Source organism: Scyliorhinus canicula, chromosome 15, assembly GCF_902713615.1.
Source record: "Scyliorhinus canicula chromosome 15, sScyCan1.1, whole genome shotgun sequence".
Classification (NCBI taxonomy): Eukaryota; Metazoa; Chordata; class Chondrichthyes; order Carcharhiniformes; family Scyliorhinidae; genus Scyliorhinus; species Scyliorhinus canicula.
This window is the reverse complement of record NC_052160.1, coordinates 42419837-43324652: the sequence shown is the minus strand read 5'-3', so window position 1 is coordinate 43324652 and position 904816 is coordinate 42419837. Positions and strand designations below refer to the sequence as shown.

The 904816-nt window shown below is 46.4% G+C and overlaps 3 protein-coding genes, 1 long non-coding RNA gene and 1 other non-coding gene across 19 annotated transcripts; 4 read left to right on the top strand and 1 right to left on the bottom strand.

Annotated features, from left to right (window-relative positions):
- Positions 1-24354: 24354 nt before the first annotated feature.
- On the top strand, positions 24355-109325 carry LOC119978813 (voltage-dependent calcium channel gamma-3 subunit-like). The gene is made up of 4 exons (XM_038820690.1): positions 24355-24610; positions 96096-96179; positions 105658-105798; positions 108419-109325. The coding sequence occupies exons 1-4, from the start codon at positions 24397-24399 to the stop codon at positions 108931-108933; spliced, it is 954 nt and encodes a 317-aa protein (XP_038676618.1). The 5' UTR covers positions 24355-24396; the 3' UTR covers positions 108934-109325.
- Positions 109326-132421: 23096 nt separating this feature from the next.
- LOC119978927 (probable helicase with zinc finger domain) lies at positions 132422-739772 on the bottom strand. 11 transcript variants are annotated; one of them, XM_038820862.1, is made up of 29 exons: positions 739676-739768; positions 711014-711217; positions 685122-685158; positions 684456-684580; positions 684302-684358; positions 683373-683421; positions 675974-676049; positions 657672-657870; positions 655253-655360; positions 652965-653262; positions 643705-643972; positions 640928-641267; positions 639307-639434; positions 638228-638407; positions 636753-636854; positions 615835-616013; positions 526759-526877; positions 496266-496411; positions 482666-482813; positions 444553-444736; positions 376381-376609; positions 354084-354297; positions 274461-274644; positions 251010-251089; positions 226193-226631; positions 214009-214255; positions 212235-212700; positions 148755-149007; positions 132422-133911 (listed from the first exon to the last, which is right to left on the bottom strand). In XM_038820862.1, exons 2-29 carry the CDS (start codon positions 711200-711202, stop codon positions 133622-133624), a joined length of 5334 nt encoding a protein of 1777 aa, XP_038676790.1. In that variant the 5' UTR covers positions 711203-711217; positions 739676-739768; the 3' UTR covers positions 132422-133621. The 11 variants fall into 11 exon arrangements, with proteins under 11 accessions (XP_038676790.1, XP_038676798.1, XP_038676793.1 ...); XM_038820870.1 differs by having other exon boundaries at positions 226193-226406; XM_038820865.1 differs by having other exon boundaries at positions 683373-683418.
- On the top strand, positions 184680-199543 carry LOC119978929. 2 transcript variants are annotated; one of them, XR_005463601.1, is made up of 3 exons: positions 184680-184786; positions 187788-187872; positions 199305-199543. It is a non-coding gene; the product is annotated as an uncharacterized LOC119978929 (long non-coding RNA). The 2 variants fall into 2 exon arrangements; XR_005463602.1 differs by lacking the exon at positions 199305-199543 and adding an exon at positions 192519-192587.
- A 131-nt stretch (positions 739773-739903) lies between the features above and the next one.
- Positions 739904-793809, top strand: rbbp6 (retinoblastoma binding protein 6). Of its 4 annotated transcripts, XM_038820858.1 has the most exons (19): positions 739904-740758; positions 740945-741165; positions 748615-748714; positions 752558-752594; positions 757087-757176; positions 764445-764489; positions 771460-771548; positions 771648-771744; positions 772451-772590; positions 773617-773789; positions 774348-774451; positions 776772-777160; positions 779062-779152; positions 781139-781199; positions 781285-781342; positions 782988-783347; positions 785988-786089; positions 789087-790871; positions 791830-793414. In XM_038820858.1, exons 2-19 carry the CDS (start codon positions 741000-741002, stop codon positions 793412-793414), a joined length of 5472 nt encoding a protein of 1823 aa, XP_038676786.1. In that variant the 5' UTR covers positions 739904-740758; positions 740945-740999. The 4 variants fall into 4 exon arrangements, with proteins under 4 accessions (XP_038676786.1, XP_038676785.1, XP_038676787.1 ...); XM_038820857.1 differs by having other exon boundaries at positions 739905-741165; positions 791830-793809; XM_038820859.1 differs by lacking the exon at positions 757087-757176 and having other exon boundaries at positions 739905-741165; positions 791830-793809.
- On the top strand, positions 786111-786182 carry trnaw-cca. The gene has a single exon. It is a non-coding gene; the product is annotated as a tRNA-Trp (tRNA).
- Positions 793810-904816: the final 111007 nt, after the last annotated feature.

The following is a 904816-nucleotide window of genomic DNA, read 5'->3' as shown; positions in this document are numbered from 1 at the left end:
AAGGTGGTGATGAGCTGCCTTTCTCTATCACTGATAGAGTGATACCCACAATGCTGTTTAGGAGGAAGTTCCAGGATTTTGACCCAGTGACTGAAGAAATTATGATATATTCCCACGTCAATTTGGGGTGTGGCTTCGAGGAGAGCTTCCAGGTGGTGGTGTTTCCCATGCATCTGCTGCCCACGTCTTAGATGGTCATAGTTGTGGGTTTGGAAGGTGCTGACTAAGGAACCTTGGTAAGTTCCTGCAGGGTTTCTCGTAGATGGTGTATACTGCTGCCACTGTGCATCAGTGGGAATATTGTTTATTAAACAGTCAACAGTAAAAATTTGAAAATCAACTACATAACATTCCACATGTCACACTAACCTTTAAACAACTAGGAAACATCACCATTCCATATTGGTACCAATACAAAGCTCTAACAGCTCATTTTCACAAGAAAATCAAACACACGGTATCACCCCTCCTCAACAGAAACGGAGGAAAAGCCTGAGAATGTGTTATGTCCAGAACTTTGCCGTAGAAATGATCTGTCCATCAATGTGTTACTTGTTCCACGTATCAGTGCGATTCTCCATCCAGGAGCTGCAGCTGTGCAGGCCCTCCCACACGGCCCAATCTCACCGGAACTAGATCCTGGCATCCACATATTCCACTGGCACTCAAAGTGCAGTTGAACATCCTTGACTTCCAGCATGTTTAACCCACGGTGACGTGCCAGTTACATGCAGCATTCACCACATCAGCAACAAAAGCATCAGCAATCTGCGAAAGCATTTCTTCAAATGGCCCATTTGGAACAATGTCGTGCACCAGGTTCTGCAGCGTTTTCTTGCTTCAAACCGGATTGCCTTCTGGACTCTTGTGTCTCCCTAAGCCTGGTGTTCCAGGACACAGGTATATTGGAAAAAGTTTTCCTTTTTGCCCATAGAGGTTAATGTTTGTGGATGGGGGAACCAATCAAGCAGGCTGCTTGGTTCTGGATGGTGTCAATATCTTGAGTGTTGTTGGATCTGCACTCATCCTGGCAAGTGGACAGTGTTCCATTACACTCCTGACTTTTGCTTAATAGATTGTAGAGAGACTTGGGGAGTCAGGTGGTGAATTACTCGCTGCATAATTCCTAGCCTCTGACCTGCTCTTGTAGTCACAGTATCTATATGGCTAGTCCAGTTCAGTTTCTGGTCAATGGTAACCCCAGGATGTTGATAGAGTAGGATGTAGCTATCGTAATGCTTTTGAATGTCAAGGAACAATGGTTAGGGTCACTCTTGTTGGAGATGGTCATTGTTTGGCAGTTGTGTGGCGTGAATGTTACTTGCCATTTGTCAGCCCAAGCCTGGATACTGTCCACGTCCAAACATTTGCACGTGGACTGCTTCAGTGTCTCAGGAGTTGCAAATGGTACTGAACATCATGCAATCATCAGCAAACATCTCCACTTCTGATCTTATAATGGCAGGAAGGCCATTGATGAAGCAGCTGAAGATGTTTGGGCCTAGGACACTACCCTGATGAACTCTGCAGTGATGTCCTGGAACTGAGATAATTGACCCCAACAACCACAACCATCCTTTGTGCTTGGTATGACTCCAATCAATGGAGAGTTTCCCATCCATGATTCCCATTGACTCCAATTTTGCTAGGGCTCCTTGATGCTTCTTCAAATGCTGCTTTGATGTCAAGAGCAATCACTCTCCCCTCAACTCTGGAATTCAGCTCTTTTACTCATGTTTGAACCAAGGCTGTATCATTTGCTGCTTATGCTGTTTGGGACGTAAGTAGTCATGAACTGTAGCTTCATGAGGAGATGAGTGAACCTGCCGAACCCAAAGTGAGTGTCAGTGAGCATTTCACTGCTAAGGAAGTGCCACTTGATGACCCCTTTCACCACTTTTCTGATGATTAAGAGTAGACTGGGTGGTAATTGTTCGGGTTGGATTTGTCCTACTTTTTAGCGTGCAGAATTAACCTGGCCGATTTGTCACATTGCTGGGTAAATGCAGGGCTGTGTCTGCACTGGAAAAGCTTGGCTAGGGTATTCGAAATTCTGGAGCACAAGTCTTCAGTACTATTGCCAGAATCTTGTTAGAGCTCCTAGACATTGCAGAATCCTGTGTCTTCAGCCATTTTTTGGAGTGAATCAAATTGGCTGAAGACTGACATCTCAGGAGGAGGTGAATCATTCCCTGGGCACTTCTGGTTGAATTTATTGTAAATGCCTTTGTCTTTTGCACCGATGTGCTGGGGTCCCCCATTATTGGGATGGGGATTTTTGAGGAGCCTCTTCCCCAGTGAGTTGTTTAATTGCCCACCACCATTCACAACTGGATGTGGCAGGAATGTAGAACTTAGATCTGATCCTTTGGTTATGGCATTATTTAGCTCTGTCTATCATCTGCTGCTTATGCTGTTTGGCTCACAAGTAGTCATGAATTGTAGCTTCATCAGGTTGACTGAGCTATGCTTGGTGCTGGCCCTGACATCCCCTCCTGCACTCTACATTAAACTGGAGTTGATCTCCTGGCTTGGTGATAATGGTAGAGTGGGGGATATAAAACCATAAGACATAGGAGCAGAATTGGGCCACTCGGCCCATCGAGTCTGCTGCGGCATACAATCATGGCTAATATTTTTCTCATCCCCATTCCCCTGCCTTCTCCCCATAACCCCTGATCCACTTATTAATCAAGAACCTATCTATCTGTCTTAAAGACACTCAGTGATTTGGCTTCTACAGCCTTCTGCGGCAAAGAGTTCCACAGATTCACCACCTTCTGGCTGACGAAATTCCTCCTCATCTCTGTTTTAAAGGATCGTCCCTTTAGTCGGAGATTGTATCCTCTGTTTCTAGTTTTTCCTACAAGTGGAAAAATCCTCTTCACGTCCACTCTATCCAGACCTCGCAGTATCCCGTAAGTTTCAATAAGATCCCCCCTCATCCTTCTAAACTCCAACGAGTACAGATCCAGAGTCCTCAACCTTTCCTCATACGACAAGCATTTAATTCCAGGGATCATTCTTGTGAACCTCCTCTGGACCCTTTCCAAGGCCAGCACATCTTTCCTTCGATGCAGGGCATAAAACTGCTCACAATACTTCAAATGGGGTCTGACCAGACCCTTATACAGCCTCAGAAGTACATCCTCAGAAGGTCTACAAAATTATATGGGGCATAGACAGTGGATAGTCAGAGACTTTTTCCCAGGGTAGAGGGGTCAATTATTAGGGGGCATAGGTTTATGGTGCGAGGGGCAAGGTTTAGAGGAGATGTATGAGGCAAGTTTTTTTTACACAGAGGGTAGTGGGTGCCTGGAACTCGCTGCCAGTGGAGGTGGTGGAAGCAGGGACGATAGTGACATTTAAGGGGCATCTTGACAAATACATGAATAGGATGGGAATAGAGGGATACGGACCCTGGAAGTGTAGAAGATTTTAGTTTAGACGGACAGCATGGTCGGCGAAGGCTTGGAGGGCCAAAGGGCCTGTTCCTGTGCTGAACTTTTCTTTGTTCTTTATCCCCGTTCTTGTATTCTAGCCCTCTTGACATGAATGCTAATATTGCATTTTCCTTCCTAACTGCCGACTGAACCTCCACGTTAACCTTAAGAGAATCGTGAACAAGGACTCCCAAGTCCCTTTGTGCTTCTGATTTCCTAAGCATTTCCCCATTTAGAAAATAGTCTATGCCTAAATTCCTCCTTCCAAAGTGCATAACCTCACACTTTTCCACATTGTAGTTCATCTGCCACTTCACTGCCCACTTTCCTATCCTGTCCAAGTCCTTGTGCAGCCCCCTTGCTTCTTCAATAGTACCTGTCCCTCTGCATATCTTTGTATCATTTGCAAACTTAGCAGCAGTGCCTTCAGTTCCTTTTTCCAGGTCGTTAATGTATATTGTGAAAAGTTTTGGTCCCAGCATCGACCCCTTAGGCACCACCACTAGTCACCGGCTGCCATCCTGAAAGACCCCTTTATCCCCATTCTCTGCCTTCTGTCAGTGAGCCAATCCTCTACCCATGCCAGGATCTTACCCTTGACACCATGGGTTCTCAACCTTTTAATAGCCTCCTATAAGGCACTTTGTCAAAGGCCTCTTGGAAATCTAAATAAATCATGTCCACTGGTTCTCCTTTGAGGAGATAACAAGGAAGTTAGACGAAGAATTCTAACAGGGCAGCACGGGTACTCTAAATTGGAAAAAAAAGAACTCTAACACATTTGTCAGACACAACCTCCCTTTGACAAAGCCATGCTGCCTCAGTCCTATTTTATCATGTACTTTCAAGTAGTCCACAATTTCATCTGTAATAACAGACTCTAAAATCTTACCAATGACCGAAGTCCGGCTAACCAGCCTATAATTTCCCACCTACTGTCTCCTGCCCTTCTTAAACAGTGGTGTTACATTAGCCACTTTCCAGTTCTCTGGGACCCTTCCTGCCTCCAGTGATTCCTGAAAGATCACCACCAATGCCTCCACAATCTCTTCAGCTATCTCTTTTAGAACACTGGGGTGTAGTTCATCTGGTCCAGGTGACTTATCCACTTTCAGACCTTTCAGTTTCCCCAGAACCTTCTCCTTAGTGAGGGCCACTGCACTCAACTCTGTCCCCTGGTTCTCCTGGAGCTCTGGCATTCCGCTGCGGGTCTCTTCCACCATGACGACTGATGCAAAGTAACTATTCAGTTCATCTGCCATCTCTTTGTTTCCTATTATTACTTCTCCAGCCGCATTTTTCAGTGGTCCAATGTCTAGTTTTGCCTCCCTCTTACCTTTTATACACTGAAAAAAAAACTTCCTATTTTCCTTTATATTACTAGCTAGCTTGCACTCGTACTTCACCATCTCCCCCCTTATTGCTTTTTTAGTTGTCCTCTGCTCGCTTTTAAAGGCTTCCCAATCCTCTGGCTTCCCACTAATCCTCGCCACTTTGTATGCCTTTTCTTTAGCTTTTATGCTGTCCTTGACATCCCTCGTCAGCCATGGATGCCCTGTCCTCTCCTTAGCATGTTTCTTCCTCCTTAGGATGAATTTCTATTGTGCCTCCCGAATAACCCCCCAAAACTCCTGCCATTGCTGTTCCACTGACTTCCCTGCTAGGCTCCTTTTCCAATTAACTCTGGCCAGCTCCTCCCTCATGTCTTTGTAGTTACCCTTATTTAATTGTAATACTGATACAATTGATTCCAGCTTCTCCCTCTCAAACTGCAGGCTAAGTTCTATCATATTGTGGTCACTGCTCCCTCAGGGTTCCTTCACCTTAAGTTCCCTAATCAAGTCTGCCTCATTACACATCACCAAATCCAGAATTGCCTGTTCCCAAGTGAGCTCTACCACAAACTGCCCCAAAAAGCCATCCACCAATTCATTTTCTTAGGATCCACTACCCACCCGATTTTCCCAGTCTATATTGAAGACCTCCATGATTATTGTGATATTGCCTTTTTTACATGCTTTCTCTATCTCCTGATTTATTTTCTGCCCCATATCCTGACTACTGCTAGGGGGCCTGTACATAACTCCCATTAGCGTCTTTTTACCATTGCAATTCCTCAATTCTACCTAGAGATTCTTTGTGTTCTGATTCTATATCGCTCCTTGCTATCGATTTAACTTCATTTCTTCCTAACAGTGCAACCCCGCCCCCTTTGCCCATTTGCCTGTCCTTTCGATAGGACACATATTCTTGTATATTTAGATCCCAGCCCTGATCCCCTTGCAGCCACGTCTCTGTGATGCCCACAACATCGTACCGGCCAATTTCAAAACTGGACTTTGATATTACAGATTGTGGTTGAGTACAATTCTGTTGCTGGTGGCCCACAATGCTGGGCTGCTGGAACTGTTCGAAATCTGTCCCCTTTAGCACAATGGTAGTGACAACATGATGGTGGGTATTCTTAATGTGAAGAATAGAATCCCGAGAGTGCAAAAGGAAACCATTTGTCCCATCAATGCTGCACTGACCCTCTGAATGAATCACCCTTCCTAGGCCCACTCCCCTCCCCTATCCCTGTAATCCCACCTAACCTTTGGACCCTAAGAGGCAATTTAGCATGGCCAAACCTGCATCTTTGGACGGTGGAAGGAAGCCCAAGCAGACACGCGAGGAACATACAAACTGCACAAAGACAGTCACCCAAGGTCAGCATCGAACCCAGATCTCTGGCATTGTGAGGCAGCTGTGTTTGCCACTGTGCCGCCCGGGGGTCAAGTATGTTGTTTCTCTTGTTGGTTCTGTCACCTCACCTCGCCACACACCCATTCAGGTAGCTGTGATCTTTAGTGTTCAGCCAATAGTGGTGCTACAGAACAACTCATGGTAATGGACATTGAAGTTCCCCATCCAGAGTACATTCTGCTTCAATGCCAGCCTCGGTGCTTCTTGCAAGTCGTGTTCAACATGGAGGAGAAAGAGCTGTACATGGTAATCGGCAGGACGCTTTCTAAGTTAATGCCATTCCTTATAGACTTTATTAGATCAGTTGCTATTGAAAGGTTAAGTTAAATTAACAGCCCCACTTGATTAACCCTTCACTAATAGTTGATGTGGGAATTGGAAATATCAGGGGCGAGATGCTCTGCCTCGCCAGGCCCATTTTCTGGCATAGCATGCCCCCGCTGACAGCGGGGGCATGCTAACGTACTGGCAACAGGCCAATGGGGTTTCGTATTGATGGCGAAGCAGAGGATCCCACCTCCAGAGAATCGCACCCCAGATCTTCACAATAGTGTGTGGTGTTGCTCCAAAACTGTGACTAACATTTTTGAGCAGAGTAGCTTTACCTGGCATTGACCCGGGTTTGCCTGATGCTTCAACAATTACCAAATAAATCAATCCACTGTTCAACAGCAGATGACCAAAGCATCTGGGGAAAGGTATGAGTGAGATAAGTGGTCTTAATGCTCTTACTAAACAGCAGATTTCCACAAGATGCAAGGGATCAAAGATGGCACGCAGGTCACTACCCAATGCCCATATCGTCAACTCCATACTGTTGATTAAGAGAATGAAATACTAATAAATCTGCAAGTGGTTAAGACTGCAATGTGTGGAGAATGTAGGTGGGATGTTGGGTGATTGGCCCAATACAGTAAACATCAGGAACTCCTTTTTGATCAGTTGTGGAGTTAGTGGGGAGATTCAGTCGAGGGGGTCATGATGTCTAATTGTAACAGATAAAAAGATCAGCTGGTTTTCCTATTTGTCTGCTTCCTACATTTGCAGGCTTCAACCAATGCAAATCATCCCCCATATCCTAGCAGAAGATATGATGCAACCCTTTACATTGTTTTGCATTTATATAGCATCTTTAACAGTGTAAAATGATCCAAGGCATTTCATGGGAGCTTTACCAAACAAAATTTAACACCAAGCCATTGATGCACTATCAATTACGACAAGACGAGAGTAGAGAGTAATCGAGGCTTTATTACGCAGAGATGTGCAGCCTGCAGCTGCTGCCGAAATGGCTGCAGCTCGGAGAGCCCACACATTTCTACTCCGCCTACTGGGCGGAGCCAGCAGGCAGGGATCTACCCCCGTACCTGTAGTACAAGAGCCTTACTGTAATACACTTCATAGGTGATATATATACAACAGTGGTGACTACCACATTCACCCCTGTTACAAAAAGAGTCCAGCGGAGGTGGTTGAAGACTATTTACATGCATAGGTTAACATTTTAGAAAAAGTATACAAATCCAGACGATCGGGCACCTTGATCCTCCGTTGTGTGCGCCGCAGTCCCGGTGGCGATGCAGGCATCAGTTCGGTCGCCGGTGACTCCGGGAGCATGTCAACCTCAGCTTCATCCCCGGGGACCAAGGGGAGGACGGATCGTCCTGGAGCGGGAGCTGTGGTGAGGTGCGCTGGGGGGAGGAAGGGTGGTGCCGGGGCAGAGGTGTGTGGGAACCCAGCTGGTGCCAGATCCCTGAGGGAGACTGTGTCTTGGCGGCCGTCGTGGTATGCTACGTAGGCGCACTGCGGGTTCGCATGGAGTAGCTGTACCCTCTCAACCAATGGGTCCGCCTTGTGGAGCCGCATGTGCTTGCAGAGGAGAACGGATCCTGGAGCTGCCAGCCACGTTGGGAGCGAAACCCCGGAGGTGGACTTCCTGGGGAAGGCAAAGAGACGTTCATGGGGGGTTTCATTAGTCGCAGTGCAAAGGAGCGACAGAATGAAGTGAAGGCCGTCGGGGAGGACCTCTTGCCAGCGGGAGGCCGGGTGATTCTTGGACCGTAGGGCCAGCTGGACGGCCTTCCAGACCATCCCATTCTCCCGCTCCACCTGCCCGTTTCCCTGGGAGTTGTAGCTGGTCGTCCTGCTCGAGGCGATGCCCTCGCTGAGCAGGTACTGGTGCAGCTCATCGCTCATAAATGAGGATCCCCGGTTGCTGTGGACGTAGGCGGGGAAACTGAACAGAGCGAAGATGGTGTTGAGGGCTTTGATGACGGGGCATGGGACGACGAAGGGGAATCTGGAGTATTCGTCGGCCACGTTAAGAAAGTACATGTTTTGGTCGGTGGAGGGGAGGGGCCCTTTGAAATCCACGTTGAGGCATTCAAAGGGGTGGGAGGTCTTCACTAGGTGTGCTCGGCCTGGCCGGTAGAAGTGCGGTTTGCACTCCGCGCAGACTTGGCAGTCTCTAGTGATAGCCCTGGCTTCCTCGATGGAGTAGGGCAGTTTGCGGGCCTTTATGAAGTGAAAAAGCCGGGTGACCCCTGGGTGACAGAGATAGTCGTGTAGGGTCCAGAGTCGGTCCACTTGTGCGCTGGCACATGTACCTCGGGATAGGGCATCGGGGAGGTTCGTTGAGCTTACGGGGGCAATACAAAATCTCATAATTGTAAGTGGAGAGCTCGATCCTCCACCTCAAGATCTTATCATTTTGATATTGCACCGCTGTGTGTTGTTGAACATGAAGGCAACCGACCTTTGGTCAGTGAGGAGAGTGAATCTCCTGCCGACAGGTAATGCCTCCAATGTCACACAGCTTCTACAATGGCTTGGGCCTCCTCCTCAATGGAGGAGTGCAGATTTCGGACGCATGGAGGGTGCGTGAAAAGAATGCCACGGGCCTGCCTGCCTGGTTGAGGGTGGCGGCCAGAGCGACGTCTGGTGCATCGCTCTCGACTTGGAAGGGGAGCGTCTCGTCGACCACGTGCATCGCGGCCTTGGCGATGTCGGCCTTGATACGGTTGAAGGCCTGGTGAGCCTCGGGCGTCAGTGGGAAAACGGTGGAGTGAATGAGTGGGCGGGCCTTGTCTGCATAGTTAGGGACCCACTTGGCGTAGTACGAGAAGAACCCCAGGCATCGTTTGAGGGCCTTGGGGCAGTGGGGAAGAGGGAGTTCCATGAGGGGGCGCATGCAATCGGGGTCGGGCCCTAGAACTCCATTTTGAACCATGGGCAGCACGGTAGCATGGTGGTTAGCATAAATGCTTCACAGCTCCAGGGTCCCAGGTTCGATTCCTGGCTGGGTCACTGTCTGTGCGGAGTCTGCACGTCCTCCCCGTGTGTGCGTGGGTTTCCTCCGGGTGCTCCGGTTTCCTCCCACAATCCAAAGATGTGCGGGTTAGGTGGATTGGCCATGCTAAATTGCCCGTAGTGTCCTAAAAAGTAAGGTTAGGGGGGGGGGGGGTTGTTGGGTTACGGGTATAGGGTGGATATGTGGGTTTGAGTAGGGTGATCATTGCTCGGCACAACATCGAGGGCCGAAGGGCCTGTTCTGTGCTGTACTGTTCTATGTTCTATAGCCGAGGATGGCTAAGCGGTTAGTGCTGAACACGCACTTCTCCTTGTTGTACGTTAGGTTGAGGAGTTTGGCGGTGTGGAGGAATTTGGAAAGATTAGCGTTGTGGTCCTGCTGGTCGTGGCCGCAGATGGTGACGTTATCCAGGTACGGGAAGGTGGCCCGCAGTCCGTACCAGTCAACCATTCGGTCCATCTCCCGTTGTAAGACCAAGATCCTGTTAGTGACGCCGAAGGAAACCCTAAGGAAGTGGTAAAGGCGGCCGTCCACTTCAAACGCGGTGTACGGGCGGTCCGCCATGCGAATGGGGAGCTGGTGGTTGGCAGATTTCAGGCAACTGTCGAGAAGACCCAGTACTGTGCAATCTGATTGACCATATCAGATATGCGTGGGAGGGTGTACATGTCGAGCTGCGCGTACCGATTGATGGTCGGACTGTAGTCAACGACCATCCTGTTTTTCTCACCAGTTTTTACCACTACCACTTGGGCTCTCCAGGGGCTGTTGCTGGCCTTGATAATGCCTTCCCGTAGCAGCCGCTGGACCTCAGACCTGATGAAGGTCCTGTCCTGGGCACTGTACCACCTGCTCCTGGTGGCGACGGGTTTGCAATCCGGGGAGAGGTTCGCAAACAGAGAAGGCGGGTCGACCTTAAGGGTCGTGAGACCACAGACAGTAAGGGGTAGTCGGGGCCCGCCAAATTTCAGGGTTAGACTCTGGAGGTTGCACTGGACGTCCAGGCCGAGTAGCAAGGCAGCGCAGAGGATGGGGAGGACGTAGAGCCGGAAGCCGCTGAACTCTACGCCCTGGATGGTGAGGGTGGCGGTGCAGTACCCCCGGATTGCCATGGAGTGGGATCCGGAGGCCAGGGAGATTTTCTGGTTAACTGGGTGTACGTACCGTGAGGGAGCAGCACTTTACCGTATCGGGGTGGATGAAGCTCTCAGTACTCCCGGAGTCCAGAAGGCATGATGTCTTGTGCCCATCGACCTTCACTTTCGTCGCCACGGTCGTGAGGTTGTGGGGTCGGGACTGGTCGATCGTGATGGAGGCGAGACGCGGCTGGTGTTGGAAGGCCCCTAGCTGGTCGGCAGAGGTTGCAGGCGATCAGCGGCCCGATGAGGTGCCTGACGAGCAGGGGTCCTGAGGCGGGGAAGATGGCAGCGCCCACGGGGCGCACATGGCGGGCGGCGTTAAAGATGGCGGCGCCCACGGGCCGCACGAGGCCTGATCGGGGGGAGATGGTGGCCCCCATGGGCCACACGTATCGTGAGCCAAGCAAGATGGCGGCACCTACGGGTCGCATGTGTTCTGAGGCGAGCACGATGGCGGCGCTCTCGGGCCACACGCGGTCTGAGGCAAGGACGATGGCGGCGCCCACGGGTCGCACGTGGGGGGGTGCAGGGACAATGGGCCTGGTTACAGTGGCGATCAAGCGGGCCTGGCACACAGCAGCGAAATGTCCTTTCTTCCCAAAGGCCTTGCAGAGCGCGCTCTGCGCCGGGCAGCGCTCCCGGGGGTGCTTTGTCTGTCTGTAGAAGTAGCACTTGTGTCTCCCGGGGCTGGTTGGCTGCCACGCGGCGCAGGCTTTGGGTTGGCTGAGGACGGTCGCTGGTGGGGTCCATGATGGAGTGTTCGCTGGCAGGGTCCATGATGTCCAGGAGGGGGGGAGCGACTTGCGGTTGGGGGCGTACGCCTGTACATTGCAGGAGGCGACTGTTAGTGAGATCGCAAGTTTCTTGGTCGCCGCGAGATTGTGGGTAGCCCCTTCTAAGAGGCGCTGACGGATGTACGCCGACCCTATGCCCGTAACAAAAGTGTCCCTAATTCGGAGTTCAGAATGTTCAACGGCCGAAACGGCCTGGCAATCACAGTCCCTCGCCAGGGCGTGCAGGGCATGCCAGAATCTTCCACAGACTCACCGGGGAGTTGATGCCGCGTGGACAGGAGGTGCCTGGCGTAGAGTTTGTTGGTCTGCTTGGTGTAGTTCTCCTTCAGTAGCGCCATTGCCTCAGCGTAGGTAGGCGAGTCCCGGATGAGGGGACAGATATCAGAGCTCAGCCGCGTGTACAGGATCTGGAGCTTCTGTGCCTCTGAGGGTGGTTCTGTCGCAGATCTGATATATGCTTCAAAGTAAGCTAGCCAATGTGTGAAGGCCGACTTGGCATTGTCTGCTTGAGGGTGCAGCTGCAGGCAATCCGGCTTGATGCGGAGATCCATCGTTGTAAAATCTCTGCGTAATAAATTGATGCACAATCAATTAAGACGAGACGAGAGTAGAGTGTAATCGAGGCTTTATTACGCAGAGATGTGTAGCCTCCCGCACCTGCTGCCGAAATGGCTGCAGCTCGGAGAGCCCACACATTTATACTCTGCCTACTGGGCGGAGCCAGCAGACAGGGATCTACCCCCGTACCTGTAGTACAGGAGCCTTACCGTAATACACCTCATATGTGATATATATACACAACAGTGGTGACTACCACAGCCATATAAGGAAATATTAGACTTGATGAAGTTTTAAGGAGCCTCTTAAAGGAGGAGAGACAGATAGAGAGGCGGAAAAGTTTAGGAGTGGAATTCCAGAGTTTAAAACCTAGGCAGCTGAAGGCAGGGCTTCCAATGATAAACCTATTGAAGCCAGGATGCAGAAGAATTGAAGGTGCACAGATATCTCCAAGGTTTGATGCCTTGAGATATGAATTATGTCAAGAAGAAACTTGAAAGCAGAGATGACAGTTTTAAAATTGAGGTGTTGTTCAGCTGAGAGCCAATATAGGCACGCCAGCACAGGGATGATGGTGAACAGGATTTGTGATCCATCTATTCCAGAAAGCAAGTTGGTCAAGGATTGAATTAAGGCCAATCTTTACAAACATTTATTTACATAGTTGCACATTGCAAGTTACCACCTTCTAACCCAATCATAATAGTTTCAGGCTGGGTCTAGGTTTTGCAAGTTACCACCTTCTAACCCAATCATAATAGTTTCAGGCTGGGTCTAGGTTTTAGAGGTATCAATTTAATCCCCATGTAATGCCCACCACCTGCATACAATTAATCACAATTAATATACAATTAATACTCGGTGCGGGTTAGGATATGGGCAGCAAAACCTTTGATCATCTCAAGTTAATGGAGAAGATCAGGAATAGAACACCAATATAATGAAGCAAGAATGAAGAACCAGCTTCATCGTAGCCCAGTGTTCTTCAAACTTTTTTCCGGGGACCCATTTTTACCAACAGGCCAACCTTCGGGACCCAACCCGGCCGACCTTCGCGACCCACGCCACCTGACCTTAACGACCCACGCCGGCCGACCTGCGCGACCTAGCATTTTCTCTTACCTTGTTTGCTGCTGACAAAAATGGAGGAAATGGTTTTGGGTCCCTCGTACACACTCCTCCAATGGAACCCGTTGGATGAAGATGAAGCCTTCCGGTGTCGGAAAGTACGCAGTCTCCATCTGTCCAAAGTTCTGAATGTTTTTCCTGTAAAATTTTATCAAATAACACCCCCCCACCGAACTTGTAAAAAAAAATGAATAAAATAAATGAAAAAAATGAATAAACCCGCCCCAAACTTGTAAAAAAAATAAAATGAATAAAATAAATGAAAAAAAATGAATAAAACCCCCCCCAAACTTGTAAAAAAAGTAAAATGAATAAAATAAATGAAAAAAATAAAAATGAAATGAAAATAAATGAATAAAAACCACTACAGAACTTGTAAAACAAAAAGCTGCAACCGTTTTTAAAAAATAGCGGCCGCACTGCGCATGCGTGCCCGATTTGCGCATGCGCACCGATCATCGTGTGCGCATGTACAATGCGGCCGAAATTTTAACCATGTTTGGAGAATGCGCATGCGCACCGATCATTGTGCGCGCGTGCGCAATGCGGCCACATTTTTTTTTGACATGTTCCCAGCCGCTTGCAGCCGGCGTTATTTAAAGCCGGATGCTGCGCGGGGATTTGCGCAATCGGGTGCGCCACGAACAACAGCTCCACGACCCACCCTACACCCGCCCGTGAATCACCCGCGGGTCATGCCCCCGACTTTGCAGAACACTGTTGTAGCCCATACAATCAGTATGTCAAAACAGCAGTTCCCATGCTTGCGCAGATTGGAGGTAACTGATAATGTCTCAAAATTTGCAACTTTTGTCCTATCTTGCACAATCTCACCATATAGAATTGATTTACCGTACAGCAAAAAGAAAAAAAAACCTCAGTAGCTAACACTGGAAGAGAACAAGAATAATCGCACTATCCAGCTGGCCAGAACTCAGCGTAGCGAGAGAGCGGGACTTCATTTAAACTCCTCAGCATAGCGAGGTTCCTGAAGCGACCAAACCCCCAAGCTCCAATGCACTATGGACGGGTCCCCGGCCCCTGCTCCCAACACCTGCGCAGAGCATCCTGGCCTGATTGCACCTGCACTAAAAATGCTAGCTTGGCACCACCAAACCTGCACCTTGGCAGTGCCACCTGGGCACCTTGGCAGTTTCAGGCCGGCACTCAGGTGGCACTGCCAGGGTGCCATCCTGCCCAAGGAGCATGCACCTGGGGGCCTCCAATCCCCTGGGAGACACCCATGAGTGCTGTTCCATCTGGTCCCGGTTTGTGGAGACCGTACTGCTCGCCCAAGGTCTCCGAGGCGAGGGAGCTTGATCAGGCTAACTGTCTCAGACTAGCTGTCTCGCTTTAATATGCAGATTTGCTCAAAAGCGATCCCACCCACAATGGGCGGGATTCACATCACAACATCACGTTAGATCTCGCGAGGTGTTACGAGCCAAGTAGATCCCGGGAGCAGGGTCTCCCGGCTTTTATCCGCCACGTTGCACAGCAGCAAGCTGCTTTTCAGGAGCAGCATGGCCATTAAATCACATCCTCCTTGTTTTCAGGTTTAGGTAAGCTTTTGGTAATGTTTCCAGGAAATTAACGTTAAACTCTACTCTCAAGTAGTAGCCTTATCTTATGTTAATCTTCCAAAGTTGTAGTGAATTTTTCAAACTTGTTTAAAATTTGCTTTGTAAACTATGAACAAGCAAATAACAACATGGAGACCTGTGCTCCAGCAGTGGGCCTGGAAGAGCTCCTGGGAGTTTGGGGTGGAAATCAGAGGATAATCTTGTATTTGGAAACTACCAACCGAGACACAACCCTGTAATCATCTCTACTTATATGTTTATTGTGGACATAACAATAATAATCTTTATTAGTTTCACAAGTATACTTACATTAACAATGCAATGAGGTTACTGTGAAAATCCCCTCATCGCCACACTCTGGCAGCTGTTCGGGAACACCGAGGGAGAATTCAGAATGTCCAAATTACCTAACAGCGCGTCTTTCGGGACTTGTGGGAGGAAACCGGAGCACCCGGAGGAAACCCACGCAGCCACGGGGAGAACGTGCAGACTCCGCACAGACAGTGACCCAAGCCGGGAATCAAACCTGGGTCCCTGGTGCTGTGAAGCAACAGTACTAACCACTGTGCTACCTTGCTGCCCATCATTCCCTTAACTAAATAAAATAATACAACAACCTTTCGAAATGTAACTATGTGAGTTTAAACAGTTTATTGGTAATTGGAATCTATTTAAATCTATCAAATTGTTACATGTCAGAAAATTAGCAGGGCTCCCTCGATCTTGAAGACCTCTAGACAATTTAAACTGATCAGTCACATAAAAATTGAACCAAATATTTAATTCTCGTCATAAAATAAATGACAAAATTTGCCACATTCTATCCAAATAACCTTGACACAGATTTTCAAACTAGAGTTGTTTGAAAACTGTCTAACTGTTGACTATTCTCCCCATTCTTGACTATTCTCCCCATCAATCCCAGGGCGGCACGGTAGCATGGTGGTTAGCATAAATGCTTCACAGCTCCAGGGTCCCAGGTTCGGTTCCCGGCTGGGTCACTGTCTGTGCGGAGTCTGCACGTCCTCCCCGTGTGTGCGTGGGTTTCCTCCGGGTGCTCCGGTTTCCTCCCACAGTCCAAAGATGTGCGGGTTAGGTGGATTGGCCATGCTAAATTGCCCGTAGTGTCCTAAAAAGTAAGGTTAAGGGGGTTCTTGGGTTACGGGTATAGCGTGGATACGTGGGTTTGAGTAGGGTGATCATTGCTCGGCACAACATGAAGGGCCTGTTCTGTGCTGTACTGTTCTATGTTCTAATCACTCTAACTTTGGCAGAAGTCCTGCTTATCTGGGGTATAGTCTTCCATCAAATTTACTTCAGCTGAGTGGAGGAAGCCATGAGGAATTTCCTAGTGTTTAAAGAAAAAGATTTGTGCTTATATATTTTCTCACTGCAGCTGTATGTTTCCAATTATTTCGCAGCCAATTAAGTACATTTTGAATTGCAGTCAGTGTTGTAATGTAGGAAACACAGAAACCAATTTGCACACAGCAAATTCGCACCAACAGCCACACAGCCCAGTGATTAGCACTGTTGCTTCACAGCACCAGGGTCCCAGGTTCGATTCTCGGCTTGGGTCACTGTCTGTACGGAGTCTGCACGTTCGCCCCGTGTCTGCGTGGGCTTCCTCCGGGTGCTCCAGTTTCCTCCCACAAGTCCCAAAAGATGTGCTTGTTAGGTGAATTGGACATTCTGAATTCCCCCCCCCCCCCCCCCCCCCCCCCCCGTGTACCTAAACAGATACCAGAATGTGGCGACTGGGGGCTTTTCACAGTAACTTCATTGCAGTGTTAATGTAAGCCTACTTGTGACAATAATATAGATCATTATTATTACGTGATAATGACCAGATAATCTGTTTCTTTGTAATGTTGATTGAGGGATAAATTAGCGAGGACACCAGGAAAAATACTCCCTTGCCCTGCCCCGAAATAGCACCATAGAATCTTTTACATCTACTGAACAGGTAGCTGGGCCCTGGGTTTAACATCTCATTTGAAAGACAGCGCCTCCCAATAGTGGAGCACTCTCTCAGTGTTGCACTGGAGAGTCAGCCTTTAGTTATGTGTTCAAGTTTATGTTTGAGATAGATTTAAGGAACAGGCACTACATGAAACCAAGACAAAATATTACAATTTTTTCAAAATCTCCCTTACTACCTCAACTACCTGTACAGCATTTCTCAATAAGCAGAGCTTATTTTCTCCTTGTTCATCTCCCTAAGATTAAGTAAACCAAGAGACTCCTCGGCAATGTAAATTGCATGCAGCGTGCTGGTTCAGAGAGCTGAATGCCCTTTTCTTATTCTGTCTGTATCTGCTAGATGTTAATAAGGATCTCTTTAGCCTTCCTTAAAGTGTTGTCCTGTCATTGTGATGCAAGTGATTAAGACGCAGATTCTGACAGCAAAGACTGTTCAAAAGAGGAGATAGTATTCATCAACAATGATACCATCCACAGCCAACAGAACTCCTCATTAATGTTCCACTCAGCCACTGAGAGTAATGCAGCCAAGTGACCTTCATGGAAGGAGGTCCCCAGAGTTTTTCATTCATTTCATGGCGATATTCTACTGCTTTCCTTTTGCTTACATCCATTTGTGTGCAAAAGAATTTCAAGCAAATCAATTGAAATGCAGAAGATGGATTAAGGAGAAATGCGTATAGCAGTAGAGGCACTGGTTCTAGGAGATAACCTGTCTCCGCTCCAGAAATGATGCAATCTGTTGCAGCTTATTGCCGCAGGGATAGCAGTATAATCAGATGAATGGCAATACTGCAGGAAAATTAAACTTTGTGAAATATTCAATTTCTAATTTAAAAATAGCAGGAAACGTAATCATGTTTGCTCAATTCCTAAATTCTAACCAGAACTTATACAGGTACTGCAAATACATTAAAAAACATGATTACCCAGATGATAGGCATCAGCTGTGGCTCAGAGACAGTATTCTGGCTTCTATGTTAGATGATTGTGGATTCAAATCCTGCTCCAGAAATCTGAAGCATGTAATCTAGGCAGATGCTCCTATACATTACTGAGGGAATATTGCACTGTCACAAATTCCAGGCTGTCTGCCTGCTCAAGTGGATATAAAAGATCCCATTGCCTGATTTCAAAGAAGGATAGAGGAGTTCATAGAATTTACAATGCAGAAGGAGGCCATTCGGCCCATCAAGTCTGCACCGGCTCTTGGAAAGAGCACCCTACCCAAGGTCAACACCTCCACCCTATCCCCATAACCCCACCCAACACTAAGGGCAATTTTGGACACTAAGGGCAAGTTATCATGGCCAATCCACCTAACCTGCACATCTTTGGACTGTGGGAGGAAACTGGAGCACCCGGAGGAAACCCACGCACACACGGGGAGGATGTGCAGACCCCGCACAGACAGTGACCTAGGCTGGAATCGAACCTGGGACTCTGGAGCTGTGAAGCAATTGTGCTATCCACAATACTACCGTTCTTCCTGGTATCTTGGAAAATGCTTATTAATCACCAAAATAATTTCAAAGCTGATACAAAGGTAAAATACTGCATATGCTAAAGATGTAAAATAAAAGCTGGAATTACTCAGCAGGTCTGGCAGCATCCGTGGAAAGAGCATCAAAGGAGAATGGACCAGAAACATTAACTCTGTTTTTCTATCCACAGGTACTCCAGATCTGCTGAGTATTTCCAGCATTTTATCTCATTGAAACTAATGATCTGGTATTTAAAATATTATTACTTTCAGAATTTTGCTGTCCGCAAAATGGTTCCATATATCTATTATAAGATTGACTATACTTCGGAAGTACTTAATTGGCTTTAAGGCACTATGGGTTATAACAGATGCTATAGACACGTGAAAATCGCTTATTGTCACAAGTAGGCTTCAAATGAAGTTACTGTGAAAAGCCCCTAGTCGCCACATTCTGGCGCCTGTTCGGGGAGGCTGGTACGGGAATTGAACCGTGCTGCTGGCCTGCCTTGGTCTGCTTTCAAAGCCAGCAATTTAGCCCTGTGCTAAACCAGCCCCTGTAAACCCCCAGTAAATCTTTTCTTCAATTAACAAACACAGCAATGACAAGCATAAACAAACATTGCACATATTTTGTATCTCACTAGTCACAAGTTACCAATTTTGTCTTCCTATAGTACAGCAGTGCACAACACTCTTTACTTGATAGTTCAAATTCTATCACACCAGCTGGGAAATTTAAATTCTGTTAATTAAATAAATCTGAAATAAAAAGCTAGGATCAGTAGTGGTAACTGTGGAACTACCAGATTGTTGTATAAATCTATCTGCTTCACTAATATCGTGAAAGAAAGGAAATCCTTACTGGATCTGGCAAGTGTGTGTGACTCTAGACCTGCAGCAACAGGGTGGATCCTTACCTGACATCACCTAACAAGCTACTACGTTGTATAAAGCCATTATGAAAAAGAATAAAACCTGACAGATCACTCGGCATGGATTTAGATATTGGAGTCAGGTACAGCAAAGGCACACATTCCCCAGCTCAGTAAAATCCTCTTCAATACCAGGAGTCTGTATACCAACATTTGAAGGATTTTCCCCATGCACTGGTCAATCAAAACCTGGCATCATCACACTCACCGAATCATATCTTTCAGTCAAAGTCCCAAACTCCTCCATCACCATCGCTTTGTATGTCCTGTGTGACCTGCTGGACAGACTCACCAGAGGTTATGCCAAACTGATTTACAGTTGGGTGAGAATGGCCCTGGGAGTCCGCAACCTTAGCTCTAGACCCCATGAAGTCTTACAGCATCATGCCAAACATGGGCAAGGAAACATCTGGTCGGTTACCATTAGCCACCTACTCAACCCCACACACTCTACCTGCTCAGTTGATTAATCAATACTCCTCCATGTGGAATAATCTTTAATATTGTCACAAGTAGGCTTACATTAACACTGCAATGAAGTTACTGTGAAAATCCCCTAGTCACCACATTCCATTGCCTGTTCGGGTACACTGAGGGAGAATTCAGAATATACAATTGACCTAATATCACGTCTTTCGGGACTTGAGGGAGGAAACTGGAGCGCCCGGAACAAACCCACGCAGACACGGGGAGAACATGCAGACTCCGCACAGACAGTGACCCAAGCCGGGAATCGAACCTGGGACCCTGACGCTGTGAAGCAACAGTGGCAAAAGTGCTAACCACTGTGCTACCGTGCCACCCACTGCCATCATGCTGCCCATAAATGGTAGGGAAGAGCACCATATGGTCCTCTGGCAGATCTGGCAGCACAAAACTAGACATTTATGAGGGGCTGTATTCAATCAGCAGCAGCAGAATTGTATTCAATCACAATCTGTAACCTCATAGCCTGGCATATCCTTCAGTCTATCACCCTACCAGGCAAGGGACCTGGTTCAATGAAAATCGTTGAAAAGCATTCAAAGAACAGCACCCATTGTACATCAAAATGAAGTGTCAAACTTCTGAAGATACAGCACAGACTTGCATGCATGTTAAACAGTGGAAGCATCATGCTGCAGACAAAGCCAATGATCTCAAACCCATTGAATCAGGTCAAAGCTTTGCAGTTTTGCTACATCCAGTGGCGGACAATTGAACAGTAATGGGAGGAGGGCCTCATAAACAACCCCATCCTCAATGAGTGAAGATTGCACAAATATCCCATTTTCACCCATCTTCCACCAGAAGTGGATGAATCATTGTGACCTCTTCCCGAGGTCCCCACAATCACAGATATCAGTTGTCAACTAAAATCATGTGATAGTAAGAAATGGCGCAGCACATTGGTTACAGTAAACATCCAACAACATCCCAGATGTAATGCTGGTAAATTGTTCTCCAGAGCTAACCAAATGTCTCGCCATGTTTTCCCAGTATGGCCACAACACTAAATCTACCCAACCAATGAACCAAAGTATTCAATTGCCCAAGTGTGTCATATTCACAAAAAGCAGGAAAAATCCTATCCAGCAAATTACTATCAGCCTACTCTCTATCATCAGCAAAGTGTATAAAGCAGTGCTTACCCACCAATAGCCTGCTCATTGATGTTCAGTTTGGATACTGCCAGAACAATGTGCATCCAAATCCCATCACAGCCTTGATCCAATCATGGACAAAAGAGCTGAATTCTAGAGATGAGGAGAGGCTGACTGCTCTCGACATCAAGACACATTTCTTTTCTAATTAAGGTGCAATTTAGCACCCTGGACTTGTTCAATTTCTCAGGGGAGGGGGTCAGCAATAACCCCCTGCTTCTTAGCGGGTTATGGTTTGGAAGACCCTCTGTCCCAACCGCTGTCTTCGGGCACCTCTGCCCCCATCCCGGACCTGTTTCCGGAGTTATTTTCGGGGCCTTCCAGTGACCAGGCGACAGGGGCGGAGCAGGCATCTGCAATGCCACCTTCCACTGGCCCGGGACCCCGGGAGGAGCCTGGAGGAGATCCCGCCTGTCGATGATCCCGGCGGCGGGATCAAGGCAGCCCCTGGGTTGGTTGGTGGGCCCGTGTCGCCCGCCGCACTCAGTGTGATGGAGGATTCAGGCCCGGAGGGCGACTGTCCGAAGCTGTCAGCCACTCAGTGTTGGGAGCGCAGTGTGCACATGAGGCGCTCTGTGGTGGGGTGCAGGGCTCACCCGTGCCTGACACTGTGTCGCCCCTCACCCCCTCTGGGGGACTCCCAGTATCTGGCACGTCCTAATTGAAGGTTCTTTTATTTTTATGCCTCCGTAGATGGTTCAGGCAGTGCCCAATTGGGCCCCCCCCCTCCATCAACACCCCAACTGCCTCCCTCCCCACCATCCTCCTTTCCCCCTCTCTCCCCACCATCCCCCTTTCTTTCTCTTCTGTTGGTACAGAGGCGAGGGTATCTGGTCTTTCCAGCGCAAAGTTCAGTGCTTGTATTATTTGTTTTTTGTAGAAAAGTGTTGTGAACTGTTTTAATAATCAGAGTATTCACCCCCCCCTCCCTTTCCGTACATTGGTACGAAAGGGAGGGTACCCTGTTTCTCCAACACTAAATTATTGTTTGTATCGTTTGGCCTTGTATATATTTTTTACTGTTTTAATAAAAAGATATGGCCAATCCACCTACCCTGCACATCTTTGGGTTGTGGGGGTGAAACCTACGCAAACACGGGGAGAATGTGCAAACTCCACACGGACAGTGACCCAGGGCCGGAACGAACCCGGGTCCTCGGTGCCATGAGAGAGCAGTGCTAACCACTGCGCCACCGTGCCGTCCTTTTCAAGACAGCATTTGTCCAAGTGAGACATTAGTGGCCCTAGTAAAATTGAAGTCAATGAGAATCAGAGATAAAGTCTCCACTGTCTTGAACAAAGGGAAATGGTTGTGGTATCTGGCAACCAATCATCTCAGCCCCAGGATATCGCTGCAGGACTTCCTCAGGGTAGTGTCCTAGTCCCAATCATCTTCAGCTGGGCAGCACGGTAGCACAATGGTGAGCACTGTTGCTTCACAGGTCCAGGGTTCCAGGTTCGATTCCCAGCTTGGGTCACTGTCTATGCGGAGTCTGCATGTTCTCCCCGTGACTGCGTGGGTTTCCTCCGAGTGTTCCGGTTTCCTCCCATAGTCCAAAGATGTGCAGGTTAGATAGATTGGCCATGCTAAATTGCCCTTAGTGTCCAAAAATGTTAAGTGGGGTTATTGGGATGGGGTGGAGGTGTGGGCTCGATCAGGGTGCTCTTTCCAAGGGCTGGTGCAGACTCGATGGGCTGAATGGCCTCCTTCTGCACTGTAAAATTCTATGAATTTAATTCTATTCTAAGTTCAACACCATCCAGGGCAAAGCAACCCGCTTGACTATCACCCCATTCACCTTCAAGCACAAATTGATTTTTATTGAAACCATTTATCCGGTGGGATTCGAGCCAGCAATCCCAGAACTTTCCTTGAGCTTTTCTGGTTTACCATTTCAGTGACCTAGTCCACGAGGCCCCAGGAGTAATGAATCAAGGCTCCTTCAGCAACACCTTCCAAACCTGAGACCTCAACCACCTAGAAGAACAGGGGCAGCAGCTGCAGTAGACCACCAGTTCCTGCAGCTTCTCCTCCAAGCCACACACCATCATTACTTGGAAATATCTAACCATTCCTTCAATGTTGTCGGTTCAGAACTCCCCAGCTACACCGGATGGACTGCAGCCACTCACCATCGCCTTCAGGAGCACAATTCGGAATGGGCAAGGATGAACTTTTTCTGGGGGATTTTACCTCTTCCCTTTGGAAGTCACTGCTGGGGTTGCGAGCGTGCTTTTAAACTCTCTTCACCGAAGGGGGTTAATCCATGTATTTTCAATTGGTTAGTACTCTATTAAAGCTGTAAGCAAAGTTACAGCACTGATTCCTGATACTCCCAAAACTAACCTGACTTTACAAACATTAAATAACGTTTTATTACAATCTGGAGCAAGTCACTTTCCGAATTGAGTAGGTCTGGGTTTGGAATCGAGCTGAATTTGCTCTTTATCAAAAGGACATTTTTCGAGGGAATCCCACCATCTGCTCCAAATATAACTTGATGATGAGAAGAGGCGAGGGTTTGAACAGGGGCGGAGACTGGGTTTGGGGGAAGGGAGAGATTTCCCGTCTGACTGATCCCTGAATCCTGGAGTTTAAACACTTTCCCCCTGGATGAGGTGGATTTTGGTTTTAAAGGGTGTTTCCTGCCTGTTGTGTGGAGTTTATTTCTGGTGATGTGGGAGATCCTCCCACCCCTCCCCCCGCTTTACTGGGCAGAGAGGGAAGGAGAGAGAGAGGGAGGGAAGGGGGAGTGAGAGATGGAGGGGGGGGGGGAGGGAGAGGGAGGAGGAGGGAGAGAGTGTGGGCGGGAGAGAGGGAGGGGGAAGGAGAGAGGGGAAGGGAGAGATGGAAGGGGAGGGAAGAGAGGGAGGAGAGAGAGTGGGAGGGGGAAAGGGAGGGAGAGAGGGGAGGGGGAAAGGGAGGGAGAGAGGGGAGGGAGAGGGAAGGAGGGAGAGAGGGAGGGAGAAGGAGGGGGAAGGGGTGGGAGGAGGGACGGGGTGGGAGGGAAGGAGGGAGAGACGGAAGGAGGGAGAAGGGAGGGAGGGGGTGGGAGGAAGGACGGGGTGGGAGGGAGAGACAGAAGGAGAGAGAAGGAGGGGGAAGAGAGGGAAGGGGTGGGAGGGAAGGAGGGAGAGACGGAAGGAGGGAGGGAGAAGGAGGGGGAAGAGAGGGAAGGGGTGGGAGGAGGGATGGGGTGGGAGGGAAGGAGGGAGAGACGGAAGGAGGGAGGGAGGGATGGGAGGAAGGACGGGGTGGGAGGGAAGGAGGGAGACACGGAGGGAGGGAGAAGGGAGGGACGGGGTGGGAGGGAAGGAGGGAGAGACGGAAGGAGGGAGGGGTGGGAGGAGGGACGGAAGGAGGGAGAGAGGGAAGGAGAAGGAGGAGAGGCAGCCCCAGAGGCTGGGCGGGGATCCTGCTGTGCCCCGCACTGGGAGCTGAGGATGAAGCGGCTGTGACCGGGGAGGGAGGGAGGGACATAGTGACGAGAAAAGGCTGACAGTTCCCTCCCTCACTCCTACAGGAGCGGCTGATGTACGGGACTGGGACCGGGAGCTGAGGCGATGCAGACGGAGTTAGGGAGCTGGGGGTGGGGTGTGTGTGTGTGAGGGTGTGTGGGGTGGGTGGGGGGATGCCCCAGGCTCCGGCACCATGATGGGGGTGTGTGACCGCGGGATGCAGATGTTGCTGACCACAGTGGGAGCTTTCGCCGCCTTCAGCCTGATGACCATCGCGGTTGGCACCGACTATTGGCTCTACTCCCGGGGAATGTGCCGGAGCAAATCCAGCAGCGACAACGACACAGTGAGGAAAAACGAGGAGGTGATGACCCACTCCGGACTCTGGAGGACTTGTTGTCTGGAAGGTATTTGCCCAGAATGTCCCTGCTCCCAAATCCCAGTCCCCGCTCCCAAATCCCAGCTAATTCTCCCAAATCCCTGACCCCGCTCCCCCCTCTCCCAAATCCCTGTCCCCGCTCCCAAATCCCAGCCCCCGCTCCCAAATCCCAGTCCCCACTCCCAAATCCCTGACCCCGCTCCCCCTCTCCCAAATCCCTGTCCCCGCTCCCAAATCCCAGCCCCCGCTCCCAAATCCCTGACCCCGCTACCAAATCCCAGCCCCCGCTCCCAAATCCCTGACGCCGCTCCCTAATCCCAGCCCCCGCACCCAAATCCCAGCCCCCTCTCCCAAATCCCAGTACCCGCTCCCAAATCCTGACCCCGCTCCCCCTCTCCCAAATCCCTGTCCCCGCTCCCAAATCCCAGCCCCCGCTCCCAAATCCCTGACCCCGCTCCCAAATCCCAGTCCCCGCTCCCAAATCCCTGACCCCGCTCCCAAATCCCAGTCCCCGCTCCCAAATCCCAGCACCCTCTCCCAAATCCCTGACCCCGCTCCCAAATCCCAGTCCCCAATCCCAAATCCCAGTCCCCGCTCCCAAATCCCTGACCCCGCTCCCAAATCCCAGTCTCCGCTCCCAAATCCCTGACCCCGCTCCAAAATCCCAGTACCCGCTCCCAAATCCCAGCCCCCACTCCCAAATCCCTGACCCCGCTCCCAAATCCCAGTCCCCGCTCCCAAATCCCAGTCCCCGCTCCCAAATCCCTGACCCCGCTCCCCACTCTCCCAAATCCCTGTCCCCACACCCAAATCCCTGACCCCGCTCCCCCCTCCCCCCTCTCCCAAATCCCTGTCCCCACTCCCAAATCCGTCCCCTTCTCCCAAATCCCTGACCCCGCTCCCCCTCTCCCAAATCCCCGTCCCCGCTCCCAAATCCCTGTCCCCCTCTCCCAAATCCCTGTCACCGCTCCCCCCTCTCCCAAATCCCTGTCCCCGCTCCCAAATCCCTGTCCCCTCTCCCAAATCCCTGACCCCGCTCCCTCCTCTCCCAAATCCCTGTTGCCGCTCCCAAATCACTGACCCTGCTCCCCCCTCTCCCAAATTCCTGTCCCATTCCCCCCCCCCCCCCACCCCTCCCCCACCTCCCTTTATCACATTCCCACCTCCCCATTCCCGGGATCTCTGCCCCGGTCTCTCACACAATCCCCATCCGAATCCTCTCAAATCCCATTCCCACCCGGTCCCCTCCCGGTTTCCCAGCCCAGGAGAGGCCGGGCTGCGTTCCGGGCGGCTCCATCTCTCCGCCCAACTGTTACACAGTCACATCCCGAGCAGCCGGCAGCTCCCGGGAACCAGCACCGAGCTCCCGGGAACCAGCACCGAGCTCCCGGGAACCAGCACCGAACCCCCCCGGGGGACCAGCACCTAGCCCCTGGGAACCAGCACCGAGCCCCCGAGGGGCAGCACCGAGCTCCCGGGAACCAGCACCGAGCCCCGGGAACCAGCACCGAACCCCCCGGGGGACCAGCACCGAGCCCCAGGGAACCAGCACCGAGCCCCCGAGGGGCAGCACCGAGCTCCCGGGAACCAGCACCGAACCCCCGGGAACCAGCACCGAGCTCCCGGGAACCAGCACCGAACCCCCGGGATCCAGCACCGAGCTCCCGGGGGTCCAGCATCGAACCCCCGGGGGACCAGCACCGAGCCCCCGAGGGGCAGCACCGAGCTCCCGGGAACCAGCACCGAGCTCCCGGGAACCAGCACCGAACCCCCGGGATCCAGCACCGAGCTCCCGGGAACCAGCACCGAGCTCCCGGGAACCAGCACCGAGCCCCCGGGAACCAGCACCGAGCCACCGGGGACCAGCACCGAGTTCCCGGGGACCAGCACCGAGCCCCCGGGACAGCACACAGCCCCGGGGACAGCACCAAGCCCTGCGGACAGCACCCAGCCCCGCGGACAGCACCCAGACCCGGGGACAGCACCGAGCTCCCAGGGACAGCACCCAGCCCCAGGACAGCACCCAGCCCCGGGACAGCACCCAGCCCCGGGGACAGCACCAAGCCCTGCGGACTGCACCCAGCCCTGCGGACAGTACCCAGACCCGGGGACAGCACCGAGCTCCCGGGGACAGCACCCAGCCCCAGGACAGCACCCAGCCATGGGACCGCTCCCAGCCCTGGGACAGCACCCAGGCCCGGGGACAGCACCCAGCCCCGGGACAGCACCCAGCCCCGAGACAGCACCCAGCCCCGGGGACAGCACCCAGCCCCGGGGACAGCACCCAGCACCCCCCTACCCCCAGGACAGCACCCCCCCCCCACAGGACAGCACCCAGCCCCGGGAACAGCACCCAGCCCCAGGACAGCACCAAGCTCATAGATTCATAGCATTTACAGTGCAGAAGGAGGCCATTTAGCCCATAGCTCCCGGAAAGAGCACCCTACCCAAGGTCAACACCTCCACCCTATCCCCATAACCCAGTAACCCCACCCAACACTCACCCAGCCCCGGGGACAGCACCCAGCCCTGCGGACAGCACCGAGCTCCAGGGGACAGCACCCAGCCCCAGGACAGCACCCAGCCCAGGGACAGCACCCAGCCCCGGGAGAGCACCCAGCCCCGGGACAGCACCCAGCCCCGGGACAGCACCCAGCCCCGGGACAGCACCCAGCCCCGGGGACAGCACCCAGCCCCAGCGACCTCTCCCAGCCCCGGGACAGCACCCAGCCCCAGCGACCTCTCCCAGCCCCGGGGACAGGCACCCTGCCCGGGGAGAGCACCCTGTCCCGGGGACAGCCCCCAGCCCCGGGGACAGGCACCCTGCCCCGGGGACAGCACCCAGCCCCGGGACAGCACCCAGCCCCGGGGACAGCACCCAGCCCTGCGGACAGCACCGAGCTCCCGGGGACAGCACCCAGCCCCGGGGCCTCTCCCAGCCCCGCGGACAGCACCAAGCCCCGGGACAGCACCGAGCCCCGGGACAGCACTCAGCCCCGGGACAGCACCCAGCCCCGGGGACAGCACCCAGCCCTGCGGACAGCACCGAGCTCCCGGGGACAGCACCCAGCCCCAGGACAGCACCCAGCCCAGGGACAGCACCCAGCCCCGGGACAGCACCCAGCCCCGGGACAGCACCCAGCCCCGGGACAGCACCCAGCCCCGGGGACAGCACCCAGCCCCGGGACAGCACCCAGCCCCGGGACAGCACCCAGCCCCGGGACAGCACCCAGCCCCGAGACAGCCCGCAGCCCCGGGACAGCACCCAGCCCCCAGGGACAGCACCCAGCCCTTCGGACAGCACCCAGCCCCGGGACAGCACCCAGCCCTGAGACAGCCCCCAGCCCCGGCACAGCACGCAGCCCCCGGGGACAGCACCCAGCACCCCCCACAGGACAGCACCCAGCCCCCGGGGACAGCACCCAGCACCCCCCACAGGACAGCACCGAGCTCCCGGGGACAGCACCAAGCCCCGGGACAGCACCCAGCCCCGGGACAGCACTCAGCCCCGGGACAGCACCCAGCCCCGGGGACAGCACCCAGCCCTGCGGACAGCACCCAGCACGCGGACAGCACCAAGCCCGGGACAGCACCCAGCCCCGGGACAGCACTCAGCCCCGGGACAAGCACCCAGCCCCGGGGACAGCACCCAGCCCTGGGACAGCACCGAGCTCCCGGGGACAGCACCCCAGCCCAGGTCAGCACCCAGCCCAGGGACAGCACCCAGCCCGGGACAGCACCCCAGCCCCGGGACAGCACCCAGCCCCGGGGACAGCACCCAGCCCCGGGACAGCCCGCAGCCCCAGGACAGCACCCAGCCCCCAGGGACAGCACCCAGCCCCGGGACAGCACTCAGCCCCGGGGACAGCACCCAGCCCCGGGGACAGCACCCAGCCCTGCGGACAGCACCGAGCCGCCGGGGACAGCACCCAGCACCCCAGGACATCACCCAGCCCAGGGACAGCACCCAGCCCCCCGGGACAGCACCCAGCCCCGGGACAGCACCCAGCCCCCGGGACAGCACCCAGCCACGGGACAGCACCCAGCCCCGGGACAGCACCAAGCCCCGGGACAGCACCCAGCCCTGGGACAGCCCGCAGCCCCGGGACAGCATCCAGCCCCCGGGACAGCACCCAGCCCCGGGACAGCACCCAGCCCCGGGACAGCACCCAGCCCCCGGGACAGCACCCAGCTCCCAGGGGACAGCACCCAGCCCCGGGACAGCACCCAGCCCCGGGACAGCACCCAGGCCCGGGACAGCACCCAGCCCCGAGACAGCCCGCAGCCCCGGACAGCACCCAGCCCCCAGGGACAGCACCCAGCCCTTCGGACAGCACCCAGCCCCGGGACAGCACCCAGCCCTGAGACAGCCCCCAGCCCCGGCACAGCACGCAGCCCCCGGGGACAGCACCCAGCACCCCCCACAGGACAGCACCCAGCCCCGGGGACAGCACCCAGCACCCCCCACAGGACAGCACCGAGCTCCCGGGAACAGCACCCAGCCCCGGGACAGCACCCAGCCCCGGGACAGCACCCAGCCTCGGGGCCAGCACCCAGCACCCCCCCCCCCCCACCCCCGGGACAGCACCCAGCCCGGGGACAGCACCCAGCCCCGCGGACAGCACCCAGCACCCCCCTACCCCCGGGACAGCACCCAGCCCCCCCCCCCCCCCCACAGGACAGCACCCAGCCCCAGGACAGCACCAAGCTCATAGATTCATAGCATTTACAGTGCAGAAGGAGGCCATTTAGCCAATCGAGTCCGGTCCGGCTCCCGGAAAGAGCACCCTACCCAAGGTCAACACCTCCACCCTGTCCCCATAACCCAGTAACCCCACCCAACACTAAGGGCAATTTTGGACACTAAGGGCAATTTATCATGGCCAGTCCACCTAATCTGCACATCTTTGGACTGTGGGAGGAAACCGGAGCACCCGGAGGAAACCCACGCACACGCGGGGCGGATGTGCAGACTCCGCATAGACAGTGAGCTAATCCGGAATCGAACCTGGGACCCTGGAGCTGCGAAGCAATTGTGCTATCCACAATGCTACCGTGCTGCCCAGGGACAGCACCCCCCCCCCCCCGGGACAGCACCCAGCACCGGGACAGCCCCCAGCCCCCGGGCCTATCCCAGCCCCGGCGACCTCTCCCAGCCCCGGGACAGCACCCAGCACCGGGACAGCACCCAGGCCCCGGGCCTTTCCCAGCCCCAGCGACCTCTCCCAGCCTCGGGACAGCACCCAGCCCCGGGACAGCACCCAGCCCCAGCGACCTCTCCCAGCCCCGGGACAGCACCCAGCCCCGGGACAGAACCCAGCCCCAGCGACCTCTCCCAGCCCTGAGACAGCCCCCAGCCCCGGCACAGCACGCAGCCCCCGGGGACAGCACCCAGCACCCCCCACAGGACAGCACCCAGCCCCCGGGGACAGCACCCAGCACCTCCCACAGGACAGCACCGAGCTCCCGGGGACAGCACCCAGCCCCGGGGCCTCTCCCAGCCCCGGGACAGCACCCAGCCCTGCGGACAGCACCCAGCCCCGGGGACAGCACCCAGCCCCGGGGCCTCTCCCAGCCCCGGGACAGCACCCAACCTCGGGGACAGCACCCAGCACCGCCCCCCCCCCACCCCCGGGACAGCACCCAGCCCAGGGACAGCACCCAGCCCCGCGGACAGCACCGAGCTCCCGGGACAGCACCCAGGCCCCGGGACAGCACCCAGCACCCGGGGACAGCACCCAGCCCCGAGACAGCCCCAGCCCCGAGACAGCAGCCAGCACCCCCCACAGGACAGCACCCAGCCCCAGGGCCTCTCCCAGCCCTGCGGACAGCACCCAGCCCCGAGACAGCCCCCAGCCCCGGGACAGCACCCAGCCCCGGGACAGCACCCAGCACCCTCCACAGGACAGCACTCAGCCCCAGGGCCTCTCCCAGCCCCGGGACAGCACCCAGCACCCCCCACAGGACAGCACCCAGCCCCAGGGCCTCTCCCAGCCCTGCGGACAGCACCGAGCTCCCGGGGACAGGACCCAGCCCCGGGGCCTCTCCCAGCCCCGGGACAGCACCCAGCCTCGTGGACAGCACCCAACCCCAGGGACAGTACCCAGCCCCGGTGCCTCTCCCAGCCCCGGGACAGCACCCAGCCTCGTGGACAGCACCCAACCCCAGGGACAGCACCCAGCCCCGGGACAGCACCCAGCCTCGTGGACAGCACCCAACCCCGGGGACAGCACCCAGCCCCGGTGCCTCTCCCAGCCCCGGGGACAGCACCCAGCCCCGGGGACAGCACCCAGCCCCGGGGACAGCACCCAGCACCACCCCCCACCCCCGGGACAGCACCCAGCCCCACGGGGACCGCACCCAGCCCCGGGGACAGCACCCAGCCCCAGGACAGCACCCAGCCCCGGGGACAGCACCCAGCCCCGGGGACAGCACCCAGCCCCAGGACAGCACCCAGCCCCGGGGACAGCACCCAGCCCCGGGGACAGCACCCAGCCCCGGGGACAGCACCCAGCCCCCTGGGACCAGCACCGAGCCCCGGGACAGCACCCAGCCCCGGGACAGCACCCAGCCCCGGGACAGCACCCAGCCCCCGGGGACCAGCACCCAGCCCCGGGACAGCACCCAGCCCCCGGGGACCAGCACCGAGCCCCGGGACAGCACCCAGCCCCCGGGGACCAGCACCGAGCCCCGGGACAGCACCCAGCCCCCGGGGACTAGCACCGAGCCCCGGGACAGCACCCAGCCCCCGGGGACCAGCACCGAGCCCCGGGACAGCACCCAGCCCCCGGGGACCAGCACCGAGCTCTCGGGGACAGCACCCAGCCCCCGGGGGCCGCACCCAGCCCCGGGGCCGGCACCCAGCTCCCGGGGACAGCACCCAGCTCCCGGGGACAGCACCCAGCCCCCGGGGGCCGCACCCAGCCCCGGGGGCCGCACCCAGCCCCGGGGCCGGCACCCAGCTCCCGGGGACAGCACCCAGCCCCCGGGGGCCGCACCCAGCCCCGGGGCCGGCACCCAGCTCCCGGGGACAGCACCCAGCTCCCGGGGACAGCACCCAGCTCCCGGGGACAGCACCCAGCCCCGGGGCCGGCACCCAGCTCCCGGGGACAGCACCCAGCCCCCGGGGGCCGCACCCAGCCCCGGGGCCGGCACCCAGCTCCCGGGGACAGCACCCAGCCCCCAGGGGCCGCACCCAGCCTCGGGGCCGGCACCCATCCTCCTGGAGAGCGTGCCCAGCTGGGAATAGAGAGAGAGACAGAGGGCAGAGAGGGAGCCAGTGGTGAGAATTACTGAGACGGTATTAAAGCTGTTAAGTCCCCCGCCCCCACCACATTGTCTAATAGTGGGATCAAAGGTCATTCTTCAATTTAAATGGCAGTATTATAACTTCATCGTTTCAGTGTTAAGAACAAAATTGAAGATAAAATCCTGATGCCATTGTGTGCAGAAAAATCGTGTGAGCCACATACATACCCCATTAAAGCAGGATAAATATCCCCTTGATAAGAGGAAACTGGGTATTTATCCTGAGGATTTCACATATTATAATGGAGCGTTTTATTCTGCTGCAACAGACACAAAACAAGTCTGTCAAAGCTTTTAACCCACAAACCCAAAGCCAGGAATTCTATTTGAACACAGCTAGCAAGCCCCACACAGCCTGCAAATAAACCAACATGTTCCTCCCTACATACATTGTGGGTGGTATATAGTGTGGGTTATCCTAGCTGTAGCTGAGGCTCCAGTTGCTCTGGTTACACTGGCTGTAGTTAAAGGGCCAGTTGCTCTGGTTACTCTGACTGCAGCTGAGGGGCCAGTTGCTCTGGTTACACTGGCTGTAGCTGAGGGGCCAGTTGCTCTGGTTACTTTGACTGCAGCTGAGGGGCCAGTTGCTCTGGTTACACTGGCTGTAGCTGAGGTGCCGGTTGCTCTGGTTACACTGGCTGTAGCTGAGGTGCCGGTTGCTCTGGTTACTCTGACTGTAGCTGAGGGGCCAGTTGCTCTGGTTACACTGGCTGTAGCTGAGGTGTTGGTTGCCTGGTCACTCTGGCTGTAGCTGAGGGGCCAGTTGCTCTGGGTACACTGGCTGTAGCTGAGGTGCCAGTTGCCCTGGTCACTCAGGCTGTAGCTGAGGGGCCAGTTGCTCTGGGTACACTGGCTGTAGCTGAGGTGCCGGATGCCTGGTTACTCTGACTGTAGCTGAGGGGCCAGTTGCTCTGGTTACACTGGCTGTAGCTGAGGTGCCGGATGCCTGGTTACTCTGACTGCAGCTGAGGGGCCAGTTGCTCTGGTTACTCTGACTACAGCTGAGGGGCCAGTTGCTCTGGTTACACTGGCTGTAGCTGAGGGGCCAGTTGCTCTGGGTACACTGGCTGTAGCTGAGGGGCCAGTTGCTCTGGTTACACTGGCTGTAGCTGAGGGGCCAGTTGCTCTGGTTACTCTGACTGTAGCTGAGGTGCCAGTTGCCCTGGTTAATCAGGCTGTAGCTGAGGGGCCAGTTGCTCTGGTTACACTGGCTGTAGCTGAGGGGCCAGTTGCTCTGGTTACACTGGCTGTAGCTGAGGTGCCGGTTGCCTGGTTACTCTGACTGTAGCTGAGGGGCCAGTTGCTCTGGTTACACTGGCTGCAGCTGAGGGGCCAGTTGCTCTGGTTACACTGGCTGTAGCTGAGGGGCCAGTTGCTCTGGTTACACTGGCTGTAGCTGAGGTGCCGGTTGCCTGGTTACTCTGACTGTAGCTGAGGGGCCAGTTGCTCTGGTTACACTGGCTGTAGCTGAGGGGCCAGTTGCTCTGGTTACACTGGCTGTAGCTGAGGGGCCAGTTGCTCTGGTTACACTGGCTATAGCTGAGGGGCCAGTTGCTCTGGGTACACTGGCTGTAGCTGAGGTGCCGGTTGCCTGGTTACACTGGCTGTAGCTGAGGTGCCGGATGCCTGGTTACTCTGACTGTAGCTGAGGGGCCAGTTGCTCTGGTTACCCTGGCTGTAGCTGAGGGGCCAGTTGCTCTGGTTACACTGGCTGTAGCTGAGGGGCCAGTTGCTCTGGTTACACTGGCTGTAGCTGAGGGGCAGTTGACCAACTACCCTGGCTGTATTTGAAGTGTCAGCTGTCTGTACCCTGGCTGTGGCTGAGGCGCAAGTTCCTAGTTACTCAGGTGTAGCTGAGGCACAAGTTGCTCTGGTTACCCTGGCTGTAGCTGAGACACAAGTTGCTCTGGTTACCCTGGCTGTAGCTGAGATACCATTTGCTCTGGTTACCCTGGCTGTAGCTGAGGTACCATTTGCTCTGGTTACTCTGACTGTAGCTAAGGCTCCAGCTGCCCTGGTTACCCTAGCTGTAGCTGAGGCTCCAGCTGCCCTGGTTATTCTGACTGTAGCTGAGGCTCCAGTTGTCCTGGTTATTCTGACTGTAGCTGGTGCTCCAGTTGCCCTGGTTATTCTGACTGTAGCTGATGCTCCAGTTGCCCTGGTTATTCTGACTGTAGCTGATGCTCCAGTTGCCCTGGTTATTAGCTGATGCTCCAGTGCCTGTTATGCTGATGCTCCAGTTGCCCTGGTTATTCTGACTGTAGCTGAGGCACCAGTTGCCCTGGTTATTCTGACTGTAGCTGAGGCACCAGTTGCCCTGGTTATTCTGACTGTAGCTGATGCTCCAGTTGCCCTGGTTATTCTGACTGTAGCTGAGGCTCCAGTTGCCCTGGTTATTCTGACTGTAGCTGAGGCTCCAGTTGCCCTGGTTATTCTGACTGTAGCTGAGGCTCCAGTTGCCCTGGCCACTCTGACTCTAACTGAGGCACCAGTTGCCCTGGCCACTCTGACTCTAACTGAGGTACCAGTGCCTGGTTGCCCTGGCTGTAGCTGAGGTGCCAGTTGCCCTGGTTAAATTCCTCAGTCCATGTTATTGCTCCTGGAATCTCCCACTCACCGCAGTTCTATGATCTTTGTGACTTTCTTGGTAAATAAAAAACTTGCAAAGCACAAGAGATTTTGTCACTGTTTAAGGTCAGGATGCAGCATACAGAACAAAACAGGTTCAGTGGTTTAATATGATGATAGAGGAAGTAAGCAATACACAGGGGAACAACCAGTTTGTCATCAGAGAGGTTACATTTAAAAGGATTCTCACCTTTAAGAAAAAGATATTTGGCAAGTTTTTTTTTCAGCCTATGCTTTTGTGAAGTAAATCATCTTGAAATGTGTCACTTGAACATGAAGTTGCTGTGAGAAACATGATAGAATGTTTCTCTTCCCTTTTAAAATAACATGTTTTTTATTAAATGGATTTTCGTGAAAAAAAAGCGACCTTCAGTAAAAAAGGCAATGTTACACTGACCTGTGAAAGCTACCTTCAGCCAACCCTGAGATAAAAAAGACTTACACTGCCTTTCACCATCTCAAAACATCCCAAAGCAAATTAACTAGGCAGGAAATGCAGAAGCCAATTTACACGCAGAAAACTCCCACAAACACAGGTTATGAAAATAACCAGTTAATCTGTTTTCATCATAGACTTCGAGAATCGAGGCCATTTCGTTCACATGGTTATTTCCTATTCTATTTTTCATGTCGCGTTGCTCCTCAGGGACAACATCCAAAAATACGGTGTCTGTATCCACATGTAAACCAATAACATCCAGCTCTCTCTCACCACAATCTCTCTCAACTCTTCCCCACTCTCTCTGAACTGTCAGTTTGTCCGACATGCTACTGAATGAACAGAAATGTTTTCCAATTAAATATTGGGAAGACTGTAACCTGTTGGGCTGGATGCTCCGTCGGCGGGATCCTTTGCCTCGTCGGCAGCGCACTCACGCCCGCGGATTTCCCGACGACATGGGCCTGCCCACAATGTGAAATCCCACTGGCCGGCGGCCGGGACGGGGCATCCTGCTGCCAGCAGGGGGCGCGCCGCACCAGAAAACGGGTGCGGCGGGATGGAGAATCTCACTCGTTCTTTGCTGTCTCCACAATCCCCTTTTCCCTCGCCTCCAACTCTGTCCTTCACCCTGGGAACTGCCCGAGGCTAAACCAGACTGTTTGCAACATCGGTGTCATATTTGAACCAGAGCTCAGCTCCCTGGCACATCATCACTGAGGTCATTTATCTCCGCCCGCATGACATTGCCCAATTCTGTCCCTGCCTCACCTGCTGATGAAACCCACATAAATGCTTATTACCTGTATTCTTGACAATTCTAAACTAATTCCTGTCCTGTTCACCCAACATACCGACCATTCCCCCCAATCCATCCAAACCCCATGCTCACTGTCTTACATTGGCTTCCACTTAAGCATTGTCTCAATATTAAAATTCTCGCCTTTTTTTATAATCTCTCGTGGCCCTACCCAGCCCCATCTCTGTCATCTCCTCCAGCTCTAAAACTCTCCGAGGTATCTGCGTTCTTCCAATTCTGGCCTCTTGAATATCACCAGTGTTAACTGCTCCATCATTGGTGGACGGGAGTTCAGCTGCCAAAGCCCCAATTCCTGGAATTCTTTCCCTCTTAGCTCTCTACTTTAAATGCTCCTATAATCTGCCTCCTTTATCTGCTTTTATATCTCCTTATGTGGCGCAGTGTTAACTTTTGTTTTCCAATAATCCTGTGAACTGCTATGGGACATTTTACTATGTTAAAGATGCTGTATAAATGCAGGTTGTTGTTGTTTGTGAATATGTATGAGCTCTTTTGGGCTGCAATCTAGTGGTCTCACTTTGTCCTGTTACCCCATATTCCTGCAAATGTTTCTCTGTCAAGCATTTAGCTTTTTGAAAGCAACAATATAATTTGCATCCTCTACCCTATCAGGCAGTGCATTAAAAATCCTAATTGCTCATTGGGTAAAATATTTTTCTTCGTGTCACTTCTGATTCTTTTATCACTCACCTTACATCTGTATTCCCTGGTTTTCAACTCTTCAGCAACTGCAATAAGTTTCACTTTATTTACGCTATCTGAAATCTTCATGGTTTTAAACACCTACCAAATCCCTTCTCAGCTTTCTCCATTCCCAGGAGAACAACCTCAGCTTCTCAAGTCTATCCACGTAAATGTAATCCTTAATCTCTGGATCCATTCCTGTAAATCTCTCTGCACCTTCTCCAAAATCCTCACATCCTTTCTAAAGCATGATGCTCAGAATTGGACACAGCACTCCAACTGGGGCCAAACTAGTGTGCTACATTGGTTGAGTATCATTTCCTGGTTAGTTGTTGGATAAGGGACATATCTTGGCCAGGACCCTGGGGAGGACCTCTCTGCTTTGGTTTCAATAGTGTATATCGGATCTTCTTCTGTCACTCACCTGAAAGGGCAGATGGGGCCTCAGTTCAATGCCTCATCTGGTGACATCTCCGATAGTGCTGTGCTCCCTGACTGCTGCAATGGGTGTGTCAGCCTTGCTTTTGTGCTCAAGTCTCTGGAGTGGGACTTGAACTCCTGACCTTCTGAGTAAGAGGTGAGAATGCTACCCACTGAAACATAACTGACACCTGAAGTCTGATGTTTCTGGATGAGTGTTTCCAGAAACAAGTCAGTGTCGTTTGAGTCAAAATGCAGCTTCCCCTCAGGCTACTTCCCAAGGCCAGCACTTGTAGCAGCCCTTTGTCTAATGGGCAGTGGGGATCTTATTAGTCGCCATATTATTCCGGTCCTGCTGGGCAGAGGAAAGACAGCATTCTGAGCCTGGATACTAATTAAAACACAATTTCAATCCCCAAGCTCCCTCATCAATACATTAACAGATCTGTCAAAATGTTACCTGTGTGCTCAGCTGAATCAAAGGGCAGACGGGGTGTGATAGGACATTGAAGCAGTTAGATTCAAGGGACACTTGAATGCATTTCTGGAGAGAGAAGGGACTGAGAGATCAAATAAGTGAGTCGTTTGGGCCAATCTCTGAAAAAACGACAGACGTGTTAGAATTATTGACCTTTTCCGAAAGCAATAGAAACATTGGTGAAGTTGTTGAGAAAACGTGCTCCAAGTTTGACAAATGGAACAACGTTGTTCCATTTTGCACCTGCAGAATATATCAAGGATCCCAAGGATGGAATTTTAGTGTGCAACCCATTTCTCAAACTCAACCATAGCCTCTCAAATTCATCACCGCATGCAAGGAAGGGTCTGATCTTTGCACTTTCAACCCGATCACTTCAGTAGCTTTGGCAGTAACTGAAGAGTAAGGGTTATCTTCAAGGACTCTGTCTTCAGCCTTTTGCTGAAGTGCTGTTGAGATGTTCTACACCAGCCCTTGATCTGATTGAGCAGCAGGATGGGCACAAGTAGCTGAATGGCCTTCTCCTGTCTGTATGTTCTTGTTCGCACCATGTCCTCCTGGGAATCCTGGTTACTTTGTTGCTATATAAGGTAACTGCTTGGTAAGACATTAGTAAAGATACCCAAGTGCCTTGAGGGATATTAAGAGTCTACTTTATGAGGCCACAAAGCGAACACAGAAGCATTTTATGGATCCCTGGGATGTGAGTTTTATCGGTTAGGTGAAATGTTAATGTCACAATCTCCGGCAACCATAGGCCGCTCTTTTCCTTTGAGAGCTGACCGGTGGTGGTTTAACCTGATGGTCACAGCACCTCAGACGAGGGGCAAGGTTGAGAAGGCGGGGCCTTCATGAATATCCCCAGCCGGTACTGGGAATTGAACCCATGCTGTTGGCGTCACTCCGCAACACAGACCTGCCATCCAGCCATGTGAGCTAACCAACCCCCACTACTGGTGAGGAGAGAACCAGAAAAACTGTCTTTTTTAACATCAAGCTTTATACATTAAGAGGGGATCTGACAGAAGTGCTGAAAATTATGACACATTTCCACTGGTTAGTGAGTCTGTGATTTGAAAGAATACATAATTATTTTAAAGTAATTTACGGTCACTATTAAAATGACAGAATAGAATACAATTATGCAGAATGTAGAGCACCGAAACAGGTTGTTCCAAATAGTCTATGTCACTGTTTATGCTCCGCGTGCACCCTTACCTCCCCTTTTGTCCAATCCTATCAGTATAACCTTTGATTCCATTTTATTCTGTGTGCACTTATCTAGCTTGCCTTTAAATTTATCTATGCTATTCACCTCAATGCACCTGTGGTAGCGAGTTCCACATACTCGCCACTATCTGGACAAAGATAGTTCTTTGTGGATTTAATTCTCTGTGGACTATCTTACATTTATGGTCCCTGCCTCTGATCTAAGTCACAAGTGGAAACATCTGCTCTATATCTAAATGAAGAATGGAAGTAGCGAGAAGATCCTCAACACAGAAGCAGGTCCCAAGATACAGAAAAAGGAATGGGTCAGCATGGTAGTACAAGTGGCTAGCACTGTAGCTTCACAGCGCCAGGGTCCCAGGTTCAATTCCCGGCTGGGTCACTGTCTGTGCGGAGTCTGCACGTTCTCCCCGTGTCTGCATGGGTTTCCTCCCACAGTCCAAAGACGTGCAGGTTAGGTGGATTGGCCATGATAAATTGCCCTTAGTGTCCAAAAAGGTTAGGAGGGGTTATTGGGTTACGGGAATGGGGGGCTTATGTGGGTCGGTGCAGACTCGATGGGCTGAATGGCCTCCTTCTGCACTGTATGTTCTATTGCCCTCCTTGTCTAGGACCCTTCCACACACATGCCAACAGCTCCAAACCCTCCATCAAGCCCACGACCCAGCATCTCAATATGTCCTGTGTTCCCGAGGATAAAGTGGTCCATTATCGTGGGGAGCACTAGCAGACGGGAGGGATCCCAGTTATTCAGGTCCACAGCCCTAGGGCACTGCAATTCGCGGGGGAGGTTGAGGAGAGGGAAGTGACATGGATGCCATCGATTGCCCCCTGGACCTGGGGCACGCAAACAATGGTGGCAAATACTGCTGCTCGGGCATCCTGGTAGGCCTGGATGCATAGGGCATCCGTAACAGTGCAGATGCACCTGTGTCTGGACAACTGCAAGAGCCTGGTCAAACCCTGGAATAAGCCCGAGGCATAAAAGTTCAGGCCGACTGTCACCTTGGCAGCCACTGGGAGTGGGCATCCTCCACCATACCCCATGGTGCCAGGTACGCCACCATCTGACACAGGTGGAGCATTGTCTCCCTACTGAGCTGGAGTCGACAGTGGCACACCCAGTCCGGCAGCTCCTCGAAGGACAGACACCGACAGTATGCACGCGGCCTGATGCAGCGTCTCTTGCATTCCACCTGCTCGGCCTGATAGATGACCGGCACTTGAGCCACAAAAGTCCCTGCTTTTCTTGGTAAGACTCCTCTTGTACAGGGTCCTCCCTGGGTTGTCCCTGTCTTTGGTTCACAGAAGAACCCAGTTAAAATGAGACACAGCACTGATGACAGAATGAATTACCGACAAAACACAAGAGATGATCGTTTTATAAAGACCAGTGAAGTCATTGCAGAATTATTGGCCCTGTATCCGCCATGACAGCAGCGTCCAGGTATATAGCGAGCATAGTTGTATACAGTCCAAAATCCATGGCCCCTGCTGGGGGGGATGAGGGAGAGACAGAGAAAGTCAGCAAGATGAGGATTCCTTGGCCATCCAATGGCACCAGGTTACATGGTTACCCTGAGCTGTCCTGCTGTGCCACCCTCACCATGTGTCCCCCCCCTCCTAAACCCTTCGAGACCAGGTAGTCCACACTGCCTCCCCCAGCCCATTGGTGACTGGCACCCTGCCTGTGATGTGAGGGCCTCTATCCTCACCACCCACCCCGCCAACTATGTTAACGGCAGCTGCCGCACAGAGGCTCTGTGGCCCCTATCCTGTGTCTCCCGTTGGGTCTACTGTGGGTCTTCTCACTGGGTATGCCTTGTATTCTCCTGCCAGAAGGGTAGAATATGGCTGTGTGCTGGAGACGTCCATACTGTGCAGTCATCCATCTCCATGCTAAGAGGTTATTGTTTGGGCAGGTCCTACAGATGGGGGTGAGTGAGGGATGTGAGAGTTGCTGGTAACTTAGCTTCAGTGTTATGTGAAGCCTGGGTTTAACATACAGGTTGCGACAGGGAGCTGGTCAGGGTTCCTGACCAGGGGCGGGATGGATAGGATCAGGGGCGTGGTGGACAGGCAGGGCTTGGAGACATCTCGTGATCCTCAGGAGTGGGCTGGTTGATAGTGTCACTGGTGAAGCTGTTACTGAGAGGGGCGATGTGCCAGGGAGGGTTCCAGCGTGGCAGTGCATGTGTCCATGTTTTGGGGTGAGCTTTGCTGATCCCTTGTGTTGGGGACCGTTTCTAATGCATGCAGTGAGTAATGCCAAACACCTGGTGGGCCGGCAATTGAACATGGCCACGCTCATCCCCTTGATTATACTTTTGGGATGTGGAGGTGACCAGCTGGGCTGGGTGGGTTGCTACATGACCAGTTGCCCTCAGAGCATTTCCAGGATCCTGTGAACACCCAGCAGTGTGAACAGCCAGAAGCCTGTACGTTGCAGCTAGGGAGTGGGTTTAAATTAATGCATAGCAGCAATGGGGGTCTCAGCCAGGCCACCACGGTCTCAAGGGGGACACCCCGAGTCCACACACGTCCAACAAAGTCATTTCCTGCTACTCCCAGGGGTACTGGCACACACCCCCAGCAGGTCTGTCAATTTACAAAGTTAACTAAACTTTTTTCTCCCTCAGCGGCCATGGCCCCTGGTCAGCTCTTGGAAATACTTGCCCCAAACCACGCCCGCGTGACGTGACTCCCAGGGTGCTGATCCCGTTTTTACCCTGACGCACCATTCTCCACTTGATCGGGAAACCCGCTTCCGGTGGCAGCGAATCCACCACATAGTGTGAACAAGTTGTGTAAGGTTGGGTCAAAATTGGATCCATGTGAACGATGTCAATTCTAATTGCGGCTGAATTTATAAAGCATGCATTCTCCTTATCTGATCTTTTAAAATATATTCAATTTATTAGAAACTTTAGTGTCAGAAATATACTTTGTTGATAAAAATACAGCCAGAGTCTCTGCCATGGTAGTAATAATATTTACTAAATGTTATTGCAATTGTCAGTAAAAGAAGATCGATGCATCCTCATTTACAGACCCATGCCATGCTGGAACTTTGAATCCTGTCCCTGGTGAGAGACACTGGGCAGGATTCTCTGTTTCTGAGACTAAGTGTTGTCGCCAAAATTCATGGACTTTTACGACAGAAAAGCCGGTGCCACACCTGTACTGATTCTGCTACTGTTGAGGGGCTAGCACCGGTGCTGTGTGGAACACAATCGATTCCAATGAAAAACAGTGCGGGATTCACCGGGTCCATGATTGACACAAGGGAGGCTGACGAGATGCAGCCGCATATACAGATGACAATCCCCACACACACTCCTCCCAAGCAACAAGGTGGCACTGGTTGTGCTAGAGCGCATCCATACAGCTGATGGGTTGGCTGGGGCCAAAGGATACCTATACGACCCATGGCACTAAATTCAAAGTGGGCTGTTAGCGGTGTGCGCAGTTGCATGGCTGCCTTGCCGGCTGCGGCAATAGTTTTTAAAAAAATAATTTTTATTCAAATTTTTCAACAACAAATTTTCTCCCAACAATAAAGTAAACAAGGTGTAGAAATAAACAGAAAGGACCCACCCCCCAATACAAAACAATAAATTAATAACAATACAAAAAAGAAGAAAATAGCAAACATACCATCGCAAAAACAAACCCCCTTGACAGCCCCCTAACCCAACCCCCCTGCACTCCTCTCCTCCCCCACCCCCGGATTGCTGCTGAGATTGACCCCCCTCTAACCCTCTGCCAGGAAATAGAGAAAGGGCTGCCACCACCAGAAGAACCCTTGTACCGACCCCCTCAGGGCAAACTTGACCTTCTCCAGCCTGATGAACCCGGCCATTTCATTAATCCAGGCATCTGGGCTCGGGGGCTTCGCGTCCCTCCACTGTAAGAGAACCTTATGCCGGGCTACTAGAGACGCAAAGGCCAGGGTACCGGCCTCTCTCGCCTCCTGCACTCCCGGCTCCGATGCTACCCCAAAGATCGCGAGCCCCCAGCCGGGCTCCACCCTGAAACCGACCACCTTGGACATAGTCCCCGCCACCCCCTTCGAAAACCCCTCCAACGCCGGACACGCCCAGAACATGTGGGTGTGGTTTGCTGCGGCAATAGTGTTCCCTGCCCATCCACCCCGATCCCACAGCCCACCTCCTGGCCACCTCCCACTACTCCATCCGGCCCAGGGCAGCGGCACAACTGTCAGCAAACTATGACAATGTTGGACACCTTCCGTACCCCCCCCCTTCCGTACCCCCCTTCCGTACCCCCCCCTTCCGTACCCCCCCCTTCCGTACCCCCCCCTTCCGTACCCCCCCTTCCGTACCCCCCCTTCCGTACCCCCCCCTTCCGTACCCCCCCCCCCTTCCGTACCCCCCCTTCCGTACCCCCCTTCCGTACCCCCCCCTTCCGTACCCCCCCCTTCCGTACCCCCCTTCCGTACCCCCCCCTTCCGTACCCCCCCCCTTCCGTACCCCCCCCCTTCCGTACCCCCTCTCTCTCACTCAGCAGCCATGATGCCGGTTTCACCATTTTTGAAAGCAAAAGTGAACCACGCCATCGGGAACCCGGAGAATCGCAGAGACCCCGGAGAATACCGGGTCGGGACCCCTAATGATATCCAAATATCCGTTCTGAAACGCATTGACGCCGCTGTCAAGGTGCTGGAGCATTGCGATTTGCAGGCAAACCGCCACCTGCCACAATTCCGGCGTCGGAACCAATTCTCCACCCAATCGCCTTTCCCAATTTCGGCGTCGGCTAACGGGGAATGCCGCCCACTGTAATTACTCCCCAGTATCTCTTCCAATTTGTGCATTACTATAGTTCAAATCAGATGGTAACTGGGCAATCTCCCTATTAGATAGCCCAACTCATTCTGCTTCACCCAATCCCTCACTGACCTACTCTCAACAATGGATGTGTGTTGTACACAGTGAAGGACCAGCACCAGTTCAATTCAATTAGCAGCACACTCCTAAATTGGCCTTGCTCTCTTTTAGATCGTCTGGGGCAGTGTTTTCAAACTATTTTTCCAGGGACCCATTTTTACCAAGCGGCCGTCCTTCGGCCCCACACCGGCCAAACGTCACGACCCACACCGGCCAAACGTCACGACCCACACCGGCCAAACGTCACGACCCACACCGGCCAGACTTCACGGCCCATCATTTTTGCTTACTTTTAATGGGACAGGTGAGCCTGTTTGGTCCTCATGATCCCATTTGCTTTGTCATTCAATGTTACATTTCTGCTAAGGACTTCAGCTGATGATTTAAGTTCTCACTGCAACGTTTGAAAAAAATCAAGAGGTTTGTCCTCGAACTTGCCATGCTTAGTCTTCAAATGCCTTTGAGGTTTTGAGCGTTTTAATCTTTCATTTGCCATACCTCCCTGCATATAACACACATGGGTTTTGCAACGTGATTTGATTTGGCACAATTAATAAAGCCATACCTCAAGAAATTATCTTTATACTGCTTTGTTCCTGGTTTCAGCTTTTTCTTAATGGATTGTTGATCAGAGGCCCTGGAGCTCACACCAAAACTACCTTGTCCTGCATTTGACTCTCCTGTGAAGCTCTCTCCAGCAAATTCAGTTGTGAGATCCTGGCCTGCCTGTCTCTGGCCCTCCTTATTACAAAACAATTCATCTTCAGATTTTCACAGTCCTATTGCTTATTTATTGGCAGCTACAAGTTGCCTACAGCACGTGACGTGTACCTGAGATGCGTGACCTGCCTTCTGGTGCCACTTCTGGCGGGAAGTCTTAAGCGATTCAATAAGAAATCTGGTTCTGGAAAGATTGGCAAAGGAAGAAATAGGGATTTGGATTTTTAAAACAAAACTTTGTTATTAACACAGTATTACACTCTTTAACCTCACACCTGAAAATAGCTAATAAATTACAGTAAATACAATACCTTTAATTACTATCTCTATTACCAATTAAACAACAACAAATGAAAAACATAGCTCTCAATACCCCTACATCCCAATGGCATAGAGTAATACTTACTTTCCAGAACAGATTTAGCTCCTGTTAGAACTCCTGCAGACTCTGGCTGAATATCTTCAAAAAGCTGTTTCAACTGGTTTATTTCAGCTTTCCCCCTGTCCTCGGGCAAGTCTGCACTGCTTTAAATACTATAAAACTTGTTTTAACTATCTTACTGTGAGAGTAACATACTTTACTTGTGGTCTAAAGGGTAAACCAGATCAGAACTAAACTCCAAAGCTTTCTCAAAATATCTGAATATCTTAGCTCCACCCGGCAATGACATCATCTCCCCAAGCTGAAAATAATTAACTCCCCAGGCTGAAAACACATTGGGCGGGATTCTCCGATTGCCGAAGTCGAAATCCCATTCGGCAATTGGGCGGAGAACCCTTTTTGATGCCAAAAACGGGATCGGTGCCTGTTTTAGAAGGGGCGTTCAGTTGGCCGGGGGGGGGGGTGACTCTGGTGGGGGCTGGGGAGACTGATGGGGGTGGCGAGGGGGGTTACAGGGGGCACTATTTGGCAGGCCGGGTCCGCGGGCGGCAAGCGCCATGTTGTACGGCTCGTCCGCTGTAGGTCGCTTATGTGTGCATTAGGGCCATGGACCCATTAATTCTCCGTTCGTTTCTGTCGGGAACATGGGGGTTTTATGTGGCGTGGCTGCTAGCCCCCCACTGGGCGGAGCATCGGTGCGGGCACTGCGCACACTGCTCTGAAAAGCCTTCTGGTCTTGCAAAACAAGATTATTTTTGAAAACATGACTACTGCAGTCAAACACACTCTGACCCAGGCTTTTAACCCTTAAATTGCCAAATGTTTATAATCCAATATATCTAAAATCTGGCATTCATCACAAGGCCCACTCCAGATATTTGGAAAATGTGTTAACTCACTGAAGTTAATGTGCCAGAGATAGAGGTTTGAGCAATAAAGTACTGGAAGAATGGTCTTTGATGGGTTGGCTGCTCTTTCATCATCCCCTACTGTTCGTGTTCTATTCTGAAAACAAAAATCAATGAAAACGTTTAAGCATATTTTAACCAATCTCTTTGTCAGATCCTCACCTCTCCACCTCTTCGGGCAAATATTCCCCTATGCCTGACACCAGAAGACCATAACTCGGTGAACAAAGTCTTTCAGATGTTATTTACAGGTGACCAACTGACCAGTTGGTGTATTGGAAGATCCGGATCTCCATCTTCCCGCTGGCCATAGACAATAACTGTTATTGAATGTTCCATTGCAGTTGGCAAAAGAGATTACTTTAATGGAAGTCACAAAGTTAGTCAACTAAATTTGCTACTGAAATTGGTCGATTAATGTAATCGTTATTGAATGCTTAATATCATTGTCAGCTGGTGCGTCACACACTCTGGGTGCTGCATATGGCTTGGGGCTTTATTAAATGACTCCTGTCTCTCCCTAGTACAATGAAACAAGGTCCTGAATCACTGGCAGCCTGAGGCCCCCAACTCACCACAAACAGAGCTGCGCACACACTCACTTCTTCAATGAAAATGCTTCTGCTAAAGTAGCAGAACCCAGTGGACTATCTAATAAAGTCAAATCTGTCAGCCTTTCCACAGTAAGGGAAGAATATAAAACTTGTTAATCTTATCCATATAGAACTCTGTGACATTTTGGGCCACAGAATTTATTTTGTTGGGAAGTCCAAGCTGATGCAAGCTAAAGGTTAGGAGAGGAGAAAATGTAAAAAGTTTTATTCAATCTTGGAATTTGATCTCACTGGCAAAGCTGGTATTTATTGCCCATCATGAGTTCCCCCAGGTAGGTTGTGATACAACAGAGTGGTTTGCTGGACCATTTCAAAGGACAGTTAGGAGTCAACCACATTGGTCTGGAACTGGTGTCGTATAAAGGTCCAGACGAGGTAAAGTTTGGATCGGGAAACATTGATCAGATGGTACCAAGCATGGAAAACCATCAGCTGTGGGAAGAAAGGAAAGTCTGTCTGAATTGCTAATCAGCTCCATCAAACACCAAAACATAACAGCATAGTAACAAGACGCAGGATTGTGTGAAAATACTCAACACCTGAGCAGAAAGTAAGCCAGTTCTCAATACTGAAGCAAGATTTGAACTGTGGTCAGGACTAAAATGATCCTGTTCCTAAAGCAAGGAGGTTAGAGACAGCCTGCATTAACCTCAACAAAACACCAATTAGCTCCAGTAAACGTGAGCTGAATTTAATTATATGGAATGTTTATTGTTCTTAGAACCAAATATATTTTTATCCAGAGCTCACTTCCAGAAAAATTGCCACTATTCACTTCATCAATTATCTATAAACTCGCACACAAGTTCAGCTTCTCAACTAATTTGACAAGCAGCACTTCTTTTATCCAGGGATCATTAACCATCATAAGTGAAAGAGGCCCAATTTTATGAATAGTTAAAAACAGGAATAGTAGTCACATTTTCACACAGTCAGTATTGCAATATTCAGTCAAAGTACAGGAGCAGGGGTGTCTTGTTGCAATTATACATATAGGGCCTCTGTGAGATCACTTCTGGAATATTGTGTGCAGTTTTTGTCTCCTTATCTGAGGAAGGAGTGCAGTGAAAGTTTATCATGAAATGAAAATGAAAATCGCTTTATTGTCACGAGTAGGCTTCAATGAAGTTACTGGGGAAAGCCCCTAGTCGCCACATTCCGGCGCCTGTCCGGGGAGGCTGGTACGGGAATCGAACCGTGCTGCTGGCCTGCTTGGTCTGCGATTTAGCCGAGTGAGCTAAACCAGCCCCTAATTTAAAACATCGAACAGTTACAGCACAGAAGGAAGCCATTTGATCCATTGTGTCTGTGCCTACCATAAAACAGCTACTCAGCCTAATCCCACTTTCTAGTTCATTGTCTCTCCTTATAGGTTAGGACATTTCAAGTGCACAATGATGTGTTGGGTAAGCTGGGTCTGCGAGGACTGCGCTTACTGCAGCAGTGAGAGAGACAGGCTTCCAACATTTGAAGAAATGCAACTCTATTTTATTGAACTCTTAACTATCATACATACGGGGGCAGCATGGTGGCGCAGTGGGTTAGCCCTGATGCCTCACGGCGCCGAGGTCCCAGGTTCGATCCCGGCTCTGGGTCACTGTCCGTGTGGAGTTTGCACATTCTCCCCGTGTCTGCGTGGGTTTCGCCCCCACAACCCAAAGATGTGCAGGCTAGGTGGATTGGCCATGCTAAATTGCCCCTTAATTGGAAAAAATTAATTGGGTACTCTAAACTTATTAAAAAAAACTATCATACATACTTAAACTGTGGGTTGACACTATGCTGAGTTGACTGGAGACCTGAGGCTAACCTGACCAGACTATCTTACTACCACATGGTCTATGTTCTAGCTATTGCTCACAAGCTCTGACTGTCTCAGAGGCTGGATCCCAAGAGAGCGGGAAAACTAGTGCCCTCTGGCTTTGTAGTGGTTGTGTCCTGTCTGGTGATTGGCTGCTGTGTTCTGTGTGTTCATTGGTCATCCTGTGTGTCAATCAATGCCTGTCTGTGCACCATCATATACTTGTTTGTATATTATGACACACAATAGTTACTTTTTAAAGGTGTTGAGGAAATGTGCCTCAAATACCCTTTCAGGCAGTGAGTTCTTGATCGTGAAACAATTTCTCCTCACCTCCCTTCTAATTCTTCTCCAAATTACTTAAAATCTCTACCCTCACCCCGTCAGTGACCTCTCTGCTAACCAAAACAAGGCCTTCATAATCACTCCATCTAGGCACTTCAGCCTCTTATGTTTTGAAGAAAGCATCCACAGACTATCCAATAGTTCATCATCACTAAAATTCTCCATTTCTGGTAGTGAGGAGGTGGCCCTGGAAATAGTAGACGCATTGGTGCTCATTTTCCAAGATTCTAGAGGCTCTGGAACAGTTCCTACAGATTGGAGGGTGGCTAATGTAACCCCACTATTTAAAAAGGGAAGTAGATATAAAACAGGGAATTATAGACCAGTCAGCCTGACAACGAGTGGGGAAAATTCCTCGAGTCCATTATAATAAAGGTTTAATCGCAGAGCACTTGGAAAACAGTGTCGGGATCGGACAGATTGAGCATGGATTTAACAAAGGGAAAACATGCATGACAAATCTACTGGAATTCGTTTAGGATATAATTAATAGAGTTGACAAGGGTAAGAAAACCAAAGAAGGGAGATGGAGTAGTTACATGGACTATGATAGTTCGGGTTTGTGCTTGGGGGGAGATGTTATAATGGGTTTTTTGTGTTTGTTGGATCTCTTTGTTTAAAAATGTTAAAACTATAAATGCCGTAATAAAATATTTTCTAAAAAAAAAATTTAAAATAGAGTTGACCAGGGGGTTTGGTTTATTTGGACTTTCAGAAGGCTTTCGACAAAGTCCCACATTTTACAGGTGTGTAGGACTTCGGTTAGGCCACATTTGGAATACTGCGTGCAGTTCTGGTCGCCACATTACCAGAAGGATGTGCATGCTTTAGAGAGGGTGCAGAGGAGGTTCACCAGGATGTTGCCTGGTATGGAGGGTGCTAGCTATGAAGAAAGGTTGAGTAGATTAGGATTGTTTTCGGTAGAAAGACGGAGGTTGAGGGGGGGACCTGATTGAGTTCTACAAAATTATGAGAGGTATGGACAGGGTGGATAGCAACAAGCTTTTTCCAAGAGTAGGGGTGTCAATTACCAGGGGTCACGATTTCAAGGTGGGAGGGGGAAAGTTTAAGGGAGATGTGCGTGGAAAGTTTTGAACGCAGAGGGTGGTGGGTGCCTGGAACGCTTTGCCAGCGGAGGTGGTAGAGGCGGGCACGACAGCATCATTTAAGATGCATCTAGACTGATATATGAACGGGCGGGGAAGTAGATCCTTGGAAAATAGGCGACAGGGTTAGATAAAGGATCTGGATCGGCGCAGGCTGGGAGGGCCGAAGGGCCTGTTCCTATGCTGAAATTTTCTTTGTTCTTTGATCACATAAGAGATTAGTGTGTAAAATTAAAGCACATGGGATTAGGGGTAGTGTATTGAGATGGATAGAAAACCGGTTGGCAGACAGGAGTCAAAGAGTAGGAATAATGGGTTACGAGGTGGAATACCACAGGGATCAGTGCTAGCATCTCAGCTTTTCACAATATATATATTACTGATTTAGATGAGGGAACAATATGTAATAGCTCCAAATTTGCAGATGACACAAAGTTTTGTGGAAGGGCAAACTATGAGGAGAATGAGAGATGCTTCAGTGTGATTTGGATAAATTGATTGAGTGGGCAAATGCCTGGCAGATGCAGAATAATTTGGATAAATGTGAGGTTATCCACTTTGCTGGCAAAAACAGGAAGGCAGATTATTATCTAAATGGCTATAGATTGAGAGGGGGGGATGTGCAACAAGATCTGGGTGTCCTTGGACACCAATCGCTAAAACTAAGCATGAAGGTGCAGGAAGCAGCAAGGCGCAAATGGCATGTTGGCCTTCATAGCGAGATGATTCAAGTACAGGAGCAGGGGTGTCTTGTTTCAATTATACAGGGCCTCCGTGAGAGCACATCTGGAATAATGTGTGAAGTTTTGGTCTCCTTATCTGAGGAAGGATGTTCTTGCTATAGAGGGAGTGCAGTGAAGGTTTACCAGACTGATCCCTGGGATGGCAGGTTTGATGTGTGAGGAGGGATTGAATCAGTTAGGATTATATTTGCTGGAGTTTAGAAGAATGAGGGGGGAACTCATAGAAACCTATAAAATTCTGACAAGACGAGATAGGGTAGATGCAAGAAGAATGTTCCCAATGTTCCCGATGGTGAAGGTGTCCACAACCAGGAATCACAGTCTAAGGTATGGGGTAAACCATTTAGGACAGAGATGAGGAGAAATTTCTTCACCCAGAGAGTGGTGAGCCTGTGGAATTCGCTACCACAGAAAGTAGCTGAGGCCAAAACATTTATGTTTTCAAGAAGGAGTTAGACATAGTTATTCATGAAGGCCCACCTTCTCAACCTTGCCCCTCACCTAAGGTGTGGTGATCCTCAGATTAAACCACCACCAATCAGGTGCAGCACGGTAGAGCAGTGGTTAGCACTGCTGCCTCGCGGCACCAAGGACCTGGGTCTGTGTGGAGTTTGCACATTCTCCCTGTCTATGTATGGGTCTCATCCCCACAACCCAAAGATGGGCAGGGTAGGTGGTTTGGCCATGCTAAATTGCCCCTTAATTGGGGAAAAAAAAACACCACCAGTCAGCTCTCCCCCTCAAAGGGGAAAGCAGCCTATAGTCATCTGGGACTATGGCGACTTTACCTTTAGATATAGCTCTTAGGGCTGAAGTGATCAAAGCCTATGGTGGGAAAGCGGGAGGAAGTCATAATGAGTGGCAGAGCAAGCTCGAAGGGCCAAATGGTCTCCACCTGCCTCTATTATCTATGTTTTCTATATTTTTCTAAATCTCTGTACCTTCTCTAATGCAATCACATCCTTCCTGTCATGCAGGAACCAGCTCACAGTTCTCTGGCAGCAATTTGATTGGTGTTTTACATAATTCTAACATAACCACTGTGCTCTGATACTCTATGGGGGGGGGGGGATTTTGCACCCACAAGTGCAAACGGCAATGTGCTAGCGAGATTTTGTTTCCCAATTTTCCCCGCCCCTCATCGGTGACATAACAAGGTCCCTGCCCTTTCCATTTATTTTAGTCAATTTAAATCTTATTAAAGGGTTTCTCAGCATATGATTCCCACCTCACTGAATATTCAGATCTTACAGTGGTGAGGTTTACATCAGGTATATAGAAATGGGAATCAGTCAAGAGAAATTTCCTGGGACGCCAAGGTAAGGAGATCCCCGGGGGGGGGGGGGGGGGGGGAAGAGGGACACGCCCTGGCACTGGCTGCAGCTCTCAACGCCTCGCGAGATTCAATGCAATCTTGTGAGACGTTGCAAGGGGAATTCCCCCCACAATGGGCAGGATCAGTTTTTGGCAATTCTACTTATTCGAGCAAGACAGTAAGCCTTACTCTAATCTGCAGATTCCTAAGGTACTTGAGGTTTTGGGATTCAATCCCATCGCCTCGGGGACCTTGGGCGAGTGCTGTATGGTACGGGTCCCCACAAACGGGGACCAGATGGAACAACACTTGTGGGGTTCTCCAAGGGGATCGGAGCCCCCAGCTCCAAGCCCTTCCAGCAGGGAGGTTCCTTGGCACTGCTGGTGCCACCTCGGTACCCTGGCAGTGCCAACCTGCCACCTGGTGGTGCCACCTAGGTTCTAGCCTAGCATTACCAAGGTTCCCAGGTGACACTGGCAGGGGCAGTGCCAAGCTGGCATTTTGTGCGCATGTGCGATTGGGCTGGGGTTGCCTGCCATGGCCAAGGGACCCTCCCATGTTGCGTTTGGGCTGGGGAGAGGTTGGATCTTGGAGATCAGGACACGATTTTAAAATGCGTCCCGATCTCTTGCTAAAACGGGGAGTTCTGGCGAGCGGAGCTCCCCATTGTAAAACAGAGCAATATGCAGCCTCAGCCGCACATTCCCTGTTTCAGCTCCTTATTCAAAGCCAGTCGCGTTGAATAGCCATGCTTTTCTCTGCACTGCGAGTGATGGGAAACATGTGGCTGAACGCGCTCGCTCAGGAACTTTGTTCCCTTTGGGAAGATCGTGCCGAAGTGTGGGCTAAACTGGTGAGAGACTCCTCAGGGCCCCATAAAATGACTAAGGGCTGGATTCTTCCGCCCCGCCTCCCGCAAGAACGTCGCGGGCAATGGAGAGGTCCATTGATCTCGGGTGGAATTCTGCAGTCATCAGGTGGACACGGCTGGAGAATCCTGCCCCAAGTATCACTTTATAGCGGTGAGTAACTTGCCGGCAGAGCCGGCGGGAAACTCCCTGAAAAACCCGCCACAAATGAACTTAGAACTTTTTCCGGAGAATCCCGCCTTCAGTCTACTCCCTCGTTTAAACAATGGTTAGCAGTAGCAGTCCTGCAGTCCTCTGGTATCACACTTACAGACAGGCATGATTGAAAAATAATCATCAGAGCCTTCACTATTCCTTCCCTTGCTTCTCTTAGCCTAGATACATTTCGGCTGGGTCTGGTGATTTATTTCAAGGATACTAAGCACATCTCCGCTGGTGGGGTTCTCTGTTGAGCCGACAGCCCACCTACACCCGGGGATTTCCCGACGGTGTTGGGCTGCCCACAATGGGAAATCCCATTGGCCAGCTGGTGAGACGGAGAATCCCGCCGCCGGCTGGGGTGCGTCGCACCAGCAAACTGATGTGGCGGGACGGAGAATCCTGCTAATTATGTTTACTCCCTGACTATATTTACCCCATCCAATTTTTTTTAAATTCATTCATGCGACGTGGGAGTAACTGGCTGGGCCAGCATTTATTGCCCATTCCTAATTTCCCTTGAAGTGCCAATTCAGAGGTCATTTTTCAGAGAGAACATATTCATTCCCTAAAGGACATTAGTGAACCAGGTGGGCTTTTAAAACAGTCATTTTATGCTTCTAATTAGACTGTTAATTCCAGATTTCTATCAAATTCAAATTTCACCATCTGCTGAGTTGGGATTCGATCCCCGAGTATTACTCTGGGTAATGTCACTATTACTAGTCCAGTGATAATATCACTACGCCATCACCTCCCCCAATTGCACATTTGTCCTCCTTAACTACAATGTCTAATTCATATCCAGCAATTGTGAAAACAGATGAAAAGGAGATGAATCCCAGTGGAGGTTGGAAAGATGCGGTAAAGCATCATCTTGTGGTTCCATTTTATTAAATTCTGCTCAGTAACTTGAAACTCATATTTCTAACAAAGTGTCAGAAACCAGAATTGAGTTGCAAGGATGTTATTTATCCTGTATAGTGGAAACACTCAGCTAAGTTGTCAGTGAAGCTCAATTGGATTACAACTGAAGGTCTTGATTAGATTACAACATTGAATCTCATTTCTTATATTAAACATTTCCTGTAGATTTAGAGCCCTGCAATTTCTGTTTCATTGTGTCAAATAGGTGGAAGTTGAGATTAACCTGATCTTAAGTTTATTATTGAGAATTGTATGTCGAATCCAAATTTGAGGGAAAATACAAAGGAACTCCTCATGTGAAAATGAAAAGTAACCGCTGTGTTATGGGAGCGGCATTTTCACAACCCCAAAATGTATCATGGAGTTCAACCAGCCTCTCCCTTTAATGTATTATTGCTTTTGAAGCACACGGCTTGGTCTCCAGGTGTGGTATTACAATTATGGACATGTGGGTTTTTAAACACAAAACAATGTTTATTCCATGAATTCAACTTAACCCTTTTAAATAAACATTGGATCACTTACCACCCCTTTCTTCAAAGATAACCCCGAAAATAATACAACACTAAATAATCCCTCAAAATGTTCCTTCAAACCTCCAAAAGACTGAACACCTTTAAACAGAAACACATCAGGTTAAAGACATTACTACATTATGAGTTTAAATCACCCAAATGATTCAGAGATAGTCTTTCCTGGCAGAGATCCCAACAGATCCAGCTCACTGCAAACACAGACACACCCAAGCTCTTTTTCTTCATGCAGCTCTCAGCAAACCAGCCAGGCACTTTTCAGCTGTTCTCTCAAATTGAAACTAAAAGCCGAAGTGAGCTCAACTCAGCTACCCCCACCCTCTGACATCACTTCAGTAACATGAGCTGCTCCATTTCTTAAAGGTACATTGCTTAAACATCCATTTCTTAAAGGTACTCTCACATGACAGCTGGAACTCAAAAAGTAACCCTTGAGAACACTCCAAGAAAAACCTTCGGAAAAACAGAAATACTTTGACCCTTGCTTCTGAATCTATGCTCAGGTTTCTATTCCTCCTACCAAGAGAGTTTAAACTCTCCCCAACATCAAGATCAAACCTCCTCACTGCAATATTAATCCCCACCTTGTGCAATGCAAACCTGTTCTGGCTTGTACAACTCTCACCGTTATCAGAACCGGACCACCATTTTCCCAGTCACACATTCAGTTGCACAGTCCTCCTACTTCTGCACTCACCAACAAATGACACTGTCAGTAACCTGGAGATTACTGTATTACCTTTGAGGTCCTTTTTATATTTGGTTCTTAGCTGCCCAAATTCTGCCTGCATCCCTCTTTTCAACTGTTGTCTTTGGTACCAATACGGGCCATGACCTCTGGGTGTTCAGCTTCCCATCCCCACCTCCACTGCGTCAGAATGCTCTGCAGTTCCTTAATGACAGATTGGACCACGCACTAGAGGGGCAACAAACCTCCTCGGGTCATATCTATGACTGCGTAAATACCTATTTATTCCCCTAACTACTAAATCTTCTATCTCTATTGCTTTCCTGACATTCCTCCTCCCTACCCATACAGCTGATCCCCCCATGATTGTATCGCCCAGACTGAGGGGCCATTGTCCTCACCTGTCTTCTCCTTCTTCTGAGGCAGCCCCTTAGGATCCAGGATGAGTTGCTTCCACTCCAGTTCGATTGGTTCTGAGATGGCTGCTAAGTCCAATATCTGATCTACAGACTCTGCCTCATGTGGGGTATTTGGTGCTTGAATAGTTGGCCAGATGGATTGTTTGGAGGTTTGTGCGTTCCTCCAACATCTTGACTTCAACTCTGTATGTTCCCAACAAAGTCACTCGATGTAGTCAGTGCCTTCCCAAATGAGCCTTCCCAAATGAGCATTCTCCATTTGGTCAGTCACAAGACAGGGTCCCCCATGAGTCGGTACGTTTTGCCTCTTCAGGGATGCTTTGATGGCATCTCTAAAGTGTTTTCCACTGTCCTCCTGGGAGTCTCCTGAGTCGCGACTGAGTTCTAAATAGAGCAGTTTCTTTAGAACTATAGCATCTGGTATATAAAGGACATGTCCCACATAGTGGAACTAATTTTGAGTGATTAGCAACTAAATGCTGGGCAAGGTGGCTTGGGAGAGGATACTGCTGTTGCAAGCCTTGGCTGCCACCGTATTTGGAGGATCTTGCGAAGGCATTGCTGGTGGTACTTCTCCAGTGAATTTGGAGTGTCCGCTGTAGGTTGTCCAGATCTTCAAAGCGTTTGAAGCACGGGAATTACTGCTGTCCTGTAAATCATGATCTTAGTCTTGGGTTTGAGTCCTCAAATTCTCTTTTCCTCAGTTAGCCAAAGGCTGACCCATTAAGAGCAATGTTGAATTTCAGTGTCCATGCCTGCCTTCATCCAGAGTAGGCTACTAAGAAATGAAAAGTGGTGACAATGACCTCGAGCTCAGTCTCTGAGTGAGCGCACACACAAGAGTTATCTTCATACTCATGCTCTTTGACTGAAATTGGAATGGTTTTGGTTTTGGATTGAAGGTGGTTGGTGTAGGTTGAACAGTTCTTTTCTGTTCTGTAGATTATCTCCAGGTCTCTGGATAATTTGCTCGAGGTGAGGTGCATTATTGCAATGAGGAAAATTGGGAAGAGGATTGGTGCAATGACACAGACTTGTTTGACTCCAGTCTTCACTGAGATAGGATCTGTGGTGGTTCCACTGGTCAGGAACATGGCTTGAATGTCATTGCGAAGTATGGGTTTGAGAGTTAGATGCACTCAAGGGGATTCTGCACTGCCAGTCTAGTTCTCCTTCAGAGTCATGTCCTCTTATAAACAGTCAATGATGGGACATAATAGTAATCTTTATTAATGTCACAAGTAGGCTTACATTAACACTGCAATGAAGTTACTGTGAAGAACATATATGAACATATATATCAACGTGTGAATTAGGAGCAGGAATAGACCACTTAGCCCCTTGCGCCTGCTCCAATTAGATTATTGCTGATCTGATTGCAAACTTAACTCCAAATTCCCGCCTACTCCTGATAACCTTTAACTGCCTTGCTTACCAAGAATCTATCTCACTCTGCCTTAAAATTATTCAAAGACTCTGCTACCACTGCCTTTTGAGGAAGAGAGTTACAAAGACTCTCGAAACTCTGAAAGAAAAAGATTCTCCTCATCTCCATCTTAAATGGCTGATCCCTTATTTTTAAACAATGACCCCTAGTTCTAGTTTCCACCCTGTCAATACCCCTCAGGATCTTAAAGGTTCCAATCAAGTCACTTCTTACTCTTCTAAACTCCAGTAGATTCAAACCTAACCTCTCCAACATTTCCGCACAAGACAACCTGCCCATTGGTATTAGTCTAGTATACCTTCTCTGAACTGCTTCTATCCTTTAGATCTTTCCTCAAATAAAGAGACCAATAGTACTCCAGATATGGTCATACCAATGTCCTACACAATTGAAGCATAACCTCTCTACTTTTACATTCAATTCCGTTCACAATAAACAATAACATTATATTAGATTTCTAATTCTTTGCTGTACCTGCAAACTAGCCTTTTGTGATTCATGCACTAGACACTTAGAACCTCCTGCACCTCAGAGCTCTGCAATCTCACCATTTACATATGTTTCTTTATTTTTCCTTCTAAAATGGGCAATTTCACATTTGTCCAAATTATACTCCATATGTCAGATTTTTGCCCACTCACTTAACTTATATCCCTTTGTAGCCTCCTTATGTCCTCTTCACAACTTACTTTCCGACTATCTTTGTGTCATCAGCAAAATTAGCAACCATACCTTTGGTTCCTTCATCCAAGTTATTTATATAAATTGTAAAATGTTGAGGCCCCAGCACTGATTGATAGAAACATATATAGAAAATAGAAGCAGGAGGAGGCCATTTGGCCCTTCGAGTCTGCTCCGCCATTCATTATGATCATGGCTGACCATCAAGTTCAATACCCTGATCCCACCTTCCCCCCATATCCCTTGATCCATTTAGCCCCAAGAGCTATATCTAATTCCTTCTTGAAATTACACAACATTTTGGCTTCAACTACTTTCTGTCGTTGTGAATTCCACAGTTTCACCACTCTCTGGGTGAAGGAATTTCTCCTCACTTCAGTCCTCAAAGGTTTACCCCCTATCTTCAAACTATGACCTGTAGCGCTGGACTCCCCCATCACCGGAAAGATTCTTTCTGAATCTCCCCTGTCTAATCCTGTTAGAATTTTGTACATTTCTAGGAGATCCCCTCTCACTCTTCTAAACTCCAAAGAATATTATCTAACCGGCTTACTCTACTCCTATGACAGTCCCACCATTCCAAGGATCAACCAGGTAAACCTTCACTGCACTCCCTCCATTGCAAGAACATCCTTCCTCAGATGAGGACACCAAAACTGCACACAATACTCCAGGTGTGGCCTCACTAATGGTCCCTGTAGCACACCACCCATCACATCCTGACAACCAGAAAATGATCCATTTAGGCCTACTTTCTGTTTCCTGTTAGCTAGCCAATCTTCTATCCATGCCAATATGTCACCCCCTATACAAGGAGCTTTTATTTTCCACAATAATCTTTGATGTGGCACCTTATCAAATGCCTTCTGCAAATCTATGTGCAATACATCCACTGGTTTCCTTTATCCACAGCATGTTACTTTTTTTAATGTATTTACGGGTTGTGGGCGTCGCTGGTTAGGCCAGCATTTATTGCCCATCCCTAGTTGCCCTTCAGAAGGTGGTGGTGAGTTGCTTCTTGAACCACTGGAGACCTTGAGGTGTCGGTATATCCACTGTGCTGTTAGGGAGGGAGTTCCAGGATGTTGCCCCAGAGACAGTGAAGGAACAATGATATATTTCCAAGTCAGGTTGGTGAGTGACTTGGAGGCGAACTTCCAGGTGGTGGAGTTCCCAGGTATCTGCTACTCTTGTGTTTCTAGATGGTAGTGGTCATGGGTTTGGAAGGTGCAGTCTGAGGGACCTTGGTGAGTGACCACAGTGCATCTTGTAGATGGTACACATAGATTTCACTGTGCGTCAGTGGTGGAGGGTTTGAATGTTTGTGGATGGGGTGCAAATCATGCGGGCTGCTTTGTCCTGGATGGTGTCAAGCTTCTTGAGTGTTGTTGGAGCTGCACTCATCCAGGCAAGTGGAGAGTATTCCATTGCACTCCTGACTTGTGCCCTGTAAATGGTGGACAGGCTTTGGGGGGTCAGGAGGTCAGTTACTCACTGTAGGATTCCTAGCCGTTGACCTGCGCTGGTCGCTGCAGTATTAATATGGCTAGTCCAGGGGCTGGTTAGCACAGGGCTAAATAGCTGGCTTTTAAAGCAGACCAAGGCAGGCCAGCAGCATGGTTCAATTCCCGTACCAGCCTCCCCGAACAGGCTGCAGAATGTGGCAACTAGGGGCTTTTCACAGTAACTTCATTTGAAGCCTACTTGTGACAATAATAGATTTTCATTTCCTTTTTCAGTTCAGTTTCTGATCAATGGTAACCTCCAGGATGTTGATTTTGGGGGATTCAGTGATGGTAACGCCATTGAATGTCAAGGGTGATGGTTAGATTCTCTCTTGTAGGAGATGGTATTGCCTGGCACTTGTGTGGCACGAATCTAACTTGCTACCTGTCAGCCCACTCCTGGATATTGTCCAGGTCTTGTTGCATTTGGGTATGGACTACTTCATTATCTGAGGAGTTGCGAATGGTGCTGAACATTGTTCAGTCATCTGCAAATATCCCCACTTCTGACCTTATGATGGAAGGGAGGTCATGGATGAAGCAGCTGGAAGATGGTTGGGCCCAGAACACTACCCTGAGGAATTACTTTAAAAAATATATATTCTTATTAAGGCATATATAATTTTAACAATTTTCAAGAAGAAAAACAACAAAGTAAATAACACCCACCCAACCAACCACCAAACCTAGCCAACATGGCTTACATACACAATTCCCCTTTCCCACTATTTCCCACTTCATCCAATCCCCCAGGTCTCCCACCCCCTCCTGACAGCTTAATTTTCCCCAAAGAAGTCGATAAACGGCCGTCACCTCCGGGCTAACCCTAGCAATCCCCTCAGGGTGAACTTAATCTACTCTAACCTGAGAAACCCGACCATGTCACTAATCCATATCCCCAATTTCGGGGTTCCGAGTCCCTCCACGCCAATAAGATCCATCTCCGGGCACCAGGGATGCAAAAGTCAAAATATCAGCCTCTCTCACTCCCTGGAATCCCGTGTCTTCCGGCTCACACAAGTTGCAACCTCTGGAACCACCCGTACCTTTAATACCTTTGACATGACATCGGCAAATTCCTGCCAAAATCCCCCAAGCCTTGGACATCCTCAAACCATATGGGCATGATTTGTGGGCCCACCAATCCTCACCTATCCTCCACCCCTTTGAAGAACCTGCTCATTCGGGTCATAGTCATATGCGCCCTGTGAACCACCTTGAGTTGTATCAGGCTAAGCCTGGCACACGAGAGGATGCATTGACTCTACTCTGAGCATCCTCCCACAACCCCGCCTCTAACTCCCTGCCCAGTGCTTCCTCCCACTTTCACTTCACCTCCCCTATCAAGGCTCCCTCTCATTCTATGAGCTCTTTGTAAATTTCTGAGACCTTCCCCTCCCCCACACCTATTTTCCACACTACCTTGTCCTGTACCCCCTGGGGCGATAGGTGTGGAAAGGTCGAAACCTGCCTCTGTGCAAAGTCCCTTGCCTGCAGGTAGTGGAACCCATTCCCGCCGGGCAGCTCAAATTCCTCCTCCAATTCCTCCAAACATGGAAATCCCCCATCGATAAACAAGTCCCCAAACCGCTCGATCCCAGCTTCCTGCCATCCCCGAAACCCCCCATACAGCATCCCCCCCCCCCCCCCAGTGCTACCCTGAGGAATGCCTACAGTGATGTCCTGGAGCTGATATTGACCTCCAACCACCACAACCATCTTTCTTTGTGCCAGGTATGACTCCAACCAGCGGACAGATTTCTCCGATTCCCATTGACTCCAGTTTTGTAGTGCCCCTTGATGCCACACTCCGTCAAGTGCTGCCTTGATGTCAAGGACAGTCACTCTCACCTCACCTCTGGCCTTCAGCTCTTCTGTCCATGTTTAAACCAAGGCTATAATGAGGTCAGGAGCTGAGTGACCTTGGCGGAACCCAAACTGAGCATCCGTGAGCTGGATATTGCAGAGTAACATAGATAGATAGAACAGTCCAGCACAGAACAGGCCCTTCGGCCCTCAATGTTGTGCCGAGCAATGATCACCCTACTCAAACCCACGTATCCACCCTATACCCGTAACCCAACAACCCCCCCCCCTTAACCTTACTTTTTAGGACACTACGGGCAATTGTAGCATGGCCAATCCACCTAACCCGCACATCTTTGGACTGTGGGAGGAAACCGGAGCACCCGGAGGAAACCCACGCACACACGGGGAGGACGTGCAGACTCCGCACAGACAGTGACCCAGCCGGGAATCGAACCTGGGACCCTGGAACTGTGAAGCATTTATGCTAACCACCATGCTACCGTGCTGCCCTAAGCAGTAAGTACTGCTTGAAAGCACTGTTGATGACCCCTTCCATTACGATAATTGGCTGGGTTGGATTTGCCCTGTTTCTTGTGTACAGGACACACCTGGGCAATTTTCCACATTGCCGGGTGGGGATGCCAGTGTTACAGCTGTACTGGAACAGCTTGGCTAGGGGTGCGGCCAGTTCTGGAGCACAAGTCTTCAGTACTGTTTGCTGGGATATTGTCAGGGCCCATAGCCTTCGGAGTATCCAGTCCCTTCAACCGTTTCTTGATATCGTGTGGAGTGAATCGTATTGGCTGAAGACTGACATCTGTTATGTTGGAGACCTCTTGAGGAGACTGAGATGGATCAGCCACTCAGCAATTCTGGCTTTTCAAGTTTGTTGCGAATGCCTCAGCCTTGTCTTTTGCACATACGTGCTTGTTCAAAGAACTCCAATATGTTCATTAAACATTATTTCCCTTTCACAAAACCATGTTGACTCTGCCTGATTACGTTAAAGCTGTCTAAGTGCCCGGCTCTTGCATCCTAAATAATGGCTTCTAACATTTTCCCCATGGCAGATGTTCAGCTGTTGTTTCCTGCATTCTGTCTCTTTCCCTTTTTGAATAAAGGAGTTAAATGTGCTATTTTCCAATCAAATGGAACCTTCCCCGAATGGAAGGAATATTGGAAAAAAAAAAAATTTTTTAAATAATTTTTATTGAGAAATTTTGATTTTATACAACAATAACGCACCTTAGTAAAATACCGAAAATAACAATAATATTAACAATCATATACATTCGCCCCATCCCCATGAACAACCCAGCATTTTAACAACAACGCAAATTAACACACTATAAAGTTACAGAATAAACACGACAATAATGCACCCCCCCCCCCCCCCCCGGTTGCTGCTGCTATTGACCCAGTTACCTATCTCTGAGCCAGGAAGTCCAGAAAAGGCTGCCATCGTTTATAGAACCCTTGTATTGATCCTCTCAGGGCAAATTTGACCTTTTCCAATTTTATAAATCCCGCCATGTCACTGATCCAGGTCTCCACGCTTGGGGGCCTTGCATCCTTCCATTGTAACAGAATCCTTCGACGGGCTACTAGGGACGCAAAGGCCAGGACACCGGCCTCTTTCGCCTCCTGCACTCCCGGCTCCACCCCAACCCCAAAAATCGCGAGTCCCCACCCTGGTTTGACCCTGGATCCAACCACCCTCGACACCGTCCCCGCCACCCCCTTCCAGAATTCTTCCAGTGCTGGGCATGCCCAGAACATATGGGCGTGGTTCGCAGGACTCCCCAAACATCTGGTGCACCTGTCCTCACCCCCGAAGAACCTACTCATCCTAGTCCCGGACATATGGGCCCGGTGCAGCACCTTAAATTGGATGAGACTAAGCCTCGCACATGAGGAGGAGGAGTTGACTCTCTCCAAGGCCTCCGCCCAAGTCCCATCCTCTATCTGCTCCCCGAGTTCCTCCTCCCATTTAGCCTTCAGCTCCTCCACTGACGACTCCTCCACCTCCTGCATTACCTTATAGATGTCAGACACCTTCCCCTCTCCTACCCACACCCCCGAAAGCACTCTGTCCATCGTCCCCTGCGAGGGCAGCAAAGGGAATCCCTCTACCTGTCGCCTAGCAAACGCCTTTACCTGCAGGTATCTGAACATGTTCCCCTGGGGAAGGCCAAATTTATCTTCCAGTTCCCCCAGGCCCGCAAACCTCCCGCCAATAAACAGGTCCCTTAATTTGCTGATGCCCGCCCTTTGCCATCCCCTGAATCCCCCATCCGTGTTCCCCGGGATGAACCGATGGTTGCCACCCAGTGGAGCCTCCATCGAGCCCCCTGTTTCCCCCCGATGCCGTCTCCACTGTCCCCAGATTCTTAGGGTCGCCGCCACCACCGGGCTCGTGGTAACCCTCTTGGGGGAGAGCGGCAACGGTGCCGTTACCATGGCACCCAGGCTTGTACCTCTACATGACGCCATCTCCATTATTTTCCACGCCACCCCTCCCCCCTCCATCACCCATTTACGCACCATTGACACATTGGCTGCCCAATAGTACCCCAGAAGGTTGGGCAGCGCCAGCCCGCCTCTATCCCTTCCTCGCTCCAGGAATACCCTCCTCACTCTCGGAGTCCCATGTGCCCACACAAAGCTCAGAATACTGCCGGTCACTCTCCTAAAGAAGGCCCTGGGGATAAATATGGGCAGGCACTGAAAAAGGAACAAGAACCTCGGAAGCACTGTCATTTTGACGGACTGCACCCTCCCCGCCAACGACAATGGCAGCATGTCCCACCTCCTGAACTCCTCCTCCATCTGATCTACCAGTCTGGTAAAGTTATGCTTGTGGAGAGTCCCCCAGTCCCTGGCCACTTGCACCCCCAGGTACCTAAAGCTCTCCCCTGCCCGCCTAAGCGGGAGCCTACCAATTCCTTCCTCCTGGTCTCCAGGGTGCACCACAAACACCTCGCTCTTGCCTAAGTTTAATTTATAACCTGAGAAGGTCCCAAACTCGGCTAGTAACTCCATCACTCCCGGCATCCCTCCCACCGGGTCCGCCACATACAGTAACAGGTCGTCGGCATACAACGACACCCTATGTTCCTCTCCACCTCGCACCAAGCCTCTCCACCTCTCTGAATCTCTCAATGCCATCGCCAGCGGCTCGATTGCCAGTGCAAACAACAAGGGGGACAAGGGGCAACCCTGCCTGGTCCCTCGGTAAAGCCGGAAGTACTCCGACCTCCTCCTATTCGTGGCCACGCACGCCATCGGGGCCTCATATAGCAGCCTTACCCATCTAATGAACCCTTCACCAAATCCAAACCTCCCCAACACCTCCCATAGGTACCCCCACTCCACTCTATCGAAGGCCTTCTCCGCATCCAGCGCCACCACTATCTCTGCCTCCCCCTCAATCGCCGGCATCATAATGACATTCAGCAATCTCCGCACATTCGTGTTCAGCTGCCTTCCCTTCACAAAACCTGTCTGGTCCTCATGCACAACCCCTGGCACACAGTCCTCTATCCTGGTAGCCAGGATTTTTGCCAGCACCTTAGCATCCACGTTGAGGAGAGATATGGGCCTGTATGAACCACACTGCTGGGGGTCCTTGTCCTTCTTTAAAATTAACGAGATCAGCGCCCGTGACATCGTCGGGGGCAAAGTCCCCCCTTCCCGCGCTTCGTTGAGTGTCCGCACCAGCAAGGGGCCCACTAGGTCCACAAACTTTTTATAAAATTCCACCGGGAACCCATCCGGCCCCGGTGCCTTCCCTGACTGCATCTGCCCGATCCCCTTAACTAGCTCCTCCAGCTCAATCGGCGCACCCAGCCCCTCCACCTTCTCCTCCTGCACCTTCGGGAAAGAAAGCCTGTCAAGGAACCTCTCCATTCCCCTCCTCTCCCCCGTTGGCTCCGACTGGTACAGTTCCCCGTAAAAGTCCTTGAAGACCTCATTCACCTCTACCCCCTTCCGCACCACATTCCCACTCTTGTCTCTCACTCCAGCAATCTCCTTAGCCGCATCCCGCTTACGGAGCTGATGAGCCAGCATCCTACTCGCCTTTTCACCATGTTCGTACACTGCCCCTTGTGCCTTCCTCCACTGTGCCTCAGCCTTTCTAGTGGTCAGCAAATCAAATTTAGCCTGCAGGCTGCGCCTCTCCCCCAACAGTCCCTCCTCTGGTGCCTCTGCATACCTCCTGTCCACCTCCAGCATCTTTCCCACCAGTCTATCCCTCTCACTCCTCTCGCTCCTCTCCCTGTGTGCCCGGATGGATATCAGCTCCCCACGAATTACTGCCTTCAGGGCTTCCCAGACCATCCCCACCTGAACCTCCCCCGTATCATTCACCTCAAGGTACCCCTCAATACTTGCCCGGACCCTCCTACACACCTCCTCCTCCGCCAACAACCCCACATCCAACCGCCACAACGGACGTTGGTCTCGCACCTCCCCCATTTCCAACTCTATCCAATGCGGAGCGTGGTCAGAGATTGCAATGGCCGAATACTCGGCCTCCTCCACTCTCGGAATCAGTCCCCTACTCACCACGAAGAACTCTATCCGAGAGTAGACCCTATGTACGTGGGAGAAGAAAGAGTACTCACGTGCCCTCGGCCTCACAAACCTCCATGGATCCACTCCACCCATCTGATCCATAAACCCTCTCAGTACCTTGGCCGCCGCCGGCCTACCCGTCCTAGAGCTGGACCGATCCAGTGAAGGATCCAACACCGTATTAAAGTCCCCCCCTATGATCAGACCTCCCGCCTCCAGGTCCGGGATCCGTCCCAACATACGCCTCATAAAGCCCGCATCGTCCCAATTTGGGGCATACACACTAGCCAGTACCACCTTCTCTCCTTGTAGCCTGCCCCTAACCATAACATACCTACCCCCCTTATCCACCACCACCTCCGATGCCTCAAACAACACATTTTTCCCCACCAGAATCGCCACTCCCCGGTTCCTCACATCCAACCCCGAGTGGAAAACCTGCCCCACCCATCCCTTCCTCAGGCGGACCTGGTCCGCCACCCTCAGGTGGGTCTCCTGAAGCATTGCCACATCCGCCTTTAGCCCCTTCAGGTGAGCCAGTACCCTTGACCGCTTCACCGGCCCATTCAACCCTCTCACATTCCAGGTGACCAACCGGATCAGAGGGCGTCCCGCCCCCCTCCCCCGTCGGCTAGCCATAGCCCGTCGACTGCCCGCCCCAGGCCAGCGTCCCCTGCTCGACCCCGTCCCCATAACGACAACCCCTCACCTCTGTCCCCCCAGCCCCCACCAGCTCCTTCTTGACCCTACCAGCAGCAACCCGGTATTCCCCTTTCCCCCCCTCCCTTCCCCCCCAGGCTAGGAACCCTCCCAGCCGCAAACCGTCCTCCATTGTACTTCCGTGGGTCAGCTAACTTCTGCTGACCCCGGAAACTCCCGCCAATAGCCCGACCCCTCCCGAAGTGGGATCATCCCCCAATCTATCCCTCCTCCTAGCACCGCTCCAGCGCGGGGAAGAACCAGTTAAGGCCCCACCTCCCCCGTCCCCATCTCCGCCCCCCCCAGCCCCGCAGCGCGGGAAACCAGAGGAAAGCCCGCGCTTTCGCCCTGCCCCACCACACCCTTCTGACGCAGCTCCCAAATATCAGCCCCCCTCCATACCCCCACTCCGACATAGAATACAACCTACCCCCCCGACCCTCCCCGCAAGATACACAGCCCAAACAATGCCCCAAGCACAAAAACAAAAACATAGCAGAACAACCCCCCCGTAAATAACCATATCAAAATTGCAAAAGTACTAAAACAAGAAGAAAAAAACAGAAGAAAAAGAGAACACAGCAACAGCCGAATCCAGCACTAATATCTTACAGCCGACCTCGCAACCCCCAACCCCTAGTTCAAGTCCAGTTTCTCCGTCCGCACGAAGGCCCACGCCTCCTCCGGGGAATCGAAATAATGGTCCCGGTCCGAATAAGTTACCCACAGTCGCGCGGGCGGCAACATTCCGAACTTTATCTTTTTTCTATAAAGCACCTCTTTCATCCGATTAAATCCGGACCGCCGCTTAGCCACCTCCGCACTCCAGTCCTGGTAGATCCGCACTACCCCATTCTCCCAATTGCTGCTCTTCACCTTCTTGGCCCAGCGCAGCACGCACTCCCGATCACTGAACCGGTGGAACCTCACCAGCACCGCACGCGGGGGTTCATTCTCCTTAGGCCTCCTGGCCAGTACTCTGTGTGCTCCCTCCAGCTCCAAGGGCAGATGGAGAGACCTGGCCCCCACTAGCAAACCCAGCATTACAGCCACATAGGCTGTCAGGTCCGATCCCTCCAGCCCCTCCGCAAGGCCCAAGATCCGCAGGTTTTTCCGCCTCATGCGGTGATCCAGCTCCTCGAAGCGTTCCTGCCACTTCTTGTGGAGTGCTTCGTGCCCCTCCACCTTACTCACGAGGACCACGGCCTCCTCCTCTCGTTCAATGGCCTGCGTCTGCAACTTCTTGATTGCAGCACCCTGGGTGGACTGAATCTCTGACAGCCTTCTGTTTGTTTCCTGCAGAGAGCTCAGTACTTCATCCTTGAATTCTTTAAAGCAGCGCAGGAGATCAGTTTGTTGTTTCTGGGCCCAGAGTCTCCACTCCCCTGGAGCTTTGTCGGTGGCCATCTTGGATCCCTTCCCCCGTTTTTTCTGAGGAGCTGCTGCTGTTTTTTCCACCTTTCCACTCCGAGTTCGAGTCATGGACTGCAGGGAAAGTTGTTCAGCACACCTTCCCCCACCGGGAGACGTCGAAAAATTTCCGTTTTGGGCTCTCAAAAGAGCCGAAAAATCTCTTTAAAACGGGAGCTCCCACATGTGTGGCTTATTGCTGCATAACTGCCACCGGAAGTCTTTCGAATATTGGAAAATTAAAACCAACACATCACCTATGTGACTAGCCAGTTCTTTTAAGACCCGAGGATGAAGTTAATCGGGACCTGGGGACTTGCCAACCTGCAGATACAACTATTTTTACTCAGCCATCTAATACATTCAGTCAGTGCTGGGATACACCATCTTCTTATGCACACTATCATTGCTGGCACAGTCAGTTTGAACCCTAGGCATTGCATAGAGGATAACAGAGCACTGCAAGCCATAGACTATAAAATTCCTACAGTGTAGAAAGAGGCCATTTAGCTCATTGAGTCTCCACTAACCTTACGAAGAGCACCTTAGGCCCACTCCCCCGCCATATCCCCGTAAACCCACATAACCTGCACATCATTGTATACTAAGGGGCAATTGAGCCTAGTCAGTCTACCTAACCTGCACATCTTCGGACTGTGGGAGGAAACCAGAGCACCCGGAGGAAACCCACACAGACACGGGGAGAAAGTTCAAACTCGACATAGTCACTAAAGGCCAGAACTGAACCTAGGCCCTTGTCGCTGTGAGACAGCAGTATTAACCACTGTGCCAACAGGCTGCCCAAATAAACATCAGAAGTTACTTTCAGGATATTACCCAGATTATAGCTGATGGATAGACATATTATAATATAGGTAAATGGATAGAGTGAGAGCGAAAGAGACAGCAGAGACTGAAAGATTTGAGTTTATCCTGTTGACTTTTTGGAAACAGGCAGAAGCCATGAGCTAGGAGAAAAGGGAAGAAAGCAATAATTGAACAAATGATGGAGAGAAGGACAAAATGCACTCCGAGCAGAATAAAGGCAGTATCTGGAAAGTGGCTGTTAGGTTGGGAGGGATGAATTGAGAATTGGATTTGTATTTGTCAACTCAAATCTAACAAACAGGAGTCAAGTCTTCAGCCTTCAAAAAGACACTGTGAACTGCAGCCATGAAACAAAATTCCTTCATCCTTATTTTATTTACTCATCTGTTTAATTTATAATGTGGATACTGGGTAACGCTTGGGGAGTTTTTAAGACTGAGACCAATAGATTTTTGTCAGGTAAAGGTATGAAGCAATATGGAGTAAATAGAAATAAAATTGAGGTAAACACCAGCCACGAGGGGCTGAATGGTCTACATCTGTTCCTAAAGTACCTCTGTTTTGGTTAATGATTTTCAACTGTTTTCTAGTCTTCACAACAATGTTCATTTGAAATGTTGCTTCTCGCTAAATATTGTGGGCAAGTGATGTTATAGACCTGCCTATCTGTGAATTGCACTAGAAGAGGGCCACTAAACAGGAATGAGACCAAACTTACATTATATATCCTATGAGATAAAGCTCGTTGCACAAGTTGCTGGATCTTTTGAGCAAATGAATGTGCTAACCTCACTCAATAGATGCAAATGCTTCTGTTCTATTATCCAGTGGGATGTGCGATTGTCTCTTTAAAAGCTGAAGAGTATCAGCTGTGTGTCAATTAATAGTACTCTTGCCTCTAAGTCTCTGGGTTCAAGTACCACTCCAGGTCTGGAGCACAAAAATAAAGGGTGACACTCCAGAAGGAGTGCTGCACTGTCAGAGATGCTTCCTTTTGGACGAGAGTTAAACCGAGGCAACATTTTCCTGCTTGGGTGAAAGTGAAATATCCCACCACACTATTTTGAAGAAGGGAATCCTGACTAATATTTATCCCTCAATCAACATCGCAAAAAACAGATTATCTGGTCATTGTCACATTGTTGTTTGTGGGAGTTTGCTAATTAGCTGATATGTTTCTTACATTACAGCATCAACCAGGCATTAAAAAGTACTTCATTGGTTGTAAAGTGCTTTGAGATGTCTGATGGTTGTGAAAAGCACTTGCGTACATAAAAGTCTTTCTGTTCTTTCATTCACTAATAGAACCATAGAAAGGTTACGGCTCAGAAAGAGGCCATTCAGCTCGACATGTCTGCACTGGCCAAGAAAAGGAAGAAAGAGAAAATATCCATTCATTTTAATCCCACTTTCCAGCACCTGGCTTGTGGCCTTGCAGGTTACAGCACGTCAGGTGCAGATCCAGGTAGCTTGTAAATGAGTTGAGCCTTTCAGCCGCAGCTATCAATTTAGGCAGTGAATTCCAGACTGCCGCCACCCTCTGGGTGAAAGCTTTTCCCCATAATCCTCTCAATCACCTTAAATCTGTACACCCTGGTGTGGTAGTCACCACTGTTGTATTGTATATATCGCATATGAGGTGTATTACAGTAAGGCTCCTGTACTACAGGTACGGGGGTAGATTCCTGCCTGCTGGCTCTGCCCAGTAGGCAGAGTATAAATGTGTGGGCTCTCCGAGCTGCAGCCATTTCAGCAGCAGGTGCGGGAGGCTACACATCTCTGCGTAATAAAGCCTCGATTACACTCTACTCTCATCTCGTGGTAATTGGTAGTGCATCAATTTATTACGCAGAGATTTTACAATGATGGATCTCCGCATCGAGCCTGATCGCCTGCAGCTGCACCCTCAAGCAGACAACGCTAAGTCGGCCTTCGCACATTGGCTAGCTTACTTCGAAGCATACATTGGATCTGTGACAGAACCACCCTCAGAGGCACAGAAGTTCCAGATCCTGTACATGCGGCTGAGCTCCGATATCTTTCCCCTCATCCGTAAAGTGCCTACCTACGCTGAGGCCATGGCGCGGGAGAACTACACTCAGCACCAACAAAATCTATGCCAGGCACCTCCTGTCCACGAGGCATCAACTCCCCAGTGAGTCTGCGAGGGACTGCGATTGCCAGGCCGTTTCGGCCGTTGAACATTCTAAACTTCTAATTAGAGACACGTTCGTTACTGGCATAGGGTCAGCTTACATCCGCCAGTGCCTCTTAGAAGGGGCTACCCTCGACCTTGTGGCGACCAAGAAACTAGCCATCTCACTCACAGTTGCCTCCCGCAATGTACACGCGTATGCCCCCGATCGCACGGCCCACCCCTCCTGGGCATCGTGGATCCTGCCAGCGAACACCCCATCGTGTACCCCACCAGCGGCCGCCCCCAACCAACCCCAGGCCTGCGCCGCGCGGCAGCCAACCAACCCCGGGGCACCCAAGTGATACTTCTGTGGACAGACGAAACACCCCCGGCAGCGCTGCCCGGCGCGGAGCACGTTGTGCAAGGCCTGCGGGAAGAAAGGACATTTTGCTGCTGTGTGCCAGGCCCACTAGATCGCCGCTATTGTCCCTGCACCCTCATGTGTGACCCATGGGCGCCGCCATCGTCCTTCGCCTCAGACCACTTGTGGCCCATGGGTGCCGCCATCTTGCTCACCTCACAACACGTGCGACCCGTGGGCGCCGCCATCTTGCCTCCCTCAGGACATGTGCGGCTCGTGGGCGCCGCCATCTTTAACACCGCCCACCACTTGCTCCCCGTGGGCGCCGCCATCTTCCCCACCTCAGGACCCCGGCTCGCAGGCACCTCATCGGGCCGCTCATCACCTGCAACTGCCGCCGACCAGCCGTGTCTCGCCTCCATCAGGATCGACCAGTCCCGACCGCACAACCTCACGACTGCGTCGACGACAGTGAAGGTCGATGGGCACGAGACATCATGCCTTCTGGACTCTGGGAGCACTGAGAGCTTCATCCACCCCGATATGGTAAGGCGCTGCTCCCTCACGGTACACCCCGCGAACCAGAAAATCTCACTGGCCTCCGGATCCCACTCCGTGGCAATCCGGGGGTACTGCACCGCCACCCTCACCATCCAGGGCGTAGAGTTCAGCGGCTTCTGGTTCTATGTCTTCCCTAATCTCTGCGCTGCCTTACTACTCGGCCTGGACGCCCAGTGCAACCTCCAGAGTCTAACCCTAAAATTTGGCGGACCCCGACCACCCCTTACTGTCTGCGGCCTCACAACCCTAAAGGTTGACCCGCCTTCTCTGTTTGCAAACCTTGCCTCGGATTGCAAACCCGTCGCCACCAGGAGCAGACAGTACAGTGCCCAGGACAGGACCTTCATCAGGTCTGAGGTCCAACGGCTGCTACAGGAAGCTATTATCGAGGCCAGCAACAGCCCCTGGAGAACTCAAGTGGTAGTTGTAAAAACTGGGGAGAAAAACAGGATGGTCGTTGACTACAGTCCGACCATCAATCGGTACACGCAGCCCGACGTGGACCCCCTCCCACGCATATCTGATATGGTTAATCAGATTGCACAGTACCGAGTCTTCTCAACGGTGGACCTAAAATCTGCCTACCACCAGCTCCCCATTCACCCGTACACCGCGTTTGAAGCGGACAGCCGCCTTTACCACTTCCTTAGGGTTCCCTTTGGTGTCACTGGTCTCGGTCTTCCAACGGGAGATGGAACGAATGGTTGACCAGTACAGACTGCGGGCCACCTTCCAGTACCTGGATAACGTCACCATCTGCGGCCACGACCAGCAGGACCACAACGCTAACCTTTCCAAATTCCTCCACACCGCCAAACTCCTCAACCTAACGTACAACAAGGAGAAGTGCGTGTTCAGCACTAACCGATTAACCATCCTCGGCTATGTGGTTCAAAATGGAGTTCTAGGGCCCGACCCCAATCGCATGGAACTCCCCCTTCCCCATTGCCTCAAGGCCATCAAACGATGCCTGGGGTTCTTCTCGTACCACGCCCAGTGGGTCCCGTACTATGCGGAAGAGGCCCGCCCATTCATTCAATCCACCGCTTTCCCACTGACGCCCTTCAACCGTATCAAGGCCGACATCGGTATGGCCGCAATGCACGTGGTTGACGAGACGCTCCCCTTCCAAGTCAAGAGCGATGCACCAGACGTCGCTCTGGCCGCCACACTCAACCAGACAGGCAGGCCCGTGGCATTCTTTTCACGCACCCTCCATGCCTCCGAAATTTGGCACTCCTCCGTCGAAAAGGAGGCCCAAGCCATCGTAGAAGCTGTGCGGCATTGAAGGCATTACCTGGCCGGCAGGAGATTTACTCTCCTCACTGACCAATGGCCGGATGCCTTCATGTTCAATAACACACAGCGGGGCAAGATCAAAAATGATAAGGTGGAGGATCGAGCTCTCCACCTACAATTACGAGATTTTGTATCTTCCCAGTAAGCTCGACGACTTCCCCGATGCCCTATCCCGAGGCACATGTGCCAGCGCACAAGTAGACCGACTCCAGACCCTGCACGACAATCTCTGCCACCCAGGGATCACCCGTTTTTTTGACTTCATAAAGGCCCGCAATCTGCCCTACTCCATCGATGAAGCCAGGGCTATCACCAGAGACTGCCAGGTCTGCGCGGAGTGTAAACCACACTTCTACCGGCCAGACTGAGCGCACCTGGTGAAGGCCTCCCGCCCCTTTGAACGCCTCAACGTGGATTTCAAAGGGCCCCTCCCCTCCACCGGCCGAAACACATACTTTTTTAATGTGGTCGACGAATATTCCAGATTCCCCTTCGCCGTCCCATGCCCCGACATGACGTCTGCCACCGTCATCAAGCCCTCAACACCATCTTCGCTCTGTTCGGTTTCCCCACCTACATCCACAGCAACCGGGGATCCTCATTTACGAGCGATGAGCTGCGCCAGTACCTGCTCAGCAGGGGCATTGCCTAGAGCAGGACGACCAGCCACAACCTCATGGGGAAACGGGCAGGTGGAGCGGGAGAATGGGAGTCTGGAAGGCCGTCCAGCTGGCCCAACGGTCCAGAAATCTCCTGGCCTCCCACTGGGAAGAGATCCTCCCTGACGCCCTTCACTCCATACGGTCGCTCCTTTGCACTGTGACTAACGAAACTCCCCATGAATGTCTCTTTGCCTTCTCCAGGAAGTCCACCTCTGGGTTTCGCTCCCAACGTGGCTGGCAGCTCCAGGACCTGTTCTCCTCCGCAAGAACGTGCGGCTCCACAAGGCGGACCCGTTGGTTGAGAGGGTACAGCTACTTCACGCAAACCTGCAGTACGCCTAGGTGGCGTATCCTGATGGCTGCAAAGACACAGTCTCCCTCAGGGACCTGGCACCAGCTGGGTCTTCACACAACCCTCCCTCTGCCCCGGCGCCATGCTCCCTCCCCCCAGCGCACTCCACCACAGCCCCCGCTCCAGGACGACCCATCCTCCCCTTGGTCCCGCCCGGAGATGAAGATGAGGACGACAAGCTCCCGGAGTCACCTATGTCCGAACCAAAGCCTGCATCTCCACCGGGACTGTGGCGCTCCCAACGACGGGTCAAGGCACCCGATCGTCTGAATTTGTAAACTTTTCCTAAAATGTTAAACACCTGCATGTAAATAGCCTTCCACTACCCCCGCTGGACTCTTTTTTAACAGGGGGTGAATGTGGTATTGTATATATCATATATAAGGTGTATTACGGTAAGGCTCCTGTACTACAGGTACGGTGGTAGATCCCTGCCTGCTGGCTCCACCCAGTAGGCGGAGTAGAAATGTGTGGGCTCTCCGAGCTGCAGCCATTTCGGCAGCAGCTGCAGGCTGCACATCTCTGCGTAATAAAGCCTCGATTACTCTCTACTCCCGTCTTGTCGTAATTGATAGTGCATCACCTGGTAATTGAGCCCTGGAGGAAACAGGTCTTTCCTGTCTGCCATGACTAGGCTCCTCATAATTTTGTGCCCTTCAAGTAGGACAATCCCTGGCTTCCTCTGTTCCAAGGAAAACTACCTGAGCCTATCCAATCTTTCCTCATAGCTGCAATTTTCAAGCCCTGGCTACATTTTTGTAAATTTTCTCTGCACTCGCTCCAGAGAAGGTCTGTAATGTGATGACCAGAACTGCACACAGAATTCCAGCTGAGGCCTAACCAGCATTTTATACAGTCCCAGCATTATAGTCCTGCCTTTAAAAAAAATTGTCCTTGGGCTGTGGATGTCACTGGGTAGGTCAGCATTTATTGCCCATTCCTCATTTCCCTTGAGAAGATGGTGGTGAGCTGTCTTCTTGAATCGCTGCAGTAAATGTTGTGTAGATGCACCCACTGTGCTGTTAGGGAGGGAGTTCCAGGATTTTGAGCCAGCAATAGTGATGGAACGGCGATATATACTAATACTAATCTTTATTAGTGTCACAAGTAGGCTTACATTGATACTGCAATGAAGTTGCTGTGAAAATCCCTACGTCACCACACTCCGGCGTCTGTTCGGGTACACTGCGGAAGAATTCAGAATGTCCAATTCACCTAACAGTACATCTTTTGGGATTTGAAGGAGGAAACCAGAGCACCCGGAGGAAACCCACACAGACACTGGGAGAACGTGCAGACTCCACACAGACAGTGACCCAATCAGGATGGTGGGTGGGTGGCTGGTGGTTTGTAGCCATACGCTCATTTACCACCTTATCCACCTGTCTGCCACCTTTAGGAACCAGTGGACATGCATTCAAGGTCTTTCACTTCCTCTATCTCTCTCAATGTTTATTGACTATTCCCTTGATTTGTTTGCCATCCCAAAATGTATTACCTCACACTTCTCCAGATTGAACTCCATTTGCCTTGTCTGTCCACTCAATCAAACCACTGATATAATTCTGGAGGCCACACCGATCCTCTTCACTATCAACTACATGGCCAAATTTTAGGTAATGTGTAAACTTCCCAATCATGCCTTTCACATTTAAGTCCAAATCATTAATAGATACAACAAACAACAAGGGCCCCAATACTGAGCCCTGTGGAAGAAACTACTTTCAAAAATATCCATCTCCTGGTCTGCCACTGTCAATAGGATTTCCCATTTAATACACCCCATGCCCCCGGGAAACCAGCGATGGGGTTTCGCCAAGGCATGACCAGGGGATCCTGCTGGCATGAACAACTGGAAGGTCTCGCCCTGATCTTCCCCAGTCTAAACCATGCTGACTATCCTTGATCAACCCAAGCCTTTCTTTTTCTTAAAGAATGTTTTGATTGGGTTTTCTACATGGTATATTTACCAGAGAACCCAAAAAGAAATAACAAAAACAATAATAATAACAATCGCTTACTGTCACAAGTAGGCTTCAATGAAGTTACTGTGAAAATCCCCTAGTCGCCACATTCCGGCGCCTGTTCAGGGAGGCCGGTACGGGGATTGAACCCATGCTGCTGGCCCTGTTCTGCATTACAAGCCAGCTGTTTAGCCCTACACTATAAAACTGAAAAAACAAGGGGTGGGAAAATAAAAACCAGGGAAGTGGATATACAGAGAAGAGAAAATTTCATTACACATATGGGGGCGGGCGGGGGGGCTTTCATGCTCCTTCTTTTGTTTTTTTAAACATACAGAACGAGCAAAATCAAAACCGGGTGGGAGGGGCCACCTGGGCAGTGCCCCTGATGTCACTTGGCATCTCTTGGTCTTTTTGTTTTTGTGCACTTGCCTCCGCTTCAGCCGGCCGTCGTACCTTCTTCTTGTACTTTCTTACTCTCTTTTATCCTGCTGTGCTTGTTGTGGTCGTTGTCGTTTCCTGTGCTCTCCCTCCAGTTTGTGTTCCCTCATCTTTCCTCTTGTCTAGCTCCCCTCTGTTGTTCTCCTCCCCTCGTCCTTCACTCCCCCCCCCCGTACCCCTTCCCCCTTTCTCCACCCCCCCCCCCCCCCCCGCTGCTTCCCTTTCTTTTCAGCTGTTTGGCTACTCCCTCTTGCACTGCCCCCACCCCTAGTCCTCCCTCGCTTCCCTCTCTTTTATGCCTTGGCTACTTTCCCCTGGTTCTTGGCTACTTGTTTATATATTTGTTTGTTCGTTGGCCACAAACAGGTCCCGGAACAGTCGGGTGAATGGCTACCATGTTCTGAGGAAGCAATCTTCCGACCCCTAAATGGCGAATTTGATTTTCTCCATTTGGAGAGATTCCGAGAGGTCGGACAGCCAGTCTGCAGCTCTGGGCGGTGCTGCTGACCGCCAGCCGAACAGGATTCTATGGCTGGCGATCAGGGAGGCAAAGGCAAGGGCGTTCGCCCTCCTCCCCATGAAGAGATCTGGCTGGTCTGATACCCCGAATACCACCACTCTCAGGCACGGCTCCACTCTCATCCCCACAACTTTGGGCACTGCCTCGAAGAAGGCTATCCAGTACCCCGCAAGTCTGGGGCAAGAATAGAACATGTGACCGTGGTTGGCCGGGCCTCCTTAGCACCGTTCACATGTCTTTCACCTCGGGGAAGAACCTACTCATTCAGGTTCTTGTTAAGTGGGCTCTATGTACCACTTTACTTGCGTAAGGTTGCGTCTTGTGCATGTGGAGGTGGAGTTGACCTTATGTAGTCCTACGCTCCAGGACCCCACCCTATTTCGAGCACCAAGTCTTCCTCCAATTTCCTCCTCGTCACCTCCAATACAGTGCAGGTCCTCTCTATCAGTTGTTTGTACATGTCCCTGCAGTTTCCTCTACCTAGAATGTTTGCTTCCAGTAATTCTTCCAGTAGCATCTGTCGCGGTGGTCGCAGGTACTTCCTCATCTCCTTCCGTAGGAAGGTTTTAAGCTGCAGATATCTGAGTTTGTTGCCCTTAGCTAGCTGGAATCTCTCCGTCAATTCACCCAGTGTTGTGACCCTGCTGTCGGTGTATAGGTCCCAGACTGTGTGTGTCCCCCCATCCTGTGTCCACCTTTTAAAGGTGGCGTCAGTGAGTGCTGGCGCGAACCCATGGTTATTGCAGGTGGGGGCTTTGTCTGACATTTCGCTCAGGCCGAATTGCTGCCATAGTTGGTTCCTGGTCTGGAGGGTGGCTACCACCACTGGGCTGCTGGAGTGTTTTTTGGGTGGGGATGGGAGTGCCGCCATGGCAAGGGCCCGGAGCAAGGACCCCTGCAGGAGGCCTCCTCCACGCGCATCCACTCAGCATCTGGCTCCTCTATCCATCCCATTATTCTTGCTGCTGTCGCTGCCCAGTGGTAGTACTGCAGGTTTGGGAAGGCTAGCCCTTCCCTGGACTTTGTTTTCTGTAAGACTTTCTTTGGGATCCTAGCATTCTTTCATCACCCCCACCCCCGTTGGGTCTTTGTCTTTCTTAAGTATTAGCGAGATTGAGGCCTGTGTTAGTGTAGGTGGCAGTGTGCCCCTTGCCAGCAAGTCTGTGAACATCTCCCGCAGGTGCGGGGCCAGTGCTGTCGGGAATTTCTTGTAGAAGTCCGCCGGGAGCCCATCTGGTCCTGGCGTCTTCCCTGCCTGCATGGAACTAATACTCTCCATGATCTCTCCCTGTTCTAGCGGTGCTTCGAAGCTTCGATTCCTGTCCTCCCCCATAACTGGCAAGTCCAGCCTGTCGAGAAACTGTTTCATCCCCGAGTCCCCTGGTGAGGCTCTGAGGTGTACAGCCGCCGGTAAAAGGCCTCGAAGGTTTTGTTGACCTTTTCTGGGTCTCTTTCCAATGTGCCTCTGTTGTCTCTAATTTGCACGATCTCTCTAGTGGCTGCCTGCTTTCTCAGCTGGTGTGCCAGTAGGCGGCTGGCTTTGTCTCTGCGTTCGTACAGGGTCCCACGCGCCTGGCAGAGTTGATGTACCGCTTTTCCCGTTGAGAGCAGGTCAAAGTCCATTTGTAGCTTTTTCCTCTTCGTCAGGAGCTCTACGGTCGGGGCCTCGGGGTATTTACGGTCTGCCTCCAGTATGGAGTCGACCAGCTGCTGCCTAGCCACCCTTTCCCACCTATCTCTTTCCTCTTTGATGTACCGTCGATTACCACGAGACGAGAATGGTGGAACAATCAAGGCTTTATTGAACAAGATGTTGTGCCTCCTGCAGCTGGAACCAGAATGGCTGCAGCGCGGAAGAGCGCACACTTTTATACGCCGCCTGCTGGGCGGAGCCAGCAGGCAGGGATTTATCATTGTACCTCTAATATACGGGCAGTGCCGTAATACACATAATATACCACTAGTGGTGTTCACCACATTCACCCCCTGTTAAAAAAAGTCTGGCGGGGGTGGTGGAAACATTATAAATTGAGTCTGTCAGGGGCCTTGACCCTCCTCCACGATCGCCTCAGTCCTGGTGGTGATGTGGGCGCCGACTTGGTCACCTGTGACTCCGGGAGCGTGTCGTCCTCGTTTTCGTCACCCCTGAGTGGGAGGACAGATCCTGCTGGGGTGGGGGCTGCGGTGAGGTTCGCTGGAGGGAGGGTGAGTGGCGCAGAGGTGAATGAGGCAACCGGGGGGGGGGGGGGTTGGCAGTGTCAGGTCGGGGGTCGTGGGTGGAGACTCAGCGGGTGCCAGGTCCCGGAGGGAGACTGTGTATTGGCACCCGTCGGGGTGCGCCACGTAGGCGTACTGCGGGTTTGCATGTAGGAGGTGGACTTTTTCGACCAAGGGGTCCGATTTATGGCTCCGCACGTGCTTCCAGAGGAGGGCGGGTCCAGGAACTGTCAGCCATGTTGGGAGCGAGACCCCGGAGGTGGACTTCCTGCGGAAGGCAAACACATGCTCATGAGGGGTCTCATTAGTCGCAGTGCAGAGGAATGATCGGATGGAGTGGAGCGTGTCGGGGAGGACCTCCTGCCAGCGGGAGACCGCAAGATGTTTAGACCGCAGGGCCAGCAGGACGCCCTTCCAGACCGTCCTGTTCTCCCTCTCCACCTGCCCATTTCCCCAGGGGTTGTAGTTGGTCATCCTGCCCTTGATGAGCAGGAACTGACACAGCTATCGCTCATGAAAGAGGATCCCCGATCGCTGTGGATAAAAGTGGGGAAACCAAACAGAGTGAAGATGCTGTGCAGAACTTTGTTTACTGTGGCAGAAGTCATGTCGGGGCATGGGATGGCGAAAGGGAACCGGGAATACACATCAATCACGTTCAGGATGTACGCGATGCGGTCGGTGGAGGAAGGGGGTCCTTTGAAGTCCATGCTGAGGCGTTCAAAGGGGCGGGAGGCCTTCACCAGGTGCTCTCTATCTGGCCGGCAGAAGTGCGGCTTTCACTCTGCACAGACTTGGCAGTCTCTGGTGACGGTACTGACCTCCTCAATGGAGTAGGGCAGGTTGCGGGCCTTGAAAAAAATGGAAGAACCGGGTGACCCCCGGGTGGCAGAGGTCATAGTGGCGAGCGCAGAGTCAGTCCACTTGTGCGCTGGCACATGTACCGCGGGATAGGGCATCAGGGGGCTCATTGAGCTTCCCCGGGCGATACACGATCTCATCATTATAGGTGGAGAGCTCGATCCTCCACCTCAAGATCTTGTCATATTTTATCTTGCCCCACTGTATTATTAAACATAAAGGCAACTGACAATTGGTCAGTGAGGAGAGTGAATCTCCTGCTGGCTAAGTAATGCCTCCAATGTCACACAGCTTCCACAATGGCTTGGGCCTCCTTTTCGACAGACGAGTGCCGAATTTTGGAGGCATGGAGGGTGCGGGAGAAGAAGGCCATGGGTCTGCCCGCCTGGTTGAGGGTGGCGGCCAGAGCTATGTCCGATGCATCGCTCTCCACCTGAAAGGGGAGGGACTCGTCGACAGTGTGCATCATGGCCTTGGCGATGTCCGCTTTGATGCGGTTGAAGGCCTGGCGGGCTTCAGCCGTCAGGGGAAACACTGTGGACTGAATGAGTGGGCGGGCCTTGTCTGCATAATTAAGGACCCACTGGGTGTAATAGGAGAAGAACCCTAGGCAGCGTTTCAGGGTCTTGGGGCAGTGGGGGAGAGGGAGTTCCAGGAGGGGGCGCATGCGGTCGAGGTCGGGCCCTAGGACTCCATATTCCATTCAGTAGCCAAGGATGGCTAAGCGGTTGTTGCGGAACATGCATTTCTCCTTATTGTATGTGAGGTTAAGGAGTTTGGCAGTATGAAGGAATTTCTGGAGGTTTGCGTCGAGGTCCTGCTGATCGTGACCGCAGATGGTGACGTTATCTAGGTATGGGAAGGTGGCCCGCAGTCCGTACCGCTCAACCATTCAGTCCACCTCTCGCTGGAAGACCGAGACCCCATTAGTGACGCCGAATGGAACCCTAAGGAAGTGATAGAGGCGGCCATCTGCTTCGAACGCAGTGTATTGGCGGTCCTCCGGGCAGATGGGGAGCTGGTGACAGGCGGACTTCAAGTTTATTGTGGAAAAGACTCGAGACAGAGCAATCTGATTGACCATGTCAGATATGTGTGGGAGGGGGTATGCGTCGAGCTACGTGTACCAATTGATAGCCTGACTGTAGTCAATTACCATCCTGTGCTTCCCCCCCAGTCTACACTACCACTACTTGAGCTCTCCAGGGGCTGTTGCTGGCCTCATTGACCCCCTCCCACAGAAGCCGTTGGACCTCCGACCTGATGAAGGTCCTGTCCTGGGCACTGTACCGTCTGCACGTAGTGGCGACGGGTTTGCAGTCCGTGGTGAAGTTCGTAAACAGGGAAGGTGGATCGACCTCAAGGGTCGTGAGGCCACAAACGGTGAAGGGGATAGGGGTCCGCTGAATTTTAAAGTCAGGCTTTGGAGATGGCACTGAAAATCTAGGCTGAGTAACAGGAGGCGCAGAGGTGGGGGAGGACATAGAGCCGAGAATTGCTGAACTCTACGCCCTGGACGGTGAGGGTCACGATACAGTACCCCGGATTTCAACGGAATGGGATCCGGAGGCCAGGGAGATTTTCTGGGTGATGGGGTGTACCAGGAAGGGTGGACAGCGGCAACCGACCGGGCCTTACCGTAGTGTGGTGGATGAAGCTCTCTGTGCTCCCGGAGTCAAAGAGGTAGGTCGTCTCGTGCCCATTGATCTTCACCGCCATCGTAGCGGTCGCAAGATTGCGGGGCCGAGACTGATCCAGAGTGATAGATGCGAGCTGCGGAAGATGCTGGGAGGTCCCGGGCTGATCAGCGTTGGCGCAGGTAGGCGACGAACGGTCAGACGAACAGAGGTCCTGAGGCGCGGTCCAAAATGGCGCCGAAGATGGCGGAGCCCACGGGGCTCATATGGCTGGCGGCATCAAAGATGGCGGTGCCCACAGGCCGCACGTGGCTTGCAGAGGGGAAGATGGCGGCGCCCCTGCGTCGCATGTGGGGGGGTGTAGAAATGCCGGGCCTGGAAACAGCGGCAACCGACCGGGCCTGACAAACAGAAACCAGGTGCCCTTTCTTCACACACCCGTTGCAGGTCGCGCTCCGTGCCGGGCAGCACTACCAGGGGGTGTTTGTTTTGTCCGCAAAAATAATACTTGGGCCCCCCAGAGTTGGCTGGCTGCCGCGCAGCGCAGGCTTGCGGTGAGCTGGAGTCAGGAGCTGGTGGGGCCCACGAGGGTGCCGCGCGGTCAGGGACGTAGGACTGAACGTTACGGGAGGCCACTTCTAACGAATTAGCGAGCTGCCTAGTCCCTGCAAGATCGAGCCCTTCCGATAGCCGCTGGCGGACGTACGCAGACTTCATGCCCATGACGTAAGCATCTCTAATTAATAGTTCGGTGTGTTGGACTGCCGAAACTGCCTGGCAGTCACAGTTCCTACCTAGGATCTGCAGGGCACACAAGAAATCATCCAGAGTCTCCCCGGGGAGTTGCTGTCTCGCGGCCAAGAGGTGCCTGGCGTACACTTGATCCACCGGTCGAACGTAATATCATTTCAGGAGTGTCATCGCTTCGGAGTAGGCTGGCGCATCCCGGATGAGGGGAAAAATATCAGGGCACACCCGTGAATAGAGGACTTGGATCTTCTGCGAGTCCGAGGGTTCTCCAGCAGCTGCTCTGAGGTAGCCTTCGAAGCAGGCTAGCCAGTGGTCGAAAGTGGACGTGGTGTTGGCTACTTGAGGGCTCAGCTGCAGGCAATCAGACTTGATGAAGAGATCCACCGTTTAAAAATCTTGTTCAATAAATTGATGTACCGTCAATTACCACGAGACGAGAATGGTGGAACAATCAAGGCTTTATTGAACAAGATACTGTGCCTCATGTAGCTGGAACCAGAATGGCTGCAGTGCAGGAGAGCATACACTTTTATACACCGCCTGCTAGGCGGAGCCAGCAGGGATTTACCATTGTACCTCTAATATATGGGCAGTGCCGTAATACATATAATATACCACTAGTGGTGTTCACCACACTCTTTGAAGGCGATAACTTCCTCTCTATCACGGCCTTTAGCGCCTCCCAGAACATGGAGGGTGAGACCTCCCCGTTTTGGTTGTTTTTCGTATACTCCGCCATGGCCTGTGATAGCCTTTCGCTGAAAGCCATGTCGGCTAGTAGGGCAGTGCCCAACCTTCATGCAGAGCATTGGGCCCTGCCCGTCTCCAACCTCACATCCACATAATGCGGAAAATGGTTGGAGATTACGATTGCGGAGTATTCCGCTTTGACCACCCTGGAAGCACCGATTTCCCCACCACAAGGAAGTTGATCCTAGAATATACATTGTGCACTGGGGAGAAGAAGGAGAACTCTTTCTCCCCTAGGTGGGTGAACCTCCAAGGGTCCATCGCCCCCATCTGCTCCATAAAACGACCGAGTTCCTTCGCCATGTTCAAAGTCTTCCCCATTCTGGGGTTTGACTTGTCTGGCTGTGGGTCCTGTACAAAGTTTTTTTTTTTTAAAATTTAGATTACCCAATTATTTTTTCTATTAAGGGGCAATTTAGCGTGGCCAATCCACCTCCTCTGCACATTTTTGGGTTGTGGGGGCGAAACCCACGCAGACACGGGGAGAATGTGCAAACTCCACACGGACAGTGACCCAGAGCCGGGATCGAACCTGGGACCTCAGCGCCGTGAGGCGGTTGTGCTAACCACTAGGCCACCGTGCTGCCCAGGGTCCTGTACAAAGTTAAAGTCCCCCCACCATGATCAGTCGGTGCATCGCTATGTTGTAGATTTCCCGCTCCTGTGGGATTAACCATACTTTTTTTTAAAAAATAATTTTTATTGAAATTGTTTACAGAAAATGTAACAACAAACAATGAAAAGCAACAATAAAACACCATAATAACTGTAACACCCCCAAGACCGTATCAACGCATGTATCACACCCCCCCCCCCCCAAACCCAGTAAACAACAAGAGAACTTAAAAATAAATTAAATTAAAATTTAATAAGCAGGCATAGTCAATATCCCCCCCTCCCCCCGGGTTGCTGCTGCTGCTGACCCAGTACCCTATCGTTGAGCCAGAAAGTCGAGGAAAGGTTGCCACCGCCTAAAGAACCCTGTACTACCTCTCAGGGCGCAATTTGACCTTCTCTAGCTTGATAAAACCCGCCATGTCATTGATCCAGGTCTCCACGCTTGGGGGTCTCGCATCCTTCCACTGTAGCAAGATCCTCCGCCGGGCTACTAGGGACGCAAAGGCCAGGACACCGGCCTCTTTCGCCTCCTGCACTCCCGGCTCCACCCCAACCCCAGAAATCGCGAGTCCCCAGCCTGGCTTGACCCTGGATCCTACCACCCTCGACACCGTCCTCGCCACCCCCTTCCAGAACTCCTCCACTGCTGGGCATGCCCAGAACATATGGCATGGTTCGCTGGACTCCCCGAACACCTGACACACCTGTCTTCGTCCCCAAAGAACCTACTCATCCTAGACCCGGACATGTGGGCCCGGTGCAGCACCTTGAATTGGATGAGGCTAAGCCGCACACGAGGAGGAAGAGTTAACCCTCTCCAGGGCATCAGCCCATGTCCCATCTTCGATCTGTTTCCCCTCCCACTTAGCTTTAAGCTCCTCTACTGACACCTCCTCCACCTCCTGCATTACCTTGTAGATATCAGATATCCTCCCATCCCCGACCCAGACCCCCGAAAGCACCCTGTCACTCACCCCCCTCGCGGGAAGAAAAGGGAATCCCTGCACCTGCCGCCTAGCAAACGCCTTTACCTGCAGATACCTGAACATGTTCCCCGAGGGGAGCCCAAATTTCTCCTCCAACTCCCCCAGGCTCGCAAACCTCCCATCAATGAACAGGTCCCTCAGCTGTCTGATGCCCGCTCTGTGCCAACCCTGGAACCCCCCATCAATGTTCCCCGGGACGAACCGATGGTTCCCCCTTAACGGAGCCTCCATCGAGCCCCCCACTTCCCCCCTATGTCGCCTCCACTGCCCCCAAATCTTGAGGGTAGCCGCCACCACCGGACTCGTGGTATACCTCGTAGGAGGGAGCTGGCCACGGCGCCGTTACCAGGGCCCCCAGGCTTGTACCTCCACAGGACGCCATCTCCAACCGTTTCCATGCTGCCCCCTCCCCCTCCATCACTCACTTGCGCACCATCGACACATTGGCCACCTAATAATACCCCGAGAGATTGGGTAACGCCAGCCCCCCACCATCTCTACCCCTCTCCAAGAAGACCCTCTTCACCCTCGGGGTCCCATGCGCCCAAACAAAGCTCATGATGCTGCTAGTCACCCTCCTAAAAAAGGCCCTAGGGTTAAAGATGGGCAAACACTGAAAAAGGAACAAGAACCTCGGGAGAACCGTCATTTTGACGGACTGCACTCTACCCGCCAGCGATAGCGGCACCATGTCCCACCTTTTTGAATTCCTCCTCCATCTGCTCCACAAGCCTGGTAAAATTAAGCTTATGGAGAGTCCCCCAACTCCTGGCCACCTGCACCCCCAGGTATCTAAAACTCTTCACTGCCCTCTTAAACGGGAGCCTCCCAATTCCCTCCTCCTGATCACCCGGGTGCACTACAAATACCTCACTCTTGCCCAGATTTAACTTACAGCCCGAGAAGCTCCCAAACTCAGCCAACAGCTCCATCACCCCCGGCATTCCCCCCACTGGGTCCGCCACATACAACAGCAGGTCGTCCGCATACAGCGATACCCTATGTTCTTCCCCACCCCGCACCAGGACCCTCCACCTCCCCGACTCCCTCAGCGCCATAGCCAAAGGTTCTATCGCCAGTGCAAAAAGCAAGGGGGACAGAGGGGCACCCCTGCCTGGTCCCACGGTAGAGCCTGAAGTACTCCGATCTCCTTCCATTGGTAACTACACTCGCCATCGGGGCCTCGTAGAGCAACCTCTCCCATTTGATGAATCCCTCCCTGAATCCGAACCGCTCCAGCACCTCTCCACAGATACCCCCACTCATCTCTATCAAATGCCTTCTCTGCATCCAGCGCCACCACTATCTCCGCCTCCCCCTCTGGCATCATAATAACATTTAACAGTCTCTGCACATTCGTGTTAAACTGTCTTCCCTTGACAAATCCTATCTGATCCTCGTGTATCACCCCTGGCAAACAGTCCTCTATCCTGGTGGCCAGGATCTTTGCCACCAACTTAGCATCAACATTGAGGAGCGAGATTGGCCTGTATGATCCACACTGCAAGGGGTCCTTATCCCGCTTCAGGATCAGAGAGATCAGCGACCGTGACATCGTCGGGGGCAAAGCCCCCCCCTCCCATGCCTCATTGAAGGCTCGCACCAACAGGGGGCCCACCAGATCCGCATACTTTTTATAAAATTCCACCGGGAACCCATCCGGCCCCGGCGCCTTACCTGACTGCATTTGGCCAATCCCCCCGACTAGCACCTCCAACTCTATCGGCGCCACCAGCCCCTCCACCAGCTCCTCCTGCACCTTTGGGAAACGTAGCCTGTTCATGAAGCTCTCCATCTCCCCCCCCCCCCCCCCCCCACCGGTGGCTCCGACCGGTACAGTTCCTCGTAAAAGTCCCTAAAGACCCCGTTCACCTCTGCCCCCTTCTGCACCACATTCCCACCCTTATCCGTCAGTCCACCAATTTCCCTAGCCGCATCTCGCCTGCGGAGCTGATGGGCCAACATCCTGCTCGCCTTCTCCCCATACTCATATACCGTGCCTTGCGCCCTCCTCCACTGTGTCCCCGCCTTTCTGGTGGTCAGCAAGTCGAACTTGGCCTGCAGGCTACGCCGTTCCCCCAGCAACCCCTCCTACGGGGCCTCCGCGTACCTCCTATCCACATCCAGGAGCTCCCCCACCAGTCTCTCCCTCTCTTCCCTATGGGCCTGGATGGAAATCAGCTCACCCCGGATCACTGCTTTCAGAGCCTCCCAGACCATCCCCACCTGGACCTCCCCCGTGTCGTTGGTCTCATGATACCCCTCAATACTTCCCCGAACCCTCCTACACACCTCCTCATCAGCCAGCATCCCCACATCCAGACGCCACAGCGGGCGCTGGTCCCGCACCTCCCCCATCTCCAGATCGACCCAGTGCTGGTCTGACCCATGGTCTGAAATTGCTATGGCCGAATACTCGGCATCCTGCACCTTAGGGATCAATCCCCTGCTCAGGATGAAAAAATCTATTTGGGAGTAAACCCTATGTACATGGGAGAAAAAGGAATACTCCGCGCCCTCGGCCTCCCAAACCTCCAGGGATCCACCCCTCCCATCTGGTCCATAAACCCCCTCAGCACCTTGGCCGCCGCCGGCCTCCTACCCGTCCTTGAACTGGACCAGTCCAGTGACGAATCTAGCACCGTGTTAAAGTCTCCCCCCATGATCAGGCCCCCTGCCTCCAGGTCCGGAATGCGGCCCAACATGCGCCTCATAAAGCCAGCATCATCACAATTCGGGGTATACACATTAACCAGCACCACCTTCTCTCCCTGCAGCCTACCCTTCACCATAATATATCTGCCCTCCTTGTCCGCCACCACCTCAGACGCCTCGAACGCCACCCTCTTCCCCACCAGAATCGCCACCCCCCGGTTCTTCGTGTCTAATCCTGAGTGGAAAACCTGCCCCACCCACCCCTTCCTCAGACGAACCTGGTCCGCCACCTTCAAGTGGGTCTCCTGGAGCATAGCCACGTCCGCCTTCAGCCCCTTCAAATGAGAAAATACCCTAGTTCTCTTAACTGGCCCATTCAGCCCCCTCACGTTCCAGGTAATCAGCCGGTTCAGAAGGCACCCCGCCCCCCCCTCCGACTAGCCATAGCTCATCGACTGCTCGCCCCAGGACAGCATACCCTGCCCGACCCGTCCCCCATGACGATACCGCCTCCCCTCTACCCCCCCGGCCCACACCAGCTCCTTCCTGGCCATTCCAGCAGCAACCCGATATTCCCCCCCCCCTCCCCCAGGCTAGGACCCCTCCTAGCCACGACGCACCCTCCATGGTACTTCCGTGAGTCAGCTGACTTCTGCTGACCTCGGCAACTCCCGCCAACACCTGGCCCCTCCCGACATGGGGTCGCCCCCCCTCCTGCCACACCTCCTTGGCACCGCATCAGCGCGGGAAAAAACCAGTAGAGGCCACGCCCCCACCACCAGGTCCATCCCGCAGCGCAGGAAACCAGAGGAAAGCCCGCGCTTTGGGATTAACCATACTTACCTGGTGGACGCGTCCCTGCACTCCGGGGTTTCCCTTTGTTAGGGGGCCGCCCAAGATGGCCGCTGTCACTGCTCTCCCCATGATGCCAGGTCCCTGCGCTCCAGAGTTTCCCTTTGTCCAGGGGGCACCCAACATGGCTGCCAACAGTGTGTCCGCCATGTGGATTTGCCCCTGCACTCTTGGGTTTAGTTTTGTCCAGGGGGTGCCCAACATGGCCGCCAACTCTGCATCCGCCACATGGATAGGCCCCTGTAACTCCGGGGTCTCCCTTCACCCAGAGACCGTACTAAGTTTTGCTTGCAGTCCTTGCTCCGGGCCCTGGTTGCGGCCCTTTGTAGCAATATTTCCGCTCTCATTCTGGTCACATTTTTACTTCTTCCTATGCCCCTCCTACTCCCCAGTCTTCCCCTCTACCCTTCCCCCATCCCCCCTTTCCCGTGCTCCCCCCCTTTGTCCCCCTTCCCCCAGCTCTCGTTCCAGCCCGCACTCCGCAACAAACCTGTCTGCCTCGACAGGGGCTGTAAAGAAGTGTTCTTTGCCTTGGTACGTAACCCAGAGCTTTGTTGGGTACAGCACATCAATGCATACGCCATTCTTGTACAGGGCTGCTTTTGCCCTGTTAAATTCCACCCGTCTCCTGGCCAGGTCAGCCCCAATTTCCTGGTACATCTTTATTCTATGTCCTTCCCAGCTACAGTTCTTGGACTGCCTGGCCCAGCGCAGGATTCTTTCTCGGTCCGGGTACTGGTTCAGTTTGGTTATTATTGCCCTTGGTTGTTCACTGGCTTTGGGTTTCGGGCACAGCGATTGGTGCGTCCTATCTATTTCTGCTGGATTGGGGAGTTTCCCTTCCCACCAGGTTGCCCAGCATCTGGGCCACATAAGACTGTGGGATCTCTGCCTTCAATTCCCTCCGATAAGCCCTCAATCCGCAGGTTTTGTCCCCTTGAGTGGTTCTCCCGATCCTCCACTTTACCCCAGGGGCTGCCCTGCGTCGCGACCAACTTCTCCGCCTCTTTCTCCAGAGGCATGAACTGATCACTCTGGACGGTTGCAGCTTTCTGCAAGTCCTTGATGGTCACTTCTTGGGCTTCCAGTCTCATCTCCGCTCTGCTGTATTTGGCCCAGAGTCTCGGCCACCGCACCCTTCACTGCAGCCTGAATGGCCGCTTTTATCTCAGCCGTTATCTCCTGCTGGTGCTCCCTTAGTGCCTCCGTGAAGGATGCATTCCCAGCTCCCCCCCCCCTGCCCCAGTGGGGGAGGGGTTTGCTCGTGGCTTCCCCTGCCTTTCTTGCTGCGGTGAAATTTGCGTTCCGCCGTTTCGTGCGCTGGTTGGCTCATCGGAATGTTGCCGTTCCGGGCTCCTTTCACTCCTTCACTCTGTTTGGCTCTTAGTTTGGCCCTTTCTGGGCATCTTTTCTTGTATTCTCCCTCTCTTTCTTCCTTCCTCTGTCTTTCTAAGGTTGTGGAATGAGTTGCTGTGTTTCTGGCGAGTTTTCGTTGAAAAGTGGCTATTTTTCGAGTCCACGGGAGGAGAGCCACCTGATTAATGTGTGACTGCTCAGCACATCGTCGTCACCGGAAGTCAACCCAAGCCTTTCTAAGTGACAGTTTATCGTGTCTCTCAAATTTGATTCTAATAATTTGTCCACATTTAGAACATAAGAACATAAGAACTAGGAGCAGGAGTAGGCCATCTGGCCCCTCGAGCCTGCTCCGCCATTCAATGAGATCATGGCTGATCTTTTGTGGACTCAGCTCCACTTTCCAGCCCGAACACCATAACCCTTAATCCCTTTATTCTTCAAAAAACTATCTATCTTTACCTTAAAAACATGTAATGAAGGAGCCTCAACTGCTTCACTGGGCAAGGAATTCCATAGATTCACAACCCTTTGGGTGAAGAAGTTCCTCCTAAACTCAGTCCTAAATCTACTTCCCCTTATTTTGAGGCTATGCCCCCTAGTTCTGCTGTCACCCGCCAGTGGAAACAACCTGCCCGCATCTATCCTATTTATTCCCTTCATAATTTTAAATGTTTCTATAAGATCCCCCCCTCATCCTTCTAAATTCCAACGAGTACAGTCCCAGTCTACTCAACCTCTCCTCATAATCCAACCCCTTCAGCTCTGGGATTAACCTAGTGAATCTCCTCTGCACACCCTCCAGCGCCAGTACGTCCTTTCTCAAGTAAGGAGACCAAAACTGAACACAATACTCCAGGTGTGGCCGCACTAACACCTTATACAATTGCAACATAACCTCCCTAGTCTTAAACTTCATCCCTCTAGCAATGAAGGACAAAATTACATTTGCCTTCTTAATCACCTGTTGCACTTGTAAACCAACCTTCTGTGACTCATGCACTAGCACACCCAAGTCTCTCTGAACAGCGGCATGCTTTAATATTTTATCGTTTAAATAATAATCCCGTTTGCTGTTATTCCTACCAAAATGGATAACCTCACATTTGTCAACATTGTATTCCATCTGCCAGACCCGAGCCCATTCACTTAACCTATCCAAATCCCTCTGCAGACTTCCAGTATCCTCTGCACTTTTCGCTTTACCACTCATCTTAGTGTCATCTGCAAACTTGGACACATTGCCCTTGGTCCCCAACTCCAAATCATCAATGTAAATTGTGAACAATTGTGGGCCCAACACAGATCCCTGAGGGACACCACTAGCTACTGATTGCCAACCAGAGAAACACCCATTTATCCCAACTCTTTGCTTTCTATTAATTAACCAATCCTCTATCCATGCTACTACTTTACCCTTAATGCCATGCATCTTTATCTTATGCAGCAACCTTTTGTGTGGCACCTTGTCAAAGGCTTTCTGGAAATCCAGATATACCACATCCATCGGCTCCCCGTTATCTACTGCACTGGTAATGTCCTCAAAAAATTCCACTAAATTAGTTAGGCATGACCTGCCTTTAACGAACCCATGCTGCGTCTGCCCAATGGGACAATTTCTGTCCAGATGCCTCGCAATTTCTTCCTTGATGATAGATTCCAGCATCTTCCCTATTACCGAAGTTAAACTTACTGGCCTATAATTTCCTGCTTTCTGCCTACCTCCTTTTTTAAACAGTGGCGTCACGTTTGCTAATTTCCAATCCACCGGGACCACCCCAGAGTCTAGTGAATTTCGGTAAATTATCACTAGTGCATCTGCAATTTCCCTAGCCATCTCTTTTAGCGCTCTGGGATGCATTCCATCAGGGCCAGGAGACTTGTCTACCTTTAGCCCCATTAGCTTGCCCATCACTCCCTCCTTAGTGATAACAATCCTCTCAAGGTCCTCACCTGTCATAGCCTCATTTCTATCAGTCGCTGGCATGTTATTTGTGTCTTCCACTGTGAAGACCGACCCAAAAAACCTGTTCAGTTCCTCAGCCATTTCCTCATTTCCCATTATTAAAACTCCCTTCTCATCCTCTAAAGGACCAATATTTACCTTAGCCACTCTTTTTTGTCTTATATATTTGTAAAAACTTTTACTGTCTGTTTTTATATTCTGAGCAAGTTTACTCTCATACTCTATCTTACTCTTCTTTATAGCTTTTTTAGTAGCTTTCTGTTGCCCCCTAAAGATTTCCCAGTCCTCTAATCTCCCAGCAATCTTTGCCACTTTATATGCTTTTTCCTTCAATTTGATACTCTCCCTTATTTCCTTAGATATCCACGGTCGATTTTCCCTCTTTCTTCCGTCCTTCCTTTTTGTTGGTATAAACCTTTGCTGAGCACTGTGAAAAATCGCTTGGAAGGTTCTCCACTGTTCCTCAACTGTTCCACCATAAAGTCTTAGCTCCCAGTCTACCTTAGCTAGTTCTTCTCTCATCCCCTTGTAATCTCCTTTGTTTAAACACAAAACACTAGTATTTGATTTTACTTTCTCACCCTCCATCTGTATTTTAAATTCCACCATATTGTGATCGCTCCTTCCGAGAGGATCCCTAACTATGAGATCATGAATCAATCCTGTCTCATTACACAGGACAAGATCTAGGACCGCTTGTTCCCTCGTAGGTTCCATTACATACTGTTCTAGGAAACTATCGCGGATACATTCTATAAACTCCTCCTCACGGTTGCCTTGACCGACCTGGTTAAACCAAACGACATGTAGATTAAAATCCCCCATGATAACTGCTGTACCATTTCTACATGCATCAGTTATTTCTTTGTTTATTGCCTGCCCCACCATCTCGTTACTATTTGGTGGCCGATAGACTACTCCTATCAGTGACTTTTTCGCCTTACTATTCCTGATTTCCACCCAAATGGATTCAACCTTATCCTCCATAGCACCGATGTCATCCCTTACTATTGCCCGGATGTTATCCTTAAATAACAGAGCAACACCACCTCCCTTACCATCCACTCTGTCCTTCCGAATAGTTTGATACCCTCGGATATTTAACTCCCAGTCGTGACCATCCTTTAACCATGTTTCAGTAATGGCCACTAAATCATAGTCCTTCACGATGATTTGTGCCACCAACTCATTTACTTTATTCCGAATACTACGAGCATTCAGGTAAAGTACACTTATGTTGGGTTTTTTTACCTCTGTTTTGAATCTTAACATCTCCAGTTTTATTCCTTTTGTTATTACTGGGCCTATTCACTGTGCTCCCCTCAGTCACTGTACCTTGTACTGTCGCCCTTATGGATTTCTGACTATGTCTTCTCTGCCTTGCACTTTTCCCCTTACTTCCTTTTGTTTCTGTCCCTGTTTTACTACCTTCCAACTTCCAGCATTGGTTCCCATCCCCCTGCCACATTAGTTTAAACCCTCCCCAACAGCTCTAGAAAACACCCCCCCTAGGACATCGGTTCCAGTCCTGCCCAAGTGCAGACCGTCCGGTTTGTACTGGTCCCACCTCCCCCAGAACCGGTCCCAATGCCCCAGGAATTTGAATCCCTCCCTCTTGCACCATCTCTCGAGCCACGCATTCATCCTATCTATCCTGACATTCCTACTCTGACTAGCTCGTGGCACTGGTAGCAATCCTGAGATTATTACCTTTGAGGTCCTACTTTTTAGTTTAACTCCTAACTCCCTGAATTCCGCTTGTAGGACCTCATCCCGTTTTTTACCTATATCGTTGGTGCCTATGTGCACCACGACAGCTGGCTGTTCACCCTCCCCCCCCCCCCCCCCCAGAATGTCCTGCAGCCGCTCCGAGACATCCTTGACCCTTGCACCAGGGAGGCAACATACCATCCTGGAGTCTCGATTGCGTCCACAGAACCGCCTGTCTATTCCCCTTACGATCGAGTCCCCTATCACTATAGCCCTGCCATTTTTCTTCCTGCCCTGCTGTGCAGCAGAGCCAGCCACGGTGCCATGAACCTGGCTGCTGCTGCCTTCCCCTGGTGAGCCATCTCCCTCAACAGTATCCAAAGCGGTATATCTGTTTTGCAGGGAGATGACCGCAGGGAACACCTGCACTGCCTTCCTACTCTTGCTCTTTCTTTTGGTCACCCATTTTCTATCTCCCTCAGTAACCTTCACCTGCGGTGTGACCAACTCGCTAAACGTGCTATCCACGACCTCCTCAGCATCGCGGATGCTCCAAAGTGAGTCCATCCGCAGCTCCAGAGCCGTCAAGCGGTCTAACAAGAGCTGCAACTGAACACACTTCTTGCACGTGAAGGAGCCAGGGACAGTGGACGTGTCCCTGAGCTCCCACATCGCACACGAGGAGCATGACACGGGTCTGGGATCTCCTGCCATGTTTTAAACCCTAGGTAAACTTAAACAACTAGAATTTCAAATTAAAAATAAATAAATTAGAAAAGAAAAAGAGAGACTACTTACCAGTCACTTACCAGGGTTAAAAAGCACCTCCTCACACTCTGCACCGAATTACCTCACTGCACCAAATTACCAAGTTTAAATCTCTCACTCTGTATGAGTCTCACTCCGGATGTGTCTCCTGGAAAAGTGCTCGCTTACTGTGTGCGCTCTCTGTCTGAAGACTGATTGGTCTATATTTTCTGGCCTATTCCTTGCACCCTTTTTAAATAATGGTACAATGTTCACAGACCTCCAATCCTCAGGTACCTCACCTGTATCTAGTGAGATTGGAAAATGATCCTCAACACATCCGCCATTTTCCCCTTGGCTTCCTTTTTTAAAATAAATTTAGCGTACCCAATTCATTTTTTCCAATTAAGGGGCAATTTTAGCGTGACCAATCTACCTACTCTGCACATCTTTGGGTTGTGGGGGCGAAACCCACGCAAACACGGGGAGAATGTGCAAACTCCACACGGACAATGACCCAGAGCCGGGATCGAACCTGGGGCCTCAGCGCCGTGAGGCAGCAGTGCTAACCACTGTGCCACCGTGCTGCCCGCTCCTTGGCTTTCTTTAATAGACTAGGGTGCATTCCATCCGGTACTGGTGATTTATCAACCTTCAAGGATATCAGTCTCTCAGAAAGCCTTGAGTACTTTCCCTATCCCAATGCTATAAATAAGTTTAAATCACACTTCCTTCATTATTTTTCAAATAAAGGCACTATTTGTTGATGATATAAAGCAAGAGGCTGACTCAAAAAAAAGACTCCAACCACATGAGGTCAGATGACAAATTGCATTTACAGATTAATGGTATCTGCACTGAATAAGGATGTGAAATGTCCTTCCTCATGTTCTTATATTCAATATAAAACATTACAAATCTTAGCAAATAAGAAAATTAGCTGAAAGGGTGCACAGGTATCCACACTAAGTAATTGGATGAGGACTGGGCACAACTTTGTAAGCTTAATTTCACGAGCCTGGTGAAGAGGGTAAAGGAGGACTTAGTAACATGGGATATTCTCCCCTTGTCGCTGGCAGGTTGGGTGCAGGCAGTAAAAATGAACATTTTGCCACGGTTCATGTTCCTGTTCCAGTGACTGCCGGTCTTTTTGCCAAAGTCTTTCTTTCGAGAGTGGACAAGATGGTCATGTCGTTTTTGTGGGCAGGGAAGGTAGCCAAGATAAGGAAGGCAGTGCTTCAGAGGAGGTGGCAGTCGGGGGGGTGTTGGCCCTTCCGAACTTGTTACACAATTACTGGGCAGCGAATGCATAGAAGGTGTGGGGCTGGAGCAGAGAGACAGCGGCTTTGTGGAAGTGGATGGAGGCGGGTTCTTGTAAAGGGTCGGAGTTATGGGTGCTGGCAACAGCACCACTCGCCCAGGGAAGTACTCAGGTAGTCCTGTGGTGGTAGCCACGCTGAAGATTGGAATTTGGGGGCAATTCAGCCAGCATTTCAAGTTGCGGGCAGGTTCGAGGGTCATGCTGCTAAGAGAGAAACATGGGTTTGAGCCAGCGAGGATGGATGCGAGGTTTTGGGGATGGGAGGAGAAAGGGGTGAATGAGATGAAGAATCTGTTTTTGGAGGGGTGGTTCGCAAGCTTGGGGGAGTTGGGGGTGAAGTATGGGCTCCAGCGTGAGGAGGGCTTCAGGTACATGTAGGTGCAAAATTTTGCAAGAAAAGTTTTGCTGAACTTTCCACTGGCACCGTCCTCTTCGGTGTTGGAGGAGGTGCTGTCGGTGGGGGGGGGCTGGAGAGTGGGGTTGTTTCGGTGATCTACAGCAGGATTATGGAGGAGGTTAAGGAATCCATGGAAGGGTTAAGGGCAAGTGGGAGGAAGAGTTGAGGATGGTGTTAGAGGATGGATTATGGTGTGAAGTGCTGTGAAGGGTTAACGCCTCGACTTTGTGTGAGAGGCTGGGGTTGATTCAATTAAAAGTTTCTTATAGGATGCACTTAATGAACTCGAGGATGAGCCAGCAGTTTGAGGGGGTGGAGGATAGCTACCAGCGGTGTGGGAGGGCACAGCCAATCACGTCCATATGTTCTGGATCTGCCTGAATTCGGAGAAATATTGGGGGTCACTTTTCAGCACCATGTCCAAGGTTCTGCATGTGGAATTGGAGCTGGGTTCCCTGGAGGCCATATTCAGGGTGTCAGATTGCCGGGTCTGCAGATGGATGCGGGGGCAGATGTTTTAGCCTTCGCCTCATTGAGAAAGAAAATTGTGAGAGGACAGAGGAAGATTATGAAGCAAGGGAATGGAGAGATGAAGGTGTTGAGAAAGAGGAAAAAGGAAGAGAAGGGAGAGAGAAAGAGAATGGGCAATGATTGTAACTTGGACCAACAAAGGTGCAAGATTTCATGCTGAAATGATTATTGCATTGCCTTCAGCTCCAGATGCATTTTTGAAAGAAGCCCCTGGCACTAATGGATCAGTGATGAGCAGTGAAGAGGTTCTCTGTGAAGTTGAGTCCTGGATGTGAAAAGCGATATCAGACTGCAATTTAATTTCACTTAATTTTCTTCCAGGCTGATGTATTTTGATTTTTTTTCCTTTTGAAAAAATTCTTGTGTGTCTATTTTTATACATATTTAAGTGTTGGATTCTAAAATGTGTGTTCCAAACAGGTACCTTCAAAGGAATCTGCAAAATAATTGATCATTTTCCAGAGGATGCAGACTATGAGCAGGACACAGCGGAATATTTGCTGCGTAAGTTTCCAGAGAGAGAGCTTCACACAGGTTGAATGGTTTTGTTTCATTGTGTAGGGCATTTTTGAACACAAGATACAAATAATCTCTCCGAATTAGTTATAAACCCAACTAATTTGTTCAACATTTTAAGATGTGGGCCAATGAAGTCAGTGATGGAAAAAGGCTGTTCAGCCAGGTACTCAAATAACCCAACTCACCCAAACTAGAAAAACATTTTTTAGCATCCAAATGTTTTAAGATCTATTAACCTGCTACTTTGATTATTCCAAATGTTTAGCAGCCTTTAGATAAAGAAGTAGGTTACATTTTGGTTGTTACGTTTGTCTTATTTAAATGCAGTCCACTAATGTGGCCCATATTGAAGTAATATTCCAGCTTCACCTTGAATTACTTGTTTAATATGTTTGCATACTCTAAACTTCACCATAGACTGTACATTTGAAAATTCTCTAACCCCATAGCTCATCCCCGTTACATTTGGAAATGGTTTTCTCTATATCTGTAGAATCATAAAAGTTTACAGCAAGGGGCAATTGAGAACATCATGTCATCGCTGGCTTTTGGCCACAGCAATTAACAACAAATTCCCACAATTCCACTCTTTCCCTATGGCCCTGTATCTTTCTTTGCTTCAAATGATTATCTACCGATTTCTTAAAATTCAATGATTTTTACCTCAAACACCCCCCCCCCCCCCCCCCAGTAAAGCATCCCATACTTCAACAACTCTGAGTCGAAAGCAATTTCACCTCAGCATCTTCTTACTTTGAATTTACTCTGCATCCTTTCTACGTCCTTTCTCGTAACAGGGTCTTCCAAACTCTGCACTCTACCTCAATTGTAACTACAGGCATATACAAATTCAGCAAACTTCTTTGTTCTGGTACCCTGCGTCTCTACTTATGAACCACAAAATGCTTTTTAATTGCATTTTCAATTAATTATATATTCAAACCAATAGGTATTTGTTCTATTGCTTTCATGCCCCCAATTACTTGTTCCTTTTTCCAGAAGACATCACCTCACATTTCTTGGCAACGATTCACTCCTGTGGACACATTCTGCTAACTTCCTAAATCTCCTAAAGTATTTTACAATCCGTGTAAAAGTCCCTACCTTTGTGTTTTGCATTCTCTCTGCCTAAGTCCAAATGACCTATATATATTTGAAAGAGTGAGACAAAATGTGTGATCAGAGTGAGAGACAAAGTAATCGTGAGAGATAGGGAGGACAAAATTGTACCCAGCATTATCTAATCTGAGCAACACCAACCACTTGTATTTATATTTACCTTTAACATCAGAAAACATCCCAAGATGTTTCATAGGAACATTATAAAACAAAATACGACCCTAAACCACATAAGGAGATAATAGGTACATAACCAAAAGCTTGGTCAAAAAGGTTGGTTTTAATTCCAACCTTCACTTTCCTGGGTTATATGGTAACACTTTAGAATCAGCCAGAATGGATTTAGACTTCTTTGCAAATATAGTAAAACTCTATATGATACATAGTTCATTTGGATTTTCAGAAAGCTTTTAGCAATGTTCCATGTGAAGGACTTATAATTAAACTAAAACCTTTGGGACTGATTACATTCGTTAATTAATGAAAACAGAGCATCAAGAGATTACTTGCAAGGAATAGAGTCAGATTAAGAGGAAGTTATTAGATTCAGTTCCACAGGGGTCAATGCTTCGTTGCTGCTTCTTTATGTAAATTATCTACACACTTAAACCAAATGTGATGCTAAATTTCTAGACTGCATTAAAAGTGTTAACAACAGAGGATGCAACTGATGATTTCAGATGGATTTGAATCAATTGTGCAGATAAATGGCAATTAAAAGTACGGCACATTGTGTGAATAGCATAAAATGAATGGAACAGAGTTAGCAAGAAGAGACTGTGGATTGAAAGCAAGAGCCAAAGGAAAATATTTGACTGCACTTGTTTCAGGTGTGATTCAAGCTTAGCCTGTGCCCAGTCCCATTCAAGCAAGCAGAACACAAACTTTATGCTGTCTGCTGATTTGAATCAATTTAATATGCAACCTAGGACCAAATGGGAAGCAGGTCTAGCACAATGCATATCGGAAGTGCTCTTTTATAAGGTTGTTATAAAAAGGATTTGTTGGCTTTTATTTAATAATTTTAGTCAAGGGGATGCTGTGATGGTAGCACGTGGATTTAATGGTGAGGAATTATGGAGTGATGGCGTTGAGGGAGTGAGGCCTGAAGAGAAATGGTGTCACAGTAGCCGTTCACATTCAGCTCATCTGGGGTGAAGGCATCCCTCTGTGCTTTCTCCTTCTCTTCCTGAGGTGGTCTCATCATGTATGGTGGCAATGTTTTCACCCTCATTTTTTTTTAAAATAATTTTTATTGAAAAATTTTGTATTTATACAACAACATCGAACCATAATAAATACCAACAATAACAATAATAATAGCAATCACAAACATTCGCCCCTCCTCAATGACCAACACAACATATTAACAACAACTTAAATTAAAACAATGTTAAGTTACATAACCATAGATAAAAAATAGAAACAACAATAAGGAACACCCCCCTTGCCCCCCCCCCCCCCCCCCCCCCGGGTTGCTGCTGCTATTGACCAAGATACCTATCTTTGAGCCAGGAAGTCCAGAAAAGGCTGCCATCGTTTATAGAACCCTTGTATTGATCCTCTCAGGGCAAATTTGACCCTCTCCAATTTTATAAATCCCACCATGTCACTGAACCAGGTCACCACACTTGGTGGCCTCGCATCTTTCCACTGCATCAAGATCCTCCGCCGGGCTACTAGGGACGCAAAGGCCAGCACACCGGCCTCTTTCGCCTCCTGCACTCCCGGCTCCACCGCAACTCCAAAAATCGCGAGTCCCCACCCTGGTTTGACCCTGGATCCAACCACCCTCAACACCGTCCCCGCCACCCCCTTCCAGAGTTCTTCCAGTGCCGGGCATGCCCAGAACATATGGGCAGGATTCGCTGGACTCCCCGAACACCTGGTGCACCTGTCCTCACCCCCAAAGAACCTACTCATCCTAGTCCCGGACATATGGGCCCGGTGCAGCACCTTGAATTGGATGAGACTAAGCCTCGCACATGAAGAGGAAGAGTTGACTCTCTCCAAGGCATCCGCCCAAGTCCCGTCCTCTATCTGCTTCCCAAGTTCCCCCTCCCATTTAGCCTTCAGCTCCTCCACTGACAACTCCTCCACCTCCTGCATTACCGTATAAATGTCAGATACCTTCCCCTCTCCGACCCACACCCCCGAAAGCACTCTGTCCATCGCCCCTGCGAGGGCAGCAAAGGGAACTCCTCTATCTGTTGCCTAGCAAACGCCTTTACCTGCAAGTATCTGAACATGTTCCCTTGGGGGAGCCCAAATTTATCTTCCAGTTCCCCCAGGCCCGCAAACCTCCCGCCAATAAACAGGTCCCTCAATTTACTGATGCCCACCCTTTGCCACCCCCAAATCCCCCATCAGTGTTCCCCGGGATGAACCGATAACCCACCTAATGGAGCCTCCATCGAGCCCCCTGTTTCCCCCCTATGCCGTCTCCACTGTCCCCAGATTCTTAGGGTCGCCGCCACCACCGGGCTCGTGGTATACCTCTTAGGAGAGAGCGGCAACAGGCGCCGTTGCCAAGGCACCCAGACTCGTACCTCTACACGACGCCATCTCCATTCTTTTCCACACCACCCCCCCCCCCCCTCCATCACCCATTATGTTTTCACCCTCATGACAGTAAAGTTGTGAAGGACTTACCAGACCACCATCGACTTGGATACCCTCTCGGTGAGGGCAAAACACTTCCCCAATGCAGAACCATTGCTGCAGGATGTTGATGGTTTGCTTCTTGTGTCTGCATGGCTCTTGCTATATACTCAGGCCCTTGCATGGTCAGGTGGTGGGCATGAGTCATGAGTCATGTGCATTGATCTTAAGTGTTGCCATATAGCCCTGGTCTCCAAGTAGCTAGTCTCTGATTTGTCAGTGGCAAAAAGATGATGAGAAAAACTGACTACCTCAGGATGAAGGCGTCATGGCTGCTGCCGGTATAATAGGCATCATTATCGGGGCATGACAGTCCATTGTACTACGATGGTAGACATTGTACTTCATCCCTCTCCTGTTTATCTGTGGGGTCCACAGAGCCATGTGCTTGTAGTCAATGTCTGCTTTCATTGTTGAGAACCCATTACTCTGGCAAAGTAGCATGCTGACTTGAACTGCTTCTCTTTGTGAAGATAGGAGACAATGAAGTCATACAGAGCCATTGTCAATTCCCTGATGCAGCAATGAACAGCAAACGGGGAAACATTGGGATTGTTATTTACTCCCCCCGGTAGGATCCACTTCAGTAGACATTGAGGACAACAGGGATATTGACGCCCACTGACATCCTGCCGTGCTCTGCTGAAGGAAGTGGCACAATTCAGTGACCACATCCTTGGTGAATCGTTGGCATCACGCACAGCTTTCTGGCTGAGCTGGAGCTCGGGGATTTGCTTCCCAAAAACCCTTGGTGATAGGGTTTTTCTCTGAAGACCTCTCCTCCTTCTGCCTCCATACAACAATCATCTCATAACTCTATAAGGCTGTGTGTTGAGGGGGCAGAAAACGCGCCGGACTTCCCTGTCCGGGTTCAGCAACATTCCCTTCAAAATCCAAGTAGTCATTGAAGCACCTTCAAGAATACAGCACAGTGCTTCCCAAAACTTTGTAAGAGCACAATTAAGTCAAACGCACCTCACCTGGAAGTTGGATGACTGTTTAAACAATGGTAGTCTTGGGTCCCTTGATCAGCTGAATGCATGTTCAGTTGGGAATACTTAGGTCACAGCAGTAACTGGACCTGCACAGTCCAAATTGGCAAAATGTTGTCAAAACACACTAAGAGGCTGTTTAATGTGGCAAACTGCCTAGTCTGAAAGCTTCAGGTGCAGATACGCACTAGCGCCCTTACCAGCATGCTGCCCCATGTGGGCCCTACCAGAAGCAGTCAACCCCCATTTTCAACATCACGGGCTTCTACAGCACCAACATCAGCAGCGCTTGGAAACTGAATTTTTGGCCTCAATTTCTAAACAATGGAGTGCGGGACTCTGTAGGAAATGGATTATGCAAGTCTGAATACAACTTGCATTTAAGGAGTTTGTGTCCAAGTATGCTGATATCGGAAAGCTAGGTGAAAAAGTCAATTGTAAGGAGAGCACAAAGAAGCTGCAAAGGAATATAGGGAGGTCAGATACTTGGGAAGGACCTGGCAGATGAAATACAACAAGGAGAAAAGTGAAGTTATCCACTTTGGTAGGAATAATAGAAAATCAGGATTTTTTTAATTGGCGAGAGACCGGAAAATGTTGGGATTCAAAGAGGCCATGGTGCCCTTGTACATGAATTACAGAAAGTTAATATGCAGGTACAGCAAGCAATTAGGAAAGCAAATGGTATGTTTATTACAAAGAAATTGGAAGTATAAGAGTAAATAAGTCTCACAGATAGAGCCATAATGAGTCCACAGTTGGAGTAATGTGTATAATTTTGGCATTCAAAATAGAGATTGGTAAATTCTTGCAATCTAAAGTAATTCAGGGATATTGGGAATAGTTTGCAAAGGTGCGGTTCAGGTAGAAGGTTAGCCTTGATCTTATTGAATAGCAGAGCAGGGAGAAGGTTGAAAGAGTTGAATGGACTCCCCTGCTTGTATTTCACATGTTCTTATTATGCCCTTCATCCAGTTTACTCCATATTATAGATTAGAAGTGTTGACTATTTCCTGAACTAAAAAATCTTTCAATAATACATATCAGTTTATTTAACACAACTCTTATTTCTTTAGTTTTCCTTTTAAAAGTCATAAGCCCTGAAATGACATTATATGAAGATGACTGTAAAAAAGCTTCATGGGTTTCATTCAAATCCTTTGGCTGCTATTTTAACAGAGGCACTGATCAATTGATCTGTTTATTTCAAATTCCTATGGCAACCTTCATACAGTGTCACTTCAAGGCCATATATCCTGTTCCAGTGCTGATTGACAGACCATCCGAAAATTGGTCTCCAGAGATTCCACTTCCTCTAAATTATGGATGCTGTCTTTTTCATTTCCACTTTTTTGTATTGTTCTTGAATGACACCATTCATAATCAGGGGTCTAGTTTTTATTGGGGAGGAGGAATCAATCTTCATCATCTCCTTGTCTCTGCCACCTCCTTTAGTGCATGTCCTGAATCATGTCTTGCACGAGTGAAACTTTTCTTAAGTTTAGGATTGGCAAGATTGAAGACATCTTCTTTGGACATTGGAACAAACACTTCAACTTCGACACCTGACTTTATCACTCAATCCAACAGATCAATCAGTCGGAGTTTAACGCCAACAACCAATGTTTCTGTTTGACACTAAGCCAAACTTTAAATATCATAAGATAAAAGCAAATTACTGCAGATACTGGAATCTGAAACAAAAACAGAAAATGCTGGACAATCTCAGTAGATTCAAATATCTGGCTTCCCACCAAGACTTTCAATTTTCACTTCCACATTATCCCTCATGTCCCAAAAAGCCTCATCTGTGCCACTTTCCACTACAGGATCAACTACTCCAACGTTCTCCTCACTAATCTCCCATGCTCCACTCTACCTAAACCACAACTTGCTCAGAGTTCCACTGCACTCTATCCCACACTAAATCCAACGTCACATCTCCTCCAAACCGATTTCCAGTACATCTGATTCAAAATCTTTGTGCTTGTCTTAAAAAGAAACTCTTAATTGTCTTGTTTCTCTCTACCCTGCAACTTCCGAAAGCCCTGTGTGACAGTCTTTGCCCTCAGCTTTGGCCTCTTCTGCCACCTCCCACTCTCTGCTCAAGACTTCGGTTCAGCCAACCTCCCAATACTCAGAAAGACTCTCCCTTAACTAGTCATCTAGTTCTACCTCTCTTCTTCTCCAAAGCTTCCTCAGAACCTTCTACTTTGATTATGTTTTTGGTCATTTCCCCTAAGTATTCCATCATTGCAGACCATTCAGTGGTGCCTTTCTTGCCACTGAATTAGACGATCATGGGTTCCAACCCCACTCCAGGACCCAAAAGCATGATCTAAATTGACATTTTAGTGAAGTACTGAGAGAGCACTGCATTGTAAGTGGTGCAGTCTTTGGATGGGATGTTAAGCTGAGGCCCCATCTGCTTTCTCAGGTGGGTGTAAATGATTCCATGGTGCTACCTTCCAAAGATCAGGGCGTTCTCCCTCAATGAACAGCACCATAACAGATTAACTTGTTAATCATCTCATTATTGTTTATGGGATCTTGCTGTGCACAAAATGACAGCCACACTTTTGCCTACAAAACAACTGTGACTATAATTCAAAATTAATGAATTGGCTAAACAACACTTTCAACCACCCTGAGGACATGAATAGTCCCACAGAATTGCCAGTTAATTCTTTCTCCTTGTGAAGTGGGAAATGCTTTGGTAAGTTTTATTGTGCTTAAGGTTGAGTATTTTCAATCAAAGATTGGAATCTAAGGGAATCAGGGGGGAAATAAAGTTGAGGTCAAAGATCAGCCATGACCCTACTGAATGGCTCAGCAAGCTCAAGGTGTTGTATGGCCGACTTCTGCTCCTATTTCTTTATTTCTTACAAATGCAAGTTCTCCTGCTTGTGGAACTAGGTCCAGGTGCAGGTTGCCCTCAGTTGGATCCTTAACATACTTTGTAATTTTTATTTGATTCTGATGTCCCACTTCTATTAGGCACATGGGTCCTGAGGCAGTTGTAGTGTAGGGAACAGAAAGAACATGGATAGTTTTTTTTCAGACAAGGACTGAAGATTTTATATTGATTTAAATGTAGGGGATTCCAAAATTATGGGAACTAATAGCATCCTTTGTAAGCAGGACTGAGAGTCCCACATGGTATGTTGCTTACTCCTGGCTTGAAAGGATATTGGAGAGGGAGAAGGAGGATCGAGTTGTTGTGGTCCATGTTGGGACAAACAACATAGGCAAGTCGAGGAAATAGGACCTGTTTGAGGAATACCAGGAACTAGGACAAAAATTAAAGAACAGGTCCTCAAGGGTTATACTCTCTGGATTATTACCTGAGCCACGTGTAAATTGGCATAAGAAAGAAACAATTAGGGAAGTAAATCCGTGGCTAAAGGAGTGATGCGGGAAAGAGGGGTTCCATTTCATGGGGCACTGGCATCAGTATTGGGACAGGAGGGACAGAAGGGATCTGTACCTGAACTCCTCCCTCACAATCTTTGTTTGTGTCCCGAACACTCCTGCCCAGTATCTTTCTAGCTTCTCATAACCCCAAAACATATGTACGTGGTTCGCTGGTCCTCACCCACACTTCTCGCACTCGTCTGCCACCCCCTTAAAGAGCCCACTCGTCCTCACCATAAAGTCATATGCGCCCTATGTACCAGGCTCATCCTCGCACACAAGGTCGAGTTCACTCTGTGTAATGCCTCACTCCACACTCCCCAATCTATCTCCCCTCCAACTCCTCCTCCCTTCGTGTGTTGGAACCAACAATTCTACGAACACGTGCTTGTAGGATTAGAATAGCGGTTTTAATATACTCACAACAGAGCCAGCCTGATAGCCATTGAACTTTCGGTGAACTGGCCGGCTGACCATGTGGCACTGATCTTTATACAGCAGCTCCGGGGGGGGGGGGGGGGGGGGGGGGGGAGTCCTGGGCGGAGCCAATGGAGAAGCCTAGTACAATTCTCGAGCATTCCCAGAGCTACTCCCCTGGTGGTCAGGTAGTGCAACTGCACTTACAATATCGACACATGTATGATTATAATTCGGTGTGAATCCCATTCACCACACCGTGCAAAGTTCCTTACTTGTAAATACCTAAATTCACTTCCACTTGGGAGATCTACCCTCTCCTTCAGCTCCTCTATGCTTCCAGGTACAAATCCTTCGCCTTCACCAGCCCCATCCTTCTCTACTTCCTGTAGTCTGTAGTAAACTCCTAATAGTAATTTATGCACAAGCTTGTTAGCCCAAGCCACACCACTTCATTTTATGGTAAATTCTTCAATTATGCATGAACATCTGAGAAGCTGTATTCTGCAGGGAATGCAGAAGACCAGAGAATTTGTACCAGTACTGTATACCGGCCTCTGGCCCACACTCCCTTCAAACAAGGCTCCACATGGAGTGTGTGACATTGAACAACTTATTCCTTTGTGTTATTGGTGATAAATCAAATCAGTTTCCACAACTTCCAAAGAATTGTAGACATAGTTGGCTGTCCTTCCTGCTATGAGCTACATCATAAAATAAATGTGGTATTAGAACAATTTCCACCATCACACACCTTAGTTGTGTGTTTGATCACTTGTATTTGTCATACATTCTGACCACATTAATGATGGTGTACAGCTCACGGCACTTCTTAATTTGACTCCTCATTCTCCCTGCAGGAATCGTCAGGGCTTCCAGTGTATTCCCGATACTGAGTGTGGGATTGCTGTTTCTTGGTGGTGTCTGTGTTGCAGCTGGTGAATTCTACAAGAGCAAACACAATGTTGTCCTCAGTTCTGGAATTTTTTTTGTAGCAGCAGGTTTGTCATTTATAAATGGATTTATGTGGATAAATCAAATATCCTGGATTTCAGCCAATGCTTTCGTCCTATTCAACTGACTCTAAACTTTACAACCATTTGTTTACCACAGATTATTCAAATCACAAGTGAACTGGATGGGGCAGACCTGCTGTCTTTTCACACCCTGGCACTGGCTCAGACAGTCCTTTCATCATGACATTGTTTATATTTTACACCCCTATTTATAAAACCCAAATGCTGCTTGCCTGTGGTTCCAGCTATCTGCACTTTCAGGGAATTATATATTTCACTCACGCTCTGTCCACCGAGAGTGCCTTTTCATTGAATGGAGAGTCTCAACCCTTCTCCAGCCCAACTCTCACTGAGTCCAACTCCATCAAATTCCCTTCCCACCCTTCATTATTAAGCTCTGTAATGTCAGCCTTTCTGTTACAGCCCCCTCAACACAAACTGATAAGACGTCAGACTTGGCTCAGTGCAGAATACTCTATTGCCTTTGAGTCAGGACGTTGTGGATTGAATTCCCACTCCAGGGACTTCAGGACATAGTCTAGGTCCACACTCCGGTACAGTCCTGTGAGAATATTTGTGATTCTGCAGCACTAGTTGGTGGAACAGTCCGAAGAACAGGAAATTCTCCTGGTATCCTGCCCAATATTAATCCCTCAACCAATACACACAGTAAGATTATCCATTCACTATCTCATTGTTTTTGAGTGATTTTGTGTGTAAATTGTCAACCCTATTTCCTACATTGCAATCATGATTCACTTTTAAAGTGCTGTCGGCTGCTGCGGTGGCATTAATCCTGGGAGAGGCTGCCGAGGTTCTCGCTGGCGAGGTCTCGCGCGCAAATCGGTCGACCCCGCCTCCTGCCTGTGACGTAATGGCCTTCCGCCAAGGAATGAGAGGAAGTATATCCCTGTGGATATATTTAATGCCATTCGCGAGCTTCCCGCTGTATTGGCCCCTTACATTCGGATTGCATCTCCCCGCCCAGGTTTGCCACAGGTCTGGAGCGACAGGAACAGGCGCGGGGGGGGGGGGGGGGGGGGGGGGGGGAGAGAGCACACGTAAATACAGCCTGGGAGAAGGGGGGTGGGGCGAGGGTCAGTACCACAGCACATCCCCTCCGGGGGGGGGGGGGGGGGGGGAGATGTAAATACAGCCTTGGGGGAGGGGGAAGAGGGTCAGTACCATGGCACTTCCCCTTGGGGGGTGCAGGGATGGCCCGAGTATTACGCGGGGGTGGTGCGTTCCCCTGTGTCAATGTGGGGAGAGGAGATTCTCATGTCTGTGGGGAGGATTCCCCTGTGTCTATGGGGAGGGGGATTCCTGTGTGTGGGGAGGAGGCGGGTTCCCATGTGTCTATGTGAGGAGGGGGGTTCCTGTGTGCAGGGAGTGGTGGGGGTATTCCATGTCTGTATGTGGGGAGACAGCGATTCCTGGGTGTGGGGAGGGGGGTTCCCCTGTCTATGTAAGGAGGGGGTTCCTGTGTGTGGGCAGGGGGATTCCCCTGTGTCTATATGGGGAGAGGGTTTTCCTGTGCGTGTGGTGAGGGGGATTCCCCTATCTATGTGGGTAGGGGAGATTCCCCTGTGTATATGTCAGGAGGGGGGGGGGGGATCCCCTGTGTCTATATGGGAAGGGGGGACTCTGTGTGGGGAGATTCCGGTGTGTGTGGGGATATTCTGGTGCGTGGGGATTCCTGTGTGTGTGGGGGGAGGGATTCCTGTGTGTATGGGGAGAAGGGAATCCCTGTGTCTGGTGAGAAGGAGGAATTTCTGTTTGTGGGGGAGGGGGATTCGCCTGTATCTATGTGAGGAGTGTGGATTCCCATGTGTCTATGTGGGAGGGGGGGTTTCCCCTGTGTCTATATGGGGAGGAGTATTCCCCTGTTTATCTGGGGAGTGTCCTCTGTGTCTATGTGGGGTTGTGGATTCCCCTGTGTCTTTGTGTGGAGGGGATTTTCCATGTGCCTGTGGGATTCCTGTGTGTGGGGAGGGGGTATTCCCCTGAGTCTATGTGGGGGGGGGGGGGGGGGGGGGGTTGCCTCTTTGGGGAGGAGGGGAATTCCCATGTGTCTATGTGTGGAGGGGGTTCCCTGTTTGTGGAGAGGGGGGATTGCCCTGCGTCTATGTGGGGAGGTTTTTCCCCCAATATTCCTGTGTCTGTGGGGAGGGAGGATTCCTGTGTCTGTGGGGTGGGAGGATTCCTGTGTCTGTGGGGTGGGGGGATTCCTGTGTCTGTGGGGAGGATTCCTGTGTCTGTGGGGAGGGAGGATTCCTGTGTCTGTGGGGAGGGTTGGGGGTTTACATATCCGTGTGGAAGGTGTTCCATGTGCATGAGAGAGGGCTTCTGTGTCCGTTGGGGGGGATCCATAGTTTTATATTTTATTTGTTAGATTTAGACGCCATCTGGAAGGACGCGCCTCCAGCGTTTTATCTCCCCCAAAGTGTTGGAAAATAAGCCGGGAGAAGCCGCCTCGTTTCTCGCCCGAGCCAACGCTTTTAATTGCGCCCTTGAATCATTTTCTGTCTGGATTGGGCTGCAGTGTGCGGCTCTGTATTTTACCCACTCGGTAACCATGATGCTGTCCTCTTTGCTCCTCTCCCAGGTTTGAGCAACATCATTGGAATTATTGTGTACATATCGGCTAACTCCGGGGACCCGGGGCAAAGCGACTCCAAAAAGAACAATTATTCTTACGGATGGTCCTTCTACTTTGGGGCGCTGTCGTTCATCATCGCCGAGACGGTGGGGGTGCTGGCCGTGCACATGTACATCGACAAACACCGGCAGCTGCGGGTGAAGACTCGCAAGGAGGTGCTGAAGAAGTCGGCTCTGGCCCGGATCCCCAGCTACAGGTACCGCTTCAGGCGGAGGTCCAGCTCCCGCTCCACCGAGCCCCGGTCGCGGGACCCCTCCCCGGTGGGCGGGAAAGCCTACACCGTGGCGCCGTCCAGCGAGATCTCCATGTACACGCTGTCCAGGGAGCCCGCCAAGGCGGCCGCGAACCTCGCCTCCGAGCGGGAGGCCAAGTTCCTGCAGGTCCGCAACTGCGCCTCTTCCAAAGACTCGAAGGAAGCCCTTCAGCCCAACGCGGCCAACAGGCGCACCACCCCCGTCTGACACCCCGGGAAGTGCTCGGTGTCATTTAAAAAAAAACATTTTCTACTTGACTGAGAATCTCTCCTGTTGAATTGTGAGACGCCCGGAAGCCACTGGCAGATTCGCGCCATTTCTCTCCACGTTCCCCGCATGTGTCGCCAATCTCCCTGAACTCTCCGTCTCACTCACAGCCTTTCCCTCACATTAAAACAAAAGGACTACGTGTTTTTTTTTAAATTAAGAGGAGCATTGATTCAATCCTAGCATTTTAATGCCTTCACATTTTATGAACATTCTGAATAAAGTCAGCGCAGTTTAAATTCAATAGTTTAGCTGCCAAAAAGCACAGAATTAGGAAATCGGTGATTTATGTAAAAGTTTAACAGCAGAAATAAACGCACAAGAACATTCAACACTTGTCGTTTCTTGTTAATCTGACATGTTCAGATATTTAACTGGCTTTTCCTGGCCATTGATGAAAGGAGCCCTGGTTACTTAATGTTGGATATCAGGACCGATTTGCTCCAACGCACTTACCATTTTTTTTGTTGAAGTGGACACAGAAAACTGTCAATTTTATCGGTGTGGAGTTCTTGAAGACATTTGATAAAGTCTCTCATAAAGAGACCACGAACCAAAGTGGAATTGAAGTTAAATTATTGGCCTGATGGGAGGGCAGGCAGGAAGTGAGGGAGATGCCCTTCTGACTGGCAACATGTGGAGTAGGGGCATTTCCACAAGGCTCTCTCTGTGCTGAGGCCCTCAACTGTTCAGTGGGTTAGACAGCCACATTTTCACGTTTGTCAATTATATAATAGTAGTCAGCAGTCTAGATGAAAGCATAAAAGTACAAAGAGATAGTGATAGATTTAGCAAACATTAAATTGCGGAGAGATTATACAAACTAGCGTTGTACTCTTTGGAACTTAGAAAGTTAAATAATTTGGTGATATTTTCAAGATATCTGGGGAACTGCTAATTTCTCTCCAGATTCCTTATTCCCATTGAATGGTACGTTTAGTACATAACTGCACGAAGCGTGGTGAGCTGCAGGTGCAAATAGGCTCATGGGACTGCTGTAGCAATGACAAAGCTGGTTCGGAAAAAGGGTGGGACTGGGCAGCATGGTGGCACTGCTGCCTCACAGCACCAGGGACATGGGTTCAATTCCAACCTCGGTGACTGTGTGGAGTTTATACATTCTCCCCGTGTCTGCGTAGGTTTCCTCCCACAGTTCCAAGATGTGCAGGTTAGGTGGATTGGCCATGTTAAATTGCCCCTTAAAATACAACGGTTAGGTGGGGTTATATGGATAGGGTGGGGAGTAGGCCTAATTCAAGTGCACTTTCGGAGGATCAGTACAGTCTCCTTGGGCCAGATGGCCTCCTGCACTGTGGGGATTCTTTGATTCTGTGGGTATTAAATATTCCGGGGTACAAGGTTTTCAGGAAATGATAATAATCTTTATTATTGCCACAAGAAGGCTTACATTAACACTGCAATGAAGTTACTGTGAAAATCCCCTAGTCGCCACACTACGGCACCTGTTCGGGTACACTGAAGGATAATTCAGAATGTCCAATTCACCTAACAAGGACGTATTTCGGGACTTGTGGAGGAGAGTGGAACGCACGGAGGAAACCCACGCAGACACGGGAGAATGTGCATACTCTGCACGGGCAGTGACCCAAGCAGGAATCGAACCTGAGATCCTGAGGCTGTGAAGCAACAGTGCTAACTACTGTGCTACAATAGGGAAGGAACAAAAAGAGGAGTGGTGGAAGTATTGATAAAGGAGAACGTGACACTGTTGGAGAGAGGATGTCCTACAGAGCAGACTCTAGTCGGTTGGAATCAAGAAACAATAAGGGTATCATTACACTACAGGATGTATTCTATCGTCCACCAACTAGTGTAAAAGTTTTAGAGGAGAACATTTGCAGTGAAAGTATTGAGAATAATGAGATTTTATTCATCCTAATTAGATGGGGAAATAACAATGTGAAGGGCAGAGAGGGAGAGGAGTTTCTGAAGTATGTTCAGGTGAGTTTTCTTGATCAATATATATCTGGCTCAATGAGGAAAGCAGCATTGCAGAATATGGTTCAGCAATGAGGTGAGTCACGTGGATCAAGAAGCACTGGTTGTATATTTCAGGAACAGTGATCATAATATAAGGTTTAGATTGGCTGTGGAAGAAGACAAGTGCCAATCTACTAGAGTAAAAATAATTAATTGGAGGAGGACCAACTTCAGTGGGTTAAGAATGGTATCAGTATCAGCTGAATTGGAATGAAAGATGGGATTAGATTGGTTTATTGTCACGTGTACCGAGCAGTTCTGCATGCAGCTCAAACAAACCATTCCGCACATGAAAAGAAAATACATAATAGGGCAAACATAAAATACATAATGTAAATACATAGCCACAGACATAGGGTGAAGATGTGTGATGAGATCACATCAGTCTATAAGAGGGTCGTTTAGGAGTCTGGTAACAGAGGGGAAAAGGTTATTTTGAACCTGTTAGTCTGTGTTCTCAGACTTTTGTATTTCCTGCCCGATGGAAGAAGTTGGAAGAGTGAGTAAGCCGGGTGGGAGGGGTCTTTGATTATGCTGCCTACTGTCCCAAGGCAGCGGGAAGTGTAGACAGAGTCAATGGATGGAAGGCAGATGGATGGGAAGGCAAAACTATAACTGAACAATGGGCTGTCTTTAGAGAGGGGACGGTACAGTCAAAGTATATCCCCACAAGGAGGAAAGCTAACACAAGCAAAGCTGGAGCTCTTTGGATCAAAAAAAGAGATTGAGATAAGATAAAGTAGAACAATATTAATGTGAAGATGCCAAGTTATAACACAAATGAGAACCAGGCTAAATTTATAAAGTTCAGGGGTGAAGCAATATCAGTAAAGAAAGAAGTGGAGAGTATGAGAAGAGAAGGGCAGGAAGCATAAAAAGGATTTTAAAAGTCTTCTGTGGCTTTTAATTCTAAAATAATAGAGGAGTGGTGAGGCTAATTAGGACCACAAAGGGAATCTACGCATGGAGGCAGAGGCCATGGCTGAGGTGCTGAATGAGTTGCATCTGTCTTTACCAAGGATGAAGATGCTATTGAAGTCATAGTGAAGAGAAGATAGTTGAGATGCTGATTGTCTAAAAACTGATAAAGGGGAGGTCTTGGAGAGGCTGCTGTACTGAAAGTTGATAAGTCACAGGGATCAGATGGGAAGGATGCTGAAAGGGTGGAAACTGTGGAGTTACTGATCATAATTTTCCAATTCTCCTCAGATACAGGAGTGGTACCAGAGGACTGCTGAATTACAGATGGTTCACTCTTGTTCAAAAAATATGTAAGGACAAACCCAACAACTAGAGGCCATTCAGTTTAACCTTGATGGTGGGAGAACTTTCAGAAGTCATGATCGAGTACATAATTAACAGCCACTTCGACAAGTGTGGATTAGTTAAGAGGCTGGTTTAGCACAGTGGGCTAAATAGCTTGCAATGCAAAATGCCAGCAGCGTGGGTTCAATTCCCATACCGGCCTCCCTGAACAGGCGCCGGAATGTGGTGACTAGTGGCTTTTCACAATAACTTAATTGAAGCATACTTATGACAATAAGTGATTATTATTATCATTATGAAAGCCAGCATGGATTTGTTCAAGGCAAATCATATCGAATAAACTTGGTTATTTCTGATGATGTAACCTAGAGTGTTGATTTTTAAAACATAAATTTAGAGTACCCAATTGTTTTTTTTTTCAATTAAGGGGCAATTTAGCATGGCCAATCCACCTACCCTGCACATTGATTTGGATAATACAGTTGATGAGATCTACATAGACTTCCAAAATGCATTTGATAAAGTGCCAGCAAAGTTGAAGCCCATGGAATAAAGGGGACAGTGGCAGTATGGATATGAAAGTGGGTTAGTAACAGGAAACCTAGATCAGTGGAGATTCTAAATTAAAATGACAATTAATATCAGGAGGAATAAGACAATATTTTCCAATTCTCATCTGCAGGTAGCAAATCAGGAATAGGTCAGGACTCCTCAGAACCTAGACTAGCAGATTAGTCAAAGCATCAGAATTAGGCTGCTTTAAGAAAGCTCCTCAATAGGACAGCACGGTAGCACAATGGTTAGCATTGCTGCTTCACGGCACCGAGATCCCAGGTTTAATCCCAGCTTTGGGCCACTGTCTGTGTAGAGTTTGCACATTCTCCCCGTGTTTGCGTGGGTTTCGCCCTCACAACCCAAAGATGTGCAGGGTAGGTGGATTGGCAATGCTAAATTGCCCCTTAATTGGAAAAAATGAATTGGGTACTCTAAATTTTTTTTTAAAAGCTCCTCACCAGTTTTCACAAGAAAGGATCACGGGGCTTTATAATTTTATAAACACAATGATTATGGCAATGCGCAAGGCCTTGAATAGCCTCTCATCACAGTTCTATAACTAAGCCGAGTAGAGTATTGAAGGAAACATTGGTGACATCATATTGAGTACTAATGTGCATTGGTTGCAGACCTTAAGAGGATTGGAGAAACTCTATACAAAATCTAATGTCAGTGCGAATAAACACGAGTGTGCACGTAGAGTGAAGCAAACCACTTTGTACAATCCATGATTCAAATATGGTCAAAGCAGAATGTCGTGTTAGGTACACTGGTATAACACTGGCTGCAACAGGATGCAGCATAGATCAAAAACATGCTCCAGACTTTGAAGTTAGTTCAATCAGGTTTATTGAACTAATAGCACAGTTAGCACAGTTCTCTGTGAGTTCGACTCTGCTAACTTAAGTGTGGTTACTCTGTCTGACTGAACCAGACTAGCTCTTAGCCACGTGGTGGGGGTGTGAGATTGTAACAACATCCTTGATTGATTCTCTAGATGTTCATCAGGGGAAAGAGGCGGAGTGTGAGTGCCTCATGTCTTTTATAATCAGATCCCACCCTGAGTATCCTGCCTGCTTATTGGTCATGTCCTGTTCTCTGTGTCCATTAACTGCTTGTCTGTATATCATTATGTGTGTGTCCGCATATCATGACATCTCCCCTTTTTTAATGTTTGGATGACATATGTGAACGTATTTTCAAGAATAGGCCAATATTAACATATGTACATGCAGTGGATGTGAACATATGTACATGTGAAAACAGCTGTCTAATGCAAAAACACAAAACATAGCAAACAGAACAAATGTTCATAATCCAGTCTCTGTGGCTTGCGTCCGTCGACCGCCGGAGAGGTGGTGGTGGGAACGACAGCGTCTTGATGGGCGGGATTGAAGCCTGACTCATGGCCTCGTGAGTCAAGGTATCAGGAGGTGGCAAAACAACAGAAGGAAACGGAGAAGAATGTGGTTGTTGGCAGGCAACTTTGCGCAGTGCCCACCTGTTTCATCGGACAACAGAACCATCAGCCAGACGCACAGCATACAAGCAAAGGGCAGCCTGTCGAACAACGACAGCTGGAGCTGACCAGTCTCCATCAGGGATCTTGACCCGAACAGCGTCAGACGGGGTAACACGGGCAAATCGGTGGCATGAGCATCATAGCCCTGTTTATGCCAGTCTCGGAATTGCGGCACCTTTTGCAGCAACGTGAGGTGATCCAGGTTGGACAAGTGTCACAGGTCCCTGTTCATCAGGAGTTGAGCCAGCGACACGCCAGTGGACAGTGGGGTTGCCCTGTACGCAAGCAGCGCAAGGTGAATGTCAGACACAGAATCCGCGGCCTTGCAGATGAGCTGCTTCACTATGTGCACCCGTTTCTCAACTTTTCTGTTTGACTGCGGATAGTGTGGGCTGGAAGTGACGTGTTTGAACTGATACGACTGGGCAAACAGAGACCATTCATGGCTGCTGAAGCACGGGCCATTGTCACTCATGACAGTGAGTGGGATACCATGCCTGGAGAACGTCTCCTTACAGGCCTTGATGATGGTCCAATGTGAGGTCTGAGAGCTTCATGACTTCAGGGTAATTGGAAAAATAATCAATGCTTAACACATAATGATGACCATTTGCATGTAAGAAGTCGATGCCAACCTTGGACCACGGGAAGGTTTTGATTTTGTGCTGCTGAAGTGTCTCCTTACTCTGCGCTGGCTGGAAGCGTTAGCAGGTCGCACAGTTAAGGACCATGTTCGCGATGTCCTGGCGGATCCCGGGCCAGTAGACAGCCTGCCTGGCTCTGCGTCTGCACTTTTCCACATCCAGGTGGCCCTCATGGATTTGACGGAGCACCAAGCTCTGGAGACTGTGTGGAATTACAATCCAGTCCAGTTTGAGGAGGATACCATCAACCACTGTCAGGTTGTCCTTTACATTGAAAAATTGAGGGCACTGCCCTTTTTGCCAGCCATTGGCTAGGTGTTGCATAACAAGCTGCAAGAGGTGGTCTTTGGCTGTCTCCTCACGGATACGAATCACCTTCTCATCAGATGCCGGGAGGGTGCTAGCACACAGCTGCACCTGTGATTCAACCTGTGACTCAATTTTCCGGATGACGTTCAGTGGTTCACTAGGCTCGGTGATGGACAGTGTATCGGCAATGATGAGCTCCTTGCCAGGCGTGTAGACCAGGTCAAAGTCGTACCTTCTGAGTTTGAGGAGGATGCACTGCAACCAAGGTGTCATGTCATTAAGGTCCTTGTGGATAATGTGGACCAGGGGCCCGTGATCCGTCTCGACTGTGAATGTCGGCAGGCCGTAGACATAGTCATGAAACTTGAGAATGCCAGTGAGAAGGCCCAGGCATTCCTTCTCGATTTGTGCATACCTTTGTTTGGTGGGCGTCATTGCCCATGATGCGTCGGCAACCGGTGCCTGGGATGAGGTGTCATCGCGTTGCAGCAGGACCGCACCGATGCCATCCTGGCTCGCATCTGTCGAGATTTTCGTTTCCCTGTCTGGGTCGAAAAATGCCAATATGGGTGCAGTGGTGAGCTTGGCTTTCAGCTCCAACCACTCTGCCTGATGGGCTGCCTTCCACTTGAAGGCAGTGGACTTCTTCAGTAGGTTTCGTGGGGCCGTGGTGTGTGAGGCCATGTTTGGGATGAACTTGGCCAGAAAATTGACCATGCCCAGGAAGCGCAATACCGCTTTCTTGTCTTCCGGAACCTTCATGGCTGCGATGGCCTTGACCTTGTCTGTGTCGGGGCACACACCCTGCTGAGAGATCTGGTCTCCGCGGAACTTGAGTGTCGTCATGCCAAAGCAACATTTGGCCCTGTTCAGCTTCAGGCCATTGGTGTGGACACATGTCATGATGTCGGCGTCGTGACGCGGTGTACGTCGTCGCACATGCGCAGTGTGGTCGACAGACGTCTGCACCTGCGCAGTGTGGGTGTCGGCCGCTTGATTATCCCGTTTGCATAGCGCATGCGTGGGGCTCCGGGAAAAGTGCACGAGATGGCCGATGTCTTCAATGCTGAGGCGCTGCATCCGGGAGATGGCCTGCACACTCTCTGCCTCATGGGAGGCAAGTTTCTCATTTTCAGCCACTTTGTATTGGGAATATCGATTTCTTGTGTGCTCATGCACTGTACATGTTTCAATCGCAACTGGCATGGTCCTATGCCTGATTTTTAAGAGCTGCTCTCTCAGAGGATCAGAGTGAACTCCAAACACGATTTGGTCTCAGATCATGGAGTCATCAATATCACCAAAGTTGCAGGATAGCGCTGGCAGGCGGAGGCTAGTTAAGAAGGCATTGAAAGATTCATCTTTATCTTGAAGACGTTGTTTGAATATGTAGCGCTCGAAGATTTCATTGGTGTCCACTTCACAGTGACTATCGCACTTGTCCAGGATGGTCTGAAACTTTGTCTTGTCCTGGCCTTCGGTGAAGTTAAACGAGTTGAAGAGTTCGATGGCTTGATCACCCGCTGTCGAGAGGCGAAGCGCGATCTTTCTTGCATCAGACGCACCCTCGAGGTCTGAGGCTTCGATGTGCAGCAGAAACTTTTGCTTGAATATCCACCAGTTGCACTGAGATTGCCAGAGGTCCTGAGCTGGTGAGGAGCTTGAATCCTCTCCATGGTGCCGGGATACATTTGCTGGTCGTCACGGAACGGACTGAGGTAAGCCACCTTAAATTAGCCTACTGGTATCATGCCAGTGAGGTTCCATTTGTGGATCCCTTTCCAGTCATGGGCTATTTGGATCCCCAGGTAGCGGAATTTGTGTCGGGCTTGTTTGAACGGCAGCCCCTTTAGTGCTGCCCCCCCCCTCCTCTCCCCCCCCTCTCTCCCCCCCCCCTCTCTCCCCCCCCCCCTCTCTCCCCCCCCTCTCTCCCCCCCCCCTCTCCCCCCCCTCTCTCCCCCCCCCCCTCCCCTCCCCCCCCCTCCCCCCTCTCACAGAGACTCTGTGCTCTCTGCCTCCCCTTCGGATCCCCCTCCAATTTTTTGCTTCCCTGAGCGCGATTGCTAGCGGTTCGATTGCTAGTACGAACAGCAGCGGGGACAGTGGGCATCCTTGTCTGGTGCCCCTGTACAGCTGGAAGTATTGGGAGTTGGTAGTGTCCTGCCTGCTTATTGGTCATGTCCTGTTCTCTGTGTCCATTCGCTACTTGTCTGTATATCATTATGTGTGTGTCTGCATATCATGACACAGAACAAGAATGGGATTTCAGGTGATACACCGCCCTTAGTAAACATATCTCCTAAGTTACATGAGAATCAGGAATATTCCTAGAGCATATGGAGATTACAGTATTTATCAAGTATGTATCATGCATTTGTATAACACTCAGAGAAGGTTCACTCTGCTCATTCCTGGGATGGAGAACTTATCTGATGAAGAAAGGTTGAACTAGTTGGGCCGATACCCATTTGAGTTTAGATGAAGCAAGGGTGATCTTATTGAAACATACAAGATCCTGAGGGGACTTGATAGGGTTGATCGACCGGGAAGATGTTTCCACTTGTGGAGGGAGGGACTAGAACTGGAGTGTGCTGTTTAAAAGTAAGAGGTCTCCCTTTTAAGATGGAGATGAGGATACATTTTTTTTCCTCCGAAGGTCATTGGTCTGTGCAATTCTCTTTCTTGGAAAGCAGTGGAGGCTGAGTCATTGAATTTATTCAAGGCTGAGTTTGGATAGATGTTTGATAGACATGGAAGTCAAGGATTTTGGGGGCACACAGGAAGGTTATGTTGAGACCATAATCAGATCAGCCGTGATCTTATCAAATGGTGGAGAAGGCTTGGAAGGTTGAATTGCATACTCCTGCTCCTATGTTCTTAACACGATGCCCTTTCCATCTTGATTGACAGTTCACTATGTCATTCTGCAAGTAACATTCATGCCACACAATTGACAGGCAATGACCATCTTCAACAAGAGAGAATCTAACCATCACCCCTTTACATTCAATGGCATTACCACTGCTGAGTCCCCAATTATTAACATCTTGGAGGTTACCATTGACCAGAAACTGAACCGGATTTGCCATATAAATACTGTGGCTACAAGAGCAGGTCAGAGGCTGGGAATTCCACAGAGAGTAACATCCTCCGACTCCCCAAGCCTATCCATTATCTTCAAGGCACAAGTCAGGAATGTGATGGAATAATCTCCACTTGCCTGGATGAGAGCAGCTCCAACAATATTCAAGAAGCTTGACACCATTCAGGACAAAGCACACCTCATCCACCACCTTCAACATTCACTCCATCCAGCATAGATGCACAATTGCAATAGTATGTACCATCTACTGTAATGTTCTTGTCTGATGGCCTGACTTATTACAAAGACACTTGTAGCTAAAGCTATAAACAATTTATTAACATTAACTATGGGTAAATTATATACAACACAACAGATGAATAACAGTAAAATTATGCACAAGTAGCCTCTCCAGCCAGTCTGATGTCAGCTGACTTTAACATTCACTTATATACTAATGAGACTCCTAGTGGTCAGTCAGTGAATTACAACACAACCATGCTATCACTACATCCCCTTTCCTTTGAAAGGATACATTAATACATTATCATCAGTATATTTACATGTGATATCATGAGCCTATGAATTTAACAGTATTATTTTTTTTACATTTTAAAACTGGTTTAACAAATATACATATACACAAGAACAGCAAGCATAGTATGTACGAATAGTCCAAATCTACAAATTGAGTGGATCAGGTTTGCTTCTGACTTTGGCTGATCTTCTCAAAGTTTGACCTTGCTGCTCAAAACTTGTAGAATTAATGTTCTCCATATATTCTCATGCTCAGGAACTGCTGAACTATCTGACACTGCAGATTGCGATGATCTGTCTCAACTGTGAAAGTTGGAAGCCCATAGACGTAATCGTGGAATTTTTCCAAGCCTACAATTAAACCCAAGCATTTTTATTTGATTTGAGCGTACCTCTGCTCCATTGTCCTCATGGATCGTGATGCATACGCGACTGGTTTCCAATCGTCATGGCCGAGTTGCAGAAGAACTGCTCCCAGACCATCTTTAGATGCGTCTGTTGACACTTTGATGTGCTTAGATGGGTCAAAAAATGTGAGAACTGGCATGGTGGTTAGTGAAGTCTTGAGCTTCTTCCACTCTTGCTCATGTTGCTCAGTCCAAGTGAAATCCGTTGTCTTGTGCAGGAGATCACGTAGATGTGTTGTTTTTGCTGACAGGTTTGGAATGAATTTCCCTATAAAATTGATCATCATCATCACTCTTAAGATGGCTTTCTTGTCCTGTGCTTTTGGCATGTTGAGAATTGCTTGGATTTTGTCCTTGTCAGGTTCAATGCCATGCAATGAGAGCATGTCACCTAGGAATGTGAACTCAGTTACTCCAAATTAGCACTTGTGCTTGTTGAGGTTCAGCCCATTTCTCCGGATGCTCATTAGAACTTTAAGCAACCTCGTATTGTGCACTTCTATGGATGAGCCCCCCCAACGATGATATCATCCACGTACACACATACACCTTCGATGCCTTTGATTATGTGCTCCATGGCATGGTGAAAAATGTATTCTCAGAAAGCAGTACCTTCAAATGGCATATTAAAAGTGCAGTACTTTGTATTTTGTTCCTCTAGCATTAGTTGCCAGAAACCCAAAGATGCGTCAAGTTTCATAAAGAATTGTGCACCAGCCATCTCAGACATAATTTTCTCATGTTTGGTATGTAATGTTCTCTTTTGATATTCTTGTTAAGATCTTTAGGATCCATGCTTATGCAAATATAGCCATTCTTTCTCTTTACACAAACCATGGAATTTACCCAGTTAGTAGGTTCTTCCACTTTTCTGATTACTTTTAATTTTGTCATTCTGTCTAGCTCCTTTCTGAGGCGATCCCAAAGAGATGCCTGTATCACAGGTTTTGCATCCTCTTTAAGGTTGCATCTTGTAGGTGAATGATAGTGTATAAAAACCTGTGAACACATTGCTGAATTTGTTGATAATGTTCCCAGAATCGTCAGAGTGTTGATCCAATCTGTTGTGGAAGCTATATACCAACTGCACTACACTTAATTCTTCACAGGACAGATCACCTAATAATGAATCCAAGCCCTCTGATACAATACAGAATGGGACAGAATAAACTGTGTTCTATACCACCACACTCAGGTCACAAGCGCCATAACATTTAATGCTTGAACCATTATAATCTCTGAGAGATATATTGTGATTTCTTCTAAACGGCTGAATTTTTAGATTTATTAAATCAGTCATGCTGATTAAATTGGCTTTAGCACCAGTGTTTAACTTCTATCGGACCACTGTACCGTTCACTCCAAGTGGTAGCAGCTATTTGTCCTCATTAACCTCATTTATTTTAAATGGAGTACTAGTTTGCAATTTTTTAAGTGCTGGAGAATTTTTTGATGTCTCCAAAAGATTATTCTTCTGTGTTATAACGCCAAAAAACAATGGTATTTCATCACTGGAGACTGTATCTTCCACTGAGCTTAGAGTAACAATTCTGAGCAAAGTGATTTTTTTTCCTTTGCATCTGGAACAAAACTTGCCAAAACGCTGGACACTGCCTTAATCTGTGCCCTTGACCACATCTTTTACACAGAAATACTTTGTCCTGAGCTTTACCCCATTTGTTGGTGTGCGATGAGTTGCAGGAACTTTCACACCTTTTTTTGGAAGTTTCTCGCCTTTTTGGAAAAAGGGCGGCAACCAGAGTTTTCTCCTCCAAGTAGATGCCACCAATACTGAGAAACATTTTAGAATGCTGTGCTGCTAGCTTGTGAGCCTGACAAATATTAATAGTTTGTTCCAAGGACAGCTCGATTACCTCAGCAACCGTTCCCTCAGCTTATTTTCATTCACACCAAACACAATCTGGTCCCGAATCATGGACGATTCCACCACAGAAAAAATACAGGTTTTAGCTTTTAACTTTAAATCAGGGATGAAATTATCTATGGACTCTCCTGTCTTCTGTACACATGATCTAAACACATAGCGTTCATAAATTTCATTCTTTCTGGAGTTGCAAAGGGCATCAAATCTTCGAATTACTTTGTTAAAATTTTTACTATCTTCATCGTTTGCAAATTTAAATGTATTAAACATAGCAATTGCTTTAGGCCCTGCTGCTGTTCAGAGCATCACTCCCTTACGTGAATCTGATTGATCTTCCAAATTTATTGCGGTAAGAAACAGATCAAATTGTTGCTTAAACACATGCCAATTACTGTCCACATTACCATGAAAACGGAGACTCATTGCTGGCTTCAGCAACACCATGTTGTTAATTCTGCAGTCTGGAAAATCTTCAAATCTCTGTGACAGGCTTTCTCAGTGTTTAATACCATCTAACCCTGGTACCATGTAATGTTCTTGTCGGATGGCCTGATTTATTACAAGAACACTTGGAACTAAAGCTATAAAGGATTTATCAAGATTTACTGTGGATAAACTATACACAAGTCAACAGATGAATAACAGTAAAATCATGCACAAGCAGTCTCTCTGTTTAGCTTGCTCCAACCAGTCTGAGGTCAGCTGACTTTAACATTCACTTATATACTAATGAGACTCCTAGTGGTCAGTCGGTGAATTACAACACAACCATGATATCACTACATTGACAAGATGCACTGCAGCAACTCACCAATGCTTCTTTGACAGCACCTTCCAAACCCAGGACCTCTGCTACCTAGAAGGACAAGGTCAACAGATACATGGGAACACCACCAGATGCAAGTTCCCCTCCAAGTACTCACCATTCTGACTTGGAATTATATCGCGATTCCCTCACTGTCATTGGGTCAAAATCCTGGAACCGCCTTTCTAACAGCACTGTGGGTCAAGTTACAACACATGGGCTGCAGTGGTGCAAGAAGGTGGTTGACCACCATCTTCACAAGGACAATTTGGGACGGGTAATGTATGATGGCCTACCCAGCAACACCCACATCCCATGAACGAATATAAAAAACAGACTCTATCCTTGGCACCTGCAATCTATACACAAATAATCTAACCTCACTTACCATTTTGCTCTTCACTTCCTGACCTGGTCCAGTTTGCTTTTGCACCATTTACTGTCCATATTGTTGTCTTTTGATATCACCTCTCTCTGCTGTTGTCACCCATCCTGTTGAGGTTCTACTGCATATTTTTGTCCATCAATATCCAGGAAGGGGTTGGGGGCAGATGAATCAGAGCAGATAGTGGCTGGCACGAGGGAGAACATTGTGAAGTGCCACAACATCAGCCTCTAAATCTAGCTGGACAACTGTTACAGGCTTCCTCTTGATTGATGAAAAGGCTGTTCCTTTAGCAGCATGCTGTAAGCTGTGGCTAAGTGGATATGTCTTTCATCTCTTGAGTTAGAAGATTGAGCGTTCAAGACCCACTTTGGAGATTTGAATTCATAACCTCGGCTGACATTCCCTGTGCAGTCCTGAGTGCTACATTGTCAGAGGTACCATCTTTTATGAGACATTAAGTTGTTCAGGAAGGTGGCTCATTGGGGCGGCATGGAGGTTAGCACTGCTGCGTCACAGCTCCAGTGAATCGGGTTCAATTCCAGCCTTGGGTGACTGTGTGGAACATGCATGCTCTCCCCTTATCTGCGTGGGTTTCCTCCGAGTGCTCTGGTTTCCTCCCACAGTCCAAAGATGTGCAGGTTAGGTGGATTGGGCATGCTAAATTGCCCCTCAGTGTCCAAAAGGTTAGGTGGGGTTACTGGGCTACAGGGATAGGGTGGAGACTGGGGTTTAAGTAGGGTGCTCTTTCCAATGGCTGGTGCAGACTCGATGGGCCAAATGGCCTCCTTCTGCACTGTAAATTCTATGATTCATTACCACCTTCTCAAGGATAGTTTGGGATGGGCAATGAATGCTGGTCTTACCAGTAATGCCCAGATCCTATGAACAAATAATTTTAAAAAAGCAAGACTGTTGTCAGGTTGATGTACAAGATCAATTAGCACAGGGCAGCACATTTATGCAGAGGTCAGCGTTGCTACCCCACGGCTTCAAGGACCCGGGTTCGATCCCGGCTCCGGGTCACTGTCCGTGTGGAGTTTGCACATTCTCACCATGTTTGGCTGAGTCTCACCCCCACAACCCAAAAAGGATGCACAGGGTAAGTGGATTGGCCATGCTAAATTGCCCCTTAATTGGGGAAAAAAATTGGGGACTCTAATTTTTTTTTTAAAGATGCCGTGGCACTATTTCAATGAAGAGCTGACAATTCGTCTGGTATCCTGGCAAACATTTATCCCTCAAGCTACAGCATTAAAAACATGATGTCATGTGAGAGTACCTTTAAGAAATGGATGTTTAAGCAATGTACCTTTAAGAAATGAATCAGCTCATATTACTGAAGTGATGTCATTGGGTGGGGGGAGCTGAGCTCACTTCTGCTTTTAGTTTCAGTTTGAGAGAGCAGCTGAAAAGTGCCTGGCTGGTTTGCTGTGAGCTGTTTGAAAGGAGAAAGCCAGTTTTGAGAAAAAGAGCTTGGGTGTGTCTGTGTTTGCAGTGAGCTGGATCTGCTGTGATCTGCCATGAAAGATTATCTCTGAATCATTTGGGTGATTTAAACTCATAATAGTAATATCTTTAACCTGATGTGTTTCTATTGTTAAAGGTTGTCTTTTGGAGGTTTGAAGGAACATTTTGAGGGATTATTTAGTGTTGTATTATTTTCGGGGTTATCTTTGAATTAAGAGGTGTTAAGTGATCCAATGTTTATTTAAAAGGTTAAGTTGAATTTATGGAATAAACATTGTTTTGTGTTTAAAAACCCACGTGTCCATAATTGCAATACCACACCTGGAGACCAAGCCGTGTGCTTCAAAAGGAACAATCCATTAAAGGGAGAGGTTGGTTGAACTCCATGATACATTTTGGGGTTCTGAAAACACCACTCCTATAATAATGATCTGGTCATCATTGCTTTGATACACGTGGTAATTTGCTAAGCCTATCCATCATTGGTTGCCCCATTCCTACAATAGTGTTTACATTTCAAAGGCACTTTTCATCAGAACTGTTCGGGTGAAAGTTCAAAGCACTGAATGTTGGGCGCAATTCGACGGGAAATGATTAAAATCCGGTTTTGGGTGTGTTTACTAAAGTGTCGCTCAGAAGCTGCAGTGTCGATAAATGGCACTTTTCTGGTTTGTTTTGACCGTGGGAAGTTTCTCTCTGCCGAGGCTGCTCTCGGGTCATTTCCTGCTGGCAAGCGCAGCAGGAAAGGCTCCTCGCAGATCAGGGCGCCATTTTGGAAGGCTGTCCCGATCCTTACACCACGCTTCAACCCCCCACCATTTCTGACTCCTCCCTCCCCCCAACCCCGGGGAGGCCCCCAGGAACACCCCACCCTCTCACCCCCCTCAACCTGGTAAGGCCCCCCCCCCCACCCCGGGCCTGATCCCTGGCAGTGGTAGTGCCCAGGTAGCACTGCCAAGGTGGCCAGGTGTCAGAGGGAATGTCAGGGTGCCAACCTGCCCTGTCCCCACCATCCAGGGGTCTCAAATTGCCAGGGTGCCATTATGACTGGTCCAGGTTTCTGGAACCCAGTACTAAACGGTGTCCTGGCGAGGTCTCCCAGGCACGGCTGTTGGGTCCCAGAGAATGGCAATGGCTCATTTAAATATGCAGATCGAGACGTCTCGCAAAATTTAATTCAGTCTTGCAAGGCTTTTCGAGCATCGCAAATCGGCCTTGTCCTGACACCAAGTGGGGTGAGTTGAGGCCGCTAAATCGTGCCCATTATCTCTGCCGCTCTCCACAGGTGCTGTCTGATCTGACCAGCATTTTCTGCCTTGATTTCAGATTTCCAACATCTGCAGTATTTTGCTTTTGCTTCAAAAGTACTGAATTAATTCTGAAGCATTTTGGAATATCCTACGGTCGTGAAAGCTGCTATAGAAATACAGCTCTTTCAGAGAGCAGGGAAATAAAGCTTTCTGTGGTTCAGCCCTCTGACATTTTCACTCTGACACTACTGGTTAGACTTAAAACCGTTGTTGTCCGAGGTGAAAGGGCAGTGTTTAGCTCCTATTAAATACAAATTCGTATAGATGGTAATTTATTGGAAAGTCTGGTGTGTTATGGTGGTTTTTTAATAAATGCAAGTGTTGCTTTAATAAAAGTAGGTTTGAGAAAGGGAAACCTGATTTCCTGAGTTTGAAATGTAAGCAATTGAAAGACTGATGTAGGAAGGGCTGCACAGTCAGAATGATTTATGGGGAGCTTTCTTCAATAGGCTGATGTAAGAACATTGCCATGGGGGAAGAAAGAGAGAAAGCCAAAAACTATCAGACTGATTGAGAGAGAGCAAGATATTACCTGGGTGATTTATGAACAGATTGATGCCGTTTGATGATCCAGGGGAAGAGAACCTGGCTAGAGTGCAAATACAAGGCATTGGCAGGCTGATGTAAGGAAACAGCAAATCAGAGCCAATATGACAAGGGAGGGAAACAAGGTACTGCTGATTTTCTGGCACAGTCTTCCCTACAAGCCTTCAGATAAAGCCCAAAATAATTTTCCCTCCAATTACATTTTATTGAAGAGGAAGAGGAATACAGTGGCATTGGCTCTGTATGGCTGCACTAGGTAGATCTTGAGGCTAGAGTTGTCTTTATCTTCTTATCCTCAACAGTAGAAATATGAACAGGATTTGGAGGGTAATCCTTTGCTGGCTACAAGGTACATTTTTAGGACAACTCACCTTGACTCTTTTTGGCTGACCACTGCATGAACAATCATGTGTACATACCCCAATTCACATCGCACATGGGATTAAATAAAAAATGTTTCCTGTCTGCTCCCATTCATTTAGGGCAGCACGGTAGCATGGTGGTTAGCATAAATGCTTCACAGCTCCAGGGTCCCAGGTTCGATTCCCGGCTGGGTCACTGTCTGTGCGGAGTCTGCACGTCCTCCCCGTGTGTGCGTGGGTTTCCTCCAGGTGCTCCAGTTTCCTCCCACAGTCCAAAGATCTGCGGGTTAGGTGGATTGGCCATGCTAAATTGCCCGTAGGGTCCTAAAAAGTAAGGTTAAGGGGGGGGTTGTTGGGTTACGGGTATAGGGTGGATACGTGGGTTTGAGTAGGGTGATCATTGCTCGGCACAACATCGAGGGCCGAAGGGCCTGTTCTGTGCTGTACTGTTCTATGTTCTATGACATCCCATCAATGTTGCCTCTCTAAGAACAACATCTGAACAGCATCTTCAGGCACAATTTTCATCAGAGCCTATTGTTTGTGCATGGATCCATGTTTAACAACAGTATTCTACTTTTCCTTGGAGCCTGCATGTGAAGTGCAAATTCTTAACTCTAATCTAGAGCTACCCAAATGGCTGCACGAGATAGCCTTATCTCAAAATAGCCAAGCAAATAGACCTTCTTTACGCTGCACCTCGAGCAGCCTGACCTCACCTGTTTCCCCCTCTTCCTTGATGAGTGTAAAATTATCTTTGTTAGGCATGAGATGCAGTGAAACCCAGCTGTCAGGGAGCAAAATCGACCTGCCTTTCTGTGAAGATTTCAGTTTATTCAACACAGCTCAGCTCAAAGCACTGTTCTCCGTCAACTCCTTTTTATAGCTCTCGACCTTTTATCAAGGTTTATAACTGCCAGCTGCACTCACAAAAAATAACAGGCTGTCATATAAAATAACAGCCAATTGCAGAGGGTGATTATTTTTGAATTTTTGAGTTTGACCTCCTCTTAAATTTGTTATGAGCAGCAGAACAATGACAAACTTCATAACCTATTGAACAATTTACAGAGGCTATCACCACACAAATCGTGCCTGATTTAAAGGGGCAGGACGAAACAAAACGTATATGTCAGAAAGGAATTCCGTTCACTATTTAACTTCGAGAAATCTTTTAACTGCATCATCATAGAACTTGGAGGAGGTTGGGGGGGGGGGGGGGGGGTACCTTCAGTACATTGGATTAACATTATCTTACAGGCCAAATAGTTATCTTCAAACTATTAAAGGGGCTTCTGGCCTTTAATACCTGCTGCAGGATGCAAGTTCCTGTCCCTCCCAATGGCTGCTCCCAACAGAGGCAGTAATAACATTGCCTGAATTATTAAATTGAATCTGATGCACCATAGTACAGCAGTATTATATTTGCGTTTTTACCTGCATGGAAAGTTTAGACATTTGCATCAAGTGCTGCATTTTCATTTGTTGAAATTCACATGGCTTAAGGGAATACTGGTATATTTGTTGTTTGGAAATAATGGGGAAAGGATAAAAGGACGGTTGCCAGGGAGATGTGACTGCACATACAAAAGCAGTCGCATCCACCATTACCCTCCAACTCAGATCAATAAGCAGAGACACACTTAGCACTTTTATAGACTATGATTCAAAAGAAAAACTGTGTTATAATTGTGCTACATGCTATAACCTCCGGTCAAACTCCTCTGCCCTGTTCAAGTCTATTGAGGGTACGTACCACAGTCCTTAACATTTAGGGTTCAGTCTGAATCCAGGCTGTCGCAGGGTACATCTGCAACGTCAGCTCATCTATATTTCACAGATACATTAAGCAGGTGACTAATATCTTTTTGCCAGAGCAAGCAATTCCATCACTTTTGCAATGGACGGCTGGCAACAGCAAGAAAGGATCCTCCATTTATTTCTCCAAGACAAGGCACTGGTGATTGTATTCATATTATCGAATAACATCTTAATGAAATGCAAAAAGAAATGTACTCCTCGAACATTTGTTTGACTCTGCATCAGCACAGAATCGTGTCAGTCAATCCAATCCCAAGGCAGATGTCATGATATCTTCAGCTGAAGATAATCCACTGTGTTTCCATGATTTCACCCATAAAAGATCAGGATCCTTGCTAATGTCATGCAAACAATTCTTGACCACGGGCACAATGCAGTGCATGCAGCCGTGGGAATCACCATTGAGAGGATTTTTTAAAAATGTTGGATAAATTATTTTGAGCCCATGCCAAAGACTATTTTGAGCAAAACTGGGGAGTGTGGTGTGAGGCGCTATGTAAGGTAAACATGACCTCCTCGTGCGCGAGGATGAGCCTGATACAATTCAAGGTGGTACATAGGATGCATGTGACTCGGACAAGAATGAGTGGGTTCTTCCAGGGATTGGCAGACGAGTGCGAGAAGTGTTGGGGAGGGACCAGAAAAGCACGCACATATGTTCTGGGTCTGCGAGGAGCTATAGAAATTCTGGGCGGGAGTGTTCACCTGTCTAACGAGGGTAGTGGAGGAGGTTGGGCAGGACCCTTTGGTGGCGGTATTTGGGATATCGGAGAAGCCGGAACTGATGAAGAGGAGGAAGGCAGATGTTGTGGCCTTCGCCTCTCTGATCGCCCGGTGAATGAATTCACTGGAATGGCAGTCGGCAACTCCGCCAGGGGTGGCGACCTGGCTTTGAGACCTATACAACTTTCTCCATTTGGAAAAGATTAAATATGAATTGAGGGATTCAGCGGAGGGCTTTGAGGCAAGGTGGAAGATGTTCATTGCCATGTTTGAGGAGTTCATCATCATGGGAGGGGGGTGAAAATGGGGGGGAGGGGGGTGAAAATGGGGGGGAAAGGTTTGGTACAAACTGTATAATTGTGTGTCGGGGAGCATGTTCCCCAGACTGTTTATGCTTTGTAACCATTTGCATAAGTTTGGAATAAAATACATTTTAAAATATGCTATTTTGAGCAATTTGATGGTTTGTCTTGTCAATTACTGGCAAATTCTCTCCACTTAGTTTTTCAGGATTTCTCTCAAGTGTTGATAGTTCTTCAATTGAAGTTTAGGTACCCATTTTTCTTACATTCAATTGGTATGGTGATTAACAGTACAGTTCTCATTTATTGCTGTGAACAAAATATAAATTTTAAGTTGATCAGGTACCACTGCAACACAGACTCTGCTTATCACAAATTTGACGTAGCTAGTGCAATATAAAATTGTAACATGAAATTTCTGATATTAGGTGACCCGTCATGATGTTGTACTTGGCCAGTCAAAATCAAGTGCTGCACTCAGATCAAGCAAGGTTAGATGGAACCAAGGCAAGGTGAGGGGCAACAGTATCAAGGCAGGGAGAAGGAAGTTGAGAGGTAAGGTGGGAAAAGTGGCATAAGGAGGGTGACAGAGAAAGGCAGGTGAAGAAAAAGGGGAGACAGGAACATGGAGAGGTGGAAGCAGGTGAGAAGAAAAAGGACACATGTAAGTGGTGACAACACAACAGAGGAATGCAGCATGGAGTGGTATGGGACAGACAATCGAAGAGAGTAGGGGAGCAAAGGTACAGCAACAGTGGGAGAGAGGACAGGGAGGTTAGTGATCATAACTCTCACAGAAGGAGTAGGGCTGTTCTGTTTCAAATCTCTTTCTGGGTGCAGAGTTAATAGAAACACAATAAGTCAGTGAGGGTATATAGGGGAAGTTGTGGAGGAAGGCAGGCCTAGATTCTGAACCTATAGCTGCAAATATGATTATTCAACAACTAGATATGTAAGGTAGTAGTGGGTCAGAATAGTCCACATTGAATCATTTCAAGGACAGAGAAGAGTAAAAATATCTCATCCGTAATGGGCAATTACAGCTGCAACATCACATGATCAAGATGCAGCAGAGGTTAGTTGAAAGCTTTGCACAGGGTCTTAGAGCAAATAATTATGCTTTAGTTATTGGGAAAAGCCATTCTAAACTGGTCGACACAAGACTGTTGAAGTGCAGCAAGATATCAAACTATTGGAATTCATTTTAAGAACGATAAGTCTTTGTTCTACCTTCCTTATATTCTAAAAGTTCTGGAATTTGGGACAACTGGCAAGTCTGTTATTCTCAAAGAGAAACAATATTGAACTGAGGTGAAGGGAGCCAGTTATGGAACTTTAGTTCTTAAGCAAAATAATTAATTGCTTTATTAACTTTATTGCAGCACTGCCTACAGGCATATCTAGTAAAAGTAAAGTTGCCACAGTCCCAAATGACCATAGGTTAATTTCCCTTTGAGGGGGAGAGTTGACTGGTGGTGATTTAACCTGAGGATCACCACCTCAGCCGGTACAGGAATTGAACCCGCGCTGTTCTGCAGCTACCTACCATGGATACTTTTACGTTAGATCGGCACTTAGAAATCAAACAGATGTTTTCTATGAACTCAGAATGAAGATTGTGACCCATCAAGTGATTTTAATATAGAACAGATAAGAATGCATTAGCAGATGTCGTGTGATGTCGCTTCTGGTAAGTTGAAGGATTTGCTCATTTATAATGATACATGCATTACAGCAGGTAAGACATGGGCTGGATTCTTCTCAAAAATGCACAGTGTTGGCTCAGGCGAGAAAAGTGTGAAGCTCACAGGTTGCACAGTTTTTTTGCCATATCGAACAACATGCTGTTCAATCTCAAAGAGTTACTGAGATTCATGCTGTCAGCTTTGGGGGGGGGGGGGGGGGGGGGGGGGGCTAAGAAAGCCGGGAATCCAAAAGAGAGCCCCCGATCTCCACTTTAAGTAAAGGACCCTGACCCTTCCACAGAGACACCAAACTCCCACGGACATCGAGAACCTCCCCGCAGAAATGGAGAACTCCTCTCCCTCTTCAGACATTGAGATCCCCCCAGAGAAGGACAGCCCTAATGCCTAACCCTAATCCCTTACAGCAAGACTGTAAGGGACAATGCCCAGGCATGTCCATCACCATTTGGGGGCCAGACTTATCTGTGTGCCCCCAGCATGGCAATCTCGACTAGTTTCCGCTTTTGTAAACCAGTAGTGATTCACATTAGCGTGTCGTCATGCTGGCTGGGTGGAAAAGAAAATATGATGAGGATGGAAGTAGTGGCGTCAATTCCTCTACTGCAATGTGTCATGGGAGTGTCCCTTTAAGAAATGTTTTTGTCTTATCACATGGCTTCAGTGATGCCATTGTGTGGGAGAAACTGGGCTGTGACGCTGAGTTTTACTTTGGCTTTGGGTTTGGACTGGTTTTGAACTGCACAGGTTGAAAGTGCCTCTCTATCTTCATTTTAAAAGCTGTTTCCAGACTGCTTGTAACTTAAAAGAGATAATTGCTTTTGGAAGGAATTCAAACCTGATGTTTGAAAACAGGATCAGAGTATCACTAACAAGTCTTATACCAGTAAGAATTTTGTATGCTGGGCCACACCTTTGAAAAGGGGTTTCTGGCTTTACTTGGATTTTGTTTTGAATTGGAACAGTTAAGCGGGAATTAATTAAGGGTTATACATAGATTACTGTAGCTGTGCGGGGTCTTTATGTCTGTAGTTGATAAAATTCTTACTATGCATGTTGATACAAATGTTAACTAAATTCGAAGAATAAAGCTTGTTTTTTTAAATTAAAAGTGCCTAAGAACTCTGCTGAATAACAAAGCACAGTGGGCTAAGCAGCTGGCTTGTAAATGCAGAACAAGGCAGCAGGGCGAGTTCAATTCCCGTACCGGCCTCCCCGAACAGGTGCTGGATCGTGGCAATTAGGGGCTTTTCACAGTAACTTCATTGAAGGCTACTTGTGACAATAAGCGATTATTATTATTACCTGAAAGGCAGGCTCTTGTGCACATCATAACCAAAAACGATAAACAGTTGCAGGTCGGTGAAGTCCATAATATACTTTGGCATTTTCTAAACCCTGGCCCATAACAAATGTTAATTCACGAAAATCAGTCTCACACCCTTTTTGGTCGATGATCACATCACTGGTGGGGTGGCGGGGGAGAAGAGATCTCATTCTGAGATCTCGCAAGCGTAAATCCTGTTTTTGGCCTCTCGTGAGATTTAGCAGCCATTATGGGATTTGTGTCCATGGTCAACAGGGCCATTAGCTCAACGGCATTTTGAAATATTCTACGATTACGTTTTGTTCCTTTACAGCCCAAGATCAGATTGGTGTTAAGTCAAAGCTTCTAACAATTTTTACCTTCTTCCTGCATCCTGTTGTAAATTGCATTAAGTTATCCATCACATAATTACTCCTTAATTTTGACATGGCTTTTGCAAGATTTCTTAATTAAAACATGAAGCAGCTTTTCTTTTTTCACCAAAATATTTAATTAGTTGTTTTATGTACAATAAATAACAAAAATAGCGGGAACTTCGCCAAAGTAAAGCAAGATCAAAATGGACAAAATCAAATATTTTTTTCCGCACAGCTTGTTGAAGTGAAAAGCTTGAGCTGTCAATAGTTTGGAAACATACAACTGTTGGAACAGTGTTTAATTAGGCTTTCTGTGCAACAGAGGAAAGTAACTGAAAATTCAGAGGAAGGGGAGGTCATTACCATTTAAGGTAGACACCATGCGGTTTAAGAAATCACAGCATAGCTTAGCAACTGAAAAATTACAACAGTCACAAATGCTGAATGCAGTCAAGGTTTTTTTTAAATACCATATTAAATACATTACTACATAAAGAGAATTGAGAAACACTACAGACTTTGGGTGATGTCAAATATATAACTTGGACATTGAGGTTCAAAACAAAAGTGAAAATGCAAAAGGTCAGAAGTGGCAGTGCTAAAAGCTCATCACTTTTGCCATGTTGTATCTTCACGATGGAAGACAGTATCGCTGCTTCAATAGAGCATAATCTCCCAGTAACATAAATACCAAGCTCAGTAAGAATAGAGGTTTGTAAATTTAGAAAATAACCAAAAGTTAAAATATCACTGTGTTTCTCTTGCAATGTCACTCTTGATCTCTCAAACACTGATTATTTTAATATGAATGGGCTTATATTCTCTCTCACATCAATTGCAACAGGTTGCCAACCATTCCCTTTGTGAATATGGCAGAGTGATTATGAGAAGTGTGTTTGGCTTTCCTCTATGGCTGGAGGAGCGCTGCAGTCACAAGTCACGCTCATTTTATTACAAAAACCAACACCAGCAAAATTAAAAGTATAAATTAAACTTTGGTACAACAACATTTCCCCTCCCAAAAAATACAAAATAAATAGAACAAACCCCACAAAAACTCACAATACCCATTTCAAAAGAATTCATCTGGTTCATGTGCAAATAAGCAGAGATGAAAAGCTTTTGTAAAAAGAAACTTTTTCACAAATGACACCTTTCTACATGTCCAATATAGCATCTATAGAAATCTTCAGGTGCACACAATAATATCTTACAAAAAAAGGTTCTAAAAAAAAGCAATAATGTCTCAAAAGAAAACAATGAGAAGTGCATCATAAATGAAACCATGTGATCAGAATCTGCTACTTCAATTATTCGAAATAAGAATAGTAGCCACTGTCGTTTAAGGATGATCTCTTACTCAGGTCCTGCAATATAGAAATAGGATCAATAGGCTTCCTATCTGCTTCTGAAGACAACTTCAATCTGGTCTTGGGTGGAGCTCGAAGAACACTGGCATAAGAAGCAGCACCGTTGCCTTCTACAGATTTAGATGGACTCTGGTATTGAAGTGGATTGGGCTGTGTGAGAGGGCTTACATTGGAATTACTTTTATTGCAACCGGCATCCTCCTCGGTCCCAAAAGATGGAGCACCATGTCCTAAAGAGAGAGATAAATAATAGACTAGTTCCAATTAAAAATGTAACTTCATTTAAACTTTTCTATACATGATCATTTTTAACATTTATTTCTGAAACAGATTTAATTGTCCCCTCCATTCACCTTTTTGGTTCTTCTACAAGATTTACCACCCCAAAGCTGCTACCCACCTATTCAATAGCGCTTTGCAATAGTATCTGGGAGCAGTAAGCATCACCTGGCTCCTTTCAAGGAAGCTGGATTGTGTCTGGTAGATTCCACATGTATTGTAAAAACCTGTATCACACAATTCAGACACCAAACATACTGGATATTCCATTCTCACAATCTTTATCATAATAATCTTTATTAGGCTTGCATTGTCACTGCAATGAAGTTACTGTGAAAATCCCCTTGTCGTCACATTACGTGCCTGTTCGAGTTCACAGAAGGAGAATTCCGAAAGTCCAATTCACCTAACAACACAATGATTGTTATTTTTTGCATCAGACTGCAGGTCTGAGGAGAGATTACCAGGACTAAATTTGTGGCCCATGAGGAGTGGCAGGAGTGACCTAATTCAGGTGCTTTAAGATGATTGAAGAATTTGATAGGGTAAACAGAGAGTAACTACTCCCTCTGGTGGGAACATTCAGAACAAGGTGGGGGGGGGGGGGGGGGGGGGGGTGGCATAATCTTAAAATTAGATCGGGGTGATGTCATGATGCTGGAGATACTTCTTCACACAAAGGGTGGTGGAATACTGAAATTCATTTTCCCAAAAATCTGTTGAGGCTGTGGGTCAACTGAAAATTTCAAAACTGAGATTGTTAGATTTGTTAGTCAAGGGTGTTAAATGCTACTCAACCAAGGCATGGAACGTACGGTCAGTTTGGGTAGTGTATACAGATTCAACAGTATCCTTCAAAAAGAAATTGGATTAACAGAACCATTGAATGTTTACTGCACAAAAGGAAGCCATCAGCCGACCATGGCCATGCCTGCTCTGTGCATGAGCAATTCGTCCAGTACCACTCTTCCCTTTATCCTGGAGCTCTGCAGTTATTTTCTCTTCAGATACTTATCCAATTTCTTTTTGAAATCCTCAATTGTTTCCACCTCCACCACTCTCACAGGGAGTGCATCCAGCTCTTACCCATCCACTGTGTAAACAATATTTCCTCTTGCTGCTGTTGCTTCTTCGACAAATCACATTAAATTTGTGTCCTCTAATTCTCAATCTTTCTGCCAATAAGAATAGACTGACTCCATCTACTCTGTCTCGACCCTTCATGATTTTGAACACTCAATCAAATTTCCTCTCAGCATTGGCTTCTTTAAGAAGAACAGCTCCAGCGTCTCCAATTTATCCAACTAAGTGAAGACCCTCATCCCTGTAACCATATTTGTAAATCTTTTCCACACCCTCGCTGATGTATTCACATCCTCCCTAAAGTGAGCTGCCCAGAATTGGACACAATACTCCAATGTTTTGTAAATGCTTAGCATAACTTCCTTGCTTTTGTCATGTGTACCTCTATTTATAACACCCAGGACCCCATATGCTTTACTAACTGTTTTCTCAACGTGCACTTCTACCTTCAACAATGTGGGCACATATACTACCAGGTCCCTCTGTTCCTGCACCACCCCTTATTTTATTTGCCTCTCCTTGTTCTTCCTATCAAAATATATCACTTTACTACATTAAGTTTCATCTGACACATGCTGCCTATTTAACCAGTTCATCAATGGCCTACTGAAGTTTATCAGGATCCTCCACACAGTTCTCAATACTTCCAAGTTTTGTGTCAGCTGCAAACTTTCAAATTGTGCCATGTATTCCCAAGTCTAGGCCATTGATAAAGGTCAAGAAAAGCGATGATTCTAACATCAATCCATGGGAAAACCAATGCTGCTGGATTCTCCGTTGGCAGGATCCTCTGCCCTGCCGGCAGCACACCCAACAGTGTGGGGTGGCCCACAATGGGAAACTCCATTGGCCGGCTGCTGGAAGGCAGAATCCCCCTGCCAGCGGGGGCTGGTGGGACAGAGAATCCTGCCCAGAATATACATTTCATGAGTCCGAAAAATAACTGTTCACTACTACTCTCTGTTTCATGCCATTTAACCAACTTTGTGTTTTTTTAAAATAAATTTAGAGTACACAATTTATTATTTTTCCAATTAAGGGGCAATTTAGCTTGGCAATCCACCTATCCTGCACATCTTTGGGTTGTGGGGGCGAAACCCACGCAGACATGTGGAGAATGTGCAAACTCCACATGGACAGTGACCCAGAGCCGGGATCGAACCTGGGACCTCGGCGCCGTGAGGCAGCAATGCTGACCACTGCACCACCGTGCTGCCTCAACTCTAACCATAACATCATTTCCCTTTAATACACTGGTTTGAGTTTACTTACAAGCCTAACATGGTGCATTTTATCAGATGCTTTTTGGAAGTCTACCACATTTCTCAAATCAAGCTGTTGCCTCATCAAAAAATTCTATTAAATTAGTTGAATGTTATTTGCCCATCATAATTCCTGCTGTTTTTACATAATTCATGCAGATTTGCTCTAGTGACTGTTAATTGTGTCCCTTATTATCAATTCAAAACCTTTCCCGCCACCAAGGTTAAACTGACCGAGAGTGTCTGAACCAATCTTTCCACCCTTTGTTGAATAAAGATCTAAGGAGGAGTGGAACATTATGGTCAGTGCCTCTTCAATTTTCCACCTTTACGTCCTTCAATATCCTCGAGCCATCTGATCTGGTTCTGGTGACTTACAAACTTTAAATACAGGCAGCCTAGGGGGGTCACATGATGTGAGCACAGGAGTGGCTGCGGTTTTCACTGTCTCCGGTTCTGCACCTCTTTTAATCCATCTTTTCATCGTGTTGCACGTTTTGTCTTTTCTGTGCCATGTCCCGAGAAGTGTTTGGTCGATGTTTTTGCATGAAAGAGCCGAGACAAAATGCTAAAATCCTCGATTGGCAGTGGTGGCTCGAGTGGAGTCCTGCTTGCAGTGGGGTGGTTGTTATTGAGCGAGCTCCCATCTTGGAGGTGCTATGTGCATCTAATGATGAGTGCCAACGTCGATGTCGTCCTGGCTGAAAATCTCGGCTCCGAGGTGCTGGCTGTCAGGGCTTACTTCTTTCGGGTTTTTGCTTCTGTTTGAATTTAAGAATCCATGCTTTTATCCTTCATTGGCCTAAAAGACCTTTTGTTATTCTAGGGGAGGACTGGTTTCTGTCTGGCTCATCTTTTGGGTTGACTGTCTTTTCTTTGCACATGGGTCTCTCTCGTTATCTGTTCTTCAGTACTATTGGAGCTGATAGAGTGTCTTGTCTATTATTAGAACAGACTGAGGTGGAATTGGTATCTGTGGTTGTGGATAGGGGTGAGGGTGGCCTTAGGTATATTTTGTCTGGCAGTGGTTTCTGCAAATTCGTTTTGGTGTTCCCCCTCGGTCTCACATTGCTTCTTCCGTCTGGGTGAGTCTGGGTGAGTCTAATGCTGGTCTTGGTTTTGGTATGGCCTGATGGAATTGCGGGGGGGGGGGCTCTTGGGGGAGGGGGGTGGACCGGCCCTCCCTCCCAGGACACCCAGTCAGCGGGTGTCTTGACGGTTATTCTTCCTTCAGATCGGAGTCCCCTTCTGGCTAGGGTTGGACTGTTATCCTTTCTTTCCAAGTGGGAGTAATGTCCTGCCCTGGATGGGATTGGATAAGTGCAAGTTGGCAGGGCATAGGTTTGGGTTAGGTGAGAGGCTTGGCCAGGCTTGTCTCTGTAGTCGGCATCCCGTTTCCCAGGGATCAGGGGTGCCCTCTTCTGGGGGTCTCGTTGGCAGGTTTGACCTCCTAGTTGTACGAGGATTTGAATGGGTTGGGCACTGCATTGAATAGATATCCTTTTTCTACCTCCCTGGGATAGGTGAGATGCCACCTTGTTGACTGGGTGGTCGCATTGGTTTGGATCGGGCTATTGCCCGAAAACGTGTGAAGTTTGAGTTTGATGCTGTTTCCCTGTTATTCGTGTGATTAGCTCTGATGGCTCTTGCTTTTCCTTCCTTTTTTTTCTGTTCTGGGATGCCTCGGAGGCTGAATCCTTCGATGCGTCCTTCATTTTGTCCTTGCTTTTACCCTGAGCTATTGGGAGATACTTCTCAATCCTGACCATCTTGAGGTTGGCTGGGTTTCGAGTGTTTGCCGTTTTCAGTTGTTCAGGTGCTGTTGGCTGGTTCTCTTGTTACAAGTTGAACATGGGAAAGAGCGAGGTGAGGCTAGAGGGCAAAAGAGGAGACTAGGAGAGCTGCTATTTAAGGTAGTGGGGCGAGCTTTAGATACCTGGGCATCCAGGTGACGCAGGGTTGGTCGCAATTGCAAAAGTTAAATTTGACCCGGTCAGTGGAGAAGATGAAGGGGGACTTTAAGAGTTCGGATGCGCTGCCATTGTCCCTGGCGGGATAGGTACAAATAGTAAAAACGACTGTGCTGCCAAGGCTTGTTTCGTGTTCCAGAACCTCCCAATCTTTGTCCCGAAGATGTACTTTAAAAAGGTCAATGCGTTGATTTCTGGGTTTGTGCGGGTGGGGAAAACTCCGTGGGTCAGGAGGGCTTTTTTTGAGTCGGGGCAAAGCGGGGGGAGGGGGGCTGGTGTTGCCGAATATAATAAACGACTACTGGGTGGCGAGCATCACCATGGTTAGGAAATGGGTAGTGGTGGAGCAGTCGGCATGGGGATGGATGGAGCTGGTTTCTTGTAGGATAACGAGCTTAAGGGCGTTGTTAACAGCACCTCTGCCATTCTCGCCGGCCAGACTCTGAGTCCAATGGTAGTGTCCTTGTAGGTGTGGGGGCAGTGGAGGCAGCAACTGAGGGTGCTTTGGTGTGGACACCGATTTGTGACAACCATAGGTTTACACTGGTGGGGGGCTGGATGCGAGGTTTCGGGGGTGGCAGGCAGGGATTGAGCGACCTGTTCACAGGGGCAGATTCGCCAAGTTGGAGGACCTGGAGGAAGAGTCTGAATTGCCTCGGGGAACGGTTTTAGGTACCTGCAGGTCCAGGATTTTATGACGAAAGAGGTCTTTTCCTGGGCTACCACCCCTGGGATTGCAAGACAGGGTGCTGTCGAAGGAGGAGATAGGGGAGGGGAAGAGGTCCGACGTTGACAAGAAGCTGATGGATTGGGAGGGTGCCCTGGTGGGTGGCATAAATCGTAAGTGGGAGGAGGAGCTGGGAGGTAAAGTGGGGGTCAGGACGTGGACTGAGGCCCTGCGGAGGGTGAACGTGTCCTCATCGTGTGCGAGGCTAAGCCTCTTTCAGTTTAATGGTAATTTATAGCGCATATATGATGGTAGCACGGATGAGTAGGTTTTTTGAGGGGGTAGAGGTTAGGTATGAGTGGTGCGTGGGATGGCTCGCGGATCACATCCCCATATTTTAGACATGCCCGAAGCTAAAGAGGTTCTGGCAGGAGTTTGTGGATGTAATGTCCGAAGAGCTAGGAGTGAAGGTGGCCCCCAGTCCAGAGGTAGCGATATCTGGGGTGTCAGAAAACTTGGGAGTCCAGGGGTGAGAGAGGCCAATGTCTTGGGCTTTGTCTTCTTGATAGCCAGAAGACAGATCTTGCTCAGGTGGAGGGACTCAGATTCGCCGAAAGCAGGGGGTGGGGTGACCAGGCGGAATTCCTGAGTCTGGCAAAAGTCCATTTCTGTCGAGTCCCAAGTCGTCAAGGGTGTTTGCAGTGGCAGAGGAGCAGAGGGGGTTTATGGAGCACATGGGAGGGGGGGGGGTTTGATCCGTGGAGGTTTGGGAAGCTAAGGGTGAAGGAGTTTTCATACTTCGCCCATGTGCACCGAGTGTACTCCCGGATTGATTTTTTTGTGTTAGATAAGATGTTGTTGGCAGGGACGATCGATTGAGTATTCGGCGATTGGGGTTTCTCACCCCAATGGGTGGATTTGCGCGTGGCCCGAGGAAAAAGGCCCAGCGCCCGCAGTGGTGGCTGGATGTGGGGTTGATGGTGGTGAGAGGGTGTGCAAGTGGGTGAGGGCAGCCATTAGGGGCTACATGGAGCTAAACGAGACGGGGGAAGGTCACAGACACCACACAGTGGGAGGCGTTCAAGGTGGTGGTTAGGGGGGAGTTAATTTCACTGCGGACGCACAGGGAGAAAGCAGAGTGGGCGGAGATGGCAAGACTGGTGGACAAGATTTTGAGGGTGGATAGGAGATACTTGGAGCAGCCGGAGGCAGAGTTGTTGAAGGAAAGGCAGGGACTCCTAATGGAGTGTGGGCTAATGTCTCCGGGGAAGGCAGTAGGGCAGTAGGGCAGTGTATGAGTAAGGGGTGAAGGCGAACGGAATATTGACCCATCAGTTGAGGAAGCAAGAGGCAGCGAGGGAGACTGGCAGAGTGAGCGATGATAAGAGTACAGTGGTGATGGACTCGGAGGGGTGAACTGTGTGTTTGAGGCATTTTATAGAAAGCAATACGAGTCTGTGCCCCCTGCCGGGGGGGGAGCGGGGGGGGAGGAGAGGTCCCAATTGGGCTGAAGGAGGTGATGGACAGTATGGGGACGATGCAGTCAGGGAAGGCCGGACGGGTTCCCGGTAGCATTTTATAAAAGGTTTGGGGCGGACCTGGGGCCACTGCTGGTGAGGGCGTAGAATGGAACAAGGGAGAGGGGGAACATCCCCCTAATTTGTCGCAGGCTTCCATCTCTTTTAAAGAAGAATAAGGATCTGGAGCAGTGTGGTTATACCGCTAGATATCATTACTAAATGTGGGCGGAGCTAGCCGGCAGGGGCTTACCGGAGGAACCTGTATTACAGGTACAGGCATACATCCCCCTACTGCAGTACACATAACTACAGTGGTTATCTCACCACATTAACAAAATGGGTTTAGTGAAAGGGAGACAGTTGACGGCGAACGTGAGGAGGCTGCTTAATGTAATCATGATGCTTTCGGAGGGGCAGGAGTCAGAGGTAGTGCTGGTGATGGACGTGGAGAAGGCTTAATTCAGCCTTTACTGGATTTCCTCTTACTCTGACCTCATTTTTAAAAAATAAACATTTTATTGAGGTATTTTACAATAAACAACGTACATGGAACTATAAACATAGTGCAAAAGCCATCTCCCTCCCTTACAAGTCACACCTTTAGTAACCCGCTACTCTAAGCTAAACTAGCCCCCCCCCCCCACCCTCTGCTGACGATTAATTTTCCGTGAAGAAGTCGACGAACGGCTGCCACCTCCGGGCGAACCCTAACAGTGACCCTCTCAAGGCAAACTTGATTTTCACCAAACAGAGAAAGCTAGCCATGTCCGATAGCCAGGTCTCTGACTTCAGGGGCTTTGAGTCCCTCCAAGCTAATAGTATCCGTCTCCGGGCTACCAGGGAATCAAAGGCCAGAACGTCAGCCTCTTTCTCCTCCTGGACTTGCGGGTCTTCCGACAGCCCGAACATTGCCACCTCTGGACTCAGCGCCACCCTTGTTTTTAACACTGTGGACTTAACATGGGGCCAGCATGGTGGCGCAGTGGGTTAGCCCTGCAGCCTCACAGCGCCGAGGTCCCAGGTTCGATCCCGGCTCTGGGTCACTGTCCGTGTGAGTTTGCACATTCTCTCTGTGTTTGCGTGGGTTTCGCCCCCCACAACCCAAAGATGTGCAGGCTAGATTGACCGTGCTAAATTGCCCCTTAATTGAAACAAATGAATTGGGTACTCCTAAAATTTTTTTTTTTTAAAGTGGGCAGCACGGTAGCATTGTGGATAGCGCAATCGCTTCACAGCTCCATGGTCCCAGGTTCGAATCCGGCTTGGGTCACTGTCTGTGCGGAGTCTGCACATCCTCCCCGTGTGTGTGTGGGTTTCCTCCGGGTGCTCCGGTTTCCTCCCACAGTCCAAAGATGTGCAGGTTAGGCGGATTAGCCATGATAAATTGCCCTTAGTGTCCAAAATTGCCCTTAGTGTTGGGTGGGGTTACTGAGTTATGGGGATAGGGTGGAGGTGTTGACCTTGGGTAGGGGGTAGGGTGCTCTTTCCAAGAGCCGGTGCAGACTCGATGGACTGAATGGCCTCCTTCTGCACTGTAAATTCTATGTAAAACAGCTGCAAACCCCTGCCAAAATCCCCTAAGCTTCGGACATGCCCAGAACATGTGGACATGGTTCGCTGGTCCTCCCGCACATTTTGCACACCTGTCTTCAACCCCAAAGAATCTGCTCATCTGTACCACTGTCACGTGAGCCCGGTGAACAACCTTAAATTGTATCAGGCTGAGCCTGGTACATGTTGCCTCTACTCAACATGTCCGCCCATAGACCATCCTCGATCTCTCCTCCCAGCTTCTCCTCCCACTTGCGCTTCAGCGCCTCGGTCTGCGTCTCCTCTGACCCCATAAGTTCCTTGTAAATGTCCGATACGCTCCCTTCTCCTCCCCACACTCTGGAAACTACCCTGTCCTGAATCCCCCTTAGCGGTAGGAGCGGGAAGGTTGACACCTGTTTACGGAGGAAGTCCCGCACCTGCAGATACCTGAATTTGTTTCCCCTCGCCAACCCAAACTTCTCCTCCAGCGCCCTGGAAAGCTCCCCTCCATAAACATATCCACCATCCTCTCAATCCCTGCTCTCCGCCATATCCGGAACCCCCCCCATCCATACTTCCTGGGGAAAACCAGTGATTATTACTGATTGGGGACCAGACCGATGGTCCCTCTGCTCCCACTTGTCTTCTCCATTGCCCCCGGACTCTCAGGGCCGCCACCACTATGGGGCTGGTGGAGTACCGTTCCGGCGGGAACGGCAGAGGCGCAGTAACCAACGCCCCCAAACAGGTGCCCTTGCATGAAGCCGCCTCCATAAGCTCCCATGCCGACCCTTTCCCCACCACCCACTTCCCGTTCATGGCTATATTCGCCACCCAGTAATAGTTACTAAAATTTGGCAGCGCCAGCCCGCCCTCTCCCTGACTCTGCTTAAGCATTACCTTCCTTACCCGTGGGGTCTTGCCCGTCCAAACAAAAGCCAGACATCACTTTGTTGACCCGTTTAAAAAAGGACTGCGGAATAAAGATGGGGAGACATTGAAACACGAACCGGAATCTCGGGAGGACCGTCATCTTCACCGTCTGCGGAGCACATCCCATCTCCAAAAATCGTCCTTCATTTGGTCTACTAGTCGGGCCAGATTTAATTTATGCAGCCGGTCCCATTCCCGCGCCACTTGAATGCCTAGATACCTAAAGCTTCCCGCGAACTAATCTAAATGAATGCTCCCCATCGCCTCTCCTGTCCCCTCGCTTGGACCGCAAACATCTCACTTTCCCCATATTTAGTTTACACCCAAAACAGGCCAAATTCCCCCAGAATCCTCATGATTTCTGGACTGGTACTCGAGCGATTGGTACAGTCCCAGACATTTCGGCGCCACTCCCTGTTCAGGGGAAGCATAAACAATGGGGTCAGTGACCGCTTGGAACATGCCCAGTCATGCAGATCCCCACCCACTCATTCGTTAGCAATCAAACAGAGTGATCAGGGATCACCCAATTAGTGGGGTCCAAACTGAAGGACCGCCCAAAAGAGCGCGAAAACCCCCAAGTATAAGAGGAGAGTCCGCCATATGTTCGTCCTCTCTTGGACCTGGTACCCAGTCACGACCATTTCCAATTGCAGCAACACCAGAAGCAAGTCCAAGTTCAGCGCTCACTGCCAGACGGATGAGCCTAGCTGAGCAGCAGCTACTCCTTCAAACTCGATAGATCCCGAATCGAACAGTGGCCACTGTTTCTCTGACCTAAGCCGGGTGCCCGAAGTTAACTACAGGTTGTCTTAGTCGATAGGTGTAGTTAACTAGTAGTGTTTATGTTGCATGACTAATTGTGTGTAAATAAAGTACCCTTGACCTTGAACTAACTAACTGGTGTTTGGCTCTTTGATCGATAGCCGGTTGAACCTTATGGTGGTATCATTTGATACCTGGCGACTCTGAGCATTAGAACATAGATATCAAAAGAAAGAAGAGCAAACCCACTGATTGCCATAATTGGAACAGAGCCATAAGAAAAGACAAGTAAAAGGAAGCAGCAACATACATACAGAAGCAGTTTGTCTGCATAGAGTGAGACCCTGTGCTGCAACGCCCCCCCCCTTCCACAGGAGCCTGATACAGCAACCTGACCCAGTCAATAAAGCCACGCCCAAATCCAAACCGTCCCAGGACCTCCCACAGATAATCCCATTCTACCCGATCAAAAGCCTTTTCTGCATCCATTGCAATTACTTCCTCCACCTCCCTACCTTCCGGGGCATCATGATCACATTTAACAGCCTTCTTACATTGGCCACCAACTGCCTACCTTTAACAAACCGCGTCTGATCCTCCCCAATAACGTTCAGAACACAATCCTCAATCCTGGAGGACAAATTTTTGGCCAGCAGTTTGGCATCCACATTCAACAGGGATATCGGCCTGAAGGACCCACATAGCTCCGGGTTCTTGTCTCGCTTCAGAATCAGTGAAGTCGTGGCCTGTGACATTGTCGGGGGCAGCCCCCCTCTTTCCCTTGCCCCATTGAACATCCTCATCAACACAGGTCCCAATATCCCAGAGAACCTTTTATAAAACTCCACTGGGTACCTGTCCAGCCCCGGGGCTTTACCCGCCTGCATGGCCTTCAGACCCTCCACTATCTCTTCTAACCCGATCGGGGCCCCCAGCCCTTCTACCAACTCCCCGTCCACCTTTGGGAAATTCAGCTCCCCCCCCCCCCAAGAAGTGCCTCATCCCCTCTGGCCCCAGAGGGGGTTACAACCTATACAGTCTACTGTAGAAATCTTATTGAGTTCTGCTGAATCTCCAACCAGGTTCCCATCTCCGTCATTTACTTTCCTTATCTCCCTGGCTGTCTCCATCTTTCTAAGCTGCGCCTTCTCTCCACACTCAAAGATCACCTCCCTCGCCTTTCCCAGCTGCTCCACCGCCCTCCTTGTGGTTAACAAGCTGAACTCCGCCTGTAGCCTCCACCGTTCCCTTAAAAGCCCTGCCTCTGGAGTCTCCGCAAACTTCCTATCGATCTTTAGTATCTCCTTAACCAGTCGGTCCTTCTGCCCTGTCCACCTTCTCCCTTTGGGCCCGTATCAAGATCAGCTCTCCTCTGACCACCGCCTTCAGTGCTTCCCAGACCACCGCTGCTGAAATTTCCCCCATGTCGTTGACCTGCAGGTAGTTCTGAATACATTTCCTCAGCTGCTCGCACACCCCTTCGTCAGCCAAAAGTCCCACATCTAACCTCCAGTGCGCGCGCTGGTTACTGTCTTTACTAACCCGCAGGTCAACCCAGTGCGGAGCATGGTCTGAGATTGTGATCGCCGAGTACCCCATGTCCACCACCCCTGCCAGTAAGGCCCTGCTCAAAATTAAGAATTTGATCCAGGAGTACACTTTATGCACGTGTGAGGAGAAGGAGAACTCCTTCACCCTCAGCTGCCCAAATCTCCATGGAACTACCCCCCCCCCCCTCAATTCTGCTCCATGAACCCTTTTAGTTCCTTTGCCATTGCTGGCACGCTGCCCGTTTTCGAGCTTGATCGGTCCAAGCCAGGGTCAATAACTGTGTTGAAGTCCCCTCCCATGACCAATCTGTGTGAGTCCAGGTCCGGTATCTTCCCAACATCCTCTTTATAAACTCCACATCATCCCAATTTGGCGCATACACATTTACTAATACCACCTGCACCCGCTCCAGTTTCCCACTTACCATAATGTACCACCTCCCACATCCAAAACTCTTCTACCCACCTCAAACACCACCCGCTTATTGATCAGGATCGCGACCCGTCTAGTCTTTGAATCTAGTGAATCGAGTGAAAGACCTGACAGACCCAGCCTTTCCTCAATCAAATGGTCAGTTACTCTAAGATGCGTCTCCTGCAACATTGCCACGTCCGCCTTCAGTCCCCCAAGATGCGCGAACACACGTGCCCTCTTGACCAGCTGATTTAACCCTCGAACATTCCAGGTGATCTGCCCAGTTGGGGGGCTCATTGCCCCTCCCTTCGCCGATCAGCCATCCCCTTTTTTGGGCCCGCCTCCAGCCCATGCTCTACGCCTCCACCGGCCCATCCCCAGGTAGCCTCCACCCCCAACCTCCTCTCTGTCCCTTGGCCCAAGTCCCTCCTTCATTAGCAGAAAATCGCCCCCCCCCCCCCCCCCCCCCCCCCCCGCTAGTAACAACACTCTGTAACCAAACCCCTTTGATAAACTGAACATATGCACAGACCCCGACTGCCCTTCCGTGAACTAGCCCACCCAGGTAGCTTGGTGGCCGCCATCCCCGGCACCGGATAGGCTTTCACCTATTGTTCCCTCCCCACCCTCCTCCCCGCTCATACAAACATACTCCAACATCAAACAATTGCCTGATAGAAAAACACCAAAATCTAAACAAGCACACCTCCATCCCCCAACAGTGCAAATGAAAACCTTAATTTACCCAGTCCTGCCACTGGTCCCAAATCAATACAGAAGGCATTACAAACAGCTTTCATAAAACGAAAAACAAGATTTTTTTATTTTAAAGAACAGAGAAACAAAAAAAAAAAAATGAACGTTGCAGAAAAGTTCAAAAGTTCTCAGTCCACCACTGGTCTTTTCCTTTACACGAAGTCCAGCTCGTCTTCAGGCGACTCGAAATAAAAGTGTTGTTCCTCGTACGCGACCCAGAGACGGGCTGGATACAACAGTCCAAACTTCACCTTTTTCTTAAAAAGGATCGACCTAATCTGGTAGAAGCCTGCTCCTCTCCTGGCCACCTCCACACTCAGGTCTTGGTAGACCCACAGGATACCATTGTCCCATTTACAGCTGCGCGTCTGCTTCGCCCACTGTAGAATGAGCACCTTATCCAAGTACCTGTGGAATCACACCACTATTTCCCTCGGGGTTCTCCCGTTCGCGGCTTCCTCGCAAGTGCTCTGTGAGCACTGTCCACCTCCATGGGTCGGGAGAACGCCCCATCCCCCAGCAGCTTCTCAAACATATCTGCGATGTATGCCCCAGCGTCCGCTCCTTCGGACCCCTCCGGGAGCCCAACGATTTTCAAGTTCTGCCGGCGGCACCTATTCTCTAGGTTCTCCAGGAGTTTTTTCTGCTGGTCTCTCAGCATCCCCACATCCAACTCCACCGCAGTTTGATGTCAGTTTCATTTCATTTTCATTTCATGTTCCTCCTGCTCAGCCAGCACCTTCTCCACCTTCTGGATCCCCCGATCTTGGGCGTCCAATCTAAGCTCCAGCCGTTCAATCGACTCTTTTATCGGGTCCAAGCAGTCCCGTTTCTGCTTTGCAAAGCCTTCCAGAATAACTTGCATCAGCTGCTCTGTTGACCGCTGGGTCAACAAACCAGAGGTCCGGTCGTCCGCAATGCTGTCTCCCGCTCCAGCTTCAGCCCAAGCCTTCTCTGTCTTTCTGCTTCTGCCTTTACGAGCACTTCTACTCCTTCTCTCCATGCACCGATGTGGGAATTCAGTAACAATTGCCTCTATCTTCAGTTTTACAGCTCAAGTCCGGGAGAAAATTGGGGAAAAGGTCCAAAAGTCCGACCCGAGCGGGATCCACCAAATGTGCGACTTACTCCTTCATAGCCGCCACCGGAAGTGTACTCTGACCTCACTTTAATAGCTTATCATTTCTTTCTCAAGAGCAATCTGCCTCTCCCAATTCTTTGTGCACCTTGCTTTTTCCTCTATAATGTTACCTTCTGGTTCCCATAACCCTGCCCAAGGTAGTTTAAACCAGATTTATTACTTGAATTTTTAAGTTGCCACCAGCTGTCCCATATTATATTTCTCTTTGTTGCTAGTTCAATTCAGGAATTAAGTAGTTTGTGTTTATAAAAGCAAAAAATAGTTCCACGCGTTTTTGTACACGAAGAGCTGGGAAAATCTCTCTCATGATTTTCACCTGTCAATAACAGAGAAGCTTACATCCAACACAGGAAGTAAGAATTATTTCAGGCATGCTCATTGCAATTGATACACCTTTTCCCCAAATTGTTTAATTATGAGTTGCATCATATGCCTATGAGCACCAGGGAAAATTGCTCAAAAGACAATTCTGACAGGCAGCATGGTGGCGCGGTGGGTCACTGCCTCACGGTGCCGAGGTCCCAGGTTCGATCCCGGCTCTGGGTCACTGTGCGTGTGGAATTTGCACATTCTCCCCGTGTTTGCGTGGGTTTCGCCCCCACAACCCAAAAGATGTGCAGGGTAGGTGGATTGGCCATGCTAAATTGCCCCTTAATTGGAAAAAATTAATTGGATATTCTAAATTTATTTAAAAAAAGATAATTCTGACAAATGTGTTGAAACAAGAGTGACCTATTTTGCTTTTTCCTGCTTCGCTATAGCACCACATCTCCTAGCCGTGATCTCATCTGCTACTATTTCATGAACTATCCAGTGCAGCAACACTGGCTCTTCCCCAGAAACAAACAGTAGTTGTTTTAATAAAAACAAGAGGTGCTGTAAAAACTCAGCAGCTCTGGCAGCAATTGTGAAGAAAGAAATGGAATTAATGTTTCATGTCCAATATGATTCTTCTTTGGAAGAGTTCAAAGAAAAGTCATATTGGACTCAAAACATTAACTCTGTTTCTCTCTACAGATGCTGCCAGACCTGCTGTGTTTTTTCCAGTATTTTGTTTTTGTTTCAAATCTCAAACATCTGTAGTAGTTTGCTTTTACTTTAGTAGTTACATTAAATACGTTATCACCAGTACTAAAGTAGGAAAAAAATCCTTTAAAACATTAAAAGGATCCACTTATTACAAAGTGAAATATAAATACCTGTTAAAAATTGCCCATTGTATACAATTCTTTCTGGACTCAACACGGGGGACTGGACATTGTAAGTACTGATGGTATTATAAAGCTCTGTATCCGGGTCCCCTGCCAACTGGTTGGTTGGGTCGGGTGATAACTGCTGATCTGGGCTGCAGTATGGACTTGGTCCCTGGCTACTTTCCATCGAGGAAGCTCCAAGAGGGCTGGATGCAGAATGCCTCTGATACAGCGGTCTGCCTGACACTCTGACTTCAGCCTGGAAAGGAAAATAAGACAATGTATGCAATCACAGAAAAACCTTCAATCAAAACTGAATGAGGCAACTCAGTATACAATATGAGCACCTCTGTGCTACAGTAGAGAATATTTGTTTACTCTCAAACCTATTTTAAGCAACAAACAAACACAGGTCAGGTAATTTATGGTGGCATTTAAAAAGAGTTGACCTCTCACCTGACCTGAGGCATTTAGAGATGGTTTTGTTCTGAATTCTGTCATTAAACATTTTTATGACATGTGCATGTGTATTTAACATGATTGTGTTTATTTGCAACACGTGTCAATATCTGTATATGATTGGTCCTCTTGGAGGCCAGAACACACCCAAAAGTATGTTTGGAAAGTTGATTCAATCATAATCAGATTGGCAACAGGCATCAAAAGCTAACAGTGTTGATGTGATTGAACGGTATGACTGAAGATGATGCAAATCATGTGAGAATAGTCATTTGGTAGAATGCACAAAGTGGAGCTATTTTTAAAAAATATTTTTATTCTCCTCTCACAAACCCGATCTGATCTTCACCTATCACCTTCCGGAGGCATTCCTCCAGCCTACCTGCCAGTACCTTTGGCAATACCTTTGAGTCCATGTTTAAAAGTGATATGGGCCTATACGACCCACACTACGTCGGATCCTTAACTGTTTTAAGCAACAGGGAAATCGATGCCTGCCCCAAAGTTTGTGGTAACACCCCCTTCCCTATCGCCTCTTCAAACATCCCCACCATCAGTGGTACCAGCTTATCCTTGAATTTTTAAATAATATTTCACCGGAAACCCATCCGGCCCTGCCACCTTCCCCGATGCGTCCTCCCAATCGCATCATTTATCTCCTGCTCCACTATCACCCCTTCTAATGTAGCCCTGTCCCTCTCCGCTAACCTTGGTTACTGCAGCCCATCTAGAAATTTCTGTATCACCCGGTCTCCCCCAGGACCTGTACAACGTCTCATAGAATTTGTTACACACCTTTTTAATCTGATCCGGAGCTACCACCAACCTCCCTGCCTTGTCCCGCAATTCGACAATTTCCCTTGCCACTGCCTCCCTCTGTAGGGAGCACGGTAGCACAAGTGGACAGCACTGTGGCTTCACAGTGTGAGGGTCCCAGGTTCGATTCCCTGCTGAGTCACTGTCTGTGCAGAGTCTGCACGTTCTCCCCGTGTCTGCATGGATTTCCTCCGGGTGCTCCGGTTTCCTGCCACAGTGCAAAGACGTGGGATTGGCCATGATAAATTTGCCTTAGTGACCAAAAAGGTTAGGAGAGGTTAATGGGTTACGGAGATAGAGTCGAAGTGAGGGCTTAAGTGGGTTGGTGCAGACTTGATGGGCCGAATGGCCTCCTTCTGCACTGTATGGTCTATGTTCTATGTTGACCCGCCAACATCCCCCCCCCCCCAACCTTCTCTCCATGTTCGTAAACTGCACCACTTGCTCGCCTCAATTGGTGCACCACCTGCTCGCCTCAATTGGTGCACCACCTTCCTGGTCAATAGTCGGTCAAAGCTCGCCTGTAGTTCCTTCCTCTTTTCCAACTTCGCTGGGTCCCCATCTCCTGCATAACTCCCATCTACCTCCAGCATCACTCCTCTTTGCCCACCCTAGCCTTAAACAAGATCACTTCACCCCTCACCACCGCCTTTAGAGCCTCCCAGACAACCGCCTTCGACAGCTCACCCATGCAGTTGAGACCTACATATTCCTCGATTACTTTTTCAATTTTGTCACAGCACCCTCGGTCGCCAACAGTACCAAATCTAATTTCCACCCCGGCCTCTGTACCACCCCTTGCAATTGCCGAGTGCTTCGGCCCCTTAACCCCAGCCAGCAAGGCCTTCCCCACCACAAGAAAGGCGATCTGCGAGTATATCATATGGACCGTTGAGAAGAACGGGTACTCCCGCTCCCTCGGATACTGAAACCTCCCAAGGGTCCACCCCTCCCAATTCCACCATTAACCCAGTCAACGGCTTGCCCCCCCCCCCCCCCCCCCCCCGGATGGGACCAGCGAGCGTGGCCGTGACCTGTCCAACTTGGCTCCTGCACCAAGTTCTAGTCCCCCCCCCACTATTAGTTTGTGTGTTTCATGCGTTTGACAAAGTCCCGCATAAGAGATTATTGTGCAAAATTAGAGCGCATGGGATTGGGGGAAATGTATTGAGGTGGCTAGAAAACTGGTTGGCAGAGAGGAAACAATGAGTCGGGATTAACGGGTCCTTTTCAAATTGGCAGGCAGGCAGTAACCAGTAGGGTACCACAAGGATCTATGCTGGTACCCCAGCTATTCACAATATATATTAATGATTTGGATGAGGGAACAAAATGTAACATCTCAAAGTTTGCAGATGATACCAAATTAGGTGGGAGGGAAAACTGTGACGATGTTGCAGGGGTCCAAGAGCTGGACAGGTTGGGCAAACCAATGGCAGATGCAGTATAATTTAGATAAGTGTGAGGTTATTCATTTTGGAAGCAAAAACAGGAAGGCAGATTACTACCCGAATGGTTGTAAATTGGAAGAGCGGAGTATGCAGCGGGACCTGGGTGTCCTTGTGCGCCATTCGCTGAAGGTAAGCATGCAGGTGCAGCAGGCGGTAAAGAAGGCGAATGGTATGTTGGTCTTCATTGCAAAAGGTTTCAAATATAGAAGCAGGGATGTGTTGCTGCAATTGTACAGTGCCTTGGCGAGGCCACACTTGGGAGTATTGTGTGCAGTTTTGGTCTTCTCTGAGGAAGGATGTTCTTGCTCTCGAGGGAGTGCAGCGAAGGTTTACCAGACTGAGGTCATATGAGGAGAGATTGACTAGGTTGGGGTTGTTCTCGCTGGAGTTCAGAAGAATGAGGGGAAATCTCATAGAGATTTATAAAATTCTAACAGGACTAGACAGGGTAGATGCAGGGAAGATGTTACCGATGATAGGTGTGTCTAGAACCAGGGGCCACAGCCTGAGGATTCAGGGTAAACCATTTCGGACAGAGATAAGGAGACACTTCTTCACACAAAGAGTGTTGAGCCTGTGGAATTCATTACCGCAGGAAGTAGTTGACGCTAAAACTTTGAATATATTCAAGATGCGGCTGGATATAGCACTTGGGGAGAATAGGATCAAAGGCTATGGGGAGAAAGCAGGGTTAGGCTATTGAGTTGGATGATCAGCCTTGATCGTGATGAATGGCTGAGCAGGCTCGAAGGGCCAAAAGGCCTCCTCCTGTTCCTATCTTCTATGTATCTATGTGTGAGCCCAAGTCGGAGATGGCCCCACACACCTTCTTCGTGAATCCCACATCGTCCCAATTGAGACAATATACACTTACCAGCCCAACTAGCCTCCCCTCCAGCATCCCTGCCACAATCACATATCTACCCTCTGATCTGCAACCACCTTCTCCATCTGAAAGCGTACCCTTTTGCAGACCATTACTGCTCCCCCTCGAGCCCTTCCATCAAATCCAGAGTAAAACACCTGGCTAACCCAACCCTTTTTAAGTCTCACCTGGTCCTTCACCCTCATGTGAATCTCCTGCAGCATTGCTACATTGGCCTTCAAACTTATAAGATTCGCAAGCACCCTTGACTCTTGTCTGGATCTCCCAACCCCCTCATGTTCCACGTGACTATCCTAACTGGGGGTCTCACCCTTCTTATCCACCATCATAATACCACTGGGCCCTGCCCCATGAGCCTGACCCGCCCCTATTTATTATTAACATCGAACCCCCTCCCCCCTTCCCAGAATCCCTCCCTGACTTCCACTCAAAGAAATTTCACCCAGTATGGATCCTCTCCTCGTCCCCTTTGCTCGCCTTGCAGGCCCATCGAAACCTGCTAACCAGGCCCCAATGTCCACAGCCCTCCTCTCACCTTACCTCTGTTCACTAGCTGACTTTAGTTAGCTAGCGCGGGTGCCCCCCCCCCTCCCCCCTCCTAAGGCGCATACCTCCCCCTCTCACCCAGTTCCAGAAGAAAAAGAAAAACAATTGAACCCATACAATTCAATAAAATAACATAGAACCATTGCATCAAAGAATTCCAATCAAACCAAACAAAAACTTAAACTCGATAACAATGAGAAGTCACGTAAGTTACAATACAGGTCAATGAAAAGAAAGTTATAACATTTAAACATTTTCCTGCTCCCCAATCACAGTCCATGATCTCTCTTCCAGCTCCACTACTCACTTCTGTCCCAAGCTTTCTGCCTTCATGAATGCCTCAGCCGCCTCCACCGTTTTGAAACAAAAATCTTTTGTGTTGTACGTCACCCTCAGCTTCGCTGGGTATACCATACCAAATCCCACCCCCTTGTTGAACAGTGTGGCCTTTACTTGGCCGAATGCCGCTCGTCTCTTCGCCAATTCCACCGTCAAGTCCTGGTATCCGAACTCTAGCACCAGCCCACTGCACCTCCTGCTTCTGCTAGCACAGTTTAATACCTTCTCCTTCACGTGGTATTTATGGAAGCAGATAATTACTGCTCTTTTTGGCTCATTTACTTTGGGTTTCGGTCTTAACGACCGATGAGCTCGTTCCAGTACATACCAGGAGGGCTCCTCACCCTCCCCCATCAATTCCGCCAGCATCATAGCAAAGTAATCTGTTGGCATCGAGCCCTCTGCCCCTTCAGGCCAGCCCACAATTCTCAGATTGTGCCGCCTCGAGCGGTTCTCCAAATCTTCGAGCTATGCTCGGAGCCCTCTGTTGAACCCACCACTCTCTGAAGCTCGATCCCCCATTGAGATGAGCTGGTCTAAGGCAGCACGGTGGCGCAGTGGTTAGTGCTGCTGCCTCACGGCGCGGAGGTCCCAGATTCTGGGTCACGGTCCATGTGGAGTTTGCACATTCTCGTGTTCTCTCACCTCGGCCGATGTCTTTGCCACAGGTACCCTCACCGGAGCGATTGCCTCCTCCACCAATGATTTCATTGCGACCTCCATGTCCTTCTTCAATGACTCCATGTGCCTCGCAAACTGCTTCTCCAGCTCCACAGCCATCACCTCGATCATCTTTTCCACCGTAAGTAGTGCGGCCCCACCATGCGGTCTGGCCTCCGCCACCTTGTCAGCGCTTTTGCTGGCCCTCTCACTTGACAGAGAACCCTCGTTTTCTCCCTTCTTCACACTACTCCTCGCGGCCCTTTTTGCATCCTCTAGCGACTTATTATTTTTCTTTCTTCCTCAAAAAAAAAGCCACTCCCTGTGCCACTCCCCCTCTACATGCCGCGTCCTGGATTCGGGCCTGCCGCCTCAGCTGACTTGTGTTAGGCTCCGCCCTCACCACCGCACAAAGTGGAACTATAATTACCTTTGTGAAAATCCTTGGTGATCGAGAGTTCTGCAATTGTAATTATTGTTGCCCTTGGCTGGTAAAATAAAATACTTTATAACCTAATTTGTGGATTAGTTACTTCAATTAAGTTTATTTTCCCCTTTCTGGAAGTGACAAGTTATTTAATTCAGAATGAAGTGGCCAAGGTCAAGTCTGCAACTTTAAGAAAATATTCATTATACAGTGTGTGTAAATTTGTAAGCGATGTTTGTGGGGGGGGGGTACAGATATGTGGGGACATGCACTTGAAGAGGACTAATTTTCAGGACTATAGGGAAAAAGCAGGGTGTAGGGCAAATTGAATAACTCAAGCGCTGGCACATGTGTAATAGCCTAAATGGGCCTCTTGCTCTTCTCTTAAGATTTTAAAATTCAGCATACAAGTCCTGTGGTGTAGTTCCATCAGGTCTGCACATATTTTTCACCTGGAACGCCTGCTCCCTGCATGTTCTTCCATAGTCCCCATTACATCAGTGTTGATCACCTGGTTTGATGGTATCAATTTGAAGACCATGGCCAAGGATTTCTGCTTCTATTCTTCCCAGTATATGGCCTTCCAGCCATTCATTTCAGCCCCTACCTTTTGCCAAATGGCTCAGGTATTGCATTACTGTGTTCACCATTCATAGTTGATTTGGACCTAAACTTTTATCACCAGATGTGTCAAAATAGGGCCACATCAATCTCAAAAAGTTTGACTTAATTGTTCTTGCCAAAAGCCAGCTGAATGGCCTCCTTCTGCGCTGTAACCATTCTAAGATTTTATTCTCTGATTCCATCCTCCTCTCTGTCTCGTCATCCAGGGAGCTCTGGATGTTCAGCTGCCAATTTTGTTCCTCTTTAAGTCAAGTTTCCATTATTGCTATAGCATCATGCTGCCATATGTCTATCTGTGCCCTCAGCTCAACGTCTTTATTTGCTGTACTCCTTACATTTATATATATACCTTTTAACATTGTCACATTCCTATGTTGTACACTTTTTAAGCCGTGTTTCTTGTCTTCCAGAGTCACTCGCTAATTTTACATTTCCCATTCCCTGCTCTTAATTTGCCATCAGGTTTCGATCCCCCAGGGAAACAAGGTGGTGCAGTGGTTAGCACTGCTGCTTCATGGCGCCGCAGTCCCAGGTTCGATCCTGGCCACGGGTCACTGTCCCTGTGGAGTTTGCACATTCTCCCCATGTCTGCCTGGGTCTCACCCCCACAACCCAAAGATGTGCAGCGGAGGTGGATTGGCCACATTAAATTGCCTCTTAATTGGAAAAAATGAATTGGATGTTTTAAATTTATTTTTAAAAAAGGTTTCCATCCCCCTGTCAATCTAATATAAACCACGCGCAACAGCACCAACAAAACTCCTGATGTGGATATTTGTCCCAGTCCTGTTCAGGTGTAGACCGTCTGGCTTGTACAGATGGCACAGTCCCTAGAACTAGTCCCAATGCCGCAGAAATCTTTTACCTTCTGATACCTTCCCTCCTACACTGTGGGCGGCATGGTGCACAGTGGCTAGCACTGCAGACTCACAGCGCCAGAGGACTGGAGTCGGAATCAGATCCAGGTGACAATGTGGAGTTTGCACATTCTTCATGTGTCTGCGTGGGTTTCTTTCAGGTGCTCCAGTTTCCTCCCACAGTCCAAGGATGTGCAGGTTAGGTAGATTGGCGAGGCTAAAATTGCCCCTAGGTGGGGTTATGGGGATAGGGTGGGGGGATTGGGCCTAGGTAGAGTGCTCTTTCAGAGAGTCTTCCAGACTTGATGGTCTGAATGGCCTCTTTCTGCACTGTAGGGAATCTATGATTTCAGCCACGTTTAATAATTAAATTCTCTTATTTCTATACTCACTTGCAAACGGGACTGGGAGTAATCCTGAGATTAGTGCTGAGGTTCTGCTTTTCAACCTACTTCCTAGTTCCCTCAAATTCGCTCATCCCTTTCCTTTTTTAAAATAAATTTAGAGTACCCAATTCATTTTTTTCCAATTACGGGGCAATTTAGCATGTTCAATCCAACTAGTCTGCTCAGCTTTGTGTTTTGGGGGCGAAACCCAGGCATACACGGGGAGAGTGTACAAACTCCACATGGACAGTGACCCAGAGCCGGGAACAAACCTGGGACCTCGGCGCCGTGAGACTGCAGTGCTAACCACTGAGCCACCATGCTGCCCATCTCTTTCCTACCCAAGTCATTGGTACCTACATAGACTACAATCTTTGGCTGATGAGCCTACCCATAAAAATATCTTGCAGCCATTCTGTGACATCGTTGACCATGGTACCAGGTATCAAACATACCATCCTGGAGTCAGGTCTACAGCTACTGAAGCGCCTGTCTGTTTCCATAATTAAATAATCCTCTGTCACTACTGCTCTTCCCTTTCTTCTTCTCCCTCCTGAACAGCAGAGCTGCCTGTGGTGTCACGGATTTAGCTCTGACTGCACTCTTCTGACGAACCAACACCCTCCCCAGTATCCAAAACAGAAAACAGATTGCCAAACTGACCCCACAGGACTCCAGAAGTGCGTACTGAGTTCTCTTGGACTGCCTGGCAGTCACCCATTCCCTTCCTGCCTCCAGGCTACCAAACTGCAGTGTGACTACCTCTCTGAATGTGCTATCCATGTAGTTCTCAGCCTCGTGGATGCGCCACAATGAGTCCAACTGCACACGAGCTCCAAAACCCGGAGCTCAAGTATCTGCAGCTGGTGATACTTCCTGCACGTGGTTGTCTAGGAAACCAGCAGCATCCAATGCTTCCCACATATTACAGGATGTGCATTTCACACGAACAAACTGTCTTGCTATGGCTTTAATTTACTTCCCATGTGTTAACTGTATTTTACTTTATACTACTTTATTTTACCTTCCCTTGACTTAACTTCACTTTTATATTATCTGTGTCTCTTACTTAAATCCAAGTAGCTACTTCTTTTTAAATGAATGCAATTTTGCTAATTTTCTGCTTATTAAAGTTCTTCCCTTACAGCAGGTTCTCACCAACCAATGACTTTATCTTTCTCCTGTGATGTCACTCTTGGATTTTTTCAAACTCAGCCCTCTCGTGCAGCTATATAAATATATATATTTCATAAATGTAGTGTGAGGTCTTAGTTCCATTGCACTATAGTTATAGCCTCCTCAATTACTTCCCTTGGGACATTCAGATGTCCTGGTGATGTGTTTAATTTAAGGGCGAGCAACTTCTTTAGTATAATTTCTCCTTGAAAATTTTTTTTAAAATCATACGTTACATCAGATTATCAATTAATTATGCTTACACAAATAATTATATTCACCAACCTCTTTACCTTTCTGCGTTAGATCAAATGTACAATATATGATTTTTTAAAATTCAGCAACCCATGTATAGGTATCCATTAAATGGGATGCCAAAAAAGGTAGAGAGGACTATAAACAACCAGGGATTAGCTTTGTCTTTAGAATCCTGTTTCAGAGTAGGAGAAAGTGTATATCTGGAAAGCAGTAAAATACTGGCATTCACTTGTAGATTTTAAAATTATCTTGGTGCAAAGTCACCTCAGTGATAACTGGTGATTTTTTAACTACACTTCCACATGAAGCTGAAAGTATAAAATGTCTGAATGGCTCAGATGGAGCCCATCGAGCTGATTGCCTCCTTTAAAGGTTAAGTGCTATATATCATGACCTTCTCAAACTAAAGCTGGCTGACGTGCTGTGTTGTAGAAGGAAACCTTTTCTTTTAAAATCAAATAAAGGTCAGTTTAAAAAATAATAAGGTTTATTCTCTGTTGTCAAAGCTTTCAAGACAATCCAGTTGAATTTTCATGAATGCAACAGGAAATAACAGGAAATAATTGCCTGTTCTGATCCACACAAATCATTTCAAGGTCCTGTATGTGCACCTTGATAGTCAGTTTGTAGACAAGTCTAGTTTGTGCAACCCATTACGCTCTTCAATGAGCATTTATCAATCAAAGTAGACCTCTGCTACATTGGAGTCAGACAAATAACACTTCCCAGTGAGGTGTGGGCTAAAGTGGGAATTATTCATGATCAGAGTGGCTGGCAGTAGGCTGGTAAGTATTGTTTAAAAGCCACATTCAATTTCCAATGGAAAAATATCAGCAATAAAATTGTAATTTAACACTCAATTGTATATTTCCATTTCCATAAGTATTCAATTTGACATCTACACTACCATAGGCAATGTCTCAGCAGCTGCAGCCTATAGAACCAAAAGAAGATGGAGGACATGGGGAATGGTACATGGATGCATGAGGCAATTGGGTTTGTCATAATATACACCAGTATATCATGGTGCAGACACATACTGATGGACATACACTAGGACCAATCAACATGCACAAACACCGCAGCCAATCACCAGTTAGAACACACACTATATAAAGACAGAGGGCATCACTTTTCCCGCTCATTCTGGATGCTGCCTCTTAGAAGCACAAGAGCTCATCAAGTTTAGTACAGACTCACACCACGTGCTGAGAGATTCAACTGGTTTGGACAGGCACAGGTCTCTAGTTAAACTAGCATCGTTTAAACCCACAGTTCTTGTATGTCTATTATTTTATAAGTAGTTAATAAAATAGAGTTGAATCTTCTTCAGTGTTGGTGGCATATGTTAGCTTCACAAGTCTACACGGCCCAACACTTCATGGTACCAGTAGTTGAGGGATGTTAGTACTTCTGAGACCTACCTACCAGTGATCAGCCTTCCACCAGTCCTCAGCCATCCTGCAGTATGGACCAAGGTGGGCAGCGACCTGTTCCATGCATTGGGCAGGGACTATGTCCTAATCATTGATTACTTTGCCAACTACCCGGAGGTCATCAGGTTGCACGACCTCACTTCTTCTGCTATCATTCGGGCGTGCAAAGAGACGTTTGCTCGGCATGGCATCCCGCTCACAGTGATGTCGGACAATGGCCCCTGTTTCACAAGCCAGGAATGGGCCAGCTTCGCCCGGCAGTACAACTTTGCACACATCACGTTCAGTCCCCTGTACCCTCAGTCCAATGGCAAGGCAGAAAAGGGGGTTCATATAGTCAAGAGGCTACTCTGCAAGGCTGCCGATGCCAGCTCCGACTTCCATCTTGCTTTATTGGCCTATCGCTCCGCCCCGCTCTCCACTGGGCTGTCGCCTGCACAGTAACTGATGAACTGCACCCTCAGGACGACGATGCCATCATTTCACGCCCCAATCGCGATCATGTCCCCGTGCTCCGCAGGATGCAGATGTCTCAGGCGCAGCAAAAAGCGACACACGACTCACGTGCTGCTGATCTCCCCAACATCCAGCCAAATGACACGGTTCGCATTCATCTACCGGATGGTGGCTGGTCTGCACCTGCTGTTGCCCTCAGGCAGGTGGCCGCCCTGTTCCTTCCTGGTCCGGTTACCGGACGGATCTATTCGGCGCCGCAATCGGCGTGCCCTTCGCCTTGTTCCACAGTCGTCACGGGATCCTCCGAACAGTTCCTCTGCTGACCCTGCCATGGACTGTGCAGAGCTTCCGGTCACCCTGCCTCCCCTGACTGTGTTGCAGCCCACCCAGCTCCTGACCTGGCGGCTATTGACCCACCCTTGAGGCGGTCAACCAGAGTTCGTCGCCCACCTCAGAGACTGAATTTATGAACTTTGAAAATATGTGGACTCTCTGAGATGTTTCCTTTCTTGTTAAAATCGTTTTCCAGTGGTTTGTATATAGCATTGTTCATGTTCGATTTGCTGCATATTAATTATCTGCACCACGCACCTTCCCTTGTATATGGCTTTGTTTCCTGTATATAGATTTGTACATATGTCTTCGCACCTCACATGTAGTTAGGAACATTCTTCACACACCCACACTATTTATTGTCACACATTCACATCAACAAATTTTTTTAAAGGGGGGGATGTCATAATATACACTAGTATATCATGGTGCAGACACATATTGATGGACATACACTAGGACCAATCAACATGCACAAACACCGCAGCCAATCACCAGTTAGAACACACACTATATAAAGACAGAGGGCATCACTTTTCCCGCTCATTCTGGATGCTGCCTCTCAGAAGCACAAGAGCTCATCAAGTTTAGTACAGACTCACACCACGTGCTGAGAGATTCAACTGATTTGGACAAGCACAGGTCTCTAGTTAAACTGGCATCGTTTAAACCCACAGTTCTCGTATGTCTTATTATTTTATAAGTAGTTAATAACATAGAGTTGAACCTTCTTCAGTGTTGGTGGCATATGTTAGCTTAACAAGTCTACACTGCCCAACACTTCAGGGTTATCATAAACAGCTTGTCTGAAGGTACAGATGTGTGCTGATCTTGTCACTTAGATTAAATATCTGAATTAAGTATTTCCAATTTCTTGCAGTTTAACAGAAATCTTACTATCAAAAGATCTGACTCCATGCTGCCATTCAGCAAAGCTGGATATAGCAAGGATATTTAACTGCTGCCATTCACCTTTATTCTTGATGAAGGGATCTCTACAATTCCTCAAGGGGAACAAGGGAAGGGAACATCATAATTTCCATTCCCAATATTTATCTGTCGAGAGTCACCTGCCTACCTCAAACCTGGTGGTCTTGATAAATCCATTGAAAATAAAGATAGGCAAAGGTTGTTGGGAGTACACAAGCAAATTGTTTAGTTTCACTTGGTATCGTTAACTTGAAAGCTTAAAAGTAAGTTTCTCTAGCACTGCTTGGTGGCTACGCATCTCTAAGGTCAAAGGCCATTTTTTTCTCTTAAAGAACAGCCTCTCTATAATCATCACTAATCCCCATTACGTATGGGGGCCTTAAACTAGACCAAAAAAGTGATCTTTCCACAAACTGTATAGAATTCGGTACATGCTTAACCAACGTAACTCCATGCTGTCACTTCTCGGGAAGCAAATTTCAGCCAGTGCAGCAAAGCCATTGTTTCTGCTTTCCCAGATTATCTTTTCTGACTGGTATTAGTCAGAGCAGCAGGTCATAAACATTACAGAACAAAAAGAGGTTATTTAACCCAATGAACCTGTCTGGAGCTGTCTAAATTAATCTACACTGAATTTTTGGAACTTGTTTCTCTTTTTTTCACTTCCAATATTTTTGATTTTCATATTTCAGCTTCTCATTTGGTCCCCTGCCATCTCATGAACCCCTCACCTTCGAAGGTAGCAGAATGTTTTTTTAAACTCATTTAGGGGATGTGGGCATCACTGGTTAGGCCAGCATTTATTGCCCATCCCTAACTGTCCTTCAGAAGGTGATGGTGAGTTGCCTTCTTGAACCACTGCAGTCCTTGAGGTGCAGATACACCCACAGCGCTGTTAGGTAGGGAGTTCCAGGATGCTGCCCCAGCGACAGTGAAGGAATGGCGATATATTTCCAAGTCGAGGTGGTCAGTGACTTGGAAGGGAACCTCCAGCTGGTGGGGTTCCCAGGTATCTGCTGCTCTTGTCCTTCTAGATAGCCGTGGGTTTAGAAACTGCTGTCTAAGGAACCTTGGTGAGTTACTGCAGTGCATCTTGTAGATGGTACATATAGCTGCCACTGTTCGTTGGTGGTGGAGGGTTTGAATACTTGTGGAAGATGGAGCAATCAGGTGGTTGCTTTGTCCTGGATGGTGTCGAGCTTCTTGAGTGTTGTTGGAAATAACACTGCTACGTTTTGACTTTAGTTTTAACTCTTTAAATAAAAGAATAATAACTGAAAAAAAGGACTAACAATATATAATATACTAGTGGCTTTTCTTTGCTTTGAAAATAATTAATGTTACAACCTCCATCGAGATCATTAATGTTTAAAGAGAAATTCGAAGTCTCAGGTATTAAGTGAAAGAATGAAGCCGCAAGATTCCACAGTTTAAAACAAATGAATTTTATCACCAAGAATCAAGTAATGTAAATACTACCAAATAAACGCTGGCTTCGGTAATAATCCTGAACACCTACACTGAACAGTATAATAAAATACAATCACATATACTTTAGACGAAAATACTCTTTTCCAATATGATTTCCCCAAGAAAGTCTTTGACTACCTATCAGGTTCTTGAAAGCTGTTCACTTTGTTGTGACCAACTCCAAACAGTTCCACAAGTGCCTTGTAAAGTCTGGGACTTTTCATTATATGGGTTACCAGTGAGTGACTGTCGCGATCCATATAGCTACAACTCAGCAAACAGCGACAACCAGCAACAATACCCGCGGCAATCTCCGCAACAACTGGCAGGCATTCCGGCAAAGGTTTGAGATCTTCCTGGTAGCAGCCAACCTACAAGACGTGGCCGATGCTGAAAAGACAGAGTTTCTGCTCATCATCGCCCGTGCCAGAGCAGAAGAAATCTTTTAAAAATTCAAGTTCTCCAAAGGGCGCAACAGGAGCGATTTCCAGGCAGTCCTGGACAAATTCAGTAAATACTGCGAGGAAAACACAATCAAACCAACAGAAAACAGTAAGAGAGGCGCCAGTACTCACCACGCGGCCGAGATCCCGGAGCAGAGAACGACAATTTTGATCGGTGGCCATCTTAGTAAAGGTACTGCACATGCGCAGTTGCGTGAGAAGCGCACAGAATGGAGATGTCCGTTTGCGCATGCGCCTCCGACACCCAGGCCCGCAGACCCCGCAATGTGGCAGCGTGTCTGCTGCCTCCGCCTCCGCACAACATGTGCGACTCACCATCTTGCCATCTTGGGCGGCATCCTCCTCGCCGCCCGTCACGTGCGATCAACGGGGGCCGCCATCGTGGCCATCACTCGCTGCGCCACTCGACGATTACGACCTCCGCGGACAGTCATCACGGGGCCGCTCCAGCACCGCTGACCACGGCACCGACTACCCCCAGCTCAGTTCAGTCACTTTGGGTCAGTCATGGCCAAAGCTGCACGGTAGCATGGTGGTTAGCATAAATGCTTCACAGCTCCAGGGTCCCAGGTTCGATTCCCAGCTGGGTCACTGTCTGTGCGGAGTCTGCACGTCCTCCCCGTGTGTGCGTGGGTTTCCTCCGGGTGCTCCGGTTTCCTCCCACAGTCCAAAGATGTGCGGGTTAGGTGGATTGGCCATGATAAATTGCCCGTAGTGTCCTTAAAAGTAAGGTTAAGGGGGGGGGGGGGTTGTTGGGTTACGGGTATAGGGTGGATACGTGGGTTTGAGTAGGGTGATCATTGCTCGGCACAACATTGAGGGCCAAAGGGCCTGTTCTGTGCTGTACTGTTCTATGTTCTATGTTAAGCCGTGCATGCACAATTGCAAATAAGGCCCCAGTACAGGAACAGCGATATGCGCATGCGCAAACGCTTCCTACGACTGATGTCACATGCTTCGTGATGTCAGAGGCCCCAGACCACACCCACTTAAAGGGGAAATGTCCCAAAACTAAAAAAAAAATTCTTAAAGCCATAAAACAAGATTCTTTCACCTGGACTTCCGGTGGCGGCGATGACGTAGGAAGCCACACATTTGGGAGCTCCCGTTTTAAACTGACTTTTCGGCTCTTTTTAGAGCCCAAAACGGAAATTTTTCGACGTCTCCCGGTGGGAGAAGGTGTGCTGATCGACTTTCCCCGCAGTCCATGACTCGAACTCGGAGTGGAAAGGGGGAAAAACGGCAGCAGCCCCCCAGAAAAAACGGGGGAAGGAATCCAAGATGGCGGCCGGCGGAGCTCCAGACGAGTGGAAGCAGTGGGCCCTGGAGCAACAAGCTGCTCTCCTGCGCTGTTTTGCAGACTTCAAGGCTGAGGTACTGAGCTCTCTGCAGGAAACGAACAGAAGGCTGTCGGAATTCAGACGACCCAGGGTGCTGCCAGCAAGGAGTTCCAGACGCAGGCCACTGAACGAGAGGAGGAGGCCGGGATCCTCGTGAGTAAGGTGGAGGGACACGAGGCACTCCACAAGAAGTGGCAGGAACGCTTCGAGGAGCTTGATCACCGCATGAGGCGGAAAAACCTGCGGATATTGGGGCCTTGCGGAGGTGTCGGACCTGACAACCTACGTGGCTACAATGCTGAACTCGCTATTGGGGGCCGGGTCTTTCCATCTGCCCTTGGAGTTGGAGGGAGCACACAGAGTACTGGCCAGGAGGCCTAAGGAGAATGAAGCCCCGCGTGCAGTGCTGGTGAGGTTCCACTGGTTCAGTGATCGGGAGTGTGTGCTGCGCTGGGCCAAGAAGGTGAAGAGCAGCAATTAGGAGAATGGGGTAGTACGGATCTACCAGGATTGGAGTGCGGAGGTGGCTAAGCGGCGGTCCGGATTTAATCGGACGAATGAGGTGCTTTACAGGAAAAAGATAAAGTTCGGAATGTTGCAGCCCGCGCGCCTGTGGGTAACTTATTCGGATCGGCATTATTATTTTGATTCCCCGGAGGCGGCGTGGGCCTTCGTGCGGACGGAGAAACTGGACTTGAACTAGGGGTTGGGGGTTGCGGGGTCGGTTGTAATGCTTTATTGCAAAAGCACGGACTTTCCTCTGGTTTCCCACGCTGCGGGGCTGGGGGGCGGAGACGGTGACGGGGGGAGGCGGGTCCTTAACTGGTTCTTCCCCGCGCTGGAGCGGTGCCTGGAGGAGGGATAGATTGGGGGATGATCCCACTTTGGGAGGAGTCGGGTTATTGGCGGGAGTTTCCTGGGTCAGCAGAAGTTAGCTGATCCACGGAAGTACAATGGAGGACGGTTCGCGGCTGGGAGGGTTCCTAGCCTGGGGGGGAAGGGAGGGGGGGGGAAAGGGGAATACCGGGTTGCTGCTGGTAGGGTCAGGAAGGTGCTGGTGGGGGCTGGGGGGGACAGAGGTTAGGTGTTGTCGCTGTGGGGACTGGGTCGGGCAGGGGGTGCTGGCCTGGGCGGGCAGTCGACGGGCTATGGCTAGTTGACGGGGGAAGGGGGGCGGGACGCCCTCTGATTCGGTTGGTCACCTGGAATGCGAGAGGATTGAATGGGCCGGTGAAGCGGTCGAGGGTACTGGCTCATCTGAAGGGGCTAAAGGCAGATGTGGCAATGCTTCAGGAGACCCACCTGAATGTGGCGGACCAGATCCGCCTGAGGAAGGAATGGGTGGGGCAGGTTTTCCACTCTGGGTTGGATATGAAGAACCGGGGAGTGGCGATTCTGGTGGGGAAAAATGTGTCGTTTGAGGCATCGGAGGTGGTGGCGGATAAGGGGGGTAGGTATGTTATGGTTAGGGGCAGGCTACAAGGAGAGAAGGTGGTACTTGCTAGTGTGTATGCCCCAAATTGGGACGATGCGGGCTTTATGAGGCGTATGTTGGGACGGGTCCCGGATCTGGAGGCGGGAGGTCTGATCATGGGCGGGGACTTCAATACGGTGTTGGATCCTTCACTGGATCGGTCCAGCTCTAGGATGGGTAGGAGGCCGGCGGCGGCCAAGGTACTGAGAGGGTTTATGGACCAGATGGGTGGGGTGATCCATGGAGGTTTGTGAGGCCGAGTGCACGCGAGTACTCTTTCTTCTCCCACGTACACAGGGTCTACTCTCAGATAGACTTCTTCGTGGTGAGTAGGGGACTGATTCCGAGAGTGGAAGAGGCCGAGTATTCGGCCATTGCAATCTCCGACCACGCTCCGCATTGGATAGAGTTGGAGATGGGGGAGGTGCGGGACCAGCGCCCGTTGTGGCGGTTGGATGTGGGGTTGTTGGCGGAGGAGGTGTGTAGGAGGGTCCGGGCAAGTATTGAGGGGTACCTCGAGGTGAATGATACGGGGGAAGTTCAGGTGGGGGTGGTCTGGGAAGCCCTGAAGGCAGTGATTCGTGGGGAGCCGATATCCATCCGGGCACACAGGGAGAGGAGCGAGAAGAGTGAGAGGGATAGACTGGTGGGAAAGATGCTGGAGGTAGACAGGAGGTATGCAGAGGCACCAGAGGAGGGACTGTTGGGGGAGAGGCGCAGCCTGCAGGCTAAATTTGATTTGCTGACCACTAGAAAGGCGGAGGCACAGTGGAGGAAGGCACAAGGGGCAGTGTACGAACATGGTGAAAAGGCGAGTAGGATGCTGGCTCATCAGCTCCGCAAGCGGGATGCGGCTAAGGAAATTGCTGAAGTGAGAGACAAGAGTGGGAATGTGGTGCGGAAGGGGTAGAGGTGAATGAGGTCTTCAAGGACTTTTACGGGGAACTGTACCGGTCGGAGCCAACGGGGGAGAGGAGGGGAATGGAGAGGTTCCTCGATGGGCTTTCTTTCCCGAAGATGCAGGAGGAGCAGGTGGAGGGGTTGGATGCGCCGATTGAGCTGGAGGAGCTAGTTAAGGGGATCGGGCAGATTCAGTCAGGGAAGGCACCGGGGGCGGATGGGTTCCCGGTGGAATTTTATAAAAAGTTTGTGGACCTCATGGGCCCCTTGCTGGTGCGGACACTCAATGAAGCATGGGAAGGGGGGACTTTGCCCTCGATGATGTCGCGGGTGCTGATCTCGTTAATTTTAAAGAGGGACAAGGACCCCCAGCAGTGTGGTTCATACAGGCCCATATCTCTCCTCAATGTAGATGCCAAGGTGCTGGCAAAATTCCTGGCCACCAGGATAGAGGACTGTGTGCCAGGGGTTGTGCACGAGGACCAGACAGGTTTTGTGAAGGGAAGGCAGCTGAACACGAATGTGCGGAGATTGTTGAATGTCATCATGATGCCGGCGATTGAAGGGGAGGCAGAGATAGTGGTGGCGCTGGATGTGGAGAAGGCCTTCGATAGAGTGGAGTGGGGGTACTTATGGGAGATGCTGAGGAGGTTTGGATTTGGTGAAGGGTTCATTAGATGGGTAAGGCTGCTATATGAGGCCTCGATGGCGTGCGTGGCCACGAATGGGAGGAGGTCGGAGTACTTCCGGCTTTACAGAGGGACCAGGCAGGGTTGCCCCCTGTCCCTCTTGTTGTTTGCACTGGCAATCGAGCCGCTGGCGATGGCGTTGAGGGATTCAGAGAGGTGGAGAGGCTTGGTGCGAGGTGAGGAGCAACATAGGGTGTCGTTGTATGCCGATGACCTGTTACTGTATGTGGCGGACCCGGTGGGAGGGATGCCGGGGGTGATGGAACTGCTAGCTGAGTTTGGGACCTTTTCAGGTTATAAATTAAATTTAGGCAAGAGTGAGGTGTTTGTGATGCACCCTGGAGACCAGGAGGAAGGAATTGGTAGGCTCCCGCTTAGGAGGGCAGGGGAGAGTTTTAGGTACCTGAGGTGCAGGTGGCCAGGGACTGGGGGACTCTTCACAAACATAATTTCACCAGACTTGTAGATCAGATGGAGGAGGAGTTCAAGAGGTGGGACATGCTGCCATTGTCGTTGGCGGGGAGGGTACAGTCCGTCAAAATGACGGTGCTTCCGAGGTTCTTGTTCCTCTTTCAGTGCCTGCCCATCTTTATCCCCAGGGCCTTCTTTAGGAGAGTGACTAGCAGTATTTTGAGCTTTGTGTGGGCACATGGGACTCCAAGAGTGAAGAGGGTGTTCCTGGAGCGAAGGAGGGATAGAGGCGGGCTGGCGCTGCCCAACCTTCTGGGGTACTATTGGGCGGCCAATGTGTCAATGGTGCGTAAATGGGTGATGGAAGGGGGAGGGGCGGCGTGGAAAAGAATGGAGATGGCGTCATGTAGAGGTACGAGCCTGGGTGCCATGGTAACGGCGCCGTTGCCGCTCTCCCCTAAGAGGTTTACCACGAGCCCGGTGGTGGCAGCGACCCTAAGAATCTGGGGACAGTGGAGACGGCATTGGGGGGAAACAGGGGGCTCGATGGAGGCTCCACTGGGTGGCAATTATCGGTTCATCCAGGGAACAGGGATGGGGGATTTAGGGGGTGGCAGAGGGTGGGCATCAGTAAATTGAGGGACCTGTTTATTGGCGGGAGGTTTGCGGGCCTGGGGGAACTGGAAGATAAATTTGGGCTTCAGATACTTGCAGGTAAAGGCGTTTGCTAGGCGACAGGTAGAGGGATTCCCTTTGCTGCCCTCGCGGGGGACGATGGACAGAGTGCTTTCGGGGGTGTGGGTCGGAGAGGGGAAAGTGTCTGACATCTATAAGGTAATGCAGGAGGTGGAGGAGTCGTCAGTGGAGGAGCTGAAGGCTAAATGGGAGGAGGAACTCGGGGAGCAGATAGAGGACGGAACTTGGGCGGATGCCTTGGAGAGAGTCAACTCTTCCTCCTCATGTACGAGGCTTAGTCTCATCCAATTTAAGGTGCTGCACCGGGCCCACATGTCCGGGACTAGGATGAGTAGGTTCTTTGGGGGTGAGGACAGGTGCACCAGATGTTCGGGGAGTCCAGCGAACCACGCCCATATGTTCTGGGCATGCCCAGCACTGGAAGAATTCTGGAAGGGGGTGGCGGGGATGGTGTCAAGGGTGGTTGGATCCAGGGTCAAACCAGGGTGGGGACTCGCGATTTTTGGAGTTGCGGTAGAGCTGGGAGTGCAGGAGGCGAAAGAGGCCGGTGTCCTGGCCTTTGCGTCCCTAGCAGCCCGACGAAAGGATCTTGCTACAGTGGAAGGACGCGAGGCCCCCAAGTGTGGAGAACTGGATCAGTGACATGGCGGGATTTATAAAATTGGAAAGGGTCAAATTTGCCCCGAGAGGATCAATACAAGCGTTCTATAAACGATGGCAGCATTTTCTGGACTTCCTGGCTCAAAGATAGGTAGCTTGGTCAATAGCTGCAGCAACCGGGGGGGGGGGGGGGGGGGTGTTCCTTATTGTAGTTTCTATTATGTAACTTAATACTGTGTTAATTTGCGTTGTTGTTAAAATGATGTGTTGTTCATGGAGGTGGGGCGAATGTTTATGATTGCTAATATCATTATTATTTTTGGTATCTTACTATGGTTCGTTATTGTTGTATAAACTCAAAATTTTTCAATAAAAATTATTTTTAAAAAAAATATTCTTTCACCTGGAATGACAGCACAATGCCTGAAATTCAACCAGTAGCTGAAAGTAACCTCCGCAGAACCCTGCAACAAGCAGTTAGCACCTCCCAAAGCGATGATACAGTCCTTGAATACTACGACACTGAACTTTATTTCTTCTCTGGACATCACGAGCCCAATGCCAACTCTGACACAAACAGTGATGATATGGTCCTGGAAGACTATGACTCAGACAAACCTTTCACCTTGGGAGGCTACCCCAGTATCAAATCCGAACCACAACTAGACGTGTTGTACTTTCAAGACTCCGATGACCAGTTCTTCGAATTTGAGGATCTTCAGCCCAGCACATATGACATCCCGACTCGTGGTCTACGCGCCGCTAAGGGTTCCTGACTCCACACAGAGAGTGGTCCACGCACCACAAAGGGTCCCAGCCTCCACACAGGAAGCGATGAAAGACTCAACAGTGAGACAACTGCACGTCTCCACACAAGAAGTGACTCCAGTGACACAAGCCTCCACAGCGAGCTCGTGGACAGACTCCACGATAGAAGAAACGCAAGACTCCACACCGCAGTCCTTGCATGAACGCGAAGTGACTTGAGTGACAAGCCTCCACAGCGAGCTCGTGGACAGCCTCCACGATAGAAGCAACGCAAGGCTCCAAAGCGCAGTCCTTGCCTGAACATGACCATGAGGGTCTAGCAACCTCCTCTGAGCAACCCGCAGCAGACAATGCAAGTCTGCCATGCTCAAGTCAACAACAGCAAGACTATGACAGTCTGCCATGCTCAAGTGCACAGCAAGAAGACTATGACAGTCCACCCACATTGTTTGAGCCACAAGAAGAAGACTATGACAATCTACCAAGCTCAAGTGAATAACAAAGCGACTATGACAGTCCACCCACATTGTTTGAGCCACAAGAAGACTCCGACAGTCTACCCAGCCCAAGTGAACAAGCTACTGAGGCTCTACCCACTGTATGTGAGACAAGTGACGACAGCATCCCACTTCCCATATAAGATGTGCAATGTGACAGACATCAGCTAGTGTGTACAGAGGCACTTGACGATCACAGAGAGACCACTGGTGACTCCGGTGACACCACGTTACTTCCAACCTCATTCGCTCGAACCTCTCCACAAGTAAATGCATTCCTGAATGTTTTGACTCCAGACATGGAGCATCAAGAAATCTCAGCCGACTCCAGTGAATCTGCTATGACTCCAGACGGGGAGCATCGACAAACCAACACTGACTCAGGTGAAACAGACAAGACACCAGACAGGGAGCATCGACAAACCAACACTGATTCAGGTGAAACAGACCAGACTCCAGATGGGGAGCAACCAAACGCCAAAGCTGATTCAAGTAAGCCGGACATGACTCCAGACGGGGAGCGCCGTAAACTCAGTGACGGCGCGCTCAAGGTGACAGCAGAAGCCACAAAGCACGCTGATACGAGTAGCTGTGTGACGGATTCGTATTATCCACAGCGTGTGGTTCTTGAGCGCAGCGAACACAACAACGGCACCATCCAACACAACATCACAACCCATGAACACCTTCTCAAAGACAACGACATGACGCGTACCAACGACAAAGACTACACCAATGGAACTGCGACTGATACGACATGGTACGACTCTGCCCATGAGGGACACTGTTACTGCTCAGCTCAGTACAATGACATACCATGGCTGGAAGACGCATCTTCCCACTTCACGTGTGCTGCATTACCAACAGGCAACCTGGCTTTCAGGACAGATGCCAAAACATCGCTATCACAAGCATCGGAAGAAAAAAAAGACTCCAAATCAGACAACAAAGTGATTTGACCACTTCTTGGTTCCTTATGCACAGGGACACTGATGGCGTTCACAAGGACATGCCACCGTCAAAATGACAAACTCACCAACCCAACAAGAAAGACATTCGATCATGATAATTGATAGGTTTTGGACTCACACATATGATTTGGACTTATTGTTTAATCACTGTTCTCATGTCTTGTACATACCATTACTTATCTACCTGTTTTTGTTCAATTTTCTTTAAGTGTACAGAAAATATGTAACACGGAAAAAGGGGGATGTGGTGATATGCATCACTGTAAATACACAAGGGGTTAATGTAAATACATTTAGATTAGCTAGACACTAGAGGGAGAACAAGAGACATGACACACAGACACTCAACCAATAGGCCAGTAAGATAGGACACGACCAATGGGCATTCACTTTAGACACAGAGGTGACACTACCACAGGTGGGCATTACACCAACCCATATATAAAAGACACAGCACATATGATCTCCCTCTTTCCAGTGGAGACACTCAGTGAGTAGAGACACAGGATTGATTCAATATCACACCCACCACGTGGATTGTAGCAGACTGGTCTGTCAGTCTGAGTAGCTATAAAAGGATCAACAGCAGAGGTAAATCTAAGTAAGAGAATTGTAAATAGTTCAATAAAAGTGTTGAAGTTATCTTCACGTCTGAACCTTCCTTTGCCAGCGTGCACATCAAGAAAGCCGCATATGCTACGCCAAGAGCATAACAAGACAGATGTCACCACCAAACTCATCTTCCCTTCACTCACCCTGTCAGTATTTTGCAGGGGCCATTCTGTCCAGGATACCCTGGTCCACTCCTCCACGACCCCCAATACCTCACCCTCTTACTACGTCAGCCTCCCATGTAATTGCAGAAGGTGTAACACATGTCTATTTACCTCCTCCCTGCTCACCATCCCAGAGCCAAAACACTCTTTTCAAATAAGGCAGCGCTTTCTGGGCACCTCCTTCAACCTGGCCTAATACATTTGCTGCGCCCAATGCAGCCTACTCAGCTTTGGAGAGACTAAACGCATACTAGGTGACCATTTGCAGAATACCTTCGATCTATCTGCAAGTAGGACCCAGACCTTCCCCTCACTCGCCATTTCAACTCACCATCCTGCTCTCATGCCCATCCTTGGCCTGCTGCAATGTTCAAGTGAAGCCCAACACAAACTGGAGGAACAGCACCTCATCTTTCGATTAGGCACATTAAAGCCTTCTGAACTTAAAATTGAGTTGAACAAATTCAGACTGTGAACCTTCACACCATTTGTATTTCTATCAAATTTTTTTTTTAAATGTTTTTATTGGCTTTTCAGTATTTTACATGGAACACACTGTGGAGAGCATGGTCATTCGATAATAGATATAAGTTGTAACAGTAGTCCAACCTTAATTTACCGAACATATTTACAAGTTTCTATCGTGGGGGGAGGGAGAATATATTTTTGTTCTGTCCTGGAACCTTCTGACCCTGCTTCTGTGTCCTTCCTCTGCGGCTGTCTACCTTGTTGGTTTCCGCCCTCGTCTACCCTCCCTTCTCCCCCATCCCCCCTTTTCCCCTTCCTCCTTCCCTTTGTGCTTTGTGGGCCATCTGTGGGAACTCCCCCCCCCCCCCCCCTCTATTGGCTGTCAGCTACAAACTGGTCTTGGAACAAGTTGGTGAATGGCTTCCACATCTTGTGGAAGCCCTCTACTGACCCCGGATGTTGCATTTGATTTTCTCCAGGAGAAAATCTGACAGGTCGGACAGCCAGTCTGCAGCTTTGGGTGGTGCTGCTGATTGCCAGCTGAGCAGAAATCTTCAACGGGTGATTAGGGAGGCAAAGGCTCGGGTGTTTGTTCCTTCCCCATGAAGAGTTCTGGCTGTTCTGAGACCCCGGAGACTGCCACTTTTGGGCACGGCTCCACCTTCACTCCCACAACTCTGGATGTTGCCTCAAAGAAAGCTGTCCAGAACCCGACAAGTCCAGGGCATGCCCAGAACATGTGGATGTGGTGGCCAGGCTTCCCTGGCATCGTTCATATTTGTCCTCCACCTCTGCAAAGAATATGCTCATTTGCGTTCTGGTCAGGTGCTCTCTGCACCACCTTTAGCTGCATGAGGAGGTGGAGTTTGCCCTGTTCAGCACTTCGCTCCAGAGTCCCCACCCTACGCCTATCCCCACTTTCCAACTCTTTCTCCCATTCCCTCACTCTTTCTACTGTGGCCACGAAGTGATAGTATTGTAGGTTCGGGAGGGTAAGGCCTCCCATGGGTTGTTTTCTTTGCAGGACTTTTTTTAGATCCTTGGATTCTTCCCACCATGCAGATGTCATGATCATTTTGTCTACTGTGTTTAAAAAGGTCTTTGGGATGTAGATCGATATGGATCTAAATAGGAAGAGGCAGCATGTTCACCTTGATTATCTGCAACCTCCCCGCCAGGGAGAGTGGGAGTGTGTCCCACCTCTGCAGGTCCGTCTTTACTTCCTCCACCAGGCTTGTCAGGTTCCATTGGTGGATACGTGTCCAGTCGTGGGGAATTTGGATCACCAGGTAGAGGAATTTGTTTTGGGCTTGTTTGAACAACAGTCCCTCCAGCTCTGCCCGTCTCCTTTGTGGGAAGATTTCACTTTTGTAGAGGTTAAATTTGTAGCCCGAGAAAGCTCCAAATTCTTTCAGGAGCCTCATGATCCCGTCCAGACTGCCTTGAGGGTACAAGACGTAGAGGAGCAGGTCATCTGCATACAGTGAGACTGTTCCTTCTCTGGATTTGCCTGGATTGAACACCATCTGCCATTTCTCTACCCAACTCTCCAATCTATCTATATTTTGCTGTATTCTCGGACAGTCCTCCTCGCTATCTGCAACTCCACCAATCTTAGTATCATCTGCAAGCTTGCTCATCAGACCACTTATACCTTCGTCCAGATCATTTATGTATATCACAAACAACAGTGGTCCCAGCACGGATCCCTGTGGAACACCACTAGTCACCGTTCTCCATTTTGAGACACTACCTTCCACCACTACTCTCTGTTTCCTGCTGCCCAGCCAGCTCTTTATCCATCTAGCTAGTACACCCTGAACCCCATACGACTTCACTTTTTCCATCAACCTGCCATGGGAAACTTTATCAAATGCTTTACTGAAGTCCATGTATATGACATCTACAGCCCTTCCCTCATCAATTATCTTTGTCCCTTCCTCAAAGAATTCTATTAGGTTTGTAAGACATGACCTTCCCTGCACAAAACCATGCTGCTTATCACTGATAAGTCTATTTTCTTCCAAATGTGAATAGATCCTATCCCTCAGTATCTTCTCCAACAGTTTGCCTACCACTGACGTCAAGCTCACAGGTCTATAATTCCCTGGATTGTCCCTGCTACCCTTCTTAAACAAAGGGACAACATTAGCAATTCTCCAGTCCTCCGGGACCTCAGCCGTGCTCAAGGATGCTACAAAGATATCTGTTAAGGCCCCAGCTATTTCGTCCCTTGCTACCCTCAGTAACCTGGGATAGATCCCAACCGATCCTGGGGACTTGTCCACCTTAATGCCTTTTAGAATACCCAAAACCTCCCCCTTCCTTAGGCCGACATGACTTAGAGCAGGGGTGGGCAAACTTTTCCGTGCAAGGGCCACATTCAGAAATTCACAATTTTAAAGGGCCGCATAGTATAGTAAGTAAAATAATTACTTCACCCGGTTATGATTCTGGGCCTCATATAGAACATAGAACAGTACAGCACAGGACAGGCCCTTCGGCCCTCGACGTTGTGCCGAGCAATGATCACCCTACTCAAGTCAACGTATCCACCCTATACCAGTAAGTAACCCAACAGACCCCCCCCCCCCCCCCATTAACCTTAAAAAAAAATTAAAAATTAAAAAAAAAAATTTTTTTTAATTATTTTTTTTTAATGACTTGGTGGGCCACATAAAGACCTTTGGCCGTAGTTTTCCCACCCCTGACTTAGAGTATTTAAACATCCATCCCTAGCCTCAACATCCGTCATTTCCCTCTCCTTGGTGAATACCAAAGCAAAGTACTCATTAAGAATCTCACTCATTTCCTCTGGCTCCACGCATAAATTCTCTCTTTTGTCTATGAGTGGGCGAATCCTTTCTCTAGTTCCTTATATACGAATAAAAGGCGTTGGGATTTTCCTTAACCCTGTTAGCCAAAGATATTTCATGACCCCTTTTAGCCCTCTTTATTGTGCGTTTGAGATTTGTGACACTTTCCCGATATTCCTCCAAAGCTTCATCAGTTTTGAGTCACCTCGATCTTATGTATGCTTCCTTTTTCATCTGAGCTAGTCTCACAATTCCACCCGTCATCCATGGTTCCCTAATCTTGCCATTTCTATCTCTCATTTTCACAGGAACATGTCTGTCCTGCACTCTAATCAACCTTTCCTTAAAAGACTCCCACATTTCAAATGTGGATTTACCCTTAAACAGCTGCTCCCAATCCACATTCCCGAGCTCCTGCCGAATTTTGTTATACTTGCCTTTCCCCAATTTAGCACTCTTCCTTTAGGACCACTCTCGTCTTTGTCCATGAGTATTCTAAAACTTACGGAATTGTGATCGCTATTCCCAAAGTAATCGCCGACTGAAATGTCAACCACCTGGCCGGGATCATTCCCCAATAACAGGTCCAGTATGGCCCCTTCCCAAGTTGGACTATTTACAGACTGCTCTAAAAAACTCTCCTGGATGCTCCTTACAAATTCTGCTCCATCTACGCCTCCAACACTGGCTGGTTGATTGAGGTTGGCTGGCTGGCTGGTTGACTGGCTGGTTGAGGGGCTGGTTTAGCTCACTTGGCTAAATCGCTGGCTTTTAAAGCAGACCAAGCAGGCACGGTTCGATTCCCGTACCAGCCTCCCCGGACAGGCGCCGGGATGTGGCGACTAGAGGCTTTTCACAGTAACTTCGTTGAAGTCTACTCGTGACAATAAGCGATTTTCATTTCATTTCATTTTCAACACTACATGAGTCCCATTCAATATTGGGGAAGTTAAAATCTCCCATCACAACCACCCGATTGCTCCTACATTGTTCTATAATCTGTCTACATACATATTTGTACCTCTACTTCACGCTCGCTTTTGGGAGGCCTATAGTAAAGTCCCAACAATGTTACTGCACCCTTCCTATTTCTGAGCTCTATCCATATTGCCTCAGTGCTCAAATCCTCCATTGTGCCCTCCTTAATCACAGCTGTGATATCATCTCGGACTAGTAATGCAACTCCTCCACCCCTTTTACCTCCCTCTCTATCCCTTCTGAAGCATCGATACCCTGGATATCTAGTTGCCAGTCTTGCCCATCCCTCAACCAAGTCTCAGTAATACCAATAACATCATATTCCCAGGTACTGATCCAAGCCCTAAGTTCATCTGCCTGACCTGCTACACTTCTCGCATTAAAACAAATGCACCTCAGACCACCTGTCCCTTTGCGATCATCATCTCTTCCCTGTCTACTCTTCCCCTTAGTCACATTGAGTTTATTATCCAGTATCTTACTGGCTTTAGTTGTTGCCTCTTTACTGACCTCTAATTTCCTAATCTGGTTCCCATCCCCCTGCCACATTAGTTTAAAACCTCCCCAACAGTGTTAGCAAAAGCACCCCCAAGGACATTGGTTCCAGTCCTGCCCAGGTGTAGACCATCCGATTTGTAATGGTCCCACCGCCACCAGATCCGGTTCCAAAGTCCCAAAAATCTGAACCCGTCCCTCCTGCACCATCTCTCAAGCCACGTATTCATTCTGACTATTTTTAAATTTCTATGCTGACTATTTCGTGGCTCTGGTAGCAATCCTGAGATTACTACCTTTGAGGTCCTACTTTTTAAACTTATCTCCTAACTCCCTACATTCTGATTGTAGGACCTCATCCCGTTTTTTACCTATATTGTTGGTGCCTATATGCACCACGACAACTGGCTGTTCACCCTCCCCCTTCAGTATGTCCTGCAGCCGATCTGAGACATCCCTGACCCGAGCACCCGCGAGGCAACATACCATTCGGGAGTCTCGTTTTCGACCACAGAAACGCCTGTCTACCCCCCTTACAATTGAATCCCCTATGACTATAGCCCTGCCAGTCTTTTTCCCGCCCTTCTGTGCAGCAGAGCCAGCCGCGGTGCCATGAGCCTGGCTACTACTCCCCTGGTGAGTCATCTCCCCCAACAGTATCCAAAACGGTATACCTGTTTTGGAGGGAGATGACCGCAGGGGACACCTGCACTGCCTTCCTGCTCTTTCTCTGCCTTTTGGTCACACATTCCCTGTCTCCCTCACCAATCCTAATCTGTGGTGTGACCAACTCACTGAACGTGCTATCCACGACTTCCTCAGCATCACGGATGCTCCAAAGTGAGTCCATCCACAGCTGCAGAGCCGTCATGCGGTCTAACAAGAGCTGCAGCTGGACACACTTCCCGCACATGAAGGAGTCAGGGGCATCGGCCGCGTCACTGAACTCCCACAATGAGCACGAGGAGCATAACACGGGTCAGGGATCTCCTGCCATTTTCACACTTTACCTTAACTGATTATAAATAAAGTATCAAATAATGAATAAATGAAAGGAATAAGGATTTTACTTACAATCAGAATACTTACCAACACACAAAGAGTTAAATTTCTCCCAACTACTGCTAATTGGAGCACTTTCCTTACTAGCCAATCAGGTCACTGCTTTGCTGTGATGTCACTCTTCAAGATAAGTTTTTAAAGAGGTAAACGTACCTTCCCGACAACCACGGTTGTTTTTTTTTTGGTTAGAGGAGGGGGTGGGGGGGTGTTTCGGGTTTAACTGTCACTTGACAACAGCCCCTCCACAAACCACCTTCAAATTACGCTGACCCTTTCAAAATGGTAGCCCAATCTTCGGGTTCAGCTCCCTAGTGCTGAAACAAATCCTAAGTATGGGCTAAACAAGTGAGAATCTCCCCAGGGCACAAAAAAGTGACTAAGAGTGTGATCTTCCGGCCACGCTGCGGTGGAAAAGCAGCTCACCGCGGCACAGCGTGACCGGTGAAAGCCGTGAGACCCTGCTCACGGGATCCACCCGGCTCACTAAACCGCGTGAGATTCAACACAATCTCGCAAGATGCTGCAAGGAGAATCCCATCCACAATGGGCGGGATCAGTTTTTGGCAAATCTGCATTTTAGAGCGAGGCAGTAAGCTTTACTCTAATGTGCAGATTCCCAAGGTACCTGAGGCTTTGGGATTCAATCCCTTCACCTCGGGCGAGCGCCATTTGGTATTGGACAAGATAGAACGGTACTTGTGGAGCTCTCCAAGGAGATAAGATGCCCCCAGCTGCATGCCCTTTGGGCAGGGTGGTGCCCTGACACTACTGGTGCTACCTGGGTGCACTGGCAGTGCCACCTGGCACCCAGGTTGCAGATGCCAGCTCAAAGAGGCACTGCCAGGGTGCCAAGCTGCAATTTTTGCATGCGTGTGATTGGACCGGGCCAATGGGACAATTTCCATCCAGATGCTTCGCTATTTCTTCCTTGATGAAAGATTCCAGCATCTTCCCTACTACTGAAGTTGAGCTAACTGGACTTTAATTATCCACTTTCTGCCTACCTCTTTTTTTAAACAGTGGTGTCACATTTGCTAATTTCCAATCCGCCGGCATAACCCCAGAGTTTAGTGAATTTTGGTAAATTATCACGAGTGCATTTGCAATTTCCCTAGCCATCTCTTTCAGCACTCTGGGATGCATTCCATCAGGGCCAGGAGACTTGTCTACCTTTAGCCCCATTAGCTTGCCCATCACTCCCTCCTCAGTGATAACAATCCTCTCAAGGTCCTCACCCATCATATCCTCATTTCCATCAGTCACTGGCATGTTATTTGTGCCTTCCACTGTGAAGACCGACCCAAAAAACCCGTTCAGTTCCTCAGCCATTTCCTCATCTCCCATTATTAAATCTCCCTTCTCATCCTCTAAAGGCCCAATATTTACCTTAGCCTCTCTTTTATGTCTTATATATTTGTAGAACTTTTACTATGTTTTTATATTCTGAGCAAGTTTACTCTCATAATCTATCTTATTCTTCTTTCTAGCTTTTTTAGGAACTTTCTGTTGCCCCCTAAATATTTCCCAATCCTCTAGTCTCCCACTAATCTTTGCCATTTGTATGCTTTTTCCTTCATTTGATACTCTCCCTTATTTCCTTAGATATCCACAGTTGATTTTCCCTCTTCCTACTGTCCTTCCTTTTTGTTGGTATAAACTTTTGCTGAGCACTGTGAAAAATAGCTTGGAAAGTTCTCCACTGTTCTTCAACTGTTTCACGATAAAGTTTCCCAGTCTACCTTAGCCAGTTCTTCTCTCATCCCATTGTAATCTCCTTTGTTTATGCACAAACACGAGTGTTTGATTTTACCTTCTCACCCTCCACCTGTATTTTAAATTTCACCATATTGTGATCGCTCCTTCTGAGAGGATCCCTAACTATGAGATCATTAATTAATCCTGTCTCATTACACACTACTAGATCTAGGAGCTTGTTCCCTCATAGGTTCCATTACATATTGCTCTCGGAAACTATTGCGGATACATTCTATAAACTCCCTCTCAAGGCTGCCTTGACCGACCTGATTAAACCAATCGACATGTAGATTAAAATCCTCCATGATAACTGCTGCACCATTTCTACATGCATCAGTTATTTCTTTGTTTATTGCCCGCCCCACAGTAATGTTACTATTTGTGGCCTATAGACTACTCCTATTGTGACTTTTCCACCTTACTATTCCGGATTTCCACCCAAATGGATTCAACCTTATCCTCCATAGCACCAATGTCATCCCTCACTACTGCCTGGATGTCATCCTTAAATAACAAAGCTACACCACCTCCCTTAACATCCACTCTGTCCCTCCGAATAGTTAGATACCCGTGGACATTTAACTCCCAGTCATGACCATGCTTTAATCATGTTTCAGTAATGGCCACTAAATCATAGACAATCATGATGATTTGTGCCAGCAACTCTTTTACCTTATTCCGAATACTATGAGCATTCAGGTAAAGTACCCTTATGCTGCTTTTATACCTCCGTTTTGAATCTTGCCACCTCTATCAGTAATCTCTCCTAAGTTATTTTTTCTTTTAACTTTTCTCCTAATTCTCCTTATCGTTGAATTTATATCTTCATGTCATAACCTGCTGCTTCGCTTTCCATTTGTTTTTACTTCCCGTTTCATTCCTTTTATTATTACTGGGCCTATTCACTGAACTGTCCTCAGTCACTGTACTCTGTACTGTGGCCCTTTTTATTTTTGGCTATGGCTTCTCTGCCTTACACTTTCCCCCTTACTGCGTTTGGTTTCTGTCCCCGTTTTAATTCCCTCTGACTTCCTGCATTGCTTCCCATCCCCTGCCACTTTAGTTTAAACCCTCCCCAACAGCGCTAGCAAACACCCCCCCCCAGGACATTGGTTCTAGTCCTGCCCAGGTGCAGACCATCCGGTTCCCATCTCCCCAGAACCGGTTCCAATGTCCCAGAAATTTGAATCCCTCTCTCTTGCGCCATCTCTCGAGCCACACATTCATCCTATCTATCGTGACATTCCTACTCTGATTAGCTTGTGGCACTGGTAGCAATCCTGTGATTACTACCTTGAGGTCCTACTTTTTAGTTAAACTCCTAACTCCCTAAATTTAGCTTGTAGGACTTCATCCCATTTTATACCTATATCGTTGGTGCCTATATGCACCATGGCAGCTGGCTGTTCACCCCCCCCCCCCCCCCCACCCTGCAGAATATCCTGCAGCCGCTCCGAGACATTCTTGACCCTTGCACCAGGAGTCTAAATTGCATCCTGGAGTCTCGATTGCATCCGTAGACCCGCCTGTCTATTCCCTTTATGATTGAGCACCTGATCAGTATAGCCCTGCCATTCTTCTTCCTGCCCTCCTGTGCAGCAGAGCCAGTCACGGTGCCATGAACCTGGCTGCTGCTGCCTTCCCTTGGTAAGCCTTCTCTTTCAACAGTATCCAAAACTGTATATCTGATTTTTTTTTAAACTTAAAAAAAATTTTGAGTACCCAATTAATTTATTCCAATTAAGGAGCAATTTAGCATGGCCAATCCATCTACCCTGCACGTGTTCGGGTTGTCGAAGTTAAGAAGGAAAATGCAATGTAAAAAGGTGATTATTATTATAATCGGGGAGGGGGTGATATCGTGCTGGGGGTGATATCAGGGTGCCGCATAAGAGACCGTTAAATAAGTTAAGAGCCCATGGTGTTAAGGGTAAGGTCCTGGCATGGATAGAGGATTGGCTGACTGGCAGAAGGCAGAGAGTGGGGATAAAGGGGTATTTTTCAAGATGGCAGCCAAAGACTAGTGGTGTGCCTCACGGGTCTGTGCTGGGACTACAACTTTTCACAATATACATTAATGATCTGGAAGAAGGAACTGAAGGCACTGCTGCTAAGCTTGCAGATGATACAAAGATATGTAGAGGGACAGGTACTATTGAGGAAGCAAAGGGGCTGCAGAAGGATTTGGACAAGATAGGAGAGTGGGCAATGAAGTGGCAAATAAAATACAATGTGGAACAGTGTGAGGTTATACACTTCGGAAAGAGGAATTTAGGCATAGACTATTTTCTAAATGGGGAAATGCTTCGGAAATCAGCAACACAAAGGGACTTGGGAGTCCTTGTTCATGATTCTCTTTAGGTTAACATGCAGGTTCAGTTGGCAGTTAAGAAGGAAAATGCAATGTTAGCATTCATGTCATGAGGGCTAGAATACAAGACCAGGGATGTACTTCTGAGGTTGTATAAGGCTCTGGTCAGACCCCATTTGGAGTATTGTGAGCAGTTTTGGGCCCCATATCTAAGGAAGGATGTGCTGGCCTTGGAAAGGGTCCAGAGGAGGGTCACAAGAATGATCCCTGGAATGAAGAGCTTGTCGTATGAGGAACGGTTGAGGACTCTGGGTCTGCACTCGTTTAAGTTTAGAAGGATGAGGGGAGATCTTATTGAAACTTACAGGATACAGCGAGGCCTGGATAGAGTGGACGTGGGATGTTTCCACTTGTAGGAAAAACTAGAACCAGAGGACACAATCTCAGACTAACGGGGATCCTTTAAAACAGAGATGAGGAGGAATTTCTTCAGCCAGAGGGTGGTGAATCTGTGGAACTCTTTGCCGCAGAAGGATGTGGAAACCAAATCACTGAGTGTCTTTAAGACAGAGATAAGATAGGTTCTTGATTAATAACGGGATCAGGGGTTATGGGAAGAAGGCAGGAGAATGGGGATGAGAAAATATCAGCCATGATTGAATGGCAGAGCAGACTCAATAGGCCGAGTGGCCTAATTCTGCTCCTATGTCTTATGGAGATGTGGTGAACAATGTACTTTTTTGGGAGTGCACATGCTATTTGTTTGAATGTGTAGCCCCTATAAATTTTATTTGCATGTGAGCTGACACAAGGGAGCTGACTTGTGCATGCTCTGCATGGAACGTTTGGGTCGTGCTGCTTCAAACTGGTGGAGATTCTAGCACGGTTGGGATGATCAGGCGGTCTTGAAACTTTGGTTTCCAAAGTTCTTCATCACCAAGGTTTTCCTTGGTTCGCGTCTGGGCTTAATGCTCGAGCTTGATTGCTATGATAATAACAATAATCTTTATTAGTGTCACAAGTAGGTTAACATTGCAATGAAGTTACTGTGAAAATTCCCTAGTCGCCACACTCCAACACCTGTTCGGGTACACCGAGGGAGTATTCAGAATAACCTAACAAGCACATGTTTCAGGACTTGTGGGAGGAAATGGCAGCACCCAGAGGAAACCCACGGAGAGAATGTGCAGACTCCGCACAGTAACCCAAGCCTGGTATCGAACCCAGGTCCCTGGCGCTGTGAAGCAACAGTGCTAACCACTGTGCTATTGTGCCGGCCTTAGTCAGTATCTCCTTTATCATATTATTCAACGACAAGGATGGTAGGAGGCGCACTATATGTACCATGGTCTCTTATTTTACGTCTAGTAATCTCTATGTCCCTACACCCAGCCTAACCAACTTCTACAAAACAATGTAACCATCAACTACTCAAGTAACTATCATTACCCTCAATATGACCATCAGCTATTTATCTCCTAATAAATACCCTTGAAATAATCATCAGCTATTTATGTCATAACATCGTATCACCAAATGTAACCATCCTAGCCCGACTACCCAATATTAAAAAGGAAAATTAGCATTTTGCAGAATTCATGATCTACCTCAATATAATCCGCAAATCATGCACAACAGATTTCCGTCAATTAATTCAACAATTTACAATAACATATCAAAATTCTTGCAAATATACAAATTCACTTCATGGAGAACGGAGTTAGAAGGGTTAGAGGAGAAGACTGAAGGCTTGGTTTCAGAGAGTGATTTTGTGTCAGCTTTTGAAAATTGGGAGCAATGAAGCAAGGTGCAAGGGTTAGGGAGATAATTCAAAACACTGGGCATGCAGGAATAGTGGAGCAGAGAGGGAGAGGGATGACATGCAGCAGAGCACAGTTAAAAGATCAAAGCGAGAGACTTAGGATGGAGCCCCACAATGAAGTTGCATCATTAGGATGGGCACAAGGTTATGGCAATTTTGTAAATTTAGGATGATAATTTGGAAATCAGCACATTGTCAGGTAATTAACAAATACGAAAGCTGCAGCAAAAGTAGTCTATGATTTAAGTTTATGGCTGTTTGTTGGGTGTCTGGAAGTTGCATTTTGAGAGTTATTGAGGCATCAAACCAGACTATAATTCTACAGCTGGCCCAAAGAGGAACACTATGGGCCTTCTCCCAAATATTTACAGTTAAAAATTAATTTTGTCACCTTTCTTAATCAACCCCACCAAGGCTCTCTGTTTCCATTTTGCAATGCTTTAAATTCTCAGTGCCATAATATTGCAAGTTGAGTTAACAGCTGAGAAAGGGAGTGATTGTGGAATTGGGATTGCTTCAAACAACAGTCTTTTAGTTCCACAGCATATAGTAAATAATTTACTAAAAAATGTGTACTCAGTGTATCCTTAGTCTGGGTGGCAGGGGTTAGCACATGTTACAGATCATGTCAGATGCTAAGACAGCTGCCCATGATCTCTAGGGATGGCTGGACACATGCTGTTTCAGCATAGGCATAGGTCAAGAGTGCATTTGGATCAGTCAACAGCTGGTAAAGTTGTATGTGTATTTCATTTCATGACTTTAGACTGGTGATACTCCAGATCCACTATAAACAAATCCGTAACACTGTGACGAATACCTGGTTCATGAATGAAGTTAATATTTTAGAGGTAATGTTTAATTCTCGGAAAATCATTCTTGTGAACATAAGGTAACTAAATTCTGGTCTTTAGAAATTGCCAGAACACCTAAAAGAAAATTGCAGTTCAGAAGGTTGCCCATGTTTGTTTACTAGAGTGAGAATAGAAACCATAAAACAGCAGGTGGGCTTACTTAGCGAGAAAACTGGAGTCAAGATGTATATACGCTTCTTGCAAAGAGGTACAGTCAGAGAGGTGTTTGGTTTCGTGAGTTAGAACTAAATAAGTGGAAAGCATTCATGAAAGCCTCCATCATCATGGAGGTGGGTGGAGTTTAAGAAGATTCTCTGGTTTAGTTTATCTGTATGTTTGCTGGTCAGGAGTTGGTTGCAGTTTGGACCGTCAGGAAAACAGGTGGTTTAAATGAAATATATCTATTATTAAATATTAGAAATAAGGTATAAATTTAAATTGGTTTAATTTAGTGGTTTTGGGTAGAAAAGGGTAAAACTCTAGTGATATTCATGTGAAACAAAGATGTTTGCATATATGGAGGCTTTGGATTTGGTTAAACAGTGGTGGAGATTCTCTGGCCTCCCTCGGTGGCGGGAGGCTGACCACCATTGGCTGGCAGCATGATCACCTGCTCCCGCTGCCGTCAATGGGACTTTGCTCTGAATCCATCCCACACCGTTGAGAAATACATGGCGGGGGGGGTGCCATCGGCGAGACCAGAAGATCCCGCCGGTGTGAACAGCCAAAGGACCTTGCTCAATGTTTCTATTGTGCTGAGAGAGTTTATGATGGGAAAAGTAAACACGAGCTTGGAAGAGGATAGAGATGTTTCTCAGGAACCGGGGCACTTTTAGGGAGAAGGCCTTTTTGAGTCGAGTTTTCACTAAAAGCCAGAGGAGAAGGATATTCGAAGGGAGAGAGGGAACATCTCTCACAGCTTTGTTCGAAGAAAATCCATACATGGGGCAAAAAAGGCAAGAAACCTGAAGTTCAGTTAGTTATGGAAACTAGAGAAATGAAAAGACATTTAGAGGAAGTTTAAAGTTAAAGGAACAGGGGAAACTAAAACTAGAACAGGGTATTTACTGTTCATTGAAGCCACAGACAGAGCTGAGAAGGAGTTGGCTAATGAAAAGCCAGAAAGATATTGAAGTAGTCCTAAAGTTTGTAATATCTCACCATGGACACAAGAAACGATAGGTGAAGTAACTGTGGAGCAATCAATGGCTGGATCTCAGACTTTTTGTAAGAGCTTTCAAGACAAATAAATCTTGAAAGGAGAGGTAGAAATTTGGAGGTGGATCCAAGATGAAAATAGCTGAAGGAAAGCATTGTCTTAAAAAAGATTTTAAAGCGTGTTTTTTTTAAATGGAGTCGGAAACACTCATGTGACAACCTTCTGGGTGGAGTTTAAGGAAAAATCCATGGAAGATTAATTGAGTGGCATCCGCCATTTGGTTTCAGATTGCGTATTATCCTTGAAATGGGTGTACATTTGTGAAGATAAAGGGGAATGAAAGAGTATGGTATTATAATCAAACTTTTCATGTTAATAAATGTATTTTCTTGTTGTTATAAATTAATTGGCAGTCTTGTGGCTCTGTACCTCCATGTATTCTGAAAAAATGTTCAACGTTATGATCTTCTGAGCCAGGGTTCCATTCTGAGATCTTCCTGTCCAGTAGTGACACCAACTTGAATCATAACAGGACCTTGTGTGGTTTGCAGCTCACAGAGAAGCCCTCAGAGTTGTTAGTAGGTTCCAGGCAGCTAGGCTGAGAGAAGTCCTGGTGAACTGAGAAGGTGGCAGAAGGTCACTGGTTCCATGCCAGGACGTTAGGGATCAGAGAAGTCCTGGGTGCCATTTATAGTTCTGTGTAGCTGGGAGACTGGGGTTTGCAGAAACCCAGGGGTAGTGCCAGCCTAGTGAAGCTAGTGGTCTGAAAAAGATTTGGAAGCATACTGGTAATTAGAGGCGGGACTGCAGCTTTGTGAATTCTGTGGAACGCAGTTTCAAGAGAACAGGCTGAATCATTGGGAAGTGAGCAGTCATTGAGGCAGTCTGAGTTGGAGCAGCTTTTCAGGCAATTCAGAAGCTAAATATTCGAAAGTGAAGAGTTGAAATCCCCCATGAGGGGGACAGAATTTTAATGAGATTTTGTGACTCACAATGGTTATTGGTGTGTGAGTGGGTTGCTGTGAAATCCATGGGATATGTCTTTGGCTGTCTTGGTCACATCTGCCATGTAATGTGCTAAGTCTTGGGAGGAGAGATTACGAAGGGTGACCAAATTAATCTTTAACTGTAAATATATTTGGAGAAAGCCCACACGCTCTTCTGCACTGGTTCTGTTGATCAAGTCGATAATAATTTAAGGAGCACCATCCTTGTGCCTTGGTACAATGGTGATTCACTACTCCATAGGAAAGAGCAACTGGACAAACCTCAAACAGCATTGCTCTCCACCTGATTTCTTGCCTATATTAGGCATAATACCCTATAATGGATAGCTCCTCCCCTTACAATCCCAAATATCTTGACGGTTTGCATGGGAGAAAGATGAAACTGTCATTCATCTCAGTTAAACCTAAGCCAGGATGTAATGTGAAGCTGAAATCAAACAATTCACCTATAAGATGGGGAAGGATATCTTTTAAGAGATGCACATCTCCTAGTGGAAGGGTTTTGACAGGTAAATCAATCCCGTTTTTACGAAATGGGTCAGGGCTGAGTTCTTTCCAGAAAAAAGGATTTTCCTTAAAACCGATATTGTGTAGTTCACCCATAGAATTATAGAAAAATAATCAAAGAACAATGGTATGGTCAAAGAATGGATTTATTTAAAGTGCAAGACCAATCAAAGAGGAAGCAACAAACGATTACATAAAATAATTTCCACAAGAGAACGCTTCAGTGTAATTGATCCAAAAAATAAACCAAAATAATACCCCAAATACGCAAGCTTGTTACAATTATTTGCAACCCAATCACTTTCATTCTGTAAAACTGGCATTTCCGTTAAATTGGCATTAACTACATTTGGGATTTACCTGTCCTTGTTTTCTCTTTCCTCAGTTGTGATGTATCCCACTACAACTAAGTTAGGGATCAGGGAAACAAATAGAATTATTTTAAATCTGGGAAACTTCTTAAAATGAGTCAAACTGATTAAAAGCAGAAATATGGATTAACACAAAAATGTATTCATTCAGACAACATTGAAAAGATGCGCAGTTTGTTTTTAACAGTTTCAAAATCAGTTCTCAAGTGAAACGCATCCTGTGCAAAAGTTATGCTAAGTTAACCAAATAAACATGCCATGATGTGTAAATAGGAATTAGCAGCATGCAGACACATAAAAGTCAGCATGATTAATATGATACTTGAATCTAATTACAGAGTTAAGCACAGAGAAAAGCAGCTGCTGCCAGCAGATCATGGAGTTCCTGCTCCTGAAATGAACTCAGATCATCATTCCTTCAAGGTACAACTATCATTTATTTCATTAAACTGCATTTGGCAGCAATAACCTTCATACATTATACCAAGTCCACAATTCACCAGGAATGATGGTGGTGAGAGTGAAAAGGATATATCAACATACTCATGATACAGTCTCCCATTTCGTGAGAAGGGATTTCAAGATTCCTGTACAATTTGCATTATACAGCGAGGGCGCGATTTAATGGAAAAGTGCGTTAGCGAGTGGGAACTTTTGCAAGCTTCCTGCCGCTCGGCACTCTGAGGCCATCACCAGTATCAAATGTTAATTGGTCCACTTAAAGAGACCCCACTGGCCTCATGCCACAAATTATGGTTCCTCCAGTTAATTCACTGGACCGCGCCTGCCAGCTCCCCACTAACAAGGGGGAGCAGCACTTAAACCAATCCTGCAGAGCAAACCTCACATAACGGTAAAGGGAAGGGGGAAGAGAGTGAGAGGAAGGGGGGGGGGGGGGGGGGGGGGGGGGGTAATTGGTCCGATGACGGATGAGGCCATGTCCAACGTGAAGTGGGCAAGGATGAGGGCCACCCTGGGCCTCTGGGTTTGCTTGACCTTGCTGCTGCCGCCTGTCCGCCATTGGTCCTGCGGGTTCTCCCCGGGCTTGTCCTCCATCCTCCAACCCCTCCTGTTCCGGCGCCCCCTCCTCCTCCTGGGAGGTGGCCACAGGTTCCTCCCCTTCATGTCAACCCGCTGCTGTGCCAGGTTCTGGAGGGCACATTTGAGCACCACAGAGTGGGTGATCCTCTGGAAGGTGTACTGCAGTGCATCACCAGAGCAGTTGAGACATCGGAAACGCTTTTTGAGGAGTCCATTCACTGCTCAATAACAGCCTGGGTGACTGCATGGGCCTCGTTGTATCGGGTCTCCGCATCGGCCACCGGCCTGAGGTCATTAGCCAGTTCCTCAGCGGTACCGCCAAGTTCCCCAAGAGCCAACTGGCCATCTTGGGGTAGTCCTCAAAGAGACTGGGGATGACCGACTTCCCCAGGATATAGCTGGGAAGTGTGCACATATGTGCATGATCTTCAGGTGGTGGTCGCACGGGCTGGACGTTCAGGGGGTGGAACCCCTTCCCATTGATGTAGGGTAGTCACTACGGACCAGTGAGCACAAGGCGGCATGCGTGCCATCTATTAACCCCGGACCTGGGGCATCCCGGAGATGGTGGAGAACCCTACTGCCCGGGCATCTTGTTGGGCCTGGTCCAGGTCAAAGTTTAGATAGTTTGCTGCCCAGGCAAACACGGCATCTGTGACCTCACGGATGCACCTGTGGGCTATAGATTGTGAGATGCCACACAAGGCACCACTCGAGTTCAGAATGATCCTGAGGCAACAAAGTTCAGGGCTGTGGCTCAGGTCTGCGGTGACCTTGATGGCCGCAAGCGGATATCCTCCTTCTCCACGTAGTGCCAAGTCCGCGAGGACATGGCACAGGGGCAGCACCGTCCAAAAGACCAGCGATGCTTGTACACCTTGGGCAATCGCTGGCCTCCCCCCTCTGGGTTCCTCCCTGGCCTGATGGGTGGCTGGGTCCACGGGATCCAAGATATCACCCATTTCGTGTAAAATCTGTAAGGAATTGGAGAGGGTTTGAGACAGGTGACCAGCGGGTCTTCCATCCTGGGACCCTCCAATACCCATTGCCATCTGACACAGCCAGCCCATGCACCCTGGACACTGTACACCAGACACCTACATGTAATGTTACCTAGTCTGGGTGCTGGTCCCCTCACCGGTGCACACATGCACCCTCTGGTCACGGAGATGTCCCTGGTGCTGGGGCGCAGTCCCTGGGTGTATGGATGCTAGCCGCTGCGTACATACACTGCGTGGCTGCGTGGTGTTGCTTCCTGCAGTGCCCAGGCATAATGCACAAGCATCACGATCTGATTGGGATGCTAGTCAATAACCCCCACCTGCTACATGGCCCGCCTACCCATGGGAATCCGCTTGGGAGCTGTGAAGTGCTCACTTAACTACGATTGCCAATTCCGTATTAGCATTAGCTTGTAGCTGGAGGCCAGAGGCCTCCACGGTCAGCAGGAGTTACTGGTGGTCGGCAGGACTGACAGACAGGCAGGGGCTGAGGTTGCCCTGGTAATGGGTACACACTATCTAGGGGTGGCATGGTGGACCCCTAGTCGCTGAGGCACCTACCCCCTGTCCCAGCCCAGGGGCGCCCCCCACCCCCGATAGCGGCCCACCATAACAGAGGGTGGCCCCCCAGGGGATCTCTCTCTCCCCCCCCCCCCCCCCCCAACCTCGAGCACCAGGGCAACAACCCTGGTGCCCCTTGGAGAGAAGATGACTACTCAACTCCTCGGGTCCCTACAGCAGCTATTCTGCAAGCTTCATGCTTTTATAAAAGTGTACTAATTGGCGCCTACATGACAACTTGCTGAGAAGGCGGTTAGATCATGGGAGGATGGGAGGCCATTAGATCGGGGTCTTTCCTGTTAATAGTATGGAGATTGGCCTTAAGTGGTGATTATAGTTTTCATGCTACACCATGGCAGGATCCTGATTTTGCCAACGGAGCTGGCCAGTTAGATCACAAATTGGTGCGTGGCATGGTTCTCGATTTTGCCCTCTTCTACAATCTAACGGCCACTTCGCACTCTTGCTCAATTGCAATTCAGACATTAAATTGTGCCCAATAATTCCAATATAATCCTTTAACCTCCAGGCATTTTTCCCAGTACATGGGCCGGAGAATCTCTGCGACCGGCACAAATCGCGCCACGCTGTCAGCACGTGATTCTCCGCAGAGCAGAGAATCGGCGCCATAGGCGGCGGCGTGTTTGGCGCACCGCCGGTCGGGGGCCGCTCTCCATGCAGCAGGGCCGCCGATTCTCGGCCTGGGATGGCCGAGCGGTCATCGTAAAAAGCCAAGTCCTGCTGGCGCGGTCCACACCTGCCCTCAACCAGCGGGAACTCGGCGTGGAAGGGTCGGGGGGCAGTCTGTAGGGGTGTGGGGGGGGGCCTCCGATGTGGCCTGGCCCGCGATCGGGGCCCACCGATCGGCGGCCGGCCTCTCTGACTGGGGGCCTCCTTTCTTCCGCACCAGCCCCTGGAGCCCTGCGCCATGCTGCATCAGGGCTGGTGCGTTGAAGGAAGCCAATGCGCGCTGATGCCACTGCGCATATGCAGATCCCGCGGCGTCCAGTTGACGACGGGATCAGCATTTGGAGCAGCGTGAACCGCTCCAGTACCCTGCTGGCCCCCTGTAGGGGCCAGAATTGCTGATCCTGAGGCCCTGCTGACGCCGCCGTCATTTCCGACGGCGTCAACACTTAGCCTCAGGGTCACAGAATCCCGCCCATGGTGTTTAAATAAAAAGACATCTTGCACATGGCGAGGCATGGTCAGGGAATACATCAATCATTTCATATACAGCATTTTTGTTTAATTTTGAAAACGGCATCAACCAGAAGTTATTTTTATTTTCACCATATCTAATGATTTTGTAGGGGAAATTTAACCTGAACCCAAGCTCCAAACACAAGTACACTTTTAACTGGTTTTAGTTCATTGCCATTTAAATGTTCGGTATGGCAGTCTAAATATTCCAACTTGCAGCTAAGTTGTTTCTTCCCACAATGAGGTTAAACCCTTGGCTTGGTTGCCCAGCCAACTGTAGGTCTGCACTATGCAAGAATAAGCCCAAGACAGCAAACATCAAAGAAGCAGCCGAAAATATAAGCTAGGCCCTGAGCAAGAAAAGCACGTGGTCCAATTGGAAACCACACTGAAAATGTTATTATATATTATATCTCACAGTCTTAAGTTACAGTGCTTTGTTACAGGGCTTTAAATCACCACTGAAAACAAATTACTTTTATAGGATTCAGTGGAATTCAAACTTTATGGAGCTATAGAAAGTACAGCATAGAAGATAGCCATTTGGCCCATTGTTGCTTGTAATAATTTTTCATCTGCATTTATCAACTCTAATCTCTTTCTGGAGTCTGCATGTTCTCCCCGTGTGTGCATGAGTTTCCTCCGAGTGCTCCGGTTTCCTCCCACAGTCCAAAGATGTGCAGGTTAGGTGGATTGGCCATGCTAAATTGCCCTTAGTGTCCAAAAAAGGTTAGGTGGGGTTACTGGGTTACGGGGATAAAGAGGGATCGGGTGGAGGCGTGGGGCTTGAGTAGGGTTACCATTCCAAGGGCCGGTGCAGACTCGATGGGCTGAGTGGCCTCCTTCGGAACTGTAAATTCTATGATTCCTGATGTCTTTTATGAATAATTACGATCATGCGTGAAACAAAGATTGTAAAAGTCAAAAAACACTACCACTTCTTTGTGTCATGCCCTGCACAATAATATTATTTAGCTTCTCCTGCCATGGTTTATTATTCCATCCCAAGCTCATGGCATTGTCTTTATCCACATTAAATGATAGCTGACACTCATTGCCTGTTATGTTATGAGAACACACATTTATACATAGTACTTTCACATTCTGTGCATAATAATATATTTAAATCTAAAGCCAACAGAATTTCAACTCATAAAGCATTGAGGTAGTCTACACAGGCAGACCACAAATGAAGTATTTTCAGGACCTCAAATAACTTTAAAAAGGAAAAACTAATATAATCCTGTATTAATTGTTTTTCAGCATGAAGACTAAACATCAATGAAAAGATAATTAGAACAGACTGTTAAACAAAATAATGTTTGACCAAAGACGTTTTGTCAAAACTTTAGTTCACCCTTTGCCTTCAACTTTGAGCCAGGCACATTCATTTTCAGTTCATAATTCTTTTATTTCTCCTTTATAAATTGACCCTTGTTGAATTCTTCCTAGAATAACAATTCAGGTTATTGTTCTGTTGCCAAACCTGTTATGTGTATCTTGCGGCAAATTTCTCCAAAGATCTCCTCACTGCCCTCCCCAAATCCATCATTCATAAGCTGGAGAGCTTTGTGACCAAGATTCTTTCAGTCCACCATCACCCCCAGTCTTTCTTGTCTGTGCCTTAAAATTTTCTGTTTAAAATGTCTTTGTGCTCTCGCCGTACAATCTTGGGAAACCTTCTGACAGAAATACCATATCACAACCTCCTCTGATTTCAGTTTATAGCTTTTCCCTGCACTCTTTTTGTTTCACCATTGAAAGCCAGTTCTTAGTTACTGCATCCCTGCCGTTGAACTTTTCTCCATTTAAACTTGCAACCCCTATATCTGCGAGAGAAACATCACTTCAACTATGCCTTTAGTTCCCCACCAACCTCATTAAATTATTTTTTTCCTGCTTGGAGTCCAACCCACCCATACAACACACGCAAACTTTCTGTAATGCAAGGAATCCTAACTATGTTAAGCCGAGTTGTTTTTCATATGGTAAAAATACTGTTGAGCGTTAGAGCGATGATTTTTCATTCATTCAATAGGGCGGCACAGCAGTACAGTGGTTAGCACTGTTGCATCACAGCACCAGGGATCCGGGTTCGCTTCCCGTTTGGGTCACTGTTTGTGCGGAGTCTGAACGTTCTCCCCGTGTCTGCGTGGGTTTCCTCCTGGTGCTCCGGTTTCCTCCCACAAGTCCCGAAAGACGTGCCGTTAGGTAATTTGGACATTCTGAATTCTCCCTCCGTGTTCCCGAACAGGCACCGGAATGTGGCGACTAGGGGCTTTTCACAGTAACTTCATTGCAGTGTTAATGTAAACCTACTTGCGACAATAAAGATTATATTATTATCGCTTTTGTATGTGTAGATTTTGTTCCTCAATGTCTAATTTTTGCTATATTGACACCAAGTGACCGCAAAGACATTCCAGCAAGGGTTACTGAACACTGAATTAAACCTGGGCTTTTCTTGATCTGCATGGTTCAGTCAGAAAAGATGGAGAAGGAACTGAGTATGATGATTGATAGTTCATCTAAAATATCCAAGAAACTGTTAACAAGTAATGGGTTGCCACTCAAGTGCATTTGACTGCAATTCAAAATATTTAAACTTTGCATAACTTATTGTAAGGTCATGTTTGGATGTTAAATAATTCTATGTTCCCAATTCTCAACAGCACACTGGCTGATGAAAAATAGACTCATAAAACTAGGGTTATTTTTATTACAAAGGTTCAGGTATGCATAACAAATAGGTTATTTTACTTCGACATTAATCACTGAACTAGTGTGCATGTAGAAAATTAAGATGCCTCAAATGAACAGTAAAGGCAGTGCTGCTGAAGGAAAGAATTTCTTTGCCACAGCATATAAACCAGACATTCAACAACAGCATGTTGATAATTCCAGAATTACTCTCTCAGAAGCACGGACTACAGTTTTTATTTTGACAGGGACTGAAATCTTTTCCCACTTCACTATAATGTGTCTGTTCTTTTGAAAAGAAAATTGAGTACTGTTTAGCTAATCTCAATAGGGTAAACTACAGATGAACTCTCAATGTGCAGTAATTAAACATAATTCAATACATAGGTTCTCCACTGAAATAAACAGATTCAGTCTGTGCAACCATGGTATTGGGGGAGGGGAATTCAAGTAAAGGATTTGGATGCAGGAACTGGTGAGATAACCTCATGTGCAATTAAGCCATCTTACATTCCTGCTAAAAAATAATGAATACTTGGATCTGCTCAATCTTAATGCAGATCCAGTGATTTAAAAACCTAACTATTGAAACAGAATGCCAGTGGATGCATTGCAGTGCTGCACTACAGCACTGGAATTCATAAGCCACATAGGATCCCCAGGTGCCCTCTAGAGAGCCTTGACTAGGCTTCTCTCTGGTTTAGGGAGGAGACATTAAATAGAGGCAGGGGACAAAATCAAAGAGAACGTCGAAAAGGAGCAGGATCATGTTTTCTGTCCACTATCTTGGTTAAACAACCATGCTCAACACAGAGGAAGAACACAATTGAAAAGTAAAAGGGATTTTATTTTTAACTGAAACTACAGTTACATAGCTGATCTATAATCTATGGACGTTTATATTAAAAACAAGGATATTTTTCAAGCTGTGTTGTCATACAAATGTATCTGGAAAGGTCAAAGCCTTTTTTTCCCCAATTGTTGAATGATATGTTGCTTGTTGCTATGGGTTTCCTGTGGACTGTGTAGGAAGCAACCCAAGTGCAGGCTGTGTGGCACAACATGCATAGTCGGCTCTCAGTGCCCAAGAGACAGGTCCTATTTATTGCTCAATAAGAGTTTAAGAATGAATAATGATAACGCATTCTGGAAATAAATTATAGGTCAGGGAATTAGAATAAAGTTCCAACCCTTCTGGGTAGCTTGCATGAAAAGTGAATTATTGGAAATCTGTATTTGATCACATTATAACTGATTTTCACAGCCTCGAAGAAGAATGCAATTCAAATATTAACACAAGCAATATTTTGCTCTTCAGTGGAAGTCTTGGGTGTGACAAATGCACTGAATTATATTGCACTGTCATTAAGATGAAGGGGTGAGGGGATGAAATTTCTCACAGGGAACTGCTTAAATCACTAACTACAATTTAAAATGAATTCTCCAAAATCACTCATTTTTAACCTGCATCTTCCAACTTCAGTTTTTCTAACAAACTAGCACAGATCCCAAGCACGACAGTATGGTTTCCTGGCAGAATCACCAGTGCATCCACTTAACCCATCCAACATCGCCCAAAATTATTTTAATGTTAATTTTAATCTCAATCTAGCTATGCTACATCCTATAAACTGTCCATTCATTTTGTCCCTTTTTGAACCCGTTCATGGTTTATTGTTCCTCCATTTTGTCTTGCAGTCTGTTTCATTTTTTTTATAACCCTCTCTTTCAAATTCTTTCTACCTGGATATCCTTTTTAAGGTTACAATTCATTTGACATTTTGATCCCTTTTGCATTTTGTAACAGCAGACAAATTTCACAAAATTCTAATTCTCCAAAACCCTCAAAGCTTCAATAATCCCATTATATTACTCCTCCATCTTCTCTTTCCAAGAGGGAAATGTCCCCAGGCAATGAACCTCTTTCATACGCATTCCGTAGTTCTGCTTATCTGCCTGGCGCCAGACTTCATCCAGTGTGATCCCACAAATGCCAGCTACAATTTTAGATTTACTTTCTCCTTGCGTTATCTACTTCAAGAACACTGCCCCCTTTTTTGTCTGAGTCAGAAGACTGCAAGTTGAATCTCATTCTACAGACTTGAGCCCATCAATCCAAGCTGTCCCTCACAGTGCTGCATTGCTAGTGGTGCCAGGTAGGACTTTTCCGTCCTGCCCTCCATGGGACCAGAAATTTCCAAAGTTATTGGACCTTTTGTTGGTCGGTTAAATTTTGCTTCCTGCCCGCAATGATTCATGCATTGGGGACTGGAAAATCCTGCCTGCCGTTTTTCATACTTTAAATTGAAGCCTAGTCTGCTAACTCAGATGGATGTAAAGGATTCTGTGGCACTATTTATTTAATAGCAACAAGAATAACAAATTATATTTACACAGTACATTTAACACAGTGAAATGTCTCAAGGTACTTTCCAGAGGTGTTATTAAACAGAATTTAACACCAAATTATAGAAGGAGATATTAGGGCAGAGGATCCAAAGAGGTAGATTTCCGAAGTATCTTAAAGAAGGAAAGAGAGGTAGAAACACAGAGGTTTGGAAAGGGAATTTCAGAGGTTGGTGCCTTGGCAAATGAAGGCATCATCTCCATTGGTGGATCAATTAAAATTAGGGATGCACAAAAGCCCAGAATTTGAGAAGTGCAGATGTTTCAGAAGGTTCCAGATTGGAGAAGATTACAGAGACAAGGAGGGATCTGAAAACAAGATTCAAATTTTGAAGTTGCTTAATTATTGCTTCACCGGGGCAGCACGGTGGCACAGTGAGTTAGCCCTGCTGCCTCACAGTGGATTGGCCATGCTAAATTGCCCCTTAATTGGAAAAAAATAATTGGGTACTCTAAATTTTAAACCGGGAGCCAATGTAAGGAAATCAGCAAGCATAGGGACAATGGGTGAACATATCCTGATGCATGTTAGGACATGGGCAGCAGAGTTTTTGATGACCTTGAGTTTATAGAGGATAGAAAATAGAAGGTGGCCAGGAGTGTATTGGAATAATCAAATTGAGGGGTAGCAGGGAAGTTCTCCTTGGTGTCCTGGCTAACATTTAACCCTCAACCAACATCATTGGAAAAATACTAATTACTTGGTCTTCATCTCATTGCTGTTTGTGGAACCTTGATGCCTCTAAATTGGCTGCTGTGCTTCCTACATAATAGGGAACTACACTTCAAAAGTACTTCTTCATTGTAAAGTGCTTTTAGATGTCCTGCAGTCATGAAAAGTGGAATTTTTCTTTCTTTTATAACCCTCATTATTTTTTAATTTATCAAATCTCAATTTATATTTTGGCAGCAAATTGGCTGCTTAACCGGCTATGGAACTAACTTTATGCACAGTGTATGGAAAAGGATGTGAAAATAGAGCAAGCTCCAGTCACACAGGATATCAATGGTGCTTTTGACCAGTGTGGACTTGGTGTTAAGGACTGTTCTGAAACTACACTGGAGAGACTCGAACAGCGAGTAATGGGAAAAGGGAATGCAATGATACATTCAAAGACAGAGGGAAGAGAGAAAGGCTAGAGAGAGGCCACGTGAGAATAAAAGTGTTGTGGGTAGATGATTTAGGAAGTGTTGTGGCAGCAGCAGTTTCAAAAGGGTGAGAAGAATGCCAGGAATGATGGTCAAGAAAGGCAAGCTGTCTGTTACAAGCAGGAGGGAATAGTGGAATAAATATATCTTGTAGCATGTATAGGGAGATGGGAGCTGGGTTGGAGGAAGAGTGAGGCATAACAAGGATAAAAGAGAATAAGTTACATAGGAGGCAAAGCCAGTTGAACATACGGCCTTAACCTGGTAACTATGTCCATGCCTTCCTCAATTCCAGAGTCTGAAGTAAAGATGAAGGGTACAGGTGGTGAAAGGTAGATGGAAATGGTTGGTAGTTAGAGGCAAAGAAGTGTTCACAAAGAGTGAATTGGAAGTTGTTGTTTCCCATCTGGCACAGTCATGCAACATGCTTCCATTACAGTAAGCATCAGATTGTTCACACTGAAGTGTGTGTTCTGTCCTGCATCACAGACCCAAATAGAATTTTAGGGCTGTATACAAACCACAGTAGATTCTTTGCTCTTTCAAAGAGCTGACAGATGCAATGATGGACAAAATTACTTCCTTCAGTTCTCTACTTTTCTACATATAATTCTTTTTAGTTATTTCATTTGCTAGGCTTATTATACACAGTTTCCCTATTACCAAAGTAATCGAACACTGAAGTTTCTTATTGGATAAAATAACATATATTGGGAAAGATATGGGGATGATGCAGCTAACATGAATCCTAGAATACCTCGTAGTCTTCACCTTGAATTAGATTAGAAATACTCCTCGGTCTGTTGGTACTTTAGGCTATTCCTCGGTAAACATGTAGGACTAATCTTGATTCATGTTCATGGCAGGATTTCATCATCAGCTGTGGCGAGTAGAAAGCCCCCAAAGCACATTGGACCAAAGTGCTTTTGTACGCAAACAGCCGCATCTGCTGAATTGCCCTAAGCAATTCAATGCAGCTGATACTCCGAAATTGAGAAGAATTAAAACATGTATCCCATTGTGCTTTGCAGCTGACATCAGCGGTTGTAATCATTCCTCAAAGCAGACCAAAATAATTTCACTTAAAATATTTGAACCTCTGTACCTGAAATTAATAGCTGCACTTACTGCAAAATCATGAATAAATTGCCATCCCATTCATTTATTTGCTACTCGAATCACACCATTTAAAAAAAATTAGTCATTTCAGATAACAGATAAAATATTGCTGTATGTTTTTGTCCAGCCCGACAGCAACATTAAACCTCTGTCCCTTTCAAGTTAATAGTCGCTAAAATTTAAATTGGAAATATTTCAAAGTGTTGATTAATTGCTGGAATCACACAAATAAAGAATGAAATGGGATGGCCCACAGGATATGTCAATCAGGCTATGCAACCAAGCAACAAATGAATTATTGCAGGATTCTTGACAGGCAAATTTTCTTTTCTACAAAACTGAGTCAACTGTATTTCTTTCATCCTCAGAATAAAGCACTTGTCCTGCATGTGAGGAAGGTTGTATAAATACTAATTACTGCTGTTGATTGCAATTAAATATACAAATATATTTTTAAATGAAGGCACTGTAATTTTAATGAAATAATTATATGAACTGAAGGAAAATAATTTCACAGATTCTATAGTTGCAAAATGCTTATAAATTACAATTTGGTTTTCCAAACATGACACTATCCTAGTCAGAAGTGATGTTGTTCTCTCCCAGATAGCTCAATACTACTATGGTACAGATTTGTGAAACAGCCACTAATGTGCTCAAATTCTTTTCTTTTAGTGAACGACGGTAGCATGACTTGTAACCTGGAGTACTTTTACAAGTTAAACGATAACTGCGGGACAACTGGGCATAGATACAAAAGTGGAAAAGCAAAGTTCAAAAAGCGCTCCTTCACACACAGATTGATTGATTCTTGGAAAGGTCTCCATGAAGAGTAGTGGAGGAAAAATTCTGCAGTCATTCAACAGGCAAGAAAGCATCTCTGATTTCAATGGAAATTACAATGGAAGTGGATTAGAAGATCTCCCTCAAAGGTTGGTGATTTTTCAACTCTTTCTCCAATTGGGTTCCCCCGCACCACATGATTAATAGCTAACAAGGCATCAGGAACCTTACTTGTGGCCCCTACCAATATTACTGGGAGAGCTGCGAGAATGAAATGGCAATGACTCTCCTCTCTGTGAGGAAGCACCTAGCTCCACAGTCCCCTGGTTAACTCAGCATTATGATCAGAAAATCCTGTCCCACAAATCCATAGCTCTTTGTCACTCTCACTATTAATACTGAGGTCCCATGCTCCATGACCTATGCTTAAAAGAAAGAAAGGATTTGCATTTATGAAGCAGTTTTCATGACTACCCAATGTCTCAAAGTGTTTTACAGCTAATGAAGTGTGTTTTAAGTGTAGTCACTGTTGTAATGTAGAAAAACCACCTCACTCAGCCGAACCATAACACAAGTACTAGGAGCAAAGCATCTTGTGCATTTATAACAAGGTAAATGCAGCACTGTGTCCATAACACTACAGCCTTGCAACAATGATGGTGGGCATGATTTAATGGGAGAGAAACAGAGTCCCATTTTGGACACATATAGCGGGGTGTTTCTCAGTGCCTGCAGCGCTAAGAACAACAACACTATTTAACTGCACTTTGCCAATTTTTCTGGTCTTGGCAAGGAAGTCCCCATCAAGGCCACATTTACATAATTTCCTGCTCTGACAAGCTCTGTTGGCAGGACAGCTAGTTTGTGATGCACAGCAAGGCTAACAGCGTGGGTTCAATTCCCGTACTAGCTGAGGTTATTCATGAAGGCCCGCCTTCTCAACCTTGACCCTTGTCTGAGATGAGGTGACCTTGAGGTTAAATCACCACCAGTCAGCTCTCCCCCTAAAAGGGGAAAGTAGTCTTTGGTCATCTGCGACTATGGCAACTTTACTTTTACAGCACTTGAATGTCAAATGTTTAGAATACTGCTTTAGGCTTTTGGAATCTACATGTAAATTTTAAACCGATGTAATTAATTAAATTTCTTATCAACAGAGGCTGACATTCAAGATCGAATTATTCATGTATCACATGCCTGTAACTGCTTCATGATTAAAAGCAGTATATGATGAGAGATGCCTAAAGGGATTCATACATATTATTTGCATTTTTAGAGAAGTCAAGGAAACTATAATTTCCTTTTACTTCAGTAGTAATATTGATTTATTTTTATGTAACAGCATCATTTGTGACGTGTTCTCTCCATTGAGTTTGCCTTGATAATTGAACATGAGCTTTTTTCTATATGATACGGGATAATACTGGAGCTATCAACAATCCTAATGAATACAGATGTCATCAATTTCATAGAATCAGAAAATGATACAGCACAGAAGGAGAGCATTTGGTTCATCGTGCCTGTGTCAGCTCTTTAGTAATTATCCAATTCATCTCACTTCCCTGATCTTTCCACATAGACCTGTAAATTTACTGGCCTACAGTTGCTGGGCTTATCCCTCTCTCCTTTTTCAACATTCTTTTGCTGAAGCAGGATAAGAAGATTCTGGATCTTCATATTTTCCACCCTTAATTCCCTCAGTAAGGTAGAATGTATCCCGCTTGCACTGGGCAACTTTACTACTTTGATAACTACCAGCCATTTAAGAGTAGCCTATATTTATTTATTTTAATCTTATCCAAATTCGCTACTGCTTTCTTTACTGTGACATTGCCATAATTCTCTTCTCAAGTGAAGATCGATGCAAAGTACTCAGTTAGTATCCCCGCTACATCCTCTGCCTCCACAAGAATGCCTTTTTGGTTCCTAATTGGCCGACCTTTCCTTTGACCACCTTTGTACAATTTATGTGTTGGTAAAAAACTTTTAGGTGGCCTTCTATGTTAAATTACTAATCTACTCTAGTGCTTTTTTTAAATTCCTCTTTTCAGTGTTTTTTGTGAGGGCCACGAAGAATACAGCTTGAGTTTGTAGAGTCAAATAAAAAGTAACTTTATTTACAACAATATGTACACAGCAGCAGTTGTTCACTACTGCTTCCTTCTCTAGCCGGTACCACATTGATTGGCCAGCTTTATTCATTCGGCTGCAACTACTAGTAATTGCTCCACCCCCTTCATTCGGGAGCTCATATTCACCAAGTGTCATGGGGCAACCAATTGTCCCCAGCCAATAGGGTCCGGGCAGGTTCTAACAGTTTCCTGCATACTTTCTATATTCAGCTTGGTTCTCTATTATTTCATGAACCATACAATTGTCATCAGCTGCCTTTTTTCGGTTTCATTTTAACCTTAATGTTCAGGTAGATCTAACTGTGGGTGCACTCCACCGCCCCCCCCACTCCCACCCCAAATGTGTCTAACCTCTCCCTTAAGGCCTCATTTTCAATTACTGTTTTGCCTACCAATTTATTGTTCCAATCCACCTAGATTTCTTTTCAACTCATCTACAGCATACATCTAGCAGTGTAATAGGCCTGTACTGCTCCTTAATTCTAACAAAATGGATACTGTCTTTGACCCCTCAGCCACATTATCGCTCTTCTGTGCTTTAGTAGTTTCTTTGATCAAAATCGCAGCCACCTCCTCCCCTTCATTTCCTTCCTGATATTTCCTGAATGCCTTAGATTCAGGAATATTAAGTACCCCATTTCCCTTTCTTTGAACCAGGTATCTGTTAATACCACCATATCAAGATCTCTTGTGATGACTTGCACTTGCAGCTCACCAACATTATTTACCACATTATGTGCATCTCAAAACCATAGAACATAGAACATAGAACGATACAGCGCAGTACAGGCCCTTCGGCCCTCGATGTTGCACCGACATGGAAAAAATCTAAAGGCCATCTAACCTACACTATGCCCTTATCATCCATGTGCTTATCCAATAAATTTTTAAATGCCCTCAATGTTGGCGAGTTCACTACTGTTGCAGGTAGGGCATTCCACGGCCTCACCACTCTTTGCGTAAAAAACCCACCTCTGACCTCTGTCCTATATCTATTACCCCTCAATTTAAGGCTATGTCCCCTCGTGCTAGCCACCTCCATCCGCGGGAGAAGGCTCTCGCCGTCCACCCTATCTAACCCTCTGATCATTTTGTATGCCTCTATTAAGTCACCTCTTAACCTTCTTCTCTCTAACGAAAACAACCTCAAGTCCATCAGCCTTTCCTCATAAGATTTTCCCTCCATGCCAGGCAACATCCTGGTAAATCTCCTCTGCACCCTTTCCAAAGCTTCCACGTCCTTCCTATAATGAGGCGACCAGAACTATACGCAATACTCCAAATGCGGCCGTACTAGAGTTTTGTACAACTGCAACATGACCTCATGGCTCCGGAACTCAATCCCTCTACCAATAAAGGCCAACACACCATAGGCCTTCTTCACAACCCTATCAACCTGGGTGGCAACTTTCAGGGATCTATGTACATGGACACCGACATCCCTCTGCTCATCCACACTACCAAGAATTTTACCATTAGCCAAATATTCCGCATTCCTGTTATTCTTTCCAAAGTGAATCACCTCACACTTCTCCACATTAAACTCCATTTGCCACCTCTCAGCCCAGCTCTGCAGCTTATCTATGTCCCTCTGTAACCTGCAACATCCTTCCGCACTGTCTACAACTCCACCGACTTTAGTGTCGTCTGCAAATTTACTCACCCATCCTTCTGCGCCCTCCTCTAGGTCATTTATAAAAATGACAAACAGCAACGGCCCCAGAACAGATCCTTGTGGTACGCCACTCGTAACTGAACTCCATTCTGAACATTTCCCATCAACTACCACTCTCTGTCTTCTTTCAACTAGCCAATTTCTGATCCACATCTCTAAATCACCCTCAATCCCCAGCCTCCGTATTTTCTGCAATAGCCGACCGTGGGGAACCTTATCAAACGCTTTACTGAAATCCATATACACCACATCAACTGCTCTACCCTCGTCTACCTGTTCAGTCACCTTCTCAAAGAACTCGATAAGGTTTGTGAGGCATGACCTACCCTTCACAAAACCATGCTGACTGTCCCTAATCATATTATTTCTATCTAGATGATTATAAATCGTATCTTTTATAATCCTCTCCAAGACTTTACCCACCACAGACGTTAGGCTCACCGGCCTATAGTTACCGGGGTTATCTCTACTCCCCTTCTTGAACAAAGGGACCACATTTGCTATCCTCCAGTCCTCTGGCACTATTCCTGTAGCCAATGATGACCTAAAAATCAAAGCCAAAGGCTCAGCAATCTCTTCCCTGGCTTCCCAGAGAATCCTAGGATAAATCCCATCCGGCCCCGGGGACTTATCTATTTTCACCTTGTCCAGAATTGCCAACACTTCTTCCCTACTCACCTCAATGCCATCTATTCTAATAGCCTGGGTCTCAGCATTCTCCTCCACAATATTATCTTTTTCTTGAGTGAATACTGACGAAAAGTATTCATTTAGTATCTCGCTTATCTCCTCAGCCTCCACACACAACTTCCCACCACTGTCCTTGACTGGCCCTACTCTTACCCTAGTCATTCTTTTATTCCTGACATACCTATAGAAAGCTTTTGGGTTTTCCTTGATCCTACCTGCCAAAGACTTCTCATGTCCCCTCCTTGCTCGTCTCAGCTCTCTCTTTAGATCCTTCCTCGCTTCCTTGTAACTACCAAGCGCCCCAACTGAAACTTCACGCCTCATCTTCACATAGGCCTCCTCCTTCCTCTTAACAAGAGATTCCACTTCTTTGGTAAACCACGGTTCCCTCGCTCTACCCCTTCCTCCCTGCCTGACTGGTACGTACTTATCAAGAACATGCAATAGCTGTTCCTTGAACACGCTCCACATATCCAGTGTGCCCAACCCTTGCAGCCTACTTCTCCAACCAACACATCCTAAATCATGTCTAATGGCATCATAATTGCCCTTCCCCCAGCTATAACTCTTGCCCTGCGGGTTATACTTATCCCTTTCCATCACTAACGTAAAAGTCACCGAATTGTGGTCACTGTTTCCAAAGTGCTCACCTACCTCCAGATCTAACACCTGTCCTGGTTCATTACCCAAAACCAAATCCAATGTGGCCTCGCCTCTTGTTGGCCTGTCAACATATTGTGTCAGGAAACCGTCCTGCACACATTGTACAAAGAACGACCCACCTAATGTACTCGAACTATATCTTTTCCAGTCAATATTTGGAAAGTTAAAGTCTCCCATAACAACTACCCTGTTACTTTCGCTCTTTTCCAGAATCATCTTCGCCATCCTTTCCTCTACATCCCTAGAACTATTAGGTGGCCTATAGAAAACTCCCAACAGGGTGACCTCTCCTTTCCTGTTTCTAACCTCAGCCCATACTACCTCAGAAGAAGAGTCCCCATCTAGCATCCTTTCCGCCACCGTAATACTGTCCTTGACTAGCAGCACCACACCTCCCCCTCTTTTGCCCCCTTCTCTGAGCTTACTAAAACACCTAAACCCCGGAACCTGCAACAACCATTCCTGTCCCTGCTCTATCCATGTCTCTGAAATGGCCACAACATCGAAGTCCCAGGTACCAACCCATGCTGCCAGTTCCCCTACCTTATTTCGTATACTCCTGACATTGAAGTAGACACACTTCAAACCACCTACCTGAACACTGGCACCCTCCTGCGAAGTCAATTCTGTACTCCTGACCTCTATACTCTCAATCTCCCGTACCCCAAAACTACAATCCCGGTTCCCATCAAAACTACAATCCAGGTTCCCATGCCCCTGCTGAATTAGTTTAAACCCCCCCAAAGAGCACTAACAAATCTCCCCCCCAGGATATTGGTGCCCCTCAGGTTCAGATGTAGACCATCCTGTCTATAGAGGTCCCACCTTCCCCAGAAAGAGCCCCAGTTATCCAGAAATCTGAATCCCTCCCGCCTGCACCATCCCTGTAGCCACGTGTTTAATTGCTCTCTCTCCCTATTCCTCATCTCACTATCACGTGGCACGGGCAACAACCCAGAGATAACAACTCTGTTTGTTCTTGCTCTGAGCTTCCATCCTAGCTCGCTAAAGGCCTGCCTGACATCCTTGTCCCCTTTCCTACCTATGTCGTTAGTGCCAATGTGGACTACGACTTGGGGCTGCTCCCCCTCCCCCTTAAGGACCCGGAAAACACGATCCGAGACATCACGTACCCTTGCACCTGGGAGGCAACATACCAAACGTGAGTCTTTCTCGCTCCCACAAAATCTCCTATCTTAGACTATCTTGTATTTGCCCTGCTTAATCCCTTCTATTTCAGAATTTATATGGTAAATTATCAGCAAAGAAAAAGATATGTTGGCATGATTTAACGCCCCCCAAAAGAGAGTCCGTTTTGGGCAGGTATGGCTGGGTCTTTCTCGGTGCCTGCAGCGCCAAGAAAGACCCGCTATCAAATGGGACTTTTTTTTGTCCTCGGTTGGGAAAGCCCAGGTTGCACTTACCTCATTTCCTTGTCAGTGCAGGAAGAGATTGGGGGACAATTTTTATATACCGGTCCGATCTCTTGACACCCCTTGGACTTGACACTGCAGCCTCCGGAGCCCCCAGTGCCCCAACGTATCTCTTAGGGGGTCCTCGAGCGACCTCATCCTCACCCCACCTCTTAAGGGCCTGGCACCCCCAGGCCCAATCCCTGGCAGGGGCAACCTGGGACCTTGGTACTGCCAGCCTGGCACTATGGCAGTGCTCCTGCCAGGGTAGCACCACCAGGGTGCACAGGTGGAAGTGCCAAGGTACCAGACGGGCAGTGCCAAGGTGCTCAGGTGGCAGCAGGAGTGCCAGGGTACCACCCAGGGGCCTCCAATGGCCTGGGAGACCACCCCAGGTGTCTTTACGTCTGGTCCACGTTACATACAAACTGCCGCCATTTAACATGTTTACCAGCCTTTGCATAAAGCAATTACATTTGAACTGTCTCACCTGTTCTCTGTTAACTTGATTCCACGTCTTCTGGTTCTAGAGATTATTATAATCTCAAACATATCGGGCGGGATTTTCTGTGTCTCCTGCCATGTGATTCGCGGAAGGGACCCGCCGCATGCCGGTGGCGGGATGCTGCTTTCAATGGGATTTCCCATTTTATTAACTTCCCCCATTACCAGGAAACCCATGGTGCGGGTTTGTTGTTGGTGAGACTAGAAGTTGCTGCCGGAATCCCGGCCATTGGGCCAGATTTTCCTCGACTCCTGCTGTGTGATTCGTGGTGGTGGAGGCAACCTGCCATTGACTGGTGGTGGGATTTTTTGGTTCTGTCACTGTCAACAGGGTTCCTGTATCATACACCCCCTCCTTAGCCAGGAAACCCAAATGGAGGTTCACCATTGGCAGGACCAGAAGATCCTGTTGGTGAGAACAGCTGGAGAATTCCGGCCATTATTACTATTAACATTTTCTACGTCATTAAGAATCTTGAAAGCTTGCTTTGGGGTTGTGAAAAATTAGGAAGATTCTGGGCGGGAGTGTTCGCGGTGTTAGCCAGGATAGTGGAGGAGGGAGTGGACCCAGACCCTTTGGTGGCCATATTTGGGGTTTCAGAGAAGCCGGAGCTCATGGAGAGGCGGAAGGCCGATGTCTTGGCCTTCGCCTGTCTGATTGCACAGCGACGGATTTTGCTGAAGTGGCGGTCGGCATCGCCACCGGGGGTAGCAGCATGGTTGGGTGACCTGTATGACTTCCTGCGGTTAGAGAAGATAAAGTATGAGTTAAGGGGCTCAGCAGGGGAGTTTGAGAAAAGGCGGGGGATGCTTGTGTCCGTGTTTGAGGAATTGTTCATCGCAGGGGGGTGGGTGGGGAGTGAAAAAGGAGAAAAAGAATCTTGAAAACTTGAATAATGTCTCCCAAGAGCCTTCTCTTCTCTTGAGTAAAATTCCAAGCTTTTTAACCAATCCTCATAGGTCAGATACCTTAAGATTAATATTGCTTTAGTTTCCTTTTTGTCACTAATACCTAGGGTGTTTATGTCAAGCCCACGTGTGGCCTTACCACTGGCCCCATCACTACCTGCTAGGCCACTGTGCTTGTGAACTCTCTCTTTCTTTAGCTAGATACCCCAAGATTTGTTCCCCATAGCCTACAGCTATGTTTCTTATTTCACTGTTTATTTCCCATCTCTTTAATTGTCACTTTGTAATACAGATATCACTCAGCAATGTTCGTTCCAACTTTATCTATATCCACTTATGTTTGGTGCCATAATTCATTCATATCATTATATATAACATGTATTAGAAAGAATGTCACAAATATTTTTTTTAAACTATATAACTAATTTGTAAGCCTCCTCACAGTTCAAATTTGTTTTTTGAATTTCCATGCGTCAGTAGCTGGAACATGTACATATTTAGCCTAGAGTTACTCACCAGTTCTTTTGCAAGCATGTGCGTTGGTGTGTGTTAGTTGGCAAGATGAGAAAAGCCTAGTTCCCACTTGGCCGATGTGGTTGGCTGTTTGGAAATGATTGGAAACTCATCCTGTGAAAGCATGGCCAGAATTTTACACTCCTCTCCCTGCACCGGCAGGTTCTGAGATGGGCTTCCACCGCCCCAACTTGGGTGTGATGGGGGCAGCCAGGGCCTCAGATAGGAAGCCCGTTAAATGGCCACTTAATGGCCCTTCCTGCCCAACTTCAAATTTTAGGCTGGTGGTCAAATGATAGAACTGGGGAGCAAACCAAAACCTGAAAAAAGTTCAATCTCGGGAGGGAAGGAGGGAGGCCTCTATCAGAAGTCCCCTTTAGGACTCTGTGACTTCTGGATCTCCTTACCACTCCCCCCTCCCCAACCTCTCTGCCGAGAACTCAACCATCCCCTTCATGTCACCATGGGCCTTTCCTCCCCAGCCGACCCCCTTACCTTTCCTCACTTCCGGGCACTTAGTTCCACTTCTTCTGGTCACTGGCACACTGTTATTTGAATGTCTGTAGAGTTGCCGGCCAATCTGCCTCCTGCCAATCAATATTCATTGCAGCATGAAATTGTATTGGGCTTAATCCATGCCAACCCTTTAGCTTGGGCCTGAGCCCCCGCCATCCAGAAAATGCCAGCCCATGAGTGGGAGAGCAAAAAGAATGCATTTACAACCCCTCCTCACCACTGCACCCCACCCTCCAACCACCACATTAACCGCAACTTGCTTTTTTTTTGTGTAAAAGAAAAGGCATCTTCAGGTAGAATCAGATGAATGCCTTCCTCCACTACATTCAGATCAGCAGACCTTAACAACATGTGCTGTGATTTAAATATTGGGTATTCATTATAAATTTTATTTAGTATTCAAGTCTCACACTTGGTAAGATAGGGTGCTAATATCTGCAAACCCTTGCTTCCAATTGTTGAAGAGAATAATTAAATGTCACAGTCTGTTAATTTGCACTGATTGTTATTTCAAATAGCTTTTTTGTTAGCTGTCTGGATAGTTGAAATGTAAACATCGGAACTATCTCTCACCTTTCAAAGAGACTTCAGAAAAACTAACTCGGGGAGAAAAAGACCATTGGGGCTTTGATTCACAAGCTTTCATTGTAAGTTCCAAGGAGGCATTTGAATAGTCTCTTTAATCATTAAAATCATGGGCGCGATTCAACAGGAAAAAAAAGTCCCGTTTCGGGCGTGTTGAGTGGGGTGTTTCACAGCGCCTGCAGTGCCGAGAAAGACCATGCTACTTAACAGCACTTTGACGTTTATTTTGGCCTTGGCGGGGTATGCCCCATCAAGGCTGCACTTAGATCCTTTTCTGCACTGACGAGTTCAGCTTGCCAGTGCAGGAAGACGACTCATGAATCGTGGCGCCATTTGTAAAAGCAGCCTAGATCTTTTGACCCCCCCCCCCCCCCCCCCCCCCACCCTCAGCGTCCCCGCCGCAGCCTCTGGGCACCCCCACTGCATCCAACGTACGTCTTCCAGAATTTGTGAGCACCCCCTCACACCACCTCTTATGGGCAAGGCACCCTGGGCCTGACATTGGCAACTTGGACACCTTGGCAGTGCCAAGGTGGAACTGTCAGGGTGCCCACATGACATTACCAGGGTGCCTAGGTGACAGTACCAATGTGACAGGCTGGCAGTGCCAATACACTAAGTTGGCAGTGCCAAGGTGCTCAGGCATCAGCTGGAGTACCAGGATGCCACCCCGCCCAAAACACGACCACCCGGGGCCTCCAATGGCCTTGGAGACCTATCCCAGGTGCCGTTGTGTGGATCAGTGCTAAATGGCACCCCACTGAGTTCTCCCAGGGACGCCCATTAGGTCCCAGGCACTGGAAGAATCCAGCACGGACATATTTAAATTAGACTATTGGCTCATTTAAATATGTTCATCTGGATCATGTCCACTGAGAGTGAGATGCAGATCATGACGTATCGCGAGACTCCGTTGAATCTCTTGAGAAGTTTTGAGCACCGCGTTGTCGTGGCACCGCGTTGGGCACAAGGAGGTTGGTAAATCACACACATTATTTATACATAGACCTAAGTCAATCTCCTGGAAATCAAGACTATCATGTTCAGGAAAAGTGCTATTCAAGGATGGGGGATAATTGGGTCAGGGTATAATTCAGGTATAATCAGCCTCCGTTTTTAAGTCACATAGTCAGCTCTTATTTTGATACAATACTTTAACTTTATATTATTTGTAGTTAAACTTTGGGAAACAGAGAAGTGAAGCAGATTAGATTATAGGAAATGTTATACAGTATTGATTGGGGAGCTGGGGATGCAAATCCAAGCCATTACAGCCCTACTACTGCCAGTAAATGTAATCACATGCATTACATTGGCATGAGGAGTTTCCATTCTAAATGTGAGTACAGGACTTTATAATGGAAAAAAGACTGACACAAAAGTATGACAAAAATATAATAGAAAGTTGACTTTGCAAATAGAAAGCACATACAAGATCAATATCCTTGCAGCTTAGCGCTCTGAAGTTGATTTTCCACTCATTCACAATTTTAGTTTTAAAAAAGCTACTGTGACATGTTGAAATGCTCCTCCTTCTGCAACAAAAGGCTAGTCCAGACCTAGTCATCATTCAAGATTCAGATAGGCGCATTTCTTTTAATAAGGATCACTGGATTATGATCAGAAGCAGCATCTATTGGTGAATTTTCCTTTCCTTAGGTGGACCATTTATAGCATCCATATGGCTCAGGTGAACAATCAAATCTGGAGTCTTCCAGTACACCTACGTTTCATGTTATTCGATACATTTACTAACAAAGCATTGAGGTTATAGAGATTTGCTTTTATTTTTAAGAATGATATACTTCAACATAGGGTCACATCTTAAAACAAAAATGAGTTGTATTGTTTCAGTACACGCATAAAGGTGGAGGGACCAGAAACGGCACCAAATGCATTAAAATTTTGTTCTGTTATTTAGAATCAGAATTGAACAGCGCGGTAAGAGGCCACTGGCCTCTCCTTCAAAAGGGATATCCAGTTAGCCCCAATCCATGGCACTTTCCCCAGATACATCACAATTTGTTTTCTCCATATATTTATCCAAATTCGTTTTGAAAGCTTTCATTGAACCTATTTCCATCACCTTATAAGCATTGTCAACTTTAAACAACTCCACTAGAACTATAACCCAAGCAGCAGGATCTAAAATTATAAATTACTCAGAAAGAAGTACTAAAAAAACTAAATTAGTAAAATTATTTTCTTCACTTCCTCTATACAGAATATCAATGGAACAAATCCTGCTCCAATCATTCCCATTTATCGGAACTCAAATGGATCAAAACGTTTCCATTTATTCCCATTTTTGATCTACTTTTGCCAGCTGATCCTTGCATAAATCCTGCCAGGGATGGAGACAGCAGTGAACGCAAATTAACTGGGCTAAGAAATTTAGGGCCATCAGTCATTCAGCATATATTGTGTTTTTTGGTTCCCAACAGGTGACTCACCTGAGAAAAGCCAGCCCTCAAATGTAACAACCATTTTACATTTGCTAAAATGATAACATAATTCTCATCCAAGGAATGAGCAAAAATATATGCAAAGTTGGCCACGGAGTGATTTAATCAGCAAGAGATGTTTTGGTAGATAAAAGCTTTTTTCAACCTATTATCAATTGTTTTTTTAAACTCTATTCTGACAAACTACATATCTAACAAGTACTTACCAGAAAGTACACAGTTACTGTGAACAGGAAATAGAGACATAAAATGCAAAGAACACATTCACAGTACACAACTTCTGATTCAAAAACATTTTAGAAATTAGTGATTTAAAAACATTAGAGTCCAGCCTGGCTGAAAGCTGAAATGCAGTTGATGCATTTGAGGGCAGATTTTCTCAGGAGGGAGTACCTCTTGGGAACCAAAAGATGTAATGCTTCAAAATTTTCTAGCCCAGTCCATTTGCATCAACTGCTCTCTGTGCAAGTTCAGCCCTGGTACGATCTAATGCTGAGATCAAAGGGTGGAAATAGGTATAAAATGGAAATTAATAGAAAGCATTTGTTATATAAATCCAACTTGAGGCACCTGAAGAATCTGGTATAAATCAAACTTCAGGCACCGGAATAATCTGGCGCCGACATAATACGGTGTAGTACAAGCAAAATCACAGCTGTCCGAACAGAGTTTAAAATACATTATTGATTTCAACATTAAATTTCTTTATAAAAAAGAGATCAAGCAACAGTATGGAATTAACCAAAACCATCCCCTACCTCAATTGTTCCTTGAAATGTCTTTGAGTTCATACTGGAATGATAGGATAACTCTGGCTCCTGCTGGTAGTGGTGTCCTGGATATGTTTTGTTGGGTATGATTGTAGAGTTTGGGCTGTGACCTATAGTTTCCAGTGGATGTTGATCCAATAAATCTGAAGATGTTCCTCTCCCATAATTCTGTGCAAAAGGAGCATGAGATGTCTGAGTAAAGTCCAAGAGCAGAGGGTTCTGTAGATGAAAAGGATAACAGCTGTTTGGTGGTAGCTCGGGAGATGGAAAAGGATAAAGGTCACAAAGAGGGTACTTTGGAGGATCTTTAACCATCCTGTCATAGAGATGAAGAGAATTTTGTTGTCCTGTATTCTGAAGCTGGTTCTGGCAATACTGAATTAGCCTGGATTGAGGTGGCATCTCTGCTAGCTCAGGGCTCCGAGGATGATTCCATGTTGATGGCTGTTCTGTGCTGAAGTAAAAGAAATAAACAGGATTGTTCACCCACAAAATGCCAAGTATAAAATTGAAAAGTACTTTTATATCAAACATTATCCCACCGAAAGATAGATCAGAAAAGTTACATAAACAGCAGTACTGTTTAATTACAATTACAAAATATCCTATGAGCATGCATAGTATAATTGGTGGATATTAATGGAATATATTTCACAATATTTAGCTATGAATTTTTAAAGATTATGAAAGCAACTGATAATGTTGACCTAGGCAACGTTGCAAGGGTCAAACATTATGGAACAATTAATACTGAGGAAAAATAAAATAATTTAGTCAAAAATCTTTCAACAAAAGAATAACTTATTAGGGAACTTTGAATAATGTGCAAATACATTACAGTATATTAGAAACATTTCTAGAGATAGAAGGTATTTGGGGCTATGATAGGTAGTTGCAAATGGTCAAAAAGGGAGGGACTTATTCAGCTTAATGCTTTTTCCCCATTCCTGAAAATCCTAATGTTGATATGACCATGTTAACCATAGTAGGCAGGATTATCCCAGTTACCATTGCTTAGTAGGAAGACTGCAAACTAGTCCTAATAGCATTTATACTTTTGTAATATTTATAATTCCAAATTTGGAAAAACTGACAAGAATCAGAAATATAAACAAACTTGAGGTTAGTGGGTACCTCTTCTATTATACTGTCAACAACTTAATTTGCTGGAACACAGGCTTGTTTTCCAGGTACATGAATACTGCAGAAGAGAAATGGAAAGGGACTTGGGGTGGGGCCGATATCTAGGTTAAAAGGCATTTTCCTTAAGTTCCAAAATCAATCAATTTAAGTCTTATACCTATAACTGTTATTGGCAGAAATGGTGGGGTGGCACGGTGACATAGTGGTTAGCACTGCTGCCTCACTGCATCAGGGACCCGGGTTCAATTCCAGCCTTGGGTGACTGTCTGTGTGGAGTTTTAATGTTCTCCCCATGTCTGCGTGGGTTCCTCTGGGTGCTCTGGTTTTCTCCCACAGTCCAAAGATGCACAAGTTAGGTGGCTTTGTCATGCTAAATTGTCCCTTAGTGTCCAAAGATGCAGGTTAGGTGGATTGGCCATGATCAATGCGCGGGGGGTTACGGGAATAGGGCAGGAGAGTGGGCCTATGTGGAGTGTTCTATCAGAGGAGACTCAATGGGCTGAATGGCCTCCTCCTGGGCTGTCGGAATCCTATGGAAACTAAGGTGTGAGATATCAGAGCTCGGTGTGCAAATAGCAATATAATGAAAAATATTGGAATAGCAAAAGCATACACTTACCTCTTCTGCACAATTACTGGGATGTCTCCATGCAGTTCTCCTATGTGACTGTAGAAGGGCTGCAGACTGAACTTGGAAGCATGTTCCTGAAGCAGGGCTTTGTGAGAGTTTGGAGAGTCCAGAACACCACTACAGTCGAGCAATTTGGGAACTGGATTTGAGTAGCTGTGTTCAGTCCACTGGCTGAGTCTGGAATGCAGCCGATTACTCTTCTGAACATGGGACTTCAACAAGGAATTTGTTGTGCCTGGGAAAAAATTCTGACGTTTCATCTTGGTTGCCGAATGATTTCCAAAGAAAAATTGACTATTAAGAAATGTGTTAGTTTAGAGAATTTCTCAATATCCAACAAATAAACCATAATTAGTGACTTGTATGTGGTAAAAGGAAGGAAAGAAAGGAGGAAAAGTGATGAGGACAGTGACGATCCTTCTGAATACAAAAGCAAAATACTGCAGAGGCTGGACATCTGAAATAAAAATGGAAACATGCTGGGAATACTCAGGTCAGGCATTAATATGCGGAAAGAGATAGAGAGTGAATGTTTCAGGTCAAAGGCCTTCCACCAGAACTGGAAAAAGTTAGAACTGCAACAGGTTTAAAACAAGTACAGAAACAGGGAAATGTTAAAGTAGTTGTGGGGATGAAAGAACAAAAAGGAAGATCTGTATCAGGGTAGAGGCAGAAGAGAAGAAATGATAAAGGGATTATGTTGTAAATCAAAAGGAGATGATAGTGGGCCAAGTACAAAATAAAATATGAATCTGGAACAATTGTAGATGGCAATAGCAGGAATCATTATAAATAGCTGTGACCAAAAAATGTTTTTGATCTGAAAATGTTGGAATCAATGTTGTGGCCCAGTGACTACATAAAGTGTTTAATTGAAAGATTAGGTTCTTCTGAGCTTCAATTGAGATTAAGAGGTTAAGAGTGGAGCAAAGAATTAAAATGGTAGGTGACCTTCTTGAAGCTCAGAGTGATGCTTTAACAGAAACATGCAAAGAGATCACCAATCTGCATTTAAGTTCCCCAATGAGAGGAGACTGCACAGTGAACGGCGATACTAAATTGGAAGTAGTATAAGTAAGTAGCTGTTTCACTGGGAAATAGCGTTTGGGGGCCTGGAAGTTGGAGAGAGAAGAGGTAAAAGGGCTGGTATTACATCTCCTGCACTTGCATGCAAAGGTATCGTAAGGAGGGGTTGTTGGGGATGACTGAATAATCGAATAGGGTGCCACAGAGGCAAAGGTCGTTCAGAAAAAAGAATTGGAAGGAAAGGGAAAATGTTTGGTGATGACATCAAGCTGGAGGGAGATGCCAGCTTTCAAAATCAACACACAAAAAAAATTATAATTTTATCAGGGAAAAGAGGATGGTCAGGAAAAAGGATGCTCTCTGAAAACTGGCAACAGTGATATTGTCAATAAAAGCTAAGGAAATGATGGACATGCTGAGTAATTATTCTGCATCAGTATTTACAGTACAGGAAGAGGTCATAGCAAACAAAAATTTATACTGAATCAGGGACTCCCACAACCCAAAGATGTGCTGATTAGGTGGATTGGCCATGCTAAATTGCCCCTGAATTGAAAAGAAAAATAATTGGCTACTCTATTTATGAAAAAAATACTGAATCATGGACATGAATATGACAAATAGCATCAGCAAAATAACAATAATGAGGAAAATAATGGCATTAAAGACTGACAATCTCCAGAACCAGGTGGTTTCCATCCCAGGGTTTTAAATGAAGTAGGTGAGAACATTGCACATGTCCGAATTATAATCTTCGAAAGTTCTCTGAACTCAAAAAAGTTCTTCAAGATTGGAAAATTATACATGTCACTCCGCTACTTAAGTGGGATTGAAGGAAACCAGGTAATTATTGACAAGTCAGCTTCACATATGCTGTCAGGAAAGTGCTCTAGTCTATAATCAAACATACTGTAACTCCGTGAAAATTTTCAGCTGGTTGGGGAGAACCTCATGGATTTGTAAAAAGTAACTCATGCCTGATTAACCTGACTGAATAGAACAAAGAACATTTCAGCACAGGAACAGGCTCTTCATCCACCAAGCCTGCGCTGATCCAGATTCCTTATTTCGACCAATTACTTATTGTCCAAACAATCTGTATCCCTCCATTCCCCGCCCGTTCATGTGCCTATCAAGATACATCTTAAACGTTGCTATCGTGCCTGCCTCCACCACTTCCACTGGCAACGCGTTCCAGACACCCACCAACCTCTGCGTGAAAAACTTGCCACGCACATCTCACCTAAACTTTCCCCCTCTCACCTTGAACCTGTGCCCTCTTGTAACTGAGTCTTCTATTCTGGGAAAAAGAATCTGATTATTCACCCCGTCTATATCTCTTGTCATTTTGTAGATCTCAATCAGGTCTCCCCTCAGCCTCCGTCTTTCCAATGAAAACAATTCAAGTTTATTCAACTTCTCCTCATAGATAACACCCTCCAGATCAGGGAACATCCTGGTAAACCTTTTTTGCACTCTCTCCAAAGCATCCAAGTCCTTCTGGTAGTGCGGTGACCGGAAGTACACGCAATATTACAAATGTGGTCTAACTAAAGTTTTATACAACTGTGAGCTGCCAACTCTTGTACTCAATGCCCTGGCCGTTGGAGACAGGCATGCCTTCTTGACCATCTTATCCACCTACATTGCCACTTTCATGGAACTATGGAACTGAATGCCCAGATCCCTCTTTGCATCAAAGCTCCTAAGGGTTCTGCCATTTACAGTATAATTTATACCTGAATTTGATCTTCGAAAATGCATCATCTTGCATTTGTCCGGATTGAACTCCATCTGCCATTTCTCCTCCCAACTCTCCAATCTATCAATATTCTGCTGTATTCTCTGGCAGTCCCCTTCACTATCTGCAACTCCACCTATCTTAAGTGTCATCTGCAAGCTTACTAACCAGACCTTCTACATTTTCCTCCAGATCAAGGGGCTGGTTTAGCTCGCTCAACTAAATCGGTGGCTTTTAAAGCAGACCAAGCAGGCCAGCAGCACGGTTCGATTCCCGTACCAGCCTCCCCGGACAGGCGCCGGAATGTGGCGACTAGGGGCTTTTCACAGTAACTTCATTGAAGTCTACTCGTGACAATAAGCGATTTTTCATTTTTCAGATCATTTAAATATATTACAAACATCAATTGTCTGAGTACTGATTCCTGTGGAACACCACTAGTTACAGATATCCATTTTGAAAAACTCACTTCCACTGTCACTCTGTCTCCTGTTGCCAACCCAGTTCTTTATTCATCTAGCTAGCACAGCCCGAATCCCATGTGACTTTACCCTTTGTACCAGTCTGCCATGAGGGACCTTCACAAAAGCCTTACTAAAGTCCGTGTAGATGACATCCACAGCCTTTCCCGCATCAATTAATTTTGTCACCTCCTCAAAACACACTATCAAATTGGGAATACATGACCTTCCCCGCACAAAACCATGTTGCCTATCAAGTCCATTCGCTTCCAAATGTGAATAAATCCTGTCCCTCAGTATCTTCCCCAACAGCTTCCCTACCACTCATGTCAGGCTCACTGATCTATGGTTACCTGGATTATCTCTGCTTCCCTTCGTAAACAAAGGGATAACACTGGCTATTCTCCAGTCCTCTGGTACCTCGCCTGCGGTCAAAGATGCTGAAAAGATATCTGTTAAGGCCCGAGCTATTTCCTCTCTTGCCTCCCACAGTAACCTGGGATATATCCCATCCAGCCCAGGGAATTTGTCTACCTTTGTGCATTTCAACATATCCAACACTTCCTCCTTCATTTATGCTGGAATGCCCTAGAGTATTCACACATCCATCCGTAACCTCAACATCTGCCATATTTTTCTCCTTGATGAAAACCGATGCAAAGTACTCATTAAGGATCTCACCCACTTCCTTTGACTCCACTCAAAAATTCCCTCCTTTGTCTTTGAATAGGCCTACTCTTTCCCTAGTTACCCTCTTGCTACTTATATATGTATAAAAGGCCGTGAGATTTTCCTTGACCCTGAATGCCAATGACATTTCATTGCCTCTTTTAGCCCTCCTAACTCCCCGTTTGAGTTGTTTCTACTTTCCCTATAATCTTCAAAATCTTTGTCTGTTTTTAGTTGCCTAAACCTTATGTATGCTGCCTTTTTCCTTTTGACTGACTAGTCTTACAACTTCCCCTAACGTCCATGGTCTCTTAATCTTGCTATTTCTGTCTTTCATTTTTGCAGGGACATGCCTGTCCTACAATCTAATCAACTAGTCTTTAAAATACAGCCACGTATCAAATGTGGATTTACCCTCAAACAGCCGCTCCCAATCTACATTCTCCAGCTCATGCCAAATAATAATAAGAATCTTTGTCACAAGTAAGCATACATTAACACTGCAATGCAGTTACTGTGAAAAGCCCCGAGTCGCCATATCTAGTTAGCTTTCCCCCAATTTAGCACCCTCACTCGAGGATCATTCTTGTCCTTATCCATGAGTATTCTAAAACTTACAGAATTATGATCACTATTCCCAAAATGTACCTCTTCTGAAACTTTGGTCACCTGGCCGGGCTCATTCCCTAATACTAGGTCCAGTAAGGCCCCCTCCCTGGTTGGACTATCAACATTTAGTTTTAAAGGACTTCCAGTGGCGGCCATGCTGTAGATGGCCGTGAACTTGCTGGCTCCTGCGCGGAAATTTTTTTTTCTTATCTAAAGTCCCGATCAGACTTGAAATTTCAGTTCCAAAGTGTGTCATCGTCTCGTTCAAAGTTCCGGCAGTTTTTTTTCCTCTTAAAGCAGTGTAGCATGCATCCAGTGAAGAGTAGTGGTGGAAAAAAAACGGCAGTGGACTGACCGAGAGCTCTGGAGAGCATGGTCGAAGGCGCAATGGCGGGTCTACTGCACAGTTGGTGGACTTCTGAACTCACAATTCCGGAAACAGAGGATGGAAACCTCCGAAGACCTGGTCAGGATCATTGACGCGATAAAAGCAGCTGTGGAGATGGTTGAGCAGTGGTTGGAGTCCCAGGGCGCTTCGCTCCAAAAAATGGAGGTGTCTGTCACCGAACACGAGGACCGGTTGCCGTGTTGGAAGCAGAGCTTTCCCTGATCGCAGAAGTTTTAAAAAGGGACAGGATAGAGTAGAAAACCTCCTCACTCGATTGATAACTTGGAATGTCCAAGGCCTGAATGGCCCTTTTAAAAGGTCGCGCATATTTGCTCATGTGAAGAGCCTGGGGGCGGACTTGATTTTTCTTCAGGAGACTCATTTGAAGGTGGCAGACCAGAGAAACTTGAGAAGAGGATGGGTTGGCCGGTTGTACGCTTGTACGAACATGGAGAAAAGACTGGTAGGATGCTCGCCCATCAACTGAGGAAGCAGACGGCAGCTAGGGTTATAGGTAGACTTAAGGACGAAGTGGGAGAGATGGTCACGGAGTGGGATTAATAAAATCTTTGCGTCCTTTTGTCGAAGGCTATACCAATCAGATCCGCCATCGGGGGACGATCTGAGAAGTAGATTCCTAGATGGGTTGGAGTTTTCAACGGTTGGTCAGGCTAAGGCGCAAGGATTGGGGGCTCCAATAGGTCTGCAGGAGCTACTGGGATGTGTGAATTCAATGCAGTCAGGGAAGACCCCAGGACCGGACAGATTCCCCATCGCAGTTTATAAAAAGTTTTGGTACGTTGCTGGGTCCGTTGATGGTACTGATGTACAATGAGGTGCTGAGGAGGGGCCCGCTCCCCTCTATGCTGTCACAGACCTCCATCTCCCTTATCCACAAAATAATAGGGATCATGAGCAATGTGGATCTTACTGTCCAATTTCCCTCCATGAATGTTGATGCAAAGCTTCTGGCCAAGATCTTGGCCACCTATATTGAGTGTTGTGTGCCAGAAGTGGTTGGAAAGGGTTAAACTAGCTTTGTAAAAGGCAGAGCGTTGACAGCTAATTTTCGGAGGCTACTTGACTTTCTCATGATGCCCGCTGTAGGAATTCCTGTGGAGGTTGTGCTGTGAATGGATGCAGAAAAGGCATTCGACTGAATGTAGTGGGCTTACCTTTTTGACGGTTTGGGTTCGGGCAGGGATTTGTGGTCTGGGTTAAATTGTTATATACAGCCTCGAAGGCAAGCATTTCCAATAACGGGGTTAGTTTTGAGTACTTTACTCAGCAGTGTGGGACAAGACTATTCGTCCTTGCGACTGAACCTTTAGCAATGTCTCATCGGACTTCTGGAGAGTGGAATGTTATTAAGCTGGGGGAGGGAGGGGGTAGTGGAACATCGGCTTTCCTTATGTGCAGATGACCTCTTAATGCATGTTTCCAACCCCTTGCAATCTATTGATTTGATTTGATTTATTTATTGTCATATGTACCGAAGTACAGTGAAAAGTATTTTTCTGCGGCCGATAGATTACGTACATAGTAGACAAAAAGAATAATCAACAGAGTACATTGACAAATGGTACATCGACAAACCAGTGGTTACAGTGTGGAACAAGGGGCCAAACAAAGCAAATTGATAAGATCCTGAAAATTCCGAATGAATTCAGCTCTTTCTCTCGATACAAGCTTAATATGGCAGAGTGAGATGTTCTTAATTGGCTCCGGAGGACAGGAGGGGTGTTTGAGTGGGCTCCTGTTGTGCCTGGCTAGTAAGAGCTTCCGCTATTTGGGGATTCAGCTGGTGCAGGATTGGAGAACTTCACAAACTCAATCTGACATCCTTAGCAAAGGAGATGAAAGAGGAGTTCAAAAAGTTGAACAGTCTGCCTCTATCTTTGTCCGGAAAAGTCCAGACTATTAACCAAGGTTCCTCTTTGTTTTTCAGAACCTTCCAATCTTTCTGCTCAAGTCCTTTTTAAGAAAGATTAATAGACTTGTATTGGGCTTTATGTGGTCACGGCGGGTCCCCTGTATTAAAAAAGTTTGTCTGCAGAGGAGTAGACGGAGGGGGCAGGGGGCTGTCCCAATTTTCAGTGTTACTACTGGGCTGCTACTATTGTTATGGTCTGTAGATGGTTGATAGACCAGGAGTCGGTATGGTGTAGAGTGGAGAAGGCCTCGTGTAGAGGAACTTCCTTAAGGGCATTGGTTTAGGCTCTCCTTCCTTTTTAGCCGGGTAGGTATTCATCAAACCCAGTGGTGGTTTCCACTTTGAGGGTTTGGAACCAGTGCCGATTACATTTTGGTTTGGAGGGCATGTATAGGAAGGCTCCGATTAGATTCATTCCAGCGAGCTTGGATGCTGGGTTCAAGGAATGGGACCGCTTGGGGATCCACTGCTTTGAGGACCTGTTCTTGGGTGGGGTGTTTGCAGACCTAACTGAGCTGATGGAGGCCGATCAAATGCCCAGGGGCAATGAGTTTAGGTATCTTCATATAAGGGCTTTTTTGAGTAAAGAGTGGAGTTCATTTCCAATGTTACCGCCCTTGGGTCTACAGGACAGGCTCCTCTCCGATGTTGAGATTGGAGGGAGTAAGATCTCCAATGTGTATGTTGAGTTGGCCAGTAGGGAGGAAATCTCAATGATGTCAATGTGGCAGAGATGGGAAGAGACGTTGGGAGGTGAGGTGCAGGGCTGGATTTGGGAGAAAGTATTACGTAAGATTAATGCTTCCTTATCTTGTGCGAGGCTCAGTCTTACACAGGTTAAGGTTGTGTACAGAGCGCATATGACACTGACTAGGCTGAGCCATTTCTTCCCGGAAGTGGCTGATCAATATACACAATGTGCTGGATCCACTACGAATCATGTTCACATGTTCGCGTCCTGTCCAAAACTAGTGGGCTTTGGAAGGGTGTTACGGATGTACTATCTCGGGTGGTGGGGGGTAGTGGTGACGCCTTCTCCATGGGTAGTTATCTTTGGTGTGTCTGAGGATCCAGGTGTCATGGTGAGAAAGAGGGCCGACGTCGTAGCATTCGCCTCCTTGCTGGCCCGAAGGAGAATTTTGTTCAATTGGTGGGCCGCAGAACTGCCAAGCACTGGGTCATGGGTACAGGACCGTGCTGAATTCCTTCCTTTGGAGAAGATCAGGTTTGTCATGAGAGATTCAGATGAAGGGTTCTTCGTGAGGTGGAAGCTGTTCATCGACTTTCTCAAGAACTACTAGATCGTCAGCGACAGGGAGGAGGGGAAACAATAGTAATTTTGTTGACTGTTAAGGGGTGAGGAGGTTCATTACTTTGGTTTACTAAGAAATAAAAATGTTTACTTTTTTTCTCATTTAGGGCGTTGGGGTCATATTTGTATATATATATCGGGGGTTCCTTTTATATTGTATTGTTATAGTGTTATATGTATTGTTAATATGTTATGCACTGTTTGCTGTTGTTTAATGTTATGGATTGTTCCTGTTTTTGTATTCTCTATATGCTTGGATATGCCTTCAATAAATTATTTGTTAAAAAAAAAAAGTTTTAAAAACCCTCTTGGACACACCTAACAAATTGCTCTCAGACGATACTTGATAAAGTCTATCAGGTACCGTTAGCTGAAGTTGAAGCTCATGGAATTAATGGCAAAGACCTAGTTACGAAATTGGCTGAGTGGCAAAATTCAGAAGATAAGGATAAAGGACAGGTACTCTAATTGGCAAGATGTGACAAATGGTGTCTACAAGGATCTATGTTGAGGTCTCAACTATTTATCATATTTATTAGATGATGGGTCAGAAAGACACATATTCAAGTTTGCCGATGACATAGGAGAAATTGTAAGCAGTGAGATGGAAGCATAAAATTACAAAGAAATATTGTTAGATTATATGACTGGGCAAAATTATAGCAATTTCAATGTAAGTAGATGTGAAGTCACCCACTTTGGGCTTAAAATGGATAGAACAGAGTATTTTATAAATGTAAAGCTAGAGGTCCAAAGACACTTGGGGAGTCCAAGGTACACCGGTCATTAAAATTCCATTAAAAAATAATCAAAAGTTAATGGAATTCTGGACTTTTCACCTAAAGAACTAGAATACAAGAGGCGAAAAGTCATGCTTCAGTCATCAAAAACTCTGGTTTGTTCATAGCTGGAGTACAGTGAGCAGTTCTGGGTACCACACCTTAAGAAAAGATATACTGACCTTAGGGAGTGTAGTGTAGATTTTCCAGAATCTTACCTGGACTCCAGGGTTAAATTACAAAGAGAGATTACACAAACCTGTTTTGTATTCCTTGGAATTTAGAAAGTTAAGGGTGATTTGACTGAAGTTTTTAAGTTATTGGGGGAATAGATAGAGTAGATATAGAGATAAACTATTTCCGCTGGTTGGGAGTCTCAAACTATGGGCAGTGTCTAAATATTAGAACCAGTCCTTTCAGGAGTGAAGTTAGGAAACACTTCTTCACACAAAGGGTGATGGAAGCATAAAATTACAGAAATGCTGATAGATTATGCAAATTATGTGAATGGGCAAAACTGATTCAAATAGATTTCAATGAAGGCAACTATGAGGTCATCCTCTTTAAACCTAAAAAGAAACAACTTCTAAATGGTAAAAATTGGGGAACAGTGGAGCTCTAAAGACACATGGAGTCCCAGTACATACATTAAAATGCTATGAACAGGTACAGAAAATAATAAAAGGCTAATAATCAGGTGTCCTGATTAGACCACACCTGCAGTAATGTGAACAGTTCCTGTTGCACACTTTAGGAAGGCATTGATTTACCAAAATGATACCTGCTTTAAAGGTTCAATTCTGAGGACAGATTGTACAAACATCATTGCATTCCCTGGAACTTATGAGGCTAAGGTGTAATTTAATGAAAGTTTTCATCTCTTCAGTGGCACAGATATGTTTGATGTAGAGAAACTATTTCAGTTGGCTGGGGAGTCTAGGAGGAGGGATCAAATTGAAGCCAGCAAGAATAAAATTAAGAAACAGTTCTACACATAAGGATGGAAGAAGTTGGCAACTCTCTCCAAATAGCAATTGATGCTGATCAATTGTTAGTGCTAGATCTGAGAAAGACAGATTTTTGTTAACCGAAGGTATTAAGGGATTATGGGACAAAAGTGGGTATCTGGACTTGGGTATTAGATCAGCTACTGAATGACAGCGAAACAGGGTCAAGGGGCTAAATGGCCTATTACTAAATAGCCCATGCTCCCCTTCGTGTAGAGAATGTTGAGGAAAAGGTTTACAGAGGAATTCAAGATTTGATAGAGCAAAGAGGAAGAAACGGTTTCCTCTGGCAAGTGGGGATAGAGATCATAGATTTAAAATAATTGGCAAAATATGTAGATTAGAACCTTTATCACACAAAGGTTTGTTAAGATCTGGAACAAACTACATGAAAGGGTGATGGTAGCAGATTCCATAGGAAATTTCAAAAGGGAATGGGATAGCTACATGAAGAAAACACATTTTTAGGATTATGAGGAAAAAGCTGGAGTGGGACAAAATTGGACAGCTGGCACAGTTACGATTTCCTAAATGGCTCCTTCTATTTTGTTAAGCCATTTTTGGTATTGTAACAACAACAAAATAAACAATGTACATGAAACTATAAACACAGTGCAAAAGCCGTCTCCCTTCCTTACAGGTCCCACCTTTATTAACCCCCTACTCTGAGCTAAACTAACCCCCCACCCCCGTTCTGCTGACGATTAATTTTCCGCAAAGTTGACGAACGTTTGCCACCTCCGGGCGACCCCTAACAGTGACCATCTCAAAGCGAACCTGATTTTCTCCAAACAGAGAAAGCTAGCCATGTCCGATAGCCAGGTCTCCGACTTTGGGGGCTTTGAGTCTTTTTCCTCCTGGATTCCCGGGTCTTCCGACACTCCGAAAATCGCCACCTCTGGACTCAGTGCCACCCTTGTTTTTAACACCGTGGACATGACATCTGCAAATCCCTGCCAAAATCCCCTAAGCTTCGGACATGCCCAGAACATGTGGACATGGTTCGCTGGTCCTCCCGCACATTTTGCACACCTGTCTTCCACCCCAAAGAATCTGCTCATCCGGGCCACTGTCATGTAAGCCCGATGAACGACCTTGAATTGTATCAGGCTGAGCTTGGCACATGTTGCGGATACGTTGACTCTACTCATCGCATCCTTCCATAGACCATCCTCTATCTCTACTCCCAGATCCTACCTCCCACCTGCGCTTCAGCGCCTCGGTCTGCGTCTCCTTTGACCCCATAAGTTCCTTGTAAATGTCAGAGACGCTCCCTTCTCCTACCCACCCTCTGGAAACTACTGGGTCCCGAATCCCCCATAACGGTAGACGCGGGAAGGTTGACACCTGTTTACGTAGGAAGTCCCGCACCTGCAGATACCTGAATTCGTTTCCCCTCACCAACCCAAACTTCTTCTCCATGCTCCTATTTTTAAAAGTTCAATGATTATACCTTAATATTATTGCTCAGTTTATCGAACTACTTTTTTTTTCCACATCCATTGCCCTATTGGACCCTGAAGTTAATTAGAACAGGTTCATTAATAGAAATAGCATTATAAAACAAACTAAAGATTTTGTAAAGAATCTTACTCGCCACAGTTGAAGTTTTCTATAAGAGATTTCAGTAAGATTTAGAATCATCAAATTTAGCATATTGTAAGTGATATATTACATCTATTATTAGGTTTAATTATAGACACCCAGATAAACAGTGAATGTTACACTACTTGCTCATAATAAGCCTCATTAAACTTACAGTTTATAAACCAAAATACATCACCAAAAATTAAATCAGAGAGATAAATGTATGCCATATTTCACTAAGTGTTTTCTTGTGCCTGGTTAGAAACACACATTCTTGAAATATTCTCCTCCCCAAATGTCTCTCTTTGAAAGTTCTGATCTGTGACAGGATGCCAGACTCTTTCCAGTGTTTCAAGAAAACGTTAGCATAATCCACTCCCAACTGGATGGGCGCATATAGACATACACATACATACACAAACATGCACTTCACAAACAGAATCCCAGATGATTCGTCCCACTCTCGGTGTAATGCAGCCAAATCTAGTGACCACATAGCTGTTTTAGCTAAGGTGAGCTAACTCAACACAGGCAAAGGACTATGCCAGTGACAATCCTGGTAAGTGGACCCTTAGTGGCACTGAAGCAGCATTTTTACCAACAAAGTTATTTGAGAATTCTTGGAAAGGTCTTAATGTCAACAAAGCTTCGGATACTTACCCAAGAGAGCTTGCCCTCGTAGAATGTGGTCATGTTCATCAAAACGAACATGTTGAGCTCCATGGTGCTTGGAAAGATTGGTTGAGCCGGATGTTGAAGCAGGTGGCAGCTGGTGATGAATTGCAATGTGGGGTGACAGTTGACCCCTGTTGTTGTTTTCGAACTGAGGTGGCAGGCCTGCCTGAGCCTGGATGTAACAAGAGTGACCTGGAATCTGTCCCGGAGAAAGTGGAGAAATTGAAGAATGTTTCTGGGGACTGCACAGATTTTGTTGGTTAAAGGGTCTACTGGAACTCTGAATATTCTGTGAACAAAAGCCTTGCTGTGGCATTAACTGTGAGTAGGCCTGATCATGAATGTGATTGTGGCCAGGATTAAACTTTATAGTTGGAGTCATATTCATCAAGTTGTCAGAAAGCCATACAGGGCCACCTTGAACCTGAAACAGAAATAAACAGGAAATCACATGCATATACATTTCACATGGAAACACAGGGCTTATTAATTAACCAGGTCATTCAATTCTGCACACGTAAATGAAAATGCAACCAGAAATGTTCTTTCTCTCAGACAAATCTGAATATGCAACTCTTTTTTGAATCCTATCAAGGACCAAGGCCATTATTTTGGGCTGAACTACACAAACTGAAGCATTTCTCCATTATTAAATATGACTGAAACAAATCTGTTCACAGCAAATCTAACAGCACATATATTCAGGAAATTCGAGAGCTCAGCCATACCACTTATGGGATGCACCAAGCATCTCCATGACATCTCCAGAGGGCAGGACAGAGTATTTCAATTAAGTGGTTCATTCAACAGAAGACTTATTAAAGCTTGGGAGCAGATTACCTGCTCACACAGATTGCAGGAAACAACACGAGGGTTTGCTTTAAACTAGCATCTGTAAAATCATCAGGTATAGCTAGGAACATTGTGCACACCAAGAACAAGGTGAAGAGAGTTTTTTTTTCTTGATTTATTTACATATTATTTCTGCTGTTTTGTATTCATTTTTTCTGCTAATATAACAATTTTCCTTTTTGGTGGCAGATAGATTTTCTCGAAGTCCATGCAGTCCTTGCAGTGGAGGGATACGGCCAAGCTGAATATATTTGTGATCAGGATTTTGACCCAGCAGCAGTAAAGGAATGGTGAATGGGTTGTGGGGGAACGTTCAGGTGGTGATGTTTCTATGAGCCTGCTCTTCTTATCCTTCGAGGGGTAGAGGTCATGGGTTTGAAAGGTGCTATCAAAGGAGGTTTGGTGAGTTGCTGCAGTGCATTTTGTAGATGATACAGACAGTTGTCATTGTACATCAGGGTGGAGTGAGTAAATGTTTAAAGTGGTGGATGGGCCGCTGATCAAGTAGGCTAATTTGCCTTTGATGGTGTCTAGCTTCTTGAGTGTTGGTGGAGCTAAACTAATCCAAGCAACTGGAGAGAATCCGATCACGTTCCCGACTTGCGCCTTGTAGATAAAGGGCAGGTTTTTGAGGAGTCAGGAGGTGACTTACTTGTTGCAAAATTCACAGGACAGGATTCTCTAATATGTCCCAATGCCCACGAAAAAATGCGCACGAATCACTCGGGACTTACCTGGAGAAAGTCCAGGGTGATTGTCGATTTGCAGGGGGCTAGCAAGACCCCGGAGTAGTCGTCGCAGTGCCGGCTGCCGACACGGGGCCCTGTACTTCTGGTTGGGGGTCTGCGCATGCGCATGGCGTCAGCCGCCCCACGCGACATGGCTGACCCACACCGCGGGCCGGCAACGAAAACATAGGCCCCCCCCCCAGATCACACGGGCCGGGAATCGGTGGCCCCCAATCGGTAGCCTTGCCATCCTGGAGGGCCTCCCCATGAATGATTCCTCCCCGCCCCCCCACCACGGTGGCCGCAGACTGAGTCCGCAGCCGCCACGCCGAGTTCCCGATAGGTGGAACTATGAGAGAACCACGCCGTTGGAAACTCGGCCAGCTGCACTCGGTGAATCGCTGCGGGGGCCTCTTTCACTGGCCCCCAACCGGCACCGTGTCGACCCGATCTCAGGTTCGACACCCATTCTCCACCCCCGCACCGATCGTGATTTCAGCGCAGAGATTCGGAGAATCCTGCCCACAGTTTCTGACTTGCTCTTGTAGCATAGTACTTACGTGACTAGTTCAGTTAAGTTTCTGATCAATGGTAACTCCCAAGATGTTGATACTAGAGGAATTCAGCAATGGTAATGCAATTCAATGTCAAGGAGAGATGATTAGATTCTCTCTTGTTGGAGATGGTTATTGCCTTGCAAGTGTGTGCCATTTTTCAGCCCAAGCCTGAATGTTGTCCAGGTCTTATTGCATGCAGTGACAGACTGCTTCAATACCTAAGGAGTTGTGAATGATACTGAACATGTTACAACTATCAGCAAACATGCTCATTTATGATTTTATGTTGCAAGGTCATTGATGTGACAGCTGAAGATGGTTGGGCCTAGGAACACTAGCCTGAGGAACTCCTGCTGCAATATGCTGGGACTGAGATGATTGGCTTTCAACAACTAAAATCATCTTGCTTTGTGCAAGGAATTTCTTAAATTAGAATCACAGAATCCTTTAGTGTACAAGGAGGCCATTTGGCCCATTGAGTCTGCACTGACCATCTGAAAGAGTACTCCAGCCAAGCCCACATCCCCGCCCGATCCCAATAACCTCTTAACCTAATCTACATATCTTTGGACATTAAGGGACAATTTAGCATGGCCAATCCTGCACCTCTTTGGACTGTGGGAGTAAACTGGAACACCCGGAGGAAACGCATGCACATGGGGAGAATCAGCAAACTCCACACAGTCATCCAAGGTTCCCCCTTATTTTCTTTCTCTCTCAGATGTAAATAAAACCCCTAAAAATCCACTGTGGGGTCTCATTAAGGCTGGAGGTCATTTTGGTAAAACTGGAAACCGATTAAGATTAAAACCCAAGCTGGAAACTGGGCGAAAGTGAGACAAAGAAGGCAGGATTCTCCGCCCCACCACGTCACTTTCCTGCCCCGGCCCGCCGGGGGATTCTCTGTTACGCCGGCCGGTCAATGGGGTTTCCCATTGTGGGGTAGCCATATGCCGTCGGGAAACCCTGGGGCTGCCGGAAAACGGAAACTCCCGCCGGCGGAGAATTCAGTCCAGAGTCTTAAGAAATAAACAAACGTGAGGCTGATCCTTTGAGTAAAGACCCAGTTTAATAAGGGTTAAAGTGACTCTCCAGATAAAATTGTACTCCTGTGAGTACTGAATGAATGTTACTGCCAGAAGACCAACACCAACAGTACACCAGTGGCTTTGAGCACTCAGTGGGCTGGGAGGACAGCCTGCTGCAAAGTAGTCAAAGTCAAAAGCAAGGACTCATCTTATTTTTACCTTAATCCACATTATTTTCATTCCTTCCCACTCCCCGTGTTTGTCTGTCTTGTGTGTGTGGGAAAGAGAATGAGACGGTCAAAAGGGTGTAGTAGGTTAGCTGGTTGTTATTCCGTTGGAATTACTGCATATTTCAACTTTATATGTTATAAACAGTGTCATGTGAGAGTACCCTTTAAGAAATGGGTGTTCAGGAAATGCACCTTTAAGAAATGCAGCTGCTCATGTTACTGGAGTGATGTCAGAGTGTGGGTGGAGCTGAGCTCTACTTCTACTTTTTAGTTTCAGTTTGAGAAAAGCTTGGGTGTGTCTGTGTTTTTTCAGTGAACTGCACTGCTGTTGATCTCTGCCATCCAAAGACTATCTATGGATCATTTGGTGAATTCAGAAGAATTATAAACGTTTTCCGCAGTGACTGTAAACTCTGATGTGCTTATGTTTAAAGGTTTGTTAAGTCTTTTGGGTGAAAAAGGACAGCATACAGGTTACTTAGTGTTGTATTCTTTGGGGGGTGTATTCGATTTACTGGTGGCTAAGATATTCACTGTTTGTTTTAAAAAGGTTAACTTGTTTTGTTTTAAAAACCACTGGTCCATTTTCTGCTATACCATACCCGTAGAGTGAGCCGTGTGCTCTCCATACCACAATCTATTAAAAGTTGTGGGTCAGGTGAACTCCATGATACACTTTGGGATTCTCTAAACCCTGGCCCATAACAACAGTTATTATGTTCAACTTACAAACCTGGTGGCTGTAATTACTGGGCAGCCAAGGGCCAAAGACTTCGGGAATTTTACACAAATTATTATTTTTTTTAAATGTATTTTATTACAAACTTGTATCAAAACATGTTACAGCGAATAAACACCCCGGGAAACATACTTCCCAACAATCAACTATACAGCCTGTACAGATTTTTCCCCCTTTTCACCCCACCCCTCAAACATGGTCACAAACACCCCCATCTTTCGTCAGTCCCTCCTAAAGAGCCCCTTAACTCATACTTTATCTTCTCTAATCGCAGGAAGTTGTGCAGGTCACCCTACCAAGCCGCTATCCCCGGTGACGATGCTGACCACCGTTCCAGTAAAATTCACCACCATGCAATCAGAAAGGCGAAAGCCAAGACATCGGCCTTCCTCCTCTCCATGAGCTCCGGCTTCTCTGAAACCCCAAATATCGCCACCAAAGGGTCCAGGTCGACGTCCTCCTCCACTATCCTGACACTCCCGCCCAGAATCCTCCCAATTTTTCGCAACCCCAAAGTATGTGCACGTGATTCGCCTGTTCCCGCCCACACCTCTCACACTCATCTGCTACCCCCTGAAAGAACCCACTCATTCTCGCGCAAGTGATATTCACCCTGTGCACCACCTTAAACTGTATCAGGCTCATCCTTGCACAAGAGGAGGCCCTTTTACCCTACGCAGTGCCTCACTTCATACATCCCAAATGATCTGCCCTCCCAACTCCGCTTCTCATTTCTCCTTGATTTTCACCACCCGCTCGCCTCCTTGCTCCCCCAGCCAATTCTTCCCTCTCCTTCCACATCCGGAAGCAGCAGTCACTCCAGCAAGGTGCATCCCGGCAACATAGGGATCCCCCTCCAGACCTTTCGTGCAAAGTCCCTAACCTGCAGATACCTGAACTCATTCCCTCTCGGCAGCTCTACCCTCTCCCTTAACTCCTTCAGACTGGCGAACCCTTCCTCAAAACAGATCCCTCACCTTGACCAGCCCCACTTCTCTCCACCTCCTGTATACACTATCCATCTCTCCCCCCTCAACTCATGATTCTCGCAGCGGCGTTAGCACCGACATCCCTTCCACCCTAAAATGCCTCCCCAACTGATTCCATATCTTCACCGTGAACTGCACCACTGGGCTCCTTGAATACCTATTCAGAGCCATTGTCAATGCTACCGTCACGATAGCCCTCAAACTAGACCCCTTACAAGATTCCACCTCCATCCTAACCCACTCTATCCCTTCTCCTTCACACCACCGCTGCACCTTGTCCACATTCGCCACCCAATAATAATGAAGCAAGTTTGGCAATGCCAACTCCCCCTGCTGCCTCTGCCTCTGTTGCAGGGTCCTCCCTACCCTTGGCACCTTCCCCGTCCATACAAAGTCAGAAACGACTGTGTCCACTTTTCGAAAAAGGCCTTTGGTATAAAGATCGGGTGAGCTTAAAAGATAAACAAGAACCTCGGCAGAATATTAATTTTCACCATTTGGACCCTCTCCGCCAGCGTTAAGTCCTGTGTATCCCTCCTCTTAAGATCCTCCGAAGCCTCCTCCACCAGTTTCGTTAAGTTCCACTTATGGAGTCCGTCCATTCCCTTGCTACTTGAATCCCCAAATATCTAAACCTATCCCTCACTACCATAGATGGCATCCTCCTAAATTAGCCCGCTGTGCCAGCTCATTCACCGGGAATACCTAGATTTTCCCTTCATTCAGCTTGTACCCTGAGAACTCTCCAGACCTCCCCAACAGGCCCATAATCCTTCCCATACTCTCCAATGGATCCGAAACATACAGCAAGAGATCATCGGCACAGAGCGACACCCGATGCTCCCTCTGTCCCCTCATAATCCCCTGCCACTCTGCCCAATCCTTGAGAGCCATCGCCAATGGCTCTATGGCCAGCACAAACAGCAGCGGTAACAGCGGGCACCCCTGCCTAATTTTACACAAATTATTGGTTAATTCACTTGTGTTAGGACTCAGGGGTCTATGGGGCTGGTAATGATGACGCACTAGCCCAGGATGTCGTTACATTATATACCTCAATTAAATCGCCTCTCTTTCTTCTAAACTCGGGAGAGTATATTCCTAAATTGCTCAATCTCTCTACATACATCAAAACTCTCATCTCTGGAATCAATCAAGTTAACATCCTCTGAACTATCTCTAATGCAACTACATCCCTCCTCAAATGAGAAGAACAAAACTGTACACAGTACTCCAGGTGTGGTCTCATTAATGCCAGTGCAGCATCTCTACTTATATACTCTATCCCTTTAGCTATAAAGACCAAAATTCCAGTTGCCTTCCTTTTTACCTGCTGTACCTGAATACTAGTTTTCTGAGATTCATGCACGAAGACACCTAGATCCCTCTACACCGAACCACTCTGAAGTTTTTCTCCATTTAAATCATAAGTTGCCTTTCCATTTATCCGATTAAAATGGATAACCTCACACTTATCCACATTAAACTCCATTTGCCAAATGTTGCCACTAATCTAACCTATCTATATACATTTGTAAATTTCTTATTTCTTCATTGCAACTTACTATCCCACCTACTTTAGCGTAATCTGCAAATTTAGCTATAATACCTTATTTTCGCTACATCCAAGTCATTAATATATATTGTAAATAGTTGGGGCCCCGAGGACTGGATCCTGTGGCACCTCACTAGTTACATGTTATAAATGTGCTTCAAATAATGTCTTAAAGGAGGAAAGAAGGGTAAAGAGGCAGAGAGATGTGGGGAACATAAAATTTGCCCCTTTCTTCCTTTTTAATGAAAGCAACAAAACCTTTTGCATGTAAACAATGTGCAATGAAATACATCACAAAATACTTTAGTTTTTAAATTATTTTTTTATTCTCATTTTCCACATTTTTATCAAATACACAACAAAAGGCAACCAACAGTAACAAATACAGTATCAATCCCTCAAACAGCATCCCCTTCAATATACAAACCCAAACATCACCCATACATGGTGGGGGAGGGTGCCCCAAATCTTTTTGGGTGGGGTGGTGCTCCTCAGCTCAATGGCCATGGATGGGTGGGAGGGAGTTGAGTGTTTTCTCTAATTGGGGCACCCTTTAAAGATGGCACCCCAATCTCTGTGTAGCCAAGAGTGCCGGCTCTATGAGGGTCCACCTCACCAGAATGACAGCGCAAAACACATCCACCGATTTTTGTTTTGACAAAGTGTCAGCAGATCGGAACAGAAAAGCTGCCAGTGCTTCTGGGGAGAAACATGCAGACTTTCATTCAGAACCTGACACCTTGTCATTTTTTTGGAAAATTCCACCCACGAGGTACATTCTAATGTATGCATTTTAACATACTTGTTGAATCAGAATCTTCACACAAAAACCTCAATTAAAAATAATTGAACAACTTGTGAGATAAGAATAATTATGGCATAAGGCACAATTGTGACAAATCAGTGTAGTCACTTAACACTGACTGGCCTTTAAAGCATCCGCTACTGGCATGGTGGAACAAGAACTGTTAACATTTTACCCCTGGAATTCCCTTTTGATATGTTTAGAAAGTAGATTTCGAAAGAGCATATCTCTATCATACTCGTGTTTTGAGGTCAACGTTAAATGATAGTCTCCTTTTAAATACTTATGGAACTCTGAACTGTGATGGGTATGTATGATTGTTATTTTTAAATGTTGGTAAATACGTCGGTGCATTGTGTGAAAGGACTGGGAGGTAACACCGCTCTTCAAAAATGGAGACCGGTAAATGTCCACAAATGGTACTTGATCTGCTGATGATTTCATGGAGTATGCAGCACAGAAACATGCCATTTGATCCAACCTGGTCATGGCAGCATTTATGTTCAACTCAAGCATTTTCTATTTTTATTTCAGATTTCCAGAACCACAGTATTGTGCTTTCATAGAACATAGAACAGTACAGCACGGTACAGGCCCTTCGGCCCACGATGTTGTGCCGAGCATTTATCCTAATCTAAGATCAACCTAACCTCCACCCCTTCAATTTACTGCTGTCCATGTGCCTGTCCAAGAGTCACTTAAATGTCCCTAATGACCTGACTCCATCACCTCTGCTGGCAGTGCATTTCATGCACCCACCATTCTCTGTGTAAAGAACCTACCACTGACATCTCCCTTCTACCTTCTTCCAATCACCTTAAAATGATGTCCAGTCGTGACAGCCATTTCTGCCCTGGGGAAAAGTCTCTGGCTATCCACTCTATCTATGCCTCTCATCACCTTGTACACCTCTATCAAGTCACCTCTCTTCCTTCTTCGCTCAGTGAGAAAAGCCCTAGCTCCTCAACCTTTCTTCATAAGACATGCTCTCCAGTCCAGGCAGCATCCTGGTAAATCTCCTTTGCACCCTCTCCAAAGCATCCACATCTTTCCTATAATGAGGCAGCCAGAACTGGACACAATATTCCACGTGTGGTCTAACCAGGGTTTTATAAAGCTGCAGCAAAACCTCACGGCTCTTAAACTCAATCCCCCTGTTAATGAAAGCCAACACATCATACACCTTCTTAACAACCCTATCAACCTGGGTGGCAACTTTGAGGGATCTATGTACGTGGACCCCAAGATCCCTCTGTTCCTCCACACTTCTAAGAATCCTGCCTTTAACCCTGTATTCAGCATTCAAATTCGACCTTCCAAAATTAATCACTTCACATTTATCTAGGTTGAACTTCATCTGCCACTTCTCAGCCCAGCTCTGCATCCTGTCAATGTCCTGTTGCAACCTGCAACAGCCCTCAGAACTACCTACAACTCCACCAACCTTCTTGTCATCGGCAAACTTATTAACCAACCCTTCGACTTCCTTTCATTTAAATGTAAACTGGATGTTGCTTATGTGGGCTTTCAAACAATATTTGATAGGATAACATACAAGAGATTTGGAGCAAAGGCCTGGCACAAAGCTCAAGGGGAAATATATAGAACATAGAACATAGAACAGTACAGCATAGAACAGGCCCTTCGGCCCTCAATGTTGTGCCGAGCCATGATCACCCTACTCAAACCCACGTATCCACCCCATACCCGTAACCCAACAACCCCCCCCCCCCCCTTAACCTTACTTTTATTAGGACACTACGGGCAATTTAGCATGGCCAATCCACCTAACCCGCACATCTTTGGACTGTGGGAGGAAACCGGAGCACCCGGAGGAAACCCACGCACACAGGGGGAGGACGTGCAGACTCCACACAGACAGTGACCCAGCCGGGAATCGAACCTGGGACCCTGGAGCTGTGAAGCATTTATGCTAACCACCATGCTACCCTGCTGCCCCACATATGTGGATAGAGACAATTGTAGAGCTAAAATCAAAAGAGATAGTATAAGGAAAGGCTCTTTCAGGCAGCAATAATGTAACAAGTGGTGTTGCATAGGGGTGTTTGGTGGAGATATTGTTATTTATTATAAAGATTTATAAATAATTTATACTCGAGAATTAGGGGAATAAAATCAAAACTTTCTGGTGCAGCAAATTGTGACAAGGACTGTGAAAGACTGCTGAAGCACATGGTTAGGGAAGTGAGATGGGCAGTTGGAGTTCAATGTAAAAACAAAGTAACCTATTATAAGTAAGTGGATGATTATCAACATACTTGCCTGGCAGAACATTTGAAATTCCATACCTGTTGAAAAGCAACTGAGTTCCTCCATTTCCAGTTTTAATGGCTGTTTCTAGAGACATGGCTAAACTGCCCCCCCCCCCCCCCCCCCAAGGCCTGCCACACCTTAATTCACATATGTTAATCTGGTCTGATAATATTATGGGTTCCAGACAGCAATTTTAACTGGTGAGTGGGGAAGTTGTCACAGTGAAGCCAGCATGTGTTATATTCTTTGTCTTGCTCTCCAAAATAGCCAAAGATGTTGACAAAGAACATAAAACTATATGTTTAAATCAAAACTAATTTATTTTACACTACTTAACTTGATTTAGTTTGCACACTCTACTGAATAACAGATAACAAAATAATAGTACAGAATCGGTGATTCAGTAATTAATAATCTCTCTAATATATAACTCTAACTCAACCTCACACTATCCTTCTACATCGAACTCTCCATCAGCTTCTCCCAGCATGCCTAGAGACGTAGCCTTTTATACGATTACTCAATGATGACATCTAGTGTTGATATACATGAATATCATCTTGTTAACTCTTTATTATACTTGTACTATACATATCATAACAGCATGAAGAGATTTGGGGAGCTAAACAGTTCCTAGATGCAAAATGTTTTACTTTGCATTGTGGGGCCAGGAGAAGCTCCTTTCCAACACTTTCCAGATGGGCTGCTAATAACTGTCAAATTGTCTGGAAGCCAGCAATCATTTCTCATCCATTTTGGTTAAAGTTGCCATGGTGTCACACTGCTAAAGTCTGCTAGTTCAGGGGCTGGATTCTCCGTTTCAGGGACTATGTCCCCATGCCTTCGTAAAAACTGTGGCTTTTCATGCTAGAAAAACTGCCGTGAAAAGGCCCCATATTCATAGCCCAGCAGGGGGCTAGCAGGGATCCATCGTGAATCTAGCAGCTTTAGCTGTCGATAGAGGCTCCAGCACTTCCGGGTCAGAGACCACACATGCGCACAGCAGTGGCCTCCAGCAGCCGTGCCGTGCTCCATGGCAGACTCAGGGCACGAAGCTGGACCTCCTAAATAGTGTCCCTGATTGGCCGCGCACCCAAAAACAGCCATTAGTCCCCAGCCAGTGGTAAGCAGGCAGGTTATAACAGATTCCAATACTGGCCCCTGGGGAATTCCACGACAAACCTTCCTCCAATCTGAGAAACAACCATTTGTCATTATTCTGTTTCCTGTCACTCAGCTAATTTCCTATCCAAATGCCTACTTTCCCTTTTATTCCATGAGCTACAATTCTGTTCACAATCTGTTATATGGCACTGTATAAAATGACTTTTAAAAATCCATATATACTACATCAACAACATTGTCCTTATCAAGCTTCCTTGTTACCGTCGCAAAAAATCCAACAAGTTAGTTAAACATTATTTTCCCTTAAAGAATCCATTCTGGCTTTCCTTGATTATCCTGCACTTGTCTAACTGACTCTCGATTTTGTCCAGAAGTTTCCCTGCCACTGAAGACTGACTGAGTGGTCTATAGCTGCTGGCTTTATCCTTGCACCCCTTTTTGATCAAGTGGTGTAATGTTCGCAACTATCTGGTCCTCTAGCATTATCCCTGTGTCAAAGGAAGACTGGAAGATTATCATTAGTGCTTCTGAAATTTCTACTCTCATTTCCCTCAATGTCATTGGATGCATTTCATCCGGTCCTGGTACCTTAACAATTTTAATTAAAGATAGCCTTTCTAACACCACCTCCTTCTCAATTGTAAATTCTCCCAGTATACCAGTTACCTCCTCTCTCGCCTTGGCCTGGGTAGCATCTTCTTCCCTTTTAAAGACAAATGGAAAGTATTTGTTTAATACAATTGCTACTTCTTCTACCGCCATGTGCAAGTCCACTTTTCTAAATTCCGAATCAGCCCTATTCTTTCTTTTAACACCCTTTTATTATTTATATGCCTTGAGCAGTGAAAAAAGCAGAAAAACCTTGGGATTCCTCTTTACATTAGCTGCCAGTCTCTTTTCATGCTCTCTTCTCGCTTTTCTTATTATTTTTACACTTGCCCTCTGGTCTTTCTATATTCTGCTTGACTCTCCATTGCATTTTCTACCTGAAATTTGACATACACGCATTCTTCCTTTTCATCTTCAGCTCTATCTCTCTCACCATCCAGAGTGCTCTGGATTTATTTGTCCTTCTTTTCCCTTTCAAGGCACACATTGACATTACCTGCAATATTCTTTATTTGAAGGTGACCCATTGTTCAACTGCTGTCTTTTCTGCTAACATTTGATTCTAACTTACTACATTCAGATACATTCTCATCCCATTGAAGTTGCCTTACCCCCAATTAATTACCCCTGTTCTGGATTGTTTCTCATCCTTTTCCATAGCCAACCTAAGCCTCATGATGCAATGATCACTGTCCCCTAAATGTTCTCCTGCTCCACTTAGGCCAACTCATTCCACAGAACCTGATCCAACACTACGTGCCCTCTCATTGGAATGGAAACATACTGCTGCAGAACTAATTCCAGGAATGTTAAAGTTAAAATCTTTCACAGAATTACATCTTAAAATAAAATCTTAAATGTAGTGAAGCAGCAGAGGGGTCAGGGTTTGTGAATGCCATCTGTTATGTATTTTAACCAATGCCCTCTCATGTGTCACATGATTATGTGGTTACATCATCAGAGGCACTTGGGAGATTTCCCCTCTCTTCCATCTTAGAGTGAGCCAGCAATACTTCTGTAAAGAAAGTCTGGCAATTGGTTAAGTAAACTATGGCGTGGCAACCTGGTTATCCTTCATCTTTACTGAAATAAAAGCAAAATCACATAAAACATAATAGCAAAAGGCAAAGCTGGAAACTGCTAGTCTGTTTGTAGACAGACTAGCAGTTTCTTTCCAAACAATTCAGTTAAAGATTTGTCTGGGGACAGATCAGTAGCAGCTGATCACAAGACAGGAGTGAACAGGATAGACAGTTTAAACAGTAAATTGAGACAGGCAGCTGGTTGCTGAAAGATATCGCATTCTCAAAGTGGTTTATCCAAGCTGTCTCTTTACAGCAAGTATTCCTGAGTCTGCTAACTGTACTTAAAAGTGGATTTTACGTTTAGATGGGCGTTGTTTGAGTAGAAATAAAGAGAGCAGTTCAGGGTTATCGTGTCATTGTATTGATAAGCATTGTTTAACTGGTTATTGAAAGCTATAAAAGGTTAAAGTTATTAATAATTAATAATTGCGGATAGCAATGAGGACTGTCAGAGGATACAGCAGGATTTAGATCGTTTGGAGACTTGGGCTGAGAGATGGCAGATGGAGTTTAATCTGGACAAATGTGAGGTAATGAATTTTGGAAGGTCTAATGCAGGTAGGGAATATACAGTGAATGGTAGAACCCTCAAGAGTATTGAAAGTCAGAGAGATCTAGGTGTACAGGTCCACAGGTCACTGAAAGGGGCAACACAGGTGGAGAAGGTAGTCAAGAAGGCATACGGCTTGCTTGCCTTCATTGGCCGGGGCATTGAGTATAAGAATTGGCAAGTCATGTTGCAGCTGTATGGAACCTTAGTTAGGCCACACTTGGAGTATAATGTTCAATTCTGGTCGCCACACCACCAGAAGGATGTGGAGGCGTTAGAGAGGGTGCAGAAGAGATTTATCAGGATGTTGCCTGATCTGGAGGGCATTAGCTATGAGGAGCGGTTGAATAAACTCGGTTTGTTCTCACTGGAACGACGGAGGTTGAGGGGCTACCTGATAGAGGTCTACAAAATTATGAGGGGCATAGACAGAGTGGATAGTCAGAGGCTTTTCCCCAGGGTAGAGGGGTCAATTACTAGGGGGCATAGGTTTAAGGTGCGAGGGGCAAAGTTTAGAGGAGATGTACGAGGCAAGTTTTTTACACAGAGGGTAGTGGGTGCCTGGAACACGCTTTCAGAGGAGGTGGTGGAAGCAGGGACGATAGTGACATTTAAAGGGCATCTTGACAAATACATGAATAGGATGGGAATAGAGGGATACGGACCCAGGAAGTGTAGAAGATTATAGTTTAGTCGGGCAGCATGGTCGGCACGGGCTTGGAGGGCCGAAGGGCCTGTGCTGTACTTTTCTTTGTTCTTTGTTCTTTTTTTTTTAAAAATAATTTTTATTCAAATTTTCACATTTTCCAATAACAGAAAATTCTAAGAACAAAAAAAAACAGACCCCCCCCCCCCCCCCCCCGGAAATAGAAAAGAGAAACAATAAATTAACGCCCGTGATTGGCAAAAAACAGATATTCAACCCAAAACAAAAACAAAGAGGCCCCTCCCCCCCCCCCCCCCCCCCCCCGGGTTGCTGCTGCTGCTGACCTTTTGTTTTTACCGTTCTGCCAGGAGATCTAGGAATGGTTGCCATCTCCTGAAAAACCCCTGCACTGACCTCCTTAGGGCAAATTTCACCCTCTCCAATTTAATAAACCCCATCATATCGTTGACCCAGGCCTCCACGCTTGGGGGCCTCGCATCCTTCCACTGAAGAAGAATCCTCCGCCGGGCTACTAGGGACGCAGAGGCCAGAACACCGCCCTCTTTCGCCTCCTGCACTCCCGGCTCCACTGCAACCCCAAATATTGCGAGTCCCCAGCCTGGATTGACCCTAGATCCTACCACCCTCGATACCGTCCTTGCTACACCCTTCCAAAATTCCCCCAGCGCTGGGCATGCCCAGAACATGTGGACATGGTTTGCTGGGCTCCCTGAGCACCTAATACACCTGTCCTCGGTCCCAAAAAAACGGCTCATCCTTGTCCCGGTCATATGAGCCCTATGCAGTACCTTAAACTGTGAGGCCTCACACACGAAGAGGAGGAGTTCACCCTTTCTAGGGCATCCGCCCACATCCCCTCCTCAATCTCCTCACCCAGCTCCTCCTCCCATTTACCTTTCAGCTCCTCCACCGAGGCTTCGTCTACCTCCTGCATCACCTGGTACACTTCCGAAATCCTCCCCTCTCCAACCCATACCCCCGAGAGCACCCTGTCCTGGACCCCACGCGGCAGCAGAAGGGGGAACCCCGCCACCTGCCGCCTGACAAATGCCCTTACTTGCATGTACCTAAAGGTGTTCCCCGGGGGGAGCCTGAACTTCCCTTCCAGCTCACCCAGGCTCGCAAACAATCCGTCTATGAACAGGTCCCCCAGCCTCCTGACACCTGCCCTGTGCCAACTCAGGAACCTGCCATCAATTCTCCCCGGAACAAACCGGTGGTTCCCCCGTATTGGGGACCCCATCGAGGCCCCCCTCCCCCCTGTGTAGCCTACATTGCCCCCAAATCTTGAGGGTAGCTGCCACCACCGGGCTCGTGGTATACCACGTTGGAGGGAGCGGCAGCAGCGCCGTTGCCAGCGCTTCCAGGCTCGTACCCACACAGGATGCCATCTCCAACCTCTTCCATGCCGTCCCCTCCCCGTCCATTACCCACTTACGCACCATCGTTGCGTTGGCAGCCCAATAATACCCACAGAGGTTGGGCAACGCCAGCCCCCCCCACATCCCTGCCCCGCTCCAAGAACACCCGTCTCACCCTTGGAGTCCCGTGTGCCCACACAAACCCCGTAATGCTCCTATTAACCCACCTGAAAAAGGCCTTCGGGATAAGGATGGGGAGGCACTGGAACAGGAACAGAAACCTCGGGAGCACCGTCATCTTGACTGACTGCACCCTACCCGCCAAAGACAGCGGCAGCATGTCCCACCTCTTAAACTCCTCCTCCATTTGCTCCACCAGCCTTGTGAGGTTTAGCTTATGCAAGGCCCCCCTGCTCCTGGCCACCTGAACCCCCAAGTACCTGAAGCTCCTCTTCGTCCTTTTCAGTGGGAGCCGCCCAATCCCCCCCTCCTGGTCCCCCGGGTGTACCACAAACAGCTCGCTTTTCCCAAAGTTAAGCTTATACCCTGAGAAATCCCCAAATTCCCGGAGAATCCCCATCACCACCGGCATTCCCCCCACCGGGTCGCCACATACAACAATCTTTGTTCTTTGTTCTTAATACTGTGTTAGTAATAAAGTTTGTTTTGATATACCATATCCCTATTTGTGCGTAAAATCATTCCTGAACCGAAGTATCCTTTCCTCACAATCCTACAAATTTAAATAAAATATTGGGATTTCTGTCCGGTATCCTAGCAACTGTTGGGGCCTGGTCCAGGATCATAATAATATTGAAGCGAATGGCCAATCTGCAAAATTGCCATTACACGTGGTGAAAGGAAATTTTCCTGCCCTTTTCGGAAGAGTGTGTTTGAACAAAATCAAACTAAATTAGTAAGCTGTGAACGAAGTGGTTGATGGAAAGAATACATTACAGAAACTCTGTCGCATCTCTTCTAACTATTGTAACACAAAAAGGACTGTTCAGGTACAAGCGCCTATCATTCAGAATAATGTCTGCACCGGCCCTATTCCAAAAGTCCATGGAACAGATCCTTCGTGGCCTCAACGGTGTAGAATGTTATTTGGGCGACATTTTAATTACTGGTAGGACTGAACAGGAGCACCTAAAGAATTTAGAACGCACATTGGAGCATCTTGAAAGACACAGTCTTTGTGTCAATAGAGAGAAATGTGAATTTTTCCAGTCATCAATTAGCTATCTTGGCAATGTCATTGATAAAGACGAGCACCACAAGGAACCAAAGAAGATGATTGCGATTTTGGATGCACCAAGGCCGCAGAATATTTTGTAACTGAGATCATTTTTAGGACTCATCAATTACTAAGGAATAGTTATTCCAAACTCGCTACCATATTAAAACCACTTCATACGTTATGTGCAAATCAACAATGGACTTGGAGAAGACTGCGAAGAGGCATATAATGAAGTCAAAAATGCGCAGAAGAAATCGGAAGTCTTCATTTATTTTGACCCCAAGTTAAAATTACAACTTGCATGTGATGTTTGGTTGGGCAAATAAAAATATGCTCAATTAGAAAAATAAGCCTTGAGTGTACATAGAAACATACATAGAAAATAGAAGCAAGAGGAGGCCATTCGGCCCTTCAAGCCTGCTCTGTCATTCATTTTGATCATGGCTGATTGTCAAGTTCAATACCCTGATCCTGCTTTTCCCCCATATCCCTTGATCCCTTTAGCATGAAGAGCTATATCTAATTCCTTCTTGAAATTACACAATGTTTTAGCCTCAACCAGTGGCGGACTGGCCAGGGTGTCAGCTTGCCCGATGGCAAGTGGGCCCCTGATGAAGTGGGCCCCCTATATCAAATAAAAATGCAATAAAGAAACAAACACAGACAACTGTTTTAGTAATAAAAAGGAATAAGAAAAAAAAGAGAACAGGACACAAATAAGCAGGGCATGAAAAGGAACGAAGCAGGGGAGGTAGTGGAAAGATGTGGAATAGGGGGGCCCGGGTCGGGCATAATTAAGGAAATTCCATGTTTTCAGCAAGAGTGTGTGAATTTAAAGATAAAGTTACAATTCGTGATTTGAGATGGTCGGCAACTTCAAAGGATAACAAGCAGTAGTCTTGGTTCAGCCGGTACATCGGTCCGGGGCCCGGAGAGCCAAGAAGGGGCCCGTGAATCTCTGAAGGGCCCTTAAAAATTATAATTAATTAGATAAATAAATCTCCAACTTCTTTCCTGAGATTTGTATTCTAACTTAATAAAATATAATTGTTTTTAAAAAGAGCAATACCAAATAAAAATGCAATAAAGAAACAAACAAATAATCACTCAGTGTATGAAGGAACGAAGCAGTGTTAAACGGATGTGAAATGGAGTGGGGGGGGGGGGGGGGGGGGGGGAGGGGGGGGGGGCTGGTTCACCCGGGTCGGACATAGTTGGAAATCCTAATTAAATCGGACATAGTTGGAAATCACTAATTAAAAGGAAAGAAGAAGTATTGAAGCAGAGAAGTATTGTCATGAGGATTATAGACATCATAAAGATGTTAGGCAAGCAAGCACTTCCTTTTCGAGGTCACAGAAATGAATCGGCCTACACTCTAGATAATGAGGTTCTGAATCATGGCAATTTTTTAGCTACACTGCAGTTGATGGCAAAATATGACCCCATTATGGCAGCTCACGTTTCTGCAGTGCAAAACAAGTCTAAACAAAGAATCAAACGATTAGAGCAACAAGGAAAGGCTCAAAGTAAAGGCCGTGGTGGACTTGTTACATACCTGAGTAAAACAACTATAAACATGTTAATCAAAATTATGAAGAATATGATACAAGAAATAATTAGTTATGAAGTTTCTCAAGCAAAATATTATTCTATTCAGGTTGATTCAACACAAGATAATTCATCCATCGATCAGTTTAGCATTATTATTCGGTATGTGCTTAAAAGGCATTATCTGTGAGCGACTACTTTCAGTTGTGCCAAGTAATGATGGTACAGGACAGGGACTTTTTGATCTATTGATTGAAACATTACAGCATCTTAAAATTGACCCCCAAAAATGTTTATCTGATAGCACAGATGGCGCTGCAAGCTACCATGGCCAGTATAATGGTTTACAAAGTAAAATTGCTGATGTGGCTGATCAACATGTTCATATATGGTGCTATGCCCATGTCTTGAATTTGGTGATGACTGAAACAACAAAATGTTGTGTGCCTGCAGTTTCTTTTTTCAATTTGCTCCAGAATATAGCAACGTTTGTGAAAGCATCATACAAGAGAATGGCTGTATGGATAGAAGTTGTTGGAAAACATCTAGGACAAGAAAAAATGAAACGATTAAAGCTAATTGGTGAGACCAGATGGTCAGGAAAATCCAATGCAGCAACAACTATATTTGGACGTTTTGATGATGTCGCTGCCAGTACTTTCATTAATCTATTGACATGCTTATCAATGATCCAAGATTCAGAAAAGTTTGATGCAAAAACAAAACATGAAGCAAATGTTTTACTTCAAAGTCTTCTAAAGTTTGAAACCATATTGACAGCATTTACTTACTTGTATATATTTGAAACTACAACACCGTTATCAAGTTATCTACAGACAAGTGGTTTAGATATGTTTACTGCATGGAATTTGGTAGATTCAGCTACAACAAAGTTGAAGGAACAGACAAGAACATTTGATAATGTTCACAGCAAGGCTTTGGAATTTGTAAATAAATGTAATGACAGGATTTCACAGATGAATATGGATGAAAATCAAACATTGGAAATTGATGCGTTGGAAACAGCATTGCCAGTTAAGAGGCAGAGGAAGAAGAAAAGAATGGCAGATGAGCTTATTGATGATGAAAGAAATTCCTCAGATTCTCTAACTGATTTTCGAGTAAATGTGTTTAACCTAATAATGGATCGCATTGTCCAGTCACTAGAATCACGCTTTGTACAACACAAACAGTTGTATAAAGATTTGTCCTGCTTGGACCCAGCAAAGTTTAAAACTATTGCAGAGAAGAGCCTTGAAGATGAAGCATTGGAAGGTATTATTAAGCTGTTTCCACAAATCAGCAAAGATCAAGTAATATTGGAATTGTTTTCTTTTGCTTCAAACTTTGATGTATTAAAGCTATTGCTTAATGATGGTGAGAATATGGATTACAGTTGCAACAATTGTAAAATTTGCAGCACTTGCCCATCGTGTGTACTAAAAATTCTGGCATCCAACAGAGTTCATGACAAGGCATATGATAACCTTTATGAGCTTTATAAAGTCATCTGCACACTATCAGTTACTCAAGTCCAATGTGAGAGGACATTTTCAAAGCTAAAGATCATAAAGACAAGGTTAAGAAATTAGCTGTCTGAGGAGAATTTGGAATCATACATGTTGCTATCCATTGAAAAGGAATCGTTAGATGAATTGGATGCAGAAGCAATTATTGGCAGATTCGGAACAATCATCTGGCGAACACAAACGATTGTTCTTAATATAGTGGACTGCATGCAATGCTCTATTGTGCTTTTGAACTATCTGTTAACGTGTAAATTGTGCAGTAAACTATTTAAAAATATCAACCAATTACTTAAAAGTAAAAAAAAAATTAAAAATTCAATTATAACATTCTGTATTTACATTTGGTATCTACTGCCAGTAATAGGTACAGTACATGTACACTGTAATTACTAAGAAATACACATTTTTTCCACAAAAATTTTAATTGTACCCTTTTTTCCATATGTATTTTTTGAAAATTTTATTTATTTGTTATGAAAATTAAATGATAGCATTGTAGTTGTGGGTGGGCCCCCTTTGTCTCCTGGCAACCAATGCTTTTAGACCCAGTCCGCCACTGGCCTCAACTACATTCTGTGGTAGTGAATGTCACAGATTCACCACTCTCTGGGTGAAGAAATTTCTCCTCACCTCAGTCCTAAAAGGTTTACCCCTTATCCTCAAACTATGACCCTTAGTTCTGGACTCCCCCATCACTGGGAACATTTTTTCTGAATCTACCCTGTCTAAATCTGTTAGAATTTTGTAAGTTTCTCACTCTTTTAAACGCCAATTAATATAATCCTATCCGACTTAGTACCGCCATCGCCATCCCAGAAATTAACCTGGTAAACCTTTGCCTCACTCCCTCCATAGCAAGAACATCCTTCCTCAGATAAGGACACCAAATCTGCATACAATACTCCAGCTGTGGCCTCTCCAATGCCCCACACTATTGCAGTAAAACATCTCTATTCCTGTATGCAAATTCTCTCGCGATGAAGACCCACATACCATTTGCCTTCTTTACTGCCTGCTGTACCTGCACACTTAAGTGACTGATGCACGAGGACACCAAGGTCTCGCTGAGTATCCACATCACTCAATTTACACCCATTCAAATAATAATCTGCTTTCCTATTTTTTCTACCGAATCGAATAACCTTACATTTATCCATATTATACTGCATCCACCATGTATATGCCCACTCACTCAGCCTGTCCAAATCCCGATGAAGCATCTCCGCATCCTCCTCCCAGCTCACCCTCCATCCCAACTTTGTATCATCTGCAAATTTGGAGATAATACATTAGTTCCCTCGTCCAAATCATTAATGTATAATGTGAACAGTTGGAGTCCTAGCACAGATCCCAGAGGTACCCCACTCGTCACTGCTTGCCAATCAGAAAAAGACCCATTTCTTCCAACTTTTTGCTTCCTGTTTGCTAACCAGCTTTATATTCATCTCAAGACACTACCCGGAATCCTGTGCACTTTAACTTTACATAGTAATCTGCAATGTGAGACTTTGTTGAAAGACTTCTGAAAATATAAATAAACCACATCCTCCCGTTCTACCTGGTCAACTCTACTAGTTACATCTTCAAAGAATTCGAGTAGATTTGTCAAGCATGGTTTTCCTTTCATAAATTCATGCTGACTTTGTCTGATTACACCACTGCTTTCTAGTGAAATCCTTGATAATGGACTCCAGCAATTTCACTAGTACCGACATTAGGCTCACTAGTCTATAGTTCCTTGTTTTCTCTCCACCTCCCTTTTCCAATAGCAAGGTTACAGTTGCTTCACAGCTCCAAGGTCCCAGGTTCAATTCCCGGCTTGGGTCACTGTCTGTGCGGAGTCTGCATGTTCTCCCTGTGTCTGCGTGGGTTTCCTCCGGGTGCTCCGTTTTCCTCCCACAGTTGAGAACCAAATTTGATTTGCTCTTACCGTCTGATACTATTACTATTGTAGAATGACAACAACAAAACCAAGTTACTTGCCGTGAACAGACATCGAAACTAAGACGCTTTGATCAAGGAAAAAGAGTTTTAGTGTGAAACTACTCTTCAAGTGAGGAGTGGGTACCTGCCACAATACTTGCAAAGATGAGGCCTTTTCTTATACGGTGGATGATGAGAGAGTTTGGAGGAGACACACTGATCAAATCCTCGCTTCAAAAAGAGAACTTTCAGAGTCAGTATCTGAAAGGCCAACATCTGAAACTCAAGGTTTGGAAATCCATAGACCTGTCATCACGACTGAGTCAAATTCAGAATCTATAACAGTTAAACCAACAGCATCTGAAGAACCACCAACTTTATTAGATGATGTGCCTGAGCCAGGTGTGGAACAGACTGACAGTATGAAAACAAAGATTCCTGAACAATGGATTCTGCCTAAAGTGGAACTGATGTCACCTAAAAGACTCTCATACTGATGTATGTATATAATGATATAATAATTGTTGGTTAAATAATCATTGTTCACCAAGAGTTAATGATAAGAGTAATATTAGTTGTCACACTACAGGAGTAAAGGGGGAGGGATGTTATGTATTATGCATTATGGAGAACGTGTCTCATTAACTTGATTGTGTTTATTCAGGAAGTGACGAAGATGATTGATGAAGGCAGAGCAGTTGATGTTGTTCTAATCGGCTTCAGTCAAGCCTTTGACAAGGTCCTCAAGGGCAGCACAGTAGCACAGTGGTTAGTGCTGTTGCTTCACAGTGCTAGGGAACCGGGTTTAATTTCTGGCTTGGGTCACTGTGCAGAGTCTGCATGTTCTCCCCTTGTCTACGTGGATTTCCTCCGGGTGCTTGTTTCCACCCACAAGTCCCTAAAGATGTGCTTGCGAGGTGAATTGGACATTCTGAAATCTCCCTCAGTGTACCCGAACAGGCACCGTAGTGTGGCGACGAGGGGACTTTCACACTAACTTAATTGCAATGTTAATGTAAGTCTACTTGTGCTACTAAGAAAGATTATTATTATTATTATCATGGCAGACAGGTACAAAAGGTGAAGTCACACAGGATCAGAGGTCAGCTGGCAAGAATTAGTTCGGTCATAGAAGATTTGATTTCATTTATTATCACGAGTACCGAGGTACAGTGAAAAGTATTGTTCTGCGTACAGTCCAGACAGATCGTTCCATACATGAAAAATAAAGGGCATACGATAAATACATAATGTAAACACAATATAGACAGAGGGTAGCGGTGGAAGAGTGCTTTTCTGAATAGAAGGATGGGACTTGTGGTGTCCCGCACGGATCAGTGCTGGGACCTTTGTTGTTCATATATAAATGATTTGGAGGAAAATGTAGCTGGTTGATTCGGAAGTTTGCGGATGACACAAAGATTGGTGGAGTTGCAGATAGTGAAGAGGATTGTCAGAGGATACAGCAGGATATAAATCGGTTGCAGACTTGGTCGGAGAAATGGCACATGGAGTTTAATCTGGACAAATGTGAGGTAATGCATTTTGGAAGGTTCAATAGAGGTGGGAATTATACAGTAAATGCAGAGCCCTTAGGAGTACTGACAGGCATAGAGATCTGGGTGTACAGGTCCACAGATCATTGAAAATGGCAACGCAGATGGATAAGGTAGTCAAAAAGACAAACAGCATGCTTGCCTTCATCGGTTGGGGCACTAAGTATAAAAATTGGCAAATCATGTACAGAACTTTAGTTAGGCCAAATTTGGAAAGTTCCGTACTATTCTGGTAGCCACACTACCAAGAGGATGTGGATGCTTTGGAGGGGGTAAAGAAGAGGTTTGCCAGGATGCTGCCTGGTCTGGAAGGCATTAGCTACGAGGAGAGGTTGGATAAACTCAGATCATTACCACTGGCACAACGAGGTTGAGGGGCGACTTGATAGAGATTTATAAAATTATGAGTGGTATGGACAAAGTGGATAGTCAGATGCTTTGTTCCAGTGTGGAAAAGCCAATTACTAGGGGACATAGTTTAAGATGCGAGTGGGAAAGTTTAGAGGAGATGTGCGAGGCAGGTTTTTTTTACACAGAGGGTAGTGAGTGCCTGAAACGGGCTGTCAGGGGAGGTGATGAAAGCAGATACGATAGCAACATTTAAGAGGCATCTTGACGAATACATGAATAGGATGGGAATACAGGGATACTGACCCCAGAAGTACAGAAGGTTTTAATTCAGATAGTCATCATGATTGACACAGGCTTAGGGGGCTGAAGGCCCGTTCCTGTGCTGTTCTGTTCTTTGTTACCAATGCCCTCTGGAGAGTGTCACATGATTACATGGTGACATCATCAGAAACATTTGGGAGATTTTCCCTCTCTTTCATCTTGAGCAAGCACACCTCTGTAAATAAAGTCTGACAATTGCTACATTGTGAAAACCTTGTTAACCTTGTCTCAGCTGAAGTAAAAGCAAAACCCCTTAAAACATAACACTGTTACTAAAGTGGAAGCACCAATAGATAAGTCCAGAAAAAGGCAAACAGAATCCTTGGTTTTCTACCTAGATGGTAAGAGACCAGAAGTCAAAGGGGGAGCTACACACATGCGATGGTTAGAATGATGAATTCTCTATCACATATTGTTGAAGCATAGTCATGAATATTTTTAAAAAGGGAATTATTTCGCTTCCAGAGAAAAAAGAATATAAAATGTTATGTAGAGCGGTTGAGTAAGGGTAGATGAGGTGGCACATGCAGAAGAACACTGAAGGTGGTAATGGATCTTGATGCCACAATCATACATTATGGAGAGAGAGGTAGGTTGTTTTCAGAAGGTTGGGAAAATGTAGATTTCTTTGCTAGAGTGCTTCCTTGAATATTAACAGCTTCCCATAACTTCATTAGTAGAATTCTGATTCAGCAGTAGACATTGTTTGATTCACAGGTTCCAGAGTTGAATGACCAGAGAGCACATGATATGAAAGCAGATGTGGTATTTCACATCAGAACTGCGGGATTCTCCATCCCATCAGCCCCATTTTCCAGCGCAGTGCACCCCCGTCGGCAGCAGGATTCTATGATCCCGCAACCAGCCAATGGGGTTTCCCATTGTGGCCACCCCACGCCGTTGGGAAACCCCAGGGTGTGGATGCACTGCCAGCGAAGCGGAGGATCCCGTTGATGGAGAATCCCGCAGGTTATGTTTTGTTTTTCCAATCTACACCAATCCAGGTTAATCAGTTGGGATTCAAAATCAGCTGGGCACGTCTATGTTTAAGTTGACCCCAAAATTACACATCTCTGTTGCAATTACATCCCGAATCCATTGCCAGGAGATAGATCAAGGTCATTTTCCCTATTGTTAATTAAAGTTGTAATTTATGAGTTAAAGGAGAGGTAACTACCTTTTCCCTCACGTCATTATTCTTTCTGCCCAGAGTCCAAAATGATCCCACATCTGATCTTGGTGTCATCCTTTCTCTACCTGAAAATGAACAATAATGATTATTTGTGATGCAGTACTGGTTTGTCTTCAGCACAGTGAGACAGGATCATATACAATAAATCAAATTAGAATTGAAGCACTGAAAGTTGCCCTGCAATGGCTAATCTAATTCATTTTACTTTGTGCTTGCAGGTGTGCAACGTGCTAGAAGAGGATGCAGAAAATATTTGAACTTGCATAACTGCTTTTTATCTGGACTATTCCAATTTTGCTCCTGGCTGAAACTGGCTAAGGGTACAGAAATTTACATCTGTCCAACTTGAGACCAAAGTTCACAAGCTTACTCCTATTCTGTAAGGGACAGTATATTTGAGGCAGCATGATAAAGATCACACTGCTCATAACACTATAATAAGTAGTTTGTTTATTTTACAACACTCTGGGAGTTTATCCAGATTGGCCACATGTAGTGTTTGCCCCTCCAGGGGTAGGTTTCTGCAGTGCAGGGTCCCTGCCTGATCTACTGCACTACCTATTCGGGTAACCTTCTGGGGACTAGTCTTATAGAGCCCTATTATACCCATGGATTTCCCGTTCACACTCCAGCACTGAAAAATGGAGTGGCCTATTTTGTTACAGCACCAGCTTTGGGTATTCTCCTTTTGGGCTGCAGGAGGAATTCTTGCACCCTCATATGGATTTTCCTTTCTGGGTAGAGGGCCTCTCCTATTCAAATCACCCTTCTTATCATAGATTATCACAGAATTTACAGTGCAGAAGGAGGCCATTCGGCCCATCGAGTCTGCACCGGCTCTTGGAAAGAGCACCCTATCCAAGGTCAACACCTCCACCCTATCCCCATAACCTAGTAACCCAATCCAACACGGGCAGCACGGTAGCATGGTGGTTAGCACAAATGCTTCACAGCTCCAGGGTCCCAGGTTCGATTCCCGGCTGGGTCACTGTCTGTGTGGAGTCTGCACGTCCTCCCCGTGTGTGCGTGGGTTTCCTCCGGGTGCTCCGGTTTCCTCCCACAGTCCAAAGATGTGCGGGTTAGGTGGATTGGCCATGCTAAATTGCCCGTAGTGTCCTAAAAAGTAAGGTTAAGGGGGGTTGTTGGGTTACAGGTATAGGGTGGATATGTGGGTTTGAGTAGGGTTATCATTGCTCGGCACAACATCGAGGGCCGAAGGGCCTGTTCTGTGCTGTACTGTTCTATGTTCTAACACTAAGGGCAATTTTGGACAATTTATCATGACCAATCCACCTAACCTGCACATGGGAGGAAACCGGAGCACCCGAAGGAAACCCACGCACACCCGGGGAGGATGTGCAGACTTAGCACAGACAGTGACCCAAGCCGGGAATCGAACCTGGGACCTTGGAGCTGTGAAGCCACAGTGCTATCCACAATGCTACCATGCTGCCATCTTTCCAATGGTCATGGGAGTAGCTTGGAAAGTGCCTGTCTGAGTTTCTGGGTCTATGAGTGGGGTCATAGTTGTCTGCTGTGACAGCTGCGCCCTTGAATGGGAGGATTATCTGCGTCTCCAAGAGCATCCGTAGGTTTGAGGGTAAGCAGTTTTTAAAAATTCCTCCCAAGTGTTAGGGGAAAGGAATTTGCTGTGGTAGTTTCCTGTGTTTTTAATAAAAATTGTGCCAGCCACTGAATCTTTCCAATCAGTTATTTTATATCAGGTTTGGCTTGTTTGATCAACCTGTGGTCCAAATAGGTCATCCTGGATGAACTCCCAATTTATGTTCTTTCTGGACAGGAGAGACAGTTTAAACTGCACTGATTTTCTCGTCCATCTGTCCATAAGCAGAAGGTTTTTCATTAGATTTTAAAGAATAAGCGGTTGTGTGCTTTCCCAACCACTCGGGTTTTGTGATCCACTTTTATAACTAATCCACAGCAAACAAGAGTTCGGACTAACTCAGAAGGTTAGTTTATTTGCTGCATACAAAACCTGCAAAAAGGAATGTCCGCTACGTTGCAGTCCTCACATTCACACAGTAACAGAAGGAATGGAAAAAAGATTTTATAGTACAAGGAACAAAGTAAATGAATATTGGTCGACAGTTCTAGAGTTCAAAGTCAGATTCCAATAAGGAACTATTTCACATAAGCATTCAGGTTTGGCTGGTGTTGTAGGATTTGCTTTACCGTTGGCGCTAATATGACAAGTCGAGGTAGGCACTCAGAGGTTGAGTTGGTTCTGTAGGCAATGGTATGAAATCTTCTAGTACAGTCAGATTAGGTAGGTTTGTTCCGCCTGGAGGAGCCTGTTTCTTTGTGTCTTACCAGTTGGATCTAACAAACTGACTGTGTAAACCAAAAATGTAATATTAAACTGTGCAGAAGGTCAGAGGCTTGGAGCAGGAGACCTCCATTCTCCACGGTGACTTTGAAACTGATGTTTATTCGGTGTCTTGAATTGGCTTTGGTTTCAGAACTGATAATGTCTCAGTCGTTAGTTATTGAAAGGGGTGCCATTTATGTTGAGTGTCTGGCATTTGAGAACCTATTATCTCAGCAGACTCACAGAGTTGGCTTATCAAATGCAAATGACACCTCTGTAATTCTCTTGGCAATAGGTATGAACAGTCCCAGGTGTTATGAGAGTCTGTTAGTCACTCTCTACACAACAAAGTGCAACATTCCAGAAACTGAGAAAATAATTATTTTGTTCTTGAAATCCTGTGGATAGTTCCCAGACAGATGGTCATCTCCGTGATGAGGTGACTTGTAGCAGCCATCTTAATTTTCTTTGTTCCACAGAGCAAGACCATTTTTAAAAATAGATAGCAATAAAGACATATTTTTAATAAATATACAATCATGGTTTTCTTTCTGTGTCATAGGAACACAACACTTTGTTACTTCCATACTCCTTCAATTCACTCCTGATTGGTCTCCCAATTTTACATCCTGTAAACTCGAGGTCATCCAAAACACAAATACCCTAAGCCTGAACTCACGGCAAACACAATTCCCCTATCATCCCTGTGCTCACCCTCCTTACACAAGCTCAAGATCATGGTCAAGCAACATCTTCACATAAAAATTCTCATCCCAGTATTCAAATCCTTCCATGGCCTTGACCCTCCCTATCTCTGTAATATTTTCCAACCCCACAACCCTCCAAGATATCCTTGCTCCTAAAATTCTGGTCCCTTGTGCATTCCCAATTATAATTGCTACACCATTGGTGGCTCTGCCTCGGTTGCCTTGGCCCCAAGCTTTGGAATTCCTTCACTCCACCTCACTTTTCTCCTTTAAGACACTCTAACATCTGGCCGAATAACTCCTATGCGCCCAGTGTCAAAGTTTGTTTTATAACAGTACAGCACAGAACAGGCCCTTCGGCCCTCGATGTTGTGCCGAGCAATGATCACCCTACTCAAACCCACGTATCCACACTATACCCGTAACCCAACAACCCCCCCCCCCCTAACCTTACTTTTTAGGACACTACGGGCAATTTAGCATGGTCAATCCACCTAACCCGCACATCTTTGGACTGTGAGAGGAAACCGGAGCACCCGGAGGAAACCCACGCACACACGGGGAGGACGTGCAGACTCTGCACAGACAGTGACCCAGCCGGGAATCGAACCTGGGACCCTGGAGCTGTGAAGCATTTATGCTAACCACCATGCTACCGTGCTGCCCTAAAGTGGAGACCTTGGTGAGTCTACAGCGAAAACCAATCCAATATATCCTGAAATACATCCTGAAAGCAAAGACCTCATCCAACTGGAGTCCGAGACTTAAAGAATTTAACTGGAGGGCATCCATCTGAAACAGACTTTTATCCTTTTACTTTCAGTATTATTTTTACATCCCTCTTTCCCCTCTGTGGTTGTCTGTGTGTGTATAACTACATATATATATATATTATATATGTAAAGAGAGAGACCGTGTGGCGTGTTAAAGGGATTGGTAGAAATTAGATAGTAGTTAACCAGTTGTAGTTGTTGCCTACTTAATTATAGTCATTTTAGTTATAAAAGTTAATTGTGTTTAAATTTACAAACACGGTGATTGTAGTCATGCAGTTATTGGGCAGCCAAAGGCAAGACTTCTGGTATTTTGAAAATTAAGAGTTAAATTGAATTGCGTTGTGACTCCGGGTCAAGTGAGTCTGGAATTAACCGCACTCTAGGCCAGGGTGTCAAAACATAATTTGAGGGCTTGGTTCTGCAATCTTCGGAACGGTAGACAGCGACCTTTGGGGATACATTATTTATTAAAAGAGACACCAGGGCCGGGATTCTCCCCTACCCGGCGGGGCAGGGGGTCCTGGCGTAGTGGAGTGGCGCCAACCACTCTGGCGTCGGGCCTCCCCTCCGCACCTTTGGGGGCTAGGCCCGCGCCGGAGTGGTTGGCGCTACGCCGACTGGCGCCAAAACCAGCGCCAACAGCCTTTGACGCCCGTCGGCCGGTGTTGGGGCTGGCCGAAAGGCCTTCGCCGGTTCGCGCATGCGCTGGTGCGTCAGCTGCCGCTGACGTCACCACCGGCGCATGCGCGGTAGGGGGGTTCTCTTCTGCCTCCGCCATGGTGGAGGCCGTGGCGGCGGCGGAAGAAAAAGAGTGTCCCCACGGCACTGGCCCGCCCGCCGATCGGTGGGCCCCGATCGTGGGCCTGGTCACCGTGGGGGCACCCCCCGGGGTCTGATCGCCCCACGCCCCCCCCCTCCAGGACCCCGGGGTGGTTGAAACCATGGCGGCGGGAGAGGCCTCTCAGCGGCGGGACTTCGGCCCATCGCGGGCCGGAGAATCGCCGCAGGGGGCTTGCCGATCAGCGCGGAGGGCACGCCGATCGGCGCGGCGCGATTTCCACCCCTGCCAATTCCCGCGTGCCGGAGAATTCTGGCCACGGCGAGTGCGGGATTTTCGCCGGTCCCGGCCGATTCTCCGACCCTGCGGGGGGTCAGAGAATTTCGCTCCAGGTTTGTAATAGTATAACAGGGTGGCTCTGGAAGCTGCTAAGACTTTTCTTCAGGTGAAGGACCTGCCTCTAGTTTATCGACAGGGACTACAAAAAGACAAGCTAATTAAATTGGTAAGTGAATTAAAAATACAGATGCCAGCTAAAGCTGAGAAGGCAGAGATATATGATGTATTGGTTGAGTGTATGGGTCTGTTCGAAGGGCCTACGAGTGAGTAGTCTAAGTAGTTTTGCATCAAAGATATTTTCTGGTTGGAAAATTGAGCTGAAGAGAATTCGATTGCAGTTCAAGCATGAGAAGGAATTTTTAAAAATGGAGATAGAAATGGGGATGCAACAAAAGGAAAGAGAGTTTGGAATTGCAGCAGAAAGAAAGCGATAAAAATGGAAATTGAAATGAGGAAGGTGGAGTTAGAGAAGAAAAGCAAAAGAGAGCTCCAGCTCAAAACCCTGGAAATTAAAAGCTGCCAGGAGCTGGAGGGGAGCTTATCCTAAGAACGGAACTCAGTGGCGATATGCTAAGTTTATACACATCCTACCAAATTTTGAAGAAAAGGAAATGGAGGCATTTTTCATGGCATTTGAGCAAACAGCAACCCAAATGAAGTGACCAAAAGAAGTGTACATTCCAGCCTGGCGATTGTCAAGCAATGTCCGTTCATCTATTGTCGCAGTGTCTGCATGGTCACGCCAATGTACTACGCCAGGCAGGGATGTTCCCTTCCAGTCGGGGACACTTCAGCAGTCAAGGGCATTCAGCCTCTGATCTTCGGGTAAGTGTTCTCCAAGGCGGCCTTCAGGATGCGCGACAATGCAGAATCACCGAGCAGAAACTTATAGCCAAGTTCCGCACACATGAGTACAGCCTCAACCGGGACCTTGGATTCATGTCGCATTACACTCACCCCCCCACCATCTGGCCTGGGCTTGCGAAATCCTACCAACTGTCCTGCCTTGAGACAATTCACACCTCTTTAACCTGGGATTACCCCTCTCTCTGGATCTGTAAAGACTTAATTACCTGCAAATGTTCGCATTCAAAGTATCGTCTTGCATCTTTGACATTGTCTATATATATCTTTCTGGAACTTACCTCTTCATTCACCTGAGGAAGGAGCAGTGCTCCGAAAGCTAGTGATTTGAAACAAACCTGTTGGACTTTAACCTGGTGTTGTAAGACTTCTTACTGTGCTCACCCCAGTCCAACGCCGGCATCTCCACATCATTGAAAAGGAAGCCATTGCATTACTACTAGCCCTTCAACCCTTTGAAGTATACAGTCGCCATGACAATAAACAAAGCTTAGTTTATAAGGACCATTAATCCACTTTTGTTTATGGAAAAAGTTTAAAACCTGGAACGCAAGATTAATCCGTTGGGAATTTATTATTACAACCGTTCAATGTTAAAATTGTGCTCATTCACGGAAGGGATAATATGATACAGGATGCTTTTTTGCATGTTTAAGGGCTGATTAGTTCCCATTGTATGAATTGGGAAACAAACCTACACAATATGGATGGATGAATGGATATATGTTTGTGATTTATGTCTTACATACCTCAATGAAATATATGTGTCCTGACAATTCATTCCTTTTAGGGAGGGAGGTATGTAAGGGCCCTTCCTGTTGCTTCTCTTATTTCGTATTTCTTTTACTTTGCCATTATTGTTTTTGACCCATGGATCATTAATGGATATATACCTTTAAGTCGAGGAAGTGAGGAACTCAAAACTTCCAAAATAGTCACTGTGCTATGAAGTTTTAGCTTTTGAACAGAATGCAGACTTTCTGGCACCAAATGACTGGAGAAATTTTGGAGGGATTTGGTTTGATTGGTTGGCTAGTAGCCAATGGATTCACCAAGGGCAGTAACCTGGCTGACAATGGACAGCGATTGAGAAGTCAGTAGAAAGCTCCTGGACACTGAGAGAAGAAGCTGTGTCTTGCTTTCTCTCTCTTGTTCTCTCCCAAATGTTTCCTACCTGTTATTTGAGTCTGCAGAGAAGTCTTGAGACCCTGAGGAGGCTACAGAGAAAACCATTACAGACTGAAAGCAAAGACCTCATCCAACTGGAGGCCGAGACTGAAAGAACCTAACTGGAGGACGTCCATCTGAAACATAGACTTTTACTTTTAGTATCATTTTTACATCCCTCTTTCCCTTCTGTGTTTGTCAGTCTTGTGTGCCTATAAAGGGTGTGTAGAGTTAAAGAGGTTAGAAATTAAACAGTAGTTAACCAATGGTATTTGTTGCAAATTTATAGTTATCATTATCAATAAAAGTTAATTGTCTTAAATGTACAAACCTGGTGACTGTGGTTATTGGGCAGATATTTTCAGATATTTTTATAATTAAGAGTTAATTTCAATTGTGTTGCGACTCCAAGTCAAGTGGGACCAGAAGTGATTGTGCATGAGCCCAGGGTATCGTAACAATGTGGAAGCAGTGAGTGATTCTGGCAAGAATTGAAGGTGTGCAAAAGAATGAGGTGGAGCAACTGGATGTTGGATGCAAGTCCTGAATGGTGTGGAGTGATGCTATGTGATGAATGTAAGAAATTGTTATATTTTTTGCAGTAATGTTATTTTAAAACACGATTAAGATGCATACAGCCTGTACGATGCTAAAACTGTGATTCATTCTTGAGGTCATTCTTGATTATTTTTCAGAGACAGTGCCCTGCTGCGATTTGTGAAGCATTTACTTGTTTACAACTAGATGGCTAAAGGAATATTGTTTTGGTTTGGAGGTCCCTGGAGTGCAGATAATTTATGAGAGCTATTGGGCTGGATTCTCCGCACCCTGATGCCAAAATTGCGGCCGGCGACGAGGCTGAGAATCCATTTTGGCGCACAAAATCAGGGCCAGTGCCAGTTCCCCGATTCTCTGGGCCCCGCGAAGCGGCGTACTCACAGAGTACGCCGCGCCACAAAGCACCTACCTGCAGCCATTGCTGGAGGCCCGCCCCACCATTCTCCGCTGCTGACCAGCCAAAGTCTAGATGGCGTGGATCTAATATGGTCCTGCTGGTCGGAATACTAGCATGGCGGCTGCGGACTCAGTCCGTGGCCATCCTGGTCGGGGGCAGGCCAATTGGAAAGCAGGAGGAGCATCATACGCGGCCGGGCAATGTTTGGGAGGTCAGGGTCGGGCTAGCGGCAGATTGGGGGGGTATTTTTAATGTCCAGCTCCGTGGTCTGAGTCCACCATGGAGGCCGCCGCCGTGTGCATGTGCGGGGGCCCGTATCTGCAGCAAAAGCTGCTAGTTTTACGCCGGCTCCCTGCTAGGCTAGGAATATGTGGCCCTTTCATGCCAGTTTTTCTGACGTGAAAGTCCACAGTTTTGACAATGGTATGGGGACATCGTCTCAAAAACAGAGAATCCAGCCCAATGTATTTGGTCCTAGCTAACCAGATCATGAACATTTTGTGGGAGGAGACATCATCTTGGATACAGGTGATGTAATTAAGGGGAGGAGCAAGGTCTGTCTGTTGTTTCAGTTTGCCATATAATTTTAGTCTGCCAAGTGTCTTTCACTTTGCTTCTGAAAGGTTCCCTCCAAGGGCTTTGCTCAGAGCAAAGCAAATAACCCCGGTTGTTAACTTTATTTATAAATGGCATTTGAACTATATTGGTTTACTTCATTGGAATATATAAAGCGACAGGTGTAGGGAATAAGTTAAAGATTTTCCTCTTACCTTTCCTCACAGTTTTATGAATTGCAAATAGTTGAGTTCTCATCTGGGATTGTAACAGATGGATGAATGATGGGGCTGTGGTGCTGAGAGAGACTGGTATTGTGGTTGCTAGGAGGTGTCAAGTGATGATTCATTCACTGACGTTGACCACCCAGGTGTCATCATTAGACTTCTTGTGGGATTGCTGTCAGTTTATTTGGTCCAGACTCTAGGAGTTGATCACTTTAGCCATCTGCTCACGATCCCTTCTGCGGATGGTCCTTCAGAGCCTCCTGGACTCCTGTGGAACCATGGTGTCTCTCCTCCTGCCCACCTGAGTCAGCAATGCTTTCAGTGTCATTGATCTGGAACTCCATCTACCTTGGTGTTACAATGCAGCAATTATTTCATTTTGTGCAGCTTCTCCTGAAGATACAGCCTACTTTTCAGAGCAGGTTGGCTATGATTACAAACATGACCAGCCTCCCCTGCTGTGTGTAGAGGTTGCAGGCAGCTTGGAGGAGTAGACAGCACTATGAGGGTCATTCTGTCCAATGCTACAATCATACAGATGAGGTCGGTACACAAAAATTGTATGATGTCCACCTTGATCTGCATGAGCATGGATAGGTCACAAATTTGGATTACATGTCCAGAAATCCAATTTTTACTCAGCGATAATTGGTAGTGTGTGAGTTTGGCATTTGGGGAGCAGTTTGTGGTTTGCTAGAGTTGTTTTATGCTAGCGATGGTGTGGCCTATTGGTGTTGGAAGCTTGATGGATTGAGATGGATCTTTTAGGCTGGCATCTGTAGGGGAGGGATTTGGATTTCGTTGACAAATGGATTCCTGGTACCGTCCGTATGAGTAAGGGTGCAAAACAGTGGAGGCATTGTAGGTCTTCCTGAATAGCCTCCTAAGAGATATCTTCAAATATTAATTCTGGTGTTTTGGTTTCTGGAGGGTAATCTCATTGTCTGTGTTCCCTCAGTATATCTGTGTCTCCAGCGGTCAGTCATCTCCTCTGTCCAATATGTATCAATAATGAAAAACATTTATCTTTTCTAATCATCAACAAAACACAAACAGCAATGAAAGGTTTAGTTTACTTCCATAATTCTCTTTCCATTTCAAATTAAATGAAAGCGTTCAAACTAAAATGAAGAAAGATACCAATTACATGGAGCAAGTCAGATGCTGCATGCAGATCTTGGGATAGGTATTTCATATCACTGCCTATTAAGTGACACAAACCAAATATTTTTGTTAAACAAACACTGCCACAGTCAACATGAAGCAACATTGGTGAGCACGACGTACACATCCGATGGGCAGCACGGTAGCATAGTGGTTAGCACAGTTGCTTCACAGCTCGAGGGTTCCAGGTTTGATTCCCAGCTTGGGTCAATGTCTGTGTGGAGTCTGCACATTCTCCCCGTGTGTGCGTGGGTTTCCTCCGGGTGCTCCGGTTTCCTCCCACAGCCCAAAGATGTGCGGGTTAGGTGGACTGGCTATTCTAAATTTCCCTTAAGTGTCCAATAAGGGGCAGCACGGTGGCACAGTGGTTAGCATTGCTGCCTACGGCGCTGAGGACCCGGGTTCGAATCCCGGCCCTGGGTCACTGACCGTGTGGAGTTTGCATATTCTCCCCGTGTTTGCATGGGTTTCACCCCCACAACCCAAAAATGTGCAAGCTAGGTGGATTGGCCACACTAAAGTTGCCCCTTAATTTAAAAAAATAATTGGGTACTCTAAATTTATTTTTTTTAAAGTGTCCAATAAGGTTAATTGGGGTTAAGGGGATGGGATGGAGGAGGTATGTGCTTGAGTGGGGTGCTCTTTCCAAGGGCCAGTGCAGACTTGATGGGCCGAATGGCCTCCGTCTGCACTGTAAATTCTATGATTCTATGATGCAGTATTTTTCATAAATATGTAAATAATTTGAATATTTGTATATAATGCACACTCCTAATCCGTTACTTAATATTTGATAATGTTTGTGTGATGCTATTTCCATCATGCTCATCACATCTGGGTATTACTTTTAACAACAGATTGTAGGGCACAGCTACTTACCATTTCTCACAACTTTCTGTCTTCTTTTTTAAAAAATAAATTTAGAGTACACAATTCATTTTTTCCAGTTAAGGGGCAATTTAGCGTGGCCAATCCACCTACCCTGCACCTCTTTGGGTTGTGGGGGCGAAACCCAAGCACACATGGGGAGAATGTGAAAACTCCACACAGACAGTGACCCAGAGCTAGGATCGAACCTGGGACCAGAGCACGGTGAGGCAGCAATGCTAACCACTGTGCTGCGCTACTTTCTGTCTTCTTAATGCTCCGTGGAACTGTTGCTTCTCCAAGCTCCATCGCCTATTTTGTTAACTTAAACTTTATTTAAATTTTTCCATTATGTCCTGCTTTGCCGCCACTACTGCCGGTCTGCTTCCTATTCTCTGCAACACCTCCACTCCTTTTGCATCCATTTAGTGTACTTTTTCTTTCTCCATTTCCATCACCAAAAGTCATTTGTTGCTCTTTGCTGGCTCCTTGGCACTGACTGTGACCTTTTCTCTTACAAGGCCAATCTCCTACCAAAATATACTGTGGCTTCACAGCGCCAGGATCCCAGGTTCGATTCCTGGCTTGGGTCACTGTCTGTGTGGAATCTGCACTTTCTCCCTGTGTCGGCGTGGGTTTCCTCCGGGTGCTCCGGTTTCCTCTCACAAGTCCTGAGAGACGTATTTTTCAGATCAATTGGACATTCTGAATTCTCCCTCTGTGGACCCGAACAGGCGCCAGAGTGTGGTGACTAGGGGATTTTCACAGTAACTTCAATTCAGTGTTAATGTAAGCCTACTTGTGACAATAATTAAGATTGTTATTATTAATTGTCTTCATTTTGCTGTTTTCCTGGCACTCAGTCTGCCTCTCTGCTGCTCCTGTTCATTACTTCCCTAGTTACATCCTCTCCAAATAAAGTTAATAAATGCACTGGTACAAGAGTTATCTATGAAGTATGTTAAGTTTATATAAGCAATTTCCATTATAAATGTGCACATCGGAATTTATAATTAAAATCAAAATAAGGATAGAATGTATAACTTTAAAATGGGACAGAATTTCCATATGTGCACATTCATTTTAATTATTTCCCATCCTCTAACCAATAAGTCTATTTTTGCAGTAAGTCAGACAGGTAGGTCTTCTTAGATTATCTTTGACAACTGAAGAACTGCACCACTCTGATTTTAACCAATTTTCCCTTGCAATTTGTAGGTGTTCCTTCTGCGAGTGGTTGTTTACTGCACAAGGTGGGGAGGTGGTGGCGTAGTGTCACTGAACTAGTAATCCAGAGACCGAGAGTACTCTGGGGTCCCAGGTTCAAATCCTGCCATTCAAATAGTGAAATTTGAATCCAATAAAAATCTGGAATTAAATCCAGTGATGGCCATGAAACCATTGTCGATTGTTGTAAAAACCCATCTGGTTCACTAATGTCCTTTAGGGAAGGAAATCTACCATCCTTACGTGGTCTGGCCTATATGTGATTCCAGACCCACAGCAATGTGGTTGACTCTCAACTGCTTCTCAAGGGCAATTAGGGATGGACAATAAATGCTGGCACAGCCTGCGACACCCACATCCCATGAACTAATTCAAAAAATGTACATACAAATGAGGGGTAGGCCACTCGGCCCCTCAACCTTCCCCGCTATTCAATAATATCATGGCTGATCTGATTCTAGCCTCAAATCCACATTCACTACCTCAATTCCACATTCCTACCTTTGCCACGATAAACTTTCACCCCTTGCTTATCAAGATTCTATGGACTTCTGGTGACAGAGATGTGCTGAGCAGTCACACATCAGGTGGCTTTCCTCCGTAAGACAAGATAATGGGCACTTTTAGCCAGAATAAGTGCATAAAAACCAGACTAAAACACCCCCTCACCAATACTAAGAACAACAAAGATGCCAGGAAGCAGCCGTTCCAGAGGCCACAGAAACACCAAAAATGGTGGCAAGGGACAGGAGCGGCATGCAAGCAGGTCAGCGAACCCACGAGGTGAGGGGTACTGGCCACTTCCAAGAGGAGACCAGCGACCTGAAAAACGAGCTCCCTCCCACCCAGAGATGGATGGAAGACGTTCCTCACGGGAACTGAAAGAGATGAAGGAGGACATTAAGGCAGAATTAAAGGTAGCAGTCAAGGTAGCAGTGATGGAAGCGCTGGCCACCATGCAGGTGGCCCTCGACAAATAGAAAAGAGATTGGACGCCCAGGGGAACACAATAAAAGACCTGGAGAAAGCCTCAATGGCCTAGAGCAACTGAATTGTCACCCTGGAAGCTGAAATAAAGAGGTTGGTGACGACTCAGGGAAACCTGAAAAGAAAGGTGGAGAACCAGGAAAACCGGTCGAGGCGCCAACATATTAGGATATTGGGAGTGCCAGAAGAAATCGAGGGCAGGGACCGGACCAACTACGTAGCCCAAATGCTGGGTAACCGAGTGGGGTAGAACAGCTTTCATAAGCCGCCGGAGATCGAAAGGGCCCACAGATCGTTCTAGCCAAAACCCAAGGCAGGGGAAAAACCAAGAGCAGTCATTGCCAAGTTGCACAAATACCAGGATCATCCGCTGGGCCAGAAAAACAAAGGTTTGCAGCTGGGAGGGATGCAAAATCAGAGTCTATCAGGACATTAGGACAGACCGGGCAAAGTGCCGGGCAGAATTTAGCAGGGCAAAGTCAGCCCTGTACAAGAACAGTATCAAATTTGGGTGTTGTTCCCAGCCAGGCTCTGGGTAACATACCAGAACAGGGATTATTATTTCCCTGTCCCTGCTGATGGAGACGAGTTCATCCAAAAGAAAGGACTGGACAAGCAAGAGAGACAGCGATGAGGCGGACACAGAGGTAGCAGAGAAAACCAATGAACAATTTGCGCGAGACTGTATCGCCTCGTTCTGAACTGGGGAACTAGTTTGCAGAAAGGAGGGATCGAGTGCAGCACGGTGCAGGAGATGGTGATGAGGAGACAGAGGGAAAACCAACAGAGCAGGCATAGGAGGAAATCAGATCGACCCCAGGAGGGGGGCGGGGGGGCCACCACACTAACAGGAAAGCTAACGGCAGCAGGTATGAGTGAGGGGGGCGGCGGGCTGCAGCGCATCTCCCACCTAGATCTGGCAAGGGGGGGCACACCAGTAAAGAGGGGGAAACCAGAGGGACAAGCGGGGGTTTGGAATGGGGTGGGGGTGAATGGGGGGGGGGGGGAGGAGCAGGAGGGGGAAAACATATTGGTGGGGGGTGGGGCTCTAGACTAGCTTCATCAGGTCACTCCTGGAAACGTGGAACAAGGTGGCACTGCAAGCAGCCATTTTGGAGGGTCCCTAAACAAAGGGAAACACCGGAATGCAGGGGCTCACCCACATAGAACATAGAACATAGAACAGTACAGCACAGAACAGGCCCTTCGGCCCTCAATGTTGTGCCAAGCCATGATCACCCTACTCAAACCCACGTATCCACCCTATACCCGTAACCCAACAACCCCCCCCATTAACCTTACTTTTTTTAGGACACTACGGGCAATTTAGCATGGCCAATCCACTTAACCCGCACATCTTTGGACTGTGGGAGGAAACCGGAGCACCCGGAGGAACCACGCACACAGGGGGAGGACGTGCAGACTCCACACAGACAGTGACCCAGCCGGGAATCGAACCTGGGACCCTGGAGCTGTGAAGCATTTATGCTAACCACCATGCTACCCTGCTGCCCACCCACATGGCGTACATACAGTTGGCGGTCATGTTGGGTGATCACTAGACAAAGGGAAATCCCGGAACGCAGGGGCCTGGCCTCATGGTGACCGTGGCAATTTTGGATGGCCCCCTAAAGATCGTGCAGAGGGGGTGCAGAAACACCCCATCAAAATAGTCACCTGGAAGGTCAGGGGACTTAACGGCCCAGTGAAAGATCCAGAGTCTTTACCCACCTGAAAAGTATGAAAGCCGACATAGTCTTCCTCTAAAAGACACACCTGAGGAAGAAGGACTGACTGCGGTTAAGGAAAGGTTCAGTGGGACAGACCTACCATTCATGTTATGGGACGAGAGCTAGGGCGCAGTTAGCCATACTGATAAACAATAGGACGGTGTTTACTGCGACGAAGATGGTTACGGACCCAGGGGGATGGTACGTCACGGTCAGTGGTGTCCTAGATGGGGCACCGGTAGTCCTGGTGAACGTGTACACATCTAACTGGGACGACACGGAGTTTGTAAAAAAGACCATGGAGGAACACCCCGACATAGATATGCACCAACTGATCATGGCATTTTAATCATGTGCAGGACCAACTGATGGACAGATTGAACTCCAAAATGGGGAAAACGGCAAGCATGGCTAGGGAACTTGGGGCACTTATGGAGCAGATGGAGGCTGTGGACCATGGAGGTTCATGCACTCGGGTAAGAAGGAGTTCTCATTTTTTTCTCAAGTACACAAGGTCTACACCTGCATCGACTTCATTGTAGTGGGGAAATCAGTGCTTCCAGCGATAGTAAGAGCGGAATTCTCCAGGATTGTAATCTCCGACCACGCTTCACAATGCATGGATGTGAGGTTGGAGATGGGGCATACCCAATGCCCCCCATGAGTTTGGACACGACCCTCCTGGTCGACCAGGTCTTCTAACAGAAAAAAACACAAGTCACAGAGGCGCTGAAGGTTGTGATCAGAGGAGAGCATGCAGGGACAGGGAAGAGAGGGCGGCTAGGCAACAACTGATCAACTCCATTCTGGAGGTGGACAGAAGATGGTCTGAGGCCTCGACCGTAGAACTTCTGGCGGAGAGGAAAAAGCTACAAATGGACTTTAACCTGCTTTTCACCAGAAAAGCAGTGCACCAACTCCACCAACAAGAGGGACCTTCTACAAGCACGGAGACAAGGCAGGCCACCTGCTGGCTCACCAGCTGAGAAAGCAGGCAGCCACGAGGGAGATAGTGCATGTAAAGGATAGCAAAAGCTGACCGGTAGCCGACCCAAAAAAGGTCAACAAAGCGTTCGAGGCCTTCTATCTGGTGCTGTACACCTCCAAGCCCCCCGACGGGGACTCAGGGATGAAATGGTTCCTCGATGGACCGGTCATGCCAGTTGTTGGAGACGATCGAAGGAGGGGGCTGGAAGCATCACTGGAACCGGGAGACGTCATGAGAGCATCAGCTCGATGCAGACGGGGAAGGTGTCGGGACCCAGCGGGTTCCCGGTGGACTTCGACAAAAACTTTGCGACAGCACTGGCCCCGCATTTGCGGGAGATGTTCACAGACTTGCTAGCACAAGCCACTATATCGCTGATACCCATGAAAAACAAAGACCCAACTGAATGCGGATCGTACAGGCCCATTTCACTGCTCAATGTGTGGATGCGGAAATACTCACAAAAACCCTGGCTAAGCGACTGGAGAACTGCGTACCAGAGGTGATCGCAGAAGACAGATGGGCCTTGTTAAAGGTGGACAGCTAACAGTGAACATCAGGGGACTGCTAAACATGATAATGAACCCTTCTGAGGAGAGGCCACCAAGGGTGATCGTCTCCCTGAACGCAGAAAAGGCCTTTGACAGAGTTAAGTGGAAATACCTCATTGAAGTACTAGAGCGGTTTGGGCTGGGAACAGGGTTCACCTCATTGGGTGAAATTCCTGTACAATGCTCCCATGGTGAGGGTATGGACCAACACCACCAGCTCTGAATACTTACAGCTGCACAGAGGCACAAGATAGGAAAGCCCGCTGTCCCCACTCCTATTCGCCCTGGCAATTGAGCCGTTGGCGATCACCCTAAGAGTGGCGAGAAACTGGAAGGGAATCCGTAGAGGAGACAGAGAGCACAGAATCTCACTCTTATGCGGATGACCTGCTCCTCTACATCTCGGACCCACAAAACGGCATGGAAGGGGTCATGACGCTCCTGAGAGAGTTTGGAGCCTTTTCAGGCTACAAGCTCAACCCGAGCAAGAGTGGAGTCTTCCCTGTGAACCCGAAAGGGGAAGCAGCAGAGCAGGCGGGACTACCGTTCAAACAGGTTAAAAGCAGATTCTGCTATCTGGGGATCCAGATTGTCCACGACTGGACACGGATACAAAAGTGGAGCCGATCTACATCCCCAAGGCCTTCTTTAACTCGGTCGACAAAATGATTATGGAGTTTGGGGGAAGATGCACCCAAGGATCCCCAAAAAAGGCCCTACAAAGAAAAAGAAACGTGGGGGGCCTGACCCTTCCAAACCTATAATACTACCACTGGGCACCCACTGCAGAAAGAGTGAGGGGATGGGTGAAAGAACTGGAAGTGGAATGGGTATGATGGAGGAGAGCTCCTGCACAGGGATGACCATCCGGGCCTCGCCATGACAGCACTCCCATCCGCGCCAGCCAAACACTCAACAAGCCCAGTGGTGGTAGCCACACTCCGAACCTGGAATCAAATATGACAGTATTTTAGCTACACTGAAATGCCCATTCTGGACCCATCTGCGGAAACCACAGGTTCACACCAGCCATGCTAGACGCCACCTTGAGGAGGTGGAGACAGGACAGGATAGCTGACTATGAGGGACTTCTACACAGAGGACAGGATAGCGACCTTAGAGGAACTGACAGGAAAACTACAATTACTCAACGGGAACGAGCTGCGAGAACCTACATATAAAGAACTTCCTCTGCAAGGAGACGACAACATACCCACAGACCTCGAGACGCACAATGTCAGAGGAACTACAGGACATGAGCACCCTGGGAGGGGGGAACTTCAGGGACCTGTATGAATGACTATTAGAAAGGGCACGTTCCCCACTGGACGAAACACGGGGAAAATGGGAAGAAGAATTGGGGATAGAAATCAGGTGGGGACTCTGTAGCAAAGCATTGAGCAGGGTCAACTCCGCCTCCATTTGTGCAAGGCCAAGACTGATGCAATTGCAAGTGGAGCATAGAGCACACCTAACAAGAACCCGAATGAGCAGGTTCTTCCTGAAGGTGGAAGACAAGTGTGACGGTGCAGGGAGGCCTGGCCAATCACACCCACATGTTCTGGGCATGTCCCAGACTTGTCGAGTTCTGGGCAGCCTTCTTTGAAGCAATGTCCAAGGTTGTGGAGGTAAGGGTGGAGTAAAGCACGAAAGTGGCAGCCTTCGGGGTATCGGACCTGCCAGAACTATTTATGGGAAGGGGGCTGACGCTTTTGCCTTTACTTCCTAATTGCCCAACAAAGAATCCTGCTCAGCTGGCGATCAGCAGCGCTACCCAGAGCTGCAGACTGGCTGGCAGAGCTGTCGGAATTTCTCCACCTGGAGAAAATCAAATTGGCCATCCGTGGTCAGAAGAAGGCTTCCACAAAACGTGGAGGCCATTCACCAATTTGTTCCAGAATCTTTTTGAAGCCAACAGCCAATAGAGCAAGGGTAGGAGGGGGGCCACACAGGAGTCAACAAGACACCAAGGAACAGGTATAGGAGGGGAAGAGGAGGGAGGCGGGGGGAAGCCAAGGAAAGAGGAGTGTGGGTGGGTGGGAACAGCCGGAATAAACAATAGGAGGCCAAAAGAAGGCCACAAAAACAGGGTCCCCGCCAGGGACGAAGGGCCCCAGGGCAAAATGGGGGTCGGCCAAGGCAGAACCACCCGGAATGGGGAGGGACAACAAACCCCCCCAAAGGCGGAAAAGTCCATACCATTCGGCAACCGGCAGACCACAAAACCAGCCACGGAACCTACAGCCTGATCGGAGCAGGCACAAGCAAATAAACAAAATAGAACAGGTCCCCAAATAAACAGCTAAAGCATGGGGGGGGAGCCAATCGATAGAGGGGAATGGGGAGGGGGGAGGTAGAGCTATACATGTGTAAATAGATGACAATCACCTTTTGTAAAAAATGTATTCCAATAAAATGTCTTAAAATAACAGAAAGGGGGGCTTAGGAGGTGGGGTTATGGGGGGGCTAATTCCAATGTTGAGCTATTGTAAATTGTGCAGCACGGTAGCATAGTGGTTAGCACAAATGCTTCACAGCTCCAGGGTCGCAGGTTCGATTCCCGGCTGGGTCACTGTCTGTGCGGAGTTTGCACGTTCTCCCCGTGTGTGCGTGGGTTTCCTCCGGGTGCTCCGGTTTCCTCCCACAGTCCAAAGATGTGCAGGTTAGGTGGATTGGCCATGCTAAATTGCCCTTAGTGTCCAAAATTGCCGAGTGTTGGTTGAGTGGGGTTACTGGGTTATGGGGATAGGGTGGTGTGGGCTTGGGTCGGGTGCTCTTTCCAAGAGCCGGTGCAGACTTGATGGGCCGAATGGCCTCCTTCTGCACTGTAAATTCTATGTAAATACTTTGTTTATTGTGTAGTGTATCAAATGAAAAACTTCAATAAAAACTTTTTAAAAAAAGTTTCTATATACCTCTGCATTAAACATATTCAAACATTCTGCTTCCACTGCCTTTTGAGGGAGAGAGTTCCAAAGACTCACGACCCTCTGACTGAAAGAATAGAACCAGGTGCCTTGCCTTGCCTAAAAGGGGCTGGTTTAGCACAGTGGGCTAAACAGCTGGCTTGTAATGCAGAACAATGCCAGCAGCGCAGGTTCAATTCCTGTACCAGCCTCCCCAAACAGGTGCCGGAATGCAGTGACTAGGAGCTTTTCACAGTAACTTCATTGAAGCCTACTTGTGATGATAAGCGACTATTAATATTATTTTCCAGTGCTGTTTGAAAAAAAGGCAGAACAATACTATTAAAATTTCAAGTTAAGAAAAGTTATCATTACTTACATGCCTATCATCTTCACTGACTGTCCCTCAATTTAAGGATGTCATCTACTCAGAATCGCAAGTTTCTACCATGGTCTTCAGGTCAAATTTCAATCCACATGTCTTTGGGAACATGGGCAGGATGTGCTATGAGATAGTAGGATCGGGGCTGCAGGATATTCTTCCTATTTCCTTCCCCACTGCTGCCCTGCCTTTTCATTAAAATATTGTGACTCAAAACGTGATGCAGTTTGGGGGACAAGTTGTTGCCACCCTGAACAACAGGTAGCAAGTTCCTCCCACACTTCAAGGAAAGCTTCAGAGTGCATTTAAGCATTTTCATTGTGGGCAGCATGGTAGAATGGTGGTTAGCATCAATGCTTCACAGCTCCAGGGTCCCAGGTTCGATTCCCGGCTGGGGCACTGTCTGTGCGGAGTCTGCACGTCCTCCCCGTGTGTGCATGGGTTTCCTCCGGGTGCTCCGGTTTCCTCCCACAGTCCAAAGATGTGCGGGTTAGGTGGATTGACCAGGCTAAATTGCCCTTAGTGTCCTAAAAAATAATGTTAATGGGGGTTGTTGGGTTACTGGTATAGGGTGGATATGTGGGCTTGAGTAGGGTGATCATTGCTCGGCACAACATTGAGGGCCGAAGGGCCTGTTCTGTGCTGTACTGTTCTAAAAAAAAAAAATTGTCTTCTCGCGAGGAGGGGTTTGCCTAAATGCTTGTGAAACTGGCTTCAAGATGACAATACTGTTTGTTCGATGCTCCTGCCATTGAATCTGGAGATGAGGCAGATACATTACTGATGAAAAAACTATGGAAGCAATTGGTTGACAACAAGGACTTTCGCAAGTCAACAAAAGTCTTAGTGTATAGAGAAGTTGCTGTCAACACACTCCTGTACTGCATTGGGACATTGACAGAATATCAGCAACACAAGAGCGCCAGAGGAATTCCAGCAACATACATATACAAATAACGTGAGTTGCAAGACACTGTGATGTAGACTATTCCCGAATGAAGCAGAGGTAGAGCTAGCTAGGCAGATACATAAGAGATGTGGTGTGGGGGCAGCCACAGGCTCCTCAAAAGTGGAGTGTGAGCAGACAGAGACACTGCTCATGAGAAGCAGATTACAGGAAAAGGACGTAGAGAGAGCGACAAAGACAATCAGAAACTCCTTGGCAGAACAGTTCTAACAGACAAGACAAATCTCTTAAAAAATCAGACCATAAGTAGGAATGGCCAGATATACCCTAATCTTTAGTCATTTTAACACATAGACAAGGCATTGTGGAGCGAGTCTTCAAATTTAAAAAAGTAATTTTAAGTTCACTCAGGGTAATGGTCCTCGATCAGAACTGAGAAGCTGATTTCTCAGCTTCTTGTTGGCAGCACAGTACACAGTCTTACTAAACGAAGGAGGTCACCTGACTTGAAAAGTTGAAAGTCTTCTGACATGAAAAGAAAGGCTGAAGAAATCAAATGTGCATCTCAGATATGAAGTTAATGACTCTGAAGACTAGTAAATTTGGAGTTTAAAGACCCACATCAGCACACATTTCTCAAGAGATTGCACATTGAATCAAAATTGATTGAACTTAGTGTGCACTATCATCAGGTTTACCAACCTCAGGTTCACAAGCCTGCATTTATTCATTCTGAGGACGTTGTGATAAAACGTGCCATTGGACTGATTAAATAAGGATCTGTGCATTTAGATGAGTGAATAACCCATCAGAATTTGTGTGAAGATCCATGAATTTAATTAGATTGTGCTTTAAATAAATGTGTTGCTAAATGGTAGTCATTCAAGAACCTAGAAAGTGGTTGTTGGCTATTAAAACAGTTCAGCTTTATCTCTTATGGTAGAATTATGCTATTGCTCAAGATGCTTTTATGTTTGTTTATTCATTCTTCCCTCTTCTTGTCCCCAAATCTTTCTTCCATTTTTCAGTCATTTACAACATGAGAACCGATCTTATTTTCCTTTAAGGTTTTCCATTGTTGGTGTGTTACTGGATTAGAAGCTTCTTGCCTACACTCCAAGCTCTAAAACCACCTTGAATTTGCAGTTATTCGCCATCCTCAGCCTACAATATCTGAATTCAGCCATCATGTCTCCGAAACATCACCACTTGGCTTTGCACAAACATCCAGTTCTTGTTGAGAAAGTCCAAGGCCAAGGTAGCATTTTGAACTTGGACAGAAGTAGAATTCAAGTCCCAAGGGAAGAAGCATATGTGGGGGAGGTTTTCAGGTTTTTGGATGTTAAATACTTGATGTTTGTTTCCGAATTACTTGCAATCAGTCAAGGTAGCGAAAGGTCTCCATGGAAGAACTTGGCTGCCTCCTCCAAGTCCAAAGTGCCTTATTTGCTATGAACATCTATGAATTTTACTACCTTGAACTGGGACTGTAATTCCACAAAACAAGAGAAGTTTCAGCAAGGATCCTGCAGTATCAGCATTTCAACTGTTCGGTTTCTGTTTTTTTCCTCGAGTTACCAATCCAGACTAAGGGTTTATTCTTGTGAAAGACAGATTTTAGTTTGTAAATAATGTTTGACGGTGTATATTATCAAAAGGCTTTTTAGAAAACTACATCATAAGTTTCCCCTTCTGAATTTGGGTTGTCCTTACCTGATATGCGTACACATTGCTGGAATTCGGTATATTTTTACAATCCCTGTAGAGACTGATAACTTGGAACAAGAAATTTGAATTCTCAATGACTAAATTAAAGGTATCGCAAAACAAGATCTCAGGTTTTAAGACTTTTGCTGTAACAAACCAACTAAAAGCAACATCAACCAGACATTCCCAAGTTTGCAAGTAACACTCTAAACTACAGATGTATTAACGTGACAAATAACCACATGTCATACACATTACAACAAGCTCTCCACGGGATTACACAGATCATCCGTACACAGATATATCTCCCCCATTGTAAGTAGTGGCATATTTTCCAAACCCCCTCAGTTTTGATGTGATCCAATTCTCTATTAATAACCTCACAGCAAATTTGAGATAGGATGTATGAAAAGGGTTAATTTATTTGCATACTATCAAACACGAGAGGAGGGTGGCAACATGTCCTCCTTTTCATTCATAGGTACAGGGCAAAGGCCACAGACAAAATAAGAGCTCTTGATTCACATGAGTCCAGAATCAAAATGCAATAATGTATACTTTCACAGAGTCCGCAGGCTAAAGACTGATGCTGGATCATTCACTTTTCCAGAAGAGATGACTTCCATGATGGGATAAGCCTGTAGAGATGAATTAGTCTTGGAGCCACTGGTACAGAAGCTCAGACGTTCCAGTAGAAACAGTGCATGTGGAGAGCCAGGTACTCAAACCTGGACAGAGCCCATTATCTGAGCTGCTACTTACTAGATGGAAAATGGCAGCCTGCGCTGTCAGCCCCTCTAGGCAATATTATATATTATACGCTCCAACAGCTTGGGAAGGGGAGGTCATGTGACACCCACCTCTCCATTTTGTCTTGGACAAAGGATGTATATTCCTTCGTCTGGATTATTGAGATTGGTGATGTTGGCCAGAACTGGCCTCAGAATCTAAATGCCTGAATGTTCCTTTTGTTTGAGTCATGACCAGTTGTGGCTTCAATAATTTTTAAACCTTTGTCCAGTTTTTACTTTTTTAAGACAAATTAGCCATAATGATATACATATATTTCATTTAAAACAGAGTGAAATCTCAGTTCCACTGACATTACAATTTGATTAAATGACTTTTTTGAGGTAACATTTATTTCTGTAGATCACCCCTAATTCTCAAAGGTAATCAAACACAGAATATTTAGCTATGTTAAAATGTCTAGTATTCAACCCTGGCCAGGTACCCTATGTGAATGCCTATTCTGAAACTTTTGAAAATTGAAACCAAACACTGTGCTCACAGATGAATTAGATTTTATGGACAACAACTCACCAGATTTTGCATGTTCCAGATCTCTGTCCATGTGTATTTGATGTGGGGAAGTTCCAAGGTTAAAAGGGCCAGGTGAAAGCCTTCCTTGAGTCTGTAACAATTTGAAATTATATGCCATGGCAGTCTGACGAGCCACAAGCCTTGGGTCTAATGCAAATCTGTTCTGGTATCCTGACCAGGTAACCTAAACAGAGTTAGAACAAAAATAAGTGAACCAGTTCTTTTTGCCCATTTAAAATGCACCTTTGTCAAGGACTCAGACTTATTAGAAAAGGTCTGCTGTATTACAATTGTAAAATTACTTAAGCATATCAATAATCACAAGTAATCTTACAGCCACTTTGCGAAAATAAGCATTGCAAAATATGAAACATCCTCAATATGATCATATTTTGCTTTTGTTGGGGGATGGGGTGAAGAGAAATTATTTTTTAAAAGTACATCAGAATATTTGCATTTTCAGAAAGAAACAAGAAAGCATTTGTAAACATTTACTGTTGAATCTGTAAAATTCTCTCAAGGTCTTCAGTAGCTATTTTTGAGATTATAATTGACATTTTCATCATATCCTTCAGCGCAATGAGTCTGATTTCATTTTTTGTATTAAACGCAAACATGAACAAATCTAGTAATGAAATTCTACTGAACCTTTTTTATTCACCTACTTCATAGCTTTTAGGCTGAATTTCAATTTCTGTGCTATATGAGAAAATTACAATACAAAGCTGGCTGCAGTGGCTTGCTGTTCAAAATTAGAATGACAAGCGCCAGTGCACGTTAATAGAATATTAAAGAGAGCGCAAGTGCCAAGCTGCTAAAAACTTAATTGTGTTATACTACTTTGTGATTATAATGGAATGATAAAACAAAATGACTGATTATTTAAATGGTACAGGTGCAGTTGGTGTAGACATCATTTATCAACCATACAGCTACTGAACTCCTGAAATCATACTGCAGTTAAATTTAATCCCAGGTTTTCCATTTTATTTTAATGTAGACTGCTGGGGCGGGGGGAGATAAAATAAATTGGCACTGTCAACATGATTGCATGTCGAGATGCAGTGATTCAATGAGACTGCTTACAAATCATGTCACCAGAATTGTTAAGGGTGAGGAAACTGGCTCAACGTGGGCTTTCAGTGTGTACAGTTGCGACAAGAAAGTAATTTACAATTTATCATATGGTTTTCAGGGTTACTGATGCATTCCTGCATCTACCCACAGTAGATTTTCCCCAAATTAACCACAAATCTTGCTCACCACCCAATGCAGTTTAAATCTCAATGCCAATCCTATTTGTTTACTCATAAGGCAACAGCAGGTATCAACTGCATAACCCAGTCCATTTTTTCCAAAAGTAGAAATGAAAATGCACCAGGTGAAACCATCAAGTCATGGAATCTGTTTGAATATGATATAAATGGATAACTAACATTGAGAATTCAGGGTCGCTAGGAAACGGGCTGGCTGTTAAATGCTGAAATATTAATGCACCTGATAAGGCACATTGAGTTTTCGTGGATGGCTGAGCAAAGTCTATAGAGGTACAAACAGGATGACTCTATGTGATTTGCTTTAGTAATGCACTGTTCACAGTGAATGAAAGGCATTTGAATAGAATACTATGACAGGGACGGCAAGATGGCCATTTCATTTTTTAACATCAGCATGAAGACAGGTAGCAGACATGACAATGAACAAAAGAATGCCTGAAGTGCTCTTAAATAGGTGATTGCTGCCCTTCATGATAGCCAGGATGTGTCAAAATGTAACCAAATTGTCACAAAGGGACAATGCTTGCACATTAGTGACTGCAATCTGTTACATTTGATTCAAGTAAAGATTTTATTTTATTAAAAAATATATATATTTATTAAAGATGTTCCATTTTACAGTTAATTTTATAACCCACATTACCTGCAGCAGATGTTACAGAAAAACAACATAACAAAAAGAAAAGGGAAACAAATACGAAACAAACCCCAAAAACCAGCCCCCCTTACTTCCCAAGCCCTTCACACCCCCCCCCCCCCCCAAACAACTGATGGTGACTAATCCTTAAAATAGGTAATGAATGGCTGCCACATCCGGTAGAACCCCTCAACCGACCCCCTAACAGTGTACTTGACTTTCACCAGGTACAAGAATTCCATTAGGTCATCCAACCACACCAAGGCGCTCAGCAAAGGAGGAGACCTCCACCCAAGCAGAACTGACCTCCGAGCAATCAGTGAGGCGAAAGCAAGAACTACTACTTTCACTCCCGTCTGCAGCCACGGTGAGTCTGACACCCCAAAAATGGCCACCAGAGGTCAAGACTTCAGATCAATATTCAGAATCACAAACATGGTGCTAAAGAAGGAGACCCAGAAGCTTACCAGTTTGGGACAAGACCGGAATATGTGTGTGTGGTTGGTTGGATCTGCAGAACACCGCTCGCACCTATCGTCTACCTCCGGAAAGAAGCCATTCATCTTAGGTTTGGTCAGGTGCGCCCTAAGCGGCACCATAAACTGGATTAAACCAAGCCGCGCACATGCAGACGTGGAGTTCATCCTACGAAAGGCCCACTCCACACTTCATCATCCACAATAGGCCCCAAGTCCCTCTCCCACTTAGCCTTCACCTCATCTCATCCACCGAGTCCAAATCCTCAGACAGAACTCGCCCATAAATAATGGAAGTGCTACCCTCCTCCGACCCTGCCAACGAAAGGATCCACTCCATCAGAGACGTCAGCGGTACCATGAGGAATGTCGGGGTGGCACCCATTACAAAATTCCTTATCTGGAGGTACCTGAACAAGTTCGACCCTGCAAGCCCAAACTTTGCTGACAATTCTTCAAGCTAGCAAACCGTCCCGTCCACGAACAAATCCCTGAATCTCTCAAGCCCCCTTCCCTCCCCTCACCTTAAATGTGGGCCTCGACAGCTCAAATAGATGATTGGCAGAAATAGAGGCCATCCTTAATACAGATCTAAGCTTAAAGTGCTGCCTGAATTGTCTACATACCCTTAGAGTGGACACCACTGTTTCGAGGAGTATCTGGTTGGAGAAAACGAAAGCGAGGCCATCACCAGCGCATCGAGACTAGATCCCCACCTGTATCTGTCCCCATATGGAACCCGGTCACTCCACCACCCCAACACCTTCTCAGCATTGGCTGCCCAATAATAGAAAAGCAAATTCGGCAATGCTAGGCCCCTCCCCTGACTATCCGTCCTTTGAAGAACTGCCCTGCGGATCCTCGGGGTCTTGCCCGCCCACATAAAGGATGAAATCAATCTATTCACACTCACAAAAAAAGATTTAGGGAGAAAAACAGGAAGACATTGAAAAAGAAACAAAAACCTTGGGAGAATATTCATTTTAATAGACTGGACTCTACCTGTCAAGGCCAGGGAAACGTTATCATACTTTTACAAATTGACCTTCATCTTACACACCAAATATGCATAGTTCAATTTAAGGAGCCGGGCCCAATTGTGGGCCACCCGGACACCTAGATACCTGAACCTAGAGCTGGCCAGGCGAAAAGGCAGCAAAGATGGCTCCCCTCCCTGTGGGATTAACTGGAAAGTACTTGCTCTTTTCTAAATTCAATTTGTATCTCGGGACCAGAGCTCCTCAGTATCTCCATTATTTCACTAATAGTGGTGGCCAGTCCATAACATAAAGCAGCAAATCATCAGCATACAGGGACATCCTATGTTCCAACCCTCCCCTCTTTATCCCATTCCACTAACCTGAAGCCCTCAAAGCAATAGCTTAAGGGTTCAATCGCCAACACAAATAGAAAGGGGGACGTCAGACACCCATGTCTTGTCCTCCTACTCAATTGGAAGTTCCCGAGCTCACGACGTTGGTACAAACACTAACTGAGAGGGCCTTATATGATAACCGTACCTACAAAATAAATTTTGGCCCTAGACCAAACCTTCCCAGAACTTCAAAAGGATACCTCCACTCCACCCTATCTAAAGCCTTCTCAGCATCTAATGATACAATCACCTCCGGGCTAAGCCCCAATTGACAGGGAAAGAACAACACCCAACAGCCTCCGAAAGTTCGCTGACAATTGCCGGCCCTTAATAAAGCCTGCCTGATCCTCTGCAATCACCTCAGGAGACAGGACTACAACCTTGATCAGCCATGGATCAGCATGATCTTATTGAATGGCGGAGCAGGCTCGAGGGGCCAGGTGGCCTACTCCTGTTCCTTGTTCTTATGTTCTTACCATCAATACCTTAGCCAGTGAAATAGGTCGGCATGACCCACACTCATGGGATCCTTATCCTTCTTCAACAGAAGGGAAAAGAAGCCTCTGAGAGTGAGGCAGGCAGGGATCCCCACGTCAAAAAATCATTAAACGTATCTATCAGCAATGGGACCAATTTAACTTCTCGTAGAATTCCACAGGAAACAGCTTTGCTTGTTTGCAGCGCCCAATACCTGTCAAAACCTCCTCAGTGCCTAACGGGGCCTCCAACACTTCCCGTTTATTATCCCCCACCACCTGAAATTCCATCCCATCTAAAAACGTCAACATGTTCAACCCCACCACCGAGGGCTCTGATGTATAAAGACTCTTGAAAAAAGCCTCAACAGTAGATTTAACTTTATCTGGAGTGGAAACTAAGCTACCACTCGAGTCTCTAACCTGGATAATCTCCCAGGAGGCTGCCTGCAAGCTTAGCTGCTGAGCTAACAGACCGCTGGCCTTCTCCCCATACTCATAAAAGATCCCCCGGAACATCAAAGCTGGGTCACCGTCTTTCCTGTAGACAACAGATCGAACTGCATCTGTAGCTTATTTCTGCTCGCCAGGAGCTCTGGGTTAGGGTCACAAGAATATCTACAGCCCACCTCCAAAATATCACCCACCAACCTCTGCCATTCTACCCTTACCTCCCTATCCATATGCACCTTATACAAAATGATCTCTCCCCTAATAACCATCTTTAAGGCTTCCCAAAGTATGGAGGGTGAAACAGACTCATTCCTAGTAAATTCTACATACTCACCAACAGCCTTAAACGTGTGCCCACAGAACCCCATACACACCAATAACCCTACATCAACCTGCACGGTAGATGCACGACTCCAAAACCAAATCCACCAAATGAGAGACATGATCCGAGATGACAGTAGCCGAATACTCTGCCCTCCTCACCTAAGGCAGAGGAGGCCTACCCACCAGAAAAAAGTACATCGTGGAATACACATTGTGGACTGGAGAAAAGAATGGGAATTCCTTACCCCCTGGGTGTATTAACCTCCACGGATCTGCCCCCACCCATCATCAGTTCCATAAACGTTAACAGCGCCCATCCCCGACGGAGCCAATGACTGTGGCCTAGAACGATCCAACTTCAGATCAAGTATGCAATTTAAATCACCCCCAAAAATCAGTTGGTATGTATCCAAATCCGGAATGGAAGCCAACAGCTTCCTAATAAATGCTGCATCATCCCAGTTCAGGGTATATACATTAATTAATACCACCAACGTACCTGCCAAAGACCTGGTGAGCATAATGTACCTACCGTAAGGGTCCACCACTACCTTGTCCGCCGAAAAAAAACCTGTTTATTGATTAGAAGTGTACATGTTTGTTACAAACCAAAGAACAATGCCTCCTCCTGACTTCCACTGACAGCAATGTGCTGAGCAGTCGCACATCAGGTGCTCCTCCAGAATACAGTAAAATAGGCACTTTTGGATGTATTTAGCCCCAAAATACAGACTCATCCTGCCCTTAAACAGAAAAGGAAGAGAAAAAGTGCAACATGCCAGCACGTGATAGCTCAAGTGGCCGCAGGGAAGCCAGAAGTGGTGAAAAAGGGAAGGAGCAGCGAGCAAGCGAATTGGCTGACCACAAGGCAGAGATGCCCGGACAACGAGCTACCTCCCCTCCTGGAGAGAGATGGCAGACATTCCAAGGAATTGACCGTGATGAAGGGAGAAATAAAAGTGGAGATCTAGGTGGCGATCGAGGTGGCAGTGACGGAGGTACTCACTGGAATGGAATAGAAGCTGGAGGCCCAGTGGAAGAAGATCCTGGAGCTCTAAAAGGCATCTACTGCCAGAGCGACAAGTTGGTAGCTTTGGAAGTTGAGATAAAAAGGTTGGTGGTGAGCCAAGGGAGCCTGAAGACTAATGTCGAGGATCAGGAAAACTGTTTTCGGAGCAAAGAAATTTGAACAGTGGGCCTACCAGAGGGGATTGAGGGCAGAGACCTGACTGACTATGTGGCCCAGATACTGGGCAACTTCATTGGAAGGGACAGCTTCCTCAATCCACTGGAGATCGACAAAGCACACAAGTCACTCCGGCACAGAATATAGGTGCACCAAGATATTAGGGCAGACCTGGCAAAGCGCCAGGCCGAGTTTAACCAAGTGAAATTGGTCCTGTACAAGAACGGAATAAAATTCGGGATGTTATTCCCAGCCAGGGTCTGGGCGACATTCCAAAACAAAGAACATTATTTCACCATCCTGTCAGAGAAAAATGTGTTCGTGCGGGCAAATGGCCCAGGCAAAAGGCAGACAAAGCACGGATGAGGAAGACATAGGGAGAGAAAGGAGAAAGAAAAATGAACAATTTTCACGCAGGACAGTACTGCCCCGCTTTGAGCAAGAGCACTAGCTCACAGGAAGGAAGGGGCAAGGGCAGTGGCGCAGGAAAGGGTGACAAGGAGGCAGAGGGTACAGCAATTGATCGGGCATAAGGAGGGGGAAAGATCAGCCCCAGAGAGGGGCCACCATACTAGCAGGGAAAGCTAGCAGCAGGAAGTGTGTAAGAAAGTTGGGCCGCGGCGCATCCACCAGTGGGGAGGGAGGCTGGTTGGGGGGGGAAACTACAGGGATAGGGATGGGGAACGTAGGGGGGTGAATAGAGAGGGAATGCACGGGGGCGACGGTGGAGCATGGAAAGGGGGACAGAGGGCAGCAGAGGGACCACGGGGAGAACATAATGTTAATGAAGGGAAGGGTCTTAGACTGGCTTCGGGGTAGGTTCAGGTTGATGGAACAAGAAGGGACCGTAAGCAGCCACTTTGAAGGACTCTTAAACAAAGGGAAACCCCAGAATGCAGTGGCTCATCCACGTGGTGTTCACTTATTTGGTGGCTATATTGAGTGGTCCCTGGACAAAGGGAAAGCCCAGTCTGCAGAGGTCCAGCCTCCTGGTGAGAACGGCGACCGTGGCCATTTTGGATGGCTCCCTAACAAAGGGAAATCCTGGAGTGCAGGGACACATCCACCGGGTAAATATGGTTGATCCTGCGGGGGGGGGGGGGGGGGGGGGGGGGGGGGGGGGGGGGGGGGGGGGGGGGGCACAGAACGCCCCCCCCCCCATCAGGATTATCACCTGGAATGTTAGCAGACATAATAGCCCAGTGCAAGGATCCAGAGTCTTTGCCCATCTGAGAAGCGTGAAAGTAAACATAGTCTTCCTCCAAGAGTCGCATCTGAAGTAGAAGGACCAACTGCGGGCAAGGGAGGGTTGGGTGGGACAGACGTACCATTCCTACTATGGGACAAGAGCTCGGGGGGGTAGCTATACTGACAAGTAAGAGGACGGTGTTCACGGCGACAAAGACGGTTACAGACCCGGGGGACAGTATGACATGGTCAGCGGTGTCCTAGACAGGGCACGGGTGGTACTGATGAACGTTAACGCACCCAACTGGGTAGACATGGATTTTATGAAGAAAACCATGGCGGAATTCCCCGACATAGATACACACAGACTGATCATGGCCGGGAGGACTTTAACTGCGTACAGGACCCATTGACCGATCGATCAAACAACAGAACGGGGATAATGACAGGCATGGCTAGGGAACTGGGAACGTTCATGGAGAAGATGGGGTCAGTGGACCCATGGCGGTTCCTGCACGCAGATGAGAGAGCATTGTCATTCTTCTCACCAGTACACAACGTCCACACCCGACTTCTTTGTCGTGGGGAAATCGGGAAATAGTCAGGAGGGAACAATCCGCGATTGGAATCTCCGACCACGCTCCACGTTACGAACCTCTTGGCCGACAAGGCCTTCTTCCAGAAAACGTCACAGGCGAGGCCATAGACAAGTACGTTATGAACAACCGGAGCAGGAAGTCTCACCTTCCATGTGGTGGTTAGGGGAGAAATTGTAGCCTACAGGCAAGCAGGGAAAAGAGGGAGGCTAGGCGGCAACTGATAGACTCCAACTTGGAGGTCGACAGAAGATACTTAGAGACCCCCATCGTAGAGCTTCTGGCGGAGAGGAAAAAGCTACAAATGGACTTTAACCTGCTATCCACCAAAGGCAGTGCACCAACCCCGCCAAACATCATCAGCTGAGAAAGCAGGCAGCCATGAGAGAAATAGCTCAGGTAAAGGACAACAAAGATGAACTGGTAGCGGAACTAAAAAAGGTCAACAAAGCATTTGAGGCCTTCCACTGGGAACTGTACACCTCTGAGCCCCCTGAAGGAGACTTGGAGATGAAACGGTTCCTCAATGGACAGGACATGCCAGTTCTGAGGGGCAACAGACGGGTGGGAGCTAGAAGTACCAACAGAACTGGGAGGGGTAATGGAGAGCATCAACTCCATGCAGGCAGAGAAGGCACCGGGACCTGACGGGTTCCCAGCTGACTTCTGCAAAATATTTGCACATTTCCGCACTTAAGGGAGGTGTCCACAGATTCGGTGGCGAGGGGCACCCTGCCTACAACACGAACAGGCCAATATCGCTGATACTCAAAAAAGACAAAGACCGGATGGAATGTGGATCATGCAGACCCATTTCACTGCGCAATGTGGACGTGAAAATGCTTGCAGAAGTTCAGGCCAGGAGACTGGAGAACTGCGTACCAGAGGTGGTTGCTGAGGACCAGACAGGCTTTGTCAAGGGTAGGCAGCTGACTGCGAACATCAGACAGCTGCTGAATGTGATACTGAGCCTATCTGAGGAAAGAACACCAGAGATTATAGTTTCCCTGGACGTAGAAAAGGCCTTCAACAAAGTTGAATGGTACTGGAATGATTTGGGCTAGGGGCAGGGAACGTCTGTACAATGCCCCAAGGCGAGCGTTCGGACCAACACCACCAGCTCTGAATAGTTGCAGAGGCACCAGGCAGGGATGCCTGCTGTCCCCGCTGCTGTTCGCCCTGGCAATTGAGCCACTGCCTATCGCCCTACGAGACGCGAGAGGTTGGAAGGGTATCCGAAGAGGAGACAGAGCACAGAGTCTCACTCTATGCGGATGATCTGCTTGTCTACATCTCAGACCCGCAAACAGCATGAAAGACACCATGAAGCAAATGGAGGAGTTTTTGGGGCCTTCTCGGACTGCAAACTCAACCTGGGCAAGTGAGGTTTTCTTGGAGAACCTGAACGGGGGTGGGCACAGCTGGGAGGTCCCATAAAATTGCCTGAAACAAATTCTACCTTGCTACCTGTGGATCCAGACAGCCCACGACTGGACACGGAACCAACAAGTGGAATCTGACCAGTCTGGCAGAGGAAGTTAAAAAGGATCTGGCGGGAAGGGTGCAGACCATCAAGATGAATGTACTGCCAAGGTTCGTCTTCCTGTTTCGATCCATCCCATACCGATCTTCATACTCAAGGCCTTTTTCCAAAAAATAGACAAAATGATTATGGTGTTTGTGCGTGTGTGTGTGTGGGGGTGGAGGGAATCCAAGAATCCCTCAGACAACACTGCAATAGAGAAGAAGTATGGAAGGCCCGGCCCTCCCGAATTTGCAATACTACCACTAGGCAGCCACGGCCGAGGGAGTGAGGGGATGAGTAAGGGAAACGAACATGGAATGGTTGAGGATGGAGGAGTCCTCCTGCATGGGAACGACTCTCCGAGCCCTTGCCAGGGCAGCACTTTCATCCATGCCAGCAAAACACTTAACCAGGTCAGTAGTAATAGCAACACTGAGAACTTGAACCAGATGAGTCAACGGTTTAACAAAAGTGCCCACCATGGCCTCCATCTGTGGCAACCACAGGTTTCCATCAGCCATTAAGAGCCATTAACACCACCTTTAAGAGGTGGAAACAGGACCCGGGGGGGAGCGGTTAAGGACTTTTACAAGGGGGACAGGCCTGTGACATTAGAAGAGCTGACGGAGAAACTGGAACTATCAAACAGTCAGAAACTCCGGCATTTACAAGTCAAAAACTTTCTCCCCAAGGAGACGACGAGGTACCCTAGAGCCTGGAGAGGCACAATGCTGGAGGAGCTACTGGACACGGCCAGTATGGAAAAAGGGAACTGCGGGGACATGTACGGACGACTTTTAGAAAGGACGCGCTCACCACTGGACGAAACAAGGGAGAAACGGGAGGAAGAATTAGGGACGGAAGTAAGATGGGGAGTCTGGAGAGAAGCACTGAACATGGCCAACTCTACCTTCTCCTGCGCAAGGCTAAGCCTCGTGCAGCTTAAAGTGGTACACAAAGCACACCTGACAAGAATCTGAATGAGCATCTCTGCTCGGCCTTTTGGCTAAGATGAGCGTGAGATCAGGTGCAATGCCTGGATCTGGTATGTCTCTCTTGTGGCGACCATGAATTGGATTCAATTTGAATTGGTTTTTGGAGCAGGCAAGGAGCTGGATTAGGGGTTTGCCCTTCTCCACACTCTTGAGCTCTGGCTTTGTAACTCTGATAAAGTAATTTTAAAAACAGAACCCGAATGAGCAGGTTCTTTCTGGAGATGGGGGACAAATGTGAACGATGCTGGGGAGGCCCGGCCAACCACGCCCAACATTCTGGGACTGCCCAGACATGTCGGGTTCTGGACGTCCAAGGTGGACGTCGAGGTGACGTCCAAGATTGTGAGGGTGAGGGTGGAGCCGTGCCCAAAAGTGGCAGTCTTCGGGGTATCGGACCAGCCAGAACTTGATATGCAGAAGAGGGCGGATGCCTTTGCATTTGCGTCCCTAATCGCCCGCCAGAGAATCCTGCTCAGCTGGCGATCAGCAGCACCACCCACAGCTGCAGACAGGCTAGAATTTCTCCATCTGGAGAAGATCAAGTACGCCATCCGAGGGTCAGAAGGTGACTTCCACAAAGCACGGGGGCTATTCATTAGCCTGTTCCAAGACCTGCTCGATGCCAACATCGGATAGAACCGGAGGGGGGGGGGGGGTGGAATGCATGGGAACAACCAGGGCCATTGAAAGCAGACAGGAACGAGGGCAGGGAGTGAAACAGGGGGAGAGACCCAATGAAACACCAAAGGGGAGCACAGGGAGAGACGGACACAGGGACCAGAGGGCCCCATACAAAGCTGTAAGGGTAAAACAAACCATCTGCAGTGAAGGGAAGGGCCGAGTATAGGACTCGGAGTCAGTAGAATACGGGAGAGGGGGACAATAGGAGGTGGTGTGGGGGTGCTGAAAAGGAATAAAGTGTAAATAGTAAATAATAATTTACATCTCTTGTACAATTTCAAAATGCAAACTTTAATTTAAAAAATATTTTTAAAAGTTTTTTAAAAAAGAACAAAACCCCCTCCTTACCAACCCCAGCCCCAAACAAAACAAAAGTGCTGGCTCATTGAACCATGAAAAACAGGTCCAACAGGCTGCAGCCCCTCCCCCCAGCTGACTCCCATTCTCTAGCTAAACAAATTGTTGAAAGCTTTAGCTACAAGTGTTCTTGTAATATAAATCAGGACATCCGACAAGAATATTACATGGTACCAGATTTGGATGGTATTAAACGCTGAGAAAAAAACTATTACATCATCGAATGAAGCCTGCCACAAGGTCCACAGAGATTTAAAGATTTTGCAGACTGCAATGAACTACATGGAGTCGTTGCAACCAACAATGAGTCTCAGAATTCATGGTAATGTGGACAGCAATTGGCGTGTGTTTAAACAACAATTTAATCTGTTTCTTACTGCAGTAAATTGAGGAGAATCATCAGATTTGCAGAAGGTAGCGATGCTCCTAACAGCAGAAGGTCCTGAAGCAATTAATACATTTTAAAGTTGCAAACAATGAAGATAGCAGAAATTTTAAGTTGAAGATTTGATGTATAACACCCCCAGAAAGACTGGAATTTATGACTGCTATGTGTTTAGATCACGTTTACAAAGACAGGAGAGATCATTTCATCACTTATTTAAAGTTAAAAGCTAAAACTTGTAATTTTTATGCGGTAGGATCGTTCATGATTCGGGACCAGATTGTGTTTGGTGTGAATGAAAATAAGCTGAGGGAACGGTTGCTGAGGGAATCGGAGCTGTCCTTGGAACAAACAGTTAATGTTTGTCAGGCTCACCAGCTAGCAGCACAGCATTCTAAAATGTTTCTCAGTATTGGTGGCATCTTCTTGGAGGAAAGCCCTTTGTGAGTGGGCGCACGGTTGGTGCCCTTTTTCCAGAAAGGTGGGAAATTTTCGCAAAAAAGACGGGAAAGTTCCTGCAGCTCCTTGCACACCAACAAACAGGTTAAAGATCAGGACAAAGTATTTCTGTTTAAAAGATGTGGTCAAAGGCAGAAATCACAGCAGGGTACAGCGTTTGTCAAGTGTTGTTCCAGGTGCAAAGGAAAAAAAATCACTTTGCTCAGAATTGTTACTCAAAATTCAACCCCAGATCAGTGAGCGCAATGGAAGGCACAGGGCGGGATTCTCCATTGCCCAAACCTGAAATCGGGAATGGCGACTTGGTGGAGAATGGCTCCCAATGCCGAAATCGCGGCAAGCGCCAGTTTGAGACCGGATCACGATGCTCAGCCTCCAGTCACAACCTGTCATTAGCTGTCCGACCCGCACTGGTCCGTCTCCAATGGGCCAAGTTCCAGACGGCACGGGCCACGTGTGGTCTCAGCGGTCGTGAGCCTGGAGTGGAGGCTGCGTAGAGAGAGTGGGCGCACAAAAAGTGTCCAACACTGCCACACTCGGCCGAGATCTGTGCCACTGGCCGGGGGGCTTCTGCCAAGGCTGGGGTGGGGGGGGGGGGAGGGGTGGGAAGAGTGATAGGGGTGGCCAGGAGGTGGGCTCGGGGTGGACGGGTAAGTGGCCCAGCACAGCTGGCTGCATTGTTTACTGCGCGATTGGTAGATGTGTAGAGGGGATGTAAGCGTACGCAGGGCAGCAGCTTGTCAGCCCTGCTCATGTACAGCACAGACCCGGCGATTCTCCAACCATTTTTCGAGCGTTCATCGGGTGTTTCATGCGACACTAGTGCTAGCCCCTCACCGGTGGCGGAATTGGTGCGGGTCTCGCGCTGATTTTCCCGTTGTGAAAGACCTTGGATCCTCCGTTGGTGTCGACTCAGGAGCGGAGGATCCAACCCACAGTCTTCAATGATGAAACATCATTTTTTGTTGGAATAATAACAGAGAAGAATAATTTTTTGGAGGTATCAAAAAATTCTCCAGCACTTAAATAAATACAAACTGATACTCCATTTAAAATAAATACGGTTGAAGAGGACAAATGGCTGCTACCACTTGAAGTGAACGGTACAGTTGAAGTTAGACACTGGTGCCAAAGCCAATTTAATCAGCATGACTGATTTAAAAAATCTGAAAATTTGGCAGATTAGAAGAAATCACAAAATATCTCTGAAAGATTATAATGGTTCAAGCATTAAATGCTATAGTGCTTGCGACCTGAGTGTGGCACTGAAGAACACAGTTTATTCCATTCCATTGTTTCCAAGGCCTTGGATTGATAATTAGGTGATCAATCCTGTGAAGAATTAGGTCTAGTGCAGTTGATGTACAACATCCACATAGGATTGGAGTAGTACTCCAACGATTTTGAGCAAATTGACTACAATTTCAGTGATGTGTTCACAGGTTTTGGTTCACTACCATTCACCTACAAGATACAACTCCAAGAGGAAGAAAAACCTGTGATATAGCCACCAAGAAGAGTGTCTGCACCTCTTCTGAATTGCCTCAAAAAAGAGTTGGACAGAATGACAAAATTAAAAGTAATCAGAAAAATAGAAGAATCTACCGATTGGGTAAATTCCATGGTATGTGTAAAGAGAAAGAATGGCGATATTCGCACATGTATGGATCCCAAAGATCTTAACGAGAATATCAAAAGAGAACACTACCAAATACGAAAGCATGGGAAAATCATGTCTGAGGTGGCTGGTGCACAATTGTTTACGAAACTTGACACATCTCAAGGTTTCTGGCAGCTAAAGCTAGAGGAACAAAGTCCAAAATACTGCACTTTTAATACGCCATTTGAACGGTATTGCTTTCGGAGAATGCCATTTGACATCATTTCGACATCAGAAATTTTGCACCGTGCCATGGAGCACATAATCGAAAGCATTGAAGGTGGACGTGGATGATATCATCATTTAGGGTTCAACCATTAACGAGCACAATACGAGGTTGCTTAAAGTTCTAACGAGCATCAGGAGAAATGGGTTGAAGATCAACAAGCAAACGTGCCAATTTGGAGTAACTGTAGGTGTCAAACTCTCATCACATGACATTGAACCTGACAAGGACAAAATCCATGCAATTCTCAACATGCCAAAACCACACAACAAGAAAGCCATCTTAAGACTGATGGGTATAAGCAACTTTATAGGGAAATTCATTCCAAACCTGTCAGCAAAAACAACACATCACGTGATCTCCTGCACAAGTCAATGGATTTCACTTGGACTGAGCAACATGAGCTCAATTTTGATATTCTCGTTAAGATCTTTGGGATCCATACATGTGCGAAAATCGCCATTCATTTTCTTTACACATACAATGTGTACAATACAGGGGCTGTTTAGCACAACGCTAAATTGCTGGCTTTGAAAGCAGACCAAGCAGGCCAGTAGCACGGTTCGATTCCCGTAACAGCCTCCCCGAACAGGCGCCAGAATGTGGCGACTAGGGGCTTTTCACAGTAACTTCATTTGAAGCCTACTCGTGACAATAAGTGATTTTCATTTTTCATTTCATTTCACAATGGAATTTACCCAATCGGCAGATTCTTCTATCTTTCTGATTACTTTTAATTTTGCCATGAGCAAGAGTGGAAGAAGCTGAAGACTTCACTAACCACCACACCAGTTCTCACATTTTTTGACCCATCTAAGCAGATGAAAGTGTCAACAGACACGTTGAAAGATGGCCTAGGGACAGTTATTCTGCAACTTGAGCATGACGATTGGAAACCAGTCGCATATGCATCACAATCCATGAGGACAACAGGGCAGAGGTACGCTCAAATCGAAAAAGAATGCCCGGGTTTAGTTGTAAGCTTGGAGAAATTACATGGCTACGTGTTGAGCTTCCAACTTTCACTGTTGAGACAGATCATCGTCCTTCGGTTAACATCATCAAGAAGAATCAATACCAAATGTCTCCGCGCATTCAGAGGTTGATGATGAAGTTACAAAGCTATGACTTCAATCTCATCTACATACCAGGCAAATTTTTGTTCATAGCTGATGCATCAACAAGAGCGCTGATACAAAATAAGAGTAGTAAAATTGCTGAAGATGTAGATCTGCATGTCAATCTTATTTCCACACTACTACCATTATTAGATACAAAACTACGTGAAATCCAAGAAGAGACCACGAAGGATCAAACGCTTCAAGAGATGATGAGTAACATCAACTCACACTGGCCCAGAGGTCAATGTATGGAGTTCAACAATATAAGATCTGAAAGCAGTGACATTAATGGAATGGTACTTCGTTTGAACACTATAGTTATACCTCAATCTCTTCGCAGGGATGTACTTGAGTGGATACATGAAGGACATCTCGGGATTGAGAAGTGTAAACGGAGAGCTCATGACTCTGTTTACTGGCCAGGTATAAACCAGGATATTGACAGGGATGGTCAGTTGTTGTGACACATGCCATATGCATTATTGCAAGCAAACAAGATAACCGACGCAGTTAACTGATTTACCTACGGCACCATGGCCGAAAATAGCTTTCACCTATGAGGGAAAGATTCTTTAATTATCATACACTATTTTTTGAACTATCCTGAAATGGCTCTCCTGTCAAGCATAACAGCAAGCAGTGTAATACTGCGTACAAAGTAAATTTTTGCTAGACACGGAATTCCACAAGTCATCGTGAGTGAAAATGGTCCTTGTTTTAGCTGTAAAATGTGGCAACATTTCACAGTCATGTATGATTTCAATCACGTCATGTCAGGTCCATTGTACCCTCAAACTAATGTCAAAGCCGGAAACAGTGTACATATTGTCAGGCAATTGTTGAAGAAGGCAACTGATAGCCAATCTGACCCATATCTCACACCTTAAGTTACAGAGCATCACCATTGTCACATGGGAGATCGCCAGCAGAGTTACTCATAAATAAAAGGTTGCATACCACACTTTCATACTTGGAAAAGGAGGAGAATGCAGTGATACTGCAGGAAATGCAAAACATTAAAGCAAAACAAAAGTAGTTCTACGATAGAATGTCTAGAACGTTGCCACCTCTGTGAGAATTGGTCGAGAAAAGCCATTGTCCTTGAAGAAGTAGCACCTCGTTCCTACAATATACAGACAGAGGACGGGTTGGGTTTAAGAAGAAATCGTTGCATGCTCTTAAATACCAAAGAAGACTTTCACACCAACGTGATGGATGCCAAATCTACGTCAGAATCAACGTCAGCTGCAGTGTCAGATAGTTCAGCAGTTCCTGAGCATGAGAATTTCATGGAGAACATTAAATCTACAAGTTCTGAGCAGCAAGGTCAAACTTTGAGAAGATCAACCAGTCAGAAGAAAACTTGATCGACACAATTTGTAGGTTTGGACTATTTGTACATACTATGCTTGCTGCTTTATATATATTATATATATATTTGTTAAACCAGTTTTAAAAATAAAAAATAAAAAAACAATACTGTGAGACTTACAGGCTAATGATATCACATGTAAATATACCGATGGTAATATATTAATTTATTCCTTCAATGGAAAGGGGATGTACTGATATCATGGTTGTGTTGTAATTCACCGACTGACCACTGGGAGTCTCATTAGTATATAAGCGAATGTTAGGGGCCTCACGGTAGCATGGTGGTTAGCATCAATGCTTCACAGCTCCAGGGTCCCAGGTTCGATTCCCGGCTGGATCACTGTCTGTGTGGAGTCTGCACGTCCTCCCTGTGTGTGCGTGGGTTTCCTCCGGGTGCTCCGGTTTCCTCCCACAGTCCAAAGATGTGCGGGTTAGGTAGATTGGCCATGCTAAATTGCCCGTAGTGTAAGGTTAATGGGGGGATTGTTGGGTTACGGGTATACAGGTTACGTGGGTTTAAGTAGGGTGATCATTGCTCGGCACAACATCGAGGGCCGAAGGGCCTGTTCTGTGCTGTACTGTTCTACGTTCTATGTTCTAGAGTCAGGGGATGGGTGACTGACTCAGGAGTTGAGAGCGAGTTTGCTTGTGCATGTTCGTACTGTTATTCATTTGTTGTTTGGTATATATTTGACCCACAGTTAATGTTAAGAAATCGTTCACAGCTTTAGCTGCAAGTGTTCTTATAATATAATTCAGGCCATCCGACAAGAACATTACACCAGCTACAAAAGTTAAACACCATTCAACACAAAGATTCCCACCAGGAGCCTTATATTTCCAAATATACTACCTTAAACAATACCACTCAGAAGTTACACCCCCGCCCCCACCATACAACTTATGCCAACACTTTCATCCCATCTCAAGAACAAAGAAATAACAACAAACACATACAAAGTACAAAATACCGCAAAACCCCTTCTCCTCAACAACACTAAAAGTCTCCATAGAGCCCATTTAACTTGATCCCAGTCCATACTTTGTAACAAAGGTCTCAGCCTCCTCCGAAGTGTCAAAGTAATAGTCCTTTGACTCGCAGGTAGCCCACAGCCTCGCTGGATATACCACTCCAAACTGTACTGTACAAAGCTGCTTTAGCCTTATTTAAGCCGTCTGCTCCAGCATCTTGATAGATTTTAATGAGGCTCCCTTCCCACCTTGAATCACGGTTCTCTTTGGCCCACTTCAGGATCTGCTCCTTCTCCTGGAAGCTATGGTATCTTACTATAATTGCCGATGAAGGCTGATTCGCCTGAGGCTTCTCCCGGAGTGTTTGATGTGCCCTGTCCAGCTCTGGAGAGGATGCCAGTCCAGCCTCCCCATCATCTTACTGGACATCTGTGAGAAGTATGCAGTTCGATTCGGACCCTCCACACCCTATGACACCTTCACAACTCTGAGGTTTTGTCTTCTCAACCGACTCTCCAAGTCATCCACCTCCACCATCATTGTTCTCTGCTACCAACGAGATCCCAGCCACCAGCAAGGCAATTTGGTCATTGTGCCTCGACAGAGCCGTCTTCACTCCTTTCAACACCTCACCCTGCTCCTTCACAGCTTCTGAAGTTCTCTTCAACTTTTCTTGGACAGGATCCAGTGCCTCCTTGATCGATTCCCAGAGGGTTTCAAACATCACTCTCTATTGCTTCTTGAAATGCTTGTGAAATTCCATAGCTGGCACTCAATTAACATATCTTCCGTGATCGGGGTGGCCGCAACCGCCAGAGCAACTGCCAGCATTTTCCCTGCGAAGACACCATGCAAAATGTCCACTTGCAGATTTAGTTCCAGCCTTTTTTGACAAACTTCAACAACAGGCTCCTTCGACTTTCATATGGGTAGAATTTGTCCAGCAGAAAACTCTAGGAACCAGGCAAAAAGGGCCAAAAAAACAAGTATCCTGGCGGGAGCTACTGAGTGCACAATCTCCCACATGCTGCAATCAGAAGTCAAGTCAAGATTTTAGACCAGTCACTGATTTGCAAGGTTAGTTTTAATTTGATTTTATAATACTGGAGCCAACAGTGAGGGAATAGAAAGCCATGCTGGATTTTCCCAAGGTAAATGGAGAAAAACCATTTCCACTGATCTGTCAACTGATGGTTAAAAGGAATAAATTTAAGAGCATCACAAAGAACTTTTTTGTACAGAGCATCACTCACACAGTAAACTTTGGAAACAAAAGTATGTACATGGTGACAATTCAACACAATGTTCATCTCTTACCCTTGCTCAGGCCCCACAGCCTTACACATTTTAAAGTATATACCCTATTCCCTTTTGGAAGTACAGTAACTATTGAATCCACCTCACTGCCCTTTCAGGCAGATGGTGAACACTGTTGATATGGGGATTGTGGCAGGGATCATTCAGCTGAAAGACCATTCTGTGAGCTCCTGTTCAAGCTGCAGGCTGATGAGACCCAAGATATTATAATTCACGGATCTACAGAGTGGATGAGAGTTAGAGAACTGGACAGTGGCCAAGGTAGTATCCATTTTAAAAAGGTAGTCAGAGACAATCCAGGTAGGCCAGTTAGTAGTCATCAGGCGGAAAACAGGGATCTAAAGATGACCCTAAGACAGTGTTTTACAAACTTATTTCCTGGGGCCCACTTTTAGAAACTGGCTAACCTTCAGGACCCACGCTGACTGGCCTTCGCAATACTCACCAACTGACCTTCAGGACAAGCGCCATGTTCACTTACTTTTTAATGCAAAAGTGGAGCGAGCCTGCTTTGTCCTCACAATCTCACTTGAATCCGGTTTAAAGGAGCAGAGGGCAATGCGCATATCAGGTGCAGACTTAAGAGTTTTTTTGTCCTCTCTTCATCTTTCCAACCTCACACACGTAGGTGAAGGGCAATAGCAACGAAATGTGTGTTTTACTCAGCACTGGATACTCTTGGGAGATGCTACACCAGAATGCTGACAGACTCGTGGGCTTATGGTGCATTTTTAATATGGTATTACAGGTAAGCTGCAGCAGCACAGTCTTTTAATTTGGAGTCAGATCTAAGTTAACAACTGACTCTAGAGTCTTGATCAGAAAAGGAATTTTTCACACACCACTTCTCTTTCAAATTCGGAATTGCCAGTACTTCCCTGCATGTAACACACATGGGCTTTGCCTCCTTATTTGCATTGTTACAATTTACAAAACTATACCTCAAGAAATCATTTTAAAACTTCTCTGCTCAGAGTTAAGTTTCTTTTTACAGGGCCGAGGTCCTGCAGCTTCAACACTACCGCTGCTCTGCCCTGCCCTGTACTCTCCTGTGCAGCTCTCTCCAGCAGATTCCGCAGTAAGATCCTCTCCAATAGGTAAACTGCCTATTTGAGTCTCTGGCCGTCTCTTACATAAAAAAAAACATTGATCTTCACAGTTCACTTGCCTTGTTTGCCAGCAGCTGCGAAATCTAAGCAACTCTGCTCCTTGCTTTGGCGCCAAAAGCATGTCCCTGAATGGTCCTTCACGTCAATTCTACGTGCGGGGCACGTGACCTACTCTCTGCTGCTGCTCTGGCCAGAAGACTCCACGCAGCCTCATCTGGATCTACGTTTATTTCCCATGTAAAAACCGGTAGTGGCTGTTTAGCTCTTCTCCGTGATCGGGAGCACCTTGGGAAGGGCGGGACCAATCGCTCTGCAACCCTCCCAACACCCACCCGCGAGTTGTGATTCTGACTTTGAAATTCCTGCTCCAGGACACTAAGTGAATTGGCCAGGCAATGTCCTGGTCAAATTTCCATATCGTAACGATTACAGTGACCAGGTAAAAAAGTAATTTATACATATTTACATTCTTTTTCCGAGTGGCAGCAGACAATGTGAAAAAAGGATCCTTATCCCAACAGTAGCACTTCAACTAGGACAGATTTTCATTAAAGTATCCTTTGTTCATCTTGAAAAGCAGGTGCTCATTTGTAGATAAAACATTAGAGTTATCCTTTAAGTACTAGGGATAAAATCAGCATGCATGCTGGGAGAAACTGGTGACTCCAGCTGCTGCTGATTCTCCACTCCCCACCAGTTTTTAAATTCAGTTTCTGGGGAAAGGAAGATTAGGTGGAAAATAATGAACATGCACAGAAACTCCACTGATTTATCAATGAGCAAGTGATAAATAGAGCTGAGATAATACTTGTGTAAAACTAGTAGAATCTTGTCAGCACTGTGTTGTCAAATCCACATAATTTGAGAGCACCACTGATCCAGGTCATCAATCTTTTTTGATAATGGAGCTGCCATTGCAGCAGCAAGACTCCCAGCAACTTGTGGGTTCAGTATTTTACAGGAACAAATGTGTACTTCATTTCAAATACTTGGATCATCTTTAACACAGGTTTCTGTTTGCAATAGCATTTTCAGCACTACATTTCAAAGACAGTAATAGCATTTTTAAAATATCTGTTCATGAGATGTGGACATGGCTGCCGAGGCCAGCATTTATTGTTTATCCCCAATTGCTCTCAAAGGTGGTGGTGAACTGACTTCTTGAACTGCTGCAGCCCATGTGGTGTAGGTACACCCACAGTGATGTTAGGGAGGGAGTCCCATGATTTTGATCCAGTGACACTGAAGAAATGGCAATATATTTCTAAATCAGGATGATGTGTGACTTGGAGGGGAACTTGCAGGTGGTGGTGTTTCCATTTAGCTGCTGCCTTGACCCTCTGGAAGGTAGTGGTCATGGCTCTCTGGGGAGTCATGGTCTTACTGTAGTGCATCTTGTAGATGGTACACACTGTTGCCACTGTGCATTGGTGGTGAAGGGAGTAAATTTTGTGGATGAATTGCAACTTAAGCAGGTTGATTTATCCTGGATGCCGCCGGGCTTCTTGAATGTTGTTGGAAAATTCAGATATAAACTACTTGCATCCATAGAACAATAAGTGCTGTCAAATGATCATATGTCTGATGGAATATTGCCTTAATCGCATTCTATTTCCTTAAATACACAGGAATTCAGTTCTGACCTACAGACACAAACATTCAGGGAGAGGCCCCAAAGTAGGGAATCTTGAGGATTGGTCTGAAAAACGTCAGATTTGATTCACCATTTGAACGTTATCAACTGATCTCAGCCAAAGTTCTTAATCCTGATCACTACCCAATGATCCCAATTGGAAATCATTGCCAACAGGCACAAATTTGATTGGGATTTCCGACAGTTAGAAGAACTGGTCCCATTTATTGCCTAGACGTGTGGGCGGAATGGTAGCACAGTGGTTAGCACAGTTTCTTCACAGCTCCAGGGTTCCAGGTTCAATTCCCGGCTTGCGTCACTGTCTGTGCGGCGTCTGCACGTTCTCCCCGTGTCTGCGTGGGTTTCCTCCCACAGTCCAAAGATGTGCAGTTTAGGTGAATTGGCCATGCTAAATTGCCCTCAGTGTCCAAAAAAGGTTAGATGGGCCAAATGGCCTCCTTCTGCACTGTAAATTCTATGATTCTATGATTCAAAGAATGGTCACCAGGACAAATTGCAGGGAATTTTCCAGTGCTCTTGGAGCCAGTTCCCAGAAAGAGAGAGCACCTTTTACAGGGGAATAGTCTCAAAAGCATGTAAAACCCTTTTGTATCTTGGTGCTCGGAAGGGAAAGTGAAATAAAAACCACTCTGCAATGCAGATTGGTTTAACACCACTTGATAAAGCACTCTGAAGTTTACACAGTACAACTACAAATAATGTCTGCTAGAGTCGAAAAGCCAATACAGAAATTGGTTTTATATTTACAGTACCAGGACAGTGCAAGAGATCTTCAAACTGTCTGAAGAATGACATTTACATTGGCGCAGCTCCAATCCTGGAGATAATTAATAAGTTGGCATTAAACAGACTGCTTAGTTGAATAATTAAAGGATTAACATTTACGAAGAAGATAAAACAGAGACCAATAATTGGTTGTGCTATATGCACAGGCTACGCTACCTTAATCGATCTGCCAAAAGTCCTCAGCAGAAAGGAATAGGGGTGGGATATTTGATGTTGCACAAAATCAAATATCAGGTGAAGAATTTTGCTCCAGTCAAGGGCTGGAAGGACCAACAATATTGTTCCAAGTCAGGATGATGTGGCCTGAGAGGGGAACTTGCAGGTGGTGGCCCTTATGCTGCCCTTATGCTTCCGGCTGGTAGAGATTCTGGTTTGGAAGATGTTGTTGAAGGAGGCTTGGTGAATTGCTACAGTGTATCTTGCAGATAGTACACATGACAGCCACTGTGCCCGAGTGGTAGAAGGAGTGAATGTTCAAAGAGGTAGATGGTGTGTCAATCATGTGTGCTGCTTTGTCCTGAATGGTGGAGAGCTACTTTTTTTGTAAAATATTTTCTTAAGATATTTATAATTTTATAATAACAGTAAACAGTACAAATGCAAATATAAACATAGTGCACAAACCATCTCCAGCCCTAACAAATCCCACCTACCCTAAAGAAGAAGTCGACAAATGGCTGCCATCTCCGGACGAACCCTAGCATTGACCCTCTTAAGGCGAATTTAATTTTCTAAACTCTGAGAAACCCGGCCATGTCGCTAACCCAGATCCCTGATTTCGGGGGCTTTGAGTCCCTCCACTGTAACAATATCCGTCTCCGGGCTACCAAGGAGGCAAAGGCCAAGACGTCGGCCTCTCTCGCCCCCTGGACACCCGGATCTTCCAACACTCCAAAAATCGCCACCTCTGAACTCGGCACCACCCTTGTTTTTAGCACCGTGGACATGACCTCTGAAAATCCCTGCCAGAATCCCCTAAACTTCGGACATGGCAAAATATGGACATGGTTTGCTGGCCCTCCCGCACACCTGTCCTCTATCCCAAAAAACGCGCTCATCCCGGCCACCGGCATGTGTGCCCGGTGTACCGCCTTAAATTGTATTAGGCCAAGCCTGGCACATGATGAGGACATGTTGACTGTGCTCAAAGCATCCGCCCACAGACCACCTCTATCTCTCCTCCCCCCACCAGCTCATCTTCCCATTTGGACTTTAGCTCCTTTATCTGAGTTACCTCCGACTCTTATGAGTTCGTTATAGATATCTGAGACCTTCCCCTCTCCCACCCCCGTTCTAGAAACTACCCTGTCCTGTATCCCCCGTGGCAGTAGGACGGGAAAGGTCGAAACCTGCCTTTGCAAAAAATCCCGTGTCTGCAGATATCTAAACCCTTTCCCTCTCGGCAATTCAAATTTCTCCTCTAGATCCGCCAAACAGAGAAAGCTCCCATCTTTGAATAAATCTCCCATCCTCTCAATCCCTGCTCTCTGCCATCTCCAAAACCCCCCATCTAGCCTCCCCCGGAACAAAGCAATGATTGTTGCAAATTGGAACCCAGACTGATGCTCCCTCCACTCTCATTTGCTTCCTCCACTGCGCCCAGACTCTCAGGGCCACCACTGCTGGGCTTGTGGAGTATCGGGCCGGCGAGAACAGCAGAGGTGCAGTTATCAATGCCCCCAGACTTGAGTCCTTACACGATGCCGCCTCTACTCGCTCTCACACCGACCCCACCCCCACCCACTTCCTAATGGCTATGTTTGCCGCCCCCAGTAATAGCTGCTAAAGTTCGGCAGCGCCAACCCACCCTCCCCCCGACTCCACTCCAGCAACAATTTCTTCACTCACGGCATTTTACCCGCCCACACAAATCCAGAAATCACCTTATTTACCCGTTTAAATAAGGCCTTTGGGAAAAAAATGGGGAGGCACTGGAAAACAAAAAGTAAACTCGGGAGGACCGTCATTTTCACCGTCTGTACCCTCCCAGTCAGTAACAACGGGAGCATGTCCCACCTTCGAAAGTCCTCCTTCATTTATTCCACTAGCCGGGTCAAATTTAGTTTATGTAACAGCTTCCATTCCTGGATTCCCAAATAACGGAAGCTCCCTCCCAACACTCTGAACGGCAGCTCTCCCAGTCTCCTCTCCTGTCCCCTTGCGTGCATCGCAAACATCTCACTTTTCCCCATGAGATACCCTCAATCACGACACAGGAGAGAAGATAGATGATTCAAAGGCTTTAGTCATCTGAGAACTGTACAGCAGCCGAGAAGTGTGCTCATCACATGTGGCCTGAGTAAGCCTTATCCTATATACCGTTTCCTGGGGGCGGAGCCAGAGGCGGAGTCCCCCAGGGTTCCAAGCCCGGTCTTAAAGGGCCAATGCATTAAAGGTAAGGTACCATTATATCAGCTACTGATAACATTCATCACACCCCATATTCAATTTGTACCCCAAAAACCGGCCGAATTCCCCTAAGGTCCGCATAAACTCCCCCATCCTCCCTAACGGTCGGAAATATACAGGAGCAGGTCATCAGCGTATCGCGAGACCCTGTGTTCTACCCCTCCACACCCCACCCCCCGGATCAACCCCTTCCAGTCCCTTGATGCTCTTAGCGCCATCGCCAGTGGCTCTATGGCCAAAGCAAACAGCAATGGGGAGAGGGGACATACTTGCCTTGTTCCTCGGTGCAGTTCAAAATAGCCCAAAGATCCTTCTAACGTTGGCGTTAGCTCCCTGCCCTTAACAAACCCCATCTGGTCTTCCCCTGTCACCTCCGGGACACAACCTTCTATCCTTGAGGCCAAGATTTTAGCCAACAGTTTGGCATCGACATTCAATAGGGAGATTGGCCTGTATGACCCGCATAGCTCTGGGTTCTTCTCCCGCTTCAGGATCAGTGAGATCGAGGCCTGTGACATTGTTGGGGCAAGAACACCCCACTCCCTTGCCTCATTAAATGCCCCCACCAGCAGCGGGCCCAGCATCTTGGAGAACTTTTTGTAAAATTCCACTGGGTAGCCGTCCGGTCCCGGGGCCTTACCCGACAGCATAGCTAATAGCCCCTCTGCTATTTCTTCAATCTCGATCGGGGCTCCCAACTCCTCCACCAACCCTTCCTCCACCTTCGGAAACTTCAACTCTCCCAAAAACTGCCTCATCCCCTCCACCCAAGCTGGGGTTTCCGACTCATATCGCCGATAATAAAACTCCTTAAACACCCCGGCTGGGTCCAAGATTCCTCTGTCCTTCACTCTTCCTATCTCCCTGGCCGCCTCCCTTTTCCTTAGTTGGTGTGCAAGCATCCTACTGGCCTTCTCTCCATACTCGTATATCGTCCCCCTTGCCTTCCTCAACTGCTCCACCGCCTTCCCTGCATACAACAGACCAATGTCCATTTGTAGCTTCTGCCACTGCCTATGGGGCCTCCGAATATCTCCTGTCTACCTGGAGTATTTCCCCACCCAACCTATCTATCTCTGCTCGCTCCACCTTCTCCCTATTGGCCCGTATCGATATTAGCTCCCCGCTGACCACTGCCTTCAGCACTTCCCAAACCGTTGCTGCCGAGACTTCCCCCATGTCATTTATTTCCAGACTCCCTCACACGCCCGCACATCCCCTCGTCCGCTAACAGTCCTACGTCCAATCTCCATTGTGGGTGCTGACAACCCTCCTTGCTCACCTGTAAATCCACCCAATGTGGGGCATGGTCCGAGACAGCAATCGCCGAATACTCGGTATCAACCACCCCCGCCAGTAAAGCCCTGTTCAAGATTACAAAAATCGATCCGGGAGTATACTTTGTGCACATGGGAAAAGAAAGAAAGATACTTCACTCTTGGCCATCCGAACCGCCATAGGTGTACCGCTCGCACCCCCCCCAAACCACCCTTCCTTCTCCACTGCTGGCCCCCTCCCTGTCTTTGACCTCGACTGGTCCAACCTTGGATTAATGATAGTATTAAAGATTCTGCCCCCCCATGATCAGCTTATGCGAGACCAGGTCCAGGATCTTCCTGATACCCATCTTATAAACTCCGCACCATCCCAGTTTGGTACGTAAATATTCACGAACACCACCAGCATCCCCTCCAGCTTTCCGCTCACCATGATATACTTAACCCCCGCATCCACAACTATATTCCCTGCCTCAAATGACACCCGTTTATTGATCAGGATCGCAAACCCCCCTAGTCTTAGAATCCAACCCTGAGTGAAATATTTGCCCGACCCACCCCTTCCTCAATCTGGTCTAATATATTACCCTCAGGTGTGTCTCCTGTAGCATTGCCACGTCCGCCTTCAATCCCCTCAAATGCGTGAACACACAAGCCCTCTTAACCGGCCCATTCAGCCCTCTAACATTCTATGCGATTAGCATGGCCGGGAGGCAACCCCCCACCCTGCCCTGCCGATCAACCATCACCCTTCTTAGGCCAGCCTCCAGCTCGCGTCCCACGCCTCCGTAGGCACGTCCTCGGGCCACCATCATCCTCGACCTCCCATTTGTCTCTGAACACCAATCCCTCCCCTGTCACCAGAGCAAGTACCCCCCCCCCCCCCCCCCCCCCCCGCCACCCTCCCCCATTAACAGCACAACAATCCCAACTCCACCTCAACAAACTTATCACCTGCTCCCCCCCACTGCGCTTCCGTAAGCTAGCCCACCCAGCTAGCCTGGTAGCCCCCGCCCATGGCGCCAAACATCCTACCCACTATTGTTCACCCCCCCGCTTGAACATACATGTTCAAAACAGCACAGTCCCCAACATACACACAGAAGAAAAAAATCCACTCCCCATCCCCCCACAAGAACAAAGTTGACTTACAGAACTGAGCAACGGCCCACAGATTGATACAGAAAGCACTCCATATACAGTTCAAAACGAAAATAACTTTTACAGAATCGATACAGCATTACCCACCCCCAGAGTTCAGTGCCTTCAGCCACCTGTCAGGCTTTTATCTTTAACAAAGTCCATCGCCTCGTCCGATGATCCAAAATAATGCTCCTAGCCATCATAGGTGACCTACAAACGAGCTGGATGTAGCATTCCAAACTTCACCCCCTTCTTGAAGAGGAACGATTTTACTCTATTGAATTCCGCTCTTCTTTTGGCCAGTTCCGCACCCAGGTCCTGGTTAGATGCGCAGCTCATTGTTTTCTCACTTGCAGCTCCGTGTCTGCTTGGCCCACTGCAAAATCTTCCTTATCCAGGAACCGGTGCATTCGCACCACCATCACCCTCGGCTGCTCATTCGCACGCGGCTTCCTCACAAGCGCTCTAAGCACTCTGTCCACTTCCAAGGGTCGAGCAAACGCCCCATCACCCAGTAACATTTCAGGCATACTTGCCACATATGCCCTAGCGTCCGATCCCCCACTGCCCTCCAGGAGGTTGACGATGCTCAAGTTCTGTCTACAGGACCTATTCTCCAGGTCCTTCACCTTCTCCTGAAGCCTTTTCTGGTGGTCCCTCATGAGCCCCACCTCCGCCTCCAGCGTGGTTAGCTGTTCCCCGTGCGTGGCCACCTTCACCTCCACCTTCTGGATCGCCAGTCCGTGGGCTTCTAGACCCTGTTCCACCCGATCGATCGATGCCTTGAACGGGTCTAAACATTCCTTCTTTGCTTGGCGAACCTCGCCTGAATAAATTTCACCAACTGTACCGTTGACCACTGGGCTACCAAGCCAGGTTCCTGCACCTCCGCCAGGTTTTCCTGTGCTGTAGGTTCTGCACGCGCCTCCTTTGCTCGGCTATTTCTTCTTATAAGTCCACTTCTTGTCTACGTCTCCATATACTGGAGGGGGATTCCTCCTCACTGTCTCACCCGCCACCGATTTTTCCAATAAAATTCCAAAAACGTCGGGAGAAAAGGTCCAAAAGGTCCGGCACGAGTGGGAGCTACAAAATACGTGACCTCCTACTCTATGGCCGCCACCGGAAGTATCGGTGTAGAGCTACTTGAGTGTTGCAGGAACTGCACTCATCCAGGCAAGTGGAGGATACTCCACCACACATCCAACTTGTGTCTTTCAAATGATCGATAGGCTTTGGGAAATAAGGAGATGAGTTACTTGCTGCAGAAATTCCAGCCTCTAACCTGCTCTTGTAACCATAGCATTTATTTGACAGGTCCAGTTAAGTTTCTGCCCAATGGTAAGCACTAAGATGTTGACGGTGAACAAATTCAACAAAGGTACTGAATGTTGGTGTATTCAAGTCAATTAATCCTTTGTTCCCTTTTTCAAAATTCTGAAATGTTTCAAAGCAATAACACTTATTAGTGACAGTGATTATACATTATTCTGCATAAGGAAGACTTGACACATTCTAATGACTGAGCAGCAACATCAAAGAGCAACAGCAAGACCATTACACCCTGGGCAGGAGCACAATCTCCACATACTTACTCCCTGGTCATGCCCCAGGTGCCATTACGTCAGTGAATGCGACATGTAATACCGTTACTCTGTTCTTGGGGAACTATCTCTTAAACTTTCGATACAAAACAGGAGACTGATTAAACCCAATTATTACCTTGTTATTGTTTGAACTGCCCAATTACAAAATATGTAATTTGTCTGTCTGCTCTCCCAAGCCAGGTCAAATTTTAAAGTTCTCAGTCTTTCCACACTCAGATTCCTATCAACTTATAATAAAATCTAATATCAAGTTTGACTAAAGCTTTGGCACTCAGACATGTCCTGTCTAGGAGTCAAAGCACTATTACATTCTTTGTCCGCTATCTGAGCCTCTGGAATTATGCTAAGGGGTTAAAATGTTTAGTTCTCACGCAGTGGGCTGCCTATTTTCATGCACTGCTAGATTTCTGCTGAAGTTCATCTTTTTGCAATTTGGTCCCTTTCCAAACTGTCGGGGTCAAAAACACAATTCCACCTCATAGCTGTTTCTACCTTGAGTGAATCACAAACAAGATTAAAATATTGTTCATTATAAGATTAAATGTAATAATTAAATTAATTTACAATGAGTCGTGGTGCGATTTTTCAGTTAGCCCCAAAGTTTTCACTACACCTTCACCCTACCTATACCTTTACAGATATATACAGATTCATAAGGATAACATGAATTATAAAGTCTATCTTGGATTTTAATGTTCACAGTATGTACGGTCCATGTACACCAATAGGAGACCTGTGGTCAGACACACCACATTCTGAAACCAAGTGGCAGATACCACCCAAAGCAGATGCTATGGGTCTCTCACAAAGTCACCAACTCTCCCCGAATACTTGTCACACCTTGGGTCAACTGATCTCACAGAAGCTCTATCTTTTAACTTGGGTTTCCAATCTCCACTCTCAAAGAGCTTGGTTTGGAATCTTCTCCCAAACTACACTTTCCCTCTGACATCTTCAAAAAGGATCCTGGGTTTCAGTTTCACCTTCTGAAGTTCCTCTCCCCTGGATTGCCATGTGCATTCAAGCTTCACCTTCAACACACTTGCAGATACTCAGCCAAACCAACAGAATACCTTCTTCACAAGCTCGCAGTAAGTAGTCAAAAGCCTTTGGCTGTCTCCTCTGATCTTCTGGCTTCTCACAAGCCCACTTTGCCTTAATTCTGTGCTCCACGGCCTTTAAGTCGGAGGCTTTTCCACTGCTCCCTACTTTTAAGTTCACTGACCAGGACCTTGTTCAGATTCCTGTTCTTGTTCCTTGACTTAAGTGTCTTCGTGGGACTTTCTTTGTGTTCCATTCGTTGGTTTATGGGACTTTCTTCTGTTCTTTTGGGAAAGCTGTTTTCTGTAGTTCCCTCTCCTGTGTCTAGCTTTTCCCGGCACCTCCTTTCAACTGAACTAAAACTGATTTCTGTACCCCTGTGTCTCTGTGGGTCCCTTGTTGATAGGCAACAGCTCAGTTTTTCTACTTTGTTTTAATGTTCCTGAACCACTATCCCCTTGATAACACAGCTCTCCACTTTAAGGATCATAAAACCACTTTAAAATACAGGTACAGAAACAAATTCCCCAGACTTACAGGCAACTTTTAAAACTCAGGTTCCCACTTTCTTAACTCATAAATATAGAAATATGAATTAAAGAAAAGAGGCAACAGAACAGTGAGAGTTGTGAGATCTTCTCCACCGGGGTATGTCTGCTTCTTACCAGACCAGAAGAACTTAAAAAAAAAAAGCAGCCAGAAATGGACCAGGAAATTTTTCGAACACGGCTGGAGGCGCGATAGAGGCAGGCTCCGAGCCAGCACTACCGGCACAGTGGTCAACCGTTCATCTGGTCAACTTTCTGACACTGAAATTTCAGAAACAGAGGCTTGAAACCTCGGAAGATCTTGCCAAGGTTACTGACCTGATTGGGGCAGCTGTTGAAAGGATGGATCAAAGACTGGAATCCCAGGGAGCGTCACTTCAAAAAATGGAGTCGTCGGTGGCCGACCATGAGGACTGGCTGGCCTCACTGTAGGCGGAGATCATCTTGGTAGCGGGGAGCCAGAAGAGGCTACGTGAAAAGGAAGGTGAGCTTGAGAATCGTGAGAGACGCCAAAGTTTCAGTATAGTTGGACGACTGGAAGGGATCGAGGGTTCACCGGCCACAGATTATGTTGGGTGCATGCTGGAAAGGTTGTGGGAGAGAGGACCTTCGAGTGACCTCTCGAGGCGAACTGAGCACCAAAGAAGAAGCTGATGGCGGGTGAGCAGCTGAGAGCAATGGTGATGGAACTTCATAGGTTCCTGGATAAGGAGAAAATTCTGCGCTGTGCGAGGCAGATGAAGAAATGCACCCGGGAAGGGAACATGGTTCAAATTTACTTTGACTGGGATGCAGAGCTGGCTAAGTGACAGGCTGGTTTCAACTATATACTAGTGAGACACCTAGTGGCCAGTCAAGGAATTACAACACAACCATGATATCACCACATCCCCTTTCCTTTGAAGCAATAAATTAATAAATTATCATCAGTATATTTACATGTGATATCATTAGCCTGAGAGTCTAACAGTATTAATTTTTCCAACAATATATTTTTTTAAATTTAAAACTGGTCCATACACATACATACACACAAGAACAGCAAGCATAGAAACAGCATACAAATAGTCCAAATCTACATATTGAGTCGATCAGGTTTTCTTCTGACTCTGGTTGATCTTCTCAAAGTTTGTCCTTGCTGCTCAGAACTTGTAGATTTAATGTTTTCCCTGACATTCTCATGCTCAGGAACTGAATTATCTGACACTGCAGCAGATGTTGATTCTGACGTAGATTCAGCATTCATCATGTTGTTGTGAAAGTCTTCTCTGGTTTTCAAGAGTATGCAACGATTTCTTCTTGAAACCAACCCATCCTCTAGACATTGTAGGACCGAGGTGCTACTTCTTCAAGTACAATGGCTTTTCTCAACCAATTCCCTAAATCTTCTACTCTCTCAATGTTATCTCTACTCAGAGATGGTAAAGTTCTGAGCAAGCTACCATACAACTGCTTTTGTTTTACTTTAATGTTTTGCATTTCCTGCAGTACCACTGCATTCTCCTCCTTCTTTGCCAAGTATAGAAGTGTGGTATGTAACCACAGAGTTATTCATGAGTAACTCTATTGATGATGTCCCATGTGACAATGGTGACGCTCTGTAACTTAATAATGCGAGATGTGGATCAGATTGGCTGTCCATTCTTCAACAATTGCTTAACAATACGAACACCTTTTTCGGCTTTTCCATTGGCTTGAGGGTTCAACAGAGTTAATGTGACGTAACTGAAATCATACATGACTGCGAAGTATTGCCACTCTTTACAGCTTAAACAAGGACCGTTGTCACTCACGACAACTTGCGGAATTCAATGTTGAGCAAACATTGACTTGGTATGCAGTATTACACTGCTTGCCGCTATGGTTGACAGTAGACCCATTTCTGGATAGTTTGAAAAATAGCCTATGATCATCAAATAATCTTTCTCTCGTAGGTGAAAGAGATCCATAGCTACTTTCTGCCACGGGCCAGTAGGTAAATCAGATATTTGCATAAGTTCTCTTGTTTTCTTGCAACGATGCGTCTGACATGAGTCACAACAACTGACCATCCTGTCAATACCCTGGTTTATACCTGACCAGGAAACAGAGCCACAAACACTCCGTTTACATTTTTCAATCTCGAGATGTGTCGTGTATCCTTTTTTTAAAAAATAATTTTTATTGAAAAATTTTGTATTTATATAACAACGAACCGCAATAAAATACCAACAATAACAATAATGATAACAGTCATAAACATTTGCCCATCCTCAATGAACAACAAAACATATCAATAACAACTTAAATTAACACAATATTAAGTTAAGTAACCATAGAAAAAATAGAAACAGTAATAAAGAACACCCTCCTTCCCCCCCCCCCCCCCCTCTCTCCCCCCCCCCCCCATTAGGAATGACGAGGAGCAATTTAAAGTTATTGACCAGATGGACAATGATGAACTGTTCTCAGTTTCACACATCAGACTCTCTAGGGTAGATTTAAAAAGGGTTAAAAAAAATTGTGAATTCTGGAAATCTGACATTAAAAGCAGAGAATATTAGAGATGCACAACAGGTCCAACAGGACCTGTAGAGAGGTTAATGTTTATTTCTTAACTAATGCTGACAGGTCTACTGCATATTTCCAACATGTTCTGCTCTTTTCTGTTATCTAGATTGCAGCCTTGCAGTACAGTCCTGACTACATGCAATCTTTCCTTACAAAGGAAATGAAAACCCCACATTAAAATGTTTGATCATTGTCCTTACTATAGTTTACTTATTGAGTCTCTCTGCAGTAATCCCCTCTTAAAATTTTCATTACTCTTATCACTGTGAATGTTACAATATGACATATATTATTTCCCTGACTTCTGTTTTTTTATTTATATCTTCCTCCATCATTTGTGCAGAGTGAAGCCATTTCACCGTGTTGGCCTGCAGCTATGTTCTAATAAACTGCTTTCATCTCATTATACTGTGTCCAGTGCTCATTTGATGATATGTAGTCCAATTGCCACGAGATTCAAGCAATGAAACTTTTATCTCAGAACCAAGAGTAAGGATAGACAAATGCATTGTACAATGAGTGCAAAGGAGCGAACAGACATGTTAAATAGGGAAAACAGTCACATCCCAGATAAAAGCACGAATAACATTATTTCATGAAATGCAAAAGCATGCAGCTCTGGGTAGAATGGTAATTTGTGGCAGGTAAAAGGTTAAGGATACTGGAAGGTTCAGAAATGTACTATTTCAAATTTAAGTATGGGTCATAACTGCATCAGCTCAAGACTAAAGCATAAAGTGGCAGATCATTGACGCATGAAGGAAAGTGACCCCTGTGAAAAATTCATGGAATATTTTACTTTTAACTGACACCAAACAGCTGTCAAAAAATTAGTGTCCCTCTTTGCATATACAGGATGAACATTAATCCAGCATGGTACTGTGTTTCTGAAGACACACACACGTACGTATATATGTATATAAATATATATATATGTGTGTACATATACCCAGTGCTGCCTGTTGAGCACTCTGGGTGGGGGTGCTTTGAACAACCAGTGGCATGATCTATATGGGGTACCAACAAAATAGGTACAAAAAGCAATGATGCTCTGCCTGCAAATTTTAGGGAACTAGGAAATAAACTGAAAAGAGGGAAAATGGGGAAGGTGTTCAAGAAGGGGAGTAGAGATAACCCCGGTAACTATAGGCCGGTGAGCCTAACGTCTGTGGTGGGTAAAGTCTTGGAGAGGATTATAAAAGATACGATTTATAATTATCTAGATAGGAATAATATGATTAGGGACAGTCAGCATGGTTTTGTGAAGGGTAGGTCATGCCTCACAAACCTTATCGAGTTCTTTGAGAAGGTGACTGAACAGGTAGACGAGGGTAGAGCAGTTGATGTGGTGTATATGGATTTCAGTAAAGCGTTTGATAAGGTTCCCCACGGTCGGCTATTGCAAAAAATACAAAGGCTGGGGATTGAGGGTGATTTAGAGATGTGGATCAGAAATTGGCTAGTTGAAAGAAGACAGAGAGTGGTAGTTGATGGGAAATGTTCAGAATGGAGTTCAGTTACGAGTGGCGTACCACAAGGATCTGTTCTGGGGCCGTTGCTGTTTGTCATTTTTATAATGACCTAGAGGAGGGCGCAGAAGGATGGGTGAGTAAATTTGCAGACGACACTAAAGTCGGTGGAGTTGTAGACAGTGCGGAAGGATGTTGCAGGTTACAGAGGGACATAGATAAGCTGCAGAGCTGGGCTGAGAGGTGGCAAATGGAGTTTAATGTGGAGAAGTGTGAGGTGATTCACTTTGGAAAGAATAACAGAAATGTGGAATATTTGGCTAATGGTAAAATTCTTGGCAGTGTGGATGAGCAGAGGGATCTCGGTGTCCATGTACATAGATCCCTGAAAGTTGCCACCCAGGTTGATAGGGTTGTGAAGAAGGCCTATGGTGTGTTGGCTTTTATTGGTAGAGGGATTGAGTTCCGGAGCCATGAGGTCATGTTGCAGTTGTACAAAACTCTAGTACGGCCGCATTTGGAGTATTGCGTACAGTTCTGGTCGCCTCATTATAGGAAGGACGTGGAAGCTTTGGAACGGGTGCAGAGGAGATTTACCAGGATGTTGCCTGGTATGGAGGGAAAATCTTATGAGGAAAGGCTGATGGACTTGAGGTTGTTTTCGTTAGAGAGAAGAAGGTTAAGAGGTGACTTAATAGAGGCATACAAAATGATCAGAGGGTTAGATAGGGTGGACAGCGAGAGCCTTCTCCCGCGGATGGAGGTGGCTAGCACGAGGGGACATAGCCTTAAATTGAGGGGTAATAGATATAGGACAGAGGTCAGAGGTGGGTTTTTTACGCAAAGAGTGGTGAGGCCGTGGAATGCCCTACCTGCAACAGTAGTGAACTCGCCAACATTGAGGGCATTTAAAAATTTATTGGATAAGCATATGGATGATAAGGGCATAGTGTAGGTTAGATGGCCTTTAGATTTTTTTTCCATGTCGGTGCAACATCGAGGGCCGAAGGGCCTGTACTGCGCTGTATCGTTCTATGTTCTATGTTCTATGGAGTAGTCGTTGTTAGGGAGAACAATGACAGCTTAAAAAAGGGAGATCGCGATCAACAAGACAAAGTAGAATGTATATAGATTAAAGACGATAAAGAATCAATCACACGAACAGGTAAAGTGGAGAAGAAAATATGCAGACAAATTAGGAACTAAATTTTTTTAAAAAATAGAATAATAATTATAGGAGATTTCAACTATCCTTATATTAATTGGGTAGAGGAGGTCTGTAAAGGGGATCAGAGAATGTAGTTTCTGCAATGTGCACAGGACTACTTTCTAATCAAATAGGTAAAAATCCAACAACGGACGTTTCACTATTGGATCCAGAAATTGAGCATGAACCAGAGCAGATAAGAGAAATAAAAATAAGGAATAATCTAGGCAATGTGATCATAATATAATATGCTTTAAGATGATAAAGACTAGATTAACAGATTGGCGAAAGGCTGATTGTTGAGGCAATAGAGCTACAATAAAATGGGTAACAATGTAGAAACATTTACAATGGTGCTCAACAGAGTGTAGGAAAAATATGTTCTGCTAAAAGGAAAGAACTAGTCATTAAACACTAATGAGACTTCATGGATGAACAAAGACTAAGGGACCAATTGAGGATTAAGAAAGGGGCACACAGACAGCAGAGGAGTGCATGATCAGAGAGCATACAAAGAGATTAAGGGATATATCAAAAAATAATTCAGAAGGCAAAAAGGGAAATTAAATTATCAAGGAAAATAAAACAAAATTGTAAAATACTTCACAGTCACTTCAATAAAATTGGGATGGCTGGAATTGGAATAGGACCATTAAAAGCTAGACAGAGGGCAGCACGGTGGCCTAGTGGTTAGCACAGCTGCCTCACGGTGCTGAGGTCCCAGGTTCGATCCCGGCTCTGGGTCACTGTCCGTGTGGAGTTTGCACATTCTCCCCGTGTCTGCGTGGGTTTCGCCCCCACAACCCAAAAATGTGCAGAGTAGGTGGATTGGTCACACTAAATTGCCCCTTAATTGGAAAAAAATAATTGGGTACTTAAAAGCTAGACAGGATGGGAATGGTTGGAATTGGAATAGGACCATTAGGAGCCAGACAGTACGAGGACAGCTGAAATCAGAAGAGGACCATTAGGAGCTGGACAGGATAATACCACAGGTAACAAGTGTGGCAGAATTGTTAATTTTTACCTTGGTATGCACAGGAGACAGAATAGGTAGATGTGATATTGAATGACCAGTAACAACACAAATACATTAAAAATTTCAAAAGGGCCAGTATTGAATAAATTAATCAAACTGGTCCGGATACATTGTATCCACACACTTTTAAAGAATCTAGGAAAGAGATAGACATAGAACATAGAACATAGAACAGTACAGCACAGAACAGGCCCTTCGGCCCTCGATGTTGTGCCGAGCAATGATCACCCTACTTAAACCCACGTAACCCGTATACCCGTAACCCAACAATCCCCCCATTAACCTTACACTACGGGCAATTTAGCATGGCCAATCCACCTAACCCGCACATCTTTGGACTGTGGGAGGAAACCGGAGCACCCGGAGGAAACCCACGCACACACGGGGAGGACGTGCAGACTCCACACAGACAGTGACCCAGCCGGGAATCGAACCTGGGACCCTGGAGCTGTGAAGCATTGATGCTAACCACCATGCTACCGTGAGGCCCCAAGCAGGAGTATTACCATATGTATGGAATTTAATAAATGGTTTGAAAAAAAAGTGTAGTGCCAAAGGACTGGCTGATAAATAAACCAATTTTCAACCATCTCCCCGTGACATTCAATGGCATCATCATTGCTGAATACCTTACTATCAACATAACATGGGGGTTATCATTGACCAGAGACTGAACTGGACTCACCATATAGTAATGTGGCTATAATTGCAGATCAGAGACTGGGAATTCTGCAGTGAATAACTCATCTCTTAACTCCCCAAAGCATATCCACCATCTACAAGTCAGGAGTATGATGGAATTCTCTCCACTTTTCTTAATGAATGCAGTTCCAAGACCACTTAAGTTCAACACCATTCAGGACAAAGCAGCCTGGTTGATTGAAACCTCATCCACAACCTAAAACATTTACTCTCTCCACCACCGACACGGAGTAGCAGTAATGTCTACCATCAACAAGATGCATCGTTGCAACTCATCAAGGCTCTTTGAACAATACCTTCCAAACCTATGACCTCTACCACCTAGAAGGGCAAGGGCACCAGAAGCATGAGAACACTACCACCTGCAAATTTCCTCCAAACCACATACCATCTTGACTTGGGACTGTATCGATGTTCCTTCACTGTCACTGGGTCAAAATCCTGGAACTGCCTCCTGACAGCATTGTAGGAGTACCTACACCAATTAACTGAGCGCTTCAAGAAGGCAGCTTACCAACACCTTCTGTAGGGCAATTAGGGATGGACAATAAATGCTGGTCTAGTCAGTATGCCCAAAATCCCATGAAACAATTTAAAACATTTAAGGAGGTCAGAATAATTTCAGAGAATTATAGGCCAGACAGGTTAACATCAGCGGTAGGAAAAATAATGAATTTCTCTGAAAGGAGAAGACCATTTAGAGAATAAAAATATGATAATGAATAATCAGCATGATTTCAAAAGGGAAGATCTTGCTTGACCCACCTTATTAATTTTTTTTGAGGTGATGCCCCATAAATGACTAATTAATGCCAGAGAATGTGGAGTTGGAAACAAGTGGCAGAACGGATTGCTAACAGCCCCAGACTGAAAGCAGAGAGTGGGAGTAAAGGGTAGTAATTCAGATTGGCAGAGGTGGGAAGGGGTACCTCACAAGGGTCAGTGCTCGAAACGTTGCTGTTCACAATTTGTATTAAAGTTTGGACTTTGGAATCAAAAATAGAATCTTGAAATTTGTAAATAACACCAAATTGGGAGGGATAGTCCCCTGGGGAGGTTTGCATCAAATTACAGGAGGATATTAACAAACTTGCAGAATGGGCAAGTATCGAGCTAATGAAGTTCAACACAGACAAATATGAAGTACATTTTTGGCACGATAAGTAGGGAGGTCACTTATTCTTTGAAAGTTGAGAGTCCAGGTGGAAAAGAAGAACAAAGGGATCTCGGACTACAAATACATCAATCACTAAATGCTGCACCACAGGTTAGCAAGATCTAACAAAACAAAACAAGTACCATGCTTTATTTCTAAAGAGATAGAATTGAAAGGGAGGAAAGTTATGCTCAACCTGTGTCAACCTTGGTGAGACTACACTTCGAGTACTGCATGCAGTTCCAGTTACCATGCTATAAAAAGGATATGGAGGCACTGGAGTGGCTGCAGACAAGATTTGGAGTCAGAGAATGGTTACAGAATAAGAGGTAGTCATTTGCTCTTGCGTGGTCGCAACATGCAAAATAATTTAGTCCGACTTGCCTGCCTTTACTCTGTAGCCCCGCAAATTTGTTCTCCATAGTTAATTATCTAATTCTCTTAAAGGCCTTGGGCTGGATTCTCCCAAAATGGGGCTAAATGTCCCCATGCTGGCGATGCACTCCCCAGTTTCCTGCAAAAAATAAAAGGCGATTCCTCGTCCTTGTAAGGTGTGCTCTATACACCACCTTCAGCTGTATCAGCCCAACCTCGCACACGAGGTGGAGGGGTTCACCCTCCGGTGCACTTCACACCAGAACCCCTCCTCCATACCCTCTCCCAACTCTCCCTCCCACTTTGCCTTGATCCTTTCTAGCAGCGCCTTCTCCTCCGATACTACCCCCTTCTCCAGTCCCCCTGTTGCCAGCACCTCCTCCAGCAATGTGGAAGCCTTCTCTACTGGGAAGCTCTGTATCTCCTTTCTGGCAAAGTCTCGAACCTGCATGTATCTAAATAGTTTCCCCTGCTCCAGCCCATACAAATGCTGGCATTTATTACAAGGATAATGGAATATTAAAAGTAGGGAAGTTTTACTACATAAAATAAGCTTTGACAAAGGGTCATCTGGACTCGAAACGTTAGCTCTTTTCTCTCCCTACAGATGCTGCCAGACCTGTTGAGATTTTCCAGCATTTTCTCCTCGGAAGTTTTACTGCAGTCGTACAGGGCCTTGGTGAGATCACATCTGCAGTACTGTGTACAGTTTTGCTCTCCTTATTTGGAAAAGGATATACTTGTATTAGCAGTTTAGAGGAGGTTCATTTAACTTATTCATGGGGTGAAGGGCTTATCTTGTGAAGAAGGGTTAAATAAATTGGACCTATACCCATTGGAGTTTAGAAGAATGAATTGGTACCTTATTGAAACATACAAGATCTTGAGGGGACTTAAGAGGGTGGCTAGTGTTTCTTCTTTTGGGGAAGACAGAAACTGGAAGACACAGTTTATGAATACGAGATCTCCCTTTTAAAATTGGAAATTGAGAAATGTTCTCTCTGAGGGTTGTTAGTATGTGGAATTCTCTTCCCCAGAAAGAAGTGGGGGCTCGGTCATTGAATATATTCAAGGTTGAATTAGATAGATTTTTGACAGACAAAGGACTCTCGGGTTATGGAGGTGGTGCAGGAAAATGCAGTCAAATGGCAGAGCAGGCTTGAGGGGCAAAATGGCATACTCCTGCACTTAAGTCCGATGTTCCTGTGACACTTCCTTCTCCAACACAGAAAGAGAACATTTGGCCCGTCATCTCCGCACTGGCTCTCTGAATGAGAAATTCATTTAGTGCCATTCTCCGGCTTTCTTCCTTTGGTTTTTTTCCTTTCGTTTCTGCTTCTTTTGCCAATTACTTTAAATCTGTGCCCTCTCATTCTTGATCCTTTCACGAATAGCAAGAGTTTCTCCTTATCTACTCTGTCCAGACCCCTTACGATTTTGGGAAAAAAAATTGAGACTTATTTTATGCAGTGTGTGTTTAGGATCTGCAGTGCACTGCCTGAGAGTGTGGTGGAGGCATATTCATTCAATCAAGGCTGTCAAAAGGTATTGAATAATTATCTGAAGAGAAAAAATTGCATAGCTATGGGGAAAGATGGTGGGGGGGACTGCTTGAGTTGCTCTTACAGAGAGCCAACAGTACATACTGAATGGCATTTCTCTATGATGTAACCATTCTATGATTCTACAGTTTCCAGATCTCTGAAGAAATTTAAGTCCACGAGAGAAAGTTTTGTTATAGATCAGACCCAGAATCAGTTGGAAACCAAGACACAATGATACATACTACTACAAAGAAACTGACAAGGAGGTTTATATTGTTCTAAATATAGAGCAAACCAACTGTCATACTCAACAGTGCTTGGATGATCCCAGATTTTAAAAAGACTGAGATGTGGGATGCAAGAGGCGATCCAGACAATTTTGAATTTTACATATTCATGAAGAACAGTGAGGAATGTACTTTTAAAAAATAATTCAATTTATATCTGGTTACGGAAAAGTTTGTTGTATAATTGAAAAAACTTGAAATAACCGTCTTCCAGGGAAGTCACACACACCTCCAGTTGCCCTCTGAAATCAAACGAGGCAAGAGAACTAAGAGTCAAATTAATAACTGGCACTGTAAATAAATTCATATAATTTTACACCAATATAAGGTTCCACAAATGTGGAGTTAAACTGTGCAATGAACGATTGGCATACACATGAATAACCTGCACTTGAATCGTGTTTTTGACAGCGAAAAAGCTTCACAAAAATAGGAGGATGAACCAAATAAGTATGATTAGGGAGGCGACTGACAAAATTAGTGAATTTTGAGCACACTTTTGTAGGTAGACGCAGATGAAATGAGAATGGAGTTGGGGACAGAATTCCAGAGCCATGACAGGATGAAATATTAGCCCACAGGAGGCCCATGGCAGGTTTCAGATGCTATACACGCAGCCCTAGTCGCTTGCTCTATTGCAACATTCCTTCAAATATCCTCACATACACACTCCATCACAATAGGACAACCTTCCTGAAAATCCTGTTTTTGTGAGTATAATTACATGCTACTCAATGATCTTGTATACTTTGAGACTTATTTTGGATGGCTGTCTCTGGTGTGGTCCTTTGCACATGTAATCTTCAGAGCTGGTAGTTAAAGAAACCAGCAGGGCTGATTAACGCACAATAAATTGCCTTCAATTCCTTGAGCTTGCACATCCCATACAAGGACTGATTTATTTCTCTTTACAGGCCTGAGGAGTAACAGTTTGGAGGTACCATCAAATTATTAATAGAATTGAGCAAAATTAAATTATTACGGTATAATTGGAAAGGTTGCTCTCATCCTTCCAATGGTACAATACCCAATGCATTGTTGAGGTATCTCAAAACCTGAAAATACTGTAAATGTCCTTCTTGTTCATTCCCCTGATTTCCACTTTCTTTTATTTTGCCATTCTTAATTTGATCCATGGATGATTAATGGGCTTGTCCTTTTAAAGCAAGCAGCCTGTATCTTTAATTCAAGCAAAAGGTCCATAAGTTACAGGAGAGCTCACTTTGCTAGTCTGTGCTGGTTTGAACAGGAGATCACAGACTTGCCGCAACCAGTGAGCCAGATGGGTTGGGTCTCGGTTTAATTGGCTGGTGGCCGGTAAATTGGTCAAAAAGGCCATATTCTGCTTGGTAACAGGTAGTGATTGGATCATGTCTGAGTGGGATGCTTTTCAGAGTCCTGAGGAGTTTCAGTTTTGATTCTGGCAGCCCAGGGGTAAGAACCTGCAAATTCCCCCCAGAGAAGCTACTGGGTGCTATCTCTCTCTCCAGAAAGAGAGAGGCAGAACTGACTATATCTCGCTCCAGAAAGCCTGCTGTGAGCGCAGGTCAGTGTTATATTACTGAAATTACAGAGGTCTGCATACAAACCACATACTAAAAGCAAAGTTTGAAAAGAAAACTGAAAACCATCATCTGAAAAATACTCTTTTTCCATTCATTTATGATTGCCCTTTCCACCCCTCTGTGTTTGTCTGGCCTGTGTTTAAGGGGGGGGGGGGGGTGGAGGAACAGGTTAAAGTAGGAATTAGATGTTAGTTAATAGTTTACCAGTTGTATTTGCTGCATATCTCATTATAGTTCTTGTTATAAATAAACAGTAATCGCATTTAGTTTACAAACCTGGTGACTGTAATTACTGGGCAGCCAAGATTGGCCGAAGACTTCGGGTATTTTTATAAGAAATGCTGGTTAATTCACTTCCAACACAAGTGGAGCTGGAATTGACTGCGCACTTGCCCAGGGTATTGTAACAATACCAACATTAACTTGCATCCATAGAACACTTTTAATGTAAAGAACAAGGCAAGATGCTTCACAGATATGTGTAGAAAAACAGCACCCAAGCCAGAAAGGGAGAGGTCAGGAATAGTAAACATTTTTAGAAGGATGAAAGGGTGGAGTAGAGGCTTAGGAATGGAATTTTAAGGAAGACGAGGAGAACTGAATACTTTTCTGCCGTGTCTTTTTCTTCCATTTATCAGCTCATTTGTTCTCTTTCATGGTGTGTCCGTAATTGGGGCCGTTGATCTGGGTAAGTGAAATTCCAGTTTTATTAGATTTCAGGATGTTGCCAGTGTTTTGGGTTCTGTCTCACAGTTCTAATTTATCACAGGAACTGTAAAAAGAAGCAAACACTTGATTGTATTAAATCCTAACAAATTGGATAAGTCACAGTTATTTACTAGTTATAAAGTTCAGCAGTGCCACTGAAGTCAACACACTCCACAGAATTGGACCTGAGAAGCAAAATGCTTGGAAAGATCAACATTTAAAAATTCCTTCGAGGCAGAATTGCTATTGAAGGCATTCACTGGATCAAAGAAAACCCCTCATAAACAATTGAGAAATATGCTTGAGTATGTTTGTCCATTATTTGAACTCTGCTTGGAAGAGAAGCAAGATTCAATGGGAAAAGGGAACTTGAATGAAAGCCCAGTGGGATGAAAAAATATTGTATTTCATATATGTCTGTATGCTATACGTAACTATATCTATTTATCATCTATCAATATAAATGGAAGGATCCTGGTAGTTCAAATGAAATGTTACATTGCTGCATTCTATGCGTTGGTTGGATTTTACAATTACAATTCTAATTTTAATTTGTTGCAGCTGCAGATATCAAACTCTACTTTCTAACTTTTTTCTTATTCCAACCACAATGTGGCACCCTAAGGGACGTACAAACCTGAAATTACATTCTGATTCTCTCTGTACCTGGGATGTTCCTATACAGAGATGTTTATAACTAGTTTAATTTTTTGTTGTCTTTCTGAATCACACAAATAATTGTTATGACAAGGATAAGAACTGATGAGGAAGACTATTCAGACTTTGTCTTACTGGCTTATTATTACCTTCTTGTTTTTGTACCTTGTGCCATTATTTATAAAGAAAAATAAAACGAAATAATGAATAATCTGTATTATTCCGGCTCATCATAGCATCTTAATTGCCTTTTGAACCAATAAAACCTTTTTCTCCATCACCCAAGGCATGGTCTATTCCTGGAACTGCATTGATTATTCTTTCTGGAATGAAAAGTTTCCTCACATCAGTCCTCAGCTTTCTTCTTTTTTAAAACAATTTGCACTCCTCAGGCTGTGCAAATGTAAAACAGTTTTGTACAGCTAATCATTTTTAAAAATGCCATAATACACAAAACCAATGCCAGTTCCATTCGTCAGCGCTATTTAAATGTGTACACAATTTCCAGGCTGATTATTTCACTGCACATCTGCGCACTACCATCAGGAAGTGACTCAGAAGCAGTTAACTTAATTCCCATTTTCCTTTTTCACCAGCAGGTGCATACATTGAAAACATTCTGTGTTATCAGCAATCAGCACAAATTCAGAAATGCACTCTCTACTTATCAGGAAAGCTTCATCTGCACAGCAATTGAGATTTCCTCTTTTATGAAGTAACCACTTCAAAAACATTTGCAAAAGCTTTTGCGACGTGTCTTTCTTGTCCTTTCTTTTCTCCTCTTCAAGTGACTGCACATTGCCAGAAAATATTTCTGAATTCAGAAAGAATCCAAGCCACCATCCCGCTCTAAGTGACCTAGGTCTTTTAAACCATAAAAGATGAATTCAAAGAAATGGGAATACGTGAACAAGAGAACACAAAGCTCTCTCTTCCAACAACATTACTTATACTCTATATTTTTATTTCTTCTAGTGGAGGATGCCATGAGCATTTCTCGCCACAGCTAAATCAATCAAAAAATAAAGTGAGACAGAGTCTTTTTTTTCTTAATGTTATTTTTGTTTGTGCATTCATGAAGCACAAACAAATATTCAAAGAAAGCGTTTGGACTGCGTAGCTTTTTCTCTTTCCACAATCTCCTTCTCAATCTGCAATGCCATCTTGACCCTTGACCTTTTCAAAAAACATTTGAATTATCATTTTACCTTTCCAAAAATGAAGACCACACAAGAAAATTCTACTGTGCAATTTTTAAAACATATATATTTTTATTCTACTCCTTTTTCACATTTTCATCCAAATTTAAACCCGCCAACAACAATCAACAATAACAAATATAATGTCAAACCTTGTCAACAATCCCATCCCCCCACCAACCCCCAACATTTCAAATGCAAACATCAAAGAAAAGGAATCAGCCTCCCCCACCCCAACCTTTCACCTAATGTTCGATGTCATCCAGTGCTTGAACAAAGCCCATGAATTGTAGAACACTCCCATCCTTCCCCTCAATTCAAACTTCACCTTCTCGAGTGTTAAAAAATCCCAACAGATCCCGAGCCATGCCAGGGCACAGGGTGGAGAGAGTGACCTCCAACCCAACAGGATCTGCCTTTGGACGATCAGCGAGGCGAAGGCTACAACATCTGCCTCCGCACCCGCTTCCAACCCTGGCCAATCTGATACCCCAAATATGGCCTCCAGAAGACCCGGCTCAAGCCTCACATGTACCACCTTCGAAATTACCCTGAAAACCTCCCTCCAGTACCCTTCCAGTTTTGGACAGGACTAAAACATATGAACGTGGTTTGCAGGACCCCCCACAATGTTCACAAGCATCCTCTACCCCCTCAAAGAGTCAGCTCATCCTCGCCTTTGTGAGGTGCGCTCTATACACCACCTGCAGCTGTATCAGCCCCAACCTCGCAGACCAAGTTGAGGAATTCACTCTCCGGGGCACGTCACACCATAACCCTTCCTCCAAGCTCTCTCCCAACTCCTCCTCCCACTTTGTCTTAATCCCCTCCAGCGGTGACTTCTCTTCTCCCAGAATCACCCCATAAGTCGCCAACACCATCCCCTTCTCCACTGCTCTGTCATCAGCACCTCCTTCAACAGTGTGGAGGCCGGAGTCACCGGAAAGCTCTGTATCTTCTTCTTCGTGAAATCCCAGACCTGCATATACCTAAACATTTGCCTCTGCCTCAACCCATATTACGCCTCCAATGCCTTCAGTCCCGCAAACCCCCCCCTCCCCGAAACAAATCCTTTTGTGCCCTAACTCCCTTCTCCTCCCATCTCCGAAAACTCACATCCCACTTCCCTGGCTCAAATCTATGATTCCCCCGAATCGGCATTTACCTTGACCCCGCCCCAGCCTGAAGTGCTGCCACAACTGCCTCCAGATTTTCAATGTAAGCACTACTACTGGACTCCGAGTATTTCCTCGGGGCCATCAGGAGCGGTGCTGTTGCCAACGCCCTCAGCCCCGACACTCTGCACAGACTCTCCTCCATCCTGAACCCTTCTAACCCAACTCCTCAACCTCCCGACGGATTAGTGCGGATAATCGTACTCGTCTCCCTATACAGCAGCCTTATCGAATCCACAAATCGTTGCCCAATCCCAAACCGCTCCAGAACTGCCATCAAATACCCCATTCTACTCAGTCAAATGCCTTCTTGGCATCCAATGCCACAACCACCTCTGTCTCCCTCCCCTCCGCCGGTGCCATAACCACATTCAACACCCTCCTAATGTTCAAAAAAAGCTGCTACCCCTTCACAAACGCCGTCTGGTCTTCTCCTAACACCTTTGGGAGACACTCCTCTAACTTACCTGCCAATACCTTCGCCAACACTTTTGTGTCCATATTCAAAAGTGATATGGGCCTATACAACCCACATTCTGTCAGGTCCTTCTTGAGCAACAGGGAGATCAATGCGTCCCAAAGTCTGTGGCAACACCCCCTTGCCTATTGCCTCTGAAAACATCCCCACCATTAGCGCCGCCAGCTTATCTTTAAATTTCTTATAATACTCCACCGGGGATAAGTCTAGCCCTGCTACCTTCCCCAACTGCATCCTCCCACACACATCTTTTATCTCTTGCTCCGCTATCGCCCCATCCAATATGTCCCTATCCCCCTCCCCAACCTCGGGTATTCCAAACCATCCAGGAGTTCCTGCATCTCCCAATCTCCCTACCCCCTCTGACTCTGACCGATGTGGCTCTGACCGATATAATCTCTCGTAAAACTCTTCAAATATCCTATTTATCTGATCCGGAGCCACTACCAACTTCCCTGCCCTATGCCGCACCTTAACAATTTCCCTCGCTGCTGCCTCCCTCCGAAGCTGGCCAGTTAACATGCGTCCTGCCTTCTCTCCGCATTTGTAAACCGCTCCCCTTGCCCGCCTCAATTGGCGCACCGCCATCCTTGTGGACAGCCGGTCAAAACTCGCCTGTAGCTCCTTCCTCTTTTCCAACTTCATTGGACCCCCGTCTTCTGCGTAACTCCTGTCTACCTCCAACATCTTATCTATTACCCTTTGTCGCTCCACCCTCTCCTCCTTATCCACCTTTTCCTTCAACAAGCTCACCTACCCCTTCACCACTTGAGAAGCCTTTAGATCTTCTCAAGCCGCCGCCTGTAAAACCTTCCCCATACAATTGAACCCCACATATTCCTCGATTACTTTCCCAATCTTATCACGGAACCCTCAGTCCCCCAACAGGCCCGCATCTAATCTCCACCCCAGCCTCTGTACTGCCCCCCCCTCTACAACACCATATCCACCCAATGCAACGCATGATCCGATATCACAATTGCAGAGTATTCTGACCCCTTAACCCCTGCCAACAGCGCCTTCCCACCACAAAAAAGTCAATTCACAAATAAACCATGTGGACCAAGAGGAAAAAAAAGAGCACTCCCGCTCCTCCGGGTGCAGAATCCTCCAACAGTCCACTCCTCCCATTTCCACCACTAGTCCAGCCAACACCTTTGCCCCCTGAGGGGACAAGCGAGCGGGGCTGTGACCTGTCCAATCTCGGCTCCTACGCCATCAATTCGTGTGAATCCAAGTCAGGGATGGTCCCACACACCTTCTTCACAAATCCTACATCATCCCAGTTGGAACCATACATACTTACCAGTGCCACCAGCCTCCCGCAGCATCGCCTGCAGCATTGCCACATTGGCCTTCAATTCTTCCAGACGCGCCAGCACCCTTGATCTTTTGACTGGGCCACCAAACCCCCTCACCTTCCACGTAACCATCCTAACCGGGGGTCTCTCACTCCCCCCTCCCTCCTAATCCACCATCATTGTAGCACTGGGCCCTGCCAATGAGCCTGACCTGCCCCTATCCATTGTTAACATCGAACTTCCTCTCAAAAAACCCTCACCCAGTATTGATCCCCTCCCCCCTTCACACCTCTTAGGCCCATCAAAACCTGCTTGTCAGGCTCCAATGTCCACCATTCCTCCCCCCACCTCATCTCCATTCACCATCCAAGGCTTTCCCTCCCGCCCAGTCCCCGGAAAACATTCAAACCCAAACATCTTAATAAAATAACATAAGAACGTCGCAACAAAGAATGACAATCAAAAAAAAAACTTAAACTCTATAACGTGTGAAGTAAATAAAGAACAATGTGGGTCAAACAATAACACATTTACACACTCCCCCAACTCCCCATTCGGAGTCCAAAACCGCTCTTCAGTTCCAGGCCTTCTTCCTTCACGAATGCCTCCACCGTCTTGAAGTAGAAATCTCTGGCATTGTAGGTCACCCTTAGCTTTGCTGGATAAACCACACCAAATCGCACTCCACTGTTGTACAATGCCGTCTTAAGTCGGCCGAAGGTCGCTCACATCTTTGCCAGCTCCACCATCAAGACCTGGTTTATGCGAACTCCAGCACCAGCCTACTGCACCTCCCACTTCTGCTTTGCCCAATTCAACACCTTCTCCTTCATGTGGTGCTTGTGAAAGGCGATGATCACTGCCCTTGGCAGCTCATTTAACTTTGGCTTCGGCCTCTGCGACCGATGAGCTCGATACAGTTCATACCTGGAGGGCTCCTCACCCTCCCCCATCAACTCCGCCAACGTCTTGGCGAAGCACTCAGTCGGCCTCGAGCCCTCTATCCCTTCGGGCAAGCCCACAATCCTCAAATGTTGCTGCCTCAGGTGGTTCTCCAGGTCCTACAGCTTTGCTCGAAGCCCCTTATTGGCCTCGACCACGCTCCACCGCTCATCCCCTATTGAGGTGAGCTGATCGCTGTGCTGCGGCACAGCCTCCTCCACTCCCTTCATCCTCTCGCTCTGCGCCCTCACCTCGGCCGATGTCTTCGCCACAGCTACTCTCACCGGGGCGACTGCCTCCTCTCCCAACATCTTCAAAGCCACCACCATCTTCTTCCTCAACACCTCCATGTGCTTTGCAAACTGCTTCTGCAGCTCCAAAGACATCACCTCAGCCATCCTCTCTGCTGTGAACAGTGTAGTCCCACCCGGCAGCCCAGCCTCCGCCATCTTGCCAGCTCCCTGGCTGGCCATCTCACACGAAGGTGAATACTCACACCCTCACTTCTTTACGGCTGTTTTTCTTAACCCTTTTGACATCCTTTGCCTTCCTTGTATATTCTTTCAATCAACCATTCGCAAATTGCCTCCACGACCGGAATTTAAAACTCCTAAAGGCACGTCTCAAGCAGGAGCCACCCAGCATGCGACTTCCCCTCTACATGTTGCCACCAGAAGTTCAAGAAAATTGTACTGTGTAATGTCAAGACATTTGTGCAAGGACAGAGTTTCAGTGCCAAAAATGCTGTCTGATAATGAGTAGCTATTGGTAACCCTAATCATACATATCAGCAAGCTATACCAGCCTCCCCCACCCCAACACACACAGTCATAGTATCCGCCTTGGCTTTACCACCACCATCTTTGACTCCAAAACACCAGGCTAGTCCTTTCAGCCAAGATCAAGTTTAGGATTGAGCGTGACATCAGGGACAGGATCTCTATCAAGGCTTCTATTCACTTCAAAAAGAAATAGCTTTTACTAGTTTGTAATTGACAACTTCCAGACAGCCAAATGTCTGGTTGTTTAATTTCATTTCCCTTCATGCTTGAATGGATCTCAAGTAGCCTGCTGTAAAACTAATCACAATGTTTATAAACATCTAGGAGTTAGGTGCTTCAACTTCCTCTTTTTCTCAGCCGAAAGCAGTTAACTGCTTTCGATGTGGTCATGAGCTGTCAATTATAGCTAGATGCTTATAAATATTGTGGTTAGTTTCATAGCAGGCTACTTGAGGTCCATCAGGGGCAGGATTCTCTGTTTGAGAGACAATGTTTTCTTGTTGGAGCTGAATCAACTCTGGTTTGCGCTGTTGCTAGGAGCAGCGCCCAGAAGCGATCCACTGTCCCTTGCCATGCAAATATTTGCATGGTGGATATCATGAGGAATCCATCACAAATCCAGTTATCTGGCCGCCATTGTGAGCTGGCGGCCCAATAGTGAGATCTAGCAACTGCCCCCCCCCCCACCCCCCCACTGCCCCCAGTAGGAGCATCCTTCCACCACGGGAAGTGCTGGGTCACACAACTACCACAGTATGCTCGTATGTGGGTGACCTGACCTCGCCAGACTCTCATCAGAAACCGCCACCAGACCCTCCCATTAGGAAACCCCACCAGAGACCCCTCTTATCAGAAAAAAACCCCATAACAGAGAACACCCGCCAAAAACAGAAACCTACTGTTGTAATTTGGAATAACACAAGCTGCCACTTGATGCAGTTTTGAGTAAAAGGTGCTCCAGACTTTGAAGTGAGTTCAATGTGTTTTACTGAACTATTAGCACAGTTCTCAATGAGTTCGACTCTCTGCTAATCTAAACGTAGTAACTCAGTCTAACTGAACCAGCCTTGCTCTTAGCCACATGCTGGGGTTTGATGCTGAGGATACACCCTGTCTCACTCTGTAGATGTTGGTCTGTGGTAGGAGGGTGTGAGTGCCGCATCCCTTTTATAGTGAGATACCACCCGTGAGTGTCCTGACTGCTCATTGGTCATGTCCTATTGTATGTGTTCATTAGCTACATGTTTGCATATCATGACAGTGATCGTCTCCCTGGACGCAGAAAAGGCCTTTGACATAGTTGAATGGAGCTATCGCCTCGAGGTACTGGAACGGTTTAGGTTAGGAGCGGGATTCACCGCCTGGGTGAGGCTCCTGTACAACGCTCCCAAAGCGAGTGTCCGAACTAACACCACCAGCCCTGAATACTTCCAGCTGCAGCGAAGAACAAGACAGGGCTGCCCCCTGTCCCACTCATGTTCACGCTAGCGATCGAACTCCTGGCGATAGCCCTGTGGGACGCAAAAAGCTGGAAGGAAATCCGGAGAGGAGACAGAGAGCACAGAGTCTCACTCTATGCAGATGACCTGCTCCTCTATGTCTCGAAGCCACAGGAGGGACTGAAGGCAATACTGCAAATACTGAAAGAGTTTGGAACCTTCTCGGGCTACAAACTTAACCTGGGTAAAAGAGAGACATTCCCAGTGAACCCAAAAGGGGGCGGGACAGAGCTAAGGGGCTCCCGTTCAAAACGGCCCAGAACATATTCCGTTACCTGGGGATCCAAATAGCCAGAGACTGGACACAGGTCTACAAGTGGAACTTGACCAGCCTTTTTCCAAAACATAGACAGGTTAATCATGGCATTTGTGCGTGTGTGTGTGTGGGGGGGCCAGAATTCCCAAACCGACACTGCAAAGAGGGAAAGTCAGAGGGGGCCTGGCTCTACCGAACCTACAATACTACCACTGGGCAGCAACAGCAGAAAAAGTCAGGGATGGGTAAAAGAACCCGTCACAGATTGGGTACAAATGGAGGAGGCATCCTGTAAATGAACAACCCTCCGGGCCCTGGCCACAGCAGCACTCCCTTCCTCCTCAGCAAGGTACACAACGAGCCCAGTGGTAGCGGCCACGCTGAGAACATGGACCCAGTTGAGACAGCACTTCAGGATAACCAAAATGTCCCTTTTGGCCCCCATCTGCGGCAATCACAGATTCCCCCCAGCCATGCTAGATATTACCTTCAAAAGATGGAGGCGGGACGGGGGCACACTGACGGTCGAGGACTTATACGTAGGGCACAGACTGGCGACACTGGACAAACTGACGAGGAAGTGGAAACTATCAAGAGGACAGGAATTGAGACACTTCCAAATAAAGCACTTCCTCCGCAAAGAGACAGTAGGGTACCCCAGGGACCCAGAAAGCACACTACTCGAGGACCTGATAGGCACAAGCAGTGAGGCGGGGGGCTATGTGGGAGAATATATGGACGGACAGCTACTGGACAGAGCTCAAACACCACTGGACGGGACCAGACAAAAATGGGTTGACGAACTGGGGTCAGAGGTGGGATGGGGACTCTGGAGAGAAGCATTGAGCAGGGTGAACTCCACCTCCTCCTGTGCAAGACTAAGCCTAACGCAGCTCAAAGTGGTGCACAGAACTCACCTGACCAGAACCCGAATGAGCAGGTTCTTTCCGGAGATGGAGGACAAATGTGAACGGTGCCAGAGGGGCTCGGCCAACCACACCCACATGTTTTGGGCTTGCCCCAAGCTTGCTGGGTTCTGGACAGCCTTCTCAGAGGCAATATCCAAGGTTGTGGGGGTGAGGGTGAAGCCATGCCCAATAGTGGCAATCTTCGGGGTATCGGAGCAGCCAGACCTACACATGAGGAAGGGAGCCAATGCCCTCGCTTTCGCTTCCCTAATCGCATGCCGGAGAATCCTGCTTGGCTGGCGATCAGCAGCACCACCCAAAGCTGCAGACTGGCTTGCTGACCTCTCGGAATTTCTCCACCTGGAGAAGATTAAGTACGCCATCTGAAGGCCACAGGGAGGCTTCCTGCATACTTGGGGGCAGTTCGGGCCTGTTCCAAAACCGGGCCAGCAACGAGGAGTAAGCCAGGGGAAAAAAAAAAGAGATGAAGAACCAAAGGACTGCGCAACCGGGGGGAAGAAAACTGGGGAAACCACAAGAGAAGAAGAGGAAGGGTGCTGAAACCAATGGGGGGGAGGGGGAGGGGGGAGGAGGAGGAAGGGGGGAATATCATAGTCCGATTCAGAGAGCAGCGAAATGTACAGTCAGTCAAATGAAGGACAAAACAAACCTCTCTGTAAAATAAAGCAAATTAGCGCAGGGAAGAAAAATATAATGCACATAAGTAACAACTGTTTAGAAATATGAGAAAAGCCAATAAAAAGATTTTCAAAAAATATATAATGATCTTTATTAGTGTCGCAAGTATGCTTACATTAACACTGAAATGAAGTTACTGTCAAAATCCCCTAGTCGACACAGTCCGCCGCCTGATGATGTACACTGAGGGAGAATTCAGAACGCCCAATTCACCTAACAAGCACGTCTTTCAGGACTTGTGGGAGGAACCTGGAGCATCAGGAGGAAACCCATGCAGAGACGGGGAGAACGTGCAGACTCCGCACAGACAGTGACCCAAGCTGTGAATCGAATCTGGGTCTTTAGCACTGTGAAGCAACAGTGCTAACCACTGTGCTACTGTGCCATCCAAGAGGAAAAATCAACCTTATGTATTTTGACTTATCCAAACTGAGTTTTATTTTATCTTACATACTCTCCTGGTCCTCAAATAGGCATTAACATTCCCACAAAAATCATTTATTTTGTATAATGATGGAGAGTTTTTTCTTCCTTTGATACCATAATTTAGTGGCACAGATTTATTCAAGAGAAAGTTAAATACACCAGAGGGAGAAAGGAACAGAAACATATGCTGATATGCTGGATGGGAGGTGGCTCGTGTGGAGTACAACACCAGCACAGACCTGTTGGCTTAATTGGCCCTTTTCTGTGCTCTACATTCTATGTAATTCAATGTAATCATTCCTATGGTATACTGTACACTGCAGATTAACAACCAACTTCTCTATTAATAGAACACAATACACCCATTTACCTTCTCTGCTGGGCCATACCCTGGGCTAATGATTTCAATGGCTTCCCAATAACCCTCAAATCTATTTCTTATCAACATGCTGCAGAACTGCTTAAATTAAAAAATGGATGCAAGCTTTTGGTGGAGAATTGGTGTGCTGCAAGTCGTACATTAGCATCATACTGAAAAAGTGCATTCTTATGAGGCAAGTGTTGATTAAACATACATCTGTTGTATAAGGGAATAAAGCATATTTAATAAGATAGGGTAAGCATATATCACAGGCAATGTATGGCAAAAGTAATAATCTAGTGGCTCAGTAGATAGCACCCCTGCCTCTAGGCCAGAAGCTCTTAGTTCAAGTCCTGGGACCAGGACTTGCTTGCCATGGAGGGAGAATCCATGGCACAGTTCAAAGAAGTTGATAATCAGCCTGCTAATCCCTCCAACACGTTCCCACTATTCCCCAAAGGGACAGAAAGTGTGCGTGAAGATACAAATCAAACAAACAAACTTAATTGTGTGAATTTTCGGCAATTTGTAAACACCATAAGTCACTAAATAAAGGCGAGTATTTTCTCCTTCTTACTTTACTCTTACGGATAGACAAATCATTTGACTTTAATAATAATAATTTTTAGTGTCACAAGTAGGCTTACATTAACACTGCAATTAAGTTACTGTGAAAAGCCCCTAGTCGCCACATTCTGGTGCCTGTTTGGGTACACAGAGGGAGAATTCAGAATGTCCAAATGACCTAACAGCACGTCTTTCGGGACTTGTGGGAGGAAACCGGAGCACCCGAAGGAAACCCACACAGACACGGGGAGAGCGTGCAGACTCCATACAGATAGTGACCCAAGCCGGGAATCGACCCTGGAGCTGTGAAGCAACAATGTTACCCACTGTGCTATTCAAGTCATCAATGCTATGAGTTAACAGTGGCGTGCAGAGGAGAAGTCTTAATTTGAGAAAATTTGTATTTTTCTATACATGATGTGGGGAGGAATATCCAAAAGGCACCACAGTGAATGACTCCTGAGACCATACATACGTTGCACTGCATTCAGATTAAGAGCATCATCTGAAGGGTTCAGATTTCCAACATTGATAGTTACTCTCCGAATCCACAAGTAACCTGGCATTAGTTAGCTTTATACTAAAGTGTCACTTTGATCGGAGTCAGAAGGTCATAGGTTCAAATGTTATCCAAAGACTGAACAATAAAATTAGGGCTGACATTCAACAGTACACAGTGATTACTATGTTGTCAGAGCTCAATAAATGTTTTTTTTTAAATAATGTTTATTCAAATTTTCAACAAATTTTAACCAACAAAACAAAGAAAAACAGTAAACCCCCCCCCCCCCCCAAAAAAATACAAGAGCAATAAATTAACAAAAAAAATGAGCATAAAACCATGAAACCACACCCCCATAGCAAACAAGTAGCCCCCCCATCCCCCCTCCCCCGGGTTGCTGTTGAAGTTGACCGCCCCCTAATGCTCTGCCAGGAAGTCTAGAAACGGCTGCCACCGCCGGAAGAACCCTTGCACCGACTCACTTAGGGAAAACTTGACCCTCTCCAGTTTAATGAACCCAGCCACGTCGTTGGTCCAGGATTCCGCACTCGGGGGCTTCGCATCCGTCCACTGCAAAAGAATCCTGCGCCGGGCTACCAGGGACGCAAAGGCCAGAATGCCGGTCTCTTTTGCCTCCTGCACTCCCGGCTCCGATGCTACCCCGAAAATTGCGAGCCCCCAGCCCGGCTCCACCATGGAGCCAACCACCCTTGACAAGGTCCCAGCAACACCCCTCCAAAAGCCCTCCAACGCCGGTCACGCCCAGAACATGTGGGTGTGATTTGCTGGGCTCCCCGAACACCTGCCATACCTGTCCTCTCCCCCAAAGAACCGGCTCAGCCTGGTCCCAGTCATATGCGCCCTATGCAGCACCTTTAGTTGGATTAAACTAAGCCGTGCGCAAGAGGAGGAATTCACCCTCCCCAGAGCATCCGCCCACGTCCCCTCATCGATCTCTTCTCCCAGCTCCTCCTCCCACTTCGTTTTCAGCTTTTCCACCGAGGCTGCCTCCCCCCTCCTGCATCACTTGGTAGATTGCCGAGATCCTCCCCTCACCGACCCACGTCCCCGCGAGAACTCTGTCCTGAACCACCCTTGGTGGCAACAGTGGAAACTCAGCCACCTGCCGCCTAACAAACATCCTAATCTGCATATACCTGAAAGTATTCCCTGGGGGGAGACCCCACCTCCCCTCCACCTCCTCCAAGGTCGCAAACTTCCCATCGAGAAAGAGGTCCCCCATCCGCCTGATACCTGCCCTGTGCCAGCTCAAACACCCTCCGTCCATCCTCCCTGGTACAAACCGGTGGTTCCCCCGTATCAGGGACCACACTGAAGCCTTCACCTTCCCCTATACCGCCTCCACTGCCCCCAGATTTTGAGGGTAGCCACCACTACCGGAGTCATAGAATACCTTGCTGGGGGCAGCGGCGCCATCACCAGCGCCTCTAAGCTCGTGCCCACACAGGACGCCGCCTCCAACCTCTTCCATGCCGCCCCCTCCCCCTCCATCACCCACCTACGTATCATTGCCACGTTCGCAGCCCAGTAGTACCCACACAGGTTGGGCAGCGCCTTCCCGCCCACTTCCCTGCCCCGCTCCAAGAATACCCTCCTCACCCTCGGGGTCTTCTGCGCCCACAGAAACCCCGTAATACTCCTACTGACCCTCCTGAAAAAAGCCTTTGCGATCATGATGGGTAGACACTGGAAGAGGAACAGAAACCTCGGGAGCACCGTCATTTTGACCGACTGGACCCTGCCCGCTAGGGAGAGTGGCAACACATCCCACCTCCTAAACTCCTCCTCCATCGGCTCCACCAGCTTCGTAAAGTTCAGTCTATGCAGGGCCCACCAGCTCCTGGCTATCTGGACCCCCAGGTATCTGAAGCTCCTCTCTGCCTTTTTCAGCGGAAGCTCCCCTATCTCTCTCTCCTGGTCCCCCAAATGCACCACGAACAGCTCACTCTTCCCCACGTTGAGCTTATACCCAGAGAAGTCCCCGAACTCCCCAAGAATCCTCATCACCTCCGGCATCCCCCCAGCCGGATCTGCAAAGTACAACAATAAATCGTCCGCGTACAACGACAGCCGATGCGCCCCCCCCCCCCCCCCCCCCCCCACCCCCCCGGGCACTATCCCCCTCCAGTTCCTCGATTCCCTCAGCGCCATGGCCAGGGGTTCGATCGGCAACGCAAACAGCAGGGGAGACAGGGGGCACCCCTGCCTCGTCCCCCGGTACAACCGAAAGTTTTCGGACCCCCTCCCATTCGTCACCACACTCGCCACCGGGGCATCATACAACAGCCTCACACACCTAATAAATCCCTCATCAAACCCGAAGCTCTTCAAAACCTCCCAAAGGTATCTCCACTCCACCCTGTCAAAGGCCTTCTCCGCATCCATCGACGCCACTATCTCCCCCACCCCGTCCACCGCCAGCATCATTATGACATTGAGAAGCCGCTGCACATTAACGTTCAACTGCCTCCCCTTCACAAAACCCGTTTGATCCTCGTGAATAACCTGCGGCACCACATCCTCCACCCTCCAGGCCAATATCTTGGCCAGCAGTTTCGCATCCACATTGAGGAGCGAAATCGACCTGTATGACCCGCACTGGAGGGGGTCCTTATCTCGCTTCAGAATCAATGAAATTAATGCCCTGGACATCGTCGGGGGCAAAGCCCCCCCCCTCCCTTGCCTCATTCAAGGTCCTCACTAGCAGCTGGCCCAACAGGTCTGAGAACTTCTTATAAAATTCCACCGGGAACCCATCGGGCCCCGGTGCCTTCCCTGACTGCATACTCCCCATCGCATTGACCAGCTCCTCCAGCTCAACTGGCGCCCCAGACCCTCCACCTGCTCCTCCCCCACTCTCGGGAACTTCAGCTTGCCCAAAAAGCGGTCCATTCCCCCCTCTTCCGCAGGGGGCACTGACCGGTATAGCTCCTCATAGAAGGACATAAACACTCCGTTAATGCCCCTCGCACACCCCACCAGACTCCCTCCTCCACCCCTAACTCCCCCTATCTCCCTCGCCGCCTCCCGCTTCCGGAGCTGGTACGCCTTCTCCCCGTATTCGTATACCGCCTCTTGCGCCCTCCTCCACTGCGCCTCCGCCTTCCTGGTGGTCAATATATCAAACTCCGCTTGGAGACTACGACACTCCCTCAATAGCCCTTCTTCCGGGACCTCCGCGTACCTCCTGTCCATCCTCACCATCTCTTCCACCAACCTCTCCCTCTCCCTTTTCTCGCCTGATGTGACCATCAATTTACTCGCGACACGATAGGAAGTAAACTGTTGTTTTAATAGACTTACAACTGAGCCTGCCTGCGACCAGAAGAACTGAGGGCAGACTCACAAGGCTGCAGCACATTATACTTCCGGTAGTGGGAGGGGCCATGGGTGGAGCCATGGCGGAGCCGAGGGTGGAGCCCTGTACAAGCTACTCATCTCCCCCTGTGGGCAGAGCCGCGCAACGGCTCACAGACAGAGCCCACAAGGACACAATGCTATATAGTGTGAACACAATACTATACAGTGTGAATTACATAATGTACATTCACCACATTTACCCCCTGTAAAAAAAATCAAGTCCGGTGGGGGTGACAGGTCTACAGGTTGAGCCGATCCGGTGGCCGGGTCGTCCTTTGGGATCGGCGGAGCACCGGGGTTGCAGCCTCTTCGGGTAGCTGGGTGGTGACGGGCGGTGTGGATATGAGGGTGGACTCCGGGGGTGGTTCGGTCCTGGGCTTCGTTCCTGACCGGTGTGACGGGCGAAGGGGGCGCAGGAAACCTATAGGCGTGGGGGCGCAGGGCGTGGGGGGTCGGATGGGGTGTAGTGTGAGGGGTACCTCGGCAGTGGTGGTGGATCCTGCAGGCGCCAGGTCCCGGAGGGAAACTGTGTCCTGACGGCCGTCGGGGTGTTCAATAAAGGCGTAGTGTGGGTTCGAGTGTAGCGGTAGTACCCTTTCTACTAGTGGGTCCGTTTTATGTGTCCGGACGTGCTTCCGGAGGAGAACCGGGCCCGATGTCCTCAACCAAGATGGGAGCGAAGCCCCCGTGGTAGTGCCCCTAGGGAAAACAAATAATTGCTCGTGAGGAGTCTGATTAGTGGCCGTACACAGGAGGGACATAATTGCATGGAGTGCGTTGGGGAGGACCTCCTGCCAGTGGGAAGTCGGGAGATTCCTGGACCATAGGGTCAGTAGGACTGTCTTCCAGACCGTCGCGTTCTCCCTCCCCACCTGCCTAACCCTGTGGTTATAGCTGCTAGTCCTGCTCGTGGCGATGCCCTTGTCGAGCAGGTACTGGCGCAGCTCGTCGCTCATGAAGGACGAACCCCTGTCGCTGTGTAGGTAGCTGGGGAAACCGAACAGGGTGAAGACACTGTGCAGGGCTCTGATGACTGTGTGGGAGGTCATATCGGGGCACGGGATAGCAAAGGGGAAGCAGGAGAATTTGTCTATGACGTTGAGGAAGTACACATTTCGATTGGTTGAGGGGAGTGGCCCTTTGAAATCGATGCTCAGGCGTTCAAAGGGCCGGGAAGCTTTTACCAGGTGGGCCTTCTCTAGTCTATAGACGTGCGGTTTGCACTCCGTGCAGATCGGGCAATCCCTGGTGATGGCTTTTACCTCCTCGGTGGAGAAAGGCAGATTTCGGGCTTTGACGTAGTGGGCGAGCCGGGTGACAGAGGTCGTTGTGGATAGCCTTTATGCGGTCGTCTTGCATGCTGGCGCATGTGCCGCGGGGACAGGGCATCTGGGGGCTCGTTGAGCTTCCCTGGTCGATATATGATGTCATAATTATAGGTGGAGAGTTCGATCCTCCACCTCAAGATTTTATCGTTTTTTATTTTGCCCCTTTGCGAGTTGTCGAACATGAAGGCAACCGATCTCTGGTCGGTGATGAGGGTGAACCTCCTCCCTGCGAGGTAGTGCCTCCAGTGCCGTACGGCTTCCACAATGGCTTGAGCTTCTTTTTCGACTGAGGAGTGTCGAAGTTCCGAAGCGGAGAGGGTTCGGGAGAAGAAAGCTACTGGTCTCCCTGCCTGATTCAGAGTGGCGGCGAGAGCGACCTCTGAGGCGTCGCTCTCCACCTGAAAGGGGACGGATTCATCCACCGCCTGCATGGCAGCTTTGGCGATGTCCTCCTTGATGCAGTTGAAGGCCTGGCGGACCTCTGCTGACAGTGGGAAGAGTGTGGTCTTAAATAGTGGGCGGGCTTTGTCCGCATACTGGGGGACCCACTCGGCGCAATAAGAGAAGAATCCCAGGCACCTCGAGGGCCCTGGGGCATACGGTCCGGGTCGGGGCCCAGGACTCAGTTTTCCACGACATAGCCGAGGATGGCTAGTCTGGTAGTGCGGAAAACACATTTCTCCTTATTGTAGGTGAGATTGAGTTTCTGGGCGGTTTGGAGAAATCGGTGGAGGTTGGCATCGTGGTCCTGCTGGCCATGGCCGCAGATGGTGACGTTAGCCAGGTACGGAAACGTGGCCCGCTGCCCGTACTGGTCCACCATTCGGTCCATTGCTCGTTGGAACACCAAGACCCCATTGAGTGAACCCAAAGGGGACCCGGAGGAAATGGAAGAGGTGGCCATCTGCCTCGAACGCCGTGTAGTGGCGGTCCTCCGGGTGGATTTGGAGCTGGTGGTATGCAGACTTCAGACCCACCGTGGAGAAGATGCGGTACTGGCCGATCTGGTTGACCATGTCTGCAATTCTGGGCAGGGGTACGCATCGAGGTGCGTGAACCGGTTAATGGTTTGGCTGTAATCAACCACCATCCGGAACTTTTCCCCGGTCTTGACGACCACCACCTGAGCTCTCCATGGGCTGTTACTGGCCTCTATGACTCCCTCACGTAGGAGCCGCTGGACTCGGGCCCTAATGAATACTCTGTCCTGCAGGCTGTATCGCCTGCTGCGAGTGGCTACTGGTTTACAGTTAGCCGTTAGGTTAGCGAAGAGTGGAGGGGGGCCGATTTTTAGAGTCGCTAAGCTGCATATAATGAGAGGAGGTAGGGGTCCGTCGAAGCTGAGTGTGAGGCTCCTGAGGTTACACTGAAAGTCGAGCCCGAGTAAGAGTGGGGCGCAAAGGTCGGGGAGTACGTACAGCTGGAAATTAGAGTAGCTGGCGCCCTGTATCGTTAGGGTCGCAACGGTGTGCCCTTGTATTTGGACCGAGTGCGAACCCAAGGTGAGGGAGATAGTTTGCCGTGCGGGGAAGATAGGGAGCGAACAGCGTCTTACCAGGTCAGGATGTACGAAGCTCTCGGTGCTCCGGAGTCAAAGAGGCACGGTGTCTTGTATCCATTGACTTGAACAGACATCATCGAACTCCTGAGGTGCTTCAGATGTGACTGGTCCAAAGTGACTGCGTTGAGTTGTGGGCAGTCAGTGGCTCAATCAGCAGTGCTTGAGTGGCCCCGTGATGACTGTCCGCGGAGGTCATAGTCGTCGAGGTGAACTTTGGGTGATGGCCATGATGGCGGCCCCCGTTGATCGCACGTGGCGGGCAATGAAGATGGCGTCCAAGACGGCCGCCCCCGTGGATCGTACGTGCGGGTGGCGAGGAAGATGGTGCCCAAGATGGCGGCCCCCATGACTCGCACATGGCCGGCCGTGTGGGGGAGGATTGCCAAGATTGCGGCCCCCATGAGTCGTGCATGTCGGGCGGAGGCGGAGTCAGCAGACACGCTGCAACATTATGGGGTCTGCGGGCCTGCGAGTTGGGGGAGCGATTGCTCTGGACTGCGGGGGAGTTAGAGGGTTTTGATTTCAACAGGCATACTTTGGCATAATGTCCTTTTCGACCGCAGCTGCTGCAGGTCCCGTTGCGGGCCGGGCAGTGCTGCCGTGGGTGTTGGGGCTGGCCACAAAAATGGCACGCTGGCACTCCATAGTGGCCGCGCAGCGCAGGCCTGGGGCAGTCGCTGGTTGGGGGTCCACAATGGGGTCGCTTGGTCTGCGGAGAATGAGTTGAGACTTTGAAACGCAACCTCCATTGAGGTTGCTAGCGCTACCGTGTCCTCCAAGTTCTAGGTAGTGGGAGGGGGCATGGGCAGAGCCATGGGCGGAGCCGAGGGTGGAGCCCTGTACAAGCTCCTCATCTCCCCCTGTGGGCAGAGCCGCGCAATGGCTCACAGAGCCCACAAGGACACAATGCTATATAGTGTGAACGCAGTCTGAATTACATGATGTACATTCACCACATCGCCCCTCTCCCGATGTGCCCTGATGGAAATCAGCTCCCCCCTAACCACTGCCTTCGCCTCCCAGACTACCCCCACCTGTACCTCCCCATTATCATTTGTTTCTAAATACCTCTCTATGCACCTCCGGACCCGCCCGCATACCTCCTCGTCCGACAGCAGCCCAACCTCTAACCTCCACAGCGGGCGTTAGTCCCTCCCCTCTCCCAGCTCTAGATCCACCCAATGCGGGGCGTGATCTGAGGTGGCTATCGCCGGATACTCTGCCCCTACCACCCTCGGAGCAACGCCCTGCTAAAGACAAAAAAGTCAATCCGGGAGTAAGCCTTGTGGACATGGGAGAAGAACGAGAATTCCCTACCCCCCGGCCTCATAAACCTCCAAGGATCCACCCCTCCCATCTGGTCCATGAACCCCCTCAGCACTGTGGCCGCCGCCGGCCTCTTAACCGTCCTGGACCTGGAGCGATCCAGTGCTGGTTCCAGCACTGTATTGAAATCTCCTCCCATTGTCAAGCCCCCCGTCTCAAGGTCTGGAATCCGGCCCAGCATACACCGCATAAAGCCTGCATCATCTCAATTTGGGGCATACACATTAACCAGCACCACCCGCTCACCGCCTACCGCTCACCATCACATATCTGCCACAACTATCTGCCACCACACTCGACGCCACAAATGACATACTCTTCCCCACCAAAATCGCCACCCCCCGGTTCTTCGCATCCAACCCCGAATGGAACACTTGCCCAACCCACCCCTTTCTCAACCTTACCTGATCCGCCACCCTAAAGTGCGTCTCCTGGAGCATAGCCACATCCGCCCCCAGCCCCTTCAAATGTGCAACCACCCGGGCCCGCTTGATCGGCCCATTCAGCCTCCTTACATTCCATGTGACCAGCCGAATCGGGGGGGCTATTCACCCTCCCTCTCCGCCGGTCAGCCATAATAGGCAGCCCGGTAGCATGGTGGTTAGCATAAATGCTTCACAGCTCCAGGGTCCCAGGTTTGATTCCCGGCTGGGTCACTGTCTGTGCGGAGTCTGCACGTCCTCCCTGTGTGTGCGTGGGTTTCCTCCGGGTGCTCCGGTTTCCTCCCACAGTCCAAAGATGTGCGGGTTAGGTGGATTGGCCATGCTAAATTGCCCGTAGTACTTCCATAAGTCAGCCGACTCCTGCTGACCCCGGCTGCTCCCGCCACCCCAACGACCCCCCCCCCCCCCCCCCCCCGGTGTAACACAACCACCATTCCCCCCTACCGGCACAGTCCCCTCCCATTCCGACTCCAGCGCAGGAAAAAGCCCACGCCTCCAGCTCAAACTCCGCCCCTCGACCCAAAACGCAGGAAGAGAAGGCCCGCACCACAACAGGCCTACAAAACACCCCCCAAGCTTTCCCACAAGTAAAAAACCCCACAAAAACCAACAGAAAAGCGCAAGGGAGAACAGAGCCTCCGAACACTATACATCAGTCCCCAACCCCCCTTCAATCCTCAGTCCGAGTCCAGCTTCTCTGCCTGGACAAAGGCCCAGGCCTCTTCCGGGGAGTCAAAGTAGTACTGGCGGTTTTTATAAGTGACCCAGAGGCGCGCCGGCTGTAACAGGCCAAACTTCACCCCTCTCTTGTGCAGCACTGCTTTCGACCAGTTATAACCAGCCCTCTTTTTCGCCACCTCCGCACTCCAGTCCTGGTAAATTCGGACCTCTCCCACCTGCTGCTCCTCTCCTTCTTGGCCCACCTCAGCACACATTCTCGGTCGACGAACCGGTGAAACCGCACCAGCACCGCCCTTGACGGCTCGTTCGGCTTAGGCCTCCTCACCAACACTCGATGGGCCCCCTCCAGCTCCAAGGGCCCTTGGAAGAACCCCACTCCCATTAGCGAGTTCAGCATCGTGACCACTTTGGCCCCCAAGTCCGATCCCTCCAGCCCTCCGGGAGGCCCGGGATCCGCAAATTCTTCCGCCGCGAGCAGTTCTCCATTTCCTCCAGCCTCGCCTGCCATTTCTTGTGGAGCGCCTCGTGCGACTCCATCTTCATTGCCAGGCCTAGGATTTTGTCCTCATTCTCCGAGGCCTTTTGCCGGACCTCGCAGATCTCCGCCCCCTGGGCCGTCTGAGTCGCCGTAAGCTTGTCAAGTGAGGCCTTTAGCGGTTCCAGCAGCTTAGCTTTCAGCTCCCTGAAGCAGTGGTGGAGCAGCTCCTGCTGCTCCTGCGCCCACTGCTGCCACGCTGCTGATTCCCCACACGCCACCGTCTTGGTCTTCCTCCCTCGCACCTTTCTCTGCTCCAAAGCCGATTTTCTGACCGCCACGCTCCTGGTCCAGTCCATCCACCGACAGAGAGGCACAGCTGATGTCTTCCCACATCGGGAAAAGTCCGACCAGCGCCGTTACGGGCCCTCAAAAGAGCCCAAAAGTCCGAAAATAGCGGGAGCCTCCGATCGTGCGGCTGAGCACCGCATCACCGCAACCGGAAGTCTGCTCAAGAAATGTTAAACAGAGACCTGACTTTCCTCACAGATCCCAAGGCATGATTCGAAGAGCAGGGAAATTATCCCAGTGTCTTGGAAAACATTTATCCTTCAATAGACTAACAACTAATCAACCAACAACAGATTATTTGATTACTTACCTTATTGTTACCTGTGATTTGCACAAATTTGCTGTTGCATTTTGCTACGAAATATTTCATTGCTTGTAAAGCACTGTGTGACATCCTGAGGTTGTGAACAATGCTGTAGAAATGTATTCACATTATATTGCTGAATTCTGCACACAAGACTGATTTCAGCAATAATGCATAAAATAAGCATTACATTGAAGGACACAAGGTAAAAATCTACAGGCATGAGCAGCTTCACTTTGTTATTTTTGTCCACCAGATCCTTAAACTGTTCCATCATTTAATTAGCACTCCAATTTACTCAACTTAACTCGTGGAGTATCTGGCTGGCGAGAACAGAAGAGGCATCAGCAGTAATGCTCTCAAACTAGTCCCCCTACACAAGGACCTCCTCTGACTGTTGACATATACCACAATGCATTTTTGGAATATTTTTCTGGATTTATTATTTTGTTTTTTAAAGCAACTAGAAATTTTACAAAACAGAGGCCAGGAGGCTATATCTACAGGGCCCAGGTCAAGCTGACTGAATTGAAAATTAGTCAGGAAGCAAAATGCTTTGTTGTGTGTGTAAATTGTTAAGTGGTCAAGGCATTTAGCAAGACACGTATTTATGGTATTTTAAAAATTAATTCACGGGATGTGGGAGCTTCTGGCAAGGCCAGCAATTATTGTCCATCCCTAATTGCCCTTGAAAAGGTTGTATGAAGTGGCCCCCTTGAACTGCTGCAGTCAATGGGTGAAGGTGCTGCTATGGTGCTGCTTTGATCCTTGGTGAGGATTTTTACTTTTTTAAATGTATTGTATTCCAAATGCATTCAAAAGTACAAAAACATAAATAATCTGGGGAACATTCTCCCCAACTCACAATTTTACCATTGGTACACGTTTCTCCCCATGGTGCAGGCGATTCGGTAAGGCCTCCTTTCTGCCTCTGTAGCGGGGCTCTCATTACCCTTGGCACGTGCCCCGCCCATATAAACTCTGAAATCACTGCGTCCAGCTCCCAAAAAAAAGTCTTCGGAATAAAGATCGGGAGAGTGTGGAATAGGAACCTTGGCAATACATTCATTTTCACCACTTGGACCCTCTCCGCCAATGTCAGGTGTAGCGTATCCCATCTCCTAAAGTCCTCCTTTACCTCCTCCACCAACTTTGTCAAGTTCCATTTGTGCAACGTTGCCTATTCCGCTGTCACCTGGATCCCCAGATACCTAAACTTATCCTAAATGGCAACACACCTAAATTTGCTCCATGACCCGCCTCATTCACTGGAAACACCTCACTTTTTCCACATTCAACTTATAGCTCAAGAAGACCCCAAACCTCTCTAATAAGCCCATAATTCTACCCATACTCTCCAACAGGTTTGACATGTACAACGGCAGGTTGGCTGCATATAGCAACACCCGGTGCTCCCTACTCCCCCTCATAATCCCCTGCCACTCTGCCGACCTCGTAAGGGCAATTGCCAAGGGCTCAATCGCAAGCACAAACAGTGGCAACAGCGGACACCACTGCCTCGTTCCCCTATGCAACCCAAAGCTCCGTGAACTCATCGCGTTTGTCCGTACACTCGCCACTGAAGCCATGTACAACAGATGCACCCATGCCTCAAACTCCGGCCCAAACCCATACCTTCCCAGAATCTCGAACAGGTACCCCCACTCCCCCGGTCAAAAGCCTTCTCTGCATCCATAGCTACCACTACCTCCGGTACCCGTCCCCTTGATGGGGTCATGATCACATTCAATAACCGCCTAATGTTGCTGGAAAGTTGCCTGCCCCTCACAAAGCCCGTTTGGTCCACTACAACCACCCCCAGAACGCATCCTTCCAGCCACTAACTGAGCCAATTTCTAACTGGGCAGCATGGTAGCATTGTGGATAGCACAACTGCTTCACAGCTCCAGGGGCCCAAGTTCGATTCCCGGCTTGGGTCACTGTCTGTGCGGAGTCTGCACATCCGCCCCGTGTGTGCGTAGGTTTCCTCCCCGTGTGTGCGTGGGTTTATTCCGGGTGCTCCAGTTTCCTCCCACAGTCCAAAGATATGCAGGTTAGGTGGATTGGCCATGATAAATTGCCCTTAGTGTCCAAAATTGCCCTTAGTGTTGGGTGGGGTTACTGGGTTATGGGGATAGGGCGGAGGTGTTGACCTCGGGTAGGGTGCTCTTTCCAAGAGCCGGTGCAGACTCGATGGGCCGAGTGGCCTCCTTCTGCACTGTAAATTCTATGATATCTGCATTCAACAGTGATATAGGCCTGCACAACCCACACTCTAGCGGATCCTTCCCTTTCTCTGGAGTTAGGGTGATGGTCGCCTGCGTCATTGTCTCCGGAAGCTCCCCCATCTCCAGCACCTCGCTAAATGCCCCAAATAAATGTGGTGCCAACTCGGTTGCAAACTCCTTAGACAACACTGCCGGATAGCCGTTCGGCCCCGGGGCCATCCCAACTTCATCCCTCTTGTGCTTTCCATCTCATCTCTCAACCTTAATGGCTCCTCTAGCACCTGCCTCTTCTCCTCATCCAGACGTGGGAATTGCAGCCCAACTGCCCTATATACCCTTCCTCACCCCTCTCGGAATGGCCCTATACAATTTCTCATAATGCTCTCTGAACGAATGTCCATACTCTCAGGATTTCTCTGGATGCGGCATGCCTCTGTAGTTGATGGGCTGGCATGTGGTTCGTCTTCTCTCCATATTCATACTGCACCTCCCTCGCGTTCCATGGCTGCCCAACAGCCCTTCCCGTCGTCAGCCTGTCAAACTGCCCCTGTAACTTCTTTCTCTTCGTCAATCCCTCTGTGGGGTCTCTCGAATATGCCCTGTCCACCTCGACTATCTCATCCAATAATCGTCCATACTCCTCTCTCCTACTCCTATCTCCTTGCGTCTTGAACGAGATAATCCCCCTCAAACCACTGCCTTCAATGCCTCCCAGAATGTGGCAGCCGCTACCTCCCCATTTTGGTTCAGCTTCACGTAGTGCGTAATCACTGACAGCTTCACGTAGTGCGTAACCCCCTGTCCGCTAACAGCCCCGAGTTTAGCTTCCATCCCGGCTTTCTGTTCCTCCAGTATGGCGCGTGATCAGCGATCACAACTCCAGCATAGTTTGCCTGCCACCCCCCCCCCCCCCCCCCCCCCCCCACCCGCCGAAAAATCAATCCTGGTATTTTATACACGTGTGGAAAGGAGTACTCTCGCTCCCCCGGTTCTTAAACCTCCACGGGTCCACCATATCATAGAACATAGAACACTACAAGCGCAGTACGGGCCCTTCGGCCCTCGATGTTGCGCCGACCTGTGAAACCATCTGAAGCCTATCTGACCTACACTATTCCATTTTCATCCATATGTCTATCCAGTGACCACTTAAATGCCCTTAAAGTTGGCAAGTCTACTACTGTTGCAGGCAGGGCGCTCCACACCCCTACTACTCTCTGAGTAAAGAAACTGCCTCTGACATCTGTCCTATACCTACCACCCCTCAATTTAAAGCTATGTCCCCCCGTGTTGGTCATCACCATCCGAGGAAAGAGACTCTCACTGTCCACCCTATCTAACCCTCTGACTATCTTATATGTCTCTATTAAGTCACCTCTCAGCCTTCTCCTCTCTAACGAAAACAACCTCAATTCCCTGAGCCTTTCCTCGTAAGACCTTCCCCCCATACCAGGCAACATCCTAGTAAATCTCCTCTGAACTCTTTCCAAAGCTTCCACATCCTTCCTATAATGTGGCGATTAGAACTGCACGCAGTACTCCAGGTGCGGCCGCACCAGAGTTATGTACAGCTGCAGCATGACCTTGTGGTTCCGAAACTCAATCCCCCTGCTTATAAAGGCTAGCACACCATATGCCTTCTTAACAGCCCTATTAACCTGGGTGGCAACTTTCAGGGATTTATGTACCTGGATGCCGAGATCTCTCTGTTCATCTACACTACCAAGAATCTTGCCATTAGCCCAGATCATTCCTTTCCATAAGCCCTCCCAGCTCCTTCGCCATCCGCAGCTTTCCCATTGACCTGGGGCTTAACCTATCCACCCTCGGCTCCAGCACACAATTATATCCCCTCCCATGATCAACTGGTGCGTGACCAAGTCTGGAATCGCTCCCAGCAACCCCCTCCCAAAACCCACGTCGTCCCAATTCGGTGCATATACATTCACTAGCACCACCGGTGTCCCCTCCCACACCCCGCTCACTATCACGTATCTCCCACCCGGTTCCTTGGCACTTACAAACCCAATCTTCTAACTCAAGAGAATGGCCACCCCCTGCGACTTTGAGTTAAACCCGAGAGAACCACCTGACCCACCCATCACTTTCTCAGCCTAACCTGATCCCTCACCCGGAGGTGCGTCTCCTGCAGAAACACCAACCCCGCCTTCAGACTTCTCAAGTACGCAAAGACCCGAGATCTCTTCACCGGCCCGCTCAACCCGCACGTTCCATGTTATGAGCTTTATTGGAGGCTTTCGTCTCCATTCCCCTCTACTGTCCACTCTCCCCTACCGATTCTGTTCCCTTTAATTTCATTCAAAACCGGCCCATCCAAGATGGCCCCCTTCTCCGCCCATGACAACGCTTCTCTTCCAACATTGCCAAGTTGGATCCCCCTCCCCCTTGGCCAACCGTCACGGTCATCTCCCCCTGTACATCTGTTCACCAGCATTAACTGCCATCATGGCAGCTCCTGCTCGAAGGCTCATATCTATTTCTCCACCCCTCCCACCACCTTTTCCTCCTTGATCTGTGAAAATGGCTCCTTGTGGACCTCCCCCTTCCCCATCCAAAACCACAGATCACCTCCCCAAAAAATAAAGACAACCACATGTGGCTGGAAGGCGAGGGTCAGGTGCCCCTGACAAGCTTTTTACCCCTTAGCAATAGATCACCACGATGAAATCACCCCATCCATGAAAGACCTCCCCCTCCAACCCTACAAATCCCACACTACCCGCATCCACTGAACTCCGTTGTTCCAACTCCTCTGTCTCCCAAAGTTCAGTTCTCCCCCAGTTTATGATCTTCAATAAAGTCATTGGCCTCCCCTGGGGTTTCAAAATAATACTCCCAGCCTTCAAAAATCACTCACAGTTTCGCCGGGTACAGCACCTGTCATGTGAGAGTACCTTTAAAAATGGATGTTTAAGCAATGTACCTTTAAGAAATGAAGCAGCTCATATTACTGAAGTGATGTCAGAGGGGGGAGCTGAGATCACTTCTGCTTTTAGTTTCAGTTTGAGAAAGCAGCTGAAACGGCTGGTTTGCTGTGAGCTGTTTTGAAAGGGGAAAGCCAGGTTTGAGAGAGAGCAGCTGAAAAGTGCCTGGCTGGTTTGCTGTGAGCTGTTTGAAAGGAAAAGCCAGTTTTGAGAAAAAGAGCTTGGGTGTGTCTGTGTTTGCAGTGAGCTGGATCTGCTGGGATCTCTGCCATGAAAGACTATCTCTGAGTTATTTGGGTGATTTAAACTCATAATAGTAATGTCTTTAACCTGATGTGTTTCTGTTTAAAGGTGTTAAGTCTTTTGGAGGTTTGAAGGAACATTTTGAGGGATTATTTAGTGTTCTATTATTTTCGGGGTAATCTTAAAAGAAAGGGGTGTTAAGAGATCCAATGTTTATTTTAAAAGGCTAATTTGAGTTCATGGAATCAACACCATTTTGTGTTTAAAAACCCACGTGTCCAGAATTGTAATACCACACCTGGAGACCAAGCCGTGTGCTTTAAAAGCAACAATACATTAAAGGGAGAGGTTGGTTGAACTCCATGATACATTTTGGGGTTCTGAAAACACCGCTCCCATAACACACCCCAAACTTGATTTGCTGTCGATAAAGAGCCACCTTGGCCCTGTTAAACCCAGCACGCCTTTTCGCCAGCTCTGCTCCAAAGTCCTGATATATTCGGACCTTATTCCCCTCCCATTCGCAGTTCTGCTTCTTGCTGGCCCAGCGCTTGATCTTGGCTTTCTCCATAAATTTGTGGAGTCTCACAATCACTGCCTGTGGCTGCTCCCTCACTCCTGTATGCTCTATCCACCTCTGGGGCCTTGTCCAGCACCCCCTCCACCACCAGCCCCACCAGAATTCTCCCGACATATCTCATAGCACTCATGCCTTCCACACCTTCAGGCAGGCCAATGGTGGGCAGGTTTTACCTTCTAGATCGGTTCTCCTGCTTCTCTACCTTTGCTCTTAGCAAGTTGCAAAGGACCCCCAGGAGCCCCACCTCCGCCACCACCCGATCACTGTGGTCAGATATCACCCTCTCCATCTCCCAGATCTGTGACCCCCGTGCACCCAAGCACTTCTTGACTCTCTCCATCAAGCCTTTCAAGGGTGCACCCACTCCTTCGATGGCCTTTGATCAGTCTTCTTGCATCTCCTTTCTTTGTTTGCGGAATTCCTCTTTAATAAACGCTATCAGCTGCTCCATCTGGGGTTTTCTAACGTATGACAAATCTTCCCCCTCCACCATCTTTCCAATTGTTGCTGTACCACAGGTCTCTTCCAGTTCCTTGGCCAGGTCTTTCACCTTCTTCTGACAGTTCAGTCCATAAGAGGGTCATTCAGGAGTCTGGTACCAGCGAGGAAGATGCTGTTTTTGAAGCTGTTCACGAATGTTCTCAGACTTTTGATTCTCTTACCCAGTGGAAGAGGCTGGAAGAGAGAATAACCCGGGTAGGAAGGGTTTTTGATGCTGCCCGCTTTCCCAAGGCAGCGGGAGGTGTAGACAGAGTCAATGGATGGGAGGTGGGTTTGCGTGATGGACTTGGCTGTGTTCACGACTCTGTAGTTTCTTACGGTCTTGAGGCAAGCAGTTGCTATACCAAGCTGTGATGCAGCCAGATAGGATGCTTTCTTTTCTTTAAATATTTTTATTCCCCCCCACTTTCCACTTTTTCATCAAATATACACCCAACAATAGATAACCAACAATAACAAATACAATAGCAACCCCCAACCAGCATCTCCTTCAACATACAAACCTAAACCTCCCCCTACATCCCAAATATACAAAACAAGACCGACCAAAAGAGAATCCACCGTCATCCCAAAGAAAAAAGAACAAAGAAAATTACAGCACAGGAACAGGCCCTTCAGCCCTCCAAGCCTGCGCCGACCATGCTGCCCGTCAAAACTAAATTCTTCTACACTTCCGGGGTCCACATCACTCTATTCCCATCCTATTCATGTATTTGTCAAGATGCCGCTTGAACATCACTATCGTCCCTGCTTCCACCACCTCCTCCGGCAGCGAGTTCCAGGCACCCAATACCCTCTGTGTAAAACACTTGCCATGATATCATAGCTAGAACCAAAACTTGGCTTAAAGAGCGGCAAAAATGGCAGCTCAGCATCCCTGGATATAGAGTTATTCAGGCAGGATAGAGAAGGGGATAAAAAAGGTCGAGTGTAGCATTATTGGTTAAGGAATCAATTTCAGCTGTGAAGTGGGATGATATACGTAACAATGCTGCCAGGTGTCTATCTGTGCCCTCAGCTCAATGGCTTTATTTGCCATACTCCTTGTATTTACATATATATATACACATTTGAACACAGACATGTTCCCGTGGTGTACACTTTTGAGCCTGTGGGTCAATCTTTCCCAAATTCCTGCTACCAGGCTCTCTATCAGTCACACATACACACCCTTTTCTGTACCTGTGCTTTCCACTGGGATGAGCCTGTAATCGGGATTAAACTGCCCAGAAATTCCTTCCCCTCTCTTGTGTCTTGGAGTCTCTCCAACTCAAAGACTCTGAGCTGGAGAGATGAGAGTTGAAGATGTCCCCTGCAGATGTGTTTGCACGGGAGAGTCTTGCCCTCCACAAACTCCTTTATTCTGCAGCCCACACATACAAATTGGAAGCTCTACATAATATAAAGACTCAATATTCACAGGTTTGCTAATGAATTGATGGTTGACAGTCTGATGTTTTAGGTCATTACTCACAATCCCTCTCCATACCACTACAAAGGACTTGTTGTTTTCAACCATTAAGCTGGAGGTTTCTTTCCTCTGTCCTTAGATCAGTATTATTTTATTTAGTTAACAAAAGTTTTTATTCAATTATTCGTTGTGGTTGAATGAAATAAATTAACTAGTTAAGCTGTACATTTATAGAACACATCCTTTCCCAGGCCTCCACCCTAGTCACAGAAAAAAACCCTCAAAACATACCAAACAATCAACTATCTGCTTACCTATAATACCTCTGGACATCCGTTCTCAGGTCTCCTGTTCCCCCTCTCAACCCACTCATAGTTTTGTAAAAGACCAGAGGAGCACCTCTTCCCTCAATCCACCCAATTTCTTCACTCGCCAAAGCGTCCAAAGTAAGTAATCTGTCAAAGTGGTAATCCGTCAACCTGGACTTCATGCTATTTACAAGGCACTTACTTCCCTTGCCATTTCACCATGATCTGCCTTCGCAATATTGAGCAACAACTTGATTCATTTCTATCAATATCATGTTGTGGTGTTGTCAGCACATCAGGAACTAACTTAATAAATGAGATTTTCCCATTAGGTACAAATTATCAGCTTTTCCCAAAGCATTTTCAAAAGCATTGATGCCACTTGGAAGCTCTACATAATATAAAGACTCAATATTCACAGATTTGCTAATGAACTGGTGGTTGACAGTCTGACGTTTTTGGTCATTACTTACAATCCCTCTCCATACCGCTGCAAAGGACTTGTTATTTTTCAACCATTAAGTTAGAGGTTTCTTTCCTCTGTCCTTAAGTCAATGGTGCCATGTAGCTGGTGGGAGGTGCTGGAGAATAGTTTTAGCTAACTGGGTCTCCATCTCCTTCTTAGTACCTGGGGGTTCGGCAGAAGGGTTTGGGTGCTGGGAGCTCATCTCAATATGTGGGTTTGAAATTGTGCAAGTGTTTGAGAAGATCCTTTCCACTTAGTAGAAAATAAATCTCAACTAGGTCTATTGCCTACTGAATTTATTTGACAATATAAGCTTCTCCCTTCTCCTATCCTGACTCTTAACTCTAAATTGTGTCATTAGATCGTAGTATAAACCACGTATCAACTAAAGTGAAGGAACTGTATAATTTGGTGCACCTTATTTGCTTAGCCTCTATGATTGTTGCAGCTGGATATCTTACTAGTTACTCAATGATAGATTTCTGTTCGTTTAAATGAAGATAGCCTTTGATTTTAGAATTCATACTGGAGGCGGCTCATTGAATACACTTGCGCAGTCTGCTTTGCTCAGGCAACGTCAATCATTCTGGTTACAAAATATTTGAACTGGCAGGTTCAAATTGTGTACATTGAGACAGACACACACCTACAACAATCAGCGAAGTACAGGCATTGAGTACATTTCTTCACAGTGTCAACAAAAATGTCAGTGCGATCCGGAGGACCATTACATTTTCTATTAGCACATTGTAACTCCTCAGAGCAGTTTAATGAGATGCCATCAATTACCACTTTTTCATGTCGGTGATCAATATATACGCTCTTAATTAGAGCAGGGTACAAGCTTAGAAAGACCTCAAGAGAGATAGAGAAAAGCAACAGATTGCTTGCATTGCGCACATTGTGCAAAGGGCCTGCAGTGCCCAAGGTCATCTATGTACTTTCCATCTGTGGCTCCTTCATATAAGTACAGAGGAGAGAAATATGATTGGCAGTCAAATAAAACATTTGAAAGCTCTGCAGGCCAAAGTTTGGTCAGACAGGCGAGCAATCTTTAGGAATATAACCAGTGTTGCTAATATTTCAATGAGAAGAAGCAGTTAGCAAACCACAAAAAGTTAAACTTACTCTATTTTGAGCTTTCAGCCTATTTCACATGTATCATAAAGCACATTTTAAGCCTGCAAAAAGTGATCATACTAATTTTCTTACAGAATCTTAGACTACAATCCTTTTTAAGCTTTTTTTAATTCCCAAGAATAATTTTAGATCACAGTACTCAGGGCTCCAGGCTGTCAAACATTTGGTCTGGAACCTTTTCAATGGAAAAAAACCCTCTAAGTTAGGGTTATGGTGGTCTATGTAGTATAAGGGCCTGGCATAGAAAAGGTTAACATGGAACTGGGTACAGTACCGCCCATAGTGTGATATAAAGGAACACCTGACCTGAGTCGAGAGGGCAGTCTTGTACTGGACAGAGCAGTATATAAAAGCAAGCATGAAAACAGTTCCCAGCTTAGACCTTATACTGTATATAGTTGCAAGTAGCTAATAAACAGCGGCACGGTAGCACAGTGGGTAGCACTGTTGCTTCACAGCGCCAGGATCCCAGGTTTGATTCCCGGCTTGGGTCACTGTCTGTGCGGAGTTTACATGTTCATGTAAGCCTACTTGTGACAATAAAGATTATTAGATGAATTAAACACTTACTGTTAAACTATGTAAAAATTTCTTCATGAGACCTACCAAACTATATACATCTTATAACATAGTGGTAGTTATTGGAACAACCCAGAAACACACAGAAGCTGGAAAAGAATTTTAAAACCTGGAAGACTGTATGAGCAGCACTCTGACCAGAAAAGTAGGCAAATCCATAATCCAGCTCCTTGCCTGCTCCAAAAAACAATTCAAATTGAATCCAATTCATGGTCCCCACAAGAGAGACATACCAGATCCAGGCATAACACCTGACTTCACACTCATCTTAGGCCAAAAGGCAGGGAAGCGATATCAATAATGCTATCAACCTATACTTAGTTAGCAATAACCTGCTCAGTGACGCTCAGTTTTGGTTCCGTCAGGGTCACTCAGTTATGACCGTCATTACAATGGGCTGCAGAGTGGCTGGCACTGCTGCCTCATAGCGCCAGGGACCCGGGTTCAATTACAGCCTTGGGTAACCGCCCGTGTGGAGTTTGCACTTTCTCCCTGTGTCTGTGTGGGTTACCCAGGGTGCTCCCACAGTCCAAAGATGTGCAGGTTAAGTGGATTGGTCATACTAAATTGCCCCTTAGTGTCCAGGGATGTACATGTTAGGTTACAGGGATAGGGCAGGGTTGTGAGCATAGGTCGGTGCAGAGCCGATGGGTCGAATGGTCTCCTTCTGCATTGTAGGAACTCTATGGTTCTGTGGTACAGGCATCGTTCAAAAATGGACAAAAGAGCTGAATTCCAGAGGTGAGGTGAGAGTGACTGCCTCTGACATCAAGGCAGCGGTATGATTAGGTATGGCATCAAGGAGCCCTAGCAAAACTGGAACCAAAGAGAAAATTCTCCACTAGTTGGAGTTGTACCAAGCACAAAGGAAGATGGTTGTGATTGTTGGAGGTCATCTCCGGTCTGTGCGCATTCAGGACCCTGACCTTCCCGTTGCTTGCCATTTTAACAAAAGACCCCGCTCCCATGCCCACATGTCTGTCCTTGGTCTGCTGCAATGTTCCAGTGAAGCTCAACGTAAACTGGAAGAACAACATCTCATCTTCGGGTTAGGCACGCTGCAGCCTTCCAGTCTCAACATCAAATTCAACAACTTCAGATGATTAGTTCTACCCCACCTCGACCCATTTGTTTTCATCCCATTTCATTTTAACTGTTTTTTACCATTTATTTATTTCTTGTCTTTATTAATATATATTAACCCCCTCTCCCCATCTTATCCACCTTTCCTTACCCTTTCTCCTCTTTGCTTCCCCCTTCCCCTCCCCCACATCTGCAGTTCACCTCTGATATTAGTTTCTCTGCTATTTGACCGTTCACATCTTTTGTCCTCTCTGGGGACTGCTATTAGCACTCTCCCTTGGTTTCTGTGGCCATTAGCACCCGGTTTCCCTGGGTTTCTGTGGCTATGACTCAACTTTCATTCTCTCACTCTCCAGTATAAATATTTCCCACTTTCTCTGTCTGTTAGCTTTGACAAAGAGTCATCGGACTCGGAACGTTAGCTCTTTTCTCTCCCTACAGATGCTGCCAGACCTGCTGAGATTTTCCAGCATTTTATCTTTCGTCTCTTGACATTCAATGGTATTACCATGACTGAATCTCCCACTGTCAACATCCTAGAGGTTACCATTCACCGGGAACTGAACTGGACCAGCCATTTAAATACTGTGGCTACAAGAACAGATCAGAGGCTAGGAATCCTATGGGGAGTAACTCATCTCCTGATTCCTCAAAGCCTGTCCACTACATACAAGGCACAAGTGAGGAGTGCGAGGAATATTCCCCACTTGCCTGAATGAGTGCAGCTCCAACAACATTCAAGAAGTTCAACACTATACAAAACAAAGCAGCCCACTTGATTGGCACGCCATCTACAAACATTCACTTCCTCCATCACCGATGCACAGTAGCAGAAGTGTGTACCATCTACAAGATGCATTGCAGGAACTCATCAAGGCTCCTTAGGCAACACCTTTGAAACACATGACCACTACCATCTAGAAGGATAAGAGCAGCAGACAGGGACACACCACCACCTGGAAATTCCTCTCCACGTCACTCATCATCCTGACTTGGAAATATATCACCGTATATTTTAGTGTCGCTGGAACTCCATCCCTAATAGCACAGTGAGTGTATCATACACCATATGGACTGCAGCGGTTCAAGAAGGCATCTCACCATCACCTTCTCATGGGCAATCTGGGATGGGCAACAAATGCTGGTCCAGCTAACGAAGCCCACATCCATTAAAAATTAATTTTTAAAAAAGGAATGCCAGGGCAGTGTTTACAAGTTCAAAAAATAGAGCTCACTACCAGATGCATGCAAGTCAAGAATGCCTAAGTAGTACCGGAAGCTAAATATTTTGCAATTCTGTGGATGCTGGCACCAGTAGAGAAATAAGCTCCTGTGTTTGAAGAGATGGATAAAAATACTTTTCGAAGCAGCTGAATAATATTCTTCCTTCAAGAATTTTAGTACCATCCTCAACCAAAGAAATTAAGCTCATGGCCTGTTCCCGAGAACCTAACATTACTGCTCTGAAAATGGTTGCTATGATGTTCACAGTATCAATTGGGAGTCATCGCTTCTGCTTTATTCTCTCTTCACCTTTCGGGAAACAGTTGACCACTCCTCATAATAGAACCATTTAAGAGATCACAAGTGCCAAAATGCTTCTTAATATTCTGTAGCACAACCCATTAATGTTCTTTTTGTTCTCAACTGCTCAGCATTATTTCACAGGTACAAACAGTTTTGTGGGCAATGAGATTAAATTCTGACGTAGAATATGAAAATAACTTTTTTTTTAAATTTAAGAGTACTCAATTCATTTTTTCCAATTAAGGGGCAATTTAGCAAATCCACCTACCCTGCACATCTTTGGGTTGTGGGGGCGAAACCCACGCAAACACGACGAAAAAGTGCAAACTCCACACGGACAGTGATCCAGAGCCATGATCGAACCTGGGACCTCAGCGCCGTGAGGCGGTAATGTTAACCACTGCGCCACCGTGCTGCCCATGAATATGAAAATAACTTGACCTACAGCTACAGCCATAACTACAATCTTTATGCAGGAGAAACAAATAGTTTTTGAGAAGTAAAGCCATATGGCTAACAGGTAACATCTTAATGCCTGATGGCAAAAAATAAGCCAACTTATAGCAGTGTAAGAACTGTGGAGGAAATGTAATTCTAGTTTAACGAGCTAGCTGGCTGAGCAGTCTTGTGATAAGGACCTATTTAACATGGAATTGCTGCAAATGTTCCTAAACAAAGGACTGAAGGAGGAACAATGAGCAGACATCTCCTGTGAACAGGAAGCAATTGAAAGAAGGAAGTTGCACATTAAATGACTTACATGACAAAAGGAGAAATTGCAAAAATTAAGAGGGGGAGGAGAAGAGGCGAAGGAGGTCAAGAGGCACAGAGGGCTCGGAGCATTCAACAAGGGAAGCAGTAGCTACAAGTGGGGACATCTCATCGGAGAGGAAACAGAAACCTACAGGAGGATCCAGTGTGCAAGACGGACCCTGAACTGAGATTCAGTAAAGACCCTTCGTAGGAAGAGCCTGATCAGCTCCACCTTATTAGGTAGTATCCTTAAGCTACTGAATGATATTCTTATCCTTTATTAATAAATACTTCTTTATTAGTGGATCCAGGAAGTGTGTGCTTATCCGCAATTCCAGATGAGCAGAGTGGGACTTTGACCCTCAACAAAAACAACAAAACCATCAAGTCTTCACTAATAAAAAAAATAAATTGTTAATTAGTGATATAATGCATTAGAATTCTACACCAAAGTACAAATCTGCATTGTAACAGCAGCAAAATGGCCCGAAAACAAATTGTAATTGCTCTTTGTGCAGTATAACTAAATTTACTATCCATATTCCAAAAATGGAATCCCGATTGTGGGGTCAATGGATGAACTCCCCCAGACTATGGCTTGGAGAGTACAAGAGTACGAGAATTGAATGTGCATCTCAGAGAACTCAAAATGTGCTTCAAAAGAGAAACAAAGTGACGCAACTTAAAAACAGAATACCTGATCAGCTTTTCTTCTGGGATCTAAAGGCAGAAACTACTCTGCCTGGGAAGATATTGCCCGACTGATTGAGCTCTCAATCATATTTTGTATTCTTTGCTGTTCATTCCTTTATATTAACCACAGATTCAACACATTTAAATGGGCTTGCAAACTATCTCACAGTTTCTGAACATACATCTTACTGCAAAGCAAAATAACCTCTTTTCTTGTCGCTGCATAATGCACAGCACAATGAGAACACTGCACATGCTGATTATTGGTAGGTGTATCTTGTCAATGTTATTTTTTTATCTCTGTTCCAGCACATGAAAAACGAGTTACCTGAGAACATGTCTTTGCTGGCGATGTTTGGAGTCTGCTGGAAAAGGCTGTAAAATTTTGAATGGCTCGAGGGATGAATTCGGGGGCCAGTGGGTTGAGTACACAGCCTCTGCTAAGTTCCAGGTTATCAAGCTGAGTCCTGATTTCGTGTAGCGTGGCTCCATGGAGGCTTCCATTCTTATGGCAAAGGAATATGAAATGCTCCCAAATTTTCCTACAAAAAAAACAATCCCAGTAATTGTTTCTTACGGAGCTCAACGTTTAGCAATTCAAACCAAGCACTTCTGTCCGAAATCACATAATGTGCATCAAACCATAATCATTTTGACTTAATAATAATCTTTATCATCACAAGTAGGCTTATATTAAAAATGAAAATCGCTTATTGTCACGAGTAGGCTTCAATGAAGTTACTGTGAAAAGCCCCTAGTCACCACATTCCAGCACCTGTTCGGGGAGGCTGTTACGAGAATCGAACCGTGCTGCTGGCCTGCTCTGTCTGCTTTCAAAGCCAGCGATTTAGCCCTGTGCTAAACAGCCCCTAGCACTGCATTAGCACTGCAATGAAGTTACTGTCAAAAGCCCCTAGTCACCACATTCTGCCGCCTGTTTGGGTACACGGAGGGAGAATTCAGAATGTCCAAGTTACCGAACAGCACATCTTTCGGGGCTTGTGGGAGGAAACCAGAGCACCAAGAGGAAACCCAGGCAGACACAGGGAGAACGTGCAGACTCCGCACAGGCAGTGACCCAAGCCAGGTTTTGAACCTGAGACCCTGGCGCTGTGAAGAAATAGTGATAACCACTGTGCTACCATGCTGCCCACTTATAGTATCGTTTGTACTACTGAAAAAAAGGGTCTGCTGACAAAGCCTTTCATTTTGCATTCATCAGAATTGACACAAGAATACCAAATTTCAAAGGCAGCAATAATTTATACTGCATGAGGAAAAGGTGATTGGTTGGAAGTCAGCTGATTGAACAAAGAGTTAGAATAAAGAATATTGTCTCCCATGTTCTTGTTCGACTAGGTACTATGCCTGGACAAATGCCTTTTGCCTGCAAAGGACAGGTCCACGCATATGAATATACATGTGTATATGTATCTTCTAGTAAGCAGCTACATTGTGAGCCCGACTGATGATCTTAAATTGGTTGTTAGTGTAATTCTTCGCACACTTCAGCACGTGTTACCCAATAGCAGAATCACATCTAACGTTGGACATTTTGTTCTGAGTTTTGCAAACACGGGCCGGTTGAGTGCAGTGTGTACTCTACAAATTGCGACCAGCTGAAAGGACATTATGTTTGATGCAATCTTCCAGTCATTATAACATACGTCCTACGTTCCTGGCATTGCACTGGCACTGAAATTCATATGTCACATTACAAATTTGTGTGATAGGTATAACACCTTTTTGACTTACGGCAGTATCCTGTTCGTGGAAAATACCAATTGTGTTGCTAATGCATAGCAGCAGAGCAGAATGGATAGCTTTACCAGTTATTCAGATTTTTGAGATTACCTTGCCCTTCAAGGGTAATTTATGGTGGCTTGGGCACTTTGCTGTTCAAAAGTAGCAGCTTCAGGTCTATTTGTGAGAATGGTGATAGACAGCAAACTCAGCTCTGTTGACTCTACAATGTCCATTTTTTTAAACTATTTTTATTAAAGGCATTTTGCTATATACATAGAAATATCAGAAAACCAAAAATCCACAGGAACAAAAAACACAGGCTCACAACAACCCCGGATACAAAGCCCACAACTCTCCTGTCTTCTTAGTTTTCCCCCTTATTCTCCCCGCCCCCAAAACAGCAACAAAATCAGAAACAAACACCTAAACAACCCCACCACCCCCAGTGGTGCCTTAATTCACATTAAAGAAATAGATAAATGACTTCCATCTCCAGTTGAACCCTTCCTCCGCTCCTCGTAAGGCCAATTTAACCTTCTCCATGTGCAGGAAATCTGCTAGGTTGCTCACCCACACCCCCGCTTTTAGAGGCTCCGAATCCCACTAGCTCAGCAAAATCCGTCTCCGATCTATCAGGGAGGCAAAGGCCAAGAATTCAGCCTCTCTCCAGCTGAACTCCTGGGTCCTCTGACACTCCAAAAATCGCCACCTCCGGACTCGGGGCCACCCCTACACCCAGAATTTTGGACATAATGTCTGAAAACGCCTGCCAGAATCCCTTCAGCTTTAGATGCACCCAGAACAGGTGGACGTGATTCACGGGTGTCCCGCGCACACACATGCAAGGAGCTGGCTCATCCCTCGCGACTGTCGTGCGGGCCCTATGCACCACCTTAAATTGGGTGAGGCTTAACCTTGCACACGATGAGGACGTGTTCACCCTCCGCAGGGCTTCCTTGCACGTCCCGGCCCTCACCTCCCCATCCAACCCGTCCTCCCATTTACACTTGGTCTCCTCCACCGGAGCGCCCTCCCTCTCCATCAGTACTCCATAAATATCTGACACTTTCCCCTCCCCAATGTCGCCCTCGAACAGCAGCTTTTATTGTAACACCGGAGGCATCAGCCCCAGGAAGGATGACACCTCTCTCCTCACAAAGTCCCTCAGCTGCAGGTATCTGAAGCCATTCCTCTTGGGCAACACATATGTTTCCTCAAGCTCTTTCAGGCCTGCAAACTTGTCCCCTATAAACAAGTCCCTGAAGTATTCTATCCCCACCTGCCGCCAACCCCGGAATGGCTTCCAGCCCAAAGTGTTGCCTGCACTGGTTCCAAACTTGCAGCTCTGGGACCTACACTGGGCTCATGGAATACCGGACCGGCAAGAATGGAAAGGACACCAACAACAGTGCCCTCAAACTCGTCTATCTGCACGACGCAACCTCCATCCACTCCTGCACGACCCTCCTCAACTGACCATTTCAAACCCATTGCGATATTCGCAGCCCAGTAATAGCTAATCAAACTCGGCAACGCTCACCCCCCCCCCCCCCCCCCCCCTCCCTTTGAGTAACACCCTTCTCACCCGCAGGGTTTCCCCGCCCACACAATCCCCGAGATTATCCCATTCACCTTCCTAAAAAAGGACTTGGGAACATAGATGGGGAGGTTCCGGAATATGAACAAGAACCTGGGCAGCACCGTCATTTTAACTATTTTCATGCACCCAGCCAGTGACAGCGGCAACACATTCCACCTCTCAAAGTCCAGCTTCATTCCCTCCACCAGTCATGCCAAAGTCAATTTATGAAGCTGTGCCCAGTTCCCTCGCCACCTGTATCCCGAGATACTGAAAACTCACCCCAACCACGTGGAACACAACTCCCCTAACCTCCTCTCCTACCCTCTAGTATTCATTGGGAACACCTCGCTTTTCCCCCATGTTCAATTTATACCCAAAAAATGGCCAAATTCCCTCGGGATCTCCGTGATCCTATCAAAGCTGTCCACTGGGTCCAAAATGTATAATAGAAGATCGTCCACATACAATGAGACTCTGTACTTAACCCCACCTCTCGCAATCCCGCTCCAACCCCTCAACCCCCTCGCCACTGCCGATACCTTCGACGACCTGGGAAAGGCAGGTCCATCCTCAGATCCAGAATCGTGTTAAAATAGCCCCCCATTATCAGCCGGTGCTTGTCAATATCCGGTATCTTCCCGAGCACCCGCCTCGTGAAGTCCATGTTGTCTCAATTTGGGGCCTAGACATTCACCAGAACCACAGGTGTCCATTCCAGCTTCCCACTAACCATTATGTACCTGGCCCTCCCGGTCGGCTACAATACTATTCAAATGGAGCAGTATTGTAAATAAAGTAAGGAAAGGATAGAACGGGGGCCACCGTCTTGGACCTGGGGATAGCCTGTGATGCCTGTGCTGTTATTGTTATTATGTTGATTATTATGGTTGTTTCTGTATTGTTCTGAAGAGTTTGGATAATAAGTGCAAAATGCCAATGAAAATATTTTTCAAAAAAAAAGAAATGGAGCAATATAGCAAGCTCACTTTCCTCAATATGTCAGTTGAGAAATCCACTAGTAGGTTCTCTATTACTGTCTACTGCAAGGCTACTTTCAGTAGCCAATATATCACTGAAATTCCTATAGCTCCATGCGCTGTAAGATTGGTCTTACTGCTAATCTCATCAATAGGGGCAGCACGGTAGCATGGTGGTTAGCATAAATGCTTCACAGCTCCAGGGTCCCAGGTTCGATTCCCGGCTGGGTGACTGTCTGTGTGGGTTATGGGTATAGGGTGGATACGTGGGTTTGAGTAGGGTGATCATTGCTCGGCACAACATCGAGGGCCGAAGGGCCTGTTCTGTGCTGTACTGTTCTATGTTCTATAATAGGGCCCGAGCCATTTGCTCACCATGCAAACTTTATGCTGAAATAGACACAACAAAGCTATATGCGGGATAAGAACAACTTCAATAAGGTCATTGCTCACGGTGTTTCATGCCTAAGGCCACCAATCTCAGACCTGAAAAGGGGCCAGCCTACCTCAAATTACCCTTGAAGGACAAAAATTTCTCAAAAATGTAACTACCAGGCAAAGCAAGCCATTTCACTCTGCCACTATTCCATAGCAAAACAAGTGGTATTTTTCCACTAACCGGACTCTGCAGCCAAGCCAAACGACATTTTACCTACCACACAAATGGGTAGTGCAATTTCAGTGCTGGTGCAATGTCAGGTACATAGACAGTATGTTCCAACAATTTGCTGATTGTATCCAAACAACACGACCCATCAGTTGTTCACAAAAAAGTGTACTGACCATACCCAACCAGCCCATGTTTATAAAATGCAGAACATAAAGTCTAATGTTGAATGTGATACCACAATTGGACAGCATTTGATGAGCAATCCCAAGTGTGCTAAGAATTGCACTAACAACCAATTTAAGATTTTCAGTCAGACTTGCAAAGTAGCACTTATGCTTGCTAGAAGCTACATGTATTGCTTGCCTCTGCAGGCAAAAATAATTTGTCCAGTAATTACATTTTTTTTAAATGAACAAAAGCATGGGGGACAATAGCACCCTGGTCCATTTACTTTAGCAAAGCCTTGACGGTCAGAACCAATTTGCCAACCAATCAGCACCCTGTACTCATGCAGTGTAAATTGTTGCTCCTTTTGAAATTTGCCATTCTTGCATTTAACCTTTGGGTGCAAGATGAAAACCTTCAAAAGCATCACCATTTTTTCAACAATACTTAAGCTCTTCTCAGTGACTACTTGTAATCTGTACATTGAACCACCGTTATTAAAAGCACAATGGGCGCGATTCTCCGCCCCCCACGACAGGTCGGAGAATAGCGGGACGGCCTTCCCGACATTTTTCCCGACCTCCCGCTATTCTCCCCCCCCCCCCCCCCCCCACGGCCGCCCCACGACACGAATCGCTGCTCGCCGTTTTTTTACGGCGAGCAGCGATTCTCCCCTATCCGATGGGCCGATTTCCCAGGCCTTTACGGCCGTTTTCACGAACTCCAACACACCTGTTCTCACAGTTCGTGAAAACGGCCGCAAAGTGCCGTTCTCGAGAACCATGGCACCGACTGGCACGGCCGCACCACGGCCGTGCCAAGGGTGGCATGGGCCCGCGATCGGCGGGCACTCTTTGTTCCTCCGCCGCCCCGCTGGATCAGTCCGCGGGGCGGCTGAGGGGCATAACGGCCTGCGCATGCGCGGATTTCACGCATATGCGTGATGACGTCATCCGCGCATGCGCGGGTTGGAGCCGTACAATCCGCGCATGCGCGGCTGACGTCATTGTGCGCATCAACCGCCGTTACCTTTGGCGCGCGGGCTTAGCGAGTTCGCTAAGCCTGCGATGCCGAGGTTCACGGGGCCCCGCTGCTAGCTCCGACCGGGGAGCAGAATCGGGTCCCGGGAGGGGGCGCGGAGGCTGCCGTGAAACACGGCCAGTTTCACGGCAGCCTTTACGACTCTCCGCATTTGCGGAGAATCGCGCCCAATGTCTGTATACTGGAGATCTTTTGGTAAGGTTTTGTTCCTGGCATCCTTTGGGCACCATATTACATAGGATGCAGAGTTAACTCATTACATGAAAAAATACTTTCCTCTATGTTCCAATTTTTAATTTTGGCTTATCTTTTAAAAATTTAGAATAGCAGAATCAATAAATGGTGTTCACTCAACTTCAAATCTGATGAAGTCTTTGGCAAAACTCCTAAGTGGGCATTACAGCTACATTATGTCACAAAGCATCAGCACAGAAGTCAAGGCATGTATCATCAGTGGAGTAAGTGACCTCAAACCAACCAGATGAGCAGCTGTCTAAGATGACAGTACTGTCCAGGGCTGATCAGTTGTATTCATTACAAGTAATAAAACAATACTATTCAAAAGTAAGTTCACATGAGACAACTGACCAAAAACCTCCAGCTCTTTATTCCATGCTACTGACATCCTCAAAAAACATGGCCAGCCTACACAAATACTAACATTAAACTTCTCTCCAATACACTCTATTCTTCTTACACTGTGAAATCATGAGTAATTCCTGAAGCCCATCTACTCATCCCAAATGTAACATGAACTTCAACTTCTCAGACAACAAATGTATTTTTTAATGAAATACCCCAAGCACAAAATGCACTTTTAAATCAGAGGAAGAGTTACAGACAAGGAGGATGTTAGGAAGGAAAGCAGTGAAACTCAAAAAGTAGAAAGGGAGATGATAAAAGAAAACAAGAGAAAGTATGGTTATCATTTTTTTATTCTCTCTGGCCATTTAACAAGCAGCTTTGTAATTTTAATAAAGTCTAAATCAAGTCCTGCTCTTGGGATCCATCTCAATAATCCATCACTATTAGTAGATTTACAGGAATTGGACACAAGCAGCATCATAACACAAATCAGTTAATTCCAATCAGTGTGCACACATACAGCAGCTCAATGATGGAAGTATGCGTTTTGTTTAGTTGGTAGCACTCCTGTCTCAAGTTGTGCTCTGTCAAGCTCTAACCAAGGTTGACAATCCAATGCAGGAATCAAATAGTGCCATATCATCAGAGGTTATTTCAGTTGAGCTTTTAAACGGATTGTTCCAGTACGTCAGACGAATGCTGAAGATCCCATAGCATTATTTAAGAGATCTCCTCATGTTCTGCACAACGTTCCCTTTCATTTTACAGCACCAACATCGGGGATTGTTTTGTGTTCATTTTATTCATTGACACATTGGCATACAAAAGGCTTGCATCCTTGCAGAATCCTTTGTGGTCAAGTCACTGGTTATGAATCATATATTCAGCTCCCAGCCCCAGAGATCAGGTATCACTGTGTTCAGGGAGTTTTATTCAGTACTATTACACTCTTGACAGGATATTTGAAGTGTTCAAGATAAAGGTCGACCTAATTTTCCTAAGGATACAATCTCCTCAACCAAAATTCAATATTGATACTTCCAGAATCAAATCACGATCCAAATCTACATTAATCTGAACTCAAGAGGAGATAACAAAGACAGTAGCATTGTTGTCATATTTCTATCTTACTAGAACATCTCTCTTGGAGTGGTCACAGAGTTATAGCTAAGTGTAATCCATGTTGAATGGAGTTAATTGTACCAGGGTTGTAGAAATTAAATAGCTCCTGTTTTAGTCCTACATATCACGTCCTTACTCTAATATAATGAATTTTACATTATTTCTCCACATGCATTTTCTTTTCATCTATTTAGACCATTTCCATCTGAATCTATCAGGCAAAAGTTCTTCTCTGAGGCACGTACTTCTGTCCTCTCAAACTCAGAGCTGCCTAGTATTGTGGGCCTCATGGTAGCATGGTGGTTAGCATCAATGCTTCACAGCTCCAGGGTCCCAGGTTCGATTCCCGGCTGGGTCACTGTCTGTGTGGAGTCTGCATGTCCTCCCCATGTGTGCGTGGGTTTCCTCCGGGTGCTCCGGTTTCCTCCCACAGTCCAAAGATGTGCGGGTTAGGTGGATTGGCCATGCTAAAATTGCCCGTAGTGTAAGGTTAATGGGGGGATTGTTGGGTTACGGGTATACGGGTTACGTGGGTTTAAGTAGGGTGATCATTGCTCGGCACAACATCGAGGGCCGAAGGGCCTGTTCTGTGCTGTACTGTTCTATTTGGCCCTCCATTTGTCATGATAATCCCTCTTACAATTCTCCTACATCCACTTTGATGGCCTCATTCTCAACAAAATCTTAAGTCTGCCATCTTGATCATTCCTTCTGCTTACAATCTCCATTCTCATCCCAAGTCCACGGAGTGCAATTTTGAGTCTATCTGGCAAGTGACATAATCAACCGCCATCAATTCTGGCTTGATCTCACCAAGTCCTACTGGGCTTTCGTCACCATCAAGATGGCAACCTGAAGGGCATAGATCCATCTGGTTCCTTTTGAACAGCCTTCTTGACTAATTTTCCTCATGCCCTCCCCATCCTCAACTCAAATAATACATGTGAAGGGTTCATGCATGTCTGTCACCAACTGAAGTTCAGCTCCTACCAATCTATGCCACTGACAGTAATGATGGTAATATTTGCATTTGTATAGATCACATTTTTAGCAGATTTCAAAGTGCTTCGCACAATTAATTACTGTTATGTAAACATACGTGGAAGTTATTCAGTGCCATCAACATGAGTGCTGTGAACACATCATTGTGCTGCATCACAATTTGTCATTGACAAACAGTGCAAACTGCTCATAATATCTCTGCTTGATCACTGAGATATTGGGTCACTGCTGCTCGATTCCACCATCCAGCATAATTAAAATTACGTGGGTTTCTGATAGAAAAGGTGCTTAGAACTCACCAACAGTTTAACCTTTAAGAAGGGGGCCATTTGGGGTGGGCTAGGTACAGGGTGGAATTCAGGGGGCGGGAGTTAAGTGGGGAAGATGACGGACGGTAGAGGGATTGGAGGTGTAAGCCTCCGGTAAGGCCAATATGTGGAACGTCCGGGGACTGAATGGGCCGATTAAAAGGCGCGGGTGTTCACGCACCTCAGGAGCTTGAAAGGGGGGTGGTCTTTCTGCAGGATATGCACCTCTGTGTGACGGACTAGGTTTGGTTAAGGAAGGGGTGGGTTGGGCAGGTTTTTCCACTCAGGCTTTGATTCAAATTCGAGGTGAGTAAAAAAACAGGATTTGTGAGTGCGAAGGAGGTGAGGGATTTGGGTGGGAGATATGTGACTGTGAGTGGGGTATTGGAAGGGGCACCGGTAATGCTGAAAAATGTGTATGCCCCAAATTGGGGTGATGTGGGCTTTATGAGGGGGTTGCTGGCAGCGACCCCGGATTTGGCCACACACCAGTTGACCATGGGAGGAGATTTTAACTGTGTCTGAGAGCCGTCTAGTGAGTGAGATAGTGGAGGTGGACAAGGAGTATTTGAGGGTCCCCACCGCAGAGGGTTTGGCGAGGAGGAAAAGGTTGCAGGGGCAGTTTGACAGGTTGACAACAGGGAGGATGGTAGGGCAACGGCGTATGGCAAGAGGGGTGCCATATGAGTGTGGGGACAAGGAAAGCTGCATGCTGGTGCACCAGCTACGGATGCAGGCTGCGTCCAGGGAAATACTGAAGATACGGACTGGGGCTGGGGATGTGGTGTCAGAGATAGGAAAGATAAATGAGGCGTGTAAAGTAAAAATGGGAAAATATGTCATTTGAAACATGGAAGACTGGCAAAACCTGACCTGAGGGTACATGAGAAAATGTAGGGAAAATTGCCACAAAGGGTTAACAGCAGCAGCAAAAGAAGGTTTTGAAATGCAGATAGCCTTTATCAAACAAGCGTTAAGAAAACAGCTTGTGACTGCTCAAGCTGTAAAATTGATGCCTGTCTTTCAAGTTAAAGCAGATTGAACTTTTAGTCACATGAAGAGAAACAATATTTTGCACCTTCTTTAAAGTTAATTATTTTAGTAAAAAGTTATTAAAGAATTGCCAGGACCTTCAGCTGAATTGGGTGACAAATGTTTAGGTGTGAAATCCTGCTGACACCAGTTGAATACGGGAAGCTGAAGACGACGTGTCCACGAGAGCACAAGTTAACCCCAAATCGGAGTCAGAGTTCTGCCAAGCTAAGGGCACTATTTGGTAATAAAGCAACTTTAGAAGGGACAGGAACAAGATGTAACACCCCTCTAGGATCAAAGTACTTTTGAACATTACAAGGGAAAAAATGTAATCAGAGTTCGATGAACTAAAGTCATGCTCAACACGAATACATAGTCATGTTAGAAATAATTAAGATTAAAGGTACACTGAACAATCAAGAGCAAAACAAAGTTACTTTACGATAATGTCATATTAACTTAATAACTGCTAGAGGGAAATATAAACCCTAAATCGATAGCAGCCAGCAGAGTCAGATTTCATTGCTGCCCTCGATCATGGGAAGGATAGAACACAGAAATCGAGCAGAAGAGCAAATCCATCAGGAGAAAACCAAAAGTTAAAGAAGAAAGATTGTCAAGGCAGACCTGAAAGTCTAACAACTGACCAGGAGGCTCCAAAGCAAAGATCTTTTTACCTTTCTGTAAAAACAGTGATTTCATCTTTTAAAAGAAAAAATAAATAAATAAAATAACTTAAAAGTTTTAACCTGAAAGAGTGGTTATTACAAAGTCTACTTTACTTACTTAGCAACGCGGGACCCAGGATCGAAGCTACTAAGTGGTAAGTAGATTAAATCTTCTAAGAAGATATGGGTTGTACCAGGGGATAATTTGAAAATAGGACTGATCCGAATAGCACCCACCTAAGTCTGCATAGGAGTCAGGGAGTGAGAATCCCTGTTCACCATTTAGAATGTCGTATGGACCCTTTTTGGTATAGGGGGAATTCTTTTTTTTTTTATAAATGTTTTTTATTGAGTTTTCATATTTTATATATGACAAATTACAAATTATTAGAGAGAAAAAAAAGAAAACACAAAAATTTTACATGTATATTTACAGGTAAGTATCTTCATAACAACAATTGTGGCCGCCCCCTTTAGCCGCCATACATATGTTACGTTCCCCAATATGGCCGAGGCACATGTTTATAGGCATTTATTTATAGTTTGGTTTTGGGCCTTAGCTTGCCATCAAACCCCCATAACGAACCCTTAACCCCCCCCCCCCCCCCGGCTACCTTCCCCCGATCCCCCCCCCCCCCCCCCCCCCCCCCCGGCTACCTTCCCCCGATTCCCGTCCATTTTCCCCTGCTTCTTGGCCACCCGACTATTCCTCCTCTTGTTCGTTGGCCACAAACAGGTCCCGGAACAATTGCATGAATGGCTCCCACGTTCTATGGAAGCCGTCGTCTGACCCTTGGATGGCGAATTTGATTTTCTCCATTTGGAGAGATTCCGAGAGGTCGGACAGCCAGTCTGCAGCTCTGGGCGGTGCTGCTGACCGCCAGTCAAACAGGATTCTACGGCGGGCGATCAGTGAGGCAAAGGCAAGGGCGTCCGCCCTCCTCCCCAGGAATAGATCTGGCTGGTCTGAAACCCCGAAGACCGCCACTATCGGGCATGGCTCCACCCTCACCCCCACCACTTTGGACATAGCCTCGAAGGCGGCTGTCCAGTACTCTACAAGTCTGGGGCAAGACCAGAACATGTGGGCGTGGTTGGCCGGGCCTCTTTGGCACCGTTCACATCTGTCCTCCACCTCCGGGAAGAACCTACTCATACGGTTTCTCGTTAAGTGGGCTCTATGTACCACTTTTAGTTGCGTCAGGCTGAGCCTTGCGCACGTGGAGGTGGAGTTGACCCTATGCAGTGCTTCGCTCCAGAGTCCGCACCCTATCTCCATCCCCAGGTCGTCCTCCCATTTCCTTCTTGTTGCGTCCAGTACGGTGTCGTCCCTTTCTACCAGTCGGTCATACATGTCGCTACAGTTCCCTTTCTCTAGGATACTTGCGTCCAGTAGGTCTTCCAATAGTGTCTGTCGTGGCGGTTGTGGGTACGTCCTTGTCTCCTTTCGTAGGAAGTTTTTGAGCTGCAGGTACCGTAGCTCGTTCCCCCCAGCTAGCTGAAATTTCTCTGTCAGTTCGTCCAGTGTTGTGATCCTGTCATCCGTGTATAGGTCCCTGACTGTCAGTGTCCCCCCGTCCTGCCTCCACCTTTTGAAGGTGGCGTCAGTCAGTGCTGGTGTGAACCTATGGTTGTTGCAGATGGGAGCCTTGTCCAACATTTTGGTCAGGCCAAATTGCTGCTGCAGTTGGTTCCAGGATTGGAGGGTGGCTGTCACCACTGGGCTGCTGGAGTGTTTTTTGGGTGGGGATGGGAGTGCTGCCGTGGCGAGGGCCCGGAGGGAGGTCCCCATGCAGGAGGCCTCCTCCGCACGCACCCACTCGGCTTCTGGCTCCTGGATCCATCCCCTTATTCGCTCGGCTGTTGCCGCCCAGTGGTAGAATTGTAGATTCGGAAGGGCTAGCACCCCCCTGGATTTTGTTTTTTGTAGGACCTTCTTTGGGATCCTAGCATTTTTACCCCCCATACGAATGCCATGATAAGTTTGTCCAGCGCTTTGAAAAAGGCCTTGGGGATGTAGATCGGAATGGATCTAAACAGGAAGAGGAACCTGGGCAGTACGTTCATTTTGATCGTCTGGACTCTCCCCGCGAGGGAGAGCGGGAGTGTGTTCCATCTTTGCAGGTCCTTTTTAACTTCCTCCGTCAGGCTGGTGAGGTTCCATTTGTGGATCCCTTTCCAGTCATGGGCTATTTGGATCCCCAGGTAGCGAAATTTGTGTTGGGCTTGTTTGAACGGCAGCCCCTTTAGTGCTGCCCCCCCCCCCCCCCCCCCCCCCCCCTTGCGGGTGTACCGGGAAGATCTCACTTTTGCTAATGTTGAGTTTGTAGCCCGAGAAGGCTCCAAACTCTTTCAGGAGCGCGATGATTCCGTCCATGCTGCTTTGTGGGTCCGAGATATAGAGGAGCAGATCATCCGCATAGAGTGAGACTCTATGCTCTCTACCTCCCCTTCGGATCCCCCTCCAATTTTTTGCTGCCCTGAGCGCGATTGCTAGCGGTTCGATTGCTTGTGCGAATGGCAGCGGGGACAGTGGGCATCCTTGTCTGGTGCCCCTGTGCAGCTGGAAGTATTGGGAGTTGGTATTGTTGGTCCGTACACTCGCCATGGGAGCGTTGTATAGGAGCTTTACCCAAGCGGTGAACCCTGTTCCAAGCCCGAACCCCTCCAGTACCTCTATGAGGTATTTCCATTTGACTCTGTCGAAGGCCTTTTCTGCGTCCAGGGAGACAATCGCCTCTTGTGTTCTCTCCCCGGAGGGGGTCATTATCACGTTCAGCAGGCGCCTGATGTTCGCGGTAAGCTGTCTACCTTTGACGAAGCCCGTCTGGTCCTCTGTAACCACCTCAGGTACACAGTCTTTTAGCCTTTTGGCTAGGATTTTGGCCAGTATTTTGGCGTCTGCGTTCAGCAGAGATATGGGTCTGTATGACCCACATTCCGTTGGGTCTTTGTCTTTCTTAGGTATCAGCGAGATTGAGGCCTGTGCTAACGTGGGTGGCAGTGTGCCCCTAGCTAGCGAGTCTGTGAACATCTCCCGCAGGTGCGGGGCCAGCGCTGTCGCAAATTTTTTGTAGAAGTCCGCCGGGAATCCGTCCGGTCCCGGCGCCTTCCCCGTCTGCATGGAGCTAATGCTGTCCATGATCTCTCCCAGTGCTAGTGGTGCTTCCAGATCCCTTTTTCTGCCCTCTCCCACGACTGGTATGTCCAGTCCATCAAGAAACCGGTTCATCCCAGCCTTCCCCGTTGGGGGCTCTGAGGTGTACAGCTCTTGGTGGAAGGCCTTGAAGGTTTCGTTAATCCTCTCTGGTTCCGTTTCCAACGTGCCTCTGGTACCTCTGATTTGCGCAATTTCTCTGCTGGCTGCCTGCTTTCTCAGCTGGTGTGCCAACAGGTGGCTGGCTTTGTCTCCGTGTTCGTACAGGGCCCCGCGTGCCTGGCGGAGTTGGTGCACTGCTTTCCTGGTGGAGAGCAGGTCAACGTTCCTTTGTAATTCTTTTCTCTCCGCCAGGAGCTCTACGGTCGGGGCCTCGGAGTATTTACTGTCTACCTCCAGTATGGAGTCGACCAGCTTCTGCCTCGCCACCCTTTCCTCCCTATCTCTTTGCGCTTTGAAGGCAATAGAACATAGAACATAGAGCAGTACAGCACAGAACAGGCCCTTCGGCCCTCAATGTTGTGCCGAGCCATGATCACCCAACTCAAACCCACGTATCCACCCTATACCCGTAACCCAACAACCCCCCCTTAACCTTACTTTTATTAGGACACTACGGGCAATTTAGCATGGCCAATCCACCTAACCCGCACATCTTTGGACTGTGGGAGGAAACCGGAGCACCCGGAGGAAACCCACGCACACAGGGGGAGGACGTGCAGACTCCACACAGACAGTGACCCAGCCGGGAATTGAACCTGGGACCCTGGAGCCGTGAAGCATTTATGCTAACCACCATGCTACCCTGCTGCCCTGCAATGATTTCCCCTCTTAGTACGGCCTTAAGCGCTTCCCAGAACGTGGAGGATGAGACCTCCCCGTTTTGGTTGTTCTCCGTGTACTCTGCTATGGCCCGCGCTATCCTTTCGCTGAAGGCCTTGTCAGCTAGTAAGGCACCGTCCAACCTCCATGTGGGGCGCTGGGCCCTTCCCGTCTCCAGCCGCACGTCCATGTAGTGTGGGGCGTGGTCTGATATCACAATTGCGGAGTATTCCACTTTGTCTATCCCTGGAAGCACCGTTTTCCCCACCATAAAGAAGTCAATTCTGGTGTACACGTTGTGTACTGGGGAGAAGAAGGAGAATTCTTTCTCCCCCAGTTGGGCGAATCTCCAGGTGTCCACTGCTCCCATCTGCTCCATATAGTGACTGAGTTCCCTTGCCACGCTTGAGGTTTTCCCCATTTTGGGGTTTGATCTGTCCGTCTTTGGATCCTGTACACAGTTGAAGTCCTCCCCCATGATTAGTCGGTGCGTCGCTATGTCCAGGATTTCTGCCATGGTCTTTTGGATGAAGCTCGTGTCGTCCCAGTTGGGCACGTACATGTTGACTAGAACTACCGGCGCCCCATCCAGGGCCCCGCTGACCATGACATACCGCCCCCCTAGGTCTGTAACCGTCTTTGTCGTCCTAAACCTTGTCCTCTTGCTGATCAGGATCGCCACCCCCCTGGCCCTTGTCCCATAACAGGAATGGTAGGTTTGTCCCACCCAGCCCTTTCTTACCCGCAGTTGATCCTGCTCCCTCAGGTGCGTCTCTTGGAGGAAGACTATGTCGGCCCTCATGTTTCTGAGGTGGGTGAGGACTCTAGATCTCTTCACTGGGCCGTTAAGTCCCCTTACGTTCCAGGTGATTATCCTGGTGGGGGGCTTCTGCCCCCTCGCTCCTGTGGGATTAACCATATTTGTCCGGAGGACGCGCCCCTGCCCTCTGGCGTTTCCCTTTGTTAGGGGGCCGTCCAGGATGGCCACTATCACTGCTCTCCCCATGCGGTCGGGTCTCTGCGCTCCGGGGTTTCCCCTCGTCCGACGGGGGCACCCGCCATGGCCGTCCACTGTGTGTCCGCTACGCGGGTAGTCCCCTGCACTCCGGGGGCCCCCTTCGCCCACAGACCGTACTGGGTGGGTGCTTGCAGCGGTTCCCTGTTTCAAGCCCTTGGTTGTGGCACTTTGTGGCCCTGTTCCTTTTCTGGCCTCTTTTGTCCCTCATTTCCCCTCCCTGGTCTCTCGCACCCTGAGTGCCCCCCCCCCCCCCGCTCTCTCCCTTTTCCCCCCTCCCCTGTATACCCCTCCTTTGCCCCTCTAGCCCCTATTCCTGTCCTCATTTGCTCTCCCGACTTTGATGGGTGATCCCCCCCCTCCCCTGCCTGGCGCCTTCCCCCCTGTTGGGGGTGCGCCGCGGCCCTGCTTTGTCGCGTGCCCCCGTCGCTAGCTTTCCTGCTAGTACAGTGGCTCCCCTCTCGGAGGTTGCTGTCCCGCTTCTCCTCTGCCTGGCCTCTACAGTTTTCTGCCCGCTCCTCCTCCACCTTACCCTGCGCCCCTCTCGCCTGCTCTCCCTTCTCCAAAACTCCCGTTCCCTCGTGCTGGGGCCTGGCCTCCCACCTGGAGCGGTCCCTTGGGCAGTGGGTTGTTTTTTGTTCTGGGTGTTCCTGCTGGGGGGGAGGGGGCTGGCTTTGCCTCGCCCCTCCCCACTCCCCCGTCGGCGTGTCGTTTCTCCTTGCCATGGGCCCCTCGTCCCTACCCCCCTGGCGTTTTTCCAGCCCGTGCTCCTCGACGAACCTATTCGCCTCAGCAGGGGCTGTAAAGAAATATTCCTTGTTTTGGTATGTGACCCAGAGTTTTGCTGGGTACAGCATACCAAAACGCACTTTGCTCTTGTAGAGAGCTGCTTTCGCTCTGTTGAACTCAGCCCGTCTCTTAGTTATGTCCGCTCCAAGATCCTCGTAGACTCAGGTGGCGTGCCCTCCCCATTTGCAGGCTCTATTTTCCTTGGCCCAGCGCAGGATTGTCTCCCTATCCCGGTACCGGTGCAGTTTGGCTATGACTGCTCTCGGTTGTTCCCCTGCTTTGGGCTTCGGGCGCAGCGACCGATGAGCTCTGTCCATTTCCGGTGGGGTGGGAAAAGTGTCCCTCCCCACTAAGGTGCCCAGCATCGCAGCCACGTATGCTGTGGGGTTTCTGCCCTCGATCCCCTCTGGCAGGCCCACTATCCTAACATTTTGCCTTCTCGAGCTGTTTTCCTGGTCGTCTACCCTGCCCTTCAGGCTCCCCTGTGTTGCACCCAGTCTCGCCACTTCCCTCTCCAGGGCCGTGACCCGGTTGCTCATGTCGGTCGCTGCTTTCTCCAGCTCTTTAATGGTTGCCTCATGGGCTTCCAGTTTCTCCCCTTGGGCATCCACTTTCTCCTCCAATCTGGTCAGAGCCTGCTGCACCCCTGACATGGCCCTGGCCACTGCTGCCTGTACTGCGGCCTCTGCGTCCGCTTTCAACTCTGCCTTGATTGCCTGCAGCTGCTCCCTCACCACCTCGGCAAAGGCTGCCTTCCAATTCACGCCCCCCTCTAACCCCAGGGGAGAGGGTACCTGTCTGTCCAGTTCTTTTTGATGCGGCGATACATCCGTCCCGCCGCTTCGTGTGCTGATTTGTTCGCCTGAGCTGGCTTGCCCTTTGTCCCATCTGCTTCTGGTGCCCCCTTTCCCTTGGCTCCCTTCTGGCATTTTTTTCTCCCCCTTCCCTTTCATCTTTTCTTCTCCCCTTGTTTTTCTTTTCCCCCCTTTTCCGCACCCTATTTTTATTTTATTTATTATTATTATTATTTATTTTTTTTATTTTTTTTATTTCCCCCTCCCCTCTCCTCCCTTCTTTCCTTTACCCCTTTATTTTATTTATTTATTTCGTAATTATTTTCTCTCCTCCTCCCCGCTTTTATGCAACTCCTCTCAGATGGACTTACTTTTGCTGGGAGCGAGTGTAAAAAGAGAGAAAATAGTATATATACCCCTCCCTCTCTCTTTAACAGTTTTCTTTTGGGTTTAAAAAAAAAGAAATAAAAGTCCTTTTTTGTTTTCTCTCCCCCTTCCTCTCTCCTCACTCACCCAGGAGAGAGAGAGAGAGAGAGGCTTTTGCCCAGTCCCTTTGTTCTTGCCACGTGGTGGTCGCTGCCGTTTGGGGGGGGGGGGGGGGGGGGGTTGGACCTGTCGCTGCCGCTGCCGCACCGATCCTGCCGCCGCCGAGCCCCTCTGCTGCCGCCGCTGCCACCAAGCCCCTCTGCTGCCGCCAAGCCCCTCTGCTGCCGCCACTGCCGCCAAGCCCCTCTGCTGCCGCCACTGCCGCCAAGCCCCTCTGCTGCCGCCAAGCCCCTCTGCTGCCGCCGCTGCCACCAAGCCCCTCTGCTGCCGCCAAGCCCCTCTGTCGCCGCCGCCGCTGCCGCCAAGCCCCTCTGTCGCCGCCGCTGCCGCCAAGCCCCTCTGTTGCCGCCGCTGCCGCCAAGCCCCTCTGCTGCCGCCAAGCCCCTCTGTCGCCGCCACTGCCGCCAAGCCCTTCTGTTGCCGCCGCCGCCAGGCCCCTCTGTCGCCGCCGCTGCCGCCACCGAGGATCCTCCGCCGACAGGCCTGCCCGGGGGGGGGGGGGGGGGGGGGGGGGTCCCTTCCCTGTTCTCTGCCGCTTGCAGGAGCCCCTCTCCCTGCGACCGCTCCGCTCGCCGACCGGAAGTCCTATATGCTCGTATAGGGGGAATTCTAAGAATAGTGGTGAGTTTTTTACTTCAGGTGTTTAGGGAGTATTATCAGGGACTGTACGAGGTGGACCCGGAGAGAGAGGAGGGGGACATGGAGCAGTTTCAGGATGAGCTGGAGTTTCCCCAGGTGGAAGAAGCAAAGAGGCAGGCATTGGAGGAGTCCCTGGGGCTGAGGGAGGTGTTGGACAATTTCACGGTATGAAGTCAGGAAAGGCCCGAGAGCCGGATGGGTACCCAGCGGAATTTTATAGGGAATTTGCGACGGACCTGGCACCACATCTGTTGGGGGCATTTAAGAAAAGCGCTGGAGAAGGGGGAGCTTCCGGAGACGTTGGCGCAGGCAGTAATTATGCTAATCCCGAGAAAGGGGAAAGACCTGGTGGAAGGTGGGTTGCATAGGCCCATATCACTATTGAACACGGATGTGAAAGTATTGGCTAAGTTGCTGGCGGGGAAGATGGAGGATTGTATCCCGGGGTGGTTGCAGAAGATCAAACAGGCTTTGTAAAGGGCAGGCAGCTCGCGAGTAATATAAGACGGCTGCTGAATGTAGTGATTAATCTGTCGGGGGCTCTGGTACCGGAGGTGGTGGTGTCGATGGACGCGGAAAAGCATTTGATCGGGTGGAGTGGTATTACTTGTTCGAGGTTTTGGTTTGGGCCGAGATTTGTGGCATAGGTGCAGTTGCTGTATATGGAACCAAGGGCGAATGTGGGGATGAATAATATGAGTTTGTGGAGCTTTGACTTACACAGGGGTTTGAGGCGGGGGTGTCCACTGCCAACATTACTTTATTTTTTTTTAAATTTAGAGTACCCAATTCATTTTTTTATCCATTTAAGGGGCAATCTAGCGTGGCCAATCCACCTACGCTGCACATCTTTGGGTTGTGGGGGTAAGACCCATGCAGACATGGGGAGAACGTACAAACTCCACACGGACAGTGACCTGGGGCCAGGATCGAACCTGGGACCTCAGCACCGTGAGGCATCATGGTTAACCCACTGTGCCACCATGCTGCCCCGTCGCCGTTACTGTTTGCGCTGATCATAGAGCTATTTCCGATGGCTCCCAGGGGGTCGGTGGAACGACAGGGGATTATGAGGGAGGGAGCATCAGGTGTTGCTCTATGCTGATGACCTGTTGCTGTATGTTTCAGATCCACTGGAGAGTATGGGAAAGATTATGGGCCTGCTGGGGAGGTTTGGCGGGTTCCCTGCATGCAAACTGAATGAAGGGAAAGCGAGGTGAATGATCTGGGACAGCAGGCAAATTTAGATGCCATTTAAAGTAGGAAGGGATAGGTTTAGGTATTTGGGGACTCAGGTAGCGAGGGAATGGACAGGATTCCATAAGTGGAACTTAACAAAGCTGGTGGAGGACGCCAGAGACGATCTTAAGAGGTGGGGTACACTGCACTTGACGTTAGCAGGGAGGTTCCAAGTGGTGAAAATGAATATTCTGCTGAGGATCTTGTTCATTTTCAGGCTCTCCCGATCTTTATACCAAAGGCCTTCTTTCGGAAATTGGATATGATCATTTCGGACTTTGTTTGAGTGGGAAGGCGCAGAGAGTCAGGATGACCCTGCTACAGAGGCAAAGGCAGCAGGTGGGGGGTTGGGGGTTGCCGAGCTTGCTTCATTATTATTGGGTGCCGAATGTGGACAAGGTGTGGCGATGGTGGGAAGCAGAAGGGTGGAGTGGGTTCGGATGGGGGAGGAATCTTGTAAGGGGTCAAAGGCAATGGTGACGGCAGCGTGCCAATGGCTCCGAGTAGGTATTCAGGGAGCCCGGTGGTGCAGTCCACGGTGAAGATATGGAATCAGTTGAGGAGGCATTTTAGGATGGAAGGGATGTCGGTGCTAACGCCACTGTGCGAGAATCATGGGTTTGAGCCGGAGGGAATGGATCGTGTATACAGGAGGTGGAGGAAGTGGGGCTGGTCAAGGTGAGGGATTTGTATTTGAAGGAAGGGTTCGCCAGTGTGGAGGAGCTAAGGGAGAGGACAGAGCTGTCGAGGGGCAGTGAGTTCAGGTATCTGCAGTTCAGGGATTTTGCGCGAAAGGTCTGCAGGTGATTCCCATGTTTGCCAGGACACACCCTGCTGGAGCAACTGCTGCTTCCGGATGTGGAATAGGAGGGAAGAATTTGGGATATATACAAGTGGCTGGGGGGGGCATGGAGGCGAGCAGGTGGTGAAGATCAAGGAGAAATGGGAAGGGGAGTTGGGAGGGGAGATCAATTGGGGAGTGTGGAGCGAGGCACTCCGTAGGGTAAATGGGACCTCCTCCTGTGCAAGGATTAGCCTGATAAGTTTAAGGTGGTGCGCAGGGTGCATATGATTCGGGCGTCAATGAGTGGGTTCTTCCAGGGGGTAGCAGATGAGTGTGAGAGGTGTGGGCGGGGGCCAGCGAATCACGTGCACATTTTGGGGTTGCGAAAAATTGGGAAGATTCTAGGCGGGAGTGTTCGCGGTCTTAGCCAGGATAGTGAAGGAGGAGGTGGACCCGGACCCTTTGATGGCTTCAGAAAAGCCGGAGCTCATGGAGAGGAGGAAGACCGATGTCGTGGCCTTCGCCTCTCTGATTGCACAGCAGCGAATTCTACTAGAGTGGCGGTTGGCACGGCCACCCGGGGTAGCAGCTAGTTTGGGTGACCTGTACGACTTCCTGCGGTTGGAGAAGATAAAGTATGTTAAGGGGCTCGGCAGAGGAGTTTGAAAAAAGGTGGGTGATGTTTGAGACCGTGTTTGAGGAGCTGTTCTCCGCGCGGGGTGGGGGGGGGGGGGGGTGAAAAAGGGGAAACATTTGTACAGACTGTATAGTCATTGCTGGGAAGTTATGTTTCCCGGAGTGTTTATGGGTTGTAACCGGTCTTGATACATGTCTGTAATAAAATACATTTTAAAAAAGTTTAACCTTTATATTTGTGACAATCATTAGAAATTCGTAGGTGGAGGGCAATTATATTTCAATAAAGAGTAAAACATTTGAGAACAGTCATTGATGGTACCTTCTGCAGAAGCACTTCACCCAAAGACTAAAAATGATTTGATGAAAGATCAGTTCACAATAATCCAATTGATAACAGACATGATCATGGCTCTGATTCTTTGTCGCCAATGAAGTAACTGGAGCAATTTTGTTGTTATTCAATCTCTGTACACACCGATATTATAATTCAGTCAGAATTGTTTGGCTATCGCTTTTTTTAAACATGCATACAAACTGACTCATCCATCAGTATTTCCATCCTTCAGTGGTTAAGCATCAGGGCATTGTGTTGCACCTCTCTTGAGAACATTGCTGAGATTGAGGAGACATAAGGGAGGCGGGCAAGAATGAGTTACACCAATTCCAGGATGAGGTTTGGATATTTCTGCAGATCATATTAACACTGGATTCCAGCAATTGTATGTGAGATACCAACACTGGATTCTAGCACTGCTGCATGGAATACCTAAATTGGGGTTAACATTCCTACATATCCTGGGTCTGCCATTTGGGCGTAATATTGCTCATTTTTCCTTTTCTTACTTCATAAGGTACTCTGCATTAAATCACCATGCAACAAGATATAAGGCCTTTGGTTCTGCTCAAGAGCAACTAAATTAATCCCTTATTATGTTATTTTTTCGGATTGAGTGTGATAGTGTAGATCATCTCATAATAGCTTCTTCAGTCTTCAATTAGAGCATTGCAGCAACTACTTATAATTGTCATTAATATAGTGTATTTCATTGCGAACGTTGTATAATTTTTCAAACTATAGCTAAACAGAACAAGGGAAAGCCAGTCATTGAATCAGAGCCTGAAATCATCTCAATCAACAACTCGACTGTTTTCCTGGTTTATTTTATTCCAACCTAATGATATTGCAGATATGTCAAATATCTAATCACAACCTGAAAGCACACAAGTACACAATGCTCATCAGTCATGGTTCTCTTGAATAGCATTAAGGTAACTGTCGCACTAATTAAATTACTTAAACTATATCAATACACTCTTGCTACTTACACACCCTAACTTCAACAAGAAATCACCAACTCACCGACATTTGCCAATGGAACAAAGGGCTACCGGGTCTCCAACCACTGCCACAAGGGACTGCGTTCTGGTGAGTATGGTATTCAGCATCCTGTAACTAGACAAGAAGCCATATTCCAGGTCTTCTGTGGATTCCTCTAGCTGAGCATCTCTCCGTCTCACAGATGATGGTGGTTCTTTGTAGGTGTGCCGTGTTCTGACTGTGCTCAGAAACAGCACTCTGAATGGTCTGTCTGTAAACAGCAGGAAAAAAAACAATACCTTCTATGAATTTACTTCTCAACACGGTCTGTAATCATGCCACATATGCTAGTTTTTTTCTTGAACTTGAAGATTGACTTTACCCTCTAACATAAAATTCCACCAAATCATTAAGTACCGCAGAATGTTATGTACAAGGTTGTTTGTATAAGAACTGAAGAACTTTACACCAAATACACTTCCCTGTCCCCAGATCCTTTGATTCCAGTATAGCCAAAAATGTATTTTTCTCAGTCTTCAATATAGTCAACAACTGAGCATCCATATCCCTCTGGCTTAGAGAATTCCCTTGAGTGAAGAAATTATTCATCTGAGAGAGAAAAAAAAGGAGAGGACAAAAAAGGAGAGCAAGAGAGATGGGCAGTACTTCTGCTCTTTTTCTTTCCCAGCCTGAGAACTTTTATTCTCAGAACTGTCTTTCACAATGAGGTTTTTCCCCCAGAGAGTCTTCCTCTTGTACAAACTTGGTGAATTTTCCAGCCTCATTTTCACTTTTCCTGAATTTAGTCTTTTGAATCCAAGCATGAGCCCCCACACATATTCCACATCCGCACAGAGACACAGCATCTTGCTGCCTAGAGCTGCTCTCCCATGACCAGATCTTGGCAGGCTAGTATAAACACCCTGCGTCATCTTCCCAATAAAATCATCTGGGGGGCACCTTTAATCTCTAACAATCAAATCACCCAGGCTGTCTGCCAAGCAGACTTCAGAACATGTCACATAACCCTTACATTTTACCTTAAAAATACAGCCCAAAATACAGGTGGCTCGCCTCCAGAACATAATCAAAGTGGGCAGGTTTAGCACAGTGGACTAAACAGCTGGCATGTAATGCAGAACAATGCCAGCAGCGCGGGTTCAATTCCCATACCGGCCTCTCCAAACAGGCGGCGAAATGTGGCGACTAGGGGCTTTTCACAGTAACTTAATTGAAGCCGATTTGTGACAATACGCTATTATTATTATTATTATAGGCAAATTTAGCCCGAAAATTCAACAGCTTCACACCCTCAATTGAGAAAGAGAAGGAACAGAGCCAGTATGCCAGCAAATGGGAGCTCCAGAAGGGACGGGAGGAGCAGAGGAAAAGGACACAAGGAACAGACGGGCGAGCTGGCGGACGCACAAGACAAGGGGGCCCCGGCCACCCTGGAGAGAAGGGGGATCGACGACCCATGCATCAGCCTCCCCCCAAACCCCCCCCCCCCCCCCCCCCCCCCCCCCCCCCCCCCCCCCCCCCCCCACCCCCACCCCCTGAGAAGGATGGAGGCTTTCTCTAAGAAGGAACTGGCTGCCACGTGAAGGACATAAATGTGGAAATCCAGGTGACGGTCAAGGAGGCAGTTACAGAGGTGTTAGTCGGCATGCAAACAGCAATCGATGGACTCGGGAAGAAGATGGAGGCGCAGAGAAAAATGATCCAGGAGCTGGAGAAGGCGTCGACGGTCCAGAGTGACAGTGGAGGCGGAAATCAAAAGGTTGGTGGCAACCCAGGGTAGCTTGAAAGCTTGAGGACCAGGAGAATAGGTCCCAGCACCAGAACATTTGGATTTTGGGTCTGACAGAGGATTTCGAGATCAGGGACCGGATGGGTTATGTAGCCCAAATGCTGGACAACCTATTCGGGAGGGAGAGCTTCCTCCCACTCCGGAGATCAACAGAGCTCACAGGTCCCTCCGGCTGAAGCCCAAGGCGGGGGAACAACCGAAGACAATTATCGTGAAATTGCATCGATACGAGGACTGTGAGAGGATCCTGGGTTGGGCAAGGCAGACGAAGGCGAGTAGCTGGAAAGGACAGAGAATCCGGGTCGATCTTGACTAAGCGCAGGGCCGAATTCAATCAGGTGAAATCGGCCCCGGACAGGAACGTGGTAAAATTTGGAACGCTGTTCCCAGCCAGGATCTGGGTCACATTCCAAAATACGGAACATTACTTCAACACCCATGCGGAGGTGCAGGTTGTTCGGTCGAGTTGTCTGGGCCAAGGGCAGGCAAGGCAGCGATGAAGGCGAAGCAGAGGAGGAAAGAGAGAAAGAAAGAAATTTGATGGACACATGATATGTATGCGCGGGTCTGTACTGCCTCGCTTTGATCAGAGAGACCGGGTCACAGGGAAGGACGAGGGCACCATCACGCAGGTGAGGGTGAGGCATAGTCGGAGGGAGAGGACAGTCAGTGGGCATGAGACAGGTGTAAGGCCAGCCCCGGGAGGGGTCCACCACGCTAGCTGGGGCAGCTAACGCAGGAAGTTCAATTGCAAAGGAGTCCACGGCATACCTCCCGGTAGGGAGGGAGTGCCTGGCCTTGGTGGGGAGGGGACACGCAAAGGGGGAGTCGGGGGCATGGGGGAGAGGGGGCGGGGGAGGAGAAGAAACACAAAGAGAACACAAAGAGAAAAAGAGTTGGTTTTCAGATTGGCTTCAGCAGAAGATAATGTGCAGGTTGAGGGAACAAGATGACGCCACAAGCAGCCACTTATCATAGAATTTACAGTGCAGAAGGAGGCCATTCGGCCCATCGAGTCTGCACTGGCTCTTGGAAAGAGCACCTTACCCAAGGTCAACACCTCCACCCTACCCCCATAACCCAGTAATCCCACCCAACACTAAGGGCAATTTTGGACACTAAGGGCAATTTATCATGGCCAATCCACCTAACCTGCACATCTTTGGACTGTGGGAGGAAACCGGAGCACCCGGAGGAAACCCACGCACACACGGGAAGGATGTGCAGACTCCGCACAGACAGTGACCCAAGCCGGAATCGAACCTGGGACCCTGGAGCTGTGAAGCAATTGTGCTATCCACAATGCTACTGTGCTCCCCTTCGGAGGGTCCTAAAACAAAGGGAAATCCCGGAGTGCACAGGCGCATCCACGTGACATACACACAGTTGGCGGTCATGCTGGGTGCCCCTTGAACAAAAGAAACTCCGGAGCACAGCAGCCCAGCCTCACGGTGAGAACGGCAAGCGAGGCCACTTTGGACGTCCCCTAACAAAGGGAAACCACGGCGTGCAGGGGAACATCCACATGGTAAGAGTGGCTGACCCCACAAGAGATGGGGGGGACAAAAACCTGCCATCAGGATTATCACTTGGAACATCAGGGGGCTCAACAGCCCGGTGAAAAGATCCAGAGTCTTTTCCCATTTAAGAATTTTGAAAGCCGACATAGTCTTCCTCCAGGAAGCACACCTGAGGGATAATGGCCGACTAAGGGGAAGGAAGAACTGGATAGGACGACCTACCAAGCATGGAATGGAATGAGGGCTAGAGGGTTGGCAATACTGTTGAATAGGAGGATGACGGTCACAGCAACAAATACGGTGATGGACCCAGTGGCACGGATTGTCCTGGAAGGGGGCACCAGTGGTGCTTGTGAATGTGTGTACCCCAACTGGGATGACGCAGACTTTATCAAAAAGACCATAGTTTCAATCCCCAACCTAGACACCCACTGACTCATTGATGATGGCAAGGGAACAGATGGAGGGGTGGACCGGTGGGGATTCATACACCTGAAGAAGGAGGAGTTCTCCTTCTCCACATAGATCCACAAAGTATACTCCTGTACAACTACTTTGTTGTGGCTAAAGCGGTGCTTCTAGGGGTAGTGAGAGCAGAATACTCCACAACAGTAATCTCGTACTATGTGGATGTGAGGTTGGAAAGGGGCCGGGCCCAGTGGCCCCATGGAGGCTGGACATTGCCCTCCTTGCCAGTAAGGCGTTTTGCGAGAGAATGTCACAAACCATCGACAGATATGTATCCTGAAACCAGAATGGGGAGGTCTCACCCTCCACATTCTGGGGGAAATAATTGCATAAGGGGCACACAGGGAAGAAAGGAGAGAGTGGTTGGGCAGGGGCTGATCAACTCGATATTGGAGGCTTCCACCACACCTCCAGCCATTGCATTCCAGACTCGAACCATTCACTGTTCTTAAAATATTTTTCTGACATTTCATTTGCTTCTTTTGCAAATCACTTTAACTCTCTGTCCTTGTGTTATCAATCATTTATAAGTCAGAGTAGTTTCGCCCTATCTACTCTGTCAAGCCTCCTCATGATATTGAATACCTCTATCAAGTTTCCTTTTGGCCTTCTCTCCAAGGAGAACAGTCTCAACTTCTCCAACCTATCTTCACAACTGAAGTTTCTCATCCTTCAAACGATTCTTGTAAACCCCTTCACATGGGCAGCACGGTAGCACAGTGGTTAGCACTGTTGCTTCACAGCTCCAGGGTCCCAGGTTCGATTCCCGGCTTAGCTCACTGGCTGTGTGGACTCTGCAAGTTCTCCCAGTGTTTGCATGGGTTTCCTCCGGATGCTCCGGCTTCCTCCCACATTCCAAAAGACATGCTGTTAGGTAATTTGGACATTCTGAATTCTCCCTCAGTGTACCCTAACAGGTGTCAGAATGTGGAGACTAGGGGATTTTCAAAGTAACTTCATTGCAGGATTAATGTAAGCCTACTTGTGACAATAAAGATTATTATATTATTATATTATTCTGCACTGTTATGACATGATACACTGGGCTAGTACGTGGTCAATTCCAGCCCCTCCTGACCCAGAGTTGCAACACAGATGAAATTAGATTTTGAATTAATATCCATGACTTTGGTTGAGTTAAATTGACTACAGTCACCAGGTTGTAAAATTTAAACACAAAGTAACGTTTTAGAATTAACAGTAATTATAATTGGACTTCGAATGGCGACAGAGAGCAGAAGGCTACATGTAATGTAGCTCCTGCCAATAACTTTGTTTTTTGGACGTTTTAACCCAGTTCCAGGGGATTTTAGTCTTGGCCATTCCTGACAAATGGACAAGCTGCAAAGGGCAAAAAAGATTGACCAAATCGATAACAAGTGAGGGTATGAAATGGGAGTATCAAAAGAAACCCAAGCAGGATATCAAACTATAATCTATCAATGTTCATACAATCTAGGAACCATTCTTTTATGTTGGAAAATAACTCCGTTATTTAAGAAAGGTGTCAGAGGGAGACCATGGAATTATAGACCAGCTAGTCTAACAACAGCTGTTTGGAAATTGCTGGAGTCTATAATTAATGAATATCTTGAAAGGTATGAGGAAGGATGTATTAGCAATTTTGAAAAACCGGAGGGTCGACAAGTCCCCTGGGCCAGATGGAATATATCCAAGGATTCTTTGGGAGGCAAGGGATGAGATTGCAGAGCCTTTGGCTTTGATCTTTGAGTCCTCACTGTCCACGGGAATAGTGCCAGAGGACTGGAGAGTGGCGAATGTTGTTCCTCTGTTCAAGAAAGGGAATAGGAATGACCCTGGTAATTATAGGCCAGTTAGTCCTACTTCGGTGGTCGGTAAGTTAATGGAAAAGGTCCTGAAGGATAGGATTTATGACCATTTGGAAAGATGCAGCTTAGTCAACACGGATTCATGAAGGGTAAGTTTTGCCTCACAAATTTGATTGAATTCTTTGAGGAGGTAACTAAGTGTATAGATGAAGGTAGAGCAGTTGATGTCGTATATATGGATTTTAGAAAGGCGTTTGATAAGGTTCCCCATGGTCGGCTCATGAAGAAAGTAAGGAGGTGTGGGATAGAGGGAAATTTGGCCAATTGGATAAGTAACTGGCTATCGCGTAGAAATCAGAAGGTGGTGGTGGATGGAAAATTTTCAGACTGGAGACCAGTTACCAGCGTTGTACCACAGGGATCAGTGCTGGGTCCTCTGCTATTTGTGATTTTTATCAATGACTTGGAGGAGGGGGCTGAAGGGTGGGTCAGTAAATTTGCTGATGACACCAAGGTTGGTGGAGTAGTGGATGAGGTGGAGGGCTGTTGTAGGCTGCAAAGAGACATTGATAGGATGCAGAGCTGGGCCGAAAAATGGCAGATGGAGTTTAACCCTGATAAGTGCGAGGTGATTAATTTTGGTAGAAAAAATTTGAATGCGGATTACAGGGTCAACGGCGTTCTGAGCAATGTGGAGGAACAGAGATATCTTGGGGTTCATGTCCACAAATTTCTGAAGGTTGCCACTCAAGTGGATAGAGCCGTGAAGAAGGTTTATAGTGTGTTAGCGTTTATTAACAGGGGGCTTGAGTTTTAAGAGCTGCGGGGTTATGCTGCAACTATACATGACCCTGGTGAGACCACATTTGGAGTATTGTGTGCAGTTCTGGTCACCTCATTATAGGAAGGATGTGGAAGCATTGGAAAGGGTGCAAAGGAGGTTTACCAGGATGCTGCCTGGTTTGCAGGATAGGTCTTATAAGGAAAGGTTGAGGGAGCTAGGGCTTTTCTCTTTGGATCGGAGGAGAATGAGAGGCGACTTAATGGAGGTTTATAAGATGATGAGGGGGATAGAGAGAGTGGACGTTCAGAGACTATTTCCTCGGGTGGATGTAGCTGTTACAAGGGGGCATAACTATAAGATTCAGGGTAGGAGATATAGGAGGGATATCCAAGGTAGGTTCTTTACTCAGAGAGTGGTTAGGGTGTGGAATGGACTACCTACTGTGATAGTGGAGTCGGACACTTTAGGAACTTTCAAGCGGTTATTGGATAGGCACATGGAGCACACCAGAATGACAGGGAGTGGGATAGCTTGATCTTGGTTTCGGACAATGCTCGGCACAACATCGAGGGCCGAAGGGCCTGTTCTGTGCTGTACTGTTCTTTGTTCTAAAAGTTTTGGAAGCAGATGGATTTGCGAAAGGTCATGCTTGACAAATCCGAATTTTTTGAAGAGATGACAAAAGAATGGTTAGGGGAATGTCTTTGGATGTTATTTGCTGGAGAAGGTATTTGATTAAGTCTCTCATAAGCCACATAGAATTGGAGGCAAATTATTGGCCTGTTAGGAAATTGGCTAAATTGAAGGAGACAAGTAGGACTAGTTGGCAGAATGTGACTAATGCAGTCCCGTAAAGGTCTGTGATTGGACCTCGACAATTCATTATGTTCATTAATGACTTTGACAATGCAATTGAGAGCCATATATCCAAATTCCCGATGACAAAAAGATGAATAACATTGTAAGCAGTATAGATAGAAACATAAAATTATTAAGAGGTATTGATAGATTAAGTAAATTATCATAATTGTGACAAATGAATCTCAGTACAGACCAATCTGAAGTAACCTACTTTGAACCTAAAAAGAGCATTTCCTGAATGATGTAAAGCTAGAAATAGTGGTGGACCAAAACATAAGTGTCAGGAACACAGATCGACAGTATGCCATGAACAGGTACAGAAAATAATCAAGGCGACTAATGGAATGTTGGTCTTTATATCTAGAGACGAGAAATAAATGGATAGAAGTAATTCTACAGAACTGGTTAGATTACACTGTAGGATACCACAAGCAGTTATGGGCAGCACATCTCAAAAAGGATATATCAGCCTTGGAATACAATACAGATATACTAGCATTATTCCTGAATGTCATTCACCCGCACTTTCAACTTTCTGCCTAAATAAATTAAAAAGTCCACTCAGGATGAATGTAATAATGAAGTTGTTTCCCTCAGATTACTGATAATAATGGAACTATTTCAGTCTAAAGATCATTTTTTAAGGAGCAGGAACAAACTCCAAAAGCCAAGTACTGTAATAATAAATCATAGTCCTGTAACCGTAATGTTCTTGTTTAATCAAAAGGAACATTGCAGCCATGTCAACTTTGCCCAATTGAAAGCATAGTAATTTCTGGGTCACAGGGGTAGGTTTGAATATATAATCTGGTTCACACTCCAATACAGTGCTAAATTAATGTTGGAATGTCAGCCGTGTCGACCTGTATCCAAGACAGAAGCCTAGGATGTTGTTTGGATGCTTCAAAAGATTGTGTAGCACTTTGACAGAGCAAAGAGAGTTCCCTGGAGTTCTGGTGAACATTTTTCCATCAATCACCTGCCCATCCATAGATCTCACTGTTGCTTGAGAAAGCTTGTTACTGCCTTTATTTCCATACTAACATTCAATGCAATTCAAAAGTAATCCATTGCATGGTGTATTTTCCAAATATTTTAAAGCTGTTTGGAAATGGGTAAAATATGCTGAACAAGATCTGGACAATGGAATGCTTTAGGATGGATACACTAAAAACAATGAAGTTTTTTTCATAATTTGGGAACTGTTTCATGAGTTTAATGTGGTTTCATTCCAGTGATGAGGTGTTAACATTTTTACTTCTCTTATGTCAGCTGTAAAAGTCTCACAGGAATATCCTACAACACTGAATCCATGACGCACAACATGGTAACAAGCGGCAACAAATGGGGCGGGGGAGACAGGAAGAAAACTTTTCTACCTACTTCATGTTTATGAAAAGCAGTTATCCAAATTTGTTGCACAGAGGAAATTATCCATATTTGTTGGGGACTAATATAAGCAACCTGTCAACTTGGGTCAGCTGATCGCAGTCTCAACCCACTCCACAAATTGGTTCATAGGCTTGGCTGACACTAACAGGTGTGCATGTAATTCACACAAAAAAATTCACAAATTGATTACTGCCTGGGAACAGAATGAATGATGTGTATTCAGCATAATGTGCACAGCACCTCCATTAACAGCTGAACAGATTGCAGCAGATACAACAGTGTTCTCATCACTTCAATCAACTTAAAAAAATTATATTACTCTGGGTTTCTTCAGATTCGTTGATCAGTCAAAACAATTTAAGGAGGATTTTGCAATTATGGGATTACATTCGAGGATGACTACTGCAAAACAAATAGAACAAACATGCATGCTCACACACAAACTTGTATTTAAAAAGCGCCTTTAATGCAATGAAGCAAGGAGTCCATGAAATTCAGGACAGCAATCACTTCATCCGTGTCGGGGGGGCAGCACGGTAGCATAGCGGTTATCACTGAGGCTTCACAGCGCCAGGGTCCCAGGTTCGATTTCCTGCTGGGTCACTGTGCGGAGTCTGCACATTCTCCCCGTGTCTGCGTGGGTTTCCTCCGGGTGCACCGGTTTCCTCCAACAGTCCAGAGACATGCAGGTTAGGTGTACTGGCCATGCTAAATTGCCCTTAGTGTCCAAAAAAGGTTAGGAGGTTTTATTGGATTAAGGGGATAGGGTTGAAGTGAGGGCTTAAATGGGTTGGTGCAGACTCAATGGGTCGAATAGGCCTCCTTCTGCACTGTATGCTTTATATTCTATGTTTGCGGTTCAATCTGCAGGGGAAAACGGCTCAAAACATCAGCATGCGCAATCTAGCTCCCTGGACGGTGCTCAAAAGTGTGTTTGTAAGTAGCCAATAACCGAGTCCAGCGCGGAATCCGTGCAGAAGCTATTGGCGGAATCGCCTCGTGGTCAATTGACTATAAGAAAATGGCGGCCATAGACGTATGGGTGAAATTACTTTACATCGAATACAACTGCTAGACCTCCATTTTTGATCTGGGCATATTTTCTTTCAGCCGCAGCCAGCATCCAGGAGGGAAAACAATCGGACGGCTAAGGCCAGCGCACATCAGATGGGATTATATGGCGAAGCATCACACGTGAATTATAACGGTTTTTAAATAGTCAAAATGTGTCAACACACCTGAAGGAAACAACCGCCGCTTCACCTTTTTAAAACACCGCATCCTAGGCCTTGCCCCAAGCTGGTCCTTCAAGAGCACGTGGAAGGGGGTTGAGAAATTTGGAATAAATCGGCCATAGTAATTTACTAGTCCAAAGAAAAGAGCAAAGTTCCGTGACTTCTCGCAAAGCAGGGCTATTTTGATCGCCTATACTGTCTCGCTGACCGGGTGTAGGCCGTCTCAGTCCACCTGATATTCCAAATATACCACTTCTTTCACGTGAAACACGCATTTCACACGGTGGAGGGGGATCCATATTCGGAAAACCGCCTCAAGGTTCTACAAATGTTCTTGTTCCATGGCCCATGTGACTAACACTTTATCTAAGTAAACCACAACTCATGGCAAACCACGCAGGATGTTCTCCATGATGCGCTGAAAGATACTCCGAGTCCCTTGTGCGTATTAATCGTGGCGTACTTCTGTGAGGATTTAATGGTCTCCAGCTGTAGATAAGCGTTGCTCGTCCAATTTTGTGAATGTACAGCCACTGGCCAATGTTGCATACAAATCCTCAATGCATGGGCAAGGGTAACGATCTAATCTCAAAGCTTTGTTCACCGTCAATTTATAGTCACTACAAAGGCGAACCATCTTATCCGGCTTCATTATGGGGGCCACTAGTGCAGTACAATCAGTGAAGTGCACAGGCTGAATAATGCCCAAACTTTCTAAACGCCGAAGTTCGGTCTTAATCTTCTCCACTATAGTGTAGGGAATCAGGTGCACATAAAAATATTAGGGCTGAGCTTCAAGGTCCACCTGGACTTTGGCCATGGCCCCTTTAATGGTACCTAAACCAGGCTGGAGAATCTCTGTGAATTTGCTCAGTACCGTACACAAACCACCAGACCAGCTTGGAGGATATGCTGCCAATCCAACTGCAGCTGGTGTAACCAAACAAGATTCAACAGGCCATTTTCTTGCACAACAATCAGGGGAAGCTGGACTGATTGGCGGCCATAAACCAACAAAGTGAGGGTGGACCTGATGATATTTAGTTGTTCCCCTTTATAAGTGGCCAAACGAGCCGTTGTGTCAGCCAAAGACAAAGTTTGCACTCCTCATTTGATGAGTTCCAAAGTGCTCTGTGCCACCACGGATGGCCGCTCCCATATCCAACTCCATTTGGTGCCGATGGCTATTCGCCTGTATATGAACACGAACACAGGCTGCATGGGGCGCTGCCAAACAGTTCAGATGCATTTCAGGATGACATTGCATTCTCCCTACGAAGGAACTCACTCCACACCTCCTCCTCCAAAACTCGTCCTCCCACCAGCCTACACGCTCTCCATCGAAACCTGCTCATTCCCCATGATCCACCCATAAATCCTGGAAGTGCTGCCCTCTTCTGCCCCCACACGAGAGATCCTTTCCATCAAGGTAGATGGTGGTGCCTCCGGGAATGTCGGAAATGCCCACCAAACACAATCCCGCACCTGAAAATACCTGAACACATCTGACCCCCCCCAAGCCCTGCTTTCTCCTTCAGCTCTTCCCAGCTGGCAAACTGTGTGGTAGTCACCGCTGTTGTATTATATTGTATATATGGGTATTACGGTAAGGCTCCTGTACTACAGGTACAGAGGTAGATCCCTGCCTCCTGGCTCCGCCCAGTAGGCGGAGTATAAATGTGTATGCTCTCAAAACAGCAGCCATTTCGTCAGCTGCTGTAGGAGGCCACACATCTCAGTGTAATAAAGCCTCGATTACATTCTACTCTCGTCTCATCATAATTGATAGTGCATCAATTCATTACACAGAGATTTTTCAGAGATGGACCTCCGCATCAAGCCAGATCGACTGCAGCTGCATCCTCAAGCAGACAACGCCAAAAAGGACTTCGCACATTGGCTAGCCTGCTTTGAAGCAGACATCGGGTCTGCGCCAGACCCAATCCCAGAAGCACAGACGCACCAGATTCTGCACATGCGGCTGAGCTCCAATGTCTTCCCCCTCGTCCAGGACGCGCCGACCTATGCAGAGGCCATGGCGCTACTGAAGGAGAATTACACTCAGCAGACCAACTAGATCTACGCCAGGCACATCCTGTCCACGCGGCACCAACTTCCCGGTGAGTCTGTGGAAGATTTCTGGAGTGCCCTCCTCGCCCTGGTGAGAGACTGTGATTGCCAGGCCGTTTCGGCCACTGAACATTCAAACCTGCTAATCAGAGACGCGTTCGTTATGGGCATAGGGTCTGACTACATCCGCCAGCGCCTCTTAGAAGGGGCCACGCTTGACCTCGCGCCAACCAAGAAACTAGCGCTCTCGCTCACGGTCGCCTCACGCAACGTACAGACTTATGCCCCCGACCGCACGCCCCACACCCCCTGTGCATCGTGGACCACGCCAGCGGCCACCCCATCGTGCACCCCATCAGCGACCGCCCCCAGCCAACCCCATGCCTGCACCGCGCGGCAGCCAGCCAACCAACTCTGGGGGACCCAAGTGCTACTTCTGCGGACAAACTAAACACCCCCGGCAGCACTGCCTGGCGTGGAACGCACTCGGCAAGGCCTGTGGCAAGAAGGTACATTTCGCTGCAGTGTGCCAGGCCCGTTCAATCGCCACTATTGTCCCTGCAGCCCCCACGTGCGGCCGGTGGGCGCCGCCATCTTCCTCTCCTCAGACCACGTGCGGCCCATGGGCGCCGCCATCTTGCTCCACTCACAACAAGTGCAGCCCGTGGGCGCCGCCATCTTGCTTGCCTCAGAACCAATGGGCGCCGCCATCTTGCCTGCCCCAGGACACGTGCGGCCCGAGGGCGCCGCCATCTTGCCTGCACCAGGACACGCATGGACCGTGGGCACCGCCATCTTACCCACCTCAGGACCCCTGCCCGTCGGGCACCTCACCGGGACGCTCATTGCCTGCAACCGCCGACGACCAGCCGTGTCTCGCCTTGGTCACGATTGACCAGTCTCGGCCGCACAACCTCGCGTCCTCTTCGACAAAGGCGAAGGTCGTCGGGCACGAGATATCCTGCCTTCTGGACTCTGGGAGCACTGAGGGCTTCATCCACTCCGATACAGTAAGGTGCTGCTCCCTCGCGTACATCCCGCTAACCAAAGAATCTCCCTGGTCTCCGGATCCGACTCCGTGGCGATGCGGGGGTACTGCATCGCCACCCTCACCGTCCAGGGTGTAGAGTTCAGCAGCTTCCGGCTCTACATCCTCCCCAATCTCTGCACTGCCTTGCTACTTGGCCTGGACTTCCAGTGCAACCTCCAGAGGCTAACCCTGAAATTTGGCAGGCCGCTACCACCCCTTACTGTTTGCGGCCTCATGACCCTTAAGGTCGACCCGCCTTCCCTGTTTGCAAACCTCACCACGGATTGCAAACCCGTCGCCACCAGGAGCAGACGGTACACCGCCCAGGACAGGACCTTCATCAGGTCTGAGGTCCAGTGGCTGCTGCGGGAAGGTATCATCGAGGCCAGCAACAGCCCCTGGAGAGCCCAAGTGGTAGTGGTGAAACCCGGGGAGAAAAACAGGATGGTCGTTGACTACAGTTAGACCATCAATCGGTACACGCAGCTCAACGCGTACCCCCTCCCACGCTTATCTGATATGGTCAATCAGATTACACAGTACCGGGTCTTCTCGGCAGTGGACCTGAAATCTGTCTACCACAAGCTCCCCATCCGTAAGGCGGACCGCCCATACACTGCATTTGAAGCAGACGGCCGCCTTTACTATTTCCTTAGGGTTCCCTTCGGCGTCACCAATGTGGTCTCAGTCTTCCAACGGGAGATGGACCAAATGGTTGACCGGTACGGGCTGCGGGCCACTTTCCCGCACCTGGACAACGTCACCATCTGCTGCCATGACCAGCAGGACCATGACGCTAACCTTTCCAAATTTCTCCACACCGCCACACTCCTCAAACTAATTTACAACAAGGAGAAGTGTGTGTTCAGCACGAACCGATTAGCCACCCTCGGCTATGTGGTTCAGAACGGAGTTCTAGGGCCCCACCCCGATCGCATGAGCCCCCTCATGGAACTCCCCATTCCCCAAAGGCCCTCAAACGATGCCTGGGGTTCTTTTCGTATTATGCCCAGTTGGTCCCAAACTATGCAGACAAGGCCCGCCCACTCATCCACTCCACCGTTTTCCCACTGATGGCTGAAGCACACCAAGCCTTCAACCGTATCAAGGCCGACATCGCCAAGGCCGCGATGCACGTGGTCGACGAGACGCTCCCCTTCCAAGTCGAGAGCGATGCATCAGATGTCGCTCTACCGCCACCGTCAACCAGGCAGGCAGGCCCGTGGCATTCTTTTCCCGTGCCCTCCATGGCCGCCTAATTTGGCACTCCTCCGTCGAAAAGGAGGCCCAAGCCATCGTTGAAGCTGTGCGACATTGGAGGCATTACCGGGCCGGCAGGAGATTCATTCTCCTCACTGACTAACTCACTGGTCTCCTCACTGGTCGGTTGCCTTCATGTTTAACACACAGCGGGGTAAGATCAAAAATTATAAAATCTTGAGGTGGAGGATCGAGCTCTCCACCTACAATTATGATATTTTGTATTGCCCCTGTAAGCTCAACAAGCCCCCCGATGCCCTGTCCCGAGGTACATGTGCCAGTGCACAAGTGGACCGACTTCTGACCTGCACGATGATCTTGGTCACCCAGGAGTCACCCGCTTTTACCACTTCATTAAGGCCCGCAATCTGCCCTACTCCATCGAGGAAGTCAGGGCGATCACCAGAGACTGCCAGGTCTGCGCGGAGTGTAAACCGCACTTCTACCGACCAGACCGTGCGCCCCTTTGAACGCCTCAGCGTGGACTTCAAAGGGTCCCTCCCCTCCACCGACCGCAACATGTACCTTCTTAATGTGGTCAACGAGTATTCCCGATTCCCCTTCGCTGTCCCATGCCCCGAAATAACGTCTGCCACTGTCATCAAAGCCCTCAACACCATCTCGCTCTGTTCGGTTTCCCCGCCTACATCCACAGCGACCATTTACGAGCGATGAGCTGCGCCAGTACCTGCTCAACAGGGGCATTGCCTCGAGCAAGACGACCAGCTACAACCCCAGGGGAAACGGGCAGGTGGAACGGGAGAATGGGACGGTCTGGAAGGCCGTCCAGCTGGCCCTACGGTCCAGGAATCTCCCGGCCTCCCACTGACAGGAGGTCCTCCCCGACGCATTTCACTCCATTCGGTCACTCCTGTGCACCGCGACTAACAAAACCCCCCATGAGCGTCTCTGCCTTCCCCAGGAAGTCCACCTCCGGGGTTTCGCTCCCAACATGGCTGGCAGCTCCAGGACCCGTTCTCCGTAGACATGTGCGGCTCCACAAGGTGGACACGTTGGTTGAGAGGGTGCAGCTACTCCACACAAACCCGCAGTACGCCTATGTAGCGTACCCCGATGGCTGCCAAGACACAGTCTCCCTCAGGGATCTGGCACCAGCTGGGTCCCTACTCACCCCCCCCAGCCCCGGCGCCACCTTCCCTTCCCCCGGCGCACTCCACCGCAGCCCCCACTCCAGGACAATCCGTCCTCCCCTTGCTCCCACCCGGGGATGAAGAGGATTTCGACATGCTCCCGGAGTCACCGAAGACCAAGCCGTCGCCTGAGTCACCACCAGCACTGCGGCGCTCTCAACGACAGATCAAGGCGCCCGATCGTCTAAATTTGTAACCTTCTCTGTAATTTTAAAACCAATCTGTATGTATATAGTTTTCCACCACCGCCACTGGACTCATTTTTAACCGGGGGTAAATGTGGTAGTCACCACTGTTGTATTATATTGTATATATGGGTATTACGGTAAGGCCCCTGTACTACAGGTATGGGGATAGATTCCTGCCTGCTGGCTCCGCCCAGTAGGCGGAGTGTAAATATGTGTGCTCTCAGAACAACAGCCATTTTGTCAGCTGCTGTAGGAGGCCACACATCTCTGTGTAATAAAGCCTCAATTACATTCTACTCTTGTCTCGTCGTAATTGATAGTGCATCAAACTGCTCTTCCAGAAACAAGTCCCTCATGCTCTCCAGCCCTTTGCCTTTCCACCCCTGAAATGTCCACGTTTGCTGGATCAAACAGATGGTCCTGACATATAGGAGCCCACCTTGACAACACCCTCAACCTAAAATGCTGACTGATTTGCCACCATTTTTTTTTTTTAAAGACATTTTATTGAGGTATTTTTTGGTATTATAACAACACAATAAACAATGTCCATGAAACTATAAACATTGTGCAAAAGCTGTCTCCCTCCCTTACAGATCCCACCTTTATTAACCCTCTACTCTAAGCTAAACTAACCCCTCCCCGCCTTCTGCTGCCGATTAATTTTCCGCAAAGAAGTCGACGAACGGCTGCCACCTCCGGGCGAACCCTAACAGTGGCCCTCTCAAGGCGAACTTGATTTTCTCCAAACAGAGAAAGCTAGCCATGTCCAATAGCTGGGTCTCCACTTCAGGGGTTTTGAGTCCCTCCAAGCTAATAGTATCTGTCTCCAGGCTACCAGGGAAGCAAAGGCCAGAACGTCTGCCTCTTTCTCCTCCTGGATTTGCGGGTCTTCCGACACCCCGAAAATCGCCACCTCTGGACTCAGCGCCACCCTTGTTTTTAACACTGTGATCATGACGTCTACAAACCCCTACCAAAATCCCTTAAGCTTCGGACATGCCCAGAACATGTGGACGTGGTTCACTGGTCCTCCCGCACATTTTGCACACCTGTCTTCCACCCCAAAGAATCTGCTCATCCGGGCCACTGTCATGTAAGCCTGGTGAACAATCTTAAATTGTATCAGGCTCAGCCTGGCACATGTTGCGGACGCGTTAACTCTACTCAATGCGTCCGCCCATAGACCATCCTCTAACTCTCCTCCCAGCTCCTCCTCCCACTTGCGCTTCAGCTCCTCAGTCTGCATCTCCTCTGACCCCATAAGTTCCTTGTAAATGTCAGAGACGCTCCCTTCTCCTACCCACCCTCTGGATACTACCCTGTCCTGAATCCCCCTTAGCGGAAGGAGCGGTAAGGTTGACACCTGTTTACATAGGAAGTGCCGCACCTGCAGATACCTGAATTTGTTTCCCCTTGCCAACCCAAACTTCTCCTCCAGCGCCCTCATACTCGGAAAGATCCCCTCTATAGACATATCGCCCATCCTCTCAATACCTGCTCTCTGCCATATCCGGAAACCCCCCCCATCCATGCTTCCCCCGCTGATTATTACAGATTGGGGACCAGATGTCGCCCCCATTGCCCCCGGACTCTCTGGGCCGCCACCACCATGGTGGAGTACCGTGCCGGCGGGAACGGCAGAGGTGCCGTTACCAACACCCGCAGACTGGTGCCCTTGCATGAAGCCTCCTTAACATCCGACCCCTCCCCCACCATCCACTTCCTGATCATGGCTATATTCGCCGCCCAGTAATAGTAACTAAAATTTGACAGCGCCAGCCCGCCCTCTCCCCGACTCCGCTCAAGGATTACCTTCCTTACCCGCGGAGTCTTGCCCGCCCAAACAAAGCCAGAGATCACTTTGTTGACCCTTTTAACAAAGGACCGCGGAATAAAGATGGGGAGACATTAAACCATGAACAGGAATCTCGGGAGGACCGTCATCTTCACCGTCCTCCCAGCTAATGACAACAGGAGGAAAGGATGGCGAAGATGATTCTGGAAAAGAGCGAAAGTAACAGGGTAGTTGTTATGGGAGACTTTAACTTTCCAAATATTGACTGGAAAAGATATAGTTCGAGTACATTAGATGGGTCGTTCTTTGTACAACATGTGCAGGACGGTTTCCTGACACAATATGTTGACAGGCCAACAAGAGGCGAGGCCACATTGGATTTGGTTTTGGGTAATGAACCAGGACAGGTGTTAGATCTGGAGGTAGGTGAGCACTTTGGAGACAGTGACCACAATTTGGTAACCTTTACATTAGTGATGGAAAGGGATAAGTATACCCCGCAGGGCAAGAGTTATAGCTGGGGGAAGGGCAATTATGATGCCATTAGACATGACTTAGGATGTGTAGGTTGGAGAAGTAGGCTGCAAGGGTTGGGCACACTGGATATGTGGAGCTTGTTCAAGGAACAGCTATTGCGTGTTCTTGATAAGTACGTACCAGTCAGGCAGGGAGGAAGGGGTAGAGCGAGGGAACCGTGGTTTACCAAAGAAGTGGAATCTCTTGTTAAGAGGAAGAAGGACGCCTATGTGAAGATGAGGTGTGAAGTTTCAGTTGGGGCGCTTGATAGTTACAAGGAAGCGAGGAAGGATCTAAAGAGAGAGCTAAGACGAGCAAGGAGGGGACATGAGAAGTCTTTGGCAGGTAGGATCAAGGAAAACCCAAAAGCTTTCTATAGGTATGTCAGGAATAAAAGAATGACTAGGGTAAGAGTAGGACCAGTCAAGGACAGTGGTGGGAAGTTGTGTGTGGAGGCTGAGGAGATAAGCGAGATACTAAATGAATACGTTTTGTCAGTATTCACTCAGGAAAAAGATAATGTTGTAGAGGAGAATGCTGAGACCCAGGCTATTAGAATAGATGGCATTGAGGTGCGTAGGGAAGAAGTGTTGGCAATTCTGGACAAGGTGAAAATAGATAAGTCCCCGGGGCCTGATGGGATTTATCCTAGGATTCTCTGGGAAGCCAGGGAAGAGATTGCTGAGTCTTTGGCTTTGATTTTTATGTCATCGTTGGCTACAGGAATAGTGCCAGAGGACTGGAGGATAGCAAATGTGGTCCCTTTGTTCAAGAAGGGGAGTAGAGATAACCCCGGTAACTATGGGACGGTGAGCCTCACGTCTGTTGTGGGTAAAGTCTTGGAGAGGATTATAAGAGATACGATTTATAATCATCTAGATAGGAATAATATGATTAGGGATAGTCAGCATAGTTTTGTGAAGGGTAGATCATGCCTCACAAACCTTATCGAGTTCTTTGAGAAGGTGACTGAACAGGTAGACGAGGGTAGAGCAGTTGATGTGGTGTATATGGAGTTCAGTAAAGCGTTTGATAAGGTTCCCCACGGTCGGCTATTGTAGAAAATACGGAGGCTGGGGATTGAGGGTGATTTAGAGATGTGGATCAGAAATTGGCTAGTTGAAAGAAGACAGAGGGTGGTGGTTGATGGCAAATGTTCAGAATGGAGTTCAGTTACGAGTGGCGTACCACAAGGATCTGTTCTGGGGACGTTGCTGTTTGTCATTTTTATAAATGACCTAGAGGAGGGCACAGAAGGTTGGGTGAGTAAATTTGCAGATGACACTAAAGTCGGTGGAGTTGTAGACAGTGTGGAAGGATGTTGCAGGTTACAGAGGGACATAGATAAGCTGCAGAGCTGGGCTGAGAGGTGGCAAATGGAGTTTAATGTAGAAAAGTGTGAGGTGATTCACTTTGGAAAGAATACCAGGAATGCGGAATATTTAGCTAATGGTAAAATTCTTGGTAGTGTGGATGAGCAGAGAGATCTCGGTGTCCATGCACATAGATCCCTGAAAGTTGCCATCCAGGTTGATAGGGTTGTGAAGAAGGCCTATGGTGTGTTGGCCTTTATTGGTAGAGGGATTGAGTTCCGGAGCCATGAGGTCATGTTGCAGCTGTACAAAACTCTGGTACGGCCGCATTTGGAGTATTGAGTACAGTTCTGGTCGCCTCATTATAGGAAGGACGTGGAAGCTTTGGAACGGGTGCAGAGGAGATTTACCAGGATGTTGCCTGGTATGGAGGGAAAATCTTATGAGGAAAGGCTGATGGACTTGAGGTTGTTTTCGTTCGAGAGAAGAAGGTTAAGAGGTGACTTAACAGAGGCATACAAAATGATCAGAGGGTTAGATAGGGTGGACAGTGAGAGCCTTCTCCCGCGGATGGAGGTGGCTAGCACGAGGGGACATAGCCTTAAATTGAGGGGTAATAGATATAGGTCAGAGGTCAGAGGTAGGTTTTTTACGCAAAGAGTGGTTAGGCCGTGGAATGCCCTACCTGCAACAGTCGTAAACTCGCCAACATTGAGGGCATTTAAAAGTTTATTGGATAAGCATATGGATGATAATGGCATAGTGTAGGTTAGATGGCCTTTAGTTTTTGACTTCCCATGTCGGTGCAACATCGTGGGCCGAAGGGCCTGTACTGCGCTGTATCGTTCTATGTTCTATGTTCAAGGAGCGTGTCCCATCTCCGAAAATCGGCGTTCATTTGGTCTACGAGCCGGGCCAGATTTAATTTATGCAGCCGGTTCCATTCCTATGCCACTTGATTGCCTAGGTACCTAAAGCTTCCCCCTACTAATCTAAATGGCAGCTCCCCCAATCGCCTCTCCTGTCCCGTCGCCTGCACCGCAAACATCTCACTTTTCCCCATATTTAGCTATATCCCGAAAACCGGCCACATTCCCCGAGAATCCTCATGATTTCTTCCATCCCCTCTAATGGGTCCGATACATACAGAAGCAGGTTGTCTGCATACAGCGAGACTCTGTGCTCCACCCTGCCCCAGACCAGCTCCTTGAGGCTCTCAGAGCAACTGCCAACGGCTCTATAGCTAGCGCGAACAACAGTGAGGAGAGGGGGCATCCCTGTCTCGTCCCCTGGTGCAGTCTAAAATAGACCGATGTTGTCCTATTCATCCATACACTTGCCACAAGAACCTGAGACAGCAACCTGACCCAGTCAATAAAACCCCGCCCAAATCTGAACCGTCCCAGTACCTCCCACAGATAATCCCATTCTACCCGATAAAAGCCTTTTCTGCATCCATTGAGATCACTACCTCCACTTCCCTACCTTCCAGGGGCATCATAATCACATTTAACAACCTTCTTACATTGGCCACCAACTGCCTACCCTTAACAAACCCCGTCTGATCCTCCCCAATAACGTCCAGAACACAATCCTCAATCCTGGAGGACAAAATTTTGGCCAGCAGTTTGGCGTCCACATTCAACAGGGATATCGGCCTGTGGGACCCACACATTTCTGGATTCTTGTCCCGCTTCACAATCAGCGAAGTCGTGGCCTGTGACATTGTCGGGGGCAGGCCCCTCTTTCCCTTGCCTCATTGATCAGTCTAATCAACACCGGCCCCAATATACCAGAGAACGTTTTATAAAACTCCACTGGGTACCCATCCGGCCCCGGTGCTTTACCCGCCTGCATGTCGTCCAGACCTTCCACTACCTCTTCCAACCTGATCGGGGCCCCCAGCCCTTCTACCAGCTCCCTGTCCATCTTTGGGGAATTCAGCCCCCCCAAGAAGTGCCTCATCCCCTCCAGCCCCGTGGGGGGTTCCGACCTATACAGCCTACTGTAGAAATCCCTCAACGCCTTATTCACCCCTGCTGAATCTCCAACCAGGTACCCATCTTCGTCATTTACTTTCCGTATCTCCCTGGCTGCCTCCCTCTTTCTAAGCTGCTGTGCAAGCATTCTGCTGGCCATCTCTCCATACTCATAGATCGCCCCCTCGCCTTTCTCAACTGCTCCACCGCCCTCCCTGTGGTTAACAAGCCAAACTCCGCCTGTAGCCTCCACCCTTCCCTTAAAAGCCCTGCCTCAGGGGTCTCCGCATACCTCCTATCGATCTGTAGTATCTCCTTAACCAGTCGGTCCGTCTCTGCCCTGTCCACCTTCTCCCTTTGGGCCTGTATCGAGATCAGCTCCCCTCTGACCACCGCCTTCAGTGCTTCCCAGACTATCGCTGCTGAAATTTCCCACGTGTCGTTGACCTGTTCTGAATACATTTCCTTAGCCGCTCGCATACCCCTTCAACAGCCATATCTAACCTCCAGTGCGCGCGCTGGTTACTGTCTTTACTAAACTGCAGGTCAACCCAGTGCAGAGCATTGTCTGAGATTGTGATCGCCAGGTACCCCATGTCCACCACCCCTGCCAGTAAGGCCCTGCTCAAAATGAAGAAATTGATCTGGGAGTACACTTTATGCACGTGTGAGTAGAAGGAGAACTCCTTCACCCTCGGCTGCCCAATCTCCATGGATCCACCCCACCATCTGCTCCATGAACCCTTTTAGTTTCTTTGCTATTGCTGGCACACTGCCCGTTTTCGAGCTTCACCGGTCCAAGCCAGGGTGAATAACTGTGTTGAAGTCCCCTCCCATGACCAACCTGTGCGGGTCCAGGTCCGGTATCTTCCCCAACATCCTCTTTATAAACTCCACATCATCCCAATTTGGTGTATACACATTTACTAATACCACCTGCACCCGCTCCAGTTTCCCACTGACCATAATGTACCGACCTCCCACATCCGAAACTATTCTACCCACTTATTGATCAGGATCGCGCCCCCTCCAGTCTTTGAATCCAGTCCTGCGTGAAAGACCTGACTGACCCAGCCTTTCCTCAATCAAATGGTCAGTTACTCTAAAAGTGCATCTCCTGCAACATTACCACGTCCGCCTTCAGTCCCCTAAGATGCGCGAACACACGTGCCCTCTTGACCGGACCATTTAACCCTCGAACATTCCAGGTGATCAGCCTAGTTGGGGGGGCTCATTGCCCCCCCTCGCCGATCAGCCATCCCCTTTTTTGGGCCCGCCTCCAGCCCGTGCTCCGCGCCTCCGCGCCTCCACTGCCCAACCCCAGGCGGCCTCCGCCCCCAACCTCCTCTCTGTTCCTTGGCCTAAATCCCTCCCTCGTCAGCAGAACATTTCCCCCCCCCCCCCCCCCAGCCTAGTAACAACACTCTGTGACCCAACCCCTTTGATAAACCAAACATATGCAAACCCCCCAACCCCCCATTAGCTTCCGTGAGCTAGCCCGTCCAGCTGGCTTGGTGGCCCCCATCCCTGGCACCGGATAGTCTCCCACCTATTGTTCCCTCCCTCCCGCTCATAAAAAATAATCCAACATCAAACAATCCTCACACAATTGCCTAACCGAAAAACACCAAAATCTAAACAAGCACACCTCCATCCCCCAGCAGTGCAAATGAAAACCTTAACTCACTCAGCTCTGCCACTGGTCCCAAATCAATACAGAAGGCATTACAAACAGCTTCCACTCAACGAAAGCCACCATATTTTTAACGTGGAGACCACCATCGGGTTTGAGGAATTTTTCAGTGGAGCAAATGGCAGGGATGCTGTTGCCGCGTCTCCATGCATGTCCCTCTACAGGACCCCAACTCCATCCGCATCAAATAACTTCCTGATCTCCAAACCAGCCCAACACCTTCTCCACATTGGCCGCCCAACAATAATACATCAAGTTTGGCAGTGCTAACCTCCCTCACCTGCCTCTCTCTCTATAGGACCCACCTCTGAATCCGAGGAGTTCTCCCCACCCATATGAAACCCGTTACGACCAGCTCCATCTCCTGAAAAAATGACTTTGGTAGAAAAACTGGGAGGCACTAAAACAAGAACACGAATTGCGGCAAGATTTTCATCTTAATAGACTGCACTCAGCCTACCAACAACAATGGGAGGCCGTCCCATCTCTGTAGGTCTGCCATAACTAGGCTCGTAAAATTTTACTTGCGAAGTCACACCAATTCCCAGGCCACCTGAACCCCAAATAATGAAAACTAGTTCCAGCCAAATAGAACGGCAGCCCCAAGAGGGAGGCCGGGAGTGTTCCTCGGATCTCAAGAATCGGCAGGAGACATATTGGCAACGGTGAGCTTCCCCTCCCCACAAGCAGCCGGGGCAAGGTTGCCATTGGCAGACATCAACCACATCATGGCAGCTGAGCTGAAGGAGCACCATCAAGACCTGAGGAAATTAAAAGTCAGTGGATGAGCCTTCTGGCACAGATGGCGAGCAAACTAGAGGGGATGAACAGAATTATGGAGGCACGTGGGGATATGGTGAGAAACATGGAGAAGGCCTTGCCTAATCACAGTGATCGGATCGTAGTGCTTGAGAAAGACCTGTCTTTGGTATTGGAATCCAAGAAATATTTAAAAGCTAAAGTAAGCGACCTCAAAAACAGGTGCCAAAGGCAGAATATCCATCTTGTTGGTTTGCTGGAGGGGATGGAGGTCAGTACCCCCCAGAATATGGCTCTAATATGCTGTCCAGGATGATGGGCAAAGGAGTTTTCCCATTCCCCCCTGGAGCTAGATTGTGCCTATCACCCACTGCAGCCGAGACCCCCACAGGCGATCATCATAACATTCCACAATTTTTTAAAAAAGAACAGGTCCTTTGGTGGGCCAGGGAACACCAGGACGCAAAATGGGAAGGTCATTCGATCTGGCTGAACCAAGGCCTCTGTGCCAACTCAGAAAAGAAAGCGGCTTTTAAGAGGGGCAAAGCTGTTCTATTTAAGAAGGGTATTTGGTTTTGATTTATTATAGCCTTCGAGTTTCAGTTAAGGGGAAGGATCACCTCTTTGACTACCCAGAAGATGTAAACTTGTTTGTTCAAAGCTCGGTTTGAACTCTTTTTAAATCTCTCTTTGTTTTATAAAGGCAAAAGCTGTGTGTTTTGGGATTAAGAAATTTTTACATGGTTGGTTAATAGAAAGAAATTATAGTTGGGGTTTTGTTTTTTCTGCAAGTGCTGTACATATTTTTCTCCTTGTGCCATTATTATCTTGAATTTTTTTTACACATCTTAATAGTTTTTCTTGTTTTTGAATAAAGGGTTGGGCGGAGAATCTCCCAGCTATAGCTATAGATGAGATTAGCAAAGGGAAGGCATGGAAAACTGGGTACACTGCAGCTCTGCTTCACAAACACCCTGCAAATGGGAGCTTAGATTATAGTTATAATAAACTTAGCTTTGTATAGATTTAACATTCTTGATGAGGGTTGCTGGTTTCGGGTGCGGGAGAAGGGGAGGGAGGGGCTAAAGTTACTTATTGGACGTTGTTCACTATTCTGTGTTTGGCTGGTCTTTGGGCTAGGCCTGGCCAGTGTCCTGATGGGACCTCTTTATCTTGGCTTAATAGGATTCCTTGCTTGCCTTTTCCCCATATTCATTGAATGCGCCCCTGGAACGTTGTAACTGATGCACTGCTTTATTCGTGGAGATCAACTTGAATTGGAGTTGCAAATTTGTTCTATGCATCAGCAGCTCCGGCGTCGGGGCAAATGAAGATTGGCGGTCAACTTCCAAGATGGAGTCTACTAGCCCTTCTCCTTCCACTCTCTCCTTTTTCATGATGTGAGCTTTATATGAGATAATCTCCCCCCTTATGGCAGCAGGGTGAGATGTAATGGCTGGCCCTGATGTGAGAAGCAGTGAGGAACCTTTCCCGCCCTATAACCTAGAAGGTGAGGGGTTTGAATGGACCAGTGAAGTGTGCAACGGGTTTTGCTCATTTGAAGGATCTAAATGTCGTGTTCCTCCAGGAAATGCATCTACAGGTGAGGGACCAGACAAAGCGTCGCAAAATTTGGGTGGGACACATCTTTCACTCAGGCTTTAATGGTTCGGCTAGAGGCACAGCAATACTAATCCATAAAAAAATACAGTTTACCCACTCCCGGATTATGGATGACTCCAATAGTCACTATATTATTGTCCATGGTTCGCTGGAAAACACTCCGGTTATTTTAGTCAATATTTATGCTCCCAACTGGGATTACCTGAATTTATAAACTCCCTGGTGAACCTCCTCCCTGACTAAACTCACATCGGTTGATCCTAGGAGGTGACCTAAACCGTGTCTTGGATGCTAAATTGGACTGCTCCATGCCAAAATCCCTGATTTAATCTGGGATATCCAAGGCATTGGCCTCCTTCATGAAATAGATTGCAGGGGTCAATCTATAACATTTTCTGCATCCAAGTAGTAAAGAATTTTCTATTTTTTCCCCCCACACGTTCAGCGTGCCTACTTCCGAATGATTTATTTTATTGTTGACAAATTCCTCCTCCCATCAGTGAGAGCAGCTGAATTCTCAGCAATTGTCATCTCTGATGACGTCCCTCATTTTGTTGATATCTGCTTTGATTTTGTCCCGCTCGAACGCCCACCCTGGAAACTAGGGTGGGCGTCTGCCATATCAGGCTCAACCTCAGGAGGTTAATATCTCCTTCCACACTCTGGGAAACCCTAAAGGCTGTCATAAGGGGGGAGATTATCTCATATAAAGCTCACATCATGAAAAAGAAGAGTGGAAGGACAAAGGATAGTGGACTCTTTCTTGGAGGTTGACCACCAATATTCATTTGCCCTGACGACGGAGCTGCTGATGCACAGAACAAATTTGCAACTCCAATTCGAGTTGATCTCCACGAATAAAGTGGTGCATCAGTTACTACATTCCAGGAGCAGGTTCAATGAATATGGGGAAAAGGCAGGTCGTCTTCTTGCACATCAACTCAAAAAGAAGACTGCCTCCCGAAAAATCCCTCAGATTCGGAATAAGGAAGGCAACTTAGTGTCAGCCCCTCTCCAGGTTAATGTGACTTTCAGTTCGTATTACCATGAGCTATATGAGTCAGATCATCCTCCAGACACCTCGTACATGATGAGGTTTCTAGATGGTTTACACATCCCAACCATTGAGGAATACAGGAAGCAGGAACTGGAATTCCCCTTAAGACCAGAAGTGTTTTGGTCGGCTGCAAGCTGTGTATCCCCCAGTCCTAACAGTGCCCCAACCAAATTTTATGAGATTTTCTGACCAGTTAACGCGTTTATTATTAGTAATGTTCAATGATTCGGTGATCACTGCCCCCGATCCTTACCCAAGCCACAATCTCGGTGATCCTTAAAGAGGGTAAGGACCCAGTTGAGTGTCGATCATACCGACCCAGTTCACTCCTTAACACAGATGTTAAACTACTGGCTAAAGTCCTGGCATCCGAAAGAAGCCCCGTCTTCCAGTTAATAATATCGGAAGATCAGACCGGCATTATTAAAGGTAGAAAACTATCGACCAATGTACGACGCCTCTTGAATATTATCCTCTCCCGCTCAGCTGCTCGGGAACCTGAGGTAATAGTATTTTTGGAAGCATTTGATAGGGTGGAGTGGAAACACCTTTTTGAGATCTTAGAAGCACTGAGGGTGGCAAGGGAGCATAATATGGTCTGGGTGGGGGACTTGTCCAACATCAAGAGTGGTATGGTAGTACCACCACAGACCAAGCTGGCCATGTCCTGAAGGACATAGCTGCTAGACTGGGACTGCAGCAGGTGGTGAGGGAACCAACAAGAGGGAAAAACATACTTGACCTCATCCTCATCAGTCTGCCTGCTGCAGATGCATCTGTCCATGACAGTATCTGTAGAAGTGACCATCACACAGTCCTTGTGAAGACAAAGCCCCATCTTAACAGTCAGGATACCCTCCATCATGTTGTGTGGCACTACCATAGTGCTAAATGGGATAGACCGAACAGATCTAGCAACTCAAGACTGGGCATCCATGAAGCGCTGTGGGTCATTATTAGCAGCAGAATTGTATTCAACCACCATCTGTAACCTCATGGTTTGGCATATCCCCCACTCTACCATAGACATCCACAGACTAATCATGAGGGGAGGGGGGATTTTAACTGTGTACTGGACCCGTTGATGGACAGGTCAAATCCCAAAACGGGGAAAATGGCAAACATGGCAAGAGAACTAGGGACATTTATGGAGCAGATGGAGGCAGTGAATCCATGGAGGTTCATGCGCCCGGGAGAGAAGGGGATCTCAATTTTCTCACAGGTACACAGGGTCTATACCCATATCAACTTCTCTGTAGTGGGGAAATCGGTGTTTCCAGGGTTAGTAAGAACGCAATATTCTACAATTGAAATCTCCGGCCAAGCTCCACACTACATAGATGTGAAGTTGGAGACAGACTGTACAACGCCCCCCATGAAGGTTGAATACTGTCCTCCTGGCCGACAAGGTCTTCTGCCAGAAAATATCACAGGCCACAGACGAATGCACAACTAACATCCAGAACGGGGAACTCTCACCCTCCATGTTCTGGGAGGTACTGAAGGCTGTGATCAGAGGAGAAATTATCGCCTTTCAAAGCGCGCAGAGATAGAGAAGAGAGGGTGGGGAGGCAACAACTGGTCAACTCCATACTGGAGGTAGACAGACAGTACTCAGAGGCTCCGGCTGTAGAACTTCTACTGGAGAGGAAAAAGCTACAAATGGACTTTAACCTGCTATCTACCAGGAAAGCAGTGCACCAACTCCTCCAGACACGGGGGATCTTCGATAGACAAACATGGAGAAAAAGCCAACCCCCTGATAGCTCACCAGGTGAGAAAGCAAGCAGCCACGAGGGAAATAGCGATGGTGAAGGATAGCAAACGCAAACTGGTAGCCGAACCAAAAAAGGTAAATGAAGCATTCGAGGCCTTCTAAGATGGACTGGACATGCTAATCATGGGGGAAGATAGGAGGAAGGGGCTGGAAGCACCACTAGAACTGGGAGAAGTCATGGGAGTGCATCAGCTCCATGCAGGTGGGGAAGGTGCCGGGACCCAACAGGTTCCTGGTGGAGCACTGGCCCCGCACCTATAGATGTTCACAGACTCGGTAGCAAAGGGCACCTTGCCACCAACGCTAGCACAAGCCACTTTATCGCTGATACCCAAGAAAAACAAAGACCCAACCGATTGTGGATCCTACATACCCATTTCGCTGCTCAATGTAGACACGAAAATACTCACAAAAATCCTGTCAGGGCGACTGGAGGACTGTGTACCAGTGGTCACAGACGACCAGACACGCTTTGTCAGGCGTAGACAACTAACAGGAACATCAGGCCCCTGCTGAACATTATAATGACCCATCCAGGGAGAGAACACCAGAGGTGATCATCTCCCTGGACACAGAAAAGGCCTTTGATGGAATCGAGTGGAATTACCTCATTGAGGTACTAGAGCGATTTGGGCTGGGGACAGGGTTTACCTCCTGGGTGAAACTCCTGTACAACGCCCCCAAGGCGAGCGTATGGACCAACACCACCAGCTCTGAATACTGCCAGCTGCACAGAGGCACAAAGTAGGGATGCCCGCTGTCCCTGCTTCTATTCGCCCTGACAATTGAGCCACAGGCAATCACACTCAGAATGGCGAAAAACTGGAAGGGAATCCGGAGAGGAGACGGAGAGCACAGAATCTCACCCCATGCGGATGACCTGCTCCTTTACATCTTGAGCCCGCAAACCCATGACTGGACATGGATCCACAAATGGTACCTGCTGGACAAAGTAAAAACGTGCTTGCAGAGGTGGTTTCACACTCCCACTTTCCCTTGCAGGGAGGGTGCAGACAATCAAGATGAACATGCTTCCCAGGTTCCTCTTACTGTCCAAATCTATACTGACCGACATCCCCAAGGCTTTCTTTAATCAGTGGACAAAATGATCATGGCATTTGTATGTGTGGGGAGGGGGAGGGAGAGAGAGAGAGAGTGAGATAGAGAGAGAGAGAAGAGAATCCAAGGAACCCCCAAGAAGGTGATCCAGAGAAAAAGAAGCAGGGGGGCCTGGCCCTACCAAGTCTACAATACTACCACTGTATTGCCACAGCTGAAAGAGTGAGGAGATGGGTGAAAGAACCAGAAGGAAAATGGGTGAGGATGGTGCAGAGCTCCTGCACAGGGGCGACCTTCCAATCTCTCACCACAACAGGACTCCCATCTCTGCCAGCCAAGCACTCAACAAGCCGCACTCCGAACCTGGAACCAAATGAGACAGCACTACAGTCTGACAATGTCCAGTATAGCCCCCATCTGCGGCAACCACAGGTTTGAGCCAGCCATGACGGACGGCACCTTTAAGAGGTGGAGACAGGAAGGGGGGATGCTTACGATTAGGGACTTTCACATGGAGGAAAGACTAACGGCGTTAGAGGAACTGACATAAAAACAACTACCCAATGGGAACGAACTGTGACACCTACAAGTAAAGAACTTCCTCCGCAACGAGACAACATCATACCCACAGACATTGAGACATTCAAGGTTAGAGAACTAGTGGGTGCGGGCAATTTGGGTGGGGGAAGTGTGGGGACCTGTATGGACAATGGCTAGAAGGGGCACACTCCCCACTGGACGAGACACAGGGAAAATGGGAGGAAGAACTGGGATTGAAGAGAATCACTGAATAGGGCCACCTCCACATGCACAAGGCTAAGCCTCATGCAACTAAAAGGGGTGCACAGAGCACACCGAGTTAGAACCCAAATGAGCAGGTTTTTCTTGGAGGTGGAGGACAAGTGAACGGTGCCAGGGAGGCCCGGCCAACCAGGCTGGTTGGGTTCTGGGCAGCCTTCTGTGAAGTAGTGTCAAAGGTTGTGGAGGCAAGGGTGGAGCCAAGCCTGAAAGTACCAGCCAGAACTATTAATAAAGAGGGGAGGCCAACGCCATTGTTTGGCTCCCTAATCGCAAGCCGAAGAATGCTGCTCGGCTGGCGATCAGCAGCACCACCTAAAGCTGTAGAACTGTAGGCCGATCTGTCGGAATTTCTCCACCTGGAGAAAATCAAATCCATCATCTGAGGGTCGGAGGAGGGCTTCCACAAGACATGGAAGCCATTCACCAACTTGTTCGAAGACCTGTTTGAAGAAAACAGCCAATAGAGAGGGGAGGGGGCGTGGGACGCACAGTGGCCACGAGGGCATAAAAGAATAGCAAGAGGGAGGAAGAAAGGTGGGAGTGGGGGGGGGGGGGGGGGGGACGGAAACAGCCGGGACACACATCAGGGGGGCCAAGAACAAGGCCACAGAGGGAGGACCCGACAGCAGGGACAAAAGGTCCCAGGTCAGAATGGGGGTCAGCTCAAGCCGAATCGGCCCAGTATAGGGAGGGGCACCAACCCTCTCCCAGGCGAAAAAGTCCAATATAACCGGCAAACAAGCAGAGCCGGTTGCACAACCAAGGGTTCTGCTGGGCCCAATACAAGTCAAAAGTCTATAAACAAGCAAAAGTCTGTAAACATGCAAAACAAACCAAGATGCCAGGGGAGCACCTAAACATTGGAGGCAGTGGAAAGGAAGGGTGGGTTACCCGACGGGGTGGGGGGGGGGGGGCAAGAAGGGGGGAGAAGTGGGGAGAAGGGGGTTACGTCTATGTAAATACATGATGATCTCTTTCTGTAAACTGTAAAAAACGCAACAATCTTAATAAAAATATTTCTTATTTAAAAAAATCTGTTCCAACAACAACTTAAACTCCTGCCTTTGTCCTCACTCTGTGATAACCACCATTTCTTACCTCAGGGCTGGACTCAACCTTTAACTTTTGTAAATTTAAGGGATTTGAGCACTTTGCTAACCTGTTCATAGAGGGCAGGTTTGCCAGCTTTAGAGAAGGAACAGACAAATTTAAGCTACCCAATTCTAGTCTTTATCGTTACATTCAAGTTTGCGATTTCACCCGTTCGCCTTTCCCTTCCTTTCCTCTGGCTCCACCTTACTGGACAGGATTTTTCCTCTGTTCAGCCAGGCAGGGGATCTATTTCACCCCTAGATGGCCACATTCTATATGGAAGAGTGGACTGGGCCCTACACACAATCGGGTTTTGGAGAGAGACCCTATGCAGGGTCAACTCCACGTCCTCATGTGCCTGGTTGAGCCTAATTCAGTTCACAGTGCTACATAGGACACACTTGACCAAGGCAAGGATAGGCGGGTTTTCCCCAAATGTTGAGAACAAATATGGCAGCAGTTCGCTTGCTCCTGCAGACCACACGCATATCATAAGATATCGGATCAGACGTAGGCCATTCGGCCCATCGAGTCTGTTCCACCATTCTATCCAATGATATGCTCCTCATCCCCATTCTTCTGCATTCCCCCCATCACCCTTGATCCCCTTATTAATCAATCAATCCCCCTGTTAATCAAGAACACCAGATTTGTGCATGAGGTGCTATTACTCATAAGGCTACAACCAAGACCTGGAAGGTGGAATTAGACAGAATAATTATTTCTTAGAACATAAAAACAAGGAACAGGAGTCGGCAATTTAGCCTCTTGCACCTGCTCTACCGTTCAATATGATCATGGCTGGTCTCACAATGGCCCCAACTCCACCATCCTGCCCATTCCCCATAAACCTTCAACCCATTACTAATTAACTCCTCCTTAAATTTACTCACCGTCCCAGCATCCACCGCATTCTGGGGCAGCGAATTCACGACTCTTTGGGAGAAGTAGTTTCGTCTCATCTCTATTTTAAATTTATCCTGAGACTTTGACCTTTCATTCTAGAATTCCCACAAGAGGAAGCATCCATGCCATATCTACTTTATTCATACTTTCTGTCATCTTATATACCTCAATTTGATCTCCCCTCATTCTTCTAAACTATAGAGAGCATAGGCCTAAGCTGCCCAATATTTCTTCATATGACAAACCCCATATCTCTAGAATCAATCTAGTGAACCTCCTCCGAACAGCCTCCAGTGCCACATCTTTCCTCAAATAAGGGGACCAAAACTGTGCACAATACTCCAGGTGCAATCTCACCAATGCCTTGCACAGTTGCAACAACACTTCCTTATCTTTATACTCTATTCCTTTAGCTATCAATTCCAACATTGCATTCACTTTCTTTTTTTTTTAACAAACAATTTTATTGAGGTATTTTAGGCATATAGAAAAAGTGACATTCTACAGTACAAAAAAAATGTCAAGAAACAAATTAATCATAGTGCAAACCACGGCTCTGTTCACGCATGGACCTGCCTCAATATCCCCCTACTGTATTCTACTCTACCCTAGCACCCCCGCCCCCCGTTGACGCTTACTCCTCTGCGAAGAAGTCAATAAATGGCTGCCACCTCCGGGCGAACCCTAATAGCAAACCTCTCAAAGCTCGCCATGTCCAATAGCCATACCTCAGCCCTCGGGGGCTTTGAGTCCGTCCATGTTAACAATATTCGTTGCCAGGCTACCAGGGAAGCAAAGGCCAGAACGTCGGCCTTTCTCTCTTCCTGGACTCCCGGGTCCTCCGAAACCCCAAAGATTGCCACCTCAGGGCTGATTACCACCCCAGTTTTCAATACCCGGGACATGACATCTGCGAATCCCTGCCAGTACACCCTGAGTTTAGGGCACGACCAGAACATGTGTATATGGTTAGGCGGCCCTCCGGCGCATCTAGCACACTTGTCCTCCAGCCCGAAGAATCTGCTCATCCGGGCCCCCATCATGTGGGCCCGGTGCACGACCTTAAACTGGATCAGGCTGAGCCTGGCACATGTTGCGGTCGTGTTCACTCTGCTCAGGGCTTCTGCCCAGATACCGTCCTCTATCTCCCCCCCGAGCTCCTCTTCCCACTTAAGCTTCAAGTCCTCGGTCTGTGTATCCTCAGCTCCCATTAGTTCCCTGTAGACATCCGAGACTCTACCTCTCCCACCTCTCCCCTATAAACTACCCTGTCCTGCCTCCCCTTCGGCGGGAGACGTGGGAAGGATGGCACCAGTCTGCGTACAAAATCCCGCACCTGCACGTATCTAAAGTCGTTCCCTCTCGCCAGCCCAAATTTCTCCTCCAGCGCCCTCATGCTCGGAAAGCCCCCTTCCAGGAACAGATCCCCCATCCTCACGATCCCCCCCCCCCCCCCCCCCCCCCCCGCCCCACCCCACCCCCGTCCATGTTCCCCAGGGCAAATCGATGGTTGGCGCAGATTGGGGTCCACACAGATGCTCTTACCTCCCCTACATGCCTCCTCCACTGGCCCCAGATCCGAAGAGCCGCCACCACAATCGGGCTGGTGAAGTACCGTGCCGGCGAAAGCGGCAGAGGCGCTGTGACCAGGGCTGTTAAACTAGTGCCCCTGCACGAAGCAGCCTCCATCCGCTCCCAAACCGACCCCGCACCCACCATCCATTTCCTTATCATCGCTATGTTGGCCGCTCAGTAATAGTTGCTGAAGTTCGGCAAAGCCAGCTCCCCATCTGTTCCTTTCAAGCATCACCCTCTTCACCCACGGGGACTTCCCTGCCCATACAAATCCCAGAATAATTTTAATCAGCCTCTTAAAGAAGGACCGCAGGATAAAGATGGGGAGACACTGAAAAACAAACAAGAACTGCGGGAGAATCATCATCTTAACAGTCTGCACCCTCCCCGTCAATGACAGCGGGAGCGCATCACCTCCGGACCTCCTCCCTCACTCGGTCCACCAGTCGGGACAGGTTGAGCTTATGCAACTTGCCCCAGTCCCGTGCCACCTGAATCCCCAAATATCGGAAACTCTCCTCCACTCGCCTGATCGGCAACCCCTTCAGCCTACTCCCCTGCCCCCTCGCCTGAATTACGAACAACTCGCTCTTAGCCATGTTCAATTTATATCCTGAGAACTGGCCAAATTCCCTCAGGATTTCCATAATACCATCCAGCCCCACCATTAGGTCCGATATATATAGCAGCAGATCGTCTGCATATAACGAGACTCTATGTTCCATTCCCCCCCCACCCCCGGACCAGCCCTTTTCAGCCCCTAGAATCTCTCAGTGCAATTGCCAGTGGCTCTATGCCAGCGCAAACAGCAGAGGGGAGAGAGGGCAGCCCTGTCTTGTCCCACAGTGCAGTCTAAAGTAGTCCGATGTCGTCCTGTTCATCCTTACACTCGCCTCCATCGGGCCCTGGGGACTTGTCTGCCTTCAATCCCAAAGAGATCGACCTGTATGACCCACAAGCCTCCGGGTCCTTATCCCGTTTCAGAATAAGCGAGATGGTGGCCTGCGACATCGTTGGGGGTAAACTCCCTCTGTCTCTTGCCTCATTAAAGACCCTGACGAGCACCCCCACTATTCCCGCAAATCCTTTGTAAAACTCCACCGGATAGTCGTCCGGCCCCGGGACTTTACCCGACTGCATGACCGTCAGGTCCCCCCCCCCCCCCAACACCTCTTCAATCCTGACCAGGGCCCCCAGTCCATCCACCAACCCCCTCCCCACTCTTGGGAAGGTCAGTCCATTCAGGAATCGCCTCATTCACCCCCCCCCTCCGCCCCCCCCCCAGAGGGGGGGGGGGGGGGGGGGGGGGCGGCAATCTGGGGGCATTGCCGTTCATGGTAGCCAGGAATAGGTTTAGGTATTTTGGGGTCCAGGTGATGGGGGAGAGGACAACAATGCACAAGTATAATCTGACAACGTTGATGGAGGAGGTTCGGAGGAATTTTAGGAGGGATACGTTGCACCTGAAATTGTCGGGGAGGGTCCAGGTGGTTAAGATAAATGTGCTGTCAAGGTTCCTGTCTGTATTCCAGACCCTCCGAATCTTTATCCCCACGGCTTTTTTCCGGAAATTGGAGGCTGTGATCTTGGAGTTTGTATGGGCAGGGAAGGTGCCAAGGGTAAAACGAGCCCTGCTACAGAGGCAGAAGCAGAAAGGGGGACTGGTGCTCTCAAACCTGCTGCACTGCTACTGGGCGACCAACGTGGAGAAGGTGAGATAGTGGTGGAAGGGGGGGGGGGTTACAGTGGGTTAGGGTGGAGGAGGAGTCCTGTAGGGGGTCCAGCTTGAGGGCCATGGTGACGGCATCACTTCCGCTGGCGCCGCAAAGATATACGGTGAGCCCGGTTGTACGATCAGTGTGTGGAACCAGTTGAGGAGACACTTTAGGATGAAGGGGATGTCTGTGCTGACACCGTTGTATGCAAATCAAGCCCGGGAGATAGATGGAATGTATAGGAAGTGGAAGGATGTGGGGGTGGTGAGGGTGAGGGATTTGTACCTGGAGGAGACGTTTGCAGGTATGGAAGAGCTGTAGGAGAGGTTTGAGTTCCCGAAGTGAAGTGAATTCAGGTATATGAAAGTCTGGGATCTTACATGGAAGGAATGGGGAGAGTTTCCCAAGCTGCCAGAGTATGCCCTGTTGAAGCGACTGCTACTTCTGGATGTGGAGGGGGAGGTCAGGATCTGTGATATATATGGTTGGCTGGGGGAGCGCAGCTGTTGAGGATCAAGAATAAATGGTAGGAGTTGGGGGTGGGTGGAGATAGAATGGGGAGTGTGGAGTGAGGCGATGAGTAGGGTAAATTTGACCTCCTCGTGCACGAGGATGAGTTTGATTCACTTCAAGGTGGTGCACAGGGTGCAGATGACCCAGGCGAGAATGAGTGGGTTCTTCCGGAGGATGGCAAACGAGTGTGAGAAGGGTGGGTGAGGGCCAGCGAATCATGCGCACATGTTCTGGGGCAGTGAGAAGTTGGAGAGATACTGGGAGCCGGTGTTCGGGACACTATCGAAGATTGCGGGGGTAGAGGTCAGGCCGGGCCCAATGGTGACGATCTTTGGGGTGTCGGAAATGTCGGAGCTGATTGGAGGGGAAGAGGGCCGATGTCGTGGCCTTCGCCTCTCTAATTGCCCGGTGAAGGATATTGCTGGATTGGCGGTCGCGAGCCGCTGGGGATGGCGACCTGGCTGGGGTCCTATATGACTTCCTTCAGCTGGAAAAGATCAAGTTCGAGTTGAGGGGATCAGTGGAGGGTTTTGAGACATGGTGGGAGCTGTTCATGACAATGTTTGAGGAATTGCTCATCGTGGCGAGGAAGAAAGGAAAGTGGAGGGGGTTAAAAGGGGCAAAAAAATTACACAAACTATGAATTGTGGGGCTGTTGAGAATGCTATTGACCTGTGTTGCTGTATTTTTAAATAGGTTTGGAATAAAATATGTTTTTTAAAAATCAAAATCTCGTGTCAGTATCATTAAGGTTCGCTGTACAAAGTTATCCAACAATACATGAATAACACAAGAAAACAGTAAGAAGTCTTACAACACCAGGTTAAAGTCCAACAGGTTTGTTTCAAACACGAGCTTTCGGAGCACGGCTCCTTCTTCAGGTGAATGGAAAGGCTTGCTCCAGAAATGTTTATATAGACACAGTCAGAGATGCCCCGGAATGCGAGCACCTGCAGGCAATCAAATCATCATTGCCTGCAGGTGCTCGCATTCCGGGGCATCTCTGACTGTGTCTATATAAACATTTCTGGAACAAGCCTTTCCATTCACCTGAAGAAGGAGCCGTGCTCCGAAAGCTCGTGTTTGAAACAAACCTGTTGGACTTTAACCTGGTGTTGTAAGACTTCTTACTGTGCTCACCCCAGTCCAACGCCGGCATCTCCACATCACAAGAAAACAGAACTAATTACCCTGGTGAATTCCCTTAGTGCCCGATTTGCGGGTGCCTTTGCCTGTTTTGGCACTCCTATTGTAAGATCTTGATAATTCTATTAATTTTCAAACTCTGTAATATCTATGAATTTTATTCTGTAACCACAGTTTAAGCTAAATGGTTCTGTTTGAATTTCTGCTTGTTGGACTGCTTTCCAGGAGGGCAAGTTAGTGAAGAGACAAATTGTTTTATTATTTTATGACGCAGTTCCTTTGAGTCTTGAATTCAAGCAGCTTTATATACGGTTTGCATTGTCCAAAATATAATTAGATGTACTTTTAAAAATTCATTTTGAAGGAATGGCTAAAAACATTGTGAACTTAGGATGACAACTTATGTTTAAACAAATTATGTTCAATTGATCTGTACCAGAGGGGAACCTTTATTTTCTGATATCAGTGGGGCTTGGATTAAAATATGTTGACAATATATGACTTTATTTATAGCTTCTCTGTAACTGCAAGGAAATGTGCATTTGATTGTAATGGAATTAAATTGTAATGGGTCTGAGGAAGTAAGAGGTAAAGATGTGTTTCAGTTTATGACCCAAAAAGCAAGGATTACAAAGGTGGGGTGACATGAGAGGATTTGCATGCTATAGCCAATAGGAGCGGTGAATCTGGACCATTTCCAAAATGCTGAATAATGAAAGACAGGGATAAAGATTGGAGAATCAGTGTCTTTGTGGGCACAGTAATACACCATGGCTTATGGGGTGTGTGTCTTCTGGACACGATTCAACATCACTTCAAATTCAAATGAGAGAGACATTGGCTGCTGACAACATCAAGGATTCCTGGGATTTTGAGAGATGCGAAAGTTCTATATTGTCTTCACTGCTTGTTAAGTATATATAAATCTTGTTTAATAAATCCGACACGATCCATGAATAGTAGTTATTCATACCTTGTACAACTGAGGACCGTAGTGTTAGAAATTATGAATTCAGACCTCAAGAGATTTTTTTAAATTAGGAGGGTTTATCATCTTGAAACCCTAAATGTAGTGCTACCCTAGTGGCTGCAGAATGGTTGGTGGAAGGCTGCTGACTTTCACTGGGGAATTAAATAGTTGCAGGATGCTCAGAAGTAGCCATGGGCCTTGAGGGGCCGACTTTGGTCTGTGCCATCTCAGCAACCCAGCAGTCAGGGTTATCTGAGACAGAAAGGACACTGGCAGAATGCTGGTGTGAACACAAATGATGTCATCCTGAGAGAGGACAACAGATTCTTGCTCCCTGGTCCTGTTGTTACTCTCATGGGGCAGCACTTCAGCAATCCTCATACTTTTCTGGAGCACAGTTGGCTGAACTGATGAGAAAGCCTGCATGCCCCTTTGTACATTGAGCTTGCACCCAACGGATGGCCTTAGTCTGAGCTTCCATATCAACAGCCAGGAATTGCATGACCTCTGTCTGAACTTCCAAAGCAGCACCAAAATATTGGGAGGCCTCCATCTGTGCCATCGTGAAAACAGACAGTAGCATGTTGATTGCCCATTATGGATCAATCCAACAGTGTTACCATAGAGTTCCCCATCATATCCATAGTGAGAAAGATAAACTCCAAGCTGTGTCATGCCCTATCATGGTAGAGTCAGACAACTCCAAGCTCCCATTGACTGGAGGCTACCTGGCTGTCTGCCAATGTGCTAAGCATTTTGGTGTGCACCACCTTCAGCGTTTTCCTCATCTAAGTCCCCAGCAGCACAACTGGTCTGTGACCTCGCCCTTTGTGAAGTTTGCATGCCACCTTCCCAGCCCCCTTCCCTGACCGTAGCTCACTCAGGACGGGTGATTCACTACATGCAGATCCTAACTCTATACTAGCCTCAAGTATTTGCAATCCAGTATCTGATGGCTGCAATTGTGAGTGCAAGGTAAAGCATGGTGATTCTTTCTCAGATCTCTGCACCTTTTCTAGCCCTTCTGCTTGAGGATACAATGGCTGAGCAGCCAGCAGTTTCGACGGGCAGCATGGTTTAACTACCTTAAAGCACAAAAGCCTACGGGTGTGCCTTAGGAGTGATGAAAGCATAGGTGGGGAGGAAAGCAAGAAGTCTACGTTCAGTTCATCTGCAGTTTACATTTCATGGCACCTTTCAGGGAGAGGGTGAGGAGTGAGTCAAGGTGGTGGAATAAGGCGACAATTTACTATATTCTGGATGGCCTTGGTAGCACCGTGTGCCACAAGCCATGGCATTGGTGTCCATAATCCTATGCACTATCTTGAGGATGCTGAAGGAATGCAGGTGTATTGGTTCACCATCAGTCCTGTTTGTATTCCCTCCTGTTGTGGGTGACCGCCTGCAAGAGAGAGGGCGGAACATTAATGATCATTTATCAGTGTCCTTTGGTAGTGTGCCTGCCTGAGCTGAATCACGGTACATTGAGGGAAGCAGCTACAGTTGTGTGCATGCCCAGTATGATTGGAAGGTATGTGTAAGTGAGGTTCAGCATGTATCCTGAGTGAGTCTAGGAGTCCTGCTGGTGAGTGCTGGTGGCTGTGATGCATTGAGCAATGTCGGAGGTGGTTGGTGTGACAAGTGTGTGATGTGATATGCAGCTACATTCACTCACCTTAACTACCCAAATAAGGTCATAAATGTTTCTCTGGGACTGCTGCCATGTTCTGGGAGTCACACTCTGGACATTAACCATGCTTGTCTTTTTTGCTTATTAGAACAAAGAAAAGTACAGCACAAGAACAGGCCCTTCGGCCCTCCAAGCCTGCACTGACCATGCTGCCCATCAAAACTAAATTCTTCTACACTTCTGGGGTCTGTATCCCTCTAATCCCATCCTATTCATGTATTTGTCAAGAAGCCCCTTAAACGTCACTATCGTCCCTGCTTCCACCACCTCTGCATGAAAAAACTTGCCTCGTACATCTCCTCTAAACGTTGCCCCTCGCACCTTAAATCTATGTCCCCTAGTAATTGATCCCTCTACTCTGGGAAAAGTCTCTGACTATCCACCCTGTCTATGCCCCTCAGAATTTTGTAGACCTCTATCAGATCGCCCCTCAACCTCTGTTGTTCCAGTGAGAACAAACCAAGTTTATTCAACCTCTCCTCATAGCTAATGCCTTCCATACCAGGCAACATCCTGGTAAATCTCTTCTGCACCCTCTCTAAAGCCTCCACATCCTTCTGGTAGTGTGGTGACCAGAATTGAACACTATACTCCAAGTGTGGCCTAACTCAGGTTCTATACAGCTGCAACATGACTTGTCAATTTTATACTCAATGCCCCAGCCAATGAAGGCAAGCATGCCGTATGCCTTCTTGACTACCTTCTCCACCTGTGATTGCAGAAACTCTTTCATGATGCTTCCTGCCCCCAGCACAAACATAGCCCTCTTCCATCGCTTTGACTAGTGTGCCCAAGGTGGTGTTACTAAAGTGGGGAGCTTTTCCCTTCATCTGCTGTGCCATTCTCCTTCTCCCTCAGTGCCAAAATGCATTGCAGCAACCTATTTTTTATAGGGACTGCACTTTTAAAAGGGGAAGGCTGATTCAAAACAGTTTCTTCACAATGCTACTCAGCCCTATGCAGTGCTTTGTAGACGCTGACCATGCAATGGAATTCAGGGCACAGGCTGCTGGTGGCCATGTTACAATTGGGGTATACAGATCTTACATGCTGCCCACCTCATTTCCAACAAGTTGCAGGCAGGTCAGGAATTGTGGCCACTGCACTCAAAAATCAGGGCAAACAAATTTATAGACCCAACTATTTTGTAACGTTGGCAGAAATGCCTTGCCACTTAAGAGATTATTTAATTCAAACTGTCCTGGTTAGAAGGTAAAAAGGGTCTAGTGTATCATTTAAAGGATTGGCTCCAACCACAGGTAGGATAGAAACTTTGAGTGACAATTGTTGTTCAGAACAATGATAAGACAATGGACTTCGACTGGATGGCTTTCCTTGTAACTGGTTGATAATTGACAGAGAATTCTTCCTTGAGATTTATATTGGTAGTCTTGAATCAGTCAGAGAGAGCCTTTCATGATTGTAACTCACAGCCAGTACCCCATAGGCTACATTTTGCATGTCTAGGCTACCTACTCCAGGGTGATGGTTGCTGGAGAAAATTACTGCAAGTATTCTCTGAAGGGACAAGTTATTTCTGTTGTCTTGTAAAACAAGGAGTGCAGGGAGACATAAATCTCACTTTTCGCCCTGTGTTCAGCTCTTCAATAAAGATAAAAACACTTCAGTTCCAAGCCTGTGTCTCGATTCAATAAAAATATTTATCTGCTCCATTATTCAGGGATGCGGATGATGATTTTTAACTCATGCAAATAATGACCCCAAAACAAGACAATCATGTAATAAACACAATGAAATGTAATAAGTGTCTGACTACATCTACAGCAAAATCACTATGACTTAAAGAAAAAGGCTCCTGGATTGTTCATCATTTGGAAAAAGTGAAAACCACAGTAAGCCACTCAGCACCTGAAATGCTTGTTAGATATTTAGTAACCTAGAAGATCTGGTATAATTGTCTAATAATAATAATCTTTATTATTGTCACAAGTAGGCTTACATTAACACTGCAATGAAGTTACTGTAAAAAAATCCACTAGTCGCCAAACTCTGGTGCCTGTTCGGGTACACTGAGGGAGAATTCAGAATGTCCAATTCACCTAACAAGCATGCCTTTCGGGATTTGTGGGAGGGAACCGGAGAACCCGGAGGAAACCCACACAGAGAGGGGGAAGAATGTGCAGACTCTGCACAGATAGTGACCCAAGCTGGGAATCGAACCTGGACCCCTGGCAAACCACAGTGCTAACCACTACCGTGCAGTCCATCATATTATCACACAGACTGTCAGGTAGATTTACACTGATTTTCAACTGAAAAGTTTAATCTGAATAAAATGTGTCACCATTCACTCCACTATTTCCTGTAATGTGTAAATCACTGGAATCTATTTATGGTCTTTACATATTTATTAGCTTGTGCCAGGAAAATTCCCAAACTAATGTAAAGTTTAATAACTGGATAATGAATGTTTTCCTGAGTTTACCAGTGCTTTTGCTGAGAGCAGTTTAAAGCATAATTAAACTATCAAATAAACAACGATCCTGGCCTTTACAAACAGTATAATGTCGACAAATGTACTGTGGACTTGGACCAAATTTTTATATCGGGGGTTTGTTGAAACCAATACATAAATGTGCACACTGTCCATACAGAAAATATAAAAGGTCGGATGTCCTGCAAAGTTATAAATATAGGAAACTACACTGATTCTGATAGAATAAATTTAAAGGTACTTTTAAGACAGAAAACTTCAGCCAAAGGCAAATGTTGCTGCTCACTTGCCATTGATTGCCCTTGGAAAGATAAATAGGCTGTATTATTGGTTCTTTCAGCACTACGGAGACATTATGTGTAGATCCTGTAAAACGTTCACAAAGTCCACTTTGGTATAACTCAGTACCAGAAGGCTAATAAAGTAATCCTCTCGTGAAATCAGTGCTGCAACCTCAATAAACGCACCTTATGAAATCAATAGAGATGATCTCACAACAAAATAACGTAAGAGCCACATTTATTCAATAGTCAATTGATGTGAACTCTTAAGATCAATAGTCACTATACAGAAAGCAATGGCACAATATAGTGGACCACACAACATCAGCTGCTCTTTTTAGGATTCTGTTCCATACACACTATTTTATAGAAGGAAATTTCTTCCAATCCTAAACCTGATTTGAAGTTTGTAAACTTGTACCTCTGCCCTCTTATCCAGTATAACGGTCAGCTTGCATCTACATCACTAATATCCTTCAACATTTCAATGATTTGGCTTTGATTTGAACAAATGCAAGCCCACTGTCAGAACAAGATATGGAATAGGCATTGCAGAATCCCAGCTTTTCCAAGGCCAGCTTCTACCAATTAGCTCTTATTACGTTCTGATGCTTGGCCGGAATAAGTGTACTACAGAACGTCTAGTTCGCGACTAGTTAAAGGTTTGTGAAACAATATGGTGGTATAGATAACTATAAGAAAATTCTCAAAAACTACTACAAATGTGACTATCCACTACAACAACTATCTCCAGACTTCCTGAGGTAACTGTATCACATGGTTGTTCTCTACTGCCACCTGCTGGTTGGAGGTCGTATACATTTCTATTTACATGATTGCTTATGCATATCATCACATCCCCTTTCCTTTGGAAATGTATTATATTTGCATACAGTATTTGAATTTAATATTGAAGAGGTAAATAATTTATTCACACCAAAGAGTTGAGTCAAGTCAATTTATTGGCAAAAGCTTTTAGGAGAAAGCCAGGCACTCCGCAGTGCTCGTGGTCACCTTCTCCATTGTACAATGGCAGTTAGCCTCTTTTATACATGTATACTTGGGTTAGTTTCTAATTAGCTTGGGGGTTACATACACGACCAGTTAGGCCCCCCTAGCAACAATTAGCTTCCAGTCACATTCCTCTGAAACCATTTGTTATCTAATGCTCGCAACCCCTTGTCCACAATTACAAGGATAACCGGTGTCTCAATAGTTAACGGTCAGTTTGTCAGTTACAGAATGACTCAGCAATTAATCGGAACATGGCAGATGCCAGAAGCTGTCTGAGAGAATGACTCGCCAGTAACCGTATACTTATCAGGTTATTGCAGAATTAGATTGTCCTGGTGCCGTGGTGAATAAGCTAGTATAGAATAACTCAGTTCACACTATTGCAGGCATAAGCTAGTATAGAATGGCTCAGCAGTCCACACTATTGCAGGCATAAGCTAATAATTAAACATAATAAAATAGAGATTCCTAATGAATAAATGAATAATCTCTAATGTAAATTTCCCTTAATATACTATATATATATATATATATATATATATGCATACTGCTTTGATGATTTACATGTTTACAGTCCATGTAAGCATTGGTTGAACTTGAGTTTGTTTGATTTTCAACTGTTGTTGTAGATGGTTCTTGTTACGTTTTGCATATTTTCAGGTTATTCTGTTTCTCCATGCTGAGGTAGCATTTGTTCAGTTGTCCTTAGATTGCTTTCAACATTAACCTGTGGTTCTGAAAGAAAGGGCTGCTGAACCTTCAGCAAGGTTCTCCTGTTTCTTCTTAGAACTTGCCCGCCATCGTTGACGGTGACGTATAACTAAGGACCTGACTGTTGTATTACCTTTGCACACTTCAACCATCCATTTCTATCAGGATCTCCTACCCTGACTGTGTCATTCTTAGCTAATGGTTGCAGGCATCTTGTGGATTTATCATAATACAGTACCTCTTTTGTCTCCTTTTTTGAAACGTGAGCTTCTTCACAAGTTTTCGATTTGTTGTTTCCTGGGAATGTATGGTAAGGTTGTTCTGAGCTGTCGATTCATCAACAATTGTGACGGTGATAATCCATTAATCAATGGTGCTGCTCTATAGCTAAGTAATGCGAGATATGGATCTTCCTGGCTGTCCATAGCTTTTTTGAGTAGCTGCTTCACAATGTGAACACCTTTTTCAGCCTTCCCATTGGATTGTGAATAAAGAGGACTAGAAGTAACATGTCAAAATCATAGCTCTGTGCGAACTCTATCCATTCATGACTGCTAAAACATGGACCATTGTCACTCATGACAATTTGAGGTATTCCATGGTGAGCCAAACTGTCGTTGGTATGTTTGATGACACACCGAGCTGATGAGTTTGCTAGTTGTACCACTTCTGCAAAGTTAGAGAAATAGTTGATCACTAACAGGTATTCTTTTCCTGCCAGATAGAACAGATCCATTCCCACTCTCTGCCATGGAGTCGTAATTATTTTGCCCATTTGCATTGGTTCTTTTTGTTGTTTGTACTGAAATTTCTGACAAATTGCACAGTTTTTTTTATGATCTGAATGTTTTGATTGATGCCGAGCCAGTATAACGTTTCTCTGGCTCTTCGTTTGCATTTTTCAAAGTACCCCTCATGAATCTTCTTTAGAACCATGGATCGTAAAGATTATGGTATGGCAATCCTGTTTTGCCTGAGCAAAAACCCATTGGCTGCACTTAGCTCTGCTCTAATTTTATAATATTTGGAACAAGATCCTTTGGGCCATCCCTCAGTGAGATATTTTATTATCTTCTGGAAGGTTTCACCTTTGTTGGTTTTGTCTCTGATTAGTTTTGACTTCTCATCAGAAGTGATTCTGCCACAAGATTCACATGTACTCGCACATCCTCATTCATACGTTGATCTTCCTTCATGTTGGTAGCTCGAGTGAGAGTGAGAGAGAGAGAGAGAGAGAGAGAGAGAGCAGCGCATTAGCTACTACAAGATGTTTTCCTGGTGTATAAATGAGATTGAAGTCATGCCTCTGTAACTTCATCATCATACATTGTATTCTTGGTGACATCTCATTTAGATTTTTCTTTACTATCGCCACAAGTAGTCTATGATCAGTTTCAACTCAGAATGTCGGTAGACCATATACGTAATCATGGAATTTGTTTAATTCATTTATCAAGCCCAAGCATTCTTTTTCTATTTGAGCATATCTACTCTGTGTCAGTCATTGACCTTGAAGCATAGGCAATTGGAAGCCAATTTTCATCATCGTCTTACTGCAATAGCACTACCCCCAACCCATCTTTTGACATCTGTCGATAGTTTTTGTCTTCTTTGTAGGGTCAAAAAATATCAGCACTGGAGCTGTTGTCAATTTTCCACTCATGCTCATATCTGTAAGATCATTGGAAAATAGTATCCTTTGTGATTATTTCCCTGAAGCATGTCGATAGATAAGGAATAAATTTTCCTACGAAATTTATCATACCTAGCATCCTGAGGACTCATTTTTTTGTCTGTTGGACGTGGCATGTTTAATATCGCCTTTATCTTCGGCTGGTCAGTTTGTATACCTCTAGCAAAACTTTTGTCTCCCAAGAATGGCATTTGGCTTTATTTAACTTCCGACCATGCTTTTTGATGCTTCTCAGCACTTTGATAAACATTTTGTCACGCTCATCTCTTGTTGAGCCCCAAACGATAATATCGTCTACATGTACTCTGATGACTGGAATTCCTTCTAACATGTGTTCCATTGCCCTGTAGAAAATTTCAGATGCTAAAATAATACCAAATGGCATTCTGAGAAAACTATATCGCCCTAAATGATGTGTTAAAAGTGCATAGTTTGTGCTCCCCTTATCCAACTTGCGTTTCCAAAAACCCTGCAATGCATCTAGTTTGCTAAAGCATGTCGCTCCTGACATCTCTCATGTAATTTCTTCCCTGTTCGGAATAGGATAATGCTCTCTCTCTTTATGTTTAAATTGAGATCTCTGGGATCCATGCAGATTCTAATATCATTATTTCTTTTCTTCACACAAACCATGGAGTTCACCCAATCCATTGGTTCTTCAATTTGTTTCATCACCCCCAGATTTTTCATTCTCTCCAGTTCATTTTATAGTCATTCCTTTAATGGAGCTGGTACTTGCCTTGTTGCATGTATGCCTGTTTGCACATTCTCTTTTAACTGGATTCGATAAGTTAATGGGAAAACTCCAAATCCTGGAAATGTTTTCAGGATTGATTCCACTGATGTACTTTGCGTGGTTACAGCACAGTCAGTACTGTATATTCTTTTCACTAATTTGAGTGCTTCACATTCTTCCACTCCCAATAATGATTCACATTCAGCCTCTATAATGGAAAACCTCACTTTATGCGCCTTATTTTTTTTTACACTGACCTCTAGTTCGTATACTCCCAGTGTATTAATTCTTTTGCCATTGCAATCCTTCAAAAGTACCATTTATTTAGAACGTGTGGTTTAATTTTCATTTCTTGCATATCCGTAAAACTTATAAGATTGTCTTTCACTCCCGTGTTGAGTTTAACATTGATTAATGTTTTATTAATCATCAGAGGAACTGTCCAGTTATCTCTTTGAACACTTGTATTCGCATTGCTATTACTGCAAATTTGCTTTGAAGCCTTGTCTGCTTGCCTGTCGTTACAATGGTTATCTTCACTAGATATCATATCTGTAAAAAATGTGTCGTTGTGATTTATCTCATCAATCAGATTGATTGATTTTGGTACTTCCGATTTTTTATTCGAAAAACATTGTTATGCAAAGTGATTCTTGCCTTTGCATTTAGAACAGATTTTTCCTAATGCTGGGCACTGACGTTGCAAATGCTGGTTGACGCATCGCTTGCACAAAATGGTGGTTTTGGTTACTCGTTTAAAATGCCCGCTGGTGTTGGGACCACGTTTTTCCTCAGGGCATGTTACAACACCAATGGTGTCGACTGCATCTCCGATCTTCGCACCAAAATTCTTTAGGTTTAGAATGCTCACCTGCTGCACAGCTAGCTCGCTGGCATGGTAAATCTTACTGGCAACGCGGGCTGGAGTTAATTCTCCCTCAACAATCTCTCCCGAACGTTGTAATTGCTAATCCCGAACATGATTTGATTGTGGCTCATTGACGCTTGCAAAGTTGCAAAGTTACATGTCTGAGCCTTCAACCTCGTCTGTTGAACGATTTACCTACCTGCTGTGTACGCGTGCGGAAAACAGACCACTCAAACTTTGTTTTTTGGTGTGCAGTGGCGATCAAATTTTTTCACAACTTCATCAAAGTTATTTTTATCAGCTTCATTATCGAATGCGAGGTGTTAAAGATTTCTTTCACCTGTGGACCTGCTACATTGAGCAGCAAAACTATTTTCCGTCCATCAGGGTGCGCCTGACGAACTGGAGCTGCTACGTAGAGTACGAATTGCTGTTTAAAAGCTCGCCAATTCGCATCTACATTACCAGTGACTCAAAGGTGGTGTGGCGTCTTCAGACCTTCCATCATTGACTTCAATGCCTAATAGTGCGTTGAGTGATATTGGTCATGTGGTTATTAGAAATTCTTCTTCGTCTTTCTTCTCTGCTATCTTTGTCTTTTTGGATTTTCAGAAACAATCCTGGTAGCTTTGCGGGTTTTTTCTTTGGGAGAAAAAAAGAATTTCTTTTTCGCACCAAAACCCAGGGAAAAAAAAGAGAAAGGCACATAACGGAAATATGCCTGCAAATAATAATAAATCGGGGGGGACGGCGAGATGCAAGAAGGAGCAGCAGCAAAGGCAAGGGAAAAGGAAAAAAACAGAAGCTACGGCCGCGCAGGTAGACGACCCCACGGGGCGAGGCGGAGGTTCAGGCAAACCAGGAAGCGGAAAATCTGGTGAGCCGAGCATCAAAGCAGGAACAGGACGCAACGACCATCTCCCCCCCCCCCCCCCCCCCTCCCCCCGCACAGGGGGAGGAATGGATAAGCGTACTGAAAATGGAAATAAGCGCCATAAAGGAGGAGTTAAAAACGGAGATAAACGCCATGAGGGAGGCACTCAGGACGGAGCTCCACACATGATGAAGGTGATGCTGGCGGAGACAACGGACAAAATGCAGCGAACCATCGATGGCCTGGAAAGGAAAGTGGAGGCGCAGGAGAAAACGATTCAGGAGTCGGAGAGGGCCGCCTCGGACTAGAGCGGCAGGACGGTAACTCAGGAAACCGAGGTGAAAAGGCTAGTAACGACCCAGCGGAGCCTAAGAGGGAAAGTGGACGGCCAGGAAAATAGGTCCAGACGGCAGAATGTTAAAATAGGGGGTCTGCCAGAGTGGGTGGAGGGCAGGGACCCAAGAGGCTACGTCACCCAAATGCTGGGCAAGCTAGTGGGAAGGGAGAAATTTACAAACCCCCCCAGGGTGTACAGGCCGCTCCGACCCAGGCCCAAAGCCAGGCAGCAGCCCAGAGCGATTATCGTGAAGCTGCACAGCGGGCCCGGCAGACGAAATCGAGCACGTGGGAAGGGAAGATCATAAGGGTGTACCAGGACAGGTGGGGCGGACCTGGCCAAAAGAAGGGCTGAATTCAACAGGGCCAAATCAGCACTCTACAAAAGTAATGTGCAATTTGGGATGTTATTCCCGGCCAAACTCTGGGTAACATTTGAGGGGAAGGAGCTGTTTTTTAACACCCCAGCGGCAGCGGAGTTGTTCGTTAGAGCGAACTAACTGGGGGAAGGACAGCCACAACGGCCATCATGAAAGCGGCGGGGTTGGAAAAGAAAGGAAGAATCGGAACAAGGAGCGGAGGGCAGACCGCAAACAGACAATACGATTACGAACTGTAAACACGTGTTTGGTGTACTGCGCGGGACTGTGCTAACTCGTTCCCGGGCTCGTTCCATCTCTCAATGGGAAGCAAGGTGAATGAGGGTGCGAAAGGCGGACAGGAGGGCGAGACAAGGGCTACCAAAAGGAAGATAAAACAGGACCAGAGCAGGGCAAGTGCTGGGAGAGGGGCCACCGTGCTAGCGAGGAGGGCTAACACGGGAGGGCAGGTAGAAAGGAGGGCCGCGGCGCGGCTCTCAGGGGGGAGGGAGCACCTGGCACAAAGAGAGGGGGGGGGACAGGGCAGAAGGGGGGTGAAGAACACAGGGGGGGGGTTACAGAGGAACAGGGACTGGGGGGGGGGGGGGAAGAGGAGTCAGGGGGAGAGCGCAGAACAAAAGACAAGCAAAGAGAAGGATGAGATAGATAAGCAGCACAAACACAGGCCTCGGCAGGCATGGAGCAGGGCGAGGAACCAAAATGGTGCCACAAACAGCCACTCGGGAGGGCTTTGGGGCGAAGGAAGACCCTGGAGTGCAGGGGCGCAGCCACGTGGCGTACACATAGCTGGCGGCCATGTTGAGTGCCCCCTGGACAAAAGGAAACCCCGGAGCAGAGTGCAGGGGTGCGTCCATCAGGTAAGTATGGGTGATCCCGCAGGACCGGGGGGTCGATAAACCCCCACCAGGATTGTTACCTGGAACGCAAGGGGACTCAACGGCCCGGTGAAAAGATCCAGAGTCTTTACCCACCTAAGAAGCCTAAAAGCAGACATAATCTACCTACAAGAGACACACCTGAAAGAGAAGGACCGACTGCTGGTAAGAAAGGACTGGGTGGGACAGATATACCACTCATGCTACGGGTCGAGGGCTAGTGAGGTAGCAATTTTAATTAGCAAGAGGACGAGGTTTATGGAAACCAAGACAGTTACGCACCCAGGGGACGGTACGTCATAGTCAGTGGTATCCTGGAAGGGGCACCAGTCGTACTGGTAAATGTGTATGCCCCCAACTGGGACGACACAGAATTCTTAAAGAAGACCATGGCAGAAATCCCCGACCTTAACACACACCGACTGATCATGGGGGACAACTTCAACCGTGTACAGGACCCACTGACCGACCAATCAAACCCCAGAGCAGGGAAAAAGAATGGCATGGCTAGGGAACTAGGAGCATTCATGGAGCAGATGGGTGCGATGGACCCACGGAGGTTTCTGCATCCGGGAGAGAAGGAATTTTCAAACTTCTCACAAGTACACAAGGTATACACCCTTATCGACTTCTCTGCAGTGGGGAAATAGGTGCTTACCAATCCAGAGGGCAATGAAATGCACGTAGGGTCAGTTAAACAAAGGACAAACTAAACCTCTCTGTATAATAAAGGAAATTAGCACGGGCAAGAAAAATGTGATGTGTATATATACAACTGTTTATAAATATGGGAAATGCCAATAAAAAGGTTTAAAAAGAAGAAAATTGTCAAAAACTACTAACTATTATAAATTATCTAAGAGCTACGACAAGTGTGACTATCCACTACGACGGCTATCTCCACACTCCCTGAGGTAACAGTATCACATGGTTGTTCTCTACTGCCACCTGCTGGTTGGAGGTTGTATACATTACCATTTACATGATTGCTTATGCATATCATCACAGCTCTCAGCAGCTGGGAGAAGAGGAAAAGTAACTGGGAGGCAAGGCTTTCCCCAAAAGGATGCAAAAAACAATGACAAAATAAACATATATTTCCAGAGCTAATCTACAATTTGTATTTACATAAAACATCCAAAGACACTTCACTGGAATTTTATCAAACAAAATTTGACACTGAGTTACATAAAGAAATATTAGGGTAGCTGACCAAAACAAGAGGTATGTTTTAAGGATCACAGAAATCTCAGAAGGCTCCAGGAGGTAACAGAGAAAGGGAGGGCAAAGGTCAAGAAGGGTTTTGAAAACAGGGATAAAGACTGTAAAATTGAGGGCCTGCTGGACACACCAAGAGCTCTGGTGATAATTGCATGATCTCAGTTTGGGAAGCTGTGAGGCTAATAACATGTCTGAAACTTAGCTCAAAACAAACACCCAAATAAAATTACTGAGTCAAATCTCTTTACAGTTTGTATGTACAGAACTGTAGACAAAAAATACCAGGCCTCCCAATTTTCACCATACATTAATTTCAACCTGTCAAGACCTTTTTTGCTCATATCTCATTGCATACTTACTCTCTTTTTACTCTTTCCCCACCAACTTTTCTTATTTCCCCACTATCCAGAATATAAAATGTATCCTGATCATTTTTAGACTCTCACTCCATTCTATTTCCATGTATTTTCAGCTCCATGACATAGAATCCACCTTTTACTCTTCTGTCTCAAACAGAATGAATGGCTGTCTTTCCTCATCCATCATCCTGCACTCCCAACCTTGGATAGCTTCAGTACCTACTGATTTTATTATGCCCTCAGTCACCTCTGTTACTTGTCTCCCATTTCCAGGTTTGTGTCCTTTGTTTCCTGTAATTTATCTTGGATCAATTGTCACAGGAAAGCCACAACACAAGACTGAATTTAAGTGAACTGAGCAATATGTAGGTCAACATGTCAAGATATGAAAGAGAAGCCAGACTGGGCAATTGCATTAAGCTTACTGCCCAAGTTGCCAATTACAGCATGTCACGCAATTATGTTAATATCTCCCCATCAAATCTAGATCTCCAGCAACTTATACCTTTAAATCAAAGAAAGAAATTTCTTCTATTTCCCCTCCCTGAAACTCAATCTAACTTCACACCGTAACAAATGAAGTCAATTCTAATTTTTGAATGGTTACTCCAAGATTACTTCAGGGGATTAGTAACATTTAATTCCATTACAGTCCCATAATGCAAAGAGCTTCCCGTTCATACTTTGCAAGCAACCAATTTATTCAGCACAGAAGAACATGCTGAGATTCCACTTCTTTTATAATTGGTCATAATTTTTTAATTTGCTCAAGGTTTGGGACAAAAATTCATATCCTGGCAAAGGGTAAATTCTGTCGTTACTCAAAATAGAAAACAAACAGCAGCAAGCAACTATGAATCCTGGATTAAAAGCATTGATGCAGAACATTAATCATGGTATACCATCAAATCTCAATAACTGGTCGAGTACCCATTATCCTAAACCCTCAGGCCCAGTGGCATTTTGGATTTCAGATATTTTGGGGTTTTGGATATGGAATATAAACTTACATTGTAATAGCCTACGTCTCGACTAGCTATACGGGCTAGCAGGCTTGTCCAACCTTTTCACCTGTTGGGCAACATTCCCATTATTCTTTCTCACTCAAGTGGCTGATGAGTGCATTTCAGAAAGATAAGATGTAGCACAATACTAAACATGAATTTCAAAATAAAGCTGAGATACAAAGAAAAGAATGACTTGTTCAAAAATAATTTAACAAGAGTAATTAATACACATCATCATTAGACAGTGGCATGAATATTCGGGCCACTGACGCTGGGGGGATCTTCTGATCATGCCAACGACACACCCCTGCCGTGGATTTTCCGACAGCGAGGGGTGCATTCATCGGAAACCCCATTGACAACGGCGGGACCAGAAGATCTGATCGCAGGCCGCCACCACCGAGGAACATGTGGAGGGTTGCAAGGAAACTCCCACCTTATGAGAGGGAAAGAGTCTGATAGTCTGGCTCACTCCCCGCCAAGCTCTTGATGCTCATTAACGTACCCTCAGGCACCGTGTGAGTAGGTCATAGGATCATGCAGCACAGAAAAGGCCCTTCAGACCATCTCGTCTGCGCTATTCAAAAACAACTACCTAACCATTCTAATCCCATTTTCCAGCACTTGGCCCATAGCCTTGTATGCCCTGGGATCGTAGGTGCATAACTAAATACTTCTTAAAGGTGGGGCACAGCTAATCATCTGAAGCTCTACCCCTCAACCCCTTTGATTTCATTTTAACTAATTTACTCTTTATTTCTTTCTCTTCTTTCCTATATTCCCTCCCTATCTTATCCCCCCTCTCCTTACCTTTTCTCACCTTTGCTTACCCCTTCCCCTCTACATCTGTCACAGCTTACCCTCTGATTTTACTTTCTCTGCTGTTTGGCCTTTCACACCTTTTATTCTCTCTGGGGACTGCTATTAGCACTATTTTACCTTGGTTACTGTGGCTATAGGAACTCTTTTCCCTTGGTTTCTGTGGCTATGATTCATCTTTCATTCCCTCGCCGCGTAAAATATCTCCCGCTTTCTATGCCTTTTGACAAAGGTCATCTGGACTCAAAACGTTAGCTCTTTTCTCTGCCTACCGATGCTGCCAGACCTGCTGAGATTTTCCAGCATTTTCTCTTGATTCCCTCTGATTCTTCGTGAATCCCAGGGCCCTGCCGTTTATCAAGTATTTCCTTGTCTATTTTGTCCTGCTCAAGTGCATCACCTCACATTAATCCAGATTGAATTCCATTTGCCATTGATCAGTCCTTCGATGCCCTCCTATAATCGAAGGCTATCCTCCTCACTATTTGCTCCCTTGTTATTTCCTCCCTTGCCTCACTTAGCAGCCTGGGATACATTTCATCTGGCCCTGGCGATTGGCCTACTTTTAAATCTGCCAGATCATTCAGAACCTCCTCTCAGTCTATGTTAATCTCTTGAATTTTATTACAGTCCTTCGATACTCACACTGTCTCTCTTAAGATTGAACACTGACACAAAGTATTCATTGAAACCCTACCTACAACCTCCGGCTCCTCACACAAATTACCACTGTGGTCCATAATGAACCATTTTACTTTTAATGTACTTGTAAAACAACTACAGATTTTCCTTTATTTTACCTGCCAGTATCCTTTCATGTCCCTTTTTGCTCTCCTAATTTCCCTTTTAAGTTGCCGTGTGCACATTATATACACCCCTATGGCTTCTGCTGTTTTGAACTCTCGATACTTGCCACAGGTCTTCCATTTTCCCCTTATCCGATGTTATATATCCCTCGATATCCATGTTTAACTAGATTTGTTGGTCCCAACCTTTTTTCTTGATTGGAACATGTTCGTCCTGTACACCCTGATGGAACCATCAATTCTACGGGCACGTGCTTGTAGGATTAGAATAGCGGTTTTAATATACTTACAACAGAGCCAGCCTGTTCGCTGTTGAACTTTCGATGAACTGGCCGGCTGGCTCTGTGGCACGGATCTTTATACAGCAGCTCCAGGGGGAGGAGTTCTGGGCGGAGCCAAGGGGGGAGCCCAGTACAAACTCTCGAGTACTCACAGAGCTACTCCCCCTGTTGGTCAGGTAGTGCAACTGCACTTACAATATCGGTACGTATATACACTGGGAACAGAGTGACATTGGTAACTTATAATACCGTGTGAATCTCATTCACCACACACCCACAAGACCATAAAACATAGGAGCAGAATTAGGCCACTCAGCCCATCGAGTCTGCTCTGCCATTCAAGCATGACTGATATTTTTCTCATCCCCCATTCTCCTGCCTTCTCCCCATAACCCCGTTCCACTTATTGATCAAGAACCTATCTATCTCTGTCTTAAAGACACTCAGTGATTTGGCCTCCACAGCCTTCTGCAGCAAAGAGTTCCACAGATTCACTACCCTCTGGCTGAAGAAATTCCTCCTCATCTCTGTTTTAAAGGATTGTCCCTTTAGTCTGAGATTATGCCCTTAGTCTGAGATTATGCCCTCTGGTTCTAGTTTTTCCTACAAGTGGAAACATCCTCTACACGTCCACTCTATCCAGGCCTCGCTGTATCCTGTAAGTTTCAATAAGATCCCCCCATACCTTTCTAAACTCCAATGAATACAGGCCCAGAGTCCTCAACCGTTCCTCATATGACAAATGACAAGTTCTTCATTCCAGGGATCATTCTTGTGAACCTCCTCTCGACCATTTCCAAGACCAGCACATCCTTCCTTAGATACGGGGCCCAAAACTGCTCACAATACTCCAAATGGACTCTGACCAGAGCCTTATACAGCCTCAGAAGTATATCCCATGTCTTGTATTCTAGCCATCTTGACATGAATGCTAACATTGCATTTGCTGTGCTAACTGTTGACTGAACCTGCATGTTAACCTTAAGAGAATCGTGAACAAGAACTCCCGTCCCTTTGTGCTTCTAATTTCCTAAGCATTTCCCCATTTAGAAAATAGCCTATACCTCCATTCCTACTTCCAAAGTGCATAACCTCACACTTTACCACTGTATTTCACCTGCCACTTCATTGCCCACTTTCCTAGACTGTTCAAATCCTTCTGCAGCCCCTCTGCTTCCTCAATACTACCTGTCCCTCCACAGATCTTTGTATTATCTGCAAACTTAGCAAGTGTCTTCAGTTCCTTCTTCCAGATCATTAATGCTTATGGTGTGAAGTTGCGGCTCCAGCACAGACCACTGAGGCACACCACTAGTCACCGGCTGCCATCTTGAAAAAGACCCCTTTATCCCCACTCTCTGCCTTCTGCCAGTCAGCCAATCCTCTATCCATGCCAGGATCTTACCCTTAACACCATGGGCTCTTAACGTATTTAACAGTCTTCCATGCGGCACCTTGCGGCCTTCTGGAAATCTAAATAAATCGCGTCTACTGGTTCTCCTTTGTTACCTCCTCAAAGAACTCAAACAGATTTGTCAGACATGACCTCCCTTTGATAAGCCGTACTGATTCTGTCCTATTTTATCATGCACTTCCAAATACTCCACAATCTCATCTTTAATAATGGACTCTAAAATCTTACCAATGACCGAAGTCAGGCTAACCGGCCTGTAAATTCCCGTCTGCTGCTTCACTCCCTTCTCAAACAGCGGTGTTACATTAGCCACTTTCCAATTCTGTGGGACCCTTCCTGCCTCCAGTGATTCCTGAAAACTCACCACCAATGCCTCCACAATCTCCTCAGCTATCTCTTTTAGAACCCTGGGGTGTAGTCCATCCAGTCCAGGTGATTTATCTACCTTCTGACCTTTCAGTTTCCCGAGAACCTTCTCCTCAGTGATGGCCACTGCACTCACCCTTTCCCCCTGATTCTCCTGGAGCTCTGGCATCCCACTGGTGTCTTCCACCGTGAAGATGATGCAAAGTAACTATTCAGTTCCTCTGGCATTTTTTTTTTCCTATTATTACTTCTCCAGCCACATTTTCCAGTGGTCCAATGTCTTTTTTTGCCTCTCTCTTACCTTTTATATATTGAAAAAAACTATCCTAGCTTCTTTAATATTACTAGTTAGCTTGCACTCATATTTCATCTTTTCCCCCTTTTTGCTTTTTTAGTTGTCCTCTGCTCACTTTTAAAGATTTCCCAATCTTCTGGCTTCCACTAATCCTCGCCACTTTGTATGCTTTTTCTTTTGCTTTTATGCTGTCTTTGACTTCCCTCGTCAACTATGGATGCCTTGTCTTCCCCTTAGCATGTTTCCTCCTCCGTGGGATGAATTTCTGTTGTGCCTCCCGAATAACCCCCAAAAATTCTATGTCTTCTGATCCTAAAGCCCTTCTTGCTATCGATTTAACTTCATTCCTTACTGACAATGCAACCCCGCCCCCTTTGCCCATCTGCATGTCCTTTCGATAGGACACATATCCTTGTATATTTAGATCCCAGTCCTGATCCCCTTGCAGCCACATCTCTGTGATGCCCACATCGTACCAGCCAATTTCAATGTGCGCAACAAGCTCATTTACCTTGTTCCATAAACTGCGCGCACTGAGGTACTGCACCCGAGTCCTGCATTGACCACCTCGCTTCTCACACTTATCACCTTTTAGTTCTGCCTAAGGGTGATGTTGTTCTCTTATTTTTGTTCCGTTTCCCCTTCAGTTATTACACCTTCTAAGCTAACGCTCTGGTTCCCACTCCCCTGCCATACTAGGTTCCTCCTGAGTGACTCTGGACAACCTCCCAACCAGGATATTGGTGCCCCTCAAGTTTAGATACAACCCTTCTTATACAGGTCCTATCTGCCCCAGAAGAGATCCCAATGGTCCAGAAATCTGAAACCTTCCCTCCTACATCACCGATTTAGCCACATGTTTAGCTGCACTATCGTCCTATTTCTAGCCTCACTGGCACGTGGCACAGGGAGTAACCCTGAGATTACAACCCTAGAGATCCTGCTTTTTAGCTTACTGCCCAACTCCCTGAAACTGGCACCAGGGAGGCAACACACTATCCTGGAGTCTCTTACACATCCGCAGAAGCGTCTTATCTGTGCCCCTTACTATAGAGTCCCCTATAACTGCTCTCCTGCCCTCCCCTGTTGAGCAACAGAGCCAGTTCTGGTGCCACTTTTCTGACTTCTGTTGTTTTCCCCTGATAGGCTATCTCCCCCAACAGTATCCAAAACTGTATACCTGTTAGAGAGGGGGACAGCCACAGGGGATTCCTGCATTGCTTGCCTGCCCTATCGAGCATTCACCCATCTGTCTGTCTGCACCTTGGGTGAGGCCACGTCTCTATAACTCCTATCTATGATGCTTTCCGCCACCTGCATGTTCCTCAGTGCATCCAACTGCAGCACCAACCGAACCACGCGGTCTGTAAGGAGCTGCCATTGGTTACACTTCTTGCAGACGTAGTGGACCTAAACGCTGGAAGCGTCATGGATCTGCTCCATTTCCTTCTTGAATGTGTCCCACTGTTCTGTCACAGATTTACCTAAAATTGTCTGCTCCCAGTCCACTCTAGCCAAATCATACCTGACCTGATCTGTGACGATGTGTTGGTGTGTGGATGTACGATGTATATGCGTGTGAATTCTGAGGCCATGAGGGAGCCAGCCACACACTGGCTCACACACATATACATACGCGCACACAAACCCTCTCTTCCCCTTCCCTCTCGCACTTTCCCCCTCCCCATGCGCTCTTGCCCCATCCTTCCCTCCCTCATGCAATCTTGCACCCCCACCCCCTTCCTCATGCGCTCTTCCCACTCCTCCCCCTCCCTCGCACGCTCTCGCCCCCTCCCTCACGTGTTCTTGCCTCCTCCTCCCCTCCCTTGTGTGCTCTTGCCCCCTTATACCCTTCCCTCACGCACTCTTGACCCCTCCCTCGCATACTCTTGACCCCTCCCTCGCATGCTCTTGCCCCTCTCTCCTCCCTCATGCTCTTTTGCCCCCCCCATGCGCTCTTGTCCCCTCCTCCCCCGCCTCACGTGCTCTTGCCCCCTCCTCCCTCACGCAGCCTTTCCCTCCCCTCCTCCCTTACACAGCCTTCCCCCCTCTCACGCAGCCCTCCTCCCTCCCCCTCACACAGCCCTCCTCCCTAATGCAATCTACCTCCTCCCTCATGCAATCTTCTCCTCCTCCTCCCTCACACACTCTTCCCCCATCTCCCTCTCCTTTATGCACTCTTCCTCACCCCCTCCCCCACTCTCACCTTGATGCACGATCAATTGTACAAAGACTAGTTGGATATAACTGAGGCTTTATTACTCCAAGATGTGTGGCCTCCCACAGCAGCTGGCAAAATGGCTGCTGAATGAAGAACACACATATTTATACTCCGCTTACTGGGCGGAGCCAGCAGGCAGGGACTACCGGCGAACCTGTAGTACAGGTCCTACCTTACATCACCTAATACAGATGTAACAGTGGTTTACCACACACCTCCAGCCTCTTAAGGCCCAGTAGTCTCCTCGTCCGCCTCCCTGACACAACAGTCAGTCTCCTCCCTAGCCCACGTGACAGTAAGACCTCTCACCAGATCACCCCGGTCTGGCATGGCAGTCAGCCACCATGCCTGTCCATCCCTGACCCACTGTCAGCCACCTCCCCGGCCAGCACAGCAACCTTTCTCTTCTCCAACTCTCCTGTCAATTCTTTTTTTCTGGAGTTCTCTTGCTGCTGCCAGTCCTCCTCCAAACACAGATTGCTTCTCTCTCACATTTGCTGCTGAAAGGCGTATCTCTGGCAAATGTGGCAGAGGAACAGCCTGTGATTGGAGGAGCAATTTCCTCCAGTATCTTCCACACTACTTACCGCCATTTTTAAACCTTCAGGGGCCAAATTGGGAACGGGCTTTGTGAGCCACATACTGATCTAAAGTAAATAAAATGTCTAGAAAAGAATAAGGAGTACCTGTAATATGTTTCTTTTTTACATGTTCACCACAAACATTGCGTGGCAAGCAGTGCAGTGTGCAGACACGCAACTAGACTTCACATAATAAAGGCCGATGAGGTTCAAAAAGAGTGAGATTTTTGGTTTTCGGATTTATGGATAAAGGATAAACGACCAATACATGTTCTTGCTTTTTGACAAGATCGTTTTGCTCTGATCAGGATATCAATGAACTGCTGCTAAAAGTTGTCATGTTACAGGTCATGGCCCAATTATTAGTTGGATCTCTCCCTCAGTGACTCAATCTAAAATGCAAATTATTCAAAAAGGCATTGTTGCCAAAACACCTCATTGTTAACTATTATAACCCACACGGGGTATGGACTATTAGGTTCCCCGTGACCGTGGCAGAATATGAACGTCCCCATTAATGGGGCGCGGCTTTCCCTTAACAAGGGAAGCCTGACCGGTATAAAAACTCCGACCCACATACTCTTCGGGGACTGGAGTGTAGCTGTGTAATTGATTAAACCTTATGTTTTGCCTCCAAACATTTGTTCCTTGTGGTCACTCTGCTCGGATCCAACATTTACGACAATAGAATTTACAGTGCAGAAGGAGGCCATCCAGCCCATCAGCCTACACCAGCCCTTGAAAGAGCATACTACCTAAGCCCACACAATTCTATCATTCTATGATTCTAACTAATAATTCTATTGTTACGGATCCATAACAGAAAACACAAAATTATAGTTCATATGACAGCAGATGGAACACAACCCTCTGTACATGGGAAAGATAATTGACCATTCAGCCCCTCATCATACAGGCCTTCATGACTGAGCAGTCAGACAGAACTTTCAGTTTGCCATCTCAATAAAAACATGGCACCTCGATTAATACAGTACTTACTCAATATTATTGAAAAAGGATCACACCGGTGCATAAAGCAAATTGGGCAATGGCTGGCTTCATTTCATGGAATCATAGAATTTACAGTGTAGAAGGAGGCCATTCGGCCCGTCGAGTCTGCACCGGGCTCTGGAAAAAGCACCCTACCCAAACCCACATCTCCGCCCTATCCCCGTAACGCAGTAACCCCACCTAACCTTTTTGTTTGGACACTAAGGACAATTTAGCACAGCCAGTTTATCTAATCCGCACATCTTTGGACTGTGGGAGGAAACCGGATCACCCAGAGGAAACCCATACAGATAGGGGGAAGAATGTGCGGAATATGTGCGGACTCCGCACAGACAGTGGCCCAAGCCGGGAATCGAACCTGGGACCCTGGAGCCATGAAAGCAACAGTGCTAACCAAGGTGCTACTGTGCTGCCCTTAAATTTGCATATGAGCAATGACCCAAATAGCAAAGGGACATGCAAACACATTACTGAAAGACAATTGGTCAACCATTTTCCTTATAAATGTATGCATGGACACAACTGAAGAAAGTGGAAATTATTTCTCCCATCTTTATTTAGAGCAGATTTCAGATATGAACTAATGTATATCTTCCATTAAGAACTAGTCACTTAAATAACACCTGGATTTAGCAACAGGTAGTTTTGATTATCAGAAAGTAATAGAAGATTATTAATTGAGAATCTATCAGTTATCTCAGGAGAAATAAATTAAGAAAATTTCAGTTTATATTCCAAGTGATTTAAACACTGCTAGAAGATTTCTTCTGACTGCCCATGTCAATTACAGCACCAAGACAGGAAAGTAAAGACACAAACCATCCGACTACAAGGAAAACAGTAAATGTGATGTTCAACAGGCAATAAGTCTTCGAATGGTCACAGATTGAAACAAAGTGAGATGAGTAGATGGTATATTAAAAATAGACCAAGAGCCAATTGAATGTTCCCTGGACCCCTCTACCCAATGGGTTGTCAGAGGTTTTTTATGTTTATAGCTGACCCCCATCAACTACTGCCAGACTCTGATCACCTTCCTTTGTCATCCTGAACCTGCCTCGCAAAGGTTTTTTCACCCAGCAGCACCCAATACCTTTCAGTTTTCCCAATCTATACACTTGATGCAGTTAGGGCTCTTCTGTTCCCAGATCTCAGAATCACTTTGTCCAATGCTCACCAGGGAAATCTATCAGCCACTTCAGAATGTCAAACTTACCATGAGATCCACAACAGAAGATCTGTTGTAATATAAGGCATATAGTACACGTCATTTTTTTAAATGAAGTGAGTAACTTGTATTTGTACAACCTATTTTAAAAATCTTTTTATTCTCCTCATTTTCAACATGTGACACTAATAAAGATTATTATTATTTTATATGTGAAAGGCAGAACACAAAAGCCCTTGAATATTTCCGGAAAGGCCCGCACCATGGACTCCACTGAGCTACTGTGTGTACTCAGTGCACAATCAGTGCTATAGACTCTTTGCACCAATTCCAGTGTCTCACATGCTTCATTACCCAATAATGAATCACGACCTTCAGCAACAATTGAGAACTTCAGCTTGTACAGTTTGTATTTTACTTACAGGTCTAATTTGTACATACCCAAAGTGTTAATCTTCTTACCATTGTAGGCTTTAAGTAGGACTGGCTTATTTTGAATTTTAGGCTTCAGCTGTATGGTTTTAATATCACTAATACTGATTAGGTTTTCCTTCGCACCAGTATCTCATTTAACAGTAATTAGCGATCAATTAATAATCAAAGGTACAGTCCGTTTGTCCCTTGTTTTTTTTTTTATAAATGTTTTTTATTGAGTTTTCATATTTTATATATGACAAATTACAAATTATTAGAGAGAGAGAAAAAAAAAGGAAAACACAAAAATTTTACATGAATATTTACAAGTAAGCATCTTCATAACAACAATTGTGGCCGCCCCCTTTAGCCAGCATACATATTTTACATTCCCCAATATGGCCGAGGCACATGTTTATAGGTATTTATTTATAGTTTGGTTTTGGGCCTTGGCTTGCCATCAAACCCCCATACCGAGCCCGTAACCCCCCCCCCCCCCCCCTCCCCCCGGCTACCTTCCCCCGATTCCCGTCCATTTTCCCCTGGTTCTTGGCCACCCGACTATTCTTCCTCATGTACGTTGGCCACAAACAGGTCCCGGAACAGTTGCATGAATGGCTCCCACGTTCTGTGGAAGCCGTCGTCCGACCCTCGGATGGCGAATTTGATTTTCTCCATTTGGAGAGATTCCGAGAGGTCGGACAGCCAGTCTGCAGCTCTGGGTGGTGCTGCTGACCGCCAGCCAAACAGGATTCTACGGCGGGAAATCAGGGAGGCAAAGGCAAGGGCGTCCGCCCTCCTCCCCAGGAATAGATCTGGCTGGTCTGAAACCCCGAAGACCGCCACTATCGGGCATGGCTCCACCCTCACCCCCACCACTTTGGACATAGCCTCGAAGAAGGCTGTCCAGTACTCCACAAGTCTGGGGCAAGACCAGAACATGTGGGCGTGGTTGGCCGGGCCTCTTTGGCACCGCTCACATCTGTCCTCCACCTCCGGGAAGAACCTACTCATACGGTTTCTCGTTAAGTGGGCTCTATGTACCACTTTTAGTTGCGTCAGGCTGAGCCTTGCGCACGTGGAGGTGGAGTTGACCCTATGCAGTGTTTCGCTCCAGAGTCCCCACCCTATCTCTATCCCCAGGTCGTCCTCCCATTTCCTTCTTGTTGCGTCCAGTACGGTGTCGTCCCTATCTACCAGTCGGTCATACATGTCACTACAGTTCCCTTTCTCTAGGATACTTGCGTCCAGTAGGTCTTCCAGTAGTCGTTTGTCCCTTGTTACTGCTGCAATATCATTTTCAACACTCCTTATACTTATGGGCAGCATTTTATTTGGTATGGTTTCATTTGTTATGCCTTCATCCGGCACTAGGCCAATGAAAAATGCGTCACTTAAATTTGTGTCATCGATCACGTTCATCGGCTACCCTGCATTCATTTTCTTATTTGTTTGAGAAGCAGTGTTTTGTAAAGTAATTCTTCTCTTTTTGCCAAAAACTGGCCATTGCATTGGTAGGTACCACATCGTTTACGTACAACAGATCATTTAGAAAGGCTGCTGAGACCACATTTCTTCCCAAGTACGTCACAATACCAATGGCGGCTGCATCGCTTGCAATAATCTCTCCAAAACCTCTTGCATTAAACGTATTACCATGTTGCGCAGGTAGTTCACGGGCATAGCAAATTTTCATGGCATTTTCTAATTGGAGCTCATTTTCTCATAAAAGGCACACGCACCTTAGTATCATGCAATCCAAAAACAATTTGATCTCTAATCATGGAGGATTTCAGAGTCGTGAAGTTGCACATCTGTGCTTCCAGCTTAAGGTCAATGAGAAAACTATTAAATGATTCGCCAGTCTTCTGCGTTCACATCAGAAAAATTAACCTTTCATGTTTAATTTTTCTTAGGTGTGCAACATTCGTTAAATTTTTTAATCATAGCATCAAATTTCTTACCGTCTTCCTTTTGCTCATACGCGAATGTATTATATATTTCAATTGCCTGTGGGCCTGCTACTGTGAGCAATAACATATTTCTCTCGTCCGGCTGTGGCTGCAAGCAGACATACAGTCTGAAGAGCTGCTGAAACGCGTGCCAATTTTCATCAACATTCGCAATTAGTTGAAGCTGTTCTTGACCGTTCAACTTTCTATTTCAAGAACCACATTTTTTTTGCAGCAATGTTTCTTCTTTGTTTGGCAACTGTGCCATTCAAATCACTCCTGATATCATGTTATGTTTGTGTCAGTATACGACAGAACATCTAGTTCAAGATTATTTATTTAATGTTGAATAAACTGTTGGTAAACTAACTACTGCTAACCAATCTTTTGGATCTTTTAACCATGCTACTAACAGCTCCTGTAACTCTGATCAAGACTGGCTCTGTTCGGTTCCAGTGTCCTGTTCCTCTTACATGACACCCAGTGGTCAGAGGCTATATACACTTGTTATATACACTGTCACTGCATATCATTACACATATGACCTGCATCTAGCAACTAAAGAGCATCAATATTATAGGGGTAGGAATACGTTTCCAGGGAAAAGGATAATACATCAATGTTAAAGTAAAATGTCACATCTGGCAGTCAGTGCAGGTCAGATATGCATGCATTTATTAGGAAATAACTTTGTGAGGGCGGCATGTGGTGCAGTGGTCAACACTGGGACTGTGGCGCTGAGGACCCGGGTTTGAATCCCAGCCCTGGGTCACTGTCCGTGTAGAGTTTGCACATTCTCCCAGTCAGTGTCTGCATGGGTTTCACCCCCACATCCCAAAGATGTGCAGGTTAGGTGGATTGGCCACGCTAAATTGCCCCTAATTGTAAAGAAAATAATTAGGTACTCTAAATTTGTAAAAAAAAAGGACATAACCTTGTGCTGCACATCACATTAACTAAACCCTCCTATTCACTAGAGTGCACATATGGGATATTTCAAAAAATCATCTTAAAAGGGGTAAATACTTGGTAAAGTTAAGCATGGCAGTTAATTTGTGTACTCATGAATGAAGAGAGGATTTGGGGAATTCCTCCCTGGATTTGGTTTATCTCTCTGACACCAATCCAATTTGAGAAAAATTAACATAAATTAACATAAATGCTCTGGTGATGAGTTATTCTCATCGCCCACAGATCAACATTGTACTTATTTCATGCTATGCAACTCAACTTGCTTGGAGCTTACCATGGCCATTTCAACAACATTAGAGCAATAAAGTAATTTGACCCAAAGTCATCCGTGCAATGACTGCCGTGCAATGACCGTGTTGTGACAGATTTCACCACTGTCTGATGTTTGATTTGGCAATGATACAAACAATGCTGATGGTTTGGCATAATTGTGCAATTAAGTTCCAGGATTTTTTGCAATTCAGTAAAGTTACCTGGGCTTACAGGGCTGGATTCTCCGTTTCAGGGACTATGTCCTCACGCCGTCGTAAAAACTGTGGCCTTTCACACCAGAAAACTGGCGTCAAAAGGCCACATATTCATAGCCGTGCACCATGGCGGACTCAAACCTCGGAGCTCAAACTCCTAAATAGTGCCCCTGTTCGGCCGCCGCCAGACCCGGACCAACTGTCCAAAAATAGCCCGGTCCCATATGAGGCCCCCCCCCCCCACCGTCCGATCGGCCCATCCCCGACCATGGTGGCCGTGGGCTGAGTCCGCAGCCGCCACGCAAGTATTCCGAACGGCAGGACCACATTAGATCCACGCCATCGGAACTTTGGCCGGTCAGGGGTGGAGAATGGCGAGGCGGGCCTCCAGCAACAGCTGCAGGTAGGGGATACGCGTTCCCGGGTACACCGCTTTACAGGGCCCAGAGAATCGCGGAACCAGCGCCGGTCTTGATTCCATGTGCAGAAGTGGACTCAAGCCCGGCGCCAGGCGTGGTTTCGGAGTCGGGGTGAGGAGAAACCAGCCCAAGTTTGTATCCAACTACTTGGAACTGACAATTTAATCAACCTCATTATAGATCTAGAATGCGTCAATAGCCAGCAATTAGCTTCAGGCCAGTACAAATGCTCATTAACCTATTATAACCTTGAAAAGACAATTTGTTTATAATTGATTTGACATTTCTTTTACAGTACAAGTAATAGACAAAACAAAACTGAGGGTGGCAGCTGCCTTATAAATTGCCAGGCAGCATTTTAAGAGGACTATTTATTGCAACATATTTTGTTTAAAGCATCAATCGATGCAATTTTGCCTTTCAATCTTTGTCCAGTGTCACAACAGTAGGAAAACAGAGCCCATTCATTTTCACAGATTAATGTCTTTTCCAGCTCACTTAACTGTTTATTTGGTAAAGTTTGCCTCGTTCAACTACATCAAGGTTCTATGTACCAAGTCCGACCACATAATTCACACAAAAGTGAAAGACACACTACAATGCTCACTTTTCCTAGGAAAGGAAGCATACAAAAGAAAGTTAACAAGGTATTCAAAAGATCTTAAGGAATAGGGACAGAAGTAGGCCATTTGGCCCATGAAATCTGCTCTGCCATTTGATTAGATCATGGCTGATCTGATTGTGGCCTTAACTCCACTTTCCTGTCTATTTCAACATTTGATTAATACCAAATTCTGGAAATTACATATATAATAATAACTTATTGTCACAAGTAGGCTTCAATGAAGTGACTGTGAAAAGCCCCTAGTCGCCACATTCTGGCACCTGTTTGGGGAGGCCGGTACAGGAATTGAACCTGCGCTGCTGGCTTTATTCTGCAGTACAAGTCAGCTGTTTAGCCCACTGTGCTAAACCAGCTATGTGCATGCCAGTGAGAGACTGAAAAACACACCATGCTTGAATGTGAAGAGGGGGGGACCTCCAGGGACCCCATGGCGGGGTATCCTCACTTGGGGAGGTGTGGGGTGGTGTCCATGTGCATGTGGGGGAGGGGGGGGGGTGACATTGCCCATGGATGGGGGAGACCCACAAGTGCACGTAGAGATCAGGGCACCCTTTCAAAATGAGTTCAGCTCCCCAGTGCTAAAAAAATCTAAGTGTGGGCTAAACCGGTGGGAGAAACTCCCCAGGAAATAAATAGTGACTAAGTGACACTGAATATCAGTGGGAGCTCAACGGCAGAGCCGGCGGGAAACTCCCTGAAAGAACCCCCCACAAATTAACTTAGACATTTTTGGGGAGAATCGCGCCATAAGTGACAATTTGACATGGCTAATCCACCTAACCTGCACATCTTTAGACTGTGGGAGGAAACCAGAGCATCCAGAAGAAACCCACAGGGAGACACGGAGAAAAAGTGCAAACTCCACACGGTCACCCAAGGCCGAAACTGAACCTGGGTCTTTGGCACTGTGAGGCAGCAGTGATAACCACTGTAGCACCGTAGCGGACATTGTAATGTCCAAGCAGTTGTTTTCTATGAGGCTTTGAGGTAATTCATCAAACAATTTTCTCTTTGTGCAATGATGTGTAGATAAACATGTAACTGAGAGGTTAATCACAACACCCAGCTGTGGCAGAACCACTAGAGGGCATTACATGACCCACTATAAAACCACAGCTCACATAAGATCTCTCTCTCACTCCCAGCAGAAGCTAGGAGAAGAACATCAGTGCAGCAGAGAGATCTCAGTTAAGCCACCACGTGTAGCTTAGATACAGTTTGTACAGCTAGTCATTCTCACTTTGTTGCTAGAGTTAGATAAGTAGAGTATCAAACTCATTCATTAGTTTTGTCATTACTTAATAAATTCTTTCAGCTTACTGAGGACTCGAGTATTCTTCAACATCGTCTACAGTTAGTAACTCAAATATTGCTTAAACAACATAACATAATACTATGGAGAAGTAACTAGCCTCAATCCAATTTATTCTCAGCAGAGTGGAGGAACTCAGTAGACATGGAATCAGAGCTGAAGAAGTTGGGTTTTACTATTCTCTAATTTGTGACTAATCTTTAAAAATGGCAGTTACTGCTCTGCACTGAAACAAACAAACTTTTTGAAGTTACTGTAAATTTTGGTTAATCCTATTGTGCCTTACAGTGTTCATGAAATGTCACACCCCAAACATTTTTTATTTGCAATCAGGCACACTGCATTGAATGGTTCTTATGAGGGATACTTACTCTCATGGACACCTCTTCACAGCATTTCAAAAAGGATTTTTTATAACCTCAACCAATACAAATATTAAATAAGATCTAAAGCATCAGAAACCAGACTGTACCAGAACACTCATGAATGATGTACCATGATTGTTAATGTAGTGTGATTTGCTTGTATGAAGTTAATTAGACAAGATACAAAGAAAACTCAACATTTTCAAAATGTGAAATAAAAGAGAAAAAACAGTAGCGTTCAGTAGATCTGTGAACTTCAGAGCGTAATCCAGCCAACAGGTTTGACAAAGAGGCTCCACAGTCAATTTATTTTTACTTTCTCCGATGCCGCCAGACTTACCGGAACATTTTCTCAAAGAAGTTCAGGTCACTCACCTTGTATGTTCAAGACATGTTCAACAGTGACATCATTAAGTTTCTTTTTCTGCATCTCTGCACGGATTCGCATGGCTTGATTGGCATATGGCGTCACAACTCCTATGCTATTTTCATCCAATTTCCCCCAGGCCACTGGCCATCTCTTCTGCAATTCTTCCACTTGCTCAGCTACTTCCAAAACCTGAAACAGATTGCATTTAAATAGCACATTCAGTATCTTCCCCTGATTCTTATTCTCCCAAGAAACAAACAGATTTGCTTAGAATCCTTTTAAAATGCTACTGCAGGAAGACAAAGTAGTAAAATTACTTGGCAGTGACCGAATTGCACAGAAAGTGGGAGTATTTCAGGTTACAATTTATTTAAGAGAGCATTTGAACTTGAATGATCAATTTGGACAGGCTTAGTTCTGAGATTGGCTGTTCTTTTTTTAAAGTATATTTATTCAGATTTTACATTTTACAAATTGACACAAAGTTACAAAACAGTACCATACCCAAAAAAAAGCGAAAAAAGCGGAACAGAGAATTGGTATTCAACCCATATCCCCAACTTCTTGGGCAACTTTCTGAGACGCACCAACCGAGGAGGAGAGCCAGCCACCAGTCAATAAGGGGGAGGAATCACTCCTACCCCAGGGGGAAAAAAACAAGATATCTACTGAGTGGATATCCTCGTACAATAATACCAATCCCACTTCAGCCGAATCTAATAACAGACAAGCTTAAATTCATCTTTAAAAAAAAAGAAAAGTCCGAAAAAGATTAGCTTTGACTGGGGAGACTATCTTCAATCACAGCAACAACAAACTAACCCTAATGCACCACCCCCACTCACACAAGAGGAGAAAGGATAATCGCTCTAACCTTAGCCAGGAGGGGATCACAGTCCGAGAGGAGAACAAGCATCAGTAGGGCGTCCTGGGAAGGACGGCCGGCCCACCACCCCCCGCCACCTGAGAACCCCCACCCACCCAACCCAGCCAGACCAGAACCAGGGAACTTGAGGTGAAGGAACCCTGAGGGAGCAGTGACCACAATATGATAGAATTTACTCTGCAGTTTGAGGGGGAGAAGCTGGAGTCAGATCTAATGGTATTACAATTAAATAAGAGTAACTACAAAGACATGAGGGAGGAGCTGACCAGGGTTGATTGAAAAAGGAGCATTGCGGGGAAGACAGTGGAACAGCAATGGCAGGGATCTTTTGGGGGTTATTCAGGAGGCACAACAGAAATTCATCCCACGAACAGGAAACATGCTAAGGGGAAGACGAAACATCCATGGTTGATGAGGGAAGTCAAGAACAGCATAAAAGCAAAAGAAAAAGCATACAAAGTGGCGAGGATTAGTGGGAAGCCAGAGGATTAGGAAGCCTTCAAAAGCGAGCAGAGGACAACTAAAAAAGCAATAAGGGGGAGAAGATAAAATATGAGTGCCAGCTAGCTAGTAATATAAAAGAAGATAGGAAGAGTTTTGCTCAATATATAAAAGGTAAGAGAGAGGCAAAAAGAGACATTGGACCACTGGAAAATGTGGCTGGAGAAGTAATAATAGGAAACAAAGAAATGGCAGAGGAACTGAATAGTTACTTTGCATCAGTCTTCACAGTGGAAGACACCAGTGGGTGCCAGAGCTCCAGGAGAATCAGGGGGCAGAGGTGAGTACAGTGGCTATCACTAAGCAGAATGTCTGGGGAAACTGAAAGGCCTAAAGATAGATAAATTACCTGGACCGGATGGACTACACCCAAGGGTTCTAAAAGAGATAGCGGAGGAGATTGTGCAGACATTTATGGTGAGCTTTCAGGAATCACTGGGGGCAGGAAGGGTCCCTGAGGACTGGAAAGTGGCTAATGTAACACTGCTGTTTAAGGAGATATGGAGGCAGAACATGGGAACTTATAGGCCTGTTAGTCTGACTTTGGTCATTGGTAAGAGTCCATTATTAAAGATGAGATCGCGGAGTATTTGGAAGTTCATGATTAAATAGGACAGAGTCAGCACAGCTTTGTCAAAGGGAGGTCATGTCTGACAAATCTGTTAGAGTTCTTTGAGGAGGTAACAAAGAAGTTAGACAAAGGAGAACCAGTGGACGTGATTTATTTCGATTTCCAGAAGGCCTTTGACAAGGTGCCGCATAGGAGACTGTTAAATAGGTTAAGACCGCGTGGTGTTAAGGGTAAGATTCTGGCATGGATAGAGGATTGGCTGACTGGCAGAAGGTGGGGATAAAGGGGCCTTTTTCAGGATGGCAGCTGGTGACTAGTGGTGTGCCTCATGGGTCTGTGCTGGGACCACAACTTTGCACCATAAGCATAAATGATCTGGAAGAAGGCACTGAAGGCACTGTTGCTACGTTTGCAGATGATACAAAGATCTGTAGAGGGACAGGTAATATTGAGGAAGCAGGGGGCTGCAGAAGGACTTGGGCAAGCTAGGAGAGTGGGTAACGAAATGGCAGATGGAGTTCAATGTGGAAAAGTGTGAGGTTAGGAAGGCAAATGCAAAGTCAGCATTCATGTCGAGAGGCTAGAATACAAGATCAGATATGTACTTCTGAGGCTATATAAGGCTCTGGTCAGACCCCATTTAGAGTATTGTGAGCAGTTTTGGGCCCCGTATCTAAGTAAGGATGTGCTGGCCTTGGAAAAAGTCCAGAGGAGATTCACAAGAATGATCAGTTGAGGACTCTGGGTCTGTACTCATTGGAGTTTAGAAGGATAAGGGGGGATCTTATTGAAACTTACAGGATACTGTGAGGCCTGGATAGAGGAGACGTGGAGAGGATGTTTGTACTTGTAGGAAAAACTAGAACCAGAAGGCATAATCTCAGACTAAAGGGATGATCCTTTAAAGCAGAGATGATGCGGGATTTCTTCAGCCAGAGGGTGGTGAATCTGTGGAACTCTTTGCCGCAGAAGGCTGTGGAGGCCAAATTACTGAGTATCTTTAAGACAGAGATAGATAGGTTCTTGTTTAATAAGGGGATCAGGGGTTATGGGGAAAAGGCAGGAGAATGGGGATGAGAAACCTATCGCCATGATTGAATGGCGGAGCAGACTCGATGGGCCGAGTGGCCTAATTCTGCTCTCGTCTTATGCTCACCCAGATGAAAAAAAAATGAACCTCCAGGGAGGGGGCACCCAACCGACTCACAATAACTGCTGTCATATAAAGCAGGCATTGCCAAACTCGGCGGCGCGTCCCGCGGGTGGGTCGCGGGCGGGTGTCGGGAGGGTCACGGAGCCGTCCGTCGCACCGTTCCTGATCAGGTAAATCTGCGCGCAGCAGCCGGCTGTTAATAACGCTGGCTGCAAGCGGCCTTCAAAATGGCTGCGAAGATGTAAAAAAAATGCGGCCGCACTGCGCAAGCCTGCCAATCATCGGTACACATGCGCAAAACTATGCGCATGCGCACCTAGGATCGGGCACACATGCGCAGTGTGGCTGCTTTTTTTTTAGTAAGAAGTCTTACAACACCAGGTTAAAGTCCAACAGGTTTGTTTCAAACACGAGCTTTCGGAGCACTGCTCCTTCCTCAGGTGAATGGAGAGGTATTCTCCATTCACCTGAGGAAGGAGCAGTGCTCCGAAAGCTCGTGTTTGAAACAAACCTGTTGGACTTTAACCTGGTGTTGTAAGGCTTCTTACTGTGCTCACCCCAGTCCAACGCCGGCATCTCCACATCATGGCTTTTTTTTTTAAGCAGTCGCAGCTTTTTGCTTTACAAGTTCGGGGGGGGGGGGGGGGGGTTGGTTTATTCATTTTATTCATTTATTTTATTCATTTAATTTTTTTTTCATTTATGTTATTCATTTTTTTTTACACAAGATCGGGGGGGTTTATTTGCTAAAATTCTACAGGAAAAAAATGCAGAATTTTGGACAGATGGAGACTCCATACTTTCTGACACCGGAAGGCTTCACCTTCATCCAACAGGTTCCATTGGAGGAGCGTGTACGAGGGCCATAGGGACCCAAAACCATTTCCTCCATTTTTGTCAGCAGCAAACAAGGTAAGAGAAAATGGTGGGTCGCACAGGTCGGCCGGCGTGGGTCGTGAAGGTAGGCCAAAACGGATAAGCTGGAACTGGAAGGAACTATCCTCAATCATAGCGAGGCCGAACTAACGCAACCAACTCCAACTTTCCACCTCTCTTCCCACTCCTGCTCCACTCATCTTCCTTTTAAACGAGACAGGGGGTGATAATGAAGAACATTCATTCCCCCAATCACAAGAATTATAAGACACTATAAGGCATAATTACAATTCGGAGTGAAAAGTGCACAAATCCCATTTCCCATTTGCTACATCAAGATAACAAACACCATAGGCCATCACACCCTCATTTCACACTCCCCTATAGAAAAAAGACAGCATCAAGAAAACAACAACATGATCAACAGTAAGTAACGTTCAGGATAAAGATATCTTCCTGGTCACATGAAGAAAGCAAATGCCAAGGATCAACGAGCACTCTTCAGATTTCTCAAGGATTCTGACAATCGAAACATGCAACATCATTATTTCTGCCATGTTGTCTCACCAACACCAGGTGGTCTACAGCCTAGGCCCCAGCCAGGGGAGGATGGCTCGACCAGTTCGGCCACTTCCAAAGCCTCATGACAAGCTCCAGAAAGAGGCAAATACAGGACCAGTGAGCCAGACTGACTTCCAGTCATGAAGCCAGGATGTGTTGTGCTCCAACAAATCTGATACACCCAGCCTCCAGATCAAGATCACCAACACATGACAGCCAGTCCTCGAACTCACTCAGGAGCGCTTCAACCACTTCTCGGCAGGGGTTGGACCGAGGGGTCTACCCTGCTCGGTCTCCCTCTCCTGAACCCTTCAGGAAGAACGACTAGGCATCTAACAGGATCGCTGCAACACGGAGGCGGTGCCCCCACCAGGGAATAGTGCTCTCTCAAGTACAAGAACCTCCTTGCAAAAGTACCCTACAACTTTTGGAAGTGAGACCTGACAACCTGCACCACAGCGGAGAGATTTTCAGGAAAGACATCTCTGTTGGTAGCCATCATCTGATGCACACAGCACCGCCAAGGCAAAAGCCCATTCAAACGCAACTACGCCACTGCAAGCAGGGCCCCAACCAGCCCACTCTAGCCACTATGAACAAATGAGGATTTAAACATTTATTTCAGCTCATTCTCGCAAAGACACCAACCAAACATTTCCTGGGACATAGCACAAGCCATGTAACCCAAGAAAAGAGAAATATGAAATGTGCACTAGGATTAAAGGACAGATTAAAAGATGAATAGAGCCAGAGCTCGTGAAAACTCCTGTGGTTCACATCACGCAACCCCCTTGGATTGGCCATTCTGATAAGCAAGCTGTTGAGCATAGTAATTCTGCACTGCAGGTAGCAATACCTACTGTATTAAAAATGTTTCAAAAAACATGTATTGACTGGAAAAGATAAAATTCGGAGTAACAGATGGATCTTGCACCATTTATTAACAAGGTCGTCAAATGTCTCACAGCCATGCGGCTCCAAATAAAATACTGAAGCACACATGTACCAGGAATCTATACATTAAGTGCAGCATCTTATTGACCATAGTGTTTATAATTCCAGGTTTAGCACCATATCTGATTCAAGAAAAATGCCTTTGACCAAACATATGTCCAGTGCTGCACTTTAAGATTTTCAATATGGTGTTGATTCTATGGTAAATCAGAAAATGTAGCCAACTGAACCTTAAGCTCAGCCTATCCAGCCCACAGAAACAGATGTAACTAATTAATACCAATGAAAGCACTAAGTCATGACTCATTACTAAGCAAGGATGGGCAGCTACATCCTTAAAAAGTAATGTCTCAAAAGACAGACACATTCTTTCAAATGGATCGGTTGCCTGCAATCCTGCATGAGCAACATGCAAAGCACTTCAAAAAGTAATTAGCATCTGCTTACAGGCAAACCCATTTATTGATCACTTTTCCTGTAAAGAATTCTCTGCACATTTTCTTATCTCCAATTATTTTGGTGTATCCTCCGTCTTAGAATGGCTGATGTGCTTGTTTACACAATAGTTGCTGCATTCCACAAAGTATTTCACTGCATGAATTGCTTTGAGACCTTTTGCTAACATGATAAAGTGCCAGATAAAGACAACTATTTGTTGCCCTGCACCGTCTCCCGTTGTCTCTCTATATGCCACAACAGTTTATCTTCCATCTGTATGCTTCTTAAAACTATTCTCAGTGTCTCTGGAATTATGCCTGAATTTAGTCACTTTGTGATCCTCTGTTGCCCTTGATGTCACCTTTTCTCTGTCTCCCAATCTCAGGATGCTTCTTATACACTTGCTCCCCTCCCTCAAGGTCTTATTTCAACTCTCCAAACTTCTCTCATTCTATGTCCATTACAGACTTTCCCTTTATGTCTCAAACCTGATCACACCCACTCGATGCAGGCTGACCCATGTGCATATAAAACGGAGTCGCATATTAGTCAATGGACACCTCATCAGGCTTTTTTTAAAAACAGTCCTTTTATGCGAGGTTCAGGTACTGATTGAAGTGGCTCAACATTGGTGTCAACCTTGTTTCAAAACCTCGCTGATACCAGACAAGAAGGGGCAGTAAGGTCATAGAAGATACCTCAGAAATTACAAAATTAATTGGACAGATTACTTAAGCGGGCAGAGCAATGAGAGCCAAATTTACTGTGGACAAGTGTGAGTTGTTGCACAGACAATTGACAAAAGATCCATGAATTGTGTTGAAATAATTAAGGGTAGAGGCCAGAATCTTAGACTCAGCATTCCACATGTTCAACCAATGCAGAGAATTATTTCAAATAAGCAGATAAAAAAGGAAAAGGCAGTATATCCAGGTTAGAGGAAATCATGAGCGAAAGGTGACAGGTTCCAATCCAATGATACCTTAAGAAATATGACCAGTCTGGTCACTGAGACAAAATAGAGACACTCAAGAACTGGAGGGAATTAAAAGAATAACTATTGTCACAAACGATGAGCCAAGTCTGAATAATCTTATGCATTTATATTCCAAAAGGAAGCACCCGAAAGACAATCTTTGGAGATATTTAAGATAGTTTATAGAAAAGTAAAATTCTGAAAATTACTTTGAACTAAATTGTGAGACTTTGAAAATGGTTTAAGTTAGTAAAAAGGAAAATTGGAGTCAATATCAAAGAATGTTGCTGAAAAAAAGAGGCAAGCTGTCAAAGTCTTTATTCTTGCACTTTACAGGACAAACACTGGAATGCCAAATCTCAAAGGGAGCAACATTTATACTGCATGAGAAATGGTTGCTGATTGGTTCAAGCATTGCCAAGCACAATGCACCAGGGAACAATTGTCCTTCACACTTTTGTTTGATCCAAAAAAAAGTCAAAATGTCTGCACATGTTCCTTTTGCCTACAGAGGGCAGGTCCCTGGGAATGAATATATGTAACTTCTAGCAAGCGTAAGTGAACTACATAGTGAGTCTGGCTGAAGTGGCGCAGTGGTTAGCACTGTTGTCTCATGGAGCTGAGGTCCCAGGTTCGATTCCGGCTCTGGGTCATTGTCCGTGTGGAGTTTGCACATTCTCCCCGTGCTTGCGTGGGTTTCGCCCCCACAACCAAAGATGTGCAGGCTAGGTGAATTGGTCACGCTAAATTGCCCCTTAATTGGAAAAAAATGAATTGGGTATTCTAAATTTATATTTAAAAATAGTGAGACTCGCTGATAGCGGAATTCTGAGCACATTCAGGATTTGTTCAGCAAGTGCTGTCCAGTTGTGGAGTCACGTCTAATGTTACACATTGGCCCAGATCATCTGAACAGCAGCAATAATCGCTAATTGCCTCTGTACTTGAAAATTCACCTGACTCGGTGCTGCTGCACATTTCTGCCAGGGTCTTTAGAGCCCTGTTTTCACAGAAATGCTCATAGCAGCAATCATTGGGGAATTCTATTGGAGTGGTGTAGAGCTGCAGAAGACAGACATACCCCCCTTTTTTGGTACTGGCTGCTGTATGATATGTTGGGCGGTATGGTAGTACAGTTGTTAGCACTGTTGCTTCACAGCGCCAGGGTCCCAAGTTCGATTCCCGGCTTGGGTCACTGTCTGTGCGGAGTCTGCACTTTCTCCCACCAGGTGCTCCAGTTTCCTCCCACAAGTTCTGAAAGACGTGCTTGTTAGGTGAATTGGACATTCTGAATTCTCCCTCCGTGTACCCGAACAGGCGCTGGCATGTGGCGATGAGGGTCTTTTCACAGTAACTTCATTGCAATGTAAAAGCAAGCCACTTGTGACAATAAAGATTATTATTATCAATTAAAGGTCCAGTTTGAATGTTAGTGAATGGGTTGGCGAGGTGGCTAAATGGATAAGTTAGTGAGGTAGCTAATTGGGTAGGTTCGTAGGCCGGCATGTGGCGCAGTAGTTAGCACTGGGACTGAGGCGCTGAGGGCCTGGGTTCGAATCCCGGCCCTGGGTCACTGTCCGTGTGGAGTTTTCTCTCCATGTCTGCGTGGGTTTCACACCCCCCCCCCAAATCCCAAGATGTGCTGGTTAGGTGGATTGGCCAAGCTAAATTGCCCCTTCATTGGAAAAAGAAAAATAATTGGCTACTCTAAACTTTTTTTTTTTAATTGGATAGTTTGTGAGTTAGTTAAGTGGGTAGATTGATGAGGTGGCTATGTGGGTAGGGGTAGGTGGGGGAGTGGAGAGTCAGGTTTGGGAAGTAGTTGGATTGCGTGTAGTCGGGTCAGGTGGGTAGTCAGGAAAGGTCAGGACAGTAGTTGGGTGGTCAGAGGGGTAATTGGCTCGGGGAGTAAGTTGGGGGGATAGGTGGATTGAGTCGAGAGGTAGTCTGGCCCTTGGAGGGATAGTGATGGGGTTGGGGATAGTCAGGCAGGTGGTGACTGGAGGTCAGCTGTTAGACTAGATACTTTCTGTCTAACATTTCCTGGGTAACGCTTAGTTGAGCACCACAGAATTTACCCAAATCTCCAACTCTAACTCCAAGCTACAGATATTCTCACAGCAAGTACAACTCTCAACTCACAAACCCATTACAAATGGGCTCAACTCCCCTGCAGGGTGTGTCCTCACCACCTCCCTGGTGCCACTCACCATTCGCGCATGCCAGACAGCCTTACCATTTGCCCTGGCAGACGTCATACTTTAAAAAAATATATATGTTTATTCTCCTCCTATTTCACATTTTCATCATATTTACGACAAGTAGTTAACAATAACAAATACAATGGCAATCCCCTAGCCAACAATCTCCTTGTCCCACCCACCCTCATACAGCTCCCAACAATTCAAAAACAAAATACCAATGAAAAAGAATCATCATTAATTTATAAATTCCAAACCACCCCCTCCGCAATGTTCGATGTCATCCAATTCATGAAAATGCATGATGAACAAGGCCCATGAGTTGTAGAACCCTTCCATCCCACCCTCCTCAACTCAAACTTTACTTTCTCGAGCTTTAAGAATTCCAGCAGGTTCCCCGCCACGTCGAGGCACAGGGCGGAGAAGACGACCTCCACCCCAACGTCTTTGGGCAATCAGCGAGGTGAACGCTAAGACATCTGCCTCAAACGTCCAACCCGCTTCCAACGCCGGCCAATCCAACACCCTGAATATGGCTTCTAGGGGACCTGATTCGAGTCTTGAGATGACCCTAAAGACCTTCCTCCAATACCCCTCCAGTTTTGGGCAGGACCAAAACATATGAACGTGATTTGCTACACCCCCACAGCATTCGCAAACATCCTCCACCCCCTCAAATAGTTGGCTCATTCTCACCCTCGAGGTGCGCCCTGGACACCACCTTCAACTGCATCAGCCCCAACCTTGCACATGAAGTTGACGCATTCACCCTCCGTAGCACCTCACTCCACAACCCCTCCTCCAGGCCCTCTCCCAACTCTTCCTCCCACTTTGCCTTAATTCCATCCAGTGATACTTTATCTTCTCCCAGAATATCACAATAAATCGGCAACACCATCCCTTTCTCCGAACCCCCCACCGTCAATATCTCTTCCAAGAGTGTGGAGACCGATGCAATCGGAAAGCTCTTTTTTTTAAAATAATTTTTATTGGAATTTTTGAAAAATATATATCAACAAAACAATAATAATAATAACCACCCCCGGCACCCGTAACAACGCATATAACAAACCCCCCTCACCCCTCCCCAACCTCAATAAACAACAAAATTAATTAACAATAAGCAAATGAACTTAAACACTATCCTCCTAACCCCCCCCCCCCCCTCCCCCCCCGGATTGCTGCTGCTGCCGACCTAGTACCTTATCGTTGAGCCAGAAAGTCGAGGAAAGGCTGCCACCTCCTAAAGAACCCTTGTACCGACCCCCTCAGGGCGAACTTGACCCTCTCCAATTTAATGAATCCCGCCATGTTATTAATCCAGGTCTCCACACTCGGAGATCTCGCATCTTTCCCCTGCAGCAAGATCCTCCGCTGGGCTACTAGGGACGCAAAGGCCAAGACATCGGCCTCTTTCGCCTCCTGCACTCCCAGCTCCACCCCAACCCCAAATATTGCGAGTCCCCAGCCTGGCTTGACCCTGGATCCCACCACCCTCGACACCGTCCTTGCCACCCCCTTCCAGAACTCCTCCAGTGCCGGGCATGCCCAGAACATATGGGCATGGTTCGCTGGACTCCCCGAACACCTGACGCACCTGTCTTCGCCCCCAAAGAACCTACTCATCCTAGATCCGGACATGTGGGCCCGGTGCAGCACCTTGAACTGGATGAGACTAAGCCTCGCACATGAAGAGGAGGAGTTCACCCTCTCCAGGGCGTCCGCCCATGTCCCCTCCTCAATCTGCTCCCCTAGCTCCACTTCCCACTTAGCCTCTACCGACGCCTCCCCAACCTCCTGCATTACCTGGTAGATGTCAGACACCTTCCCATCCCCGACCCACACCCCCGAAAGCACCCTATCCCTTACCCCCCGCGGGGGCAGCAAAGGGAACCCCTCCATCTGTCGCCTAGCAAACGCCTTGACCTGAAGGTACCTGAACATATTCCCTGGGGGGAGCTCAAACTTCTCCTCCAGTTCACCAAGGCTCGTGAACCTCCCGTCAATAAACAGGTCTCCCAACTTCCTAATGCCCGCCCTGTGCCACCCCAGGAACCCGCCATCCATGTTCCCTGGGACAAACCGGTGGTTCCCCCGCAGCGGGGCCTCCACCGAGCCCCCTACTTCCCCCCTGTGTCGCCTCCACTGCCCCCAAATTTTGAGGGTGGCCGCCACCACCGGGCTCGTGGTGTACCTCATTGGAGGGAGCGGCAACAGAGCCATTACCAGTGCCTTCAGGCTCGTGCCTCCGCAGGATGCCATCTCCATCCTTTTCCATGCTGCCCCCTCCCCCTCCATTACCCACTGCGTACCCAATGTGGCCGCCCAATAGTACCCAGAGAGGTTGGGCAACGCCAGCCCCCCTCTATCCCTGCCCCGCTCCAAAAAGACCCTCCTTACCCTCGGAGTCCCGTGCGCCCAAAAAAATCCCAGACTGCTGCTGTTCACCCTCCTAAAAAAGGCCCTCGGAACGAAAATGGGGAGGCACTGAAACAAAACAAAAACCTCGGCAGCACCGTCATTTTGACGGACTGTACTCTACCCGCCAACGACAACAGCAGCATGTCCCACCTTTTAAATTCCTCCTCCGTCTGCTCCACCAACCTAGTAAAATTGAGCTTGTGCAGAGTCCCCCAGCTCCTAGCCACCTGAACCCCCAGGTACCTAAAACTCCTCACTGCCCTCTTTAGCGGGAGCCTACCAATCCCCTACTCCTGATCTCCCGGGTGTACGACAAACAGCTCACTCTTGCCCAGGTTCAATTTATATCCCGAGAAACTCCCGAACTCAGCAAGAATCTCCATCACCTCCGGCATTCCCCCCACCGGGTCTGCTACAGACAACAGCAAGTCATCCGCATACAGCGACATTCAGTGTTCCTCCCCACCTCGCACCAAACCCCTCCACCTCCTCGACTCCCTGAGAGCCGTGGCAAGAGGCTCTATTGCCAGCGCAAAAAGCAAGGGGGACAGGGGGCACCCCTGCCTCACCCCACGGTGGAGCCTGAAGAACTCGGACCTCCTCCCATATGTCGCTACACTCGCCATCGGGGCCTCGTACAGCAACCTCACCCATTTAATGAACCCCACCCCAAACCCGAACCTCTCCAACACCTCCCACAAGTACCCCCACTCAACTCTGTCAAAGGTCTTCTCCGCATCCAATGCCACCACAATCTCCGCCTCTCCTTCTGCTGCCGGCATCATTATCACATTTAGCAGCCTTCGCACGTTAGTGTTCAGCTGCCTCCCCTTCACAAAACCCGTCTGATCTTCACGTATCACCCCCGGCACACAGTCCTCTATTCTAGTGGCCAAGATCTTCGCCAGCAACTTGGCGTCTACATTCAGCAGTGAAATCGGTCTGTATGAACCGCACTGCAAGGGGTCCTTATCACGCTTCTGGATCAGGGAGATTAGTGCCCGAGACATCGTCGGGGGCAGAACACCCCCATCCCATGCCTCGTTGAAGGTCCTGACCAACAGGGGGCCCAGCAGGTCCGCATATTTCTTATAAAATTCAACCAGGAACCCATCCGGTCCCGGCGCCTTCCCCGACTGCATGTGGCCAATCCCACTGACCAGCTCCTTCAACTCGATCGGCGACCCCAGTCCCTCCACCTGCTCCTCCTGCACCCTTGGAAATCGGAGCCTGTCCAAAAAACTCTCCATTCCCCCTCCCACCGCCGGCGGCTCCAACCGGTACAGTTCCCTATAGAAGTCCCTAAAGAACTCATTGACCTCTGCCCCCTGCCGCACCACATTCCCATCTCTATCCTTCACTCCACCAATCTCTCTAGCCGCGTCCCGCTTACGCAGCTGGTGCGCCAGCATCCTGCTCGCCTTCTCTCCATACTCATAGACCGCTCCCTGCGCCTTCCTCCACTGTGTCTCCGCCTTTCTGGTGGTCAATAAATCAAACTTGGCCTGCAAGCTACGCCGTTCCCCCAGCAATCCCTCCTCCGGGGCCTCCGCGTACCTCCTATCCACACTCAACAACTCCTCCACCGTCTCTCCCTCTTCCCCCCTCTTCCTATGGGCTCCGATGGAGATCAGCTCCCCCCTAATCACTGCCTTCAGAGCCTCCCACACCATCCCCACCTGGACCTCCCCAGTATCATTGACCTCGAGGTACCTCTCGATACATCCCCGAACCCTCCTACACACCTCCTCATCAGCCAACAACCCCACGTCCAGACGCCAAAGCGGGCGCTGGTCCCGCACCTCCCGATCCACCCAATGCGGAGCATGGTCCGAAATCGCGATAGCCGAATATTCGGCCTCCTCCACCCTCGGGACCAGTCCCCTGCTCAAAACAAAGAAATCAATGCGGGAATAAACCCTGTGCACATGGGAGAAAAAAAAAAGAGTACTCCCGAGCCCTCGGCCTCCCGAACCTCCAGGGATCCACTCCCCCCATCTGGTCCATAAACCTCCTCAACACCTTGGCCGCCACTGGCCTCCTGCCTGTCCTTGAACTAGAACGATCCAGTAGGGGATCCAGCACCGTATTGAAGTCCCCCCCCCCCCCCCCCCCCCCATGATCAAGCCCCCCACCTCCAGGCCAGGAATGCGGCCCAACATACGCCTCATGAAACCAGCATTATCCCAATTTGGGGCATACACATTAACCAACACCACCCTCTCCCCCTGCAGCTTACCGCTCACCATCACATATCTGCCGCCACTGTCAGCCACAACCTCAGACGCCTCAAACGCCACCCTCTTCTCCACCAGGATCGCCACCCCCCGGTTCTTCGAGTCGAGCCCTGAGCGGAAAACATACCCCACCCACCCCTTCCTCAGGCGGACCTGGTCCGCCACCTTCAGGTGGGTCTCCTGGAGCATGGCCACGTCCGCCTTCAGCCCTTTCAGATGCGAAAACACCCGGGCCCGCTTAACCGGCCCATTCAACCCCCTCACGTTCCACGTGATCAGCCGGATCAGGGGGCACCCCGCCCCCCTCCCCCGTCGACTAGCCATAACCCATCGACTGCTCGCCCCTCGCCATCACCCATTCGGCCCGTTTCCCATGGCGATAGAACCTCACCCCGACCCCCCCCGAACTCCTCCCTGGCCAATCCAGCAGCAACCCGGTATCCGACCCCTCCAGCCCCTCCTCGAAGCCCAGGATCCGCAGGTTCTTCCTCCATGACCGAAGCTCCATCTCCTCGAACCGATCTTGCCACAATCTTGCCCACGAGGGCCGAAACCTCCTCCTCGCGCTCAGAGGCCTGCTGCTGCAACTCAAGTATCGCTGCATCCTGGGTTGTCTGGGTCTCCAGCAGCTTACTCGTCGTCACCTTCAGGGATTCCAACAACTCCCCTTTCAGCTCCGTGACATAGCACAGAAGGGCCGCCTGCTGCTCCTCAGCCCACTGCCTCCACTCCTCAGGGGCTCCACCCGCCGCCATTTTGTCCACCTTCCACCGCTTTTCCAGGGGAGCTGCTGCCGTTTTTCTCCTCGCCCCACTTCGAGTCCGAACCATAAATCCCAGGGGGTTTTGCTCCAGACCCCTTTATCCACCGGGAATCGTCGAATCAGCACCGTTTGGGGCCCACAAGTCCTTTTAAAGCGGGAGCTGCCGAACGTGCGGCTTAGCTCCGCATAGCCGCAACTGGAAGTCCGCAATCGGAAAGCTCTGTACCTCCTTCCTGGCAAAATTTCCCCAAGCTCTTCCAACTTTGCAAACTGGCTTCCCAGAAACAAATCCTTTAATCCCCTAACTCCCCTCTCCTACCACCTCCGGAAATTCCCATCCCACCTCCCTGGTTCAATTCTATGATTACCTCGAGTAGGCATTTCTCTTGACCCTGCCCACAACCTAAAATGCTGGTGCAACTGCCTCCAGATCCTGAGCGTCGCCATGACCACCGGACTCACCGAGTATTTCTCTGGGGCCATCGGGAGAGGCGTTGTTGCCAACGCCCTCAACTCAAACCCCCTGCAAAGACTCTCCTCCATTGTAACCCACTGGGGAGTCCACCCTCTAACCCAGCCCCACACCTTCTCAGCATTCCCTGCCCAGTAATAATACAATAAATTTGAGAGAGCCAAACCCCCGACTGCCGTCCTCTCTGCAACAGCACCTTCTTTTTTTTAATATAAATTTAGAGTACCCAATTAATTTTTTCCAATTAAGGGGTAATTTAGCGTGGCCAATCCACCTACCCTGCACATCTTTGGATTGTAGGGGAGAAATCCACGCAAACACGGGAAAAATATGCAAACTCCATACGGACAATGACCCAGAGCCTGGATCAAAGCTGGGACCTCGGCGACGTGAGGCAGCAGTGCCACCATGCCGCTCTCTGCAACAGCACCTTCTTAACCCTTGCTACCTTACCCCCCCCCCCCCACCCCTGCCCCAAGTATACAATTAATCATTTTTTCTACTTCCTTAAAATCGCCTTTGTTGAAAAGATCGGCAGGCACTGAAAAATAACAAAAACCACGGCAATACATTCATCTTAATTGCCTGCACCCGACCTGCCAGCGATAGAGGAAGACAATCCCATCTTGCTAAATCTGCTTTCACTCTCCCCACCAAACTAGTGATGTTATATCAATGGAGCTCCCCCCAATCTGCAGACGTCCTACTTATGCTTTCTCCATCTGTCTTCATACAGGACAATCTGGCACATAGCAAGTGAGAGAGATCCCAAACAGGTGGAGGATGCCAGAACTGAAGGTCCTTCTGGACTTTGAGGAGAAAGAAATTCAGCTGCCAGTGATGTTGTGGACTGTTCCTGTACTTTAAACCTGGGTCCTCAGCAGACCGTTCCTGTACTGATGGTGTGGTCAGCGGCACTCAACCTAGTGAGGATCTAACACTGCAGCATCCATCAGATGATCATGCCGTAGGTGATGTCTCCTGCTTCTAATGGCTACTGCCATGCAGTAATTACCTCTCCTTTCTTTTGCAGTCACATCTAGAAGCATCCAAGTAGGTCCACAAGCTTCGTCCTCGACTCCAGCCCCGACAACAGCACAGAAGAATTTATATAATTCACAGATCTCCTCCATAAAAGATCCGTCAGAGCTCATCTACACCCATGACCAGCACAGAGATAGCTCATCACAGCGCTCATTCACACCCTCCAGCAGCACAGAGATGACCCGTCCTAGCACTCACTCACATTCTTCACCAGTGCAGAGACACGCACCTTGGTGGGGACCTATTTCTACACTAGCCTCGGGGTCACAATCTAGTGAGCCCATTACACTGTCTGGTCCACAGCTGGCAGAGCAAGGGGCAGCCAAGTGTCAACAATCAGAGGATTGTTAGAGGCCAGGAATCTTCCCAGGAATCTAGGGAAATTGCAGATGCACTAATGATGATTTACCAAAATTCACTAGACTCTGGGGTGGTCCCGGTGGATTGGAAATTAGCAAACGTGATACCACTGTTTAAAAAAGGAAGTAGGCAGAGAGCAGGAAATTATAGGCCAGTGAGCTTAACTTCGGTAGTAGGGAAGATGCTGGAATGCAAGGAAGAAATAGCGAGGCATCTGGATAGAAATTGTCCCATTGGGCAGACGCAGCATGGGTTCATAAAGGGCTGGTCGTGCCTAACTAATTTAGTGGAATTTTTTGAGGACATTACCAGTGCAGTAGATAACGGGGAGCCAATGGATGTGGTATATCTGGATTTCCAGAAAGCCTTTGACAAGGTGCCACACAAAAGGTTGCTGCATGAGATAAAGATGCATGGCATTACGGGTAAAGTAGTAGCATGGATAGAGGATTGGTTAATTAATAGAAAGCAAAGAGTGGGGATTAATGGGTGTTTCTCTGGTTGGCAATCAGTAGCTAATGGTGTCCCTCAGGGATCCGTGTTGGGCCCACAATTGTTCACAATTTACATAGGTGATTTGGAGTTGGGGACCAAGGGCAATGTGTCCAAGTTTGCAGATGACACTAAGATGAGTGGTAAAGCGAAAAGTGCAGAGGATACTGGGAGTCTGCAGAGGGATTTTGATAGGTTAAGTGAATGGGCTAGGGTCTGGCAGATGGAATATAATGTTGACAAATGTGAGGTTATCCATTTTGGTAGGAATAACAGCAAACGGGATTATTATTTAAACGATAAAATATTAAAGCATGCCGCTGTGCAGAGAGACCTGGGTGTGCTAGTGCATGAGTCACAGAAAGTTGGTTTGCAGGTGATTAAGAAGGCAAATGGAATTTTGTCCATCATTGCTAGAAGGATGGAGTTTAAGACTAGGGAGGTTATGTTGCAATTGTATAAGGTATTAGTGAGGCCACACCTGGAGTATTGTGTTCAGTTTTGGTCTCCTTACTTGAGAAAGGACATACTGGCGCTGGAGGGTGTGCAGAGTAGATTCACTAGGTTAATCCCAGAGCTGAAGGGGTTGGATTATGAGGAGAGGTTGAGTAGACTGGGACTGTTTGTTGGAATTTAGAAGGATGAGGGGGGATCTTAAAGAAACATATAAAATTATGAAGGGAATAGATAGGATAGATGCGGGCAGGTTGTTTCCACTGGCAGGTGAAAGCAGAACTAGGTGGCATAGCCTCAAAATAAGGGGAAGTAGATTTAGGACTGAGTTTAGGAGGAACTTCTTCACCCAAAGGGTTGTGAATCTATGGAATTACTTGCCCAGTGAAGCAGTTGAGGCTCCTTCATTAAATGTTTTAAGGGAAAGATAGATAGTTTTTTGAAGAATAAAGGGATTAAGGGTTATGGTGTTCGGGCCGGAAAGTGGAGCTGAGTCCACAAAAGATCAGCCATGATCTCATTGAATGGCGGAGCAGGCTCGAGGGGCCAGATGGCCTACTCCTGCTCCTAGTTCTTATGTTCTGAATCCATGTCAGATTACGTGCTTATGGACTCAGACATGCCTCCATTGTTGGAGCTCCAAAAGCAAGGTAGGAAAAATCAGGAAGGGATGTCTGCTGCACTCCCCAGTTTGCAAGGCTCCATGGAGGAGTCGGCCTGTCTTCAAACTGAGGTCTTTGCACTGACAGGCCAACGCTGGTAGATTTGTCCAAACTTCTGCCCTGCACTGCTGCAGGAGCTACACTCCACGACAGACACTTGCTGGCATCCACCATTGTTAATGCCAGAGGATGGTGAGACTTTTCAAGCTCACTCTAGCTGCCCCTTCCTCTCGAGGAAGAAGCCAGGGCCCCTTGTGCACCCACAGGGACAAGGATCAACTGGTGCTGGATCCCAGGACAATTCGCCCAGGTGGTTCCGGGTGTGACCCACCCATCCACATTCCCTCTTCCTGTGACTGCTTCAGTTCCAGCTCCACAGGCAGAGGGTGACACTGCCACACAACAGGACCCGGAAAGCAGGTCGAGAACCCCCCAGGTCTCAGTCCTCAAGAGGACGCCCACCAAGGGCAACAGGTGTAACGTCAGCAGGCTGCCTCCACCTCCTATGTGGATATTGTGGATGCACCAAGACATAGGGGCAGGATAAGGAAGGTTATGACGCTGTAATTGCACAGCATGGGCACAGCTGTCAAACACTTGTACATAACACTCACTTCTGTAAATAAACACACATTAATTTCACCCTTTCTATGGTTCCTTGATATGAAAAGGTGTGTTACTGTTAGTCTGATGTGAAAAATTGATTCCTGCACAAGATCAAAACAGAAGTGTCAGTCCAGGCTTCCTCCTTGTTGCTTGTTTGACCTACCCGGCACATTGATGCTCTTTCACAGTAACTGAACATATTAGTAATGCCTATATCTCAATGGGAATTGGCCCGTAACTTCCTCAGAAAGGCAATCTCCAGTAGATTGCCATTCTCTTTTTTTTTTTTAAATAATTTTTATTGAAAACTTTTGAATTTATACAACAATAACGCATCATAGTAAAATACCAAAAATAACAATAATATTAACAATCATAAACATTCGCCCCACCTCCATGAACAACACAGCATTTTAACAACAACGCAAATTAACACAATATAAAGTTACAGAATAGACACTACAATAAGGAACACCCCCCCCCCCCCCCCCCCCCCCGGGATTTTTTATAAATCCCGCCATGTCACTGATCCAGGTCTCCACACTTGGGGGCCTTGCATCCTTCCACTGTAGCAGAATCCTTCGACGGGCTACTAGGGACGCAAAGGCCAGGACACCGGCCTCTTTCGCCTCCTGCACTCCCGGCTCTACCGCAACTCCAAAAATCGCGAGTCCCCACCCTGGTTTGACCCTGGATCCAACCACCCTCGACACCGTCCCCGCCACCCCCTTCCAGAATTCTTCCACTGCTGGGCATGCCCAGAACATATGGGCGTGGAACGCTGGACTCCCCGAACATCTGGTGCACCTGCCCTCACCCCCAAAGAACCTACTCATCCTAGTCCTGGACATGTGGCCCCGGTGCAGCACCTTAAATTGGATGAGACTAAGCCTTGCACATGAGGAGGAAGAGTTGACTCTCTCCAAGGCATCCGCCCAAGTCCCCCGCCCAAGTCCCGTCCTCTATCTGCTCCCCAAGTTCCTCCTCCCATTTAGCCTTCAGCTCCTCCACTGACGACTCCTCCACCTCCTGCATTACCTTATAGATGTCAGACACCTTCCCCTCTCCGACCCACAACCCCGAAAGCACTCTGTCCATCGTCCCCCGCGACGGCAGCAAAGGGAATCCCTCTACCTGTCGCCTAGCAAACGCCTTTACCTGCAAGTATCTGAACATGTTCCCTTGGGGAAGGCCAAATTTATCTTCCAGTTCCCCCAGGCCCGCAAACCTCCCGCCAATAAACAGGTCCCTCAATTTGCTGATGCCCGCCCTTTGCCACACCCTAAATCCCCCATCCTTGTTCCCCGGGATGAACCGATGGTTGCCACCCAGTGGAGCCTCCATCGAGCCCCCTGTTTCCCCCCGATGCCGTCTCCACTGTCCCCAGATTTTTAGGGTCGCCGCCACCACCGGGCTCATGGTAAACCTCTTAGGGGAGAACGGCCACGGTGCCGTTACCATGGCACCCAGGCTCGTACCTCTACATGACGCCATCTCCATTCTTTTCCACGCCGCCCCTCCCCCCTCCATCACCCATTTACGCACCATTGACACATTGGCTGCCCAATAGTACCCCAGAAGGTTGGGCAACGCCAGCCCGCCTCTATCCCTCCCTCGCTCCAGGAACGCCCTCTTCACTCTCGGAGTCCCATGTGCCCACACAAAGCTCAAAATACTGCTAGTCACTCTCCTAAAGAAGGCCCTGGGGATAAAGATGGGCAGGCACTGAAAGAGGAACAAGAACCTCGGAAGCACCGTCATTTTGACGGACTGTACCCTCCCCGCCAACGATAATGGCAGCATGTCCCACCTCTTGAACTCCTCCTCCATCTGATCTACAAGTCTGGTGAAGTTATGCTTGTGAAGAGTCCCCCAGTCCCTGGCCACCTGCACCCCCAGGTACCTAAAGCTCTCCCCTGCCTGCCTAAGCGAGAGCCTACCAATTCCTTCCTCCTGGTCTCCAGGGAGGCACCACAAACATCTCGCTCTTGCCTAAATTTAATTTATAACCTAAAAAGGTCCCAAACTCAGCTAGCAACTCCATCACTCCCGGCATCCCTCCCACCGGGTCCGCCACATACAGTAAAAGGTCATCGGCATACAACAACACCCTATGTTCCTCTCCACCTCGCACCAAGCCTCTCCACCTCTCTGAATCCCTCAACGCCATCGCCAGCGGCTTGATTGCCAGTGCAAACAACAAGGGGGACAGGGGGCAACCCTGCCTGGTCCCTCGGTAAAGCCGGAAGTACTCCGACCTCCTCCTATTCGTGGCCATGCACGCCATTGGGGCCTCATATAGCAGCCTTACCCATCTAATGAACCCTTCACCAAATCCAAACCGCCCCAACACCTCCCACAGGTACCCCCATTCCACTCTATCGAAGGCCTTCTCCGCATCCAGTGCCACCACTATCTCTGCCTCCCCCTCAATCGCCGGCATCATGATGACATTCAACAATCTCCGCACATTCGTGTTCAGCTGTCTTGCCTTCACGAAACCTGTCTGGTCCTCGTGCACAACCCCTGGCACACAGTCCTCTATCCTGGTGGCAAGGATTTTTGTCAGGACCTTAGCATCCACGTTGAGGAGAGATATGGGCCTGTATGAACCACACTGCTGGGGGTCCTTGTCCCTCTTTAAAATTAACGAGATCAGCGCCCGTGACATCGTCGGGGGCAAAGTCCCCCCTTCCCACGCTTCATTGAGTGTCCGCACCAGCAAGGGGCCCACCAGGTCCACAAACTTTTTATAAAATTCCACCGGGAACCCATCCGGCCCCGGTGCCTTCCCTGACTGCATCTGCCCTATCCCCTTAACTAGCTCCTCCAGCTCAATCGGCGCACCCAGCCCCTCCACCTTCTCCTCCTGCACCTTCGGGAAAGAAAGCCCGTCAAGGAACCTCTCCATTCCCCTCCTCTCCCCCGTTGGCTCCGACCGGTACAGTTCCCCGTAAAAGTCCTTGAAGACCTCATTCACCTCTACCCCTTCCGCACCACATTCCCACTCTTGTCTCTCACTCCAGCAATTTCCTTAGCCGCATCCCGCTTGCGGAGCTGATGAGCCAGCATCCTACTCGCCTTTTCACCATGTTCGTAGTAGATTGCCATTCTCAATGAACTTACCCATACTATAATTGCAAAGCCCCTGTTTTGCCCAACCTTCCTCACTCGGACTGGATGAGGCACGAGCAGCAAAGCACACTCATGGCTGCATTAGTGTGGAGTAACTGTGGAACAGAGCGGTAAGAAATGGCAAGCAGTTCGGACCGGGTCGCACCGGTGCACGGAAGGGGAAGGATCAGGTCGCAATGGGAGAGCGATGCGGACTTATTATTCTCGACCTCAAAGTGATTTTGTTTTTCCTTCTAACTCTTTCAGAGTAACTATCTGCAGTTATCGACTTAAATTGCTTCTGTTAGATGGTTCCTTTCCCAGCGCAATTGTCAGGGGAAGTTAGCACTTCTGCTCAATTGCTGCTTTAACCTTTACGCGTATCACTGGGGTGCCCCCGAAATGATCTGCTGGGGAACGAAGAAGATGCCAAAATGTACTGGGCTGATGTCACACTGTTCAGTCATTTCTCCTGTGTGCTCTCTTCACCTTCCAATTATGGCTGGTCCCACATCCCATTAGCTTCTGCTTCCAGTGACATTGCAGTCCTCAAGGTTTCAGCATGAAGAAGCCATTGAATCAAGAGAGGCTAAACTTACCCGGCTGCATCACCATGATATAACCCTGGACATGGAGTCATAGATTTTGAGAGCAAGCGAGTTGCTTAGAGCCAGACAGGAATCAGACATTCATATGAGCTGTGTTAATCTATGGACTGTCCCCACTGCAAGTAGTCATCATCCTCTTGGATTGTAGGGATTATGGGCATCCACTGTGTCTCCTTGATGGGAGCCATATCACAAAGGGTATGTGCGCTACCATTAGACAGATGCAAGTGCAATGCTCTCAGATGCCATGTGAAGTTAATGGGATGTCCTCACTGGGTGATCTCATCACCTTCCATGAATCTAGCAGCTGGCTTCCTGGCCTCGACTGGACATCGGTATAGCTTCATGGCCGACATCCTCCCTCTCAAGGACCTCCTCAGCCTCATCTCCTTTGACATCTTCTTCATCAGAGGAAACGTGCTGCCCCTCCTTCTCCTCCTCAGGCAGTTGCTCCTCCAATTGAAGCACCAGGCTGTGTAGAACGCAGCAGGCAACGGCAATGCGCGGCACACTCTATGGATTTTACTGAAGGGCTCCACGCGAACCCCATCTTCAGCATTCCAATAGTTTGTTTGACCAAAGTTCTAATTGCAGCTTGTGCCTCATTGTATCTTGTCTCTGCTGCATTGTGGCCTCGACACAGGCATCACCAGCCACGTCCTGAATGGATAGTCCTCATCCCAGAGGAGCCAACCCTGCAGCCTCTGTGGGCCCTGAAAGATGTCAGGAATCTGAGAGTAGCTGAGAGCATAGAAGTCATGCACACTCGCAAAGAAATGAGCACACACCTCGTGGATGCGTTTGATTTGATTGCAAATCAGAGGCACATTCAGATAGTGGAAGACCTTGTGGTTCACATAGGTGGCAGCTTGATGCCACAGAGTTCCGAGTGCTCCATGAGTGGTCGATGACATCCTGCACCTGTGGAAAACCAAAGATTTGTGCAAATCCCATTGTTCTTGCTTCATGGCTTGCCTGTTCCCAGTTGTGCCCTGATGAAGATTGTACCTGTGACTTCCTGAATGCACTTGTATGCAGAAGCTTGAAAAATCCTGACGAGGTCACCTGCGGAGTCCTGGACAGAGTCACTGGTGTAATATTTGAGCGCCACAGTCACTTTCAGCGACACTGACTATGGATGCCCTCCAAATCCCATGGCACCAAATCCAGCAGCAGGTGACTGATGTGACCAACCAGTTTCCTGAGCATTAGTATTGACAGTGCTTCTCGGACATCTGCAGGTATGTCAAGCTCCACCCATAGACCCTGGGTCTAGTAAGATGCCTACAAGTGACAGTTCTCGGAGGTTCATCCTTTGCTTATGGAGAAGGTCTACCATCCCTACCTCTTGATGGTTCTGCTCCTGCCTTTGGTGAGACAAGCTTCGCCGTTGTCCTTTTCTTGCTCTCCTGCCTTTGGGAAAAATGACAGTAAGATCGCCAGACTTATTGTTTCTGACTGTCTCCTCACTGCAGCATCAAACAGACAGACTTCATGGTTATCATTTGCCTGCTAAGACCACTCTTTGTCCATTCAGCATCTGCAGCTGCCTCTCAAAGCCCATTGACTCGTGTCCTGGCCACAACATGGATGTCCAGTCCTTAGTTCACATTCTGCTGGTCAGGACCTCACACTGCCAGACCATTCCCGTCCCACACCACATGATCAAGTGGTGGCAGCTTTGGCCACTTGACTGTATCATGAGCTCTCATCTCAGGTGCAGGCATTGCTTTAACCTTCACTCTGTGGCCTTGAGCTCAGCTTGGCCCATGGGGTATACTTGTTAATAAGCACTTAACCTAGAGCCAAGGATTAGAAGTGCTAATCTTGGGCGGTGTGCCATGGTCACCTTACGAAGGAGATATAATTGTATGCCCAGTCAGGGAATGGTAGAGCCACATCATAGCAGTCATTGACTTTGGGGGACCATGTATCTAAGCAGCAACCATTGGAACACATACATAAGCGCTGCTTGAGTGGGCACAATTGCATAATTAGTCTGACAGCAATCATGTCAATTAACCACAAGCTAAACAGTCTCAGCTGCAATGGGGTACAGATCATTGATATGTTTGTCCATCAGCCTTGCCCTTGTCTACATCGCACCTCCAGAACCCACCACACTGAAGCCCGTGCCCCGAGCTTACCTTCCCAGTCCTTCAAAGAAGCCTTCGGCCCTGCACCAGAAGGCAGCTGTGAATATACTACTGTCCAGACTTTCCTGTGACCCCTCTCTCTCCATTCACAGCCAGTTTATAATTCATATGTTTCAGAACATAAACTTCATTCTTAGGAATCAAAAATTTCAAACTTAGGAAATGGGGGTGTCTGGTTTAGAAATTGGTGAGCAACCTGGGGTGAATGCAATTCAAACATGTTTGGAAATGATTACACTTAAAGAGTTGAAGCCATGCTGACTTCAGAAGTTAACATCTAGAAAGGCAGGGTGATAAAACAGCAGGTGGATGTACTTAGCTAAAGAACTGGAGATGTGATACCTGTAATCCTGCCGTGAGAAATGTTTTCATTTGCTAGTTAGAGCTGAATTAGATTAAAGCGTTAGGTAAACCATGAAGGGTTGCAAAATCAATTTATTTCTTCAGATCAAAGAAGGAATTTTAAATGGGGGATACTTTGCCTAAGATCTGTCCGGGGGTATCCCAGAGCTTGACATACCATCATGGAGATGGATGGAGTTTAGGAAGATTCCTGGTTTGAATTTATCTAGGGAATTTACCTATTTAGGGCCTCACGGTAGCATGGTGGTTAGCATCAATGCTTCACAGCTCCAGGGTCCCAGGTTCGATTCCCGGCTGGGTCACTGTCTGTGTGGAGTCTGCACGTCCTCCCCGTGTGTGCGTGGGTTTCCTCCGGGTGCTCCGGTTTCCTCCCACAGTCCAAAGATGTGCGGGTTAGGTGGATTGGCCATGCTAAATTGCCCGTAGTGTAAGGTTAATGGGGGGATTGTTGGGTTATGGGTATACGGGTTACGTGGGTTTAAGGAGGGTGATCATTGCTCGGCACAACATCGAGGGCCGAAGGGCCTGTTCTGTGCTGTACTGTTCTATGTTCTATGTTCTATGTTTCTAAGAGCCAGAATCAGTTTGAACCTAGTGTGTGCAGTTTGCAGCGCACTGTGAGAAGGTGGTCAAAGTAAATGACAGTTAGTTAGGCCTGCACAGTAAAGTAAGCAGAAAAAAGCATGTCAACATTCACCATGTGGGAAGTGAGAAGGGATTAATCTCAGTTTGGATTTCATGAGAGAAAACTATTGCCTTGTTTGAAGCTAGTGGAAAAACCTACATTGATCCTCAGGGACGATTGTGGCAAAAAAAGTGATCAGCAGATTAGCTTGGAAGTATTGTCATAACAGTGGTTAGCACCGTTGCTTCACAGCGCCAGGGTGCCAAGTTTGATTACCGGCTTGGGTCACTGTCTGTGCAGGTCTGCATGTTCTCCTCGTATCTGCGTGGGTTTCTTCGGATCCTCCGGTTTCCTCCCACAAGTCCAGAAAGGCGGGCTGTGAGGTAATTTGGGCATTCTGAATTCTCCCTCTGTGTACCCTAACAGGCGTCGTAATGTGGTGACTAGGGGCTTTTCACAGTTACTTCATTGAAGGGAAATAATGAGATTTCTTGGCATGAGGGGTTTTTACTGTAAATGTGTGCCTAATTTTAGCAGCGTGGTTGCACCACTGACGGACTTGCTGAAGAAGCGGAGTGTCAGCAGGCATTTGATGGCCTGCAGGCTGTGTTAACCACTGCTCCTGTGTTGGCCACCCTAAATTACACAAACTATTCAAGGCGGCTATCGATGAGAGTAATGTAGGCATAGATGCTGTGCTCTTGCAAGACGACAACAAAGGAATAGAGCGGCCATTTGGGTATTTTTCCAAAAAATTAAATGATCACTAGAGGAAGTATTCTACAATTAAAAAGGAGACTTTGAGTTTGGTGCTGGATTTGCAAAATTTTAACATTTATATTACCAGCAATTCGTCTGAAACAATTATATACGGATCATAATCCATTGAACTTTTTGGAGAAATTCAAGAATAAAAATGTCAGACTGTTTCGATGGACTTTATTATTACAGTCATTTAATTTAAAACTTATACATGTGGCAGGACAAGAAAACGTGATAGCCGATGCTTTGTCACGAATGTGATGAAGAGAAGCAGGTTCAATAGTGGCAGTCAAAGAACTAAAATGGACTGTATTATTGTAAATGTATGCCTTTTTTGATGTTTTAAAATGTATGTATGTTTATTATCAAGTATTAGGAATGGGCAAGTGAAAAGGTGAAAAATGAAACTATCTTTGAAGATGATGGTTTATTTTTGTTTTGGGGGGGGGGGTGTCATTTGAATGTCCCATTAAGAAAGGTTTAGTCTCTTATCATATGACGTAGAGCTCATTGGGCTGTGACTGTCAGGTGAGAGGGTTTTTTTTAAGGTTTCAGTTTCAGTTTGACTGCTTTGGACTGTAGAAAGAGAAAGCAGTGTTTTTCTCTGTTTTTATTTTAAAAGCTGTTCCAGTAAAAAGCCCATTCATTGTGGCTAACTGCCTTGGTAACTTTAAAGATATAGCTGTTTTCCTGAAGGAGTTTGAATCTGCTGGCTGGACCTGGATCACAATTTCAGGAAAAGGACCAGTCCCATTCAAGTGCGAATACAGTGTGTTGGGCCAAGGCTCATCAAAGCCCTGAAAAGGGGCTTTGGTTTATTGGATTTTGTCATTGAATTGGAACAGCTAAGGGGAAATTAATTAAGTGCTATACCTAGATTAATGTAGATATGTGGTGTCTTTATGTTTGTAAAAAACAAAAATATATATATATATATATATATATATACACGTTAACTACATTAGTTGAATAAACCTTGTTTTGATTAAAGTGTCTAGAAAGTCTGATGAATCACACCTGCATTGAAGGCTTTTGTGCTCATCCTAGCCAAATTCAACATAAAAGGTTGTCAGTCAGGTGAACTTCATAATACACTTTAGAGTTTCTAAGCCCTGGCCCATAACAGTATTGAGAAGGAAACAAGAGCAAGGGATAAAGCATTCACAATCAAGAGATGGTAATTGAATGTTTTACCTCAGGAGAGCTGAATCTGAGGAAAGTTAAAGTAGTTTCCAGAGAACTATGGCAGTTGATCCATACAGAGATAAATAACTTCAAGGTTCTAACACATAAGAGAGTCCCAGGGGAAAGTAAGAAGTAACCTAATCTTTAGAACATAGAGTGGAGAAGGAGGCCATTCGGCCCATCGTGTCGGCACTGACCCACTTAAGCCCTCACTTCCACCCTATCCCCATAACCCAATAACCCCTCCTAACTTTTTTGGTCACTAAGGGCAATTTATCATGGCCAATCCACCTAACCTGCACGTCTTTGGACTGTGGGAGGACCGGAGCACCCGGAGGAAACCCACGCAGACACGGGGAGAACGTGCAGACTCCGCACAGACCGTGACCCAGCGTGGAATCGAACCTGGGACCCTGGCGCTGTGAAGCCACAGTGGTATTCACTTTGCTACCGTTCTACCCATAGCCGTGCTGGCATAAGCTATACTGTTAACTTAATCATATCTGCTTTGTTCAATTTGTTCTATATACAATGAAATTTGAGTTTTATTTCAAAGCGTGATATCCTATGGCATGGTTTTATTGATTAAATCACTGTGTTTCAGATTACTCTTTAAATATTAACAGTCCTTAATAGGATTGTAACACTCAGGGTTATTGTGATATGCAATTTAGTCGAATTATATATGTGCATATAATTAGTATACATAATTTGTACTGAAATTGCAGGGATAAGCCTGGAGAGATTCTACAGATAAACATTCCAATTACATTCTCAGAAAGGTTGCAATAGTCACAGCTATAGATATAACATTAGGGAGTTCTACTTTGCAGCAGCTCTACCTGCTGGCAGGTCCCAGCATCCTTTTTAAAAAATAATTCATGGAATGTGAGCATCCTTTCACTCCGAGTCACACACATCCTGGCTTGGAATTATCTTGCTATTTCTTCACTGGTGCCGGTCAAAATCCTGGAAGTCCCTCCCCAATTGTGGGTGTACTTAAACCATACAGCCTCCAATGGTTTAAGATAATGGCTCACCACCACCTTCTCATGGACAATTAGGGATGGTCATAAATGTTGCCCGTATGACTATTTATTGTCTCTGGTAATCAGTAAGTATCAAAATGATGCACCAACATCAAAAACATCTGCATTGGAACTGGACTAGTGCCTCGATTTAAACGATGGTGTCTAATTTGTCTGACAGTAACATTACAGCTGCATGATTTCAAGAAACCAATCAGATCTTCATGGAGGAACAATTATGAAAAGAGGATAATCAGTGGAAACTCTATTATAGAGACTACAGTTGGTACATTAGAGCATTTCTAGGTCAACCATAGCCTTAAAGCTGCAAGCACCCACCAAGATGCCCTACATTATTAAAATGCTTCCACTAAACCTCATGTGTTATAAGGGCAGCACGGTAGCATTGTGGATAGCACAATCGCTTCACAGCTCCAGGGTTCCAAGTTCGATTCCGGCTTGGGTCACTGTCTGTGCAGAGTCTGCACATCCTCCCCGTGTGTGCGTGGGTTTCCTCCGGTTTCCTCCCACAGTCCAAAGATGTGCAAGTTAGGTGGATTGGACATGATAAATTGCCCTTAGTGTCCAAAATTGCCCTTAGTGTTGGGTGGGGTTACTGGGTTATGGGGATAGGGTGGAGGTGTTAACCTTGGGTAGGGTGCTCTTTCCAGGAGCCGGTGCAGACTCGATGGGCCGAATGGCCTCCTTCTGCACTGTAAATTCTATGATCTATTCAAATATTCTACTGTTGAATTTTTGATGGCTAGTATAAAAGTACTGCCAATAGCAATATTCCCTCTAATTTGGAGAAAGCATAACAAAATATATTTAATTCTCCAGACTTGGAGAGAGGTCTGTTCACGGAATTCCTGCTATTAGGGGCACAAACTCATGAATCTGCCTATTTGATCCCCCAGTGACCCATGACACTAAAATAATCTATGGATCCCAATGGTGATCAATATTCACAATGCAGCTCAATTAGCAGAGAATGTAAATTTCAGTTAAGGCCTTGCACACAGAGGCACATTCGGTGTTATCCCACAAACGATGGATTACCTTGCACACAGCATTTTTGTATATTTCGATAGTTTAACTTTAGACATAATTGGCAATTTAGAATTTAGTTTACATCAAAGAAGGAATGGTTGCTGGCAAAACAATAGTTTTCTACTAAGTTCTATCTTCCTCAATCTTTGCACATTGTTCAATATCCATTTAAAGCTGAATAGACGACAATCCCATGACGCAGGTGAAAAAGCTAGTGTACATAAAAACATAAGAAATAGGAACAATAGGACATTTGGCCCCTCGAATCTGATGCACCATTCAATAAGGTTGTGCTTGATTGGATTGTGGCCTTAACCACACTTTCCTGTGTGCATACCTCCCCCCACCAACCCCAATAATCCTTGATTCAATTGTAGGTCAAAACTCTGTCCAACTCAGCACTGAAAATATTCAATGACCTAGCATCCACTGCTCTCTAAAGGTAGAATATTCCAAAGAATAACAACCTCAGTGAAGACATTTCTCATTTCCACCTTAAATTGGAGACCCCGTATTTTGAAACTATGTCCCTAGTTCTAGATTCTCCCAAAAAGGGAAACATCCTCTCAGCATCTAACTTTTCAAGACCTCTCAGAACAATATTATCTCTCATTCTTCTAAACTCCACTGACTATAGGACAACCTGCTCAACATTTGTACATGAAAACCACGGCATCCTAGGAAACAACCTAGAGAACCTTCTCTGAACTGCCCCAATGCAGATATCTTTTTAAAATATATTTTTATTAAGAAAAGTTTTCATTATAACACAGTAAAATGACAACACATGACAAATACAACTCCAAACTTACCCTTCTCCCAACACAAAAACAAATCTTAATTACAACTCCCCCCCCCCCCAACTTAACACATGACGGTGATTCGTTCCTTGAAATAGGAAATGAATGGCAGCCACCTCGAGTGGAAACCATCTGCTGACCCCCTCATGATGTATTTGACTTCTCAGAGTACAAAAACTCCATAAGGTCACTCAACCAGGACGAGACATTGGGTGGAACCGGAGTGCTCCACCGAAGCAGAACTTGCCTCCGGGCTGTCAGCGAGACGAAACTGAGCACATCCTTCACCCCCATCTGCAGTTCCCGCAAGTCCGAGAACCCGAAAATGGCCACCAGCGGCCAAGGCTCCAGCTAAATCCCAAGATTCCCTGATATGGTGTTGAAGGAGGAGACCTAAAAGCCTACAAAGTTTAGGACATGACCAGAACATGCGCAAATGATGCGCCGGCCCCAGAAAACTTTGCTCGCTCTGGTCTTTCACCTCTGGGAAAAGCCCTGGTAAGATGTGCCCTATGCTGACATTCAGCAGCACCACCTAAAGCTGCAGACTGGTTATCCAACCTATCGAAGTTTCTCCAGATAGAGAAAATTTAATTTGCCATCTGGTGGTCGGAAGAGGGCTTCCACAAAACATGGGAGCCATTCACCCAGCTGTTCCAAAACCTGTTTGTAGCCTGTGGTGAATGTGATTCACACTATATATAGTTGGCAATATCACTCCAAGTATATATGTTCGTTATCTACCCATTGTAAGTGCAGTTGCACTATCCGACCACCAGGGGGAGTCGCTCTGGGAGTACGCGAGAGTTTGTACTGGGCTCCTCCCTTGGCTCCGCCCAGGACTCCTCCCCCTGGGACCGATGCATAAAGATCAGTGCCTTAGAGCCAGCCTGCCAGTTCACCTGAAGTTCAACGACGAATAGGCTGGCTCTATTGTAAGTGTATTAAAGCCTCTGTTCAGATCCAACTACACGCGTTCGCTGAATTGATGGTTCCATCAATTTAATACACTTAAGAAGCTGCCAAAGTAAAGCATGGAATCCGCTCTAAAACCAGGACGTCTAGAACTCGATCCGCAGGATGCAGAGGCGAAAGAAACCTTCTGCCACTGGCTGAAATGTTTTAAGGCCTACCTGGATGAAATCAGCACCGCTGATACTACGGAGGAACAAAAGCTCAGCCTACTGCACGCGAGGGTAAGCCACAGAATTTCTACACAATTAAATCCAGCCGGTTCCTACACCGCTGCGCTGGCGATTTTGGACAAAATGTATATTAGGCCCATGAACGAGGTCTTTGCCCGCCATGTGTTCACGACCCGCCGACAACGGGCTACTGAAACTTTAGCTGAATTTGCACGCGAGTTGAACAATCTCTCAAATGACTGCAATTACCAGGCCGTAACCGCGGCCGAACATAGGGAGCTTGCTGTGCGGGATGTTTTTGTAGCGGGCCTTCGATCTAGCTATGTACGCCAGAGACTATTAGAAAATGGGGCCCAGGGCTTAGAGACTACCGTAGAGGCTGCTATCACGATAGAAGTTTCCTTCCGCAGCCTCAACTCGTTTCCCGCGGACCTCGCTAACCCCGCATGGGCCCCCGACCTGAGGACCCCCCAAACCTGTGCCGCAAGGCACCCCAGCTATCGCGCCACCACAGCCGGTTCTACTGTCCCAATCAACTACTCAAACCATCTAGCTGCTCCAGCTAATTACTCAGCTCCCCCAGCCAGCTACTCAGCTCGCCAAACCAGTTATTCAACTGCTCCAGCCTGCCACTATTCAGCTCCCCAAACCAGTTATTCAACTGCTCCAGTCTGCCACTTCTGTGGACAAAGCCAGCACCCGTGGCAGGACTGCTCAGCCCGATCCGCGACCTGCAGCAGCTGCGGGAAGAAAGGCCACTATGCTAAAGTGCGCCTCGGCAGAAGGGCCCCAGCCCTCAACACCCCAACAGTCCAAAAACATCGCCCCCAGCACCAGCAGGCCTGCGGGACCTGAAACGCTGCGGCCTACGTTCAGGCTCCGCCCCCTCCTGCCACGTGCGATCCACGGGGGCCGCCATCTTGGCAAACCTCCACCATGCGGCCGGCCACGTGCGATTCATGGGGGCCGCCATCTTGGACGCCATCTTCATCACCACCCTCCACGTGCGATCCACGGGCCCTAGCTGCATCCCCAGACTCAAACAGCTCATCGGAGGAGTACGACCTCCCCGGGCAGTCACCACATGGCCCGCAACTCAGCGCAGTGTTCCTGCATCAAGTTCGCCAGAACGCAGCGGCATCTACTCGATAGGACGCCCGATCGGAAGAATTCGACTCTCCCGGCACCCACCACGCGGCCCGCAACTCAACACGGTCACCCTCGACCAATCTCGCCCCAAGCATCTGAGAAATTCGATGACGGAGGTCCAGATCAACGGGTACAACACGTCGTGCCTCTTCGACTATGGGAGCACAGAGAGCTTCATACACCCAGAGCTGGTAGGACGCTGTTCCCTCCCTATTTATCCCGTCAACCAAACTATCACCCTCGCTTCGGGCTCCCATTCCATCCAAATCCAAGGCCGCACTACAGCAACGCTAACGATTCGAGGCGCTAGCTATTCCAAATTTAAACTGTATGTCTTGCCCGACCTCTGCGCGCCACTCCTCTTAGGCTTGGATTTGCAATGTAATCTCAAGAGTCTCACCCTCAGCTTCGGCAGGCCCCTGCCCCCACTCACTATCTGCAGCCTTGGCACGCTGCGCATCGCCCCCCCCCCTCCTCTCTTCGCCAACCTCACCCCGGATTGCAAACCGGTAGCCACCTGCAGCAGGCGGTACAGCCTGCAGGATAGGGTATTTATCAGAACGGAGGTCCGAAGGCTGCTCAGGGAGGGGTTCATAGAGGCCAGTAACAGTCCCTGGAGAGCTCAGCTGGTGTTCGTCAAGACCGGGGAAAAATTCCGCATGGTCGTCGATTATAGCCAGACCATCAATCACTTTACGCTCCTAGACGCGTATCCCCTCCCCAGAATCGCAGACATGGTAAACCAGATCACCCAATATCGGGTATTTTCCACGGTGGATCTGAAGTCTGCATACCACCAGCTCCCAATCCGCCCGGAGGACCGCCACTACACGGCGTTCGAGGACGATGGCCGCCTCTTCCATTTCCTCCGGGTTCCCTTCGTCACTAACGGGGTTTCGGTGTTCCAACGAGCAATGAACCGAATGGTAGACCAGTACGGGCTGCGGGCCACTTTCCGTATCTGGATAATGTTACCATCTGCGGCCATGACCAGCAGGACCACGACGCCAACCTCCACCGTTTTCTCCAGGCGGCCCAAAAATTAAACCTTACATATAACAAGGAGAAATGCGTGTTCCGCACAAACAGACTAGCCATCCTCGGCTACGTCGTGGAGAACGGAGTCCTGGGCCCAGACCCGGACCGCATGCTTAGAACTCCCCCTCCCCCATGGCCCCAAGGTCCTCAAACGGTGCTTGGGGCTCTTTTCGTACTACACCCAGTGGGTCCCCCAATATGCGGACAAAGCCCGCCCACTCTTCAAGGCCACACTATTTTCCCTGTCTGCTGAGGCGCGCCAAGCCTTCAGCTGTATCAGGGACGACATCGCCAAAGCAGCTATGCGGGCAGTCGATGAATCCACTCCCTTTCAGGTTGAGAGCGACGCCTCAGAGGTAGCGCTAGCAGCCACTTTAAATCAAGCAGGGCGGCCCGTTGCATTTTTCTCCCGTACCCTATCCGCTTCAGAACTCTGACACTCCTCAGTCGAGAAGGAAGCACAAGCCATCGTGGAGGCTATCCGACACTGGAGGCACTACCTCGCAGGTAGGAGGTTCACCCTCATTACCGACCAACGGTCGGTCGCCTTCATGTTCGACAACTCGCAAAGGGGCAAAATTAAAAATGACAAAATTCTTCGGTGGAGGATTGAACTCTCCACCTACAATTATGATATCAAATATCGACCGGGGAAGCTCAACGAGCCCTCGGATGCCCTATCCCGCGGGACATGCGCCAGCGCGCAAATCAGCCGCCTAAAAGCCATCCACGATGACCTCTGCCACCCAGGGGTCACCCGGCTCGCCCACTACATCAGAGCCCGAAACCTGCCTTTCTCCAATGAGGAGGTAAAAGCGATCACCAGGGACTGCCCGATCTGTGTGGAGTGCAAACCGCACTTCTATAGACAAGACAGGGCCCACCTGGTCAAGGCTTCTAGACCCTTTGAACGCCTTACGATCGATTTCAAAGGGCCACTCCCCTCCACTAACAAAAACATTTACTTCCTTAACATTATTGACGAGTTCTCCCGATTCCCCTTCGCCATCCCATGCCCCGATATGACGTCCCACACAGTCATTAGGGCCCTGCATACTGTCTTCACCCTGTTCGGTTTCCCCAGCTACGTGCACAGTGACCGGAGTGCGTCTTTTATGAATGATGAGCTGCGTCAGGACCTGCTCGACAAGGGCATCGCCTCGAGCAGGACTATCAGTTACAACCCCAGGGGGAACGGACAGGTGGAGAGGGAGAACGCGAGAGTCTGGAAGACCGTCCTACTGACCCTCAGGTCCAGGAAGCTCCAAGTTTCCCAATGGCAGGAAGTCCTCCCTGACGCGCTCCACGCAATTAGATCCCTCCTGTGTACAGCTACCAACCAAACCCCCCACGAGCGGCTCTTCATTTTTTCCAGGGGCACTACCACAGGGGTCTCACTTCCGGCGTGGCTGAGGACGCCAGGCCCGGTTCTCCTAAGGAAGCACGTCAGGGCGCACAAGGTGAAAAGGTGCGCCTGCTTCATTCCAACCCACAGTACGCATTTGTTGAGTTCCCGGACAGTCGCCAGGACACAGTATCCCTCCAGGACCGGGCACCCGCTGGATCCAGCCCCCCATCTACCCCCACCAAGGAACTCCTTTCCCCGTTCCCTATGCGGCTGCCCCCATGCGCCCCCGATTCTGCGCCCCCACCAGTCCCGAGCGCCAGCACCAGCCCGCCGCCCGTGCCCCCAGTCTCCATTCGACCAGCAGGTGTATGAGGCTCGGACAAGACTCGCCCCAGAGCCGGCAACCGTACCCTAGACCTCGACGCCCGCCCAGCCACCGCAAGAGGCTGCAACCCTGGTGCTCCGCAGATCAAAACAGACAATTCGTCCACCGGACAGACCGACTCTTTGAGCCATCGCCCCCGCCGGACTTGATTTTTTTAACAGGGGGTGAATGTGGTGAATGTGATTCACACTATATATAGTTGCCAATATCACTCCATGTATATATGTTCGTTATCTACCCATTGTAAGTGCAGTTTCACTATCCGACCACCAGGGGGAGTCGCTCTGGGAGTACGCGAGAGTTTGTACTGGGCTCCTCCCTTGGCTCCGCCCAGGACTCCTCCCCCTGGGACCGATGTATAAAGATCAGTGCCTTAGAGCCAGCCTGCCAGTTCACCTGAAGTTCAATGACGAATAGGCTGGCTCTATTGTAAGTGTATTAAAGCCTCTGTTCAGATCCAACTACACGTGTTCGCTGAATTGATGGTTCCAGCCAATAAGGCAGAAGAAGGGAGATTGAAGCAACCGTATAACAATGAACACAAATGAAAGTGGGAGATGGCGGGGAAGAAAGAGGCCCCCATGGGAAAGGGAGAGAGAGCCCGCTCGGGAGAGAGAGAGAGAGCCCGCGGGGGAGAGGGAGAGAGAGCCCGCGCGGGAGAGGGAGAGAGAGCCTGCGCGGGAGAAGGAGAGAGAGCATGCGCGGGAGAAGGAGAGAGAGGCTGTGCAGTACTCCACTCTGATATTATCTCCTGGTACCCACACCCCTAACAAGTTAGTTTAAACCCTACCCAATAGCAGTAGCAAATCGCCACCCTACTTAGGTGCAACCTGTCCAACCGCAGAGTCTGATCTCCCCTAGAACAGGTCCCAATATTGCAAGAACCTTTAGCCCACCCTCCTGCACTAACTCTCCAGCCACGCATTCATCTGCCTTACCCTATTTCTATACTAATTTGCACACGGTAGAGGTAATACTCCAATGACCACTGCTTTTGAGGTCCTGCATGCTAATTTCCGACCCAGCTCCCTAAATTCTGACTGCAGGACTACATTTCCCTATCTGCTATGTCATTTGTACCTATTTGGACTATGATTGCTGGTTGTTCACTCTCCCACTTCGGTGTGCTCTTGCAGCTTCTCAGTAACGTTCTGGTGGCAACAGGAGGGCAACATACTCAATTCACACCTGCGGCCACTGAAATACCTATCTATTCCCCTAACTATCAAATCACCTATTACCATTGCTCTTCCAGTCTTCCTTGTAAAGCTGAGCCAGCTGTGGTGCCATCAATTAGCCCTGGCTGCACTCCCCAGATTCAACATCAACGACACTGACACAGTTAGAATGTGCTTTCCCATTTGCTCAGGATCTAGGGTGCATAAGTCAATCAATCCAGGGATAAGATATCAAAATGCATTCTGCAATCTATTTAGCAGGATGCTGATTAATAATATAACATTTTGCTACCAAATGCAACAGTGCTTGTATAAGCAGACATCCCTGGTTCTATATACACTTTGATGGAAGAGAACATTTGTGTTCGAGGAAACTATACAAGGGGTAATACAATTTCAACGCTATTGATTTCCAAGGGCATGTGAAATTCCGACACAATGGGTGAGCGTCTCTGGTCTCACCGCAGCTTGTTTCTCGCCAGAGGGAGGCGGCCCACCATTGGCTGGCGGCGGGATCTTCTGGTACCGCTGCTGTAAATGTAATTTCCCATTGAATCCCCCCCCCCCCCCATGCCACCAGGAAACCTGTGGCAATTCACCCAAGTAGGAATTTGGGCTTTGTTTCTTATCTTGCTGAACCACTTGCAACAATTACATTCCTGGGTTGGTTTCTGAAATAATCCCAACCATTATCTGACCTCAGAGATTAATTGGTAGAATGTAGAGAAATTACTATGACATACCACATTGGCAGTGCGGAAGGGAAATATATTCAGATCAGTGGAGGTTGCCAAGCATCTACATAATGAATAGTGCCATTTAACCTGCACCCACTCATGGCAAAAGGAAGTTTTCAAATGTCACATTTTGCTTTATAATACTGCAAGGTGAAGCACCTTGGGATGTTTTATTACATATAAGGCGTTGTGTAAATATAATAAATTTGGTGACGTTGCTGTTGTTGAAAATCACTCAGTGACTCAGAGCAGCATAGGTGGAGACATGGAAGTAGTTCACATTTTCAAATTGAGTGGGAGTAAAGAACTGGTGCAGAAAGGAAAACTAAACAAAGAAAAGGTGAATGCATATACCACACCACCTACAGTGAGCAGATACCAAACCATCATGTTACTGGCGGCAAGACCACAAGGCCTCCAGATCAAAAAAGGCAAGCAGAAATGGTATAACAGAAATTATTTCACACCTCAAAAATATAAATCATGCTGTTTAAAAAACCTATACTGCCCTGTTAAATTTGTATTCGAGAGAAATTAGGCTAATTGAATCATTAGATAAAGGAAATGGCCATGCTAACATAGACAGCAAGAAATTAACAACAATTAGGCAAAGCAGCTGAAAGAACCATTAATATATTTCGGAAAAATAATAATCTTTCACAGTTCAAATCAAATGAAAGACAAACAGTCAACTATAATATTTTTCATCTCTGCTCAATGTATCTAATCTCATTATACATCTCTGGACAATATTAAAAATAAATCTTCTCCATCTCTTGCTCAAGTACATTAAATTAGTGTAGAACCAGCCAGTGCTAACCTCAGAACAGTTGTAATAGCTGGCACTGTGTTTGTCTTGCACGTCTGCTCCCCAGGCCACGCAAAACATGAGGGGATAAAAATCTTTGTGAGTTGGCTGTTTGCTGTTAGCTGTAAGGTTCCCGCTGTAGAACAGTTCTGATGCAAGACTAATGAAAGAACAGCAAGGAAAAATTAAATTGACATACAGCCACAAAGAAAAGTACAGCACTGTTCAATTAACTCGTGCGAGGCATAATCTCACTCATATTAATGAAGGGAATTTGTTCAAAATTTACACTGCATTATCAGCTCCACTGGAGTTTTAGGAGAAAACATCAAGTGCATACCATTAACTGGAATTCAATTAGAGACCTAGATGGTGCATTGCTCCACTTGACCATAGATGCTACACTTTCAAAACTGACCAAATCAGCTTATACAGCAAGGTCCCATTCCAGCAAAGAATATACAGATGAGCATCCTCTACGGATTACCTAACGGGAATCAATTGTGGGCAGGATTGAAACAGATAGCATTATTTAGCCCCTTATTATCTTTTTCGAAAGACAGGTAAATTTAATAATTTTATGCCCATCAATTTATAACTTGGAGCTGTGCTCCAGATCTACAGGAAAGATAGGGAAAAATGATGGAGGGAGAGGACAGTCTTAATAATAAAGGGTAAAAATCACTTCAATTTTGGAGAGGAAAGCTAGCAGTCGAGTCCTTATTGCTAGAATTAAGAAATGGAAAATAATTTAAAACCATAGTGAGTTGTACAGACACACCCTGTAGCTATGAAGGAGTAGCTTTTTATAAATGCTAAAGATATACATGTAGCAAAGGCTGAATGGTTTTAATGGGGTACTTTAACTATCATATAGTTTGGGACAAGCAGACTACCACATGTCAGAGTTAGCAAATTTATGTCCAGGATAATTTTCTGAAACAGTGTGTCCCAGAATCGACAAGGGGGCAGGTGTATTAGATTGAGTAATGAGCCAGATTTAGTTAACTGCCGAATGATGCATGAAGATTTATTCAATGCCAATCATCATGTGATTGAATTCAACATAAGAATCGGAAAAGGAGAAACATGAAACAGTTCTAAGATTCCAGACTTAGTTAAGGCTGATTTTAACGGGATAATAGTAAACTGGGCAAATTTATTAATGAGTAAAATGACAGAAATCAATGGGAAGCGTCTGAAAAATAATTTAACATGATACAAAACCAGTTTAAAACCATGAAGGGGAAGGGATTTATTTGCCAAAACAGACTGTCATGGACAACTAAAGAGGTAAAAGACAACATTAAATTTAAAAGAAAAAGCATACAAAATTATGAAAAGTAGCATAGATCTTGACAAATGGAAAAGATACAAAATGCAGCAATGGGTGACAGAACAGATAGCAAGAGCTAATTAAACAGACTGAAAAGAAAAGTAAAAGGGACATCAAAAATAACGCAAAATCTTTTAAATTAGGAAGAGTGTGATGAGAAGTAATGTGGGCCCCATAAAAACTGATAAATGTGATGTTGTCAATGATAACAAGGAAATGGCAGACATTCTGAATAATTACTTTGCATTAGTATTTACAGTAGAGGAAGAGGTCAGTACACCAGGCATACCAATGATACTATTCCTGAATCAGTGACAGGGACTCATTAAAATTAACATTAACAAGATAAAAGTAATGGAGAGATGAATTAAACTGAAAAACGACACATTCCCAGGACTAGATGGCTTCTATCCCAAGGTTTAAAATAAATAGGTGAGAACATTATAGATAGTTTTCTCAATGCGGGAACCATCCATTAAATTGGAAAATTGCACACATCACTCCTCTATTTATGAAAGCTGGCAGAGTGAAATCAAGAACCCATAGGCCAGTTAGCCTACCATCTGGTGGCCCAATAAAAAGCATTTAGAAAAAAAAACCATGAAATGAAACAAATGAAATGAAAATCACTTATTGTCACAATTAGGCTTCAAATTAAGTTACTGTGAAAAGCCCCTAGTTGCAGCCTGCCACATGTTCTGGGCCTGCCCCAGATTGGCAGGAATCTGGACAGCCTTCTTCGAGGTGATGTCCGAGGTTTTGGGGCTATGGGTGGAGCTGTGCCCGAGAGTGGCAGTCTTCGGGTAGCCAGAACTACACATGGGGAAGAGGGCCGATGCCCTTGCTTCCTAATCGCACGACGGAGAATCCTGCTCGGCTTGCGATTGCCAGCACCAACCACTGCTGCAAACTGGAAATTCTCCAACTGGAGAAGATCAAGTACACCATCCGAGGGTCGGACGAGGGCTTCCACAAAGCGTAGGGTCTATTCATCAGCCTGTTCCAAGACCTGTTCGAGGCCAATAGCAAATAGGAAGGAAAGGGGGAGGGTGGGTGAACTAATGAAGGCAAACAGAATCACACAGAACAGATAGGAAGGGGGGAGGGGGTGGCAAGGAAGAAACCCAGGGAAGAGAGGGGAGAAGTGGGCCGAATGGCCTCTTTCTGCACTGTAAATTCTATGATTCTATGATTTGGTGGCTCCCGCTTGAGGTGAAATTGTTTGGTCCTTTTGACCCGATATAGGGGGTGTTTGCTGGTGCAAAGTGTACAAACAGTGTGAGACGGGAATTCTCCTCCGGTAGGGCCGGGTTATGGCTGATCAGACAAGGAGTGAATTGAGAAATCAGTCTGGCCAGAAGGACTTTCAAAATGTGACAGAGGGAAAGATGGTGGAGAGCTCTGGGGTGTCGTTGGCTGCCCAGTGGTCCAGCAAGCGATTGTTAGATAAGTTCCAGCAGCATAGGCAAGAGGCCTTGGAGGATCTGGCTAAGGTGGCAGAGCCCATCAGTGCGGCTATTGAGAGTGGAGTAAACACTGGAGGTTTAGAGTTCGGCGCTCCAGAAGGCGGAGGTGGATGATGAGGACCGGTTGGCCTGTTTGGAGGCAGAGATGGTGCTCATGGCAGAGGACCAGAAGCTGTTGAGGGAAAAGGTGGATGACTTGGAGAATCTGTCCAAGAGGGATTGGTGGTGTTGGTTCGAACGCTCGCCTTGGGGGTGTTGTACAGGAGTTTCACCCAGGAGGTGAACCCTGCCCCTGGCCCAAACCGCTCCAGTATCTCGAGGAGGTACTTCCATTCGACTCTGTCAAAGGCCTTTTTTGCGGGGGCAGGGTGTGTCATTATTATGTTCATCAGCCATCTAATGTTCGCAGTAAGCTGCTCTCCGGATTGTGGGGCTGCCTGAGGGAATTGAAGGAATGCAGGCCACAAAGTATGTGGCGAAGGTGTTTGAGAAGTTGGTGGGGGAGAGGGCTTTGACCGTCCTCCCAAGGTGGATCAGGCACGCAGGGTGTTGAGGAAGAGGCCAAGGCAGGGCAGCAGCCAAGGGTGGTGTGGTTGCATTGTTTTCTGGACAAAGAGAAGATTCTCTTTGCTCTCAGGCCTTCCTGTAGTTCCGAGACATAGAGGAACAGGTAATCCGCATAAAGCGATACTCTGAGCTCTCTGCCTCGTCATTGCCTTTCCAACTTTTCGCGTCTCACAGATTAATTGCCATGGGTTCAATTGCTGGGGCAAACAGGAGTGGGGATGGTGGGCATCCCTGCTGAGTGCCTCTGTGCAGCTGGAAGTATTCAGAGCTGGTGGTGTTGGTTCGAACGCTCGCCTTGGGGGTGTTGTACAGGAGTTTCACCCAGGAGGTGAACCCTGCCCCTGGCCCAAACCGCTCCAGTATCTCGAGGAGGTACTTCCATTTGACTCTGTCAAAGGCCTTTTCTGTGGGGGCAGCGGGTGTCATTATTATGTTCATCAGCCATCTAATGTGCGCAGTAAGCTGCCTACCCTTGACAAAGCCCGTCTGGTCCTCTGCGACCACCTCTAGTATGTAGTTTTCCAGCCTTTTGGCCAGGACCTTCGCAAGTATCTTCGCGTCTAGCAGTGAAATGGTTACTGACTTTTTTGGGTATTTGCGATATCGTGGCCTATGTTAACGAAGGAGGCAGGGTGCCCCTCGCCTGCAGATCTGCAAACATGTCCGTTAAACGTGGGGTGGCACAAATTTTTATAGAAGTCTGCCAGGACCCCATCGGGTCCTGGAGCCTTCCTCGCCTGCATGCAGCTGGTGTGCTTCATGACTTCTCCCAGATCTATTGGTGCTTCCCCGCCCCGCCTGTCCTCCCCCACAACTCGCATGTCCAGTCCATTGAGGAACTGTTTCATCCTCGCATTCCCATTGGTGGGATCGGAGGTATACAGCACTCAGTAGAAGGTTTCAAATGCGCAGTTGGCCTCTTTTGGTTCCGTTACCAGTCCGCCTCTTCTGTCTTTTACCTGCGCTATTTCCCTCTTGGCTGCCTGCTTTCTCAGCTGGTGAGCCAGTAAGTGGCCGGCCTTTCTCCGTGCTCATAGAAGGTGCCCCGTGTATGGCAGAGTTGGTGTTCTGTTTTCCTAGTGGATAGCAGGTTAAAGTCCATTTGTAGATTTTTCCTCTCCGCCAGAAGCTCTATGGTCAGGATCTCGGAGCACTTTCTATCGACCTCCAGGATGGAACCAATCAGCTGTTGCCTGGCCACCCGCTCTTCCTTGTCTCTGCGCACCTTGTTGGTTATAATTTCCCCCCTGATCATGGGCTTTGAAGAGGTAGGTTTTAAACAATGTCTGGAAGGAGGGGGCCCAGGATGAATTTAACTACAAAACCAGGGGAATAGCAGGAGAGGGACAAATGAGGAGTGGCCAGGAGTAGCCACAGTGAATGGGAAGGGCTGGAGGGTGGGAAATGACGATAGGTAGGAATTGAATGCACTAGAGAGGGTGCAGCGGAGATTCACCAGGAGGTTGCCTGGGCTGGAGCATTTCAGCTATCAAGAGAGACTGGATAAGCTGGGGTTCCTTTCTTTGGAGCAGAGAAGATTGAGGTGTATAAACGTATGAGGGGCACAGATAAGGTGGATAGGAAGGAACTTTTCCCCTTAGCGGATGGGTCTAACCAAGGGGCATAGATTGAAGGCAAGGGGCAGACGATTTAGAGGGGATTTGAGGATAAACCTTTACACCCAGAGGTTGGTGGGAATCTGGAAGGTCGTACAATGCTGGTCCGAGGCAACAGAAGAGCTCCTATCCGATTGCTTGGAGTCAGTGGACTGGTCCATATTTAAGAACTCAGCGGCCAACCTAAACGGGCATGCCACCACCATCACAGACTTCATCAGCAAGCGTGTCGAAGATTGCATGCCAAAGAAGGTAGTATATATGTTCCCCAACCGGAAACCGGTTTATTCGGTAGGTTCACTCCCTACTGAAGGCGAGGTCTGAGGCATTCAAGACTGGCAACCCTGACCTATACAGGAAATCAGGTACGTCCTCCACAAAGCCATCAGGGATGCCAAGGGACAATACCAGACTAAGCTAGAGTCACAGACTAACGACATGGACTCTCGTCGGCTGTGGCAAGGCTTAAACAACACAATGGACTACAAGGCAAAGCTGAGTAGAATCTCCAGCAGCAGTGCACCTATCCCCGATGAACTCAATGCATTCTATGCTCGTTTCGAGCAGGAAACATCAAATCATTGTCAACTGCCCCCGCAGCCTCAGACGCACCCATACCTATCGTCACAGCTTGCAAAGTCAGATCGGCCTTCTTGAAAGGAAACCCTCAGAAAGCAATGGGTCCTGACAGAGTCCCTGGTCGTGCACTCAGATCCTGCGCGGACCAACTGGCGGGTGTGCTCGCGGGCATCTTTAACCTCTCCCTACTCCATTTCAAGGTTCCGACCTGCTTCAAGAAGACCACCATCATACTGGTGCCAAAGAAGAACCAGGCAACATGCCTCAAGGACTATTGTCCAATGGCCTTGACATCGATCGCAATGAAGTGCTTTGAGAGGTTGGTCATGAAGCACGTCAACTTCATACTCCCAGAATGCCTTGATCCACTGCAATTCACATACCGCCACAACCGGTCCACAGCAGACACCATCTCCCTTACCCTATACTCATCCCTGGAGCATCTCGACAATAAGGACTCCTACATCAGACTCCTATTCTTTGACTACAGCTCCGCCTTTAACATCATAATCCCAGCCAAGCTCATATCAAAACTCCGAAACCAAGGGCTTGGCTCTTCCCTCTGCAACTGGGTCCTCGACTTCCTGATCAATAGAGCACAATCAGTAAGGATAAATAACAACGTCTCCTCGCGACAGTCTTCAATACCGGGGCCCAGCAAGACTGCGTATTTAGCTCCTTACTATACTCCCTCTACACACACGACTGTTTGCTGATGACAGGACCGTAGTGGGTCAGATCTCGAACAACGATGAGTCAGAGTTCAGGAGGGGATAGAGAACCTAGAGGTGTGGTGTAACAACAACAATCTTTACCTCAAGGTGAACAAAACTAAGAAGCTGGTCATTGACTTCAGGAAGCGAAGTATCGTACACATCCCTGTCTGCATCAGTGTATCGTATACACCCCTGTCTGCATCAATGTTATCGAGGTGGAGATGGTTGACATCTTTAAATTCTTAGGTGTGCATATCACCAACAATCTGTCCTGGTCCACCCACGTCAATGCTACGACCAGGAAAACACAACAGCGCCTATACTTCCTCAGGAAACTAAGGAAATTTGGCATGTCCATAATGATTCAGATGCACCATAGAGAGCATCCTATCTGGCTGCATCGCAGCCTGGTATGGCAACTGCTTGTCCCAAGACTGAAATACAGAGAGTCGTGAACACAGCCCAGTCCGTCACACAACACCACCTCCACACCATTGACTCTGTCTACACCTCCCGCTGCCTTGGGAAAGCGGGCAGCAAAATCAAAAGATCCCTCCCACCTGCGTTATTCTCTCTTCCAACCTCTTCCTTTAGACAGCAAATACAAAAGTCTGAGAACACACACTAACAGGTTCAAAAACAGCTTCTTTCCTGCTGTTACCAGACTCCTGAATGACCCTCTGATGGACTGAACTGATCTCTTCACACATCTCTCCTGAGTAGTACTACACTCCATATGCTTCACCTGATGCCTGTGTTTATGTATTTACAGTGTGTATTTATGTATGTCCTATGTTGTTTTCATGTATGGAACGATCCATCTGGACGGTATGCAGAACAATACTTTTCATTATACCTCGGTACATGTGACAATAAATCAAATCAAAATGGGAGAGTTGGTAGGGGTTGGTGGTTACAGAGCCAGAGGAGGTGAATTGTATGCTTGAGGCTTTTTACCTGAAATTGTACAGCTCGGAGCCCCCGCCAACGTTATTTCAGACTTCAATATCACTCATTTTAAAGAAAGACAAGGCTCCGGAGCAGTGTGGATCCTACCGCCCGATTTCACTGTTGAATGTAGATGTGAAGCTGCTGACGAAGGTACTGGCGATGCGGTACAGGATTGTGTGCCGGGGGTGATAGGTGAGGACCAGACAGGAATTGTGAAGGGGCGGCAACTGTCGACGAGCGTTGGAGGTGACGGAATGTCATTATGATTCCCTCGGAGGGCTGAGAAGTGGATGCGGTTGTGGCAATGGACGCAGAGAAAGCTTTCAATCGGGTGGAGTGGGTGTACTTATTCGAGGTGCTGAGTAGTTTGGGTTTGGACAGGGATTTGTGGACTGGGTTTGGCTGTTGTATAAGGCACCTAAGGCAAGTGTTCGGACAAACAGGTCAGCTCAGAGTACATTGGGTTGCATCGAGGGGACGAGGCAGGGGTGTCCACTCTCCCTGCTACTCTTTGCCCTGGCGACTGAGCACTTGGCAATGGTGCTCAGGGTCTCAAGGGGGTGGAAGGGTGTTGAGTGGGGGCGGAGAGGAGAACCGAGTGGATAATCTTCTGCTGTATATTTCAGAACCGGTTGGGAGTTTTGACAGGATCATGGGGATCTTTGGTCTTTTCTTCGGCTATATAAGTTCAACATGGGGAAAAGTGAGATATTCCTAATTAATGTCCGGGACAGGAGAGGAGTTTGGGGGGGCTGCCACTTTGGTTAGTAGAGGCAAGGTTTTGTTACCTTGGGATACAAGTGGTACAGAGTTGGGTTTAGCTGCAGAAATTGAATTTGGGGCGTAGATGATGGATGAAATGAAGTCGGATTTTAAGAGGGAGGATGTGCTGCCACTGTCGTTGGTCGAGTCCAGACGGTGTTACCAAAGTTTTTTTTGTATTTCAGAAATTCCCAGTCTTTGGGCCCAAGTCTTTTTTTAGCAAGGTTAATGGGTGAATTTGAGGTTTGTGAGGGCGGTAAGCCTCTACGGTCTTGGAGGCTGTTCTTGGGGGGTTGGCATTGCCTAACTTGCAAAACTATGATTGGGCAGCAAACATTACAATGGTTAGGAATTGGACGGTGAAGGTGCAGTCGATGTCGGGGCAGATGGAGGAGTGTAAAGTGACCAGCTTGCGGGCACTATTGTTGAAGGTCCTTCTATTCTTGCCGGCCAGGTACTCCACGAGCCCAATGGTAGTGTCAGCACTGAAGGCGTGGAACCAGTGCCAGCAGCATTTTAGAATGGAAGGCATGTCCCTGTGGGTGCCGATCTGCAACAATCATAGGTTTGCTCCAGCAGGGTTGGATACGAGGTTCCGGGGGTGGCAGCAGGTGGGGATAGAATACTCGGGATTTATTTGTTGGAGGGAAGTTTGCAGATCTGGAGGAGCTGGAGGGGACATATCCGTTGCCGAAGGAGAATGGGTTCAGGTATCTGCAGGTGAGGGACTTTATCAGGAAGGAGGTGGCTTCGTTTCCAATGCTGCCACCCCCGGTGCTGAGGACAAACTTCTGTCTGAGGAGGAAATAGGAAAGTGCAAGGTTTCAGATATATATGGGAAGTTGTTGAAGAGAGAAAGTGGCCCGATGGAGGAGGTTAGGTGCAAGTGGGAGGAGAAGCTGGGGAGGGCGCCAAGGGCTGGAGTATGGAGTGAGGCTCTGCGGAGGGTTAATGCTTCCATGATGTGTGCAAGACTAAATCTCATCCAGTTTAAAGTTGCACACAGGGCTCACATGACGGTGTCCAGGATGTGTTGATTCTTTTCAGGGGTCGAGTATAGGTGTGGGCAGTGTGCAGGGGGACCAGCAAACCATGTCCATTTGTTTTGGGCGTGTCCAAGGTGTATGAGGTTTTGGATGGGATTTGCCAATGTGATGTCAAAGCTTTTCGGGGTAACGGTAGCTCTGAGTCTGGGGATGGCAATATTTGGGGTGTGAGAGGATCCGGGGCTGCAGGTGTATTGGCCTTCCTCCCTGATAGCCTTGAGATTGATTTTGCTGAGCTGGCTGCCTAGTGTTGGGCTGTGGGTGAGCAATTTGGTAGAGTTCCTGAAATAACAGAAGATCAAGTTCGCCATTAGGGGCCAAAGGGGGAGCTCACCTTGAGGTAGAAGCTGTTCATTGACTTCTTTAAGGAGTATTGTGTTGTCTTTCAGTTCAGGTTGGGTTAAAAGTTAAAAAAGGGGGGAGGACATCAGGGATGCAGTGGATAGAGTGGGGTGGGGTGGGTGGGTGGGGGGGTAAGGATGTTTAGGCTGTTTTCTGATCCCTCGGTTGGTTTTTGTGCTGTTTCTTCTTTCTTATGTGTATATTCAAAAATGATTTCAAAAGAAATGTTTTCAAAAAAGAACAATTTAGATTAAAACAATTCAGATGATTGGTCAGAGAATCACATAACTGATTTTGCCAGTGATCCAGCAATGGAAGCAGTGCAGATGGGTGTTTAAAATTACAAAGAGATATCCATAGATTAGATGAACGGGCAAGAGTAGCAAACAGATTTCAATATTGACAAATGAGAGATTATCCATTTTGGAACTAAAAAGGATAGAGGAGGATACTTTCTAAATGTTGAAAAGCTAGGAACAATGGAATGGCAAAGAGGTTTGAGGGTCATCAACAGATACAGAAAAAGTCAAAAAGCTCAATGGAATGCTGGCCTTTATATCCAGAATAGAATGCAGCAGAGTTGTAGTATTCAGTTATATAAAGCCCTAGTTATACCACACCTGGAGTACGGAGGGCAATTCTGGACATCACATCTTAGGAGAGAGTACAGCATAGATTTACTGGACCATAACTCAACTTCAAGGGTTAATCTTTATTTAGATTTTGTAGGTTCTATTCTCTCGAACTTGAGCCTGTTAAGTGGTGACTTAATTGAAGTTTTCAAGATATTAAGTAAAATAAATGGGGGATACGATTTAATGGGGTGGGCACATTTAGAGGGTAGTTCTCGGCGCTGCAACAACCCCGCTATCAAACGGTCTTGGCCTTGGCAAAGAACACCCCTTCGAGACCGCACTTACCTCCAATTTTAAATGCCGTCCGATCTTTCCAACCTCATTCCCTCCCCCGCCAAACCCCAACTTACCTGTTAGGGGGTCCTTGAGCACCCCCTGACCCCATCCCACAAGGGCAGGGCACTGCCCCAGGCCCGATCCTCGGCACGGGCAAGTTGGCACCCAGACACCTTGGCACTGTCTGCCTGGCAGTGCCCCTACCAGCCTGGAAGTGGTACCCAGGCAATGCCAGGGTGTCACTGCCAGGATGCCCAGGTGGCAGTGCCAAGGGCCAATCCGGCAGTGCTAAGGTGCCCAGGTGGCAGACAGAATGCCAGGGTACACCCTGCCCAGAGCCCGAACACCCGTGGGGCTTCCGGTGGCTTGGACAATTCCCCCTCTAGGTGCCATTATGCCTCATCCACGTTTGTGTGGACCAATGCGAAACAGCACCACGGCGAGGTCTCCCAGGAGTAGCCGTTCAGTCCCAGGCCTTGGCAGAATCTGGCGCCAACATATTTAAGTGAGCCAAACTGTTCACTTAAATATGTAAATCTGGATCACTCGCAGTGAGGGCAAGATCCAGATCACAAGATCTCGTTATTCTCGCGAAGCATTCTGAGCATCACAAATCTCGTGAAGGGCCTCTCGCGAGACTTAATGGTCCTGTCGCGTCACTGGGCCAGACGCAATGGGGCCGTTCGATCGCGCCAGGACTTTTGTATTTTATTCCTGCATGGGATGTGGGTGTCGCTGGCTGGGCCAGTATTTATTGTCCATACTCGAGGTGTTTGTGAGCCTCCTTCTTGAACTTCTGAAGTTCATGAAATGAAATTAAAATCGCTTATTGTCACAAGTAGGCTTCAAATGAAGTTACTGTGAAAAGCCCCTAGTCGCCATATTCCGGCAACTGTTCGGGGAGGCTGGTACAGGAATTGAACCGTGCTGCTGGCCTGCCGTGATCTGCTTTAAAAGCCAGCGATTTAGCCCTGTGCTAAGCCAGCCCCTACAGGATCCCGACTATTCACTTGGCTTGTTATATCTTCGAAGAACTCTAGCAAATGAGTCAAACATGATTTACCTTTTATCTCCCTTTGTCCCAAATTGACTTTGATGGATTGCATTTTAACTTTTCAAATATCCTGATATTACTTCCTTAATAATAGATGCTGACAATTTCCCAACAACAGACGTTAAACTGGTCTGTAATTTCCTACATTTTGCCTTCCTCCCTTTTCGAAGAAGAATATTATATTACCATTTTTCCATTCACTGAAACCTTTCCGGGAAATTTTGAATATAACAAATGGGTGCACTATCTCCACTGCCAAGTCCTTTAACATGCTAGGATATAGGCCATCGGGCCCTGGGGACTTGTCTGCCTTCAATCCCAATATTTTGTTGAGTACTGTTTCCCTATTGATGCTGATTGTTCGAAGTTCCACCCTTTCTACTGCCTCTGAATTACTTGTTCCAAAGGAACTACTGCCCTCCACCATGAAAAATGAGGCAAAATATTGATTTAGCTTCTCCACCATTTCTGTGTTCTCCACTATTAAAATATGTTGTAGGAATACCCAGAATGCTGTTCGGAAGGGAGTTCCAGGATTCTGACCCAACAACAGTGAGGTATTGGTGATGTAGCTTCAAGTCAGGATGGTGTGTAGCTTAGAAGGAACCTACAGGTCGCAGTGTTCCCATGCATCCGCTCCCCTTGTTCAAACTGGGAGAGGTTGCCAGTTTGGAAGGTGTTGCTGAAGGAACCTGCAGTGCATCTTGTAAATGGTACACACTACTGCTAATGTGCATTGGTGGTGGAGGAACTGATGTTGATGGTGTGGAAGGGGTAGCAATCAAGTGGGCTGCTTTGTCCGTGATGATGTCCAACTTCTTGTGTTGTTGGAGCCGCACTCATCCAGGCATGTGGTGTATATCACTGTATAGTTCTGATTAGTGCCTTTTAGATAGTGGCAGGCTTTGGGGAGTCAGGAGGTGAGATATGCACCTCAAAATTCCCAGAATTCATCATTAAATGGAATATTGCAATTTACTGGTGATTTTTGTAATAGATGGCTCATTATGTTATGCAAATATTTTTTTGTGGGCGTCAGTCACATTATAAGTACAAGCCAAATTTGTGCCGGTTAGGTGGATTGGCCATGATAAAATTGTCCCTTCGTGTCCAGGGATGTACAGGTTATGGGGATAGGGTGGGGGAGCGGACCCCTTTCTTTCAGAGGATGGGTGCAAACTCGATGGGCCAAATGGCCTCCTTTTGCACTGTAGAGATTCTATGATTTCAGATTTTAAAGATGCAAAAGCGGCAAGGTTCAAGTCCCAGATTTTAAACATTAAATTAAGAAAAGGAAATCCATACAGTGACATTCAAAATTAAGTTATACAAATGAACCTATAATGAAAAACTATAATGAGAGCCCAGATATTACTGTTGACAACATGAGCAAACATATGTCACATTTTGGAATAAATGTCTGTATTACAATTTGGACAGAGAAATGTCTTGTGAGCTTATTCAATATTAGCTCACTAATGCAGGCATTACCAACATTATATTCTAGGCTGTGGTACAATTCATTGTCACTTGATATATAACTACTACTGACAACAGGAGAAGAAATAACTCTGTTCCAGTATGGCCACATGTGGAATTGGACCACATGTGAATTCTTGAACTAGGAGACTAGCAGGTGTCACGAGTGTCATAGTCATAGGGTGGGGATGTCTCTGATTAAATATTCAAATAAAGACTCTAGATGGAGCAGGTTTAATGCCCCACTGGCCTTTTTCCCCACGTGGGGAGGATAAGAAGTGTCCAGGCTGTGACAGTGCCACCGTGGAACGGCCCACCAATTCCTTTTCAAACAACTGATTGCAGAACTATACCCCAAGGTAAGTCACTATCTTGGAGTGGGAGAGAAGGGGGTAGAAAAAGGAAGGAGGCTGTGGGTTTGTTAATGGGAGGAATGTGGTGGAGTTAGAGGAGAAAATTCCTAAAAAGTGAGTGCATAAAAGCAATGCAACCTGCTTAATATTAGCATTTCAGAAAGAAGTAAGATATGAAGGAAATACAACCGCCCCATTTTTACCCAAATGTGTCAGCATTATGTTTCTGGCTGTAGATTAGGATGTCAGATGATATTGTTTTCAACAAAGTGCAGCTGCAGTGAAGTATTAATAATACTCAAACCAACTCAAACTCAACAACAATGTGGCATTACACCATCAAGCAGTCTGGCAAACTTACAAACTCAGATACATAATTAAATGCATATTCAAATGAAACATTTAATGTACCAGCTGAAAACTTTCAGCAATACCTGATGATGACTTCATGTGATCTGTATTGTTCTGTTAGTGATACATGACAGCAGAAATCAGGTGGGTAGAGCTGTGATAAGCGCTTGATCAAAGAAATATGGAGGTTTCGTTCTCGAGCAAATTCACTATACACAACAGGATTGAGCTGAAAGGCAAAATGGGAGTTGGTTTACAGATTTAAATCAAAACTGTTTTAATTTATTTCCAAATTAAAATAGCAAAGTACATAATATTTTGTGAAGCAATCAACATGGACTTTCCCAATGGCTCAACAGGCAAGCAAACCAAACAAATCAACATAAATGGAGGTTTAATCTGAGGCACAATAATTAGTGCCGGCAGCCTTTAGATCAGAAAATAGCAAGGGTGCAGGGGAGAGGGGGGTAAGTAAACAAAGCCCCTGCTCCTCATCTTCTCTGGTGAGTTTTGGTACTAATGCAGGTGTGTAAATGCTGAATGAGGACAGGCGAAGCATGGCTTTGATTATCCTTTTTGTACATTTACACAAAGAAAGACCACTTCCCGAGAGGTCTGTCCCCAATGCAACTGTGTTTAGCAAAAAATCAAACTCTTAAGATGAGTGAGCACAGAAAAATGCCAAAAAAGTAGCCTTTTTATTCTCTCAGAGACTGCATCAACACTAGCAAAGTCTCACCAAACACACATTAGAAAATCACAACAGCATCCCTAAATAAGGAATTAACTAAGGATTTGGGAGTCGTGAAGTAGAGAAAGGGGATAAAATTAATACAAAATGAACTGGTTTAGCATTCACATTTCCTTAGTGCTAATTGCAATAGTCTGTACTGAAGATAGGGAACAGAAAGGGAATAGATGAGGGAGGACAATGTTAGAACCACAGAACAGTATTGTGGAGAAGGAGGCCATCGACCCATTGACTCAGCGTCCGCACTTTTGAATGTCAATTCAATTTGGCCCATTCTCTCATTTCTTTCCCCATATCCCTGCTATTTTTTCTCTTCCAAGTATTTATTGAATTCCTTTTTGAACGACGCTGTAAATCTTTCCTCCCACCCTATTGAGGCAGCACATTGCAAATTCTAACCATTATGTAAAAAGATTTTCCCTATGTCACCTCTAGTTATTTTGCCAATCATCTTAAATCTGTGCCCTCTGGTCATCCACTCTTCAGCCAATTGAGCGACTGCTGCTTCCGGATGTGGAAAGGAGGGTAGAATTAGGGATATATACAAGGCTGGGGGAGCAAGAAGGCGAGCGGGTGGTGAAGGTCAAGGAGAAATGAAAAGTGGAGTTGGGAGGGGAGATCAATTGGGGAATATGGATTGAGGCACTGCGTAGGGTACACGGGACCTCCTCTTGTGCAAGGATGAGCCTGATACAGTTTAAGGTGGTGCACAGGGTGCATATGACGTGGGCGAGAAGAATGGGTTCTTTCAGGGAGTAGCAGATGAGTGTGAGAGGTGTAGGCAGGGGCCAGCAAATCACATGCACATGTTTCGGGGTTGTGAAAAATTGGGAAGATTCTGGGCGGGAGTGTTCGTGGTCTTAGCCAGGATAGCAGAGGAGGAGGTGGACCCGGACCCTTTGGTGGCGATATTTGGGGTTTCGGGGAAGCCAGAGCTCATGGAGAGGAGGAAGGATGATGTTCATGATTTTAAACAGCTCTACCAAATCCCCTCTTTGCTTATAGATCTATGGTCTGATGGGCGGCACGATAACACAGTGGTTAGCTCTGTTGCTTCACAGCGCCAGGTTCGATTCCCGCTTGGGTCACTGTCTGTGCCAAGTCAGCACGTTCTCCCCGTGTCTGCTTGGGTTTCCTCTGGGTGGAGTGTCCTCCCACTCCCGAATGTTATGCTTGTTAGGTAATTGGACATTCTGAATTCTCCCTCTGTGTATTAAAACAGGCGCCGGAGTGTGGCGACTAGGGGATTTTCACACTAACTTCACTATGGTGTTACTGTAAGCCTACTTGTGACAATAATAAAGATTATTATTATTACTATGGAGAACAATCTCAACTTCTGCAGTCTATTCACAGTCCTATAATCAATCATCTTGGACCATTCCAGTAAATCTCTCTGGGCCCTCTCCGAAGCCTTCAAGTCCTTCCTGGTGTATTGGACATAACATTCAATCTGAATTCAAACTCTATTTTCTGTACCAGTTTAGCTTAACTTGCTCCCTTTTGGACTGCGTCTATATTTATTCAGCCCAGTATTCCATATGCTTTATTAACAATCTACTAAATATGGGGAAAACTGCAAGGCAGAAATATTTTTCTGAATTTCAGGTATTGAGGAAACAAGTCATATACAAAGCAGAAATGTTGAAGCACTTAATAATAAAGAAACCTACAATTCATTCTCATCTATTTTTTGAGCTATAACAGAGGATTAAATGGTGAAGCATTTCCACTTCTCTTCTTGACTTAGTTTGCAGGTTTTTTGGGGAATAACGAAGAGGTGCAGTAATGACTTTACTTTCTTGTCACTTGACAAACCATATACTAACTCAGTCCTAACAGTCCATCTCATTTTGGCAACTGGAAGCTGCAAGTGACTACACACTAAAACTAGCCTCCCTTACACTTGTGTGTGGAAAAATGGTAATGAAAACCTATTTAAATGTAGAGTACCTTGGAGCTTCAATGTACAAATATTAGCTCTTTGCATCCCAATCTAAAAAATTCCTCATATAACCAAACACTTCCAAGTCGAATTTGGCAATATCTGGGAGTGAGATATAGATATAGAGAAATACAGCCCCGATGTTGTGCCGAACTTTTGTCCTAGGTTAATCATAGAATTTTGGACACTAAGGGCAATTTATCATGGCCAATCCACCCAACCTGCACATCTTTGGATTGTGGGAGGAAACCGGAGTACCCGGAGGAAACCCACGCACAGATGTTTCCACAACCACCAGCACTGCATCAACAATTGTTAGACAGGAGGCATGATTCAGTAGATTGAGTCAGTCTGTGTCAGCTTTTCCTCTCCAACTAGCTCCAAGATCGAGCACCTCATATGTATGCATTAACGATCAGCAGAGATTGATTTGCTCGGTTTTCAAAATAATCTTCACACGTACAACATGTCAAGACTAAAGCTCGCAAATGCTAGGAGAGAGAAAATGTCACCCTGTGGTTGATGAGGGATAAATGAATTACCTCCAGAAAGGAGAAAAGGCTGCTGCCAAATGCCCTCAAAAGGAAGAAGATAGTCCCTTCTCCCCAGAGAGAAAAAGATTGCCCCCAAATGTCCTCAGAAGGTAAAGATAGTCTCGTCCACCTGAGAGGAAAAGGTGATCCAGTGTTCTCCGATGAAAAGGAAGCACCCAAATGGAAAAAAAACTATTTAGCAAGCTTTTATTTTTACACTAACTTATAACAGAACAGACTGCGTACATGATTAGGTTAGGCTCTGTATCTTCTGCCGAATAACCTGGGCAACACGGTAGCACAGTCGTTAGCACTGTTGCTTTGCAGCGCCAGGGTCCCAGGTTCGATTCCAGGCTTGGGTCACTGTCTGTGCGGAGTCTGCATGTTTTCCCCATGTCTGCGTAGGTTTCCTCCGGGTGCTCCAGTTTCCTCCCACAGTCCAAAGATGTACAGGTTAGGTGGATTGGCTATGCTAAATTGTCCAAAAAAGATTAGGTGGGGTTACAGGGATAGGGCGGTGGTAGGGTGCTCTTTCGAAGGGCCGGTGCAGACTCGATGGGCTGAATGGCTTCCTTCTGCATTGTAAATTCTATGGTCCTATGATGCCTTGGCAACGTTTATACTGCAAGAAAAATTATTGATGGGGCTAATCCAAATGTAGAGAATAATTATCTGGAGGAAAATGCTTCCATAACCAATAAAGATATGTGCACATATTTTTAGAGTCTAACTGACCAGGGACAGTTGCCTAATGTATCGAGCCAGTTAAGACATTTCCAGCTGCATCTTACTTACTCCTTATGCTGAGCAAAAGCAATGCTTCATCAGACATTTTATCTAATATTGTTCGGGGAATTAGTTCACTTTAGCGGCAGCTTTGAGCACTTCAAACAGCTGCCATTTACTGTAAAACACTGCAGTATCTGAAGTTTTTTTTATCTAATGGGAATAAGTCAATTCAGTAAGACATTATAAATTAATCTAATAGCTCTCCTGCAGGAGAGGCATAACCAAAATCAATCCACATAAAGGGTCAAAAATCATTGAAAAAGTCTTCGCACTGAAGTGAGACTCATGTCACAATGTGCTTTCATCTAAGAATTATGTCAAGAAGTTGAAAACAATGGGGTCATGTAGCTTCAGTTCAATTTTAACTACCAACTGATACAGTACGACTTTGGCTACTGCAACATGACCATCTTGGCAGAGGTTTAACACCTGGAGTGGTCAGAAGCAACCATGGGACTATGGAGGTGGAAGGAGTCATCCACCTCCGTTTTCCTCCAGGCATTCGAACAAATACATACAGGGAGACGCACCTGCAGCTAGATGCAGGCTTTGAACCTTGAAATTATGTGGTAGAGCTTCATATGCCAGGTCAATGTATTGGAGGTATCTCAGTCATGGTCACCATGTACACACGAACAGATATTCAAAGAGAAGGAACAAAAATAATTCCAGATCTAAAATCAACTTACTGAAAAAAACCAACAGCTTCAATTTTGAATTTTAGAAAGATTGGTAACGCTTAATGAAATAGACAAAGTTGGTGAGGATAGTGTTGTTAATATTGTGCACATGGACTCAAAAGTTGTTTGACAAAGTGCCACAGAACAGATTTGTTAGCAAAATTAAAAAGTTTAAAGACACAGTATCGGCATAGATACAAAAGAGCCAGAAAGCCGATGGTGAATGCTTATATTTCAGGTTAAAGGGAGATATATGGTGGAGTTCCCCATGGTTGGTTTTAGGACTACTCTTTTTAATATATATTAATGACCTAGACTTAGGTATATAGGTCATAATTTCAAAGTTTACAGATGACACAAACTCAGAAATGTAGTCACCAATGTGGAACAAAGAAACAGGCTTCAGGAGTCATAGGCACATTGGTGTTTTGGCTGATGAAATTTAACTTTTAAATGTGAAATTACATTTTGGTAGGAAGTAGTAGTAGTAATATGAACAAAATTTATGAGCTTCAACGGTTAGAGAAACAGAACAATCTTGGGGTATAGGCACACAAATACTTGAAGGTGACAACAATTCACATTTATATGGCACATTTTAACATTGTAAAACATCCCAAGTTGCTAAAACCAGAACAAAATCAACATCTTTGGCACAGAACCAGAGGAGGGAAAATCAGGAAAGAGAGGTGGGTGTTTAGAAGCATTTCAAAAGAGGAGAGGCAAGAGTGCTTTAGGGAGGCAATTCCAGAGCTAAGGGCCAAGCAGAAAGTACCAATGAAGGGGTCACATGGTGTGGGTGTGAGGGCAGCTGTGTTTTCGCAAGTACAGCTCTGCTCATCTTGTATTCCTCTATTTTATCTTGCTGCACATTTCATATTTGTCTTTTCTTGTAATACATGTCATCACTATGTCCCTGGAGGATCCTGATGAATGTTTTGCGAAGAGGAGTAGTCGAAGTGGGCTGAGGTGGGGCAGCTTGCAGTGAAGCTGTTGCTGGTGAGCAGGCTTTCGCTTCAGCAATGCTGTGTGCAGCCAAATGATGGCCACCGTCGAGAATGTTGCTCTGGATGAATATCTCGGCTCTGGGGTGCAAGTCTTTGGAGCTCACTATGAAGATTTGGGAGAATGGTCGATGTGCATGAGAGTCCTTACATTCGGAAGAGGACTTTCCTTGGTAATGGCCCACCTTTGAGACATTGAGATCCTGCTGTATGGCGTGGAATTAATCCTTGTGACTTCGGGAGGCAGGAGCAGGACAAGGTGTGTCCGTGAACCCAGTTCCTGCTGAGAAGTGGGAGGAGAGTACCTGATTGAGTTTGAAGATTGGCTGTCATGCTTTAGTAATCTTGATTTGTAAGCTGGTGCATCAGGTTCAAAGGAACACTGAGTATTCGATTTTCGACGCCTTGGGTCGGGTGGGTCCCCCAACCACTGGTCCTATAGTATCCTATCCTCGATGCTCACTGAGTGGGTTTGGAGGTGGTCAAGTGGGTCGAGACATCCCCTCCAGCCGGGGACTAGACTAAGGGTTGGTTGGGCGCCAGCATTGTGGAAGTGAAGATGCTCCATTCATTGGAATCCTTGAAAGATCATGAGGAGTGTTCATTGATCCTGTCTTTGCGTCGACCTTCTTGAGCAACATAAAGTGTCATTATCCTGCAATTCTTCTATAATCCTGGACATTACTCCCCTGTGATTATGTTATTGATTATTTATTGTTATCTTTCACCTGAGGAAGGAGCAGTGCTCCGAAAGCTAGTGATTCGAAACAAACCTGTTGGACTTTAACCTGGTGTTGTAAGACCTCTTATTATGGAATGTCATGGGGAGATGGTTAGATTCTTGCCACTTATCAGACCAAGCCTGAATGTTATCCAATTCTTGCTGCACATGGGAACAAATTGGTTCGTTATCTGGCGAGTTACAAATGGCACTGAACACTTGTGCAATTAACAAACTTACCCATTTTTGACCTTATGAGAGATGAGAGAAGAAAAGCCAACATTGACGAGCAACCAAAAGATGGTTGGTCCTAGGGCAATACCTTAAGAAACTCCTGCAGCAATGTCCTGGTGCTGAAATTATTGACCTCCAACAACCACAACCATCTTATTGTGTTCTAGTTATGACTCCAGCCAGTAGAGTGTTTGTCTCACATTCCCACTGGCGTCAATGTTTCAAGGGATCCTTGAAGCCATGCTTGGTCAAATACTGCTTTAATGGCAGGTACTCTCACTCACCTCTGGAATTCAGAATTTTTGTTTGGACCTCAATGAGGTCTAAAGTCTAGTGACCCTGGCAGAACCCAAACTAAGCATCAGTGAACAGGTTATTTTGAGTGTTTCTTCTAAGTGGGTCTGTACTCGATGGAGTTTAAAAGGATGAGGGGTAATCTCATTAAAACTTACGAACTACTGAGAAACCTAGATAGAGTGGAGAGGATGTTTCCACTAGTGGGAGAAACTAGAACCCGAGGGCACAGTCTCATACTGAAGGGACGATCCTTTAAAACCGGATGAGGAGGAATTTCTTCAGCCAAAGGGTAGTGAATCTGTGGAATTCACTGTCGCAGAAGGCTGTGGAGGCCAAGTCACTGGGTACCTTTAAGATAAAGTTAGATAGGTTCTTGATTCATAAAGGGATCAGGGGTTCTGTGGAGAAGGCAGAAGAATGGGGATTAAAAACATATTAGTCATGATTGAATGGCGGAGCAGGCTCGATGGGCCAAATGGCCTAAATCTGCTCATATGTCTTATGATCTTATTTTCAGGGCATACCTGGGAAATTCTGCACATGCTGGGTAGATGCCAATGTCATAGCTATACCAGAACAGCTTGGCTAAGGGTTCAGCTAGTTCCGGAACACACAACTTCGATACTACAGCCAATGTTGTAAATGCCTTTGCTGTATCAAGTGCCTTCAGCTGTTTCTTCATATCACCAGGAGTTGGACTGCCTGCAGACTGGAACTGACAATGAAGGGGGACCACATGAGGAGGCAGAGATGAATCAACCACATGGCACGTCTGGTTGAAGATGACAGCAAATTGTAAATGCTCGACAGACAGGGCTTCTTAATCATTGAGAATGGGAATGTTTTTAGCGACTGCTTCCCGGTTAATTGCTTAATTGTCCATTCCATACATGACTGGATGTAACGGGAGTGCAGAGCTTTGATCTAAAGTGTTGGCTGTGGGATCGCTTAGCTCTGTCTATAGCATACTGCCTCCACTGTTTAGCATGCATGCAGTCTTGTGTTGAAGCTTCACAAGGTTGGCAACTCATTTTTAAGTATGCCTAGTGCTGCCCCTGTCATGGTGTCCTCCACTTCTCATTGAGCCAGGGTTGGTCCCCTGGCTCAATTGTAATGGTAGAGTGAGGAAATGCTGGGCCATGAGGTTAGATTGTGAATAAATACAATTCTGTTGCTGCTAATGGCCCAAAACACCTTGTGAATGCCTAGTTGTGAGCTGCGTGATCAGTTCTGAAGCATAGTGTCACACAGTCATGACTATATTGCTTGACTAGCCTGTGAGGCAGTTGTCCCAAATTTGGCACAAGTGTTCAGAGGACAACTTGGCAGGGTTGACTGGGCAGGATGTGTCTATTGGTTCCGCTGCCTCAGTCAATATGAGGTGGTCTGTCCATTTTAATATTTATTCGACTTTTCAGTCGCAGTTTGGTACAACTGAATGGTTCGCGAGGCAATTTCAGAGGGCAGTTAAGAGCCAACCACATTGCTGTGTGTCTGGAGTCACAGGTAGGCCAGACTGAGTAAGGTGGCAGATTGCTTCCCCTAAAAGATATTAGCGAATCATATATGTTTTTCCCAATAGGTTCATGATAATTATTCATTAGTTAGAAAAGCTTTTTAAATGCAAACTGTAAATATATTAATTCAATTTAAATCCTTACAGCTGCAATGATGGGGTTTGGACCCTTATCTCCGGTGCATAAATCCAGGCCTCTGGATTACCAGTAACGTTACCACAATTGATCTGCTGAGCTGCTAGCAGAAAAATACTTTTCACTGTACCTCGGTACACGTGACAATAAACAAATCCAATCCAATCTAATCCAATTCTACCCGTGCTCTAGAATAGTACCAGGGATCACGGGCTTCTATTACATGGAGGGGTTGGAAAAGCTAGGGTGGTTCTCATTGGAGCAGAGATGGGTCAGGTGCATATTTAATAGAGGTGTTCAAAATCAGGAATGCATTTGATAACGAGAAAATAAGAAGAAAATGTTTGTCTCCATGTTTAAAGGAAGAATATCCTTGCATTGGAGGTGGTAAAGCCCTGGGATGGGAGGGACATCCTGTGATGAGATGCTGCGGAAATTGGACCTATATCATCTGTAGTTTTGAAGAATGGGAGGTGATCTCATTAAAGCGCACAAGATTCTGAAGGCCCTTAATTGAGTGGATGTTGAGAGATTTCTTCCATTGGCCAGAGAATCTATAACATGGGGGTGCAGTCTCAGGATAAGGAAGCAATAATTTACGACTAAGATAAGGAGAAATTAATTCGCTCAAAGGGTTGCGATTCTTTAGAATTCTTTACCTCAGAAGATTGTGGATGCTCCATTATTGAAAACATTTAAGGTTAGAATAGAAAGATATTTTGTCTCTCAGGGAATCAATGGGATGGGGAAGCAGGCAAGAAAGTGGAATTGAAGCCCAAGATCAGCAATGAACGTACAGAATGGCAGAGAAGGTTCAATATAATCTTTATTATTGTCACAAGTAGGCTTACATTAACACTGCAATGAAGTTACTGTGAAAATCCCCTAGTCCCCACACTATAGCGCCTGTTCGGGTACACAGAGAGAGAATTCAGAATGTCCAAATACGGCGTGCGGTCTACTCCTATTCCTATTTTTTGTATTCTTGCAAGTGAGACACATTGAATTACTCTACTGAAGAGCTAGCACAGGCATAATTGGCATCCTTCTCTGATGTAACACCCTATTATTCAATGATTAAAAACATGTTATGATTGATGGGATGGATATAAAAATCTCTTTGTACAAAACCAGGAAATAACTATATAATCAACCAAAGAAACCACAATTTGAACAGAAGAGAAATGTTTCAGTTCATTGAAAAAAATGTCTTTTTTTAAATCACTCTTTCATTGCAGCCATGTCTCTTAAGTCGCAGGAAATGATTGCTGTTCCATTCAGCATCTGCACCCATACAGGAAAATAATAATAATAATTTTTATTATTACAAGCATGCTTACATTAACACTGCAATGAAGTTATTATGAAAATCCCCTAGTCGCCACATTCTGGCGCCTGGTCGGGTACACGGAGGAAGAATTCAGAATGTCCAAATTACCTAACAGCACGTATTTCGGGACTTATGGAAGGAAACCGGAGCACCCGGAGGAAACCCACACAGACACAGGGAGAATGTGCAGACTCCGCACAGTGACCCAAGCCGCGAATCGAAACTGCTAACTACTGTGCTACCGTGCCGCCAAGCACAGTAAACCACATTTTTTTCCCCCAGTATATTTTGCCTTGTTCTGGAAGCATACCTCAATTTCTTGTCTCTCAAGTAGCTGTCTACATGAAAAAGATATAGGGCGGAATTCTCCGCTCCCGGGAAAAATCAGGAGGGCCGTCGTGAAACTCGGCTGAGTTTCACGACGCCCTCGGAGGCCGCTCCTTGCCCCTATTCTCCCCTCCCGGCGGGGCTAGGAGCGGCGCTCCGTAACTCTCGGCCACGGGGGCGTCGCGCCAAGAATGACGCGGCCGGCACGCCTAATGACGTCAGCCGCGCATGCGCAGGTTGACCGGCTCCAACCCGCGCATGCGTGGCTGACGTCATGACGCTGACGGCACGAACCCGCGCATGCGCGGTGGCCGTATTTCCCCTCAGCCGCCCTGCAAGATGTGGCGGCTTGATCTTGCGGGGCAGCGGAGGGGAAACAATGCGTCTGATTTGGACGCCGGCCCGGCGATCGGTGGACACCGATCGCGGGCCTGTCCCCTCCCGAGCACAGTCGTGGTGCTCTTTCCTTGCTAGGCCACCTACAAGCCCCAAACGGGCTTCTCACTCCTGTTTCACGACGGCAGCGACCAGGTGTGTTTGTCGCCGTCGTGAAACTCAGCTCATCCGGGTCAGAGAATCGCCGTTCGCCGTGAAAAACGGCGAGCGCCAATTCTTCCGAGCCGGGGGGGGGGGGGGGAAATCGCGGGGGGCGCCAGGGGGCGTGAAATTTGTTGGGGGCCCCTCCCGCGATTTTCCACCCGGTGTGGGGAGCAGAGAATCGCGCCCATATAGTATTCTGCATCTCTAAAATCCCTCTCTTTATTCATCACTGACATATCTGTTATCCAGAAGACGTCTTTCCTTAACAACATCTGACTCCCATTCCCCACCGCCAAAGTTTTCTGCATTTCATTAACACTCCCACTCAATCTGTCTCTGATACTCCTACCCCAAGTGTATATTTGCAATCTTCCTGCCAGCTGGTACACCCAGGTCTCTGTGGCTGGCTGATGTTGCCAGTGTTTAAATTCAACATACTTTGAAGAGAGTGCACTTAAAAAACAAAGCATTTAAAAGCAAATCCATTCCTTCACGGTGGAAATGATTCCACCAACACTTCATACAGCCAGAGCTTGGCACAGACATGGTATGATGCATGTTTCAGTTCGATACTAAATGCTCCAAAAGGTACTGTACAACTTCTAGAAGTTATTTGTTGTTTTTAAATAGTACATTGCTACAATAATCAAATAATGGATTCAGGACAACATTAAACAAATATGCCAGAAACAAATCTTTGGATTCCATCTCCTCCAGCTTCACTGGTCCCAAGCAACCATGATGTCTTGTGGGTAAGACATCACCCTAGAAACTCCAGGTTCTATTCCCATGGAAGACGTAGTTTGATGATTATTAATATTATTATTATAAGAATGTCCTGGTTTGCAGAACAGACAGCGGTTCAGAAAAGCCTTGCAAGGTAGCAAAAAGGCTTTTTAATTAAAAAGTGCAACAAGTAACTCTCAGCAATGCCCAAATTTAGTAATATCATCAACACAACCTAAAACTTAATTCTGCTATGGAAAGGAATTAAAGAAATTATGAGATTTGTATAATTGATTTTCTATTGTGGAGTTGCTGTAGGAAAATGTTGCTCTTTGTACTACTGTGCTGAACGCAGAATTTGCTAATTAAACATGTATCAGAATAATCGAGAAGTAGAATACTGCAGATGCTGGAAATGTGAAACAGAAACAGAAAACGCTATTAAAAAATGCAGATTAGGCAGCATCTGTGTAGGGAGAGAAAGAGTTAACATTTCAGGTTGGTGACCTTTCATCAGAACTGGGAAAAGTTGGAGATATAATCGGCTTTGAGCAGGAGGTGGGTGGAACAAGGACAAAAAGAAGATTTGTTATAGGTTGGAAGACAAGAGGCTGCGAATTACAAAAAAATTAGTGCTCAAAGGCCAAAGAATATAGCGATGGGGCAAGAAAAGAAACAAAAATGTGCCTAGAGCAAGTGTGCTGACTGAAAGAAACAAAATGAAACATGCAAAGAAAAGGAAACAAAATGGGGGACAGAGTTTACAGTCTGAAATTGTTGAACACAACGTTGAATCCACAAGGCTGTGATGTGCTTAATTGAAAGATGAAGTAGTGGTCCTGAAGCTTACTTTGAGCCTCATTGGAACAGTGCAGCAGACACTGAGGTGTCAATGTGGGAGCAAGGTGGTAAATTAAAATGACAGGTCACCAGAACTTCGGGGTCAGTCACTCAATCTGCGTTTTATCTCTCCAATGCCATATTGGGAAGGAGCTTAAATATAGTAGACTGGATTAAATTAAGTACTTTTAAATCGTTGCTTCACCTGCAAGGAATGTTTGGAGTATTCGATAGTGAGGAGAGAGGTGGTAAAAGGGTATCTCCTACATTTGCATGGAAAGATGCTGTGGGAAGGGGATGGAATGTTGTGGGTGACTGAGAAATGGGCCAGGGTATCACAAAGGGAACAGTCCCTTCAGAATGCTGAAAGGTGCAGAGGGGGGGGAAATGTGTTTGGTGGTGGCATCACACGAAAGGTGGTGGAAATGGTACCATGTCCTGCTCTTTTTCTGAATTAGAAAACTTTAAACTTGGCTTCCAATTTCTACTCTTCTCTCAGTTTCCATGGTCCATCTTCGACTCTTCCCTTCCCTTCCTTGACTTCTCGGTTTACCCTTCTGGCTGTAGGTTATCAAATAATATTCATTACAAGCCCACCGGCCTGACTACACTGTCTCACGTGCTCACTCTGTAAGGACTTCATGCCATTCCATCCCTAGCTCCTCTGCCTCCATTACATCTTTTTCAATGATGCAACCTTCCAATATAGTGCTTCTGAAATGTCTGTTTTGATATATTAGGAGGGAGAGGCTTAGACTCTGGATGAATCGTACATTGAGATTGAGACTTCACCACTTGGCTAAAGTCCACTTGACTGCCTCTCTGCCACACGAGGTGAACATTGCCCTATCTCACCAACGCAGACTCTTTCTGAACCTAACTTATCCTGATATAAACAGAACATGCTGGAACAAAACTCAGCAGGCTAGGCAGTATCAATGTTGAGAGAGAAACAGAGTTAACATTTAAGGTCTGTGATCTTCTATCTCAACAGGAAAAATTTAGAGATCTAATGAATTTTGAGCAAGGGCTGGATGAAACAGTGACAAATAGAAAGCCGACAATTGGCTGGATCGGCCCAGATGGATGGAATGGGTGGTATCAGGAAACTTCAAGTATATTTCAACCATGCATTATTAACAGTTAAAGTTAACAGATCAAGAAAGAACCCCAAAATAATTATCACCCAGCAAAATGTCGGACCAATACGAGGTGGCAATTGGGAAACCAAATAGGACTTAATTTCAGAGAAGATGAGAAGCTGTGATGTAAAGACTTGGGGAGGAGGTAGGAAATTACATCTTAATAAAAACCAACGAACCACAGACATTAATTTTTTTTTTTAATAATTTTTATTGAGATTTTCACAAAATATAAAAAGAAGAAAATATTAACAAGAAAACAGTATTAACAACAAAAAAGAAAAAAAACACAATAACCCCCAAAACAAACTTCCCTCCCCTCCCCACTCCCCCTCCCCTCCTCATTCCCCCTCGCACAAGAGGAGGAGGAATTCACTCTTTCCAGGACATCCGCCCACGTCCCCTCCTCAATCTCCTCACCCAGCTCCTCTTCCCATTTACCCTTCAGCTCCTCCACCGAGGCCTCATCTACCTCCTGCATTACGTGGTACACGACCGAAATCCTCCCTCCTCCAACCCACACCCCTGAGAGCACCCTGTCCCGTACCCCACGTGGGGGCAACAGAGGGAACCCCTCCACTTGCCGCCTGGCAAACGCCCTAACCTGCATGTACCTAAACATGTTTCCCGGGGGAAGCCCAAACTTCCCTTCTAACTCACCCAGGCTCGCAAACCTCCCATCTACAAACAGGTCCCCCAACCTCCTAATACCTACCCTGTGCCAGCTAAGAAACCCGCCATCAATGCTCCCTGGAACAAACCGATGGTTCCCCCATATCGGGCCCGTCGAGCCCCCCACCTCTCCCCTATGCCGTCTCCATTGCCCCCAGATTTTGAGGGTAGCCGCCACCACCGGGCTCGTGGTATACCTCGTTGGAGGGAGCGGCAACGGCGCCGTTACCAGCGCCTCCAGGCTCGTGTCCACACAGGACGCCATCTCCATCCTTTTCCATTCTGCCCCTTCCCCGTCCATTACCCACTTACGCACCATCGCTGCGTTGGCAGCCCAATAGTACCCACAGAGGTTGGGCAGCGCCAGCCCCACCCTATCCCTGCCCCGCTCCAAAAACACCCTTCTCACCCTCGGAGTCCCATGCGCCCATACAAATCCCGTAATACTCCTGTTAACCCTCCTAAAAAAGCCTTCGGGATAAGGGTGGGGAGGCACTGGAACAGGAACAAAAACCGCGGGAGCACTGTCATCTTGACTGAGTTCACCCTGCCCGCCAACGACAGCGGCAACATGTTCCATCTTTTAAACTCCTCCTCCATTTGCTTCACCAGCCTTGTGAGGTTAAGTTTGTGTAGGGCCCCCCAGCTCCTGGCCACCTGGACTCCCAGGTACCTAAAGCTCCTCCCTGTCCTTCTCAGTGGGAGCCTACCAATCCCCTCCTCCTGATCCCCCGGGTGCACGACGAAAAACTCACTCTTACCCAGGTTGAGCTCGTACCCTGAAAAGCCCCCAAATTCCCTAAGAATCTTCATCACCTCCGGCATTCCCCCCACTGGGTCCGCCACATATAGCAACAAGTCATCTGCGTAAAGTGACACTCGGTGCTCCTCCCCATCCCGCACCAGACCCCTCCAATTCCTCGACTCCCTCAACGCCATGGCCAGGGGCTCAATTGCCAACGCAAAGAGCAAGGGAGACAGGGGACACCCCTGTCTCGGCCCCCGGTGCAACTGAAAGTACTCCGATCTCCTCCTATTCGTGGCTACACTCGCCATCGGGGCCTCATATAACAGCCTCACCCAACTGACAAACCCCTCCCCGAACCCAAACCTTTCCAGCACCTCCCACAAGTACCCCCACTCAACCCTATCAAAGGCCTTCTCCGCTTCTAATGCCACCACTATCTCCGCCTCCCCTTCTACCGCCGGCATCATTATAACATTCAGAAGCCTACGTATATTGGTGTTCAGCTGCCTTCCCTTCACAAACCCCGTCTGGTCCTCATGACTGACCCCCGGCACACAGTCCTCTATCCTTGTGGCCAAGATCTTCGCCAACAGCTTGGCATCCACATTTAACAGCGAGATTGGCCTACATGATCCACACTGCAGGGGGTCCTTGTCCCGTTTAAGGATCAAGGAAATCAGCGCCCGTGACATAGTCAGGGGAAAGCCCCCCCCCCCTCAGCCTCTTTAAAGGTCCTAACCAACAGGGGGCCCAGCAGGTCTGCGTACATTTTATAAAATTCGACCGGAAACCCATCCGGCCCCGGCGCCTTCCCCGACTGCATGCTGCCTATCCCAGTAACCAGCTCCTCCAGGTCAATCGCCGCCCCCAGCCCCTCCACCTGCCCCCCACCCTCCGCCGGAGGTTCAGACCGGTACAATTCCCCATAAAAGTCCCTGAAGACCCCATTAATATCCACCCCCCTTCGCACCACATTTCCTCCCCTATCCTTCACTCCACCAATCTCCCTGGCCACGTCCCGCTTACGGAGCTGATGCGCCAGCATCCTACTCGCCTTCTCCCCATATTCGTATACCGCTCCCTGTGCCTTCCTCCACTGAGCTTCCACCTTTCTGGTGGTCAGTAAGTCAAACTTCGCCTGAAGATTACACCACTCCCCCAGCAATCCCTCCTCCGGAGCCTCCGCGTATCTCCTGTCCACCCTCATCATCTCCCCCACCAACCTCTCCCTCTCTCTTTGCTCTTCCCTCTCCCTATGGGCTCGGATGGAAATCAACTCCCCTCTAATCACCGCCTTCAATGCCTCCCAAACCGTCCCGCACTCGGACCTCCCCATTATCATCGGCCTCTAAGTACCTCTTGATACACCCCCGAACCCTCCCGCCCACCTCCTCATCCGCCAGCAGCCCCACCTCCAGGCGCCAGAGCGGGCGCTGGTCCCTCTCCTCCCCCAGCTCAAGGTCCACCCAGCGCGGGGCATGATCCGAAATGACTATGGCCGAATACTCGGCATCCTCCACCCTCAAAATCAACTCCCTGCTCAGAACAAAAAAATCGATCCGGGAATAGGCTTTATGCACGTGGGAGGAAAATGAATACACCCTGGCCCTCGGCCTCGCGAACCTCCAAGGATCCACCCCTCCCATCTGGTCCATAAACCCCCCCCCCCCCCCCAACACCCTAGCCGCCGCGGTCCTCCTGCCCGTCCTGGACATGGATCGATCCAAGCCCTGAATGAAACACTTGGCCTACCCATCCTTTCCTCAGTCTAACCTGGTCCGCCACCTTCAGGTGTGTCTCCTGGAGCATAGCCACGTCCGCCTTCAGCCCCTTCAGTTGCGTAAACACCTGGGCCCGTTTGACAGGCCCATTCAGCCCCCTCACATTCCAAGTTATCAGCCGGATCAGATGGCTCCCTGCCCCCCTCCCCTGCCGACTAGCCATAACCCATCCCCTGCCCGCCCCAGGTCAGCACCCCCCCCCGCTCGACCCGTTCCCCACGGCGGCAAACCCCCACCCTAGCCCCCCCTGCATACTCCAGCTCCTTCCTGGCCATTTCAGCAGCAACCCAGTACCACCCCCACACGCCCCCCCCCCCCCCCCCCCCCAGGCTAGGCCCCTCCCAGCCGCGTTACTCCCTCCATAGCACTCCCATGAGCCACCTAACTTCTGCTGACCCTGGCGACTCCCGCCACACCTCCAACCCCTCCCAACGTGGGGCTACCTCTCCTCCCCCATGCCCATCAGCAGATCCTCCTCTTCCCCCTCCCGTTCTCGCGCGGGGGGAAAAAAGCCCGCGCTTCTCAGCTCCGACCCTGCCCCCATCCACCCTCAGCGTGGGAAACAAAAGAAAAGCCCGCGCTTTCCCACTGCCTGACCCCGCCTCCTCTAGGGTAGCTCCCCTTGTCGGCCCCCACCACCAGCTCCCCACACTCCAAGTCCATCCCCCAACTCGAGCCCATCCACCGAACCCACGCAAAAAGACAGCGCCCCACCCGCCCTAGAAACAACACACAACTAGCATAAAACAGCATGAAACAGAGAACCCCCCCCCACCAAAAGCTAACACAGGTATTTACAAACCCCCGACCCTCAGTTAGAATCCAACTTGTCGGCCTGCACAAAGGCCCACGCCTCCTCCGGGGACTCAAAGTAAAAGTGCCGGTCCTTGTAGGTGACCCACAGACGCGCCGGCTGTAACATGCCAAACTTCACACTCTTTCTGTGGAGCACCGCCTTCATCCGGTTGTACCCGGCCCTCCGCTTAGCCATCTCCGCACTCCAGTCCTGGTAGATCCGCACTACCGTGTTCTCCCACTTGCTACTCCGCTCCTTCTTGGCCCACCTAAGCACGCACTCTTGGTCAACAAACCGGTGGAACCGCACCAGCACCGCCCATGGTGGCTCATTCGGCTTGGGCCTCCTGGCCAGTATTCTGTGGGCCCCCTCCAGCTCCAGGGGCCCCTGGAAGGACCCAGCTTCCATCAGCGAGTTCAGCAAGACGACCACATAAGCCCCCAGGTCTGACTCCCCCAGCCCCTCCGTGAGGCCCAGGATCCGCAAATTTTTCCGCCTCGACCGGTTCTTCATCTCCTTGAACCGCTCCTGCCACTTCTTATGGAGCGCCTCATGCATCTCCACCTTTACCGCGAGGGCCGCGGCCTCATCCTCTCTTTCGGAGGCTTGTTGTCAGAGCTCCCGGATTGCCACCCCCTGGGCTGTCTGCGTCACCAGCAGCTTGTCCGTAGTAGCCTTCAGCGAGTCCAGCAGCTCCACTTTTAGCTCCCGAAAACAGCGCTGGAGAGTCTCCTGCTGCTCCTGCGCCCACTGCCTCCATTCCTCGAGGCCGCCATCTTGTTTTTCTTCTCCCACTTTTTCCTAGGCGCTGCCACCGCTATTTTGCTGGCCCCACTCCTGGTCCAGACCATAGAACACTGGGGATCTGCTGCTGACACCTTCCCACGTCGGGAACCATCGATCAAGTACTGCTGGGGGCCCTAAAAAGAGCCCAAAAGTCCGTTCCTGGCGGGAGCTGCCGAACATGCGACTTAGCTCCACATAGCTGCCACCGGACGTTCAACCACAGACATTCATAGCAGAGAAGGAGGTCATGCATTGTGTCTGTGTAGGCGCGTGCTGGAGCAAAAGTAATGCCACTGCTTCGCTCTTTACCCATAACTGTGTCATCCTTGGTGCTTACTTACCCATTTCCCCTTAAAGGATGCATTTTTCTGTCTCAATCGAATCCCTAAGAAAGCATTCCATGGTCCAATAACACTCTATACAGAAACTTTGCTTAACTTCTCACTTCTCCACTTACAATGCCATTTTTAAATTGATCACCTTTCGACTGTCTCATCATATCATAAGAGTTTTTTGCTGGTGAGCTTATAAAAGCTTGCTATAATTCCTCTTAATCTTCCCTGCCTCAGGGGGGAACATCCAAATATTTACAGTCTTTCCTCAAAGGATGTTATCCATCCTTGGCATCAATCTTTTTGGGATTTGCGGGCAGGAAATGAAAAGGATTTAAAATAAAATGTAAAAGGGCACAGTGAATGAGAAATACTGCCCAAGGAATTGCAACACAGTTTAGGCTTGATAAAATAAATACAGAACATTTTGGAAATACACAACAGGTCTGTCAGCGTCTGTGGAAAGAAACATGGAGTTAGGATTTCATCAGAATCATTTCCAACATCTGCAGTATTTGCTTTTAGATTTGACTTGACAAAAGCAACACTGCTGTCATTATTTGTGTGGGTCATGTGTAATCAGTTGGGAAGGTTAATATGATGGGGATGGAGTCAGGTTTCTGAGTCCAAGGTGGCCAGATTCACCTTGTTGGATGGTAAAGGTGTTGTTTGTGAGGCAGCAGACATGTTTGAGGACGATATAACTTGGTCAATGGTTGTTGGTCACCAGTGGTATGGATCAGGATTCAATGGAAGGTGAAAAGAGGACACGGATGGAGTCTGATGGAGAACAGGTTGGGTGAGATATTAAACATCACTGAACAATAAGGGACTCAGAGCTGATACTCTTGGGAAAGCCAGTGACGAGTGCTAGAATTGCCGAGACAAAGGATAATAATGGTGCTGCAGGACTGGTCTATGGGTTTATGAGAGCTCAAGAGGAATTCAAAATCTCACATCACACTTTCTACCCACAGCTAAGATGTGTTCTTTGCAAAACTACATAGCTTAAAATTGAATCTATTTAGCTGATGGTAAAATGTCTGTGTGGGCTGAGACATGTCTCCAGTGACTTTGGTTAACAACATAAGGGCCTATTTAGGTTGGCCTGAGGGGGAGTAGTGATTAGTTTTCAAACATTGCAATTTTTAAAAGAAACACCTATCGCAGATTCAGTTGTGTTCTGTGCTCCCTTGCATAAAATGAGACAGAGAGTCACAACTATAACTGTACCCCAATCCTTTGATTGCAGATATTTCATTCTACATTTCATACATGCAGGATTAATCTAAGCCAGGCAATTGAGCTTTTCTTTTTTACTTCAAAAGCAACTCATTTTTAGCAATTGCTTATGCCACATATAAACTGAACAAAATGTGGTGATCACAAGTTAACCAGATGCAACACAACTGAGCGACCACTAGAGGGAGCACGGGAGAGCCATATAAATACATCAGGACAGGAAGTGGGGAGACACTCTTCACAGCAGGCGGGCTGATAAGCAGGACACAGCAGGCAAAGCTGGTAGTTAGCACTGGAAGGTAGTTCTAGGTCGAGCTCTGGAAACTGAACAAACCCACAATAAAGCATCTTCTCCACACTTGAGACTGCGAGCTTTATTAAGACACGAGGAACAACACATGGTACCTAGGAGTGATTTCAGACGCTTACGACAGGACAACTCAGCTGCAGATACAGAAAGCACAAAATGGCATGGAAATCTCCTACTGGACATTTGACTGGGGAAGACATCGCTAATTCGAGGATGTGGCATGGACACCCACCTCAGCTGGACACGACTGGTAATGTAATAAATGTCTGGAAAAGGTTCAAACAAATGTTCGATTTTTATCTCATAGCTAATGATGTAGCAGACGCCTCAGACAAAATTAAAATAGCAATTCTCATCGAAGGGCCTGTCAATAAGAAAGTGTATAATGGATTTAAACACTCAAAAGGTGAAGACAGGAACAGCTTACAAACGTTACTAAACAAATTTGAAGAGTACTGTGAGAAATTTGAACAGCAAGGCATGCTCACAGTCCAACCTGCACAGAGACTGAGTGATGCAAGACTTAAAAAGTCACAAAAAGATCAGGAAATCGCGAATGCACAGTACAGATCAAAAAGAAGAAATAACATGAATTTTTCACAAAGCCAAAACGCTGAAATCCAGTCCAGATCGGAAAGAAAAGGTAACTTACAACTTTTAGAAAGAAAAAACGCTGAAATCCGCGATAAAATGGCGTCGGAGCACATTTTGCAGTCTCTGGTAAGCAAAGAACTACAAATCGCGTCTGCGCATGCGCCGGAACCGGAAGTTGCGCATGCGCCGGAACCGGAAGTTGCGCATGCGCCGGAACCGGAAGTCGCGCATGCGCCGGAACCGGAAGTCGCGCATGCGCAGTTTACAAAAGATCGCGGCGCCGATCGTTATGCGCAATCCGCGCATGCGCAGTCAAAAAAAGTCTTCGTCGCGGACCGTCATGCGCATGCGCAAGCCGCGCATGCGCAATGGACATCGAACCGCACAAGGAAAGAAAGCCGATTTGCGCATGTGCAAGTCGTTCCTACGCGTGACGTCATGACGTCTGAGAATCCTGACCACGCCCACTTAAAAGGGAAATGCCCGAAAATTGAAAACAAGACACTTAAAGTGGTAAAACCAAATTTTCTTGCCTCAGAACACAGAAAAACGCCTGAACTTAAACCAACAGTGAAAAACAACTTGCACAAAACCTTGGAAAAAGCTGCCTTCACCACACACAGTGAAGCGAACAAAAAGAATTCCGAAACAACAAAAGATGATTTGTTTTTCGACGATTACCTCTCAGACCTGACTGGGTCAGTCGGATATGCTTATCACAGCATCAGCGACACGGTCGCAAAGCACAACACGAACCAACTCGTGGTAGATGAATCCAACCAAGATGAATTGGTTTTCAAAGAATACTACTCAGACATGGCTGAGTCAGTCGGATATGCTTATCACAGCATCAGCGACACGGTCGCAAAGTTCAACACGAATCAACTCGTGGTAGAAGAATCCAACCAGGATGATTTGGTTTTCGGAGAATACTACTCAGACACAGCTGAGTCAGTCGGATATGCTTATCACAGCATCAGCGACACGGTCGCAAAGTTCAACACGAATCAACTCGTGGTAGAAGAAGCCAACGAAGATGAAATGGGTTTCAAAGAATACTACTCAGACATGGAGGAGTTATTTGGACATGCTGATCACAGCATCAGCGACACCGTTGCAAAGCTCAACACGACTCTACTCATGGTGGATGAATCCAACACCATGGTGCCATGGCAGCTCGTCGATACATTGGATGACAGCAATACCCAAGACGAAGACGACGCCACACAGAGAGCACAGGAAGACTCCACGGAGCGAGCGATGACAGGCTCCACAGTGCGGGTGATGAAAGACGCCAACAGGGATGCAAGCAAACACTCCCGGGCGGACACCAAGCATGAACAAGACCATGAAGGTAAACCCGCTGTACCTGAGCAACCGCAAGCAGACTATGAAAGTCTACCAAGCTCACAGGAACAAGAGGAAAGAGCGGACTATGAAAGTCCAACACGCTCACAGGAACAAGAAGAAAAAGCAGACTATGAAAGTCCAACACGCTCACAGGAACAAGAAGAAAGAGCGGACTATGAAAGTCCAACACGCTCACAGGAACAAGAAGACGACAATGCACCTCTGCCCACTGCATGCGAAGACAGTGACAAGGTGATCACACTCAACGTACAGGATCACAGTGAGACTGACAGTTCTCAGCTTGTCTGTACCGAAGCACAGAGCGAAAACAGTGACAAGGTGCTCGCACTCGACGTACAGGATCACAGTGAGACTGACAGTTCTCAGCTTGTCTGTACCGAAGCACAGAGCGAAAACAGTGACAAGGTGCTCGCACTCGACGTACGGGATCACAGTGAGACTGACAGTTCTCAGCTTGTCTGTACAGAAGCACAGAGTCGGGCCACCCAACAGTCCAGAGAGACGATGCCGAAAGAAAACATGCAGATTTTGACTCCAGAAGAGGAGCACCTGGAGCCCAGAGAGACAACGCCAAAAGAAAACATGCAGATTTTGACTCCAGAAGAGGAGCACCTGGAGTCCACAGAGACAATGCCGAAAGAAACCATGCAGATTCTGACTCCAGAAGAGGAGCACCTGGAGTCCAGAGACATCAAACAAAAAGAAACCATGCAAATTTTGACTCCAGAAGAGGAGCACCTGGAGTCCCGTGAGACAACATCAACAGAAATCATGAAGATTTTAACTCCAGAAGCGGAGCACCAAGAGTCTAGAGAAACCACCTCAACTGAAATCATGCAGATTTGGACTCCAGAAGAGGAGCGCCGAGAGTCCACAGACACCGCGTCAAATGTAATCAAGAAGACTTTGACTCCGGAAGACGAGCACCAAGAAAGCAAAGATACGGAATCCAATTCTCCACAACTGATTGATGTCACCTGCACCGATGCAACATCAGATCATTCGCACCACTCGCAAGACGGAATGCTCAATGACTCAAATTATCCACTCGGGACACTCACAGAGTATAACAAGAAAAACGAAAGTCAAAAGAAACACAGCAAGAACAAAAACAACATGAAGCGCGACAAGACCAACAACAATAGCAAGAAGCACAGCAGAAACGAGAACGACAACAGCAAGAAGAAAAGCAACATGAAGCGCAACAAGACAAACAACAACGTCAGGCACAAAGATAGCGACAACGACAGGGACAGAAACAACAAGAATGGCAACAAACACAACAAAGTCAGGAACAAAGATAGCGACAACACCAAAGACAGAAACGACAAAAACAGCACCAAGACCGGCAACGAGAACAACAAAGTCAGGAACAACGACAGTGCCAACACCAAAGACGGAAACGACAAAAACAGCGACAAGTACGGCAACGAAAACAACAAAAACAAGAACGACAGAAACAACAGCAATGAAACAACGACTTGTACACAATGGAACTACTTGGCACATGACGGACAATGCCACAGCGCATGGCAAAACGATGACAAGACTACAAACATGTCATGGGATGACGACGAATCGCATAAACACACGTCTGCTCCAGAACGAGCAAGCACACCAGCATCCAAGGCGGATGAGACAATAAATCAACACCACAAGCACAAAAAAAAAAAAAAAAGTCCATGCCAGTCAACATCAGTGATGTGACCATGCAAACACCTCGGGATGACGCATTGGGTACTTAAGATAACAAGGAACACCAACAACATTCACAGCGGACTTGCAATATCAATATCACCACGTCATCAACAACAAAAAGAAAAAAAAAAAAGCTCTGAACAAATTCATCAAGTTTGGACTCATAAATGTGTTTATTAAGTTTGGACATATAAATACATTGGCTTTGTTAACTAAGGCAATAGCATCATCACTTGTATAGATACGCATATCATAAGTTACTGTTTTGTATAATTTTCCTTAATGCTGTACAGAAACTATGTAATGAGAGAGAGGGGGATGTGGTGATCGTAGATTGACCAGATACAAAAACAACAGAGCAAACACGAGCGGGAGAGCTATAAATACACTGGGACAGGATATACAATTTTCTTTAACGATGTTCAGAAAATATGTTAAGAGAAAAAGGGGGATGTGGTGATCACAAGTTAACCAGATGCAACACAACTGAGCGACCACTAGAGGGAGCACGGGAGAGCCATATAAATACATCAGGACAGGAAGTGGGGAGACACTCTTCACAGCAGGCGGGCTGATAAGCAGGACACAGCAGGCAAAGCTGGTAGTTAGCACTGGAAGGTAGTTCTAGGTCGAGCTCTGGAAACTGAACAAACCCACAATAAAGCATCTTCTCCACACTTGAGACTGCGAGCTTTATTAAGACACGAGGAACAACACACAAAATAGTGTGGAGAAGTTGATAATCAGCAGATAGTCATTTATGCAAGGGGTGGCATGGTTGGAGGCAGTGAATTTGGAGCAGTAAGCATGTCATTTCAATTCTGTTCATTCAACTCCCTCACACTGTTGGGCTCAGTAACTGCCATCATAGCATCTCCGAGGACGCCAGGGAACTGAAGTGCACGGTTCCATAATCATATTTTTTGTTGCATTGTTAGAAGGAATTGTCCTGCTGCAACATGGCATTTAGAAAGACAAGAGAACAATTTACTTCTTAATCTATCAATATCAATTTCAGAAGATTATATAATATTAGACATCTGTCACACAGAAGCTTCCCAACACCAATAAAACCATGATGGCAGAACTTTACCCAGTAAAAGGAATAACTACCATTGGATTAAGGAGAAGGGAGGACCAAAAAGGAGCTGGATTCTTTAGTCCACTGACTATTTTCACTGACTATTTTCTGGCTGAAGTTCTATAGTTACCTGCCATTCTCCAATAGCTCAACATAATGGCCAAGACTTTTGCTTAAGATTTGATAATAAACATGCAAGCTAATGCCAAGAATGAGAGTATAGAAAGTGAATCTTAGCGAAACCATAATTCTCCCCTCACCCAACCTCAGTTTTTCTTATTAAAGGTCCTTATTAAAGGCCATCAATCAAAACCATTAACTCTGTTTCTATCTCCACACACACAGGCAGGCCTTCGGAGTGTTCCCAGCATTTTCTGCTTTTATATAAATTTTTCCAGAAATATTGACTGATAAGAAGCCCAGCCAGTTATATACTCCTTAACTCAAACAATTACAGTCTGACTTGCTACACTAGGATTACCAGCTGAGCCCAGCACGATCTAGGATAGAACCTGAAACTCTCCAGATCAGTATGGTTCATCTGTTCATCAGATAAGTAAACTCGCCAGCACAGAGAACCTATTTGCCTTTTTTAAAACCCCTGAAAGATAAAATTATTGAATCTTGCCCAATTTACATTGTTCCCTTCTTATTGTATAAATTATCCCACCATATGCTTTCATGTAAACCATATAACTGCAGGTACAATGCTATCAAAGAAAAAATCCTTGAACAGGCAGAGCAACAACACAGAATAGTCGGAGCACATAAGAAGCTCATTGTGTCCATGCCAGCTCTCTGCAAGAGCAACTCTGCTAGTCCATGCTCTCTCTTTTCCCCAAGGCTCAGCAATTTTCTTTTCTCATCAGATGCTTACGCAAAATGCTTTGAAAGGCACAATTCATTTTGCTTTCACCACATCCAGATCCTAACTCTGTAATAAATTCCTCCCTATGTCAGTTTTTCTTTTCAGATGTCCACTTTCTCCAAATCCTTTATGATTTTGAACACCTCTTTCAAATCTCTTCTCAACCTACTCTTCTTTAAGGAGCACAACCACACCGTCTGAAACATTCTCTGGAGCCCCTCTCAAGCCTTCACATCCTTCACGAACTGTTGGGCCCAGAAATGGACATGATGGACAGGATTTTCCACATACCCCACCGGGACTAGGTGGCAGTGGCAGCAGCCCGCCATTGGCCTGTGGCGGGCTCTTCTGGTCCTCCCACTGTAAATGGGGTTTCCCATTGAATGCACCCCTCACTGCCGGGAAACCCGCAGCAAGGGTGCACAATCGGTGGAACCAGAAGAGCCTGCCCGGGTTGTACGGCCAAATTATTCCAGCCAATATTCCAGCTGAATCCAAATTAGAGCTTTATAAAGCATCATCATAACTTCCTTGTAAACCTCAATTTATTAACATCCAGGATCACTTATATCTGTTTAACTAATTTCTCAATATACCCTACCACCTTTAACAATTTTCACATATATACCACTATGTCTCTCTGCTCTGGCATCCCTTTTATAATGATACCCTTCAGTTTATATTACCACGCCTCATATTTCCTTCCAAAATGAATCACTTCACACTCCTGCAAAATTTAATCGGTCACGTGTACACCCATTCCACCAACCTCTCTATGTCGTCTTGAAGTCCACCACTCTCCACTTCATGGTTCACGATGGGCGTGATCTAATGGCCACACTGCACCTGAAATACAGCGCACTGCAGCACAAGTATGGCCGATACAAGCCAGGAGACACCCATTGTGGGTGGGATCACCTTTTAGATATCTGCATATTAGAGTGAGAGAGCTAGTCTCACTTTAATGTACAGATTCCTGAGGTACCCAAGGCATTGGGATCCATCTCCTTCGTTTAGTAGATCTTGGGCAAGTACTGTTCAGGTGTCACTGCCAGCTGACGGAGTCACTGCCAGGATGCCAGGTTGGCACTGCCAATGTGCCAAGCTGGCATTTTATGTGCACTGGCAATCAGATATATATACGTATTGGTTTCTGTTTTTCTTTTTTTCCTCTTTGCAAAATTTTGTCATTTATAACTTCTGAATTGTTGAATACAAAATATGAAAATCCAATAAAAACTTTTTGAAATCTCACAATATAAAAGCACCTAAAGAGTGGCTTTAATTGAGTATTACAATCCCAGTTGCTGTTATAACTGGACAGGAAGATCCCAGAAATGAACCCAGGCTCAAAAGACCGTAACTTTTACTTTTTTTTTATAAAACGTGGAGGAACAGTCACAAGATGCTCATTTGTTTTAATAACAAGAAAAAAAAACATTCGTTAAACATGAAAAGTTGGATTATTATACAATACTCTTTGACTCCCCCTTTAGCTTAACAAATACACACAGATTTAAAGATTGACATGGAATACAAAGTACATCTTAAATTACAATGGTCGCATGAACAGAAAAGGTCCCTTTCAAGCACTTAAGATGACTGTGGTCAAATGCACATGCTCCACTCTGAATCCAAATTAGTCTCTATGGATTTGTTCTCAGAATCCCCTCAGATGATAATCACATGAGAGTTTCAAAACAGCACTCCCAAAAACACACTTTAAAATCTTCTCATAATAATACTTTCTCTTAGCGGTTTGCATTGCGAAACCCAGACCAGTTTTTCCAAATCATACTTCCACTTTTAACAGCAAATACAGTCCAGTATTTTACACCAATCCCTTGTCTTGACTGCTGCCCAAATTGCTCACAGTTGCTTTATTTCTTGATTCCCAAACTGCATTAAACTGGATTCAGAATTTTATCTACCTCTGAAGTCTGATGTTTCACTTTAAATCTAGTTATTGTATTTGTCTCTTTAACTCAGAACATTGTGTTTACCCTTCCATGAATTCTTCTGAGCAATTCCTTGATCTCAGTTCTCTTAACTTCAGGTGGCTTAAACAATCTTTCTGACTCAATTCCCTGGTTATCTGGACTGTAATGTGTACTTTAGAAAGCCTGCATCTTTCCAGCTTCCATCCTGTCCAGTCTTTATCCTGGCAAAGTTAAGAGATGATAATTCCCCAAGACCCTGTCTCCAAACTGCCGACAATTTCAGCGAGAACTTAAAAGCTTCTTTACCTTACAAGACCCCAGTTACTAAGCAACACCGCATACCTCTGCTGGCATATTTATTTACACTTCACCCCTTTCTAAGCACAATAGAAATACAACTGTAACTGAATCAGCCTTTAATTTAATGTAATAATCTTTATTGTCACAAGTAGGTTTACATTTTTTTAATAAATAGTTTTATTCTCCTCCTTTTTTACATTTTCATAATATTTAAAACAACAAATAATTAACCATAACAACAAATACAATGGCAATCCCCTAGCAGACAATCTCCTCATCCCACCCACCCTCAAACAGCTCCCAACATTTTGAATACAAAACGCCAATGAAAAAGAATCATTAATTTATACATTCCAAACCCAGGCCCCAACCCCGCCCTAATGTTCGATGTCATCCAATTCGTGAAAATGTATGAAGAACAAGGCCCATGGGTTGTAGAACCTTTCCATCCTCCCCCTCAACTCAAACTTTACTTTCTTGAGTGTTATGAACTCCAGCAAGTCCCCCCGCCACGCCGAGGCACAGGGCGGAGAAGCCAACCTCACCCCCAACAGAATCTGCCTTCGGGCAATCAGCGATGCGAAGGCTAAGACAACTGCCTCCGCACCCACTTCCAAGCCCGGCCAATCTGATACCCCAAGTATGGCTTCTAGGGGACCTGATTAGAGTCTCACGTGTATCACCCTTGAGACTACCCTGAAGACTTCCCTCCAATGCCCTCTCATTTTGGTCCTGCCCAAAACTGATGTGATCTGCGGGGCCCGCGCCCCGCATCATTCACAAACATCCTCCACCCCTCAAATATTCAGCTCATCCTCGCCCTTCTGAGGTGCCCTATACACCATCTTCAACTGCACCAGCCCCAACCACGCACACGAAGTTGAGGCATTCACCTTCCGAAGCATCTCACACCACAACCCCTTCTCCATGTCCTCCCCCAACTCTTCCTCTCATTTTGCCTTAATCCCATCCAGTGATACCTTATCTTCTCCCAGAATAACCCCATAACTTCGCCAACATCACCCCTTTCTCCAATCCCCCCACTGTCAATATTTCTTCCAAGAGTGTGGGTGCCGGTGCAATCGGAAAGCTCTATACCTCCTTCCTGGCAAAATTTCAAACCTGCATATATCTCAACATCTCCCCCTGCCCCAACCCATGTTTCTCCCCCAGATCCTCCAACTTCACCAACCAGCCTCCCAGAAACAAATCCTTTAATACCCTAACTCCCCTCTCCTCCCATCTGTGAAAATTACCATCCCACCACCCTGGTTCAAATCTATGATTACCTCAAATCGGCATTTCCCTCGACCCCCCCCCCCCCCCCCCCCCCCCACAATCTAAAGTGCTGCACAACTGCCTCCAGATCCAGAGCATCGCCACTACCACCGGACTTCCTGAGTATTTCCATGGGGCCATCAGGAGCGCCGCTGTTGCCAACATCCTCAACCCCAACCCCCTGCATAGACTCTCCTCCATTCTAACCCACTGGGAGTTCCCCCATCTTCTCACTCATCCCCGCAACGTCTCAGCATTCGCCACCCAGTAATAATACAGTAAATTCGACGAGTTGGCTTACATATAACACTGCAATGAAGTTACTGTGAAAAGCCCCTAGTCACCACATTCCGGCACTTATTCAGGTACACAGAGGGAGAATTCAGAATATCCAATTCGCCTAACAGCACGTCTTTCAGGACTGTGGGAGGAAACCGGAGCACCCAGAGGAAACCACATAGACACAGGGAGAACGTGCAGACTCCACACAGACAGTGACCAAGCCGGGAATCGAACCTGGGACCCTGGAGCTATGAAGCAAGGCTGCTACCCACAGCCTTCACAAGCAGCTTTGTCCAGAATGAATCTAACTATAGGTTTTACCCTTCCAGGCACAGAAAAATTGAATTAAACATGTCAGACTGCTGATTTTTTGGAAATTGCTTTGGATATGGAAACAGAAGTGTACAGATTAACCATGTGAAATCATGGAAAATTAATCAAATTAGAACTGTAGAACATTTGATTCCTACCACAAAGAGGCATATCAATGGAATATAAAATAAATGTGTCTTTCTGTATTCGTGACTTTAAACATCATCTTAATTAAGATCTAATAATGGGACAACCAAGGTCATTTAGAATTAGAAGTTTGGCACTTGTAATTCAGGTTTAGGGGAGAAAGAGTTTAGTTTTGGAAAGCACTGTAATACGCATTAAAGTGATTTTTAAAATCAGCATACAAATTTATTTCTACAAATACTCACGAATTACAAAGTTTAATTGAAACATTTGTGAAATATTTACTTTATCTCTGCATCAACCACTGCACGGGCACAGTATTTACATAGAAAGGTATAAGTAAAATTATTCAACTTGCACTGAGAAGTGCAACCTTAAATTTGAGCAATGACTGAACTCTGACTATATTTAGTAGGAATTAGAGGCATCATCCCTTTTGTGATGAACCAAGCACTTTGTGAACATAGACCTATTTCAGTGTAACAAACTGTCAATAGTAAAATAAAATATTTTGTAGTAAGATATACCTGCATAGGATCTCCAGCCAGGACTATTCTAGTGGTTTTATCAGCCAACCCAAGGGCCATAATGGTTTCACACTCAATTGCTCGAGAAGCATCATCCACTAAAATGTGTGTAAAGTAGCCTGTGGAGAAACAACACATTTAAGGCAAAAGAGAATCTGCAAAGAGAACAAAACTACTGTACAATATTTATGAGAAAATATTTAATCTTCAGTCTTAGGTTACGTACAGCTAACAATGACAATAACAAGCAAATGTTTTTTTTTGCTGAGCTTCTCTATGGAATCTGCTGATCACCAGGAATGATGACTATTCAATGACACTGGACCCATTATGCAACATATGACAAAGGATTCCCTCTATTCCTTTCTGACACTCCCATGCTAGGGAGTCTACTTATCATAATGAATTTTAAAAAGTACACTACAAGCATTAATAAAAATTAAAAGTCCATTATTAACATAAGCTGACCAAGTCTCAACACAAACATGTGCACTTTTATCCCAATTGGTCTCACAGAGGAGTAGCCCAAAAGGATTGGACACCAATTACTTGGTGACCAAAACATTGGCCAAAACATCAATTTTCAAGAGAATCTGAAAGAAGGGTAAGAAAAAGGGGGTTATGAAGGGGCTTAAGGAAAAGATTTCAGAGAATTCCAGAGTGACTGAAGCGGACCTGCAAGCAGCCAAAGTTGGATGAAGTATGTGCTGGCCTTGGAAAGGGTCCAGAGAAGTTCACAAGAATGATCAATGGAACGAAGAGCTTGCCGTATGAGGAACAGTTGAAGACTCTGGGTCTGTACTCTTGGAGTTTAGAAAGATGAGGGGGATCTGATTGAAGTTTACAGGATAATGCAAGACTGGAGAGAGTGGACGTAAAGAGGATGTTTCCACTTGTAGGAAAAACTAGAACCAGAGGGCATAATCTCAGACTAAAGGGATGATCCTTTAAAACAGAGATGAGGAGGAATTTCTTCAGCCAGAGGGTGGTGAATCTGTGGAACTCTTTGCCGCAGACGGCTGCCACTGAGCGTTTTTAAGACAGAGATAGATAGGTTCTTGATTAATAAGGGGATCAGGGGTTATGGGGAAAAGGGAGGAGAATGGGAATGAGAAAAATATCAACCATGATTGAATGGCGGAGCAGACTCAATGGGCCGAGTGACCTAATTCTGCTCCTATGTCTTATGGTCCTATGAAGACATAGATAATAATAATAGTAATAATAATATCCTTTTATTGTCACAAGTATGAAGTTACTGTGAAAAGTCCTTAGTTGCCACATTCCGACGCCTGTTCAGGTAAGCTGGTACGGGAATTGAACCCGCACTGCTGGCCTTGTGGGGGAGGGGGTGATAATGCTAGTTAACTAAGGTTAGAGACTAAGAGAGGGGAGGCCATGAAGACAAGGAATTATGAGTAAGCAGAACAGGCAGTGAAGGGGTTGAGCTGAAGTTTGGGTGTAAAAGAGTACAGGCAGCAGAGTTTTAGGTGAATTGAAGTTTAGGTAGGGTGCAAGGTGAGAGACAGAGGGTGAAAGAGTGAGTGTGTGTGAGAAAAAGAAAAAGAGAGAGAGAGAGAGATGCATTCATGCAACTCCTTGCAAACAATTATCCCAGCAGCATATCAGTGACCCATCCTTTTGTTAAGGCTGATGGAAAATAAAAATGATTCCCAAAATGAACCTCGAGGCTATACAACTTTGTAAAGTTTGATAAAATCTCAGTGCTTGCAAAGTTTAAAAATTTGCCTCTATACCACGTACTCATTATGTTTTGCATCAGCAGTTTCCCTTTGTAAAATTCTGAACCAAACAGTTGGAAAGAGATTTAGTCCATGACATGAGTGAACAGTTGTGTCGAACCACAGGGAGCAATATAAACTGACTGGAAACACAAAAAAAGCTATCCAACAATTTAACTCTCAATGTGATATCATTAATAAAGCATTCATTCAGTCAGATTTAATTGCTTTAAGGTACACCACTTACATGCATTTGCACATCTAGAAATGCCAAATCAGAGAAATCAAACAAGTGAATAAAAACAGAAAGAGTGGAATCAGGTCAGGCAGCATCTATCAAAAGAAAAACAAGCTAACATTTCAAGTTGATATTTCATCAGATTAGTTCTGATAAAGGATCATCAACTTGAAATGTCAACGGTTTCTCACTCTCTCCACAGTTGTTGCTTGACCTGCTGAGTATTTCCACAATTTTCTGTTGATATTTCAGATTTTCAGCCTCTGTATTTTGCTTTCCAAATGAATAAAGTTGCTTGAGCATCCCGAGACACAAAATGATGGTAGCAATTGTCTCAAAGTAAAAAGCCCAGATATAATTCAAGACCTGAAATAATTCACCTGTCCCCAAGCAGAATAAACACAGCCACAAACTGAGCAACTGGGATTATGCAACTGCCAGCTTTCTTCAACTAAGGTAGCAAAAATAGTCCAAGAGACAGGCAGCCCCTAAAGTTCTTAATATAACCTCCTTAATAGGAACTGCATGTGAACTGCTGGACCGCCTTATAAACAGAGGCATTTTGATCAGCAGCATGACCCCAACAGTGGTTTCCTTTCACTCTCCATAATGCATATAGTATTTTGTAAAGTTTCAACAATTGAACCCTGAAGAAAATTCTCATATTTTTAATCAAAATATCTGATTTTATCATTATTCAATGGCCATGCCCCATTATAGCAAATTTGATTCTCACAGACAGTCATGACACCAATATCCCCACCCAAAATGATCCAAATGCAAAACAATCTGTAGTAACAGTTTATGGCTGTGATTTATTTTCTTATCTTCGGAAATTATGCAATACGTGTCACCCATTTAAATTAACAAACTACACATTTTCTACAGTGGGTTAAACAGCTGGCTTGTAATGCAGAACAATGCCAGCAGCGCGGGTTCAATTCCCGTACCGGAATCCCCGAACAGGCACCGGAATGTGGCGACTAGGGGCTTTTCACAGCAACTTCTTTGAAGCCTACTTGTGACAATAAACTATTATTATTATTATTATTTTCTTGCAAGGTGTGACAGAAAGAAAGAGAGCTGGCTTGTGAATGGGAATGGAAGATGGAGAGCATCAAATGAAGGAGCTGTCCACTGACCTTACAAAACTCAATAATCAGCAAATTGTGCAGCTACCTCAGTGGGGAGCTCATTAAAAAGAGCACCAATCTGCTCCTGCAATCCAGATGTCAAATTACATATTCCTGTGAAGATAAGACACCACTCTCCTTCAGAATCCTCCTACATTGCTCACTGGAAAGTGTATGTTCTACTCAATCTATTGCCTCATCCATGAGCTGAAACTTCCATCCATGCTCCAGAGACCTATAGGTATTGTGATGAGCCAACCCCTCCTCTCAAATTAACTGTAGTAATTGTAAACCTCAGGGCATCTCAATGGAGGATTCAATCACCAAACACTCAGCAGCTCATTAATCCATCTGGATTGCAGATCCTAGTGACAGTTGCTATAATTGTAATTTAGGCCCCTCCTTCAGCAACATCTTCATAAGATCATAGGCCAAGCAATGTTTCAGTTTGGCATTATCCAGGTAAAAGTTAAGCCAATGCATTGTTAACCTCTCCTTAAGAGTAAATGGTCACTTTGAGTATGGATTGCAAATTTGGAGCACTGGAAGGATATGCTAATGATGGAACAGTTTCTCGGAACGCCAGAACCAAGATCTGCTGTTTTCATGAGAACTGCTGGGTGATATACCGCTAGAAAAATCTGAAAGATGGTTTAATGTCAAATATTACAAGAGCTTGAGAACTTTATAATAATTTAAGTAAACCTGTGGCCAAATTATAACCATGGGTTAGTATTAGATGGTCCCCAAAGGGTAAGATTACTCTTCTGAGCTATTCCAATTAATATCTCCAAAGATTAGTGATTTTTGATGAAAACATGAATAATTTTCACTGTGTGATACACAAAGTTGATTAGGTTGATAAATTCCAAGAGCAAAAATTACTTAATTCTCAGCTTCGTGTTTGCCAAAGTATAAGACGGAGATCCCAATAAATAAAAGCTTCTGTTATCCAAAGTAAAGACAAAGGTTCATTCAATGACAAGTGCAGATAAAGAAACAGCAAGATGCTATGCATATAATGCAAACAATTTAGTAATATCCATATTTTCCCACGTTCTCCAAAGATTGGCTGGCAACTGCAGCAACTCCAATTTAGTTTTTACTGCATGAGGTGGAGATAGAGGAGATGCTGTCTGTCGCACATATAAATACAGAGGAATCAGAATAAACATCAGATTAGTCAATAATAAAAATGAGAAAACAAAAAGGACATTTGATAATTAAATATTAAGGTCACAAAGGGTGGCCTGATACCAGGATTTCTGTTGTTTCATGCATGCAGGTACCCAATTGAAACAAAAAAGTAAAGCACTGTTTCTATTTGTGTAGTTGTCACCCACTGTGAACTGAACACAGCGATCAGACAAATCCCATCAATCTTAATTTACATGCCCACTGCTGCAATATGGAGTTGCAACCTATAACAAAAAGACTGCATTATTCCTTGCTCTCTGTTACTACTTGGCAAATAAATGCTTTTATTATCTTGAGTTGTGCTACATGGGTTGGGCAAGACCAACAGCCAATCACGAAATTGTAAAGCTGCAACACCATGAGGTTGCATCTCCCTTGTTAAAAATAATAGCAAGGCTGAGGGTTGGCAGTGTTTTAGAAATCAACAAAGGACACCAAAAAGTAGATTTAAAGAGGAAAAAATATAATCTGCAAGCGAACGAGGCAGAAATATTAGTAAAGTAAGTAAAGTCGGCAAAGTCCCAGATAACCTTTGGTTGCTTTCCCCTTTGAGGGAGCAAGCTGACTGGTGCTGATCATCATACCTCAGGCAAGGTTGAGAAGATAGGGGGCTCCATTCTCCAGCCGCACTGCGCTCAAGCGAGAGCACAATGCACCTGGAGAATCCCAGGAGATGCCTGCAGTGAGCCTCCCGACAGGCTTCGCACCTCATGAGATTCACAAAGTCCCACAAGACGTCGGAGTCGGAACTCCACCCCAAATGGACGTCACCAAACACCGCTCCCGGAAGTAGATCCTAAACCTACGTATGACCTACCTGCCTGGGATCCACCAGCCTCCCTCGATTCTCAGGCCTCCCCAGGGAAGCTGCAGCCAGGCACTGACCAGTGATGGTCCGCACAAATGTGGACCAGGCAGAATGGCACCATCGGAGACCCCTGGGTGGTCAGTGTGAGTGCCGGGTGGCCCCCCCTAGCCCTCCCCCTGGAACGTGGGCACCTTAGCACTGCCCAGGTGGCACCTTGGTACTGCCACCCTGGCACTGCCAAGGTGCCTGGATGACATTGCCAAGCCAGCAGGAGCACTGCCAAGGTGCCAGGTTGGCAGTGCCAGGGTGCCCGAGTGCCAAGGTGGTACTGTCAAGGGTCAGGGGGCAAGGGGGGCCATGCCCATGAAATGAGGGTGGAGGGTGGTTTGAAGGGTGGGGGAGTGCACGTAACTATGGATCTACGAGAGGTTGGAAAGGTGATGGATGGGTATCCTGGGCGGGTGGTGGGTGCTGTAAGGGAGCTTGGTGGGGCCTGAAGAGGGGGGACCTCCAGGGACCCCATAGCGGGAGGCCTCACTTCAGGGGTGTAGGGTAGTGTCCAAGTGTGTGGAGGGTGACATTGCCCATGGGTGGGGGTGTGGAGGACCCACAAGCTCACTTAGAGATCGGGGCACCCTTTCCAAATGGTGGCCTTATCTCAAGAGTTCAACTTTCCAGTGCTAAAAGAAATTCGATGTGTAGACTAAACCAGTGGGAAACTCCCCAGGGCCCAAAAAAGTAACTAAGTATCATTGAATAGCGGTGGGGAACTCGGCAGAGCCGGCGGGAAACTTCCTGAAAAACCCGCCACAAATTAACTTAGAAAAGGTTTGGGAGAATCATGCCCAGGGCCTTCATGAATAACTTAAGCCGGTACAGGAATTGAACCTGCGCTATTGGCCTCGCCCTGCATCACGAACCAGCTCTCCAGCCAACTGAGCTAAACCGGCTCCCCAAGGAATATAAAAATAGATTGTAAGAACTTTTACAAGTATATGAAAAGAGAGTAGCTAAAGTAAATGTCCTTTAAAACAAAGACAGGAAAATTATTTCATGGAAACAAGGAAATGCCAGAAACGATAAACAAATATTGTCTGTCTGTCTTCACAGTAGATGACACAAGTTGCATACCAGAAATGGCGGCACACTGCTGTCTCACAGCACAGGGACCCGGGTTCAATTCCAACCTCGGGTGATCGTGTGTGGAGCTGGCACTTTCTCCCATGTCTGCGTGGGTTTCCTCCTGGTGCTCCGGTTTCCTCCCACAGTCCAAAGATGTGCAGGTTAGGTTGATTGGCTATGCTAAATTGGCCCGAGGGGGTTATGGGGATAGTGTGTGATTTGTGCCTAGGTAGGGTGCTCTTTTAGAGGGCCGGTGCAGACCCAAAGGGCCGAATGGCCTCCTTCTGCACTGTAGGAATTCGATGAAATAGAGGTTAACCCAAGTGCTAAAAAGAGTGAGGAAATTTAAAAAATTTATATCAGCATTGAGAAAGTATTGGAGAAACGCAAGAAACTAAAATCCAACAAATTCCCCAGAACCTGATATCCTATAGCCTACATTTTTAAAGGAGATAGCTGCAGAAACAGTGGATGCTTATACCACAATTTTCCAAAATTCTCTAAATTCTGCAATGTTCCAGTCAGATTGGTAGTTAGTAAATGTAACACCACTATTCATGAAAGGAGGCAGAAAAAAAAACAAGGAACTGCAGGTCAGTTAGCCTGGCAGTCTTCAAGAAAGAGCTGGCATCTATTATTAAGACGATCTTAACAATGCACTTGGAAGATCATAATATGATCAGACAAAGTCAACTGAGTTTTAGAAACAGAAATAGTGTTGAACAAATTTATTAGACTTTTTGAGGATGTAACCAATAGGGTAGATAAAGGGGAACCAGTGGATGTAGCATACCTGGATTTCAAAAGACATTCGATAAAGGTGCCACACAAAAGTTTAATAAGCCACACAAGGGTTCATGGAAATTAGGGCAATATATTAGTATGGACAGAAGATTGTTAATGCAAAGAGTATGCATAAATCAGGCATTCTCAAGCTGGCAGGTTGTGACTAGTGGAATGCTGAAAGAATCAGTGCTGGAGCTTCAGCTATTTACAATCTAAATGAATAACTTGGACAAAGAGACAGAGAGTAATGTATCTCAGTTTCCTAATGATACAAAACTAGGTAGGGATGTAAGCCATGAAGAGGCCAGAGAGAGACTGCATGAAGGCAAGTTAAGTAAATGCAGAACAAGATGGCAGATGGAATAGAATGTGGGAAAGTGGGAGATTATGCATTTTCGTCATAGGAATAGGAAAGCAAAATATTTTTAAAAGGCTTGAAATTTGTAAGTGTTAATGTACGAGAGACTTGGGTGTGCTCCTACAAGAAACACAAGTTAGCTTACAGATACAACAAACAATTAGGGAGGCAAAAGGCATGTTGGTCTTTATTGTAAGGAGATTAGAGTATAAGAATAAGGAGATCTTGTTACATTTTACAGAACTTGAGTATCATATTTAAGCAAGGATATATAGACAAATTTACACTGGAGGCAGTACATTGAAGATTCATTAGATTGGACCCTGAGATGAGAGTGTTGTCCTATGATAAAAGACTGAGTAAATTGGGCCTGTATTCTCTGGAGTTTAGACGAATGAGAAGTGATCTCATTGAAACATACAAAATTCTGAAGGGGCTTGATAGGGTAGATAACAGTGATGTTTTTTCTGCTGGCAAGAGGATAACACAGGAGCACAGTCTCAGGATATAGGGATCGATCATTTAGGACAGAGGAGAAGGAGAAATTACTTCACTAAAAAGGTTAGGAATCTTTGAGGATTGTGGATGCTCTATTGCTGACTATACTTAAATACTGATAGACAGATTTTTGGTCTCAGAAAATCAAGAGATATGAGGGGCTGGCAGGAAATGAAGTTGAAGCCCACGATGACAGTGAATGATGGAACAGGCTCAATGGGCCATATGGTTTACTCCTGCTCCTATTTACTGTGTTCTTGTGCCCGACCATAGCACGGGGCACCCATGAAAAGGCCTCAATCAGGTCAATGGATGCAGCCTAACTGAAGTCAATCTATCATTCATCGTAGTTATTACACAGGATTACATAGGACATATGACACAAAACAGACCATTCAGCCGGAACAGTCCATGCCAGTGTTCATGTTCCATTCTAGCCACCTCCCATCTATCCTCATTTAAATCTATTATTGTAGTCCTCTATTTCCCTTCTCCCTCATTTGCTTTCTTCAACCACTCCCCATGGTAGAGCGTTGCACAGTCTCATCACTCTTTGTAAATCAGTTTCTTCTGAATTGCCTTTGGATTTCTTGATATCTGGTCCCTAGTTATACTCTTCCCCACTGGAGGAAACATTCTCTCTATAACTATCCCAGTTTATGAGGAGTCTATTTCATCAGCTCCTTTCCCAAAACTGGTGCCAATAGCTCATGTATAGGGACAGCTTATTCTTACATCAGTCCTCCAGCCACATGATCAGTCTCCTGCTATGCCAATTTGCATGTACCATGGGCAATAATCCAGAGATTATCTTCAAGGTCCTGCTTTATAATTTAGAGCCCAAATCTAGTTACTCTTTCAGCAGGACCTCTTCTTAGTTGCTACTTATGCTGTTTGTACCAACATGGATTGCAACAACTTGATTTATCCAAAGAGAAAATGCTGGAAAATCTCAGCAGGTCTGGCAGCATCTGTAGGAAGAGAAAAGGGTCACCTGGACTCGAAACATTAGCTCTTTTCTCTCCCTACAGACGCTGTCAGACCTGCTGAGATGTTCCAGCATTTTCTCTTTGGTTTCAGATCCTAGCATCTGCAGTAATTTGCTTTTAACTTGATTTATCCCCTCTGTCCAAGTTCCTCTCCAGCCACGGCGAGATATCCCTTGCCCTGACACCAGGTCGGCGACAGACCCTTCAAGATTCTTGTTCTTCGCTGCAGAGGACATCAATTATCCCCTAATTATAGAGGCCGCTATTACCAGCACATTTCAATCAGCTCCCCTCCCTGTAGTCTTTTTCCTTATTCTTACAGGCAGCAAGTATTTTGAACCTGTTGGACAGAACCAGTTTCTGCAGGGCGTCTCCTAAACCCCACTATCCCGCTCCCTTTCCTGAACGTATGCTTTCCTCTGGGATGTGACTGTATTCTGGATAAAACTGTCCAGAAATTCCTCCCACTCTCTTATGTGTCAGAGTTTTTTCTACTCACATTCCAGTTCAATGACACTGCGCCAGATAAGTTCAAGGTGGAGACAACTCCGGCAGATATGTTTACTTGGGACAGTTGGCAACCCACAAACTCAGACATCTGCACAAAGTAGCATTTTCAAATACTTGCTGCTGTTGTGTTTTTATCATATTCTTTTTAAAAGGTGATCAGACTGCGGCAGTACAATATAGAACCAGAGTAAAGTTATGACCCGGGCACCAGAACCTCTGCATTTATACTACTAAAAGTGACTTCCTTTTCCTAGTAGCAGACTCATAAGCATATGCATCTACAATAATGCTGCTGTGATTAATTACAATCTTATGGTGATGCAGGAAAGAAATACAATGATTAAAAGCCATTACCCCTGCTGCTTATTAATCCGACAAACATTTCATTTCTTTGAATTCTTCAATCAACCATGTTTTGACCTCAAAGGAGATGAGTTGGATAAATATTGCAGAGCTGGCAACTATATTTCAGTTAAGCTCATCATGCAGGTGAATGCAGAGCAGTCTTCAGCACTTACATACACTTAACACCTGACAATATACATCAGAACATAACATACAAAACAAAAGTAGGAGTGGATCATTTGGCCCACAAACCTACTGTGCCATGCAATATCATAGCTGACCTGATTGTAGCCTTAAAAACACTTTCCTTCCTGCATCCCATAACACTGGACTCACTTGCATCAAAATCTGTCTAATTCAGCCTTGAATATATTCAATCACCCAGTCTCCATAGCTCTCTGGGAAAGAGAATTCCAAGGACTAATGATGAAGAGAATAAATTCCTCCTCTTCTCAGTCTTAAATGGGAAACTGTGATGAATGTACAAAATGATATTATCATATCCACAGGAGTCCCGAGAAGGTATAACAATAAAGGTTTTTTTAGTCGAAGAAGGGTGAGACAGCAACATGGCATGCAATACATCAGAATATCGATCTGCCAGTTCCAAACCTGGCCTGCTTTTCAGTGGTTGGCTCATGAGCCCCAACTGTTAGACCTCCACTCCACAGCAGGGGAACTTGTACCCCTCGAGCCCCACCTGAGAGATCAATTGGGTCATCCCCAAGGGTCTCGTGAGGGTTATTATATCCCCCCGAAATCCGCAAGCCCAACTGTCGTTGAAGGTGCAGGAGGTCTCCTACGTCGCTTCACCTGCGGTTCGGTTTCCAATGGTAGTGCAGCCAGGTCGGGTGCGTAACGCATCAGGGAGCGGTGCTTCCGTATCAATTGCTGGGGGGTGCTGTCGGCGGTCTTTCACTGATCCAAACGGTCTTCTGAGACTATGGATGCTTCGGTCTCCATGTCTGATCCAGAATCTTCCATCTCCCGCATAACTGCATCCTGGTCCTTGGGGATTCTTGCTCCTGAGTCCCTGGATGATGGGAAAAAAGGGACTAGGGACTGGCTCATCTAGCGAGGCCGGCCCTAGTGCAGGTTCCCTACCTTTAAGATGGTCGACTTGTTTGCGTACCATCCGTTCCTTGGTTTTACCGTATCAAAGACCGGTCCAGTCTTCTCCATTATGGTCCCTGGTACCGCCGGACACAGTCTCCAAAAGTTGGGATATACACAGTGTACCCTGGGTTGAACCCTCCTGTTTGTGGTCTGTTATTATTGCAAAGTGCTGCCTATAAACATATTGGTGGAATGTTTTGATCGCAGTGTCTACGGCCAGTCCTTCCTTTTCGATCTGAGCATACCTGCGCTGTGTCGGTCAAAGTTCTTGATGCACAGACTATTGGCCTCTCCATCCCATCGGCCATCCAGTAGGACATCACCACCCCACAGGGGAGGCATCACACATGATAGAGTGGTCTGGAGGAGGCGTAATGCATTAGCAGCCTCGAGGACAATAGTTGTCACTTTACTTTGGCAAACACATCTTCTTGCGGTGCTCTCCATGCCCATATCTGATGTCTTTTTTAAGGAGTGCATGTAGTGGTGCCAAATTCGGAATGAATTTACCAGTCCAAGAAAAGACCGTAGCTCTGTTGTATTCTCAGATGTGGAGGGCCTGCTTGGTAGCTCAAAACGTCTCTTCCATTGGGTGCAAGCCATCCTTGTCGACCTGGTACCCCAGGTATGTGACGTCTTCTGTCTGGAATACACACTTTCCCCTTTTCAGGCAGATGCCAGCCTCAGAGATACGGCAGAGGACTTCCTCTAAATTATCCAGGTGTTCCTTCTCGGTGGTTGTGGTAATCAAGACATCTTCTAAGTAAACTGCCACTCTTGGGAGCCCTTGAAGGATGTTCTCTGTAGCCTGCTGGAAGACTGTACAGGTGGATGATACTCCTAATGGAGGCCTGGTATAATTCTACAGACCCCTGTGGGTATTGATGGTCACATATCTCCTTAAGTCCTCATCCAACTCCAACTGGAGGTATGCGTAGCTAATTTGAAGGAAGAATTATCCCCAGCCAACTTTACTTAAAGGTCCTCCATGCGCAGCATCTGGTGCCTGTCTAATTGGAAGGCCTTGTTCACTGTCAATTTGTAACCACCACATAGGCGGATGGTCTAATCCTGTTTCAGCACCAGACCTACAGGTGCTGCCTACTCCACGGACGAATAAGACTCGGGCTGAGCTCATCGTCCACTTTCGACAACAGGGCATAGGGGACTGGGCGGGCCCCAAAACACTTTGCCTGTGCTTTTGGATTCATGCAAGTTTTGGCCATGGCTCCCTTTATTTTCCCCGATCCATCTTGGAAAACATCCAGGTATTTTTCCAAGAACTTGTACAACCCACCACTGCCCATTTTTCTGCCAATCTAGGTGGAGTCTCTGCAACCAGTTTCGACCCAACAGACTGGATCCGGGCCTTCGTACTATCAGTGGCAAACAAACGGATTGCTGCCCGTAGGCAACCGGAGGAGTTCTTGTTCCAGCAATGGCCAGTGGTTCTCTGGTATATGACGCTAATCTCGGATTGGATATGTTTTTATTGCCACATGTACCGTGACAGAGTGAAAAGTATTGTTCTGAGTACAGTCCAGACAAATCATTCCATACATGAAAAAAAAACATAGGGCATACATAAATACACAATGTAAATACAGAGACACAGGCATCGGGTGAAGCATATAGGAGTACAGTACTACTCAGAAGAGAAGATGTGTGAAGAGATCACATCATGCCTTTGTGTTCCTTAGGTCCACGCATTGGATCCCTGCATGGACTTTCCAGTACTTTTGCTGACCTATGACCGAGATAGCAGCCCCTGTGTCTGTTTCCATTTCTAGCAGTTGGCTAGTACCCTGGATGGTGATCTAGATGGGAGCTAGTTGGGTGCGGCAATGCAGTTTAGCTGCATGTACCCGTCCTCCTGGGGTTGTGCTAAGTGTAAAGCCTTGGCTCTGGGTATGCCCCGACCAGGGCAATGCGCTCGCTCACAGTTCTGACGTTCCTTTGACCTCAGGTGCAGCATCATGTGAGTCATCCTCCTGGAGCTCAGGAGAGATGTCTCATCAGTCTGTCGGGGCACTCAGCCTGCAGGAATGACCCCGATCCTGCTCAGGCAGTGACTGGGTTCCATAAATTATTCTCTAAGGGGCATTACGCGCTGGAAGTGGGGGCACCCAATACTATTCATCTCTCTATCCAGTGAACCTTGGATTTCCTGGACTCCCTTCTCCGTGTTTTCACGTGAGAGGGATAACTCTCTGGCCTTTTTCAAGGATAAAGAAGGTTCTGCCAGCAACTTGCAGTGAGTCGGCATGTTGATAATGCCACATACAAGGCAGTCCCATAGCACTCCCGGAAGGGATGGCCCATAGACGCAATGCTCGGCCAGCTTGCATAGGCACACCAGGAATTCCGTGAACGACTTCTCTGGGTTCACCCAGCCGTGTTGAACCTGTACTTCTGCACTATCACCGACAATTTGGGGTCATAATGGTCCACCACAAGTGCTATTAGCTCATCAAAGGTCTTTGAATCTGCGACTGTCGGAAAGATAAGACTAAAGGTTGGGGCTCTGCAGGCAGTCAGGAGTATCACCTTTTGTTGGTCGTCTCCTGTAATGGCATTCTCCTGACAAAGAAAGCGCATCCGTTCAGCATACTGGGCCCAATGTTCTATGCCTGCATAGAAAGATTCAAGCCTCCCAAAAAGCAGCATTTTTAATCTTGCTCTGACCTAGCTCTCTTACAGCAGAATTTAAACATGGTCCGGAAATCCAGAATCACAGCCTGCAGCTCTGCTTTCCTCGTCGCCAGTATAATATTGTAGCCATCTGAGATGGCCACCCGCAAAGGACCATGGGAATTATGGCCAACCCAGGACTCAGACAGATACAGAGCTTCTGTGTATTTGAAACGCAGGTAGCTAGACCTGATCGAAACCCCCGCTTGTTTGCATTTTAATGGCCCGTTTCCCAGAACAATAGGACTCCAATCAAGAAACCGGTACAGCACAGATTGATCGGCGCCACTCCCTTTACTCAGAGAGCCCAACTGCCAAGGTCAATGACTGCTAAGGACCCGCCCAGCCACCAAGGCACCCGCCCCTTTATTGGCCGAAATCGAAGGCAGTGATCAGAGCCCTGTCGAACTATTGGATCCAAGATCAAGGACTGCCCAAAGATCGCGAAATCCCAGAGGGATAAAAGGGGACACAGCCATGTGTTCTGCCTCTTTTGGACCCGGCCTGTGCCCACACCAACTGCAGCATAACGACCAGACAGCCAAGTTCAAGACCAACGATCGCTACCTGACAGATGAGCCCAGCAGAGACAGAGCCACTTCTTCAAACCAGCCACGTGAGATCAGGATAAAGGCCTTATCCATCTGCACAGTCCGATCGCCCTGAAATTAAGTATAGGTTATTGTAGCTGATAGGTGTAGTTTAACTCGTAGTAGATATTGTGTTTGCATGTCGAAGTAATCCTCGTGTGTGTAAATAAACCATCTTTTGAACTGACTAACTGGTTGTGTGGTCGTTTGACCAATATAAGGGAAAGACTTGTGGTTCACCGAGATAAATAGAAATACCCACAGTATTGGCGACACTGTTGGGACATAACATAATATTATAAATAGAGCATCATTATTAAAAAGGGCAATATTATTGGCGAACTCTGACGGGACTCAATTAGAAATGACTTTGTCACTCCGAGAGAACCCACAAACTTTAAATCCAATTGCGTGAAAGAGAAAGAACCACAAATGCAAGCCCCATATCACCCAAATAACTAAATTTCGGAAGTGTGTACTAACCTGCATGCGTACCTAACAGGGAAAGCAAGGTAAACTTGCTAGCATTGTGTAAAACTTTCAAGAGAATTGTGAACCGGCAAATAGCTTAGGCCTTACCCGCTGTTCGAATCACCGCCTTATTCCCCTGTCCCAAATTAAAAGTAGGGAAAGAGAAGTTAAAAGTAGAGCAAGAGATATTAGAGGCAGAGCAAAAGAGATATTAGAAGCAATGGCCACAAAAGCGATGGAACGTTTAATGAACCCACAGGAATCCAAAGTCGCAGCGACCAACAGAGCACAGCAGTGCCCCATATGGGAGGAAGAGTTGAGGAAGTATTTAAAGGGGAAAGGATGGCCTCTTTGGTCCAATGTTTGTGCAAATGATGAGTCAGGTCCAGGAAGCATAGGACAAACTTGGTGGGACAATCTAAGTAAGGTCCATAAGAAAAATGTAGCAAAGGTCCAAAAGCCGATGGCAATAGTGTCCTGTTTGGCACAGTTGAGAGGCACAGAGGAGGTTGTGAAGACGCTCCGTAAGCAGTTAGTTGAGAAAGAAGAGAAGAATGAGGGAAACAGTAGTGAAAGCGAAAAGATAATTGAGCAACTCCGGGAACAGTTAGCAGCGAAAGATAAGGAGATGGCTGATGTGAAACGTGCACACCAATCTTGTTTAGTTCACCTTAGCAGCTTTCAGACCCAGTACGATAAAGCCTACCAAGATAGTCAGCGCGCAGTCCTGGTGAGAGAAGAGACAGAACAGCAGGTAGCACAGGTAACGCGGATTTAAAAGCAACTTTGAGAGCGCTCCATAGCTCCACGAAAGAACAGAGACAGAGTACAGTAGACCACACAAAATGCAGACAACAGATAGAGAAGTTACAGTCACTGCTCTCAGTGCAGAATGGATTTAGGTATACTTTTGGCCAGAATTTAGATGAGGAACACGCTCCCGACTGGCAAGAATTAAACAAAAGCGCCCAAAGATACGTAGAGGTCACGGGAAATCAGAATTGAGTCCCCCACACCCCCACACCCGCAGCACCGACTGCACTCACCACCACTCACAATTTGACCCCCATGAATCCGGTTACCACACAGCACAGGTCATCGGATCAGGATGAGTCTGATATCATTTACACCACCCAACTATCCATAACCCAGTTGAGAGAGGCTCGCACGAAAACTACTCTATTCCAGCCCACCGCAGACCCGCACAGCTTCTTTGAGGAAGTGCGCCAACAAAAAGTTGTACGGCCTAGACGAGAGAGAGGAAGTCAAACTCATAGTTATGAGCCTTAGCCAGTCCATAAGATCAGCTTTGCCTGAACCCCAAAATGAAGCAGGAGGAACCCTACAGGCCATTTTAGACGCAATCGGGTATAACAAAGGAGATCAAGTCGAGGGTTTAAACCACTGCAGGCAAATGAAAGGAGAGCATCTGACCGCATTTGCAGGTCGCCTTTGGATTCATTTTATGGCAGTTTACGGACAATTGAACCGCGAACACCTAAGTGAGGACGACACCACTAAACTCCTCCCCCATGTTTCAATGTGACAAATGGCCCACCACAGACACCATCAACCTTAGTGGATTTACCGGCCACGTACAGCAAGGATACATCAGAGCTCCTGTACCCATTCAGATAGGGAACATTAGCACCAGGCACCCTGTCGTTTTAGTCGACTTGCCCCAAACAGCCGAGCACATTCTAGGCATCAATTTTATGAGCTCCCATAACCTTTCGTTTGACCCAGTCAACAAATGTGTATGGAGAATGGCCAAAACAGCTAGGGCAGCCCGCTACGCTCACAGTAGGGGATTATGAAAACAGGATTTGCTCAATAGGAGACTATTGGTTTAATCCGCAAACAGTTAGTGCAGACCAGATGATTAGAGGGGTCCTCATAAAACACAAAGCTTCGTTCGCACAACACAAAACACGATTGTGGAAAGATCGCAGGTACGGTCACAATTTCAGGACCTGATCCAAAATCACAGAAGCAATATGGTTTCCCACAGCAAGCCAAGGGTGAGATATCAAAAGTCATTCATAGTTTATTGGACCATGGAGTTATTCGGCCCGTAGCGTCCACAAATAATGCCCCAATTTGGCTTGTAAAAACGATTGATTGTTCATGGCGATTAACGATCGACTACCGAGAACTTAACAAGGTAACCCCTTTAGCAGCCCCCATTGTTGCCACGGGTCCCGAGACCATGCTCAAGCAGGGAGTACAGGCAAAGTATTTCACAGTGCTGGACATCAGCAAAGGCTTTTGATCCATCCCGCTAGACAAAGCCTGTCAGTATAAGTTCGCGTTTACATTTCAAGGGCATAAGTACACGTGGACATGCCTCCCGCAAGGCTTCCATAACTCCCCCTCCATTTTCCACCGACAATTGGCCAATGGACTTGCTAAATTTTCCCGACCCGAATGCCTTATTCAATATGTGGACGATTTGCTCCTGCAAACGGACACAAAAGAGGAGCATGTACAGCTCCTATTGGAATTACTTGGCCTCCTGCAATCCATCAGATGCAAAGTCAACCCCAAAAGGCCCCAGATTTTAAAAGAAAAGGTTCTTTATTTAGGCACTATCACCACCCACGGGAAGAGAGAAATTGAACAGAATCGAATCGAATAGATAGTTAAATTGCCCCTACACCAAAATGTTACTGCACTCCGGTCATTCCTAGGTTTAGTAGGATATTGCCGCAGTCATATAGATGGTTTTGCCACAAAAGCAGCCCCACTCTCCGAACTCCTTAAAAAGAACGCCCCATGGGAATGGCTTCCACAGCACACAGACGCCATTCAAGATTTAAAACGCACCCTATGCACAGCCCCCAGTTTACAAGTTCCAGACCCAGAGTCGCCCTGTGCCATCAAAGTGGCAACCATCGACCGAACCCTATCAGCAGTACTCCTGCAAGAACGACATGATCGCTTAGGACCCGTAGCTTGTGCCTCAAGAGTTTTGGACCATGTAGAGCAAGGACTCTCAGCCTGCGAACGACACTTGCTTGCAGTCTTTTGGGCAGTACAGTATGTTGCATACATCACAGGCCTTAACCCAGTCACGATCTTGACCGAGCACACCCCCACGTAGCTATTACTGGACGGTAGATTAAAGGACGATTCAGTCAGCCAAATCAGAGCAGCTCGTTGAACGTTACTGTTACAAGGCAGGGGCATTACAGTGAAACGCACCAAGACCCACACATTTCTAGCCAATAATCTCCAATATGCAGGGACCCCACACGCGTGCCAGATCATAGCAACCCAACACTACACAGGACCCTTTATCCCAAAATCACTACACCCATGAGCAGGCAGTAAAGCACAGTAGTCCCAAGCCACAGGGAAAGTTTTAAAAATTTATGTAGACGGTTCCTTCACGATCAACAATGGAAAGAGAATAACTGGTTGTGGAATTCATGTAGAAGATGCGCAGGAACGCCCACTGGAAGAGATCTCTTTGAAATTGCCCAGCCACCTAGGTTCACAAGCAGCAGAACTCGCAGCCAAAGCATATGTAGTTCAGCACCCCGATTCTTTCCCAACCCGCAGATATACACTCGGACAGCCTGTAACAGCTTAACAGAATTCCTACCCCTGTGGGAATCACGAGGTTTCATATCAGCCAATGGAAAACCCCGACCCTCTGCCCCGTTGTTAAAGCATATTCTCAGGACATCCTCAGACCGCAGATATGGTATTATTAAAGTAAGGAGCCATCATCGCTCGTCCCCACCCGGTATTGTAAAGGCAGATGCCCTAGCCAAGGCAGGATCGTGCCATGGTCACTTTTGGTAGCCCCCAGCAAGCGAACCGATACACTCAGTCCAGGTTTCCCAGACCAATATTGAGGATCTATCTCAGGCCCAAAAAGCAGACGACACCCTCAAACAGGTTTTAGACGGCAACTTCCCAGCCCCCTATGATAAATGGAAAGACGCACTGATGGTACAGGATGGCATAGTTTTAAAAGACGGAATTATGTGGTCCCCACCCAGGACAGAAATCGGCTCATTTACCCGTTTCATGACGGACACGGACATCAGGCGATACACAACACCATTGCCCATTTAAGACCTTTGTGTTAGTGGCCTGATTTAAAAACCGATGTAACACATTATGTAGAGAAGTGTCTTATCTGTGCTCAAAACAATCCCGAACAGTACACAAAGAAAGGACAATTACGTCACACCCGACCTGTTAATGGCCCCTGGACAAACTTGCAACTTGACTTCATTGGCCCCCTCCCCCCTTGCAGAAATGGTTTCAAGTACGTGCTAGTTGTAATCGACACCTTTACTAAATGGGTAGAAGCATCTCCCTCACGGACAAACACAGCAAAGGCCACCGCTAAGATTTTGACCCAACAGATATTTACACGCTGGGGTCTCCCCACAGCATTGAGTCAGACCAAGGTTCCCACTTCACCGTCAGAGTCATGCAAAATGTTTTAACAATTTTTGGAATCAGGCAAAAATTCCACACAACATATCACCCCCAATCCAGCAGTACCGTTGAGAGAATGAATCACACTTTAAAAACGACCATTAGGAAGATGGTGCAACAGAATAATACCACATGGGACACAGTTCCCCCACTTGCCCTTATGTTTATTTGGAACACCGTTTCCAGTTCCACAGGTTTCACCTCCCACACTCTCATGACCGGACAGCCCATGAAGGGAATTGAATATTTATAAGGTCTTAATTTTGCAAGCCCCACAGTAAGCGCCCTTACCCACGAAAAAGCAGTCCAACAGGTCATGAGAATGCATTAGCTATGAGGAATGGTTGAATAAACTCGGTTTGTTCTCACTGGAACGATGGAGGTTATGGGGCGAGCTGATAGAGGTCTACATAATTATGAGGGGCATAGACAGAGTGGATAGTCAGAGGCTTTTTCTCAGGGTAGAGGGGTCAATTACTAGGGGTCATAGATTTAAGGTGCGAGGGGCAAGGTTTAGAGGAGATGGAAGAGGCAAGTTTTTTTTACACAGAGGGTACTGGGTGCCTGCTGCCGGAGGTGGTGGTGGAAGCAGGGACGATAGTGACGTTTAAGGGACATCTTGACAAATACATGAATAGGATTGGAATGGAGAGATACGGACCCAGGAAGTGTGGAAGATTTTAGTTTAGACGGGCAATATGGTTGGCATAGGCTTGGAGGGCCTGTACCTGTGCTGTACTTTTCTTTGTTCTTTGTTAGGTCACATAATATTCAAGCAGCAGAGCTCGCTGCAGCTGTCCAACTAGGCGCAAGAAGGACGCAGAGTAAAGCCTGCTTTGACAAAACCGTCTGATGTGTTGGGTAAACTGGGTCTACTCTACAAAGACTGCGTTTACTGTGGTGAGAGAGACAGGCTTCCAACACTTGAAGAAATGCAACTCGATTTTATTGAACACTTAACTATAATACATGCTTTAACTGTGGGTTGACACAATGCTGACTTAACTGGGGACATGAGGCTAACCTGACCAGACTATCTTACTACCACATGGTGTTTGTTGTAGTTGCTGCTCACGAGCTCTGACCGTCTCAGAGGCTGGATTCCGAGAGAGTGGGAAAACTAGTGCCCTCTGGCTTTATAGTGGTCGTGTCCTGTCTAGTGATTGGCTGCTGTATTCGGTGTGTTCACTGGTCATCCTGTGTGTCAAATCACTGCCTGTCTGCACACCATCATATACATGGATGTATATTATGACACCGTCCACCCTGTAGAGTACACAATCGGTCAGCAAGTAATGGTTTCTCTTTACAACCCCAGTTCTTTCCTCTCCCCCAAATTTGCAGGACCCTACTCCATTTCGGACAAAGTGAGCCCCTCCGTGTACAAGATAACGTACCCCAATGGCAAAACTGGTTGGATCCCAATGTAGCCACAACCACTACATGTCTCTAGCAATAGGAAACGATTCCGCCCCACCCATCGACAACCTAGTCCGACCCCTACGCCGACCCTCCCCCAGCCATGCCAGCACGCCCACGCCCAAAAGCCCAAACTTGTATCTGCCCACAGGTTTCACCTTGAACTTGACTCCAACGACAGCCGCCCCGAATTGATCACTATCCCTGACTGCTCCCAGTCACACCAGCCCCCGGAACCACGACTTGGATATCTTTGGCCCCCTAAATGCCCTTCCCCAGCCACCGCCTGACGACAGTAACTTGCCCTCCACTCCCACCGTCCCTACGCCTCACGACAAACAAGGCCCTCTTTGGCACTGCGACAACTCTTGTAGACTGGTAAGACACGATGATTCAGAAACATGATTCATGAGTCTGGCAACCGGGAGATGGTGATGATTCAAATACAGACTCTTGTTTCGGTAACGCTTTTACAACACTGTTTGGTATAGAACTCTGAGGTGCCCAGATGATGAAAAAGAGACACTGCCTAAGTATTAAGGTGTCCTTATTTCTGATGGAGCTTGCCGCCTTTTTCCTTCTTCTTTTCTTCCCAATATATGGTTTTAATTGATGTCGGCCTGACACCCAATTTCTTCATGCAGTCATAGTTACTCTTCTCACAGAGACTTAGACGCAATTGACTGACCATCGGCCATTAAAGGCACAATTGTTGGATCTCACATTCTTTTCGCTCGTTAGGACACCCAGGTAGGGAGTCACAGCACTAATCCCTGCCCTACCCAAGGATCCTAAATGCATCCGGTCAGTTAAGCTCGGGTAGTGGAGCAACGGCACTGATCACAGCCCTATCCGGGGATTCCACACATTCTTGCCCTGCCGCAGCCCACAAGCACCTCATGTTCCCGTCACTTTGAGTACTCTAGAATGGTTCCCTACACTCTACGCTGTCCTTGGCAGGTCTTAGTTTCCCCTTCTCTGCTCTTTTATTGTGGTTTAAAGAATGCCCTTTGCCACACTCTGTACACTCACCCCCTCTTTCCTTTACCTTCCGCAACCCTTTGGTCGCTCCCCAACTGCTATTTACACATATGACACACTTGTTTGCCACATATGCTGCTACACGCGAACTACCTCTGGACCCTGGGACGAAGAAACTTTATAAAACTGGCCGCCCTAAACTTCGGCTGGTTAAGATGAGCCTCAACCACCTCTGGTTGTAGCAAAGAAAAGGCTGGATTGATAAATTGTCCACCCACTCCCCGCATCGACCACAAGCTGCGAGAATCTCTGCACTTAAAAATTGCTATTTCTTGTCTCTCAAAACGTTATTTCAAAAAAAAAAGAGGGAGTAACACATGGTGACGATCATAATGGGTAATTGGAGTAAGGAGAGAAAGGCAAATAAAACGAGATATTAACCGAAGATAATAACAGATGCTATGGTTGCACGCCCAGGAATACACGGAAGACGGAAGACAGAAGACAGGATGAAGCAAGGACTGCTGACATGCGTTTTGATCATTGCTGGACTTCTACAACTGCACGCGCAACGGATTATTTTAATGTACTCCACACCAGGCCCGATCACTACCACACAACATGATACTCCTAGCCCGGACACCACACCACACACAAAGACAGACACCAAAACCCCCAGTTGGTGCAAAAACATTGCCAAATTGTACCCACTTTCATACACAGTAGAGGCCCTTCTAGTAATTGCAATAATCTGCAATGTCATTCAGACACTTTGTCTCCGTAAATGGCGAGCAAAAGCCTCCCGGTCCCCGATATACACAGTCCGAGCCTCCTTCTTTGGAACTCAACAAAACTGAACAAATGTATTAACTGCTGCTAAGAATTGATACCATGTACCTCTGTAAAAGTTACCAGAATTAAGCAGAAATGTAATGTTGTTTTAAAATTTTTGCACTGTACATAAGTTCCTTTTCATATTCGCCAGTAACATGAGAGTAGCTTAGTTAGTGTTAGTTAGTAATCAACTGTACGGATAAGTTAAATGTTTAATAGTGAAATGTTTTATAGTGGCCCGTTAGAGATTAATTAATATATGCTGTGTTAATAAATATTAGGTAAATACCTGAAAACATAGAATAGAATAGAGTAGAACCTGGCATTGACCAAGGGTGACCAGTACGCCAAGGATCGATAGGGATCAATAGTGTGATCCACCACGCTTCACGTTCAGGATCAAGAGGATGGGATGATGGGAGATGGCCACCTGCAAAGGACCATGGGTATTATGGCCAACCCAGGACTCAGACAGATACAGAGGTTCTTAGTATTTGAAACACAGGTAGCTAGACATGATCGAAACACCCGCTCGTTTGCAGTTTAATGGCCCGTTCACAAGAACAATAGGACTCCAGTCAAGAAACCGGTACAGCCACAGACTGATCGGCGCCACTTCCTTTACTCAGAGAGCCCAACTGCCAAGGTCAATGGCCACTAAGGACCCGCCCAGCCACCAAGGCACCCGTCCCTTCATTGGCCGAAATCGAAGGCAGTGATCAGAGCCCTGTCGAACTATTGGATCTAAGATCAAGGACTGCCCAAAGATCGCAAAATCCCAGAGGGATAAAAGAGGACACAGCCATGTATTCTGCCTCTTTTGGACCCAGTCTCTGCCAGCCTCTTTTGGGATCAGCCTTTGCCCAAACTAACTGCAGCATAACGACCAGACAGCCAAGTTCAACACCAACGATCGCTAGCTGACGGATGAGCTCAGCAGAGACAGAGCCACTTCTTCAAACCAGCCACGTGAAATCAAGAAAAAGGCCTCGCACTGAAGTTTTTTTTTAAGTTTTTGCAGAATTTTTCACAATAAAACAGTAGTAACCATAATAACAAAACAAACTAGAGTGAACATTAACAGTGCAAAAAGAGAATATACAATAACAATTAAATAGACATCCCCCACGCGACCCAGTCTTCCAACACCATCCCAATGAAGCACTCACACCCCCCTCCCCCCCCCCCACGAATTGCTGCTGCTGACATTTTAATTTTCCCCGAGAAAGTCGACGAACGGCTGCCACCTCCGAGAGAACCCTAGCGTAGAGAGAGAACTCTAGCGTAGACCTTCTGAAGGCAAACTTTATTTTCTCGAGGCTGAGAAACCCAGCCATGTCGGTAACCCAGTCTCTACACTCGGGGGGCTTCGAGTCCCTCCACATCAATAAAATCCGTCTCCGGACTACTAGGGAGGTAAAGGCCAAGACGTCGGCCTCTTTCGCCCCCTGAACTCCCGGGTCATCTGACACTCCAAAGATCGCTATCTCTGGACTCAGGACCACATGTGTGTTAAGCACCTTGGACATTGCCCTCACGAACCCTTGCCAGAACACTCTAAGCTCCGGGCATGCCCAAAACAGGTGGACATGGTTTGCAGGGCTGCCCTTGCACCTCATATAACTGTCTTCTACCCAAAAAAACTTGCTCATTCTCGCTGCGTCATGTGTGCCCGGTGGACCACCTTAAATTGAATTAGACTGAGCCTGGCACATGAAGAGGAGGAATTAACGCTGCCCAGGACCTCTGCCCATAGACCCGCTTCCAACTCCTCACCTAGCTCCTCCTCTCACTTGCCCTTGAGCACCTCCACCGGGGTTTCTGCCAACTCCTGTAGTTCCTGGTAGATATCCGACACCCTCCCCCACCCAGGTGCCAGGGACCACCCTATCCTGTATCCTCAGTGGCGGCAGTGTCGGAAAGGCCACTACCTGTTTTTTCAGGAAGGCTCGTACTTGCAGGTAATTAAAGGCATTTCCTGGCGGCAGATTAATTTGTCCTCTAGCGCCTTCAAACTGGGAAAGCTTCCGTCTATGAACAGATCTCCCATCCTTCTGATGCCTGTCCTCTGCCAGCTCTGGAACCCACCATCCATCCTCCCTGGGACAAACTGGTGATTGCTGCATATCGAGGTCCAGGCCGACGCTCCCTCCACCCTCTTATACCTCCTCCACTGTCCCCAGATCCGTAGTGTCACCACCACCACTGGACTTGTGGAGTAACGGGTCGGCGAGAACAGCAAAGGAGCTGTTATCAAGCTCCCAGACTAGTAACTTTACATGACGCCGCCTCCAGCTGCTCCCACGCCACCCCACCCCCCCCCCCCCCCCCCCCCCCATCGCCTAGTTCCTAATCATAGCTATATTGGCCACCCAGTAGTAGTTGCGAAAGTTCAGCAGCGCCAATTTTCACAGTCTGCACCCTCCCTGCCAGTGACAGCGGGAGCCTGTCCCACCTTTTAAAGTCCCCTTCCATTTGCTCCACAACCGGGTCAGGTTGAGCCTGTGCATGGCATCCCATTTCCTGTCCACCTATATACCCAGGTAACAAAAACATTTCTCCACCATCCTGAGCGGCAGCTCTTTCAGTCTCTCCTCCTGCCCCTTGGCCTGGCTCACAAACAACTCGCTCTTTCCCATGTTGTTTGTACCCTGAAAAACTACCAAAATCCCTCAGGATCCGCAGAACCTCCCCAGTTTCCTCCACAGGGTCCGAAATGTACAGGAGCAAATCATCCGCGTATAGCGAGACCCGATGTTCCACCCCATCCCCCAAACCAGTCCCCGCCAGTTCCCCGAGGCTCTCAGCGCCATAGCTAGTGGTTCTCTAGCTAGGGCAAATAGTAACGGGGAGAGGAGACACCCCTGCCTCATTCCCGGCGAAGCTCAAAGTACCCCAACCTCAGCCGGTTTGTACATACACTTGCTACAGGCACCTGGTACAGCAATTTCACCCAGCCAATAAAGCCCTCACCAAACCCGAACCGCCCCAGCGTTTCCCAGAGGTACTCCCACTCCACCCGGTCAAAGGCTTTCTCTGCATCCATCGCTGTTACAACTTCTGCCTCCCCTCTCTCTGAAGACATCATAATAATATTCAAAAGTCCCACTGAAAAGGGCAGGGAGAAGCTTTAGGTACCTGGGAGTCCAGGTGGCTAGGAGCTGGGGGGCCCTACACAAACTTAACCTCACTAGGCTGGTGGAGCAAATGGAGGAGGAGTTTAAAAGATGGGACATGTTGCCGCTGTCGCTGGCAGGCAGGGTGCAGTCAGTCAAGATGACGGTGCTCCCGAGGTTTTTGTTTCTGTTCCAGTGCCTCCCCATCCTTATCCCGAAGGCCTTTTTTAGGAGGGTCAACAGGAATATTACAGGATTTGTATGGGCGCATGGAACTCCGAAGGTGGGAAGAGTGTTTTTGGAGCGGGACAGGGATAGGGGGGGCTGGCATTGCCCAACGTCTGTGGGTACTATTGAGCTGCCAATGCAGCGATGGTGCGTTAGTGGGTAATGGATGGGGCAGGGGCAGCATGGAAGAGGATGGAGATGGCGTCCTGTGTGGACACGAGCCTGGAGGCGCTGGTAATGGCGCTGTTGCCGCTCCCTCCAACAAGGTATACCACGAGCCCGGTGGTGGCGGCTACCCTCAAACTCTGGGGGCAATGGAGACGGCATAGGGGGGAGGTGGGGGGCTCGATGGAGTCCCCAATACGGAGGAACCATCAGTTTGTACCAGGGACCATCGATGGCGGGTTTCTTGGCTGGCACAGGGTAGGTATTAGGAGGTTGAGGGACCTGTTTGTGGATGGGAGATTTGCGAGCATGGGTGAGTTAGAGGGGAAGTTTGGGCTCCCCCCGGGGAACATGTTTAGGTACATGCAGGTTAGGGCGTTTGCCAGGCAGCAGGTGGAGGGGTTCCCTCTGCTGCCCCCACGTGGGGTACAGGATAGGGTGCTCTCGGGGGTGTGGGTTGGAGGAGGGAGGATTTTGGACGTGTACCACGTCATGCAGGAGGAAAATGAGGCCTCGGTGGAGGAGCTGAAGGGTAAATGGGAAGAGGAGCTGGGTGAGGAGATTGAGAAGGGGACGTGGGAGGATGCCCTGGAAAGAGTGAATTCCTCTTCTTCTTGTGCGAGGCTTAGCCTCATTCAGTTCAAGGTGCTACATAGGGCCCACATGACTGGGACGAGGATTAGTAGATTCTTCGGGGGCGAAGACAGGTGTGCTAGGTGCTCGGGGAGCCCAGCGAACCATGCCCATATGTTCTGGACATGCCCAGCACTGGGGGAATTTTGGAAGGGGGTAGCAAGGATGGTGTCGAGGGTGGTAGGATCCAGGGTCAAGCCAGGCTGGGGACTCACAATTTTTGGGGTTGCAGTGGAGCCGGGAGTGCAGGAGGCGAAAGAGGCCGGTGTTCTGGCCTTTGTGTCCCTAGTAGCCTGGCGGAGGATTTTGCTTCAATGGAAGGATGCGAGGCGCCCAAGCGTGGAGGCCTGGGTCAATGATATGGCGGGGTTCATCAAATTGGAGAGGGTGAAATTTGCCCTGAGGGGATCGGTACAGGGTTTTTTTTAGGCGGTGACAGCCTTTCCTTGACTTCCTGGAAGGACGGTCGGAAAATAGGCCGGCGGCAGCAGCAATCCGGGGGTGGGAGGATTGTTTCGGGGGAGGGGAGAAATGTGTACATGTGTTTATTGAATATGCCGGGTGCTAATCTATTTCTTCTTTTTGTAGTTGCTGGGTGGGGGGGAAGGGGGGGGGGGGGTTTGGTTTTGGGGGTTATTGTGTTTTTTCTCTTTTTTTGTTGTTAATACTGTTTTCTTGTTGTTATTTTCTGTTTTTGGTATTTTGTGAAAATCTCAATAAAAATTATTTATTAAAAAAAATAATATTCAAAGTCTCCAAACATTGGTATTGAGTTGCCTGCCTTTAACAAACCCAGTCTGGTCTTCCTCTATCACCCCTGGGACGCAATCCTCAATTCTTGTGGCCAGAATCTTAGCTAGCAATTTGGCATCCAGGTTTAAAAGCGAAATCGGCCTGTATGACCCGCAATGTTCCGGGTCCTTCCCTCGTTTAAGAATGAGTGAGATCAAAGCCTGTGACATTGTTAGGGGGAGGGTTCCTTTCTCTCTGGCCTCATTAAAGGTCCTCATCAGGACTGGGCTCACTGTTTCTGAAAATTTCTTATAGAATTCTACCTGGTAACCATCCGGTCCCAGGGCTTTACCAGATTGCATGCCCTCTATACCCTTGACAATCTCCTCCAATTCAATCGGGGCCCCCTGCCCCTCCACCAGGTCCTCTTCCACCTTTGGAACCTCAACAGGTCCAAAAATTGCCTCATCCCTTCCGCTCCCGTCGGGGGCTCCGACTCATATGGCTTCCTATAGAATTCCATAAAGACTTGGTTCACCCCCCCCCCCCCCCCCCCCCCCCCCCCCCTGGATCCAAGACCGTGTTACCCCCCCTTATTCTTTACTCCCCCGATTTCCTTGGCCGCCTCCCTCTTTCGCAGTTGGTGTGCCAGCATTCTACTCGCTTTCTCCCCATACTCATGTACTGCCCCCCTTGCCTTCCTCAGCTGTGCTACCACTTTCCCTGTGGTCAGCAATTCAAATTCTGCCTGCAGACTCCGCCGCTCCGAGTAGTCCCACCTCGGGGGGGCCTCCGCGTATCTCCTGTCCACTCGGAGTATCTCCTCCACCAGTCTCTCCCTCTCGGCTCTTTCTCTCTTTTCCCTATGGGATCGAATTGAGATGAGTTCCCCTCTGACAACTGCCTTCAGAGCCTCCCAGACCGTTGCCACTGCTACCTCACCCGTATCGTTTGTTTCCAGGTAATCCTGGATGTTCCTGCTAATCCGCTCGCAAATCTCTTCGTCCGCCAGCAGCCCCACATCCAGTCTCCAGAGTGGGCGCTGCCCTCTCTCCTCACTAAGCCGCAGGTCCACCCAGTGCGGGGCATGGTCCGAGACTGTGATTGCTGAGTATTCTGTTCCCGCCACCTTTGGGATTAACACTCTGCTCAAGACAAAGGAGTCTATGTGGAAATAAACCTTATGAACGTGGGAGAAAAAAGAGAACTCCTTCGCTCTCGGCCGCGTGAACCACCTACGTCTGCCTTTAACCCCTTTAGATGCGCGAACACGCACACTCTTTTGACCGGCCCATTCAAACCCCTCACATTCCACGTGATCAGCCTGGACGGGGGGGGGGGGGGGGGGGGGGGGGGGATTTGCACCCCCCCCCCCCCCCCGCCGAAAACACTGCACCCTCCAGCCACCATCACAGCCCTCACTGCACCCAACATTGCATTCAATCCCATATCAGAAACGGTACCGTGTTACCCAGCCCAACCGCCGAATTCCACCAAAGCTTAGCTGTCCTTGAATTCAAGTCCAGCTTTTCTTGTTTGACGAATAACCACGCCTCGTCCGGCGTCTCAAAATAGTGATGCCGTTCCTTGTACGTGACCCATAGCCTCGCTGGGTGTAGCATCCCAAATTTCACGCCCTTGCTGAAGAGGGTCGCCTTCACCCGAATGAATCCAGCATGCCTCTTGGCCAGCTCCGCACCCAGGGCCTGGTAGATGCGTATCACGCTGTTCTCCCACCTGCTGCTCCGTTCTTTTTTTGCACACCGCAAGACAAGTTTCTTGTCCGAGAAGCGATGAAATCTCACCACCATGGCCTCGGCGGTTCATTCGCCTTGGGCTTCCTTGCGCGGGCTCTGTGCGCCCCATCCAGCTCCAGGGGTCGAGGGAATACCCCCGTCCCTATCAGCGTCTCCAGCATCTTGGACACAAATGCTCCCACATCCAACCTCACAACACCTTCGGGGAGGCCCACAATTCTCAAGTTCTGTCTCCTGGACCTGTTTTCTAGGTCCTCCAGCCTCTCCTGCCACTTCTTGTGGAGGTCATCCTGCGCCTCCACCTTAAGGGCCAATACAACCAACTCGTCCTCATGGTCGGATAGCTTTTTCTCCATCTCCTTAATCGCCTTCCCTTGTGTTGCCTGAGTTGCGATCATTTGGTCTATTGATGCCTTCATCGGGGCCAGCATGTCCTTTTTAAGATCAGGAAAACAGCCCCTAAGGAACTCCTGTTGCTCCTGTGCCCGCTGCGCCCATGGACCCTGGTCTATACCGGCCGCCATGCCGTGCCTCGGTGCCCACTCCGCACGCTTCTGTCTGCTGGGAGTTAAGCGCTTCACCCGGCCACTCTTGGTCCAGCTATCCATACAACAGAGAGGGAATCCTTTTGGCTGTGTTCGCTTCACCAATCTGCCCCAAAAAGTCCGTGGAAACTCCTGAAAAAGCTCCGAGAGTCCGTTCCAGATTTGAGCTTCCGAATGCGCGACCTACTCCTCCATGGCTGCCACCGGAAGTCTCGTCACCACTTCTTCAATGGCCTTGGCGAGATCTTTTCACAGTTGTTCCCTCTGCTGCTAGAATTCAGCTTTAATAAAGGCCCTCAAGTCAGCTTGAGGCCCTTAAGCTCGCCCTTCCCCCACCTGCATGCTGGAAGAGGCTTTTGTCTTTGCTGCAGCTTCAGCCAAATCTTTCACTGTTTCTGCTGGGTCTGGTAACCAGGAAACATAGCATTCCTGGGGGAAAAGTACTCCTCCAACATTCACTTATGTCTTTTCATCAAAATTCCACCCCGTATTGATTAAAAAATAGCTCTTTTCTGTAACCTTGGGCAGGAGCTGCCTTGTGTGTGACCACTTAGTCAATGGTCCACACCGGAAGCATGTCGCCCTTAAGTTAAGTATAGGTTATTGTAACTGATAGGTGTAGTTTAACTCGTAGTAGATATTGTGTTTGCATGTCAAAGTAATCCTTGTGTGTGTAAATAAACCATCTTTTGAGCTGACTAACTGGTTGTGTGGTTATTTGACCGATATAAGGGAAAGACTTGTGCTTCACCGAGATAAATAGAAATACCCACAGTATTGGCGATGCTGTTGGAACATAACATAATATTATAAATAGAGCCTCATTATTAAAAAGGGCAACAATATCCACAGGAGTACCGAGAAGTGTTAACCATAAATGTTTTTGTTGAAGAAAGATGACACCCTAACACGGCATGCAGCACATCAGTCCCAGCAATAACAGTTAAACGTTCTTACATACAAGGAAAAACTTTAACTCACGGTCTACATCTGCAACTATTTATACATTGCAACATAGCAACCCAATACAGTTCAAAAGCCACTCATATATAAAGCTAGGAATCAGAGTTACTTGCTGTTCTCTGTACACAAGTCCCAGCAGGGACCATCGATCTGCCAGTTCTAAACCTGGCCAGCTTTTAAGAGGTTGGTTCACGAGCCTCAGCTGCTGGGCCTCTGCCGCTCAGCGTGGAAGATCGTATTCCACAAGGCCCATGGGGAGATCAATTGTGTCATCCTCATGGATCTCATGAGGGTTATTACATTTATATTCTATTTTATAGTAGTAATGTTATTACAAACCTGGAGTCAATCAGCATGTCTGTTAAAGCTGTGGTTAAGGAGTCATAAAGGTGAGATAAAAATTGATTTTAACTATTTAGAGGTTTCCTGGGGTGTAGATAATTAATGAGGGATGGTGTTTAGTCCTAGCTAAGCAGGTCATGGAAAATCTTAGTGGGATACAGATAGTGTAATTAATGGGAGGAGCCAGGTCTGTCTATGGTTTTGGCAGTTTGGCTATTGAATTTGAGACTGACAAGACAGAAGGATTTTCAGGTTGCTCCTGAAAGGGTCTCTCCAAAGATCTGCACAGAGAACAGCAAGTAATTCTGATTCCTGACTTTATTTATGAGTGGATTTTGAACTGTATTGAGTTGCTTTGTTAGAATATATATATATATATATATAATGGCAGGTGTAGATAGTGAGTTAAAGTTTTTCCTTTTATGTTAGAACCTTTAACTGTTATTGTAAAGCTATTTTGTTTTATGTTAATGTGGTTATTTTTGTGTTTATATTAAAGTTTGTTTTCACATAAAAGATACCTATTGGTCAGAGCAATCACTCCTGGGATGAGGTATCCTTTCCTCAACATTTTACAAATTGCAAATTATTTGGGGTTTCTCATCCGGCATCCAAACAAAAATCGGGTTCTGGTCCGGCATCCTAACAAGATCCCTTATTGTTAAAATATGTCCGCTAGCTCTAGATTTCCCCATGTGGGAAGACATCCTTTCTGCACCTACTATGTCAAGACCCACCAGAATTGTATGCTTCAATAAATTCATAATTCATTCTTCTAAACTCCTATGAGTAGAATAGGTTCAACCTGTCCTCTCAACTCATTCATCTCAGTAAACAACCTAGAGAACTTTCTCTGAACTGCCCCCAGTGCAACTATATTCCTCCATAGTACTCTGTGTAGTCTCACTAGTGTGCTGTACGGTTGTAGCAAGACTTGCCTACTGTTATGCTCCCACCCCCCCCCCCCCCCGACCCCCCCACCCCCTTAGCAAGAAAGGTCAGCATTTCATTTGCTTTTCTCATTACTTGCTGTACCTGCATGCTAACGTTTGGTGATGCATTCAAGGGGACATTTGGATCTCTCTGTACCGCAGCATTCTGTGGTCCCTCTCAATTTAAATGATATTCTGCTTTTCAATTCCTATCAAAGTGGGTGGTCTCCCATTTTATTCAATCTATCAATTCCTTGTCCATTCACTTAATCTATCCATATCCTTTTGTAGATTCTTTGTATCCTCCTTACAACTGGCTTTTCTATCTTTATATTTTTAGCAAATATGGCTACAATACACTCTGCTGCTTCATCCAAGTCATTAATAGAAGATTACAAATAGTTTGAGGCCCAGTACTGATCCATATGGCACTCTTATTAGGTACAATTTGCCAACTGTCCTGAACGCTGAATTTTACAAAATGATTATGTTTTGAAATGTACCTTTAAAATAAAACAGATAGTTCTGATAAAGAGGGTGGTGAATTGCTGATAAACACTTCATTTTGGAGGCGTGCCCGTGTGCTCTCAGGTTGCTATAGGGAGAGAAACTCAAATTGAAATCCATTGCAGTGTCAAGTGACCAAGGTAGCAATGATCATATGTTTGAATTTTACATTCAGTTTGAGGGACAGAAGAGTGTGTCCAAGACAAGTATTTTAAACTTAAATAAGGGCAATTATCTGGGCATGAAAGCAAAAGTGAACTGGCAAATATGCTTAAAGGATAGATCAGCAGATGTTCAGTGGCAGATATTTAAAGGGATATTTCAAGATTCACAGAAAAATTGCAAAAGAAAAATTCCAAGGTGAGGGCCCATCACGTTAAGCTAAAAATGTTAAAGACAGACAGTATTAAACTTAAAGTAAAAGCATATATTTTCACAAAGACCTGTGGTAGGTCAGAAGATTAGACAGAATTTAAAGATGAATGACAAAAAGATTGTCAAGAAGGAAAAACTGGAGGACGAGAAAAAGCTAGCCAGTAATATGAAGAACAATAGTAAGCAAAGAGATATTTAAATAAGAAGTGAGCATTGATCCTATATATGGGATACTGGTAATGGAAATTGGGGCTGAAAGGTGCATCGAACAGGCATTTTGCATCTGTCTTCACTGTAAAAAACACAAGTAACGTCCCAGAAATAGTTTTAAATCAGGAAATAAATGGAGAGAGAATCTCAGGAAAATTACAATCACCAAGGAAGTAGAATTGAGCAAATTGTTACGTCTGCGGGCTGGTCCGAATGGATTTCACTCCAAGGTCTCGAAATAAGTGGCTAATGCTGGTGCATTGTTTTTAATTTTCCAAAATTTCCTAGATTCAGGGAAGATCCCAGTAGGTTGGAAGATAGCAAATGTAACGCATCTGACTTTGAAAGCAGACCAAGGCTTTCAGGCAGCAGGGTTCAATTCCTGTACCAACCTCCCCGAACAGGCACCGGAATGTGGCGACTAGGGGCTTTTCACAGCAACTTCATTTGAAGCCTACTTGTGACAATAAGCGATTTTCATTTCATTCATTCATTCAAAAAGGGAGGGAGATAGAAAGTAGGAAACCATAGGCCAGATCACCTGACATCTGTCATAGAAAAATGTTAGAAACTGTTATTAAAGATGTTACAGCAGGGCACTTGGAAAAACTCACGGCAATCAGGCAGAGCAAACATGGTTTTGTGAAAGGGAACTCATGTGTAACCTTTTTATTGGAGGTATTTGAAGGAGTTATACGTGCTGTGGAACACCGGTGGGTGTATTGTACTTTATTTACCCTACTTGTTGCATCCTCAAAAAACTGTTAAGAAATTTATCAAACACAAGTTCCCTTTCATAAAATCACATTGTCTACTTGATTGTGTTTTCATTTTTTAAACGTCCTGCTACTACTTCCTTAATAATGGATTCAAGCATTTTCCCAACAACAGATGTTAAACTAACTAGCACATGGTCCCCGGCTTTTGATCTCCCTCCTTTCTTGAATAAATGCATTACATTTGTGGTTTTCCAATACACTTGGACCTTTCCAGAATCTATGGAATTTTACAAGATTACAAGCAATGTATTTACAACTTCTGCAGCCATGTGTTTAAAGACCCCTGGATGCAGACCAGGGACTTTTGTCAGCATTTGAATCCAATTAATTTTCCTAGTACTTTTTCCTCAAGAGGTTGCTTTAAGTTAAGTTTAAAGGTCAGCAGTGGTGTAGTGGCAAAGTCACTGGAGTTGTAATCCACAGGCCCAAGCTAATGTTCTGGTGACGCCACAACAACAGCTGGTGGAATTTAAATTCAATTAATAAATCTGGAATTAAAAGGCTGCCAAATGATGCACAAAACCATTGTCGATTGTCGTAAAAGCCCATCACTAATGACCTTCAGGAAAGGAAATCTGCCATCCTTACCTGATATGGCCTACTTAAGACTCAAGACCCACAGCGATGTGTTAACATCTGAAAAGGCTCAGCAACCATTCAGTTCTATCAAACTATTATGAATTCTGAAAGAAATGAAACTAGACAGACTACCTGGCTTCACCCTGGGCACACCCAGTCCTGTTGACCTGCCAAATCCTCCTGATTAACAACTGGGGACTAGTACCAAAGAGCTTGTGATTTGATTTTGATTTGATTTATTATTGTCACACGTATTAGTATACAGTGAAAAGTATTGTTTCTTGAATGCTATGCAGACAACGCATACCGTACACAGGGAAGGAAGGAGAGACAGAATTTAATGTCACAGTCATAGCGAGGGTGTAGAGAAAAGATCAACTTAACACGAGGTAGGTCCATTCAAAAGTCTGATGGCAGCAGGGAAGCTGTTCTTGAGTCGGTTGGTACGTGACCTCAAACTTTTGTATCTTTTCCCTGATGGAAGAAGGTGGAAGAGAGTATGTCCAAGGTGCATGGGGTCCTTAGTTATGCTGGTTGTCTTTCCGAGGCAGCGGGAATTGTAGACAGAGTCAATGGATGGGAGGCTAGTTCGCCTGATGGACTGGGCTACATTCACGACCTTTTCTAGTTTCCTGTGATCTTGGGCAGAGCAGGAACCATACCAAGCTGTGATACAACCAGAAAGAATGCTTTCTATATCCTACAGACTAATCAAGCAACAGCCTGACATCATACTCACAGAATCAGACCATACAGACAATATCCCAAACGCCACCATTACCATCCCTGGCATATGCTGTACCATCAACAGGACAGACCCACAAGAAGTGCCGGCACTGTGGTTTGCCGTAAGGATTGGCCTGGGAGTCCTCAACGTGGACTCCAGCCCCATGGAATCTCATGGCATCAGGTCAAACACGGGCAAGGAAACTTCCTGTTGATTACCACCTACCGTCCCCCTTCCGCTGATGAATCATCATTCCTCCAGCTTTCCTGGACCCAGACAGCAAGAATGGTGCCTTATGGGATGGGCTTCTCCAAATACACATTATGTAAGGCCAAAGTGGTGCAGCCTGGTTTGTCTCTACCGATGTTTTTCTAATTTGTTTTTTGTTGGATTTTTACAAATATCACAACAAAGGAAAAGGAAAACAAAAAAAGTAATCAATACAGGATACAATTAATAACACAAAGATACATCATACCCATCATTACAAAAGAAAAGAAAATGAAATTCATGAGCAGCTCATCACAAAGGGGGAATTACATTACACTTGTACCCCAAAACAAAAAGGAGTAGAACATTAGTCATTGGAGACTCCATAGTTAGGGGGATAGATCGGAGATTCTGTGGGAACGAGAGAGACTCGCGGTTGGTGTGTTGCCTCCCCGGTGCCAGGGTCCGCGATGTCTCAGATCGTGTTTTCGGGATCCTAAAGGTGGAGGGGGAGCAGCCCCAAGTCATGGTCCACATAGGTACCAACGACATAAGTAGGAAAAGGGATAGGGATATAAGGCAGGAATTCAGGGAGCTAGGGTGGAAACTTAGAGCTATTATCTCTGGGTTGTTACCCGTGCCACGTGCTAGCGAGTCGAGGAATAGGGAGAGAGAGCAGTTGAACACGTGGCTGCAGGGATGGTGCAGGAGGGAGGGTTTCAGATTCCTGGACAATTGGGGCTCATTCTGGGGTAGGTGGGACCTCTACAAACGGGATGGTCTACACCTGGACCAGAGGGGTACTAATATCCTCGGGGGGAGGTTTGCTAATGCTCTTCGGGAGGGTTTAAACTAGTTCAGCAGGGGATTGGGAACCTGAATTGTAGCTCCAGTACACAAGAAGCTGAGAGTAGTGAGGTCATGAGGGTTTCAAAGTTGCAGGAGTGCACCGGCAGGAAGGAAGGTGGTCTAAAGTGCGTCTACTTCAATGCCAGGAGCATCCGGAATAAGGTGGGTGAGCTTGCGGCATGGGTTAGTACCTGGGACTTCGATGTTGTGGCCATTTCGGAGACATGGATAGAGCAGGGCGAGGAATGGTTGTTGCGGGTGCCGGGGTTTAGATATTTCAGTAAGTTCAGGGAAGGTGGTAAGAGAGGGGGAGGGGTGGCATTGTTAGTCAAGTACAGTATTACGGTGGCTGAGAGGACATTTGATGAGGTCTCGAATACTGAGGTAGTATGGGCTGAGTTAAGAAACAGGAAAGGAGAGGTCACCCTGTTAGGGCTTTTCTATAGGCCTCCGAAAAGTTCCAGAGATGTAGAGGAAAGGATTGCAAAGATGATTCTGGATAGGAGCAAAAATAACAGGGTAGTTGTTATGGGGGACTTTAACTTTCCAAATATTGACTGGAAACACTATAGTTCGGGTACTTTAGATGGATCCGTTTTTGTCCAATGTGTGCAGGAGGGTTTCCTGATGCAGTATGTAGATAGGCCAACAAGAGGCGAGGCCGTATTGGATTTGGTACTGGGTAATGAACCAGGACAGGTGTTAGATTTGGAGGTAGGTGAGCATTTTGGTGATAGTGACCACAATTCGATTACGTTTACTTTAGCGATGGAAAGGGATAGGTATAAACCGCAGGGCAAGAGTTATTGCTGGGGGAAAGGCAATTATGATGCGATGAGGCAAGACTTAGGATGCATCGCCTGGAGAGGAAAACTGCAGGGGATGGATACAATGGAAATGTGGAGCATGTTCAAGGAACAGCTACTGCGTGTCCTTGATAAGTATGTACCTGTTAGGCAGGGAGGAAGTGGTCGAGTGAGGGAACCATGGGTTACTAAAGCAGTTGAAACACTTGTCAAGAGGAAGAAGGAGGCTTATGTGAAGATGAGACGTGATGGTTTAGTTGGGTCGCTTGAGAGTTACAAGTTAGCTAGAAAGGCTCTAAAGAGAGAGCTAAGAAGAGCCAAGCGAGGACATGAGAAGTCTTTGGCAGGTAGGATCAAGGATAACCCTAAAGCTTTCTATAGGTATGTCAGGAATAAAAGAATGACTAAGGTAAGAGTAGGGCCAGTCAAGGACAGTAGTGGGAAGTTGTGCGTAGAGTCCGAGGAGATAGGAGAGGTGCTAAATGAGTATTTTTCGTCAGTATTCACACAGGAAAAAGACAAAGTTGTCGATGAGAATACTGAGATACAGGCTACTAGACTAGAAGGGCTTGAGGTTCATAAGGAGGAGGTGTTAGCGATTCTGAAAAGTGTGAAAATAGATAAGTCTCCTGGGCCGGACGGGATTTATCCTAGGATTCTCTGGGAAGCTAGGGAGGAGATTGCTGAGCCTTTGGCTTTGATCTTCAAGTCATCTTTGTCTACAGGAATAGTGCCAGAGGACTGGAGGATTGCAAATGTTGTCCCCTTGTACAAGAAGGTGAGTAGAGATAACCCCGGTAACTATAGACCAGTGAGCCTTACTTCTGTTGTGGGAAAAGTCTTGGAAAGGTTTATAAGAGATAGGATGTATAATCATCTGGAAAGGAATAATTTGATAGTCAACATGGTTTTGTGAAGGGTAGGTCGTGCCTCACAAACCTCATTGAGTTCTTCGAGAAGGTGACCAAACAGGTGGATGAGGGTAAAGCAGTTGATGTGGTGTATATGGATTTCAGTAAAGCGTTTGATAAAGTTCCCCACGGTAGGCTACTGCAGAAAATACAGAGGCATGGGATTCAGGGTGATTTAGCAGTTTGGATCAGAAATTGGCTAGCTGATAGAAGACAAAGAGTGGTGGTTGATGGGAAATGCTCTGACTGGTGTCCAGTTACTAGTGGTGTGCCGCAAGGATCTGTTTTGGGGCCGTTGCTGTTTGTCATTTTTATAAATGACCTGGAGGAGGGCGTAGAAGGATGGGTGAGTAAATTTGCAGATGACACTAAAGTCGGTGGAATTGTGGACAGCGCAGAAGGATGTTACAAGTTACAGAGGGACATAGATAAGCTGCAGAGCTGGGCTGACAGGTGGCAAATGGAGTTTAATGCAGAAAAGTGTGAGGTGATTCATTTTGGAAGGAATAACAGGAAGGCAGAGTACTGGGCTAATGGTAAGATTCTTGGTAGTGTGGACGAGCAGAGAGATCTCGGTGTCCATGTCCATAGATCCCTGAAAGTTGCCACCCAGGTTGAGAGGGTTGTTAAGAAGGCGCACGGTGTGTTAGCTTTTATTGGTAGAGGAATTGAGTTTCGGAGCTATGAGGTCGTGTTGCAGTTGTACAAAACTCTGGTGCGGCCGCATTTGGAGTATTGTGTGCAGTTCTAGTCGCCACATTATAGGAAGGATGTGGAAGCATTGGAAAGGGTACAGAGGAGATTTACAAGAATGTTGCCTGGTATGGAGGGAAGATCATATGAGGAAAGGCTGAAGGACTTGAGGCTGTTTTCGTTAGAGAGAAGAAGGTTAAGAGGGGACTTAATTGAGGCATACAAGATGATCAGAGGATTAGATAGGGTGGACATTGAGAGCCTTTTTCCTCGGATGGTGATGTCCAGCACGATGGGACATAGCTTTAAATTGAGTGGAGATATATATAGGACAGATGTCAGAGGTAGGGTCTTTACTCAGAGAGTAGTAAGGGCGTGGAATGCCCTGCCTGCAACTGTAGTGGACTCGCCAACACTAAACGCATTCAAATGGTCATTGGATAGGCATATGGACGATAAGGGAATAGTGTAGAGGGACTTTAGAAGTGTTTCACAGGACGGTGCAACATCGTGGGCCGAAGGGCCTGTACTGCGCTGTAATGTTCTATGTTCAACCCCCATCCAGGCCCAAGACAGAACAGACAACAATCATATGACTATAAAATTATGAAGCAAGGACCAGCAAAAACAGATCCAAAGTTATTCTCAGGCCCAGGGTCTCTCTGAGAAAGGCAGCACAGTAGCATAGTGGTTAGCACCATGGCTTCACAGCACGAGGGTCCCAGGTTCGATTCCCAGCTTGGAAATCTGGTCTGTGCGGAGTTTGCACGTTCTCCCAGTGTCTGCGTGGGTTTCCTCCGGGTGCTCCGGTTTCCTCTCACAAGTCCCGAAAGATGTGCTGTTAGGTAATTTGGACATTCTGACTTCTCCCTACGTGTAGCCAAACAGGCGCCGGAATGTAACAACCAGGGGATTTTCACAGTAACTTCACTGCTGTGATAATGTAAGCCTACTTGTGACAATAAAGATAATTTTTTTTAAATGTAAAATAGAAGAGGAAAAAAGTAAATACGAGAGCTACCAGGGCCAGCCCACCGGATCCCAGGTCCAAAGCACGCGGGACCTCCTCCTAAATCAGCCAAAACACAGAGACCCAATCATCTGTCACATAGGCTAAGGCAAAGCATCACCTCAAGTAACTCGGGAGAAGGGGAGCTGGTAGAAGGGCTGGGGGCCTCAATCGGTTTGGAAGAGATAGTGGAGGGTCTGAAGGCCATGCAGTTGGATAAAGCCCCGGGGCCGGACAGGTACCTAGTGGAGTTTTATAAAAGGTTCTCTGGGATTTTGGGGCCGGTGTTGATGTGAATGTTCAATGAGGGAAGGGAAAGAGGGGTGCTGCCCCCGATGATGTCACAGGCCACAATTCTGCTGATTCTGAAGCGGGACAAGAACCCGGATCTGTGTGGGTCCTACAGGATGATATCCCTGTTGAATGTGGATGCCAATTTGCTGGCAAAAATTTTGTCCTCCAGGATTGTGTTCCGGACGTTATTGGGGAGGACCAGACGGGGTTTGTTAAGGGTTGGCAGTTGGTGGCCAATTTCTGAATAAGCTGAATATGGGGAAAAGTGAGATAATTGCGGTCCAGGCGAGGGGACAGGAGAAACGATTAGGGGAGCTGCCGTTTAGATTAGTAAGGGGAACCTTTAGGTACCTAGGCATTCTAGTGGCGCGGGAATGGGACTGTCTGCATAAATTAAATCTGGCCCGGCTCGTAGACCAAATGAAGGACGATTTTCGGAGGTGGGACGCGCTTCTGTTGTCACTGGCTGGGAGGGTGCAGACGGTGAAGATGACGGTCCTCCCGAGATTCCGGTTCGTGTTTCAATGTCTCCCCATCGTTATTCCGCAGTCCTTTTTTAAATGGGTCAACAAAGTGATCACTGGCTTTGTGTGGGCGGGCAAGACCCCGCGGGTAAGGAAGGTAATGCTTGAGTGGAGTCGGGAAGAGGGTGGGCTGGTGCTGCCAAAATTTAATAACTATTACTGGGTGGCGAATATAGCCATGATCGGGAAGTGGGTGGTGGGGGAGGGGTCGGCATGGGAGCGTATGGAGGCGGCTTCCTGCAAGGGCACCAGTCTGGGGGTGCTGGTAACTGTGCCTGCGCCGTTCCCGCCAGAATGGTATTCCACCGGCCCCATGGTGGTGGCGGCCCTGAGAGTCTGGGGGCAATGGATGAGACCTGTGGGAGCATCGGTCTGTTCCCCAATGTGTAATAATCACTGGTTTGCCCCGGGAAGTATGGATGGGGGTTCCTGATATGTCGGAGAGCAGGGATTGAGAGGATGGGGGATATGTTTATAGAGGGGAGCTTTCCGAGTATGAGGGCGCTGGAGGAGAAGTTTGATTTGGCAAGGGGAAACAAATTCAGGTACCTGCTGGCTCGGGACTTCCTACGTAAACAGGTGTCAACCTTCCCGCTCCTATCGCTAAGGGGGATTCAGGACAGTGTAGTTTCCAGGGGGTGGGTAGGAGAAGGGAGCGTCTCAGACATTTATAAGGAACTTATGGGGTCAGAGAAGACGCAGACCAAGGAGCTGAAGTGCAAGTGGGAGGACGAGCTGGGAGGAGAGGTCGAGGATGGTCTATGGGCGGACTCGTTGAGTAGAGTCAACGCGTCCGCAACATGTGCCAGGCTTAGCCTGATTCAAGGTCGTCCATCGGGCTCACATGACAGTGGCCCGGATAAGCAGATTCTTTGGGGTGGAAGACAGGTGTGCAAAATGTGCAGGAGGACCAGCGAACCATGTCCACATGTTCTGGGCATGTCCGAAGCTTAGGGGATTTTGGCAGGGATTTGCAGATGTCATGTCCACGATGTTAAAACAAGAGTGGCACTGAGTCCAGAGGTGGCAATTTTTGGTGTGTCGGAAGACCCGGGAACCCAGGAGGAGAAAGAGGCAGACGTTCTGGCCTTTGCATCCCTGATAGCCCAAAGACGGATACTATTAGCTTGGAGGGACTCAAAGCCCCCGAAGTCAGAGACCTGGCTATCGGACATGGCTAGCTTCCTCTGTTTGGAGAAAATCAAGTTTGCCTTGAGAGGGTCACTGTTAGAGTTCGCCCGGAGGTGGCAACCATTCGTCAACATTTTTGCGGAAAATTAATCGTCAGCAGAAGGGGGGGGGGGGGCTTAGTTTAGCTTAGAGTAGGGGGTTACTAAATGTTACTAAATGGACCTGTAAGGGAGGGAGACGGCTTTTGCACTATGTTTATAGTTTCATGTACATTGTTTATTTTGTTGTTGCTATAATACCAAAAATACCTCAATAAAATGTTTAATTGAAAAAAAAGTTAACTCGGGAGAAAAGCAAGTGCAAAGTGAGAGACACAGCAGAAGAATCAACTCCAGATCTCTCATAAAAGAGGGAAAAAGGAAAATGAACTAGAACCATCAGAACCAATCTCACGGATGACAGAAAAACAACAACTAACCCAGACCCCCAACTTCCCAAGCAACCGCTTTCTCCACTTCAAGAAAGAGAACCAGCCATTAAAACAACAATGGGACATCACTCCTACTCCAGGGAATAAGAAGCAGGATATCTCCTTGGCATCGCGCTCAATCCATCCCAAAATCTCCAGCTACCCGGAACGCAAACCCAGCCTTTCTGAGCTCCTCAACAGGTGCCCTCAGGGGAGGGCACCCCCAATCCACAGGGACAAAAGGATACGGACTACAGCCTCGCCTAGCCCAGCACCGTCCCAAAGAAAACTCAGGAAAATAACAGCCTGTGACCTTGCGCAAAACCCCAACACCTACACCCCAACAAGGGGACACCCAACCAGATCACGGGAACTACCGCCACACAAAGGATACACAAGGCCACCCTCATCTCTAGTCCCTAACCACAGAAACCAACTCCATTACAGCCTGGTCCAAAAATGGAGCAGACACTCCATTAATTCCATGGTTTCGAAAACAACCAATGGGAGAGACCCAGACTAGGAGAAAAGACAAACTCAACCTGAAGGAAGGGTCAAACAGAACTCTGTCCTCCCCTGGATAACAAGAAATCTGCCCGGGCCCAAGAAGGATAAAAGCACAAATTGTGAAACACAAAACCAACAGAAAAAAGAAAAATCTGAAACTTATGAGCTCTAACTGGGGGCGGGGATCGCCCTCCATCACAAGAATGATCAAACATCATAAGACTCAATCCATTTCGGATTGAAACTGTGCACAAAACCCACATTTAACATTTTTCTAAACATGACATTAACTTGCCAAATCAGAAAAACCAACGGTACAGGCCATCATACCCATATTCTCTGTAGGGAAAAAGAAAGAAACATTAAGCCAATAACAACATTATCACAAGGGAGCAATGTCCAGGATAACAACTATATTGCAGGGCAATCTCCAGGATAAATACATCATAGACACATGAAGAAAGCAGAAGCCAAGGATAAAACCGGATCAACGAGCGCCACTCGGCATCATTAAAGGATTCCAACCATCAAAGCACAAGACACTAATACTTCCACCATGCCATCTCACCAACACCCAGGCGGTCTAGAGCCTAGGCCCCAGCCAGGATCGGGGGAGGCATGAGTCGACTGGCTCGGCCACCTCCAACTTCTCACAGTTAGCATCAGGCACAGGACAAAACAGGACCAGTGATCTCGCGGGCCAAACCCACCCCAGGCCTCGAAGACAGGATCTATTGTTCTCCATTGCATCATATACGATATGCTCATCCTCTGAATAAAGATCCCTGATACATGGCTACCAACTCTCTTTTTTAAAAAATATTTTGTTCAGTTTTTAACATTTTATACATAAGTAACAGTCAAAAACTAAAGCACTTATCAACAACCCATACCCAACGAAAACAAACCCCACCCCCCCGATAATTGTAACCCCCGCTCTCCCCAGTAAACGCCCGCCACCAACAGCCAACAGTGACCAGATCCTTGAATGCAATATAAACGGACACCATCTGCGATAGAACCCGTCAATCGCTCCCCTCATCCTGAAATTAACTTTTGAGATGCAAATACTCCATCAAGTCATGCAGCCATGCTGCGGCACTGGGCAGTGCCGCCTGCCTCCAACTCAGCAGGATCCGCCACCGAGCCAGCAATGAGGCAAAAGCCAATGCATCCGACATCACACCCGCCCTCAATTCTGGCTGGTCTGACACCCGGATATTACAATTGCTGGGCAGAGTTCCAAATCCACTTTCAAAATTGGCCATAAGGTGTTAAAAAGCGAGCCCCAAATCCCATCAATTTGGGGCAGGGCCAGAACATGTGCGCATGGTTCGCAGGCCCACTCGAGCACTGCTCACGTCTATCCTCAACCCCCTTGAAGAAATGAATCATTCTGGCCTTGGTAAGATGTGCCCTGAAGATACCTTGGAGTTGTATAAAACGGAACCTCGCATAGAATGACGGAGCATTCACCCGACGGAGCAACTCACTCCACACCTCCTCCACCAAAATGAGACCCAACTCCTTCTCCCACCTAGCCTTTGTAACAATATGTGTTTGTAAGGAATACAAGGGATTAACAAGAAGATAATAATATTTGTCACCACCAGATGGCAATAAGGAGCAATGATATAAATACCATGTGACTTCTGGGATTCTGGAAGAATGTTGTAAGGTGCGAGAGAGATTAGGTGCATAGAATAGAGTTCTATTGTAAGAGATATCGTATTGTTGTATTTAATAACTTATTCCTTGTTGACTGGTCAGAATCTTTAATTTAGTAGTAATAAATCAGCTTTGTTAAATAACTCAGCTTGATGTTCTTTGTTAACACTACGTTCTCAAAGCATCCTGATTGACCAAACAGAGAACATCACCTCCACTGAGATATGCTCCTCCCCTATGATCCATCTATATATCCCGTACGTGCTGCCCTCCTCCAACCCTGCACAAGGAACAATCCTTTCCAGCAGTGGACGGCAAAGCCACCGGGAATGTGAAGAAAGCTCACTGAACCCAATCGCACACCTGAAAGTACCTGGACATATCCGCCTAACCAAGGCCTATCCTCTCCCTCAACTCTTAGTCTACATAGCAATAATTCTCAAACTCAATTGGCAATTCTTCCACCACCTCATACGGAGGACAGGGCTCAGTGGTGCACCCCTCCCAATCCACTTCACTCTCTTCTGAATCTGTAAGGATGGCCAACAAGCCATGCAGCAGAGTCGGTGGAGGCGCGCTCTCACCATTGACAGTGTTCTCTCTATTGCAAGAACCTTCTCATGCGTCTCCATCGTCTCCACAAACGTACCCGCAACTCTTGGAATTGAGCCTGATGACCTGTGAGCTACAAAATTGTGATTTACAGGCAGAACAACATCTACGTTGGCAGCCATCATCTGATGATGAACAGAGAACTGCTAAGGCAGAAACCTGCTCAATAGCAACTGCACCACTGAAAGCCCCACTCCAGCCATCATGAACAAACGAGGATTGAAGCATTTTATCTTGACGCTTTCATGTAGAGACACCGGCCAAACACTTTGAGATAAAGCAGAAGCTAAAGAAAGAAAGAAATCTGAAATGTGCACTAAGATGAAAAGACAGATTGAAAAATGAGTAGTGCCAGAGCTCGTGAAAATGCAGCCACTGCTACGATCACATCATGGGAACCCCCCACAGATGTTTTTAAATGCAGTGAGCAGCCTTGTCGGGTGTCCTCGCTGTTCTGCATTTAGATGAATGCATCAGGTGTCCAAATTCATCAATCCTCACTGTTCCTCTCATCCTCTAGGTCTGTTTTGGGGACAGACCATTACCTGCGTGTCACCTTCTCAGCTATGGTATTGTTTTACCATGTTGACATGCCACAGCCTCTGCTTTTTCCGGCGGTATGGGGCGTCAATTAGTAGTGCCCTTACTACTCTGCTTGAACCACTGAAACAGGCTTTTAAGGATTCACCCAGTATTGGTAGAAGCACTAGCATGTAGTCTCCTGGCTAAAAGATTCAGACCCTGGTATGTTTTGTCTACTTGTTATGTAAAGATGAGATGTGAAGGTTCAGTTAGGGGGCTCGAGAGTTACAAGTTAGCTAGAAAGGACCTAAAGAGAGAGCTAAGAAGCGCCAGGAGGGGACATGAGAAGTCTTTGGCAGGTAGGATCAAGGATAACCCTAAAGCTATCTATAGATATGTCAGGAATAAAAGAATGACTAGGGTAAGAGTAGGGCCAGTCAAGGAGAGTAGTGGGAAGTTGTGCGTGGAGTCCGAGGAGATAGGAGGGGTGCTAAATGAATATTTTTCGTCAGTATTCACGCAGAAAAAAGACAATGTTGTCGAGGAGAATACTGAGATACAGGCTACTAGACTAGAAGGGCTTGAGGTTCATAAGGAGGAGCTGTTAGCAATTCTGGAAAGAGTGAAAATAGATAAGTCCCCTGGGCCAGATGGGATTTATCCTAGGATTCTCTGGGAAGCTAGGGAAGAGATTGCTGAGCCTTTGGCTTTGATCTTTAAGTCATCTCTGTCTACAGGAATAGTGCCAGAAGACTGGAGGATAGCATATGTTGTCCCGTTGTTCAAGAAGGGGAGTAGAGACAACCCCGGTAACTATAGACCAGTGAGCGTTACTTCTGTTGTGGGCAAAGTCTTGGAAAGGTTTATAAAAGAGATAGGATGTATAATCATCTGGAAAGGAATAATTTGATTAGAGATAGTCAACACGGTTTTGTGAAGGGTAGGCCGTGCCTCACAAACCTTATTGAGTTCTTCGAGAAGGTGAGAAAACAGGTGGATGAGGGTAAAGCAGTTGATGTGGTGTATATAGATTTCAGTAAAGCGTTTGATAAAGTTCCCCACGGTATGCTATTGCAGAAAATACAGAGGCATGGGATTGAGGGTGATTTAACACTTTGGACCAGAAATTGGCTAGCTGGAAGAAGACAAAGGGTGGTGGTTGATGGAAAATGTTCAGACTGGAGTCCAGTTACTAGTAGTTGACCACAAGGATCTGCTTTGGGGCCACTGCTGTTTGTCATTTTTATAAATGACCTGGAGGAGGGCGTAGAAGGATAGGTGAGTAAATTTGCAGATGACACTAAACTCGGTGGAGTTGTGGACAGTGCGGAAGGATGTTACAAGTTACAAAGGGACAGAGATAAGCTGCAGAGCTGGGCTGACAGGTGGCAAATGGAGTTTAATGCAGAAAAGTGTGAGGTGATTCATTTTGGAAGGAATAACAGGAAGACAGAGTACTGGGCTCATGGTAAGATTCTTGGTAGTGTGGATGAGCAGAGAGATCTCGGTGTCCATGTACATAGATCCCTGAAAGTTGCCACCCAGGTTGAGAGGGTTGTTAAGAAGGCGTACGGTGTGTTAGCTTTTATTGGTAGAGGGATTGAGTTTCGGAGCCATGAGGTCATGTTGCAGCTGTACAAAACTCTGGTTTGGCCACATTTGGAGTATTGTGTGCAGTAATTGAGGCATACAAGATGATCAGAGGATTAGATAGGGCGGACAGTGAGAGCCTTTTTCCTCGGATGGTGATGTCTAGCACGAGGGGACATGGCTTTAAATTGAGGGGAGATAGATACAGGACAGATGTCACAGGTAGGTTCTTTACTCAGAGAGTAGTAAGAGCGTGGAATGCCCTGCCTGCAACAGTAGTGGACTTGCCAACACTAAGGGCATTCAAATGAAAATTGGATAGACATATGGATGATAAGGGAATAGTGTAGATGGGCTTTAGAGTGGTTTCACAGATCGGCGCAACATCGAGGGCTGAAGGGCCTGTACTGCGCTGTAATGTTCTATGTTTTTTCATTTTTAAGTGTTCTTGAACTACATCACATGTACTCTTTTTTCAAGGAACACATTACATAGTCAAACATAAAAGCCTTCCTCCTTCTGTTCTAAAAAATCTCTCCTTGCTTTAGTTACAGAAGATTTCTCACTGGGTGTCCTTGAACTAATTCAAATGAAGTAAAACAGTGGGTTAATTGAGGGAGTCTTTGGTAGCAAACAGGTGGAAACAAGGTCCATTGTCCCAGTCATGGGGATACGTACGGCAGTCGGACCTCATCATTGTTTTTAGGGTCTGGGGGTACTTTTCTGGTGCCCCCTGTGACTGTGGTTGATATGCTGAGGACTTCAGCTGGGTCATGCCCAGATTATCCATGACTTCCTGGACTATTTTGGAATTGGAATTTCAGCCCTGATCCAACTGGATCTCGGTGAGCAGTCCATATCAGGTAAAGATTTGTGTTAATTTCCGCCACCACTATTTTGGCAGATATGATTCTCAGGGGAACAGTCTCTGGGAAGCGGGTAGCCACATTATGATGGTACGGATGTGGTGGTAGCCTCTTTCCTTTTGGGCAGGGGCTCCACACACTCCATTAACACCTCGGGAATAATAGGTGCAGGTTTTAATGCAGATTGGAGTTTTCCCCATAATTTTTTTAAATATAAATTTAGTGTACCCAATTAATTTTTTTCCAATTAAGGGGCAATTTAGTGTGTTCAATCCACCTACCTTGCACATCTTTGGGTTGTGGGGGCAAAACCCATGCAAACACGGGGAGAATGTGCAAATTCCACACAGACAGTGATCCAGAGCCAGGATCGAACCTGGGACCTCGGCGCCGTGAGGCAGCAGGGCTAACCCACTGTGCCACCGTGCTGCCCTGAGTTCTCCCCATAATCTGACAGATTCTGAAAACCTTACTAAATCCTTGTGGGGGTGTGGCCAGTAAACATTCTGGCTGACACGGGCTTTTGGTATACCAACATGCCCAACCATTGGAATTTTGTGTGCTAGCCATAATATTGCCTCACAGTACCTCAGTAGCACCACTCTCTAGTGAATCACTGTTTGCAGGTCTGTGAGAGGGTCTCCACTTCCTAATGACCACCTAATTTTTTAATTTAGTAGCATTCAGGGATTGCCTCTGCCTCAGCTTTAGTTTGGGCAGTATGAACAAACCTTTTTAACAACTGAGGTTGGCTGCAACCAAGGAAGACCTACTCATCACCTTGGGGTCCTCTAGATTCCTGAAAGGTCTCAGATAACCACACAGAAGAGTCATCTGTCTGCAGTGAAACTCCTGCCTTCTCTGACGGTGTTTGGCTGTCCATAGACTGAGTAACCACAGTCAAGAAAATGGCAGACACTTTCTCCTGCAACTGTTTGGTCTCCCTGACTTTGTTCGGCTTCTCTGAAAGTACTGGGGACGCTATCACTTTTGATCCTACCAGGTCATTATTGAGGAGCAGGCCAACCCCATCCACTGGCCAACTGTGGATGACTCCCATGGTCACCAGTTTTGACACAAGGTTGCACTCCAGGTTCACCCAGTAAAATGGGATGGGCACGTACTCTCTTTAAATGCCCTTTATTAACACCTTGGCACTTACTGCATTATCTGGGGGAAAGGTCATCCTTTTCCCAGCAACATTCCTACAGATTTACTTGCCTTGTTCTGGGGAATTATGGCCACTCTTCCTTTTGACACAAAATCCTTTTAACTCTAAGGAATTTTTTTTGACTCATCTACACTCTCAGTAGTGCATCTACAGGAATCTGTTGCACCAGTCAGAGCCACAGCCTACTCTACAATGCTCTCTGTCTGATTCTCATTTTCTGCAAAGGGTTTGTGTGCTCCAATAAATCCTAAGGTTTTTTGTGCAACCTCCAGCAATCAGCAGAGCTGCCCTGTCTTCTGACAGTGAAAACACACAGGCTTCTTGGCCTCATTTCTTTCCTCAGAACTATTGTTTTTGAACTGAGGGGGGCCCCCACTATGTTTCCAGCTGCCCCCTCTCCCAGTGATACTCAGTTTCCAATAACTCTCCCACCTTATATCTTTCTCAGATTGTTGGGGCCAACTAGGGAACGATTTCCTTTGAGATCAAGGTTTGTGGATAAGCCCATAATCATTAGCTAGTAGTTGTTGCCTGTCTAGCCCCTGTTACTCTCTGTTCCTTAATGGGAGTTCTTATTGGGAAGATTTCTACATTTCTCCACCCTCTCCATCGAGCCCTTCAGGGGTTACGCAGCCCCTTCGATGGCCTTCGTGCAATCCTCCTGCATCTCCTTCCTCTACTGGCGGAAGTCCTCCTTGATGAAGGCCATCAACTGTTCCATCTGGGGCTTTGCTACTTGCACTGACCCTTGCCCCTCTGCTATCTTTCCACTGGTTGGTGTGTTACAGGTCTCTTCCAACTCCTTGGCCAAGTCTTTCACCTTCTTCTACCGGGTTTGGTAAACAGCAGGCATACACTTCTCCTCCGACCATTAGCTACACTTTTCTGTCGAAGTTGCAAACAAAAAGGTAAAAAGCTACTATCTACGCCTTCAAGCAGGAGCTGCCTTGTGTGTGACCACTCACACCATGGCCGCCGCCCGAAGTCCTCTACTGCATAGTTCTTTAACTAACAACCAACAGGAGACCAACCAAAATCCCATCATTGCCAACAGGATGAACTGCCTCTAATGTACTTCAATATAAATTTTACAGTTTCAGCCTGGATTGTGTTTAATTTCTTACTAAATTTGTCGCAGAGTTGTCTAGTCAGAAAGTCCAACCAAACTTTACAACTAACACAATCACAATTTAGCCAGCTGAGAGTTAAATAGAGCATGCCATACCAATACCCGACTATGGTTTCTTTATGTGAATCCACTCTTAGAAAGCTCTGAAAGCAAGATACTTAAACTAGAATTATGGATGACAGGAAGCAGAATGAATGATTTAAAAGCCAGTATCAAAAAAAAAATCAACAAGGACATGAAGTTCTTCAGCAAAGTTGCATGATTTTCTTCTTCCATATTACAAGGATTGACCAGAGTTTTGAGGAGAAAAAAATCCAGAAATGATATTTGAAACCTGACTGAGCAGACTTCATCCATTGGTCCACAGGGAAAGTCAGTGACAACTTTTAATTGAGCAGTTACCTTTTTCAATAATTATTCAACCACCGTGATGGCTTTCAACTACACTGAAATTCTGAAAAAAGGACACAGCCAGCTTCAGTGTCAAATTCTACACTTTGAATTTTAGCTTCAATTAATGGATTTTAGAATGAGCAGTGCCACAGAGTGGTCGGACACAGCTTTACACCACCAACTTGCTACAGAAGAACATTTGTGATCACAATTGTGTCACGAGAAACTGATATAAAATAACGAGGCATCCAAGGGAGAGAGAAAAAAAATCAAAGATTAGTTATGCTAATCTAATCTTGTACTTGTCCAACAGTCAGAAACAGTGTATCACTGGCACAGCAAAATCCATGTGAGAAATATATTTTGCACATGATGTGGCCCATCATCTATATCCAATTCCATTTCCATCAAGTTATTAACATTAAAACATCCAAACTCATTTCACATCAACACAGGCGCCAGCATTTGCATTTATTCCTGTAGACTGCCCATCGCCTCCCCCAAGAACAGCTAATCACAGAAATGGCAACTTCACCATCCTCTATATCTTAATCATTTCAGAGTTTCTATCCGACCAATCAGCCATCATTGTGCCTGTTTCAAACCAGCACAGAATCAATCTGTTCATACCAACTCCTAAGTTCAGGATCTTTTCCATTAATCTTTTTTTTTCAACCAGATAACAAACAATTGGTCAGTCTCAGACAGAAACTATTTTTCTTGTGACCGTGGTAGCTGGATCTCTGCTCCTCTGAGCTCTATATGGTAAATTACTATGGCTAGTAGCACATCACTCAGCAGTACTGGACTAACACCAACCATATAATTAGTAATTTAAAACGTTGCAGTCCTGTACAAAGCAACCATAGGTTCCAGGGGAGCACAGTTGCACTGTTTGCTTGTTCTGTCATGAAGTAAAGACTACCTAGGGCGGCACGGTGGTGCAGTGGTTAGCACTGCTGCCTCACAGCGCCAAGGCTCCGGGTTTAATCCCTGCCCCGGGTCACTGTCCGTGTGGAGTTTGCACATTCTTGTGAGACACAAGTCATACACCATTTTCTATCTCCCTCATCATCCAAGGAGCCCTGGTTTTGGTTCCCCTGCTGTTAGACTTTGACAAAACATCTCTTCCCTCAAAATCACCCATTTTCCTGTTACAATTTTTCCTGTCAAACTTGGATTCCATTTTATCCTGTTTGATCCGTTCTCATTCATTGACGTTTGCTCTCTTCCAATTTAGATGTTCTACTTCTGTTTGTTCCTTTCTGTTCTTCATTATTGATCTAAATCTCATGATACGATGTTCACTCTTACCCATATGTTCCCCCACCTGGTCCAGCTCATCCCAGAGCAACAGATCCAGAAATGCCTCCTTTCTAGTTGGACTGAGGAAGATCGTGAGAATGTAAAAAATGTTTACAAACACAACCTCTTCCTTTTTCAACAGTTATATTGTTCATACATTTTCTACCCTTGTCAAAAGAGCCAATTGGTCAGTCAGGTGCTTTGAGATCAATGCTGAAAGAGTAAACAGCTTTTATTCTGCCATCGTGATGGCTTACATTTTTGTCACAGCATCAGTAACAATCCATCTGTCAGATAGAGGATTATGACCTGCTACGGCAGTGTTATTCAAACTCCCCCCCTCCCCCCACCGACCAACACACACCCCTCCCGAGACTCCCCCTTTAGCCAACCGGCTGACCTTCAGGACCCACGCAGCTAACCTTTGCAACCCATGTCGGCCGACCCTCACGACACAGGCCATATCTGCTTACCTCTAATGCAAAAGGGAAGCCTGTTTGGTCCTCACAATTTCACTTGAATCACGTTCAAAGAAGAGGGCAATGTGCATATCAGATGCAGACTTCAGCCAGCTCCTTCGTGCCGTCTTCATTTTTCTGAAAACCAAACAATCCAACCTCGCACATGTAGATAGTCATGAAGGGCAATAGCATTAAAATGCTCGTTTTACTCAGCACTGGGTACTCCTTGGGGATTCTACAACAGAATGCTAACAGCCTCATGGCTTTTAGTGTGTTTATAATGTGGTATCACAGGTCAGTTACAACAGTATAATCTTTTAATTTAGAGTCAGCTCTAAGTTAATAAACACACCACTTCTCTTTCAAAATCTGAAACTTGTCCTCTCATTTGCCAGTACTTCCCTGCATATGACACACATGGGTGTTGCATCCTTATTTGCATTGGCACAATTGACAAAACTGTACCTCAAGAAATCATCTTTATATTGCTTTGTTCCCAAGTTATGTTTCTTCTTTGTCGGCTGTTAACCAAGAGGCCCTGGAGCTCTCCACAGAGATAACATTGGCACTGGTCTGCCCTGTACAGGCCTCACCTGAGCAACTGCCTTCAGCAGATTCTGTTGAGATCATTTCCAGTAGGTGCACTGCCTATTTCAGACTCCAGCCATTTCTTACTTTTAAGAAAACGATCCATCTTCACAATCCTCTTGTCAGCACTGGAACATGGAAGCAACTCTGCTCCGTGTTTTGGCGACAAAAGCAAGTACATGGCGCTTGTACGTGCAGAGAGTGTGACCTGCTCCCTGCTGTCTCTTCTGGCTGGAAGACGCCACAAAGCCTCATTTATTATCATTTTAAAGGCAACAGCAGCTACCATTCTCAATGTAAAAGCCAGCAGAGGCCATTGCACGCTTCCACGATTGGGACCACCGCGGGACCAGCGCAACAGATCGCTCTGCAACCCTCCCGACTCCCGCCCACAGGTCTCGACCTGCACTTGTAAAAATCCTATGTTACAGCGTCAAAAGAGCCCACAAAAATGAGTATCCATTACCTGATGAAGGACAGAAGCTTCCAAACGGTTGTTTTTTTTCTTACATACACAAGAATAATCTACTTGAATTTATGCTGCTAACTCATCACTCCCCAGCTTCAAATTTTTTAATTTTTTTTACTCAAGCTGGCAGCTGTGAGCAATGGTTTATTCTCAAGAGCAGTCTAATGAAACTCGTTAGAGGTAGTCCAGAATATATCAACAGAATTTTTATGACACAAGAGGAAAAACATACCTACGGCACAAGGAGCCCCCACTGTTATGGCATTCATTTCTCTGGAGTTTGGTTGTGCTTACTCCTGGTAAATGGGGTCATTACTCATCTCAGCTAACAGCATGACTGATTGCATATGTATATTCATTGCACTTCATTGCCCACAACTTCCTGTTCAAATCCTGTCAGTCTGCATTGTCCTGCTTACAACATTGAGATTGCCCGATTCAACTCGCGTTGAATAAGGGGCTTTTTGCAGGCTGGCACCAGCAATGCCAGGGCTACAGCTGTGGACCTCCGATCCTCGGGGAGGTCCCCACAAATGCCGTTCCGTCTGGTCCTCCTTTGTGGGGACGAGTGCTGAATGGCGCTCGCCCGAGGTTTCTGAAATTAAGGAGTTGAATCCCAAAGGCTCAGGTACCTCGGGAATCTGCACATTAAAATGTGGCTTACTACCTCGCTTCAATATGCAGATTTGCCAAAAAGTGATCCTGCCCATTATGCACCATCTCATGAGATTGCATTGGATCTCACGAGTCATGGCAAGCCGCGTAGTTCCTGATGCAGGTCTCCTAGCTTTCAACAGCCACGCGGCGCTGCATCAAGCTGCATTTCTGGCGCAGCATGGCCATTGAATTGCGCTCTTTGACTTTGATTCCAGTGCAACATCCCACCTCGAGCTGTGCAACCTTTAATAGTTAACCACACCATTGCCCTACAGCATCTCTACCTGTCCTCATATTCCTACATGCAGCTTACAGAGCTGGTATATTCCCTACAATGGTTTTGTTTTTCCTTCCATGCCTGTATGGTAATTTCTTGTTCATCCTTGTTCCCCTGTTATGTTCATCTACATGCAGATTGTAGATGTTTTTCTTCGGCAAAGCAATGATATCCATCTTTAACTTTGTGCTACTGCACTTCATTCTATAACTGTACCTATGCCATATAAAGTTATGAATAAACCAGAACTTTCAGAAGTTTGACCCTGGCAAGGCTGAAAACCATCCTGTTCAACCACCTTGACCCCACCAAGAAACTGCATTCTAGTCCCCAAGCCTCCACCACTACCTCAGTCTATCAATCTGGATGCCCACTAAAGCTCAGTCTGACATTGTGTATCCTTTATATACTGTTCAAATTTAGTTTCAAACCCTACATCCACTCCAAAGGATAAAGGGGGACTGCTAGTTTCAGGTCCAAAGATTTTGTTTGAATTCATCTGAAATGAGTGAGTGAATGCCAGAGTTCAAGGCAAAACTGTTAGAATGCTGAGACTAATACAGCACTGAATTCAAAAATCAGTTGTGTTGTTTAACCTTTGTTCAGCAATTTGGTCTTTCACATCTGTAGACCACAAATGAGTCTGAACCGAGAAAGTTAAAGAAAAGTTGGTTTATCACAATCATAGTTTTTACAATATACATTAGATCCCAGCCAGGTCTGTGCTGTCGGTACCATATCTGAATGACTTCATACAGAACTTCACCATGGATGATTTAGGACTCCTGGCTCTTAGTAGGGGAGCTCACATTCTCCACGGTGAGACTCAGCGAGGCCGATTGCTCCAATCCCATATGTCTCATGCGGGTTGTAACGTTCACCAAAAATAATTTCTGGGTTGCAAGCTCCCAACAGCAATCTCTCTCTTTCTGACCTATCCCTTCCCCACAACCTGCACGAGCACACATACTCCCTATCTCTTCCGCTGTTCAATCAGTCAACTCAAAAAATGCGGAAAAAAAACAAATTTCATGCTCTGATTACTCCCAGGGAATGAGAAATCAAAGAAAAATATGCTCAACTCTAGTACAGATAGACACCTATAGCCTGCCATAAAAAGTCACAGCTAAGCATTTCACCTCAAACAAGGAAACAACGCTACTGGCAATTAATCCCTCGAGGACTGCGATAGCAGCTCATTATCAAAACTTAAATCACAGAAGGATATAGGGGTGCAAATGTAACTCCCAAGATCCCAATTAATTCAAATTCAACAATCTCTCTGTATCTAAAATTCTGCATCATTAGAAATTTGAAACCAGCAGAAATTCAAAAGAAACTGCAAGTTTTCAAATGTGAAAAAGTCCTGCAACTGCACTATTTCTAGTTATATGTTGTAAAGCAGGGGTGGGCAAATGTTGTGGCCAGTGGACCAATTCTGGGTGTGGAAATTGCATATGGGGACCATCAATGCTCAAGAAACAAACCACTAAAACAAAGCTAAATAGTGGTACAAATAAACATGAAACCTTCATTGTGATAATTGTACCATCATTAATATAGAGTTGCGGGTTAACATCAGAAGCATACATGATGTGGATGCAATAATGATATCAGATCACATGACTGAGAAGTGAAGAGACCTGGAAAGAGCAGAAGGCCAAACATCGAGTCAGTCCAAAATGTGTAAATATTTGCTGTAAATAAAAAGAGTAATAGTTTTGATAAACTACAGACTCCAGCAGCTTATTGTGGGAGAATAGACAATTCCCCAAAACCCCCATCTAGACCATGAATGTACAAAAAAGCATTACAACAATTAAACAAAATGTACCACCTTTTTCCCACCCTTTGGCTTAATTTGAACAACACAGTTGGTCACCACTCTTACAATGGCATCAAAGTCCAGAGTTGCTCTTATAGGAACATAGGAGCAGGAGTATGCCATTTAACCTGTAAAGCCTGCTCCATCATTCAATACGATCATGGCTGATCATCCATTTCAATGCTGTTTTCCAACACCATCCCCATATCCCATCATGTCACTGGTATTTAGAAAATGTAGCAATGCCTGCTTTAAACATAGTCAATGAATGAGTTCCCACAGCCTCTAGGGTAGAGAATTCCAATGATTCACAACCCTCGGAGTAAAATTAATTCTCCCCATCTCGGTCCAAAGTGGCTTCCCCTTATGTTGAAATTGTGCCCCACGGTTCCAACCAGGGGAAGCATCTGACTCTGCATCTGCCCTGTCTATCAATTTAAGTCTTCAGTAGGTTTCAATGAGACCATTCCTCAAAACTCCAAAGAATACAAGCCCAGTTTCCCCAATCTCTCTTCAGAGGGTGGAACAACGGCACAGTGGTTAGCACTGCTGTCTCACAGCGCCAGAGACTCGGGTTCGATTCCAACCTCAGGTGACTGTGTGTGGAGTTTGCACATTCTTAGCGTGTTTTTGTGGGTTTCCTCCAATGCTCCGGTTTCCTCCCAGTCCAGGATGTGCAGGTTAGATGCATCGACTATGCCAACTTGCCCCTAGGTGGGGTTACGGGGATAGGGTTGGGGATTGTGCCTAGGTAGGATACTCTTTCAGGAGGTTGGTGCTGTCTCAATGGGCCAAATGGTCTCCTTCTGCCCTATAGGGATTCTATAATTCGTTGCGGACAGTCCTGCCATCCCGGGAATAAGTCTCATGGTGCATGTCTGATGAGTATCTAGTGTTTAAGGTTTATTCCATTCCTAAGGGTTAAAGTAGTACAGGAACTGTTCTTTTCTACCTTCAAAATATCTAAAAGTACCGTAAATAATTTAATAATTAAATTAAGTAGTTATTTAAAACACTTTAAAGATGGCTGGACAGGTGATGTGTAAAGGCATGTGGGAGCTCCTGGGTGACATTATGATCCAGATAAGTGGATATCTGCAGATAAGTGTTTGCGGCTTGAGGAACTTCAGCTCAGAATCTTTGAATTGGAGGCTGAACTGTAGACACGGACAGATTGGTGAGGGAAAGAGTTACCTGGACACTTTCCTTCAGGAGGCGATCACACCCCATAGGATAGGATCTTCTGGTTTGGAAAGTGGTCAGGGACAGGGGTTGTGACTGCAGCTGAGGCAGCTAAGAACACCCACAGGGCAGGCGTATCAGCCTCTGCAATTTGACAACAAGTTTGAGGTTCTCTCATCTTATTTGAGTGAGACTGGGGCTGCACACTGGCCAAGGCACCGTGGTACAGGAAGCTATTCAAGTGCAGAGAGCCCATAAGAATGTAATGGTAGTTGGGGACAGTACAGTGAGGGGATTGACACTGTTTCTCGGCAGCGCTGTTTCTCGGCAGCGCTGTTTCTCGGCAGCGCTGTTTCTCGGCAGCAAAGAGCCAAAGTCCAGATGGCTGTGTTGCCAGAATTCAGGACATCTGCTCTGGGCTAGAGAGGAACTTGCAGTGGGAAGGGTAGGATCCAATTGTCATGGTTCATATAGGTACCAACGTAATAGGTAGAATGAGGAAAGAGGTTCTGCATAGAGAGTTTGAGGAGCTAGGCACTAAATTAAGCAACAGAGCCCCCAAGGTTATAATCTCTGGATTATTACCAAACCACATACAAATTGGCGTAGAGAAATTTAGAGATGAATATGGAGCTTAAAGACTGGTGGGGAAGTAGCTTTCAGTTCATAAGGCGCTCGCTGGGCCAAGTGGGGGGTGTACCTTTGGGATGGCCTACATTTAAGGTAAAGATAGATAGTTTTTTGAAGAATAAAGGGATTAAGGGTTATGGTGTTCGGGCCGGAAAGTGGAGCTGAGTCCACAAAAGATCAGCCATGATCTAATTGAATGGCGGAGCAGGCTCGAGGGGCCAGATGGCCTACTCCTGCTCCTAGTTCTTATGTTCTTATGTTCTTATCTGAAACATGCTGGGACCAGTGTTCTTACAAACCACATAACTAGGGAAGTAGAGAGGACTTTAAACTAAATATCCAAATTCTGGAGACAAGATGCGTCGGCGTACATAGCAAAAGGATATGGTAGCATTGCAAGACAACTACTTAGGTAGTAATAGCCAGATGGTAATAGGGAGGGACACGAGTGTACAAACACTAATAAAAAGCAGCAAATAAGGTCAAAGGGGGAAAAAATAGTAAAAAGGCAAAAATAATGCTTCATTACTTAAATGGACGTAGTATTCAGCACAAATTAAACGAATTAACGGCACAAATTGAGGTTAATGGGTGTGGTCTTATAGCCATAACAGAAGTGCGGTTACAAGGAGATCAAAGCTGGAAACTAACTATTCAGGAGGTATGTGACTATTTGTAGGACATGCAGAAAGGAAAGGATGGTGGGGTAGCTTTATTAGTACGAAATGGAATAAGTACAGAAGCAAGATATAATCTTAGATAAGAAGATGTGGAATCCATATGGATGGAGGTAAGAAATAACAAGGGGAGGCACTGGTGGGAAGTCTATAGGCCTCCTAACAGTAACTATACTGTAGGATGGATAATAAATCAGGAGATAATGAAGGCATGTAAAAAAGGCACTACTTTAATTGTGGGGGACTTGAATCTTCATGTGGATTGGGAAAATCAGATTGACGGAGGTAGCCATGGGGAAGAATTCATGGAGTGCATTCAGCATAGTTTCCAAGAACAATGTGTTGCAGATCCAACCAGGGATCAGGCTATTTTGGATCAGGTAATGTGTAATGGAGCAGGTTTAATAAATAATCTCAGAGTAAAAGATCCCCTAGGATACAGTGACCAAAACATGTTAGAATTTAGCATTCAGTTTGAGTGAGAGAAACTGGATTCAGAAACAAGTGTTCTAAACTTAAATAAGGGTGATTACAAAGGAATGAAGGCAGGATTAGCTGGAGTGGACTGGGAAAGGAGTTTAGCAGAAAAGATAGTTGATCAGCAATGGCAGACCTTTATGAAATAGTTCATGAAGATATATCCCAATGAGGAAGAAGGATTCTAAGGAAGGGGGTAAATCAACCACAGTTAACCAAAGAAGTTAAGGCTCGTAATAAACTGAAAGAAAAAACAACATACAATTAGTGGTAAGCCAGAGGATTGCGGAAGTTTTTGAAACCAACAGAAGATGGCCAAGAAAATAATAAAGAGGGAGAAGTTAAACTGAGAGTAAATTAGCAAGCATTACAAAAACAGACAGCAAGTGTGTCTTTAAATGTGCAAAAAGGAAGAGGGAGGCCACCGTGAACATGGGCCCCTTAGAGAACAAGACAGGGAAGTAATAATGGGGGAACCAGGAATGGCAGAGGAGTTAAATAAATACTTTGCGTCAGTCTTCACATAGAAATATTACAAAATAATAAATAATCAAGGGACAAAGTGGTGGTGGAGGGAGGGGGGGGGGGGAGGGGGGGGGGGATCAGCACCATTACTATTATAGGGAAAATGTACTAGGAAACCTAATGGGGTTAAAGTCTGATTAGTCCCCCGGACCCGATGGGATGAATCCCAGGGTATTAAAAGACCTAGCTACAGAGATAGTAGATACACTGGTAGTAATCGTCAAAGAATCAAAGTTCTAGAAAAGTCCCTGAGGAGTGGAAAACTGCCAATGTAACACCCTTATTCAAAAAGGAAAAAAACCCCAGAAACTATAGGCCAGTTAGCTTAACATCTGTCTTTGGGAAAATGTGAGAATCTATTATAAAGGATGTAATAGCGGAGCATTTATAAATACATAATATAATCAACCACAGTTAGCATGGCTTCATCAAGGGGAAATCACGTCTGACAAATTTATTAGAATTCTCTGTGGTAGGCAGCATGGTGGCACAGTGGTTAGCACTGGGACAGCGGCGCTGAGGACCCGGGTTCGAATCCCGGCCCTGGGTCACTGTCCGTGTAGAGTTTGCACATTCTCCCCGTGCTTGCTTGGGTTTCACCCCCACAACCCAAAGATGGGCAGGTTAGGTGGATTGGCCATGCTAAATTGCCCCTTAATTGGAAAAAAAAATAATTGGGTATTCTAAAATTTAAAAAAAGAATTCTTTGAGGTGGTAATCAGTAGGATAGATAGAGGGGAACCGGCAGGGTGTAATATACATGGATTTCCAAAAAACATTCAATATCGTACCACACAAAAGGCCACTTCATAAAATAAGAACCCATGGTGTTTGGAGGCAATATATTAGCATGGATGGAGGATTGGCTAACTGATAGAAGACCAAGGGTTGGGATAAGAGGGGCATTTTCAGGATAGCAACCTGTAACGAGTGAACCTTGGGAGTCAGCGCTGAGGCCGCAATTATTTACAGTATATATTAATGACTTGGATGAGGGAAGTGAATATACTATTGCCAAGTTTGTGGATGACACAAAAATAGGTGAAGAAGGCAAATGGTGTGGATGACACAAAGAGTCTATAGAGGGGTATAGACAAGTTAGATAAGTGGACAAAAACTTGGCAGATGGAATATAGTTATGCACTTTGGTAGGAAGAGCAAAGGAATTGAATATTATTTAAATGGAAAAAGACTGCAGAAAGCTGCAGCACGGAGGGATTTGGGGGCCCTTGCGCATAAATCACAAAAAGCTACCACACAAGTTCAGCAGGTAATAGGGATGGCAAATGTTGGCCTTTATTTCAAAGGGAATGGAGTATAAAAATACAGATGACTTGCTAAAACTATGCAAGGCACCAGCTAGACCCACACCTGGAATACTATGAACAGTTTTGGTCCCCTCATCTAATCAAAAATATACTGGCATTAGAGGCAGTTCAGACGAGATTCACTAGGTTGATCCCAAGCATGGACACATTTTCATATCAGGAGATAGTGAGTAGATTTGGAGTTTGGAAGATTGAGAGGTGACCTTATTGATTCACATAGGATTTTCAGGATGGTTGACAGGGTAGATGCTGAGAGGTTGCTTCTCTTGTGGAAGAGTCTTGGACCAGAGGGCATAAAGAGTACGGGGTTGACAATTTAAGGCAGATGTAGGGAGGAATGTCTTCTCAGAGGGTAGTGAATCTGTGGAATTCTTTAGCACAGAGAGCTGTAGAGGCTGTGGCATTATGTTCAAGGATGAGATAGACACATTTTTAATCAGTGAGGGAATCATGGGTGATGGGGACAAGGTAGGAAAGTGGAGTTGAGGATTATCAGATCAGTCAAGATCTCATTGAATGACAGAGCAGACTCGCTTGGTTGACTTTGGCTCCGATGTCTTATGGTCATAGCACTTCAGGTGCAGATCCAGGTGCCTTTGAAATCAAGCGAAGGTTTCTCCCTCCATCATCAAACCAGGCACCAACCTCCAGTCATCCACCACCCTCAGTGTGAAGATGTCCCCTCGAATCCTTCTACCGATCATCTTAATTCTGTGCCCCAGTAACTGATCTCTTCACTAGAGGAAACAGGGCATTTCCGTCCCCTCATAATCTTGTATACTTCAGTTAAGTCATCCCTCAGCCTCCTATGCTCTAAGGAAAACAACAAAGTAATGAATTAACTAAACTGATCACATAACTGAATCTATATTTCATCCAATGACGCCATATCAGGTAGTGCAGCTTTCCCTCTACACCTCACTGCAGCATCATCGTTGATTTTTGTGCTTGAGCCCAAGATTGGGACTTCAAGCCTGAACTGTCATACTCCGAAGAATGCCACCAACTGAGCCACAGCTGTCACGGAATTTCTATTTTACCATTCATCCTTGAGAATGTGCGCCAGTGTTTAAAATACACAGCTTGCCTGGATCCATGAATTGGAGGGACTTGTTGAAGGTCACTGGATTGCTTGTGGAGACCTTCAGTCATACACATCCTGGGACTCTCTGCAGTTACTGCAGCATTTATGCTTCTATATTTCAATCCCTTCTCCAGCAGAATTGTAATCAAGCTTTTGCTGGGTCTACAATTGTGCTCCCTTCTGGTTCTTTTGCTAATTACCTTAATTTTCTGTCTTCTGGTTACTGATACTTCTGACACCAGAAATAGTTCTTGCTTATTTATCAGGTCAATTTTCTTCATGATTTTGAACACCTCGATGAAATCTGCCCTTAACGTTCTCTGAGCTAAGGAGAACAATATCCCAGCTTCTTTCCTCTCCCAACTTAACTGAAGCTTCTCATTCCTGGTACCATTATAAATGTCAAACATTCACAGTTATTAAATACAGATTCAGGATATTTTTAGAATCTAGATATATAACCATTCTTGTGCTTAAAGGCACTCTTAAATGTATTATTATGCCAATGAAGACCTGAAGGTTCCAGGTTCAAATTCTGCAGTGCTGTTGGCTGATCTAAACCAGGAAAGCAGGGCGTGTTGTTCCTCTTCCTGAACATCTGCAGAGGAACAGGGAATAGTGATGAATGCAGGAGTTTAGATATATTGGATTATAAACATTTGGTAACTTAAGGGGTAAAAGCCTGGGTTGGAGTGTATTTGACTGCAGTAGTCATGTTTTTAAAATAATCTTGCTTTGCAAGACCAGAAGGCTTTTAGGAGCCAGAGGTGAAATTGACCAGAATAAAAAGCCTGGACTAATGCACTATTGTTTGACTAGCGGGAGTCCCTGGGGAGTTAATGTGCTTTCAGCTTGGAGAGTTAATTTGTTTTCAGTTTGGGGAGCTGATGTAACTGCTGGGCGGAGTTACGGTATTCATACATTTTGAGAAGGCTTTTTGAGATAGGTTTTTGAGAGGAATTCTGATCTGGCTTCCCTTTTAGATTACAAGTAAAGTCTTTTGCTCACAGTAGGATAGTTGAAAAAGTGTAATGGTTTGTAATGCAGGGCAGACTTGTCTGGAGACAAGGGGAAAGCTGAAACAAACCATTTGAAACAGCTTTTTGAAGACATCCAGTCAGAGTCTGCAGGAGTTCTAACAGGAGCAAAATCTGTTCTGGACAGTAAGCACTATCTGTGCCATTGGGGTGTAGGAGGGATTGAGAACTGCATGTTTTCCTTGCGTGTTGCTTATTTGGGAATTGAGATAATAATTAAGAGTATTGTACTTACTGTCTGGAGCAGCATTGTTTAAGGGGTAATTGTGAGCTATTTTGGGGTGTGATGTTAGATGTTAATATTGTATTAATAATAAAGTTGTGTTTTATAATACAAATTCCTATTTGTTATGCAGTCACGCCTGGAGCAAAGTATTCTTTCCACACAGTCTGACAAAATGAACTAAAATATTGCGGTTTCGGTCCAGTATCCTAGCCACTGTTAGGGTCTGGTCTGCGATGGTAATAGAAGAAAGGAATTGTGGTTACAACGGCTCAAAAGTGTGCATCAGTTCTGTATAGGATAGGGTCTCTCGACAGTGGAAAACAGCTTGTCAATATATTAGGGGCCTCACGGTAGCATGGTGGTTAGCATCAATGCTTCACAGCTCCAGGGTCCCAGGTTCGATTCCCGGCTGGGTCACTGTCTGTGTGGAGTCTGCACGTCCTCCCCGTGTGTGCGTGGGTTTCCTCCGGGTGCTCCGGTTTCCTCCCACAGTCCAAAGATGTGCGGGTTAGGTGGATTGGCCATGCTAAATTGCCTGTAGTGTAAGGTTAATGGGGGGGATTGTTGGGTTACGGGTATACGGGTTACGTGGGTTTAAGTAGGGTGATCATTGCTCGGCACAACATCGAGGGCCGAAGGGCCTGTTCTGTGCTGTACTGTTCTATTCTATTCTATTCTATATGCTGGTCTGCATTGTGATTAAAGAGTGGCCACTCAAATAAGTGTGATGAATGTATGAATTTCAGATACTGTAAGGGTCCCTCCTGTTATTCCCCGTTTATTCATTAATTGCCCCCTTCTTTTTTTGCTATTTTCATTTTGATCCATGGATAAACAGTAATTGTGTTTCAACTTACAAACCTGGAGCTGTAATTATTGGGCAGCCACAGGCAAAAGATTTAGGTGATTTTTAGAAGAATTATTGATTAATTCACTTTTGTTGTGACTCTGGGCACGTAGGGCTGCAATTGACCGTGCATTTGCCCAAGGTGGCATAACAATATACTGTATTATATGTATTTGGTTCAGTAAGGGTTAAAAGCCTGGGTTAATACGGGGCTTCTGCAGTCATGTTTTCAAAAATCCTGGTTTGGCGACACAGTTATAATTAAAGCATCATACAAGTTTGGGCCAATAGATTTCTGTTTATATTAAGAGGTTTCCCCAAGGAGTACATGCGTTCAGCTAAGAAAGATGATGCAGTTAACAGGAGGGGTGTCAGGTGTTGAGGTAGCAGTTTAAAGAAGTTCAGTTTTAGATTGGGATGTGACCAGACAAGCAGCTGCCCTCAATACAGTGAGATTAGATCTGGCTGTGGACGGATTAGCGGTTTCTGTCAAAACAATTCAGTTAAAAATTCAGTGACTAGGGACAAACCAGAAGTGAAAGATTTGCCTGTGAGTATGATAGGAGAAATTTCAAAGGCTGGCAGTTTAAACAATAAGTTGAGACAGGCAAGAATCTGCAGCTGGTCCCTGAAGGATCTTTCTTTCTCAAAGTGGTTTATTCATCTGATTTTATATGCGAGTATTCCAGAGTCTTCTAACTGTATTTAAAAGTGGATTGTGACCCAAGATGGTCATGTTTGAGTGGAGATAAAGATAGCAGTTTGTAGTTAGTGTTTCATGTTATTGTGAAGCAATGTTTAAAGGGCATTTGTTAGCAATTTTCTTGTATCATATTAAAGTTATTAATACTGTTTTAATGACCAAGGAAGCCAGCGGTAGTAAAGAAAATATGTTATTTGCTTTTAACGATAATTTGCTCACAGCAGTAACTATCTACAATCATAGTTCCCATTGGGGCAAACAACATGTTAGCACCTGCTCAGGCTGGCTTTTATGTTTGGTCCTAACAAGCCCCATCTCCGTGCCCACGTGGGAAGCTCGTACTCCGCAGGCCCCACAGGGAGATCGATAATGATTTCCTCATGAGCCTTGTGGGAGTTATGACCCCCCTTTCCCCCCCCCCCTCAAATTCCAAAGGTTCCCCATCAGTAAGGGCCTTCTGCGTTGCTCTGCCCAAGGCGGAGCTTCTGCCTGCGGCGTGTCTGGTTTGAGTGATGTATACCGGTTGGTCAACCAGCTTTTTCTGGCTGACCTCTGGCGGGCTTTCATCGGAACCTCGGCTCCAGACAGTGTCAGTGGACAGTTCAGTGTCCATATATGAGGCACAGTCATATTCCTCCTGCTGGTCCGACTGATGGATCATGGCGGGTTGGTTTCCCTGGCTGAGGGGTAAGTCTGGGCACAGTGAAGTTATCGACGCAGTCAGTTGGGCAGCATGTAGCGTGGGCTCCTGCTTCTTGAGGTGATCCACATGTTTTCAGCTGATTTTCCCTTGGATCTTTACTTTGTAGGAAACTAGCCCCATTCTCTTGATCACAACTCCAGGGAGCCAGAATTCCCTGTCTCCAAATTTGCAGAAGTATTGTGTTCCAAGACTGGAGCATCTGCCCTGTGTCAGACGGTCATGATGCCCTTTGTGTTTCTTGCTGCACTTCCACTTTTCCAGCCACGTTCGGAAAAGTCAGACTTAACCGGATCCTGATCCTGTGGCCCATCAGCAGTTCTGCTGCTATCTCTGTTGGCAGGTGTGGCGTCATTCGGCAATTTAAAAGGAACCATGCCAGTATTATGATTCCAGACCCCAACAGTAGCTAGGATACTGAACCAAAACCCCAATATTTAATTTTGTGCTCCAGGAGTGATTGTACGAAGAAATAGGGATTTGAAAACACATTAACTCCACAGGGACTCCCCCCAGTCAAACAACATTGCATTAACCCAGTTTCCACAGGGACTTCCCCCTAGTCAAACAACATTGCATTAACCCAGGCTCCACAGGGACTCCCCCAGTCAAACAACATTGCATTAACCCAGGCTCCACAGGGACTCCCCCAGTCAAACAACATTGCATTAACCCAGGCTCCACAGGGACTCCCCCCAGTCGAACAACATTGCATTAACCCAGGCTCCACAGGGACTCCCCCCAGTCGAACAACATTGCATTAACCCAGGCTCCACAGGGACTCACCCTAGTCATACAACATTGCATTAACCCAGGCTCCACAGGGACTCCCCCCCCCCCCCCCCCCCAGTCAAACAACATTGCATTAACCCAGGCTCCACAGTGACTCCCCCCAGTCAAACAACATTGCATTAACCCAGGCTCCACAGGGACTCCCCCCAGTCGAACAACATTGCATTAACCCAGGCTCCACAGGGACTCACCCTAGTCAAACAACATTGCATTAACCCAGGCTCCACAGTGACTCCCCCCAGTCAAACAACATTGCATTAACCCAGGCTCCACAGGGACTCCCTCTAGTCAAACAACATTGCATTAACCCAGGCTCCAAGGGGACTCCCCCTAGTCAAACAATATTGCATTAACCCAGGCTGAAAATACTCTGGTCAATTTCATTACTGGTTCCTAAAAGATTTCTGATCTTGCAGAATAAGATTATTTTTAACAACATTACTACTGCAGTCAAACACACTCTAAACCAAGCTGTTAATCCTTACATTGTCCAATGTTTATAATCCAATGCATCTAAAATCCTACATTTGTCACACCAGTCCCATATCTATGGAGCCTGTGATCTGCTTCTTTTGAATGTCTGAAACGCCCCTACCGTGGCATTCCTCAAAGTTGGGGCCCCTTTTATAGCCTGAACTTTATCTCCTCCACAGGGTGTAGGTTGTCCATGTGCCCTGTACCCCAAGTAAGTTACTGCCTTAGCTCTGAACATGCATTTGCTCCTCTTCAGCCAGGTGCCCACTTGGAAGCACTTCTTCCAAGTTGTCCATATGCTCCAGGTGGCACCCATGATGATCACGTCATCCAAGTAGACAGCTACCTTCAGCAGACCTTGAAGGATGCTCTCTATCACTTGTTGGAAGACTGCTGGAGCAGACGAGACCCCAAAAGAGAGTCGGGTGTACCTTCTAAGGGTGTTTATAGTTGCTATTTAGTTTATATTTCCTGGATGCGGCGTCCAGTTCCACCTGTATGTAGGCAGGGCTCATATCGAACTTACTCCATCCAGTTTAGTGTACAAATCTTCCACCCTGGGCATCGGGTAACAGTCCAGACGCGATTCCCTGTTCACAATAAGTTTGTAATGTCTGCAGAGTCGGACAGACTTGTCCGGCTTCATAACCAGTACCACGGGTACTGCCCAATCTGCAAACTATACTGGCTGTATGATTCCCAGATCCTTTAGGCATTGCAATTCTGTATCAAATTTGGCAAGTAATGCATAGGGAACAGGTCTGACCCTAAAATATCTAGGTTGACCCTCTGGATCCACGTAAATACGGGTTTTGGCCCCCTTTGTCCTGCCCACCCAGACACTCCTGGAACACATCAGGGTAATTCCCTTCCCACTGTTTCTTCCTAGTTGTCCCCCTATTGCTGATGCCTACTACACCCCTCCCCCTTTGCCAGGCGCCCTTTCCCATGCAGATGCACCACAGCCTATCTTTCCTTCACACTTCTCAGTGCTAGCTTCCCCACTAGTGTGGTGGCCCCCCTCCCAGAGTTAGTTACGTGTTCTCCCGTCGCCCGTTCTCTGTGCTCCCTGCCTGCCCTGCTCCTCACCCTTTCTTATGCTCTGTTGCCCTCGCTTTCTTTCCTCAATTTCACCTCTCAACCCCAGAACAAGACCACCATAAGACCATAGACATAGTAGCAGAATTAGGCTACTCAGCCCATCGAGTCTGCTCCACCATTCAATCATGGCTGATATTTTTGTCATGCTCATTCTCCTGTCTTCTCCCCATATCCCTGATTCCCATCAAGAACCTACCTACCTCTGTCTTAAAGACACAGTGATTTGATTTCCACGGCCTTCTGCGGCAAAGAGTTCCACAGATTCACCACACTCTGGCTGAAGAAATTCCTCCGCATCTCTATTTTAAAGGATGGTCCCTTTAGTCTGAGATTGTGTCCTCTGGTTCTAGTTTTTCCTACAAGTGGAAACATCCTCTCCACGTTCACTCTATCCAGGCCTCGCGGTATCCTGTAAGTTTCAATAAGATCCCCCCTCATCCTTCTGAACTCCACGAGTACAAAGTCCTGAACTATTCCTCATAGGACAAGCTCTTCATTCCAGGGATCATTCTTGTGAACCTCCTCTGGGCCCTTTCCAAGACCAGCACGTCCTTCCTTAGATACGGGGCCCAAAACTACTCACAATACTCCAAATGGGGTCTGACCAGAGCCTTATATAGCCTCAGAAGTATATCCATGGTCTTGTATTCTAGCCCTCTCGACATGAATGCTAACATGGCATTTGCCTTCCTAACTGCCGACTGAACCTGCACGCTAACCTTAAGAGAATCGTGATCAAGGACTCCCAAGTCCCTTTGTGCTTCTGATTTCCTAAGCATCTTCCCATTTAGTCTGTGCTTCCATTTCTCCTTCCAAAGTGCATAACCTCACACTTTTCCACATCTGCTACTTCTTTGCCCACTCTCCCAGCCTGTCCAAATCCTTCTGAAGCCTGCCTGCTTCCTCAATACTACCTGCCCCTCTACAGATCTTTGTATCATCTGCAAACTTAGCAACCGTGCCTTCAGTTCCTTCCTCCAGATCATTAATGTATATTGTGAAAAGCTGTGGTCCCAGCACTGATAAGGCAGCACAGACACGCGTAAAGTGTTCACCCCCGGGGTGTCGCGGGGCAGTCCTTCTCCCAGTGGCGAGGCCCGAGTTTTGACGCCTCGTGAGTCTGCCGGCTTAGCCATTTGTTTCTCCTGGCTTTTTCCACTTCTTGTTTCTACACGTCCTCTGCAGTGGCTATTGTTCGGCATCTCCCTTTGCGTTGATGTTGGTTGAAACGCGGGGATAGTTTTCCCTGCGTAGTAGCAGGCTATTTCGGGTGAAAGAGCCTTTTTTCGGGTTTGGAGGAGGAGAGCCACCTGATAGAACATAGAACAGTACAGCACAGAACAGGCCCTTCGGCCCTCAATGTTGTGCCGAGCCATGATCACCCTACTCAAACCCACGTATCCACCCTATACCCGTAACCCAACAACCCCCCCCCTTAACCTTACTTTTATTAGGACACTACGGGCAATTTAGCATGGCCAATCCACTTAACCCCCACATCTTTGGACTGTGGGAGGAAACCGGAGCACCCGGAGGAAACCCACGCACACAGGGGGAGGACGTGCAGACTCCACACAGACAGTGACCCAGCCGGGAATCGAACCTGGGACCCTGGAGCTGTGAAGCATTTATGCTAACCACCATGCTACCCTGCTGCCCCCTAATGTGAAACTTCTCAGCACAACCCTGTCACCAGAAGTCCGAATTCCTTTCTTAAGTAACCCCCTGCACTTCTTATACTCCTCTAGGGCTACTGCTGTTTTGAACCCTCGGTATCTGCCATAAACATCTTCCTTATCCAATCCTGGATATCCCTAGACTTCCAGGGTTCTCTGACCTTATTGCACCCACCCTTCACGAGAACATGTTTGCCCTGTACTCTCTCTCTTTCCTTTTTGAATGAATCCCACTGTTCTGAGGTAGATTTTCCTACAAGTGGCTGCTCCCAGTTAACTGTGGACAGATCTTGTCTTATTTTATTAAAATTGGCCCTCCTCCAATTCAGAACCTTAATTTCCGGTCTATCTTTGTCTCTTTCGATAACTACATTAAATTCTACTGAGTTATGGTCACTGTTTCCATAATAATAATCTTTATTTGTGTCACAAGTAGGCTTACATCAACACTGCAATGAAGTTACTGTGAAAATCCCCTAGTCGCCACACTGCAGCGTCTGTTCAGGTACACCGAGGGAGAATTCAAAATGTCCAATTCATCCAACAGGCATGTCTTTCGGGACTTGTGGGAGGAAACCAGAGCACCCAGAGGAAACCACGCAGACATGGGGAGAATGTGCAGACTCCACACAGACAGTGACCTAAGCCAGGAATTGAACCCGACTGAACCCATCACCCTGAATTAAACTTCAACCACTTGCACGGCTTCATTCTCTAAAACTAAATCCAGCACCGCCCCCTCCCTTGTAGGACTTTCTATGTATTGGCATAAAAATCTCTCCTGGATGCATTTTAAGAATTCTGCCCCTCTAAGCCTTTTGCACTTTGACTATCCCAGTTAACATTGGGGAAGTTGAAATCATTAACCATCATTACTTGATTTTTCTTACAATTCTCAGAAATTAGCTTACATGCCCATTATCTTATATGCCCCTTTATCTCTCCCTGACTGTTTGTTGGCCTATAGTACACTCCCAGCAATATGATCACCCCTTTTTTGTTGCTGCATTTGAGGAAACTGTTAAGATATCATCCCTGAGTATTGCTGTGATGTTCTCCCTAATCAATAATGCAATTCCTCCTCCATGACGCCTGAAACCTCTATACCCTGGGACATTCAGCTGTCAGTCCTGCTGTTCTTTCAACTAAGTTTCTTGATTGTAATAATTTTCAATAGGATGTGAATGCTTTGGAGAGGGTATAGAAGCAGTTTACTAGGATGTTGGCTGGTATGGAGGGCATTAGCTATGAGGAGAGGGTAGATATTCTCATTAGACGATGGAGGTCGAGTGGCGACCTGATGGAGGTCTAAGATTATGAGTGGCATAGACAGACTAGATAGTCAGATGTTCGTTCCTAGGGTAGGGGAGTCAAGTATGTGGGGACATAGGTTTAAAGTGCGTGGTGAAAACTTTAGAACAGATGTGCGAGGTAAGTGTTTTTTTTTAAACAGAGGGTGGTAAATATATGGAACGCGCTGCCTGGAGAGGTGGTGGGAGCAGGTACGATAGCGGCATTTAAGGGGCATCTAGACAAATATATGAATCGGGTCGGAATGAAGGATACGGACTCCATAAGTGCAGACGGTTTTAGTTTAGGCAGGTACCATGGCCGGCGCAGGCTTGGAGGGCCGAAGGGCCTGTTACTGTGCTGTATTGTTCTTTATCATAATTCCAATAATGTCATGATTCCATGTTCTGATCAACACTCCGGTACATCAGTCTTTCCCGTCAGGCCCCTTGCATTGAAATAAATTAAGTTTAGCCTCCCAGTCCTCCCATATGCCTTATTATATATCTATCTGCTCTGCCCGCTGGTCATGCCTAGTTCATCCTCTATTTGACTCCATTTTTGTACCCACTGTACTGTTACTTTGGATCCCATTCCCCTTCCAAATTCGTTCCAACGCCGATTTTTTCTAAAGTAATATTCAAAGCCCTTTTTTAACTCATATTTTTCCATGGCGACACATTGATCCTTCAAGGAGTCTTTCAGGGTCGCTACTTCTTTGTGTGCCTTTTCTGCCTGCTGTTCTGACTGGCTGTTCATCGGGTTGAGTTTTCCCTTCCCTTGTTTTGATTTGACAGCTGTGGAATTGAGCGTTGTTATTACCTCCTGGTACTTTGGTGTAATCTCTGAAATGTGTTTGTTTTGATCTCAAACAGCCTGGTTCATTAAAGACTTCAGTTCATCCTATATACTCAGGTTGAATCTTACGCTTCAAATCTTCCAAAGCAGCTCTGATACAAACATTTTCCCATAAATTAGCTTAAGTTGCGAATTGCTTCTCGAGTAACCTCAGATGGCTGTCCTTCATTCACAGCCATCTGATCATTCTGCACTGCTCAGCTGTTGTAGTATGGATAACCTGTATTTTAAGCCAATCGGCTGCTTTGCAAGCATTTATCTATACAAACTTCAGTCAAACATACTTTCAACTTTGAAATCTTTTAAAAATATTTTGGGATGTGTTTTGCAAATTAAACTTTTTCCCTCTTTATTACATCTACTACTTTTAAATATTCAAGAGCATTATTGCTTCAGCTTCCTGTGAGCACAATTCAGATATGGCAACTTACTTCTGTACAGCAACTCACAATTGGATGCAAGCACAATCCCATATTACAAATCATTCTTTCCTCATTGCTAGTCATCTTAAAAACAACATTCATCCAAGTACTTGGAACGTTGACTAATTCAAAGTAATTACCTTCCCATTTCAAATTTGATCCGTTCAATGTTACTTTCAACTTGATCCTAGGATTCAAGGGAAGTGAACACTAAAATAATTTAGTAATGCTCAAAAATGCTGAATTTTTGTTTTTAGACAAGTCATATTTGTTTTCTGTGCTGCAGAATCAGGCCATAACAAAAATAACGTTTGGATTTAGATTGAAGAAAACAATGGGACTCACCTCACACCCGATGGACTACGTCCCTCACAATGTGAAATCCCCAACCCACTGTATTTACCTCCCCCACCCCCAACAGGAATTTCCGGAGAATATCCCCCCCCTCCCACCCCAACCAACCAGGGTTATGTCAGAATGCCGACCTTGCACCATCCCGCATCTCTGCCACCATTCTCCCCCATCCCCCACCACTGGCAGGCCTAACTCACCCCCACCACCCACCTCCAAAGCTGAGCTGACCCTACACCACCCCCACCTCAAGGCAGGACCCTATACCCGCCTCCGCAGGCCCTAACTAACCTGACGCCCCCTCACACCCAAGACTGATACGAAACCCGTCTCCCTGCTCCGACCCTCCCAATCCTTCCCACATACCTTGTATACTTAGCTTCTCCCTGGCTTATCAAGGACTTTTAAACTTACCTGGTTTATGGAAGCTAGTGCTATTAAAAAGGGTGGGCATGTGGACCATACCTGCAACTCTACAGCTCTCGGTGCTAGGTCCCAGGAAGGAGCTGCACTGCACTGCCCAGATCTCACCTGGCCTGAGTCGGAAGGTCAGGCCAGCCAAGATCGCCTAGATTTAAGGTAAGAACTTTCGAGTGCAGTGGCATTGTGACTCAATTGTCACTCCATCGGAAGTCACAGACCAAAATCTGCTTTGAATCAGAAATAAATGGCAACAGTTTCACCTGATGGAGTTCCAATCTTCAATCAGGTGCATTTGAGAAAAGGAAACATCCTTCCAACATTGTTTTAAAAAATTATTAGTGCCCAATTCTTTTTTTCCCCCAATTAAAGGAGAATTTAGCGTGGCCAATCCACCTACCCTACACATCTTTGGGTTGTGGGGGTGAGACCCACGCAAACACGGGTAGAATATGCAAACTCAACATTGTCAGTGACCTGGGGCCGGGATCGAATCCGGATTCTCAGCGCCATGAGGCAGCAGTGCTACTGCTGTCCCTTCCAACAATTGCTGTACGCTTTCAGTTCCTTTTGTATAATGTTATTCTCAGCTAGAAAAAGCAAACTGGTTACAGATACCTGTGAAACATTGTTCTTTAACAAACTAATTATTGCTCTTTCTCGCTCTTTCTAATGGGCAGTCTCTCTCCATTTCCCTCAGAGAAAACAGCCAAGATTGCCATTTGATCTAACAAGAAAGCCATAGATGCAAGAACCACTCCAACTGCCCCAATATTACATGGAAATAAGCAGATCAGTGTTTCTTTCACATCAGGTATCTATTTCTCTGCAGCACACACATCATCAACAGATCAGCAAGAACACCGGAATTGACTAGCATTAACTAGAATTAAACACAAGACCTGAATATTGAAGGGTACACGACATTTTGTAGGACAGGAAGCTTTGAAAAGGAGAGGTAGCTTTGTTAATTAATGATGATATCAGCACAATAAAGATGAATGATCGAAGTTTGGCAAACCAGGGTGTAGAAGTAGTTTGGGCAGAGATCAGAAATGATAAAGGCAGAAGTCACTTGTCGGAGTGGTGCACAGGCCCCCTAACAGTAGGATGGGGTATAAAGGAGAAAATAACGGGGGCTTATCAGAAAAGTATGGCAATAATCAAGGAGGATTTTAATCTACATATTAACTGGAAAAATCAGATGGGCAAAAGTAGCCTAGATGAGGAATTCAGAATGATTTCTGGATAGTTTCTAGAACAGCACATTCTGGCGGCAGACAGCAGGTGATACTAGACCTGGTATTGTGCAATGAGATAAGTTTAATTAATGATCTCGTAGTGAAAACACCCCGAGTAGCAACAATCATAATATGATCGAATTTTACATTCAGTTTAAGGAAGAGAAGAGTAGATCCAAGACTAAACTTAAATAATGGCAATTATGAGGGCATGAAAGCAGAACTAGCTGAAGTGAACTTGAAAATTAGGTTCAGGGATCGAGCAATAGTGATGCAGTGGCAAACATTTAAGAGCAGATTTCAGAATAGATACAATCCAACAAGAAAGAAAAATTACTGGGGCGGCACAGTGGATAGCACTGCTGCCTCACAGCGCTGAGGACCCGGGTTCAATCCCGGCCCCGGGTCATTGTTCGTGTTGAGTTTGTACATTCTCCCAGTGTCTGCGTGGGTCTCACCCCCACAACCCGAAGATGTGCCGGGTAGGTGGATTGGCCACCCTAAATTGACCCTTAATTGGGAAAAAAATTGGATCATCTAAAATGTAAAAATGGAAAAAAAAGAAAATTTCCAAGAAGAGGGCCCATCATGTGTGGTTAAAGTCAAAGTTAGTAGTAAACTTCAAAAGTATATAAGTGCACAAAGGTGGATGGCAGGTCAGAAAATAGGACAGAATAAAAAGAATGACTAAAAGATTGACAAGGACAGAACAATTAGAGTACAAGAGTAAGTTAGCTAAATATATAACGACAGATAGCAAGAGTTTCTATAGCTTACAGCTCGTTCCCCTTCTTAAAAAATTATTAAAGTGAGGATTGGTCTTATAAAAATGGAGGTTGGGGAATCAATAAGGGGAAATAAATAGGTGGCAGGTGGATTAAACAGATATTTTGCATTGATCTTCCCCAAATAGAGGACACAAGAAACGTCCCAGAAATAGCTGTAAAAACAGGAGATTGATGGTAGAAAGGATCTCAGGAAAATTACAAATCACCACGAAGCGGTATTAAGCAAATTGTTGGAGCTGCAGGCTGACAAATCCTTGGCTCCTGATGGACTTCATCCCAGGGTCTTAAGAAGCAGTTTGTGAGATAGCTGATGTGTTGGTTTTCATTTTCCAAAATTGCCTAGATTCGGGATCATTCCATTAAATTGGAAAATAGTAAATATTTTTATTCAAAAAAGGGATCGGAGACAGAAAGTAGGAACAACAGGCCAATTAACTCAAAATTCATAATAGAAAAAATGTTGGAAGGCATTATTAAAAGAAATAACAGCAGGGCATTTAGACAAATTCAAGGCAATCAGGCAGAGTAAACATGGTTTTGTGAAAAGGAAATCATGTTTAACCAATTTATGAAAATGAAATGAAATGAAAAATGAAAAAGTAACATATGCCATGGATGAAGGGAAACTTTATACTATACTCAGATTTCCAGAAGGCATTTGATAAGGTTCCACATCAAGGCTATTGTAACAGGGATAATAGATTGGCATGAATACAAGATTGAGGTGGTCTTCACCTGAATCACGCTTGGATCAGAGTCCTGGTGAATCGCAAACTAGGGCTGTAGATAGGGCTTTACACAAAATAGTGGCTGCAAGGGAATCAGGGCTGCAATCTAAATATCCAAGGATATATGTCTGTGCCCTATCGAAAGGAAAGGCAGATGTGCAGAGGGGGCGGGGTTACCTTCTTAGTAAGAAATTAAATTAACTCAAAACATGAAGTGATACAGGGTCGGAAGGCATATAATATGTGTGGATAGAGTTGAGGAATTGCAAAAGAAAAAAAGACACTGATGGCAGTTATGTACAGGCCCCCTGGCAGTCATCATGATGCGGGGCAGAATATAAATCAGGAGATTGAAACTGCATATAAGAAAGGCAATATTACAATAACAATGGGGTACTGCAAAATGCAGGGGAACTGGAAAAATCAGGTTGGTAGTGGATCCCAAGAAATGGATTTGTGGAATGTTTATAAGATGTTTTTTTTGGAATAGCTTGTAATAGAGCCCACTAGGGAACAGGCAATTCTGGATTTGGTGATGTGTAATGAGGCAGACTTGATTTGGGAACTTCAGGTGAAGGAACCCTTAGGGGACAGTGACCACAATACAATAGAATTTACCCTGCAGTTTGAGGGTGAGAAGCTGGAATCAGATGTAACTTATTACAATTGAGTAAAGGTAACTAGAAAGACATGAGTGAGGAGCTGGCCAGAATTGATTGGAGGGGGAGCCTAGCAGGGAAGACAATGGAACAGCAATGGCAGGAGATTTGGGGGGTTATTCGGAAGGCAAACAGAAATTCATCCCAAGGAGGAGGAAACATGCTAAGAGGTAACCATGGCTGACAAGGGAAGTCAGAGACAGCATAAAGACAAAAGAAAAATCTTACAATGTGGCTAGGACAAGTGAGAATCCAGAGGATTGGGAAGCCTTTAAAAGCGAGCAGTGGACAACTAGAAAAGAAAAAAGGAGGAAAAGATGAAATATGAATGTAAACTAGCTCATAATATAAAAGATTGCAAGATTTTTTTTTTCAGTATATAAAAAAGGTAAGAGAGGCAAGAATGGACATTGGACCACTGGAAAATGAGGCTCGAGAAGTAGGGCAGCACGATAGCACAATTGGGTAGCACTGTAACTTCACAGCACCAGGGTCCCAGGTTCAATTCCCCGCTGGGTCACTGTCTGTGCGGAGTCTGCACGCTCTCCCCGTGTCTGCGTGGGTTTCCTCCGGGTACTCCAGTTTCCTCCCACAGACCAAAGATGTGCATGTTAGGTGGATTGGCTATGATAAATTGCACTTAGTGACCAAAAAGGTGAGGAGGGGTTATTGGTTACGGGGGCAGGATGGAAGTGAGGGCTAAAGTGGGTCGGTGCAGACTAGATGGGCCAAATATCCTCCTTCTGCACTGTATGTTCTATGTAAAATAAATTCTACGTAATAGGGAAGAAAGAAATTGCAGAGGAACGGAGTAGCTACTTTGCATCAGTCTTCATAGTGGAAGACACCAGTGGCATACCAGAACTTCAAGAGAGTCGGGAGTAGAGGGGAGTGTGTGGCCATCACAAAGGAAACTGTGCTGGGCAAGCTGAAAGGTCGAAAGGTGGATAAATAACCCAGACCGCAAGAACTACACCCCTGGGTTCTGAAGGAGATTTCCGAGGAGATGGTGGAGGCCTTGGTGGTGATCTTTCAGGAATCACTGGAGTCAGGGGGAGTCCCAGAGGACTGGAAAATGGCTCATGTAGCACGCATGTTTAAGAAGGGGGGGGGGCAGAAGACAGCAAATAATAGGCCGTTCATTTGGTCGTTGGTAAGATTTTAGAATCCATTATTAAAGATGAGATTGCAGACTAGTTGGAAGTATATTGTGAAATAGGGCTGAATCAGTGTGGCTCCACCGAGGGGAGGTCATGCCTGACAAATATGTTTGAATTCTTTGAGGGGGTAACAAGGAGGTTAGACAAAGGACAGCCAGTGGACAAGACTTTTTGTTGTTGTTGTTGCTGGTTTTGCTCCACAAGGAAAAAAGGAGCTGACCAGAGTTCTAAACAGACAGAGGTGTGGGGACAGACGTTTTAGCCTTCACCTCACTGATTGCTCAGAGGTGGGTTTTGTTGGGGTGGAGGTCAGCTTCTCCACCTTTGCCTCGTTGGGTGGCTCCTGCTCAAGGCTTTGTTTTTTGTACGTTTATGACCAGTCTCAGGGATACTTTTTGAATGAGCTGGAGAGGGACGTTCTAAGGAATCGGTGGAAAGACAAGTTCCAGAAGAAAGGCCAGGGAAGGAAGGGGGCAAGCCAAAGTCTGCCGGCAAGTGCTGCTGCAAGTCCAACAGGAGAGAAGATGGCCGGCGTTGGGTCGGGTGGGACTGCTTCCATTAAGATTGAAGCTTTGACCAAGGTGGTATCGGAAGAGTTTGAAAAGCTGTTCACCAAGCATTTAGAGATGCATCAGAGAGAGACCACTCCAAACCTTACCACTGCTGTACGCGTCTTCACCCGATTAAAGGTCACTCACCTTCTCGCCAATTCCGTCATAAGATCTTGCTATATACGTATATCAACTCCTTTCCACTTCCCTGGGAACTCCTGCAGTGATGTCCTGGAGCTGAGATGATTGACCTCCAACCACCACAGCCATCTTCCTCACCTGAGATGATTGACCTCACTCAAAGAGTGGATGGAGGAGACGCGTGCCCAATAAAGACAGCTTTGACGAAGATGTTGATAGAGGTGCAGGAGCAAGGAGAAATAAGGTGAAGGTGGTGGAACTTACTGCACACCTAGCCAAACTGTTCCAGTACAGCTATAAGACTGGCATGTTCCCAGTCTACTCATAAATGTGGAAAATTGACCAGGTGTGTCCTGTACATAAGAAACAAGACAAATCCAACCCAGCCAATTCCCGCCGTGTCAGTCTACTCTCCATCATCAGCAAAGTGATGGAAGGATTCATTAACAGTGCTATCAAGCAGCGCTTACTCTGCAATATCCTGCTCAGGGACACTCAGTTGAGTTCCGCTAGAGTCACTCAGCTCCAGAACTCTTATAGTCTTGGTTCAAACATGGACAAAAGAGCGGATTGCCAGAAGTGAGAGCGACTGCCCTTGACATCAAGGCAGCATTTGACCGAGTATGGCATCAAGCAGTCCTAGCTAAACTGGAGTCAATGGGAATCAGGAGGAAAACTCTCTGCTGGTTGGAGTCCAAATTTGGCACAAAGTAAGATGGCTATGGTGGTTGGAGGTCAATCATCTCAGCTCCAGGACATCACTGCAGGAGTTCCCAGGGAAGTGGGAAGGAGTTGATATACGTATATAGCAAGATCTTATGACGGAATTGGCGAGAAGGTGAGTGACCTTTAATCGGGTGAAGACGCGTACAGCAGCGGTAAGGTTTGGAGTGGTCTACCCGGCGAAGCTGAGGGTGACTCACAATTCGAAGGACTTCAACTTAGAGGAGGCGGAGGCATTCATGAAGGCTCAAAGACTGAGACTGAGGTGAGTTTTGGACTTGGACGTGGATGGTGTGGACTGGAATCTTTTTTCTGCAAATTCTTCACTGGTTTAGGAGTGCTTTTCAATTTTGGGGTTCGGTTAATGTATTCTCCCCACTTTGATTGTGTGACTGAACGGTTGCAGTTTACTTTATTTGGGAGTCGGGGGGGGGGGGGGGGGGGGGGTTGATGCTGACTCCAAGATGGGGCGGGTCCTGCTGGATGGGGCAGGGCCTGGGGTCGTGGCATTGCTGGATAGAAGGGAGAGGGAGTGGGGTGAGAGGCCTCCAGCCAGAATGATGACATGGAATGTGTGAGGGCTGGGAGGGACCAGTGAAGAGAGCGAGGCTTTTTCCTCGCACTTGGAAGAGTTTGAAAGTTGATGTGGTGATCTTACAGGAGACCCATTTGAGGGTGAAGGACCAGATGAGGCTTAGGAAGGGATGTGTGAGCCAGGTGTTTCATCAGGTTTTGATAACAGGGCGCGAGGGGTGGCGATTTTGATGGGCAAACGGGTGAGGTTTCAGACGGAGATGGTGATGGCAGATGAGAGGGTGTAGGTACGAGATTGTAACTGGTGCACTGGAGAGGAGGTTGGTGACGTTGGTTAGCATATATGTCCCCAATTGAGGTGACACAGGGGTTTTGAAGAAAATGCTGGCTGCCATTCCAAATCTGGATACTCATGAGCTGGGTAAGGCGCTGTTGGCTGGAGTTGAGAGGGCAGAGTATTCAGCAATCGTAATTTCGGACCAGGCTCCTCATTGGATGGATGTGGTTCTGGAAAGGGTGTTAGCTCAGAAGCCGGAGTGGTGGTTGGACGTGGGGTTGTTGGCGGACCAGAGTTTGTGTGTTAGAATAGAGATGGGAACAGAGGAGCATGTGGGGTTTGATTGTACTGGGGAGTCTCGGCGTCGGTGATTTGGGAGGCTCTGAAGCCAGTGGTGAGGGGGAGAGGTTACTTTGTTTAAGGCTAAGGTGGATAAGGAGGAGAGGGAGGAACGCCAGCGCTTGATTGAAGTGATCCTGGAAGTGGATGGGAGGTAGGCAGGGGACCTGGACCTCTTGGTGAAGAGGAAAGAGTTGCAGGCGATGTTTGATCTGTTGTCCACAGGGAAAGCGGAGAAGGATGAAGGGGACTGTCTATGAGTATGGAGAGAAGGCTAGCCACATGCTCTATAGGCAAGCAGCGACGAGGGAGATAATCCGGGTGAGGGATAAGGCGGGCGAGCTTGTGGTGGCCCCGGAGCAGATTAATAAATGTTTGGAGGAGTTTTATATGGATCTGTATAAATCGCAACCACCAGAGGATGAGTGGGAGGTGAGGGAGTTTTTGGGGAGGTTAGAGTGCCCGAAGGTGGGTGAAATGGAGAGGGTGGGACTGGAGGAGTCAGTGGAGGTAGAAGAGGTAAAGGTGGCAATTGAGAAGATGCAGATGGGGCCTGATTGTTTCTTGATAGAATTCTATAAGAAAATTAAAGATAAGCTGGTGTCGGTGTAGCTGTTCAAGAACGTGATGGCCAGGGGGGTTCTGCTGGAAACGATGGGTCAGGCCTCCATCTCATTGCTGTGAAAGAAGGATAACAATCCAGTGAAGTGTGGGTCATACAGGCTCATATCTCTGCTGTATGTAGACGCCAAGATATTGGCAAAGGTGTTGCCGTTCAGGTTGGAGGTGTGCCTACCGAGGATGATTGGGAAGGATCAGACAGGTTCATTAAGGGAAGACAGTTGTCATCAAACGTCTGGCAGCTGCTGAATGTGGTACTTTCTCCGGCAGAGAAAAGGGGGGAGGTGGTGGCATTAGGGGCAGAGAAGGCATTTGATCAGCTGGAGTGGAGCTATCTGATTGCGGCGTTGGAGAGGTTTGGGATTGGGCCTATGTTTGTAGCATGGGTGAAGTTGCTGTAAAAGGACCCGATGGTGTATGTGCAAATGACTGATATGAATTCAGGATATTTTTGGCTGAATTGGGAAACGAGGCAGGGATGCCCCATGAACCCACTTTTGTTTGTGTTAGTGATAGAGCCCTTGGCCACTGCACCGAGGAGCACAGAGTTGTAGAAGGGGATAGTGAGGGGCGGATGGAGCATAGGGTGTCCCTGTACGCGGACAGTTTGTTGTCATAGATTTCAGAGCCGGGCTCTTCAGTGGGGGATATACCTGATTCGATAAGGTTTTCGGGGTACAAGCGGAACTTGGGGAAAAGTGAGTATTTTGTGGTATCCGCCCCAGGGATACCACATCCCTGTCGGGGGATGGGGGGGGGTTACAATTCCATGTGGCAGGTTTTCATTTTAGGAATTGGAGGGTGCAGGTGGTTCAGGATTGGGCAGGTCTTTGGAAATTGAATTTTTCAATCTTGGTGGGAAGGGTGGAGGCAGATTTGTTGAGGCGGGATAATCTTCCTCTGTCATTGGCAGGTCGGGTGCAGGCAGTGAAGATGAACATTTTGCGGCGGTTTTTGTTTCTAGTTCAGTGCCTGCCGGTCTTTTTGCTCAAGCCACAAATGCAGAGAAGATTGGGGGTGGAATAGGGAGACGGAGACTTTGTGGGTGAGGATGGAGGCGGGTTTGTGTAGGGGATCGGGGTTGCAGGTGCTGGCGACGGCCCCGTTTCTGTTGGCCCCAGGGAAGTATTCAGGAAGTCCCATTGGCGGTAGCCACACTGATGATTTCGAAACAATTCCAGCAGCACTTTCAATTGGGAGCCAGTGCTGGGGTCGAGGGTGATGCCAATCGGGGGGAGGGAAGAAAATCATGGATTGGAACTGGGGTGAATGAATACGAGGTTCCGGAGATAGGAGGAGAGGTAGATTAGGGAAATGAAGGATCTGTGCCTGGGATGATAGTTTGCGAGTCTGAATCAGAATTTTGGGCTGTCGCGGGAGGAGAGTTTCCGGTACATGCAGATGCGGGATTCTGAGGGGGTGGAAGACATCTGCAAGCGGTGTGGGAGGGGCTTTGCTAATCATGTACATATGTTCTCGCCTTACCCGAGGGGTTCTGGAGGTTGGTTTTTAGCACCATTTCGGTCGTGTTGCACATGTGGAGCCCGTTTGCGTGGAGGCCATATTCGGGGTGTCAGACTTGTCGGAGTTGCAGGCGGGTGTAGAAAATTGGAACACAAATACTTTTTTAAAAATGAGATGAGGAGGAATTTCTTCAGCCAGAGATTGGTGATCTGTGGAACCCATTGCCACATATGGTTGTGGAGGCCGTCACTGAGTATCTTTAAGACAGAGATAGTTGGTTCCTGATTAATAAGGGGATCAGGAGTTACGGGAACTGTGGTGACATCTGGAAAGGAATAATTTGATTAGAGATAGTATACATGGTTTTGTGAAGGGTAGGTCATGCCTCACAAACCTCATTGAGTTCTTCGAGAAGGTGACCAAACAGGTGGATGAGTGTAAAGCAGTTGATGTGGTGTATATGGATTTCAGTAAAGCGTTTGATAAGGTTCCCCACGGTAGGCTATTGCAGAAAATACAGAGGCATGGGATTCAGGGTGATTTAGCAGTTTGGATCAGAAATTGGCTAGCTGATAGAAGACAAAGAGTGGTGGTTGATGGGAAATACTCTGACTGGTGTCCAGTTACTAGTGGTGTGCCACAAGGATCTGTTTTGGGGCCGTTGCTGTTTGTCATTTTTATAAATGACCTGGAGGAGGGCGTAGAAGGATGGGTGAGTAAATTTGCAGATGACACTAAAGTCGGTGGAGTTGTGGACAGTGCAGAAGGATGTTACAAGTTACAGAGGGACATAGATAAGCTGCAGAGCTGGGCTGACAGGTGGCAAATGGAGTTTAATGCAGAAAAGTGTGAGGTGATTCATTTTGGAAGGAATAACAGGAAGGCAGAGTACTGGGCTAATGGTAAGATTCTTGGTAGTGTGGACGAGCAGAGAGATCTCGGTGTCCATGTCCATAGATCCCTGAAAGTTGCCACCCAGGTTGAGAGGGTTGTTAAGAAGGCGTACGGTGTGTTAGCTTTTATTGGTAGAGGAATTGAGTTTCGGATCCATGAGGTCATGTTGCAGTTGTACAAAACTCTGGTGCGGCCGCATTTGGAGTATTGTGTGCAGTTCTGGTCGCCACATTATAGGAAGGATGTGGAAGCATTGGAAAGGGTACAGAGGAGATTTACAAGAATGTTGCCTGGTATGGAGGGGAGATCATATGAGGAAAGGCTGAAGGACTTGAGGCTGTTTTCGTTAGAGAGAAGAAGGTTAAGAGGGGACTTAATTGAGGCATACAAGATGATCAGAGGATTAGATAGGGTGGACATCGAGAGCCTTTTTCCTCAGATGGTGATGTCCAGCACGAGGGGACATAGCTTTAAATTGAGGGGAGACAGATATAGGACAGATGTCAGAGGTCGGTTCTTTACTCAGAGAGTAGTAAGGGCGTGGAATACCCTGCCTGCAACAGTAGTGGACTCGCCAACACTAAACGCATTCAAATGGTCATTGGATAGGCATATGGACGATAAGGGAATAGTGTAGAGGCACTTTAGAAGGGTTTCACAGGACGGTGCAACATCGTGGGCTGAAGGGCCTGTACTGCTATGTTCTATGTACAGGCGACTGCGAAGGGAGGCCAACACCCAACTGGGCGAGACAAGGGAGAAGAGGGAGGACAACTTGGGGTTTGAAATAGGGTGGGGACTCTGGAGCAAAGCACTGCACAGAGTCAACTCAACCTCCACATGTGCAAGACTAAGCCTAATACAGTTAAAAGTGGTACACATGAGCCCACTAAACCAGAACCCGAATGAGCAGGTTCTTTCTGGAGGTGGAGGATAGATGCAAACGGTGCCAAAGATGTCCAGCCAACCACGCACACATGGGTCTTACCCCAGACTAGATGGGTTCGTGACAGCCTTCTTCAAGGCGATGTCCAAGGTGGTGGGGAATAGGATGGAGCCATGCCCGAAAGTGGCAATCTTCAAGGTATCAGAGTAACCAGATCTATTCATGGTGAGGAGAGGCAACGCCCTTGCCTTTGCCTCCCTAATCGCCTGCGAGAGAATCCTGCTCGGCTGGCAGTCAGCAACACCACCCAAAGCTGCAGACCTCATATTTATATTTGTTTGTATACCAAAAACTCAGTAAAAATCATTAAAAATTTACAGACAGAGATCACAGAGTTTCGCTCTATGCGGATGACCTGCTCCTGTACGTCTCAAAGCCACAGGAAGGACTGAAAGCAATCATGGGGATCCTAAAAGACTTCTCAGGTTGCAAACTCAACCTGGGCAAAAGTGGGGCAGTCCCAGTGAACCCAAACTGGGGAGGGACAGAGCTGGAGGGACTGCCGTTCAAAATAGCCCAAAACAGATTCCGATACCTGGGGATCCAGAAAGCCAGAGACTGGACAAAGATCCACAAATGGAACCTAACCAGCCTGGTAGAGGAAGTCAAAAAGGACCTACAGAGGTGGGGCGCACTCGCAAGAATCCAAGAGTCCACAAATCAATACTGCTGCAAAGGAGGAAAATTAAGGGAGGCCTGGCACTGCCAAACCTGCAATATGAAAATGAAATGAAATGAAAATCAAAATCGCTTATTGTCACAAGTAGGCTTCAAATGAAGTTACTGTGAAAAGCCCCTAGTCGCCACATTCCAGTGCCTGTTCGGGGAGGCTGGTACGGGAATTGAACCCGCGCTGCTGGCCTGCCTTGGTCTGCTTTAAAAGCCAGCTATTTAGCCCTGTGTTAAACCAGCCCCTATATTATAACTTGGCAGCAACAGCGGAAAGAGCGAGGGGACAGGTGCATGAGCCCAACTCGGAGTGGGTACAATTGGAGGCCTCCTGCAAGGGAACGACCCTCTGGGCCCTGGCCACAGCAGCATTCCCATCCCCTCAGCGAAATATAGTCCAGTAGTAATGGCCACACTGAAAACGTGGTGCCAGCTTAGAAAACATTTCGGGCTGACCAGGATGTCCCCTCCCCCCCCAAAGGTGGTAACCACAGATTCCCGTAAACCATGCTCGACGCAACGTTTATAAAAAATGGAGACAGGACAGGGGAACGCTGACAGTTAGGGACTTCTACGTAGGGCACAGACTAGCGACGCTGAACAAACTGACAGAGGAATGGGAATTGCCGACAGAACAGGAAATGAGACACTTACAAATAAACATTTCCTCCGCAAAGAGACAATAGGATACCCGGGGCCCCGGAGAATACACTATTAGTGGACCTGATGACCACAGACAGTAAGGAGGGGGGGAACTCTGTGGGAAAATATATGGACAGCTACTGGACAGATCCCGAACACCTCGACGAGACCAGGCGGAAATGGGAGGACAAACTGGGGACAGAAGTGGGATGGAGACTCTGGAGCGAAGCACTGAGCTGGGCTAACTCCACCTCCTCCTGCGCAAGGCTCAGCCACATACAGTTCAAAGGGTGCACAGAGCACACTTGACCAGAACTTGAATGATCAGGTTCTTCCCAGAGGTGGAGGATAAATGTGAACGGTGCCGGAGGGGCCCGGCCAACCATACCCACATGTTCTGGCATGCCCCAAACTTGCTAGGTTCTGGACAGCCTTCTCCGAGGTGGTGAGGGTGAAGCCAAGCCCAAATGTGGCAACCATCGGGGTATCAGAGCAGCTAGAGCTACACATGGGGAAGAGGGTCGATGCCCTAGCTTTCACTTCTCTAATCACACACTGGAGAATCCTGCTCGGCTGGCAATCAGCAGCACCACCGACAGCTGCAGACTGGCTTGCTGACCTTTTGGAATTTCTCCACCTGGAGAAGATAAAATACGCCTTCCGAAGGTCAGAAGAAGGATTCCTTACTGCATGGGGGCAATTTGTTGGTCTGATCCAAAACCTGTTGGAGGCCAACAACAGCCAGTAGAGGGTGTGGTGAATCACAGTCCGTGTAATTCACACTGTTATTATATATGATGTACTGTGTCTATGTAAGCTCGGTATACGAGCAGTTGCGCGGCTCTGCCCATAGGGGGAGATGAGGAATTTGTACTGGGCTCCACCCTTGGCTCTGCCCATGGCTCCTCCCACTAACCGGAAGTATAAAGCTTGGCAGTCGTGAGCCTGCCTGCCAGTTCATCTCGTTGCAGGCAGGCTCTGTTGAAAGACTATTAAAACCACTGTTCACTTCCAACCACATGTCGTGTGAATTGATGGTCATGACCATCAATTCACACGACACGTGGTTGGAAGTGAACGGTGGTTACATCAGAGGGGAACTGGAAGGATTGGAGAGTGGGGGAAAAAAAAAACAAAAGACTAGGAGCAACGCCATAACCCTTGGGGGGGGGGGGTGGCAGGGAGTCTGAGACGGACAAAGAGGGACAACATGGTGTGGGGGGTGAGAGGAGAGAGCACTCCCATATCGACCAGGGAGGATAGCAAGGGGGGTGAGAGGAGGGAGAGGTTAGAGAAAGGGGGGGCTGGGGACAGACCAAACTAGACTGCAGCAATCTGTATATAAAGTAAGATAAAAGTCTTTTTGCATTACACTGTACAATAAATAAACACAAACGTCAATGTACATATTGTTGAAAATGGCAATAAAAATTTACAGATGACACAAAGATAGATAGGAAAGTAAGTTCTCAAGAGGACATAAGGAAGCTACGAAGGGACATAGATAGGTTAGGTGAGTGGGCAAAGATCTGGCAAATAGAGTATCATGTGGGAACATTTTAAATTGCCCCATTTTGGCAGGGAAAAATTTAAAAAAGCATATCTAAATGGTAAGAGATTGCAAAACTTGAGGGGGATCTGGGTGTCCTAGTACATGATTTACAAAAGGCTAGCATATAGATACAGCAAGTAATTATGAAAACGAATGGAATGTTGCTGCTTATTGCAAGGGGCATTTACAAAAGTAGGGAAGTTATGCTTCAGTTAGACTACATCTGGAGTACTGTGTACAGTATAGGTCTGCTTATTTAAGAAAGGATGTAAATGCATTGAAAGTAGCTCAGAGGTTTACCAGAATAATACCTGGAATGGGCAGGTTGCCTTAAGAGGAAAGGTTGGACAGGCTAGACTTGTATCCCATGGAGTTCAGAATAGTAAAAGTATTTTTAAATTTTGTTTTATATTTTATAAAAATTTAGAGTGCCCAATTTTCTTTTCCCCAATTAAGGGGGAATTTAGTGTGGCCAATCCACCAACCTGTACATCTTTTAAAAACCTTTATTAGTGTCACAAGTAGGCTTTCATTAACACTGCAATGCAGTTGCTGTGAAAATCCCCTAGTCACCACACTCCGGCGCCTGTTCGGGTACACAGAGGGAGAATTCAGAATGTCCAATTCACCTAACAAGCACATCTTTCAAGACTTGTGGGAGGAATCCCACAGACACAGGGGTGAATGTAATGCGACATGAATCCAAGATCCCGGTTGAGTTCACTCCCCACCATCTGGCCTCAACTTGCAAAATCCTACCAACTGTCCTGGCTTGAGACAATTCACACCTCTTTAACCTTGGATCACCCCCTATCTCTGGATCTGTAATGATTTGATTACCCGCAAATGCTCGCATTCCAAGCATTGTCTGGCATCTCTGACTTTGTCTATATAAATGTTTCTGGATCATACCTCTTCATTCACCTGAGGAAGGAGCAGTGCTCCGAAAGCTCGTGTTTGAAACAAACCTGTTGGACTTTAACCTGGTGTTGTAAGACTTCTTACTGTGCTCACCCCAGTCCAACACTGGCATCTCCACATCATTTCTAACAGGGGGTGAATGTGGTAGTCACCACTGATGTATTATACTGCATATATATTGGTTATACGGTAAGGCCCCTGTACTACAGGTACGGGGGTAGATCGCTGCCTGCTAGCATCGCCCAGTAGGCGGAACATAAATAGTGCTGCTGTAGGAGGCCACACATCTCTGTGTAATAAAGCCTCGATTACATTCTACTCTCGTCTCGTCGTAATTGATAGTGCATCAGAGGGGTAGGTTATTTGGGCCCTCACCTCTGCCATTCGATAAGATCATGGCTGATCAAATTGTGGCCTCAACTGCACCTACCTGCTTTCCCTCCCATAACCCTCCACTCCCAAGTCGATCAAAAATCTAACACCGCCTTGACTGTACTTAATGACCCTGTCTCTACAACAGAACAGATCCGAGGGGTCAAGTGGCCTACTCTGCTCGAAATTCATATGTTCGTATGTACTCTCTGAGGAAGCAAATTTCACAGATTAAATTACCCTCAGAGTAAACAAATTCTCCTCATCTGTGTCGTAAATTGGAGATCCTCAATTTTTAAACAATGTCCCATATTTCCCGACTCCCCCCACAAAGTGTCCTCAGGATATTATGTGTTTCAGTAAGATAACCTCTCATCCTTCCTTCAGAACACCAATGGGTATAAGCCCAGAATTTGACAATGCACGCTCATGGTGCTGTTAACATTTCTTCTCTCCTGGCTTCCTGCTGCAGAGCACATAATGTGCAAATTGTAATCTGTGCAAATATTTTTTCTTTTTTTTTATAAATTTAGAGTACCCAATCATTTTTTCCAATTAAGGGGCAATTTAGCGTGGCCAATCCACCTACCCTGCACATCTTTTGGGTTGTGGGGGCCAAACCCACGCAGACACGGGGAGAATGTGCAAACTCCACACGGACAGTGACCCAGAGCCGGGATCAAACCTGGGACCTCGGCGCCGTGAGGTAGCAGGGCTAACCCACTGCGCCACCATGCTGCCCTTAATCTGTGCAAATATAAAATTTGAATACACAACCCACTGCCTTAATCATCATCATGCTCAACATTTAAATCTGAACATTTTCATGAATTTCTATGAAATATTGCTTTTGTTAGTTTCATTACTCAAACCACTGCAAGATCAGGAAGCAGGTTAACAGCCCTGAATGTTTCCAATTTATTCTTTGTTGAAAGTACATTTGCGATATATGCCACAAAAATCCCTGGGCAGAAAGGTGCCAAGTGTCCTTATTCTCACTAGTGGGACTGGTTTCTAACTTACTCCAGTTACTTGACCATTTTCACTTGTGAGAAAGGGGATTAGCAATTCCTGGTTTCCAAGGAACAGCCTCAATTCTGGGATTTACACAGCTTGACCAGTTTCTTTAACTTTAAAACAGTGTTAGGAGGACCTCTAGTGTTGGAGTAACAAATGCATCAAAAATATATTACTGGGCAGTGCAGACATATAATGGAAGTTCTGAGCACGATGTAAACGTACCATGTTGCAGGTCAGCACAACAGAGGTATTTTGATGAACTCACAGTTGTCACAACCACCTGGCACCTGAGTATGTCCTCTTTCCTTGGCAGCAGGAATGCAGACTGGTTCCGAGCAATCAGACAGTAGCGCTGTACTGTGGGATGCACAGTTTTCACACACTTGCTCTTGTGATAAATTCTAGAAAAGAAGGTAGAGTTTTAAACAGAAGACTCAAATTATACATTAACTGATAAAAGAACCAGAAGGGTATTGTAGAGAGGTTTTATTTGCCCAGCAAGCTTTCACAATTTGGAATGCACTAACTGAAAGGTTGGTCGTAGCAGGTTCAAAAGTAACTTTCAAAACTAGAATTGGATTAATACTTAAAAAGAGGTAAAACATTACGGAAAAAAGACAGGGTGAAACTAGGATGAACTGGTTAGTTCCTTCAAATATCCAGCAGAAGCTCCATGGCCAAATATCCTTCTATGTAAGATTCTACGATACAGCTCAAATATATTTGCATTCATAATTGAGCTAATTACAATGAATGCATTCAAATTAAGCAACATCTGATGCATAAGAACATAAAATAGCTGCACCAAAATTACATTAACATGACACACAAATCCATTATAATCTTTTTATTAAATGTAATAAGTATTTTAATGTAAACATTCCTTTCCACATAATCAGTCAACCACCAAGTTAAATATTAATTGACAAAGTACACAGGTTATGATTAGGACCACACCCCAGGTTTTTGGTAAACTCTGGTAGGAGTCAACGTTTGAGATTCAAGAAACTTGCTAAGAGAATAAAGCCACAATATTCCATGGGTTTTGAACAAACAAAAATAAACTTTATTCCACAAGGTCAGAAAGGTAAAACAATCTACAATATCTATCTTATATACTCTTAATATTCAGCATTACCTAAGAAAGATGAAGACCCAACGGAATGTGGGTCATACAGACCCATCTCACTGCTGAATGCAGATGCGTAAATACTGGCCAAAATCCTAGCCAAAAGGCTAGAAGACTGCGTACTAGAGGTGATCGCAGAGGACCAAACAGGCTTTGTCAAAGGTACACAGCTTACCTCGAGCATTAGGCGTCTGCTGAACGTGATAACGACCCCCAAAGGGGAGAGAGTACCAAGGGTGATCGTCTCCCGAGACGCGGAAAAAGTCTTCGACAGGGTCGAATGGAAATACCTTATCGAGGTACTGGAGCAGTTCAGGCTTGGAACAGGGTTCACCTCCTGGGTAAAACCCCTATACAACACTCCCATGGCGAGCATACGACCAACAACACCAACTCCCGATACTTCCAGCTGCACAGGGGCACCAGACCAGGGTCCCCGCTGCTGTTCGCTCTAGCGATCGAGTCACTAGCAATTGCTCTCAGAGCAGCAAAAATCTGGAGGGGGATCCAAAGGGGTGGCAGAGAGCACAGAGTCTCACTCTATGCAGATGACCTGCTCCTCTACATTTCGGACCCACAAAGCAGCATGGACGGAATCATCGCGCTCCGGAAAGAGTTTGACGTCTTCTCGGGCTACAAACTCAACATGAGCAAAAAGCGAGATCTTCCCGGTACACCCACAAGTATGGGGGGACAGCTCTAACGGGACTGCCGTTTAAACACGCCCCACACAAATTGCGCTACCTGGGGATCCAAATAGCCCATGACTGGAAAGGGATCCACAAATGGACCTCACAAGTCTGACAGAGGCCACTGGCGGCGACGGCCGAGCGAATAAGGGGATGGATCAAGGAGCCAGAAGCCGAGTGGGTGCGTGCGGAAGAAGCCTCCCTCATGGGGACCTCCCTCCAGGCCCTAGCTACGGCGGCACTCCCATCCCCACCCAAAAAACACTCCAGCAGCCCGGTGGTGATAGTCACCCTCCAGTCCTGGAACCATCTACGGCAGCAATTTAGCCTGACCAAAATGTCGGACAAAACTCCCATCTGCAACAACCATAGGTTCACACCTGCACTGACTGACGCCACCTTTAAAAAGTGGGTAGTATCGGTCTGGACCCCAATTTGTGATAATCGGCGGTTTGCCCCGGGGAGTATGGACGGGGATTCCGGGTATGGCGGAAAGCAGGGATTGAGAGAATGGGGGATATGTTCATAGAGAGGAGCTTTCCGAGTATGAGGGCGTTGGAGGAAAAGTTTGGGTTGGCGAGGGGAAACAAATTCAGGTATCTGCAGGTGCGGGACTTCCTTCATAAACAGGCGTCAACCTTCCCGCTCCTACCGCTAAGGGGATTCAGGACAGGGTAGTTTCCAGAGGGTGGGGAGGAGAAGGGAGCGTATCGGACATTTATAAGGAGCGTATGGGGTGGAGGAGATGCAGACCGAGGAGCTGAAGCGCAAGTGGGAGGAGGAGCTAGGAGGTGAGATAGAAGATGGTCTATGGTCAGACGCGTTGAGTAGTGTCAACGCATCCGCAACATGTACCAGGCTCAGCCTAATACAATTTAAGGTTGTTCAACCAGGCTCACATGACAGTGGCCCGGATGAGCAGATTCTTTGGAGTGGAGGACAGCTGCGCAAAATGTGCGAGAGGACCGGCGAACCATGTCCACATGTTTTGGATATGTCCAAAACTTAGGGGATTTTGGCAGGGGTTTGCGGACGTCAGTTTCACGGTGTTAAAAACAAGGGTGGCGCGGAGTCCAGAGGTGGCAATTCTTGGGGTGTCAGAAGACCCAGGAATCTAGGACGAGAAAGAGGCAGATGTTCTGGCCTTTGCTTCACTGGTAGCCCGGAGACGGATACTATTAGCATGGAGGGACTCAAAGCCTCCGAAGTCGGAGACCTGACTATCGGACATGGGTAGCTTTCTCTGTTTGGAGAAAATCAAGTTCGCCTTGAGAGGGTGACTGTTAGGGTTCACCCGGAGGTGGCAACCGTTCGTAGATTTCTTTGTGGAAATTAATCGTCAGCAGATGGGGGGGGGGACTGAAAGTGGTACATAGAGCCCACTTAACAAGAACCCGTATGAGTAGGTTCTTCCCGGAGGTGGAGGATAGATGTGAACGGTGCCAAGGAGGCCCGGCCAACTACGCCCACATGTTTTGGTCTTGCCCCAGACTTGCGGGGTACTGGACAGCCTTCTTTGAGGCAATGTCCAAAGTGGTGGGGATGAGGGTGGAGCCATGCCTGAAAGTGGCAGTCTTCGGGGTTTCAGACCAGCCATATCTATTCCTGCGGAGGAGGGCGGACACCCTTGCCTTTGCTTCCCTGATCGCCGCCGTAGAATCCGGTTCGGCTGGTGGTCAGCAGCACCACCCAAAGCTGCAGACTGGCTGTCTGACCTCTCAGAATCTCTTCAAATGGAGAAAATCAAAGTCGCCATTCGAGGGTCAAACGACGGCTTCCACAGAACGTGGGAGCCATTCACCCAATTGTTCCGGGACCTGTTTGCGGCCAACGAACAAGTAGAAGAATCGCCAGGTAGCCAAGAATCAGGGGAAAGTAGCCAAGGCATGAGAGGGAGAGATAGACCGGGAGGGGTTGGGGGGGACCACAGCTAAACCTAAGAGGAAGGAAAGGCGAACCACAGGAGTGAGGGGGGGGGGGGGGGGGGGGGGGGGGGAGAGAGAAGAGGGAAGAGACAGGGAACAATAGAGGAGAACTGGGGGGGGGGGCAGGGAAAGGAGAATACAGGCGAAAGACGGGACGAACGGCTGAAGCAGAGGTGAGCGTGAGACGACAACGGCAGTGAAATCCGCCCGGGAGAAGCAAGTGACAACATCAACACCAGACCCATTTGAGTATTGCCCTCTGTAATTGTTTCTCCGGCATCCAAATATATTTCCACCTGTACCACCACCCCCACCCCCCCAAACAGATGCCTACTTATGTGTTTTAAATAACATTGGCAATTGTACAAAGTTGCTGCTGTTGAGCTGGTGCATAATACCTTACCAGTTACTTTATTTTATTTTTTTATTTATTTTTTATTTATTTTTTTTGGTATGTTTGTGTGTGCCCTCCTCTTCTATACTATATATATATATATATATATATATCTTATTCTGTGTACATAATGGTAAATATACCTTGTTCAAAACACAATAAAAAACATTTATTTTTTAAAATATTCAGCGTTAATGTGAGGCACGTGAATTAACAAGCAAACTGTGATCGAATCTACCACACATGCATAATAAATAGCAACTGCAACCAAGACAGATTCATAGAATTTACAGTGAAGGCAATTTGGCACATCGAGTCTGCACCGTCCATGGATTTCTCAATAACCCACCCAGACATTAGTAACGCTGAGTCATCCAATTTTGTTGGAACCGTCTCCCTCATTTTCCAGTCTTCAACTTCGAAGATCAAGCCTCTAAATTACCCCAAAGATCACTCCAACTTGGAAGATCCAGCTCACAGGATTTCAATCTCTCCTCCTGAGACTCTGTTCCCCATGGTTCTTGAATCTGCACTCATGGGCTAACTTACAAGCACATTTTGCATTGGGCGCGGAATTGGGCCAAGGTAGGGTGGTCTTTGGGAGGGTGTGTAGACCAAACGGGCTGAATGGCCTCCTTCTGCACTAGGGATTCTATGTAATTTCGTTGGCTATGCTGAACATAATGCTACTTCTGAAAAGGGAAGCACAGCACAGAATCATCAACCTTCTGCTGCCTTCTTCAATCGCCTAAGTCTCTCCTAAGCCCTCTTTGATCACCACTGATGCTCCTGAGCCCTCACCACTTATTCTACCAAATGTAGCCCTTTTCTACCTGGGAACATTTCTCTCTGCTCCTCAACTGGGACCTCTCCCCATCCCCTCTCTCTTTGGAACCTCTCCCGGTCCCTTACCTGGGATTCTTCTCCAGGTGCCCCACTTCTGGGTCGCATGACCCGGTTTTCTTGTGCCATTTTCTTTTTGCGCAGAGGTGCTGGACCTGGCCTCAGCCTGAGGAACTTAAAATGCTGAATTGTGCATGTGCCATCTGCTCCAGTCTATGCATGCACTCATGAGAATTATCGGGGCTTGAAGTCCCCAGCCCCCGTTCTCCAACAAGCTAAGTCTGGCTTTATAACACCCATTCCCATGGAAGGAAAAGAGCTTAATCGTGGTGAAGGTTTATTCATATGTCTTCGCAATTTCTTTACAAGAAAGTACTCATCATAAACTTCTAACAAACAGCTCATTACATATTGTACAAACTTCTAATTTTGCTCCACAATTATATATATTATAAAGTTACAGAAGGTTTAACCAAACAAAAGCTCGTACATAGAACAGGTAGGATTAGCAGGTTTGCATCGTATCTCAGAAACTGCTTTTCTATGATACTTTCTTAAACTTGGAATTGTACATCAACAATTACATGATTTTTTCCATAATCTTTTCATGGTCAACCAAAGGTTATGAAGATACATTATTTTATTTGGAAACATCTTGACCAGCTTAAATTTCCTTTTTTTTTTAATCCGTGGGTTTTCAACCTTTCTCGTGTAATTATAACCGTCTAGTGGTCTTCCCCTCTTCTCATAAGGATGCATATTAGGCATGCTATATGCTACAAATAACATTTGTATAGGATTTTCAACTTAAATTCAGGAGAACATGGGTTTTTTTCTCACTCTTCTCCTCTGGCAATGGAGACTTGCCTACAATGGGCCCTTCAAGTTTGACAATAAGCTTCAAAATTATCTTCTTCACTCACTTCTTCCATAACAGATATTTTGTTTCATTGTTTTGATCAACACCAGATGAGTAAAACTGCACCAAGGGAGTTTTTATCCCTTTACTCAGGTCATTTTCTCGCTAATTCAAGAGATGTGCAACAGCCTTCTGGACACCTTAATATACTTCTTGCTGATGTTTGAAAAATTGAACTTTCATTCTCCACTTCTTTAACAATTTTATCCAAATATTATTTTCCAAGCTTATTAATCTTTTCACTTAGCTCAGCAACTGCTCGGGTCAATTCAGTTTCCTTTGTTGCAAAGTCACCTGCAGAACCCTTACACAAGTTTTCCAACTTCACATTGTATTCAGCCCATTTCAAAATCTTTCTTCTGTGGTTACCGATTATTTCATAAGACTTTTCCAATTCACTCATTAGATCCTCAATTTGTTTCTTAGAAATTTCCTTTTAAAGATTGGATCTGCTCTTCCATACCGCACATCTGACCCTTTTATGTTCTCCAGATTGCATCAGAGATCAAGAATTTCATTGCTCTTTTCATGGCAAAGTTCAAACAGTTCCATGAGTATTGGTTCTAAATTCAGAATTCAAACAATTGTTCTGATGCATAAGCAATGCATAAGGGGCTGGTTTAGCTCACTGAGCTAAATCGCTGGCTTTTAAAGCAGACCAAGCAGGCCAGCAGCACGGTTCGATTCCCGTACCAGCCTCCCCGAACAGGCGCCGGAATGTGGCGACTAGGGGCTTTTCACAGTAACTTCATTGAAGCCTACTCGTGACAATAAGCGATTTACATTTTTTCATTTTTCAATTCCTTTTCCTGTGCAAGGTATTTTTCACGATACTTGATACTTACACGACTGTTGATACTTGAAGCTCATCATGCTTTAATTTAAATCTTTGTTTAATTTTTTTTCAATGAGTTTATCATTTAGACGTTTCAGGTCCTCTTTTAATTATTCCACTTCCTATGACTAACACGTTAGTGTTCTTGCCAGTTCTCAATTTTCATTAGCAGGCTCATCTTTCGTGCATGAAAGCTGGTTCCCTGCACTGATCAGCCTTTCCTTCAATTGCTGGCCATCTGCAATAAGCTTCTCCTGTCCTGCCACAGTAATTTTGAGGAGTTTGGCAAGATCAACATAATTAAGCAACTGGTGGAACACAGTCATCACCATGTTACTGCCTATGTTGTATTTTATATTTTCCCCGCGTCTTGACTGTGATAGAGAAATTCAAACAGCATTCATTAGATAAACAAAACTGAACTTTATTCACTAATTAGAACTGCTAGCAGAAAATGGCTGATACTTGGAGTCGGAAAGCAGTCAATTACAAACTGCGGAGTCCGTCCTAAGTCTGCGATAGTACAGAAAAGAAGGCGATTCTTATACATTATAGGATCAAGATAACATGAATACAGCTTGGTCAGGAATTTGATTGAAAGTAAAACATAAGTAATAATCGTTACAATGGCGTCACCTTCTGACCTTTAGGGGACTTGAGTTTCATATCATTATCTTGTCTTTGTTTTAAGAAAGGGAAGAAGTTGTTTACATACAGGAAGAGACAGTTGTTCAGCTTGTTATGTATTGAGACTACTTCTAGTTCCAAGCCTTATCTAGACTCTCAGGACATGCTGTCTATGTGTATTATGAATCTGTGTCTTAGGTTAAATTCAATTGTACCAAGAAGACTTGACTAGTTTTCCCATCATGCCATTATTTGCTTCACACAATACCACACCTACACCCTTCAATAAATAAACTTGGAAGAATCACCACAGACTTTATACAAGGGAACAGGTTCTTAAATCCCATTAATACATTTTCTTTCATCAAGCCATCTGGAACACAAATCATTATCATCAGCCACCATTAATGATTGATCTTCCCAGTATCTCTCAAAATATTAATTTGTTTAATTGCTTTGTGCAGTGGGGGGGGGGGGGGGGGGGGGGGGGGATACTTCTCCCTTGGAGGGTAAACCTGACTCATCCCAGCCGAATTAAAAGGAAGAACAACCTTGACTTTCCTTTTTTTTAATAAAATAAATTTAGAGTACCCAATTATTTTTTCCAATTCAGTGGTAATTTAGCGTGGCCAATCCATCTACCCTGCACATCTTTGTGTTTTGGAGGTGAAACCCACACAGACACGGGGAGAATGTGAAAACTCCACATGGGCAGTGACCCGGGGCCGGGATCAAACCTGGGCCCGTGGCGCCGTGAGGCAGCGATACTAACCACTGCACGCCTTCCCCCACCTTGACTTTCTTAAGTCACATTCCCCTCTCTACTAATTTCCGAGGGAAATCTTTTTGCTTGTACCATTTCCATTGTTTTAACACTCAACTCATTTTCTGGTACAGCCTTTCCTGAAAATTCCTTTAGCCTTCCTATTACTGCCACTAGTTTACAGTGTAGCTTCCGACTATTGGCTTTGAGATGACCTGTCTAATGGCAATAGAAACATACTGGTTTCTTTTTTTTTTACAAACAATTTTATTGAGGTATTTAGGCATATAGAAAAAATGACATTGTACAGCACAAACAAAAAAACGGTCAAGACACAAATTCCACATTAAACATAATGCAAACCACAGCTCTGTTCACGCACGGACCTGCCTCAATATCCCCTCTACTCTACCCTAGACCCCCCCGCCCTCCCCCTGCTGACGCTTACTCCTCTGCGAAGAAGTCAATAAATGGCTGCCACCTTCGAGCGAACCCTAGTAGCGAACCACTCAAGACAAACTTGACTTTCTCCAGGCCAAGAAAGCTTGCCATGTCCGATAGCCATACCTCAGCCCTCGGGGGCTTTGAGTCCCTCCATGCTAACAGTATTCGTCGCCGGGCTACCAGGGAAGCAAAGGCCAGAACATTGGCCTCCCTTTCTTCCTGGATTCCCGGGTCCTCCGAAACCCCAGATTGCCACCTCCGGGCTCATTACCACCCCAGTTTTCAACACCCGGGACATGACATCTCCGAATACCTGCCAAAACCCCCCCGAGTTTAGGGCACGACCGGAACATGTGTACATGGTTAGCCGGCCCTCCGCCGCAACTAGCACACTTGTCTTCCAGCCCGAAGAATTTACTCATCCAGGCCACCGTCATGTGGGCCCGGTGCACGACATTAAACTGGATCAGGCTGAGCCTGGCGCATGTTGCGGTCGTGTTTACTCTGCTCAGGGCTTCTGCCCAAATACCGTCCTCCAGCTCCCCCCCACCCCGAGCTCCTCCTCCCCCTTAAGCTTCAGGTCCTCAGTCTGCGTATCCTCAGCTCTCATTAGCTCCTTGTAGACGTCTGAAACTCTACCCTCTCCCCTAGAAACTACCCTGTCCTGCCTCCCCTTCGGCGGCAGACGTGGGAAGGACGGCACCAGTCTGCGTACAAAATCCCTCACCTGCAAGTATCTAAAGTCGTTCCTCTCGTCAGCCCAAACTCCTCCTCCAGCGCCCTCATGCTGAGAAAGCTCCCTTCCAGGAACAGATCCCCCATCCTCACAATCCCCGCTCTCCTCTACAGTCGATACCCCCCCCGTCCATGTTCCCCAGGGCAAATCGGTGGATGCCGCAGATTGGGGTCAACACCGATGCTCTTACCTCCCAGACATGCCTCCTCCACTGGCCCCAGATCCGAAGAGCCGCCACCACAATCGGGCTGGTGGAGTACAGTACCGACAAAAGCAGCAGAGGCGCCGTGACCAGGGCTGCTAAGCTAGTGCCCTTGCACGAAGCAGCCTCCATCCACTCCCAAACCGACCCCGCACCCACCATCCACTTCCTTATCATTGCTATGTTGGCCGCCCAGTAATAGTTGCTGAAGTTCGGCAACACCAGCCCCCCTTCTCCTCTGTTCCTTTCAAGCATCGCCCTCTTGATCCGCGGGGACTTCCCTGCCCATACAAATCCCAGAATAATTTTATTCAGCCTCTTAAAGGACCACGGGACAAAGATGGGGAGACACTGAAAAACAAACAAGAACCATGGGAGAATCATCATCTTAACAGTCTGCACCCTCCCCGCCAATGACAGCGGGAACGCATCCCACCTCCAGACCTCCTCCCTCACTCGTTCCACCAGTCGGGACAGGTTGAGCTTGTGCAACCAGAATCCCCAAATATCAGAAACTCTCCCCTACTAGCCTGAATGGCAACCCCTTCAGCCTACTCTCCTGCCCCCTCGCCTGAATTACAAACAACTCGCTCTTAGCCATGTTCAGTTTGTATCCGGAGGACTGGCCAAATTCCCTCAGGGTTGCCATAATACCGTCCATCCCCACCATTGGGTCCGATGCATATACGCGGATGATCTGCTGTTATAATGAGACTCTATGTTCCTATCCCCCCCGGACCAGCTGTTTCCAGCCCCTAGAAGCTCTCAGTGCAATTGCCAGCGGCTCTATGGCCAGCGCAAACAGCAGAGGGGAGAGAGGGCAGCCCTGTCTTGTCCCATGGTGCAGTCTAAAGTAGTCTGATCTTGTCCTGTACGTCCTTACACTCACCTCCGGGTGATACAATAGCCTAACCCAGTCGATGATTCCCCCCCCCCCCCCCCCCCCCCCCCCCCCCCCCCGGGAACCTGGACCGTCCTGGTACCTCCCACAGATAATCCCACTCGACCCGGTCAAAAGCCTTTTCAGCATCCATGGCTACCACTATCTCTACCTCCCTACTCTCCGGGAACATCATAATCACGTTGAGCAGCCTTCTGATGTTGGCCACCAGCTGCCTCCCCTTTACAAACCCGGTTTGGTCCTCCACAATTACATCCGGTACACAGTCCTCAATTCTGGTCGCCAAAATTTTGGCCAGTAACTTGGCGTCAACGTTAATCAAAGAGATCGGCCTGTATGACCCACAGTCCTCTGGGTCCTTATCCCGTTTCAGAATGAGGATCCAGACCTTCAGAGCACCCTACATGCTCTCATCCCACGTAATCCCCGCATTGGAGATCTCTACTGCCTCCAGAAATACACAAGGCCAACACACCAGGCCGTCCTATTGTTACAGTCAATGGGACCCTGTGTGAGAACCTCTCTGGCCACATCGAGGGCATCCTGAAACCCATCGTACAAGGTACACCCAGCTTCTGCCGCGACACGACGGACTTGTTACAGAAACTCAGCACCCATGGACCAGTTGAACCAGGAACATTCTTCGTCACAATGGATGTCTCGGCACTCTACACCAGCATCCCCCATGACGACGGCATTGCTGCAACAGCCTCAGTCCTCAACACCGACAACTGCCAATCTCGAGACGCAATTCTGCAACTCATCCGCTTCATTCTAGATCACGTCTTCACCTTTGACAACAAATTCTTCATCCAGACGCATGGAACAGCCATGGGGACCAAATTCGCACCTCAATATGCCAACATCTTCATGAACAAGTTTGAACAAGACTTCCTCACCGCACAGGACCTTCAACCGACGTTATACACCAGATACATCGATGACATTTTTTTCCTTTGGACCCACAGCAAAGAATCACTGAAACAACTACACGATGAGATCAATAAATTCCATCCCACCATGGACTCACCATGGACTACTCTCCAAATTCTATTGCATTCTTGGACACACTCATCTCCATCAAGGACAGTCACCTCAGCACTTCGCTTTACCGCAAGCCCACAGACAACCTCACGATGCTCCACTTCTCCAGCTTTCACACAAAACACATTAAAGAAGCCATCCCCTATGGACAAGCCCTCCGTATACACAGGATCTGCTCAGACGAGGAGGAGCGTAACAGACACCTACAGACGCTGAAAGATGCCCTCGTACGAACGGGATATGGCGCTCGACTCATCGATCGACAGTTCCAACGCGCCACAGCAAAAAACTGCACCGACCTTCTCAGAAGACAAACACGGGACACCACTGACAGAGTACCCTTCGTCGTCCAGTACTTTCCTGGGGCGGAGAAACTACGACATCTTCTTCGCAGCCTTCAACGCATTATCAATGAAGAAGAACATCTTGCCAAGGTCATCCCCACTACTGGCCTTCAAACAACCACATAACCTCAAACAAACCATTGTTTGCAGCAAATTACCCAGCCTTCAGAACAGCGACCACGACACCACACAACCCTGGCAGGGCAATCTCTGCAAGACATGCCAGATCATCGACTTGGATACCACCATTACACGTGGAAACACCACCCACCAGGTACGCGGCACATACTCGTGCGACTCGACCAATGTAGTCTACCTCATACGCTGCAGGAAAGGATGCCCTGAAGCGTGGTACATTGGCGAGACCATGCAGACACTGCAACAACGAATGAACGGGCACCGTGCGACAATCACCAGGCAGGAATGTTCCTTTCCAGTCAGGGAACACTTCAGCAGTCAAGGGCATACAGCCTCTGATCTCCGGGTAAGCGTTCAAGGCAGCCTTCAGGACACGCGACAACGCAGAATAGCTGAGCAAAAACTTATAGCTAAGTTCCGCACACATGAGTGCGGCCTCAACCGGGATCTTGGATTCATGTCGCATTACATCCACCCCCCCGCCATCTGGCCTGGACTTGCAAAATTCCACCAACTGTTCTGGTTTGAGACAATTCACACCTCTTTAACCTGTGATTATCCCTCTCTCTGGATCTGTAATTAAACGCATTCCAAGCATTGTCCGGCATCTCTGACTTTGTCTATACAAATGTTACTGTTCTATGTTCTATACCTCTCCATTCACCTGGGGAGGGAGCTGCGCTCCGAAAGCTCGTGTTTGAAACAAACCTGTTGGACTTTAACCTGGTGTTGTAAGACTTCTTCCCGTTTCAGAATGAGCGAGATGGTGGCCTGTGACATCGTCTGGGGTAAACTCCCTCTGTCTCTTGCCTCGTTAAAGACCCTGACCAGCACCGGCCCCACTATCCTGGCAAATACCTCTACGATCCTGACCAGGGCCCCCAGTCCGTCTACCAACCCCCTCCCCACTCTTGGGAAGGTCAGTTCGTCCAAGAATCGCCTCCGCCTCTCCTCCTCCCCCCCCCCCCCCCCCCCCCCCCCCTCCCCCCCTCCCCCCCCCCCCCCCCCCCGGTGGTTCTGAAGTGTACAGCTTCCTATAAAAGTCCCTAAAAACCTTGTTCAGCCCTGCTGTATCACCCACTAGATTGCTTTCCCCATCCACTACCCTCCATTTTTCCTTTCTAAGCTGCTCTACAGCCTTGCCTGTAGTCAGCACCCCAAATTCGGCCTGCAGCCTCTGTCGGGAATTCCGCGTAACTCCTGTCCGTACGTAGAATTTCCTTAATCAGTCGGTCCGTCTCTGCTCCATCTGTCCTGTCCCTGTACGCCCGGATTGAAACCAGCTCCACTCTCACGACTGCCTTCAATGCCTCCCAGAGCACCGCTGCCGAGACCTCTCCAGTATCGTTCACCTGCAGGTTATTCTGCAGGCATTTCCTCAGCCTTTCGCACACCACCTCGTCTGAGAGTAGTCCAACTTCCAGCCTCCATGGTGGGCGCTGAAAGCTGTCCTTACAAAACAGCAGGACTACCTAGTGCGGAGCATGGTCCGATATGGCTATTGCCGAATATTCTGCCCCCATCATTCCGGCCAGCAGGTCCCTACTCACAACAAAGTAGTCAATTCGGGAATACACCTTGTGGACGTGGGAGTAGTAAGAGAACGCCCACGCCGTCGGCCGGCTAAATCTCCACGGATCTGCTCCCCCCATTTGCTCCATGAACCCTCTCAGTTCCTTTGTCATCGCTGACAACCTGCCTGTTCTTGAGCATGACCGGTCCAGGCCCGGGTCCAGGACCGGGTCCAGGACCATATTAAAGTCCCCGCCCATGATCAACTTACGCGAGTCCAAGTCAGGGATGTTCCCTAGCATCCTTCTAATAAAAACCAGGACTACTCTCACCGCGTCGAGCTTACCCCTAACCATAACAAACCTGCCACCCCCATCCACGACTGTGCCCTCCGCCTCAAATTGTACTCTTTTATTAATCAGGATCGCAACCCCCCTCGTCTTAGAATCAAGCCCCGAATGAAAGACCTGACTGACCCAGCCCTTCCTTAACCTAACCTGGTCTGCCACTTTCAGGTGCGTCTCCTGCAACAAGACTATGGCCGCCTTCAGAACCCGTAGATGCGCAAACATACTTCACTGGCCCGTTTAACCCTCTCACGTTCCATGTGATCAGCCTGGTTGGGGGGCACTTCATCCCCCCCCCCCCCCCCCCCCCCCCACCTCTTTGCCGATCAGCCATCCCCTTTCCTTGGCCAGCCCCCCAGCCATGTGTCACACTTCCTCTGGCCCACCTCCTGGCTGGCTCCACCCATGACCTCCTCACTGTTACCATGCCCAGTTCCCCTCCCCGTCAGCATAACAACCCCCCCCCCCCCCCCCAGCAACACCATCGTATCACCTAACCCCTGCCCTAATCTAACTATATGGAAACCCCCCCCCCCCCCCCCCCCCCCCCCCCCCCCGGCTCCCATTAACTAGCTGCACTCAGCTAGCCTGGGGCTCCCAGCCTCGGCTCCAGCCCATCTCCCACCGATTGTTCCCAGTCACCCCTCCCCCCGACCCCTCCACACCACTTCCCAGATCAGCCCTACTGAAGCAAACACTCTATACAAGTCATAAACAACCCCCACAACAGCACAATTCAAGTTAAACAAGAAAAAAAAGAGATAAGAAATAACAGGCACTCTTCAGTCCTTCCCATACAGACACAGAAAAAACAATTGCACAAAGTTCCCCTGAAGCATCCATTTTAACCCAACCCTTTTAACTGTTTTCTTTATTAATTTCCCCCCCCCAGCCAAACTCCAACTAAGCAAAGAGCCCAAACAGGAAACATTCAGGTAAGCCACACAAAGAGCACGCAAAAAACAACCACCAAACATAAAAGATACATCCCAAAACGGGAGAGACAATATACTTAAAAGCTCTAACATGAGTCCAAACATCCTCAGCTCAGGGCCAGCCCTTGCTTCTTAACGAAGTCCATCGCCTCTTCGGGTTCCTCGAAATAGTGGTGCTGACCCTTATACGTAACCCACAATTGTGCCGGAAAAAGCAGCCAGAATTTCATCTTATTTTTATACAGTATCTCCTTCACCTGCCTGTAGTCTCCCCTCCTTCTGGCCACCTCCGCGCTCAAATCCTGGTACACACGGAGGGTGGCATTGTCCCAAATATAGCTTTGTGTACTCTTTGCCCATTGCAGCACCCGTTCCTTGTCCAGGTACCTGTGAAAGCGTACCACCATCGCTCGTGGGGGAACTCCCATGTTGCGGCTGCCTCACCTGCACTGTGTGTGCCCCGTCCACCACCGGCGGGCGTGGGAACACCTCGTTCCCCAGCAACTTCTGAAACATACCCTCTACATATGCGGCTGCGCTTAGCCCCTCTGCCCCCTCCGGGAGGCCCACAATTCTCACGTTCTGCCAGCGAGATCTGTTGTCCAGGTCCTCCAGCCTTTCCAAAAGCACTTTTTGCTGGTCCCTCAGCCTCTGAATTCACATCCGCCACCGTTTGAAAGTCAGCCTGCTCCTCCACTGACTTCTCCAACTACTGGAGCTTTTCAGCCTGATCATCCAGCCTTTTTCCCATCCGATCAATCGACTTCTGAAGTGGCTCCAAGTTGTCACGCTTCAAAGCCAAAAAGCCCTCCTGCATAGTCTGCAGCAGCTGCTCCATTGTGGGCTGGGCTGTCGGCTCCTTGCTGTGAACACCAGCCATGCTGGTCTCTCTCACAGCCTCCACTGTGCCCTTACTCGACCACTTCTTCTGCTGTTTACGGTCCCTCCGGCTTCTTAGGTCCATACAATTCTGTATGGGTCCAGTGCCCGAGAACTATTGCTTTCCAGTTCCGCGCTCAAAAGTGCAAAAAAGTCAGGGGAACAGGTCCAAAAGTCCGACCGAAACGGGAGCCACCAAATGTGCGACCTACTCCCTCATAGCCGCCACCGGAAGTCAACATACTAGTTTCTTTCCACAACTTCTTTCTCAGTATTATAATTTTTATTGACTGGATCAAATTCACCCTCCCCCAGTTTGCCTATGGGTTTACAAATAGAGATCTAATGCCCTAGTTGCTTTTGTGATATTGCATACTCATCTGCAGAACATCTGCTTCCCAGACCTGAGAAACCCTACGGTCTTCAAGTTGTGACCTAATAGCTATTGAGAAGCCATTTTAAAATTCTTCCAGTGGTATTAGCTCTCTCAGATACTCAAAATTATCGGGAATCGGTACGGGAATCGAACCGTGCAGCTGGCCTGCTTGGTCTGCTGTAAAAGCCAGTGATTAGCCCAGTGAGCTAAACCAGCCCCTATGCTAAAGACTTGCTTTTATCGAAGCTCAGAGTGCGCCTCGATTCCTCATCCGGATTTCACCCCCATAACCCAAGCTTTTCTCTGGCCAGTTCATGCTATCAGCTTTATTTCACCCTTTGAACCTAAGTTTTTGCATTTCCATTTCTTTTGCTCTTTCGTTTTCATGTTGGAAGATTTTGGATTTCTCGATCGCTTTCTATTTCAAGCTGTTCCTTTTCTTTTTCAGTCTGGTTCATCTGCAACTGAATTCTGGCTAACTAAATTGCTACATGGATTAGCCTTTTCTTCTTCCTATCCCTTATGCTGATTTCTGCTCTCTTAGTCCTTGCTTTCAACTGTAAATCATCTGGTAGTACAATTAACTTAACCTTGGTCACTTTTTTCAAATCATTCAGGGATAAATCTTTCCTCTCCAGAAAAATCTCAGCAATTGACCAAGACATCCTGCTTGTCAATCAGTATAGTCAAATTAATTGTGGAAATCTTATCAAGCTTAACCTTAACGAATACCATTAACATGCATCTGTTGATGCACAATCTGTTGATGTTTGAAATCCCACAAGAGCCCCAGGATATATTATGCTCCTGGACCAGATGCCCAAGGTTTTTGTACGATCCATTTAGAGACCAATAACATTTTGTTTAAAGGTCTCTCTCCTTCACTGGGTTGGGGGGGGTTGCAGGCCCGTAGAGGGAGCCAACGGTGGGATTGGAGGTAGAGGCGGGAGCGGCCGGGGTCAGCACGAGTCAGCTGACGTACAGGAGACGAATGGGGGGGGGGGGGGGGAGATTGGGAATTGCTTCACTTGGGAGAGAGGGATTGAAGGGGTGGGGGAGGGCTGAGATGCTGCTTTGCTGGCTGTAGGGGAAGCAACTTTCGGGGAGTTAAAGGGGGAGTTGGGACAGGGAGCCTCCGGCTGGGGGAGGCGCGGACACGCGGCTGGCCTAAAAAAAGGGGATGGTTAGTCGGCGGGGTGTAGAATCAACCCTCCGACCAGGCTGATCACGTGGAACGTGATGGGCCTGAATGGGCCGGTCAAGAGGGCCCGTGTGTTCTCGCACTTAAAGGGGCTAAAGGCAGACGCAGCCACGCTACAAGAAACGCATCTGAAACTCGCTGATCAAACTAGGCTGAGGAAGGGATGGGTGGGGCAGATCTTTCACTCGGGGCTGGATGCGAAGACCAGGAGGTCGCAATTTGGTGAACAAACGGGTGGCATTTGAGGCGGGGGGGGGTATTGTGGCAGATAAAGGGGGTAGATATATTATGATGAGTGGCAGGCTGCAGGGGGGCCAGGTGGTGCGAGTGAACGTGTATGCCCCGAATTGGGACGATGCGGATTTTATGAAGCGAACGTCGAGTAAAATCCCAGATCTGGAGTCATGCAGTCTGGTAATGGGGGGTACTTTAATACGGTCTTGGACGCGGCACTGGACCGGTCTAGATCGGGTAAGAGGCCATCAGCGGCCAAGGTCCTGAGGGGGTTCATGGACCAGATGGGGGGAGTGGACCCGTGGAGATTCGCTCGGCCAAGGGCGAAGTTTTCTTTCTTCTCCTACGTCCGCAAAGTATACTCGCAGATCGATTTTTTTGTGGTGAGCAGGGCGCTAATCCCGAGAGTGGAGGGGGTAGAGTACTCAGCCATTGCGGTCTCGGACCATGCTCTGCACTGGGTGGAGTTGAGGCTGGGGGCGGAGAGAGGCCAACGCCCTTTATGGAGACCGTAGCGAGTGTGTCCACGACCCAACTGCAGTCGGCGTACTTTAGGCTGCATCGAGGAACGAGGCGGGGTGCCCCCTGTCCCCCCTGCTGTTTACCCCTGCAATCGAGCCGTTGGAAATGGCGCTGAGGATATCTAGAAACTGGAGGGGGCTGGTTCGGGGAGCGGAGGAGCATCATGTTTCACTGTAAGCGGATGACCTGCTCCTATATATTTCAGATCCGGTGGAGGGGATGGGGGAGGTCATGCAGATCCTAAAAGATTTTGGGGATTTCTCAGGGTCTAAATTGAATGTTGGGAAAAACGTGCTTTTTGTGATCCATGCGAGGGGCCAAGAACAGAGACTGGGGGAGCTCCCGCTCAAGATGGTGGGGAGGAGCTTTCGCTATTTGGGCATACGGGTGGCTAAGAGTTGGGATGCCCTGCACACGCTCAACCTAACTCGGCTTGTGGATCAGATTGAGGGGGACTTTAAGAGGTGGGACATGCTCCCGCTTTCCTTGGCGGGCAGGGTGCAGCCTGTGAAGATGACGGTCCTCCCCAGGTTCTTGTTCGTCTTCTAGTGCCTTCCCATCCTCATCCCCAAGTCCTTCTTCAAGCGGGTGAACAGGATTATCACGGGATTTGTGTGGGCAAACAAGACCCCGCAAGTTAAAAGACTTAGAGTGCAGTCGGGGGTGGGGCGGGAAAGAGAACTTCTGCAGCTATTATTGGGCAGCGAACATATCCATGATTCAGAAATGGGTAGTAAGGGGGGGGGGCGCACTGAGGATCTGGGGTCAGTGGAGAAGGCACAGTGGGGAGGTAGGGGCCTCATTCTGGACCTCGATACGAAACAACCACAGGTTCGTCCCGGGTAGAATAGACGGAGGGTTTCTAAGCTAAAAGGATGGGGGACTTGGTTCGATGGGACTTTCTCTAGCCTGAAGGCGCTGGAGGAGAAATTTGGTTTGCCCCCGGGGATTACCTTTAGGTACCTGCAAGTCCGCGCTTTCTTGAAGACGCAGGTGGTGGAATTTCCGCTGCTGCCTTCCTGCAGGATACAGGACAGGGTGGTCTCGGGCATGTAGGTAGGAGACGGAAAGGTATCAGACATATACCAAGAGCTGCAGAAGGCGAAGGAGGCCTCAGCGGAGGAGCTGAAGGGCAAGTGGGAGGAGGAGCTTGGTGAGGAGCTGGATGAGGGCCTGTGGGCAGATGCCCTGGGCAGGGTTGATTCCTCCTCATCTTGTGCCAGGCTCAACTTGATTCAGTTTAAGGTGGTCCACCGGGCGCACATGACAGTGGCAAGAATGAGCAAGTTCTTTGGGGTGGAGGACAGGTGCGTGAGGTGTTCAGGGAGCCCAGTAAACCATGTCCATGTGTTTTGGGCATGCCCGGCGCTTAAAGAATTCTGGCGAGGTTTTGTAAAGGCTATGTCCAAGGCCTTGGACACTCGGGTAAAGCCGAGTCTGAGGATAGCGATATTTGGGGTATCAGAAGATCCGGGAGTGCAGGAGCTGAAAGAGGCCGGAGTCCTGGCCTTTGCCTCCTTGGTAGCCCGGAGACGGATCTTGTTAATGTGGAGGGATGCGAAACCCCCAAGTGTGAAGACTTGGGTTAGTGACATGGTTGGGTTTCTAAGTTGGGAGAGGATAAAGTTTGCCTTGAGAGGGTCCTTGCTGGGGTTCTCCAGGCGGTGGCAATCGTTCCTTGACTTTCTCGCGGAACGTTAAGTGAGGAAGGGGGGGAACTGTATGGGTTGTGGATAGATTTCCCTTGTCATTTGTAGTTATCCCACCTTGTTTTGTTAAGTTGTTAATTTTTTTCCCCTTCTTTTGGTAGTGGTTTTGTAAAAATTCTGTAAAATCATGAATAAAATCAAGTTAAAAAAACACATTTTTTAAAAAAGTAGACAAACTTTGAGATTCCAAGATACAGAGAACAAAGCCACAAAACTACTTTGAACAAACAAACCAATCTTTACTATACAAGGTCAGAAAGGTAAAACAATCTACAATATATATCTTATACTCTAATATTCAGGAGTAATATGAGGCACATGTGAATTAACAGGAAAACTGCAGTCAAACTCACCACACTGCATAATAAATAACAGATGCGACCAAGACAGGTTCTATGGATTTCTCAGTAACCCATCCATACATCAGTAAACAGCAAGTCAAACAATCTCGTGCGATAGACCCCAGTCTTCACCTTTGAATATCGAGCCTTGAAATTCTCTCCAAAAGTCACTCCAGCTCAGACAGCCTCAACAACTGCCCACCTCACAGGATTTCAACCTCACTTACTGTGAGCCTCTGTTGCCCTGGATTCCTTAATCTGCACTCAAGCATTAAATCATGAGCACAATTTCAGCTCTTCAACCACACCAAACAGAATACTGCGGCTCCATAGGGATACCTTTTCCTCAACAGCTCTCTGCCGGAATCATCAACCTGATGCTGCCTCCTTCAAATCACTATGACTTCTCCTGAGCCCTCATGAAGTCTACCAACCGTAGCCCTATTTGGGCTTGGAGCTCTTTCACAGGGAACACTCCCTGTCCCGTTTGCGACCTCGCCCTGTCCCCTGTCTGGGACTCTTTGCCCTCTTCTGGAGCACATGACATGGTTCTTCACACATTTTTTTGCGCGGGTACACTGGCCCATCCTTGACCCGAAGAACCCAAAATGCTGAATTACCCCTGCACAATCCATTTCCAGTCCATGCATGCATGGATTGTTGGGACTTGGCGTTCCCAGCCCACGCACTCCAACGAGCCAAGTCTGACTTTTGAAACACACCGCAACAGGACCAATAGTGGTGTAAGGAATATAAAGAAATCTTAGAATTCACTATGATTTTACAATTAAGCAGAAAATAGAACACAAAAAAGGATTTTGAAGAAGAACAGGGAAATGAAATTCAAGGATATGGTTCCTGTGGGACAGTCAGGTAAAGTGTCAAATGGTGCCCTTCTGTACCAAAATGTTTATTGTTCTATCCACAAACCCACACTTTAAAATCATCTTAGAAGTGATTTTTTTTGTGAAGATGCAGGAAAGCTTCCCTTTTTACCTTACTTATAGGTGAACAGCACAGGTTAGAAATTCCAACTGAAACAGATCACAAATCTGCGAAACACTGGGTGGGGACAGTTAAATGTGCATGACTTTTTCAATGATGACCAAATGGCAGCCTATTACTCATGTTATCACAGATAGCACCCTCACCTGAGAAGTCTAAAATCACTGGCATCATTTTCAAAAATAGGAGAGAGGTAGTCCTTTACGAAATTGTCTGCTGCAGTATCTGAATAAGTACAGAACAGAATCCTGAGACAGGAAGAAACACAAATATGAGTCAGTTATAAAAACAAAATCATGACACATTGTACCTTACGTTCTATGATGTAATTTTTGTGTTCGCCCATCTCTAGCTCTCTCCTCTTTCCCCCAACGCCACACATAACTGATCTCCAATATCTGGAACTCCCCGAGTCAGAAAGGCTCAGCTCCAGTGGTTTAGTCAGTAAACATGTCGCATGGTGTGGCACTGAGCTACATAGACCAGAAGCATCAATTCTTGGCCTTGCTTCAATTAGCATATCTCAACTGGAATGCGAGGAAGGCTGTAACTAACTTCACCATCTCATGGATGGAAAGGAAGAGGAAGGAGAAATCACACTTACACCATACCATCAATTCCCACTCGCCCTCCTACATGCCGGAAGGGTACATGCAGACTTTTATACAATCTTGGTCAGATAACAGTCAACTCTAGCATAGCCAATGCAATCTCATATTTGGAGTAAGTACTTGGGGTAAGATTCAAAAAACAATTATTTACCATATGCCTTCAAGAATCACTGTATGAAGTGGCCAAGAAGTGAAAACTGGAGAAAATAATTGCGCTGAACGGTAAAACAAAACTTGAAAATACCTTGCTTATCCATTCATTAGGGAACTGGTACAACCCCAAAACATTTGTTGTGGAGTAGATTATACAAAATAATCTCATGAGATCCAGGTACAAAATGATCATTTATTAGCCAATACATTGGAAAAGCACAACCTCAGAGAAGATATCTGGAGTGGACTCTGCCCGGTCAAGAAATCAAGCAACACTTATACACAATAGGTTAGGCACGGCGCTATTCACATTTGAACACTGTCTGATTCAGACTTTCACATTAAACAAGTTGCAGGTGTTCATAAGGCAGAATAAGTATTTTTTGCACTCATTCTTTGATGGCTCTTCTCTAATATCTTTCCTTGTTAACAGGCCATTCACTATTAGCTGTGTCTGCTACTTTTGATCGTAGAAAACAAGCTGAAGACTGTAAAAAACAAGTAACTGGGAAACAAGTTACTGATATGGCCTTGTAGGTGTCTGTGCCTTTTGTCACATCAGCATAGTGCTGGGTAATGTCTTTACCCGGAGTGTGAAATTTTCCTTAACCTTTCTAAAACACTACAGAAGTTCAAAGAAACTTCCTTAACAGACTATAATTATTGTCTGCCCTAACAAATCATTGTAATTAAACTGTATTAATTAGTTCCCCTCTTACAAATTCAACATATGCCTTACAAATTCAACAGGCATAAACAAATTCAAAAGGCATAAGCAGTGCCTATCTGCGCACTCATGCAGCAAAGCCTGGAGAATTTTACAATATTTTCAGGTCTATCCATTAACTTCACTCTACCTTTTGTCAGGGTCTTGCACCAATTGTTTGACTGCTTGTGCCAAAGTGAAAGTTTTTCCAGTGCCACACGGCCCAGTCAGAAGAATCAGTGGGAGACTAAACGACATGGGAGCTATAATGGCACCAGCTGCTTTCCTCTGTTTGAAGTTCAGTCTTGGATCTAAGTGCTTTTCCCAGTCCCTGAGAGACAAAAAGGAAATCATGATTTTCAAAGTTCAGTGTACATTTGCTTCATTTCTACACCATAACCTTATTATTCCAACACTACGGAAAAGGAAAAAAATCTTTAACACAAAAGAAAATTTTCTAAACATTCTTCAATAACAATGTGCGTCTTTAACATAGAAAGACATCTCCACAAACTTCATAAGAGTTTAAGGTCAAAAATAAAAGTCACTTCATAAGGTTTCAACACACGGTTCACACCACACCATCTCATTTCAGCAATAATTTCAAAACCCATTCAAGCTGAAAAAATGCAACATGATTATGTTCTAAATTCTGCTCTACAAATCCATGCTGAACTTGCACCTTTGAGAAAAGCTTGTTTGATCTTGCAAAACTAACAGAAGCCATAAGCAGGTTGCTAATACTTTACACTATCAGCACAGAGGACAGATATCAGCTGACCGTCAACAATTTTGAGACAGAGGTAAGAGTAAAATCGCCAACAGATGAGATCAAACCCCCAAGTGAATTTCATTACTATGATTTGATAATTAGGATAAGAGAGCATCCACAAATGAGTTATTTTTCTAACACGCCTAAGTTTCTCAACTATAAACAAGCACATTGCAAGGCTCTCCACAATCTACTGCAGCAAAGGATAACAAGCAGACTGATACGGAGAAACTTTCTGTCCGAATTTTGGTTCGCCCTGATTACCAAAGCAGACATTTTCTGCTTTGGTAATTAGGGCTTTTTCAAGAACCCAATAATGTTGATTCAAGCTTCAGAGTATCGTATTGTTGTTTGGGGGGGAACGGGGGGACGGACAGCAGAAGAGGGGTAACGCCAAAGTTGTGCCCCCCCCCCCCCGCTCCCCAAGCCCCAGAAAACACACCAAAAGTATTCCATACCTGTCTGGCAAGTCAAGCATCAGAAGAGAAGAAATGTCTGGGGAGACCAAGCTGCAGTCTTTAAGATTATCCAAAGCTAGGTGCATCTCACAGAGAGGCAAACGGTTCAACTGAAACTGAAGCTCCACCTGTTGGATGAACCAAAAGATAACGAAGAAATTCAAAAACATTAAAGAAACATAATGGACATTGAAAACCCCATACAACCAACATGAGTTTTGTTCAGTAGCGGACAATTCCACAGTGATCAAAGTGAGCAGAAAAACCCTCAGTTTCTACTTTTATTTTTCAATGAACAAGTAAACTGGCCAATATTACAGTGACTCACCATGGCACTGTTCTTAGCTTTTATTTGCTGCTCACATTTCTTTTCTTATGGCTGATATATTTGTAGAGGGCTGATGTAGTGTGGAGCAACGATTGTAATTTTACATTCTAGTTGGTTAAGCAACGTAAATATGACACGAGTAGCAAAGTGAGTCGCTTTTACATTTGTAAATCAGGCACTCGGCCAATATTTTCGATGATTTGTCCTTGGTGACTACAAATGCACACTAAGAGTTTCTAATTTTCCATTTTTGCATGAAATATCCATATCTGTTATGGTACGACTTGATGCTGCTTCGAGCTAACCATGAGCTTCAAAAAGGTTAATGCTAACCTCTTGTACCAGGAGGTTATTTGGGACTTCTTGTGAACGCCATGCACTTTCAAGTTCCATCAGGGTTGAAGTTATATTGTTGACGATTAAGCTTGTGGGTCCAAAAGGACTTGTGTGACTTCAGGTGTTGTTAAGGGACAATTTTGAGATCCTGGTGGATGAGGAAGACATGCATTTTCCTCAATTTGCTATACTTTGCAGAGGGTTACAGTGAATGGACATGAGAGTGTTGTGCATCGGGCAGCTACAGTGTTGGGGTGGTTTTGCAATACTACACTCACTTTACTTTCAATGGAATACTAAAAGCAAAGTTTAGCTACTTCTGGTTCATACTTGTAAATCACACTCACAATGCAAGATGCCCATTGAGAACACAGTCAACACCATCTATGGAGCGAAATGCTGCACTGTAATTTGTTATTTTGACAGAATAAAACCCTATTTTGCATGTCAAAGACCCAAAGCAGCAGGATCTAATTTTATCTATGTGAAGTAGACAATGACAGATATCCAAACCATTGATTTTGTGTTAGGTAATGCAGCAATCAATGTGGCAGATACTGCTTAGCTTTTGGTGAAAAACACAAAACTTTACACTTCGGATTATCAATGAATTATAGCAAATGCTCCAGAAATGGTGAGGGAAATAATAGAATACTGAGCACATTAGAAAACAATATCAAATACCAACGTCTATTAAATTTTACAGAATGCCGAAGAGACTTTTTATTAAAAGCCTGTTGTGGTATTAACTTTATATTTGCTGCCGTATTCTGCTAAATGGGTTGAGGGGGAGGCAAGCATTCCTTCAGAGATCTTGAGTTTTCTCATTTACAGATTGAGTTCCTCAATCAAAGTTTGCCTCTGGCTTCTAAGCAATGATCTAAGAAAGTGGGAAGAAATTTCTGTTAAAATGCATTATCTCAAAGCTTTAAACATACAAATTTCACCCAAACTTGCCTCTATGTCTCTCTCCGGTCGAAGTTTCAGATCTTCACAGCATTCTTTGGAGAGCCTCAGCAACATACATTCCCTGGATCTATCTTCTACGAGTGCTTCATACACTTTTTCCTTATTTCCCTGATTCGATCCAAGACCCTTTTTTTTGCTGAGGGGCATCAGCAGAACACTGGTGACTTTTTCCATTGCCAGTCTCCCAGCAGCAGTGTCTTTGGTTATCACGGTATCACTCAACAAAACACAAGCAAACAGTTGACCATTCTGAACATGCCGAGCAGCACCATGATTCCCAGGAACCGCATAGGATGTCGTTATGTGCAAATTTGTTTTGACATTAAACCTAGTACAAAAAGAAACAAACTTTAATCAAAGAACAACGATTTTTAAAAATAATTTAAAATTTGCCAACAAAATATCGCCTCCCATTTTGCACCCATCACTCTGTAAAATTGATTACTTGTAATTTATATTTCATGTTTTTCAAAATATCTGGTGTTGCTACCCAACAAGAGCAATTGGCAGCCCAATTTGACATTTTCACCTTTGAATTATTAATCTAAGTTTCCGAAGCTGAACATCTTTCCTCACCATGCGGTCTGATGCGGTCTCACAGAGCCAGGAACCCGGGTTCAATTCCAGCCTTGGATGACTATGTGGTGTTTGCATTTTCTACCCAGTTTCCTCTCAAAGATGTGCAGGCTAGATTGATTGGACATGCTAAATTGCTCCTTAGTGTCCAAATATGTGCAGGTTAGGTGGGATAATGGGGTGGATGAATGGGCCTAGGCAAAGTGTTCTTTCAGAATGTAGGTGAAGGCTCGATGAGCCAAACGGCCTCTTTCTGCACTGTAGGGATTCTGTTCTATCCTACCCCTCCAAGAGGTTCTACAAAATAATGGGTGAAAAGCATACACAAAGTAGAAGTCTAAGTGCCACAGAAAACAGCACCAAAGTTCAAAGGTTTAGAGCCATTTGAGGCAATTGAAAGTCTTTATTTGAATAGTTTTTCTTTTTTCTCCTCCTCTGCTCAAGATCCTTATTCTTACATGTTCCATGTATACTTTCCAATAACTTTCACAGAAACCATTCTTCATTAATGTGTGCAACGGTGTCCAGCTACTTGATAATGGGACTACCACAGGCAAACCTCATCTTATCCTCACCTCAGAGAGCTGCACATGTGAACTTTCCAGGTGATGGAATCTATGCTTTCAAAGTTTGTGTTTGATGGCAGACCTTTACTGAAAACAGAAACTGACAAGGGAAACAGAAAAGGGAAACTAAAAAGTAAAGTGATCCTCCTAGTTTCTAAAGAAAGGAAACTTAAAACCGCGATTGGAAACCAAAACTTCAAAGGAAACTGGATAGTTTGAAATATATAATATGACACAGCTCAATCCAAGCTCAGTAGTCAAAATTGATGAGTTCAGTCGGTGCAGTATAAGCAAGTTAAAGGTGACAGCAGCCAGGTCTAGAAGCTGAGAGTAAGCAAAGTAGTTGCTGCAACAGTTTTTGTTGCTTGAAGATAACTTTGCTGGATCTATGCCATCAGATTGGAGCAAGTTCTGCAGACAGGTGCCAGTTTTGGTGAAAAGCGGACCAATGGAAAGTAGGTTGGCTGAGGATTAGGCTGGCTGCTAGAAGAGAGGAGCTGAAATGAGGAAGACAGAGTTGCAAAGGACTTTGTGACTGAATTTGATGACCCTTATGCTGAAGGGACTGCTGAGCTCATTCATATTATCTGTCATAGTTGTATCTGCTATTCAATGTGTCAGTTGTGGTTCAGAATTAGCTGCTATTTGCCTGTTGAATTATGTTTAACTAATGTTGACCTGGAGTGTTAAGAGTAGAGATGGTTAGCTAAGATAGTATTTAGTGTTCGCTCTGGAGTCATAGATGTTTACAGCATGGAAATAGGCCCTTTGGCCCAGCTCGTCCATACCACCTAGTTTCTATCACTAAGCTAGTCCCACTTGCCCGCATTTGTCCCATATCTCTCTATACCCACCCTGCCCATGTAACTGTCTAAACACTCTGTTTGATTTTTGTTTTGTAAAAATTCTTCTTGTTTAAACCATGCAATATTTGGCTTCATTATTTCAGTAAGTAACTGGGATTTCAGATTTTGTCCTTTTTTTTCTCAAATTGAGATCAAAACACAGCCTATATTCCAAGTTAACCATCGAGGCTAGGAATCCTGGCCCAATACATCCTTGCTTTAATGTTCCCTACTAAGTGGAAATTTCGCAACTCTTTTCCTCTTTTAAAAAAAAAGCAAATGGACACCAAGCAATTTTCGAAACTGAATTCAAAATCTATACATTTTGACACATTTTGTTCTCGTTTTAAATTCAGCTGGATGCTGGCTCAGGCAGTATACCCCGTGTGTAGCTGAGTTAATCGGTTAATAGTGTTCTGGGCATGCACAAATACAGCAGAAATCAGCGTGGTCAATGGTCAAGTCACTATAATTAACATTAACATGCACATCTGAGGCCAAGGAGATGAAAAGGCAGCAGCCAATATTGCTACCCAGTTTCATCTAATGCCAGTGTTCATGTGTGGACAGCTCTGCATGATCAAATAGCTAAACAATACACAGGTTCACACTGAAGTTGTCAGCATAGGGTTGAGGCACTGTGTCCAAGCAGAGAAAATTGTCCATAGAAAATTCCTCATGTGCATGGTTCATGCACATGAACTGGTACATTCTCACTGTCTCAGCAGTAGCTAAGCCTCCAGCTGTCCCCAAAAATGCAGTTGTGAAAAGCCCTTACTTGCTTATATCTTTATTTTGAGCATTTTCCTCAATGTAGAGAAGATCGTGGAAGCGAGAATGATAATTGTGTCTGTTTAAGACTTTGTCCAGAACTGACCGGGTGAATAATTGGTCAGCAGCAGCAGGAATTTGATAGGTCACCAATAGTGTCAGATCAAGATCAGACTGTTCTGGAGGTCGAAAATCAACCACTTGCTTACACGTTGAATCCCAGCGCTGTGATGTTGTTAGAGATTGCTGCTGACGCTGTATCAATGCTTCCGTACCTGTCAAAAAGAAAATTATTTAAGTAAACCAAATAGTTTCAACCCTCTATCCAATTAAGGAACAGAAGGTCAATGTTTCCTTTTTTTTTTATTATTTCCTGTAATGTGGGCATCGCTAGAAAGGCCAGCATTTGTTGCCCATCCCCAATTACTCTTAAACTGAATGACTCGCCAGGTTATTTCAGAGAACAGTTAAGAATTAAGCACATTGCTGGGGCCTGGAGTCACATGTAGAGCAGACTTGGTAAGGAGGGAGATTTCCTTCCCTAAAGGGCATTAGTGAACCAGACGGGCTCTTAAGACAATCAGTTGTCATGGTCACCATTACCGAGACTAGCTTTAAATTCAAGATTTATTAATTGAGTTTAAATTCCATCGGCTGTCGTGATTTCATTTGAACCCATGGCCCCAGAGCATTCGCCTGGGCCTCTGGATTGCTAGTCCAGTGACATTACAACCATGCCACCATCTTACTCTTTGCAAAATAATACATTTCTCCCTCATCACTAGCTATGAGAAACTGCAAAAGAGATTTCAAGTAAAACCAGGGGGAAAAAACCACCAAAGAACGAGGTCATCAATCAATCCATCTTGCTCCATCAGCCATTGGTGACAGACCCTTTAGCTATGTTTGCTCAATTTGAAATTCATCCCTCTAAACATGCTCCACCTATCTCATCATCTTTTTTTTTAATGTATTTTATTACAAACATGTATCAAAACCGTTTACAGCGAATAAACACCCCGGAAACATGCTTCCCAATAATCAACTATACAGTCTGTACAAATTATTCCCTTTTTGCAACGACCAGCCCTTCAAACACGGTCACAAACATCCCCCTCCCCCACACACTGAAGAGCCCCTTAACTGATACTTTATCTTCTCTAAAGTGCAGGAAGTCATTACTCCCGGTGGCGATGGTGACCGCCACGCCATCAAAATTTGTCGCCGCACAATCAGAGAGGCGAAAGCCAAGACATTGGGTTACCTCCTCTCCAGCTTCTCTGAAACCCCAAATATTGCCACCAAAGGATCCGGGTCCACCTCCTCCTCCACTATCCTGGCTAAGACCGCGAACACTTCCGCCAGAATCTTCCCAATTTTCCGCAACCCCAAAACATGCGCGCGTAATTTGCTGGCTCCTGCCCACACCTCTCACACTCATCTGCTACCTCCTGAAAGAGCCCACTCATTCTCGCCCGAGTCATATGCACCCTGTGAACCACCTTAAACTGTATCAGGCTCATGCTTGCATAAGAGGCGGTCCCGTTTACCCTACACTCCATACTCCCCAATTGATCTCCCCTCCCAACTCAGCTTCCCATTTCTCCTTGATCTTCACCACCCGCTCACGTCCCTGCTCCCCCAGCCACTTGTATATATCCCCAATTCTTCCCTCCCCTTCCACATCCGGGAGCAACAGTCGCTCCAGCAGGTTGTATCCCGGCAACATAGAAATGCCCCTCCAGACCTTTCGCGCAAAGTCCCTAACCTGCAGATACCTGAACTCACTACCCCTCGGCAGCTCTACCCGCTCCCTTAGCTTCTCCAGACTGTCGAACCCTTGCTCCAAATACAGATCCCTCATCTTGACCAGCCCCACTACCGTCCACCTCCTGTATACACTATCCATCCCTCACCCCCGGCTGAAAACCATGATTCTCGCATAGCAGCGTGAGCAACGACATTCCTTCCACCCTAAAATGCCTCCCCAACTGATTCCATGCCTTCACTGTGGACTGCATCACCGGGCTCCCTGTATACCTACTCGCAGCCATTGGCAACGCTGCCGTCACCACAGCCTTCAAATTAGACCTCTTACAAGATTCCTCCTCTATCCTAACCCACTCTACCCCTTCTCCTACCCACCACCGCCGCACCTTGTCCACATTCGCCACACAATAATAATGAAGCACGTTCGGCAACGCCAACCTCCCCTGCTGCCTCTGCCCCTGTAGCAGGGTCCTCCCCACCCTCGGCACCTTCCCCGCGCACACGAAGTCAGAAATGATCGTGTCCACTTTCCAAAAAAAAAGGCCTTTGGTATAAACATCGGAAGAGCTTGAAAGATAAACAAGAACCTGGGCAGAATATTAATTTTCACCACTTGGACCATCCCCGCCAACGTTCAGTGCAGTGTATCCCACCTCTTAAGATCCTCCTTAGCCTCCTCCAACAGCTTTGTTAAGTTCCACTTATGGAGCCCCGTACCTACCCTCGCTTCCTGAATCTCCAAATATCTAAACCTATGCCCTGCTACTGTAAATGGCATCCCTCCAAAATTAGCCTGCTATGCCAGCTCATTCACCAGAAATACCTCATTTTCCCTACATTCAGTTTGTACCCAGAGAACCCTACAAACCTCCCCAGCAGGCCCAAATCCTTCCCATACTCTCCAACGGATCCGAAACATACAGCAAGAGGTCATCGGCATAGAGCGACACCCGATGCTCCCTCTGTCCCCTCATAATCCCCCTCCACTCTGCCGATCCCCTTAGAGCCATCGCCAATGGCTTTATGGCCAGCGCAAACAGCAGCGGCGATAGCGGGCACCCCTGCCTCGTACCCCTGTGTAAGTCAAAGCTTTATGAGCTCATATCATTCGTCCTCACCCTCGCCCTTGATGCCACATACAGCAACCGTACCCATGCCACATTTCTCGGCCCATACCCAAACTTTCCCAAAATCTCGAACAAATACCGCCACTCCACCCGATCAAATGCCTTCTCCACGTCCATGGACACCACCACCTCCAGTACCAGAGCACCCAACGGATTCATCACAAAATTCAACAGCCGTCTTATATTTCTCGCGAGCTGCCTGCCCTTCACAAAGCATGCTTGATCTTCTGCCACCACTCCCAGGACACTGTCCTCCATCCTCCCCGCCAACAACTTAGCCAATATTTCACATCCGCGTTCAATAGTGATATGAGCCTATATGGCCCACATTCCACCAGGTCCTTCCCCTTTTCCGGTATTAGTGTGATTATTGCCTGCGACATCGTCTCCGGCAATTCCCCCTTCTCCAGTGCTTCATTAAACGCCCCCAACAGATATGGTGCCAGGTCCGTCGCAAATTCCTTATAAAATTCCGCCAGGTACCCATCCGGCCCAGGGGCCTTCTCCGACTTCATGTCCCTCATACTCTCCAGCACCTCCCTCAGCCCCAAGGGCTCCTCCAACGCCTGCCTCTTTGCTTCCTCCACCGAGGGAAATTCCAGCTTGTCCAGAAATCGCCCCATGTACCCTTGTTCTCCTCCCGGGTTTGCCTCAAAGTCCCTGGTGCACTCCCTAAATGCCTCATTTATCTTCCATGGCTCTGACACCACATCCCCAGCCCCAGTCCGTATCTTCAATATTTCCCTGGCGCAGCCTGCCTCCGCAGCTGGTGCGCCAGCATGCGGCTCGCCTTCTCCCCATACACATATTGCACCCCCCCTTGCCCTACGCAGTTGCCCTACCGCCCTCCCTGTTGTCAGCCTGTCAAACCGCCCCTGCAACCTTTTCTGCCTCGCCATTTCCTCCACAGTGGGCACTCTTCAATACTCGCTGTCCACCTCCACTATCTTGCTCACAAGACGGTCATGTTCCTCCCTCCTTTCCTTATTCGTGCGAGCCTTAAACAAAATAATCTCCCCCCCGAACCACTGCCTTCAATGCCTCCCAAAAAATGGCCGCCGACACCTCCCCATTCTGGTTCAACTCCACATACTCCTTAATTGCCGCCCGCACCTGATAGCAAAACCTCCAAATACAACCCCAAGTCAAACCTGCACCCCGGCCTCTGCTTTTGTCCCGATCTCAACCAAATCTCCAGCCAGTAGGGTGCATGGTCCGAGATAACTATCCCCGCATACTCTGCCCCCTCCACCCCAATTGACGTGTGAAAATAAGGAATACTCCCTTCCCCCTGGATTCTGAAAGCACCACGGATCCACCATACCCATCCTCTCCATAAACCCTTCCTCTCCATAAACACCCCCAGCTCCGTTGCCATTCGTACCCTACCCATCGACCTGGGGCTCGACCTATCCACCCTTGGCTCGAGGACACAGTTAAAATCTCCTCCTATGATCAACTGGTGCGTGGCCAAATCCAGGATCACCGCCATCAATCCCCTCATAAACCCCACATTATCCCAATTTGGGACATACACATTTACCAACACCAGCGGTGCCCCTTCCAATACCCCACTCACAATCACAGATCCCTCACCTCCTTCACACTCACAAATCCCATTTGTTTGCTCATTAAAATTGTCACTCCCCTCGATTTCAACCTATCTCCCCATCTTATAAACTTTTTCCATTCCTCTCCCTTCAATCAAGCTTGCAGTCAACATCCCAAAACCTTGCACCATTGGTCATTGTCCATTTCTCCCTCCTTTTTCTAAAAAGGTAGCACGTGTTCTACACTAAAGACAATATATTAATGCAATTGTTGGATTGACACGGTTCTGGATCTAATGCACTATATAAAGCATTACTGATGCAAGCCAACATCTGATATTCCATGACACAGCATGTTGAAGCTCGCACTGAAACATTGTACCACTCCTTGCAATTCTAAACCTGGGGCACCACTTCAGCATCACAGAGTCATAGAATCATAGCACAGAAAAGGTCCTTTGGCCCATCACGTGTACACCAGTCAAACACAACCACCAAACCATTTCCCATTTTCCAGCACTTGTGTACATCTAAATACATAGCCTTGTGTACATCTAAATATTTTTTTTTTTTAAATAAGTTTAGAGTAACCCATTCCTGTTTTCCAATAAAGGGCAATTTAATGTGGCCAATCCACCTACCCTGCACATCTTTGGGTTGTGGGGGTGAAACCCACACAAACACGGGGAGAATGTGCAAACTCCACATGGACAGTGACCCAGGGCCGGGATCTGGTACCTTGGCACCGTGAGGCTGCAGTGCTAACCACTGTGCCACCGTGCTGCCCCATCGAAATACTTTTTAAATGTAATGCGTGTCTCTGCCTCCACCACCCTTTCAGGCTGCGAATTCTAAACTCTCACCACCCTCTTGGTTAAAAAATTTTTCTTCACATCCCCTCTAACCCTCCCGCCCCTTAACTTAAATCTATGCTCCTTGGTCATTGATCCATCCACCAAGGGGAAAAGTTTGTTCCTGTCTACTGTACCTATGCCCCTCATAATTTTATACATCTTAATCATGTCCCTCCTCAGTCTCCTCTGCTCCAAGAAAAAAAATCCAAGTCTATTCAATCTCTCTTCATAACTAAAACTCTCCAGTCTGGGCAACATCCTGGTAAATCTCCCCTGCACCCTTTCCGGTGCTATCACATCTCTCCTATATTGTGGATTCCAGAACGGCATAAAATACTCTAGCTGTGGCTTAACCAACGTTTTATGCAGTCCCAGCAGAACCTCCCTGCTCTTAACCTCTCTGCTATTAAAGGGAAGTATACCATATGCCTTCTTAACCAGTATATCCACCTGCTCTGCCACCTTAAGGGACATGTGCACGTACACACCAAAGGCCCCTCTAATCCTGGGTGCTTCCCAGGTCCTGCCGTTTATCATGTATTCCCTTGCCTTGTTTGTCCTGCCCAATTGCATCACCTCACACTCATCCGGATTGAATTCCATTTGCCCATTTGACCAGCCCATCTACATCCTCTGTAATCAAAGGCTATCCTTGCACTATTTACCACACTAGCAATTTTCATGTCATCAGCAAACTTACTGATCAACTCGCCTACATTCACATCTAAATCATTTGTATAAACCACCAACAGCAAGGGCTCCAACACGGATCCCTGCAGGATCCCCCTGGTCATAGCCTTCCAGTCAGAAAAGCACCCCTCAACCATCACTCGCTGCTTCTTACCACTCAGCCAATTTTGGATCCAATTTGCCAAATTCCCAGGAATTGCATGGGCTATCAATCTCCCATGTGGGACCTAATCATAAGCTTTGCAGAAGTCCAAGTAGACTATATCAAATGCATTTCCCTCATCTACACACCTGGTCACTTCTTTGAAAGATTCAATCAAGTTGGTCAGACATTTGACCTCCTCTTAACAAAACTATGCTTAATTATGATGAATTTGGTCGCTCAGAATTGCTTCCAATAGTTTCCCCACCACTGACATTAGACTGACTGTCTTGTAGTTTCTTGGTTTATCCCTTCCTCCCTTCTTGAATAATGGTACCACATTGGCTATCCTCCAGTCCTCCGGGACTTCTCCTGTGGCCAGAGAGGAATTAAAAATTGCCAGCGCCCCTGCTATTTCCTCCCTTGTCTCACTCATCAGCCTGGGATACATTTCATTTGGCCCTGGATATTTGTCTAATTTTAAGCCTACCAGACCACTCAGTACCTCCTCTCAGTCTATGTTAGTCTCTTTAAGTTTATTATAGTCCTTCTCCCCGATTTTTATGCCCACACTGTCCCTCTCACGCGTACACTGATACAAAGTACTCATTTAGAATCCTAGCTACATCCTCCGGCTCTACACACAAATTACCACTGTGATCCTTAACGGACCCTACTCTTTCCCTAGTTATCCCTTGACCCTTAATATACTTGTAAACAATTTTCCGTTATTTTACCTGCCAGTATTTCTTCATGTCCCATTTTGCTCTCCTCATTTCCTTTTTAAATTTCCTCTTGCACATTCTATACACCTCTCGGGCTTCTGCTGTTTTGAGCCCTCGATATCTGCCAGAAGCCTCCATTTTTTTCCTCATCCAATGCTGTATATCCCTTGATATCCAGGGTTCACTTGTTTGTTGCTCCCAACCTTTTTCTTGATTGAAACATGTTGGCCCTGTACTCTCCTTATTTCCTTCTTGAATGCGTCCTTCTGTCTGTTTACTGTTTTGTTACGTAAATCTCGCAGTCCACTCTGGCCAAATCACATCTAATCTTATTAAAATCGGCCTTTCCTCTATTTAGAACTTTGCTCTCAAGCCCATTGTTGTCCTTTTCCATTAGATTCAAAGCAATCTTGAATCTAATGGAGTTATGGCCACTGTTTGCAAAATGCTCCCCCACTGATACTTCAACCATATCCCCAGTTTCATTACTGAAAATTAAGTCTAGCTTGCAATTACCCAGGGCCGGCTCAAGGCACCGGCAACTCGGGCAGTTGCCCGGGGCGCCATGTGCTAGGGGGCGCCAGAGACTCGGGTCCCGCGCATGCGCAGTTGGGCCGGTGCCAACCAGCGCATGCGCGGTGGCCGCACTCCCCCAGGGTGGCCGCACTCCCCCAGGGCGGCCCCCCCCTCTGTCCGCCCCCCCGCTCGGTCCGCTCCCCCCCCCGCCTCGGGTCCGTCCCCCCGCCCCCCCCCCTCGGGTCCGTCCCCCCACCCCCCCCTCGGGTCCGCCCCCCCCCCCTCGGGTCCGCCCCCCCTCGCCCCCCCCCACTCGGTCCGCTCCCCCCCTCGGTCTGTTCCCCCCCCCTCGGGTCCGCTCCCCCCCTCGGATCCCCCCTCTCGGCCCCGCCCCCTCTCGGCCCCGCCCCCTCTCAGCCCCGTCCCCCCTCTTGGCCCCGCCCCCTCTCAGGCCCCCCCTCTCGGCCCCGCCACCCCCTCTCGGCCCCCCCCCTCTCGGCCCCGCCCTCCCTCTCGGCCCCCCCCCCCCCCCAAGGGCGCCGAAGTTCAACTTGCCCGGGGCGCCAGCAACCCTAGGGCCGGCGCTGCAATTACCCCCTTATAACTCACTACTTAAACTACGTTTTCACCAACTCCAAAAGCACTCTCAGTTCAGCCAAGTGTAGACTTCTTGGGCGAAATTCTCCCAAAACGGGAGAAATCGTAAAACTGCCGTAAAACCCGGGCGGGTTTTACGGCAGCGCGCCCCTTCCCGACGGGGGACCGATTCTGGTCCCCCGTCGGGGCTAGCAGCCCGACGTCGGAGGCTCCGACAAGTCGGGCTTAACGAAAATCGTTAAGCCCGCTTGCCGGAGTTAGCGCCGGCTGACGCGTCATATGACGTCAGCCGCGCATGCGCAGGTGGGAAGACTCCACCCGCGCATGCGCGGGTGACGTCATCGCGTTTTTGCGCGAAACCCGCGCATGCGCGGGCCGGGTTGCCCCTCAGCCGCCCCGCGTATTGATACTGCGGGGCGGCGGAAGGACAAATAGTGCGCGGGCATCGGGCCCGCTGCCCGCGATCGGTGCCCACCGATCGCGGGCCCATGGCACCCTTGGCACGGCCGTGGTACTGCCGTGCCAATCGGTGCCATGGTTATTTTTTGCGAGTTTGTCACGACGTTTTTACGAACGGCAGGACCAGGTGTGTTTGCCGTTCGTAAAAAGGTCGTAAAGGGCTGGGACTTCGGCCCTTCTAACAGCTGAGAATCGCTGCCGGCTGTAAAAAAACGGCGGCAGCGATTCTTGTCGGGATTTCGGCGGGGGGGGGGGGAGAATAGCGGGAGGGCGTCAAAAAAGTCGGGAAGGCCCTCCCCCTATTCTCCCACCCGTCGTGGGGGGGGGGAGAATTTCGCCCCTTTTTTTTCCCAATTAAGGGACAATTTAGCTTGGCCAATCCACCTTCCCTGTATATCTTTAGGTTGTGGGGATGAGACCCACACAGACATGGGGAAATGTGCAAACTCCACACGGACAGTGACCCGGGGCCAGGATCGAACCCGGGTCCTCGGCGCCTGAGGCAACAGTGCTAACCACTGCACCACCGTGCCACCCTTCCAGTGCAGACTTGAATACTGAATTTAACAGAACTTCTAAGACATAATTTCATGGTGTTGAAATCAAGACTAATCCCACCATCATTTACTCAGATTCATTCTGTCCCAGAAACTCAGAACTGTGAAAGTCTTAACTCTTTTGTTTTTTCCTCCTTTTCCACCCAACAGGCTTTTAAAGAACAAGCTATGCATCACTGCTTGCCAATTTATCTTTTTCCAATCTTGATTGTGCCTGCAGTAAGTGTCATGGCCTTCACCTTAGTTTAACAAACACAAACTGTGAAAAAAAAACAAATACCTTTATCTGACAGTGCAGACACAGTAACTGTCTGCATCAGCACTGGCTCTGTTCCAAAATCAAAAAATATGGTTTGCTGAAAATTTCCAAAGACTTCAGAGGAAAATTTGACTGCAATTTGGTAAACACGCTCCTCAATCCTGTTCTGTCCGCTTGAGCTTCGACTCCACTCTTGACATTTGGATAATATAGAATACGGATGAAGACTGTGAGAGTCACCAGCAGCAATGGAAACAATGTGGAAGCATGGTGTGTAGGCATTGGTCAGAAATGCTACATGATGGAGTAACCGTGGAGGCTGTTGGAAAACAAAAAAGGACTTCAATACAATAACTTTGCACAGAATAAAAAGAGTCATATAACATCTATAGAAACTCTCAACATCAAAGCTATTCTTGAAAATCAGGTACAAACTTTTCCAAACTCTTTTATCTAGTTCTAATGCTTTGAACAATAAATGCACTGACATGGAAAATGACTGATGAAACTGACAAAATTCATTTGTAATCTATTAAAATGTAATGCCTGCTCACAAGGTGGCACGGTGGCACAGTGGTTAGCACTGCTGCTTCACAGCGCCATGGTTCAATTCCGGCCTTGGGTGATTGCGTGTTGAGTTTGCACGTTCTCCCAGTGTCTGTGTGGGTTCCTCCGGCTTCCTCCCACGGTCCAAAAATGTGCAGGCTCGGTGAATTGTTCAGGATAAATTGCTTCTTAGTGACCAGAAGGTTAGGTAGGATTACTGGGTTACAGGAATAGGGTGGGGGCTGAGCCCAGGTAGGGTGCTCTTTCACAGAGGACCGGTGCAGACCCGATGGGCCGAAAGACCACCTTCTGTACTGTATTGTTTCTATGATTCTATGAGGTGGGGTTATGGGAACAGGGCGGAGAGCGGGCCTAGTAGGGTATTCTTTCAGAGGGTCTTGTAGACTCACTGGGCCGAAGAGCCTCCTTCTACACTGTAGGGATTCTTAACAATAATCTTTATTAGTGTTACAAGTAGGCTTACATTAACGCTGCAATTAAGTTACTGTGAAAATCCGCTAATCGCCACCTTCCGGCACCTGGTCGGGTACACTGACAGAGAATTCAGAATGTCCAATTCACCGAACAAGCACGTCTTTCGGGATGTGTGAGAGGAAACTGAAGCACCCGGAGGAAACCCACGCAGACACTGGGAGAATGTGCAGACAGTGACCCAAGTCGGGAATCGAACCCAGGTCCCTGGCGCAGTGAAGCAACAGTGCTAACCAGTGTGCCTATACAAGAATGTATTTCCTGTTACCAATTATTTCCATTATAAACATTGGGTCCATCTTTATAATGGAAACTACCTTTGTATATCTTCCCATTGGTGGTGGCAGTCAATTTTGCATCACAACACCTCAGTCTGCATTGCAGAGACCTCGGATTCTGAAACCAATTTTACTTTTTTTGCTTTGTGTAACATTTGCTATTCAGCTATAAATCATATCTATGTAAACGTATGATATAAAAAGACAGAAAATAAAAAGGACATCAAAATGGGATCCACACTCTTCCACACTCATTCTATTAGCCAATCTAGACAGTAAGCTCAGATTGCTCAGCTATGAAGAGAACAATCCAGCAAAATACTGTTCTCACTTGATGTCCACTCATGTACTTTTAGCAGGCTACTGCTGCCTATGGGTCATCAAGGAGTACATTCTTTTGGGCAGCAAGGTGGCTAGTACTGCAGCCTCATAGCTGAGGTCCCAGGTTCGATCCCGGCCCCAGGTCACTGTCCGTGTAGAGTTTGCACATTCCCCCCGTGCTGTTTATGTGGGTTCTGCCCCCACAACCCAATGATGTGCAGGCTAGGGGGATTGGCCACGCTAAATAGCCTCTTAATTGGAAAAAATGAATTGGGTAGTCTAAATTTTTTTTTTTAAAGAAGTACATTCTTTCAAGAGCAAAGGAGGGAAAATTGTGCAGGTGACAGGTCACGATTAGCGGTGCTTATTTCTTGATGGAAGGTTATGGCAGTCATCATTCTCTGTGATAGAACAAGGAGCAATAACAAACGGAGGTTCCATCCTGTTCGTGGGAACAGTTCATTTTTGAAAATCTGAAGACGGACTCAGAAGCATATTGATTATAGTCTCTCTCAAGTTCAGGGGTGCAAAGGCCAATTGTAGCCCTCAAACTAATATAAAAGATCAAAATCTTTCATTTATGAATCAGCTTTTGTACTTGAATTTTATCAAAGATATAGCAACATTGCGAGTATGCAAGTGACCTAAAAGACCAATTTTTTTGGAACTTACATCACAAGTAAAAACAAACATCCATGAAAAGTCATACTGTCTGCCGTCAAAAACCTGATTCAGCTCCTGACTGCATTCCACTCTCACACCTTCAGTAGCCCCACTCACCTGTGAAGAAAATCACAATTAAATATGTAAACAATATAGTCCACAGCTATTTACCACTACTGAAAGGCATATTTAGCCTAGAGTTGATTTTGGAATGCAAAGAGGCCACAATTCACTCCATGTCCATACACAGATCTTTAAAGTGCAGTAGGCAGAACCTCGTTGATCCCTCCATGCAATCCAGTTTTCTGTCCACCACTCATGGCATTTATTTGTTGAGTAGCGCATTATTTTTGTTGTTGGGTTTAAAACAAAATGTCTTCCACAATAATAGTAATGTTTTCCTTCAGTTAGCTTAAATGGCCTTTTGGAAACTGGTGTACTGGAGTTATGGCAATATCTGCAAGGGATTTCTGCACACAATGTATTTAAAATGTGGTAATGTCAGCAAATGTACAATACTGTACACATTGGGTGAAGGAAATAATTCCTTGACATCTGGTACTATACTGAAGTATACATAAATTATATCTGATCAGTGAATGGACTGTACCAACTGGGTATTTTGAGTGCTCACTGAGACAAAGAAATGGACAAGTAGGAGAAAGTGTGGTGGAAATATTAGAAACACAAATGAAAATCGTGGGTTGCTAAATGTACAAGGAAAACAATTTCTTTCTAAAAAAAAAAATTAAACAAGTTGATTCTAAAACAAACTGTCAAAGCTTAAATATTTATCATCCATCTTTTATTTCTTCCCCTTGATCTTCCTCTCACCTTATTTTAAGGCCAATAAAATATATCTGCTTCTTTTCATTTTTGCAAGATCACTGAGCTTCTGGAGACCTTCATTTGGTGGCAATCATGGCATATGGAAACAGTTCCTTGTAGTTCAGGTAAATTTCATCATAGCACTACTCAGTGAAAATATTCTAAACAAAACATTTTTCCCACTGATTACAAAGGGAAATATCAAATCCAAACCTTGGAGCAGTGAAGTTTGTTTATTCAGCTACTCCTATTCATTTTCACAGAATTGTAATGAGCCACTAAAGCTTATCATTCATAAGATAATTGCAGTTAAGAAGGCGGTCATTTGGTCCCTTGGAATTCATTTATCTAGAGAAATCCTAACTTTCAAAATTGTTTCCTAAATCACCCCACTGTTATTGACTCTCATCAATTATTGTCTGTGTCTCTCAAATCTCTTCCCTAGTGTCACTTCTGTGTTATTCAATTAAGATATGTTATAGAATTTAGAACAAACATTCCTCTTTTCACCATTGCAGTTCAGTGAGATGCAGTGATGAAAGGCCCAGGTTTATGTTCAGATCATTTTCAAAACGTTACCAGATATGTACAAATTTGTGTAAATCAAATCACCATTATGAATGTAGAGCAGTTCTGGAGCTTAAGCAAACTTTCCAACCCAGAAGATCCCACCAATGGTTTTAAAGTTTATGAAGACATAAAATCCAGTCCTGTGGATGTATGCGAAGAAATTTAATTACAATTATAAAATATAAATGTGACAAGCAAGGTGACCATCTAGTCCATCAAACCCCACCTATTGCAATCACGCCAGAACTATCATGACCGGTCTCCATGCTCACGAACAGATGGGAAAAAGCAACATAGGATTCAGTCCTTAAACTGCTAATCATACAGTTATATAGAAACCAACCCCAATCTTGAATAAGAACAAAAGTGCAGTAAACAAAATCTGGCACGTGTACAGTGAAGGCTAATTGAGACAAGAGAATTGTTTCAAGTGGCCTGATACCTGACCGGCAAGGAAAATTTAAGCACATATTAGCAAAGCCCAGGTTTTGTAGCGAGACAACAAACTAAAGTCTGCATTAAGGGACTGCTAAATGCACTCATCTTAGAAGCACAAAGCACTGGTAATGTACCTGCTGCTCACCATGCTGAGGCCTGCTATCCATAAGGACACCAACTTACAGAATTATACAGAGGTGTGTGGGGGAATCCCAGCTCGTAGTGGTGAGTCTCTTTCTCTTCTCCCAATTCCCAATGACCCAAGATGCCTGAACAATCATCAACAGTATTCTGGGAAATTGTGGATCTGCCTTGTCCCACTTTGAGATGAGAGTCTTTCACATAGAACCAACTCTGTTCCAATCTTCTTGAATGTGAGGCCATTTGAACGTTACAGAGCCTATATACCAGGATACTGTCTCAGCCTCCCTTACACACCCATTGAAATGGGGGAGACAATTGTATCTGCAGACGGATTCATTTCTGAAAATTGCATGCAACCTGATAAATCTAATATGCAAGGAAGTGTGCAACAGGAAATGATACAAGGTTACACCAAAGGTACTAAACAAACAAAGGCATTTTATCTTACCACTCTGTCTGGACTTGGACTATTAATCCATTTCTCGATCAATCTTTCACTATAATTAGCACCTTGCTGATGCTGCTCCCTTTGCTGCTGATATTGAAGTCGTCTGTAAGCATGTCGTTCTCTCCATTCCAGCAGCTCAGTGTCAGAATGAGCAAACACACAGAAATCCTCAAAATGGCATGCTGCACATTCCAAATATCTGTGCCAGAGTGGAATATTGAATACAGCCACATTAAGTCCAGTTCAATAAATGGACATTCTCTCAGCTATGCCAGCAATATTATTCTCTGTATTCTCTGAAGTGTCAAGGCATATTTCTACATTAAAGGCACCGTATAAATGTGTTTTGCTTTGTACATTAGCACGCTATTCTTCAGTGACACCAATTTAGCTGTAACATCTACTTGTTCCTGAAAACCTGCTTGTAGCATAACAGCAAACTAACCAAATTGATTTTTAAATCCAAAAAGTTTTATAACAATACGTACAATGCCATTTATGCCAAGGAATAGAACTGAGTATTCATATTCCATAGTTCACCACGCTAGACTGAAGCATGAAGAACTAGAGACAAAAAAGACCGGAAACCATATCTAGAGAGGGAGAATAGGATGTAGGCAAGGTGTAGAATGCTTTTACCCATTCTTCATTAAGTTTGTGAAATTGCTCTAAGTTCAAAGAAACATGTGTGCTACATTATGGGATCAAGGTGAAATAAAGTTAACAGCACAGTGCAATATGAACAGAACAACTTACATTTAAGGTAAAGTCGCCATAGTCCCAGATGACCATAGGCTGCTTTCCCCTTTCAGGGGAGAACTGACTGGTGGTGATTTAACCTGAGCAGCACCACACCTCAGGCGAGGGACAAGTTAGAGAAGACGGGCCTTCAGGAGTAACCTCAGCCTGTACAGGAATTGAACCCGCGCTGCTGGCCTCGCTCAGCATCACAAACCAGCCAAGTGAGCTAAACCCGTCCCGGTTACATTTATATATCCTTTAATATGCTAAAAATGTCCAAAGGCAATTCACAGGAGTGTCAAACAAAACTTGACACCAACCCACATCAGGGGATACAAGGGCAGATGTCCAAAAGCTTGGTCAAAGAGGTAGATTTTAAGGAGCATTTTAAAGGAAGCAAGGCAGAGAGATGGAGAATTTTAAGATGGGAATTCCCGAGCTTATGGCCTCGATAATGGAAGGCACAGCCATCGAAATTGGGGATTTTCAGGAGATCAGAATTACAGGAGGGCAGACATCATAGAGGATCGTCGAGCTGGAAGAGATTGCAGAGGGACAGGCGGCGCCGGGAGGTTAGGTGGTAAGTGAGGCCATGGTGGGAAACAAGGATGGAAATTTTAAACAGTAGCCAATGTAGGTGAACAAGCACAATGTGTGTGGGTGAACAAGACTTGGTATGGTTTAGTATACCAGCAACAGATTTTGTCCAGTTCATTGGAATGGTCAACTCCAGCAGAACAAAGGCATGAATGAAGGTTTAGCAGATGAGATGAAGAAAGGGGTGAGTCAGGTGATATAATGGAAGTGGAAATAGGCCATCCCACCAAACTGGATAAGAGAGGAGAGGTGTTAGCGATGAATGGTGTTACCAACCGTGTCAAAGTCTGCAGGTAAATAGAGGAAAGTTTACCTTTGACACAATCACATAGGATGTAATTTGTGATATTGTGTAATGAACAACATATCATTTTAAGCTGAATTTATGTATATATTTGTGTGTTAAGGTAAAACTTGTTTCAATTTCATTTAGGTTTTGTTTCTGAACATTGGTCTTGCCTGGGAGTCTGGATAGACTTGTGACGAAATGATTTCAGGTGTTTTGGGTTCGTTTGAATACATTTTTAAGAAGGTCTTACAACCCCTGAAGTTAAAGAGGGATTTTAAGCTCTCGGAGAAGAAAAGCAATAAAATGGCAAGGGAAAGAAGTCCCTGTGATGTTCATTGGTTGTTCAAATTATTATTAAGGTTGTAGTTTTGTTACAAAGAATATGCAGACTTTGTACTAAATCAATGCTGATTTATTTACACTGCATTACAAATTGTGAATTCTTAAGTATGCCGAAAAAACTAAGCATGAAGATGAAATAATTACAATACACAGAGCGACTGAAAAAGACGACTGTATCCAACCCTCTCTACTAACTCACTCCCCAAGATCACATGGGCCACTACTACTACATCTAGTGCCGTAATTACACACTATTCTACATGATCATTCATATATACAAAGATTAAATACTAGATATCATTACATTCCCCTTTCTTTGCAAATTTTGAAGTTTACGTTACATTCAAAATGTAAATTTGCAATTACATTCACTTAGATAATGATCACGTTTCAATACACATGCAAAATGTTCAAAGATTGAGTCAGTCAGGCTTCTTCCTAATTCATTGCGATTTTCTCAGTGCTCTAGTTGGACTTGATAAAGATTGCTGCGAAATCGGTGTCGCAGCCTGAACATCTTCATTGAGATTTTTTGCCGTCTCTTCATGTGTATCCCTATTCGTATTCGTTGTTTCTGTTGCTTTATGACGAATGTCTTCCTCATTCACAATTGGTTGATATCAAAAAGGTTCAGTTGCTTTGACTTGGAGTAAGGCTCTTCTATTTCTTCTTAGAATAGTACCTTACTCTGTCAGGACTATATAAGATTGTGGACTTGCTTATCTAATGGCTTCAGCAGTCCTTGACCATCCAGTTGGTGCATTAACTTTTATCATATCTTCTGACTCCAATTTAGATCGTTCTTCACTTGACCTATCATAGTATTTCTTTTGCATTTTCTTCTGGTGTTGCATCTTGTTGCGTATGGTTGCATTTGTTGCATTGTCTTTCTCAGGTGCCTTTGGAAGTGTGGTTCTTAAGGATATATTCATCAACAGTTGCGTTGCTGATGTTCCATGACGAAGTGGTTTAGCTCTATATGCCAATAGTGCTAAAAATGGATCTGAACGAGATCCCGTCACTTTCCTTAGTAGACCCTTCACAATCTGGACACCTTTTTTGGCCTCCCTTTTGATTGCAGGTGGTGCGGACTAGAGGTTGTGTGCTGAAAATCGTAGGCTCTCGCAAACTCCAATCAATGATAGTTATCGAACCACAGACCATTATCCGTCATCAAGGTTTCAGGAATTTTGTGATGGGCAATCATTTCCTTTGATTTCTTTATCACGCTGCTGCACTCGGATTTGAAAGTTTGATTACCTCTGGATAGTTGTAATAGTAATCTGTCACTAGCAAATACTCTTCGCTGTGGAAATAGAACAAGTCAATTCCTACTTTCTTCCAAGGCTGATTTATTTGTCTTCTTGGCGTCATTGGCTGTTCCTGTTGTTGGCCCTGGATTTGCTGACATATTGCCACTTTTCAAAAGTTTCTTGCATGTCCTGGTTGATCCCAGGCCAGTACACCGATTCCCTAGCTCTCCTCTTGCACTTTTCAATGCCTAAATGGCCCTCATGAATCTTCTCAAAGATCATGGTTTGCGATACTTTCGGCTTACTGTTCTGTTGGTTCGGAGAATGAACCCAGTAGCATGGCTAAGCTCATCTCTTACGTTCCAGTAGCTAGAACACAATCCTCTAGGTCATCCTTCACTTAGGTGCCAGATCACCTTCTGTAGGGTTGCACCCTTCTGTGTCTCTGAATGTATCAATTTTCACTTCTCATCCAAAACTGGTAATGTTTCCGTGATCAAGCCAACGTGCTCCTGTATGACTTCCATGATGTCTGATTGCTCTTCATTCTCTGTTACTCTGGATAAAGCATTGGCAACGACTTTTCCAGGTAAATACATCAAGTTGAAGTCGTACCGCTTAAGACACATCATCATCCTCTGGATCTGAGGTGACATCTCATTAAGGTTTTTTTTTAAATTATTGCGACCAAAGGTCTGTGGTCTGTTTCCACCTTGAAAGTTGATAGTCTACATACATAATTATGGAACTTATCCAGACAGTTACTAACCCAAGTCACTCCTTCTCGCTCTGGGAGTAACGTGTCTCCTTTGCAGTCATCATCCGTGATGCATAAGCTATGAGTCTCCATGTTGCATCTTCGTTCAGTTGCAGCAACACTGCTCCCAGGCCATTCTTATTCATATCAGTTGCTATTTTTGTCTGCCTCACTGGGTGAAAATATGACAGTACGGGTGTTGTCGTCAAAACCTTTTTTAAATCTTCCCACTCTTTGGTATGGTTCTCATCCCGTTCAAATGGAATAGTCTTCTTTATTAAATTTCTTCGGTTTGTCATCTTGGATGCCAAGTTACTTATACACTTTCCTATGAAGTTCACCATGCCTGATAGCCATAAGACTCCTCTCTTATCTCTGGGTTGAGGCAAGTTCACAACGGCTTTAACTTTCTCAGGATCCGTCTGAACTCCCTTCGCTGAAAGTCTGTCTCCCAGGAACGTTATCTCTTTAACTGCTATCTAGCGTTTTTCTTTGTTCAGCTATAATCCAAACTGCTTTGTCCTATTCATTACCTTCCATAGCCTTTCATTGTGTTCTTCCGTTGTAGATGCCGATATGCCAATGTCATCTACGTAGGTTCTCGACAATGTGCTCCATCGCCCTGCGGAACATTTCGGACGCTGATATTATGCCAAATTGCATTCGTAGGAAACAATATCGACCAAATGGAGTATTAAATCTCGTCTCGTGCTTTCTTGGTCTAGTTTTAATTGCCTGAATTCTCGCGATGCATCTAGTTTGCTGAAAATTGTAGCATTCACCTTCTCATTGGTGATCTCCTTTCTTTTCGGTTACGGGTAATGCTCCTGTTTAATGTTCATATTTAAATCTTTGGGATCCATCTGGATGCGCAATTTTCCATTCTTCTTCTTGACACACACCATCGAGCTAACCCATTCTGTTGGTTCCTCGTCTTGTTCAATCGCTCCCAATCTCTGCATCCTCTCCAGCTCAAGTTTTAGTCGTTCTCTGAATTATGATGGAACCCATCTTGGCAGGTGAATCACAGGACTCGCATTTTCCTTTTATCATTGTTTATACTCGAATGGCAATACACCTATTCCAGTAAATACTTATGGGAACTTGACGGTCATGGCTTCCAATGTCAAGCACTGGTCGTCTTTCAGGCACTCAGCAGTGTATACTCTTTGAATGAACTGTAATTTCTCGCACTCTTCGGCACCTAATAAAGATGTTTTATTTGCTTGTACAATTGCAAACTTGATGAAAAATCTTTGTTGTTTGCAATCTGCAGTTTGCAGGTTTCTGTTATATGTCCTTTAAAATATAGTTACTGTCTTCTATTACTGGTTTAACTAAGTTTTTTAAACATCGTCTTGATTTATTAGATTCGTTCTCATGCCAGTATCCAGTTTCATATCAATTAGAGTTGATTATGATCAGAATTGTCCAATCATCTGTATTTTTGACTATTGAGATTTCTTTTAAAGTTTTCTCTACTTTCAATTCTTCATTGGCGTGGACTACACCCACAAAAAAATGTGTTGTCTAGTCTTATAGCTGGTTTTCAGTTAATCTACCTGTCGCTGATGTTTTTTTATCTTCTGCATTTTATGGATTTTATTAACCTTTGTCGCTTGTTGCATCTTACTGGATATACATACTTGCGCAAAACATTGTTCTTTTTGCCACATATTTTTCCATATGCAGGACATTTTCATAGAGTGCGAGTCTTTCCACACCTCCTACATGAAATGGTGGCTTCTACATTTTTTATTTAAAGATGGCCGCTCGGACCACATTTTTCCTTGAACTGCGTCACAGCATTAATGTCACCGCTGGACGCGGACGTTTGCGCACCATTTTCATGGAGACGAATCTTCGTTATTTTCAATGCTACTTTGCTTGCTTTGTATATTTTAATTGCATCAGCAAGCTTTAATTCGGAGTCTCTTAACAGACGCTCACCAAGTTCAGCGCTCTGGAGGCCATACACGATCTGGTCTCTGACTAAGGAATCATGCACTTCGCTCTGTGAAGTTGCAGGTCTGCGCTTTTAACTTCAGATCTGTAACAAAGCTCTCTATTGTTTCACCCGTTTCCTGCACACGCATTCGGAAAATATACCTTTCAAAAGTCTCGTTAGTCTGAGGGTTACAATGACGATCAATTTGCTCGATTGCCTTCTTATAGCTCTTTTTGTCCTCTTCCGTGTCAAATTGCCTGCAGACCCACTACTATTAAAAGTGCAATTTTTCTCTCGTCCGATACATCTTGTAAGCCAAGAGCCTGTGAACTGTTGGTTAATAACATGCCAGTTCGCATCTACGTTACCCAATGCGCGCAGGTATTGTGGAGTTTTCAAGCCTTCCATCTTTTATATACCATCTTTGCAGTTGGTCTTTGGATTTTTCGATTTTCGCACAAGGTTTTCTTTCTTCGCTATTTTCTGTTGAATTTCTAGATCTAAATACTCCTTTCTTTCTGACATCCACATCCTGGTACCATGTGATTTTCTTTTTATATATATATAAAATATTTTTCTTCTCCTTTTTCACAGCCAACAATCCCCTCATCCCACCCACCCTCAAATAGCTCCCAACATTTCAAATACAAAACACCAATGAAAAAGAATCATCATTCATTTATACATTTCAAACCCACCCCAACCCCCCACTAATGTTCGATGTCATCCAATTCATGAAAATGCATGATGAACAAGGCCCGTGAGTTGTAGAACCCTTCCATCCTCCCCCTCAAGTCGAACATTACTTTCTTGAGCGTCAATAAATCCAACAAGTCTCCAGCCACGCTGAGGCACAGGGCGGAGCAGCCAACCTCCACCCCAACAGAATCCGTCTTTGGGCAATCAGCGAGGTGAAGGCTAAGACAACTGCCTCCAACTTCCAACCCGCTTCCAACGCCGGCCGATCCAACATCCTGAATAAGGCTTCCAGGGGGCCTGATTCGAGTCTCACGTGCACCACCTTTGAGATTACCCTAACGACCAATACCCCTCCAGCTTTGGGCAGGACCAAAACATATGAGCGTAATTTGCGAGCCATTCCCCCCCCCCCCCATAGCGTTCACATACATCCACCAGCCCCTCACAAAGTTGGCTCATCCTCACCCTCGAGGTGTGCCCTGTCCACCACCTTCATTTGTATCAGCCCTAACCTTGCACATGAGGTTGACGCATTCACCCTCCGTAGCACCTCACACCACAACCCCTCCTCCATACCCTCTCCCAACTCTTTCTCCCACTTTGCCTTAATCCAAACCAGCGATATCTTATTTTCTCCCAGGATAACCCCATGAATCACAGACACCACCCCTTTCTACAATCCTCCTGCCGTCAATATCTCTTCCAACATTATGGGGGCCATGCAATCGGAAAGCTCCGTACCTCCTTCCTGCCAAAATTTCAGACCTGCATATACTTAAACATCTCCCCCTGCTCAACCCACATCCACCCCCCAGCTCCTCCAACTTCGCAAGCCTCCCATAAACAAATCCTTTAATACCCGAACTCCCCTCTCCTCCCAATCTTCAAAAATTCCCATCCCACCTCCCTGGTAAAATCCCTCAAATTGGCATTTCCCTTCATCCCGCCCACAACCCAAAGTGCCGGCGCACCTGCCTCCAGATCTTTAGCGTTGCCACTACCACCGGACTCAGAGTATTTCCCTGGAGCCATCGGGAGCGGGGCTGTTGCCAACGCCCTCAACCACGACCTCATGCATAGACTCTCCTCCATTCTAACCCACTGGGAATCCCTCCCCCGTCTAACCCAGCCCCGCACCTTCTCAGCATTCGCCGCCCAGTAATAATACAATAAATTTGGGAGACCCAACCCTCCTCTCTGCAACAGCACCTTCTTAATCCTAGCCACTTTACCACCACCCCCAAATAAACAAGGTAATCATTTTTTCTACTTCCATAAAAAACAGGTTTGATAAAAAAGGTCACAGGCACTGAAAAATGAACTAAAACTGTGGCAAAACATTCATCTTAATTGCCTGCACCTGACCTGCCAGCGATAGAGGAAGACAATCCCATCTTGCCAAATCCGCTTTCACCCTCCCCACCAAACTAGTGATGTTATATCTACGGAGCTCCCCCCAATCTCGTGCACTCCCAGGTACCTAAAGTGGGTTACCGCCCTACAAAATGGTGACTCCCCAACCCCTGCTCCCACCCCTGGCCGGGACACTACAAAATATTCGCTTTTGGCAAAATTTAGATTACCACGTGATGATCTTTGGTTGTTTAAATTATTATTAAGGTTGGAGTGTTGCCGCAAAGAACATGCAGACTTTGTACTAAATCAAAGGTAATTTATTTACACTACACTATAATTGTGAAATTTTAAGTATGCCCAAAAAGCTAAGTATTAGATTAAATAATTACAATACACAGCTACAGGCGGCATGGTGACACAGTGGTTACCACTGCTGCCTACGATGCTGAAGTCCCGGGTACGATCCAGACCACGGGTCACTGTCTGTGTGGACACGTTCTCCGTGTCTGCGTGGGTTTCACACCCACAACCCAAAAATGTGCAGGTTAGGTGAATTGGCCATGCTAAATTGTCCCTTAATTGGAAAAAGATTACTCTAAATTTTTATTTTTTTTTAAATACACAGCTACTGAAAAAAACGACCGTCTCCAACCCTCTCTACTAACTCACTCCCCACGATCACGTGGACCACCGTGTGAGATGTGTTCTTACTGCATCTTGTGGCTGGATGCTGTAATTACACACTATTCTACATGATCATTTATATATATAAAGATGATACTAGATATCATTATAGTCCCTAGTAGGAATAATCTATAGGTCCCCAAAAGTAGTTCCACAGTATGACATAGTATAAACCAGAAAATACTGGGAGCTTGTAAGAAAGGAACGTCAAAGATCATGCATGATTTTAATATGCATATCGATTAGATTAATCAAATTGGCACGGGTATCCTCGAGGGAGAGTTCATAGCGTGCATTAGAGGGTATTTCTTGGAACAATATGTTGTCGAACAACCCACGGAACAGGCTGTTTTGGATTTAGTCTGATATAATGAATGGGATTTATTACTGATTTTGTAGTAAAGGATTCTCTGTGGAAGAGTGATCATTGCATGCTTGAGGTTTGAGGCCAATAAACTAGAGTCCCACACTAGTGTACTGGTGTTAAACCAAGGAAATTACACAGGCAAGAGGATAGATTTGGCCTCATGGTCTGGGCAGAAAGGCTGAAAGGTATAACAGTTGTTGACCAGTGGTAGACATTTAAGGAGATATTCAATTCATCCTACTAAAATATATGGCAGAGTGAAGAAAGATTCGAAGGGGGGAAAATGCAACCATGGCTAAGCAAGGAGATTAAATATAACATAAAGGCAAAACCTAAGGCATACCATAAAGCAAAGGTCCAAAGATGTGCGGGTTAGGTGGATTGGCCATGCTAAATTGCCCGTAGTGTCCTAAAATGTAAGGTTAAGGGGGGGTTGTTGGGTTACGGGTATAGGGTGGATACGTGGGTTTGAGTAGGGTGATCATTGCTAGGCACAACATCGAGGGCAGAAGGGCATGTTCTGTGCTGTACTGTTCTATGTTCTATGTTCTATGTCAGTAGCAGACTGGAGGACTGGGAACTTTTAAAGACCAACAACGGGTTACTAAAAAAAGTAATAAAAAGAGCGAAGATAAATTATGCAAGAAGTCTCGTGCAAAATATAAAAATGGATAGCAAAAGATTCTATAAGTATACAAAAAGAAAGAGTAGCTCAAGTCAACGTTGGTTCCTTAGGAGAGACTGGAGAATAATGCTGAACACAGAAATGGCAGACACTAAATCAATTTTTCCACGGTTTTCACAGGTGGGGGACACTAAAGCCATCCCAATAGTAACAGATAATGCAGAGGTTGTTTGAAAGGAGTAACTTAAAACAATCACTAGGGAAAAAGTACTAAGCAAACTATTGGGATTGAAGGCAGACAAGTCCTGAGGGCCAGATGGCCTGCATCCTAGGGTCTTAAAGGAAATGGCAGCAGCGATGCTGCCATTGGTTATAATATTCCAAAATTCCCTGGATTCTGGAAAGGTTCCTGTAGATTGGAAAAAGGCTAAGGTAGTCCCCCTATTGAAAAAAGGGGAGAAAGACATAAAGTAGGAAACTATAAAGCAGTTAGTTTACATCTATCGTTGGGAAATTATTGGAATTCATTATTAAGGAAGTAGTAACAGGGCACTTGGAAAGTCAAAACACAATCCATCAGAGACAGTTTTATAACGGGTAAATCGCGTTTGACTAATTTACTAGAGTTCTTCAAAGATGCAACATTAAAAGTGGATCATGTGGGTTCTGTAGATGTAGTGTATTTGGACTTCCAGAAGGCATTTAATAAGGTGCTGCGCAAAAGGTTAATACACAACGGAAGATCACACCAGGTTGAGGGAGTATATTAGCTTGGATGATGGATTGGCGAACCAACAGAAAGCAGAGAGTGGTGTTAAATGGGTCTTTTACTGGTTAACAAGCTGTAACTAGTGGTGTGTCATGGCATTGGTCCTCAGGCCCCAACTATTTATAATCAAGATTAATTACTTGGACACAGGAATAGAATGTACTGCACCCAAATTTGCAGATGACACTAAATTAGTGGGAAAGCACGTTGCAATGAGGAAATAGGAAATCTACAAACAGATATGATTGGTAAGGCAAGTGAGCCAAAATGTGGCAAATGCAATTTAACATGGATCAATGTGAGGTTATCCATTTTGGTCAGGGGAATAAAAGGCAACTTAATATCTAAATAGAGAGAAACTTCAAATTGCTTCGGTGCACAGGGATCTAGGTGTCTTTGTGCACGAATCGCAGAAAGTTAGCATGCAGGTGCAGGAGGTAATAAAGAAGGCAATTGGAATTTTAGCATCCATTGCTAACGGAATCATGTATAAAAGTAGGGAAGTGCTGTTACAACTGTATAGGGCATTGGTGAGACCGCATCTGGAGTACTGTGAACACTTTTAGTCCCCTTACTTGAGGAAGGACGTAAATGCATTAAAGGCAATTCAGAGAAGGTTCACTAGATTGATTCCAGGGATGAAGGACTTGTCTTATGACGGGAGATTGAGCAGTATAGGCCTATACTTGCTGGAGTTTAGAAGAATGATAGAAGATTTAATAGAAGTATATGAGATGCGAAAGGGTATCGACAAGGTAGACGTACAGCAGATGTTTTTTCTGGTTGGACATTCTAGAAAGCTAGACCATAGCGTTAGGCTAAGGGTGGCTGGTTTAACACATAGATGAGGAGGAATTATTACACTCAAAGGGTTGTGAATCAGTGGAAATTTCTACCCCAGCATGCAGTGGACGCCGGGACATTAAAGAAATTTGAGACAGATAGATTGTTTTTTAATTATTAATGGAATGAAGGGTTGTGCGGAGTGGGCAGGAAGGTGGCGATGAGGATGAGAGGAGATCAGCCATGATCATATAGAATGGTGAACCAGGCTCAAGGGTCTGAATTGCCTACTCCTGCTCCTAGGTCTTCTAAAAAACACGATGAGAAGGATCGGAGTTAACTGAATAATCAGTGAAGGGACTCGGTAAAGCAATCAGTTTAGCGGAAGACTGAGTTTACGGAGCTCATTTATTTCCTCTGCAGTTGATGAAACAGTGAGCTTAAGGTGGGTTTTTTGGGTGTCTCATGGAAAGATACAAGTTGGTGAGAAGCTTCAAGTGAATGCTCAAGAATTCACTGGAAGAAAACAATTTGCAACTGCGTCTGCCGCAAGTGAGAAGCCTTTGTGTCAAGCTTGTGGTTTGTGTGTCTGTAAAGATATTGCTGGGGTAAAGGAATAGTGAGAATTTGAATCGTCATACTATGTTTAAATTGAGACCGTGTCAATCTTTTTCTCTGATGTAAGATAGTTCAGTTTGTATTAACTGATATTTTATTCTCTGGGATGACTTGTCCACTATTCACTGCAGCTGCGATTGTACCAATTGATAAAAGCTTTTGTTGCAATGTAGCATAAATGGAAAACTAATTGGAGAGATTCAAATATGGAGCTCTGGGAAAGATGGGCCAGATTTTGGGAGGCGACTGTGGAGCGAAAAGGGAGGTTGGAGATGTGATGATACTTTACAAGCACAGAGGGGTCAAGCATTTTTTTTAAACAAAGTAGAGTTTATAAGTTAATGATGGCAGATTTGAAGGCAAGGAGAATAGTAGCAGAGGAATCCATAAGGTAATCACCCATCTCAGTCGATAAAACTCCCTTCAGTCTTCAATTCCATGTCCAATCAAGGTATTTAACCATTTTAAAGCGAAAACAGGAGCCAAAAAATCAGTACAGCTTCAACAACTTAACGGTGCTAGCACGGCGTCAAGGACCTTAGTTCGATCCCAGCCCCGGGTCACTGTGGAGTCTGCACGTTCTCCCCGTGTCTGCGTGGGTCTCACCCCCACAACCCAAAGATATACAGATGGGTGGATTGGCCACGCTAAACTGCCCTTAATCGGAAAGAAAAGAATTGGGTACTCTAAATTTATATTTTAAAAAACCTTCAACAACTTAATCTGGGCTGCGTCACTGTCCGTGTGGAGTTTGCACATTCTCCCCGTGTTTGCGTTGGTTTCACCCCACAACCCAAAGATGTGCAGAGTAGGTGGATTGGCCACGCTAAATTGACCCTTAATTGGGAAAAATGAATTGGGCACTCTAAATTTAGATTAGATTAAAAAAACTTAATCTGGGAATCAATTGCACAAATTTAGCACCGAGTTAAAATAAGCCTCGTAGGCCTCGACCCGGCCCATAGGGCGAGGTCTTCCGGCTCTTCATGCAGCAGGATCTTCTGGTTCTAAACATATCTTGGCAGCGTGGTATGGACCATGAGAACCAAAAGATCCCGCCGCCGGCCAATTGTGGGCCATCTCCCACTGTCAACAAACACGTCGCCGGGAGGCCAGAGAATCCTACCCAGTTTTAATGCTCTGCCTTGCAGTTCTACATCAAATTGAAGTCAGACATCCTGCTTACATCTACACATCATAAAAATCAGGCTCCATACCACCTCCTTCAAAGAAATTCATCCCCAATGAAAGCAAGTTCAGACATTTGGAGGTATGCAAGACTTGCATCCATCTAGTAAATGTCTTCCAAGGTACAGATGAAGTAATAATATCGGCAAGTGAGAAACTTTGATCAGTAACCAAAACCTTAATTTACCACATGACGACTTATCCCACTGCCACACTCTTTCACCTCGCATCATCAAACCTTCTGTTATTTAACCTCTCCTACCTTCCAGCGTACCACAGGTCTCCAATTTTGTTCTCATCTCCCCTCCTGCTGCCTTTGTACTTGCTTAAAACTTGCTATTTCTCTAACTTTTTCAAATTCTGATGAAAGTTCATCGACCGGAAAAGAGAAGGGAGGTGGTCAATGCAGGACTGAGGCTGTTGTAACATAATGCCACTGTATATGGAACAAGGTAAATTGGCTGGTACGATGTACGATGTTGTGGGCATCACAGAGACGTGACTGCAAGGGGATCAGGGCTGGAATGTAAATATACAAGGATATGTGTCCTATCAAAAGGACAGGCAGATGGGCAAAGGGAGCGGGGTTGCATTATTAGTACGGAATTATGTTAAATCGATAGCAAGGAGCGAAATAGGATCAGAAGGCATAGAATCTCTGCGTAGAGTTGAGGAATCGGAACGGTAAAAAGATCCTGATAGGATTTGTGTACAGGCCCCCTAGCAGTAGTCAGGATGTGGAGCAGTAAATAAATCCGGAGATAGAGAAAGAATGTAAAAAAGGCAGAAAGAAGCGGGTGTGGAGGTAGAGGTTTTAGCCTTCGCCTCGCTGATCGCCCGAAGGCAGATCCTGTTGGGGTGCAAGTCAGTCTCTCCGCCCTGTGCCCTGGCATGGCGGGAGGATCAGTTGGAGTTTTTAACACTCGAGAAGGTGAAGTTTGAGTTGAGGGGAAGGATGGAAGGGTTCGACAATTCATGGGCTTTGTTCATTATGCACCCTCAAGAATTAGATGACATTGAATATTCGGGAAAGGGGGATGGTGGACTTTGTATGTTGTTGATAACTATGTATGGGTGGATGGTGGATTCCTGAATCCTTTTCATTGATGTTGAGGGTTGGTGGGAGGAAGGAATTGTTGGCCAGGGGATTGACATTGTATTTGTTACTGTTGATTGTTGGTGAATGTAAATTTGGATGAAAATGTGAAAAAGGAGAATAACATTTTTTTTTTTTTAAAACATCAATATCACAATAATCATGGGGGACTTCAATATGCAGGTGGACTGGGAAAATCAGGTTGGTAGTGGACCCCAAGAAAATAAATTTGTGGAACGTCCATGAAATTTTTTTTGGAGCAGCTTGTGATAGAGCCTACTAGGGAACAGGCAATTCTAGATTTGGTGGCGTGTAATGAGGCAGACTTGATTAGGGAATGTAAGGTGAAGAAATGCTTAGGGAGCAGTGACCACACTATGATAGAATTTACGCTGCAGTTTGCGAGGGAAAAGCTGGAATCACATCTAACGGTATAACAAATAAATAAGGCTAACTACAAAGACTAGAGGGAGGAACTGGCCAGACTTGATTGATAAAGGAGCCTAGCATGGAAGACAATAGAACAGCAATGGCAAGAGTTTTGGGGGGTTATTTGGGAGGCACAACAGAAATTAATTTCAAGGAGGAGGAAGCATGCTAAGGGGAGGACAAGGCATCCATGGTTGACAAGGGAAGTCAAGGACAGCATAAAAGCTAAAGAAAAAGCATACAAAGCAGCGAGGATTAGTGGGAAGCTAGAGGATTGGGAAGCCTTTAAAAGCGAGCAGAGGACAACTAAAAAAGCAATAACAGGAGAGAAGATAAAATATGAGTGCAAGCTAGCTAGTAATATAAAAGAAGACAGGAAGAGTTTTTTTTCAATATTTAAAAGATAAGAGGCAAAACTTGACATTGGACAACTGGAAAAATGAAAAATGCGGCTGGAGAAGTAAAAGTAGGAAACAAAGAAATGGCAGAGGAACTGAATAATTACTTTGCATCAGTCTTTACGGTGGAAGACACCAGTGGGTGCCAGAGCTACAGGCGAATCAGGGGGCAGAGGTGAGTGCAGTGGCCATCACTAAGGAGAAGGTTCTGGGGAAACTGAAAGGACTGAAGGCGGATAAATCACCTGGACTGGATGGACTACACCCCAGGGTTCTAAAAGAGATAGCTGAGGAGATTATGGAGGCATTGATGGTGATCTTTCAGGATATCACTGGAGGCAGGAAGGGTCCCAGAGGGCTGGAAAGTGGCTAATGTAACACCACCGTTTAAGAAGGTAAGGAGGCAGAAAATGGGAAATTTTAGGCCGTTTGCCTGACTTCGGTCATTGGTAAGATTTTAGAGTCCATTATTAAATATGAGATCGCGAAGCACTTGGAAGTTCCTGATAAAATAGGACAGAGTCAGCACGACTTTGTCAAAGGGAGGCCATGTCTGACAAATCTGTTTGAGTTCTTTGAAGACGTAACAAAGAAGTTAGACAAATGAGAACCAGTGGACATGATTTATTTAGATTTCCAGAAGGCATTTGTCAAGGTGCCGCATAGGAGACTGCCAAGTTTTTAAAAAAATATTTTTATTTCCCCCCTTTTTCACATTTTCTCCCAAATTTACACCCAACAATAAACAATAATCTGTAACGAATGTAATGTTAATCCCCATATCAATAACAACGATCCCATCCTCCCAATTTAACCCCAAACATTAGCCCGCATGTTAACATAAACAAATGACAAAAAGGAATCAGAAATCACCCATAGTCACCATTAACACATACAGTCCCTCTCCCCGCAACACTCCCAGCACCCCCCTCCTAATGTTCGATGAGATCCAATTCTCGAAAGTACATAATGAATAACGCCCATGAATTGTAGAACCCCTCCATCCTTCCCCTCAGTTCAAATTTGACCTTTTCAAGCGTCAAGAATTCCAGCAGGTCCCCCCGCCACGCCAGGGCACAGGTTGATCTCCACTAACTGGATCCGCCTTCGGGCAATCAACGAGGCAACGGCTACAACATCTACTTCCGCACCCGTTTCCAACCCCGGTTGGTCCTACACCCCGAATATGGCCTCCCGAGGGCCCGGGTCCAGTTTCACCTGCACCACTTTAGAGATTACCCTAAACACCTCCTTCCAGTAATCCTCCAGCTTTGGACAGGACCAAAACATATGAATGTGGTTTGCGGGGGCCCCCCCGCAACATTCACACACATCTTCTATCCCGTCAGAGGCGGCTCACCTCACCCTTGTAAGGTGTGTTCTATACACCAGCTTCAGCTCTATCAACCACAATCTCGCACACGAGGTGGAGGTGTTCACCCCCCGGAGCACCTCACACCAGAACCCCTCCTCCATACCCTCTCCCAACTCTTCCTCCAACTTTGCCTTGATCCCTTATAGCGGCCCCTTTTGCTCTTCCAAAATAGTCCTATAAACCACCGATATTATCCCCTCCTCCAGTCCCCCCCGTCATCAGCACCTCCTCCAGCAATGTGGAAGCCGGCTCTACTGGGAAGCTCTGTATCTCCTTTCTGGCAAAGTCTCGAACCTGCATGTATTTAAATATTTCCCCCTGCTCCAACCCATACTTCGCTCCCAGCTCCTTCTTTCCCGCAAAACAACCCCCAAGAAACAAATCTTTTAGTGTCCCAATTCCTTTCTCCTCCTATCTCTGAAAATTTCCATCCCACTTCCCTGGCTCAAATCTATGGTTCCCCCGAATCGGCATTTCCCTTGACCCCGCCCCCACCCGGAAATGCTGTCGAAATTGCCTCCAAATTCTCAACGAAGCTATTACTACTGGGCAAGTATCTCCCGGGGCCGTCGTGAGCGGCACTGTCGCTAGCGCCTTCACTCCCGACCCCCTACCCAAACTCTCCTCCATTCTGACTCATTGGGAGTCAACCCCTCTGACCCAGCTCCGTCCCTTCTCCACATTCGCCACCGAGTAAAAACACATCAGGTTCGAAAGACCCAAAACCCCTGCCTGCCTTCCTCGCTATAGTAGTACCTTTTTAATTCTGGCCACCTTCCCTCACCATATGAACGAGGTAATCATCCCTTCAACCTCTCTAAAAAAATGCCATTGACAGGAAAATTGGTAGACATTGAATAATAAATAGTAATCACGGCAGCACATTCATTTTAACCACCTGTACCCGACCCGGCAGTGACAGAGGGAGACGACTTTGATAAGTTAAGAGCCCATGGTGTTAAGGGTAAGATCCTGGCATGGATAGAGGATTGGCTGACTGGCAGAGAGTGAGGATAAAGGGGTCTTTTATAGGAAATCAGAAGCACAAAGGGAGGGGGGGGGGCTGCAGAAGAATTTGGACTGGCTAGGAGAGTGGGCAATGAAGTGGCAGATGAAATACAATGTGGAAAGTGTGAGGTTATGCACTTGAAAGGAGGAATAGAAGCATAGACTATTTTCTAAATGGGAAAATGCATAGGAAATCAGAAGCACAAAAGGACTTGGGAGTCCTTGTTCACGAGTCTCTGAAGATTAACGTGCACGTTCAGTCGGAAGTTAGGAAGGCAAATACAATGTTAGCATTCATGTCGAGAGGGTTAGAACACAAGAGCAGGGATGTACTTCTGAGGCTCTACAAGGCTCTGGTCAGATCCCATTTGGAGCATTGTGAGCAGTTTTGGGCCCTTTATCTAAATAAGGATGGTTGGCCTTGGAAAGGATCCAGAGGAAGTCCACAAGAATGATCCCTGGAATGAAGAACTTGTCGTATGAGGAACATTTGAGGACTCTGGGTCTGTACTCATTGGAGTTTAGAAGGAAGAGGGGGGATCTTATTGAAACTTACAGGATATTGCAAGGCCTGGATAGAGTAGATGTGGAGAGGGTGTTTCCACTTGTAGAAAAAACTAGAATCAGAGGACATAATCTCAGGGTAAAGGGATGATCTTTTAAAACAGAGATGAGGAAGAATCTCTTCAGCCAGAGGTGCGGAACTCTTCGCCGCAGAAGACTGTGGAGGTCTTTAAGACAGAGATAGATAGGTTCTTGATTAGTAAGGGGATGATGGAAGCCCTGATGGAATGGCAGAGCAGATTTGATGGTCCAAGTGGCCTAATTCTTTCTATCTCTTGTGGTCTTAACCCTTTCTCTCCCCACAAATACTGCCTGACGAGAACTTCCAGCATTTTCTGTTTCTATAAATACAGCACAGCTCTACTAAAATCATAAGGGTATTGCTGTATCAGGCACATTAACCATCATAAACTTACTGGCAACACAAGGAATACTCGTCAATTCCAATAACACCTCGTGGGGGCGAACGGAACTTCCATCGACATTCACTTTCTGAAAGACAATTGGAAATATTACTTTTCTGGATGGTCTTCATAACATGCCTTGGGAGCTGGTGGCACAGTGGTATTTTCACTGGACAAGTAATCCAGAGACCCAAGGTAATGCTCTGGGGATACAAGCAAATTATTGCGGATGCCGGAATCTGAAACAAAAACAGAAAATACTGGACTCAGCAGGTCCGACAGAATCTGTGGAGAGAGATGGGAGCTAACATTCTGAGTCTAGATGACTCTTTGTCAAAGCTGGAGAGAACTGGAAATAGGGTCAGATTTCTACTGTTGTGGGAGGACGCAGAGTGGTGGGGATCCAACCCCACCGCTCCATCCCCGCCCCCCCACCACTTCAGTATAAATATGCCCCTCTTTCCAGTTTTGACAAAGAGTCATCCAGATTCAAAACATTAGTTACCTTCTCTCTCCGCAGATGCTGTCAGACCTGCCGAGATTGCCCAGTATTTTCTGTTTTTGTAATGCTCTGGGGGCACAGGTTCGAATTCCACCACAGCAGATGGTGCAATCAGAATTCAATTAAAAATCTGTTGATTGTTGTAAAATAAAACCATCCAGTTCACTAACGCCCTTTATTTTATTTTTATTTTTTTATTCCTTTATCTGAGTTACAACACCAGGTTAAAGTCCAACAGGTTTGTTTCGAATCGCTAGCTTTCGGAGCGCAGCTCCTTCATTAGGTGAATCTGAAAGCTAGTGATTCAAAACAAATCTGTTGGACTTCAACCTGGTGTTGTAAGACTTCTTACTGTGCCAACCCCAGTCCAATGCCGGCATCTCCACATCAGTGTTACAAAGTCAGAGCTCAGAGTGTGTACACGCGCAAACCCCTAAACTAGCTCCTTGCATGATCCAAAAACCAATTCAAATTGAATCCAATTCATGATCCCCAGAAGAGACATACCAGATCCAGGCATTACATATGACCTCACGCTCATCTTAGTCAAAAGGCCAAGAAGCAATCACTAATGCCCTTTAGGGAAGGAAATCTGTCGTCCTTACCTGGTCTTGGAAGAAAATAGACTTATCAGTGATTGGCAGCATGGTTTTCTGCAGGGAAGGTCATGTCTTACAAACCTAATAGAATTCTTTAAGGAAGTGACAAAAATAATTGATGAGGGATGGGCTGTAGATGTCATATACATGGACTTCAATAAGGCGTTTGATGAAGTTTCCCATGGCAGGTTGATGGAAGAAGTGAAGTCGTATAGGGTTCAGGGTGTACTAGCTAGATGGATAAATAACTGGCTGGGCAACAGGAGACAGAGAGTAGTGGTGGAAGGTAGTGTCTCAAAATGGAGAAAGGTGACTAGTGGTGTTCCACAGGGATCCGTGCTCGGACCACTGTTGTTTGTGATATACATAAATGATCTGGACGAAGGTATAGGTGGTCTGATGAGCAAGTTTGCAGATAGCGAGGAGGACTGTCAGAGAATACAGCAAAATATAGATAGATTGGAGAGTTGGGCAGAGAAATGACAGATGGAATTCAATCCAGGCAAATGCGAGGTGATGCATTTTGGAAGATCTAATTCAAGAGCGGACTATATGGTCAATGGAAGAGTCCTGGGGAAAATTGATGTACAGAGAGATCTGGGAGTTCAGGTCCATTGTACCCTGAAGGTGGCAACGCAGGTCGATAGAGTGGTCAAGAAGGCATACAGCATGCTTGCCTTCATCGGACGGAGTATTGGCAGGTCATGTTACAGTTGTATAGGACTTTGATTAGGCCACATTTGGAATACTGTGTGCAGTTCTGGTCGCCACATTACCAGAAGGATGTGGATGCTTTAGAGAGGGTGCAGAGGAGGTTCACCAGGATGTTGCCTGGTATGGAGGGTGCTAGCTATGAAGAAAGGTTGAGTAGATTAGGATTGTTTTTGTTGGAAAGACGGAGGTTGAGGGGGGACCTGATTGAGGTCTACAAAATTATGAGAGGTATGGACAGGGTGGATAGCAACAAGCTTTTTCCAAGAGTGGGGTGTCAATTACAAGGGGTCACGATTTCAAGGTGAGAGGGGGAAGGTTTAAGGGAGATATGCGTGGAAAGTTTTTTTACGCAGAGGGTGGTGGATGCCTGGAACGCTTTGCCAGCAGAGGGGGTAGAGGCAGGCACAATAGCATCATTTAAGATGCATCTGGACAGCGCCAGCCCTAGGGTTGCTGGCGCCCCGGGCAAGCTGAACTTCGGCGCCCTTGGGGGGGGGGCCGAGGGGGGTGGGCGGGGCCAAGGGGGGGCGGACCGAGGGGGGGCGGACCGAGGGGGGGGGGCACGACCGAGCCGGGGGGGGGGGGGGCGGACCGAGGGGCCGGACCGAGCCGGGGGGGGACCGAGGGGGCGGACCAGGGGGGGGGGCCGCCCTGGGGGAGGGCGGCCACCGCGCATGCGCTGGTTGGCACCGGCCCAACTGCGCATGCGCGGGACCCGAGTCTCTGGCGCCCCCTAGCATATGGCGCCCCAGGCGACTGCCCGAGTTGCCGGTGCCTTGAGCCGGCCCTGCATCTGGACAGATATATGAATGGGTGGGGAACAGAGGGGAGTAGATCCTTGGAAAATAGGCAACAGGTTTAGATAAAGGATTTGGATCGGCGCAGGCTGAGAGGGCCGAAGGGTCTGTTTCTGTGCTGTAATTTTCTTTGTTCTAGCCTACATGTGACTCCAGATCCACAGCAAAACAATTGACTCTTAAATACCTTCTGTAAGCCACTCAGTTCAGTGGTAATTAGGGATGTGTAATAAATGCTGGCCCAGCCAGCAAAGCCCACATCCCGTGAACAAACAACAAAAAAATCAGCCTCGTAGGTTAACATAGTTTTTTTATCCAGGATAAAAAAGGTGCAGAGTAAAAAATTCTAATTCTCTTCACGTCGCTAGAGAAAGCCACATTTCCAAATGCTGAAAGCCACCACGTGGAAAAGGTCAGGGATAAACCACCTTCCTGTCTCTCTGTCAGTCACAGGATTGAAAAGGAGACAAAAATCTTACTCCCACATGTTTTTGGTTCGTCATCAAAGAGTTAAACTACTGATCAGTTTATTAGTTCAGTTATTAAGTTCAGCTGCATCACCACCCTCATGCCTTCAAAAATGTAGGGAAGATAGACAGCACGGTGGCCCAGTGGGTTGCACTGCTGCCTCACGGCGCTGAGGTCCCAGGTTCGATCCCAGCTCTGGGTCTGTCTGTGTGTAGTTTGCACATTCTCCCAGTGTTTGCATGGGTTTTGCCCCCCACAACCCAAAAGATGTGGAGGGTAGGTGGATTGGCCATGCAAAATTGCCCCCCCAAGTGGAAGGAAAAAAAATGAATTGGGTAACTCTAAATTTTTTTTTAATGTAGGGAAGATGTTATTATTCTTCTCCTTTCTGCAAGGTAGGTGTATTGAACATGCTAAATTGCCCCTTAATTTATTTATTTTTTAAAAATAATTTTTATTGAAATTTTTCACAGAAAATATAAAAATATAACAAGTAATAATATATAACTAACTGCCCCATAACACCCGCAAATCCCCCCAAATCGTAACATCACATGTATCCCACTCCCCCCACCCCCTCCCCCAACAAGAAAACTTAACCGTAAATTAAAATTAAATAAATCAAATTTAAATAAAATAAACAAACAAACATGGTCATCGTCCGTCTCTCTCTCTCTCTCTCTCTCTCTCTCTCTCTCTCTCCCCCCCCCCCCCCCCCGGGTTGCTGCTGCTACTGTCCCAGTACCCTATCGTTGAGCCAAAAAGTCGAGGAAAGGTTGCCACCGCTTAAAGAAGCCTTGCACCGAACCTCTCAGGGCGAATTTGACCTTCTCTAGCTTAATAAAGCCCGCCATGTCATTGATCCAGGTCTCCACGCTTGGGGACATCGCATCCTTCCATTGTAGCAAGATCCTTCGTCGGGCTACTAGGGATGCAAAGGCCAGCACACCGGCCTCTTTCGCCTCCTGCACTCCCGGCTCTACACCAATCCCAAAGATCGCGAGTCCCCATCCTGGCTTGACCCTGGATCCCATCACCCTTGACACCGTCCTCGCCACCCCCTTCCAGAACTCCTCCAGTGCCGGGTATGCCCAGAACATATGGGCATGGTTCGCTGGACTCCCCGAGCACCTGACACACCTATCTTCACCCCCAAAGAACCTACTCATCCTCGTCCCAGTCATGTTGGCCCTATGCAGCACCTTGAATTGAATGAGGCTAAGCCGCGCACACGAGGAGGAAGAATTAACCCTCTCCAGGGCATCAGCCCATGTCCCGTCTTCGATCTGTTCCCCCAGTTCCCCCTCCCACTTAGTTTTCAGCTCCTCTACTGACGCCTCTTCCACCTCCTGCATAAGCTTGTAGATATCGGATATCTTCCCCTCCCCGACCCAGACCCCCGAAAGCACCCTGTCACTCACCCCCCTCGCGGGAAGCGCAGGGAATCCCTCCACCTGCCGTCTAGCAAATGCCTTTACCTGCAGATACCTAAACATGGTTCCCGGGGGGAGCCCAAATTTCTCCTCCAACTCCCCCAGGCTCGCAAACCTCCCGTCGATAAACAGGTCCCTCAGCTGTCTAATGCCCGCTCTGTACCATCCCTGAAATCCCCCATCCATGTTCCCAGGGACGAACCTATGGTTCCCCCTTAACGGAGCCTCCATCGAGCCCCCCACTTCTCCCCTATGTCTAAATTGCCCCTTAATTGGAAAACAATGAATTGGGTACAATAAATTTATTTATTTTAAAAATTATTCTTCTCCTTTCAAAAAAATTTTCAGCTACATGACTATTTCAACAGCAATTTTCAAAACGTAATTGGATATATGCTTATGTTGGAAACTTTTTCAGGGTTATGAGGCTTAAGGAGAGCCCTTTCAAAGAGGCAACATGGGAAAGCTGCAACATTCTACTCTATTTTTCTATGTAAAACAGGCAGCATAGGCTGCTCTTCAAATTTTCATGTTGTCATGTAAGAGTCCCTTTAAGAAATCTGTGCTTCTCAAATGGCAGCAGTGATGTCAAAGTGTGGGTGGAGCTGGGCTGTCTTTTGGTCTTTCACTTTCATTTTGAGCTGAAAAGCTGCTTTGTGGCTCTGTTTAGTTTTGTTTTAGATTTGGAGAAGCTGCAGTCACAGCAAGATGTGTATGAATCTCTACAAGCTAAAGAATGTTAATTTGGTGATTTCAAAGTGGTAACTGCTCTCAGTCGAGAATTTAAACCTGCTGTCCTTCTGCAAAAGGGTTTTTTTGTCTGATGGATGTCTTATAGAGTACTGTATTCTTTGGGAAGGGGTGTATTTGAATTGATGGTTGCTAAGATGTTTACTGGATATTTACAAAATGTTAACTGGGTTCATAGAATAAACATTGTTTTTGTTTAAAAATACTCTTAGTTCTCTGTTGCATCACACCTGTAAAGTGGGCCCTTGTGTTCCCCATAACCAAAATCTATGAAAGGTTGTGGGTCAGGTGAACTCCATGATACACTTTGGGGTTCTCTGAACCTTGGACCATAACAAAATTAACACTCAAAAGCCTCACGAGAGCAATGAAAACTCTGCTCTTTGTCTAACTTCCATCCTTGCTCTGAAATGATCCACCAATTTAAATCTCTTGGCATATCACTCCAAACATGATTTGCTGCTCCACAAGCCACACTATTCTTCAATTTTTAAGTAAAAAGACCAAATGTCAAATATTGATTTTTAACTTCAATTTACTAAAAAAAACAAGGAGCGAATGATCTGATTAAAACAGCTCCTGCTGCACTATATGGATGGGAGGTGGAGCAATGCGCACACATACAGATTTGAAATATTTTTTAGAAATTCAATGGAGCGTTCTAAGTCTTTTGGTGATTCCTCCTCAATAAAGTTTGTAATCTGTCCCGCTGGAGCCCAAGAATGGTTCCTCAGAACATGGCCCTACCCGATTCCAACACTCTTTTATGCTTAGTACCACTGTGGGCTCCACCATGTAATCAGATCATGGCTGATCTCTTCCTGGTCCCAGATCCACACCTCCCTGCCTATTCCCCACATTCATTTAACCAGTTTTCTTTTACCAGAAATATACTTATCTCCTTCTTGAAACCATTTAATGAATCAGCCTCCACCGCACTATGGAGCAGTGAGTTCCACAAATTCATCACCCTCTCCGAGAAGTAGTTCCTCCTCATCTCAGTTCTACCGCCTCTCAACTTACATCTGTGACCTCTTTCTAGAACGTTTGGTCTACGTTTACTTTATCAATCCCTTTTAGTATTTCATATACCTCAATCAGATCCCCTCTCATCCTTCTAAACTCTAGCGAGTACAAGCCCAAACTGTTCAATCTCTCCTCATATGTGAACTCTTTCATTCCTGGAATCAATATGGTGAACCTCCTCTGAACTGCCTCCAATGCCACCACATCCTTCCTCAAATAAGGAGAGCAAAACTGGACACAATACTCCAGATGTGGTCTCACCAATACCCTATACAATTGCAACAACACTTCTCTACTTTTATAGTCCTTTTGCAATAAACACAAAAACTCCATTTGCCACTTTTATTACATACTGTACCTGCATACAGACTTTCTGCAATTCATGATAAAAGACACCCAGATCCCTCTGCCCAGAAGTATTTTGAATCTGCTTTCCATTTAGATAATAATGTCTTTCTATTTTTTCAGCCAAAATGGAGAGAATCTCACACTTAGCCACATTAAACTCTCTGCCAAATCTTAGACCATTCACCTAGCGTATCTATATGTCTGTCAACTCATTATCTCTTCTTCACTGCCTGCTTTTCCATCCAGTTGAGTATCATCCTCAAATTTTACAATGTTACACTCTGCCCCTGCTTGCAGACCATTGAGGTCTGAGGACTGACCCCTGCAGCACCCCGCTAGCTACAGTTCACCAGTCAGAGAAGGACCCATTTATCCTAACCCTCTGCTATCTGTCAGTCAGCCAATCCTCAATTCAATCTGGTACTCTACCCACAATCCCCTGCGATTTCACCTTCTGGGTCAGTCTTTTATGCGGCACCTTGTCAAACACCTTCTGGAAGTCTAGACATACCACATCCACAGATTGCCCATTATCCACCTTACTGGTTACATCCTCAAAGAACTCGAGCAAGTTTGTCAAGTGTGACTTGCCCTTCATAAAACCATGCCAGCAATGGTGGATTGAGCTTTGTCTTTCCAAATGTCCAGTCATCTCCTCCCTAATTATTGATTCCAACAACTTCCCCACCAGAGGTCAGTGTCAGAGGCGACATTTTTTTAAAGCAGTATAATTTGTTGCAGGAATGTACTTAGCTTCACAATATCAGCACATACCTTTGGCATCATGCTCTGATGAAAAGAGAGCACCATTAGTTGCTGCCTGCTTTAAAAAAGAAAATTTGCATAAATAATTAATATCCTTAACATTTCTGTTAACCTTCTGCATCACTGTTTACAAATTTAACCAAGTATTTGCAACATTTTATTAACAATTGTGGAAACCAATATACATGAGTCACATAACTATTCTCTTCCTTGGAAATGGTCTTTACCAGGCACAGGACTCCTAATCAAAAGGGTAGGTTCCCCAGTAACCATGAATCCATACACACAATATAATCAGCTAATACAGCATTTGCATCCAGATTGTTGATTTAATAGACAAACATATCACACTGAGGTAACGGATGTGCTTCCAGAGATTGGCAATAAGGTGTATTGTTGGTGACCGCAAGGGGTACTTAACCCTAAAACATCAGCTATCTGGATCTAGTGAAATAATACAGTATACCAGAACTCGCACCTTCCCAAAATGCACACAACAGTTTCCTGCGGCGCAATGGCACAGTGGTTAGCACTGCTGTCTCACGGCGCTGAGGACCCGAGTTTGATCTCGGCCCTGGGTCACTGTCTGTGTGGAGTTTGAAATGAAATGAAAATCGCTTATTGTCACAAGTGGGCTTCAAATGAAGTTACTGTGAAAAGCCCCTAGTCGCCACATTCCAGCGCCTGTTCGGGGAGGCTGTTACGGAATGTTTGCACATTCTCCCAGTGTCTGCGTGGGTCTCATCCCCATAACCCAAAGATGTGCAGGGTAGGTGGATTGGCAATGCTAAATTGCCCTTTAATTGGAGAAAAATAGTTGGGTACTCTAAATTTTGAATAACGAGAAACAATTTTTACAAAGGGCAGTTACCTGCTCCTGCATAAATATGTTTCCCTACAAACAAGTAAAGTTTTTTAATCATCCATTAATCTTTTACCTGTGACTCCGTCAGCAAGTGCAGCAGCCGTCTCAGATGACTTAAGGAGGCTCCATTCTGGAAGCATAAAGCGACATGTGCTTTGTGCGCTATGAATTCTACTGAAATCGCATTAATTAAAAAACAAACTTCAATCGCCAAAATGCTGACCTACCATACAGTCTTCAGTCTTACAATCGCACAAAGCATCATAAACATCCTTCAGTTTTCCCTCTAGAACCAGTGATGCCAACACATCTCTTAACAGGTTTTCCCCCAGAATTTCATGGAAGCATAAAACTTGGGAACAGAACAGTTAATTAACATGTGAATAGTACATCCATTATCAACAGCCATACTATATATACAAATGTTGTTTCTTTCAATTGTTTCTTTCAACATTAATTTTTTTTAAGAACTATTCCTAAAACAAACCTCAACTGGATACATATTATATTTAAACATATAATTCAGGGGGCCTCATGGTAGCATGGTGGTTAGCATCAATGCTTCACAGCTCCAGGGTCCCAGGTTCGATTCCCGGCTGGGTCACTGTCTGTGTGGAGTCTGCACGTCCTCCCCATGTGTGCGTGGGTTTCCTCCGGGTGCTCCGGTTTCCTCCCACAGTCCAAAGATGTGCGGGTTAGGTGGATTGGCCATGCTAAATTGCCCGGAGTGTAAGGTTAATGGGGGGATTGTTGGGTTATGGGTATACGGGTTACGAGGGTTTAAGTAGGGTGATCATTGCTCGGCACAACATCGAGGGCCGAAGGGCCTGTTCTGTGCTGTACTGTTCTATGTTCTATGTTCTAATTAACGTAAGCTGTTTTATGCAACTTACCACTTTTACAATCTTCCTCGGCCTCTTTGTAGTTCTTCTGTAAAGAAATACAGATGTGTTAACGTTTATTCAATCAGGTTCTGAAATACTTACAATAACTAATATTTAACACTGGTTCTATCTTTCTTGGCAAAGTCCATCACATAACATACAATATAAAAAGTGTAAAAAATTACATTGCTTGGTATTCACCTGACATTAATATGCATCACATTCAATTTACCCCTCTCTCATCTTCCTCAACTGCACCCCTCCAAAAACAGAGGACACACCTAGATCTGCAACTGTGTACGTCATGCCCTGCCAATGATTGAGGGCTGAAGTTCAATTCAAGGTTGAACATGATGCCAAGGGGGTAAATAATATTGTGCAGTCTGAGACAGTGGTCAAAATCTATTAAGTTGTTGGCAAGAAAGCATATTTTATAGAGGGCTTGATGAGCTAGTATTTGCATAATGGCTGATTGACTTCCTGTGAACATATAACGTTTTATTTGTGGTTAGGTGTAATCCGTAAAATTAACATGAAAGATTGTAACAGGAACACAAACTTAAAATAGAGGCTGCCCCTTCCCCAAGTTGAAAATGAAGCATACATAAAATAGGCAGATTCTCTTTGATTCGAGTTCATTCGGAAAAAGGATCAGTTTGATGACATTAGTTTGTTTAAAGCTTGATGAGAAACAAAGTGAAAATCAATAGTAGATTGTGTTAATTGATTTCAAAAAGGTCCTTCAACTGTCTCGAGTGGTCAGTCTTTGCAATATTGTATTTCAGCCTTGGATAAATCTTACAAGAATCTGTACTTTACAAAGGAGAAGACCATTTATACTGAGATATTCGAGGCCCGGAAATCGAACCTGAGAAAGGGATACCAGCAACCTAGTGTCCAAGAACCAATCCCACCTCCCGGAAACACCTGCCAGGTGTGCGGTCGAAGATGTGGCTTGAGGATATGGCTCATCAGCCATGCAAGAACCCACAGAACCCATGACCAGTAACACAGAATTTCCTAGGTGGACAATCATATTCGTTAGCGAGTAATTGTTGAAGACGATTTATTTCAGCCTCAGGCAAATCTTTTTTTTTGTAAATGTTATACATTTGGGCACCGGGGAAACAAATACAGAACAATTACAGAGGGCAATACGCGAATGGATCTGGTGTTGGTATTGGTGATGTCACTTGCTTCTCCCAGACAGTTTTCGCTGCCGTTGTCATCCGCGATCACCTCTGCTTCAGCCGTTCGTCCCGACTTTCGCCCGGATTTTCCTTGTTCTCTGCTCCTGTAGATTCCAAGTTTGTTATTGTTTCCCGTGCCCTCCTTCTGGCTGTCATCCCTTATTTCCCCCCCCCCCCCCCCCACCTCACTGGTTCCTCTCTATCGTTCCCTGTCCCCCCTCTCTTCCACTCATTCCCCACACCCCCTTTCCCCCAACGTCCCCTTCTCCTGTGGTTCTTTTCTCTTAGATTTAGCTGCTATACCCTCCCCCCCCCCCCCCCCCGAAACCCAGTCTATCCCTCCCTCCCCCGCCTTGGCTACTTTCCCCTGATTGTTGGCTACCTGACTATTCTTCTGCTTGTTGGTTGGCCACAAACAGGTCCAGGAACAATTGGGTGAATGGCTCCCACGTTCTGTGGAAGCTGTCGTCTGACCCTCGGATGGCGAATTTGATTTTCTCCATGTGGAGAGATTCTGAGAGGTCGGATAGCCAGTCTGCAGCTTTGGGTGGTGCTGCTGACCGACAGCCGAACAGGATTCTACGGCGGGCAATCAGGGAGGCAAAGGCAAAGGCGTCCGCCCTCCTCCCCAGGAATAGATCTGGCTGGTCTGATACCCCGAAGACCGCCACTTTCGGACATGGCTCCACCCTCATCCCCACCACTTTGCACATTGCCTTGAAGACTGTCCAGTACCCAGCAAGTCTGGGGCAAGACCAGAACATGTGGGCGTGGTTGGCCGGGCCTCCTTGGCACCGTTCACATCTATCTTCTACCTCCGGGAAGAACATACTCATATGGGTTCTTGTTAAATGGGCTCTATGTCCCACTTCTTGTTGCGTCAGGGTGAGCCTTGCGCACGTGGAGGTGGAGTTAATCTTATGCGGTGCTTCGCTCCAGAGTCCCCACCCTATTTCAATCCACAGGTTCTCCTCCCATTTCTTTCTTGTTGCGTCCAGTACGGCGTCGGTCCTTTCCACCAGTTGGTCATACATGTCGCTACAGTTCCCTTTATCTAGGATGCTCGAGTCCAGTAACTCTTCCAGTAATGTCTGTCGTGGCGATTGTGGCTACGTCCTTGTCTCCTTTCGTAGGAGGTCTCGAGTTGCAGGTACCTTAGCTCAATCCCCCTGGCTAGCTGGAATTTCTGTCAGTTTGCCCATTGTTGCGACCCTGCTGTTCATGTACAGGTCCCTGACTGTCAGTGTCCCTCCGTCCTGGCCCCACTTTTTAAAGGTGGCGTCAGTCAGTGCTGGTGTGAACCTAAGGTTGTTGCAGAGGGGACCTTTGTCCGACATTTTGGTCAGGCCAAATTGCTGCCGTGGTTGGTTCCAGGACTGGAGGGTAGCTATCACCACTGGGCTGCTGGAGTGTTTTTTGGGTGGCGATGGGAATGCAGCCGTGGCGAGGGCCTGGAGGGAGGTCCCCTTGCAGGAGGCCTCTTCCGCCCGCACCCATTCGGCTTCTGGCTCCTTGATCCATCCCCTTATTTGCTCGCCGTCGCGCCCAGTGGTAGAATTGTAGGTTTGGGAGGGCTAGCCCCCCCTCCCCCCCCCCCGGATTTTGTTTTTTGTAGGACTTTCTTTGGGATCCTCGCCTTCTTTCTTCCCCCCCCCCCCCCCCCCAATGACGAACGCCATGATTAGTTTGTCTGGTGCTTTGAAAAAGGCCTTGGGGATGTAGATCGGGATGGATCTAAGTAGGAAGAGGTACCTGAGCAGCACGTTCATTTTGTTCGTCTGGACTCTCCCCGCGAGGGACAGTGGGAGTGCGTTCCATCTTTTCAGGTCCTTTTTTTACTCCCTCTGTCAGACTGGCGAGGTTCCATTTGTGGATCTCTTTTCAGTCATGGGCTATTTGGATCCCCAGGGAATTTGTGTGGGGCTTGTTTAAACGGCAGTCCCGTTAGTGCTGCCCCCCCACTCCTTGTGGGTGTACCGGGAAGATCTCGCTTTTGTTCATGTTGAGTTTGTAGCCCGAGAAGGCGCCAAGCTCTTTCAAGAGCACGATGATTCCGTCTATGCTGCTTTGTGGGTCCGAAATGTAGAGGAGCAGGTCATCTGCATAGAGTGAGACTCTGTGCTCTCTGCCGTCCCTTTGGATCCCCCTCCAGCTTTTTGCTGCTCTGAGAGCAATTGCTAATGACTCGATCGCTAGAGCGAACAGCAGCGGTAGCAGTGGGCATCCTTGTCTGGTGCCCCTGTGCAGCTGGAAGTATCGGGAGTTGGTGTTGTTGGTCTGCACGCTCGCCATGGGAGCATTGTATAGGAGTTTTACCCAGGAGGTGAACCCTGTTCCAAGCCCGAACTGCTCCAGTACCTCGATGAGGTATTTCCATTCGACCCTGTCGAAGGCCTTTTCTGCGTCTGGGGAGTGATGTACCATCAATTGGACTCGATATACGATTAAGATCCGAACTGTGGCTTTAATCAGCTAGTTGTTAGCCCGGTGGTCGACTACAGAGTATTTTTTATTTTTTTTTTAATAAATTTAGATTACCCAATTATTTTTTCTATTAAGGGGCAATTTAGCGTGGCCAATCCACCTACTCTGCACATTTTTGGGTTGTGGGGGCGAAACCCACGCAGACACGGGGAGAATGTGCAAACTCCACACAGACAGTGACCCAGAGCCGGGATCGAACCTGGGACCTCAGCGCCGTGAGGCGGTTGTGCTAACCACGTCGACTACAGAGTAAGGCCGACCGCCGGGAACTCTGGGTACTTATACCCCGCCTCGGAGCGGGGTCTACTTGCCTCTCGACCAACTAATGAGCAGTCACATGACTAGTCGGATGAGAGGCACATGACCAGCCAGAGCCAATGGGAAACCCATGCTCTGCACCAATGGCAGTTCTCACATTCATACCACCACAGGGAGACGATCACCTCTGGTTTTCCCTCGCCGGATGGGGTCATTATCACGTTTAGCAGGCGCTTGATGTTCGAGGTTAGTTGACAAAACCAGTCTGGTCCTCTGTGACCACTTCTGGTACGCAGTCTTCTAGCCTTTTGGCTAGGAGTTTGGCCAGTATTTTGGCATCTGCGTTCACCAGTGATATGGGTCTGTATGACTCACATTCTATTGGGTCTTTATCTTTCTTAGGTATCAGCGAGATTGAGGCCTGTGCTAGCATAGGTGGCTGTGGTAGGCTATATTAGGGGTATCGCGGTACTTAGGTGGGATGTACCTTATACTGTAGTGTGAGTGGTAGAACCTGTCTTATGCTCCGCCTGCTGGGCGGAACCAGCAGCGTCTGTGTTTCACCCACAGCAGTCATTCTGTACCGGAGCTGCTGGGGTAACTACTTACTCATTAAAGCCTTCAATTGGACTACAGTCTCGCTTCAGTAGTGATTGATCGTGCATCACTGGCAGTCTGCCCCTCGCTAGCAAGTCTGTGAACATCTCCCGCAGGTGCGGGGCCAGTGCTTTCGCACATTTTTTTGTTGAAATGCGCCGGGAACCTGTCTGGTCCCGGCGCCTTCCCTGCCTACATGGAGCCTATGCTGTTCATGATCTCTCCCAGTGCTAATGGTGCTTCCAGGCCCCATTTTCTGCCCTCCCCCACGACTGGGATGTCCAGTCCATCAAGGAACCGTTTCATCCTGGACTCCCCCATTGGGGGCTCGGAGGTGTACAGCCCTTGGTAGAAGGCCTTGAAGGTTTTGTTAATCTTTTCTGGTTCTGTTTCTAATGTGCCTCTGGTGTCCCTGATTTGTGCATCCTCCCTAGTGGCTGCCTGTTTCTCAGCTGGTGTGCCAACAGGCGGCTGGCTTTTTCTCCGTGTTCGTACAGAGTCCCACGTGCTTGGCGGAGTTGGTGCACTACTTTCCTGGTGGAAAGCAGATCAAAGTTCTTTTGTAGCTCTTTCCTCTCTGCCAGGAGCTCTACGGTCGGAGCCTCGGAGTATTTATGGTCTACTTCCAGTATGGAGTCGACCAGCTGCTGCCTAGCCGCCCTATATCTTCGAGCTGTGAAAGCGATAATTTCCCCTCTTACACCTTTAGCGCTTCCCAGAACGTGGAGGGCGAGACGTCCCCGTTTTGGTTGTTCTCCGTGTCCTCTGCTATGGCCTGTGATATCTTTTCGTTGAAGACCTTGTTTGCAAGGAGGGCCATGTCCAACCTCCATGTGGGGCATTGGGCCCTGCCCGTCTCCAGCCTCACGTCCATGTAGTGGTTGGATATCACAATTGCGGAGTATTCCACTTTCTCTATCCCTGGAAGCACCGTTTCCCCACCACAAAGTAAATTCTGGTGTATACGTTGTGCACTGGGGAGAAGAAGGACTCCTTCTCCCCTGGGTGGGTGAACCTCCAGGGGTCCATCGCTCTCATCTGTTCCATAAAGTGACCGGGTTCTCTTGCCATGCTTGAAGTTTTCCCCGTTTTGGAGTTTGATCTGTCAGTCGTTGGGTCCTGTACACAATTGAAGACCCCCCATGATTAGTCGGTGTGTCGCTGTGTCAGGGATTTCTGCCATCGTCTTTTTGATGAAGCTTGTGTCATCACAGTTAGGCGCGTACACGTTAACTAGTACTACCAGTACCCCGCTGACCATGATGTACCGCCACCCCCCGGGGTCAGGCAAATCTTATGAGAATCAGTAGTTACATAGGGGAAGAACATTAGTAGAGATATTCACTGTGCAATACCCATCTTCAAAAGTTTTAGATCTCAGCATTACCATGGTCAACAGTCATGGTTGATAGAGGTCAATTATCGCAGCCTCAAGACATGGCTGCAGGTGTGCTTCAGAATAGCTTTTTTGGTTCAACCATCTTCAGCCACTTCATCAATGACCTTCCCTCCAATATTGATTTATCTGGCGACCATTTCCCAATTCTCGGCTCCATTCCCAACTCTTCTAATGAAGGAACCCATCTAAGTCTACAGCAGAACCTGGAAAACATTTGGCTCACAAGTTACAAATACCAATCATATCACCCAGGTGTCAGGAAATAATTATTTCTAACAAAAAAGACATTTCCTGCTGAACCGAAATGGCACCGCCATCGTACATGACCCACCATCAACACCTGGACCAGATGCTTAACTGAACCAGCATGGTTGAAAAAGTCAGGTTGAGGCTGGAAACAGCTCATCTCCTGGCCTGCTGTCATCTATGAGGGTCAAGTTGACAGCGGGTGATGGAATATTTTGAGTGCAAAATTCAAGTTGCTATAACAATTCTAAACAGTGCAGCTTGTTTGATATCTCTAAATATAGCACCCACTCCATCACTGGTACAGTTTGGCTGCAGTATATACAATCTGCAGGACACAGTCACCACTTGTAAAGCTGAAGTCACCAGCATCGTCCAGCCCTGCAATCCCTACCACAGGAAAGAGCATTGGAACACTAATACCTTCAAGTTCTCTACCATTTTGACTCATACACAAGCTATGCTTCCTTCATCAATGTTAGGTCAAAATCATTCAATTTCTTATTTAACACAATGGGAATTCCACTCGCACATAGACTGTAGCAGTCCAAGGAAAAGACCCATAACCACCTCTGCAGAGTCGCTAAGGAAAGACAATAAAATTGTGGTTTTACCATTAACCACGACCTGCATGCAAATTTAAAAAGGGTGTCAGCATTCATCATCTTTCTCTCACAGTGAAAGCAAGTCAGAATGAAGCAGCTTTACAACAAATGCTTGTATTGTACTAGTTATGAAAGAACTTCTTGATTGAACTGAAATACATTGCTTGCACAGAGTATACAAAACTGTTTTTAGCATTGAAGTCTACAGCTGAAAAATTGAAATTTTCCCCTGTGGAATGTTTTCAGACATTTTAGATATATTAATTATGTTGTATATATATCTTGTACATTTGTTTTTGTAAATTGAATTGACACAAATAAACTAAATAAATAATTTTAAGCGACACCAATATGGCTCCAAATGTATTTTGCCCCCATTTTTCAAGACACAAAAGTAGTCAAAATCCAACATAGATTCTAATGTAGAGTATTATTGGTAAATAGAGTAATTTGCAGGCTAGATCCTACATTCTTACCAAAAGCACATTAATGACATTTACAACATTCAGTCAGCACCAATGGAACGGACGAATATCATCAGAAAATGTAGTTATTGAAACGTTGTTACCACATCTCAAATTAAATGGACCAGTTTTACATGGAGTAAAAACTTTTATTTTTTAACCATGTTAGATGCCTAATGACAGACAACGAAGTGCGTGCATGTGTGTATGTTTGTGTGTGTTTGTGTGTGAGACAAACAACAATGTGAAGACATTTTTTGCGCTGGCAATTGAACCCCTGGCCATGGCGCTGAGAGTCAAGGAGCTGGAGGGGGCTAGTGCGGGGTGGGGAGGAGCACTGAGTGTCGCTCTATGCGGATGACCTATTGCTGTATGCGGCGGACCCGGTGGGGGTAATGCCGGAGGTGATGAGGATTCTCCGGGAATTTGGGGATTTCTCGGGGTACAAGCTCAACTTGGGGAAGAGCGAGCTGTTCGTTGTACACCCGGGGGACCAGGAGGGGGAGGGGGGGGGGGGGGGGGGGGGGGGGGGGGGATTGGTAGGCTCCCATTAAAAAGGGCGGAGAGGAGCTTCAGGTACTTGGGGATCCAGGTGGCCAGGAGCTGGGGGGCCTTGCATAAGTTTAACCTCAGAACGCTGGTGGAGCAAATGGAGGAGGAGTTTAAGAGATGGGACATGTTGCCGCTGTCTCTGGTGGGTAGGGTGCAATCAGTCAAGATGACGGTGCTCCCGAGATTTCTGTTCCTGTTCCAGTGCCTCCCCATCCTTATCCCAAAGGCCTTTTTCAGACGGGTTAACAGGAGCATTACGGGGTTTGTGTGGGCGTACGGGTCCCCGAGGGTGAGAAGGGTGTTCTTGGAGCGGGGCAGGGATAGGGGGGTCTGGCGCTGCCCAACCTCTGTGGGTATTATTGGGCTGCCAACGCAGCGATGGTGCGTAAGTGGGTAATGGACGGGGAAGGGGCAGCATGGAAGAGGATGGAGATGGCGTCCTGTGTGGGCACGAGCCTGGAGGCGCTGGTAACGGCGCCGCTGCAGCTCCCTCCAACGAGGTATACCACGAGCCCGGTGGTGGCGGCTACCCTCAAAATTTGGGGGCAATGGAGACGGCACAGGGGGGAGGTGGGGGCCTCGATGGGGTCCCCGATACAGGGGAACCACCGGTTTGTCCCGGGGAGAATTGATGGCGGGTTCCTGAGTTGGCACAGGGCAGGTGTTAGGAGGTTGAGGGACCTGTTTGTAGACGGGAAGTTTGCGAGCCTGGGTGAGCTGGAAGGGAAGTTCGAGCTCCCCTCGGGGAACACCTTTAGGTACATGCAGGTAAGGGCGTTTGTCAGGCGGCAGGTGGCGGAGTTCCCTCTGTTGCCGCCGCGTGGGGTCCAGGACAGGGTGCTCTCGGGGGTGTGGGTTGGAGACGGGAGGATCTCGGCAACGTACCAAGTGATGCAGGAGGTAGACGAGGCCTCGGTGGAGGAGCTGAAGGGTAAATGGGAGGAGCTGGGTGAGGAGATTGAGGAGGGGACGTGGGCGGACGCCCTAGGAAGGGTGAACTCCTCCTCTTCCTGGTGAACCCACAAGGGGGAGAGGCAGAGCTGGAGGGACTGCCATTTAAACAGGTCTGAAAGAAATTCTGCTACCTGGGGATCCAAATCGCCCACGACTGAACACAGATCCAAAAGTGGAACCTAGCCAGCCTGGTTAAGGAACTGAAAAAGGACCTACAGAGGTGGGGGACACACCCACTCTCCTTGACAGGGGGAGTGCAGACGATCAAGATGAACGTACCGTCCAAGTTACTCCTCCTATTCTTCCATACCGATCTATATCCCCAAGACCTTTTTCAACTCAGTAGAAAAAAATGATCATCCCATTTGTGTGGGGGGAAGGGGAAGAACCCAAGGATCACAAAAAAACATCCTGCAAAGAACAAAAGGCCTGGTGGCCTGGTCCTTCCAAACCTGCAATATTACCTCTGTGGAGCAACAGAGTAAAGAGTAAAGGGATGGATAAAAGAACCAGAAGCCAAATGGATAAGAATGGAGGACAGTTCCGGATCAGGGACATCACTCTGGGCCCTGGCCACTGCAGTGTTCCCATCCCCATAGCTAAGCACTCAATGAGCTCAGTGGTGATAACCATACTCCAGTCGTGGAACTAGCTGAGACAGCACTTCAGTCTTACTGAAATGTCCACCAAGGCTCCCATCTGCAACAACCACAGGTTCGCACCAGCCAAAATGGACGCCAACTGACAGTTAGGGACTTCTACAGACAACACACTGACAACATTAGAGGAACTGACAGAGAAGTTCCAACTCACCGGGGGAAACAAGTGAACATACATGCAAATTAAAAACTTCCTTCGTAGGACGCCACAACAATTCCTATTAGAGGACCTACTGGACGCAGGCAACTTGGGAAAACTGCGGGGACCTGTATCGGTGACTACTGGTAAAAGCACAACCTCCACTGGATGAAACAAGAGAAAAATAGGAAGAAGACCTAGGGTTTGAAATTGGGTGGGGACACTGGAGCAAAGCACTGCAAAGAGTCAACTTAATTTCCACTTGCGCAAGGCTAAGCCTAATGCAACTGAAAGCGATACACAGAGCCCACTTAACCAGAACCCGAATTAGCAGGTTCCTCCCGGAGGTGGAGGACAAATGTGAACAGTGCCATGGAGGCGTGGCCCACATGTTCTGGTCATGCCCCAGACTTGTCGGGATCTGGACAGCCTTCTTCGAAGAAATATCCACGGTGTGGGGATGAGGGTGGAGCCATGCCCGAATGTGGCATTCTTCGGGGTATCAGAACAGCCAGAACTCTAAGGGGAGGAGGGCTGACGCTCTCGCATTTGCCTCCTAAATCGCCCGCTGAAGAATCCTGCTCGGCTTGCGACCGGCAGAACCACCCAAAGCTGCAGACTGGAATTTCTCCGACCAGAGAAAATCAAATTAATCATCAAGGGGTCAGAAGAGTACTTCCACAAGACGTGGAGACCATTCACCAACCTGTTCCAAGACCTGTTTGTAGCCAGCAGTAAATAAGCCAGGGGAAGGGAAGATTCACAGAAGAACCACAGATTTAAAAAAAGATAAAAAATAAGATAAAAATCGCACATTGTCACAAGTAGGCTTCAAATGAAGTTACTGTGAAAAGCCCCTAGTCACCATATTCCAGTGCCTGTTCGGGAAGGCTGGTACGGGAATTGAACCGTGCTGCCGGCCTGCCTTGGTCTGCTTTCAAAGCCAGCGATTTAGCCGTGTGCTAAACCAGCCCCCAGACACAAACAGAAAGGAGGGGGAGAAACAAATAGATGCCATACCCACACTGCTGGGGGGGTGGGGACAAGTCCCTCCGTAGCAAACGCTCATGAACAGGAACAATCGAACGTGAGCAACTTAACACAATGCAACACACATAGCACTACGCCACCCCAAAAGGTTCAGGTTAGATAAACCAACGAACAAAGACACACCAGATAGAAAATAGGGGAGTGGGATTTGGAATTAAGAGGTCAAGTCAAAGCTGGGCACTTATTAAAAAATGTGCATTGCAACTGATGTGTATAGTTTCTGTGTATGGTCACTTTAACCTTCGTTTTGTATAAAAAGAAAAACATTTTCAACAAAAAAGGTGAGCACAATTAAGCTGTTGGGAATAAACTAGAGGGCACTGTGGCTGACATAACACAATATCCTGTTGGAGGTCAATCCACCATAATAAAGGCAATTTCAGTTGGGTGGCAAGGTAGCACAGTGGTTAGCACTGTTGCTTCACAGCACCAGGGACCCGGTGGCGTCTGCACGTTCGACCTGTGTCTGCGTGGGTTTCGCCCGCGTGCTCCGGTTTCCTCCCACAGTCCAAAAATGGACAGGTTGGGTGGATTGGTCATGCTAAATTGCCCCGTAGTGTCCAAAGGTTCGGTGGGGTTGCTGGGTTATGGGGGTAGGGTGGAGGTGTAGGCTTTATTAGGGTGCTCTTTCAGGGCCGGTGTAGACTCGATGGGCCGAATGCCTTCTTCTGCACTGTAAATTCTATGATCAAGGCGACTACTTGATTTTTACTTGTGAGACCACAGATGGGAATATGCTAACATATGTAAAGTTAAAGTGCATGGGATTACGGGTAGTGTCTTGAGATGGATAGAAAGCTGGTTAGCAGACAGGAAGCAAAAAGCTGGAATAAACGGGTCTTTTTCTGAATGGCAGGCAGTGACTAATGGGATATTGCAGGGATCTGTGCTCTGATACCGACTGTTCACATTATACATTAATGATTTGGACGAGGGAACTCATCGCCAAATTTCCAGATGATACAAAGTTGGGTGGGAAGGTGAGCTGTGAGGAGAATGCAGAGATGCTTCAGTGGGATTTGGACACGCCGAGTGAGTGGGCACATGCATGGCAGATGCAGTATAATGTGGATAAATGTGAGGTTATCCGCTGTGATAGCAAAAATAGGAAGGCAGATTATTATTTGAATAGGTTTAAATTGAGAGAGGTAGATACTCAGCGAGACCTTGGTGTTCTTGTGCATCAGTCACAGAAATTATGCACGCAGGTACTGCAGTAAATGGTATGTTGCCCTACATAGCAATTGGATTTGAGTATAGGAATAGAGATGTTTTACTGCAATTGGCAGGCATTGGTGAGACCACACCTGGAGTATTGTGAGCAGTTTTGGTGCCCTTATCTGAGGAAGGATGTTCTTGCTATGGAGGGTGTGCAGTGAAGATTTACCAGGCTTATTCCTGGGATGGCGAGACTGTCAGATGAGGAGAAACTAAGTCGGTTAGGATTATATCCATTGGAGTTTAGAAGAGTGAAAGGGGATCTCATATAAACTTACAAAACTCTCACAGGATTAGTCAGGGTAGATTCAGATAGAATGTTGCTGGTGGTGGAGGAGTCCAGAACTAGAAGTCACAGTTTGAGGATAAGGGGTAAACCCTTTACGACTGAAGTGAGGAGAAATTTCTTCACCCAGAGGGTAGTGAATCTGTGGAATTCACAACTACAGGAAGTAGTTGAGGCCAAAACTTTGCATAATTTAAAGAAGAAATTAGATTATAGCTCCTGGGGCTAAAGGAATATGGGGTCGGGGGAGGCAGGGAGGGGTTGGCGGGATCAGGGTATTGAACTTAAATGATCAGCCATAATCATAATGAATGGTGGAGCAGGCTCGAAGATCCAAATAGCCTTCTCCTGCTTTTATTTTCTATGTTTCTGTATAACCAGGATTCTGTATCAATCATGGTTGGGCCGTGAAAAGGGAGATTTTGCGGAATTGCTGTTCCTCCAACTAGTGAAAGTACTGTTCCATAGGACATACTATTTTGACTAAACCAATTAAATTAAAATAAACAAACAGTAGAAAATGAGAAGAGTAGTCACTTAAAGAGATAGTTCCACGAGGTGTTAAGGACTCAAATCCACAGTTAGCCAGTAACTGATCTGCAACTCTTCTTGTGAGAAGATATATATTTTTAAAAAGGTCTCTGAAGGCTGAAAATTAACTAGTGATGTAAGTTTAGGAATAATTAATCCAATTAAGAACCCTGGAAGTTTGCATTACTCCAGGACAATATTGATGGTTGGTCAATTTGCCTACCTCTGCAATGAAAGCTATAAGAATGGACCAAACACCTGAGGCTAGGATTTTTCTGATCTATCTTAAGACCACCCAACTTTGACAGATATAGCAAAGCAGTAATTTTAATCCCAGTCAAATATAATCATGAACCTTTGGCTTTGTCAATCTGTATCTTAAGAACAAACTAATTTATATAGCACCTTTTATGTCTTCAGACTGCACCAACATAATTGACAACCAATAGGTATAAACACAACAGCCTATTCCATCAAAATTAAATATCAGGTTATCTATTATAGGCTATTAGTGGAGGGATAAATGTTAGCTGGCACACAAAAATATTCCCATTCTTCAAAAGCGCCGAAGTATCTTTTACATTCACTCGAGAACATAATGAACACAATTTGTTTCCTTCGCGCTCCTAAGCAGTATTCTGATTGAGAATGTGACTCGAGTAATATATAAATGGATTTAGCCAGAACAGTGTTCCTGTTTCTCTTCCCTTCCATTTGAACTGGCAGATGTTAACAAACTGTGAAGAAAAGCCCAACTACAGTGCGTCCAACAAAATAGATTTGAGGATTTGAGGGTGGCACAGTGGCTGGCATTGCTGCCTCAGGGCGCAGAGGATCCGGGTTCGGTCCCGGCCCCAGGTCACTGTCTGTGTGGAGTTTGCACATTCTCCACGTGTTTGTGTAGGTCTCACTCCCACAACCCAAAGATGTGCAGGTTAGGTGGATTGGCCACACTAAATTGCCCCTTAACTGGCAAAAAAGAATTGGTATTCTAAATTTTATTTTAAAAAGGATTCGGATAAAAGCAAAACACTGCAGATTCTGGAAATCTGACATAAAAACAATAAGTGCTAAAAATCTCCGCAGGTCTGGAGGAGAGAGAAACAAATAGACACGGAGTCCAATATGACAGAGTTCCAAAGAAGAATCATATTAGACTTGAAACGCTAAATTGATTCAAATTTGGTTTCCTGCTGGTGGTACAGCTGCCTCAAAAAAAACCAGAACTACATGTGTCCTATCTAATTTCATACAAGATTGCTCCTTGCTACAAACACTAAAACAAATTATATTTGTTGAACCCTTTGCTTAAAAAATTCTACTCCAAGACCATTTTCTGGAGGAAAATGTGAGCAGAATCCTGCTCTCAACTGGGGAAAGGCACAGTCCCTCAAATTTTCCCCTCTTCGTTCCAGAGAAATGTGCAAGAGGCAGGTTTCTTTCACACTAAAAAGATTTTTAGCAAGTTACTTTTCAGAGATAGCAACAGTAGGAAATTACAGTCACTGTTGTTATGCACCAGGGTTTAGGGCCCAAAGTGTATCATGGAGTTCACCTGACCCACAACTTTTAATAGATTGTGGTATGGGGAGCACACGGCCCCTCTATAGGTGTGGTACAGCAGAAATGGAAAAGTATTTTTTAAAACCAAAACAATGTTTATTCTATGAACTCAAGTTAACCTTTTTTGAAACATAGTGAACATCTTAGCAATCATTAATTCAAATAGAACCCCAAAAGACTACAACACTAAGTAAACCTTTAAGCTTTTCTTTTAAACATCCATACGACTTAAAAACAAAACCTTTATCAGAAGGACATAAGGTTAAAGTCACTACTGAAAACATTTATAATTCTGAATTCATCAAATGATCAAGAAATAGTATTTTGATGACAGAGAGACAGCAGTACACCTGCCTGGTCTGGCTTCAGCTCCAACACGGAAAACAAAACTAAAACGACCCTGCAGCCTGCTCAAAAATGAAAGTAAAAAGCTGACAGACAGCCCAGCTCCAGCCACTGTGCCATCACTGCAGTAGTAAACACCCATTTCTTAAAGGTACTCTCACTTCAGAAATTTATATACATACCCATTTATAAACACCCATTTCTTAAATGTACTCTCACATGACACTGTTCTTGCAATCATGTTTAGTTAATCCAACTGCATCTCCAATTATTCTGTAATCAGACTCAAAACATTAGTGTTTCTCTCTAAAATGATGCTGCCAGATCTGCCAGAAAAAAAAATTTGTGTGCTCACCAGCAAGTACAAAATCTTCAAATCAAGTTTTCTGTATTGTCATGCTCATGTCAAGAGTGAGAGCGGAAGACAATTCTTACTTCAAAACAAATGGCATATAGACAATTTATCGTGAGCCAAAATGTAGCCCAGAGTTGTGACTTTTGTCATTTTGGCACAGGCAAAGAACTAAATCATGCCTCTGTAAAGCCATTAAAATACAAATGTCCATGAGTGGTGTGCCCCTCCCTTGAAGAGGAATTTTGGATACAAAACCTCTTGTGATTTTAGATTTTCTTCCGTTATGTGGGTATTGATGCACCAGTGGCAAGGTAAAGATGGAAAATTTCCTTTCCTGAAGGGCATTACTGAACCAGACAGGTTTTACAACAACTGATGCTAGTTCAACTAGCTTTATATTCCAGAGTAATTAATTGAATTTAAAATCCAACCAGTACCACGGTGGGATTTGAACCAGTCTCGCCAGAGTATTAGCCTGGACCGCTGGATTACTGGTCCAGCAAGATTACCATTACACCACCATTTGCCCCAATCCTCTTTATCAAAACTCAAATTCAGTGGATCCCCCCAAACACTATATCTGCTAGTTTGAAAATTAACAAGAGATTGGGGAGAAGCCAGTTAACTACAAGAGGAGGAAAACAGTCGCCATTCATCTTCCTGTGTAGTAATGGCCTCTCACATATCATCTGTGTGGATAATATAAATATTGATTATGTGGTCACGTGATCAAAATGTACTAGATATAACTCATCTTATTATTCCAAGGACCTGGTCACAAGAGGACCAGACGGGCTTCGTCAAAGGTAGACAGCTTACCTCGAACATCAGGCGCCTGCTGAACGTGATAATGGCCCCCTCCGGGGAGAGAACACAAGAGGTGATCGTCTCCCTGGACGCAGAAAAGGCCTTCAACAGAGTCGAATGGAAATACCTCATAGAGGTACTGGAGCGGTTCGGGCTTGGAACAGGGTTCGCCGCTTGGGTAAAGCTCCTATACAACGCTCCCATGGCGAGTGTATGGACCAACAATACCAACTCCCAATACTTCCAGCTGCACAGGGGCACCAGACAAGCGAGATCTTCCCAGTACACCCGCAGGGGGGGGGGGGGGGGGGGGGGGGGGGGGGGCAGCACTAAAGGGGCTGCCGTTCAAACAAGCCCCACACAAATTCCGCTACCTGGGGATCCAAATAGCCCATGACTGGAAAGGGATCCACAAATGGAACCTCTCCAGCCTGACGGAGGAAGTAAAAAAGGACCTGCAAAAATGGAATACACTCCCACTCTCCCTCGCGGGGAGAGTCCAGACGATCAAAATGAACGTACTGCCCAGGTTCCTCTTCCTGTTTAGATCCATTCCGATCTACATCCCCAAGGCCTTTTTCAAAGTGCTGGACAAACTTATCATGGCGTTCGTATGGGGGGGCAAAAATGCTAGGATCCCAAAGAAGGTCCTACAAAAAACAAAATCCAGGGGGGGGCTAGCCCTCCCGAATCTACAATTCAAACACTGGGCGGCAACAGCCGAGCGAGTAAGGGATGGATCCAGGAGCCAGAAGCCGAGTGGGTGCGTGTGGAGGAGGCCTCCTGCATGGGGACCTCCCTCCGGGCCCTCGCCACGGCAGCACTCCCATCCCCACCAAAAAAACACTCCAGCAGCCCAGTGGTGACAGCCACCCTCCAATCCTGGAACCAACTGCAGCAGCAATTTGGCCTGACCAAAATGTTGGACAAGGCTCCCATCTGCAACAACCATAGGTTCACACCAGCACTGACTGACGCCACCTTCAAAAGGTGGAGGCAGGACGGGGGGACACTGACAGTCAGGGACCTATACACGGATGACAGGATCACAACACTGGACGAACTGACAGAGAAATTTCAGCTAGCTGGGGGGAACGAGCTACGGTACTTGCAGCTCAAAAACTTCCTACGAAAGGAGACAAGGACGTACCCACAACCGCCATGACAGACACTACTGGAAGACCTACTGGACACAAGTATCCTAGAGAAAGGGAACTGTAGCGACATGTATGACCGACTGGTAGAAAGGGACGACACCATACTGGACGCAACAAGAAGGAAATGGGAGGACGACCTGGGGATGGAGATAGGGTGGGGACTCTGGAGCAAAGCACTGCATAGGGTCAACTCCACCTCCACGTGCGCAAGGCTCAGCCTGACGCAACTAAAAGTGGTACAGAGCCCACTTAACGAGAAACCGTATCAGTAGGTTGTTCCCGGAGGTGGAGGACAGATGTGAACGGTGCCAAAGAGGCCCGGCCAACCACGCCCACATGTTCTGGTCTTGCCCCAGACTTGTGGAGTACTGGACAGCCTTCTTCGAGGCTATGTCCAAAGTGGTGGGGGTGAGGGTGGAGCCATGCCCGATAGTGGCGGTCTTCGGGGTTTCAGACCAGCCAGATCTATTCCTGGGGAGGAGGGCGGACGCCCTTGCCTTTGCCTCCCTGATCGCCCGCCGTAGAATCCTGTTTGGCTGGCGGTCAGCAGCACCGCCCAGAGCTGCAGATTGGCTGTCCGACCTCTCGGAATCTCTCCAAATGGAGAAAATCAAATTCGCCATCCGAGGGTCAGACGACGGCTTCCACAGAACGTGGGAGCCATTCATGCAATTGTTCCGGGACCTGTTTGTGGCCAACGTACAATAGGAAGAATAGTCGGGTGGCCAACAATCAGGGGAAAATGGACAGGAATCGGGGGAAGGTAGCCGGGGGTTTGATGGCTAGCTAAGGCCCAAAACCAAACTGTAAATAAATGCCTATAAACATGTGCCTTGGCCATATTGGGGAATGTAAAATATTAGTATGCCAGCTAAAGGGGGCGGCCACAGTTGTTATTATGAAGATGCTTACCTGTAAATATACATGTTAACTTTTGCGTGTTTTTTTTCTCTCTAATAATTTGTAATTTGTTGGATATAAAATATGAAAACTCAATAAAAAACATTTTATAAAAAAATTATTCCAAGGACGAGCCAGAGGCAACTTAGTCTGCAGACCAACAGACCATCTTTCAGAAAGAGGAAAAAACCCGCTTAACAACCCAGTCAACAGAGACAGTGAGAGAGGGGCTAGTTTGTTCCCACCTAAAAAAGTATACAATTTTTTTTTAAACTGAAGGTTGGATGAAAGTTTGTCTGAAAACGCAAGAGATTTCCAACCTCCATTCACTTTCAAAGAGCCACATCCAGGCCTACAATGTGTTCATCTTAAAGGACCATTTCCACACAGTTGGCGGCCATGTTGAGTGGCCCCTGGAAAAAGGGAAACCCTGGAGCGTCAGGGCCCAGCCTCATGGTGAGAACAGCGACCATGGTCATTTTGGATGGCCCCAAACAAAGGTCGACCCCGGAGTGCAGGGAACATCCACCAAGACTCATTGACAGACTGATCAAACCCCAGAACGGGGAAAATGACAGGCATGGCTAGGGAACAGGAAACGTTTATGGAACAGATGGGGCAATGAACGTGTGGCGGTTCCTGCACCCGGGCGAGAAGGAATTGTCATATTTCCTCACCAATACACAAGGTCTACTCCCGCATCAACTTCTTTGCAGTGAGTAAATCGGTGTTTTCAAAATGAGTGAGAGCGGAATACTCCGCGATTGTCATTTACAACCACACTCCACATTACTTGGATGTGATTGGAGTCGGGCTGTGCCTAACACCCTACATGGAGGTTGGACACGGGCCTCTTGGCCGACAATATCTTCATCCAGAAAACATCACAAGCCATAGGCAAGTACGTCACTGACAACGGGAACATGGATGTCTCACCTTGCATGTTCTGGAAGGCACGGAAGGCGATGATCAGGGGAGAGATTCGCCGGTTGCGTTGGGCTCTCGCTTAAGAGCAACATGGCTGGTGAATGCCGGGAGAAGCTTTCAGCAAGCCTCCCGAAAGGTCTCCCAGGATTCTCCAAAGTCCCGTGAAACGTCGAAGTCGGAACCCCACATAAAATGTGCAGGACCGAATGACACTCGCAGAATAAGTCGTAAACCTACTTATGACCTACCTGTGTGGGATCCAGCAGGCTCCCTCGATTCTCCAGCATCCCCATGGGAGCTGCAGCCTGGCACCAATCAGTGCTGGTCCACACAAATGTGAACCCAGCGGAACAGCACCCGGGGGTTTCCTGGGCCACCGCAGACACCAGAGTGGTTAGGGTAATTGCAGGGTGGCTCCCTGGCCCTCCCCTGGAATGATGTCACCTTGGTAATGCCCAGCTGGTACCTTGCACTGTCACCCTGGCGGTGCCAAGGTGCCCAGGTCGCACTGTCAAGCCAGCAGGAGCACTGCCTGGGTGCCAGTGCAAGGGTGCCTGTGCCAGGCTGGCACTGCCAAGGGGCGAGGGGGGGCATGCCCATAAATTGAGGGTGCAGGGGGCAGTTTGACGGGTGCAGGGCAGATAAGTAGGGGCTTGAAGAGGTGGGGGACCCCCAAAGAGATGTGGAACAGTGTCCATGTGTGTGGCGGTGACATTGCCCATGGGTGGGGGGTGTTGGGGGGGATCCACAAGCTCACTTAGAGATTAGGGCACCCTTTCAAAATGAGGGCGTGATTTCAGAGTTCAGCTCCCAGTGCTAAAAAAAAATTCGAAGTGTGGGTTAAACCAGTGAGAAACTCCCCATGGCCCAAAAAAAATGACTATCATTGAATATTGATGGGGAGCTCGTGGGCGGGGAACTCGTCAGCAGGAAACTCCCTGAGAGGGAGAGAGCGATCCCAGAATCCGAGAAGAAGCCTGGCCCTCCAGAACCTGCAATACTATCACTGAGCAGCCACAGCAGAGAGTGAGGGGATGAGTAAGGGAACCGGACATGGAATGGGTGAGGATGGAAGAGTCCTCCAGCACAGGAACGACCCTCCGAGCCGTCGCCACGACAGTGCTGCCATCCCCGCCGGCAAAACACACATCCAGTCCAATACAAGCAGCAACAGCAAGAACCTGGAACCAGATGAGACAACACTTTGGTTAATCGAGGTGTCCACCCCGGCCCTCAACTGCGGCAACCATATGTTCCCACCAGCCATGCAAGATGCCGCCTTAGAGGTGGAGGCAGGACGGGGGGAATTTAGCTATCAGGGACTTTTACACGGGACAGACTTGTGACCTTCGAAGAGCTGACAGAGAGAATGGAACTACTGAATGGACAGGAACGCTGACATTTACAAATCAAAACGTTTCTCCACAAGGAGACGATGAGGTAGCCAAGAGGCCCGAATGTACTGGATACGGACAGTATGAAAAAAGGGAACTGCGGGGACATATACAGACGGAACATGCAGAAATGGGAGAAGGTTAGGACTCTGAAGCAAAGCACTGAGCAGGGCCAACTCCACCTCCTCCTGCATAAGGCTAAGCCTTGTGCAGTTCAAAGTGGTGCACAGAGCACACCTGACAAGAATCCGAATGAGCAGGTTCTTCCCGGAGGTGGAGGACGCGTGAACGGTGCCAGGGAGGCCCCAAACACGGCCACATGTTCTGGGCATGCCCCAGACTTGTTCTGGACAGCCTTCTTCGAGGCGAGGTTCAATGTGGTACGAGTGAGGGCGGAGCCACGTCAGGGAATGTCAGTCTTTGGAGTATTGGACCAGCCAGAACTTCATATGGGGAAAGAGGACTGACACCCTTGCCTTTGCTTCCCTAATCGCCCGTCAGAGAAGCCTCCTCGGCTGGCAATCAGCAGCACCACCCACAGCTGCAGGCTGCCTAGCAGACCGATCTGAATTTGTCAACCTGGAGAAGATCAAATACGCCATCCGAGGGTCGGACAATGGCTTTCACAAAGCGTGGGGGCCATTCATTAGCCTGTTCCAGGACCTATTTGAAAGGGGTAGAGGGGGGGGGGGGAAGAGAAGAGGGCAGGGGGACACATAGGAACCACCAGGGGCACATAAAGCAGACAGGAATGAGGTGGGGAGCCAACAGCAGAGAGACCCAAGGAAATGCCAGGAAGGAACCCAGGGAGAGACCGACACGGGGGCCAGAGGGCCCCCTCCACAAAACTATAAGAGCAAAACAAACCACCTACGGCAAAGGAAAGACCTAAGATATGGCCCAAAGACAGTAGAAAAGTGGTCCGGGGGGGGGGGTACAACATGTAAATTGTAAATAATAACCGTTTCAGTCAACTCCTGTACAATGTAAAAATGTCAACTTCAATAAAAATATTGATTAAAAGAAACTAAAGGACCAATTCAAACATATGATTGGTTTACTTGTTATTCCACTCTTAATCTATGTGGAAACATCATCTGTAAAACGTATTTTTTTCTTGGGTGTATGGGTTTTTGCGTGAGAAACCGAGTGTTTCATTGCATTGACAGTCCATGTACTGTGTGAATAAATGTTGAACTTGACTTTTGACTTCAACTTACCAGAAAGACTTATTCATGTTTTATCCTTTAAAGTCCAAACATTTGAAGGATTTAAAAATCTCCCTCTAAAATATACATCTTGTTTTGGACATCTGGGAGATGAGGGGAAAAGGGAAAAGTTGTCCCATTACCTCTCCTCGTCCATAACAGTATTGAAAAATACACACATCAGAGAATTGACAAGAGAAATACAAATGGTAGTTGAAGTGCACAATGTCTCTCGCAAACCACAGGAGTGAAAGTCAAGCATTTGAGCAAATTTAAGATATCATCAATGTCAGGCAACTATATAAGCCAATAGTTTTTAGTAAGTAAAATATCCTGCATCTTCTCAGGTGTCCTGACTCATGTAGGGGAGATGTGACTGACAAACAATTCACTGTAAACTAGTCTAACGTGTATTCAATTACACAAGTAATACAGCACTCCGTTTAATCCAAACAGAATGCTGAAAAACATATACATCATAACAAATTACCTGCATTTCAACTACATAAACAGAGGAAAGCAAGATAGTAGCCAGATAGCTACATATTGGGAAATTAATAGACATGAATTGTATTGTTTTCAAACACTCAAGCAGATAGATATATATAAACAAGGTGAAAAACAAACGTTCACAATTGTGGGCAGCACAGTGGCACAGTGGGCAGCACTGCCCACCTCACAGCTCCAGGGTTCAATTCCAGGCTCGGATGATGGTCTGTATGGAGTTTTGCGCTTTCTCCCTGTGTCTGCGTGGGTTCCTCCATGTGCTCTGGTTTCCTCCCTTAGTCCAAAGATGTGCAGGTTAGGTGGCTTGGCCATGCTAAATTGCTCCTTCGTGTCAAAAAGGTTAGGTGGGGTTAGGGGATGGGTGGAAGCATGGGCGGGAGCTCTTTCCAAGGGCCGGTGCAGACCTGATAGGTCGAATGGCCTGCGTCTGCCCTGTAAATTCTATGATCTATTCGATGAATATATGCACTAATTTGACATAGCACTAATCTTACCCCTTCAGTCAGAAGTTTGAGTTCAAGCAAAATTTAATTGATGCTCAATAGTGCATCAGACTGCTGTATCATCAGACAGGATGTCCTTCATATCAGGCATTAATCTAAGACTCTGTCTGTTGTCTGCTGGTTCATATTGATGCTGAAGATTCTCCAGTATATTTCAAAAAACATATAGTTCTCCATATCCACGTTCATACAAAAAAACTGGCCATTCATCTCATGAGGGACCATGTGGCGTGCAAAATGATTGCTATGCTCACCCGCTTAATAATGGCTTTAAAAAGTGGTCTGTTACATCAGGGCACTTAAGGAGGTTTGAGAAACATGAAGGCCCAATTTTAATGCAAGTCTTCTTTCCTTCAATTTGGTGTCAAATACCTATCACAAAATATCCTTGCACCATGAACTCTAATAAATGTGATGCTTGCCCATGACTCCGCAGACACAGCATGGGGAACAGATCAACTTACTCATTTACAAATAATATTACTCTTCCATTTAATCAAAGGTGATAGCACAGAGCACAGGAATATCAAGGTACTGTGTCGCAGAGTGGAAAAATGGAAGCCCGAGTTTATGATTACTCGCATACTAAGAACCTCATGTCAGCAGAAGGCCATGTTTTTCCAAGGTCATTTTTGTGCACTATCTTGTAGCTAGAGATCAGTATTGACTGAGGTCCAAGAGCAAGTCTGCCATTTCAAAGAGGTGGAAATGGGGTTCAGATTATCTACTGTGCTACATTTCTACAATGACTAGAATAAAGGCAAAAAGGAGAGAAAGTCAGAATTATCACTGGGAGATTGAACAGAAAGAGGAGCTTTAAAAAATTTGTTTTTTTAAGAGTATGAATTTGTTACCCTCAAGTAACAATTGAGATAGTGGCAAGTATATCATTTAAAAAGGAAACTGGGTAGTAATTAAAGGAGAAAATATAAACATTATACAAGAAAAAGACAGAAATTGAACAAGAACCAGTTGATGGCACAGGTGTGATAGGCCATACTGCCTTCTTGTATGTTCCAGTTTTTAGGTTTCAGGAACAGACTGCTTCCAACATTTGCAAGTAGCATTCTTCCCCTATAATGACTCAATTGGGACTAGCTAGGTAATGGAAATGAAAATATTTTCATAATTCAGTGATCAAAAATATGATTAATCAAAGAACAAGACACCAACCCACTGTTATGGAGTAGAGCATAGCATTATTTTGGGTGAATAAGGGAGCAGCAAGGTAGAGATAACAGAAAATGAAAAATGCATGAAATAAAGTAAGCAGCTACAAAAGGAGAAGCCATCAGAAATAGTATCTGGTAAACAGAAGCTACAACCTCATCTTGCAATGAACTGGATTATCTTCCTGAAAAGCATTTTTGCAGGTTACTATTCACGTAGTGAAGAAACACTTCCACATTATTTGCAAAAAAGACATATGTTCATTGAATTAATTATATAAATCATCATGCATGAAGTGCATAAACTCTCAAAAGATGGAACAAAAAGTAACAAAATGACATGCATAAATAAATGTGACAAACAGTATTTTTGAAAATCAAATTTATTCATAAAATTAAAAAAGGAAAATTAATTTGATTGTGCTGTCTAAATGTTCTTACATCGCAATCTGCACTATTCACAATAAAAGCTCAATGCCTAACAAGCATGCCAGTATTTTCATGTGTTTTTCCCACAACTATGTTCCAACAGCATGATTTCAGTATATAATTTTTTTTTACCTTCTGTAGTTAGAAAAGGAAATGCTGTGTGAACTCACATGGCTTCCCCAGCAGCTTGATGTAAAGAAGGCTTGTTCATTTCCATGTACCAAGATAAACATTGAAATCACTTGGGTCTAAGTTATTGGAATGCAAGCTTCAACAGAATGGAATAGACCAAATATATACCCACCAAAATGATAAAATATAATGCTTTTAAGTCACTTTGTACTACAGAACTCGACTATTGCTGAAAAGAGAGATGCGTTGCTGAAGCTTTTCGTCTTGCATTCATCAGGACAAATGCAAGAATGCCAAATTTCAATCTATCACCGTTGATGCCAGGGCAGAAAAGGGGTGCCGATTGGTTTGCAAGTCTATTATGATTCTCTAGTAACAGGGAAGCAATAGGCTTCTGAGTGACACAAAAAATTCATTATATTTTATAACTCATGTTGATTTCTGCATTTTGAAAATTACAACGCGTGTCCAAATGGGAATTTATCTTTATTTCAAAAGTTGGCTGTTTTCCCTTCATTAAGGATCAGAATTGAAGACTGGTAGTTGTATGCAATGAATCGCTGTCCTCTAATCAAAAAATAATAGAAGGGGTTTCTGATAGCTAACAATTCAGGGTCATTTTTAGTTTACAAACTAACATTCAACTAAGCAGACTTACGCTGTGTCCAAAAATTACTTATGAAAATATATTTGGCTTGCTTCATGATAGGTGCAACTAAAGTGTCAATTTTTACCAGGTATTTATGATGCAGACAATTAAGTTTTATTGATTGCTCTCGTGCTTTTGCCTTTGTTCATACATGTCTGTTGCCTTGTCTTTAAAGGACAAAAAGGTACAATGTTTGCCTATTTATCAATGTTCCACAATCCTGTCTTAAACATTCTTGAGCTCAGTGGACATTTGAAGCTTACATATTCCATTTGCAATATCTCATTAAAAAGGAAATAGGAGACAGAAAGCAAACTATTTCATACCAAAGTGCATGTCACCTGCAGAGACTGCAAGGAGCAGATTTTTTTGGAATATGGCAAATAAATTGGTTCCACTTCTCCATGGCATAATGCATTAACTAGTATCTGGCTGATTTGTAATTTTTATGTTTAATTTTTTTTGTATGCAGTCATCTGCCGGTGTTGCTTTCTCCACCTTTTCAGGTGACAACAGAACGTGATGGCCATCGCACATATTCTCCGGCAAACAATTCATCATGTGTCAGGTCTAACTGTTAAACCAGGGCTGTATTAATCTACATGTGGCAAATATTAAACATGGAGTCATAGAGTTTTACAGCTCAAAAAGAGACCCTTTGGACAATCACCTGTGCGCGAGACATCAAGCACTGATCTATTCTAATCCCATTTTCTAACACTTGGTCTCCTATCCTTATATCCTATGACATGTTTTGGCCCAGGAGACAGCAAACTTATTCAAGGAAACAGTACTTTAATCTAAACACAAGAAGCCAATCAGAATTGTTTTTTCTTTTAAATTTAGAGTACCCAATTTTTATTTCCAATTAAGGGGAAATTTAGCGTGGCCAATCGACCTACACTGCACATCTTTGGGTTGTGGGGGGTGAGACCCACGCAGATACGGGGAGAATGTGTAAACTCCACACAGACAGTGACCCGGGGCCGGGATCGAACCCGAGTCCTCGGTGCCGTGAGGCAGCAGTGTTAACCACTGCGCCACCTTGCCGCCAATCAGAATTGTTATTGCAGTTTCAAACCTCCACCAACCCGACACCCCCTCCGCCCCAGTTGTTCTGTTTGAGCCTGTACTTCTCAGTTTATCAACAAAAATGACTCCTTGAAAAACAAGAAACCTTTTGAATCAAGACAGAAATATTGTGGTTAAAAATCAAGTATTTACCAGCCGTATGAGGCATAAGATTCTGTACAGTAATTCCTGAAGTCTAATAGCCTCGACTGGTGCAGTAGAACCATCATGATAGTTGGTTACATTCAGCCCTTCTTTGCAGTGAAATGCCTGCTTACACTTCTGCTGCCAGGCCTGCTGGTATGCTTGGTCACAAGACTCCCCAGGCCTTCTTTCAGCCATGTTTCAGATCACAACCTGCAATAGATGGTTACAAATTAATTAAAGAAACGTTTGGTCAATTGCTTTATAGTAGTTCAAACCTGAACATCCAGACTTAGGAACAGCTTCTTCCCCACAGCTACTAGACTCCTCGACGACTCTCCCTCGGACTGATCTGTTCCCTGTAAGACATTATTCACGACGCCCTATGCTGCTCTGGCTCATGTCGTATTTGCTTTGTTTGGCCCTTATTCCGTACTGGAACCAATTACTTATTTGTTGATCGACTGTATTTTTTCGCATCCACTATAACTACCCACTATTCTTTTTGTCTACTATGTATGTTTCTTTGGCTGCAAAAAAATACTTTTCGCTGTACTTCGATACATGTGACAATGAATCAAATCAATCAATCAATCGAAGCAAGTCCTTTCTTAACCTCACACTGAATCCAGGGGCATTTATTAAATACTCCAAATACGACAAACGGCTGCTTGATCCTAGGTCTCAAAAGTAATTTTCTCCAACTATGGTAATCAGCTGCATTAATCTTCCTTGCTGCAGAGGGCACCTGAACATCACTGAATTTATGTTTTCATTCATTTATGGGAACCACCAGAAAACATATGAAACCCCCAAAACATGAAAGCTACTTAATTTTTAACAATTTATTAATTCAGGAAATCAGCCATTTACTATGTTATCCACATGAAAACAGAAATAATTAGCCATCCTTTTAGCAAACCCAGTGCCTCTATCATTTAATGACCTATGTACAAAATATTCCATATATGGACTAATCATTGTCTCATACAAGTTGAGCAGAACCTCTTTACACATCTTCGAAGAATTTAATGAGGCTAGTGAAGCAAGACTTTCCCCTTTGAAATCCATATTCATGATGTATAATGCATTTTGTTTGCCTAATGCTAATGTTAAGATAAATTATCAAAAGTTTCTTGGGACTATATATTGCTAAATGTAGGCAGCCAGTCCTCTGGCACTGTATCTTTTTTAAATGAAATATACGTTAGGTGGATGGCCATGCTAAATTGCCCCTTAGTGTCCAATGTTAGGTAAGTTTACTGCGTTACGGGGATAAGGTGGAGGCGTGGCCTTAGGTAGGGTGCTCTTTCCAAGGGCCAATGCAGACCGATGGGCCAAATGGCCTCCTTCTGCACTAAATTCTATGACTTCTATGACATTTGAGTAATAGAGTCTATGCTATCTCATCCCTCAATGTGTGGGCAATCCATCCAGAACAGGATTTTATATTGAATTTTGACAAGTTTATGTAATTTTTAAAATTTAACTGCGGTTCTTTTACTTCTAATCTCAACTTCCAATACTATATCATGTTCACATGATCCAGGGTGGCACAGTGGTGCAGTGGTTAGCACTGCTGCCTCACGGCACAGAGGACCAGATTCAATCCTATCCCCGGATCACTATCTGTTGCGTGTTTGCATATTCGCCCCCTGTCTGCGTGGGTCTCACCCCCACAACCCAAAGATGTGCAGGGTAGGTGGATTAGCCATGCTAAATTGCCCCTTTATTGGAATTTTTTTTTTTTAAAGTTCACTTGATCTAACTCACTGGTTTAATAGTGAAACAAAATCATGATTTTATTTCTTCCATTTTGTGATCCCTATTTTGGTTTTATTCTAACTGACCCTCTACAAGAAACATGTTTTAAATATTTGCCTGTAGAATATATTACTACTTTATTTAATGTTCTTTGATAATGTCATAATTCCTATTTCCCTTCTTTCCTTGTCACTTTCTATTCTCCCTGGTCTTGTTCTGCTGTCCATGTACACATGTTCTTCCCTTTCCTTATCCACATTTTTTCCTTATATCTTTAGTCAACCATAATCTCTCATTACTGTCTAGCCTGCAGAAAATATATTTTTCCTGGGTTTTGTTCAACACCATTTTCAACGTGGTGAAATCTGAACACCCATTCTGTGAATAATCAAACGAGGTCTCTGGATTGTGAGTCCAGTAATATTACCACTACGTTACCCTCACCACTCTTCTTCTCACTTCAACCCCACCATGTTTTCTCCTCCACCTCATTTTTTTGACAAGATCTCAGCAGCAAAACAGCTCCCTGTGCAGCCATTTTGGAGTTACTGGCCACTACTAATTAATCTTATCTTCTATTATTTTTAATCTCTGCTACAGTCTCCTGCATTTTATGTCTTCATCTCACACAACTAAAACGTAAAATTAATTTGGGTAACTGATCGTTAGTCAAGTAGTGGTAGCGAAAGTGTGGGACAATGGTTTAATACCTAATACTCAGTTGACAGTGTCACTTGTGACACTGTGTTAAGGGTAAAATATGTAGCATGGATAGAGGATTGGTTAATTAATAGAAAGCCGGAGCAGCACTGTGGCGCAGTGGGTTAGCACTGCGGCCTCACGGCACCGAGGTCCCAGGTTCGATCCCGGCACTGGGTCACTGTCCGTATGGAGTTTGCACATTCTGCCCGTGTTTGCGCGGGTTTCGCCCCCACAACACAAAGATGTGCAAGTTAGGTGGATTGGCAACGTCAAATTGCCCTTAATTGGGAAAAAAAATTAATAGAAAGCAAAGAGTGGGATTAATGGCTGTTTCTCTGGTTGACAATTAGTAGCTAGTGGTATCCCTCAGGGATCAGTGCTGGGCCCACAATTGTTCCCAATTTACATAGATGATTTGGATGTTAGGGACCAAGTGCAATGTGTCCAAGTTTGCAGACGACACTAAGATGAGTGGCAAAGCAAAAAAGTGCTGAGGATACGTGAAGTCTACAGAGGGATTTGGATAGTTTAAGTGAATGGGCTAGGGTCTGGCAGATGGAATACAATGTTGACAAATGTGAGGTTATCCATTTTGGTAGGAATAACAGCAAAAGGGACTATTATTTAAATGATAAAGTATTAAAACATGCTGCTGTGGAGAGGGACATGGGTCTCCTAGTGCATGAGTCGCATAAAGCTGGTTTACAGGTGCAACAGGTGATTAAGAAGGTGAATGGAGTTTTGTCCTTCATTGCTAGAGGGATGCAGTTTAATACTAGGGAGGTCATGCTGCAACTGTATACGGTGTAAGCGAGGCCACTCCTGGAGTATTGTGTTCAGTTTTGGTCTCCTTACCTGAGAAAGGACGTACTGACGCTGGAGGGTGTGCAGAGGAGATTCACTAGGTTAATCCCAGAGTTGAGGGTGTTGGATTACGAGAGGTTGAGTAGACTGGGACTGTACTCGTTGGAATTTAGAAGGATGCGGGGGATCTTATAGAAACATATAAAATTATGAAGGCAATAGATAGGATAGATGTGGGGAGGTTGCTTCCACTGGCGGGTGAAAGCAGAACTAGGGGGCATAGCCTCACAATAAGGGGAAGTAGATTTAGGACTGAGTTTAGGAGGAAGCTCTTCACTCAAAGGGTTGTGAATCTATGGAATTCCCTGCCCAGTGAAGCAGTTGAAGCTCCTTCATTAAATGTTTTCAAGATAAAGATAGATAGTTTTTTGAAGAATAAAGGGTTATGGTGTTCAGGCGGGAAAGTGAAGCTGACTCCAAAAAAGATCAGCCATGATCTCTTTGAATGGCCGAGCAGGCTCGAAGGGCCAGCTGGAACTCCTGCTCCTAATTCTTATGTTCTTATTATGAGGCTGTGCTAACAGTTGACAGAAGGAGAAATCTACTGCGGCTGGTGGGATTGCAATTAGAATGGAATAGACGTGGATCGTTGGAACCAGGGTAAGTAGGGCTTAAAATACACTAAGCCTATTCCATAACTAATGATGACATCAATGGGAGCCGGAAGGAAGAAATTTCCAAACTTGATATGAACAAAAAAGCCCCATATGATCCAATGCACATTCGTAAATCTATTTTCCCGCAGTTTCCTCATTATTGATTTTAGCCCATCCCATGTGATACTTTTCAACTGTTGAAAGAAGTAAAGACAGGTTGCTTAAAACATTGCTGATGCAATGAAGCCATCAGGTGCATTGACACACTGCTTCATCTTCCATCCCTACACAAGATCAAAGTTCAAATGGATTTTAAGAGGGTGGGGGCAAGGGGAGGATCTGGTGTATAGAAGAAAAAAGGTTAATGGGGAACAAGTGAGAAAGAATCAAACTGGGGAGTTCCTTTTTATCAATCAAAAAAGCAGTTAAAGGACAATAAATCTCGAATCATATCATTGTCTGACAATTCCCAATCCAAAAATAGGTAGAACACTTAAAAATGTTAGTGCACAAACACCACCACAGTCCGTTTTAAATTATGCAGCCAAAGTGGTAAAATTTCTGATCAGTCTATTATGTGTTTGCAAATATACCACACAACAGAAATGGCAAGAAAAGGCATAGTTTTAAAAATCTGCCTTCCCTTAGCAATAGAACCCAAAATAAGATGTTGGTAGCGGTCCATTGTTTCTTTGAACTAAAAAAATCAATCTGATGTAAAGGCTATGATTTGGATAAAGCATACAAAATGTATACAAAAACTCAAAATTATGAGCACTTACCAAGAATATTTTAGGGACTGGCAGCAGTGGAAAGGGAAAGGAAATGCAAATCTCATTTTAGAGGGCAAATTATTCCTCAGGACTAAATAATTCTTGCCACCTAACTCCCTTTTAATGAAAAATGGTACAAAATGCACTTCACGCATCAGTAACCTTCGAAATAGATAACGTGATATATTAAACACATTTTGAGAGTCTAAACTGACATGGGCATCTGGACAATGGATGGCTAAAGTAGAAGTCTTCAATTTTTCCAGATTAATAATAATAATCTTTATTGTCACAAGTAGGCTTACATTAACACTGCAATGATGTTACTGTGAAAAGCCCCGAGTCACCACATTCCAGCGCCTGTTCGGGTACACAGAGGAAGAATTCAGAATGTCCAAATGACCTAACAGCACGTCTTTCAGGACTTGTGGGAGAAAACTGGAGCACCCGGACGAAACCCATGCAGACACAGGGAGAATGTGCAGACTCCACACAGACTGTGACCCAAGCCAGGATTCAAACCTGGGACCCTGGAGCTGTGAAGCAACAATGCTACCCACTGTGCTACCGTGTTGCCCATCTCTTAATAAATATAGAGCTCCATTCACAAAAATATCTATTTGACCAACAGATACATGGAAGTGATCATAATGTATGAATGACACCATAGGGCACAGATAAAACTGAAATATTCTAAACCAAATTGATATTTTGCTTTTCAGTACCCCAATATAATTTCTTAAGAGTGGTTTAATTCAGCATTTAACTTTATTTTCCTGGTGGCTCTGACTTGATGCAGACTATCCAGGTCAATTAAATTGTGATTTGATCCAGCAGAGGGCAGCAGAGCAAAGCTACTGATCAGCTGTTCTGGGGGAATTTGCATACGTGCAGTGCGGTCAGCCTAAGTTGAAGGTGAACCGGCAAAGGAGACCCAAGGAGTTTGAGTGAAAGCAAGCATCCAGCAGAGGGCAGCAGAGCAAAGCTACTGATCAGCTGTTCTGGGGGAATTTGCATACGTGCAGTGCGGTCAGCCTAAGTTGAAGGTGAACCGGCGAAGGAGACCCAAGGAGTTTGAGTGAAAGCAAGCATCCAGCAGAGGGCAGCAGAGCAAAGCTACTGATCAGCTGTTCTGGGGGAATTTGCATACGTGCAGTGCGGTCAGCCTAAGTTGAAGGTGAACCGGCAAAGGAGACCCAAGGAGTTTGAGTGAAAGCAAGCATCCAGCAGAGGGCAGCAGAGCAAAGCTACTGATCAGCTGTTCTGGGGGAATTTGCATACGTGCAGTGCGGTCAGCCTAAGTTGAAGGTGAACCGGCAAAGGAGACCCAAGGAGTTTGAGTGAAAGCAAGCATCCAGCAGAGGGCAGCAGAGCAAAGCTACTGATCAGCTGTTCTGGGGGAATTTGCATACGTGCAGTGCGGTCAGCCTAAGTTGAAGGTGAACCGGCGAAGGAGACCCAAGGAGTTTGAGTGAAAGCAAGCATCCAGCAGAGGGCAGCAGAGCAAAGCTACTGATCAGCTGTTCTGGGGGAATTTGCATACGTGCAGTGCGGTCAGCCTAAGTTGAAGGTGAACCGGCAAAGGAGACCCAAGGAGTTTGAGTGAAAGCAAGCATCCAGCAGAGGGCAGCAGAGCAAAGCTACTGATCAGCTGTTCTGGGGGAATTTGCATACGTGCAGTGCGGTCAGCCTAAGTTGAAGGTGAACCGGCGAAGGAGACCCAAGGAGTTTGAGTGAAAGCAAGCATCCAGCAGAGGGCAGCAGAGCAAAGCTACTGATCAGCTGTTCTGGGGGAATTTGCATACGTGCAGTGCGGTCAGCCTAAGTTGAAGGTGAACCGGCAAAGGAGACCCAAGGAGTTTGAGTGAAAGCAAGCATCCAGCAGAGGGCAGCAGAGCAAAGCTACTGATCAGCTGTTCTGGGGGAATTTGCATACGTGCAGTGCGGTCAGCCTAAGTTGAAGGTGAACCGGCAAAGGAGACCCAAGGAGTTTGAGTGAAAGCAAGCATCCAGCAGAGGGCAGCAGAGCAAAGCTACTGATCAGCTGTTCTGGGGGAATTTGCATACGTGCAGTGCGGTCAGCCTAAGTTGAAGGTGAACCGGCGAAGGAGACCCAAGGAGTTTGAGTGAAAGCAAGCATCCAGCAGAGGGCAGCAGAGCAAAGCTACTGATCAGCTGTTCTGGGGGAATTTGCATATGTGCAGTGCGGTCAGCCTAAGTTGAAGGTGAACCGGCAAAGGAGACCCAAGGAGTTTGAGTGAAATCAAGCATCCAGCAGAGGGCAGCAGAGCAAAGCTACTGATCAGCTGTTCTGGGGGAATTTGCATACGTGCAGTGCGGTCAGCCTAAGTTGAAGGTGAACCGGCAAAGGAGACCCAAGGAGTTTGAGTGAAAGCAAGCATCCAGCAGAGGGCAGCAGAGCAAAGCTACTGATCAGCTGTTCTGGGGGAATTTGCATACGTGCAGTGCGGTCAGCCTAAGTTGAAGGTGAACCGGCAAAGGAGACCCAAGGAGTTTGAGTGAAAGCAAGCATCCAGCAGAGGGCAGCAGAGCAAAGCTACTGATCAGCTGTTCTGGGGGAATTTGCATACGTGCAGTGCGGTCAGCCTAAGTTGAAGGTGGTTTGTGGAAGGGCTGTTGGCAAGTGACAGTTAAACCCGAAACACTTCATGAGTGTTTCCCACCCTACCTCCTCCTCTAACCAACCTCCCCACCCCACGGTGGTTGGGAAGCGGGAGCAGGGGCCTGTCGTGAAGGTGAGTGAGTGCCTTTAAATTTGCTTAACTTTCAACGGGAGCAGGGTTTGAGGTAATATCAGGTAAGCGCTTCCTTTCTTTTTCTTTTTCTTGTTTTTTTTTTAATCTAGAGGTGATGTCAGGGAAGGCAGTACAATGCTCCTCCTGCAGAATGTTTGAGGTGAGGGACGCCGTCAGTGTCCCTGCTGATTTAATCTGTGGGAAGTGCACCCAACTCCAGCTCCTCAAAAACCGTGTTAGGGACCTGGAGCTTGAGCTGGATGAACTTTGGATCATTCGGGAGGCAGAGGGGGTCATAGATAGGAGCTTCAGGAAAGTAGTTACACCAAAGACTGGAGATAGATGGGTAACTGTAAGAGGGACTGGGAAGAAGCAGTCAGTGCAGGGACCCCCTGCGGTCGTTCCCCTGAGTAACAAGTATACCGTTTTGGATACTTGTGGGGGGGGGGGACTTACCAGGGGTAAGCTATGGGGTACGGGCCTCTGGCACGGAGTCTGTCCCTGTTGCTCAGAAGGGAAGGGGGCAAAGGAGTAGAACATTAGTAATTGGGGACTCAATAGTCAGGGGCACAGATAGAAGATTTTGTGGGAGCGAGAGAGACTCACGTTTGGTATGTTGCCTCCCAGGTGCAAGGGTAAGTGATGTCTCGGATCGTGTTTTCCGGGTCCTTAAGGGGGAGGGGGAGCAGCCCCAAGTCGTAGTCCACATTGGCACTAACGACATAGGTAGGAAAGGGGACAAGGATGTCAGGCAGGCCTTTAGGGAGCTAGGATGGAAGCTCAGAGCGAGAACAAACAGAGTTGTTATCTCTGGGTTGTTGCCCGTGCCACGTGATAGTGAGATGAGGAATAGGGAGAGAGAGCAATTAAACACGTGGCTACAGGGATGGTGCAGGCGGGAGGGATTCAGATTTCTGGATAACTGGGGCTCTTTCTGGGGAAGGTGGGACCTCTATAGACAGGATGGTCTACATCTGAACCTGAGGGGCACCAATATCCTGGGGGGGAGATTTGTTAGTGCTCTTTGGGGGGGTTTAAACTAATTCAGTAGGGGCATGGGAACCTGGATTGTAGTTTTGGGGTACGGGAGATTGAGAGTATAGAGGTCAGGAGCACAGATTTGACTTCGCAGGAGGGTGCCAGTGTTCAGGTAGGTGGTTTGAAGTGTGTCTACTTCAATGCCAGGAGTATACGAAATAAGGTAGGGGAACTGGAGCATGGGTGGGTACCTGGGACTTCGACGTTGTGGCCATTTCAGAGACATGGATAGAGCAGGGACAGGAATGGTTGTTGCAGGTTCCGGGGTTTAGGTGTTTTAGTAAGCTCAGAGAAGGGAGCAAAAGAGGGGGAGGTGTGGCGCTGCTAGTCAAGGACAGTATTACGGTGGCGGAAAGGATGCTAGATGGGGACTCTTCTTCTGAGGTAGTATGGGCTGAGGTTAGAAACAGGAAAGGAGAGGTCACCCTGTTGGGAGTTTTCTATAGGCCACCTAATAGTTCTAGGGATGTAGAGGAAAGGATGGCGAAGATGATTCTGGAAAAGAGCGAAAGTAACAGGGTAGTTGTTATGGGAGACTTTAACTTTCCAAATATTGACTGGAAAAGATATAGTTCGAGTACATTAGATGGGTCGATCTTTGTACAATGTGTGCAGGAGGGTTTCCTGACACAATATGTTGACAGGCCAACAAGAGGCGAGGCCACATTGGATTTGGTTTTGGGTAATGAACCAGGCCAGGTGTTAGATCTGGAGGTAGGTGAGCACTTTGGAAACAATACCACAATTCGGTGACCTTTACGTTAGTGATGGAAAGGGATAAGTATACCCCGCAGGGCAAGAGTTATAGCTGGGGGAAGGGCAATTATGATGCCATTAGACATGACTTAGGATGTGTTGGTTGGAGAAGTAGGCTGCAAGGGTTGGGCACACTGGATATGTGGAGCTTGTTCAAGGAACAGCTATTGCATGTTCTTGATAAGTACGTACCAGACAGGCAGGGAGGAAGGGGTCGAGCGAGGGAACCATGGTTTACCAAAGAAGTGGAATCTCTTGTTAAGAGGAAGGAGGAGGCCTATGTGAAGATGAGGCATGAAGTTTCAGTTGGGGCGCTTGATAGTTACAAGGAAGCGAGGAAGGATCTAAAGAGAGAGCTGAGACGAGCAAGGAGGGGACATGAGAAGTCTTTGGCAGGTAGGATCAAGGAAAACCCAAAAGCTTTCTATAGGTATGTCAGGAATAAAAGAATGACTAGGGTAAGAGTAGGGCCAGTCAAGGACAGTGGTGGGAAGTTGTGTGTGGAGGCTGAGGAGATAAGCGAGATACTAAATGAATACTTTTCGTCAGTATTCACTCAAGAAAAAGATAATATTGTGGAGGAGAATGCTGAGACCCAGGCTATTAGAATAGATGGCATTGAGGTGCGTAGGGAAGAAGTGTTGGCAATTCTGGACAAGGTGAAAATAGATAAGTCCCCGGGGCCGGATGGGATTTATCCTAGGATTCTCTGGGAAGCCAGGGAAGAGATTGCTGAGCCTTTGGCTTTGATTTTTAGGTCATCATTGGCTACAGGAATAGTGCCAGAGGACTGGAGGATAGCAAATGTGGTCCCTTTGTTCAAGAAGGGGAGTAGAGATAACCCCGGTAACTATAGGCCGGTGAGCCTAACGTCTGTGGTGGGTAAGGTCTTGGAGAGGATTATAAAAGATACGATTTATAATCATCTAGATAGGAATAATATGATTAGGGATAGTCAGCATGGTTTTGTGAAGGGTAGATCATGCCTCACAAACCTTATCGAGTTCTTTGAGAAGGTGACTGAACAGGTAGACGAGGGTAGAGCAGTTGATGTGGTGTATATGGATTTCAGTAAAGCGTTTGATAAGGTTCCCCACGGTCGGCTATTGCAGAAAATACGGAGGCTGGGGATTGAGGGTGATTTAGAGATGTGGATCAGAAATTGGCTAGTTGAAAGAAGACAGAGAGTGGTAGTTGATGGGAAATGTTCAGAATGGAGTTCAGTTACGAGTGGCGTACCACAAGGATCTGTTCTGGGGCCGTTGCTGTTTGTCATTTTTATAAATGACCTAGAGGAGGGCGCAGAAGGATGGGTGAGTAAATTTGCAGACGACACTAAAGTCGGTGGAGTTGTAGACAGTGCGGAAGGATGTTGCAGGTTACAGAGGGACATAGATAAGCTGCAGAGCTGGGCTGAGAGGTGGCAAATGGAGTTTAATGTGGAGAAGTGTGAGGTGATTCACTTTGGAAAGAATAACAGGAATGCGGAATATTTGGCTAATGGTAAAATTCTTGGTAGTGTGGATGAGCAGAGGGATCTCGGTGTCCATGTACATAGATCCCTGAAAGTTGCCATCCAGGTTGATAGGGTTGTGAAGAAGGCCTATGGTGTGTTGGCCTTTATTGGTAGAGGGATTGAGTTCCGGAGCCATGAGGTCATGTTGCAGTTGTACAAAACTCTAGTACGGCCGCATTTGGAGTATTGCGTACAGTTCTGGTCGCCTCATTATAGGAAGGACGTGGAAGCTTTGGAACGGGTGCAGAGGAGATTTACCAGGATGTTGCCTGGTATGGAGGGAAAATCTTATGAGGAAAGGCTGATGGACTTGAGGTTGTTTTTGTTAGAGAGAAGAAGGTTAAGAGGTGACTTAATAGAGGCATACAAAATGATCAGAGGGTTAGATAGGGTGGACAGTGAGAGCCTTCTCCCGCGGATGGGGGTGGCTAGCACGAGGGGACATAGCCTTAAATTGAGGGGTAATAGATATAGGACAGAGGTCAGAGGTGGGTTTTTTACGCAAAGAGTGGTGAGGCCGTGGAATGCCCTACCTGCAACAGTAGTGAACTCGCCAACATTGAGGGCATTTAAAAGTTTATTGGATAAGCATATGGATGATAAGGGCATAGTGTAGGTTAGATGGCCTTTAGTTTTTTTTTCCATGTCGGTGCAACATCGAGGGCCGAAGGGCCTGCACTGCGCTGTATCGTTCTATGTTCTATGTAACAGTAAAGAATTTGCCACGCTACAGTTTACAATTCAGGGCACTAAATATTAAAGATGTATTGGGTTTTTTTATTGTATTCCTCGGTAAGCTTTTAATTCATTACATTCAAGCTGAATTAGTTTTTTTTCCCTCCCAACACCTCAGTTGGAGAGGATAAGGAAAGGAATAACTAGGCCCAATGTTCTGTGAGATAAGTGAGTCTTAGAAGCAAATGAGAAATAAAATTTAAATTTAGAAATTATAAAGGATATATATTTCAAAAATTCAGCAGCAGGCATTCCCCGCTATATGGAAAACTCTTGAAGGCAGGGCACTTTCCAAACCAGTTTTTTCCCACATGAAAATTTTCAAATTGAGGAGTTTATTTAGGCTATTCCAGTGATGAGACGAACACCAGGCTGTATACCAGAATGATTCCAATAGCAAAAAGGAGACGGAACAAATTCAAACTAACTTACTGGCTGGGAATACAAATTTCCCCAGCATTGTCCTGCTCAACAAATATTCATACACATGCTAGGAATTTCATAAACTATTGATTACTATGCACCTGTATGGAAACTCACTATCTTATTTATAACTGACAGTACTGTAATGGCCCAGAAGACAATAGATTCCATTTCAGGATATCAATTTAAAAGAAAATGTCAAAAGAAATTTGCAGTACAACTTATGTTCTTCTATTAAAGAAAAGGGATAGGATAATAAAAGTTGCTTTTTTGATAAATGATTCAATATTTATTTTTGGAGATGCCTCAATTTTCTAAGTTCAGAAGCCATAATGGTGGACCCGATACTGGTTTAAACTTCAAAAGTTCCTTTTCAAACAGATTTCCAACAGGAATCATTGGTTATCTCTTTTCTTGCTCCCACATTCTACAGAACCAACTCCAAAAGAGCTATTCCAAAAACATTGGTAGAACTCAAACTGAAAAAGGCGCTGATCCTTGTTGGTGCGCACTCTGGTCACAATCTTTTCAACATTCTTAAACATGGAAATTGTGCCACAGAACTGAAGGATTACCAAGCTAACACCCTGGTAAAAATGAACAAACCAGGTAATTATTGATCAATCAATTGGGCAACTAGGGATGGACAATAAATGCTGGCCTAACTAGCGACGTCCACAGCCCGTAAATGAATTTTTAAAATCCCAATATTATTAGTCGCACTTCTGGAGGCCACAGTATATCAAGAATTGAATACTAATCTTTAAACATGTGGGTTAGTGAAAAAAAGAAAAAGAACTTGTGTTTATATAGCACTATTAACAATTTTAACTGGTTTATGATATCCTGAGATTAAGCTAAAGATTGATATAAGGATATGATTTAAATTGCACTCATCAATAAAGGAAATTTACTTCAATGTTGCTGACAATTTCAAAAGACCTTTGATAAGGTGTCACATTGGTGGTTTGTTGATAAAATTAGGCAACGTGAAATTCAAGGGAGTGTCACAGTATGGATATGAAACTGATTGTGGGACAAAAAGTGGTTCAAGGGCCTTTACAGATATTACGTAAGTGAACATTGCCATTCCCAGAGTTCATTATTGACAGCATTCCAGTTCTTAATAAATTGACAAATGATCTGGACTTTACTGTAGACACACATTATCAACATGTGCAAATTACTCAAAAATAAGGAGTTTCATCAGCTTTGAAAATAACTGCATGCAACTACAGCAGGTTATAGAAAAGGTAGATTGTCAGATGAAATGCAATGGAGAGAAATTATGTTACACATTTTAGAAAGAAAAACTGAAGCACACACTGAATAATTCACAAGTGTACAAAAGGAACAATAAGATTTAGCATATACATGTTTGTTGCGACTTGTACTGAATGCTAAAAAACATTCAAAATCATTAAAAGGGCCCAGGTTTTACAGCAGCAACGAAAATGAAATTGCCAGCATTCGCTATCATTATTCCACAGAAACTGACAGTAACTTCTGGAGTCCATACACTGACGATGTGGAAATCCAGAAGCTGCTGTCAATGATTCCATGTTTTCCCACAGGGTGTGCTGTTGAGACTGTAATGGAAATAAATTGGTGAGAGTTTTCACTCGCGCTATTAGTTCCACTGTCACTGTAAAAACCCTTGAAAAAGTGGCAGCTTGTTGAAAGTTTCTTAAATGACGTACAAACTCCATAATTACTTGAAAACTTCCTCACTGCCTTTGAAAAGCTAATTTTAGCTGTGGAAATTGGTAATGTTAAAAAAACAGTTATTAGCTTCTATCTTAATCCATTCATATTTTTTTTTCCCTCAAAATTGAAATTAAAAAGGATGGATATCAAGTAGTTCAAACTCAGACAAAAACAGAAAATCCTGGACAATCTCAGCAGGTCTGACAGTATCTGTGGAGAGACGGGAGCTTACGTTTCGAGTCTGAATGACTCTGTCAAGGCTGGAGAGATCTGGAATTGGGGTCAGATTTATACTGAAGTGGGTGGGTGTGAAGCAGTGGGGCTGAATAGGGGGCCAGCGACAGGTGGAGATTGACAAAGATGTCGAGGACAAAAGACAAAAGGAATGTAAATGGGGGTGGTTAAGGCCAAAAAGGCTGTTGATAGTGGCACATAAAAAGAGATTACAATGTGTGAATGGCAGAGCAAAGATGAGCAGTGTGTCAAAGGTCCGAAAGACTGTAATATACCTAATCGGAAGATGAGGTGCTGTTCCTCCAGTTTGCGCTGGTCTTCACTGGAACATTGCAGCAGGCCAAGGAAGAACATGTGGTCGCGAGAGCAGGACGGTGAGTTGAAATGGCAAGCGACAGGAAGGTCTGGGTCCTGCTCGCAGATGGATCGGAGGGGTTCTGCAAAGCGGTCACCCAGTCTGCATCTCGTCTCTCCAATGGACAATTCACCTGAGGAAGGAGCTGTGCTGCGAAAGCTATTGATTCAAAACAAACCTGTTGGACTTTAACCTGGTGTTGTAAGACTGCTTACAATGTACAATAGATCGCATTAAGACCATAAGACATAGGAGCAGAATTAGGCCACTCGACCCATCGAGTCTGCTCCGCCATTCAATCATTTTTTTAAATAAATCATTTTATTGGCATTTTCGACATTATGTACATTGACATCAGTGTTTATTTATTGTACAGTGTAACGAAAAAAGGCTTTGGTCTTAAGTTACTTTATTTACAGATTGCGGCCGTCTAGTTCGGCATGTCCTTCTCCCCCAAGTCCCCCTTTCCCTAGCCCCATCCCATCTCCCCCCGCCCACCCCCTTGCTATCCTCCCTGGTCGATCAGGGGATCCCATCTCTTCTCTCCCCCATCACCCCACCCCCGTGTTGTCCCTCTTTGTCAGTCTCAGACTCTATGCCTCCTTTTCCCCCCCTCCTCCCTGGGTTGTGCACCCCTGGCGTTCCTCCTCGTCTTTTGTTTTTTCCCCACTCTAATCCTTCCAGCTTCCAGTTCCCCCTCTACTGGCTGCTGTTGGCCTCAAACAGGTTTTGGAGCAGATCGACAAATAAGGAAGGAATACGGCTCGGAGAAGGCGTAGATGGCTTTCCAGAACCCAGCAAGTTTGGGGCATGCCCAGAACATGAGGGTGTGGTTGGCCTGGCCCCTCTGGCACCGTTCACATTTATCCTCCACCTCCGGAAGAACCTGCTCATTCGGGTTCTGGTCAGTTGTGTTCTGTGCACCACTTTGAAATGCATGAGGCTGAGCCTTGCACAGGAGGAGATGGAGTTGGCCCTGCTAAAGTGCTTCGCTCCAGAGTCCCCACCCCAGTTCTGTCCCCAGTCCGTCCTCCCATTTCCGTCTGGCCTCATCTAGTGGTGTTCGGGCTCTTTCCAGTAGCTGTCTGTATATTTTCCAACAGAGTCCTCCTTCCTTACTGTCCGTCGTCATCAGGTCCTCTAATAACGTGGTTTCCGGTGCCCTGAGGTATCCTACTATCTCTTTGCGGACGAAATATTTTATTTGTAAAAGTGTCTAATTTCCTGTCCTGTCGGCAATTCCCATTCCTCTGACAGTTCGCTCAGCGTCACTAGTCTGTGCCCTACGTAGAAGACCCGAGCTTTCAGCATTCCCCCGTCCTGTCTCCATTTTTTAAAAACGTTGCGTCTAGCATGGCTGGCGGGAAGCTGTGGTTATCGCAGATCAGGACCATGGGGGACATTCTAGTCAGCCCGAAGTGCTGTCTTAGCTGGCCCCACATTTTCAATGTAGCCATTACCACTGGGCTCAATGTGTATTTCACCGAATGGGATGGGAGTGCTGCCGTGGCCAGGGACCGGAGGGTCGTTCCTTTGCAGGAGGCCTCCTCCATCTGTACCCACTCCGAGTTGGGTTCTTGCATCCATCCCCTCACTCTTTCCGATGTTGCTGCCCAGTGGTAATACTGCAGGTTTGGCAGTGCCAGGCCTCCCTTAATTTTCCTCCTTTGCAGTGTTGATTTGGGAACTCTTGGATTCACACACTCACACAAATGCCATAATTAAGCTAAGTTCTGGAAGAAGACCTTGGGGATGAAGATCGGTATGAACCTAAACAGGAAGAACCACCTCAGCAGTATGTTCATTTTGATCGCCTGCACTGTTTCCAACAGGGAGAGTGGGAGTGTGTCCCACCTCTGTAGGTCCTTTTTGACTTTGTGCCATTCAATCGTGTGTGATATTTTTCTCATGCTCATTCTCCTGCCTTCTCCCCATAACCCCCGATTCCCATCAAGAACCTATCTATTTCTGTCTTAAAGACACAGTACTTGTCAGGGGCTGGTTTAGCATACTGGGCTAAATAGCTGGCTTGTAATGCAGAACAAGGCCAGCAGCGCGGGTTCAATTCCCATATCAGCCTCCCCAAACAAGCACCGGAATGAGGTGAATGGGGGCTTCTTGCAGTAACTTCATTGAAGCCTACTTGTGACAATAAGCAATTATTATTATTATTTGGTTTCCACAGCCTTCTGCGACAAGGAGTTCCACAGATTCACCACTCTCTGGCTGAAGAAATTCCTTCTCATCTGTTTTAAAGGATTGTCCCTTTAGTCTGAGATCGTACCCTCTGGTTCCAGTTTTTCCTGCAAGTTGAAACATCCTCTCCACGTTCACTCTATCCAGGCCTCGCAGTATCCTGTAAGTTTCAAGAAGATCCCCCCTTCATCCTTCTAAACTCCAACGAGTACAGACCCAGAGTCCTCAACGGTTCCTCATATGACAAATTCTTCATTCCAGGGATCGTTCTTGTGAACCTCCTCTGGACCCTTTCCAGGGCCAGCACTTCCTTCCTTAGATAGGGGGCACAAAACTGCTCACAATACTCCAAATGAGGTCGACCAGAGCCTTATACAGCCTCAGAAGTACATTGGTAGCAGGAAATGTAACAGACCAGATTGAAGGAGGTGCACGTGAAGCACTGCCTCACTTGAAAAGAGCATTTGGCGCCTGAGATGGTGAGCACGGAAAAGGAAAGTGTTACACCTTCAGCAATTGCATGGGAAGGTGCCTTGGGAAGAGGGTGAAGTGTTGGGGGTGACGGAGGAGTGGACAAGGGTATCCCGGAGGGACCGGTCCCTGCAAAATGCTGACGGGGGAAGTGAGGGGAAAATGGGTTGGGTGGTGGAATCATGCTGGAGTTGGCGGAGGGTGATTCATTCAATGTGGAGGCTGGTGAGGTGAAAAGTGAGGACAAGGGGATCCCATCCCGGTTCGGGGGGGGCAGTGAGGGCCGAGATGCAGAAGATGGGTCAGACACAGTTGGAAGCCCCATCGGACCATAGCGGGTGGGAAACCACGATTAAGGAAGAATGAAGACATGTCAACAGCACCGTTTTGGAAAGTGGCATCATCAGAACCGATGCTAAGAAGGCGAAGGATCTGGGAGAAGGAGATGGAGTCCTTATAGGATGTGGCGTGTGAAGAGCTCTCGTCATGGTAGCTATGGGAGTAGTGGGTTTGTAATGGATATTAGTGGACAGTCTATCCCCGGAAGTTGAAATAGAAAAGGTCAAGAAAGAGAAGGACCATGTGAAGGTGATAGAGGAGTGGAAATTGGATGCAAAATGAATACATTTTTCCAGGTCCAGGCGGGAACATGAAGTGGTACCGAAACAGTCGTCAACGTACCAAAAAAGAGAGTTGTGGGATGCTAAGTAGGAGTAGGACTGGAACAAGGAATGTTCCCCATAAAGAGAAAGGCAAAACTGGGACCCATGCAGGTGCCCATAGCCACACCTTTGGTTTGGAGGAAATGGGACGTTAAAGGAGAAATTGTTCAGTGAGAGAACAAATTCAGCCAGACGGAGGAGTGTGTTGGTGGATGGGGATTATTCAGGCCTCTATCAGAGGAAGAAGCGGAGGGGCGACATGATGGCACAGTGGTTAACACTGCTGCCTCACAGTGCTGAGGACTGTGTTGCGTTGGGGGGGGGGGGGTCGTGGTTATGGCGGGAGTAGCCGGGGTCAGCAGAAGTCAGCTGACTCACGGAAGCACAATGTTAGGGGTAACGCAGCTAGGGGGCGCCCTAGCTTGGGGGAGGAAGAAGGGGGGGTACCGGGTTGTTGCTGCAGGGACTGTGAGGGAATGGATGGTGAAGGGGTGGGTTGGGAGGGGGTCTGCCACCGTGGGGAGCGGGCTTGGGGGATTCCCTGGGCGCGTGGCGGGTTGAGGAAGAGCTATGGCTGATTGGCGTAGGGGGAGGGGGATGGCCCCCCTGATTCGGCTGGTCACATGGAACGTGAGGGGGCTGAATGGTCCGGTGAAGCGATCCCGGGTCTTGGCTCACTTGAGGGGGTTGGGAGCAGATGTGGCTATGCTCCAGGAGACGCACCTCAGGGTTACGGATCAGGTGAGGCTAAGAAAAAGTTGGGTGGGACAGGTGTTTCACTCGGGGCTTAATGCAAAGAACCATGGGGTGGCAATTTTGGTCGGTAAGAGCCTGTCGTTCGTTGCGTCCAAAGTGGTGGCGGATATGCAGGTAGATATGTGATGGTGAGTGGGAGACTTCAGGGGGAGCGGGTGGTCTTGGTTAATGTTTATGCTCCCAACTGGGACGATGCGGGCTTCATGCGGCGAATGCTGGGCCTGATCCCAGACCTAGAGACAAGGGGATTGATCCTGGGTGGGGACTTTAACACGGTGCTGGATCCGGCTCTGGATCGCTCGAAGTCTAGGACGGGCAGGAGGCCGGCAGCGGCCTCGGTGCTGAGCGGGTTCATGGATCAGATGGGGGGGGGGGGGGGGGGGGGGGGGGGGGGGGTGGACCCTTGGAGGTTTTGGAGCCGGGGGGTAGGGAGTTCTCCTTTTTCTCCCATGTTCATAAGGCGTACTCCCGGATTGATTTTTTCGTGCTTAGCAGGGCGCTAATCCCGAGATTAGTGGGTGCGGAGTATTCGGCGATAGCCATTTCTGATCATGCCCCACATTTAGTGGATCTGGAGCTGGGGGAGGGGAAGGATCAGCGCCCGCTGTGGATGCTGGATGTTGGGCTTTTGGCAGAGGAGGAAGTGTGCGGGCGGATCCGTAGGGGCATAGAGGGGTATCTAGAAACCAATGATAACGGGGAGGTGCAAGTTGGGGTGGTTTGGGAAGCGCTAAAGGCAGTAGTCAGAGTGGTGCTGATATCTATTCGAGCGCACAGGGAGAGGGGGGAGAGGGCCGAGAGGGAGAGGCTGGTGGAGGAAATGGTACGAGTGGATGGGAGGTATGCAGACACCCCGGAGGAGGGGCTTTTGAGGAAGCGGCGCAATCTCCAAGCGGAATTTGACATTTTAACCCCCCGGAAGGCGGAGGCGCAGTGGAGGAGGGCGCAGGGGGCGGTATACGAGTACGGGAGAAGGCAAGTTGGATGTTGGCTCACCAGCTCCGGAAGCAGGAGGCAGCTAGAGAAATTGGGGGAGCCACAGATGCAGGAGGGAACTTGGTACGGGGTGGAAATGACATCAATGGGGTGTTCAGATCCTTTTACGAGGGGCTGTACCGGGCCGTGCCCCCCAGGGAAGCAGGTGGGATGGACCACTTTTTGGATAGGCTGGAGTTCCCAAGAGTAGGGGACGAGCGGGTGGAGGGTTTGGGGGCCCCAATCGAGTTGGAGGAGCTGGTGGAGGCGTTGGGAAGTATGCAGACAGGGAAAGCGCCTGGGCCTGACGGGTTCCAAGGACCCCCTTCAGTGTGGGTCTTACAGGCCGATCTCGCTCCTTAATGTAGATGTCAAGTTGTTGGCAAAGGTGCTGTCCAGGAGGGTGGAGGATGTGGTCCCAACGGTGATTCATGAGGATCAAACGGGGTTTGTAAAGGGGAGACAACTGAATGCCAACGTGCGGAGGCTCCTTAATGTCATGATGATGGGGCCAGCGGCTGGGGAGTCAGAAATAGTGGCGTCCATGGATGCGGAGAAAGCTTTTGATAGGGTGGAGTGGAGTTACCTGTGGCAGATGTTGCGGAGGTTTGGGTTTGGTGAGGGGTTCATCAGCTGGGTGAGGTTGCTGTACAGCTCCCCGGTGATGAGTGTGGTGACGAATGGGAGGAGGTCGGCGGACTTTCGGCTTTCCAGGGGGACGAGGCGGGGTGCCCCTGGTCTCCCCTGCTCTTCGCGTTAGCGATTGAGCCCCTGGCCATGGCGCTGAGGGACCCAAAGAGTTGGAGGGGGATTGTGCGGGGGGGGGGGCGGCACCGGTTGTCGCTGGTTGTCTTCGGGGTTTCAGGCCAGCCAGATCTATTCCTGGGGAGGAGGGCGGACGCCCTTGCCTTTGCCTCCCTGATCGTCCGCCGCAGAATCCTGTTTGGCTGGCGGTCAGCAGCACCGCCCAGAGCTGCAGACTGGCTGTCTGACCTCTCGGAATCTCTCCAAATGGAGAAAATCAAATTCGCCGTAATTTGTTGGATATAAAATATGAAAACTCACTAAAAAATATTTTTTTTTAAAAAAACTTTGAGGCTGGTGGGGCAGATGGAGGAGGAGTTTAGGAGGTGGGACGCGCTACCGCTTTCGTTGGCGGGCAGGGTCCAGTCGATTAAGATGACGGTGCTCCCGAGGTTTTTGTTTCTTTTCCAGTGCCTCCCTATATTGATCCCAAAGGCTTTTTTCAGAAGGGTGAATAAGTCGATTCTGGGGTTCGTGTGGGCGCGGAAGGCCCCGAGAGTAAGGAGGGTATTTTTGGAGCGAAGAAGGGAGGTAGGGGGCCTGGCGCTGCCCAACCTGTGTGGATATTATTGGGCGGCGAATGTGGCGATGATTCGCAGGTGGGTGACGGAAGGGGAGGGTGACGCATGGAAGAGATTGGAGGTGGCGTCCTGTGCGGGTATGAGTCTGGAGGCTTTGGTGACGGTCCCACTTCCACTCCCCCCGGCAAAGTACTCCACGAGTCCGGTGGTGGTTGCGTCCCTTAAAATCTGGGGACAGTGGAGGAGGCATAGGGGGGAAGTGAAGGCCTCAGTTTGGGCCCCAATGTGGAGTAATCACCGTTTTGCGCCGGGGAGAACGGGTGGGGGATTTGGGAGTTGGCACAGGGCAGGCATCAGACAGTTTGGGGACTTCTTCCTGGATGGGAAGTTCGCGACTCTGGAGGAGTTGGTGGGGAAGTGGAACCTCCCCCTGGGAACGCTTTTAGGTATATGCAGGTCAGGGCATTTGTTAAGAGGCAGGTGGCGGAGTTTCCGCAGCTGCAAGATAGGGTGCTTTCGGGGACGTGGGTCGGTGAAGGAAAGATCTCGGCTATTTACCAGCTGATGCAGGAGGAGGAGGCCTCAGTAGAAGTGCTCAAAGCGAAGTGGGAGGAAGAGCTAGGGGAAGAGATTGAAGATGGAACATGGTCGGACACCCTGGAGAGGGTGCATTCCTCCTCCTCTTGCGCATGGTTCAGCCTAATTCAGCTGAAGGTGCTGCATAGGGCTCACATGACGGGGGCAAGGATGAGCCGGTTCTTCGGAGGGGAAGACAGGAGCGGAAGGTGTTCGGGAGGCCCGGTGAACCACACCCATATGTTCTGGGCTTGTCCGGCCTTGGAGAGGTTTTGGAAGGGGGTGGCGGGGACTTTGTCGGAAGTGGTCGGGTCTAGGGTCAAGCCGGGCTGGGGGCTCGTGATCTTTGGGGTAGCTTCGGAGCCGGGAGTGCAGGAGGCGAGAGAGGCCGGCATTCTGGCCTTTGCGTCTCTAGTAGCCCGGCGCAGGATTCTCTTACAGTGGAGGGATACGCGGCTCCTGAGTTCACAGGCCTGGATCAACGACATGGCTGGGTTCATCAAGTTGGAGAGGATGAAGTTAGCCCTGAGGGGGTCGGTACAGGGATTCTTTTGCCGGTGGCAGCCCTTTCTCGACTTCTTGGCGAAGGGGTAGAGAGTGGTCGGTCTCAGCAGCAACTTGGGGGGGGCTGGGGGGTGGGTTTGGGGATGGTTAGGGGGTTTGTTTTTGCGGCGGTGGGTTTGCTATGTTGTTATTTTCTTCTTTCTTGTATTGCGGTTGGTTTTTTGTTATTATTTATTTTGGGAGGGTGAGTTCTTTTCTTGTGTTGGTGTGGTAACACGCCTTGTTTGTTTTAAATTGTGGGGAGAAAATTTGTTATTGAAAAACTTGAATAAAAATTATTTTTTTTAAAAAGAGATAGAAGTCCATAACGTTGGATTTAGGCAGCTGAAGTTGGTCACTTAGGATAAAATAAGAGTGATGCATCAGTATAACAACCCTTTTAGAATTACATCCGCATTGAGTAATTCAAGGCAGAGCTTAGCAAGCCTCTCTGGAAGCAGCTTTTTTCAAATCTCTCTGACTTTCCATAAGCCAGAGTCTGAGGAAGAGAATCCAGAGCAGGAGGGTATGGGGAGCAGGGCAAATTACGAGTCTGGTGGAGGCTACAGAAAGAAAGAGTGAAAGAAAAGAGGTACAAAGTCAAGCATAACAATGTGAAATACTTAAGGCACTGGAGGAACAAGAGCCAACGTAGATTTTCAAAGACTGGGACAAAGATAACGCTGGACTCTGCATAATAAGATATGGGCAGCAGCATTTTCAATGAACAGGTTGACTGGAGGTGGAAGATTAGAAGCCAGCAGAAAAATATTGAAATGGTTGACCTTGGAACTGACAAATGCATGAACAAAGATTTCAACTGCAGATGGACAATATTAGAGGTGGTGGTATGTGATCTTTGCATTGCAAAGGACATGGATCAGGAAACTAATCTCAGACATAAATTGGATGCCGAGGTTGTCTACAGTAAGTGGAGGAGTGGGATTGGGTGAATGGAGTCATTGTCAAAAGAGTACATAAGGTGTGGATTGGCGAAAAATTATAGTTTTTGTCTTCCCAGTTTAAATGCAACAAGTTGTGGCTCACCCAGGACTGAATGTTGGACAAGTATCTTGGCAGTACAGATGCAGTGGAGATTTAAGAGAGATCATGCACAGTTGGACCCAAGTATCATCAGTATACATGTTATGACTTGGGATAGAAAAAGGGAGAATTAGCTTGCAGAGACAAGTAACAGGGGGGAAAGTTGATCAAGCGATTAAAAAGATTGCTGGTTCAATTAAAATATACTGGACAAAAGCAAATAAGTAATACTCAACCTACATCAATCATTGGTTTGACTTTTGTTACAATATCATTTCCAGTTTAGGGACCTGACTTTAGGAAGGATGTCAAGACTATGGCAAAGGTGCAGTAGAAATTCACTGCTATCGGAGATGAGAAGATTTAAGTTAGGAGCAGAGATTAGCAAAATTGGGATTTTACACTGGAAAAGGAGGTTAAAAGCAGTGTTCAAAAGTATATGTTTAATAAAATATTGTACAAACAATTTCCACAAGACAATGAGTCGATAAGAACTCAAATTTATTAACAGAAGGCAGAGCTAGAGGCTTTCTTGTAAAAAGTTATTAGGGCATTAACAGTAGAGTAGACGTGGGACAGGATTTCCCAACCAACCTGCCGCGTGTTTTCCAGCGGCGGAGGCAGCCTGCCAGCAGGATTTACTGACCCTACCATTGTCAACGGGATTTCCCGGTGACTGTACCCCTAGTCACCGGGAAACCAGTGCGTGGCATGGGACCAGAATATCCTGCCGACGTGAACAGCCGGTAAATCATGCCCATGGTGTTGGAAGCAAAACTGGTAAGAACAAGGATTAGGCTCTTCAGCCCCTCGAGCTTGCTCCACAATTCAAAAAGATCATGATGGATCTGAATCTGGCCTAAGTCCACTGCCTCATTAACCGCAGACTCCCTTGTAGATTAAACTCTGCCAAAGCCAGTCTTGTATATAATTAATAACCCAGCCTCCGCTACTCGCTGCATGGCATTAAATCAGGACCTCATAACTTTATTCTGATAGGCCACCATTTGTTGCCCATCCTGAATTGCCCGCAACAGGAGGTTATGGTGAACCCCTGCAATCCATGTGGTGTCAGTACACCCACAGTGCTGTTCTGGAGTTTCAGGATTTAGATCCACTGAGTGAAGGGAGATATAATTCCAAGTCAGGATGGGGAATGCTTGGAAGGGACCTTGCAAACGGTGGTGTTTCCAGGCATCTCTAGCCTTGTCCTTCGAGGTGATAAGAGATTATAGGTTTGTAAGGTATTAGCAAAGAAACTTTGGAGAATCTTTTTATCTGTGCGCCTGTGGTGGATTTAGTGAATGTTTAATGTGGTGGATGGGATGTCAATCAAGCGAGCTGCTCTGTCCTGAATGTTGTTGGGCATCGAGTGTTGTTGGAGTCCACTCATCCAGGCAAGTGGCGAGTATTCTATCATACTCCTGACTTGTGCCTTGTAGATGATGGAGAGGTCTTACGGAGTCATGAAGTGAGTTACTCACAACAAAATACCCAGCCTCTGATTTGCTCTTGTTGGTACAGTATTTGGTTGGCCCAGGTCAGTTTCTGGTCAATCGTAACTCTCTCCCCACCTCTCGAGGATGTAGATTGGAGGGGATTCAGCAATGATAATGCCACTGAAAATAATGGGGGGAGATGGTTAGATTTTCTCTTGTGGAGATGGTCATTGCCTGGCAGCACAGTGGCACAATGATTAGCACTGCTGCTTCACAACATCAGGGACCCAGATTCAATTTCGGCCTTGGATGATTGTGTGGAGTTTGCACATTCTCTCCGTGTCTGCGTGGGTTTACCAGGGATAGGACAGGGGAGAGGGCAGAGGTAGGGTGCTCTTTTAGTGGGTCGGTCTCAACTCAATAGACCAAATGGCCTCCTTCTACACTATAGGAATTCTATAGCACTTATGTGGTGCGATTGTTACTGGTCATTTGTCTGTCCAAGCGTGAACAAAGTGGCCCAAACCTGAACGTTTTCCAGGTCTTGCTGCATATGGGCATGGACTGCTTCAGTACCTGAGGAGTCACTAATGGTACTGAACTCTGTGCAATCATCGACAAACATCCCCACACATACAATCATCGACGAACATCCCCACACACATTCTTATGATGGAGGGAAAGTCACTGATAAAGCAGATGAATATGGTTCACGCTAATTAACACGACCACCTTCCTTTGTGCTAGGCTCCAACCAGTGGAGACCTTTCCCTCCCCAGTTCCCATAAACTTCAGTTTTGTTAGGTATCCTTAATGCCACACTGGGTCAAATATTAAGAGCAGTGACCCTCGGGGCAACACAGTGGCACAGTGAGTAGCACTGCTGCCTCACGGCGCCGAGGTCCCAGGTTCGATCCCGGCTCTGGGTCACTGTCCGTGTGGAGTTTGCACATTCTCCCCGTGTTTGCGTGGGTTTCGCCCCCACAACCCAAAAAGATGTGCAGGGTAGGTGGATTGGCCACGCTAAATTGCCCCATAATTGGAAAAAAATGAATTGGGTACTCTAAATTTATATTTAAAAAAAGAGCAGTCACCCTCACCTCACAGAATGAACTCTTTTGTCCATGTTTGGATCAAAGCTGTAATGAGGTTAGGCACTGGGTAGCCCTGGTGGAAACTGAACTGAGCAGTGATCTCAGCAAGTATAAGTGCTGCTTGACAGCACTGTCGACGGCACCTTCATCAGTTTGCTGATGATCGAGAGTGCAATAATGGAGCAGTAATTGGCAGGTTGGATTTGTCCTTTTTGTGGATGGGACAAAGCTGGACAGTTTTCCACGTGGGTAGTTATTGCTGTAACCTTTCCTCAAAAGACAACTCCTTCATCCCAGGAATCAGCCATATTCATCATTCCAGATCACGAGTATAGATTGCAAATAGGTGAGGCCTTAGCACAGATTTGTGAGGCACCCCTCAAGTTACAAATCATTTGCAAACATGAACAAGACCCATTTATCCTGACTTTGTTTCCTGTTAATTAGCCACGGCTCTATATAGGCTAATATATTAGACCCAGCACCACCTTGGGCAGTAACCTTTTAAATGCCTTTTATAAATCCAAATACACTACATCTCCTGGTTCCCCTTTATCCACTCTGCTTATTACATCCTCAAAGAACTCCAATAAATTTGTCAAACACAATTTTCCTTTCATAAAACCACGCCGACTTTGCCCGATTGATTTTCCAAATGTCCTTAGTAAGGGCAGCACGGTAGCATTGCGAATAGCACAATTGCTTCACAGCTCCAGGGTCCCAGGTTCGATTCCGGCTTGGGTCACTGTCTGTGCGGAGTCTGCACATCCTCCCCGTGTGTGCGTGGGTTTCCTCCGGGTGCTCCGGTGTCCTCCCACAGTCCAAAGATGTGCAGGTTAGGTGGACTGGCCATGATAAATTGCCCTTAGTGTCCAAAATTGCCCTTAGTGTTGGTGGAGATGTTGACCTTGGGTAGGGTGCTCTTTCCAGGAGCCGGTGCAGACTCAATGGGCCGAATGGCCTCCTTCTGCACTGTAAATTCTATGATAATCTATGATAATGGATTCCAGTATTTCCTGGCCCACAGTTTCTGCTTCCCTCCTTTCTGGAATAGGGTGTTACATTGAAGAATATTGGATTGGTGTTTTTTTGTAAGCTTGGGGAAAGAAATGAAATGAAAATTGCATATTGTCACAAGTAGGCTTCGAATGAAGTTACTGTGAAAAGCTCCTAGTCGCCACATTCCGGCACCTGTTCGGGGAGGCTGGTACGGGAAGAGGAGGGGAATGATGAGACACAGCTCTTTCAAGTGCTACAATGGGCTGAATTGTGTGACAAAATTCTGTGATAATGGGACAGGAATCCAGGTACAAAAGTTGAAAAGCAAAAGCTCAGCACTTCTCACAAGAGCATGGATGTCAAAACAATGAATAAACCGCATGATCACAAGTGATTTTTTTTAACCCACAAAAGTGTGAAAATGTTTATATTTATTAAAACAGCACCACCAAACATTACACAGAACATTTCTAAAATTGTTTTACCCAAATCCCTAAAAGTTACTTTCGCTATTCAAACCAGCAAAATTCACTTCTCTCTTACCCATATTGAAGTGCACAACCGTCCATCTTACCTAATCTGAAGTGTTTACATTTGGCAATTTGGGTTCAGTGATAGAAAAGCAACAGCTAGCTGCGTACTAGGGACCCAATCATGTTTATAACAGCAGGACCATGTAACAATAAGCCCCAATTTTAATGTGTCGACACAATGCTGATTGGATATGTTTGCACTATGAAGTTCAAACTGATGGAGAATCTGATGGAAGTCATCAACCTGAAACAGATGCTACCAGACCAGTTGAATATTCCAGCATTTCGGGAGCGGCACTGGGGCGCAGTGGTTAGCACTGCTGCCTCATGGTGCTGAGGACCAGGGTTCGACCCCCCCAGCTCCAGGTGACTGCCTCTGTGGAGTTTGCACATTCTCCCTGTGTCTGCGTGGGTCTCACTCCCACAACCCAAAGTTGTGTAGGAGAGGTGGATTGGAAACACCAAATTGCCCCTTAATTGGAAAAATTAAAATTTCAAAAATGAATATTCCAGCATTTCCAGTTTTTGAACAAAGGAAGGCCTGGTCGCCCTCCATAGAAGTTATTATTCACAGATGTATACATTGTTAAAAACGGCATTAAATCAGGACCTCATAACTTTATTCTGATGGCACACAAAATCTAACTGGTTGGAAAATCAAACCCATAACTTTTGCTTAATTTTTTTTTAAGGCAGTCGCTTTTTATAGCAGCAAGTAGAACAGGGAGCTGTAAATGCACTACACAGCACTATGGACTGAGTAGACAAAATTTCATTCAATACTATTGAAAATTACACATTTTTTTATGCTTTCAATCCTGATCAGTTTTAAAATAACTACTATCATACTACCAAAGTACTATAAGAACATTGGTCTTTATCAGCCTTTACACGCCTTCTGTTTTCATTACCATATCAATAAAAAAATATTGGGGTATGTACAAAGTGCTGTTGTGTCCACTTGAAATGCGGACAAATACTCAACAGCACAATTGTCCTTCAAAAATTGAATTGTATCTGCAATGAAGAGAGATTCAATCTTCAATGAACATTATGAAGTGTCTAAAGTAGCATAAGTTTGTCACAAGCGATGTCAACAACAGAATAAACTTGATGGGAATCATTAAAAATACACAAAATTGAAAAATATTGGTTCAAGTGTGATTTCCCAATAGTGCATTCAAACCAGCACATTAAGCCACCCAGTAACAACACAGTATATGTTGGTCATTTGGCATCAGCATTATAAGAATACTCAATGAGAGGACCACATTTAACAACAGACTTTCAGGTGAAGACTACATTGCATTGCCTCAATCAATTTATTTAAAATGAACAGCTATCGAATTACAGATCAAGAATGCAAGGGGAAATATCAGGCAATAGAATTTACACACCAATTACGACACGTTTTAAAATAAGATCGTTACTTACCAGTTTTATTAGGATTAACTGAAATACACAAATCTGCCAAATGATTGGACACGACATGACAGAAGGTTAGGGCAGCTGTACTGAGCTGGGGCAGCCCGTCCTGGGGACGCAGGATAAGCAGCGAATGATGGGAAAATAAGTGTCCCCATCCAGTTTATCAGCGTAACCCTAACCATTTCTATATTAACATACATAAATGTTTCAAAAAGCAAGTTAACTTCCTTCATAATTCATATTAAAACATTAAGGAATAAACACAAAAATAGTTCACTATAAACGAACTGTCACTCTACCCATCAGATATTAGTGCTCTTTATTAGCTCCTGGCAAGCCGAAGAAAACAATAACATCAGCACTCCTTTTTAAAAAGGTAAAGAAAAACAACTTTTACAAGGAGATACCCACCGCCGATCCAACGAACGCCATCTTAAATCTGAGGGAGACGATAAAGCTCGAGCATCCACCTCAATCTCGCGGCGTTTTGGCGGCGGTGGAATTGGCAATGTGTCAGTGGGGGCGGGGGACAAAGCGCCGTGATTGACAGTAGGTGCGCGTCACTTCCTCAGCGTGAACACACTCTCGCGGAGATTGTGACGCACGCGCCCCTGCACCTGGCTGTGGGAAACCCCTGGCGTTATTGCGTTGGAGACGCCATTGTTGTGGCGGAGAGGTGTTGTCGGTTTGAATTTGCGGGACTTGCCTCAGACTTGCCATTAATGTGTGGGCCTGTGTAACAGTTTAGTACTTATGGCTATTTCTTATTTTTTTAAGTGTTGGCTATGAGTGAGGTGTAGTGATGAGTGAGTGTTAGGGCGCTGCAGTGCGAAGATGTGTCTGAGAGACGCTGGCGGGCCTATCGATTGGAGCTAAGCCTAAGAACCACCCGCCAGGAAGCCGGCCTGCCTAGTGTGCCGTCCATTCGGCGTGCGGACTCTTGCGTTCCCGCATCACACCCAGCTCCCCATTCCTCCCACCTACTCCTCCCTTATTTCCTATTTGTCCTCTCAGTCTTTTGGACACTAGGCCATGGATCCTACTTGTTCCTGAGAAATATTTGTCGAGGAAAAAGAGGCGCACCTCTGGTGGTACTAGGGCATTGTGTGTGTTGTGTATTTTTTCCTCTTTTTTTTACTAATACGAGTGACTGTTTTCGTTTTAAAAACGTCCCAATCTTGCTTAAAAGGAGACGATGCTAAAGCGATGTTCCTGAAGGCAGTGCCTGTGGGCGAGAAACGAACCTAGGCACAGTCGTGGCAACAGGATTTTCCGAATGAAAGAAACCAAGACTCAAACGTGGATCCGTTTCTCTTAGATTTAAAAAAAACTGCGCCGAGACCTACTGCATTGCGGCTTTGTAATAAAAAGGAAGAGGGAAAATAAACTGAATATTTTTGAACTCTTTACCTTGGGAAATAAATCCTTTGGACTTCGTACAATTTCTTGGACATTTAAACTATACCATTGACTTTTGAACTATCCGGTTTATTAGTGAGTAAAACAACTAGTATTTAATTTTGTGCAATGTGCAGTTGAAAGAAAGCCAGTTATTTCCTGACTTTACATCCAGTATAGTGTTTTTTTTTATAAATTGCTTTAATACAACAAAGTTTAAAATACTTGAATTTCAGATATTAAATTGTGAAAAAGAGGATTTTTTGTTTTTGTGTTTTGCAGTGGTAAAAGGGTAAAACTTTTTTGTGGGTAAGGCTTTTCCCATTTAAAAAAAACAATGTCGTGTGTACATTACAAATTTTCTTCTAAACTGAACTATGACACGGTCACTTTCGATGGGCTTCATATTTCGTTGAGTGATCTAAAGAAGACTATCATGGCCAGAGAGAAACTAAAGGCGGCAGACTGCGATTTACAGATCACCAACGCACAGACTAAGGAAGGTAAGTTAACCACAGTGACTTATTTCTATTTAAGTACTATTTATCAATCTGTCCTTTGTTTAATATTCCTCTAACTCCTATGTTATGGTAGACAAGATGGCGCAGGTTTGCAGGATTTGTCCGATTTCGTAAGGGCATATTGCACGTTGGGTCGCTACAAACCGAGCCTATTCAATGTTCTACTGGCGCTACCATCTAACGTTTCATTGTAGTCCTTTTGATCTTCACTGCAACTTAATACCATTTTTTTTAAATCGCCGGCAGGCGCCATCTGCTTTTTCCCTGTGTTTTAACACGGTAATGCTTTCCTTGCCCTTCCGTCTTCCTTAAAACTGCCCTTCCGTCTCCAGGATAAATCATGAACTTAACCTGTGCAAAACTCAAATCTCCCAACTAATTTGCGTTCCTTGGAGGCCATTTAGCCTTCTCCGCTGCGTCGTCTGAGTGCCCTTCAGCCGATGACAGTCTGAAGCAACGTGGTACGCCTTTGTAATTGGCGATGGTTTTAATGTTCCAGGCCGGCAAACCTGGTTTAAATTGAAAGCATTCGATTTAAAAACCGATTGCAGTGCAAATTGATTTCAATATGAATTTTCGTGTGACAAATCGGTATTGTCTGCCATTGTGTTTTTAAATAATCGTTTTTGTATCACTGACTGCTGGCGTCAGAATTTTGAAACATCGTGTGGGGTCTGATCTGTGTATCTTTACGAATTAGAAGGGTTATCTACTATGCTTGTCCTCTGGACACAATGCAAATTCTATAATGTTGAAGAAAAAATTGTCAGGATATTCTCTTGTTAATCTCTATGTTGCCATTTTGCTGAAAGTTCATGCAATTAAGTTGTGGAATGTGGATACTTGAACATGCAATTTGAACATTGGAGAAGTATTTTGCTGCTTTTTCAGCACAATTTCAGTAGCTTTTGCTGTCTCAGGAATGGCATGCACTTTCTCCCCTTGACCCACCTGCACTATTTGACATTTACTCAGTGAAATCCTGGTACTCCCAAGCAGCACTATGGGTGTACCTGCACACATGGCAGCAGTTCAAGAAGGCAGCTCACCACCACCACCTTCTTGAGAGCAGTAACTGCTGGCCAAGTCAGCAATGCCTATCTTATGAAAGAACTTGCAGGAGGGGGGGAAACGTCCTCTAATGTGTCACTCCTGTTGTCCACTGAATTGAGATTGGTGTCACCTGGTACAAGTCTTGCCTATGCAGTTGCAGCCACCGAATGGCTTGCAATACCTTCTCATGCCTCCATACATTTGCATTAATTTCCACAGGACCTATTCTTGGCCCATTGCTACAATATTTGAAGATAATGCAAAGCTTAAGACTTTCATCACCTCAGGTTGTCCAAAATCACGTCACGGGCAATAAATGGCCTCCTGTCCCTTTGAAAAACTCCCAATGTATAGTCTTTGTAATAGAAAGTATTTATTAAATCATCCATAACGCTATTGAATTCCATGTGTTGACAACATCCACCACTGCCTTAAACACTTATTTTATCCCCTTTACTGATGTGTTAACCAGTCTGATATCCAGTCAATTTTCGGTGCTAAACAATGGGAAGATCAATGCTATTATGTTTAGTCGCTGCCACAAACTATACTACTCCCTTGCCACCGATTTTCTCTCAGAATCTGCAGTGCAGAAGGAGGCCATTCAGTCCATCAAGCTTGCACCAGCTCTTGGAATGAGCACCCTACTTAAACCCACGCCTCCACCTTATCCCTGTAACACCACCTCCCTTTTTTGAATACTAAAAGCAATTTATCCTAGCCAATCCACCTAACCAGTACATCTTTGGACTGGGAGGAAGCCGGAGCACCCAGAGGAAACCCACGCAGACATTGATAGACTGTGCAGACTCCACACACCATGACCCAGCCAGGAATTGAACCTGGGATCCTTGAGCTGCTAAAGCAACTGTGCTAACCACTGTGCCACCCACTGCCATACCAAGCCGTTCACAGCCTTGATGTCTTACTTAATTAATTCCACTGCTCTGTTGATTGGTCAGCTTCCCAGATCTCCCTCTATAAACTTGAGCTTATCCTAAAGTTGGTGCCCTTGTCCAAAGTTCACCAAGTTCCATTTACTTTGACCACACCAATGAGCATTGTTCTAGTCCAATAACACTTCGATTTTTATAATCAATCGTTGGAATCCCTCGGGCTCCCCCTGCTCAGCTATTTAACTACCAAACTGAGAATCTTCAGAGAACTGCGCTCTCAAATGCATCCCACGTTGTATTCACCCTCCATTAATCATCATACTTTAAAGACTCACTAATTCCCTTGCTGCACCTTTCCACCTCTCATTGTTGAAATTCTTTAAACTTTTCTTTGACCAAGCTTTTGGTCACCTGTCCTTGTGTCTCACAATGTAAATTTTTATCTGCTTGCACTGCTGTAAAGCACCTTGGGCTGTTTTACTGAATTAATGGTGTTGTATAAATGTAAGCTAGCTTGTGATCTGTTAGTCGTCATGCTGTCAAATATTTTGGTGTTTATACCATGTTAAAATGTCGTGTTTTAGTGTATTCTGGAACAAGAAAATTAAATGGATTGATTGTGTCCTTATTAATCTTGATCCAGGGACGGTACGGTAGCGCAGTGGTTAGCACTGAGGTCCTGGGTTCAATCCTGGCCCCGGGTCACTCTGGAGTTTTCACATTCTCCCCGTCTGCGTGGGTTTCATCCCCACAACTTAAAGATTAAGTGGATTGGTCGGTCACACTAAATTGCCCCTTAATTGGGTACTCTAAATTTAAAAATGTTTTTATTGTTCTTTATCCAATGCAATAAGCTATGATGAAGTGCGTTGAATGTGGATAATTTCAATAGAGTCTGGTCTGACTGCATGTTGATCTTTTGTGATCTCTGCTGGTTCTTATTTCCTGTCATAAAATAAGCTATGAATTGAAGAATGTTTCAAGAAATGCGTGTATAATTTTTAGAATTATTCAGTTTGAATTGGAGAAAAAAATAAGTCATAATAGGAGGTATTTCGTGATCTTTAGTTTCTTAATTTCAGGGCTCCCTCAGTGGTGTGTATGATTGTTCCAGTTTGATGTGATATGAAATTCTACTGGAGTTTGATTTTATTTTGACAGGTTATAAATGTGGATGGCATTTTAAGACTACTTTGTCAAATAGCATTTGGCTCCACATAATTTTATCCGCCACTTGGAGAACCTGATGCTGGTGATTGTAGTAGTCAATATAGTTCAGATCAGAGAAGTTCTTGCTCTTTCAATAACTTTTTAAAAACATTTCTCAGTCTAATTTCTTCTAACTGTTTGCCTGTCATGTTCTTGTTGTTCCCTGTTTCTTCTTTCTTTAAGTCTTTCCCTCCTTTCTTTACATCTGGCAAAAGACAATGTTCCGGCCAAGTATTAGCAGCACTGAACATCAGTGTATGCTGCAGTCATTCATTTCCTGAATGATTTTAAAATTGGTTTCAATTAAATAGGCAATAAAATGATGAGAAATTTAACAGACATTTTTTTACCTTGAAAGACTGAAAGAGTAGCTTAAATCACTTTCTACAGAACAATACAACTTAATCTGCAATTGCAACTGACTGCACCTTTAATGTACAATAAAATATCCCAAGGTGCTTCACAGGAGTGTTATCAAACAGCATTTAACACTGAGCCCAGTTGACCCAAAGCTTGGTCAAAAGAAGAATTGGAGGAAAGAGTGATTTAGGACAGGGATTGGAGAGCTCTGCGTTTTGGCAACTGTGGAGGCACGCCAAATTTTAAAATTGGGGTCGTTCAATTGAAGGAGCTCAGATATCTCCAGAGGGTTTGAGATTACAAGCCCATGGAGGGTTTTCAAAACTAAGGAGAATTATAAAATTGGGCATTGTTTAACCAAAGACACTACAGGCCATATGAGCATCGATTATGGGACTTGATGTGAGTTATCACAGGTTCAATTCTCAGCTTGGGTCACCCTCTGTGCAGAGTCTGCACTTTCTCCCCTGTCTGTGTGGGTTTCTTCCGGGTGCTCTGGTTTCCTCCCACAATCCAAAGATGTGCAGGTTAGGTGGATTTGCCGTGTTGAATTGCCAGTATTGTCCAAAAAAGTTAGGTGGGTTACGGGGGTAGGGTGGAGGTGTGGGCTTAAGTGGGGTGCTCTTTCCAAGGGCCGGTGCAGACCCGATGGGCCGAATAGCCACGTACACTGTAAATTCTATGAAAAGAAGAGCAGCAGAGCTTTGTTCCGGGAATCAAATGGGAAATAGGAAAAGCGGCAGGTAATTTGGACCCTCACTCATGCTCCAACATTCGGCAAGATCATAGCTGATCTGATTGTAACCTTGAAAACAACAGTCTAACTCTGCCTTTAATATATTCAATGACATAGGCAGTGATATTATGTTGAAGGATTTTTTCAGGTGCACAGGAGATGGGAACTGGGGCACAAGTTTGCATGGATGAAGGAGGTCAAAGGTTTTGTTTTGAGGGTGTGATGACAGCAGATTTGAAGAACAGTACCCAAGGAGAATGATCAGCTAAGATAGTGGCAGGGGTGGAACATTGGGTGGTCAACAGTTGAGGGGGCAAGATGAGCTTCGAGAGGTTATGAGCGGGTTGGGGGTAGAAAAGAAAGAGCAGATAGGAAATGCAGAGGTACCACATTTACTGTTTTCAATCTTAACAACAATGCCCATGAGCTCCTTGCACATTGGAGGTGAGCATGGAGGGGCAAGGAGAGGGGCTTGAGACAGTTTTCTGAGGAGAAATTAAGCTGAATGTTATCTTTACTTTCCAGGGTAGTCCTGGAATAGTGAACAGCTTTAGTGGATGAGAAGACGTCCCTCTGGTATTTTTTGTGGTCCAGCAAGATCTGGAGGCGGGTGGCTAAACTGGTAGTCCCCTGTATCTGTTTCAGTCTGCGCCCCTTTGACTTGAGGAAGTACAGATGAAGGATGCTTCATAGGGCGGGGCCAGTGTTAGAGATATTCATGGTTTTAATGACTTTGGGCTTCAGGGGTAAAGGTGAGGCTGTGCTTGAGCAAAATTATTATGGTGAATGGAGAGCCATGAACCAGGGGTGTTTTTTTTTTTCTCCCCCAGGCGCCAAGTTGGTGGAAAGGGAATGTGTGAGGAGAGGGATGCGTTATCGGAAATGGTCTTATGTGATTCACACAATGGGAGGAGCAAGGTCACTTGAGATGGCACGGTCAAGGGAGTGGCGGCACGGTGGCAGTTATTAGCTGTGCCGCCTCACAGCACCAGAGACCCTGGTTCAATTCCAGCCTTGGGTGACTGGAGTTTGCATGTTCTCCCTGTATTTGCATGCATTTGCTCCAGTTTCCTCCCACAGTCCAAAGATGTGCAGGTTATGTGGATTGGCTGTGCTAAATTGCTCCTTGTTGACCAAAGATGTGCAGATTGGGTCAGGTTACAGGGGAGTGAGCCTAGTTAGGGTGGTCTTTCAGAGGGTCGGTGCAGACTCAGTGGGCTGAATGGTAGCCTCCTGCACTGTAGGGATTCTATTGATGTGAATATGGATTGGGGGCTTTAAGAAGGGAGCGATTTAAGAGGATACGATGCAGTGAATTCAGAGACGAGACAGTCTGTTGAGATAGGACCAAGTACGAGAAACATCCTTGATGCAAAGGATAAGGGAGAAAAAGCAAAGGTATCTTTTGAGAATTTTTGTGCTCCAGCGCAGAAGCATAGTCTTGATGTCACAAGAAATCCAAATTGAGGAGAAAAAGCAGTGCTCAATGAGGGAAAACATGAGCCAGTGACAGTAGCAGTTTAAACTAGCAATTAACTTTTTAGTACGGATTAAAATTGTTAGAGCCAGGGGAGGTTAAATAGCGGAGAGAGGAGATTGGGGGAGATGAAGCACAAGGGTGGGGAGCTGATCAGGAGCCGTCTCAGATCATCAAAAAATTAATCTTGGAAAGGAAGGAATAGTCTTAAGTATCGAAAGTAAAAGCAAATTACTGCGGATGCTGGAATCTGAAACAAAAGCTTTGAGAGAGTCATCCAGACTCCATGTTCACTCCATTCTCTCTTCAGAGATGCTCTCAGACCTGCTGAAATTGTTCAGTATTTTCTATTTTAGTTCAGATTCCAGCATCTGCAGCTATTTGCTATTACCAGTCTAAATGTCTGTTGCTCTGACCTGGAGACAAGCTGACAAACACTTGAATTTGCTCTGACGCAACAGCTATTACATTTTAATTGTGTTTTCTTGAACCAAAATGTTTTACACCAGTTTAAATCTTAAACGATGAAGCATTTTTGTCCTTGGAAAATCAGAACTTTTTTTGTGTTATCAGAGGAAGTGAAATAGCAAGTTGTGGTAATTAGCTGATTTAACAGGTTTATTTGGCCTTTGGACTCATGCAAGATTTTTAAGATGAAAACTATCCCAGGGTTGTAGTTATGTCATCGGACTTGAAATCCATGTGCCTTAAATAATATTCCAGTGAGTTGGCAGTTTGAAAATATGAATTCCATTTGCAAAATCTAAGTGAAAAGGCTTCTGTCAGTAAAAGTAGTACAGTGTAGCATTATATAAATGAAACTTCAGGTGATTGCTTTGGGAGAAGTACAATTCAGAAAATTAGAATTTCAGTTGGGTCAGTATTGTCATCTTAATGCTATGAGGGTTTCAGATGCCTTTGTTGCCACATGGTTTTGATAGCTAAATGGGTTATGATTAAATATTTTTAAAAATCTGTTTAAAGTTTAATTACATTCATTCATAATTTGAAGTCTACCTTTTCTCACATTTCCATGTGCAAAGTATCAGCCAAAATAGAGTTTGAGAAATTGTATTGTGATCCTCTATGAATATTATGAGGCCTTTTCCCCATTGACAGGGCAAGTGTTTTATTCCACTGTTGCACGTACAAGGTTTCCATAATCGCATGATTCTGAAGCATAGAAACCAGCAATCTGAATTCTGTTGAATAATGAAATGCGTTCTTGTTCTACAAATGTTAGTACTAATGTGGTGATTGATGAATTCTGACCATAGATCTTCTACCTGCACAGGAATCCTTCCCTGTTGAAATATGTGTGTACCCAAATACTTAAATTGACAAACTCTTTGGCTTAACAACAAATACATCCAGTCTACTGGATTGACCTTCCTTAGTTAATAAAGTGAACTTATGTTGTTAAATAAGTTCTGTTTCTCTGGCTGTTACTGCAACCCTCTTCCCTATAGGTAAAAGGATAATTTACTGAACTGTTGATTTCTCACCACATTCGTGAAAATACAGTGTGACACCCTCCTCTCCAAAAACGATTTACTAGAAAGAAGTTGATGTCTGATACAAATCGTTTTTGGATTATTAAAGTAATTAAATGAAATTGACATGCAATTATTTCAGGAAAGTAAAAGTTATTCTTTGTAATCTGCTACCAGCAGAATAATGATTTCCTTAATTCTTTACAGAATATACGGATGATAATGCTTTAATACCTAAGAATTCATCAGTTATTATAAAAAGAATTCCTATTGGAGGTGTGAAATCTGCAGGCAAAACATTTGTCATGTAAGTTGCAATTTTTTCATGCAAAATGTACCCAAGCATGTTAAGGAGTAACATCTTTAGAGGTTTAAAATGATTGATGTATTTCGAGCTGAGTGTTCCTCTGCTAATTGCAAAAATGCAGTTCAATCTTGTTCTGTCGTAGATGCTTGGGGAATCACTGTCACATTTAAATCACCAGCCAGGTTGTGTTATAGTGGAAGAGGATTTAACTGGACAATGTACTCTGCAGTCCTTTGTTTTTCCATTTTAAATGTGAATGACTGCAGGTACGATCTTAGTGAGTTTTATGGCCGACACTGTATTGCAGTATCTTTTAGGTCTATAATGTATCGTCATATCAAATATTTGAATATGCACGTGCTATTGTATTGGAGGAAACAACATGCTGCCTGGATAACTTCAAAAACGAAGGTTGGTGGTTAGTTGTTAAATGACAAACTACATTTCAGAATTATTTTGTGATGTTCAAGAGTATAGCACCTTGTGTGACTGATGAAACTGAGGTTTTGTCCTGGAAGAGACTATTAACTCTAATTGCATTATTGCCCGTTGTATTCACCTCCCCTAATTTCTGTGCACCGAACAAACTTAGCTGATAGCAGTCCAATCCAAATCTGATGCAACAGGCAAACAGTGTCTTTTTCGTGACCAAGTCTGAGGTTGTTACTGAAATATTGCCAATAAATCTGACATCTCGAAACTTTAAGCCAGTGTTATTTTGACTTAATGGACTATTGAGGTCAATTTGTAGACCATACAGGGTGGCGCAGTGATTAGCACTGCTGCCTCATGGTGCCGAGGACCCGGGGTTGACCGGCACCAGGTCACTGTCCGTGTGGAGTTTGCACGTTCTCGCCGTGTCTGCGTGGGTCTTACCCCGACAACCCAAAAGATGTTCTGGGTAGGCGGATTAGCCATGCTAAATTGCCCCTTCATTGGAAAAAATTAATTGGGTACTCTAAATTTATATATATTTTTTTTAATTGTCGACCATATATAAAGTTTACATTCATAGACTCAATCATTTGCATATGACTCCAGCTGCAGAATTAAATGTGTGTATTCTTATTTAACATTTACCCAGCAACAATGCAATCCTTCCAAACAAGAAGCATACTTCACAAAAGAACTGAGTTACAAATCCTTCGGTGCTTGTAATGGTCATGTTCTATAACCCACTTGCTCTAATGACTTGATTTTTCTTGTGCTTTTACCCTGCATTTTCATGCAACTGTTTATACCTGTGTTCTCAGTTTTCTTCCTTCTTGACTTGGCTAAATAAATGCAGCAGAGTCCAGTCAAATATGTTTTTAAGTTGTATCTTTTTACACTGCTGGGGATGTTGTGTGAATCTTAAATCAACATTCTGACACTGATCACTTGGTTAAGCAGCTGAGTCTTTTCAAAATTAGAGATCCGTGGAGGGATACCTGAATTCTTGGTTATCCTGTAAATGCATTTGAGGATAGTGATTTCCTGATGGCGTATTCTAACAATTCAAGAAGATGTGCTGGGAAGAATACAAAGCCATTTTATTGCAATGAATGTCAACACGACATTGGTGACTGGAAATGTTGGACATTCCAAAATACCATACTATTCTCTCCAGGCAGAGTGCGGCATTTAATATGGAATAAATGAGTTATGTTTCAGCTACTTTGTATGAGAAGAGATGCAAAACTTACGTTTGTTTAGTAAGTAAAAGTATCTTAAAAAATAACACATCTAACATTTTCCTGTTGCATCTCTCTTCTTACTCCCTGCTTGTTCAATGTAATTATGTAGTTTTTTTGTTTTCAAATCTTCATATTGTAAGATCATGGTAATTCAAGTTCTGTTCATTCAGGACTGGCAAACTGGTCCTAGTAAGACTGGCAAACTGAGAATGGCTGTCTCTTGAAGAAATATGCTGGGACCATTTTGGTCACCAATGGCAAGCGATTTAGACTTGTGTTAGAAGCAGAATTTCAAATTTTGCAGATCGCCCCAAATTGAGGGCTGTAATTAATAGGAGGACTGAGACAAAATACAGGATAGTATGAATAAACTTGTGGAATGGCGTACAATGCTGGCAAGTGAATGTCGATGTCGAAAAATAAGAGATGGTATAATTTGGTAGTAATGATAAGTAGCTTCAGTAAAATAAGTATCTACAGGGACCAAATGGATTTGGGGTGACAGTTGCACAAAATTACGAAATGTAACACCAATTAAAAGCATCAAATGGTAAAAGCAAGCATTGGGGTTCATTTCTGGAGGGGTAGAATTGAAAAGTAGAGAAGGATGTTTGAATCTTAACAACATGAACGGGAAAGATTAAACTGGAGAAGATGGCTTAATTGAGGGTTTTAAACATTTTATGTAAGGGTTTGTTAGGGTAGATGTAGAGAAGGTTATTTTCATTTGCAGGTAAGACCAGAACTGCGTGCCATAAATATGTCACTAATTAATGCAATACGGAATTCAGGGAAAACTTCCTTACCCAGAGTGGTGGGAATGTGAAACTTGCTACCACAAGGTGTAATTGAGAGGAATAGCCTTAGTATATTTAAGGAGAATCTGGATATAAACCTAAGGGAGAATGGCATGTAAGTATATAGTGATGCTGCTGGGAAGAGACTTGTGTGTTGCATAAACACCAGGATGGATTTGTTGGGCAGAGTGGCCTCCTTCTGTGTTGTATGTACTAAGTATCTGTTCACCTTGTGGTAAAGAGCCTTGGTTGCATTCCTGTGCAATATGATGGACACTCCGTTCTTTTGATGTAATGTATTGTGTTTGTTCTTAGACTTTGGACGTAATTTAGTTGCAATGGCCCATTTATGTCCCAAGAAGGAAGCAAAATACTGCAGATACTGGAAATCTGAAAAGAAACAATGCTGGAAACACTCGGGGTAGCATTGTGGATAGCACAATTGCTTCACAGCTCCAGCGTCCCAGATTCTATTCTCAGCTTGGGTCACTGTCTGTGCGGAGTCTGCGCGTTCTTCTTGTGTGTGCATGGGTTACCTCCAGGTGTTCCGGTTTCCTCCCACAGTCCAAAGATGTGCAGGTTAGGTGGATTGGCCATGCTAAATTGCCCTTGGTGTCCAAAATTGCCCTTAGTATTGGGAAGGGTTACTGGGTTATGGGGAGAGGGTGGAGGTGTGGGCTTGGGTAGGGTGCTCTTTCCAAGAGCTGATGAAGACTCGATGGGCCGAATGGCCTCCACTGTAAATTCTATGAAAAGATCAGCTGCTTGAAATCTTAACTCTGCATAGTTTCCTGACCTGAGTATTTCCAGCCTTTTCTGTTTTTCTTTCAAAGCAGGAAGATTTATCTTAACGGTGGCTGATCTAGTGCGTATTCTTTAAACTTGATGAGGCATTCATAGAACACTTCTAACAAGTATTTTGTGTTGCATTTAAATATTTTTATTGTTCTGATGCACCTTTTGTTTTGCACTTGTTATGTTCAGTAGTGAATAAAGCATAAAAATCAACCAGGAATTAAGTGACTTTGAGTCGAGTAGGCTACATCCATTTTGAAAGAAGCCTTGTATTTGTACGGTATTCTGTTCCAAATGTACCAAGATGAGGGGTCAAGCAGGATTGCACATTCTTTTGGTCAGGGCTAGTGAATCATGTAATCTTGAAAAGACCCTCAAGATTTTACAAAGCCCACTGTGGGAACATTTTTGATTCAGAATTCATTATGGAAGGATTCTGTAGTTTTGTGATTACATATTGCCTGAAAATTATGATTTCTGTCTCTTGGCCATCTTGTTTACAGATTAGCTTTTGTTTATCTTGTGAATGCAAAACACATGACTGTAACATCTTTACAAACTCTTCTACTTTTCAGAGATCGTTCTGAACCAGCAAGTGGAACATCGAAAGCAGTATGTAAAACAAAAATACAATCTGAACCTTTTCTTGATTTGTTACATCTAAGTTGTTATTTTTAAATGATAACCATTAGCCAATAATGTTAATTATTTTTTAAATAGTTTTAAAAGCAATGCATAAACTTAAGTATACCATGATACACACTTGACTAGGGTATGTTTTGTAATGCCTACTAAAATGAATTCGTAGTATTTTAAAATACTGATGGATAATCTTCAGAAATAATTGCCCATATTTGCACATATCTGTATGCGTGACCTAATAGTGGTGCAAGATAATGCACTGTATTTCACATTGAAAATGCTAGTTAATTTCTGTATGACTCAACGTTGTACAGATCAGTGTATGATCATTTTCAGAGCTTGTGGTTCAACGGTCTACTTGGTGAACATGAAAGTGTTCATGTGATGTCTGTCTTTATTTAGTATTACATGTGTATAGGCTATGTGCATTCTGTTTATTCAAATAAAGAATGTTTGAAGTATATTATCTTCCATTTCACATTGTATCACTCAACTTTTTATGATTTAATAATTATGAAACAGGTTTCTTTACGCTATGATAAGGCACATGAAAAATCCACATTAGACTCTCGTACTTGTTGGATATAAAGCAGGTGTTGAATTTGTTCAGTTTTAACACTTCCTTGATATTCCATTTCCATAGCAGCACTTGTTTTAAAACTTTGAGCTCAAACAAACTAAAATTTGACAAGTATCACTAAATAACAGAAATATTCAATCCTTCTGTTAATTTTCCTTTTCTGGCTACAGAACTTTGCAAATAAATGGAAGTCAGTAGGCTTTTGTGGTGCGACTTAAACTGATATTTTTTATGTCTGTATTGGTAATAAACTATTCCATACCGTATGTACATGATTTTTCAAATGCGCACCACAGAAATCCCCTGATTTGTCAATTTAAAGCTTAATTCTGGCTGTTTTGCCCTTCTGTGTTACCTATGATGTAATAGTTGAATCCTTTTTGTTTGAGCCCTATAAATAAAATGTATATCTTAAAATAATAAACTTTCATTATGTTGATTGAGCTAATGAGGCACACTGAGAATTTGGTTGTCTACTTTAGATCTAGCCAATTAATATCAATGCTAAATATTTGTTTGATTTTGAATCTCGATTTGGAAAACTTCAAAAGTAGCTTGCAAGCCTTCTAACCAAATCTGCAAATCTCCATAAAATTGCTTTTGTGGGCTACTACTACATTTTTAGATGCAGAGAGGCCTCTGCCATGACATTCATCATGTTAAATCAGATGTCAGTGCAACATACAGTAAAAATTGTAGATTTTCTATTCCAGCCCAGGTAAATCCCAGATCGCAGAATGATGCCTTTTCTATCTACTACTTTGCTGAGAACTAATGCTGCTAATTTTTTTTTTAAGGCTTAGCTGTGTGGTTCTGTTTTAAAAGTTTGTAGCATCTGCTTGTGGGTGCACTTAAGCATTAGCATTATTTAGGTCAGGTTTCAGTGAATTCCACTTTTGGGATGGAAAGAGAGGGAATAGAATGAATTGTGCAAGTTCCATACAACTGAACCCTGTACTAAGTTGTGTGTGAAGTGATTTCCATACATTCTGATCATGTCCTTGGCCTTTACCAAGGTGAGGTGGTGCAGTGTTTTAACGCACCAAATTTGTATGCCATATGGTGTAAACCAGTCTGGTCAAAGCTATGGATGCTGAGGTTTCCATTAAAAATCAAAAAAGGTGATGTAGTTAGTGTAAATCAACTTTAGAAACATGAGCAAAGTCAACTCCATTCAGTGGCCTTTTTTCACTGACTGCATAAACAGATGAAGGGTCCATTTGTTCCCATCCTAGGTGCGAAAAGAAAAATGCACTAAAATGTTTAACCACGATGAAGTGTTCTAAGGATTCCCCATATTCTTAGTCCTCCTGAAACAAAACAAGTAATAGTGCAGGTGACCTTATCAAACAAAAATAGATTCTTGATGCACCTTCACAAGCAACAAATGGATTTCAGTATAGCGTTTGATAAGGTTCCCCACGGCAGGCTATTGCAGAAAATACGGAAGTATGGGATTGAAGGTGATTTAGCGGTTTGGATCAGTAATTGGCTAGCTGAAAGAAGAGGGGGTGGTGGTTGATGGCAAATGTTCATCCTGGAGTTCAGTTACTAGTGGTGTACCGCAAGGATCTGTTTTGGGGCCACTGCTGTTTGTCATTTTTATAAATGACCTGGAAGAGGGTGTAGAAGGATGGATTAGTAAATTTGCAGATGACATGAAGGTCGGTGGAGTTGTGGATAGTGCTGAAGGATGTTATAGGATACCGAGGGACATAGATAAGCTGCAGAACTGGGCTGAGAGGTGTCAGATGGAGTTTAATGCGGAAAAGTGTGATGTGGTTCACTTTGGAAGGAGTAACAGGAATGCAGAGTACTGGGCTAATGGCAAGATTCTTGGTAGTGTAGATGAACAGGGGGATCTTGGCATCCAGGTACATAAATCCCTGAAAGTTGCCACCCAGGTTAATAGGGCTGTTAAGAAGGCTTATGGTGTGCTAGCCTTTATCAGTAGGGGGATTGAGTTTCGGAGCCACGAGGTCATGCTGCAGCTGTACATAACTGGTGCGGCCGCTCCTGGAGTACTGCGTGCAGTTCTGGTCACCACATTATAGGAAGGATGTGGAAGCTTTGGAAAGGGTTCAGAGGAGATTTACTAGGACGTTGCCTGGTATGGAGGGACGGTCTTACGAGGAAAGGCTCAGGGACTTGAAGTTGTTTTCGTTAGAGAGAAGAAGGCTGAGAGGTGACTTAATAGAGACATATAAGATAGTCAGAGGGTTAGATAGGGTGGACAGTGAGAGTCTTTTTCCTCGGATGGGGATGACAAACACGAGGGGACACAGCTTTAAATTGAGGGATGGTAGATATAGGACAGATGTCAGAGGCAGTTTCTTTAGTAGTAGGGGTGTGGAACGTCCTGCCTGCAACAGTAGTAGACTCACCAACTTTAAGGGCATTTAAGTGGTCACTGGATAGACATATGGATGAAAATGGAATAGTGTAGGTCAGATAGGCTTCAGATGGTTTCACAGGTCGGCGCAACATCGAGGGCTGAAGGGCCCGTAGTGCGCTGTAATGTTCTATGTTCTAAATGACATATTGGCATTTATATAGTTGCTTTTGTCAAGTTTCAACGTGCACCACAGGAGAAATTTGTTTTGAAGTAGACTGACTGTTGAGCATGTGAGTGCACCAACCATTTTACGACCACATCCACAAACAGCAATAAGATGAATGGCCAATGTTTTTTTTTAAATTGATGGTTGAAGGAGAAATGTTGTTAGGATTTTACAGCCCCCTGTCTTAATTGTGTCATGCAATCTTCAGCATTTGCCTCAACCATTGGAGCAGGTACATGTGACCTTGCTATAATGTTTTGCCCGAAGAATGAGGCCTAAATGCACAGTAAAAACATTAGATGACCTCACTGAACGATCCGACTGCTCATTTTTAACATTAGCACAATGCACAAATGAATGAAGGAAGGAAGTAGCATTGAAACTACTCTGTTGGACCGACAGTGTTACAGGCTGCTCTGGTATTTGACTCCAATCACTGAGAATGAACATGGTACGCCCTCCGATCTTGAGTTTGGAACATTTGTTCCAGTTAGTCCTGTCAATGGATAGGAATGGGAGGGACTAATCTTTCATGTTGCTGTACTTCCATGTTAGGAAGTGCACTGGGTGCATCCTCATTCTCAAACACAAGAACTGGAAGGTTTTTTGCATTAATATTCCTAGTCACCTAAGCAATGTAAATCGGCCAATTAGAAATTTAGTGCTAAAAAAATTGATTGAATAATTTGAAATGTATACTGTATTCTGATTTTTACAAGTTGTAACAATCTTAAGATGGCATTGAGATTTCAAAGAAAGGACTGACCATTGCTGGTCAGTGCTCTCCCTCTGTAAATGAGACACATTTACAGTGAGAGAGCTCTTGTACTTGAATTAAAACACTAGGATAACAAATTTATGCAATGGCTTACATATTTGGTAATAATCTATAGATTAATTTAATTAATTCGCTTGACATGTACCACCACAATTGACACTTTCTTGCAACAAAATACTGCACTGAATATTTAAACCTACTTAATGGTAATTATAGAGCAAGCCCTCCGTAATAAATGCACCTAGTAAATATCTGACTTCTGATCTTTTGTAGCCATAGAGTATTAATTGTACTTCAGTACTGTTTAATCTTCCCCTTATCTGAGAACATTGATCATCCTTTAGTTATGGACATGTCAGGGATTTCCCTTTTTATGTTTCTGTATTCGTAATGCTAATATTCAGTAACTGCCACTGCCACTCAGCAATGTTAACTCATTTGTCACGTATTTGTTCCACTGTTTTCCACTTGTCTTGATCTGTTTCTCTTCACGTTTTCTGCTGTTTTTGAATTCATAATTTTCCTTCATTCTGTTTTGTCAAGTTTTATCCTTTTGCTCATGGAGGCAACAGGGGAAGGCAAGAGAAAGAGGTTACAGACCTAGTTACCAGACTGCAGGGAAAGCTAAGCGAGGTCAGTGTTTAGCAGTGGTAATGGGATATACAACATACTAAGCAGGATGTTTATGGTATAAACAGAAGATAGATGGGTTGTATTGGAAGAAAGAGTTGTTTTCAAATCTCCATTGAAGACCTGATTTATTTGTTTCATGCTGTATCCACCTGCAAACTGCTTATTACCGTTTCAATCATGTATTATACATGCATTTACTTCCTGAAACTGAGAAATCATTGAAATAATTTTTAGTTACGGTAGTTGTGTTGATAATGTGATTCAGAAACATGACCGAATTTGATACTTCATTGCAACCCCTAATGTATTCCGTTGCCACGTTATGTTTCCCCCATTCTATTGTTTGGATTACTATTTTACTTGGTTGTAAGATGGTGCAAAACCGTCTCATGGTAGCTTTTCTTATAGCAGATACTCTGTTTAATATTTATGCACAGCAATGTGATTGTGACAAACATTAGCATCGTTAGCCACCAATGCACAAACCTATATTAGAACAGGAAAAATGTTATCAGTAAAATTATTAACTAATCAGCTACTAAGCCATTGGTCAAATTTTCCCCCAATTAAGGGGCAATTTAGCATGCCCAATCCACCTAACCCTGCGCATCAGTGGGATGTGTTTCACACAACGCAGTCCCACAGAATTCTAATTAAGGAGTCACCAATAATCAAATGCCGATATTGATTGTAGAGCAAATGTTGGCCAAAAAAACTTGAGGATATTTTACGTCCATCTCAATGTGAATATCTAATCTTTATTCATCTCCAAACCATTAGCCCTCAGAACCTTGTTTAATCTTTTTGGGATGTTGATTTCAACAGGACAATAGGTCCCTTGTGCTATCAATGGCTCTTTTAAGATTAAATTGGTGATGCCTGAAGCCATTCTTTTCAGTTGTTATATTTATGCAAAACTTTGAATATTTGCATACCATGTATCAGAGGAAGTTTCCTCTGGAGATAGAGACAGTGTAGCTTTCAAAGTTGGTCTAAATAGTCAGATAAACTATATTGTGGGTTAGATAATAGTACAAATGGTTGGCTGAATTGGAAGTATTTTAAACGGTGTAAGAAATGAAACCACTTTAGGCAACTAAGAATGAGCTGCCTGATTTGATCTCAAGGCTTCAAAATGGGTTTCCAATTGGATGTGCTAAATTTGATGTGTTTGATTGCTAAATCTTGGGGATCATGCCTTGATGTCACTCGTGTAGCACTTGGCAATCTTATCTATGTGGAGCAGATGTTTAACTGATTTGTAGTAGCAGCCGATGCATTCCATATCCACAATATGAGACATTGCAAAAATAGGAATAATGCAGATTGTTTAGCTAAATCTACTCTGAATTACCAGGCATTTCATATTCTGTCTAAAGGTGAAAACAGCATAAATATTTAGTTTGCTATTTATTTTAAATGGTTGAAGTTATATTACAGCCTTGTACAGTTCCCCAGGCCAGTCATTGCACCCAAAATCAATATTGAGTAGTTTGTAAGTTCAGCACTAGTAATAGAAGGACTGCATTCTAGGTATTGCATTAGGACTTAAGATAATTCCACTAGACCTTGGTCTATTGGAATTGTTGGTTTACTCTGGATTGGAAATGTGGATGGCAGTATCGTGCATAGAATTATCAATATGCTTGCACACCTGACCAAAAAGTACCTGCTGCAGAGTAATAACGTTTTTTTTAATCCTAAGCCTCCCTTTTTTCTAAATATGCTAGATTAATCGTTTACCCACTGCTCACCAGCAGCAATAAATCAAGAGAACATGGAAATGTTTAAAACACAGGCCATCCTTTTGGGCAAAGTAGAATTCACCGTGTCCATATGGCCATTTTGCTTCCATGTGGCCAGTTAGTGTCTATAAAGAACTTCACAAATCATCATATCATTTCAACCTTGTGACTTTAACAATGGATCCCAGGCTGCTTTGTATGTATTAGACTGTTAGGATCGTTGAACTGGCACTACAATCATGGTTATAAAAGCAGTTTTTGTGCACCAAGGAATGAATTGGGTCACGAGCAAGTTTTGAAATTGTTTCTAACTTGTATATTAAATCCTTTCCTGACAGTAGCATGGTTTCCAAGTTAAATGGAGGATTTTCTCTTTCAAATATCAGAACTTTATTTTCCCTCTTTGAAGAAGCCTTGAGTACAGTACTTAAGGATGAAACAGCAAAACATAACAGTCTCGAGGCAAGGAAAATCTCTCCTCTGGCCAGTGCAACAATCTGTATTACTCATAATATCCTCTTGTACAGTTCACCTAAATAAATATTTTTTAAACAATATAGTTTATCTGACTTTTTATTTTGCAATGGTAAAGCCATTAGTCTTCTGACTGTTGTTTACTCCCAATTCCTGGTTACTGAACTCAATGTAGCTGTGACTTTTCTGTTTTTTGCATCGGCCATGTTTGAACCCTTATAAAGAGACTGCTGGTTTTGTCTTCTGAATTCATCCCTGTTGCATTTTATTATTCATAGTTGTTTAAACTTGGCTGCTGCCAGATTTTTCATAATTTTAAAATAACTTAATCTAACTCATTTTGATGCTCACTAAAATTGCTTTTATAACCATGCTGACAATGGCACTCCCCAACAAACAGGTTTCATATAGCTGGCAACAACTTGTGGATAAATATGTTGGGATTAGTTAAACCAGACTACTGATGAATCATATTTCAGTCAGGTCTTCGAGCTGCTGCTTTAGAAAATACAAAAAAATACACCCCATCCACCAGCCAGTTGCATATCCCTGTGTATCAGAATCCAGTGGTGTAATATTTGGCAGCACATTCTATGAAAGTAACTCAAGTGAAACTGGAAAGAAAACTCTCTCCTCATCTAATATTTTATGTGAAGGCCTTTATGTTCTCCCAATGCAAAAAAAAATTTCTGCAGTCCAAATCTAGCTGGTTACTGTTACAGTTGCTCTTGATTTCTGAAGTTATCTGTTTAAAGATTAGGTGGTGTTTTGTGGAGGTGAATGGTGTAAGGGGTTCGGAGTGCCACAGTTGGCTAATTCTGTTCACTTCAGATGAGCAATGGAATGAATGTATTTTACACCTTATTAACATTGTGCCTTCTCAATACAGTCCAAAATATAGATAAGACGCAAAAGAAAAATCCCTCTTGTGCTGTCCCATTCTGAGGAGTAAAGAGTGTTTTTAAAAATGTAAATAAATTTAGAGTACCCAATTAATTTTTTCGTCAATTGAGGGTCAATTTACCGTGACCAATTCACCTACCCTGCACATCTTTGGGTCGTAGGGGTGAAACCCTTGCAAACACGGAGAGAATGTGCAAACTCCACACGGACAGTGGCCTGGGGCGGATATCGAACCCGGGTCCTCAGTGCCGTGAGGCAGCAGTGCTAACCACAGCACCACTGTGCCGCCCAAAGAGTTTAAAATACACTACTGTTTGTGAAGACATCAAGTGGACTTGGATCACTTGGACTGGAGTTGTTGTAACATTGCATCAAAAATATTCAGTAGCATTAGCAGATCTGTTTGCTTTTGTCCATGAATACCATGATTGTAACTCTAAATCAAGCCCAATGAGGGAAGTAACCTAAGCCCAATAAAACCAATAAAAGTCCAATTGAAAAAGAGGCTTTCATGTCTAATTCCTGTACAGTATATGCATCCTTTCTGTCTACATTGTCATGGTACTTGGGGAGTTGCGTTAAGTGAACAACAGGATACGCCAGCCAGTTATCAACTCTCTGTTCCTTTGAGTGAAATAGAATTGCACAGAAGGGGAGCCTAAAATTTATTTACTACATTGACAAAATGATTCTGGATGCATTGATGCAGTGTGGAAGTGGCAGAATAAATCAAAAGCCAGGCTGTTGAGCCAGCACCCTGCCTTATATAGTTATTTAGCCCTGGTTGTTTTTAACTGCTTTGTGTGTCCTGGTTCAACAAAATGCTTTTTTAAAAATAAATTTAGAGTACCCAATTCATTTTTCCAATTAATGGACAATTTAGCGTGGCCAATCCACCTACCCTGCACATCTTTGGGTACGAAACTCATGCAAACACGGAGAATGTGCAAACTCCACACAGTGACCCAGAGCCGGGATAGAACCTGGGACCTCGGCGCCGTGAGGCAGCAGGGCTAACCCGCTGCACCACCGTGCTTAATTGAAACGATCAACTGAATTGGGTTAAAGTTATTGAAAATTCTAACAAAATGCTTTTTTATGGAATTGAAAAAAATTGCTTTTGTCAATCCACATAACCTCAGTTAGGTATATTCACAGTCCACTTTTAAACCCAGAATCATAACATTTGGCAGCACTGGTACCACCCATTCTGACTTTATGGAATATTTCTCCATGTGAGGCAGCTTAACCAAATGCACTTTCTCTCTGCAACTTTTATTTTTTCAACTATCTATATCCCTTGAAATTTATTGACTGCTACAGCAATGGTTGATGGCAAACTACTGTGCACTCTACCTTCCCTATATTCTAATTTTTTTTAAAATGTTGTTACTGTGTCTCTAGCGCATGGAAACAATGCCTCTATTTACTTATTATTCATCGTCTTGAAGTACTCTACCAAATCACCTTAGTTGCTGAGGTGCAGGAGAAAAATAATTAGCCTCATGTTTGTCGATGTAACTGTCTGGGTAACACCCTTGTGCGTTTTTGTTGTGCACCCTTTTTTATTCCTTGTGAATCCTTAAAATATCACGCCATCAGAACTGGTTGAGAATTGTAAAGAGCTGTTCTTCGCTCCCTGATTGTCTCGATGGATAAATCCAATGCTAGGATTTCTTCAAATCACAGCAGTCAAAAAAAGTGAAAATTAATGGGAAAGTAAACTAAAGTTTATATATAAACCTTTAGAACGCCTGTTCCAGGAATCTAAATTAAGTTTTTAAAAAATTGTTCAAGTTGAAGTCCAATGTTTGGCATGTACAAATGAAATTCACGATTAAATGCTGGAATTGAAAACTTTTTGGGGTTTTGCTTATTCCCATTTAATCAAGGATTGTGTTAATTGGCTATCGTATCAGCAAGCATTTTTTTTCCTAAATGCTGGAGATGGATAACGTAGAAAGCACAATCAATAGCCTTTTTGCAAAAATCACTTCAAGTTCTCGCGGTCATATATGAAATGTGTTTGCAGCAAATGGGTTAACATTTCCTTTCATAATACATGCATATCCATCTTCCATGAGCGTATCCTGTTAGCCTTTGCAGGACTAATGGCAGATTATATTTTTTTTAATTTGGCAGTGACAAAGAACAGGATAATGGTGAACATTTTTTTCAGACAGGAGGAAAGTATGCAATTGATACATATTAATAACGTAGTCTTGGGTGTACAGGGCACAGTTGCTATATTTGCAGATGAGACAAAACTTGTATTGTGAAGAGGATAGTAGTATACCTGGAGAGAGCAGAGGCTGGTGGATTGTGTGTGCAGGTGGCAGATCAAATTTAATGCAGAGAAGGAGGAAGAATGGAAGAGGCAATGTGAAATAGAGCACAATTCAAAGGGAATGCATTAACAGAAAGATCTGGGGTATTTAAGGAGGCAGTGCAGGTTGGGAGGTATATGGGATGCTTTGCTTTCTAAATGGGCATAGCTAATAAAATACATTCTGATGGACCTCTTATCAAAGACTGGTTCAACTTCAACTGGAGTATTCTGGGCATTACTCTTCAAGAAGGTTGTGAAAGCTTTACAGCAAGTGCAGAAAAGATTTGCCCAAATAGTTCCATGGATGAGATACTTAGTTATGAGTAGAGATTGGAGAAGCTGGAGTTTTTCTCCTTGGCGAGGACAAAGTTGAGATTTGATACAGATTTTCACGATCATCAGGGTTGAGATGGAAACTGTTCCCATTGGTGCAAAGGTCAAGAACCAGAGTGCACCAATTGAAGGTGAATGGCAAAAGAGCTAATGATGACATCAGGAGAATCTTGTTTTACACGACACACTTGTAATGGCGTCACGTTCCAGTCAGCAGTGCTGCAACAACTTATGCTCTTGCTCCAGAGTTTGTGCTGCCATTCCAAAAGAACGCAGTTGATTACAAAAATACCTATTCTTGTTCATTCCAGAAAAGGCAACTTAGTCACACACATTCTGTTGCTACTAACACCGTTAAAGGGCAGGCTATTCCCTCCTGAACTGTGAACAAGACCACAGAACAATGACTTGTGTTGAATCATGTGATTAGAAAGGCATAGTACAAAGACATGAGTAATGCAGTAGCAGGAAATAATATTTACTGGACAATCCATGTAGAGTAAATATATTTAAGTTCAGAGGTCAAGTAGTATTTTATATTCACATTACTGTCACGTCAGAAAAAGTGTCACTATATTTGACAAGTGGAATGAAGAGAGGAGACATTGCTACTTGTCTGTTTCATGGTGCACAATGGAAATGGTGCATTCAGAGCACCTGCCCACCCTATGTAGGCAGCTTCCTTGTATACCATTTCCCACTGTCAATGAAGGTTTGTAGGGCTAGATTACTTGGTCTGTTATGCCTTTCCAAGATGCCACCACCTTTCAGCCATACTTTTGTGATCTGTCTTCAATGTGAACTCAATTCCTGCATAAGTACTTGCTGATTCTGCAAGATAGACTTGATGTCCCAACATATTCAAATTTACTAACTTAAAATTGTTTGAATGAACTCATGACTCCAGGAAGACTTATCTATGGAGTGCAGTTTTGGATCTTGATATATCGTAAACTCCATTGTCATCATTACATCCTTAGCAGCTCAAGAGATTGTGCTCAACACATAGAGCTGACATTTTACACCCCGCCATCCACCACAAAACTTTGGATAGAATATTAAACTTGACGCAAGATTCTTTTCTCTCCTTTTTTCTCTCTTCTATTTCATAAACCTTGTCTGCAAAAATATTCACATCCTTTTGTTAGTTCTGTTCTGTGTTACAGTGGCAACTGTATGCAGTCACTTATTAGAGTTGAGCTCATACTGTTATTCATCTGATCATCTATTAAAGTTCAGTCTTAAGCCAAAAGTTGTATTAAGAGCGTTTCATTGTAGTGTGAATTTGTTTTATTAACATTTTCCCATCCCAGCACACACTCAAATGCATGTACATTAGCAATGCATATTATTAAATAATACTAATTCAGGTGAGTTTGTTACTAAAATATGAGAGCAATGACCAGGCTGTCTATTTGGGTTTGAAATATGTGCCTTATCATGGTTTAAATGTGAATGTCTGTATTTAATTCTTCCATTAACAGATTGATGACTCTGGAACATCTATCTCTCTGGCCCAGCTTACAAAGGTAGAAAATGTTTCTTTTTTGCTGTTAGTGGTGTTTTTCCCCTGCCAATTCAATCCATTGCAAAGTTTAATTGTATTAAATGTTGCACTAATCTGTAATTGTCCCACATTATCCAGTGCAAATTTACATTAATGCATTGTGTATTATCATTTTGCATAATGTTGCATATATTCAAATGCATTTATATTGTCATTAAAATATTGTAATTTGTGTAAAATGTTAGTAACTTGAAACATTAATATATTCTGAATATCCTGTAAAGAGTGAGTGATATGGGGAAGATGGAAGGGAAGTCCCTCGGCAGCCTCACCTAGCTACTATAATGCTCGTTTACCTCAGTCAATTATGAAAATACTGAACTTAAAACCGTAGCTAATTGTCTTTCAATCTGGCGTGTGGTGAATGCTAAAAGGGTTATTCCACCTTTGTTGGCTTTGAACATCTCGCCAGTAAAGAAGGCGATAGAAAAATAGCCCAGGTAACTGGATACAGTGATTGGTATGAAGGTTCTTGCCTTTAGCACCATCAAATCAGTGTATAGCAATAAGAATAAAGACTGTAATCTCAACAATGCAGCCAAGAAACAAAGGCTACCTCTGTTATTATTGAAAGTATAAATCTTGTGTATAAGTTTTTCCTGAATTTTATAGCAATGTCTACAGTCAAATAACCATGAATTGAATATGTTATGCCAATTCCCTGTTTGTATTGACCCATGCATAGCTTAGCATTGATCATGTAAATGTAAACCACTAAATACAATAAACTATATTCTCTTAAGACCAGATGTTGGTAAGGGTGTATATGGGTGGTCATTTGTTTGAATCCAGACTGTAAACCTTATGTGATTTTTTTTTTTGTGTGTGTGTGTGTGTCTTGGCTAATCTATAGGGCGAGACAAGTATTAGTCAAATTAGTGGGTGCTTGTGCCATGAGGGAGAAAAAGATGCAGATATCAGTTACCACTCATTGTATTTCCGTTGCCTTACCTTACTGAACGTGCCCTCCTGGTTTGTAGATCTCTCTGGATCACCTGAATTTAAACCAAATGTGCACAGAAAATGCATCTTCATTTTAGGGATGGAAAATTTGTACACCTGCAGAACCCTGCACGCATTCACCTATATCTGCAGTTAATCATTTCTAGCCATGTATTTATCTGAAGTGCAGTGCTGTTTGGGTTCAAACAAAGATGTTTTGTGTGAACGGTACAGTTAAACCTTGATGGGATCGATCTCTTTTTTTTTTTTGCTGCATCATGGAACTAAAATTAAAAGTGAATAACATCTTGAGGATGGGTGAGCAGTGAGGTTTTCTCATCTGATTGGATTTTAATTTGCAAGCCTCACAGCATTGTGTTAAGTATTTCAGTGGGCATTTTCTTGAATGGCATTCAAGCACTGAGGTTCATTCATTGGAATAAATGATTTATTTGTGTAGCATACTGTTTCCCAGTGATACGATCCTAATCATTTGTAGGATATATTTAAATGCAATTCGTGAATTCTGTCACAAGAGGTTGCTCAAGAACATTATCTTTTCATTCTCCACATTGCAAGTCATTTGATCTAATGGATCACAGTGGATGTTCAGCAATACGTAACTTCCCTCTTGTTTACTTCTGGCTATCAACATCCCTTGCGGATATCTTATTTTTTAACCATCTGCATGAGTGATTTTTTTAATTTTTTTTTTGTTGTTGCCTGGAAGAGTAAGAGTATTTGGTCTTAGCCAGTACTACATTGACTGTTCTGGAGCCTGGCTGGAAAATCTGCTACACCTACAATGAAGGGCTTTTCCTAGCTGTGGCTCAGACTTTGCCTATTCACACTTCATTCAGGTTCTGTCGAAGTCTAAGGAGCATCCAAAAAGAAGTCCAGTGCTGATCAATATTTCACCAGCAAGAAAACGGACATGAATATTCAGTTGATATCAAATGCAAATACTTCAACATAAAACTCCAAACTCCACAAGGAAGAAACCTGTTACAATGCAAACTCTTTCCAGCTGACTTAATTGGGTTATATCAGGGAGTATGTTCAAATCATGCTGTGACTGTCCTTGGGAGCACTTGAGCATAATAGCTTGGTATCTTAGCCGTGTATGGAATCCATAATATCCTATTTACAGAAGTTTAAAATATGTTGCACAAAGATCCAAAGCCTGCTTCTATGAAGGTAAGTGCTGCAGATATCAGCTTCCAAGTCTCTGCCTGGAAAAAGCTTCAACCATCCAACAACTGGAAAACTAGACCTTAACTGAAGCGTGTACTCTGAATCTAAAATATGAAAGCTGATATCAAAGAAGCCACAGTTCGTTTGTGTGTCGAATTGCACACGCAGGCTATTTGAACCAAAGGAAAGTTAAGATAATTGCATACCTTAGTCGCTTCATACCATTAATTCATTTGCCATGTGGACAGACTACAGTTCTTGAAACTTGACTAAAATTGGTGACCACTGTGGTGTCTGAATTCCATCCAGTTCCACGTTTTCCATTCTGGTAACCATTAGTAATTTGAAATCCTATTTCAATGATGGACTTTGAGAAGAACTTGAATGCAATTTGGTTACAAACTATTCAATTGTTTCCAAATTTGGATTAGCCAATACTTAGAATTTCTCAACTTGTTTCCCATGTCCATTGGTGTGGAGTCTATTTTCTACAGTAACTAGGAAGTAAAATGTATTTTAATTTTATTTCCCTCCCTGCTGTTTATGGCTAAGCAGTCAGATTCCAAATTGCAGTGCCCGGCCCATATCCCCGGCTCTCATTTCGGGTGGCTGTACAGGTTTAATTTGTTATGCATTTTGTACAGGTAGCTTTTCCATAGCCACTGGAATAGAAACTTAGCAACATCAGTATTTGAGTAGATTGGAATCCTCACTGAATGTTATGGTTTTTAAGCTGCATTTGTTGTTTTTACCATTAAAAAAAAAAAGACCCTGAAAGTGGTCCCCGAAGGAAGTGCTCCCTGAATTAGATGGTGTAGAAATGAAAATCTTTATGACAGATTCAGTTTTAAACTGATTTTTCCTGTGTGGAATAACCTTAAGGAAAAGGTGAGCGCACTGAAACAAGCCCTTTAGGGCTAGCAAAAAGAATACAGGCCCACTTTTACATCACCATGGCATAAGAAATGAGAAAATATTTCTCTATGCAACTGAAGTTGTTTTCCAACTGCAGGACGCAATGATGAGTCCATTCTGATTAGTGTAAACCACTGAAATATTTTGTGCACTACTGTGTTTTTTTACATGATGTGGAGATGCCGCTGTTGGATTGGGGTGAGCATAGTAAGAAGTCTTACCACACCAGGTTAAAGTCCAACATGTTTGTTTCAAACACTAGCTTTCAGAGCACTGCTCCTTCCTCGGGTGAATGTTCATTCATTCACCTGAGGATGAGCAGTGCTCCGAAAGCTAGTGTTTGAAACAAACATGCTGGACTTTAACCTGGTGTTGTAAGACTTCTTACTGTGTTTTTTACACATTGTTACCATTCAATATGTTACAAAATATGATGTTTAATTTCGGCTCGAGGACAGCACGGTGGCCCAGTGTTTAGCATTGCTGCCTACGGCTCTGAGGACCTGGGTTTGAATCCTGACCCTGGGTCACTGTCCGTGTGAAGTTTGCACGTTCTCCCCGTGTCTGCGTGGGTTTCACCCCCACAACCCAAAGATGTGCAGGATAGGTGAATTGGCTACGCTAAATTGCCCCTTAATTGGAAAAAATAATTGGGTACTGTAAATTTAAAAAGAAAAAAAACATGGGTTTTGATTTTCAGGACATGGGAGTGTAGAGCTTTGTGAGGAGTTTGTCAGAATCTGTTGGGAGAAATTAAAGTAATCCAGTTTACAGGGATGGAATGCGAGGGAGATTTTCCAACTATAGTTGTGGTTAACTAACATGTAGTTGGTGGTTGAGTAGATTCTCCAGGTTATCGGGGTGATTGTCTACGTTATAATGAGGCAACCGGGGGAATTTTCCCAGTTATAATAGGGAATAAGGAAACAAATGCAGCTTATACAGAAGAACAATTATCTATTCCAGTGTGGGAGTAATCATGCATACCAGAGTTTGTAGTAATGATGTGGAGACACCAGCGTTGGACTGGGGTGAGCACAGTAAGAAGTCTAACAACACCAGGTTAAAGTCCAACAGGTTTGTTTCAAACACGAGCTTTTGGAGCACTGCTCCTTCCTCAGGTGAATGGAGAGGTATGCTCCAGAAACATACATAATATATATAGGCAAATTCAAAGATGCAAGACAGTGCTTAGATTGCGAGCATTTGCAGGTAATTAGGTCTTTACAGATCCAGAGGTAGGGGTAACCCCAGAGGTGTGAATTAGACAATTCACACTTCTTTAACCTGGGGCTACCCCATCTCTGGATCTGTAAAGATTTAATTACCTGCAAATGCTCGCATTCTAAGCATTGTCTTGCATCGTTGAATTTGTCTATATAGATATTTCTGGAACATACCACTTCATTCACCTGAGGAAGGAGCAGTGCTCTGCAAGCTAGTGTTTGAAACAAACCTGTTGGACTTTAATCTGGTGTTGTTAGACTTTTTACTGAGTTTGTAGTACGGCTGGATTCTGATAGTGAGGGATTTATAAATTAAACCTGGGTAGCTTTCTGAACTACGGATGAGTTTTGCCCTGATTTATGACACTTTGCTTTGGGGTGCTCATGTATTAACGGTGTGGGGGTATCTGCGTTTATAGTAAAGGGGTTCCATGCTTAATTGTGAGAGCCTGTGTTATGGGTGGTATCTGAACTACAAGTTGGTTGAGGATTGTACTTGACACATTGCTTAAAGTAAGAGGAAAACAGTCAAGTTGCCCCACTTACTGAATGGACAGAAGGTTTCACAGTATGGAAGTGCAGATTCTGAATGTTTTGGGAGTTACAGCATCCTATTAGGGACAGAGTGGATTTTGCCTGTGTGCTTCTTTTGTTCCTATGTCATTCCCACTCTTAATCTCTAATAATCAGTGACAATGAGAGAACCTCAGAAGTTGATGCTCTGCAAGTTATCCTACATGATTCCTCAGGCACAAACGCTACTTGCGTTTATATTTTTCCAATCCCAGTCTCTCACTTGGACTGGGTGATGGCAGGTCTGGAGGACTAGGCTGCATTAATTCCGGTTTTGTGTGATCAACGAGCTTCATTCATTGGGAAATAAATTGCACTTTTTTACCCTGATGTGATATGGCCGTAATTTGGGCTTATTGCAGAATAGTGAACTCGATACCAAATCTTTGCTCTTCGTATATAACTTTTTAAAAATAAGTCCTATAAACTTTACGTATGCAGGCAATTAACATGCGTAAATTGGTATGTAGTGACTAAAGCATTTTCATTTATATTTTTTAATTCTTTTTAAAATTTAGAGTACCCAATTCCTTTTTTCCAATTAAGTGGCAATTTAGTGTGGCCAATCCACCTAGCCTGCACATCTTTGGGTTGTGGGGGGAAAACCTTCACAAACACGGGGAAAACAGACAGTGACCCAGAGCCGGGATCGAACCTGGGACCTAGGCGCCGTGAGGCTGCAGGGCTAACCCACTGCGCCACCGTGCTGCCCAATCATTTTCATTTCTAATCAGAATGCCTAAATACCCGATGACAACATAGATTGAGAAACTGGTAAGCAGTCGCCCACACAAACAGAAAGCGGGGATTTAGTTGTCGCTTTCAATGAAAAGTCAGCAGAGTTGATCTTACCAAGGGTTTTACTGTACATGTGTGCACTGCTGGTGTTTGAAATGGTGCTGAGTATGTGTGAACTGTCGGGAATAGAACCCAAATGGCTAGGTAGACCGTGGAATAAAACTCTTAAAAGGCTGGAACTGGCGGTCTGTGAGCACCAAAGAACTGTTGCATTAGATCTCCTGTGCTTCGGACTGTCAGAACAGCTAGTGATAATTACTGTAAATTGACGGAAGAGAAGGTGCTGACCCGAAGTCTCGCCCCACCTAAAATAAGTTTAACTTCACAGTTGCTATTTTGCTCTATGCGAGTCTGTATTTCCCCCTTAGTTACTTAAAAGCATTTTTTTAATACAAAGATTTTAGGTGAACTGGGTCTTTGAATTTGTTGCAACACAGATTGCAGCATTAATCCAGAAGTAAGAATGATATTCATCAAGTTTGTTCTGACATGGACTGAGCATTCATCATTGACTTTGTCTTATTTCTGAGACAAGTGACAGATTCCATGAAGCATGGTCATCATTCTCATTTGGCTGACAGGCGTCAAAATAGTCTGCTTCAGTAAAAAATCTTCCAGGATCCCTCTTTAAATGAAAGAACATTTCTGCTTTTGTTTTTCTTTTTTGCAGAACCTCCATTTTCATTTAAGAATAGAAACAAGTTGTTTTTTCTGTTTTTTTTTTTAGTTTAGCGTGCCCAATTAATTTTTTCCAATTAAGGGGCAATTTAGTGTGGCCAGTTCACCTACCCTGCACATCTTTGGGTTGTGGGGTTGAAACCCACGCAAACACTGGGAGACTGCAAACTCCACACGGACAGTGACCCAGAGCCAGGATCGAACCTGGGACCTCAGCGCCATGAGGCAGTTCTGCTAAACTCTGCCACCGTGCTGCCCTAGGAACAAATAATTGATTTAAGATAGTTTTGATCTAGTTTGAAAATTTCAGGTGCGCACAAAAACATCTTCACTGAGGATTTCACTGGGGTCCTTGGAACATTACATTGAGCATTTGAAGTCTTTCACTTCCTGAAGGTAGTATAATTCAGCTGGAGGTAACAGGCTTGAGGAACTCTTGCTCCCATAAACGCTTACCCACCGTCCCAATCGAAGGTGGTATAAGTGAACATACTTATATAAGAGTGATAGGGACAGGGTTTCCTGCTACTCTTTACAGGATGTGGACTGGAGTGTACAGTGAATTCTGGGTGGTAATTCTTTTTGTAACACACGCCTATCAAACAGACGGCCAATCTGGCTGAAGCTAACGCCTCAGAGGAAGATAAAATTAAGGCAATGATGACTCAATCTGGTCAAGAATATGATCCAGTCAAGTAAGTTGGAAAGAGAAAGTAATTCAAAATTTGAAAAATGGTTGACTTTCCACAGATGGCAACTGATAGTATATATTAATTTTTTTTTTTCTTTCCTAGTTACATGAAGAAACCTTTGGGTCCTCCTCCTCCAAGTTATACTTGTTTTCGTTGTGGAAAACCTGGCCATTACATTAAAAACTGCCCAACAAATGGGGTGGGTAAACATGGTTCAACCTTTTAATTTGTAGTAACAATACTGTGTTGCTCTTGAAATGGGATCCTGAAACTCTGCCTTCTCTGGCCAGTGGTTAAACTGGAGGAACAAGTTGGTCCAGTCGAAAATGCTTCAGAAATGCATCTAAAAAAAATTCCTAGTGGCAGAACAATATTGCTGGAGGCTGTACTTTTTATTATATTGATCTAGTGTAATCTAGAACGGTGGTTTTGATCCGTTTACTTTGTGGTGTCCACTTGAAGTACTTGGCCATTTGCTAGACGTGTGGCCAGATTAAACTGTTTTGGGCAACTTCATTTAATCATCCATTATTCGCTGCCTGGATGGATGGATTTCCATTACTTTTTTTTGGTAGAGTTGGAACATGGCAAATTATAAGTCTTAAAACAATTAAAATTGTGTTTTGTCCTGGATCAGGCTTGCCAGGAAAAGTGCAATCTGGTTCTGTGTGAAATTGGCCCGACACTTGGCTTTAATGTGTTCACATTATGCAATAAACTACACAACTGAATCTTCGTAGTTATGGATGAGCTTCAAAGTCGAGGTGATCGCTCTGGGATGTATGCTCATCCAACACTAAATTCTGAAACTGCAGAAGATTAATGCATGGGAGCAGTTGTATTGTCAGCAACAGTTGGATATATTTTAAAAATAAGTACTTCAACTTCTTTCTGATAAAATTCAGGACAAAAATTTTGAAGCTGTACCAAGGATTAAGAAAAGCACGGGGATTCCCCGCAGTTTTATGGTAGAAGTTGATGACCCAAACATGAGAGGTGCAATGCTCACCAATACTGGGAAGTACGCTATACCCACAATTGATGCGTAAGTACTTTAATTTCTATTAACCTGCACTAATGAGCTGTTTGAATAGTCGGTCTTAATTTAAGATTCCAAATACACGTACAGGGCTAATCTGATTGAAAGGGTTTGGACTCCACAATGTGCAATTTTTCTGTTGGAAAGATTTCCGGACTACCTTAATTAGCTTCCTGGGCAGTCATGGGAACAGGAGTACACCAATCAGCCCCTCGCGCTTGCTCCACCATTCAATGCGATTTATGGCTAACCTGTGGCCTAACTCCATATATTTACCGTTGGCCCATATCGCCTTAATACCTTTGTTTAACTGAATATTTATTTATCTCGGATTTAAAATGAACTGATCTAGCATCATTTGCCATTTGTGGAAGAGAGTTCCAAACCTCTACCACCATTGTGTGTAAAAGCGCTTTCTAACATCTTTCCTGAATGGTCTGGCACTCATTTTTAGTCTATGCACCCTCGTTCTACAATCTCCAACCAACGGACACAGTTGATCTTTAACCACCCTGTCTTTTCCTGTTAATGCCTTGAAGACTTTGATCAGATCACCCCGTTACTTTATAAATTCTAGAGAAAACAGACATAATTTGTGTAACCTTTCCTCTTAACCCCTGAAGTCCAGGTTTCATTCTTGTAAACCTACGTTGCGCTCACTCCAAGGCCAAAATATTCTTCCTCTGGTGTGGTGCCCAGATCTCTGCTCTACTGCACAAATAGAGTCTAACCAGAGTTTTGTAAGCCTACAGCATAACCTCTGCGTCCTTATACTCCAGTCCTCTAAATTTAAAGACCAGCATTCCATTAGCCGCCTTTATTACTTTGTGCTCTTGTTCATAAGATCTGTTCATCTGAACCCCCAGGTCTCTTCGGTCATCCACTGAATCCTTTTCTCACATGTTAACTAACCTCTGCACAAAGTAATCAAACATTAAATCTCTGCTGTCTTTCAGGGAATAGCACTAAGCTCTTTATTAGTTGTACCTGCTGCAGTTACCGAAACTAACTGTTAAATATTTTCTCTTCCAGAGAAGCATACGCACAGGGCAAGAAGGAAAAGCCACCATTCTTACCCGAGGAGCCCTCATCATCATCAGAAGAGGAAGATCCAATCCCTGATGAACTGTTGTGCCTTATCTGCAAAGATCTTATGATGGATGCTGTTGTCATACCATGCTGTGGGAACAGTTACTGTGATGATTGTAAGTCAACATCTGGGGAATGCATTGCCATTGAAGCAAATTTTTAAGTGGGTCAGACATTGGGATTCCTCTATTGTCAGCTGCGGTTCAAGTGGGTAGCATTCACCTCTCGAGTCAACAGGTCCTGGGTTAAAACCCCACTCCAGGACTCGACAAAAACCAAGGCTGACTCTCCAGTGCAGTACAAAGAAGCAGAGGTACCATCTTAAGCACATCAAACCAAGCCTGCTTGCTTGGCTTGATATAAAAGATTCCATGGGACTACGTCAAAAAAGAGAGAGGATTTATCCCTGGTGTCCTGGCTACTATTGATCCATCAATCAACATCCCATTGCTGTATGTCGGAATTGCTGTGCGCATCTTGGGTGCCATGTTTCTTGCGTTACATCAGTAACAATGCTTCAAAAATACTTCATTAGTATGCAAAAAGTATTGCGAAAAGCACAATGTAAATGCAAGTTTTTTTTTTTCTATTTGCCGTCATTTCTCATCTCTTAATCCTTTCATTTTTTAGTCTTAACTGTAATTTGTTCCTTTTGTTCAATTGTATGTGTGCAGGTATCAGAACATCACTACTGGAGTCTGAGGAACACACCTGCCCAACTTGCCACCAGACAGATGTTTCTCCGGATGCTTTGATAGCAAACAAATTTTTAAGACAGGTATTTTACCTAACGTAGAACACGCCATTCAAAATTCAATAGCTTCAGGGCAGCATGTGGCGCAGTGGTTAGCACTGGGACTGCAGTGCTGAGGATCCGGGTTTGAATCCTGGCCCTGGGTCACTGTTCGTGTGGAGTTTGCATGTTCTCCCCATGTCTGCGTGGGTTTCACCCCCACAACCCAAAATATGTGCAGGTTAGGTGGATTGACCAAGCTAAATTGTTCCTTAATCGGGAAAAAAATAATTGGGTACTCTAAATTTGAAAAAAGAAATTTAATAGCTTCTATCTTGTACGAATTGCAGAATTGATTTGGCATAGGTGGAGGCCATTTGGTCCATTGTGCCTGCACCAGCTCTGGAATGAGCGGCTAACCTGGTGCCATTCCCCTGTCTTCTCCCTGTAACTATGCACATTTTTCCTTTTCAAGTGACCGTATAATTCCCTTTTTTAAAAATAAATTTAGAGTACCCAATTTTTTCCAATTAAGGGGCAATTTACCATGGTTAATCCACCTACCCAGCACAATTTTGGGTTGTGGGGGCGAAACCCACGCAAACACAGGGAGAATGTGCAAACTCCACAAGGAGCTGGCCCAGAGCTGGGATTGAACCTGGGACCTCAGGGCCATGAGGCAGCAGGGCTAACCCACTGCACCACCGTGCTGCCTGTATAATTTCCTTTTGAATACTTCAATTGAACTGCCTCTGGCACTACATTCCAGACCCTAACCACTTGCTGTGTGAAAATGTTTTTCTTAATACTTTGCTTCTTTTATTAATTAATTTAAATTGTGCCCTCTCGTTCTCTATCCTTTTGGGGGTGGGAATGTTTTCTCCCTATCTCCTATGTCCTAACCTTCACATTATGAATACGTTCAGATCTCTTCTCTGCCTTCTTTTCTCTAAGGAAAACAGTCCTAACTTCTCGAGGCCTAATGGCTGCCTTCTGCACTGTAGAGATTCTTTCAAGGCAAACATCCGTTAACCACTACCTTTTTCCTGTCACTCAGCCAATTTCTTAGCCATGTTGTTAAAGTCTTTTTTATCCCATGAGCAATAAATTTGTCCAAGTTTGTTATGCAGCACTATATCAAACATGTTTTGGAAGTCTTTATACTCAACATCAATAGCATTGCCCTCATTAACCCTCTGTTACCTCTTTTTTTTAAACTCCAGAAAGTTAGTTAAATATTATTTTCCCTGAAGAAATCCAGCTTGCTTTCCTTAATCAATCCCCATTTGTACATGTGATTATTAATTTTGCCCCTTATTCTTGTTTGTAGACGTTTCTCCACCATCAAAGTTAAACTGACCAAAGTTGCTGGGCTTGTGCAAAAAGGTGTAAAGAGGGGGTGGCATGAGGTGGTGGTTAGCACTGGGACTGCGGCGCTGAGGACCCGGGATCGAATTCCGGCCCTGGGTCACTGTCAGTGTGGAGTTGGAACATTCTCCCTGTGTCTGTGTGGGTTTCACCCCCACAACCTATATATGCAGGTTAGGTGGAATGGCCATGCTAAATTGCCCCTTAATTGGGGGAAAAAACTAATTGGGTACTCTATATTTTAAAAAAATTAAAAAGGTGTAAAGACAAGTGGGCAACATTTGCAAAGCTCCAGTCCTCTGGGACTATCCCTGAGCCTAAAGAAGACAGAAAAATTATGGCCAGTTCCTCTGCAGTTTTCACTCACTCCCCTTCGCACCCTTGGATGCTTGTCATCTGGCCCGGGTGCCTTATCAGCTTGTGCAGATAACCTATCCAGTACCACCACCGTTTCAATTTTAAACCTATCTTGTGTCCTCTTTTACCACGGACTGGATAGCATCTTCTTCCTTGGTAAAAGCATATAAATAAAATGAACTTGATCTCTCTGGTGATTATATTGTCATCCTAAATCTAATTTACTACCAGTGTATAATCTGTGTATAATTCTATCAGATCCGTATAAACTGCATCTTTAAACTGCTGCTCGAGTAAAATTCTAGAAATTTGAGTGCAAATGGAAGAATAAATTGTGAGATGTCTGTTGAAAAGACAATGGGAGGGCGGCATGCTGGCACAGTGGTTAGCACTGCTGTGTCACGGCGCTGAGGACCCGGGTTCGATCCTGTGTCATGTCCGTATAAAGTTTGCACATTTGCCCCGTGTCTGCATGGATCTCGCCCCCACAACCCAAAGATGTGCAGATAGGCGGATTGGCCATGCTAAATTGCCCCTTAATTGGAAAAAAAAAATAGGTTGGTTACTTTAAATTAAGAAAAATAGAGAATGGGATGCAATTTCGAACGTATTCTCAGCCATAATATTCTTTCATTTGCAGGCTGTGAACAACTTCAAAAATGAAACTGGTTACACAAAAAGAACTCGCAAGCAACAGCAGACTCAGCAGCAACGACAAGTTCCATCCCATCAAATGCATAATCAACAATCTGCTCTGAGGCCGTTAACCCAGCCCAACCCTCAACCTGTTCTCCCTGTAAACAGAACTGCCATCTCAAAGCCACCAGACGTGCCGGTCACCACTGTTATTTCAACTGGCCACACATCTGCCCCAGCTTCCCTTCCAAGTGCAGCCTCTGCCCCAGTACGTGCTCCTTCTCCTGTGAAAACTAGTAGAGCTTCCTCCACTGCCAACAATGCTCCAGATCTGTCAACAGCAGCAGTTCATGTTCATCAGCTACCTCCAAAGCACGAAGAAGGGGATATTCTGTAAGTTTAATTCTTGTCGGAACCTTTTGGGGACTGCAGTTGCATCTTACTGTCGGCTTTTCAAGGAAGTTGTCTGATACTGATGCATCCACACTGAGGAAAAGATGTTTCAGTGCAAGATGTCTGACAAAGACTTTACTCAGTCAGCATGGATGATGGTTTCAACAGCAGATGGACTAATACGCGGGTGGGGAGGGGTGTTGGAAATGGGCAATATTTCACCATTTTCTTTTAAACTATAGTTGTTGAATGTTATCTAGGTCCTGAATGTTTGTTGCATATAAATCCGTCAGACAATAATAAATCAATTCTTCTGTGGAAGCCCCTGTAACAGTACCAAGCTAACACTTGAACAATTCCAAAATCTTTGCTTCCCCTTCTCGCTCCAGAACACCAGATCAATATCCAAATATTAATCACTCCTTACCTGAAATGTTGTACGACAACGCTGATTTTAGACTGTAACTTAATCCTGGGTAGCTGTTCCAAATCTCTAAATTGAATTCCAGCTGGTAATGTGACAATTCTCAAACACTTCTTTAAGGTATTAACCTAGGTGGAGGACTTGAATTGAATTTCTTAAAAATCAGCAAAACCCGAACTTACCAATTTTACTTGTACACTTGCTAACTCCTCCTTCCCCTGCTCCCAAAAAAACCTGATAACAGGCTCATTACATTTAGAAATCCTTTTTTTTTAAGTCAGTGGTTAGATTTTTTTCTTTGATTATTCAGTTGCTTATGTCTTCAAATGATTTTCATGACACCATCTATTTGGGTGGAGGAGTGCTGGGGGAGATCATGAACATGTCCAGGACAGTGATAGGTGACTCAGATTTTTTAAAACATGATTGTACATCCCAGTTTATTATTTTGACTTGGGACTGCTGTGTGTCCCAACTCTTTCCCTCTACCTATTAATGGCAAACCTTCAGCTCTTGTTATCCCAAAGACCATTCCACCTTCCCAAATTTCTGCTTGTGCATGACCTTGCATTTTCCTCCATCGAAATCCATTAGCCATGTTTTTTTCCATAATCTATTGATTTCGATTCCATCTACACTGCTATCTTGCTGCCTATCTTTGTGCCAGTGGCAAATTTGGAAATGTGGTTCTCTGTTCCGTCGTCTAAGTTGTGAATAAATACGGTGAATAGTTGAAGTTCCAAAATAGATCCTTGAATGACACCGAGTCACTTCCTGCCACTCGAGAGTACCTGTTTTATCCCTGCCCACACACTCCTGCTCAGGCAGTTTCCTAACCAGGTCAATAATTTGCCTTCAATTCTATGAGCATTAACTTTTGCTCAAAGCCTCTTATGAAGGACTTCATCAGTTGCCTTCTGGATGTCCAGTTAAGTATCATCCATAGACATTCCTCTCCATTATGCCAAACTTAAATCTGATTATTCAAGCATGATTTGCCCTTTTCAAATCCACACTGGTGCTCTCTAATCGGATTAAAATGTTCTCAGTCACTCTAATCTTAATTGTAGGTCTAGTAATTTCTCAACAACAAATATTAGACTAACTGGTCTGTAATTCCCTGGTTTCACTATGATGCCTTTTTTAATCACCTTTCTTAATTGTCATCTTATCTCCATTTGTAAAGTTTTACTTTTAAGACACTGTCATTGTAAACTGTTTATTCTGTGCTGCTGTTTGATGATGTAAATAGAGGGAATGTGATACAATGTTAACATTTCGCCAGACTGCAATGGGAATAAACTGAAGAAATTAGACTCCTGTATCAGTATTCTGTAACACATGGTATAGAGGCAGAACAAGTTATTCAAATGAATCCTGTTCACCCATTCCCACAATCAATAAATAGGCAATAAGTCTTGAAGTTAAGTATCATTGAATGTAAAAGCAAAGTGTTTTATTCTTATTTCATGTTCAGTGAACTCAGCAAAACGGTTCTAGTTACTGCCACTACTGGAATAACCACTAGCAATCCATCCATGTCCACGAGCAGTGCTTCTGCATTGAAGGTATGTCAATATTTTACATTTGTACCTGGTTGCCCTGCATGATGCATTGAAATATGTAGGGTAATTTGCATGCACCTCTTAAAAAGCATAGTCATTCCCCAACTTTACACAACAAGCTTCATGAGTTGAATTTGGCAAGCAGTGACTACGAGTAAAAGCAATTTACTGACAAATTTATTTCAATTAATAAGTGGTAACGAGTAAGGTAGGTGAAGGGGGAACCAGTAAATGTAAAATACTTGGATTTCCAAAAAGCATTTGATAAGATACTGCACAGAAGGCTACTTAATAAAATATTGGTGTTGGGGGTAGTATATTAGCATGGATGGAGGCTTGGCTAACTGATGCAACCCAAGAGGGGCATTTTCAGGATGGCAATCTGCATCTTGTGGAGTTGCACAGCGGTCCTTGCTGGGGCCACAATTATGTACATTACAAATGGCTTGGACGAGGGAAGTAAATGAGCTATTGCCAAGCTTCCAGATGACCCAAAAATAGGTGAGACGGCAAGTTGTGGTGAATGACAGTCTATAGAGGGATATAGACAGGTTAGGTGACCGGGGGGGGGGGGATCTTGATAGATTGTATATAATGTAGGGAAATGTGAAATTATGAGCTTCGCTATGAAAAATAAAGGATCTGGGTATTATTTAAATGGAGAAAGACTGCAGCACAGAGGGATTTGGGGGTCCTCATTCATAAATCACAAAAAAGCGGCGGTAGCACTGTAGCGCAGTGGGTAGCACTGCTGCCTCACCGTGCCACGGTCCCAGGTTCAATCCCGGCTCTGGGTCACTATGTGGAGTTTGTACATTCTCCCCTTTTTTACGTGGGTTTCGTCCCAACAACCCAAAAGATGTCAGGCTAGATGGATTGGTCACACTAAATTGCTGCTTAATTGGAAAAAATGAATTGGGTACTCTATTAAAAAAAAAAAAAAAAAAAAAAATTTTTTTAAATCACAAATAGCTAACATGCAAGTTCAGCAGGTAATAGGGAAGACAAATGGAATGTTGGCCTTTATTTCAATGGGAATGGAATATAAAATAGGCACATCCTGCTAAAACTAGACCACACCTGGACTATTGTGAATAGTTTTGTTTCCCTTGCCGAAAGAAAAATATACTGGTGTTAGAGGCAGATGAGAGAGGATTCAGCAGGTTGATCCTGGTTATGGAGGGATTTTCTTGTGAGGTAAGGTTGAATAGATTGGGCCAATACTAATTGGAGTTTAGAAGAATGAGGTGACCTTATTGAGACGTATAGCTTGCTCGAGGACTTGACAGGATAGATGTTGAGGCTGTTTCCTCTTGGGAGAGTTTGGGGCCAGACAGTAGAATTTTGAAGTAAGGGATCACCTATTTAAGACAGAGGAGAAGCAATTTCTTCGGAGGGTAGTGGATCTGTAGAATTTTTTACTGTAAAGGTTGGGTAATTAAGCATGTTCAAGGACAGGGTGGACAGATTTTAATCAATAAGGAAATCCAGCATTATGGATAAAGTGGGAAAGTGGAGTTGAGGACTTTATTGGATCAGTCGCGATCTCATTGAATGGCAGAGCAGAATTTGATGGGCTGTATGGCCTACTTCTGTTCCTTTGGTCTTATCGCATGCAACAATTGGGACTTGGTGTGGGGAAACAAAGATATAGGGAGGAGGAATGGAAGAGGCCAGGAAGGAATAGAATGAAAAAGAGGGACCAAAATGGAAAGGAAATAAACCTCCTTAGTCAGCTTTTTCAGATGCACCCTGTACGAAATTATCCTATGGGATGACATTTTTGATCTATTGAGATTGCATTACAAAGGAAAGAAGTATGATTCATTGATAGTTAATGCAAAGAAAACCATTTGAATTCCGTTCAGTGGGAAGAACGTGAATTTGTTGCCTTGCACTTTGTTTAAGATGTGAATTAACTTGTAATCTGCCCAGTTAGTGATGTACCATTACTTTAATTGACTTAATTGTCAGTTGGTTCCATTTCAGGGTTATCAGGTTCCTGTTCTTGGTCATCCTGCTTCACATGGGCAATCCATACCCACAACAGGTTTGTTATTTAGAAATGGTTTTCAGATTGATTTTTAGTCATTAAAAACTGAATCAAAGCACTAATTTCTATTAACTTTGTTTAGGTCAGCCAATGAGGACCAGTGGAGTAAGACCACCAGGAAACCGACCTGGCTGGGAAGTGTAAGTACCAACCATATTGAGTTTCTCTGTCCAAACTCGATAGTTGCATCTTTCTGGTTATTTTTCAGTTTTATGAACCTGTGACTATAAATCTACTCTGTATTTTTGAGAATTTAAAAAAATTTATAGTGAACAATCCCAGGATTAGGGCTAGATGCTGAATTAGAAATATTTTTCCCTGACTCAGCGAGCACACTTCAGTTGTGTGGAACATAAAGCTTTGTGATTTCCCCAGACATCCTTAACAATGGTCCCAACTTCAGAAAAGCATTTTACAGCACAATTGCACCCGTTCCAATTACCCAAATTTGACAACACTGGCTTTTCTGAGTGTACTTGACATTTTGAATTGTGAGCATTTCTGTATTGTCTACTTGCAGCCACTAGTCCCTGGGTGGGAATTTTTGCAGCCAAAAAGAGGAGGGCATTCATTCCGTTGGCCTGGGCTACATTCTAACTAATGTGGTTCACAGCAACAGGACTGTGTGCTGTAGCACAGGTCATGTGGAACACTAGAGATGCTTTAATGTAATGAAAAACTCTAAATAAACTAAAGTGATAATACTTTCCTTCCCTCATTCCATTCAACATAATTGCTAAAATAAAGTTCTTGTTTCATTGATTTCTAATTTTATTTCCTAAAAATACAGAAATCCTAGTATTTCAGATGGCACTGTCTTTCAGACATTCTTAATGTCTGAGGCACTGCGGTAGCACAAGTGGCTAGCACTGTGGCTTCACAGCGCCAGGGTCCCAGGTTCGATTCCCTGCTGGGTCACTCTCTGTGCGGAGTTTGCACGTTCTCCCCGTGTCTGCGTGGGTTTCCTCCGGGTGCTCCGGTTTCCTCCCACAGTCCAAAGATGTGCAGGTTAGGTGGATTGGCCATGGTAAATTGCCCTTAGTTACCAAAAAAAAAGGTTAGGAGGAGGGGTTAGTGGGATAGGGTGGGTGAGGGCTTAAGTGGGTCGGTGCAGACTCTATGGGCTGAATGGCCTCCTTCTACACTGTTCTATTTTATGTACATCTTTTGCATTTTTCAATAAATCTTCATTCTATTCTATTTAAGTATAAATTCAATCATTACAGATTGTAGTGAGTCTGATTTTGAATGCTTCTATGGTTTTTGAGAGAGCAACGTAAACGGAGTGTAATGATTTTCAATTCCATTTCTAGTTTTTTTTTTTATTTAGAGTACCCAATTCATTTTATTTCCAATTAAGGGGCAATTTAGCGTGTTCAATCCACTTACCTTGCACATCTTTGGGTTGTGGGGGTGAAACCCACGCAAACACGGGGAGAATGTGCAAACTCAACACGGACAGTGACCCAGAGCCACGATCGAACCTGGGACTTCGGCGCTGTAAGGCAACAGGGCTAACTCACTGCGCCACCGTGCTGCCCCAATTCAATTTCTAGTTGAGTTGTCCACCAAGTTCTCAGGGAGTTGGTATTGCTCTTGGTTTCCCACTTTCCCACCGAACGCTGAAGTATTTATCTTGAAATACCATGTTTGAGTACCTACCAATGCATCTGCAGTAATGAAAAGTTCTGAATGGGTACCACGTGGCAAACATGAACCCTCCTTCAGGTACTTACAGATGATCTCCTGCTACTGCTTACCTTTTTTTTTCTGTCCCCCCCCCAGGCCATCCAACAGAGGGCACCAGCAGAGTGAGCGTGTTCCAAGAAGCAGAACACAGACAACAAACCCCCCACCAGTGTATGTGCACCCCCCGGCCTTGTATCCTCCTCCACCTCACCCAGTTCCTCTTCCTCCAGGAGTGCCTCCCCCTCAATTTCCTCCTCAGTTTCCTCCTGGCCAACCCCCACCCACAGGATTTAGCATCCCTCCCCCAGGATTCCCTCCAGCTCCAGCCACAATTTCTGCTCCATGGGTACCTCCTGCCACCCCAGCAGCTCCTGCTAGTGTAATACCAGCAGTTACACAAACACCTCCACTGTCCAGGGAGGAGTTCTACAGGGAGCAGCGACGTCTAAAAGAGGAGTGAGTGGTGAAATTATTTTTAACGCATTTGTATTTTCTGTTGTCAGTGTATATAATTGGGTTTTCCTTTGGGAAATCGGCTGCAGTTGAACTGTCATTAGATGCATTATTTGCAACGTAAATGCAAATCACATGTAGCAGGTTACTCAACATCCATGAAAAAGGAAGCTTAATGTTTCAGGTGGAGTCCTTCAGTCTAACTTTTCTGATGATTTCCCAAACATTGCACATTTTCTTTTTTTCAGATGCCGCCTGATCTACAGACATTTATAATTTTTTTGCAATAACTGCATGAAATGCAACTGGACTTCAGTTCATGCTTTCAGGAATACTGCTGAGGGTTACTGAGAGATGGAAACATCTTTTCCCAGTTCTGTTTCAGTAGCTAATGACCTATATCTGTAGTACACAGCTTCTGTGCAGTTCTACTATAAACACACAAAAATATACTTGTTTATCTTGTTGGCCCTCAATGCACGGCAGGAGCTTGACACTCCACAGTAATTAAATTGTCACTTGGTAGTGCAGAGTTTAAACATTGCTTAAAAGAGAGATAGGTTGCCAAAGCTTTTTGTCTTGCACTTGAATGACAAACACAAGAATTACAATTTCAAACAATGAAAACAATTTATAATACAGGAGAAAGTGTGCTGTTTGGTTGGCAGATTGACTGGCTGACGTGCTGCCATGGAGAAAGTAGGGATCTATAGGCTCCCTAAGATCCCAGGTAATTCAAAAAAGGTGCAAATCATAAATAACTCCTTGTGTATGGCTTTATTTGACTTCTAGCAAATGTAAATGAGCCACACTCAACTGATTCTCTTGGATTGAAAGGGGTGGCACGGTGGCACAATGATTAACACTGCTGCCTCAAGATAAAATTGGCTCTAATTTTTGGTCTAAATTTAGAGTACCCAATTCATTTTTTCCAATTAAGGGACAATTTAGCGTAGCCAATCCACCTAACCTGCACATCATTTTGTGTTGGGCGGGCGAAACCCAAGTGGACAGTGACCCAGAGCTGGGATCGAACTTGGGGACCTCGGCGCCGTGAGGCATCAGGCTAACTTTTTTTTTAAATCACTCTTGGAGCTTGGGAAGACTGTAGTGTCCAATTGGCTGAGGCTGTGTCATCAAGAAAATGATCAGTCATCTTGCCAACCAATCCACGACGTTTTCTCCTGTAGTATAATTTGCTATAGTTTGAAATTTGGCATTCTTGAATTTGTTCTGCAAGACAAAGTTTGGGCAACTTATCTCGTTTTCAGTGGTATCCACCATGATTGCAAAAGAAAGTTGACACAAAAATGCCTGTTAAGACCAGCATTTCATTCAGTGTGCCCCTGGGAGTCACAAATTTAATCAAATGTTGTTTAGTATTGGCAGAAGTATTGGACTGAATTTTAACAATTTTACTACTGTGTACAATTTCATTCTTAGGCTGCAAGTGACTTAACAGGTTAATGCAACGCAGCCATTATTTTTGGCCTGCCAGACATCAAATTAAAAGTCTATCCATAGACCATGTTACCTTCCTGCTCAAGTGGCCTGACTTATAGCAGGGTGGGCCTGAACCCTCTAACACCTGTGATTTCATTTTCCCTCTGGTTGGCACTAATTCTGCTGAACCCAGCAAAAATCAACCATTGGCCAACTGTCTATTAACTGCTGTTGGTCAGCCCTGGACTGGTGTTAATGGCCGCTTCAAGTGCCATCAGCAGCTTGACTGTCCTGCCATGAAGTGAATTATGTAGCTTAATGGTCAGCAAAGGAGGAGACAAACAGGGTTATAGAATCCCTAAAGTGCAGAAAGAGGCCATTTGGCTCATCGAGTCTGCACCGACCCTCTGGAAGAGCACCCTACCTAGGTAAACTCCTCCCCCTCCCCCGCCGCCTTACCTCTTAACCCCACCCAACCTGCAAATTCTTGAACACGAAGGAACAATTTATCATGGTCAACCTGCACATTTTTGGACTGAGGGAGGAAGCCGGATCCGGTGTCCGGAGGAAATCCACACAGGCACTAACAAGGAGACGTTGCAAACTCCACAATCACCAAATGTCTGAATTGAACCCAGGTCCCTGGCGCTGAGGCAACAGTTCTAACCACTGCAATCATGCAGCCCAAGATTTTTTTAAATAATTTCATAATCCTGTTACACCACAGCATTTTAAAATACCATAAACATCTCTTATGCAAGTTTCTTTTCTGTATTTATTTGGTGCCCTCTAGGTAGAGGGAAGCAGTTTGTGTGGCTTCACAAATTGAACGTTTTACTGAGTCTACACTGCTTATATGAGCGCAGATTGTTGTGTGACCGGCACACTTTGGCTATATTACAGGACCATTTCAAGAAATTGATCAGAAGTGAGCAGGCTGCAGAGTTGTCACTTAATTTCATATTTTGCAACTTGTATTCTGATTCAATTCTATATATATATATATATATATTATGTGTGTATCATGTGTATGAAAGTGGGAGAGTTAAAACTGCTATTGTTAGCATTTTAAGCAAGCTTGCACACTGCAAGATTAATAGATATGTTGCTGTAATAAATATTTAAAAGCCCTGCAATGTTAAGTTCTGTTCTTTTTCATATTCTGTCCTCCCCCATCCTCTGGCACCAAAAACATTTTAGGGAGAAGAAAAAGTCGAAGCTTGATGAGTTCACCAATGATTTTGCTAAAGAGTTAATGGAATATAGAAAAATCCAGAAGGAACGCAGACGCTCCTACTCGAGGTAAATTGGCTTGTAGTACTTGGGCTTGTGGCGCAACGGTGGCGCGTCTGACTCCACATCAGAAGGTTGCGTGTTCAAATCACGTCGGGCTCAGAGGTTTTCTGCAGCTGGTTCCACGAATTTCTCATTGTGAGAATGTTCTCGAAATGACTCCATTCAAAAAAACAATGCAAATAATCTTAGGGCAACACAGTGGCTCGGTGGTTAGCACTGCTGCCTCATGGTGCCGAGGTCCCAGGTTCGATCCCGGCTATGAGTCACGGTCCGTGTGGAGTTTACACGTTCTTCCTGTGTTTGCGTGGGTTTCGCCCTCATGACCAAAAGATGTGCAGGCTAGGTGGATTGGCCATGCTAAATTGTCCCTTAATTGGAATAAATGAATTTGGGTACTCTAAATTAATTTTTTTTTTAATTGGCTTGTAGTGAAATCTAATGATAGCATATAGTTAGTCCAAGTAAAAAGTGAAACTCACTTGAGATGCTCATTTATTTCAGCTATAAATGGAGGGACAGTCTGATCTGGCAATTGCGTGTACGATTCTGCTGGCCTAATCAAATGGCAATCTCCTGTAATGGTAGTGTTCATCACTTAGTTGATCCTGTAAAGCTGGGCTTGGGAGGGTGTTTTTTACATGAGTCAACACCATCCTATGCTTATCTGCTATATTTTTTGTATATTTCTGGAATATTTCCAATTTAATATTTGAAGCAGTAATGTCCCCTCCAGGGTGCACACCTGACCTTAAATGATACAGAGTAAGGTTTCTGCACTTGCTTTCTTAATGTTCCCTTTATTTTACATTCAGAGAGGAGCCTCCTCTCCATCTCTCAAAGAAATCAATGCTCTCTCTGGTTTCTTTACATATTGCGTGTGATAGGTACCTCAGGCAACATCTTCTGCGGTGCTTAGTTTTCTGTAGTTTTGAAAGCTTGCATGCATTAGACATTTGCAATTCCAAGTGTAATGCTCAACAAGTCCTCACTAAAATGTTGTGGTTGACTCGTGAAAATTATGACTTTAAGGAAAACAAATATAAGTAAATTCTGGGTGCCCAAAGGAATCCATGTTAAAGCCCCAGTAGGGTTCCTCTGTTTATCTCTCCCTCTCTATGCCAGGGCCCCGGCTGCCCTTTCCCTCTTCTAAACCCTGGGGATCCAAGCATTTCTCTGAACTGCTTCTAATGCATTTACATCTTCCTTAAACAAGGTGAACAATACTGTACTCAGTACTCCAGATGTATTCTAACTCTAAACCTCCCTACTTTTGTATTCAATTCCTCTTGTAATAAACAATATTCTATTATCTTTCCTAATTACTGTACCTGCGTACTCATCTTCAGCAATTCATGTTCCACAACACCAGATCTCTCAAAACGGAAAACTCTGCAATCTCTCACCATTTAGATCATTTGTTTTACTCTTCCTGCCAAAAGAGACAATTTCACATTTGCCCACATTGTACCCCATTTTCCAGATCTTAGCCTAGTCAATTAACCTATGTCTGCTGGTAGCCTTGTTTTCTCTTACTTTCTTACCTATCTTTATATCCACAGCAAATTTAGTAATTGTGCCTTCAAAACCTTCATCCAAGATATTTATATAAATTGTAAACAGTTGAGTCACCAGCACTGATCCCTGTGGCACACCACTAGTTCCATCCTGTCAAGTAGAAAATGGTCCATTTATGCCTACTGTTTCCTGTTAGCTAACTAATCTTCTATCAATGCCAGTATATTGCCCCCTAGACCATTGGCTTTTCTGCATTAGGAAAGCTAATGGAATGTTATAATTTATTAAGCGTGGAATTCAATATGAAACTAGGTTATGCTTCAGTTATACACGGCACTAGTGAGACCACATCTGGAGTATTGTGTACAGTATTTAAGGAAGGGTATAAATGGAAATAGTTTTGCCAAGATTTACCAGACTAAGACCTGGAATGGCTGGATTGTCTTATGAGGAAAGTTTGGACAGGCTGGGCTTGTATTCACTGGAGGTTAGAGTAAGAGGCGACTTGATTGGAACATAAGATCCTGAGGAGTCTTAACAAGGATGATATGGAGAGGATGATTCCTCTCGTGGGAGAATCTAGAACGAGGGGTTACAATTTAAAAATAAAGAGCCATTTAAGACAGAGCAGAGGATAAATTTATTTTGAGGGTTGTCTTTGGAACTCCCTTTGTCAAAAGACAGTGGAAACGGTCTTTGAAGGCAGAAGTAGATAGATTCTTGATAAAGGAAAAGTGACCATGCAAATTGGAAAAACAGGCTTTAAACAATTTTTTTTTCCCAAGTATCCAATTCTTTTTTTTTCCATTTAAGGGGCAATTGAGCATGGCCAATCTACCTACCCTGCACATCTTTGGGTCTGTTGGGATGAGACCCACGCACAAAAGGGGAGAATGTGCAAGCTCCATACAGACAGTGACCCAGGTCCTCAGTGCTGAGAGGCAGCAGTGCTAACCACTCACCACTGTGCCTCCCTAAAATGAAACAACATTATGCATGTTGACTTAAAAGTTCATCAGTTAGTTCTGTATTGATGCTACTTTCTAGTTTTGGAACAGCTGAAATGTGGAGGCAGCAGACAAAGCAGAGTGGGTCTGCCCAGAAACCTACTTCCAGGCAGACTCGCCTATCTGGTGCCCCCCTCCTCTTTCCCCTTCCCTGATGGCCACCCTGTTTAGTTTTTTGCTAATTTTGCCTAGTCCCATTACCTTTTCAGTTTTGTTAGATGTTGCCCGAGTTTTTAAAACCTCTCACCGTAACTATCATCTGATCCAGTAGAATTCTAGTGAATGTATCTTGCACCTTTTCCTTGATTCCATATATCCCTTCTATATTGGGGAAACTAATCCGCCAATGGAAGTTTTCTACTTGAATTGAAATGGGCTGCCTTCTCAGGCAAACAGTAGAAAGCTTCTGCACACAGTTGTTTGCTTGCAATATCTGAGCTGTAACCTTTGTTACATAATCACATTTTCTTTTCCTGTTCAGGTCTAGGTCACGCTCATATAGTGGATCGTCGTTCAGCGGAAGCTCATACTCTTATTCCAAGTCCAGATCTCATTCTTCACGATCTTATTCTCGGTCAGTCAGTCGATCCCCAAGTCGTTCCTATTCAAGGTCTCCTTCGTATCGAAGAGGTAGTGGGAAAAGTCGAGGTTATCGTTCCAGATCCAGGTCTCGTGGGTTCCACAGATCCCGATCCAGGTCACCATCCTACAGGAGCTATCGCTCCCGTTCCCGATCTCCGAATTACAAAGCCCATTCTCCTTACAAACGGAGTGCCCCTCAGGGTGAAAATGATCGTGAGTTTTTTGACCGTTACAGAGATCCACCACCTCCGTTTGACTACAGAGAACTTTATGATAGACCTCGTGATCCAAGAGACTCGTTTGAGAGGGAGCGGTATAGAGAGTGGGAAAGACGATGCAGAGCATGGTACGAATACTACAAGGGCTACAACAGTGGTAATCAGCCAAGACCTCGGTCTCCCACAACTAAGGACCACTTCTCTCCAGAACGCTTTGGCACAGCTGGTGCCAGGCGTGAAAGTCCACCTCATGTTCGAGGCCGCCGGGACGAATTTTCAGCAGAACAAGCCTCCCGGGGTCGTAATGTGGCTAACACTGGTAATTATCCAGAAAAATACTCTTACAGAGAGACTCATGTTGCAAAAGAACAGAGAGGGTCAAAAGAAAAAGAAGTGCCAAGTCTTCGTCCCGAGTCTAAAGGAACAAAGCATAAAAAACACAGGAAAAAGAAAAAAGATGAATCAGAGTCGGTAACTAACCTCGAGTCTTTGCGGGAGGGGAAGAAGACCGGAGAGGCTGCTGGTGATGAAGGGAAAGGGTCCACCTTGTTTCTGCCCCTCAGCAGAGACGATGCAACACCTGTGAGAGATGAGCCCATGGAAGGAGACTCTGTTCCCTACAAAGCCACATCTGACAAGGACAGAAAGGAAAAGTCAAAAGCAAAAGGTGAGAAGCAGAAACGCAAAGCAGAAAGTGGCACACCAAAGAAGGAATCTTCAGGAAAAACGGCAAAAGCCCCTCAGGAAAAGCCCATAGAGCGAGAAAGGGATAAATCCCCTCGCAGTGAGCCCAGCATAAAGAAAACAAGGGAGGAATTTTCTCCCATGGTAGAGGGGACAAAAATCCATCTGCTGCCAAAAAGTGAGAAGTTCTTTCTGCCCAGAAAAGTGAACCTTAAAATGGGCCATGAATACCAAGAGATTAAGACTCCAAAAGAGGAAAAGCAAAGAAAGGATTACCCCAGAGAGGAGACCAAACATGAGAAACATGAAAAAGCTGTCACTAGAGACGACAAATCAAAAAAGGCAGTCAAAACAGAGGAAAAGTCAAATAAAACAGAGTCAAAATCTGACAAACGTAAACGAAAAACTGACGAAAAGGTCACTGAGAAAGAACTTGGAACTCCTCCAACTAAATCATCAAAAGTAGAGACTCCAGAGGCAGCAAAACCTTCAGTGAAAGGTAAATTCAACTCTGGCACTGAGAAATCGACCGAAAAGCATTCAGACCTGCCTACCGACAAGGAGGACACGACTCCAGCAAATGTGCCAGTGAGGAAGATCAAAATAAACAGGGAGAGTGGCAAAAAGATCATGAGCGGGGAGTCCCCAGCTGCACTGGAAGAGCCAACGGAGTTGGTGGACGTAAACGGTGGTAAATCCAAACCTGAGAAAGTGAGAACAAAGACGAGGAAGAAAGTGACTGGGGGCGAGATGGCTGGTTCAACCCTTGTGGATTACACAAGGTTAGTTATTATTAGTTGGCCTGGTTTCTGGGAAAGGGGGGAAACAGAGTATGGTTCTGGTTCCTTGTATTTCAAGTATTAAGTATTACAGTGCGCAGTTTGTATTCCTGTAATATACATTGGTTACCACAATCAAGATTGACATTGCCTAATTGAAGCCAAAGCCACAAAATTCCAGTGATTTTCATGTCTTTTTAAACACGCGCTTCTCTCGTCCCCTCTTCCCCAAACCCCCCCCCCCCCCCCCCCAACAAAAAACCTGGATGTTGAGCACATTACTGGCATTTTAAATCCAGTTGTATGAGCAGGGAGGAAACTGTCTTCTCCCTATAAGCACATGTTTGTGTGTGGCCATATATTTATTTTCCTGCTGTTTGATTCTTAGCAGCAGCTATAAAACATCCATTCAGCTAGAATCAGCCCATCTCCACAGTATAAAATTGCAATGTTATTTCAAATCCACCATGCATACAAGATCTGCTAGTCTTTTGAAATGAAATGAAAATCGCTTATTGTCACGAATAGGCTTCAATGAAGTTACTGTGAAAAGCCCCTAGTCGCCACATTCCGGTGCCTGTCCGGGGAGGCTAGTACGGGAATCGAACCGTGCTGTTGGCCTGCTTTAAAAGCCAGCGATTTAGCCCAGTGAGCCAGATCATGAACCAATCATACATGGGAAATATCATGGGTGCATGCAATCACCCACTGACATTCACTGTGGTTTCCTCTGTGTAAGGAAGTGCATTCTAATGAAGTTGAGGTGGATTAGGTGGGGCCAAGTTGTGTACTTTTGGCACATTCTGTTTCAGCTTAGTGCTTGGATGCATGCATAGCTGGATGAACCATATTAGGTTAGCCTTTTCCATGTGACCATAATTAAGAATTGTAGTGATTGAAACGGAGGGTGGAGAGCTGACATTAAAGTTGATGTAATTGTACTCTTTGTTTCCACTCCCAGTACCAGTTCTGCTGGAGGGAGCCCTATTAGGAAAGCAGAAGAGAAAATGGATGCCAAGAAGACTGTGATCAAAACTATGGAGGAGTACAACAGTGATACTCGACCCCCAGCTGAAGATGAAATCGTCATTGTCCAAGTTCCTCGATCCAAGTGGGAGAAGGAAGATTATGAGACAGATGAAGATGATGGAAAGACAGCAGCTGCTGCATTAAATGTTGGGAAAGCTGCCACCTCAGGACCAGGCACCAGCACGAAACCTGTAAACCCACCAAAACAAACCGATAAAGAGGCTGGTCCTTTGGAGAGAATCCCAAAAACTGCTAAAGAACCAAACCTAGATGAGGCTCAGCAGGAGCCCAAAGCACCAGCAAAAAGTTCAATTCTAAATGAGAAAGGTTTGAAGACCAAAGATAAGGAGCATGTGTCAGACAAGGAGACTGCAGACAAAAAGAAAGCTCTGGTTCTGCCCGACAAGCCGGCATTTACAGAGTGGGATATTGAGTCAACAATTGGTAAAAATCCCCTTCAAACTTCAAAAGACCCGCTGGCTGAAAAGTTGGAGCCAAGCAGCAGAGCAGCCTCAAACAAAGAGGCAGTTCCTTGTGCTGATGGGAAAGTGGAAAGTGTCGATGTGCAGATCCCGATATCCAAACGTAGAGAGGAGCGAAACCGAGATATTAAGAGGCGAGATTCTCCCAGTAAGTGTGAAGAATTGACACACGGTCAAAAAAGCAAGGAACAACAGACGGAAAGCAGGAAACATAATACGGAGTCGAAGAAAAATGACCACAGTCCTGGGAAAGATCGGAAGCTTCATGCAGACCACAGCAGTGGGTCCGAGTCCAGAAGTGCCACTGAAGAATCAAAATCAACCATTCCCAGCCGAGAAAAGGAGAAACACACATTGGAAGTCAAGAGTAATAAGGACAGGCAAGTAAGTGGGAATAAGGTCTCTCACCGGGCTGAAACATTAGCTGAAAAGAATGACCAAGAGCATTCTCTTGGGCGGGGTGATAAAGATCACAGCCGCAACAAGCCCCCAGGACCTGTCAGCCGTTCTGCCCGGCATTCCCGCCACTCCCTGGATCTGGCCAGAGAAACTGACGAGGCTGCCTTCGAACCTGACTACAGTGAAAGCGACAGCGAGAGTGAGGAGGCACATGCACTGAGGGAGGGAAGGGAGACAAAAGAGATCATGAACCAAACTAGAGAGGTCAAGGGAGTGTCTGTGGGCTCCAGAAACAGCAACACGAAAAGTCACATCGAAAACAGTGTGCGCCCCACATGCAGTCGGAGCCACAGCCCAAGTGAGAGCCAGCCTCGGAGCCGCAGTAGCAGTGTCAGCTCAGAGGACACTCAGGACAGCAAGAAGAAAAAGAAGAAAAAGGAGAAAAAGAAACATAAAAAACACAAGAAGCACAAAAAGCACAAGAAACATTTGGGCATTGAGTCTGAACTTGACAAAACACAGAAACACAAACATAAAAAGAAAAAATCTAAAAAAAGCAAGGACAAAGAGAAGGACAAGGACAGTGACCAGAAGGTCCGATCATCTGTCATCTTACGAACAGCGGAAACTGATTAGATGGGGTGGCTGGAATATTTGATCAGATCCTGTAATAAATACATTAGAAGCTTTGTAAATATTCACTCGGACATTGCTATTCTGCGCTGAGTCTACTGCAACTTCGGAGATTTTGTTTTCTGTAATATTGAAGGTTTATAAATTAGTTTTTGTACAGAATTATGTTTGACCATGAGTATGGGCAGATTATGCTGCAGCATTTTTAAGTGAACTATCAGACTACACTGGGAACTACTGTGAAAATTTTTCACTAAACTTTTTTTTATAGCTGTGTATACAAGCTGACAGTGTAATTAATGTAAATGTTTTGCCTGATTTGCAGTATAAAGTAAAGTCTCACTGTGTCATCTTTTGACTGAATAAATTTTCATTGAATTCATTATAGTCATTGCAAATACCATGTGTCACTGTGCTTTCCCTGCTCCACGCTAATACCACCAAGACTAACACTCGTGCATAACAAAAAGATTTCACTCTTATGGTGTTACTTTAGTTAATAGCATCAAGATTTGTTTGTACTTGCTCTGCTTCATTTGTGAGGCTTTAACAAGGGCTTCACGTGGGACGGGGCAGCCAATGTTTCACATGGGATAATAGTGGGGATTTCATTTGTGAGATAGTTGGGTTTTTCATAAGTTGGGTAATATTTGTAGTATCTAGTTGGATTGACCAGTCATTTCCTGCCCTTTAGGCAATGAGTACGGGTGATCAGAGAAAGTATTTCCATCTCAATATGTGGAAATTGCATCACTTTGGTTTGATGTGTAGCTCCATCAGTGTCAATCCAGGTGTAGAAATCGTCCAGTAGATCCTGGTGACCTGAACACTTGGAAAACTTTTCTGCAATTATTGAAATGGCAGGCAAAGCCCATACATACAAAAGCTCAACACTTTATCTCTTTGCAACCTTGACTGAGCTCAATATGGCAAGTGGGGTAGCAATGCATGATAACAAAGTTACTGGTTTGGATCCCACTTGGGGTCTCCTAAGTCTCATTCCTGAGAGATAAATACAATGAACTGCATGTCTTAGGATGGGGATAGGAAACAGGAGGCTGCAAGAACTGGGCACAGCTTGCCGCACCTCCTAATATAGCAGATCTGTGCTGGATACAAAAGTAATAATGCCTGGATCTGGTATGTCTCTTGTGGGGACTAGGAATTGGATTCAATTTGAATTGGTTTTTGGAGCAGGCAAGGAGCTGGATTAAGGGTTTGCCTCTGTCCACACTCTGAGCTCTGGCTTTGTAACTCACAGAATTTACAGTGCAGAAGGAGGCCATTCGGCCCATTGAGTCTGCACCGGCCCTTGGAAAGAGCACCCTACTTAAGCCCATGTCGCCACCCTATCCCAGTAACCCCACCTAACCTTTTTGGACACCAAGGGCAATTTTTCACGGCCAATCCACCTAACCTGCACATCTTTGGACTGTGGGAGGAAACCGGAGCACCCGGAGGAAATCTACGCCCACTGGGAGAACGTACAGACTGCACAGACAGTGACCCAAGCCAGAATCGAACCCGAGATCCTGCTGTGAAGCAACTGTGCGACCGTGCTGCCCTTACTCTGATGAAGTAATTTTTTTTTAACTTTTATAACCTGATCTTCGTGGTGATCTCTGCCCTGTGGTATTGACCACTGTTTGACAAGTATTTGAATTTCAGGCTTTTTAACCTTTTCCATTTAATATAGACAAATGCAATTAGGTTAACCTTGGGATAGCTGATTTTTAAAAAATGGTTTGAACTTTATTATGCAGTTGCAGTGCAGTTTCTTACCACTAGTAGTCACAATGATTGTTTAGAATTACACAGCTTGATCCTTATTCACCTGTTTTAATGTTCTCAATGCACTGTTCAATTGTTGACAATTAAACTTGAATATTAGAGAGTAGTGCATGCCAAATATTCATGCTGATTGTGGAGGGAACAAAGCATGGGGGGGGGGGGGGTGCAAAGATTAATATGGCCCATCAGGCTGTTCCTAGGTTTGAAACATTGAGAGTTAATTGGCTCTAGTTATACGTCTGAATGGAGGATTGGTGCTACTGTTGATAAGATATGGGTGATACTAGCAAGTCTGAATTTTTTTGCCCATTCCTGCAGGTTTGTATCTGAGGAAAGATTGAACAGGCTAGGTTCTTTTCTGGGAAAATGATGACCGGAGTAACTTGGTCAAGGATTCTAGATTATGAATGGAACTGATAGAACTAAGTTCTCTCTATCCAACCTTTTGGCAGAGGGGACCAGAGCTCTGGGCCATCAATATAAAATAGTCATGAATCCAATAGGAAATTCAGGATGAAAGCAAAATGCCTCCAATGCTGGAGATCAAAATTTAAAAAACAAGTGTAGGAATTACTGGCAGCAGTTATTTAGAGAGCTCAGAATTAACATTGAGTCCAATATGACTCCTTCAAATTGGAACGGTAGTAATATGATCGGGAGATGTTTTATCCAGAGTGTGATTAGAATGTGGAACTCGCTTCCAAAATATGCGGTTGTGATGAATTGCACAGATGGATCCAAGGGAACAAATGAGAACGACGGGAACAAAATAATCTGTTAACGGGATCAGTTGAAGGAGGCTTGTGTGAAGCATAAACTTTATTGACTTTGGGCCAAATGTCCTATGTGCTGTAAATTTTGTGTATACAGAGGCCATTAAGATGTGTGAGGGGGAGGGGTTTGGAGTTGAATGTATGTTTGAGGGTAGCAAGTTTCTGATCTGAAATATCCTGATGAACAAATTGGATGTTTAGATATTTTCATGGTTGCCTGGTGCCAAACCATGAAGTCGCAGTTCCATTGAATTTCTTACCATGATGCAATTTGAGTTCAGGATCTGAGGTGACTAATAATAATAATCATCTTTATTATTGTCACAAGTAGGATTACATTAACACTGCAATGAAGTTACTGTGAAAAGCCCCTAGTTGCCACACTCCGGCACCTATTCGGGTACACTGAGGTGGAGTTCAGAATATCCAAATTACCTAACAGCACATCTTTCGGGACTTGTGGAAGGAAACCGGAGCACCTGGAGGAAACCCACACAGACACTGAACGACTAGGCTAGCTATGTGAAAATTATTTTTTAATATAAATGTAGAGTACCCAATTTTTTTTCCAATTTGGGGGCAATTTAGTATGACCAATCCACCTATCCTGCACATCTTTTTGGGTTGTGGGGCTGAGACCCATGCAGGCATGGGGAGAATGTGCAAACTCCACGCTGACAGTGACCTGGGATCGAACCTGGGTCCTTGGCGCAGTGAGGCAGCAGTACTAACCATGCTGCCCTGTGAAAATTATTATACACTGCCTTCAAGTGGCCTGACAATTTTCAAGTGAAGCCATGGTGGTTAGCATGAAATATCTTCAGAAAAAAATGTTTGGAATTGTCCAAAAGGTAGAGTGACAGGCAAAGACAGGAAAATAATTCAAATCCAGTGTGATATTGATTCATTATGGGGAGGTCCTGCTAAATAAAACTGAATTTAGCCACTTGGTAGTACAAAACTTGAATATTGCTGAAAAAGAGGCATAATGTTGAAGCTTTTGTCTTTCATTCATCAGGACAGTCTGCAAGATTGTCAACAGTAAAACAATTTATACTGCAGGATAAAGTGCTGATTGGTTGGCAAATGTATTCTGGTAGAGGCATTGCTGTGGAGACTGCACCAGTTTACTGCCAAGCTTTAGTTTAAATTCAAATCAGGCCAACTCTGGAATGAACCAGCGAATGGCTGCCCCCAAGCTCTCTATATTTGAAAAAGGCAATGTGTGGACATGCTCCTGCCTGCAAAGGATAGGGTCTGTCTGAATATCGGTAACTTCTAGCATGTATAAGTGGGCCCAACTGATTGTTTTTCAGTGTAATTCTTGGCTATCAGGATTGATTACCAAATGTCCAATTGCATCTGATGTTGGGACACTACTTTTGATTTTTGCAAGCATAGGCTAGTTGGATATGGTCTTTACTTTGCCTATTGCACACAGCTGAAGGGGTGTGTTATTTAATATGATACACCAGACATTGGGGCGTACTGCCTACGTACCGGGCCCCTCACTAGCATTGAACTTCCTTTAACATTACTGAGCTTTTATGTGAATTTGTAGATGGTTGTCCTCCCTGACAGAAGTACATTTGAAATTTCAAACAACAGGCAGTACAGTGGTTAGCACTGCTGACTACGGCACTGAGGGCCCAGGTTTAATCCTGGCCCCAGGTCACTGTGTGGAGTTTGCACATTTTCTTGTGTCTGCATGGGTTTCACCCCACAACCCAAAGGTTTGCAGGATAGGTGAATTGACCATGCTAAATTGCCCCCTTAATTGGTTAAAAATAATAATCAGGTGCTCTAAATTTTTTTTTTAAGATTTCAGAAAAAACTTGACATTTATACGTGAAAGGCTTTGCATCAAATTAAGAACAGATTAGAAAATGGGCCCAAATCAGAAACTCTTTTTTAAAAACTGGGCAGTTGAATGGTCATATTTATTCGAATGTTATGATTCATTAGATGTGAAGGTCAAGCACATTCAGTATTTTTCTTCCACAAGCGTGACTTTTTGTTTTGCATTTTACAAAGCCATGAGATTCTCCAATGTTGATATGGATTGCTTCTCTGTGTATTTCATGGTATTTCCCACCTGTTTCAGCATCCTTTGAGACACTGGATTTTTCAAATGGTAAATGAACCTCCGCAATACGTTTTAGGTGAGGTGTCAGCTGTGGCCTATTGAGTAATTCATTTGCCTGAGTGAGAAGGTTGTTGCTTCATGTTCCACTCCAATAATAGAACAAAATTTAGGTTGCCACACCACAGCATTGAGAAAGTGTTGTCTGAAGTGCCACCTTTCCGATTAAATGTTAAAATAAAACCTTACCGACCCTTCCAAGTGGATATAAAATGTTTTGTGGGACAATCTGTAGAAGAATAGTTTTCCCTGGTGTTTGGCCAATCCCTCAACAACAGATTATCTGTTTGTCATATTGTTCTTTGTGGGACATTGTGTGAAAATTGACTGCCATGTTACCTATATTATAATGACTTCACTTCAAAGGCATTTGATTGTGAAATATTTTTGAATATCTTCAATCACTCACCAATAAGTATGATTGTCCACCTAAAAAAACTTAAGTGATCAGAGCTTCTGTGGGTTCCTGCATGGCTGACTAGCCTGATTTTAGAGCCGCATCTTTGACCGCACACTTGGCAGGTGTTCCTGGGAGGTGGGATTACTTGTTAGACTCTAGATCGCTGATATTCCTTTGTCATGCTCCTATTCCGGGCCTCCTTTTTGCTGTATGGTGGCCTCGAATAATTGTCCCTTCAATCAGGAGATTCCTCCAAGTAGCTCTTCTGAGCAAGGGTCTCCGAGGTGTGTTGACATCTATGTTGCATTTCTTGAGGTAAGCCTTGGGGTGTCTGAAGCACTTCCTTTATCATCCTCCTCGTTTGGAAGCCTTCCTTCAGCTGGGTGAAGAAGATTCCTTTGACAGTTGGTAATCTGACATCCTAAGCACCTAGCTGGCCCAACCGAGGTGGTTTCAGCTGATGGCCTCAATGCTGGTGCTCTTGGCTCCTTCAAGGACATTGATGTTAGTATGCCTGCCCTACCAGTTGATGCACAGAATCTGCCTCAGACAGTGTTGATGGTACCTCTCCAGAGCCTTGATGTTGGATCTGTATATAGTCCCAAGTTTCTGATCCATATAGAAGAGTTGGGAGGATGATGCCTTGTACATAAGGATCCTGGTGTCAACATGGATGTTGCCACTGTCAAAGCCTCTCATCCTTGTGTGTCTGAGGAGGTGCCCCCGAATTGGATACGATGGGCAATGTCAGCCTTGGAGGAGAAGTGGCTCCCCACGTATGGGAAATGTGCTATGTTTGGGAGGGGTTTTTCCATTGATCTTGATGGAGGGAGAAAATGGATCTTGCCCTGGGTGGGGAGGGTTGGGAAAGTACTTGAGATTGAGGCTGAGATTGATTTTTTGGTATGCTTCAGCAACATTTCTAGCAAGGCTTGGCAATTCCCTTCTGAGACAGTGGACATGGCAATGTCATCTACATGCTGAAGCTACATGATTGATCTCAGTGTTGTCATGGATTTCAGCCAGTTAAGGTAAAGGTTTTCCTTCCATCCTGTAGATGCCCACTCCACTGAGAAGCTTGCACTCGACAAGGTGAAGCGTGATAGCGATGGAAGAAAGAATAGGGGCAATGACTCCAGTCTTGTCCTTGAAGGTTTCTGTTTTAATTCCATGGAAGGCACACCCCGGCAAAACTTAATCTCTAATAAGTGGGTGCTCTTTTTGAACCCTCCCCAGCACTTGTTCCAAGTCTGTCACGACATCTTGTTGTGGAAGATATTGATTAATTTTTCTGGGCAGCACCCTTTTGATAGGGTCCTCCATAACACTTCCGAATTGACTGAGTGAAAAACCTTGGTCCGATTGATGAAGGCCAGGTAGAGTAGTTGATGTTGCTCCTGGCATTTCTCCTGACGTTATCGAGCAGTGGAAAATTATGTCCTCTGTTCCTGTTTGGTCAGACGCTACACTAGCTTTCTGGAAGGATTTCCTCAGGATGGGAGAAGGTAGCTAGTGAGGATTTGGCCGCTGATCTCCCTGACAATGGAGAGTAGGGAGATTCCTCAGTAGTTCCCACAATCCGCATTGTCATCTTTTTTTATTTTCCAATTAAGGGGCAATTTAGCGTGGCCAATCCACCTTCCGTGCACATCTTTGGGTTGTGTACGTGAGACCCACACAGACACGGGCAGAATGTGCAAACTCCACACGGACAATGACCAGGGCCGGGACCAAATCCGAATCCTCTGCATCATGGAGCAGCAGTGCTAACCACTGCGCCATTGGGCCGCCATTGCTATGTCTCCTTTCCTGAAGTTGGTGGTGATGACGGCATCCTTGAGGTTGGCACAAATTTCTTAATGTCCCAGATTTTCATAGCTGATGGGTGACTTAAAGTTTGCAAATGTCTGCCAGGATCCATCAACTCCTGTGGCTTTTCCATTCTTTATGTATTTCATGGTGACTTCAATTTTGTCTATGCTTGGTGGGAATCCAAGATCACCTTTGATAGGAAGTTTCCTCAACTACAGTTGTATCACGGTTAAGAGTTTCTAGAAGTCTTCTCCATCAAAGGCTGATGTTTTATCTGCCTCCAAAGAGGGTTCTGCCCTTAATCCATACCTTCTTTGTGCCTCCACCATGGCTAATTGATGAGCTCGCCTCTTTCCCTTTGGTTATGCCATTTTGCCAGGTGTCAAGACATTTCCTCTTGTCGATGAGGTCTTGCATAGTATGGTCGTTCCTGTTGAGCCAGTCTTGGCGTTTCCCAGTTTTGTAGTCGATGGTTTCTTCCCAGTTTGAGATGATGGCTCTCCTCAGCCCTTCCACTCCATTAGAATGGACACTACGGTGGCGCAAATGGTTAGCATGGTTCCCTCACTGGATAACTGTCCGTGTGGAGTTTGAACATTCTCCCCGTGTCTGTGTGGGTTTCACCCCCACAACCCAAAAGATGTACAGGTTAGGTGGTTTGGCCATGCTAAATTGCCCCTTAACTGGAAAACATGAATTGGATACTCTTTAATTTAAAAAAAAAATTTTAATTTTAAGAATGGACACTTGGAAGGTTTTGGGCAAGATATTGTATGTTCACTTGCATGCTTGGCTCTGGAAGCTGCTCAAGGTTATCTTTTTTCTGAGCCAATTGACTACCATATTACTTATAATATTATAATGACTACACTTCAAAGGCATTTGATTGGCTGTGAAATATTTTGGAATATACTGAGGTTGTGATGCTCTCCAGTCAGTTATTCAGTTGGTTATACAGACTGCCCCTAGATGGCAGTGTTATCAAAACACTGATCATTCCAGGGCATCCGCTGAAGCATTTCCAATACAGTGTGAACACAAACTAGCAGCAAATCCAGGGAAATTAGATTGCACCATCATTATAGTAAACTAAGACATGTTTTAGCATTGTTTATGGTGTTGTTCACCTAGGTAACTCGATTGTTAAATATATCACCCAAGAGGCGGGAAACACTGGCGCGACTGAGCAGTGCTGGCTGAAATTGTTCCTCAACGGACTCCACAGGGAGCGGAGGGGCACCCGCGTATCTGCTCCCTCTGGGCACTAAAAAGGTGATGGTGGCACTTCACTGCTGTCATGGAGGTGACCATAGCCAGCCTCAATATTAACAGCAGCAGGGACACCGCAGTTTCCAGAACTTCTCAGTCCTCCGGGACGGGAAGTATGCGGCGTGCTTCCTGCAAGCAACCCACACCGATCCAGGAGACAAAGCCATGTGGCTCCTGGAGTGGCGATGGGGGGTCTATATGAGTCACCTGACCTCATATTTAGGTGGAGTGGCTATCTTGGTGGCCCCATATTTTCAGCCGGAGATCTTGGGGGTCCAGGATCCAGTGCCAGGCCGGTTGCTGCATCTGATGGTCTGCGAGGGGGTGATGTACTTGACTTTGTGAATGTCTACACTCCCCAGGCTGGCCAGCGCAGGCTACTTTCTTTGGGCAAGTGTCTGCTCATCTTGGCACCATCGCCGTGGGTGAGTGCATCGTCCTGATGGGGTTTAATTGCACCCTCGGGACAAAGGACCACCTCAGTACCCAGTGTGGCTCTCGTGCGGTGGTCCCAGTGTGGCTCTCGTGCGGTGGTGAAGTTAAGGAACCTGGTCGGCGGCTTCAATTTGGTGGACGTCTGGCAGACTCTCCACCCGGCGTCTGCACCTTTATGTGCCCTGGGTTGGGAGCGTCCAGAATCGACTGTCTTTACATGTCTAAGTTGTACCTGCCCAGCATTCTGACGGCCTCTGTTGCTGTTCTCAGACCACTGCCTGGTGTAGGCGGGGGGCGCCCTGTCTCGTGCTCAGTCACAGTCTGCGTACTGGCACTTAAACAACATGCTGCTGGAGGACGAGCGGTTCCTGGGCTTGTTTAGTCACTTGCCGACCGGCTGGAGAAGGAAGCGGGAGGTTGCTCCTCATCAAGGCTATGGTGGGATATGGGTAAGACTCGCATAATCTGCGCCTTCTGCGAGGGGTGAACAAAGAGGTGGAAATCCAGGATTGAGGAGTTGGAGATGGAGGTGCTCTACCTATAGTTATGTCTGTGAGCCCGATCAGGACCCAGCCGACGCCGTGTAGCTGGGTGCACAGAGAAGGGTGCGCTACAAGACCTACAACTTGTTGGGTCCCGGGTCGTAAATCCAGATAGCTCCTCCTTCTTCAACTCACTGGAAAAAAGGCATGGGGTCCGTCAGCAGCTCCTAAAGCTACTGGCCGATGACTGGTCCTTCATCTTTGATGTAGAAGAGCTCAGGGCCCAAAACAGAAGCTTCTACAGGTGCCCTTCCCTCCCCGTATACATCCAGCAAGGGTGCTTGCAGAGTTTTGTGGGGGGAACTTACCAGAGGGCAGCAGGAGGCTTGATGCCCCTATAAGCCTGGAGGAGCTGACTGGCACCCTCAACCATGGAGTTCTTCAGGGCATTCTGGGACATCCTAGGGAGAAACTATGTGGGGGTTCTGGGGGAAAGTATCGTGACTGGGGAGGTGCCCCTCTCGTGACACAGGGGCCCCTCTCGTGACACAGGGGCACTGTTACCCCGCTGCCCAAGGTGGGCGGGGGGAACGGGACGAGATCTCTCCCACCTTAAAACTGCCGACCGGTCTCCCTTCTGAGCACGGACTACAAGATCTTCACCAAGGTAATGTGTTTGCACCTTGATACCGTGCTGGTCCATATGAGCCAACCTGACCCGTCCTGCACTGTCCCAGGCTGCACAAATCCACATTAACATCCATCTGGTCTGGGATCTGATCCATCATTCCCAGAGGGCAGGTCTGTCGAATGCTTTCCTGTCCTTTGATCAGGAGAAGGCGTTCGAAAGGGTGGATCACAAATATTTATTCGGGAGCATTCTGGTTTGGACATATTTCATGGCTTGGATCAGACCTCTGTACACTACCACAGAGTATCTCGTTAAGATGAAGTCCCTGACGGCACCCCTTCACTTGGGAAAGGAGTCTGTCAGGACTGCCCTTTGTCCAAATTTATTTGCGTGGAACCTTTCCTCCACCTCCTGCGGAGGAGGTTGTCGGGACTGCTTCTGCGTGGGCCGTGCATTGGGGTGGCCCTTTCTATTTACGCTGATGACGTGCTCCTCATGTTCACTGCGGCCTGCCTTTTACCAAGACCTTCTCAAAGTCTGGGGATTGGGCGCCTTGTCCCGCAGTTCTCTCCCATGTGGTGGCTGGTGTCAGGAAGCCGCTATTCAGGAATCTGCACCTCCCCATTTTGAGTGGCTAGTGGGGTAACCAGGATCGGGGACGTGCTGGGTGATGGAGAAGTGGTCTGGATGGCACCCCACGCGTTAGGACAACGTGCAGCGGTGGATGTCCAGATCGCGGTCAGTGCCATCCAAGACCTCCAAGCTGCCGTGCTCTGACCCAACGTCACTCATGGTCAGAGAATGCACACGTGTGCGGTGGTGTCCCGTCTGAGCGAACCCCTGCTCAGATGGAATTCCACATTGGCCCCAAGCCCCAAAACCTCCTTCGGGTTGGTGCTCACAATCCTCACCACCTCGTGGAAATGCCCTCCGTGTCTATTCCATGACCGGAGTGTGGCTATCACCACTGAATGTTTGTTTGATGGGGATGGGAGCTCAGCCGTGGCCAGGGCCTGAAGGGAGGCCCCCATGCTGGAGCCCTCCTTCATTCTCACTCCCTTGGCTTCTGGCTCCTTTATCCCACCCCTTTACCCTTTCCACAATTGCTGCCCAGTGGTGATGGTACAGGTTTTGGAGGGCTGCCCCCCTCCCATGGTTCAAAGTCTCTGCAGGACCTTTTAGGGGATCCCAGGATACGCGCGCACATGCACACAAACACCCTTTGACCATCTGCACTCTCCCTGTCAAGGAGAATGTGATTATGTCCCAACTCTGCAGGTCCTTTTAACTTTCTGCACTAGGCTGGTCAGGTTCCATTTGTGGATCCATGTCCAGTCATGGGCGATTTGGATCCCCAGGTAGTGGAATTTGAGTCGGGTCTTTTTAAATGGCAGTCCCTGCACCTCTGCCCCTCCCCCTTGCGGGTGCAAGAAGGCTCAAAACCCTTTCAACAGCACCATGATTCCCTCCATGCTGCTTTGTGGGTCCGAGATGTAGAGGAGCAGGTCATCCGCAGAGAGCGAGACTCTGTTCTCTGTCTCCTCTCTGGATCACTGTCTAATTCTTTGCCGCCCTGCATGCGATCGCTAGGATGAACAGCAGCAAGGACGTTGAGCATCTCTGCCTTGTGCCTCTGTACAGCTGGAAGTACTTAGAGCTGGTGGTATTTGTCCGTACGCTCGCCATGGGAGCTTTGTACAGGAGTTTCACCCAACCGGTGAACCCTGCTCCAAGCCCAAACAGATCCAGGAATAATTATTTTTTCAACCTGACCCAAAATGTTAACATGAGATCAATCCAACACAGGATTAGCTATAATCATTTTAGATATCCCAAACTCCAGTCAATCCTATTGAATTAAAATTATCTCATGCTTACATGTGTGAATTTTAATTTGGATTAAATTCCTCCATGTTGATCAAAAATATCCTGGAATCAAGCCTCTGGTTAGAAAACATGACTCCAGCAAATGATACGAACTGCTTATTGAGTTGGCTGTTCTATTACTGGTCAGATTTGGTCTGCCTGTCTTAGGAATGTGGTCAAGTTGGGCAGCACAGTGGAGCAGTGGTTAGCATTGCTGCCTCATGGCATCGAGGTCCCAGGTTCAATCCAGGCTCTGGGTCACTGTCCGTGTGGAGTTTGCACATTCTCCCTGTGTTTGTGTGGGTTTCGCTCCCACAACCCAAAACTGTGCAGAGTAGGTGGATTGGCCACACTAAATTGCCCCTTAATTGGAAAAAATAATTGGGTAATCTAAATTTTTTTTTTAAACTTAACGGACGGCCCCCACCCCGCCAATGCCAACAGAAGGATTTCCCACCTCTTAAACTCCCCCTCCATTTGCTCCACCAGCTGAGCCAGATTCAACTTCTGCAACTGCTCCCACCCCCGCGCCACCTGGATCGCCAGATATCTGAAACTCACCACCTAGATACTGGATTCTTAATCGTGATATCTATTCTTACAGCAGTCCTTGACCTGCGACAATTACATTAATCACTGTGCTCTTATGGCAACACCTAACATATGACAATTACCTGTCCGCTGGTGATGCACCACGTAAATGCTAACTTCGTAACAGTGCCCTATCCCTAACTCATCTTCCAACAAAATGCAGCAAGTATCCTCCGACAAATTCTATCCTTTGGCAAGTGAAAAGACCCTTGTGATGCATCCGTATTGTTTCCCCTTTCTACAAGTAACTTTGCTAAATTTAGCACCTGGATCGACACAACTATTTACTTCTACTCAAATATTTTAAATTCTTGATCAATGGGAAGAGTGCTTCTGGATTTCCTTCAACAAACTCATCCTAACTTGTACCCTTTTGACCAGAGGCCTTGGTATATGTTGCCCTCAGGCCATCATTCCAGCGGCACGGTAGCACAGTGGTTAGCGCTGTTGCTTCACAGCTCCAGGGTCCCAGATTTGATTCCCAGTTTGGGTCACTGTTTGTGCAGAGTCTGCACATTCTCCCTGTGTCTGCATGGGTTTCCTACAGGTGCTTCGGTTTCCTCCCGCAGTCCAAAGATGTGCAAGATCGGTGAATTGGCCATGCTAAATTGCCCTTCGTGTCTAAAAAGGTTAGGTTGGGTTACAGCGAAAGAGTGGAGGTGTGGGCTTCAGTAGGGTACTCTTTCCAAGGGCTGGTGAGTCTTGATGGGCCAAATGACCTTCTGCAATATAGATTCTATGATTCTATAATCAACATCACTGTAATGGCTTTGGTTTACTACTAATTCTAGACTCATGGAGCCCAAATGGAACTTTGAAAATGTGTTAAAATATATTCAATTGATCAGACTGCAGATATCTGACAGTCACAAATATGACATTAGTTTTTCTAGGGTAGAGGGGTTGTTCACCCCTCTAATTATAACTCATTTATAATGTAATTATAACTTGTGTGTTCTTACTTTCAGCTGCAGTACAGTATTTTGGTTCTTCGAGATGCCAACTTAAAGACTAACAACATCCAAATGATAAATATAAATTGAGGCTTTTCATTGCTAAACTTGTGTACAGTATAATTTAAGAACTTGAGTCATATTAATAACACAGATATGTCAATGGGGTGAAGTCTAACAAACTTAACTTTTTTTAAAAAAATTTAAGTTCCCCTAATTGAGCACTTTAATTTTTTTCCAATTAAGGGGCAATTTAGCATGGCCAATCCACTACCTGCCTTGGTTGTGAAGGGGAGACCCACACAGACACGGAGAATGTGCAAACTCGAACAAACATGTTTTTTTTTAAATTTAGAGTACCCAATTCATTTTTTTCCAATTAAGGGACAATTTAATGTGGCTAATCCACCTACCCTGTACATCTTTGGGTCATGGGGGCGAAACCCACACAAGCACGGGGAGAATGTGCAAACTCCGCATGGACTGTGACCCAGAGCAGGGATCAAACCTGGGACCTCTGTGCTGTGTCCAACAAACATTTTAATCAGAGGCAAGAGTGCTACCCATTGAGACACAGCTGATACTGAAATGAGTGGAGGCCAGCAGAGTGTTTCCTGGCATCTCCATTTGTCTGTTAGCCAAGGTTAAGTTTAGATTGATTGAGCATTTTTGTTGTGTATCGGAGTTCTTGGCTCAAATGAGAAACCAAGGGTACTGCAGTAAGGGCTCTGGAATCCATCCAAGAGCCTGGGCTCATAAAAATAGGATGATTATTTTATAATCTGCCTGGCACAGAGTTTCAAACAATGGTGCAGTGCAGAAAGCAGACTCCTGAGTGAGGGAAGTAAAAATAAATGCAATGAATTAACTGTCCGGTGTCAACAGATCATCACAAGAGGCCTCTGAGAGATATACAGTTCACCACGAGAGGCTCTGAGAGATATGAGTAAGTCCTGGCTGGCGAGAGCCATGACTTACTCTCTGGAGTGTGAGCTGGGGCTGGCTTTGTGGCCACTGCTGCAGAGTTTCCTTTGCTGTGTTACATTGGAATCCAATGCCTCAAATGAAGAACGGCTCAATGTTCTGATCTAAATGCATCCTCTGAGCACAATTAATTTTTCAGGTCCATTGTTTGAACTGCATCATAGAACCTATCTTTTTTAGGACTGTGGCTAAAGATTTTCTGGCACAGTTGCTGTGTAGTTGTTCTAGTTTGATTGCTCTATGCTTTGTGTAATGTGCTACATTCATTATGAACTGCCAGAATGAATATGAAAGAGCCAGGAAAATAACGCTCTGTTAAAACACTTGTTTCAAGTTTTAAAAAAAAGTAAATTTAGAGTACCCAATTATTTTATTTCCCAATTAAGGGGCAATTTAGTATGACCAATCCACCGAGCCTGCACATCTCTGGGTTATGAGGGTAAGACCCATGCAAACATGGGGAGAATGTGCAAACTCCACACAGACAGTGACGCAGGGTTGGGATCGAACCCAGGTGCTCAGCGCTGTAATGCAGCAGTGCTAACCACTGTGCCGCCGCAACACTTGTTTCAAGTTGAATGGGTATTTGTTTTTATTGTGGGATGCAGGCAGGGTATGTATTTTGGTCCATACAATCGTCTTCCTAAAGGGTTGTGCTTCAACAAATAATACTTAACAGAAGAGAGGTTGTTGAACCAATGTACTCACCACATTCTCCCAGATAATTGGGGGGGGGGGGGGAAGGAGGGAGGGAGGGAGAGAGAAGAGAAAGCTCCATTTACTTGAGTTACATCGAGCACAAAGGGAAATAATCATGGTTGTTGGCCAATTATCTCTGCCCCAGGGCATCACTGTAGCTGTTCCTCAGGTTAGTTCCCTCGTCTCTATCATCTTCAGTTGCTTCATCAATTACCTTCCTTCTATCACAAGGTAAGAAGTGTTCAATATCATTCATAGCTCTGCAAATACTGAAGCAATCCATGCCTACATACAACAAGAACTGAGTAACATTTAGGCTTAGACTGATAAATAAATGGAAAGTAATATTGCGAACACTTGTGTTACATAAAAGACCACGCCCAAAGGGAAGAATTTAACCATCTCCATACAATCATCTTCCTAAAGGGTTGTGCTTCAGCAAATAATACTTAACAGAAGAGAGGTTGTTGTTGAACCAATGTACTCACCACATTCTCCCAGATGATTTGGGGGAGGGGGGGAGGAGAGGACATTACCATCACTGAAACCTCAAAGATCAATATCCTGCAGGCGGCACAGTGGTGCAATGGTTAGCACTGATGCCTCACAGCACCAAGGACCCAGGTTCAATCCCGGCCCTAGATCACTGTCCTTGTGGAGTTTGAACATTCTCCCCATGTCTGTGTGGTCTCACCCCCACAATCCAAAGACGAGCAGGTAGGTGAATTGGCCATGCTAAATTGCCCCTTAATTGGGAAAAAAAAATGGGATTTTCTTTAAAAAATGTTTATATCAATATCCTGAAACTTAACTGGACAGCTCAATAAATACAATAGCCATACGAACAAGTCTGAGACTTGTAACTTACCTCCTGATTCCCAAACGTTTAGCCATCATGTAACAAGTCAGGAGAGTGATGAAATACGCTCCATTTGCCTGGATGACTGCTGCTCCAAAAATACACAGAGCTCAACATCAGGACAAAACAACCTCTTTATCGCCACCCCATCCCCCACCTTAATCACTCACTCCCTCCACTACCAGAAGTGATGTTTAGCATCCGCAAAATGCACTGCAAGCAAGGCTCTACAACAACACCTTCCAGACCTACCATAATAATAATAATCTTTATTATTGTCACAAATAGGCTTCCATTAACACTGCAATGGAGTTACTGTGAAAAGCCCCCAGTCGCCACACTCCGGCGCCTGTTCGGTACCACTGAGGGAGAATTCAGAATGTCCAATTCACCTAACAAGCACGCCTTTCGGGTCTTGTGGGTGGAAACCGGAGCATGCGGAGGAAACCCACGCAGATGTGGGGAGAATGTGCAGACTCCGCACAGACAATGACCCAAGTGGGAATCAAACCTGGGACCCTGGCGCTTTGAACAACTACTACCTAGAAAGACAAGGGAATCATGCATGGAAACACCACCAACTGCAAATTTCCTTCCAAGTTGCACATAATATCCTGAATGTGGAACAATATTGCTGTTCTTTTACTGTCAATTGGTCAGGATCCTGGAATTCCCTACCTAATAGCACTGTGGGTGTGCCTACAATGCCTACATCATATGGACTTCAGGGGTTCAAAGTAGTTCATCACCACCTTCTCAAGGGAAATTAGGGATGGACAATAAATGCTGGCCGAGCCAACCATGGTCCAAAATCCATGAATAAAAAAGGAAAGTCAACTTCACTTTTCATTTCAAATGTAATTAAGATAATTTACATACAACCAAATCCATGTGGACCTGGGACACATTACTTCTCACAATCCCCTTGATGGGACCTTATTGAATGCCACCTGGACGTCCATATAAATAATATCCTATAAGATTTTCACTACCTCCTCAATAATTAGGTTAATTGGTGCAGTGGTTAGCACTGCTGCCTCACGGCGCCGAGGTCTCAGGTTCGATCCCGTCATTTGGTCACTGTCCATGTGGAGTTTGCACATTCTCCCTGTGTCTGCGTGGGTTTCGTCCCCACAATTCTACCTCTCCCTTCCACATCCGGAAGCAGCAGTCGCTCCAGCAGGGTGTACCTTGTCAACCTAGGGAGCTCCTTCCACACCTTCCGCGCAAAGTCCCCTACCTGCAGGTATCTAACCTCACTCCCTCTCGGGAGCTGTATCCTCTCCCTCAATTCACTTAGACCCTAACCCGCCAAAGTCAATGACAACGTATCTGACCTCTTGAGATCCTCCTTGGCCTTCTCCACCAGGTTCGTTAATTGACACTTGTGAAACATCGCCCAATTCCCTCGCTACCTGAATCCCCAGGTATCTGAACCCGTCTCTAGCCACCTTAAATGGCACCCTTCCTAAATTGGCTCACCGTCTCAACTCATTCACTGGGAACACTTCGTTTTTCCCTAAATTCAACTTTTACCCCGAAAACGCCACAATCCTCTCCAGCAGGCCAGTGATCCTCTCCATGTTCTCCAACGGGCCCAAAACATACAACAGTAGGTCATCAACATAGAGCGACACCCGATGCTCCCTCTGTCCCCTCATAATCCTTTGCCACATTGTCGACCCCCGAAGAGCCATTGCCAGAGGCTGTATAGCCAGTGCAAACAGCAACGGTGACAGCGGGCACCTCTGCCTTGTTCCCCTGTGCATTTCGAGGTTCCCCTTGAGCCCATGTCATTCATCCGCACACTCACGCTCGGTACCACATATAACAAGCACATCTATGCCACAAACATCGGCCCAAACCCAAACCTTCCCAGGACCTCAAACAGGTACCAACACTCCACCCGGTCAAATGCCTTCTCTGCGTCCATGGACACCACGACCTTCGGCACCTGGGCTCCCAACGAGGTCTTAATTACATTTAACAGCCTCCTTACATTGCTGGAGAGCTGCCTGTCCTTTACGAAGCCTGTTTGGTCCTCCGCAACCACCCCCAGGACACAACCTTCCATCCTTCCTGCCAATGGCTGAGCCAGCACTTTCACACTTTTGTTTAACAGCGATATGGTCTTATGCGACCCACATTGCACCGGGTACTTCCCCTTTTTCGGGACTAACGTGATCGCTGCCTCCATCATCATCAATAGCAGCTCTCCCCATGTCACATTAAATGCTCCCGAGATGTGGTACCAGGTCCATCGTGAACACCTTATAGATTTCCGCCGGGTAACCATTGGGCCCTGGGGCCTTCCCCAACTTCATACCCCTTATACTGTCCAACATATCCCTCAGCCCCAGGGGCTCCTCCAGCGCCTGCCTCTTCTCTTCCTCCAGCTGAGGAAACTTTAGATTAACTCCAGTTCATGTACAACTCCCTATAATACTCCCTAAACGCCTTATTTATCTTACCCGGCTCCAACACCACATCCCCAGCCCCAGTCCATATCTTCAATATTTCCTTGGACGCGGCCTGCCTCTGTAGCTGGTGCGCTAGCATTCGACCCGCCTTCTTCGTGCCGCACCCCTCTTGTCTCGCTCAGCTGTCCTACCATCCTCCCCATTGTCAGCCTATCGAATTGCCGCTGTAATTTTTCCGTACTTGCCAATCCCTCCATGGTGGGTACCCTCGAGCACTGCCTATCTACCTCCACTATCTCGTTCATAAGCTGGTCTTAAATATTTTATTAAAAACAGTAACCATTACATTTGTACGAGGCCAAATGGTACAAACACTAATTTTGCATTCGAAAAACTGGATATCATCCCCTCTGTACCGACATGGGGAGGGGGATAGGATATTCTGAATATTAAAACGGTTAACAACACAGTTGTACAAAAACAAAATGATACATGCATTAAACTTTGCACTGGAGAGACCAGATATCCTCGCCTCTGTACCAACAGAAGGGGTGGAAGGAGAAGAGGGAAGGGCGGTGGGGAGAGAGAGGACAGTGAAGAGGGAGCGAGGTGGGGATTGGTGGAGAGGGCCCAATAGGGCACTGCTTGCACTATCTGTGGAGGCAAAAAAAAATGAACCTTCAATTAGGATGTGACAGATTCCGGGAGTCCCCCAGAGGGGGTGAGGGGTGACACAGTGTCAGGCACGAGTGAGCCCTGCACCCCGCTGCAGAAAGCCTCATGCACACCCTCCACTCCCGACATTGGGCAGTTGACAGCCTTCAGAAAGTCGCACTCCGGGCCCGGTTATCCACCACAATGAGAGCGGCAGACGACATGGGCCTACCAACTAACCCAATGCCAGGGGCAACATGGTGGCGCAGTGGGTTAGCCCTGCTGCCTCACCGGGCCGAGGTCCCATGTTCGATTCTGGCCCTGGGTCACTGTCCATGTGGAGATTGCACATCCTCCCCGTGTTTGCGTGGGTTTCCCCCCCACAACCCAAGATGTGCAAGGTAAGTGGATTGGCCATGCTAAATTGCCCTTAATTGGAAAAAAATGAATTGGGTACTCTAAATTTATTTTTTAAAAACACAAACCCAGGGCCTACCTTTGTGAGCAGCAAAGTAGCAGCATGGTAGCATAGTGGTTAGCACAGTTGCTTCACGCCTCCAGGATCCCAGGTTCGATTCCCTGCTTGGGTCACTGCCTGTGCGAAGTCTGCACGTTCTTCCCATGCTGCGTGGGTTTCCTCCAGGTGCTCCGGTTTCGTCCCACAGTCCAAAGATGTGCGAGTTAGGTGGATTGGCCATGCTAAATTGCCCTCAGTGTCCAAAAAAAAGGTTAAGTAGGGGTTACTGGGTTACAGGGATCGGGTAGAGACGTGGGTTTGGGTAGGGTGCTCTTTGTAAGGGCCGGTGCAGACTCGATGGTCCGAATGGCCTCCTTCTCCACTGTATATTCTACGATTCTATACTTTGATCCCACCACCAGGATATAAACCGGTCATATTCCTCCCTCCTTTTCCTATCCGCATGAGCCTTGAACGAGACAATCTCCCCTCGAACCACTGCTTCTGGCGCTTCCCAAAAGGTGGCCGGTGACACCTCCCCGTTCTGGTTCAATTCCACATAATCTTTAATCGCAGTCCGCACTTTGTCACAAAAGCCTCTATCTGCTAACAACCCCGAATCGAGCCTCCACCCCGGCCTCGGCTCCCATCTTGATCTAAGCAGAATCTCCAGCCAATGGGGCACATGCTCCGACATTACTATCCCCGCGTACTCTGCCTCCTCCAGTCCAACCGAAATCTCCCGGCTCACCACAAAAAAGTCAATTCTGGAATACACTCTATAGACATGCGATAAAAGGAATACTCCCTTCTCCTAGGTTCTTGAAGCGCCACAGGTCCACCATACCCACCTTTTCCATAAACCCACCCAGCTCCTTTACCATTCGTATCGTACCCATTGACCTGGGGCTCGACCTATCCACCCTCGGCTCTAGGACAGAATTAAAATCTCCTCCCATAATCAACTGGTGCGTGGCCCAGTCCGGGACTGCTGCCAGCACCTCCCTCGTAAAACCTACATCATCCCAATTTGGTGCATACACATCCCACCCGGGCCCCGCACTTTTTTTAGCTCCTACAAACCCTGTCCTTTTTCTCAACAGGATGTGGACACCCCCCGCGACTTTGGATCAAAGCCCGAGTGGAATACCTGACCCACCCCTCCCTTTCACACAAAATTATTATACTCATAAACATTATTTGACAAAAAGTATTTTCACAATAAATTTACTTTCATAACTTGGCTTGACTTGATCTAGTTTAATCAGATTTGCAATTCTATATGATTTCTACTGATCATTCCGTATATCCTCAATAACACCCTCAAAATCCTGATGATTGACATAATCTACACGTATTTCCTCAATGTTTGTTAATACTCTGAATATTTCCGCATCAGTGTTAAAAGCATCCCTTTCTACATTTTCAGTGTCACTTTTTCCGTGTCTGGTGAATATTGAAACTTTCTCAATTAAGAGGCAATTTAACGTGGCTAATCCACCTACCCGACATGTGGGGATGAAACCCACGCAGACACAGGGAGAGCGTGCAAACTCCACACGGACAGTGACCCGAAGCCGGGATCGAACCCGGATCCTCAGCGCCCTGAGAAGAACATTCAGCGGGTCAGGTGGTTCACCCAAGGGTGCAATTGTACTTTGACAGTTTGTGAAACACAGAGAAGGTGGTTCTTTTTTACACTTTGTTGCACCACAGTATTGCCATATCTCTGATCTGCTGCTAATATCATATTCTGGGTCTGATGAGTCTAAGTATGATGAGGATTGTAGTTAGACTCTTCATACAGAAACATATTCCCAAGTCTTCTAGTCTAAAGTGATTTCCGTTCAGCAAGTGCAGAGAATGACTGACTCCAGTGATCATACCCACACATCTGGAACACTTTATGGAATGAGACTGGACTATTGACCCAGTATCCACACAATCACCTTGACCCAGTAACTTGTCTCATAAACTCTATTATCAGCTCTTGGCCAGCATGATAAGACAATAAGACATAGGAGCAGAATTAGGCCACTCGGCCCATCAAGTCTGCTCCGCCATTCAATCATGGCTGCTATTTTCTCATCCCCATTCTCCTGCCTTCTCCCCATAACTCCGATCCCCTTATTAATCATGAACTTGGGCAGCATGGTGGCACAGTGGTTAGCATTGCTCCCTCACGGCGCCGAGGTCCCAGCTTCGATCCCGGCTCTGGGTCACTGTCCGTGTGGAATTTGCACATTCTCCCCGTGTTTGCGTGGGATTTGCCCCACAACCCAAAGATGTGCAGGGTAGGTGGATTGGCCACACTAAATTGCCCATTAATTGGAAAAAATGAATTGGGTACTCTAAATTTATTTTTTAAAAACACAAACCCAGGGCCTACCTTTGTGAGCAGCAAAGTAGCAGCACGGTAGCATAGTGGTTAGCACAGTTGCTTCACGCCTCCAGGATCCCAGGTTCGATTCCCTGCTTGGGTCACTGCCTGTGCGAAGTCTGCACGTTCTTCCCATGCTGCGTGGGTTTCCTCCAGGTGCTCCGGTTTCGTCCCACAGTCCAAAGATGTGCGAGTTAGGTGGATTGGCCATGCTAAATTGCCCTCAGTGTCCAAAAAAAAGGTTAAGTAGGGGTTACTGGGTTACAGGGATAGGGTAGAGACGTGGGTTTGGGTAGGGTGCTCTTTGTAAGGGCCGGTGCAGACTCGATGGTCCGAATGGCCTCCTTCTCCACTGTATATTCTACGATTCTATACCTCGATCCCACCACCAGGATATAAGCCAGTCATATTCCTCCCTCCTTTTCCTATCCGCATGAGCCTTGAACGAGATAATCTCCCCTCGAACCACTGCTTCTGGCGCTTCCCAAAAGGTGGCCGGTGACACCTCCCCATTCTGGTTCAATTCCACATAATCTTTAATCGCAGTCCGCACTTTGTCACAAAAGCCTCTATCTGCTAACAACCCCGAATCGAGCCTCCACCCCGGCCTCGGCTCCCATCTTGATCTAAGCAGAATCTCCAGCCAATGGGGCACTTGCTCCGACATTACTATCCCCGCGTACTCTGCCTCCTCCAATCCAACCGAAATCTCCCGGCTCACCACAAAAAAGTCAATTCTGGAATACACTCTATAGACATGCGATAAAAGGAATACTCCCTTCTCCTAGGTTCTTGAAGCGCCACAGGTCCACCATACCCACCTTTTCCATAAACCCACCCAGCTCCTTTACCATTCGTATCCTACCCATTGACCTGGGGCTCGACCTATCCACCCTCGGCTCTAGGACAGAATTAAAATCTCCTCCCTTAATCAACTGGTGCGTGGCCCAGTCCGGGACTGCTGCCAGCACCTCCCTCGTAAAACCTACATCATCCCAATTTGGTGCATACACATCCCACCCGGGCCCCGCACTTTTTTTAGCTCCTACAAACCCTGTCCTTTTGCTCAACAGGATGTGGACACCCCCCGCGACTTTGAATCAAAGCCCGAGTGGAATACCTGACCCACCCCTCCCTTTCACACAAAATTATTATACTCATAAACATTATTTGACAAAAAGTATTTTCACAATAAATTTACTTTCATAACTTGGCTTGACTTGATCTAGTTTAATCAGATTTGCAATTCTATATGATTTCTACTGATCATTCCCTATATCCTCAATAACACCCTCAAAATTCTGATGATTGACATAATCTACACGTATTTCCTCAATGTTTGTTAATACTCTGAATATTTCCGCATCAGTGTTAAAAGCATCCCTTTCTACATTTTCAATGTCACTTTTTCCGTGTCTGGTGAATATTGAAACTTTCTCAATTAAGAGGCAATTTAACGTGGCTAATCCACCTACCCTACATGTGGGGGTGAAACCCACGCAGACACAGGGAGAACGTGCAAACTCCACACGGACAGTGACCCGAAGCCGGGATCGAACCCGGATCCTCAGCGCCCTGAGAAGAACATTCAGCGGGTCAGGTGGTTCACCCAAGGGTGCAATTGTACTTTGACAGTTTGTGAAACACAGAGAAGGTGGTTTTTTTTACACTTTGTTGCACCACAGTATTGCCATATCTCTGATCTGCTGCTAATATCATATTCTGGGTCTGATGAGTCTAAGTATGATGAGGATTGTAGTTAGACTCTTCATACAGAAACATATTCCCAAGTCTTCTAGTCTAAAGTGATTTCCGTTCAGCAAGTGCAGAGAATGACTGACTCCAGTGATCATACCCACACATCTGGAACACTTTATGGAATGAGACTGGACTGTTGACCCAGTGTCCACACAATCACCTTGACCCAGTAACTTGTCTCATAAACTCTATTATCAGCTCTTGGCCAGCATGATAAGACCATAAGACATAGGAGCAGAATTAGGCCACTCGGCCCATCAGGTCTGCTCCGCCATTCAATCATGGCTGCTATTTTCTCATCCCCATTCTCCTGCCTTCTCCCCATAACTCCGATCCCCTTATTAATCATGAACTTGGGCAGCATGGTGGCACAGTGGTTAGCATTGCTCCCTCACGGCGCCGAGGTCCCAGCTTCGATCCCGGCTCTGGGTCACTGTCCGTGTGGAGTTTGCACATTCTCCCCATGTTTGCGTGGGTTTCGCCCCCACAACCCAAAGATGTGCAGGGAAGGTGGATTGGCCACACTAAATTGCCCATTAATTGGAAAAAATGAATTGGGTACTCTAAATTTATTTTTTAAAAATCATGAACCTATCTATCTCTGTCTTAAAGACACTCAGTGATTTGGCCTCCACAGCCTTCTGCGACAAGAGTTCCACAGATTCACCACCCTCTGGCTGAAGAAATTCCTCCTCATCTCTGTTTTAAAGGAGCTTTAGTCTGAGATGGTGTGTCCTCTGGTTCTAGTTTTTCCTACAAGTGGAAACATCCTCTCCACGTCCACTCTATCCAGGCCTCGCTGTATCTTGTAAGTTTCAGTCAGATCCCCTCTCATCCTTCTAAACTCGAATGAGTACAGACCCAGAGTCCTCAAATGTTCCTCATACGACAAGTTCTTCATTCCAGGGATCGTTCTTGTGAACCTCCTCTGGACCCTTTCCAAGGCCAGCACATTCTTCTTTAGATACAGGGCCCAAAACTGCTCACAATACTCCAAATGGGGTCTGACCAGAGTCTTATACAGCGTCAGAAGTACATCCCTGGTCTTGTATTCTCGCCCTCTTGAAATGGATGGTAACATTGCATTTGTCTTCTTAACTGCCGACTGAATCTGCACATTAACCTTAAGAGAATCGAAGGGATAGAGAGTGGTCGGTCTCTGCAGCAACCCGGGGGGCTGGTTTGGGGGGGGGGGGGGGGTGGGGGTTGGGGATGGTTGGGGGGGGGGGTTTGCGGCGGTGGGTTTGTTATGTTATTTTCTTCTTTCTTGTATTGCTATTTGTTATTATTTATTTTTGGGGGGGGAGAGTTCTTTTCTTGTTCTGTTTTGGCGTGCAAACACGCCTTGTTTGTCTTAAATTGCGGGGAGAAAATTTGTTATTGTTATTGTTATTAAAAAACTTGAATAAAAATTTTTTTTTTTTTTAAAACCTTAAGATAATCGTGAACAAGGACTCCCAAGTCCCTTTGTGCTTCTGATTTCCAAAGCATTTCCCCATTTAGAAAATAGTCTATGCCTAAATTCCTCCTTCCAAAGTGCATAACCTAACACTTTTCCACATTGTATTTCATTTGCCACTTCATTGCCCACTCTCCGAGCTTGTCCAAGTACTTCTGCAGCCTCCTTGCTTCCTCAATACTACCTGTCCTACAGATCTTTGTACCATCTGCAAACTTGCCAACAGTGCCTTCAGTACCTTCTTCCAGATCATTAATGTATATTGTAAAAGGTTGTGGTCCCAGCACAGACCCCTGAGGGACACCACTAGTCACTGGCTGCCATCCTGAAAAAGACCCCTTTATCCCCACTCTATGCCTCCCGCCAGTCAGTCAATCCTCAATCCTCTATCCATGCCAGGATCTTACCCTTCAAACCATGGGCTTTTAACTTATTTAACAGTCTCCTATGCGGCACCTTGTCAAAGGCTTTCTGGAAATCTAAATAAATCACGTCCACTGGTTCTCCTTCGTCTAACTTCCTTGTTACCTCCTCAAAGAACTCGAACAGGTTTGTCAGACACGACCTCCCTTTGACAAAGCCATGCTGACTCAGTCCTAATTTACCATGCACTTCCAAGTACTTTGCGATCTCATCTTTAATAACAGACTCTAAACTCTTACCAATGACCAAAGTCAGGCTAACCGGCCTGTAATTTCCCATATTCTGCCTCCCTCCCTTCTTAAACAGTGGTGTTACTTTAGCCACCTTCCAGTCCTCTGGAATCCTTCCTGCCTCCAGTGATTCCGGAAAGATCATCACTAATGCCTCACAATTTCCTCAGCTATCTCTTTTAGGACCCTGGACTGTAGTCCATCTGGTCCAGGTACAGGTCCAAATAAGATATCTCTTATTAACTTTTAATTATGACATAGAGGCCCGGTATTGTAATACGCTGTCTGCTTTAGCTGTGTAACATGGTATTAAGGCATTTAACACAGGTCTCACTGGCAGCTCAACATTCTTCATTAATATAATCTCCCTCCTTCATTTAGGGTAAGAAACCTTAAGAATATCTCTTCCTCAGTTCTCATATCTCAACTATCTCCACCATACTGTCTCCTTGACATTAATCTTTGTGTATTTGTTCTGTTTCTCTTTTTGTTGGTAGCTAACTGTATATGAGAGAGAGGGGTGTGTGTGACAGAGAGGTGAATGGAAAGCAAAGTCCTAATCTACTTCCTAATCACGGATTCCCAAACGAGGGTCTGCGGACCCCTGGGGATCCACAAAGGCCGTTCAAATAGTCCATGGAGCTGGCGACCGCCACGTAACCAGCAAACATCAGTTTGAAAGGAGCAACCGACCAATTTCAAAAATAATTACACCAATTAGATAGGGTAATCAGAACAAGGCCTCTTGGAACTGGATGCTGATAGCCTAGAGGGGGTAGGTATGTGTGAGAAAGGAATGAGTTTGTGTGTGTGTATGGGAGACAAAGGTGAGTGAAAGAGATGTATGTCTGTGTGTGAATGTGTGTGTGTGTTGGGGCAAGTGAGTTTGTTTGTGTGTGAGGGAGATCGGTGTATGGCTGATACGAGAATTAGATTTCCAGCATCATTCCTTCTATTAAAAATAATAAAAGATAAGACTTAAGTGCATGCTTCTTCTCCCATCTTGCCTCCTGGACGCCGTAGAGGAGAGGAGGTGGTTTTGTACCCCGGGGCCCGGCCGCAGGACAACAGGCACCATCGTTCAGCGTGCATGGGTGGAGGTGGCCGAGGCCGTCAGTGCAGTCGGACTGGCAGCCAGGACAGCTGACCAGTGCAGGAAGAAGCTGCATGACCTACTCAGGGCAGCCAGGGTGAGTACCCAGCACTGTGCCCTTGGCACCAACTCTCCTATGCCCCACACACACATGTGACCCACCCCCCTCTCCCAGCAGGATGGTGCCACCCCCGCCCTGACCCACATGGCTGTACCCACCCATGCCAGCCGCAATAGCCGGGTGCCCTGTACACCGATGCCATCATAGACCCAATCGCTGGACTGCATGCATTGGACTGTCTAACACTGTTGCTGCTTGTGCCCCTCCCCACCCTCCAGGAGAAGTCCATGTATAACCACAGGGAGCGGGAGAAAACCGGAGGGGGAGCACTAGAACTGCATTCCCTCATTGTGCCTAAGCCGAGGGCACTGGACGTCGTTGCCGGACCCGAGGAGCGGGAGGTTGCCGATGCCGAGATCAGAGGTGCGCCACCAAGTGAGACTCCACTGCCTGGTTGCGGCCCCTCACAACACATGTGTGCCAACCCCCATCCCCTCACCCTGCCCCCTCACCCCACCCTACCCCATTACTCCCTCACCCATCACCTCACCACATAACGCCTCACCCCCGTCCGTCTGTCTAACCACACATGCTGTCTTGTGTTTTGCAGGGCCAGCCGGTGATGGTCACGGCCCATCCGGCGCCCCCTGCCCGCAGCCAGTGCCAGGGCCGGTGCCCCCAGGGACGCATGCACCGGCGGGGAGGGCAGCTCCCACAACAGCCCTCCGCTTGATATGGAGCCAGGACACAGTGACACAGAAACACAGGGGCGAAGACACAGCACACAACGGCCCAGGGGACAGACACACTGCACCCTGCCATGCCGGGGGTACCCCAGCCTGTCTCCCCCCCCCTTCCCAGCAGTAGCCACGGCCGTGTCCCTTTCTGGAACCCGCAGTCCCCCCCTTGCCAACCCCTACCTCCTCCCACTACCGCAGCAGCCAGCACGCCGGCTTCATGAATTTATATACGTGATTAGAACCACACCGTCGGGACTTCGGCCCATCCGGGGCGCAGAATCACTGTCAGGGCACCTCACGCGATTCCCCAGGCCGCACAGCGGAATCCGCGATTCTGTCGTGTAAGGGGGTTCAGAGAATTGGGAAACGGCGCAAAACCGGTGTCAACGCCGATTTCAGCGGCGGAGTCAATTCTCCGCCCGATTGCGTTTCGCGATTTTGGCGCGAACCTTCGGAGGATCCAACCCAACGTATTTACTTATATATCCAGTTCACTGTTCACCTCTTATTACAAATGCATGCATCAGGGCGGCACGGTGGCACAGTGATTAGCATTGCTGCCTGCGGCGCTGAGGACCCGGGTTCGAATCCCGGCCCTGGGTCACTGTCTGTAAGGAGTTTGCACATTCTCCCTGTGTCTGCGTGGGTTTCACCCCCACAACCCAAAGATGTGCAGGTTAGGTGGATTGGCCACGATAAATTGCCCCTTAATTGGAAAAAATGAATTGGATATTCTAAATTTAAAAAAAAAAACAAATGCATGCATCTAGCACCTTTACCCGTTTTATCTCTCAACTCTCCCAAATAAGTCTCTATTTACCTTTTCTCTCCCTACAGATGCTGCCAGACCTGCTGAGAATTTCCAGCATTTTCAAGCGACACATTCCTTCGTTCAATTCTTTTCACTGAAATGAAAATCGCTTATTGTCACGAGTAGGCTTCAATGAAGTTACTGTGAAAAGCCCCTAGTCGCCACATTCCGGCGCCTGTCCGGGGAGGCTGGTACGGGAATTGAACCGTGCTGCCAGCCTGCCTTGGTCTGTTTTAAAAGCCAGCGATTTAGCCCAGTGTGCTAAACCAGCCCCGGGGTGACATGGTGGTGCAGTGGTTAGCACTGCTGTCTCACAGCGCCGAGGACCGGGGTTCGACCCCGGACCCAGATCATGGTCTTTGTTTGCGTGGGCCTCACCCCAACATCCCAAAGAGTTGCAGGCTAGGTGGATTGAACATGCTAAATTACCCCTTAAAACAAAAAAAAAGAATTGAGTACTCTAAATTTAAAAAGAAAGTTTTAAAATATATATATATTTTAGTTGCTCGTTATATTTATTAGAAGCACACAGTCAAATGAGAAAGCCCAGATCAGGTTTGACCTGTGAGAATGTGCTATCAGCTTGGTTAACACCTCACTCTTAAATTAATAGAGTGTAATTAACAGTATCCAGGCACAGAGTATCTTTAGCTCGGCCCAGTGACTGGTGAATAAGAGGCAGGTCTTGAGCACGTTGTCGAATTTCTTTCCATTCTGCTAAATCATAGAATCCGTACAGAGCAGAAAGAGGACATTCGGCCCATCGAGTCTGCACCGCCACTTTTGCTATATTGAAGGGGAAGAGAGAATAGAAGAGCTTCTCTGATGGGGAAAGGGATAAGAGGGAGGGACGGATGGAATGTATGGATGCACACAGAGTTAGAGGGCCTTGGGGAGGGAGCATGGCATTGAAATTAGGTTTAGATTACTCCATTAGTAGGGGCAGCACGGTGGCGCAGTGGTAGCACTGCACCCTCACGGCGCCGAGGTCCTAGGTTCGATCCCGGCTCTGGGTCACTGTCCGTGTGGAGTTTGCACATTCTCCCCCTGTTTGCGTGTGTTTCACCCCCAAAACCCAAAGATGTGCAGGGTAGATGGATTGGCCACACTAAATTGCCCCTTAATTGGAAAAATGAATTGGATACTCTAAATTTATAAAAAAAAAGATTACTCCATTAGTGTTGTGCAATGGAAGTTACTGACAGCTGGCAGACTTAGCTACAGAAACATTGTTTTAGCTACACATACTAATTTTATTGCAAAACGCCTTAAACCCATACTAGTAAATGTACTTAATGTGTGTGTTTTCTAAAATTCTATCATCATTCAGTAACCAAAGAAATAACCAAGGATATAAAACATTCACAAAAAACACACAAACACTCTGTTTTCATCTTATTATTTTACCAACAAATGCACTAAATGCACAATGTGACTAGAAGCACTGAGTTCAACGGTCAGCCATAGTGTTTATTACCAATCAGAATTGCAATTAGCCACGTCCAAATTTCCAAATAATAACATGCAGCAAATGACTAACGTATTGGATAATTCTGTTTTAGCAAAGAGCTAGCACAGATATGAAAGGCTGAATGGCCTCGTGTGAAGAACTTTGGGCCATTTCTGAGACATCCGATAAGGTGCTACATGGATTTAAGTCTGTTTTGTACTCTGATTCTTATCGTTTAAAAAAAATACATTTAGAGCGCCCAATTCATTTTTTCCAATTAAGGGGCAATTTAGCATGGCCAATCCACCTATCCTGCAAATCTTTGGGTTGTGGGGGCGAAACCCACGCAAACACAGGGAGAATGTGCAAACTCCACATGGACAGTGACCCAGAGCCGGGATCGAACCTGGGACCTCGGCGCCGTGAGGCAGCAGGGCTAACCCACTGTGCCACCGTGCTGCCCTTGATTCTTATCTTGATTGTCACTCTTAAAGACTACTAGAAGTAGAGATTATGGGGAGATTACACAGAGTATTGAGAAGTGGGGTGAGTTCACAGTCTTGATTTCCAATCTCATTAATGCTAATAGAGGGGGAGGACAGACCTGTCAGATAGAGCTGCTCCCAGACCTAGGCCCTTCCTTAGTCCCCTACTCCCCATTCTGTCTCCCACCAGACCCTTTGTCATCAGGTGTAATTCTTCCAATGTCTATCGGTGAATCTGTTTCCCTGGTCGCTGATGAATAGTTTGTCACTTCTATTAATAATTGAACAGATGATTAGAATCATGATTTGTTCAGAGTAATTGTTAGTTTCATCCTGTGTAACATATTTAATTATGATTCCTAATGAATTGCTTTAAAGCCATTCATGGTGTCAATTTGTTGTTAATTGTGTATAAACTGCTGAATGTCACAATCTGTTTGAGAAGAGAAACAGTGTTGTTCAACAAAATTTATTTTAATTTAATATTTAATATTAAATGACATTTATATTTAAAGAACCATGATTTGTGAGCGGGGATGATAGGAACATTGTCAATTATTTATAATATATTTTGTTCAAAAATGATTCATTTTCTATTTACTTAAACACTCAAGGCAGATACAGCATGGGCGACATACAGAGGGAAACGCCCCGTATATTGTCCTGTCAAATGTTTTCAGGCTCGGGCGGCACGGTGTGCAGTGGTTAGTGCTGCTGCCTCATGGCACAAGGACCGGGTTTGATCCTAGCCCCAGTCACTGTCCATATGAAGTTTGCACATTCTCCCCATCTCTGCGTGGGTCTTACCCCCCAGAACCAAAAGATGGTTTCAAGAAGGAGATAGATGGGCAGCACGGTGCTAAATTGCCCCTTAATTGGAATTTTTAAAAAAAATTCTTCCAGGAAGAAACATAGATATTAGGAGCAGATGTAGGCAATTCAGCCCATCGAGCCTGCTCTGTCATTTAATCGGATGGTCTCAAATACACCTCCTTGCCTGTTCCTCATTTCCCTTTAACTCATTAAAAAAAAAATCAGAAATATATCTATCTCCTTTTTTTTTATAAATTTAGATTATCCAATTATTTTTTCCAATTAAGGGGCAATTTAGCATGGCCAATCCACCTACTCTGCACATTTTTGGGTTGTGGGGGCGAAACCCACGCAGACACGGGGAGAATGTGCAAACTCCACACAGACAGTGACCCAGAGCCGGGATCGAACCTGGGACCTCAGCGCCGTGAGGCAACTATGCTAACCACTGTGCCACCGTGCTGCCCATCTATCTCCTTCTTGAAACCATTTAATGATTCAGACTCTACCGGATTATGGGGCAGCGAGTTCCACAAATTCCCCAACCTCTGCAAGACATAGTTCCTCCTCATCTCAGTTTTAAATCTACTACCTCTCAACCTATATCTGTCAAGGCAGGTTAAACCTTCATAAATTTCTAGTTAGGCCTCAGCTGGTAATTGTGTACAATTCTGGTCACCACAGGGCGGCATGTGGCGCAGTGGTTAGGACTGGGACTGCGGCGCTGAGGACCCGGGTTCGAATCCAGGCCCTGGGTCACTGTCTGTGTGGAGTTTGCACATTCTCCCCATGTCTGCGTGCGTTTCACCCCCACAACCCAAAGCTGTGCTGGTTAGGTGGATTGGCCATGCTAAAATTGCCCCTAAATTGGAAAAGAAAAATAATTGGCTATTCTAAATTTATTTTTTAAAAATTCTGGTCACCACACTTTAAGAAGAATGTCAATGCTCTCGAGAGGGATTAAATGAGGGATGAGAGATTTCAGTTATTTGGAGAGGAGAACTGTAGCCACTGGGGTGGCCACGTCCCGATTCAAAATGGACACTCGCAAGGAGTGCAGGGAAAATCGGACAACACCAGAGAAAACAAGCAGGTGCAAGGTTTCCTGTGTATTAAGATTTGCAGAACCCAGACAGAACTGAAACCAATAGCCATTAACATATTAATGAGCTATCGCCAGGGACAAAAAGAAACATTGAAACAATCGAGACCAGGACAGACTCCCCGGCGCCAGTGGGAGCTAAAACAAAGGCAGGCCAACGGCCACATAGGGCCCGCCCAACGATCAGGGAACACCTCCGGTATTGGAGAAAATCAATACGAACGATTGGTACATGGTCCAATTAATTGGGACCAAGTCCAGGGTTTGCCCAGAAGGGCGTGAAACCCCTTGGGGTATAAAGCAGAGTCCCCAAGGTCAGTTCGCTCTCTTGGCCTTGGCTCTCAGCGAGGAGAGACCTGCCTAACAGCTGCATCAACCAAATAAGTCGAAGGTCAACGCACGTACGAGATAGACGCTCCTAGCTACAATTCCGTACCAGCTCGAAGCCAGCAGTATCAGAACCGGACAACGGCCATTGTTCCTCTGACTGAGTGGGCCACTCAAAGCTAAGTATAGGCTTTTAGTAGTAGTTGTAGTTTAGCGAATAGAGTTTATGCATGAGTAATAATTGACTGTGTGTGTAAATAAATGTGTATTGATTTCAAACTTACTAACTGGTGTATTGAGTTATTGATCAGTACTTGGTTTTGAACCCTGTGGTGGTATCAGAAAGATACCTGCCGACTCTTGAGCAAAAGTAATTAAAACAGAGCAAATTAAGGGAAAGCATAACGAGCAACAGAACAAAGAACAAAGAAAAGTACAGCACAGAAACAGGCCCTCCAAGCCTGCACTGACCATGCTTCCCGTCTAAACTAAAATCTTCTACTGTTCCGGGGTCCCTATCCCTCTATTCCCATTGTATTCAAGTATTTGTCAAGGTGCCCCTTAAACATCACTATCGTCCTTGCTTTTACCTCCTCCTCTGGCTGCGAGTTCCAGGCACCCACTACCCTCTGAGTAAAAAACATGCCTCGTACATCTCCTCTAATCCTTGCCCCTCGCACCTTAAACCTATGCCCCCTTGTAATTGACCCCTCTACCCTGGGAAAAAGTCTCTGACTATCCACCCTGTCTATGCCCCTCATAATTTTGTAGACCTCTATCAGGTCACCTCTCACCTCTGTTGTTCCAGTGAGAACAAACCGAGTTTATTCAACCTCTCCTCCAAGCTAATGCCCTCCATACCAGGCAACATCCTGGTAAATCTCTTCTGCACCCTATCTAAAGCTTCCACATCCTTCTGGTAGTGTGGCGACCAGAATTGAACACTATACTCCCAAGTGTGGCCTAACTAAGGTTCTATACAGCTGCAACATGACTTGCCAATTTTTATACTCAATGCCCCAGCCAATGAAGGCAAGCATGCTGTATGCCTTCTTGAATACCTTCTCCACCAGTGTTGCCCCTTTCAGTGACGCCGAGAGAAGCTGAGATTGTTCTCCATAACTAGAGGAGGTTAAAGGGAGACCTAATGGAATTATTCAAAATTATGAGCAGTTCTGATAGAGTCAGTAAGGATAAAGTATTTCCTCTGGCAAGTGTCCAGAGGTCATAGATTTTAAAATAATTCACAAACAAATGTCTTCTCACATGGGGGTAGTTAAAATTTGAAACACAGTGCCTGAAAGTGCAAGACGGAGAATCAGATTCCATCACAACTTTCAAATGGTGATTGGACAGTTATTTGAACAGGACTGATTTGCAAGGTTATGGAGAAAAGTGAGTTACGTTGGACAACATTGTCAAAGTGCTAGCACAGCCATGATGGGTTCAAAGACATCCTTCTGTACTATAAGAGTCTAAGATTTTATAACTCCAAGATGAAATGATGAGATAACATCTCAACTTCCGGTTAGGCACGCTACAGCCTTCTGGCCTGAACATCGAATTCAACAACTTCAGATGATCAGCCCCACCTCAACCCATTTGTTTTCATTTCATTTTAACTGTCTTTTACCATTTTGTTTTTTCTTAATATACATTTAATTCCACCCCCCCACCCCCATCTTATCCACCTTTCCTGCACCTTTCTCCTCTTTGCTTCCCCCTTCCCCTCCCCCCACACCTACAGTTCATCCTCTGATGTTAGTTTCTCTGCTGTTTGACCTTTCACATCTTTTGTTCTCTCTGGGGACTGCCATTAACACTCTTTCCCCTTGGTATCTGTGGCCATTAGCACCTGGTTTCCCTGGGTTTCTGTGGCTATGACTCATATTTCATTCTCACTCCACAGTATAAATATTTCCCACTTTCTCTGTATGATTGCTTTCACAAAGAGTCATTGGACTGGAAACGCTAGCTCTTTTCTAGCACTACAGATGCTCCAAGGCGCTTCTAATAATGGGGGGGGGGGGGGGGCGTGGTTGGGTGGGGGGGAGAGAGAGTTGTATACGGCTGGATTAAGGGAGTCGGTTGGGTGGATGGGGAAAGTGGAGAATAGGGGAGATCTAAATACGTCTGGACAATTGAGGGTTAGGTAGAGTTTGTGAAATGTTGATGGGTTATTTTCCAAGTGTCTGGTGGCAATGGATGAAGGAGGATATGATCATCATCAGGTTTTTCCAACTGAACAATTTACAACCTTAGGGCAGAAAACGAATCTCACAGTTAATTACCCTGAATAATTGGGAGTTCCACCATTAATCCCTGCAAAACTGGGACGTGAAATCCTGAGACGAAAATATTGATGATTTAGAAATCTAGAACTTTACAGAACTGGAGCTTGAACCTTAACTAGAGGAGTCGCTGGGCAGAAGATCTATTTGAGGGGATTTATCAAGAGGACTCGGTAGTGCAGTCTCGAGAAAGGGGCAAACGGGTAAATCGAGCGCTGAACAGGGAACCTTCAAATGCTGCCCTCAACAGTTGTGAAAAGCGATCGGGAAAACTTGCGCTCGAAAACTTAACTCACTGAGAAACTGGCCGAGGGTCTCCGAGAGTTGTAACCACAAGTGTTCCATTGACATTGTGCCCAGCTCTTCAAATCATTTCTTATTATTTTACACTCTTGTCTCAAAAAGGATCCAATTCCATTTTAAATCATGTTCTCGTTTGTTCCAGTCGCCTCTTGTGGTCAAGCTATCCATGCAATATGACCGAAACATTTAATCTAAATCTCTTCTCCATTCTAATGATAATCTTGAGTCTATGTGTCCCTTGTTGCCGATTCATCACTTAAAACCTTACACAGCGGTAAAGACTCTCTGCCGGATGTCTCCTTAATCTGTTCTGTCCCTGTAAAAGCCTATGTTTTTAAAGCACTTTCTTCGTAACTCTTCACACCTCACTCCTGAATTTAGTCAACTTGTACTTTCCCTGTAACCGGGAGATCAGAGCCACATGCAGCACCGACTTGACCATTGCACAATACAAATTATTATTTCCTGTGTAGCTGTCAAGAAGCAGAGGTAGTTTTTCTTATATTACGAGATGTAATATATTTGTTACTCTTTAATCAAACTGAGTTGTTAAATGATAGCCGTAATCTTCCAGTAACGATCAAGTAATTTATTGAGTAATACAAACTAATCTTGTGAGTTCTTTTCACTTAATACTAAACTAGTAAAACAGATAAACAACTGTAGAATATTAATGATTAAATAAGTAGATATATAACTACGATAACTAATAACTTCTTCTCACTAGCTTTCTCACTTCTGAGGCGGAATTCTCCAATCCCCTGCAGGGTCGGGGAAACGCCCGGGGCCGGCGTGAATCCCGCCCCCGCCGTGGCCGGAATTCTTTGCCACCCGGAAATCGGCGGGAGCGGGAATCACGCCCCGCCGATTGGCGTGTCGCCCACGGTGATTCTCCGGCCCGTGATGGGCCGAAGTCCCGCCGCTGACTGGCCAATCCCGCCGACGTGGTTTAAACCACCTCTGGTGCTGGCGGGGTTGGCGGCACAAGTGGGTCCCCAAGTTCCTGGGGGGGGGGCGCGGGGTGATAGGACCCCGGGGGGTGCCTCCATGGTGGCCTGGCCCGCGATCGGGGCCCACCGATCGGCGGGCGGGCCTGTGCTGTGGGGGCACTCTTTATCTTCCGCTGCCACCACGGCCTCCACCATGGCGGAGGCTGAAGAGAACCCCCTACCGCGCATGCGCCGGAGGTGACGTCATTGGCCGCTGATGCACTGGCGCATGCACGGACCGGTGAAGGCCATTGGCGCCGGTTTTGGCGCCATCGGCAGAGCGGAAACTACTCCGGCGCGGGCCTAGCCCCTAAAGGTGCGGAGAATTCCACACCTTTGGGGAGGCCCGACGCCGGAGTGGTTGGCGCCACTCCGCTACGCCGGGACCCCCCCCCCCCCCCCCCCCCCGCCCCGCCGGGTAGAGGAGAATCCCGGCCCTGATCTCTGCAATCCTGATACACACTCCTCTGAAAGAGCGGGAAAACAGTTATATAGGTCCTGGTAGTGTGGCCATCTATGATTCGTTTGCCTATACTTGCTTAACATAGTCTGATCATGTATTATTAAAAGAGGCAGCAGGTGGTGTAGTAGTGACTGCGCCACTGGGGACCCGGGTTCGAATCCCGGCCCTGGGTCACTGTCTGTGTGGAGTTTGCATATTCTCCCCATGTCTGCGTGGGTTTCACCCTCACAACCCAAAGATGTGCTGGTTAGGTGGATTGCCCATGCTAAATTGCCCCTTAATTGGAAAAGAAAAATAATTGGCTACTCTAAATTTATTTTAAAATTTTTTAAATGTATTATTAAATACAGAGATCACCACAGTTTTAAGTGATATATATTTGTCTTGGTGGATATAGAAATAAGGTATAGATTTAAATGAGTTAATTTAATGTGTTGTGCAACTTTAGTTAAATTAAGCAAAGGTGTTTGAATGTATGGGGAATGTATGGGGAGTTTTAGCTTCATTTTAACCTGTGGCTGAATTGTGCGGAGAGAGTCTACGACATGTAAAGTAAGAGATTGGAGAAAGAATGAGGTGTTGCCTCGCAGCCAGGGGCCACATTTAGGGAAAATACCTTTTCGAGTTTTGTTTTAGCTGAATTCATAGCAGATGAAACTCGGAAGCTAGACAGAGAACAACTCTCAGCTCTGCCAGGGAAGGAGTTTAGTAGTGAGAGAGGGAATATCCTCTGCCGCTTTTCTGGAAGAAGAAAAACATACAATGGAGTTAGGGGCAAGGAAGCAAGTGCCAGAAATCTAAGGAACAGTTAGTTAGGAAATCTAGAGAAATTAAGAGAAGTTCTCAGGAGGTCTGATGTTAAAGGAACCGAGGAAACTAGATGTGGAACAGGGCACTGTTCATTGAAGTCACAGTCAGAGCAGAGAAGTTGGCTCGTGAGAAGCTAAAGATATCTGAAGTGATCTGAAGGTTTGTGATATTTTACTACAGCCCATGAAGCAACAGTTGAAGCAATTAGTGGCTGAATCTCAGAGTTTGTGTAAAAGCTTAAAAGAAATTAAAACAAATGAACACTAAAAGGAGAGTTGTAAACCTGGTGGAAGTGGTTCTTTGTTGGGAACAGTTGAGTGAAAACACTGTTTGAAAGAAGATTCTAAAACATGGAATTTTGAGAGTGGAGTTGTGAATCACTTGTGTGGAAGCCAGAATCCAGCAAGAGAAGTTGACCCATAGTGCAAGAATCATCTGGGGAGATTTGAGGAGAAATCCACCAAAGACCATAAGAAATAGGAGCAAAATTAGGCCATTCAGCCCACCATTCAATCATGGCTGATGAGTTCCTTGCTCCCATTTTCCTGCCTTCTCCCCGTACCACCTGATCCACTTATTAATCAAGAAATCCCCTTATTAATCAATAGCACCAGATTTGTGCTTGAAGTGCTATTATTTACAGGGATACAGGCCAAGAACTGGAAGGTGAAATTAGACAGAATAGTTATTTCTTAGAACATAAGAACTAGGAGCAGGAGTCGGCAATTTAGCCTCTCGAGCCTGCTCCACCGTTCAATACGATCATGACTAATAACATCATGGCCTCAACTCCACCATCCTGCCCATTCTTTTCTGTTCTGTGTGCTTACTGGTCATCCTGTGTGTCAATCACTGCCTGTCTGCACTCCATTATACACATAGATGTATATTATGACACCTTCAGCCCATTATTAATTAAAAATCTGTCTAACTCCTCCTTAAATTTACTCACGGTCCCAGCATCCACCGCCCTCTTATGATTGCGAATTCCACAGATTCGCGACCCTTTGGGAGAAGTAGTTTCTCTCAAGATAAGGGATAGCAAATTTAAAACGGAGATGAAGAGAAACTACCTAAAAACTAGGAGGAGGAGGAGGCAATTTAGCTTCTTTAGCCTGCTCCACCATTCAATATGATCTCATCGTGGCCTCAACTGCACCATCCTGCCCATTCTCCGTAACCCTTCAACCCATTCCCAATTAAAAATCTGTCTAACTCCTCCTTAAATTTACTCACTGTCACAGCATCCGCTGCACTCTGGGGTGGCAAATTCCACGGATTCCTGTTTCAGGTTAAACATGGGCAGGAAACCTCCTGCTGATTACCACGTACTGTCCACCGTCAACTGATGAATGAGCACTCCTCCATGTTGAACACCACTTGGAGGAAGCACTGAGGGTGGCAAGGGTACAGAATATACTCCGGGGGGGGGGGGGGGGGGGGGGGTGGGGGACTTCAATGTCCATCACCAAGTGTGGCTTGGTAGTAACACCACAGACAGAGCTGGACGGGTTCTAAAAGAGACTGAGACTGCAGCAGATGGTGAAGAAACAAGAGGAAAAAACATATTTGACCTCATCCTCATCAATCTGCCTGCTGCAGATGCATGACAGTGTCAGTAGAAGTAACCACTGCACTGACCTTGTGGAGACAATGTCCCATCTTCACATTGAGGATAGCATCCACCGTGTTGTGTGGCACTACCACCATGCTAATTGAGATAGACTTCGAGCAGATTTAACAACTAAAGACTGAGCTTGCAACCGTGAATAGTGACTGATAATTAAACAACTTACTGGAGGAAGAGGCTCCAAAAATATTCCCTTCTGACCCCCCCCCCCAAAGCCAGTCTACCACCTACAAGACACAATTCAGGAGTGTAATGGAATACTTACCTGGATGAGTGCAGCTCTCACAACAATCAAGAAGTTCAACACCATCCAGGACAAAGCTTGATTGCTACCCCTTGCACAAATATTCAATCCTCCAACATCGACGAACAGTGACAGCCGTGTGTACCATCTACAACAGGGGTGGGCAAACTTTTCCGTGCAAGGGCCACATTCAGAAATTCACAATTCACAAAGGGCCGCATAGTATATTAAGTAAAATAATTACTTCACCCGGTTATGATTCTGGGGGCCTCATATAGAACATAGAACAGTACAGCACAGAACAGGCCCTTCGGCCCTCGTCGTTGTGCCGAGCAATGATCACCCTACTCAAGTCAACATATCCACCCTATACCAGTAAGTAACTCAACAGCCCACCACCATTAACCTTAAAAAAAAATTAAAAAAAAAAAATTTCTTTTTTTTAATGACTTGGTGGGCCGCAGAAATACCTTTGGCGGGCCGCATGCGGCCCGCGGGCCGTAGTTTGCCCACCCCTGATCTACAAGATGCACTGCAGGAACTCGCCAAGTTACCTTCGGTAGCACCTTCCAATTCCATGACAACAACCATCTAGAAGGACGAGCAGCAAATATCTGAAATTTAGAGTATCCAATTCGGGTTTTTTTTTGCAATTAAGGAGCAATTTAGCATGGCCAATTCACCTATCCTGCACATCTTTCTGGGTTGTGGGGTGAGACACACGAAGAGTGAGACCCACAGACACAGGGGGTATGTGCAAACTCCACACGATCAGTGACCCAAGGTCGGGATCAAACCCGTGGCATGAGGCAGCAATGCTAATCATTGCACGACTGTGACGCCCTATTCCACATGTGTAATATTGGGTATCTTATTGTAGATATAATATGTCACTTCAATGTATGCAGTGTATAGCACCTTGATGTATATAGTTACACTGTACTTTTATATGCACAGTGCATAAACTTCTCCATATGCAGCATATAGCATCAGTCACGGTTGGTTTGGCGGTATTTGTGCCTGGGACTCGGAAGGTGTGGACTTGAGCACAAAAAATACGGCTGACACTTCAGTGCAGTACAGTACTGAGGGAGTGCTGCACTGCCAGAGGTGACCTCTTTCAGATGCAAATTAGCTGTTGCGGTTCTTACACGACAACCTTGGTGGTAAAACGATTTAGGACATGATGAAAGGCACTTTATAAATGGAGGTATTTCTTTATCTATCGCACAGTGTCCACCGGCACAAAGACAACGCACAGGTCCTCAATCAGTCTGTGTACACTGTCCATGGGTTCTGATTGTACGCAGTACACGGCACACTGCAGTGCTGGGAGGACGGGAGACGCAGATACAGAAGTTAACAAAGGAGAATATTGAAATTAAGTTGGCACCCGTCCAAAATAGCAGAGCTTGTAAAGTGGGAGGGAGGGAGGGAGGACACATCAATTATACATGAAAATATAGCCGCCTCGGCATTTTGCTGCACTCGAGCTCTTTCTAGAAAAATAAATCTGTGTTCGATTCTCCCGTCCGCGGTGCTTTTCCCTTCGATATCCACAACCCAGACGGTGAGCCGGGCAACGACCCCCTTCGTGCCCCCGGTTACCGGCGCAATGACACTTCGTCGGCCCTTATTATCATGTGACTTGTGACCTTAGTCATGTGACCAGGTGGACCGACACCAGCGAGCAACATGTGATCCTTTAATGTTACCTGAGACCCTCAGAAATTTTAACAGGAAAAATATAAAGCAGCCCCCCCCCCCCCCCCCCGCGGAATCTTCACCTTCGCCGCCTGACACGGAGTCCTCAGCACAGAGGAGTTCACCTCTTCACAGGAAAGCGAGCTGAACATCACTCGGCGAGCGGGACTGGTGACTCGGTAAGTTAACAGTTACTTTCACTAATTAATTTGTGGGTTTACCCAGTGTAACTCATTAGCATGCGTGGCGCGGGCTGTAAATAGGCGGGCAATTTCATCAGGGCCAAATTCCACAGGCGCACAATCAATCGCCACTGTCAGCTCAGTGTGAGCACTGAACTCTCCCTGTGTAATGTGTGTAAATCCCTCCCTGTACACTCCTACTCCCTGTGCGATCCAACATGGCTTTTTCGTTTGATTTACTTTTCTTTCTCTCTCTCATTTCGCCTGCTGTAATGGCTCTTTAATTTAAACCCAGGTGACCAAGTCAGACCCGGAGCCAAGATTCCTGCAGATCCCTTCCAAAAAACAAATCACTGTTTTAACCTCTTTAAATAAAATCCGTGGGCCAATTCAGCGACGGTGTCGTCCTTTTGTTGGCTGCCGTGTCTGGGCAGCCCGGTGAACGACGATTGTATTTCTTTATACGTTTGCAAAGGCAGAACAAAAATGGATGTTGGCGCTATGTTGGCAATTCGACAGGGGCTGATATTGAAATGTGAAGTTGCTGGGGTTTTTTTTTTAAGTAATCGAGTTAATGCATTTTTTTGGGTGGGTAATCTGAAAACGTACTGACATTGAAACTGCCGCGAAAAATCCTTCTGCAAATAAAGTGCAGCATCAATTGGGTTGATGTGGGCGGCGGAAGTCCTTGTTGATCGTGGAAGTGTTAATTTAATCTGTTGTATTTTCTGATGAACCAGGGGTCAAGTTTCTCCCCTGTGTCCAGTGGTTTAATTTTGAAGAGGCGGGTAGCTGCCGCCAATCAAGGCTCGAGTTTAAAAACTGAGAGACAGACAGAGAGAGGCCGGAGTCCCGACCCCGGTTAATTGAGATTCAAACGGCGGGAGCAGATGAGGTTTGGGAAGGACGGGCAGTTGTTGAAAGGATTATTGACAAACCGGTTCAATTCTTGCTCTTTTGCTTAAGGATCGCTGCCACAAAGTAAAAAAACCCCTCCGGGTGGGTGTGGGGAATGGATCCGATTCAACAACACGCCGAGCTGGTGGTGTTAACCCTGCCACACTCTCAGTTTGGGTCGATCTTAACCCAATACCACCGGTCGGGGAATTGGCGGGATCGGCTAGTGCCCCGCCCAGTTATGGTCCTGAGACTGTGGAAGGACCTATAAATAAGAGCGAGGTTCTCTTTATATATAGCACCTTTTAATATATGACAACATCTTGCTTCACTAAGATATGGGACAAACAATGAGGATGCAACCAAGCTGGAGATATGAAATCAATCGCCCAGAAGTTGACCCACATGTGAGGAAGGAGCAGTGCTCCGAAAGCTAGTGTTTGAATCAAACCTGTTGGACTTTGTTGTAAGGCTTCTTACTGTGCTCACCCCAGTCCAACGCCGGCATCTCCACATCACATGTGAGGGAGCAGAGAGATGAGGGTTGGTAGAGTTTATAGCCCAGGCAGGTGAAGGCACAGCCACTCACTGGGGACTGAGATGCACAGAAAATCAGAGGGGTTCCAGGGCCAGTTGTTCAATGTCCTGCTACCACAAAGCAGGAATGTCCCAGGATCATTTCTGAGTCACAGTGTAATTCCTCCACCGTCACCGCATTAGGTCTGATCATAATAGAGGCCATACACCTGACCTCTGTGTTTCTCCGCTAAAGAGGATGGACGGAGTTTCCCCTCCTGATTCTGCTGCCCATTTTGCCCTCTGCATCACCACCCCGGGCTTGTTGACCTCCATTGGCCCCCAATTCAAAAGTGACACATTCCTTCATGGTCATGTCCTTTCCTCCGTGTAACTTCCTACACCTCCCACTGCCTGTTCTCTACATCTCTTCAATTCTAGCTCTTTTGCAACCTGGATTTTAATTGCTCCACTTTCAACTGACTGGTCCCCAAGGTCTGAAATTCACTTCCTGAACCTCTTTAATTACTCAAAACTATCCCCGTTTGTTCAAGCATTTGGTCAGCTGACCAAATGTCTTCTTACGTGACTCGGTTTCAAATTTTATTTGCGTTGTGAAGCTACCTGGGATGTTTTATTTCCAAAAGGCACTATATACACAGAAACATACATAGAAAATAAAAGCAGGAGGAGGCCATTCAGCCCTTTGAACCTGCTCCGCCATTCATTGTGATCATGGCTGATCATCAAGTTCAATATCCTGACCCTGCCTCCCACCCCCACCAAATCCCTTGCTCCTTTTTGCCCCAAGAACTCTATCTAATTCCTTTTTAAAATCACACATTTTATTTTTATTTAAAAAAAATAAATTGAGTACCCAATTATTTTCTTTCCAATTAAGGGGTAATTTAGCGTGGCCAATCCACCTAACCTGCACATATTTGGGTTATGGGGGTAAAACCCGCACAGACACGGGGAGCATGTGCAAACTCCACATGGATAGTGACCCAGGAAATCACACAACATTTTCGCCTCAGTTACTTTCTGTGGTAGTGAATTCCACAGATTCGCCACTTTCTCGGTGAAGACATTTCTCCCCTGAGTCCTAAAAGGTTTACCCCGTATCACCACCGGGAACATTCTTTCTAAATCTATCCTGTCTAATCTTGTTAGAATTTTATACATTTCTATGCGATCCCGTCTCACTCTTCTAAACTCCACAGAATATAATCCTTTTGTTTAAATTTAGAGTACCAAATACTTTTTTCCAATTAAGGGGCAATTTAGCATGGCCAATGGGGTGAGACCCACACAGACACTGGGAGAATGTGCAAACTCCACATGGAGAGTGACCCGGGTCCTCGGTGTTATGAGGCAACATTGCTAACCACTGAAATGAATATAATCCTAATCTATTTAGTCTCTCCTGATATGAGAGACCTAGCATCCCAGGAATCAGCCTGGTAAACCTTTGTTGCACTCCCTCCATAGCAAGATAAGGACACCAAACTGCACACAATACTCCAGGTGTGGCCTCACCAACACCCAATGCGACTGCAGTAAAACATCCCTATTCCTATACTCGAATTCTCTCGCTATCAAGGCCAACATACCATTTGCCTTCTTTACTGCCTGCTGTACCTTTCAGCAACTAATGCACAAGGATACCGAGGTCTCGCTGAGTATTCACTTCTCTCAATTTACACCAATTCAAATAATTTATTTTTATTTAAAAAAAAAATTTAGAGTCCCCAATTCATTTTTTCCAATTAAGGGGCAATTTAGCGTGGCCAATCCACCTATCCTGCACATCTTTAGGTTGTGGGGGCGAAACCCACGCAAACACGGGGAAAATGTGCAAACTCCACACGGACAGTGACCCAGAGCCGGGATCGAACCTGGGACCTCAGTGCCGTGAGGCAGCAATGCTAACAACTGCGCCACTGTGCTGCCCTCACCCATTCAAATAATAATCTGCCTTTCTATGTTTGCTACTGAAGTGGATAACTTCACATTTATCCACGTTATACTGCATCTGCCATGTATGTGCCCACTCAGCCTATCCAAATCAAATTTATAAACGCCGGTCATAGTTGACTGAGAGCTCCATACCAAGAAGACAGTCGTACACTCTGGATAATTGATAACGTCCAATCATAAAGTCAGAGATTTGGTGGTAGAAAGAAAACCCTTTGGCCCATGAGGTCCCAAATCCAAATCACCAATTTCTTCCCTCGTCCAGTCACTGGATCTAGTGGTTTCCTCCATGTAACATCATTACCTCTCCTCATAACTAATATTCTAAAATTTAGAATGTACATTGTAGGCTTTGGACGGTCAGCTGAGATTTGTTAAGGGAAGGATATTTGCCTTTATTAGCTGAGGCAGAGAATATAAGAGGCAGAGAGGAGAGAAAACACTGGTTAGGCCCCAGCTGAACTACTTCATGCTGCCCTGGTCATTGCACTATAGGAAAGATGTAATTGTATGAGAGAAGGTGCAGAGGAGATTTATATGGATGTTTCTTGGACATGGGGAATTTTAGTCATGAGGAAAGGTTTGATTTGCCGGGGTTGGTTTCTTTCGACCTAACTGAAGTGTATAAACTTATGAGGTGTCTAGATATGATTGGTTAGGAAAACTCTGTTCCCCTTGCATTGAAGAATCCATAACTGGGAGCATAGATTTAAGTTTAAAAAGTAGGAATTTAGAGGGGATTCGAGGGGAAATGGTTTCTCACAGAGGATGGTGGGGATCATGAACGTACTGCCTAAAAGGATGGTGGCGCCAAAATCCCTCATAATATTTAAACGTACTTGGATATGCACTGTAACCTACAAGGCTACAGACCAAAAGCTGAAAAATAGGATTTGGCTGGATCCTTAGAATCTGTACAGTGCAGAAGGAGGCCATTTGGCCCATTGAGTGTGCACCGAACCTCCGAAAGAGCACCTTACCTAGCACCTCCCTCGCCCTATCCCTGTAACCCCACCTAACCTGCACAACTTCAGACACTAAGGGACAATTTAGCATGGCCAATCCACCTAACCGGCACATCTTTGGATGGTTACTTGTCAGGCAGCATTGCCATGATGGGTTGAATGACCTCCTTTCATGATGAAAGTTTCTGATTTTTTTCAAAGGTTTTCATGATTATTCCATGGGGATCCCAAAACTATGCTCTAACTGGCCTAACCAACAGTTTGTACACTATTATTGTTTCTTCTATTGATGTGGTGACATGCTATCTTTCTTTGGCTAACATTTATTGCCCATTTCTGAGTTGGTTCAGAAAGCTGTGATGCATGGGCTGCCTTTTTTGCGAGCATATCTTCGCGCGAACACTTTTCTTCCTTTGGAGAATAGTAAGGGAAAAGGTGAAGAATTCCCAAGCTGGTTATCAATCTGTTGAACCAGGGTGGCATGTTGGCACAGTGGCTAGCACTGCTGTCTCACAGCGCAGCGGACCCGGGTTTCGATTCTGGCCCCGGGTCACTGACTGTGTGGAGTTTGCACATTCTCCCCGTGTCTGCCAGAGTCTCGCCCCCACAACCCAAAGATGTGCAGGGTAGGTGAATTGGCCACGCTGAATTGCTCCTTAATTGGAAAAAAATAATTGGGTACTCTAAATTTAAAAAAAAAATCAATCTGTTGAACCACATTATGAACCCTCCTTCCGTAGTCAACAAGTGTTGGTGTTGAATCCGGAGCTTTTAGCCCAGAGACAGGGGCACTCCACTGTGCTACAAGACCTCCTGTGACCTTCTTGAACTGCTGGTTTGATACAACAGTGTGACTCACTTTATAATCACTTTAAAGGGCAGTTAAAAGTGAACCACTTTACTGTGGGATTGGAATCACAGAGAGACCCAGATGGGGGAAGGATGGCAGATTTCTTTACTAAAAGGGTATTGAAATGAAAATGAAATGAAAATCGCTTATTGTCATGAGGAGGCTTCAATGAAGTTACTGTGAAAAGCCCCTAGTCGCCACATTCCGGCGCCTGTCCGGGGAGGCTGGTACGGGAATCGAACCGTGCTGCTGGCCTGCTTGGTCTGGTTTAAAAGCCAGCGATTTTAGCTGAGTGAGCTAAACCAGTAGTGTTTTATGACACTACAACAATCTCACTGTCACTTTTATTGGTCCCAGAAAATTGTTTACATTTTGAATTCAAACTTTCAAGCTGCTTATGGAGGGATTCAAACTCGGATTCTCTGAATTATTCATCCAGTAACATTAGCACGGCATTAATCTACCTCTCTCAGGCCTTCTGCCAGGTGAGTGCTGAGTAGGCACACTCCAAAACAGGCAAATCCAGATTCGGAAGTCACCCATCAACCCAGCCTTCTGGATTTGTTGACCTGGGTCTTCTCATACTCTGTGAAGTGGGCTCACCAAGAGTGAACAACACTGACGTATATGGATACAGGGACTGATTGGCCGTTGTTACCAGTCACTTCGATGTAATTGGCTGCTGCTGGCAGTGATAAAAGGCATCAATAATCAGTGTAGGAGCAGCAGCAAGGGTTGGATGTGCTGCTTTAATCTCTTCTAAATGTCTTTAATATAAAAACCCTGTTGAAAATGACAAATGACTGACATAATTAAGTTAATTTTGCAGATGAAGTGAAGGAACCTCTTAAAGAACAGGTGTAGCCAGAGGCTGTGATATTGGACAATTATAATGGAGAGATAAAAGTACATCTCCCTGTAACATCAGACTCCAAACAATTTCACAATATTGAATACTGATAGATAAGGGCATCATGCAGAGCCATCACTGGCAGGGGAGCACGAGCTATCAGCTGGTACACTTTAGGTCTTTCATAGCTGATTTGCACGAGAGGGTCACAAGTGCACCATAACCCCCAGAAATTTCATTTAGTTTGATTTGTTAAAGTTTTCTTTTGGTTTTGGTGGGTTTTTGTTGCTGCAGTTTATTAGTGGTGCCTCTTTCAGATGAAGGCTCAGTATTACCTCTTTTAATTGATACAGACTTGTGATCGGTTTACATTGAAGAGGTAGAAATATATTTGCCGTTGCAATGTCCCCTGAAGTGAAATTTTCGTTAAATGTTGTTAGTTTATTAATGGTGTCCCTTTAAGAAGAGGGCATTTATTACTGTGTTTAATTGATAATAATTGTAACTGGTTTTATATAAAAGAGATAGACAGGGGCGTGACCAATCCACCTACCATCTTTGGGTTGTGGGGGCGAAACCCACGCAAACACGGGGAGAATATGCAAACTCCACACGGACAGTGACCCAAAGCCGGGATCAAACCTGGGACCTCAGCGTTGTGAGGCAGCAGTGCTAACCACTGCACCATGCTGCCCTTGCACATTCTCAGTTGGTGATTCCCCAATGGTGAAGTTTATTTCTGGTGTTGGGAAGCAGATCACTTAAACCACTATTGCAGAGAGCACAGGACAAGTAACCTTTACTGTTAAATTTGGAAAGAGTGTCCTTCACAAGCTCAGCTTGTTCCAAAGTACATTACAGTTAATTAAGTACTTTTGAAATGTAGTTACTGTTGAAATGGCAGCCAATGTGCAATCAAAAGGGAATCACAAACCGCAATGTGATAATGATGATATAATCTGTTTTAATTAAGTACATAAATAATTGCCTGGACACCAGGGAGAAGGAAAAAGAGACATGTGGAAGAGATTAGCAGTCAGGCAGCATCTAAGGAGAGAGAAACCGTTAATGGGCACCTTTGATGGATGCGATAGGGATCTCGACCACCAGCTGGACAGCTGGTGAGAGCCCCGTGTGGCCTTCTTTCAGGAAGACCTTTCCCAGGAACCAGGACCACGAGGGCAAAAATCCACTGCTCCCATTCCAAAGAGCTGCTGGCCAATCAATAACCGGAAGCTGGGCATTGCTCAGCAGCACCAGTTAACTACCTGAGGCCCAGAGCCACCAAGGGGGCCCAGGCCACTGATGAATGATGGTGGGATGGGGATTATGGGATAGTTGTTGTAGTGGGGGGGAGGATAATCATAAGCCCCTGTCCCCCAACACACACGCATAAGCTCCCGACATTGGGTCCTTCTACCAGGCACCAAGTGTTTTTGATCAAGGGCAACTGCTGCCCATGTAACCCCCTCTCAGAAGCCTGCAAGCAACTTTGGTCGGCTTTGCTTAACATGCTTACTGCATGGCGAGCCCCCTACCCAGCGCTGGTTGAATACCAGTAGAGGCGGGATGAGGCCCTCAAATGGACATTAAACACCCACTTAAAGGAGATAATTGGTGGCAGAGCAGCAAGGTCCGTCCATGAGCCTCACTGCCTTGGACTGAATCAGGACAGAGGCAGCGGGATCCCCACCCACCACCCTCCTGCCCAAATCCAATGTCTCCTCATTACAAAACTCACCTCCGTGCATTATATTTTGCCAAATGTTTCTGGTCTGTGACCTTTTTATCAGAATGAGGAAAACATTTGCAATATAAAAAGTTTTCAAGTGAAAGGGGGGAGTTTAGCAAGAGGGATAGAAGGGAAGATCTGTGGTCGGGCAGGAGGGATGAAATGACAAAAGAAAGTTTAATAGTGGAAGGCCAAAGGGTGTGCAATGGGAGAAGAAAAGTAAAACATTTGTTGAGAGAAGGTAGCAGGATAACTGCCATCTGAATGCAAAATAAAGGAAATCACAGAGAAATGAGAGAACAAAAAATCTACCCAGCAAAGAAACATGAAATGGGGCAGCACAGTGTCGCAGTAGTTAGCACTGCTGCCTCACCCCGCCGAAGACCTGGGTTCGATCCCGGCCCTGGGTCACTGTGCATGTGGAGTTTGCACATTCTCCCCATCTCTGCATGGGTCTCGCCCTCACAACACAACAAAAGATATGCAGGGTAGGTGGATTGGTCACGTTAAATTGCCCCTTAATTGGAAAAGATTGGGTACTCTAAATTTATAAAAAAAAAGAAAAATTAAAAAAAAAAGAAACCTGAAACACAAAATGGGTGCAGAGGTTATGTGTAAAATTGTTGAACATCAATATTGAGTCCAGAAGGCTGTAAATTGCCCGTTGAAGTATGAGGTGCTGTTTCTCAAACTTGTATTGAGCATCATTGGAACCCCGCAGGAGGCCAAGGACAGAATGATCAGAGTGGGAGTAAGATGGAGAAATAAAATGACAAACCACTGGAAGCTCAAGGTGACACTTGCAGACATAATTTGTGTTTTGTCTCCCCTTTTGTAGAGATCATATCATGAGTAGTGAATGCAAAATTGAAAGAAGTATAAGTGAATCACTGTTTCACTTGTTTGGGTTTTGGATGGTGAGAAGGAAGGAAGTTTTTTGTTTAAAAAAAAAAAAATTTCGATTACCCAATTATTTTTTCCAATTAAGGGGCAATTTGGCATGGCCAATTCACCTAACCCGCACATCTTTGGCTTGTGGGGGCGAAACCCAAGCAAACACGGAGAGAATGTGCAAACTCCAAACGGACAGTGACCCAGGGCCGGGATTCGAACTCGGGTCCTCAGCGTCGTAGGCAGCAATGCTAACCACTGTGCTGCCCCAGAAGGAAGGAAGTTAAAAAGGAGAGGAGTTGCATTTCTTGAAAACTGTGGAAAATTCTCCTACTTGTCTTCGAAATATTAGAGGTCTGCCGTGAGACATTAGTTCTGAAAAAAATCCAACCTGTGTTCTTTAATTTTGAGGCTGTCACCTCTCGCAAGCAACATCATTGTGAAAGAAAAATGTTGGTTCAAAAAGGTCAACCATCTTCATTGGGTGGGACAGCAAGATGGCTCAGTGTTTAGCGTTGTTGCCTCTTGGCGCCGAGGACCAGGGTTTGATCCTGGCCCCAGGTCACTGTCTGTGTTGAGTTTGCACATTCTCCCCGTGTCTGCGTGGGTCTCACTCCCACAATCCAAAGATGTGCAGGGTAGGTGTCCAAGGTGTTAAAAAGAAGGGTGGCATTGAATCCAGAGGTGGCGATTTTCGTAGTGTCGGAAGACCCGGGAATCCAGGAGGAGAAAAAGGCAGACGTTCTGGCCTTTGCTTCCCTGGTAGCCTGGAGATGGATATTATTAGCTTGGAGGGACTCAAAGCCCCCGAAGACGGAGACCTCGCTAACTGACATGGCTAGCTTTCTCTGTCTGGAGAAAATCAAGTTCGCCCTGAGAGGGTCAATGGTAGGGTTCACCCGGAGGTGGCAACCGTTCGTCGACTACTTTGTGGAAAATTAACCGTCAGCAGGGGGGGGGGCTTAGTTTAGTTTAGAGTAGGGGGTTAGTAAAGGTGGGACCTGTGAGAGAGGAAGACTGCTTTTGCATTTACAGTGCAGAAGGAGGCCATTTGGCCCAACGGGTCTGCACCAGCCCTTGGAAAGAACACCCTATGCCTCCCCCCTATCCCCATAACCCAGTAACCCCACTTAACCTTTTGGAAACTAAGGAGCTATTTAATATGGCCAATCTACCTAACCTGCACAACTTTGGACTGTGGGAGGAAACCGGAGCACCCGGAGGAAACCCACGTAGACACAAGGTGCAAACTCCACACAGTCACCCGAGACCAGAATTGAACCTGAGACCCTGGAGATGTGAGGCAACAGTGCTAACCACTGCCACCCTGCTGCCCCGTATATGAGAAATGGAAATGTTACACAATGGGCTGTGATACAAACACATTGTTAAAAACTTTGAAAGGAAACTTTACTCTATATCTAACCCACGCTGTATCTGTCTTCTTGAGTGTTTGATGGGACAAAGTTGAGAGAGCATTACTCTGGTCTAACCTGTGCTGGACCTGCACTGGGAGTGTTTGGTCTCAATGCTGGTTATGCTGGCAATAGAATAAAGCTTTTAGACATCAGCAGCTTACCAAAAGGAGGGTCTATTATTGTATTATCAGCTCAGCAACATGCCTGGCATCAAAGCAGCTTGTTTAATTTTCTAATTACAAAAGCTCTGTATCTAATTCCAGGAGCTCACAGACAGTAAACTGCTCCAAATAACTCACAGGCGGTGTGAAAGTGAGTGATGTGCTCAGCATGTCAGAAAATACATGTATCAGCAAAACAAGTCTTTGGTTTGTGAATTGTCAGCGATTCTTAGTGACACTGCCTGACAGTCTGAGTCTGAAGCTGTGTCTGTCACAACAGACAGCCTCCTCCTGCTTGACCACCTCATCTCTAAACCCATCTAAACTTGCCCTGTCTTCATTCTACCATGCACCCCCCCATCTTTTCACATCCCTGTCTCGCACCTGCTCCATCTCACCTCATCATGATCCCGCCCCCCCCCCCTTCCCCCCTATATCTTCCATCATTCACCTTAAATTTATGTCCCCTTGTAATGGTTTGTTCCACCCGGGGAAAAAGTCTCTGACTGTCTACTCTATCTATTCCCCTGATCATCTTATAAACCTCTATCAAGTCGCCCCTCGTCCTTTTCCGTTTTAATGAGAAAAGGCCAAGCACCCTCAACCTTTCCTCGTAAGACCGACTCTCCATTCCAGGCAACATGCTGGGAAATCTCTGTTGCACCTTTTCCAAAGCTTCTACATCCTTCCTAAAATGAGGCGACCAGAACTGCACACAGTACTCCAAATGTGGCCTTACCAAGGTTTTGTACAGCTGCATCATCACCTCACGGCTCTTAAATTCAATCCCTCTGCTAATGAACGCTAGCACACCATAGGCCTTCTTCACAGCTCTATCCACTTGAATGGCAACTTTCAAAGATCTATGAACATAGACCCCAATATCTCTCTGCTCCTCCACATTGCCAAGAACACTACCGTTAACTCTGTATTCCGCTTCGAAAATGGACAACCTCACACTTTTCAGGGTTAAACTCCATCTGCCACTTCTCGACCCAGCTCTGAATCCTAGGTGGGGTTACTGGGCACAGGGATAGGTTGGAGGCATGGGCTTAAGTAGGATGCTCTTTCCAAGGGCCGGTGAAGACTCAATGGGCCTCACGGTAGCATGGTGGTTAGCATCAATGCTTCACAGCTCCAGGGTCCCAGGTTCGATTCCCGGCTGGGTCGCTGTCTGTGTGGAGTCTGCACGTCCTCCCCCTGTGTGCGTGGGTTTCCTCCGGGTGCTCCGGTTTCCTCCCACAGTCCAAAGATGTGCGGGTTAGGTGGATTGGCCATGCTAAATTGCCCGTAGTGTAAGGTTAATGGGGGGGATTGTTGGGTTACGGGTATACGGGTTACGTGGGTTTAAGTGGGATGATCATTCTTCGGCACAACATCGAGGGCCGAAGGGCCTGTTCTGTGCTGTACTGTTCTATATGTTCTATGTTCTGCACTGTAAATTCTATGAAAGCCACACTCAGTTAAATACTGCCTTGGTATCGGGGCAGTCACAGTCACCTCAGCTCTTTTGTCCATGTTTGGACCAAGACTGTACCAATGTCTGGAGTTGTGTGGTCCTGGCAGAACACCAACTAACCCTTGGTGTGCAGGTTACAGCTCCAAAGGTGTCACTTGATGACACTGTTAATAACACCTTCCTTCACTTTGCTGATGATTGAGAATAGAGTGATGAGGCAGTACTGGTCAGAGTGGATGTGTCTTGCTTTTAGTGGACTTGACACCAGGGCAATTTTCCACATTGTCAGGTGGATGCCATTTCATAATGTGCTGCAGCTAGTAAAGGGAAAAACAAAAACTTAGGTGGAAAATAAAATCTTAATACATATAATGTTAATTTTTAAAATCGTAAATTACAGCTAAATGACTGATAAATAATTCATAGGATCCCAACAGTACAGAAGGCTGCCATTTGGCTCATCATGTCTGCATCGACCCTCCGAAACAGCGCCTACCTAGACCCATTCCCCAGTCGATCCCCATAACCCCACTAAACCTCCACATCTTTGGACACTAAGGGAAAATTTTAGCATGGCCAATTCTCCTAACCTGCGCATCTTTTTTTAGATTGTTCAACTGTGTACCAGTGTTTATTAAGGTACTTTTTCACACAAGAATTCCAGTCAATAGGAAACTTAATACTTTCACGTGTACTATAAATTAACCAACCTCTCTGTGGAGCATTTGGTACCATGCTGGATGGCTTTGCCATACTGCAGTCCATTTTGGAATGTGTGGCCTCTCCAGTACAGTTGTGTCCTTAAGGAATCGTGTGCTTGTTTAATCTCTGCCCAACCCAATTTGCCCCTGCCGCTTCCCATCCCTATTCTGTCTCAACCCTATCCCATCACACTTCACTCTTTCTTTTTTTGTTATAAATTTAGAGTACCCAATTATTTTTTCCAATTAAGGGGCAATTTAGAGTGTTCAATCTACCTATCCTGCACATCTTTGGGTTGAGGGGGTGAAACCCACGCAGACACGGGGAGAATGTGCAAACTCCACACGGACAGTGACCCAGGGCCGGGATTCAAATCCGGGTCCTCAGCGCCGTAGGCAGCAATGCTAACCACTGTGCCACCGTGCTGCCCCGCACTTCACTCTTTATCAAATCTGCTAGAATCACAGAATCTGCAACACAAACTTCTAATATTGTTGATATAACTGTTGATATTTCACACAAGCTCCCTCTATTTCCAGGAGTTGAATTTGTGGGTGTAGGAGAGAGGGGGGTTAGTGGAGTAACTGGAGGAAGTGAGCTGGAGGCAGAGGCAAATTTGCCAGGGCTGATGATGGTAGGTAGGGACCAGTAATGACTTGGAACAAGATGCTGGAGTGTAATTTGATGAGGTGCCATTACGACACCTCCCACCCCCAATGAACTGCACGTGTAATTGGCAGTGGATTTGGTACATACCCTGCAGCCATTTTAAAGACCCCACCCAACATCGCCTCCAAATCTCCATTCTTACCAGAGAACAGAACATAATCCCAATAGTGCAGAAGGAAACCATTTGGTCCATCGAGTCTGCACTGATCCTCCAAAAGAGCACTCTACCTAATCTCACTCCGCCGTCCTAACCCTATAGCCCTGCTCATTGATCATGGTCAGTCCACCTGACCTGCACATCTTTGGACTGTGGGAGGAAACCAGAGCACCCGGAGGAAACCCACGCAGACACTGGGAGAAAGTGCGGATTCCGCATAGACATTCTCCCACGGTTAGAATTGAACCCAGGTCCCTGGGGCTGTGAGGCAGCAGTGCTAACCACTGACCTACCATGCCACCCTGTCTCCAAGGAACAAGAATTGATCCTTTGCACAGTAATATGCTGAAACCAGCAAGTTCTGAAGCTGGGGGTAGATTGGATATTATTTCAGTGAGAAGCAAGGTGGCGGAGGGAAATCTGGGCATCACCCACACACTGCAGGGTGATCAGGAGTCTGTATGCAGCCATTTAAGCCAAACACATTATGTGGTTAATGGAAAAAAAAATCCTTAATTTGTCAGAATGTGACAAATTTGTCAGTGATATAATTGGGGCTGTAGGGCAGCACGGTGGTGCAGTGGGTTAGCCCTGCTGCCTCACGGCGCTGAACTCCCAGGTTCAATCCTGGCTCTGGGTCACTGTTCGTGTGGAGTTTGCATATTCTCCCCATGTTTGTGTGGGTTTCGCCCCCACAACCCAAAGATGTGCAGGCTCGGTGGATTGGCCATGCTAAATTGCCCCTTAATTGGAAAAATTAATTGGGTACTCTAAATTTAAAAAAAAATAATTGGGGATGTCATGGGAGTGTCCCTTTTAAGAAATGCTTTTGTCTTATCAAATGGCTCCAGTGATGTTATTGTGTGGGTGGAGCTGGGCTGTGGCTCTGAGGTATGGCTTTGTTTTCACATTTGGCTGTTGTACTCAGAGAAAGATTAATGATAAGCTCCAGATTATCATTAATCTCCAGATTACTTGATAACTTAAAAGAAATAAATGCTTTCTGGAAGGAATTCAAACCTGCTGTTTGGAAGGAATTTGAACCTGCTATTTTGGAAAGGAAGCAATAGCATCCATACCAGGCCTTGTGTACTGGGCCATACCTTTGAAAAGGGGGTACTGGTTTATGGGATTGTGTTATTAAATTGGAACAGTTAAAAGGGGAATTTATTAAGAGTTATACACAGCTAACTGTAGCTGTGTGGGGTGTTTGTTTGTAGTTGATAAAAATGCTTACTGTTTGTGTTTCTAAAAGATGTTGACTAAATTTGTAAAATAAAGCTTGTTTTTGATTAAAAGTGCTAAAGGCCTCTGTTGAATAACACCTGAAAGCCAGGCCCTTGTGCTCATTGTAACCAAAATCGATAAATAGGTGTAATTCAGGTGATCTCCATGACATACTTTGGAGTTTTCTAACCCCTGGCCCATAACACGGAGAACTCTGAATGGAGCTGATGGAATCAAACGGGTGGGTTATTGTGTGGATGACAAGTGTTTGAGGTGGTAGCTTTCCCCTGCTGTGGCTCATGTACCTGCCTCCTGGTTAGGGGTCAGAGCTGGATAACTCTGCTTGTAACAAAACTAATTTGTTAGAAATTTAAAAATAAAAAGAATTAGGCGTTCTGTTAACCAACAGGTGGCTCATTGGGTGTACATTTCCCAATGTGGTATTGAGCCATACACAGTCAAAAGGATCTGGATTCGAGCAGCACGGTGGGGCAGTGGTTAGCACTGCTGCCTCACGACACCGAGGTCCCAGGTTCGATCCCGGCTCTGGGTCACTGTCCACTGCACATTCTCCCCTTTGTGCGTGGGTTTCGCTCCCACAACCCAAAGATGTGCAGGTTCGGTGGATTGGTCACTCTAAGTTGTCCCTTTTTTTTTTAAAAATAATTTTTATTGAATTTTTCAAAATACAAACATTTTAACCCCCCCTACATTTACATTTAAATTATAACAAAACAAAGTCAAACCCCCCTACTTAACAAGAAAAAGAAAAGAATCCCCCCCCCCCCCTACCCGCGCATCCCCCCCCCCCCCCCCCCGCCGGCGAACCGACAGTCAGACCAACTTATCATTTCTAGCAGCGTCCTCGGGCAGACCTTGCCCGTGCCACCGCCGCTACCGTACTTCCTTCGTCGTTTTCCCCCCCTCCCCCCCCCCCTCCCTCCCTCCCGCCCTCCCCTCCCCTCCCGGGTTGCTGCTGTCATGGCCTCAGTTTCTATCTCTGATCCAAGAGGTCTAGGAAGGGTTGCCATCGCCTGGAAAACCCCTGCACCGACCCTCTCAGGGCGAATTTGATCCTTTCCAATTGGATGAAGTTTGCCATGTCGTTTAACCAGGTGTTAACACTCGGAGGCCTTTCGTCCCTCCACTGAATCAGGATCCTCCTCCGAGCCACCAAGGACGCAAAGGCTAATATTCCAGCCTCCCTCGCCTCCTGTACCCCCGGTTCCACCCCAACCCCGAAGATCGCAAGTCCCCATCCTGGCTTGACCCTGGACCCCACCACTCTCGACACCGTCCCTGCCACCCCCTTCCAGAACTCCTCCAGTGCCGGACATGCCCAAAACATATGTGCATGATTCGCAGGGCTTCCCGAACATCTAATACACCTGTCTTCACCCCCGAAAAACCGACTCATCCTTGTCCCCGTCATGTGGGCTCTATGCAGTACCTTAAATTGAATGAGACTCAGTCTCGCACATGACGACGACGAGTTGACCCTCTCTAGGGCGTCTGCCCATGTCCCGTCCTCTATCTGTTCCCCCAGCTCTAACTCCCACTTATCTTTCAGCTCCTCTACTGGTACCTCCTCCACCTCCTGCATAATCTTATAGATGTCCGAGATCTTCCCCTCCCCGACCCAGACCCCTGATAGCACCCTATCACTCACCCCCCTGTCGGGGAGCGCGGGGAACCCCGCTACCTGTCGTCTGGCAAATGCCTTCACTTGGAGGTACCTGAACGTGTTCCCCGGGGGGAGCCCAAATTTCTCCTCCAGCTCTCCCAGGCTCGCAAACCTCCCCTCTATAAACAAGTCCCTCAGTTGTCTAATACCCGCCCTCTGCCAGCTCTGGAATCCCCCTCCTGTGTTTCCCGGCGCAAATCTGTGGTTCCCTCTTAGTGGTGCCCCTATCAGACCTCCCACTTCCCCCCTGTGTCGCCTCCACTGCCCCCAGATCTTGAGGGTGGCCGCCACCACCGGGCTCGTGGTATACCTCGTGGGAGGGAGCGGCCATGGTGCCGTTACCAGTGCCCCTAAGCTTATGTTGCCGCAGGACGCCCTCTCCATGCGCTTCCAGGCTGCCCCCTCCCCTTCCATCATCCACTTTCGTACCATCGATGCATTTGCCGCCCAGTAATATCCGGAAAGGTTGGGTAACGCCAGCCCTCCACTATCCCTACTCCGCTCCAAAAAGACCCTTCTAACTCTCGGGGTGCCATGTGCCCACACATACCCCATGATACTACTCGTTACCTTCTTGAAAAAGGCCCTGGGGAGGAAGATGGGCAGACACTGGAACAAAAACAAGAACCTCGGGAGGACCGTCATTTTAACTGACTGCACCCTCCCTGCTAGCGACAGCGGCACCATGTCCCACCTCTTAAACTCCTCCTCCATCTGCTCCACCAGTCTGGAAAAGTTCAACTTGTGTAGGGTCCCCCAGTTCTTTGCCACCTGCACCCCCAAATACCTAAAACTTTTAACTGCTCTTTTGAAGGGGAGCCTCCCAATTCCCTCCCCTTGGTCTCCCGGGTGTATTACAAAGACCTCACTTTTCCCCAGATTTAATTTATATCCCGAAAAGTCCCCGAACTCCGCTAGTATCCCCATTACCTCCGGCATTCCCCCCTCCGGGTCTGCCACATACAACAACAAATCATCCGCATAGAGCGAGACCCGATGTTCCTCCCCTCCCCTTGTCAGTCCTCTCCACCCCCCTGAACCCCTCAGTGCCATCGCCAATGGCTCAATCGCTAATGCAAAGAGTAAGGGAGATAGGGGACATCCCTGCCTAGTACCTCGATGCAGCCCAAAATATTCTGACCTCCTCCCGTTTGTTACCACACTTGCCATCGGAGCTGAATAGAGCAGTTTTACCCACTTGATAAATCCCTCCCCAAACCCAAACCTTTCCAACGTCTCCCACAAGTATTCCCACTCCACCCTGTCAAATGCCTTCTCCGCGTCCAGCGCTACCACTATCTCCGCCTCCCCTTCCACTGCTGGCATCATAATCACATTTAACAATCTCCGAACATTTGTGTTAAGTTGGCGTCCCTTCACGAACCCCGTCTGGTCTTCATGGACTACCCCTGGCACACAGTCCTCTATCCTGGTTGCCAGGACCTTTGCTAACAGCTTGGCATCTACATTTAAGAGGGAGATAGGCCTGTAGGACCCGCACTGGACCGGGTCCTTGTCCCGCTTCAAAATCAAGGAGATCAGGGCCTGCGACATTGTTGGAGGCAGAGCCCCCCCCTCGCGCGCCTCATTGAAGGCTCGCACCAGCACTGGACCCACCAAGTCCACAAATTTCCTGTAAAACTCCACCGGGAACCCATCCGGCCCCGGCGCCTTCCCCGCCTGCATCTGGCCTATCCCTTTAATTAGCTCCTGCAGCTCTATCGGCGCCCCCAACCCTTCCACCAGCTCCTCCTGTACCTTTGGGAACCCCAATTTGTCGAGAAAGTTCTTCATTCCCCCTCTCCTCTTCGGCGGTTCAGACCTATACAATTCCCTATAGAAGTCCCTAAAGACCCTATTCACCTCTTGCCCCTTCTGCACTACATCCCCACCCCTCTCTCTCACTCCCCCAATCTCTCTGGCTGCATCTCGCTTACGGAGCTGGTGTGCCAGCATCCTGCTCGCCTTTTCCCCGTACTCATACACCGCACCCTGCGCCCTTCTCCACTGCATTTCCGCCTTCCTAGTGGTCAGTAGGTCGAACCTGGCCTGCAAGCTACGCCGCTCCCTTAATAGCCCCTCCTCTGGCGCCGCCGCATATTTCCTATCTACTTCTAGGAGCTCCCCCACCAGCCTCTCCCTTTCCTGCCTCTCCTTCCTCTCTCTGTGCGCCCTTATGGAGATCAGCTCTCCTCTAATCACTGCTTTCAAGGCCTCCCAGACCGTCCCCACCTGCACCTCACCTGTGTCATTCGTACCCAGATAGTTCTCAATGCCCGTTCTCACCCTTCTGCACACCTCTTCGTCCGCCAACAGCCCTACATCCAGGCGCCACAACGGGCGTTGGTCCCGCGCCTCCCCCATGTCCACGTCCACCCAATGTGGTGCATGGTCCGATATCGCAATGGCCGAGTACTCCGTGTCCTGCACTCTCGGTATCAGCCCCCTGTTCAATACGAAAAAATCGATCCTAGAGTACACTCTGTGGACGTGGGAGAAAAAAGAATACTCCCTCGCCCTAGGCCTACCAAATCTCCATGGGTCTACCCCTCCCATCTGCTCCATGAACCCCCTTAACACCTCTGCCGCTGCCGGCCTCCTATTCGTCCTGGAACTCGATCTATCCAGCCCAGGGTCTAACACCGTATTAAAGTCCCCTCCCATGATCAGGCCCCCTGCCTCCAGTCCCGGGATGAGGCCCAGCAGGCGCCTCATAAAACCCGCGTCGTCCCAGTTCGGGGCATACACATTTACCAGTACCACACTCTCTCCCTGCAGCCTACCCCTCACCATCACGTACCTGCCCTCCTTGTCTGCCACCACCTCTGCCGCCACAAACGACACTCTCTTTCCCACCAAAATCGCCACCCCCCGGTTCTTGATATCCAAGCCTGAGTGGAACACCTGTCCCACCCACCCCCTTCTCAGGCGGACCTGATCTGCTACCCTCAAATGAGTCTCCTGCAGCATTGCTACATCAGCCTTCAGTCCCTTCAGGTGTGAGAAGACCCTTGATCTTTTGACCGGCCCATTCAGCCCCCTTACGTTCCACGTGATCAATCGGGTCGCAGAGCGACCCGTCCCTACTCCCTGTCGATTAGCCATGTCTTGTCCCTTGCTCGCCCCGGGTCATCCCTTCTTTTCTGACCCGCTTCCCATAGCGATGGCCCCCCCCCCCCACCCCCCCCCCGGCTCTCCCCTTCTCGTCCCTGGTCTTTCTAGCAGCAACCCGGTGTCCCCCCCCAGTCCCCCCCCCCTTCCCCCCCCCCCCCCCCCCCCCTGGCTAGGACCCCTCCTAGCCGCGATGTACCCCACATCGTACTCCCGAGAGTCAGCTGGTCTCCGCTGACCCGGCTGCTCCTGCCACATTCCGACTCCTCCCGGTTCACCCCATCTGCGCCCGTGAAAGATCCCCTTAAAACCCCCGAGAAAGACCCGCATAATCAACCCGCTCCCCCCCGTCCCGTCTCCCCAACTTAACGATATAAATACAAATACCCAATGGCAACTAAATACATAAATACTTAACTACATACTTAAATAACAAAATAATTAACTAACTATCAACTAACCGCGTGCCCAACCATCACCCTCCATCAAACAGTATACATAACCGCAGATAACCATAACCCGAAAAGAAAAAAAAGAACCATAAAACCCCCCCAAGCACCCAAAGAAAAAGGGTAAGAGAGGTAAATGACTAAGGGAAATTGGAAACGGGAAAAAACACCCCATAAGAAGCCAACGACCCACAATAGAGATTTCAACAGTACAAATATACAGAAACACCCAACAACTCGAAACCTTCAAAATATTCAGAAAAGTCAACCGTTCGAGAAAAAACACCCCAAACACTCCACGAAACTGTTACCCAGTTCCGACCTGGCCTGAAAAAGAAAAGGGCCACTTGCACAATCAAGAGTCCCCCGGCGGCTACGACCGCCGGTGCTCCCAGGTTTTAGTTCGTGTCCAACTTTTCCTCTTGTACAAAGGTCCAGGCCTCCTCTGGGGACTCGAAATAATGATGTTGGTCCTTGTAGGTGACCCACAAGCGCGCCGGTTGCAACATTCCAAATTTGATCTTTTTCGCGTGCAGCACCGCCTTTGTCCGGTTGTACCGGGCCCGCCGCTTTGCCACCTCCGCACTCCAGTCCTGGTACACCCTTACCGTCGAGTTCTGCCACTTGCTGCTTTTCTCCCTTTTAGCCCACCTCAGGACTTTCTCTCGATCACTTAGCCGCTGGAACCGCACCAGCACCACCCTCGGGGGCTCGTTTGCCCTAGGCCTCCTGGCCATGACCCGGTATGCCTCTTCCAATTCCAGGGGCGCCGGACCGGCCCCTTCCCCCATCAGGGAGCTCAACATCTCCGCCACATATCCCGGGAGATCCGACCCCTCCAGGCCTTCTTCCAGGCCCAGGATCCTCAAATTTTTCCTCCTCATCCGAGTGTCCAGCTCCTCGAAGCGGCTCTGCCACTTCATGTGGAGTGCCTCGTGCGCCTCCACCTTTGCCCCGATGACTGTGGCCTCCTCCTCCCTCGCGGCCATCTCCTGCTGCAGATCTTTAATCGACGCCTCTTGGATCGCCTGGGCTCCCACCAACCTGGTGGCCGTCGCGTTCATGGACTCTAAGAGTTCCACTTTCATCTCCGTGAAAAAACGGAGGAGAGCGGCCTGCTGCTCCTCCGCCCATTTCTTCCACTCCTCCGGTGCACCGCCGGCCGCCATTTTGATTTTCTTCCCCCGCTTTTTTTGGGGAGCTGCTGCCGTTTTTCTTGCCGCTCCACTCCGGGTACCGACCATAAAATCGGTCTAGTTCTCCTCAGGGGACCTTCCCCCACCGGGATTCGTTTTTTCAGCGCCGTTGGGGCCCTCCAATTGGCCCAAAAACACCTTTGTTGCAGGAGCTTCCAAATGTGCGGCTTAGCTAGTCATAGCCGCAACCGGAAGCTAAGTTGTCCCTTAATTGGAAAAAATTAATTGGGCACTCTAAATGTATTTTTTTAAAAAAGGATCTGGATCCCATGCCATCTGTGGATGAAGGTGTCACCCATATTACCAATCCTTAATTGCCTGTGAGAAGATGGTGGTTAGATGCTTTCTTGAACTGTTGCAGCCCATGTGGTATAGGTACACCCAAAATGATGATAGGGAGGAAGTTTTAGGATTTTGACCCAACAATAGTGAAAGCAATAAAGTTACAAGTCAGGATGGTGCCAGATTTGGAAGGGAACCTGCAGGTGGTGGTGTTTCTATGCATTTGCTGCCCTTCTGCTTCTTGATGGTAGTGGTTGCAGGTTTGGAATGGTAGAGGTTGCAAGTTTGGAATGTGCTATTGAAGGAATCTTGGGAAATTGCACCTTGTAGGTGGTACATACAGCTGCCATTGTGTGTCAGTGATGGACGGAGTGAATGCTTATGGTAGTGGATGGGGTGCCAATCAAACAGGCTGCATTGTCCGAGGTGGTGTTGAGTTTCTTTAATATTGTTGGAACTGCACTCATCCAGGCAGGTGGAGAGTATTCCATCACACTGACTTGTGCCTTGCAGATTGTGGACAGGCTTTGGGAAGTCCAAAGGTAAGTTACTCACTGCAATATTCTCAGCCTCTGACCTGTTTTTGTCGACGCAGTATAGTATTTACTGTCCAGTTTAGGTTCTAACTAATGATAAGCTCCAAGATGTTGATAATGGGGAATTCAGTGATGTAATGCCATTGAATGTAAAGGGGAGATGGTTAGATTCTCTCTTGTTAGAGATGGTCATTGCATGGTGTGAATGTTACTTGCCACTTATCAGCCCAAGTCTGAATATTGTCCAGGTCTTGCAGCATATGGACAGGGGCTGCTTCAGTATCTGAGGAGTTACAAATGGTGCTGAACATTATACAGACGTCCCTACTTCTGACTTTTATGATGAAGAGAAGATAATTGATGAAGCAGCTGAAGATGATTAGGTCTCGGGCATTATCCAGAGGAACTTCATTGATAGACTGGCTTCAATTGTCTGTAGTGCTCCTGGACTGGTTAAAGTAGAATCAACCAAGATGATCCTCCCAGAAGGTCTAGTTGTGTTGGTTATAATTGGATATGATTATGATTGTTTCAATGGCGTGATGGTCTCCGTGACATTTGGTGCATCAAGCTGAAATGTTTCACCAATTTCACTGGCCTCATGCTGGAATCAGTTCATTGTCAGCAGCATCTCCCACACCCACAACATCCAGGGCAGCAGATGCATGGAAACACCAAGTTCCTCCCCAGCCAACTTGGATAAATATATATATTGGCTGTTCTTTCATCATCACTAGGTCAAAATCCTGGAACTTGCATTTTCATAACACCTTTCACTACCTCAGAATGTTCCAAAGCACTTCACAGTCAATTAGTAGGAGTGTAATGTAGGAAACACAGCAGCCAATGTGCACACGGCAAGATCCCACAAGCAGATAATCTGAATTAGTGATGTTGGTTCAGGGACAAATATTGGCTAGGACACCAGGAGAATTTCCCTGGCTCTTCATTGAAATATTGCTGTAGGGTCTGTATTGTCCGTCTGAGAGGGCTGCCAGGTTTAATGTCATATTTTAATAGATAATGCTTCCAGCAATGCAACACTCCCTCAGTACTGCACTGAAGTGTCAACCTAGACATTGTATTCAGTTGTTCACATGACGCAGTGGCAAAAGTACAACTCACTGAGCCATCGCTAAAAACTGCCTTGAGAGAGCAACTTCAATAAACAGACTGCAATGGTTCAAAGTTGCTCACCTACAGCAAGGATGGACAACAAAGGCCAGCCTTCCTAGCAATGCTCATACCCTGAACAATGAATAAATACGAAATGCTGGTGATTGGAGAGGTTCTGGTTTTCCTTTGGATGGCTGAAATTGTATTTTTGATTTGCATCTACCTAATGGCCTTGTAAATGGACAGAGAGGAGGAAAAACTGTCCAATGGAAGAGAGACTGAGGGGAAGGACAGACTATTCGGAATATTGAATGAGACACTGAGACTGATGGGAGGGACTGAGAGGGAGAGAGACAGAGGGAATTATTGAGGGACTGCGTGAAATAACATGTCTTGTTAAAGCTCTCTACAACTTGAGTCTGTGCCACCTAGTTCCCAGTTAATAACCTCTATTCTCTGATTATGTAAACATAAGAGCCTAGTTTATAGACTCAAAAGCCAGCAGAGAGCCCTTCATTGCCTTGTCACTAAAGTACAAAGGGAAGACAATGGAATATTAGATGATGCTTGCTTCATGAACTGGAACATTATAATCAGGCACTCTGGCTGCTGACTGTGAGTGGTGTCTGTCTGACGTGTTTAATCACACTCGTTCCTACAGTGGTAATTTTACTGCAATTAATGATTTGAATTTGAATAGCAATGGAGGGTTACACTGAGTAAGCAATCAGTGAGAATCAAAGCTGGGAGGAGCGTGTTAATGAGCTACGAGAACTGATACGGGAAGGTGGCTTCATGTTTAACAGGAAAAGGATAGAGCTGAGCTGGAGATGAAGAGCGGGGAGCTGGGGAAGAGACTGCACCTGGAGTGTGTCAAGCCTCTGGCAGTACTGTAACTTCCCCACCACCACCCTAATACCCCTCACAAGATCCAATGTGCAGTCTAATTAGTATGTGGTGTGGATGGGGCAGTGCCAATGTACCATTTTAAGAGGTGGTGAGGTAAACACATGAGGAGAATGGAAACAGAAAGAAACATTGATTAGATCAGGTTAAGTGGGGTAGGAAATGGGACACGTGGAATATAAACACCGGCATAGACAAGTTGGGCCAAATGGCCTGTTTCAGTGCTGTCTATTCTATGTGATAACATCAGCCTCCAGCTCTCAGTTAGTAAGGAATTCGGCTGGTCTACCCACAGTCATCAGGAGGGAAGAAATGCGAATAAGTTGGAAAGGTCATAAAGGCTATGGAAATCTACGGTGCTTCCAAAAGCACTCATTAAACTAGTTCCATTGAGGAGGAGAAAGAGAGAAAAACAATTCCCATAGGTGGTTGTGATCCCTGCAGATGCCAATAACTATTTTTCGAAGAATAGGAACAATCACGACGTTAACAGAATGAAAACTGTAACACCAACCAAAATCAATATACCCCAAGCATTATTTTTTTTAAACAAAATTTAGAGTACCCAATTTTTTTTTCCCCCCAATTGAGGGGCAGTTTAGCGTGGCCACTCCACCTACCGTGCACATCTTTAGGTTGTGGGGGTGAGACCCACACAGACACGGGGAGAATGTGCAAACTCCACATGGACAGTGACCAGGGGCTGGGATCGAACCTTGGTCCTCGGCACCATGAGACGTAAGTGCTAACCACTACGCCGTCATGCCACCCCCCCCCCCCCAAGCATTAGTTACCAAGTGAAGGATATTTAAAGTAACAAAAGTAAATTTCACTTTAATTAGTCAAAGGGCAGCATGGTGGCACAGTGGGTTAGCCCTGATTCCTCACGGCACTGAGGTCCCAGGTTCGATCCCAGCTCTGGATCACTGTCCGTGTGGAGTTTGCACATTCTCCCCGTGTCTGCGTGGGTTTCACCCCACAACCCAAAATATGTGTAGGTTAGGTGGATTGGCCATGCTAAATTGCTCCTTAATTGGAAAAAATGTATTGGGTACTCTAAATTAAAAAAAAAAAAAATTAGTCAATACAACAAAGATACACCATGTAGTTAAAAATTATCTCCCGCAAAAATGTGGCATCACATGCAGTCTCACGGTATTTCCAACTCAGCCTCCAATTTGTGGAGCCCTCGCACTTCCCATTCAATTGTTTTAGCTGTTGAGTTGCATTCACCATCAGCCGTATTCCATCCAAAATCCCTAGGCCGACACTGACATGGCACACATATACAAGCCGTCTCTGCCTCTGGTTATGACAGACCTGACAGCACAAAATCCCTAGAGATTCCCCTTTCTTCTCCCTTAATTGGAATAATTGGTTCTGGCAACACTAAAACAGCAGCAGGATGTCTTGTCCAAACCACAGGGCTGGTTTAGCTCAGTGGGCTAGACAGCTAGTTTGTAATGCAGAACAGGGCCGGCAGCACGTGTTCAATTCCCGTACCGGCTGAGGATTCAGAATTCCCCCTCTGTGTACCCGAACAGGCGCTGGATTGTGGCGACTAGGGGCTTTTCACAGTAACTTCATTGCAGTGTTAACGTAAGTCTATTTGTGACAATAAAAATATTATTATTATTCCCTACTGTTCCTAAACATCTGTCCAACCGTATAACACACAATAACACTGTGTCTGCTCTATTCCCAGACACCTGCTTCGACAACAGCTTTGGACTACAGGTTCTAAACTGTCTTCCACAGAAATAGGCTGAAACTTGTCAACACTGCAATTAGCTTTCTGTTTACCATTTGCTTTTTAGCTTTTCAACTCCATAGCAACCTCCGGTCACAGAGCATTTCTTGGAACTAAGCTACCTGCTAGAAAATTTGTTTCCAACCGTTTCAGAATTCCTCCCAAGTTTCATTTTTTGTCTTAAATGGGACATTGCACAAAAATAAAAAATAGTCTTTTCCCAAAACAAATGGGCCACCACAGTCGGAAATCCAAAACCAGTCGTATTACTTTTACATTAGAGTGAAGGTGATAGCAGAAAGCACTTTTTCACTTTTAGCACTGTGCAAATTTGGAACTCTCACCCCAAAAAGGCTTTGGATGCTGGGGTCAGTTGGAGGTGTGGAGGTATCAAGACAGAGATTGATTTTTTTTTTTTGGTTTGGTGAGAATATCAAGAGATACTAGATCAAGGTGAGTAACAGTTTATGTACGATCAGCTATGCTTAATACTGGTTTGAGGGGCTGAATAGTGAACTCCGGTTTCTTTGAGTCCTGATATTTTCCATTTATCTTTTTGATTTCCTGTCCCTGTGTCCAGTAAAAATTCATGTCAAAGCTGGTCCCAATAATCTGCATCCAGCTTCTGCTGATTATGCAGACTTGGGGAAATCAATATTTGCTCAAATCATTACTTCTTAATTGTTTTCCGAACATAACCTCGATTTCCCTTAATTTATGAATGTTCCGGGCAGCACGGAGCAGAGTGGTTAGCACTGCTGCCTCACAGCGTTGAGGACCCGGGTTCGATTCCAGCCCCGGGTCACTGTCCATGTAGAGTTTGCACATTCTCCCCGTGTCTGCATGGGTCTCACCCCCACAACCCAAAGATGTGTAGGTTAGGTGGATTGGTCACGCAAAAGTGCCCCTTAATTGAAAAACAATAATTGGGAACTCTAAATTCATATTTTAAAAAAATTATGAATGTTCCACCGATCAGAGTCAGCAACTAATCATGTGATGTCAGAATTTGATAGCTTAAATTATGAAACACTAGCCGAATCTTCGATGGCTGAGGGCTGATTATAGGTTCAGCTTCTGTTCATTTCTCACAACATTTTCATCTCATATATAAATATTTGTATTTAACTGTTTGGGCAATGTGCAGAATTATGCCTTATTAGCAAAGGATTGGACTGATTTAAGGTGGCGAGAGTGCTGATCTCCAGTTCAGTGATCATCAATGATCAGTTCAGTGAACATCTCTCAACATAGATCTCACAGAAAATAATGGTAACTATCTTTCTATGTCCATCTCACTCTGTGTCATGACCATTCCTCTCGACATAATGACCATCTGTGACTTCAGGTGGCAGCGATGTGCTGAGCGGTTACATACGTGGTGACTCCCAACAGGGCATTGGGTTTTCAGCCCTTTCCACCACGTTTTTAAAAAAATTTAGAGTACCCAAATCACTTTTTTCCAATTAAGGGGCAATTTAGCGTGGCCAATCCGCCTACCCTGCACATCTTTGGGTTGTGGGGGTGAAACCCACGCAAACATGGTGAGAATGTGCAAACTCAACACAGACAGTGACCCAGAGCCGGGATCGAACCTGGGACCTCGGTGCTGTGAGGCAGCAAGGCTAACCCAGTGCACCACCAGTCAGACAAGGGAATGTCAACGGAGTCTGAAGCTCTTGGAGCCCAGAAGGGGAAAACATGGAAGCGGCAGCTTCTGCTGAGGTTGGGGCCCCCCAATGGATGACCGAGAAGTTGGTTAGCGTCCTGGCTGATGAATGTAAGAAGCAGCGACAGAAGATGACCAAGTGGGAGCGGATGTGGCTATGCCTCAGGAGACGCACCTTAAGGTGGCGGATCAGGTGAGGCTGAGAAGAGACTGGGTTGGGCAGGTGTTTCACTCGGGGCTAGATTCGAAGAATCGAGGGGTGGCGATTTTAGTTGGCAAGAGCTTGTCGTTTGTGGTGTCGAGTGTGGTGGCGGATAGCTGTGGTAGATACGTAATGGTGAGTGGTAGGCTTCAAGGGGAGCAGGTGGTTCTGGTTAATGTGTACACCCTCAACTGGGACAATGCGGGCTTCATGCGGCGAATGTTGAGCCGGATCACGGACCTGGAGACGGGGAGCCTGATCTTGGGAGGGGATTTTAACACTGTGTTGGACCCAGCTCTGGATCGTTCGAGGTCGAGGACGGGTAAGAGGCCGGCGGCGGCCTCGGTGCTGAGGGGGTTCATGGATCAGATGGGAAGGGTAGACCCTTGGAGGTTTTTGAGGCTGGGAGGTAGGGAGTTTTCCTTTTTCTCCCATGTCCACAAGGCTTATTCCCGGATTGACTTTTTTGTCCTCAGCAGGGCGCTAATCCCGAGAGTGGTGGGGGCGGAGTATTCGGCGATAGTCATATCTGACCATGCTCCGCATTCGATGGACCTGGAGCTGGGGGAGGGGAAGGATCAGCGCCCGCTGTGGAGGTTAGATGTGGGGCTTCTGGCAGAGAAGGAAGTATGTGGGCGGGTCCGTAGGGGTATAGAGGGGTATTTGGAAGCTAATGAACGGGGAGGTGCAAGTTGGGGTGGTCTGGGAAGCGCTGAAGGCGGTGGTTAGAGGGGAGCTGATACCTATTCGTGCGCACAAGGAGAGGGGGGAGAGGGTTGAGAGGGAGAGGTTGGTGAAGAAATGGTAAGGGTGGACAGGAGGTATGCGGATGTCCCGGAAGAGGGGCTTTTGAGGAAGCATTGCAGTCTCCAAGCGGAGTTCGATATACTGACCACCCGGAAGGCGGAGGCGCAGTGGAGGAGGGCGCAGGGGGCGGTATATGAGTATGGGGAGAAGGCAAGTTGGATGCTGGCCCACCAGCTCCGGAAGCGGGAGGCAGCGAGAGAGATAGGGGGAGTCACAGATGCAGGAGGGAACCTGGTGCGGAGTGGTAGGGACATTTAATGGGGTGTTCAGATCCTTTTACGAGGGGCTGTAACGGTCGGTGCCCCCTAGGGAGGTGGGCGGGATGGACCGCTTTCTGGATAGGCTGGAGTTCCCAAGAGTGGAGGAAGAGCGGGTGGGGGATCTGGGGGCTCCAATCGAGTTGGAGGAGCTGATGGAGGCGCTGCGGAGCATGCAGACAGGGAAAGCGCTGGGACCTGACGGGTTCCCGGTGGAGTTCTATAAGAAGTTCTCAGACCTGCTGGGCCCGCTGCTAGTGAGGACCCTGAATGAGGCGAGGAAGGGGGGGGTTTTGCCCCTGACGATGTCTAAAGCAATAATCTCACTGGTCCTGAAGCGGGATAAGGACCCCCTCCAGTGTGGGTCTTGCAGGCCGATCTCGCCCCTCAACGTGGAGGCAAAGTTGTTGGCTAAGATACTGTCCAGGAGGGTGGAAGATGTGGTCCCGATGGTTATCCATGAGGACCAAACGGAGTTTGTGAAGGGGAGGCAGCTGAATGTTAACATGCGGCGGCTTCTTAATGTCATGATGATGGCGTCGGCAGATGGGGAGGCGGAAATAGTAGCATCGATGGATGCGGAGAAAGCTTTGGATAGGGTGGAGTGGAGCTACCTGTGGGAAGTGTTGAGGAGATTTGGATTTGGTGAGGGATTCATTAGCTGGGTGAGGCTGCTGTATAGTGCCCCAGTAGCGAGTGTGGTGACGAATGGGAGGAGGTCGGAGGACTTCCGGCTGTGCCCTTGTCTCCCCTGCTCTTCGCGTTAGCGATTGAGCCCTAGGCCATGGCGCTGAGGGACTTGAAGAACTGGAGGGGGATTGTGCGGAGGGGGGGGGGAGGAGCACCGGTTGTCGCCGTACGCGAATGATTTACTGCTGTACATCGCGGATCCGGTGGGAGGGATGCCAGAGGTGTTGAGGATACTTGGAGTTTGGGGATTTTTCGGGCTATAAGCTCAACATGGGGAAGAGTGAGCTGTTTGTGCTGCACCTGGGGGACCAGGAGAGGGAGATAGGGGAGCTCCCGTTGAAGAGGGCGGAGAGGAGCCTTAGATATCTTGGGGTCCAGATAGCTAGGAGCTGGGGGGCCCTGCATAGGCTAAACTTTCCGAGGCTGGTGGAACAGATGGAGGAAGAGTTTAGGAGGTGGGATGCGCTGCCACTCTCGGGGTCCAGTCAGTTAAGATGACAGTGTTCCTGAGGTTTTTGTTTCTCTTCCAGTGCATCCCCATATTGATTCCGAAGGCTTTTTTTAGGAGGGTTAATAAGAGTATTCTGGCGTTCGTATTGGCGCGGAAGACTCCGAGAGTGAGGAGGGTATTCCTGGAGCGAGGCAGGGAGGTAGGCGGTTTGGCGTTGCCCAACTTGTGTGGGTATTACTGGGCTGCGAATGTGGCACTGATTCGTAGATGGGTGATGGAGGGGGAGGGTGCCGCATGGAAGAGATTGGAGGTGGCGTCCTTGTGGGTATGAGTTTGGAGGCATTGGTGACGGCCCCGCTCCCACTCCCCCCGGCCAGGTATGCTACGAGTCCAGTAGTGGTGGCTTCCCTCAAAATTTGGGGTCAGTGGAGGCGGCATAGGGGGGAAATGAAGGCCTCAGCGTAGGCCCCGATACGGGGCAATCACCGGTTCACACCAGGGAGAATAGATGGTGGGTTTTTGAGTTGGCATAGGGCAGGCATCAAGCGGATGGGGGACCTTTTCCTCGATGGGAAGTTTGCGACTTTAGAGGAGTTAGAGGGGAAGTGGGGTCTCCCCCCTGGGAATACTTTCAGGTATATGCAGATTAGGGCATTTGTTAAGCAGCAGGTGGCGGAGTTCCCGCGACTGCCGCCTAGGGGGGTGCGGGATAGGGTGCTCTCGGGTGTTAAGTAATGGGTTAAGAGACTTTGCAATTAGTTGTCTCATTTATGTTAAGTGTTCAATGATTGTCTCATTTATGTTAAGTGTTCAATGATTGACACTGATATGTAAAGGGGCTTCAGGTGGACTCTGGAGCTTGTGATGATCTGTAGAGTTCTGTGCAGAGTGAGTTTGAACCATTAAAGGTGTGTTGGTGAAAAAGGAGCTGAACTCTTGCCTCTTCATACCACAGCATCTAGTACATGTTAACAATGGTAGCAGAGAATGGTTGCTGTGTAAATGTGAAGGCTTGAAACAATTTTTCCAGATCAAACCAAGGAGTGAAAAAAAAGGGAAACATGGCTGAACCCAGGACAAAGATGGCTGGTTATGATTATCCTCCCCTATTTCTGAAAGGGAATCATACGACCAATGGAGAAGTGCAGTAGTTATGTGGACTAAGGTGACTGCTTTAGGAAAGAGAAAACAAGGTATGGCATTGGCTCTTTCTTAACCGTATGGCAGTAAAATCCGAAACAAAGTGCTTTCTGAGCTGGAGTTTTAGAACATAGAACAGTACAGTACAGTACAGTTGGAAGAGTTCGACTCAGAAGAAGGTCTGGCGACTTTATTACTTTATATGGACAAGATTTATAAGAAAGATGACTTGTTAAGTGCGTATGAGACATGGTCGGATTTTGATAAGTTCCGGAAAATGGAGGATTTATCTATGGAAGACTATATAATGGAATTTGGCAGACTATATAAAAAGCTGCAGAAACACAGGCTGGAACTTCCACAGTCTGTGTTGGCCTTTAAATTACTTGACTGTGCTAGAGTGAGCAACATGGATAGGCTCCTGGTTTTGACAGGAGTTCAGTTTACGGATAACGATACCTTATTCGAACAGATGACAGCAGCTTTAAAAAAAATTTTGGGGGAAACATTCGATTCCAATGGCTCTGATGACCCAAATAGGTCAGCCTGCTATAAGGCAGAATATGGAAGATACACTACTAACAGGATGGTGAAATCGTATGGCTACGAACAGGCCTCAAGACTATAAAAGAAGACCGAGACAAGGAAATTATGAAGACAGAAACCCAGTTAGAACCTACAATAGGAGGATGAACCCCAGAAATGTACGGGGCATAATAAATCGATGTTTTCGATGTGACTCTCAATACCATTATGCTTTCAACTGTCCAACTCGTTATGATAGAGTATTTGAAGCGACACATGACACGGAAGAGTCAGAAGAGGAAAAAGATAGTGACCAGAAAGAAGGCATTGTCCTATTAACAAACTGTTTTACGCCGGTAATGAGGGTGGTGGTTGCAGAATCTTTTAACTGTGCTGTATTGGACAGTGGCTGCACATCTACTGTGTGTGGGATTGACTGGTTAAAATGTTATCTGGACTCATTGGATGCTGAAAATCGTAACAAGGTTAAGGAATTTAAAAGTTCCACAAGTTTCAGGTTTGGGGATGATAATTCTCGGAAGTCGCTGAAAAGAGTGGTGATCCCTTGCAATATTGCTGGAGTGAATCATTTCATTAGCACGGATGTTGTATCAAGTGAGATACCTTTGCTTCTGAGCAGACCGTCGATGAAGAAAGCACACATGAAGCTGGATATGGAACAGGATAAGGCAACGGTTTTTGGAAAGACGGTGGACTTACATTTTACACAGTCGGGACATTATTGTATTCCATTATTGACAAATAATGTTTCAAGTAGAGTGGTTAAGGATGTATTAATGACAGTTGATAACGCGACTTTAGCTGGTATAAAGCTTATTGTAGTAAAACTGCATAGGCAATTTGCACATCCGTCTCTTCGGAGGCTGAAAAATGTATTAAAGGATGCAGGGGTAAGGGATGATGACCAATCTAAGCTGATAGAACAGGTTAGTGATCGCTGTGAAGTTTGCAGGAAGTACAGAAGGACACCAGCACGACCGATAGTAACCCTACCTTTGGCCAGGGATTTTAATGACATTGTGGCCATGGACCTTAAGATCTGGGATAAAGCAAATAGTATATTTATTTTGTAGATTTAGCTACCAGATTTAGTCAATCAACGATTGTACGAAGTAAAGAAAAGAGAGTAATTTTGGACAAAATTGTGGAAAAATGGATCGGGACAGGAATGGGTCCACCAGCAAAATTCTTTACGGACAGTGGGGGAGAATTTGCTAATGATGAGTTTAGGGATATGTGTGAAAACATGAATATCAGAGTTATGAACACGGCTGCCGAAAGCCCGTTTAGTAATGGTGTCTGCAAAATAAATCACGCTGTTATCGATGACATGCTTCGGAAAATTTTGGGAGATTGACCAAACTACACGCTAAATTCAGCTTTAGCATGGGCGGTACATGCAAAGAATTAATTGCAGATGGTTGGGGGCTATAGTCCTCATCAATTAGTGTTTGGTAGAAATCCTAAAATTCCCTCCATTTTGGATGACCAGCCTCCAGCTTGGGAAGGGACTACAATTAGCACAGGTTTTGCTGAACATTTAAATGCGTTACATAGTAGTAGAAAAGCTTTTTTGGAAGCATAAGTCTCTGAAAGAATTCGCAGAGCTTTAAGACATAATGTACGGCCATCAGATGCCGTTTTTCAACAAGGACAAATGGTATACTATACGAGAGACAATTCTAATGAATGGAAAGGCCTAGGGAAGATCATTGGCATAGATGGCAAAACATTTATTTTGCAACATGGTAATCAAACTGTTAGGGTACATTCATCAAGGATAATGGGTACCGATTACAAATTTTCAAATTTAGACAGAGCAGACAGACAAGACGAGGAACCAGAGTCATCTGGTACGCATGTGTTACAGAACTATGAGGACCAGTTAACTGATATAGACAGGGTTTCTGTAGAGGAACACGATACTTCTGATAAATTAGATCAGGCCATTTTTCCGAAAGGGCAACTGCCAAAGGTTGGTACAAAAGTGACATACTTGCCTGAAGGGTCTAGTCAATGGAAGGATGCAACTGTTATTAGTAGAGCAGGGAAGGCCACTGGAAAGTATAAACATTGGTTGAATGTACAGCATTCAGGGGAGGAAGTTAAGATAATGGATTGGGAAAACGAAGTTCAAAAATGGAGGGCACAGAAACGCAGTGCTAGTTCAGATAGTACATCGGATAGTGAACAGGTTCACAGGAAAAGGTCGAGAACTATTGAAAGGACATCCCGCTACAGAAGAGAAAGATCAAGTAGTAAGGGCAGCACGGTGGCCTAGTGGTTAGCACAACTGCCTCACGGCGCTGAGGTCCCAGGTTCGATCCCAGCTCTGGGTCACTGTCCGTGTGGAGTTTGCACATTCTCCCCGTGTCTGCGTGGGTTTCGCCCCCACAATCCAAAAATGTGCAGAGCAGGTGGATTGGCCATGCTAAATTGCCCCTTAATTGGAAAAAAATAATTGGGTAATCTAAATTTAAAAAAAAAAAAAAAAAAAAAAAAAAGTAGTAGCAGTACAGAACAAGATACCAGGCAGGAAAGGGGACATCGTTTATCAAGATCTCGGAACAGGAGTAAGACTACGAATACTAATAGAAGTAGAAGCCCACATGCACGTGAGATTTTGGTGGCTTCAAATAAATTAGATGAAAAAGTTATCAAAGATGCTAAACAGCAAGAATTGCATAGTTGGAGTGAATTTGGGGTATACACAGAAGTACCGGATAGGGGACAAAAAGCTCTATCCCACAGATGGATTTGTACAGAAAAGGTTCTTCCAGATGGAACTGATAAGGCAAAGGCTAGGCTTGTGGCAAGGGGATTTGAAGAAAAATTAGACAATCAGGACTTAAGGGTAGATTCACCTACAGCAGGAAAGGTTATTTTAAAGATCTTCTTGGCTCTATTAGCCACAAAGGCATGGGACTGCAAATCTATAGATATAAAAGCTGCCTTTTTGCAGGGGCATCAGCTCCAGAGAGACCTGTTTCTCCGTCCTACTAAAGAAGCAGCTAACACAGAAGGGGTACTGTGGAAGTTGAACAAATGTGTATGTGGATTAAATGATGCATCTAGAGTGTGATACTTTTTGGTGAGGTCAGTCTTGTTAAAGTTAGGCTGTTGCCAATTGAAAGCAGATCCTGCAATGTTTTACTGGCACTATAAAGGAAATCTTGCTGGCATCCTCATGATGCATGTTGATGATTTTTTGTGTGGTGGGACTAGTGATTTTGAAGCTATTGTAATCTCTGGTTTGAGGAAAGAATTCAGGGTTGGAAGTCAGGCTTCCGGTGCATTTAAATATATTGGTTTGGAAATCGGACAGACTCAGTTAGGGGCAACTTTATGTCAGCAATCTTACTTGGAAAGCATCAGTCCAATAGCAATTAGTCGTGGCCGGGTTTCACAAAATGACGCAATGGTTTCGAAGATAGAAAAAGAGCAACTGCAAAGTTTAATTGGGCAACTGAACTGGTTAGGAAGACAGACTAGACCGGACATGAGTTTTGATGTTTTAGAGTTGAAATGAAATGAAATGAAAATCGCTTATTGTCACGAGTAGGCTTCAATGAAGTTACTGTGAAAAGCCCCTAGTCGTCACATTCCGGCGCCTGTCCGGGGAGGCTGGTACGGGAATCGAACCGTGCTGCTGGCCTGCTTGGTCTGCTTTAAAAGCCAGCGATTTAGCCTGGTGAGCTAAACCAGCCCCTGGTTGAGTACAAAGGTGAATGATCCCAAAGTGGAAGACATAATAAGAGCAAATAAAGTGTTGGCCAAACTAAAAATGCAGGAGTGTGTTTTGAAGTTCCCTGTTTTAGGTAATCCTAGGCATTTAAAACTCATAGTTTATAGTGATGCGTCCTATGCAAATTTATGTGATGGAGTTTCAAGCGCAGGAGGTTTTATAATTTTTCTTTTGGGGAACAATGGTAAATGTTGCCCTCTTGTGTGGGAAACAAAGAAAATAAGGAAACAAAGAAAATAAGGAGAGTGGTCAAATGCACTTTGACTGCTGAGACATTAAGCTTAGTGGAAGCGGTGGATATGGCCTTTTATATAAGTCAGATATTGACAGAAATTTTGGGATTAGAGGATTTAGGTAATATATCTAGTGACTGTCACATTGACAATAAATCTCTGTGGGAAAATGTGCACTCTACAAAAAGTGTCAATGAAAAGAGGTTACGGATAGACATCGCAAGTTTAAAGCAGATGTTGGGCAGAGGGGAAATAACAAAAATTAAATGGGTTGACCGTAGCTATGAACTGTTAGACTATTTCACGAAAAGAGGGGCTAGTTCACAGAAACTTTTAGATATCGTGAATGAAGGGCGCCTGTTTCTGTGAATGTTTTTTTTTCTTCTACTTAAGAAAAAAGGGGGAATCAGGTCTGTGTTTTAGTTTCTTGAAATTTTAGTTTCTTGAAATTTTGTTTTTACCTAATTGTTTTTTTTTTCCAAGGAAGGGGAGACTGTTAAGTAATGGGTTAAGAGACTTTGCAATTAGTTGTCTCATTTATGTTAAGTGTTCAATGATTGTCACATTTATGTTAAGTGTTCAATGATTGACACTGATATGTAAAGGGGCTTCAGGTAGACTCTGGAGCTTGTGATGATCTGTAGAGTTCTGTGCAGAGTGAGTTTGAACCATTAAAGGTGTGTTGGTGAAAAAGGAGCTGAACTCTTGCCTCTTCATACCACAGCATCTAGTGCATGTTAACATCAGGGACGTGGGTCGTTGAGGGTAGGATCTCGGCAATTTATCAGGTGATACAGGAGGAAGAGGAGGCCTCGGTGGAAGAGCTGAAAGCGAAGTGGGAGGAGGAGCTAGGGGAGGGGATCGACGAGGGGACGTGGGCGGACGCCCTGGGGAGGGTGAATTTGTCCTCTTCTTATGCACGGCTCAGTTTAATTCAGCTGAAGGTGCTTCATAGGGTTCACATGACTGGGGCCAGGCTGAGCCGGTTCTTTGGGGGAGAGGACAGGTGTGGGAGGTGTTCGGGAGGCCCGGCGAACCACACCCACATGTTCTGGGCGTGTCCGGCGTTGGAGGGGTTTTGGAAGGGGGTGGCGAGGACCTTGTCCAAGGTGGTCGGTTCCAGGGTGGAACCGGGCTGGAGGCTAGCGATCTTTGGGGTAGCATCGGAGCCGGGAGTGCAGGAGGCGAGAGAGTCTGGTATCCTGGCCTTTGCGTCTCTAGTAGGATTCTTTTACAGTGGAGGGACGCAAAGCCCCCGAGCCTGGCGGCCTGGATTAACGACATGGCCAGGTTCATCAGGCTGGAAAGGGTCAAGTTTGCCCTGAGGGGGTCGGTGCACGGGTTCTTTCGGCGGTGGCAGCCCTTTCTTGATTTTCTGGTGGAGGGTTAGAGGGTGGTCAATCTCAGCAGCAACCCCGGGGGGGGGGGGGGGGGCTTTTGGGCTGGGGAGATGTATTGGGCTTGGAACAGGTTGAGGCACTGCAGAAATACCTCACATGGGGATTGACGTATTCTGGGTTTGGAGGAGGCCAGAGACCTCCACTCTGGTTGATAACCTGGAATATGAGGAGGTTAAATGGCCCAGCAAAAATATCCCAGGTGTTTGATTACTTGGGAAAGTTGAAGACGGATGGTTTTTTTTGCAGGCGACCTGTTTAAGAATTAAGGATCAAACAAGGTGGCAGAAGTAATGGCTGGGCAATGGTTAGGGGTTTAAGATTGTTCACCGGACGTACCTGACTAGGGTCCGTATGAGGGGGTGTCAGCGGTGTTATAAGGGACCGGCAAATCACAGGCACATGTTTTAGTCTTGTCCTAAGTTTGTGAGCTTCTGGGTCTCCTTTTTTGTTACGTTGCAGGGATTTTGGACGTTCAGTTGGAGCACTAAATTGTCCCCTAATTGAGGGGAAAAAAAGAATGGTTCTTTGAGTGAGGGCCACCCCGATAGCTAGAATAGTTAGTCAATGGAAATGAAGGGATGGGGTATCTGCGGCTCGTCCAGTGGGGGGTTTATTAAGTATGAGCTTGGCACATTCTCCCCGTGTTCACGTGGGTTTCGCCCCCACAACCCAAAGATGTGCCGGGTAGGTTGATTGGCCATGCTAAATTGCCCCTTCAATGGAAAGAATGAATTGGGTACTCTTTTTTTTTTAAATGAGCTTGGGGGTTATGGTAATTAGGTGGTTGGGGTTGGTGGGGGTGGATATATCGGAGTTTTTTTGGGGTTTGCTTGGTTGTTTGGGTGTGGATTTGGTGGGAAGGGGGGAGAGGTGGATTAGTCTTCTAATGGTGACTGGGGACTTTTCTTTGTCCTGCTGTGTTGGGGGATCTGGTGGCCATCTTGGGTGGACTTGGTGCCAGCCTTTCTTGGGGCAGGGGTGGTTAGGGATCTAGGGTGTTTGCGTACCGTAGGACTTTGAAAGCTGATGTGGTGCTGTCGCAGGAGATCAGATAAGGTTGCGGAAGGTGGGGCAGCTGTTTCATTGAGGATTTGATAGTAGGGCCTGGGGTCAGTAATCCTGATTAAAAAGAAAATAGTCTTTTCGGCGGTGAAGATTTTGACAGATCCGAATGGGAAGTACGTGGTAGTTAATGGGTTGTTAGCAGGTGCACAGATGGTGCTGGTCAATGTATATGCCCCAAATTGGGACGATGCATCTTTTATTAAGTTGTTTTGGATTTGCACCAGTTAATCATGGGAGGGGACTTTTCACACTGTGGGAGACATTGAAGGTGGTTGTTAGATAGAAGATGATCTCTTTTAAGGTGCACAAGGAGAATAACGAGCGAGAGAAGAGGCAGAGGTTGGTGGATGCCATCTTGGGGGTGGACCGTCAATAAGATGGTGCAGTGGTTAGCACTGCTGCCTCACGGCACCGAGGATCCAGGTTTGGTCCTGGCCCTGGGTCACAGTCCGTGTGGAATTTGCACTTTCTCCACGAGTCTGTGTGGGTTTCACCCCCACAACCCAAAGATGTTCCTCGCTAATTTGCCTCTCGATTGGGGGAAAAAAAAGAATTCAATACTCTCTTTATATATTTTTTTCATTTAATCAGTCACTGGAATTATTGGCTAGTAGGAAGGAACTACGGTTTGATTTTGGACTGCTATCAATGAATAGGGCAGTGCGCCTACTGTGACGTTCGAGGAGGGGGGGCATTTTATGGGCAGGGGAAAACACTAGCTGCTTGTTGGCGCACCAGTCGAGGCGAGAAGGGGCCTCTTGGGAAATTGTGCAGGTTAGGGACATGGGAGATAGAGTGGCCTCTGCCCCGGCCATGGTTATGAGGCGTTTTATCAGAACCTTTACGAATCGGAGCCCCTGGTGGATTAGTTATCACATGCTAGAGTTTTTGGATGGTCTGGTTATTCCGGTGATGGATCAAGGAAAAAAAGGGCGAAAGTAGAGGCTTCTCTGATTTTGCAGGAGGGTACGGGTCTGATGCAGTCGGGGAGGCGTCGGGCCGGATGGGTTCCCGATTGAATTTTATACAAAGTTTGCTGGAGCGTTAGCCCCAGTGCTGCTTGAGGTGTTTGAGAATTCTTTGACTCATGGGACATTGCCGGCCACATTGGCACAGGCGTCAATCTCCTTCATCTTAAAGAAAGATAAGAATTTGATGGGAGTATGGGTCGAACCATCCCACTTCATTATTGAACACGGATGCAAAGCTGTTGGTGAAGGTCTTGACTAGGCGCAGGGAACTCTGCCTCGCAAAGGTCATATCGAGGAGCGGACAGGATTTGTTAAGGGAAGACCGTTGTTGGTCAATGCTTGGTGGCTGTTTGAGAATGTCAGTGTTGGCCCCAGTTTGTGAAAACCATGATTTTGTGCTGGTGGTTTTGGACTCGTCCTTTGGGGCTTGAGAGAAGAAGATTTGGAATGGTTTGGTAATCTGCTTATAGATGGGAAGTTTGCTATTTTTGAGGAGTGGCTGGAGACGTACCAGCTTCCGAGAGTTAATCAGTTTTGGTACTACCAGGTGTGAAACCTTGTATGTAAGGAGGTCGCTTCCTTCCCTTTGGCTCCCCCACCCTCACTGATGGACAGAGTTCTCTCAGCGGTTCATGCAGGTTAGAGAAGGGTGTTGGAGATTTATGATCAGCTGGTGTTGATGGAGGAAGTTGAGATTGGTCCCATTGGATGAGTTAAAAGGAACTGGGTGAAGGAGTTGGGCCAGGAGATTGAAAGTGAGGGTGGGTGTGGAGCAAGGCTCTGTATAGTGTGCGCTAGGCCTCAGCCTTATTTTTCTTTTTATATAAGTTCAGAGTATCCAATTATATATTTTTTCCAATTAAGGAGCAATTTAGCGTGGCCAATCCACCTACCCTGCACATCTTTGGATTGTGGGGGTGAAACCCAGACAGACACGGGGCGAACTTGCAAACTCCACGCAGACACTGATCGAGCCACTGTGCCACCCGAGAGATTCAATTTAAGGTGGTGCATAAGGCGCATTTGACTGGGGCACGAATGAGTGGGGTTTTTAAAAAAAATTCCAATTAAGGGGCAAAGGGGCAATTTAATGTGTTTCCTATTTCAGGGAATTGGTCACCATCAGATGTTGTGGGATGCAGAGGAGCATAAGGGATTGTTGTTGTCTCTTTTCGGGTTTGGGGGGTAGAAGGGTTGAAACTTTGAAAATTATTGTACGTATATGGATGTAAAGGTGTTGAAAATTTGTTAATAAAAATATATTTTTATAAAAGAGTTTGTTTGTTCTAGTGAAAATTTTGTATTATTGGTGAGCTTGTTTGTTCTGATTTTGCTTGAATAAAACATTTTACAAAAATGTGTGTGTGCACGTGTGTTGTGCAGATACTGCAGGTCAGAACCCTGACAGTAGGAAAACGGTTCCTGAGTATGTCAGCAGTGGAAGGGGAAGCAAGCGTTATCTTTTTGGGGTGCAGGTGGGGCTCATAAATATTCAGAATCAACCACTTTGTTTTATAAAGTTAGTGTACCCAATTATTTTTTCCCAATTAAGGGGCAATTTAGCGTGGCCAATCCACCTACCCTGCACATCTTTGGGTTGTAGGGGTGTGATCCACGCAGACACAGGGAGAATGTGCAAACTCCACATCGACAGTGACCTGGGGCTGATTTCGAACCTGGGTCCTCGGTGCCGTGAGGCAGCAGTGTTAACCACTGTGCCACCGTGCTGCCCCCAGAATCAACCACTCTCAAGTAATTTTAAATGTAATGCATGAGAAATTAATGCCCTCCCGACCAATTAAATAAAGCTGAGTCTCCCATGCCTTCAATAACCTACCCATTGAGTAACAGTGCCTTGGCTTACCTGACTCATTACGAGAGCTCTTCTAGCATGTAGGAGAGTAAGTCACATGGAGTTGCACTGGTTTTGGAGATTTATTTTTCAAATTTGGCAATCTCACACTGGAGATACAGGTAAGAAAGTCACAAAGCCTAAACATTAGAGGCAAGAGTATGTCATTCGGTCCCTCGAGCCTACTCCACCATCCAGGCTGATCCTCCATCTCAACGCCGTATTCCCGCTTTCTCCCCGTACCGCTTGTGCTATTAAAATCTAAAAAGTTATCCATCTCTTTCTTTTTATTTTTATTTTAGAGTACCCAATTATTTTTTCCAATTAAGGGGCAATTTAGCGTGGCCAATCCACCTACCGGGCACATCTTTTGGGTTGTGGGGGTGAAACCCACGCAGACATGGGGAGAATGTGCAAACTCCTCACGGACAGTGACCCAGGGCCAGGATTCGAACCCGGGTCCTCAGTGCCGTAAGCAGCAATGCTAACCACTGTGCCACCGTGCTGCCCTATCCATCTCTTTCTTGAATACATTCAGTGACCTGGCTTCCACTGCCTTCCGTGGTAAAGTATTCCACAGATTTACTGTCCTTTTGAGTGAAGACATTTTTCCTTCACTCAGTCCGAGATGGTATAGAAACTATTGAGTGGGAAGTGGAAGACCCTCCACAACCCGCGTAAAGAGTTGGTTCCAAGTATTCATGGACAGCATATAGCCGAGGGACCGATCATTAAAGTGGCATTACATATCTGAGTGCCTGAGGTGAGGGAATTTCAGAGGCTGCCTTTAAAGTACAGTTGTCAATCCTCCAGGATTCGTTTGGAGTCTCCAGGAATTGAAGATCAATCACCAGGACACTGCTGTGTGCAACCCTGGAGAAAAATCATCTGGACATTACAAAATATTGGGTTTGTGTCATTTTTCTTGGAAATTTCTCTTTAACAGATATAAGAATATTGAAAAAGGGGCTGTTTGCTGACAGTTAAGAATTAGCCAATTGGATAATGAATCTTTTTGCTTTCAAATGGTACAGGAAGACCATCACATCACAAGGATGGGTGTGTTGGCCGACTCATGGCTGAATTGTGGGGGTAAGCCATGTGATGAAATCTGCAGGAATACATTTAATCACAGTTCCAAAGGCAGAGTGTGTTGAACAATGGGAACCATTCACTCTGGTCTCCCCGACCTTCAAGCACTGGAGGGGATAGGTGTTGCACAGGAACATCATGCGGCATGGGAACCAATGCAGGCAGTCCAGCAGCGGCATAACAGGAGGCCAGGCACTGGGCCGAGTGCAAGCTGCGAGTTTACAGGACCAGGATGGTGTACCTAGGTATGGCAGAGAGACCATCACAGAATAATGTGCAGAATGAACTGCATCCACAGGAATACAGTGGGCTCCCTATGCCTGTGATATTGAAGGTTAGTGCATCACTTAACCTCTAGGAAGCCGGCTCCTTCCAGGGGTCTACAGGTGACCTCTGCAGCAGCTCCTAAGCAACCATTCACCATTTCACCAAGGAGGTAACAAATGCACTGCACAAGAGGGCTGGAGAATTCATAAAATTCTGAATGGATGAGCTATTCAGATGGAGAGGGCAGTGGGATTTACATCCATTGCCAGCTTTCTGCTTTTTTAGATAAAATGGCTTGTCCCCTTGTTGCCATCGAGCCGACAGCCAAGCTTATTAACAGAAATAAATTGTATTCTCTCAATGTGCAGTTAATCTGTGACCTCAAGAAGTGAATCATGGCGATTTGTGCTTGCTTTCCTGGCTCCAGCTGTGATTCCTCTGCGCTTCGACACACGCAGATGCCACTCTCCATTTGTACCAAGGCCCTCCTCATGCATGGCTAATCAGTGAGGCAGAAGAAGGGTTGACTACCAGTCACAGCATAACCAGGAACATTATAGAGCAAACCATTATAGATCTGTTGAAGTTGTGCTTCCATTGCATTGATCGTTCGGGGGTGTTCTCCAGTATGACCCAATAAAGGTGTTACAGACAGCTGTTGTGTGTTGCATACCATCACCGTGCGGAAGGGTGACAACATAAATGCGGATGGGTGACAACATAAGCCTGAAGGAAGCAAGAGGATTCAGAAGCCTCGTCTGACTCAAAAGACAAGGAAATAGAGAGTCCTCTTTTCTTCTGAGGGAGTCCCTCGGGATCGAGGATGATTTGCTCCCACTCTGATCCGATGGTTTCTGTAATGGCTGGTAAGTCCAATGCTCATCATTTCAATGAAGCCAACTCCTCTGATAGAATCTGGCCCCCCTAACCACCATCCCCATCAAACCTGGGAAAATTCTTTCCAACAGGGAGGGCAGTGGTGCCAAGGGAAAAGAAGGAAACGCCTTCTGCAAAAATCACAAATATGGAAATATCTAAACAAACTAACATTTTTCTGACAGCTCCTTAAAAGCTGGCAAACCTTCCCGCTGCAAACAGACAAACCGGTTCCCAACCCTTCCCCTCCCATGCCTTCAACCCTAAACGTTGAGTCTAAGCCCACTGGCTCAAAGAGATGATAACTGCAAATCGGAATCCACAATGACATGAAGCTAAATTTAAAATGTTGTCTAAACTGCTTTCATATTCTCAGGATGGATTCAACAACCGGATTCGAAGAAAATGTTGCAGGAGGGAATGGAAGCGAGGCAGTTACTAAAGCACTCCAACTAGAGTCCTTACAAGAATTCTCCTCCCATTTACTCCCCGTACCGAACTCAGATCACTAAGCCACCCCAGTACTTTCCCCATATTGGTAGCCCAATAATAAAATAACAAATTGGATAAACCTAAACCACCTGTCTATCTCTCTGGAGGAATGCCCTCAAGATCCTTGGGATCTTGCCCGCAAAATAAAAGAGGCACTAATTTGTTAACTCTGATTAAAGAAGGATTTGGGAACAAAAATGGGGAGACACTGAAAAAGAAATAAAAACCTCTAGGAGGACATTCATTTTAATCGTCTGAACCCTGCCTGCCAAGGACAGGGGGAGGTTATTCCACATCTGCAAGTCAGATTTGACCCCATTCACCAGACTAGCAGAACTTAATTTATGAAGCGAGGCCCAATCATGGGGCACTCGGATTCTCTGATAATGAAAGCTAGATCTGGCAAGGTGAAAAGGTCCACATCCCCAGATCGGCTCTCCTCCCTGGAGGGTTAACCAAGAATATTTGCTCTTGTCCAATTTCAACTTATACCCAGCGAAGGAGCCAAAATATAATATAAAGAAGCAGACCATCTGCATACAAGGACACCCTACACTCCCTCCCTCCCTGAGTAATCCCCTTCCACTCACCAGAAAATCTTAACGCTATGGTCTGTGGTTCAATTGCTGAAGCAAATCGAAGCGGAGACAGTGGACAACCCTGCCTCGTCCCCCTCAGCAGCGGAAACTAACCCGAACTCGAGGCATTTGCGTGAACACTAGCAGTGGGGGCCTCTTCAATAAACAAATCCAAATATGAACTTTTGTCAAAACGAAAACTTCTGAGAATCTCAAAGATCTCACGGAATCCCTTAGCGCAGAAGGAGGCCATTCAACCCATCGAGTCTGCACTGATCCTTCAACTGAGCACTCTGACCATTTACGAGTGTCCACACCTACCTATCCCCATAAACCCATAATGTAACCTGCACATCCCTGGACATGAAAGGGCAATTTATCATGGCCAATCCACCTAACCCGCACATCTTTGGACTCTGGGAGGAAATCGAAACACCAGGAGGAAACCCACGCAGACACTGGGAGAACGTACAAACTCCACACAGTCACTCGAGGCCGGAATTGAACCCGGGTCCCTGGCGCTCCAAAGATCCCCACTCCACCCTACCGAATGCTTTTTCGACATCCATAGAAATAATCCCCTCCGATTTGGGCATTTGAGAGGGGGAAAGAACAATATTCAACAGCGATGTACATTGGCCGACACTAGTCGACCTTTGAAGAAGCCTGTCTAATCTTCCGAGATCACCTCTTGGAGGCAGGGTTCCAACCGCCGCGCCAACACTTTTGCAAGCAATTTAGAGTCTGCATTCAAAAGCGAGATGGGTTGAAACGACCCACATTCCATGGGTTCCTTTGTCGTTCTTCACGATCAGGGAGATGGAGGCCTGCACAAGTGTAACAGGCAACGAACTCTGGGACAAGGAGTCATTGAACATACCGAATGTGAAAGGGACCACCTGTCCTGCAAACGTCTTCTAGAACTCAACAGGGAATCTATCAGGGCCGCAAGCTTTACCCGGCTGCATTAGTCCAATGCATATCATCATTTCCTCAGGGGCAGGACAGCACGGTGATGCAGTGGTTAGCACTGCTGCCTCGTGGCACTGAAGTCCCAAGTTCAATCCCAGCTCTGGGTCACGGTCTGTGTGGAGTTTGCAGTCTCCCCGTGTTTGTGTGTGTTTCTCCCCCACAATCCAAAGATGAGCAGGCCAGGTGGAGTGGCCACACTAAATTGCCCTTTAATTGGAAAAATTAATTGGGTATTCTAAATTTATAAAATAAATAATTTGCTCCGGGGGGAGGCGCACTGGGGGTTCCAACACCTCCCACAACCTATCCAAAATCTCCGTCATGGCTGAATTCTCCTTTGGGCTCTGACCTATAGAAATCCCGATTTTAAAAAGTATCAAAAGCTGCATTGACCTCAGTCGGGGCGGAAACCAAACTGCCACCCCTGTCTCTTATCTGCACAATCTCCTGGGAAGCAGCCTGCTTCAGCTCTTGAGCTAAAAGGTGACTTTAATTAGATTCAAAGTTCTCTACTGCATGGGGTTTTGTTCTGTATATTAATGCATAGTCTCCTTTCTTTTTTCAATGTTGTTTGGAATGACATTTAGTCTGCAAGTTAATGGGGGTTTGGGTATTTTTTTTCATTTTATCTATGGTTCTTTTTCTCCAGTTGGGAGTCTCCCTGCTAACTAGGGAGTTACTTAATGGGAGTGGATTTGGAAGGTTTACTGCAGCTCATTACAGTATTTTATTTTTTTAGAAAATTAGTTTAGAATTTTTGTTTTGTTACGGCAGACTGGTACAGAAGGTGAAGTCACATGGGGTCAGAGGTGAGGTGGTAAGGTGGATACAGAACTGGCTAGGTCATAGAAGACAAATGGTGTCCGCAGAAGGGTATTTTTCTGAATGGAAGGTTGTGACTAGTGGTGTTCCACAGGGATCGGTGCTGGAGCCTCTGTTGTTTGTGGTGTACATAAACAATTTAGAGGAAAATGTAGCTGGTCTGATTAGTAAGTTCACGGATGACACCAAGGTTGGTGGAGTGGCAGATAGTGTTGACGACTGTCAGAGGATACGGCAGAACAAAGAACAAAGAACAAAGAAAAGTACAGCACAGGAACAGGCCCTTTGGCCCTCCAAGCCTGCGCCAACCATGCTGCCCATCTAAACTAAAATCTTCTACACTTCCAGGGTCGGTATCCCTCTATTCCCATCCTTTTCATGTATTTGTCAAGAAGCCCCTTAAATGTCACTATCGTCCCTCCGGCAGCGGGTTCCAGGCACCCACTACCCTCTGTTAAAAAAAACAAAACAAAAAAACGCCAAACTAACTTGCCTCGTACATCTCTAAACTTTGGCCCTCGCACCTTAAACCTATGCCTGCTAGTAATTGACCCCTCTACCCTGGGAAAAAGTCTCTGACTATCCACTCTGTCTATGCCCCTCATAATATTGTAGACCTCTATCAGGTTGCCCCTCAACCTCCTTCGTTCCAGTGAGAATAAACCGAGTTTATTCAACTTCTCTTCATAGTTAATGCCCTCCATACCAGGCAACATCCTGGTAAATTCTTCTGCACCCTCTCTAAAGCCTCCATCCTTCTGGTAATGTGGTGACCAGAATTGAACACTATACTCCAAGTGTGGCCTAACTAAGGTTCTATACAGCTGCAACATGACTTGCCAATTTTTATACTCGATGCCCCGCCCAAGCATGCCGTATGCCTTCTTGACTACCGTCTCCACCTGTGTTGCCACTTTCAATGACCTGTGGACCTGTACACCTAGATCTCGCTGTCTGTCAATACTCTTGAGGGTTCTACCATTCACTGAATATTCCCTACCTGTATTAGACCTTCCAAAATGCATTACCTCACTTTTGTCCGGATTAAACTCCATCTGCTATCTCTCCGCCCAAGTCTCCAAATGATCTAAATCCTGGTGTATTCTCTGACAGTCCTCATCGCTATCCGCAATTCCACCAACCTTTGTGTCGTCTGCAAACTTACTAATCAGACCAGTTGCATTTTCCTCCAAATCATTTATATACACTACAAACAGCAAAGGTCCCAGCACTGATCCCTGCGGAACACACTCGTCACAGCCCTTAAAGAGAAAAGCATCCTTCCATTGCTACTCTCTGCCTTCTATGATCTAGCCAGTTCTGTATCCATCTTGCCTGCTCACCTCTGATCCTGTGAGACTTCACCTTTTGTACCAGTCTGCCATGAGGGACCTTGTCAAAGGCCTTACTTAAGTCCATATAGACAACATCCACTGCCCTACCTGCATCAATCATCTTTGTGACCTCCTCGAAAAACTCAATTAAGTTAGTGAGACACGACCTCCCCTTCACAAAACCTTGCTGCCTCTCGCTAATACGTCCACTTGCTTCCAAATGGGAGCAAATCCTGTCTCAAAGAATTCTCTCCAGTAATTTCCCTACCACTGACGTAAGGCTCACTGGCCTGGAGTTTCCCGGATTATCGTTGCTATCCTTTTTAAACAAAGGAACAACATTGGCTCTTCTCCAGTCGTCCGGGACATCACTTGAAGACAGTGAGGACCCAAAGATTTCTGTCAAGGCCTCAGCAATTTCCTCTCTTGCCTCCTTCAGTATTCTGGGGTAGATCCCATCAGGCCCTGGGGACGTTTTCCACCTTTATTTTTCCAGACGCCCAACACCTCGTCTTTTTGGATCTCAATGTAACCCAGGCTATCTACACACCCTTCTGCAGACTCAACATCCACCAATTCCTTCTCTTTGGTGAATACTGATGCAAAGTATTCATTTAGTACCTCGCCCATTTCCTCTGGCTCCACACATGGATTCCCTCCCCTGTCTTTCAGTGGGGACCCTTTCCCTGGCTACCCTCTTGCTTTTTATGTACGTGTGATGACTTATTTGCCAATGACTTTTCGTACCCCTTTTAGCCCTCCTGATTCCTTGCTTACGTTCCTTCCTACTTTCCTTGTATTCCACACAGACTTCGTCTGTTCCCAGCCTTCTAGCCCTGAAAAATGCCTCCTTTTTCTTTTTGACGAGAGGTAGGTTGGAGACTTGGGCAGAGAAATGGCAAATGGAGTTTAATCTAGACGATGATTGTAAGATTCCACAGTTTTAAGGAAAAAAAGAGGGTTTATAATAATAATCTTTATTAGTGTCACAAGTAAGCTGACATTAACACGGCAATGCAAAGGGGCTGGTTTAGCTTACCAGGCTAAATCGCTGGCTTTTAAAGCAGACCAAGCAGGCCAGCAGCACGGTTCGATTCCCGTACCAGCCTCCCCGGACAGGCGCCGGAATGTGGCGACTAGGGGCTTTTCACAGTAACTTCATTGAAGCCTACTCGTGACAATAAGCGATTTTCATTTAATTTCATTTCAGTTACTGTGAAAATTCCCTCGTTGCCACACTCCGGCACTTGTTTGGATACACTGAGGGAGAATTCAGAATGTCCAATTCGCCAAGCAAGCACGTCTTTCAGGACGTGCGGGAGGAAACTGGAGCACCCAGGGGGAGAACGTGCAGACTCCTCACATACAGTGACCCAAGCCGAGATTGAACCTGGGTCCCTGGAGCTGTGAAGGAACATCACGATTTCAAGTGGGGAGGCCACTGCATTAGGCTGTATGAGGACCTGGCTGCGGAATTGGTGGAAATGTGAGGTAATGCATTTTGGTAGGTCTAACCTGAGGGGATATATACCATAAATGGCAAAACTCTTTGGAATATAGAAAGTCAGAGATCTGGGCGTGCAGGTCCAAAGATCTTTGAAGGTGGCAACACAAGTGGACAAGGTAGTCAAGAAAGCATACGGATTGTTTGCCTTCATTGGACGGGGCATTGAGTATAACAACTGGCAAGTTATGCTGCAGTTAGGGCAGCACGGTGGCGCAGTGGTATCACTGCAGTCTCTTGGCGCCGAGGTCCCAGGTTCGATCCTGGCTCTGGGTCACTGTCCGTGTGGAGTTTGCACATTCTCCCCGTGTTTGCGTGGGTTTCGCCCCCACAACCCAAAGATGTGTAAGGTAGGTGGATTGAACATGCTAAATTGCCTCTTAATTGGAAAAAATGAATTGGGTACTCTAAATTAAAAAAAAGAAAGTCATGCTGCAGTTGTATAGAACCTTGGTAAGACCGCACTTGGAATATTGTGCACAATTCAGGTCACCACACTACCAGAAAGATTTGGATGTGGAGATGCCGGCGTTGGACTGGGGCGGGCACAGTAAGAAGTCTTACAACACCAGGTTAAAGTCCAACAGGTTTTTTTCAAACATCAGCTTCACCTGAGGAAGGAGCAGCGCTCCGAAAGAAAGATTTGGAGGCTTTGGAGAGGGCGCAGAGGAGCTTTACCAGGATTTTGCCTGGTTTGGAGGGTGTTAGCTATGTGGAGAGGCTGAATGGACTCGGACTATTTTCATTAGATAGACGGAGGTTGAGGGGTGACCTGATAGAGGTCTACTAGATTATGAGGGGCATGGAGAGAGTGGATGAGCAGGCACTCTTTCCCAGGGTGGAGGGATCAGTCACCAGAGAGCATAGGTTTAAGGCCACCGTGCTAAAGTCCCCCTCATGATGAGTCGGTGTGTCTATGTCCGGGATTTCCACCATGGTGGTTTTCATGAATTTCGCGTCATCCCAGTTGGGAGCATGCACATTAACAAGGACCACTAGTGCCCCTTCCAGGACGCCAGTATCCATGCTGTACCGTCCCCCTTGGTTCAAAATCATCTTCATCACTGTAAATGCTGTCCTCTTACTGAGCAGTACAGCCCCCCACCTAGCTCTCATCCCATAGTACAAATGGTAGGTCTGTCCCACCCAGCCTTTCCTTATCCGCAGTCGGTCCTTCTCCCTCAAGTGTGTTGCTTGGAGGAAGACTATGTCGGCTTTCATATATTTCAGGGGGGGTGAAGACTCTGGATCTTATCACTGTGCGGTTAAGTCACCTGACATTGCAGATGACTATTCTGATGGGGGTTTCCGTCCCTCCCTCTCCACCTGCAGGATCAGCCGTACTTAGCTTGTGGACGCGCTCCTGCACTCCGGGGTTTCCCTTTGTTAGGGGGCCACCTAAGATGGCAATGTCACCGTATTCACCATGAGGTGAGGCTCCTGTCCTCCACGGTTTTGCTTTGTCCAGGGGCCACCCACAATGGCCGACAACTATGTGTACGCCATGTGGGTGAGCCCCTGCACTCCGGGGTTTCCCTTGTTTGGGGGCCTTCAAAGTGGTTGTTTGCAGTGTCTTTGTGTTCCTTGCTGCCATGTGCGATCTGTCTCCTGCCTTGAGCCCCCCCTTTGTCCCTCTACCATTCCCCTGAGCCAGTCTATCTTTTCCCCCCCCCACCCCACTTATCACCCAGTTTGTAGTGTTCGCCTCTCCCCGGCGGGAGATGTGCCTCGGCCCCTCCCTCGCTCGTACTTCCTGGTGCGAGCTTACCCGCTAGTGTGGTGTGGCCCTCCTAGGACCGATCTATACTTCCTCCTGACCACTGCGCTACTGTTCTCTCTCCCCCCCCCCCCCCCCCCCCCCCCCCCCCACCCCACAACCTGCTGCTCTTGCCCCCTCCTTTCTGAGCTTTAGCTCCAGCATTCAAGACAAGGCGGTACAGTCCCACACAAAGAGTTTCTCATTGTCCCAATCTGTTCAGGTATCTAACTCAGTATTGGTTCTGTTGCAATCTTCCCAGTCCATGTTTGTGGACGAACCCGTCCGCCGGGTGGTAAAGTAATATTCCCTGACTTGGAAGGTCACCCAGAACTTGGCGGGGTGCAGCATTCCGAACTTCATATTGTTCTTATAATGGACCGCCTTGGCTTTGTTCAGTTCTGCCTGGCACTTGGCCAGGTCTGCCCCAATATCCGAGTGACCCAGTTGCAGGACCTTGTAGATTATGCCCAGTTCAAGATCCTTTCCCAGTCTTGTTACCGGTGCAGCTTTGCAATGATGGCCCTCGGTTGTTCCCCGGCCTTGGGCTTTGGCCGGAGTGACCTGTGGGTTCGGGCAGCTTGATAAAGCTATCTCTTCCTAGCATTTGTCACATATTCTGTGGGGTTCCCTCCCTCAGTCCCCTCCGGTAGGTCCACTATGCGGAAGTTCTGCCATTGCGATCGATTTTCCTGATCCTCGACCTTCCCCTTTAATGTCCCTTGCGTCGCCACCAACCTTGCCATTTCCATCTCTATTGTGGCGATCCAATTGCTCTGGTCAGTCGAAGCCTTCTCTAGCTCCCTGACCATTGTGTCTTACGGCTCCAGCCAGCTTTTCCAGAGCCGCCTTCAGAATAATCAGCACCTCCACCACTTTGACCATTGCTATCTTCTCTTTTTCAATGGTCTCGTTGAGCTCCTGGAGTTCCTTTCGAAGGCGCACCCTCCATCCATTCATTTCCAGGGGCTGGGGGGAGGCTCTGTGTGCGGCCTGGTGGTCCATCTTATTCAGGTGTGGCGGGGGACATGCTGCCCTGTGCGCTTGCCATCTCCTTGTTCCCTCTTTTCAGGCTTTTGCTGCCTTTGCCGTCTTTCCGGCCCTGGGAATTGCTGCTGCTTGGCATGTTTTGTCCTGATGGTGTTGGAGGAGGGTGACTGGTGTTCTAATCCTGGTTTTAGCAAGCTATTTTGGGTTTCAAGTGCCTAGTTCCAAGTTTTCATGAGGAGAGCCCCCTTTCATGCATCCACTCAGCACATCCCCTTCACTGGAAGTCCTTTTCACCATGTCATGCCACCAACTGGGAAGACACAAATTTTATTAACTCCCTGCTGGCCACCCTCCCCAACCTCGACTCACATTTTTATTTTAGGTGGGGACCTGTATTGTGATTTGGACCCTGGAGTGTTTCAAGCCTAAATCTCTTGTTCCATTGGGGGTGGCTAGGACTTTGTCTTCTTTTATGACTCCGATGGGGTGCATCCTTGGCGCTTTTTGTACCTAGATGATAGAGACTTCTTGTTTTTTTTTTCCACACGTCCATCATGCATATTCCCGTATTGATTTGGAGGTTTTGGATAGGGTTCTCCCTTCAGTGGTGACAGCTGAGTACTCAGCAATTGTTATTTCAGATCATTCCCTCACTTTATTGATTTGTTGCTAGAGTCTGGCTGCACCCAACGTCCACCCTGAAGATTGGATACTACGTTGTTCGCTGATAAAAGATTTTGTGAGCGTATGTCCACTTCCATAGACAACTACATAAAATCTAACAGGTCCCATTCAATCTCACCTTCCACGTTGTGGGAGGCTCTTCAGACAGTTCTCGGGGGGAAAGTTATCTCTTACAGAGCAGATATGTTGCAGACAACTACATTGGAGCAGCAAAGGCTGGTGGATTCCATTCTCGAGGTAGATCACCAATACTCCTACTCTGGAGCTACTGGCAAGTAGGAAAATAATTACAGATCCCATTTGAGCTATTATCTATGAGCAGGGCGGTATGTCAGTTACAGCGCTCCAGGGGCACTTTTTATAAGTACGGGGAGAAGGCCAGTTGTCTTCTGGCCCACCAACTCAAACAGCAGGTGGCCTCCTGGGAGATCATTCAGATACTCAATTTGGGCAGCAACCTTATTTCTGCCCCTTCCCAGGTCAATGCGGAATTTAAATCCTTTCACCGTGATCTTTATTAATTGGAGCCTCCTGCAGATAATTAGACTGTGTGCGACTTTCTGGACAGTCTGCCCATCCCAATGGTTGAGGTGGATAGGACCAATGAGTTGGACTCTGTTTTATGCCCTGACGAGATTTTAAAATGTTTCGGCTGATGCAGTCTGGCAAGCCCCTGGTCCGGATGGCTTTCTGATTGAATTTTACAAGAATTCTCGGAGGCGGCTAGCACCGTTTTATTGCTGGACATGTCAATGATTCTTTATCCTGGGCGTTGCTGCCTCTGACCCCACTCCAGACTCTATTTCCCTGCTTCTGAAGAGGGCCAAAGACCCGACAGAGTGTGGCTCATACCGTCCTATCTCACTTTTGAATGCGGACATCAAGCTGCTTGCTGAGGTGTTGATAATCCGGTTGGGGCCTTACCTCCCACATATAATTTCGGAGAATAAAACAGGTTTTGTGAAAGGCCGACAATTGGTGGCCAATATACATTGCCTGTTAAATTTAATCCCTTCCTCTTCCCCTACATTTAATGCTCTATGCCCTTTCTCGGTCATAAACATTGAGGGCCTGCATCTCAATCTGTCAGCAAGCAGCCAATGCCCCTTAACACATGATGATTTTGTTAAGAACCCTGCAGATGTTAAATGCGAAGGTATCCCACAACCCAGAGGGGTAACTTGGAACACTGGTTCTTAGTGGTGTATATTTCCAATTTGGCAAACTGTGAGAAAAGATATGTAAACCAGGGAGGAATAGTCCAGCCATTTTGTAATCATTTAATAAAGAATATTTATTAGCTTATAAGAAAACCACACTGCAAGAAATATAATACACTACAACAATACACTTTGATGGCTATACACACATTGAATATCGTTAAGAATTGAGAAATTAAGATTTTAAAAAATGAGATTGGGATAAAATAAGAACAGCTGTCTGAAGGGGGTGTATTGATATGCAAATTAGCATACCAGTGAGAAAAGCAAGAGTTTACCTATACGAGGAGAGGAAAACTATGGGGTGTAGAAGAGGTAACTTCAAAATGGAGAGATAACGGAATTGCCACTTCTTTGTGTGCGTGAACATTTTTCTCTTTAATGGCTATGTTCCACTCAGTGTAGTTGGTGACCATCCCCTCCCTCTGGTAGTGACTGTTTTATCTGTGACTGTGGTGATCATTTCTCTATCTGGTGACCATATACCTCTTTGCGCAGTTAGCATCAGTCTCCCTATGTAGTGACCATCTCTCTCTAGTGACATGCTCCTGCTCTGTGTCGTAATCCTATATCGTTGTAGAGATTTTCTCTGTCTTGTGTAGCTAGTGATTCTCTGTCTTGTTAATACATTTTTCTCTATGTATTAACTATTTCTCTCTCTTGTGATCCTAGTAGGTACTGTTATGTTTAAAGAGAGATTCGAACACTCAGTAATTAACTGAAAGAAATTTTGCCACTTTTTTTTTTCTTTAAATTTAAGAGTACCCAATTCATTTTTTCCAATTAAGGGGCAATTTAGCGTGGCCAATCCACCTACCCTGCACATCTTTGGGTTGTGGGGGTGAAACCCACGCAAACGCGGAGAGAATATGCAAACTCCACACGGACAGTGACCCAGAGCCAGGATTGAACCTGGGACCTCAGTGCCGTGAGACAGCAATGCTAACCACTACGCCACCGTGCAGCCCTTGCACATTCTCAGTTGGTGATTCCCCAATGGTGAAGTTTATTTCTGGTGTTGGGAAGCAGATCACTTAAACGAAACTCAAAGCTCCCACCCACATTCTACGTGGGGAACAATAAAGTTAGTATTTTCTCTGCATAAGTTGCAGGCCTGGCTAATATCAACTCAATGAGCTCCAACTCTCTCTTTTTGTTCCTCAGATGAAATTTTAACTACCTGCTTCAGTAAACAAACCAAACAAATCTGTCCAACCCACAGCCCATCTCCATGACAATGTGGCATACTTGGAAGATTCCAAATGGGAATGTAAAATTAACAATCTTTTACCTTCAAAGCAACCTCTTTAAATCTGTGACCCACCTGACTAATTTGTATCTCTAATGGAGTTAACAACTGTCTTCTCCAGACTTACTGGTCCCAGCAAGAAACTTCCTTGTTTACAAAGCTGCTTTTAGTTTCTATTCATCTGGAATCTAAATTAATAATTTAAACATTTTATTGAGGTAAGTGTTAGACCTCCTTACTCTATCACAAGCTTTAAGATAGGCCATCTATTTTTAAAAAGTTCTCTCTTCTAATTCGAACCTTCTTTAAATAAACACGCTGAGCTATAATTATCCCAGGTTTGTTTACCAGTTCCTCAACCAAGTGTTTCAATTTATCTACATAGAATTGTAGAATCCCATCAGCACAGAAGGAGACTATTCGGCCCATCAATTCGATCCCGGCCCCAGGTTACTGTCCATGTGGAGTTTGCACATTCTCCCCATGTCTGCGTGGGTTTCACCCCCACAAGCCAAAGATTGAATTTAAATAATCTTTATTGTCATAAGTAGGCTTACATTAACACTGCAATTAAGTTATTGTGAAAAGCCCCTCGTCGCCACATTCCAACGCCTGTTTGGGTGCATGGAGGGAGAATTCAGAATGTCCAAATTACCTAACAGCATGTTTTTCGGGACTTGTGGGAGGAAACCGGAGCACCCGGAGGAAACCCAGGCAGATGTGGGGAGAACGTGCAGACTCCACACAGACTCGGACCCTTGATAACTACTGTGCTACCATGCCGCCCACAAAATCTGCATATTTTCCTCCGGGTGCTCCAGTTTCCTCCCACAGTCCAAAGATGTGCCGGTTAGTTAGATTGGCCATGTTAAATGATCCTTAATTGGAAAAAATATGTATATAGTTGGTACTCTAAATTTAGTTTAAATTTAAACTCTACCTCGGCCCACTCCCCTGAAACCTCACCTAACCTTTGGACACTTTTTAGCATGGCCAATTCACCTAACCTGCACATCTTTGGATTGTGGCAGGAAACTGAGGAAACCCACGAAGTCACGGGGAGAAAGTGTAAACTCCACAGTCACCCGATGTGGGAATCAAGCCCAGGTCCCTGGTGCTGTGAAGCAGCAATGCTAAACACCGTGCCGCCCAAACAACAGCAGCGGAGCTTCTGGACGACTTCAGAATGCCCATTGGGGAATTGAACCCCGATCTCCCGCGTGACAAGTGGGGGTACTAACCACTATACTAACAAAGAACTCTGCAAACATCTAACACTTTAATTTCTAAAACTAAATTAAACCTCTTTTTAAAAAAAAAAAGAATAATGGAATCAGATATTCAGAAAAAGGTGTGTGGCGAACTACTCTTTCTATTTAGCAACTAACTCTGTGTAGTTTCCATCTATTTCTGTTGTGCCATCCACATCACTCTCCAATGACTATCTCTTTCCCTGTATTGACCTTCTGACTCTGTGTAGTGACTATCTCTATGTAGGAGTAACTAAATGTATCTCCTGTGTATTGCTCATCTATCTCTGTTTAGTGATTATCATGCTGCCTCTGTGTAGTGACTACCTCATTCTGTGTAGTGAAAATCTCTTTGTAGTGACCACCCCCCTCCCCATAATCTTGCACATTCTTTATTTTCAGATAAGTCTTGTTTCCTTTTTACTCTCAGGCAGTGCATTCCAAATCTTAACCACTTGTTATGTAAAAAAGCTTCACCTCCGATCACTTAATTTTATTTTACTAATTACTTTAAATCTGTGCCCTTCTTGTGGGAACAGTTTCTTCCTCACTTTTCTGTCTAGACCCCAAGTGATTTTGAGTATCTCTATGAAATCTCCTCTCAATCTTGTGTCTCCTCTGTACTGACTTTTCTCTTCTGTTTTGTGGTCACCTGTCTCTCTCTGTACTGAAAGTCTCTCTCTAAGGAGTGAGCATCTCTCTCTCTCGCTCTCTCTGCAGTGACCCCGCTCTGTCTGCAGAGTAACCATATCTGTGTAGTCATCATCACTCTGGGTAATAACCACCTCTCTCTGTATAGTGAGAAACTCATGCTCTCTTTGTATTGTAACCATGGGCACGATCCTACGGCCACGCCGCACTGGAAAAGCATCTCCGCCATGGCGCAGCGTGGCCGGTGAAAGTTGGGAGACTCCACTCCCAGGATCTACCCAGCTCTCATGCCTTGCGAGATTCAACACAATCTCTTATAAGGTTGCAAGGGAATCCTGCCCACAAAGGGCAGGTTCACTTTTTAGCAAATCTGCATATTAGAGCGAGGCAGTAAACCTTACTCTAATGTGCAGATTCCTGAGGCTTTGGGATTAAATTCCTTCACCTCAAGGGACCTCTGGCGACCAGTTGGAACAGCACTCGTGGGGGGTGGGGGTCCAAGGGAATCCCCCAAGCCGTGTTCCCCGTTCTGGCCTCTTATTCACAGCGAGGTGCATTATGCCATATGTTTCTTGGCACTGCGAGTGCCGGGAAACACGTGGCTAAACCTGCTCGCTCTGAACTTTATTCGCTTTTGGGAACAGCGTGCCCCATCTTTCTCAGTATAGTGATCACCGCTCTCTGTAATGGCCATTTCTTTATCTGTATTGTGGACATCTCTCTCTCTCTGTGATGACCATCCCTTGGTGTAGTGATCATGCACTTAGTAATTGCTATCTCTTCCTGTGGTTGGCATTTCTGTCTCTGCAGTGACTGTCTATATCTCTCTCTTTGTGCAGTGGCCATTTCTCTCACTGTAGTGCCCATTCTTCTTTTTAAAAATAAATTTAGAGTACCCAATTAATCTTTTCCAATTAAGGGGCCAATCCACCTACCCTGCACATTTTTGGGTTGTGGGGGTGAAACCCACGCAAAGACTGGGAGAATGTGCAAACTCCACAGTGTTTGCTGTGCCAGGATCGAACTTGGGACCTCACTGTCATGAGGCAGCAGTGCTAATCACTGTCACTGTGCTGCCCTTTGCCCGTTCTTCTTCCTGTGTTGTGGTTATTTCTCACTGTACTGATCATCTCTCTCTCTCTGTCTTGTGGTCACATCCCTCTCTCTTATGACCAACTTTCCTTGTAAAGGCAATTTCCCTGTATGTGATAACCATTTCTCTTGGTGTTGTGACCATTTCTCCATCTGTGTCTTGATTGACTCCCTTTCTGACCAACTAGTATTAAATTCAACTGCTCCCTGTATGGATGGTGGTGCTGCCATATGGTACTGTGATGTACTGGTAGTGCAGTGCATTCCTAATTCAGGAGGGCTTTGAGTGAATTGGGAGAGGCAGTCATGGGACCTCTGATAGAGAAGATGGGAATGATGCCTACAACTGATAATTAATAACACTAGTTTAAAAAACAGCAGGACCCACTCAAATAATGTTACTGAGACCATGAGAAAATCTGAAGTGCATTAGCACCAGGATCTTGCCCTTAGGAGAGATGAGGAATTACTTGGTCACAGCAACCTCCAGAACAAAATTAATCAAGGGTAAAAATTACATATTCCAGACTGAGGAAATTAAGAAACCTATAAAATATTTTTAAAAGACACAGTTAATATTTTTCAATTTTAACTATGGACATTGAAAAAGTTAACAATAAGCAGAGCAAAATTTACAGATGACATAAAACTTGGAAGGGCTTGAGGAGGTTAAAGATAGACTTGAAAATGAAAATTGCTTATTGTCACGAGTAGGCTTCAATTAAGTTACTGTGAAAAGCCCCTAGTCGCCACATTCCGGCGCCTGTCCGGGGAGGCTGGTACGGGAATTGAACCGTGCTGCTGGCCTGCTTTAAAAGCCAACGGTTTAGCCCAGTGTGCTAAACCAGCCCCTGACTTCAAGAGACTTCAAGAGAACACGGAATCTGGTGGAATGGGCAGACACATGGCAGATGAAATTTGATGCAGATAAGAAATACGAAGTGATACATTTTCGTAGGGAGAAAGAGGAGAAACTATATAAATTAAGGATACAGTTCAAACAGATATAAAACATTGTTTTGGTCTTAACTAGAAATAGTGTTAGATTCTGGGCACCACGCGTTAGGCAAGGTGTGAAGGGATTTGGAGAGGGTGCAGAACATGTTCACCAAAATAGTTTGCGGGATGAGGGGTTTCAATTACATGGATAGATACAACAGCTCCAGCATCTCCATCCAGAAGATTGTGAGGTGATCTGACAAAGTGCTCAAAATCGAATCTGGATAGAGTAGATAATGAGAAACTGTCCCTGTTGCAGTAGAGGGATTGAGAACCAGAGAACAAGGTGATTCGCAAAAGATGGGAATAATTACACAGCCAGTGTTTAGGGTCTGGGATGATCGGTGGAAGCAGATCCAATTGTGACTTTCAAAAGAGAATTGGTTCTCCGTCTGAAAAAAAAAACCGCACTGCCGGGCTGTGGGGAAAGGCGGGGATTGGGACGAGCTGGTGCTTACATGGTGGTGGAATGGCACGTGTTGCAACAATTCTGTGGTTCTAAAGCAAGGGAGAGTGAGGAGAGAGGTGCGAGCCCGCTGTGTCTGTAACTCCTTCACTGGCTTGACCATGAGCTAATGAAACATTCCTAGTAGTCTGTGTTGAAGGTGTGAGCCGACTCTTTGTCTAATGTGAGGGAACTCGATTACTGCACAACTCCCTCCCGCCCAGTCACCCTCTTTGCTGCAGACACATTTGCATTTGCTGCATTCACACACAAAGCGCTGCTTTGCTGTCTGTGTCTCCACCCATGATCATATCGAGTGCTCAGAGTGAACCTCTCCCCCCCCGCAATACCAGACGGCAGATACCGTTGCGAGAAGCCGGCACCTCATTAAAAAGACAGAAGCTCCAAAGAGCGTCACCTCGCCATCACCATCACGCTGGCTGTTTGGAAACTGCGGATCCCTGCCAGCGCGGAGCCGACCTCGACAGGATGTGGACTCAGTCGCTAAAATAAGCTCAGTAAAAACACTGTGCACACTCTCAGCATTCCCAAAGAATCTGCCCCTCCCCTCGTTAGTTCATCCATTATTATACAGGGAGAGATCCCACGGTTCTCTGGGATCCCCTCCTCTCCATACCCGCATTGCAAACATTCTAATGTTTTCTTTCAAGAATTACCTCTTTTTTTTTTAAACAAGCATTTTATTAAGGCATTTATGGTTTTATAACAACAAAATATACAAGTACAAATGTGTAAATATAAATCAGTGTGTAACACACCTCTCCATCTATGTTCCCGCCTAAGCTAGACAAAAATAGCCTAACTCCCCCTGCTCCCTAACCCTTTATTGAATCTGCTAACAGTTTAGTTTACTCCGAAGAAGTCGATAAATGGCTGCCACCTCCAAATGAACCCAAACATCGATCCTCTCAGAGCGAACTTAATCTTCTCAAGCCTGAGAAACCCAGCCATGGCGCGAACCATTACCCCTGATTTCAGGGGCTTTGAGTAAAGAATTACCTCTTAGCCATGCCCCTTAGGCCAGTTATTTTCAAACTCAGGGTCGTGACCCGAAGGTGGGTGTCGGGAGGGTCGCGGAGCGGTCGATTGTGGAGTTCCCGATCGTGGAAAGAAGTGCCAAACAGCTGCGACCGGCTTTTTAAAATGCTGGCCGTCCTGCGTGTGCTTGCTCCCTCAGCCAGATTGTAGCGTGCAGGCCCAGAGCTCAGCGGGGCATATCACCTCGTACTGACGTCAACGCGCTGGTCCAGGACCGAGATTCTTTTTTAAAAATCGCTTCAGTCATCCCGCCAGAAGTGGTGCCCGAGAGCAGGTCACACTGATGTCGCGTGTTCTGGGCACCAAATCATGGAGGAGACATTCTTCCATCTTGTAGCTGCTAGCAAAAAAAGCAACTGGAGTGAAGAACTGAAGATGGATTGTTTTGTTGTAAGGAATGGAGGGCCAGAGACACAGACTGGCCAGGATCTCACAACTGAATCTACTACAAAGAGCTTTTCAGGAGAGTCCACTGCAGGACAAGGTAGTGTTTTTTTTTTAAATTTAGATTAGCCAATTATTTTTTCCAATTAAGGGGCAATTTAGCGTGGCCAATCCACCTACTCTGCACATTTTTGGGTTGTGGGGGCGAAACCCACGCAGACACGGGGAGAACGTGCAAACTCCACACGGACAGTGACCCAGAGCCGGGATCGAACCTGGGACCTCAGCGCCGTGAGGCGGTTGTGCTAACCACTAGGCCACCGTGCTGCCCTAGGACAAGGTAGTGTTGGTGTGAACTCCAGGGCCTCTGATCAATAATCTATTAAGAAAAAGCTGAAATCAGGAACAAAGCAGTATAAGATAAATTCTTGAGGTATGGCTTTATGAATTATGTCAAATCAAATCAGGTTGCCCATGTGTGTTATATGCAGGGAAGTACGACAAATGAAAGATTAAAACGCTCAAAACTTTGAAGACTAAGCATGGCGAGTTCGAGGACAAACCTCTTGATTTTTTCAAAGGCTGCAGTGAGAACTTAAATCATCAGCTGAAGTCCTTTGCAGAAGGGGGCCTCACGGTAGCATGGGGGCCTCACGGTAGCATGGTGGTTAGCATCAATGCTTCACAGCTCCAGGGTCCCAGGTTCGATTCCCGGCTGGGTCACTGTCTGTGTGGAGTCTGCACGTCCTCCCCGTGTGTGCGTGGGTTTCCTCCGGGTGCTCCGGTTTCCTCCCACAGTCCAAAGATGTGCGGGTTAGGTGGATTGGCCATGCTAAATTGGCCGTAGTGTAAGGTTAATGGGGGGGGATTGTTGGGTTACGGGTATACGGGTTACGTGGGTTTAAGTCGGCACAACATCGAGGGCCGAAGGGCCTGTTCTGTGCTGTACTGTTCTATGTTCTATGTTCTATGTTCTATGAAATGTAACATTGAATGACAAAGCAAGTGGGATCGTGAGGACCAAGCAGACTCACCTGTCATATTAAAAATAAGCACAAATGGTGGGTTGTGAAGTTCAGGCAGCGTGGGTCATGAAGGTCGGCCGGCGTGGATCGTGAAGGTCGGCCGGCGTGGGTCCCGAAGGACGGCCGATTGGTAAAAATGGGTCCCTTGAAAAACAGTTTGAAAACACTGCCTTAGACACTATGTTACAGCTGCCAATCTGCAGTGACATAGACTCCCATTCACATCCAATCTATTTCATACCACTCCCCTGGGAGCTCAATTTCTCTTTCCCACAACTCTCCTGGAGAACCAGCATATCCTCTGCAAATGAGATGAATGGACCAACTTGCATTTATCAACTCAGGACACCCAAAGACCTTTATGGCCAATTAAGTACTTCAGAAGTGTAGTCATTGCTCTCACATCGGAAAAACATGGCAGCCAATTTATGTAAGGCAAGACCACAAACACACATTTTCCCCGTGTCTGTGCAGATCTCACCCCCACAACCCATAGATGTGCAGGGTAGGTGGATTGGCCATGCTAAACTGCCCCTTAATTGGAAAAAAAATGAAGTGGGTAGTTTAAATTTAATAAATAAAGATCCCAAAAACACTGTGATAATGGTCAGATAATCTGTTTTGGTTGAAGGAATAATACCACAGAAGTCCCCGAGGAGAACTTCCCTGTTCTTCAGTAATGCCTTAAATCACTTTGCATCCATCCTGAAGATCAGACAATGATGGTCTCGTAGAAACACCCTAATGATAAATGAAGCAGAGACTGGGCCTGGAATAAAAGGTAATTTGGCCCCAAAACAGCATGAAACTATTTTCATCCTATGGGTCTTTAATTCGAGCCATCTGCAGCCGGACAGTGAACTGTTAATAATAATACAACTAGGCATCATAGCACAGAAGGAAGCCATTCAATCCATCATGCTTGTACTGGCTCTTTGAAAGAGATATCCAATTAGTCCCATTTTCCTGATCTTCTCCACAGCAGAGGCGATATTCCTTTACACATATTTATATAACTGACTTTTGAAAGTTCCAATTGAATCGGCCCCCACCAAAACTTCAGGCAGTGCGTTCCAGATGATAACAATTTGCTGTGTTTAGAAAAAAACAATGGCACGATCTATCAACCGCATCATGCCCAAACGGGAATGCAGCGCAGCTGGTAGATGCCGGGGGTAGCCTCCCGCAGGCTTCCTGCCAGCCAATACATTTCAAGATGTCACGAGGCGTCATGATCAAGAGCCTGCCTACAATGGGTGTGACCAAACCTCGTGGGCCTAAATAGGTTTTAAAGCCACTTAGGCTTGCTCACCCGGGACTTACCGGGCTACAGGCATCCCACGGCCTCCTCAGGGAGACCCCAGCCATATGCTGAGAAGTACTGGTCCACACAAACGTGGATCCAGTAGAAAGGCACTCTGGGGGTTTCCCTGGCCATCGAAGGCCCCGAATTGATCAGGGACAAGGTAGGGTGGCCCCCTGGCCCTTCCCCGGAACATGGGCACCTTGGCATTGCCAGAATGGCACTCCAAGTCGGCAGGAGCCCTGGGGGAGCCATGCCCATGAAAGGGGGGTGGAGGTGGGGTATGAAGAGGGGGGTGTAAGATGAGTATGAAGGGGCCTCTGGTTGGAGGGGGGTGAAGGGTGTGTGTCCTAGAAGGGTGGTGACCGAAAGTGGTGTGGTAAGGCCTAAAAAAGGGGGGGGGCCTCAGCGACCCCGTAGTGGGGTGTCAACTTGAGGGGGAGGGGGGTAATGTCCGTGTGTGGGGGGGGGGGGGGGGGGGGGTGAAATTGCCCATGAGTGGAGGGCCTATAAGTCCGCTTAGAGATTGGGGAACCCTTTCAAACTAGTGGCCCGATCTGTGAGAAGCCAGTCTGGCCAGCAAGTTCAGCTCCCTAGTGCTGAACATAATTCTAAGTGTGGGCTTGACTCAGGAGAAACTCCCTGGGATTCAAAAAAGTGGCTTAGTGTGGTTAGATAGTGGTGGGGAACTCACAGCAAAACCCGCCACAAATGACTTAGATCGTGCACAATGTCTCTCATCTCCTCGTTTATTGACAATTACATTAAATCTGTGCTGTTCGGTTGCTATGCCTCTTGCCAGTGGAAACAGCTTCTGCCTATCCGATGAAACCCATCTTAAATTTTAACAACTCTACTAAATCCTCCCTTCAGCTTCTCTGCTCTGAAGAGAGTAAATAATTGCAAATTCCCCAAACACTCCACGTAACCAAAGTGCCTCACTTGTAGGGCATTTGGGGACCGCTGGTTCAGCAATTCCTCAAATATAAAATTCTCACCTGGGTTTACAGTTCCCTCCTTGGCTTTGCCCCACCCTACCTCTATTATCTCCTCCATCCTACAACCCTCCAAGATCTTTGCACTCCTTTAATTCTTGTGTGTCAGGCAGGTGCGAGTGGGGAGAGAGACCCAAAATAAATGCCACCAGAGGGGCAGACAGAGGAATAGAAAAGGTTGGAGTTAACTATATGACATCAATGAAATCAGAAAATGCTCATCAGATCTAGCAGCACCTGGAGAGAAAAACAGACCTAATGTATCATAGAAAGACTGGACAGGCTGGGGTTCTATTCTCTAGAAGGCTGTGAGGTGACCTGGTACATCCTCTTCAAAAAAAATGGTTTGGTAAGGTAGCCATACAGTAAATGTTTGACTTGTTAATAATAATCTTTGTCACAAGTAGGCTTACATCAACACTGCAATGCAGTTACTGTGAAAAGCCCCTAGTCGCCACATTCCGGCTCCCAAGGGAGAATTCAGAACGTCCAATTCAATTCACCTAACAACACGTCTTTTGGGACTTATGGGAGGAAACCCACACAAACACGGGGAAAAGGTGCAGATTCCACACAGACAGTGACCCAAGCCGGGAATCGAACCTGGAACCTGGTGCTGTGAAGCAACAGTGTTAACTACCATGCTACCCCATGCTGCTTGTGGGGGAGATCATAAATATAAGATGGCCAAGAGTGAATTTTCCAAGAAAATCTGGAACTTACACCAACGAATGGTTGAGACGAATTGTATTGGTATCTTCTCTTGTCCATCTAGCGAATTACGCTGGTTAACAAGATCTCACTGGCACAACTTCATGTTGTTGTTTTGGATCATTAGGGAGTAGAAGAATCAGTTCTATATTTGGTTTATGGAGCAGAGAGAACTGGGGTGGATGATGGGTATTGCTGGAAAGGAGGTCCAGTGAGAGATGTTTGGGGAGTAGATCATGGGCCAGAGAGAGGGAGGGTACAGGAGACTGAGAAGTGGGGGGCTGGGGTGTAAGGTCAGGAGCTGGAGAGCAGGGGTGAGGTCAGGGCCAAGGAGAGGAGTTTGGTGCAGGGGAGGGTGATCAGAAGGCCGTGGATTAGGGAGCGGGGTTATGGGCCAGGGACGGGGCCAAGTAGAGGATCCAAGAACTATCCAGCCTCCCACACTGGCTGCATCTCAGCTCTGTGATTGCACTGAAGACAATGCAGCCACTCTCAGTCCTGTTAAAGTTTAAATGAATGGGTACATTGTTTCTGGCGACTGTAACGTGATTTACACAAAGATGCAGTTAATTTCATACTTTGCTTTTAACAACTGTAACAAATTGTAACGCCATCACCTCTCAAACCAACAACGTCTATCACCGAGAAGAACAAGGTGTACAGATGCATGAGAACACCACCACCTCCAAGTTACATCCTATCCTTACTTGAAACTAATCATCATTCCTTTGCTGTTGCTTGGTCATAATCCTGAAATTCTTTCCCAACAGTACCCGCAGGTATACCTACACCATATAGTTTCCAAGGAAGTTGAAGATGGGCAATATATGCTGCCCTTGCCGGCAATGTCCACATCTCCGAAATTAATAAAGAAAGAGGAGTATTTACTGTCATTGTCTCGTAAAATACAGGGGCCACAACAGAACCTTACCAGAAACCCCTCAATCCAAAACACCTCTGCCATTTTAATTCTACTAGCTATATTTAAATTGCTCTCCGTTGTCATTTCACAAGTTGCACAATTATCTCCATAAAAACCCATGAACTCATTCACAGACAGTACAGCCCACTCCCAGGCTGCACATCTGCAAGAATGCTAGCTTTACTGTCAGTCAGTCCTAGGCTGTAGCACAACCTTACTGCACCTGTCCATTAACTGGAAACCCAGGATCTCCTTCAGGCTACTAATGCTGCCTTTGTGTCTGTGATCACCCCACCCTTTTAATTCTGCCTGTGTCACCAACTGCGTCAGCGTAGCAAGTAGGCAGTTTGTCCCTGGGTGCCTGCTGGTGCTGGTCTCCTACAGAAGGAGGTGAATGAGAGCAAGTGTGTGGCGCTTTGCATGCCCAATTTCCCTCCTTGAGTTGGAGGAGGGGCTAGTTCAAGACTGCGCTATCTCCTGCAGCCGACTGAGCGTGAGGGAAGGGATGGAAAGACAATCAGGAAAGTCCGAAAATATTCTGTGATCTCATTATCTGACGCACCAACACTGGGAAAAAATATATACTATCGACAAATCAGCACCCAGGAAACAGTAAGGGGTTGAAATCGGCCTGAGCGATACCAGCCGCCGAAATGTCGATTAAGTGGAAAGACTGGTGCAGCATTTAGGACGGAGGCTGTGATGTCCATGAGTGGCTGAATTAATTATTGAAGGAATTAATTAGTGCCTTTCCAAACTGTGTCACAGTCTTTCTCTCTCTCTCTCTCTCCCTCTCTGGCATTGAGTGCCTGTCATCGACTCGATGTTCTGATTCCCAGCTCCTGTGAAAATCTGTTTGAACAGAAGTTAGAACCGTTGTACACAAAGGGCTTCTTAATCACCACAGCAACGCATTAACCAGGATTGATTAATTTAAAGCCATATATAATTAGGTTTGGCAGCATTTTAGTCATTTTTCCCCACAGAGAAAAGAAGTAACAATTTTTAATATTAATATTCAATTTGCAAACAGGCACCAATCTATTACCACAATTCCACTTTGAATGATATTTAACCCTCATAATTACTTAATCTGCCATAATGGCTGGTGCAGGAAACACAGATACAAATGACATTTCAAAAAAATTGATCCCTCAGTTCCATCTGCTCAGTATGTTACTGCTCCACTATAACACACTGTCACTGCCCCATGGACTCATCATTTCCTTAACCCTACATCTTAATAAATCAGTAAGGGTGCATGTTATTAAGTTGGTTAAATATGATCAAATAAAAACATAATTTTTGTAACAAGTGCCTTTTGGCACTGGTAATTAAAAAAAACAATAGCTCCAAATAAAATATGCTTAATAACGCAACAGTTTATTGCTTCAGTCTGGAGTTACCGTTGCCCTTTGTATCTCCATATGTGCATCATAAAAGAAAAAGAAAGACTTGCATTTATATCGCGCCTATCATAACATCAGGACACCCAAAGAGCTTTACAGCTACTGACGTATTTTTGAAGTGTAGCCACTGTTGTATTGTAAGAAAACATCTCTTGGTTCCTGCACGTTTTTAAAAATAAATTTAGAGTACCCAATTATTTTCTTTCAATTAAGGGGCAATTTAGTGTGGCCAATCCACCTACCTTGTACATCTTTGGGTTGTGGGGGTGAGACTCATGCAGACACGGAGAGAATGTGCAAACTCTACATGGACAGTGACGCGTGGCTTGGATCGAACCCGGGTCCTCAGTGCCGTAGGCAACAGTGCTAACCACTGCACCACCGTGCCGCTCGGTTCCTGCACCTTTATCATATTTTCCTACAGTTAGTGACATATGAAGATATATGTGAAATCTAAGGGGAGAGTTCAATTGCTCAATAAGTGCTCTTTAGAAACGACCACTGGCTTAATGTGGAATTCACCTGTGCTGACTAATCCAATACTGACCATGGCAGGGAATACGAGTATTTCATTGAATCACAGAATTTACAGTGCAGGAGGAGGCCATTCAACCCATCGTGCCTGCACCGGCCCTTGGAAAGAGCACCCTACTTAAGCCCACGCCTGCACCCTATCCCCGTAACCCAGTAGCCCTACCTAACCTTTTGGACACTAAGGGGCAATGTAGCATGGCAATCTACCTAACCTGCACATCTTTGGACTGTGGGTGGAAACCGGAGCGCCCGGAGGAAACCCACGCAGACATGGTGAGAAAGTGCAAAGAAAATACAGTCATCTGTGCAGCTAGATGATCAGGCAAGGCTGTGATGCTTCTAATATTTGAATACTGTATTCACAGTTTTTTTGCCAAAGCCAAAAATAGGGAGGATGGACACTGACCAAAGTGCTTGTCACAATAACCTTATTGTACCCACCTGTATCAAACTGCAAATCTTCTACATCTCACTGTTTTAAAAAAATAAATTTATAGTACCCAATTAAATTATTTCCAATTAAGGGGCAATTTAGCGTGTTCACTCCACCTACCCTGCACATCTTTTGTGTTGTGGGGCGAAACCCACACAAACAGAGGGAGAATGTGCAAACTCCACACGGACAGTGACCCAGAGCCGGGATCGAACCTGGGACCTCGGCACTGTGAGACTGCAGTGCTAACCACTGCACCACCATACTGCCCGCTATATCGCACTGTTCAGAGTGAATATGCTCACTATCTCACACTTCCAAGTATGAATACATCCCACAGTTCCCCAGTATGTATCCTCAATAGTATACTTCCCTATTGTGTCCCCTCTGTATCCCGCTGCTCCCAGTGTGTTGTCTCTATATTCCACTTCCCTCAAGTGTTTCCCACCCCTATATTCCACTGTTCATAATGTGTCCCCTCTATAATTCCACTATTTCTAGTGTGTCTCCTTTATAACCCACTGTTCCAAGTGTCTATCCTCCATATTCAACTGTTCCTGTTTTTTATCCTCTATATCATACCTGTTTCCAGTATTCTCTCTATATACCGCTGTTCCTTATCTGTCACCTTCATATCCCACTGTTCTTGGTTTGTCTCTATATTGCATGGGTTCCACTATGTCCCTTCTGTATCCCAGTGTGTCTCCAGTGTTTCCATTGTACTTCTCAATTTTCAACGGTTCCTTGTGTCTATCTGTTTCCATTGCATTTTCTCCATATCTCCATCTTTCACAATCTGACCCCTCTATATCCTACTGTTCCCAGTGTCTATCCTTAATACCCCACTACGCCCAGTCTTTTACCCTCTATATCTCCCCAGTGTCTATCTTCCATGTCCCACTGTTCCCGGTGTGTCCCTCCATATTCCACTGCCCTAAGTGACTATCATTTAGAACCCACTATTCCAAGTATGTCTGTATAAATAATGGATGATACATGTCCTCTCCAATTTACTGCCCAAACTGACCCTCTATATCTCATTATTATCTGTGTCCCTCTCTATCCCATTGTTCCCAGTGCCCCCCTCTTTGTTCAATTGTTCCCAATGTGTCCACTGCATATCCCACCATTTTCAATATATCTCACTGTTCACAGTACACTCTCTCTTTGTCCCTAGGTCCCCCAATTATCCTCTCTATATTCCACTATTTTACAATGTATCCCCTCTATATCACTGTTCCAAGCATGTGTTTTTCATACACTATTGTGTATCCTTTATATATATATATTACACTGATTCCAGTGTGTATCCTTCATATTCCACTGTCCTGATGTGTCCTCTCTATATCCCACTGTTCTTCATATGTATCCAACTGATTCCATTGTGTGTCATCTCTCACTGCTCCTTGTGACTGCTTTGTTTCCACTGTTCCTAGCTTTATTCTCTATATCCCACTGTTCTTCAGCAGACACCCTCTTTTTATTCCATTGACCCCAGTGTGCTTTCTCTGTATACCATTATTTTCTTTATCTAAGCCAGTATTCAACTGCAGTGGTTGCCTAGCACTGGACTCCCTAGCTATGACCGTATGCTGCAATAAATTGGAGAGGACATGTATCATCCATTATTGATCAGTGTAATTAAATACCAGAAATAACCAGTTAATCAGGGAATGTCAATCAGCCAAAAGGGATTTGGGATGTAGGCCATAAATCTGGTGACATCCAGAAATCCTCTCTGTGTGTTCTTATACATTGTTTTGCTTTATTCCCCGCTTCTCATCACACCATCCAATGAATTTTCTGGAATTTTAGTAGCAAAAAATGGAATGCTATCCAAATGTCAGGTCAGGTACAGCATGGGTTAGATATAAAGTTCCCTCTACACTGCCCCCTGAAATACTCCAAGGGCAGCAAGGAAATTAGTTATAGATACAGCAGAAATCTCCCTTTTGCTGAGGATGGCTGCAACAGGGAGTGTTAGTACTGAAAGTGGAGAGTCTTAAAGTAAGGTTGGGGTGTAACCAAGAGAGTGTTTTAAATGAGAACCTTATACCAAGACTGTTGTGTAAGTAGAATGGGACTGGGATAATCCTTAGGCGTCTGGCTCCTCTTCCTGGTAGGGTTTTCCTGTGCTGTGTGTCATTACCCATTCATAGTACATGGCTCTACTAACTTTAAGACTTAGCCAAAACAATGAAAGTTGATCCATGAAGTAAATTCTGGGCTGCCAGAGTCTTGCTGTGGCCAGAGGAGTGGGGAGTAATTTTGTTCCATTTCACCTGGGGTCAGTTTATAAATCTCAGGAATTTCCAGGTGCTTGTTACCTACGTTCACCCCCATATGAAGGATAGAGACATTGGCAGAAATAAATGTGTAATTACAGTGTACTGTGACTTGCAGACTCGGGTTCTCTGTCAAGCTGCTGACCTGCGACAGACTGATTACTACCATCTGGTTTTGCTATAAGCAGAGCAGCCAGTTACACAGCAGTGAGTCTACAGGGGCTCCCAGTATCAATTATCCAATGGCACAGCTCACTGTTGTCAACAGGCTGCAAAAGACAGTTAACTGCCAGAGCAGCTAGTTGGAATGGAGGGTTTCATAAGGTGGGGATCTTTGACACATTAACCAATAAGCTATTACCCTGTCACTTCCAGATTTAGTTCATTTTGAATGCACTTCAGAGAACATTTAAGAGTCAAACAACACATTGGTGTGGGACCACTCAGTCTAAAACTGCTGGTTTGAGAGGACTTACATGTGACCTTCTCTCAGGCCTATCTCCATTATTTTCTAATCAGGTCACAACCTGCTCTCAGCTCAGCTAAGCAGATGTCCCCCTGCTCCTGTGACATAAG

Coding starts and splice junctions, on each gene's coding strand:
- LOC119978813 (XM_038820690.1), top strand. CDS start 24,397: ATGATGGGGGTGTGTGACCGCGGGATGCAGATGTTGCTGACCACAGTG. Junction 96,180..105,657: donor CACAGCGGAATATTTGCTGC/GTAAGTTTCCAG, acceptor TTCTCCCTGCAG/GAATCGTCAGGGCTTCCAGT. Junction 105,799..108,418: donor AATTTTTTTTGTAGCAGCAG/GTTTGTCATTTA, acceptor CTCCTCTCCCAG/GTTTGAGCAACATCATTGGA.
- LOC119978927 (XM_038820862.1), bottom strand. CDS start 711,202: ATGGCTGAAAGAAGGCCTGGGGAGTCTTGTGACCAAGCATACCAGCAG. Junction 641,268..643,704: donor CAAAATAAAGATATAAGCAA/GTAAGGGCTTTT, acceptor TTTTTGTACTAG/GTTTAATGTCAAAACAAATT. Junction 149,008..212,234: donor CATTTCAAGGAACAATTGAG/GTAGGGGATGGT, acceptor TTTCCTTTCCAG/GCTGAAGTCAGAGTGTCAGG.
- rbbp6 (XM_038820857.1), top strand. CDS start 741,000: ATGTCGTGTGTACATTACAAATTTTCTTCTAAACTGAACTATGACACG. Junction 748,715..752,557: donor GCAGGCAAAACATTTGTCAT/GTAAGTTGCAAT, acceptor TCTACTTTTCAG/AGATCGTTCTGAACCAGCAA. Junction 771,745..772,450: donor AAAACTGCCCAACAAATGGG/GTGGGTAAACAT, acceptor GATAAAATTCAG/GACAAAAATTTTGAAGCTGT.